At 40.3% G+C, this 1,122,137-nt stretch overlaps 3 protein-coding genes across 22 annotated transcripts; 1 reads left to right on the top strand and 2 right to left on the bottom strand.

The window, feature by feature from the left end:
• Nucleotides 1-158,457: 158,457 nt before the first annotated feature.
• LOC125462891 (adenosine receptor A1-like) lies at nt 158,458-171,348 on the bottom strand. Of its 2 annotated transcripts, XM_048553370.2 has the most exons (3): nt 170,536-171,348; nt 161,167-161,341; nt 158,458-158,592 (listed from the first exon to the last, which is right to left on the bottom strand). In XM_048553370.2, the coding sequence occupies exons 1-3, from the start codon at nt 170,874-170,876 to the stop codon at nt 158,581-158,583; spliced, it is 528 nt and encodes a 175-aa protein (XP_048409327.1). In that variant the 5' UTR covers nt 170,877-171,348; the 3' UTR covers nt 158,458-158,580. The 2 variants fall into 2 exon arrangements, with proteins under 2 accessions (XP_048409327.1, XP_048409326.1); XM_048553369.2 differs by lacking the exon at nt 158,458-158,592 and having other exon boundaries at nt 160,440-161,341.
• A 73,775-nt stretch (nt 171,349-245,123) lies between these two features.
• LOC125462731 (protein phosphatase 1 regulatory subunit 12B-like) lies at nt 245,124-472,589 on the top strand. 6 transcript variants are annotated; one of them, XM_048553013.2, is made up of 24 exons: nt 245,124-245,234; nt 245,331-245,461; nt 299,892-300,022; nt 321,314-321,432; nt 335,171-335,330; nt 337,980-338,124; nt 343,528-343,602; nt 347,200-347,279; nt 351,141-351,292; nt 353,637-353,755; nt 356,107-356,319; nt 359,032-359,126; nt 362,140-362,286; nt 373,394-373,484; nt 398,394-398,591; nt 403,344-403,527; nt 404,840-404,961; nt 406,847-406,888; nt 450,960-450,976; nt 451,833-451,980; nt 456,428-456,532; nt 456,651-456,701; nt 458,393-458,443; nt 465,888-472,589. In XM_048553013.2, exons 3-24 carry the CDS (start codon nt 299,916-299,918, stop codon nt 465,972-465,974), a joined length of 2,508 nt encoding a protein of 835 aa, XP_048408970.2. In that variant the 5' UTR covers nt 245,124-245,234; nt 245,331-245,461; nt 299,892-299,915; the 3' UTR covers nt 465,975-472,589. The 6 variants fall into 6 exon arrangements, with proteins under 6 accessions (XP_048408970.2, XP_048408969.2, XP_048408967.1 ...); XM_048553012.2 differs by having other exon boundaries at nt 245,133-245,461; XM_048553010.2 differs by lacking the exons at nt 245,124-245,234; nt 245,331-245,461 and adding an exon at nt 249,469-249,726 and having other exon boundaries at nt 356,107-356,313.
• Nucleotides 472,590-538,547: 65,958 nt separating this feature from the next.
• LOC125462946 (synaptotagmin-B) lies at nt 538,548-1,118,305 on the bottom strand. 14 transcript variants are annotated; one of them, XM_059653434.1, is made up of 11 exons: nt 1,118,069-1,118,305; nt 944,407-944,477; nt 841,471-841,513; nt 669,780-669,965; nt 668,511-668,686; nt 654,532-654,660; nt 642,505-642,672; nt 632,324-632,491; nt 631,526-631,643; nt 563,071-563,204; nt 538,548-544,636 (listed from the first exon to the last, which is right to left on the bottom strand). In XM_059653434.1, exons 3-11 carry the CDS (start codon nt 841,472-841,474, stop codon nt 544,430-544,432), a joined length of 1,290 nt encoding a protein of 429 aa, XP_059509417.1. In that variant the 5' UTR covers nt 841,475-841,513; nt 944,407-944,477; nt 1,118,069-1,118,305; the 3' UTR covers nt 538,548-544,429. The 14 variants fall into 14 exon arrangements, with proteins under 14 accessions (XP_059509417.1, XP_048409423.1, XP_048409427.1 ...); XM_048553466.2 differs by lacking the exon at nt 944,407-944,477 and adding an exon at nt 925,602-925,658; XM_048553470.2 differs by lacking the exon at nt 944,407-944,477 and adding an exon at nt 925,602-925,658 and having other exon boundaries at nt 654,532-654,651; nt 1,118,069-1,118,304.
• Nucleotides 1,118,306-1,122,137: the final 3,832 nt, after the last annotated feature.

Below are 1,122,137 nucleotides of genomic sequence, written 5' to 3'. Positions count from 1 at the left end.
ATCTGTAACTTCCTTCATCAATTTCATCTGACTTTATGCCTGTCAGAATCAACCAATTACAGAGCAATTTGATGCTCTGACAATTCTGTTGCTATTTAATCTGTTACAATTACATATCATTCAGATAATCAATATTTATTTAGAGCTTTTTTAAATTGGTCATTCCTCAGGTATTATTATGTCTATAAATTCCGGAATCATAAGAATGTTATTCAGTGGGGAAATCATTTAATTAAAATAAATGAAGTGAAATAATTGGGAAATATTTCCACCAAAATTTGACTCAAAGTCAGTTCCATGTGAACAGAATATTATCTGCTTCCACATTTCCAAGTTTCAGGATGGGCTGTGGTGTTTCGATACTTATCACAGGAAATCTGAAGCAGCATCTCCACCTTCAAAATAATCTGTGATTGCTCTTGATTTTTGTTCTCTTTTTCAACTACTTTGTTAGTTTGGTTTTACAAAAACAGTCATTAGACGTAGAATCCCAAATGAACACAAAGTTCACATTCTTTTTAAATAAGGATTTTGTAGCTTTCTTTACAATAATTCCATCCTTTTCTTCTGTGAATCTTAATGCCCAACGGATTGACCTGCAAGTTCCTTTTGCTTTCTGATGTTATGCATCATAACTTCACCCCAGCAGAGGAATATTATACTGAAGAATAATTAATTGTTTTATGACTTCACTTATGAAAATGGTGGAGAGGTTATGGGTTAAAATAAAACTTTCCATTCTGGTAAATTTATAGAATATGCAGCATTATAAGCATTGACAAACTATTTTCACTTTCTAAGATATTTGTTGGAATGTGAAAGTTACTAGCAAAAGTAACATTTATTGCCCATCTCTACCCGGGAGAAGGTGGTAGTGGTGTCCTGTCTTCGTGAACTGCCGTAGTCCACGTGGTGTAGCTATATCCACAGTTCTATTTGAGTAGCTCAGCAGTAAGCATTGGTGCCAGACGCCGATGTTAGATTCCAACCTTGGGCAACTGTCTGTGCACATCCTCCCTTTGACTGTGTGCTTTTCCTCTGGGTGCTCCGCTTTCCACCCACAATCCAAAGATGTGCAGGTTGGATGGATTGGCCATGCTAAATTGCCCATAGTGTCCAGCAATGTTCAGGAGTAGGGGGATTAGCCATGGGGAATATAGGTTTATAGGGATAGGGCAGGTGGGTGGATCTGGATTGTTTGCTCTTCAGAGGGTTAGTGTGGACTTGATGCATCAAATGCCTGCTTCCACACTATGGGAATTCTATGATTCTAAGCATTACAAGATTTTGACTTAAGTAAAGGAACAAGTACTAAGTCAGGCTGATGCGTGACTTTGAAGGGAACTTGTTGTGATGTTGGGCTCATGCATCTGCCGTCTTTGTCATAGAAAGAAGAGGTGACAGTTTTGGAAGGTGCTGTCAAAGGCTCCTTGTGTAGCTGTGGGCAGTTGCAGCTCATCTTTCAATAGAGCATAACATGAATATGATCTGTAATAAATTATAATCTATAACATCCCCAAAGTATTTACTACCACGAGCAAATGAATCATTATGACACTTTTGAGTATATTGTTGGGTAGCCAGAACAGACACAAGCCTGGTAGTTAACTTTGCCTATTTCATTTTCTAGAGTTTATTTATATGCTTTGTGTGTGTAAAATTTTCTATATTGAATAAAATTGTCCATGTACAGGTTGCTTCATTTTTAATTTATTTGTAAAGCAACAGAATATGCTAGACTGGTGTTTTGTTATTAAAAACCATATTCCTGATCTCATACTTCAAGAGCTAGGATGATGACTTTCAATTATACTTGAAGTATTGAATTATTTTATTAGCCGTGTTCAGCTTTTGGAAGCATTCTAAATCTACTGATTGTCCTTTCTTTAGTATATTTATCACTAAAGTTCAATTTTCTACATAATTGGCAGACAAACTTCTTCAAACTGCAGTTTAGAAAATGCAAGGCAGACATTAATATACCAAATGCACAGTATTTCCAATTTCTAATCAATACTAGTTAATTTTGTAATACAAACCTCAGAAACATGGAGAAGGGAGCTGCCATATTTGATAAGTCAATCATTTAATAACATTTATAGTGTTAAGACTATGAGACCCAAATTTGTAATGACCAGAACCCCATATGAATTATTCCCAAGTTATGATGCTTCCAACTGAAATATCACAAATCATTAGGCTCGTGGGTGAGAAAGGAAAAACTAACTCTTTCCTTATTCATCCACCTCCCAGCGGGTTGCAAATTACAAAGTAACTTACAAAGTTAATTTTAGAAAGCATTCCTTCCCTTCCTTACAGATCAAATTAATTAATGCTTTTAAAATATGCAAATTTATCTTAACCTGAGTTCAAAAAAGAATGAGTTATTAATTTCCAAATGCAAGAATAAACAATGACACAACAAATATAAACACAGATAAGAAATGAGAATTAAGCCCAATAAAAGATGAAAGCTTTTAAGGTATGGGTATCAATCTCTATTGGTCATACATTGAGTTAGAACAATAGTTGAACAATCAATTTTGGGACTCTTGGTTTTGCAGGATCTTGAAATCCTTTTGCCCTGTTTCAATTTGACTGGCTTGCTGGCTACCTTGACTCAAGCACTCATACAGGAAAAACCCCTTACTAGCAATGCTGGGATGACTAGTGACTGATACTTCAATTGTAACTTTCATAGTACATGAGCACTTGAACTCAAGCTAATATATGTGACCATCTCGGCCCACTGGCACACATAAGAACTGCAGCTCAGTAACACATCTTTTTCTGCTACCACATGGAGACCAGGTTTGAAGTGGCTTTTAATGCTTGTCCTTTGTGTATTCTCAAAAGGAAAGGCATAGAAATGTCTCTCACCCAAATTGCTGACCTATATCTCAAATAAAAACATATGTTTTAATTAAAAATCCAATATATCTAAGTAATTTGGGGCTCATCCATTGCCACTAGTCATGACTAGTGAGATAACTACTTGAGATAAGTCTGTAATAGAATGTTGTCATGAAACATCCCATTCAAGGATCCTTACCCTAATGATGACTGATTTATCAAGGTTTCTTCCAGCTACGATGGGAGGTATAAACCTAGCCTGGTATGATGGCACCTCACACACCATGTGATGAAACATTCTGACATGATTTCTACTTGGGGGTCTCATGAATATTGAAATAAAAGTAACAAAGTTTGTCAAATGCTTGAAGACAGTGTGCTTTTATTGATATTTTTCATGGGCTAAACATTATCATTGTACATAAAGTTAACCTTAGTCAATCTTTATTGTTTAATGTCGAAGCTAATTTGAATGTGTTTAAGCAACTGAGTTAGAAATTAAAATTAAAATCCAGATGTTATTTTCCAAATAGGATGACAAATCTACCGAAAAAATACCGATTAGAACATTAATTGTGAGGTTGATCTCATTAAAGTAGGACACTTTTCTGCACAATTAGAAGCTTTCAATAAATTGATATTACAAATTAGCAATGACAGTATAATTTCATTGTGAAACTTGGCAAAGGCAGAGTAATTTGAAGATCCCTGGAGTTGCTGACATCTTTCAGAAAAGGAGCAGTCGAAATGGGAGGCGAGGGTGCACAGGGAGCAGAACTCTCAGGACAGGGAAGTAACTGGGCTATAACCTGACATTTCTGGATGCCTTATCACTGTTGGAAGTGGGTTATCTTACGACAAAGTAAAACGGAAAGAACTGCAGGAACAAAAACAAAGTTGCTGGAAAAGCTCAGCAGGTCTGGCAGCATCTGTGAAGGAAAAGACAGAGTTAACATTTCGGGTCCGTTGACCCTTCCTTAGAACTGAGGAAGGGTCATTGGACCCAAAACATTAACTCTATTTTTTTCTTCACAGATGTTGCCAGACCTGCTGAGCATTTCCATCTATCTACAGACCTCAAAAAGACAGAACACAGGTCTTTTGTGGGAAGGTGTTAGTGTTAATCATTTAAAAAGGTTACATCTTGGCATGGAGAAAGGCATCAAGGTGATCACGAAGAGTCAGCACAATTTTATGAAAAGGAAAATTGCGTTTAAACAAGCTGTTACAGCTCTTAGAAAGAGTAACATGTGCGGTGGTTATATGGGAGCCGCCTGTAAGAAACTTGAATGTCCAGACGGCATTTAAACAGTGAAGGTTATTGAAAATAAAAGCTCAAGGTGTTGGGGTGGGAACATTATTAGCTGGCTGGCTGAGAACTTATTTCAGAACGCCCTTCCCCTCCCCCATTTCTGAAGAAGACTCTAGGCCTGAAACGTCAGCTTTCTTGCTCCTATGATGCTGTTTGTCTTTCTGTGTTCATCCAGCTCTACACTGTGTTATGCAAACATAGGTCTTTTTTTTGGCAGGAATGTGACAGGTGGAGTCAGCAAGAACCTGTGTTTGGGCATCAACATTTTCCAATTGTCATTGATAATTTAGATGAAGAGAGCAGAGGCATTGAGGCTAAATTCACAGAAAACTGACAGAAAAGTAAAAAAGTATGTTGTCAGGAAGATATAAGGAATTTGAAGATGAAGATGGTAGATTGAATGATTTGACAAAAAACTTGCAAATAGAATATAATGTGTGAAATTGTTCACTTTGGCAGGATGGGTAAAAAGTAAGCTGAGTATCATGTGAATACAGAAGAGCTGTGAGATTCCAAGGCGCAGAGGGATTTAGGTGCTCTGATGCATGACTCACAAAAGTTAAGTATGAAGGTACTACATAGTATCAAGAAGACTAATGGGATGCTATCTTTTATTTCAAGAAGAACTGAACACAAAAGAATGGATGATATGCTTCAGTTATACAGGGCAGACCAGATTCATGAATACCAGAATATTCAGACCAGATCATGAATACCTCGTACGGTTTTAGTCTCCTCATTTAAGGAAGGTTGCAAATATTTTGGAAACAGTTTAAAGGAAGCTTATTATAATTAACATTGGGAATGAGTATATTGCACAATGATGATAGACTTAGTAGGCTAGGCTTGCTTCCAGTGGAGCTTGGAAGAGTGTGGCGTGGCTTGATTTTATGAGATACTGAATGGTCTTGACAAGATGGTCATGGTTAACACGGAACTAGAGGCACAACTTTAAACTTGGGGTCACACTTTTATGATGAAAATGAGATTTCTTTTATTTCAGAGAGTTGTGTGGCTTTGTAACTGCTCCAGAAAACAGTGGAAGTGAGATCATTGACTATTCCTCAGGCAAAGGTTGATAGATCCTCATTAGACAGGGAATCAAATGTTATTGGGCATAGATGGAAATGTTGAATTCAAAGCAGAAAGAGCTCAGCCAGGATTTCATTGAACGGCAAAGAAGTCTTGAGGGGGATGGACTGAATTGCCTCTTTCTGCTTCTATTTCAGACATAGTACATGTTTATGTCCCATTAGTTAGATCATTCAAATAAAAAAAACTGATTTGAAGTGAGTGAGAACTATTTCAAGTGTTCACTTGACATTTCCCATTGATGCAACTCTGCCATACAGCATTTGGGTTAGACTGCCTCTCACTCACCTTGAGAAGGTAAATGTCAATGTCTATCTCATTGTGCTAGTAACTGATCTGTTTGCTGTTAATTCTCCCCACCTCAATTTGAAATTGTGCTGTCTGCCATACCCATCACCTTTATTTTGATCTGAAGAAGAAGATTCCTGCTATTATTGACTGAACCAGTTTCAAGCAGAAGAAATTATAATTCCTCTGTGCATGGTGAGTGTTCCAGTGTTGATTTCCGCATCAATAATTGCTTAGTTATTGAACTCATTGAGGATTATGTTGCCTTATCCCTCATTACTATATTGTTGGTACATGCTTATTTCCATAATGAACAAAACGTAAGAAAACATTTCCAACAGCGGTCAACTCAGATATTCTAAATTGAATTGAAATCTGAAAAACTCTGTCATAGAGACCTGCAAAGTACTATCAAGTAAATTAACAACATCTATTTGTTGAAAGGTAAAGATAAATATGGAACAATTGTTCAATGCTAGGCTTAGTGGCCAAGGAGCTCATCTCTAAATTCTTCATGCCAGCCACAAAAAAGTAATGTGGCAATAGGTTAATAAAGGGGAAAAAAGTTTTATTCACTTTAGTTTTGACAACATAAATTTATATTCACATGATTATGTTTTGCATCCAAAATAGCTTTTGACTCCAAAACATTCAGAAATAAAGAAGATACAACAAAGACCAATACAACACAGGAACAGGTCCTTCAATGCAGCCAAACCTGCTGATTGAAGTAATTATATTTGTTTCTATTTACTTGGACCAGGAAAATTCGTTGACTGCCATTGGTCCTTCTGTTTTGGATCACCATTCTTAATACCTGGGCATTCTTACATTACCAGTGAAAGTAGATGTTTACAAAATAGCACAAAGATGTTAAATGCCCCATGAGTTGACAGCCTTTTGACATGAGTGGCAGCTCTTTTGTAGTCATTTCAATTGTCAAATGAGAGGATTTTATGGGGTAGGTGCAGGAATGCAGACCAAGAGACTATTCCATTAATACTGGAACTGATGCTCAAACATGATGATGGGAAGATAATAAAATGTGAGGCTGGATGAACACAGCAGGCCAAGTAGCATCTCAGGAGCACAAAAGCTGACGTTTCGGGCCTAGACCCTTCATCAGAGAGGGGGATGGGGGGAGGGAACTGGAATAAATAGGGAGAGAGGGGGAGGCGGACCGAAGATGGAGAGTAAAGAAGATAGGTGGAGAGAGTGTAGGTGGGGAGGTAGGGAGGGGATAGGTCAGTCCAGGGAAGACGGACAGGTCCCACCTCCTTGACCTGTCCGTCTTCCCTGGACTGACCTATCCCCTCCCTACCTCCCCACCTACACTCTCTCCACCTATCTTCTTTACTCTCCATCTTCGGTCCGCCTCCCCCTCTCTCCCTATTTATTCCAGTTCCCTCCCCCCATCCCCCTCTCTGATGAAGGGCCTAGGCCCGAAACGTCAGCTTTTGTGCTCCTGAGATGCTGCTTGGCCTGCTGTGTTCATCCAGCCTCACATTTTATTATCTTGGAATCTCCAGCATCTGCAGTTCCCATTATCTCTATCTATGATGATGGGAAGCATTTGTTCATGGAAAGATCCAATGGAAGTCCAGGACTCTGACCTATGCCTCAAACAAATGGTTCAAACTTGGCCAATTGAAATTTTCACAATTGGCATTGATGCAGTTCTGTAAGGTAAGAATTTAATGTTTATGGAACCTGAACAGAGATATAGAGTTACCATAGAGATTGTCCATGATCTAATCAAACAATAGAAGAAAGTTAGGGACTGAGTGGCTACTTTTGTTTCCATGTGTGAATTCATTCCATGAGGAATATGTTCATAAATGAACAAAGGCAAATATTACAGTAGCCTGATAACCAACCCCATACCTTGTGCTTTGGCCAGACCAGAACAAAAAAACCGGCATGCTACCAAAATCGCAAGAGCCAATAATGTCTTTTTCATCATATTTTATAGCACATTTCAAAAATACAACTTGGAGAGAAAACATCAGCTGCGATTCAGTCTAATGATAGGGAGAGAATAATGCTGCATTGCAGTTTTTGTTTACATGTGCAATGCGCAGGATATGAATGAAACCAAAGGCCACAATCAACCTGTGGCCTTGAACAACAGTTACACCCATAACATTGATCTTCAGCTGTAATCATGTTTCTTTATCCTGCTGTAGCTCAGTAATTATATCCAATTAAGAGGTTGAGCTAATGTTAATTTAATTTTGTTAGGTTTATTTTCTGAAGCAGTTTATTTTCAGAAACAGTTTTAGAATGAAGGAAAATTACAGTGGCAACTTTTATTTTTATACAGGCACATTGCTATTTTTAAAGGGACAGGTTTTATCACGTTGTTGTGAAATGAAATGCATTGTAACTTTATTTGAAAGTTATCTCATTTTAGATCAAATTTTGCAAAAACGAGGTGGGATTGTGTTCCAATCTGGTGCACTTTGTCCAAATTGGTCTTCCCATTAAGTGATACAGTATATTTTCAAGACAATGCCAACAGTTTAAAAGCACTCTTTGACCTAGTATATGACTCTACTTTTATCTTAACACCATGCTAGAATAGTTCAACTACAACAAAGGGCCTAAGAAATTGTCAGAGTTTATTTCAATGTGTTGAAGGAGACTTAATGGAGAATCCAATTAAATGATATCAAAAATTAAAGAAGTATTGTTCATGTCTTGTGAAATGGAACATTTGAAGAGAAGCGGGCTATTCAGCCCTTCCAGCCTCTTCCAACATCCAATCAGCGCAGACTTGGAATTATCTGCCTTCGCTCTGTATCTTTGCGAACCCTAATCTTGTCAAAGATCTATCAGTCCCTTTGGTGAAATCCTAAACTGATCCAGCACCTACGGACTTCTGGGGCTTTTTCAAGTATTCTATATATCTTTCTGGGAAAAAGTAGTTCCCAATTTTATTCCAGCATCGCCTAACTCCTCTCTTTTTAAGATTATGTATTTTCTTCTGGACTGCTGCATCAGAAGAAAGATTGTAGAATTACTGAGAAAAAGGTATATTTGAGTAATGCAATATACAAATTGTAGTGATGGTGTGATGCCAGTTAGGTAGGCCGTACCAGCAAAGACTGATGGGTGATATCAAACGACATATTCCTTTGGCTGTTCTCAAAAAGCAAGGTGCCAAACAGAGTGCACATGCAAAAACACAGTGTCTAACATCAGATGTGATCCTGCAATTGGACAACATTTGCTAAATAATCGTGAGTATGCAAAGAATTACACTGACAACTGATTCAAGATTGTCATTCAAGTTCTCAGTGTGGCACATGTGTGTGTATGTGAAGCTATAGATATTAATACACAGGCTCTTTACAAACAGAAAGGACATGTACATGGTCTGTGCCTGTCTCAACTCAACAAAATAGGTGATAGCCATTCACTGGTTCATTTCATAGGGAAATGCCCTAACCAATCAGTCAATACACCTGGTTGAAAATTTTAAAAAAGTTAAATGAAAATGATCATTGCTTGCTTGCCACCAATCAGCAATCTTCTCTAATGCAGTATGAATTTTTCTCCTTGAATTGGTATTCTTGCAAATAGTCCTGATGAATGCAAAATGAAAAGCTTTGACAAAATGTGTCTTTTTTCAGCAATATTCAAGTTCAAACAATTGAACAGTGAACTTTTTTTTAATCTTCCCATCGAATCCTAATATCATTTAAAAGCCTTAATTAGATATACGTCTAAATTCAAGCAAATACAAACTGTGTTTATAGAACCTATGTAGAATATTTGATTATGGCACAATTTTGGTGAATCTGCACGCTGAAGCCAAAATATCTATCCTGCAGCATGATGCCCAAAGCTCAACAGAATATTCTAAATACAGTCTGATCTATTACTTTCTTGCTCAGCTCCTAATCTCCATCCTCCACAAACTCACAAATTCCGTTATTGGTGGGACATACAGTCCTATCTTCTCAGCCTTATCCACAGTAATTAGTTGATCCCTCTGAAAGACCAATTTCAAAACGCTCACCTGAATTCTTCAAGCCCTCCATTTTCTCACTCCTACATATATTTGAAACACCCTCAAAATGTCTACATGTAAGCATCTGATGCCCAGCTTTACCTCATTTAACTGCCGGTGATTTTTCACGCTGCTTGTTTGATATCCAGTATTGAATCAAAGAATTTCACAGCAACTAAATATTGGGATGATGTTGTTAACTTGCTCACCAAGCTGGCTTGTTCTTGTTCAGATGTTTTGTCACAATGCTTGGTGACATCATCAGTGAAGCCTCTGAAGAAGCAATGTTATTCTACTCTCCTTGGAATTTATGCTGTTTGGTCCACTATGGTGAGTAGTGTCATTTCCGGTTTTGTTTGAATGGGTTTGTATATGGGGTCCAATTCAATGTGTTTGTTGATTGCATTATGGGTGGAGAACCATGGCTCTAGGAATTCCCATGCGTTGTCTATGTTAGGTTTGTGCTACCATGGTTACCTCGTCCCAGTTAAGCTGATGGCCTTCATTGTCTGAGTGTACCAATAATAAGGAGAGTTCAGCATGAAGGGCCGCTTGACTCATGATTTCATTTTCATTACGTCTGTGGTATAAATGTAAACAAAGAAGGTGAACTCCTGAGGTTAAGGGAGAGTCACAGTCCTTGACATCAGGGCAGCATTTGACAGATTTTGACATTAAGAATCCCCAGAAAACCTGGAGCCACTTGAATCAATAGAATTAGAAACTCTGCTGGTTGGAGCCCTACCTAGCAAAGAAAGACACTCTGTTTGGCACCTTGCTTTTTGAAAACAGCCAAAGAGGTATGTCGTTTGATGTGGTTGGATGTAAGTCATCCTAGCTGCTAGTTTGAATAGGTTTACATGCTTCATCAATCATGTAGCCTCCATCATAATATCAGAGGTGGGGATATTCAATGCTTGCACAATGTTCGGCTCCATTTACAATTCCTCAGATACCGAGGCAGCTCATGTCCATGTACAGTAAGATCACGCCAATATCCAGGTTTGGGCTAGTAAGTGGTAAGTAACATTTGTAATACAGAAATACCAGGCAATGAGCATCCTCAGCAAAAGAGAATTTAACCATTAACTTGTTTATGGTCAATGACATTTACATTGTTGAAACCCCAGTCTCAACATTCTGGAATTTAACATTGCCTATAAACTGAACTGGACTGACCATATAAACACTGAAGCGACAAGGGGATGACAGAGGCTAAGAACTCTGCTGTAAGTATCTCATCTCCTATTTCCTTGATGCCTGTGTCTAAGTCAGGAGTGTTGTAGAATACTCTCCACTAGTCTTGATGATTGCAGCTCTAACAACATGCAAGATGTTTGACATTATCCAGAATAAAGCAGCCCAAGTGTTTGGCACCGCATCTGCCACCTTCATCATTTACTCCCTTCACCAAAACGGTAGATAACACTACAGAACCTCATCAAAGTTCTTCAACAGCATCTTTTGAATCTATGGCCTCCATCTGCCTAGGGGACAAAGAAAAGCTGATGCGTGGAATCACCAACATCTGCAAATTCCCCTTCCACGTCATAAAGCATCCTGGCTTGGAACTATATTGCCATTCCTTCACTGACACTGTCCACATGCTAGAACGGTGTCCCTACACCAGAGGGACTACAACAGTCCAATAGGCTGCTCACCACTACTTCCGCAAGGGCAATCAGAGATAGGCAGTAAAAGCTGGCCTAACTGCGATAGCCATATCGCATAAATGAATAAAAACAGCACTTCATTACCAACTCAGTAACATCACCTATCTCCAGCCTTGAACGGGCTCTGCCTCTGATACTGAAAACATTCATCCATGCTTTTTCTATGTATAGACTCAAAAATTCTAACTCTCTCTTATTGACATCCATAAACTTTAGCTCTGTCACAACTCTGCCGTCTGTGTTAAATATTGTACCAAATCTATTTCCCCATTCATCCATATGCTTGTTGAATTAAATTGACTCTGGTCTGGCAATATCTCAACTTTAAAAGACTCATCCTTGTTTTCAATTCCTTCCAATCCTCCCTATCTTTGTACTATTCTCCATTCCCTGTACATTTGATTTTTATATATTCCTGATTTTCATCATTCCACAGTTGGTGGCTGCACCTTCAGCTTTCCAGCATCTTATTTCTGCAATGTCTTTCTTAAACTTCTCCACTTTTCTCTCTTCTTTTAAGAAGCCACTTTATATGTATGAATCTATGGCTATAATTCTACACTGCTTTGTCAAAGCTTTTGGTCACCTAACCTGATAGTTCTTTATATTACTCTGCACTAAATTACATTTAATTATCTTTACGGTGAAATGTCTTAGAACGGTCTGCTATGTTCAAAGAGGCAGATAAATATAAATAGTTCTTGTCCTTATGTAAAGCATAGAGCTATGAATGCTGAAGTTTTAAAACAAAAACAGAAAGTGCAGGAGAAATTCAGCAGGTTTGGCAGCATCTGTGAAGAGAAAGCAGAGTTAAGTACAGTTCTGAAGCAGGGTAACTGGACTGGAAATGTTAATTCAGCTTTTTCTCCGCAGATACTGCCAGAGCTGCTCAGTGTGTCCAGCCACTTCCATTTTTGTTTAGTTCCTGTCTTGATGTTATGTTTGTATAATTCCATGTGCCTCCACAGAATGGGGCATTGTCTTAGTTGTAATAATGCTACCATTCATTTAGTAAATTCATGGCTGTACAAGGATCTGAACAAGTTAGAACATGTCCTGCTGAATGATCTTATTAAAGGATTATATTGTGTTGGTCCAAGCCAGTTTGACATACAATTACTATGCAGCTATACATTCCATAGGTCATTGAAGGATGAATCAATTCCCTGAACATTATGTCTGTGCACAAAGAATTCCGCTTCCATAAATAATGTTGATTGACCTGATTATCCTTGAACTTGCAGTAAGCTGACAGCAAAGATACTTTCAATAATGATATGACAACATGAAGCTTCTTGTAACAGCAAGGATTCTTTCCTGTCTTCCCCAATATCCTGACTTTTTTTGTAACTAATGGAAGTTTCAATACTTCACCAGTAAAATTAGATGAGTCTGTGGTGTTCAGCTCACTGAATGGTACTGGCAATGAATTTCCTCCCCTTACTGAGGGTGCTCTTTGTTAAACTAGTCATTTAAAGAAAGCATGTATTAGCCTATGTTTTAAGCAAACTACAGACATCATTACAGAAACATTTCACTAAAGCCTATACCCAATTATAGACAACAATTTTAGAAGCAACAATTATTTGTCATCTTTAACTATCAGTTGCAAAGTGGTTATATTCATGATCATTAGTATTATCTTTGTGCTAGATAGCATTGACTTCAAACAGATCTAGCAGTTCAACATCGTCAGATGTTGTGGTACATCAGCAGTAGCAGCAGAATTGTACACTAAGTACAAGCTAAGGGGCAGCTCTGATTCAATGGAGGGCATGCCAGGAGCAGCATTAGGCAGACCTAAAATCAAGTATGAACATGGTGAAGCAACAAGATAGGACTATTTGTGTGTAAAACAGCATACACAGCAAGTGATAGACAGAGTGAAAAGATCCTATAGCCAACAGATCTGATCTAAGATCTACAGTCTTTCCACACCCAGTTGTGAAAGGGGTGGACAATTAAATAAATCAATGGAGGAGAAAACTCCACAAATATCTCCATCCTCAATGACACATTAGTGCAAAAGATAAAGCTGAAGCATTCACAACCATCCTCAGCCATAAGTGATGAATGGATGATATATCATGGCCTCCTCCAGGGGACCCAACATCACAGGTGCCAGTCTTCACCAATTTGATTCACTCCATGTGATAGCAAGAAAGAGTTGGAGGCACTGGATGCTGCAAAGGGTATGGGCCCTGACAGCCTTCTGGCAATAACACTGAAAACTTGTGCTCCAGAACTTAATACAGCCCCAAGCCAAGTTATTACAATACAGCTATAACACTGGCATTTACCTGACAATGCAAGTATATTTTGTGCTGGACAGACCCTGTCACAGCATCTGCATGTTGTTTGTAGCCTCTGTGTTGTCTATATTAAGGTGAATCACCTTGGCTATATGCATCAATATAATGTTTAAAGGATCTATGATGCATGTAGCTAACTGCAGTCAAGAAGTTGATCACTTCTGACAGATAAACAATGCTTGGCCTTTACAACAGCCTTCATCCTTGGCATGTTTGTGGAGGCTGTTGGTATCTCACAAAGTTGTGGCCTCATCAAGTCTGATGTGACAATGACACTAGAACAGGCATTTTCAGCAGGTAACTGATAACATGTTTCAAAGTAATTTACAATCAAGTTTCACCTGTTTCCACAGTAGGTTTTATCTTTCTTCCTTTTCCTTCCATTACGTCTAATGCAGTCCTAAATTCCACAGCTTGGACGGAGGAAACATGCTCCATCATTGGCCGTGGTGACCTGGAAGACATGCCTGGTCAACCCAAGGGAATTTGGGTCCAGAGGATCCTGAACTGAGAGTGTCCTATCCATATACAGGCCTTCCCTTCTTCACTTTGGCCTTGAGCAAACTTTGCATCACCAGTGAGGAGAGGGACTGATACCTCTGGAGAGTGCTCAGAAGAAGCTTCTGGGTGTCCTGTGTGTGACACCTCCTCCTCATCCTTATGGGTATCTGTTGGCACCATCCTAAGGGGAAGGAGCAGCAGGAGTGAGAAAAAGCTCCCTCGTACCTCTTATGCCCCTTTAGCTGACAAGTAATGGCTACTGTGATGGAATGCAGATCTGTGTCTGTATCCAATAGATGTTGAGTGTGTCTGACCTGGGTCTCCATGAAAATCACCCATCTGTCTATGGAGGCTGCCAGAGATTTGCATAGTGGAGAAAGCACAGCACTGCTAATGTTAGTAGACACCTATGTGCCTCAGTCTCATTGTGCTCATTTGATGAAATTACTAATAGTCAAGACCATCTTCTGCCTGGGGCTGAGAGGGTGCCTGGTTGCTGGGTAGTCGCTGACTGTCAGAGATCTGGGGGGGCTTTCTTCCTTGACCAGCCATGGAGATATACTTTAATGTGCTCACCAGATGTGTCACCATGTCTAATCTAGATACAGAACTCACTGAGGTGAGAGTCTCTATGCTGGTGGAGGGTACAGGTGAACGTCTTACCAGCAAGTCTCAAGAGGGCTGAGTGGCTTCCTCCTCAGAATTGGGGATAGAGCTGACGGTATCTAGTCTTAGCCTCTTTCTCATGGTGATTTGTTGAGTTCCATAAGAGAACAAAGGTAATCAGTCACTTAAAGGGGCTAAAAGCTTATTCAACATGAGAATGAGTTAGTGGGAAAACATATAGCACAGCATGATCAAGCTCTCTTAGGTCTTGCTCATAAAGATATCCACATCTCCATTGGGTGTTCTCCAGCCAATTTGAGCATTGCTTCCTCATTTCCAGGAGCCTAATTTCTGCCGCCCATCACCAATCTTGGCCTTCTCAGCCCAGTTATGAGAGACGTTTTCTTTCCTGACTGAGACAAAGGGCAGATTAAATATGATAGAAGTGGATGGGGAAGATGTTTGTGGTCATGTGGAGGCAGGAGAGGGATTAGGTTTTCCCTGGTGACCGGGCAAAAAGCACAGTGAGCCAGAAGGGTGTAAAGTTTGGGAAGGTGAGGTGCTTGAGAGCCCTTGGGTGAACATGATGCATTCAATACTGAGAACTGCAGCCCATGAGCCTTGGTGGGAGATGGGTGCAGTGGCAGAGTTAGTGAGCTGTGGTGGCTCTGTGCATTTGAGATAGCACAGAGAGTATGGTGGCACATAGCCTGTGGAGCACAGAAATCAGTGAACTTCTTTCTGCACCATTGGGCATTTCTTTTGATACAGGGCACTACACTGAGGTGGGCTGCTATCTCTCTCCTAGGCAGCTGCATATGGTGGCATAGCCTCTTTTGACTGTCAACAGAGAAAAGCTCTACCTTTCTTTCAATCACCCAATCCATTCGCACCTCCAGGCCCCTGTTAGCAAAGTGAAGGGCTAACTTGCCTCTCAAGGCCAAGCTGTTCAGGGTAAGAAGAAAACAGTATGACAGATAACTTTAGAAGTTATGTACTACTGGGATGTCAATAAGATGCCAGAAGCAAGAACATTGCAAAGTCCCAGCAGCAGTGAGCACTTTGCATATGCTGTCACTCCACATGATTCCACATGTGAGAAAAGTTGACGCAGGCCGTGGCAAACCACCTGTCAAGAATCTCACAGAGAAACAAAAACGTTTCTCTAAAAGATTAGAGAATCCAGCCTGAGCTAATTAGCTACGGTTTTAGATTAGACTAGATTCCCTACAGTATGGGAACAGGCCCTTTGGCCCAACAAGTCCACACCACCCCTTGCAGCATCCCACCCAGACCCATCACCCTATAACCCACACACGCCTGAACACTATGGGCAATTTAGCACGGCCAGTCCACCTAGCCTGCACATCTTTGGACTGTGGGAGGAAACCGGAGCACCCAAAGGAAACCCATGCAGACACGGGGAGAATGTACAAACTCCACACAGACAGTCGCCCGAGGCTGGAATCAAACCAGCGTCCCTGTTCTCAACGGCTGTGGTGTAAAGGGATAATGTTAAATAAGAACAGATAACAGTCTGTGTCATCAGTGATGTAAAATTATGTGGCAACAGATCCTGTTGATAGCTGGTTCAATATGCAACCTCATGCTAAACCTTGTCCTATATCTTGTCAAAAGAATATTTAGTGAAGGTAAAGTATACCAAACAGCCTGCTTCCTACAATCTCTATCAACCTTTATAACAGGCACAATCTAAATTAAGTCTGATAACAGTCTCTCTCCAGAGGAAGTCAATTGGTTGTAGAGAGCTCGAGGGGCATTATTACTCTGCAAATGTGGGGTAAACAAAGGAGGTGGGCCTCTGAACTGCCACAGCTAGCCTTGAGATTGAACCCACCCATTGGTGCATTCTGCAACACATGCTAGCCATTTCGCCAACCGAACAAACTGTCCACTTCACTGCTAAAATCCTGCCCACTGCTTCTTCTCTCTCCACGACTCTTCAAATGAGCTGTGCTCAACTCTACAAACAAAATAATCCACCCTTTTAGAAGCACAAAGCTAAAGACAGCTAGGATATTAAGTAAGTGTTGCTTTGAGATTGAAGCTTAGTTTGAAGTGTCATTCTACTGGATGAACATTATACGTTTAATAAACCAAACCTGAAAAGATAAATGAAAAGCATTAGATTCTACTATTTAAGTGCTAACTTTATTTGTCATTGTTGATGAGAGTCCTGACGGATGCTGCTTAGAGACATAGAGGCGTAAGAGGTTTGTTTTGAGTGGCTGCAAATTGGAAAAGAAAATTGTGCAAAATATAACGTGGGTGTTAGATTTGCTTCTGCACATTCTTTCTACCTTGCAAGAATTGCCATTCCACAGTGTGAGAATACTTGGTCTGATTCAGCACAGATGTGAAACATTTGCTTGGTTATACTGTTAAGTATCATTTCTACACTGTGTTAATGTTGTGTAGCAAGATGTTTATTATGTTATCTCACTACACATTTACAATCAGGTAAATGGCTTCAGAGTTGCACCAAATCTTTTCCTAGCAGTGCATTCAAGATCTTAACAGCTGCTGTTTAATCACATTTAGCTTAATTTTTCCTCTGTTTCTCTCGTAAAATATCTTAAACCAGTGTGCCTTCTTTATTGTCTTACTCCAGTGAAGACAGTTTCTCTTTAATTATTTCAACAAAACTCTTGAAGATTTTGAACACTTCTATTAAATTTTCACTCTGTCTCTCCATGGAAGGGAGAACAAGTCCAACTTCTCTGGTGTCTCCAGTCCCTCATGCCTGTTTTCATTCTGGTAAATTAGCTCAGCACTCACTCTAAAGCCATTACATTCTTCCTATTGTGAAACCAATGCCCATGGTGAGGTGCAACACTGCTGCTACTTAACCTTTGATCATTTAAAGATTAAAACTTCTTCCTTGCTTTTATGCACCAGTCCTGTGTTTATAAAACCAAGGATCCTTAGACTTTCTTGATAGTTTTCCCAAACTGCTCTGCCTGTTTCCAAGATTTATGTATTTGAATAGCAAATATTCTGTATTCCTGCACTATCTTTAAAATTGTACCAATTAGTTGAGATTACTTGTACAGTCTTCCTAACAAAACAAACACTTCATACATTTTTGCAACAAAATTCATCTACCATGTGTTTGTCGATTTCAATAACAATTATGGGGTTATTAAATGCTGCTGAAAGATAAACTTTGAGAGTCAAGCATTGAATAGATCACTTATACAACTTAATCAAAAATGTAACGTGATCTGAGTAAACAAATAAGATGAGTTTTTATGTTAATGCTAATGATGGACTTTGTCTGAAGTTAATAGCAGAATGGGGGCTGTAGAAATTCCACTAATACTCCATTTTATTATTTTCTCCATGTAACAATTGATATAAATGTTAATATTCCATGGTGGAACTCACACTGTTCGCAGTAGGGTGGCTGAAAACTGATTGTTCAAAGACAATTAAGCAGGAGAGGCATAAATCAGCATACAGTCTTATATTCTATAAGTGAGAAACAGATGAGGCAAACAGTCTGAACATTAACAAGTGCAATGGCAGTGGACTCGCTTTAAGTTATTTTACATTGTTTTATTTTTACATTGTTTGAACCACTGGGACTTGAAGGGAAAAGAAATGATCCTAAATCATCACACACCTTTCTCTTAATTACTGCAATGTCTGATCCAGTCACTCCTCAAGAATGCTGATTGGTTAGCCTAGCCCCTCCAGCATGGTTTCTACGTGACCATTGCATTGTCGACTTCGTTAAAAAAAACACGCTGTCACTTAAAAATAGCAGTGAGCATTTTGACAAGTTTAACAGTTGGATTGGGTGTGTCAAAGGATTGATTTGTTTGTTCAAATTGGTGTAATAATGGAAAGAACACTTTTTGAAGATGAGCAGTGAATTTTCATATTGTCTCTTGTAGATATTTCTATTTCGATACGAGCCTCCTTTGACAATACGGTCCAAAATCACCCAGACTATATCGAAAATGTATTCTGTTCTGGGTTGACAAATAGGATGTTTTTTTGTGAAAACTAGACAGACAAGGGCAGCATGTGAATACCATCCTGCAAGTCACAAGCTCCCCACAAGTCACACTAGCTCCTGTTCTGAGGAAGGGCCACTGGACCTGAAATGTTAACTCTGATTTTTTTTCATTCGGATGCTGCTAGACCTGCTGAACTTTTCCAGCAACTTCAGTTTTTGCACACAAGATCATGATTTGGAAATAAATCTCAGCCCTTTCATTGTCACTAGCTCAAAATCCTGGAAGATTTTTCCTGATAGTGTTAAAAATCATGTTTGTTAATGCACCATGGGGCAGCACATTTGCTCAGTGGTTAGCACTGATGCCTCACAGGGATCGAAGTTTGATTCTACCCTCAGGAGTGGAGTATGGAACTTGCACCTTCTCCCTCTGGGTGCTCTGGTTTCCCCCCCACAGCCCAAAGATGTGCAGGTTAGGTAAACTGGCCATGCTAAATTGCCCATACTGTTCAGGGGTGCATATGTTAGACTGATTAGCTGTGGGAAATGCAGGGTTACAGGGATGGGGTGGGTCTGGGTGAGATGCTCTTTGGAGGTTCGGTGTGGTTTTGATGAGACAAATGGCCTGCTTCCACGCTGTAGGGATTCTATGAACTTTGCCCTTGCATTCCTATCCCCTCCATCTCATTATTTGATTGCACTTCTCCTTTGGGTTAGATTGCGTTCTGTGAGTTCACATTGCTGGTACGTTTGTGTTCTATATGCATGGTAACAATATTTCTGATTTGTAACAATTCCAACAGAACATGTCTCCCTCTATAAATATTAGCCATGATATTATTGAGCGGTAGAGCAAACTTGAAGAACCAAAGAAGGACTCCTGCTCTTATTTTCTATTTTTCTATGTTCCTATATTTCAATACCATGATTGTTTGAAATCTGAAATGGAAACAGAAAATGCTAGAGAAATAAATAAGTCTCATAGCATCCATGGAGAAAGAAATAGAGTTAATGTTTCAAATCTGATCCTTCAGTTAAAATATCAGACTTAAAACATTAACCTAGTCTCCGTCTATTAATATCTTCTACTTTAATATGGAAAGTTCAGAGACAAATTAAAAATAACAAATAAGCAAAGTGAGAATGTAAGAAGAGTGTGGCATCAAGCACAAAACAGAAGTTATCTATGGTAATCTATGGTATATTAATAGCAAAATGAAATGTGGAGCTGATTTAAAGATGATTTAAACAAAGAGAAATACACCATGACTGAGGTAGTGAGTGAGTATCAATTCACAGTGAAAAGGGAAATAAATAAGGTACATGTTGAAATAAAATTGATATTTTGAGGTATTGTGTAGCCTAGCTGAAGTTACAGTTGAACAGTTAATAGGACCCTTTAAAATGCATCCAAGGATACTGAGAAAAAGAAAAATACATATTGTGGAGGCACTAGCTGTAGTTTTCCAATCTGCTAGTCAATACTGGCATGAACATGGGCCAAAACGTGTGATATTTAACCTTGTAAATCCAAAATGAGATTTTTTCAAACACACTTGATGCAACTGGAAATGGGCATGGATACTAATTAGATGGCTGAGTAGAGAGACATGCCCATAGAATGTCTCATCAATGGATGCAAAATGAAAAATAAACAACACCTCTTAAACAGGGAAAACTAGGCAAAGTCAAAACAGATTGGACTGTACGGTGGGCCATTGTTCAAGAGCAAGCCACGCCCTGCAGATTATGTCCCAAACTGCAGACACATTTTATGTTTACTCATTTGAAGATTACACAAGGAGAGGGGTTAAAATAAAAATAGTTTCAACTCTGCTTGAGTGTGCTAATGTGGCAGAAAATTCCCATGTGTGTGAATAAGCTAAGGAGCCTTGTGCACTACCTTCAGTTTGAGTATTAGTGTGCTGTGAAGGCTAGATTTGAAGAAGTATCTCCAAATCACACCTGTGTTGCAGGTAAAGGGATTCTCTTTCTCCCTCCACATTGTTGGAGAAAGCTAGCTAATATAAGCAAGCCAACAGAAGGACTCTTTTGTGCACTTCATTTTAGAACAATATCTGTTCAACCTGCAAAACAATGAATCTTGAAGTCGACAGTTCAACTACCAGTAACCTTCACTGAAATAGTCACGATGTTCAATGAGCCACACCTTACAATTGACTGAATTTAGAAGACTGAACTTTTAGCTTTACCGAATTAGTTCTAATCTGTGTGAGTATGGATGTTGTGTGATTGATTCTTCTAGCATTTAAAAATTAATGAACACTCTTTTAGCTCAAGAAAGCCAGTTTAAATTGGTTCCTTTCATAGGATAAGATTGTTTGGGTCTGGAAAACAAGTATCCCTCAGGTAATGGGTCCATTTTTAATTTAATCTTTGTCACCAACAGGGGGTGCAGGCAAATAAAGTGAGACATTAATTCCTCCTCACTTGGGAATTTAACAATTTGGGTATTCCACCTGGAACTGTACCAAATCAGGGAACATCACCTGGGGTCTGGGCTTAACAGTAAGTAAATGGTTCTAGAGCAATGGAGAATGGCAAATGTCCAACCTTGTTTAAAAAGGATGTCAGGGTTCACTCAGTAACCATATGGCAATCAGTTTAATTTTAATGTGATTTAGAATTTAGAGATGCTAGTTCAGGACGAAATGAATTGTCTTTTAGGAAAAGCAAATTACTTTCTTAAAAATTAATTAATGGCTTGATAGGATGTCGGCATACCTGGCTAGCCAGAATTTCTTGCCAATCCCTAGTTGCTCTTGAGAAGGTGATGGTGAACTGCCCTCTTGAACAACTGCAGTACATGTGCTGTCGGTAGCTCCTCAGTGTTGTTGGGATGTTGGGGGGTGGGGGCTGTAATTTCAGGATGTTGACTCAGTGACCATGAAGGAGCAGTGATATATTTACAAGTCGGCATGTTGAGCGAAGAGAACTCAGAAGCCAAGAAATCTTAAGTAGAGTGCATTGGATTGGCCTCAGCAGATGATTAGGTCCAATTCCGAACATCAAACATGAGGAAGAATGTAAAATCATTAACCAATGTCAATCATTAACCAATGTAAAGAAAAGATTCATAAGCACAATATGAGGGATGTGAAACATCCATTATATAGATAGATCGGAAAGGCTGGAGTTGTCCTTCTTGGAGAAGAGAAAATGGAGACGAAATTTGGTAAAGATAATTAAAATCATGACAGGTCATGAAGTAGGTCAGGAAAAGCTCCTGCCGTTGAGGGAAGGAGCAAGAGCCAGACAGTTTATAGTGGTTGATGAAAGAAGCATGAAGAAAAGTTATTTTACTAAGTGAGTGCTCTGTGGAGATCTATTTGGAAAAGACAGGAAAGTGGGAGTAAGTGAATGGCTCTTGCAGGAAGAGGCATAGACAAATTTGTCTTTTAATGGACTGAATGGCCTCTTCCTGTGGTGTAAAAACAGTTCATGAAGGGCTGAATCTTACTTTTTCTTGGCTAAGCCCAAGTTGCAGTGAGTTTTTGGAGGGATTTCTGCCGTGAAGCCTAGGATGATTTTTCGCCATCTCTTACTTCATGAACTATCTGTCCCGAGCCTTACAACATTGTGTACTTTCAACTATCATCTCACCTTATCACATGCAGTTCCCACAACAACTCACGACTCAGCAGATATCCCAGAATTCAGTGGCATCTCTTGTGCCTGAGCCATCTTTAAATGTATGTCATACTCTACGACAGCAAGCAAACAGCTTGAGATGCAGCCTGGTCCAGTCCACAAGCTCGTGTACATCTCTAAGCACAGACTTCTGGTTGCAGCATTACAATAATAGTTTCTGGTATAGTGTAAGGTGCACGGCTTAAGTGTAGAAGCCTCTTGTAAGTGTAATCAGAGATGTGCCATAAGGTTCTGAGAGACTGGCACATGTTAGATGCCAATATCTGTAGACGTGAGGGGTGTGTGGTTGGTGCCCTGAGATGTCAGTTCCTGGTGTCTAATACGATGTTATTACAAGCAAGTGTCCAGTATGGTTTCCGTTTCAAGAACTCTTGAAATCTTGCTTGTTTGGCACATTCGGTAAGATAGACCGCTGCTTATTAATGAGATAAATTGGGCCATATATATAGAATTTAACAAGTAATGATCCCTCTTAAATTGGCAGTTTGTTGCAGACTGGTGGGGTGATAAACATGCCTTGCCAATGTCAAATGTGTGAAAGATGAAGAATGATTCTTCTGAAGCCAAAAATTGGCTTACTTGACTGATTCTGCCACAAGACTTGCCATAACCCATGTCACTCAGACTCCTGCAAGTTTCTACCCATAGTCTTTAAATCATTCCTGTCTCTTTATGACTAGTAAGTGTGTTGCTGTTTTGACTAGTCAACTTGATGATGTTCTTTCTCAGGGAGTGTTATTTCCATGTCATTTGTTGTTGCCATCGTAACCTGTTGTTGATCTATTTCTGAAGTCACAATGCTATAAGACTCTTAACACTGGTAGCTGATCTGTGGTCCCTGCAGATGGAGATTACATCTCCTCTTCATCACCTCCCTTTGAGGAATAGCTTCCACGGTTGAATGCATGTGCCTGCATTTATGACAATATGTTCTCGGTCATTCATTTCCATCACATGCTATACACTGACTGAGCATATAAGAAGTTTGTACTTTGACTCGTTCTGCAATGCTCCACTCTGGAAATGGTTTGGCTTGTAAAAACTAAATTTGGCTTTCTACTATTTCACCTTGCATTTATCACTTGTGTCTTTTACTACTTGTGGCTTCAGACTGGTTTAATGGTAGGAGACAGAGATTTTTGGTGGAGGGTTTTCAAACTGGAAGCCTGTAACCAAGAGTTCCGTAGGGATAGGCCCACATTTTTGATTTGGCATTTGATAAGGTTCCCCATGGTAGGCTCATTCAGAAGGTCAGGAGGAATGGGATACAGGGGAACTTAGCTGCTTGGATACAGAATTGGCTGGCCAACAGAAGACAGCGAGTGGTAGTAGAAGGAAAATATTCTGCCTGGAAGTCAGTGGTGAGTGGGGTTCCACAGGGCTCTGTCCTTGGGCCTCTACTGTTTGTAATTTTTATTAATGACTTGGATGAGGGGATTGAAGGATGGGTCAGCAAGTTTGCAGACGACACAAAGGTCGGAGGTGTCGTTGACGGTATAGAGGGCTGTTGTAGGCTGCAGCGGGACATTGACAGGATGCAGAGATGGGCTGAGAGGTGGCAGATGGAGTTCAACCTGGATAAATGCGAGGTGATGCATTTTGGAAGGTCGAATTTGAAAGCTGAGTACAGGATTAAGGATAGGATTCTTGGCAGCGTGGAGGAACAGAGGGATCTTGGTGTGCAGATACATAGATCCCTTAAAATGGCCACCCAAGTGGACAGGGTTGTTAAGAAAGCATATGGTGTTTTGGTTTTCATTAACAGGGGGATTGAGTTTAAGAGTCGTGAGATCTTGTTGCAGCTCTATAAAACTTTGGTTAGACCGCACTTGGAATACTGCGTCCAGTTCTGGGCGCCCTATTATAGGAAAGATGTGGATGCTTTGGAGAGGGTTCAGAGGAGGTTTACCAGGATGCTGCCTGGACTGGAGGGCTTATCTTATGAAGAGAGGTTGACTGAGCTCGGTCTCTTTTCATTGGAGAAAAGGAGGAGGAGAGGGGACCTAATTGAGGTATACAAAATAATGAGAGGCATAGATAGAGTTGATAGCCAGAGACTATTTCCCAGGGCAGAAATGGCTAGCACAAGGGGTCATAGTTTTAAGCTGGTTGGTGGAAAGTATAGAGGGGATGTCAGAGGCAGGTTCTTTACGCAGAGAGTTGTGAGAGCATGGAATGCATTGCCAGCAGCAGTTGTGGAAGCAAGGTCATTGGGGTCATTTAAGAGACTGCTGGACATGTATATGGTCACAGAAATTTGAGGGTGCATACATGAGGATCAATGGTCAGCACAACATTGTGGGCTGAAGGGCCTGTTCTGTGCTGTACTGTTCTATGTTCTTTTTTTTTATATATAAAATGATCTTGATGATAGTTTAGGTGGCATGGATAGTAAGTTTGCAGATGACACCAAAATTGCTGGTATAGTCAACAGTGAGAAAGATTATCTAAGAGAACTAGGGGATCTTGATCAATTGGGCCAATGGGCTGACGAGTGGCAAATGGAGTTTAATTTGAATAAATGTGAGGTTTTGCATTTAGGTAAAACAAACAAGCTCAGGGCTTGTATAGCCAATGATAGAGCCCTGGGTAGTGTTGGGACTGGATGGTTCGAGTTATAAGGAGGGGCTGGACAGGCAGAGACATTTTTGACTGGAACATAGGAGGATGAGGGACGACTTTATAAAGGTTTATAAAATAATGAGGGGCGCACATAAGCGGAACAGCAAAGATCTTTTCTCCAGGGTGGTAAAGTTCAAAAATAGGAGATATATTTTTAAGGTCAGATGAGAAAGATTCAAAAGGGACCTGAGGGGCAAATTTTTCATACGGAGGGTAGTGTTTATCTGGAATGTACTGCCACAGGAAGTGGTAGATACAGGTACAGTTGTAATATTTAAAAGATATTTGGACAGGAACATGGACAGGCAAGGTTTCAAGGGATATGGGCCAATTGCAGGCAAGTGGGTCTAGTTTACTTTGGGAAACTTGGTTGGCATGGACAAGTTGGACCAAAATGTCTGTTTCTGTGCTGTATGACTCTATGGTTCCATGATTTTGTGTAGTTTAGATGGAGAATGACATTAGTCTATGTACTAGACCACTTCCCATGCCTTCAGGAGGTATGTTTCTTTACTCGTGGGACATTATGAATATAGTTTCCCTGGATTTGCTCAATTTTGTAATGATTGCCTTGACAAATTTCATCACTGACTCAGCAGTTGATCTGACTTGGGATAGTGTAGAGGTGATATATGGTGTTAATTTTCCTGTCATTGATGAAGGGACTGAATTCTTCACTCACAAAATGAGGACCATTGTCACTCATCACACTGCTATCAATGTGAATATGCTTTCAGGCATTTGACAATCTCAACAGTAGTCACTAAAGTCAATTGGCCCACCTTCTAGAAGTGTAGTTAGCAGTGACAAGATAATCAGTTCCTGTGAAGGCAGAGAGGCTTATTCTTAATTTCAACCGAGATCTGCCCAGGATGTTGTATGTCATTGGTGGTTCACTAGCATGCTTCCTTTGAAATTCAGTACAAACACTGCACTGGCCGGTATGATCCTTGAAATTGCTCATGAAATGCACAAGATGGCCAGTAAAGGACATTTCTTGCTTCCCTCAAGCTATTTGGTTTACATAGATGCACTTTAGCATCTCTCCTGTCAACTTCTGAGAGATAATAATTTTATTTTGCTTGCAGCATGTTAGATTGTAAATTAATGTCTTTAATAACTTTGCATCCTTGATTCTCTCAGCACCCAACCTATATTGTATTCCCTCTGCCTAAAATACAGCTGGTGGGAGCACACAATATCCTGCCTGTTAGGAAAGGTAACAAAATTTTGGATGACTTTGATGATACCAGGGTACATAGTATAGGGGGAGGGGCTTAGATTAGTTCACAAGTCAGCGTAAGATCGACGACAGAAGGGCCTGTTCTGCACTGTATTGTTCTATGTTCTATGTTCTGTGTGGAAGGCTGGTCAGGAAGGTGTTGAAGTATCTAACTACTCAATAGTACAACCCGGAGTACTAACCTAATGTCGGTATGTTCTCAATATCTTCAAATCTAGACCATTCGAACATTTGTGGCTGATTAAGTGGCTTTGTTTCACAACTAATAAACTGCTTCATTCATACTGACTGCTCAAGACTTAGTGCAGAGGCAATGACCAAACATGCTACGTTGGATACAATTTGTTGAGATACACCAAACATCCCGAATATTGCAGGTAATGTGGCAACAATTACACAAGTGGTATCTGATTTGTCATACAAAGGAGAGTTGCGTGAACTACACAACATTGTAAGTATATGTAAGATGCATAAAGGGATGATTATCTGTCATCAAGTATCAGTTTTATGTGGCACATATTGTCCATTCCTTTTAGTGTATATCACTTGAATGGAGGTAAAGGCTTCGGCTTTTCTGATGTCATCCATATGGTGTGTCAAGTTTACCACATGTCTGACTGAGTTAAGCTATAACATTGTGGCTACTTCTTGGACTTTGTTGAGTGACACCAACAGAATCTTAGAAACTTCTTGGCATCTATTCTCAATTAGCTTTTCTTCACATGCTGCTGTGGAATGTTGTACTTTGATTTTTCTCTTGGTGATTGGATTTTCTCCAATTTTAATCCAACGCTTTCTTGTAAAATGTCACATATGTCGCAAAATAATTGACACTAAGACCAGTCACGCTTGACAAGATTTGGGTGTTCTACTGAACCTATTGACAGCTGCATTAGTTGTTCCAGAGTTATGCACTTGCAGATACTGCCTGATTGCGATAATTATTTGATCTTGCATCCTTCTTACAACAGAGAATCAATGGTATATACCTTAGGTTGGTGAGAAAGTTGCCTTGAAGTTTATTTGCAACATTGAAGTGATAAAGAAAACTGTGCATTACACAAACGGCAATATCCCTAGTGTAACTATTAATGTGGAAGAGCTTGCAGGCATTAATTGAGCAAAAGATTATGATATGGTTGTATTACCAGAGATATGGCTCAGAATGAGTTTCTCATACTCCATAAGTTACTAATGATTCAGGAATGATAAAGAAAGTAAAACTGATGGTTTGGGTGAAATTGATTAAAAAAGATGAGGAGTTCTAAATAGAAGGATTTATCAAATAATTCTAGATTGATTCATTTTGGCATGTGAAAGAAGGAAAGTAAGAGAAAGCTGATATATTGCTATTAGTTCAGAACTGCTGTGTCTCACTACACTGTCTCAATGATCAACAAAGGGCTGAGAAAATTTCAATAATTTCAAAGGTGGTTTCAAAGGATTAGAAGACTATAAATGTTAGACCTGAGAGGAGGCGGATAAACCTAACAATTATAGGTCAGTCAGTCAGTTTAATGGTGTGGAAACATTTAGACACAATTTTCTCCAGGAATATTAACAGCTACTTGGACAGGCATGGGCTAATAAAGCTGTGTCAGAAGACAATCTTTAGGGGTATAATAAATTCAAAATATTGTAGATGCTGGAAACTTGAAATAAAGTCTGAAAATACTGGAGAAACTTAGCAGATCTGGCAGCATTGGTGGAGACAGAGATAGGATTTTTTTTTGAGTCCAATACAGCACATCTTCAAAACTGAATCTATCGTGTTTGACTAATATGGTTGGAATTTTTAAAGGTTGGCTGAAGGCAATGCTGGTGATGTGGTCTTTTTACGTATGATGGTGGAATGGCTGGATATATGACATGAAATTCATTCCAGGAAAACATGAGGTTATATTTTTTTGGTAGGAAGAAATGAGCAGATTTCATACATATTGAATGTTATGGTTTTAAAGGTGTGTCAAGATTAGAGAACTGGAGTATTTATGCACAAAAGTTCAAAGAGAGCAGAATGGATTAACAAAGAATAAATAAATTATATGAACGCTCAGGCAGAATTTTTTTTCTTTATTCATTCTTAGGATAAAGGGGTTAGCTGGCTAGGCAGCATTTATTGCCCAATCCTAATTGCAATGGCAGTTAAGAATCAACTACATTACTATGGATCTGAAGTCACACGTAGGCCAGACCAGGTAAGGATTGCAGTTCCTTCTGTAAAGGACATTAGTAAACCAGAAGGGTTTTTCCAACAATTGACAATAGATTCCTGGTCATCAATTTCAGATATCTATTGAATTCAAACTCCACCATCTGCCATGGTGGGATCCGAACCTTGGTCTCCAACATGTTACGTGGGTTTCTGGATTAACAGTCCAGTGATAATACCAATAGGCTCTCACTTCCCCCTAAATCATATTGTAAAAAGCATAGGAATCGATATAAATCTAAATAGTTCAATCTAATTAACATATTTTGCCCAGTTCTAGACACTAAAAATTAGAAAATGCTTGGAAAAAGTAGAGAATAAATTTATCAGAAATTATGCAATCATGTATGATTGTAGTTATATTCATAATGCAAATGTTGTGTTAATTATATTCAGAGGTTAAGAATATGTAAGTTCAAGTGCCTTCTTCAAGTACCTTATGTATCTGTGAGAGGGTGGCAGCCATGTCAGCAATGTGCTGTGAGCAATGTGGCTTTGGAGGTTGCTGTGCCATTACATTGATTATGAGGGGCAACACCGGATTGCTAATGCTTGTCCAAGTGCACAGTGGCCTTTTAAAGATGGTAAGGTCCTGAGGGATATTGGCCTTTTAGAGAATGGAGTAGTGATTTGTTCTGTGAATGTTGCATAGTAAGATGGGGCTAGAATCAGATATGATGGAGGCTGTTTTCTATACAGGGCTTATTGCATTGTTATCTCTTATGGGCTACATCCTACAACTGAGACTCTTTGCTAAGTTCCCACGAGCAAGTTGAGTAACACAAGACTTATCACAAACGATGGAGGCTGTTGGCAATTAATGAGGTCAGTTTGGTAAAACATGATGAGAAATCTCAATCGGCCTCATTACAAAAAAAAACTTCCAGAAACCTAAAGCAATTCACACTTAGCCAAAAACAGTAAGATTCAGTTCAATGAACTAAATGATCACCCTCAATAGTCTCAGAGATAATGGGAACTGCAGATGCTGGAGATTCCAAGATAACAAAATGTGAGGCTGGATGAACACAGCAGGCCAAGCAGCATCTTAGGAGCACAAAAGCTGACGTTTCGGGCCTAGACCCTCAATAGTCTGACAGTTTTCCTATCAGAGATTAATCTGATCCTATAATATGTTTACCAGGATGTTACCAGGAACAAACGTCTTTAGCTGTGAGAAGTTATAAACATTTGAAATATTTTCCTTTGAACAAAACAGATTAAGAGATGACCAGGTAAATGTTTGTCAGATGAAAGGAGTTGGTATTGTAAATAGTAGAAGACCATTCCTTCTGGCAAATGGGGCAAAACAAAGATGACAGGTTTAAAATCATTGACAAAAATATGGGGCAGATGAGACTATGTTTAAACTGGGTGTAATCAGTATCTGGAAAATTCTAGTTGAAAAGTTGATTGAAGATAATTCCTTAAATTTTAAAAGGCTTTGGGGTGGGTTCTTGAAGATCAGAATTTTATAGGATTAGGGTCAAAGAGTGGGTATAAAGGTTGATGTGCAACTGTTTTTTCAAAGCACCACAGTGATGGGCTGATTGGGCTATTTTTGTCCTGAAAATTCAGTGATTTTATGAGTACAGTAATGCTAAACAACATACAAACAAATACCAATGGTAACACCCTTACTAGCCTGCATTAAAATCATACAATAATGAAGACCACTGGATATTTTAGGACTTCAATGTTGTAAAGCTTCTGCACAGTTTGTTTTTTTCTATACAGGGCACATTCCATTGTTATCCCTTATGGGCTACATCCTACAATTGAGCCTCTTTATTAAGTTCCCACAGGCAAGTTGAGTAACACAAGATTTCTCATAAATGATCAAGGAAGAATTTGTGCCGACAGCATTTCAGCAGTAGGAAATACATTCATAAGATTAAACAGTAACCAGAATGAAAATAGAATACATAGTCCAGAGCTTTAACGTCCAATGATTTTAATAACCTACAGTAAAATTTGTCATTACATGATTTTACAGTTTTTTTTTCGAAAAACCAGCCGAAACAAAAGCAAAATTTATTTGCTTTCAGTGCCTTGGATCAATTCACATTTAAAGTATAGCCTATAATATTCAAGCATGCAAAACAACCCATTGATTATTTCTATAAAAGATGAATTTAATGTAAATTCTACTTATACATTAAAGTCAGATTGTGAGAGACTACCATAATTTCTCTATAGTATGACTATTGGAATAGGTGCTTCCATTTGAAACGTCTACAAATTATCATATTCAGATCATTGTGCATCTGTCATTTCTAAATTTCAGGTGAGATGCTAATCCCTTTTTGTTTGTTCTGTTGACTATAGTGAATGGCAGATATTGCATGATGCTATTCAAAGAATAAGCAATTCTTTCCCAGTCCTGAGGAATATTTCAATCCCATTCTATAACATGAAGAAAAAGAGAAAATCCATCACTTTTCTGACTGTAAGATATTGGAGTGTAAATGGCTGTCATCTTGGCATCCCTTCACAACAATGGAAATGAAAGTATTCCATTAAATGGAACGCTGAGATGTTTGTGCAATAGAGCAGAACATCAATAGAAAAGATTACCATTAAACAGGGTTTTGCATTACCCCTTTACCTAAGTTGGTAAAACTGACAAAAAAGTGGCAATTTATCCCTCCCCCAGTCCTGTAAGAGAAATATTGCTGAGGTAACTGTTAATGAACTGAATGTTCAAGGAATGCTGCTGATACATATTGAAGCAGTAGTAGCTAAAGAGGCCTAATACCACCACAGACATGTAATCTTTTTAACGCGCAGCTTGAAACCTGAATCTATGATATAGTTACACAATAGAAGCATGATATTCAGTTCTCAATGAAAACCATGGTTAAAAAAAACTGCTTAAGTTGTAATTCTTGACAATCTCTGAAGGAACTGCCAGTTGGTAGCTGTGGGAAATGGAACAAAATCAGACTGAGGCAATTAGTGGTGTTCTACATTACAGCTGTCACTGTTTGGAGATGTACATAACTTACCACTTGGCTTGGTATTGTTAGGTGAGTGCTACTTCTGCTTTAAGTGTATTCACTTTACCTCTGGAAGCAATCAAAACAAATGCCATGAAACATAGTGTCAGGAATTGTGTACATCTTCAGAACTATATAAGGAATAAGCTACTGTGAAGAAAAAGATAAGGAAGAATTCTGTAGCCCGCAGCTCTGATGTGCTGAGGGAATCAGAATTTTCTATTCCCCGATACTGTATGTTAACATATCCCTAGCTCCTGACAGACTTCGATCTAGCGTTATAAAGGAATGGCTAATCAGATATTTGAGCAGTTTGTTTTATTTTTCCAAAACACCTTAGATGAAGGAAAGCCTTTGGTTTTGTAACCAAAACTTTGTAAAACTTAAAAAAACATAACTTTTGATCAAAAGGGGGCAGAAACAGAAAATAGGAAACTATAGTTCAATTCGGCAGAAAACAGGTCAATTATCTTCAGAGATAGTAGGAACTTCCGATGCTGGAGAATCTGAGATAACAAGGCGTAGAGCTGGATGAACACAGCAGGGCAGGCAGCATCAGTGCAGTAGGAAAACTGATGTTTCGGGTCTGGACCCTTTTTCAGAATTTTTTTTCTGAAGGGTCCAGACCCGAAATGTCAGCTTTCCTGCTCCTCTGATGCTGCCTGGCCTGCTGTGTTCATCTAGATTTACGCCTTATTATCTCAATTATCTTAACATGTTTCTTAGAGAAGATGTTTGATGCTATTATTGAAGACATGATAGCAGGACGCAGAGACATTTAAGATAATCAGACATATGCAATCAGGCTTTATGAAAGGGAATTCATATTTAACCAATTTATTGAAGTTCTCTAGAAAAGTAATATGCTGTGGATCAAGGGGAGCCAGTGGATGTATTGTACTTTGATTTCTAGAGAGCATTTGATAAGGTTTCACATCAAAGGTTATTTTGGAAAATAAAAGCTCATGGCTTAGGGGTAACATATTAAAATGGATAGAAGATTGGTTCCTGTTAGCTTGTCAGAGAGTGGCCATAAATGAATCATTTTATTCTTGACCAGATGCAATGTGTGCCACAGAAATGCTTTTGTAATTTAGCAATTCATTTGCTAATGTCACAAAGACAAGTAGAAAGTAAGTTGCGAAGATGACATATGAAATGACAAAGAGACCTACATAGTCTAAGTGAGTAGGCCAAGATCAGGAAACAGTTTGTAATGCGGGAAAAAAAGTTAAAAGTATCCATTTTGGCAAGAAGAATAAACAAAAGCAGTACATAATCTATATGGTATGAATTTGCAGAGCTGGGAGATGTAGTGGTATATGTGTGTCACCATAGTCTTACCAGATCATAGGGCTGCTCTCTCATTAGAGAGAGAAAATGAATAGTGATTTAATCTGAGGGCCAATATACCTCAGGCAAGGGAAGATGTTGAGCAGGGTCCTTCATGATAACGTGATGCATTGAACCCATGCTGTTGGCATCACACTTCTCTGCAATCCAAATATCCAGGCAACTGAACTAATCCAATCCACAAGGTAAACGGTAGCTTGTGCAAAAGATTGTTGTGTAAATAAGTAATTCGGAACAAAAATAGAAAATGCTGGAAAAGCTCAGCATGCCTGGCAGGATTTGTGAATAAAAAAATCAGAGTAAAGTGACCCTTCCTCAGACTGAATTAGGAAAACTAACAAAAGATTATCATTCACTGCGAGGGGTATTGAATGCAACACTAGGATTTTATGCTTCAGCTGGACTGCAAATCAATAATAGTGGATCACCCACTTAAGAGAGTGGTGAGCTGAAGCATTTTGCTCACAGGGAGCCATTACACTACCTTCCTCAAGAGACAATGGAAGCAAAGTCTTTGTATCTTTTTACAGCAATGATGGATAGATCCAAGATAATAAAATGTGAGGCTGGATGAACACAGCAGGCCAAGCAGCATCTCAGGAGCACAAAAGCTGACGTTTCGGGCCTAGGGTCATCAAGGGTCTAGGCCCGAAACGTCAGCTTTTGTGCTCCTGAGATGCTGCTTGGCCTGCTGTGTTCATCCAGCCTCACATTTTATTATCTTGGAATTCTCCAGCATCTGCAGTTCCCATTATCAATGATGGATAGATTCTTGATTTGATGAACAAATGGGTGAAAGGTTTTCCAGAGTATCTGGGAATGTGGAGTTGGATTGCAATCAGATCAGTAATTATCTTATTGAATGTGGAGCAGCCACCAGCAGCTTACTTCTGTATGTTTGTACATTAGGATTAGAAGAGCATTGTTTCAAGATACAGTCAAAAGCCTCACACAGAAACACAATCACAGCCTAGGAATACTGAGGAAAAATATTTAGTTATGCTGGTAGCAGTATTAGCTTAAAGCATACAGTAAAGTAATTAAAATATAGAAATGATTGTATTTTTGTTAGAAGTTTACCTGATTTTATCTGATTTATCTGACTTTCATGAGTTTATCAAAATGAAGGTTGTCCTTTTCAGCAAGTATAAAACTGAAAGGCAGAAAATGTTTGCTCTGTAATAAACTTAGATAAAGGTTGCTTTGATGGAGAACCAATGTAAATAAAAAGCACAATTTCTATTGACAGCAAAACGTCAAAACAGACTATTATGGTACCAGGAAACCTAAAAGTCAAACTATGGGCTCTTCGCCTAATAAGATGTAAAAAGTGTTAGATTCAAAAGAAGTGGTTTCATGTGAAAGAAACTACAGAAGATAAAATCACAGGTCTGACAAAGACTGCTGATCTCCATGGGAGCAAACACACATTCTACATGTAACTGCTTGTTCTGGCAAACTACAAAGAAAATTCTGGCCATTTATCCAATAGTGCTCCGAGATGGGAAGCAATAGCCTTCCAGGAATGGATATATTAACCAATTGTGGGTATTAGACTCATACGGCACGGAAACTGACCCTTCAGCCCAACTTGTCTGTACTTGCCAGATGTCCTAAATAAGTCTCGTCCCATTTGCCAGAATTTGGCTCATATCCCTCTGAACCCTTCCTACTCATATACCCATCAGCTGCCCTTTAAATGTGGAAGTTGCACAGGCCTCCACTACTTCCCCCGGCAGCTCATTCTGTACATGCACCACCCTCTGCATGAAAAAGCTATGCCTTAGATACCTTTTATATCTTTCCCCACCCACCTGAAACCTATGCCCTCTAGGTTTGGACTGTCACACCCTGGGGTAAAGACCTTTACTATTTATCCCATCCATGGCCCTCATGATTTTATAAACCTCTAGAAGGTCACCCCTCAACCTCTGAAGCTCCAGGGAAAAGAAAAAAAAATTGTGCAGATTTCGCATTGTGTTAGTTTTTTTGTGCTGAATCACAACTTCCTCAAACTACCACCCTTATCTGCTTTCCAGAGGGACCACTCTCTCCGGGATTGCCTTGTCTGCTCCACACTCCCCTCCAGCCCCCTCACCTGGCACTTTTCCCTGCAACTGCAGGAAGTGCTACACTTGCCCCTCCACTCCCCCCCTCACCCCATCCCTGGCCCAAGAAGACTTTCCACATCAAGCAGATGTTCACCTGCACATCTGCTAGTGTGGTATACTGTATCCGCTGTTCCCGTTGTGGCCTCTCTACATTGGGGAAACCAAACAGAGGCTTGGGGACTGCGTTCGGTTCGGACTAAACAACTGCACCTCCCCATCGTGAACCATTTCAACTCCCCCTCTCGTTCCTCAGAAGACATGTCCACCCTGGACCTCCTGCAGTGTTGCAACGATGCCACCTGAAGGTTGCAGGAACAGCAACTCATATTCCGTTTGGGAACCCTGCAGCCTAATGCTTTCAATGTGGACTTCACAAGCTTCAAAATCTCCCCTCCGCCTACTGCATCCCAAAACCAGCCCACCTCATCCCCACCTCCCTAACTTGTCCTTCCTCCCACCTATCCTCTTCTCCCACCTCAAGCCCCACCCCCATCTCCTACCTACTAACCTCATCCCACCCCCTTGACCTGTTCGTCCTCCCTGGACTAACCTATCTCTTCCCTACCTCCCCACCTTTACTGGCTCCATCCCCAGCTCTTTAACTTGTCTGTATCCTCTCCACCTGTCTTCTCCTTTATCCATCTTCTATCTGTCTCCCCCTCTCTCCCTTTTTATTTCAAACCCCTGTTCCCTCCCCCATTTCTGAAGAAGGGTCTAAGCCCGAAACATCAGCTTTCCTGCGCCTCCGATGCTGCTTGGCCTGCTGTGTTCATCTCGCTCTACACCTTGTTTTCTCATAAATATGTCCAATCCAAGAATTGAGCTGTTGTTTCACTTTCTGAGATGATGAACTACTAAACTCTTTATTCCATATCGTTACCAGTAAGTGACTTACTGCATTTCTAAGCTATGTTAGGCAACAAAGAATAAGGGCAGTTCTAGTTCATAAGCAATTTTGTTTGTAAAGGACCCTGCAGCCTGGTCATGAACCTTCATAAATCTACACAGGTGGGCCGAGAACAGGGAAGAGTTTCCAAACAATACCGCTGCAAACTTAACCCAAATAGTATTACTGAGATGGAGATGTTCCTTCCTCAAAAACTAAATTGCTTCTTGTATTGAAAACAGATAAGCAAATTTTAAAATAATATACACCTTCTGAAGTTCTACTTGTAGCACTAAAGTTTACATAGAGAACTACTGCAGAGAGCTCATTTGCATTGGCTTTAGATTTTGTCCCTCTGTCCTACTTGGACAGCAGTACCTTGTCTCATTTTGCTGAACCATTAGCCAGTTTCTGTATAGAATGGATTGCTCTGAAATTGCACGTATTGGTGATAATGAGGCCAAGCTTTATGTTTTATTGTGGTTGAACTTCTGGCAAAGTCCCCTCACTTGCAGAGTTTGAGTCTGTAATTTTAGCCAACAGACATTTTACATACACAATTACACCACAAGGAAATGCTAGAGCAACTGAAAAGAAGTCTGCTTTGGATATTAACTAATTGAAGGTGTAAGTCTGATTTTCTGAAAATAAGTGGATGATGAAAGTAAGAGAGTTTAGGCCATATTGTACTGTGTGAAGAAACAGAGTCCACACACTGTCATGGAGGAATCCAGCAGGCCAAGGAGCATCAGGGGAATGGGAAAGTCAGTGTTTCGGGTCAGTACCCTTTTTCAGAACCCCCCCACCCCCGAAACACCGACTTTCCTGCTTCTCTGATGCTGCCTGACCTGCTGTGTTCCTCCAGCTCCACACTGTGTTGACTCTGATCCAGCATCTGTAGTTCTTGCTATCTCCAAGTGCTGCCATCATATTATTATGCAGGAAGACAAAAATGACATCCACTGTTGTCTACTTTTGTAAACCACCCAAGATGAACGCATGCTCATAAATTGATATAAATGAATGTAAGGGCACATCTTTGTGAAGTTAGCATGATTCTTATGATCCTCAGAAAAACATGGCACAGACTCTCAAAACTCTCTGCACTGGTGATATTTTCAAGAATTGCTATTCCAACCAAATAGATTTCTGGCCATTTTTCTTTAGCAAAGATGTACTTTAGCAGATATTAGGTTACTTAGAATAACCTAGTGTTGCACAGACTGAGTTTTCAGATTTGTAGCAATGGTTCAGGGTGTTTTAAGGTTTGCAGCTGTCATGGGATGAGCTGGTTCAGGAGTAAGACAAAGACAACAATGAAGGGATACCAAGACCGAATGGTGTTATCTATTTCCTGAACTATGAGACAAATTGTTGAATATGTATTTTTCCAAACAGAATTTTCAGCCTCCACCTCACACCACAGACTGGAAATTCTTCTCTTTAACCCAAAATTTTCATTCCTTTTGAATGGTCTCCAACATCATCAATTCCCATAGCTTTAAATTGGGAACATGATGACCAATATCAATGTGAACAAAATCTATTTGAATCATATTGAGACCATTGTGGACTGAACAATTTATTCTTCTTTTGATGTAGAGAATAGATCGCACCAGATAGTTTCTTAATGCCTGACTTTCGTAGTCAATTCCTATGTTAGTTTTCTTTCGAGAAGGCTCCTGTGTTGCAGGAGACTGGGAACTTGAATGCTCTATATCATTCATATTAATAGCTGTGGTAGATGTCCTCAACATTCAAGACCCAGGTGTAGATGGCTACACCATGGTGATGAGTCAGGAAACCTGGCCCAAGTGGCTGCGTGGTACTGACAAAGACACAGTGTCAGAGATAGGTAGGGCATCAGAGAAGTCACCATAAGAAGAACTCTGCCCTGGAGGCAAGGTCAGTTTTATGGGGCTTCACCTTCACACAACTAGGAGGCCAGGCAGCATCAGAGGTGCAGGAAAGCTGACGTTTCAGGTCTGGAACCTTGCTCTGAAGAAGGGTCCTGACCCAAAACATCAGCTTTCCTGCTGTGTTGCTGCCTGGCCTGCTGTGCTCCTCCAGACCCACATTGTGTTATCTCAGACTCCAGCATCAGCAGTTCTTACAATCTCTCACCTTCACACAATTTCTCTGTTATGGGTAGTAGTAGTCTCAAAAGCTGGTGCTTGATAAAGTAGGTGGTTGAGGCAATATAATCATGGCTGATGTTTTCTGGCATGTTCTCAGGCTCTGGATAGTCCTTATTTTGTTGATGTGAAATAGAAGAGAGATACAATTTTTTTTAAGCGTAAAGTATCAGTGGAGGCAGACAAATGATTGTTGTAAGCATTTGTACTTTGTTACTATCTATATCGATGACTTAGATGTGAGGACCAAGCATAATATTTCTAAGTTTGCAGATGACACAAAACTTGTTGGGAACATGGATTGTGAGAAGGACGCTGAGAGATTTCATGGGGATTTAGGCAAGTTGAGTGCATGGGCAAGAACCTGGTAGATGGGACATTAGGTGGATATGGGTGAGGTAGTTGGTAGGGAATAACAGAAGTGCAGAATACTTCTGAAGTGGTGGGTGATAGGTTATTGTTAATGTTCAAATGGATGTGGGCATTCTTGTTCATAAGTCACTGAAAGCTGGCATGCAGATACAGCAAGCAATTTTGAAAACAAACAACGTTAGCCTTTGATGATTGGACAAAGCAACTGAGGTAATTGTTGCTATGATAGCAGATGATACAAAGATAGGTAGAGGGACAAACTTGGAAAGGTTATGAGAGTGAGAATAGAATTGACAGATGGAATATAATATGGGCAAGTGTGAGGTTATCCACCTTGGGGGGAGTGTAGCTTCTTAAAGCTTATCTTCAGCTACTTCCTTCATTGCGTTCTGCTGCCTGCAGATAAACAGCACCTTTGTTCAGAGTTCAGGACTGGAGAGAGGCTCAGATGAGCTTTTCCAGTGAACTCTCATTGTTTAGTTATTCTTGAACTATCTCGTCTAATAATGTTCAGGGAAAGCTCAATGATTACAATGCCCGTCAGTCATTGGTGAGATCACTAACACACAATTTCTTGGAATTAAAACCTAAGGACGCAGTCCCACCTAACAAGAGCTACTGGCCAATTGGAGGGCAGCAGCTTTTGTACTTGGTAGTTTCATGGACAAGGTCGTGACTGCTTCCAGAAGAGTGCCCTGGATCCTGGAAGATCAAGGTGTAAAGTTAATGTTTCATACAGAAGGGGTGTTTCTGGATGTTTCAGGCTGTGGGGAGAGGCGACTAGCAAGGGTGGGTTGGGTGGTTGTCAATAGGAAGGGCAATAGGGAGACAGTAAGTAGAAACTCTTGATCAAGCACTTATTGCCCTTGACCAGAGAATGCACCCTATCCTCAAAGCTGACCAGTCTGCTGTACAAATTGACCTGTAAGCTCAGCCACATGGTAAACAGGCTTACTTGCTCCTGCATTAGTCCCAGTGGTGGGACACTGAGGCTTTTCAGTGGTCCTAGGCTAACTTCAATGGGGACTAGGCAGGCAGAATGGCCATGGACCTTCCAGTCCTAGACTTCACTCCAGAGAAGGTGAGATGGTGGTGGTGTTAGGGTATGCTCCCATCTTCCTAATTACATGCCCTTTGTATCTTCAGGCTCACCACGCCCAGAGGATTCCATCCCTCTATTGCATTCATTATGGCAGCTTAGGTCTTGCCATCTTGGCTTTTGAATTGAAAACCCAATCATTTTTGCTTTTGGATATCAGAAGCTGATCTGAACTCTCATTCTGCACTGATTCACAATCCAATTCCTCTGGATTTAATAGATATTGATGCAAGAGCTGAGCTGAAGTCAGAGCTGAATAACTAAGAATTAAAACTTGGTTATGGCATTCTGCAGATTTGATCTTAGATCTCAGAACAGGTAGAATAGCAAAGGGCCCAAGAGAAACGACCACTTGCTACTGAGTGATTGTATTTGAGTATCTCGGGCATGATCATGACCCTAAGTACCCTGTGGATGAGTAATGATTTTAACTGCAGTGACTAAACCAGAACAGTTGTGACTTTGGCAAGTAGGTGACTCAAATAAACATAGTGCATATATCTTGAAACTACTGCAACAATTCTAAAGCAGTTTAATAGAATCTGATCTGGCAGAGTTGTTCAACAGCTCTTCAAATGCATACTTACATTTTCTTTTCAGTCATTATTCTTCACAAAATGACTGAATATAATGTTGTACTTATAATATGTCTCTTAATTCTGCTATCAGGCAAGTGAATGTCATATAATGTAAGCCTGTGCAATATGGTACTAACATTAAGTCAGGGCCCCAAGTTATGATATGTCACTGGTTTTCTAAAATGAAGCTTTTCCTTGTAAAATACCAGGAATTTCGATGTAGAGCACATTCATCAGCCACTTATAATCCTATATTGATGTAATCAACTCTCCTGTGCATTTCAATGTAGCCTCATCTCCCTAAGGGAGTAGTTACGGCTTAAAAGTTTAATTTTTGTCCAACGCACTGAACTGAAAACATTATTTAAATAGATGTGAGCATCTTTTATATTCAGAATCTACCAATGGCAGATGCATTCAAAACAACTCTGTGTTAATACAGTATTGTGTGCATAATAGTGGCCTCCTTTCGTCTGAAGATGAAGAGAAATCTTTAGTTACTGGAATATACTTGTCTTAGTTTTGCAGTCTTCATTAAATTCAACTTTGTAAATCATTGAATTTAACACATATTTCCTTTCTATTTGTACTGAACTTGTTAACAATGACTGGCAGGATGTGGGTCTCCCTCAGTTGATATAGGGGATGGTTTAGATCACAATATGGGTATGACATTCATGAACTAACAAAATGAAATATCGTGTGTGAAACAACTCAAGGTCACTGGTGAGAGATAAATAATGAGTTTATGCAGCATGGTGCTAGCAACTAATCAGAGACCCAAGTTATAAAATGTCAATTAAGCTTCTCCTAATAAATCTCCACTTCCTTTGAGCTAGGCTTAAATGAAAGCAAGAACAAAATCATAACATTGAACTCACTGATCTGTTCCTGCTGCTATCCACTTGCCATACTCATGCAGTAAGCAAAGAAATAGGTATCCAGGTCACATTCTGAAAACTGGCAGGACACTCTTTAGTGGATATAAATCGAGTTCTTATGCATATGACCGACATAACCGACCATACTTTAAAACTATCTCACTGATTGTGAATTTTTAATAGTGTAATTTGATACCACCCCAAGAATTTGGCACTGAGATAAACAGGTCAAGGAGAAGCCAAAGTCAAGAATAGTATTCAGGGCATAGGCTTCGAAGTAGCACTATATATTAAGCATTAAATCTAAATACTGCTATATACAGTCATATTACAAATATAAGAGGTTCTGAATTCTAGTTACATTAGTTAAGGACGAATCTATCTTCCTTCTGTGCTCATGCTCTCAGGAATCTCTCATTTCAGACTCAAATGTTGTAGTCTTCTTCTACCATAAAATTACTCCATGCACACCGTGCTGTTTATGCTCAGCAATGTGCAACTCTGTGGAATCATTGCAAGATTCCTGCAAGGTCTTGAAGCCCTTACTCAACACTTCTCTCCAAGCTTTACCCCAGCACAGTTCATAAGCATTGATTAACAATTATATGCAAGAAATTCTGTAAAAATGAGTAACCTCCGTAACTCATTTAAGCATATAAATATATATATATTATATATATATATATGCTTAAATGAGTTACGGAGGTTACTCATTTTTACAGAATTTATTGCATATTTTTTCCTTTTCCTGACTGGCTTCCATTATGCCAGAGATCTGATCAATCTGACTGAATGGACTTGAGGTGAAATAACTGCAGCAGTTAATGAGAACAAGGTGGTTATACTTTTTCTGCTTCACAAGTAGCATCAGATACAATTGTCAGTTTTTCTAAGAAAAACAATTAAGTAATCCATCCAAAGACAGTAGGAACTGCCGATGCTGGAGAATCTGAGTTAACAAGGTGTAGAGCTGGATGGACACAGTAGGCCAAGCAGCATCAGTGGAGCAGGAAAGCTGACGTTTTAGGTGTGGACCCTTTTTCAGAAAAGTCCCTTTCTGAAGAAGGGTCCAGACCCGAATCCAAGATAACAAAGTGTGGAGCTAGATGAACACAGTAGGCCAAGCAGCATCTCAGGAGCACAACATCTGCAGTTCCCATTATCACTCCAGACCCGAATCATCAGTTTTCCTGCTCCACTGATGCTGCTTGGCCTGCTGTGTTCATCCAGCTCTACAGCTTGTTACCTCAAGTAATCCATTTATGTCTAATTGTTCTTCATGTAAAAACTTTTGTTTCCTTATTGAAACAATTTGTCTATCAAGATTCTGTTCCAAGTTAAAAAAAAGAACATGTTGCATTTGGAATGATTTGATTTGTTATTTGGTATGCTCCTCTGAGGAGTGAACTCTTTTTCCAGAATGAGCACATAATTGGTATAAGACTGGACAGCTTTGTCTTTACTGACATGTAGTTTTGGATCCACATCTGTAACAAAATGCTGTGGTATTGGATTGCTTAGGATTTCATGTTGATGTTGCCACTTAAAAGTATATTGTTCAAATGAGAGGCCTGGCTCCTCTGGTCAGATGGTTTATTGTTCTCTAAATAGTCAATACTTACTGTGGAGCACTCTACCATAAATGGAACTGAATTCAGGATTGAACATGAGTTACCTGTATCAGATTGGATTTCATAAATAAGATTCCTCACAAGTGTCATTTGAAGTGGAAATCCCTTTTGTCTCCCTGCAATAAGCACTTAATTATGGCTGGGCACGCAGAGATCATGGAGCTAGGACTGCTGCAGAATGAAACCTTTATGGCACCTCTATTCAATTTCAGCACTAAACTGCATAAACCTTTTCTTCTTGTTACACACCATTGCTGGCAAGCAACCCCATTGCAGATTATGAATAATTCTATTTGATTCAGGGAGGGGTGTGTGGTCAATGATGCCCTATATCTGTAGGATGTGAGCTAAGTTCAAAATCAAACTTTGATTAATATTGTCACAAATCAAATTGGCACCATTGTCAGCTCTAGCAGGTAACACATTAGAGACCTCCCTTAAGAATTCATGACAGATTCTGCATTTATTTGGGTTAACTCCTTGAAATAACCAGGCCTTGTCACGTAGTCACACTTTATTTATGCGTTCAGTGTACACTGGCTGTGGGCCAGCCAACTCAGAGTCAATTCTCATCTGAGGAGATTCTAATCTCCGACTGAAATTAGAATCTCAATACCCCCATCCCCCACCCATCAAGCACTTTGTAGCTAACAAGGTCAATCTGATCCCAGTTACCACACCCCTTGAGAGTGATGGTGTCTATTGGAGGAATGTATGACCACAATGTCCAGCATGGAACAAGTTTCCTTCCTGAGCACTGCAGATGTCTTCCATCGCCTGACAATGTGAATCTCCAGAAAAAAATGCTCTTCAAAAATGTCAGGGAAGTTGAACTTCTGTCTGTACGTCGAAATACAGGAGTCATGCCTCCTGCAAGTTCTACTTTTCAGCTCCTGCCCCCTCTCCTCAGTCACACATCTATTAGATGTCTGGTGATCAATAGACGGTTCATTTCAAACAATGAGATAACAAGGTGTAGAGCTGGATGAATTTCAAACATTTCACTTCCTATGCTGAAGTTCCCTTTGATGCACTGCCTAGCTATATTTCTACTATCCTGCTGAATTGAACAATAACTTTTTAAAATTGTAAAAAGCTCAGAGTTTTGTACGAAAGAAAAACAAGCTTCTATTTATTCCTTGACAGCTAACCCTGACAAAGCTTTATGATGGTATATGTCAGGAAAATGTGACTTTTTTCCTATAACCTACAGTGTTTTAAAGAATGAACACAATTACATCTTGTGTTAAATTCTTATCATTGTTGAAGATTCATAATCAAAAGCTTTGGCAATGATCCAAAGTGAATACCCACCTGCTCAGAGCCTTAAGGAGGCGTAATAAAGGCAGACCTGCCAATTATGCTTTCTCTTCAAATATTAAACAAAAATTAATGCACCATTGCTTATTTAAATGTTTAAAGACAATTTGGTCAACCAGTTTCTCTAGTTTAAGCCAATTCCTTATGTGCTGTGTGTAAATGTTTGGTTTCCAATTTCTAACTTATTAATATTTATTCTCAGCTGCACATTACTTTCGTTTAATAGCTTTTATCATTTCTTGCAACATTTAAACAGAGCAGCTATTTCATAAGTGTAATATGTTACTAAAGGAGTCTACATTCTTCCTATTTAATGAAGGTTAAATCTCATCAATGTCTGATTCAGGCTTAGTAAGCTTTGGGCAAGTCTGTAAAGATTAAATGCTGTCAGACAGGAAATCAGAATTCTGTCATACAAGCGTCTACAATTGTTGCAGCTGTGCATCAGAGCCTGCAGCAGGTGGCAATGGTGAGACAGGGCACTAAACGGGTTTTATAAAGAAGTTGTGCTAGTATCTTCAGAGGCAGTTGGCAATGGTGATGAAGGTGCCAAACAGGGCAGGTGGAGCAGTTTTACCAGCATCTCTAGCAGCAGGGGACAAAAGTAAGGGGAGGGTACTGAGCAAGGCAGCAAGAACAGTCAAACAGGCCCTCCCTGGAGAGAAGTATTTCTTTAGGGGCAGGAGACTGCATGGGGAAAGGGTCAGACAGACAAAAGATTTCCTTAGTCAGATTTAGAAGGCAGTTTTAATTTCCTGTAAACACTGTGTCTTCCTTGTTTAGCCTTAATTTCCCTTCGTATTATAACCCTGATGCCAATGGAATAAACAATGTCTGCTTCTTGATCTTTGAGTTGCCTGTGTGCTTAAATCGCATGTACTGCTCTGTAGCTTTACATTCCTTCCCATATATTAGAAATCACTGTCACTCTGAATGCAGAAAATAAAGGCAAAATACAAATCAAAAGAAGAAAACCTTTCTTGTGCAATGAGTGGTTAGGATCTACAATACTCAATATGATATTGTGGTGGGAGCTGTTTAAGCCAAGGAATTCAGAAGGAAATTAGATAGTTCTCTGAAAGGAATAAAGTGCAGGGTTACAGAGAGGGAGCAGGACAAGGGCTATAAGTGATTTCTGAGGAGGGGTTACATGACCCAAAACATTAATTCTAATTTCTCTCCACAGTTGCTGCGAGACCTGCTGAGATTTTCCAGCAATTTCTGTTATTGTTTCCAATTTACACCATTTGCAGATCTTTTGGTTTTTTTCAGCACTGGGAATTGTTCATTCAGATACAAGACACAGTAAAATGTTGGGCTTCTGTGAACTGCAGCACTGAAAACAGCATTTGGGCTATGTCTACTATCTGCGATGGGATGGACAGAAAACGTGTACAAATGAAGGTTTTATTACAATGCTGTTAGGTCTCCCATGACATTGTTCATAATGAATCAAAGGTCAAACAAGTTTATGGAATGTTAACTCAGTTCTGCTGATTTATGGTGTTAGAAACAATAAAAGCAAATTTTGTTTTCACAGTATTGTTGGAATGCTGGTGATATTTTTGGGCTAGGATGCCAAGAATGTACATATCTTTGGGTGGCTGTAAGTCAGTGGCATGGATTATTGTTAAAATGGTCACTTAACTCCTTTTTCTTCGTGTAGTGTCTTGAGATTAAGGATGATTTGTTTTCAGTCTGGTTTGATGGGTTCTGAGATAGCTGCTAAGTACAAAATGCAACCTATAATCTCTGCCATATATAGGACAGGTGGTGCTTGTAAGGATAGGTAGAGGGGTTAGTTGGATGTTCATGTTCTCCATCTGAGGCTTCAGCTTCACTTCTACACATTCCTGACAAAGTCACACAAACTGTTTGGTTACATCTCAAATGACCCTTTTCCACTTTGCAATTTCACAAGTTAGCCTCCCCTATGTGTCAGTGGACATGTTTGACTTCTTCATGGATGCTTTGAAAAAAACCCCTAAAGTGTTTCTGGTGTCCTCAGACCTGACCGAGTTAGAGTCATAGAATCCCTACAGTGCAGAAAAAGACCATTCAGCCCTCTCAGTTTGCATTGACTCTCTGAGGAGCACCCCACACAGACCCAGGCCCCCAACAACCCCCATAACTCTGCATTTAGCATGGCTAATCTAACTAACCTGTACAACTTTGGACTGTGGGAGCAAACCATAGCTCCCGGAAAAAAAAACACACACAGACTCGTGGAGAATAGGCACAGAGGCTGGAATTGAAACCAGTTGTGAGGCCGCAGTGCTTACTCAAGTTCGAGGTAGGGAAGATGTTTAAAGAGGCAGGCATACAAATGATATTAATTAATGCTGTCATCTGTGTCTTTGAAAACCCAAGATATAGTGGAAGATAATAGGGAAGATGTTTTTGATTGCAGGTGGGCAGGAGGCAGGTGCCAAGGAAAGATAACCATGTTAAAAAAAAGAAATTGTTGTGACTATAGTCTCAGAACATGGGAAAGTTTGAAGTCGATCATGGGGTTTACAAAAATTAGGAAGCAGGGATTCATGAGTCTGAGGCTACTATAATGTAGATTGTGTAATGGGACAAGGATAGCAAGACAATATAGATCAAAATTTGAGAGTAAATGTTGGTGTTTAGGGACACTGGGGTAGGGCAGTCAGCTGCTGAGGTGTGGGATCTATTGAGATACTGCTGAACATGCTGATGAGATTAAAAACCAGGACACAGAATTACCAGCAGCCTTGAAGACACCAAGCAGCAGCATTCTAGACAAAGAATACGTCCACTAGTTTCCCTAAAACTGCAAGTGAGCAGTTTGTTTGTTAAGTTAACCTATTGAGATTGTTGAACAAATTGAATCTCTGCTATTTACCAATCCAGAGTGAAATTGGTAATTCTGTGTTAAGGGGATAATACAAGAAAATGACAGAACAATGAAAGAGAGTTTGCTGTGTGTGCCACTGATGGGGGGGGGGGGGCAGCGTCAGAGGAATGGGGGATTTGTTAGGATAATGGGATAGTGTGCAACATATGGGAGCAACAGGAAAATACACTTAAGTGTTAGAATAGTAGTGGCAGCGTGTAAGAACAATATGATTGTAATTTTGCAAGTTAGGGTAACGCTAGAAGCGTCTGGGTGGTCAGATACAGCTAACAAAAGGAACATAGTAGGGATTTCTCTCAAAAGTAGATGTGGAAATAGGGAAAAGTTATGAATGCATGATATGGGAAGGCAGTATAAGAAACACAGGCAGGAGCAGGAGGTGAGGAACATGAGCAAGGAGGACAGCTGAGGTAGTCTAGCCAGGAGGGAGGGAAGGTAGTAAAATGGTAAAGAAAGGCAAACACAAGGCATTAAGGTGAGAATCAACAGAAAGAAGAAAAGGACAAAAAACAAAACTCTTCACTGCAAGAAATGATTTTCCATTACCTCAAGTTGGGGGTATCAATCCTACTTATACGAATAGATATTACACAGTCTAACAGTGGTAAGTGCTCCTAATCAGAACAATGAGCCACATCAGTGAGGCTGGAGCAGGCAGTATCGGGAAGTGGTGCTGTGAGCAGGACCACTTTGGTTGCAAAGAGATGAAGGGCCCAAGCAGTGACAGCAAAATATGAGTCAGCAGGCTTAATCAGGACAGGAAAATTTGAGCTAGGTTTAGTGCAACGGGAGGTAAATGAATGACTAAAGAAGACATTGATTTGAAAAATGTACTTGAAATGTACATTTCTATGTGTTTTATATTTATATGCATTCATGGGCTGTGTCCCTGGCTAAGCAGCATTTATTGCCCAACCCTAATTGCCCAGAGGGCAGTTAAGAGTCAACCACATTGCTGTGTATCTGGAGTCATGGAGGTGAGACCAGGTAAAGATGCCAATTTCCTTCCCTAAAAGGAGGCTTCTTCCAATAGTTGACAATGACTTCACAGTCATCATTAGATTCTTAATTCCAGATTTTTGAATTCAAACTCCATCTGACGTGGCAGGATTTAATCCCAGGTCCCCAGAATACCAGCAGGGTTTTTAGATTGACCAATAATACCACCAGGCCATCTTCTCCCTAACCTTTGACACACATGTCATGGCAACAGCTAAACTACAAGAAAGAATTAGACTAAAATTTGCCATAAAAATCTTTCTGTTTAATTACCAGAATGAAACTAAATCTATCAAACCTAAACTCAGTTAATTCACTTCTGAATCGTTAACAAGTTAAGCCCCTGAAGATGAAGAAATAAGATGAAGATGAAGCTCTTTACTTTATGTGTGTTGACTACTGCTCATTGGCCTGAGAGGAAACATTTCTGACTATGACAAGATTTGTGTCAGAATCAAACTAAAAGTCCCATTAGACCCATCTCAACATCAGGAATCAGAGGTGAGGCATGCCATGGGGCAGGGTAGGTAGTTAAGACAAGTTTGGTAAGAAGTTTACTGCAAGAAAATTTGGCGGATCTCGCCACCAAAAAAAACTTGACAGAGCTTAGAAGTAGATCAAAAATAGTAAGTTTCAGCACTGTGTTTTCATCTTCTTGTTTACTAGCTGCACTTAGACAGTCACTTCAGAGAAATAGCGTGAAAATTAAAAACATGCTGTAAACATCAAGTACAGCTTCTGACAAGGTTGTCCTCAGAAAGAAACTCAATTTAAAATGTGACAGTTTTTCACATTAATTCTACTCCCAGAAATATCATATCGACCTTGCAAAAAAAAACAGCTGCTGTATGTTGCTGAGTGTTATGTGACCCCTAAGACATGAGCAGCTCCAACAATTTCAGCACTGGGAGTATCATCTGTCAGTTGTTAACCTCTAGTTTGAATATACAACATGACATTCAACAAATGATCAGTTAGACTGTGTAAGAGTGTAATGTTCAGTTTTGTGTGTTTTTTTTATTTCAGGAAAAGTGGCAAGGTTGTGGCTAATTTCACCAAGATGTCAGGAAGGATGGATTTTAGTTTGTTGCGAGCATTCAGCCTTCCTTGCAAAGATCTTGGGCCAGATTTTCACAGAATTGTGGAGATTGGACAGACCCTTAAAAACAGCAGGTTGGACCTGGATTACTCCTCATTTCCAACAGATCCCATTTCCTTAAGTAAGGGAAAGGGAGCGGGGTGTGACTCACACATGTGGGATGCCTGAGCACATCAGGACTATTTGAAAACATTCCTGAGTAGTCCTGTTTTCACTTTTGCAATGGACTTAACTTAGAAATCTTTTAAGAGTAGTTAAAAATACTCAAGATGACCAGATAACATCTGTAGAACCACCAAGCTGTGAAGGTATATAAAACTCCAGCCCTTGAAAAAAGTTATGACTGTTTTCATAGGAAGGTGATCAGGAAAAAAAGAGCTAGAGCTGTAAAGTTATTAACATCAACAGCCCTTTCAATATTATAAAAATAGACTCTCTGTGTGAAAAACAAAATAAGTTCTAGCAGTTACAATACTTGGTTGTTGACTTCCAAGGATTGTCATTATGTCATTATTAATGCTTGGCCGTTTTCTGCAACCTACAATTATCTAATGAGTCGTTTATGAGTTTACAGTTTGATTAACTGTTTAAAAGAGGTTGGTGAAGGGTTAGCTACCGTTGATTTGTAGAAATGTGAAAATCTTGGGAGATTTAAACATTTTGAATTGTCTTTCAAGAATGAAAGGATTTTTGGTCAAGTGAAGCCTATAATAGATAATTAGATTTTCATTTTACTTCATCTCAGTATGACTGTTGAGCTCCTTCCACATTTGCTGCCAGACCTCCTGAGCTTTTACAGCAATTTCTATTTTTGTGACTGTTGAGCTATCTATTATGGATATTGGGTGAGAAAAGGTGAAGTATGCAAAGGGAGAAAATTAGTTGTTGGGATGCATGGCTAATGTTATTGGGATCTGGAGGTGGCATAGGGAGAGGGTAAGGAACTGATGGGTGTGTGAGGAATGAGGGATGGAGACTTTAAGGAAAGCAACTGATACAGAGTCCCGAAGAACCTTGACAGATCTTTTAACCATTTTGCCACAGCTCTTGGCACCCCTAATAACCTCTTCCTGGTGGTGAGCCAGACTCCACTCTGTAACCATCAACCTTAAATAGACACTAAACTTGATAGAGCACCTTCTCCTACATTTCATTACTTATCTCAAAATGGCCAGTCTACAATACAATTTAATTTAGAAAACACCATATTTAGAGGAAGACTGGAAAATCTGTTTCATCATTGGGCTGCAACAATCCTTCAGGCTGAGGTTAATTCATCTTGCAGTTGGATTGAGGCACGCTCATGACATCATTACTGTATCTCAACACACGGCCTGACAAAATGAAGATCTTAACTGAGGCCATTTTAAGCATGACACACCACTTGAAGTGTTCTACCTTTTGTTACCAAATAGCTTAGTATTAGCCCACATGCTGAAGGATCTGTGGCTATAGTATAAGTATTTCCAAATCTTTCAGTAAAAATTTACCAACATCTAGTTCTTACATTTTGGGACCTAATATAAATAGTACACCATCAGATACAAATACACTGAAAGCAAAAGCCCAGATCATCATGATGAATCATGGTGGTAGCACAGTTGCAAACAACTTACAAAATAATTCAATTTCACAGTGGCAAATATTTGAAAACCTCACTAAAGATCAACAAAATAACAGCCCTGACATTTAAAGTGTACAGAAAATCCTCTACATCAATTTCAGTGAGTACAGATCTACAGGTTAAATAGCCAAGAGACAGATTTGTCTTCTTTCTGCTTAAAATATAAATCCTACAAACCCAGAAATCCTGACCCTGTTTGAAAATAAACAAGCTACCAGCCTACTTTCTGATTTAAAAGTAATAAAACAGCATTCAAAGATTTCTTGCAGCTTGAATACAGTGCCCTCCCAATTGAAAATACAGCTTTCAAAAGAATAGGATATGCTTTTTAGACCAAGAAGGCTTACTTTTGAGCAGATAGTAGATGGTTCCATTTTGTCTTCACAATTCAATGCCAGTACAGAAGGAAGTCTCATGATACTTCTTTCCTTATTTGGCATGGACATCATGTAGAGGCAGATATTTTCCACCAAAGGCTTTAAAGGGACCATTCTGAAAGCAATGTTCTGTAATAGAATATGGCCCTTCTGGGCAATGGTAGTCTGAGCCAGGTGGCCTCAGTTCAAATCCACCTGCTCCAGAGGCATGTACTAACATCTCTGAACAATTTATGCGTGGGCTGTAAAGGGGGGAGGGCTCGTATAGCACAGTAGAAGTGTCACTACTTCCGTACCGAGAGGTCAAGTTTCAAGTTCAACCTTCTCCATTAGTGTTGTAGCACAGATTTTCAGAAATGGAAGCAAATGTTCCTGAAACCAGTTCATCATTTCAGCAATAAAAAAAAGCGCAGTCAGTCATATTCAAGAATGTTATTTAAAAGCATTATGTCAGAATATCATGACTATGTTACACCAGGGACACATGCGTATTGAATGCATAAGACAGCTAGGACAACAAATGATCTTTATAAATTACTTGGATGAAGAAGTGGAAGGGTGGGTTAGTAAGTTTGCCTATGACACAAAGGTTGGTGGAGTTGTGAACAGCGTGGAGGGCTGTTGTAGGCTGCAACGGGACATTGACAGGATGCAGAGCTGGGCAAAGAAGTGGCAGATGGAAATCAACTCAGTAAAGTGTGAAGTGATTAATTTTGGAAGGTCGAATTTGAAGGCAGAATACAGGATTAATGGCAGGATTCTCAGCAGTGTGGAGGAACAGAGGGATCTTGGGGTCCATGTCCATAGATCCCTCAAAGTTGCGTCACAAGTTGATAGGGTTGTTAAGAAGGCGTAGTGTGTGTTGGCTTTTATTGGCAGAGGAATTGAGTTTAAGAGCTGCGAGGTTATCCTGCAGCTCTGTAAGACTCTGGTTAGACCACACTTGGGATATTATGCTCGGCCATGGCCACCTCATTGTAGGAAAGATGTGGAAGCTTTAGAGATGGTGCAGAGCAGATTTACCAGAATGCTGCCTGGACTGGAGGGCAGGTTTTATGATGAAATGTTGAGGGAATTAGGGCTTTTTTCATTGGTGCAAAAAAGGATGAGAGGTGGCTTGATAGAGGTGTACAAGATGACGAAAGGCATAGATAGAGTGGATAGCCAGAGACTTTTTTTCCCAGGGCGGAAATGACTGTGATGAGGGAACATAATTTTAAGGTGATTGGAGGAAGATATAGAGGAGATACCAGAAGTAGGTTGTTTACACAGAGAGTGGTGGGTGTGTGGAATGCGCTGCCAGCAGTGGTAGTGGAGTCAAATACTTGAGAGACTTTTAAGCCACTCTTGGATAGGCACATGGAGGATAGTAAAATGTAGGGTATGCAGGGTAGATTGATCTTAGTAGGATAATAGGTTGGCATAACATCTTGGGCTAAAGGGCCTGTACTGTGCTGTACTGTTCTATGGTCTACGTTCTTCGAGAGTGTGTACTAGCTAGGAATGAATCAGATACTCAAAGACTCATGAATATGTCCGAAGGATGCCAAATGGATCAGCCTTAGCAGTGGAGATAGTTTCAACATCCCAAAAAAAATTCCATCCACTCCTTAGATGGAAATAGCAACAGGTTTATTCATAGTACACAGGGAAGATTACATGATAGGTTACATTTGGAGATTACTTCTCCATAATACCCATTGTGTTCTGGCTTAGCCAGCCAGTGTGCAGCCAGCACTGAAATAATGAGCATCATTATCTGTTTATTCAGAATGCTAAGATAATAAAATGTGAGGCTGGATGAACACAGCAGGCCCAGCAGCATCTCAGGAGCACAAAAGCTGACGTTTCGGGCCTAGACCCTTCATCAGAGAGGGGGATGGGGAGAGGGAACTGGAATAAATAGGGAGCGAGGGGGAGGCGGACCGAAGATGGAGAGTAAAGAAGATAGGTGGAGAGAGTATAGGTGGGGAGGTAGGGAGGGGATAGGTCAGTCCAGGGAAGACGGACAGGTCAAGGAGGTGGGATGAGGTGAGTAGGTAGATGGGGGTGCGGCTTGGGGTGGGAGGAAGGGATGGGTGAGAGCAAGATCAGGTTAGGGAGGCAGAGACAGGTTGGACTGGTTTTGGGATGCAGTGGGTGGAGGGGGAAGAGCTGAGCTGGTTGTCTGGTGCAGTGGGGGGAGGGGACGAACTGGGCTGGTTTTGGGATGTGGTGGGGGAAACGGGAGATTTTGAAGCTGGTGAAGTCCACATTGATACCATATGGCTGCAGGGTTCCCAGGCGGAATATGAGTTGCTGTTCCTGCAACCTTCGGGTGGCATCATTGTGGCAGTGCAGGAGGCCCATGATGGACATGTCATCTAGAGAATGGGAGGGGGAGTGGAAATGGTTTGCGACTGGGAGGTGCAGTTGTTTGTTGCGAACTGAGCGGAGGTGTTCTGCAAAGCGGTCCCCAAGCCTCCGCTTGGTTTCCCCAATGTAGACGAAGCCGCACCGGGTACAGTGGATGCAGTATACCACATTGGCAGATGTGCAGGTGAACCTCTGCTTAATGTGGAATGTCATCTTGGGGCCTGGGATAGGGGTGAGGGAGGAGGTGTGGGGACAAGTGTAGCATTTCCTGCGGTTGCAGGGGAAGGTGCCGGGTGTGGTGGGGTTGGAAGGCAGTGTGGAGCGAACAAGGGAGTCACGGAGAGAGTGGTCTCTCCGGAAAGCAGACAGGGGTGGGGATAGAAAAATGTCTTGGGTGGTGGGGTCGGATTGTAAATGGCGGAAGTGTCGGAGGATGATGCGTTGTATGCGGAGGTTGGTAGGGTGGTGTGTGAGGACGAGGGGGATCCTCTTAGGGCGGTTGTGGCGGGGGCGGGGTGTGAGGGATGTGTTGCGGGAAATACGGGAGACGCGGTCAAGGGCGTTCTCGATCACTGTGCGGGGAAAGTTGCGGTCCTTAAAGAACTTGGACATCTGGGATGTGCGGGAGTGGAATGTCTTATCGTGGGAGCAGATGCGGCGGAGGCGGAGGAATTGGGAATAGGGGATGGAATTTTTGCAGGAGGGTGGGTGGGAGGATACACCTAGAATACACCCTATCTACCTACTAACCTCATCCCACCTCCTTGACCTGCCTGTCTTCCCTGGACTGACCTATCCCCTCCCTACCTCCCCACCTATGCTCTCTCCACCTATCTTCTTTACTCTCCATCTTCGGTCCGCCTCCCCCTCTCTCCCTATTTATTCCAGTTCCCTCTCCCCATCCCCCTCTCTGATGAAGGGTCTAGGCCCGAAACGTCAGCTTTTGTGCTCCTGAGATGCTGCTTGGCCTGCTGTTTTCATCCAGCCTCACATTTTATTATCTTGGAATTCTCCAGCATCTGCAGTTCCCATTATCTCTGATACTATTCAGAATACTGGATTGGTTAGTGTCTGACAACAGACTGCAGCTCACTTGCAAACATTTCAAGGCGTGTCAGAAGTGACCCTCCCCGCTAACATCACTCAAATGGTCCAGCAGGACATATGGTATGTATTGTCACATTTATGTTCATCGTGTGTCAAGTAGCAAGGAAAGTTTACTGAAAGAACTATGGATGCTGTAAACAGGAACAAAAATAGAAGTTGCTGTAAAAGCTCAGCAGGTCTAGCAACATCTGTAACGGGAAAAACAGAATTAACGTTTCAGCTATGGTGACCATTCCTCAGAACTGAGTTTTCTAACAACTTTGTTTTTGAGCCAGAAAAGATTCTTCTATTGCTTTGCTACATTCTCACGTGATTGAGAAGGAATTACCATCCTAGCACAAATAATGCTCAGAAGGCAGGTGTGAATAACTTTGCCCAGTAGCCAATTGCCTTTCCATTCTGAGACACAATGTTCTTCTTCAAAGATAGTGGGAGAACGAAAGAGATATGACATCAGCAGATAGATTGCTGGGGAGATAGTGGGAGTCCAAAGTACAGTCACAAGTACTTGAATACCAAGAAAGGTTTTTAAAGTACACAGCAAACCCACATTATTCTAAAGCGTCCCCAATCACGGTGTAATGCAATGAAGGAACAGAACCCAGGTCAGACTCTTAGATAACAAAGTGTGGAGCTGGATGAACACAGCAGGCCAAGCAGTATCTCAGGAGCACAAAAGCTGACGTTCCGGGCCTAGGCCCTTCATCAGATGATTCCTCTGATGAAGGGTCTAGGCCCGAAATGTCAGCTTTTGTGCTCCTAAGATGCTGCTTGGCCTGCTGTGTTCATCCAGCTCCACACTTTGTTTATCTCAGATGCCCCAGCATCTGCAGTTCCCATTATCCCAGGTCAGACTCTTGTAAGACATGCAGGTCTTACTGCATCTGTGGACATTGAAGCAAGATTGATATTTAGGGTTGACAATCTATTTATCAGTTCTGATAGATGATCTGAAACATTGGGTGGGATCATGTGTTCTCTCTAGTGATGTGCTTGGAGATAGGAAGGGTATTTAACTACTGGGTTAGGTGGTGGGTGATCTTCCTGCCTCCACCTTGGTTAAGATCAGAGCAGGAAAGACAACCACAGCTCTTCCTACCCTTTGCTGCCAATTAAGACTCTTAGTGAATAATTAGAGGCCTCATCCCAAGGCTGCTGAAAATAACCCATCTGTGATGAGTCTTGAGTGATGAATGGAGGGACCCAACTGGAGGTCCTGATGGGGTCAGCCATGGCTCTTGTTGGTCTTAATAATTATGTTAAACTAGCCAATGTATCATCTATGCCTTATTATGATGCACTAAACAAAAACATGTTAAAACAAGTATCTTTTCTTGTCAAAGCCCATGAATGGCTCAGCCTTTAGTATTGCTAACCAAACAGGCCCTTGTGAATAATATTCTGTTAACCTTTTGATTTTTGTAATAAGCCCCACAAAATGCTGTCTGGCCCAATCAGTATTTTGTTTGAAAGTATAAGAAGGAGGATTGGTGGCAATACTCAACCCCAATCACAAGCTGCTAGTGACTGTTTTATGTTTGCCGAAACATTGAATATTATTTTTATGATTTTTTGGAGCTTGGTTATAACACATCACTTTTGAAATGTAATGACTTGTATTTATACATACAGAAAGTCAACGAATGCACTGCAAAGTGCCATGAATAGTAATAAGTTGAATAAACTTTCTGTGATTCTCCCTGAAAGGAAAGCTAATCTGGATACAAGCAGAATGACTTACTTTATTATGAAGAGCAGTGTAATTTTAAATGTACCCAAGGAGCTAAACGGGGCATTGCAGCCCTATACTACACATCACACTGGATACCAGACTAAGTAAGGCACAATGAGCCATAATTTTGAGGTCAGTACCAATTGACACCAAGTGGGATGAGGCACTGAATTGAGTTTAGACGTGTTTCTCTAATTACCTGGAAGAATGTTTCAAATGAAATGCGAAATTTAATACAGATGATTTTAATCATTTATGATTACATGTTTCTGAAGCTCACGGTATTATTGAAAACACTACAGAGTACAATCAAAATTTTTCATTTAAAAACATAAGAAAAAGGTACAGGAGTAGGTCATTCAGCCCCTCAAACCCACACAATCATTCAACAAGATCTCAGCTAATCTATACCAAGTATTGACTCTTCCTCGTTCCAGCTCCTCATGGCCCTCAACTGCTCAATGTTTCTAACATCTATCGACCTCCATCTCAAATACTTTTAGCGACCTAGCCTCCACAACTCTCTGGGCTAGAGGATTCTGGGCTTTCAATACCCTCTGAGAGAAGAAATGCCTTAATATCTTAGTTTGAAAATTAATTTTCCCTTATTCTGCAGTAATGGTACATAGATCAAGATTGGCCACTATGCTGAGGAGCTCCTGCAGAGGCATCCTGGTGATAGATGACCAACCTCCAACTAGTACAACCACCTTCCTTTGTGCCAGAAATGACTCCAATAAGCAGAGAGTTTTCCCCTTATTCCCTTTGACTTTAGTTTTGCTAGAAAGTTTTAATGCTACCCTCAGTCAAATGTTCCCTAGATGTCAAGAGCAGAACAATGATTTATAAACTCAGATATAATATTCCTTTCTCACATAAGGGCAACAATGAGCACAGTGACAACTAATAATCATGTCATGACAAATTGGGTTTTATTTCAAAGACAGTTAGCTTGCATTAGAAACATCATTTATATTCAAATTAGGAAGAAAATTTACATCAGTATGCTGACTGTGTTTAAAACATAAATGAGGGAGTTAATTTGACTCATCTAGTTTTTCCATGCTCAGAAAAGCACATCTTCCAGCCCAGCATCAAATGATCTATTGGATGTTTGTAGAACTGCTCCTCACCTACAACAATCTATGCCTTTTACCACACAGGATGCTTGTAAGGAGTGTTGTCTGACAGTTTGACAAATCTACGTAGGGATGTACAAGTTTTGTCAAAGTACATGTTAAGGAGTCTGTTAGAAGTGTGACATGTGCAGGTTTCAGAAAGAATACTAGATTTGGAACTTGGCCAGCAACAATCAGAGCTGCCAATAATGAAATATTTAAAATAAGTATGTGGAAGACATCAGAATTGCAGGTGTGCAGAGATCGAAGGGTTATAGGGCTTAAGGAGAATTGAGATTGAAAAGATTGAGCCTTGGAGGAACTTGGGAAAGAAAAGAGTTTTAAAAAGGTAATATATTGCACTAGTAGCCATATCTACGTTAGCACGCACAGGAGTGATAAGTAAACAAATCTTTTTTGTATATTTGCAAAAGGCAGCAATGTTTTGGATATGCTTAAGCTCATGACAAGTGGAAAATGAATGGTTAGCCAATCTACAGAAAACAAAGGTGTGGATGAACCGCTGAGACATCAATGGAGTGAGGTAATGTTACAGATGTAGACGTAAAATGTCACTGCAATGCCACATTGACATGCTTGCAAACTTATTCTCTGGGTGATAGTAGTATCAAGTGTTACATCCAGCAAGCAGAAAGAGGGATTGGGCTCTTTGCTGGGTAATGGGGTTTGTGGCAGGGCAAAGATAATAGCTTCAAACCTCTCAATGATTTAGATGCAAATGTATTCACTAAAAAGAACGAAGTTTGAATGATAGTTTATTTAACCTTGGAGACCTTTTTTTAACACTGATGTAGCCCTGATTTTGATCCCCAAGGCATGTGTGCACAGTTGGAAAATTTTCTGGCTCTTCACCTGAAGTGAAGAGAGGAAGATATGATTTCATGCTCACATCAGGTCAACCTTTTCTGGATACAAAACAGCCACAAGGTCTACCAAGTGCTGAGGTGAACTGGTCAAAAGGCACACTTTTTTTTTGGATTGCATCCCAGCTGTGTCATGTTAAATATTAGGTCCTCATTCCTCTGCTGGTGAAAATAGGATGTGTTATTAAATGGACAGTACTCTTGGATCCCCAAACCCAGTGGTACTTCTAGTAGGCTGTGGAATCTCCTTGACTAAGAAAACAGCCATTAAAATGAACTACATACAACGCTGGATCTCCAGCTGAATGGTTCCCATTTGTCAGGTCAGTAGCTATTATTTCAATTTTGGAGGTCTGAAATTTGCCAAGCATTTGATCCGACTGTGTGGCTGCATTGTTCAGATTTAACATATAAAAGAAGGCAAATGACACTTGAAACCACTTGAATGTGAGACTCAATTGAGGGGATTGGGATTAATTAGTGGAGCACTATACTTCTGGATTTAGTTGCAAGCAAGAAATCTGAAATTATGTTCAAAGATGAGGATTTTAAAAATACTTCATCGGTTTAAATTATTAACTTTTGGGCAAAATTTCAGGATCACGATGAGCGTGAAAGGCAGAGACACATGTAATGCAGAAAGTTACTCTTCTATGTAAAACACTATAACAGAGATGGAAGCAGAAATCTTAAATGTTTTTAAAACTGAAGTGAGTCGATGTATCAGAAGGGAAAAGATGAAATGAACCTAAATGACAAGCTGTTCAGGAAGCTGCAGAAGACAGAATGGATTGAATGGTTTCCTCCTGTGCTGTGAAATATTCTGATTATGTGTAATATGTAATTTACACTAGCGTAATGTCGATTCATTACATACTATCTGTAATAGGCAAAAAAATGGAATGGACATGTATAATAAAATAAAACAGGAAGGGTGGGATTGATTTCAGTTAGCTCAGTTGGCTGCATAGCTGGTTTGTGTTACAGAGTGCTGCCAACATTGTAACTTTGAATCCCATACCATCTGAAGTTACCATGAAGGATTTTCCTTCTGAACCTCTCCCTCGCCTGAGGATGGTGTGCCCCTCAGAGTTGTCTCTCTCTAACAAGAATAAGACTCTGGCAAATTTCTCTCTAATCAGTAAATCCTTAAATGTCCTCATCAATATCGAGGGACACAAACGACCAAGTTAGGAAAGCTGTCCCCACAAGTTATTCAAAGCAACAACTTGACAGGTTGTTCACTTTATCCAATCAGTTCGCTGTGCAAATTGCAAGGAATGTGTACCAGTTTGAGGGCACTCTACTAGAGTAGGGAGGTAGTTGTTTAGATTACTCACAGCAAATATGTATTTATTATGTTGCACCTGTTTTCAAGCACAGTTCATAGTGATATATTCAGTAAAGTTGACATTTAATTTGATTCTTTTTGATTCACCCCAACAGGCACCAATATTGACACATAATGTCACATTGTGTTTTATTTTCAGTACCTTTACATACAAATGCATTTTGTGAACTTCTGCTTTCAGAATTAAATATCCCTGATTCCATAGCCAATGATTTTGATTCAAATAAGCCCTGAGGAGGTTATATCATCTTCTGCAGTTTAGGAGTAAATACACATGAACTCAGCTCAAAAGCTGATGGGAGAACTGGCAAGATCTCCAAACTCTATGCAACAATAAAGCCAGTTTGGTTTTTGCCTCATCAAGGGTGTAACTTAAGATTTATTTATAGAACTTAGCAGAAAAAGTAGAGGGGGAAAGCCAAGCACAGTAATGCATACAAAATAATGTTTACTGTTCATTGAATCCAAAAGTTGACTAGAAAATTAACTAAACGAAAGAAAGATTACCTGATAGGCACTCTCAGGTACATTTCCTGGTTTGTTGCTCTCTACAAAGAAAAACAAATCTCTTGGATTAGCCACCATTTAAAAGTTGATTTTTAATCTTTCTTCCATAAAGGATGTTTAAGAAGGTGTTCAGCATGTTTGCCATCATTGATCAGACCTTTATGAATTAGGATCTCATGTTGATGTTGTACAGGGTGTCATGATGAGATCAGGAGTTTATAACCAGGATGAACAATTTAATAATAGGGCACTTTAAGACTGCAAAGGGCAATTTTGTTTTAGAGGTTATCTTTGGCATTCTCATCTACAAACGACAGTGGAATCTAGGGTCATTGTGTATTTTCAAGGTTGGGTTCGATATATTTTGATCGAAAGTATCATGGAGAACAGGCGGAAAAGTGGAGTTAACATTCACATTCAATCAGCCATGATCATATTGAATGGCAGAATGGAATTACGGAGCTAAATGGCCATTTCTTGCTCCTATTTCTTATGATCTTCTGATCCATTAGGGCTGTATTTGGAATTCCAAACACGAGGTGTAAATGACAGCCATTTGACATAAGGCAGCATTTGACTGAGTATTGGGAACTCTAACAAAATTGGAGCCATCTCTAGTAAACACAAAATTGGTTGTAATTGTTTTAGTCCAATTATCTCCATCCCAGGACATTTTTGCAGGAGTTCAGCAGTGTAGATATTTTAAAATCAAACTGTTCAGACAGACCTATGAAGCATGTGGGACTTGAACCCAGGAGTCCTGTCTCAGAGGTAGGGGCACCACAACAGTACAACAATAGCCTGAGTTCATCAGCACAGTGTTCTGGACTCAACCATTTTCAGCTGCTTCATCAATGACATTGCCTCCATTATAAGGTCAGAAGTGAAGATGATTGCTGAAAAGTACAAGACAATTAATTACTTCTCAGGTACTGAAGCAATCCATGTTCAGCCAACAATCTGGTTTAAGATGATAAGTGGAAAGTAAAACTCGGGTTTTGCTAATGTCAGGCAATGGCTACCTCCAACAACAAAGAGCCCAATCACCTTCCCTTAGCATTACCATCGCAGAAATTCCCACTCTCAATGGCATCCGTATCCTGGGATGAGATACTGCAGGTATTACCATTGATGATGAGACATTTACCAGCCACAAAACTAACAGCGGGTCAGTATCTTTAATAAGTGACTTAATTTTTGATTCCCCAAAGTCTTTCTACTATCCACAAAGGACATTCTCCACCTGCCTGGATGAATGTTGCTTCAACACCAGAAACATCAGAGATTTTAGCAGACCTGATGTTAGATGATTATTCCAGGCAATAATGAATGGGCCGAGACAAAATATTTTAGTGACGTTTGTATTGATCACTGAGTGTAGTAGCAATATTCTCAACCAAGCCTTTTGAGTTTGCCTTTGCATGGAAGTGAAGTCTGTAAATAAACAAATCCACTGCATCTCTGTCTATTCCAAAGGTTAACTACACCCATACATTTTCACCTGCATTCCTGGTCTCTGGGCTATCCTCTCATGACAATACTCCCGTTTTTAACAGGTCCTTCTTGTTGCCTGCTTGACTGATAGAAAACCTTTTTGCTCACTGGGTTTGACCATCCAATTTCCCTCCTGACCAGCTCACACTGAACACAGATGCTCTGTTTTCCCTTCCCCTTTGTTCTCACGAGCTGCAGCTAGAAAAACAGTTATGTGATGCATAACTCTTGATCTGTGTTGCTCCTCTGTTTAGCCCCTGCTGCAGGGAGTTCCCAATCTGTGTCTGGGCTATCTTCTTGAGTCCATTCACAAGTTGATTTGAATGCAGGTCTGAACACAATGCAGGACAATATAAAAAGCTGTTCATAAATACAGATGTTCAGTTCTGTAAAGGATTGCATTTATATCCTAATCACAAACCCAAACTTATTGTTGAAGCTCTGATTTCACATAAAGTGGAATTAATTCTGCGAGTTGCACTGAATCACTAAGATCAGAGACAAGCTGCTAAAGCTCCTTTGCAATTTGGATGATTAGAAATGGACAACTCGAGGGATTAGTTACAATACAAGGAGTCCCTAATTTACAAATTTCAGATGAATGAACACTTGTACATGACCAATTATAAAATTGCAATATACCCTCAATTGCAAAATATGAGAAATATGGTAATGTTCTTGGCTTTCACCTACACAATAACATCCAAGATGCTCAACATCATCCAGAATAAAGCAGCAAGCTTCAATGGAAGCCCATGTGGCAATTTAAACATTCAGTCTTTTTATCACAGGCACAAAGTAGCCTCAGTGTGTGACATCTACAAGATGAACTATAGCAACTCCAGGCCTTCTTCAGCAGCTTCTTTGAAACCTCTGATCTATAGCACAACAGGACAGTGAACATATCGAAGCAAAACTTTCACCGCACTGCTTGTTTGAGAAATATTTCCTTAAGATCATAATTAACTGCAGGCAGTACTCAAATTACAAACCAGTTCCATTCTTGAATCCATTCATAAGTCAGAGCTCAATGCAGGACTATGTAAAATAGCTGTTCATGAGTACAGGGAAAATTTGTATGTCAGATCTTTCAAACTTAACCCACACATAAGATCACGTTCGTAAGTACAAGCATACATGAATCAGACATTAGTAATTTGGGGATCCTCTGTGTTGTAAATGATCTCTTTTATTTGTCAATTTGCATTTAAATTGCGAAGAAGCTTTAGCAGCAAATGCAGGGCTTAGTTCTGGCCTCGGTAATTCAATAAACCACACAGAAATACATCTAGTCTATTGTTAAATAAGAACTTCAATAAAAAGGGCTTCTACTGATGGAGCAAAAATTCAGGTCCATTGGTGACCCATAGGTTTAATGCTCCTTAGCGACTATGATATTACGTGAAACAGGTGTCGGCTTTAACTTTGTTTTCTTGTTTATCCTGGCAACAAATGCAAGGTCAGGAAAATAGCAACTGAGCAATTGCAGAAGAATTACACTGCAGTGTCTGGAGTATTGTAATGAATGTGAGGCTTATGTCATCCATGAAAGGATGATCTAGGTTACATCAAGGTGACAAAGAGCACTTAGCCTCAGATATTTTTACTGGTTACTCTTTGCCTTGGAATCCTGCCAGACCAAAATTATCTAATGCCAACTACTAACCAATGGTGAGCAAAGAAAGATTAGAGTGCAAGCCTTTAAATAAAAGAATTCCAATCCATGAACTCACCAAACTATATAGGACTATTATTTGCATTACAATGGATTGATTGGACACAGATGGTTGCTGAAGTAAGGCTTTTTGAAATTATTGTTAAATTTAAGCCTTTTAAAATTATTGGCAGACACTGACTGAGAATTTCACTAGAAACAAGCAGAATAATTATTCCCAACAACATATTTGTTGCTCCTGACAGGCTGATTTTTTCCAGGAAGTGGCAATCTCCTGCGGATTGTTTCTTACAAAAGCAAGGAGCATTGTATTTCTGACAGGACACTTCACACTGGGCTCCCTCAAAAATATATAATCTTACTTCCATTCTGATAGCTTTTTGTAGCAAGGTCTGTCAGAAGAAAGCAATCCATGCCCCCTTTCCACAGCAGTCAGCTGCTACATTCTAAAGTTGCAAAGTACAGATCACCACTTTGACAGCTGCTGTCCAACCATAAGTACATAAGGTAACTGTTCAGGTGCTTTGAGGCCAGGGGTGGTTAAGGTGTCTGGTAGATTGTCTGCCAACTGTGTAGGGGTTAGGATGCCAGGGACCGAATGCTATAATCATTGTCTGTAGGTGGTTAGGGTACCAGATAGCTAGAGCGCCAGACTAATAGGATGTCTACTGGGGAGAAGTTAGGATGCCAGATGGGTCAGGATAAAGGTGACAAACATTTAAGGTACCAGGTTGCCAGCTGAGTAGGTGGTGAAGATGCCAACTTGCAAGATGGTATGTTACGCGATGCAGCTTTTAAATAGATCAGGGTAGATTAGACCACAGTCTGCCCCCATAATCCCATGTTTACCCTCGATAATCCACCTAACCTACACATCTGTGGACACAATGGGTCAATTTAACATGGCCAGTCCAAGCACAACAACCATTTAGAAGGGCAAGAGCAGCACATACTTGAGAACACCATCATAGACAAGATCCCCCCAGACTACGCACCATTATAATTTGGAAATACATCACCAATCCTTCAGCATCACTGGTCAAAATCCTGAAATGCCCTCTATAATGACATCATCGCTGTCCCTACAACCACTAGCTTACAGCAGTTAAAGATGTCAGCTCACCACCATCATCTCAAGGGCAACTAGAAATGGGCAATGAATGCTTATCAGCCTGCAACACTCATAACCCATCAATGAATGAAGAAAAATGTTCTAAACTATGATCCTTATGCCTCACCCTCCTGGTTTTGCCCCATGACCCCGTTGGTATCAGAATTTCCAAAGATTTCTATTCAACTGTAGATTCAATGTTATTTTCCAAACCATTTTGTTTGCTTTTCTTTAGTGTCTTTTTACCCAATCCTTAGTTCTGACTTAAATCTAGAAGCAGGAACATTTTGGTAAGTAAGCTTTGCTTTTGTTTTCTTCACTTCTTGCTTCAAGTCAGTTGGTAGCTCTTCTTGTCAGTTGGATCTATAAATCAATTTCTTTCTTCATTGTTATACACATTTCTTTAGTGGGTTCTACCACTACTATCATGTCGCAAAATCTTCAGATCCCACCCTGTTTACCATGTTGTAAAGTTTCAACCTAAGACTGGTCTCCTTGATTATTAGTCTGGTCTACTTAAAGATGGAGAGTCTTCTGTGTTTTAAAAAATAATTATTTTAATACCAATTGTTAGCTAGTTGTGCTTTTTTTGTATTCTAGTTTATACTCTTTGTATTTCTCACTCTGTTCAACCACCCTATGATCTTTGTAGCTTTGCATGTTATGATCTTTATACACTGCATGCCAAACAAAACTTTTCATTGTACTTAGCAACATGTGATGAGAATAAATCAAATATAATCAAAGTTACACGAGGAACATGGGAGATAACTGTCTCCATTAAAGGCTGGGTGAGAGGTCCTTACCATGCACCTCACAGTGGAAGAGTTGCTCAGATGCAAAACATCCTGATTTGCTGAGTGTTTCCAGCATTTACTGGTTTTAACTCAAAATCTTTGTTTCTAGCTCCTCACAGACAGACACATTTCAATCCACATTTGTGGCATTTGACAGAATCCTTTCCAGGTAAAGCCAATAGTTCACTTACCTGTGATAATAAAATGTAAGGCTGGATGAACACAGCAGGCCCAGCTGCATCTCAGGAGCACAAAAGCTGACGTTTCGGGGCTAGACCCTTCATCAGAGGGGTCTGATGAAGGGTCTAGGCCGGAAACGTCAGCTTTTGTGGCTCTGATGAAGGGTCTCGGCCCAAAACGTCAGCTTTTGTGCTCCTGAGATGCTGCTGGGCCTGCTGTGTTCATCCAGCTTCACATTTTATTATCTTGGATTCTCCAGCATCTGCAGTTCCCATTATCACTGATACAAGTTCACTTACCTGTGGATGTCTGAAAGCAGCAGCAAGTCTACTGTTGAATATATGCTTCTAATTTCAATATACCCAGGGTACCTTGCAGGGTCATTTAAAAAACTCCTTTCCCCCTGTGAATCACAAGGGTTTCTACTCTGATGTAGAACTGTTGCTTTATCACCAGCACTGAGTCAACCATGTTGATACTGATAATGTTTTTACCTGAAATGATCTACCATTCCATCCATTCCCTGTTTCCACACAGCAAATATGAAGATGACATCTTGGGTACAAGAGCTTATCCTCTGAGAATTATTTCAGATACTCCATCCCATGCTTGAATGATATAATCAGACTCTCATGGAACAAGCTCTTGGAGTCTGCAGCAAATAATCATGTTTCACAAGGTTTCGTAGTTTCCAGGTATGTAGCCCTCTTCCCCACCCAGTACAATCCTCTTTGCTTTGTAACAAAGACAGTACATAGACTCAGCATTGAACATAAAGCTTTGGCCTAATGGGGGTGCTGACAGGGGTTGGTGAGGAAATTGGAGAGCCCTAACATGTCTAGAGCTATAGCTGATCACCAACAGAACATTGCACTCCTGCATTAAGGCATGTCTAACACATCTCCCAGTTTTCCTCTATTATTTAAAATAAATTGTATGTGCATGAAAACTAGCAAACGATATTTGCATGAGCTGACATTGCCAGGTTACCAGTTCCATCAAGAATACACAAATAATTGACATTACCTGTATCCTGTGCAAAAAACTGCACTCTAATTAACATACTCATGTAAGGCTCTGGTGCCTGTTTTATCTATGTCTTTACCCACGCATGATTCTTCCGGATGCTTCCACCCCACCGCCCCCCCCCCCCCCCCCCACCCACTGTGCCTGCATTACAGCTCAGGCCAGGGTTTGAGAGACATTAGTTATTAATGACCTGAACAAGTGTTGCTACACGGTGCAGCAATAGAGAGTGTCAGTGGGTGCCAGTAAGTAGCACTCTTATCTTTGAATCAATTGCTTTCCTACCTATATTCACAGGGTGTGGATGTTGCTGACCAGACCAGTATTGATTATCCATCCCTAATTGCCCTTGAAGGTAGTTGATATCTTGAACCTTTGAGGCCATAGTGCCTAGGTACACCTACAGTGCTGCTAGGAAAGGGTCTCCAGGATTTTCACCTTCACTTCATTGACCCGATTCAATCATTCTTTCTTTTTCCTGACCTGCTATCTTGTGGCAATGACATTCTGTAGACTGGATAGAAGAAGTTATGGCAAAAGATTGATGAGACTAAGGTACATACATTAGCTCAGTTGGCCAGGTGGGTGGGTGGTTTGTAATGCAGACTCGTGCCAACAGTGCATGTTTAATTTTTGTACTAGCCGACATCACCGTGAAGATACTTCATTCTCAATCTTCCGCCTTGCCTGAAGCATGGTGACCCTCAGGTTAAACTCACGACCGGTCTGCTCTGTCATGGAAAATGGTGGCCACTTTTTTTTCTACTGGGTTGAATTTATTTAGAACAGAACAGGCTAGGGAAATTGATAAAAGTTTCTGTATTTAAAATTGCTGTTTAGGTTCTAATAGTGGTTAACCTGTGTTTAATTTTCATAGCATATTTAATGCTGTCCTCTGCATAGATTGTCTCAATTTTACCGTTTATTGCATTTGCCTTTCATTTCTTGTATTGTCCTTACCTTTTGTATTTAATAAACACAGTGATTCTTTTGCCCTGCTCCACCTGTTCATTGCCTTCTTCATTTCACATTTCTAAATAGGTCCAGTGTCAGAACCAGGGATCTGGGGGTGATTCAAACCACCTAAAATAGCAGCAAACTACTGACAGCAAATGAGAACACTACAGTATTTCCTCTCTCCAAGTTTCTGGTGACTGGAAGATTCCTACCATTATCATTGTGGCTCAAACTATGCTTAGAGAAGTGTTACCTTAAATGGCATATCGACTTAAGTTGAGCTGCCAGTGTAGTTCTTAAATATTTCATATGGCAGGCTCCCACATTAACACTAGTGGTTCACAGTTTCCACTTGTACAAGTCGACTACTGTTTTTGGAAGGGTTTTCAAAGCTTGAGAGGTCAATGTGTATATCGCACACTATAGGGATTACCATTTCTCCAAACAACACCGAATTTACTTCATTAAAATCTGTTTGCTTACTGCTATCATTCACAGTGACAATAATGCCACCAGACTGCAGGACGGCTTCTTGCATTTAAATGCACTTTCTGATTTCATTGTAGGCATGTGTTCACATGTTGGCTGATTGGAACTTGCTGAAAGTCAATTTTCATGTCAAATGTATGAGTAAAGATTCCATTATTTTAAGTGTTTTGTGTTAATTATGTCTGTTTTAAAACAATAATCATTCATGGGGTGGCTGGGCCATGCAAGGCTAACATGCGTTGCCCATGCATAATTGCAAATCTTATTTCTAACCTGCTGCTATACAAGTCTGATTAGCTGGTTCCTTAAATGGGAATAATGAGATGAAGCCAATGTTTGTGGCACTGGCTGTAAATTAGGCTACATAGACACTAGTGGTCAAATTGCCTTAAATGGAAATGAATATTGGGTCACCTGAAAATTGAATTGTACATTTTTATATTCCAACTGGTTGTTCTCACGCACATTTCATTTCAACAGCTTACTGAAAAATTAAGCTCAATCTTACTGACACCAGTGGTTTGCTATTCTCTCTTTGTTCCACCTCAAAACTGCTATTTTTCTTGCGAAAAAGTCCCAAAAAAAAGCAAACATTCAGGCCAGACAGCATCAGAGGAGCAGGAAGACTGAAGTTTCTGGTCAGGATCCTTCTTCAGAAAATCTGAAGAAGAAGGGTCCCGACCTGAAACGTCAGCTTTCCTTCTCCTCTGATGCTGCCTGGCCTGTGTGTTCCTCCAGCTCCACACCTTGTTCTCTCAGGCTCCAGCATCGGCAGTTCTTACTATTTCAAAGAAATATTCAACTTTTTAAGTGTCTTTCCTCTCTAGCTGTGCATGTTTCCTGTCCTTTTGACTTCAGAGCAATGGGTAATCATGAAAACAGTTGCTATCTATTCACTGATGAACAGTAGTTCTGTAGCTTGCACAAATAAACTGCAAAGTGCAGCAACAACTGTCAGAATTATTGGAAAAAAGGAAATGAGAGGCCACACAATTCCTTCCATTGCACATCACTTGAAATCTCTGCCTTCCTGGCCTTTTATATGTAAGTACAGCCTCTTCCTTCCATTAATATACAAAATCTGGTGATCTCCATCTTGAATATACTCAATGACTGAGCCTCAATCATCCCTTAGGTGAGAGAATTCCAACAATTTACTGACATCTGAATTTCCCACCTCAATCCTAAATGGCCAGTACCTTACTCTGAGACTGGTCCTTGGTTCAAATTGCTCGAGTCAAGAGAAACACTGTTATTGCATCTGCAATGTTGTAGAAGTATATGAGCATACATTGTTGAGCCCTGTGACAATTGTGTTTGCTACAGCAAGATTGATTCTCACTCTTTTAAGTTCTGGAGAATAGAGACTCAGTTTCCTTAATCTTTCCGAATAAGACAAGCCTCCATTCCATGTTAGCCTTTGCTGCACTTGCTCTATTGCAAGTTTATCCTTTCTTTCTTCCATCATATGACATAGACTTTTTTTTAAAATGCTGGTTTAAGGATACGTTAACTAAGTAAAATCAGATTCACCTTTGCACAATGTTAGAAAAGCCTTAGAATTATTTTAAGCCCTCAACCCTGCTTCACTCCAAGAATTAGCTTTCCTCAAAGATTAACTTGGGAAGATGAAAATTCCCAGGGAAATTTCTGTTATTTCTAGCAGCTAGTACTTGCTTCTTATGAGTGAAATTTGTTGTATTGATCTTACGGTAAGGATACGGCAGCATGAGGACTAACTTTATCTAAGAATAGATGGTAGTTTGTTAATTTGATGGTTATCATGTGTAGAAAAATGACAATTATTTTCACATTTTAACTGACTGCGTTCCAAATGGAAAATGCATGAAAAAGGACAAAATACATCATTTAAAATTTTATCACAAATTTTAAGTGCCATTTATTGCCTGGTGAGCTATTTGATTTAAATCATTCAAAATAGACTCACCATATTGTAACAATTGCATGTTTAAGTGATGTTTATAGACTAGAAACAGGCAGAAGAACATGCAATTTCATCCATAAACAAATATGATTGTTATTTCTTGCAAGCACTAAAAGCTGATAAATATTGTTTGCTAGATAATAAAATGTGAGGCTGGATGAACACAGCAGGCCCAGCAGCATCTCAGGACCACAAAAGCTGACGTTTCGGGCCTGGACCCTTCATCAGAGAGGGGGATGGGGTGAGGGTTCTGGAATAAATAGGGAGAGAGGGGGAGGCAGACCGGAGATGGGGAGAAAAGAAGATAGGTGGAGAGGAGAGTATAGATGGGGAGGTAGGGAGGGGATAGGTCAGTCCAGCCCTGGACTGGCCTATCCCCTCACTACCTCCCCACCTATACTCTCTCCACCTATCTTCTTTACTCTCCATCTTCGGTCCGCCTCCCCCTCTCTCCCTAATTATTCCAGTTCCCTCTCCCCATCCCCCTCTCTGATGAAGGGTCCAGGCCCGAAACGTCAGCTTTTGTGGTCCTGAGATGCTGCTGGGCCTGCTGTGTTCATCCAGCCTCACATTTTATTATCTTGGATTCTCCAGCATCTGCAGTTCCCATTATCACAAATATTGTTTGCTGTTTACCTAAATGTCTGTTGAACATTACAGTTTAAATTTTTCTGTCAATTTCCATTTAGTCTATTTACTCAAATAATCATGTTTTCTCATTTCATATCCCTGAAATTGGCCTTATTTAAGATTAACTTCATGAAATGCAACTTCATGGAATCAAATCCTTTCTCACCAACACCTGTAGGTTGATTTTTATTATCAAGGCCACCTCTCTGAAATAGTGTACCCTGAAGTATTTATCCCTCATGCTTGAGCACCCTATAACTACTTGTAAGGATGATGAGATGTAAATTTGCTACTAATTCATCTACCCTACCGCAGCTGCTTTGTGTATTCAAATAAAAAACGTTACATTTGTTTACCCACTAATTGCTGTCATGACCATAGCCACTAATGTACAACTTTTTGTCCTTTCCAGTGCCATTCTGATTGCCTTTCCATATCATTATACCATTGCAGTACTTTGATCTTTTGTCTTTGTGTATCCAAACCTCCCTTTGCCTGGACTCTCCTCCACAAGACTACATCGCCACTCCACGCCCCAATCTCTCTTTTAGTTTAAAATTTCAGAGAATACGTCGAAGAAGCTTTAATTTGTATCTGAACTGGATAGCTCTAAGAATAATTTGACAAGTGTTATGGTGACATCTAAAGAATGTATTTGGCACAACACAGTTAGAAGGTTTTGCTGTTTTCTTTAGATATTAAATCCTTCATGTTTAATAACTGATGCAGGGTTTAACATGACACTGTATAATTGCAGAAAGGTTCATATTATGACTGCTTGTTACTTTCCAGACATGTTTCTAGCTGAAAGCTAAAACAAGAGAAAAATATCAAATAAAGGCACAGGCAGAATTTTTCACTTGCTTCAGGTCTGGTAATAGTAAACCAAGTGAAATTTTACAGTAAGGGCCCAGTTTTCTAGAGGCAGGATATAGGAAAGAAAGACTACATGCTGTCAATTAGCATATTGTCTATTAAACACATTAAAAGCTGAGTAAAGCCAGTTTATAAAGAGATTTTCCAGGTGGTCTGCAGACCCCAGAAAGTGGCAGGAGACCAACTTTATAGGCAGGCTTTAAAGTGAATTTGCCTCCAACGTGATATTTTATCAGATGTGACTTTTTTTGTTATCTCCTTTAAAATAAGAAACTGGGTGTGGATATTGTAGCACTGAAGAATCCAACAGACTTGTAACAGTGATTATGGTAATACAATCCACCTTTCCAGCTAACCATTAAATTCAAAAGTTACATTAAACAGGCACATGACTATCAAAGCTAACAGTATTCTATGAGGTTACAAAGAGCAGTATGCTTCTATTTGAGTGTCATGCTACAAATATTCCCGGTTAGGATAGAATCTGAGAACCTTATATCCTCAAGCTGCGTGTTATAATACAATATTGCTGTCATGAGCATGTTTCTTAAAGGTATACTGATATACTGCCCATGAAGCAAAACGCAACATATCCCCAATATCAATGATGCAAGGATTGTCCAAAACAGATATACATAATTGTACATAAGAATGTTTTGTCAAATTAGCACTTATACAACTGGGTTAAACAAAGTTTAGGAGACTAGAATTTCATCTTCAAAAAGAACGCTTTGGAGGTTTGACAAATTGTCCTGAACTAGTAGTCATCTGAAGAGGTATATATTGTTCACTGTTGCACTCGTTTGACAACATTTTGTTTTCTTGCAGCTAGTTGCTGCCATTCCATAGCACCACACTATCAGCGTTTTCTTTCTCATTCTCATTTTAATGCTCTACCTTGGTCTGAGCTGGCTTTTGTTCCCTTAGAACGCAACAGCATGACCAGCATTGATTTAGTAGGATCTCGGCTGCTTGCATATTTTCTAAATCTCTGCTGGTGTCCAAATATTTGTTTTGGAGTTCAAACTCACACTCCCTGCCCAACACACAGTTCTATTCCTGCTCATGCATTGTATACCTCTTTCTCAATTGTCCTTTAAGAAGAATGTTCCATGTCTCTGCGTGGTGAAATAATTCATTGCTGGGTAACAGCATTCATACTTGCCTTTCTCACATAATATTTCCCAGGGCTGATAATCCCATCTCCAGTCGCATTGCACAGAAATGCAGCAATTCAGCTCAAGAATCTTGCTTTGTTGCTCATCACATAATAATCATTGATTGGATGGTATTCATTCTGCTCCTACTTGTGCATTGATAGTGGAGTGGAGTGATATGTGATATGTGCTACTCCCTGTTTAGTAGAGAACTTGAATTGACTTGTCAGTGTATTGTAGGCTGTTGTCAGACACCATCCATTCCAGGATACTGAATAAACCAAAAATAACATTCATTCTGTCAGTAATGGTACACCTGTTGTGTTGTTAAGTCATTGAACAAAGTGAAATGTGGAGAAGTGATCCACAAAGGCTTAATATTTCTTGTCAACTCTGAATAGATCTGTCGTTACTTTATTCAGGGAGAGATGAAGCATCGAGAAGGTGTAAAGGATTCGTTCGCTATTGGACTTGTCATGTTTGACGTGCCTCTCGTGCATCCTGATTGAACCTCCTGACCAGTACACAGATGCACACAGTGTATTCTAGGCTTGTGTATTCAATACCCATTGTTCCCTGGTCAAACATGAACTGCTATCTTGGACATAATGCTTTTACCATTAGCACTTGTTCATGCTTGAAAATGATTCCTCATCATCTACCAAAATAATCTCTGTCCGTTCAAAATGAAAGAATCTTCTCAAGTACACCTGATCTGCAGTTATGCCATCCCGATGAACAAGCATTTCTAACTCTTGGAGTTACTCATCTTCAGCCTAGTGCAAACCATTCAGACTGTCTCTGGCCAAGGTGTGCCAGAAAGCATTGAGAACATCTTCAAATTTATAGACTAGATCGTTAGCTTATAAATTGAGAGGAATATCTTGGTCTTTGTATGGGTTGGATAATCTGCTCAGTATGTCAGATATAACCATCGTGACACAGCCAACCCATTTTTGCTTATGCTTGGCCCCCATTAGTAGCCTTTCTTCCTGACTTACCATTATCCATCCCTTTGTCCGCCCTACAGTCTTTCTTTCCCTCTGGGCTCCATCTGCCCCTATTGCTTACTCCTTTACCCCTCCATCTTCAGCATATATTCCACTTTTTCCTAGCTAGTATCAGTTCTGAAAATGGACCTGAAACATTAACTCTGCTTTCTCTCCACAGATGTTTCCAGACCTGCTGAATGTTTCTAGCAATTTGCATTCTCATTGCCGATTTCCAGCGTCTCCAGTTCTTTGCTTTATTTTAGCGTTTAACTCACCACTCACCTACAACATCTCTTCCAGATATGCTCACCTTGAAGAAGTTCTGCTCCTCTGTCCAACAAAATTTCCATTCTAATCCTTCTTCTTGTTCACCATCATTACCACCATTGTTGTTGCTAGCGTTTATTTGCCAAAACTCACTTCCACAGGCTCATCTCATTCCTCCGTGACTGGCAACAGCTCCAACTGTTTCCACCTGCTCCTGTCCCAAGGAAATTATCTCTTCCCACCTTGACTCAATTTTCTGCTTCCCTTGCCCGGTCTTTTCCCGGTTACATCCACGATTCTTTGAATGCTTTACATCAGTTTCAGAATTTCCAGCTCATAGATGTCAGCTGTCCCCTCTTCGCCATGAACGTGCAATCCCTTTACACATCCATTCCCTCATCAGGATAGTCTCTCCACTTCTTACAATAAAAACCCCTCCACCACCACCCACCTCTGCCTGGCTAAGCTCGTCCTCATTTTCTGAACAATTTCTCCTTTAACTCCTCTCACTTTAGTCAGATCATAAGTGTAGCCATGGGTACCCTCAAAGGCTCCAGTTATGCCTGTCTCTTGGTGGGGTTATGTGGAACATTCTTTGTTCCATCCTACTCGCGTCCCTACCCACAACTGTCTCTCTGGTATGTCAATGGCATCATCGATGTTGCTCCCCTCTCTCATTTGGAATTGGAAAATTTTATCAACTCTCCTCACAACTTCCACCCTTCTCTCACCTTCACCTGGTCCATCCCTGATTCCTCGAGATCTGTTTCTATTTCTGAAGATAGGCTGGTGAGCAATATCCACCACAACCCACAGACCCTCACATTTATCTGGACAATACATTCACACGCCCTGTTTATTGTAAGGATGCCATTCCATTCTCCCAATTTCTCTACCTCTGTTGCGTCTGTTCTGATGATTCTACTGACTATGGTTGGGTCTCAGAAATGTCCACCATTTTACTCAACCAAAAATTCCTTACCAGCCTGGTTGACAGAGCCCTCAACCATTTCCGACCTGTTTCCTACACTTCTATCCTCATCCTTTCTCTTCCATCCTCCAACACTGATACGGCCCCCTGGTCCTCTCATTGTGCCTCATCAGTATCTATATCCAAAAGATCATAAGCTGCCATTTCTGTCAAATCCAACACGATGCCCCCATCATGCCCCTATTCCCTATCCCTCTCTTGTCAGCATTCCACAGGGACCATTCCCTCTGGAAAACCCTGCTTCATGTCTCCCTCCATTCCCAGCTCCTTTCTACACCCTGCGGGCACCTTCCCCTGCAACTGCAGAAGGGGTAGTCCTTGCCCTCTTCACTATCCTAGGCCTCGGACACATTTTCCAGATGAATCAGTGCTTTACCTGCAGTTCACTCAATCTATTCTACTGCATTTGCTGTTCACAAAGTTGTCTTCTCTACATTGGCTGGGTGACCACTTTGCAGAACACTCACATTCTGTCTGCAAAAAAGACCCTGAGCTTTTGGTTGTCTGCTATTTCAACACACCACAGTGTTTCCTGGCTTGTATAGAATTGTTCAATCATAGAGATATACAGCATGGAAACAGACTCTTTGGTCAACTCCTAAATAAATCTTGTCCCGTTTTTCAGCATTTGGCCCATATCCCATGATAATAAGCTAATTGTGAGCCATTTCTTCTCTTTCTTTTAGCTTGCTATCAAGTCCTCCTCTCCCTTTATCCCAGTCACTGACCTTTCAAGTTTGGCAGGAAACATATATTCTCACATTCCAATCACTTAATCTGAACTATCAACATCTTGTTTTCACCAACACCCTGCACCCACTAACTACACATCCCTCCAAAATTTGGCATAAATGCTGTCCCCTCCACATCTTACTTCAGCTTTGATGAAGAGTCATCTAAACTCAAAATGTTAGCTTACTCTGTCTCCAAGGACGCTTGTCTAACCTGCCGTGATCTCCAGCATTTGTTGTGTTCAGTACAGATTCCGGCATCTGCAGTCATTTATTCCGACACCTACTTCACTATCCTAGCTACCTGTGACTCCACTTTCAAGGAACTATGAACCTGCACCCCAAGGTCCAGCAACACTCCCCATGACCTTTCTAAAATGCAGCCCCTCACATTTATCTAGATTGAACTCCATCTGCCACTGCTTGGCATATTGGCCCATCCGATCAAGATCCTGTTGTACTCTAATCTTCTTCAACGTCCACTACATCTCCAACTTTGGTGTCATTTGCAAACTTACTAGCCATATCTCCCCATGTTGACATATAAATCATTTATATAAATGACAAAAAGCAGTGGACCCAGCACCGAAACTTGTAGCACGCCGCTGGTCACAGGCCTCCAGTACGAAAAGCAACACCCCACCGTGACCCTCTGTTTTCAACCTTCAAGCCAGTTCTGTATCCTAATGGCTAGTTCTCCCTGTATTCCATGTGATATAACCTTGCTAACCAGTCTACCATGAGGTACCTTGTCAAACGCCTTGAAGTCCGTATAGATAACATCTACAACTCTGCCCTCACCTATCCTCTTTGTTACTTCTTCAAAAAATTCAATCAAGTTAGTGACACGGTGACACATGATTTCCCATGCACAAAGCTATGTTGGCTATACCTAATCAGCCTTGCCTTTCCAAATACATGTAGCTCCTGCCCTCAGGTTTCCCTCCAACAACCAGCCATCCACCAATGCCAGGCTCACCATTTGTATTTCCCTGGATTTTCCTTACTACCTTTCTTAAATAGTGGCACCACGTTAGTCAGCCTCTAGTCTTCTAGCACCTCACCTCTGGCTATTGATGATAACTCAGCAAAGAGCCCAGCAATAACTTACCTGGCTTCCCACAGAGTTCTGGGGTACACCTGATCAGGACCTGGAATTTATCCACCTTTATGCATCTTAAGATGTTCATCATCTCCTTTTCAGTAATATGGACATTGTTCAAGACTTCACTATTTATTTCCCTACATTCTCAGACTTCTATATCCTTCTCCACAGTGATGACTGATGCAAAATATATTCTTGGCATCTCCTGTAACTCCTGCAGTTCCACATCTCTGCCTCAGGCTTACTTCAATGCTTCAGTGAAGCTCAGCACAAGCTCAAAGAATCTCATCTCGTTTTCCACTTGGTGAGCATTCAGGACTCAATACAGAGTTCAATAATTTTGGTACCTCAGCACATTCATCAATGCCTTTTACCAATCCCCAGAGCCTCAGCCAACGTGATGGCATGGGCTGTTTTCAGAATAGCCAGCCCATTTTCACTTACTTATGGACCCCATTGACTGCTTTTCTTTCTCCTTTGCTCACCATTATGCATACCTTTCCTTGCTTAACAGTCTTTCTCTCCTTCTGGACCCCCGCTCCACCTGTTGCTTACTTCTTCACTGCTGACTCCTGTATTTTTTCTTAATAAACCTGGTAGAAATTAAATTTTACAGACAAGCTTTTGGTGCTAAAATTATTACATTAGAGGAATAGAAAAGCTTTTAATTGGAAGGTAAATTTGATTAGCCTGGTTGATAGGAAGCTGGGAAAGTAGGAATAATACTCAATTGAGTTACCATTGATAGAAATAGATTTGCTTAAATCAATAATATGAGATTTGCAGTAGGTTAGGCCAGTAATGTAGCTAAGGCATAAAAAAAATTAAAATCGATTGCTGATCCCATGGTAATTATGGTAATTGAACTTGTTTTGATTGCTCCATCTATCACATTCTGAATTTTAATCCAAAAATGCTGGCTTACTCACTGTGGGTTCTTTTAAATACTACAATAAAACATTTTTTGACATTGCATATGATGCCCTGGCTACTTATTATTTTAAACAAGGCAATAGCCTTTAAAAACATTGATTTTTTCTTCTTCTTCTTCTTTTGAGTGGTGTTTTCTACTTGGCAAATAAAAAAAAGCTGTCAAAGTTCACTGGAAAAGGCTGATTTCCAAAGATCGCAACATGGTTGAAGAAATAACCTGAACATACATTGTATCTCTATCACCTGAAACATCACAAAATGCTTTACGACCACCAAGGTACTGTAAAGTGTAGTCATGAAAAAAATATGGCAGCCAATTCAGATACAGCAATGAGATAATGACTCAATAGCCATCCTTGCCGTATTTGTTGAAGGTTAAGTTTTTTTTCCTGTAAAGGGTATTGATGAGAGCTCCCATGTTCTTTTTCCAAGTGATTTGGAATCTTTTAAACCAACTTGAGAAGGAACACCAGATTTCAATTTTAAACTCCTATCCAAAAACAAGACACTTCTTTGAGAGCAACCTTTATTAAAATGCCAGCCTGTATTATAGACTGGAGATTTGGGAATGGGAATTGAACCCATAACCAGCTGACATGACAATGCTAGCAAATGAAGTGCAGTCTACACTCCGTCAGCTTTTGAATCTGAATGAAACCTGATAGGCACTAACTGACAACAAACTTGTGCATCAAACCAACGTGTATTCGGTTTGAGTGAATACATTCCAGATACTGGGCAGTGTTTTGCTAAATACAGTCATTGTGAAAAAGACCAAAAGTAGCTGAATAACATATTTTTACTTCAATAGAAAATGGGATGTGAGAGAAATGCTCACACTGTGAGGAAAATTGTAACTCACAAAAGTGGCAGGTTTGGGTTGAATGGGATATTAAAATATTAGATTTAAACCTGAACAATTCACATCGAACTTATGCACACTTACTCACAGTTTTAACAAAGGAAATATAGCAAAGGTGAGGCTACAGTCAGCTGAGCTGCTCCAAAGAGGTAGATACCTTATTTAAATATTTCAACGTGGTTAGATGTCTCAAATTTGATCTCCAATTAAAAGAAATCCAGACTGGCCAGATTTTCCTGAAGAATAGTAGGGATTGCATGTTCCAACAGTTAATTAAGTCAGGAGTAGTAGGAATGCTTCCCTCTGGCCTGCCAAGGTAAGTTGCTTCCATCTCTTCCTCATTTGCAAGCAGTTGCTCACCAAATGCCACAGTCCAAACACATCCACTTCAGGAGTTACAACGGTTCTTAAAGGGTGCCTGCATCCCTCCTTCCACCTCCCACCCCCTTCCAGTTTTCCTGGCTACTCCCTTTGCCGTAGTCCCCAGCTGAGGTCTTGGCTAATGCCAGCCTCTAGGTTCACCTCAGTGACCATTTTCTTGTAGTAGGAATTAACTCATGATGAATATGCCCTATTTGCAATTCATTACTAACTCACTCAGAGATAGCAAGAACTACAAATGCTGGAGTCAGAGATAACACATTGTGGAGCTGGAGGAACACAGCAGGCCAGGCAGCATTACAGGAGCAGGAAAGTTGACGTTTTGGGTTGGGACCCTTCTTCAGAAATGGTGGAGGGGGAACCGGAGGAGCAGTACCTCATATTCTGCCTCAGGACCCTACAGCCCAATGGCTTAAATGTGGACCTTCCCAGTTTCAAAATCTCCCCTGGCTCCCCCCAGCGGCCTCATGCCATAACCAACCTTCACTCTCATCCCCGCTTCCTTGATCTGACACACCTGTCCATCTTCTCTCCCACCTATCCACTCGTCCCACTTGACTGACCAATCCCCACCACTCCCTACCTGCACTCGCCTATAACTATCCCACCTACCTTCCCCTGCCCCATCCCTCCTCTCTCTATTTATTTCTGAGCTCCCTTCCCCCTCCCCATTTCTGAAGAAGGGCCTCGATCTAAAACATCAGTTTTCCTGCTCCTCTGATGTTGCTGGCCTGCTGTGTTCCTCCAGCTCCACAATATGTTATATTATTATTGACTCAGTTTCCCACAGAGTAGCTGTACTGAAGGACACACAATAACATTATTACCCGAGTTGAAATACAGCAATCCTTTGATTTTATTACAATATGAAATGAAGCAGCCGTGATTAGAAAACAATCCAGTTTCTGTTTTCCTAAACTAAAATGTAGAGATTTTTTTTCTTATAAGTGGAAATGAGGAAGCTAGTTACAAGGTGTCAAAAAATTTGGATAATTCAATCTTGGAGCCTTTTATTTTATTTTATAACCCTAAATGTGGATAAATAAAAATCATAGTCATTTTTGTGATAATTCTCCGCTTTTAGGAATGTATTTGGAGAGTTTGAAAGGATCAAAGTAACTTTGATGGGTGGATAACGGCATTGAAAGTAGATAAGACATATGATGCTTTTAGAGAGTTTGTTATTTTGGAGGAGTCCAAAATTTCATGCCTTGAAGTATTAAGAACTCATATGAAAGAACAAAGAGTTAAGACTGCAAGATTAACAGCAGAAATAGCAGATGATTATGAGTTTGTTCACAAATAAAAGTCTGGCTTCTGACGTCAATTTCAATCTGTGAGGGATAGAAGTTGAGGGAAAAAAAATCTTCAGGTAATAAAGGAAAAGTAAAGAGTTTGCCACAGAATAAAAAGGAAACCCATGAGTTGTAACAGAAATGAAAAACCCTCAGGTGTCTTTGCTGTTATAAAGTAGGACACATGAAGTCACACAGTGTTGGAAGTTTAAGACAAGCACTGGGAAGACAGATGTGATCAAAGAGGATAAGTATGTGGGGATTATTAATGTAATAAAGGAGATCCCAGTGGAAGCAAAAGAGCTGTAAAAGAATGTACAGCCTGGTCACAGATTGCATAATAAAAAGGTTTCTACATCTCTTCAAGAATTTACCTGTGTGGGTCAGGTTTACACATGTGTACGGGAAAGAGTACATAGAGAAATTAAAATTTTAACAGATACAGGAACAAGTCAATTTTTGACAGTGAGAGATGAAGAGGCATGTATTTTGGAAGGAGTATTATCAGAAAAGGAGTATGTGGACTTCATAGTAAGAGGAGCAGCATGATGGCTCAGTGATTAGCATTGCTGCCTCACAGCACCAGGGACCTGGGTTCAATTCCGCCCTTGGGCAACCATCTGTGCGGAGTTTGCACGTTCTCCCTGTGACTGTTTCGGTTTTCTCTAGGTGCTCCAGTTTTCTCCCACACTGTCCTATCTTGTTTCCACACTGCAGGGATTCTCTGATAACAGTCAAGTTCCATTGTATAAGGTGAGGTTGCAGAGTCCGATAAAAAGTGAAGTGGTGATAGGAGTTGTAGAGAAATTCTCTGTTCTCGAGATATATTTTATCCTTGGGAATGATATAGCTGGATCACTGATGGAAGTAATGCCGACTGAGGTTGAAAAGTCAGGCAACTGAAATGTTACCCTTGGACTTTTTCTGACTGTGTGGTAACAAGGTCACAAGGCCACAGTTTGAAAGAGGATGAGAAATCAAAGAATAAAAATAAGGAAGTCAAAGTTTAGTTTATCAGAAACTATGTCAGATCAAATGGTTGAGAAAAACAAGAACACGTGTAGGGCAAAGTGGATATTTTGAGTTTAGGAAGGTGAGTTGAATTGCAAAAAAAAGATAAAAAATAAAGCAGTTGTATTTTAAAAATGTACATAGAAGAAGAATCTGAGTGTATCTGAATGTTACTTTCTCAAAGTTGAGGCCTTGATGAGGAAATGGAGACCATTACATATTCAGGCAGATGAAAATGGACAGAAGATCATCAAGTTGAATTGCCAGCCAGTTACAGAAAGGTGTTGTGGGTAGCACATAAGCTACCAGTAGGAAGTAGACTTAGAAATAAGGAAGATTCAAGCCAAAATACAAAACTGTTTTTTGACCTGGATTGCATGGCGATGTGGTTGAATTTTGATGTAAAATTTGACCCTTGATCTGATTGTATCTCTATGGGTAGTCTGTATCTAGTAAAAAAATTTAGCTAGCTCTTTTACAATCCTTTGAACTGTAATTTTACACAATGGAATGGTCTCTGGAAAACTGGTTAGACACCTCCATTATGGTCAAGAAATACTGACACAAATATTGACACGTCAGGTAATAGGAAAACCTTAGGCGTGATAAAACCAGCACCACCAATCCTATACCAGCATTTAGGGAACCTTTTACAAGGGTTTTAATTGTTTTGTAGGATCTTTTCCCAAAACAAAAAATGGGCATCAGTATTTGTTGACCATAATGGAGGTGTCTACCAGCTTTCTAGAGGACATTCCATTGTGTAAAATCACAGCTCAAAGGATTGTAAAAGAGCTAGCTATTTTTTTAACTAGATACAGACTACCCACAGAGATATAATCAGATCAAGTGTCAAATTTTACATCAAAATTATTCAAGGAAATTATGGGTAGTTCAGGAATAAAACAATATAAACCAACTGTATACCATCCAGAATTACAGGGAACATCAGAATGGTGGCATCAAACTTCAAAGACCATGTTGAAGGCTTATTACCTGAAGGATTGGGATAAAGGAATTGCATTTGTACTTATTACAATTAGAGATGCAACTAATGAATCAACTGAATTCAGTCCTTTGAATTAGTTTTTCAAAATGAGGTCAGAGGACCACTGAAATTAACTAAGGAAACTTTGCTAAACAAGAGATTGGAGACCACATATTTTGGCTATGTGTCAAATTTTTGGGAAAGTTTAAGCAGAGTTGGGTGAGTTGGCTCATTAACGTTTGTAAGTCGCACAGCATGTGATGGAACAGGAAGAAAACAAGAAATCAAAAATTCATTATTTTGCTAGAGGAGATAAAGTATTCCCATTATTACCAGTGGTGGTTAACCTTTAAAGGCAAGGTTTAATGGGCCTTATTAAATCGAATTAAGTGAATTATTTGATAAGAACACGAGATAGAAAGAAAACTTACAGATTGTGTCAGGTGAATATGCTGAAATGGTATTTTTGATAGGGAAGGAAAGCAAAAGGAGAATGTGCTATTTATTGCAACTTGGATTGAAGAACCAAATCCAGACAAATTTGAATTTAATATTGCTCAAATTAGATTTGGTAATCAAGAAATTCTTAAAAATTGGGGTAAATTATTGAGGTGCCTTTAACCAAAAGACTTATTAAAATCATACAGAGAGATATGTGGGAAATAAGCTTGGATGTACTAACATGATTATACATGATGTATACATAGAAAATGCTATTCCACTTAAGCAACATTATTATAGGCTTAACCCTCTAAATTTGGCACAGGTTCAAAAAGAGATTGAAAACATGTCAAAGACACTATAATCAAAGTGAGTCGCAGTAAATGGAGTTTACCCATTGTGATGGTGCCAAAAGCAGGTGATACCCAATGTTGATACGTAGATTACCTCAAAGATAATCAAGCTGCAAAGTCTGATTCATATCCTAATCCACAGCTGGACCACCAGAATGAGAAGGTGGGACAAGAAACTTATATGTTAAAGTTGGACTTTCTCAAAGGATGCTGGCAGATACCTTTATCCAAGAGAAGAAAATTTTGGCTTTCATGATACTGAATGGACTTTAGTAGTTTAAAGTTTGCCATTTGGTGTGAAAAGTGTATGAGTCATATTTCAAAGATTAACCAATAATTTCAGGATCACCCAGTTGTGTGGTGTATATAGTCAATTTGGCGATGTTTAGTCACATATGGAAGGGATATTTGGAACACCTATCAGAATTGTTTGATCAACTTTGGAGGATGGGCTCGATGATAAACCTGGCTAGGAGTGAGGTCGCAAAAGCCCAAGTCATGTTGTGAGGCTATATCATTGAACATGGACAGATGGCTCCACAGGACGTGTAAACACAAGTTATTGGGGAGTTTCCTATATTATTGATGAAAAGGGAAGTACTACGGCTCTTGGGGCTGAGTGTTTTTTTTATTGAAAATTCATACCAAAGTTTGGCAGCATGGTTGCTCCACTGACTGCTTTGCTAAAGAATGCAGAAAATTTCATTGGACTGAGAAATGTCGGTAGGTATTTGACAGGCTGAAAGCCGTGTTAACCACAAACCCAGTGATAGCTATTTGAGGTGGCTATTGATGTGAATGATGTGGGTATTGGTTCTGTAATCTATAAGAAGATGATGAGAAGTTGGAAATACCTATTGGGTGTTTTTCCACAGAGTTGAATATTCTGCATTTAAGAAAGACGCCTTGAGTCTGATGTTGGCAATGCAACATTTCAACTTTGCTGTTGCCAGTAATGTTACACTGATCATAATCCCTTAACATTTTTTGGGAAAATTTAAAGTTACCGAAGAGCACGAAGAGAAATCCCAAAGACAGGGAGACTGCTTGGACCAAACCGACTGAGGACACAATCATTGGATGCTGATCCCTGAGAAATTGTAACTCACATGAGCTGACGTACTTTCTCTGGATTTAGCAAAAACTCAAGTTTTGTCTCTCTCCTCTCCTATCCTGTTTTCTCTAATTTCCGAGTGCTTATGTAGCTGGGTGGAGTAGTAAAGCATTTCCATTGCATTCAAAAGTTCCCTTGCATCAAAGAAGATCTTTCTGAAAAATGGTCCAGACCCAAAATGTAAGCTTTTCTGCTCCTCTGATTCTGCTTGGCCTGCAGTGTTCATCCAGCTCGACACCCTGTTATCCCTTGCATTGTGATTTTTTTTTAATAAACGCAATGTTCAATTCCATCTCAAAGGTTTTTGCTGTTGGTTATTTCAAAACACGAAAATCTGAAAACTAGGGCTTGGTCAACATCCTTTGACCTACATCAGAAAGGGACGGGATTAAAGAGCAAAAGAAGTTAATCAAACAACAATTTCTCACCTTGGGCTTCAAAGGAGAATAGCAGTCATACTTTAAACTGTTCTCACTAATGCCCTCTACAGCTGCAGCAAAGCATTCCTGCTTTTATATTCCATTGCAAAAATTAACCCTCTTAGCTCCACATTGTCTTCACCGTACATAGCAACATTTTCCGAGCTACAATCAGTTCTTAAGAAGGGTCACTGGATCCAAAATGCCAACTCTGTCTCTCTCGCCACAGATGCTGCCAGACCTGCTGAGCTTTTCCAACAATTCCTGCTTTTGTCTTTAATTTCTTGTTTCTACAGTTCACAGACACACTCAGACAACTTGAGTGATGAGCTGGAGGCCCCTTGGGCAAGGTGTCTGCTTTGCATGCCCTGAGCCAACAAGAAGGCAGTCCGAGTCAGATCCCAGGCTGAGGACCAGACTGTGATGAAGGTCTTGGTCACACTGGGGAATATCACAGGAGATGTCCAGATATCTGGGAGGGGCTTATTACTGTTGCACTGGAATAGCATTCCTGCTCCTGGCTCTCACACAGAACTGTTAAGGCCATTATCTTAAGGAACAAAAACAGAAGTTGGTGGAAAAGCTCAGCAGGTCTGGCAGCATCTGTGAAGAGAAAAGTCAGAGTTATCGTTTCAGGTCCACTGACCCTGCCTCAGAACTGCTGTTCTTTTGGTTTTTATTATTTTATGGATTCAGCCTTTTTTTTTGCCTTCTTTAAGATTGCAAGATTCCACAGGTTTGGGAACCCCAGTGACCACTTACCAAAAGTGAAAATCTTATTAAATAATGGCATTCACATTTGTGATATATAAATAATGAGTTTGGAATGCTGTGTTCAAACCTGGTCATCCTGCCATAGGAAAGATATTGTTAAACTTGAAAGGATGCAGAAAAGATTTAAAGGATGTTGCCGGGGCTAGAGAGTTGAGCCATAGGGAGAGGATGACAGACTGGAGCTATTTTCTCTGGAGCATAGGAGGGTTGGGGTGACTTTATAGAGGTTTTTCAAATCACGAGGGGCATGAGTAGGTTGAATAGTGAATGTCTTTTTCCGAGGATAGGGGAGTTCAAAACCAGAGGGCATCGGTTTAAGGTGAGTGGAGAAAGATATAAACGGGAGCTTATGAGCAATATTTTCACACAGAGGGTAATGCATGTATGGGATGAGGAAGTGGTGGAAGCTGGTACAATTACAACAGCATTTAAAAGGCATCTGGATGGGTCCATGAATAGGAAGCATTTAGAGGGATATGGGTCAAATGCTGGCAAATGGGACTAGATTAATTTAGATTATCTGTTCAACATAGACAAGTTGGACCAAAGGGCCTTTTTCTGTGCTGTACAACTCTATGCCTGCTTCACCTTTTTCATCAGTATGTAAATAGTACAGTGGCAGGCCAAACATTTAGCTTACAACATTTTTTTTTAAATCAGTAAATTGATATTGTCATTCCAATGCCAGGAACCAAGTTTACTCCAGTTAAATTGGTCTTACACCCCTTCAGGTTTCCAGCACCAATGCAATGTCAAGTCTCCTTCAAAAGGTGTTGGGGAAGATGGTTGGATTAACTGCACATTCTATAAACAGACATGATCAAAATGCTAAATATTTCCTTTCCATTCAACACTCACAAGATGTTTAAAATACGTCATCCGTGAATGGTCTTTCTTATATAATATGTGCGACATACGGATGGCCCAAAGAATCAGATTGAGCTGCTGTCAGCTGGTTCCACTCCTAAGATTGTTTACTGCTGCTGTAAACTACAGCCCGTAACTTCTGTTTTGAAGTAGAATAATCTTAATCACAGACATTGATCAGATTTACCCAGAATCAGAAATCCTCTAAGTCACTCCTTTAATATCAAAAAGCCCCAAGAGAAAGTGGACATTAATTGAACCTGAGAAATTAGTAAACACGGAGCAGTATAAATTGTGGAATTTTGTTGCTTTAATTGGTGACATTAAAATGAAACTTTGTCAGTTCATTTTTCCAATGTACAACACCAGAGGGCACTCACACCTCCTGTAGACTTAGCATTTCAAAGTTTGGGAATTTTGTCTACATGGCTGAGATATCTTCAAATTCATGCTTACTTTCAGCACAGATTGTATTAGCTCATTCTTTCAAACTCATAAGGAATGTAGAAAAATATAGAGTATGCTTCTCCTTTTTGTCCTCTTTTCTGTTGATTGCAAAACTAGGATAACACAATGACCTAAAAGTCATCCTTATCTTGGAATTCATTGCTGTGTAATTTCAACTTTTCAAGTGTAAATGTATAATTAACTGACCACTGTCTGGCCTATGTCTGGATTAAATGACTATGGTTTAATTATGTATTAAACTAACTCCTTCTCAGCTGTCATTCAGCACACTTCTGTTTTTTTTGTTTATGATGCAAGCCATTTTACAATTCATACATTTATCTGTTGAAATGCATTGATTCTGAACTTTTTCAAAAACAATCTGCATTTGAGACTATCCACACAAGAGTTAATTTAATGAAGGGCCTGTACTGTGCTGTACTGTTCTATGTTCTATGTTTATACCATCCTCCAGTGGAATTTTCACTGAGGCATTTGTAATTTAGGATTAGCAGTTGAAACAAGTAGATTCAGTCAAATTCAAATTCAAAGCTGATAAAAGGTTGCATATGCGCGTGTGTATGTGCGTGCATGCGTGAGTGCATGTGTGTGCATTTTGTGTATATATACACACAAGAGAGATTCCTGCTTCACACCAGTAAATGACATATGTGTGTTCCATCCAGACAACTGGTTATACATCCTAAAAGCAATTATCTGCAGTATGATGTTTGCAATGAGTTTTTGAATACTGTATCTAAGATGCTGTCAATGATTGAACATATTATTTGTTTAATGCTGAATGTTCGGAGCAAAAGTAGAACAATTTAACATCAGCTCAAGAGTCAAATGCTGGAATCCAAGGTAGACAAACAGGAGGCTGGAAGGGCATAACAAGCCAGGCAGCATCAGGTGGAAAAGAGAAGTCAATGTTTGGGTATTACTCTTCTTCAAGACTGCTTATCCAGAAAGAGAATTGTTTCTGGAGGGCATTGAAGGTATTGTGTGTATGGAGCAATGAAGGTGGGTTCGAATTTTGAGGGTTTAAAATGTACCAGTAGACCTTGAAAGAAGAGTACTACCTGAAACATTGACTTCTCCTTTACCCCCGATGCTGCCTGTCTTGCTATGTTCTTCCAACCACTTGTTTGTGTAACATCAGATCAAGATGGTTACCTTGCAGATTTTAGCAGAACGGTTGAACTAAACAATTTCGAAGTAACAAGACAGATGGAAGCAGATAATAAAATGTGAGGCTGGATGAACACAGCAGGCCCAGCAGCATCTCAGGAGCACAAAAGCTGACGTTTCGGGCCTAGTCCCTTCATCAGAGAGGGGGAATGGGGTGAGGGTTCTGGAATAAATAGGGAGAGAGGGGGAGGCGGACCGAAGAGGGAGAGAAAAGAAGATAGGTGGAGAGAGGAAAGGTGGGGAGGTACGGAGGGGATAGGTCAGTCCAGGGAAGACGGACAGGTCAAGGAGGTGGGATGAGGTTAGTAGGTAGGAGATGGAGGTGCGGCTTGGGGTGGGAGGAAGGGATGGGTGAGAGCAAGATCAGGTTAGGGAGGCAGAGACAGGTTGGACTGGTTTTGGGATGCAGTGGGTGGAGGGGGAAGAGCTGAGCTGGTTGTCTGGTGCAGTGGGGGGAGGGGATGAACTGGGCTGGTTTTGGGATGTGGTGGGGGAAACGGGAGATTTTGAAGCTGGTGAAGTCCACATTGATACCATTGGGCTGCAGGGCTCCCAAGCGGAATATGAGTTGCTGTTCCTGCAACCTTCGGGTGGCGTCATTGTGGCACTGCAGGAGGCCCATGATGGACATGTCATCTAAGGAATGGGAAGGGGAGTGGAAATGGTTTGCGACTGGGAGGTGCAGTTGTTTATTGCGAACCGAGCGGAGGTGTTCTGCAAAGCGGTCCCCAAGCCTCCGCTTGGTTTCCCCAATGTAGAGGAAGCCACACCGGGTACAGTGGATGAAGTATACCACATTGGCAGATGTGCAGGTGAACCTCTGCTTAATGTGGAATGTCATCTTGGGGCCTGGGATAGGGGTGAGGGAGGAGGTGTGGGGGCAAGCGTAGCATTTCCTGGGGTTGCAGGGGAAGGTGGCGGTTGTGGTGGGGTTGGAGGGCAGCGTGGAGCGAACAAGGGAGTCACGGAGAGAGTGGTCTCTCCGGAAAGCAGACAGGGGTGGGGATGGAAAAATGTCTTGGGTGGTGGGGTCGGATTGTAGATGGCGGAAGTGTCAGAGGATGATGCGTTGTATCCGGAGGTTGGTAGGGTGGTGTGTGAGAACGAGGGGGATCCTCTTGGGGAGGTTGTGGCGGGGGCAGGGTGTGAGGGACGTGTTGCGGGAAATGCGGGTGACGCGGTCAAGGGCGTTCTCGACCACTGTGGGGGGAAAGTTGCGGTCCTTGAAGAACTTGGACATCTGGGATGTGTGGGAGTGGAATGCCTCATCATGGGAGCAGACGCGGCGGAGGCGGAGGTATTGGGAATAGGGGACGGAATTTTTGCAGGAGGGTGGGTGGGAGGAGGTGTATTCTAGGTAGCTGTGGGAGTTGGCGGGCTTGAAATGGATAGCAGTTACAAGCTGGTTGCTTGAGATGGAGACTGAGAGATCCAGGAAAGTGAGGGATGTGCTGGAGATGGCCCAGGTGAACTTAAGGTTGGGGTGGAAGGTGTTGGTGAAGTCAATGAACTGTTCGAGCTCCTCTGGGGAGCAAGAGGCGGCGCCAATACAGTCATCAATGTAACGGAGGAAGAGGTGGGGTTTGGGGCCTGTGTAGGTGCGGAAGAGGGATTGTTCCACGTAACCTACAAAGAGGCAGGCATAGCTGGGGCCCATGCGGGTGTCCATGGCCACCCCCTTAGCCCCGGGCTGGCATGGGCACCTGCATGGGCCCCAGCTATGCCTGCCTCTTTGTAGGTTACGTGGAACAGTCCCTCTTCCGCACCTACACAGGCCCCAAACCCCACCTCTTCCGCCGTTACATTGATGACTGTATCGGCGCCGCCTCTTGCTCCCCAGAGGAGCTCGAACAGTTCATCCACTTCACCAACACCTCCCACCCCAACCTTCAGTTCTCCTGGACCATCTCCAGCACATCGCTCACCTTCCTGGATCTCTCAGTCTCCAACTCAGGCAACCAGCTTGTAACTGATGTCCATTTCAAGCCCACTGACTCCCACAGCTACCTAGAATACACATCCTCCCACCCACCCTCCTGCAAAAATTCCATCCCCTATTCCCAATACCTCCGCCTCCATCCCCTCCCCCCACTGCACCACACAACCAGCCCAGCTCTTCCACTCCACCCACTGCATCCCAAAACCAGTCCAATCTGTCTCTGCCTCCCTAACCTGTTCTTCCTCTCACCCATCCCATCCTCCCACCCCAAGCCGCACCTCCATCTCCTACCTACTAACCTCATCCCACCTCCTTGACCTGTCCATCTTCCCTGGACTGACCTATCCCCTCCGTACCTCCCCACCTATCTTCTTTTCTCTCCATCGTCGATCCGCCTCCCCCTCTCTCCCTATTTATTCCAGTACCCTCACCCCATCCCCCTCTTTGATGAAAGGTCTAGGCCCGAAACGTCAGCTTTTGTGCTCCTGAGATGCTGCTGGGCCTGCTGTGTTCATCCAGCCTCACATTTTATTATCTTGGATTCTCCAGCATCTGCAGTTCCCATTATCACAGATGGAAGCAGGCCAAGTTTCTGTGTTAAGTGCAATTCTTTACTTTACCCATGCGATGTGGGTGTTGCTGGCTGGCCAGCATTTATTACCTATCCCTAGATACTCTTATGAAGACGCGCACACACATCCACACTCACACACTTTGTGGCAGATCTTTTTTCAGCTTTGAATTTGAATTTGATTTTGGGAAAGTGGTGATGAGCTGCCTTCTTGAACCACTGCAGTCCGCATGCTTTGCGTAACAGCTTAAACAATACTCCCACATGCAGGATGAAACATTTCAATGAGAAATACTGTTTTTAACTCAACATACCTCAACTCCCTTCAGTAGACACACGGCTCCCATGCTTTTATGTCTCTCTCTCAAGAGAGAGACCTAGGTTTCTACTCAAAATTGTGCAGGTTCTTTGGGCAGGCCCACGTTGATTGGGGCGAGTGTGCTGCAGTCTGTGGCCCCAAGACCAAAACTCAAGACAATCAAATCTTGTGCCTGAATGTGTTTAAATGTTGCAACCAGGATGGAGCAAAGTTAAAAATGGAAAGACGAAAAAGGTTCTTTGCGGTTAAGCACTGGCCATACATTTCAAATGCGGTCAGTGCACTTTACTGGAAGGCAGGTCGGTTTCTTAAATTAGTGCAACACTCATATGATAACATAATATTTGGGAACAGGTTTCTTCCTTCAACCAACTTTACTGCCATTGAAGCTTCCTCAAATGTACAAAAACCAAAAGAACTGCAGATGATGTAAATCAGGAAGAAAAACAGAAGTTGCTGGCGGGGTTGGGGGGCAGGGGGTGAGAAAACGCAATTAACATTTCAGCCTGGTGACTCTTTCTCAGACCCGAAACATTAACTGTGAATTTTTTTTTCTTCACAGATGCTGCCAGACCTGGTGAGCTTTTCTAGCAACTTCTGTTTATCTTCCTCAAAATGTACATTGCCTGGAAATTATCATCATGGTCACACGTACCATAAAACTGTGCAGAAGCACATAAGCTTGCAGTCAGTTTGTATTTAACAGGGAGATTTTTAGTGACTGAATCCAAAATTTCCTCTGATTTTTAAAAAGAAATCTGCAAGAATGAGAGTTTTCAATCCTTCAAGATTATTTTACGACCGCCAGACATTAAAGACGAATCTCCAGAACACTGCTGTGAACCTCTAATGGGGAGGAAGAAAACAAAGAAGTGTTAAGAGTATATTTATTTTCTTTGAACAGTTGTTTATTAATTATATAGTTTGTGTAAAAAAAGGACAATTTGACTGAAGCTGAATTGAGCATTGAACATAAAAGCACAGAAACTAGCATAAGGACTAAGCCACCACCAAGATTATCGGAGTTTCTTGTTCAACATAACATTTAGAAGTCATTGACTGTGCAACTAAATGTTGAGGACATGATCAAATCTGTTTGTGCTAAAATGTTGCACCTTCCCCGTCTTGCAATCAACTCGGTATCAGTTGTGGTTCAGCTGCTAGCATTAGTTGTACTTACGCTAAACTTTCAGTAAAACTCTTCAGACTTAAGATTCAGAGATAGTAAGAACTGCCAATGTTAGAGTCAGAGGTAACACAGTGTGGAGCTGGAGGAACACAGCAGGCCAGGCAGCATCAGAGGAGCAGGAAAGTTACGTTTTGGGTCGGGACCCTTCTTCAGAAGAAGGAAAAAAAAGAAATAAAAATAGATAAAACTCATGATTCAGTTGTCACAAAATTTGAAAGACATGGCAGTTCTCGAAAAGAAAAGTTGGAAGGCTCGGACTTCATATTCCAATATGGGGCAGGATTTTCCCAGTGGGCTTCAGGACCTTCTGTCAGGATCAAATGGGAATCAGAACCGCACTTGAGGAAGCTAACCTGGCTAGGGTCTTTTCCTCAATGGATGGTTGATGGGTCAGAGGCCAGCTTGTATCACAACAAGAGGTCATAACCCACAAAATGCTTAAGGACACATTAAACAGTGAGGAAGCACAGCCAGCAGATGTCAATTCAGTGGTTTTCTGGCAAAGGCCTGTATGAACCCATGGCATGTTACATCACTGTAATGTCAAGCAAGGAGACTGAAAAGGAAGAAATAGTAACCACACAGAATTCCCTCCCCCAATTCTCAGCAGTAAGTCATCTCCTGCGGAATATGTCCCTACCAACTGATATGTTTATGTTTAACCCTTCCAGGAATACACAAAAAAAATTAAGAACCCTGGTGTGTTTGTGTTAGTAGGCTGATATGCCATGGTGGAGTTGTGTGCTGTGAAGGTCACAGCTTGATGAGAGACATTAGATACCCTTGTGTTGCAGGTAAAGAGCGGTCAATCATTCAGTTTGAGTTCAGGAAATCACTGTCAAGAGGAAACAGGGAAAAGCCTGTCAGCAAAGAATCTTGAAGTAACTCCTTCACTACCAACGGCAGCGTTACTGGTATCATTCTACATGAAACTCAGTGTTCCGCCATCTCTCTTCATGGTATAAAAGGAATAGATTCAAATAGTTATTTAACAGCTGCTGAAAGTCTCTGAAAGGAAGCTTGCAGGTACATCAGGAGGTGAAGAAGGCAGATGGTATGTTGGCTTTCATAGCAAGAGGATTTGAGTACCGCAGCAGGGATGTCTTGCTGAAATTGTACAGGGCCTGGGTGAAATCACAGCTATAATATTGATAGAGCTTTACATCTCCTTATTTTTGGAAAGATCTTCTGGGTATGGAGGGAGTGTAACAAAGATTTACCGCACTGATTCCTGGGATGGCAGGACTGACATGTGAAGATGCACCGGATCAGTTAGGACTATATTCACCAGATTGTAGAAGAATGAAGCGGGTTGAGGATGAGATCTCACACAAGCATATACATTTCTAGCAGAACTAAACAAACAGAGTAAATGCAAGAAGAATATTCTGAATGACCAGGGAGTCCTGAGCCAATGGTCACAGTCTACTGATACAGGATAGGCATTTAGGAATGAGACAAGCAGAAATGTCTTCTTCACCCAGACAGCAGTGAATTTATAGAATTCTATGACATAGAAAGTAAGCAGGCTTTCCTTTAAAGGCACTTATTATATTTGCTTCAACCATTATCTGTGATAATGACTTCCACAGCCTTAGCTGTAATTTCACAATCCTTTTCCTTTGTTCTCTTTGATGCAGATGTAAATATAAAATGAGTGATTTAATTGCTGTGGGTCCAATGTTGTCAGTAGTCTACTTGCTTTCACTTGTTCAGTGCTGCAAAACATAACAGACATTATAGCCAGTAAACTGCTCCTTTCCTTCTTCATACACCATCCGCCTGCTGGGCATGTTTTCTGTAAAAGTAAAGTAATAAAATGTTGAGTATTCTTCTCCTTTCTTCAGAACTGCCTCTTTACAATTGATTTATTTCCCAAATGAATTATGGCTGAACAAGGGAACTTGAAGACAAGCTATTTCTCACCATGTTCAAGTGCGATAGGTGTTAAATTTAAGTCTGTGACAGATTGAAGCTGCATGCAGTTCACTGTTTTTCCCTGTGAAAGTAGCCACAATGAGATCCATATCCTCAAATGACTAACAAGGGGTAAGCAGGCCAATAGACTTCCACCAGCAGGCTCATCATCATCAATCCTTTTGCTTCTTAATCATTGGTTTATATTTAATAAGTACATGACGACTTCAAAATCACAGGATGCCTGTTTTGGTGCGAATGTTATTGTGAGTATTGGAATAGATGTTGCTGTATGAAATCTTCCTGTGCCCTTGGTCCTGCAGGAAAATTGAAGACAACAAATTGAATGGTTAAAAAATTTAGATCCGTTTTCATACCACAGACAGTGTTTTGGTAGCAATCAGTGTGTTCACAGTGCTATCCATATTAATTCCAACATGTATTTTGCTTTGAAGAGAACTGCTACAGCCAAAAGATGACGGCAGATTCAAATTCAGTGACTGTCTGGTAGAGTCCTGTGTGGATACATAGAATATCACACTTGTACAGAGTCAGGGGAACTGCAAATGGAAAGGCTAGTAAAGGAAGAGATAATAAGAGGCCTCCTCCCCAACCATCCCGATCCCCATTTCAAAGGCATCTCTTGCATTTATCCTTGGATAAAATCCAAACATATAAAAATACAAGGGTTAACGACTGATTGCTGCCCCTGGCCTGCGTGTGCAAGTGGCCTGCTGTGCTAATGAGTGGTTCAGCACGCTATGAAGGTCACAGCTAGAGAACAACCAATAAACAGGCCTGTGCTGCAGGTAATGAAGAAAAAAGGACCATTCACTCTCAGCGCTAACAGCCAGCCAGAGCCAAAAGAAACCAGGACAAAAGAATTTCATAATGCAAAGCCAAAAGTCATGGAATTGTCTGTTCAACTATCAACATCAATGCTACTAGCACCATCCAGTATAATTTAATTTAATAGAATAATATAATTTCATGTTTACTCATTTCTCTTCATGAATGCCTTAAAGAATATTTTTTAAAAACTTTTGTACCTTTTTTGACTCAGTTTTTAATACTAATTTCTGTGTGTGCATGTTGCATTATTATGTCATCTCATATTTAGTAAATACTAAACTCTTCTGTCAACTCAGAAAAGCCCAGTTAAATTGATTTTGCTTAAAATATAAATTAATTTGGGTTTGGGAGAAATATATCTACAAAGGAAGGACGATTTTCAAAGCGAAACAACCCCAGCCTATCCAATCTTAGCTGATGTTCTCTAGCCCAGGCAAAGCTCAGGTATTTTCTCTCTGCACCGTCTCTACTGCAATCACCTCCTTCCTATAATGTGGTAACAAGAGATGCGTGCAGTAATTCAATTGTGGCCCAACTAACATCTTATACAATTTCAACATAACCTCCTTGTTTTTGTACTCTATGCCTGGACTAATAAATGTACGCATCCAATATGCTTTAACCACCTTATCAACCTATCCTTCTATTTTAATGGCTCTATGGATATGTATATCAAGGTCCCTCTTATTTTCAGTGATTTTGTGTTGTGAATGTTCTCTTTAAACTTAATGACCTTGATAGAGAATGGTGTGGCAAATAGCAAAGACTTAAGGAGTTTTGATCAAACCACTTTCTCTCATTTGAGACTATCAAAGTACCATTTGCTTTCAACTGCTGCGTAACAGGGCTATTAAGTTGATGAATCAGAGGAGAAGCTAACAAAAGACAGAGAAAGGCACAAAGCAGGAAGTCTTACCCACTGAAAGTCTTCATAGAGCATTTATTTCACAATTGCACAGAAAGGAAGTGCGTGTATAAAACATCTCCATTTTATAATGGAGTTACACATGAAAATCTAACACCTCTTTCTGGTGGATCACAACACCCAATGCTCTTGAAAAACCTCAAATGTTATCCAAGGCCACTGATGGCCTCTCAATTTGAACTGCAAGTATAATGCAGCGTACACCTACATGCAAGGATGCTTTTTGTGGATGATGTGGGGCTGAAAGGAGATGTACTCAGTACTCAGGCAGCAGTTGGAATGTTCCACTGACACCCTGTGACACGGCTAGTACTGTTTTCATTGTAAGAAAATTCAATGGCAAAATTCCATGACAGAATGCTCTACGTCCTGCCATACAAAGCAGCTTGTAAAGCCATCATTTGCAAGTGAGGTGAATTCTAATTTTTGCCATTCCTAAGGATTTGGTCTGTTCCTTAAGGTTGCCATACAGGTTTGTTGCAAGCGTGACTTTTGGGTCCAGTGAAAGCAGGAGTGGTACAAAGGCACGGAGATGTGGCAGAGGAACAGACACATGAGCAAGACCAAACGGACTGTGATAAACTCTGAACAATTGGGAACACAAGAGCTGTCTTCCAAGAAGGATGAGGACACTAAGCAGGAGGAATATCAGCTTCTGCCTGCTGGAAGCTATAAACCAGACAGGTCCTAATTGATAGGTAGACAAATGGGAAGTTGGTAGAACACAGCAAACCAGGCAGCATCTGGAAGAAAGGAGCAATTACTGTTTTGGGTAACAGCTAAAACGTTGACTGCCCCTTTCCTCCAGATGCTGCTTAGTTGCTGTGTTCTTCCAGCCTCCTGTTTGTCTATCTTGGATTCCAGCATCTTCAGTTTTTTTTATTTGCCTCTAACCAGATCCTAACTGATACCTGATGGAACAGACAAGGGCTGGCCTCAGTGATCAGTCACTGCATGTTGAGCACCAACAATTTTATAGTCAAACCACTCGTTTCTGTTCTGAGCGCCAATTACAGCTTTTGTGTGAGGTCTAAGCCCGAAACATAAGCTTTCCTGCTCCTCTAATGCTGCTTGGCCTGCTGTGTTCGTCCAGCTCTACACCTGGTTAACTCAGATTCTCTAGCATCTGCAGTTCCTACTATCTCTGCAGCTTTCGTGTGTTTGATTTCTGCTTTTGTTTTTAATGTTGGTGATTAAAGGTGAATGTTTGAAGGCTTCTCTGTATGCAATGGCCCCACTGAACGATTTTAGGATGCCAGCCTATTGTGACACTGGAGAAAGAGAAGCAGGGATGTGGCTAAGGATAGGCAAGGTGTGTGGCCTGATTTTTAAGCAGTGGTTGGATGAGGAAAGTATATTTGCATGAGTGAGGAATTGTCAGCTGTGCCAATTCAGTGTCATAAGAGGGACTGCTTAGTGGTTGCTGTGACTATGAAGAGCAATTCTGGACAGTCAACACTTCCCTAGGTGCATGGCTGGAGGTTAAAGATAGTGTCATGGAACCCAGGATATCCAGGGAGTGGCAGATACTTTTGCTTATAGGAAATGGGAGGTTCCCAATAGCTTTGGAAGAGGGGGCTGACTTAGGGCCCTGCCATATAGCTAATGAGATGAATTCCGAATGTTAACATGACATTTTAGCTATTTTACATTCCTATAAAGTCCTTGGGACACTCTGCTACATGATATATCAAAGAAAATTACTGTTATACACAGTTTTTCCCCCACTTTGGATAACTTGAAATATTTTCATTCTTTTTGATTTAATTTCATATTTATAACCTATTCTGTTATTCTCTCAATTTGAAAACTGTTGGGAACATTAACTTAATTTTATAGTAAATTTGGGGCCTGTCATTTCTGCTGCTTCGTTGTCCTTTCTTGATACTGCTTCTCATCTTATTGTTCTGCCTGGATCAAGTGAAAATTCAGTCGGTGTTACTGTAATAAGCATTTCTGAAATATCATCCTTCAATCTTTATTTTAAAATACATTTATATAGCCTGAGCAGACTTGCCTTAGAATCTATACTCTTGTGAAGAAGAATTTTGGCTGCATTCACTAAAGATTTTAGTCTTGAGCTGTATTACAAATGTAAGGACACCAGTAATGCATCAGTGTCCATTCATCTCCTGGTGGTAAGAAGTACTGTTTGCTGTATCCCTTTCAAATGACCACAGGTTGCTCCAAAGCGTTTTACAGCCAAATAAGTATCTCATGGTCTTTGAACATGAAAATTGTATATATAATGCTGTTCTATACCTGGTATTGTGCTCTCTAACTGCCATTTCTGTTCCTTTTCATCTCTCTCATCTTACACAATTTCTGCGTTCCATTTTTATACTTGCATTTACCTCACTTCATAAACAGCACAGATTGGAAATATGCTGACAAATCTTCATATCAAATATTTTTAATATCAGTGAGGAATGAAAGGCTGGATTCCTTAATGAAACTAATTAGATTAATGCACCCAATAACTCCAAATATGCAACCTTATATCTCAAAGGTTTAAACTAAGGTGATTTGGCTGCATTGTGAAAAGGAAGCCAAATCCCATTTGCTGACAAAAAACACTTTCAATGCTGACATTGAATTGATTATTTTGTACACTTTTGCTGATGTACAGATACTATTTTTAAGCGAACAAAACAACTAAACAGCACGGCACTCAGCTAATAGAAGCCTAAGATAAGTAGTGCTAGAGAGCATTACTGTAAAATATGGTGCATTGACCATTTTATTTAAAAAGAACTGGACGTGACAAACAGAATTGATCTGGTATCAGATCAAATGTTTCTATGTGGCATTACTTTCCTTTTAGCTGTCAGTGATGAAGTAATTGACTCAGTTGTGCTTGAATGAAAGCAAAATATAGCAGGCGATGGTAATCTGAAAGAATCACTTAGAATGCTGGAGAAACTCAGCAGGTCTGGCAGGATCTGTGGAGAGAGCAAAAGGATTAATGTTTCATGTCCAGTGACCCTTTTTCAGTTCTAAAAATAGTGATACCTGGACTTGAAACATTAACTTTGTTTCTCTCTCTACTGACGCTGCCAGACCTACTGAATTTCTCCAGAATTCTGTGTTTAAGTCAGCAGTACACCTGGAAGAACAAGAACAATAACAATAACAGATTTTGGTCGATGTAAGCTAAGAATATGCTCTGAATTGACATCCAGGAAGGTTTAAAATTATTTTCCTTCTCCGAGGCCAAAGATCTGCCTATTTTGTATGCCTTCTATGTTATATAATGATGGCCTTTCCATTTATTGGGATCCATTTTCTGGATGACAGTGCGTCCCTGCTTTATGACCCATCTTACTGCTCTCTTCACCTTCCTGCTGCTGTCTTGGAAAATAATAAACAAGTTGCTGTCAATGTGATTGAAGAATTCTTCAATCACCTTTCTCAGTAAAGCCTTCTTTTTTCTGATCTTCTGCTTTCTGACCCTCAAAGTACTGCCCAGCCACAGTAGAAACAGGTCTACACCAGCACTGGTCCTTGATCTGGCACCCACCACTTCAAATATCAGCAGTTCAGATCTGCACATGGTGAATTATTAGGATGCAGATCAAGGGAAACCTTGTTCATATAACGAGGGGTTGCACGCAGATTGAGCCGTAGGAAACTCTGTTACAGACTGTGATGGAACAATCTGTAGGACGATGTATAACAAGCTGCTGAGTGCAATGGCTGACCTGTCCTCTCATTGTCAAGGCATCGGGAGGGTCCAAGTTCAACCTTACAGATGGCAACAAATTGGTACTGCACTCTGAGGCTTCTGCTCCATCTCCCTGATGAGTTACAGACCCAGTGGCACTGTAAGTGCTCATCCTCATCCTTTTGTGGGAAAGTCACTCTCAGATCTTGCTGTATGGATACAGCAAGAGCTCCCTGTGAAACCCTCAACATCTCCAAAAATATTCTCTACGGCTTCCTCAAATCCTGGAGTAAACTATTTTCCCAATCAGCAGGTTGGATAGCCAGCCTCTTAGAGTAGTAATTTCCTATTCTAGCTGAAAATACACTCCGAACATATTATAGAAACACAGAAACATAGGAGATAGCAGCAGGAGGAAAGCCATTCGGCCCCTCAAGCCTGCTCTGTCATTCATCATGATCATGGCTGATCGTCTAACTCAATAGATTAATCCTGCTTTCTCCCCATAATCTTTTCACCCCAAGTACTATATCTAGTCACCTCTTGAATATATGTTTGGTATCAACTACTTCTTGTGGTGATGAATTTCACAGGCTCACCACTCTTTAGGTGAAGAAATGTCTGCTCATCTCCATCCCAAATCATCTACCCTGAATCCTCAGACTGTGACTCCTGTTTCTGGACACACCCACCATTGGGAACATCCTCCCTGTTAGAATTTTAAAGTCGCTATGAGAGCCCCCCTCATTTATCTGAACTGCAGTGAGTATGGTCTGAATTTGGAATTTGTGAAATGGAGCCACTTTCTTCTTTGCAGTTCAGAAATATTACCATCTATGTTGGGTGTGGTGGGCGTGTCATGGAAAAAATATATTTTCTCAGTCTTTTTTCCCAGCAAGTTGAAAGATGACCGAGTTCATAGTTTATAAATTTTACATACTTAAAAGGTATAACTTCATTTTTAAATTGCTTTATATTGATAATTAAGAACAATGACTTTGATTATCCTGTTTTGAACAATCAATTGATTTGACATTCCACGCGATTAGAATTATCCTGTGCAAATAGAAATACAATTTGGCCCAAAGGCTCCGATCAGGGTTGGAAAACTATATTTCAGATGCTCAATAGACAAAAAGAAAAGCACAGATACATTTTTATGACTCCCACTCTGCAATTCATGGACAAGAGCCTCCTATTACAAAACAGAGGAGACCTCTCCAGGGCACCTTGCAGTCAGCAGAGGAGAGGATCAACCTTAAAATGATGTCCCGCTTTTGCAGCAGCCAGTGTTTCGTATTAGAACATAGAGAACATAGAACAGTACAGCACAGAACAGGCCCTTCAGCCCACAATGTTGTGCCGACCATTGATCCTCATGTATGCACCCTCAAATTTCTGTGACCATATACATGTCCAGCAGTCTCTTAAATGACCCCAATGACCTTGCTTCCACAACTGCTGCTGGCAACGCATTCCATGCTCTCACAACTCTCTGCGTAAAGAACCTGCCTCTGACATCCCCTCTATACTTTCCACCAACCAGCTTAAAACTATGACCCCTCGTGCTAGCCATTTCTGCCCTGGGAAATAGTCTCTGGCTATCAACTCTATCTATGCCTCTCATTATCTTGTATACCTCAATTAGGTCCCCTCTCCTCCTCCTCTTCTCCAATGAAAAGAGACCGAGCTCAGTCAACCTCTCTTCATAAGATAAGCCCTCCAGTCCAGGCAGTATCCTGGTAAACCTCCTCTGAACCCTCTCCAAAGCATCCACATCTTTCCTATAATAGGGCGCCCAGAACTGGACGCAGTATTCCAAGTATTCTGTATTTTAAATGCTTAGCAGCACAGCCAACAATTTTGACAGCAACTGTGAAAGGGTGAATACATAAAGTGAGTGCGTGTGGGAGTGTGTTCTGAGATGAGTTGGGTAGGCTGGTAAGATGCCAAGTAATTGAGAGGGGCAAGCTGCCTGGGGGCTGGAGGGTTGAAACAGTAAGCGGGTGAGCAAGTACAATGAGAGCTGGGTGAGAATGTTAGAGAGTCAGGTAAATGAGAGAGATAGGGTGCCACATGGGTGAGGGGCTGAGGACGCTAGGTGAATGACAGTGTTAGGGTTCCAGGTGGGTGGGGGAGTTAGGGTTTTAGGGGCGAAGGGGCTTAAGGTGTTAGGTGGGTGAAGGGGTTAGGTGCCAGGTGGTTGAAGGAGTTAGGGTTCCAGATGAGTGAAGGGTTAGGGTGCCAGGGTTGTTGAGGGGTTTAGGTTGTCAGATATATGCATGAGCATTGAGGTCAGATGGAGGGTTTGGATGTGAGGGGCCAGGAGTGGTGGGGGAGGGGCTTGTGTGTTGGTTTAGGCTGGAGAATGTGTGTGCACCAGCCGGATATAGGGGCTGGGGATAGGAGCAGGGCTACTGTGTCTGCCAGGGATGGGGGGGGCGGTGTGGGTGTTGGGTGCAGCAATGGGAAATGGGGATGGGATATTGAGCTGCTTCCCATAGGGATGTGGCACATTGTTATGTCCCTCTTGGGGTTTGGAGAGTGTGGAGGAGAGCAACACAACGCGTTTGGCAGGGGATAGGGTTGTCAGGCCATATCCAGGAGTGAAGGCTACCAGATCATATCAAGGTATTGTGGTTTGGCTCAAGTCTGGTGAGGTTAGGTCAGAACCTGTGGATGGGACAGTGTGGAAAGGTGAGTAACAGGTCCAGGCAATGGCAGTGGGTTGATGTTGGCACTGACGCAGAGGAAGGGATGCAGTGTGGAAATTATGGCTGGTTCTGTTGAATAGTTAACCAAGAGATAGATCTGGTTTTCATTCCTTCAACCTTTCATGGGTAAGTATTAAATTTCAAGTAATTTAAAACGTGGGAATTCTCCAATTTATGGAGTCTTTTCAGAGAGTTCCAAACACAGGGAAATTGTCAATCAGAATTTTCAATTTGCTGGCAATTACCTCAGCATCAGTTGCCTCAGGATCTACACATGATTCCAATTGCACAACTCCAGTGTATGCTACTGTCACAGTTATAGGACCATCAGAATATCTGGGCCTATATTAACTACATGAAACCGCTCCTATTTTTGGCAGGTGTAGTCTTAGATATTAACAGTTATGGAAATAGAAATCATACCCTATGCTTTCATACCAGAAGCATGATTTCCTTTCTTTCGGAACATAACTCATATTTAAATGGGAAATCATGTCATCTAACCTTAAGATAAACTTTGAACAGTAAAGGCATTGAACCCTGTCCAACAAATCAGGACAAAACTGCTCTTCTGTTAATATTGTTCACTGTGAACCTTTTCCATTGAATCCCTACAGTGTGGGAACAGGCCCTTCGGCCCAACAAGCCCACACCGACCCTCAAAGCATCCCACCCAGGCCCAAGCCCCTATAACCCACCTAATCTACATATCCCTGAATACTATGGGCAATGTAGCATGGCCAATCCACCTAGACTGCACATCTTTGGACTGTGGGAGGAAACCAGAGCACCTGGAGGAAAGCCACGCAGGCATGGGGAATGAACCCGGGTTTTTGGCTCTGTGAGGCAGTAGTGCTAACCAGTGAACCTCCATGCCTCCTCTTCTCCTTCAATTCAGATTTTAAAATTTCTTATCGGTTTACTTTTTTTTGGCAAAAAAAAGACTCTCACATCCTATTTTGTATTACAAGTCAGTTCTGCAAAACTGCAAATTGGTGATTAGTAATTTGTTGATTTTTAAATATATTGGGACAGATTTCACTTTATATTTTAGTTTTTCTGAAGATCTAATTGGGTGGCCACATTGGGACTAATTTATCCTGTTAAGTGCAAGACAACATGTTGGTAAAGGAATTGAAATCAATTGGGGGAATCCCCAACAGGACATTTTCATGAAATTGTTGATTACTTTTTGTTACCGTTAACAGTCATTACAGAGGCTGCACTGAATTTCAGTGGCTAGCAATTCAACTAAAGCTCCCTCCTGGCAGCGATACAACAATGACGACAATTTCAAACACAAGATAAAGGGATGCTCAGCATTTTGTAATTGTTTGTGCTGGAGAAACATTAAGGACAAAGGAAAGTGGCAAACAACGTGCGGCAACAGTTCACCTTGAATGAGCAGCAGAGAGGGAGGAGGTGAGATGGCTTAAATGAGCAATTGTGAAGTGAAAGAACTCCAGGATGAAAGGCACTGGAGACTATTTGTCAAGGTTATGACAGGCAAACTCCAGAAATATCCTGAGAACTTTCCCAAGAAGGAGTAAGCACTTTACTAGAGATAATAGGAACTGCAGATGCTGGAGAATCCAAGATAACAAAGTGTGAGGCTGGATGAACACAGCAGGCCAAGCAGCATCTCAGGAGCACAAAAGCTGACATTTCGGGCTTAGACCCATCTGTCTTTAAGAAGTCAGTAAAGGGAGTAAGTGGCCATGATAGTTTTAGTCTTGCCTAGCCATGGGTCTGCTTAGCAGTTCCTCCTGTCAGGTTATGGGGGGAATGCATGTGATCAAGCAGAACAACATTATCAACTACAGGAGAAAGGGTGAGGGAAGAGTGGTTATATTCTTCCCTCTGAAACCTTTGGATATGCATCCTCTTTCGCGACAGAAGCAGAAAATGCTGAAACCTATTAATCTATTTCTTGCCAGCAAGTTCAATTTCAACTACTTTTTATTTTTCCCCAACTTACTTTGTTACACCAAAAGGATTCAATCCACAGTTTTGCGAGGAACTCTTTTACAACATGCAGAGATAGTGGAATTGCTGATGCTGGAGAATCTGAGATAACAAAGTGTAGAGCTGGATGAACACAAGTAGGCCAAGCAGCATCAGAAGAGCAGGAAGGCTGGCATTTTCTGTCTAGACCCTTCTTCAGAAAAAATGAAGAAGGGTCCAGGGCTGTAACATCAGCTTTCCCGCTCCTCTGATGCTGTTTGGCCTGCTGTGCTCATCCAGCTCTACACCTTGTTATCTCTTAAAATATTACTGTCTTGGAAAGGGCCTTTTACTAACACTGCTGATTTAAACACTGTCATCCTGCACAATCTCTTTTTTTTTTAAAGAGAGCTATTAACTGCAGCTAGCCAGTTTTATTTCAACAGGATTTTACCTTGTACCAGACGATCTCATTCTCCATCGAGAATTCCCCTGCATGCTGTTCTCCGCACAATGATTAACACTACAGTTTTCACCCTTTCCTACAGATGACTGTTTTTTCTACTTGACCACCTAAATGATCCATCATTGGTTTTAACTCTGCTTCCTTTAATTGTTCTTCATGTTGATGAATCCAATCAAATGCTCCTTTCTTACCTCGCTGCTCTAATGTCAAACAGGAGAACACTGGCTACTAAGTTCTTCCCTCAAAAAGATAGCTTATGAGCTTTTACAACTCAAAGGGATTCCACTTTGGCTACTTCACCTTGTATTTGCCGATCAGGTTTTATTGCAATTTGCCACTATTACAAGGGTCCATTGTTTATCTAATCAATTATTCAACTCAAAAACCCAGTTGGATAAACATGGCTTTCATATCACATTGCTAGAATCAATTTTATGAACCATTTTCAAGCAGTAGCTAACAGAATGAAAGTTGGCTTTGCCAAGTCTTAGGACAGCAATGCTGCATTGTTGGCCTTATTCAATTCTGCTGGATTTTGACCTGTTCATGGTTATCATTGATAATCTTTTTCTCAAAACTCTGTTGTACATAAATGCATCAATTAATTTTTCATCCTATTCTTTTTGATCAACCTGTTCTTACGTACCTCTGGGGCAGTTGGCAATTGAATCCAGGCTTCACAGTCTAGGGGTGAAGATGCTACCATTGTGCCACAAGAGGGCTCTTCAATACTCATCAACTCCATTTTGTCACATTTGAATCAGCTGGTACCTTGCATAAAATGCACTTGATTGCAGAGAATTAGTGTGACCTTCCTTTAGTAACTTATAAATGTTCGCAATTAACAGTCATCTAACAGTTTAGAAGGTTAAAGCCATCTAGCAGTGAATTAAAAGAGTTTACTCATTTTAGTTCAAAGGTATAAAAATATCTTCTTAATTACATTTCAACACAACATGAAGAGCCTGTGAGGGTAAGAACATCTTCCAGAATCACAATAGCTACTCCCTAATTAGAGCTGACATGTCATGTTCATCTAATTCCTTATTTAAATATTTTATGACACCTCACAGACACTAAACTAAAATGAGTGAAACTCAGTGTCATAATCGTAGCAATTAGTCAAGATTCAGATAGCAAGTGGAATCCTGAATGTTGGCTTGCACTAAATCAGTTGTATCATGAATCCTTACCACTACTCATCATGTAACTTATGTTAGCTGTATTCTTGTTCACTATGAGGTAGCTTTGCTGTCACTCAACTCCTTCTAATTTGACATCTACAAAGCCTGCTTTATCCAGCAAGATTGACAGAAACCATGAGGTGTACTGGATCTTGTCTGAAACAACATATCTTTTACACATGATAGCAATCAGGTGCAAGTTGCATTGGAATTATGAGTAAGTCTGTGAGGAGACCTCAATGGACTTTATCGCCTTTTAGATCCACGGCTGTTCTTCACATCCAGGTCTTCAGAGCATCATGATGTTGGGTGAAACTTAATGCACTCCTCAGCATTAACCCTTTCAGAAGCAAATACCTTACTCAATAGCCACCGCAAGGTCTTTTCTTTTCCCTTTATTAACATTTATATATTGCATTTGCCTAAACCCATCACTCCCATGTCACTGGCTTCACATATTCAGGGAGTCTGGAGGCTTCACAGTTCTTCCATAATGCATTCCGTGCACACTTGGAAGATTGTTATGTTATTGGCTTGAGGCTATTGGTTCTGTTTGGTCTGTATATCTCTTTAAACTTGAAACCTTTTAATTCTTGGATACTCTTCCTAGAGGATGTTATCCTGTTGAACAAGGTAACTGTTCCATGTCATCAGGAGAAGAGTTAACCTCCTGAATTTCCTTTGCAGAGGCTCTCTTCCATGCAGAAACAATTGATTGCTCTATAAAATCCCCTGGGCTTTTAATCACATGAATCATATGAGCTCAGCTTCTCTGTCAGAAAAGATGTATTTTCACCTTTGTTGTTTCCTGGATCTCTGAGACAGGAATGTTCTTCTTAAATTGTGGCCATTGTACTTCCCATCTCAGTGATGGCTCCCATAGAGAAGTATGCAGCCTACCTTCTATCAGCGTCAGCCAAACTAATTCTCATTCTGTTGATAATCCGTGCTGAAGTAGGTAGACTCGGTATTTTAACATGTTAATTTAGGTGAATGAGGATATTCTGGCCCTATGGCTGCTTCACTGGTAAACTCAACGTACAATCAAACAGTCAGACAACATGGAAACAGACCCTTCAGTCCAATCAACATATGCCGACCATAATCACAACTAAACTAGCCCCAAATGCCTGTGCTTGGTCCATATCCCTTCTGATGATACTGTTGCTTTAAGAGGTGTGCTTTTCCTGGTTTCTTTTACAGGGAAATTGGGGGACAGGCACTGAACAGTCTATGAGAAGGTAAACAACTTGAGAAGCCTTGGGTGCTTTGTTTCAAAGTTGGAACAATAGAAGAAGCCTGAATGGGTGTGGTCAAGTACACACCCATAGAACAGGGATTTTAGTTTCAGCAATAGGTGTTGGGGTCTTGAGAAAGTGGAAGCTAATTTTCCCTTTCTTGACTATAGCGAAAAGCTGGGGATCCTCTTCCTGGGCTATTGGATTACATGTGAGACAAATCTGTTTTCTGAATTTTCATTTTGCCAAGGGTGCCTTTATGGGATGTTATTATATTGGAACAATTAATTATTAATAGTTACTGTATCAATTGTTCTGTTAAGATTTCCAGTTGGGTTAAGGTATTCCAAGTTCTTCTTTCTTTTGTTGTATTTTAACTGTAGTGTTCGAATAAATTTGTTTTGCTTCACATCAAGTAGTTTGACCAATCGAATTGCATCTGGAGCACAGCGCCTGACATTCACCTTTAAAATAAGAAAACGTTGAGGTCAAGACTACCATCTTGTATATTTTGAGGGGTCTGGTCTGGTCCATAACACCCTCCAAATCTTTCTTATTCATGTACTTATCAATATCTTTTAAACATTGTAATTGTACCCACATCCACAGTTTCGTCTGGAAGGTCATTCCACCATTCCACACATAAAGCACTCTCTGTGTAAAAAAAGTTGTTCTTTCTGTCCTTTTTAAATATTTCTCTTCTCTCGTTAAAAATGTCCCCTAGTCTTGAAAACCCCTACCGTAGTAGAGAAAAAAATCCACCAATCACCTTTTCTATACCCTTCATGATTCTAAAATCCTCTATAAGGTCACCCTTCAGGCTCCTGCACTCCAGTGAAAAAAGTCCCAGCCTATCCAGCCTCTCCCTACAACTCAAACCTTCCATTCCCAGAAACTTCCTATTAAATCTTTTCTGAATCTTCTCCAGCTTAGCAGCTCCTCCTTCTTATAACAGGTGATCAGAACTGGACGCAGTACTCAACCAGTGGCCTCACCAATTTCCTGTACAACCTCAACATGACTTCCCAACTCATTTACTCAAAGACTTGAACAACAAAAGCATGTTAAACATCTTCTTAGTCACCCTGTCTACATCTGATGCAAACTTCAAAGAATTATATACCTGAACTCCTGAATCTCTGTTCCACAACACTCACCAGGGCCCTATTAGTTGTACAGGTCCAGTCCTTGTTTGTTCACTTCCACAGTCCTGCAACTTAAGGTTGTTGTTTACATGATATCTGTCTGTGGAACTGGTAATTCTTCCTTAGAAAATGAAATATTGGAATTTTCCTCTTGCACTTGTCACATCATCCAATATCAAAATTGAATCTATGATAACGATTTAGTTACTGATAACTACTGAGTCAATAAATTCAGTTAAAAATTTGTTAGTAAGGTCAAATGTGTCATGCTGCTCATTATCTTACTCATCGTTTGCATCTTCTCCGCAAACCTTGCTGATTTTTGTTATCTGAACTATCTTCATTGCAGTTGGAGTGAAAATCATTTCTGGCAACTCTATAATTGCAGATGTCTATCCTGTTTAAAAAAAGATGTTGACATTGAATTGTTATATTGATAGTTTCCGTCTTCCTTTTGGGTTACACCATGTGTCTTGGAAAATAGATGAAATCTTTTGCCAGTTATGCTTTGGCTGGTTGTTCAGCAACCAACATTTTCCTGACTAGGTTCTAAGATTGGCTGCTTCCTGTCCTGCTCATGATCGACTGCACCAAGTTGAACTTCTGTCATTTGAAGCAGCTTGGAGAGAATGTTACACTCACCCAAGCTGAAAATTAATGAGATGTCTATTTATACTAAACGTCTTCTTGCCAAAAGAGTTGATTTGGATCACCAATTTCCCCCAGAAATAAATTTGAATTCTCTTTTACTGACTTTTAACATCTCTGTCATGGCTTCTCACATGTGTCTTTAGGGTTTTTATACTTTAAGAAGTAAATTAATGCTGTTGCTCGCCTGTGATGAGGTTGTCCTTCAAATCTTCGGACTATGGTTCTTTCCGACTTCTGATCCCAGAATCGCCTGAACAGCTTTTTCCAATATCAACTTCTTTTTGGGCTATAGCAAAAATTTGACAAAACTCAAGACTCATCAGAATTCTAACAATAATTCTGTCTCCACAGGAACCTGATTTCAAACCTCCATAGAAACATTTTCTCCACTAACCTCTAAAGGTCATTAATAAATTGGGTCTAGGCCCGAAACGTCAGCTTTTGTGCTCCTGAGATGCTGCTTAGCCTGCTGTGTTCATCCAGCTCCACACTTTGTTATCTTGGATTCTCCAGCATCTGCAGTTCCCATTATCTCTAATAAAAGTAACTGTTGTTTTCTTCTGGATTCTGACTTCTATAAGCTATAACACCATCAGCTCTAGTTTCAATTTGATGCAAAGTTATACTAATTTGTGTTAATATCTTGGATCCAGTGACCCTTCTTTGGGATGTCAGTGTTCTGAAGGATCACTGGACAGAAATGGTTAACTCTGCTTTCTCTCTATAAGTGCTGACAGACCTGCTGAGTTTTCCCAGCAATTTCTGTTTTTATTTCAGATTTCCAGTACCTTGGTTTTATTTATATATGTGCTAATATATGCCAATGTGTTCAGTTTTAACTTAATGTCGAGTTTGGAAGCACATAGGGAGTATTTCTTCACATTCCTGACTTGCGCCTTGTAGATGCACCTTGTGGGTGGCATGGTGGCTCAGTGGTTAGCACTGCACCAGGGACCCGGATTCGATTCCAGCGTCGGGCAACTGTCTGTGTGGAGATTTTCTTGTACCATTCTTGTACCATTTTCTTAAACCATTCCTTACCAGCACTTTTTAACCGACATTTGATTTTGGGGCGGCACGTTGGCTCAGTGGTTAACACTACTGCCTCACAATGCCAGCAACCTGGGTTTGATTCCATCCTCATGCGACTGTCTGTATGGAGTTTGCACATTCTCCCCGTGTTTGCTTGGGTTTATTCCGGGTGCTCCAGTTTCCTCCCACAGTCCAAAGATGTGCAGAGTAGGTGGATTGGCCATGCTAAATCACCCATAGTACCCAGGGATGTTTAGGTTAGGTGGGTTCGACATGGGAAATGCAGGGGTAGTGGAATGTATCTGGGTGGGTCTCTTCAGAAGGGTAGTGTGGTCCTGTTGGGCCGATTAGCCTGTTTCTACACTGTAGGTATTCTATGAAAACAGATGTCACCAACTTCCAAAGTTAAGAATGGAGTACACTTGTCCTTTCCATCTTCTTTAAAGGCTTCACTGAATAAATCGTCCTGTTTACAGCTTTAACAAATTTTTGATACATTTATCATGGTTTCATTTATAAATCTTTTGCACTTACTGCAGATTCAATGGTCTTCTTACTTTCTTCTTCTATTAAAGTGCATCTGCTTGGGCCTCTAAAATGCCTCTTTTACCACTTTAATTCTGGTTTTTTGACATCCAGTCCTGCACCCTTGTTTTAACATTAATTTGTATTACCTTTGATTTTGTTTTAGCCCTGCATCACGATGTCCAGCTGATAAGACGGTGAGCTTGCTCTGGGTCATAAATACTTCACTTATTTTCAGCTTTTTTCTGTGGATGCATTGTAACTGTTTATAACCAATCCCTTGTCTGGCTAGGGATTTTAGCATTAATCACAAAGCCTCCGATGTCTAATCAGATTGTGGTTGAATGTCCACTTGTGACTACTCCTTCAGTTAGATTAGGTTAGATTAGATTCCCTACAGTGTGGAAACAGGCCCTTCGGCCCAACAAGCCCACGCTGCCCCTTGCAGCATCCCACCCAGAAACATCCCCCTCTAAACCACACACACCTGAATACTATGGGCAATTTAGCATGGCCGATCCACCTATCCTGCACACATTGGCACTCAGCATAATTTGCAACTGCCCACATGACTGTTGCATCTAGCTCCATATATTTAGCTCACACTTGATTCAGCACTTCTCATTGAAGGTCTGAACTGCATTTAGCATTGACTGTCAATTCTGCCTTGTTGAATCTGCCCACAATTTGCTTTTCTACAGGCTTCTAGACTGTTCAGCTCTTTCAATTGCCGCCTGTCTGCACCTGAGTCAAAGTGTCAGTGATAATGGGAACTACAGATGCTGGAGAATCCAAGATAATAAAGTGTGAAGCTGGACGAACACAGCAGGCCAAGCAGCATCTCAGGAGCACAAAAGCTGATGTTTCGGGCCTAGACCCTTCATCAGGCTCTCTGATGAAGGGTCTAGGCCCGAAACGTCAGCTTTTGTGCTCCTGAGATGCTGCTTGGCCTGCTGTGTTCGTCCAGCTTCACACTTTATTATCCTGAGTCAAAGTGTCATATAGTTATTGAGTCTCCAGCATGAAAACAGGCCCTTTGGCCCAACTACTCATGTCGCCCAGTTTTCACAATTAAACTAGCCACATTTGCCTGCATTTGGTCCATATCCCTCTATACCTATCCCATCCATGTACCTGTCTAATGCTTCTTAAATGACAAAATTGTACTCGCCTCAGCCACTACCTCTGGCAGCCTGTTCTAGACACTTGTCACCGTTTGTGTGAAAAAGTCTCCCCTCTGGACCCTTTTGTATCTGTCCCTTCTCACCTGTAACCTATGCCCTCTAGTTTCTCCTACCATGAGCAAAAGCTGTTGGCTATCTTCCGTATCTATGCCTCTTATGATTTTTTTTACATCTGTATAAGGTCACCCCTCAGTCCCCTATGCTCCAGGGAAAAAAATCCCAGCCTATCCAACCTCTCCTTATAACTCAAACCTTCCAGCCCAGGTAGCTTCCTAGTAAATCTTTTCTGCATCCTTTCTAGTTTAATAATATCCTTTCTATGACAGAGCGACTAGAGCTGCATGCAATACACTCTGCCTACAAATGTGGTCTTACCAACATCTTTTACAGCTGTGACAAGACATCCCAACTCCTATCCTCAATGCTCTGACTGGTGAAAACAAGCATGCTGAAAGCCTTCTTCAATACCCTGTCTACCTGTGAATCCACTTTCAAGGAGCAATGAACCTGTACCCCTAGATCTCTTTGTTCTGAAACCCTCCAGCACCCTACCATTGACTGTAAGTCCTGCTCTGTTTTGACACACCAGAATGCAAGCATTTATCTAAATTCAATTCCATCTGCCATTCTTCATCCTACTGGCCCAGTTGATCAAGTTCATGCATTCCCACATAACATTCTTCACTGTCCACTATACCACCAATGTTAGTGTTAGCCACAAACTTACTAACCATACTTTTTAAATTCTCATCCAAGGCATTTATATAAATGACGAATAACAGAGGACCCAGCACAGTTCCCTGTGAAACATTGCTGATCACAGTCCTGCAGCCTGAAAAACAACCCCCCCATCACCACCCTCTGTCTTTTCCCGTCGAGCCAATTTTGTATCCAATTGGCTGGATCTCTCTTAAATCCCTGAGATTTAACAACCTGCCATGCTGAATCTAGTCAAAAGTCTTACTAAAGTCCATGTAGCCAATGTCTACTGCACTGGCCTCATCTTCTGTTTTGGTCTTCCCTTCAAACAAACTCCATCAAATTCATGAGATGCAATTTCTTATGCACAAAGCCATGCTGACTGTCTGAAATGAGCCCTTACCTCTCCAAAAGCCTGCAGATCCTGTATCTCAGAATCCTCTCTAACAACTTACCAATCACAAACATTAGGTTCACCAGTCTGTATTTCCTAGACATTTCCCTGCAGCCTTAATGTCACAACATTAACCGCCCTCCAATCTTTGGACACTTCACCAGTGCCTGTCGATGATACAAATATCTCCACTCTGGGCCTCACAATTTCCACCCTAGCCTCCCACAATGTCCTGGGACATGCTTCGTCAAGTCCCAGAGATTTATCTGCCTTAATGTGTTTTAAGACTCTTCAGTAATGTTGACTGTATTAAAGACATCACTATTTATTTCCCCAAGTTCACTCGCATTCATGCCTTTCTCAACAGTCAATATTAATGTAAAATATTCATTTAGAAGCTCACACCCGTCTTGTGGCTCTGCACATTGACAACTTTGTTGATCTTTAAGAATCTTTAAGATTCTCTCCCTAGTCATTCATTTGACCTTAAAGTACATGTAGAATCTCAATGGATTCTCCTTTATCTTATCTGCCAAAGCCATCTCGTGTCCCCTTTGAGCCCTCCTGATTTCTCTCTTTAGTGTACTCTGACACCCTCTATACTCGTCAAGGAATTCACTTGATCCCAGCTGCCTATACATATCATATGTCTCCTCCTTTTTCTTGCCCAGTTGCAATATCTCTAGTCATCCAGGGTTCCTTGCTCCTGCTCCCTTAAGTTGCTCTCTTAAAGTTGTGCCTGGAGAAGATCATTGAATTCACTAGAAATTGCATGGTTTTCTACCTTTACATGTGGTGCAGCTAAATTAAATCCCAATCCAGCCCACTGCTCACATACAACGAAACAAAGTGATGGCCACTGCCAACACCATGTTGTATGATTGAATCTCACCACTGCTCATCATACCGTATGAGTTATCTGCACTCTTGGTCACCATGTAGAAGATTTTCTGCTACCATCCTCATTTTACATTGGAATCTACAGGGTCTACTTTGTTTAGTGTTGTAGAGGAAAATCACTGGGCAGTTTAACCAGTAGACCCTCCTGTCTCAAATAGCTTATTGCATGGTAACAATCAGGTACAAGTCACAATGGTGAGATGGACATTGTTACTATGACTTTGAACAGACCTAGAGAGTAACTCTACTGCCTTTTAGCTCCAAAGTTTGTCTGATCCAGGTACATATGAGACCATCATATTGGGTGGAGTTTAATACACTCCTCAGTGTTATTCCATATAGAATCATATACCTTAACACTGCAAAATCCTGCCTCCCATCACCTGTGTATTCCGACTTGCTGGCTTTGTCCTTAGGCTGTTACATTTTTCTGAAGCAAGTGCAAACCAGAGGCTACATTTCTTCATATCACTACATTATAGCCCTCAGGCTGATGAACCATTTTTTCTGTAAGCATTCACTCCTTAATACGTCATGATCCAATGGGTAGTTGATCACTACTGGTGTACTTTAATACAAAAAAAACTAAAATATTTAACCTCATCTTGCCATTTAAAACCTCTTTGCTTTTCATTAAATTTGTTTTTATGAAGTCAATTTAGTTGTGACAATGAGTTCAGAAATGTATCAAAAATCACTGCAAACTTATCATCCCTCATATTAGCTCAAAACAGGTGAAAAGAGGAATTGTATTGTACTTAAGGGTACTTCCAGCCATTAGTTTCATTTCTTCACATTACGGAGCATTTTTGGAAGCTACAGTTCTGTTTTGATTTTGCAAAAAGCACAGCTGCAATCAATATGTTGTTAGATCTATTATACTTCTAAGAGGAGGAAATTAAATTTTAATTTGACAGTGCCTTTCATTTTGACGGTGCCTTTCAAGACAGAATTTTAATGTAAAAACAGAAGTAAAAGGGGCAGGAGTGAATGATACAACCCTTTGAATCTGCTCTAATATTAAATTAGCTCATAGCTGATCTGTTCTATAGCTCAACTCCATTTTTCTGTCTGTTCCCCACAATCTGTATGTGAACAGAATCAGTCTTACTCAGCCTTGAATATATCCAATGGTTCAGCACCCACTGTTCTGGAATTCTGAGTTACAGAATTCCAGAGTTTCAAATCCCACTGACAGAATAAATTTCCCTTTCATTTCCCTACAGTACATAATCCTAGTTAACCCACGAGGGAAATCATCCCTTCAGCATTTCTCCTGTAATATCCTTTGATTCTTCCATTAAGTTCGCTTTTTTTTCTAAACTCCAATTTGAATAAAGGCCAATCATACTCAATCCCTCCTCAGACCAAACCCTATCATCCCATGAATCAACCCATTGTTTTAAATGCAACTATATTCATTCTTTTAAAAGGAAGCTCATTTCATTTCAGTAAAAGCACAGGGACAGAAAGAGAGAAAATAAACCACTTTGTCCTCAATTTTAGCAGCATTTGATATCCCCCTTTGAAGTTATGGTGGCAGGACATTGGGGGTGGTATGGTTGCTCAGTGGTTAGCCCCATTGCCTCACAGCACCAGGGAACGAGGGTTGATTCCAGCCTGGGGCGACTGCCTGTGTGGAGTTTGCACATTCTCCCCCTGTGTGGGTTTCCTCCAGGTGCTCCAGTTTCTTCCCACAGTCCAAAGATGTGCAGGTTAGGAGGATTGGCCATGCTAAATTATCCATAGTGTTCAGAGATGTGTAGATTAGGTGGGTTTAAGGGGATGGGCCTGAGTGGAATGTTCTGAGGGTTGATGTGAACTTGTTGGGCCAAAGGGCCTGTTCCCACACCATAGGGATTCTATGATCATACCTCAAGGTTTCTCTGCGTGAATACAGAAGTTTTCCTTGATATCATTTTCATCGACATCTCCGGGAATATGCTCAGCCAGAGAGGGCATAATTCTTGACCCAAACCCTGTAAACAATCCCAGGGGCTGAATTCTCCCAGCCCCTGAGCAATGTGACAATGGTGAGGCTGTTGGGAAAATATTGGCAAATTTAGAAAATTTTGATTCTCCATGTTGAGAAAAAGTCCGACTTTCAATCCAATGTATGAATGGTGAGTTGAAAATCTCGCTGGTGTGTGGTGGGCTCCCTATCTGCAGGTATTGACATTGCATTAATACTTAATCTCATCTAATTTGTACACAATCTCCAATTATCCCGCGTGGTGGAGAGAAACGAGAAGGCAACAATTCCCAACATGAAACTTGAAGTGGACACCTGGTGGTTCCAGCTCACCCACTTGCATGTCCAGGTCTCAGTCTTGGCCAGCAGTTTCCAATATCACAGCGTATGATCCATCACCAGTGACTGCCATAAAGCCCTATTTATAGATGCTGGCATCCAACATGCACCAGCCTCACCACATTATCATGACACCTCTCGAACCTAATTAAAACACTGTTATTCACATCTACATTGCACTTTGGAGCACATTGCCATTTCACATTGCAACACTGCTGCTGGATCTTTTGGTGAGCAAGGACAGGCATTCTATGCAACAAAGCAGAGTGTACCTCAGACTTCTTCACTGCATCCGTAGTGCTCAGTGACGTTGGGCCTGCTTGGGAGGTTTACCATGTCTCTGCTTTGCTTTGCCTTGCTTTGTCATTTTGCGCTTTTCCACCTCATTAAGAACTTAAAGCTTCAGAGTATTTCTGCCTCATCTTGCATTTTAGCACTGACACAAAGTCAGCATTGCCAGCCGGAATCTGGCATGGTGGTGTTTGACACAGTGCTAAATCAGTGTCACACCCACACCATGAACCAACAGCTTATGTGGCAAATGCAAGGCATACTCTTCAGCCAAATAGCCATTCTCAACCTAAGAGGAGTATTTCTCTCTCAAGCCAAGAAAGACTGTCATCAGCTGTGAGTCCCATCTCAGTCTGGGATTGGCTAGCTGCTTGGAGTGGTCAGAATTTCTGTATCAGGATTTATGACCATCTGGAAGAGCATGGCTTGATCAAATACAGTCAACACGGCTTTGTGAGGGGTAGGTCATGCCTTACAAACCTTATCGAGTTTTTTGAGGATGTGACTAGAAAAGTTGATGAGGGTCGAGCTGTGGATGTGGTGTATATGGACTTCAGTAAGGCATTTGATAAGGTTCCCCATGGTAGGCTCATTCAGAAGGTCAGGAGGAATGGGATACAGGGGAACTTAGCTGCTTGGATACAGAATTGGCTGGCCAACAGAAGACAGCGAGTGGTAGTAGAAGGAAAATAATTCTGCCTGGAAGTCAGTGGTGAGTGGAGTTCCACAGGGCTCTGTCCTTGGGCCTCTACTGTTTGTAATTTTTATTAATGACTTGGACGAGGGAATTGAAGGATGGGTCAGCAAGTTTGCAGATGACACAAAGGTCGGAGGTGTCGTTGACGGTGTAGAGGGCTGTTGTAGACTGCAGCGGGACATTGACAGGATGCAGAGATGGGCTGAGAGGTGGCAGATGGAGTTCAACCTGGATAAATGCGAGGTGATGCATTTTGGAAGGTCGAATTTGAAAGCTGAGTACAGGATTAAGGATAGGATTCTTGGCAGCGTGGAAGAACAGAGGGATCTTGGTGTGCAGATACATAGATCCCTTAAAATGGCCACCCAAGTGGACAGGGTTGTTAAGAAAGCATATGGTGTTTTGGCTTTCATTAACAGGGGGATTGAGTTTAAGAGTCGTGAGATCTTGTTGCAGCTCTATAAAACTTTGGTTAGACCGCACTTGGAATACTGCGTCCAGTTCTGGGCGCCCTATTATAGGAAAGATGTGGATGCTTTGGAGAGGGTTCAGAGGAGGTTTACCAGGATGCTGCCTGGACTGGAGGGCTTATCTTATGAAGAGAGGTTGACTGAGCTCGGTCTCTTTTCATTGGAGAAAAGGAGGAGGAGAGGGGACCTAATTGAGGTATACAAGATAATGAGAGGCATAGATAGAGTTGATAGCCAGAGACTATTTCCCAGGGCAGAAATGGCTAGCACGAGGGGTCATAGTTTTAAGCTGGTTGGTGGAAAGTATAGAGGGGATGTCAGAGGCAGGTTCTTTACGCAGAGAGTTGTGAGAGCATGGAATGCGTTGCCAGCAGCAGTTGTGGAAGCAAGGTCATTGGGGTCATTTAAGAGACTGCTGGACATGTATATGGCCACAGAAATTTGAGGGTGCATACATGAGGATCAATGGTCGGCACAACATTGTGGGCTGAAGGGCCTGTTCTGTGCTGTACTGTTCTATGTTCTATGTTCTATGTTCTAGGAGTGGACCACAGCCTTTCCTGCAGGTGCAGAGCAACCTGCCTTTGGATTAATGCTAAGTCAAGTGGGGACTAATTGTGATAGGACAGGGACCTGATTACTCAGCTCTAGGTCAGTCAGGGAGTGAGTCCCAGTCAGTCCTGGGACTCACTCTCAAAAGTCAAGGTAAGTGTTTAGCAGTCATTGCTACGGTAGGAAATTGGGGAAGTTAGTTCTGGTGTTTGAAAGCAATATGCTGAGATGCAGAAGGGCCAATAATTCTGCACCCATTACTTTTACAAACAAAAGCCCATTGGGGCCCATTGAGGAATTATGAACTGTTAAGACCACAAGATCATAAGACATAGGAGCAGAAATTAGGCCACTCGGCCTATCAAGCCTGCTCTGCTATTCAATCATGTCTCACAAGTTTCTCAACCCCATTTTCCTGCATTTTCCCCACAACCCTTGATCCCCTTGATAGTCAAGAACCTACCTATCTCAGCTTTAAATGTGCTCAATGCCTTCTGTGGCAGTGAATTCCATAGATTCACCACTCTCTGGCTGAAGAAGTTTCCCCTTATCTCTGTTCTAAAAGGCCTTCCCTTTATTCTAAAGCTGTGCCCTCAGGTCCTAGAATCTCCTATCAATGGAGAAATCTTCCCAACATCCATTTTGTCCAGGTCATTCAGTATTGTATAAGTTTCAATTAGATCCCCCCTCATCCTTCTAAACTCCAATGACTATATTCCCAGAGTCCTCAAACGTTCCTCTTATGTTCCTCTCATTCCTGGGACCATTCTTGTGAACCTCCTCTGAACTTGCTCCAGGGCCAGTACATCCTTCCTGAGATATGGTGCCAAAGACTGCACACGATACTCCAAACATAGCCTCACCGGAGCCATACAGAGCCTCAGTAATACATCCCTGCTTTTATATCCAAGTCCTCTCAAAATAAATGCCAACATTGCATTTGCCTTCCTGACTACTGGCTCAATCTGCAAGTTTACCTTGAGAGAATCCTGGACTAAAACGCTCAAGTCTCTTTACACTTCAGATTTCTGAATTTTCTCCCCATTTAGAAAATAGTCCATGCTTTTATTTTTACCAAAGTGCATGATGTCACACTTTCCTACATTCTACTCCATCAGCCACTTTGCCCACTCTACCAACCTATCCAAATCCTTCTGCAGCCTCCCCACCTCCTCAATACTACCTGTCCCTCCACCTATCTTTGTATTGTCAGCAAACAGAATGCTCACAGTTCCCTCATCTGGATCATTAATGTTTAAAGTGAAAAGTTGTGTTCCCAGCACTAACCCTTTTAGAAGACAACTTTTCACTGGCTGCCATCCTGAGAAAGACCCTTCTAAACCCATTCTCTGCTTTCCACCAGACAGCCAATTTTCTATCCATAGTTCTAGTTATAATAAAAGATCTGCTGTCTACTAATCAGCATGAAGTTAGATAATAGTTGCTATCTATTACTCTTTTTCCTGAATTACTCATCACAAATTCAATTCCTTTTGCCATCTTAGCTTCTACTGGAATCACAATCTTTTCAATGGTTCCATACTCTTTCTAAATTGACAGCAATCATCCTTGTCTTGCCAATTCAACATATCTTCATACAATATTCCATGCTCCCTTCATTATTTTTGCTGACCAGCTATTTATAGCCAGCATGTGTAACTAGAGCAGCATTATTTGAGTTTTGTAAGTTGTACTCTGGGGGCATTTTCTTTCACAACAAGTAAAACTTACTTGTAGAGACACCTCCTATGTAGTTCGAAACAAGACCTCGCAGTTCATGTCAGCGACTGAACTGAAAGTTCAGAATAAGCATTGTGTCCACAAGTAATGTCCAGTTTCAATTCCTGTCAGACTAACTGAAGTATGTAATTTCACTAAAGTTCAAACTGCATCAAAGCAAAATTTTACTTAAAATTGATTTCAATCCCAATTTGTGACACTTGGGCCTCTGATTAAACATTCACAATTTTGAAAAAAATTTTCTTATCACAGAACATTGTTCTTACTTTTCTTTTTTAAAAAAAACCTACTCTAGTTTTTCGCTGTTGGCTTTAATTCAAAGAGACGTTTGGTTCCACAGTGCAGAGGTTCAGCCAGCTTCTGTGTACCCTCCAAAAGGAAACCATATTGTTCGCTTCACTTAAACTTTTGCTGCCCCGGGTTGAATAGCCTTGTGAATTTAAAGCGCAAGTTTTGATTAAAATAAAATTACTGTTTGTTACAATTCATCCATTTAACAATCTACTGGTTATTAAATCACCAATTTGGTACATTTCCACTCCCATTACAAACCTTTTGTCATGCCTGCAGTGGTGCTTCCCACAAATGTTTTGTCTGTCCAAAGTAATCCCAACTATCTAAAATTAGTCATTTCCTTTCCACACATACCATTCATCTAAGGGAAACACTTTTTGTGAACATCAAGTGAGAAGGTACTTTGATGCTTCAAATGCTTTACTCTGGCCTGCACGTACCATTATCCTTACAAGCAGAGATACTGGGCTGAATCTTATGTTTCCTTCAGATTAGAGTCGAGTTTCATGAAGGGTTTCTTTCTGCGAGGCCTAGCAAGATCTCTCATATCATGTTCATCTTATATCCTATCTACTCCTCAACTGTGGTGCCACAGCGCCCGATTCCAGCCTCATGCTTTCACCCGCCATTCCCAGAACAACACGCCACTCACCTGATAACTGCCATGGACTGGCACACCTTCTTCAAGCAGCCGCTGCACATCCAGACAAGCATTGGCAATCCTCTCCTGCTCTTCACCAGCAATATAACAGCACAGCAACCACAAAGCGAAATTGCTCGTGACACATCACTGATATAACAAAGCTCCCTCGCACATTCAACTCCATTCTCTCACCCTTGTCACTGTTAAATCACAGTTTACCTGAACTTCCCTACAGGCTGTCTATCCACCTTCTCTAAGCCATTTCCACTCTGTCTGCAGTGCCCAATGTGGACCTGCATCTTGTTATTGCCCAGTCGATGAACATCGTGTACAGACAGGCAATCGGGCTATTCCAAAGCACAAGTTTTTTATTTACCAGCTGCAAACACAATTACAAATAGAGATTGCAGTTTGGCCTCACTGTATAATGGTATCATGAGTAATGACTATTTTACATTCTACAATTGTCTGCTGTAACCAGCTCTCATCAGCAGGAACCAGCTGTCATCATATTCCGTCTCAGGAGCCTACAACCCAGTGGCCTCAATGTGGACTTTACTACCTTCAAAATCTCCCCACTGCCAGCCTCATCCCATGACCAACCCTCCCTCTCATCCCTGCCTCCTTGAACTGTCACAATGTGTCTGTCTTCTCTCCCACTCATCCGCTCCTTTCACCTCACTGACCAACCCCCACCATCACTACTTACACTCATCTCTTGCCTTCCCACCTACCTTCCCCAGCCCGTCTCATCTCCATATCTTTGACCTGACACAACCTGTCCATCTTCTCTCCCACCTATCCACTCCTCCCACCTCACTGACCATTCCCCACCACTGCCTACCTGCACTCACCTATCACCATCCCACCTACCTTCCTCAGCCCAACACCCTCTCTATTTATTTTGGAGCTCCCTTCCCCTTACCCCATTTTTGAAGAAGGATCCCAACCCGAAATGTCAGCTTTCCTGTGGAGAGAAAACAGAACTTTGTGTCCACAGATCTTTGTTCTGAACTGTTGAGCTTTTCCAGCAATTTTTGCTTTGTTTTTGTTTCTGACTTCTAACACCTGCAGTTCTTTAGGGATTTTTGGCTGTGCTATGAGCAGCCTAAACAGAACAGGCCCTGGGGATGTGGGTGTGGGTAAAAAACATGAGGAAGCTGTTCCCATTCTGAAATTGTTAAACTTAGCATTGAATTCTGCGTGCTGTACAGTGCCTAAGCTAGAGAAGAGGGGCTGTTTCTCTAGTTGGTGTTGAGCTTTGCTGAAGTATTGGAGCAGGCCTGAGACAGAAATGTTGGAACACAGAAATATGGGTTGAAGTGAGTCTTTGTTAACAAACATTAATCCCACCACTCACCACTGCCTAGTCTCAATAGCTGGGACTTAGTGAAAAGAAATAGCAAGTTGATCCTAAAATGGAGGCAGGCCTTACTCGAGTTCCCATGCAATTCTTGTCACATCCCACTATAAGATTCTGTTACCAGTACAGAGTAAAACATATTCCTACAAATTACTTGATTCATTCAATACAACTGGAATCTCTATTGCATCATAGGCAATGCGAAATAATTTAAAGACATTGGGCCTCATGTATCAGTTATTGCCCCACAAAAAACAAATTCCCTGACGGAGCTTTACACATTTTTCATGTCCGGAGGCTTTGACAGAATGCAAAGTATTATTGATGACACATATAAGCTTACTGGCATCTTTCCCACAGCATCCATAAACAGAAAAGTTTTACTTCATGAAGATGTCGTTGCTCTGTGACCACAGACATAATATCATGCATGTGGATGTGTATCGTGAATGATCATAGCTCCTTTACATTATGGCATCCGTTATGTAATACCATTATTTGAATAGGTAAGGTAAGAAGACTTGTCTCTTTTCTTAACTTTTGATCCTCTCTCTGAGCCTATCCCTACAGCTGTCAAGACACAGTATCTATTAGGAACTATCTTGCTCTGGTTTATGAAATGCAATTGGACCGAGCATACCATACTTCGGTGTGCCTTCTTCGTAATACTGCGGCAACGTAGCTGCTCACATTAAACTTGCTAAGTGAACTGTCTGAAGACAGAGTGTGCTGGTTACTGGCTGTTAGTGCGAAGTATCCAGTCAAACTGCTGGGCAGTGATTAAAACTGTGTTATGGCCCTTCCAGAGGCAAAAACAGGAAGAAAAACGATAATACTTGAAAATGATCAGATTGGACCTCCAATTTGAAGAGTACATGCTGAGTCAGATCAATGATACATTTGCCCATTTTGTTGGTGGAATTTTAAATGGCCAGAGTGATCATAGAATCCCTACAGTGTGGAAGCAGGCTATTCGGCCCAACAAGTCCACACCACTCCCTCCAAAGGGCATCCCACCCAGGCCCATTCCCCTACCCCTGCATTTCCCATATCTAACCCACCTAACCTAAACATCCCTGAACACTGTGGGCAGTTTAGCATGGCCGATCTACCCCAACCTGCACATCTTTGGGCTGCGGGAGGAAACCGGAGGAAACATATACTGACACAGGGAGTCGCCCAAGGCTGGAATCGAACCTGGGTTGCTGGTGCTGTGAGGCAGCAGTGCTAATCACTGAGCCACCTTGCCACGATTGTGGGCTATAGTGGTATTTGTGGCAGAATTGGGCAATGTGTGCAGTGTCACCTGTGTCCATGTCAGGACAATTTGCTCCATCTTTTATACGCGAGGTAAGCTTCAAGGTGAGTTTGTCATAAGGCAGCAACAAGACGCCAAAAGGGAGTCCATTGCTTAAAGTCATAGAGACATACAGTACAGAAACAGACCCTTTGGTTTCCCAAACTAAACTAGTCCCATTTGCCTGCATTTGGCCCATATCCCTCTAAACCTTTCTTACTCATGTACCAGACCAAATGTCTTTTAAATGTTGTAGCTGTACCTGCATCCATCACTTCCTCTGGCAGTTCATTCCACATATAAACCACACTCTCTGTACAAAAAAAGTTGCAACTCAGTCCTATTTGAATCTTTCTCCTCTCATCTTAAAAGCATGCCCTGCAGTTTTGTAATCTCCCACCCTTGGAAAAAGACATTCACTATCCACTTTATGTATGCTCCTCATGATTTCATAAACCTCTATAAGGCCACCCCTCAACCTCCTACGCAGCAGTGAAAAAAAGTCCCGGTCTATCCAGCCTGTACTTATAACTCAACCTCTCCTGTCTCGGCAACATCCTGGTAAATCTTTCCAACTTAATAACATCACCATCTCTCAACTGCTTACAGGAAACATAGTTACGCTCCATATAATTCTAATTCAAGCTTTCAGCTCAAAAACAGATGCTGTGAGTGTACTTGATGCCTTGTTTGTTGTGATTCAAACTGCATTTAATTCCCTTCAAGAGAAGCGTCTCCACATTGAATTATGTATGACAAAGAAATTTATCTAGTAATGCTCTGGCACCAATATTTTCAAATTCATATTTTAAGAAAGAGCATTGACTTGAGATCATGCAAGTGCAATAACTCCTTAGTCAAGCTAAATTGCAATGCTACTGTTACTATATGCTGCTGAAATGACAATAAGATCACCAGTCAATTCTTTCTCACTTACTGAACTCTGAAAAAGAGGGATTCTCTTCTGTTTTTTAGCACTGATTGAAGCAGAATGTGTAACTGAAAGTGGGTATGCTAGGGGTTGGAGGGGCAAGATGCTCAAAGACATCGTGTAGAGACTCTCCGCTGGTGCATGCCAGAACATGATCCCTGAAGGTCAGTTAACGACAATGCTAATTACTTAATATCTGATGAAGGATCCCAAAATGTCAGCCTTCCTGCTCCTCTGATGCTGCTTGGCCTGCTGAGTTCATCCAACTCTACACCTTGTTACCTAATTAATAAACTCCAGTCTCTTCAAAGCAGGAAAAAGGAAAGTTTCAAGTCTCTACACCACATGAACTCTAAAGCCATCATAAAAATCTCTCCATATAAGTCATAAGAGGAAGCAAATACTGAAACCAGTGAATGATACATTGTTTCAAACTGGTAACCAGATTGAGCCAATGATCTAATTTGAAAAGTTGGGTAATGAGTCTACGATGGTTCTAGGTTCATATAAAACCTGGAATAATATCAATATGTAATTTTTTTTTCTGAAGAAGGGTCCCAACCTGAAACGTCAAGCTTCCCTGCTCCTCTGATGCTGCGTGGCCTGCTGTGTTCATCCAGCTTCACACTGTATTATCTCAGATTCTCCAGCATCGACAGTTCCTACTATCTCATATAAAACCTGGTCAGTTTTATAATTTCAGCTTGTTTAAACATTTCATTAATGCCACAACTCACTTTATTTGTATTCTGCTTCCCATCTTACCAAAAACTCTGAACAAGCTAGACATTGTGAACTCTCAGTCAGGATGATTTCAGCTCACATCTGGCTGCAACGGGCCCCCATGGTGCTCAGTGTCAAACAGCACCTCAGGGAACAATGCATGGGCACCCCCAGCTGCACGCACCTCAACCATGGACTTTGCAATCTGACTTTTACCAACCCTCATGACCACCATGGCAAGTCTCTGATCTTTTGTGGTTTCCTCACGTATAAAAGACGGAGCAAATTGGTCCTGACATGGAGACAGGAGTCACTGCACACATTGCCCAATTCTGCCACAAACCACTTGTATGGGCTTGTATTGCAGGGCACACCAGCAATTAGCTTTGAAAGGCTATAGCATTGTCAGTTTGCATGCAGGAACTGCCCCCTACTCACAGACTGGGCCAGGCTGCATCTCAAAGTTGCTCATGTGCTTTGTTACAGATCGCTGACCTGAATTCTCACAACACCCCTGTCACACCTTGCCTTTCTGTACTGATAACTGCAATCACACAATCAGGCATCATGTCTTGCTGACAGCAGTCTTCAGTCAAGGGACTGTATGACCATGTGCTACTTTATCTCACACCAGTACCGTGTACCAGCGGCTTACATGGCAAACACACAGCACATATGCAAGCAGGTAGCCATGTCTCCAAGTCTTAGCTCATTCTGAAGTCCATGGTCGCACCTGTCAGTCAGGGACTTTGGACTCAGTTAGTCAAGGGCAACATTTCATACCAGTCCAGTGGATTGGCCACATTCAGGGTCAAATCAGGGTGCTCTTGATCAAGAGGTGGATTGGGGCGGGGGGGGGGTGGGTGGGGGGGTGGTACATAGAACATAGAACATTACAGCACAGTACAGGCCCTTCGGCCCTCGATGTTGTGCCGACCTGTCATACCGATCTCAAGCCCATCTAACCTACACTATTCCACGTACGTCCATATGCTTGTCCAATGACAACTTAAATGTACCTAACGTTGGCGAATCTAATACCATTGCAGGCAAAGCGTTCCATTCCCTTACTACTCTCTGAGTAAAGAAACTACCTCTGACATCTGTCCTATATTTTTCACCCCTTAATTTATAGCTATGCCCCCTTGTGCTCGCCATCACCATCCTAGGAAAAAGGCTCTCCCTATCCACCCTATCTAACCCTCTGATTATTTAATGTGTTTCAATTAAGTCACCTCTCAACCTTCTTCTCTCTAATGAAAACAGCCTCAAGTCCCTCAGCCTTTCCTCGTAAGACCTTCCCTCCATACCAGGCAACATCCTAGTAAATCTCCTCTGCACTCTTTCCAAAGCTTCCACTTCCTTCTTATAATGCAGTGACCAGAACTGTACACAATACTCCAAGTGCGGCCGCACCAGAGTTTTGTACAGCTTCACCATAACCTCTTGGTTCCGGAACTCGATCCCTCTATTAATAAAAGCTAAAACACTGTATGCCTTCTTAACAGCCCTGTCAACCTGGGTGGCAACTTTCAAGGATCTGTGTACATGGACACCGAGATCTCTCTGCTCATCTACACTACTCAGAATCTTACCATTAGCCCTGTACTTTGCCTTCTGGTTACTCCTACCAAAGTGCATCACCTCACACTTGTAGCACTAACTCAGTCTGGAAATGTACATCCACCAGCAAAGGATCTGGTCACTTCTCATCCAGCTGGCTCATTCAAGGGGGTAGTCAGTGATTTTGGGTGACACGAGGGGCTGCTGCCACAGGAAGGAGATGTGGGGTCCTATTCTTTGGGATTGGGGGATGCAGGCTGGCAGAAGGGCATATGGCAGTTGTGAAGTGGGAGGTGATGGCATAGTGGTGTTATCGTTGGACAGTTAATCCAGAGACACAGATAAGGTTTTGGGTCCCAGGTTCAAATCCTGCCATGACAGATGGTGGAATTTGAATCCAATAAAAATCTGGAATTAAGAATCTAATGATGACCGTGAATCCATTGTTGATTGTCAGAAAAACCCATCTGGTTCGCTAATCTCTTTAGGGAAGGAAACTGCCATCCTTACCTGGTTTGGCCTACATGTGACTCCAGAACCACAGCAACTTAGTTGACTCCTAACTGCCCTCTGGGCAATTCGGGATGGACAATAAATGCTGCTTGACCAGTGATGGCCCTCATCCCATGAATGAATGAAGAAAAAATGTGGATGGGAAGGGGTTCATGCAAGGACAGGGTTTTGTCCATGGTCTGGAGCACCCTGGCTTCAAATGGGGTACAAGTGTATGACCATACCTAGCATGGCCACTTTATGTACCAGGGGCTTGAAAGGGAAACATGGGCAGCTGCAGCTTCATTTAGATGAGATGGGTTGGGTGCTGGGAGGGTAGAAAGCTGGGATTCATGGGAAGGACTAATAAGGAAGAGCATCTGAATGTTTGGTGACGCACCAACACATTGAGGCAAAGGCAAAAAGCCACTGGCCAAAGGACTCTGGCTGTTATCAGTCATTGTGCTAGAGTCAAAAGTGCACAATGGAAAAGGAAATGGTGTTGACCACACCCAGAGTCAGTGAGGTAAGTGTCTTGACTTGTGAGGGAAGGACCTGCAAGGCTCACTGGTTTAAAGTATAAAGTAACCTTATACACAGCCATGACTGTAAGGACACTGATTTAATAGAGTGTCTAATCCCTGACCATCCTAAATCATTGAATCACTGTGTACTATCCTTCTCCCTGTCCCAGATATCACTGACCATCTCATTCACACCAACACTTTTGGAGATAGAGGCGAGGGAAAGAATAAAGCTGCTTCAGGACGAGGCACAATGTTGTCGATGGAACCCATTACCCTACGTACACCTTGGTCATTCTGTCTCCAGATCAATGGTACAGTCTGCTGGGACTCGAAGTTGGGTATTGTGCAGGAACAATTATATTTGGAACTACACAGAGACTCAACCAAACAAATGTAGTGTGAAAAGAATCCAACTTATACAAAGGTGAGGCTTGATATACAGTGCAAAGCCCTCAAAGAATCCTCAGAAAGTTTTCTTCTTTCTCTCCCTCCCACTATGCCTCATGTAGTCGCTGGTTCATATTAAGAGCTGGAGGGAGTTGGCTTCATAGTGGAGCCCACTGACTCTGACCTCTGGGGCTTGGACAATGTGGGCCATTGTGCCCCACACCCCTGTCTGCCGCCCCTGTTCCTCTGTGCACATGTAAATGATGTCGCTGATTCCAACACCACTGGGTCCTCTCCTGTTGGGGTGGAGCAGGTGCCTGGTCTCTAGCAGTCTTCAGGCTGCCAGCAATGTGGGGCATTTCTCCCTCAGCCAAGTGTAATGCTATGTCATTGTGGTGCTCACCAGATTGTGCTCCCACACTCTTTAACGTACTCAGTGCCTCCAACATTCCACACCATTAATTCTGCGTGGCCTCAGTATTGCCTACTCACTTGCCTGGGCAACTTACCATCTTTAGATCTCCTGTACCAGCACTAACAGTTGTGCCAGCTACTTTTGTCTCACTGAATCCCTTCCTTTCTCTCAGTATAGGATAAGACATTCTACAATGAGGCAGAGAGAGCTTTGAAGCGTCAAGATATGCCTCTGTAGGGATTCTGGTTTTGATCAGTAAATCTGCTGCTATTTCAGGTGGTTTGGATTACCCTCAGATCTGTGTTTCTGACACTGGACTTAACTCAAGAATGTGAAGTGAAGAAGGTAATAGTCAGGTGTTGCAGGACAAAGAATCTCTGTGTTTATTAAATACAAAAGTGACGATATCACAAGAAATAAAAGGCAAATGTACCTAACAGGAAAATAATACAAAGGTGAATATATTACAAGAGATAAAAAGGCAAATACAAGACAGTGAAACCCATACCATCAGTTATCCAGATGACAGAATTCATTAAATTGATCACAGGTGAAATAGTATTGGAAGCTAAACAACAGGGTTTTGATCAAAGAGTTAGTAGGACCTGCTGATGCTGGCGTTTAAGGTAACAAGGTGTAGAGCTGGTCAGGCAGCATCAGAGGAGCAGGAAAGCTGACGTTTCAGGTCTGGACCCTTCTTCAGAAAACTTTAATCAGGCTTCCTAACCTTGGGGTTCGTGCACTGTCAGCACCCACCAACCTGCTAGCTAGGTTGGATACTTTGGGGTCTTGAGAATATAAGTTCACCACTGGGGATAGATCTCATTTTGAAATATAGCTGGCTGTTCCTGCTTGCCATAGCCAGTGCTTCAGAGAAACAGCTGTGCAGATAGTTCACAGGGAGAGTATCTGTTTGGAATCCCCAAGTTAAAACACACAGATTTAACTTGGATGTAAATAGTGTACTTTTAGGACATTAGATACATGTTACACACATTTGTCTTTACACAGGATAAACAAAGTACATCCCCAACAAAAGTCCCCTCCAGAAATACAATTTTCACACACACAGACACCTCCAGCCTGCTGTACACTGCCTTTAATGTCGGGGTCTGCAAGTTCGATATTGTGCCTTCCAATTGATTCCCCCTTTGGGTTAGTGCCCCCTAATGTGTTTGGTGCATAGGTGTTAGTTTGATTTGTGTGCCCCAAATTCTAGCATGTAGAACCTTTTGGAACATCTTGATGACAAGAGATATTGAGGCTTTGACCGGTAAAAAGAGGGACGCATGGCTCAGGAGCAGGCAGCTGGGATCAAGGGAATCCCTGGAGATATATAGGGGATGCAGAAGTTTACTAAAGAAGGAAATCAGAAGGCAAAAATGGGGCACAAGATAGCTTTGGCTGAGAAGATTAGGGTGAACCAAAGAAGTTCTTTAAGTATATTAAAGGGAAAAGAACAAGCAGAGAGAGAATTAGACCCCTCAATGGCCAAAGTGGACATGTACATTTGGAACTGCAGGAGACGGGGAAGGTCCTCAATGAATATTTTTCCTCTGTGTTTACCGTGGCAAAAAGCATGAAGACTTGGGAACTTGGGGATGGTAGTGGCGATATCTTGGAGACAGTCCATATCACAGTAGAGGAGGTGTGGGAAGCATTAGAGTGTATGAAGGTGGATAAATCTCCTGGTCCTGGTCAGATATAGCCACAAACAGGGATTAATGGTGTGAAACGTTGGAGGCACTGAGCAGAAGATGTTGCAAGTAACTGAGAGAGTGGCAGAGCTGGGAGGTTGGTTCTGTGGGAGAGGCAGACTGGGTGAGAAGTAGAGAGAGGAGTGGGGCCCTTAAGCTTGTGCAGCAGAGACGGCCATTGACATTCTTACAGCACTGCTGGCTGTTCCCGAAGACCACATTGGAGCAGGTGACAGCCTCAGCTTAGGTTAGCAAAGTCTAATCATGTGCCCTCTTCTGCTGATCCTCCAGTAAAAGGACACCCTTCCTTTTCAGTATCTCATCCATCAGTATCCCTGGGCTCCTGATGGACCATTGTAGTACTATCCTGCATCTCTCCTTCAATTGCAGTTCCCCTTCACTGACATGTTCAGAATCAGTCACTGATCAGGGCAACTTCAGAATGCCAGTGCTTGTCTGAGTGCACAGTAGCCTTTTAAACTTGGCACAGGCACCAGGGATGCTGATCTTTCAGTGAATATTTTGTGAATAGTAGGTCCTCTGGGAACGATGCGTGTTAAAATTGAAACAGAATTGTATAAGAAGGATGCTACACTGGGTGGAATAATTAGTTAATGATGCACATTGGTTAAGATATGCTGAAAATCCTCGCTGGGCCTCAAGGCAAGAATTCCTCCAGAAAACCCAATGCAACACTTTACCAAAAAAAGAAAGATTCAAACTACTGTGTTTTTTTTTCCCCAGTCACTCTGGCATCATGCTGAAGTGAAATCAGACATGGAAGTCTGCTGTGTATTACAACCAAACCTGACTCAGCCCCTGTCACAGGATGTGTTGGCCAACTATGCTGATCTTATTACCTTGGTTGTGGTTGCTTTGCTGCAGAGAATCTTAAAATGACATTCAGCACTGCTTCAGCGTTTACCTCCCTTCCTCCCTCCTCCTCCTCTGACCAACAAAAGCCACTGCGAACACCACAAGAAGCAGCAGCAGCAGAGTGAGTACAAACCTACCAGAGCTCGGCAGACATTGTAGCTGCAAGATAAAGCTGGAGTGACATCACAGGCAGGCTGTGACCTGAATTGCTTGTAGGAAATCAGCACTAAATTTGAAAAATAACTCAGTAAAGAGGTGTCGATAAATTTAATTAACTCAATAAAGTAATTCATTAAGTAGATATAGCTGGACAGGTGATGTGTTGTATGATGTGGGAGCTGGCTGATTCCATGGTGGTGACCACATCTTCAGCAAGTGTTGGTTGCTCTAGGAACTTCAGCTCAGGGTTGATGAGCTGGAATCAGAGTTTCAAATACTGCGGCACATCCGGGAGGGAGAGAAGTACCTGGATGCTGTGCTTCAGGAGACGGTCGCAACTGGTAGATTAAGTGCTTCAAATTTGGTCTGTGGCCAGGGACAGCAGGGTGTGACTGTAAGCGAGGCAGGTAGAGGGATTCTGCAGTCAGGAACAGAGGAGCCTCAGCTCTTGACCTTGTCCAACAGGCACAAGGTACTTTCTCCCTGTGTGGATGAGGAAAAGGGCTGTAGGGAGTATGAGCCAACTAACCACTACACTGCAGCACAGGAGGCCATTCAAGTTGGGGGGTGCAAACATACAAGTTGTATGGACTCTATAATCAGGGGAATAGATGGTATCCTTTGTAAGCAGGATTGTGAGCCCTACATGGTATGTTCCCTGCCCGGTGGCAGGGTGAGGGACGTCTCTGACTGGCTTGAAGGGCTATTGGAGAGAGAGGGTGTGGATCCAAAATTGAGGTCTGCATCGGAACAAACAACATGAGCAAGGCTTGGAAAGAGAACCTGTTCAGGGATTATCAGGAGCTGGGAATGAAATTAAAGAGCAGGTCCTCGAGGGTTATAATGATCTCTAAAACCCAGCTGGGAGCAATGTTCTAGCGAAAAGGGTGAATAGGCTGGTCAACAGGACTTTAAACTAGAAAATGGGGGAGAAGAGAAGCGTAAAATCTCCCTCAGTGGGGAACAAAGCAACAGGTTAACATCTGTAGGGGTATATTCCACTGTGTGGAAAAACATTTTTAAAAATGACATGAAAGGAGAACTCAGGAGAGGTTATTAAAGTCTCTAGCACAGACACAAATGTTACAGAGTGTTTGGAAAGGGTTAGGAATCAAACTTCAAGCATGCTGGATAAACAAATGACAATGAGAAGAGCAACGGTTAATACAGGACCAAAGGTGTTATATCTGAAAGGACACAGTATAAGAAAGAAGATAAATGAGCTTGTAGTGCAGATTGAAATTGGCACGTATGATGTGGTGGGCATCACGGAGACATTGCTGCAAGGGGATCAGGATTGGGAACTATTCAAGGGTATACATCCTATCGAAAAAATAGGCAGGTGGGCAGAGGAGGTGGGGTTGCCTTATTAGAAAGAAATGAAATTAAATCAATAGTAAGAAACGAAGTAGGGTCAGATGGTGTAGAATCTGTATGGGTGGAGTTGAGGAACTGCAAAGGTAAATAAACCATAGTTGGGATTATGTACAGGCCTCCAAATGGCACTCAGGAGTTCGGGCGCAAGATACACCAGGAGATAGAAAATGTAGGTTAGAAAGGCAAAGTCAGAGTGATCACGGAGGATTTCAATTTGCAAGTGGACTGGGAAAATCGTGTTAGTGGATCGCAAGTAAAGGAATTTATGAAATATCTATGAGATGGCTTTTTATAGCAGCTTCTGGTAGATTCCACAAGGGAACAGACAATGCTGGATTTAGTGTTGTGCAATGAGGCAGACTTGATAAGGGAGCTTAAGGTAAAGGAACCCTTAGGAGGCAGTGATCGTAAGATGATGGAATTTAATCTGCAATTTGAGAGAGAGAAATTAGAACTAGAGGTAACGGTATTACAGCTGAATAAACACAACTACAAAACCTTTAGGGAGGAGCTCGGAAGAATTGACTGCGAGAGGAGCCTAGCAGGAAAGGTGGAACAGCTATAGCAATAGTTTCTAGGAGTAATTCAGGAGATACAGCAAAAATTCATCTGTAGGGAAAAGCTGCATGGTGCAGGGATAATGAGGCAACCATGGGTGACCAGGGAAGTCAGGGATAGCATAAAAGCAAAACAAGAAGCATATAATGTGGCAAAGGGCAGTGGGAAACCAGAGAACTGGGAAGCTTATAAAGACCAACAGAGGGCAACAAAAAAAGAAATAAGGAGGGAGAAGATTAAAAATGAGTATAAGCTAGCCAATAATATAAAGGAGGGCTGTAAGAGTTTCTTTAGTTATATAAAGGGCAAAAGAGAGTCTAAAGTGGACATTGCACTGCTGGAAAATGACAGTGGAGAGATAGTACTGGGGATCAAGGAAATAGCTGAGGAACTAAATAATTACTTTACATCAGTCTTCACAGTGGAAGACATGAGTAATAGCCCAAAAATTCAAGAGAGCCATGGGGCAGAGCTGAGTATGGTGACCATCACAAAGGAGAAGGTGCTAGAAGAACTGAATGTCTGAAGGTGGATAAACCACCTGGACAAGATGGACTATACCTCAGAGTTCTTAAAGAGATAGCTGAAGAGATAGTGGAAGCATTAGTGGTGTTTATTCAGGAATCGCAGGAGTAAGGGAGGGTCCCAGAGGATTGGAAAATCACTAATGTGACAGTCCTGTGTAAAAAGGGAGTAAGGCAAAAGATGGAAAATTACAGGCCAATGAGCCTAGCCAGGGTTGTGGGTAAGATTTGAGAGTCCATTGTGAAGGATGAGATTTCGGAATACTTGGAAGTGTTTGGTAAAATAGGGTAAAGTCAGCGTGGCTTTAAATCTGACAAATCAGAATTCTCTGAGGAGGTAATGAGCAAGTTAGTCCAAGGAGAGCCAACGGATGTTACTTACCTGGACTTCAAGAAGGCCCTTGACAAAGTGCCACACAGGAGGCTGTTGAGTAAGATAAGGGCCCATGGTGTATGAGGTAAGATGCTGGCATGGAGAGAAGATTGGCTTCTGGCAGAAAACAGAGAGTGGGGATAAAAGGGTCTTTCTCAGGATGGCAGCTGGTGAAGTGGTGTTCCTCAAGGATCAGTGTTAGGACTTTCACTTTATACATTAATGATCTAGATGAAGGAACTGTGGGCATTCTGGCTAAGTTTGCAGATGATACAAAGATAGATGGAGGGACAGGTAGTTTGGGGGATGTTAGGAGGCTGCAGAAGGATTTGGAAGGCTAGGAGAGTGGACAAAGTGGCAGATGGAGTACAATGTAGGAAAGCGTGACGTCATGCGCTTTGTTAAGAAGAATAGAGGAATGGACTATTTTCTAAATGGGGAGAAAATTTAGAAGTCTGCAGTGCAAAGAGACTTGAGAGTTCTCGTCCAGGATCCTCTCAAAGTAAACTTGCAGATTGAGTCAGTAGTTAGGATGGCAAATGCAACTTTTGCATTTATTTTGAGAGGACTTGAATATAAAAGCAGTTATGTACTTCTGAGGTCCTATGAGGTTCTGGTCAGGCCAGACTGTGTATGCAGTTTGCACATTCTCCCCATGCCTGCGTAGGTTTCCTCCAAGTGCTCCGTTTCCTCCCACAATCCAAAGATGTGCAGGTTAGATGGATTGGCCATGCTAAATTGCCAGTAGTGTTCAGGAATGTGTAGCTTAGGTGTGCTAAAGGGGCTGAGACTGGGTAGGATGCTCCAAGGGTCAGTGTGGACTTGCTGGGCCAAAGGGTCTGTTTCCAAACCGTCGGGATTCTATGATATTTGGTGTATTGTGTGCAGTGTCTCAGGAAGGATGTACTGGCCCTGGAGCGGGTTCAGAGGAGGTTTACAAGAATGGTCCCAGGAATGGAAAGTTTAACATATGAGGAACTTTTGAGGACTCTGGGTCTATACTTGATGGAGTTTAGAAAGATAAGGGGGGATCTAACTGAAATTGACAGAATACTGAATGGCCTGGACAGAGTGGATGTTGGAAAAATGCTTCCATTGTAGGAGAGGCTAGGACCCAAGGGCATAGCCTTCGAGTAAAGGAGATAAGGAGAAACATCTTTAGGCATAGAGTGGTGAATCTATGGAATTCACTGCCACTGTAGGCTGTAGAGGCCAGGTCATTGAGTATATTTAAGATGGAGATAGATAGGTTCCTGATTGTCAAGGGGATCAACGGTTACGGGGAGAAAGTGGGAGAATGGGGTTGAGAAACTTATGAGCCATGACTGAATGGCAGAGCAGACTTGATGGGCTGAATGGCCTAATTTCTGCTCTATGTCTTATGGTCTTATGGCCTTATTTGTCCCACAGTGCTAAATAGCTTGCATTGAAACTTACTTGCCTGAATGAATATAATTGACGTCTTCATTCAAGCAGCAAGTGAAAATGTACTTTAATGTGTCAAATGTTTTTCTCTGGCCTGCACATACTGCTTTTCTTATCAGTAGAGGTACTGGTACAGCTATACAGTAGACAATATTCCTACCTCATCTGGCACAGCCAGAATCTGTATGGCGTTAAAGTAAGTACAAAGTCATGCAAAAATATTGAAGCCCACTGCCTCAATCACCTTCAATCCCAGGAAAACCAAATATCCTGAGAGAGCATTACATTGCATTAGGATGCTAGGTATATTCTCAAACAATTGCATATAATGTTGGCATTTCTGAAAAAAATAAATACACGCAGGGTTATGGGGAAGCACAACTTATTCAATAGCTCTTTCAAAGACCAAAAAATCCAAATGACTAAATAACCTCCTTTCCAGTATTCTTTGTGTGAAGAGCTCCATAGGTCCTTGCAGACACTTACCACAATGTTGTTGTATCTGTTGGATATCTGTAACTCAGCAGAATGCAACTTTTCAAATTTAGCTCTTCCACAGATTGCATTTATCAATATATTGGTCAGTTTCTCAATGAGGCCCGACCATACATGACACTTGCAAACGTGGCTTCTCACCTTGTGATTTTCATGAGGTGTTTTGCACTAATTGCTCAGTAAAATCTTGATAATTTGTTGTGTCTTGTAATTAACAGTCTAAACACCCTTTCAAAGATATAACGTCTGTTAATGACTGAGTCAATGCTCTAGCTCAGAAAGTAAACATTATAAATATGGAGTCTCATTCTTTCGAGTTGTGCATTAGTTTAGGAGGTTGAAAAATGTCAAATTTTCAGTTTTAATTTATTTCTTACTTTTCCTTTTCTGTTTTGTTTTCCTATTAATGTATTTTTCTCTTCATTTGTTATTTCCCTTAGTACAATTTCCTTTTGGAGCTCATCTGTTTATTCCTCAGTTTTTAAATCTTATTGGTTAAAGAGATATCTTGAATGGTCTGATATTCACTAATGTCCAAGATGCCCTGCTGCACTGTTCTCACTTTGCAGTTCCAGCAACTTTGTCAGCAATTACTTTAAAAGGCTAAATGAGAGATCGCTGATAGGGCACACTGCAAGATGATCCATTGGGAATGATATGTTAAGTTAACTCTCTTTATTGTGTCAGTCAGTAATGCTGGTTGTTAAAAATGTGACTATTTTACATAGCCTCTGACCTGCAGATTTCCAGGTCACTTTTAAAATCAAACTTTTACAATCCAATGCTCTTTAAGTGTTCAATAGCTTGTTAAATGATAACATGAAGACAGATTACATTATTAAACTATTGCCGTGTGTCCAAAAATATTGTAATTTTTCTCTCTCAAAACCAGTTTACTTTACACTGAACAGGAATGAAAAGATTAAAGTTATTGTACATTGCCTAATATTCCTCACATATCATAGTTAAAATGCAATTCTGTATTTGTTTTTGATCAAATTAACTTGTCATAGAGGCGGCACAGTGGCTCAGTGGTTAGCACTGCAGCCTCACAGCATCAGGGACCTGGGTTCGATTCCAGCCTCAGATAACTGTCTGTGCAGAGTTTGCACATTCTCCCCGTGCTTGCGTTGGTTTCCTCCAGGTGCTCCGGTTTTCTCCCACAGTCCAAAGATGTGCAGGCTAGGCGTATTGGCCATGCTAAATTGCCCGTAGTGTTCAGGGGTGTGTGGGTTATAGGGGGGATGAGTCTGAGTGAGATGCTCTAAGGGGAAGTATGGACTTGTTGGGTCGAAGGGCCTGTTTCTACACTGTAGGGAATCTAATCTTAAAAAAAAAACTTTGTCACTTACAAGTTGTATCAAGTTAAAAATTAACTGATATCTTTATGATTAGAGAGGTACAGTAGTTAGAAGAATACTCTGACCCATTTTCTAAATAATTCCAAGTAATTTCATCATTGTTTTCCTAAGATAATTTTGGGTGGCACAGTGGCTCAGTGGCTCGCATTGTTGCCTCACAGTGCTAGGAATCTGGGTTCAATTCCAGCTTCAGGCGACTGTCTGTGTGAAGTTAGCACATTCTTCCTGTGTCTGTGTGGGTTTCCTCTGGGTGCTCCGGTTTCCCCCCACAGTCCAAAGATATGAAGGTTAAGTGGATTGGCCATGCAGAATGCAGTGTTGCAGGAATAGGGTAGGGGGGGGTCTCAGTGGGATGCTCATCAGAGGGTCATTGTGGGCTTGATGGTTTGTTTCCACATAATAAGTCTTCAGAATTCTTTATCCCAGAGGCGTTTAGAAGGTCAGTCTTCGAACATATTTCATGTAGAGATTGATCATTTTGAATTAGCAATGGGGTAAAGGACCACAGGGATAGTGTGGGTAAAAGCTGTTGTATTAAATGGCAGCAAATTTCCTCCTCCTGTTCCAATGTTCCCAACAGGTAAATAATAATCAGTCGTTGGGTTTTTCATATTCTTTCCTTTAGTATATTTTTAATAAACATTTATATTGTAAAAGTGCTTTGATAAAGCTGTGGGAACTATTCTGAGTCTAAAGGTCACAGGCACATTAATAATTAGGTCTCTATCCATTTTAAACAAAGTGACAACTCATAACATTCTATTGCCTGAATGTTTAAGATGCTGCATGTATGTGGATAGATCCAACCAAATTTACAATTGCCACATAATTACAAATTTCATGTTAATAATAACTTTTAGTTAAAGTGTCAGCTAGAACTGGATATACAAAGAATATTCTGAGAATCAGTTTCTTCAGTACTTAATTGACACAATGAGCAATCCAAAGGATTTTCCCTGACTCAGATCAGGTTTGGATCCACATTGGCACAATCTTGGTGGAAGTATAAATATTTGTTAAACGAGAAGGATGTCAGCAAGTTGGATTTCTATCAACATGAAAGCAGTTAAAATGTTGCCTGTGTGCAATCCTTTCCTAAGTTAAGATTTCCACGCATGTTTATGTTCAAATCACCCAGTTTAGGGTTTCAAACAGTATAGAATAAAAATCTAAATTAAAATAAAAGTTTTTAAATAATACATAATAAAGATTAGCAACACAAGATTGTGATAGCACAAAAATCATCAGTAAAAGCCTCATTATCATCATATGATGGATTAGATTTATTGAAACTGTTGTATTCCATGAAATAAAACAGTATTTATTTATAGTGTGTAAACATACATGGGAAGACCATTATTATCTTGCCCATCAATAATTATCCTTGAGTTCTTTTTGTTCACATTCTTTCAAGTTGTTATTCTTTCAATTTAAAAAATGCCAAATAGTGATTTATAGGAAACTGCTAAAATAGATTGACTAGATTTAGGATTTATTAATCCCTCAACACAACATACAAGGAATATCTACAAATAGCACACATAACAGTATTGCTTGAAAAATTCATTATGTTACCAAGGATAAAACTAAAACAAGGTCCTGAATGAATCAATGGAACAATTGACTGTGAGCTAAGAAAAGGAAAAAGGTCTCAAGGAAGATCAATTGGGAAAACTTTAAAAGCATGTCAGAAAGATGATCAAATGAGTATGGGATGAATTGAAAACCAGGAGACCTGCACATAAGGAGTGAGATTTTATTCTTCTAGTAATATTAAACAAGAAAACAGTTGAGGAAAATGTATGTTAAAAAATAGTTCAGAAAATGGATGGGAATGGGGAATGAGGATCAAAAATTAATACACATTCAGTGAATGTATTTTTCAAGAATTCACCACATCGCATAATCATGTCATGTGATCAAATATCACATGATCGAATCTCCAGCGTTGTACAGTGCTGAATCAGGTCCTGAAAACAGACCGAGATAGATGTTCACACCATAAGTGCAGAATTAAGTGTTAAAGGACGAAAAAAATCATTTGAGAAACAAGGACATTAAGTGACAGGCCTGATGGACCAAATGCTGATATCTAATTGTTAACTGAATAGTGAGTGACTGAGAGGGTGACCAATTGCCTAGGGAGAGAACTTACTAAAAGTGATACCTCCTAGACAAACCTACGACTAACATCCTGCTCTCTGTTTATAAATCACTAACATTTCATACATATTCAACACAATTTCCTGTTCTTGTTTCATTGATTCTTTATTATCTCTTACGCAGATTTGTTTTTTTCAGTGGCTCCCTAGGTAAAACCTTATATTGAGCAACCCATAACCATTGTGCTGTAATTTCTCGGAAATAGGGCTACATGTTTGTGGCATTCAGTACTCAATTCCCGTTTCTTCTTATAGTTATTGAGGCTAATATTTCCTTATCCTACAACAAACATTACCACACAGACCGCATAAAACTTTTATCTTGTCTTTGTGCCCTTGACTTTCATTTTGATTATACCTCTGTGAAGAACTTTGCATTCCAACATTAAGGAGGTTAAGTTCTTGCTGATTTATTATCTGCAGCAAACTGTGAAGCATAGAACAACAGAATAATTTAAAAAAGCATAGAAAGAGGCCATTTGGTCCACTGTGTTTGTGTCAACTGGAAAAGAGAGGAAAAAATGAAAGCTGTTTATTTTATTCCCATCTTCCAGAACATTGTCCATAGCCTTGCAGGTTACTTCACGTGTCAATATTGTACGTGAGTTTATGTTTCTGCCTCTGCCATCAATTGGTGCAGCTATTTCCAGATGTCCTCCAACCTTTTGATGAAAACGTCTTTCCTCACATCCCTCCAACCCTTCTGCCAATCATCTTAAGTCTGTGGTCAGTCGGCCAATGACCTCCAGGATTGCTACGGAAATATTGATTTTTTTCATCAGTGTGGATAAAAATTCGAAATGTGGATGCCAAGTTTAAACCAAGCTGGAATCTGTAATGTGCAAATTGCAATGATGGAATAGATAGTATTCAGTCAGCCTTGGACAATCAACTTCCCATTGAAACCACACAAGCCTGAAAATGCCCAGCCAAGGGCCAATGGCCACATTGTTTCAGAACAGACTGTTGTTTACTCCTCCAGGTGAAGCTTTGTTCGAGAAATGTTACATGGTCTTTGTGGCACCCAGCTCAGTATGACAGTATGGCAAGGACAGCACGTGACAGTTGAAGATTCAAACCATATTCTGCAACCTCTAAATATGGAAAGTAATCAATCTTCCTGCCCCTACCCAATGCTAATACGCAAAAAAGGTCACAGAAACTTTGAAAGGGCATGGAGAGGAGGATAAAATGGGGAAACCTAGAGCCCCTGCTTACTCTGCTTTTTGCACCTTATTCAACAGTGTATCCAGAGACTATCTTCGACTGGCAGCTAAACTGTACAGCATTTCCATTTCTTTGTAGCTCGTGAGAATCCTCAGGCTGGCCAGACCTCAGAGAGACCGCTTAGTTATCACATCCTAAAGACCAGAACCAGCACTAGACAAAACCCAAATTGATTAGTCCAGATCCTGAAACATCAGCCAACTCTGAAAGACCGACAAACAGTCTGTCCTCATCTGATTGAACCAGCCTTTCCAGACAAACAGTTCAAATGGGGGATGTGTAGATAGGGTGTAGCGAAGTGCTTGTCAGAAGTAGATAGCTGGGGTAGATTTGAGACTATTTACTTGAGAGTCAAGACTGAAAAGTCCTGCAGAGAGATTGATAGAGCTTGGTAGAGTTTAATTAAAGTACAATAGCAGTGTCTGATAAATGTGGATTTCCTTTAATAAAGTACACACTAGAGTTGTATTGAATTTTCCTGTGACTCTTATCCCTTTAATTATCTGACTGCATAATACATCTGAGTCAAAAAGGGCTACAAGGGTTACAGTAAATGGTCAAGGTTAGTCAGGGTACTTACCTTTTCAATTTACCCTTCCTGTAATGCAACGAACAGGACCATATGCCAAATGTCAGCTGTAGCCTAACCAGTGTTTTATACAGTTGCAATGTTACGTCCCTGTTTTTATATTCAATACCTGATCCAATTAAAGAAAGTATTCCATCATATCCATCAGTCCTGCTACCTGCGGGCCTGCAGTCCAAGGTCTTTCATTGGCTCTACAGCCCTCAATGTCTTCCTATTAATTGTGTATTCCATTGCTTTGCTTTCACTCCTTGAATGCATTACCTTACCCTTCTCTGTATTGAATTCTTATGCCACTTTGCTGCTCCTCTCCCAAAACAATATTATTCTGGAGACAATAGTTATCTTCTTCACTGTCAATTACACAAACAAAAAACAATATTATTCTGGAGACAATAGTTATCTTCTTCACTGTCAATTACACAATTATTGTCTCATCTGCAAATTTCCCAAACATGCCTCCCACATTTAAATCCATACTATTAATATATGCACAAAAACAAGAGCCCCCAACAAAAATGTGTGGAAAACCATAGGAATCCCCTCTCTATACACAAAAGCATCGCTTGTCCCTTACACTAAATGTGAGCTGATTTTGGAACTATCTCATCATTTTCTTTTGGAACATGGGATTTTACTTTTGTTGTGAATTAACTGTGAAAAATGTACTTATAATTATGCCACAGTGTTCCATCACAAAATGTATAAAGTCCCATTCAACCAATTTGGCAAACTGTCTGCTATTCAGAACAAAAACAATTCATACCAGGTTTCATCATAACATAAAATAACCCTTATTATTGCAATGCATTTAACTTTAATAAATGGCAGAGAGACAAAAATAGCAAGCTACTATTGTTTGATGCAAACTATACTCCTTTAAAACCCCAAATGCACACATTCTCAAGGCAGACAAAAAACATATAGTTTGACACGTTATGCATGGAAAAACATTGTAGATTGGAATAAAGTTCTGAAATTTTGAAATGATGGTTGTTCTTCTGTTCTATAGTTGTTAAAGGGACCTATGTCTTTTCTTGTTAGAACATTTTTAAAAAAATTTTCCCGGTTTATTTGTCTTATCACCCATTTGGAATATATGGGGAGAGAGAGATGTTTTCAGCATTCAGGCTCTGGGTACCACTCACTGCCCTGCAATTACAGACTTGTAACAATCTACAGCTGAAACAACAGGACGCAAATGTTAAACAGCAACGTGATTCTCATCAGTCAAGTGACAAAAGATTTATGTGTATGCATTAACATTTCATTATTAATCTCAACTCATGCATCATCAGTTTTTCCATTCTCCCAACCCCAGATAGAAAATAGATAGTAACAATTCTTGATATGAAAGGAAAGTCAAAGCAGTCACCTGTTGGTTTTAGATCACCACTTGCTCCATGGACACCAAGTCACCAACTTCTCAGCCTATATTCCATGGCTGATGACCACCAACGCACCCTGTCCAAAGAAGTTGGCATCTTTACAACATTTACAAACTTCACTGCAACCTCAGTGCTTATTCCTTGCAAGACAGTTACACACTTTCATACTTCAATTTGGAGGTCACTGGCACCTTTCAATGAAAGGTTGTTGCAAGGAAACTTTGGTGCAAGGAAATGCATTCGTCTTATTGACTGGACCAGACTGCATCCCAGGTATCATCGCTTTCTCTCTTTGCACCTGCTCGAACGTTCGCAACATCGTTGCATTGCATTTTTGCTCAGCCAATTTGAAGGGTCACAATCCTTCTGGCTTGTTTTGCCTTTTGATCACAAAGGCAGGCAGGTTGTCAGTAATCATCAGTTAAGGCAGTGGGCATTTTGCAGTACGGTACTGTGTGACATCAATCCTACCCCTGCACCACATACACAGCAAATATAGACTGCATGTGCATCAACTGAATGACTACGTCTCAAAGGCTGAGGGCAGTATTTCTCAGAAAAGTTAAGGCAGATAGCATTCAGTTAGTGGGTCCCAGTGCAACAAGGGCATTGTCTACAATCAGTCAAGGGGTTTGAATATAGTTAGTCAGCTTCTTATGGTGGTCAGGGCAAGGGGATACATATCATGGCAAATTGGGGAATGAGTCACAGTCAAACCAATACATCCAGTGTAATTAGTCTTCGCAGTCGTAGTAAGTCAGCCTGAAGCTACTCACAGGTTGGCCAGGATCTGTTCAGTTGTCAGTTTAGGCTGTCAGTCCAAGTCAGTCATTAAGGTACTCCACGGTAAGTCCCGGGGTCAGCTCAATGATAGTGTTATCAGCAGCCTACTGCTGTGCTAGAAAAGTTGCGTAAATCAATTCTAATGATTGGAGGCAGCTAGCTGTGATGCAGAGGGGACAATAATTAGGAAGGGGTGGTAATTCAACACATAAAGCAGAGAGATGATAGTACATTGTATGGAATGAGATACTGCATTCAGACAAGGGTAATCAGTAGTCACTTCCACCTTGGGTGGCACAGTGGCTCAGTAGTTAGCACTGCAGCCTCACAGCGCCAGGGGCCCGGGTTCATTTCCAGCCTCGGGCAACTGTCTGTGTGGAGTTTGCACATTCTCCCCGTGTCTGCGTGGGTTTCCTCCAGGGGCTCCGGTTTCCTCCCACAGTCCAAAGGTGTGCAGGCTAGGTGGATTGGCCATGCTAAATTGCCCGTAGTGTTCAGGGGTGTGTGGGTTATAGAGGGATGGGTCTGGGTGGGATTCTCCAAGGGGCGGTGTGGACTTGTTGGGCCAAAGGGCCTGTTTCCACACTGTAGGGAATCTAATCTAATCTTAATCTCAACAGGGGTTAGTGCAACCCATTGGTTGGCATGATTAAACTATAGGGCCTGAGTTCAGAGGGTAATTTGAAAGCCAAGGATGTAAGTTAAAATGGTGTGTCAGAATATGTAGAGGTTCAATACTAATGAACTTGACAAAAAGTGCCAGAATGAAAGGAGGTTTGGGGTCATCACTTTGGTTACTTTGAACTAAATATCCACAAACACATTCTTATGTGCAATGAGTTTTTTTCTGACTGATATTAAGCACAAAATCTCAGTGCTCATACAGCACTTACAAACTCACATTATCTCAATGTGCCATTAATTATGTTATATTATTTGTAATCAGGATCCTATGACAAAGTTCCATGTAGGGGCATTCCTGGCCTCCTCATCAGGGTCTTCCATATCCCAATGTGTGGAAGAGCACACTAATGATAATTTGTTCATGAAGCAAATGTTGAGTGCTCACATTACTATTCTGTTTTGATATTCCTTCACAGATGCTGCCAGGTTCACTAAGTTTCTCCATCACCTTTTTTTTCAGATGTCCAACATCTGCACTGTTTTGCTTTAACTAGAATTTCTAGTCCTGTTCTATCCTCTTGACCTCTCCCTTTAGATTGCAAAATCTAATTGCGTTGTGGTCAGAAACAACAAAATGGATCCCCCACTATTACTTCACCCACTCTTCCAGCATTATTTCCACTAAATAAAGCCAGAATTGGGGCCCCTCTCATCAACTCACACCTAAATTTGATCCTCCAAAATGCATCACCTTGCACTTGTCTGGATTAAACTTCACGAGCCATTTCTGTGCCTAAATCACCAATCTACGTCCTGTTGCATCCTGTCACAATCATTGGCACTTTCAACAACTCCACAAATCTTTATGCCATCTGCAAATTTATTAATCAGACCACCCACATTTTCTTCCAGATCATTTATATATATTGCAAACAACTGAGGACCTGAGACTGATCCCTGTGGAACACCATTACTTATGAATGGTCTCCATTCTGAAAAACACCCTTCCACCGCTACCTTCTGTCTTCTATGACCAAGCCAGTTTTGAATCCATCTAGCCAGCCCACCCCGAATCTCATGTAATTTTAAGTTTTGTACCAATTTGCCATGTGGGACTTCATCAACAGTCCATATATACAACATCCACAGCCTGATCAATTATCTTTGTCACCTCTTCAAAAAATTAAATCAGGTTGGTGAGACATGACCTTTCCAGCACAAAACCATGCTGCCTGTGACTAACGAGTCCATTTTCTTCTAAATATGCAAATATCTTGTTCTTCAGTATGCTTTCCAGGAGCTTCCCCACCACAGACATCAGGCACAGCAGCCTATAGCTTCTGAATTTTCCCTGCATCCTTCCTTAAACAAGGGAACAATATAGGTGAGGCGCCAGAGAACAGGGATTAACCAGTGGTCAAAGAGTATGTGAAGATATCTACTAATGCACCAAATATTACTTCCCTTGCCACTTGCAGTAACTTGGGATAGATCTCATCTGGCCCTGGGGAATTGTCTACCTTAATGCAATTTAGGACACCCAAAACTTCCTCCTTAAATATATTGACATTCTCTAGAGTATTCACACACTCATCCCTGATCTCAGCATCAATTGTGTCCTTCTTGGTGAACATGGATACAAAGTACTCATTAAAGATCTTTCCCATTTTTTATGGCCCCACACACAGCCTGCCTTCTTTGTCCTTGAGTGGGCCTTCTCTTTCTCTTGCTGCCCTCTATTTTCAAATATATGCATAAAAATCCTTGGGATTCTCCTTGACCCTGTTTGCTAAAGACAATTCATGGCCCCTTTTAGCCTTTCCTAATTGAGTATTTAAATTCCTTCCTAATTTCTCTATACTCCTCAAGGGCTTCATTAGTTTGTAGCTGCCTAGACCAATTGTATGCTTCCTTTTCCCTTTCGACTAAGTTTACAATTTCCCTTGTCATCCATAGCTCCTGAATTCTGCCGCTCCTAATCTTCAGTTTTGTAGGGACATGTATGTCCTGCACTTTAATCAACTGGTCTTTAAAAGCCTCCCACATGCCAGACACAAATTTGCCCTTTAATAACTGCTCCCAATTCACATGCCCCAGTTCCTGCCTCATTTGGATATAACTGGCCCTTCCCCAATTAAGCACATTCGCTCAAGGGCCACTTTTGTCCTTTCCGTTGGCTACTCGAAATCTTATGTAGTTATGGTCACTGAGCCAAAAATGCTCTCCTCCTGAAACATTGATTACTCGTCTTGGCTCATTCCCTACTATCAAGTCTAATATGACCTCCTCTATGTTTGGAATGTCAATATACTGTCTCAAGAAACTCTCCTGGGCACATCCAACAAATTGGTCACCATCCAATCTCCTGGATCTAAGAGGGTCCCCGTCAATAAGATCTCACACCCTTCCAGTCTCTGACTACATATCTGCTCCTCTGTCTCCCACGGGCTTTTGGGAGGTCTATAGAAAACTGCCGATATTGTGATTTCACCTTTCCTATTCCTGAGATCCCATCATCATGCCTCACTGCAAGATCCCTTTGATACGTCCTCCACTCAACACTGCTGTGATGTGATCCCTAATCAGCAATGCAATACTCCCCCACCCTTTTTTGTTTCCCTTTCTGTCCTTGATATCCTGGAATGTTAAGCCACCAGTCCTGTCCTTCCTTTAACCATGCCTCCCTAAAGACAATAACTTCATAAATCCACGCAGTAATCCATGCCCTCAGTTCATCTGTCTTGCCTGTTATATTTCTTGCATAGAAGTAAATGCACTCCAGACCTCCAGTCCTTCTGTATCCTGTGACTTCCCTCTGCCTGCTATCACCCTTCATTAAACATATCTCTTTGTCCCCAGTCCCTGCTGTTACTGGCTTGTTTTTCCAGTTCCCAAACCCCTGCCACACTTGGTTAAACCATCCCTAAGATCTCTAGCAAACCTCCCACCCAGGATATTGTGCAGTTTATGTGCAACCCATCTTTCTTGAACAGGTCCCACCTTCCCCAGAAAACATTGCCATATATCTAAAGCCCACCCTCTGACACCAGCTCTGTTGCCACATGTTCAACTGTCCTCTCCCTCTGTTCCTAATGTCACTATCCTGTGGCACAGGTAGTAATCCTGAGGTTACTGCCCTGGTAGTCCTGCTTCTTCGCTTCCCACCTAATTCCCTGAATTGTCCTCACAGGACCTCTTCCTTCTTCCTACCTATTTGTGCCAATGTGGACAATGACTTCTGTCTGTTTTCACTCCTGTTTCAGAATGTCCTGTACCTGCTGAGAGACACCCAGGACCCTGGCACAAGGAAGGCAACACACCATGCTAGATTCTCATTCACAAAAACAGAAATACGTGTTTGTGCCCCCGCCTTTCGAGTCACCTACTACCACTGCTTGCCAGAACTTTACCCCACTCTGGTTCTGCTGTAGAGCAGTTATGGTGCCACAGGTCTGGCCGCTGCTTGTACTACCTCTTAAGAGGCTATCCCCCACCTCCCCCCCAACCCTTCAATAGTGTCCAAAATGGTATACCTGTTTGAGAAGGGAATAGCCACAAGAGATTCCTGCCTCCCTTTCCTGGCAGTCACCGATCTATCTATCTGGATCTGTGGTGTGACCATGTCCCTAAAGCTAGTGTCTATCACTCTCTCGGCCCCCTGTGTGCATCACAGCATGTCCAGCTGCTGTCCAACTGAACTACACAGACGATGAGGAGCTGCAGCTGGTCACACTTCCTGCAGATGTAGTTGTGAGGGACACGAGACTGTTCCCTGAGTTTCCACATCTGGCAGGAGGAGCACATCGCTGCCCCAACTGCCATCTCAGCCCTCATACACTTTTTAAAAAATGTTGCCTTGCCTGTCCTCCTCACAGTGCTTTTATTTCTAGTTAGACGAAATGGGAGGACATTAAACATTACACTAACATAGTTTTATGGGTTTAACGACTCCTTGGCACCAATTTTTTTGCGATATTCAGACAATCGTGGTGACTGTAGTGCTGTCACCCAGAATTCCCCTCAGTGACATCTCTGCTGCTCTCTGATTCAATCAGATAATAGAATAATTGAAGTCCCCAATTATCATGGCCATATTGTTTGTGCGTTCATAAATTGACTTATATATTTATTTTTCCCTCGCTCCCATTATTCAGGGGTTCTATAGCACAACAAAAACACAGTGATTGCCTCTTTCACATTTTTGATCTCAACCCACGTGAATACTTTTAAAAAGAAACATTTGAATTTCGGGGGAATTATCTGGTTTTGGACACTGGAAGGCAGGATGTATGGGAATCTAGAAGTTTGGCCACACCATTATCATTCAATAGGCTGGTCTCCAAGATTATACTTAATTCACATTAGCTCTACTTTCGTCCTTGCTTATTGCACAAAAGATTTTTTTCATGACCTTGACAGAAAATCCATTCTTTCTAATCCCCGGAGAATTTGTTCTATACATATCTACAGTGTTGAAATGGTCTGTTCATCTACTTTTTCTGGACTTTTATTATAATGTTAATTATTAAGAGGCAAACAGTTTACTCAAACAGAAGAAGCTAAGAACTAGGAGCATGTGTAAGCCATCTGGCCCATCGAGCCTGCCCTGCCATTTAATTAGATCATGGCTGATCTTTGAGGCTCAGTTCCACTGACCCGCCCACTCACCGTAACCCTTAATTCCTTTACAGGTCAAAAATTTATCTAGCCTTGCCTTGAAAACATTCATCGAGGTAGCTTCAACCGCTTCACTGAGCAGGGAATTCCACAGATTCACAACCCTTTGGGTGAAGAAGTTCCTCCTGACCTCAGTCCTACATCTGCTTCCCATTATTTTGAGGCTCGACCCCCTAGTCCTAGTTTCACCTGCTCACGGAAACAACTTCCCTGCCTCCACCTTATCTATTCCCTTCATAACCTTATATGTTTCTATAAGATCTCAACTCATCTGAATTCCATTGGGTATAACCCCAGTCTACTCAGTCTGTCCTCACAATCCAACCCTCTCAACTCTGGAATCAACCGAGTGAATTTCTTCTGCACCCCCTCCAGTGCTGGTATATCTCCTGTCAAGTAAGGAGACCAAAACTGCACACAGTACTCCAGGTGTGGCCTCACCAGGACTCTATACAGCTGCAGCATAGCCTCCATGTTTTTAATCTCCATCCGTCTCGCAATGGTAGACAAAATTCCATTTGCCTTTTAAATTACCTGCTGTACCTGCAATCCTACTTTTAGTGATTCATGCACAAGGACACCCAAGTCCCTATGTACAGCAGCGTGCTACAAATTTTTATCATTTAAAACATGGTCCATTTTGCTGTTATTCCTACCAAAATGGATGACCTCACACTTAACGACATTGTACTCCGTCTGCCAAACCTTTGCCCACTCACTTAGACTATCCATATCCCTCTGGAGACTTTTAGTGTCTTCTGCACACTTTGCTCTACCACTCACCTTAGTGTCATCTGCAAATTTTGACATACCACACTTAGCCCCCAACTCCAAATCATCTAAGTAAATTGTAAATAATTGTGGTTCCAACACTGATCCCTGAGGCACACTACTAGCGACTGACCTCTAACCAGAAAAAACACCCATTTACCCCTACTCTTTGCTTTCTACTGGTCAACCAAGCCTCTATCCATGCCAATACATTACCTATAATACTGTGCAACTTTATCTTACGTAGCAGTCTTTGGTGTGGCACCTTGTCAAATGCCTTCTGGAAATCCAGATACACCACATCCACAGGTTCCCCATTGTCCGCCATGCAAATATTGTCCTCAAAGAGTTCCACCAAATTAGTTAAACACAACCTACCCTTCATGAACCCATGCTGGGTCTTCCCAATGGGACAATTTATATCCAGATGTCTTGCTATTTGTTCCTTCAAGCATTTTCCCCACTACTGAAGTTCAGCTAACTGGCCTATAGTTACCTGTTTTTTGTCCACTTTCTTTCTTAAACAGTGGCATCACATTGGTTGTTTTCCAATCTGCGGGAGCCACCCCAGAGCCCAGTGAATTTTGGTAAATAATTAATAATGCATTTGCTATTTCCCCCATCATTTCTTTTAGTACCCTGGGATACATTTCATCAGGGCTAGGAGACTTGTCTACCTTTAGCCCCATTAGCTTGCCCAGCACTGCCTCCTTAATTGATGATAGTTTCTAGATCCTCACCTGCTATAACCTTCTTGCCACTAGTTTTCAGCATGTCATTTGTGTCTTTCACTGTGAAGACCGACACGGAATTATTGTTTAATGTCTCGGCTATTTCCTCATTCCCAGTTATTAAATTGGCCTTTTCATCGCCTAAAGGACCAATGTTTACCTTCACTACTCTTTTACGATTTACATATTTACAGAAACTTTTGCTGCCTGTTCTTATATTCTAAGCTAGTTTACTCTCATAGTCTAACTTACTTTCTGTTATAACTTTTTTTGTGGCTTTCTGCTGGCCTTCAAAGATTTCCCAGTCTACTAGTTTCCCACTACTCTTTGCTTTTTTGTCCGTGTTTTTTTTCAGTCTGATACTTTCCTTTATTTCCTTAGACATCCAGGCTGGCTCTCTCTTTTCCTACCGTTCTTCCTTATCACTGGAATATATTTCCGCTGAGCACTGTGAATAATCATTTTGAAAGCCCTCCGCTATTCCTCAATTGACCCACCGTAGTCTTTGCTCCCATTCTACCTTAGCTAACTCCTTCCTCATTCCTTCACAGTCTACTTTGTTTAAGCACAGGACATAGGTACTGGATTTAACCTTCTCACGCTCCAGCTGTATTTTAAATTCGACCGTTCTGTGATCGCTCTTTCCGAGAGGATCCCTAACAGTGAGACCATTAATTATTCCAGTCTCATTACACAGGACTAGATCTAGGATAGCTTGTTCCCTCGTAGGTTCTATTACATATTGTTCAAGGGAATTATCGTGGATGCATTCTATGAACCCTCCCTCAAGGTTGCCATGACCCACCTGGTTTGACCAATCAATATGCAGGTTAAAATCCCCCATGATAATTGCTGTACCATTTTTACATGCATTAGCTATTTCTATGTTTATTGCCCGCCCCACCACGATGTCACTATTTGGTGGCCTATAGACCACACCTATCAGTGACTTCTTCTCCCTGCTATTCCTAATTTCCACCCAAATGGATTCAATGTTTTGTTCAGCAGAACCTATATCATTTCTCACTACCGCCCTGATATCATCCTTAAAAATCAGAGCAACACCACCTCCCTTACCTTCCTGTCTGTCCTTCCGAGCAGTTTGATACTCCTGGATATTTAACTTCCAGTCATGACCATCCTGTAACCATGTCTCTATAATGGCCACTAAGTCACACCCATTTGCCACGATTTGCACCATAAACTCATCCACCTTGTTTCAAATGCTCCGAGCATTCAGATAAAGTGTCCTTATGCCAGTTTTTGCACCTTCCTTTTGGGTCCTATCACCTCCATTACTAACAGCTCTTGATTTCTCCTTCCCTTTAACTTTTTTCTGATTTTCTATAGAGTTGAAGCTTCCTCGTCACCTGCTAACCTGCTGTTTTGCCTTTCCGTCTACGCTCACTTCTCCTTTACCCCCTAATTACTAGTTTAGAGTCCTATTAACCACCACGAGGTGAGACTTTCACTTGTAAAAGTACACACTCTAAAATATCTTCGAATATAAAAAGTCATCAGCATCTGTAATGATCGGCTTTAATTCCTAATAGGTGAAATTTAGTTAAACTTTATCATGATTCAAACCATCCAGCCTGGGCTGGCTTAATCACAAAAAGGTTTTGTGGCTATTGATTTTCTGTTCTCCTGCTCGTTCTAATTTTAAAAGCAACAGCAATCTCAGTCAGAGTTGAGGTCTGCCTTTAAGCATCGCAAACCAGAGTCATTTCATAGAATCCGTACAGTGTAGAGAAAGGCCATTCGGCCCAACAAGTCCACACCGTCTCTCTGAACACCATCCCACACAGACCCATTCCCCTAATTTTCCATGTCTAACCCACCTAAACTAAACACTCCAGGGCACGATGGGCAATTTAGCATGGCCAATCCACCTACCCTGCACATTTTTGGACTGTGGGAGGAAACCAGAGCACCCAAAGGGAGCCCATGCAGACACAGTGAGAATGTGTAAACTCCACACAGACAGTCGCCCGAGGGTGAAATCAAACCCGGGTCCCTGGCGCTGTGAGACAGCAGTGCTGACCACTGAACCACTGTGTCACCCTGCTTGTCTGCCAGTCATGTCCTACTTTAAGAACAATGTGTAACTTTAAATTGAATTTATGTTTTGTGTTTTGTACATTAAGAAAGGAAACAATGGTTTTGCTTCATTTTTGAGTTTTCTTGTGAGTTGGTACTATGAAGTCTGGAGGACTGTCTGTATGCATGCGTTTTAATGAGGGGGTGAACGATAGAATTGAACACTTCAGTGCAATTAAAGATGATATGTCTCTTGTGAGATTCAAGAAAGCATTAGATGAATGTTTGGATAGAAATGGTGTGCAGGGATATGGGAAAAGACAGGGATTTACACTAGGTAATAACAGAAGGAAGCCTTGACAAAGATGCATGCTGAAGGAGAATGAAATAATTTTTATTATTCTTTATACTGTGGACTACCTGTCTAAGCATAGTATGTTAACTTGTTAGCTGTGCTGGATAAATCAACACAGGAAATTTATAGAAAAAGACCGTGAACATTGAAATCAATATTGTAGTTCAGTTGTATATTCTTATTCAATGCATCTGTTCCCATTTGAGGAATTAAACAAAATGTTCTTAATAGTTTAATAGTTACTGCTGAACTTGCAAAGATGCGTTCGTTTTCTTACCAACTGCGAACAAAACAAGAAAAATGATCCAAAATTTTGGTTGATATGAAGGAAGAGTCTTCAATACTATCCTCAAACGCCAATCTCTATGGCATTGATTTTAATTTTCTTCATGGCCTTGTTCTGCTACTAGCTAGAGTGGATCTCCCACATCCAATAATAGTGATGCCATCAAACAGGTTACAGAGTTAAACGTTGATTCATTCTCAGAAACAGCAAAATGCAGTGATTAATCTTCACATTTTAAACATTTATACATAGGAAGCACAGTTCAGATTGCAACCTTCATATGGGATTAAGGTAGAGATCAAAACATGTCAAAGAAACTTTAAAGAAGTACTTACTGCTCAAAAAATATAACAATCCTTACTGTCATAGAGATATTTGATGTACTGCAAATATAAAATTATTATTTTTTAGCCAGAAAGGGCAGGTGGTTTAGCAACAACAATGATTCAGTGGACCATTGAAAACCCAATGACACCTCACTCAAGAACATGCAATGTTTTAAATTTGCTTAATCAACCTGTAAAGGTGCACCTCCAGTGGAGGTGTGACTTGAATGCAGGTCTTCAAGTCCAGAAATAGGAGCACTACACTGTGCTGCAGAGCTCCTTAGGATTTATTAGCAGCAAGAATAACATACATTGGAAGTTCATACCAAATCAAGTGGTTCCCACCAAGGAGGACTTAACAGTGCACCCTGTGGAGGAATTGAGAATTACTAAGAGCAGCTACTAGATTTCCAGATTCAAATATGTATGTGTGAATGTTACTGTCAGTTTCAGGCAGAGTAATTGCAGAGAATTTTTTTTTTCCATTCATTCATGGGATGTGGGCATCGCTGGCTGGCCAGAATTTCTTGCCCATCCCAAGTTGCCCTTGGGAAGATGGTGGTGAGCTGCCTTCTTGATCTGCTGTAGTCCTCCTGCTATGGGTTGACTCACAATGATATTAGAGAGGAAATTCCAAGATTTTGACCTAGCAACAGTGAAGGAACAGCACTATATTCCCAAGTTAGGATGGTGAATGACTTAGAGGGGAACTTGGAGGTAGTGGTGTTCTCATATGTCCTTCTAGATGGAAGTGGTCGTGGGTTTGGAAGGTGTTGTCTAAGGATCTTTGGTGAATTTCTGCAGTGCATTTTGTAGATCGTACACACTACTGCTAAGGAGTGGTATAGTGGAGGGAGTGAATGCTTGTGGATGTGGTGCCAATCAAGTGGGATGCTTTGTCCTGAATGGTGTCAAACTTCTTGAGTGTTGTTGGGGTTGCACTCATCCAGGCAAGTGGGGAGTATTCCATCTCATTCCTGAGTAGTGCCTTGTAGATAGTGGACAGGCTTTGAGCAGTCAGGAGGTGAGTTTCTCACCACAGTATTCCCAGCTTCTGGCCTGCTCTTGTAGTCACTCTGTTAATCTGGTGAGTCCAGTTGGGTTTCCAGTCAATGGTAACCCCCAGGATGTTGATAGTGGGGGAATTCAGTGATGGTAACACCACTGAATGTCAAGGGACTGTGGTTAGATTCTCTTTGATTGGTGATGGTCATAGCCTAGTATTTGTCTGGCACGAATGTCACTTGTCACTTTTCAGCCCAAGACTGTGTATTATCCAAATCTTGTTGCATTCGAATACGGACGGCTTCACTATCTGAGGTGTCACAAATGGTGCTGAACATTATGCCAACATCCCCACTTCTGACCTTATGATGGAGGGAAGGTCAGTGATGAAGCAGCTGAAGGTGGTTGGGCCTAGCACAGCACCCTGAGAAACTCCTGCAGAAATGTCCTGGAGCTGAGATAACTGACCTCCCACTACCACGACTATCGCCTTATGTTTCAGGCATGACTCCAACCACCTTGATTTGCCTCCGATACCCATTGATTCCAGTTTTGCTAGGTCTCATTGATGCCACACTGGGTCGAATTCAGCCTTCACATCAAATACTGTCACTCTCACCTCACCTCCAGAACTCAGCTCTTTTGACCATGTTTGAACCAAGGCTGCAATAAGGTCAGCAGCTGAGTAGCCCTGGCAGAACCCAAACTGGGCATCACTAAGAAGGTTATGCTGGGCTGTTGGTGACACCTTCCATCACTGTACTGATGATCAAAGGGAGACTGATGGAGCAGGAATTCGCCAAGTCAGATTGTCCTGCTTTTTGTGTACAGGACAGACATGCTCACTATTCTGCTGCTTTGAAGACAATGGAATTCAAGACCTGACACAGTGTGGAGCTGAAGGAACACAGCAGGCCAGGGAGCATCGGAGGAGCAGGAAAGTTGATTTTTCATGTTGGAATGCTTCTTCAGAATGGGGGAAGAGAGCTCAGAAATTGAGAGAGGAGGGGTGCAGCTGGGTAAGGTAGGTGGGATGTTGATAGATGATAGTTGAGTGCAGTTAGGGAGAGGTGAGGATTGGTCAGTGAGGTGGGAGGGGTGGATATGAGGGAGACAAGATGGACAGGTTGTGTCAGGTCAAGGAGCCGGGGATGAGAGGGAGGGTTGGTCATGGGATGAGGCCAGGAGTGGTGAGATTTTGAAACTGGTAAAGTCCACATTGAGACCATTGGGTTGTAGGCTCCCAAGGTCGAATATGAGGTGCTGCTCCTCCAGTTTGTGGGTGGCGTCATTGTGATGCTGGAGGAGCCCAGGATGGACATGTCACCCAGGGAGCGGGAGGGGGATTGAAAATGGTTCACGACTGGATGGTGTTGTCATTTTTCATGAACTGAGTGCAGGTGTTCCACAAGTGGCCTCCGAGCCTCCACTTGGTCTCATTGATGTAGAGGAGGCCACATTGGAAACAGCGGATGCGGTATATCACAATAGCGGATGTGCAGGTGAACATCTGTTTAATATGGAAGGTTTTCTTGGGGCCTGGGATGGAGGTGAGGGGGGAGATGTAGGGGCAGGTGTAGCACTTCCTGAGGTTTCAGGGAAAAGTGCCAGGGTGGTGGGGCTAGTGGGGACTGTGAAGTGGACGAGGGAGTCGTGGAGAGAGCGGTCCCTATGGAAGGTAGATAGGGGTGGGGAAGAAAATATATCTTTGGTTGTGGGGTCGGATTGCGGGTGGTGGAAGTGGCGGAGAATGAAATGTTGGAGGCGGAGTTTATTGCGTGATATGTGATGACTAGGGGGATTCTGTCTTTACTCTTGTTTTTGCCGGGGGGAGGTGATGTGGGGCAGAGTTGTGGGAAACACAAGAGATATGTGTGAGGGCATTTTCAATCACTGGAGGGGTGAAGTTGCGATCCTCAAAATAGGAGGACATCTGGAATGTTCAGGAGTGGAGCGCCCCATCTTCGAAGCAGATGCAGCAGAGGCAGAGTAATTGGGAGTAGGGAATTGCATTCTTGCAGGAGGGTGGGTGAGTGGAGGTGTCGTCTAGGTAGTTGTACGAGTCGGTGGGCTTGAAATAGATGTCAGTTTCAAGGTGGTCACCAGAGAAGGAGACGGAGAGGTCCAGGAAGAGGAGGGAGGTATCAGAGATGGTCCAGATGAATTTGAGGTTGAGGTGGATGGTGTTAGTAAAGTTGACGAACTGTTCAAGCTCCTTGTGGGTACATGTGGCAGCGCCAAAACAGTCAACATAATGGAGGAAGAGGTGGGGGATAGTGTCAGTGTAACAGCAGAAAAGGAACTGTTCTACGTATCCTACACAGGGGCAGGCATAGCTTGGGCCCATATAGGTCTGTTTTCTGAGTTTGCTGTAATCAATTTTAATAGTTCCTTTCCTCTCCAGTGATATGGCTTTTGAGAGACAATCTTAATGCTATTAAATCATTGCTCTTTGATTTACCTCCTCTCTACTCACTTCAGTTTTAGTGATGCCCCTGTCCAGAAGCCTTAATCCTTTTTACTTTAAAGCAAGCCAGAGAAGTTCTCATAATGGTGAAAAACATTTTCCACCTAGTACAATGTAGTAATTATATAGTGAACTCATGTGTCCTTCAGATTTCTTCAAATATCAATTTAGAGAGATTTCAATATTGATGTCTAAGGAATAGGGGGATGCACTATTTTTGTCCATCTGATGAGCCCAGACTTCAATAAGAGAACATATAAATCACCTCTGATAGAAATACTTATTCCACTTCAAACCATACACCACCAGCTTCAGCCATCTTCTTGGTCAGATTGCTCCAAGTATCTAGTGCTCGTCATGAAATGTAATGATCTGTCTCTTCATATTACCCCTCCAAGAGTTTATGTAGTAATTTAATGTAAGTTCATCATGTCAACAAGGAATTTGTTGTTGTTCTGGAGTTCTAGATAAATAGTTTCTCATTGATCAACTGTTCAATACCACGACAAAATCTGGGATGGAATTTTCCATTGCTTTAAGGGCTTTAGGAAATGATAAGAAAGTTAGGAAAATTTGGCAAGACTGGAAAAAATTCAGATTCCTTTCATCACAAATGATACTCAAGTTTTGTCATAAGGTCTAAATGGCAGGAGTCATATTTCTGTGCTTCTCATTATTAGCCAATCTCACCTCATTCCTCTGCAGCTACACATTCTCACTCCATTCCCCAAAAATAACTAATCCCAACATGAAACATACACTGTGGAAGAAACTCTCTACTTACTGCTCCGAGCCTTCATCCAACTTCACTGTCACGGCTAGTTTCCTGCATCCTCCATAAACACAGACCTCTTCCATATCACAACAGAGCTGAGCCGGTTTGTTAAAGCTGCTACTTAAAGTAAAGTCAATGAGAAAATATTTTAATCCCATTAGGTTCCCATTATCAGTGTAAAGATTTAAGACTGGGCCCAGTATGTGGAAAGAATGTTCACTTTTTCCAGGCAAAACACACTGGGGCAGATGAAAAGCAATGAGTAATTCTTTTGACAGCTTTTTAAATGCTTTTTTGTTTATCTTGCACTGATCAGGACAATTTTGCAAGAATATCAATGTAAAAGGGAACAGCATTTTATCCTGTAAAAAAAGACCATGCTGATAGGTTAGAAAGTGGTCTCTGATTGGTAGAGGCATTGTCATGCAAAAAGCAATAGTCAATGACAATTAACTGCTAAAATTTGTTTACTTTTGAACTAGATAGGTTAACTCTGACTGGTGAAGGTTTTGCTCTGAGGAAAGAATCAGAGAATGGTTGCCACCTATTTTGGTGGAATAGGCAGAGAGTGCAGACAGAAACATGCACAAAAAGGGAACGTGTACGCATAACTGGGACCGGTAGGTCATGTCTATCAGCTCTGAGAATTTTCTGTACTTGTGTTTCACAAAATTCCTGACACCAGTGAAGAGTAGTTACTGAAACATCACTTGGCTTCTCTTGGCTGCAAAATGGGATGGAGTTCACATCATGCCTTAGTATATATAGATTTTCATTAAGGATGTTTTAAAACTGGGCACAAAAACCTATTAGAATGGCTACTGAAAATCCTTTGACCTCTGGCATTTGAGATACAGACAGCACCATGTCTCAAGCTAATTGAATATGAGCATTCACAGTTATCTGGGGATTTTACACATCTATTGTTTAACGAGGAGTGAAAATGAAAGGGTTCTAGAATGTCAAAACTAAATGCTTCTGTTTCACTCTGAATAAAAAATGCCATGAAATCTCAACTGGAATCTGTGGACAAATAGTCCCTCTCACTGTGACTTACTTTATTCTGTTTATTGTCTCAAACCCTAAAGGTATTAAACCACAATACAAGGTGCCAGAATCAATATGAACATCACCAATGACACACTTTTTTTCTGGAAAATGGCTTGTAACCTATAATATGTCACATGATGAGGAAGCCAGTTTGAATGTTTTTCACGGTGTTTGAAGGTGTTTGTAGCCAGTTCTATCAATACTATAAAACTAGCCACAAGCAATTCAATCATCCAACAGCAATGCCTCACAAGCAGGAGGTCCTAGCAGAGCCAAAAACTCCACCAGACTGTCCAAACTTCAAGTCCACCTGGGAACAAACCTAGAAATTTTATTATAGAAACTTCACAGTCTGCTGAAAATCTAACAGATTACAGGACCCCACTCCTTCAACCTCAAAGCACCAATTTCATTCAAGAAACTAGACATCATACGAGGCCAGAGATGGTAAGTCAATGGCTAAATATAACTATCAGTGATCCAATTGTGCTAATGTTATCTGTAACCTGTAAGCCAAAGCCTGCAAACTGTAACATGCTTTAACAAATGCATGAGATACCACATCTCTGTGAGAATAAGTCTGCGAGAATCGCTAACCTGGTGGGCGTTACAACTCACAAAACCTTGATGCTGTCATTATTTGATTGGAACATATTCCAAGGGTGTGAAAATATTCATTTCTTACATACAAAACACATTGATCATAGACAGCAAGTGAAAAAAATGCTGTCCATGATATTAGTCAAAGAAGTTACTTATACAGTTCTTCTGCTCCACATACTGTGCATCAAAAGTTTAGCTTCACCTTAAAAGTGGATGTCATAAATATCCAGAGTTAGCTAACATTTCAAGGTTGAACACAATTTTCACATTGATAAATGTCAACAAAAACCAGAAACTGGAAGCATATTAATAAGTAATCAGTCGTTTTAAATCGCTCACAGTCTGCAGGCATCAGCTCAGAAGACAATGAAACTTCATAACATTCTTGTCAATGTTGGTTCAGCTGCAGAATTCATAGGGAGCAGCTTATTGATCTGTTTATTTGTTCTAACCTAAGGGCTTAATGACAGAAAGTAAATAAAAAGATAAATTAAACAATCTTATAAATACAAATGAGAGGAAAAGAACGTATAATTGAATTATTTATATATTTCAATATGAAGCTGCTGAAAAATTAAAGCTGCACTGATTACTTCCACCACTGAAGGTTTTGCTCTGTTAATCTGGTTTTCCATGAAACAATAGATCTTGTAGATTAATAAATACACTTTAACCAAACCTACGGCAGAAGCAATAGCCTAAGAAAGTACTGTTTCACTTTTGTTGAAAGTGCAGATCCAGATATTGTACATTTTTAAAGGATCCATCTAGTAAGATTGGAAGATAGGGCATGTTATTTTTGCATGTTGCGGGTTGTTTGTTTGAAAATGGTATAAATTGTTTTAAAATGCTGTGGATTGTCTCAGCCGCTGCGATGCAATTTATCACAGGTGCCAAAATGTGAGCAGGGTATTCAAAGTAGGTTGTTGAATACAGATGGGACTGAAGCTGTCTCAGTGAAATGGGAGCTCTTAATTTCTTTTAGTTTTTAGTTGTAGAACATCAACCAAACTAGGAAAAACCTCAAAGAAGAGCAGTGTAATTGTAATAACGCTGCAATTAATACTGCATGGCAGAGGTATGTGTTCTTCGCTTGTTCCATTCATCACCTAATTACCGATCATAGGGCGGAAATAGCAAGTCGGACCAATGCAATTTGCTCCTTCAAACAGTGGGACGAGTCAAGCGAACCACATTTACCATGTTTGGCCTGTGTCTCGTAATTAATGAGCATGAGCGACCACATTTATTGAGAATCTAATATCACATTACTCCAGCTCTCGCTGGAGGGGAGTATAATGGTGTGTTCCTGATTTAAAGCGCCCGCAGTTCTTTCGGTTTGTATGGAGTGCAACAGAAAGCTGATGCTCAAGTTATGAAGGTTATCTGCATTAACAGCCGATTTAAATATTCCTCATCTCCTTAAAGCAGCTGGCAATTGTTTTGATTTTGCAACTCATCAAATCATCGTACAACATTAGACAGTTAGAAGAACCAAGACAGTGAAACTTCAATTATGCAGTTTCTGGATAAAAAGCTCTAATAAGTTTGAAGTGTAAGCAAGTGCATTCTACAGAGACTGAGTTTGTGCACAGCTAATGAATGTGCTAGCCAATGAATAAAATGTGCAATATCCAGTAATGAAGGTGCTGCCAAGCAGACTTTCTGACCAGGCTCAGGAACCTCATTTCCAAACCCATCAGGGCTGTCTGTTCAAGGATTGCTGGTGCCCCTATCTCTTCTAGGATGTTCAAGTCCCACCTGCTCAAAACATCTGTCATAATGTCTCTGAACAGGTTGCTGAGGAAAATATCTAGGCATTGGGTTCTACTGGGTCAAGTTAGGTTGGTGGGGAAGTGGGATGGGGGACCAAAGCCTAAGGGAATTGGCTGTGGTCTGAGTAGAAACAGTAAAGGGTGTTACGGATAGTGGTCCCTGTATCAGTGGGTCAATGGTAAATTGGGCTCAACTTAACAGTTAGCCAGGAGACACAGTAGGATTTAGTTGTCTAACCTTTGCTTGATTAGCTTAAATGAATCTGAACCCTCCAAAGCTTCTGGTGATAAGGAACTTTCTCAGAAGGTTCCGGAGGCAAAGGAATTGCTCATTGGACGTTTTTTCTTTGTCATGAATCCTGAATTGTCCCAAGGAGGAACTCTAGTCAGCATGGTCCAGCCAGGGAATGTTACAGCTGCCTTGTTTTGTTTAGGTTTTAAGAAGTTCAGAAGAAGTGTCATACCAGACTCGAAATATTAACATTGTTTTTCTCTCCACAGGTGCTGCTAGACCTGTCATGTTTCCCTGTGCTTGTTTCAGATTTCCAACATCTGCAGTATCTTGCTTTTATTGTGTTTATTTTTATCTGAGGTACTTTGTTTTGAAATCCCATTTACAATGGAAGGTGGTGACAATTCACAATATAAATTGTCCTAAATTTTCTTGCATCATGCAGTTTAACAGTTCATGCCGTTAAATTAGGGCTGTGTGATAGAACTCTATTACAACTTTTCTTTGCATTTATTAAAAAAAATGCAAGTCTTTTCCTCAAAAGTACAATCACACACTACTATTAAAATTGTTTTCCGTTACAATTTGGCCATCAAAACTATACGTACTTAAGTTTCCTTTTTTACATAAAACATACTTATTCCAAATTTTAAGAAATGATGTCCTGAACTTCTTTATCCTGAAAGCATATATCACTGGATTCACAGCTGAATTTACATGGGACAGAAATATTCCGACATAGAAGGCAGTTTTTGGAATACTGCACTGGGGGCAAAAATACCATACAGTGTTCATGGCGTGCAAGGGGATCCAGCAGGCAACAAACAGGAATAAAACTAAAGCAAGGGACTTGGCAAGTTTAAGCTCCTTCCCAAAATATTTCCTTGAGTCCATAGGATTTGTCACCTTGTTTAGTTGCTTCCTAATTATACAAAATACTTCAGCATACAGGCAAAACATGATGACTAGTGGCAAGAGTACCCATCCAAAGAAATTAAAATACACCATGTAGTCCATTCTGATCACCTTTGTAAATTTGCATATGATGTATTTGTAGCTGGAATTCATTTCTTCCTTTTGCACCTCTCCATAGCTTCTGTTGTGCCAGCCAAACATTGGAGTTAGTCCAATCAGAATAGATCCAAGCCAGCAGATTCCAACAGCAATCCATGCTCTCTTTTGTGTAACAATAATCTTATATCTGTTGAACAACATGAACATTGTTTTGTTTTCTTCAATACAGGAACACGACTGAGACTTTGATTAATATAACATGTCAAGGTATTATAAACAATTGTTATTGGGATTAATTCATACATTTAGTGGAAAATATCCCAAAATGCTATCTCTTAAAATATCCATTGAGCTAACGAGGACATATTAAATGGATGACCAAGTACTTTCATAAAGGATAGTTTTTAAAGAAGGTCTTTAAAGAGTAGAAAGTACTAGGTAGATGAGAAAAACAAAATAAGCAGAGACCAATGTTGAAGGAGGGAGGGAATTACAAGAATTCAAAGAGAAATGGACAATCAGTGGGGTGGGGAAGGAGCTGGATGTAAGAACGGTAATGAGTACAATCATAGGGAGAGGTACGACAATACAATGGCCCTTTTGTCTTACATTGCAATCTAAATAGATTACTGGTCCACTCAAATAGCCTTTACAACAAACCAACAAGCAGTTTGTTGATTATTCTGTAGCCATTCTCCAAAATGGAGTTGAGTGAATTTGACATAACTTCTTAAAGTTCTGTCGTATAGTTCTCTTTATTACTTCTGTTTGTCAGTCCTGTCCCACATGTGAGAAAATAATTGGTGGGGCATTATTGCCTCTCAAACTTGATGGGCAAAACAGTTTCTTGGTTTCCCAATTTTTTTTTTCTATGACTGTGCTTAGATGATTCTGTGTTTTTGTGATTCCATGTTGAGAAGAGTATTTCCTTGGCTGCAAAAAGGAAATTAAATTGGCTCATTTATCAGATGATAAGGAGATAACTTTATCCTGAATTAATCTTGTTTAAAGAGGTTGTCCTATGTTGTTTATATTTTCAAAGCCATGCTGCATACTATGAAAATTGATGGCCCTACTTATCTGTGGCCATTTTTATTTCTACACACAAATAAGAATTATTCCATATTTTTTCATCTTTATGAGCTAGCTCTGTTATGAAGAACTGAAGTGTGATTGGGAAGTTTTCTATAATGATCAGTTCTTTCATTAGGCTGCTAAAACACAGTGGCTGAATGATCACTTCATGTTTCTTTACATAAGAAGTATACCCAGGTTATTTGTAACATCAACATAAAAATTTACGGCTTTTTAAAAATTATTTTGTTTTTCTATTCTAATTGCCCATTCTCACACTTGTATTACATTTCATCTGCCATATCATTGCCCAATCACTGAACATGCACATAAAGGATGTTTCAGCCTTAATCACACAAGTGAATTTCCACTCAATTCCCAAAGCAAAGTTTTTATTTGTTTTAACATTCTCAAGGGATGTGGCCAGGGTAACATTTATTGCTAATCCTTAATTACCAAGAGTGCATTTAAAAGTGAACCACATTGCCACAGGTCTGGGGTCACATGCAGGCCTGACTGGGTAAGGATGGCAATTTTCCTTCCCTAAAGTTGAGTGAACCAGATGGATTTCTATGACAAACATGATAACATGGTCACCACTAGGTTGGCTTGATAATAAAGCTTTAAGATGAATGCCAACTTCACCATCTGCCATTGTTAGAATTTGAACCCATGCCCCAGATCATTAGTCCAGTGAAGTAACTGCACAGGGGAAAGTATTCCATCACCATGTCACCTTTTATTTACATGTGCACAATACACCAGTTGGAGTCAGCCAGTTTGGAGTCAGTCCCTGAACTGAACTAATCTCCTATTTATATTGGTCAGCCAAGACCTTCTGATTGGCCCAGGTTAATAACCCATTTGAGGATCTCATAGTCAACAAGATCCACCTGGTTCCGATTACTACATCCAGTATCTTGGACTTCTTGCTAATGACATTACACTGTGGTACTGTCTCTCTTCAATACTACGTCTCCTTCAATGTCCCCAAGTGGATAAAAGCATTTCACAGTCCTGAGCAGTATGACAAGGAAATAGTGTAATTCTAACTTTTTCAGAATTATCTGATCTCTGTCAAGGAGATGTACAATTGCCCTCAGTGTCCCCAGGCTTGGTGGGACTCGGTGAAATTTTATTAGAGCTTCCATCTTATTCCCCGTGCAATGACTACAAATTTGAACAGCATTTGTGCAGGGTTTGGGTGAAGAGAACCCTGAGTTGGATTGTGTATCTAATAATCTGCCAATACTCCTTAGGCTCCCATCTCCCAGAGGAGAGCTGTTGGTGGCAATGTAAAATGTTCCAGCTTGTGTCTTTAACAGAGCAATGGCCGGTTATTGGATTCAACTGCTACAAACTTACTCATGGCTGAATGTATTCAAACAGCCTTGTAATACTTTCTGAATTATCCACTAAATCACTGTCAGTTTAATATTGTTACATTATTTTATTCAAAGCAGATTCTATACCAAATTGAGTCTGACCAAATAAAAGTAATGCACTTTTGATAAACATATAAAAATATCGTTTGCTGTGCATGACATCAAACTTCCCCATATTTTGAAATCTTTCTCCATCTATTTCCTTTCTCTGATTTTTAGCCATTCATCGTCATCATAAAATCCAGCAAGGACAAACCAACATTTCATCGACATTGTGAAAATGAGAGGTACAGGCAGACAATGCTCGGGTGTCACCTTTTTATTTATGTAAGTATATTGGTCCATATTTGGTGGTAGAGGTAAAGTTTAAGTCATGCACATGTATTCTTAGAGGCCTGGTTTTCAACCCGTAATGCAATTAACAAACATGTGGAATTAGACCCCACATACAAATCCATTAGAACAGAACTGGAAATGACACAACTCAACTTAACAGACCGGATCATACAAATTCCAAGCAGAGTAGAACAACATCGTTTCATCAGAGGCCACACTGATGATGATGCCTAGCATGGTGATTAAACGTCTATATGCTAACCAACCAGCTTGGCAAGCAAGCCAACAACCTCATCCACAACCTGAGCTACAAATCTTTGTGGGAGAGATAGAAGATTTGCAAAGTGCTTTCGAAAGAACTGCAATTAATTGCCCTAATACAACTCATAGATAATTCAGGCTAATATCAGTGATAGAGGGAGAAAATGTTGAAGAGGATGGACGGAGTGCCAGTCAAGTGGGTTGATTTGTCTTGGAAGGTGTGGAGCTTGTTGAGACTTGTAGGAGCTGCACTTACCCAGTAACATGGAGAGTATTCCATCAGAATCCTGAATTTTGCCTTCTCAAAGGTGAACAGGATTTCGAGAGTGTGGAAGTAAGCTGCTCAACCTTACATTTCTAGTCTCCATCCTGCCCTTGCAGCCATAATTATTTATACTGTTGGTCCCATTCAATTATTGATCAACAGTAAACCCCAGGAGATTTGGCTGTGAGAAATTCAGTGATAATAATGTTACTGAATGTCAAAGGAAGGCGGTTAGTTTTTCTCTTTTTGGAGATGGGGATTCATGTAGCAGTCATGTGGCATTCATGTGATACAGTGTCTTATAATGTCTCTCTTGATCATGTTTTCCTTTCCCTTGTTTCATTTCATTTTCTGTACATGATTTGTCATCAAATTAATTATTTCAACTCATACTTCCTGTTTAAAGCTCTTTGTGTCCAGTTAAGGAGATGCACAGTAGCTTACACTGTTCACACCAGGTGCCAGACCTTCTATGGAATTTGTTCGTCAAAGTGGCTTTCTCTGCATCCCAAATAGCAGCACAAAGGTCCATAGAAAGCCAATAAGTGAGTGTAACTGTAAGGAATGGCTGGATCCATCCACTCATCACTGACCTTGAACTTCAGACTGTACACCTTGCGTTAATGCTAATCCATCAAATTTTATAGAATAATGCTTTTACAAAGACACAAACTCATCTGGCAGAAAAACGTAAGCCACTAGTGTGAGTCTGAAAGATAGAAGAGTTGGCTAGTTTGCAAACTTTCTCACCAAATAAGTAATTCACTGTGCCATGAAACTATTATACAGTGTGTTGTGAGGCTGACAAAATTACTACAGCTCAGGAAACAGAGTTGATTTACACATCATCCTTGACCTAATTAAATTTTGTTACACCCTAAGGAGCTGAGAGATGATTTTAAAAATCTTTCTATGTCCCAAAAAGTTTGTGAAATACTCCAGATCTGAACCTGATGTTAGTGGTGGTAATTTGTTAAAGGGATTCTAAGGGACAGGATTTATATGCAATGGAAAGGTAAGGACTGATTAGAGATAGTCAATATGGTTTTGTACATGGAAAATCATGTCTGACTAAGTTGATTGAGTTTTCTGAAGAGGTGACAAAGAAGTTTGATGAAGGCAACAGCAGTAGATGATGTCCATGTGGACATCAGCATGGCATTTGACAGGGTTCCACATAGTAGACTGGTCAGCAAGGTTGATCAGATGGAATCCAGCAGGAACTAACTAAGTGGATACAAAATTGGCTTGCAAGTAAGAGACAAAGGGTGGTGGTAGAGGATTGTTTTTTGGACAATTGTGATCAACAGTGTGCCACAAGGATCAGTGTTGGATCCACTACTTTTTTCATTTATATAAATGATTTTGATTTGAGTATGGTTAGTCAGTTTGCAGATGACATCAAAATGGGTGGGGTCGTGGACAGTGAAGAAGGTTATCTCAGGGTAGAATGGGACTTTGATAAAATAGGCCAATGGGCTGAAGAGTGGCAGATAGAGTTTATTTTAGATAAATGTATGGTGTTGCATCTTGGTAATTCAAACCAGGGTAGGACTTATACAGTTAATAGTAGGCCCTGGGGAGTGGAACCGAACAAAAAGATCTAGGGCAGCAGGTGTGTAGTTTCTTGAAAGTGGAATCACAGGCAGAAAAAGTGGTGAAGAAGGTGTTTAGTATGTTTGACTTTATTGGTCAGTGCACTGAGTGTAGGAGTTAGGACAACATCTTGTGGCTGTACAGGACATTGGTGAGGCTACTTTTAGAATACTGCATTCAATGGGGAAGCGATGGGGAGGCATTGGCCTCTTGGTAGTATCGCTGGACTGTTAATCCAGAGAACCAGATAACTTGGACCCAAGTGCAAATCCTGCCATGGCAGATGGTGGAATTTGAACTCAATAAATATCTGGAACTAAGGGTTTAATGATGACCGTTGTCGATTGTTGGAACAAAACATTTGGTTCACTAATGTCCTTTAGGGAAGGAAACTGCCAACCTTACCAGGTCTGGCCTACATGTGACTCTGGTCCCATAGCAATGTGGTTAACTCTTAACTGCCCTCTGGGCAATAAATGCTGCCTCATCCCGTGAATGAATAAAAAAACATTCTGGTCTCCCTGCTTTAGGAAAGGTGTTGTTAAACTTGAAAAGGTTCATAAAAGATTGACAAGGATGTTGCCAGGATTGGAGGGATTGAGGTACAGGGAGAGGTTGAATAGGCTGGGGCTTCGGAGGCTGAGGCATGATCTTTTACAGGTTTATAAAATTGTGCGCGGCATGGATAGGGTGAATAGCTACTTTTTTTTCCAGGGTAGGGGGGTGTCCAAAACGAGATGCCAAAGGTTTACCGTAAAAGAGGAAAGATTTAAAAGGGAGCTGAGGGACAACTTTTTCACACAGAGGGTGGGGCTTGTATGGAATGAGCTGCCAGAAGACATGGTGGAGGCAGTTGTAATTACAACATTTAAAAGGCATGAATAGGAAGGGTTCAGTGGGATATAGGCCAAATGCTAGCAAATGGAACTAAATTAATTTAGGCTATCTGGTCAGTACAGATGAGTTGGACCAAAGGGTTTATTTCCATGCTGTCTAGCTCTACGACTCTTATTATTTTTGTATATTCTTTGAAAACAAGCCACCATTGTTTGTAACAATTTTACAACTTATTGCTGTGCTGTAGTGACTCGGGTTTGGATAGTGAAGATATAGTTCCAATATGGGATCATTTTCGTACCTTATATGGATACAGTCATCATAACCTACCCAAAGATACCCTTCTATTCAACAAATAGAGCTTGTATTTTTTGTGTTTGAACAATATTTAAGTATTATTCTGTGGTTGAATAAACCACAAGGATACAGGATGAGTTGTAAGTTAGGGCTTCAAGCCTAAGATTAATACTTTCCAGATTTGCTCAATTATTTCCAGCAGTTTCAACAATATATTTTCTCAGAGGTTTGACATAGTTGATTACCTCTTCAGTAAATTAAGTACGTTGAGCAGCATCTGTTTTTAAAAAAAAAACAATTTATATGTATATCATGGGCAACAAAATGAAAGTGGACCAAATGCTCTTAGTCGCTGTGATTTTCAGGCTTACTGGTCCTTATTAGAACAGGATGCATTGGTCAGGTAACTAAGGGAAACACCTTAACCTGATTGATTCAGTTATAAAGAAGGGCAAAACAAGCATATGTAGATTTTCTCAACTCTAAAGATAGGTTATTTTACTTCCTGTCAAAGCATTGAGCGTTTGATTTGTTTGTGTATCGAGGGGTACACTGAAAATGCCACACGATATGAAACAGCAAGCACATGTAGAGCTACAAAGTTACAAAGAGTTGTGGTACATGGACCACAAAAGTCGACAAGTAAGCATGTTATTAAAAGGCAAATGGAAAACTGGCATTTAATACAATGGAAATGGAATATAAAAATAGGGATATTTTACAGCAGCTGCACAACCATATCTGGAATGTTGCGTACATTTGATTCCCTTGTCTGAAAAGGAATAAAACAGGGCTTGAAACAGGTCAGAGAAGGTTCACTCATTTCATTCCTAATTGCAGAGTTTGGGCCTGTAGAGTTTGAATTTAGTAAAATGAAAAGTGATCCTATTGAAATCTTATTATAAATTGGTGAGAGGCCTTGACAGGGTGGGCACTGGGGAAGATGTTTCATTTTATGGGGTCAATAAGAACTAGAGGACACTGTTTAAAAATAAGACATCTTTCATTTAATACAGAAATGAGGAGATTTATTTTCCCTCAGAGAGTCAATATGGATTCTGTTCCCCAGAAAGTAGTGGAGGCTGGATCATTGAATTTTTTTAAGGCAGAGTTGGGTAGATTTTTGATTCACAAGACTGAAGGGCTATGGGTTGAAACTGTAAGACCATAAAACAGGAAAGTGGAGATGAGACCACAATCAGATCAGCCTTGAATCTACTGAACGACAAAAGCGGATAGAAGGTAGACTGGCTTAGTGCTGCTCCTACTTTCCACAAATTTACTATCACTGTTTCAATCTTAATTAGATTTAACATTAAGCTCTTATTCATAAAGGTCCTCCTCACATTGTTTTAAAACAATATTTTTATAACAGGATGAAAACTTTGAAATAAAGAAGCATTGTTACACATCATATTGTTAGGATTAGGTTAATTTATCTTTGAATTAATGCTAAAGCAGAAGTTTTGTGAAAATCCATAAGGATTGATGTTTTAAAACAATCTCCCATTGCCCCAGCAAAGATTAAGTGTCATTGTGCTTCTTCCGTGTTAGATTTATGTTCACTAGAATTAGTCATCACTATCATTACCCAATTAGATGTACAATTAAACACAGCTAATGTCATGCTTAAAAAAACACATTCCCTCCAGCGCATCCTCAATTATCAAAAAAATGCTAGGTCAAAAAACAAATAGAAATGTCTCCAATCTTTTTAACAGAAAGGATATTTTTATGCCAAAATGACAAGAGGGCGCAGTGAGATGTTGGAACTTGTTGAGTAATCCATGGGACAGGTTAATGCTGTGGAGACACAGGTTTAAATTTGACTACAGCAGCTGGTGGAAAGCAAATCCAAAGAATTAATCTGGAATTAAAAGTTAGTAATGGGGTGGCCATAAAATGATTGTCATAAAAATTGTTGTCATTCTCTAATGCCATTCCTGGAAGGAACTCTGACATCCTTGTGACAGGGTTAGGGTTGGCCTGCGGGCCTTTTTGTGATGCATACCTGCAGCAATGTAAATGACATTTAAATATCCTCTGAAATGGCCTAGCAACCTGCTCAGTTACACCAAATGCATCAAAATCAGGACAACATTTGGGTTCAGATTGATAAGTGGCAACTGACATTCAGGTTACACAAGTGCCAGGCAATGACCATCTCTAACAAGGGAGAGTCTAACCATTTCCACTTGGCAGTCAGTGGTTTCTTCCATCACTGAATTCCCCTACAGTCAACATCCTGAAAGTCAGTATTGACCAGGAACTGAACTTGTTCAGCCATTTAAATAGTTTGACTACAAGCGATCGGAAGCTAGAAACCCTGCAGCAAATAACTCATTGTATGACTCCCCAAGGCCTGTCCATCAACTGCAAGGCCAAAGACAGACATGTGATGGAGTACTCAGCATGGGTGACACAGTGACTCAGTGGTGCCTCATAGCACTAGGCCTAGGTTCAATTCCAGCCTTGGGGAACTGTCTGTGTGGAGTTTGCACATTGTCCCTGTACCTGTGCAACTTTCCTCTCAGTGCTGTTTTGCTCCCAATGTCCAAGTGGGAGCAAAACAGATGTGCAGGTGAGGTAGATTGGCCATGCTGAGTTGCACCATAGCATCCAGGGATGTGCAAGCTAAGTGCATTAGCCGTGGGAAATGCAGGGATATTAAGGTCAGTGTGGAGTCAATGGGTTGAGGGCCTGCTCCCACTATGGAGGGATTCTATTCTACTCCCCATTAGCCTGGATGGGTGCGACTCCAACAACACTTAAGAAGCTTGACACCATCCAGGTCAAAGCAGCCCACTTGATTGGTACTACACCTGCTGCCTTACAGAATTACTTTGAATACCACCAGTGATCGTGACAGCAGTGTGTTACTATCTACACAATGCCCTGCAGCATCCACCCTCCCCCCTCCCACAGCCAAGTTCCTTCATTAGCACCTTCGAAATTGCGACTCCTACCATCCAGAAGGACAAGGGCAGCAGATATATGGGGGTCACCGTAATTGGCAAGACTCCCTGAAACCTCCACGCTGCCCCAGTTTAGATTTGTAATATCATTCCTGGATCAGAAGCCCGGAACTCCCTCCATAACTGCACTACGGGTGTCTCTACACCTCCAAGAGAATTCAAGAAGATGGTACCTTCTCTCAGGGTGGGTAAGAAATGCTGACCTAGCAAAATCCCATTACATTTTAAAAAGTAGCAATTTTGGAGATGGTTGGATTTGCACGAGCAACACGTTTTATTTTCAATACCGTGCTCTCGATGTGGAGAGCATCAAAATGATTGACAGGGCAGTAGAGGATGGGGAGGGCGTCCTTACCTGGTGGGGATCCTAGCTCGAAGATAGCGATCCACAGCAATAGCCAGAAGGGATAGTATCGAGCTCTGAGTCAACGTGATCAGAATGCAGGTGATAAAGAGACAGCTGTAGAATTGTGTCTTCAAGCCCAGGCTGATAGTGATGGCTACGGGGATTGCCAAAGCCCCCACGGCGATATCAGCCAGAGCCAGCGAGACGACGAAGCTGAAGGTGGTGTCTCGAAGGGCACGGTTGATCCTGACCGCCCAGCAGACCAGCACATTGCCCAGCACCGAGGCTACAGCGATCAGCACCTCGATAACAATGTAAGCCAGATCCAAGTGATCCCTGGAGTTCTCCATGCTGCAGCCTGGCTGGATTCCCGCTCCCTCCCCACTACCCCTGTCACCTCAGGACGCTTGGGTCCTCTCGGAAGGAGCTTGGTTGGGATTCAGAAACTTCCGGACACTTCAGTATCTCATTTTCCGTTTGAGCAGAGCACACTTGCGATCGTCTGTTTTGTTCCTGGGCGATGAATCCCTGCTGACTTTCCAGTCTCAATGTTTTGCAGTACATCCAGGACAAGTTGTAGGTTCAGGTACGGTGCCCAACGGGCGGCTGTGCTAGTTGGAGATTTGATTGTGTGACTGTCCAAGCGATCCGTGACGGTGTGGGGTCACAACCGCGCCCTCAAACTGCAGCGGCTTCCTGAAAGGTTTCTGTCAAGCTGCACCTCAGTGAAGCCATTCCCTAATATCAGGTGGGAAAGCCTCTCGATCCAGCTCAGTCTTTTCTGGCGTTTCTCTCCTGGTGCCGCTGCTGCGCGATCTCATCTTGTTCTCACTTTCTCTGTACATGTTGTGTAACTATTTAGCTGTCAGCTCAATGGGAGGGACTTGGGGTCTGTGTGTGTGTGTGTGTGTGTGTGTGTGTTTGAAAGTGTACCCTCCTTGAGATTTCATTTCTCGGACGACCAGAAACAAGCATTTGGGGATTTTTTTGGTGAAATTTAAAGCAGCCCTTTATCCCCTCCTGCTTTGTAACGCCGCGTTGTAAGGTTGTAGGCGGCTTTTAAAAGCGGCTTTTCTCAGGTAGCTCCAAATATTGGAGCCAGCTACTTTTTAAAAGAGTTTTTATTAATCTGTTATTAATTTGGATCTGCTATCTCAACGCAGCTCTTTGGATTATATTTCGCCGTTTTTTTAAAATATAGGACTATGCATCATTATGGCCTCAATTCAAATAAAAAGTGGCTTTTTAACCAGCAATAGCATTACAGCACTGTGTTAAAATGACAGAGTTCTGAAAACTTCTCTCAGCAAAGTGCTTATTCGTTTTCTATTTTGAGTGTGAGAGGTCGGGGAATGAACACGTCGTGTTTGTTGTTTGGGATCTTTCAGTGTTGGACTAACTTCAGCATAGTTTTACACTATCCTGTTGGAGCCATCACTAAGTGCCCCCAGTCTATCCGCGTTTATCCATCTTCTAAACCTTGCCAAAAAAGTTGATAACATAAATCCTTTCTTAATGGGATTTATCCTGAAAAAAGAAGGGGGACTGTTTGTGACCGGATCCCACACGTTAACTCTGATTTCTCTTCACAGATGCTGCCAGATCTGCTTTTCCAGCAACTTCTGTTTTTTGTTCCTGAATTACAGCATCCGCGGTTCTTTCGGTTTTTATTAAGGGGGCCAATTAGGTTGTTCTTCTAATGAGTCTGAGCACGCGCACTTGGCCGAATAGCCTCATATTCGGTGATTCTATGAAAATCAATGATTGAGAGAAATTGTTGAATCCTACAGTTTAAGTTCGCAAGTGTGAAATTATGGGGAGATTATATACACAAGGGTTGTACTCCCTAGAGGTTCGAAGGGCTTGTATAAATATTTTCAATAAATATGCATTGTGCTGGGAGGCTGAACTAAAAGTAATCTCTGAAAAGATAAACTGAAGCAGGAAATTGCAGGTTTGAAATGAGGAAGTTGGGATGGGGGATTTCAAAATTAGGGGGCACTTTTTAAATGAGAAGAGAGAGATTTTAAAAAAAGACATAGGGAGCTTTTTTTTAACACAGAGGGTAGTTCATGTGTGGAATGAACTTCCTGACGAAGTGGCGAATGTGGATACAGTTACAACATTTAAAAGACATTTGGATGAGTACATGAGTAGGAAAGGTTTGGAAGGACATGGGCCAGGAGCAGTTAAGTTTAGGGTTATGTTTGGTTGGACCAAAGGGTCTTTGTGAGGGGTAGGTCATGCCTTACAAACCTTATCGAGTTTTTTGAGGATGTGACTAGTAAGGTTGATGAGGGTCGAGCTGTGGATGTGGTGTATATGGACTTCAGTAAGGCATTTGATAAGGTTCCCCATGGAAGGCTCATTCAGAAGGTCAGGAGGAATGGGATACAGGGGAACTTAGCTGCTTGGATACAGAATTGGCTGGCCAACAGAAGACAGCGTGTGGTAGTAGAAGGAAAATATTCTGCCTGGAAGTCAGTGGTGAGTGGGGTTCCACAGGGCTCTGTCCTTGGGCCTCTACTGTTTGTAATTTTTATTAATGACTTGGACGAGGGAATTGAAGGATGGGTCAGCAAGTTTGCAGACGACACAAAGGTCGGAGGTGTCGTTGACAGTGTAGAGGGCTGTTGTAGGCTGCAGCGGGACATTGACAGGATGCAGAGATGGGCTGAGAGGTGGCAGATGGAGTTCAACCTGGATAAATGCGAGGTGATGCATTTTGGAAGGTCGAATTTGAAAGCTGAGTACAGGATTAAGGATAGGATTCTTGGCAGCGTGGAGGAACAGAGGGATCTTGGTGTGCAGATACATAGATCCCTTAAAATGGCCACCCAAGTGGACAGGGTTGTTAAGAAAGCATATGGTGTTTTGGCTTTCATTAACAGGGGGATTGAGTTTAAGAGTCGTGAGATCTTGTTGCAGCTCTATAAAACTTTGGTTAGACCGCACTTGGAATACTGCGTCCAGTTCTGGGCGCCCTATTATAGGAAAGATGTGGATGCTTTGGAGAGGGTTCAGAGGAGGTTTACCAGGATGCTGCCTGGACTGGAGGGCTTATCTTATGAAGAGAGGTTGACTGAGCTCGGTCTCTTTTCATTGGAGAAAAGGAGGAGGAGAGGGGACCTAATTGAGGTATACAAGATAATGAGAGGCATAGATAGAGTCGATAGCCAGAGACTATTTCCCAGGGCAGAAATGGCTAGCACGAGGGGTCATAGTTTTAAGCTGGTTGGTGGAAAGTATAGAGGGGATGTCAGAGGCAGGTTCTTTACGCAGAGAGTTGTGAGAGCATGGAATGCGTTGCCAGCAGCAGTTGTGGAAGCAAGGTCATTGGGGTCATTTAAGAGACTGCTGGACATGCATATGGTCACAGAAATTTGAGGGTGCATCCATGAGGATCAATGGTCGGCACAACATTGTGGGCTGAAGGGCCTGTTCTGTGCTGTACTGTTCTATGTTCTATGTTCTATTTTCCTGCTGCCTCTATAGTGGCACAGTGGCAAGATCACTGATCTAGTAAATCAGAGGTTCAGGCTAATGGTCTGAGTACATGGGTTCAGATTTCATTACAGCAACCAGTAAGGTGCAACTAATGTAATATGGAGAATAAAGCTTATCTCAGTGATGGGTACCATTACAGCTACCATTGACTATTGTAAAGACACCTCTGATTCAATGATGTTCTTTAGGAAAGTAAATCTACTATCCTCACCCGATCTGATCTGCAAGTGACTCCTGACAGATAGCAATTTGGCTGACACTTAACTTCCTTCTCTGGCTGCTCAATCCAAGAACAATTCAGAAAGAGCAACAAATGTCGACCTCACCAGTGATGTCCACATCTCATCAAAAACCCACGAAATAAAAAGACTTTTTGGCTGCTCTCCATATCTGACTTAACACTGCAAGAAGGAAATTCTGAACATCTCTTTCATCAAGTAAGATACTAGTGAGTGGGGATTAAAGACAGTTCTTTTAGGGGTTTCAGGAGAGGAGACCATGAAGCCACAGGAATATAAATGTGATGCATATGCAGATGAAGGAACACCCACATTTATTATTATTTAGTCAGATAGTTATGTGACTGCACCAAAACAATTCAACAGAGAACTGAGAATCTGTTCCTGTTGCTGAGATAAAAAAAGTTTTATATATTAGTGTATTGTCAAATGGTAGCTCAAGAAAGTAAATTAAAATGAGCATAATCTGATGTATGAGTCAATATATAATAATGGTGTTAGGTAAACCTTTGGCATAGCAATTTGAATGAATTCATAAAAACAGCCAACAAATAAATAAACCATGTACTGTCGAAAATGTCATGCTGTTTCATTAAAAAAACAAATTAATGAATAGATTGATGGAACACTTTCAGGACATGATATGTTTGATGACTGAAGATTCAGTGATTGAAGAATTCATGCAGTAAAGTCCTTGAACAGCACGGTTGGTAAGTGATTGCAATGGCTGAATATATGGAGATTAATAACTATAGCAGAATGTGTGCATTTTACTTATCAATGCTAAAAATTCTTCACTGGCCAAGGATGTTAGTGCTATGAATCAGCAACCAATCTGATCCTCTGGCTTTCTGCTCTGGTTAACAATTCAGGACACCTAAAAGTGTGTTTTGCACTGATTGAAGTCCATTACTACCAAAGCAGGCCACATGGCAATGACAATAAGCCAGAGGATAAAAGCTGGTAGTGTATTAGGGTGAGTTTGTGCTGATCAAAGGTCAGCGATAATTTTCTGTGTACTAGTAACTTGCAAGCAGTATTAGACATTCTTCTAGAGCCATCCAATTTGTAATTAAACTGTAAACCATCTTAAAATCTTGTAAATATCTTCACACTATCACTGAGAGGCTGAAATGGAAAGTCAAGTTTTGCAAATTTTGCATGGACCTACAGGGTTTGGATTTATTGAATGTTGCTATTCTAAATTAATTCTGCTGTTAATTAATTCTTTTAGTTGAGGGAAATTGTGCCTATTATTTGAAAGTAATCACACTGGCTAAAGGAATTATTTCTATATTCACAGGAAGTCAGCATCTCTAGCTCAACTAGTATTTATTGCCCACCCTGAATTGCCCAGAGAGCAGTTAAGAGTCTTTTGTCTGTGCCTATTAGGCGTTCCCATGTCCCCAACTCTCCTTCCCCTGGTATTCTGGGCACATTTTCCCTTGTTGTGCAAGATCATTTCTAGCAGAGGGAGAGAATAATTTGGAGATTTTAACATGAGTATATGTGCACTTACAGCACGTTCATAGATGCAGCCTGAGATGTTAATCCCAGTTTAAAATGTCTGCTTTTGCACTACTGCTAAAAAAAAGGTGGTTTGGGACTTCTGAGGATTAATAGTTTTTCTTTTTCTGTTTTATCATAGAGTTAGGGTGAGTGAAAGAGAATAAACCTTGTGTATGACTGAAACACTCATGTTTTCTGAGCATGGCCATCTTTTGTGGTCGTGTCCTTATTCCATACAACCCTTTAGTGAAGATGTATGAGATGTTCATCTTCTGTCAGTTGAGACAAAAATTCAGTGCCTTACTGGTACATGAGCTGTTGATTATTGTAACTCATTTTACGCTTTAATTGTGGACCCTGGTTGACTGTGCTTCATGTAATGCAACATTGGTAAACGTAGTTAATTGAGACATATTCAATATATGTGAGGGATCTGATGTAAATAACTGGCACCCAACATAGAGTGTGACAGTGGCATTCTTACAATGTCAACTCTCACTCAAAGGGGCATGAAGCACTGAATAGACAGTGCACTAATGTTAACAGAATGCAGCAAGTCATTGCTGTGCTTACCGGATCCATGTTTTCTTAAACTGCAGTTGGGCACTGACCTCAATAGAGAAATTGATTTGGGTTGCCTTTTTAAATTAGGATGGCCTCCCATTGCCACGGTACAGAAACATTACATCCCTTCTCTCTCAGGCAGCCTGCAGCTTGAGTCACTGCGGAAGTGAGAAGCCACTTGCTGTCAGACATCTCCAGAGGTGAGTGTGGAATATCAACAGAGGATTTGGGCTTTTCCGGGCTGGCAGTGACTGAGGTGCTGTCTGCCTGCCTACTAAATATGGCACCAGGAAATTGGAGGCCAGGAGGTTCTATTGGGCATCAGACCTTCTTACCTAAAAGATGTGACGCTCTACTCAAACCTGCATGTGCAATGAATTGCAAAGGACACGGTCATATAAGATCACATGGCTTGTCCCTGCATTGAAATACCTCCCAATTTTAAAACAACTCCACACTCAATCTCAGAAACAGAATTTCATCCATCCTGTTCAGAAGGTCTTGAACTCTTACAGAATGGGATTTCACTCTAGGTTGAAATCTTACTTCAGTCACTATAAACGTCAACGATGTGAAGTGCCCTGTTAAAGAACACCGTCTTGCCTCACATATTTAGTATTCTTGAGTATCAGATGAATACTTTTGCAAGGGATACTGGCAAATATGACAGTGGAGATGGGAGGTGCACTTTTTTTACACATTCATGGGACACAGGTGTCACGCGCTAGGCCAGCAATTATTGCCCATTATTAATAGCGCAGAGGGCAATTAAAACTGCATTGTTGTAGGTCCATGTAAGGGCAGCAATTTCCTTGTCTAAAGGATGTTAATGAAATAGACAATCAACAATGATTCCATGGACATCATGAGACTTCCATATTTTTATTGAATTCAAATTCCAATAACGGCAAAGTTTGGACACATTCTTCTTCAAACATTACCTGAGTCCCTGGCTTGATAATCCATTAACAATACCTTGAGATCCTCTATTCACACATTCTTCTTGAAGCATTACCTCGGTCCCTTGCTTGATAATCCAGTAACAATACCATGACACCCCCTATTCAGCTGGACACAGTAGAATACCCATCATAGCAGACGCTAAAGAAATTGTTAAGAAGATTGAGATTTCTTCTGGGCAATTCCTGTACACCTGGAATCCTCTGAATTTTCCATTTAAGACTTCAGAGGGTTCTGCCGAAATTAAATGAAATTGTCACATAAGTCAGTTTATTAAATACACAGTAACTCCTGAGAAACTACTCAACTGACCCCATACTTACACCCCCAACTACCTAAATCTCTTACACTCCTCATAGACTGACCTTACAGGTGAGTGACTCAGACAGCTCCTGAAATGAATATACCCCGGGGACCTGAAAGCTCCACTCTACTCCACACCTGAAGCGCCTGATATAGGATCCAACCCAAACCAACCCCACCTCCTGCCATCACCGCCACCACCAGGCCCTGACCAACTGCCATCCCCTCACAACATACACACTCACACACATGCACAGAGTGCATCACCACCGCCCCCCCAACCATCACAACTGGTGGCACTAATAGTGGTCCTGACAGGTCCCCTCCCCATGGACATGATTTCTCTCATCCAACCCCCACTACCCTAAGCACTGCATTGCTGACCTGGCCCCTTTGCGACCTTGACCAATTCCCAGTTACCACCCTACTCCCCTCCCACTTGGCATCTTACTACCTGGCATTCCAACCCAAGATCCTACACAGTTCAACCAAGGCTTTGAGGTTCACACCCAGAAAATAATATGATGGACTGCACAGTGGAGTGGCACAATATTGTCTGTGTTTGCACTCTCACAATGAAGTCTTGGTTTCAGTGAGGTCACTGGCAGCATTGTAAACTTTCCAACTAGAAGAAAAATAACTCTCCAACTATCGTAATCCATATGCTGCATGGAATGATGATGATAGAATAGTCTTCAAATATCTTTTTTTTAGTTTTCATCTACTGAGAAGCTCAAATAGAAAAGATAAAGTAAATAACATTGATTTAGAAATGTATAAATCATCATTATGACTTCAACTAAAATGTCATGTCATAATCTGGCCATCATACATTAGGAAGGATGTCAAGATCCTGGAGGAAGTGCAGTGGAAATGTACTGGAATGGAACCGGTGATGAGAGACTTCAATTTTGTGCAGAAGCTGTAGGAACAATCTAAGGGGAGTTAAGTTTTGAAAGTAAAACTTTTTAGAGTTGTGGAGGAGGTTTTATAGGGCAAATAGAGAAATTCACAGCAGGTTGGTAACCAGAAGATAACAGATAAAAGACCTAGAAAAGAGATGGGGAGTTTTTTTCATATACTTAATGAGAACTTATGGTTTAGCATGAACTTCCTGAATCAGTGTAGGAGGTAGCTTCTATAATAATTGTCAAAATTGAACTGAATGTTTCAAAGGGAAATCAGTTTTAGAGCCTTGGGGAAAGAATATGGGTGTGAAATTAATTGTAAAACTCTTCCAAATGGTGTTCTTTATTATTGAACAATCTGCAGTTTAAACAGGCTTGGGAAGGAAGATCTTACAGTGTAAAAGTACTTCGTTATTCACATCCCTGTCTACTTCTGCACTGGAAAAACTAGATGAACATGCTTCTCAGGGAAACCTTCTTAAAGGAGTTTATTTAATTCCTTATTTTCTAATCAAATTTGAACTAATTTCAAGCACTCATTTGTGGCAATAATCCAGTCCAGCAGGAATCTCCAGCCTGGAACCAGAGTTGCTCAGCATCTTAAAAGTCATGAAGACAAGACTCAACTATTTGTGGAATGTGCACAGGTCATTTTATTATTATTTGATTTCAACCATTTGATCACATTTCTCATCTGTTTGTTATAACATTAATCACAGGTTATTAGATGTCTTTAGAAGTGTGTTAATTCAAAATTGTTTTATCTATTACCCACTTAATAGATTACATATTGTCAAATATACTCACTCTGCTCAACTGTGTGATATAACTTTCAATAGCAGAATAACGATTTAGGTATATTTCAGTAAGCATGTCTGTTTTCAACATGTCCACATGAATGCAATTTTTCTGAAAGTTTACATCCGAGATGTAAACATTGACGGCAAGGTTAGGATTAGTTACCAATCCCCATTTTGTAACCTTTGCAGTCTATCTGGTGTGGGTACATCTACAATGCTGCTAGGAAGGGACTTACGGAGGTTTTATCTAGTGACACTGAAAGAGCACCAATATATTTGCAAGTTGGGATCATTTGTCACTTGGAGGAGAATTTGCAGGCAGTGGCGTGCAATTCCATGTGGTGTTCTTGTCCCCTTAAGATCGTGTAGGCTGTATATTTTGAAGGTTCTTTCAAAGGCACCTTAGCCAGTTGTTGCAAAGAATCTTGTGAATGATGCGCACAGCTGTCACTTTGCATTGGCTGTGGAGAATGTGAGTGGAGTGCCTAAGAAGAAGGTTTCTATTGTCCTGCATTTGAGGTTCTTGAGTGTTTTTGGACTTGTGATCACCTAGGCAAATGGGAAGTATTTCATCAAACTCCTGAAGTAATGTTTAGAGAATTGAAGGCAGGAGCCATTTAGTACCTATGAAAAGAAGAAAGATTAATATTTTGAAAAGAAAGGCAAAATTGGACAAGTCAACATGAATTCATAAAATTGCTTGACAAATTTTTTGGAGCTTTTTGAGAATACTACTTGTAGCAAAAATAAAGGATGTTGTGGACGTGGTATATTTGGATTTTCAGAAGGCTTCACATATTGTCTCACACAAGAGGTTAGTCAAGAAAATTAGAGTACTTGGCACCGGGCAGAATATACTAGTATAGATCGGAAATCAATTACTAAACAGAAAGCAGAAAGTTAGAATAACTAAATCACTCTCAGGATGTCAGGCTGTTATTAGTGGGCCGCAAGACTCATTGCTAAATCCAGAATTTTTCACAATCTATGTAAATTATTTGGATGTTGTGACCAACTGTAACATTTCCAAACTTGATGATGACACCAAACTGGGTGGGAACATTGTTGTCAGAAGAGCACAAGGAACCTTCAAGAAGATTTTAATGGACTAAATGAATTGGCTTGAACATGGTCAATACAGCATTATGTAAATAATTGTGAAGTTATTTACTTTGGTAGAGAAAAAATCAGAAAGATGGGATATTTCTTAAATGATGATATTTTGGGAAGGTCAAGTGTTCAAAGGGCTGGTGTCATTGTCCATGAGTGACGAAAACCTGGAGCACAGGTGCAACATGCAATTGCAAAGCCAAATGATATTTTGGCATTCATTTCAGGGGTTTTGAACACAGGAGCTATCTTGCAGTGGTTGCATAAAGCTTTGATGAGACCTCAACAAGAGTATTGTGGAGTTTTGGACTTCTTTTCAAAAGAAGGATATGCTTGTCATAGAGGGATTACATAGGAAGTTCACCAAATTAATTAAAAGCAAATACTACAGCTGTGGCAAATCTGAAATAAAGACAAGAAATACTAGAGAAACTCAACAGGTCTAGCAGCATCTGTGGAGATGAAAATAGAGTTAACTTTTTGAGTTCATTATGAATCTTTTTCAGAATTCCTGGGAAGGCAAGATTGTTTTATGAGGAAAGATTGAGGAAATTGGGTTTGTATTCTCATAGAGTTTCAAAGAGAGGTGATCTCATTAAAACTTTCAAAAGTTTTACCATGTGAGACAGGGTAGATTTAGATAGGAGGATTGTCCTGGCTGGTAATGCTAGAACCAGGGGATATGTTCTCATGATAAGGGGCAGTTTATTGAAGACTGAGAAGAAGAAGAACTTCTTCACTTAGAGAGTGGTGATTATTTCAAAATTGCCAGCCCAGAATGCGGTAGAAGCGTAATCATTGAGCAGATTCAAGACAAAAACTGATAGTTTTCTGGAGATGACAAATTGTGGAGCTGGATGAACACAGCAGGACAAGCAGTATCTTAGGAGCACAAAAGCTGATGTTTTGGGCCTAGACCCGTCATCAGCAAAGGGGATGCGGAGAGGATTCTGAAATAAACAGGGAGAGAGGGGGAGGCAGACCGAAGATGGATAGAGGAAAAGATAGGTGGAGAGGAGAGTGTAGGTGGGGAGGTAGGGAGGGGATAGGTCAGTCCAGGGAGGACGGACAGGTCAAGGGGGCGGGATGAGGTTAGTAGGTAGGAAATGGATGTTTGGCTTGAGGTGGGAGGAGGGTATAGGTGAGAGGAAGAACAGGTTAGGGAAGTGGGGGCGAGCTGGGCTGGTTTTAGGATGCAGTGGGGGGAGGGGAGATTTTGAAGCTTGTGAAATCCACATTGATGCCATTGGGCTGCTGGGTTACCAAGTGGAATATGAGTTGCTGTTCCTGCAACCTTCAGGCAGCATCGTTATGACACTCCAGGAGGCCCAGGTTGGACATGTCGTCTAAGGAATGGGAGTTAGGAGTTAAAATAGTTCATGACTGGGAGGTGCAGTTGTTTACTGCAAACCAAGCGTCGCTGTTCTGCAAAGCGGTTCCCTAGCCTTTGCTTGCTTTCCCCAATGTAGAGGAAGCCACAATGGGCACAGCGGATGCAGTATACCACATTGGCGGATGTGCAGGTGAACATCTGCTTGATGTGGAATGTCATCTTGGGGCCTGGGATAGGGGTGTGCGAGGAGGTGTGGGGCAAGTGTAGCATTTCCTGCGGTTGCAGGGGAAGGTGCCAGGTGTGATGGGGTTGGAGGGGAGTGTGGAGCGGACAAGGGAGTCCCGGAGAGAGAGTGGTTTCTCTGGAAGGCAGACAAGGGTGGGGATTAAAAAATGTCTTTAGTGGTGGGGTCGGATTGTAGATGGTGGAAGTGTCAGAGGATGATGCGTTGTATCCGAAGGTTGGTGGGGTGGTATGTGAGGATTGGGGGGATTTTCTTTTAGCAGTTATTGCGGGGGCGGGGTGTGAGGGATGTGTTGCGGGAATTGCGGGAGACTCGGTCGAGGGTGTTCTCGAGCACTGTGGGGTGGAAGTTGAGGTCCTTGAAGAACGAGGACATCTGGGATGCATGGGAGTGGAAGGCCTCATCCTGGAGCAGATGCGGCAGAAGCGAAGGCCCGCCCCCTTGACCTGTCTGTCCTCCCTGGAATGACCTATCCTCTCCCTACCTCCCCACCTATACTCTCCTCTCCACCTATCTTCTCCTCTATCCATCTTCGGTCCACCTTCCCCTCTCTCCCTATTTATTTCAGAACCCTCTCACCATCTCCCTTTTCTGATGAAGGGTCTAGACCCAAAACGTCAGCTTTTATGCTCCTAAGATGCCGCTTTGTCTGCTGTGTTCGCCCAGCTCCACACTTTGTTATCTTGGATTCTCCAGCATCTGCAGTTCCCATTATCTCTGATCACAGTTTTCTGGAGATGATTGACTTTAAGGGATATAAAATTAATGTAGGAAAATGGCATTTCAGAGATGAGCAGCACTGACCTGGTATGGTGGGCAGGCTCGATGAACTGAATGAACTACTCCTGTTCTTACGTTCTGACCTATTTTCCAAGAATCTCAAAGACACTGAATTACAAATTTAATAATACACTTTTGTTCTTGTCTCCTAAATCTCCATATCCCATTAACATAGCTATACCTTTTAAAGTTTGAGTTGTGGGCGGACATGTTGCCTTCACCTTTCCTGGTTTAATGGCATGACTCCACAAATCTATAAAGTGGCATACCTACATCTAATCAGTGCCTCGAAGTGAACACTAAAAGCTCCTGCTCAATGTAGTCTATACCTGTGACCAAGATTCACTTCTGAACATCTGCCCCAATATATCTGATACCCTGTTTTAAATATTGCTGAAGCATGATAAGATCACTTTTATTCAATTTGAGTGGATAATTCACTCGATATGCAAACAGTCAATAGTTAAACAGGAAATTGTTCAGCAGAATTCAGAAATATTCCTTAAAGCCTTTTGGCTTAATTCTTCAAATTTTTACACAACAAAAAGCTGTAACAATTAATCATAACTACTGGACTTCATACAGAAAAGGAATAACATTTTAGTGCTGAAATTTACAACAAATCCAACGTGGGATTTTGCATTTGTGAAGTGGACAAATGCCATTTAAGTAAATTGAAAGTAGCTTTCTTCAAATGTTTGAAAAATAAATAAAAATGCAGCAAAATAATACAAATCATCAAAGCAATAACTATGGATTGTTTAAAAAAGCATTACAAGAGTAATTTCTGCAAAGGAAGTTAAATATTTTATGTGGAAGACAGCTGAATGAAGTGTATAATGTGGTTAAGTTTAATGCTTCATTCCTGTTCTAGTTCAGTTATAGAATGCCTAATGCAGTGTCACTCAAACTATACCCACAACCAGTTCATTCCCAACGCACCAAAGACTCATTAATTTCTGCTTGTTTCCTATTATTTGATTGTTCTATTTAACACTTGGAGACATGGAAAGGACCAATTTTAGTCTTTCTGCCTCATAGGTGGAAGAACAGTCATCATTATGTAATATATGTCATAGCTGCTGAGCAAGCATCCAAACAGTGGGAGTGAGATGCTGACCATAGCATTCAACTTTCAAGAAGAACCAAGTTGTGATTTTGACCCTGTACCCTTTCCATCAACGAACACACCTATGTTTGCATCAAAACAACACTCATCTCCATCTCTGCCTCAGCTGTTTTGCTGCTGAAATCTTCATTCATGCTTTTGCTACTCTTAGATTTAATTATTTGAATGGCCTTCTGCTGGTTTCCCAAATTGTACATGGCTTGATATGCCAACATAACATGATGTGGTGTAAATTTTGATGATAGGCTACTGATACTTACTTAAGGTCCAGAAATATAAATGGGATCTGGGTCATGTAGAGTCGAAAAATTTGATGGATTTTGTTACACCATCTGGTATTTACATACGTACACTATAACCACAAGCACTTGGTGCCTGGGCTCAAACTAAGCATTTGAGTTATGCTGTAGCATATTTCTCTCAGTGTATATGCTGAAGGAGGTCACAGCTCAGTAAGATGGAGACTGCAAGCTTTAAAACCATTGGTTCTTACTTCGTGGCACATTGATAAGATCATGACTGTGTCCCTTAACGATACCTTGCACATCTGCAAGATTACACAACAGTACTGTCCATAATTTTAAGATCATCCCAGACTCTATTGGCAACCTGTTAACTCATGTTTAACCTTAACTTACCCATCAGCAGTGGGCTCACTGACCAGTATTTGTCAGATTGTCTGGCAATTTCAAAATTCTTGTCTGCATTTTCAAATTGGCTTCGGTCCCCCCTTTTCCGGTATCATCTACAGCCCTAAAGCCTTCTGCGAAAACTGTGTTTCTCTTAATCTAGCCTCTGCACATTCCAGATTTTAATGGTTCCACCATTGGTGGCTATGTTATCAAAGACCCAAGCTCTGGAATTCCCTCTCTCTCCTCCTTTTCAGACAGTCCTCAACATTTATTTCCAAACAAGCTTTGTTCAGCTGTCCTAATATCTCCTTATGTGGCTCAGTGTCAGATTTTGTCTGGTAACGTTCCTTTGAAGTCCTGAGAGAAGTTAAAGATGCTTCATAAATGCAATTTGTTGTTGAATGCACAATAATTTGAGGTATGTAATGAAAGCATACCAATATAATTTCCAGGGGAAACTTTCTGGACTTGTGTAATTATTTAAAAGAGAAGCCAGCATGTAGAACATTGGGTATGTGAAAATTGTAATGTGCGTGAGGCCAGGTCTGCTTGCCATAGTTTCACACAATTCAGGTTTTTCTTTGTTAAATTAGTGATGACAAAAACTTGTAAAATGAATTCCGTTAGAAGTGCAGTGACTGAAGTTTGGACAATTTGGTTTCTTGGAGAATATTTGGTTAAGGTAGTTCTCAGCAGAGCAATCTTATAGCATGAGCTGTAAAATGTTCACTTCTACATATTAATTTACAATAGTTGTATCTGGAATCAACCATTCCCTGTGGATTTACGCATCAGCCTGTTGCCAAAAATAATAGCCAACTTCATTGTCCTTTCAAGGATGAAAATTAGTGAGACTGAAAACCAGGTCTGGCAGCGTCAATGAAATTTGAATGTTAATGAGGAGACTGAACAAGCAAGAATCCTATTCTTGCAACAGATTTGGAGTTGGCATAAATGATGTGACATTATGAGTGAGCAATTTTGTCATAACAAGCCGGGAACATCTCCAAAAACAATGATGGGAAACCATAAATTATTTAAAATTGACAGTAAAGGATTTACACCAATTCAGACAATTATCCATTTAAATAAAGAGCTTCCGAGTAAGTAAAAAGTTCATCAGGATTTTTGTTTTATAGCTAATTTCAACAAACAAACATTTAAGGATTTTGATAGGTCACAGATTGTGATAAATGAGATTAATATTTCAGAATGATGGTTTTTTTCTCTTGCAAAAATCATCATATTACCTTTTACAGAAATGATTCAAAGGTCACCCCAGAGCTGTTGAGTCATTTATCTGTCTAAAATTTTGCAAATTTTTTAAAGAAGCCAATGAAAGTTTTGTGGATGTTTTCTAAGTAATTTTATGTGGATTATTTTTAGCATGCTCTGTGGTATGTTATTTTATTTACAGTTTTTTTTATTGAGGTCACAGCTCGAAGGCTTCTCACTGAAATTGTAGGCAATGATAAAACGTGACTTCTGCATGATGTAGAGCAAGAAAAGCATTCACAGTTAATTTATAAAGACTGGGCAGAGAATTCAAATCATGACCCAATCCAATTTATCCAAATGTATTAAGGATTAGAATTAGAATTGGCTTTATTGTCACAGGTACTCAAATTAATACAGTGGAAAGTTTACAAATCACCATTTACGGCACCAACTTAGGTACAAAGGTTCTCAGATTCTTAAATATAGATTCCTCAGTACAAATTCTTCTGGTGGGGGGGGAGGAATTAGAAAAATAAAGAAATAAAAAGTTCAGAATAACAGTGCTTCCAACACAGTCCACACAAGCACCTAGCCAACAATCCACTGTGGGCCTTAATTCTAGTCTGTGCCGTGCTTCACTTTGAGGCTCACCCGGCTGGAAGACTGCTCTAGAGCCATCTCGACACCAGATGTCCATGCTGATGCCATACCAGGCCACTGAGAAACCACCATGCTGAGCTGCCAAGAGACTGCCACACTAGGCCATTGAGAGACTCATGCTGGTTCGGGAGACAGCCACGACGGGTAGAGAAGCCACCAGGCTGAGCCAAGAGATTGCCACACTGGATCCACACAGAGGCCAAGAGTTTGAGTCCATGCTGAGGCCGGGAGTTCAGAATATCACCAAGAAGAAGGAGAAAAACACAAAACAAAAAAGAAGAAAGAGAAGGCACCTGACTACCTAATTTAGAATTACATTTTACAAGGCAGTAAATATGCCCCAGACTGTGAGCATACAACATCTCAAAGGGGAATAAATTGGAGCCGCAAAAGAAGCCAGATCTGCAAACTGCTATGCAAACCTTACAGAACATGTACATATTAATCAAAATGCCTTTCTGAGTTTCAATCTTTCTGACAAAAACCACAATAACTCAGCCTTTGCATTCTGCAAGAATAGAATGTGACAGCATCCGTTAGCAAACATGATTGTTTCCAAACTGAGTAACATTACTCCCAGTTTTTTCACTCACAAGTCCATAAATTTGAAATGTTGTCATTGCATTCCAGATTGCAGAGTTGGAAATTCTTTTCTGCTGTGCATGTTGATGGTCTGATTATTATTGGGTATTGGACAAAAAGTCGATCTCAAGGTATTTATTTTGCTCAGTTGAATACATTGGAAAATAAACATGTTACTTTAAAAATATTTACACCACGTATCCTTACAGCATGGATAAGTATTCAATTCACACAAGGAAACTGACTATCTTGACACAAAGTATGAGAAGTTTTATTCAATCAGACGTCTAAGGATTAAGGTTCATTTCAAAGCTTACTTGATGGGTAGCTGTTCCTGATTTTTAGAAAAAATTTAAAATTTTCTTTGCCCTGGTCATTTTCAAACTCAGCCATCAGAGATACAGCAAGGCTTGAGAGGTTTCAAACCTCCTCAAATATGGCTGGACCGGGGACACTAATGACCAGCGGCCGGAGTAGAGACACTGATGACCAGCAGCTGGACCGGGGACACTGCTGACCAGCGGCTGAAGCAGGAGCAAGGATGGTGGTCCAGCACGGAACATGACATTAGCCAGCAGTCAGACCACATGGAGCCCCCCTGCATTGGTCTGCTGCTGAGAGAGACTTTGGAGAGAGATTGTGATGTTTGTCTTTTTAACTTTGCTTCCTGTGTTTCTGATCAACGATTATACTGTGCACAGCCCGAATGTAATTTCTCGTTCTTCTTTTCTCTATTCTGTAACTGATAATTATACTTAGGTACGTCTGAACCTATGATAGCGCTGTAAATGGCAACTTATTATCTTCTCATCATAGTCACTTGAGTACATGTGACAACAAAGCTAATTCAATTCAAGTCAATACAATTCAATTAAAAATTTGCTCAATATTAACCTGTTAGGCAGAAGCTTGTTTGTTCAGGCTTCACTCCAGACACTCGAACGAAACCTCAACACTAACACTTTAGTCTCACAGCACAGTTTGAAATGTCGTCTTTTGCATGAAACATTAAGCCCTGCTTCCATCTGGTCTCATGACGTAAATATCTCATGGCAATATTACGAAGGAAAGGAGAGTTCTCCCTAGCGTCATGGCCAACATTTAACACTCTACCAACTGAAGAATTATCTACTATCACAGTATTGTTTTTTGGATTGCGATTTTTGAAATTGACTGTATTTCTTCCTTGACCTCGTTTCAAAATGTATCTACTGAATATAAAAGATTTTAGAAAATTACAATATCATGAAGGTGTTGTATAATTTTAAAAAAATTTTATATTTCCAGGATGCCAATGAAATATGTGCTTCACTGAACTTAATATAACTGACCTAATTATCACTCAAGCAAAGATTTACTTTGATCTCAAGCACAGCTGAAGAAAACCCAAGAAAATTATCCAGCATCCTAAAGAGATAACCTTCATATATTTTAAAAAGCTCAAAAGAATTGTGAATTTGTAGTTGACAATCTTAACTAGATCCCAAAGAAGAAACCAGTACCAAGGTTTTCTTGTGTATGAAATAACTTTTTTTCCTAATCCCAAGGAAAAAAAAGAAATATGCAACATGTCATAAGAATAAGGTTTAAAAAAGAGGTGAGTGTTGGCACAGATAGGAAGAATAAAGGCTGCACAGTTTAACATTTGTCAAGTCTATGAGGTGTTAAATCACTGACCTGAGACCATAGTTTTGTATTTTTTGACTGACCTCGTCAGTTGTAGCAGGTTTTTTTTCAGATTTCTTGGGGTTCTTGGTGTATGGTTATTTCCCCAATTTGCTTTTTCTCCTGGCACTAATTTCCAACATGATGCAAGATATAGAAGGAGAAAGCTTTCCATTTCTTTTTTGTTATGAAATAAATTCTCCTTCTCTCTCTCCTGCAAATAAAAACACAGCTTCTGAAATAAGATTAACGGCTATGTTTCCAGGTTTGGCTCCACTGTCTTTTCAAGCAGTTGCAAAACGGAATTAATAGAGAGCTGGAAATTCCTTGACTCATTTAGTTGTTGTTTTTCAATGTCTTTACATAACATGGTAACATCAGTGCAAAGTATTATGTATTCCATAGTTGTCTCATGGACTTGCCTCAATCTGTGGTTAGGCGACATAGCAGACATTTGAGGTCAGCGTTTGCCCACTTTAATAACCATTTTACTCTATGGAATGTCTCTGGTATAACAATCAAAGTTGGAACTTGAATCTTGATAGTCTATTTTTGGCTCTTTCGTAACACATCCTCACCACAAAATATGAACACAAACAACGATTTTTACTTTTGTTACAGCAAATGTACAATTATAAGATCAGTACGAAATAACAGGACAAAAACTGGGACAACACGCATATATTCTACATTCATTCTCTTCATCCTAATCTGCATCCAAAACCTACTTTGAAACTTTCAGCTGGACTTCTTTTTCTGGGCTATGCTAAGTCCTAACCCTCCACTGTGAAGTTAATTCAGTTGCCTTTCTTGAACCACTCCAAATCTCACACATTTGACTACTTCCCCACCTCATAGGGCTTCTGAACCTGTTTCCCTTTTGCTGTCACTTTCTTGAAAATGTGCTTCTACTTCCCCTTTAATGTCTATTTCTCCCTTCCCACCCCCATTCCTACCTCTCATTATTCATTTCATTCCTGGAATTCTTTATCCTCCTTTTTTATTTGTCTGGAATTTTAATTATAACTTCTGCTGCACCAGTTTAAATCTACATTTCACCATCCTCGGTTTCCTCCTTTGATATTTTGCCACTCATTTTGCAACTACTGTTTTTCTGAATTTCAGGTGAATTTCAATTTGATGTGTTTAGCTTCCCCTTTTCAATCTTCCAAGGGCAGATCTGTTAGAATTTCTTACATTATGTCATCCTGCTTATGAAAATCAATTGCTGACCATTTTGCAAATTATTCTCAGAAACTCAAGAAAACCTACTTTGAGGCGCATTTTGTAAATACAGCTTTAAACAAATAATGTATTTTCCCCACATCAGTTCTGTCATTTGCCTGTAGGCACATCCCAGATGAAGCCCACAATTTGTTACAGATGAGGAGAAGAAAATTCAGCTTCGTTTTTAACATCTTCTTAACCAGTCACAAGAAGCATTTTTTTAAATTTCTTTTTGGTGTGCAACTATATCACACCTCAATGAAAGATATAGTTAACAAGATCAAAACAAAGGTGCAAATTACAAGGTTTACTTGATTTAAAGATAAAGGATTTTTTATTACCTACTAATCCTTTGAGAAGAGTAATAATAACAAAATGACAAAATAAATCGCACACACAAACATAGTTATACCTTATTGAAAAGGGGATTTCTGAAGAAGGGTCCCAACCCAAACGTTAACTTTCCTGCTCCACTGATGCTGCCTGGCCTGCTGTGTTCCTCCAGCTCCACACTGTGTTATCTCAGACTCCAGCATCAGCAGGTTCTACTATCTCTGAAAAGGAGCGATTGTCCATCGCAGAAGTGAAGAGCAAAATATGATGAGACTGTTATATAGGGATCTGAAAATGTCGGAAAATTTTTATAATGAGAAGTATCATAAGCACCATTCATTACAAGGATGTCATGTGGGCTTGTGGGTAGAACTGCCTGGGATCCTGAGACCGAACATTTGCACCTCTTTATAGTCTGTGCAACAATGTCTAGAATATCAGTTCTGAAGAAAGATCACTGGAGCTGAAATGCTGAATTTCCACAGATGCTGCAAAACCCATTGAGATTTTCCAGCAATTATTGTTTTTGTCTAGAATATCAATGTAGCTTGTAACAATACGCTAACCTGCAATAACCTACATCTTGTTAACTGAAGAAAATCTTAAAATTGGGACTAGAAAGTGTGTTTATCTCCACCAAGCAAGACCCGTAATTAAAGATAATTGCAGCAACATTTATCAAGATCAGCAGCTCACGGTGTGGTGAGCTGGCAAGCCCATACAACAGAAACTTCATAAATCCAGTAGTATTCTTCATGGAAGGAATCAGATTTGCACACATTTCTTTCTATTACTCCTTATCCAGGCCAGCACCATTTGCATAACAAATCTAAAGCTCTTAAAAATGTTGGAATCTACTTTGATGCTTGACTGACTGTTCTCAATCATCACTGTGATGATAAAGAAGCCATCGAATGTTAGAGAAGAAACCTAACAGCACAAATGAGTGGCTACTTTCCACATTCTATCAAATGAAATTAATTACAGTAAAGCAACACAATGTCCAAGATGAAAAAAAAATTGGAAGATTTAGAATTATTTCAGATTGAGCTAACAAAATAAAAACTGGATCAGATTGAGATCACGATGTAGCCAGTGGATGACAAAGCTCTCTACAAGTGTGCTGTCAATGTCGACCTAGACCACACATTAAGGGGCATTGTGCATATTGACAGCAGGCCTTCAAATGTCTCCAAAATACTGCAAATAAAGTTGAAAATGCATGCTCTCTATCCCGTGATAATGTAGTTGGCCACCTGAGCAGATGATCAGCTACGTAGCTACTGTCAAGAGGACAATAAAGAGAAAGTTGAACTGCTGGAAACAAACCTTTAACTGTGTGCTTGTTTAACAATTTAGATGATAGTTGGCAAAAGGTATTTCTGTCTGTTCTGAGCACACAAAAGCTTCATTTAAAGATTGAAATTAAAGAACTCAATCTATTACAGATTTCAGGAATAGATGCAGCAAAACTATAAAACTATAAACATAGTCAAAGGACAAACAGTGCCAGTTATTAAACATAAAAGCTCATCTCATGGCAGTGGCGCCATGGCTGTCAGACTGAGTGTTTGCTTTGTCCTAGTGAAGAGAATGCTAACAATGGTCAATAGAAGAATTGGTAATCAAGACATTGGATAGGATAAAACTAAACAGGAACTTCTGAAGTTGGGGACTTGAAACTTATTCACATCATATTGCTTCTAACCTACTTGCAGAATTGTGGCAACAGAGATGTCACAGAAGGCTTTGTGAGTGCCGACTCAGCGTGTATAAGTGACAGGGGTGTAAGGTGAGTTCTCTAGACGCACCCAAAGGTGCTGAATGTGCACCATCACAATGACAATGGACTGGTACAAAACCAGCACACCAAAACTGATCGACTTAATGCACAGAAATTCTTAGCTGCTCGCCCCCTGAAACAATAAATGTTTAGAAATAGGATAAGCCCATTTGTATTTTTTAGTAGGCTACCAAAGCTGGGCAGCTTTTGACTTAGAGATAACAAGGTGTAGATGAACACAGCAGGCCAAGCAGCATCGCAGGAGCAGGAAAGCTGACGTTTCGGGCCTAGACACTTTTATTGAGACTTCGCCAATTGTCAGCTAAGTTACTGCAAGATTGATTTGAACCATGGACTTGTGTTCATGTCCATTGTAATCCAGTTCCATACCACTTACCCATTAGTTCATAGGAAAATAATGACAGCAGAACAATCAGCATTGACCATCACTGTTTGACTGAGACTGACAGCATCTCCTGGAGTCCACACATGGACAGAATAACAGAATTCCAAAAGGTGCTGCCAATAACTCTGTGCTATTGGAGGTTCCCCAGTCTGTAATCAAGAGAAATCATTAGTCTGACAAGAGCTTCCATTTTACAGCTATTCGTCTCACTTACACCTTGTAAGTTCATAATTACTGCTAGACATTCTCCTTGGTTATGAAAAGACATTTTTTTAAAGCTAATGGAATGTTGAATGTTTTCATTTTGATTTAAAAATATTTTAAAGGTAGAAGTTTTAAAGTTTGTGTTTATATTGGCAATATTAATTCTATATTTCACTATTGCAAATGTCATTTCAGAAGTAAAAGGGTTGGTGCTTCTGATTGGTTTGCTTTCTACGGGCATGCATTGCTGGCTGGCCAGCATTTCTTGTCCAGCCCTAGTTGTCCTTGATGAGGTGGTGGTGAGCTGCCTTCTTGTACACCGAAGTCCATCTGCTGTAGGTTGACCGATAATGCCATTAGGGACAGAATTTCAAGGGAATTTGACCCAGAGGCAGTGAAGGAGCAATGAGTTCAATGTGATAAGCTGCTTCCTGTGCCTTTCTGAAGAAAGGTCACCAGGCTTAATACGAAAATGAATATCATTTATTGTCACTTGTAGCCCAGGAGTACAGTGAAAAACTTTCACAATGGCTGCCTTTCAAAGGTGCCATCTTAGATACAAGTAGCTAAGTACAAGTCTTACAGAGTAAAAAATATACACAAAAGAGGGTTAAAAGGAAAGCTTTAAGCATTATTTAGTGTCTATGAATAAGATAGAAATGAGGTCATTATAACATTGTTAAAAGGAGTTACATTACAGTCCAGTAACCTGAAATGTTAACTATGCTTTCTTCCCACAGATGCTGCCAGACTTCTTGAGGTTTTCCAGCAATTTCTGTTTTTCTAACTGTGTCTGTGGTCATTAATCATAGAAATCCTGCAGTGTGGAAGCTAGCTATTTGGCCCATCAAGTCCACACCAGCCCTCCAAAGACATAAAGAACCTGTAACCCTGTATTTTCCGTGGCTTATCTACCTATTCTGTACATCCATGGCCACTATGGGCAGTTTAGCCTGGCCAATCCAGCTAGCCTGCACAGTTGTGGGATTTAGACTGTGGGAGGAAACTGGAGCACACAGAAGAAACCCAAGCGGACACAGGGACCGTGTGCAAACTTCACACAGACTGTTGCCTGAGGGTGGAACTGAGCTCAGGTCCCTCATACTGTGAGGCAGCAGTGCTAATCACTGAGCCACCGTGCTGCCCCAACTGTCACTACCTGCCTGGTGATCCCCTTGACTTTGTGCCAGGTTTAAACAGCTATCGGAAAAGGTAAAGCCTACTCCACAGATATTAAAAGACTGCTAGTGCTTTGATACCAACCACAAAATTAGGCCAATTAACCTTTACTTCAGCCACAAAAACTATTTTTTAATGAACGAAAAACACTGCAGATTTGTTTTTAAAGTGAAAGTGATTAGGTGTTCATCAGCTTACTCATGTATTCAGTATACTATTTCAAGAGATTCTAGGATGTAATGTGACTTATCATTAGGCGTACAGTGATCTGTGATTGCCAGTTACATTGAAATTGTGTGAAAGAAACTGACACGCTCAGAGATTAGAGCCATAATCCAGGCACAGGTACAACTGGCACCACTTGTCTCCAATTGCTCCAGCCCTATGCTTGATGGTGCACCACATTTCCATTGTAATTGGGCAGCTAATAAATTAGTCTTTTAAGGTCTGGTGGCACAAGATTTACAAGAATGATTCCAAAAATGAGGAACTTCAGTTATGATGGTAGTTTGAAGATATTGGTACTATTATCCTTGGAGAGAAGATGTCTAAGGGAGATTTCATTGAGGTTTTCAAGATCATGAGCAGGTTACTCAGAGCGAATAGTCAGAAACTGTTCCAGTTTGTAAATAAAGAAAAAATGAAGAGGCATAGATTTAAAGTGATGTGCAAATGAAGCGGGAGGGATGTGAGAAAATCCCTTTTCACGCAGAGAACAGCAAAGGTAAGGAATGCCTGAAAATGTGGTGAAGGTTCAACTAAGGTATTCAAAAGGGCAGAGGATATCATTTGGATAGAGATGGTGTGTAGGGACATGAGCAAAAAGCAGGGAATTGACTCCAGCTAACTGAACTAAAACACAACGGGCTGAATGGCTTGCTTCAGTGCCATAACAATTTTGTGATTCTTTAAAACAAAAAGTGTCTTGGCATTAATCTTCAATTGCTGGAAACTTGACAAAACTTCTCAAAGCAATCAAGTAAAATGGAACCGAACCAGATATCCAAGTCTGTTGGGCACAGATCCAGTGTTGTTAGAGCACCTTCCCTGTACCAGTTTTCCATGATAAATTATCCTCACTCACTTTTTAAGAGGGATTCAAGGCACCTGCTTCATGCTTGACTTTTCTCTGTGCTGATGGAGAGGTGGTAGAAGGAGGAAAATAGGTTCAGGTAAACTACTGGAAAGTGTGAATCCTTTCCTCCTGCTGGTGAAAATGTCCTGCTGCATAAAATGCAGAAACCAACTCTGTGAATAAATCTGTTATTTGCAAGGATGCTGCTCGAGCTTGGAGCTGGTACTCAGAATGAGCAAGGAGCTGAGCTTAACAATACTTTATCACAGGACTCCCAAATGTCCCATGCAAGATGAATGAAAACAGATTTTTCTTCCACGGTCCACAGCATCCAATTGTCCAGCAAGAACTAAAAACTTGCTTTTCAGTGAGAAGCTAATTTTAATGAATCAGTTCAGGGCTTCTGGATAGTGCAATGTGGGTGGAAGGCTACAATAATCTGTTGTGAATTACATGAATAGGGCACTTTTTCTTCAAAATGGTAGGCAAGATGACCCCAGAATTGTAGAAGTTTATACTGCTGTATATGCATGTAAACATCACATTTACTGTGAGGAGGAGGACAGAAGTTGAGAGAATAAAATGCCATTTTCGCCATATATTTGGTCACACAACTTTCTTCTTTGAAGGTGAAAAACTTTCTGACATGTCAATTTCGATCAGTGGTAACCGATACAGAAAGTTGTTCATTCATGCCATACACCCAGGACCCGAGCATAATTAGACCTGAATGTGATGCACTGTTTTACTAGTTGTCTGTTGTGGACCAAGAACTGGTGAATAGTTATAACATTAGAATGCCACACGAACAGTCTTGGTCATTACTAGCTTATAAAATTTTCATTTTGAGGATATGCCATAAATTCAGTCTCTTGGCCAACATCTTGGCGATTTCCATTGTTCTGTTGTGAACTGCAAAGCTAGTCAAAATTATTTCCTGCAATTAGATTCTCCATAGTCCTGTTGGCAATGGGTTTCAGGACAGAAAGCAGTCCACTTGGAAGAAATTAATTCATTTAGATGTAAATAAGGTCAACCATTTCAGAAAAGTACTCATAATATATTTGAAAATATTATAAAACATGATATGGTAAGTGTGGGCAATGTTTGAGCTGAAAAGCAACTTTGAACTGACAGCTCCTGAATCTGTTCCCCTTTGGGGTTTTCTTTGTGTCTGGGTTTGTTGTGGGCCAATTGAGAGATTGATGCTATGCTTAATGAAAAGTCAGCAGGAAGATCTTAATCCGTGCCAACTAAGAATGAAATGGCTTAAACAAAACCACCAATATAGAGATAACAAGGTGTAGAGCTGGATGAACACAGCAGGCCAAGCAGCATCTTAGGAGCAGGAAAGCTGATGTTCCAGGCCTAGACCCTTCCCAATATTCTGCTTTGGTTGTGTTAGCACCCCAGACTCATATCCATATCTTGCCAACAGCTACCTGTATAGGACTCATTAAACTAGATATTATCTGCTGAAATTGTAGTTGAAATGATGGAAAAAAAAACTTTAAAATCGAAGTTATCTTAGGATTTCCAGTGATGGGCTGTGACTGTTTCCTTTGGATTTTTGTTCCTTGGGATTGTCTTTGAGGGGGGGGAAGATTGCTGATACATTGACTTGGAGACAAATGGTCTTTTGTATTTTGCGTGGATAATTGCTTCCTATTTTGTCCTCACTAGAGGGCTGCAGGCACCTGTTTCTGTCAACTCCCCATAGTACATTTTATATTTGACAGAACATGGTCAGTCTATGTTTTCCTCTTATAGTGATTCTCACTCCAGACCTTTGATCGATAGCATCACACTGGTATATTCCCAATGCAAAATTGTGCAGAATCTCGCAGCACACATTTGGATTGCTCTTAGCTTATTTATGATTCTTGCCAGATAAGCAGCCACACAGACCTTGAAGACTTTGGGATTGGTAAAACAGCTATTTGAAATGCAGTCACTCTGATGTTTCATTGCAATACCAAAGATTTTGCTTCCAAATCCAAGGGTGCTGTTTACTTTGTGTGATACCCACGGATTGTTTTTACCATTAACCACCCCCGCCCCCCCGCCCCGCCACACCAGGTATGTTTATCTACCCAGAATTTGGTGGCCAAACCTATCTTATTACTGGATCTTTTTACTCAGGTAATGCACATAATATCACATATTTGACTCTGAATGCCATCTTCCGTTGGCCTTGCTATTTTTGCATTTCCAGTGAATTGATATAATTTTGTATTTTCCCTGACATGCAATCCACATTGTCATGTGCAAATGATCACTCCCTCATTTTAAATTGTTTTCAATGTAGTTTAGCCATGTACAGAATAATAAAGGTCATTGCACAGTTTCTTGAGGAAGTCAGAGTGGACATCTTGCTGATAGGATGATTCCCCATCAAACCTCACTCTTGTGCTCTGTCAGTAAGGAAGTGCTGAATTCAACGTAATAATGTCACTCTGATCCCATACTCATGAAATTTAGAGAAGAAGTAAGAGTGGAGAGGTGAGAGAGCTGAAATATGTTTCTTGCAACAAGAAAAGGAAGCACTTATATTCCATGTAAGCCTTGAGGATGAGTTCACACTCATGAATGAAAGTTTTGCAAAGAATTTGATGTGGAATTTGAAAAGCAAACAGATCAGCCATTATTTTACTGAAGGGTGGAATAGTCTTGAGGAGCCAAACGGCCTACATTGACAGCGCTGCCTGATGACACTGTTTGAAAGTATGATGCTGATTTGACTTACAAGACAGTATACTGATGTTTGTACATTTACCAATGTTACAGTAAAATATTGAAAAAGGACTTGGGGGGCTTAGACGATTTTATCCACAAGTATCATAACTGAGTTGCAGATTCACCTACCTACAGCACATATTCCTATTTCATATGTTTGCATGTCATTACTGTACCTACACACATAGCATCCCAACTAGCAAAGGAAATAGCATCCTAGGACATGGAGCTACTCTTCTCCTTAGACGAAGGTGATGGAGAGGAATATGAAGAAGAGAGCAGTCACAGGGCAGACAAGAAGGTGTGTGCCAGTGCTGTCAGAGACAAGCACATCTTTAATGGGTTTGCACAGCAGTAAATCACCTGCAAGATATAGCCTACACTGAATGTGTGCTGTAGGTAGGTGAATCTGCAACTCAGCTATGATACTTGTGGATAAAATTGTCTAAGCTCCCCAAGTCCTTTTTCAATATTTTACTGTAACATTGGTAAATGTACAAACATCAGTATACTGTCTTGTAAGTCAAATCAGCATCATACTTTCAAACAGTGTCATCAGGCAGCGCTGTCAATTTCTCCTTGCTTATTTCAGCTACTACTTATCATCACTGGCCGTGAAAGTCATGTTGCTTTTAAAAAAAATCATATCCATGGTAAGGATTCTTGCAAAATACATCCTTAAATTTGTGTCCTCTTACATACTGTTAGAAATGTGCAAACAGCCCACAAAGATATGAAAACAGTTTCACTGGGGGAAGAACCTAATTTGATCAGGTCAGTTTCACTTGAATTAAAAAGTTCTCCGGAATCAGCATTTCCAAGGAATGTTGAAGCATATTCAGACACAGTGGCTCCAATTCTGTTGGTATATTTACAGTTCCACAGTTTGTAGATGTATCTTCATTACATAGTTTGATGGCTTTGTTAACTGCCACTTGACTAAAACAATAAAATATCACTCAGTTTGTGCATGTTAGGTTTTCCACATTGAATACAGAGCTCGTCTATTTTCTGAAATTGTCCGTCACAAACAGCATTTGCTTTAAGTGCTGACTTCTCTAAAGTTAAAGACATTCTTGTGGAAGGACCAAGAGCAGGATTTGACTCCCATTAAACTGGTGTTTGGTTCTTCTGAGTTATTACCATTTTAACCACTTTCTCTGTTTCCTGCTGACCCATTTCCTGCTGACCCATTACCTGCCACATTAACTTTCAGCTGAGAGCTATCTGTTCTCTTGCTTTACAATTATGTGCAATGTTATAATCATCTAGTTTTAACAGTTACTAAGAAACCTGGCTTGAACTAGTTTTAAGACCTGAGCAACCCACATAAGAACATGAGGTAACACAGTATGGAGCTGGAGGAACACAGCAGGCCAGACAGCATCAGAGGAACAGGAATGGTGATTTTTCGGGTTTGGACACTTTTTCAAGATTTTTCTGAAGAAGGGTCCCAACCTGAAACATCAACTTTCCTGCTCTTCTGACGCTGTCTAGCCTGCTGTGCTCCTCCAGCTCCACACTGTGTTATTTCTTCTCTCACAACTGTCCACCCTGCCCTTCCCACTGACCAATCCTCACCACTCCCTACTTGCACTCACCTATCACCATCCCACCTACCTTCCCTAGCCCTACCCCTCCTCTCTATTTATTTTCGAGCTCCCTTCCCCCTCTCCATTTCTGAAGAAGGGTCTTGACCCAAAATGTCAGCTTTGCTACTCCTCTGATACTGCCTGGCCTGCTGTATTCCTCCAGCTCCATACTGTGTTATCTCTGACCCCAGCATCTGCAGTTCTTACTATCCCACATAAGAACATGACTGTCAACTTTTAAATTCAAAAGACATTCTTTCAGAAGGACTGGTACATTCCTTCCAGCCTCTATCCTGTAGAAGGACATTTATTGTACAAAACTGTTACAAGGGAATGCTGTCAAGGTTTCAGGCTCAGCACTTTCATGTAGGTTCCTGAAGATGGAGTGAGCAAACTGTGTTCTTTGCCCACAATGAAAGGGTCTTGTGTGCATAAACACCACATCTCTTCTTTAGCTACTAAGTAAGCTAATGTATGTCATTTTTTTAATGGAGCACCACAGCAGGCTGCATGATCAGCCATGTAGCTATGCCGCCATGCCTTGATAGTATAAAGAAAGCCACACACATTAATACAAGAACATAACACAACATTATTGCTTACATAAGTGCAATGTTTCATCAATGATTGTCAATTGTGAAGTTTGACAGTATAATATGCTCCTTGAATGAATACATAATAAAACATTTAACAAGCTCACTCATTATTTTGTCACTGTATCATAGAATGATATATACTTGAAGATATAAAGGTCTCAGACTCTGTCTTAACTCATGTCACTTTAAGTATGAAATGCTGACAGAAGTCTGCTTCTCTTTGTAACAAATGTCTTAATGTTAGCCCATGCAGAATGCCTTTGAATGTTACATTTGTACATTATTAGTGAGCTGCAGGAGTCATCTGTTGGATCTATCAATAACATGTTTCTCACATGTTAGGTCCTTGTTTTGCCAGGAATAACATAAGCAATGCCAGAGCAGGTAGAGACACCCTGTTGGAGGCAATGTGCAAATCATTGTCAAGGGGGAATAGAGGTAATGGTTCAGGAAAAAAATGTCATTGGCCCAGTCAATGTTGCTGCCAAGTTCCGACCTTTGCCTCCTGCAAACCCTGGATACTTGAAAAGGCAGGACATTTATAACCTGCACCTGAAGTAAATTGAATCAGGTGACATTTGGGGCAACGACTTGCATCGTAATTGCACATATGCTGGCTCTCAACACATGAGGAAATATGGTGCCCAAAAACCATGCTCTTCCAATTAAATTTGCTTTACTACTTAATTGGGAGGTAGAGGAGAATTTAGAAGTGGAAGATCATGTGATGTCAGATCCATGAATAAGTTCAAGCAGACTTCTCATTTTTGCATATGTTTCAGAGACTCACTTGTGACCGAGTGAACGATTTGAAGAAACTCAACAGCAGCAATGTAGAGTATTAGGATCTGTGTGCTTTTGGAACATTAAATTGTTAAAGCTTTCAGATTGATTGATTTTGCTTTAGTCAAAGTACTTATGGTAACTAAAGATTCCTCTTATCATGAGTGCCATTTTACACTTTGTTATTCTGAAGGAAGCAGTAGTGGGAGAAGGTGCAGCAGCCTCAGTAATTAAATTCTTATAAAAGTCAAAAGTAATATACATTGTGACTGTAATAAAAGTAGACTACCTCTCCTCATCTTTTACATCCTAGTTTTATCACAGTTACTTGTGCCCTTCTCCTCTGTTAACCACTGCTCTCCCCACTGTTGATGGGCCTGCACTGGCTTGCTTCAATTTGTAACTATCTAACCATAGCAAGAGAATCACCAGCAATGGTTCTCCCTCCTGCTCCCACATTGTTAACTCTACTGTCTCCCAAGGAGCTAGCTTTAGTCTCCTTCTATTTCTCATTTGCATGCTGACTTTTTTTTAATCTCTTATAGACATCATCCAAGAACACAATGTCAATTTCCTTATACGACAACATTCAACATTACCTCACCGCCAGCTCTCATGACCCCTCCACTTTCTCTTAACTGGCATACTGCTTATTTAATGTTCAATACTGAATAAGCAAAAATTTCTTTTAAACAAATATTGGGAAGACTGAAACCACAGTCTTCATACTCCATTCCCTAACTAGAAACTACATCCCTCTGTCTGGGTCCTTGGAGTGATAGTGCCTTCTCAGTAAGTTTCTTATCCTATGAGGTAGATTCATTATGGTTCTGATTGTTGGCAATGGGAAAGGGCTGAGTTACGAATGCATTAGAATGCCGCACTATTTCAGAAAAATGTTTCACAACACAATATGGATAGAAACAATTTTGCAAATACGTGTTCTACCGTGCAATGAAAGTATTCATTGTCTCTATGGACTGAGGTATTCAGCCTCAAATTAGGAAGAATACAACACGTGATAAATTCCATTTCCTGACAGCCCTAGACCAATTGAAATATTGGGACCTTAGCTTCACAATGCCAGCTGTGTGGTCAATAATGTTTCTCATGGTCTGATGCCTAGTATTGTCCCTGTATTGTTCAGGTATAATGGAGTTCAATAAAAGTGCCATTAGGTCTAGCAGGCCCACATATTTCTATCAACTGCTGATCCAGTGCACTAGGGTAAACAAACTGAGGTGTTCCTCCAACTGAGACCCACTTCACTCATTATTACTATGACAGTCTTATTCCGCTGAAAGACAGGGAAGAGTTTTTGCTCTTCGATGAAAGAAAGTGATCTGTAGAATCACAGAATGGTCACAGAAAGAAGTCATTTGTCTTATCGTGCATATAATGATGGCCCTCCACAAGAACGATGCAAATGGTCCCACTCCCAATCCTTTCAAAGAGTTTTGCAATTATTTTTCCTGATTATTATTCAATTCTCCATGCAAAGCATCAATTCAGTCAGCCTCTATTATCTTCAGTGGGTATGTTCCAGATGCGAAGATGATGAAAGAAACATTTTTCGCAATGTCACTGGGTTATTCAGATTCATTGTCCACAGATGTCTCTGACCTCCTGACAGTATCCATCCTCTTCTTCCTTTAATTGATCAAAACCTGAATTATAGCAGTATAAGGATATAGGAGTGATTGTGGGTTATCATTGCAAGCTTGAAGCACAAAATCCGGGCAATGACATGAAACAAGGAAAATTCAAAATTTAAAATTTGAAAAGATGACGCTGTGAAAAACAAAATGGGGATGTTCTTGATTTCAAATTAAAGCATCGCATGACATTCCAGTGAGTTTCATTACTCTGCACTGAGTCCTATTTGGTAGTCTGAATGCCGAATGTTAATAGTGCATGATACCAGCCACAACTTCAGTATTTCAAGGGCATTTTCTCAATACAGTCACATACTTAGTTTCATGTGTATTTATTGTGACTGTCCACATGATTTTTTTAAAATAGATGTAGCACACAAAGCACATTTTCTAAACAAAATAATTAAAACTGGACAAATTAAGGCCCTGAGAGATTTGCTATTTCATCCTAAATAATTATGCCTTCCCTAATAAATGTGGGTATTAAATCTTGAAATAGAGACATGAAGAATGCATTTGGTATGTGGGTGCTTATTTTGTCTTCTTTCTGTTACCAACAATTTAAGTCCGGCACATCTGTCAATTTTTTAAATTATCCAATACAGCATTTTTCTGCATCCATGTAAGGTGTGGAGAGTTACTGAGCTGTAAATTGTAACATTTAAGGCACAAGATGTCTTGGTCATATTTGATTCTGTCTGGTATTATAGATGAGACACTCTTGTAGTGTGCTGAGAAGTCTCCTAGATCAGTTCAAGGATCAGTCAGTTTTAGTCAGTGAGATGTTCAGTGGAAGTGATTCCATGTTGCTAATATGTTGCTGTTAAATAGTTTCATACAGCTGTTGTAAAGAATAGTTTATTTTCAGTAGGATTCTGCTGACAACAACTAGCCAGCTGGAATTGCGCCAGCAGCTAGATGCTAGACTGCAGCCTTGTGAAGCCCAGTAGAACGTGGCTTCAGGAAGGGAGATTGGGTAGCCGGAAGGAAAGCAGTTGTAATCAGAAATGTGGCAGCCTTAGGAGTAGAGACTGTGTCCGTGTTTGGACACCTGGCAAAAACAATGAGACACAGATTCAGCATAGGTCAGCTCAGCTGACATATAAAACCCAGAAGGCTAAAAAGGCCGGATCTGGGAAATCAGGGAACTTTTTTTGTTCAGTCATGAATTATGGGTATCACTGGCCAGGCGAGCATTTATTGCTTATCAATGGGCATCAATCATAATAATCTCCAGGTGGTTGTATTTAATATCATTATTATAAGGAGATAAAAGGGCGCTGGCTTGTTGGTCTAGAGATATGATTCTCACTTCGGGCAATGCCGAGTATGAAAGGCGTCCCAGATTCTAACACCAGATGAGCCCTTGCCATCTTTGTCTTTTATTTGGGACCCTCTTGTTGTGTAGTGGTAGTGTCTCTACCCCTGGACTGACAGACCTAGGTTTAAGTCTGTTCCAGAAGTATGTGATAACATTTCTGAACAGGTTAATTAGAAAAACAGATTAAATAATCTTTCTTCAATAATAAGCAGACAAAATTATGGTGGCCCTCTTGTGGCAGAGTGATAGTGTCCCTATCCCTAGCCTGGGAGGCCTGGGTTCAAGTCCTACCCACTCTAGAGGTGGGTAATAACATTTCTGAACAGATTGATTAGAAAAATAGATTTTTTTTACTTCAAGCAGACAAAATTGAAGCCCATCTCTATATTTGGACTCCAGTGCAAGTCAGTGTGAGAGACCGTGGATTCACTACAGCTAGCAATCAGTATCTTGTATTTAATTATGCTCAATAATGAAAGTATGTCTGTACAATTCTTGTGAAATCTTCTTAGTCTAAAACTCAACAACAGTGCTTCACACTGTGTGAGTCTGACTCAAAGGCTATGGGAGGCATATGCAACCAATCTCTTCTCATCACAGTCCAGCAGAAGAGATTCTAGCACCCACTCCACATGGAGACATATCACATTGTAATGTACACTGGCTGGGGTTAGCAAGAACGATCTTCCTTCTCAACCACTCCTTTCGCTTGAGGTGTGGTGACCTTTAGGTAAATAACACCAGTCATTTTTCATCTACTGAGAATTCAGCCCTCTGGTCTGATAAGATTATGGTGACTTTACTTTTACTTACCCTCTACTAGTTTATGTTTACACAATTTTAATTTTTTTCAAATAGAATCCCTACTGTGTGGAAACAGGCCCTTTGTCCCAACAAGTCCACACCAACACTCAGAGCATCCCACTCAGACTCATCCCCCTATAACCCACCTAATCTACATACCCCTATGGGCAATTTAGCATGACCAATCCACCTACTCTGCACATCTTTGGATTGTGGGAGGAAACCGGAGCAACGGGAAGAAACCCATGCAGGTGCGGGGAGAATGTGCAAACTCCACACAGACAGTCACCCGAGGCTAGAATCGAACCCAGATCCCTGGCGCTATGAGGCAGCCGTGCTAACCACTGAGCCACTGTTTTTCACACTCCTTTAGCCAATTGCATGGAACACTCTTCCTCAAGAGGTCATTCAATGGAAGCAAAAAACTAGCAAACTTTGCCATGATGTTACTCTAGTAATTCATGAGGCCCAAATCGGATAAAAGATGTTCTGAGGGTGTGTTTTTCTTTTATTACATCAGTCTTACTCTTGGTAGAATGTTACCCATCCTTGTCTATCTATTGCCCTAATTACATTACAGAATTTTGAAACATCTCATATGATTATTCCTTTACCTGAATTCAATGATTTTCCAAATGTTGGAGCACTTCTTTCAATCTGTCATCATGCATCTGCCTGTTTGGCACACAATTTTCAGAATATTTTGGAAATGTCTTGAAAATTTCTGGAGGCTGAAGAGACATCAAATGGTAGCATATGAAACTGAAGTATTCCCATGTTAACATAGACAGTAAATATAAGAACTAAGAGCGGGAGTATACAATTCAACCCCTCAAGCTGCTCCGCAATTTAATACAATCATTGCTAATCTCACTTCGGCCTCAACTCTGCTTCACTGCCCATTCCCCATAACCTTTTAACTTATTACTAATTAAAAATGTGTCTATCTCCTCAAATTTATTTAGTGTTCTAGTGTCCATTGCTGTCATGTGTAGTGGATTCCACACATCCGTGATACTTTGAAAGAAGCACTTCCTCCTCATCTCTGTTCTAATCTGCCATCCTTACTCCTAAAGATGTGACCCCTTGTGCTAGATTGTCCTCAAGGGAACCAGCCACTCTATGTCTACTTTGTCAATCTCTTTTGGCATTTTATATACTTCAATTATATTCCCGTCATTCTCGTAAGCAAGTATAATCCTAAACTGCTTAACCTTTCCTCATAAAACAAGCCTTTCATCTCTGGAATTAATCTAATAAACCGTCTTTCAATTGCCTAAAATGCAATTACATCTTTCTTTAAGTAAGGAGACAAAAACTATTTACAGTATTCCAGTTGAAGCCTCACCAATACCATGTAGAGTTGCAATAATGCTTTCCTAATTTCCTATGCCAATCCTTTAGCAATAAATGCCAAAATCGCATTTGCCCTCCTTATTATCAGCTGTACCTGCAAACTAGCTTTCTGTGACTGTTAAACAAGGTCATTCAGATCCCAGTGATTTCAATAATTTCTCAACAACATATGTCAAAATAACTCATCAATAGTGTCCTATTTTCTGCAGCCTGCCAACCCATATTTTTGAATAACATTTGCATATTTCTAATCCTCTGTAGACTTCCCAAAATCTAGGGAATTTTGGAATATTGTAGCCAAAGCATCCAATATCTCTAATGCCCCATCCTGTAGTACCCTAAGACGTAGGCCATCAGGTCCTTGGGACTTGTCTGCCTTAATTCTAATAGTTTGCTCAGTACTTTTGGAAATTATTTTAAGTTCCTCCTTTTCTATAATCTCTGCACTACCTGTTACTATTGAGATGACTTTAATGTCCTCCACCATGAAAACTAAAGCAAAATATTGATTTAAGGTGTCTGCCATTTCTGTGTTCCCCATTATTAACTCCCCAGTTGTGTCCTTTAAGGGATCAAAATTCACTTTAGTTGTTCTCTTCCTTTTTATGTACTTAAAGAAAATTTTGCTATCCATGTTTATGTTTTGTGCTAGCTTTCTTTTATAATTAACCTTTGGTATTTTTGTCACTTGTGATCACCCTTCATTGATCTTTCCAATCCTTCAGCGTGCCATTGACCTTTGCAATACGGTATGCCCAGGTTTTTGTCTTTATGCTTTCGTTAACTTCCTTACTGAGCCATGGATGCTTTCTCTCCCCTCTTGTAATCTTTCTGCCTCTATGTGATATATTTTAGTTGGGAGGAACTAAATACTTTCTTAAAAGTCTGCCACTGATCATCAACTGTCCAACATTCTAGCCTTTCTTCCCAGTCAAACTCGGACTACCTTTGCTTAAAACCAGAACACTAGTGTGTGACTCATTTTCTCATCCTCAAACTGAATTTGAAATTCCATCATACTGTAATCATTATTCCCGAGAGGATCCTTTACTATGGCATCATTAATGAATCCCATCTCATCACACAATACCATATCTGGAATAACCAGCTCCCGGATTGGTTTCCCAGAATTTTGCACCAAGAAACAATCTCTAATACACTCTATAAACTCTCATTCTTGAGGCTACTCTTGCCAATGTGATTAAGGGTCTGTATGAATATTAAAATTACCCATGATTATATCTGTACCATTCTTGCCAGACCTCTATATTTCCTGGCTTATATTATGTTCTATTGTGAAGCTACTGTTCGTGGATCTATAGATTACTCTCATCAGGGGCTTCTTCCGTTTGCCATTTTTTATTTCTACTCAGACTGATTCTACATCTTGGTCTTGAGTGCTGATATCAAGCTACATTACTTTCTTTTTCTTTCTGTCTCACCTTCTGAAACACTGAGCATATGTGGATGTCCAACTCACAGACCTATAACCACAGCTCAGTAATTATCGCTGGATCATATCTGATTGTTTTTATTCACACAGATAACACATGAATTTCATTCTCAATGAAGTGCACAAAGTCTTAACATTTGTCGTATGATCATTTTTTTCCAACAATTGTGTGATTGCTTGATGTAATATAACATTTACATGCTTTCTTTCATTCTCTGGTAACAATTAACCTCATCGTTAAACTGCACTCCTACCTTTTCCTCATTTTGATTCTCTCAACTGACTATGCAACTAAACTCTCCCCCACTACTCAATTTAAAGCCTTTTAACAGCCCTAGTTATGTGATTCACCAGGACTCTGGTCCCAGCATGATTCAAGTAGAGTCTGTACCAATGGAACATCTCCCACTTTTACCAGTACTAATGAATTTGAACCTATTTCTCCCACACCAATCTCTGAGCCATACATTTACCTTTTTTATCTTATTGACCTGTGCCAATTAGCTTGTGGCTCAGGAAGCAATCTGAAGAATACTACCGTGTGATTCTGCTTTTTAATTTATCACCTATTTGCTTGTACTCCCTCAGCAGAGCCTCTCTTCTCATTCTACATAGATCTTTAGACAACTAGATAGTTTCATTCCTACTCCAAATCCCTCTGCAACCCAGCTGAGATATCCTTAACACTGTGCTAGATAGCAACACAGCCTTTGAAACTCTCAACCCTAGCTACAGAGAAAAGCATGACTGAGCCTCATCAACCAACTCAGTTTGGAAACAGGCAATAGCCAGATCCAACTTTGAAAAATATCTTACATTGTGTCAACATTATGAACCAATCCTCCACATTTGACAAAATGTAAGGCAGATTGCATTCAGATTTATAGCAATATTACAGTTATCACATGTCTTATGTTACCATCTAACTTTGGCACTACCATTATGGAAGGAGACACATTATCCTATCCTACCTTACAAAAGATGTTCTCAGTTTTGAGTCTTTTCAGTTCTTGCACTACTTTCTCAGAAATAATATTAACTAATTAATTCATGTTGACCTCCTGTGTCATGACCATGGACCATAAACCCTGATTACATAAAGATATATTGAGCTTTTAATTTCCAACAGTACTTTTTAAAAGATGACTGGTACAGCAAGTGGTTGGAATGTCACACTTACACATGTCAAAGAAGCTTCACAGACAGAAATGCATTACAAACTGAATTGTGATCCCCTGTAGAGTACCTCAGACTGTAAACATGGTCAAATAAGACAGCAGTTCAGGCAAGAGACATGTTTGCCTTTTCCCTGTCAAAAATGCACAAGGACAGAGGTTAAAAGTAAGTTTCAACCATGGTCTGTGCATGCTAGTCGCCTGACATTCTAGTGTGTGGCCTAATGTGCTAAGAAGGCCACAACGTTGAGGACAGCCATTAAACCCTTCTGTAATGAGGTAGGGAAAAATTCACTGTCTGATTTAAAGTATTGCACCATTCATTGTCAACGGGAACAAGGACAAATGAATTTCAAACAACCTGCAAATCTTAAAATAATCTATTCAACTTCCAATGTCTATGCCACAAGTAACACCACTTTAATGGCTGCAATGTTCTTTCACCTACTCTCTATAAACAACTTTTAACTTCTTTTAGACATATTTCTTCTTCCAAATGTGAACATATCTGTGTTTCATTTCTTCTTATGTTCATTAATTAATAAACTCACGCTTCTGTTAATTCAATGGAGCGTGGATACATTGGTTTCTTGTGACCATAATTTCATTTCATCTGGGAGAAAGATAGCCACATGGAATGGAATCCTTGGTAAATTAACATTGTAGTGACCACCCGCATGGACAGCTGAATAAGAAAAGGGAGCCAGTTCATCCCTCCTCACATTGGAAACAAAATAAATTGGGCAAGTTCCTCTGGGATCTGGTTGTAACAACTTGTGCTCCATCCACAGCTATTTGGACCATGATGTCCTGCAGAAATCCTTGTTCTTCTGGTCATAGACATCTGTCATGATGCATTATCACCCTGCTACTGGTTGACAACCATATGCAAACAATGTTTCCTTCTGACAGTGTTTTCTCCATTGATCTTAATATGACATGTCTTAGAAAAATGCACCTTCTTTTTGTACATGTTGTATTCTGTTTTCATAAAGAGACAATTCTGTGCTTGGTTTTGACCTGAGCACTGGTAACAGGACTATGTTGTACTATTGCTACCACCCTTTGGCCTCTTCTTATTCTCTCATAAGAAATGTCTATGTCATAACTAACAGTTATTGTTAAGCCTTGCTCATCTGCAATTTATTTACTTCAGCAGGCAACTGATTGCTGTTGACTTAACTGATCTTAAGTCATGTGTGACCATGAAGCTACATCAAAGTTCAACTTTGGCATTACCATCAACTTATTGTGAATGCGTTCACTTGTTTAAACTAGAACTACACCTGTCATGCAATGCTCTTTTTTGAAATCTTCTAAGATTGCATTGACTTGACAGATGTTGAAGTCCAAAATTAACTGCTTTATAACCTCATTGGAAAGTTGATCCGGGTTCCAAAACAATAGCTTTCTGAAGTCACCAAAGACTGTGGTGCTAATCAAAATGTCATTTAGTAGTGTACCTTGTGACTTTATTGAGGCTAGAATATTGTTGACTGCGTCTTACACATCCGAGACTATAGTTAACAAGTGGGTTACGATGATCTTCGAGGGAATTGTTAGTTATAAAAAAATTTTAACCATTTCAAGAATTCCCCAACAATTCATGTGAGTACAGCCGTCTTTGTCAGTTGACGAATTTATATAACCCAAATTCAGTCTAGAATTTCAAAATCTTTTTCCCAAATGAGTTACGCTCACAAGTCCTTCAGCTGGTTAGCTGGAAACTCTTCCAACCCTCAATGGGATCCACAATCCCATCTCTTGTTGCCAAAATGTCATATTCTTTCTGAGAGTGTCATTCTTGTTTAGAACATGAAGATTGGGTAAAAATACATGTTGTTTGGTCTGCTTTTATTTTCCTTTTTGATTTTGATTTCGCAGTGTTGTATGACTGAATGGCTTGCTGAGTCATTTCAGAAGGTGATTAAGAGTCAAACACATTATTGCAGCTCTGGAATCACATATAGGTAAAGCCACAATCTAGGAGAGCAGATTTCCTTCCCTAAAGGGCATAAGAGAACAAGATAGGTCTTTCCAACAATCAATGACAATGTTCAGTAGCTTTAAATTCCAGATTTTTGTTTATTAATTGATTGAACTTAAATTTCACAAACTGCCATGTTTTGAACCTGATCCCCAAGGTATTCGCTATGGCTTGTGGATTACTAGTTCAGAGACACTACCGCAACACCATTGTCTCACTGTAAATCATCGCAGATATTGAAGCATTGCAGATTCTGAATAATTGGTCAACATGTTATATTTGGAGAGAGGTTCATCGAGTGCAGTAAATGCTTTCTGGTCTTTTCTTCATCTTGTTACACATTTGGCTGCTCAAACACACCTCTTTTAGGCTTATCAGTTTCCTTAAGGCTGGCCCTCCTTATTGTAGGAATTTTTAATGGTTTCAAACAGTTAATAGGCGTTTCAGTTTTCATTTTGGCAGAATAATGTAACAAATACTTGCCTATTGCAAAGGTTGGGAGACCATCTAAACCACCCATGCATTAACCAGGGTAAAGCAGCCTTCACATAACAATGAATTCTGGTTATTTGACTCAACTTTCGCAATCAATAAAGTTATGTAGTTTTACCCTGAAAATGGATCCGACTTTCTTCAAGTGAACAAGTTATGAAACACAAAGATATTGGTCATTTTCTAAACATTAGTTGCATCATCTTTTCAAAACCAGTGCCAATGAATTGTGTCTATTAAGAACACAATGTTAATCTATATTGTATCACAAATGATAAATTTAACATCAGTGTGCTGATCACTGCTTTTTTTTTACAATTTTACAGCCCATCTGTATCTGCTATTTTTAAACACAAGCTGTTAAAAGTAAAATAACTTATTGCAAAAACATGTCTTGTACATGTACAAAATTAATGTCATTATTAACTAATCTTTAATAATTCATTTGTACCTAACCACGAACAGTTAGAAATTCTCTGAGCTTGGTTTCAATACACACAAATTGTAGAAGATGTATATGCTCATAGAGTTTTTACAACATAGAACAAAGGCCCTTCACCCAATTCTGTGCATGCCAGTCATCAAGCATCCAGTCCAATGCCAATTTCCAGCACTTGACCCATAACCTTGTATGATATGGCATTTCAACCTAAAATGAAAACAGGAAGTAGAAATTCAATCAATATCCAAAGGAGAAAGTTAGAATGATGTTTTTGTACTGACATTTCACCCAATGTGTATGGTGTTATATATGGTTCATTGCTGCTGTCTGTTGCTTTTTTAAACATAATCACTTACGTTAAAATTAAATGAATAATTGTTTACAATTCTACCATGAATCATGGTTACAAAACCCCACCTATTTTAAAGTTCCTCCATAAACTTGGATCCTGAATCAATTTTTTTCCCAATTTTCTTTACCGCCCTCCTGTTTGAAAGATAGCAAATATTTAGTTTGAGTGCTGCTCCACAGGTATAAGTTGACTGTTCATTGTTTAATGTGTGACCTGTGGCAGTAAATAACAAGTTTTTGTAGATTTAATCTTCACCTAATACCCATACCTATTTAATTCTGTCAGAAATCACATGACACTGGGTTATAGTCCAACAGATTTATTTGAAAACACAAGCTTTCGGAGCTTTGCCCCTTTGTCAACTGGTGAAGAGGCTATACTCCAAAAGCTTGTGTTATCAAATAAACCTGTTGGACTAAACCTGGTGATAATGGGAACTGCAGATGCTGGAGAATCCAAGATAACAAAGTGTGGAGCTGGATGAACACAGCAGGCCAAGCAGCATCTCAGGAGCACAAAAGCTGACGTTTTGGGCCGAGACCCTTCATCAGAGAGGGGGATGGGGAGAGGGAACTGGAATAAATAGGGAGAGGTGGGAGGCAGACCGAAGATGGAGAGAAAACAAGATAGGTTGAGAGGAGAGTATAGGTGGAGAGGTAGGGAGGGGATAGGTCAGTCCAGGGAAGATGGACAGGTCAAGGAGGTAGGATGAGGTGGTAGGTAGGAAATGGAGGTGCGGCTTGAGGTGGGAGGAAGGGATGGGTGAGAGGAAGAACAGGTTAGGGAAGCAGAGACAGGTTGGGCTGGTTTTGGGATGCAGTGGGTGGAGGGGATGAGCTGGGCTGGTTTTGTGACGCAGTAGGGGGAGGGGAAGAACAGGGCTGGTTTGGGGATGCAGTAGGGGAAAGGGAGATTTTGAAGCTTGTGAAGTCCACATTGATACCATTGGGCTGCAGGGTTCCCAAGCGGAATATGAGTTGCTGTTCCTGCAACCTTCGGGTGGCATCATTGTGGCACTGCAGGAGGCCTATGATGGACATGTCGTCTGAGGAATGGGAGGAGGAGTTGAAATAGTTCGTGACTGGAAGGTGCAGTTGTGTGATTTCTGACATTGTTCATCCCAGTCCAACACCAGCACCTCCAGATCATATTTAATTTTGGTTAAAATTACATTCGTTGCCCAACCCTAATTTCCCAACAGCAGTTATGAGTCAACCACATTGCTGTGGGTCTGGAGTCACATGGAGGTCAGACCAGGTGAGGATCTCAGTTGCCTTCCCCAAAGGACTTTAGTGAACCAGTTGAGTTTTTCCAACAGTTGACAACTGTTTCATGATCATCACTAAACTCTTAATTCCAGATTTTTAGCGAATTCAAATTTCACAATCTGCCATGGCAGGATTTGAACTCGTGGCTTCGAAATATTGCTTGAGTCTCTTGATTAATAGTCTAGCAATAACACCACTAGGCCATTGCCTCCTCCTGATTAGGAGCAAAGTTCAAATTTAAGCCGTAGATAATGGTCTAATGTACTGTTATATATTACTTTGACCTTGGAAGTAAAAGAATAATCTGAACCAAAGTACAAATAGTTCAAAACGCATCCTCCTATTACCTGGATATTACCAAGCAAAAGAATTTCATGCAAAAAGGGAGCATGCAGGCTTACTTGCTTAAGTGAAACTCATTGAACAAGGATGCATGCTAACCCACTGGAGCAAAGGTTCACTTACAGTATTGAAACTCAACTGAAGGATTTACAGCTCACCTAGAGATGGTGCTGAACCCATGAAAGTAAACAGCTCAAACATGTAACACTGAGAACTTACTAAATAGAATATTACACAGTCACCTTGCTTGCAGTATGTATATCCTTTTCTAATCACAATAAATGGGAATCTAAAAGATATAAAGTTATAAAGTCAATGCAAAAATCTCTGGACTCTCAATACATCTGTAGGTAATTTAAATTTGAGAGATTTTTGGAGATCATATCTTCAGCTGAACATTCTTTGAAATCAATGTAATGTCTGCTGAATGAATGTTGATTTCCCGAGTCTCTGGAAAGCTGCTGATGTAGCACTTCTCCCACATTCCTAATGGAATTGACTTATTATGCTATTGTATAGCATCTATGATGACATATTGTTTTGGGTAAAGTAAGCCTATCTTAACGTAGATATATTTAGAATTTCGCATTTCTACAAATGATGCAGCCTCCAGTAAGATGCCAAATCAAAATTTAAAACACATTAAAGCAAAGGAAAATGGGATTGATTTCTTTTGTGAGAGTGCTTTTCAGTTTTATTAAGTAGATTGGATATAGAACCTGGTTAAAAACAAGAGCATAATGAAAATAGTCAAATTCTTCTTTCAGAAAAATTATAAGAATAATCTTACTTGTTCATCCTTTCATTTGGAAGATTTTGCTGACATGGAAAAAATAGGTTAGGGGAAGCTTTAGTCCAGATTTTCAAGGTAGTAAAGAAAATAGATAAGAAAGGGGAGAGAAATTATTTATGCTTGTATGCTAACTAAGATTAGGGCATGTTCTAAAAATGACAGCCAGATACTTCAGCTGGAAATTAAAAAATACTTTGACATGTAAAGGATGATCAAAGTTTGAAACTCTCTCTTTCTCAATTGGTAAGAGATTTTTGTTCACCAAGCATATTAAGGAACATGGAGCAAAGTCAAGTTAAAGGGTTAGGCTGCAGACCTAACCGTGCTCTCAATGAATAGCTGAACTAATTCGAGTGAGTTAAAGCTTAATATTGTTGTCAACAATATTGTTCTTACTCTTACACTTCTCTACGAAGAATGGGCAGCTACTTCAGACATATTCATTTAAATAACTTTAATAAATAAAATCCATTATTGGTATGAGGGGCTGAATGGCCTCCTTGTTCACAGTATCTTTTCAGGATTCATATTTATTTGTTTTATTTACCCTAGAAGTTACTTTATAGCCCCTTCTCTTAATGAGACAACCCTTTTCCCAAGTTTATTGCTGTTTGAGGAATGCAAAACTTGAGAGATGATCATCCTCACAAACCTGAATATGTGCAGATATGAATGAGACACAAAAGGTGCAATTTTAACCTAGACATACCGATTTCCTTTGATATTATCGCGGTGAGCTAGAAATTCTTCCATGTCAAAAGCCTGCGGGAGGTATCGATATCTTCAATATTAGAACTTGAATAAAAATTTAATGAAATTACCCCAGAGACAGTGAAGTTAATATTTCTATTTGATTAGAAGGTAGCTTTCCTTTCCCTACAGGCGGGCAGCATAGCATTAAAATTTTCCCCCACCCATACACATTCTAAGAAATCTGAATACTAACAAGGGCGGGCGATCTATTTTTTCTGTAAATGTGTGATTGCGTAGGCAAAAACTTTTTAAAATACTGCAGATGCCGGGCATGTGATATGAAAACAGGAAATGCTGAAAATACTCAGCAGATCTGTGAGATTTTAGATTTTGGACAACAGCTACCTAAAATGTATAGTTGGTTATTTGTAAATAATTTCAAAACACTATATTTTGTATTTATTACAAAATAGCAATTTAGATAATGATACATTAGTTACTTAGCCAGAAAAATAGCATGTGACCTCTGATACCAGAGAACAAGCAGACATTTGACACAGCATGTTTTGATCTCATTACAATTGCAAAGGCAACATTTGTCTTCAAAGCTATTGGGAATGCTCCTCCAGGACTTTGTCCTCCTTTATTGGTTCGTTTTCCTTCTGGAGAAGCAACTGCTTGGCAAGCACCACTTCTTAATGAATACTGCCCCACTCTCCTACTACTTATCGATATACTCCGATCCTATGGGTTGCCAACCACTCAATGTAATTCTTTTATTAAATGAACACAAGATAGGTACCAAAATTACAGGACAATCATCTCCCCCTCTGCCAAGCTCCTAGCTCAAGGTTAGTTTCCATTATAACAGGAACACCTTCTAAATACTTGCAAAGATAATAGGTTACATCAGCCATTCTACCAACTTGGAATGTTAATATGGAATTCTAATCCAAGTGACCTAGATGCATCTATGACTGTGGTGTGTAGTTGCTTAGAGGCAAAGAACAGTTTCTTTACTGAAGCAGCCTTATGCTTTCTTAGTAAGTCATTGTAAGCTTATTCTAAAATGAATAATTTAATAAAGGCCAATTCCTTACATCTCAGTCTACATCCAAACTGAGAAACAAAGTTAATGTTTCAGGTTATGATGATCCTTGAACCAGAACAGAGAAATATATTTTATGCTTTAACCTGCATCTGTGCAATATTATTTAACATTTTTAATCAGATATTTTGATGAAATATGCTCCCAAGACTTTAATTAGACTCTACCTTTAAACTTCAATAACTGCAGTATCCTTTTAGCACGTGCTACTTGTTTCCATCAATATCTTTCGATATCTTCAATATTAGAACATGAATAAAAATTTAATGAAAAATTACCCCAGAGACAGTGAAGTTAATATTTCTATTTGATTAGAAGGTAGCTTTCCTTTCCCTACAGGCGGTCAGCACAGCAATAAAATTTTCCCCCACCCATACACATTCTAAGAAATCTGAATACTAACAAGGGCGGGCTATCTATTTTTTCTGTAAATGTGTGATTGCATAGGCAAAAACTTTTTAAAATACTGCAGATGCCGGGCATGTGAAATGAAAACAGGAAATGCTGAAAATCCTCAGCAGATCTCAGCAGAAATAGTTCTTTCTTATAAATAATGGAAAAAGAGTTGCCAAAACAATTAAGAATATTTAAATATAATGATTTAAAATTGATTTTGTTTCAAATTTAATATATGGGTCAAGAAACACATTGTAAACAAATTCTTCCGGCTTCTCTCAGAAGGGGTTGGAATTCATGCTTCTTATGGGGGCTGTTGTCAAAATGAAAAGTCCTTAAAGTGATGATCAAAGTTAGACACTGACGCCCTACATAATCAGATGCTGATGTCTGTGGCGACGACATGCCAAATGCAAATAGCATGCCACACTTTGATTCTGACTCAAACTGCATGCCAGGAGTCTGCAAACAATCAGTGTGGCAGGCTGTTTTCAGCTCATAAGTTAAATGAGGGTTCCTCTCCATAGGATTTTGATAAGATTGTTTCTTGTCATGGTCAATGTCTACTCATTCTAAAGTAAAAGCATGACAGCAGAGATCACATGATTATGGCAACTCCGAGAACACAATGTGCAAATGTAGATTTTCAAGTAACCCCTCTTTCATTGAAAGACATTAAAAGACCTTTCTTGTAGCAAGTTATGACAACGTTTCTGCAATGGTTGGGATGTGGTAGTGGGATCTCTGCAAAGATAGCAAGAACTGCGGATGCTGGAGTCAGAGTCAGTACAGTGTGGAGCTGGAGGAGCACAGCAGGCCAGGCAGCATCAGAGGAGCAGGAAAGCTGACATTTCGGGTTGGGACCCTTCTTCAGAGTTGGGGAAGGATAAGGGAACTGGGAAATAAATAAACAGGAGGGGTGGGGCTTGGGAGAAGGTAGATGGGATGGTGATAGGTGGATGCAGGTAGGGAGTGATGGGGCAGATAAGTGGGAGAGAAGATGGAGAGATTGTGTCAGGTCAATGAGGCAAGAGGGAGGATGGGTGAGGCTGGGGAAGGTAGATGGGATGGTGATAGGTGGATGCAGGTAGTAGGTAGCAGGGATTCGTTGGTTGAAAAGGTGGGGCGGATAGCTGGGGAAGAAGATGAACAGGTTGTGCCATGTCAAGGAGAGGGAAGTTTGGATGTGGTTAGGTGGATGTGATAATGGTTAGCAACCAGAAGGTACTGTCAATTATCATGCACAGAGTGCAGATACTCCACGAAATGGTCCCTGCTTGGTTTCACTGATGTAGGAGAGGCCAGCAACGGATACAATAGAGCAGGTTGGAGAATGCACAGGTGAACCTCTGCTGGATATGGAAAGTTTGCTTTGGGCCTCGGATGGAGGTGAGGGGGGAGGTGTAGGGGCATGTTTTAGTACCTCCAGCAGTTGCAGGGAAAGGTGCTGGATGTAGTATGACTAGTGGGGAGTGTGGAGTGGACAAGGGAGTCGCAGAGAGAGTGGTCCCTACGAAAGGCAGCTCGGGGTTGGAAGGGAAATGTCTCTTTGGTCATGGGGTCAGATTGTAGTTGGTGGAAATGGCAGAGGATGATACACAGCTTGCGAATGTTGGTGGGGTGGTAGGTGAGGACCGGGAGGCTCTGTCTTTATTTTTGTTGGGGGTAGGGGATTTGAGGGCAGAGTGTGGGAAAAGCAAGATATGTGGTTTAGGGCATTTTTCATCATCACAGGGGGGATTGCGGTGCTTTAAAATGAGGACATCTGGGATGTTCAGGAATTGAACACCCCATCTTGGGAACAGTTGTGGCAGAGATGGAGAAATTGGGAGTAGGGGATCGCATTCTTGCAGGAGGTTAAGTGAGAGGAGGTGTAGTCCAGGTAGCTGTGGAAGTCGGTGGGCTTGTAATCGATGTCAGTGTTGAGGCAATTACCAGAGATGGAGACAGAGAGGTCCATGAATGAGAGGGATTTATCAGAAATGGTCCAGGTGAACTTGAGGTGGAGATGTAAGGTGTGAAAATTGTGAAAATCTGCCTATCAATAAAATAATAACTGATAAGATTGTAATCTCAAATGCACACTGCCACCTACCAAAATAAATTTTCAATGCCTTGTCAATCAAGAATTAAAATATTCAACGACTAGCTTCCACCAGCTATTGAGGGAGAGAATTCCAAACACACTGTGAAAATCATTTCGATGTGAACGCAGCTCCAGCAACTTGCTTAGCAGCTCGTAGCACACCCAGCACTGTCAACAAAGTTGCTTCTGTGATAATAAAATGTGAGGCTGGATGAACACAGCAGGCCAAGCAGCATCTCAGGAGCACAAAAGCTGACGTTTCAGGCCTAGACCCTTCATCAGAGAGGGGGATGGGGAGAGGGAACTGGAATAAATAGGGAGAGAGGGGGAGGCGGACTGAAGATGGAGAGTAAAGAAGATAGGTGGAGAGAGTATAGGTGGGGAGTTAGGGAGGGGATAGGTCAGTCCAGGGAAGACGGACAGGTCAAGGAGGTGGGATGAGGTTAGTAGGTAGCTGGGGGTGCGGCTTGGGGTGGGAGGAAGGGATGGGTGAGAGGAAGAACCAGTTAGGGAGGCAGAGACAGGTTGGACTGGTTTTGGGATGCAGTGGGTGGGGGGGAAGAGCTGGGCTGGTTGTGTGGTGCAGTGGGGGGAGGGGACGAACTGGGCTGGTTTAGGGATGCAGTAGGGGAAGGGGAGATTTTGAAACTGGTGAAGTCCACATTGATACCATATGGCTGCAGGGTTCCCAGGCGGAATATGAGTTGCTGTTCCTGCAACCTTCGGGTGGCATCATTGTGGCAGTGCAGGAGGCCCATGATGGACATGTCATCTAGAGAATGGGAGTGGGAGTGGAAATGGTTTGCGACTGGGAGGTGCAGTTGTTTGTTGCGAACTGAGCGGAGGTGTTCTGCAAAGTGGTCCACAAGCCTCCGCTTGGTTTCTCCAATGTAGAGGAAGTCGCACCGGGTACAGTGGATGCAGTATACCACATTGGCAGATGTGCAGGTGAACCTCTGCTTAATGTGGAATGTCATCTTGGGGCCTGGGATAGGGGTGAGGGAGGAGGTGTGGGGACAAGTGTAGCATTTCCTGCGGTTGCAGGGGAAGGTGCCGGGTGTGGTGGGGTTGGAGGGCAGTGTGGAGTGAACAAGGGAGTCACGGAGAGAGTGGTCTCTCCGGAAAGCAGACAGGGGAGGGGATGGAAAAATGTCTTGGGCGGTGGGGTCGGATTGTAAATGGCGGAAGTGTCGGAGGATGATGCGTTGTATCCGGAGGTTGGTAGGGTGCTGTGTGAGAACGAGGGGGATCCTCTTGGGGCGGTTGTGGCGGGGTGTGAGGGATGTGTTGCAGGACATACGGGAGACGCGGTCAAGGGTGTTCTCGATCACTGTGGGGGGAAAGTTGCAGTCCTTAAAGAACTTGGACATCTGGGATGTGTGGGAGTGGAATGTCTTATCGTGGGAGCAGATGCGGCGGAGGCGGAGGAAATGGGAATAGGGGATGGAATTTTTGCAGGAGGGTGGGTGGGAGGAGGTGTATTCTAGGTAGCTGTGGGAGTCGGTGGGCTTGAAATGGACATCAGTTACAAGCTGGTTGCCTGATATGGAGACTGAGAGGTCCAGGAAGGTGAGGGATGTGCTGGAGATGGCCCAGGTGAACTGAAGGTTGAGGTGGAAGGTTTTGGTGAAGTGGATGAACTGTTCAAGCTCCTCTGGGGAGCAAGAGGCGGAGCCGATACAGTCATCAATGTACCGGAGGAAGAGGTGGGGTTTGGGGCCTGTGTAGGTGCGGAAGAGGGACTGTTCCACGTAACCTACAAAGAGGCAGGCATAGCTGGAGCCCATGCGGGTGCCCATGGCCACCCCCTTAGTCTGTAGGAAGTGGGAGTTACTTCTGTTATTTGTTTAGGTCTTTTTGTTTAATTTTGTTGCAAATTTATAATTTTGCCGTTGGAAAAAGAAACAATTCTTATCAAATATCCCCTTCCACTTCAACTTCACAACTATTCTGACTCACTTGCCTCAAAGTTGTGGTCGACAGTTCTAATTCTTCCATGCAGCTTCTCAAAGCAGCTGGCTCTATGCCAGTTCTGAAAATCCATGCAATTTCATCTGCAAACTTCTGACACCATGTTCCACATCGTATGTTTTATTGGTACTCAGCCGAAAACAAAAGGATTACAGCAGAGGTCACATGACTGACAAATGTATTTGCCTAAATTGTTATAGTACACAATTCCCAATCTCTACTTCATTGCCAATTCTGGCACATTAACTTCACAATCACTGGCCTTGTGCTTTCAGACATTGCAGTCTGGCTGTGCAACTTCACATGTTGCATTAGAATTCCATTCCTTACAAATTACTAATCTAAAAACAACTTGCACTGCATGTAGCACTTCTGAAATGAAAATTGCCAAAAAAACATAAATGTTGAGATTCACAATCATTATAGTATTAACTTCAGATCAATTACTGCCCCATCTGTCTACTCTCAAACAGTCGCAAAGTGATGGAAAGTGTCATTAACATTGATATTGAATGTCACCTACCAATCAATAACCTGCTTATCAATACCAGTTTGGCTTCCATGTACAATTTGACTTGTGACCTCACTAAAGCCTTCTTCTACTTCTGGACAAAAGAACAGAATTCCAGATGTGAGTTGCAATATACTTTCCAAGGCTGCACTTGACTGATTCCAGCAGCTGGAGACACAAACAAAAATGAAATCTCTGGAAATCATAGGGATGATTCTCTATTGGTTGTACTAGGCAGAAAGAATGTAGTTGTGGCTATGGGGCGAGAATTATCTCAGGCCCTTGGACATTGCTACAGGTGTTCATCAAGGTAGTGTTCTAGGACCAAACATTTTTAGCGACTTCATCAGTAACCTTTCTTCCATCATGAAGTCAAAATTAGGGTCATCTATTAATATTTAGCTACATTCACATCTTCTCAGATAAGTGCCTGCTTTTAGTAGAGAACTGAAGGCCAACACTCTGGCCTAGGCTGATACAGTTGTACACAACAGTTTGCTCAGAGCACCATCTTGTGTTTTCTTTTGGTATATTGTGGGAGCCTGCTGTGGTAATTGTACACTTTTAAATAGTTAGAAGTTTTAATTTAAATTCTAGATCCACATATCTACATAATTATTTTTGAACAATTGCTGGTTAATGAAAGTCAGGAGCCTACCTTACTTACTGAATTTAATGGATCAGTTTTGGTGTCTTAGCATTTCACAATATATACAAATAACGTACATGAAGGTATTTGGGATTTCTGTGGCTCCATGGTGCATTCCTACCTCAAATGTGTCATAACATCTCTGAACAGTTTGATTTGAAAAATACCTAGATGAAGGCATTGAGAGTAATGCATCTACATCTGAGAACAATATAAAGCTAGAAAAGTGCTAATACAATGGGAGAACACAAAAAAGCTGCAAACAAGTATATGTAAGTAAGTGAATGGGCAATAAGGTGACGGATGGCTGAAGGGCCTGTTCTACATTCTATAACACGACATGACACATAACATGTGAGGCCTTTCAGCGTCGTAGGAACAGCAAAGAAGATTTTATTTTACTAAATGATAAAGTTTAAAAATTTGACAGAGACTTGAATTCCACATATAGAATGTAGCGTTTTTAAGGATATAAACAATGTCCCAAGACACTGCATGGCAACAAACTGTGAAAAAAAAGATAGACACTGAGCCTCATAATAGGTATGATGGCAAAAAGTTTGGCCAAAGAAATAGATTTTGAGGTGGAAAGTTGAATTGTGGGGAAGTGGGGGGTGGGGGAAGAACTCCACAACTTGAGCTGAAGCAGCTGAAGGCACACCCAGAAACCTGAATAAAGGAATATTTTTAATAAGTATATCTATCTCTACTTTTAGGCCAACATCTAGCAACCTGCTCTCATCTCAGTTTGTCAACTGTGGCTGACAATGAAACTGAGCTTGGATCAGGGACCAAAAACAATGGATTAATTATTCCCAATATTCAATCAAAGGAATTAAATGTCTCATTGGCAGTCTGCACTGAGCAACAGTGGAGAAGTCCAGAATGGTACTAGTGAGGTAGACGTGGAAATTGCCCACGTGCGTAAACATGAATGCTGTGCTTTGAGATGATGGGTAGTATGTAAATAAGAAATCAGAGGAGAGAGAATTTGATTTTAAAAAGCCAAGACAGGAAAACAAAATATGGAACATTCCTCTGTAACCCCATTTAAGTGACTAAAAACTAACCCACAGGCCATTATAATCACTTAGGATTCCACCATTCTGCTTGACATTATGACCAGTATCCTTTTAAAATTCTTACAAATCTTTGTACCATCTTCAAATCTGTGGACAATTCCTTCAATACCCAGATTTCATTATAATGGAATCTGAATCTTTTGAAGTCCAATCTGTTCACAACTATGTGACAAGCTTCTGGTCTGCCCTACCCCCAAGTTGATAATGTACCTAATCCTACTGTTTACACCCCACCTCTGCCTGATCCCACAATTTTCTTCTGTATGAGCTGAAGATGGAGTAATTATTCACCTCTCACTTCTCTTCACCCCCTTCCCAGCAATTCAGTAGTGTTTAGAAAAATGATGGTCTTATGGACAAATAAATATTTGATGGAATGGGAAGATTGCCCAAAATACTAATAGCAATCTCAGGGAGCATGAAATAATCCAGCAGCAATATTACACTGAGTCCGGGAGAATTTGGAGCCCTTCCTTTCCAGCAAGGAAGTTATGACCAAATCCATTTGCGCATGTGCAAACCCAAGCAATATGTAACAAGAGGAGGCCAATATGCTCAATGCAAGTTGAAATAACAGCAACTCATTTTCTGCAAAGACATTTTGCAGCATTTTGGACTAAATATTGAGTTCCATGACTTCAGAGCATGACCTCTGTGTTCCACTTTTCTAACAGCATTCCAATGCCACCTGCCTTAACCATGTCTTGTTTGTGTCTTAGATGACAAAGTATGGAGCTGAATGAACACAGCAGGCCAAGCAACATCTTATGTTCATTCAGCTACATATTTTGTTATCTTGGATTCTCCAGCATCTGCAGTTCCCATTATCTCTTGTTGTGTCTTGTTGACCTAGGTAGCAGTTAATTAGACCTACTTTTTTCTTTTCACACCTTCATGTATGCCTATTCCACATTTTTATTTCTGCTTTCTCACCATTAACACCGCCTTTGTCTTTTCCTCTGAGCACATCCAGTGTCTGTTCCACTCATTTCTTCTCCCGCTCTGTCAATGCTTAAAAAACACCAGTTTTCTGCCCCTTTCAGATTTGAAGAAGAGTCATATTGCAGAAAAAATGTTAACTTTCTTTCTCTCTCTGCAGATGCTTTCAGATTTGCTGAGTTTCTCTTGTACTTTCTATTTTTATTTAAGAGCTATTGCATTTCTTACAGTAACTATACATTCCTTTAATATGTAAAACTCAAAGAAAGGTCAGTCAACTGTTGCTGAGAAAGGATGTGAATGATTGTATAAGTTTAAAGAAAACATTCATAATGTGGCCAGACACTGTAATAAATGTGAGGATTGGGAAGTACAGCAAAGGAAGACCAAGAAACTGAAGTGGGAGGGAAAAATAGAATACAAATACAATCTAACAAAAAATATGAAAATGGACTGTAAAAGCTTCTACTGCTACATAAAAAAGAAACATTTCTTAAAACACATACATGTCTATTGCAGGTACACTCAGATGAAATTATAATGGCAATTATTAAATTATTAGTTTGCACCTGATTTCCTTGAGGAAGATACACAAGAAATCCCCCAGAAGTAGAAATCCAAATGATTAAGGAGGATGATGAGTTGAAGGAAATTAGGATTAGTAAGAAGGTTTTACAGGAGAAATTAATGGGGCTAAAAATTGATAAGTTCCAAGAACCAGATAGTCTACATCTCAGATTGTTGAGGGATGTGGCTATAAAGACAGTCAATACATTGAAAACAATTTCCAAAATTACGTTGATTCTGGAATATTTCCTGCATTTTGGAAGCATGTAAATATCACACCACTATTTATAAAAGGTAAAGCCAGTGAATTTCAGGCCAGTCAGCCCTATCAGTAGTATGGAAAATGCAGAGTTTATCACAAAAGTTGTGGGATATCAATGCTTGAATAAAAATGATATGATTGGGCCATAGTCAATATGGATTTGCAATGGAAAAACATGTTTGACACTGTTGCTGTAATTCTTTGAAGATGCTACAAATAAAATTGATAAATTGGAGTTGATGGATGAAGTACATTTGGAGTTTAAATAGGCTTGTTTTACAAAATTAAAGATTTTGTAATAGGAAGTAATGAACTATCATGGATTAAGAGTTATCTAACAGGTAGAAAACAGAGAGCGGGAATAAATGGGTCATTTTTACAGTGGCAGACTGCCATTAGTGGTGTAAGAACAGGATCAGTGCTTGGGCCCCAGCTGTTCACAATGACTTGAATGTGCAGACCAAATACAACAGCTATAAATTTGCAGGTTCTACAAAACTAAGCAGAATTATGCGCTGTGAGGAAGTTGCAACATGTTTTCAGGAGAATTTAGAGAGTTTATTGATTGGACAGGAACTTGTCAGGTGGAATATAATGTGGAAAACTGTAATGTTATCTTTGATAAAAAGAACAGATTGCAGATCATTTCTAAAATGGTAAGAGGTTAGAAAGTGTAGGTTTGTAAAGGCACTTGTCAATAAGTCATTAAAGGCTAACATGCAGATGTGGTAAACTATTAAGAAGGCTTATGAAATATTAGCCTTTAGTGACAGATGATTAGAGTGAAGGGGTAATGAAACTTGCTCCAATTGTATAGGAACTCTGTTAGACTTCACCGAGAATATTAAGTGAAGTTTTGGTCTCTTAAAATCAGGAAAGCTACTCTTGTCATAAGGGACTACAATGAAAGTTCACCAGACTTGTTCTTGGGATGACAGAACCACCCTATAAGAATGGTTATGCAAACTTGACCTACATTCTCCAGAGTTTCAAAGAACAAGAGATGGGCTCTTCAAGGTCTATGAAATACTTACAGGAATAGATAGGGTTGAAGATTGGCGAGTCGAGAAACAAGGAGCATAATTTTAAAATAAGGGTGATGCTTTTTAGGACTGAGATAGAATAACTTTTTTTTACTCAGATGGTTGTGAATTCTCTGTTCCTGAGGTCTGTGGAAGCTCAGTCTTTGAGTATATTTAAAGTAGAGGTTGATTAGTTTTTGAAAATCAATGACGATGGGTTGTGGAAATAGTGTGGCCAAAAGGCATCGATGTTCAATCAGCCATGATAGCTTTAAATGGTAGAGAACACTCAATGGACTGAATGACCTATACCTATTCATATGTTGTTGTACCTGTTTACAGCCACCTTGACTATACTCAGGAGCAGGTCAACAAAAAGATCCTCTCATCTGCCTATCCCATCCACACAAGGTGACCAAAGATTTTGAGCATGGCTGAAGTGAAATGAGAAATTTAAATGCAGCTCCGTTAAGAATCTAAATGGGGTGGTATACAAAAACATGCAAAATAAACAGAAAAATTGATTCTTCTAGTCAAAAAAAGTTACATGTGGCCTTAGCTGATACCCAATGATCAGCTACATGGGACGACTGAACACAATACTCTCCACCTCAGATCCTCAATGGTAAGAGGGAGGAATCCCTGATAGACAGTTCTCAATCCTCCTTTCTATACTGGTTCTCGGGCTGTTTTGTTAAGAGTGATAAATTATAACCACTGGTAGTCTTAACAAGAAAAGTCAGTTGTCTTTAACAGCAAGATGTAATTTATTGTACAATAGAAACATGTACAAGTTACATTGGTTAGATAGATATAAAATTACTCAGATAGTCAGGAGTCCAGAATGATAAGTCTGACCCCATTGGGATCATGAGCAAGGCTGACAAATCTCCACCCACATCTGTATACTATCATTAGAATGGATGGAGTTTAATGCCGTTCCCAATATTAACCATTTCAGAACCGTTACCTTATATAATAAGGCCCATCTGCAACATCTTAAACTATAAAGTCAACAGGTCTTACACCAGTCAAATTTCAGCTAATGGGATAGCATTGCATAGAAGCACTGGGGCAGACAGTAACACATGGGAGACAGACAATAAGAAAATACACAAAGCTATAATCGACTTTTGTGTGAAATATGGCAGTATGAGCTGTGCTCAGTATGATAGGACTAACAAAAATGAGTTGAGATTTACATGAATGTCCAGTCTATAAATGACTGGTTTATGTTACTTTTATGGTAGTCACATTTAGCCATTTGTTCCTTCCATCTATCAAGGGTTGATGTTATATTTACTATGAATCCATAATTTTTTTCTATAGATAACAACATTATGCAACAAGAAGCAACACAAATGATATCTGGATATTGGAGCATGACCCATCCTCTCAAACTATCTTAACATCAGAATCTCTACTTCAAGATGTCACTGCTTCATTCTGTCATAAACTGAGTCGAACAGTGGGCTATATAGTATTTGTTCTAATGTTTGTATGTCAGTCAATGGAAAACATAGCCAGACTTCCAAAGGATATTCTTGATCCCCCCAGGAGTCACTGTTTCAACCTGCCTATTTCTTCAAATAATCGTGGTATAGAGACCTATTGCAATATGAAGGAATGTGGCAGTCCCAGGGTGTTACATTTACTGCTGTGATATAATGAGAACGCAAATATTAACAATCCGATGTATACAATGATCGGCAGTCACATGCTGTTAGATGCTGAGAGGAGGATGAAACAATGTAGTGGAAAGCTGTAATAGAAACATCAGTATTTTGTCTTCCATTATATAAATAAAGGAGTTTGCTGGAATGCCAGAGAGTCAGAAAATAGCAACTGTTAGGCAAAGTAATGTTACGACCAGAACTCAGACAATATTCCCCAATTTGTTACAATCCTTACTCTAAACTGTTGAGCTCTGAGGCGAGAAGGCTGTGATGAGCTGGCTTGCCTTCTTTATTCACCCATTCCCTGGGTTGGCTGCAACAAGGTTCATTTAAAAAAGGATTTTCCCTTGACTGTAACAAATTTATGTTTTAAAAGGAGCTAGTTTCAGCAGGCTTTCTTGAATTAATAAAATTAGTCAGTTTATCAGCTACAAAACATGAGAACAATTAGTATTGCAACATATACACAGATTAAAGATGAGTCTAAAGAAGTAAAAGTTTGAAATAAAAAGTACACAGATGTGACTGAATCATTCAGAAGGATAGGACAGTTGAATATTATGGTTGCTGCAATGAAGTTTTCCAAAGGAAAAACACAAAATGTGTTTGTAGTTTGGACATAACTGTGGCTTACTATTAATTAGAGGGTTCCCAGTTACTCATTAATTTTGTGGTCACAACAGATCACAGTCTAGATTTTCCAAAGTTTGTTTGATCCCATAAGTATTACAATTAATCAGTCACTCTCCACTCATTTAATTTAAAAAAATACAGTTTGGAATTACAAGTTAAAAATGTCCATGATATTGTAGGAATTTGACCCTTTGTTAGGACAGGCAAAGGTAAAGGTGTAAATACTCAGTAAGGGCAGAATCCCAAAGCAGTCTTCAACTTAGGGTTAGATCCATGGCAAAAGATCAAATATGGTGTCAGCTCAGACCATTTTTTTTTGTGGTTGCGTATTGGTTACAGATTAAGGGGATTACAGGTGGCATATCAACATGTGACATTAATCCAATGGATAATGCTGAAGGGGACACATGTTCTATGATTCTTTTGAGATCACTCGAGTAGAATCTTTTCTACTCATGGAAAACATGGGGCTATTGTTGGGTTTTAAAATGGCAATATTGGTGCCATCAATGATGCTTGCACTTTTTGAAAGCCTGTTGTTTGGTAAAATTCATTCTACTATCATACTTCTTGCAGAAACAGGCAAAAGTGTTCTGCTGGCAAACAAACCTGTTACTTATTTGGTATTTTGGTATATTGACAATTGTTTCATCATGTGGTACTTCTGTAGGATCTGGCAGCATTAAAATAAATGATATAGCTCCAGGCAGAATTGTCCTGCTGGTGAAGCTTGTCCACAAATCTTCTTCAATTTTCACCTTTTGAATTGTTGGCAATGAAAGCAGGTATCTGTAAAAATATCCAGAGACAGAAACAAAAATTGCTGGAAACATTCAGCAGGTCTGCCAGCATCTGTGAAGAGAAATCAGACTTAATGTTTCGATTCCTGTGACCCATCCTCAGAACTGATAGTATTTTTTGGATGGCTCCCTTTTTGAAGTTGGTCTCATCAGAACATTTGCAATGGAGTTGGAGGAACTGGGTGAATGGAATGGATTCTTTACAGGAACTAGGGTGCAAGCATGTATCGTCCAGGTAGCTGTGAGAGTTGGTGGGTTTATAGTGGATATTAATGCCCAGTCAATCCCCAGAAATGGAAACAGGTATGTTGAGGAAAGGAAGGAGGAGTCAGAGATGGATCAGTTGAAAATAAGGGTGAGGTGGAAATTGGAAGGTAATTCGATGAACTTTTCCAATTCCAGACAAAAGAGGGAAGCAGCACCGATGATACTACCGATATGTCAGAGGAAGAGTTGTGGGCGGGGCCTGGAATAGGTCTGGGATAAGGAATGTTCCATGTACTCCACAAAGACACAGGCATAACTGGGGCCCATAAGGGTTCCCATTGCCACTGCTCTGACCTGAAGAAAATGAGAGGAGTTAAAAGGGAAGTTGTTAAGGGTGAGGACGAGCTTGGCCAAGCGGACGAGGGTGATGGTGGGTGGGGACGGTTCAGGCCTTTGCTCCAGGAAGAAGCAGAGAGCACTTAGACCTTCCCGGTGGGGGATAGACATGTAAATGGATTGCACTTCCATGATAAAGAGGTACCTAGAGTCTGCAATCTGGAAATTCTCAAAATGGTGTAAAGCGTCAAAGAAATCATGGATATATGTGAGCAAACTGGGCCACGATACAAAAGATGGAGTCAAGGTAGGAAGAGGTGATTTCTGTGGGGCAGGAGCAGGCTGAAACAATGGGTCCACCTGGGTAGTCGTGGGTTTTTGGTAGGAGGTAGGAGCAAGATGTGTGGAGGTGGGAGACTATCAGCTTGGAGGCAGTCGGAGGGGAAATCACTGGATAAAATGAGGTCAGTGGCAGTAGTTGATACAATGGCCTGATGCTCCATGGTGGGATTATGGTTCGGGGGAGACAGGAAGACATATCTCAGTGCTGGCACTCAGCCTCTGCAATGTAGAGTTTAGTACACCAGACTACAACAGCACCACTCTTACTGGCAGGCTTAATCTCAGATTGAATCTAAGTGCACGAAGTGCAGTTGGTTCAGAGGGAAACAGGTTGGATTGTTTGAGGGAGCAGAAAAATTGAGGTGATCAATGTCACTTTGACAGTTCTCAATGAACAGATTGAGTGCAGGTAAAAGGCTAGAGGGAGGGGTCCAGGTGGACAGAGACTGTTGGAGCCTAGTGAAGGGGGTCTGTGGGATGAGGACAGGACTCTTGTTCTAAGAATGGGCACGGAGGCGAAGACGATGGAAGAAGAGTTTAACATCATGTCTTGATCGAAATTCAATAAGGTGGGGTTGCAGAGGGGCATAGCTGAGGCCTTTGCTGAGTACAGAATGTTCAGCATCGGACAGCAGAAGTCTAGGAGGGATGGTGAATACCCAAAAGGAGGTGGGGTTGTGGGAGTCGATAGTGTCAACGGGAAGGGGACGGAGAGAAATTTCTGGGGATTGACTGGGCATTAATATCCACTATCTCTAAGTTCTTGCATCTTATGTACCTTGATGCCTGAAAGAAAAACAAAGGCTTCTCGTGAGCCAGCTTGATGCGATGCTGTTGGAGAGAGAGGTCTGTAGTGGGCATATGACACCACATGGTACTGAATGTGGATCTCAGGATGTGGCGAGAGCAACTGCCTGTGGAACACTGAGCATGACAGAGACATCTTCTTCCTCAACCAAGGATTCCCCAGCACTGTTGTCAACAGGGCTCAACCCATCTCCTGCATTTTCGCCCTTACCCCCTCTCTTCAGTCTCACAACAATGATAGGATTCCCTCAACCCCAACCTCCAGGCCTTGTTATCACAGTCCACCTATTGTTAATCACTAACAGTCTCCATTAACAACTATTCACTCTCTTAGCCAGATTATTGTCCACTCTTTTCTTTCTGAGGCCAAAGATGTTTGTTCATATGTCTTACCAAATTACTGCTTTAATTACTATTTAATCCTTTGCTGCGAGAACACACCTTATTTTCACTCCATCTTACCATGCACCATTCATGGAGGAAGTTGCCAACCCTCCATAAAATACTCCATAACACCAGCATCCTCTGAAGTTGTGCCGTCTTTCTAGGCCTGCTGTCACCTCTGGTAGCAAAGCCATGTACAACTGTGCTCGGCTGTTGGCATGAGGAGAGACTGCAGAGAAGCAGAAGTTAGCACCACATTTCTCGGTGAGGGACCAAGTGAGAATGATGTGGTGGAAAGGAGAGGAGTCCTGTTTTCAGAAGACTGACAAAGGAGGCAAAGCCACTTTACAACAGTAGCCTGGTCAGAGGTCACCATCCAGATCAGTGCCATCTCCAGGCTGAGAAGGACTGGGCAAAGTGCAGGGAGAATGTTAATGATCCTCCCTGCTCTCTGCCAACTGATACTTTTCTCTGCCACTGCACCTGCTTCCCACTGATGCTGAAGCAGTGACACCCCCTTTGTTGTAAGCAATGGCTTCCCTTGCTCACTGTCATTACTCACTCCTATCCTCCAATATCAATAATCCTGCAAGTCCTCTGTGTTGCCTCCTCACTCTCATGGGAACACTTTGACGCTATTCCCCTTCATGAGCCAGCACTAATAACACCAAAGAATCACCTGCAACACTGAACTCTGTACTATCCTGTGTTCCCACCTCTTTCACACCTATATGACCCACAATGCCATTAGTCGACCAACGACACATGGACTGCAGCAGTTCAAGAAAGCAGCTCACCATGACCTTCTTAAAGGTAAATATGGATGGGCAATGAATACTGGCCAGGCCAGCAATACCCACTTCCTACAAGAGAATAAAAGAAAAATAATAGCATTTGTTGCCATGGACAGGCTGATGACATACAGTTCTATCTCTCCACTGTCTTCCTTGAGCCCTCCATTACCTCTTAATAGTTTGACTGCTTGACTGGCCTCCATTGTTGCACGGCCAGAAATTTCTCCAATAAAACATTGCAAAGTCAGAAGCGAACATATTAGGGCTGTACCACAATTTTGTTCTCTTATCATCTCTCTCCTTGGGAACTATCTGAGACCAAACAAGACTGTTTGCTATCTCCTCATCACATCTGAACCCACGATGTGTTTCCTACCAGATAACCACATTATTGCTCAGACTGCCTTATTTTCACCTCGGTAGCATCGCTCAATTTAACCTATGTCTTATCTGTTTAGTTGAACTCTCATCCACACCTTTGCTACATCTGGACTTGATTTTTCAATGTAATCCTGTCCTGCCTCCCAGGTACTACCCTTAAAAGTTAGGAAAATGATTGGAAACTTGTTGTGGAAAAATATTAATCACAATGGGAGAGGCACAGATTAACGAATGGCAGTCTGCATAGATTTGTTATGGGAAAGTCATGTCAATTTATTTGACTGAACGTTTAAGGCAATTACAAATGTTTTGATGAGGGTAGCATATTTGATATAGTGGATATAGGTTCCAGCAAAGTTTTTTGACAAGTTCCCACAATGCAGACTGGGAAGAAAACCAAACACCTGTGGGATGCAAAGGAAAGTGGCAACTTGGATCTAAAATTGGCTCTGGCAGAATGCAAAGAATAATTGTTGCAGGGTATTATTGTGTCTGGAAACATATATTACCATCAATAGGAAGCATCATGTAAAAAACACTAAGCACAAAACACAGACAACTTTGCAAGCAAGAATATCTACTTGACTGTACTTTATTTCAAATGATTACACAGCAACTTCTCATGTCTTAGCAGATGGAAAGATTGGGATTTGTAGTTATTTAGTTTGCGCAAAAATCAAAAAAAAAAGTTGATGTTGATATCTATACAGGAAGATTTGGCAAGGACTACCAATGAATTGGATTGTGTAAATAAGACACAAATAAATGATACACATTACTGGAGACTTAGCCAACCAGGGATTGGATGGCATGCCACTGCAAGCTGAAGAACATTTACTAATTATTTACAATAGGTATAGTAAAAACATGGGAAGCAGGATTTTACTGGAAACTTCTTTGCTTAGGTCCTATACGATATGAATCACTGATAATTTTGTTTTATTCATTCATGGGAGGTAAATGCCACTGGCTGGGCCAGCACTTATTGCCCATCCCTCGTGGCCCTTGAAAAGGTGGTGAGCAGCCTCTTGAACTGCTGCAGTTCATTTGGTGTAGGGAGACACACAATGCCATTGGAGATGAAGTTGCATGATCTTGACCCAGTGACAGTGAAGGAACAGTGATACATTTCCAAATCAGAATGGTGAGCAACTTGGAGGGGAACGTACAACTGGCAGTGTTCCCATGCATCTGCTAGCTTTATCCTTCCAGATGGTAGTGGCCATGGGTTTAGGAGATGTAGTCATAGCTCACCAAGGCTTAACAGCCTTGATGAATTGCTGCTATGTGTCTTGTAGATGGTGCATACTGCTACAAAGTGTCAACAGTGGAGAGAATGAATGTTTGTGAATGTGGTGCTAATCAAGCTAACTGCATTGTTCTGGGTACTGTCAAGCTTCCAGAACGTTTTTTTGGAGCTGCACTCATCCAGACAAGTCAGGAGTATTTGTTATGATACGATGGCGTTATGAGGTATATTTTGTCCGTTTTTTTGAAGGAAGGTTTTGAGCCACAGGCACCAAGCTATCTCCTCAATGCCAATAAAGTAAACAGCTTGTGAAGTGTTGTTTTTTTTTAAAGTTGGAACAATCAAAGGAACATGAATGGGTGGAGTCAGGTTCCTGCAAAACTAGGATAGTTTAGTTTTCAGCAGTTGTTGGGGTTTGATGCTGCTTGAGTTCTTCCTCTCTGCCAGAATTTCCTCTTGATGCTTTTTTCTTCTGGGAAAGGAAAAACATTGCATGTGAGACAATCTATTTTACTGAATTTGCCTTTGCCAAAGGTGTATTTATGGGATAAAACTATACTGGAACAGTTGCTACTTAGTCGTTAAATAATCTGTTATTCTGTTAAATTTTCCTATCGAGTTAAGGTTATACCAATTCTTCTTTCTTTTATTTATATTTTAATTGTAGTGAAGAATAAAGTTTGTTTTGCTTAAAGCTGAATAGTGTAACCAATCAAATTACATCTGGAACATAGCACCTTACACTTGCCTCTAAATAAGATAAAGGTTATGGTCTAGGCTATCTCCTTGATATATTTGAAAGAGTTTGGTCTAGTCCATAACATGTTCCATTGTGCTCTTCAATTATACCTTGTGGATGTTAGATAGGTTTTGGGGAATCAGAAAGTGAGAACTCACTACGAGATTACTAGCATCTGGCTTGGTCTTGTAGCATATGCTAGGTACTAGGGAAAGGATAATAGAACAACTCAAGGACAAAGGAAGGAATTTATGTTTGGAGCCAGAGTAAGTGGGCGAGGTCCTTAATAGTTTCTTGACATCAATATTCAACAAGGAGAAAGGAATGAATGTCAGAAAATTTAGAGCGTGGTTTGTCAAAGGCAATGTCAATATTAAGAAGGAATGTGGTGTGGAGTGTCTTGAAAAACATTAAATTAGATAAGTTCCAAGGCCTGATGGGATCTATGCTAAGATACTGAAGGAGGCAACGGAGGAGATTGCTGACGTCTTGGCAGAGATCTTTGTATTGTCTTTAGCCAGAGGCAAGACCCCCGAAGCCTGGAGAATTGTCAACGTTGTTCCTTCGTTCAAGAAGGGCAACAGAGCTATCCAGGAAATGATAGACCAGTGTGCCTTACGTCAGTGGTAGGGAAAATACTGGTGAAGATTCTTAAGAACAGGATGTATTTGCCTTTGGACACGAATGGATCACATGGCTTTATGTCAGGTAGATCCTGTCTCACAAACGTGACTGAGTTTTCTGATAAAGAGACAAAGATGATCAATAAGGATAAGAATGTTGTCTCCTTGTACATTAGCATGGATATTGTCTATATGGACTTTAGCAAGGCCTTTGACAAGGTCCCTCATGGTAGGCTAGTCCAGAGATCAAATTACATGGAATCCATGATGAGTTGGTAAGTTAGATATAAAATTGGCTTGCCATAGAAATCAGAGAGTCATGGTGGAGGCATATTTTTCTGACTGCAAGTCTGTGGCCAGTAGTGTTCCACAAGGGTCAGTGTAGGGACTGTTGTGTTTGTAATTTATATAAATGTTTTGGATGAAAATGTCAGTGGCCTGATTAGGAAGTTTACAGATGACATGAAAGTTGGTGGAGTTGAGCATAGTGAGAAAAGATACAAAGGATGAAACAGGACAAAGTTCAGCTGGAAAGTTAAGCACAGAAATAGCAGATGGAATTTAGTTGGGATAAATGTGAAGTGATGCATTTTGGGACGTCAAATGCAAGAGGAAATTATACAATAAATGAAATAACCCAAACAAGTATTGCTATATTGATATCAACCTTTTGGTAAGATGGCGGTGGAATAGGGCTTCTGAGCCTGGGACTTGTCTGCTTCATCCACTTTTCTTTTTGTGGAGGCGAGTTTATGTTCCCAAAAGCATCTGTGCCTGTTGCAAATTAAGGAGGTTGTGGTGGCTTTGGGCCAGTGGCATTGGCAGTGGCTGCATTGACAAGGTAGGCCTAAAGCAGACTCATAGCAGTGATGAATCAAGTTTGGACTGGTGTGGTACCCAGTGGCATCGGTGGCATCTGCATTGGCAAGGTCCCTTGAGGACGTCAGTGGAAGTGAGGTCACGCTGACGAGCGGAGGCTTTCATTCCAACAGTGGCCAAGCAGCGAAAGGGACTCATGCCTGGCCACAAGGCCCATGGCCCATGGTGGAATACATAATAAGAAGGACTGTAAAGTTGAACACTTCTTTATTTCTGTACTTTACTGCCCTAATGCTCTGTGTCTTGGTTTATTTTTCTGTGTTTTAAGGTGGCCTTGAGAGTGACAACACTTTTCTCTGTATTTTGTAACTAAATAGATGTGGCAATAAATAAATTAAATCAAATCAAATACAGACGGACTGAGCAGTCTAAGTCCATATTTCCCTGAAAGTGGATAAACTGGTAAAGAGGGAATATGGCATGCTTATCATCATCAATGGGGTCACTGAGTATACAAGTTGGCAACTTATGTTGCAACTGTATAAGTCATTGGTCAGGCCACATTTGGTGTACTTTGTGCAATTCTGGTGACCACATTATAGGAAGGGGTTGGAAGCTTTGGACAGGGTGCAGAACAGGTTTACCAGGATATTGCCTGGATTGGAGTATATCAGCTATAAGGAGAGTTTTGACAAACTTGGATTGTTTTCGTTGGAGCACTGGAAGCTAAGGAGCGACTTGATCGAAGTATATAAAATTATGAGGAGCATGGATAGGCCAGATAATCAACATGTCTTTTGCAAGTTGGAAATGTCAAATACCAGGGTGAGTGGGTTTAATGTGAGAGGAGGAAAGTTTAAAGGCGAAAGTTTAAAGTGGGCCAAAGGGCCTGTTTCTGTGCTGTACTGTACTATGTTCTATGTTTACATTCATAAAACATATATCAGATCTCCTCTTAGCTTTGTTCTCTCCTGGGAGAACAATCCCAAAATCTTTAATTCAACCTCATAAATGAACTTTCTCATTATTAGAAAACCATTCTTGTAAATTGCTTGTCTCCAATGAGTTAAAATCCTGGAGCACACAAAATGTACACAATATTCTAGCTGAGGTCTAACGAGAGAATAATACTTTTTAGATCATGGAATTGTTTTGTCAGTGCTGAAACTCCTACACCTACATCATGTCTGGCTAACATCATGGAATAACTCTGTAGATTTCCCTGAATTTTCAAAGTACCAGATGTTCTGTCTGTCCTTCCCCTAAGTATGAAAATACATTGTCTCAGTACTTCAATATTAACTCGTCAAGGAGAAGAAGGCTCACTGTCCTACTTTGCTTTTACTATCCCTGTTATCACCTGGCATATGTGCACTTTTTTATTTTCCTCTTTCCCATGATATTGGTTTAAACTTGTTCACATGACATAACCGATTGTTCTCCCTGCGGTCAGGATATGCTATCAGGTAAATCACTTGACTTACCCTCCCAATGGCCTTGTATGGACTAGTGAATTTTGCTTTCAGAGGATTTTCTTGTAAAGGTAATAACAGATATCTTGTGCACGTTTGTTTGCCCATTCTTTTATCTTTGCCTGTGAAGTTTATAATGGCTTTATGTGCAATTTTGCATGCTCTGGTTAATCTCTTTAAAAACACACGTGCAATTCAATATTGATAATGTTTCTGCCTCAAGAATGTTTTAATTAATTTGAGAAGTCCTCTTACCTCGTGATCATTGATCAAATTGAATAGGCTAAATCCAGTTGATTAATTTTGTGAATGTCTTGTAGCAAAGAATATTGTCTAAATCCATTGTCCCACTCCCTTGGATATTTATGACAATAGGCCTTCATTATAGTTTTGGGAGTTTGATGTACCTTTCCAAATTCCCTGATTTCAGTGACAGCAATCACCAGTAATTATTGCTGTAAGCATTTTTCTGGAATGTGTTTTGCATTTGCTGGGATCCGTCATGAACATTTGTAGATTGCACACCAGCCATTGTCACATTCTATAAATCTCATGAGCAAGTTTAGGAGTCTTAGACAGATGAGGACTGGAAGCTATGCTACTGCAAACGGATGAAGGTTTGTTAACTATGTACACTAGGTACAGAGGTGTGCCATAGCAGAACTTCGCTTGAACCTTCTTCACTCAGATTCCAGTTCCATGTAAGCTGACATCATTTAACATTCAAAGATGATGTAATCTAATTATTGTCAAACGGTTATTTTACAATGGTTAAGTGAGTACACCATCTTTGAAATCCCATCATATGGCAGTGATTACCTCCAGGAACCTTCAGTCTCCTAATCTCCAATCTGTTCATTTCCTAGCTGTAAGTGGTTGCCTTCCTCTTCCACCTATTCCATGGCTATGTGTTTTTGTTTTGGACAGTATTGCAGCAAGCATAAACCAACAATTAAGTTAGACACATTAGTTACCTTGGGTCACAACCAGATCTGGAAAGAGACATGAAAATGTCCTTCAAGATGGCTGTGTTCTGTTACACTTGCAGCTCCAAAAACTTCATGTTGTGCATTTCTAGCTATTTGTCATTATTTCATAAGTGCCATAAGCAAGGATTAGAAGGGCAGAGAAAAGTCTTGCAAAAAAATCTGATCCCTCTTTATTTGCTTCAATGAATCTATAGCTGTTGTATTATGCATCACAGTTAGTGTGCCTGTATACCTTCAAGAGATACGATCATGATAATATCTCCATATCACACATGTGACCTGAAGGTATAAAGTTCTGCGAGTCCATCTTAACTTAGGTCACTCAAAGGACGACGTGCTTATTGAAGCATGCTACTCTTTGTAACCAAAAGCTGAACATTAAATATGGATGTGCCATGGATTCAGTATTTGTATATCTTACTGTGCAATAAATGTTTGATTTCAATACCACGTGACCCCTGTCCTAGTCTTTTCTGCTACAAGGGATAACCTATGCCCAGCCACATTTGGTAAAGATACTCTGCTGAAAACATCATGGTTAGAATTGCTGGTTGTCTATAAAACAACTCAAGTTCTCAATAGCAGATACATGGAAACCTATTTGAACATAGAAAATTGCAAGAAGATCCTGTTTGTGTATGATAAACTAAGGAACACAGCTGGAGGTATAAAGAATAAAGTTAGATATTAGAGTAGAATTAAAAATGAAATTTAAGAACAGATCAGATGAGTTTTAAGACTGCCAGACACACTGAAAAGAATCATCATCACTATTATATATTGCGAGCTGTCCCAGATCGACAGGTCTACTTTTAAAAGGAAAAGTTGATCCAAAGTGAATGCTCATAATCCTGAAAACTGATTCATCGTAAATGCAAGCATAAAATAAAACTGAAAGTTGGTCACATTATATGGGGCTAGCATAAACTAGTGTAAACTTATTCACACAAGAGAAGCTGTGGATTAGCATCACATAGTGGTAACAAAGTATTAGCATAGAGCTTACATTAAGAGAAAGTGCATGGATTGAAATATTGTTCCAGGAAAAATAAATCAATGACATTATTAGCTGAATGAAAATTAATGCAGTGTCATGATCTATTTATGAGGCAGTAAATCAATGGGGATATAGTCACACAGTTAGCAAATCAACAGCATTACATAGAACTTCCCTGCAAACTGGTTCTTTGCTAATTGGTATTTGGTATATTTCCTGAGGAGGTGATGGCACAGTTGCATTGCCAGTGGATTAAAAATCCAAAGACATAGAAATTTTCTGGGGAAGGCGATGGCCTAGTGGTATTATCACAGGACTATTAATCCAGAGGCCCAGATAACATTCTTGGGACCTGGGTTTGTGCCACAACCGAAGGTGGAATTTGAATTCAATAAAATATCTGGAATTAAGAATCTAATGATGACTGTGAATCCATGGTTGATTGTTGGAAAAACCCATGTGGTTCACTAATGTCCTTTAGGGAAGGAAGCTGGCATCCTTCCTGATCTGGCCTACATATGACTCCAGATACACAGCAATGCGGTTGACTCTTAACTGCCCTTTGGGCAATTAGGGATGGGCAATAAATGCTGCCTAGCCAGCGACTCCCTCATCCCATGAATGAATAAAGAATTTCTGGGGCCCTGGGTATGAATACCACCACAGCAGAAAGTGGAATTTGAATTCAATAAAACCGGGAATTTGAAATAAACTGATGACCACAAAACCATTGTAAAAACCCATCTGGTTTACCAGTGTTCTTTCAAGACTGCTACCAAGTCCAGATCTGGCCTACATGTCATTGACAAGCCAACGCCAATGTGGTTGATTCTTTATTGCCTTCTGAAATGGCCTAGTTAGCCAATTACATTCAGATTGTAATTTGGGTGGGGGACTTCAATTTCTATTATCAAAAGTAACTCAACAGCACGGGTACTGAATGAACTGTTCCTTTAGGACATAACTGCTAGGCTGTGGCAGTGGTGAGGTTATCAGCCAAAGGAAAAATCACACTTGACCTTAATCTCACTATCCTGCCTGCCTCAGATGTATCTTTTGATGACAGTATTGTCATAAGTGACCACTGCACAATCCTTATGAAGACAAAGACCCACCTTTGCATCGAGGATCATTTTCATTGTACTGTGTGTCATGATCACAGTTCCAGAAAGGATAGATTTTAAACAGTTCTAGCAACTCAAGACTGATAATCAAAGATGTGCTGTGGGCCATCGGTAGCAGCGAAATTGTACTACAACACAATCAGCAACCCCATGGTCTGGCATATTCATATGCTCCCATTGTCATCAATGTAGGGGATCAATCCTGATTCACAAAAGAGTGCTGGAGGGCAAGCTAGGAGTAGCACTGAATGTACCCAAAAATGTGGTATAAAGGCAGGGCAGAATGCATGGCAAACTGCTGAAGACACAAATTACATATATTGTACATATATTACATAATTGTGGTTTAAGTGATTCTACAACTACATTTAACTATTGCGCCTACAACAGCAAGTCAGAGGCTAGCAATCCCATAAAGAGTATCTCACCTTCCGACTCCCCAAAACCTGACCACCTTCTATAAGGTGTATGGGTGGAGTATGATGAGATACTCCCCACTTGCCTGGATGACGCAGCTCCAATAAGTTTAACACCATCCAGGACAAGATAGGCTGCTTGATTGCTGCGAACATTCACTCCCTCTACCACTAATATTTTTTAGCAGCAGTGTGTACGGTCTAGAAGATGTAGTTCAGAAATTCACCAAGGTTCCTTCCAATCCATGACTACAACTATCGAGATGGACAAAGGCAGCAGATACACAGGAATACCACCGGCTGCAACTTTATCTCCAAACCACTCACTATCTTTGGAAAGATATCACTATTCCTTGAGTGTTGCTCGGTCAAAACCTCGGAAATACCCCTTGCCCCAACAGCAGGGGGTTGGAGGGATGCACAGAGCACTACCAGCAGCAAATGGACGACAGCGATTCAAGTACTCAGGTCACCATCACCTTCTGAAAAGCAACTACAGATAGGCAATAAATGTGGCCTAGCCAGAAAAGCAACGCATTCCATGAATGGATAAAACTACACATGTCCTTTAACTTCCTTTTAAATGTGAAATTCATCATCATTTGCCTCTACCAACTGTAAATTGTACTCAGAAGACATCTACAAAATGCTATATTACTTTAAACTATTATAGTCCAAAGATCTGAAATGATTTCTAAACAAAGAAGTGCCTTCATCAGACCAAACAGTATATTCGCCCACAATCAATGAACGAAATTTGGTCAACAATTTCACAATTATGGTGTAGGGAAAATATACCAGTTGGAAAATTGAATGTTGGGTAGGTCAATACAATTTTTTGATGTATTTGCATGATCATGCATCTTTTTTCCTCTTAAACTTTAAGCTTATAACTCAAAAGAAATCATCTTAGATATATGCTCATTTCAGATAGCTGGCTTCAGGCATATCTGACACAAATTATGTATACAATCTCCATTGGTTCTTATCCTTTGTATTACTTAAAAATATTGCTAGAATTATTTTTAAACATTAAGGTAGTGCAAGATATGTTATTAGTGTGTATGATGGTTGGAAAATAGTATTCAGTGTACATCATCAAAGTAAACCCTACAAGTTTGTTTGCATTTGTTTCCTTTAACAGTTGACTAATCCAATATATGTAACACACAATTATGATTATTTCAGTGATAATGGCATCAAAATCATCTTAAACCATAATAAGATTCAGAGATAGGCTATCAATATATAACATGCTATGTGTCCTACACATGCAAGTTCATTATAATTTCTTTTTAATGTGGAGCCTATTGCCAAAGTTACTTGAGATATTTGGCAGAATTGCATTGGTTAATAATAAAAGCAAGCATTAACTAGGATCAGTGCCAAGGCTATTGGCAAAGATACTTTATACAGTAGCAGAAAAGGCTGTTAGCATGAATATTATCTGATAAACTTCATAGCCATTTAAAAATCAAACAATACTGAACAGACTTTAATAGAATGGTGAGGAATATATACTTATTTTCTAACAAATGTTCATTGAATCAAAGTTTCTGCAGCTTTTGATGCAATCAACCTGGTTAAAGGGATTGAGATCCCACTTTCTGAATAGGAAGTTCCCAATTTTGGCCAGCCATAACAGGAACGTAGCAAAATGACAAAAGACAGATATTACATGCCACTCCACAAGGAGGGAGATAAAACGACCAGATAAGTCATAAGAACATTTGTGAAATTACTTTTTTTTAACCTCTTGTTCAGATACAAAAGACCAAGAAATCAAACAGCACACCTTTGTTACTTTCTAACTCATTTAACTCATGTGATTGAAGTAGGAGGAAGTCTCTCTGTTGGTTGGAGTTGTACCTAGGACAAAGGAAGGTAGCTGTCATTGCTGGAGGTCATTCATCCCAGCTTCAGTACATCTCTGCAAGAGTTCCTCAGGGTACCGTTCTAAGCCCAACCACCTTCACTTCCTTCATCAATGACCTTCTCTCCACCAGCTGGTCAGAAGAGTGGATTTTTGCAGATGATTGCACAATGGTCTGCACCATTCAAAATCTGAAATAATCTATTACTATATGCAGCAAGACCTGGGTAATACTTTGCAGTTCACTAACTTGATCCAAGCCACATGGTTTACTTGAACCATAGTGTGTTACTGAGAGTCCCAGCGAGGGCATTGCTCACATGGAAAGGTTAATCCCATGTTATCTCAAATTAAACTGTAACAGTATACTGAGAAATCTCAGGTTTATGCGAGGAAATACTAATGCTACATTTACAATTCATATAAGGCAGCTCCTCACACAAAGCACAACTGACACGTGGATTGTTTTCCTTTAATTCATTTGTGGGATGATCGAATTGCTGGCTAGGCCAGTTTTTGTTGTCCATCCCCAAGTGCAGCTGAGAGTCAAATACATTGCTGTGGGTCTGGAGTCACAGGTAGGCCAGATCAGTTAAGGATGGCAGTTTCCTTTCCTAAAGGACATTGGTGAACCAATGGGTTCATGGTCAGTATTAGACTCTAAATCCCAGATTACTGTATTATTGAATTCAAATTCCATCATCTACCATGGCAGGATTCAAACCCAGGTCCCCAGAACAATACCTGGGTCATTGGTTAACAGTCCAGTGATAATACCAACAGGCCATTCCCCCCCCCCCCCCCACCCCCACCGTTTTACAGTAAAGGAGCCGGAGCAAAACTCCAGGACTGTTTTTTTAAACCAAAAGAAAAGTGGATAAATACATTGGGAGGATGCATATTTTTCCTAGGTTAACAAGTTGAATGGAAGACCATCACCATAAATCCTTCAATTTCTCCTGAGTGATTTGCCTGTTGAAGACTTGGATTTATGATTTTTTTCATAACCGGCCTTGTATTTTGGCTAACGAATGTTGAATGGTTGGTTCAGTTTATTTTGTTGATTTTATTGCGGGATTTCACAATGACCCGTGAATTCTCTTGTTAATAAAGCATAGTTAATTGCAAAATAAAAATTAATGCTGGATTTTAATTGGTTAAAAATTAAACAGAAAAATAATTAATTTGAACGTTATTTCATTCTTCTCCGTTAGCTTATTCCGCTGCTGCTGTTAAGTTGCTGGATTTGACAGTTTAATAAATTGAATTATTTCACAATTAGAATGGCTAAAGTGCTGAAAATTCCCTGTGCTGATTCACGAGGTCAAATTTCCCAACAAAAGGTTGCACTTCATAGTGAATGTAAACAACAGCATTAACTAACATTTTTAGGGCACTGGTACAGTGGCGATGTCCCTACCTCTGAGTCAGGAGGCCTGAATTCAAGACTATTTTTCCGTAGAGGTGTGCACTAATATATCTGAGAGGGTTGTTGAGAAAATATCTTATCCAACAACTTAATATAGTTCAGCACGCTGGGGGTCGCAATGTAATTAAACCTTCAACAAATAACTAGTTAATGCAAATTTTGCTAGAATACAGAAAAATCACTCTCACTGATAAATTATCAGGGCACTAACCTTAATTATATGCACTCTCACGTTTCATGCTGAAGTTCCGGCATCGGCCACAGAAATGCTGCCAGGGATCAATGTGGTTAGAAATTACATGGGGGTCTGTTTAGTTCTGGGACCTTTTACCTCAAATATAAGCAAATATAATCTGGTACAAGTAAGAAATGCCTTTGGCTTGGATAGAGTCAAACGCCAATGTTTCTTTGTTTCTTCATGTGCTACTACTGTATACAGCCGAGCTGCTTCACTAACGGATATTTTTGAAATTAAAAGTGGCGTTAGCAACATGTACTGCTTTATATGCACATACAGAATAAACGATTATTAGAAAAGAAAGAAAAATACCTCTGCTGTATAATTGCTAGAGTCCCCCTATATAACTGGCTGGGGAAAAAGTGCTGCTGCTGACCTTTTGCTCCACTGAAGACAAGCAATTAAAACACAAAGCGTCAACATTTAAGAAAAGGAAAAAAAATGTACTGAAATTAAGACTGAGAACACATTGCGAAAACATTTCATTGAACCGAGTCGGAGGCTCGCAGTCCGTGCTCAATCTGAGAACTTTCGCTTACGCGACTGACTTCCCTGGGATCAATGGTTCACATTCTTTAGTTGAACCCCTTGCAATGTTCTTTAAGGTTACAGTGGACTTTTGTCTGAGCCAAAATCCGCCCAATTCGTTAAAAAAATGTTTTATCGAAGTATTTAATGGCGGTGTTGGGATTTATGACAGCAGGTGACATTGCTAATACCTTTGGGATTCTAAATGAATGTTCGTTTCCGTACTTCAGCAAGTTTCCACAAGATGGCACGCCGGGGTTCTCTCTCTCTCTCTCTCTCTCCCTTGTGTTGAACGATTTTACAATCAGGATACGGGCAGCTTCCTCAATTCTGACAGAGGTCACCTTTTTGGAAAATGACCCACATGGTGATCTCAGGGTGCCTTTATAAAACCTGCTGATTCTTGTGGACGAATGAGAGGCAATATGCTGTCGGCGTTTCACTGTCACAGTGGAAACAGCGGCTGGGTCTGTATGCGTCAGGAGGCTGATCAGCGCTCGCTGAGCTGCTAAAGCAATAGGGAGAAATTTCACTGTGGGCTGCGCTGCTTCTGAACCTACTACATACTGTTGCTAAGAATTGCTCAAATATGAAATATCAATTTAGATTATGTGACTGTTTATTAGACAGGCCCTGCTCTCAGCATTAACCCCTGAACTTCTGAAACGGTGCCTATGTTGGAAATTGAATCCGAACCACACATTGGCAATGATTGTTTGCAGGCGATCGGTTGTTATTTTCATTTCGTATCCAGTACTGTGTTTTATTATTGACGTCTTGGATAAAGTGAATCACTTTTTAATTGGCGAGTTAATGTATAAGTGAAACAGGAGCGTGTTGATCCTTACCAGAATCTTTCTACTGTGATATGGTTACGCAGTCAGTCACGTTGACACGCTTGTACACTTGAAAACAAAACGTGCCATTCCGCTATGAATATTCTGGTCTTGATTCCCACGCTGCAATTTATACAGAAGTCAACATGGCAAATCGATCTGATACAATTTAACATGAAATCCAGGAAACAAGCACGACAATCAAACTGGGTGTTTGGGTTGGCATAACCAAAGTAATGCGAAGCTACACCTTTCACTTAGATCAATGGATCAATAACTTTTTTGAAGGACACGTTCTGTTTTGTAAATTGGATATTTTATAATTTCAGCTGGCAAGAGAGACTAGGTCAAATTGGGATGTCTGGTTGGCATGGACAGTTGGATCAAAAGGGTTTATTTCCGTGCTGTGCGACTCTATGACTGCAGTTCTAGACATTAAAGCAAAACACGACATACAAAGGTAAGAGGATGGCCGAAAATCCAATCAGAATGTTAATTAGCTCACCAAATGTTGGACTGTCAATTGCACACTGAAAGGGATCGTTCCTGAGGCACCATGGGTAGCATCAGTGCTTCTGAGTTTCAGGTTCAAATCGAGAGGCAGAACCTCATGGCCACAGAAAGTGCATTCATAACATGTTCAAAAGTATTCCTTTGTCAACATATTTTTGACAAGCAGTAAGGGTGGAAGAGTTTTCTAATCAATTAGAACTGTTGCATGGTAGCAACTTTGCCATGATGAAAGAACAAGCTGTTACAACAAGGCTGTACTTTGTAATGTGTCTCCTCCTCAATTTGAAGGTTTCACAAGACAGAGAAATATCAAAAGACTTTGAATTGTTTTCTGCCATGGTGAGATTATTGTTATGATGTTGGGAAATGCCCTCTCCATTCAACATAGCTTTAAAAATTAATCAAATGTGCATGTTTCAAGAATGTGAAGACTGGAGCAGTCTGCTGATTCTCCTGTCACAGTAATGCAAGTAAAATCCCTACATGGTAATGAATGTGGTGCAATATGTCATGTGTTTACCATGTGAAGCTTGTTACCAACTTTAGAAATAATCAGAATCTGCAAAGAGCTGATGAGATCCCTTATATCACAGATCTCCAATGACAACTGGGTGGTGGCTAATGCATTTGTCGAGTGGATAGCTGATTGCTTGGTTTACAAAAGGATTGTTACACCTTCATTTATCATCTGGATATATTCGTTTCAATATATGCTTATGTTACTTTTAGCTATTATTGATTAATAATATTAAAATAATAACATAGCGTTGTTTCTTAAAGAAGTTGAAGTCACAAATAAACAATTACATCGTAGATTAGAAAATGCAATTTTGCTACAACCAAAGCTATGGGACTGCTCAACCCCACTGATTATATTGCAGTTACTTTCTGACTCCTATCATATTCCTGAGAAATTAGTAATGTGGATGTAATGCTACTTAATCTGGAGATAATTTGTTTAGATGATTAATACTCTGATAGGCACTCCACTCTTAACTCTGTCAGCAGGTTACAGGTGTTTAGGATAATGTCACATTGTTTTAGTTTGTAATTTCACTTCAGCTACTGTTTGATAAACATTGTATTTAAATGACATTAAATCCCAAAATATCAGTCATCGAGTCATACAGTACGGAAACAGACCCACCAGTTCAACTAGTCCATGCTGACCAATTTTCCCTAACTAAATTAGTCCACTTTCCTGCTTTTGGCCCATATTCCTCTAAACCTATCCCAACCATGTACCTATCCAAATGCCTTTTAAATTTTGTAACTGTACCTGCATCTACCACTTCCTCTGGCAGTTTATTCCACATATGAACCACTCTCTGTGAGAAAAGTTGCCCCTCAGGCTCTTTCTCCTCTCACCTCAAAAAATGTCCCCTAGTTTTGAACTCCCCAATCTTAGGAAGAAAAAACTTTGCTATTCACATCATATAAGCCCCTCACAATTTTATAAACCACTATAAGGTCAGCCCTCAACCTCTTATGCTTCAGTGAGAAAGGTCCCAACCTATCCAGCCTCTTCCTATAAGTCACACCCTCCAGTCCCAGCAACATTCTGGTAAGCCTTTTTTGAATCGTCTCCAGCTGAATAATGTCCTTCCCAAGCAAGGCAAGCAGAATGGTACACAGGACTCCAAAGTGGCCCCACCAACATCCTGTAAAAGCTCAAAATGATGTCCCAACTCCTGTATTCAATGGTCTCAGCAATGAAGGCAAATGTGCTAAAGAACTATGTACCTACTCTGATGATTACTTGGGTATGGTTTATTATTTAGAATGCTTCAATCATTTTCCTATCTTTTGCCAGGTAACTGCATTATATGCAGAAAATAATGATGCAAGGGCTCAGTACATGTTTTTTCTATTTATTTATTTGTGGAATGTGGGCATCGGTGACCGGCCAGCATTTATTGCCTGCCCCTAGTTGCCTTTGAGAAAGCTGTGGTGAGCTGCTGTCTCGAACGTTATGTAGTTTAGTTAAGGTAAATGTTTATATATGTATGTTGGCTGCCTTTAGGAGGAGGTTGGTTGCAGAGAGTACTAAATAATTACTCTATTGAACACATAATTCAACATAGAATTACGTAAATACAACTAATCCAGGTGAGAATCCCTTTTGATTTGTCATATAAAATATTTCCTCTGTTTTTGGTATGGCACTTAATTAATCTGGCAAATGCTGTTTCAAAAATATTTTGCACTTATGTGGAGTAAATTTTTAGGACAAATAGATAGAATTTGCAAAGCAAATAGATGTGCTTGCACCAGAACCAGTGTTTAGTAGACAGACACAGCAATGAGTAGGTATCATGAATAACTTTACGGACATTTGTTTACATTGGAGCATTAACCAATTAAACACACATCAATCCAGCTGTCCTTTGTACATCAATTTCTTACTTTTTGAGTGTTTAATTTTGAATATCAGCAATTTCCATTTCTGTTGTAAAATGCTTTGGGATTTTAAAGTAATAGAAGTGTAGTGAACAAATGGCAAATTGTAAACAAATAACACAATGTTAATGAATTTTTTTAAAAACACCTTTTAAGTATTACTAGTTTAAGATTTTCTTTCATGTATGTTTTTATTATATTCTGAAATATTTTGGCTCACCTTGATTTGATTTTTTTTAAATTTTGAGAGAAGTTGCCAGAAATCTGTAATAAAATCAGCAAGGGCTGGAGAAATTCAACAAGTCTGATAGTAACTGTGGAGAGAGAAACAGTTGACATTTTGATTTTTCTTCAGAATTTGATTTTTTTCCCCTACTGGTAGTATGCAGACTTACAAAATATGTGTAATTTGGAGATTTTTTTTAAGAACCAATGTTGATGTGTTGATTTTGTTCACAGGTTGAAATCGAATGTCGAATTTTGGCCTTTTGTAAATTTCCAATATTGCATTTAGTTAGGAATTTAAAAAACAATTTTAAGCACACATGCCATCCAAGTCGAAATTCACCTTGAATTTTATTAAGTTCCCTGTAGACTTCCGTGGTATCAATAGTACGATGGCATTAATTGTCTTTAGTTTTGCAGTGCCATTTTTATATGTTCTTTTCTGCAAATATGGGTGATGTGATGAAATTGTGGGCCATGCGTGCTTTTCTAAACAGCTCCAGCATTAGACATTCAAAATTGTCTCTTTTAGATAAATATCTACGTCAATAATAAAAACAATCAGCGTGCTTTATTTGTAATGCTGCTAACCACAGAAAAATTGTGGGAAATCAATTAGATTGTTAAAAGTTATATTGACAGAACCGTAAATTCAGAAGTGAAAAAAAGTGGTACATCAAATTAAGGAGCAGGAAGGCTGACATTTCTTCATTTCTGAAGAAGGGTCGAGGGCCGAAACGTCAGCCTTCCTGCCCCTCTGATGCTGCTTAACCTGATGTACCACTTTTTTTTCACTTCTGAATGCTGCCTAGTTCGCATGCTGTGTTCATCCCGTTCCACACCTTGTTATCTCAGATGCTCCAGCATCTGAAGACCCTACTATCTCTGGCACATCAGATTGGTAGCTTAAGGCGTAAAATGAACCACACATCCTAGGTAAATAAAACAGGTTTGTTTACAATAGCGGCTGGTGCTGCACGCATGATGGATATGCCTTTCGCTGTCCACCTGCGCCTCTTCTACATTCGCAGCCTCATCCCTTGCACCAGATGGCGCAGTGCTTGGCGTCGAACATCTGGCCGCTTTTAATTTATGTAAACAATACACGCTAACGCGCGGGCGACAGGTGGCTGATCGACATAGGCATTAGCCAGTAGTCGATAGAAGGGGCGGTAACGCCCGCTGTGAATGGCCACCAGTGGGAGAACACTGTCCAATGACCGCGGATAGAATCACGGTGGGGGCGGGTTCTGCGCGCGCCGCGTTGGTTGGCCCGGCGGCGGTTTGTTGTTGGGGGAGGAGGGGGTTGTTTTGGGAGTGTGTGTGGTGGGGAAGATGGCGGATGATCGAAAGCGGGCGGATAACGCTAAACATCGGCGGGGGGAGCAGCTGAAGCGATGGTTGGGCTCCGAGACCGATCTCGAGCCGCCCGTCTTCAAGAAGAAGAAGACCCGAGTCAAGTTCGACGACGGCGCCGTGTTCCTGGCCGCATGCTCGAGCGGTGACACCGAGGAAGTGAAGCGGCTGCTGGACCATGGGGCTGATATCAACTATGCGAATGTGGATGGGCTGACGGCGCTGCACCAGGTACTGCCGGCAGGGGTGGGCTGGGGTGTGGCGAACTGATGTACCCGGTTGTCCTCCATCTCCTTACCTACAGAGCAATTTGTTCGGTGCAATAGGAGACCCCATTGATCCGCCCTTCATTCACTGTGCTATTGCCAGAGCTATTAATGGGGTTGTGGTTTGTTTGCATTCCCCGTTGTTGCAGGTGGCATTCACTGTGCTATTGCCAGAGCTATCAATGTGGTTGTGGTTTGTTTGCATTCCCCGTTGTTGCAGGTGGCATTCACTGTGCTATTGCCAGAGCTATCAATGTGGTTGTGGTTTGTTGCAGGTGGTCCTGGGCTTTGCTGAGCGCATTCTTGCTGCAAAGGCCCGGTGGTTTTGTCCGCTTCCTTTCTATCTCCGTTCACTGAAATGAATTGCAGTTCATGTTACGTTTCTAGTGGTTTTTTTGAGAATCTTGTCTCCAGTGATCTCATCCGCCGGTGTCTGACCTGCACATGTCTGAATTCCTTGCCTCGGTCTCCTGTTGTGAGCTGACGGCGAAAGTCAGCGAGTAAGGGACAACGCTGCCCTGCAGCCAAGAATACACTAAGATCACCAGTGACAGTTCCTACGCAAGAGTGCAGTACCTGCTACACAAGGAAACATCCCTTTGCGTTATAAGGTGTTTGAAATGCTTTTAACTGTTAGAGCTGCAGTCAAATAAGACCCGTTTTACAATTTTGTTGTTTGCTCAATGGCACTATATGTTAATTTGGATATGAATAAACTTATTTTGTCAAGTTTTTTTTTATTTACCCGAACATAAGCAAACCTTATGAATGGCAAAACACTGTGTTCCTGTGCTAGTTTAGTGATCTTGTTTTGTCATGTTAGTTTGCCAGGGATTTTATTTGAGTCAAATAGCTACAGGAGTTATGCAGCTTTAAAAGCATTTTTCACCCAAAATTCTTTTCATCAATGACTCTAGTCTCCTGTGAATCTAACATCATGACTACTCTCGTTCTGATGTTCCTTCCATCTCTTTGCATGTCTATCTTTTATAATCTTACAAAACATCTCCAATGTTTAATGATCTTAAAGGCACTAAATATAAATTGTTGGTATTTTCATCCTGTTACCATGTAATAACTATCTCTTTGAAAATGTTGTCATATGGTTTAAAGCCAAGCAGTTAAATTTATCAACTGTATTAACGGTTGGTGACCTTAAGGGAAAATAGTTTGTGCTGATGAGAAGTAGGAGATCTGCTGCCAAGATTTAGTAATATAAGAATCACAGCCTAAATACGAGAGGGGGCATACGGGGAGAACCAAGTGATGCACTTCACTTCACTGTAATGAGTTATCGTCAGATTCATTTAAATATTAATACAGGATAATATCGTTCAGTTTTTTTGTTTATTTGTGTATGTGGCATGCAAGCTCTGTAAAATGGTTACAAATTTAGTACGTTAGTTTAGCAAAACCTGCCTCAGTTCTTATCAGCCATGTGTATGTTGTTGGTATTTTGCTTTTCCTCTGTGTCTGTGTGGATGATATCATCTGATACAGTAACTAGCTGCTGTTAGAACTGACATGCTTTGTTTACGAGAATACTGAATTAGCACTTGAACTTGCAACAATTTACAGTGCACGATTAGATTGCAATTTCAAGGACTTTGTGGAAATTGACAAGTTTTGGTCATTAAAACCAAGTCAACCTGCCAGATGCAGACTAATTGTAAATATAACCAATCAGAATCACCTATTGTATGCAGTTTTACATGTAATCATGAATATTTCTGTCAGATCGGCAGTGGGTTTACGCAGACTTATGATGTAAAATTAGGAAGAGTTATGGAAATTAAATTTTTTAAGAATCTGGTAATCAACACAAAGAGATTGAGACAAATGGTAACTTTCTTTTTGTTCAGGCACTGGAGAAGTGCACTTTTTCAATCAAATGTATGTTGATATTGAGTCTTAGAACCCTACAGCGTGGACACAGGCCCTTCAGCCCAAACTGGCCCATGCTGACCAAAATGCCCATCTGTGCTAACCCTATTTCCCTGCACTTGGCCTATATTCTTAACATTTCCTGTCGGTGTATTTCGTCCAAATGCCTTTTTAAATGTTGTTAATGTACCCACCTCAACCACTTTCGGCAGCTCATTCCGTATGTGTACCGTCCTCTGTGTGGAAAAAGTTGCCCTTCATGTTCCCATGTATTCTTTCCCCTCTTACTGTAAGCTGATACCCCAACCCTGGGAAAAAGACTGAGTGCATTCACCCTATCGGTGCCTCTTATGATCTTATACACTTGTATAAGATCCCCCTCAGTCTCCTATGTTCTAAAGAAAAATGTGCTAGCTTGTCCACCCTCTCCTTATAACTCAGTTCCTTGAGTCCTGGCAGCATCCTCCTAAATTTCTTCTGCACTTTTTTCCAGTTTAATAACAACCTTCCTATAGCAAGGTGACCAAAACTGAACACAATACACCTAAGTGTGGCCTCACTAATGTCATGTACAACTGCATCATAACTTTCCAGCTTCTATACTCAGTACTCTGATTAAGGCCAGTGTGCCAAAAGGTTTCTTCACTGCTCTGTGTACTTCTGACTCCACTTTCAGAAAACTGTGCACCTGAACTCCAAAGTTCCTCTCTCCACTACGCTCCTTAAGGCTCTACTATTCACCATGAATCTCCTACCTTGAATTGACTTGCCAAAATGCAACATCTCACACTTAGTTACATTAAACTCCATTTGGCATTTCTCAGCCCACTTTCTCAGCTAATCAAGATTCTGCTGAGATTTCTGACAACTTTTGTCACTGTCCATGTTACCCCCTATTTTAGTGTCATCCACAAACTTGCTAATCATGCCTCATACATTCTCATCCAAATCAGGTAACAAACAGCTTTGGGCCCAGCACCGAGCCCTGAGGCACATCACTAGTCAAGCCTCTAGTCCGACAAGCATCCTCCCACTATTATTTTCTGCTTACTACCACCAAGCCAGATGTGTAGTAGAGATCTGTGTCATCACATCTATGTGTACTATTTTGTACATTTTTCTCAAGAGGCTTCTGGTTGTGTAAAGCATACCATATGAGGGAACGTTAATCTTCCTGTGCTTTACAAGTCTGCCACTTAATATATTAGTTGCATGTGCAGTTTATAAGTGTGTTTGTAAAATAAAATCGAGCTTCATTTCTCTTATACAACAACAACAAAAACAAAGATGCTGGAAAAGCTCAGCAGCTCTGGCAGCACCCGTGGAGGAGAAAATAGAGTTAACGTTTCGGTCTGGTGATCCTTCCTCAGAGCCCATTCTGAAGAATGATCACCGGACCCGAAATGTTAACTCTGTTTTCTCCTCCACAGGTGCTGCCAGACCTGCTGAGCTTTTCCAGCATCTTTGTTTTTGCAGGGGCTACACTATTTATTTAACAGGATGTTTTGAAATTGTATCCGTAGACTTAAGCTTTTGTACGTGTGATCCGTTGAAATTTGAGAATGAACACATGCTGAATTTACTTAAACTTTGAAGTGCAAACAATTATTTCTCTAATCATTAGCAGTTTTCAAGGGAAAGAAATCTATTGAGAAAGTAGCAGAATTGTGGGAATAGAACACAGGAGTACTTTCTCCAGAGTTGTAGATCATGAGAAATTATGTAATGAATACTCATCCATTGTTTGTACACCCCAGTATTCAAGTCTTAGTCATAAAGTATTGAAACAGCTCCTTCAGTCTAACTCATATCTGCACTGACCCAGATATCCTAAACTGATCTAGTCCCAATTGCCAACATTTGGCCCGTATCCCTCCAAATCCTTCCTATTCATGTACCCATCCAGATACCTTTCAAATGTTATAATTTCACCTGCCTCTACCATGCCCAGTGGCCGTTTGTTCTGTATGCACCACCCTCTCTGTGTAAAAACACTTTTTTTGGGAAATGCTTTTGCGTTGAATTTCATTGTACAATATGAAATACTTGTCATCAACATGGCTGTGGAGTAGTGCTCCAGAGCCTGGGGCTTGATCGTGCTGTCTGCTTTGCTTTTAGTTTCTTTTCTTGCCTCTATTCTTGTTTCTTTTTCTTTCACTTACCTCTTGTCCTGAGCTCAGATGTCAGCGGTGGTGATGATGAGGGATCCCACCATGGACTCATGGCAGTGAGTGAGCCCTTACTTTCCTGGGCAATCATGATACCTGGCAGCAGAATCGGCAAAGGCGAATCAGCAAGGGAGGCCCACTGGTGAAGATGATGCCGGAGGATCAGCAACTTAGCGATTGGTTGGGTCTGGTACTGGTGGCGGCAAAGCTGCGGTGGAAGGGCATCACAGTGACATTGAGATGGGCCCTGTGGTGAGAGACATATCTGAAGGTTGCACGCACAGCAACTCATAATCCGCTTGGAAACCCTGCAGCCCGTTGGTATCAACGTGGACATCACAAGCTTCAAAATCTCCCCTCCCCCTACTGCATCCCAAAACCAGCCCAGCTCGTCCCTGCCTCCCGAACCTGTCCTTCCTCCTACCTATCCCCTCCTCCCACCTCAAGCCCTACCCCCATCTCCTACCTATTAACCACATCCCACCCTCTTGACCGGTCCGCCCTTGGTGGACTGACCTATCTCCTCCCTATCTCCCGACCTACACTCACCTTTGCTGGCTCCATCTCTGTCTCTTTGACCTGCCTGTCTCCTCTCCACCTATCTTCTCCTCTATCCATCTTCTATCTGCCTCCCTCTCTCCCTTCCCCCTCCCCTATTTCTGAAGAAGGGTCTAGGCCTGAAAAGTCAGCCTTCCTGCTCCTCTGCTGCTTGGCCCGCTGTGTTCATCCAGCTCTACACCTCGTCATTCTCAGATTCTCCAGCTTCTGCCGTTCCTACTATCTCTGACACTGATGTTGAGTGGTCCAGTGCAAGCGGTGGCAGAGGAGAATCGGCTGATTGGCAAAAGATGGTGCCTACGGGAGTGACGTCATTGTTTGAATCTAGTGTAGATGGCGGCGATGGAAGAGGGATGGTGGTGCTGGCGTTTTTGATGACGAGTCGACTCGGGACTAATGGACTGTCTTTCTGAGTTAAAGCTATACCTTGCTCTTTCTTATTTTTAAACTGTTCAAAATAGTGCTGGATCGTGGCAGCAGTTGAAAAGCTTTTCACTGTATTTTACATATCTTCACTGTAAAATACACAGTACAATAAAATAACTTATTCAAAAATCATTTCACAGACAAGAGACAGAGTAGCTAATGAAAAAGTTACAATTACTGAAGTCGTACTGAGTAAGTTGTTGGAATTCTGAATTGACAAGTCCTGATGTATTTCATCCTAGGGTCTTATAAGAAGTAACTAGTGACTTAGTTGATGCTGGATATGTTCATGATATACAGTGCTCCTCAGACATTTGCTCTGTCTGCATCCTGAGATCCACACTTGATGCCAAAAGACTTGACCGAAAGGATATGGGAAGGATGTTTATCAGCGTTGTATTGTAGTTGAATATATTAGTACATATATTGTGAAAAGGATTTACATTTAGTTTCCTTATCTATCTCCAAGTTTGGAGATGAGCCAAAGCTGGTTGGATGGGTGACCTATGAGTAAGATACAGAGATGCTTCAGTGTGATTTGGACAGGTTGAGTGAGCAAATGTGTGGCAGATGAAACATGATATAAATATGAGGTTATTCACTTCCGTGACAAAAACAGGAAGGCATTATATTATCTGAATGGTGATAGGTTGAAAAAGGAGACCTGGATGCCATTGTACACCATTTGTTGAAAGTAAGCATGCAGATGCATAAGGTGGTGAATAGGTAAATGGATGTTGGCCTTCAAAGCTAGAGAATTAGAGTATATAAGGTGTTGGATATGGGCTTGCTATGACCACACCTGAAGTATCATATGCAGTTCTTGGTCTCCTTATCTGAGGAAGGATGTTCTGGCTATAGAATGTGACAAAGATTTTCCAGACTAATTCCTGGAATGGCAGGAGCGACACATGAAGACATACTAAGTTGGCTAGGACTATATTCAGAAGAGTTTAGCAGAGTGAGGGAGGATGTCAGGGAGATACAAGGGAGTGGCTAGCACTGCTGACTCACTGCACCAGGGATAATGGGAACTGCAGATGCTGGAGATTCCAAGATAATAAAATGTGAGGCTGGATGAACACAGCAGGCCAAGCAGCATCTCAGGAGCACAAAAGCTGACGTTTCGGGCCTAGACCCTTCATCAGAGAGGGGGATGGGGGGAGTGAACTGGAATAAATAGGGAGAGAGGGGGAGGCGGACCGAAGATGGAGAGTAAAGAAGATAGGTGGAGAGGGTGTAGGTGGGGAGGTAGGGAGGGGATAGGTCAGTCCAGGGAAGACGGACAGGTCAAGGAGGTGGGATGAGGTTAGTAGGTAGCTGGGGGTGCGGCTTGGGGTGGGAGGAAGGGATGGGTGAGAGGAAGAACCGGTTGGGGAGGCAGAGACAGGTTGGACTGGTTTTGGGATGCAGTGGGTGGGGGGGAAGAGCTGGGCTGGTTGTGTGGTGCAGTGGGGGGAGGGGATGCACTGGGCTGGTTTAGGGATGCAGTAGGGGAAGGGGAGATTTTGAAACTGGTGAAGTCCACATTGATACCATATGGCTGCAGGGTTCCCAGGCGGAATATGAGTTGCTGTTCCTGCAACCTTCGGGTGGCATCATTGTGGCAGTGCAGGAGGCCCATGATGGACATGTCATCAAGAGAATGGGAGGGGGAGTGGAAATAGTTTGCGACTGGGAGGTGCAGTTGTTTGTTGCGAACTGAGCGGAGGTGTTCTGCAAAGCGGTCCCCAAGCCTCCGCTTGGTTTCCCCAATGTAGAGGAAGCCGCACCGGGTACAGTGGATGCAGTATACCACATTGGCAGATGTGCAGGTGAACCTCTGCTTAATGTGGAATGTCATCTTGGGGCCTGGGATGGGGGTGAGGGAGGAGGTGTGGGGACAAGTGTAGCATTTCCTGCGGTTGCAGGGGAAGGTGCCGGGTGTGGTGGGGTTGGAGGGCAGTGTGGAGTGAACAAGGGAGTCACGGAGAGAGTGGTCTCTCCGGAAAGCAGACAGGGGAGGGGATGGAAAAATGTCTTGGGTGGTGGGGTCGGATTGTAAATGGCGGAAGTGTCGGAGGATGATGCGTTGTATCCGGAGGTTGGTAGGGTGGTGTGTGAGAACGAGGGGGATCCTCTTGGGGCGGTTGTGGCGGGGGCGGGGTGTGAGGGATGTGTCGCGGGAAATGCGGGAGACGCGGTCAAGGGCGTTCTCAATCACCGTGGGGGGAAAGTTGCGGTCCTTAAAGAACTTGGACATCTGGGATGTGCGGGAGTGGAATGTCTTATCGTGGGAGCAGATGCGGCGGAGGCGGAGGAATTGGGAATAGGGGATGGAATTTTTGCAGGAGGGTGGGTGGGAGGAGGTGTATTCTAGGTAGCTGTGGGAGTCGGTGGGCTTGAAATGGACATCAGTTACAAGCTGGTTGCCTGAGATGGAGACTGAGAGGTCCAGGAAGGTGAGGGATGTGCTGGAGATGGCCCAGGTGAACTGAAGGTTGGGGTGGAAGGTGTTGGTGAAGTGGATGAACTGTTCGAGCTCCTCTGGGGAGCAAGAGGCAGCGCCGATACAGTCATCAATGTACCGGAGGAAGAGGTGGGGTTTGGGGCCTGTGTAGGTGCGGAAGAGGGACTGTTCCACGTAACCTACAAAGAGGCAGGCATAGCTGGGGCCCATGCGGGTGACCATGGCCACCCCCTTAGTCTGTAGGAAGTGGGAGGGAACCTGGTTTCAATTCAAGCCTTGGGCTACTGTCTGCATGGAGTTTGCATGGTCCCCCCATGTCTGCACTGGTTTCTTCCAATAGTCCAATACATGTGCAAGTTAAGCGGCTCTTTGGAAGGTTAGTGCTGATTTGTTGGGCTAAATGATCTCCTTATGCACATTAGTGATTCTTTGATCTCATTGAAACCTGTAAAATTTTAAAGGGCTGGAAGGGTAAATTATAGGAAGGATGTTCCCCATGTCTGGGGTGCCTAGAACCAGATTTGTAGTGAAGTATATGGAATAAGCTATTTTAGATCAGAGGTAAGGAGAATTTTCTTCACCCAGGCCGTGGTGAATCTGTGGAGTTCTCTGCCACAGAGAGTGATTAAGGCTAAAATATTGGAAGATTTCAAAAGGGATTGGATAAAGTTCTTGGGGAGCAAAGTGATGTGGAGAAAGTGCAAATAAAGGTACTGAGTTGGATAATTAATGATGAGCATATCGAAGGATTGAATGGCTAATTCCACTTCCTATGTTCCTGTGTGGGGAAAATCTAGAACTAGTTTGCCATAACTTAAAAAATAAAAAGTCACCCATTTAAGTCAGAGTTGAGGAATAAGTTGTCTGAGGGTTGGAAATAGCAAGAACTGCAGATGCTGAAGTCAGAGACAACACAATATGGAGCTGGAGGAACACAGCAGGCCACACAGCATCGGAGGAGCAGGAAAGTTGATGTTTCGGGTCAGGACCCTTCAGAAAAATTTCTGAAGAAGGGTCCCGACCCGAAACATCTGCTTGCCTGCTGTATTGCCCCAGCTCCACACTGTATTGCCTGAGGGTTGAGAATCTTTGTAATTCCCTTCCCCAAAATGCAGTGGATGCAGAATCTTTAAATATTTTAAAGGCTGATATAGATATGTTCTTAATTACTAAGTGTTGAAAGGTCATTGAGGTATGCATGAATGTAGTGTTGAAGTTAAAATCAGATCAGCCATGCACTTAAAGAATGGCAGAGCAGGCTCAAAGGGTAGAGGTGGTCTAGTCATTTTCATATGTTTGTGAGAGCATTGAATGATTTGGTTATAATTATTGACAAGTTGTCAGAGTCATACAGCATAGAAACAAGCCCTTTGGCCCACCATGTCTATGGCAACCAACAGACACTAAACTATACTAATCCCATTTACCTGCATTTAGCCCATAGTCTACTATGCCCTGGCATTTTAATTACTCATTCAGATGCTGCTTAAATATTGTGAAAGTATCTGCCTCTGTCACCTTATTACATTCCATATTTCTACAACTCTGTGTGAAAAAAGTTGTTTTTCTCCTCTAAATCACTTGCTCTTCACTTAAACTGACAGCCTCTGGCCATAAATACATCTGCCATAAAGAAGAGATTCTCATGATCTACATTATTCGATACCACTCATAATTTTGTATGCCTTATTCAGATTCACCTCTCATCCCTTGAAGGAATTTGCTGAGCACAAATTGAAAGCATCATTGCCTATCTACATTTCAAAATGTCAAAGTGACTTCAATTGCTGCAGAGTATGAGAGATAACAAAGTGTGGGGCGGGATGAACACAGCTGGCCAAGCAGCATCTTAGGAGCACAAAAGCCGATGTTTCGGGCCAAGACCCCTCTTCACTTTCCTCAATGGCTGCAGAGTGTTCTGCAAGGTCGAGATATTGAAAGATGTGATGAAGGTTGGCTTGAATGTTTTCAAACCAAATTGGGTATAATTTTTAGGGAAAGGAATTGGGCCCAAAGTGGGAACAGAATTGTGTTTTTTCTTTATTCAAGGTGTCACTGGCCAGGCAACATTTATTGCCCATCCTTAATTGCCCAGAGGGTAGTACATTGCTGTGTGTCTGGAGTTGCATGTAGGCCTGATCAGGTAAGGATGGCAGTTTCCTTCCCTAAAGGTCGTTAGTGAACCAGATGGGTTTTTCCTGACAATCAACAATGGATTCACAGTCATCTTTAGATTCTTAATTCCAGATGTTTTGAATTGGAATGTCACCATCTGCTGTGGGAGATTCGAATCCGGGTCCAGAGAACGTTATCTGAGTCTCTGGATTAACAAGTACAGCGATAATACCACAAGGCCATTGCCTCCCCTTCTGTCTAATACTAAATAGAATACAAATAGAAATTCTGATACGAGTTTGGAACAATTTGAGTTTGATGCTAAGTTGTGTCTAAATCAGGGGCTGAGCAAATTGGAGAAGTCTATGTTGAGCCCAACATCTAATAATCTGGAACAAGTTTGAGCTTCTGAGATACATACAGCAAGTATAATAGATTAGACCTGTGTGAGAAGCAGGGCTCGTCTTTCATTGCTTCCATCTCTCCCCTTCATCATCTCGACTTGCTAAGACTGCCTGACAGTTTTGGAGGCTTATCTCTTAAACATTGCTTCAGACAAAACCTGGCCAAAAAAAAGGACATACGAAAATAACAGGCCGTTTAAATGAACGGAGTGACTGGGGTAAGATTCAGGAATAGTGTCCGTCAGAGTCAGCGCACCTGCACCTCTGATCCCACTCAGCCGGTTCACTAGAAAGGCTCATGGTTTGAAGGATGAGAGCATGTCATCGTTCAAAGTTGTTTGTGACATTTTTGGTGTATAACGTTGATTTGGATAGTGATATTTGAAGGCTTATACTTTGCTATATATTTAAATCAATTTGCATGGCCTCCTTTAATTTTTAATGCAAATGCTGTCTCCCATTTTAATGGTTTTTGTGATTCTGCCAAGCTCATTCAAGGTTTAATTTAGCAATGAGACAAATTTTTAATAGCTCTAAGGCTGAATAAGTAGTAATTTAAGAAACTAGAAAGTTTCTGTTGAAGTTTTTTGTCTTGCACTCATCAGGACAAACAAGAGTACTAAATTCTGAATGATCACAATTATTAATTTGGGAGAAAAGGATGCTGATTGGTTAGCAAGCTTACTTTGGCTAGATGTCAAAAGCAACAGAGGAAAACAGATATAACACAGTGTAGAACTGGAGGAACGCAGCAGAGGAGCATGACAGCTGACATTTTGGACTGTCTCTATCTTGGAGGAATGCTGGCTGCTTATACTTCACGGTAATTCGAAAAGATGCAAGGCTTGAATGTGTTCCTTTTGTTTGCAGAGGTGAGGTGCCTGTGAATGAATATAACATCACTTTGAGCAAGTATGAATGAGCCGTGTCGCAAGCTCAATAGACTATCTTGAATTCGTATTAATGTAGCTTTTAACCTACTAAGCATTGTTCCCAAATTGTTTGGGAATCTCAGGTTCACATCATAGATTAAATGTGTTTTGGCTTTTTTGTTAGTGTGGTCTGGCTCAGTGCCTGTCGATTGTGAGCAGTTGAAAGAACACGCTGTTTAATTTGATCTGCAAATTGCTGGGATGTATGGCCTGCATACCTGGAATTGCACTTGCATTGAAAATCATACATCTAAATTGGTCAATAGTGTGTTCGTCAGATCATCTTTTTGGACTGATGCAAGCATCAAAATATTTTCTTTCAACGGCTCTTCATAGCTTCCAAACAGCAGCTCAGGAAACTATGTTTTGGTTTTCAGGGACTTTTTTTTAATTCTTGCTAACACATTGAGATGATCCAGTGATAATGGGAACTGCCGATGCTGGAGAATCCAAGATAATAAAATGTGAGGCTGGATGAACACAGCAGGCCCAGCAGCATCTCAGGAGCACAAAAGCTGACGTTTCGGGCCTAGTCCATCCCCTATTCTCAATTCCTCCGCCTCTGCCGCATCTGCTCCCACGATGAGGCATTCCACTCCTGCACATCCCAGATGTCCAAGTTCTTCAAGGACCGCAACTTTCCCCCCACAGTGGTCGAGAACGCCCTTGACCGCATCTCCCTCATTTCCTGCAACACACCCCTCACTCCCCACCTCCGCCACAACCGCCCAAAGAGGATCCCCCTCGTTCTCACACACCACCCCACCAACCTCTGGATACAACGCATCATCCTCCGACACTTGCGCCATCTACAATCCGACCCCACCACCCAAGACATTTTTCCATCCCTACCCTTGTCTGCTTTCCGGAGAGACCACTCTCTCCATGACTCCCTTGTTCGGTCCACACTGCCCTCCAACCCCACCACACCTGGCACCTTCCCCTGCAACCGCAGGAAATGCTACGCTTGCCCCCACACCTCCTCCCTCACCCCTATCCCAGGCCCCAAGATGACTTTCCATATTAAGCAGAGGTTCAACTGCACATCTGCCAATGTGGTATACTGCATCCATTGTACCCGGTGTGGCTTCTTCTACATTGAGGAAACCAGGCGGAGGCTTGGGGACCGCTTTGCAGAACACCTCCGCTCTCCTCGCAATAAACAACTGCACCTCCCAGTCGCAAACCATTTCCACTCCCCCTCCCATTCTTTAGATGACATGTCCATCTTGGGCCTCCTGCAGTGCCACAATGATGCCACCCGAAGGTTGCAGGAACAGCAACTCATATTCCGCCTGGGAACCCTGCAGCCATATGGTATCAACGTGGACTTCACCAGCTTCAAAATCTCCCCTTCCCCCACCGCATCCCAAAATCAGCCCAGTTCGTCCCCTCCCCCCACTGCACCACACAACCAGCCCAGCTCTTCCCCTCCACCCACTGCATCCCAAAACCAGTCCAACCTGTCTCTGCTTCCCTAACCTGTTCTTCCTCTCACCTATCCCTTCCTCCCACCTCAAGCCGCACCTCCATTTCTAACCTACTAACCTCATCCCACCTCCTTGACCTGTCCGTCTTCCCTGGACTGACCTATCCCCTCCCTACCTCCCTAACTATACTCTCCTCTCCACCTATCTTCTTTTCTCTCCATCTATAGTCCGCCTCCCCCTCTCTCCCTATTTATTCCAGAACCCTCACCCCACCCCCCTCTCTGATGAAGGGTCTAGGCCTGAAACGTCAGCTTTTGTGCTCCTGAGATGCTGCTGGGCCTGCTATGTTCATCCAGCCTCACATTTTATTACATTGAGATGATCCAGTCGGGTTGTAACTATATCTTCTTGACAATGAGCATTTGGACTGTCAGCAGCAGAATAAGGAGTATTCACCAGTATCCTCCATTATCAATCATTCACTATACTTAAAGCCACAACCCAAGGAAAATTGAACTTTTTTGGACACCACAGAGTTTAAATCAGCATAAGGCAATAGATGTAAGATAACAGAATAACTGACACAGGTGTCTACACACAAATCTACTCCTGGAAACCCATCTGGAAATTAGCAAAGTCATAGGCTGTTGCAAGTATATAAGTATCAAGCTAGAGATTCATTTTTGTTTCCACAGCCACACCTGTCTATGCCCTCTCCTCACAGGTGCCTTGTACTCCTTTTTATCCATCCTGCATCAGTCTGCTACTCACACACCCAGCCCCAGTGAACCTGTTGCTGCCGCACTGACTGTTGGAACTGTTTGTTGCTCTTCCAATCATGTTCTGTTTCTTTTCTCTGTTTGATGTTAAAAGGTTCATTGGTGACCTTATTAGACCCTAGCTTGTTTGGAAGAGCATTCGCTTGCTAGTTTTATCAATTCTATTTGAGAACTTTTCTCTGGTTGCTCATTGAATTGTCTTAGGCGTTTGAAGCTTTTGAGTGCTGATGGTTATCCTGAACAAATATGTGTCTTCACAAAACTTGCTATGTTCAGATTCAGAGTCTGCCCAAAAGTGCCCTGAAAAGATACAGGATCTCAAATTTGAACAATGAGTTAAGTGAGCCATTTCACACCAACTATTAACTGGCTACTTGAGTTGTATTTTCCACAAACAGAATTTGGCTGTCAGCCCAGAATATGAGGGATGTGGGAAAATTTACCCACAAAATCACTGAAACCCTTGAGATAACCCAGCCATGGAGGTGATGAATCATGGAGTTACTCCCGTAATACTGCTTCAATCTTTGAGGAACTGTTCTTCACAGGCTGGATCTTTCTCTCAGTTGCCCTCCATAGGATAATTCGCAAGCAATGCCAATGTAAAAGGAAAACAATCTTTTTATACTGATTGACAAATGACTCTGATTTAACAAGGTGTTGGCACGGAGAATGTACCAGTTAGGTAAAATATATTTATATTTCTTGTGAATTCTCCTGACCAATGCAAGGCAGAAAGTTTTTACGAAACTTGTGTTTTTTTAGAAATACTCAAGTTCTGTACTATCAAACCTCTAGTTTTAAAAATTTCAATAACGGAATGCTCCAGGAACGACGTGGTGGAGAAACTTGAAATCACTGAGACAGTGAATTCCTTGAAAATGAATATGGAATCCTCAGCATAAGGCTGCATTTTTTTTCAGAAGCTCCCATATGGGGGGAAAATTATAGTGGATCTTACTGTAATGATCCCTGCTAATTTTCAAATTTAAAACTGAGATTTTGAGATGCCTTAAGGTGGTTAGTAACTCATTAATATGATCCAGTTTAGTGCATATATTATAGTAGTGCTATAATGATCTCTCTGGACTGTAATACAATACAATGTCATTTGGTCCACTTAGTTTCTCCTGCCATTCAATTATGGCTGATCTGATGATCCTCGACTCCACTTCCCTGCCTTTCCCCATAACCCTTGATCTTACTGATATAAACATCTGTCTCAGCCTTGAATTTACTTAATCCAGCTTCTACATTAAGGAATTCCACAGATGCACTGCCATCAGAAGAAATTGCTTCTCATTTTTTTTGTCTTAAAAGGGTGAGTCCTTACTCTGAGATGACCCCCTTTTGTCCTGAACTGTCCCACAAAAGGAAACCGCCTCCTTGTCAAGATCCTTAGGAATGTTGTGTTTCAGTAAGGTCACATCTCATTTTTCTACATTGCACTGAGTACAGGCTCAAGTCACTTGACCTATCCTCTTAAGTGTATCCCTTCGTATATGGAATGAACCTAATTAACCTTCTTTGGACTGCCTCCAATGCCAGTATATCTTCTTTAGGTAAGGGGACCAAAGCTGTTCACACCTTCGCAGCTCTGGTTTAACTTGTGCTTTGTATAATTTTAGCAAGATCTCACTATTTTTAAACTCCATTCCCTTTGAAATAAAAGCTAGCATTGCAATTTGTATTCCTTATTAAGTGCTGAGCATTGCAGTAGACTTTTAAGATTTTTGATGAGAATTCCCAAATTCCTCTGTGCTGCAACTTTCTTCCTCTTTAAATAATATTCAACTCAACTCATCTCTTCTTCCTGCTGAAGTTCAGAACCTTGCATTTTCCTATGTAATATTCCAACTGCCATGTTTTTGACCACTGACTTAACTTGTCCATACCTTAGTGTAGACTCTACATCATCCTCATCACTTGACATCCTATTTAGTTTTATGTCATCTGCAGACTTGGCTATTGTTCAATCTCTACTGTCTTCCAAGTCATAATATACATTGTGAATAATTGCAGTCCCAGTGCTTGTCCCTGCAGCACTCCACTAGTTAGAGATTGTCATCCTGAAAATATTCCCTTTGCTCATATACTACTTCCAACATTAATATTAATTAAGTAGCCTAACGTACAGAACCTTATTGAATGTGTTTTGAAAATCCAAATTTATTGGATCTGCTGGTTCACTTTATCTATTGTGCTAAGTACTTTCTCTTCAAATAGTTATAATAAATATTTTATGCACAATTTTCCCTTCGAGAAGCTGCGCTGACTTTCCTTGATTCCTAAATGCACTCTTAAACTAATTACAATAGACTCTGAAAATTTTGCTAATAATGTGTTTAGTTAGCAGATATGTTGGCTGAATAAGCTGGATGGGCGCTCCATATTTGAGGCTATTTGTGGGGGAAAAACACGAGGAAAAGGAAGCGGAGTAGCATTGTTAATAAAGAAAATATCTATATGGTGGTGAGTAGTGATAAAATGTCGTAAATTGTTACATGAAATCAGTTTGGATGGAATTAAGGAATAGTTTGAGAATACAGTAATGGGTTGATGTCACCTGTAGGTCCCTGAACAATTGCCTCACTGTAGCGATTGCGTCAGGCAGTGATCATTACATCGTCAAATTTCAGTTTGAGAGAGGGCAATTTGGCTCTCAAACCAGAGTCTTCAACTTAAATAAAGGTACTGTAAAGTTATGAAGAAAATGTTGCCTAAAATGGACAGGGAAAATTATTTTAAGGGTAGTGTCGATGGATGATCAATGACAGACATTTAAGTAAATATTTCATCATGTTCAGTGAAAATATATGCCAGTCAAAGCGTAGGATGAGTCACCTGTTGTTAATAAATGTGGTCAAGGATCGTATCCGATTAAATGTTACGGCATACAAAGCAGCAAAAACTCTTGATAGATTACAAGATTGGGACATTTTTGGAGGAAACAGCAGTGGATGAGCAAAAATCTGAGAAGAGGGTAAAATTTCTGATAAAGGTAAATTGGGAAGAAACAAAAGAAAAGCATGAGCTTCTATGAGTGTGTATTAAAAAGAAAGAGTAGATAAAGTGAGTGTGGACCCATGGAGGATAGGCCTTGAGTATTGATAATAGGAACAGAGAAATGGCAGATAATTTAAACCAATGTTTTACATTATATTTCATGATGAAGGACACCGAACATTTCAAAATTATCAGGTAAACAAGGTGCTAATGGGATGAAAGGTCTTGTAACGAAGTTTGTGATGCTGTATGAAGTATTTGACGAATTAATGGAACTGAAGTCACAAAGTCACAAGGGCCTGCTGGCTTGTATCCAAGGGTTTTAAAGGAACTGGCTGCAGAGTTAATGGAAGTATTGGTTGAACTGTTCCAGATTTGCTGGATTTCAGGAGGATCCCAGTAATTTGGAAAACTACTGATGTAATACACTTGTTCAAGAAGGCAAGGAAGCAGAAAATTGGAGATTATCATAATGCCTGATGCTGGGAAAATACTAGAGTTCATTATCCAGGAAGAAGTTGGATATTTAAAAAATGCTTAATACAATCAACTGAGTCAGCCTGGTGTTATGAAAGAAAATCATGTTTGACAAATTTTGCTTTATATAGGATATAACAAGTAGAGTTGATAAAGGGAACCAGTATATGCAGTGCATTTGGATTTCCAGAGAACATTTGATAAGGTGCCACAAAAGTGGTTGTAAAGCATGAGTTCATAGTTTGGGGTTGAAGTATTACCATGGATTGAGGCTTGGTTAACACTCACAAGGCGGAGTTTAGTTTAATGTGTCGTTTTCAAGCTGGAACGACATGGGCTAGTGGAGTACCTTAAGAATCTGTCCTGAGGCCTCATAATTTTGCTATTTGTATTGGTGACTTGGAAGAGGGGGCAGAATGTAATATATCCAAACATGCTGACGGTACTAAAATAGGTAGGAGGGCATGCTGTGATGAGGACGTGAGGAATCTGCACGGATTATGGAAGGGTTGAGTGAGTGAGGCAAACGTTGGTAACTGGACTTCAGTGTAGTAAACTGTGAAATTATGCACTTTTGTATGAAGAATGAAAAGGTGGACTGTTATTTTAAATGGAGAGATACTCTTTAAAAAAAAAACAAAGGGACCTGTGCGTTCTTCATGAAACACAAGAAGTAGGTATGTAGGCGCAGCAAGTAATTAAGAAGCCAAATGGAATTTCTTCTGACCCTCTCATTTATGCTCTTTCCTACCAAATGTCTACTGTTAGGGGCGCTCTGGACTATTCTTTACCAGTGTTGTCTTCTTGCTATTTCTTACATTCATCCATACGGATTTTTTCATCTTGTGATCCAAATCATATCTTGCTCTCGTACTTAGTCAATCCCACAGTAACAAAACATTTCCTTTCTGCTGAAAAGTTGCATACATCTGAATATGAGTTCCCAGCTTTGATTTCCTTCTGACTGTGCTTCTGTGATAGCTGTGGTATCATCTATTTAATTTCTCTTTGTGACATTAATTTGTTTATTTTGTTCCAAGTTCTGCATCCATTCAAGTAGAGAGCAATTAATTATGCCAATTATCATTTTCCCCCTTTGACCCTATTTATGATTTTTCTGTTTTGTATAGGGGGTCCTTTTTGTGTCCTATTCTGGGTGTCTCTATCCAGATAACCTTTGCACCAAAAGGTACAAAGGCACCTTTTTGTATGCATGCATTTTCCCTTCTTCCAAACCCCTCATCCCCATCAATTTAGAACTCTAGTTATTCAATTTATCAGAATCCTGATCCCGTTGTGGTTTAAGTAAAGCCCATCCCACTGGAACAGCTCCCCTTGACCCCATTACTGGCACTAGTGCCCAGTGAACTGAAACCTGTTCTAAAAAAGGCAATGTTTGAGCCATTCATTAACTGCTTGTTTTTATTTGTGCTATTTCAATTTGCTATGCAGTCATATAGTAATCCCGAGATTCTTAGCTTGAAGTTTCTGCTTTTTAGTTTCCAACGGTTTACATTCTTTCAGTAGAACTTCCTTTCTAGTCCTATTGATGCTGTTAGTCCCAACATGCATTACAGCACTAGTTCCTTTCCCCCACACTCCAAGTTCCTCTCCGTCCCTGAGGTGATGCCCTTAATTTTCGGTGGAAATATCCGTAGTAAGTGTTTACAGCTTGAGGAACTTCAGGCTTAAGCTGCAGAGATTGCATTACATCAGGGAGGAGAAAGTTACCTCAGTTGTTTGTTCCAGGAAGTGGTTACAGTCCTTCGATCAGTCAAATTTTGTTTGTGATAAGGGACTGGAAGTTGTGACTGCTGATGAGATAGGTGTAGGGATCCAGGTTCTAGGATGTGGGGAGCCTCATTGCCTGAAATTATTAACAGCAATGAGGTTCTTGCAAGGTGTGTAGATTAGAATGGGAACATGGAAAGGCTGAGCAAGCTGGCCATAGCACCCCATTGAAACAAGGGGATATTTATGTGAGGAGAAGAAATAGGGGCATATTAGCGTTTGATGATTGGGGGATGGGGGGTGGGATTTAGGTGTACAAATGGTGGGACAGAAACTGTTACTTGAAACCATGAGCGTGAGTCTCGAAGGCTCTATTGCCCACCAGATATCAAGGCTAAAGCCATCTCTTTAAATTTTATTGAGGCAAGTTTAATAATGATCTGAATAAAAGATCCCCTAGGAAATACTGACCATAACATGGTAGAATACAGCATTCAGTTTGAGAGTGAGAATCAACTTAAGTATTGGCAAGAATGGTTTCAGGAATGAGAAACCTCAGTTATGAGGATAAATTGGGCGGGACTGTTCTCCTTGGAGAGAAGAAGGCTAAGAGGAGATTTGATAAAAGTTTTCAAAATCATGATGAGTCTTTAAAGAATATGTTGGGAGAAACCTTTTCTGCTCGTCAAGAATAATGAATGGGCACAGGTTTGAAGTGATTTGCAAAAGAGGCAAATATGTGATGATAAATTATTCCTCTCAGTAAGTAGTTATGGAACATAACATTGCATTCCGTTCTAAATTACTCAATGCCTAGAAGTGTGATGGAAGAAATTTCAGTTGAGGCATTCAAGATGGTATTCGCTGGTTCTTAGGATAGCAATAATATAATAGGGTATGGGGGAAATAGATGGAGTGTGGGAGTAGGCCAGTGTAGTCATGATGAGTCAATTGTCAGTGACACGTGAGTTTTTTGAAATAAGGATAATCTAAAAGTAATGAGGACAGAATTGCCTGGAGTGAACTGAGAAAAGAGTTGTTCATCAGCCATATTTTCTGTCAATGGTAGATGGCTTAAGAAAATAGTTCATCTCTTTTAAACAAAGAGAGACTCCAGTGAGGAAGAAGGATTCTATAAAGCAGATAAGGCAGCCATGGTTAACCAAAGAAGTTAAAGATGATATGTCAAAAATTAGTGGCAAGATGGAAGTTTAGCAAATTTTAAAAGTCAACAAATTATGACTAAGCAGCTAATGTAGTGGGAGAACATTAAACCTTGAGGATAGACTTGTAATAATCAAGGCTGACAGCAAGGGCATCTTTAAATAGATGAGAAAGAAGAAAGGACCAAAGTTAACATAACCCACTTAAGAGAATAAAATTGGAAAATAAAAATAGGGAACCAGGAAACTGCAGAGGAATTAAATAAAGACTTTCAATCGGATTTAATGGTAAAGAACATTAATAGCATTCCAAAAATACTAAATAATAAAAAGAGAGGTAAAGTAAATACAATCACGATCACTAGAAGAAAAGGACAAGGGAAAGTAATGGAGCTAAAAGTTTATATGCCCCTTGGAAATGATAGATGCATTCTAAGATATTATGTAAGGAAGTAGCATCAATCACAATGGATGTACTGGTGGTAATCTTCCAAGTCTACGGAGATTGTGGAACAGTCACAGGGAACTGGAAAACTGCCAGTGTCATATCCATAGAGAAAGGGAGGGAGATAAAACAAATAGCTGTTGACCATAAGCACATAAATAGGAGCCAACAATAGGCCATTCAGCCCTCAAGCCTGCCCTGCCATGATAAAGGATCGTGTCTGATCTGTTCCATGTGTTGGGCGAGTATGTTGGTATGGATAGCGAATTGGCTAACTAATAGAAAACAGTTGACATAAGAGGATCAGTTTCAGGATGGCAGCCTGTAACTAGTAGAGTGCAAAGAGGATCAGGGTTGGTAACACAATTAGTTACAGTATGTATTAATGATTTGAATAAGGGAAGTGAATGTGCTAGATGCAAGTTTGTAGAAGACCAGCATGTGGAGGAAATACAGAAATAGCCAATCTAATTTTGTGAATTGATATGATACTTGATCACACTGGCCCATAGTTAGAATGTTAGAGATTCAAGTTGATTACAAAGGCGACTTAAGAACGTTAAACCTGAGAGCAAATCTAAAGATACTTGAACTTGTAATAAACTGATGTTTTACTTTCTTCTTCATTCCTGTTTTCTCTATTTGACCCCCTCCCCCTTCAATATTTGATCCTTCAGGGTGATCCAACTGAGATACATTAAAGTACCACAATCGACATTGAATTGGTCTGCACTGTAGTTAACTTGTGGTTTTTTTAAGAATACACTAGATTTGTGAAGACATACTTAGGATAGGTTTGTAATAAATTAACAGCTGACTTGAAGAAAGTACACTGACAATTTTGCAGTGCAAAAAGTGACAAATTTTAAATTTTGATTTTTTTTTCTTTTGGAACTAACTTCATAATTGACAAGTTGGTAAATTAATATGCTCCAGACCTCAAATATAAGACTTGTGTCCAAAATAATGTCAATTTATATTGTGGAGCATTTGACTGGAAAAGACAGATCCTAAGTTTGGAACAAGTAGGGTTTAGTGTGAATCTTTTTGTAGTTATTTTCATTTATGGTGAAACAAAAGACAAATGGGAAATAAGAAAAATTATAGGTAGAGAATGCATGGCAAGCATCAGAACGGCCGTGGTGCAAAATTTATGTGAATGGGACTAAGAATCTAATAAAGACAAACCTTAATACCCTCCTGTCTTAATGTGGGGAGCACTTGCAAGAAAGTGGATGAAACCATTGTGCAAATAGTTGGGATTATGAAGCTGTGGCTGGAGGGTGATAGGAATTCGGGCATGTTCAGTTTTTAGGAATAACAACATAAATCTACCTCCCCTTTATTGGTTAAAGAGAAAATTAACACAATACTGAGAAAGTATATTTAGCTCTGGTAAAGTGAAATTATTGTGACTAGAGCTTAGAAACACCTAGAGACAGAAAATGACTTGATTTAGTTATTGTCATGTATATATTATTAGAAAACACAGTGAGAACACTTGTATAGTATCTCCACTCTCTGGTGCCATGTTAAAACACAAAAATAAATCAAAAGCGTAGAATATAAACACAGAAAAATTTATGAAATGAAGTGCCCAACTTTACAGTCATTATTAAGTGATCCATTGTGGGTCATGGGCCTGACTACAAAACTGGACTGAAACAAAGCATAAATAAAGGAGACAAAGCCAATAAGAATGAGAAATGTCCAGATATTGAAGTCTCATTTAAGTCTTATCTCCATGCTGGCAACCAGTCCAAGCCGCAGCCTGGAGTGTTGGGAGGAGCCAAGTGCTTGTTGCCACCGCTATCTCCAATTTTATAACAACCAGTGCCGCAAGTGGATCCTGGAAAATGCTTGGGCAGGGCCCACTCGCAGCATTTGATTGTCAGATCCTGGAACATGCTTGAGAAGGATCTGTCACCAATGCCTCACCGAAGGAAAAGACTTTAAACTCAGATAGTAGGAGGTGCAGGCTGACTTGAATTAATTGGGGAACATTACTTGAAGGGATCATAGTGAATGGACAGTTGCACATATTTTAAAGAGTGCGTGGCGGAACTGCAACCATTGCCCTTTGCCCTTTGCAGAAATTAGAGATGGTATTAGACCCAAAGAAGGACCACACAAGTTGGCCAAAAAAAGCAGTAGATCTAAGGCTTGGGAATGTTTCCAATTTCAGAAGAAGGAGCAATTAATTCATTAAGATGGGGCTCAATTGAGTACAAAACGAAGCTTGAGGGGACCATGTAACTGCACAATCTTCAACAGATATTTGAAGCAAAAATGACTAGTGAAGATAAAGGTAGGACCTTTGTCGTAAGAAACAGAGGAAGATGTAATGGAGAAGAAAAGTGGCAGATGAATTAGTGCATGCTTTGCTCCTATCTTTCCGAAGGAGGACTCAAAAATGTTGAGGAACCCAGGGTTTAGTGAAAGGGAGAACCTGAAGGAAATCAATATTAGAAAAGTAATGGTGTTGGAGAAATTGATGGAATTAACAGCCAGTAATCCTCAGGACCCAATAATCTACAGCCCAGTGTACCTAAGGAAGTGGATCTAGAAATAGTTGACGAATGGGTAGTTATCTTGCAAGATTCTGGAATACTTCCTATGTTTTGGAGGCTTGCTAATAATAACCCACACTTTAGATAAGGAGGTAGAGAGAAAATGGGACTATAGAACTGATTGGCCTAACATCGTTGGTCGGGAAAATGCTAGAGTCGATTATAAAAGATTTAGTAGCAGAGGACCTGGAAAGTAGTGACAGGATTGGAAGACTCAATGAGGATTTACAAAAGGCATCCAGGGAGTAGTGAGCATGTGGAATTGTGCTGCCACAGAAAGGGATATCATGCTGACAAATCTATTGGAATTTTTCAAGACTGCAACTAGTTGAGTTGATGACGCAGTGTTGGTTGATGTAGAATATCTGGACTTTTGAAAGTTTTTGATAAGGTCCCACATGAGGCATTAATGTGTAAAATTGAAGTGTATCAGTTTGGGGTAGTGTACTGGTATAGATAGAGATCTGGTTGGTAGATAAATAAAGATAGGAATAAACAGGTCTTTTTCAGAATTGTAAGCAGTAGCTAATGGAGCACCACAGAGATCAGTATGTGGACTCCAGCTATTCACAATATATGTGAATGATTTAAATGAAGGAATTAAATGTAGTATCTCCAAGCTTGTAGATGACAAAACTTCTGGGTGGGAAGGTCAGCTGTGAGGAGGATGCAGAGATTGTTTAATGTGATTTCGACATGTTGAGTGGGCAGATAAAGCTGATGGTCAAGTTGCCATAGTCCTGCTGGACTAAAGGTCGTCTCTGTCAGCAAGATGACTGGTGGTAGTTTAACCTGAGGGCCATCAATCTCAGACGATGGGAGAGGTTGAGAAGGAGAATCTTTTTGAAGTAACCAGTGCAGGAATTGAGTCAGAGATGATGGGAACTGCAGATGCTGGACAATCCGAGATAACAACAAAGTGTGGAGCTGGATGAACACAGGCCAAGCAGCAGCATAGGAGTACTAAGGCTGATGTTTCGGGCCTCAACCATACTAGGCCTGAAATGGCTGCTTTTGTGCTCCTAAGATGCTTCTTGGCCTGCTGTGTTCATCCACTTACACACTTTGTTATCTCAGTGCACGAATTGAACTGACATTGTTGGCTTCACTCTGCGTTGCCATCCAGCCAACTGAGCTCATAAACCAAGTGCGTATAATTATGGCAGGTGACGTGTAATGTGGATAAATGGTCATGTTATCCAGTTTGGTACTAAAAACAGGAAGACAGATCACTGAGATAACACGGTGTGAAGCTGGATGAACACAGCAGGCCAAGCAGCATCAGAGGAGCAGGAATGCCTGATGTTTTGGGTCGAGACTGTTCTTCAGAAATGGTGAATGGGAAGTGAATTCTGAAATAAATAAAGAGAAAGGGGGAGGTGGATAGAAGATGGATAAAGGAGAAGCTAGGGTGAGAGGAGACTGACAGGTCAAAGAGGCGCGTGAGAGCCAGTGAAGGTGAATGTAGATGGGGAGTTAGGAAGGGGATAGGTCGGCCCAGGGAGGATGGACAGGTCAAGGAGGCGGGATGAGGTAGGTGGGTAGGAGATGGGGGTGGGGCTTGAGGTGGGAGGAATGGTTAGGGTGGTGGGGATTAGGGAGGGGAGGGCGGGGGACAGTTGAAATGGTTTGCGACTGGCATGTCTAGTTGTTTGTTGCGAATTGAGCATAGTTGTTCCACAAAGCGGTCCCCAAGCCTCTGCTTGGTTTCCCCATTGTAGAGGAGGCCACAACAGATACAGTATATCACATTAACAGATGTGCAGGTGAACATCTGTTTGATGTGAAAAGTCTTCTTTATAGCCTGGTATGAGTGTTAGGGGGGAGGTGTGGGACAGGTATAAGCACTTGCTTTGGTTGCAGGGAAAAGTGCAAAAGTGCTGGGGCTGCTGGGCCTGGAGGGGAGTGCGGAGTGACAAGGGAGTCACGGAGAGAGTGGTCCCTCCGGAAAGCACATAAGGGTGTGGAGGGAAAAATGTCTTTGACGGTGGTGTCAGATTGTAGATGGTGGAAATGCTGGAGGATGATGCATTGGATTTGGAGGTTGCTGGAGTGGTACGTGAGGACGAGGGGGATTCTGTTTTGGTTATTATTGCAGATAGGAGTGTGAAGGATGATCTGCAGGAAATGCGGGAGACATGATCGAGGGCATTTTCGATCACTGTGGAGGGGAAGTTGCGGTTCTTGGAAAAAAAAGGAGACATCTGGGATGTTCGGGAGTGGAATGCCTCATCTCGGAAGCAGAACTGGCAAAGGCGAAGTAGAGGATGGAATTTTTACAGGAAGGTGGGTGAGAGGAGGAATGTTCTAGGTAATTGTGGGAGTCGGTAGGCTTAAAATGGATATCATTTTCCAGGTGGATGCCAGAATGGTCCAGGAAGGAGAGAGAGGTGTCATATGGTCCAGGTTGGGGTTAAGTTTGTTGTGGAAGGTGTTCGTGAAGTGGGGAACTGTTCGAGCTTCTTGTGGGAACGTGAGGTGGCGCCGAAACAGTCATCAATGTAACGGAGGAAGAGACGAGGGATAAGGCGAGTGTAGCTTTGGAAGAGGGATTGCCCCATGTACCCTACAAAGAGGTAGGCATAGCTTGGGCCCAAGTGGCTACCCATGGCTACCCACTTTGTCTGTAGGATGTGGGAAGGGCTGAGGATGAGTTCGGATATGCAATGAGGGTGTCAATGGAGGGGGACTGGTCGGGCCTGCGGGACAGGAAGAAGTGGAAGGCCTCCTGGATGTCCATACTAAAAATGAGGAGGTGTTGGAGACCGGGGATTTGGAAGTTCTGGAGGAGGCGGAGAGCTTGGGTGGTGTCACAGACGTAGGTAGGGACTTCCTGGACCAAGGGGGCGAAAATGGAGTCCAGATAGGTGGAGATACGTTCAGTGGGGCAGGAACAGGTGGAGACAATAGGCCGACCAGGGCAGTCAGATTTGTGGATTTTGGGAAGGAGATAGAAGTGGGCAGTGTGGGTTTGGGAAACGATGAGGTTAGAGGCTGTGGGTGGGAGGGCACCCTAGGTGATGAGGTTTTTGGATGGTTTGGGAGATGATGGTTTGGTGGTCAGGGTTAGGTTCATGATTAAGGGAGCCATAGGGGGAGTGGTCAGAGAGCTGGCGTCTGGCCTCGACGATGTAGAGGTTAGTACGCCATACTACAACTGCACCTCCCTTGTCTGCGGGTTTTATGGTGAGTTTGGGGTTGGAGTGGAGGGCTGCATGTTCGGCAGGGAAGAGGTTGGAGTGAGTGAGAAGGGTGGAGAGGTTAAGGCGATCGATGTCCCGATGACAATTGGAGATGAAGAGGTTGAGGGAGGGTAGGAGGCCTTGGGGTGGTGTCTAGGAGGAAGGGGTGCATTGGAGGTAGCAGAAGGGGTCAGTAGAGGGAGAGTTAGGCTCACGGTTAAAGAAATGAGCGCAGAGGCAGTGGAAAATCTGCTCAATGTCCAGACGAGAGTTGTATTTTTCGATGTGTGGGTGGAGGGGGACAAAGGTGAGTCCTTTATTTAGGATTGACCGCTTGACCTCAGTAAGTGGGAGGTCTGGGGGAATGGTGAAGACTTGGCCGTGCTGGTTATCATTGTCTTGTCTAGAGATGCTGACTGAAGGCAGTGGGCCTCGGGTGTTGGTGGAAGCGGCGTCCTCAATGTTTGTGTTGGCGGCAGCGGCGTCTTCGATGTCTGTGTTGATCTCGGAAACTGAGGCGGCGGCATTAGCAGCGGCGTTGATGGCGTCGGTTGTATCGGAAGTGGTGTACTGGGTGACAGCGGATGTGACATAATTTGTGGAAACCGTTGGTGCTCCCAAGGTGACCACGTGGCTAATTGCGGCGGGCACATGGTAGGGAAGGTTCTGCGTATGGTGGAAAGCACCAGTGAGTTTAAAGTATTTTCGGTTTTTAGGCAGATTACTGTCTGATTTGGTAATAGATTGGAAAGGGGAAATTCAACAAGAACTGAATGTCCTTTTATATTTCACTTGTTGAAAATAAGCTTGAATGTGCAGCAAATGGTGAAGAAGGCAAATGGTATGTTGACCTTTCATAGCAAGAGGATTTGCCCAGTCGACCAGGATTGTGTTGCTTCATTTATACAGAGCCTTGATGAGACCACATGTGCAGTATTGTGTGCCGTTTTGGCCTCCTTATTTGAAGGAGGATGTTCTAGGGAGTACAACACAGTTTTCAGATTGAATCCTCATCATCCATGAATGGTATATGAAGAAAGACTGGATTAGTTAGGATTATATTCCCTGGTGTTTAGGAGAATGAGGGGCGTGGTTCTCATAGGAATCTAAAAAAATTGTGACAGGAATGGACATGGCAAATGCAGGAAGGATGTTCCTGATGACTGGTGAGCCAAGAACTGGGGGTTGCAGATATAAAGACATGGGGTAGGCTGTTTAGGACCGAGATGAGAAATTTCTTCACTCGGAATGGTAATCCTATGGAATTCTCTGCCACAGAAAATAGTTGAGACTAAAATCTTGAATGTTTTCAATAAGGAGCTAGTTATAGTTCTTTACTGCATGAGGGATAAAAGGGTGTAGGGCAAAAATTGGGCCAGGGTACTGAGTTGGATGAACAACCATGATTATATTGAATAGTGGAACAGGCTTGAATGGTTGAATGGCCTTGAATGACCACCTTCTCTTTATTTCTATGTTTGTGCTCAACAAAGGCATAAGTTTCAGTTGTTGATCTGCATAACTGGGTGGAATTTTCACGTTTTTTAATTCAACGGCGAATCCAAATTGGGAGCACTACACACCTGAATTGAGATGTGACTTCTTCAAAGAGTGGAGAATTGAAATTCATTAATTTTATTACAAGTATGAACTTTGTGGATTTGAGTGTCTGAGGAGAGTTGAATAATTTTGACTTGTGTTTGGTGGTGTTGTCTGTAGTGGGGACCCTCCTGCATAATTATTGTGTGTCTCCTCCAGTGCATAAGGGACTTGCAAGGTGCCAACAGTGTAGATTAGCTGCATCGTGCCTCCGGTTTACTTTTGTTTAGTGCGGACCGCTCTCATTTTCAGTATGCAGCCACCCTTGGAAGCAAATAATTCTGCCATCAGATGGAATTCCAAGAAAAAAATTGAAGGACTCTGAAAGAGTTCTCTTGCAGAATCCCAGTTACCTCGCCACCACCAGCTTTAACATTGAGCAGCCCTCTTGGCTCTATAGCAGTAGGGCATGCTCTGAATCTTGCAACTTAGTGTTGAAGACCAATTGGCAGTCCAGTGAAACCTTGTTGGATGTCTTAAATAAAAAGCCTTGTATGATGGTGATAAATTGCTGTATGGAAATGATTATAAAAGTTCAAACGTATGTTCATTTGCCTGAATTGAATGATTATAAATACAAAGTCAGTCCTGGGGGATTCAACATGTTTGCTGCAACAACTACCCCGATCTGTTTGGAAAGTTAATCAGCAAAGAGATGTGGATGTTTTTCCCCCAAATTTTGTTTTTTGTTTGATTTAGTCTGACCTTGTTGCTTGAACTGTGAAAATGGGATCTTGCAAATTGAATTGTACAATTTTGCCTTATGGTATACCCACTTGAAATGGTTCCGTTATTTCTACAAATACTTTAATCGTGACTGCAATGGGAAATCTTTCTGCTGTGTAAAACCATATATTACTTTTTATGAAGAAGAATTGCAATCCTGTACATAGTGCAGACAGCAAATCTCTTCTCAATTAGAATGTCATGTCAATCGCTCTAAATTACTTTGTAGAATCCCTGCATCATTTCTGATTAGCCCAAATAAAATGTCCTATGCAGGAAAATAATTGCATTGTTCACTGATTGGAATTAGACTTAAAATGAATCATGTCTTATACCATTTTTGGTAGTGTTCAGAGAAACTCGTGTAGGTTGAAGCCACCTGGTACAAGAAAATGAAATGGTTTTTGCTCCGTTGAAATCAAGCACATATCAAAGCATCGATGAAGAAGCAAGGAGAGGAAATCCTGAGCAGGTATTTGTCCAAAACTGAAAACACTTGTGATATTTTCTTTGATTTAACGGGATAGATTCACCTCACTTAGTTGCCACCAAATCCACTGAACTTCACCAAACTCCCTGGATGCTGACCATGATCGTTTTACCTTGAAGGCTGAATAAAGCACGTGGTGGTATAGTAGCACTACTTAAGCATGCTGTCACATGTTATCTGTTTGCTGACATAAGTTTACCACCACCTTGATCAGATATAAATTGTGAATTAAACTCTCCTCCTCTGACTTTTTCAACTGGATTAGATCCACTGTCAGCATAATCTGTAAGCAAGACATGCCCCATCTTGACAAACTGTATCCAAATTCTGTTGTAATTTTGAAAGGTAGTGAGTATGTTTCATTCCATGGAATTAGCAGCTGTATTGAAAGGGACTTGGGTGCAGTGTCCTTGTTAGCAGTACTATTTTTAGTTTATGTATTCAGCGTCTAATTTAGGCTCAGTTCCTGTGCTTGAGAAGATGATAGCAAATTAGTACATTCCAGTCACTAAGCAAACTTCCAAGATTTAGCATTTCAAGATAGATATTCTACCACTGGGTATTTTTTGAAATGCTGAATAAAGAACACAGGACCAACTTAATTTGTCTATTATCTGTAAGTAAGCAATTGTTAGGAATGGTGATGATTATTTGACTAGACAAGTAGAAAAATTATGCCTTGCTTCATTTGGATTTGCAGTTCAGACTGTACTGAAGTTGTGTCTTATTTAGTTCTGTACAGTATTCATTTATATTGTTTGTATGTTACCTGCCTATCAAGTGGATTAATTGATATCTTTCATTCCATTTTGTTTCTCAGCTCTTTTCTCTTGGTAAACTTTTCTTGACAAATTGCCTTAGGTTGTAGCTAATTAAAAATCATGAACTAAGTTAGCTTGGGATTGCTCATAGAGAAATATCTCCACATTCACTTGTTTTGTTTTAATGTCTGTGTTTTAGAAAACTTAAATAATGTTATTTTTCTGATGCTGTCCCTTGACATCTCATTTCCAGATATAATTATTGAATACCTTTTCAAGCATATGAATGAAAATCAATGTTGATGTGAAGAATCCATGATTTAAGTTTTAACCACATTAACTACTCTTGTACAGAAACAAAGAAGTGTGAATGCTGGAAATCTGAAACAGAAACAAATTGCTGAAGAACATTAATTGTTCTGGCAGCAAGGAAGCAAACCCTTTGGCCCAACTCATCCATGCTAGCTATGATTCCCCAAACTAAACTAGTCCCACTTGCCTGCATTTGGCTCATATCTGTCTAAACCTTCGCTATTCATGTACCTGTCCAAATGTCTTTTAAATGTTATAACTGTAGCTGCAACATTCACTTCCTCTGGCAGCTTATTCCACATACGAACCACCCTCTGTGTGAAAAAGTTGCCCCTCGGGTTTCTTCTAAATCTTTCTCTTCTCATCTTTTAAATATGCCCACCTAGTTTTGAACTCCTCTAACCTAGGAAAAATGCTATTTTTGCTATTCATGTTACCTATGCCCCTTTATGATTTTATAGACCTCTATGTGGTCACCCCCAACCTCCTATATTTCAGTGGAAAATATCCCAGACTATCCAGCCTTTTCTTGTAAGTCAAACGTTCCAATCTGGGCAACATCCTGGTAATTTTTTTCTGCATCCTCTCTAATTTAATAATATCCTCTTTATAGCAGGGTGACTAGAACTGTACAGAGTACTCCAATGTGTCCTCACTGACATCCTACATGACCTCCATGACGTCCTAACTCTTATACTCAATGGTTTGAGCAATAATGGCAAGTGTGTTAAACGCTGCCTTAACCATCCTACCTACCTGTGGCACAACTTTCCAAAGACTGTGCGCCTGAACCCCTAGGCCTCTTTGTTTGACAACAATACCCATGGCCTTAACATTAAAGTCTGCACGTGTTTATTTTAAAGAAATGCAATTCCTCATGTTTATCCAGATCAAACTCCATCCGCCACTCGTCAGCCCACTGTCCCAATTGATTAAGATCCCTTTGTCATCTGAGAAAACCACTTTTGGTGTCAACTGCACCATCAATTTTAGTGTCATCTGCAAACATACTAACCATACTAGCCTCCTAAATTCTTGTCGAAATCATGTAGATAATGACACAGAAAAGTGGACCCAGCACCAACATCTGCAAAATATCACTGGTCACAGACCTCCAGTCTGAAAATCAACTTCCTGCCATCACACTCTGCCGCCTTCTGTCAAGCTAGTTTGGTGTCCACTTGGCAAGCTCTTCCTGAATCCCACGTGATCTGACTTTATTAATTAGTCCATGTGGACTTTACTAAAGACTTTGTCCACAATGCAGAACCTTGTCAATGTCTACCGCTCTGCCCTATTGATCTTTGGCTCCGCCCTCAAAAAAACTTGAGACACTATTTCCTACACACACAGCCATCCTGACTGTCCCTAATCAGTCTTTGCCTCTCCACATGCATGTAAATCCTATCTCTCACCATTGATGTTAAACTCCTTTGGAGAGAAAGCATAATCAACGTTTCAGGCCCAGTGACCCTTCAGAACATTGGTACAGACTCTGGGCAATCCTTTATTCTGATCTTATTTCATAGGACAACCTGTGACCTTCAAAAATTAAGCACAGCAGCTCGTGAGTACAAGAAATTCTTGACATTACTAGAACCTTTTAAATTCCATTTCATTTATTGCAACGTGTTTCCTCAAGTTAATGAATCAGTATAAAATCTTTTCAGAATGTGATTTTTGTTTAGCCTTGCTGCAAGAATATAAGAAGTAGGAACAGAAGTAGGCACCTTGTCAAATGTGTTTTGGAAATTCAAGTATACTACACGTGTGTTTTGCCCCCTTCCTCGAATAACAATGTTACATTTGCTAACTTACAATCCATTCTGGAATCTTTTGAATTTTGGAAAACCTTCAGTGCATTTACTGCCACTGCAAATAGCTCTTGTAAGATTTTAGGATGCAAGTCATCAAATTTTGGGCATCTAAAACGTAAAACTTGGGAACAGGAGTATGCCATTTGGTCTTTTGAGCCAGTCCGCAATTTGACAAGATTGAGGCTGGTCTGATTATGGCCTCTACTCCATTTTCCTTTGTGTTTGCTTAACCCTTCATTCCCTTGTCTACTTGGTTGACCAACAATATATCCAAAGCAGACTAAATAACTTCACAGTTCCAGCCTCTACTGCTTTCTAGGGATGTTGAACTCAGCAGTGTAATCTGCCTCAGGAAAAAAAAACTCTTTTAAAGGGAGATTTATTTTTAAGCCTCATCTCCCCCATAAGAAGAAATATACTCCTTTATCCACGCTGTGAAGTCCCCTCAGGATCTTCTATTTCAGTGAGTCATTCCTCATTCCTCTGAACTTCATTGTGTATAGACCTAACTTGTTTAATTTTCTCTTTTTTAATGTCACCAATGAGTTGAGCAAACCTTGTGTAAACTGGTTCTAGCACATTTTAATTTCTATTTTCACAGACCAAAGCTGTGCCCAGTATTCCGGATGTAGTGTCACCATAACCCTGTACACCTGCTGTAAAATATCTCTCTTTTTATTCCATTTCCTTTGCAATAAGTGGCAATATTTCATTTGCCTTTCAAATTGTTTGTTGTACCCGCCTCCTGACTTTGAGTAATATGCTAGGACACCCAAATCCTTCTGTATCACCAAACTGTGCAGTCACTCTCCAGTTGTGATTCTTTAGTGCATTAAGTGTCACTATACATTGATTTTAATATTAGTTACTTTATGCTCCTTGCTCATTATCTCAGCCCCTGACGGCCCTCTTTATGGTATATGGCTTCCTGTCTTTTATGAAGACCAACACAAAATTTAGTTATTAAATTGATGCATGCATAACTTCCAGCTGTCTAAACTTTAGATTTGTTTTTAAATTGTGGGGGTTTGGGTGCACATGCATGTGCCCATGCTGAGCAAATTCCAGACCCGAAGATAATTTATTTTGTCTCAGTGTGTAAAATATTAAAGCTTATCTTTCAAAACTGTAGAAATACGCTATTTAGTATGTTTAGACTTTGACTAAAAACAAAAGGATTTGTATATTTTTGCTTTGAACAAGAAAACTCTTTATAACTTTTTTGGTGTGTAAAGTCTTATAATTACAGATTTGTGTCTGTTTAATGGCAATCTTCACCCATTTGAAATAGTTCACTTGACCTGCAATTCTTAATTCTTAATTTGAGTATTGTGTTGAATATTTGCAAAAACTAACTTGTAAATGACGTATGTTAAAATCTACTTCCTACTTTGCAAACAATTGAGTTTTGCTTAATTGATTTTTGATCACAAGTTCCAGCAAATTACAAGCTATAAATGTGCATAATAGTATGGTTATGGCATGCTACTCAATACAGCTTCTGATTGATTAATATTGTCAACTAATAATTATATGGCTCACATCTCTGTACCAAATTAAAACCACTGCATGTAATAGTACCAGTACAAATGGTAGCCTCAGTAGTATAGCTTTTAGTTGTAGAAGTCAGAGTCTTGCAGCACACAAACAGATCCTTCGATCCAACTCGTCCATGATGACCAGATGTCAATTTGATTTGGCCCATATCCCTCTAAACCCTCCTTATGTATATACCCATTCAGATGCCTTTCAAATGTTGTAATTGTACCTGCCTTCTGGCAGCTCATTTCACACATGCACCACACTCTGCCTTAAGAAGTTACCCCTCAGTGCGCTTATGGCATCTGATACAAAATTTGGTTGTTGTAGTGAGGTAGTTTGGGAGTGTCTGTACGTTATCAACTGTTGATAATCTTTAAAATAACATCCCACTGTAGGTTTCAGGGCTCTTGTGGTGCAGTGGTAATACCCCAACCACTGAGCCAGCTGGCCCGGCTTCAAGTTCTACCTCCTCCAGAGGTGTGTAGTAATATCTTTTGAACAGATTGATTAGGAAATTTTCCACTGAAGGTTTCTTACCACCCCGTGGTGAAGGAGTGCAAGAAGCTACAGCATCCTGCTAGTAAGATTCAGGTGTAGCTGTATCTTGTCATGACAGGAGGGTTTAGAATGCAGGTGCATAACACAACCGCATTCTTACTGGCAAGTGGAAACTAATCCTTGAAATGATAGGCTGATGCTAATATTAATGACTGGCTTCTGATTGCTAGGAAATCCTGCCACAAAATTATAAAAACAAACAATCCACTTTCCAGGCAGCCATTTTGAACATCACTGAAACTGGTGAAAAACCTAAAATGTTTGTGTGTAAATAAATTGCATATACACCTGGTTCTATAGCCACAGCTGCTTTATGTTTAAAAAAAAATCAAATGAGAACGTTTATATCCAAAGTTCAATTTGCATCAAGTTCTACTCTTGAGTTTCAAACATCCCAAATGAAGAAACTATATCTTTCACAAAATAATTCTTCTGCCCCTCTGCCCTGACTGTTTGCTTTTGAATAAGGATGACACAGATTGATTCTTGACAAATGCAGAGTTTAGCTGAATATGTCAACACAGGGGTGCAGAGAGACTTGGTGTTGATTCTGATCATTTTACAATGCTGAATCTTTTGAAGTTTAGCTTAAAAGAAAATGCTGTATGTTTACATTTTTGTATATTCATCTAAAATATACTAAATTATCTTCCTGCTCAAACAGCACTCCTGAATAATCAGGTTTTACTGCTTGTGACATTGTAACAATTGAAAAGCTGTGGGTTGTTTGCTATTGATAAATTAAGATTTAAAAAAATCAGACATTCTAACCAAGGCTCCAGGAGATTTGAGCCTTCAGATTTTTCAAGTCTGTAACTGGTATTGTAGCAATATTTCCATGTAATGTGCACAAACATCGACAAGTATTCCGTTCAGTGGGGATATCAACATAGTTCAATCTATGGATTTAGGAATGAAAATTTATGGTCAGCTGGATGAAGTTATTTCATTAAAGTTTGTTACTTTCATAAGGTCAGATTGTGAAAATGTTTGCTGATGAAGCACTCAGTACCTTTTGTGACTCCCTCATAAGCAGGAGCAGCCCATGTTCCCACATAATAAAATCTAGACAACATTCAGGCTTGAGGTGATATGTGGCAAGTGACTTTCGTGCTGCACAATTGTCAGCAAATGACCATTTCCAGCAAGGGGGAATCTAATCATTTGTTCACTGATTTCAACTACATTTCCTTCACTGAATCACAACTGTCATGATGTTGGGAGATGGTGGAATAGTGATAATATCGATGGATTACTAAACGAGAGGCTTGATTCACTCTTAACTGCCGTTAGCAATGGCCTAGCAAGTCACTCAGTTTAAGGGATGCTTGCGTTCCATGAAAGAATTAAGAAAATGTTGTTAAGTGTTGGGACTAGAATCTTTATTTGTGTAATGAAGGTTGGATGGAGGAGATAGACCCTCGAAATGCATTATAGTCTGCTAAAGCTACAATAAAACTTTAAAAGTTCAGGGCTTTTTTTTTAGCTTTTCTTTAAACCTGCTGTCATTCAAAATAAGTTTGAGGCTAAAATACAAAAGTAAATTCATATGTTGTTATCACTGCAGGGAATCTAGAGTTAAAATGCAGAACTTGGTCTCTAGCAAGATGTCTAACTTGGTGCTAATTGCATTTTAATTGGAAATTTAATCTTTTGGGCAATTATTGTCTGAGCTATCACTCATACTGGGACCCAAACTAGATTTTTGGTTAAATGTGTATAATTGTGACGTATGTGTCTGTAAATAAAAGATTAACCTCTGTTCTGTATTTCACTCACTGCATATGTTGTCTCAGCTTTCAGTTCCTTTTGATTAAATACTTTAATATTTTTTACCTTGTTTTGTGTTTTTATTGGTTGGCCATCTATGCAGTGAGACTAGAATTTTTTTTGAATTTAATGTAACATGAATGATCCTGTATTGTTAATTATTCAAAGTTTTTGATCTTGGGGTCCATCAATTATATGTAGCTTGACTAGCTGATGGTACATATCATGTCAGTTATGTTCAGCTTTTTGTAAGCATTTCTGTTTAGTGAAACAGGAAATTAGCTTAAACAATCTAGTGGTCATATCAAATACATAATAATGTTGCAGTTGAAATGGTGAGTGTCATATTTATTACCACAAAAGAAAAGATTGATTTCATTAGTTCTGCAGCTCATTGCTAGTTCTGTTTCTGTTCCTATTTAAGAGCAGTGCAGTGAAGGCAAATGCTCAAGCCTGGTAGTAGATGCATACCTTCCTATACGGTCAACTGTCTTTTCCAAAGATAAGTTAAGAGAGCTATTCCGTTATTGATAATTAGACAAGAGTTGGTGGGTTTTACTTTTTTTTTTGCACAAAAGAATTATGACATGTTCAGTAAAATGCCAGTTTTATGTTTAAAACTGTTGTACTTGTAAACTCATTACTTCTTAAAACCAAGCAGCACTACCCAAGCCCTACGTTCTAAATTCTGCAGTTTCCATGAAGATGAATCAGTTTGAAAATTCAGATGTAAAGGTGCCATGTTTGAAATCCAACATCATCTGGACAAAGGCCATTGCTTACTTTGGATCATTTAGCAATTAGATATATTTTCCTAATAAACCTGTGAAGAGATATTATGCACCTCTGGATTAGGTGGGACTTGAACCTAGGCAAACAGACCAGATATTGGTCCATTTCAAGAAGTGAAAACATACCCTAATTTCCTCATGACGGTAGGGAGTAATAACTGGTTTCTGTTCCTGTGCTCTGAGAGTGGCCAGGATTGTTGCAAACTGGAGAGAATCTCTGACTGCCCGTCAGAGAAAAGATTGGATTGGGACGAGATAATCTTTTTTAAACAAAAAACTCACAATGAACTCTGAGGATCTGAATCCACAACATATTAATTTGGCCTTTGGGAGCAGCCCAAGAAAGGCCTCTTCATTTCCACTTGTGTTTTTGGGCAGCCGAATGTTAGACGTCCAACCTGTTTTTAACAGGTTTTTTAACAGAGAAGTTTCACAGCAGTCAGAAGTGGGTTTTTGATATGTGTTTATTATAAATCTCTCAGGAAGTAGCAGCAGCAGATGGAAATTTTCAAATGACACATATTCACATGCATTGAAATGTGTTGTGAGAACAGCAAACAGTTTTTTGGGCTGCTATCCGAAATGTCAGCTTTGCTCCTCATGCTGCCTGGCCTACTGTGTTCCTCCAACTCTATACTGTGTTTCTTTCCACAAGTTGGTTTTGGGCACTCCCAGTTACATCTCCCTATCTCCAGAAAACTATGAATATTTTGTGACAGCATGTTATTAAATAATATAACCTTTTTGCTAAGCTGTTGAGTAACTCTAGGAGTTAAAGTTGTAGAACTGTTTTGCACTGATAATTGCTCTCAATGCATGTGTTGCTGAGAGGAGGGCCAAACTAAAACTCAAAGATGAAATTATAAGGGGGCAACTGCTGAACAAAGTTCTAGGAGCATGTTTTATAGTGCTTTAGGTCAGAAAATGGCATATTTTTAGAGGGATAAATGTTAGCTAATGTGCCTGTTATATAAGATTTATTCTATTCTGACTCATCATAGATGCTTTGTTTTTTTGTGGGGGGGGAGTGGTGCTGTGAGGGCAACGATGAGGATAGTGACTTCTAATGTTACTTTTCAGTTATGTTCTGCTGTTGTGTAAAATTGCAAGTTTGTTGCTTTTCTGAAAGGAAAAGGTTCAACTTATTGAACTAAAGTTCTACCCTAAACCTGGCAATCACTTTTTGATAATTTGCGATTTTAGTCCAGAAAATGCTTGTAATGTATTTGAATTTTCAGGAGGCATTTGACAAAGTATCACACATGAAACTACTTAACGAGATGAAAAGCCATCCTGCTAGAGGTGGTGAAGATTGGCAGACTAATAGAAGACAGAGTTGGAGTAGAGGTACATTTTCAGAATAACAGCTTATAACTAGTAGGCTGCAACAAGGATCAGTGCTCGGGTACAATTAGTTACAAATATATAGGAAAATGAATGTCCAAAAGTCAGGTTTTTGGATGACACACCTGTGAGTGAGAAGGCAAATGGTAGTCTGCAGAGGGACATAGACACGTTAAGTGAGTGAGCAAAATCTTGGCAGATGAAATTTAATGTACAAAATGGAGAGGCTACGTACTTTGGCAAAGTGAGAATACAAGAGCTGTGTATTAATTAAATGGAGAAAGACTGTGGAAACCTGTAGCACAGAAGGATTTAGGAGTCGTCATGCATAAATCATAAAAAAGCAAGCATAAAGGCCAGCAGATAATAGGGGAGAGAAATTGAGATGTTAGCCTTTATTTCAATGAGAAAGGAGTATAAAAATAGGAAGGTTTTATTAAAACTAAATAGGACACCAGTTAAACCAGAGCTAAAATACGGTGAAAAGGTTTGGCTCCCTTATCGAAGGAAAGATAGATTGGCGTTGGACCTGGTCCAGATAAGGTTAAATAGATTGATCCCATGTATGGAGGGATATTCTTATGAGGAGATGTTGAGTAGGTTGAGCCTGTACTCCATGGAGTTTAGAAGAGGTGACCTTATTGATGCATACATAATTTTGAGGGCCCAAATGTTGGCTTTGTCTGTATGCTGACATCCTGTAGAAAAATAAAAAAAAATACAGCTTTTAGACTGGAACTTATAGTTGAAAATCAACTGTATGGTGCCTTCTGACCCACCCGACAAACTGCATCAAAGAGTACTAGCTTGGAGCTGTTATAGACACCTAAAGGTGTAATTTTTCTGGTCAGTTGGTATCTCCTGAACGATGTGAAATTCTTCATTTAGTTGAAATGTCTCTCTCAAATACCCTTCTTAAGTACAGACAAGTCCAGTGAATTCCTTTGATATTGTGTTGGAGGCATTGGTACTTTTTGCTGCTTTCAAATGCAGACGAGCTCTACATTCAACATGATGAATTCTAATCCACATCACCACAACAACTTGATCTTACTTATCCATCAAGAAACAACATACAGGCACCCATCGAAACATTGTGTGCTTCCTTTTAATTAGGACTTTCATCTCTAGGACCCTACCATTTAGATTTGCTGAATCATCTTCAAGTCATCTTTAATATAATTTTGCATATATTTCAATTCTGGTTTCATTATTCTGCTGTTCGGTGTCTAATTTATAATTAGGTTACTTCCATGTATTAATGCCCTGTAACCACAAAGATTTTTGTGCCATTTTAAGGTTGAACTGTCCCATTCCTTCAGTTCTTAAATATTTATTGAAATATCGATGAAAGTGTTATCATGTTTTTGAATGAAGATGATCCCTTTTCTCGTCTTCACCCAGATAAATCCAAAGCCAGAATAGCTGCAAACACTTGGGACTGTTCAAAGGAGAGTTTAGATTATACTTGTCCTGATATTACTGGCTGCTGCAAAGCACTGACTGTAAAGCTCCTTCTCCATTGCTGTCATTTGTAAACCTAAAGCCTGTTTGCACCAACACACTGTAATTAACACATATACATGTCATACTTTCAGAATTTTCTTTGCAAATATCGAATTCACTACCCTCTGCATTACCTATGATAGAACATAATGTAAATCACAATCATGTGATCTATAATTTCGCATTCCTCCTGCTGTACAGTGGAATAATGTAATTATAGACTGCTTTATCATAGTGCAAAAATAGATGATTGCAATCATTTCAAACCTTTGGAGTATATTGAGTCAGGAATCTGAACCCTTCAGCTTCTGAACCCAAAACACATTTGGGAATTCCTTGCATGTCAACTTCTAAAATATGTTGCCATTCAGGATTTTATGATCTAGAAAAGATGACATTCATCTTTCCTGTTCATGTTCTTTGGATCGTGGTTGTTTTGCTAATTAAATGTTTATAAACATAATTCGTTGGGTGTTGCCAAATGGTTTTCTTGATCTCGTAAGATCATAATACATTGTTTTAGGAAGGCCACAGTTGACTGCAGTTACCCATGAAGTTGAACTTCTGTTTAAAACTGAAGTAATGCTTTTTCTGAAACTGAATTTGAAGTGGGAACTGCGGGGGCTCTGGGTGAATATTTTAATCACCAGACCATGTTCTTTCCTTGCTCTAATAAGGGCCATTGTCTCAGTCACCTACTGGAGCTCGGTGTTCCTGTATCTTTTCTGTGGTTGGCTCTGTGGCCTTTTGTTGTAGATTGCCACAGGTATAGATATTTTCACTATGATCAAAGCTTCCTTCTTAGTTACATATCAGCAGTAGAGTATTCCTCTTTCCACTTTGCCCTCTTCGTCAGTTTCTTGCTTGCTCCCTCTCTCCCGATCTCTCCCACTCGTGTAAATGTAAAGAATTGTGCTTTTCTGTGCATTTTGAGCTGGTGAGAAAATGAGTAGTTTTATTAGGCTGTGGTTATGCCTACTGGTCTGGATCTCTGCCTTATCTATGTGGCAAGTGAAAGCTGTTCTTTGTGTGATTGTGTAAATGTCTACAATGCTCTTATTTTTCAGCTTTGCTTCCTTATGTTGTAAGAGTATGGGTAAGAGAATCAGCTTTTATCATAATATTTTTGAAAACTACATTTAGGGTAATGAAACACTTCAGTACAGCAGTCCCTGAGCAATTGTTAGAGCTGACTTTGCAACATTAAAGTTGTGCTGTACTGAGGTTTTTGAAGTGGAACCTGTTTTATTGCATTTTCTGGCCTGATCAAAAATAAAGTATTATCCTGTGGTTTTGAACTTTTACAGTGATTTTTGGCTGTGTAGATCGTAAATGTGGCAGTGCAATTTCAACCACTGAAACTGTTGACTGGTTTTGATGTTTTAATGGTATATTCTCCAAAGTATTGGTGATTCAGTTTCCTACTGCAAAGCATATGATGTTCTTGCAATGTTAAAAAAAATTCAACTGCTGAGTTGGAGCGATTATAAATAAAAAAAAATTAAACTGTATAAATTAATAGTAGCAAATTAAGAATTTGTAAAGGAATACAAGCAGAAATTTATCCCCTGTTGTTTTTGAACATGAAACTAGATTTCTTAAATGCATGTCGCGATGACAGTATGTGTTCTTTAACAGAAAATCAAAGAATTAGTTTGTGCTTTAGTTTATGGATGAACTTAGGCATCAGGAGATGGTGTTTTTCTTTTTTTTTAATCCCTTACTTCCTTGAGGTGTGTCGTTGATATTGTAGTAGAGCTGTCTGATATATACCATGTTTGAGTAGTAGTGTTTCAGTCAGTGCCTTATCTAGTTGTTGGGGCTTCCAGTTTTGTAGTCAGATTTAATTCCATCATCTTTTCATGTTGTTTTAACTTGTACTTCACTGAACAAAGAGAACTAACTTGTTTATGACAAACAAAAAGTTCCCAATTTTAACTGTGTTTTAATTAACATGGACTGAATGGAAATCGCAATTTGTAACTGTTGAAGGATTAACAAAAAAAAATTGCTTTGTTGTTAACACGTTCCCAAATGGAGTCAATTTACTGCATTTAATTTATTTTTCTTGCACAGATGAGAAGATCTATTACAATTTCCCATAGTTTGTTTCTGTTAATTTACTCATTAGAATTTAAGTTTTTATTTATATTGCACAATATAAAATGGGACAAGTCAATATGTTTTGAGAATAGACATGACATCTGAAGAAATGAACAGAAGTGCAAAAGATTTTACTTGGCTTTGACTAATTTAATATAGCACTTTGACTGATTAATGTTAGCACCACTAATAAAATGTTCCAGTTTGTTATTCCAGGAACTATTTGAATGCAAATTTGAGAAAAATAATATGGTCAGTATTGTTTAGTGATTTAAGTAAGAATTATTTGAAGTAAAATTACTTGTCGACGTAAATATCCCTGAAAGACAGATATGTAGATGTACTTTTCTACTTCACACTGATTTGGACTACACATGAATGCAGAACTTCGGATGATCACAGTTTATAGCACACGATCATCCCATGCTTGGGAAACACCAGATTTCTACAGTTGGATGTGATTCTGAGCAAGTACTTGCTGAACAATCCTGAGGATGCCAACAGGTACATCAAAAACAAATTTAAGATAATCAGTGGAGTTTGTAGTGTATATTTGCTAGAAATGATACACGGGTTATTCTGTGCTAACAAGAGGGATATGTGCAAGCCTTACAGTCTTTAGAATTGCCTTTTAATTGTTTCCTGTTGCTTACTCCATAGCAATAGCTTGGCCATTCAAAGTCAACTTGTAAGCTAATCAGAATTCCTTGCTCTTGTACTATATATTTTAATTGTTTTCTTGCATTCTGTTCTGATCAGTGCAAGTTGAAAAGCTTTGGCAACATGTCGCAGTTTTCAGCAATGATAAAGTACCAATGTTTTGGAGTAAATTTGTAGCTCGGGCTGTGGGTGTTGAGGGTGGTTAACTCGCTGAGCTGGTTTGTTGTTCCGCAACAAGTACTGATAAAATACTGCATTATCAAGTGACTATTTTTGAAGCTTAAGCATGGGCAAACTAGCAATGTGTTACTTTCTTTTGGAAATATTACAATCACATCACATCTCTGTTTTAGATACAATAGTTGCTGAACTGATTATGCTTCGTGGTTATCCTCTGTGTTGCTGAGCTTTTTCACTAGATATTGAAATTTGATCAGTGTTGTAGCTAAAAATGTTATTGAACATAATTTGACTGCTCAGCATTTAACCACGCCTGGTTCAGTGAAATGACTACACAAAAATGCAGGTAGTTTTGAGTTTCATGTGCAAATAGCAATGTGGCTGAGCTGTTTTAATGTGAGAATGTTGGAAGATAGAAATTGGTGTCTTCAGTTTCTGCATATTTATGCAAAAGCAGACATCTGGAACCTGCAAAATTAGTATCCTCCTGTTTTTGAAACCTATTCATTTTCCTGGTTATGATGTACTGAAGCCATTGAATGCTTTTTTTTTAGAGGACTGGAATGGGAGGGATAAGGGTAAATTTCTGTTATATGATACAGTAAATGTAGTAATGTGAATTTCTCAAGTGATTAAAATAAGACTGATCAGTTACATTTTGCAAAAGAGCAAATGACGCAGTGATGTCATTTGTTTCATTCATCCAGAAGCTATTAACGTAGCAGATAACCATGAAGCGGTTCACAGTTGTTGTGTGGATCTGAGCACAGTTGGAGAAGCTGGCTGCAAAGACTATCAGTTTTTAAAGAAGTCTTTTGAATGAAGGAAGTCTCTAGATTTATAGTGGATATGAGATGTCTTAATTAGAAAAGTATTCAGTTTCTTGTCAATGGTAGGGATCCTCCCGCTCCGTAGGGCGGCACGGTAGCTCAGTAGTTAGCACTGCAGCCTCACAGCGCCAGGGACCCGCGTTCAATTCCAGCCTCGGGTAACTGTTTGTGAGGAGTTTGCACATTCTCCCCGTGTCTGCGTGGGTTTCCTCCGGGTGCTCTGGTTTCCTCCCACAGTCCAAAGATGTTCTGGCTAGGTGAATTGGCCATGCTAAATTGCCCGTAGTGTTCAGGGGTGTGTGGGTTATAGGGGGACGGGTCTGGGTGGGATACTTCAAGGGGCAGTGTGGACTTGTTGGGCCAAAGGGCCTGTTTCCACACTGTAGGGAATTGAATCTAATCGAATAATATGCGGCATGTTGATTTAACGATGAAATTGCAATTGAATGTCAAAGGGAGATGGTTAGATTCTCTTTTGGTGGAGATTGTCAGTGCATGGCGCTTGTAGTTTGAATGTTATTTGCCATGTGTCAGCCCAAATCAGAATGTGTTCATGTCTTGCCGTATGTGGTGTGGGTGTTCCAGTACCTGAGTACTTCCAAATGGAGCGTTTGGTGCATATCTTCACTTTTAGATTGTATGAAGCGAAGTTTGTTGAAGTCATTGAAGATGGCTCGGTGTGAGACCATGCCCTGAGGAGCTCCAGCAATATCCTTGGGCTGAAATGATTGATCTCCAGAAACCACCACAATCTTGTTTTGTACTAGGTACAAAATCTATCAGTGAAGAGTTTTTGCTATGACTGCCAATAATGAGTTTTTTACGAGACATCTTGAAGCCATATTTGGTCAAATGCTGTCTTGATGTCTTGGGTGATCGCTTTCTTCTTCACCTCCTGGGCTTCAGCTTGTTTGGCCATGTTCGAATCATTTGAGATCATTCATACCATGTGTTGTTTGATAGTTCACTTGTTGACCCTTTCCATAACTGATTGTGGGTTGGGTTTTTTTCAGTTTATGGACAGGACACATTTTTACCAATTTAAACAGTGCTGTTGTTATAACTGCATGGTATGACAAGGATTATGGCTAATTCTACGGCAAAAGCATTGAGTAGTATTGCCAGAACGTTGGTCAGCCTCACGACGTTTGCAGTGTTCAGTGTCCTTGACTGGTTCTTTTAACGTGCATGCTGAATTAAATTGATTGAAGACTGGTATTTGTGTGTCCCTGTGGAGGAGATATAGATGGATCAATCGCTCAGTTCTTTTGATTTGATTTATTTGTTCTCACGTGTATTTTTTGTACAGTGAAAATCTTTGTGAGCAGTACACGCAGATCATAGTAAGTAAGGGCATACAGATTATAGGGGTGACAAAAAAGCTTGGAGAGAGTAAAGCATGCAGGTTACATCGCACGGGGCATGTATGATGCAAGATCATTATTTGAAGTTAGAGAGCCCATTCATCAGTCTAATAACGATAAGGAAGAAGCTGTTCTTGATCTTGCTGTAGCATTTATTTAAGCTTCTGTATCTTCCTAACAGAAGAGGTTAAGGGAGAACGTTATTGGGTGCGATGAGTCTTTGGTGCTGTCGGCAGACTTTCCATAGCATGTAAATAGAGTCCCTAGATGGAAAGTTGGCTTCCATGATGGTCTGGACTGTATACACAACCTTCTATAGTTTCTTATGGTCCTGGGCAAAGCAGTTGCTATACCAGTTCATGATATACCTGGATATAGTGCTTTCTAGCGTGCAGAAGTTAGTGAACGTCCTTATGGATATGCCAAATTTCCTGAGTTGCCCAAAGAAGAAGAGGTGTTGTGCTGCCTTGATAATTGCATCTACATAGGAAGCCCCAGTACAGATTATCACTTATCATCACTCCTGGGAACTTGATGCTGTCAACCCTCTCAACCTCTGCTCCATTGATGTAGATGGGGGCATGTTCTCCTCCTTTCTTTCAGAAGTCAATGATCAGTTCTTTAGTTTTGCTGTCATAGAGAGCGAGAGAGGTCATCATTGCACCATGTCACCAAGCCCTCCATCTCCTTTCTATATTCATCGTTGTTTGATCTCTGTTCTATTATGGTGGTATTGCTAGCGAACTTGTAGATGGTAAGAATCAAAAGAACTGTGGCTGCTGTAAATTTCAGGAACAAAAACAAAGTTGCTGGAAAGGCTCAGCAGGTCTGGCAGCATCTGTGGAGGAGAAAAACAGAGTTAACTTTTAAGGTCCGATGACTCTTCCTCAGAACTGCCTGAGGAAGGGTCACCAGACTCAAAGTTAACTCTGTTTTCTCCTCCACAGATGCTGTCAGACCTGGTGAGCTTTTCCAGCAAATTTGTTTTTGTTCCTGAACTTGTAGATGGTTTTGTTTGGAATTTGACTGCACAATTGCTGTTAATGATGGTTGCAAATGTTTCATCCATGTCTTTTTCATGTATTGGACACAGCATTATTGAGGATGGGATATTTGTAGCGCCACCTTCTCAAGTCTTTTAAAAAAAATTTCTCATGGGAGGTGGGCATCAATGGCTGGCCAGCATTTATTGCTCATTTTTTGTCCATATGTTGCAGGCTGACCCACAACGCTGTGAGGGAGGGAATTCCCCAATTAGTTACCTAATTATTTTAAATGGCCTACTGTGGATTCTGAGATTCTGTCTCCTGGTTCAAAACACAGCACCTGGGGAAACATCCCATCTATGGCCTGTTCATGGCTGGTTTACAACTTTGGCTTTATGCTTTGTTTAAAGTATGTAGGGTGTCATGGATCAATTTTTGTTTTGCCCTTGAAGTCCAAACCAAGACTGCTGTAATTGCATTACGATTGAGCTGAATGTCAGTGAGTATATATGTATGGTCAGCATAATCAAGCTTCCATGTACAATGCATGTTGAGCTACGTACTATGGCAAATTATTCCAGTTACTGGATTCTAATGGAACAAAATAAATACAACCTTAATTAATTTTTTGTTGGGCTTTTAGGATTGTAGTTGATTCTTCTAACATAAAAATAAGAATCGATGTAATCTTGCAGTTTGTGGACTTGGAACTGGATTTCCTATAAATACTGACATGATCAGAATGTTTGTGCTTTAGTTTTGGATGAAGGTTCTTACAAAACAAGTAATTTCAGCCTGGTAGTTTTCAGACAACGAATTAAGTTTGACTTAACTCCTTTAACAGCTCTAAGGTAATTTGAGAAGAGATTTACGAGGATGTTGCCAGGGTTTGAGCTATGAGGAGAGGCTGAATAGGCTAGGAGTATTTCCCCTGGAGCATTGGATGCTGAAGGGAGGACCTTTTTGGACATTTATAAAATCATGAGGGGCATGGATAGGGTGAATAGCCATGGTCTTTTCTCCACGGTAGGGGAGTCCAAAACTGGAGGGCATAGGTTTAAGGTGAGAGGGGAAAGAATTAAAAGGGACCTTTTAAGGGGCAACATTTTTCATGTGGAGGGTGGTGCATGTATGGAATGAGGTGCCTGTGGAAGTGAGTACAATTACAGCATTTAAGAGTCACCTGGATGGGTACTTGAAGAGGAAGAATTTAGGACGATATGGGTCAGATGCTGGCAAGTGGGACTGGATCAGTTTAGAATATCAGGTCAACATGGACAGATTGGACTCAAGGTCCTGTTTCCATGCCGTACATCTGTATGACTCTACAGCTGTTTTGTTCAATGTGTAGTATTTCTAATAGTCAAGTTGTTGCAGTACAAAGAAATGCATTTGATAGATCATCTACTGCAGCAGCACTTTATTGATTCTTTTACTGGCAGCCTCTCTAACTTCTCTGATTTCAAGATGTGTTCTCCAAGAAGTAGGAGCAGGAATAGGCAATTCAGCTCTTTGAGCCTAACACTTCATTGTGTAAGATCATTGTTAAAATGCTCCAGGCCTCAACTCATCATATGTGTAGCTCTCCAGCCCTTGACTCCTTGATATTTCAAAAATCTATCTACTGCCCCTTAAATGCTGTGTGATCTAGTCTCCTCAACTCTGTGTTAGAAAATTTCAGGAATTCACTACCCTCTGGGAGAAGAATCTCATATGTAAATGAGTATCCCTTTATGCTGCTTGAGAATTCTCCTGCTATTGAAAACATTTTGTCAACATGTAACCTGTCAGAGTACCTTTAGAATCTTAAAAACTGAAAGAACTGCAGATGCTATAAATCAGTAATGAAAATAGGAAGTGCTAAGAAAGCTCAGCAGGATTCTGAGGAATGGTCACTCAGCCTGAAATGTTAACTCTGATTTCTCTCCACAGATGCTGCCTAACCTACTGAGCTTTTCCAGCAATTTCTGTTCTTGTACCCTCAAAATCTTGTATGTTTCAGTAAGAACATTGTCATTCTTCTAAATGGTAGTGAATAAAGACCTAAACTATTTTGCCATTCTTAAAAAGTCTCTTTCATCTCAGTAATCAGCCTAGTAAGTCTCTTTTGAATAGCTTGCAATGCCAGTTTCTCCTTTATTACAAATTGAGACCCAAACTGTACACGCTACAATTTATTAGTATCCTTCCTATAACAGGATGATCAGAACTGAAAACACTACTGCAAAAGTGACCTCCCCAACATCCTGTACAACCTCAACATTAATGTCCCAACTCTTATACTCAATGATTTTAGCGATGAGGGCCAGTGTACCACGTCTTCTGTATCATTCTGTCTACCTGTAATGCACCTTCCACAGAACTAAGTACCTGAACCCCTTGGGTCTGTCTGTTCAACAACACTCCCCGGGACACACACTCATTAACTGTAAAAATCCTGCCCTTGATGGTTTTACCAAAATGAAACATCTCCCATTTATTAAAATTAAACTCAATCTGCCACTCCTTGGCCTTTTGGTCCACTTGTAATCTTTGTAACCTTAGATAACTTCCTCATGTCATCTGCAAATTTATTAATCATGCTTCCTAAATTCTCAGCCAAATTGTTTATATCAATGACAAACGACAGTGACCCAGCACTTGTCCCTGCAAAAAACTACTGGTCACTGGCCTCTAGTTTTAAAAACAACCCTCTGCCATCACCCTCTACCTCTTACTGTGAAGCCAATTTTGTATCCAGTTGGCGAGCTCTCTCTGAATCTCGTGATCTAACTTTACTAACCAGTCTACCATGTCGAACCTTGTGAAAGGCTTTGCTAAAGTCCACATAGACAACATCTACCACTCTGACCTCATCTATCATCTTGGCCACAGTCTCAAAAAAAAACTCAATGAACGTAGTGAGAAACATTTCCCCTACACAAAGCCATGCTAATTATTCCTGACCAGTCCTTGCCTCTCCAAATCATGTAATTCTTTGCCTTCAATCCTGCCCAACAACCTACCCACCAATGATTTCGGACTCACTGGTCTGTAGTTCTCAGGCTTCTTGCAGCTTTTAAAGGCACAACATTAGCCATCCTCCAGTCCTCTGGCACCTCACCATGGCTGTGGATGATACAAATATCTCTACCAGTACTCCAGGTTTCAACAGCGCCCTGCAGTTGTAACAAGTTTTCCCTATTTTTAAATGCCAAAAACCTTGCAATGAATACCAATATTCTATTTGTTGCCTTAATTACTTGCTGCACCGGCATGTTGCCTTTACTATTTTGTGCATATGATCACCCGGATCCCTCAGTTCTGACTTTTTGGCATGTCGCTCCAAAAGGCTGTTTACTTGAATGAATTCTCCCAAAAGAGTGTGTGACCTCACACTTTCCTATTTCAAGCTCCATCAGGCAAGCTTTTACCTACTCACTGAACCTATCTGTATCGGATTGCAGACTTGTGTCTTTTTCACATGCCCTACCACCCATTTTTGTACGATAGCTTGAATACAGTTATCTGAATCTAGCCTTTGTTACAGAAACTGACTTTTGAATGTTGGTAGTGTACATGATTTAGATACAAGAACTAACTACCAATATTTGTCTGAACTCAAGGGAACATTAGAGAGAATGACAGTTCTCCTGATAGCATTTCTGTTTGACTGCCTGATGTGCGCTAGTTTGTTTTCTCCTTACCTCAGGAAAAATGTTATTTACCATAGAGGAAGTAAAGCAAAGGTTCACCGGTCTTATTTCCAGGATGGTCGAGCTATGCACTAATGACTCAAGAAAGAAGTGCAGATACTGTAGCCTCGTTTTTAGATGCAACAGAGATGGTTAGAAAGGCAGGTTGTGAGAGGGACACAGACAGTTTGCAGAGAGATATTGATCCATTAGATAAGTGAACGCAAAGTTGTCAGTTGGAGTATAATGTGGGAAAATATGAAGTTGTTAATTTTAGAAGCGAGAACCAAAGAACAGATAGTTTAAATTGAGAGAAAACTGCAGAAAGCTGAAGCATGAATGGACTTTGAGCGTATTTGGGTACAAAACACAGAAGGCTAGCACACAGTGCATTCAGTAATCAGGAAGGCTAATGGAATGTTGTTCCTTATCTCAAGGGGTGTCTAAGAGAGTCAAACTGCAACTGTGGAAGGTGCTGGTGAGACCAGATTTGAACTACTGAATGTAGTTTTGGTCACCTTATTTAAGGAAAGATAGATAGCATTTCATTGAGGACAGTTCAGAGAAGGTTCAGTAGGATAATTGCTGGTATGGAGGAATTGACCAGGTTTGAACTGTACTGACTAGAATTTAGAAGAATGAGATGTGATCTAATTGAAACATGTAGGACTCTTCTGGGGCTTGATTGGGTAGATGCTGAGAGAATGTTTCACTTCATGGGAGAGTCTAGGACTAGAGGGCATAGTCTCAGAATAAGAGGGTGCCAATTTAAGATTGAAATGAGGTGAAATTTCTTGTTAGAGTTGAGGGTCTTTGGAACTCATTGCTGCAGAGAGCTTTTTGGAGCTTTGTCCTTGTGACTATTTGAGGCTGAATAGATAAATTCCTGATCAGTAGGGAAATGCAGAATTATGAGGGAAAGGCAGAAAAGTTGACATGAGGGATGTCAGATCAGCTATGAACCTATTGAATTGTGGTGCAAGCTCGATGGGCCAAACACCCAGTCATGTTCCTATTTCTTATGAACTTTATAATATATTTTTTCTATCAGTCTGTTTGGATCTGTTGTGAGGCACATCTGGAGCAGTTGAAACTTGGACCCAGGTTTTCTGGCTCAAAAATAGAGACACTATCACTGTTCCACAAGAGCTCTAATTTTGTCCTGTGTTGTCAGACCCAAACTAGTTTAACTTGTGCTGATTTTTCTTTTTGTGTAATTATTTATGTTTTGTGATTGATTTACTTCCATGCTTTGAGGTAAAACCTTGGAAAGTATTATTCTAAATATTGTTTGGATCATTCCTACCTTATCATAAGAATGGTTGCCTTTAAATTCCTTCAGTCCTCTGTGCAGTAGATTGATATTGAAGCTAACTTTAATTTTTTTTTGTCTTGCAGGCTTGTATTGATGAAAACCTTGAAATGGTGAAGTTTCTTGTGGAGCATAGTGCAGATACTAATCAGCCAGATAATGAGGGCTGGACTCCACTGCATGCTGTGGCATCCTGTGGATATATCAATATAGCTGAGTAAGTCAGAGTTTTGTATAGTGTGGGTTCATAGTCATATGATTATGCATTTGGAAGTGGGGAAAACAAATGCTACGAGTGTTTTTATGTGGTTGTGAAACACCTTAAACTGACATTCTGCTGATACGCTGTGTAAAATAATTTAGCTTTTTAATTTTGCACATTGAGTCTGATAGCATTGCATTTATTGGTTTTTATGAAATGTTACCTGGATAGAATAAACCCTTTTCTAAAATAAAACAAAATATGCTGTTATTTTGAAGATGATTTCAAACTAGTCTTTCTCTAGTTTGGAAACTTTTGAGTGCTGCTGGTGACTCAAATAAGTGTAATTGCTACAAGGTGCATGTTACTGGCTGACACTGAAATGTTCCCTGTGAGAAGCTGTTAGGACATGACTGGTTATCTGTACATCTTTGTAGTGATTGTTAAAGTGTATTAGGAGCGAGAGAAACTCTGGTTATTTTGTTTTTTTGCCCTATTGTTTGCAGTTCTGATAATTTTGGAATGGGAAAAGGCTTGTCAGTTAGATCCTGCCTATCTCTTGCTCTCAACTCCATCTATCCACCTTGGTTGCGTGAACTTTAATATTGTTATCCAGCAACAACAACTGTCTCCGTTTTGAAACTTTAATTGAGCTAGCTGTAGCATCTCTTTGAGGAGAAACTGATTCCAAAGAGCCATCAGTGAATACATACAGATTTGTGATTAGCAAAAGAAGTAGGATCAAATGAGGAAAAATCATTGACATTTTGAGTGATTAGGATTTTAAATGTACTTCCTGGTAGACTGGCAGATACAATAATAGTCTCCGGAAGGGAACACTTGAAAGAGATGAAGTTGTAAAATTGTGGGTAAAGTGCAGATTAGTGGGACAAACAAGGTTTTTATTTGAATGAGGGAGTATAGACATTTTGACTTCTGTTCTATCCTGATTGTTCATTTTTAAAGTTACTTTGCAAGATGTGAGTATTCCTAGCCATGAGAGCACTACCCATCCCTAACTTGCACTTGAGAAGGTGATAGTGTGTTGTCTTCTTGAACTGTTGCAATACATCTGTTTTAAGTACATGCTCAGGGCTGTAAAGTAGAGAATTTCAGGATTTTGATCTCATGATGGCGCAGTCAAAATGATGTGCGACTTGGAAGGAATCTTGAGTGTTGTTGATCTCCTGTATCTGCCAGAGCTGGAGAGTAAAAATGCATGGGCTTGGAAAGGGCTATTGATGGTTATAGACTGCTTCAGTATCTGAGGAGTAATGAATGATTGATAGTGCGCAATGAACATCCCTGCTTCTGATCCTTATGGGAGAAGGATATAGATGAAGCAGCTAAAGATGGTTAGGTCAAGAATAATACCCTGAGGAAAACTTGCAATAATGTCCTGGGACTAACCTTATAAAGTAACCATCTTCCTCTGTGCTAGCTATGACTCCAATCAAAGGAGATGTTTCTTCCCTCCCATAATTTTCATTGACTTTAGTTTTGCTAGGGCTTCTTAATACCACAGTTAGTCAAATGCTGCTTTGATGTTAAGGATAATCACCCCTGCATTAGAACTTGGCTCTTTGTTCTTATTTGGAATAAGGCTGTAATGCGGTAATGATCTTGGTGGAAGCCAGGTTAAGCTTTATTAAGTGTGTTATTGCAGTGTGGGTGCTGTTTGATTGCAGTGCCAGCTGCACCGCTCATTACTTTGCTGTTGTTTGAATACACTGATGGAATAATTGGCTATATTGGATTTATTCTGTTTTGGGAAAGTCACCTGTGCTATTGTTAATGGCTGTCTATTTATTATTTTCATTTATTTAGGATTGCCTGTATTTTCCCATATTTGATCTTCCAAATTCACTGCTCGCTTCTCTTTACATCGTTAGATAATGGTGACCTCTGCCGTTATCATAACCTGTCTGCTCTTTAGAAAAGTTCCAGTTAGCTAGTATCTTCCACTTTAACTTTAGTGCTTAAGTCTCCTGACCTTTCCCCATTTTCAGTGATTGAACAGTGTTTCCATGTTTTTGAGCCCTTTAGAGTATCTTGCAGTCCATAAGTGTTTATTCTTGCTGCTAATAATACTGAGCAGTTTTCACTAATCATTCTTTTAGCTGCCTCCTCCCTTTTCTCTTTTGTCTGTTAATTCCCTTGATTTTACACATCCCTAAGATCCTAACTGAAATTTTCACATCCCTCCATCATTGAAACTACCTTCAAGAAGCTGTTTATTGTTTAATTCCTGATATTTCTCCATCACTACTTAAAACTTCAGTTAATAGTGCAGTATCTGCCATTACTTGCATGATTTTGTACAGAAAGGTGAAATACAGGAATAAACCAAGTCCAATGACAGATGTTAATTCTATCTCTTTCCCTGTTTCAGCCTCTTTAACTTTAGTACTTATTTCCCTTTTCATTATGATCTGTTTTGTACCATTTATTCTCTAAGCTGAGTATCTGTCCACATTAACATACATAATAATTTGAGAACTTTATGACCATTCATAAACATCTGCTATATTGGCACAAGAGACTTGTTGGAACTTGTTTAGCTTAGAAAAACGACAGTGACTATTCATGGCCAAAATCAGTATAAAACACTTCATGGTACTGAACCGACTGTCTCTTTACATCTCACACAGCTGTGGATGGCCAACAATGATTCCCTTTTATTCATTGTTAAATATTTTGATCAGGAAAACAAATTATACAGCACAACTAATTACTTTCTTTAATTTTCTTTGTAGGAGTCTTGCTCATTTCTTGGCTGAGGGACAGATATTAGTAGTGGTGAATGATTGGAGACTTTTAAGTTCCAAGCTCTTTAAAATATGTGTTACTGAAGTGGATAATTTGAGTGTACAAGTTATTATTTTAAAACTGCAGGTGTCACAAAGCTGGGAAGAATTGAAAGGAGGATAGTGATGGACTTTGAGAACAGCCTGGCAGAATAGGACAACGTAGTAAATTAAATCTATCATGAAAGTGTGAAACGATATACCTTATATGAGGAATTAGATGAGGTGATTTAATTAAAAGCGTATGGATTGTTATTAATTCCAAAGTCAGATTGAAACCCACAAAACAAATGATGAACATCTTTTGGTAGGATTAAGTTTGTCTGCTTGTACTTTGATTTAATCAACTAAATAAATTAGCTGTGTTATGACACAAGGTTAACAAGCCAGACCAAATTAGAAACCAAAAGGACTGTGGATGCAGTAAATCAGGAACAAAAACAAGCTGCTGGAAAAGTTCAGCAGATCTGGTAGCATCTGTGAAGAAAAAAATCAGAGTTAACTTTTTAGGTTCGGTGACCCTTCCTCAGCTTTTCCAGCAAATTCTATTTTTGTTCCAGACCACATTAGACTCATTGATACTGGCTATCACGAGGGCGAAATTAAAATAGTCACTGATCCTCAAAATTACCCAGGTGTTCCTAATTAAATTTTGCGAATAAAAGATATCAGATGCCAGATTTACAGCTGAAACAAGGTGACAATTTATTATTAATTTTCAGCAAAGTTTTATTAACCAGCACCTATGGCACCAGGATTGTACCAGTTGATCAAGAGGTCTGCATAATCAATGTAAAAACACACACTAAATAATAGAAATATAATGCAGGGGATTTACACATTAAAGTTGTATTTTGCTTACAGCATATCCATCATAAAATAATAATGCCAATTTACCTTTAAACAAAACTTACTGGCAGAGAGCCTTCTAATCACACTGTCATTTGACAACTTGGACGTCATGGTAGATCACAATAATACAGTTAACTTCTAGTATTTGAGGGGAAAAAAATGCCAGTTTATTGAGAGTGCTGGTTCATAAACTACTGGTTAAAACAGAATTTGTTGTAGTAACTTCAAAGTTAAATAACAAGGTAATTTAATTTAATGTGTGATTTAAGTGCAATCTTCTCTGATTGTAACTCTGACTTATGTACACGGATGGACTTTCAGACACAGTTAAGGCATAAATTAAAAGAAAAATGAGTTGTGACTGGCCAGTTCACCTAAGTGGTTTCAAACGGGACGAACCTCGACCTTTGGGTGTGGAGGTGGGGACACTACAACTGCATCACAAGAATCTAAACAAAAGTTTTTTTTTATATTTGAAGTACTTAATAAGTGGTATACCCTTAAATTTTATAGTACAATTAACATGGAGGAACAGAGAGACCAGGTGGTCATTATTTTAATCAGCTTGTGCAGGCATGTTGCGACACATCTCCAGGGAAGGGGGAACTTGAATTTAGGCCTATGAGAACTATAGGAACACAACTGCTGCATCACAGGATCCAAATTGTTGAAGTTCACTGAGTTGCTTGTGAAGGTTACTTTTAAAGAAAGTATATTTGATTCTGGACCTTTTAACATGCATCAAATATAAAAGCAAATTTAGAATGAACCATCATAAAATACTGGCTCAGCCAAATCTGGGCATCATGTTACGAGAAGGATGTGAAGTACCTGTTGCAAAACTGCACGTTACATCCTGCATTCGCATTGTAGAGATAGTTGATGGGACCATGACCCAGTTTCATCTAGGCGGTGTCCAGTCCTTGCCTTGCTCTGCTTGTTTTTTGTTTCTTTGCAACATAGTAGGTAGAGAGTGATGAACTTAGCAGGTGAGCAGAATGATGTCTGAATGAAAGAACTGCGGATGCTGTAAATCAGGAACAAAAACAGAAGTTGCTTTAAAAGCTCAGCAGGCCCGGCGGCATCTGTGAAGCAAATATTGGAGTTAACGTTTCAGGACCCTGAGGAAGGGTCACTGGACCCGAAATGTTAACTGCGATTTCTTTTTTTTCTCCCCAGGTGCTGCCAGACCTGCTGAGCTTTTCCAGCAATTTCTGTTTTTGTTGTTGAGGAAGATTTCTCAACCGTATTGTGTAGACTGCGAGCAGGAATGAGTTGTTGCTAACCCTGTGTTTGCATTAAATAGCAGATCAGCTCTTGGCATCCTCAAGGGATAGGCCTGCTGTCTTCAGGGGCAATGTATAATACAGTCCATACATTGCCAAATTTGGACAGGATGCCGAATAAGAGGGGATTCACCAAGGTTCTGTCATTGGGGCATATGGAAGGCTTGACTGAAAGTCCCCTGTTCAGAATTTGAGCAGTACTTCTTTTAAAATGGGTTTTAAAAGAAACGGAAACCCATCCTAAAGCTGCTACCCAATATGCCAACAAGTATTAACTGAAGCAGTTTGAGGTGAACGTTTGACCTGCGCTTTGGAGACTGGCTCGAATTTAAATAATTTAATAAAGCTGCATGAGTCATATTTTTGATCAGTTTTAATTTTAGATGCTGTCCATCTGGAGAACCTGCTAATTAAAGGAAGGAGAGAACAGCTGGGAGGAACAGGTTACTGTTTTTTTTCGGCACTGTGATGAGCAGGAGTGCCGTTCTCTTTTTTTTCTTTTTCTCTCCTTCCTCGTCTTCTCTGCCCCCCCCCCCCGCTCCCTTTTTCATCTCATCTCCATCCCCTCTGCCTGTGACCCTCTCTCCTCGCAGCCCCTTTTGACCCAAAACTAGGAAAACTGTTGCAAAACTACAGGAAAAGGAGTGCAGCTGTAAACAATCTTTGATTCTCTTGTTTTCTTCTGTGCTATGATTTTCTGTAAAAAGATTTTTGGAATTGTCGATACAGTTCTTTTCATTGGTATAATTTCCATAATAAAGATTGCATTAAGTATTGGACTTCATATTTATCATAACAATCTACAATTAGGAGAATGCAGTTCATGTAGTAAGTTTTTTTTATAACAATTTGCTGAAACCTTTTTTATGAACACAAGCTGTTAACTCCATTATCTATGGAAAAGTCTCTGGAAAAACAAGGACCTTGACATTTTGTCCATGTGTACAACAACACATAATTTATGGTGCAAATCAGTCAGAAGGCTTTGTGCTCTCTTGACTCATTTCTCGATCCCTTATCTGACCCTTTTTAAATTTATGCTGTATCACATGTATCCCATTTCTCCACAATCTTCAGCATTATGTTCCAGAGTTGGAGAAACTTGTTTTCCATGTGCTTGAAGTTTAAATGTTAATCTAATTTTTGTGTTTAAAATAGTTTTCTGATTGATTTTTTTAAAAACTTTCCAGTTCAGGTTGTGATTTCCAGCAGTGTTATTAAAACTGTAACCAGTGGATAGTCGTTTTGTGCTATGTTAGGTTACTCGCGTACTTTGGGGAAATATTTCTCACTGTTTATGAAAATACCAACTTTTGTAGTCAGTTGTATTCTCTGAGTGTTTGCTTTCGTAAAGTGATTTGTTTTTGTTGTGATGTATGCTATATGACAATATACTTTTCTATCACGTTAACTATGACATTCTTTTCCATACTTTGGAAAAGCTGCTTTTGTCCATGTAAGAGTTGAATTATAAGGAGGAATCATTGCCATTTTGCAGATTTTGGTGGCAATAACTGTGTAATTGCTTGCTGCCGACCTTAACTTTGTTAGCACTCAATAATTTCTTCAAGTCAATACCATTCCATGTTTGCAGAAAATTTCAGTTTTTGCTTCCAGCATGAAATTGATTTAATCCCTCGTTTTTAATTATTTTAAAATCTGAATAGATGTAATTACTTTCATATCATGAGTCAAAGTAAATTGTATCTAGCTTCTATGAATTTTCCTACAAAGTATATTTTGTGACAAACAAACACATAATCCTTAGAATCCCAGAAAAATCATTGCATTTCTCAGTTCAAGTCCTTGAACGTAATGTTCCCTCTGATATGTATGTACATATTTCCTGTAACTTCATGTTTGAATCCATCTAATCAGGCCATCTGTTGTGGCAATTATCGAAATCCTGTATAACCTGCAAACAATAGAAAAATGTTGCAGATGCTGAACAAAGCTGTAAAAATCTCAGCAGGCCAGATAGTATCTGAGCAGTAAAACAGTTAATGTTTCAGCGCAATGATGTTTCATCAGAACTGCCTGGTGAGAGTCACAAACAACCTGTTACGACCCGAATCGTTATGCATTATATCCCTTCTTGACTTCTGTGTAACCTGTGAAATTATCAGACACCCTTTCTTTCCCCAGTAGTGCTCTCATCTTCTCTGTATCTTGGTGAGATTTCCCTCACTTTATTGTATTCGACCTTGTAACCAAAGCATTTCCAGCAGTGACTTCACATCCCCTTTGCCTTGCCTGTCATGTCCCACAAGAACCTATTTTTGCCTTGCACCTAACGATGAACCTATTCCTGAAATTCTCAAGATCCTGGAACTGTCCCAGCATTGGTTAAGAACAGAAGGAGGTAGAAACCAGAATTACGGACAGTTAACCGACATAACTGTGAGGAAAATATTATTTTCTGCTATAAAGATATGATAACAGGACATTTAAAAGATACCAGTGTTATTATAGAAAGTCAATATGGAGTTAGCAAAGGGAAATAATTTTTGACATAAATAGAGTGTTTTGAGAATGGTACTAATAGATGGGGGAAAGCCAATGTATGTGAATGTCTGGAAAGCTTTTGATAAACTCCCACCTAAGAAGAGGCTATTGTGGAAAATAAAAGTACATGGAATTGGTGGTAATATACTGTGATGAATTGAAAATTGGTTGGCAAATGGGAAATAGATAGGACTAAGTGGACCATTTTTGGATCGGAAAGCAGTAACAAATGGGGTATTGTAGCAGTCAGTATTTGGCCCTAGCTACTACTCAATTTTTGTCAGCAATTTTGTTGAGGGAATTGAATAGTTCACTAGGTGTGTGAGTGTGGTGATGAAGACATGGAGGCTGCAGGATGATTCAGGCAAGTTGAGTGAATGGGCAAATACACAGATGCAATATAATATGGATGCATATAAAGTTGTCCATTGTGGTCAGAAAAACAGTAGCAGAGTATTACTTAAATGGTGATAAATTGGGTAAGTTTGATGTACAAAGGTGCGCCGGTCATTAAAACCAAGCATAAAGATGCAGCTGGCAGTTAGGAAGGCAAATGGTATGTTGGCCTTTATTGCAAGTGGGGTTTGCTGAAGGAGCAAGGAAGTCTTACTTCAGTCGTACAGTGCCTGTGAGATCATGTTTGAAGTATGGCGTATAGTTTTGGCCACCTTACCTAAGAAAGGATATACTTGCCACAAAGGGAGTGCGATAAAGGTTTACCAGAATGATTTCTGTGGTAAGTTTATCATATTAGGAGCGATTGGGTCGACTAAGCTGGTATTCATTGGAGTTTAGAATAATAAATGTGATTCTCATTGAAATGTATAAAATTCTAACAGGGCTAGACAGGCTAGATGCTGGGAGGGTGTTTCTCCTGGTCAGGGTGTGCAGAACAAAGTTAAGGTAGTCTGTTTTGGACTGAGATGACATCATTCAAGGTGGTGAGCGTGTGGAATTCCCAAACTCAGAAGACTCTTGAGGTAAAGTTACTGAATATATTTAAGACTGAAAAAGTTGAAGCTGTCAAAAGTTATGGTGTGAGTGTGGGAATATGACATTGAGGTAGACGGTCAGCCATGATCATATTAAATGGAAATAAGGTGTGACAGGAAAATTGCCTACTTCTCCTATTTTCCTTTCTACATAAAACTGTACTGTAAAATTGTGAAACTGCCTGTGGATATGGAATAAACTGCTACTAAGTGTGCTGGTGCCATTGAGATCGACTTTTCCTCCACCACTTTGTCTGAAAAACAGCCACTGTTCAGATAAGTGTTGTTGCGCAGGCAGGATGGGTTGAATGGCCTACTTCTCATAGAATCAAAGAACTGTTGTAAAGATTTTCCGCATCCGCTCGAAAGCAGTCCCGTTGTTCCTGAAGTACAATGCTTTGAATTAGCCACAATGCTCCAGTTGAGGCCAAACCAAAGAACAAACAAACAAAGAAAATTATAGCACAGGAACGGACCCTTCGGCCTTCAAGCCTGTGTCGATCCAGACCCTCTATCTAAACCTGTTGCCTATTTTCCAAGGATCTGTATCCCTCTGCTCCCTGCCCATTCATGTATCTATCTAGATAGATCTTAAATGATGCTATCGTGCCCGCCTCTACCACCTCCACTGGCAACATGTTCCTGGCATTCACCACCTTCTGTGTAAAGAACTTTCCATGCATAACTCCCTTAAACTTTTTCCCCCTCTCACCTTGAAATCATGATCCTTAGTAATTGAGTCCCCCACTCTTGGGAAGCAGGGGAAACGTCTTGCTATCCACCCTATCTATACCTCCAATCAGTTTGTAGACCTCAATCAGGTCTCCCCTCAACCGCCGTCTTTCTAATGTAAACAATCCAAATTTACTCAACCTCTCTTCGTAGCTAGCACCCTCCATACCAGGCAACATCGTGGTGAACCTCCTCCGCACCCTGTCCAAAGCATCCACATCTTTTTGGTAATGTGGCGACCAGAACTGTTAGCATTCCAAATGTGGTCGAACCAAAGTCCTAAACAACTGCAACATGGCCTGCCAACTCTTGTACTCAATACCCTGTCTGATGAATGAAAGCATGCCTTATGCTGCCTTGACAACTCTATCAAACCTGTGTTGCCACCTTCAGGGTACAGTGGACCTGAACACCCAGATCTGTCTGTGCTTCAATTTTCCCCAGCGAGTTTTTATTTACTGTATATTTTGCACTGGAATCGGATTCCAAAATGCATCCCCTCGCATTTGCCTGGATTGAACTCTATTTGCCATTTCTCTGCCCAATTCTCCAATCTATTTGTGTTCTGTTGCATTCTCCGACAGTCCCCTTCACTGTTTGCTACTCCACCAATCTTAGTATGATCTGAAAACTTGCTACTCAGACCATCTATACCTTCCCCCAGATCATTTGTGTATATCACAAACAACAGTGGCCCCAGCACAGATCCCTGTAGAACACCACTGGTGACAGCTTTCCATTTTGAGAAACTCACTTCCACTATAACTCTGTCTCCTGTTGCCCAGCCAGTTCTCTGTCCATCTAGCTAGTACATCCTGAACCCCATGTGACTTTACTTTCTCCATCAGCCTACCATTGGGAAGCTTATCAAACACCTTACTGAGGTCCATGTAGATGACATCCACAGCCCTTCCCTCATCTTTCAATTTTGTCACTTCCTCAAAGAATTCTATCAAGTTGGTAAGACATGACCTTCCCTGCATAAAACCATGCTGCCTGTCACTAATAAGCCCATTTTCTTCCAATAGATAAATAGATCCTATCCCTCTGAATCTCCTCCAGCAGCTTCCCCACCAATGACATCAGGCTCACTGGTCAATAATTACCTGGATTATCCTTGCTACCCTTCTTAAACAAGGGGACAACATTAGCAATTCTTCAGTCCTCCGGGACCTCACCCGTGCTCAAGGATGCTGCAAAGATATCTGTTAAGGCCCCAACTACCTCCTGTCTCGCTTCCCTCAAAACCTGGGATTGATCCCATCTGGACCTGGGAATTTGTCCGTCCTAATGCCTTTTAGAATACCCAACTCTTTCACCCCCCCCCCCGCCATGCTGACTTGACCTAGAGTGATCAAACATCTATCCCTAACCCCAACATCCATCATGTCATCATGTCTCTCTCCTTGGTGAATACTAACACAAATTACTCATTAAGAATCTCACGCATTTTCTCTGACTCCTCATATAACTTCCCTGTTTTCTTCTTGCATGGGCCACCCCTTTCTCTAGTTACCCTCTTGCTCCTTATGTATGAATGAAAGGCTTTGGGATTTTCCTTAACCCTGTTTGCTAAAGATATTTCATGACCCCTTTTAGCCCTCTTAATTCCTCGTTTCAGGTTGGTCCTGCTTTTCCGATATTCTTCCAAAGCTTCGTCTGTTTTCAGTCACCTAGAACTTTGTGTATGCTTCCTTTATCCTCTTTGCTCGACTCACAATTTCACCTGTCAACCATGGTTCCCTAATCTTACCCTTTCTATCCCTCATTTTCACAGGGACATGCCTGTCCTGCACTCGAATCAACCTCTCTTTAAAAGCCTTCCAAATATCAAATGTGGATTTATCCTCAAACAGCTGTTCCCAATTCATCTTCTCCAGCTCCTGCTAAATTTTGCTACAGTTGGCCTTCCCTCAATTCAGCACGCTTCCTTCAGGACCACTCTCATCTTTGTACATGAGTATTCAAAACCTTATGGAATTGTGATCACTATTCCCAAAGTAATCCCCTGCTGAAACTTCAGCCACCTGGCCAGGCTCATTCCCCAACACCAGGTCCAGTATGGCCCTTTCCTGAGTTGGACTATTTACATACTGCTCTAGAAAACCCTCCTGGATGCTTCTTACAAATTCTGCTCCATCTAAACCTCTAACACAAAGTGAATCCCAGTCATTGTTGGGAAAATTGAAATCTTCCATCACCACCACCCTGTTGCTGCTACATCTTTCCATAATCTGTCTACATATTTGTGCCTGTATCTCTCACTCACTGTTGGGAGGCCTGTAGTACAGCCCCAACGTTGTTACCACACCTTTCCTATTTCTGAGCTCTGCCCATATGGCCTCACTGCTCGAGGCCTCCATAGTGTCCTCCTTCAGCACAGCTGTGATATCCTCTTTGACCAGTAATGCGACTCCTCCACCCCATTTACCTCCATCCTATCCCACCTGAAGCATCTGTAACTTGGAATATTTAGTTGCCAATCTTGCCCTTCCCTCAACCGACTCTCAGTAATAGCAATAGCATCATACTCCCAGGTACTAACCCAAGCCCTCAGTTCATCTGCCTTGCCTACTACACTTCTCGCATCAAAACAAATGCACTTCAGACCACCTGTCCCATTGCATTCATCATCTGCTCTTTGCCTACTCTTCCCCTTCCTCACACTGACTTCATTCTCTCATTCCTTATAGGCTTTAGTTACTACCTCCTTCCAGTCCACTAACCTCCTCATTTGGTTCCCACGCCCCTAACACATTAGTTTAAACCCTCCCCAATAGTGTTAGCAAAAGCAGCTGCTAGGACATTGGTTCCAGTCCTGCCCAGGTGTAGCCAGTCCAATTTATAATCGTGCCACATCCCCCAGAACTGGTCCCAGTACCCCAAAAATCTGAACCCTCCCTCCTGCACCACCTCTCAAGCCATTCATTTATCCTGCCTATTCTTTCATTTCTACTCCGACTAGCATGTGGCATTGGTGGCAATCCTGAGATTATTACCTCCTGAGGTCCTGCTTTTTAACTTGGCTCCTAACTCCCTAAATTCTGCTTGTAGGACCTCATCCCATTTTTTAAGCTGTAAAATTGTTGCCTATATGTGCCGCAACAGCTGGCTGTTCACCCTCCCCCTTCAGAATGTCCTGCATTCGATCTGAGACATCCCTGACTCATGCACCTTTGAGGCAACATACGATTCGAGAGTCTCGTTTTCGCTCACAGAACCACCCATATACTCCCCTTACAATCAAATCCCCTATGACTATAGCCCTTCCACTGTTTTTCCTGCCCTTCTGTACAACAGAGCCAGCCATGGTGCCATGAACCTGACTACTGCTACATTCCCCCGGTGAGCCATATCCCCCAACAGTATCCAAAACAGTATACCTGTTTTGGAGGGAGATGACTGCAGGGAACACCTGCATTGCCTTCCTACTCTTTTTTTTCCTGCCTTTTGGTCACCCTTTCCCTTTCTCCCTCAGCAATCCTAATCTGCGGTGTGACCAATTTTCTGAACGTGCTATCCACAACTTCCTCAGCATCACGGATGCTCCAGAGTGAGTCCATCTGTAGGTCCAGAGCTGTCATGCGGTCTTACAAGAGCTGCAACTGGATACACTTATTGCACGTGTAGGAGTCAGGGACATCAGCAGCGTCCCTGAGCTCCCACATTGAGCAAGAGGAGCATAACACGGGTCTGGGATCTCTGGCCTTTTTCCTCAAGCTTAACTTAGTCCTACTATAATATCAAATACTAGATAAATGAAATGAATAAAAGTTGTACCAAATCACTCTACTTACCAGCACATGATTTAAAATAAGAAGGAAATACACTTGCATTATCAACACGCGAGAGTTTTTTTTTCGTCAGAGGAGGAAGGTAGCTGGGAGACACTGCACGTGTAGTGTCTCTGGTTTAGCCACTGTCCAAATATCAGTTCACTCACGTTCCAAGGCTATGATATGTCTCCTTGCTTTTGAACTTTGTGCCACTAATAATGAAAGTCAGGATGCTATATGTCTTTTTAACTTTTTTTCTTAAATACGTCCTGCAACCTTTATCTCATTTTTCCTGCATTCCATTTGAACTGAATCAGTATGACGCAGAAGATATAATTTAATCTCCTGATCAAAATTTATAATTTGGTAATTTTATGTTTTAAATTTCATTTGCCATGTAGGTTCTCTTCTCACAGCCTGTGTATCCTCATTGCTCATTTATTGAATTTTCTATCCACTGCAAATTTAAAATAGTGACATGTGTACTTGAGGCTGAATCACTAATATAGATCAAGGAAAGCAGTGATCCTACTTTTAATCTTAGTGAACTTTACATATGCCTCTTCAGTCTGAAAAACAAATGTTCATCATCACTATTTCCTGTTACTTATCCAAATTAATATGCATGCTGCCACGGTTTTTTTTACTCCGTGGGTTTCAACCTGCTGACAAGACTGTTACGTGACACCTTCTTAGATTTGCACAAGATAGCTGTTGTACACCACATCAACTGCATTACCTTATCTGTCTATGCTTCTTGGAAAAATACTCAAATCAGGTTGATTGAATATAATTTATCTTCAACATATCCATGCTGACTTACAATAATTGATTCATGCTGATCCAAGTGACTGGTTCTTTAATTTTGTCTGCTATTAGCATTTCTAAATGCGTTCTGATCACTTAGATTAACTTAACCGTATCTGCTCTTGCTGGATTGATTCTTATGCCATTTTCTAACAAGCTTGTAGCAATTGTAGTTCTTTGGAACCACTCCTCAAGCCAAGGAAGAAGTAATCAGTGTCACCATAGTTTATGCCTTTACTTTTTTCAGTATCCTCAGATACATCCTATCTGTTACGAGTGACTTATCAACATTAAAGTTTGCCAGCCTTCCTCAGACTTAGTTCATTAATTTTTAGTCCATCTAGTGTCTTATCTGCTTCTTGTTTAACTGTCACTTTGATAGTATCCTCTTTTGGTATGACAGATTGCAAGTGCTTATTTAGTACCCTACACGTGCCACTTTCTTTCCTGCGTAGGTCTTCTTTTAGTCCCTAACGTTCCCACCTTTACTGTTCTTTCATTATCTATGAGTCTAGAAACGTCTTCACTCATTTCTATGTTCGTTGCAAAGAATATTCATTAACCGGTATTTCTTTGCTGGAATGTAACACTTCCAGTGGTTTTCAAACTGAATTCACATCATCAAGCTGCTCTGAAATTTAACTTCTTTGGAAAATTATTCAAATCTCTGAAGTGCTAGTCCAGTGACAAAGCCACCGCAGTATTATGCTGTATTGTTCGATGAATTTGCCTTCTAAATGAACACACACTCATTTCATCTTTTACATTCCTTCTCAACCACTTGGGTTGATTGTTCACAACTTTGACATTATGTTCAACAGTGAGATGAGGTACTGTCCACAATCACCCACATATAAAGATGGCACATTTCCATTAATAGGATTGCATGTTTCACCTTGCCTTCACCGGTCGGCTAGTGAAGATTTCACCTCTGTGTGTAATCTTCAGACTCCACTGTGGTAGGTGTCTAGCTGTTTCTGTCTAGACACTTTAGGTACGTAATTTCACTGCCCATATTGCAGTCTGCACACTTACTTATTACTTCTTTCTTTGCTGATCTGTATTAGTTCACAGTCCGCTGAGGTCTGCAGTCTAAAATTCTCAACACTTTGTTTTAATTTATTTTGAAGCCTCACTACTCTAGGATTGGTGGAGTAGCAGATAGTGAAGGATACTGTCTGAGAATACAGCAGAATATAGATAGACTGGAGAGGTGGACAAAGAAATTGCAGATGGAGTTCAATCCAGGCAAATGTGAGGTGATGCATTTTGGAAGGTCCAATTAAAGAACGAACTATACAGTAAATGGAAAAGCCCTGGAGAAAATTGATGCACAGACAGATCTGGGTGTTCAGGTCCATTGTACCCTGAAGGTTGCAACGCTGGTCGATAGTGGTCATAAAGGCTTACAGCATGCATTAGACCGGGTATTGCGTGCAAGAATTGGAAGGTCATGTACAGTTGTATAGGACTTTGGTTCGACCACATCTGGAATACTGCTAACAGTTCTGGTTGCCACATTACCAGAAGGATACGGATGCTTTGGAGAGGGTGCGGAGGAGGTTCACCGGGATGTTGCCGGGAATGGAGGGTGCTAGCTATGAAGAGAGGTTGAGTAGGTTAGGATTATTTACATTAGAAATATGGCGGTTGATGGGGGGACCTGATTGATGTCCACAAAATCGTTAGAGATATAGACAGGGTGGTTAGCAGGAAGTTTTTTTTCCCCCTCAGAGTGGGGGACTCAATTACTAAGGGTCACGATTTCAAGGTGAGAGGGGAAATGTTTAAGGGAGTTATGCGTGGAAAGTTCTTTACGCAGAGGGTGGTGGGTGCCTGGAGCGCGTTGCCAACGGAGGTGGTAGAGGCAGATACGATAGGTCATTTTAAGATGTGTCTAGACAGATACATGAATGGACAGGGAGCAGAGGGATACAGATGCTTGGGAAATAGGCGACGGGTTTAGATTGAGGATCTGGATCGGCGCAGGCTTGGAAGGCCGAAGAGCTTGTTCCTGTGCTATAATTTTCTTTGTTCTTTATTTGTACTCCCTCACTTTTTAGAACTTTGACCTCTCTTTCTAAATTGTTTCTCTGTTTCGTCTATTGTTTCAGTGGTACTCCAGAGCAATTTTAAAAATATCAGTTGACCTAATTACAAAATATTCAGAACTCTGGAATGTAGCACTCCTCTTTACAAAGGTGAAAATCATTTTCTTTATGCCCTTAACGATCAGCAGCAGATGCCAGGCTGTCAGATTTGCTCCAAAATCTTTTCTGCTTTCCCACTTTCCTTTTCTGCTTTAAGATTCTCCTTAAAATTCACTTTCTTGGGCCTCATTGATGGCCATGTCTCATAATATCATGCCTTTTATCTGTAAGTTTTGTATTATTCATTTCTTTCTATTAAACAGTATATAAAATTTTCAACTGCATTCATTGTCTGTAACCTGTTTACCTTTAATTGATGGGGCTTTTTTAAAAGAAGTGATTTTTATCTCTTGCTAAGGGCTAGATCTGTAGGCAAAGTTTTGTGGATAGGTGTGGACCAATTAGAAAGTGAGCAGACAACTTGAATGCTTGCAGAGTAAGGAAAAAAAAGAGAGACAATTACTGTACTCACCCTCTCAATTTCCTTTGCTGTGCTGTCCAGGCAAGTGCAAACATGGCTAGTGCCATAATTTAGAAATGTTTACTTAGAAACTTGATCTTGAATGAAGGACACCCTAGCCTTTTAGCCAAAGAAACCTACAGCACAGGACAGGCCTTTCGGCCCTCCAAGCCTGCGCAGATCAAGATCCTCTGTCTAACCTGTCATCTATTTTCTAACGGTCTGTGTCCATTTGCTCCCTGCCCATCCATGTACCTGTCCAAATATATCTTAAAAGACGCTAACGTGTCTGCGTCTACTCCCTCTGCTGGCAACGCGTTCCAGGCGCCCACCACCCTCTGCGTAAAGAACTTTCCATGCATATCTCCCTTAAACTTTCCTCCTCTCACTTTGAACTCATGACTCCTAATAATTGAGTCCCCCACTCTGGGGGAGAAAGCTTTTTGCTATCCACCCTGTCTATACCCCTCATGATTTTGTAGAAATCAAATTTGTAAAATTTTGGAGGATTTTCTTTTCGCCCCCAGTTGAAGTCATATCCATAGCTAATCACCTGACGATGTTTAATATTTAGTTGGTAGTTTCAAACATAAATGAAAAATGCAGACTGCCATCTCTGGTTGGTCAGTAACAAACTAAATTAGATTATAAAGCCAGGCATGGTGCCATAGTCCACACACTCAGGTTGATTATCACTCAGCAATGCACCCAACACAGAGGGAAATCATTTATTCCTCATAAGTTCTTGCTTTCCTTTCTGAAAAACATTGAGTTGTATTCATTGAACACACTCCCCACGCCCCCTCCCCCAAACAAATTTTATGATCTGCTAACTTAATGCACATGGTAGCAAATGTCAGTTTTGCTTAGATTTCTGTCTCTCAGAACTTCCCTGCTGTTGAGGTAGAATGATGTGGCCTGTAAATACTGGGGCTTATCCTTCCAACCTCAATGACTGAAAGTGTGGGATTTTGCATTTCACCTAACCTCTAGCATTACCCACCTATATGCAAGCAGGCAAAAAAGATTATGGTTGGCATTTTCCATAGTTTTGATTCTTGTTTGCCTCAGCAAGTTAGGATGCATCCTATCATGTGCCAGAGACTTGTATTGCAAGCAGGATGAATAAAGTTTGCATTGTACAAAACTGTAAAGTACTGAGATTGTAGCTATTTTGATTACTCCTGAACTAGGTATAATCCATGAAGAATAAAATTGCATAGTTTTTGCAAACATTTGCCCTATATGTCACTAAAGTGCTTTGGGCAAGCTATTACTCTTATAAGTGACTGATCAAAAGCTGCTAGCTTAGGTCATAGGGAAGTGGGTTGTTTCAGTGGTACTGCAGTGCGATCTTTAAAATATCTGTTGACCTAATTATAAAATGTTTAGAACTCTGGAATGTAGCACTCCTCTTTGCAAAGGTGAAAATAATTTGTTACAAGGTAATAAGTACTAGATCCAGTATGACACTTTGCAGTTTTACTGAATATGCCTGAGTTTTTTTGGCATGAAATTTATTCAAAGTAGAAAATACAAAAATTGAAGGGCTGATTCACTGATGAATGATGAGAAGCAAAGCACCATTGTGCACTCTTGCACATTAAAACATGTTTTAGTCTTAATTGTCATTACTCAAATTTCAATTTTTAGTGTAATTACCAACCTGAGTGTGTCAACTCTGGCTCCATGCTTGTCTTTATAATAATTTTTCATTTAGGTTTGAAACTACCATCATCTAACTGTTAAAATTGTCAAGTGGTTAGCTGTGGATATGACTTCAACTGCGGGTGAAAAGAAAGTCCTCCAAAATTTTAGTTGAAAAATTAAGTGTCCTTCATTCAAGGTCAGCTGCCAGTACATTTGCAAAGATGGTGTTCTTAACTGGCACACAGTGAGATATCACTGTTTCTTAACATACTGCAATTTTCCATGTTTGTATTTTAAATAATATTAAAACATGCTTTCTCATACTATTTTGAAGCATTTTTCTGAACAGTAAGATAATCTTACCTTTGAAACTTGTCTTTAAAAAAATAATTTTTTGTTCAAAAGTTGAACAGAGCTAGACCAGTTTGTACCTTAGTAATACTATATATACAACCAAGCAAAATAGTCAACATGTGCAGTGCTTTAATATCTAAGTAGATATTTTAAGTAAAATTGCTGAATTAATACCTTTTAACTGTTGATTCTGCAGGCCTACAAAGCTGCATACATTTTGTCACAAATAGCAATGTATATCAATTTGGTCCATTAGTTTTGTAAACTTATTTTATTTGACCTTTAATTGTCAGGCACATGTTCCTTTATCATAGGCCTAATGCTACTGCTTACATTCAAAGCAATGTTCGAGAACCCAAACAGTTTAAGGAATTATAAGCCAACAAAACAGTCCTGGCTAAGACCAGGATTCTCAATAATAATGAAGTATTGAAATGTACCTAAACAATGCATCCAGCTAGTATCTACAGGCTAAGTGTGGCTTCCTTCTAACTTTAGTTAGAATCACTTTTCTTTCACTGCTTGAAAAAAAACTTTACCAGATGCTAGCGAGCACAATTGCTAATGTGAAACCAGCTTTCAACAGCAGTACTAGAATTGCAATATTTTGTTTGTAATTCATTTTACTTTCAGTTTGTAACTGTGATGGGCTTATTTTATTGTAATTGGAATAGAATAGCCTTTATTGTCATGTGCACTCAAATGAGAGCAGTGAAAAGTTTGCAATGTCACATCTTGTGCCAGTTCAGGTACAGGGTACCTGTCTACAGATACTATTTCAATTCTGTAACAACACTTAAAGTTAAAAAACAACTAATTTGGGAATAAAGAAGTTAAAAAGTCCAGAATGACGATAAAAGTATCTTTCAAGTGTTGAAGTTCTAGTCCTTTTCCACTGAATCTGTACCCCCTGGGCTTCAGAACATGAGGCCTTGATGCCTCGGTGGGATCTAAATCCATGTCCTCAAAATATCAGTCTCCAGGTCCTGATGGATTTCATCCTGGGGTCACCATTAGACCTGTTTTATTTAAATTTTAGACACTGGAGCAAGTAGCCTCTGATGTTGGCTGCTAATGTAATTTTTCTGCAGAGGAGTTGATGAAGGAGAAAATATTAATTCAATGTATTCAAAATAATCATTCTTGTTATATGGAGTTGAATGAAAGATTAACTTGGTAAAAGTGATAGTTCATTTGTAACAGAACAAGTTTCAATGGAGGGAATTGGTTTTATTTTGGGGAAATGTCCTGGCAGCTTCACCAAAGGTGGTTGAGGTAAACAAGGCTGAAATCTTAGCTTCCCAGATTTCTTCCTGACTTTGTAGTGCCTAGATCACAGGTCCATTATTTAAAAAAGGAGGAAAGGTGTTGATGAGACAGGGCAATAATATGGAAATTCAGTTATCGGATTCAGTTTTGAAAAATTTAATACTACAAAAGATGAAGGCTGAAAAGAGAATGAGACTGATATGTTTAGTTCATCTTCAATAGAAATTGCAACAAACTGATTTAGGATTGAAAGAGTCAGATGAAGCAGCCTGCTCAAACTGAATCAGAATTGATACCTCAATGTTGTCACTTTCAGTGCAAAATCTTAATTTAAAAAGTTTGACTACCTCAAATACCAACCAGTGAAGAATGGGCAATGGTCCATCAGGTGACAGTTCCTTCTGAGTATCATAATGAAATTTTACAGGTGGTTCTCAAAAATTCCACTTGTGGCTGACGTAGGTATCGGCAAAGCACAGACTTAATCATTACATCATTTTTATTGGGCAGAATTATATAAAGGTATAGTCAAATTTTGCCAGCTGTGTTGTTCTATTGCAAGATGATGAGATGGAGAACTTGGATAAACTGCAGAATTGGGCCAAAAGGTGGCAAATGGAGTTTAATACGGATAAATGTGAGGTGATTCACTTTGGGAGGAATAATAGGAAGGCAGAATACCGGGTCAATGGAAAGATTCTTGGTAGTGTGGATGTGCAGAGGGATCTTGGTGTCCATGTACATAGATCCCTGAAAGTTGCCACCCAGGTTGATAGTGCTGTCAAGAAGGCTTACGGTGTGTTAGGTTTTATTGGTAGAGGGATTGAGTTCCGGAGCCGTGATGTCATGCTGCAACTGTACAAAACGCTAGTGTGGCCTCATTTGGAATATTGCGTGCAGCTCTGGTCGCCCCATTACAGGAAGGATGTGGAAGCATTGGAAAAGGTGCAGAGGAGATTTACCAGGATGTTTCCTGGCCTGGAGCACAGGCCCTATGAAGAAAGGCTGAGGGGGTTGGGTCTGTTCTCATTGGAGAGAAGGAGGCTAAGAGGGGATTTAATAGAGACATACAAGATGATTAGAGGATTACATAGGGTGGACAGTGAGAGTCTTTTTCCGAGGATAATGACTTCAGCTTGTACAAGGGGGCATAGCTACAAATTGAGGGGTGATAGATTTAAGACAGATGTCAGAGGCAGGTTCATTACTCAGAGTGGTAAGGGCGTGGAACACCCTGCCTGCCAATGTAGTTAACTCAGCCACATTAGGGGCATTTAAACAGTCCTTGGACAAGCATATGGATAATGATGGGATAGTGTAGGGGGATGGGCTTAGATTAGTTCACAGGTCGGCGCAACATTGAGGGCCGAAGGGCCTGTTCTGCGCTGTATTTTTCTATGTTCTATGACTTGTTTTCAAAAGTGCAACGATTCCTTCAACAATCCCTGATTTGAAGTATTCCTTTTTCCTGTTTTGGTTTTCAATGCAAAGTAAATAAAATAAAAAGCTGTTTTTACAATGTTCTTACTTTGAAAGTTGCGCTATGCATTCCATGCTCCATCATACTTGTGTGTATTTTGAGCTTCTTTGTAGTAAGCCCCTATGAAATGGATTGTTTTTGAGATTGTATATTTGGAATTTAAAATGATCTTTTGTCTTTGCACAGGTATTTAATAAATAATGGAGCTAATGTTGCTGCTGTTAACAGTGAAGGAGAAATCCCATCAGATATTGCAGAGGAATCAGCAATGAAAGATCTTTTACAAGATGAAGTCAATAAGCAAGGTACAGTGTGAGATTTTAGAATGATACATTCTTGCTGAAGTCTGATTCAACTCTGAAAACTTGAGTGAATAACTGGAATGGCTGAGGTGAAGTGGTCTAGTTTTGCAAGTTAATATCAATCAGATGTGTAATTATTGCTGAGACGTGGTTATTGAACTTTTAGTTATAAAATATTTTCTGGATCCAATAATGGATTTTGTTTTTCATCTGTACGGGTTATTACTAAATTCAGGATAAAAGAATATGGTTATGAGAATGAGTAGGAAAGTTCCATTCATAGTGTTTCAGCTGATTTACTTTTGAATTATCAGTGCAGTATCCATTTCAACATGTCAGATACATTTCCAGTCATTTAAAATATGCTTATAAACCTTAGGTTTCCAAATGGGTTGCTCCTTGAATCTTGTGGTGTATGAGATCGTCGCATTATTTGCAACACCACCACTTTCCACTCCCTCACCAATTTATCTCCATCACTACTGTCTTTCTCCATGTATATTCACTCCCAAATTCAAAATTTCTCCATGGTTGGCTTCAAATGGCATATTTTCTACTGCGTTGTTTCTCTTATTTCACAAAAATGCTGTGAAGTGATGGGGCAATTTTTGTATGGATCGATGATTTTTGTTTTGTAGTACAGTATGGCTATGAATGATAAAGTGAAGTCTGATCTCATGTATGCATTAGTGTTTGCTCAGCATTCTTAGAATTTTCCACGCCATACAATGTTTTATGGAGTGCATCATTAATTTGCATGAAGTTAACATACCATCGTTTTCTGCCAGGCAACTAATGATGGGCAATGAATACCAGCCTAGCCAGAAATGCCTACAGCCCATGTAAGAATTAAGACACTAGTATAAAAGTGATGTAAACAAACTACTGTGTCGTCATTTATTATTTTCTGACTTTCACCAAATTTTAGAGAGGTAGCTTTTGATACCACCGTTACCCCCGCCGAAGGAGCATGTGTCTAAAAATGTCAAGAAGTAATTCATCCATTCTCTAATGCGATGGTCAGATAATCTTGTACCAGCTGACAAACAGTCCTAAACTTTTATTTGCTGTATTTAAATAACTCTATAGACACCAAGTTTCTTTCACACGTGTACACTTGTTATCAAGTCTCTTTCTAGTATTCAGTGTGTTTTTTTGTTGTTTTACAAATTAAGAAAAGTTATTGGGCTTATTTCTATCATTGTAGTGTATACCCTATTGAAAATGTGTTTATCCTTGTTTGATTAAACCACTGAGTCATTCTCAGGGTGCTTGAAATTTAGGTGAACTCAATTATTCTTACTAAATCATTCTGGCAATGTTAGAAACCTTCAAAGAATTCTTTAAAGAAATTTATTATTGTCGAGCAATCAGTTTGCATGAATGATTTTGATGTACAACAATAGTAATAGGCAAATCAATTCTCAGTTCTCTGCATTAATTTGAAAACTTCTAAATAAGCAAGTTCAATAGCTAATTCAGACTCTGATGACATAAGCTGAGGAAATCCCTTTTCAAGTTGTTAACTTTAAGCCCTTTAATCCTTTTAGACCTGTAAACTATCATTGACTTATCAACATTTGAGTTTCATTTGACCTTCCTATCGAAGTCCATCTGGAATCTCCAATCAGAGGTGTTCTGAATATGACCATCCTTACCTGTGTTTCTCCGACCCCTGCCATCATTGCCACCACTGAAATACAATTTGCTTTCTGTACTGCAGTTGCTAATCTGTTTCTCTCAGATAGCATAACAGTCTCCTTTTCATCAGGGAGATATCATGTATAAGTGCGGCGACAGTAATAGAATGACATTTTTTCCCGCCTTGCTGCACAGAGACTGAGATTTCAGCAACAAAATAGAATTGATGTGATCCCACTTGAAGGTGCATGTATAAAAATGAGAGTGCCTTTCAAATGGAAATGTTTGAAATGCAGAAAATACTTACTGTTATGTGAGCTATTTGATATCAGACCTTTGTTATTTGGAATATGATACTTTTAAAAATATATTGTTTTAATCTGCAAATCATTCCTTAACATAAAAAAATGTTATAGATATTGCCACCTGCTCATGAGAAAGTTATAGTTTAAGCTTATACTTTTCACTTAATGAGCTTAACTCTATAAATATTCAAAATGAAGTCTTTAAAATTTACAACACTATTCATTTATGAGAATCCTTCTTCTTATATGGATTCTTCCTCCAGATATAACAAGGTGTAGAGCTGGATGAACACAGTAAGCCAAGCAGCATCAGAGGAGCGAGAAGGCTCGTGTTTCGGGCCTAGACCCTTCATCAGAAATGAGGAAGGATCACTGGATGCGTTAACTGTTTTCTCCTCCACAGATGCTGCCAGACCTGCTGAGCTTTTCCAGCAACTTTGTTTTTGTCGCATTGCTTATAGTTTGATCCTGCATTATGCTGTGCTTTGGAATATTACTACTTTGTACTGAGCAATACTAGATTGAGGGTTCACACCTACTGAGTGTAATATTTTAATCCACCTATTTGGAAATTCGATGACACACCTATGGGGCAGATGGGACTCAGACTCAGACTGAAACTCAGACTCTCTGGCCCAGAAGCATGTTTTATTTTGGTTTACGTTGACTTCCAGTGCAACCATTTCTGGCCTGTTGAGAGCATTGTTATTTTTTCATTGCTCCACACAAGAACAAACTAAATTTTGTATCAGATCACATAAAGGGCAATGATTAAGGCTTTTTTTAAAGCTGGAGTTTGAAGGAGATTCTTTCAGAAGGAGAGGCAGGAAGGCTTAAGAAAGGTAATTCCAGAACATAGGCATAAAGCAGGTAAGGCACGCTAATGAATGGTGCCGTGATTAAATAGTTGATGCGCTGCAGAAGGTTAGAATTAGGAATGCAGTTGGTGGTTCTGTTTGAGGGGGTGTGCATGGGTGTAGTTTGTGGCGATTTCAAGGATCAGCAACGGATACATCTGAAGAAAAGGTTAAGAAATTCAAATTGAAAGTATTTGCTTAACAGCAGGTATTAGAATGACAAGTGAACAGGATCTTGTGTCTAATCAGAAACTGTCAATGTCCTAGTAAAATTTTATTGCTACAAGGGATATCACAGCTGACCTCTGGGTCCATAAATATGTATTCATGCATTGCTGAGAAAATAAGCATTTTGTCAAAGCTTTTTGTGTTATTCTCATCAAAATAATTCACAAGAATACCAATTCAAGGGAAAATGCACATTATACTGCTTGAGAAGGAAGTGTCAATAGTTTGGGAAATGGACTGTGGTAGAGTCTTTGCCATGGTGAATGCCCCAATTAACAATGATTGACAGTGAGTTAACTGTTAGGATTGTTTACATTTTTGGCCTTAATTGGTCACATCCTTCCCCTGAAAAAAGTGAATGGTTGTATTTATTTTTGTTGAGTTGAAATAGGTGTAGTACACGCACAGGTTCTGTCTGCCACGTGCATTAATATATCCAGCTTCTAGTATATACAATTCTCCATGCTGCAACCCTGATTGGTGCTACTGAATTGGTTGTCAGTGCAATCCTTTGCAAATTCAGGATTGTCTAGCAAACATTTTCCAACTAGAGAAATGGATCCTGTTGTGAGTTTCGCAAGCATGGGTATGGTCAAATTCCTTGCTTGTTTGAACACCTGCAGTTTTAAAGCAGGATATTGCATATAGGTTGGCCTAACAATTTCTTGGTGAGATGCAGTCTCTTAGTAAAGAAGATTTGTCTTTTTTTCAGCTTGGTAGAGCATCAGGATGAGCAGTTAATGTTAAGTTAGCAGCGTATGGCAGAGGTACGTGCTCTACTCAGTACTCTTTTGTTTATATTATATGTTCAAGTAAAGATCCTTTACTAAAATTGTCATGGCTATCTGGAAAGATTTCTCTAAGGACTGATCAAAGCAAAGAAGGGATTCTTGCCTTTCCACTGAAATTGTGCCTAACATTTGCTGTAGCAAATGATCCAGACTAGATACCTCTCAATTAAATGCTGACCTTTGGTAACAGCTATTTTTGTTAGCTGTCTCTTGTTTTCATGTTTTTTGCATGCTATAACATGATTTTTAACTGACCTCTGACACTTTTTTGAACTGAAACATACAAATTTGCTCAGCGGCTACTCAAGGCCGACTGACTTGGAACTGAAATTAGCATGCAAATTGTGCTTAGATGAACAAACTTGCTATAAGCTTTTGTTACCATATTATGGTAATTTTGGTCTTGTGCCTAGCAACAAAAGCAAGAAAAAACGATATTGAATTCTTTCTATATTGTATACAAGTTGTAATACATGATCAGAACTATGCGCAGTACTCCACTACGTGTTCTTATATCATTTTAATCTTACTTCTACCTTTCAAGGCTTTCACTGTGGATTTCAACTCTGCTGCACAATTTATAGCCAATAACGTTAATGTAGAAGTTATGATCCCACTGATGCTACTACTGGTTAAATTAAATCTTAGAATGATGTCTGTCGTGATGGATAAGCAGACCTGGCTGTAGATTTGGCATTATCAACAAAACAGAAGTTCATGATGTAAAAGCAAGTAAACTAAAATTAAAAAAGCAATCTATCTACAGATGTTGCATTTCAAATATTCAAATACAAGGCAAAGCAAGATTCCTATTTGTTCACCAACATCATCACTTTGCAGTTACTTAAAAATAAATCCAGAGAAGTTCCTTCCTCATTAGATCTGTTTACTTAGCTGTTTTCATTAAACCTCCATTACTGTCCTATAAATTGAAGCTTTTTCCATGAAATATTTGCACACTGAGATCCTAGATTTTTCCAGTCTTTTTATAATCTGTAGAGTTGCAACCAAGCAGTCCTGGTCTGGGAATTTTCATAAACTATATCCTCGTCATTGGGGTACCTTATTCCCTTCTCTGCTCTGAATAATCTACTTTTCTGGGATAAAAAAAAATGAGCATCTGATCTCAGTCAGGTCTCTTTCAAACTGCCCCAAAACGTTCCAATATCTTTTGTTTTTCTGGAGTAAAATCAGACCTTGATTATTCTAAACACAGAGGTAAACAAATGCCTTTCAATGTTTTCTCTTCCAGTCGTAAAGCCAGACATTGGAGCATTCAAATGGGTTGGTAGAATGTTTGTGTACAGCAAGAACACTCACCTGGGACCATTTGAACCAGAAGACCTGTCTCATGCAGTGTAAATGTGACCTGTACAACAGTATTGAGTGCAATCCTAATATTAATTTTATGTTTTCTTGCTGTTGGCTTCTCATAGAATCTTAAGTACAGAAACATACCTTTCGGCCCAACAAGTGTGCATTGACTAAATTACCTTCAAATCTACGTTAGTCCCACATTCTAGCACCTGGCCCATAGTCTTGACTGAAATGATATTTCAAGTATTCATCCAAGTACTATTCAAATGTTGCGGTGTTTCCTTCCTGAACTAACCTTCCAAGTGGTTAATTCTGCTGGGTGACAAACCTCTGTCTGAAATCCCCATAAATCCTCTGCCTTTCAACTTAAAATTGTACACCCTTGCTATTGAGACTATTGACTTTAAAGAAAAGAAAATGAAGAAGTCATTCATGTATTATGTCTAATGTCAAGATCTTTGGACGTTTGGCTCAGATAAAACACTGTATCTCAATCATGCTTCATGAAACAGCACTGAATGATGTCCAAGTGTATTGAAACTTCAGCTGGCTTAGGCTTCTTCATACTGACTGATATGGCCAAATTCTGATGTGGATTCAAAAGTGAGAACTTCTTATTGAAAATGTCATTTTCATAGCTAGGCAATAACTAATAGTTTAAGACAATTGGCACACTTGCTGATGAAATGTATTCATTCAGGTATTCATAATGGACATACTATTTGACCAGCCTGCACTTTCAAAAGCCATAGCAAAATGCCGAGAGTCAAATTTGGTTTCAGACCATTAGTAGGCTAATAATTATATGAAGAAAATACTTAACATGATCATTGGAGCATTTGAGATGGCTTACATATGCTAAAAACCACAGATATATGTAGGGATTCATTCTGTGTAAGAAAATTAAATATATTCAAGTCTGTTTGTATTTTCTGAATTATCTTAGAGCTTGGGGAGTCGATAGTGCCCATGGTAAATTCTTTGCCTTTCACAGCCAAGCAATCAGAATCTTTTTCTCCTGTAGTACAATTTGACATAATCATTTTAAAATTTGGCAATCTTGTAGATGTTTTGATAAGTACAAGACAAAATTTTGGCAACATGTCTTTTTTTCCTGCAGTACTCCAACTCTACTACCAATTGACTTTTGTGGAACTACTCTGCTGTGTTAATTAAATGATAACACAATGTACAAATAATATAACCTGCTCCGAGTTCTGGAGTGGTTACTTGTATTCCAGAGAGCTTTTGACTGATACCAGAGAGCACAGTTACACCATCTTGTGTTTCCACGCATGGAGCAACCAGTTACCACCACTCATGGCCATCCATATGTCTGCATGGCTTTTGATCATCCTACCTAGGAGTGTGTATGTGTGAAATATGCTTGTGTTGTTGAACTGTTATGTAACTCTGGTTTAGGCCTATACAAGTGATAATGGGAACTGCAGATGCTGGAGAATCCAAGATAACAAGGTGTGGAGCTGAATGAACACAGCAGGCCAAGCAGCATCTCAGGAGCACAAAAGCTGACGTTTCGGGCCTAGACCCTTCATCAGAGAGCCCTCTGATGAAGGGTCTAGGCCTGAAATGTCAGCTTTTGTGCTCCTGAGATGCTGCTTGGCCTGCTGTGTTCATCCAGCAGCACACTTTGTTATCTTAGGCTTATACAATGTTTTTTATTGTATGTTTTGAAAAGATTTTAGGTGTTTACCTAGCTGTCCTTCTCATCCAGTGCACGAAACAGTTTTTCAAACTGTTCTGTTGCTTCTGCATCATACAGGGTAGCGAACACATGGAAATTAAAGTGCTATATTACCCATTATATACATTATTAATCCAATAACAATTAATCATAGCAAAATAAAGTATTGAATCAGACATTTTGATCTTGCATATTCAAGTGTTTCATCAAGCTTTTAAAGTATAATTAGAGAATAAATTACTTCAACTTATTAGTCATATCTATAATTCAGAACTATTTTTCACAAAATTCCTGCTTCTCTCAAATTGTTTGGGTTGCCCCTTCAAACAGTACAAGTATGCCCTCTTGAGGCGCTTGCACAGAATGAGGCTTTAAGTATGTTGCAATCAAAGGTAACAGTGGATTAATATTCACAAAAATTAGCATGAAAGTAATACTTCATGTTTAATTTGTTTTTGAGAAACCTAGTCTTCATTTGTTGAATTTCATAATTATCCCCTTGGAAAGCAATAACTTGAAGTAGGTAATGTTGAAGATCTAGAAATATGTATGTATAGAATGTTCAAAGGTTTGCAGGTTCCCTGCTTGATCTATATTTTAAGTTTTCTGGTTACCCATTTCACATTGTCTATAGGATAGCTTTATTGTTCAAAATTTTACATGCATAAAACCACTGTGAATATATCTAAAACCACCGTATACACCTATTTTACTCCATTCTCATCCTCCACATTGTGTTGTAACCTTCTGACTATATTTCATTTCTTCCCAATAACGGCATCTTTGTATATTTTGTACCTGTCACCTGACGTGTTTCACTGAAGCATTATAAAACATTAGATGCTAAGTGAGATATTTGTGAAGATGATCCAAGTTTAGTCAAAGTTAATTTTAGGGAGTGTCTTTTAAGGACAAAAAACAGCATAAAAGGAAATCTAAAGCTTGGAGCCTAGCCACGAGGAGTGGAGACAGCTCTGCATATTGCAGTACTGGATGAAATTACAGAAAGAGAGTGGGGTCAGACAATGGAAGGATTTGAAAATTTTAAAATTGAAGTGTCTAATCAGTTTCATTATAGACCAGGGAATGTGGGCCTGATTGATATTTGGTACAGTTTAGGAGATGTACAGCAATGTGTTCAGTGAACTCCGCACTATGGTGAGTAAAATGTGAAAGGCTGCTTAAGAGTGCTAGAATAACTACATGCTCTATTATGTTATGAAATTTCATAATACATAAAAATGTTAACATAAGCTGTCTACTAAAATCACCTTCTCAAATTTTGTGACTTTTGACATTCAGAGACAGATGATATGGATGTGGTAAAACTGAAACTCATTACATGTTAGACATATGTGAAAAGAACCCCATCAAATTGCTTCTGTTCCCTCCTCGACTGGAAGATTTTCCAAGTGTCAAGTGATCGAAGTATAAGACACTGCTTGAATCTCAGTGACCGTATTACACCCAATTCTGAGTACTGTATTTTCAGAAAGTAGGAAGGTATTGGGGAGATAATGAAACTTTTCCACAAGTATTGTTTCAGGAATGAGGATTTTCAGTTATGAAAATAGGTTAGAGCAAGTTTTCTATTTCTCTTGGAAGGAAGAAGGTTAAAAGAATTGATGAAAGTATTCAAAATTATTAATATTCCCTGTAATTTTTTTAGCTGCATGGACCTCCAAAGTCTGTGTGTGGCAACAATTTCTGGATCTGCATTCAGTGCATGGCACACTGATCAACTACACAGAAGTTAGGAGGAACCTTGAAGCTGTGCAGCTTAGTGGGAACATTGGTCTGGATAGGGAGTAATGGTTACGTTGTTATTTTTTTTAAAAAATCAGAATGAGAATTCACAAGATTTAAAGTAATCAGTAAAGGAAGCAAAAACAACATGAGGAAATCTTTCATGCTGTGAGCAGTTAAGATCTCGAGTGCACTGCCTGAATATGTAGGGGAGGCAGGTTTGACAGGAAGTTAGGCTGTTATAAGGTAAGGAGAATGATGTGCAGGAAGTAACTTCTGGAACCTGAAATTGTTGCCATCGTCGGCATGCTGATGCTAATTACTGTGCGTAAAAGTCTTGGATCAGCTTAAAAATGGGAGAATGATACCGAGTTGCTCACTTAGAGAAACAATAGAGACAGTGGTCGGAATGGCCTCCCTCACCGCTAATCCTGTGCTGCTATGATAGCACAGTATGTGTAATCATCTTGAGATAATAGGAAATGCCGATGCTGGAGTCTGAGATAACAAGGTTTAGAGCTGGATGAACACAGCAGGCCAGGTAGCATCAGAGGAGCAGGAACGCTGATATTTCAGGACTGGACCCTTCTTCAGAAAAGGGGGAGGGGAAGGGGACTTTGAAATAAATAGAGAGAGGGTAAGTTGATGATGGAAGGTGGATTGAGGAGCGAATAGGTGGAGAGAAGACTGACAGGTCAAGAAGGCGTGGATGGAGCCAGTAAAGGTGAGTGTAGGTAGGGAGTTAGGATGGGGAATGGTCAGTGAGGTGGGAGGAGTGGATAAGTGGGAGAAAAGACGGACAGGTCAAGGAGCTAGGCTGGCCTTGGGATGACGTTGGGAGTGGGGAGATTTTGAAACTTGTGATGTCCACATTGAGACCATTGGCTGTGGGGTTCCCAAGCAAAATATGAGGTGCTGTTCCTCCAGCCTTCGGGTGGCATCTTTGTGGCACTGGAGGAGGTCGAGGATGGACATGTCATCCAAGGAGTGGGAGAGGGAGTTGAAGTGGTTCATGACTGGGAGGTGTAGTTGTTTGTTATGTACCGAGCATAGGTAGGTGCTTCACAATGCAGTCTCCAAGCTTCCGCTTGGTTTTCCCGATGTGGAGGAGGCCACATGGGGAACAGCAGATACAATATACCACATTAGCAGATGTGCAGGTGAACATCTGTTTATTGTGGAAGGTTTTCTTGGGGCCTGGCATGGGGGTGAGGGGGGAGGTGTAGGGGCAGGTGTAGCACTTCCTGCGGTTGCAGGGAAAAGTGCCAGGGGTGGTCAGACAAGTAGGGAGTGTGGAGTAGACGAGAGAGTTACGGAGAGAGTGGTCTATGTGAAAAGCGGATAAGGGTGGGTTGGAAAGAATGTCCTTGGTTGTAGTAGGGTCAGATTGCAGATGGCGGAAGTGGCGGAGGATGATGCGTTGAATCTGGAGGTTGTTTGGGTGATACGTGAGGATGAGCGAAATTCTGCCATTGTTGTTATTGCAGGGAGCAGGTGTGAGGGATGAGTTGCGGGGAATGCGAGATACAGTCAAAGGTGTTTTCGGCCACTGTGGAGAGGAAATTGCAGTCCTTGAAAAATGAGGGCATCTGAGATGTCCGTGAGTGGAATGCCTCATCCTGGGAGCAGATGCGGCATGATCATGTCACTTTGCTTCCTTTAAACAAAGGACTTTGAAGTTGTGCATGTTACCTGGTGATCACAACTATGTCTCCTATCTGCTTTTGAACGCAGCAGCTACTTACAAATATTGGTTTCCTTCAGAAAAACCATCAAACTGGCTGCAAGTCAACAAAGAAACCAAGGTAATAAAGAGCAATGCTTTGAAAGTGGAAGAAGGGTTTGCCAACAAGTTTCAACTTCAGGCTGACCTAGAATTCAAGGACTTCTTAGAAATTCAAGTATACAAATACTCAAAATTACTGAGAAACTACTGCTTCCAAATTCTTCATTTCAACTAAAAAAAATCAACTTGTCTTCAAAACCATATGCCTGTCACAAAAGGGAAATTGAGATAATTTTAAATTGTAATAGTATTGTTTCTTTTGCCTGTTTTTACTCTCTTATGTGAGTGATAGTGCACATTCTCTCAAACTATCATGTTTTTGAGCCTCGCAAGTGTGGTATAATAAATAACATTGTTCTTTTTAAAACTTACAAAAAAGCTTGCTGTGGAATTATTTAATTGGGGCAGTCATCCTAAGGGCAGGAAGACACATCTCACATCGTGAACATATTGATTTGGGGTAGTAAAATAACATAACCACTGTCATTGACAGAATATAATCTGGGCATCAAGATATCAGGCATAAGTGAGAGTCTCAGCAGCAGAAGTGGACAGAAAGTATTAAAATATTACAGAGGTGCAAAGAGGTGATTTTTTTTCAATGCCACAGATAGGTCATTGAAAGCTCATTGCTGGGTCAGATTTAATACAAAGATTGTGAATAGTTTTGTTCTGCCCGAAACAGTTGTCTGGGATAGGGATGGCATTGGCAGAAAGTGATTAGAATTTGAGCTGAGAACTGAACACAATAACTGAAGTTGTCCCAATAAATACCAGTGCATCCAACTATATTGATACTGCATAAGCAGCCCGACAATTTAAAGATAGTGGAGAAGTTGAGAGAGGTAATGCTGAGGTAAAGGTGGGTGCCTTAAACATACTTGGAGAAGTGTCGGATCATCTGACATGTGAATTGTTCTCATCATGCAGTTTTGTTCACATTAGTGTAAAAATGCTGTTTGACCCTGTGAACTGCAGAAAGGCACAGGAATGCAGGAACAGAGGTAGGTTATTTAACCCTTGAATCTCTCCTGATCTTCATGGTTGATCTTTGACCTAACTGAAAGAACAAAAAATAGTACAGCAAAGGAATAGGAGCTTCAGCCCATCAAGCCGATGTCGACACATGCTTTTCTAAATTGAAAACCTCTTGTCTGTATGTGGTTTGTATCTTCTTATTTCCTGCTTATTCTAGTATCTGTCAAAATGCCTCTTAAATATTGCTGTTGTATCTGCTTCTATCACCGCATCTGGTGAAATATTCCAGACACTTACCGCCCTCAATTCCATTTCTGTCTAAAATAGAGGGAATTTAACAAAACTTTAGTGGTGGCAGCCACCTGATAGGCACATGCAAGGCTATCCACCAGCTCTAAAGTGCTGCAGGTCTGCTAAATTAGTGCATTGTGGAATTTCTACTCCTTGAGGCAGCAGGTCACACCTGATTGGCAATGCCAAGTGGTTAGAAATGCCAGCCAAAGTTACTGAGGCTGCAGGCAGGCCTATACAAGAAACCTGATGGAACCTGGACAGAAGTATATTGGGGCTTTGTCAAAAGATTTTGCCGTATTAAAAATGGGGAGGCTGGGGTGGGTTTTAAAGTGCATGGGGATAGGAAAGAAGAGCAGTTGTCTTTTGTGCAAAAGTCTCTGATGGGTAAAGGAAACTCTCCAAAGACAATACTGCATTTCTTCCTGCCATTTTAAAAACTCTAACCGTACAAAATTGGGGACAGTTGATATTTCAGCATACTTAATCAATACTTGATTATTTATTTACGCAGCATAGATGATCTGATTTCGGGACCGTTTGTGAGCTGTGTAGTAGGAGAAACTAATTATTTTGCAGCTATTTATAACTATATTTTTGTGTTAATTACTTTGTTACTTTTGTGAAATTAAGAGGAATTATTTTCTAAAAATATGAATGCTAAAATTTAAATCTATTTGAGGCACAGATATTCATTGAATAGTGTCGGAATAAATCTGCAGAAAAGAAGATAAAAAGAATTGAGTTATAGCATGTGAGTGCCAGCATACTAAATAGGATGAGGCAGCAGTTTATATGTTGCTATACGTAATATGTTGCTGCTGTTCTTCATTACTTGAAGATTTAAGCTTACAGCTGTAGTTGTTTATAAATCATAATTGGTATCATCAATAAAAATATGCTTGCAATGAATTAAACCCTTAAGCCTGCATTATAAGGGGCCTGGTAGTTATTTTTTCCATTGAGTCTTTTGCAGCTCTGGTGAGCTATCACGTAAGCACACTTAAGTAACTGTGAACTCGAAGGAAGGATCCTTGATTCATGAACTTGTAACAAGCATGTATTGTTTTGTGTTATTAACATGCATGAGCAATTGTAACTTTTTATAAAAGGCTGAGAAATTGTGGCTCTGCCATCATCTGAGAGGAAAGAGCAAGTTAATTAATATTGATGTTCAAGTTTCTTCAGAAACAATTAAAATATTGCATTATTTGCAATTAATGTATATTCATTGAATTATCTTAAGATCATCATCAACTGAAAATCAGGAATAGAAGTGGTTTTGATTCAGTTATTGCTTGTGTTTCTGATAGTTATGTATTTATAAAGGTTGAACAAAAGCAGCTTGCTGTATGGTATATTTGCAACCCTGGGTAGATGGAAGTATTGTGGTAACGTCATTGGGAGTATCCTCTAGGAATATAGGTTCAGATCCCATCACAGGAGGAATTCAAATTCAGTTAGAATCTGGAACTTAAAGTGCCACTGTTTGTAGTGGTGACCATGAATCATCCTCAATTGTTGTGAAAATCTGGTCTGTTAATGTCCTTCAATCCTCCTTTGTTTTGGTCTCTTTTGCATGTGACGTCAGAGGCACAGCAATGTGATTGTCTCTTAGCTGCCCTCTGAAATGGCCTAGCAAGCCATTTCATCCAAGAGAAGAATAGGAGTGGGGAACAAATGTGATGTGTGCCTTCCATGAAAGAATATTGTGAGAAATGGGTAACAATGCATTAAAGTATTGTCTAGGGAGAAAGGCATAACTGATATAACATTGCTGTCAGTTTAAACACACAAAATGTTCTCCGTCCAGATACCGAATATATTTGAGATGTAGGTAACAAGGTGTAGAGCTGGATGAACACAGCAGACCAAGCAGCATCATAGGAATGGGAAAGCTGATGTTTCAGGCCTGGACCCTCCTTGGGTTTAGCCTGAAACATCATTTTTCCTGCTCCTATGATGCTGCTTGGCCTGCTGTGTTCATCTAGCTCTACACCTTGTTATCTCAGATTCTCCAGCATCTGCAGTTCCTACTATCTCTGAAACATATTTGAGAGGTAGCTTAGTTCACTTATGCTTTGTTTCTGACATAGGAATTGATGTTGAGGCTGCAAGAAAAGAGGAGGAACACAGAATGCTTCAGGATGCCCGACAGTGGCTGAACAGTGGCAGAATCGAAGATATAATAAACACCAAATCAGGTGGCACAGCTCTCCATGTGGCTGCTGCAAAAGGCTACTTGGAGGTCTTAAAGTAAGTGCTTGTGAGATGATTGAGTATCATGACATGCTGGCCATTGCATCACTGAGAAAATAGCTTATAACAAGGTGTAGAGCTGGATGAGCACAGCAGGCCAAACAGCGTCTTAGGAGCAGGAAAGCTGACGTTTCGGACCTAGACTCTTCTTCAGAAATGGGTGGATATTGTCACGGAGGTTGGGGCCAAATTGGGAACGCTTGAATATGGACCGTAGTCCATTGGGGATGATCTGGTTCCGTAAGCAGGCGCAAAGAAAGGCGATGTGGCTGTAGTACCTGGTTTGCTTCAGTACATAGTCGAGCAGTTTCAAGGCCGAAGAGATTATGACAGAGTTTCAATGGGAGAGAGATCCCCTGAAGTTCCTCTGGAGGGAGGAGCGTAACTTCTTCAGGGCAGGCACCCTTAGATTTCTGATGAAAGGTCTAGGCCTGAAACGTCAGCTTTTGTGCTCCTAAGATGCTGCTTGGCCTGCTGTGTTCGTCCAGCTGTACGCCTTGTTATCTCGGATTCTCCAGCATCTGCAGTTCCTATTATCCCAGAAAATAGCTTATGGCTGTTTACATGAAATAATACAGATAGCTTTTGCTGCTTCCTGAATAAATAGATGTGTCAATTTTTATAGTGAGATGATGCAGGGGAATAAGCTGTCTTTTGGGCTGTTTTGTGATTTCTGCGACAGTTTTTTTTCCCCCGAATACGCCATATTTTTATTGGGTCTGGATGAAGTGGCTGTTATTCCTCTATTAGTCCTGATTTTTGAGGTTTGTCAAGCTATTGCTTATCACAGCTGAAGTTTTTCCTAATACCCAGACATGCATATCTTCCATCAAGGATACGTGGTTAGCAGCCAGCTGTTATTTTGCTCTTTCTCTGGTTCCAGTTCAGATGCAAATTTCAGTCCCCTGCCCACAAACCTCCTTGCTGTTCAGCGTACATCTGCTTCGACGCACTTCTCATTAAAGAAACAAAGATTAACCAGATGACATTTTTACTGAATTAATTGCTGAATTTAGTGTGTTTTGCTTATTCCTCAAGAACTAAATAAAAAATGAGTTCTCTACTTCCTGCAAGGATGGTATTGATTCTAAAGATTTTGAAACACATGGGGGAAAATAAAATCCTATTAATCCCAAAAGCAACCTTTTACAGTATCCAGTCAGAGAGTATATTCTCATCTATCACTTCTGTAGGGCTTAATTTAACTAAGGCTTCAACTCCCAATATTGAGGATTGAATAGACTCTTCCTAAAGCATTCATAGAACTGAGTTTTTAAGCTTTGTCAGCTTCAGATAACTTCTTCAGGGTTTTAACCAAATATTTCCGGCCAGGAAGTTTTACAAAACTCACTACACTGAGGTAATCTCTGTATTAACACTAACTAATTCCTTTTCGCTAGCCACTGTTTTCCACAGCCCACTTTGGCCAAAACCCTGCAGTGCTGCTCAAATTGAAACCAGTAAAGATTTTTTTTTTCCCCTCAACTTGTTGGTATTTCTCCAATCAAAGATAAAAACGATTCAATCCTGAACTTCTAAAAAGAAGTCAGATGATCAACTGTTTGTTTTGGGAAAATTTTATGAACAGGCAATGTAAAGAGATTCCAATACTCTTCAGAGGTCTTTCTTTGGTACTGTTAAAATAAAGCAGAATGGCTACAGAAAGACCAAGTGAATTGTAGCTAGTTCAAATTCAAAAATAATTTATACCAAATTGATGCTTTGGGCTGCATGGTGGTTCAGTAGTTGGCACTGCTGCCTCACAACACCAGGGACGTGGGCTTGATTCCAGTCTTGGTTAACTGACTGCGTGGAGTATTCATGTTCTCTCCAGGTGGTCCAGTTTCCTCCCACAGTCCAAAAATAATGCAGGTTACATAGATTTGCCATGCTAAATTTCCCATAGTGTCCAGGGATGTGCAGACTGGTTGGGTTACCTAAAGTAAGTATGGGGTTACAGGGATATGGTAAGGAGCTGAGTCTGGGTGGGATGATCTTTGGCAAGGGGCCGGTGCAGACTCTGAGTCTGAATGGCCTCTTCCCACACACTAAGAATTCTGTGTTTCTAAAACATGATTATTATATTTTTTATGTAAACATTTTCAGTTAATCCACTTACGTAAACCATATGACAACAAGGCATAGGAGCACAAGTAGGCCATTTTGCTCATTGGGTCAGCTGTGTCATTCCATGAGATCATGGAGGAAAAACTGCACGTCATCTTTAATCCTAAAATATCATAACAGAAGCTTGGGTTATCCTTTTTGAGTGAAGCAGATTGAAGTGAAATTTAATAGAAATGTATAGTTTTAAGAAGTTTAAATAAAATGGACACAAAAAGCTGTTCCCGTTAGCTGAATATGCCAGAAATATGGGATATTGCCCCACACAAAACTCTAAATCAATGTGTGGACTTGGTGCTTATGCACTGAGCTATTATGGCATGCAAGCAGCTGCCTTAGACGTTGTTGGAAGGAGAGATAGTGATTTAACTGGCAATTGGATGAGTGCTTAAAAGTAAACCTACAGGGCCCCAAAAAGTGGGAGAATGAATCTGATTATATTGCTCTACAGAGGGCTGGCACAGATTCAACAGACTAGATGACCTCCTGTGCCTTAATGATTCTCTGGTGCTTGTTTCCTAGGCTGCTGATACAGGCTGGATATGACGTAAATGTCAAGGACAATGATGGGTGGACTCCACTGCATGCTGCTGCCCATTGGTGCAAAGAAGAAGCCTGTAGAATCCTTGTGGAGAATTTTTCTGATATGGAGGCTGTAAATAAAGTGGTCAGTTGTTTTTAACAAACTGGTTTTCATTTTTGAATAGCTTCTAAATATCTAAATTTTTGCATTTGGTTATTGGCCATGAATACTTTTAATTATAAATAGATTTGATTACAGTATAAGGGTGGTTGTCTGGCTTATGTTTTCTGCACCGGCTTTCTGACTAACCAGTTTAGATAGTGCCACTGACCCACTTCTCACTATAACCTTGTATGTTCTTCCTTTCCAGATTACGATCTAATCCATTTTTTTGAATGCTTTGATTGAAACTGCCTCATCCATATTTTCAGGCAATGCATTCCAGATTTTAACCACTCGTGTGAAAATGCATCTTATCAGCACTCTAATTAGCTAATTATCTTGAGTTCTGTTTTGTTCTTGATCCTATTACGAGGAATAGTTTACTCCTTATTACTCTAATACCCCTTATTTTGAATGCCTGGATAAAAATGTCTTCTAAACTTTCTACTTACTAAGGAAAACTTGCAACTTCTCCTATCTATCGTTATTATGAAGTTCAGCCTTGGAACCATTCTTGTGAATCTTTTCTCCCACCTGCCTTCCACCTTCAATGAATTATACACATGTACACACACATTCCATTGCTCCTGTGCCCCTGTAGAATTGTACTCATTGTTTTACTTTATTTATTAATGTTCCTCCTGTCAAAATGAATCACTTCATACTCCTTTACATTGAATTTCATCTGTCACTTGCCCACCCACTCAACCAACTCTTCTGTGATAATGGGAACTGCAGATACTAGAGAATCCGAGATAACAAAGTGTGGAGCTGGATGAACACAGCAGGCCAAGCAGCATCTCAGGAGCACAAAAGCTGACGTTTTGGGCCTAGACCCTTCTTCAGAGAGGGGGATGGGGTGAGGGTTCAGGAATAAATAGGGAGAGAGGGGGAGGCAGACTGAAGATGGAGAGAAAAGAAGATTGGTAGAGAGGAGAGTATAGGTGAGGAGGTAGGGAGGGGGGATAGGTCAGTCCAGGGAAGACGGACAGGTCAAGGACGCGGGATGAGGTGGTAAGTAGGAAATGGAGGTGCGGCTTGAGGTGGGAGGAAGGGATGGGTGAGAGGAAGAACAGGTTAAGGAAGCAGAGACGGGCTGGACTGGTTTTGTGATGCAGTGGGGGGAGGGGAAGAACTGGGCTGGTTTTGGGATGCAGTGGGGGAAGGGGAGATTTTGAAGCTTGTGAAGTCCACATTGATACCATTGGGCTGCAGGGTTCCCAGGCGGAATATGAGTTGCTGTTCTTGCAACCTTCAGGTGGCATCATTGTGGCACTGCAGGAGGCCCATGATGGACATGTCGTCTGAGGAATGGGAGGGGGAGTTAAAGCGGTTCGCGACTGGAAGGTGCAGTTGTTTGTTGCGAACCGAGCGGAGGTGTTCTGCAGAGCGGTCCCCACGCCTCTGCTTGGTTTCCCCAATGTAGAGGAAGCCACACCGGTACAATCGATCCAATATACCACATTGGCAGATGTGCAGGTGAACATCATCTGCTTGATATGGAAAATCATCTTGGGACCTGGGATAGGGGTGAGGGAGGACGAGTGGGGGCAAGTGTACCACTTCCTGCGGTTGCAGGCAAAGGTGCCCGGTGTGGTGGGGTTGGAGGGGAATGTGGATAGGACAAGGGAGTCGCGGAGAGAGTGGCCTCTCCAGAAGGCAGACAAGGGTGGGGCTGGAAAAATGTCTTGGGTGGTGGGATCGGATTGTAGATGGCAGGTACAACGCATCACCCCACCAACCTCCGGATACAACGTGTCACCCCACCAACGTCTGGATACGGCGCATCCTCCTGCACATCCCAGATGTCCACGTTCTTCCAGGACCGCAACTTTCCCCCTGCAGTGGTCGAGAACGCCCTTGACCGCGTCTCCCGCATTTCCTGCAACACATCCCTCACACCCCGCCTCCGCCACAACCGCCCCCAGAGGATCCCCCTTGTTCTCACATACCATCCCACCAACCTCCGGATACAACGCATCATCCTCCGACACTTCCGCCACCTACAATCCGACCCCACCACCCAAGCCATTTTTCCATCCCCACCCTTGTCTGCCTTCTGGAGAGGCCACTCTCTCCGCGACTCCTTTATCCGCACCACACTCCCCTCCAACCCCACCACACCCGGCACCTTCCCCTGCAACTGCAGGAAGTGCTACACTTGCCCCCACACCTCCCTCACCCCTATCCCAGGCCCCAAGATGATTTTCCATATCAAGCAGATGTTCACCTGCACATCTGCCAATGTGATATATTGTATCGATTGTACCCGGTGTGGCTTCCTCTACATTGGGGAAACCAAGCGGAGGCTTGGGGACCGCTTTGCAGAACACCTCCGCTCGGCTCGCAACAAACAACTGCACCTCCCAGTCGCGAACCGTTTTAACTCTCCCCTCCCATTCCTCAGACGACATGTCCATCATGGGCCTCCTGCAATGCCACAATGATGCCACCCGAAGGTTGCAAGAACAGCAGCTCATGTTCTGCCTGGGAACCCTGCAGCCCAATGGTATCAATGTGGACTTCACAAGCTTCAAAATCTCCCCTTCCCCCACTGCATCCCAAAACCAGCCCAGTCTGTCTCCACTTCCCTAACCTGTTCTTCCTCTCGCCCATCCCTTCCTCCCACCTCAAGTCGCACCTCCATTTCCTACTTACCAACTCATCCTGCCTCCTTGACCTATCCGTCTTCCCTGGACTGACCTATCCCCACCCTACCTCCTCACCTGTACTCTCCTCTCTACCTATCTTCTTTTGTCTCCATCTTCGGTCCGCCTCCCCCTCTCTCCCTATTTATTCCAGTTCCCTCTCCCCATCCCCCTCTCTGATGAAGGGTCTAGACCCGAAACATTAGCTTTTGTGCTCCTGAGATGCTGCTTGGCCTGCTGTGTTCATCCAGTTCCACACTTTGTCAACTCTTCTATGTTCTTTTGAAGGTCTGCACTGCCTTTCTCACCATTCACAATGCCTCTGCATTCTGTATTATCTGCAAATTTTGGAATTGTTTCTAGAAGCTTTCCACTACTGAAGCCCCTTAGTTGCTCAGCTTATCTTTACAGCCTTCTTTGAAAAAAGGATGTGAACATTTACAATTCTACAGTCCAATGGCATCACTCTTAAGTCTAAGGAAGGTTGGAAAATTCTGAACAGTGCTTCTGCACTTTTTGTCTTTCCCTTCCCCCAGAATTCTGGTATGCATTTTATCTGTTTCTAATGCATCTCAACTTTTAAGTGTAGTCAATCAATTTGTTACAATTTTCTTAGGTATTTTAAATGCTTCAGATGAATGAATTATCTAGCCTTTAACCTTGATCTTGGCTGAATCTTCCTTGGTAAAGACAGATGTAAAATATTATTTAGTACCTCAGCAATGTCCCCACCCACCCATGTATGAAACTATTTAGGTCCCTAATCAGGCCCATTGATCCTTTTAGCTTTTTCTATTGTTATGCCTGTGGAAGATTTGGAATTCCTGTTCATGTTGGCTGCTGGTTATGGTTTGTACTTCTAATTTGTTTTCTCGCTTGCCCATTGAACCTTCTGTGTTAAGCAGAGTTCTCGGTCGTGTTATTCACCTGGCATTTGTCAAAAGCTCACATGCTGTATTTCAGCTATCACTCTTTAGTCTTCCGGAGATCTCTGAATTTATTTGCTTTAGGTTTCCCTTTGTGGGAATATACCTTGCCCCTGCCTAAACAGTCTGTTCTTTAAAGATAGCCTTACTCTGTTACTGCTTTTCCTGCCAAGCTTTGGGAACATAAAAACTGGAAATTTCTCCCCCCCCCCCCCCCCCCCCCCCCCCCCGTTTATTATTCTTGTATTGGATTGCTCATGGTCCCTTATCGTAACCAAAATAAGCCTTTTATGAGACAGTGATCGTTTACTTATTGATGCATTTGTCCCACCTCAGTCATAGGACCAGCTTTAACAGTAGGTCTTTTCTCAGTGAACTGGAAACACTCTCCTGTAGAAAATGTTCCAGAACGTACTTTAGGAACTATTGCATCTATATCGGTCTATATTTGGGTAATTATTACAGTCCCCCTTTATACTATTCCATAATTCTAACAGCAATCTGTAATTTTCTTTGAAATTTGTTCTTTTACAACTTTCCCACTAGTTGGTGTCTTCTAAACTTAAACCAAGCAATTTTTTTATTCTGTTCTTGAGGCACTGATCCTCCTCTTTTTCAATCTGTGATGTTTTGCTTATTCAATACTGCCACATCTCCTCCTTTTCTTCTTTTCCCATCTTTTGTTACTCCTCCCATCCAAAAGTAAATACAGCTCGTACATCCATAGTGTGATGGTGTTTCTCTGGTAGCTCTTCCCATCACTCTCATCAGTGTACAGGACTGCGTATTATTTAGAAAACTGGATGCACTTGGAAGCATCCTGCACCATCTGCCTGTTTCTTCTGGATTGTCTGGCAATCGCCTATTTACGCCTCTTCCTGTGTACTCTTAAGCTGAACATCAACGAACAAGCTACCCAAAAAAGCTATCGATTTCATTTTGAAACATATTTTACACAGGATACTGAGCCAATCCCTCCAGTCCCCACAAAGTCATTTTTAAAGAAGATTGAATCCAATTTGTTTGTACATTGTACATTTGTTTCAGCTGGAACAAATGAATCTGATTCATCTGCTTGCTGAACTTTCACCTTTTGTTTCATTCACAGTTTCATAGCAAGGTCGTCATGTTAGTAGTTCAGGTTGGAAAAGTCTTCTCAAAGAAAGGATAGTGAAAGGCACTGTGTTTCTACAAATGAAATTCGTCATGTATCATGTGCTGTTGTAACATCATTCCCGTTGTGGTAACAGGTGTAATGAGAAAAATGCTACCTGGCCAGTGATACTGTTTCTTGGCTGATCAAAAACATGAAAATGACCTTGGATTGTCATTTATTCCTGAAAGGTATCTGGAATATGACTAATTAATTCAGTCAGAATCAAAAGGATATTGACATTTTTATCTACCATGTGACAAAACAGTTTTAAAATGAGAGAGCAGTGAAAAATGCATCACTTCAGAATATATTCATTAAAAAAAATCCTGTAGAGTATGTCATATATCTATTCTTAATTTAGCTTGAGATGTAAACTTTGGAAAACATTACTATCTGGTTTTTCGAATCAGTTGTTGATGTACAGATTCTGCTCTAACTTTTTTTAAGCTGGGCACAAGGTGCGGTTTTGAGCATCCAGATGTCTACGTTTTTCCTTTGTTCTCCTGGCAAATGCTTTGTCTTTTTTGCAGTTCTTTTCTCCCTTCTCTTAACTGCACTCCTACCTAATTAACACAGCTGAAATGCTAATGTAACAACTGAGCCACGTTGTTTCATTAATGGTAGTTACAATGAGTTATCTATATTGTGTTTGCAGGGTCAGACTCCTTTTGATTTAGCAGATGAAAGTATTATTGAGCTTTTAGAGGAACTCCAGAAGAAACAGAATATTGTAAGTGGTTTTTTTTTGGATTTTCTTCCTTCTTTGGTTGGCAACATTTATCTAAAAATGTGCATTCAATGAAACGATTGTTATTTAGCAAATTTGTTCAAAACAACTTTAAAATGTTCAAGGTATAAATATGAAATTATTGTCCATGTGAAGACAAAATGAGCAGCTTCCTAGACCCTTGTACAAATCTGCAGTAATTGTCTGGTTTTGGGTTGCAGAACCAATCTTTGTTTTACACAAGTATGCAGAAAATGAGTCAAGTTAAATCTTTTTATCATGTAGAATTTGTTTTTAATTGGTTCTGAAGCCTGAATGCAAAGCCGTTTCACCTACATTGCGCTATAAATGGTCATTTAGCATTTTAGTGTCTGTCACAACTCTTGCATAAATATATTTCTAAGAATCTGTTGGTTTTCATGTCTTTCCAGCTAAATACTATAAGCCTATATTATCCCTTTTCCAAAACCCTGCCACATGTTAAGATTTTCTAGTTAATAGGAACCTCTCAGACAGTACCTGACTTTAGAAGAACTACTTGGATTCTGGATGCTGCCACAGGTTTTGTTAATTGTGTTGAACAGTGTATTGCTTTTGTTTTTCGGTCTTACTTTTTTTCCCTGTATGGTATAGGTATACAGGTATATGTGCCGTTCCTTTAAATAAATCATTTAGAATCTTTGAAATATCTGAACGGTTTGGAAGTGTCAATATTAACTCCAATTAATTTTTTCTTAACCTACAGCTTTACTTTTGGCCACAAAATAGCTGTGCCATTGTCTGCTTGGGCTTCCTTTGCAAATATCTCAGATTGCTGAGGCTTTTTGCACTGGTATATTCCATTCAACGTTGGCTGACTGCAGTGAATTTTCATGCTCGTCTGCACTTCAAATTCTTGGCTAGTGGACATATTGGCTGCCCTCATGACCAGAATTTTGGTGACCCTTCACCCCTATTATTGTGTTGCCATATTTTGATACTACATACAAAGCACACTTCTGTTGTAACTTCACAATTTGATTTTTAGCTGGAATCACTTTTTTATTTAGTACTGTTTAATCCAAAGTAAGAATTTAAACATTTTTGTATAAAATAATTACTTTGAGTAATGCCATTGTATTTGTTAATCAGAAATAAACTGTAATCACCTGTTGTTCAAAATGGTTATTCAAAGCTGTTAAACCCAAGTGCAGAAATAACACATTGCACTTTGAATTATTTTTTACATTACGAATGGATATCTGAAACTTTCAAAGTCCCAAGTATTGGCTGTGTCTATCAACATTCTTTTTCTTGGAGCAGCCACAGCAGTATAGGTATATCATGGAACCAATTTCAAAGCAGCGAATGAATATTTCAAGGTCCCCTGTAAAATCAGAAACTCATACTCCAGGTATATAATTTCCTATTGAGGGATGTCAGTCTGAATCGGTGTACCTTTCTTCCTGAATGACAGACATAGTTGAACTGAAATTTTTATTCCAACCTTAATAGTGTCAAAGATTTTCTTCACTTTCCAAAAAGTGCCTATTTCCCTCTTGGAGTAATGCTGAACTCCAGGATTACCAAACATTGACAGCTCTCACCTAAATGCAGGACCTCCCAGCCTGATGCTGGCAAACTTTAGCCTAATCTGCTATTGCTGCAAAGCCCAGGATTGTGTTAATTTTTATAAAAGTACAGAACTATACTAAGAGCCACTAGACATATTCTTCTTTTCCGATGCAGCTGAATACCTTACAACTAGAAGATGAAAACTTTTGTTTTGGATAAATGGGTACAAGTAAAGCAAATTCATCCGTCATTGCAGAGTAATAGACTGATTTGAGGAATGAGGAGTTCAGTCATCAATTAAAAAACTTAAAAAAGTTGTTGAAAATTAAATTATTGAATTAACCATTGTAGATCATGTCTCTAATATCATCTGATTTGATATAAAGTCTCTGATTATATAACTGAATTCTCTGATCCACTTGTAACAATGCCATGGAGAATTCTATTAATAAAAACAAAATGAAGTCTAACTGGTTTTCACTATCCAAGAACCTGTCTGCTAAGGTATTCTCAGTCCATGCTCACTTTTACCATTAATCCAATATTTTGGTGGTTCGGAAATCTATTCAATTAATATTTCAAATTTCTCACTGACATGTAGAAAATGAGTAGTCTATATATTATCCTTTGAAAGGAACAATAGTTATATGTTTCAATATTAGAGTTTAAACTTGAAAGTAATTCCGAAAGTAACTTAATGTGAAAAGCTTACATTTTCAAGGAGCTTGGACCTGAAATATTGAAACCTAAGCTATGGATAAAACTACAGGGAAAGAAATTTTTGAAATAATATATGAACAGTGACTACAGTTCAAATAAAAACAAATTGCTGAAGAAACTCAGCAAATTTGGCAGCATCTGTGAAGAGAAAGTGGAATTGGTTCAAGTCCAGTTCTGAAGAAGGGTCACTGGATTCTGAACTTTGCATTTTCTCACTGAAGCTGCCAGGCCTGCTGAGTTTCTCCAGCAAATTCTGTACCTGTTTCAGATCGTCAGCAATCACAGTGCTTTGTTTTATATTATTGCAATTCAAATGTAGTTTCTAGCGGCAAAGCATTTTATGATCTTTTGAGGTTCTGATTAGATGCAAGTTGATCTTAAATTTCCAGGACATTTTGGAATGGGAGGATGAATTTGTGTATCAATAATAAGTTCAAAAAAGGATGAGGTTATCCTGAAAGCAGAAAGTTATTTTGAAGGCAGTTAGGAAGCAAAGTTGAAAGTAGGACATCAAAGATAGCGACTTGAGAATCGCTGTCAGTGTCATGTGCTAGTTGGAGGAGACATAGTAGGAAAAATCAAACAAGTACATGGTGATGGGGAGGGTATCAGATTCCTGATACATTGGGACTGATTCTGGAGGAGGTGACACCTGTGCATACTGAACAGGCTTTGCCTGGGCATGACCACAATTGATGTCCTGGGGGAATAATTGGCTAGTGTGATTGAAGGATTTAAACTGAAATGACAGGAGGATGGGAAGTTATACAAGGAGACAAATGACAGGTAAATGAGGACAAAAACAAAAGATTATGGGAAAAGAAAGTGATAACCAGAGAATTGAAGAGCAAGAATCAAGCAGGGCCACGGCATAAAATAATGCGAACCAGACTAAGAATGTTAAAAAGACAAGCCTTAAGGCCTAGTTGCAAATTAGTCACTATAAAGTGGACGAATTAGTAGCGCAAATAGAAATGAAATAAACAGGTATGTAGTTGGGATTACAGAGACCTGCTGCAGAGTGAGCAGGGTTGGGAACTAAATGCCCAGTGGTATTCAGTTTTTAGGGGGGACTGACAAAAAGGAAAAACTATTTGGTTAACATTGTTGACTGATGAGGAAGATCATACCATTCTGAGGAAGGATATTAACTCCAGTGAAGTGGAAAATCTATGCCCTTTACATGTTGTGGAGAGCAAGTGTTTAGAGTAGAGGATATGATGGCAGTGGTTAACTGAGTTTGTATTTGTGTATTGAATATGGAATTAGTTTACAATTGTTATGCAGTTTTTTGAATCTGATATTGTAGTTTGGTTTCTTCAATAGCTTCGTACTGAGAAACGAGCCGTGAAATCAACACTCATTGAATCAACTGTAAATTGCAAAGTCCAGACCAAGCACTTGAGGTATTTGAACTATGACAAATGCTGAATTTTCTGTTAATTTTTCATTGATGTGGATTGCATCTAAAATTAATCAACTATTGTTGTTTAACATATAATAATAACTTGTTGGTATCCTTTTCTGTAAGGTTTATCTTTGTCTCCCTATGAACCACTGTTTCCAGAAATAGAATTAAATGATAGCTAGCCAAATGTTGCATGCATTTGTTTTGGAAAACTTAAATATTTTGCAACAACCAGTAAGTCGGCTTAATGTAAACTATCTTGCATTCTAACCCTCTTCTCCAACTTCGTATTTTGCAGCAGTTCTATGTATGCAAATTATTCATTGGACAATTCAAAGAATCATTGAATCATGCCTATAATCTGGTTTTGTTTGTGTTCAATGTGCCTCACATCATTCTTGCTTAGGTGACTGACCTTCAGTAGCTACTTCTGGACCCAGAGGTCTGAATGCAAGTCCAGCCTGCTCCATTCGTGTATAATGATGTCTCTGAACAGGTTGATTGGTGGAGGAAAAATGTTGGGGAACAACTTGATTTTGTAGTTACTGTCATTAGCTACAATAGAGGAGTACTTGATGATTTTCAACTACGAACTGACTGTTTCTCACCAGAAAGATGGCTGTTGATAGTGCCAGGACCTGGTGTGGTTTTCAGCTAAATTTTTAAATGGGTGAGCAGTACAATCTCCAGCTTCACTCTGGTGACAAGTTAGATGGTTAGAAAAAAAAACATATATGCAAGTTTGCTAATGATGCAAGGCATGCAATATTAGAAGTGGAAGATGATACAAAAATTAATTGAATGGGTAAACCAGACAAATGACTTTCAGTGCGGGCAAATGCGAGATTGCACACTTTGGACCTAAAATATATTAAAGAGGGTACATTGTAAATGATCAATGCTAGAAATGATGACGGTCGAAGGAAATTTAAGGCTATAAGGAATGTTGATGATCCAGATGGATTTCAATTAAAATGTCACGGACAGGTACAGAAAATGATCAAAAAAGCTAATGGAATGCTTGACTTTTCATCAAAAGGACAACAAGACAAGCAGGTGGAAGTTATGTTTCAGCTGTACGAAGCCCTGATGAGACAATAACTTTTTCCAGGAAGATACATTAGATGGTGTGCACCATCGATTTTAGTGGAATGATGTCTGGATTCCAAAGATTGAACTACAGGCGATAATAATTGATAAGTTGAATTACCTGATTTGGAAGGCGTGGGGTGTTTTAACGAATGTTTTCAAGGTGTTAGATGGAGCAAATAAGTTAGTTGAGGAGAAACAATTTCTGCTAATTGAGAAGCCCAGGACTAGGGGACCTAGTTTAAAAAGTGGAGCCAGAACTTTCAGAATTGAAATTAGGAAATATGTCTGTAAATAACAGTGGCTAATAGATTGGTTGTTGAAAAATGGATTACTCAGTTTTCGGATTATTAACCAATAGCATTAAGAGTTATGTGGCAAATTTGAGTTTATGGAGTTAGGTCAGGTCTCCGCATTCAGTCATTGATGGAAACATTTCTTTAGGGGTCATGAGGAGATGAACAAAAATCTTGTAGTCCATAATGTCTGTCTGTGTAATGTATATTCTTGAGGACAACTTGACTTTCTTGCGGGTCTGGCCTGCTGAATGATATAACATTACTGCTTTCCAAAATCATACGTATACTTACTATGGGAATAACCTAGATATTGAGTTATGGTTGGTTCAAAGACTAATCGGTATTAACTGACCAGATGTTTTTTAATTGCAGTTGTCCTTTCAATGAAATTATAATGACAATCGGCTTGAAATGGGACCTTGACTTCAAGCCTTTACAGTGGAAATTTTCTAATGATGGGTAGGAGATAGACCAGCAGCCGATGTCCCATTTTATTAAATGAAGTGCTCTGTGTTGCTGGTGTTGGAATTGTCTTTAGCTTCATGGAGATGTACTGACAGCACCTAGCAGCCATCATAGGCTGCTGCTTAACCTGAAGAGGGGGCCATGTTAGGAGGTGTAGCTCTGCCTGGCCCCAGCATTTCCCCTCTCTGTTCCAAGGGCTTTTTCATTGTGATCAGTGAGCCTTGTGCTCTTCTCTAAGTAGAGTTTGCTATTTCTACTTGCCTGTCCAAAGGCACCTTTGCCATTTTGCATAGCTGGAATTTCAAAGCTCTCAGTCCTCTAGTTTAAGAGCTACCAAAGCCAGCTCTTTAGGAGGGCACCTACAGCAAAATGGCCAAGGGCAAACTGGAGACACCTGTGAAAATTTGGCCCTTTGTGTTGAGTTTGTTTCATATGCTCGGCTGCTTCTGAATCCTGTGGCTGATTTTTTTTTTTGTTTGAGGATATGAATTCCATGTGTTTTGAGAGAGATAAGGTGGGAGGGGTTGGGGGTTGGTGTGCGTGGTTGATTGAATGGGATATCATTGGGTTCATTACTCAATTTTTAATTTAAAGGAGGACTAAATTGTGCACCAAAGTTGACTGCGATTACATGGTCCAAATTTGCATTTAGGAATAAGCAACAATGTTTATGTTGCCTGGGTGTGGATATCATGGTGTTGGAGAATCCAACAATTATCACAACTAGTTATTATGAACAAACATTACATCCCTCAGGGATAATATCTGGGCCAATATTAAGTTATTGTGTTAGAACAGAGGAGTGTGCTTTCGGTGAAGTACCATGTTTCAAGTGACCTGAGGTAAGATGGACTTTGAGACGTTTATACTCCAGTACATGCTGTGATTATACCATGGCGAATGTCTTAAAGCTGTACTGACATTTGAATGTGGCGCACAATTCAACATTTTCGAGCACAACTTATCCAAAATAGATGTGCAAAGTTCTACCGAGGCATGTGTTTCAGTTTGATAATTACGCAGACATGTAAAACAAAGTTTACGAGGCTAATATTTGAAACTTCAGTATAACACTTTGGAAATTTGACAATTCATCCCAATTTAGTTATTGTATACTAGTTTGAAGAGGCTTGCACTGTTCTGCGTTGCCGTCATTGATTGTTTTGTTGCTGGTTTCTGTCACTAAACATCACTACACAATCACCATTATAGGATTGTTCTTCAACCTTCCATTATTGAGTGCTTTGCCATACATTAGCACTTTTTGGAATTGCTTTTCAGGGTCCATTAACTTGATGTTTGTCAATGGTGTATGTAATTGTGTGCCACCATGTAGCTTTAGTTTGCCTTGTCATGCATCAAAATATTAAGTTTTGAAATTATTTCATTTCATTTAAAAAAAAATTAATCAGGTTTAGTAATGGTAAGAGATAACACAGTGTGAAGCTGGATGAACACAGCGGGCCAAGCAGCATCAGAGGAGTAGGAAAGCTTGACGTTTTGGATCAGGACCCTTCTTTAGAAGTAAGGGTATTTTGCTTTTCTTCCCTTGCTTGATTTGATCTCATTTTAAATGATTTAAAGAGGGAAGACTGGAAAATAAATTTACCTTTTAAAATGTACAGTAAAAAGAAAATTGCCTGTAATGAGCCTTGTTAAGTTTAAACTGTTCTGAAAAGGTGCACACACGTAGGTAATTGCTACAAACTTTACCTCTTCCAGCCGCACCCCCTCTCCCCCACCACCAAAAGAAAATCAGCACTTGACCTTGGGAACTTTTTGTTCTAACTGCTGTCTGCCTATCTTGTGCCTTAGTTTTGTGATTTTGCCTTTGTAGAGCAGTGTTGCAGCATATTTCCCAAACATTTTAAAAACAACTATTTTGCAGCCGTTAGAAATTTTTGCATTGTGTTCGTTTTGTCATATATCACATTAATTCATGAAATCAGCCTTTTGAAGTAATTTGTGCAGTTAACTGATTTTGACTTGTTTCCTCATTGTTATAGTGAAGATACTATCTTTTCTGAAGATAAAGAAACAAAGTATAAATTGTCTGAGCGAGAAAAAATCAATGAAGAAAGTAAGAAAGATGAATCCAGTACTTCCAGTTCTGAAGAGGAGGATGATGCCTCTGATTCCGAGTCGGACGTAGATACAGGTAAGTCTGAAGGAAAATAATTCATAACAATGCAGGAAAAGTTTTCAATGTTTAAATTTTCAAATGGTGGTATTATTTTGCTTTCCTTTATCCGTCACCTTTTGAATAATTTCAGTTACAAGGCCATATGGTACAACTTTGTACTGTAGATGTAATTTTAATACAAGTTAAAAGCAAATTAATTGTTGTAGTTGGAAACAATAAAACAAACCCCAATTAAGTGCTCATCGTGAAAAACAATTTTGTTACAGAAATTGAATCTTATAGGGTACAAGGTGATTCATTGGCCTCTTCCTACTCATTGTGACAGTGCTTTCTAAGTAGTATCCCTCTTTTTTTTTCCATGCCTTACAACTGATCTTTTCTAAATATATATTTAATTATTTTATAGAAATTACTTTTGATTCTGCACTCACCATCTTTTCAGACAATTTACTGCCTATCACAAATTTAGTGTGCAAACGGTTTTTAAAAATGCACCTGTTCATCTTAACTTCTACCTACAGCCACACAACATCTGGCTGAGATTCTAGTTAGTGATTTGTAAAGATTGAGTGTTTCTACTTTACACGCTTCCTCTTTTACACTGTTTCTGTGTTAGTATTGATTTACTTTATTTGGAAAGAAATTACTAGAATTGCAAGGTGATCAGCAGTGTACTTTGCAATAAAGTGTCAGGCAGCAAGGATTTGCTGTTTGCATCCACATACTTAGGTTTAAAGCAATATTTGTTGCTGCACAATTGATTGACTTTTAAATTGTTCAGATTCGTTGTATAGTTCTGTAGTCAGTGTTTTCCCAATTCATCATTATTACAGGTTTGAGAAAATTTGCTCAGTTTTGAATAGCACAGAAATTATCTGCACTTAAAACTCTGACAGTCGCAAACTGAAATATCTGAAACGTGCCTCTGAAAACAGTTTTTCTTAACACAGGTTGTGTTTCCCTGTAGCAGCACTATCTAGTCTGTAAAATTCTGTGATTCAGCTACCACATTACTTCTTGTTTGCTACAACCTGTCCCCGCTGACAAAAAGAAAACAAAGCATTCCTATGATTGAAGTTTGTAAGTTTGATTTGGAAAGCCAGCACTGTGTAGCAAGTAGTTATTACTGCTGACAGACTGGTTTTACTCGTCAGTGTCCTGGTTAGATCCTTTCCTCCCTCAGTCAACTCACTTTTTCCATTAAGATTTTTGTGATTTAAGGAAATGTATGTTTGTTGTAAACCATGTAGTAATCAACTATTAACTTTGTTAATTGCCTTTCTATCGTCATACTGTTTTACGATTTTACAGGCCACCATAAACAGTTTGCCCCCTCATATTTTCATGTTTCCATTGGCTTAGATTTAAGGCTGTAGCTTTGAGTCAAATTATATCCTTCCAAGCTTAAAATTTTCTGTGATCAATCGCTTCTCGCTCAGGACTCTGTTACAAAATTACTGATCTGCTATTGCTCATAGCATAATGCTAGATCTAAAATAATCTTTTTTTGTAATTGCTTCCTCAACATGCTGCTACAGAAAACTATCTGATATGCATTCAGCAATTCATCAATGGTGTATGACTCCAATACTCTAAATGTTGTAAAACCTGTTCTTAGCCCCTGCATTGCAGTCATATCAGACTGTGTTGCTTTTATTTTTGCCATCAATTTACCTGCTTCATTGAGTGCTGCATTCATTCAGCTAGAATGCTTTTAATTTTGTCTTTTTAAGATTATTCTATATTTTGACCTTGTTTGAAGTTGACATTTTGCACTCAAGTTTTGTTTGCATCATTAATATGCTTCTTATAAACAACTTTGTTCTACTCCCATTTGAATACTCTTTCAGCTCCATTCATCTGACAAGCTGTACTACTTGCTTAGCACTCCTAAACTATCTGGTGGTCATACCTTCTCCCCCACCACACTTGCATGCCTCTTAACTGCCTACTCACATAGTTCTGACTTTTGCCGAAGCACCATAATGACTTGAACTGCTGCTCAAGTTCTGAAACTGGGGTCTCAAATTTCCGCAGCTGGTGACACTCCCTGCATGTGATCATCTAGGCCACACAAAATGCTCACCACTCGCCCCATGCCACGGGATAGACATTCTACATGTTTGAGCTGCCATGTATTAAGCTTACTGTCCGACTGTTCACTACACAGTAAAGACTAGGAAGTCTAAAGTAAATTCTGATGTTTTGCACCTGAGCTTTGATCATTATCTGTTGTTCGTGTTACCAATGTTTGAAATTGTTAGAGCAACCGTCTGAGTTCTGATTGCTAACTTAGATTTTTATTGTGAAGTATACCTCTTCATGATAAAACATCAAAATATGCTTTTCTTTCTGTCAGAGAAGTCAAAGCCATCTATCAAAAATAATATAAATAGCAAACTGAACAGCAGAAGCTTGCAGCATGCTCCAACCACAGGGCAGTCCACCAGATTCACAGCTACCACTACAACAAGAAAGGTGAAATGCAACTCTGATTCTGTGTTTTGTATAACAAGGGGCAGGTGAGCACTGAATTTCTTTCTGCAGGTAATTAGGTAATTGCCATAGACATTTATCTTGTTTACATTATTATCTGAAGCACTGTCATGAAGGTATACTAGTGCAATTACAGTATTCCAATTTCATTAACAATTTGCATTCATATAAACCAAAACATTCCCACAATATAAAGAAAGAAGTGAAGGCAGAGAAAATCAAAATATTTGTAGATTACAAAAATGGTAGTTATTAAGGAGGCCTGCTAAATGCTGAATGAGAGGTTAAGAGAATTTGCAGAATAAAGTTCAGAATGTTGCTGGGATAAAATGAATGTGATTGAGCAAGGAGTAGAGCTTGGAACTGTTTATAGGGCTGGAAGAGATTTTAAATAAGCCAAAGTTGAGACCATGAAAGAATTTTAAAAACCTGAATTTTAACTTTGAGATGTTACAGGGCTAGAAACTAATGTCAAAAATGATAGATTAATAAGACTGGATGTTGGTTTGGAAAAAGGACAGCAAGGTTATAGATGAGTTGAAGTTGATGGCAGAGGACATTCTGCCTAGGACATCTGGGAATAGTTTAGTCTAGTTGTGACAAGTACACGTTTTGTGCATTTGAATAGCATAAGACCTGAGGGAGAAATAAAGTTGGGCAAAGTTATGGAGGTTGAGGCAGGTAGTCTTTTGTGTTGGTGAAGTTATTTGTTTAGAAACTGAGCTCCTTCTTTGATTACAAACAACCTACCACGTACTACCAACCACATAATATTTTGTATGTATACAATTTTGGGTAGTGGATAGAATCTGTCAGCAGATATATAAATTGAATATTTTTGTGTATTGTCTTTGCCACTGATTATTTTAAAAATCAGATGTGTCAGTTCTTTTTAAAGCTCTGCAATGTCTACTTACCTATCATTTTTCCTCAGATTTGAGTTTGGATTATCATCTTGTGCCTGATTCATTCCAGTGTTTTTAAGATATTTACCGGGACCTGAATTTTGCCAACAGTGTGCCGTATTTTTGTTCCAAATTCTAGAGATTTCCAGCTGTAATGTCCGGTAATGCCATTATTGGAGTTCTACCTGCAAAGATCATCCCAATTTCTTGATTTTGAAACTGCTGGTATTTCTGACTTGCAAAAGAGGGACATTTTATGGTTACAGTTTTGTTCTTAATGAAGAGCTAAATATTAAAATATTATAGCGTCAGTTCCAGTATTTTGCTTCTGTATTATGTGAGGAGATTCTGTTACTTTGACTATTTGTTCAGTGTGCTACAACTGTCTTTTTCTGACCAGTGTATTTCTGCACGTTAGATTAAGCATTATTTCCTGTATATATCCCCAGATGGTTTCTATGCAGTAAGATGTCAGTGCGACTTTTTTTTGCATTTAATTTTACCCCTTTCTGATGATGGAATCTTCATTCATAACGAAGATGAAACCACCTCTGCTATTAGTGGAGCAATAATGTTTTTTTTGAATGATAAATGTGTTTCAAAGAAAATGGTCACCACGTATTGAGAGACTTTGGAAAGAATTGTCTTGATAATTCAGATAAAACTGTAGTCTGAAAGGGCCAACGTAAAACAAAATATAAATCTTTGAGAAGGTTGTGATGAAGGAAATTATAGAATAGGTTATCTAGAACTTTGAGGGCATCATTAATGTAAGTCAATTGCAGATTAAGCTGGATAAGTTAAAACCATATTCTGATCATTTTGTCCCTGAATTGGTGGGGGTTGTGGCACCGTGGTAGTGCTACTGCATCTGGGCTAGAAGGTTCGAGTTCAAATCCTAACTACGATAGATATGTGCCAATACGCGTCTGAGCAAGTTGCATAAATCTATGTATTGTGAATCAGTTTTGCGCTTTGACCTGCCTAATTTGATTGACGTAAGCTTTCCTTGTATGCCTGAACAAGTATGTGCTCAAGGAATGAGATATTTTTGATGTATTTAGTCACTCGCCAATTTGGAATTTTATTTTTGTTTGTACCTTGTGGAACCTGGTGTTAAAATGCATTCATACTTGCCTTAATGTTGACTTTTTTTTAATTGTGAAGATGTAAAGTTGTTCCAAAGACCAGTTAAGGCATCATGTGAATGCAAGTTTATTTTGAGCTTCATTTCAGTAATTTCTTTTGTGATTGAAAGCTGGTTGCATGTGGCATTTTTTTTCATTTTTTAAGATCTTTTAATCCTTGTGACACCATTTTACAAACAATAAATTGCCATCAAGATTAATCATGAACCAAAACTTTTTGCAAGCTTTATGAATCAAGATTTGTAGAAATCATGCAATTAAAATTTTTACCTTGTTTCAGATTGTTAGCCCTTTTCTCAAATCTCCTGCCAAAGATGAAGAAGGTAAAGATGAGTCTCCAGCTTCTTGGAGATTGGGGTTAAGGAAGACTGGAAGCCATGATGCACTGAGTGAAATTAGTAGCTCCCAAGCACTGAAAGAGAAGGACTCCCTTGGGATTATCCGATCTGCTTCAAGTCCACGTCTTTCAACCATATTTGATAACCGGGTAAAGGTGCAATTTTTGATTTTTTTTTTGCAGAATATAGTAACACCTCTGTTTCATTGGTAGCAATTAGAATTGAATATTTTGTCTGAACAGTGCCATTGGTGCATTTTCAAGCATATGTTGTGTCCGAACCACAGTTGCTGTTTAAGATATTGGCCTGGATTTTCTGATAGCCAGACAGCTGTCATGCCAGTGTAAATGGGAGTTGTGTGTGTGCACTCTAAAGTAATTGCCCAGGAAAATTAATTTTTCTGCTGGGCAATTCGTCTCTTCTTGAAAACCTCTGAATGTCTTTAATTAAATCAGAGACCTCAGAGGGTTCCAAAGAAATTAAATAAAATAGTTACGCAGGAAAGGTTTGAACATTAAATATCTGAGTAACTATTCAACAAACTAATACTCATCTGGCAACCTACCTCTAGCGCACTAACCCCTCGCTAGTTGACATCCTATACCCAACTCATTTGGCATCCCCCCCAAACAGCTGTACCATGAAATCATCTAGCATTCTTCTCCAGCTGTCTACTTATCTGGTGTACTATCCTCTCCATAACATAATGTTACACTTAGCTATGTACTTGCTGACTGACAACAGCTATCAAAATAGCTGTCAGGACCTTTAGTTTTCAGTTAATGCAATTGCCTACTGTGAAAGAGGCATCGCGGTTTGCCTTCCTCTTCCAGCTCAATGCTATTAGCAGAACTGTCAGAATGAAGTATATCTCTGCATTTCTTAGGGAGTCCTGAGCAGAATCTCCTATTCAAATTGCAAAGTTCCCAATTTGCTGAGGATTTAGAAGTCTGTGACCACAGATTACTTATTGTAATTTAATGCCCATCCCTAGTTGCCCAGAGACAGTTGACAGTTAACTACATTGCTGTGGGTCTGGAGTTACATGTAGGCCAGGCTAGGTAAGAACAGCAGATTTCCTTCTCTAAAGGACATTGGTCAATTAGATGTGTTTTCCTGACAATTGACAATTGATTCGTGGTCACCATTGCACTCCTAATTCCAGATCTGCCATGGCAAGATTTGAACCCAAGCCCTCAGAATGTAATCTAGGCCTCTGGATTAATAGTCTAGTGATAATACCACTTGGCCGTCACCCTGGATTTGGACTTGGTGTCACGTGTATATATAAACTCAGTGAAAAGTGCTTTCTCATGTGTTACATGCAAAGTGTTTCCCAAGTACAAGCACCATGTTGAAACGCTGAATATATTACAAGATTTTACTTCAGTAGAGTTTGTCCTTCTCTCTTCTTTCTGTTCCTCTTCTGCTGCTCTTCCAGTCACTGCAAGGGCTCCTGGGTCTCTAGGATAGGCTCTGGAGTCTCTGTCATGGGCCTCCACCACTGCCACTTGTGTGACCGCCACATCCGAGCTGGAAACATAGGCCTGGGGGTGCGCAGGTTGCATACCTCCTCTTCCCCACTCAAATCTCCCACAGATATTGCTACCGGTCCGCTGCCCGTCCCTTTTGCCGATGCTTCTACTCCTGGGTCCAGCTGCGGACCAGGCTTTGGTTCAGACTACGACCCCAAACTGTGTCCAGCTCGTCCTGGCACCACCACTGCTGGAGCTTCGTGTCTCACCTACCACACTCTGGTCTTTAAATAACAGAAAATAAAGAAAAAGGAATAAAAAAGAGCAAAAGTAAATGGAAGAAAAGAAAAAAAACAAGGAAAAAGAAAGCAGGCCCTCCGACCAACCTCAGGGAATCTCTCTCCCATTCCTCCACCTATCTTCTTTACTCTCCATCTTCGGTCCGCCTCCCCCTCTCTCCCTATTTATTCCAGTTCCCTCTCCCCATCCTCCTCTCTGATGAAGGGTCTAGGCCCGAAACAACGTCAGCTTTTGTGCTCCTGTGATGCTGCTTGGCCTGCTGTGTTCATCCAGCCTCACATTTTATGATCTTGGAATTCTCCAGCATCTGCAGTTCCCATTATCTCAAAAAGAAAGCAGGTTGTGTTATTCCACCACGATCTTGATTATGTATAGAACATTCTTATGTGAGGGAACATTCTTACGTGACCTTTGAATTTGCACCAGCGGTTTGTTTTTTGAAGTAAGTGTGAAAGATCATACAAAAGCTAATTAGTTTTCAAATCCAGGAAGATCCAGAGACTGATTTTTCTGTATCTCTGTGGTATCAGTTGGATATTGTGTTCTGCACGTAGAAGACTTAAAATCTGTTGTGCTTCCAGTGGTTTCATGTGTGTTTCTGTGTTGTAAGTCTGTCCCAGTCATGGCTAAGGACAAAAGTGCTGCCTTGACCAGTGTGGGAGACCTGCAAAGGCAAGGATGACTGCAGACAATTAGATCTTTTGCCACTTTTCTGTCTTACAGTGTATGGGAAAGAAACATGTGTAGCGTACTTCTGTATTTCTGTCGACCATGTCTCTGATAATTTTGTTTGGATACAGACCCATCAAAATGAATGAGCTTCTGGCATGGCTACAGGGAAGATTGGCCAGCACTCGGGTGGTTGTTGTTTACCTGTGCATGTTGTATGTTCAGCATGAAGTCGAGACAAATCCCAAGTGCCTTAAAAGATGTAAAGTCACTACAATTTAAGTCGTCACACCTTTACACTTTGATATGTAGTGGAAAATGAACACCTGAGGTGTGTTTCAAGAGGAAAGCATGTTTTTATGCACTAACAGCGTATATAATATGCATACACTAATAATTAAACATTTTTTTTTTGTTATACAGGATAAAGATAATAAAACCAGGCTTGTTTATGTTGCACCAACAATTCCTAACAGAAGACTACACAGCTCATCTGACATTGAGGAAAAGGAAAATAGGTCAGTTCTGTTTCATTTAAAGTACTTGACGGCTCAGAACTGCTTTACTTTTAGTAACTGAAGAGTTGTATGCATCTAATAAAGTAGGGAGGAACATTGGGGGAGTGTGTGTGTGTGTGCCTATATGGCGCATAAATATTGTCTCAAGGTAGTTCACTTTGCGTACATTTCTAGTTAGAAGTAATTGGCCATAGTCCATCAAGGCATAATTGATTATACTGCTTCAACAACAATGCTATGCTTCGAACATGGGAAGAAGCTAGAGATAGGTGTCTGTGACTTACTGCACCCAGTGTGAGGATTGAATCTGCGTTGTTAGCATCATCCAGTACAGTTGTGTAGCAAACTGCGATGATTAGTAATGTGCTTTATTGCATTAGCATTCTTCATATAAGCATTGTCACAATAACTAAAGATATATGGTTTGGGCAGAATGGAAAAGCCAGGGTGACACCTGGAGAGGCTGAATAGGCTGGAGCTTTGGCCCCTGGTTTGTTGGAGACAGAGGGCTGACCTTGTAGAGATTTATAAAATCATAAAGGGCATGGCTAGGGTGAATAGCCAAGGTTTTTTTTCCCAGGATAGGGAAGTCCAAAACTAGAGGTATAGACTTAAGGTGAGAGGAGAAAGATTTAAAAGGGACTCAAATGGCAACATTTTCATGCAGAGGGTGGTGCATACATGGAACGAACTGCCAGAGGAATTGGGTGGAGATGAGTACAGTAACAACATTTTAAAGGGTTCTGAGGAAGAGGCACCAGACCCAAAACTCTGTTTTCTCCTCCACAGATGCTGCCAGACCTGCTGAGCTTTTCCAGCAGCTTTGTTTTTGTTCAACATTTAAAAGGCATCTGGAAGGGTTTAGAGGGATATGGAACTAGATCAGTTTAAAATATTTGATGGCATGGATGAGTTGGGTCGAAGGGCCTGTTTCTGTGCTGTACACTATGACCCTATAAAACTAGCAATTTTTGTTTTTCTCTATACTTCTATGGATGCTAGACAAAGGCTCCTGTTAACTTGACCAGGTTTATGCAACTGATGGTAAAATACCACTTTTTAAAAAAAATACTCAAGGGTCATGGGCATCACCGGCAAAGCCACCATTTGTTACCTATACTTGATTGCCCTTGAGTGGGTGATGGTAAGTTTCCACAATCCATCTGGTATAAGTGCATTCCAGTGTTGCTGGGAATGGAGTTCTGTGGCTTCATTGACATTCTTTCAGTGTTGCAGGATCTTAATCAAGACAGCGTGTGTTTTGGAGGAGAACTTACTGATAGTGATGTTTCCGTGAACCTGTTGCCCTTGTCCTTGTAGGTTGTAGAGGTCATTTTTTTGGAATGTGGTGTCAAAGGGACCTTGGTGAGTTGCTGCACTCCATTTTGTGTATGGTACATGCTGCTGCAACTGTGCCTTAGTAGAGCGAGGAGTGTATTGTACATTCATGTTGGTTGATGGGATGTCGATCAAGTGGGCTGCATTGTCCTGGATGGTGTTGAGCTTCTCAATTGTTTTTGGTGCCACATTTGTCCAGACAAGTGGAGGGTGCACCATTCCACTTCTGGCTCGTGCCTTGCAGGTAGTCTGCAGGTATTGGGGAGTCACAAGGCAGGCAGATCACCTTGGAATTTCTAACCTCTGACTTCTGCTACTAACCACAGTATTTATGTGGCACGTCCAGTTTTGCTCCTGGTTTGTGTTAACCTCAGCATGGGCCTGAAAATTCTCTAGGGTTTTCCTTCAATTCCACATGGACTCCTTCAGTTTTAAGGAGTTGTAAATGGTACTGAACATTGTGCAATCATCAGTGACCATCTCCACTTCTGATCTTGAGTTGAAGGAAGGCCATTGATGAAGCAGATGAAAGTGTTTGGCTCTAGGACACAACTCGGAAGAACTCTTGTAGCAAAGCCCAGGGACAGATGACTGGTCTCCATCAACCACAGCAATCTTCCTTAATACTATGTATGACAAGAACTAGTGGAATTTTCCCCCGACTTCCATTGCTTCAGTTTTGCTATGGCTCTGTATTGTCACATTATTGGTAGCTGCATGGATATTAAGGGCCGTCACTCTTGCCTCTTGAGTTCAAACTCTTTTGTCTGTGTCTAGACCCAAGGCCTTATTAAAGTCAGGTGCTGAGTGACTTTGGTGGAACACAAAATAAGCAGGTTATCATTGTGTAAGTGCCACCAATACCACTGTTGATGACACCATCTATGAATTTGCTTTTGATCAAGAATAAACTAGTTGGTGGTAATTATCGGGTTAAATTGATTAATAGATGCCAGTGCTATCACTGTACTGGAGTAGTTTGGTTAGTTGTACAACTCTTACTTGAACAAAAACCTTCAGTATTGCTGCCAGAATTTTCACAAGCATATAGTCTTTACAGTACCCAGTGCCTTCTGATTTAGACATCACGTGAAGGAAAATTAATTTGCCAAAAACCAGCAACTGCAATGTAGGGGATTTTAGGGTGAAGCCGAGATGGTTAAGGTGATTGTAGATTCTTCAACCTTGACATTTACACTGATGATTTAAGGTTCTCCCATCATTGCGGGTGAGGATATTTGTGAATTCTCCTCCTACTTATATCAGTAGTTTGATTGGCCACCACCATCCACAGCTGGATATGGCAGGATGACTACAAAGCTTTGATCTGATCTGTTGGTAGTGGGCTCGCTTAGCTCTTAACTTGCATGCTGCTTCTAGTGTTTGGCTTGCAAGTTTTTCATGTTGTAGTTTCACCAGGTTGACACCTCAACTTTAGGTATGCTGGTGGTGCTCCTGCGTGCTTTGCTCCACCCTTCTTTGAGCTGGGTTTGATGACATATGACCAAGTCATATGCCGGGCTTTAATGTTACAGTTTATAATTGAATAAAATTCTGTTGATGGACCATAACTTATCATGGATTTCTAGTTTTAAATAACTAGACCTGGTCTGAACTATTCCATTTAACATTATACTGTGTGACTTGAGGGAATTTATTTTTTGTGCGTTTAAAGGGAATCAGCAGCTAGCCTTGTACGAAGTGGTTCGTATACAAGACGACAGTGGAAGGATGACTTCAGAGATATGAATCACATGGGAAATGAAAGCAGCATGTCTGTAAATGCATCGACCACAAACACAGTGCCTTTATATCAGCGAAGGTGAGTAAGAACAGGGTTTGTTCTTGCAGTTCAAGTGGAGAAAACTTTAAAAATACCATTTTATCCAGGTTATTTTGTCAAAATTATGGTTAAAAAACCCATAGTTGAACAATTTTGTATTCTGGGATTTTTTTTAGTTTGTTTTTAGCTTAGTTATTCTGTATTTTACATGGCCATGAGTCATTCTCAAAACCATATTGTGTGCAAATGCCTGAGATTTGTTAAAACAGTCACTTATATGTTACTTTTCTGGGCTATTCTGTAAATTGATACTGTCAAACAAGGTCTTACTCAATCTTTGTAAAATTTGAAGAGAAAACATGCAACGCTCAACATGCAGTTACCTTGTACATATTTTTTTCAGAAGTACTGTGACATACTGCTGAATTTCAGTTGGAACAATGCGATGCTTTGTTACTGCGCTCCTTGACATTCCTGAAGAGCTGATGAGTTGTTGTCATGACTTTGCATCATTCATCCTTTTAGTGAGTGATAGCACTAATACACAGATCTAAATTTGCAAAACCATGACACGAGATGAGTTCAGAGTTAACAAGCTGAACTGTATAACATGCTGCTGCTATCTTTACAGATACCAATTAAAACCGTCCATGCTTAAAGCTGGAGAGACAAGAGATGACAGTCTAAATTTGAGACTACCAAACACAATTCTCATGACATAACATAATCAGCCAGTATTTTGTTACAAATATGTTTATCAGGAACAATTGCTTCTTAAATGCATCTATGCTCATGGAGTTCTAATTTTATTCCATGATAACTTATTTTTCTTCCTGTTTTTCCTAACAATTCTTTCTTGTAACCTCCTGAAGATATTGTTGCTTTATAAAGTGCAGCACTTCCATTACCATACTCTTTTGTTTGAATTTTGATAATGAATGTTGATAGACTGCTGCCTACTGGATCCATTTTGATAACAGCCAACCTAACATTGCTATAGGATTAAACGCTGGATGTTATGATCTGGATGACCCAAGTATTCAAGAAAATCACTGAGCAGTAGGAAAGTGTTATGTATGTTAACAAACTAACTTAAGTTATGGATTTCTGAATTGAAATTCTAAGCTGTAAACACAAATAATGCATTTTGGACTGATATTAGTCTGACATTTGACTTGTATAATCCATGATACTCCAGATGCACATTTTGCAACTTTCTTCACAACATTTCAGATTCCCTAATTCTGGTTCGGTTTCAAATTTTGTGGATAACAAATCCTCTCTGTTTTGTAAGTTTCCTCAATAATTCTTACAGAAATCTATTAATGAAATATTTCTTTTCTGCTGTGTAAAATAGTAAACTTTTGGGAAAATAATTGCCTGCAGACCAAATTGTAAGTATATTTTAGCCTTTTGGATGTAACAGGACGGGGAGCATTTGTCTCTTGAGGAGACCCATGTTCTTGACTGATTCCCTCAATTTTGACTTTAGAGGACAAGCTTCACCAGTTTTGACTTCCAAATCCATGTAGGAATGAGAGAACGTCATTGAGCTTATTATAACTTTGACCATTATGTTTTTTCGGTGACCCAAATGTTTTCTGGTTTATGAGCCAGAGAATGAGTGGGTTTTGCGAACTGGACTGTCTACACCTTGCCACAGAGAAATTCAGATACAGGGTAAACGTGTTGGAGATGAAGCAATATTTTAGCCTACAATTAATTCATATTTTAGCCTACAATTAATTGAGTCTTGCAGTACCGTGATCCGCTGTTACCCATTCTTATGTAAGTATCAATGGTTACCAGTGCCTCATTTTGGTAGGAGAAAAGATGAGTTGAACAATTCCTCCATTTCGGTTGTTCCTATCATCACCTCAGACACCTTAACTACTTTAGCAACTGTTATCTCAGCTACTAGTCAGCAATCCAGCCAAAATACCATCATCTGTCCCTTCTTCTCTTCCTTCTCTTCCATCCTTAATAGTAGAGATAACACAGTGTGGAGCTGGATGAACACAGCAGGCCAAGCAACATCTTCAGAGCATAAAAGCTGACATTTCGGGCCTAGACCCTTTCTGATAAAGGGTCTGGCCTGAAATGTCAGCTTTTGTGGTCCTAAGATGCTGCGTGGCCTGCTGTGTTTATCCAGCTCCACACTGTGTTATCTCGGGTTCTCCAGCATCTGCAGTTCTCATTAACTCTCTCCATCCTCAATAGTGTTGTTTTCACAGGACCCAGCTGCCAGGGAAGGTAAGATTAAAAATATGTCTTAAGTTTTCTGGCATCTTCAAGCCCAAGTTTAGTATTCATTTCAAAGACTCAGAAGCTAGAAATATTTTCAGTTTTTTTTTTGCTGCACAGTATCTTAAATTTTGTTAGCATACTTTTCTAAATGAAAGTCTTATCTTCGTATTTCATGCACTACTAGATCTGTATGCATTGTTATTGCTAAGATTTTACAGTTCATGCAAGAGCTTCAATGGGTCCTGAAGTTTGATCAAGCCGAGGTCCATGCACCTTTAGGGCAACACAGACCTTCCTGTGTCATTTATTAACATCAATCTCGTGGTTCAAAGTTTGTCATTTTCAGGTTGTTCTAGTTTACGCTCCTATAAATGATTACCATTACAAATGACTATATAGCTTTTTCTTTGTAACATGCACAGATTTTTGCATTCATTCAGAGTATTACAATTTGAGTCACAGAAGAATATTCTCTCTTGTCCTTTTGCTTATTTTATCAGTCTGCTGCACCACGTAGTGAATGTTGAAAGAATTGTCTTTAAGCTCCAGTGCCAGAAATTTGCAGCCAAGAATTAAATGATGTATGCACATATTCATTTGGTTAATCTTGTGGTCTATGTACAAACACGATCAAAATTTTTAATGTTATGATCAGAAGAATTATTGTTTAGGTGTGGATAAAAGATACTTGTGGGTGAATGTTTGAAATGTTTTGCCGAACTATGAAAGCCTCTGATTTTCCTGTCATCTTATTTATAATTTCTTTATATGTTCAGTTGTTAGCTCTTGTCACTTAGGCAGAAATGGAATGAAGTGCTTCATTTATTGAAATCATTGAAAGATCATTTGTGGTGAACAATTTAAAGTGGACTGGTCAACCAGCTTGCTGCATGAGTAAGGCTTTAGTTAGAAAGCAGATGTGATTATAGACAACAGTGTGCAATGTATTGGATGCCACTGAGCTCCACTGTAGACCCCTAGTGTTTGTTTTCATTTTAGTTATCCTTTACATAGAGATTACAGAATGGCAGATCAAGCAATGAAGAGATGTGGAAATGTGACTACCTACTTCTAGGGCCAAAGGGAAGTAAGAGGGACAGTCATCATTTCAAGGGAAAGCCAAATCTTGGGACAGTGATAAATAAATTGTTTTGCTTCTTATCATTACTCCGGCACTGCCTCTCCTTAATCATAACTAGAAATCCATTCACCCAGGTAGTTCACCTGGGAGCATGGATTTGAATCTTACCATGACAAATTATGGAATTTTGAATTGAATAAATAAATCTGACCATTATCAAATATTGTAAAAACCTATTTTAATTCACAACCTTACTGATTCCTTTGGGGAAAGAAACTGGTTTGGGAACTAGAGCAGTGGGTCAAGAAGTATTATGACCAATAATGAGTCTCAAACCAAGTCACTAAGACTAAGAGGAAGAACAAACAGTGGCACGGGTGAGGTCACTGAACATTGCGGAACTGGTTGCCTGAAATGCGTTTTCTTAATGCACTGAGTATAACGGGTAAAACAGATTAACTTAAAGTTCAATGAAGATGTATAACAATGATGCTGTGACTATTACAGAGACCTGGTTGAGAAGGACAAAATTGGCAGCTTATTGTTCTGAGATTTAGATGTTTCAGGTGTGATAGAGAGGGATATAAAAGATGTGGGATATTGTCTTACTGATTAGGGAGAATATCACAACAGTACTAAGTGAAGATACCATGGATGGCTTATCCAGAGAGGCCAAATGGTTTGAGCTCAGGAATTGGAAGGGTACAATCACTTTTGCGATTGTAGTACAGACCTCCCAACAGTTATCGAATGATAGAGGAGCAGATAGATGGACAGATTATGGAAAAATGTGAAAATAACAGCTTTGTTGTCATGGGTGATTTTAACTTCCCCAATATTGAATGTGACTTGCTTAGTGCCAGGGACTTGGATGGGGGAAGAATTTGTTAGTTATGTCCAGGATGATTTTTTTTGAAGCAATATGTAAATAGGCCAATTCAGGAAGGTGCCATTCATTTGGAAATGAACCCAGCCAGGTGATCAAAGTTTCAGTGGGGGAACATTTCGGGAACTGTGCCCATAATTCTGTAAGTTTTTAGTTACTTATGGTAAGGATAAGAGTAGTCCTCAGGTGAAAATAGTAAATTGGAGAAGGATAACTACCACAACATTAGGCAGGAACTTGGGAATGTAGACTGGAGGCTGCTGTTTGAAGGTAAATCCATATCTAGTACAAGGACATCTTTAAAGGTCAATTGATTATACCTCAGGGCTAATATGTTCTAGTGAAAATGAAAGATTAGGATGGCAAGATTTGGGAACATTGGATGATGAGAAATTGAGAGCTGAATAATAACAAAAATGTAGGCGTATGTAAGGCTTAGGAAACTGGAGATAGACAGAGCCTTCGAAGACTACTAAGGTAGCAGAAAAGATCTCAACCAAGGAATTAGGAGGGCTAAAAAGAACAATGAAATGTCTTTGACAAACAGGATTAAGAAAAATCTGAAGGTATTTTATACATATACAAGGAGCAAGAAGCTAAGTAGGGAAAGGATAGGTCCACTCGAGGACAAAGGAGGGAATGTATGCTCGGATTTTGAGGAAGTAAGTGATGCCCTTAACAAATACTTTGCATTGGCATTCACAAAGGGGAAGGTCAAAGTGGATAGCGAATCTCAGGAGGGGTATGTTGATGTTCTCAGGCTTGTCAGTATGAAAAAGGAAGAGGTGTTGGGAGTTTTAAAAAGCATCAAAGTAGACAAGCCTCTATCACCCATATGATAGGATCTATCTCAGAATGCTGAAGGAGACCGATGAGGAAATTGATGGGGCCTTATACAAAATCTTTGTATCCTTTTTAATCACAGGAGACGCCCCAGAGGACTGGAGAATAACCAGCATGGTTACTTGATTTAAGACGGGTAATAGGGATGATCCAGAAAATTACACGTTAGTGAAACCTACATTTCAGTGGTTGGGGAAATTATTGGAAAAGATTCTCGGCCGCAGGTTTTACACACATTTGGTAAAATATAGGCTTATTAGCAATAGGCAGAATGGCTTTCTCTGGGGAAAGTCATATCTCTCAAACTTGATTGAGTTTTTTCAGGAAGTGATAATGGATGATGGATTAGGCTAGGACAGTAGATGTTGTTTACGTGGACCTCAGCAAGGCCTTTGACAAGATGTCTCATGGCATGCTGATAGAAAGGGTGAAGTCGATTGAATCTACTGTGAGCTGGTAAGATGAATAGAAAACTGGCTTAGACAGAGAAGACAAATATTGGTGGAAGGCTGTTTTCCTGACTGGAAACCTATGACCAGTGATGTTCCATAGAGATCAGTGCTATGAGCCCTGCTGTGTATACAGGAGAATATAGATGGCCTGATTAGTAAGTTTGTGGCAGACATATAGATTGGGGGAGCTATACATAGTGAGGAGGATTGCCAGAGGATATAGAATGCAGTAGATAGCTGGACACTTGAGCCCAGAAATGACAGATAGAGTTCAATCCAGACAAATGTGAAGTGATGTGTTTAGGAAGATCTGATACAAGTTGATGTATATAGTAAATGGTAGTATCAACATGGAGCGTGATCTAGGCATACAAGAAGACAGTTCCCTGAAAGTTGCAACACGTGTATTAATGATTGTCAAGAAGGCATATGGCATGCATGCCTACATCAATTGAGGCAGAGTATAAAAATTGGCAAATCATGTTTCAATTCTGCAGTTAGGCCACATTTGAAATATTGTATACAGTTCTGGTTGCCACAAACCGCAAGAATTTGGGAGGCTTTGAGAAGGGTACAGAAATGGTTTACCAAGATGATGTTGCCTGGTTTGAAGAGGAGGGATTGGATAAACTGGGTTTGTTTTCATTTGAACATCGAAAGATAAGGGATGAACTGATAGAAATCGACCCAATTATGAGAGACATTGATAGAATGGATAGCGAGAGCCTTTTTTCCCAGGGTGGTAGTGTTATTTATTAGGGGACATGCCCTTGAGGTAAAAGGGGGTAAGTTTAAAGAAAATGAGGGGCTTTTTTCTTAAACAGAGGGTGGTAAGTGCTTGGAATTATCCTGTCAGGTGGTGGTGGTGGAGGCAGATACGACAGCATTGCTCAAGAGGCATCCTGACATATCTGAATAGACAGGAATAGAGGGATATGAACTGCGTAGAGACATAAAGGTTTTGAGTTTGGAAAAGCATCATGTGTTGGCACAGTCTTGGCGGAACAGCGGGCCTGTTCCTGTGCTTTACTGTTCTTTGTTCTTTGCCACAATATTTCAGGATACGATATTTTAGACATAACTATTCCCTGGCTAAATGATGGTGGACACTAAACAACTAGAGGAGAGTTCATAAATACCCTCATTGTCTATGATGAGGAAGACAGGCGCGTCAAGGCTGAAGTATTTGTGTCTATCTTCAGCCAGATGTGCCAATAGGATCATTTATCTCTGTTTCCTTCTGTGACCCCAAAAACAGATGCCACTTTTCAACCAATCCAGTTCACTCTGAGACATCAAGAAATCACTGAAGACACTGACTACTGCAAAGGCTAGAGCCCTGAATACATCTGCCAGTTCTGAAGACGTGCTCCAGAACTAGATGTTTTTTTTCCCAGCCATGCTTTTCTGGTATAGTTCCCACCTTGGCATTTAGCTGGCAATGTGGAAAGTTGCCTACATGTATCATGTTTACATAACGCGGAATGTATCCAACCTGGCCATTTGTCACTGCATGGACACATGAGGTTTCATGGCATCAGGTCAAGCATAGGCAAGGAAACCTGATGATTACCATGTGCTGTGCTCCCTCAGGCACAACAGGCCAGGTAGCATCAGAGGAGCGGGAAATTTGATGTTTCGGGTTGGAATCCTTCTTCAGAAATGGGTGTGGGGAAGGGAGCTCAGAAATAAAAAGAGAAAGGGTGGGGCTGGGGTTGGTAGGTGGGCCTCCTCCCTATTTATTATTGAGCTCCCTTCCCCCACTCCCCATTTCTGAAGAAGGGTCTCAACCCAAAATATCAACTTTCCTGTTCCTCTGCTACCTGGCAGACTGTGTTCCTCCAGCTCCACACTGTTATCTCTGATTCCAACATCTGTAGTTCTTGCTATCTCCAAGCCCAAATACAGCAAGACCTGGACAATATCCAGGCTCGGGTTAAAAAGTGGCCAGCAACATTCATGCTATGTAAATGCCAGGCAATGACCAACTCCAATTGGTGACATTGTCACCGTTGTTGTTTTGAATTTCAGTTGTATTACCATCACTGAATTCCCCCATGATCAACAATCTGGGCACTACCATTGACAAGGAACTGAATTGGACTAGCCAAAAAAAGTGTCTACAAGAGTAGACCAGAGGCTAGGACTTCAGCAATGAGTAAATGCTTGAAACCCTGTCTTAACTCAGCTTAACTCTGTCTCCTTCCGTGTCACCTCTTTACATCAGCTGATTTTTTAAAACATGTCTGTCTTGCAGCTAGTAAAATTGCCTGTTATTCACAAGTAAGTATCTCACAGTGACCCTTTTGTATATTTTAATCAAGCAATTTTCCCATTAATAGTTTTGTGCTTTCTGTAAATGGTAATGTTTGAAGTTTGCTCCTTTTCTTTTTACCCAAGTTGGATATAATGCTCTTTATCTTACAAACTCAGTCTCTCTCATACTCATTGAGTGACCTTTAAATTCCTTTTCACTGAGCGGTCCTGAATGACCTGTAGAAAAGCTTGCAACTAACCAGGACCCTAACCAGAATTGCATGTGACTAATACATTGGAACAGCCAAATGTAACAGCCCCTTGGAACTGAATGTGCTCTGAGTGTTATATCTCAGAATACTGGCTTCTGCAGCTCAATTAAGAATTAGTCGCTATAGTTTGTGACTGCAGTGGGGCATTTTTGAGGAAAGCATATTCACAAGGTTTTTCTCCTTTGTTTCAAAATCTTCAGTTATAGTTATCACTTCTGCAGCCAGCAGAAAGATTCAGCCCGACATTTTCTGTTGGACTTACACTGAGTTGCTTGTGGATGTAAATTCTCAGAAAACATTTGATAAGATCTGCATCAAAGGTTATAATGGAATAAAGGTGATGGCGTAGATGGTGATATTGTGAAATGTGTAGAATATTGTCTGTCCAACAGGAAATAATAGGCATAAATTGATATTTTTCTGGTTGACAGGATGCAGTGAGGGGCGTGTCATAGATATCAGTGCCGGAGTCTCAACTTTTTACAATTTAAATGACTTTGATGCCAAGTTCAAAGGATAGTTACCATATTTGCTGAAAACAAATATAGGTAGGAATTATTTTATGAAGAAAGCATGAGGCTGCAATGTGATATAGGTAGGCTAAGTGAATGAGCAAACGTGTGACAAATGGAGTATGCTGTGGGAAAATAGAGAACTTGTAAGAAGACTAAAATTGAAGCGTATTATCTAATTAGAGAGGCACTTTAGGGTTCTGAGATACAGAAGGATCTGGTTGTCCAAGTGCATAAATTGCAGCATTTGCTTTCCTTTATCAATCCAGTTTAGATCTGTTATAATTTATGCCCTTGGCTTTCCCTCCTGAAGTGGGAGTCGAATCTGGAACTGTGGCTCAAAGTTCAAGGCATTACTGCTGTGCTGCAAGAAAAGTTTTTAAACAACAAAAGATTAGTATGCAAATACATTCAGTAATTAGAAAAAATAATGGAATGTTATTGTTTTCAGAGATAATGGGAACTGCAGATGCTGGAGAATCTGAGATAACAAAGTGTGAAGCTGGATTAACACAGCAGGCCAAGGAGCATCCTAGGAGCACAAAAGCTGACGTTTTGGTCCAGGCCCGAAACGTCAGCTTTTGTGCTCCTAGGATGCTCCTTGGCCTGCTGTGCGCATCTAGCTTCACGCTTTGTTATCTAGAATGTTATTGTTTGTTGTGAGGAGAACTGAATGCAAAAAGTACATGTGGTTATGCTTCAGCTATGCAGGGCATTGGTGAGACAATCTGGAATACTGTGTATGTGATGGGTCTCCTTTACTGAACAAAGGTTGTAAATGGGTGTAAGGTCTTGTGTGGTCTTGACAGGATGTATGTGGAAAATATATTTCCTCATGTGGGAGATTTTAGAAGCTTGGGTCCCTGATTTAAAAATAAAATCACCCATTTAAGATACAAATGAGAAATTATGAGGAGTCTTTGGAACACTCCCTCAAAAAGGACTTGGAAGCAGACCTCAATTCTTGACAAGCAATGAATGAAAAGTAATGTGGATCAGCCAGAACAGGGATGAAGGAGCTGAATGGTCTATCCTGCTCCTAACTCATATGTTGGCCTTTGAAGTTGTTACTGGTATCAAGAACGGCAGAGTAGCCTGATAAAAGCGTGATGTAAATTGTCACTCGCTCATTTGTTCTTCTGTCAGTTGCTAACATTTCCTTATATGGATGTGCAGATAAAAGTTGTATGCTTGCAAGACCAGAATGTCACTCAGTCTGTTACTGACAAGTGTGCAGTTTGTTGTCCTCTTACTATAAAAGTGTTTGTTAACGGTCTTAAACTAATCTTATTCAGATAAGGCTAATGTCAGTGTGGTCAACTCTGAAAGCTTTCTGCAGCATCAGTTAATGATTGTATTGGAGGAATATACACTTAGTATAATTATCCTGTTGTGCTTATTTAGTGGACATGTGACGACCAAATTATTGCCACAATGTCGGAGTTGAATTTAACATTTTGTCTTGTGGAAAAGAAGGATTTTGAGGTTAAAAATATATGCATACCTGACCTTTGTAAGAACAAGTGGATTCATGTTTGTTTCCTATTGAAAGTTTGTTAAGATTGTTGAAGTTTGTTATCTACACTTGGCTTTTGGTATTTTAAGCAATGTGCCCACAGTGGCTTTGGCTCTTTCGCTTACAGATTCCATCATGTCCAACTCAAGCAGACAAGCCCTGTTTGTTTAATTTATTCTATCATCTTAAATTTCTTTCAGCATTTTGTTGCATTTGTGTTTGATTTCTGCACTGTGAGAATTGTTCATGTTTAAATGAAAAGTCTAAATTAGAAAAGACAGCACAATACTGCTGTAGTGATGTGCAAATCTGCTTGCTTCGTATAATGAAAAATGCAAGGATACACATCACTTGATGTAATACTGCAGTGTTCAAGCAGTTATTTCTTGTTGACAAGCGCCAAAGGCCCCTTGATGTAGTTACTTCATTGTGCTGTGAAGTGGCATTTTTTTCATAATTCCAGTTTTCGCCCAACCTTGAAAGTGAGATGTAGGCCTGTATGAAGAAGTATCATTTGCACTTAACTTACTGAGCCGTAACTACAAGGTTTTTTTTAAAGCAGGAAGCAATGAAGTCTGTTTCAATTAGGATTTTTAAAAATTTAGTCAAGTTGTATAATTCATCATTAAGGCGCATACTTCACAGATATAGTAATGATTTACAAACAAGTGAAACTGCCCCAAGAACAGGGAAAATTAACTGGCCTTGTTAATGCTAGCAGTTGCATTTTTTAGAGGACAAAATTAATTACTACTTTAGGTTGAAAGTGTGAAGTTTACTATAGTCAGTGTTTTTATACTGCATGTTGCAATCTGTTAAGTATTTAGCCAATGGTACATGAATGTTGGAGCAAAATTAAACTGTCAGAACAAGACACATTCTACTATATGAATACATAGTTTCTACTAAGCTTAATTAATCTGCATATATTTTTGATTATTCAAACTGCAGAAAGTTCTGACGATGGTGATTTCAAGCTTATGCTGAAAAAATAGATATTGTCATTTCTGTTGGTCTCGTAGAATCAACTGCCTGTTGTAGTCCACTTCCAAAAATGTTTCACTCTGCTGACGTATTTCAGGTCCTATCTCACTCCTGTTCGAGATGAAGAAGCAGAATCACAGCGAAAAGCTCGATCCAGGCAGGCCAGACAAACCAGGAGATCAACACAGGTCAGTGATTTCATACAATTTTAAAGTTTGTTTAATTAGGCATAATTGATTTTGTTCAGTTGTTCCATGCAGGAAGACCAATAGTTTTCATTCTTACTCATGGTCTATTACCTATCGAGAACAAAAAAAATCTCAAAGATTGTTTGTATCATGCAACTCAGATATTGTTATTTTACACCCTTGATTAGATTGCTGATTGTGGTCTATGTTTTCATAACAGAATGCATGAACTTATTTTGATCTCGGTGAACATAATTTTTGAAATTATTTTTTCTGTGACTCATTGTTCTATTTCTGTGGCTTGAAGTATAAACCTGTCATTTTGGCTACTGATTATCAAATACAAGTTAAAAGTTATTTATTTCAAACTTGCTATGGCACATCCATAAATACAGAAGTAGAAATATCTATATAATGTGAACTTAAATGTGTAAGGAATAATTAATTCCTTTCTTCCCTAAGATTTTTTGCATATCTCTTTAAAAGGCTTTCACTTCCTCTCCATAATTTATTTGATTTGAAGTTCATTGTCATCTGTGGCTCTGCTTGCTGTCAATCTATTTTTTATATTTGGAAATAACTAAGTATTTGATATACATTATGAAAATTAAAACTGACTTTGAAGATTGTGTGGAGGGAAGGCCTTATGAGGAAAAGCTGAGGGACTTGAGGCTGTTTTCGTTCGAGAGAAGCAGGTTAAGAGGTGACTTAATAGAGACACGCAAGATGATCAGAGGATTAGATAGGCTGGACAGTAAGAGCCTTTTTCCTCAGATGGTGATGGTTCGCATGAGGGGATATAGCTTTAATTTGAGGGTTGCTAGATGTAGGACAGGTATCAGAGGTAGGTTCTTTACTCAGAGTAGTAAGGGCGTGGAATGCCCTGCCTGCAACAGTAGTAGACTCGCCAATTTTAAGGGCATTTAAATGATCATTGGATAAACATATGGATGATAATGGAATAGTGTAGTTTAAATGGGCTTCAGATTGATTTCACAGGTCGGTGCAACATCGAGGGCCAAAGGGCCTGTACTGCGCTGTAATGTTTTATGTTGTATGCTTTGTTTGATTTTTCGACGTTCTATTTTACTAGATACGCATGAAGTGTAGCTACCGATAATTGCTAATGATTATATCCAGGAACTCTCTGTTGAATTGCAGATTTTAACTTCAGTAGTATTTAAATCATCAAGATACATCCATCAAACAAGTAAAGCAATTAGTTTACAAGTTACTGAATTTTCAAGTCAGACTTTTGAACACAAAAGTCAGTATGCATTATGCTAATACAGTTGAGGCTTGGAGGTACAAAAATGTAATCTTGCTCAGCTTTATTAAGGATAAAATGTTAAATATTTTGCAGGTACTTAAACAGTTTAATTTTGCAAATGTTAACAGCTTTTACAGAATAAATGTCTATACAATTGGTTGCCCAATAAGTTAAAGTATAAGTTTGTCACCTGCCACAGTATAATTGTACATATAGCCACTTAACTAAATATGACTTCATTATAAAATATATTTGTAAATAGATGCTAAATTTGCTGCCTTTTTTCTTTTCATTGTCTTGAGAAATTATTACTTTCAAATGTTAGATTTGTACCAAAATTGCCCCTCAGTAGTGAGATGGTATTAAATGGCAATACGGTAAAATTTAAAGGGAATAAAACTACTCGATCTAATTTCTCCTTAAGGCATTTACAGTTGGTAAAGTATGGATATGTGGCTGAGTTGAAGGTGGAGAGGTAGTGGGGTTCAGAGTATATAGAATATTGTAGAATCATAGAGTTACACAGCATGGAATCAGACCCTTTGGTCCAACCAGCCCATGCTCAGCATAATCCCAAACTAAACTAGCCCGATCTGCCTGCTGCTGGCCCATATCCCTGTCAACCTTTCCTATTCATATACTACTTATCCAAATGTATTTTAAACATTGTAATTCTATCCACAGCCACCACTTCCTCAGGAAGTTCATTCCACATGTGAACCACCCTCTATGGAAAGAATTTGCCCCCCATGTCTTTTTAAATCTTTCTCCTCTCACCTTAAAAGTATGCCCCCTAGCCTTGAAATCCCCCATCCTAGGAAAAGACACCTACCATGTTGCACACCCCTCATTATTTTATAAACTTCTTTCAGGTTGCCTCGCAACCTCCTACACTCCAGTGGAAAAAGACCCAGCCTGTCTAGTTTTGTTTTTGTAACTAAAACCTTCCATGCCTGGCAACATCTTGATAAATCTCTTCTGAACCCCTTCCAGCTTAACAATACACTTTTTATAACTGGGCAACTAGAACTGGACACAGTACTCCAGAAGAGGCATCACCAGTGTCCTGTTCAACCTTAACATGACTTCCCAACTCCTGTGCTCAAAGGACTGAGCAATGGAGGCAATCATGCCAAATGCCTTTTTAACCACCCTGTCCATATTTGATGCAAACTTCAAAGAATTCTATGCCTGCACCTCTAGGTGCCACTGTTTTACAGCATTCCCCAAGGCCCTACCTTTAATTGTATCAGCCCTGCCCTTGTTTGCACGAAAATGTGGTATCTCCCATACATCCAGATTGAATTCCATCAGCCTTTTTACCCATTTGATCAAGATCCCTTTCTAATTTTAGTGTTTGCACAGAAGTAGTGCATGGAACAAATGAGCAAGTAGGAAGAAATGGGTAGGAGCTAGAAGTGGGAATGGGCAACAAACCGAAGAGCAATGTCTATCACCTGCTCAGGTGAAGAGAAAGCTATTTGTCAGTAGAAGCTCCAGTAATATTTGATGTGATGAACATGATTTAAATGTGGGAGCGGTTAAGTAAACAGGTGAATGAAAACAAATGATGAATGCACAAACCGTGTTACACAAGGAACCACCACGAGTCAAGAGTTGAAAATGTTAAAGTGTTAATATTTACATGGTATCTCCCCAGGTGCTCCATTGTTACATAATAAGACAAAATATGACACAATCTAATGAGATGATGTGAGACCAGGTGACCAAAAGCTTGACCAGAGAAGTAGGTTTGAAGGAACGTTTTGTAGGAGAGAAAGGGATTCATCAATTTATACTTGTACTTACAATGTTAAAAGGTGGCCTGATTGCGTTGCATTAATAGTAAGGTTTGATGGGAATAGGTACCGGGAAACTGTTTCCTCTAATAGAGGAATCTGGACATGGGAACTGAATCTCCAGGTTAGAGTCAGGCTACTTACAAGTGAAATCGGGAAGCGATGTTTTTAAACATCTAGTATTACGTTCCTTTTGCCGTTTTAGCATACTATGAATTAAAGAATTAGACCAATTTCCTCATTCAACGTTCTGTAACTTTATGGTCATTCAAAACTGTTGACTGTGGCTTCATTCATAGTAAATCCTGCTTCCCAACAGCCCTGTTCTCGCTGACCTGCATTGTTTTCTGACAAGCAACATCTTGATTTTAAATTCTTATTCTTGTTTTCAAATCACCCCATGGCCTCACCCCTCCTTATCTTAGCTTTTCCAATCCCAGGGCCTTCCAGAGTTTCTGTGCTCCTCTAATTTTAAACATTTGTACGTTTCAATTTTAATCACTCAGTTATTGATGGCTGTACCTTCAGTTGCCTGGGTTCATGCTATGGACTGTTGTCCTTAGCATCACCTCACTGCTTCTACCCTGCTTTCCTCCTGTAAGACACTCCTGAAAATCTACATCTTTGATCAAACTTTTGGCTGTTTGGCCTAATACCATCCTAAGACTTGTACTTTATCTCTTAATGCACCTGTGGAGCACCTTGGGAGATTTATTACCTCAAAGGGGTTTCTTAAAATAAGTTTCCAACATGGGAAACAAAGCCATTGTGAGAAATTCTGTAGCTATAACTGCATATGTAAGAATGAAACCAGGTGAATTACTCAATTGGTCAGTGTAGGAAATCTTATCATTCTTGCATTATGCATGAGATGCTATTTATGACTGTGTGTAAGCTGTTTAGGTACTGTGGCAGAGCAGAAACCTGATTGGAAAGATCTAGTTATAGTGTTCCAGGATGATGGACAAAAGTTTAAAAGTGGACAGCACTCTCAAGGGCTTTAGAGAGGAAAGAATAGATGAGGATGGTTGGTACAAGATTTGTTTATTTTTCCCTTTGTTTTAGTGATGATGTTGAGTTTTTGGCATGGTGGGGATGTAGGATCCAGTCACAGAATCCCGGCCCATCAAGTCTGCACAGATGCTGTAAAGACCATCCCATTGAGAGCCAGCCCTTCACCCTATTCCTGTAATCCCATATTTACTATGGCCGATTCATCTTTGGACTGTGGGAGGAAACCAAACACCAACAGAAACCCTTTAGTGACAGGAGATGTTTGGCCCAGTGGAGTGTAGTCGGGGGTCAGCTGAATAGTTTTTCAGGAGCCAAACTAAGTTTGTAAGTTTTCTCCCTTTTCCTGAGTAACAATTTACTTAACTACAGTGGAACTCTCCAAATTCTGCAATTTAAATTTATGCTTTTAGAGGGTTCCAGGCTAATGGTTTTTACCCAGTGGAATTGTCAATTTCTCTCGCAATTCCTCTGGAGTATGCTGTGATGGGATTTAGCAGAGTCTGCATGTGCCACTCCCATTACAGACAATTGCCAGGCCATCGGAAAATCTGGGTGCAGTCTGTAGCTGAAGTTGTAAAACCAGCAGGTTAAATACAGGCTCAGGGAGGAGGAATACTAGAAGAAGGTGGGCTGGACCAGGTTTTCAAAACTTTTGTACTATGCCTTATATGTCTTATAAAAAATTCCTGTGAACAAGTATGGTTTATGTAAAAACAGTTGCACAGTGAAAAAATATTCATGAATTTTGTCATAATTGTATATGTAACTTATACTGATGTTGAATAGCAATTTTGGCAAAGCATAGAAGTCTGACTTAGCTATGCAGTAGAGTCTCCGTGCTCCATTTACCAGTTAACACTGAGTTATGAAGTAGATTTCAAGAAAAGAGGGAACTTTTTCAAATTGTAAAAGCAAGCTGTACTTGAGAAACAGACGGATAATCAATCCCGAGATGGATATACCTCTGATACCCTGACACACAACTGTGTATTTCCTATGTGATTGGTATGTGTGAACCCGGAAGTGGCGCCTAGATTTAAAGTTATCTAGCATCCTGTCATCAGCCCTTTTAACCCCATCCACCACACTGAACAAATATATTTGATCCATCTTAAGGCTAAAGGGACAATAGAGATTTGGGAGGGCGAATTCTGAAGGTGTTACCTGGAGACGGCCCCATCCCATTGCTCTGCAATATGAAATGGTCCCGGTATGCCAAGAAAATTCCACTGAGAAGTTTGGACATATTTGGGAGTCCTCAACTCTTGGTTCTGTTATTACTCAGTTACACTCTTGTAGTAATAGCAATAGATAACTTTTCAAATTCATTCTCGCATCCTGTGTTTTCTGCTTAATCTTCATTGCTCAGTTGCCTCTCTTCAATTCAACTCTGATAATACTGTATCTGAGTCTGTGGTGCCTTTAAATTTGTCACAGTCCCCAGAAAAAGAGTTCAAATTCTTCCTTCACTGTCCTTCATTTTCCCTTCCTTTCTATGGAACGTACCCAAGTTTAGAATATGTGCCAAGGGCTAACAGGATTGGATACCTTTGTCCTGTGTTATATTAATGTAGAAAATTGAATGGCTGTATGAAACAGAATTTCATTATCCTACAATTATAAATTCCAGTGTTCTGTTGGGAATATTTTGCACTTGAGACAGAATGCATCATTGAGAAATGCATTTTGGATGGATAAATCCTAAGCAACTGTTAAATCTGCTTGCCCTGATTCAATACAACTGTTCGTAGATTAGATCCCAGGTTTTGTATATTGAGGATGACGGACACTTCAGAACTTCGCAAAAGTGAGTTGAGACTGGAAATATCTAATGTGAGATCTTCAAGTTGCTGCATCCAGCATAGCCACTAGATGGTAGCACAGTCTGGGTTTGATCACTGATATTAACCAATAGCTTGATCTGATGTGTATATTGTGTGGATAAAGAGTTAGTGTGTTTTCTGCTTTTGGGTGTTAGTTTACTTCTCTTCAATCTGCACTAATGGCTAGTAGCAATGCAGAAACATGCAACAAAAAATCAGATGTGTTCATCTGCCCTGTCAGTGTAGTATCTTCACCTGTAACTTTTTGTAGTGATGAATGGAAATTGGGTCCCTTCTGTAATCAAATCGGTGCCAAATGTAGTGTCCTGAATGTTTTGTACTCAACTGAGGAGGTTGATTATGGGCAGGGGGTGGTGGAGGTGGAGTTCTCTGACATTTGGCCAGTGCAAGGTGTTCATGAATTTCGCCCAGGTCTGCACCTGGAGAGGGCATTTCAATTTTGCTGCTAAGTGATTTTGTTTGGATTCATGGAACGCTATTATGGACCAATTCCCAGATGATGATCCTTGTGCTAAATAAAGTTACTTGAAATTGTGTGCAATAGATCAGTGACACAGCAATTTTGTAGATGTTTTGAATAAGTCCAAGATTTTGGAAGCCAAATTTTCAAAAAGATTCATTACTCACTTTGAATCGATTTACTGATTCCAAAGTAGACCGAAAGAGAAGGCCCTCATTTCACTAAATTTGTTTTGTATGTGCTGGTAGCTACTGACTGTTCCCCAACGTAGACTCCATTCGTAGCCATTGTCCGTGCCCAACTCCAAACAGAACCAAACTTCCTTTGTTGTACTGTTGTTATGCTTAATTCTAATAGTACCTGCATGCGGGCAAAATCTTGGGTAATGAGATAAATTGGAACCAGAAAGCAAGGAACATCTAATAGAGTGCCACATTCAGATCTGAAGAATGATAGTACACCATTCTGAGAATGGAGAAAATTCAATGCAAAACTGAGCCCACAGTGGTCTAAATGTGAAGACCAGGACAGCATTATGATCCAAGTAGAAATAACCAGTATATTTATCCAACCTAAAAATCTAACAAATGCTGATAAACGGCGTTTCTTTAAAGAAAGATGCACAACCACAAACATTGACTTATGAAATATAAAATGTCAGTATAAGTTAAATTCATGGGATATTGGCTCCAGTGCCAGGGAAGGAGGTTGTTCTTCCAATTTGATGGGCTCCACCTGAGTCATGTTGGGACCAGAATCCTGGCTGTAGATAGGGCTTTAAACTAAACAAGGTGGGGGTGGAAGCGAAGAGGAGGAATGGAATGGAAATTGCATGGAAAATTAGAAAATCAAATTTAATGGAGAAGGCCGGAGTCCACCTTAGTGATGAGTCCGATTGTTACCTGAAAAGAAAAGCAAGCAACAATGTGTGAACTTCATATCACATCAAGGAATAATATCAGAGTAGTAAAATTTGATAATAGAAAATCACCAAAGGTTTCATTTCTGAAAGCTCAAAGCATTTGGAATGAAATAAGAGTTAATAGCACTAATAGAGACAAACAGGTGTGATTTAGTTGTGTTACTGAAACGTGGTTGCACGGTGAACACGTTTGGGAGTTGAATATCCAAGGGTATTCAGTGTTTTGGAAAGATAGGAAGGAAGTGGAGGTGGTACAGCTTTGTTAGTCAAAGAAAAGATCAGTGGTATAGTGAGAAATGATATCAGTACTGGAGATCGAGACGTAGAATCGATCTGAGTATAAGTAAGAAAGAGGGAAATAAATCTCTGGGGGGAGTAATGTATAAGTCCCCAAGAAGTCTGTCAGTTAGGCACATCATAAACCAGGAAATACTGGAGGCTTGTAAGAAAAGTACAGCAATAATCATAGGTGACATTCCTATACACACTGACAGGATTGATTAATTCACAAAGGTAGCCTTGAGTGAGAGTTCATTGAATATATTAAAGATTATTTCTTGAGTAATATAGAATCATAGAGTTGCACAGCACGGAAACAAGCCCTTCCCTTGAAGCTGACCCTGTTTCCAAACTAAATTAGTCCCACGTGCGTGCACTTGGCCCATGTCCCTCCAATTTTTTCCTATCCATGATCTCATTCAAATATCCAAATTAATTGCTATAAGTGTACCTGCAATCACCACTTTTTCTGGCAGTTCATTCCACAAATGAACCACTCTGTGTTTTAAATAAAAAAGTTTCCTCTCATGTCCTCCTTAAATCTTTCTTCTGTCACCTTTTAAATATACCCCCTGATTTTGAACTCCCTCACCCGAGGGAAAAGACCCTTGTCGTTCACCTTATTTCATCCCCTTATGATTTTGTAAATTTCAATAAGGGCACCCCTTAACCTCTTAAGCTCCAGTGACAAAATGTTTCAGCCTTTCCAGTCTATTACTATATTTCTCCTGGACTCCTGCCGCTGAAACAACTGAAAGGCCACAGTCATGCGAGGTAAGACTTTTATGATCAAAAAGCTTAACTTCCCAGGCTACCCTCGCACTTTCTCCCGGACTCCCGCCATTGAAAACAACTTTTCAGTTGTTTTCGACGGCGAGAGTCCAGGAGAAAGCGCAAGGGCAGCCTGGGAAGGTAAGCTTCCACCCAGTAAATTTGGGAGTTAACTAATACCCGAGACACTACACACAGTGTCTCCCACGCTTCCACCTCCTCTAACCTAATAATAACAATAACGACTAAGTGTGGTGAGCAGGTAAGCGATTTGCATTTTTTTTCCCATATCTCTTGGTTATCTTTTGGGGTGGCCACCCAGACGCCAAATCCCCTGGGAGTGGATCAGAAGGCAAAGCCGGAGTCTGTTTGAGTATGTGACGGAGTAAACTTACTGATACAGAGAACACTGCGAAACTAAAAAAAAACTGTTTAGTTTTAAATAATCAACTAAGTAGAGATGGCAGACCAGGTGACGTGTTGTAGCTTATGATGAGGGAGCTAGCTGCTCCCATTGAGAATGGCACTGACCACATCTGCAACAAGTGTTGGCTGCTTGAGGAGGTCCAGCTCAAAATTGATGAGCTGGAATCCGAACTCGAAACACTGCGGCACATTTGGGAGGGGGGAAAAAATACCTGGATGCTGTGTTCTAGGAGGCAGTCACACCTGGTAGATTGACTAATGTTAATTCGATCAGCAGGCAACGATAGCAATGTGTGACTGCGAGTGAGGCAGGTAGAGGGACCCTGCAGACAGGAACACAGGATCTGCAGCCCTTGACGTTGTCTCACAGGTATGAGGTACTTGCTCCCTGCCTGGATGAGGAACAGGGCTGCAGGAAGGATGAGTCAACTGACCAATGCACCATGCTCCAGTAGGCCATTCAAGAGAGGGCCGCAAAAAGACAGATTGTAGTTGTAGGGGATCCCATCATCAGGGGGATAGACAGCATCCTTTGCGAGCAGGATAGAGAATCCCGCATGGTATGTTGCCTGCCTGGAGCCAGAGTGCAAGATGTCTCTGACCAGCTTGAGAGGATACTAGAGAGGGAGAGGGAGGATCCATTGTTGTGGTCCACGTAGGTACCAACAACATAGGCAGGACTAGGCAAAAAAGACCTGTTTCAGGATTATGAAAAGCTAGGAACAAAACTGAAAAACAGGTCTTCAAGGGTCATAATCTCTGGATTGCTGCCCGAGCCATGTGCAAATTGGTATAGGGAGGTGAGGATCAGGGAAGTAAACACGTGGCTAAAAGAGTGGTGTGGGAAAGAGGGTTTCCTTTTCATGGGGCACTGGTATCAGTTCAGGGACAAGAGGGATCTACACTGCTGGGATGAACTCCACCTGAACTGGGCTGGATCCAGTGTTCTGGCGAAAAGGGTAAATAGGGTGGTTAATAGGACTTTAAACAAGTAAGTAGCGGGGAAGGGAGAAGTGAGCATAGAGGGACAATAATGTAAGGCAAAGCAGCAGGTTAACAGGTGATACGAAAGCTTCAACTCCATTGAAAATTAGGAAAAAGGTTAAAGGGAAGGAGAACTCGAGCTGTTAGTAATGGAGGTTATAGAACCCAAAAAGAAGGTGCAAAACCTGGCATAAGGGTACTTTATCGGAGCATTCAAAATAAGGTGGATGAGTTTATGGTGCAAATCATGGCAAACGGGTATGATTTAGTGGTCATTACAGAGAGAAGGTTACGGGATGATCATGACGGGGAGTTAAACATCCAGGGGTATCAAACTGTTTGGAAGGACAAACAGGAAGGTAAGGGAGGTGGTGTTGCTCTGATTTTTAAGGATGATATCAGGGCGGTAGTGAGAGATGATATAGGTTCTACTGAACAAAACATTGAATCCAATTGGGTGGAAATTAGGAATAGCAGGGAGAAGAGTCACTGCTAGGTGTGGTCTATAGGCCACCAAATAATGACATCGTGGTAGGGCGGCAATAAACATAGAAATAGCTAATGCATGTAAAAATGGTACAGCAATTATCATGGGGGATTTTAATCTGCATATTGATTGGTCAAACCAGGTGAGTCATGGCAACCTTGAGGAGGGGCTCATAGAATGCAACCGTGATAATTTCCTTGAACAATATGTAATGGAAACTACGAGGGAGCAAGCTATCCTAGATCTAGTCCTGTGTAATGAGACTGGAATAATTAATGATCTCACAGTTAGGGATCCTTTCAGAAGGAGCGATCACAGAACGGTCGAATTTAAAATACCGATGGAGAGTGAGAAGGTTAAATCCAGTATCTATGTCCTGTGCTTAAACAAAGTAGACTGTGAAGGAATGAGGAAGGAGTTAGCTAAGGTAGAATGGGAGCAAAAACTTTACGGTGGGCCAATTGAGAAATAGCGGAAGACTTTCAAAATGATTTTTCACAGTGCTCAGCGGAAATATATTCCAGAGATAGGAAAGAACTGTAAGAAAAGAGAGCCAGCCTGGATACCTAAGGAAATAAAGGAGAGTATCAGATTGAAAAAAAAACGCATACAAAAAAGCAAAGAATAGCGGGAAACTAGTAGACTGGGAAATCTTTAAAGGCCACAGAAAGCCACAAAACTAGCTCAGAATATAAGGACAGGCAGCAAAAGTTTCTATGAATATGTAAATCGTAAAAGAGTGGCGAAGGTAAACATAGGTCCCTTAGAGGATGAGAAGGCCTAGTTAATAACTGGAAATGAGGAAATAGCCGAGACATTAAACAGTTATTTCATGTCGGTCTTCACAGTGAAAGACACAAATAACATGCCAAAAACTAATGGCAAGAAGGCTATAGCTGGTGAGGATCTAGAAAGTATCATTATCACTAAAGAGACAGTGCTGGGCAAGCTAATGGGGCTAAAGGTAGACAAGTCTGCTGGCCCTGATGAAGTGCATCCCAGGGTACTAAAAGAAGTGATGGGGAAATAACAAATGCATTAGTAATAATTTACCAAAATTCACTAGACTCTGGGGTGGTTCCTGCAGATTGGAAAACAGCCAATGTGAATCCACTGTTTAAAAAAGGAAGTGGACAAAAAGCAAGTAACTAACGGCCAGTTAGCCTAACTTTGGTAGTGGGGAAAATCCTTGAATCTACCATTAAGGAAGAAATTGCAAGATATCTGGATATAAATTGTCGTGTTGGGAACACCCACCATGGGTTCATGAGGGTAGGCCATGTTTAACTAATTTGGTGGAATTCTTTGAGGACGTTACTTGCATGGCGGATAATGGGGAACCTGTGGATGTAGTGTATCTGGATTTCCAGAAGGCATTTGACAAGGTGCCACACTAAAGGCTGCTACATAAGATAAAATTACACGGTATTACAGATAATGTAACGGCGTGGATAGAGGATTGGTTGACCAGTAGAAAGCAAAGAGTAGGGGTAAATGGGTATTTTTCTGGTTGGAGGTCAGTGGCTAGTGGTGTACCTCAGGGATCAATGATGGGACTACAGTTGTTTACAATTTACTTAGATGACCTGGTGTTGGGGGCTAAGTGTGGTGTGTCAAAATTTGTAGATGACACTTAAGGTGAGTGGTAGAGCAAAGTGTGCAGAAGACACTGAAAGTTTGCAGAGGGATATAGATAGTCTGAGTGGCAAAGATCTGGCAGATGGAGTACAATGTTGATAAGTGTGAGTTATTTTGGTAGGAATAACAGCAAAATGGACTGTGTTTTAAATGGTAAAAAATTGCAGCACACTGCTGTGCAGAGGGACTTGGGTGTCCTTGTGCATGAATCGCTAAAAGGATTGCTGGTGCAGCGGGTAATTAAAAAGGTAAATGCAGTTTGGTCCACCATTGCTAGAGGGATGGAGTTTAATACCAGGGAGGCTATGCTGCAGCTGTATAGGGTCATGGTGAGGCTACACGTGTACTGTGTACAGTTTTGGTCTCATTGCTTGAGAGGAGATATACCAGCACTGGAGGAGGTGCAGAGGAGATTCACTCGGTTGATTCCAGAGTCGAGAGGGTTGTAATATGAGGAGAATCTGAGTAGACTGAGATTATACTCGTCGGAATTCAGAAGAATGAGGGGAAATCTTATAGAAAAAATAAGATTATGAAGGGAATAGTTCAGGTGGAGGCAGGGAGGTTGTTCCCCCGAGCAGGTAAAACTAGGACTAGAGGACATTGCCTCAGAATAAAGGGAAGCAGATGTAAGACTGAGATCAGGAGGGATTTCTTCACCCAAAGGGTTGTGAATCTGTGGAATTCCCTGCTCAGTGAAGCGGTTGAAGCTACCTCACTGTTTTTAAGGCAAGGCTAGATAAATTTTTGAACAGTAAAGGAGTTGAGGGTTATGGTAAGTAGGCCGGTAAATGGAGTGGAGTCTCAAAAAGATCATCCATGATCTTATTAAATGGCGGGGCAGGCTCAAGCGGCCGGATGGCCACCTCCTGCTCCTAGTTCTTATGTTCTTACATCTCAAAACCTTCATTACCGGCAACATCCTGGTAAATCTCTTCTGAACCCTGTCCAGTTTAATAAGATCCTTCCTATAACAGGATGACCAGAACTGCACTCAGTACTCCAGAAGAGGCCTCACCGACGTGGTGTACAACCTCAATATGATGTCCCAGCACTGATACTCAAAGGTCTGAGCAATGAAGGCAAACACGCTAAACAACTTCTTAAATACCCTGTCTACCTGTGACTCAAATTTCAAAGAATTACATACCTGAACCCGTAAATCTCTGGTCTGCAACATTATCCAGACCCCTGCCATGAATTGTACAAGCCCTGTTCCTGTTTGCATTAACAAAATGAAATACTTCGCATTTATCTCAATTAAACTTCATTTGCCACTCCTCAGCTATTGACCCAATTGATCAAAATTTTTTTTTGTAATCTTAGATAACTTCTGCATTGTCCACTTATACTGCCAATTAGTGCCACCTGCAAACTTAATGACTTGGATGAGAAGACAGTTATTTATATTAATAACAAACAAAAGTGACCCCAGTACCAATCCGTGTGGAACACTGCTGTTCACAAACTTCCCATCCAAAAAGCAACCTTCCATCACCACTCTCTGTCATCTATCATAAAGCCAATTATGCATCTAGTTAGCAAGCACACTTTGAATCTGATGTGATCTAACTTTACAAATTAGTTTATCATACAGAACCTAATCAAAGACTTTCCTAAAGTCCGAGTAAACAATGTCCACCATTCTGCCGCCTTCAGTTGTTTTGGTTACTTTGTTTAAAAACAAAACTGTCAAGTTTGTGAGACACAATTTTCTGCACATAAAACCTTGCTGATTTATCCCTAATCAATCCTTACTTCTCCAAGTGCGTGTGAATCCTATCTTTCAGAATCACCTCCAACAACGTACCCACCAATGGTTGAACATAATTCCTCTGAATTCTGTTGTCATGCTTTTGAAGGTTTCACATTTGTCAATAATCCTTTACTTGAGAACAGTCTACTCCAATCAACCCACCAATGTCAGACTGTCAGGTCTATAGTTTCCAGGCTTCTCTTTACATCCTTTCTTAAACAATTGGACAACATTAGCCATCCTCCTGTACTCTGGTACTTTACCTGTTTATAGATGATACAGATATTTCTGCTAGAGGTCCTACAATTTCCTCCTTAACTTCCCACAATGTCCTGGAATACACTTGATCAGGTCCTAGAGATTTATCCACCTTTATGTTTTTCTTAGATCCCCAGCATTTCTTCTTCTGTAATGTGAACTTTTTCAAAACCTCAATGTTTATGTCCATGAGTTCTCTAGCTGCTGTTTCTTTCTCAATAGTAAAAACTGACACAAAATATTGATTTAACATCCTTCCCATCTTCCTGAGATTTAAGACGAAGATGACCTCATTTGATCTTTAAGAGGTCCTACTCCATCTCTATTTGCTGCCTTGCTCTTAATTTATTTGTAAAATCTTCTTGGATTATCTTTGACCTGATGTGCCATGGCTATCCTCTTTGCCTTCCTGATTTCAGATTCAATTGATCCCAGTTGTCCATATCTAATATTTGATTTTGTTTTTATTCTTGACTAGAACCTCAATATCTTTACTCATCCATTATTCTCTAATCTTACTAGCCTTGTCTTTCACTGTTACAGGAACATAATTCCTCTGAACTCTGTAATCAAACTTTTGAAGGTCTCTCATTTGTCAGTAATTCAATACTTGAGAACAGTCTACTCCAATCAACTTTTGACAGTTCTTGTTTCATACCCTTAAATTTTGCATTGCTCCAATTAAGAACTTTGACTTTTATGGAAGACTTATTCTTTTCCATAACTATTTTAAAGCTAATAGTATTATAATTACTAGTCCCAAAATGTTCCCCTACTAACGCTTCAGGCATTTGCTCTGACTTATTTCTTAAGAGAATGTCAGGTTTTACTCCTTTTCTGGTAGAAACATTTACATATTGATAAACTTTTCTTGAACACATTTAATAAATGTCATCATCCAGACCTTCAACACTGGCAATCCCAGTCAGTTAGAATTTGAATATCCTTTATTAGCACAGGAGTACAGTGAAAAGTTTGCAATGTCACCCCATATCTTAGGTACAAAGTATTTAGGTACAGATCTTAGATACAAAAATGGGGAAAATAAAGGGAAAAAGAAAGGGAAAAAACTTACATTACTTACACTTGTTCATACTATAAATTAGGAAAATGCGAAAAAAGCATAATGCTTATCACTTTAAGTCTTTCAGTGGATCTGTATGAGGGGGCTTCCACATGTTGTGTACCCAGGCTTGCAAGCTCCTGACCACTCTCATCAGTCCCCAATCCAACAACCATTCTGGATTGCTCCGAGCCTCCAGCCGGCTGGCTGTCCCCATTCCGCTCAGGGCTTCCAGCCGGCTGGCCGTCCCCGCTCCGCTCAGGGCCTCCAGTCTGGTGTAGCTCATGAGAGAACGGTGGAAAAAGAAGAAGAAAACAGGGATTAAATAGAATGAGCAGAGGAGCTCCAGTTGGGGCGTCCTACCTCACCACTATCTTGACCAGAATGTTTGAAAAATTAAAATCCCCTAGCATTACAGCCTTATCATTCGAAACATGTATTTGAGAACTCTGTACATATTTGTTTCTCAATTTTCCTCTCACTATTGGTGGGTCAGTAGTACAGTACCATCAAAGTATTTAAACCTTTCTTATTTCTAACTTGAGCTCATGTTTTCATCAAATGATCCCTCAAATATTTTCTCGAATTACAATAGTAATGTTTTCTTTAATCAAAAATGTCACTTCCTCCTTCTGTCGTGCCTCTCTTTCTATCCTTCCGATAACACCTAAAACCCATAATTATTGAGCTGGTTATTCCGTCTTTCCATCAGTCAAGTTTCTGTAATAGCCATGAGGTTCCAGTCCCATGTTCTATATATACCTTGAGTTCATCAGCCTTACCTGTAAGACCTCTTGCTTTGAAATAAATGCTGTTTGATTCTTCAGAGTTACTTGGGTCTCTGACTGACTTGATTTTGTCTGTCTTTTCTAATTTCAGAACTATCCTTATTTTTCTTTCCTTTTTCACTGTTTCTTAGGAAGGCCCCAGCACCGTCTGTGGAAGTTTACATGTTCCTGAATTAGAACTAGCAAATCTCCCTGCCAGGATGTTTCTGTCTCTTTCCAATTCAGATGAAACCCACCCTTTCTAACAGGTGTTTTCTCTGCCAGGAGAGACCCCAATGATTCAAGAAACTGAATCTCTGCACGCTGCACTACCTCTTCAGCCATTGGTTTATTTCCCCTATCCTTTTATTTCTTTCTTCGTTAGAACTTGGACCTGGAATACTACTTTTAATGTTCTGTTTTTTTAACTTTCTACCTAACCCCTTCTCTTCACTCTGCAAAGCCTTTACCCTTTGCCTGACTATGTCATTCTTACCAATGTGTACAACAACTTCTGGTTTCTCATTCTCCCCTTTGACAACATGCTTCAAACATTTTGAGACAAACTTAACCCTGGCACCAGGAAAGCAACATACTATGCTACATCCAGGTCTACTGCCACACAATCTTCTGACTGTGCCCCGACACGAGAGTCTCCTGTAACAATTATTCTTTCAAATTTTGCCAAACCCTTTTTAACATAAGATGCATTCTTAGTCTTTCAGAGGAAATAAGCACTGTCTCTTTCAACAGTATCCAAAACAGAATACATGTTTGAGAGAGGAATAGCCATAGGAGACTTCTGAACTACCACTTCACCTTTCCTGAAGTCATCTATCTATCTGAGTGATCCTGCTGTGTGATGACTTCTCTAAATCTACTTATCATAGCACTCAGTGTCATTGAGGCCATACAAGAGACACTAAGCCTAAAAAGAAGCCCTCAATAGCACCTAATATATATAAAAATAAATTACCTCCCAGTACCCACAGACTTTATTATTAAGCAAGCAAAACATAGAAAAAGAAATTAAACATTTAGCTGAACAAACAAAAAAAGGCTCCTTCTCAAATTGTCCGACATTTAGCTTTCAAACTCCAGATAAAATAAAACTCTTTCCAGAGCCATCCACATGTAGACCTTGCCACAATCTGTACATAATATATTGGGAAACCAAGGAGCAGACTATTCTGGAACAGAAACACAAATTGCTGGAGAAACTCAGCAAATTGGACAGTATCTATGAAGAAAAAGTAATTAATGTTTCGGTCCAGGGAACTTTCTTCAGAACATTTCTGAGTTTTTAAGAAGGGCTTCTGGACCTGAAATGTTAACTTGTGCATTCTTACCAGAACGGGTGCCAGACCTGCTGAGTATTTGTTTGTGTTTCAAATTTCCAGCATCCATTGTTCAGTGTTCGTTATTTAATTTTCATAGGATATTCTGTGTTTGGTATTATGTAAAAAGGTGGGATTAATTAAAGGTCTTATTGTAAAATATTCTCCAGGGAAGAATGATTACAGTATGTTGGAATTTAAAATTCAGTTTGAGGTTGAGCAATTTGAGTCACACCTTAGAGAACTTGTTTTAAACAATAATAATTGCGTAGGCATGAAGACAGATGGTGATTTGCCCTGGTGGACTGGGCAGAAAGACTGAAAAACCAGGACAGTTGATGAGCAGTGGCAGATATTTAAAGGCTCCCAAATAAAATACATTGCAGAAAGGAAGAAAGACTGTTTGTGGGGGGATGTTTGGTAAAAGACAAAAACTAAAGCATAATGTGTTGCAAAGTCAAGTGTAGGCTTGAAGATTAGGAAACTGAGAGTAAGAAAAGGGGTCCTTTAAAAAAGTCATAAAAAGAGCAAAGAGAAATTATGGAAGAAAATCAAAGTAAAATATCAAAGAAGCAAAATGTCCTATAAGTACATAAAAGGAAAGAAAGTAGTCATAGTGAATGTCGGTCCCTTGGAGGATGAGACAAGGGCATTAACAATGATGAATACAAATGGTGGAGTCACTTAATCATCATTTTGCACCAGTTTTCACAGTGGAGAACACAAGTACCATCCCAGTAATAACAACTAATGCTAAGGTAATAGGAAGGGAGGAACTTAGAACAGTTGTCAACACTAGGGAAATAGCACTAAACAAAGAATTGGGATTGAAGGTAGAAAAGTCCCCAGGGCCTGATGACCTTAGAACGTAGGGTCTTAAAGGAAGTGGTAGTGCAGGTAGTGATTAATTATTTATAATATTCCAAAACTCCCTGGATCTCGTGAAGATTCCAGTGGGTTTGAAAACTGCTAACATCCTCTGGATGTGAATTTGCTCGCTGAGCTGGAAAGTTAGTTTTCAGACGTTTCGTCACCGTTCTAGGTAACGTCATCAGTGAGCCTGATGCTTCGTCGGATGCTCACTGATGATGTTACCTAGAACGGTGACGAAACGTCTGAAAACTAAACTTCCAGCTCAGCGAGCAAACTCACATCCAGAACCTCAACTGAGCTACAAATCTTCTCAAAACTGCTAACATCCTCATTCAAAAAAGAAGGGAGACAAAGTAGGAAGCTACTATCAATTTCATTTAACGTGTCATTGGGAAATTGTTGGAATCCATTACTATGGAAGTATCAGGAAGATATTCGGAAAGTCAAATTACAATCCACCAGAGTCAGCATGGTTTTATGAAGGGCATGTCATCTCTGACCGATTTGGTTCTTTGAAGCTGTAACAAGCAATATAGATTATGGTGATTCTGTAGATTAAACTTACAGAAGACACTTTATAAAATGTTGCACAAAACATTAATACACAAAGTAAGCTAACAATGAGCTTTCAATGATGTATTGACTTGGATAGGGGATTGGCTAACCAACAGAAAACAGGGAGGCTGGATAAGTGGATGTTTTTTCTGGTTGACAGGATGTAACGAGTGGGCTGCCACAGGTTCTTGGGGCCCCAACAATTTTCAGTCTAAGTTGATGATATAAAAGTGGAGATAGAAAGTAAGTTTCAATAAAGAAATAAGTTTGCAAATGGATATCGATAGGTTAGTTGAATGGACAAAAATTTGGCAGATGCCATTTAGCGTGGATAAGTGTGAGGTTATCCATTTTGGTCAGAGGAATAGAATTAGTATCTAAATGAAGATTGTATTGAAGCACTCCGAAGCTAGAGGTATCTTGGAAGCCCTTGTGCATTAATCTCAGAGAATTAGTCTGCGGGTATAACAGGTAATAGAGAAGACAAACGGATTTATCACTAAAGGAAGCTCAGAAGAAGAGAGATCTAATTTGAGTTGTATGAGACATTAAAGATTTTGTCACATTTGATGTAGCAGAGATATTTCCTCATGGGGCAATCTAGAATGAGAGGTCATAGTTTTAGGATAAGGGGTAGCAGATTTAAAATCGAGATGAGGAGAAATTACTTCTTTTAAAGGCTTGTGAATTTGTGGATTTCAGTATCCCAGAGTCAGTAGATGGTAGGACATTGAGTAATTTCAAGGAAGAGAGAAACAGATTTTTAATTAGTAATGGGTTAAAGTAAGAGTGGGCAGAAAAGTGGAGTTGAGACTGAGATGGGAACAGATAGTAACAAATGGCAGAGCAGGCTCGAGACAGAATTCGTCTATACTTCTAGTTTTTATTTTCTAAATTCTATTATGGAATGCCAGATTTTTACTGGCATTTTGAGGTTATTTGATTCTGCAGTTTTTTACGTATGTTAAGTGAGCTGCAGTCTCTTTAGAATGGTAAGCAAGAAGCTATTTTGAGTGTACGCCTGGGGCATGTTTTCTTCTTAATTAGGTCAACTTCTGTTTGTTGAGTTACACACAAAATCTGAATGTCAGAAGTTTAATTTCCAGTGATGCATTTGGAAATTTTACTTTCTGGGGTTTGCAACTTTTGGAAATACAACAATATATTTGAAACTCCTTAGACTAAAACAGTCCTCAGCTTTATGCAGTAAGACCATGACAGTAATAGCATAGAAGTGACAAGGAGTGACTATTCCAAACAAGAGAGGGGAAAAGACTTGGACCTTTGGTTTTCGTTCTCACTTGGTTCCAAGCCAGCTGTTCCAGTTGGGAAAAGAGAAGCAAACTGAGGAAGTATTCTTAGTCTCTTCACCCACCTACTGTACACATCATATAAGCATGTTGGACACACTCAATAAGTGCAAGAATCCTGTGGCTTTAAAAAAGCAGGGAAGAAACTGGGAATTGTGCAACAGGTTTCTTGTGTTCTGACCCCTCAAAGGCGTCTACAAGGCATGAAGTGTGTAATATTTCACTTGCCTGAATGAGTATGCAATTCAGCCCTGCACAGAACAAAATAGCCTATTTCATCGTTAAACCTTTACTACTTTCACCAACAGAATACAGTTACATTAGTATGTGTACCATCTTGAAACTGCACAGGAACGAGTGGCCAAGGTTGCATTGATCACACCTTTCAAACCTAGAAGATTAAGGGCCACTGACACAACTACATTTTTGTTTATTCACTCATGCAACGTGGGTATTACTGGCTGGATCAGTATCTGTTGCCCATCTCTAGTTGCAGTTGAGAAACCAGTCGTGTGTTACCTTCCTGAGCCACTGCAGTACAGGTACTGTAGGTAGACGATTGGGAAAGGAATACTACCATTTTGACCGATTGACACTGAAGGAGCAGCAATGTATTTCCAAGTTAGGGTTGAGAATGGCATGGAGGGGCACTTGCAAGTTATGGCTTCCCATGTAGTATTGCCCTAACCGTCAAGACGGAAGTGGGCATGGGTTGGAAGGTGCTATCTAAGGAGCCTTGATGAATTTCCTTGTGCATCTTGTAAATGGCACATGCTTCTATTACTGAGTAATGGTGGTAAAGTGATTGAATGTTTGTTTGTTTGTGGATGTAGTGCTGGTTAATGGAGCTGCTTTGCCCTGGATGGTATCAAGCTTTTTGAGTGTTGTTAGAGCTGCACTCATCCAGGCAAGTGAGAAATATTCCATCACATTCCTAACTAGTGCCGAATAGGTGACTGGATTTGGAGAGTTAGGAGGTGAGTCACTGGCTGCAGTATTCCTGTCTTCTGACCTGCTGTTGTGGCCATTTTATTTGTATGGCAGCTCCAGTTCAGATTCTGGTCAATGGTAACTCCCAGGATGTTAGTGGGGAATTCAGTGACAGCGATACTATTGAACGTTGACAGGCGATGGCTCAATTGCCTGTTATTGGAGCTGGTCATTGCCTGATATTTATGTGGTGTGAATGTTACTTGAGCCACTTGTCAGCAAGCCCCAGTATTGTCCAGGAATTATTGCATTTAGACATGGAATACTTGCATATCTGAGAAATCATGAACATTGTTGAACATTGTGCATTCCCACATCTGACCTTAAGATGGAAAATACCATTGACAAAGCAGCTAAAAATGGTTGGGCCTCAGACGCTGTGCTGTGCTGAGGAACTCCTGCAGAGATGTCTTGGAGCTGGGGTGACTGATCTCCAGCAACCACAAATATCTTTCTATGTGCCAAGTATGACTCCATCCATTGGAGCATTTTCTTTCTGATCCTCCATTGGCTCCCGTTTTATCATGATTCCTGGATGCCACATTTGGCCAAATGTAGCCTGAACATTAAGGGCAGTTGCTTTCACCCCACCTCTGGAATTGAGCTCTTTTGTTCATGTTTGAACCAAGTTAGTGAGGTCAGGAGCTGAGCAGCCATGGCAGAACCCAAACTGGGTGTTAGTGAGTAAGTGCTGCTTGGTAATGCTGTTGACAAGACTTTCCGTCACTTTCCTGATGATTAACAGCAGACCGATGAGGTGGTAATTTGACATGGTGGCTTGTTCTGCTTTGTGTGTGGGACATACCTGGAGAATTTTCTGTATTGTTGCGTAGATATCAGTGTTTTAGCTGTGCTGGAACAAACTTGTCTATGGGGGCAGCAAGTTTGGAAGCATAAGTGTTTGGTACTTATGCCAGAATGCCCTAGCCATTGCAGAATCCAGTGCCTTCAACTGTGTCTTAATTTCACATGGAGTGAATCAAGTTGGCTGATGTGTGGCACCTGATCTGCTGGGAACCTTTGGAAAAGACTGAGATGGATCATCCACTTTGCACTTCTGGCTGAAGATCGTTGCAAATTCTTTAGAATTATCTTTTGCGCTGATGTACTATGCTCTCCTATCACTGTGGATGAAGATATTAGTGGAGGTGCTTCCACCAATGAGTTGTTTGATCGTATCAACCACGATTCATTATAGGATGCAGCAGGACTGTAGAGCTTAAATCTGTTCTATTGATTCTGGTATCACATAGCTGTGTCTGTTACTTGCTACTTATGCTGTTGGAGTGCATGTAGTCCTGTTTTGTAGCTTCACCAAATTTACACCTTGTTATGTATGGTTGACGCTACTCCTGGCATGTTCTCCTGCACTCTCTTCACTGAACCTATGGCATAATGGTTGAGCTAGGGATACGTCAGGCCATTAGGCTACAGATTGTAGTGGAGTATAATTCTGCTACTGTTGATGGCTCACACCACCTCATGAATGCGCAGTCCTGCATTCCTAGATCTGTACAAAGTCAGTTCCATTTAGCATGGGGCTCGTGACACATGACCTGATGTAAGGTGTTGTTATTGTGAATGTGGGACTGTCCACAAGAACTGTGAGGTGGTCACTCTTACTAATACTGTCACGGACAGATGAATCTATAGCAGGCAGATTGGGAAGGATGGAGTCAAGTATGTTTTTCCTCTCTTGGTTCCTTCACCTGTCACAGTCTGGCAACAGTATCCTTTAGGACTTGACCAGCTTGATCATTAGACATTAAAATCTCCTGTTCACTGTCCATTCTGCACCCTTTCCACCCACTGAGTGTTATTCAGCATCAATGAATCAGCAACTAATTCATCAGCTGAGGGTCGATAATACGTGGTAATCAGTAGAAGGTTTCCTTGCCCATGTTTGACCTCATACCATCAGATATCATGGTGTTTGAGGATCAAAAGTCCTCTATGTTTATCCTCTGTTTATCACTGTGCTGCCATCTGCTGGGTCTTCCCTGCCAACGGAACTAGACGTATCCAGGGGTGGTGATGGCAATATGTGGAATATTGTCTGTTAGGTATGATTCCATGAGTGTAAATATGACCATGTCAGGCTATTGCTTGACTAGCCTGTAAGGCAGCATCCTTAATTTGACACAAGCCCCAAGATCCTGGTAAGGATTTGTCAGATTTGTTTGTTTGCTGGGTTGCAGTTGTAATTTCTGGTGCTGTGTTGCTGCCTGGTGGCCAGTCTGGTTTAATTTCTATTTTGAGACTTCATAGCAATCGTCACAGCTGAGTGGCTTGCTACACCATTTCAGAGGGTAGTTGAGAATCTCCGACATTGCTGTGAGCCTGGAGCCACGTGTAGGCCAGATCAGGAAGCATGGCAGATGCCCTTCTCTGAAGGACGTTAGTGAACCAGATGAGTGTTTCCAACAATCAACTGTAGTTTTATGGTTGTCATTTCAGATTCCATGAATTGCAGATATATTCCAGATATCTAATGAATTCAAATTCTACCATTTACAATAGCAGGATTTGAACCTGGGTTCCCAAAACATTAGCTGAGTTTTGGATTAATTGTCTACTGATTAATCACTTTCTGACTAGGCGACTTATCACTTCCCTTCCAGCTTTTGCACTGTCCTAATTTACAACTGCATTAAAATTCCAATTCCAAATCAAGAACCTGGAACTCCTTAAGAGCCCTGTCAGCCTCCCTGCTTCTTCTAACCCCTTCTACACTATTCTCACATCCCACTTCATAGAAAAAAGGAGTCCTGGTGCTCAGCTTCCCACTCCCTGACTTGGCTCACTTGATGCTCTTTTCGCTCGCTCAGTATCATTTTATTTCGATTTGCCTTTCCTCTCAGTTGTAAGGATCTTTCAGTGACTTATCTACTGGAATCTACTCTCAGTGGAGTTGTGCTGCCTGAAGCCAGTACACTTCAGCACTTTTCCAGCTAACTAAGCCACCTGCTATTTTAGTGGCTATATTTCTGCTGTTTCAATTCTTTTAAACTTGGGTAATGCTCTGATCTGCTTTTTGTTTTAGGTTTTCCACTAATACTGAATTCCAGCATTTTAATTATCTTGTCTTCCTGTTACCCTCTTGCAGTAATATGAACCTAACTTTTCCAAGTGCACTAGACTTGAAGGTCCCAATTGCATTTTTTCCCACTTGCGTAGTAAATTTTGTGTTTAGGAATTGTATGGAAACCCATCATCCATGTGCTAGATAATCATAACATCAGTTTTGAAATGAAAGCAAACTTGGGGGTATACAAGCTAGATTTCATAAGAATTTTTGCCGTGGTCTGTCTTCGACAGTAGTGGGAACATCAGGAATTTTTTTCAAATAGTGCTATAGAATCATACACCCCAATGTATGCAATCTTTATTAATCAAAGGTGAGGAATCTAAAGCATATCAGCAAAGCAAGTGAAAATATAACTTTCTCTCATATGTTAAACACCTCATTCTCTTTGATTCAGGAATTCTGTTTTCAGTATACAGCACTTCATATTCTTGTCCAGGAATATTAATCTATTAGTAATTAATTCTTTTAATATCTATAGCAAGTCATTCGAAAAAAGAATTCTAAAGTGTGTCTTTAGCACATCACCAAGTAGCCATCGTATATCTGCAACTGGTTTTGCCAGTAGGTAACAGTCAGTGAATTACAGCATTGTCATTTACTATAATCATTTCAACACAGCCATGAGAGTTTCAAAGATTTCTGAGCCCTGAACACTAGTTCTTTCTTGGAAATAAAGATCATGTTGATCCCTTACGGGCTGTTGGGGCTTAAATATAAAGCTGTGGGTTACGGGTTGGTTGCAGTTTCACGCTTGTTCCCATGTTCACCAAGATGGAAGTCTTAGTGTGGCCCTTCCGAATGAGATTAAAGCTGGTCACCTAAACCTTTTAAGAAAATAAGTTACTGCAGCCAACCGATAGCGATGGAGTGTACAATTAAAGAGAATTACACTCCGATTGATTTGAAACCAAATTTTGAAGTGGCTTACTGCATTAATGCATGATTTTTAAACCAAATTTGAATAATTTTTAATTTTGTGTGTACATTGCACATGCTATAATTTCCTTTGTTAAAACAGGGTGTAACACTAACAGACCTGCAGGAAGCTGAAAAGACCTTCAGTCGATCTCGAGCTGAGAGACGAGCTCGGGAACAACAGGAGAGGGACGAGAAGGAGAAGCAAGATGTGGAGAAGCAAGATGAGAAAGAAAAGCCTTTGACAACACAAGATACAGAAGAGTACAAGCATAAATCAAGTAGAAACCAAGAGGAAGAAGTATGTTGAATTGATTCTCCGTTTCTAACACTGGAGTACATGAAGAATTTGAAACAGTCAAAAAAGTCATGATACTAAAAGTCATGATGCTAAAAGTGCTTGAAGATGCTATAAAAGCTAAATTAATTTTTACCCACTGATGAACTGAAAAAGCAACAAAAAATAACTAAATATAATCTAATAGCCATTACAGAGATTGGGATCTGAATATTGAAGTTTAGAAGATATTTTGGAAGGAAAAGAAGCTCGGAAAAGATGGAGGAGTGATTGTGTTAAATGACTATGCTGGCACAACAGAGAGGGAGGACCCAAGTTTAGGAACCAAGGAAGTGAACATGGTTTGGGTTGAGAAGGAAATTACGAGGCAAAAATTCACTTGTGGGAGTTGTGTAGAGTAGCTACATTGTAGGATGGAATATAAAGGATGAAATAATGGGAGCTTGTCAGAAAAGTATGGTGATAATCATGGGGGAAGTTAATTTACATGTAGACGGGAAAAAAGCAAATGGACAAAAATAGCCAAGCGGAGGTGTTCGTAGAATGTTTTCTTGGAACAAAACATAGTGGCACTGACCACAGAACAGAATATACTCACGCTGGTTTTGTCCAATGAGAGAGGATTAGTTAATAACCTCATAGGGAACACCTCTTTCAATATGAGGGGGAGAGGAATGAATCTAGTGCGAATATTTTAAGCTTAAGTAAGGGCAATTATGAGGGCATGAAAGCAAAACTGCCTTAAGGGAACTGGCACATTTGATTTCAGGGAATGTTCAATAAAGCTGCAGTGGGATCCATTTAAGGGGTTATTTTGAGTACAGAGAATAGGTATATTCAGAGGAAGGAGAAGTTGCAATGTTTCATCGAAGAGTTGTTCATTCTTAAAACAAGTTTTTATCTTCTCAAAGATAAAGTACATTTGAAAAGGTCTCATTTGTGTACCAGGTGATTGTATAATTCATCACTGTTTAACTATGTAGTGTATTTTCACAATTGCTAATTCATTTCAAATAGTGACTTCCCTGAAATTACATGCAATAATTTCACTCCTTCCCACTTTGAAGGAAAATGATGTGATCCATTATTGAGCCTTTAGGTTGTAAAGTTAGAGTCATACAGCACAGAAACAGACCTTTTGGACTAGCTTGTCCATGCCAGCCAAGTTCCCCAAACTAACTTAGTCCCTCCTGCCTGCATTTGGTCCATATCCCTCGAACCATTCATATTCATATTCATATTCATATACCTGTCCAAATGTCTTTTAAATGTTGTAACTGTACCTGCATCTACCACTTCCTCTGGCAATTGATTCCACACCTGAATCACTCTCTGTGAGAAAAGCTGCCCCTCAGGTCCCTTTTAAATCTTTCTCCTCTCGCCTTTAAAAAATGCTCCCTAGTTTTGAACTACCACACCTTTGAGAAAAGACCTTTGCTATTCACTTTATCTATCACCGTATCTAAATTCTATATGATCGTAGAATCATAGCATCCCTACAGTGTGGAAACAGGCTGTTCAGTCCAACAAGTCCACACCGACCTTCAGAGCATCCCACCCAGACCCATCCCCCTAGAACCCACCTAATCTACATATCTCTGAACACTATGGGCAATTTAGCAAGGCCAATCCACCTAGTGTGCACATTTTTGTACTGTGGGAGGAAACTGGATCACCCAGAGAAAACCCACGCAGACACGGAGACAATGTGCAAACTCCACACAGGCAGTCACTCAAGGGTGGAATCGTACGTGGGTCCCTGGCACTGAGGCAGCAGTGCTAACCACTGAGCCACTGTGCCGCCCTAAGAAACCTAGGCTCGTCTGGGAATTGAACCCGGGACCTTTCACATGTCACCGCTGTACTGTACCCCAAGCGAGAATCATACCCTTAGACCAATGAGTACAATTCTGGCCACTCTGCTGTAGGTAGGATGTTATCACCCTGGAAAGGGTGCAAAAATGTTGCAGAGACTGGAGGCTTCGAGCTACAAAGAGAGGCTGGATAAAGTAGGACTCCCTTCCCAATTGCTTCAGAGGCTGAGTGGGGACTTTATAGAGGTTTATATAATTACAAGAGTCATCGATAAGGCGAATAGCCAAGGTCTTTCCCTGATGGTAGCGGAATCTAAATCTAGAGGGCATAGGTTTAAGGTGAGAGCGGAAAGATTCGAGGGGGACCTGAGAGGCAATTTATTCACACAGAGATGGTCCATCCATATAACGAGTCACCAGAGGAAGTGATAGAGGTGGGCAAATTAACATTTAAAAGATATTTGGCCAAGTATATGGGTTGGAAAGGTTTAGAGGTTTAAATGCAGGAAGATGGGGCTAGTTTGGGAAACCTGATCAGCCTGGACGAGTTGGGCCGAAGGGTCCATCTCCATGCTGTATACCCTCACGACTCCATGACTCTTTGTAATAAATCTCTACAAGGCCACCCCTCAACTCCTATGTTCCTATGAAAGAAATCCTAACCTATCCAGCCTCTGCTTATAACTCATGCCATCCAGTCCCGACAACATCTTGGTAAGTCTTTTCTGCAGCCTTTCCAATTTAATAATATCCTTCCTATAAAAGGGTGACCAGAAATGTATACAGTACTCCAGAAATGGTCTCACCCACATCCTGTACAACCTCAACATGACATTCCAACTCCTATACTCAATGCTCAATACTGAGCAATAAAGGGAAGCCTACTAAACACCACCTTAACCACTCTGACTATCTGTGATGCAACTTTCAAAGAACTATGTACCTATACCCCTAAGTCTCTCTGTTCAACAACGCTACTCAGGACCCTACCATTAACCCTTGTTTGCTTTACCGAAATGTAATGTTATGCATTTATCCCAATTAAACTCCATCTGTCACTCCTCAGCCCATTGTCCCAAATTTATCAAGATCCCTGTACAATCTTAGATAACTTTCTTCTCTGTCAGCAATACCACTAATTTTGGCTTCATCTGCAAAGTTGCTAACTATTCCACTTAAATTTTCAAAAATCATGTATAATAATGACAAACCAGTGGACCCAACACTGATCCCTGCGGAATACCGCTGGTCACAGTCCCCCAAACTGAAAAAACAGCCGTCACCATTCCCCTCTGTCTCCTGCTGTCAAGCTACTTTTGTATCCAATTGTGATCACCTTTCCCCGTTGTGTCTATGCTTTCTCTTCATTCAGTCTTTGTTTTCTTCCAGTTTTTCAGACAGATAAATCTTGCACATACAAATATGACAGTGGCTTAAATGTTTCTTTAGATTTGTGTTTGACTGTTAGAGCTTGGACGGTTCTCATTTTTTTCCATTTTCTGGTTCGCTACAAGAGCAACTCGGCTGGTTCACTGCCCTTCCCTTTTCCAATTGCCTTGCAATGTTATTGTCTTCAACTAAGAATCCGTTATCTTTTTGAAATCCACAACTGAATCTGACTATACCTCACTCCATTATGCATTCCAGATCCTAGCCATTCACTCCATTAAAATTTTGTCCCATGTTCCTTTTAGTTCTTTTGCTATTCACTTGAAATCTTTATCATCTTGTTCTCTTCCTATCTGCTAATATGAATAGTTTCTCCCTATATATTTTGTTTAACTATCTCCAATTATTCTAAACCTTAAATAAATCTCCCATCAGCCTTTTCTAAGGAGAACAGCTCCAGGCTGTCCAGCTGTCTGTATAACTCAAGTCTCTCATCTCTGGAATCATCCTTGCACATATTTTCTGTACTTCCTGAAGCTGTCGTGACCTTCTTAAATTATGGGTTCCGTAATTGAACTCCAATTGAAATTGCATCAGAATTTTACAAAGTTTTGCCATAATGTCCTTGCTTTTTGTATTTTCTCTCTATTTAGGAATCTCATGTTACTTGATTAACACTTGCTGAACCCACCGTGTCATTTTTAATAGCTTGTATACCCAGAACCCCTATTGCTTCCTTTCTTTTATAGTCTCTTTAACTTTTTGGACAACAGTCTCATATTGACGGTTTTCTAATTGTTTGGAACTTTTCTTCAATGTTAAGGATTCTTGCAAGATTACTGCCAGTGCATCTACTATCTCTAACTACTTTGTTTTAGTATCCTAGGATGCAACACATCAGGTCTGGAGGATTTGTTGACCTTCCGTTCTTGAATCTTTTCCCTGTACGGTCGACGCTCTGCAGTTAGAAAACTGGAAGGGTTTTATTAAGAGCTTCCACTTCAAAAGGAGGTTTTAGGACAATCCACACCCAACTGTCACTTCTGAAAATTCTTTGCCCGTTTTGACAGTGTGCCAAATTGAGCCCTGCATCTGAGACAATCCACGACATTCCAATATAATGGACATGGCATTCCAAAGTTATCAGCAGTCTTCTAAAAACTAATATTCCCTATTTCAGTGTTACTGGATGTATCATTTCTTAGAAAAACAATCCCGACTTCAAATCTGCATAGTTGACAAAAGCTAATCTTCCCTTGGGTCATACCCTATTTGTCAATTTTACATTCAGCAATGTAGAAGCGTGTTTGAGCTTGGTTCAAAAAAAAGCCCTGAAATTTGAGCAATTTTAAGCAAAATTTGGTACCAAGTTTGGTATTTACATCCAAAGTGAAAGCTCTATCACAGTTTTATTCAAATGAATCTGTATTCGGTGGCGAGGCTGTGAAGACTACCCTTAGATAAAATTGCAATTATATATATCCAAGAAAATGTGTTCTTTTTCCCTTAGGAACGTTCATAATTTTTCACATTGTTATTCCTTTGTAACCAGTCTGGGGATCGGCAGTCACGATATACATCACAGCCAGATAGTCAACTTGGACCTCTCTCATCGCCTTCCACATCAGGCAGCTTCCAGTATTCAGGAATCCAACCAGACAGAGTGAATGGAGTTATAGATCAAACATCTTACAGCTCACACTCAAAGATTTTTCCCAAGGAAATGGAGAACAATGGTAATCTTTAAATTGGCTCAGTTATCGATTATGTTTGTTTAGTTCAGTAAGAAGTTATATTTTCTGGTTTAAATGTCATAAAATGTGGCATTGTGCCCCAAAAGGTGGTGTATGGCTGTGTGACCAAAACTTGGTAAAAATTACTTTCTTAGAGGTGGATAAAAGAGGTAGAAAGAGGAGAGACAGAATTATAATCCTTGGGACGTTGGTAACTGAAGACGTGACTGTCACTGAGGAAGTGATTAAAATAAAATATGTTTACAAATAATGGCATTGCTTTGGATGTTTTGTGACTTCCATGCTAAATTGCAGGGGGAACAAAGGTGCCCAATGAGTTTGTAATTTACATTAGAAATATTCCAGGAAAAAGCATATTGTAGTTGAAGATTAGAATTTTTAAAATATGACCAGTGATGAAACAATGGATGTACTGAGTTCAGCTATTTTTGATAAACTGATTAAGTTTGATATTTTCTTTGTTCTTATCCAAGCTTAATAAATTGCTTGAAGTTATAAGCAATGTCCATTTTACAATGTAAACACTCTGCATTTTTAATACCTAAACACTGCTAGGATGTTCTTAGCCATCCAAAGGAAGTTCTGCTTTGTTGTGTTAATAACATGTGAAGGAAAATTTGTAACATCCAGTTGTTTTTAAGTAGCATTCTTAAGAAGTGAAGAAAAGCAGAATAAGTCAAATTACATATTATCATAAAAGCAGTTGGCATATCAAAGAGACTAGGTAAGTTACTGATCAGTGCATACCTTTAAGCAGCCTGCTTAAAGCCAATCCTATAAACTCAAAATCCAACATTCAAGAAAAATTATATGAAAGAACCATGAGGTCTCAGTAAAATCCCACAAAAGAACTTAAGACACCAAGTATTTGGTAAACTACAACTTCCTCCAGTGCGCAAAATAGGTAAAAGGCAAAAAAGACAATGTTTTCATTCCTCTAAAAAAGCAGTTAAAGGCATGAAATTCAGAATGAGAAGCCAAAATCAAAACATTGGAGATAATTCATAACTTCAGTGAAAATGTAAAGTTTTCTTTTGTTCAGCCAGTTCCCTAATAAGACAAACTTTCCTTGCATCATCAACCCTTTTTAGTCCCTACATGTCTCCTCTTTTTATCATGCTTTTTTGCTTCCCTGTCTATCTCCTTCCTCCCATTTCTTTTTGCCCGAGTTTTCTCTTGCACCACTTCAACATTTCTTATACTCATGCAAATTACTTCCTATTATTGGAAATGGTTAATAATGAAAGGAGAAATTTTTAAATAGTTCTGTTTTGTGATTATTTGCTCCAAAAAGGTGCTTCTGGAAAAGCTGTTGAAGGTGACAAAGATGTTAATGATAGGCAACTGTCAATAAGAGAAAGACGAAGGCCAAGGGAGAAGAGACGGTCTACTGGAGTATCGTACTGGACTCAAGATGTTAGTATTTCTTACCGATGCCCTATTATGTCAGAACGATGCTTGCTCTGGGGAATCAGCATCTTCAATTGGTTAAGATGTGATGTCTGAAATGAGACTCGTGAAAGAGGAGTTATCATTTATCATTCAAAACTGAGCCGTATTATAGAAATCGGTTGGAGACATTTACTGAAAAATAAAAAAACTCATAAAAACTTGGTGATATTTTTGCAATCTGACTGTCTATGCCTTTTGATGGATGCTGCTTCTAGGTGTGACAGTTTACACTTTACTTAAGTTTTGGTACATTTGGGAGAGATGCTAATTTTACTGATCGTCAGCATTTTTTAAAGTGGAAAAGGAATGCAAGATTGAACAAATTGTTTCAACCCTCGTTCATTCGATTGAAATATAAGAAGATGAACTTTGCATTTTATGTGCTAATGATGAAGGAAAATTAGAAATAGCTTTATTATATAAAACAATTAATATAAAATATGGTGGTGGAAATGCAAAGGAGAACTGATATACTTACAGGTGCTGTACTGTTCTTTACTTGGGTTCATACCACCCACGACATCGAGTGTGGATATCTGTTGGTTGTAACAATTCTAACTGAAGTATATTTTTCAAATCTAAATCCCATTCCCACTGAACACATGTTACATTAAATTAGGTGTATTGATCAAATAATGCAAATAGATAGAAAATGGTGAAAACCTCTACTATTGCTATAAATAACATGTCTCACCGTAAGCTCAAACTCCCAATTGAGCCTCAAAAAACATTTAATGCAAACTTAGAATGATTCCTGTGCACTTATTTTCTGAACATCATTAAATTAAAACTGTTGGTGTGGAATTTAAATACTCGAACACTATTTTGGATCTTGAGTTGAACCTGACACTTTAAACATTGCTGTTAAGGTGCAACAATACATTTAAAAATTGAAATTAGTAGTACTCTGTGCCAATCTTAACCTTCCTGTAAATTCTGATCATGTTAGCTCTCCTTGTTCCTTCATTCATCTATCCACCAACCTTCAACACTTCAGCTTTCTTTCCATACAAATGCTGGCTTTGTATGAAGCTGTCACATGAAAGCAAAGTACTGTGAATGTTGAAAATCTGAAATAAAATGCTGGAGAAACTCAGCAGGTCATATCAGAATTGAATACTTAACTCTGTTTCTCTTTCCACAGATGTTGCCAGACCTGTAGAGTTTCTCCAGAATTCTGTTTTTTTCTTCTCGATAAGGCAGTTTCTCCTGGCCTCAGTTCAGAATCTTCACATTTAGTATTGTGTCCAAACTGATAGAATACTGTGTCTTAACCTTCCTTAATTTTAAGCAGCTTTGATATACTCCTTCCTGAAAATATCCTGTAGAATTTGGATAGTTTTATTTGTTTTTCAGTTTCTTGTTTGATAGCAAGTATTACTTCAATTTGTGGTTGGATCTGTTGTATGATTAGTGAAAGATGACAGTCACACTAAGAATCGGCGATTGTGGTGTGCCTGCCAGCTCTCAATGGATCTTCTGTTGATCAATTTCAGTTGAAAATTTAATTTTAAACATGAAATGAATAGAAAATATAACGGGGATGTACTTCAAATCAGTATTACCATATTAGAGTTTTGAGCCTAGCTTGTTTACGCTGTAAATTGCAATAATGTATAAATTAAAATTATTTTAGGTTAAATTGGAGAAATGAGTCATGTTTAATTGAATATTACTGTATATTGTACAATATGTTAATATATCTGTATTGTTCAAAAAATTATCTAGCTCTTATTACTTGCCTGGAAAATTCTGCCACTTTGTCATAAAATCACCATGAGTATTCTTTCTAATCTGTGTTGAAATCTAAATTAAGTTTGTTTCTTAGTGCAATTTTGCTTTTCATTAGGGTGATGAAAATGATGGAAAAGAAGAGGAGAAAGGCATCTGGGTAAGCTTGAGGTTGGAGATGTTTCTCCTCTAAGCAGGTGTGCAATTAAAAATAATATATTTTTCATTTTATTAAATCTGGAAGGTTTTATCTTTATTTATCCTCAGCTAACACTAGAAACAGTACTACAAAGACAGCCAAGTATAATAGACTGGCCAATTTGCCAAGATCAAACTGAATTTGTATAATATTGTTGCTGTAGGTGAATACTTCGGCACCCTTATGAGCTTAAAAATGAGGGGCGGAGCATAAGTGAATTCAGTAGTTTTTTGATAACTGCTGCAATGGAGCATTTGTTATGCACCCAGGTGTTATCTGTAAATTGAACATAGGACTGAGAGAGAGGCCCCAGAGACACTTTTATTTATCCAGATAAATGCATTTCTGGGAAATCAGCCTTAGGCCTCTATTTGTTATTATACTGCTGAAAATTAAACTGAAGCATCACAGGTCCAAGAAATTTCCTCTATTTAAGAAGTAGCTTTCAGCTCCCTAACCGTATCCTGAGGAATTAATGAATATCTATTTGCTTTGCTACTTCAGTACTTCAGGTTAATAGCAAAAAGTAAGTATTACCACATTGAACACATGCTAACTTATATTGAGTGTTGAGTCAGAAAGAAAAGTGCATGTGATTAACTGAATAGTTAAGAACAAAGACTTTTAATTTCATTGTTCCTTCAATGTGGTCACATTAAATGTAAAGATATCTTATTTCTATAATCCGTAGGACAACTGCAGATTGAAGATATTTTTAATTATGATTCAATTATGAAAATCTAACAATACATTGAAAGGCACAGAATTTGAGTACGATAGTGTATTGGGGAGTAACATATATGCAGCAAATAATAATTTGAAAAATGAAATCATTTTATCTAAATGCACAGAGCATTCCGAATAGGCTAGAGGAACTAGTGGTACAAATAGAGACAAATAGTTTAAAACTAGTGACAGTTAAGCAGACACATGCTTACAAGATGGTCAAGATTGACAAGTATTCAAGGGTATGCAACATTCCAGGGAAGCCCAGAATATACAAGGATATGGATAACCCTGCTAAATAGAATGATAGTGAGAAAGAATTTTGGCTCAGAAAATCAATATGAGAACGATTAACAATAGCAGTGGTTAGAATATACCAGTACAAGTTGCTGATAGGTTCCTAACAGTAGTTATATCACCGGGACAAGCATTAAACAATACATGATTAGAGTTTGCAACAAAGGCATAATGAAAGGAGTTGTAGGGCTGATGCAGTGGGCCTGATGACCCAGGTTTAAGTCCCAGAGGAGTGTAAAAGCATTGCTGAGCAGGTTGATTAGAAAATACCTAAAAGGTGTGGGGTGTTTTAATCTTCAAAAATAGTTGCAGCAATCAAATTGGCAAATGTTGTCTAGAAATGCATTTGTAGAATGCTTTTGTTACCAATTCAGTTATATGGATTGTTTTAAAGCAGTTTTAGAACAGTGTGCAATGAAATTGAATTAATTAGTATTGCCATAATAAAAGATGCTTCATAATCCTAATGCAGTTAAATTTAGTGTTAAGTTTGAAAGTTATATGGTCTAATTGCAGGCAATTTTGAAACAATTTATGTAGGTATGAGGGAAGAACTATGAGATATTATGATTGTCAATAATCACTAGGAAATATTGAAGGAAACAATTCAAAATGTTCATCAAAACGCATTCCAGTAAAAATAATTGAACAAGAACAATGCATCCATTGTTTTCTAAGAAAATTAAGGAAAGTATTGCATTAAAAGATGCAACTTAGTATTGCAAAGAATTGTAATAAGTTTGAGGACTTAAGTGTTTTAGAAACGAGTGTAGGGCACCAAAGATTTGATAAAAGGTGGTAAAAGAAAGGAATGAACTAACCTGAGATGCAAGACAGATTGCAAGAGCTTTTACAGGTGCATGTAAAAAAGAAGAGTGACTAAATAATGAATGCTGAGAAGATAAGACAGGAGAAGTTATCTGGTAATGAGGAAATGGCAGATACTTTGTTCAAAGCATTTTACCCTTCCTTCACTGTAGAAGATGCAAGTTGCATCTCAGAAATAAGAGGGACCTGTACAAGACCACATTTTTCATTTTGGGAGCTAAAACTGAAATCAAACTACCAGAAACGTTGAAATCAAGTACTACATTCTGAGCTGTGAAATACTGTATTTATTATTGAAGCAATTAGGGAAATAATTTGAGACTGAGCTAAGGAAACCATGCCTGTAGTTGAACTGGAGTTTTAAAAGCTGCAAATGCCAGTGCAGAAGAGAGGGAATTATCCAGAGCCTGTGAGCTGAAAGCATCACTGTCTTCTATCAGTGAACACAAAAGACCTTTATAATTGGATTTGTCACATTTACAACCCCCCCCGACCCCCATTCACAGCAGTTGTGTGCACCGTTGTGACATGACAAGCTTTCACAAGTTTCAGTAATCTCATGTTAAAGTTCTGGAATGCCAACTTATCATAGGCATTTTCATATTGAATTTCCGGTTCTACCAGCTGGAATGGCTGGCAGCTTCACTTCATCCAAAATTTTATGTTATTGAATTAGCCAGACAGAAGAATACACTTAATGAGAGAGATTGAACAAGGTGGGACTCATTCTTCCTAGATAAGAGAATCCTGAGGAATGTCTTTAGGATAATGTAAATCTGTGATAGAGTAAGTGTAGAAAAAATATTTCTAATTGTAGTGAAATAATAAAGTAGACATCAAAAATACAAATCCAACAGGGAGTTCAGGAAAAACTACTTCAGCAAAGCATTGAAAAAACTGTGTGCTCCTGCATAATATTATTGAGGTAATTAACACAAATTTAAGGGAAAGGTCGATAAGCACAAGTGAGAAATTTTGATGAAATTAGGAATAAGAGGCTCTTTGATATAAAAGACCAGCAGAGACCACTTTAACCAAATGCCCTGTTTCTGAGCAGTGTCTCCAGTTACGTTTGCAACTACGTGGTTCAAATATGATGTTCATAAGGAAAGCAAAAGCAGAACTGTTCAAGACTGGGCTGGAGAGAGATTGGATAGACTGGGGTTGTTTTCCTTGGAGCAGAGGAGACTGAGGGGGACATGGTTGAGATTGGGTAGGCAGGAGGAATTTCCACTTAGTGGAAGGATTAACAGCCAGGAGATGTGAGCAAATGTTTTTCGACTGGAATGTGGCAAAAATCTGGAACACCCTACCATGGTAGAGGCAGAAACTCTCGTAACATTGAAGTATTTAATGTGCATTTGCTAGGAACTTACAAATTGAGCCATTTAAAAATAAATCCAGACTTTTTCCTGGTATTAACCAATCGCAGAATATTCCAGAATGTGTACTGCATTAATCTAGCACTACCTTCGTACCTGGACATCAAAAGAAAATTTTGAAGATGAAAACACGTGGAAGCTGTTTATAGGAATCTTTAAAATAAGCGGAAACATTTTGCTTAAAGTCAGAGTGGACCAGTTACTTTCTGAACTTTTTGAGATAATTTCAAAAGCTTTGTTTACTTACAGTTTAAGTGTAATCTAGTCTAATCTAGTTGGATTTACTTGAATATACTTAAATTATGTTATACACTTGTGGGAGGTTTGAACTAAAGATGTTGAATTTAAATGCTTATTCATGCAGAACCTTTTACTAAAAATAAGCAGTTACTTAAAACGAAAAAGCATAAATTAGTTCAGTATTGAATACATTTCGTGTCTTATTATAATGCCTGTTTGATACAGTAGCTGGTGTGTTGTGTACTTCCTATGTGATATGCACAGATCAATTCATTTATGAAACTTGGGTTTTATTCATATGTATACTTCTAGTAAATAAGGAAATTATGATCCACCTCTGAGTAAATGAAAATACTTAGTTTGTTAAGTTTTAGTTTTCTCATAGGATAGGGAACTCACCGGAAAAACCAACCTGTGTTGCTTATCCTTAATTGCCCCTGAACTAAGTGGATTGAAAGGCTATTTTAAAGGGTGTTAAGTTATTGTGGATCTGGACTTGCATCTAAATTAGACAAGTTAAGGCTGGGAGATTTACTCTCCTAATGAGCATTAGTGAACCCAGTGGATTTTTCCAACAATTGACATTAGTTCCATGTTCACGTTGGGGGAGGCGATGGCCAAGTGGTATTATCGCTGGACTGTTAACCCAGAGACCAAGATAATGTTCTGGGGACCCAGGTTGGAATCCCAACATGATAGATGGTAGGATTTAAATTCAATAAATATCTAGAATTAACAATCTAACAATGACTACAAATCCATTGTCGATTGTCAGAAAAACCCATTTGGTTCACTCGTGTCCTTTTACAGAAGGAAACTGCCATCCTTATCTGGTCTGGCCTATATGTGACTCCAGACCCACAGCAATGTGCTTGACTCTTAACTGCCGTCTGGGCAATTAGGAATGGGCAATAAATGCTGTCTAACCAGCAGCACCCTCATCCGAATATTTTTAAAGAAATTCTGTGTTGTCTTTTCAATTCCAGATTTTATTGATTACATTTAAATTCCAGCAGCTGGTGTGATAAGATTTGAGCACAAGACCACAGACCACTAGTGTGGGCATTTGGATTACTAATCCAGTGATATTACTACTGAGCACTGTCACCATCAAATCCTTCCATTGAGCAGTGTGCCTCTTAACCTCAGTTTATTCAAGTTGTTAATGTTTTAGTAGAATAAGCCTATATCCTCTGGATTTTAGAAGATAGAGGTGATGTAGGTGAAATGCATAAAATTCAGAGCGTTTGATAAAATATCTTCCAAGAGGCTGTTTCCTCTGGTTGGGAGGCCCAGAACAAGGTGTCATATTCGTAGGGGGAGAGTCAGCCTTTTAGAACTGAGAAGAAGGAGGATGCCTGAGAGTCTTTTTCCGAGAATGATGACGTCAGCTTGTACAAGGGGGCATAGCTACAAATTGAGGGGTGATAGATTTAAGACAGATGTCAGGCAGAGTCTTTACTCAGAGTGGTAAGGGCGTGAAACGCTCTGCCTGCCAATGTAGTTAACTCAGCCACATTAGGGGCATTTAAACAGTCCTTGGATAAGCATATGAATGATGATGGGATAGTGTGGGGGGATGGGCTTAGATTAGTTCACAGGTCGGTGCAACATTGAGGGCCGAAGGGCCTGTTCTGCGCTGTATTGTTCTATGTTCTATGTTCACTTAGAGTTGTGAGCCTTTAGCGTCTTTTATCCCAAGGGGCTTGAGGCTTAAGTATTCGTGGGCATTTAGGGAGTTATCAGATATTAAGGCAGTAGAAAAGTATATTAAGGTAAAAGTTCAGCCGTGACCTTGTTGAGTGGGTAAGCAGACTTAAGGGACCATAAGTGTCTACCCGTGGTTTGACTTATGCCTCATGCTGTAAGTTAACTGTAAAGCACCCCATGGGTTAAAAAATATCCTGGCATCTGCTGATGTATATACTGAGCAAAGGAAATGATGAAATTCCCTCTGACAAAAAAGGCAAGTGCTGCTCCCTGCTGGTTTCAAAATAATATGTTTGAAACCTGAAATGAAACAACTGGTGGCTTAGTTTTGAGGAAATCATTTTGTCTGTTTATTTGAAAACAGCAAACATGCCAGATACCTTCCTTAGACTCTTTCATGTTTTCCATAATAGAAAATTAAAATTGGTCAAATTTATTAATGCTTTGAAGCTGTGTCAAAATGTGGCATAATTTTAAAGTAGCATTTTTGCAAAATAATCGCCTCATTGATATGAAGCCGAAATAATTTTTTTTGTTTTGAATACATTTTGAGAGATACGAATGATTGTTGCTCTGGTTAGGGAAAACTCACAACTTTATTATTTTAATTTTATTTTTATTCATTCATGGGAAGTTGGTATCACTTACTTGGCCAGCAGTTACTGCCCATTCCTTTTGAGAAGGTGGTGGTGAGCTGTCACTTTGAACTATTGTACCATTTGGTGTAATTAGATCCACAATGTTGTAAGGAGAGAAGTTCTAGGATTTTGAGCAAGTGATACTAAAGGAATGGGCAGGATGATGAGTACCATGGTGGGAGACTTGGTAGATGGACAGTCTCTTTGTATATCTGTTGCTTTGTCCTTCATTTGTGCTGGTAATGGGTTTGACATAATGCTACCGAAGGAGCCTTGGTGAATTTCTCTTGTGTATCCTGTAGATAGCGCACACTGCTGCGACTGAGCATCAGTGGTAGAGGAAGTGAGTATTGTGAATGTGGTTCCAATCAAGTGGGTTACAAATCCAAGCTTCTGGAGTGTTGTTGAAGCTGCAGTCATCTGGGCACTTGGGGTGTATTCTGATCATATTCCACACTTGATGCCTTGTAGATGGTGGATAGGCTTGGCGCGGTGTGGGGGTAGGGGGGTGGTGCGGAGGCGGAGGTAGTTGGTCATGTCAGGAAATGGGTTACTTGTTTCAGGATTCCTAGCCTCTGACCTGGTGTTGTACCCACAATATTCATATGCCTACTCCAGTTCAGTTCCTGGCCAGTGGTAATCCTCGGACGTTGATATTGAATATTCAGCAATGGTAATGCAATTGACTGTCAAGGTTTAATGATTACATTCTCTCTTGTTTGAGCTGGTAATTGCCTGGCACTTGTATAATTCAAATTTTGCTTGACACTTGCCAGTCCAAATCATGTTGTATTTGGGTATGGACTGCTTCAGTATCTGAGGAATTGTATGCTGTAGAACATAACACAATTATCAGTGATCTTTCCTACTTTGAAGGAAAGAAAGTCATTGATGAAGCAGCTGAAGATGGTGAGGCCTCGAACACTACTCTGAGGAGGTGGTGCAGTGGTGATGTCTGTACTTCTGAGCCACCAGTGATGGCTTCAATCTTACTTGATCTAGATGTATGCACTGACCGCAACCATTTTTCTTTGTGCCTGGTATGACTTCAACTAGCGGAATGTATTCCTTCTAAATCCCATTAACTCTTTGATGGAATACTCAAATGTGGCTTTGAAGTACAACGTGGCCGCTCTCACTTGACCTCCAAAATTCCACTCTCTTGTCCATGTTGAACTAAAACTGTAATGAGGTCAGGAGTTGAATGACCTTGGCAGAACTGAAACTCAGCATCAGCGAGCAGGTTGTTGCCAAGCAAGTCCTGCTTGATGGCATTGACTTTCATACCTTCCATCACTTGATCACGAGTCAACTAATGGGGAGATAATTTGCTAGTTGGACTTGACCTACGTATTATTGCATGTAACATACTTAGACAATGTGCCACATTGTGTAGGTGCCAGTGTTTCAGATATAGTAGAGTAGCTTGGTTAGGGATGCTGAAGGTTCTTGAGCACGTCTTCAGTGCTATTGTGGGAATGTTACCAGAGCCCACTGCCTTTGCAGAAAACATTACCTTCAGCTGTATCTTGCTGTCATGTGGTGTGAATTGCATGGGTTGAAGACTGGCAATTGTGATGCTGGGAACTTCTGGAGGAAACAGATATATCATCCGTTTGGCATTTTTGACTGAATTTTGTCGCAAATCATAGGCCTTTTGTTTTGCACCGATGTTCTGGGCTCCCCCATTATTAGGAATGGGAATATTTGTGGAGATCCCTTCTCCAGTGAATTCTTTAATTGTCCACCCCCACTAATATCTGGATGTGGTAAGAATGCTGAATAGAGATCCGTATTAGTTGGGGGGTTACTTGGCTCCATCGCTTGCTGTTTATTCTATTTGGCATGCAAGTAATCTTTTCTGTAGCTGCACAAGGTTGACACTTCATTGTTAGGTACACTTGGTGCATCTCCTAACATGCCATCTTGCACTCCTCATGAGACCAGAGTTGATCCCTTGACTTGATGATGATGGAAGAGTGAGCGATGCATCAGGTCACGAGATTGTATTGGAGTACTGGATGTGAGTTTGCTCGCTGAGCTGGAATGTTCGTTTTCAGACGTTTCGTCACCATACTAGGTAACATCATCAGTGAGCCTCCGACGAAGCGCTGGTGTTATGTCCCGCTTTCTATTTATCTGGTTAGGTTTCCTTGGGTTGGTGGTGTCATTTCCTGCGTTGGTGATGTCATTTCCTGTTCATTTTCTCAGGGGATGGTAGATTGATTTGGAGCCAATGTGTTTGTTGATGGAATTCCGGTTGGAATGTCATGCTTCTCAGAATTCTCGTGCGTGTCTCTGTTTAGCTTGTCCCAGGATGGCTGTGTTGTCCCAATCAAAGTGGTGTCCTTCCTCATCTGTATGTAAGGATACGAGTGGTAGTGGGTCATGTCGTTTTGTGGCTAGTTGATGTTCGTGTATCCTGGTGGCTAGCTTTCTGCCAGTTTGTCCAATGTAGTGTTTGTCACAGTTCTTGCAAGGTATTTTGTAGATGACGTTCGTTTTATGTGTTGTCTGTATAGGGTCTTTTAAGTTCATTAGCTGCTGTTTTAGTGTGTTGGTGGGTTTGTGGGCTACCCTGATGCCAAGAGGTCTGAGTAGTCTGGCAGTCATTTCGGAAATGTCTTTGGTGTAGGGGAGAGTGGCTATGGTTTCTGAGCCTGTTTTGTCTGTTTGTTTGGGTTTATTGCTGAGGAATTGGCGGACTGTGTTCATAGGGTACCCGTTCTTTTTGAATATGCTGTATTGGTGATTTTCCTCTGCTCTGCGTAGTTCCTCTGTGCTGCAGTGTGTGGTGGCTCGTTGGAATAATGTTCTAATGCAGCTTCGTTTGTGGGTGTTGGGATAGTTGCTCCTGTAGTTTAGTATTTGGTCCGTGTGTGTTGTTTTCCTGTAGACGCTGGTTTGAAGTTCCCCATTGGCTGTTCGCTCTACTGTGACATCTAGGAATGGCAGTTTGTTGGTGTTTTCCTCCTCTTTTGTGAATGTTATGCCAGTAAAGGGTATTATTGATGGTCTTGAAGGTTTCCTCTAATTTGTTTAGTTTAGTGATGACAAAGGTGTCATCCACATAGCGGACCCAAAGTTTGGGTTGGATGATTGGCAGAGTTGTTTGTTCGAGTCTCTGCATTACTGCCTCTGCTAAGAACCCTGATATCGGAGATCCCATGGGTGTACCATTGATTTGTCTGTAGGTTTTGTTATTGAAAGTGAATATTATTAGGAGTACTGTTATTGGAGTACTGTTCTGTTGCTGATGGCCACAGCGCAATCTTGCTTTATTCTATCTGTTCAGCACGGCACGATGTTTTTCTAAAGTGACGTATAGATTTAATCACACAAGATGCAACATCAAAATGCTTCAGATTTTCCATTGATATTTCTGAGAAATATTCAATGTGCAGCAGTGTTGTCAAGCCCTGTTTTCTGTAATGCTTTTTATTCACTTTTGCTTTGTTTTGTTTGTGATTTGAGGCCCACATACATTAATTCCTGAATTCAAGGCTTCTGAGAGAGTCTGCGGTTCTCACTCAGGTTGGGGGATGGGTCATGAAATGCTTGTGGATAGGTTTAACACTGGAATTGTAAAATATTCTTCCACGATAATGCTTTGTTGCAAAAAAAAACCTTCTGTGCTCTTTATCATTTATAACAGCCATCAGTTTTCAATTGCGGTTGAAGAAATAAGATTTGTATAACTAAGCGGCAGCACAGTGGCTCAGTGGTCAGCACTGCAGCCTCACAGTGCCAGGGACCCAGATTCAATTCCAGCCTCGGGCTTCTGCCTGTGTGGAGTTTGCATATTCTCCCCGTGTCTGCGTGGGTATCCTCCGGGTGCTCCAGTTTTTTCCCACAGTCCAAAGATGTGCAGGCTAGGTGGATTGGCCATGCCAAATTGCCCGTAGTGTTCAGGGGTGAGTGGGTTATAGGGGGATGGATTTGGGTGGGATGCTTCAAGGGACAGTGTGGACTTGTTGGGCCGAATGTCCTGTTTCCACACTGTAGAGAATCTAATCTAATCTAATTTGTTAACTGACTTTATTGGTATTTCTAAAAAAGACCTTTTTTGTTTCCTTTTTGATTAGAAGTACTAAATTTACAAACGAAACAGACTTGAAAGAGGCTTTTGTTTTGATTTGTGTTCAGGTGTTTAGTTTTTGCTGACAGTGTTTTGATGCTTTTTTGAATCATTGTATTGCAAATAAATATTGTTATTTGTGAACAAGTTCTTTAATGTTTGCTGCTCGAGTATTGCCACTTGTCTTATGGTGGGGAGTGTAAAGAAACTCCTCACAAAATAAAGCTATTTTAAGAAATCAAATAATTTATTACTTCAGCATCCTTAACTCATTAAAGCAAAAATAATGTAAGTTTACAAATAGATACAGTTTTATCTTTATTTACTTTAGTGTACTTCTCCCCCCTTTCTCTGAACTTAAAGGTTTTATTTATATCCCTCTGCTTCTGTCTTAACCTAAATAACATAACCCATTCAATCGCTTGTTGTTTTAAGTTTAAACAACTAATTTTCTCCTTTTCATTGTCGGACAGCAGTAATCTGCTGGAATCATCTTAAAACTGGAGGCAGTAATAACAAATGCTAACCCTGAATCTTGTAGCACATGCAGTGTCTGTGTTGATTATTTATATACTCGTGGATTAAGCATAGAGGAAGTGGCTGCAAAATCAACACAAATTGAGATTTTCATTGAAAAACTTCAAAGGTTAGTCAAGCATGGGTGATCTTTTTCATTTACAAGTCTACAAGAATAAAATCATGACCATTAAGCAAGTTATTGCTGACCTTTACAATAAAGTTGGTTAGAATTGTTTTAGTCCAGGTATTTTAAGAGTTCTGAGAAGTGAGAAAGTAACGTGTCGTGGTGTCATCGATTGTTCTGCCAACCAGTGGTTTTCCACATCTGCCAGCTTCTGTCACAAATCACCATAATCTGCTTCAGTGTTATCTGACCAAATGACAGTAAGTCAAGACATGAAGTAGTCAGCAAAACTCTGTGCCTTTAGTCGGACAATGTCTGTGTAATGTAGCCTAGTGTCTTCACAAAATTATACAGAAACACCAATTTATTAACATTTCTGATTATTCAGTTGTTAAGCTTTACTCATGTTAAATGTTATACCTCTTGATTTCCATCTGTATTTGTTTTTGCTGAAAGTCAAATGTTATTTTTGAACCATTCTAAGATTGCTTTTATCTGTGTCTACCTTACAGTTTTCTAATGAGTTCTGCGTTTGATATACAATAGAACAGATTGCAGTTATTTATATAAGATATTATTCATTTTTAATTGTGTCATGAGTCTTCCTCAATGTGTTTGTAGTATAGGGTTTTGATCCAAAACTATTGCATCCCTTGAGTTGACTTTGTTATTTAACTGAGCACAAAGCTAGTTCTTGTTTTTTGCTTAATAAAAATTTCTGATTTTAAACCAAGACTACTGTCAGATTCAAGAATATGTAGATGAAAGAGCTGCAGATTATTTGGGAAATTATGGCTGTTGTGCTCATTCTGCATGCTTCAGTCACTCTTAAGCAAGATTTATGTGCAGCTGTGCTGAGTCAATTTAATGTGAAATGCATATTGTTAGAAATGTCTTTACTTCCTGCCTTTCAATGTTAAAAACGTTAACCACCAGGTGGTGTATATCAGACAAGTAGAAATGCCCTCCTACAGTCTGCTCAACAGTTTGTTTCATATGTGGGGTTTAAAATTGTGTTGGCAGGAAGCATCACAATTCGGGGTCAAATCTGTTCTCTGTCGCGTGCTTATACAGCTGTTGCAGCATAGCAAGAGTTGTGGCCGGTTTTCCCCTCACCTGAGCAACAATCAGGCTAGTACAAGTATGCTTCCTGCGAGTTTATCTGAAGTTGGGGGTCAACTGGAAATTTTCTTGGTACATTTGGATGAATTATTAATCAACACAACTCATTAGGCAATACACTAGTTTAGGAATGGGCAATAAATACTGGCCATCCTGTGAATGAATATTTTAAAAATTGTTCTAGAAGCACTGTATCCTGTTGAATCGATTGAATTTTTTGTTGAACCTTAGCCAAAGTTCATGTACTTTGTTTTAAAGAATTGGGAGTCCTTTCAGACTTCCAGCTAATTGAAGTTTTTGACCGAAGAATATTTCTAAAATCATGTTTGTACCCCTCTCTTTTCCTCTTAAAAGTAGTTATTTGCAAATAGAAGCTAATATTTCTAGGAAGTATTTGTAAGCAATTAAAATTAATAGCATGTGAATCTGTACTCTTATCTTCTGCGTGGATTTGGAAGATTCTGAATTTATTATTCTAAGGCCCTGTAGCTGATCTAACTTGTCTCTTGACTTGGTATTTCCAAAATTTGGAATTTTCGTTTGTTCCATTTGAATGCCTCCATTATCTTGCTTTAGCCAACCCCAGTCATGTCCTAAAGTTCTTGAAAGTGTTTTGTTACTCCAATTGGTGGCAAGAATAGGAAGGCAGATTACTATCTCAATGGAGTCAAGTTAGGTAATGGGGAAGTACAACGAGATCTAGGTGTTCTTGTACATTAGTCAATGAAAGCAAGCATGCAGGTACAGCAGGCAGTGAAGAAAGCTAATAGCTTGCTAGCCTTCATAACAAGAGGAATTGAGTATAGGAGCAAAGAGGTCCTCCTGCAGCTGTACAGGGCCCTGGTGAGACCGCACCTGGAGTATTGTGTGCAGTTTTGGTCTCCAAATTTGAGGAAGGACATTCTTGCTATTGAGGGAGTGCAGCATAGGTTCACGAGGTCAATTCCCAGAATGGCGGGACTATCATATGTTGAAAGGTTGGAGCGACTGGGCTTGTATACACTTGAGTTTAGAAGGATGAGAGGGGATCTGATTGAGACGTATAAGATTATTAAGGGATTGGACACTCTGGAGGCAAGAAGCAAGTTTCTGCTGATGGGTGAGTCCAGAACCAGAGGACTCAGTTTAAAAATAAGGGGTAGGCCATTTAGAACAGAGTTGAGGAAAAACTTCTTCAACCAGAGAGTGGTGGATATGTGGAATGCTGTGCCCCAGGAGACAGTGGAGGCCAAGTCTCTGGATAGTTTCAAGCAAGAGATAGATAGATCTCTTAAAGATAGTGGAATCAAGGGTTATGGGTATAAGGCAGGAACAGGATACTGATTGTGGATGATCAGCCATAATCATAATGAATGGTGGTGCTGGCTCGAAGGGCCAAATGGCCTACTCCAGCACCTAATGTCTATTGTCTTTTTCTGCCCTGTTGTTCAACTCAGCTTTTTTTCCCTCTTCTTCATTAGTGTCTATAACAGTCTTGGGCCTAAGCGCTGCAATTCCCACACAGTAAACCATTTATCTTTTTGATCTCTGTTCTTTTTGACGACTCAACCAAAGTTCTGACCAAATGTTTGGATGCCTGTGCTTAATATTTGCTTGTGTTTCTTGGTGTCAGGATTAGCAAGAAAAAAAACTTTCTTCAATGCTCCTTGAGAGATTAAACGTTTTTAATGGTATTATGTTATTGCACATTTCTGTTGGTCTTGAAAGTGCAGGAAGAGCAGAAAGAGATGCCCATCATTAAAGCAAAGATATGTTATTGGCATATATAGCAAGATGGAGGCTTTACCACAAAATATATGCGTAATTGATTTTGAACTTTTCTGCACAGCTTAATATGCCTATCCATTTGTTTATGTCCACTTTTCCAAGAGCATCTTGATACTGACTTTTGAGATACTTCCTGTACGCCTCATTCCTTTCACTGTTTTATGGACAACTGCTTTGGCCGGATGAGAGTGTGGAATTCTTGAGACGTGCCCCAGCCATATCTTCTCCTTAATCTCTTTGTCTACTTTACCTTTAGTCTGACCTATGCTTTTACTGTCTTTTAGCTGGTGCTATCTTGCTATGATGTAGATGCCATGAAGCAAATGGAGAGGTGATGCCTTATAAGCATGATTTGTCAAGGCCAGGCTCCGCAATATAACAGACTGAGCTCAGTATTCAAATTGTGACTAGAACCTTTTAAACATTTTCAGTGGTAGAATGCAATTTCCGTTCTAACGTTGGTAATCAACTTGAGCTATTGCTGTTTCAGTTCTGAAACAGCACGGTGGCTCACTGGTTAGCACTGCAACCTCACAGCACCAGGGACCCGGGTTCAATTCCAGCCTCTGGTAACTGTCTGTGTGGGTTTGCACGTTCTCCCCGTGTCTGCGTGGGTTTCCTCAGGGTGCTCCGGTTTCCTCCCACAGTCCAAAGATATGCAGGCTAGGTGGATCGGCCGTGCTAAATTGCCCGTAGTGTTCAGGGGCGTGTGGGTTATCAGGGGATGGATCTGGGTGGGATGCTCCAAGGGGCAGTGTGGACTTGTTGGGCCGAAGGTCCTGTTTCCACACTGTAGGAAATCTAATATATATGAACTGTGTTATTTCCTAGGTGCCATTTTCTACATTGCTGCTCAGGAGCATAAAGGAATTTTGTATTTCACTAGCTGATTTGCAGGTCGTGTTTTTAGAGAGAATAGCAGCATTGTTGTAGTTCAAATTTAAGTGATGCTTGTGCTGCTATCTTTGTTCTAGCTAACTTATCTCATCAAAGCTGTTGAACTATGAGCCTGCAAATGTTTGTGCTATTGGCTTTGACAATCGGATTATCCAGTTAAAATCCAATTTACTTTCAAACTTGGTTGTATCTTAGCCGGGTAATAAAATATTCTTTTATACATGCTACAAATAGTTAAATATTCATATAAATGTCAACACCAGCTGTATATGTACACTGGTTTGGATCATTTCGTTCTGCAAAAAGCATACCTTGAATATCTGATGTTCAAATGTCTAATTTCATTTTTTTAATATAACAGAAACTATCTTAGTGCAGATAAAGCAGAAACTCTAACTTAGAATATTTATTATAGCATCAGCATACTTGCACCAGCCCAATTAGAAAAGAAAATAGAACATTTATCTGTTTCTAAAAATATTCATAAAATGTTAGTACCCTGCATTGCACACAATGTACGTTTTGATTTCTTTCCATGTACAACATGTCACTGCAATTTATCTGACAGCTTAAGCATATGACCTTTGTTTCAGAAAGGTTCACTTTGTATTCTAAAATTCTCAAATTCTGAAATATGAAGGGTTAGGATATAGTTCAGTTGTGCCCTTTCTAGGTATAGAGCTGCTTCGTCTCGGATGCACTGGTTACCCAGCTGATTTCCAAATATGGTAAGGTATGTCTGGGCAGTAAGTGGAGCTTACTGTTTGGATGCAGGTCATGGAATAGGTGAACAGTAAGTAAAATGTAAGTATAGTGTCAGATTATTAGTTAATTGTGAAGACTTGGTAGAAACAGAAGTTACCAGATTTATTGCTAAAGATATTTAGAACATTTTTTTTAAATGAAGTGTAAGATCCAGCTTGAAGATTAGATTATTTCAAGATTTTTGAAGTGTCGCTAACAATGGAAAAAAAAAGTCTGAAATGTCTTTGACTCATAAAATATTGAAGTCAAGATTTAGCAAGATATGTGTAAAAGATTTATTTCAAAATGTTCCAAAGTAAAAAAAGTGAGGCTCAGCAATCTAGAACACCTGGAAGTCACAGAACATAGAGTAGTCTTACATAAAGAAAAATGATGTCAGATGTTGAAATCACATCACTGCAGAAAGTATAGATGAGCGTGAAAAGAAGAGGGCTATTTTTCTTTCTTTTGAGGACTCAGAGATGCAAAGAGAAGACATGAAAAATAATTGGCAAGGAGGACCCAAAGATATTGAAGTAAAATATGAAGATGACTGAGGAAAATGTTTGACCAACTGGGGACTAAAAAGATAGTGTATGGAGGCAGAAACGTGAGCCTGGTTTCCGTCTGTTCTCACAAAGGAGAGGGACAAAGGAGCAATTGAGGATTGTGAAATATTGGATGTGATAACAAATACAAATAAATATTATGTCCAAATAGATAAAATTGAGGCTGAGTTGAAATTAATTCCAATCTGCTTAGGAAATAATGAAAGACATAATGGGAGCTTTGGTCATTGTTTTTCAATCCTCTGGCTACAGACAGATACTGGAAGATTGCTAACATTGTAAAAGGTGGAAAATATTACCCTCAGTGTACCTAATCAGCCTAACATATTGGGCAGATTATTAGAAGAAATTCTCAGACAATCTAAATCACCATTTAGAGCGGCATGGGTTAATAAAGGACAATTGTCATGGATTTGCCTGACCAACTTGATTGAATGTTTTGATGAGGTACAGAGGGATTGATGAAGATGGCATATTTGATGGAATTTACATACTTATTTTAAAAAAATCTTTTGACAAAGTTTCATGTGCCAAACCGATTAATCTCAGCTTTAAATTTTCTAATGGGGAAGCTGGACCCAGAATTCTTTGCCAGGAAGTGACAGGTTACATTTGGATGTTACGGTTGGGAGGCTACTTCCCCTAAGATTCCACAGTGCTCAGAACTGGTCCTTCATGGTACATTTTAACAATTTGGCTTTAAATATAAAAGGTGTGATTTGCAGATTGTAGGCAAATAAATTGTCTGTTAATAAGGAAAAATACTGTATATTGCAGGAAGACATCAATGGTCTGGACAGGTGAGCAGAACAACTTCAAACGATGTTTGAAGGACTGCAGATGCTGGAAGCTAGAGTCAATAAACATGGAGCTGGAATAGTACAGCGGGTCAGAGCGCATCCAAGGAGCAGGAAAGTCAATATTTCAAGGAGGGGCAAGGGACCCCAGAAATAAATAGGGGCTGGGGCTGGGGCTGGGGCTGGGTGTTGGGGGTGGGGGTGGGGGGAGGGGAGGGTAGGTGAAATGGGGATAGGTGGATGCAGGCAGGTGGTTATTGTGGTTGGTCAGTTGGAAGGATGGACTGAATAGGTGAATAGGAAGATGGACAGGTTGGGGATGGACAGATTTTGAAGCTGGTGAAGCAGGTAGGGGGATATTGTCCTGTAGAAGGGTAATACCTGAAACATTGTCTTCTCCGTTCGTCCACACACTGCCTGGCCTGCCGTGTTCTTCAAGCCTCCTGTTTGTCTACCTAGGGGGTTATTGCGGTTGGTCATTGAGAAGGATGGAGTGGATAGGTGCGTCAGAAGATGCACAGATTGGGGGTGGAGAGATTTTGAAGCTGGTGAAGTCAGTAATCAGGCCATTGGGCTGTAAGCTCCCAAGGCCAAATATGAGGTTTTATTCTTCCAGTTTATATTTGGCCTCACTCTGACAGTGAAGGAGGCCAAGGATAGGCATCACTAGTGGAATAGGAGGGGAGTTACAGTGGACAGCAGCCAGAAGGTCAGATTGGTTGGCACATGCAGAGCGCAAATGGTCCCCAAGTCTGCATTTGGTCTCCCTGATATGGAGGAGACCACATAGGGAACAACAGTAGATGAGGTTAGATGAAGTGCAGATGATTCTCTCTGGATTTGGAAGGATTGTTTAGGCCCTCAGATGGAGATGAGAAGGGAGGTGTAGGGGCAGGTGTAGCACCTCCTACAGTTGCAGAGAAAGGTACTGAGTGTCGGGGAAGGGTTGGTGGGAAGTTTGGAGCTAATGGGGGAGTTGCGGAGTGAACGGACCCGGCGGAAAATGGACTGGGGTGGGGAGAGAAATACCTTTTTAGTAATGGGGTCTGATTGTAGGTGGCGAAAATGCCAGAGGATGATGGCTTCTATTTGTAGTTTGTTGGGGTGGTATTTGAGGACCGTGGTGACTGTCTCCCAATTGTTGTTGTGGGAGGGAAGGGTTTAAGGGTAGAAGCACAGGAAAAGGGGAATATGCGCTTGGGGACATCCTTAATAACAGGAAGGGATGCTGTGGTCTCTGAAGTAGGAGAATATTTGGGAAGTCCTAAAATAGAATGTCTCATTTGGGAGCAGATGCGATGGAGGTGGAGAAATTGAGCATGAATTTTTGGAGGAGGGTCAGAAGGCAATTGTGGGAGTCAGTGAGTTTGACACAGATGTCAGTCATGAGTTCGTCATTGGAGATGGAGACAGACAGGTCCAGGAAGGGGAAGGAGGTGTCAGAAATGGTCCAGGTGAATTTGAGGATGGTGTAGAAGGTGTTGGCGACGTTGATGAATTGTTCAACCTTCTCACGGAGCATGAAGCAGCACTAATAGTCATCAATATAATAGGGAAGGAGGTGGGGGGTAGTGCAGGTGTAGTTGTTGAAGAGGGGCCATTTCACGAATCCTACAAAGAGTCAGGCATAGCTCGGGCCCATATGGGTGCCCATAACCACCCCTTTGATTCCTCCCACTTACAGTAAACCAAAGGAAAACTTGTTGAGGTTGAGGACCAGTGCCGCCAAGCTCTCCCCATAATCTTTGATCCTCTTGCCAATCAAAAGCCTATTTAGCTCTTTTCTGAATGCCCTTGGTGACCTGGAATCCACAGTCTTTGTGCTAATGAGTTCCATAGAATAACCCCCCTCTGGCTGAAGAAATTCTTCCTCATTGCGGTTCTAAAGGGTCATCCCTTCACTCTGAGGCCATGTCCCTGGATCCTAGTCTCTCCTACCAGTGGAAACATTATCTCCACATCTACTGCATCCAGGCCTTTCAATCTGGTGCCCCTTCATCCTTTTAAACTCTGAGTACAGACCCAAAGTCCTGAACTGTTCCTTACATAAATAGCTTTCATCCCTTGGATCATTCTTGTAAACCTCCTCTGGAACCTCTCCAAAGCAAGATATCTATCCTTAAATATAGGCCCCAAAACTGCACGCAATATTCAAAATGTAGTCTGACTGGATTCTTATACTGCCTTTGTGGTACCTCTTTCTCTAGTATTCTAGCACTCTTGAAATGAATGCTAACATTGCATTTGTTTCCCAACTGCCATCCTAATCTGCATATTAACCTGAAGAGAATACTGAACTAGGACTCCTAAGTTTCTTTATGCATCAGATTCTGAAGCTTTTCCCCATCTAAAAAAATAGCCTATGCCTCCTCTTCCTGTCAAGGTGCATAACCTCACACTTTGGAACATTATACTCCATCTGCACTTCTTCTGTCCAAGTCCGTCTGTAGCCTCCCCATTTTGTCAACATGAGTTGCACCTCCACCTATCTTTGTTTTATTTACAACTTTAGCAGCAATGCCATCAGTTCCTTCATAAATGTCCAGATCGTTAATGTATAACTTGAATAGTTGTGGTCCCAACGCAGACCTCTGTGGAATTCCACTAGTCATCAGCTGCTATCCTAAAAAAGACCCCTTTCTCCCCACTCTATACCATCTGCCAGCCAGCTCATCCTCTATTCATGTTAGTACCTTGCCCCTAAAACCTTAGGCTGTTATTTTATTTAGCAAAGAAGTCTTCTGGAAATACAAATAGATCATGTTAGGTGGCTCTTCCTTGTCCATCTAACTTGTTACCTCCTCAAAGAATTCTAACATAAGAATGAAACCTATCAGCTCTGATTGAATTAAAGAGCAGACTCACTGGGCCAAATTGCCTTATTCTTCTCCTATATTTTATGGTCTAAGACAGTGGCCATAACATGAGCATCAGATAGAGAATGAGAAACCTGGGTCAGAAACAACTGTGCTAAACCTAAGTAACGGCAATTGCAGAAGAACTGGAGAGGATTGCGAAAGTAGTTTAGCAACAAAGATAGTTGAGGAACAATGACGGATGATTTAATAAAAACTTGTGACTCTCTCAAAGATGTATTCTAGTCGGGAAAAAAAGATTCCAGGAAGGAAATAAGCCAACCATGATTATCCAGGGAAGTTGAGGATTGCTAAAATTGGAAGAAAACCATACAATGTGATAAAGATTAATGATAACCCTGAGGATTGTGAAGGCTTCAAAAGCCAACAAAAGATGACCCTACACCACCACCTGCCCAGGAAAAAAAGAGAAAATAAACTGAGGGCAAAATTGAAAATAATCTCACGTTGAATAATAAGAGCTTCTTCAAAAATATAAAAAGGCGAAGACAAAGTGAACGTATATTCGTTGACATACGAAGCCTGGAAATTAGTGAGAGTCAGGGAATGGCAGAGGGTTCAAGTACTTTTGCATCAGTGTTCATGGTTGAAGACACTAATAGCATTCCAAATTCGCTAAAACATTGAGGGGCAAAAGGGGGAAAGGAAATAAATACGATAACTATCAGTACAGAAAAATGAATAGGAAAACTAATGGGACTTAAAGGCCGAGAGGTCCCCTGAAAGTGATGCAACGCACCCTAGGATATTAAAGGAAGTAGCTACAGAGGTAATGGATGCACTGATAATAATATTCCAAGAACTGTTAGATTCTGGACAAGTCTTGGAGGATTGGAAAACCGCTTGACTTTGGACTGTACTTTTTCAAAAACAAAGGCATTAAATAAGAGTCCAAAGCTGAATGCTTGTTATTAGGAAATTGCTGGAATCTATTATAAAGGATTTAATGACAGAGCATTTATAAACACCTAATCTAGTCAAACAAAGTCAGCATGGCTTCAAGAAGAGTAAATCATGCCTAATGAACTTTACATGCAGTTGAGCTAAAAAGCGGAGTCGGCAAAGGGAAACCAGTTGATGTAATTTGTTTAGTTTCCAGAAAGTGTTTGATAACCCACCTCACATTAGGCTGTATAGGTTAACAACCCATGTATTAGGCATTGCTAGTGGTATATTGGCATAGATAAAGTTTTCAAGGAAAACCCCAAGGCTTGTTACATGTACATGAGGAATAAGAATGACCAGAAAAAGTGTATGGCCAATCAAGGATTGTCAAGGGAATTTGTACATGGAGCCTAAAGAGATAGGAGAAGTCCTTAATGAATACCTTTCTTCGACATTCACAACTGAGAGAGACCTAGTTGTAGAGGGGGAACAGCGTGAAACAGGCTGGTAGGCTAGAGGAGGTTGATGTTAGTAAGGAAGATGTGCAAGGAATTTTGAGGAACTTGAAGATAGCCAAGTCCCCTGGGCTTGATGGGATTTATCCAAGGATTCTGTGGGAAGTGAGGGAAGAGATCACAGGGCCTTTGCAATGATCTTTTCATCCTCACTGTCCACGGGTATAATGCCGGATGATTGGAGAGAGGCAAAAGTCATTCCCTTGTTCAAAAATCGGAATAGGGATAACCCAGAAATTACAGCCCAGTTAGTCTTTCATCAGTGGTGGGCAAATTATTGGAAAGGGCTCTGAGAGGTAGGATTTATGATCATTTGGAAAGGCACAGTTTGATTTATGATAGTCAACATGGATTTGTGAGGGGGACATCATGCCTGACACGCCTTATTGAATTCTTTGAAGAGGTGACCAAACATGTGGATGAAGGTAGAGCAGTGGATGTGGTATACATGGATTTAAGTAATGCATTTGATAAGGTTCCCTATGATAGGCTCATGCAGAAGGTAAGAAGACGTGGGAAAAGGGGTAAACGTGGCCAATTGGATTCAGAATTGGCTGACCCTTAGAAGACAAAGGGAGGTGGATGGAAAATATTCAACATAATGCTCAGTTATGAGTAGTGTACCACAAGGGTCTGTTCTGGGCTCTCTTCTATTTGTGATTTTTTGTAAATGATATGGGTGAGGGAGTGGAAGGGTGAATTAGTAAGTTTCTTGAGGATGCGAAGGTGGGTCGAGTTGTGGACAATGCGGAAGACTGGTCTAGGTCACGGAGGGACATTAGTAGGAAGAGCTGGGATGAGAATTGGCAGATGGACTTTAACCTTTAAAGGTGTGAGGTGATTCATTTTGGAAGGACAGACTTGAAAGCAGAATACAGGGTTAACAGAAAGATTCTTGGCAGTGTGGAGGAGCAGAGGGATCTTGGGGTTCATGTCTACAGTTCCCTGAAAGCTGCCACCCAGGTGGATAGAGTTGTTAAGGCATATGGTGTGTTAGCTTTCATTAAAAGAGGGACTGAATTTAATAGCCATGAAGTTATGCTCCGACTATACAAAAGCCTGGTTCGGCCACATCTGGAGTATTGTGCCAGTTCTAGTCACCTCATTACAGGAAAGATGTGGAGGCTTTGGAAAAGGTGTAGAGGAGATTTACCAGGATGTTACCTGGAATGGAGGGAAGTTCTTTACAAGGAAAGGTTGAGACGGCTAGGGCTTTTCTCTGTAGAACGACAAAGGATGAGAGGTGACTTGATAGAGGTATACAAAATGATCAGAGATATAGATCAAGTGGACAGCCAGAGACTTTTTCCCAGGGTGGAGGTAACTATTACGAGTGGGAGTAGTTTTAAAGGGAGTGGAGGTAGATATAGGGGAGTCATCAGAGGTAGGTTCTTTACTCAGAGAGTGGTTGGGACGTGGAATGCATTGCCGGAGAGGGTAGTAGAATCAGCCTCATTAGGGGCATTTAAGTGGTTATTAGACATTAGGCATATGGATGATAGTATAAGGTAGAGATGGAGGTTAGATACACCTTAAGATTAGTGGGCCAAAGGGCCTGGCCTATACTGTGCTGTACTGTTCTATATTTTATGTTCTATAAAGAATTAACTAACTAATAGAAGGCATTGGGTTGGGATAAGGGGCTGCGGGCGGTGGGGGAGTGGGGTTGGTGAATGGTGCATTTTCAGAACGGCAGCCTGTAACTGAAGGAGTAATCAGTGCCAGGGCCACAATTATTTACAATGTATAGTAATGATTTGGGTGAGGGAAGTGAATAAGTTGGACTGTACTCCATTCAGAAGAATGAGAGGTGACCTTACTGAAACATACAGGGTTCTGAACTGACTTAATAGAGTAAGACAGTGGTTCCCCTTCTAGAAGAGTCTGGGACTGAATAAGAGATCAGCCATTTAAGACAGATGAAGAGCTGTGCCAGCGATAGGGGCCATGTCACTAGCTATATTCAAGGTTGTGATATGCACATTTTAATCTGTTAAGTAATTCAAGTGTCGTGGGATATGGGCAAGAAAGTTGAGTTAGTGATTATCAGATCACCATGATCTCATTGAATGGCAGACCAGATCTGAAACTGAAAGGTCTACTTCTGCATCTATGTCATATGATGCCAATAGCTAGAACAGTATTTATTGTCCATCATTAGTTACCATGGTAAAATTGGCAGCGAGTTGTTGTCTTGAATTGCTTTGGTCCTTCAGGTGAAGTGATCAACACCATGCTGCCAGGAGGTGAGTTCAGTCCAGCAACGGTGAAGGAATCATACAGTTCTATGTTAGGATGCATGTGGCTTGGGGAGAGCTTGCGTGTGGTGTGTTCCCATGCATCTGATTCTGTATTTTTCTGTTATGGGAGTGGAACCATTAATCCAGATTTTACAGTATCTGTTGTGCTGTAAAGGGACATACAGAAATAGATTTCATTATGACTAAGAGTGCAAAGAGGCTTTCTGAACAATACATATTGAAGAAATATTATGCACTTAGAAGATCTAAGCAAAACAGTGCCATTTGAAAAAGTCAAGCAAAATTCAAATTTGTCAAAATGGTTAAGTGAGCATAAATGCTTTAAAAGACAAATATTCAAACAAGGTAGGTCACTTTCTCAAGTTTGCCAACAACTTATTTGTCATCTGCATTCAATCTTTGTTCAAGAAACTGCCTTTAATTGCAGTACACAGATAACCACAGTGAATGTACAATTCCAAAACTCTGTAAGACCACCCACTACCATACATTCCAGTGAATCGGTGTAGTTCGCAATCATAATGTAGGCCTGTGTAACAGAATTGTGGTCTAAAATCAGTTTCTACACTCATTGATTGAGTCTCGATAGGGAAAGAAGGGGATTCCTGCTCTGGGTCATATTTCTAAAGTAAAGTGCTGTCCACCTTGTATGTACATACTTTTTGTGTGTGCTTTGGAGTGCACCATTTTAGGTAGATTATTAAAGCCGAAAAAGGGCACGTGCACTTAAAGCATTCATATCAAGCAAATTGTAAAGAAATATTATATGACTTGCAGTGATATTATGGTTTTCATGACAACCAGATGTATCAAAATGGCTTACAGCCACTGAAATATTTTGAAGAGTAACCTCTGTAAACATTTTGGCCAAACTCTTTGCAGCAAGCTGTCGTAAACATCAATGGCATATTGACTAGATAATCTGTTTTTGTGATGTTATTTGAGAGAGAGCTACTGGCCAGGACATCTGAGATAAGTCCCATGCTCTTCTTTGAAATTATGCCATGGGTTCTCCTGCATCCACCCGAGCAGACAGATGGGGCCTTGCTTCAATGCTGCATCTGAAAGCTGGTATCTCCAAATCTGCAGTATTTTCAACAATGCACTGGAGAAGCCTTGAGAGGAAAGGATGATCCAAAGGAGCATGTTTATTCTTGGTTTAAAAGAGATGCATTCTAAGAGGTCTATGTGTCTTTAAATGTAGAAAGATTAAATTCATTGTTTGTTGCAAGCAGTTAATCCAAGTTTCTAAATGAAAGGTTACAGTGGTATAAGTGTGTGGGCTGTTCCAAAGCCCATTCAGGCACAGTGCAGCATCTGGACCTGAGTGTAAGTAGATTTCCAAACTTCTTATTGTTGTTGAGGCCTTAATTCCCATCTTTTCCTGCCACAACTATCTGTTCCCATTGTTTCTGACAGGGTATCGAGAACCTTTGGATGGCATACTTCTCTCCTGAAAGGTAGTAGGAACTGCCACTGCTCGAGAATCTGAGATAACAAGATGTAGAGCTGGATGAACAGAACAGGTCGAGGACCATCAGGAAAGCTGACGTTTTGGGTCTAGATAACAAAGTGTGGAGCTGGATGAACACAGCAGGCCAAGCAACATTTTAGGAGCAGGAAAACTGACGTTTTGGGCTGAGACCCTTCATCAGAAATGGAGAAGGGCAAGAGGATTCTGAAATAAATGGGGAGAGAGGGGGAAGCGGATTGAAGATGGTCTCCAGCATCTGCAGTTCCTATTACCTCTGATACAATTTTAAACCCATTGCGAAGCCTCTTCTAAGGATGCCTAACCTGAAGAAGTTACCCTCCTCCCTCCAGACAAACCTCCGGGGATCGATCTTCTATCCATCTTCAATTTGCCTCTCCCTGTCTCCCTATTTGTTTCAGAACTGTCTTCCCCTCCCTCATTTCTGATGAAGGGTCTCGGCCCGAAACGTCAGCTTTCCTGCTCCTAAGATGCTGTTTGGCGTACTGTGTTCATCCAGCTCCACACCTTGTTATCTTGGATTCTCCAGCATCTGCGGTTTCTATTACCTCTGATATAGTTTTGCGTCTGGGCCCTTCTTCAGAAACACCTTCTCTCCTGAGACGTGATTCCTTCTGTGCATCTGCTCAATCAAGTCAAAATCCTAGAGCTTTTGTCTGCCATACTATGATTTAGCTCTTACACTTTCTTCAATAATTCTGATACCTGCTCCAGTCGAAGCACACCTCATCATTTAGGAGGGGTATCTGAGCTTTGTGGGCCAGCACCCCTCAAATCTGCAGTAATTCAACAATAAATTTGTGCGTTCCCTCCATTAGAACTAAGTGACATGGGTTGACTGTGCATTGCTATACCTTTCCATGCCTTATTGAACTTCTCCATCATTGACTTTGTTTATGTTAGTAGATCATTATTGAACAGATCAGTATTCTTCTTGACTTAAAATCTCCAAATAAACCTCGAGTCCAAGTGATAATTATTTTAATATCTTAGATGCACACACAAAGCGGATTACCTGGCTTTCTGTTGTTGGGTACACGTGCAACATTTGACAGATCACTGGCCAATTTGTGTCTAACTCTTGGCTCAAATGTAACTTTTATTACCTTGTATATAAGACCTTTGGAGCATGTATATATTGTTAGCGAGTTTTGAGAAGTTTTGTAGCTCAGGTTGAGTTTCTGGATGTGAGTTTGCTCGCTGAGCTGGAAAGTTAGTTTTCAGACGTTTTGTCACCATTCTAGGTAACATCATCAGTGAGCCTCCCATGTAGAGCTGGTGTTATGTCCTACTTTCTATTTATCTTTTAGGTTTCCTTGGGTTGGTGATGTCATTTCCTGCCCAAGGAAACCTAAACAGATAAATAGAAAGCGGGACATAACACCAGCGCTTCATCGGAGGCTCACTGATGATGTTACCTAGAATGGTGACGAAACGTCTGAAAACTAACCTTCCAGCTCAGCGAGCAAACTCTCATCCATGTATAACATTGTATTAGGGGGCATAGGGAAAGGATTCAATTTTCTACTTATCATTCTGAAATAATTTTACTATAGTCAAAAGCTTGTTTATTGTTGTTTTCCATAATATATTGCTGGGAGGTCTACAGCATATCAACTAATAAAACTTCCCTTTAGTGAAACAAACTATCAGAATGCAGAATAATTTTTGTTTTTTTCCAAAGAAACCAATTTGGTGATCAATAAATTTTGGTATTGTACCGCACAGGAGTGGCCTATTTAGTCTATTGTGACCGTGCTGGCCTTCTAAAGAGCTAGCCCAGTTTTTTTACACTCCTCTGCTGTTGCTTCATAGCCCTGCAGATTTTTTTTTTCCTTTCAAGTACATATTCAGTTTTCATTTTAAATGTTACTGCAGATCTTTATATTTCAAACCCAGGTGTTGTGGTCATTTGTTTAGATTTGAAAGGGTTTAGTTTTCCTCTGTGTACTTCCAGTGACCCTAAATATCCTCAGATCCAGCATTGCCATAGAATACATCAAGGGAGTATATGAGTGTAGCATGAATACTGTCTGATAGTGTTCAAAGAGAGAAGTAAAAGTGGACATTATGATAATTTCCTTGATCTTGTTTGGTCATGTAAGTTTGGAACATAGTACTTGGAAATCCATCCTTTTGCATTTGCTATGAGAAAATAATTATTGATTACTGATTTGAAATCCATCCCTAGAGGTAGGATCAGGTTTTTTTTAAGCTATGCAGCACATGTTCACTCTATCTTTTCAGAATTGTTGGTGTATAAATACTTTGCTTTGAGGAAAAAATTGAGTTTAACAGGTATGCGAACATGTTTTATCATAAGAAACAGTGAATTAATAAGGTTTATGAGATGTATCATTTTGGAGTATGAATCATCTCATGCATAATCTATGTGGTGAAAGTTTGAAAACTATTATTTTTGATGAAGCAGTGATTTTGTTTCCTTTCTTTCAAATCTGGACTTTATAGTCTACTTAAATCTGAAGCTGTTTCCAAATTTGACCGTACTACATTCATCTTATGAAGCTGCCGTCTTTTGCGCTGCTTTTTCAATTTAAGAAAGATTAAAGACCAGTCAGTCTAACTTCAGTGGTGGGGAAGCTTCTAGAAGCAGTTATTTCAGAATAGAATCATGTGGAAGAAGTTGGGTTCACCACGAAGAGATAGCACAGATTTCTGTAGGGAAAATATTGTTTAACTAACTTGCTGGAGTCTTTTTGAAGAGATAACAAAGGGTTAACAAAGATTATGTTGTTGATTATGGTGTACAAGGACTTCCAGAAACTGTTCAGTGCAGTGACACGTTGACAGACTTGTGGAAAAAGAATATAGATTAATGAAATAAAAGGGACTGTAGCAAAGTGATAACAAAATTGGGAGTAACAGGAAACCAAGTCATGGTCAATGGATCCTCTTGGAGCTAGAGGAAGATGTTTAGTTGAGCTCCCCGGGGTCGGTATGAGTATCCTTGCTTTTCCTGCTATATATTCATGATCTAGATCTTGTTGTACAGGGACAATTTCAAAGTTTGGTTCTTCACTGCAATCCAGGTAAATCTGTTTTGCAGTCTGTCCAAAGCCTCCACATCCTTCCCATTGCGAGCAGCCCTGGCTGTTGCACAGTGCTCCAAATGTGGCCTAATTGAAGTTTGATACAGTTGCAATATGTCATACGAACTTTTACCCTCAGTGTCCCAGCTGATGAAGGCAAACATGCTATATGCCTTGTTTACTACCTTGTTCATTTGTTTGGCCACTTTCAGGGAACTATGACTTTGCAGTCCAAGATCTCTCTGTAATCCGATGTTCCTAAGATAGCTACCATTACTGTATATTTTCTTGTTGCTTTTGATCTCTCAAAATGCATCACCTCAGAAGTTGGAGGTAAGGCTTTTGGGTCTGAAGAGTATTGAAAGATATAAATCAAGCATTGCAATCCTAAAGCAAGTGCAGGAGCAGAGTGACCTAGGTGTTTTGTGTCCAACTTATTTGAATATCGTAAGACAGGTGTTGAGAGCAGTTAATGTGTGGTATCCTGGGCTTTACTAATGGGTGCATGGAGCACAATAGCAAAGAGGTTATGCTGAACTTGTATGCAACACTTGTTAGACCTTAGCTTGTATGCAGTCTTGGGTCCCACACTTAACAATGATGGTTTCAGTTACAAGCATAGATTGAAGAAGTTGGAATTGTTCTCTGGAGAAAAGAAACCTAAGATGAAATCTGATAACCGGTTTCAAAAATGAAGAAGCCTAGGTGGCATAGATGAGGAAAAACTGTTTCCATTCGTAAAAGGACCAGGAAGTCATGATGTTTATTTGGGAAGTTAATGTGAGATGATAAGCCAAATAGCCACCTCTGCTGTAACATTTCTGTGATTCTGTTGTGCAGTTAACTTTTGATCAATTCTAATTTGCTGTGTTTTAAAAACAATTTTTTTCAATGTAAATATCACTTTATTTTACTGAAAATTATATCATCTTTCAACACTCTTCACACCTAAAATTCATCACCTCAGACATCGGAGAACATAGAACAGTATAGCACTGTACGGGTCCTTTGGCCCACAGTGCACTTGCCATCCTAGTTTCCTACTCAAAGATCAAACCAACCTGCATACCCTTCATTTTATTACCATCCATGTGCCTATCCAAGAGTTACTTAAATGTCCCTGATGTATCTGACTCCACTATCACCGCCGGTAGCGCATTCCATGCACCACCACTCTGTGTAAATGACCTGCCTCAGGCATCTCCCCAGTACCTTCCTCCAGTCGTCTCAAAACTTTGCCCCTCATAATTGCCATTTTTGTACTGGGAAAAAGTCCCTGGCTATCCACTCTATCCATGCCTCTCATCATTTTGTACACCTCTATCAAGTCACTTCTCATCCGTCTTTGCTCTGATGAGAAAAGCCCTAGCTCCCTCAAACTTTCCTCATAAGACTTGCCCTTCAGTCCAGGCAGCGTCCTGTTAATTCTCCTCTGCACCTTCTCTAAAGCTTCCACATCCTTCCTATAATGAGGCAACAAAAACGAAACACAATATTCCATGCATGTCCTAACCAGGTTCTGTAGAGCTGCAGCATAACCTTACGACTCTTAAACTCAATTCCCCTGCCAATGAAAGCCAGTACACCATACGCCTTCTTGACAGCCCTTTCAACTTGGGTGGCAACTTGAGGGATATGTGGACAGTGATGCATTTTGAGAGATCAAATGCAACAGGAGAGTATACATTACCAGATAACGGTGGAAGTGTGCTGAGGACAAAACTAAAGATTATTATTTACTGTCCCTGCTTTTAAAGAATATACAACATTCAATCTTGTGAATATTCCTAATAGTTAATACTAATATAATCTAGCTACAAATCCAGTCTAATGCCTTACCAAAAGAATTGTTCAGAATGCAAATTTTCTAAAATTTCATTCTGCTTTTCGCTGTAGTTGTTGCTAAACCAAGTAATCTCTTTGAGAAAAAAGCAGAAGTTATATTGGAAAAAAGTATTTATAGCCAAAGTTTCAACCAATTGAAATAAATAATCTAATGTCTGTGTCATAACTATTGGCATAGACCACTCAGTTACACCAAGTAGTTCATTGTTTCCTAATGAAATTTGTTTCATTGAGAGATTGGTTTAAATAGAATGATGGGCAGGTCGTTCCAAAAGTGAATTTGTAATGTTGTTCTCTGTTATGTAAATTCAAGAATTTCTACGTTCTGAAGCACTGGCTTCCTTGTTAAATCCAGATGTCTGATAAAGAATTTTTAAGGAGTTTCTTCCTCAGAGGTTTAAAAAAAAACACTAATTCCCAGCTGAGAGCAAATGATGCCTTTGGCTTCATTCCAGCATTCCTGTTCAAGTCAGAAAAAAATTGAAATGCCAAAAGAAAGCAGTGCGTGAAGCAGCCCAGCTAAGGCAATAAGAACCAAACAAAATTTATCTGTATTAATACATCATCAAGAAGTGCTCCACCCCTTGAACTGTACAAAGTTTCAAAATGAACGATCATGTTTTGATCACTATCTCATTTTCGTCTTTTATGATGCAGTTCAGGTAAATGGAAAAACACTTTGTTGCAGCTGTGGTGTTTTGAAAGACTCCTTTGGGATTTATTTGATGCCTTCATCTGTTTCTTTTTAAATGTGTTGAGCTCTTGATCCAGCTAAACAAGAACAAATCTCAACTTGAAGAACGACAATTCGTCTAACAGCTCTATTTTCATTTTGCCTGTCAATCTGCACTTTTGTAAAGCAAATCTCAACATTTGTAGCTTTGGACACGGAAAATCAGTTCTGAAGGCAACGTGTTTGAACATAGAAAAAATCTAGCTCGGGAAAAGTAAATATAGTACAGTATCCACCAATTCTTGAACTCTTTGGATTGGTAACTATGTCAGCGCTGTATTCTAGGAATAAGGATCTGATGAGGAACAAGAAACAGCAGCAAGAGACACCACCTTGTTCACCTTCACCCACAAGCAAGACATTCAAAGTAAGAAAATCACTGACTTTAATTTTAATGCTGTGATATGGTATCGGAAGAGGTCTAACAACAATGCAGCAAGTAATGTGGTTTGTAGATAGATTTTTAAAATCCTGACACATGGAATGCGTGTAGAAGCTTTAAGTTCTCTATTTGAGAGTTAAACCAAATAGTTTTGAATTTTTGCATGTTTTAGAAAAAAGCAAAATATGAATTGAGATCTCATTTTGAAGTCAACTATACATTCAAGAAAAAAAACTTGACTGAAACTTTCTCTCCCTCTGATTAAGTCAGTTGTTACAATTTCTAATTTTGACAGTTGGATTGAGTGATTTAGAAGCATACAAGTAGTAGCAATTGTGATAGCCAAATGTATTTTTTTGTATGCTTCCCAATTTTTTTTAAAAGTGCAACTTGTAGTGCCCTGTTTAATGTTGCACTGAAAAGTTGAACTTCTGTTTCCGTCCGTTTTTAGCAATGGCATACATGTATGCTCCAGGCTCTTTAATCAGCATATTAAATGTATAGCAGGGTGGCTAATAGGATGAAAAAGCCAATAGTGATGTTTTATTATTGTTTAATAGCAGTCTTAACTAGCTTCAGTTGATCCCAAATCTGATTGTGTGGCCTCTTTAAGTACATACAGGAACAGTTTGTGGGAGGTTATTGTGGAAGTCCTTTGTAATTAACAACAGCTGTTGTGGAGCAGATATTCTGCAGTTTAATGTGCATGGAAAAGTGGAGTTTGGGGCCCAGGCAAAACTTGCCGAACAAACACAGCCTGGAATACCAACTAATAGTCTGGAAGAAATCTTGATTAAATGGAAGGGAAATCATTGCAGCAAATGTGCATTATTTATCAAGATTGTTTGAAGAAAAGTTTTCATCTTCATGGAAACTACTTTGTCAAATCAAAGGATTTTGATGCATTACACCCAATTGATAATTCCATGTTGCCTTTAGTTATTGTATAATTTCATTCTTTACAGATCTGGATGATGGTATTGTTTATGATTTGAAGTTCAGAGTATCTTTGATATTCAAGGGATGCCGCATGCACTAAACATGCCAATTTTAAAGCATTCATCTGACAAAAGAATTACATTTCAGACACCACTAAAATGTGGTGTCAGTCATTAGCCAAAATAAAATGAGATTTTGTGGTCACCAACCGTCTTGAAGTGAAGAAACTAAGTGGCAGTCCCATTTGTATGAAAATGGATTGTGAATGTTGGAGGGTTGCTTATTCAAGATGATCATTGTAGCCAGGCACAGTACCTTTTCATCCAGATGGTAATCATGAGCATGAGAGTACGTAACACGGATGTAAATAGAATCAAATCTGATGTTTGTGTTAGTTCTCTTGCACACCACCTTCCACTTCTTTCCACTTAATTAACTATTTCTTCCTTTCTTTCCCTCCATTTTACCCTCTTACAATGGATTACAGTCCAAACTGTGGAACTACTATTTTTTAAATTTAGTTTTAAATGAAGAAATATATGATTAATTAAAGTCTTCTCAACAATTTTTAAATTAAACATTGGTGTTTTATGAATTCAACATAGAATTATTAATATTGGTGCAGCTCATTTATCCACTTTAATAAGTGTGGTAAATATAATAATGAGCACACAGAACTATTGGATTCTACTGTTAAGTCAGAAGTAAGTCAATTTAAACATTATAGTCAAATTCACATGTTGAAGTTTTCACTTAAGTCAATGACCAGCTTTGACTTCGGCTTCTCTTCAGATTTAATTGTTGTATGTAGCAGTCATAAATGAGGCTTTAAGTGGCTCATTTATGTAACTAAGGGATGCTGTTTTGTTTCTAATATGTACCATAAAGGAGCCTTAACATTAAAAATACTGAGTGGATAATGGTCTGTCAGTTGGACATATTCACGTACTGGGGAGTAATGAAAGTGGAGAAGAATAACCAAATGCTTTTGTACTACTTTGGCCCTGCGACTTGTTTCCCATTCTGCCAAGTCAAATTGCAGAAATAATTGTCACTAGGTGAATCAGACTTGTCAAAGCATATTTTTGAGATGAGAAGTCTCCAGTGAAAATTGGTAATTTCCAGACACCATAGATTTTAAAATAATTACTAAAATTGTCTTTTCTTAATTGACAATTTAAATTAGACAAGTCCAGACATAGAAAGGGAGAGAGTGGATAAATTGTTACCAGTGCTGTCCATATTTGGCCCCCTCTCAAGGTATAAAAGAAATCTGTTATAGAAATGTAAGGATTTCCATTTTGCTCACTGATTCGTCTCACTCCCTCTATGGCATTTGCAACTTGACACAAAAACTAGAGATATGTTGTTAAGATGAGTGCTGAAAGGTATTATTTTATGGACATTTTTTTAAAAAACAGTAAGTTTGAATTGCTTTGGCTATTCAGCTTCCCCCGCCAATGTTGTCCTTTCTTGTTATTGGACTGGCCTATTTTAGGTCATCAGATTTTGGGGAAAATTTTCTGCTGATTATTTGACTTGGTGTTTTGATTAAATACAAATTGATTGTTGTGCTCAAGTGGGTGACCAGCATTAACAATAACTTTGGTAACAGTTGGAGCAATATGGATGAATGCACAATGGTGTCCTTATTGTCTGTGACCTGCAGCATTTTTAGCAGATTTATACATGTTTGCAAAACACAAAAATAAAGTTTTAAAAAAAAAATTATAATTGTATACATGAAGTTGTCCTGTATAATAAAATTCATGAGTCCATTTAAAATAAATGGGTTTTATTTTTCAAATTAGCAGTTAAAAGAGCTTTTGTATGAATGTATCAAAATTGTAGTGCACTTTTACGGCTGCCTTGTTGGAACAGCGCCTTTAGTTAATTTGTCACCTTCATCAAAATAGACAACATTCTTAGTCAGCCAGTGACACCACATTTCAGTGTACTATTAACAATTCAGAATGTCTGTGCAGAAACTGTATGGTTATTATGTTGGTGGCTGTCCAAACTAGAACGAACTGAGTTGTTCTTCACTGAGTCTTTTCTGCTCTAGGAGGGCACGTTGCATTGGTCTTTAGCTAGGGCAGCTGTGGGACAACACAATTGTTTGAGCAGAGCAATGTACCTTTCTGAATCAGTTGAAGCCTGTCTTAATAGTTCAGCCAAGTATCAAAATTTATATTTTTTATTGAGAATTATGATATTGTGCTCTAATTACCAAATAAAGGAGTTTTTGCTTTAGACTGAACTGATTATGTTTTTTTTAAAGAAAAGCTTTGCAAATCTAAGTTTTTTTTAAAGAAAAAGGCCTTCATAGTTTGATCCAAAACTAAAGAACCCACTTTGATTAGAATTCTCTGTGTAAAAGTACCATAAATGAGTGAATTTAGTGAAAATACGTGTTGAACAATACTCTTGAAATATGTTACCAACTTGTCGTGGAAGAATTTATTTGAAAATACATCCAGTTTAAATAAAAGAACCTTACCATATCCTCAACTCATGCCAAAATACATCACAATCAAGAAATAAAAGTATAATCAATATTGTCTAGGTTAACAGTGGAATTAGTCTGCACATAGATCTCAAAAGGAGCTGGATTTGTTGAATGGTTAGCAAAGAAGGAGTGTTGTGCGGAGCGTGAGGAGGAATCTCTGCTTCATATTGTCACTTGCAGTTGAAGCTTGGAGGTCCAGTTCAACAACCAAACAGGGTCTCAGTTTTAGATTTCAGTCTGTTTGATTGCTGAACTGGACCTCAAAGTTTCAACTGCATGAGACAATACGAAGCTCAGATTCCTCCTCATGCACTACACAACACTGTTTCCTCACTAACCATACAACAGATACAGCTGCTTTTGAGATCTACACACAAATTGATGTCTTTTGATATATTAGTCTTTAGTTTCAGTAATTAAATTTAATTGTAGAAAATTAGATCAGTGCAAACAAAATATGCTTGGCATCTGTTGCATTTAAAAAGTTGGGTCCATTTTGTAATAAGATCTTAACAGTTAGAAAGACAAGATCATTAAACAGTGGGATTACTTTGCTAAAGAACTGGAGACATCATGCCTGCAATACTTGCAGTTTAGAGTAGTGCAGAGAAATTTTCGTTTTATAAGTTAGAGTTGCATTGGTTTAAAAATGTTCAGTGATGACTGAAAGGCTGTCAAACCCAATTTCATTGCATCAGAGAAGAAATTGCAAATTAGGGCTCATTAATTGCAAGGCCAGTTTCAGGATGACCCAGACCAAGCTACTTAGTTATGTATCAGTGATAATGGGAACTGCAGATGCTGGAGAATCCAAGGTAATAAAATGTGAGGCTGGATGAACACAGCAGGCCCAGCAGCATCTCAGGAGCACAAAAGCTGACGTTTCGGGCCTAGACCCTTCATCTGATGAAGGGTCTAGGCCCAAAACGTCAGCTTTTGTGCTCCTGAGATGCTGCTGGGCCTGCTGTGTTCATCCAGCCTCACATTTTATTATTTACTTAGTTATGTAGATGGATCGGACTTAAATTGAAACTGAAGAATGTTTCTATCTAGATACTTACTGAGAGTGCTAGTTGCACGTTAAATCTTATGTTGTTTGTAATTCACTGATAGAAGATAACCAAGGTAATGGACAGCAATAAACAAAGTAATTGACAGATATGCAATATAGTGAGCAGAGTTTGAAAAAAAACTTCAGTGACAAAAGACCTTCTGGTGTAATCTTAGTATATAAAATCCGCTGTTCTGATTCCTTCTAACTTAACTTGATTGCAAGAGTATCATAGTTTGGTATTACAGCAAAACAAATGTTGATTTTGGTGTTTCACTTTCGAAGTTGAAATAAACAAACAGCAATTGATACAGAGGTATGTTTTGTTAAGTGTTTGAAATGCTGCAGAAATGTTGGTAAATTTTAAAAATTTACAAATGACTTGTGCTTGGTGCTTCACTGGTTTTAATCAACTGCTGAAATTTGTTCACACTTAGTACTGTTGTTCGAAGTAGAATTTTCCTCTATTTTACAAATAACTTTGCCCCAAAGGGTTGTTTTTCCACACTGTTCATTTTTTTCCTTTTTTCCTTTTTTCCTTTATCAGGCTAGGGTCTTCAGGTGTTGTTCTTACTTTCTACAAATGCCTTCCTCCTCTTACCCTCCTATATGGATTCTGGGGGAAACTTAATTAGCATGCATGAAGCAAGGGAATATAAGGATATGCTGATGAGGTCAGTTGGAAAGGAATGGGTGGAGACTTGTGTGAGACATAAACACTGCATGAATCTTCTAGGTTGAATGACCTGTTTTCGTGCTGTATAAGTGCTTTTGCTCATTATTTTTCAAACTATCATTACTTCCCATGACCTGGGCGCACTAAAGGAAGAAGTAAGAGGAAAAAGTAGTGACAATTATTCTGAGAATGTTAATTGATTTTAATTTTTGCAGTATATTAAAACGATTGGGTATGCTGCTCATCACAGTAAGCTCTTACATTTTAGGATCTGTATGTTAAAGCTGCTTCAAATGTTACAATAAATGTTCAAATTGTTACAATAATCCAACCACCCTGCCAAATGTTACAATAAATGTTCAAATTGTTACAATAATCCAACCACCCTGCCAAATCACTATCAACCGACCAACACTGTTCCCCATCCCATCTTTGACTTCAACCGTCTTTCTTAGATGTAATGAGTACTCAGATTGTAAAAAATAAGTTGCTGGAAAAACACAGCATCTGGGGAGAGAAGGCAGAGTCAATGTTTCAGGACCAGTGACGCTTCTTCAGAACTGCTAGTAACTAGGAAGAGGTTGATATATTTGCTAAAGAAAGGGTGGGGGAGGGTGAAGAAGTAAATGATAAGTGGAGATAGAGCCCAGAAGAGGAGAACAACAGGCAGAAGAAAAGAATGAGTGAAGGTCAGCCCGAGAGAATGAATAACAGCTAATAGGGATCATTAATAGTTGACAATGGCTTGTTTGTGGGAGCAACCCATGTGATGACAAGGCCTGGTGTGGGTTGTAAGGACATGGGAGAAGATGTGTAGATTGTAAAATTATTGTACTCAATATTGAGCTCAGAAGGCTGCAGAGTCCCCAAGAAGAAAATGAAGTGCTGTTCTTCCAGCTTAGCTGAACCTTCACTGCAGCAAGCCTGAGAGAGAGATATTACCCAGGGAACATAATGTGTCAAAGTGGCAGGTAAATGGAAGTTCAGGGTCATTTTTGCAGACAAAATGTAAGCATCCTGCAAAGCAGTCACCCAGTCTGCAATTTGTTTCCCCAATGTAGAGACCACAAGTATGCAACTGAGCCAGCGGATCTTAAATTTACAGTTTGTCCCTGCATGTAATTGACAAAGTCGAAACTTTCTGTTCTGTTGTAATCTTGTACTATTTTGAATTGTATTTGTGAATGCTTTCGTACTTTTATGTTGTACTTTTCTTCTTTGTGTATTGTTTAGAAGTAAAGGACATTGAATTTTTTTTAGACACTAGGGAATATGCCTAATTTATTGTATTTGATATTGGCTTGCCTTCAAAGACCTAAATCTATTTAAACTGAAACAGAAGTTGTTGGAAAAGCCCAGCAGGTCTGGCAGCATCTCTGAACAAAAATCACAGTTAATGCTTCGGGTTCAGCAATGAGTTCTCTGTGCTAAATTCGGGTCAACACATTCTGAGCAAGGTCACCAGACCTGAAACATTAGTTCTGATTTTTCTTCACAGATGCTGCCAGACCTGCTGAGCTTCCCAACAACTTCTGTTTTTGCTCCTGATTTACAGCATCTGCAGTTCTTGCAGTTTTTATTTCTATTTAAGCATCACTGATGAAAGACCAAGGGTTGGTGCACAGAAAACTGTTAGTTCTAATTTTAACTGCAAATGAAAGACTAAATTCACAGTACTAAGATGCCCCTTGCGAAGTAATCTTGGAGGATCACTGATACAAAGCCTTTAAACCCTGTTTATTGGCTACTGTCTGTATTTAATGATGTGAATAAGCTTTTGTTAGAAACAGGAAACAGATTTTAAGGAAATAATCTTGATCAGTATAACTTTCTGCAAGAGACGATAGACTGGCCTTAGTGTTTTCTGTTGTAAATTGCTGATGTGAAACTTGTTACAGAAATGGCTTATCAAAATTTGTTTTGAAATAAACTGTATAAAGCTAATACAAAAGAAGTATCTGTCACGGGAAACACCAGTGTACCAAATTTAACTAAAGTCTGAATTATAGAAAACTGGCCTTGTATAGTTGTGTGTATTTTATAAACTCTGAGTTAGATCACAGGAGTGAATGGTAGAATGTGCTGATAGTGAAAATGATCAGAGCAAGTCATTTACTTTATAATTTAAATTCAGACTGTTCTTAAAGTGAAATACCTTGCAGTACAACTTCCATATTATTCTGAATTTCTGTGAATTGCTGTGGTTCCTTCTGCGCACGAGTTGTATCTTTTAGTGGTAGAAGTTTAAATCTTAGTGTTCTGAATTATTTTTTACAAAACAAAATACTGCAAACGTTGGAGCTCTGAAATGAAACAGAACACAGAAATACTCAGAGATAACAAAGTATTGAGCTTGATGAACGCAGCAGGCCCAGCAGCATCTTAGGAGCACAAGAGCTGACGTTTTGGGCCTAGACCCTTTTTTCTGATGAAGGGTCCAGGCCCCAAACGTCAGCTCTTGTGCTCCGAAGATGCTGCTGGGCCTGCTGTGTTCATCAAGCTCCATACTTTGTTATCCCGGATTCTCCAGCATCTGCAGTTCCCACAGAAATATTCAGCAGGTCAAGCAGCATCTGTGGAAAGAAACAGTGTTAACCTCCACTATGAATTAATTTCCATCAGAACAGCTGATGGTGGAAGCATTTAACATCCTGACCATTTCCTGAATTTACTGCCTGTTTATGGATATATCAGTAAAATATCTTTACACTGACTAATTCTGAAGCCAGTTTATAGTACTTTGTTCAGATTTTTATCATACTGCTAGATCTTTAGATGCCTTGTGGTAAATGCAAACTTTGAACTGGAGTAACCGTAGCAAACAGTACAAAGGCGGAGATGGTAGTTAGGGCAGTGGATTGCTCCACTTGCCAGATGTGGGAAATCAGGGAACAGTCTAGTGTCCCTCACAACTACATCTGCAGGAAGTGTGACCGGCTACAGCTCCTCATAGTCTGTGTGGTTCAATTGGACAGCAGCTGGACATGCTGCTGGTCACACAGGGGGCAGAGAGAATGATAGACACTAGCTTTAGGGACATGGTCACACCACAGGTCCAGATAGATAGATAGGTGACTGCCAGGAAAGGGAGGCATGTAGTGCAGGAATCTTTTTTGGCTATTCCTTTCTCAAACAGGTATACCATTTCGGATACTGTTGAAGGGTTGGGGGGGTGGTGGGGATAGCCTCTTAAGAGGTAGTACAAGCAGTGGCCAGACCTGTGGCACCATAACTGCTCTACAGCAGAACCAGAGTGGGGCAAAGTCCTGGCAAGCAGTGGTAGTAGGTGTCTGTGCCCCTGGTTATTGACTCAAGTGTTTCTGTGGCCGTGAACAACATTCTAGTATGATGCGTTGCCTTCCTAGTGCCAGGGTCTTGGATGTCTGAATGGGTACAGGACATCCTGAAAGGGGAGACAAAAACAGATAGAAGTCATTGTCCACATTGACATAAATGACATGGGTAGGAAGAAGGGAGAGATCCTGCGAAGATAATTCAGGGCGTTAGGTAGGAAGCTGAAAAGCAAGACCAGCAGGTAGCAATCTCAGGATTACTACCTGTGCCATGGCCTTGGAACAGAGAGAATATTTGTTGAACATATATCTAAAGTCCACCGTCTGACACCAGCACTGTAGCCATATGGCCCATTGGCATGTTTTCTGGGGAAAGTGGGACCTGTTCGAGAAGGACGGGTTGTACGCCAACTGGACGAGCTCCAGTATTCTGGGCGGGAGGTTTGCTGGAGGTCTTCAGGAGGGTTTAAACTAGTGCAGCAGGGGCTTGGGAACCGGAACAGCAGACCAGTAAGTGCAGGGACTGGGGACAAAAGAGACTGAAATATGCTTACTGTAGAATAATAGCAGGCAGAAGGAAGTCGGAAGGGTCAGGGACTGGAGGTCTGGAATGCATTTACTTGAAAGCAAGAAATATAAGGCAGGTGAACTAAGAGTATGGATTAATGTATGGAATTATGATGTTATTGCCCTGACAGAGACATGGTTAAAGGAGGGACAAGGCCGGCAGCTTAACATTCCAGGATTTCAGTGTTTCAGAAGGGACAGAAAAGGAAACAAAAAGGGGTGGGGTGGGGGGGGTGGTGGTGTTGCATTGTTGATTACGGATCACATCACAGTTGTGTAGAGGGAGGACATATCAAAGGGATCTTGCAGTGGCATTATGGGTGGGGCTCAGGAATAGGGTGAAATCGCAATGTTGTGGAGGGTGACTTCAACTTTCCTTTTGACTGGGATCCTCTAGGAGCTTGGTTGGAGAGCAATTTGTTAGATGCGTCCAGGTAAGCTTTTTGAGACAGTGTATTGATATTCCAAGCATAGAGGAGGCCATGTCAGACTTGGTATTAGGGAATGAGCCAAGACAAATGATCGATGTTTCGACAAGAGAGTATTTTGGACTTAGTTACCAGAACTCCATAAAATTTTGAGTAGTCATGGACAAGGATAAGAGTGGCCCTCGGGTGAAGATTCTTAATTTGGCAAGGACCAATAACATCCAGATTAGGCAGGAACTGGGGAATGTGAGTTGGGAGCAGTTATTAGAGGGCAAATTTGTGCCTGACATGGGAGACTTTTAAAGACCAGTTGATTAAAGTGCAGGACGTGCATGTCCCTGCAAAACAGAAAGATAGGAATGGCAAGGTTCAGGAACCATGGATGACAAGGGAAATTGTAAGCTTAGTCAGAAGGGAAAAGGAAGCATATAATAGGTCTAGGCAGCTACAAAGTGACAAAGCCCTTGAGGAGTATAGAGAAATTAGAAAGGAACTTAAATGCGAAATTAGGGAAGGCTAACAGGAGCCGTGCAATGTCTTTCGCAAACAGGGCCAAGGCGAATTCCAAGGCTTTTATGCATATATTAGAAGATAGAGAATAGTAAGGGAAAGAGAAGGCCCACTCAAGGACAAAGGCGGGAGGTTGCATGTGGAGCCACTGGAAGAGGGAGAGATCCTTAATGACTGCTTTGAATAGGTATTCACCAAGGAGAAGGACATGACTGATGTTGAGCTTAGACATGAGTGTGTAAATACCCCATCGAGTGTCAAAAAGGAGGAAGTTTTGGGTATCCTAAATTGCATTAAGGTAGAATAGTTCCCAGGGCCAGATGAGATCTATCCCAGGTTACTGCAAGAGGCAAGGGAAGAAAGAGTTGGGACATTAGCAGATATATTCACATCCTCCTTGACCACAGTCAAGGTTTCAGAGAATATCCATTGCTATTCCCTTGTTTAAGAAAGGAAGAAGGGATAATCCAGGGAATTATAGACCAGTGTACCTGACATCTGTGGTGGGGAGGCTCTCAAAGAAGGTACTGAGGAACAGGATATATGCATTTGGGAGAAAATGGGTTTGTTAGTGATAGACAGCATGGTCTTGTATGGGGAATATCATGTCTCACAAGATGAGTGAAATTTTGAAGAGGTGACAGCGAACAGCTGTGGATGTGGTTTATCTGGACTTTAGTAAGGCATTTGGTAAAGTCCCACATGGCAGATAAGTACAAAAACTGAAACCACTAGGGATTCTGGGTGGGCTGGCTACATGGATACAAACTGGCTTGGTCATAGAAGACAGAGGATAGCGGTGGAAGGATGGAGAATGGAGACTGATAACTAGTGGTGTTCCATAGGGATCAGTCTCCGGTCTGCTGCTGTTTGCAATATATAAATGATCTGGATGAAAATGTGGGTGGTCTGATTAGTAAGTTTGCAGATGGCATGAAGATTGGTGGAGTTGTTGATAGTGCCGACGATTGTTACAGGAAATAAATTGGTGACTTGGGCACAGAAATGGCAGATGGATTTTAATCCAGACAAATGCAAGATGATGCATTTTCGAAGATCAAACTTAGGTATGAATTAAACTGTTATGGCAGAACCCATAGGAACATTAACATACAGAAGGATCTGGGCATGCAGGTCCACAGTTCCCTAAAAGTGGCAACACAGGTGGCCAAACTAATTAAGGCATATGACACGCTTGTCTTCATCGACCAGGGCATGGAGTACTAGAGTTGGCAAACCATTTTGCAGCTGTATAAAATCCTTGTTAGGCCACATTTGGAGTATTGTAAGCCATTTTGGTTTCCACACTACCAGAAGGACATGGATGCCTTGGAGAGAGAGCAACGAAGGTTTACCAGGATGTTGTCCAGTTATGAGGCCATTTGCTATGAGGAAAGGTTAAAAAGACTAGGATTGTTTTCACTGGAAAGACAGTGGCTGAGAGAAGATTTGACAGAGGTCTACAAAATTGAGAGGCATAGATAGGGTGAATAGTCAGAGGCTTTTTCCCAGGGATGAAGTTTCAATTACAAGGGAACACCAGGTTCAAGGCGAGAGGGGGAAAGTTTAAGGGAAATGTGTGAGGTACGTTTTTCACGCAGAATGTGGTAGGAGCATGGATCACACTGTTAGAAGAGGTGGTGGAAGCAGGCATGTTGGCAACATTTAACAGGCATCTTGATAATTACATGAACAGGGAGGGAATGGAGGGATATGGACCAAATAAGGACAAAGTTTTTTTTTAAAGTTTTTAGTTTGGGCATGATCAGCACAGGCTAGGAGGGCTGAAGGGCCTGTTCCTGTGCTGTACTTCTCTTATTCTTTGATAACAAAGTGTGGAGTTGGATGAACACAGCAGGCCAAGCAGCTGACGTTTCGGGGCTAGACCATTCATCAGAAAAGGGGGACGGGGAGAGGGAGAGGGTTCTGAAATAAATAAGGAGAGGAGGAGGCGGATTGAAGATAGACAGAGGAGAAGATAGGTGGAGAGGAGACAGACAAGTTAAAGGGGTGGGGATGGAGCAAGTAGAGGTATGTGTAGGTGGGGAGGTAGAGAGGGGATAGGTCAGTCCGGGGAGGACGGACAGATGAAGGGGGCGTGATGAGGTTAGTAGGTAGGGAATGGAGGTGCGGCTTGAGGTGGTAGGAAGGGATAGGTGAGAGGAAGAACACTTTAGGGAGGCGGGGACGAGTTGGGCTGGTTTTGGGATGCAGTGGGGCAGGGGAAATTTTGAAGCTTGTGAAATCAACAGTGATACCACTGGGCTGCAGGGTTCCCAAGCGGAATATCAGTTGCTGTTCCTGCAACTTTCGGGTGGCATCGCTGGAGGCCCAGGCTGAACATGTCATCGAAGGAATGGGAGGGGGAGTTGAGCTGGTTCGTGACTGGGATCTGCTGTTATTTATTGCGAACTGAGCATAGGTGTCTAAGGAATAGTTCTTGTACAAATTCAAAATTACAATGTAGCAAATTAAAATTAAGTACCTTCAGCAATAACTACATAAGTCATGTGTATAATTTAACTATTGTCATTTACATGGAAGAACCCATAATAATGTAAAAGCATTGTAACAGTGCATAACTTATTTTGCAGCCCATTGACTTTTTGCTTGTAGCTCCTGTAGGTAATACAGAGGTCAATATCTTTTCTATGAAAACAGTATGGACTGGAGAATTGTTTTGACAGCAGTGAGTTCTCTATGCTAAATTTTGCCTTCATATCATAACTTTGGTTGCAGTAGGCTTCTTTACCATGATTGCTATATTTTTCTATCTAGCACATGTATTTTCAGTGGAGTTTGTATGTTTGTGGTTGAGTGGGCAACTCTACATTTTCTTCTCTATGCCAAAGGGGCCAACTGTACTGCACTTTCAAAAATATTAACGGAACTAACTTGTTCTCACTTGGTCTGCGTGGCTTCGTTATTTTATAAGCCAATAAAGATATTTTGAATTTTTGCTTAAGTACATAACCAGGTAATTTGACAATTAAACATGATCAGAATCTGACAAGCAATTGAAATTAATATAAACTATTATTACAAAGAAAGAGGAAACAAATATTTTTGCTGAAGGTTGTCTCTAGCTTCATAATGTTTTTACCTCCCAGCTGAGAGATTGAGTTGTTGTGTTTTGACCTGTGGCATTAAAACGTAAGTGATGGTAACTTAACCAATTCTTTCCCTGGCTGGCATCACCATGCCTGTTCGTCCAGGCAAAAAACTTTAAAATTTGCTTCTGGCTGAGAGTCCATTCCCAGAATATATCCAGAAGGGCAAACTTGCTGGCAACCTTCCAAACAGTGATCTATCAGGCACATCGTCAAGGCAGCTGTTTTTTGACCAAAAGATACAGCAGGAAAGAGCTCAGTGAATTACGTCAGTAGCAAGTAAATAGAAGGTGCTCTTTCTCCAGGATAATATTGCACATTTTTACAATATATCTTGTAAGCACAGACTGAAACTGTTCTCTTGCATACAATGTTTAATTACAACCCAAAATTACTTTGCCTGAATTCCACAATATGTTGTTCATCAGTGCTCAGCATCATCCTAAAAGGCTTTTTTCCTCTTATTTTTCAGCATGATCGAATCAGCAGGTAAGAACCTTGTCATATTGTGTGACCCAAAACTACATCTGTGTTCATTAAATAAAATAGCTTAATTTTTTTATTATTCACTTTTGTATATGTGTATAAATAATATTTTAGTTAGCTGCTTTTTATTGGATGATTTGACATAATTTTTGGGATCTGTTATAAGAAGCTATGTTATTTAAAGAATTGTTGCATAATTGGCCAAAGTATCTTCATAGCTAATTTAAAATTATTCAGTATGGTCTATTAGTCAAATATTTGACAAGGTCCATGCCTCGGCTCTGCAAAATCTAAGTTTAGAACTTCAGTGTGGGAGAGTAGGGCTAAGTTCAAAGTGGTCTTCCATTTAAGATAGATTAAGAATTTCTTAGAGGATTGCTAGTGTGTGGAATTCTCTGACAAAGCCATAGAGAATGAGTTCTTGAATATATTCAAGACTGAGTCACACCAATTGTTTTGACCTGCAAGGGAATTGAGGATTATTGGATGAGGTGGAGACAGGAAGGAAAATGAAAATGAGGGCAGGATTTGATCAGCCATGATTTATTAATGGCAGAGCAGGATTGCGAGCTTGTGACCTACTCTTGTTGCTATTTATATTCTTAATTGCTGTTGTACCTTCTTATTTGGACTGATGTTATATTTTGTTTTATTAAAGAGAAACATGTTGAAACAATTTGTAATATTAGAACTTTATTGACCATTTTCGGAATCTGTTATAGGCTCTGAAATGCTGCAATCGTAGCATTACTTAACATAGACATTTGATTTTCAACTGCATTCATACAAAGTTGGTTAGTGGCTGCATTTTTGTGTGTTCCAATATGTAACATCATTTAATTGCGGCTTTTATGTTTAGGTTGGATTCAGGATCATCAAATTCCTCATCAGTTGACAGTTTCAGTGACCGTTTATTGAGTCGAACCAGTTCGTACACGCGCAGGGAGAATCGATTGTCATCCCTTAGTAAAGTAGAACAGGAAGACAGTGTAAAGGATTACAAGAAGGTAGGTGATTTTTCTTTGGATTAGGGCGTGAGTTGATGTCAGTTTCATCATGATTTGTAGATTCTTGGATATGTGTTTGGACAGCTTAATATAAAAAAAAGTTTGTCTTCATTTTGGTCTTGCACTTTATCCTCTTGCTCATTCCTATGCAGAAGCTGTATGTTATCCTTTCCAGATCTGGCTCCACCTTCTTTTTGTGAAGTTGAATTTTGTAGTAAGAATCTAATATTCTGTAAGCCTAGATATTTTCTACTTCAAATAATTGAAAAATTACAAAATTGCATCTTGCTCAAAATTCCTGAAATATTCTTTTACCATGTACGGTTTACTCACAGCAAAACCAAATTACTGGGAAGAGGTTGATGTTGGGGACGTGTCTTCGTTTAGTACTTTTAATGTGTCCTTGTTTATACATACTGAAGAATGTGCTATAATAGGGAAATTTGTTTTATCGTAAAATTCATTGTGCCTGCGAATTTCTGAGTTTCAATGCTTCGTAATTAATGGTGTAATGAATAAGAAAGCAGAATGTCGAGTTGTATTTGGTCTGTGAAAAACCTTGGTTTGTGACAGGTTCCAATCCATGTTGATTTTAATTTTGCAATGTCTCAATTTTGGAAGTATCTTTTGCTTTATTCTGAATTCCGTTTGAGAATGCTTTATGTGGTGACCTGTGAGATTCCCTGCAGGCTTTTTGTTAAAATCTGATGTTACTTTATAATGGTGCCAGTAATATTGCTGCAAGGCTTGGAAGATGTCTCATTTTAAATTGAAGCTTTGATGTTGACACACAGCATTTTCTCCATTGTAACTCATTTAAAAATGACCAAATATGACTTGAATTGCACCAGAGGACAAACACCCTGTGTTTCACCTATGTGACTCCTAGTCAGGAATAAATCTGAAAATAAAAACTGAAAGAACTATGGATATTGTAAATCAGGAACAAAAACAGAAGTTGCTGGAAAAGCTCAGCAGGTCTCGCAGCACCTGTAAATAATTTTTTTAAAAATCGTAAGTAACATTTTGGGTCCTCAAAATTCTGAGAAAGGGTCACTAGACCCAAAATATTAACTGTGATTTTTTTTCTTCACAGATGCTGCTAGACCTGCTGAGCTTTTTGAGCAACTTCTGTTTTTGTTCATAGATCTGAAAATATCATGACTGTTTAGGAGCCATTTTTTGGAACGTCAGATTCTGGCTATGGACCAGAGAAATGTTCATTTTTGTTCTAGGTTTAGAGGCCTGGGAATGGAAATTTAGGTCTATACTTTAAACCTAATCCTAGAGGTAAATGTTAACATTAGCCACTATTGTATGGTGTATAATTTTAAGTACATTAACAGTATTCTTTAAAACAAACTGAAGGAATAAAACTGGGAGGTTCTTTTCCAAAACAGTTCAGTAATAATTTAAGTGGCTGTATCATCTGAAAATTGAGAATCTTTATAGAAGGCTGCGAGTAATTTTACAACTTTTATTTTGCTGCACAAGTATACATATGTACAGTTTCAATCACTTTGTGGTTTGTGCTAGCTCCATCTTAAATACAACTGCTCTTTTAATTCCATGTAAAGTAACAAGAGTCGATCTGCTGAGTATTCCATTTGTAAACAGATATAAATCACTCAAATTGACTTGCGGTTTAGTGGAAGAAGTGCTCTTTTCAGAAAACTTAAAATAGGCATGATCCTTAACAATCCATTCAATTACTGAGCAGTTCTTCTCTTACAATGTTGCTATGAAACACCCACTCAACTAGATGTCCTGGCAAAAAGACTTGAATCTATCCAGGCATTGAATGAAATGGATATTGACAAGAAAGTTAGGAAAGTAGGTCTATGTGGCCAACAAGTAGCTTCTCAGCATTTTGAAAACAAAGTTTCGTTTTCCAGCCAAATGTCAAACAACAAGGCGAGATTCTCAGCAGCAAGAGGCCTATCGGCATGTATTATTATTCATTGACATCTCATTATTACTTAATCTAACATCATTAATATGGAGTTGCTGAATCAATTTCCTGCCAATTAAAACTGGATGGGTACAATTCCTCAATGTGAAGGTCAGAATGAATACCTGTCTAAGGCAAATAACGTGAACTGTGCAGGGCAGCACTGGACTGCTAATGCTTGACTTAGTGCGCAAGAACCTTTTAAATGTGGTGCTGGTAGTGGTGACTATTTCTGCCTATAACAAGTGGGAGAATACGACAAGGGGGCACAAAAACAAAGTTGATGGAAAAGCTCAATGGGTCTGGCAGCATCTGTGAAGCAAAAAAAGAAGAGAGTTAACATTTCAGGTCCGGTGACCCTTCCTCAGAACCTGTGGGGCACAATAGTGGCATGATGTTTAGGTAACGAGGCGAGTTTGGGAAGGTAGCATGAGAAACCTAGGCCTTGCAGAGTGAAGCGCTCCATGAAACTCAACAAAATGGACACAATCAATTTCTGTTAAGAGTCACCCAATATCTTTGCCCATTCTTTTCATCTAAAATGTGCATGTTTTATCGTTCCATTTCTAATCTTCCATGTTTTTCTATCCCTCTTTCCTTCCTGTATGCAAGCCACAAGCCATGGGTTTTGTTTTGAAGCTAACTTTGAATATTTGAAGAGATAGTAGGAACTGCCGATGCTGGAAAATCTAAGATAACATGGTGTGAAACTAGATGAACACAGCAGGCCAAGCAGCATCAGAGGAGCAGGAAAGTTGACGTTTCGGGTCTTGAAACTTTCTTGCTCCTCTGATACTGCTTGGCCTCCTGTGTTCATTCAGGATCACACTCTGTTATCTCTTTGAATATTTGAACGTTATCTCAGCACAGATTGAGTATTTCTGTATAATGGCACAGTTTTGTCAAATTTTTTTTATTTTGCATGCATCAGGGCAGTTTTCAAGGATATCAATTCAAGGGGAAAAATAACATTTATACTGATAGATGCAAGACAAAAGGCTTCAACAGAATGTTTTATCATTTAAGCAAAGTTCTAATGTAGATTGTGAAAAGTAATGATCCCTGTGCTCATGCCTGTAGCACATCACTTCTTAACTCATTCTGTCTTGAGAGCAGATAGCATTCCATTCTACCCCATGCTCCATATTCTGACATTATTCATCATTCTGTTTCCAGGTGCCTTATGCGAAATCAGATAAATTTACGCTTACTCCACTACCATTGTCTACACAGACTCCCATTCCTTTTGAAAAGCCATACAAGCATTTGGCATAGTTTCTCAATGTTCTTCGATTATCCTTTATGAAACATTTCTTTTGCTTTACCAATAGTGTTCAGCTTACTGGCCTTTTACATTTGTTGTCCCTTTCTTAAATATAGGAGTTATATGTTTTTGATCTCCAGTATTCTGGTACAACTTATTTTTCCTGTGCAGTATTGCCTCTGGTTTCTCTACTCTAGATTCTTGTAAGCTAAGTGAATACAGTCTGTCTGGACCAAGAGTTTTATCCTGAATTTGATTAATTTATTTGATCTATTCCTTTTTATAATTTTAAGTGCCGTTAACTCATTATTCATCTCATTATTCAGTGTTATGTTGACCTGTTCTATTCTCTGGTTCAAAAAAAAAGGTCAGGCTGCCATAGTCCTAGTGGAGCCTCAGTACTGCTCTCATTAGAGAGAAGCAACTGGTGGTGAGTTTAGCCTTGGTTCACCACACCTAAGATGAGGGGAGAGGTTGAGAAGGCGAGTCCTTCATGGTAACCTCAGCTGGCACGGGAATTGAATTCACGCTTCTGATTGTCCAGCCAATTGTGCTTTACGTGCTTTTTTCTGAACTCTCAGTTCTCTGTTTAGTCTTTATTCATGCATGGAGTCCTAGAGTGCTTAATTAATGCTTTTCGTGGAACATGTATTCTTGCACTGTGAACACTTTTTAATTACAACGTTTCCTAATGCTGTTCTTCATGGTTGTTTGTCAGAATGTTGCCTTCTCAGCCCATCAAAATCAGTTTTTCTGTGATCTGTGAACTTAGTTTTCATTGTACTTACTTTCTTCTCTATCATTAGCTTTACAACAGAGATCCACTTCCTATCAATAAAGTCAGACAGTCCGACAAACTATGTGCCAGGAAGATTGCAGGCATGTCTTTTTTGAGCATGGAAGCTGATTAATTTGAAGCCATGATTCACTTCCTAAATTTTTACTAGATAGGGTAGACTTATGCCCCATGCTCAACAGTGAATGTTTTTGAAAGTAGCAAAATGTTTAAATTAAAACCTGCAGTAATAATAGGCTGGGTGGAGTAAGTTCTTCCCATTAAAAGTAGCAATTCCAGTTTATTACCTTTGAAATAATTACAGCTGCAAAATTTGTGTTTTTAAAGAACATGCAATTTAAAATGTTGTTAATGTACTGTGTATGTGAACAAAATTAGCTGCTTGTGTTAAAATTCAGAATATATGGCTGTTTTAATCATTGATTTTGTTTTATAGTTATATGAAGAGGCCTTGACTGAAAATGAGAAACTTAAAGCCAAACTGCAGGAGGCACAGCTGGAGCTCTCTGAAGTAAAAACACAGCTGGAGAAAGCTACACAGGTTCAGAGAGATTGCAAGAGATTTTCGTGGAGTTGTATTTTTCACTTTAACTCCTATGCTGTTGAAAATTTCTGTTCATAATTTAGCACCAGCTAACGTTGACACTTGTGCATTTCAGAAACAAGACCGGATTTCTGATAAGTCTTCAATGCTGGAAATGGAAAAAAGGGTATGTTTTGTTATCCCCTACCCCAGTCATCACCATAAATTTCTAAACATCAAGTTACCTGGACAAAAATCTGTTCGTTACTAGATAGTTTATCAGCAGCTTAAATTTCCAATTGAAACTGTTCACCGAATCATTCGAGTCATTCTTTATAATGGTAATTTATAGTAGCTATTTAGGTGAGGTCGAAGAAAAGCTTTATTGTATTTGATTAAAAACCAGGTTACCAGTCACTTCTGCAGTCTATCAAAACTCAGTAAGCTTTTTGTTGAGCATGACAAAGGTAATTGCATGAATGATTCCCACATTGCCTCTGTTATGTTATGACCATGTGAGGAGGGGTGACTCAGTTTACCTCTAACACCCCATATGGGTCGCAGAAAAGGTTTTAAATTCTCTTCATGCAGGGATATAATTCTTCAAATAAAACTTATTGTGGTCAAAATTTAACCAAGTACAAGGTTTACTTAAATGAAAGAAAGAGGAATTTCATTCCATACTAACACGAGAGAAATAATAAGTCATGATATCAAATACCAAATAAACAAAAGTATAAAGTTTAAAAAGGGAATGGTATCCAGTACAAAAAGGAAGATCAAAAATGGGCAGTTGAAAAGTTGTTTCAGTGATAATGGGAACTGCAGATGCTGGTTAATCCAAGATAACAAAGTGTGGAGCTGGATGAACACAGCAGGCCAAGCAGCATCTCAGGAGCACAAAAGCTGACGTTTCAGGCCTAGACCCTTCATCAGGGGTCTTGATGAAGGGTCTAGGCCCGAAATGTCAGCTTTTGTGCTCCTGAGGTGCTGCTTGGCCTGCTGTGTTCATCCAGCTGCACACTTTTGTTATCTTAGGTGAAAAGTTGTTGTAGTCCGTGAAATGTTAAATATTAATCTGGCACCACAGTTGTTTAATTTTTTTTATCCTCAGCCATGGCAAAATTTGTAGATATCTTTCAATTGTCCATCAATACATTTTTCTTCATTTTGCTTTGTCACCAGACATTGTTCTTCAGGAAGCTTGAGAGAATCAGCGAGAGAGAGCATAAGCCATCAAGTTAGGCTGTGATGAATCCCTTCTCTTCTCTCTGTTTTATAAGATATTACCTGAAACACTGTTCCCCTTTAAATTCCTTATTTTTGGCTTCATTTTATTTTTCAGTTTAATTGATATTGATCCCAATTTGTGAAATATTCAGAAGTGTAAAAGGATGTATAGACCTGTGTGATTGGTTTCAATGTCATGACTCATTTGAATGAGTGCACTGATATTTGCACCTCACCACTCAGGGTGTTATTACAAAAGTTACAGTTGTAATCAAAGTATTTTATTGCACCTGCCTAATGGACGTTGGTTAACAAAATCTGACCAGATTTCTGTACTTAAAGTGAACTAACCTGCAACTTCTGTCAACCTCTAACTCCATTAGATTGAGAAAATTTATGTACTTGTTGAAGGCCCCCAAAATTATGGACTTGTAAGTCACAGAGCAAGTAGTGATAATGCATTTCTGGACTTCATTACCTTCTGAATGCTATCTGACTAAACCTATCACAACTAATTAATTTTCTAAAGTTGTATATTGGCTTCAAGAGCAGTGAAAAACTTGGAACAACGCATGCACTTAGAAGTTGCAGCTGGCGATCCTTGTCGGTTTTTGGTATTTTAACGTGGGTATAATTGGTCTTTGACAGGAAAAACGTGCTTTGGAAAGGAAGGTTTCTGAAATGGAGGAAGAGCTAAAGGTATGATTGTTGTTTTATTTCTTCGTTATACAAACATGAATTGCAGATCCTGTAAATACACATGGATCCTGTAAATAAACCCTGTGAACAAAAATTAAGGGAAGCGCAGGCTTTAATATTGATGGTAAGTGCTCATTACCCACTTTTACCTCCTAAGGTGTAAATCTGACTTCTTGTAGCCTATCCAAATCTCAGAGGATTCTCTGCATCCTCCTCAAAGCTCACCTTCTCACCCAGCTTTGTGTTATCTGCGTTTTGGAGGTATTACATTTAGTTGCCTCATCCAAATTATTAATATATATTGTGAACAGCTCAGGTCCTTGTGCTGATTCCTGTGATAACCCACTAGTCTCTGCGTACCGTTTGTAAAAATCCTGTTTATTCCTACTTTTGTTCCCATTCTGCCAATCAGTTTCCTATCCAAATATGGTGTGGAACTTTGTCAAGGGCATCCTGAAAGTTCAAATAAAATACATCCACTGCCCTCCACCACCTCTGCCCAACACCCCATCCTCCGCCCTGATCCACTGTACTAGTTACATCCTCAAAGAATTCCAGTAGATTTGTCAAGCATGATTTCCCTTTCATGTATCCATAGTTACTCTACCTGATCCTGTCTGCCACTACTTTGAGTTCTCTGCTATTAATTTTCTTATGACAGACACTAATGTTTTCCCCACTTCCAGCATCAGGCTGATTAATCTATAATTCCCTTTTTAATAGGGTCATATTAGCTACCTTCCAATCAGTAGGAAATGTTCCAGAGTCCATAGAATCTTGGAAAATGACCACCAATGCAGCCACTATTTCTAGGGCTACTTCCTTAAGTACTCTGGGATATGGGTTATTAGGGCCTTGGGATTGATTAACCTTAAATCCCACTAATTTCTCTAACACCGTTTCTCTGCTAATACTAATTGCCTTCATTTCCTACCTCTCCCTAAACCCCAGCATTTCTGGTATATTATTTATGTCCTCCTTTGTGAACACAGAACCAAAGTATATATTTTGTTGGTCAGCCATTTCTTTATTTTCTAAATTCCCCTGTTTGTGACTCTAAGACTTAGGTTTGTCTTTAATCTTTTTCCCTTCAAATACCTATAGATACATTTAGTTACTTCCTTATGTTTCCTACAAGCTTACTCTCCTTCTGTCTTTTCCCCTTCTTAATCAACCACTTGTCTGCTTTTGGTGGATTCTAAACTCCCATTGCTCAGGTCTTTTTGTTTCTGGCCAATTTTATTTTTTCTTAAATCTAAAACTAACTCCAGTTTCTCTTATAAGCTATGATTTAGCCACATGTCCCATTTCTTTTGAGGCCAACAGGAATGAACAATTGTATCAGTCTCTTTTTGAATGTTTGCCATTGCCTTTCCACTGTCATCCCTTTAAGTAACATTCCTCAATATAGCATAGCCAGCTTGTGCCTTGTACCATCATGGTTGTCAATGTTTAGATTCAGTTAGTGAAGCTTTAACATAATAAGAGCTTGATCCTGCTTAAACAATTCAATTAATATCTTCTGATTGAAAATATGGCCTTGACAAACCTTCCAGCTACTCTGAGCAACCAGAAACTGCAAATTTGTAATGTCCTACCACACTGCCAACTTTATGCCACCCCATTCCTGCTGTATCCAAGCAGGTTTCTCTATTAGTCTGCTCTCTCTGTTTTTCTATACCTTGCATGTAGCATTTGAAGCATATTAATGTCTGGTTAAAATTAAGTTTTCAGTCTTTAAGCTTTACCACGGAGTGTGTTAGACTTCACTCTCTTCTTTGGCAATCTTGTATTGAATTGCAGTGTCATCTGTTAAGAATCGTGCAGTTAGAATCATTTAATTTCCAACTATATTGTTTGGAAAAAAAATCCTTAGCTGTCACACTGGGTATCTAGAATTACACACGTGTTTTACTTCCTCTCCCACCTCACCACTACCATTATTTCAACCTTTTGCCTGCAGCATGCATTTTCTGCTTCAAATTTCCCATTAAAGGTGCATTTATAATGAATTGAAACTCCAGTTGTTCCCACTTAGTGCTGTAATCTGTAGTGCCAGTGAACAATTTGATTTTCCAAATCCAAACATGGTGAGTGATATTGATGACTTTTCTATATGATTGACTGAGAACTCAAAAAATTCAGATGACATCCGCTATCCTAATTTTTGCATTTTCTCATGCAATGCAAATATGTGCAGAGGTGCAAAAATTCATTACTATTACACATTTGTCCATAAGAGATTGCAACTTCCTGTAAAGTGTCCTGAAAAATATAGTGATTTGTAACTGACGGTACATTTAGTGATGTTGAACTAATTTCAGTTGAAAGAACCCCAGATAATTTAACCTCACAGTTCTTTAGAAAAGCTAGAATTAATTGTATATTCTCTCAAATTGGGCATTGAAAATGACTTCATAGTTGACTTTCCCTGATAAATTGAATAGTATGATGGTTTGCACAGACTATTGTAAAGTTTTAGTAGCAGACCTCAACCTCCTAGCAGACAGATATAAAATGCTTTTGTAGATCTAGTGTTCAACAATGATTATTAGATGATTTTTTTTTTCTAACCTGTCTTACACATGTTTCTAAATCTGGTTCAAAATGATAGGATCCAGTCCAAATTTAATAACATACCTTACACTTAAAGTTTGCATAACTTATTTTATTAATTCAATCGCAAGTACATTTTGATTTTCTTTTGATCATGGGGGACCTTTTTCCACAGATTCATACTTAATTACATTATTTTGTCTAGTATGCTTAATTTCGACATGTGGCGTGTTGGATTTAGAAAATATACTTTCACCTCCATGCGCTGAAACTGAAGCATGCATGGATTTTCTGATCTCTTTGGTGTCTGAAAAATCCCTCCAGGTCAAATGAGTTAAGCCACTTCTTGTGGGGTATGATTCAACATATACCATACATATGTCATAATGAGTTTATCTTATATTCCTCCCTGTCTAATATGCAAATTAAAGCACCACATCTATTCATGGCACTTAGAAATGAGATTCGGGATTAAAGTGAAGAATAGGAGGAATGGAGTAGAATGAATGGAATACTATTGTACTTCCAACATGCACCTGAGCTAAGACTCTTTTGTTCGGATATTTCTTTCTTTTAAGAGCTTTACTTTTGAGAACCATAAGACTAGTCACCTGATAGCCTGAAATATTTCTAGAACCTATATCTTCCTGGGTGACTACCATCCTCATTTAACTTGATTGTCTGTAAGAGGTATGCAATAATGAAATGGCTCAAATTTAAGTATAGAGAAAATGCAAGCCAACTCACAAGAAGATTATAAAGGACTGGCCAAAGGTGGCTCTGGGTTTCATACATAACATAGCAAGTATCTCTGATAGATGATGAACCATGATCTCATTCCTTGCGAACTTCCCCAACTCCGTGCTGTTCTGCATTTTTTACCTGATCTTCTGAGTTCAGCTTTACTAGAAATGCAGAGCACAGTGTCTGTCGGAGAACTCAGCCACAGTGGAGTAGAGTTGTGTAGAGAGATAAGGTACTGCTTTCTTTTGAAACTGGACTAGTTGCCTTATGGTTAGTTTAATGATCCAGTTTTAACATTAGTGGATGAATGAGTCTATAAATGAGTGAATGGGCAGGTGAGTGAGGTATTGATCTTTTATGACAGTAGTCAAATGAGTTATTTGATTTGTTAGGCTAGGTTTTTCAATGTAATTCCTTTCTGGGTAACTGTTCAGTTGAGTACCAGAGATCAATCAAAAATCTCTGACTGTCGCTCAGAGACTTGTGCACTGTGTCCTGGGGAGCAGCAGTTTTGCCATCACAAGTTTAAAACTTCATGGACACTTCATCATAGGACTTCCAAAGGTTCCATGCACGTTTGCTTCTGTTTCTGGTCTCCCAATAATCTAGAGACTAGTAGATTTTGGGCCATTGAGTTTCTCCTGAATTGAGTACTTTTAGAGAAGAATCATGTGCTGTCAGAGATTTGCGCTTGGATGTGGAGCTATGGCTATGTGGAGTAATGAAAATTGGTGACAAATAGGTTATTTTGATAGAGAATACAGGAGAAAGTTAGTTTAGTTTAGAGAGGGGAAGAAAGTCAAATCAACTTTTCTCTGGACTGCCAATGTACATCTAGCTGTCAGTTGAAGTATAGAATAGTTCATTGGAACTCATCAATTGAATGATAAATGTTTTGGAATTACCTGAAAGTGGGAATGAGAAATAAAAGTATAATATTTTTATAGTTATGTTAGGCAAACTCTGGTGCCCATAAGTTGATACTGTTGATGCTGCTCATCCCTGTTTTGACATAGTTTAATGAATTCAGTAGTTCAATTTTGTTTTTCAGCGTTGTGTTTTTGGTCACATGAATATTTCTATACTGATTTGTTTCTGTTAGAATGCTGATTCATATTTTGTTCTTAGCTGAGGTTTATACCCTGTACCTAAGAAAAGATATAATTTCTGTATTTCAAGTTCTAATTCATTTCAAGCACAAACTAATTTTTAATTATTAGAGGTAAACACAGCATTTGATTCTATCTTGAATATGAAGTAAATTTGTTCTGGTGAGATAAACTGCTACATCCTTGTTCATTTAAGCAAACAATGTGCATCTTTTGTGGGTCAATTATATGACTTAATTCTATAACACAAATTTTTCTGAAGGCACAACGAAGGGTAATTTATGGTGTTACCTCAGACTAACGTGGTGTTTTCAAGTACATTGTATGACTTCATTTCTTGCCTTGTCTACTTAACTTCTTCATGCAGTGGCAGGGAATAAATTCAGTTGACAGGAAATGTTTTTAGCTTTATTGTGCTAAAATTCTCTTCCTAATATGAACTTTGGACTTGTCAAAGGACATACATCCATTAATTATGTATCAAGAGGCAGTGATCCAAAATAGCTTCTTATAATAGCTACTGAAAATCAATCTACACCCAATAATACAGGCTTTAAAATCCAATAATGGTAATAGGTTTATCAAGACTTCTCTACAGTTAATAAATATAGTACTGCATGGAGCAGACAGGTGGGTCCATTTGCTCTATTTCTGCTCTGATGTCGTAAGTTCATACATACAATAGAACAACAAAGTTGTCTATATTTACTCTTCTTGTTCAAGAGTTGCAGGTAGAATGGAAATGGGTTTTTTTGTGTAAAATATTGATTGACGTGGTTTTTGGGCACTGCCTACAAGCTATTTTCTTTTTAGTTTGGCATTTCAGTTTGACTCATCATGTCACTAGAGTATTGTGCTAGGGTTATTGAGTGCCAAATGGAAGTCAACCTTAGATAATGTTTCTGCAATGTACAATTTGTAATGGACAATAGAACCATGTTTCACGATTTGCAAGAGATTTTAGATGTGCTTTAGAGATCTAAAGTAATCTCTTACAGTTTGCAATTTGTAAAATATGCTTATTTGAGCATCCCTAAATTATCTTCACCTTTTGACTGTCTTAAAAAGGCTCACAGAAATTCCACTCATTGTTTGCTGACTTGTCAGTTATCTTTTTTTTGAAACAGTAGGTCCATTCAACCAAATTTGGCATTGATAGAATGTAGGACATACCAAATAGGCGAAATAGAAATCCCCACAAGTGAAATTCGCATGTGATTTATTGGTCTGCTTCACACAAAGGTATTTACCATATTTTCTTGCTGTCTGGACTTGCATCTTATTTGGGACGCCTATGAGATTGTTGCTGAAGCAGGTGGGTTTCGTGAATTTGAACTCAGTCATGAGACCTTGTTCCTGTGAATTCTTTTATTTCTTGTTATATTTTTCTACAGTAGACATGCAGTGAAATGTTTTGCAAATATGCACAGTTGTTTCCAAAAATAATGGCAAAGGTTTCAGTAGTGTATAATTCAGAATATGATTCTGGAAACATAGATCAGTCTTGTAATATCATTAAAATTAGTTAACTTAGATTTTCTCTTTTCAAAAGAAAAGCAATTATCAGGAAAATTCTATTCTGATGCAGTTAATGTTTCAGCTTTCCATGCATTTCATGGCTTCAAATGCGTGTTGCTTCCCTTCATAGAATCATAAAATCCCTACAGTGTGGAACAGGCCATTCACCCCATCAAATACCCACAGACCTTCTGAAGAGCATCCCACCCAGACCTAAACCCTACTTTGTACCTGTAACCCTATATTTCCGAAAGCCAGTCCACCTAGCCTGCACATCCCTTCGTGCTACCGATAAATTTTTCTAAAAAGTTAACTTTTCCACTACTATACTTTGCATTTTGCTATCAGTTAAACTGAACTGCATGTTAATTTTGTAACTAGCTTGCAAAAGTTAAGTTTGCATAGCTGGATATTTTACAGCAATGCACATTGTTGCATAAATGAACAAGGATGTAGCAGCTTGCCTCACCAGATATTCAAGATAGAGGTAAACATAGCATTTGATTCTAATAATTAAAAAGTAGTTTGTGCTTAAAATTAGTTAGAACTTAAATGGAGAAATTATATCTATCCTTAGGTACAGGGAAAATATGTCATCTTTCTATTCTTTGTGGACTAATTAAATGAAACAAAGAAGCTTTTCAAATTATATACCTCTTTATTCCACCTCTGTTTAATTTTAAGCAAACCTTTAGACTATGTGTAATTTAGCTAGTAAATTGGGCCCAAAGCTATTGCTTTTTGTTATTTTCCTTTAGTTCTATGATATGTCCGTCATCCTCAGTGAGCAAAAGCTGCAGCTGGGAAAATTTTGTTTTATTAACTATCTATTTCTATTAATGTTAAATGAAACAGTGTGAAACTTCCTGAAACTATTTTAATTTAACCTTTGTGAAACAATCGGTTGTTTTTATGTTCTGCCCCAGTTTAAGGACAATGCACCTACATAAGTTTTGTTTGAGACAATATATATGAAGTTGCAGTCTTCACTCCCAATTTCTTATGTAATCCTTGCTGTACAGTTGTGTTGTTACCAATTGAGTTCCAAACAGCAAACATCTGAGAAGTACTTGGAGCTTACTATCAGCTTTTGAGATAGCCAATGGGTAATCTGTTGTTTGTCGGAGGTGGAAGTTAAATAATTTGGACGGCGCAGTGGCTCAGTGGTTAGCACTACTGCCTCACAGCGCCAGTGACCCGGCTTCGATTCCACCCTCGGGTGACTGTGTGGGGTTTACACATTCTCCCCATGCCTGCGTGGGTTTCTTCCAGATGCTCGGGTTTCCTTCCACGGTCTAAAGATGTGCAGGGTAGGTGGATTGGTCATGCTAAATTACCCTGTAGTGTATAGGGGAATGGGCCTGGGTGGAATGTTCAGAGGGTTGGTGAGGACTTGTTGGGTCAAAGGGTCTGTTCCCACACTGTAGGGATTCTATGATCTGTGATCAATGACCTGTGAAAAGAAAACTTGAACTCAAATTTTGAGAATATTCTTAACTTGTACCTTCTCCTTGCAGGTTTTAACAGAGCTGAAATCAGATAACCAAAGGCTGAAAGACGAGAATGGAGCACTAATCCGAGTCATTAGTAAACTGTCAAAATGAATGTGGTCTTTCTGAGCAACAGGCAAAGGAAGTAAAATCACCTGAAAGAGCCTGCTTGCTCTGTGAGAGAACCATCGAAGTAAAGAAGTAGTTTCGTCACAAATGGGAGAGCTTCTATTTATATCTTACCTGTTCATGGCTTTCTCCCTGCATATGTTGTCTATGAATTTTCCTCAAATTATGATCTTATACACCAACAATGAGGCCATTGTTCACGTGTTCGAACAGCCTTGTTTACAGGAAATGTTAGGGTGAAAATACTGAATTCTTTTTAAAAATCCCAGGTTTTGTTTCTTGAGGGGATGCTTGTAGCTTTTCACAATTGAGCTACAATTTGAAGGCTTTGAAGAGTGGCTTTAAGAAATGCCTTCCACTATGACATCTGCTCAGTCATATTAATGGCGCACTTCACTTTGGTTGTGTGTTGGAAAGGATCCATCTTTGATTATGCAGTATTCGCTTCTTTGCACAGTAATTAAAATCACTGCACAACATGGCTTATTTCTTTTTAAAAATAAAATCCATCAGCTAGACTGTATGGTACAGAAAGTATTAAATAAAGTGCAATATGCTGTTTTATTATTTTAATGTGATATTCATTAAATTCACTGCCTTTATTTCACTTTATTTCTGTCTTCATTATTAACAGTGAAGTTTGATTTCTTTTTGCAATTTTTGTGACTTGGTTTATTGACCAAGCTTTAATATAGCCTGAAAACTTTAGTTGTGCCTCTGTATCTGTGTGATTTTGTTTTCTCTCTGTCAGCAGTTGCTGCCTGCACCTTGCATCTAAGCACTAAGTTCAAAACAAAAAGCTGATTCAGATTAGACTTGTGTATCAAGGCTGGTTCAAACATATATTTTAATATACAGTTGCTGGTTTTGCATTTTGCTCTTGAGACTTTTTTTTTTGCTTTCCCCTATTTTAAACAAAACTACTTCTGAGTCATGTTTGTTCTTTTTTTCATGTGATCTTGACTTCTTTCACCAATAAGGGGCATTACAACTTTAATGTAGACTCAAAGATGTATTTTCTATCTTGATGTTTTCAATGCATGACAAGTAATATATTATATCCTTGTACACCACTACTACAGGAATTTAAAACAAAATAGTACTTTTCTGTCGCAAACACTCCCCATTCATACAAGAAAGTTCAGGGAAGGAATCCATCCAAAGATGCATTGTATAGTCCTTAATAATCTAATGGAATTCACGGCAAATGTAGTAATTTGAATTGTGTATTCCATAGTTAAAATGTCTCTATAGACAATTATAATATGGTACTGAAATCAAAGTGTGTATATTTATATAGTGTGTATGTATATATAATATATTTATATATAAATGTGAGTGTGTGTGTGTGTATGTATATTTTCAGTGGTACAAAAAAGGCCATTGGTTTTGCGTTTTTGTTTACTTTAGTGAAGCCTGCAGCTTACTGAAAATGCGTTGGCTGGTTTTTATTATAAGAAATAATCCTGTGCAAATTCAGGCTTGCAGTAATGTTGCTGCTGGATTTAAAAAAAACAAAGGAATTAATTATTGAGTCCTTTATACAGAATGAAGATTATGTACAAACGAAATCTCCACAGGAGAGTTCAGACTGCTGGGAATTTACATTATGCAACTGTTGGTGGCCTTTTTAAAAATTATGAATATGCTATTAGACATAATTTAGTGTTATAATTTGAACATTTTCATACCATACTGGGAAATGTATGCTTTAGTTAAAGGTTGTAAACATATCTGTATTTTTGGTTATGTAGACCACTAAGTTCAGGTTTGAAATGGCGTAGTACCACTATTGCATGTAAATGAAAAGGACTAAACAAGTTGTCACCTTTGCAATTGCTTCTACTGAATGTGAGTCTTTACTGCTCTGAATTCGGTATATTCTTGTGGCACTTTTGGTTCCAGTGTTTGAGGAACTGTATTTCAGATGAGTGCAGGTTCTGATGTGTCACAAAGGAGTTTTGTGCACATACAAGGTCATAACTCTTTGGAATTGCCATTTAAATTTATAGTTGTCTAAAGAAAAATAATCTTTAGGCTTCAAGAATGTACAAAGACTTGCTTTGGTCCAGTTAAATGTACTTGAGAATTAATTGTACCACCAAGTGTATTAGCAGTGAATTCACCTTCTGGTAACATGTTTTCAGGTCAAGGTTAATGCAGTTTGTAAAATGGTAATATCGGACATTTTAACAATAAAGCAAGCTTATATTTAAGAAATAAAAGTATTTTTTATCATTTACAAGTGACAGTATGCAATTTACAATTTGGCTTGCTGTTACAAGTAAAATGACTGATGCAATTTGAATTAAAGGGAAGTGCCCGTGGTCAGATTAGATGTAGGGGTATGTAGCATTTCAGCGTTAGCTGGAGAATGGGTTTGCTGTAGTGGACTGGTTGATAATGGATGGGTTGATATGTAGCTGGCTGACTAAATGATTCAATTAATCAGATTGAGGGGGGTCAAAACTAAAATTAAGTATTGGTATAAGGCCCTTAGAGCAGTTAGATTAGGGTATTTGTGGAGGAAATGCACATATAAAATATTTCTTTTAAAAGGCCTTTTATTTTCTCATCCTTTCTCAGTAGTTGTTAATACACTGCAAACTATTCTGGAGTCACTGCTAATGACCTGTAGCACGACTGCTGGGATGTTCTAAAACTACTTGAATAACTCCCAGTGATTTCTATCTCTCTCTCAGTTATTCAATTTTCAAGCAGTTTCTCCATAAGCTGTGTAAAAAGAATCTGCAGCAATGATTCTCTGTAAATGTTTAATTAAAAATAATGGTGTTTGAGTAAAAGGCAGTGTATTTAGCTAATTACATCCGTTTTGCCTCTTGTGAACTACTTAAAATTAATTCACAGGATGTATACATCACTGGCTAGGCCAGCATTTATTGTCTGTCTGCAACTGCCCCTGAGAAGCTGTTCTAGATTTTGAGCCACTGTCAATGACACAGCAGTGATGTAGTTTGTGTGGTTTAGAGGGGAAATTGCAACTGGTGATGTTTCCATATTCTGGCAGCACTTGACCTTTTAGGTGAAAGAGGTTTTGGAAAGGACTGTACAACAGAGTCTTCAAGAGTCGTTTAAAGTGCATTTTGTGAGTGATACACATTTCTGCCATTGGTTTGGTACTGTGGGAGAATAAATGTTGTAGCTATTGGATAGAGTGCCAGTGCTGCTTCATCGTTGAGTGGCATTGGAGAGCAGGCAAGAGGAGTAGACACAGTCCGACTTGTGCGTTTTAGATGGTAGACAGGCATTAGGGAATTGTTTGGTGAGTTGCTCAGCAGAGTTCCTAGCCCCATCCTGCTCTTGTTGCCACAATATTTATATGACAGTTTACCTTAGCCCAAATCTGAACGTTGTCTCAGTCCTGCTACATACGTACTCTGCTTGAGTATCTGAGGAGTCACAAATAATTCTGAACATTGTGCAACCATCAGCAAACATCCCATCTTTGACATAATGAAAAGAAAGTCCTTGAAGCAGCTGATGATAGCTGGGCCAAAGACACTACTCTAAGGAACTCTTGCAGTATTGTCCTTGGACTAAGGCGCTCGATCTCCGACACCACAACCATATTCCCTTGTGTTAGGAATTACTCCAACCCGTGAGAATTTTCCACTGATTCCTATTGATTCCAGTTTTGTACGGGCTCCTTGATGCTGTATTTGCCCAAATTCTGCCTTGGATGTTGGGTAGGACCCTTTCTTCCTCTGCTGTGTTCAACTGTCTTTTGTCCATATTTGGACCGAGGTTGCATGAGTTCAGGAGCTGAGTGGGCTCAGTGTGACCCAAGCTGAGCGTCACTTAGCTGGTTCTGTTGAGTGAATGCCATTTGCTTTCAGTGTCCACATCCATAACTTTGGTGATCAAGATTAACTTGGTAGAATGATAATTGATTTAGATTTGTTGTGCTTTTCGTGCACATGACATACCTGGGCAGTTCTCCACATTCCTAGGTGTAAGTCAATGTTGTAACTGTATTGAATTATCTTGGCAAGGTGCGTAGCTAATTTTGGACACAAAGTTTCAGTATTATTAGCAGAATGTTTTCAGAACCTATAGCCTTCATAGAATCCACTGCCTTCAGTCATTTCTTGATATCCTGACGCATGCGCACACAAAGCCACACACGCACATACGTTGCATTGCACCCAGCTTGGTAAGAAAAGATGAGTTGCCTATTTATATTAATGTGTATATATCTAGACTTAACTGTCACAAGGGATTAAGTTTGAACAGAAATAAAAACAAGTTTTGACCTCTGGCAACTGACAGTATAAATGACATGTAAATAAATGTTTGAGAGCAGATGTGTGGATGACTGACTTGATGGCCTGGACACATACAGCCAAAATATGGCTTCAAATTGTAATTTCCATACTTTGTGGATTCCAAGATGTTCGGGTTTGGATCTGCAAGATTCTAAATAACATTCATGTCAGTGCAGTTTCCAGTAGATCAACATTGAGTCTTACTGAAAAATATTAATAAATGGAGCTATGAATGCCTTTTAGGAGAGCCTCATTCTTAGACGCTGTCAAAAATGTCACTACTGATAATGGTAATATTGCATTTTAGATAGTTGCAATAGTTAAGATTTCTAATATCTGTCATAGGGTGCCGGGCATTATTGTTCATCCTTAGTTGCGCTTGAAAATGTTCTTTACAGCTACCTCCTTGAGTGGCTTACTTGCCAGCTTAAGATTCAGTCACATTGCTCAGCAGGTCCAGGAGCATCCATGAAGAAAAAAGTCAGAGTTAACGTTTCAGGTCCAGTGATCCTTCGTCAGAACATTACTGTAGGCCAGGAGCCGCTTATAAGACCATCATTAGCCAGCACGTTTTCTTCCCTAAACAACATTAGTAAATGATTGGATTTTTAGTACCAGTCTGATACTTTCAGCAATGGTAATCATTCAACTAATCTTTTTATTACAGATATACTTAAGTGTTCTTCAGTTCCCCAGCTGAAATGATGAAATTTGTACTGCTGTCTAGTTGCCCTACAAGAACTCTATGCCAGTTGACCATTACTGGCAGAAAACTGTGTTGGTTTTGTTCAGGAATGGAAGCAATTTTAAATTACAATTGAATCATACAAACTCAAAACATGCTGTGTTCCTTCTGGCATTGTACCAAGGCCCATTACCAGATTGGGAAGTGAACTTTTTGTCTCTCCCATCTGGCATATGGCAACTACCTACATTAATGGTACTGTCTAACCCAGAGGCGTTATATTTTAAGTTGAGAATCACTGCTATACAAAATAAAATTGAAATATGTCGATTCCTAGTTCGAAATTTGCTAATAAACCTATTGCTGGGATGGATAGAGTTGTCATTCTGTTGTTTCTTGGCAAGCATATCACACTGTAAGGAGCATAGTCCATGTTTAAAGAATTTTTGAAGGTTTTTGGAATTGGCAGTATCCAGTTTTTGCTTTGATTATCAATGATGGTAATGTTGGAGTGACTATTGTCAAAAAATATTTTTCTGATTCATTTGTTAAAGATCTGGGCTTATCCCTTGAAAACATAAAGTTGTTAGGATGCCAAGAAGACTGCAGGCAAATTTGTGGTTTGTGTTAGTGTTATATTTATTGAAACGTATTGAAAGTGAGTTTGCACTAAAGCCCGGAATTAGTAAGCAGTGCAACTGTCTATATTTCAATTTCAAGAGAAGGGATGTGGTATTTATATTTTATTTTAAACAAATACTTTGAGCCCACAAAGCATTTATATACATGGGAGATAATTTCCCTCCACACGCCACATATTATAATAAAGTATGCCGAACTGAATTTTGCACTAAACTGATTAATCTTTGATCAGTTAATGGCTTGATTGATATTGGGTTTTCAATTGGAGATTTAAAGGAGAAAAAGAATGTTGGAAGTTGGAAATAGAAATGCTTTGCTGAAATTATATAGATTGTCAATCAACATCTGAAAATGGAAAACTGTGCTTAGAAGTTTCTCTTATCAGAAACCTGGTAGATGTTCGATTTAGACCCAAGTGTTGACGGCTCACATTACGCCAGTCGCACAACATAATACAAATCTTTCACCGTACAGCCCACATTTGTTAGGTGAAAGAATTTACCCTGATCTTTGTGCTGTCAAAATCAGCATATCTATAGGACACAGCCAATTCATAATGAACGTTAATTGCAAGTCTGTATAATTTGGTGTAAAAGTCTAGTTTTACCATTACTTGCAAATCTAGAATGTTCTTTTAAACCATTGGCAAACACTTTATGGCCATTTTGCAAGCAAGTAAATTGTTTTACTTTTGTTGGCATTTTAGCATTCTTTCAATATATGTGTGGTGAAAACACTTTGAAGCTCATCTTTGGACATTGGTGCACTGCAGGCTGTTAAGTGTGGTTGATGTGTGTATGTTTTAAAGAAATAATTCTGTGTGGAATTTACTTTGGCTGTTCGGACATTATGAAGTTTATTTATTGATCTGTGCATTGAGATTTCATCTGCTTACAGAGCTGTTCACGTCTTGAAACTGCATGAAACTGGCTTCAATAAAGTGTCAGAAATGTATTTTGTCAAATATAAATAAACAAATTTTAAGTACTTGTGTGCATGTTGATTTTTATACAATATGTGCTATGATGATATTTAGAATAAGGCACTCTATTTTACTGAGGTCAATGTTTCAACCTGAGGTACAAATAAACTTGGAAGGTCTTGAAAAACTTATTGTGGGGTTTTTTTCCCCTTCAAATTAAGTACTGCTTATCCATGAAGGAATATCAGTCATTATATCTGAGGGTTTGAATATTTTATGCTACTTTGTTCAACAATCTATATGTGCACTGTTAATGGGATTTTCTTCATCGCCTGTGTTGAAAATACAGGCACACGTTGAGTTATGAAGAGATAATGGGAACTGCAGATGCTGGAGAATCCAAGATAATAAAATGTGAGGCTGGATGAACACAGCAGGCCCAGCAGCATCTCAGGAGCACAAAAGCTGATGTTTCGGGCCTAGACCCTTCATCAGAGAGGGGGATGGGGTGAGGGTTCTGGAATAAATAGGGGGAGAGGCGGACTGAAGATGGAGAGAAAAGAAGATAGATGGAGAGGAGAGTATAGGTGGGGAGGTGGGCAAGGGATAGGTCAGTCCAGGGAAGACGGACAGGTCAAGGAGGTGCGGCTTGGGGTGGGAGGAAGGGATGGGTGAGAGGAAGACCAGGTTAGGGAGGCAGAGACAGGTTGGACTGGTTTTGGGATGCAGTGGGTGGAGGGGAAGAGCTGGGCTGGTTGTGTGGTGCAGTGGGGAGACCGGACGAACTGGGCTGGTTCTGATGACTGGCTCTCTGATGAAGGGTCTAGGCCCAAAACGTCTTTTGTGCACCTGAGATGCTGCTGGGCCTGCTGTGTTCATCCAGCCTCACATTTTATTATCTTGAGTTATGAAGCACAGGTGGTAACAGCTCTCTGGTACCTCATTAAAGTAGTAAGTTTGATGTGTCAACCCCAGCTTAGACTCCAAATGTTGAAGCTCTTGCATTCTGCTAATTTTGTGCACACTGGAGATCAAACCTAGCAGTTGTTTGGTTTGTATGATTCCAACTTTACCAATCAAATCATTGTGGACAGTTTTAACTATCCGAACATTTGTTTCTCACCTCAAATTCTTGACTGTTCTAGTGAACTGCAGATGTAGTCATTTACCCAGCTTAAACTCTCCAACTCTCCACTGACCTGATAAAAGAGTAATTTTCAGTATCAATTAAAGATTTCTTATCCCAGTTCATTATTTTTGAAAACTACAATTACATTTTAAATGCTAACAACTTTGTGAATTAACTTGTAGAAAATTATCAAAATATGACTGATTTTAGTAAGGAGGAACCAGTTTTTGGTGTCACCCTGTATGACAGGTGATTTTTGTTTTTAATTCAGCAATGAAGCTGTTGTGTCACTGAATAGCTGAATTTTGTATTTTTCTGTCTACAGTACAATTCAGAGTAAAAGTCGATGTAATGAAATTGTTAATTGTTATTACACTGACTGATTATGAGAAATCTAATTGTTGTCACTTGTTGGAATAAATCTCAAGAGGTGTCACAAGGTAACTCAGTGGTTAGCGCTGCAGCCTCCCAGCAGGGGCCTGGATTTGATTCCACCCTTGGGCAGCTGTTTGTACAGAGTTTGCACATGTTCCCTTGTGTCTGCGTGGGTTTCTTCCAGATGTTCCAGTTTCCCCCCTCAGTCTAAAAATGTGCAGGCTGGATGGTTTAGCCATGGTGAATGCAAGGTTGCAGGAATACTGCAGAGGGTGGGATCCTCTTCATGGGTCAGAGTGGACTTGTTCAGCTGGCTTGCAACCACACTGCAATAAATCCAATGATTCTTATTTCTGCACTGTTACTTTGATTTGGAAAATTAAGTTTCAGTTTGGCACTTCTAATGCATACAATAACATCGAAGATGTTTGCAGAAAAAACTTCCTACTAGTGAGCCAGGTTTTCTGGTGAATGGTAATCCTGTATAGATTTCCACTCTTAACATATGGATGAACATAGCAGGTCAAGCAGCATCTCAGGAGCACAAAAGCTGATGTTTTGGGCCTAGACCCGTCAGGCTTGGCCTGTTGTGTTCATCCAGCTTCACACTTTGTTATCTTGGATTCTCCAGCATCTGCAGTTCCCATTATCTCAGATCTTAGATTTCCACTCTAGCCATTTTTTTCTGAAAGAAGAGATGTCTGCATTTGAGTGGAGACTCTATACTAGTCTCCCTCAGAAATGTGAAGCCCTACTTCGATTCTCTCAGTTCTTTTGTAGCATAGGAAAACAAATCACACCTCCTTTTCATTGCATTTAGCTCCAGGGAAATGCATATGTAAGGGATGTAGATTATAATTCTGCAGCCATTTGAGTAGTTACTCAGGAATCACTGTGTATTTTTAATCTAGCATTTCCTGAGTAATTAAATAATTTCTTTGGAATCATCTGAAGTATCCAGTTTTTTGGAGACTTTTGTAGGTTTCCAAGCATAGTGGAATTGCTGACGAAAAAATGAAAATTTCTGATCAATTCCTTCAGACTGTGCTATGATGGGGATCCTGTAGGGTCCCCATGTGTTAATCCTTTCTACATCAACAAAATGGCTAGCTAGTAAATAAAAAAAACTACCCTATTATTTTTATTTATTTCTGTGGCAAGTGATGAGTTCTGGACAGAAAAACTGGTCAACGTCCAGGATTAACATTCCTTCATTGTATGATTCTTTTTAAACTTTTTTGAAACTTCTCTGATGACCTCAACAAAAGGTCATGCTACTGAAGAAATTGCCCTTGATCACTTGAATGTACTTTAAAATTAGACACAAATGGTCTTCATAAATCTTTACAAACAATATTTAAAATATTTTGAACAATATTTAGAATAAAGAATGCAAAAGAACTTTGCAAAGGAAAATCTCTACCAAAATTGGAATGGAATGTTAACTGCATGCAAGTTAAACTAATTTTGACCTCAGTGATATATGGCATGTTTTGGCTAATTCTAGGAATTGACGTTCAGTTGAGGCATTCTGAGCTTACTGCAGCAGTTTAAAATAGCTGTAATGTGGGAACAGCAGGTCAGGATTGATTGTGCCTTTGTGTTTGTCCTTAATTTTGTGTAGCTTGTTGGTCTGTGAGTTGATCTTGCTGCTCTTTTATCTCTGACCTATTTTTGTTTAATTAATGTAGTTTCAGGAAAATTTTCTTGAGGAAAAAAAAATCCAGATTATTTGATGTTAGATAATTGAAGCAAAGTTAAATGCACAGCAAAAAAAGGAGAGAAATGCAGTTAAGTTTTGTGTTCAGTCAGAGCTGGCACAGCAGACAATGGGCTGAATTTGCTCCGTTATACTACTGAAATTTTTTGTGCTCTTGTTTTTTAAAAAAAATAATAGTTGTCTAATTCATCAAACAGATTTGAAATGCAGTTTAGGTTGGAGCATGATTTGTTGGGGTAACCGATTTTATAATATGAAACTTTTGCCTCAAAAGACTTGTCTTTAAACATATCAAACATACCACTGTGTCATATTGATTCACATTATCACTTCGGATCTTAAGGAGGAAAATATTCCTTTTCTAGCTTTCTATGCAGCATATTATATTTATGTTTAAAAAAAGTTGTACTTTTAGACAATTGACTAGTTGCTAGTTCAGCACTTTCAACATCATAAATCTGTGGAAGTGAACTTAATGTGCCTAATTGATTATTTTGGCAAAGAAAATGCTGTTCTAATTATTGTAAGATTATAAAATATTCTAAAAGAACAAAGCCTACTGTTAACTTCTTTGTCACCTCAGAACTTGGGTAAATATTAGTACCATTTATTTAAGAAAACAGGAGTGTTGATGCAAACAAATGTGCAATATTGACTGTTCTATCATCTCTGCAATTGAAATGTTTTTGCATCCAGACACTAGGATTCAGTTGGTACAAATTGTGTTTCTCTCAGCCATTCATGAGCACTAAATTATTGTGCAAGGAGTGCTTATGTAGGTAAATGTAACAATAGTTTTTTACATGCCAGGTTGCTGCTTACACCAAATTAATTGCACATGGAGCTTAAAGTGTGAGAGTGCAGGGAAATGCTTGCTGCACTGAAAATGCTATTATGATAGTTGAAGTTGGTATGCACGGTTGCTGCTTCATTTCTGTGAAGAACACTGAGGTTATACATTGACAACTCATCAGCTAATTGTGTGGGACTAACACAGACTGCAGTTAATTTTATACAGAGCATGTGGCATGTCTTTATCCCTTCTGTATCTCTTGCATCCAATAGAGAGATTATTGTTCAGACTTCTGTAAATTGGGGAGATACTCTGGTTTCTTGCACTTTCTAATGTTATGTGAAAAACTTGTGTGTAATAAGTTTATACTGTTGTATCTTGATTTAATCACATGTTTATTTTCCAGGTTATTATTTATAAATGAATGTTTTGATCAGAAATCTTATTCCAGCTGTGTTTCCCAACTGCCTTTAAGATTTATTTCCATTTCATGAATTGCAATTGTGTATAAACAGATTAAATAACGAAAACATTGTTTTAGTCAACCTCCAAGCATCTCCAACAGTAGGTAATATCCAGCTCTGTTAACAATTTGTATTTTTATAATCAATGGCTGACTAAATCCTGTTGTAACGATGTCTCTCTGACAAACCCCACAAAATGCTGTAGGCTTATTCTTTCCAGAGTGATTGCACATTATTTGAAGTTCAGGTCAATTCCTGTAATCCAATTTTAGTGACTGATGAAGAGCCCAGCGACCAGCCCTACAAATCCATCTCTGGAGATGTAAACACAACCAAATTTCCCACTAAAGCAAATTTGGGGAGCACAAGAAAAATATAACCAATTTGCCAACCAACAGGAAGAAGTGCATTCCAGGTTGGCTGTGATAAGAAACAAAAAAAAAATGTTTTCTTGGTAAGAGAAAATAGGGAAGACCAATATTTGATATCCATCTCAGCAGGGCATTGTTTGGCATAGTTGTGTCATTTGACTGAAAGGGGGTCTGAAAATCTTCCCAGGATCCTTTAAGGGTATTTATCTCATGTTTTGGATGTCTGTGCGGCTTGGTCTGGCCCAACTTCTTATGAATTTGACTAATTCATCAAGCCTGGTACTTTTGAGTTCTGTTGAAAAGTCACACAGGAGCTGAAACAACTGTATTTATAACGGGATTGAAATGTGTTATAGGGTGAGCAAAATCTCTCTGCTTTGGTAATCTATGCCTGTGTTAAAATTGCATCAAAAGTTTTTATCTCCGTATGATGAATACGCCGCCAACCTTCAAAATCCCTCAAAAAAGAGGGTTGGATGGAGGTGTTGAGTTGATCAGGGCTATTGGGAGAGGGGTGCAGTGAGCAACACCATCCACAACTGCCTCTCCCAGGCCCTCTTTGAAAGATGAACTAACCTCTATGATAGCAGTTTCAATAGATGTGCATTTGATATAATTTATGGGCAGGCAGTAGTAAACAGAATCTAAAACTCACCAAAAAGCTTCATTTTTAAAAAAAATTGTATTTAATATTAGTTTTCCATAACTGAAATAATATAGGTTATCCTAGTTGAAAAGCTTGCAAATTTCACTTGCATTGCTGGTCATAAAAGATCATGTGAACTGTGTAAGGTTATAATGCTTAGAACAAAACCCCCTTAAGGGAGGAACAAAAACCAATGTTGCTAGAAAAGCTCAGCAGATCTGGCAGCTTCTGTGGAGAAAAACTCAAAGGTTAACTGAAATGTTAACTCTAATTCTGTTTCTCCACAGATGCTGCCAGACCTGATCTTTTCCAGCAAATTCTGTTTTTGCTCCTGTTTACTGCATCCACAGTTTTTTTCAGTTTTTATTTCCCTTTAGGCAGATGTCTCTGAGACCAGTCCTGATGGATGTGTTCACTAAATTTCAAATTTGGTTTGATTTTAGACATTAGCCAAGATTTCAGTATAGGCAATGGATGTGTGCTGTTGTCTTTGCTAACCTGAATGAGAATTAAGATAGTTTACGTGAATTATTGCCTATTCCTAATTTTATGATGAGACTGAACAAAATGATACATGCAAGGAGTTTCAGTTAGAGTGAAGACTTGAATTAACTTCGGGAGAAATGATTTTCTTTGACAGCTCAGTCACTGAACTGTAACAGCTGATGCTCTAGAGTTATTTTGGTACATGAAAGCTACTAACTCTGTAGGATCTTAGTGGGGTTGCGCCTATTCATTGTTGTAGCAAGCATTACAATGGTCCAGGCTGCTCCCAACTCTAGACTTTTCAGTGTAAGTGCACCTGCTTTTCTTGTCTCGGAATTCATTCTATTCCAGCTCCTAAAATTTATTGATCAAATTCCCATGATAATTCACCCATTGTTTTTCAAAATGTTGAAGGATCCTCAATGCCGATATATTTCAATTTGACTTTACACTGATTTGCATTCCAGCACGTAAACTTCCAGAAAGTGTATCAGTGACTGTTTATCCAGAAAATATACAAGTATTCATTGATACTTGGATATTTAACAGTGATTATTTATTGTGCTTTGAACATATAGAAAAAATATGCAAAGCAACTTCGCAGGAAAATTGAGATAAAATTTAAAATCAAATTGCATGAAGGCAAATGAGGACAGTTAATTAGAATCTTGGTCAAACATGGGTCTTGAGGAATGTCTTAAATTGTTGATTGTTAGTATAAAACTTTAATGTTGCCACTGTGAAAAAGTTTTGACTTTTCTCTTTTTTAGTAATTAATATCCTCAAAGAGAGCACATGAAGAGGATTGGGGCCTGGTCAGTGGACTGTTGTGGCACTGTGTTAGCTTCCCTGCCTATGAGCCAGGGGACCTAGTTCAAGTCCTACCTGCTTTGTAATAACATATATCCAAACAGGTTGATTAGAAAATATCCAGGATCTGGTCAGCTGACACAGTCATTAATGTTTGAATAATGAAAATTGGAAGTGAATGGAGTTGGAAATGGCATTACAGATATGATTGTAGTTGAACTGGAGGCATTTATACTGATAGGAAGGGATGAGAATCTCACTGAGCGATCAACGTAAAAATGCAAGTTAGAAAATGATTATCTCTGAACAAAGATTCATTCGTGGTACATGGGTGTCAGTGGTGGTCATCATTGTCCCTCGTTGCCCTTGAAAAGCCGGTGATGAGGTGCCTTCTTGAACTGCTGCAGCCCATGTGCTTTAGCTTGATCAACAATGCCCTTAGTGAGTAAATTCCAGAATTTTTACAATGAAGGAACAGTGACATATTGCCAAGCCAGGATGGTGAGTAAGTTAGAACCGCTTGGTTCAGGAAGCGACAGGTTCTGGAGCACAAGTCTTTAGTACTGTTGAGGAATGTTGCCAGGACCAATGGTCTTTTCAGCATCCAGTGCCTCCAACCGTTTCTTGATATCAGCCGGAGTGAATCAAATTGGCTAATGATTGGTATCTGTGATGCTGAGACAAGGCACGGGAAAAGGCCGAAATGGATCATTTCTGGCTGAAGATTGCAAATGCTTCAGCCTTGTTTGCAATGATGTGCTAGGCACTTAAATCATTGAAACGAGCAATTGATAGAAATAAGAACGGGAGGTGATGTTTGAGCAGCATTTGCTGTGAGTGAGGATATGGGAGCCAGAATTTTAATTTACTTAGTTTCTATTGGTCATTAGGTACATCTGTAGTTTCTTCTTTGGTGATTTCTGGATTTTATATCTAATTTTGTTTTGCTTTTCCCTACCCGTTATGCTCGTGCCAGCATTGATTTCACATTACTGATTGTTAATGTAATAAAACCTTACTAGCAATGCTCAACTTTTCAGTTTCATTACTGAAGAACGATGTAATTAAGCATGGTCTTTCAATCCAATTTAAGGACACTCTCCCCCAGTATCCCATTCTAAACTTTGTGCTGCAGTATTATTTGTATTTCCCTGTAGTTAACTTTCTTCCACGTACAATTATTTTGTTTGCTTGATCACTGTTAATTCATGACTGTGATTCAGAAAAGATTTAAGCCACGTAGGCACTTGGCTGTAATGGCCAATGATCAATGAATGACAAGGCAGCTGCAGAAGTGTAAATTGTGTAAATAGAAGTTGACAGTAAAGTAGTGCAGTGGTAATGTCTCTACTTCTGAGTCAGGAGGTCCTGTTCACGAGGTGTGTAATAATGAGAGTGAGTTTACGAAAAAAATAGAAAGTGACTTTAAAGGGATCTCATGGTGCAGTGATAGTGTCCTTACTGCTGAAATGAGAGGTCAGGGTTCAAGTCCCAACTGCTCCAGAGGTGTGTAATAACATGCCTGGTTGTTTAGAAGATGTTGAGAATAAATAGAACAAAATAGGCAGTGCCACATAAGATACATATTCTAATTCTGTGTAAAATTCATTTAGTGCATTTTGCAATGTTCTGCACTGGATTCTGTCTGATCCTTCAGCAGCACTTAGTGTAAGTGCCACAGTTTATTGGAATACTAGGAAATTTGTTCTCTAACAAATGGATTGAATTGAGCCATTTGGGCTTTCAGGTAATCTAAGCTGTTGACACCCAACTTTGCTTCAGATTCCTATATTTGACATTTTTTTTATTACTTATTCATGCGATGTCAGAATCACTGTTTAGGCAGCATTTGTTGTCCATCCCTAATTGTTCAATGGGCAGCTAAGAATGAACTAGAGCCACATATAAATCAGAAAAGGGTGGTAGACTTTCTTCCCCAAAGTTCATAATGAAACGTTCCAGCTAGTTGGAAACGTTTCAATATTTTCTTTTCCTCGTTATTATCGTCAAAATGTAAATAACAATTGGATTTTTAGTTGATGAACTAGACCATTAATGTCAGTTGTTGCTGTGGTTCCCAGAGTTGCTCTACCCCATCTAACTGACCATCCACTTCCAAACACTGCTTTTCTCCAACGCCAAGGTCATACTATTATTTCAGCTTCAATTGTCACTTTGACCTGATGCTCATTCTCCCTTCCAACCTTCTTTGAGCTAAACCATTTCTCCCAACAGCCCCAGTCTAAGCTGCTATTTTATCTCCAGCACCAACTAAGCTCATGAAATACTGCCTTGTCTCTGCTCTTTTGTTAATGTTGACATTACTCTAACCACCTCTCCACTTCTTTTTCATGACGATCCATTTCTCAGCTCCTCTCTTTTACCAGCATTTAGTGTACTCACCTCTTTTCGATATCTCACCATCACCCCATTCCCACCCAAATAAACACATACGATTTTAACATCTCACATGTTTAACCTTGCAATTGAATTAAATATTGTCTAACTGGCATAAAGAAACTGAAAGGAGGAAACTGGTTCAAAAGTTTGGAAATTGGGAGAAATTGCTTAAAATAAACACTTTGTTGTTATAGAGGCTAAAGCATATGAGGAGAGGATAGGTGTATGGTGTTGATGCAGAGGGTCATATGTGATCATGGTGAATATTGGAGCAGGCTTGATGGGCCATATGTCTTCTACTTGTAACGTTGTGCTTCTTTGATTCTATTGATGCCATTAATTTCTCAAAGCGCCAAGTCTATTGGCATGTTCATCTATTTCTGACCTTTCTGAACGGTCAACCATGTTTTATTGATGAAGTAGCTTTAAGGACAGCTCCACAATGATACTGCTCATGAAAGAAATGGTCACCTCCTCTATCTATTGTAGTTGGGAAGTTTAGTGCTTTCAAGTCCCACCCACAGTCTGTGACCATTGGAATATCTTCCATTAACAACATCACCAAGGGAAGAGATGACTCATCATTAAATAGCTCTGAGCGGAGCAGGCCTGGTTACATATTGTGACTGTGCCCAGAAGAAACGTCAGAAGTGAGCATGTACTTTCCTCCAACAAACCAAAATGGTATGCAATGTATAGGCATCAGCTCTTCTCCGGAATGCAGCCGTGCTGAGTTGTTTGGGAGCAAGTTCGTTTAGATTGAGACAAAGAAAAAAAATGAGTCGAGCTGAATAGTTTCCTACCTTGTACAAAAATCTCTGACTGCTAAGGTAATATGGTTGTATTAATTGGTAATGCCTAAAATGACTAAATAATTTTAAAAAAATATTTGATAGCTAAACACAGGCAGAGCCAACATTAGGGATAATGGGAACTGCAGATGCTGGAGAATCTGAGATAACAAAGTGTGGAGCTGGATGAACACAGCAGGCCAAGCAGCATCTTAGCCAACATTATCTCAGATTCCAGCTCCCAGACTGAAAAAAAAGAAACAATCTGAAATAATATTTACACAGCTCTCTAGTGTCAGTACAAACACTTGCACTTCTGTCGATAATGTGTGTGGCCCAACACAATGCCAGTTTCATGATTTTAGAGGTCATAATCCTAGGTTGCATTTAAAATTCCATGCATACAGTTCAATGTACAACAAGATCTTATTCCAGTTGTTAATGCTGAGTTTGAATCAAATGCATAATACTTGAGTGCGAAGTACACCTGGAAAAAAATGACCACTATACTACAGGTTGAAATGTGTCTCCCAGTAGGAGAGAGCAATGCATGTGTCGTTGAGTTAGCTCTATCTCAAGGGTTCTGCCTTTTTTATTATTAAGCAGCTCTTTAGGAAGTGATTAAAAGCTCCAGTAGATCACCTGATTATATAAACCTGGCTTCATCCCATGGTGGAGTTATAGTCCACTTGTTACCATAACAAACATTTGAGACCGTTTTGAAAATTGAGGGAGACTTTTTACGAAAGTCGATTCAAACTCCTAGTTATTAACTGCAAGAATTACATTAGATTTCACATTTTGAAAAACATTTAACTGCAAGAAGCAAACAAACTAATAACAAGACTATATTTTGTAAGTATTTTTAAGCTTGAAATCTCAATAGTGCTTCTGGGTCCTACTGGGTTTTTCTTTTCCCCACCAGCAAGCTCCCCTGTACTACATTGGATTTTAATGTCATTTTCACTTCTGAATGTCATAAACTCATAGAGATATACAACACAGAAACAGCTCCTTTTGGTCCAACCAGTCCACGCTGACCAGATATCGTAGATAAATCTAATCTCATTTGCCAGCATTTGGCCCACATCCTCCTTTTCTATTCATACACCCATCCTGATGTGATTTAAATGCTGTAATTGTACCAGCCTCCACCATATCCTCTGGCAGCTCATTCCATACGTGCTCCACCCTCTACGTGAAAACATTGTCCCTTAGGTCCTTTTGAAATCTTTCCCCTCTCACCTTTAAACCTATATCCTCTCATTTTGGACTCTCCTATCGTGAGGAAAAGATCTTGCCTGTTTACCCTATCTGTGCTGTTCATGATTTTATCAACCTCTTTCAGGTCACCTCTCAGCCTCTGATGGTCCAGGGAAAATAGCCCCAGCCTATTCAGCTTCATCCTATAGCTCAAATCTTCCAACCCTGGCAACATCCTCAAATCTTTTCTGAACCTTTTCTAGTTTCATAATATCTTTCCTGTGGGAGGGAGACCAGAACGTGCCATAGCACTTGGCAATTTGCACTGATTCACCTCATGATCCCTGTTATTAACCAAAGAAGGTAATTTCTTGAGGTCTTTCTACTAATTAGCCAAGTGTCCCTCTTATTCTTCCTTCAACATTTGCAATAGTGGTCAGCACAGCTAAACACGAGCTTCTCTGTTGCCTTGTACAATGCTCTACAATTCCTTGCAGATTTCTTTCTCCTCTGCATATTTCCAAGCTGATCCAGTGCCAGGTGTAAAATTGCCCGTGCCTGTGGAAGTGCATCGATAAATCCTAGTTCAAAAACTGGTACTTTGCAGTCTAGCCTCATGTGGCACCCGGTATGTCTCTGACAGCAATCCAAACTAATTAACTTTGTCATCCTAAACATATCCTCTGATTTGAAAACAATACGGATAGGTTTAAACTCTTGTTTGAAATCTACTTTCCAACCCCGCTTTAGTCTGGGCTTAACTGCATGAATAATTTATATTTATAATCTTGTATCTTACGAAGTAATGGTACCAACTGCAATTTTATCAGAGATGCTGGGCCATTTCCCAAGCTAAGAATGAGCCTTGGGTTTACTGTTTCACGCCTTGAACTTTCAGTAAAAGCAAGAGATCCTGGTTATACCACCTCCAGGTGGTGCAATGAGTCAAACCAAGGATGGCATTGTTCTCAAGCAATGGGAAGGAGCTCTCTTGATAAAGATTGTGCTTCAGGATACAAAACCAAGTGCGCTGTATGACAAAACAAAATGAGCTCATTTTGTTTTGAAGTTGATCTCTCTCTGTTGCAACACACACCCCCACCCCCTCACACCTCCTACACCACTTCCATGTCTTCCCTTGGCCTCCTGTCACCCCTTCAAAGGCAAAAAGGTTCTGGCTTTCAGTGAAGGCCTTCCACCAGCAGCCCCTTCCCCCACTGCTCCCAGTGCAGTTGCCCTGCCTGCCTCAATCCCGCATCTGGTGCTAGCCATTAGGCCTGCTCCCAGATTCTCAGCCTAGCTAATGAATGTACTATAAAGCTGGAGCAGTCTGCACATGCACTGCTACTATCACCACGCGGAGCCCATCACAGGCAATTGCCATCAGCAGCCCAGTCTGTACAATTGGGAGCAAAATGGTCAATTTTTCAGCCATTTTGACATTTGGGGTAACTATTCCATTAAGTAAACTGGACAATGCTTTGCTAATTATCTTTGGGATATTTACCAGTTTCTCAAACCCAGGTTTTTAGCTGTTTATCTTGTACTTATCAATTCCCAAGCATGAATCACAAAATTAGATATTGTTGCAACAGTAGTAGTTCTGGCTCTTGAGTAATCAAAGCTGTGTTGACTCAAAAGGGATGGTATTGTAGGAAATGTAAAGAAAGCTGTAGTGGCTGAATGCCCATAATTCCATTTTCCTTTTATTATTTTAATGGAAGCATTTTGGTTCGTGTGTTCATTCACCTTTAACTTGAGACTAACTTGGGGATTAGTCTTGAATTTACAGAACCATTACCTTGTCAGCTTAGCTAAGGATGGGCAATTAATGCTGACCTTGCTTAAAAACATCTGCATATCAAAGAATAATTTATATTTATAAATACCTCTTCATTATTTTAATATATTTTAAGCTATTTATTCTAGTGTTTAAATCACAGTGATCCGAAACGTTGCAGATTGTTATGGCTTTTGTCTTCCAAATTATTTCTGCTTGGGAGCAACTGAAAACATAGGGTAGAATTTTTGCACTTTCAGGCATTGTACTTTTTAAAGTAAGCTCCATGGTACCCTGTCTGTGAGGCAAGTGTTTCCTTTTCTTCAGCTCACTAATTATGTAGCCAGTCCCTTTGTGGATCAGTCCATTGAATCATGGAGCAGGAGGGTACATTGTGAGCTTCGTTTTACTTGCAGCATTTTTAACTCGCAGCTGGTATATCACTTAAGATGCTGCAAGCCAGGAGCTGTCAGTCACGGGTGATCCTACACTCTGATCCCGAGAAAGTCAAGTCAGCTCCTGTGTTTGCTAACAGGCACCTGGAGTTGCTGATGGAGCGGGTAGTGGAGAAAGGGCAGAACTGACCGACAGCAGTGGCCATGCTACCAGGCCTTGCAGTCTGAATTGAGATAAAGGCCCAAGTCAGCCTTTGGTGAATTGCAATGCACAGCAGTGCAATAAGAGGATAAATGATTTTTTTGTGCTTCACGTCATCCCTCAGTGAAAGGAGGAGATGAAAGGTAAAAGAATGGGATCACAGCCCACACGAGGGGACGGAGAGCTTTGGGAGGGACTGATGTTCGTAAATCAGCATTACTCTACATGACTGCTCGAACTGCAACCATCTTCTCTCTCCTGTTTTTCACACACTCCAAGTAAACCAATGCATTCACTTCTCATCAAGGCCCATGGGCTACACTTTTCACTACTGCATGCATTGTGTCCTGGGAATTGCACTCACTTGCTTCATACTGAACAGAAAAAAACGAATTGTGGATGTTGGAAATCAAAGACAAAATCAGAAATCGCTGGAAAAACTCAGTATATCTGGCAGCATCTGTGGACAAAAGCGAGTGTTAACATTTCTGGTCCAATAACCCTTCTATAGAACTGAAATAGCTAGTTCATCGATCTACTAACTTTCTTGCCTCTGCACTTGCTACTTATTCACTGAGAACACCTCACCACCACTCCTGTACTACTGCTGACTCTCCCGTTCACGTTCAATATACTTGCTGCCTCCTGTTATCTCAATGACATGACTGCACTGTTCAAGGACACCTGCTTTGAAAGTTGGGGACTTGCTGTAAGAATTCACTCGACAATATAGCATTAAATACTTTGGGTCTGCAAAATACACTTAGGTAAGTTGCAACCCTCCGAACTCATTATTGAGGCAAGTTATTGGCCTCCTCGCACACCCTCATTGCTGCATTGCATCGTTTGTCCTTTAACGTGTTTGACATGAGGATTTAGGTGTGCTGGTACTGGAGCGCTTCTGGTATTCATATCTTTTGTGTACTTGCATTCTGAATGACTTGAAGGCTGTGTCTGAAATGACCAATGATTCCCCTGACCTTCAGGTATTTTCTTTGCCCGTATTCCCTCATGGATCTTTCAGCTTCCATCTCACTGACCACTGTTTCCTTTCAGCCCCTTGATATCGTCATTAATGTTCCCAATTCACTCCCAAAGTATACAACCTTGTGAATTGTTATGATTTTGTAGCCATGCACACACTCATGTAAAGGCCAGACTATTGCTGATGTGTGAACATCATTCCCTCCCAGAGCTCCCTGTCCCCTCTTTATGCACTGTGATCACACTCATTCCCCTAGTGACCCACCCTGATGAATTCCTACTGTAATGGGATGATTCCCTTGTCTGGCTGGGGTAGTCCTGACTGGCTGTAGTCCCCTTTGACTCCTCCAAAGACTTAACCCCTTTAACTTTAATGCTAATCATTTGATGGTCTGAGAATATTTAGCTTACTTCTACACTCATTAACTGAATAAATTATTGGTGATTGTCATTTAGGGGGGAAAAAAATCCCAGTTGAATTCACTGATAGTCTCTAAGCAATAACCTCTACCAGGTCTGGCCTGCGTGTGACTTTAGACCAATGGAAATATAATTGACGGTTAAGCACTTGTTAGGTTATTTCAGCAAGTTATTCAGTTGTGACAGTTGAGCATGGGCAACAAATGCCAGCCTTGCCAGAGATACCCAAATCCCATGAAAGGATAGAGTAAAGAGCTGGTTGTAAGCAAGACTTGCAGTTGGGGAAATCTGCGTTTACATATTGGCTTTTGCGTTCTTATTTTATCCCATGGAAGTCCCGTGCTCTCAACCTTGCCCATCACCTGAAGTGTGGTGAACACAAGATTAAATGACCAATAGTCCTCTCTCTAATGGCAGATCAGTTCTATGGTCTTTTAGGACTGCAGTGATATGCCAACGTCTTTTGTATCCAAGAAAGTACGTCTGAAAGGAATCTACAATAAAGAATGAACCAATTTGTGCGCAATGAGGCTGACAGCAATGGAATGCTGATCAGGAATTGTTTTGTTACAAACATTGTGCAAGGTGGCCAGAGTGGGGAAAATCCTATTCTGTTAGAAAACTGAAGTAGGATCTTATGTGTCAATCTAAAAGAGCTGTTGGGACTGTGTGTTAACATCTGATTTGAATGATATTTCAGAGAGTAAACCAGCCCCTCAGTCCTGTGCTGAAGCCCCAGCTTTGTTTATAAGCTCATGATGTACTCAAACGTGCTTGAGCATGAGATTTTCTGGCTCTGAAGAGGAGATTCTTTAGCCAAGACTGACCTCATTTAGTAATTATTTCCAATAGCTATCTTTGTATAACATTAAACATTGTACTTGAGAAAAGAAAATACTTCTGTATTTACCATGGATTTTTCCAAAGGTTTGGCTCCCGATATATCCCCATATGGTATTGAAACTCTTCATCTACAATTACTGCTTGCAGTTGATTTTGGTGATAAGTAGCAACTCTTTTGCAAGTCCTTATTTGGTAAAACAAATTCTATTCCTGCACACGTTGTTAATAATTTTATGATGAAGGTTTCTTTAGTTTTTAAAACACCTCTGTCATTTTTGTGAATTTGTACTAGAGTGGGGGTCTCCTTGGAAATATGCATGTGTTTGGCGGTATAAACTGCATAAACACTGGCATACCTTGTGGTTGATGTAAATTATAAACTTTAAACAAACTATATAAATATGTGCCACTTTCCAAGCATGAGTGCCTTTCACAAGTGGATAAGGGTAGAACCGTATATAAAACTGTATAAACACCTTTCAATACAGACCTTCAATCTGCCCTTCTCTGATATGTTGATGTGACATATTGGGGAATATAGTATCTGCAGTGGTTTGGTTTGGATAAAGCCATTTGTGGTGACAAGTTCCTGATTTGCCACTGCACTATATAATTGTCAGAACAAACCAATTTCTTGCTACCTTGCTATTCTCTTCAGGAGATTGTTACTATGATACACTTTTAACACCGTACAATGACAAGTCCTCAACACAAAGATAAAAGCTGTATTTCCATAAGTTACCAAAAGGAAGATGCAAGCAAATGCTTTTTGATTTGTAGATTAATGAGAATGGGTTAAATTATTGTTATTTGACAAAACATCCAGAAGTTTGAATTCGGTACTCAGCTTGATGGCTGGATAGTTCAAATTCAATTAATTAAATATATTGGAAATAAAAGTTAACATAGTTAATCATGAGCATATAATTATTGGATTGCTGTAACAAAGCTACCTGGCTCACATTCTTTAGAGAAGTAAGCTTGCCATTCCTTAACTAGCCGATATATCCCTCTTTCTCTGCCCTCTGAAGAGGTCTAACAAACTGCTTAGGCACTGAGGGATAAATGGAGGGCTTTTCAGAATGCCCGTGTCCTGTGACTTACTTTTAAAAAATGTGAATTTTTGACCTGGGGCCAAGTGATTTTATTCACAGCAAAACATTAATAGTGACAGGGGAGCTTGAAAAAGTACAATCAGATCCTCGTCAAAGACCATGTGGCCTTTAAAGTACAAGAAGCAATGATCTCTTTTTATTCAAAACAAACCTCTCGTCCGGTTGTTTTTTTTAGCAAAGTTTTCAGTTGTGTGCAAACTCAACAGCAAGGCTCAGGATGGTAAAGAAGAAAATTGCTTTAGAAACGCAGCAGCATGATTTCTGAAAGTCTCTGCATTCCGAGTGTCTCAGATTATTGGACCATGGAGAAAATAAATTGCTGACAATTTATTTGAAAAGAAACCTCGTGATTAGTAGGATTTGTGGCTTTATCAGAATTTGTAGCTGTTTCAACTTCTGTATAATTTGCATTACTCACACGATTAAACTGTCAACCTTAACTTGAACCCTGTGCTGTCACAATGTGGTATTTTCTGTATTTTGATAAAGACAAGAGCATGAGGGTAGAGCTTAAGTATAGGAAGGGTGCAATGACAATGCTGGGATTGTACTACAGACCTCAGTTGCCAGCAGGAGCTTGAGGAAGACCTACGTAGTTAATTCTGGAAAGATGGGGAAGTAACAGGGTTATTGTGGTGGGTGATTTTAACTTCTCTCAGACTCCCTTAGTCCCAGAAGTATGGATAGGAAGCAAGATAATAAAATGTGAGGCTGGATGATCACAGCAGGCCCAGCAGCATCTCAGGAGCACAAAAGCTGATGTTTTGGGCCTAGACTCTTCATCAGAGAGGGGGATGGGGTGAGGGTTCTGGAATAAATAGGGAGAGAGGGGGAGGCGGACCGAAGATGGAGAGAAAAGAAGATAGGTTGAGAGGAGAGTATAGGTGGGGAGGTAGGGAGGGGATAGGTCAGTCCAGGGAAGACGGACAGGTCAAGGAGGTGGGATGAGGTTAGTAGGTAGGAAATGGAGGTGCGGCTTGGGGTGGGAGGAAGGGATGGGTGAGAGGAAGAACAGGTTAGGGAGGCAGAGACAGATTGGACTGGTTTTGGGATGCAGTGGGTGGAGGGGAAGAGCTGGGCTGGTTGTGTGGTGCAGTGGGGGGAGGGGACGAACTGGGCTGGTTTAGGGATGCGGTGGGGGAAGGGGAGATTTTGAAGCTGGTGAAGTCCACATTGATACCATTGGGCTGCACGGTTCCGAAGCGGAATATGAGTTGCTGTTCCTGCAACCTTCGGGTGGCATCATTGTGGCACTGCAGGAGGCACATGATGGACATGTCGTCTAAAGAATGGGAGGGGGAGTGGAAATGGTTTGCGACTGGGAGGTGCAGTTGTTTATTGCGAACCGAGCGGAGGTGTTCTGCAAAGCGGTCCCCGAGCCTCCGCTTGGTTTCCCCAATGTAGAGGAAGCCACACCGGGTACAATGGATGCAGTATACCACATTGGCAGATGTGCAGTTGAACCTCTGCTTAATATGGAAAGTCATATGGATAGGGAGCAATTTGCTTGGCGTATCCAGGAAGGTTATTTGAAACAAGGTGTGGAGCTGGATGAACGCAGCAGGTCAAGCAGCATCTTAGGAGCACAAAAGCTGACGTTTCAGGCCTAGACCCTCCATCAGAAGAAGGTGGGGGGGGGGGGGGGGGGGGGGAAGAAGGTTCTGAAATAAATAGTGGGGGGTGGGGGGAGCAGATCGAAGATGGATAGAGGAGAAGATAGGTGGAGAGGAGACTGACAAATTAAAGGGGTGGGGATGGAGCTAGTAGAGGTGTGTGTAGGTGGGGAGGTAGGGAGGGGATAGGTCAGTCTGGAGAGGATGGACAAGTCAAGGGGGCGGAATGAGATTAGTAGGTAGGAAATGGGGGTGTGGCTTGAGGTGGGAGGAGGGGATAGGTGAGAGGAAGAACAGTTTAGGGAGGCGGGGATGAGCAGGGCTGGTTTTGGGATGCAGTAGTGGGAGAGGAGATTTTGAAGCTTGTGAAATCCACATTGATACCATCGGGCTGCAGGGTTCCCAAGCGGAATATGAGTTGCTGTTCCTGCAATCTTTGGGTGGCATTGTTGTGGCACTGCAGGATGGACATGTCGTCTGAGGAATGGGAGGGGGAATTATATATTGCGAACCAAGCGTGGGTGTTGTGCAAAGCAGTCCCCAAGCCTCTGCTTGGTTTCTTCAATGTCAAGGAGGCCACAACAGGTACAGCAGATGCAGTTTACCACATTGGCAGATGAGCAAGTTAACCTCTGCTTGATGTGGAAAGTCTTCTTGGGGCCTGGGATGGGGCTGTTGGAGGAGGTAAGGCGGCAGGTGTAGCACTTCCTGCAGTTGCAGGGGAAAGTGTGGGGCGGACAAGGGAGTCTCAGAGAGTGGTCTCTCCGGAAAGCAGACAAGGGTGGGGATGGAAAAATGTCTTTGGTGGTGGGGTTGGATTGTAGATGGCGGAAGTGTCGGTGGATGATGCATTGGATCTAGAGGTTGGTGGGGTGGTATATGAGGATGAGGGGGATCCTCTTTTGGTGGTTATTACGGGAACACTGTGAGGGATGAGTTGTGGGAAATGCGGAAGACGCAGTCAAGGGCGTTCTCGACCAATGAGGGAGGTGTTGTGGTCCTTGAAAAATGAGGGTATCTGAGACGTACGGGAGTGGAATGCCTCATCCTGGGACCAGGTACAGTGGAGGCAAAGGAACTGAGAATAGAGGGTGGAAGTTTTGTCGAAAGGTGGGTGGGAGGTGGTGTATTCTAGGTAGCTGTGGGAGTTGGTGGGCTTGAAATGAATGGTGTGAGGATCGTCCAATGAGGGAGAGGGCCCAACTGGACCTAGCATTGGGAAATGAGCATGGCCAGGTGGTCAAAGTTTCAGTGGGGGAGCATTTTGGGAATAATGACCATAATTTTGTAAGTTTCTCAGATATGCATGGATAAGGACAAGAGTGAACCTTGGATTGTGGTGTTAAATTGGGCGTAGGCAAACTATAAACAAATTAGGCAAGAATTGTAAAATGTAGCTGGGAGCAGCTGTTTGAGGGTAAGTCGACATCTGACATGAGGGAGTCTTTTTAAAGACCAGTTGATTAGTGCAGGATAGGCATGTTCCAGTGAAAATGAAGGACAGGAATAGCAAGACTCAGGAGCCTTAATTTCCCCTGTTGTCTATCAGCTTAGTCAAAAAATAGAAGCATACCAAAGGATTAGGTAACTAAAAGCAAACAAAGTCCTTGAAGAATCTAGAGAAGGTAGGAAGGTGCTCAAGCCAACAGTTAGAAGACGTAAAAGGCACTGTGAAATGACCTTGGCCAAAAGAGTTAAGAAGAATCCCAAGGCATTTTATGCATCTCTTAGGACCTAGAGGGTAGCTAGGGATAGAGTAGACCCACTCAAGGATAAAGGAGGGAGGTAGTGTAGGGAGCCAGAGGAAATAGGTGAGATCACTAATGAGCACTTTACATTGGTATTCACCAAAGAGAGGGACGTGAGGGATGTTGAGATTAGGACAAGGTGTGTGAGAACTCTCAGGCAGGCCAACATAATGAAGGAGGAAGTTTTGGGTGTCTTGAAATGCATTAAGGTAGATAAATCCCTCAGGCCAGATGGGATCTTTCCCAGGATGTTGTGGTAGACAAGGGAGGACGTAGCTGGGGCCTTAACAGATATCTTTGAATCCTCATTGGTGTCAGGTGAGGTTCCAGAGGACTGGAGAATGGCCACTTTTGTTCCTTTGTTTAACAAGGGAAATAGAGATAATCCAGGCAATTACAGGCCGGTGAGCCTGATGGCAGCAGTGGGGAAGCTGTTGGAGAAGATACTGAGAGACAGGATTTATTCACATTTGGAAGTGACTGGACTTGTTAGCGATAGGTAGCATGGATTTGTGCAGGGATGGACATTTCTCACCAAACTGAGCTTTTCAAGAAGGTGACAAGAATGACTGATGAAGGAAGGACAGTGAATGTTATCTGCATGGACTTTAGTAAGGCATTTGATAAGGCAGGCTGATATAAAAGGTAGGCTCTCATGGGATCCAGGCTGAGCTAGTGAGGTGGATACAAAACTGGCTTGATCATAGAAAGACAGCGAGAAGTGGTAGAAGGGTGCTTTTTGGAATGGAGATCAATAATGAATGGTGTTCGCAGGGTTCAGTGCTGGGGCCTTTGTTGTTCGTAACATATGTAAATGATCTGGAGGAAAGTGTAGGTGGCCTGATTAGTAAATTTGTAGATGACACTAAAATTGGTATTACAGATAGTGAGAAGGATTGTCAAAGGTAACAGTGGGACATAGATCGATTGCAGATTTGGGCAGATAAATGGTGGGTGGAGTTTATTCTGTTCAAATGTGAGGTGCTGCATTTTAGAAGATCAAATGAATCAATGCGAATCATACAACAAATAGTGAATCCTTTGGAGAATTGATGTACAGAGGGATCTGGGTATATAAGTCCACTGATCCCTGAAAGTGGCAAAACAGGTGGATAAGGTGGTCAAGGAAATGTATCCACACACCTGCCTTCGTTGGCCAGGGTATTGAACATAAAAATTGGCAAGTTATGTTATGGCTATACAAACTTTTAATTAAGCCACATTTGGAATGGTACATACAGTTCTTGTTGTCACACTATCATAAGCATGTGGATGCTTTAGAGTTGGTGCAGAGAAGATTTACCAGGATGTTGCCACGTCTAAAGGGCTTTAGTTATGAGGAGTCATTAGATAAACTCAGTTCGTTTTCAATGGAAAGATGGAGACTGAGGGATAACCTGATAGAAGTCTACAAAATTGATAGGCATAGAGGCACAGATTCAAAGTGAGAGGGGGGAAAAGTTTGGGGAGAAGTGTGGGACGTACATGGAATAGTGTAGGTTAGATGGGCTTGAGATCGGTATGACAGGTCGGCACAACATCGAGGGCCGAAGGGCCTGTACTGTGCTGTAATGTTCTATGTTCTATACAGAAGGTGGTGGGTGTCTGGAATGCAATGCCAGTGCAGGGGATAGAAACAGGCATATCAGCAACATTTAAGGTATATCTTGATAGACACATGAACAGGAAGTGAAGGGGCAGAAACTGCACATGGGCAGTATGTAGCAGCCCTAAGTAAGGATTAGAAATTGGCACAGGCTTAGTGAGCCGAAGGACCTGTTCTTGTGCTTGTATTGTATTGTATTGCATTGCATTGTGATAGACTCCAGTACAAAACGGTGTTAAAGTAGAGTGTTATCTGTTCTGCCAATTCATTGTAATTCCCTTCTTTTTTTAAAAAAAAGCATTCAATTCACTGTAATTTCCTTCCTTGAAGAATTTGATCTTCTCTCTCACCAGGTTTCCACCACATGGATCTTCATTGAATTCCTTTTCTTTTGCACTGTTTGAGCATGTCTTTGTTAAAACTCACTTGCACAGTCCCATCTCTTTCCTCTGCAAATAAACTCAGATTTGTCCTGTGTAGATTCTGGCTAAAGTTCCACTGTTGCTCCTGGACCCAGCAATGACAGGTCCACAAGCCTTCTCCACCAGCACTTAGAGATTCGGAGTTTACAGTGAAGTTTGTCTGCTCTTTCTTTACCACCCCAAACCTAATGGGCACCCAACAGACTTAGGAGGGCACTTGCCAATGAACCTCAGAGAGAGAAAGAAAGGGAAAGGGAGCAAATGGAAGGCTGTGGGGGAGAGGAGGGGAAGGGTCCTGTTACTGCCAGGTAGAAGGTCTCAAAGTGGAAGGCTGTGAGAAACAATGTAAAGGAGGAAAGAAAATCTCACAATCCACGTACTGCGCTGGCAGTCAGTCTGTGGCTACTGAGACGATGTGATACTGTTTGAGCTTTCTTCTTGCTCATTGCCTTTCAGCCTTTGTCATCTGTCATCTTCCAAAACCACCTACACCTTTGTGGAGCACTCCCTGTCCGTCATGGGTCGACCTGTGCACCACCCTCTCTGCTGTTGATATCATAGCCAATCTTCTTCAAGTCTGCTTTCAGGGTATCGTAGAAATGTTCCCTTTGGTTGGCCCATTACCTGGGGCCGGTCACGAGCTGGAAATAGCGAGTGTGCTTGGGAAGATATTCTTTTGCAGGGCCCATTGAAGCTACAGCTGTCACATTGGGATTGTCACCTCCGTGCTTAGGATGCCTGCTTCCTGGAGGAAGCTCATGTTTCTGAGGGGATCTGTCCTGGTGATGAGTAGCATCTTTGCTAAGCTGTACAAGCTTTTCTCAAGTGTCAATGATGTGTCACCCAGACTTCACAGCCATGGAGCAGTATTGCATGGACTGCAGACTCCAAAACTTGTCAATCTCTGATGAAGGGTCTAGGCCCGAAACGTCAGCTTTTGTGCTCCTGAGATGCTGCTGGGCCTGCTGTGTTCATCCAGCCTCACATTTTATTATCTTGGATTCTCCAGCATCTGCAGTTCCCATTATCACTGATACAATCTACAGATGATGGTTGGTGAAGTCTGATGGGAGCAGCTTTTAGTAAAGGAGTTCATGAATTGGATCCTCTTTAGAATCTCCCAGCCAACAGCAGCTTACTGGAAAACATGGCTACCCAGTCTGCAGACAATGTCAACTACTTTCAGGGAGACATGTAATTGTGATGCTGTCTGGATTTGGTGTAATCCATAGTCTCCACTAGAGAATGACTTGCTTCTTATCAACATTCCAATGCAGCTCTCGAACATGTTACCTTCAAGCAGCTCAAATGTCACGTTCTGTGTGGACCACGCCAGCAGTCAGCCACACACTCTGGTCAAAGTAAGGCTTTCATATTTGCTTTCAGCCCTTGGAGGTTGAAAATCTTTCAGAAGAGTCTGTACTTGGTTTGGGTCCTGGTAGATCGCCTTGTTGATCATTTTGGAAATGACCTCTAGGAAGGTGAAAAAAGGCCCGCGAGTTTGATGAATGTGCATGGGGACATAGGAAGTAAGTGTGGAAGTAGACCATTTGGCTCCTGAGGCCTGTTCCATCAATCGACAGCCTCATGACTGACCTGTTAATGTTTCAAACCGTTTTATTTGCCTTAAAAGAGTCTATCTACCTCCATCTTTAAAATCTTCTTTGACCCTAATTCCACCATCTTCTGGGGCACAGAGTTTCAGTGCCACACAACCCCATCAGAGGAAGAATTCTCATCTGTTTGTTCTCCTACAATAGCCCCTTTCCCCTGTCATCAGAATTCAATTCAAGAGGTGGGTTTTGGCTCGCAGAGTCTCAAGCTGGGCTTTTTAAATGGTGCCCAGGGTGGGTAACCCTAAAGCCCCAGTGGCAGCAAGCTTTTCCACCTCACCGGCTGTAGGATTCCCCGAGAAATGCCCTTAGCTGCTGAGATGTAAAATTAATGAGGTAAAAAATTGATGATCGTGTGAGGAAAATCTGGCCTAAGGCAAGGCTGTCCAGATTCCAGAAAATTAACTCACTTGCCACCTCGCTTTAACTAACAATGGGCAAATCCAGCTCTTGATCTCTGGGCTTAGAATGTTATGAAGAAAACCTCAGTGCTCACCAAGCTAAGTTTGAAAGATGGCGATGCATATTCTAATGCATGTAAGTGTCTCTAATCATGTGACTAAAACTAATACTTTGATTCTGAAATACCACCATCTAGCTTTCACTGAATGCCAATAGTTGTGAATGAGTTGACTGAAACTGCTTCTCCGATACTGAACCTTGAAAGCCCAAAACCCATAAGAGTCCTCGACTAATGAATAACAGTGTGCCAGGGAAAGGCTGTGTCACCTTTGCATTTTAAAGTGTCTCCCAGCCTGATTCCAAAATTTTGAGTTCAAATGTAAAGAAATCGGATGCCCTGATGCAACAGGCACAGGTGCCTACCTACATGACCAGTGAACATTTCTGTCGTTAAAATGACCTTGCAGTTAATCTGAATTTCTGGGTGCTCACTATCTGAGCTACTCTGCGCATCTTCTCAAATCAGTAGTGCAACAGGCTTCCTCCTTTGGACATTCAAATACAAGTGATTAGTTCACTGTTTCCATAAGACCATAAGACATAGGAGTGGAAGCAAGGCCGTTCGGCCCATCAAGTCCACTCCGCCATTTAAATCATGACTGATGGGCATTTCAATTCCACTTCCCTGCACTCTCCCCGTAGCCCTTGATTCCTTCTGAGATCAAGAATTTGTCGATCTCTGCCTTGAAGGCATCCAACGTCCCGGCCTCCACTGCACTCTGTGGCAATGAATTCCACAAGCCCACCACTCTCTGGCTAAAGAAATGTCGTCTCATTTCAGTTTTAAATTTACCCCCTCTAATTTTAAGGCTGTGATTTCTTGGTATTTCTTTGGTATTAATACTTGGAAAAATGTACCCCTTTCCTTAATCAGTGAGTGACTGTTTGATTATTGCACTGGATCCTGTTGGGTTAAGTGTGTGAATAAACAATCTTCTTTGTTTAAGACTACAAAAGTCTGTTGTTAGATAATAAAATGTGAGGCTGATGAACACAGCAGGCCAAGCAACATCTCAGGAGCACAAAAGCTGACGTTTCGGGCCTAGACCCTTCATCGGAGAGGGAACTGGAATAAATAGGGAGAGAGGGGGAGGTGGACCGAAGATGGAGAGTAAAGAAGATAGGTGGAGAGAATGTAGGTGGGGAGGTAGGGAGGGGATAGGTCAGTCCAGGGAAGACGGACAGGTCAAGGAGGTGGGATGAGGTTAGTGGGTAGCTGGGGGTGCGGCTTGGGGTGGGAAGAAGGGATGGGTGAGAGGAAGAACCGGTTAGGGAGGCAGAGACAGGTTGGACTGGTTTTGGGATGCAGTGGGTGGGGGGGAAGAGCTGGGCTGGTTGTGTGGTGCAGTGGGGGGAGGGGACGAACTGGGCTGGTTTAGGGATGCAGTAGGGGAAGGGGAGATTTTGAAACTGGTGAAGTCCACATTGATACCATATGGCTGCAGGGTTCCCAGGCGGAATATGAGTTGCTGTTCCTGCAACCTTCGGGTGGCATCATTGTGGCAGTGCAGGAGGCCCATGATGGACATGCCATCTAGAGAATGGGAGGGGGAGTGGAAATGGTTTGCGACTGGGAGGTGCAGTTGTTTGTTGCGAACTGAGCGGAGGTGTTCTGCAAAGCGGTCCCCAAGCCTCTGCTTGGTTTCCCCAATGTAGAGGAAGCCGCACCGGGTACAGTGGATGCAGTATACCACATTGGCAGATGTGCAGGTGAACCTCTGCTTAATGTGGAATGTCATCTTGGGGCCTGGGATGGGGGTGAGGGAGGAGGTGTGGGGACAAGTGTAGCATTTCCTGCGGTTGCAGGGGAAGGTGCCGGGTGTGGTGGGGTTGGAGGGCAGTGTGGAGCGAACAAGGGAGTCACGGAGAGAGTGGTCTCTCCGGAAAGCAGACAGGGGAGGGGATGGAAAAATGTCTTGGGTGGTGGGGTCGGATTGTAAATGGCAGAAGTGTCGGAGTATAATGCGTTGTATCCGGAGGTTGGTAGGGTGGTGTGTGAGAACGAGGGGGATCCTTTTGGGGCGGTTGTGGCGGGGGCGGGGTGTGAGGGATGTGTTGCGGGAAATATGGGAGACGCGGCCAAGGGCGTTCTCGATCACTGTGGGGGGAAAGTTGCGGTCCTTGAAGAACTTGGACATCTGGGATGTGCGGGAGTGGAATGTCTTATCGTGGGAGCAGATGCGGCGGAGGCGGAGGAATTGGGAATAGGGGATGGAATTTTTGCAGGAGGGTGGGTGGGAGGAGGTGTATTCTAGGTAGCTGTGGGAGTCGGTGGGCTTGAAATGGACATCAGTCGTCTGTTGTTGGTGCTTTTAAAAATTGATCGAGTTTCAAAACACAAACGTGTCCGCTTTTTTACAAAAATAAGCCACAATGTCAATTCTGGGAAGGAAAGAGGGGAAATCTGGTTTTGGCTTATCTTCCCTCCCTTATCTGTTAGGCAAGACACCAGCAAAGCACATCCAAGTATTTACACACCAGACAGGGGGAAGATAGAAACTCGCAAATGAAAAAAGGAACGAGAGCACGTAGATTTAAAGTGATGTACAAATGAAGCAAGAGAGATGGAAGTAAAAGCGCTTTCTTCATTCAGTAAGTAATTAGGATATGGAATGCAATGCATGCATTTACATAGAAAGGTGATCAAGGCAGGTTTAATTGTTCCAGAGGCCATTGGATGATTTTTTTTTTGGATTTAGGGAAAAGGCAGGAGATTATCACTAGGTATGAGAACCAGTACAGGTATGATGGGCCTTTAATGATTCTGTGAAGCGCTTTACAGCTTTCAATGTTAATTTTAAATTTACAGTCAGCAAAATAAGTGATTATAATTGGATTAAGAGGGTAGAATAAACAAATATAAACAAAATGTGTGGGGTTTTTATCATGGTGAAATTTGACATCCTGTCTGATTTTATCAGGCCCAGTGAGGCTATTGAAACGTAATTATGATGTTAATATGCTGGTTAAACATAGTTACAACAACCAAGGGTGACACAGGATTCAATCCTGGGCCCTAATCACTTATAGTCTATTAATGACTTGGATTTGGGACAGATAATAGCCAAATTTGCAGATCTGAAATGGGGGGGAGATTAAATTACAAGGAAGAAAAAAATTACAAATAGAATTTGTAAATGGTTAGGTGAATGGATCAAATTTTGACAGGTGAAGCTTAATGTGAATAAGTGAGAGGTTATCCATTTTGATCGGAAGAATAGAAAGGCAACTTAGTATAACAGAGAGAAATGCCAATTGGAGCAGAGGGATCTGAATGTTCTTGTGCATGCATCATAGAAATCTAGTATCAGGTACAACAGATAATAAGGAAAGAAAATAGAGTTTGCTAAAAGAACAGAATATAAAAATAAGGAAGTGTTGAGCAAATGTTCAAGGCATTAGTGAGTCTACACTTGGAGTACTGTGTACAATTTTGTTCTCCTTACTTGAGGAGGGATGTAGTTGTATTGGAGGCAGTTAGAAGAAGGTTCGCTAGATTGATTCCAGAGGAGATGAGAGTTTTCTCTTATGCAGAAAGATTGAACAGTTTTAGTCTATACTCTCTGCAGTTTAGAAGAATGACATGAGATCTAATTGAGGTATCTAAGGCACTACGAAGTATTAACAAAATAGATGTAGAAAAGATATTTCCTCATGGGGCAAATGAGAATGAGAGATCATAGTCTTAGGATAAGGACAGTAGATTTAAAGCAGAGATGAGGAAGAATGACTTCTCTCAAACGGTCATGAATGTATGGAATTCGTTAGCTCAGAATGTGGTGGATGGTGGGACATTGAGTAGATTTAAGGAGGAGATGAACAGACTTTTATTTCATAATGGGTTGAAGGGATATGGAGAGTGGGCAGGAAAGTGGAGTTGCGGTTGATAAGATCAGCGATGATTGTTTCAGATGGCAGGGTAGGCTCAAGGGACTAAATTGCCACCCCTGTTCCTAGTACTTGCATTGAATGAGATACAAGAACAAGTTAGGATTTTGTGTTTAGGCTTACAATATAAGAGTGAACATTCTCATTAATGCAGCTGATTTCTTATTACCTACAGTCTGGGAGCTGGTGGCGAATGGTGGGATCGATGTTGGGGAGGGATGCAGTTGTACATGCCAACAGGAATTCCTCTCCTAATATAATATCTTTTTGCCCTCTTCCATACCTGCATCATCATCAATTCATGATTTACTTTTGATTTTTGACACATTGGTTGATACTGTGGCTCAGTGGTTAGCACAGCTGCTTCCCGGTGCTAGGGACCCACATTCAGTTCTACCCTCGAGTCACTGTCTGTGCGGAATTCGCACATTCTCCCTGTGTCTGTGTAGATTTCCTCTGGGTGCTCCTCCCACAGATCAAAGATGTGCAGGTTAGGTAGCGATTGGCCATGGGAAATGGAAAGTTACAGGCACAGGGGAGTGCTTGATGCTCTTGGGAGGGTCAGTGTGGACTCGAAAGGCTGAATGGCCTGCTTCCACACTGTAAGGATTTTACGATTCTACATCTTTTAAAACACAAAATTCGAATGAAGCATGCTGCCATTCTCATATGTAGTCACCAGATGGTGCTAATGATACATGTACTTTCCTCTGTGTCCTCAGTATTTTACAAGGTTATTCAATGCAATTACCGCAGTATGCATCAGAGATCTACAGTGTAAAGGAACTGCAGCAAGATATTACTTCATCTGCAAAACTCTTGATCATTTTGCATCGAGTTTGAAATTCTGAAAATTGAAGTTTTTCCCTATTTATTTTTGGCTTGGAGAATTTTACTAGACAGCGACATTTTGAAGATCATAAGGATGTAACTGGCTGAGTGATCACATTTTTCGTTACTTAATCAAGTCTGCCTCCATTCTGTCACAAATCACTTTCTTTGTCATTTACTGACCTCTTTTCCTCGATATTGGACTTGCTTAAAAGCTGTTCATCTCTTAACATCTTTTAGTCCTCATGGAAGGTCATTCTTCAGTAAATCTGCTTCTCTCTCTACCATTTTGTTTTGAGCGATTTACTGCAGATATGAAACTCATGCAGTATTTATGCAAGTTGTGGATTATAATGGTTTATGACTAACATTACATTTAACTCCTGACAGGGTTGCCATTTGTTTAATTGTTCCTCAGTGGTTGGTGGAATTGTGTGGTCAGTCGTCTAAATTTCTTGCAGCTAGAACTTCCTGTCTGTTTTAATTGGCCTTAAGGTTGGCAATAGAGTTAAACAGTGGCTAGCAACATGGGCACTAATATGTTCCTTTTAAGCCTTTACATCATTGCAGAGGCTGCAGTGTTGCTTCTTTAAAAATTCTTCCAGCCCTACCCTCATAGGGGCACCTATTGTTTGAAGCACTGTGGATTAATGCATCACTGAAGAGGATGGCTGTGAAAGTTTGAAAAGGCCAACAGCTGGTGCTAAACAAAAAGATGTGACCAGCATCTTCAATAACTGACAAAAATAATAGAACAAAAGTAAAATCTGAAGCAGAAATAAAATTGCTGGAAAATTCCTTGGTGAGCTTTGGAGCAAGAAAATAGCCAGTGATTCAGTTGGCTCAGGTTGTATCAGAATATGTCATTTATTCTTCAGTAGAAGATCATTTTGACTTATTTACTTTGCAACATTTATGTCAAATTTGAGTTGATCGTCAGTGTCACCGTCTTACTAAAAGATTGATGCCTCCCAGACAACAGGAACAAAGTTGAGTTATTGTTCTTTGTTCTTTTATCTGCGCACTCCAGCAAAACAGCTTTCCTTTTGCTGGCTTTACTGAGCCATTAAGGAAGTACAGCAAAGGATGCTGAATTTCCAAATCGTGACAATTCACTATGTAGAAGTTGACATTTTTGGCGCAGTGACTGGGTTCTCTCTGAACTTTTCCGGAAATGTAACCAATCAATCATTTTAAAATTGGCTAGAAACGAGTACATTGCTTTTCCGCTTATTGCAAAATAATCTTTCATTTTGAAAGTTGTTGCTTTAATGGCTGTGATGTTTGAGTAAGTGTATTCTGTAGAGTGTGTTGGAGGCAGGGGCATTTAATATTTTTCATGTAAAAGTAGATGGATTATTGACTAACAGTTTAGTCTAAGAATATCAGGATTGGGTATCAATGAGGAGTTGAGGTTGTTGTCAGATCACCCAGGATCTCATTGAATGGTTGAAAGACCAAATAGTTTGCTTGCAATTCAGAGTCATGTTTTCCTATTCATTTCTATTCACTGACTCTTGTGCTGATTGAGTTCATTGCCACTGTGAACAGGAGCTTGATTTAATTCACAAAATTTCAGAAGATGCTTTCACATCTTCTAATCCTCTTCAACATCTACTGAGAAAATACTCACTTACAAGTTGACCTGCCTGAAACTGACTAAGATGAATATCCCATGAGATGATAAACTCATTCACTTACACAACAGCAGCGTGATGCAGCTTATTAAATGCCAAAAGCTATCATTTACAAGTGTTTATTAGAAAGTGAAAATAAGCAGAATCAATGGAATATTTTGGGAGTACTTCAAGAATGTTTGTTCTCACTTGCATTTAACATTAGTCTCAAAGAAATCCCAAAGCACCAATAATTTTGAAACACAGGCTATATATCCATAAACAAAGCCATTCATGTGAGATGGGCAATCTATAGGCTCTCTTCATCTCTTTGTAGCTCTTACAGTGAGAGGGCACGGCAAACAAAGTTTTTTCTATCTTTTTTATTCCCTCTGTTAGCTCAAAGGCTAAATTTAATGAGTAAGCAAGTTGCTAATGAAACGTAAGGTGGAATTTCCCCATTTTCAATTAAAGTGTTTCGTTGAATGAGATTCATGGTGCCCGGTCTACTAAGATTCAGAGTGACTGTTCTGACACAATCTTCCACTCTTCGCCTCGTTAATTCAGCAACTGCATTTTCATAGCACCTTTCTTGGGGAATAATGGGGACAAAGAGGTGGATGTGCCCACCACCGCTGGGCTTTTATCCCTCTGGTGCCATACATAAAAGCCAGTTGTACTACCATTTCAGGCACTGCCAGCTGAGACCTTCCTCTGTGGTGCTTGCACAGTTGTATTTAGGGCATGGCCTAGATGGGGAGTATCTGACATTTTCTTTCTCATTGTATTATCCCACCTTCTTTAGCATTGCTCACAGCACACTGGAGAGGGGTCGTGTCAGCCTTGGGTGTCAAAGGCAGTCAGATTGTAGGGCTTTGGAGTAGATTTGTAGTTCAACTTGTGGGTGTTGAGGTTGGTTGGCTCGCCGAGCTGGCTTCTTCTTTTGCAGACGTTTGGTTACCATGCTTGGAAACATCCTCAGTGCAGCCTCTCATGAAGGGTCGGTGTGTTTTCCTGCCTAGTTTTTAAACTCTGGAGTCCATTGAGATGGATTGCCTCACTTCTGGGTTTCCTCCATAGTGGAATGTATATGGCGTTGAGCTCAATGTGTTTATTAATAGCATGCTTATTGGACTTCCAGGCTTCTCAGAATTCTCGTGCCTGTCTCTGCCTAGCCTGTCCCAGGATCTTGGTGGTGTTCTAGTTGAAATGGTGGTTCTCCATGTCCAAGTGGATTGAGATGAGTGAGTGTTGGTCCTGCCTTTTTGGAGCCAGTTGGTGGTTATGTATTCTTGTTGTTAGTTTCCTTCCTGTTTGTCCGATGTAGTGTTTCTCACAGTCCCTGCAGGGGATCTTGTAGATGACATTGGTCCTGCCCATGCCGGGGAGTGGGCCTTTAGTTCGGGTGAGCACTTCTCAAAGGGTTGATGTGGGGTTGGGTGCCACTCTGATGGCCAGTGGTTGTAGGAGTCTTGTGGTGAGTTTCTGCTGTAGGGTAGTGTGATGAGTGTGTCAGGGCGTGAAGTCTCTTTCTGATGTTGTTCATGTAAGCATCTTCTGACCGAATTCTTTGGATATCCATTATTCTAAAAAAGAGATTATCCTGGAAGAGATACTCATCTTCCTCTTGGCAAAGTTCTGTGTTGCTGCAGTGTGTTGTTGCCCTGTTAAATAGCGTTTGCATGCAGCTTCGTTTGTGTGTGCTGGGATGGTTACTGATGAAGCTCAGTATCTGGTCTCTGTGTGTGGCTTTCCGGTGTACTTCCGTTTGCAATTCCCCATTTGTCTTGCGCTCTACCATGACGTCCAGGAATGGGAGCTGTTTGTTCTTCTCCTTCTCTCTGACGAATTTTATTCCAGTGAGCGTGCTGTTTATAAGTTTTTGTGTTTCCTCTAATTTGTTTCAATTAATGATGACAAAGGTGCCATTTACATACGTATCCACAGTTTTAGTTGGATTTGCAGAAGGGCAATCCTTTCTAGTCTTTGCATCACTATTTCTGCTATGAGTCCAGAGATAGGTGATGCCATGGGTGTCCCCTTGATTTGCTCGTATGTTTGGCCATTGAAGGTGAGGTGGGTGGTCAGGCATAGGTCCAATTGTTTGAGCATGTTGTCTTTGGAGATGGTTTCACTGGGGTTGTGCTCTTGTTTTCGTACTGTTGTCATTGTTTCTCTTCTAGTGGTACGTCTATTGATGTAAATAGGGCAGTGACATCAAACAATATCATGGTCTCCTCGTTGTTATGTCTTTGATGGAGTTAAGGAATTCTTGGGCTAAGTGGATGGAGTAGGCTGTTTGTTGACTAGGTGCCTGAGTTATCTTTGTTGTTCCTTGGCTAATTTGTGTGATGGAGTGCCTGGTAGGGAGACTATGGGTCTGACGGGGGACTTCTGGCTTTAGGGAGGCCGTAGAATCGGGGTGTGTTGGTTCCTTCGGGTTTCATTCTTAAGAAGTCTGTTTTGTTGATCCGTCCTGTTTAAGTCTTTGTGGCATGTAGCGGATTTTGTTGCCTAGTTGTGGTGTTGGGTCAGTTTGTACTGGCTGGTGTGTGTTCTCGTCAGTGAGCAGTGCTTCTGCTTTGGAGATATAGTCCCTTTTATTCAGTCTCACTGTCATGCTCCCTGCAGGTAGTGTAGTGATGTTCTTGTACTTCTTTAATTTGCCCAGGGCCTGTCTTTCCCATGTGCTGAGAGTGTTGAGTTTGCTCTTTCTGGTTAGTGTCGGGATTACTGTCTGTCTTATTGTTTGTTGTGTGTGTTCTTTGATATTGTTGTTCTTGTGTGTGGCTTCCAATGTGGCTAGGAATTCCGTTTTGTTGGCGCCTCTGTAGTTCAAGTTCAGTCCTTGGGTGAAAATGGCTTTTTCCGTGTCTGTCAGTTTCCTGTCGGAGAGCTTCCTTATCTGTGTGTCTGTTCTGTGTGTTGCCGTTTGTATGGGTGAGTGTGGCTAGCTTGTCTTGCAGGGTCTGATGTTGATGGCTCATTCCATGTGAGTTGTCCAGTCTTGATTGGTAGCTTCCGGGAATAACGTTTTTTGGCACGTAATTTCTCTGTTGTATCGGTGGAGCCGGTTCTGTGCGTCATTTATCATTACCCTTACCATTTTGTGGCCGTTTAGTTCTGCTGTTTTCTGACCCTGGTGGATGGGTTGTACTTCACACTGCATGGTAATACCTGGTTCCTCAGGCATCCATGTTGGAAGTAGAGTTGTTCGCAAGTTGCGTTTTCTTGTTTGGCATAGTTTTCCCATTTGGTTTTTTGCAATCTGGTTGTTGTAAGGTCATGGAAGGATTCTTAAGTTGGTTATTTTCATACCAAGAATACAAAGACTAGTCCCACAGGCTCTAGATGTTTATTAAACTGGTACAGAGGGCTTACAGCATGTTTGCCTTCATTGGCTGGGGCATTGAGTATAAATATTAGCAAGCCATGTTGTGAAATAGAAGACTTTGGTTAGGCCACATTTGGAACACTGTGCATGGCTCTCAAAGCATACCTTTAAAAAGGATGTGGAGGCTTTAGAGAGGATGCAGGGTGTTTCCTGGATTGGAGTGTAGTAAGTATTTGGAAAGGTTGGACATATTTGGATTGATTTTGCAAGAGTGTCAGAGGCTGAGGGGTGACCTGGTGGAAGTACACAAAATTATATATGGATAGGATGGACAGTCAGACTCTTTGTCCCAGGGTGGAAATATCAAATACTAGGGCACACGGATCATAGAATCCCCAAGCATGAAAACAGGCTATTAGGTTCAACAGGTTCACTCCAACTCCATAAGGAGCATCACACACAGAGACATGCCTATAACTATCCCCGCAATCCCATGGTCAATCCACCCAGCCTATACATCCCTGGACCCCATCGGCAATTTAATATGACCAATCCATCCAACCCACACACTTTTGGACTGTGGGAGGAAACTGGAGCACTCAAAGCAAACACCTGCAGACATGGGGAGAATGTACAAATTCCACACAGTCAGTCACCTGAGGCTGGAATTGATCCTGGGTCCCCTGGCACTGTGAGGCAGCAATGCTAACCACTGAGCCACCATGCTGCCCAAAAAGATTTAAGATGAGAGGGGAATGTTTAAAGGAGATGTGTGAGGCACGTTTTTAACTCAGAAAGGCAGTGAGTGCCTAGAATGCACTGCCAAAGGGAGGTGGTAGACGGAGAGACAATAGCAAAGTTTAAGAGCTATTTAGACAGACATGCGAATTGGCAAGGAGTAGAGGTGGATGGAATTAGATTAGAATGGCTTCATGGTCAGCACAGACGTGGTAGGCTAAAGGTCCTGTCCCTGTGGATTACATGTTTTATAACTCCTAAAACTCATACTATGCGGGATGAGTGGGAACGCATAACCCAATAGATTTGAATATCTGACTATAGGTCAGCCTAAAATTCTGAGGTGGATCTCCGTTCATCGTCACCCGCCTCACAGAGTATTATGACTAACCAGAAGGCTAGAATGCTACCGTGAAGCCAATGCTCCCACTTTCTTGGCTCACATTTGCACAAATTTCTTGTAAGTCACAATGTTTCAGTTCAAGATTCAGTCTTGAGACTTGACAGTATAATCCAGACTGGTATTCCAAATCAGTCATGAGGGAATGCTGCAGTATTGATGTTGCTGACTTTCTGGTGAGATGCTAGACCGAGATACTTCTCCCATTTCAGCTAGATCCAAATATGCCAAGGTACCTGAAAAGGAGCCAGAGAAGGAACTTTGGTAAGTTGCTGTGGTGCATTTTGTAGATGTTACACACTGCTGCCATTGAGCATTGGTTGTGGTGTGAATGAATGTTGAAGCTGGAGAATGGAACTTGTTCCTGTGAAATAGGAGGAGAAATAGATCATTTGGCCCTTCTAGCTTTCCTAGCATTAAATAAACCATGGCTGATTTGTTTGTATTTCAAATTCAGCATTCCTGTCCACTGCCAGGAACCATTGTTTCCCTTGCCTTGTCCAAATCTATCTGTCTCAAATGGATATCAATCAAACAAATCCTGGATGGTGTCGAGCTTCTTGAAAGTTGTTAGTGCTGTACTCATCCAGGTAAATAAAAAGTTTTCCATCACACTCCTAACTTGCGATGGTCTACAGGAGGTGAGTTACTGTAAGCAGAATTCCAAGCACCAGCCTGATATATGTCTGATCTAGTTGAGTTTCTGGTCGATCGTAACTCCCAGACTGTTGTCAATGGGGAATTCGTTGATAGTGATACCAGTGAATTTCACAGAGAGATGGTTGTATTGTCTTTTATTGGGAATGGTCATTGCTCAGAACTTGTGTGGCATGAATGATACTTACCACATATCAACTCAAACTGAAATATTACTTGGGCTTCCCACATATAGATGCTGCAATACCTGAGGAATTGTGGATGGTACCAAACATTGTATAATCATTGGCAAACATCCCCACTTCTGATGATATAATGGAGAGTAATTCATTGATGAAATAACTGAAGATGGTTGGGCCAAACGCAGTGCCCTGAGGACCTCCTGTAGACATCTCCTGGAACTGAGATGACTGACCTCCAACAATCACTAGCATCTTCCTGTGAGCCACATATGACTCCAGCCAGTGGAGAATTTGCCTCTGATATCTATTGGCTTCAGATTTACTCAAGGTCCTTGACACCAGCCTCTGTCAAATGCTGACTTGATGTTAAGGACAGTCACTCTCACATCACCTTTCTTAAATCATGTTGTGTTCAATGTGTCTCTCACAGTTCCCAACATGAACAATGGTTGCACTTTTTAAAAAAAATGTTGAATTGGTTGCAAACCATTTTATGGATGTTTTTAGGTCATGAATGACTCTACATGAGCTTTAACTGCTTATTTTAAAAGGTAGTCCAATATTATTCCCCTCATTTAATACTATGTTATTAAGTGATCTGACTTTTTAAATGAAATGGCTTTCCTTGAGAAAATTCTCGGAATCTGATGTAAAAATCCCAATCTTGGGGCTTAGTTGTGTTATAAAACAAACTATTCAGTGCCTGCGATTTAAAGCGTGACGTAGCTGAAATACCACATGCTAGTAACAATGGAAGTGCTTTTTGAATGCAAGGCTGGTTGAATATAATGTGGAATCGCTGTTTGCATCTCATCGTCTATAATGGGCCACACTTAACTCATTTGAATGTCTAAAATATTGAATCATATTGGGGATAGTTGGTAATGGGAATTCACTGTTATAGAACAATATGCATTTATAGGCTCAAGAGAAACCGTATGAAATATATACAATCATTTGAACTAGTTGATCATTTGCAGATAGCATCAGATTTTACTGTTAAACATCAGAATATGACTGTTTTTCTTTGAAGTGGAAAATGAATCTTCCATTCGATCGATATAGCAGCACAAGCATCAATGAAGGATGCTTCTCAGCAGGTTTGCATGCCTGCCATTCAGTTCGCTTTCTACAATATGGTATACTTGCCATCACTTTGGAAGGGTGATAAAAAAGGAGAATAACATCAGGCTGGCCCTTCCACCCAGTTGAATCTTCAACAATAGTCTAACGTCAATAGTAGTTTGTTCCATTTAAAAGAAGTCGTGATCTTTCATCAAAGAAAACTATTGCTGGCACAAGGCAAAATAATGCACGTATAATTCATTTTGTTTTTTGATTTTGCTTCCGTTTGTTAAGAAGTAACTTGGTCTATTTGAGTAATTTTCTGCTAGCAGTGTCTTTCACAGGCTTTGCTCAAGGTCATTCTACTGTTATTTTGGCTCTCATTGCGTTATGCTATGGAAAAGACGGTGGGCAGTGAATAATGAGAATGCAGTTTATTATGAAGTCAAATCAATGTCTGTAAACTACTTGAGCATTGCTTTTGTGCTTTATGAAGTTACAAATCAGTCAGATCAGCGATTGTATATTCTTTGTGGATGGTAACAGCGCTAGCAGATTGTTAGAATTATTCTTTCTGTGAGTGTAAAAGTGCAGGAAAGACAGCTATACAAGTGAATAGCAATGAAGACCTTTGACAATGGAAAGCTACATTTGATGTAGCTGAATTGGTGCTACGTGTTATTTATTCTCTAAGTCATTGTTCGCAAGTGATGTGCCATAAGAACTGTTAATCATAGAAGCACTCCGCTGCTCACACTATCACATCCCTAATGTTAAGTAGGCTGACTGCATGACTTCATTGCAGTGAATTATAGCTTTTAACCTTTGCAATACCTTGCATTACCCTTACGTGGCTATGTCCCCTGTTTATTGTAAAGGCCTTTGGATCTACTTTCACTCATTCAATATTCAATTCCTTGCAGTTTATTGTACACTCTGATGGATTTTGGTGAAAGATGATAATTGGGGAAAGGAAAAGACAAGATAGAAATTAGGATGAACTTATATACCATTGTGTGTCTGATTCTAGTGAGCCATGCTTTGAATAGCGTTTTCACATGGGAAAATGAACCAAGGAAAATTCAAAAGGTTTCCACGATACCAGAGAGAGATGTTTTGAGGGATAATGTTTTGTGCAGTGCCACTATACTTTCTAGGTAGAAATTCCTTCAGGGGTCTGTGTGGTCTAGTATGGATGACAGTGACCATTTCTGGTCTCCCAGAACAGTCTACTTTAGTAAACAAGATATAGCTTATTGTATCTCTGCGTCGTTTACACGTTACAGAATATGATATACATTATCACAGAATCTGTTCAGTGGATTTGGTCTTAAGTTTGAATTGATTTGATTTGATTTATTTTGTCACATGTACTGAGATACAGTGAAAAGTGTTTTTTTTGTGTGTGGTCTACAGGCAGACCATACCATACAAAGTGCATCAGGGTAGCAGAAAAGAGTGCAGAATAGTGTTACAGCTGCAGAGAGAGAGACATTAAAATTAACATTTGAGATGTTCATTCAAAAGACTGATTAAATTGGGGAAGAAGCTATTCTAGAATTTGTTTGAAAGTGTAGAGCTGGATGAGCATGGCAGGCCAAGCAGGAAAGCTGACGTTTCGGTTCTAGACCCTTCTTCAGAAATCTGATGCTGCTTGGCCTGCTGTGTTCATTCAGCTCTATACCTTGTTATCTCAGATGCTCCAGCATCTGCAGTTCCCACTATCTCTAGAATTTGTTTTTATGTGTATTCAAACTCATACCTTTGCCCAGTGGCAGAGAGTCTTACCAGGGTGGAAAGGGGCTTTGATCATGTTGGTTGCTTTCCTGAGGCAGTGGGAAGTATAGAGGGAGACAACGGAAGGCTGCTTTGATTGATGGACTCGGTTGTGTTCTCTGCAGCTCCTTGCAGCCTTGGGAAGAGCAGTTGCCATACCATGCTGTAATTTGACTCCTTAAAGATTCTTAGTAACACTCCTCAAGTCCTCATTGTATCATCGCCAAGGTGACTCTTAAGGCACTTATTCAGTATTAGTGTTTTCAGATCCATATTCAACATATGATCAAAGTTTAGTCTAAGACAAAATGGTAAAATTGCCATAGCCTGTGACTCTAAAGTGGTAACAGGTGGTGGTTTAACCAGAGGGCCATCATGCCTCAGGTGAGGGCAAGAGGTTGAGAAGGCAAGGCCTTCATAGTAACCTCAGCTGGTGTGCGAATTGAACCCACTCTGCATCACAAATCTGAGCTAAACTGACACCCCAAAAATAATGTAATGTAGCCATACTCCCCGAGGAATATTGGAGAGACACAACTGATGATGGTTTACCCAAGGGTCACCATGCCTCAGACAAGGGGAGGGGTTGAGAAGGGCAGTCCCTTATGGTGGCCTCAGCCTGTATATGGCTATTGAACCCATGCTACCAGTGTCACTCTGTATCACAAACCAGCCAGATAACCAATCTAAGATATGGAATTCTTAAAGGAAGATTGGTAAAAATGAGCTCAAAGTGGAGATTTGCAGACATGCAAAATAAGTAATTATTACTGTGGCATCAATGGTGGATACAGAAGTGGATCAAATCGGGATTTGAAAAAGGGTGGAGTGAAATGTTGGAAGGTTTTACACTTAAGTGTGAGGATTTAAACTGGATGTTTGAGGAGGATTCACAGTCATAATATAGGTCAGTTGTCTGTTGTAATTGCATGTTGTTACTATGCCTGTAATAAAGCTACTCCCAAACTTTGACTAAATTTACTACAGCAACAGGAGTTTGCTTCAGAGTCACATTTTGAAAAATGTGTCCAGTCCACGCAATCAGCCTACAGAGACTGAAGTCTTCCATAAAGCAACAGTTGTCTAATAATTAATCTCACTTCAGCAAATTATTCTCTGAATGGACACTGCCTTTAAAAAATAATGCCTGCAAGATAAATTGAAGCAACAAATTGAGGTAAAATATACTAATTATTCACAGGCACTTCATTAAAATTCTATTCATGTTGGCCTTATTGTTTATTTAAGACATTAGAACTCTTGTTCTTTTGGAAAAGAGCTGCTTACGACGTTGAGTGTTTTAATCTTTCCTTGGACATTATGTAATGCACTGCCAGATGAATATATTTATGGAACTTGAGGTTTCTGTGACAACCACCTAAGAATGTGCAGAAATATGTCACAATAAATTCTTTATTCCCAAACTGTGACATTTACTACGGGTTATAACTGCATATAAGATTGCATATATGCTATGGTTGAATAGAAAAATAGGGAAATCTGTGCTAAAACTGAACCGAACCTTGATTAATCCACACTTAGGCTTGAAATTTTTTGTGAAACTGGCATTAGAGCCCAAAGTCCGGAAATCCTGTGTTATGATCTGGGCAGATATTAATATTGGATAAGTCACATCCCAAAGTGAAACCTAGCTTTTCAGACAGTAATTTTGCTTTTTATTTTAGAAATTTCATTGAATTCATTTATTGAATACATTCAATAGAGGCTGCCAGTGTACATTTAGAATGCTAATTAAACAAGAGAACTATGAACTATATTACACCAGACCAAAAAAAATGTTTGAAGGATTTAATTACAATAACAGAAAATGGTTCAAATAATATTATTCTTTCTCCTCCAGCAATATCCTTATGGGACATCCAAACCTCGGTAAAGAGTTACTGCCAGTGTTTAAAATACATGTTCCTCTCGGGGTCAACCAAAACAGCTCCAGAGTAGGAACCCTGCAGCCATATGGTATCAATGAGGACTTCACCAGTTTCAAAATCTCCCCTTCCCCTACTGCATCCCTAAACCAGCCCAGTTCATCCCCTCCCCCCACTGCACCACACAACCAGCCCAGCTCTTCCCCCCCACCCACTGCATCCCAAAACCAGTCCAACCTGTCTCTGCCTCCCTAACCGGTTCTTCCTCTCACCCATCCCTTCCTCCCACCCCAAGCCGCACCCCCAGCTACCTACTAACCTCATCCCACCTCCTTGACCTGTCCGTCTTCCCTGGACTGACCTATCCCCTCCCTACCTCCCCACCTACACTCACTCCACCTATCTTCTTTACTCTCCATCTTCGGTCCGCCTCCCCCTCTCTCCCTATTTATTCCAGTTCCCTCCCCCCATCCCCCTCTCTGATGAAGGGTCTAGGCCCGAAACGTCAGCTTTTGTGCTCCTGAGATGCTGCTTGGCCTGCTGTGTTCATCCAGCCTCACATTTTATTATCTCAGCTCCAGAGTAGATTGAGAATAGGTGACATAACAAGGTGTTGAGCTGGATGAACACAGCAGGCCAAGCAGCATCCGAGGAGCAGGAAAGCTGATGTTTCGGGTCTGGAACCTTATTCGGAAATGAATAGGTGATGTTTATTTGACTTTTTGGCATTCTTAGAGTGGGCTAGGGTGCATTACTGCCCCACCAGTTGCATTTCATCTAAAATTTTAAAATTCATCAGCTCAGATACTGACACCTGTTAAGTGGAGTTGGTGGAATGTAGCAATAAATTCTATGGGTTAAGTGATCCAAATTACTACATTTATTTGCAGTAAGATTATTAAAATGGTGATATATATTTACTGCTTAATATATTTGCACACAGTAAATATATACAAATCAGTAAATACATATTAAAAAGTAATAAATATATAGCAGTAAATATGTAAAAGTCAGTAAATATATACTGACAATGAGTGTTATGCCCTTTTACCCATCAGGGACCCGGGTTTACCATGGCCAGTTTGGAGAACTTGAGGTTCCCGGCACCGTTTGTGATCCTACTCCAAGGTGAAGTCCATCAGCAAATAACACATGTTAAGGTGACAACAAGCCTCGCTGTCGTCTTACAGTCACAAACCCCTGCCCGAGGTGCAGCCCACTGAATGAGGCAAAGTCCCTGACATTAGTATTGTTTGAATTTAAGACTATGTGCTGTAATTATCATTTATAGTACTTCCAGTGGTTTTCCAGACACTTCCATTATGCAGGAAAAACATCTCCAGGTGGCTCTGTGTGATGGTCCAACAGGGCATTTCTCACAGGCAGTTTAATGTCATGTGTTTGTCTCTGCATCAAAACAGGCTTTTTTTGCATTAGGTCTGTTTTCCATGCACTTTCCCACTTTATTTCAATTGCTCATTGTCAAGTCCAATTAACCCTTAATAATTTGGTTTGAAGATATCATTTGTAATTGTCCTATTATAACACCTTTAGTGGGTGCTTTAGCTGGTTTGGGCCGAGGAGCCTAATCTGGGGAGTACATTCCCGGCATATCTATGTAGCTATTCAAAAAAGAAATATTCGGAGGATTGCTAGAGACCAGTCACCTGCTCTCCAAAAACATCCAATCCCTCTATCACCAACAATCTGTAGCAGCGCTATGCATCATGATGCATTCCAGAAGTTCAAACAAGCTCTGTAGACAGCATCTAGGACAAGGACAGCAGATACATGAGAACACCACCATCTTCAAGTTCCCCTCCAAGCCACTCACTGACCTGACTTGGGAAATTGTCACCGTTCCTTTTAGTGTCTGTATCATGGAATTCCACCCCCACCACCCAAACCCCACAACAGTGTTGTGATCACCTACAGCATGTGGACTGTAGCTCAAGAAGGCAGAGATAATGGGAACTGCAGATGCTGGAGAATTCCAAGATAATAAAATGTGAGGCTGGATCAACACAGCAGGCCAAGCAGCATCTCAGGAGCACAAAAGCTGACGTTTCGGGCCTAGACCCTTCATCAGAGAGGGGGATGGGGAGAGGGAGCTGGAATAAATAGGGAGAGAGGGGGAGGCGGACCGAAGATGGAGAGTAAAGAAGATAGGTGGAGAGAGTATAGGTGGGGAGGTAGGGAGGGGATAGGTCAGTCCAGGGAAGACGGACAGGTCAAGGAGGTGGGATGAGGTTAGTAGGTAGCTGGGGTAGCGGCTTGGTGTGGGAGGAAGGGATGGGTGAGAGGAAGAACCGGTTAGGGAGGCAGAGACAGGTTGGACTGGTTTTGGGATGCAGTGGGTGGGGGAGAAGAGCTGGGCTGGTTGTGTGGTGCAGTGGGGGGAGGGGATGAACTGGGCTGGTTTAGGGATGCAGTAGGGGAAGGGGAGATTTTGAAACTGGTGAAGTCCACATTGATACCATTAGGCTGCAGGGTTCCCAGGCGGAATATGAGTTGCTGTTCCTGCAACCTTCGGGTGGCATCATTGTGGCAGTGCAGGAGGCCCATGATGGACATGTCATCTAGAGAATGGGAGGGGGAGTGGAAATGGTTTGCGACTGGGAGGTGCAGTTGTTTGTTGCGAACTGAGCGGAGGTGTTCTGCAAAGTGGTCTCCAAGCCTCCGCTTGGTTTCCCCAATGTAGAGGAAGCCGCTCCGGGTACAGTGGATGCAGTATACCACATTGGCAGATGTGCAGGTGAACCTCTGCTTAATGTGGAATGTCATCTTGGGTCCTGCGATAGGGGTGAGGGAGGAGGTGTGGGGACAAGTGTAGCATTTCCTGCGGTTGCAGGGGAAGGTGCCGGGTGTGGTGGGGTTGGAGGGGAGTGTGGAGCAGACAAGGGAGTCACGGAGAGAGTGGTCTCTCCGGAAAGCAGACAGGGGAGGGGATGGAAAAATGTCTTGGGTGGTGGGGTCGGATTGTAAATGGCGGAAGTGTCGGAGGATGATGCGTTGTATCCGGAGGTTGGTAGGGTGGTGTGTGAGAACGAGGGGGTTCCTCTTAGGGCGGTTGTGGCGGGGGCGGGGTGTGAGGGATGTGTTGCAGGAAATACGGGAGACGCGGTCAAGGGCGTTCTCGATCACTGTGGGGGGAAAGTTGCAGTCCTTAAAGAACTTGGACATCTGGGATGTGCGGGAGTGGAATGTCTTATCGTGGGAGCAGATGTGACGGAGGCGGAGGAATTGGGAATAGGGGATGGAATTTTTGCAGGAGGGTGGGTGGGAGCAGGAAATGCTACACTTGTCCCCACACCTCCTCCCTCACCCCTGTCGCAGGCCCCAAGATGACATTCCACATTAAGCAGAGGTTCACCTGCACATCTGCCAATGTGGTATACTGCATCCACTGTACCCGGAGCGGCTTCCTCTACATTGGGGAAACCAAGCGGAGGCTTGGAGACCGCTTTGCAGAACACCTCCGCTCAGTTCGCAACAAACAACTGCACCTCCCAGTCGCAAACCATTTCCACTCCCCCTCCCATTCTCTAGATGACATGTCCATCATGGGCCTCCTGCACTGCCAAAATGATGCCACCCGAAGGTTGCAGGAACAGCAACTCATATTCCGCCTGGGAACCCTGCAGCCTAATGGTATCAATGTGGACTTCACCAGTTTCAAAATCTCCCCTTCCCCTACTGCATCCCTAAACCAGCCCAGTTCATCCCCTCCCCCCACTGCACCACACAACCAGCCCAGCTCTTCTCCCCCACCCACTGCATCCCAAAACCAGTCCAACCTGTCTCTGCCTCCCTAACCGGTTCTTCCTCTCACCCATCCCTTCCTCCCACACCAAGCCGCACCCCCAGCTACCTACTAACCTCATCCCACCTCCTTGACCTGTCCGTCTTCCCTGGACTGACCTATCCCCTCCCTACCTCCCCACCTATACTCTCTCCACCTATCTTCTTTACTCTCCATCTTCGATCCGCCTCCCCCTCTCTCCCTATTTATTCCAGCTCCCTCTCCCCATCCCCCTCTCTGATGAAGGGTCTAGGCCCGAAACGTCAGCTCAAGAAGGCAGTTCACCGCCAATTTCTCAAGGGCAACTAGGGATAGGCAATCAATGCTGGTCAGTCGGTGACACCACATTCCGTAAGTTAAGGAATGAGAACATATTTCCAAGTCAGAGTGACGAGGGGCTTGAAGGGGGACTTCTGCCCATACCCCGTCTTCCAATTGGCAGCATCCCGCCCGAACTCAACTCCTGCAGTCCATTCTCAGAACTTGTACCTGAACCCCCTCCACATCTCCATTGGCAGCCACCCTCAGTCTTGTGGAAATTCAAGCAGAGGACCGGGGGGGTGGTTTGCATGTGGCCAGGACATTCTAAGAATATCTGGATTGCCTAGTCACAAATGTGACTCCCACCCTCAGAATATCCATGGACAACTGGCTTCACTATAGGGCAGGCTCTCTCTACTCCAGCTGCAAAATCCTGGACTGCGCCTAGATGTAATGGATGTGAAAGAAAGACAATAAACTTGTGGGAGAGCTTAACTGGTGTAGGGGACAATTCATTAGTGATAGTTCTATCACATTTGTAAATATATGATCACTGTACATCATCAGCAATGTGAGCAAATGTCATTTTAACAGCAACTGTAACAGTGAAGTTAAAGAGGCAAGCTGTCTTTAGTTCCTACCCTGTCAGAAGGATTGCAGTTCTTTCTATAGTACTGTACAAGCAAGAACGTCTGGCAGCATTGAATGGAATGCATCAGGTACTGTAAAGGCTTCCATCAGTTTGTAACTTTAACTTTTGTGAAACAACAGGAAAAGCAAAGAAGTGGTCACAGAGACAATAACAGGGTTCAGTGCCTGGATCTGCTGGGGGCAGTTCCAATCAGCCTATGTGAGGAGGATGCAAAACCAAGCAGCTGCTCAGTATTGTGATCAGTTAGCAGTCACAGCCCCTGCAAATGGCATGTAACCGTCATTGCTTAACACTGGGACGTGGAGGCCTCTGACCAGCAGGGCAACAGGATGCTTTTACATGGACCATTTACATAGCAGACCTGACTCAGATATTTATTACACAAACCAGATGGCACGAATTACAGAAGGTGTATATTAGTGTGGTATGAAGACTGAGACCTTCGTCCCCTCAAAACACACACCCGCACCCTTGTTACCCAAGAAAGGCAGCATTGCGTTTAGGCTAATGGTGTGAGGTAGGCAGCTCCTGGCCCTTATGCTGACTATGAGATCTCGATTTGTGAAATGCAGCACACTGTATAGCATTCACTATTGGAGTTTAAGAATTATAAAAGTTGCATAGAATTCTACTTGTCCTTTAGACCCAAATTTACAGAAAACATGGACAAGGTTTTTATATTTCCCAAGAATGATCATTTTTAAGAAAATAAATAGATTTTAATTGACAAAGCTTTGAACTCCCCTTGAGACTGAGGGCCCTGGAATCAGCTGTTCCCCCTCCCCCGGACTTGGCCTCTTCCTGTGGTGCAGATAGCTTCCCATGGATTTCCCTTTCCTGCTGGAACCCAAGCCTACCTGTCAGACTGGCCTCCGATTAGGTGCAACCTGATAGTGCACATGACTGTGTTAACAGACCATCCCCACCTCACCACCTCCACACCCCCCCGCCAAACACTCTCTGCTCTCAGTCAGTTGGGTAAAAGCTCATTCCACATGTTCACAGTCATTGAGGGAAGCATCAGTGAAGACTGCCCTTGTATTGGACTAATGACTACATTCTTATCGAGTATTCCTTGCCCCCTGTGCAGTTGTTGGATTATCTATAAACATGTACCTCTGACTGTTTTCAATCATTCTTGATTCTTTTATTTTTACCGGCACATTATTTTCTCTGTCCCTACAGGATTGTGATGAGTTATCGATAGAACAGATTTTTTTTCTAACATCAATATCACAGAATTATCTTTTCTGCACAATTCTGAATTGTTTGCAGCCAAACCCTTTATCTGGAATTCCTATAAATGAAAACAACTTTATGTTCTTGTTGGATTAGAACTTCTGTTGTAGGCAGAGGTCAGTATAGAAATCTCTGCTGTGTAACCTTGATGGACTGGGCTTCAAAACTCATGGCTTACTGCATTGGTACCTCTGAATGATGACAGTTGCCCTGGGCTTCACTGGGAACTACACCTCCAAGGCTCTGAGTTACGGCTATTTGGTTGAAGCACATTCAGTGTGTTTGCTGTGAAAGCAACTGGTATGCCCTGTAGGTGTGATATTGATGTAGCATGATGTGAAACAGCAACAAATCCATCCTCTCGACTGACCATCGCTGGAAAACATGACAAGCCTGGGTTTGTGTCAGTGCAAAGCAAAACAAGCAAGCCTGTAAGTCCTCACTGTGGCTTGGCACAAAAAAATATGAAAAGGGAAGGCAGAAATGGTGTGAGCATCCAAGCCGTTGCAAAATGAGCAAACACCAGGAAAGCAAGATAAGAGTCCACAGATTCATTCCAACCCAATGCGTGAGAAGGTGCCTGCCCTGTCTGCAAACTGCAGCAGCATTGCAATGAAAATTTTCAGTGAGCTCCAAATTGCAGCACTGAGGTGGTGACCTGCATTAAAAAGGGAGCCAGAAATGTGCCACAAATTTAGGGAGGCTGCTAAGGTTCTGGGAAGTGTTGACCAGATTGGATGTCTGGATGAGATATCAGCAAGTTGCAGTCGGCAGGTACCTGGTCAGATGCTGATGTGAAAATGTTGCTGTCTAGATTTTCTCCACAGCATGAAAAAATGGATTCTACATATACATGAGGTTGGATTATGTTCTACTTGGATGATAATACAGGACAATAGGCCCCTTGCTGCTCACTAGCGAAATCCTCATTGAGCCATTGGAGGCTTATGCACAAAATTAGACTTGTCTATTGAAAACCTACTTTTTTCCAGTCTCACTGTATTTTCCTAATTGTCTTGCCATTGTCACATCATTCAAAGGCTGGGAAATTTCAGCCCATGCCTTTCCATTCTTAACACACTCAATACAAGTTAATCTGTAGTGATATTTTATATTATTGGTTTCTTAACACTTGTCTTAAAATAGGACCAATATAACTTTCACAGAAGGAGTGGGGATAATGGGAGTCGGTTCTAAATTGTACATCTGTGGTTCATGGAGGTAAATTCTAATGTAAATAGCAGCAGCTTAGAGCCATATCTGGTTTTCATTAGCCAGGAATTGGACATGTCATTTCAAAATTAAACATACAAGGAGTAAAGACAAGTGCTGGAGCTATTGTATAGATCCTTAGTGAGAACAAACCTAAATATGTTATGGAGTGTTATCTCACTGGATTGTGATTCTGCTCATAAAGTTTTACATTATTACTGAGTTTCGCATTTTTAACTGGGACTTCTAATGCAGGCTCCTTCAGAAATGCAAAGTGTAGCTGAAATAGACACAGTTCCCCTGTATAGTGGAGAAGTATACAGGATAGTCAGGGGAACTGTGTCTATTTCAGCTACACTTTGCATTTCTGAAGGAGCCTGCATTAGAAGTCCCAGTTAAAAATGCGAAACTCAGTAATAATGTAAAACTTTATGAGCAGAATCACAATCCAGTGAGATAACACTCCATAACATATTTAGGTTTGTTCTCACTAAGGATCTATACAATAGCTCCAGCAATTGTCTTTACTCCTTGTATGTTTAATTTTGAAATGACATGTCCAATTCCTGGCTAATGAAAACCAGATATGGCTCTAAGCTGCTGCTATTTACATTAGAATTTACCTCCATGAACCACAGATGTACAATTTAGAACCGACTCCCATTATCCCCACTCCTTCTGTGAAAGTTATATTGGTCCTATTTTAAGACAAGTGTTAAGAAACCAATAATATAAAATATCACTACAGATTAACTTGTATTGAGTGTGTTAAGAATGGAAAGGCATGGGCTGAAATTTCCCAGCCTTTGAATGATGTGACAATGGCAAGACAATTAGGAAAATACAGTGAGACTGGAAAAAAGTAGGTTTTCAATAGACAAGTCTAATTTTGTGCATAAGCCTCCAATGGCTCAATGAGGATTTCGCTAGTGAGCAGCAAGGGGCCTATTGTCCTGTATTATCATCCAAGTAGAACATAATCCAACCTCATGTATATGTAGAATCCATTTTTTCATGCTGTGGAGAAAATCTAGACAGCAACATTTTCACATCAGCATCTGACCAGGTACCTGCCGACTGCAACTTGCTGATATCTCATCCAGACATCCAATCTGGTCAACACTTCCCAGAACCTTAGCAGCCTCCCTAAATTTGTGGCACATTTCTGGCTCCCTTTTTAATGCAGGTCACCACCTCAGTGCTGCAATTTGGAGCTCACTGAAAATTTTCATTGCAATGCTGCTGCAGTTTGCAGACAGGGCAGGCACCTTCTCACGCATTGGGTTGGAATGAATCTGTGGACTCTTATCTTGCTTTCCTGGTGTTTGCTCATTTTGCAACGGCTTGGATGCTCACACCATTTCTGCCTTCCCTTTTCATATTTTTTTGTGCCAAGCCACAGTGAGGACTTACAGGCTTGCTTGTTTTGCTTTGCACTGACACAAACCCAGGCTTGTCATGTTTTCCAGCGATGGTCAGTCGAGAGGATGGATTTGTTGCTGTTTCACATCATGCTACATCAATATCACACCTACAGGGCATACCAGTTGCTTTCACAGCAAACACACTGAATGTGCTTCAACCAAATAGCCGTAACTCAGAGCCTTGGAGGTGTAGTTCCCAGTGAAGCCCAGGGCAACTGTCATCATTCAGAGGTACCAATGCAGTAAGCCATGAGTTTTGAAGCCCAGTCCATCAAGGTTACACAGCAGAGATTTCTATACTGACCTCTGCCTACAACAGAAGTTCTAATCCAACAAGAACATAAAGTTGTTTTCATTTATAGGAATTCCAGATAAAGGGTTTGGCTGCAAACAATTCAGAATTGTGCAGAAAAGATAATTCTGTGATATTGATGTTAGAAAAAAAATCTGTTCTATCGATAACTCATCACAATCCTGTAGGGACAGAGAAAATAATGTGCCGGTAAAAATAAAAGAATCAAGAATGATTGAAAACAGTCAGAGGTACATGTTTATAGATAATCCAACAACTGCACAGGGGGCAAGGAATACTCGATAAGAATGTAGTCATTAGTCCAATACAAGGGCAGTCTTCACTGATGCTTCCCTCAATGACTGTGAACATGTGGAATGAGCTTTTACCCAACTGACTGAGAGCAGAGAGTGTTTGGCGGGGGGGTGTGGAGGTGGTGAGGTGGGGATGGTCTGTTAACACAGTCATGTGCACTATCAGGTTGCACCTAATCGGAGGCCAGTCTGACAGGTAGGCTTGGGTTCCAGCAGGAAAGGGAAATCCATGGGAAGCTATCTGCACCACAGGAAGAGGCCAAGTCCGGGGGAGGGGGAACAGCTGATTCCAGGGCCCTCAGTCTCAAGGGGAGTTCAAAGCTTTGTCAATTAAAATCTCTTTATTTTCTTAAAAATGATCATTCTTGGGAAATATAAAAACCTTGTCCATGTTTTCTGTAAATTTGGGTCTAAAGGACAAGTAGAATTCTATGCAACTTTTATAATTCTTAAACTCCAATAGTGAATGCTATACAGTGTGCTGCATTTCACAAATCGAGATCTCATAGTCAGCATAAGGGCCAGGAGCTGCCTACCTCACACCATTAGCCTAAACGCAATGCTGCCTTTCTTGGGTAACAAGGGTGCGGGTGTGTGTTTTGAGGGGACGAAGGTCTCAGTCTTCATACCACACTAATATACACCTTCTGTAATTCGTGCCATCTGGTTTGTGTAATAAATATCTGAGTCAGGTCTGCTATGTAAATGGTCCATGTAAAAGCATCCTGTTGCCCTGCTGGTCAGAGGCCTCCACGTCCCAGTGTTAAGCAATGACGGTTACATGCCATTTGCAGGGGCTGTGACTGCTAACTGATCACAAAACTGAGCAGCTGCTTGGTTTTGCATCCTCCTCACATAGGCTGATTGGAATTGCCCCCAGCAGATCCAGGCACTGAACCCTGTTATTGTCTCTGTGACCACTTCTTTGCTTTTCCTGTTGTTTCACAAAAGTTAAAGTTACAAACTGATGGAAGCCTTTACAGTACCTGATGCATTCCATTCAATGCTGCCAGACGTTCTTGCTTGTACAGTACTATAGAAAGAACTGCAATCCTTCTGACAGGGTAGGAACTAAAGACAGCTTGCCTCTTTAACTTCACTGTTACAGTTGCTGTTAAAATGACATTTGCTCACATTGCTGATGATGTACAGTGATCATATATTTACAAATGTGATAGAACTATCACTAATGAATTGTCCCCTACACCAGTTAAGCTCTCCCACAAGTTTATTGTCTTTCTTTCACATCCATTACATCTAGGCGCAGTCCAGGATTTTGCAGCTGGAGTAGAGAGAGCCTGCCCTATAGTGAAGCCAGTTGTCCATGGATATTCTGAGGGTGGGAGTCACATTTGTGACTAGGCAATCCAGATATTCTTAGAATGTCCTGGCCACATGCAAACCACCCCCCCCCCCCCCCCCCCCCCCCCCCCCCCCCCCCCCCGGTCCTCTGCTTGAATTTCCACAAGACTGAGGGTGGCTGCCAATGGAGATGTGGAGGGGGTTCAGGTACAAGTTCTGAGAATGGACTGCAGGAGTTGAGTTCGGGCGGGATGCTGCCAATTGGAAGACGGGGTATGGGCAGAAGTCCCCCTTCAAGCCCCTCGTCACTCTGACTTGGAAATATGTTCTCATTCCTTAACTTACGGAATGTGGTGTCACCGACTGACCAGCATTGATTGCCTATCCCTAGTTGCCCTTGAGAAATTGGCGGTGAACTGCCTTCTTGAGCTGACGTTTCGGGCCTAGACCCTTCATCAGAGAGGGGGATGGGGAGAGGGAGCTGGAATAAATAGGGAGAGAGGGGGAGGCGGATCGAAGATGGAGAGTAAAGAAGATAGGTGGAGAGAGTATAGGTGGGGAGGTAGGGAGGGGATAGGTCAGTCCAGGGAAGACGGACAGGTCAAGGAGGTGGGATGAGGTTAGTAGGTAGCTGGGGGTGCGGCTTGGTGTGGGAGGAAGGGATGGGTGAGAGGAAGAACCGGTTAGGGAGGCAGAGACAGGTTGGACTGGTTTTGGGATGCAGTGGGTGGGGGAGAAGAGCTGGGCTGGTTGTGTGGTGCAGTGGGGGGAGGGGATGAACTGGGCTGGTTTAGGGATGCAGTAGGGGAAGGGGAGATTTTGAAACTGGTGAAGTCCACATTGATACCATTAGGCTGCAGGGTTCCCAGGCGGAATATGAGTTGCTGTTCCTGCAACCTTCGGGTGGCATCATTGTGGCAGTGCAGGAGGCCCATGATGGACATGTCATCTAGAGAATGGGAGGGGGAGTGGAAATGGTTTGCGACTGGGAGGTGCAGTTGTTTGTTGCGAACTGAGCGGAGGTGTTCTGCAAAGCGGTCTCCAAGCCTCCGCTTGGTTTCCCCAATGTATAGGAAGCCGCACCGGGTACAATGGATGCAGTATACCACATTGGCAGATGTGCAGGTGAACCTCTGCTTAATGTGGAATGTCATCTTGGGTCCAGCGATAGGGGTGAGGGAGGAGGTGTGGGGACAAGTGTAGCATTTCCTGCGGTTGCAGGGGAAGGTGCCGGGTGTGGTGGGGTTGGAGAAGTATACAGGATAGTCAGGGGAAGCCAAACCAAGCCTCTCTTGCAGCAATCAGCATAATGTATCTGAGTTTTAAGATCCAGCAGTAGAGCCGGGTACTTTGACAGATATAGTAAAAGAGTAAGAGATAAAATCAGTGCCAGTTTAGGTTGGCAGCTGGTTAAGATGGTTAGGGTGCCAGATGGGTACAGTGGTAAGTTGTTGTCAAAGGTCTGGGGTAGAAAGGATTCAGGGAGACGAAGTAAGGGGTGGGTTGGTGAAAGTAGAGTGGTCAGCTTATTAGTTACGTAGGAGTCGGACCAGGTATTAGATTCTCTCGGAGATAGTAGGAACTGCAGATGCTGGAGAATCTGAGATAACAAGGTGTAGAGCTGGATGAACACAGCAGGCCAAGCAGTATCAGAGGAGCAGGAAAGCTGACATTTCAGGCATAGACCCTTCAGAAATGGGGAAGGGTGTTCTGAAATAAATAGGGAGAGAGGGGGAGGCAGATAGAAGATGGATAGAGGAGAAGATAGGTGGAGAGGAGACAGACAGGTCAAAGAGGTGGGGATGGAGCCAGTAAATGTCAGTGTACGTGGGGAGGTAGGGAGGAGGTAGGTCAGGAGGACATATCGGAGAGTCGGCAATGTAGAGGTCAGTGTGCCATACTACAATTGCGCCTCCCTTGTCTGCGAGTTTTATGCTGAGGTTGGGATTGGAGTGGACAGAGCAGAGGACTGCACATTCTGCAGGGTAGAGGTTGGAGTGAGTGAGAGGGGTGGAGAGGTTGAGGTGATTGACGTCTCGGCGGCAGTTGGAGATGAGGTCGAGGGAAGGTAGGAGGCCTTGGGGTGGTGTCCAGGAGGAGGGAGTGTGTTGGAGGTGGGAAAAAGGGTCAGTAAAGGAAGGGTTAGGCTCGCGACTAAAGAAGTAAGTGTGGAGGAGGAGGTGGCGCAAAAACTATTCAATGCCCAAATGTGACCAGTAGTCATTGATGTGTGGGAGGTGGGGGACAAAGGTGAGCCCCTCTCTGAGGACTGACCGTTTGTCCTCAGTAAGGGGGAGGTTTGGGGGGATGGTGAAGACTCGGCAGGACTGGGTGCTACAGTGTCCTTTGGAGCTGCTGAACTCCGCCTTGGTCCCAGTTCCACCTATCTGAACTCCATTTTCTCTTCCTTGGCCCAGACCTGCAGAATGTGCAGCCCTCTGCTCCCTCTGACACCACCTCCTATCTCCCTCTTGATCATGACCCCAACCCCGACCACTAAAACATCATCTCCCAAACCATCCACAACTTCTGCACCTCAGATGACCGCTCATCCACAGCCTCCAATCTCATCGTTCCCCGACCCTGCACTGCCCGTTTCTATCCCCTTCCCAAAATCCACAAACCTGACTGCCCTGGTTGACCCATTGTCTCTGCCTGCTCCTGCCCCACCAAACTTATCTCCACCTATCTCAACTCCATTTTCTCCCCCTTGGTCCAGGAACTCCCCACCTACATCCGTGACACCACCCATGCCCTCCACCTCCTCCAGAACTTCCAATTCCCTGGACCCCAACACCTCATCTTTACCATGGATGCCCAGTCCCTACACACCTGCATTCCTCATGCAGATGGCCAAAAGGCCCTCCGCTTCTTCCTGTCCAGCAGGCCTGACTAGTCCCCCGTCCACTGACACCCTCATCCACTTAGCCGAACTCGTCCTCACCCTCAAAGCCTTCTCTTTCAATTCCATGCACTTCCTACAGACAAAGGGGTGGTCTTGGGTACCCACATGGGCCCAGGCTATGCCTGCCTCTTTGTAGGTTACATGGAACAATCCCTCTTCCGTACCTACACTGGCCCTAAACCCCTCCTCTTCCTCTGTTACATTGATGACTGTATCAGCGCCACCTCATGCTCTGACAAGGTGCTTGAACAGTTCATCCACTTCACCAACACCTTCCACCCTCCACATGGACCAGCTCTAAAACCTCTCTCTCCTTCCTGGACCTCTCTGCCTCCATCTTCGGCAATCACCTAGAAACCAATATTCATTTCAAACCCAATGAGTCCCACAGCTACTTAGAATACACCTCCTCCCACCTACCTTCCTGCAAAAATGCCATCCCCATTCCCAATTCCTTCGCCTCCGCCGCACCTGCTCCCAGGATGAGGCATTCCACTCCCGTACATCTCAGATGTCCTTGTTTTTCAAGGACGGCAACTTCCTCCTCTCAGTTGTTGAGAACGCCCTCGAACGTGTCTCCTGCATTTCCCGCAACTCATCCCTCACACCCCATCCCTGCAATAACCTCCAAAACAGAATATCCCTCATCCTCACGTACCACCTGACCAACGTCCAGATCCAACGCATCATCCTCCAACACTTCCGCCATCTGCAATCTGACCCCACCACCAAAGACATTTTTCCCACCCCACCCTTGTCTGCTTTCTGGAGGAATCACTGTCTCCGTGACTCCCTTGTTCGCTCCACACTCCCCTCCAACCCCACCACACCCGGCACTTTTCCCTGCAACTGCAGGAAATGCTACACCTCCCCCTACACCTCCCCCATCACCCCCATCCCAGGAGCCAAAAAGACTTTCCACATCAAGCAGTTGTTCACCTGCACATCTGCTAATGTGGTATACTGCATCCGCTGTACACGGTATGGCTACCTCTACATTGGGGAAACCAAGCAGCGGCTTGGGGACCGCTTTGCAGAACACCTACGTTCAGTTTGCAGTAGACAACTGCACCTCCCAATCGTGAACCATTTCAACTCCCCCTCCCATTCCTTGGACGACATGTCCATCCTGGGCCTCCTGCAGTGCCATAATGATACCACCCATAGGTTGCAGGACCAGCAACTCATATTCCGCTTGGGAAACCTGCAGCCCAATGGTATCAATGGGGATTTCACCAGCTTCAAAATCTCCCCTCCACCCACCGCATCCCAAAACCAGCCCAGCTCGTCCCCGCCTGCTAACCTGTTCTTCCTCTCACATATCCCCTCCTCCCACCTCAAGCCACACCTCCATTTCTGACCTCCTAACCTCATCCCACCCCTTTGACCTGTGTGTCCTCCCTGGACTGACCTATCCTCTCTCTACCTCCTCACCCATATTCTCCTCTCCACCTATCTTCTCCTCTATCCATCTTCTATCGACCTCCCCCCTCTCTCCCTATTTATTTCAGAACCCCCGTTCCCCTCCCCCTTTCTTAAGAGGGGTCTAGGCCCAAAATGTCAGCCTTCCTGCCCCTCTCATGCTGCTTGGCCTGCAGTGTTCATCCAGCTCTACACCTTGCTATCTTCTCATTTGATTCTCTACTGTTTTCTGAGTAACAATAAGCTTATTGGAAGTGGAACTTTCAGAATAGTCAGATACTTTAGAGACTGTTAAGCGACTCTTGGGTAAGTACAAGGAAGATAGTAAAATGTGCAGTATGCAGGGTAATTTGATCCTGGTGGGATAATAAGTCGGCACAATATTGTGGGCTGAAGGGCCTGTACTGTGCTGTACTTTTCTATCTTCTATGTAATTCTCTAATGTAAATGGATTTATTCAGAGGGTCCCAGATGCAGGAAAATTGTACATTCGAACTTCAAACTCTTGAGCAATTTGCACACACTCTGCTAACTTTCGGGTTCTGTAGAATCCTGACACACAAATCCAATCTGCACCATTTAGAAGTGTCTAGCCATTAGAATATCTGGGTTCTTGTATGCAGTTTTGGTCTCCTTTCCTAAAGTAGGATATGTTTATCTTAGAGTGAGTGCAGTAAATTTATCCCTGAGATGTGGATTTGTTTTATAATGAGAAATTAATGAAGGTTGGTCTGTACTTCTGAGAGTTTTGAAGAATGAGAGGTGGTCTAATTGAAACTTTAATGGATAGGTAAAGATAAAATGTTTCCCTGGCTGCTGGGAACTATGAGATATTGTCTCAGAATAAAGGGTGAGCAGTTTATGGTGGGGATGAGGAGGAATTTCTTCACTTAGTGAATGGTGAACCTTTGGAATTCTATACCTGATAAAGCAATCATTGAGCATGTTCAAGACAGAGAACAACAGAGTTTTAGATACAAATGACATGAAGGAATATGAGGATGGAACAGAAAGTTGAGATAGACAATCGCCACGAGCTAACCAAATGTCAGATCAAGCCCGACAGGCTGGAAGAGATACTCCTGATTCTATGTGTCTTCCTATGTGTCCAGCCCCAAATTCACCACAGTTGTTCGATGGTTTGTGCTGCTCTATTGTTCGTCTCACCGAAACAAATTAATTTACTGTCTCTAGCTGAGGCTCCCATCCCACATCGTTGTGTGACATCAAAGTGTTGGATTTGTGTGATTCTCCTGACTGCACCTGTGCTGCAGCCATTTAGAGCCATTGTAAGGACTCAGTTGATGGCAAATGTCAAATACCCTTCAGAGATCTGAATAAGCACAATAAAACTGTGAAACCATATTCATGCAGGTAATAAATTATTCCTAGAATTCTGCAAAAGTTTTAATTTTAAGTATTTTTTTCCTTTTGTCTGTTATTTTCCTGACTCTTAAACTAATCCTTTTTTCTCTTTGTCTTTCTGTTTAATTTGACTAATTTATACCATGACTTTTCTTTGTTATGGACTCATTGCCTTTCTCTGTACCTGTATCTGGTTAGTTGAGGGGATAACCCATTATACCCAACATTCGGTTGCCCTCTTGACTCTCTGCGCCATTAGCAATTAGCTAATATAATTGAGAACTGAAGAAAAAAAAATCTGATTCACGGGATTTCCAAATTCCAGCAATTCTGTGTTATTGCAATGAGAAGGCTATGGGGTCAACAACTGTTTAATTGCTGTTTCTGGATGCAGTGGCAGTTTGCCAGGTGCTTCTAAATTGATGGTTCCAGACAGGAAGAAATTGGCATAATGTGAGAGTCTTGCTTTCTCTTCTGTGATTTAATAGACTCACAACATACCTTTTAACATAAATTCAAAATGTGACTGTTTTACTGTGATGTAAAAAGAGCTTAAGATGTGCAGAGTTTGAATCAATGTTGTAAGAGCAGGGCTGCAAATTTAGGTTGGTCTAGTACAACAAGGAAGGAACATGACCAAAGATTGGAATGAAGGAAGCAGGTTTAAGAAAAATGCAATGAAAGCAAATTGATCAAAGGTAAAGAAAAAGTGATAGAAGATAGTGAGAAGCTTGGATTTTTATTGTGATGCTGAAGATAGTCACGATATAGAATAAAATAATTTTATAATCACGAGTTTTCTTTAAAAAGTGTACAAGGATTTAAAAGAAACAAAATAATTTCTATATATTTGTGTGTAAATTATTAATTATATACTGGATGTTTATTTCCTTCTCATTATTTTCCATTGACTCCTTACGGTACTCAGACCAAAGTTTTCCATATCTGTGACGTTGCCGATGTTGAACACCAGTTTATTAGCCATTGAGACCCCTTTCGTGTCCTCTAGTTTCCATGCTTGACTACTTCAAGCTCTCTCAGCTGTCCATAGATCTTACAGTATTTGTAAACACTTTAGATCATCGAAAGCCCTGCTGTCTTTATCCCATTCACACTAAATCCTCCCGCCCACTATTGTTAGCTGTTCTTTCAACTGCCTCAATCCCAATTTCTAGAATTCAAACCCTAAACCCTTCAACTTTGCCAACTCCCTTTCCTCCTTTGACCGTCTTAGAATGGGAAAGGAAATAATTGAATGTCTCTTTCAAATAACCAGTAGAGGCACAAAAGGCTAAGGCACTGATGTTACTATGAAACCCATCTCTTGGACCAACCTTTCAATTAGCCCCTCTCATCTCCTTGGCTTGATGTTCTTGAGATATCTTAAGATCTTTCTCATGCTAAAGGCGCTGCGTAAATGAAAGTTGTAGTATATCTTGAATATTGTCTGGCTTAGTCTTCTAGAAACATCAAGGAGCCCAAAAGATGAAAATATCTGTTTGACCTACAGGTTCAGTGTTGATTCATAGTTTATGAGCTTGAGGTGTACATTTTATTCCATTCTACAGTGAGTATAAGATTACTTGCCATATGCTCAATAAATATATTATAAACATCAGAACTGAGAGTCCTAACTGGTAATTGTTGACATATGTTTTATTAATTGAGAGAAATAGTTCCTGGTCTTACTCTAATTTCATTATTCTCTGAAAGGGCTAATTTAGAGTATTTGATATTTTCTCTGTTTCAAAATCAGGTTCTTTTTGTAATTGATATTGTCTCTGTTCCTTGTAAATGCCTTGTTATAGGTAAATTCTATGGACGCGAAGATTTCACTGATGCAGTAGTGTAAAAGACTGTCTGGGATTTGCAACTTGCCAATTTTTTTTTCCACTCAGCAAAGCATATCCATTTGTTGGAATTTTGCTGGAAGTATTTTTCGAGTCTGTTGACGTCAAGTCTTCAATGTGTGACTTTCTGTCACCTTTTTAGCTTGAGCTTGTCTCTTGTACCTTGCTCCTTAAGCCACAAAGGGCCCTGCTAGCTTCCTGTCGGAAAGGTTAGTGTATTGGGAGACTTGTTCAGAGCTTTGAAATCAATTTTAATCTGATATCCTTGATGGGCTACAGCAATGTGAGAGCCATGTAGATTTCAGCTGTGCACCACAGGCTTGTTATGTTTTTGTTTTATTTTCATGGAGATTGACAATCGGTGTTGTACTGCAGATAACACGGCAATATTCTGTAATTTAGATAAAAGGTGACCTTTCAGCTTCTTGTTTATTCTGTCATTTGCATATCTTGGGATAATAATTAATTTATGGAGTTGTTCCTCAGAGTCATTATTCTCCATGTCTTGCAGAATTTGATTAATGTTATAATAGATTTGCTCCATACATTAGATGTCTTTGTAGCTTTTGATTAAAATATTCTGTTAAAAAGTGACCCGAGGAATCTGATTGATCTGCTGCAGGTCAACCATAACTGTCATCCTAAACCTTTCTGAAGTAGCACAAGAAAACATATGGAAATATCTTTACAAAATGGTAACTGCAGCATTGAAAAAAAATCAGCACTATTAACATAATACTGAAATAGCTATCCATCCCATGTATTTATTGAAAATGAACAAACATGTTTGCTGTTACCCTTGAAAATGTGTAATAATATCCTGTTTAGGCAGCCTACCTGTCTGAAATGTATTTTCAGAAAATGTTCTATGACAAAACCGATTTGTAAAAGTTACTACTGATCACGAGCCAAAGCTCAGTTTTGTGACTGTTTTGTCATAACTAGTCGTGTTCCACAGGGATCAATCTTAAGTCCTCTGTTGTTTGTGGTTTATATAAGTGATCTGGAGGAAAATGTGGGAGGTCTGATCAGTAAATTTGCAGAACACAAGAAGATTGGTGAGATTGCTGATATTGCCAACGATTGTGGAAGGATGCGACAGGATATAGACTGGTGATTTGGGCACAGAAACGGCAGATGAAGTTTAATGTAGACAAATACAAGGTGATGCATTTTGGAGGATCAAATTTAGGACCATGAACATACAGACAGTTCTGGGTGAGCAAGTCCACAGTTCCCTAAAAGTCGCAATGCAGGTGGAAAAATTGATTAAGAAGGCATAAGACATGCTTGCTTTCATCGGCCAGGGCATGGAGTACAAGAATTGGTAAATCCTGTTGCGGCTAATATAAAACCCTTGTTAGGCTGCATTTGGAGTATCATGTGCATTTTTGGACACCATATTACCAGAAGGATGTGGAAGCTTTGGAGAGAGTGCAGCGAAGGTTCACCGGGATGTCGCCCAGTGTCGAGGGCATTGGCTATGGGGAAAGGTTAAAAAGACTAGAATTGTTTTCACTGGAAAGACGGCAGCTGAGAGGAGAACTGATAGAGGTCTACAAAATCATGAGAGGTGTAGATAGAGTGGATAGTCAGAGGCTTTTTCCCAGGGTTGAAGTTTCAATTACAAGGGGTCACAGGTTCAAGGCGAGGGGGCATAAGTTTAAGGAAGAGGCGTGAGGTAATTTTTTCATGCAGAGAGTGGTAGGAGCCTGGAACACACTGCCAGAAGAGGTAGTGAAAATGTTGGCAACATTTAAGAGGCATCTAGAAGGTTACATGAATAGGGAGGGAATAGACGGATACAGACCGAATAAGAGCAGAAAGTTTTTTTTTAGATTAGGTAGGGCATGGTGATCGGCGCAGGCTTGGAGGGCTGAAGGGCTTGTTTCTGTGCTGTACTACTCTTTTGTTCTTTTGACTGAGAATGTGGATCAAGAGTGGGCTGGTGAGGCAGCAGCGGTGAATTCAGGCCAGTGAGGCAGCAGTGGCCAGAGTAAGCTGGTGAGTGGCATGCTGGTGGCAGTATGGCGTGGGCTGGAAAGCCATGAGTAGGTGCAGCAATGGAAAGGAAAGTTAGACTCTCAAGTATCTTTTCTTCTTGACTTATTCTCAGTTAATGTGAATAGTGCCATGCATGTATGGCGAAGGTACACTTTTTGCACTTTTTATATTGGTTATATGTGACAATAAATGATTCAATTTAATTCAATAAGTCAATTCAATTCAATTTTTTAAAAAGTCATTTTTTGGCTTATTTTCTGTTGCTGCAAATGCTGCTTAACTGTGTGCACTATTTGTAAAACTTGTTAACTTGAGAAGTCCATATTCATTCACTGCTCCAATCTACACGTCTTTAAAAAGGTCCAAAAATGCTCAATGTTTTCCAGTGCAGATCTGTGCCACTTTGACTGGGAAAGGTCTATTTTTGACCCTATATTGTGCTGAGCTCATTATCTTGGAATTTAGGAGAGCTGATGGTGAAGTGGTATCGTTGCTAGACTGTTAATCCAGAGATGTAAGTAATGTTCTAGGGATGTGGTTCGAATCTTGCAATGGCAGAAGGTGACGTTTAAATTCAATACAAATCTAGAATTAAGAGTCTAATGATGACCATGAATTTGTTGTCAATTGTCAGGAAAAACCCATCTGGTTCGCTAATGTTCTGTAGGGAAGGAATCTTCCATCCTCAAATGGTCTGGCCCACAGAAGTGTGGTTAACTTGTAACTGCACCCTGGGGATGAGCAAAAAATGCTGGCCTAGCCGACGATGTCATTGTCCTGTGAATGAATTTAAAATAAAACTTAATGGAAGTATAAAAATTGGAAAGCATTGAAAATATTCAGCAGAAAAGGCAACATCTGTATGGATAGGAACAAATTGAAGGTAACAAGTTAATGACCTTTTTAAGTTAGGTAATAACAATTCTTACAGATGGTTACAAGCTGAAGCTATTCAACTCAATGTTGAGTTGAGAAAATTGTGAAGTGTTGAACTAGGATGAAGTGCCATTCCTTCAGTTTACTTTAAACTTCAATGGGGCAGTATAGGTGGTTATGGACAGAGTGGGAGCAAGGTGGAGACTTCAAGTGATCAGCAACCAGCTGCTTGAAGCCACATTTGCAGACAAATGTTCTACAGATGCTTATTCAAATTGCCTTTTGTTTGTGTAGTGATTGGAATCATGGCCAGGTGGATCATATTGACAATGAGATCCCTGATTGAGGTTGTTAACCTGAGCCAATCAGGGAGCCCTGGCTGACAGATACAGACAGAAGATTCAGAAAGCTTCCTCAGTCTAGGGACTGACTTTGAGCTGACTGGTCAGAGCCAATGAACTATGCACATATAAATAAAAGGTGACTTGCTGACATGGTACCAGCCTGTATGCAGTTACTTCACTTAAAGGTTACATTTTTAAAAAAAAGTTAAATGGCAGTTTTGGAGATTACTACATTGCGGTGAATGTGTCGAGTGCTTTATTTTTGAAACTCAAAGGTCAAAACTGGAACTGCAAGGAGTTCACTTACATGTTACACAGGTCATGTAAGTTTTTTGGAAAGAAGCAGCTGTTGATAATTTTGCGAGACAAGTTTCCATGAGGTGTATGTGGGTTGAGAAAGCTGCCTTGCAACAACCTTTGAATTTTCAGGTGTTTTAAAATTTGGCCATGTGATTTGGACATCTTTGGCGAGGCCAGTATTTATCACTTGTCCCTAAAAAAACAGAGGGGTAAGAGTCTCCCACATTGCTGGGTTTGAAGTTGTGTTTGGGTCAGACCTGAGCAGATAAGTATGGCAGATTGCATTCTCTAAAGGATATTAGTGAATCAACTGGGTTTTTACAACAATCAATAGTTAGTTTGGCTAGCTTTTTAATTCCAAATTTTAATTAATTTCAAATTGCATCATCATGGTGCGATTCAAACCCATGCTCCCAGAATTGGTGTTCTTGATTACTAAACAACTAAAATCCTAACTTTGCCACCACCTCCTCATTATTGCAGTTTGTTGCAGATCTGAAAAGGAGCAGGTGAACTCAAATCTCCAGAAATCCTGCAAGTAAATACAAGTCTCTCCGTTTCTCACCCCCTTCCAGCTGAAAAACTAAGACAGTCAAAGAGTCTGAAAATGAAATCTTGAGCTCAAAACAAATCCCTCAACATGACTCTGGATTTTCCATCACTCTGAAGTGAACAATGATGTGATATCATCACTAGAAAGCAAAAGAAGTGTGCAAAAGTCACCTTGTCTTTTGGACTCTTGTTCCACAGAATGTTTCTTTTTGCCTTTTTTCCCCACTCATAATAGTTCTGTGGTCTCTCAGTTTAGGCTGTCCTATTTATGAATTTGCTTATGCATATTTTTCTTAAAAAGGAAATTATAGAAGTTTGCAAAGTATTAGTTAATAAACTTTTGTTTCCATTTGTTAGGAACCAGTGTTAATGACAAATAATATTTATTTCGTTTATCGATGTAACCTTTCTTTTGTTCTAGATGCAGTCAAAGCTAGGCAAATTTGCCACTATGCTGTAAAGCAATTGAATTCCATGGCATATCATCCATAAACATGAAGCTTTAGAGATACCATCAAATCCTCAAGATAATGATTAAGGCATACTATCACAAATATGCTCAGGATTGGGATAAATGTTTGATTATTTTTATTACTTGCCACCAAAGATTTCCCATAGTAGCAGTGAAGCTTGATCACTCTTCCTACAGGGTTGTGACAAACATTTGGGGGCTCAGTATGAGATTTTTAAACGTGGACACTGCAGGACTGGACGTGAAATAAGGAGAACTGGTGAAGGAGAAATGTGTGGGTAGCAGCAGTTCAAGAATGCAGCTGACCACCACCACCTTCAGGGACAGTCAATAAATACTGACACAGCCAGTGACAGCCAAATCCCATGAGTGACTAAGAAGAAGATGGGTCTGGAGTTCAGCAAGTTAACACAACAAGCCAACATTGAAGTTGAGGCTGCAGGGGTCTTGGCGTATTGTATTACGAATGGAGTTCTGTTAAGGAAGTTGAAGCATTCTCACAGAGCTACAGGTTGGGAATAAATTCAACATGTATTTAAACCAGTACCTTTTGATACCTATGTTAGTTTTTGAAGAACCATTCATTAGACTGTGCAGGACTTTTACTGAAGCAATATATTCTTACAGTTATGTAAAAGACAGCCCAATTTCCTTTGAGGATGATTGTAGGTAAATTAATGGTTTAAAAAAAGAAAATAATTCAGGTTTTTGTTCATTATGGATGACCAATAGAAAGACAGTTGGAGCAATATGTCTAAAGTCAGTATAGAATAGGAAATTGATAAGGCAATGGGATATTTTTCTAAGAAATATAACTGGTATCACAAGATATTCACTACAGTGGAAAAGCAGACCCTGGGATTATTACCCAATACTGCACATGCTGGAAATATGAAATAAAAACAGGAAACACTGAAGAAACTCAATAAGTCTGGCAACATATCTGTGGAGAGATAAACAGAATCAACATTTTGAATCTAATATGATTCTTCTGTTCTGAGGAAGTGAGAGAGTCATATGCTATTACAAAATACAAGTCAATTTTGATGGAAGTTGTTAATTCAACCCTATAATATAAGAATTGTTCATATCACTGGCAAAGATAGTATAATTGCAGATGCATTATCAAGAAGGTAATGATGCTGAAATAGTTTTAAAATTTGAGACGGTGACAAGAAATGGTAGAAATTTTGATGTGTTTTATTGCATAGATGTCATGTTTATCTTGTGTTGAAGCATATTTCGAAAAGGGTGGAGACATGTAAAGGCATATTTGCAATATATACATTGGAAGATGGAAGCGTGGGCACTGCTGTGTGAGAAGACTGTACCAACTGGGCTTCATTGCAACTTAAGGTTCAAAAGTGGATCTGTGTGGAAGTCACTTACTATTTCACAAGCTCATGTCCATTTTGGAGAAGTGCAAATCGATACTTTTTGTGAGACACACTGGTATCTGTGGGTTGAAAATCTGCCTAGGACCATGCTTTGAATTTATAATGTTGTGGTTTATCTTTGACCTGTAAAGGAGCAATTGAACTCAAACCTCAGAAAGCCTGCAAACAAAGACAGTTCTCTCTTGCAGTCAACACTTCCTCCTCTTCCCAAGACAGCTAAGATGCAAAACCTGATATTTTGTTTCCTCCCATCCCACCATCCAGGTTCCAAACACTTTCTCCAGGAAAATAAATCTCTGATCTGCTCATAAACCTTTCAATTTAGAATGTTGTATTCACTGCTCAAGATGTCATTGTCTCCTGATGAAAGGAGTACATTGGTAATCAAGCCCACTACTCCATAAGTAGGCACAGATATATGAATTCTCTAAATTAAAAGCGAGCCAGGATAGTCAGAAGGAGTGGTTCCTTTGGAGAACTGAAAATAGAAGGATGTGTTTGGCAGTTACATCACGCTGAGGATGATGGAGGCTGACCAAAGATGTTGGCTGAGCTATGAAGTATATTCCAAATTTTTGTTTTTCAATTTGGATTTCCAGCATCTGCGATATTTTGCTTTTGCACTATTGGAAGTAGTGCTGCAATTGCTCTAGGGACTGGAGAAATCAATTATAATTCTAGTAACTTCTGCGAAGAAAGCACAAGTATATATATGAAAATTTAACAATGAGCATGTAAAGATGTGTGTATGTGTGTGTGTATGAATGTCAGTCCTTCAGTGTACATACACACGTATTTTTGGTTCCATAAATACACACACGACAAATGAACAGGGCAATGTCTCAGTAGTAGGAGCAAATTATTGCAGATGCTAGAATCTAAACTGTATTGAACTTCAGCTTTGATGAAGAGTCATCGAGACTTGAAATGTTAGCTTGCAGTCTCTCTATGGATGCTGCCTGACCGACTGTGATCTCCAGCATTTTTTGTTTTCAATGACTCAACAGTGATGCCTTCACCAGTGTGCCAGAATTAAATAATCTACACCACTAACCATCCTGGATTCCTCACAAAAGAGCCACATATTGGATGAGATACTAGAAAATGTCCATTGGACTTTAGCTATAGCATCAGTCAGTACTCCAGAATAGTAAGAGTGGCAACTGAAGTGGAGGCTAGTAGGATACCAATTGCTGAACTGTGGCAGAGAATTGACACTACCCATTAATGGCTCTCCATCTTTCACAGGGTCTAGGTCAGCAAACAGGCAACACTTTAACAGTGACATATGAGACATATTTAATGGAATCTGCTTTACATTCCCTTATGTAATTTCAAACTACACAACAAACTTTTACACAAAGTAGAAACAAAAGGTACAAAATTTCATCAAAATGAAGGACATCAAAAGCTGCATTTCCCAGACAGAATAAGCAGGTGGTGTTTAAAAAAAGTATGCTTATTGATGATACAAGGACTTACATTTTTATATTGCACAGACAGGCGGTTTAACATACATATTTATACACTTATGACAAGTGATTATGGATTGCTGCATCTAGCAACTGACTACCATTTTCAGAATAGTAAGAAATAATTTTTCTACTCTATGATGGATGTTCAGTAATCAACTTTACACTGACGGAACTCAATGTGTAACTTAAATTTATTTACAGTTTTCCTGACTCTACATCAAATCTGCTTTATTCAAGTCAAATTGTTTGACACTGAAGACAAACAACTTTTCTTCCTATTTTTAAAAATATTTATAGAATCCTTCTGATTTTAACAACTCCACTGATTCACACAGGTCTTTTTAGAGTTTTAATGTTTTAATTTGATTCACAGAGGTGGAGACATGTAAGAATGGACCATAGATCATTTGACTCCACTTGGTAGGACACCCACCTGGAATAAGTTAATATTAGTTTCAGAAAAAAATGATCTTGCTGACAACTTTATAAGCATTCCACCTCTCAGCATTGCGCTTTCTCCAATTCAACCTTTCAGAGGGATCAATTTATTAAGTGAATAGCATCTGGAGATCTAATTTAATACATTTGGCTCTTTAAGTTCCCAATGTTTACTTATATGTGGAAAATACCAAAAGGTCCAATAGTCCTTCGCGGTTTCCCAGGAGGCAAAGCTGTTTTAGACACATTTGTAAGTGTGATCCCAATAAGGGGAACAACTACAGAGAAACTAAGTCAAACACATTAAGGAGATAATCTGGGGGTTTGTTAAGAGCTGGTTGGATAGCAGCAATGTTTTTTGAAAACTAAATTTTTTTGATAAAACAAAGCAGAATTGATTTTCTATGAAGGAATGAATTGACACAAGAGTGAAGAAAATATTAAGGGGAGTACCAAATGAAACTTAAACAGAGAAAAAAGGAAAGCATATGGTATTAGATGGAACTTCATTGTCGGAGGAATTTACACATCCAGAAATATTACTTATAAGCATAATTGTCTCTAAAAATACACCAACTATTTTCCTACAACATAGCTTGTGAGATGTACAGGTGAAATATTTGAAAGGCAAACATAGTTCAACAGAATTTTGGATGAAATTTGTGAAGTGACAAAGGACCTGTATAGCACATGTAGTAAAAGTTTGAGGAACCAGTGGCTGTATCTCCGCACCATTGTGCATCAGTGATGGTTATGTAATACGTCTGCCTTCTTTTCATAAATATACATGTTTTGCTGATGTCAGTTATTTGCGTGTCTAAATTGTTATTGCTAATTCATTTAAATTTAAATTAAATATATATTTGCGGCCATTTAACATTATTTTCTCTACTTGAAATCTGGTTACATGCTACTCTTCTGCCTTCAATCTCATCTGAGTGTGTTACTAGATCATTGTTCAATAACAGCAAAGCTTTGGGCTATTCCTTAACTGAATAATAACAAAAAAATCCGGATCCACAAATCTACAGAAAGCACAATAGATTTTGTAAGTGCTGTAAGTTTGTAGGTAAGTGCTCACCATTAATTAATTCACCGATTACACTTAAGCATGTGTTAGCTTTGTGTCTAACAGAATTCCATTTTAGCCAGCAAGAATGACTGCTAGACAGGTACATGTTGTAGCATTGGCCTTGCAGCCATTTGTTCATGTTATGTCTTTACCAGTCAGCAATGATTTATTGATTTTGTTTAAAGAATCTGTTGGCAAGAGTTGAAATTATATCAGTCTCCCAGGGACTTAGAAATTTATTCCATTGCCTGGTCACCATGGAGGTTCATTGTTTTGTTTCAGAAGACCGCTACTCATCAGTTTTAGGGAACCACTTCACACTGCCGTTGCTGTTTAAAAATATATTTTGTATAGCATTCAGAATCCACCTACACACTCTGCTTCTGTTTAATCAAGGTATTAGTAAGGATTTCAAACACAGTCAGTAACATCATAAAACTGAACTTTCTAATGGTGGGACATTATTTCTTACGGTTGATGTCTATGGACTCCAAATTCAAAGATAAAAATTAAGCTATAAAAAAACTATGTCCTCGTGTGTCAGATAAAGGAGAACACATGTCAAAACTGAAAGTTGATGTATTTTCTATCTATAATTATAGCTATGAACCACGAAGTAATCATAAAATTATCTTTCCAATCAAATAATTTTAATCAACTCTTTCAACTGTTGGGAATAGTTGGATCACTCTTTAAAATGTCCAGTCCACAGCAGTACTAATGTACCCATGACAGGATGAGAAAACCATAATTGGACATTTTCCATGGCTACAAGCTATTGACCAGTCTTTAAAAAGCTACAAAACCCACAACAGTCACTTTCTTCTAATATTCATTATTTCACAGTTTTATGAGTATTATAAACTGTAGTCACTGGCAGCAACCGACAAATAAACCTACTTGTTAAATATATCTTTGAAACATGCAATCAAGAGTCTCACTTTCATTCCTACATGACTCACCAAATCTAAAGCATCTGATCAGTTGGTTTGAGGAATTTATTTTTATCTTTTCAATTTGTCAAAGTTCAATTTTGAAGTCTATCTAAATCTGAATTTTGTGTCACGGCAACTGCAAGAAACAACACTTAGTCATAATAATAAAGTCAAACAAGTATTTCACTCTGATACCTTCAGCAAGGCAGCTGAATAAAACTTGTATCCATCAAAGGAACTTCCTACAAATCAACAACATTTAAATCCCATTTTTCAACATGATTGTCCTTTATTTGTCTGACAGGAACTATGATGTAATTCTATGGCACTTACTAAGTCATTATTGTTAGTTATATAAATACCTACTTGACAAGAAAATATCTCAAGCAACTTCACACAATTACAAATAACTCTTCCTACATAATGACTAATATATTTTCTATGAAAGTGTTTTGTGTGCACTTTTTGAAATATGTTTGCAGGAACTGACACAAATGTGTCCCAATAGTACTAAATGCTATATGCAACATTCTTCAGGAGAAATGAAACTGAAGTTGAAATTGATTCCCATCACACTAAAATTGCTGTTTCTCAAGATGATAACAAATATACAGAATGACCTGTATCTGTTTTCAAAGCCGCTAAATTTGCCCAATTGACTTCCTTAGAAAGGTGCCTAAAATATATAATTTCCTCATTATTGTTGGATTCAATGCAGATACAGATACTCAGCCAACTCAGTCTATTTGCCTGAAGCAATATTATTGCCTCACTGAGGCTGCCTACAAATGTGTCAGCATCTCCCAATGCTGGAAAAAGTTTGGACAACTAAGCTTCTGTACCAGTAATTGAGGTATTCTAGCTTTCTGACAAGTGACTGAAATATTTATGCTCACATGCTCAGTTACTCATTTTTCAGCAAATTTTTTGGGAGCTTATATTTACAGAATTCATTTGTAAGATTTTTCCTCTCATCTGAGTTGTACCAATCAGAAATCAAGTGTACATTGGAGTGGCGTAGTGGAGGGTGGGGAGAAATATGAAGACAAAGGCTTATGAATTGTACTCATTGCTAGAGGACAGCAACACCACTTGTACTGTAACAAAGATTGCTCCTTCCATAATAGAGTATCACAGTGAGGGTTGTCGTAGACATTTGCTTTGTTCATTTTGTAAAAACAGGATTAAAATACTCCTCACTCAATACAAGCTTAATATCAAGAAGCCAGCCAATGTGACTAATAGCAAAAAAAAAGCTTGAGCACATAAATATTAATGCGTCTCTGTACAGTAAAATTTTAATGATTGCAATCTTTTTAAAGTGAAAGGTAATATTATAATAATCCATCAAAAAAATCAAACCTAGGCAGTTTCATTAGTAAGATTCGCTACTGTACAAACAGACCATCAATTTTAACGATCAAAATTGCAATGCACGATAACTTCTTAAGTCATTTTGTAACCTTAAAGACATCAGTGCATTTTATTCTTCTTGAATTGATGTTATCATTCGGCAATTGTTCCTGCCCTAAAAGTATACACTCATTCACACACACTCACACGCATACATACAGGCAAGCACACACAAAGTGATTGGCAGCAGCAGACTGGCAAAGTGCAACATCCCCTATCAGGAAGATAGGGGTGTGGGGAAGGCGGTGAAGCTAATATATCAGGGGTATCCTCTTACTGTCTTATTTTAATCTCAGCTTGTATTAATAATAAATAATAATGAGTTCTAATTGTGCACATTATGCAAAACATGTGTCATAAAATTGGATAGAATTATCAGCCTTCCATGTCTGATTCACATGTTATGTAGAATGTTGTCCTCCCAAATTCCATGTTACCCTGCCAAACTCAATTGAATTTGACTTGGACCCATAAGGAAAAACTCTTATATAACTACAGGTGTATGAGGCTCCTATTGCAGTGAAATTAGTTTTCAGAATATTGCTCTGGATCCCATCAAAAATGAAACGAAGTAGGCAAGTTCTGTTTCGCTTTGGAACAAATATAATTCAACTGCATTTAATTGCTGTACAGCCATAGGAAAATCACTCCTGATCAGGACAAGTGAACTCCTATTTGAATTGAACAATGTGGCCTGTGTTATAGGTGCCTGCAAGGGATTAGCAGTTTGAGAAGTATCTCCACCATGAAAGCTTAGCTGATTTGGACAGCCATTACCATAAGGTGGAAGCCTAGGAGGGATATGAGATTTCCAGCGTTTAATTTATTATTCTGTACTCCTAGCACAATGGTTTTGTTATCTTGGTTCAGAATGTATGCATCCAGATAGATATTCCTAGAAACGCATTACGGGGCCCTACAGACTGTTACAATCTGATTTGGGAATGTGGCTTATATCCTTTGCATTTTCTACCTAAACACAACATTTTATTTATAAACTAAACCCAAAGCCTTTCAGCCAACCATGACCTTAAAAAAGGCATTTGCAGCATTCATTAGTGAACAATAAGTTGCATCTTAACTGTATAGTTAAGATGTAGAATGATAGCTTTCACCACCTGGTGGGCCACCAAAGGCTTTACCTTAGTATCATGATATGATGTCAATGCTCTACCAGTCTTTGGATGTAAATTAAGTAAATGGCTTTTCACATTAGCTTGATCTAATTCATTCACATTATGTAAAATAGAAGCATCATCATAAAAATATACAGCAGATGCATGTGATTGTAAACCATAGACAAGTTACACCTACACAAGAGTTTGCATTGAACATGCTGCTATTTACAGTAAATTATCATCATGCATTATCAACACGAATTTCATAGTAGAGCTAGAACCGCAAAAAGTAGAATTGAGCATTTAGGGAAATTTGGAATACAATTTGGAGGCTCAGATGGCTTCTTTATTAGTTCAGAACAATGGTGGTTAATGTATACCAAAATTAATCATGTCTTAACCCTTTGAGTACTGGATTTTCTTGCACCTTTCAAAATATGAAGATTCCATCAATAATTAACTTACAAGCCTGTGTAAAATCATAAGGTTTGAGCATTGAATACAAAACAGAAAATTTGTAATTCTTTTTGTAACAGTAATTGTAAAAATGAGAAAAAAAATACAAAACACATCAAATTTGCATATATATTTGTCATGGTGCAAAGATGCTACAGTAACCCCCAAAGGGTTAATGGAGAATGGCGCATAACTGAGGTATTGATAGCATCTGATCAATGAGAAGTTTGTATGATGGTGGGGATGATATCACTTCTTGAGGCCAAGAGCTAAATCGACCTCTTCCTCTGGTTTTAGAGAGTGCCACTGTGCAATAGGCCGCCTGGGATTTGCCAGCATGTCTGACCAGTGTCGAAGCTCTGTTCCGGTGGCGTTGCTGCCAACAAAAATCTTGCCAATGGCATCGTTCTTGCCAATCTTGTCGTAGTCTAAGACTGTGACACAAACCTGGACTTTCTGCATGTTAAATCGAGAAAACAACATGAGACAATTATTGTGATCCAATAGTAGCTGGCTTCTTTTAAAACAATCATCATTTCATAACAATTTAATTTGAACTGCTAATTTTAAGCTCAACAAAGTAATAGGGGGGAAAATGTCTAATCTAGCCACTATCAATTGGACATGCACCTGGTAGATTTTATCCATTTAGAAGCAGAACTAATATTTTTTTATGATGCAAATCATTGAGATATTGCAGCTTCCTGAAAATCAGTTGGAGGGTATTTCACTGTCAGAATGCAGCAAATCTATAGCTTCTTGAGGATGTTCTGCTTCACCACTGTCAGCATAACGCAGAGATGAAGGATTGAAGAACCATGCATCTCAGATAGCAACAAGACATTCAATAATAATTTCACATTCCACTGTTACCTTACAGGAAGCTTCTTAAATTGAATGTAAACTTCTTTTTAGATTAATGCAACATAAAATATATGTTCTTAACTTGCTGCACTTGGAACACAAGTCCATGTCAGAAAATACTTTTACTTGTACCCTGAACAGACACAAGAATGAAAATGCATAGATAGCCTTGCAATTTCTGATAAATGGATGTTCGGCATAAGGTTAAACAATATATAAAAGTTTGAGATTTGATTAATTGTTAGTGCAATTTTTCTGATTTTGAGCTGTCCCAGTTGGCTGTGTAAGGGAACTATCAGGTGTTAGCAGTCCTCTTCACTGTTCAGTCATGCCCCTATAAAATTTTCAGTGAAAAGTGGTGGTAGCATAATGGTAATTTAGTTAATACTGCTTTGGAGATATGAGATCAAATCTCACTATAGCAGCTGGAGAAATGTAACTTCAATTAATGAAATCCTAGACTCATTAATAGTAATCATGAAAAGAGCAGATCTATGCCTAAAAGATAAACTCCACTTCACTCTCCAGTATAGAATCAAACAAACTCTAGTGCATAAAAATCAATGCAGATTGTGATTATCCCATTTCCCTTCCACAACAAATAGAATCATGGAAAACTTTAGTCTTCCATCCAACATGTTATTCATTACAAAGCATGACTTTTGATGCATTCCTAAATTTCTACTGTGCCAATTTCACAGTAGTAGATTAGGTTCGATGATGAAGGGTCTAGGCCCAAAACATCAGCTTTTGTGCTCCTGAGATGCTGCTTGGCCTGCTGTGTTCATCCAGCTCGACACTTTGTTATCTGGGTTTGACAGTACATGTGTTTGACTGACAAAAGGCGCACTTAGAAAATTACATGATAAAATGGAAAGACAACACAGATTAAATTTAAAATGTATTGAAAAGGTCTTGAGTGCCCTTTTAGCAGTTAAATCAGTTCATATTTGGATGTCTCTCAAGCAAAGCAAGTAGCCTACTTCTCACATGACCTCTGATCTCAATGGAGCCCCTTTCCATTTCCCAAAGCAACCAGATTAAGCCACAGATAGAACATAGAACATATAGAACATAGAACAGTAGAGCACAGAACAGGCCCTTCAGCCCACAATGTTGTGCCGACCATTGATCCTCATGTATGCACCCTCAAATTTCTGTGACCATATGCATGTCCAGCAGCCTCTTAAATGTCCCCAGTGGCCTTGCTTCCACAACTGCTGCTGGCAACACATTCCATGCTCTCGCAACTCTCTGTGTAAAGAACCCGCCTCTGACATCCCCTCTATACTTTCCTCCAACCAGCTTAAAACTATGGCCCTTTGTGTTAGCCTTTTCAGCCCTGGGAAATAGTCTCTGGCTATCAACTCTATCTATGCCTCTCATTATCTTGTATACCTCAATTAGGTCCCCTCTCCTCCTCCTTTTCTCCAATGAAAAGAGACCGAGTTCAGTCAACCTCTCTTCATAAGATAAGCCCTCCAGTCCAGGCAGCATCCTGATAAACCACCTCTGAACCCTCTCCAAAGCATCCACATCTTTCCTATAATAGGGTGACCAGAACTGGACGCAGTATTCCAAGTGCGGTCTAACCAAAGTTTTATAGAGCTGCAACAAGATCTCACGACTCTTAAACTCAATCCCCCTGTTAATAAAAGCCAAAACACTGTATGCTTTCTTAACAACCCTGTCCACTTGGGTGGCCATTTTAAGGGATCTATGTATCTGCACACCAAGATCCCTCTGTTCCTCCACACTGCCAAGAATCCTATCCTTAATCCTGTACTCAGCTTTCAAATTCGACCTTCCAAAATGCATCACCTTACATTTATCCAGGTTGAACTCCATCTGCCACCTCTCAGCCCATCTCTGCATCCTGTCAATGTCCCACTGCAGTCTACAACAGCCCTCTATACTGTCAACGACACCTCCAACCTTCGTGTCATCTGCAAACTTGCTGACCCATCCTTCAATCCCCTCATCCAAGCCATTAATAAAAATTACAAACAGTAGAGGCCCAAGGACAGAGCCCTGTGGAACACCACTCACCACTGACTTCCAGGCAGAATATTTTCCTTCTACTACCACTCGCTGTCTTCTGTTGGCCAGCCGATTCTGTATCCAGACAGCTAAGTTCCCCTGTATCCCATTCCTCCTGACCTTCTGAATGAGCCTACCATGGGGAACCTTATCAAATGCCTTACTGAAGTCCATATACACCACAACCACAGCTCGACCCTCATCAACTTTTCTAGTCACGTCCTCAAAGAACTCGATAAGGTTTGTGAGGCATGACCTGCCCCTCTCAAAGCCGTGTTGACTGCATTTGATCAAGCCATGCTCTTCCAGATGGTCATAAATCCTATCCCTCAGAATCCTTTCTAACACCTTGCAGAGACAGACGTGAGACTTACTGGTCTGTAATTGCCGGGGATTTCCCTATTTCCTTTCTTGAAGAGAGGAATTACATTTGCCTCTCTCCAGTCCTCAGGTATGACTCCAGTGGAGAGCGAGGATGCAAAGATCCTCGCAAGTGGTGAAGCAATTGCATTTCTCGTTTCCCAAAGCAGCCGAAGACAAATCTGGTCTGGGCCTGGCGACTTGTCAATCTTAATGTTTGACAAAATTTTCAGCACATCAGCTTCCTCTATCTCTATCCATTTCAGCATGCACACCTGCTCTTCAAAGTTTTCATTCACTACAGATGCTAATGACAAACAGCTATGACCACCATTCACCTTTGTGCATACATGGAATTGAAAATTGTGAGCTCAGCAAGGATGTGACACATTTCCATGAAATGTTTGATTTTCTTTCAAGAAAGAATCTGGCTCCTTGAATCAAAGATGGCCACAGCCCATTGTTTTCTGCAATGTAGTTACAGAAAGGTAGTCAGTTCTGAGCAGTGAGATCATTGGCAAAAAGTGCAGGGAAGGATGAAGGAATGGCTGCCACCACCACTGTGCCGTACCCCCACACTAGATAGAGCTCAAGTTAGCAGACAAAGTACAAGCCTATCCTAAAAGACCATAAAAATTAGGAACAGGAGTAGGCTGTTTGGCCCCTCGAGCTTCCTCTGCTATTCAATGGGATCATGACTGATCTGATATTCTCCACATTCGCTTTGCTGCCCACTCCTTATAAATTGATGCCTCTATTGATCAATAATCTATCTATCTCAGCCTCAAATGTGCACCAGGATTCTGATCCCACAACTCTCTGTGGCAGGGAGTTCCAAAGCCTCATAAACCTCTAAGAGAAGAAATTCCTTCTACCTCAGTCTCAAATTGGCACCCCTTTATTCTGAGACTGTGTCCTCCGAGCCTAGACCCTCCCATGAGGGGAAGCTACTCAGCATTTACCCTGCCAAGCTTCCAAGAAGCACAACAGACCCTTAATTATCTATTTTTGCACATTTAATGGATATCATTACTTACCTTTACAATCTTTGTGCCTACAAAGTCAAAGCAGAACAATACAACAATTCAGTAAATGATTGGAGGGACAGGAATACTTTTAATGGAGGTGAAGGATTGGATTTTGAAGATTTTCCTGGTTTGGAGACATTTTAAATTTTCTTGCTTAAAATAAGTTCATGAGGAACTTTGGCGATATAAGATCTTCAAGTTTCTGTCTCTGTCATCAGTTTTGGTAGCCTATTTTTAGCAACAATATAATGATGGGAATATTATCTGTAATAGAGATACTGTTTTCTTTGCGTAGCTGGCACTATAAGAATCCAAACAGGACATTCCTGGAAATATGTCAATGTTTACAGAGGGTTTCTGAGAAAGTTTCAGAATTTGCTGGAGATTAGTAAGAACGTGCCAACTGGTAGTGAGGGTGCACCAGGATCTGCCTATATATAGAGAATGACAACTAGATTATACTAATACTTACAGAGAGTCAAGAGGGCACATCAACATTTGCAAAGGATTGATGTCTATTAGAGTGAGCCAATATTTACAGAGGGGCATCACAAAGAAATGTCCCAAAGTGAAACGACAGGCATGGGTAAAATACTGCTTCCCCTTCACTGCCTGTAATATTAACAGCATTAAGAGAAAACAGGTGGATTGTTGGGGGCAAAAACAGAAATTGCTGGAAAAACACAGTAGGTCTGGCAGTACCTGTGGAGAGATCAGAGAAGAGGAGTCACTGGACCCAAAATGTTAATTTTTCTTTCTTTCCACAGATGCCGCCAAACTCATTGAGTTTTCCCAGCAATTTCTGTTTGTTTTTCAAATTTCCAGAATCTGCAGTTGTTTGTTTTTGTTTTGTGAATTGTTGGGGAATTTGGTTTGATCTGTAAAACTATTAATATTCATGTGATGCGCACCAATAAAGCTTTTGCTGAAAGATTTTGTTTGCACCAAATGAGATCATAAGCCTCTTTAGCTGTGGGACATTGAAACTAGTTTGAAGAATCATGAAATATTTATCAATTTACTGCAAAGATTTTATAAGGTCAAAATCATATTCTTTACGCTGGATGTTTTGTACTTAAAGTGACACCTTGGAATTTAATGCAGCCTAGGCATCTTTAAAAATTCATTATTCATAGTCAATATATTTTGCTGGTACAAGATCTGAAGGCACAGTTCCCTTCCCACCTCTTCTTCGCAAACCCCCCTCCCCCCCAGCAACAAGAGGTTCCAGGAGCATCATGTTTACATTCAATAATTTTCAAGCCATTACAGGTTATTGCTGAGCTATAATGTTCTAGCTTTGTAATTGGATGGAAATATTCACTGTACTCCTGTTGATTACCAATTGTGCATAAGTAAATCTGCTTTTTGTGACTTCTATTCTAAAGGCTAGAGATACAGGAACACTGCACCCACGTAAGTCCTTACAGCGTTTAGTGTTTTGTATAGAACTAAAGCATGAAACGTGGCCCTTCATTCGATTCAGGCAGTGAAGGGACTTTTTAAGTAGGTTTACATTGTTATTTTTGAACAGTATTGACTCACTAGGACTGTGACAATTGATGGTGTTGCCAAATTGTCTTGACCTTTGACTTGGAGATGGGTGGGAAATGAGATGGGCTTTTGCTCAACTGTTTACCTGTTTTTCTGAGGAGATGACAGGCAGACAGGCTTTCAGGAAAGTTACCTGTCGTGTTTTGTTGTTTTTGCTGGGTATTGTCAAATTAAGGAGCAACACCATACTATGCTAAATATAAAGAGATCAACCTAGGTCTTAGGCTTACAGACCAGGACACCAGAGGCAGCAACTGACGTGGATCTCTATTCCAAAAGATAATGTGCATTAAATATTGATTAAGATGAATGACCAATTTGTGAATTAGGATGAATTAGCAACTCTGATCGATAAATCTAAATTCCTTCATGGTTTTGTTTTTCTCTCTTTCTGAAATCATCTACAGCTTTTTGTTCAAAAACTTCATTCCTCATATTTTGATCTTTAGTGCATTCATTTCCTGTGTTACCCTGCAATTGCTGGTCAGATGTCAAGACCCCAGCCTATGAAATTCCCTTTCTATACTCTTGTGATTTCCTCTTCTTTCAGACCCTTCTTATGTTGGCCCATGGCCAAGCTTTTGTTTACTCACTTTAATTTTTTATTTGGCTGGCCATCTATTTGGTTCTGATCACGTCTCTTTGAAGAATCTCAGGATCTTTTTCTAAGTTAAGGCATTATATGAACATTAATTATTCTTTCCAATATGTATTTGCTGACACTGGGTCAGGGTTAAATATTTTGATTTACAAAATGAGACAAACCTATTTTATCAGAAGTTCCGCATGATTTGTAACTGAAATTTTGATACGTTACTTCTATCTTTTTCATTCGTTATTATTCCCTTCACGATTCAGAGATTTCTTCCTCTAACTCTCTGCTACAGCAGATCAAACCTCCTTTTATCTCAGAAAATTTGGCAGCTTCTATTTCCCCTCCAACCGCTGCCCCCCCCCCGCCAACTGCCTCGTCTACTCTTCTCTCCCTTCCCATTCTCCACCCTTTTCCATCTACATTAACTCCCTCTCATTAGTTTTTGCTCCCTCTTTCCCTGTTCATCTTCTCACCCTCATTACCCTCTTCCATTTATCTTCATCCCATGTATTCCTCCAGTCCGTCCCCAGCTTGATTCTGTTATCACCACACCTTCTAACCCCATTCAGCCCGAATGTTGTATAATGGGATGCAGGCCTCGCTGAGAGGCTGGAAGTTGTTTCTCATCCCAAATTACCCATAAACTGAGTAGTTTTCTTGGCTATTGTACTGGCCAGTTAAGAGTCACCTACATTACCGTAGGTTTGGAGTCACATGTAAGCCAGATGAGATAAGGACAGCAGTTTTCTTTCCTCAAAGATTAGTGAATCAAATTGGATTTTTAATGACAATTGATGATCACTTCATAGTCACAATTACCGAGACTAGCTTCCAATTCCAGATTTTGTTCATTAAATTCAAATTCCACCAGCTGCCATTTGGGAATCAAATTCATTTTCCCAAAGCATTAATCTGAGCTTCTGGATTACTCATTCAGTACCATTAATCTGGTTCTCCCTCTTTGCTCTGAACTTCCATGTGTAACATCATAGGAAGCAACTGGTTTGAAATAATTAATAATAAATAACAAAATGGACTACATTTAAGCAACATGCAGTCCAATTTGAAGTACACATCCAGCCATTACACACCATTGAATCATGATTGTGAATATCAATGTTTCATTAACATACCACAAGTGTAGAAATATTTAATTACAAAATAAGTCAGGCATCAATATTTTGACTCCGGTTCACTCTGCAAATGGAGGATTACTGTATTTGCATGAATACTTTAAGGAAATGTTGCCAGAAATGTGAAGTAAAGTTTTCTGCATTGGATAATCATCACTAGATACTCACAGGCGCATATCATGCTGAGCAGATGGTCTGTCTGTCACTTGAAGCAGCATTCTGAAGTTGCAGAACATATTTAACAGATGCATCCCATTTGCTAAATACTGTGTTCATTAATCACAAATTCAGAATTTTAAATTATGTGGCTTTTTTATTATCGTATTAGTGTGCATGATGCCTTTTTAACAGGAAGTTTATTATTAGGATCGATGCATCTCTTAAGGGAGAGGTTAGTAATCAAGTAAATATATGATGTCCCATGTTCCTCAAAAGTTGGCTCAGAATTTATAGGAACTGCAGTTAAAATTGCATAGAAAGTAGAAGGTTATGGTTTGTTCAAGGCCACGTATTTGCTTGTCATGTTCTTTAGGATTAGTAATGAAGCTTTCTTCTAACATTACATTACAGATGGAGGCCACTTGGACCATTTAGTCTGCATTGACCCTCCAGAGAGCTTCCCACTCTCACCCCACGGTATCCCTGTAACCCCACATTTCCCATGGCTAACCCACCTAGCCTACACATCCCTTAGTATGGCCCTTACACCTAACCTGCTCATCTTTGGACTGTGGGAGGAAACCAGAGCACCTGGAGGAAACACGGGTAATGGGGAAAATGTGCAAGCTTTACGCACAGTTCCTCATTTATAATCGTGATAATGGGAAGTGCAGATGCTGGAGAATCAAGATAACAAAGTGTGGAGCTGGATGAACACAGCAGGCCAAGCAGCATCTCAGGAGCACAAAAGCTGACGTTTCGGGCCTAGACCCATGATCAGAGTACGAAATGTCAGCTTTTGTGCTCCTGAGATGCTGCTTGGCCTGCTGTGTTCATCCAGCTCCACACTTTGTTATCCTCATTTATAATCCATTCTTTCACCATGGGTGAGAATTTCACAGTCTGTTCTGAGTGCCGTGTAAAATGGTCTCTCTTGCTGAAAGAATTACAGATACTGCCTTGCTAACCTGCGTTCACAAAAAGACATTAGCATCTTTCAACTACATTTCGGAGTCATTTGTAACCTTGATTTTGATGATTGTTTCTACTTGCCTTCATAGTTCCCAGTTGTTCTGTTAAGTTTATTTCTCTTGTTCTACTTCAGCTCTCATATTCTGCCTCTCTCTGCCAAATATGCTGTTCTGTCTGTTCTCACCCAACCACCTCAATTTATAATATTCTGCCATTGGCGATGTAACCTGTAACCAGTTGCCTACCTGTCAACCCATACAACAATGAAATTAGATTCTTCTATCTCCAGTGGGCAGAAGTAGCTATGAGGAATGTTGTATGAATTTCAATCCTTTCCTAAAGCTAAGAGTTGGAATGGGTTTAAAATGCTGGTTTGTGAATGTACTATGAGTTTGCTAGCATTACAACCAATAGTGTACGCTATGGTTAGACACTGGTATTGAGAAACATTTGTGAGATCAGGCATTTAAGAAATGGGCTAGACAACTTTCAATGTAGTAATCGTTGCAATGGCTAAAAGTAAATCTGCCCATATCAATCATGAAAATCAAAGTGCAATTAACATGGCTAGTATAATGGCACATCTGGTTCCCCTGAGACTTTCCTTTGCTTTATTTTTGGGGTTTATATTTGTTTTCACTGAATGTAAATTTTAGCTCAGTGATGAAGCACCACTTAGCAGTCATGATGTCTCAAACACCAGGGAAGTTTCAGGCCTGAAAGCCTGATCTGAACTGGCTGTCAGTCAGGACTGTGCTACCTGGAGTTTCTTCAATTTATACTGTTTTGCTCTGGTGTAGTTAACGGAAAGAAAAGGAAAACCAGCATGATAAAAGCACAGAATTTTAACCGAAAATTTCATTCAGCAAAATTCATGTTCGTGCGGTTAGTTCCTTTGCATTTGATTAACAAAACATTGTGCCAGATGTTGTCCACACCAACTAAACTGCCCAGATCCCTGATTAAGTCAATTACAAAAGTCCACTTCAGCTAAACAGACCCACTTGCAGGCTTCAGAGGTGGCTGTAGAAGAAAGACTGACATTTTATATAGTGCCTTTCTCAACCAGTGGTTATCTCAAAGTGCTTTAGTGCAGAGTTTATATTTTGAGTATCAATGCCCTTATTCAGAACCGCTTCTAGCTAGGAAAAGGTGGGATAAGTGCTGAAGGTGGGGTGAGAGGAGGGAACTGGAGTAAATGATAGGTGCTGATAGAGTCCAGATAGACAGAATAAAGGGCAGAAGAAGGAATAGGTAAAGGTCAGCCTGGAAGAATGGATAGCTGCTTTGGTGTTGGCCAGGGAACATGTTGGTGTGTTGAAGTGGCAGGTAACATGAAGCTCAGGGCCATTTTTGCAGCACTATGTCGATGTTCTGCAAAGCTGCACTCAGTCTGTGTTTTGTCTCCACAATGTGGAGGAGACCACATTGTGAACAGTGAATACAGTAAACTGCTTCTCAGTAATTGCTGCTTCACTTGGAAAGTGAGTCTGTGAATTTGGATAGTGAGAAGGGAGGAAGTAAATAGGCAGGTGTTACATCTTCTGCAATTGAGAGACAAGGTGCCGTAAGGGTGTGTGGAGGTGTTGGAAGTGGAGGAGGAGTAAACGAAGGTGTCCCAAAGGGAACGGTCCCTGCAGAACGCTGACAAGGAAGGTGACAGAAATGGCATCTCAGAGTCCTTTGGATATGGGGACTAGTGGCATGGAGAGCAAAGATCAGTGGGGCAATATCACTGGTGGAAGGGAAGAGAATGGGTGATGACCGAAGTGCAGGAGATGGCTCAGATGTGCTGAGGACCTTGTCAACCACAATGGTTGGGAATCCTTGTTCGAGGAAGAAGGTGGACGTTTAACATGCCTTGATCTGGAAGTTGACATCATCCAAACAAATGCAATAGAGAAGATGAATTGGGAGAATGGGATGGAGGTTTTCCAGGAAGTAGGGTGTGAGCATGTATAATTCAGGTAATTGTGGGAGTCGAAGGGCTCATAGTGGATATTGGCAGGCAGACTATTCCCAAAATAGAAATAGAGATGTCGAGGAAGGGAAGGGAGGAATCAGAGATGGTCCAGGGTTGATGGTGAGGGCAGAGTGGAAATTGGAAGCAAAATTATTGACCTTTCCGATTCTGAACAAGAGAGGGAAAAACAGCACTGATGTCATGGATATAACGGAAGGACCTGAGTAGGACTGGAACAAGTTCTATGTGCTCTCCAAACAGACAAGCGTAACTGAGGCCCATGCAGATACTCATGGCCACATGTTTGACATGAAGAAAGTGAGAGGAGTTAAAGAAGAAGTTGTTCAAAGTGAGGATAAGCACAGTTAGTTGGAGAAGTCTCATGGATGGGGACAGTTCAGGCCATTTTTCTAAGATGTGGAGAATCCTGAGACGCAATGGTGTGCCATACAACAGACCTGTACAAAGTGGCTTAAAACTGCGTTCTGAAAATGAAGCCCTTCAAAGTAGGATTGAGGCCATATGTTGGCAACACACACATATAAGTATTTAAGGAATAAAAGAATCTATAGGTATTTAAGGAATAAAAGAATGACGAAAGTAAGATTAGGCCCAATCAAAGATAGTAGTGGTAAGTTGTGTGTGGAGTCAGACGGGATAGGGGAAACGCTAAATGAATATTTTTCAACTGTATTCACTCTAGAAAACGACAATGTTGTCGAGGAGAATACTGAGATGCAGGCTACTAGACTAGGTGGGATTGAGGTTCACAAGGAAGAGGTATTCGAAATCCTTCAGAGGGTGAATATAGATAAGTCCCCTGGGCCGGATGGGATTTATCCTCGGATCCTCTGGGAAGCAAGGGAGGAGATTGCCGAGCCTTTGGCATTGATCTTTAACTCGTCATTGTCTACAGGAATAGTGCCAGATGACTGGAGGATAGCAAATGTGGTTCCCCTGTTCAAGAAGGGGAGTAGAGACAACCCTGGTAATTATAGACCAGTGAGCCTTACCTCAGTTGTTGGTAAAGTGTTGGAAAAGGTTATAAGGGATAGGATTTATAATCATCTAGAAAAGAATAAATTGATTAGGGATAGTCGGCACGGTTTTGTGAAGGGAAGGTCGTGCCTCACAAACCTTATTGAGTTCTTTGAGAAGGTGACCAAACAGGTAGATGAGAGTAAACCGGTTGATGTGGTGTATATGGATTTCAGCAAGGCGTTCGATAAGGTTCCCCACAATAGGCAATTGAATAAAATGCGGAGGAATGGAATTGTGGGAGATATAGCAGTTTGGATCGGAAATTGGCTTGCTGAAAGAAGTCAGAGGGCAGTAGTTGATGGGAAATGTTCATGCTGGAGACCAGTTACTAGTGGTGTACCGCAAGGGTCGGTGTTGGGTCCACTGCTGTTTGTCATTTTTATAAATGACCTGGATGAGGGCGTAGAAGGATGGGTTAGTAAATTTGCAGACGACACTAAGGGCAGTGGAGTTGTGGATAGTGACGAGGGATGCTATAGGTTGCAGAGCTGGGCTGAGAGGTGGCAAATGGAGTTTAATGCAGCCAAGTGTGAGGTGATGCACTTTGGTAGGAGTAACCAGAAGGCAAAGTACAGGGCTAATGGTAAGATTCTTAGTAGTGTAGATGAGAGAGATCTTGGTGTCTATGTACACAGATCCTTGAAAGTTGCCACCCAGGTTGACAGGGCTGTTAAGAAGGCATACAGTGTTTTAGCTTTTATTAATAGAGGGATTGAGTTCCGGAACCAAGAGGTTATGGTGAAGCTGTACAAAACTCTGGTGCGGCCGCACTTGGAGTATTGTGTACAGTTCTGGTCACTGCATTATAAGAAGGATGTGGAAGCTTTGGAAAGGGTGCAGATGAGATTTACTAGGATGTTGCCTGGTATGGAGGGAAGGTCTTACGAGGAAAGGCTGAGGGACTTGAGGCTGTTTTCATTAGAGAGAAGAAGGTTGAGAGGTGACTTAATTGAAACATATAAAATAATCAGAGGGTTAGATAGCGTGGATAGGGAGAGCCTTTTTCCTAGGATGGTGACAGTGAGCACGAGGGGGCATAGCTTTAAATTGAGGGGTGAAAGATATAGGACAGATGTCAGAGGTAGTTTCTTTACTCGGAGTGTAGTAAGGGAATGGAACGCTTTGCCTGCAACGGTAGTAGATTCACCAACTTTAGGTACATTTAAGGCGTCATTGGATAAGCATATGGACGTACGTGGAATAGTGTAGGTTAGATGGGCTTGAGATCGGTATGACAGGTTGGCACAACATCGAGGGCTGAAGGGCCTGTACTGTGCTGTAATGTTTTATGTTCTATGTTCTACATGCTCAGAGGGCAGATTACTCTGTGGGCCCAATGCAATATCGTGAATGAAGATCATTAATGGCAAGCAACAGACACTCATCACAGCAGAAGCAAGTCTAAAGCTCGGTTTGATAATCCTCAGTGTGTTGAAAGAGATTTAAACATGTGGCAGCAGACTAAACCATTGACCATGCCAATAGATTAAACAGGAGTCCAGAGATGTGTTTACAGGGTTTGGATGTCTTTCAGGAGATCATCACTTCGAAGTAAATGAGAGTCTTAAGATCAATTCGGCATCTATTGAGGAAAGTCCCAGCTGCCCTCAAGACCAGGCAAGACAAAAGAACTTGAAAAGAAGGGACCAATCAAGACAGTGGCAACTCCTACAGAAGGGATCAGCATCATGGGAGCAGTGAAAACATTTGGAAAGCTCACCTCAACCACTACACCATTCCTGGCAGTGTGATAAGCAACAACAATCTTCAGTTCATGAGTGGATAATTCAGCCACTTTATTTCCACATTATCCCTAACCAAATGAAAAGGTTGCATCGGCAGTGAAAGTCACCAAAGGGTCATGCCAACCAAGTAAATCCAGCCCAAGGAAATCCTCGAGGAAGAAACACACCCACTGAAGGCATGGAGAGTAGTCTAGTACAAAGACTAATGTCACGCTGATCCCATATTGCTCTTCCAATACCAAAACAAGTTACTGAAGCAGAAATAATAATGGGTGTGAATGACAAATCAAGGTGAAACAGCATAAATTCAAAGTGTATTTTGACAATCTACCAAATCAGAACCAGAGTTGTGTATTGGACAGCCAATCAGGTTACAAATATTCAATACTCTCAACAAGAATCAGTCCAAAAGCCAACTCAAGACCTGCGTTGGAGCAGTCGGCACCTAGCTCATACATATTGGAAGTGAACATCGAGATATCACAACCGCAGATACATTCAAACAACTGGAGAAGTTGTTCCTCAACTTTTAGCAGCTCATCAGAGACGTGTGAATTTACCATCTGCACAGTCCACAGATAAACCATCACAAATATGAGGTCAGATCAACACAACAATGGAAATAGAATAATAGCAGGTACTATGACAACAACAAAGGACACAGGAACCACACTGCCTGGAAAGGAACAACTGGCAACAACTCATGCACGTAGCATGAATTGACCCGTACAATTTGAAGACAGTATGTGTAATGCATACGCAGAAACTGACAAGAACTGCTCCAAGGCATGAGAACAGTCATCTGTATGTTAAATGTGGGACCTTGCTGATGTTTGCTGCTCAATGGCTAGTAGAATTTATTCTTGATGTTTTTGCAGACCACCAGAGCAATGGAAAATGACAACTTGGCAAGTTCCAAGAGAAGACTAATTGGATTAACAGGGTTTGTGCCAATCTTTATGATGTGCATAAGCCTCCTTTCAACTTATTTCATTTCACTGTATCATGTCAATATTTAACTTCCTCTTAAAGGCTTGAGGTGAGGACTAGTGTTGCAGCATGATAAACTGGGCTACTCTTCAACTATTGGGATCTGAGTTGTACACATCGGGCAAGGATAAATAAGTTTAAATCACTTGGGTTATCACAACTGAAGAGATGTGAGAGAATTATTAGAGCATCAGATACTTCAATAGGAGTGCTGCCAAATAACACTGAGAACAAAATCAGAGAGAATCCATATTATAATGAGAATTCTTTTAATGTGGTGCCTGCTTGGAGACCAGAGATGGAACCAATTGGCTAACACAGGTTATGGTCCACTCTCTAAAATAATTATGCTCCAACGCGACCTAACTAGAGAAAGTCCAACTTTGTAATGAAAACTAACTGTTTTAACACTTTAGCAAAAGCAATCTATGACGCTCAATATAATTTGAAACTCTGACTTTACTGAAACGTCCAATAATTCAAAATTTAAAGAAGAACTGTGGAGATGGTATGCTGAGCTGTTATATAAGACACTGTATATCAGTTGAAAGATAGAGAATTTGCATTTAATCATCACTTTCATTCGTAATATCCTAACAGAATTTTTAACTGTACTCTCTGTAGGAAAATGTAGAAGATCTGACTGCCAATTTGTCCACAGCAAGATCCTATGAACAGAATAGAGATAATGACCAGATTATCTATATTGTTGCTTGAAGGTTAAGTAATAAAGGAACACACCTATTCATCTTCAAAACCTTGTCCTTGGATGTTTTATGTCCACCCAAGACAGCTGATTAAAGCGATATCACATCCGAAAGTTGTGTCCTATGACAGCAGTGCCAGATTTGATTTTGTGATCATCTGTTGAGTTGGGTTTGAGCATGCAATGCTCTTACACAGAGGCCTGAGTGTTACCACTGAATGATAGCTATGGAGTGGCATATTCATATCAGAATAGTCCTCATGCTTAGGATAGTCTGCATGGCATGTCTGATCTCTAAAGCACCATCTTCAGTTACACTCAGAGGAGGCATCCAGCTTTTTCAATGGGATGGAAAGGCTAACAGGAAATTCATCTTGGGCATATTCAGCACTTTGCATGGTGTCCATGATAGAAACCTGTTAGTTGACTGTCTACTTGTCCTGCCTACTTGTGAATGCTGAGTGAGACAGGAAGATCAGAAAAAGAGGAGAATTAATTTTGCTCCAGCAGTTTTCAAAATTCAAAATTGATAAGTTACCTACCAGAACAGTAATACTATTTTTGAAAGTTAATTACTGGTATCTAGAATCACTGGCAAGCTTTTTAGAATTTAGCTGGACTAGTCATCCCTGGTTCATTTGGGAAAGTGGTTATACTGTGGAACTACTTGCAAGCGACTGAGGGAGCAGTTAAGAGGCAGCCCCATAGGGGCCAAAGCTGGTAAACATGGCAGGCTTCTTTCTCTAAATGATATGAATGAACCAATGAACCAGTTGACAGTTCAAGGACAATAGAGCAGCTTCATGTTTGTTTTATTGATGCTGGCTTTGTCCAATCAAATGACTTCAAATTCAAACAGTCACGGTGCAAGTTGATTGAAAAATGTCTGGCTTATTAATCCATTAACACAAACCTCTTCTACCTGAGAAGATGCTTTAGCATGAAATAGGTTGACACACTCTTTGATTTTGCTTCAATCTCCCCCGGATGTACCTCTTCCTCTCCAAGCAGTTCAGTTGTAATAGAAGTTATTACACCTCAGAATTCACTGCATGCAAAATTCTGAGAGGTATCGCTGTGAGTGATAATAAGATACTAAATGATACAAGCCTTTGCAAGTACCATAAAAGATCATCTTGGCTGTTCTATTGGGAGTGAATGTAGACAGATGCAGTAATGGAATCCCAAATGACATGGTGCATATGGCTCTATAATGAGAACAGATTTCCCTTCTGTTAGAAAGTTCCATTCATGGAGATTCCAGCTGATGCTCCCACTCTGCTAAAAAGAACATTTATTGGCACGACACTGTGATGGAGATTGCTTTCTTTAAAATTAGAATATGGACAGCAAAAGTTGGAATGCAGTTCTGCAAGGTCTGTTCCCTGATGGTGGAAGCACAGCATCTTGCCTCCCTCAAGGAAAAAATACAAAAAACTTAAATACTGGGAAATGAACATACTGATCAGACTTATCCAATTTGAAGTAGACAAGACAAGTCAGATTAGTACAGGTCATTGGCCAGTTTCAGTTATTTTTCCTATTGAGTCAATGTCGTCTGACATTTTGAATGGCAGTTACTAGACCAGAAAATGCTGAAATGGCCACTATAGATGTTGTATTTATTTCTGCCTCCAAGGGTGAAATACAGCAAACCAGAATATACAGAGATTGTTCTGTATTTTGGTGGCATTAATTAATGTTATAGAAAAACAACATAAAAGTGAAATTCTTGGCTAGGTTTCGTCTGCTGAGCACTAAGTTTGAGCATCCTCAGATGGGATACCCCTCCTTGCCCCCTTTGAGAAAGCCCAACTAATTAGGGGTTGGGTGACAAACCTCTCGGTTTAACATTGGCCATGACACTGGAGCCTTGCCCCACCAGGAGCTGATGGCCCATCAGAGATGGATGTCTTCTGGGACCTAAAGCGTGAGGCAGAAGGTGTCCAGGCTGTGCAATGAAGGACTGCAATCATGAGAATGGTGAATAGATTTATTTTAGGACATCACAGTGTTGAGTCTTGGGGAGTTTAGGGGATGTTATGTACACTAGGTCATGGTTTCAGCAGTCACCTCATAGCCTGCCCCCAACATCCCCATCTCACCTAATGGAGTAGGGACTCCATTTGGCCCTTTCTCACCTTCCGCCTAGCAGGCCGGCTATCTGGGGGTCTCTATTGAGAAGATAACCACCCTTCTCCCCTTCCAAAAAGGCAGGTAATCAGACCGGTGGTGGGTCGAGGTCTTCTTTGATGGATTTCAGGAAAATCACCCAGAACATAATTACTCAGGTGGCAAGAATGGGTTGGATATTTTGCATTGTCAACTCATTCAATTATTTGCCTTTCTCACCACATTTAGGGAGGGAAAATGTCTGTTGATAGACTTTTTTTATTGCTAAACAGTTATCATAGGAGACTAATTGAATCAGCATTGAGGGTTTGGAACAGGAGACTGGTCATTCAGCCCTTCAAGCCTGCCCAATCAGACAACTTGACCATGTTTGTCATGTATCTGAACACCCTATACTAGCCTTTGCTTTACATCTCTTGGTAGCCTTATCTAAACAACAGCCAACGCTTCCCATTTTGAAAGCTCCAATTTACCCAGAATCTAGAGTCTATGGAGGAGAATTTCAGATTTCCATTGCTTTGTAAAAAAAAGACACTGAATAGTAGAGCATGGCAGAGTGAGAGTGGGAATCTGATGAAACAGTGCAAGGAACCAGAAAAAGAAACAAGAGAGAAAAGAGATGCCAGATAAGTGTGTTTTGCCTAAAGCCTAGTGTTGGACGATCAAATCTCATCTGGAACACAGACCCTTACACTTTCATTTAAATAAAATCAAAACTTAGGGTCAAGGCTATCTCCTTGATTATATTTTGATGGGGTTTGGCCTGGTCTATGCCAATGAAGGGATATTGGATAAGCCATCATCATTTCATGTTTGAAGTATACAGGGTCTGGATGAGATCCATACAAGAATATTGAATGAAATGTGAGTGGAAGTTCCTGAGGCACTGGTAATAATCCTACAGTCTTCATTGGATTTGGGTGTAGTGCTAGAGAACTGGAGAATTGCAAACTTTATACCTTTGTTCAAAAAAGGAGGTAAAAAGATGCCCAGGAATTTCAGACCAGTCAATTTAACCTCAGCAATGGAGAAACTTCTAGAAACAGTAACAGAAATTGGTGGAGAAACTCAACAGGCCTGGCAGCATCTGTAGAGAAAGAAACAAAGTTAATGTCCACACTGGACCCAAAACATTAATTCTGCTTTCTCTCCTCTGATGCTGCCAGGCCTGCTGAGTTTCTCCTCCAATTTCTGTTTTTGTTTCAATTTTTTAGCATCCAAAATTCTTTGTTTTATTCTAGATATAATTATTCGGATAGAATTAACCAGCCCTCACAACTTAGCACTCTCAGTCCTGGTACTGTGGTAAATCAATTGGACCACAATATTTTAAAGTGATCTGTAGAAAGAAGGGTCAATAATGTGGGTGATAGTCAAACACCAATGTGATGGGAAAACTTGTACCAAATCACACAGGACCTTAGTAATATGTTAGATAATGTAGTGAGGAAAGGCATGTATGTATCTATAGCCACAAATTACTTAAGTTTACACAATTTATTTTGAAGTTAATGTAAGCTATCATTGAGGTACTCAATCAGAATTTATTTGTTTTGCTGACCTGGCAGGCGCATTCTTTCAGGAAGCTAAATGCTTAATATTCGTACCTGTATTTGTTCGAATGGAATTTCAAAGCTGAATGATTCATTGTAGTAAGGGTTCAGTGTGTTTTTCTTAACTGTGGTTTTCTTCTTCTTCAGTCGTTTTCCATTCTGCAGCAGATGTATCTTTACGTAAGGATCTAGAGAAAATAATACCTGTCCGTTAGTAAGCAATTCGTAAATAAGAGATCAAAGCAGATTAGTCTATGAAACAAAGTCTTATGACATAGTGAAATGTTCCATAGGATGCACACTCGCTTCTCTGATTCCTATATGACAATTCCTAATCTCATTTCTGCTATCTAGAACAGCAGCATGAGCAGCACGATGTTTGCCTATAGGTCATGTCTCCTCGATCTACTCTTGTGCATCATTCTTCAGGGCAATGTTTTCAGCCCCACCATCTACAGCTGCTTCATCAATGGTCCTTCTCCAACTTTAGGTTAGAGGTAAGGATTTTCATTGATGACTGGACCCTTTTCAGCTCCATTTGCAATTCCTCTGATAATGAAGTAGACTGAAACAACACATAGGCTTGAAATAATGAGTAACATGCATGTCTCACAAATGCCATGCAATGGCTAACTCCAACAAGAAAAAATCTGCATGACATCCATCATCACCCAGCATCAATAAACTTTAGGTCATCATTCACCATAACCATGCATATTCTGTAGAATTGTCTGATCCCTACAGTATGGATGCAAGCCATTCAGCCCATTGTGTCCATACCAACCCTCTGAAGAGCATTCTGCCCAGACTCATACCCCTACCCCATCCTTATAACCCTGCATTTCCAATGCCAATCCACCTAGTCTGCACATCCATGGACACTATGGGCAATTTAGCATTGCCAATCTACCTCATCCACACATTGTTGGACCATGGGAGGGAACTGGAGCACTCAGGGGAAACTCACACAGATATGGGAAGGCCATAGTTCAGGAGCAGATTAAAGGCTGTACATTCTGCATCACTGGTGCAAACTGGCAGAAACGTGCTATCTATATAATGCAATTCAGCAGCTTGCCATAACTTTCTCAACGGCACCCAATCCACAACCTCCACTATCCAGAAAAACAAGAACAGCAGCTGCATGGGAACATTACAAAATGAAAGTTCTCCCTGAAGTCACACGCCATTCTGACTTGGAACTGACTCCTTCACTGCTGAGTCAAAATCAGAGTACTGCCTTGCTAACAGCACCGATGGTACACAACACACAGACCGCAGCGATTCAGGGAGGTTACTCTACCACATTCTCAAGGGCATCTAGGGATGGGCAGTAAACACACATACCATGATTTAGATGACAATAATCATTTGCTTCAAATTCAGGTGTGGTATTGTTAAAGTCTCCAATCTGTGACCTTGTCAATGGTGCACAATGGGCTACAGGAAGATTTTAAATGAGAGTGATGATTGGAATGAAATGAATAACTAAAATAAAATAGCTTTCACAATGCAATTCAAGAATATATTAATGTGCTGACATTTATTGTAATATGAGAAATATTTTGTTTATGTAGCTCACAAAGAGCCAGGATCATACAAACATTTCTTTATGCAATGAGTTGTGATGTGGAATACATTTCCTGAGAGGCTGCTGGAAGCACACTCAATAGTAACTTTCAAAAGGAAATTTGATGCATATTGTAATTGAAATTTTCAAGGAGTGAAATTAATGAGGAAAATCTTCTGAAGAGCTGGCACATCTCACCTCCTTCTGTTGCTTGATTCTTTTGGTTTATGGCATCATGAACATTCATACTCATTTCATAAGTTTCTAAAGCCTGCAGTTGCATCCACTTGATTCCCAAAGCAACCCAACTTGTTTATCAGCCCATTTATCCCTCTTATGCTCCTGTTTCTTTCAAATATATCGTCTGTGAGGATAGTGTGCAACAATCAGAGTGACATACATGGCCAGAACTGTGACTAATTTGCACTTGTCCATCTGGAGGTGTGGATTCAGACTGGCTTTGTGTTTGTCGGCTTTATTTTCATCCTTTGGCTGTCTCCTCTCAAAGTGCTTCACTTTATCAATCACCTTAAATTTGGCCCAGCAACAACTACTGGCACAGTGGTTAGCACTCCTGCCTCACAACTCCTGGAACTTGGGTTCAATTCCACCCTCTGGCGACTATGTGTGTGTGTGTATTTGTGTGTTTGCAAATCCTCCCCATGTCTGCATGGATTTCCTCCCACAGACTAAAGATGTGCAGGTTAAATGGATTAGTCATTAATCAGGTAAAGGGGTGGGTCTGTGTGGGAAGCCCTTCAGAGGGTCAGTGTGGACTCGATGTGCAAATGGCCTGCTTTGACGCTGTAGGGTTTGTATGATCCTAGCTGCCTGCTTTGAATGAGACTCAGCCATCTGCTTTTGAAATGAATAGTTTAAAGCTAACACAGAGTCACTGAGGTGCATAGAATTCAACTGCATGTGAAAGATGATTCTCTAGGTGAAACAGCTGGATTGCAAGCTTCCCTTCCCTAGGTTATCCCTGGAGCCAGATTGAGGATCAGTTTCCGATGCAGAAAACAAACCTGCAAGCTGAAGTGCTTCAGCTGAAACTACTTTGATTCCCTAATTCAGCAATTTCTAAACTGAAGTCACCACTAAAAAAACACAAAATTCCACTGAAATGAAATATTGCACGCTGGCTTGGCAGAATCAGAAGTAGAAACTGCTGGAAATGCTCATAAGGTCATCTGTGAAGACGGACCTTTCATTGACCTGAAATGCTAACTCTGTTATCTCTATACATTTCTTCCAGATGACGTATTAAGGGTTATTTATGTCCTGGCAATCCTAATGCAGACTGTGGTGTTGGATTTACTATCGGTAGAAGTATTTGCAGTTGTTGATTCAAAGCCATGTAGTCTACATCACCTCAAGTGCATATAAAGGTGCTTTATGCAAGTTATAGTGATTCAGCCTCTATCACCATTTCTGATGGCAGTTTGCAAACACTCTTGGCTGAAATCTTTTCTCATCTGCAGTCTATCATATCCACTAAAATCTAAGCCCCCATGGTATTTTATAGAACATAGAACATAGAACAGTACAGCACAGCACAGAACAGGCCCTTCAGCCCACAATGTTGTGCCGACCATTGATCCTCATGTATGCACCCTCAAATTTCTGTGACCATATGCATGTCCAGCAGTCTCTTAAATGACCCCAATGACCTTGCTTCCACAACTGCTGCTGGCAACGCATTCCATGCTCTCACAACTCTCTGCGTAAAGAACCTGCCTCTGACATCCCCTCTATACTTTCCACCAACCAGCTTAAAACTATGACCCCTCGTGCTAGCCATTTCTGCCCTGGGAAATAGTCTCTGGCTATCAACTCTATCTATGCCTCTCATTATCTTGTATACCTCAATTAGGTCCCCTCTCCTCCTCCTTTTCTACAATGAAAAGAGACCGAGCTCAGTCAACCTCTCTTCATAAGATAAGCCCTCCAGTCCAGGCAGCATCCTGGTAAACCTCCTCTGAACCCTCTCCAAAGCATCCACATCTTTCCTATAATAGGGCGCCCAGAATTGGACGCAGTATTCCAAGTGTGGTCTAACCGAAGTTTTATAGAGCTGCAACAAGATCTCACGACTCTTAAACTCAATCCCCCTGTTAATGAAAGCCAAAACACCATATGCTTTCTTAACAACCCTGTCCACTTGGGTGGCCATTTTAAGGGATCTATGTATCTGCACACCAAGATCCCTCAGTTCCTCCACACTGCCAAGAATCCTATCCTTAATCCTGTACTCAGCTTTCAAATTCGACCTTCCAAAATGCATCACCTCGCATTTATCCAGGTTGAACTCCATCTGCCACCTCTCAGCCCATCTCTGCATCCTGTCAATGTCCCGCTGCAACCTACAACAGCCCTCTGTTAATAACAGTAGGCATTTCCTACCCACCCTAAGTCCCTCATAATTTTATTTACTTCAGTTAAATCTCTCTGCATTCTCTGTTGTGATGAAAATAAACGCAGCCTCTCTAACCGTTTCTGCTCATTAATTTTTTTCACTCTGAACACGCCCTTGTAAATGTATTTTGTATGTTATCTGGTATAATCTCATCTATCATGCAGTGTGGTGACCAGAATTGTATGCAGTATGTTACTTATGACCCAATTAATATTTAATACATTTTGACCATATTCTTCTGGCTTTTTAACTCTATGCATTGACCCTGCAGATCATAACTCTTTTACATACTTATCCTGATACTTTTACGCGCATACACACCAAAATCTCTCTGTTCCTCTCAGTATTTGTATATTTCCTTGTCTTGTTTGCATTCCTGAAGTAACAATATTTGCGATTTAGTTTCTGACTGGAATTTAATTCATGAGATAAAACAATGAGTTTAAATGATAACCTTCTTTAGGTACAATCATTCTGCTTGCTGAAAGAGGTCCTTTGTTGGGGATCTACAATGTTGCTCAGACACGAATGTGAATAAAACAAGAATCAATGTTGTACAGTGTCTAACATTTAAATTAATCAGGTAAGTGTTGCTACCATTTGAGAATAATGGCAAATTATTTAAAATTTGTGATGTCAAGACCTGATTTCAGTTAATAACCCATGTGCCAATTTGTACTCAGCTCTCATTCACTTCTGCAGCACACAGATACCATCCCAAACCCTATCTACCAACAGTACCTCCTCTTTTCTATGTTTGATGTATATGGACCAACTTGAAGGTTGTTTTTCCATTAAGTAATGAATAAATTTCCAGAACAAGCTGTGTTATTGTAGCATTGCTGTCTCTAGTGGTCGGTGCAGTTTGGCAAAAACAATTCCCTTTGAGGTTGTGCGTTTGCAACTAAATGTACCGCTGATGAAGCCGTGCAATTGTTGTAATCTTTGCTCCAGCTGATATTCAAACACTCTCCCCAGGCAATGTCATGCTGATCAATGTGAGACAGACTCAATGTACAATGGCTGTGTTTGCTGCATTGCATCATAGGCAGGAGGTGACAATGTTACAAGCAAGCCACTGGGGCTGACTTCTTACTGCTTAGTTTGGCTGTATGGCTCTTTGCAGTCAGTGCACTGACTAAATAGTTGCTTGGGTTCTTTCCCAGATTCATTATCCTGAAGGCTAGCTATTTGTGTCCAGTACGATAGATGTCATTTCCATCAGGAAGAAACAAATAAAGTGGGATTGACTGCCTTTAGAGAGAAATGCTTTTTTGGCGGCAACTGGAAAACATTCTATCTCCTACTCAGCCAATTCCTGGTCAACTGTTATAGCTGAACAGTGAAGAGTAAATTAGGGATATGTGATTGCATATAGTAAATCGACTCAAACAATAAAAGCAAATGAACAGTGTTAATCTTAGAGAGATAGTAGGAACTGCCGATGTTGGAGAATCTGAGATAACATGGTGTGAAGCTGGAGGAACACAGCAGGTCAAGCAACATCAGAGGAGCAGGAAAGTTGACTTTTCGGATTGAGACCCTTCTTCAGAAACTTTTTGGTTTGTGACCTGAAACGTCAACTTTCCTGCTCCTCTGATGCTACTTGGCCTGCTGTGTTCATCCAGCTTTACACCGTGTTATTTCAGCATTAATCTTAGCTCCAGCTTCAGTCAGATCGTCTGTTTTTGGTTGCAACCCTTTGATGTTACGCTAGTTCGTCATGAAATAGCACCAGAGACTAATTTGGTTTCATTTCCCTGTTGGTGGGGTACCCAATAATAAAGACAGTTGCTACTAAACATCCAAAACCTTCTGAATGAAACCAATCTGTTCCAAAACTTATTTCCTTGGCTGCTTAGCTTTCACAGTAAGAAGTACCTGGTAGAAATGCAGTGTCTAATGCACTAAGTATTTTGCTGTATGCTTATGCATTCAGAAATCTGAGGGAGAAAGTTCTGTGAAAAAATGGAATTGAATTCCCAAGTTTCTTTTTCCTTCCCACCTTGCTTGGAATAGTTTCCTGAGACCCATGTATCATATAAGTATTTAAAGAGGAGATAGACTGTCAAAACACCGAGGAATTGAAAGCTATGAGGAGCCGGCATGAAAGAGGATTTGGGGCCTGGGACAGATCAGCCATGATCTTGTAGAATGGTGGGACAGACTTGAGGGGACTAATGTCCTGCTCTTGTTCCTATTTATTACAATCTTGTGTACTTATCCCTGAGGCACCAGCACCTCAATGGGGCTATGCCCAAGTGGCAATCCTCTGTAAATAAGCTTCTGAGTTGAGCAATGACAGACTGTTGAACTTCTTTCATTTATTTGACTTTGCTTCCTGAAACTTTTAAAAGCTTAATATTTTTACAAAGGGTACTGCTACCCTAAAATGATTACTGTGTTCACTGGGCAAGCATCGCCAACCCACGTAAAATATATAAGAATTTGCTTTACTGAAACTCTGTGAGATGCCAAGAAATTCAAATCTTTTGTTTTACTCACGGTCCCACAATAACTTTACATATTGGAGATGAAAATTTACCTGTGGTGTGTGCACATTGGAAACAACAATGGAGCTAGACTTGAAATATACGAATGGACTATATTTCAGTAGTTCACTTTGAGCACCAAAGCAGCAGAAAGCAATGTGGACAGGTTGTAGAAATCTCTACTCTTCTTATGTTCTTCAATTTTAGCAAATCAGCACCGGTGGAAAAATAAACTCAGAAAACCTTTCTGGAGAAGGGTCTAGACCTGAAGCATCAACTTTCCTGCTTCTCTGATGCTGCTTGGCCTGCTGTGTTCATCCAGCTCTATACCTTGTTATCTCCTGCTATCTCAGCAAACCTCCGCTGTTTGAGAAAAAGTACATGGCAGCTCTGCCACTTGTGGGGTAAAAGGGTACCACTCAATACACAGTGTGGAGCTGGAGGAACACAGCAGGCCAGGCAGCATCAGAGGTGCAGGAAAGTTGACCCGAAACCCAGCTTTCCCGCCCCTCTGAAGCTGCCTGGCCTGCAGTTTACCTTCAGGTCCACATGGTATTTTCCCTGACTCCAGCATCAGCAGTTCTTACTATCTCATCACTTAATCAGTTGGGATTTGGGTTTCGTTCTCACACTTAGTCTCTGATAAACTGTAAACTGCAACAGGCTTTGTTTCATTTCTGTGAGAGATACTGCTCCTCCCCCTAACTTCACTGTAAGATATGTTTCTATGTGTGTTTGTTGTCACATTTTATTATTTTAATTGGATAAAAATGCTTCATTTTCCTTTACTTAGGTAAACCTTGAAATTGGCTTTCTGTTGTTTTTGAACTGGTTAACTAATCTTAATTGTAGCATCAGAGATAATGGGAACTGCAGATGCTGGAGAATCCAAGACAACAAAATGTGAGGCTGGATGAACACAGCAGGCCAAGCAGCATCTCAGGAGCACAAAAGCTGACGTTTTGGGCCTAGACCCTTCATCAGAGAGCATAATAGCTCTAGCCTAAAAAGGAAAAGAAATTTGTTGCTGCAACTCACTGGAGGGAAGTTAAAAACAGTGGATCTATGACTCCTTCTCACCCTGCTATAACAGTAACTAATCAGTAGCCTGAACACAGGTTTTGTTGTCCAATCAAAGACAGTATTTGAAACTGCTGAAAGGCCAATCAGAAGCCGCTAGATTTAAAAGAGCAGCAGTCTGCAATACAAATATAGTAAGAACTGCGGATGCTGGAGTCAGAGATAATAGTGTGGAGCTGGAGGAGGACAGCAGGGCAAGCAGCATCAGAGGAGTAGGAAAGTTGACATTTCGGGTTGGGATAACAAAGTGTGAAGCTTCATGAACACAGCAGGCCAAGCAGCATCCGAGGAGCACAAAAGCTGACGTTTCGGGCCTAGACCCTTCATCTGATGGGCCTGCTGTGTTCATCCAGCTTCACACTTTGTTATCTTGGATTCTCCAGCATCTGCAGTTCCCATTATCTCTGATTTCAGGTTGGGACCCTTCTTCAGAGAGGTAGAGGGAGCTATGTCAGGGAGAGAGAGTATTTCACAATGGATGGGGTCTCTCTCCAACTTCATTAAATATAAATTAAAAATGTGTTGTTTTTCCTCCCTGCAAGGTCAGCCAATGTTGTGAGGAGCAGCCCACCCTATAAGGTGACCTATGGCTGCTGCAGTAGTCAGGCTGGCCAGGCGTCTTTGTGCCTCTAGTCTGCAAAGAGTCGACTGAATTCAAGCAGAAAATACTGGTCTCTGTAATCTGCAGGAAGATGGATACTGATTGTAGAATCTAGCTCGGTGTTCATCATTTGACTGTAAGTTGTTCTTAATGAGCCGTGCTAGTTAACCTTTACATGTGGGCATATGGGCTTGCTCTTCCACACCCCGCCACCTCCCCACATCCCAACCCCTGCAGAAATGGTCTGGAGACAGGATGGAACCAGAGACCTGGTATGCCAGGAGACAGGGTATGTTTTGGCTCCTGTCTGCCTCTGATCTCATGCTTAGTGGGGTCTGAAAATCCTGCCCCAGACTCATGATCCACAGTGATCTGTAATAAGTGGGAACAACTTTATCAGACGCTGAGCATTCAAACCTGGGCTGGCTTCACCAGAATGAATTTGTGTGGTTTTTGCCTGTTTTGGTTGCAACCATTTGCTTTGGTATTACTGGGTAAGTTGCTCTTCACCCAATTCCCTGCTGTTCTTATTGAAGATGTAAAGTTGTGTGGATCCTTCCAACTGACAGAGAATTCCCATGTTAAATATTGTAGGTTGTCTCCATTTGTTATGAGTAGAGGGTTTTGTTAATGGCATGATGTCTGTCTATATTCAATTAGACAAGCCTCTGGCAGCTTAGAAAGATGCCTTTCTGCCCTGTTTTTTTGTTAGACTGAATACGACACCACACAAATGAAAGTCAGTGCCTGTGGAGAGATAAAGAAAAATGCATTCACTTCAAAGGAAAGCTTTGACTTTATACTTCATAGCTATCAGTGAGTTTAAAAAAACCCATTTAAATTTCCTTGAGGCATATATTTAAAAATGTTGCTTAGACTGTCTCATGCAAATTGAGAGTCTGTTTCAATCCATTAGAAAGAGTGAGATAGCTCAATAAGGATGATAAAGGCAGACTATAAAGTTTAACATTCGAGTCATCAGTTGTGGTTAAGTTTATTCCACAAATTAACACAGCAGACACAGTTGTTAATGTACTACAGAGTACACTAACAGGATAACTGTGTTTATCTCATGCACATTTGAATGGATAAGTGTGAGGTAAACAAATGAATGTGTTACTTGAAACAATTTTCAATTTATAATGCCACTTTATGAGCAAATGTCCAGCCTTGAAAGTTTAGAAGTTTAGAACGTGCCCAGAAACCATAACCACACTCCCCTACATCAAAGACATTTCCAAAATGACTGCCAGACTACTCGGACCTCTTGGCATCAGGGGAGCCCACAAACCCACCAACATACTAAAACAGCAGCTAATGAACTTAAAAGACCCTATACAGACAACAAGCAAAATGAAAAGTCATTTACAAAATACCTTGCAAGAACTGTGACAAACACTACATTGGACAAACTGGCAGAAAGCTAGCCACCAGGATACATGAACATCAACTAGCCACAAAACGACATGACCCACTATCACTCGTATCCTTACATACAGATAAGGAAGGACACCACTTTGATTGGGACAACACATCCATCCTAGGACAAGCCAAACAGAGACATGCACGAGAATTCCTAGAAACATGGCATTCCAACCGGAACTCCATCAACAAACACATTGATTTGGAGCCTATCTACCATCCCCTGAGAAAATGAACAGGAAATGACATCACCAACACAGGAAATGACATCACCAACCCAAGGGAACGTAAACAGATAAATAGAAAGCCGGACATAACACGAGCGCTTCACCGGAGGCTCACTGTTGATGTTACCCAGAATGATGACTGATTATCTGGGAACGAACCTTCCCGCTCAATGAACCAGCTTACATCCGGAATGCAATAAAGACCCACTCTTTTGTGGACTGAGAAGAGGAGAGTGCGACTGTGTCGGAGCTGGAAGGAAGACATCAGGTTGGCTGTGCACCCTTGCAACCGGTGGATCTTAATGCTGGCTTCGGCCGAATGCTGGTTTAGGGGAGCAGCAAACCTGCAACGATGGCTGCGGCAAGTGCTCGTGCCCCGGGCCAGCGGGTCTGGAACACCATCCGCGTTTCCGTGAAGAAGGTGGATGAAGGTGCACCTGTGGACTGCACCTTCATCATGAAGAGGGTCCTGTTGGACTGTTGCAGGTTCACTGCTGTGGACATTTACTGCCTGCAGGATTTCCCCGGAGGAGGTTTTTACGATGTAACCTTCAGGAGTGCCAAGCTTTGCGAGCGCTTCCTGGAGGTTTTCAAGGAGAAAGGAGGTGAGGGCCCCCTCTCTGTATCGACCGCTGTCCCGCTGTTTGTGATGCCAGCGCAGAGGAGCCGTATGGTGACTGTACACATGTACAACCCGCATGTGCCAGCAGTTGATGTCCTGACCTTCCTTGGAAGATACGTGAAGGCGGAAGGGGACCTAACTGACATCATGGACCCCTTTGGCATCTGGACTAGTAAGAGGCAGGTCAAGGTGATGCTGAGGATGGGCGCGGACGGGAACGTCGTACACCCACCGTCCAGCTTCACGATCGGCAGGAGCAAGGGCTACCTGACCTATGCAGGGCAACCTAAAGTCTGCCATGCCTGTGGTAGGTCAGGTCACGTGGCAGCCGACTGCAAAGCCACCATCTGCAGGAACTGCAGGGAGGAGGGACACCTTGCAAAGGATTGCCCACAAGAGAAAAGTTGCAACCTTTGTGGGGAAGCGGGCCACGTCTATAGTGCATGCCCACAGCGGGGGAGCACCTACGCCCAGGTCGCCGGCAGGGGCAATGCGGGGCAAGCCCACCCGGAGGAGAGGAAGGCACCAGGGCCCTGCAAGGGCCCCCCTAATGTGCAGGACGGCCAGGTCGTGCAGGAAGGCCCAGCTCTGCAGGATGGACCCGAGGCCAGCAAAGCGCCCCTGCAGGCTCTGCTCCCCACCGACAACCCGGAATCGATGGAGGCAGCGACAGGTGACCCGGGGAGTGGGTGACGGTCCGGAAAGCGAGGAGGAAGGTGCGTCGACGGGCCCAGGCACCGCAACCATCAGGCGGCAAGAAGCAGCTACAGGGGGGCTATAAGAGATCCTCTGACAAGGGAGATTCGGAGGAGGCCCAACCAAAGCAGAAGCTAAAGATCTCAAGGGAAAAGGAAAGCAGCACCCCGCTTCCAGGTGACGGGAGGCATCCTGAGGCTCCCTGTGACACCCAGCCACGTGCCGCTGGGGCCCTGGAGGGCCCCCTGGAACTTCCAGGCGGGAAGGAGGAAACTGCGAGTCCCCAGCCTGACCCAGAGCCGGACTCTCCTGCCTCCGCACCCCTGACGGGGGGATGCCACCCGGAAGGCAGCACGGACGGTTTCCTGAGCCCGGAGAGCGTCCAGCAGTTTGCCCGGGTATTGGGCATGAAGGGACAGATGGAGGGGCTGGACCTTGGACTTGGGGAGAGTACTGCGGTCAATGCCCGCAATGGGGGTACGAGTTGCGAGCATTAATGTGCGCAGCGTCAAATCCACCACAAGATGTGTGTCCACGTTGGCCTACCTGACCACCATCAAGGCGGACCTCCTGTTTCTGCAGGAGTGCGGGATACCGCACCTCAGCAGGTACGGGAATTGGTCCGGCACCTGGACCTGTGGGCCTTCGATCTGGTCAGGGGGTAACGATTGTCGGTCCTCAGGCCTGGCTATTCTGCTGCGGGGGCGCAACTTCACCATCTCTCAAGTTCAGGAGGTAGTGAGGGGGGTGCCTCCTAGTGGCTGATGTCACCTACAGGAACGCTCCCCTGAGGCTGATCAACGTGTACGCCCCAGCGGTACGGAGTGAGTGGTTGGCCGTCCTGCAGCCGCTTCCACCCCTGCTGGCTACGTCCAGGCCGGTCATCCTAGGCGGAGACTTCAACTGCATCATCGATGCAGATGGAAGATCCGGCGTGGGGACAGCGGGTGGGGGGAGCCAACTGGACGTCACGTCCAGATTCCTGATGGGCACGGTGAAGGATGCCAAGCTGCTCGACGTCTTCAGCACCCCTGCAGACGGAGCGCAGCGGAGATACGCCTGGTCGAGGCCAGACGGGTCTATCCGCTCAAGGATAGACTTCCTGTTTGTGTCACGGGTGTTCTCGGTCAGGTCCACCGGCGTCGAGCCGGTGTTCTTCTCTGACCACTGCCTCCTGCTGGCTGACTGTCACTTACAGGATGATCAGCAGGCCAGCAAGGGGACGTGGAAGCTCAACACGACTCTGTTGACCCCAGAGAACGTCGAGGCGCTTAAGAGGGAGTACGCCGGTTGGAGAACCGTGAAACCCCTCTTTGAGTCTCCGGGCGACTGGTGGGAGATGGTGAAGGAGAACATCAAGACGTTCTTTGTCCTCAAGGATGTTCGGAAGGCGAGAGAGAGGTGGGGAAAGCTGTCGCGACTCCAGAAAAGGGTGCAGAACCTGCTCCTTCTGCAGTTGATGGGGGTCGATATCACAGAGAACCTCCGTGAGCTGAGGGGCCAGCAAGCCTCGCTCTTGGCTGCGGAGGCCTCCAAGATAATCTTCCGGTCCAGGGTCCGGTCCGTGGAGCAGGATGAGACGTGCTCGCGTTCCTTCTTTCAGAAGGTGCACAAAGAGGGCTCTGTGCTTAGCTGGCTGAAGGAGGACGACGGCTCGGTGACGTTGTCTCGGCCTGACATTTTGAGGATCAGCAGATCTTTCTATGCCAGACTGTATGATGCGAAGCCCACGGACAGCATGGCCTCCGAGTCATTCCTGTCGTCTATCACGGAGGTCTTAGATGATGGCAAGAGTGAGTGGCTGGACCGGCCGATATCCCTGGACGAGCTGACCAGAGCCCTCAAGTCCTTGGAGAGGAATAAGACTCCCGGGAGCGACGGCTTACTGGTCGAACTGTATTCCGCTCTGTGGGACCTGGTCGGCCAGGACCTGCTGGAGGTGTACGATAGTGCGCTTCGGGCAGGGGAAATGTGCAAGTCCATGAGGAAGGGCATCATCACCCTCATTTACAAGAGGAAGGGGGAGAGGGAAGAAATTAAGAATTGACGTCCCATTTTACTATTGAACGTGGACTACAAAATCCTGGCCAAGGTCACAGCCAACTGGGTCAGGCCTGTCCTGGAGTCAGTGATTCACCCTGACCAAACCTGTGCTGTGCTGGCAGGAAGATCGCTGAGAGCCTCGCGCTCATCAGGGATACGATCGCCTACGTGCAGGACAGGCGGGTGGACACCTGCCTCGTCAGCCTGGACCAGGAGAAGGCCTTCGACAGGGTCTCTCATGCTTACATGAGGCATATTCTCTCCAAATTGGGGTTCGGGGAGGGCATCTGCAATTGGATCCGGCTGCTCTACACCAACATCGTTAGTGCAGTCTCGATCAATGGGTGGGAATCGGACAGTTTTCCCGTCAGATCTGGAGTCAGGCAGGGCTGCCCGCTCTCTCCTGCCTTGTTCGTGTGCTGTGTGGACCCCTTCGCTGCACCCATCAGGAAGGATGTGAGCCTGAAGGGCATGACTATCCCAGGCAGCGGAGGCCTTCAGGTCAAGACCTTCCTGTACATGGACGACGTCACCGTCTTCTGCACCGATCGTCGGTCGGTGAGTTGGCTGTTGGACATCTGCGGCCAGTTTGAACTGGCCTCGGTTGCCAAAGTCAATAGGGGTAAGAGCGAGGCCATGTTCTTCAGGAACTGGGATGACCGCTCCTTCATCCCCTTCACCGTCAGGACAGACTACCTGAAGGTGCTGGGTGCTTTGTTTGGTGGAGCTGGGGCGTGCACTAAGACTTGGGAGGAGTGTATCACCAAACTGAAGCAGAAGCTGGGCAGGTGGACATTCCGGTCCCTCACCATCGCGGGTAAGAACCTGGTTGTCAGGTGCGAGGAGCTTTCGGTACTGTTGTATGTGGCGCAGGTCTGGCCTATTCCCTGGACCTGTGCCGCTGCAGTCACCCGGGCCATCTTCCACTTCATTTGGGGATCGTGGATGGACCAGGTCCGCAGGGACACCATGTACAAAGACCTGGAAAATGGGGGAAAGGGCGTACCGAACACCACCCTTGCCCTGATGGTTACCTTTGTGTGCGGCTGCATCAAGCTGTGCGTAGATCCTCAGTACACAAAACAAGTGTCACTACTTACTGAGGTTCTACCTGTTCCTGGTGTTGCGAAGGATGGGCCTGGCCTCGTTGCCACGGAACGCTCCGAGTAGTTGGACCATCCCGTACCACCTGTCCTTCGTGGAGAAATTTTTTAAGGGAAACACCTTTTGACCACAAGGCTGTCAGGCAGTGGTCAGCACGTAGTATCCGCAAGACCCTTCGGGAAAAGGAGAGCATGGATCCCGTTGTGTGGTTCCCCAAGCAGACTGCCAAAGTCATTTGGCAGAATGCCTCATTGCCAGAACTTTCAAACAAGCACAAGGACATTGCTTGGCTGGCGGTGAGAGGGGCTCTGCCAGTGAGGTCCTTTATGCATGCCCGGAATCTCTGCGCCACCGCACGCTGCCCTCGAGGTGGCTGCGGGGGGGACGAGACTGTGAATCACCTCCTTCTGGAGTGTGCCTATGCGCAGGAGGTCTGGAGGGGGATGCAGTGGTATTTGTCGAGATTCATCCTGAGCAGCTCCGTGACACGGGACTCCATGCTCTACGGGCTGTTTCCCAGGACGCACAACATTAACAGCGCCTGGAGGACCATCAATGTGGTGAAAGACGCTCTTTGGTCTGCCTGCAACTTGCTGGTCTGCCAGCTGAAAGAACTGACCCCGACCGAGTGTTGCAGACTGGTGCACTTCAAGGTCCTGGACTACGTGCTGAGGGACACGCCAAAGCTTGCGGCAGCCGCTGCCAAGGTCCGGTCGGGAATGACCACCATATGAAACCCCTCGTCCAGAATAGCAAAAAGGGCCCTATCTGGTATCTGGGCCCAGCTGGCGCCTTCCCCTACTGGTCAGGGGGCCAACTGGGACTGTGCAGGGTGACGACTGCTGGCGTATTTTTTTTGCTTTGTTTTTTTTTCTTCTTTGTTTGTTTTTTGTCCTTTAGTTGGTGTACATACCCCCTGGGTAACCCGGAGCGGCTTGCATGACTGGGTAGGTGTATAAATATGTTTTATTTTTTGTACATCTTATGAATAAAGTATATCTTTTCAAATTTAAAAAAAAGGTGACCAAACGTCTGAAAACGAACTTTCGAGCTCAGCGAGCAAACTCACACCCAGAACCTCAACCTGAGCTACAAATCTTCTCAAAACTTGCTAGTATAGAAGCAATTATGCTAATTAGCTTCCATTGTATTGTATCTGTAGGCCATAAAGCAATAATAACATAACTGGTGAATTCTTCATCTGATAGGAAAAGTTGTCTGCTTAGGAATTCTGCTTTATAGGGCAATTCAGCATCCGATTTTTTTATGTGGAAGGGAAGCTTGTCATGACTATACTGAACTGTTCATCAGTGCACTCAGGGCAGCAGTAATGAATTAGACTCCAGGCTTCCAAGTTGCTAATGTACACAGTTTAATCATTTTAACAGCTCAATTTTCAGAGGGATGGAAATAAGGAAATCAAATCCTCTTGTTATCTTCCTTGAACATGGCAAAAAGAGCAGAAGTATTTTGTTAAATATACATAAAGTAAAAAAATGCTTAGAACAGAAAATGCAAAAAAATTTGCACAAAAGAGCCGCAAATTACCAATATCGTATGTTGCTAAGATAATGGACTGATCTACTGTGAATTCTTCACCACATCTTTTAAAAACAAATTATCTTTAGTTGGCATGTAGGACGTGTATGACACCAGCCTGGAGAGCTCCTGCAGCTGAAATGATTCCCCTCTAACAACCGCAACCATCATCTTTCGTGCTGGATAAGACTATAACCAATGAGAGATTTTCCACTGAGTCCTATCAACTCCATTTTGCTGGGCTCCTTGATGCCACATTTGGTTAAATTCTCTCTTAATGACAAAGGTTGTCAGTCTTGCCTAACCTCTTGAGTTCTGCTCTTTTTGTCAATGCTCAGACAAGACTGTAATGAAATCAGGAGTTGAGTGGCCCTGGTACAATCCAAAGTAATCTGGTTATTCCTTCATAAGTAACTTTTGATAGCACTGTGTATTTTACTGAAGGTGAAGAGTAGAGTGATAGCATGACAATTGGCAGGTTGGAATTGCCCTACTTTTTGTGTATAGAATGTACGTTAGCAATTTTTATATTATCGTGTATATACCAATGTTGTGGCTGTACAGGGGCAGTTTGGACAGGAGAACAGCTTGTTCTGGAGCACAAATCTACCGAAATATAATTTTTCAGTATGCGTGCTGCCAGTTATTTTCTTCTATCACTTGGAGTGAATGGACTTAATTGAACATTGCCATCCATGATGCTAAAGGCCTGGGGAGGTAGCTGGGATGGATCATCCACTCGACATTTCCAGCTGAAGATGGTTGCGAATATGTTAGCATTGACTTATGCATTGATGTACTCATGTTTAGAGATGGGATATATTTATGGGTCATCTACCTCCCAGTGAGTTTTTAAAACTATAAACTATTAGTCGCAAATGGATGTGGCAGGATTGCAGAATTTAGATCTGATTGTAAGACCACGTAGCCCTGCCTGTGGCAGGCTACGTCTGATGTTTGGCACAGATAAACCTGTGTTGTAGCTTCCTTAGGTTGACACTTTCAGGGATATTTGATGCTGCTCCTGGTATGCCTTCCTGCACCCTTCATTGAACCTGGATTGTCCTCTTGGGTTAATGATAATGGTTAAGTTGGGCATTTGCCTGGCCATGAGGTTATAGATTATGCCTAAATACAAGTTGGTTGGTGTTAATTGCTTACTAGTGCCTTGTGGATCCCCACTGAGATTTGCTAGGTTTGTTCAAAGTCTGTTTCATGTAGTACAGTGGTAGCACCTAGCACCCCACAGCATGGTGGATTATAGTCAAAATGTGAAGGCAGGACTTTGTCTCCAAAAGGACTATGCAGTGGTTATTCCTTTTCTTACTGTCACAAATGAACATATCTGTGATAAGTAGATTGGTGAAGATGAATTGATGGTCAAGTTCACTCATGTTGGTTCCATCACCATTCCTCACAGACCCAGTCTATCAGTTATATGCATTAGGAAACAGCAACTCAGCCAACAGTCACTCTTGTTGATGGACAATGTAGACACTCACCCAAATTACAACTTGCACGATGCCACATTCAGTGCTTCCTCCACATGGTTTTCAACTTGAAGGAGTACATAATCATCAGCCCAGGGCTGGGGGTGGCATCAGTGGTACCAGCAGATATTCTTCCACATGTTTAACCAGATGTCATGAAATTTCATGGGTCCTGTACTAGTCAATGTGTCTATCTTCTGACTCAACTATCCTCTCCGGCCTTCCCACTGACCAACCACAATTAACCCTCTACCTGCAACCTCCTACCGTTATCTCACCTACCCACCCCCAACCCCACCACCCCCTATTTATTTCTGTGCTCCCTGCCCTTCCCTCTCCTCGGTCCTGATGAAGTGTTCTGGCCTAAAATGTTGACTTTCCCACTCCTTGGATGCTGTCTAACCTGCTGTGCTTTTTCAGCCCCACATTTATTAACTCTAACTTCCAGTATCTGCAGTCCATACTGTCTCCATCAGAGCTATGTGTGTAGTTATTATCTCGGGTGTCTTTCCAGTTCTTTGCAGCAGTTTGATGCAACTGAATGATTTGCTAGAATATTTCTGAGCGCAGTTGAGAGTCAACCACATTGGTGAGAGTCTGGAATCACATATACATAAGAAATAGAAGCAGAGAAGACCATTGGGTCCTCAATATTGCCCTACCATTCAACAAGATCATGGTTTTGCTGCCCCAGGCCCCAAATCCTCTTCTATGCCACTTCTGTATAGTTGTCCATTCCGTGATATTTCATAAATCCATCTACCTTCTCCCTAAATACTTTCAATGGTCTAACCTTCATACCTCTGTCGGGTAGAGAATGTTAGACAGTCACGACCTACTGAGAGAATAAATTCCTCTGCATATCAGCTTTAAATAGGTATCTCTAATTCTCTAACTGTGTCCCCTAATCCAAAAATTCTGCACTTGTGGGAATATCTGCTCAAAATTTGCCTTATCAAAACCATCAGAATCTCCTACATTTCAAAAAGATCACCCCTTGTTCTGCTGAACTCCAACAAATAAATGACTTGTTTCGCCATTCTTGATAAGTCAGCTCCTTCATCCCTGGAATTTGTTGACTTGTCTTCCGGCCAATGCCAACATATCATTTTTTTTAAGATGATAACCAAAATTGTACACAGCATTCCAGGTGTGGCTTCACCATCACCTTGTATGTTGTAACAAGACTTTGCTACCTTGTGCAATAGCTTTTTATGTGGCATCTCATTGAATGCCTTCTGGAAGCCCAAATACACATTATATGTTTTGGTTCCCCTTTAACAAGTCTACATGTTTTTTTCCCTCAACGTGCTCCAACAAATTTGTCAAAAATGACTTCTCTTTCACTAAATAATTAAAGACGTGTTCTGAAGAAAAATGAACTAGACTTGTTTGTCCCTGTGCAGATGCTGTCAGACGTGTTGAGTTTCTCCAGCATTCTATGTTTGTTTCAGATGTCCAGCATCCGCAGTATTTTTCATTTAGTTGACTGAGTTGATGTTTTCTAACTGCTCTGTTATTTCTTTCTGAATAATGAACTCTAGCATTTTTCCAGTTAATGATGTAATTCTAACTGGCCTACAGTTTTCTATTTTTGTTTCCCTTTATTGTTGAAAAGGTGTGTCACATCAATAGTTTTCCAACCTGCTTGAACTGTCCCAGAATGTTTTGATCAGTTCCTTGATTATCTCTGTAATCACTTCCCTTAAAACCCTTGACACAGGCCAATAGGTCCTGGTTATTCATCCACCTTTAGTCTGTTACAAGGCCCTGTCTGCCTTTAGCCTGTTACAAGGCTTTTCCGCCCAATATGAAACTTGCTCATGTGTTATCTTTGAGACAATTTTAGTGTCCTTCATCATGAAACCAAAATATTGGTTTAATTTACCTTCTTTTCTCTGTTCTCCATTATCAATTTCCCAATTATATCCACCAAGAGTCCCACACTTAGTTTAGCTACTCTCCTATTTTTTATGTAGCTAAAAAGGCTCTTGTTTGTTTTTATGTTTCTTGCTCATTTACTTCCAGAATGAACGTCCTCCCTCTTTATTCCGGGTGTGGCCTCTGGCTTCTTTGTGTGCCTTTGCTTTTGACTGGATGCTGTCCTTGGTTGTCTTTGTTAATCATGGCTGGTTCATTCTTACTGAGCAGAATTTTTTTTTCTGAGCATTATCAAATATTGGCTTAAATGTGTACTGCCCCTCCTTCGCTGTGTTTCCCCTTAATCTTATTTTCCCAGTCTGCTTTAGATAACTCTTTCTTCACACCTTCTACAATTGTCTTTATTTAAAGAAAGAACACTGGTTTGCAACCCACATTGCTCACCCTCAAACTGAATGTAAGCCAGACCAAGTAAGAATGGAAAATTTCCTCCCTTAAGGGACACGAGTGAAACAGATCAGTTTTTATGACAATTTAACAATTGTTGCAAGATCACCATTAGGCTGACTTCTAAGGCCAGATTTAGCCAAATTCAACTTTCACCTTCTATCATGATGGGATTTGAATCCAAGTACCCAGTCATTAGCCTGGGATAGTAAATAATTAATTTGTATCTTAAATATCATTTGCCATTTAATTTATAATAATTCTTATTCATGTTGAAGAAAAATCTACAAAAACTGGAATTTCTTTGGCGATTGTTTCATTTGCGGGGGGGGGGGGGTGCATTCAGTAAAATTGGTTATTTAGATTAATGATTTCCCTGCTGGGATCATAACACTCAACATCAGTTGCTCAGGATAGAAAGATCCCTTTTAAGGAAATAGTTGAAGACACCGGAATAAGAAGCACAGACTGAAAGATCCCAGTGGCAACAAAATATTCTTAGACAGAGGTGATGGCCCAGTGGTATAACTGCTAGACTATTAACGCAGTGACACAAATAATGTTCTGGACTCTTCAGTTCAATTCACATCACAGCAAATGGTGGTATTTAAATTCAATAAAAATCTGGAATTAAGAGTCTAATGATGACCATGAATCCATTGCTAATTGTTGGAAAAACCCATATGGTTCATTAATGTCTGTTAGGGAAGGAAATCTGTCATCCTTAACCAGACTGACCTACATGTGACTCCTGACCCACAGCTATATGGTTGAGTTTAAACTGCCCACTGAGCAATTAGGGATGGTCAATAGATACTGGTCTGATCAGTGATGCCCTCGTACTGTTCATGAATTTTAAAATAAGGTTGCAAATTTAGAATATAATCTACAAAGAAGTTCTATAACATACAATTGCCTAGAAACAACCATAAGATTCTAATTGCTGATGTTGTGCCTTATCTGGTTTTGAAATGACGAAAAGATCAAATCAAATGTCATTGTATTTGATATTTTCAAATTAAAACGCTTTCCTCTCGAAGAACAGAGGCTCAATGTAATCTGATAGAGGTTTTTTAAATAATGAAGATGTTTAAGAAAGTGGATATGCAGAAAACGTTTCAATTTGTGGGTAACTTCAAAACTCTGTGTGGTAAATATGAGAGTCACCAATAAAACTGGTAAGGAATTAATGCGAATTCTTCACTCAGACAGTGGTGAGATGATTGAACTCACTATTCCATGGAGTGATTAAGACAAATAAATATAATGGTGTCTATCCTTCAAACAAGTTGTCCTCCTAATATTGCGTTGGTATTCTGATTCCATTTCCACTAATCATTTTTCTTTCAATCTCCTTTCTAAATCTATTCATAGATGTTGATATGGTTCTGCTTTAGTCACAAACTTTGAGGCTGAATTTCACAGCCTTGCAATCTGTTGTTGTAGTCTCCTTCTCCCTGTCCTACATCTTTTGCATTTATGCTGTACCTCTTGTGCTTTGTTCTGGACTGCCCAACAACTGGGATATAATCAGTTTTTTTTAATTCTTCTCTCATTTTTAGTTCATTGTGAATTTAATCACCATTATAAATTACTCTAATTTTTACTGACCTAACAAGGACAACCACAAATCTTCAAGTTGTACGTATTTGCATTATGTCACATCTGCCATCCTCATACTGAATTAAGACAAAGAACTGCAGACGCTGAAGGTCTGAAACTAATACAGAAATGACTGGAGAAACTCAGATGGTTTGGCAGCATCTGTGGAAAGAGAAACAGTTCATGTTTTGAGTTGCAAGACCGTTACTTCCTAATGAATCTGTGCTTCTAAAATTTCAAAAAGATCAACATCCTTCCTATAGTCTCAAGCCTAAATCTGCATGCATCCCTATCACCCTGCTTAGTACGGTTTTATATGGAATCACCATTACATTCCAATTTACATCTTGCCATAAAACATAATCTTGGGCTAGCTTCTTAATGACCGTTCCTACTTGAGTTGCTTTTAATGTCTTGAAAACTCATCCATAGAGCCTCCATTCTTTCATTAAAATCGGTACTGCATACAAATTCAAATGTAAAAGAGCTCATGTTGCCCTCATCAATTCCCATGGCTTTAATAAACTTTAGGGGCTGCAAGCAAACAAACTGTTTCAATTTTAAACATGTGTAACTACCTATGAATACATAAATGACTTCAGAGAATGTGCAAGACCATTCTGATCATGAAAGTATACAAAAGGGAAGAACCTGCAGCACCATTACACTTATAATGGAATTTACAGTACAGAAGGAGGCTATTCAACCCATCGAGTCTGTAGCAGCTCCTGAAAGAACTGTCCAGCTAGTCCCATTTTCTAGCCCTATCTGTAACCCTTTTAATTCATCACTTTGAAATATATATCCAGTTCTCTTTTGAAACCTCATATAGAATCCACCTTCACCACTCTCCAAGGCAGTATTTTCCAAATCCCAACAACTAATTAAAGAAGTTTCTCATTCCTAGCTCTTGCTGATAATCTTGAAATTGTAACTTTGCTTTATTGACATAACAACTAGTGGAACAGAATACCATGTCAAAGTTGTTCATAATTTTGAAAATGTCATTAAGGTCACCATGAAATCTTCTCTCCTCCAAGGAGAAAAAGGCTAACTTCTTTACCCTTTCTTTGTATCTAAATCTGTCTCTCCCGTGGTGTCATTCCAGTAAATCTCTTCTGCACTCTCAATGGGGCTTTAACATCCATCCTTCAGTAAAGTGCCCAGAACTGAGCACAATACTCCAAATATAGTCTGACCAGTAATATGTAGAGGTGTAGCATCACATCCTGCTTATAGGCTTTATGCCTCTATTGATAAACCTGACGATCCTATAACCCTTCTTAACAACAGTTTCAGCTTGCTTGACCACCTGCAGAGAATTATGGATGTGTACCCTGAGCTCCCTCAGCTCCTGTGCTCCCTTCAAAGTTGCTTCTAGACAAACTAAACTTTTTTTTTACATTTATTTGCTGGTGACCCCATTCAAATTACAGGAACTGGGTAATTTAAATGATCAGTTGTGGGGCTTTAGTTGCATGTAAGGAAAACCTACCACTGGCTGTTATGTTAGAGTGGTATCCTGTGAATGGGCACACTGGTAGCCAGCTGGACTTGGGTCCCAAAGTGCTCAGCATGGCCTTCGCATTGTCAGGCTCCCCTTTTCCCCTTAATGGAGCCTATTTTAGCATCTGTCTCTCATTTCAGTATGCATATATCATGCTAGAACTTACAGAGATACATTTGTTGAGATTCCCATAACTCAGAAACAAAACCAGAAATTACTGGAAAATCTCAGTAAGTCTGGTCATAACTGTGGAGAGAAATCAGAATTAATGTCTAGTGACCCTTCAGAACTGATGGGAGCTAAGAAAAGTTCGATATTTATGTGGAAGATATGGTGGGTGGAAGAATTAATTATAGGTGGCGATAGATCCCAAAAACAGTTGAACTGACAAAGGAGTGGATAAAGGTCATTCTGGGGGTTAAATAGCTGCTAATAGGGACTATTAGTTGCTGACAATTTGTTGTTGTAATAGCATACAATATGAGGACAAGACCTGGTGGTGTGTGGCTTGGGGTAAGGACATTGAAGAAGATACCTCGAGCCCTAAAATTGTTGAACTTGATATCATGCTACAGCATTCCCAAGTGGAAAATGAGGTACCATTCTTCCAGCTTGTGCTGAGTTTCACTGGAGCACCGTAGGAAGCCTGATATTGGCCAAGGAATAGAGTAGTGTGTTGGAGTGTCAGGCAACTGCAGGTGCAGGGTCATTTTTATTGACCGAATGTAAGTGTTTTGCAAAACAGTTGTCCAATCTGCGTTTAATTTCCCCAATGTAGAGGACACCACATTGTGAGCAGTAAATGCAGTAGACTAGATTGAGTAAAGTGGAGGTGAAGCACTGCTTCATCTGGAAGGTGTGTTTGAACCCTTGGCTACTGAGGAAAAGGGAGATAAATGAACAGGTGTTGGACCTTCTGTGATTTCAGGGAAAGTGTCATGGGGCTGTTGGAGAGGAGTTGTGGTGGTGGTTGTTGAGAGTGAAGAAGGAGTGAACCAGGTTGTCTCAGTTGGAATGTAAATAGTCCAACTCGGGAAGGGGCCATTCTGGACCTGGTGTTGGGGAATGAGCCTGACCAGGTGGTTGAAGTTTCAGTAGGGGATTACTTTGGGAATAGTGATCACAATTGCCTAAGTTTTACAATATTCATGGACAAAGATGAGGGAGGTCCTAAAGGAAGAATGCTAAATTGGGGAAAGGCCAACTATAGCAAAATTCAGCAGGAACTGGGGAATGTAGATGGGGAACAGCTGTTTGAGGGTAAATCCACATTTGATACGTGGGAGGCTTTTAAAGAGAAGTTGATTTGAGTGCAGGACAGACATGTTCCTGTGAAAATGAGGGATAGAAAGGATAAGATTAGGGAACCATGGATGACAGGTGAAATTGTGATACCAGCAAATAGGAAAAAGGAAACATACATAAGGTCTAGGCGACTGAAAATAGACGAAGCTTTGGAAGAATATTGGGAAAGTAGGATCAATCTGAAACGAGGAATTGAGAGGGCTAAAAGGGGTCATGAAATATCTTTAGCAAACAGGTTTAAGGAAAATCCCAAAGCCTTTTATTCATACATAAGGAGCAAGAGGGTAGGGAAAAGATTGGCCCACTCAAGGACAAAGGAGGGAGGTTATGCAAGGAGTCAGAGAAAATGAGTGAGATTCTTAATGAATACTTTGCATCGGTATTCACCAAGGAGAGGGACATGATGGATGTTGAGGTTAGGGATAGCTGTTTGATTACTCTAGGTCAAGTCAGCATAAGGAGGGGGGAAGTGTTGGGTATTCTCAAAGGCATTAGGATGGACAAATTCCCAGGTCCGGATGGGAGCTATCTCAAGTTGCTGAGGGAAGCAAACAAGGAAATAGCTGGCGCCTTAACACATATCTTTGTAACATCCTTGAGCATAGGTGAGGTCCCGGAGGACTGGAGAATTGCTAATATTGTCTCCTTGTTTAAAAAGTGTGGCAAGGTTAATCCAGGTAATGAAAGACAGGTGAGCCTGACGTCCGTGGTGGGGAAGCTGCTGGAGAAGATACTGAGGGATAGGATGTATTTACATTTGGAAGAAAATGGGCTTATCAGTGATAGGCAGCATGGTTTTGTGCAGGGAAGGTCATGCCTTACCAACTTGATAGAATTCTTTGAGGAAGTGACAAAGTTGATAGACGAGGGAAGGGCTGTGGATGTTATATACATGGACTCTAGTAAGGTGTTTGATAAGGTTCCCCATGGTAGGCTGATGGAGAAAGTAAAGTCATATGGGGTTTAGGGTGTACTAGCTACATGGATAGACAATTGGTTGGGCAACAGGAGACAGAGAGTTGTAGTGGAAGGGAGTTTCTCAAAATGGAGAACGGTGACCAGTGGTGTTCCATAGGGATCTGTGTTGGGACCACTGTTGTTTGTGATATACATAAATAATCTGGTGGAAGGTGTAGATGGTCTGATTAGCAAGTTTTCAGATGACACTAAGATTGGTGGAGTAGCAGATAGTAAAGGGGACTGTTGGAGAATGCAGCAGAATGTAGGTAGATTGGAGAATCGGGCAGAGAAATGGCAGATAGAGTTCAATCCAGGCAAATGTGAGGTGATGCATTTTTGGAAGATCCAATTCTAGCACAAAATATACAGTAAATAAAGACTCCTTGGTGAGAATTGAAGCACAGACAGATTTGGGTGTTCAGGTCCACTGTACCCAGAAGGTGGCAATACAGGTGGATAGAATTGGCAAGAAGGCATAAGATATGTTGCAGTTGTATAGGGCTTTGGTTTGACCACATTTGGAATACAGTTGTGGTCACCACATTACCAAAAGGATGTGGATGCTTTGGAGAGGGTGCAGAGGAGGTTCACCAGGATGCTGCCTGGTATGGAGGGCACTAGCTGTGAAGTGAAGTTGAGTAGATTAGTCTTATTTACATTAGAAAGACAGAAGTTGTGGGGGGGGGGGTGCTGATTGAGGTCTATAAAATCATGAGAGGTTTGGAAAGGGTGGATAGCAAGAAGCTTCTTTCCAGAGTGGGGGACTCGATTACTAGGAGTCATGATTTCAAGATGAGAGGGGAAATGTTTAAGGGAGATATCCATGGAAAGTTCTTTATGCAGAGGGTGGTGGGTGCCTGGAACACGTTGCCAATGGAGGTGGTGGAGGCATGCACGATAGTGACATTTAAGATGTATCTAGACAGACACATGAAAGGGCGGGGAGCAGACAGATACAGACCCTTGGAAAATAGGTTACTGGTTTAGATAGAGGATCTGGATTGGCGCAGGCTTGAGGGCTGAAGGACCTGTTCCTGTGCTGTAATTTTCTTTGTTGTTTGTTCTTTGTTCTTTGTCCCTGTGTAAGGCTCACAAGGGAGATAGGAGAATATGTGTCTGTTGGTGGCATCCCACTGGATGTGGTGGAAATTGCAGCTAATAATACTTTGTGGGATGGTAGGTGGGGACAAGGAGGAGCCTATCACTGTTGTGAGAGGGAAGAGAGGGGGCGAGGGTGGAAGTGGAGGAGATGGATCAGACCTGACTGTGGGCCCTGCCAACTACGGTGCTGGAGAATCCTTGGTTGAGTAAGAAGGCGGATATTTTGGATGTCCCTTTTCGAAGGTGACATCATCGGAACAGATGTAACGGAGATATGGGGAACTGGGAAAATGGAATCATGTCTTTACAGGGAGCAGGGTGTGAGGGTGTATAGTCAAGATAAATGTGGGGGTTGGTAGGTTTGCGGTGGATATTGGTGTTTGGCTTTTCCACAGAAAGAAAACAGAGAGGAAGGGAGGCAGAAGGTGTGGGCGGGATAGAAACTGAAAGCGAAATAGATAAACTTTTCCAATTCCGAATAAGAGAGGGATGCTGCACTGATGATATCATCAATATACCAGAGAGAAAGGGTCGTTGTTCGGAGCCAGAGTGTACCCCACAAAAAGACAGGCATAACTGAGGCCTATGTGGGTACCCGTAGCTACACTTTTGACCTGAAGAAAGTGAAAGAGAGTTAAAGGAGAAATTGTTCATGGTAAGAGTGAGCTTGGGAAGAGGGTAGTGGTGAATGGGGACAGTTTAAGCCATTTTTCCAGAATGAAGTGGACAACATTGTGATCATCCTGATGGAGGATGGACATGAAAAGGTATGGCATTTCCACAGGAAGGAGGAGGTGGCTGGAGGCCCGCAAACTGGAAATTCAGAAACTGATGTAAAATGTCAGAGGAATTATGGATGTAAGTGGGAAGGGATTGAACAAAAGGAGAAAAAAAATCGAGTCAAAGTAAGAAGACATTGTTTCCGCCTGCTCCATAAACAGATGGGGGCAGCAATGGCCTAGTGGTATTATCGTATGGACTGATAATCCAGAGACCCAGATAACATTCTGTGGACCCACGTTTGAATCCCACCATGGCAGATTGTGGAATTTGAATTCAGTAAAATATCTAGAATTAAGAATCTAATGATGGCCGTGAATCCATTGTCGATTGTCAGGAAAACCCAACTCATTCCCTAATGTCCTTTAGGGAAGGTAACTGCCATTCTTACCTGGTCTTGCCTACATGTGAATCCAGACCTATAGCAATGTGGCTGACTCTGAATTGCCCTCTGGGCAATTAGAGGTGGGCAATAAATGCTGCCTAGCCAGTGACATCCTCATGCCGTTAATGAATCGAAAAAAAAATTTGTCTAAATGGTGCTGTTTGGGGATTTTGGGAAGGAAGTAGAAACAGGTCATGCAGGGTTGGGGGACTGAGATTGGGGACAGTTGTTGGGGGAGATCACCAGGTGAGGTGAGCTCATAAAACCTCAGAACAATTCCAAAGTCCTGGAAAAATCCAAATTAGATGAACATGAGAAACAGAAACTGATTTGTTTAATTTAAATGGGGTGGAAATGTGAATAATTTGTTGACTCCATTGTTGGGCATTTTCCATTCACTCTAATGACAACTATTTGACTATATATGGGGGAAGCATTTTTTTTCCCCAATTTAGGTTGCATCAAATTTTGATCATTCTTTCTTCTTTTGAGCCTCAAATCTTTTGGTGTAAGCCCAAGTCCAGTGACTAGTATTCTTGCCTTTAAGTTCTAAGGCTCGAAATTCACATCCCAATTCAGGTTTGAGTACAAAATTCAAATCTGATGATTCTGTGTCGTACTGATAGGAATCACAATATTAGAAGTATTGTCTTTTAGATGAACTGTGAAGGTGTGGCCCCAATTGCCTGCATTGGTGGATGGAAAATATCCAATGGCATTACTTTGAAGAGGAGCAGAGGAGCTATTTCCAGTGTCCTGGCCAATAGTTACCCCTCAGTCAAAATAACGAAAACAGGTTATCTGGTCATTTCTATTTTTGGGAGTTTGTTTACATTGACTGCTCAGTTTCCTACATTTACAAGAGTGACTACACTTCAGAAAGTAATTCTCTGAAATTTTAAAACAGCTGATAGTCACGAAAAGCATCCTGTAAAAAGCAAGCCTTTTGCTTTTCATTTTTCCATTGCAGTGTGCAGGTATGTTTGTTAAATGGTAATCATGTATAACTTTTTGGACCACACTAAACACATTATTTATAATCAGTATAATTTTAACCAATGTAAATATCCTGTTAATAAATTTTAATAAATAGAATTGTCAGCAGTAGAAATCATCATTGGATGTATGGAAGTGACAAGTCTTTGTCTGAGGCCTCCTTTATGTGTAAGCTGCTTCTGAAGTTTGACCAGATGAAGACATTCAGGAATAACATCGCTTTTAAGTTGTGACATAAGCTTTTTTTTTGGTTTTTATAAAAGTCTGATTTTTCTCTTTTACTCCGTCATATTCTGAGTTGTACAGCACGGAAACAGACCCTTCGATCCAACCAGTCCATGCTGACCTTAATCCCAAACTAAACTTGTTCCACCTTCCTGTGCTTTGGCTCATAATCGTCCAATTTATCTAAATGTCTTTTAAACATTGTAACTGCACCCGAATGCAACGCTTCCTCTTGAAGTTCATTCCACATGTCAACCGCTCGTGTTTTTTTAAAAAAAATTGCCTCTCATGTCATTTTTTTAAATTACTCTCCTCACCTTAAAAATATGCCCCCTAGTTTTGAAACCCCCCCCATCCTGGGAAAAAACGACACCTGACATTCACCTTATCTGTACCCTTAATGATGTTATGAACCTCTATAAGATCACCTCTCACCCTCCCATGTTCCAGTGAAAAATGTCCCAGTCTATCCAGTCTCTCCTTATAATTCATTAATAACTAAGAAATATAGAAATAAGCCTGAATCTCAGGAGCTGCTGCAAGATCCATGCTACTCTGTTATTTTTATAAAGGATTCTAATGAATCAGAAATAGGTTTCCATCTGACAGGGAAGTGACAGCATAAGGACAACAATTAATCTATGTATCAGTTTTAGTGTGTATTTGTATGTCTGTCCAAGCCATACTAAGCTGCAGAAATCACATGGTTTAAATTGCTGGGAAATGTCCTCTGAATCTTACAAAATTTCCATGCTTAAGGCTGAGGGGGTTGCAAGGCAGATGGAATCTGTTTGTAACTTGTTTGATTGCAACCATATTGCTGCTTTATTGCTGCCCCCTCACATACCCATCTGTTAACCCCATTAGCCCTTGACTCCCTTATCATTCAAATGTCTATTTAACTCACTTCTCAACCCTGATGCTTCCTGAAGTTGAGATGGTTGGAATTCTATCCTCTATTTTGATCTGATCTCCATTGATAATCAGAAATTGAAGAAATTAAAGATTTAAAGAAATTAAACTCAGTAAAGAGAATGTTGCTAACATTTTTCTTATAGCAGATCTCTAATTTGTACCCCATCATAGAACTCCAAACTTAATTACAATCATTTTGCAGGCTAATTAAACAAATGTATAGAAGGACAGATTTTTTTAAAAATCCCGAGTTACTTGAAGGAAATGTCATTTTGGTCCCACTTGATTTGTGAGAAATTCAATAGCAGCTTTTGAAGTGTTCAGATAAAATTGCCATTATCTGTGAAGAACAGCATGTGACCTTTTCAGTCTCTGAGCAACACCACTAATAAATGGTGACTTTCCTTCTCCTCATCAACAGTATTTTCAGAAACGGAAATGAATAGGGAAAGGAAAAGAAAAGTGGGTTTGAGAATATATGGCACCTTTCGAAGGAATGGGTGATAATGAAAGTTTAATTGGGAATCAAACCAAAATAGAATCAACAAAGAATGAAACATAGTAGGCTACCCACAACACCACTTTTAAAAAAAAAGTCAGAATCCTTCTCATTATCTATCTTCTGTAATTTCCCCAATATTTTATGTAACACAACAACAAAAAAAAATAAATCCTATTCTTTAAATAGGCCACTATAATTCAATATGCAATTTGTGCACTGCAACTAATGTTAGATCTCAGCTGAACCAAAGCCACAAGTGAGCAAAAGGCCTGAAACAATCGATGCAAAGTTAGTTCAAGCCCAAATTTAATGTTTTAATGTCAATGATCCCACTGCTTTCTCCCGATATTAAAATTGAACAGTTATTGAATGTTGGTGAGCACAGCTAAATGCATGGGTGCATGACGTATGGTCAGAACATCACAAAAACTGTCCAGAGAACAGGAAAGATTGGGGTATTATTCAGGTCTGAACTCAGTGTCTCTCTCTCTCTATAAGTAATTTTATTTTTGAATTGTCTACAGAATATTGAAGTTATGCTGCCATAGAAACTTTGCAAAAACAAATCCCCTCTCAGTCCAAAGTTTAGGAACTACCCAAACAATATCAATTATCATATCATATCATGGAACCAATGATACTACCTGCTAATGGTTGTAGTGGAGTGTTACCACTAATCATCATTTCCATTTTGAGAAAAGACATTTGCCTTAACAAAATGCTAATTATTACTTGATAGCAATAAGTACAAGCTTCATTGCCTTCTTAGACATAGTATCTAAGAAAATTAGAAGGCTATTTGTCTCCATCAGGAGTTCAAGCCGTCTTCATCTTTCCTCATCTAAAACTCTATGACATCAGAACATTGGATGAAGTTTCATGTCATCTCCGACATGAATTATTTCAACCACCTTATCTAGGGGACATTTAATTTCCTGACTTTCCTTTGCAGAGGAACTCCTCCTTGGTAACTTAAGTAGTTGTCATTAAATTATCTGGGAATCTTTAATCTCTTGAATGCCCGTCATAGAAGGTGGTTGTTACGTGGAAACAAATGCTTTCTTTTTTGTAGTTCCCTGGATTTCTGAGCTAATTTTTTCTTAATCATGTGCTGACTTTGTAGATGTTGGTCTGGCTTCTCTGGAGTTGTATGTAGCTCATCTTCATTTTGTGCAAGCATATCTTCATTCTCAGCCTGTGGATATATCTATGTTGAAATGTGTATGTGCTTTACTTCAACCTTTTGAGTAAATTGGATATCTTTAATTTGCGTCTATGGCTGACTTCATGTTGAACCAGATATTTTCATACCTTTAGTTATGTTGCTGAAGGACTGCTGCTTGCTTAGCATTCCCTCTTACTGGGACAAATACAATTTCTTTGGAAGATGGAGGTTACTTGCTCTTGAACTTGTATTGTCTCATCATTTGATATTAATTAATTTTTTTTCTGCACTAATTTTTGTTCACTGTATTGTTTTTCACTGCCTGAACAAGCTCAGTTAAATGTTCATGAATGAGCTGAAAGGAGTTGAAAATTAGGTGGGTTATAGATGGGTGGGTCAGGGGGGATGCTCTGATGATCGGCGTGGACTTGTTAGGCTGAAGGGCCTATTTGCACACTCTAGTATTCTATGATTTTTATTATTCTTATTTTCTCATAAACCTCACCGTTTCTGTCATCTGGATTTTCTTCTGGGTGGTATTAGGACTGTTTTGCATCAAGGTAGAGCACGAGACAAGTGGGAACTGCAATCGAAAGTACACCGAAAAGCCACACACACTGACCAGGTATTGAACCTCAATTGTAACCATCCCAGCTCACACGAACGAAGCTGCGTGCAAACGCTACTTAAAAGGGCAACAACACACTGCAGTGACATGGAACTATGCCAAGAGGGGGAGGAATACCTCTTCCAAGTGTTCAAGGATAACGGATATCCAAAGAACTGGGTCAGGAGATGCCTACAGGCACACAGCATCAGAAAGAATCTACACACCCTGACACACTCATCACACTATCCTACATCAGGAACATGTCAGAACTCACCACAAGATTCCTACAACCACTGGCCATCAGAGTGGCACCCAAGCCTACGTCAACCCTATGACAATTGCTCATCCGAACTAAAGACCCACTCCCCGTCATGAACAGGACCAATGTCATCTACAAGATCCCCTGCAGACACTGCAAGAAACACCACATCGGGCAATCAGAAAGGAAACTAATAACAAGAATACATAAACACCAACTGGCTGCAAAAAGACATAACCAATACGCACTCACCTCAAACCAAATGGACAAGGAGAACTACAACTTTGACTGGGACAACATCAAAATCCTGGGACAGGCTAGGCAGAGACAAGCACGAGAATTCCTGGAAGCATGGGACTCCATGAAGTAGGCTATTAATAAACACATTGAACTCGAACCCAAATACATTCCACTACAGAGGAAACCCGGAAGTGAGGCAGCCCATCACAATGGACCCCAGAGTTTAAAAACCAGGTGGGAAAACATACTGATGTTTAATCAGAGGCTACACTAAGGGTATTACCAAACATGGTAATGAAACGTCTGCAGAATAACAAACCAGCTCGGCGAGCCAACCAACCTCAACACTGTTTTGCAGTTCTGACAATCCTTTTCAAACACAATAGATTTAATAATGCGCTTTGTAATATTCAATCTTTCTTGAGATCTCTGGACACCAGACAGCTGACTGAACCCTAGCTGGGCACCTTGCAATGCCTAAATGTCTCCAATGTCTGTTTTTCGAGACCTCCTCCTGAAGCTGAATTACTAATCTTCTGCCATACGCTAGTAAATCATCTATGATTGTGAAATGACATTGGTGCTTAGTCAGTTTGCTGAAATCTTGGACTGGTCAAAAACAATTTCCAATACCATGCTTCAGAGGTTGAACACCTTATGGTCTCTCTTCCATTCTTGTCTAATTTATTTGAGTCTTTTTGTCTTTCTGGCCTCTTTTTTGGCGGGGGGGAGGGTCATGTAACACATTTCTTTAATGTTAGCTTGGGTAATCTCAATAGATTGATTTGTTCTTTTTGGCATTTTTCCATGAGCTCGGAGAATCCAATAAAATCTTCTATTGGTTGGTTAACAATAGTTTGTACCTGGACAAGATGCTACTTTGGAACTATTCATACTCTTTCTCTCATCTCCATGGTCGTTGAGGTGAAGACACACAAACTGAAAGGGGAAAAGTGTTGATTGTGAATTATGTACACATTTTCAACTCCCTTACACTTTGTGTTTTTGCACTGTTGAGAGTTATTCCACCTGGGCCATTCAATTCCATCTCTGAAGGCTGTAACTTCTGTTCCTTCAGTCATGTATTCAATCAGCTAGAGCAGTGACATTGACCTTGTATGAAGCTTTAAAATGGATTCTGACAGATGCAGGTTCCATTAAATTTGAGACAGTTGAATCACCAGTTTCCCCTAAGAGTCTCTTGGTTACCTTTTTCACAATGGAAACAGTACTATTGTATTAACGTGATTGTATGAGTCAGTGTTTGGCTTCTTGCTGTTCCAAAATTGTGTCCTATATCTACACAACTTTTGGACATGACCTCTAGTTTTACAAAACTGGCATTTCCTTTGTCATAGCACAGCCTGTGCCTGTGAGACTTTCCTGTTCCACAACACTGACTTTAGTATCTGCTGTTTGACCTTCTCTTTGGTTAGCTTGTCTCGTGTCTCTTTAGATTGTTAATTCACTATAAAATGAATGGATACTTTTGTGCTCCTATGATGAGGTTTTCTCTTCTCAGTATTTTCCATGAGTCATTTTGATTTCTGCTTCAAATGTAATTTTGAATAGCTTTATCCAAAGTCAAATCTGTTTTGGATTGTAATAGTTCTGAAAATCATTAATAGTTCTGACAACATTTCTATTGCTGTGGATTCTGATTTGAAAGCACCATACTCTAATTAGTATGCAGGTATAATTAACTAAATTATTTAAAGTTTTGGCAAGGATCTGTAGCTTAGGTTGTGGATGAGGTTGTTGACTTGCTCAATGAGCTGGCTTGTTCTCGTTCAGATGTTTCATCACCACGATAGGTGACATCATCTGTGGAGCCTCTGAAGTGATGTTGTTCTACTCCACTTGGAATTTATACTGTCTGGTCAGTTATGGTGAGTACTGTACTTTTTGGCTTTGATCTATATGGGTTTATATATGAGGTCCAATTTTGTATGTTTGTTGATTGCATTATGAGTGGAGAACCATACTGCTAGGAATTCCCGAGCGTGTCTATGTTTGACTTGGGCTACTTTGGTTACTTTGTCCCAGTTAAACTGATGGCCTTCATTTTCTGATTGCACCGATATTAAGGAGAGTTCATCATGTCGTTTTGCTGCTAGCTGATCTTCATGTATTCTGATGGCTAGTTTCCTTCCTGTCTGCCTGGTGTAATGTTTGTTGCAGTCATTGCATGGTATTTTGTAAACCACTTTGGTTCTGCATGTCATGGGAATGGGGTCTTTAATCCTTGTGAATGTGTCATTGTGTGGCTGTGGGCTTGTGGGCTTGTGGGCCACCATGATTCCTAGAGGTCTTAGGAGTCTTGTTGTCAGTTCTGATATGTTCTTGATGTAGAGCATTGTGGCCAGTGTGTTTACATATATTGTGTCCTCCTGTTGTTGTCTGTTTAGTAGACATCTGCGGATGAAGTTGCGGGGATTTCTGGTCATGGTGAGGATTTTGTATAGGTGCTCTTCCTCTTTCCTGTGTAGTTCTGGTGTGCTGCAGTGAGTGGTGATCCATTTAAATAGCGTCCAAACACAGCTTTGTTTGTGGACATTGGGGCAGTTGCTGTGGAAGATGAGGATTTGATCGGGGTGGGTTGCTTTTCTGTATATATCCAGGTTTGGAACTTCCCACTGGTCATACGCTCCACTTTAACATCCAGAAACAGAAGTTGATTGTTGTTTTCTTCTTCCCTTGTGAATTTAATCCCTCCGAATGCACTGTTGATGAGGTGGTGGATCTCTTCTAAGTTGTTGCATTCAATAATGAAATTATCAACAGATTCCCTGGATGCTGAATTCTCCTTTTTAATCCTTGTTCTTTCAAGAATTTTGTTTGTTCTCTGATTAAAGTAATTATCAAAGAAATTGTTCAAAAGTATCTTGCTGGGCCAGTTGCTAATTTTAAATCTGAGATTTTTTTGTGAAGCAACGTAACACTGTCCAAAGGCAGGTATGTGGAGTTAGGCTATAAATCAGCAGTGATATCCTTGAATGGTGGAGTGGGCTTGAGATGCTGAACAGCCTGTTTCTGTTCCAATATCTGTGCCATTTTTATATTTTTTGCAGTTTACAATTTCATCAGCTGCAGTTCCTATTGAAAAGAATTGTGCATTTGCTTGCTCAGATTTAGATTTAGCATTTAATTTTCTCTACTGACAGCTGATCACCTTGTAGTTTTTTTGAGCTGTGGAACCAAGCATTACCAGATAATGGTTGGGGATAGAGTGCTGCCACAAACCTTCCTTACTGAACTGAATCTAAGGTTCTATTTGGTTAGCAGTGGAAGAGGATAAACCACTTTTGGGTCTTGGGTAATAAGGTGTAGAGCTGGATGAACACAGCAGGCCAGGCAGCATCAGAGGAGCAGGAAAGCTGATGTTTTGGGTCTGGACCCTTCTTCAGAAATGGAAGAGGGGAAAGGAATTCTGAAATAAATAGGGAGAAAGGAGCAGGCGGATGGAAAGTGGATAAAGGAGCAGATAGGTGGAGAGGAGATGGATAGGTCAAGGAGGCAGGGATGGTGCCAGTAAAGGTGAGTGTTGGTGGGGAGATAGGATGGGGGTTGGTCAGTCCAAGGAAGACGGACAGGTCAAGGAGGCAGGGATGAGGCTGGTAGGTAGGAGGTGGGGGTGGGGGATGAGGTGAGAGGAGCAAATAGGCAGGAGAAAGGACAGGCTGGTTAGGGAGGTAGGGATGAGCCGGGCTGGTTTTGGGATGAGGTTGGGGGTGGGGACGAGCTGGGCTGGGTGGAGGTTGGTAGGGTGGTACATGAGGACGTATTACCCCATGTACTCACTATCTCACGTACTACCCCACCAACCTCTGGATTCAATGCATCATCCTCCGGCACTTCCGCCATCTGCAATCTGACCCTGCTACCAAAGATATTTTTCCCTCCCCATCCTTACCTGCTTTCTGGAGGGATCATTCTCTCCGTGGCTCCCTTGTCCACTCCACACTCCCCATTAACCTCACCATCCCTGGTACTTTTTCCTGCAACTGCAGTAAATTCTACACCTGCCCCCACACCTCCCCCCTCAACCCCATCCCAGGCCCCAAAAAAACCTTCCACATCAAGCAGATGTTCACTTGCACATCTGCCAATTTGGTATACTGTATTCGTTGTTCCCGATGTGGCCTCCTCTACATCAGGCAAACTAAGCGAAGGCTTGGGGACTGCTTTGAGGAACACCTACACTCAGTTCGCACCAAAAAACTGCACGTCCCAGTCACGAGCCACTTCAACTACCCCTCCCACTCCTTGGATGACATGTCCATCCTGGGTCTCCTGCAGTGCCACAACGATACCACCCGAAGGTTGCAGGAACAGCACCTCATATTTTGCTTGGGAATCCTGCAGTCCAATGGTATCGATGTGGACTTCACAAGCTTCTAAATCTCCCTACGCCTGACCTCATATCAATACCAGCCCAGCTCATCCCTGTCTCCTTGATCTGTCCGTACTTTCTCCCACCTATCTGCTCCTGTCACCTGAAACCCCACCATCACCTGCTACCTGCCAGCCTCATCCCCACCTCCTTGACTGACCAACCCCCACTCTAACTCTCCACCTACACTCACCTTTACTGGCTCCATCCCTGCATCCTTGACCCATCCATTTTCTCTACACGTATCTGCTCCTTTATCCACCTTCCATCTGCCTCCCCCCCCCCACCCCGACATCTCTATTTATTTCAGAATCCCCTTCCCCTCCGCCCCTTCTGAATGTCCGCGTTTTTCAGACCCAAAACATCAGCCTTCTTACTCCTCTGCTGCTTGGCCTGCTGTGTTCATCCAGATCTACACCTTGTTATCTCAGATTCTCCAGCATCAGCAGCTCCTACTATCACTGGGTCTTGGGTCTCTCTTTTTCCCTTTCTCCCCAATCCCCCACTCGAGTGTGGAGTTGTAGAGGACAAGAGCGAGCGGGCCGAGACCCTAGGCAGACTGGAGCGAGCAGTGTGGTCTTGAGCTCGGGAGCCTGCAGGCACTCCCTTAAACCCCAGGGCATGCGAGCAGTGAGCCCTGGAGCAGCATGTGAGCTGCGAACTCGCAGCAGCACAAAGAAGCCTCACAGCGGCATGTCGGAAGCAACCACTAGAGCAGCATGCAGGCAGCGAGTCCTGGACAGAGATGATGTGAGGGACAATCCTTACCTTAGAACACTGTAATGTTAACTGCTTAACATCACCCCTTAATATATTCTTATTTTAACTTATTTTCAACTACTGTAACTAAGCAACAACTTTTATCCCTTTGCTGTATCCAAGAATTGTTCCTAGGCACTTGCACCTAAGATGTCATCATAAGAAGGCAGGCATTATAAAAGCTTTCCACTGTACTCCTACAATGAGGCACACATGACAATAAAAGGGATATTGAATACTTAACAAGGGGAGGAACTTGTCTGACAAATACCTAGTACAAAAGGAGGAAGTGTAAATTGCATTGGCTACGTAAAAATATTAACTTGGACTATCATGGGACAACAAAGACACGTCTCGATCAGAATCTTGATCCTGACTCATCTTTTCAGCACTGTGCGGTATCATCAGATTGAATGGAACTCAGTGGCATCTACAATATCAACAATTTCAAAACCAGTACTTTATAAAAACTTCTCCATGTATGACGGTGTTGAAATTTTAGGGAAAATGGATGAAGTCAAATTTTTGTTCAACTGGTCTCTGCTCTTTGTCCTGTCATGTATGCTTTTTTCCAATTAATGCCAATATCATCATAATGCACAGAGATACCTGTGCAGGCTCACCCTTAACCTTTCAATTTTACACCTACCTTAACTCCCACATTGAAATCCACCACATTAGATGCCTTGGGAAGCCTTTGTGGATATGTCCTGATTTAGATAAGTGTGGAGCCTTATCGTTCTATCAAGCCAAACATTCGGGGAGCAATATGGAAGAGGACGGTGTGATCATGGTCTCGGTTAAAGAGGATACAGTATTTTCTTTAGGTTGGAATAATTAAGAATGCTCACTAAGTATTGTTTCAGTGCTCTGGGATCCCAGAAACAAGCTGGAAGAGGTTATTGGGATGTAAATTGACTATTGAAAAGATAATCTCCGCTGTGATCTGGTCTGCCCATAACCTTGAGCCTATTTTATCCCAGTGACCTGAGTGTAATCCAAATGGCCAGAAAACTGGATGCAGGATTGACTAAGCAATTGAACTTTGTTTCCACTGTGTATATACTAAAGTCTAGTTCATTGTTGCTTGTTTTTGACTCCATCTCAGAGAATTCTGTTTATGTCATGGTTTCATTGTCAGTTATATTGTTGGCTGCTTTGCTCCACAGTGAGCATACATTTGGGAGGCAACCGTGCATTTTAGACATTTGAAGAATAAAGAGAGATTAACAATAGAAAACAAAAGGACTGAAGATAGATTGAGGTGGTGATGGGAACAGTGGTTTTGGAAGGGGTTAGATAGTGCTGAAGCAGAGAGAACAAGTCATAAACTTCAAGAAGAATGGGACAAGAATGGAGTTATGCCTGTCTCTTTGTGGGGTATGTGGAACATTCTTTGTTCCAGTCCTAATCTAGCCCCCACCCGCAACTCTTTCTCCAATACATCGATGATATCTTCGGTGCTGCTTCGCTCTCTCATCAAGAATTGGAAAACTTCATCAAATTCGCCTCCAATTTCCACCCTGCCCTCACTTTCACCTGGCCTATCTCTGACTCCTCCCTTCCCTTCCTCAACACTTCTGTTTCCATTTCTGGGGATAGACTGACCACTAATATCCATTACATACCCACTGACTCCCACAGCTACCTGTACTATACATCCTCATGCCCCACTTCCAGTAAAGACTCCATCCCATTCTCTCAGTTCCTCCGTTTCCGTCGCATATGTTCAGATGAGGCCAACTTCGACAAGGGAGCCTCTGAAATGTCCACATTCTTCCTCAACTGAGGATTCCCCAACTCCGTTGTCAACAGGGCCCTCAATCAGGTCTGACCCATCTCCCTCACTGCTGCCCTCACCCCTTCTCTTCCCTCCTGCAACAGCGATAGGGTCCCCCTTATCCTCACCTACCATCCCACCAGCATCCACATCCAGAAGATCGTCAGACGCCATTTCTGCCACCTCCAGCAAGATGCCACCGCCAGACACATATTCCCCTCCCCTCCCTTGTCTGCCTTCCACAGGGAGCATTCCCTCCAGGATGCCCTAGTCCATACCTCTTCACCCCCAACACCTCCTCACAGCCTGATGGCACCTTCCCCGTAACTGGAAAAGGTACAACACCTGTCCATTCACCACCTCCCTCCCCAGTATCCAAGGGCCCAAACATACCCTCCCAGGTGACGCAATGCTTCACCTGCACTTCCAAGAATCTAGTCGACTGCATTCGCTGCTCACAATGTGGTCTCCTCTACATTGGGGAAACGAAGCATAGACTTGGCAAATGCTTCACAAGACATCTATGTTCTGCTTGCAAAAACACACTAAAGTACCTCTTGCCTGCCACTACAATGCACCACCTTGCTCCCTGCCAAATATGTCTGTCTCTGGCTTGCTACAGTGTTCCAGTTGAAGTCCAGCGTAAGCTGGAGGGGCAACATCTCATTTTCCGCTTGGGGACCCTGCAGCCTTCCGGATTCAATATTGAGTTCAATAATAGCGAGCTTTGAGAAGATTTGTAGCTCAGGTTGAGTCTCTGGATGTGGGTTTGCTCGCTGAGCTGGAAGGTTAGTTTTCAGACGTTTCATCACCATTCTAGGCAACATCATCAGTGAACCTCCAGTGAAGCACTGGTGTTATGTCCTGCTTTCTATTTATCTGTTTAGGTTTCCTTGGGTTGGTGATGTCATTTCCTGTTTTTTTTCTCAGAGGATGGTAGATTGGCTCCAAATCAGCAAACACGTTGGCTCCAAATCAATCTACCATCCTTGGAGAAAAAGAACAGGAAATGACATCACCAATGCAGGAAATGACATCACCAACCCAAGGAAACCTAAACAGACAAATAAAAAGCGGGACATAACACCAGCGCTTTACCGGAGGCTCACTGATGATACCTAGAATGGTGACAAATTGTCTGGGAACAAACCTTCCAGCTCAGTGAACCAGCTTACATCCGGAACAAAATAAAGACCCACTCTTTTGTGGACCGAGAAGAGGAGAGCACGACTGTGTTGGAGGCGGAAGGAAGATGTTGGGTTGGCTGTGCACCCTTGCAACCGGTGGATCTTAATGCTGGCTTCGGCCTAACGCTGGTTCAGGGGAGCAGCCAACCTGCAACGATGGCTGCGGCGAGTGCTCGTGCCCCGGGTTAGGGGGTCCGGAACACCATGCGCGTTTCCGTGAAGAAATTGGATGAAGGTGCACCTGTGGACCTCACCTTCTTAATGAAGAGGGCCCTACTGGACTGTTGTGGGTTCGCTGCTGCAGACTTTTACTGCCTGCAGGATTTCCCTGGAAGAGGTTTCTACAATGTAACCTTCAGGAGCGCCAAGGTTTGCGAGCGCGTCCTGGAGGTTTTCAAGGAGAAAGGAGTTGATGGCCCCCTCACTGTACTGACCGCCGTCCCGCTGTTCGTGATGCCAGCGCAGAGGAGCCGTACGGTGACTGTACACATGTACAACCCGCATGTGCCAGCAGCTGATGTCCTGACCTTCCTTGGAAGGCATGTGAAGGTGGAGGGGGACCTAACCAACATCATTGACCACTTCGGGATCTGGACCAGTAAGAGGCAGGTCAGGGTGATGCTGAGGACAGGCGCGGACGGGAACATCATACACCCATCGTCCAGCTTCGTGATCAGTGGGAGCAAGGGCTACATGACCTATGTAGGGCAACCCAGAGTCTGCCATGCCTGTGGTAGGTCAGGTCACGTGGCGGCCGACTGCAAAGTCACCATCTGCAGGGAGGAGGGACACCTTGCAAAGGATTGCCCAAAGGAAAAAAGCTGCAACTTTTGCGGTGAAGTGGGCCACATCTACAGGGCATGCCCGTGGCGGGGGACCACCTACGCCCAGGTCGCCAGCAGGTGCAACGCGGGGCAAGCGCCCCCGGAAGAGAGGAAGGCACCAGGGTCCTGCAAGGACCCCCCTAGTGTGCAGGAGGGCCAGGTCGTGCAGTAGGGACTAGCCCCGCAGGATTCACCCCAGGCCAGCAAAGCGCCCCTGCAGGCTCCGCTCCACCCCGTCAACCCGGAGTTGATGGAGGAGGTGACAGGTGACCCTGGGAGTGGACGACGGTCCAGAAGGCGAGGAGGAAGGCGTGCTGGAGGGCCCCAGCTCCGCAACCATCAGGCGGGGAGAGGCAGCTACGGGGGGGGGGGGGCGACAAGACCTCCTCTGACGAGGGTGATTCGGAGGAGGTCCGCCCAAAGCAGAAGCTGAAGACTTCCACTGAGAAGGAAAGCAGCACCCCGCTTCCAGGGGATGGGAGGTGTCCTGAGGATCCCGCCGACACCCAGCCACGCGCCACTGGGGCCCTGGAGGGCCCCCTGGAACCCGCAGGCGGGAAGCAGGAAACAACATGCCCCCAACCTAACCCAGAGACGGGCTCTTCTGCCTCCGTACACGCGACGGGAGGATGCCACCCGGAAGGCAGCACGGACGGTTTCCTGTGCCCGGAGAGCATCCATCAGTTCGCCCGGGCAATGGGCATGAAGGGACAGATGGAGGGGCTGGACCTTGGACTTGGGGAGGGTACTGCGGTCACTGCCCGCAATGGGGATACGAGTTGCGAGCATTAATGTGCGCAGCGTCAAGTCCACCGCAAGATGTGTGTCCATGTTGGCCTACCTGACCACTGTCAAGGCAACCTCCTGTTTCTGCAGGAGTGCAGGATACTGCACCTCAGCAGGTACAGGAAATGGTCGGGCGCCTGGCCCTGTGGACCTTCGATCTGGTCGGGGAGTAACGACTGTCGCTCCTCGGACCGGGCTATTCTGCTGCGGGGGCGCAACTTCACCATCTCTCAAGTTCAGGAGGTGGTGGGGGGGTGCTTCCTAGTGGCTGACGTCACCTACAGGAACGCTCCCCTGAGGCTGATCAACGTGTACGCCCCAGCGGTACGGAGTGAGCGGTTGGCCATCCTGCAGCGGCTTCCAAACCCCTGCTGGCTACGTCCCGGCCAGTCATCCTGGGCGGAGACTTCAACTGCATCATTGATGCAGATGGAAGATCTGGCATGGGGACAGCGGGTGGGGGGAGTCAACTGGACGTAACGTCCAGACTCCTGATGGGCACGGTAAAGGACGCCAAGCTGCTCGACGTCTTCAGCACCCCTGCAGACGGAGCACAGCGGAGATACGCCTGGTAACGGCCAGACGGGTCTATCCGCTCAAGGATAGACTTCCTATTTGTGTCACGGGTGTTCTCGGTCAGGTCCACCGGCGTCGAGCCGGTGTTCTTTTCTGACCACTGATTCCTGCTGGGCGACTGTCACTTACAAGATGACCAGCAGGCCGGCAAGGGGTCATGGAAGATCAACGCGGCTCTGTTGACTCCAGAGAACGTCGAGGAGCTTAAGAGGGATTACGCCGGTTGGAGAACCCCCTTTGAGTCTCTGGGCGACTGGTGGGAGATGGTGAAGGAGAACATCAAGAGGTTCTTTGTCCTCAAGGGTGTTCGGCAGGTGAGAGAGAGGCGGGAAAAGCTGTTGTGACACCAGAAAAGGGTGCAGAACCTGCTCCTTCTGCAGTCGATGGGTGTCGATGTCACGGAGGACCTCCGCGAGGTGAGGGCCAGGAAGCCTCGCTCTTTGCCGCGGAGGCCTCCAGGATAATCTTCCGGTCCAGGGTCCGCTCCGTGGAGCAGGACGAGACGTGCTCGCGTTCCTTCTTTCAGAAGGTGCACAAAGAGGTCTCTGTGCTTAGCCGCCTGAAGGAGGACGATGGCTCAGTGACGTCGTCTCGGCCCGACATTTTGAGGATCAGCAGATCCTTCTATGCCGGACTGTATGACGCAAAGCCCACGGACAGCACAGCCTCCGAGTCGTTCCTGTCGTCTATCATGGAGGTCTTTGACGACGGCACGAGGGAGTGGCTGGACCAGCCGATATCCCTGGATGAGCTGACCGGAGCCCTCAAGTCATTGGAGAGAAATAAGACTCCCGGGAGTGATGGCTTACTGGTTGAACTGTATTCCACTCTGTGGGACCTGGTCGGCCAGGACCTGCTGGAGGTGTACGATAGTGCACTTCGGGCAGGGGAAATGTGCAAGTCCATGAGGAAGGGCATCATCACCCTCATTTACAAGAGGAAAGGGGAGAGGGAAGAAATTAAGAATTGGTGTCCCATTTCACTATAGAACGTGGACTACAAAATCCTGGCCATGGTCACAGGTAACTGGGTCAGGTCTGTCCTGGAGTCGGTGATTCACCCTGACCTGTGCTGTGCCGGGCAGGAAGATCGCTGAGAGCCTCACGCTCATCAGGGATACAATCGCCTACGTACAGGACAGGTGGGTGGACACCTGCCGTGTCAGCCTGGACCAGGAGAAGGCCTTCGACAGGGTCTCTCATGCTTACACGAGGGACGTCCTCTCCAAATTGGGGTTCGGGGAGGGCATCCGCATTTGGATCCGGCTGCTCTACACCAACATCATTAGTGCAGTCTCGATCGACGGGTGGGAATCGGACAGTTTTCCTGTCAGATCTGGAGTCAGGCAGGGCTGCCCGCTCTCTCCTGCCTTGTTCGTGTGCTGTGTGGAGCCATTCGCCACATCCATCAGGAAGGACGTGAGCCTGAAGGGCGTGACTATCCCAGGCAGCGGAGGCCTTCAGGTCAAGACCTCCCTGTACATGGACGATGTCGCCGTCTTCTGCACTGATCGTCAGTTGGTGAGTAGGCTGTTGGACATCTGCGGCCAGTTTGAACTGGCCTCAGGTGCCAAAGTCAATAGGGGTAAGAGCAAGGCCATGTTCTTCAGGAACTGGGACGACTGCCCCTTCATCCCCTTCACCGTCAGGACAGACTACCTGAAGGTGCTGGGTGTTTGGTTCGGTGGAGCTGGGGCATACACTAAGACTTGGGAGGAGTGTACCACCAAACTGAAGCAGAAGCTGGGCAGGTGGATGCTCTGGTCCCTCTCCATCGCAGGTAAGAACCTGGTTGTCAGGTGCGAGGGGCTTTCAGTACTGTTGTATGTGCCGCAGGCCTGGCCTATTCCCTGGACCTGCGCCCCTGCGGTCACCCGGGCCATCTTCCACTTCATTTGGGGGTCGAGGATGGACCGGGTCCGCAGCGCCACCATGTACAAAGACCTGGAAAATGGAGGAAAGGGCATACCGAACGCCACCCTCACCCTGACGGCTACCTTTGTGTGCGGCTGCATCAAGCTGTGCGTTGATCCTCAGTACGCAAACACCAAGTGTCACTACTTACTGAGGTTCTACCTGTCCCTGGTGTTGCGAAGGATGGGCCTGGCCTCGTTGCAGCGGAACGCTCCGAGTAGTTGGACCGTTCCGTACCACCTGTCCTTCGTGGAGAAATTTTTGAAAGGAAACACCTTTGACCACAAGGCCGTCAGGCAGCGGTCAGCACGTAGTACTCTCGAGACGCTTCGGGAAAAGGAGAGGGTGGATCCTGTTGTGTGGTTCCCCACGCAGACTGCCAAAGTCATTTGGCAGAATGCCTCATCGCCAGAACTTTCAAACAAGCACAAGGTCATTGCTTGGCTGGCGGCGAGAGGGGCTCTGCCAGTGAGATCCTTTATGCACGCCCGGATTCTCTGCGCCACTGCACGCTGCCCTTGAGGCGGCTGCGGGGGTGACGAGACTGTGTCTATTACCTCCTTCTGGAGTGTGCCTATGCGCAGGAGGTCTGGAGGGGGGTGCAGTGGTACTTGTCGAGCTTCGTCCTGAGCAGCTCAGTGACACGGGACTCCATGCTCTACGGGCTGTTTCCCAGGACGCACACCGAGACCAACATCAACTGCGCCTGGAGGACCATCAATGCCGTGAAAGATGCTCTTTGGTCTGCCAGCTGAAAGAACTGACCCCGACTGAGTGTTGCAGACTGGCGCACTCCAAGGTCCAGGACTACGTGCTGAGGGACGTGCTAAAGCTTGGGGCAGCCGCCGCCAAGGCGTGGTGGGGAAAGACCACGGTATGAAACCCCTCATCCAGAATAGAAACAAGGGCCCTATCTGGTAACTGGGCCCAGCTGGAGCCTTCCCCAACTGGCCAGGGGGCCAACGGGGATTGTGCGGGGAGATGACTGCCGGGGTATTTTCTTTGCTTTGTTTTTTTTTCTTTGATTTGTTTTTTCCTTTTAGTTGGTGTACATACCCCCTGGGTAACCCGGAGTGGCTTGCATGACTGGGTAGGTGTATAAATGTTTTATTTTTTGTACATTCTATGAATAAAGCAGATTTTTTCAAATAAAAAAAAGTGTCAAAACGTCTGAAAACTAACCATCCAGCTCAGCGAGCAAACTCACATCCTGAGTTCAATAATTTTAGGGCCTAAACTGCCCCATGTCCCAGCCCCCCATCTCGACACACCAGGCCTTTTTTTCACATTGCCTGCCATTGCATACCCCCTGGTGTTAGTCACTAACAGCCCCCATTAACAACTATTCACCCGCCCAGACTGATAGTTAGCAACTCCTTTGACTGCCCAACTGTCTTTCTCTTTGGGATCTATAATATCATTTACTCCCTACCCCACCCACTTCCCTATTTTATGCTTCTAAACTAATGTTTTCCCAGCCACCATCAGTTCTGAGGAAGGGTCATCAGACCCGAAATGAAAACTCTGTTTTTCTCCTCTACAGATGCTGCCAGACCTGCTGAGCTTTTCCAGCAACTTTGTTTTTGTTCCTGGGACAAGAATGGAGTTAAGACACCAGAGAAAGGAATTGGAAGATCAGGTATTAGGCTTCATGATTGCAAATAACTTTGAAGCAATTAAGGCAAACGTAGTTGAAATGAGAGAAGGTTTCAGAGTTGGAGTGTGATACGGACTGGGGATGGTTTGGTTAAGTGGTTAAAGTCAGTAAAATGACTCCCAGGCAGTTTTGAGGTATTTGACTAATATTTCACATCCTCTGGAATCATGTGAAACATCATGCCAATCAGGCCACATCTACTGAACTTACAAATCAGCTAGAAACCCTGTTCCTTTTTCTATTACAACCTCAAGAGCTTATAGACTTGATTTGATTTCCTATTGTACAAAATACTTTACCTGTAACAATTTATTTTCTCTCAAAACAAAACTATTCCAAAGGTGTCAACCTGCATGACCATAATCTTGTCAATGTGAAATTTGCTCAGCAAGAACAGTGAGGAATATGAGAATTCAGAACAGTGCCCAGCAAAACAATTTCTGCATCCCTTTGATGAAACCTCACATCCGAGATATGGGTTTATTTGACTGTCTAAATACATCTTATCAGTGCAGCTCAGTTTACAAACCAGAAACATCTGTTCTTTTGCATCAACTGTCCTTATAAATAACAGCAAATTCAAACTGAAAATAACAGTGTGCCAACATGGAGGATAGCTTATTTGTCACAAACAGGTCTTCAGTAGATGTGTACACATTGACTTGATGTATGCAAACTTGGCAGCATTAGTTTCTTTTGCCAGTGACTTCTCCTTTGCAAATTAAGGCAGATCATCTGCTTATAATTGTGACATGTAGACCTTGTTTTCTGAGTTTACTAACATATTAGCAATAATTTTAGCAATAACAAGGGATGCTTTTTGTATACATATAGTCAAATAACAAATTGTCTCATGGTAGACACAAAAAAGATAAAAGTTTTTATGGGGTAGTGAATTTGATTGTTTGCAGGTATGCAAGTGGAAAATTGGACTTAGTTGGAATTAAAGCTAGTGCCTCATTAAGAACGAGGAAACAAGTATTTAATTAATCATAAAGCCCCTACAGTGTGGAAACAGGTCATTGAATCTACAATGACCCTCTGAAGGGAGAAGCTCCAAAGACCATCCCACCCAGATCCACACCCCTATTGTATCCCTGTAACCCTGCATTTCCCATGGCTAATCTACCTAGCTTTTACAATCCTGGACACTATGGGGCAATTCAGCATGGCCAATCCGACTAATCTGCGCATTTTTGCACTGTGGGAGGAAACCAGAGCACTTGGAGGAAACGTACGCAGACATGGGGAGAATGTACAAACTCTACGCTGACAGTTGCCTGAGATTGGAATCGAACCTGGGATCCTGGTGCTGTGAGGCAGCAATGCCGACCACTGAGCCATCACTCTTAAAAGGTTCCAGCACCAATTCCTACAGAACAATACTAGTTACTTATCTCCATTCTGAAAAGCACTCTTCAACTGCTATCCTCTGTCTTCTATGACCAAGCCAGTTTTGTACCCATCCAGCCAACACATCTCAGATCCCACGAGACTCTACCTTCGATTTCAGCCAGCCAAGAGGTACTTTATCAAATGCCCCTGATGAAAGTCCATGTAGATAAAATCCACTGCCCTTCCTTCATTAATCATTCCTATCATCACCTCAGAACTTTAGTAGCAAGGCTTGAAAGGCATCTCAGGCCATTAATTCAGATAGTCAGAATTGCACATGCTGGAGCCAAAGATAACACAGTGTGGAGCTGGAGGAGCACAGTGGGCTAGGCAGCATCAGAGGAGTATGAAAATTGACATTTTGGCTCAGGACCTTTCTTCAGAAAGAAGGGTCCTGACCTGAAATGTCAACTTTCCTGCTCCTCTGATGTTGCCTGGCCCGCTGTGCTCCTCCAGCTCCACGTGGTGTTACCTTGGACCACTAATTGCTTTTTGCTGGGTTAAAAGGGAAGGATAATCCAAAAGATTTCAGTCAGAAGTGAAGAGGGAGTTAAGAATTTGGACAGAGTTGCCCTCTATACCTCCTACAATATAATCCTCATAATTTAAAGTTGCAAGGAGGTGCAACCATATTTCAGGTAACTGATAACAATTATTTATTGTCATTATTTGTACAGTCTTATGCTGTATGGCAACTGCAATGTCTTTGCATCATTTGTCACAGTGTGGTAGATTTCTGCTTTCTGACCCTTGGGACAAGTATCCATGATATTCCTGACAACCCTCCCCTCTTATGGTTGATGGAATCTTTGCAGATAAAATCAAATTGTGTACAACTGAGCACTCCTCACTTATCTCAAGAACTACCACCTAAAAGCAAGGTGTACTGTGATGGGAACTATACAACATTGTGACATCTGAGCATTTTACTCTTTGTCTTCTCTTTTAGGGAGGTCTGAATAAATGTAGTTCAGTAATAGCTGAAAAATATATCACAGGAAAATGGCTATGAGGTTAGGATGGAGTTCTTTTTTACACATCTGTTCAGAAATTAGGATTGAAGAATACTAGCACATTTTTGGATTTCCTGCAGCTGATTTTGAGGACATCTGAACAATTTTAAGGATTGTTCCATATTCAGGAGCACAGTAGATCAGTATAACACATCATTGAAAAGATGGTCCTGTAGGCATATCTAGAGAATAATGAATGAATTCAACTTGAACAAAACTGTTTGGTGTAACAATGATAACAGCTTGCACATTTGATTGAAGACAAATACATTAGGAGATAAGAATAAAGTAAATGTTTTCCTCAACATGATGGGCCAAGTGCTTTTGAGGTGTTATCTGATCAAAGATACATTTTAGATCCCAGTACTACAGACCTTTCTGACACTAGTGAGATTCTGGATGCATACAAAGGCAAAACCAAGAATGACATGACATAAAGTAGCTTTTAGTGAGAGGAATTAATTGTCAAGTGAGACTGTGACATAAAACACTCTGGAATGAAAGAAAACCTCTCATCACCTATGGGAATAGCGCAAGATTAGAAATTGACATTATGGACACATTCGTAGGAGAGCCAAAGAGCAATAAAATCCCAGCCAAGCTTTTAAGTAAAGGCTATAGCTAACGTGGAAGGAGGCTATGAGTTCACAACCAAGAAAGAATTACAGTTTGTAAGAGTGTTCTTTTTCAGACCCTGGCAAGGAAGATCCAAAGATTTCCAGGCCAGGGCAACCAAGATGACAATCTTGGTCAGAAATTTAGATGCAATGATTACAATGGTGGCCATGTACCATTTAAATGCCTCTATTTCCAGTGAAATTTCAAAAGCTATGCCTATGAGAAAGTCAGCCATATCCTGACAGAGTGCAGGAGTAAATGAAAATGTAATTCTCCAAGTCACAACTATGGTCCAGCTTAAGGTCCTGGTAAGTTGAAAGCTAACTCAAATCTGGAAAACTTCAGATGCACATATGATCGGCATGAAAACCAATGTTGATGTTACTGAGCAAGTTGATCCAAAATAGTGCTCATTCAAAGAAAGTTAAAACAACAGCCCATGCAAGATGGGAATAATAGAGTTGAAAATGAAATTTCAATGCCCCAGCAGGCAGGAAATTCTGAAATTCACAACTTAGTTTATTCACTGATGTAGCTACAGCCGCAACTGTAAACTCAGACAGAGACTACAAGAGCTCTTTAAGCCACTTTTCCTTGTGGAAAACTGGTGTGAAGCTGATTAGTTATTCTAGTAACAGTATTACTATGTTAGATCAGGTTAGTGTTAGAGTAAAATATGAAGAAATGCTGTATAATTTACCATTAGTGGTGGAAGGAGAGAACAATCTCCCTGATAAGAAGAAACTGTTTTCAGAAAATATAGTTAAAATGGGCTGTGTTAGACCCTGAAGGCACTAGTATGTGTATGTCTGACATTGTACTTTTTTGGTACTTTTACAATGTGGCGTCTAGGCAAAAGGACAAAATAGTACAATTATGCACCCTAAAGTTGAAGTACAGATATACACAAATGTACCATTGAAATTTTACAAGGCCAGACAGGTGACTTATGCACAGGAAGAAGCAATAAGTCAAGAGCTGACTAGATTGACCATATTCTTTCTCATCACAGGAAAGCTGTGAAATGAAAATGGTTATTTTGAAGAGAAAAGTACTTGAGAAGAACCAAAAGAACTGTGGATGATGTAAAAAAGGAACAAAAACGGGAACAAAAACAGAAGCTGCTAGAAAAGCTCAAGCAACATCTGCGAAGAAAAATTCAGAACTAATGTTTTAGGTCCAATTGGCCCTTTCTCAGAACCGATGGGAGCAAGGAAAACATTGGCTTATATGCAGAAGATTGGGAGGGGAAGGAATTACAGAGGAAACGATAGGATTAAGAATAGAGCCCAGAGAGAGAGAAGAACTGCTGGATAGACATAGGAGTGGATAATGATCTGGCTGGGAGTGTGAGTAGCTGTAAATGAGGACTATTAGTGACTAACAACAGGTAGCGTGTAATGGCTAGCTATGTGATGACAAGGCCTGGTATGTGGATAGTGGGCTAGGACATGGGAAAGCCCAGGCCCTAAAATTATTGAACTCAATGTTGAGTCCTGGGGGCTGCAGGGTCCACAAGTGGAAAATGAGGTATTGTTCTTCCAGCTTGCGCTGAGCTTCACTGGAATACTGCAGCAAGCCTGAGACAGAGATTTGTTGGCCAGGGAACAGGGTGGTGTGTTAAAGTGTGCTAGATGTACTTCGTTGATAGCTAAAACAAGTGGATAAATTAAGCCTATGTCGTACATTGAAACTATTGATGTTTGAGAAGTTTGTTTACAATTTATGAATTGCCAGATGTGTTGGTGTCATATAATATCTGATTTAAGAATCCAGTCAAACACCCTCTGATACAATCACATCACCCATGGTGTTGCAGAAAGAAGTGTACAGATCAAACAGAGAACTTTGCCAAAATATTTGCATATTAATAAGTTGGGCAATAATCTTTGTTTTCAAAAACATTTGGATGACTTTCTGATGAGACTGTAAGACAAGGCTGTTTGGCCCTTCGAGCCTGCTCCAGCATTCTGACATTCCTCACATCCACTTTCCTGCCTTGTCCACATAACCCTTGATTCCCCTACCAATCAAGCATCTATCTATCTCAGCCTTAAATGCCCCCGCAGCTCATTGTGGAAGCTCTCCCACCGAGAGAAGAAATTCCTCCTCATCTCAGTCTTTAATTAGCGTCCCCTTATGCTGAGACTATACTCATTAGTCCCAGGTTATCCTACAAGGAGAAACAGCCTCTCAGTATTTACTTTGTCAAGCTCCTTTAAGAATCCTAATGTTTCAATGATATCATCTCCCATTTTCTTGCACAAACAGAGTCTCAAACTGTGTAACCTTCGTTCATAAGACAATCCCTCCATACTGGGGATCATTCTAGTGAATTTACTTTGAATTGCCTCCAATTCCTTAGATAAAGGGATCAAAACTTCTCACTGTACTCCAGAAGTGGTCTCGCCAGTACCGTGTGCAGTTGCAGTGCAACATCACTCCAACCCCCTTGAAATAAAGGCCAAAATTCCATGAGCACTCCTGATTACTTGCTGGCCCTGTGTATTAGCTTCCTGTGTTTTGCATACAAGTTTTCTGAAGTCTCTTTGTGTTGCACCATTCTACATTTAAATAATACTGTTCTTTTGTTTTCCCTTCCAAAATGGACAACTTCATGTTTGCTTGCAATATACTCGATTGGTCAGAGTTTTGTCCACTTAATGAACCTACCAATATCTCTCTGTCAATTATTTGCATCCCTCTCCTATCTTTAACCATTCCACCTATTTTTGTGTTGCCTGCAAATTTGTTCACAGTACATTTGCTTCCTTCCTCCAAGTCAGTAATGTAGACCTTTTTCGTAATAACTACAACACCCCGCTAAATGTATGGATTAATGTTCAAAATACACTTAGGACAAAGTTTAACAAAGTGTGGAGCTGGATGAACACAGCAGGCCAAGCAGCATCTCAAGAGCACAAAAGCTGACGTTTCGGGCCTACACCCTTCATCAGACCCTGTCTGATGAAGGGTCTAGGCCCGAAACGTCAGCTTTTGTGCTCCTGAGATGCTGCTTGGCCTGCTGTGTTCATCCAGCTCCACACTTTGTTATCTTGGATTCTCCAGCATCTGCAGTTCCCATTATCACTAGGACAAAGTTTAGTTGGCTTATGCTTGTCAATAAATAACAATAAATAACTGTTATCAATAAATAACAACATTGTGAAAAGCAACATAACATGAAATAGCAAGGTGTAGAGCTGGATGAACACAGCAGGCTCGGCAGCAACCACTGCTCAATTCAAAACATTCGCATTACTCACCCATCAATAAGCTCTATCAATAATGACACATAGCTAACATTCATTTGTTTTATTGAGCTCTCATTACCTGACATTTGCTGACAACACCATCTTGGTGGTCAGATCTCAAGCAACAATGAGACAAAGTACAGGTAAGAGAGAGCTTAGTGGCATACTGTAAAGACGAAAATCTCTCCCTCAATGTCAGCAAAATGAAGGAGCTAGTCATTTGACTTCAGGGAGCAGTATGGAGTACATGCCCCTGTCTATACCTATTTTACTGAGGTGGAGGTGGTCAAGAGTTTCAAGTTCTTCAGAGTAAACATCACCCACGATCTGTCTTCGTCCATCCATGTTGACGCTACAGTCAAGAAAGCATACCTATGCCTCTACTTCTTCAGAAGGCTAAAGAAATTTGGCACATCCACAATGACTCTTAACAATTCTTGTACATGCACTATAAAACACATCCTATCTGAATGCATTTCAGCTTGGAATGGGCAGCCACTCTGTCTAACACCTCAAGAAATTACAGCAAGTTGTGAACACAGCTTAATCCATCATAAAAACCTGCCTTCCATTCATTGACTCAGTCTACACTTCCCACTGCCTCAGGAAAGCAGGCAACATAATCAAAGAGGTCTCTGCCAACCCTCATCCTCCCTCCATTATACTCTCTTCCAAGCTCTTCCATCAGACAGAAGATGCACAAATTTGAATTGAAGATTCAGGAACAGCTCCTTCCCTGCTGCTATCAGACTTATGGACCTGTCATATTAGGGTTGAACTTTCTGTGCACTTCTCCGTAGCTTTAGCGCTATAGTCTGCATCCTTTTGTAATATCAGATGTACTTATGTAAGGTATGATTTGTCTAGATAGCGTGCAAAACAATATTTTTCACTGTATCTCGATACGTGGCAATAATAAATCAAAACATTACTGCAAGCTTCATGCACACTTCTTGCACACACCAACATCTCTTCAACCATGACAGTCACCTCACACAAACATATCACTCAACGCTCACTGACATTTCCTCCTTTCATTCATAAGGTGGCACACATTTGAATAGAACAGGAATTAATAAGGGAGATGAGTTAGTGGCAATGTAAACTAATGTTGAGGCATATTTGAATTTATTAACTACATGAAATTAATTACTGAAACAATGTTCCATAGGTGGTTGTTGTTGACTTTAAAATTAATGTTCTTCAAAGATTGTTTAAATTTCACAAGTACAAATCCATGCCACAGTACATGTATCTTGACGCAGTTTGTCTTTTTCTTAATTGTACAAAACAATTGTGATCTCATTAATATGGCTTCCAATCCCTAGGAATCACTTTATTAAGTTAATATACTGCAATCTATTAATACATTTTTTTCTACCTATTCATCTTGCCTATTTATTACTTATTCATTTAGGACAAGCTTTCTGACTGGGAGAGAAAAGGCTATTCTATGAATAACCTTCCACCAGGTTCACTTGTTTCAGCAATATTGTTCATCATTGATTATATGCACAATTGTTGATAGTATCTTGTAAAAGTACTTTCATTTTTTCAAATAACTTGCTTTCTTTTGAAGCTTCAAAGCGTTGCCTACTGCATTTATAAATTCATTTTATTATTTATCAATGTGTAAACAAATAATTTCATGTTCACTTTTATTATTTTTGTATCACACTTCAACCATCATTCTTCCTGTCACAGCTTGTACAGTTAGAATTCTAATAGGAGACCTTAGCTTAATTGATCCACATCCACTTAATCCTACTTCATTTATAAACTAACCCTTAGCATCCCCATCTTGCCACATCCATTTATTTTGATTTTGATCATTATCATCTTGTTTATTTTCACTCTACCTAATTCTCTATTCTTTGATTTTATTTCTTTGCTTTTGTTTTTTTCATCTTGCTATCTATATTTCTTTCCTGTCTTCCTCTCAAGGTTAACAGCAAATCCTTTCTTTGCAACCATAACCTTTTCAGCTTATTCATTTCTTCCTTTCAACTACAGCAAAAGAACAGCATAGGAATCAAAAATATGGAATTTGCATAATTCAGATCTTTCAAGAAAAGGTTATTCCAGTTCGCATTGTACTTTGCCTTTTCAGCAGTACAGCTGTGAAATCAACATCTTCAACACCTACGGGGAAGCCCTTACTGTAAATACACATTCTTCTGCAAATGTAATACTCTTCTCATTACAAATTATAAGATTTAACTTATCATGACAAACACCATAAAGGATTGCACTGGTATATAAACAGTGTAGGGGAACATGCATTGTTTGTGTTCTTCCCACAGTGCTTCCAGAACCTGCTCTTCTCAAAAATGTTCATTGACACCTTAACCTCCCTTCCTCGTTCTGTTAAGAAATTAATACTTAAGTCAAAATTGCTAGAGTTGTGCACTATTTTGGTGTGAACCCTGTGCCTTTTATATGTTTTAGGCAAAATTGAGCATATGTCAAGTAACCTACAGCAATGACCAAAGGATTGAGATATGAAATTCAATGCTATTTACGTGCCACAATCTCCCAGAACGCTGTATAACATAAATGCTATTTGACTTGTGTAGTCATGTTAAATCAATTACATTTTATAATACGTGAATGACATCCAAAGATAACCGCATTGTCAAATCACTACATATATTGCTACTGAAGAGCATTATAGAAACAAAAAACTTGAATCTCACATGAGGCTTTTTTTGCAGGTTTGACACATCTCCAAGTGTCACACTTGTTTCTGGTTGGCAATGGTATTGCCTTCATAATATTGAGCAACTGAATTATGATGTTCAACATACGGGAACAATATCATTATGAGCTACAAAAGCTGCCAATCCATAATAAACATAGCCTAAGAATATGGGGTAAGCCACTCAAGACTGAGATGAGACAGAATTTTTCTACTCAGTTGTGAACTTGTGGAACTCTCTATCACAGAAAGCTGTTGAGGCCAATTCATCAGACATATTCAAGATGCCCATGCGGCTAAGGGGTTCAAGAATTATGGAGAGAAAGCCGGAGTGGGATACTGAAATTGCAAGATTAGCCATGATCATATTGAACAGTGGTGCAGGCTCAAAGGGTCAAATGGCCTACTCCTGAATCTATCTTATATGTTTCTATAAACAAGCAACAACTTCTATAAATTATGAAGATCAAACAGATGGTTTTCAATATGTTTAGGAAATCTTCTTGGTCATTTTTTCGCTTTTCTTTCCATCAGAGCTAAAAAATGAGCCTGAGATAAGTTGATTTTAAAATTGGCTGTTTACTCCCCACAGGTGGAGAGAGCTCCTAAGCATTGAGTTTTGTTGGTTGAGGATGTAGGCCAGCCAGGTGACCTTTGTACTTTCTGGGAGCAGCTACCTGCTTCCAGACCATGGCTGGTGCCTTTAGCTCATCAACAATAAAGTAAACAGGCTGTCAGATCGAATTTGCATTGTCATGTACTCCCTCACTAGGTTCTATGCCAAGCTCTCCAGTCTACATCATAATTGAAGGAATATCGACAGATTACAAGTTTGTCTGTTTTTTTTGTCCTTTTAATAAATTTTCGTTTATATTGCAATTACTTTATCATATTCTAATACTATACTTGAAGCATTTTTGGTTTCCTGATCTGTTAAAAGTGGATATACAAGCTATATTTAAAAGGAATTTACTACTGAATTAATTTTCTCTATATTGCATCAAAGCTACCTCATTGTCATTTCAAGATCCATCTCTTTCTTGGTTGATATTATTTACACATTGTTGATCTCCAATAATGGTAGTAACCAGCCAATCTGAAAGAAAAGCTATGAGTCTCTATGTGAAATTGGTTCCATTTCAAGATGCGAACACCGTATTAGGTAAATCTACAGAATATACTGTGCCCTGAAGTTTTGTCATACATGAAGAGTAACTTGACCAATAAACTTGCCTGAGGCTCAAATCCAGAAGACCTGCCACAATTCTGGCCATACTATTTTGCAGAAGGAGCAGCTAGGAAGGACAGGTCATACTTTTTAAACATCAGTGATTCCTGGAGGCAGATTCATGTGGCATCTTCTTGCAGGCTGATCTGATTTTCAGAAGGAAGGAATAGGAAATACTACTTCTGCAGTTTAGACATGGTAGGAGAAAGTTTACATTCACAGATTCTTTGGGGAGACAGGCTATCATTTGGGATATGGTTCCGAGACAACCATAGGAGGACTCATTTGTTACTTGTCCTTTCTAAGAGGCTGCACCCTTTGTGCTTGCTAAAGATAAACATGAATGTGTGTAAAGAAAAAGTGCATCAATTCATTGGAACTATCACGTTCATAGGAACTATCAAAGGAGTTGTGAAGCTGTCAAAATTTAAAATCCTTGCAATTTGAACATTTGAAAAAAATCTTTCTAGATTGCCTTAACAGCGAAATGTCCTTGCTACATATTCTGCCTGTTGGCATTAAGTCTGAGGATTATCGGTACAGGATTGTATTGCAACAGAGCAGCAGAGCGCTGAGGCCTAGCTTTTGTGGAGCCCACCTCCATACAAGGCCGACCCTGTGGCTGCCTCTATACTTTTTCTGGGGGTGGTGAGGGGCAAATGGCTGTCACAGCTCCCAAAACCAGTTCCTACCCTCAACCCCCAACCCAACTGAAAATACAATGTGAACTTCTCAGGCACTTTTCCACAGTTTGGATTTGTGGAGATGGGAATTGTCCTGATTTGGAGGACTGGTGGTAGTGGGGTTTGGAATTCAGGCCTCAATGTCTTTGCTTATCGAAAGGATCTTTGTTTTGCTCCCCATAGATATTTCCTGACTTGCTGAGTAATTGTTGCTTCCAGTGTCCCCATTTCCAGCAGCTGCTACATTATACTTTTATGTTAGTTTGGCTTTGTAACCCGCGTGTGATTGCTATTTCTGTCCGCAAAAAATAAATCTTCTGGATTTTCCGTTGTTTCTGTTCTGACTTCATAGCAAAGAGGGTGTAAAATAAGGTTTCTCCAGTAAACATCTCCATCTTAAACCCAATATCTGGAGATACATCATTGTACTTTTAGACAAAGTGCAAGAAAAAGTATCAATGATAAAGTAAGAGCTGACTGTCTCACCTGGCACTGTTCTCTCTCTAGCTCCAATGTAACCCTTGATATCTTTGTCAAATTAATTATTTTGATCCTTGCAGGAGCTCCACACTCTGTGATTGTTTCAGTTTTCTTTTCTCCTTTTATAATTTGCGGGATCTTAACACTAAAATTGACATCAACTAAACAGTATTTCACTTGTTTCTTCTAAACTGGATGTAGTCACTTTTTTGTACGTAAACAATGATTTTTATTTTAGCTTCTTGATTATATGACAAACATGCTTTAAATGTTTGGCTATAGTCTGTTGAGAGGCAGATACAGCAAAGTGGAAACAATGATGTGTGACACTCTATCACTGTCTCCCACAGACTATTATGAGAAATAATCCTGTTTGGAAATGTTGCAGGGATGATGGAAAACTGGATGAAGTATAATTCAGACCCACAAATGGTTGCTAGGCTGGAGCCAATACATTGCTTCACTTACATAAGCAAATATAACAAATTGAGTCATCCACAAACTAACCAGGGTGTGGGCAGAATCTTGCCTTTTGAGTCGGGTTTTTGACATTAGGCTCAAAGGGGAATCCTAGCCTCATGCTTTGTCAGGAACACGTACCCAATCAGGATTTTGCATGGGATGGATAAGTAATAGCTAGACTGTGCACTCGCCCTCCGATTAAGAATGGTGGACAAGGTCTTGAAGCTGCAGGAGTAATAGAATTTCCCCGAGCACAGAAGGAGCTTTAGCTTGCCATTGCATTATGGGAGAGAAGTTGCCTCTATCTTGAGACAACCTATCAGCATGTTAAATAAAAATAATCATAAAAGAAATCCACCATTGTGCAGGCAGAAAAACGTACGGCAACACCTCCAACTTTAAATTCCCCTCAGCCATCCTGACTTGCAAAAATATTGCCTTTCCTTCACTGAGATTGGTACAAAACCCTGGAGCTCCTTTCCTGCCCGCAGTGTGGGACAACCTACATCACATGGACTGTCATGGTTCAGGAAGGCAGCTTACCACCATTTTTTCAAAAGCAATAGGGAGGGGCAACAAATGCTGTCAGCAACACCCATGTCCCATGAATGAATGAAAGGCATGTATATCAGCTTATTTGCTGGCATCACCACAGTGATCATCTGGTCAATGATCAGACTATTTGACAAATTCAGAGCTTGAAAACATTTCATATTGCAATGGGGCTTTGGGCATAGCAGTAATGTCACTGGACTAGCCACCCAGAGCCAAAGGCTAGTGCTCTGGGGAACATGGGTTCAAATCCCACTGTGGCAAATGGTTGATAGAAATCAACAAAAGCCTGGAATAAAGGGTTAGCCTAACAGTGGCCACATAACTACTGTTGATTGGGAATTTGCATCTGGTTCACTGTAGATTTCTTTCCTGAAGAAATTTAATGCGACTCCATTCTTATAACAATGTGATTGACTCTTTAATTGCTCTCTGGCCATTTAAGGATGGACAATAAATGCTGGCCCAGCCAGAAACACATATCCCATTTGTAGAAATAAATCAGAAAGCACAGTTTCCCTGGCAAAACCTTTCAGAATTTGTATTTTTCACTCTTGTTTTGGAGAATTGGGATTTGGAAACATTGGACTGAAATTTCCTGAGGGTGAGGAAGCAGGAACAGATGAAGGAAGGCTATAATTTCTTACCACTGGCTGGTGTGCCTGTTTGCTTTCATCATCCAGCCTCTGGGTGATATAAACCCCTGTGCCACCAGAAACAGCAGCAGCACCCAATTAATGCATCTATTGAGGACAATTGTTGGAAGCTGTTTTAAATTTTCCAATTGTTATTCAGACCCCCTGTGGAGTATAAACGACCAACTGATGAATGGAGGTGGTGTCCCAGCAGCTCACCGGGTTGGGGGTGGCATCGGTGTCTAACTCCTTACCCAGTCTGGTATCTATGGCCACTTGCTACTTGTAAACTTGAAAGCTTTTCCAAGGCTACTTCCATCATGAGGTATCCTTTCCCTTTCTAACCTATGGTGGTGGGGCTGCTGATCTTTACTTTCTGAATAGCTTATTGGCATGTCAATCTAATGAGCTGCCCACTTTCCCTAACTGGTTGAAGCTTTCATTAGCCAGTTCATTGGCTGCCTTCTTGCAAAACTTCTGGGTCCTGCTGCTGCCATTTGTGGGTCTGAATTATACTTCATCCAGACAGTCTAATTGGGAAAAAAAACTCCTATCCATAGATTTTGCTTTCGAGAAGCACATTGATTACATCTGTGTTTGTCAAACACCTATTTGAAATCAATCTGTTTTGCTTTGGCTTTAGTTCTCCTAATTTCTGATTGTCCAATCTAACACTCTGCACAATAAACTGTAGTGGATATAAATTATTCCAATCAAGATTCAACAGAACTTAAAAGCTGTGTTTATTTTTCAAAGAAGCAAAGTAAGTTTGCTCCATCAAAGTCCTGATGCTCTTGGTGTGTTGCTAAACATCAACTATGTCCCTGCAATGACCTTTTGAAGTCGATGATTAGCATAGTGGAACTATACATGATAAATAAAAAAAATCCCTTTAGGGTATCAAGATTGTCATAAAAGGTCAGATCAAGCACAGTGCATGGAATATTAATGAGAACTCAATCTGGTTTCCAGTAGGAAGACCAAGTGTTCTGTTTAGGTTGAAAGTGACACCACTTGTGTAGATGCTACTCTATTCATTTTCAGTGAAGTACATTGTATTTTGTTATAAACATTCTATGGCTATTACAGTTGGACAACAGTTATTATTATCGAATAAATTCATCTATATTTTGCCATAATAACCATTGTCACTTTTTTAACAAAAAAAGTAAAACAGAGCAGAAGCATGTTATTATCAGCCATTATTAGGTTATGCTTCTTAAGTAGAAACATGCAGGTTAAAAGTTATGGGATCCTTGACATTCCTATCTATCACCAACAATGTTAGCGAGATTATATTTGCTACCGTAAGTGAAAAATTACATCTGTGGTCATTTTTCAAGATTACCTCCTGTAACTGAGCAGAGTTCTACTCTATTTTCAGCTGATAAGAATTGTTACATTATTTTTGTCTCTCTTAAAAAGTGATGTTGCAGTTTAAATTTGGCAGTGTGAGTTGGCCAGGTAAATATGACAATGAGCTTTGTGAAGGATGGAACAATATACAAGTCAGAAGCAGCACTGGGTAAGAATTTCTTTACTGCAATTATTACTAATTGCTCAAAGGCAGGTCCCTCAATCGGAGCATTGCTGGTTGAAGCAGGCCTCGTTTTGCACTGGGCAATTATCGTATGTGGAACAAATGATCCAATTAGGCGATTGATTAACAATGGGGAAGTGGGGAAATATTAAATACATCTTTAGATAAAGTGAATTAAAGAACATGAGGCAATTGAACCGGGTATGTGGTGATATAGTTCTATTTAAAGTCATAGGCCTCAATCATCTTAGCCCCTGAATAAGGTGGACAATGGCAAGTCTCCATTTTGGCCAACATTCTCAAACATCTCGGGCATGCTCCATGGGCAATGGCTGCTTGTATCCCCTGTCCACAAATATTGGCATCAAATAATCTACCCTCTGCATCTGCATGGCACATCTCCCACTCATTTACAATCTTGTTCACCACTTCAATATTGCACTTTGAAGCCCACCAACACCTTTCATTGTAATGTGGCTGCCAGGCTTCCGGGTTCGTAGTGACCAGCATTGGAGCAGGGCATATCTCTGGGCTGTTCACTTGCTTTCTTAATGCTCACTTTATACCTAATTAAATGCTCACAGCATCTCAGCCTACGCCTTTCCTTTATTGTGTATTGCCACATTATTCAGCACATAGAGGCTCACAGTACCTCTATCTTGCCTTGCCTTTTAGCACAGACTCAAATGAAACCAGATGGAAGTGGCAAAACACTTCGGAGTCTGATCTTGAATTTCTGAAACCGTGTCACCTGTGTCTCTTGTGCTCACAGAAGCTTTTCTTTTTATTTCCGTCTCACTGTGTGTACTGTGAAGGGTTATTTCTATTGCTCGTGTTTGATATAGTATACAGGTGTGCTTTAAATGTGGTGCCACTGACAGGAATCCCACAAGGCCTTGGGAGTGGCAAGCCCTTCTGCTACTGGCGAGTGCACAATAGCACAGGTATGGCACTGTAAAGGCATACACACACACACGTGACAGGGAATTGTATGAGAGAACTCACTGGAGCTCAGCCCTCCCCAAAATTAACACCACCAATTTTGGTAAACTTCTGCCAGATTCTTCTTACTATATTTAGGACATAAATTCTGATGTTTCCACTTGTGTTGGAAACTAAATGTGGTAATTTATCATTTTTCAATCATACGTAATTCATAAGAAAGACATTGCTTTCCCACATCTCCAATAGAAGGAATTGGCAATTGAAAATATTTGCTCCGCTTTGACCCCTCAGCAATTCTCAGTTTCTTTGGGCTTGGTTTCTTAGCCACCTAGGGGAAACTATAAACAGGATTTGGGTCACTAGAATTGAAGTGAGCAATCTGGCATTGCTGCAGAAATACAAAATGAGATGCCCCTTTAAGGGCCAAAGAACCCTAAAGATGAAAACAGACTTTGGCAATGCTGGCCTCAGGAGAGACCAAAGCCTCGAAGAGAAGAAGAAAGCAGACAGAGGAGCTCTATTCAAGTTCTGTTGTACCAACATCCAAAGGCTTACTGGCACCATTTTAACCAGGAAATCTTGGAGATGAGTTGTAAGAGGATTAGCAAGGAACAGGCTAAGCTCTAGACCTTCATAACTGACATTTAGAAGAGTCAGAGACAGTAAGAGACACTAAGGTTTTAGTATCAGAGATAATGGGAACTGCAGATGCTGGAGATTCCAAGATAATAAAATGTGAGGCTGGATGAACACAGCAGGCCAAGCAGCATCTCAGGAGCACAAAAGCTGACGTTTCGGGCCTAGACCCTTCATCAGAGAGGGTCTAGGCCCGAAACGTCAGCTTTTGTGCTCCTGAGATGCTGCTTGGCCTGCTGTGTTCATCCAGCCTCACATTTTATTAACTAAGGTTTTAGTGTCGGGTTGTGGATATTGCGGTTGGTTCGTTCGTTGTTTCGTTACCACGCTGGGTAACATCATCAGTACAGCTACACTGATAATGTTTCCCAGCCTGATAGCAAAACGTCTGTGAAACAACGAACCAGCTCGGCGAGCCAACCAATGACAACACTAAGAGACAGCCTGGATACCAGTTTTTCTAGCTTGGGACAACGAGGCAGCATTGTAACTTACTGCTTCATTTCCTCACAATTTCTAATCAGCAGTGAGAGATATCTATCTGGACCGATCTTTGTGCTGTGAAAGAGAGGAAAATGCTATAGAACCACTGAACACAACTTTATTCAAGATTTCATTATGATAAGTTAACCGATTCTCTGACGCTGCTTGCGTTGAATACGCTGTCCCCTTTGAATTGGGCTGTTGTAATCTACCCAACATCGTTTGCTGTTTGTGTGCAGAAATTATTTTCTAACTAATCACCAAGCTTGTAAAATCAACTTCCCAATGCCCAACCAGAAAAGTTTAATTCCCTGATTCACAGATACAACATTTGGAAATCAATGTCATTGTTTTCTTGCCAAAGGTGCAATCTGTTTCAGAATGCTAAACAGAGCTTGGCCTGCAGCCTTCCTCATGGGTTTCAAAGCTACGAATACTACCTAATTTAAGGACTGAGGCAGCAGAATAAAACAAAAATATCCTGCTTTAACTGAACATTTTCCAAGTTTTCATAATTGGTGGGGGACTTTGCTAAGGATACACGAAGCTAGTGAACCTATCTTTCTGCCGTAGGGAAAAAATGGTCTATCGGGCTTTTCAATTTCTTTCAATGACTTGTATTTATGTACCACCTTTTATGCAGCAAAATGTTCCAATATGCTTCCTGGAATTGTTGATAAACTCAGGAGATATTAGGATAAGTGACCAAAACCCTGGCCAAAGAGGTGGGCTGAAGGAACAGTTTAACAGAGGAGAGAAATGTAGGGCTGAATTTTCTCAAAAGGACACCACATAATTGCCGCAAGCTGATGGTGCCTGCCGTGTGTGTGACGTTGACATTGCACAGTGCCTCACAGAGACAAATGCACCACCCCGCCCTCCACTTGGTTGTTTGGTGCTCCCCACTTAATAACCTCCCTCTATTCTGAAAGACAATGCGATTAGAAGTTACCAAGTAACCAAAAACTGAGTGAGTGGTATCAAACCCCAAAGATTTTTTCCAATGCCAGGATGCTTGGATGAAGGGTGGAAGAGAACATTTCTGTGGAGCATTCAGAGATCCTGTGGTGAAAACAGTTTGGATAAAGTCCTGTAGAAACAAGTGGTGAGCTGAAACAGCAGGTGCTTCTCTGACTTCCATATGAGGAATTAATCCCACCTCATTTCTTGGGAAGGAGAGGGAAGTGGGAAAAGGTTTATAAATGAAGCCAGTTGAGTTAATAAAGAGATACAAATACATGGAAGTAAGGTAACATTGATGACTAGCATCTGAGCTCATCATTTAAACATTAAAGGAAACATTTCTTGACATTGGGATTCTGATTATTTTTTAATTTTCAGTTTCTCACCACTCAACAGCAGAAAGTTCGACCCTATATATTCATGTGTTTATATGTTTAACTATGCAAATTATCATTCCTGCACTACAGTCTGAGAAGTGGGCTAACAATGTATAAGATCACAGCATATGGTACAATCTAAAAAATACAGTCAATGATGTTCCAGCATTTGAGTTCAAAATGTGAATATTTCAAGTCTCTGGAAACCACAAGATATAATAGCAATTTGCTGAACAGTTACTACTGCATTTTAAAACTACATATTTTTTGAGCAATCTCTACTGAAGTACAGAGCCAAGAAAACCCGCTAAAAGGAATGGTTTACTCAACAGAATAGTATTTGGGAATTTGGTGAGAGCGGGAATTCAGTGCAGTGGGATAAGGGGCAAGGAGCTGCCAAATAATTTAAACAATTAATATATTTAAGGGCATGAAATTAAAATGAACTGGGTAGCGGATACCGACCTCTGCTGGAGAAGTGATGCAGGAAGGAGGGTTTCAGATTTTATGGACTGGGAACAAACTTTGAGGCAAATAGAACACACAACTTGGATAAGCTATATCTCAATAAGGCTGAAACTTGTGTGTTCACAGGGAGAGGCTAAATGGTATAACTTACAGGCTGTGTGCCAAGAACTGATATGTGGGATTAGTCTGGATAGTTTGCTTTTGACCACACAGCTGTGATTTGGTGAATAGACTCCTATATATATTTTCTATGTTTCTAATGCATTATTGCCACAAATACAATGGTACACCAGGATATATAGAATTGTGTATTCATATCCTCATTAATTATTCGTGTTGCTAAAGAAGGAAAACAGCTTTCATACTTTTTGTTCAGTGAGTTTTGTTTTAATCAGGATTTGCCAACAACAGCAACTGTCACTTGTATTTGTAAAGCACATTTGATGGAGGAAAAATCCCAACATTACAAAGCAATGTTTGACACCAAGCTAAAGGTGATCATAAAATAGATGATCAAAAGCTTGGTCAAAGAGACATGTTTTAGAGAAAGTTGTGTAGTGATGGAAATAGAAATATAGAGAGATTTAGAGAGGGAATTACAGAGCTTTGGGTCTTATTAACTGAAGGAGTAGCTGAAGGTGACAGAGTCAGGGACTGACCAGTACAGTTGAGGTGATGCCTGACCAGGTAATGACTGGGTGATACATGTTTTTTAATCTTAGATTGAAACTACTATTTAGAACAAAGCTGATATAATTTGTGTTAAATTCCCAACATGTTATTTTCTTTAAATATTTTGAGTCTAAAATAGAATCTTTACTAAAGTGCAATTCTTCATTCAATAGCTGTTTATTGATATTTTCCTAACAGTAACTGGTATTTCATTTTGGTCAAATGATTTTCAGAAAACTGAGGGATAAGAATTCAAGGGCTCCTGAGGGATTTACTCAAAAAGATTACATAGAGTGCAGTTGATTTTTCTTTCATGGAGAGCTAGTGATATACTACAAAGTGTGTGTATTTATTGCAAATTCTAGTACCCCTCTTAAGCACTGACACTTCCAAAAGAGCAGTTGAACTGAGTTTTGCATTCTTTTGAGATAAAGCGAGATGTTTGGAAGGTTTTTCACTAGGCCCAGGGAGTTCTGTCATCCTATCTCACCAAATTTGTCTTGTTAATTATCTGCCACATCCCTATGGAGTCTCTCATACTCTATTTCCACCTTATTTCACCATGTTCCATACTCTCAACAACTAGACGCCCAGAAGATATTATAGAATTCATGGGCACCTCCTGAATCTATGCTATCTTTAAAAGCCTGTTGTATTGCTGGACAAGCAACACACGTGTGGACTTCCCCCGCATGGTTCCTGAAATTTACCACAAACGTGGCAGCCTGTGGGAATTCAACATTCTGCTGTGTGGGGACACATGCCTAGCAGTCCAGCTGGATCAGATGGTACAGATGCAGGACATCTCTTTCCCTGGGCACCAGCAGTGGAGACAATGGCAGCACAAGATGACAGCCTGGTTTGAGGTCACCATCTGGGTTAAAGCTGTTTTAACAATCTGGAGGAGTACCCAGCATTATTGGAAGAAGAACAATGTCCTCCTCCACAGCATCAGGGTCAGGTCCGCTATCTCTATTTCAATACCTCTCATTCACTCTGTCTAAGTACTGCACCCACACCTCACCAAGACACGTTCTCTATTACTCTCACTATTCCCAGCATCAGCTTTGCCGCTCGCTCTCACTCAACACTACTGACCCTGCATGCCTTTTGATTTGCCTGCTCACTTGCTTTGGACACATTCCCACCTACATCAATATTAATAGCCGTGCCTTCACTTCCTTCTCCGGTAATACCTGCCTCTCTTTTCCTCCAGGTGGAAAACAGTCCACAATAGGGCAGGAAGAGTCAAGACGGGTGGTGTCCAGGCCTTAAGAGGAAAGGATCCTGATCCTTAACACTCCATGCTTGGCCTGGACTGGTTTCAGAGGCTGCTGTGGTGTCTCAATATAGTTTACTGAATCTGCTGTTTACAATGTGGTCTCCTTTACATTGGGGAGGTAAAACATAGATTTGGTGACTACTTTGCAGGACACTTGTGCTCTGTCCACTGAAATGACCCGAGCTTCCAGTTGGCTGCCACGTCAACACGCTGCTGGGCTCCCACACCAGTATTTCTGTCTCAGGCCTGCAGCAGTGTTCCACTGAGCCTCAGCATAACATCCCATTTTCTACTTGGGGACCCTACAGCCTCTAGGATTCAACATTAAGTTCAATATCTTTCCAGCACGATTTAATCAATTAATGTTTTTTACCCACCCCACACCAAATCCTGTGGGTTGCTTTTATTTACTATGCTGGGACCTCATGACCAAAGGCTATCCTACTTGATTGAGGCCTGTCACAACTAAGGCAAGTTTCCTGACTCCATATCTGTGCTAACTTTCACAGAATTGTAACAGTGCAGAAGGAGACCATTCAGCCCAACTGTACCACCTATTCAAAAGAGCATGATTACTAAATGTCAATTTCCTGCCTTCACCTCATACCCTCCTACAGTAATTTTGTCCAAGTAATCATCCAGTATCCCCTCAAATGCCTCCATTACTTTCACAGGCAGTGTATTCCATACCCAAACTACTCACGTTTTTAAAAAACAACTTTTGTACCCACATCACTCGTGCATTTTTTTCACATTACATTAAATATATGCCTTCCCTTTCTTGTTCTTTTTACAAGTGGGAACAGCTTCTTCCTATGTATTCTCTCTAGTCTGCTTCTGATTTTGAAAATCTCTATCAAACTGTTTTCTCTCCAAGGAGAACAGTGCCCAATTCTTTCACTGTATCCTCATAACAGAAGTTTCTCGTTTCTTTCAAATCACTTCTGCTCACTCTCCAATACATTCACATCTTTCCTATAATGTGTCTCTAGAAATATCTAGTCTGCCTTGTTAGAATTTTAAACATTTATCCTTTCCCCTTTTTCTAAACTTGAGTGAGTACAGGCCCAGTTGAACCAATCTGTCCTCGTATGACAATTCTGCCACCTCTAGTATAGCCTAGTGAACCTTTACTGCTCTCCTTCTATGATAAGTATAACCTCTCACAGATAGGGCAATCATAGCTGCTCACAATACTCCAGGTGCTGCCTTACCTTACCTTACCAAGTAAGTTATATCCTCTATGACTGCAGTTGCTATTGCTATTTCTGAACGCAAATCCTCTTGCAATGTAAGTCAAAATACCATTTGTCTTCCTAGTTCCTGTACCTACTTGTCTACTTTCATTAACAGCAAGGCAAGACGACAGTCATAGAAGCCTGGTATCTCTGCTGAGTAAGTGCTATGATAGCAAGTGAAGAGCCTAGAAATGCACATTGGTTCAGTTCAAGAACTGGGTGCATGCCCCTGAGCAAAATTTTGTGTCCTTACAGCCCAAGGCAAGACATTGAAGTGCAGAAGTGACCTGTATGTGAATCAGGCGATGTGTTATGAGCGTGTGTGTGTGTGTGTGTGTGTGTGTGTGTGTGTGTATTCAGTGCCCATGAAACATGTCCTCAGATGTTTGATAACAAAGTGTGGAGCTGGATGAATACAGCAGGCCAAGCAGCATCTCAGGAGCATAAAAGCTGATGTTTCGGGCCTAGACCCTTTGAACCTGGTTTCCAGCATGGAGTTCCTTCAGAGAAATTGGTGAGTTGAATCAGTTAGGTGCTTGCTCTGTTTTCATTGTCAAGTTTTCCTGACATCTAGCTTGTCAGGTGTGTCACTGAATATTAGAAGACAAGTTGTGGCATTACCAAGGTGTTTAACAGGCAATAATGACCATCAATTGGCACATCATCACTGACCAATAAGAATATTTTTCCTCATAATTTGTTAAAGGCATAGAAGATGATCTTGATGTCAAAATGGACCTTACCACACTTGTCACCTGATTCTGTTGCACATCTTGCCATAGCCCACGTATCTAAGACCCCTATATGATCTTCCCCATTGTCCTACATACCTGAGAGTCCTCCCACATCCATTTTCTTCAGGTTCTTTGCTTCCAGGATGCAGACAGTGAGTTTCCCAGCTGTTGGAACATAGCGCAAAGAGGTGCAAATGTCTCCCAATTTCTCTGGCTGCAGCAAAAAATCATAAATATTAGGTTAATCATATAACCTGCAAAGATTGTGATAGTTATAATGCAGAAAATTAACTTACCACTGAAACATGGCATAGAACAGGTGACTGTGATTCCACATCAAAATCCAAACATAATCTCATGTTTTACCTGTTGCTAGACTGACTATTTTAAAAATTAATCTTTATGTTTATACTGTTTAGATGCAGGAAGATTTTCAGCACTAAATCCTGAACGTTCTTTGTAGCACATGACCATGTTCCCAAGAAAAAAAAACTTAGATTTTGCAGTTGTGCAGCAGTAACCATGACTTAGGGCACTTTTAAAAACTTAGTGCCATCCCGTCCAACAAATACAAACATTTTCAATTGTTTTTATAGTGACTCTATGTAAAAAGTTGAAATTCATGTCAAATTACTGGTTGTGTTGCTTGCATCTGCCCAGTGGACAGCAGGCATCACTGATAACAATTTCCAAATGTCCATGTTTACTGGTACATTTACTGATGTTATAAGTCGCTGTCAGTTTTGTACAGTAGTGATCACCTCAGCAAACAGTTTCAATATCATTATATTGGAAAATTCCGGGCCAACATCATTTTTCCTGTCCAATCGTACTTCGATTCTCTATTGTGCCACTGCATGGATATTAGACAATTTCAAGGTCCTTAAAGCCTACCTCCTCTTTCTCAGCACTCTCAAGATCTCTCCATTCTTCAAGTTGTTGACCAAGATCCACCTTTGTCATTAGTACCAACACTTGACCAATGCAGTCGTGTTTGGAAAATCGATCAAAGTCATAAACGGCCATCACTAGGGTCTTCCCTCCCAGCTCTTGATAAGGAACCTGTGGGGAGAGTTCAGTTAAAGGGAAGGTGAAATGATAAATCTGTGGATGTCCTGTGGTGTTTGCTGTCTGTTTCCTCAGCGCATAGACATTTTATTGTTATCAATCACAAATTTACTTATCAAGCAGGGGAATTTGATAATCATTGAAATATGTTTAAAGAAAAGTAAAAGTCTCTGAATTGTAGTAGAAAACCTTTTGAATAATCAATGGTATTCATAGAGATGAAATATATTTTATAGTGATTTGCATGGCATTTTAAAAACTCCATGAATGATAATGCATCAAACTCCAAAGCATTTGCCTTTGATTTGACTCAACAGATTAGTGAATTAGTTGCTTAACATATCAACAGTTTAATAAAGTCATGAACCTTCAGTCACAGTTAAAAGCTCACAGTATCTAATAAGTTTTGACAAAGCAATCTATTTGTTAATTGGAAAAATCTTGAAGCACTAAGTATGGTTGTCAGTTTCCCAACGTTTCCTTTGTAAATTTCCTAGAGACACTCAACAACACCATGCTTCAGTTTGATAAAAAAACTTTGAATCTGATCAAACGTTTGACAGTATAAAAAACGTCTTTGTTTCTGCTGTGACATATAAATAAAAATGGCATATTATTTGACGTTACCATCTGTAAGACAGTAATTTATTTATTACCAATGGGGAATAGAATCCAGTATTTTAAAAATACCTTTCATACTGATTAGTATTTATATTTTATATGATGAATTCTATGGCCAAATTTTTCTACCATAGTCGTTGTGACAGGATTCAAGGTAGCTGGTTCCATGTGTGTGCAATTTGGGAGCTGAAATATGAATAATTCATGAACAAACCAGACAGCGGATACTGGAGTGAATCTTCATTTTTAGTTCTCTCAGTGCAGAACCTTCCCCACTGGGAGTACATATCAAAAAATTTGAGTGTATGCCTCATTAATTTTCATGGACGGGAAATCACAAGCTCGCAAATGAGCTGAATTCCCACTATGTGTGTGCCTGGTGTGTGAAATTCTGCATGTAAATCTGAAACATGAACAGTTTCCCACTGTGTGGCCAGGGAAAGGCTTAAGTTCAGTCCTTCTATATTAAATTGGCCAATTTTTGTGGAGTTAATGATGTGAATGATATATCTTTCTCTTACCATTTCTGGGCTGGGGGAGAGGACAAAGGTTTGCCAGGGCTATTAGTCTACTTGGAATCTAGCAATTAATGCAGGAATTGTGTATGTGGGTATTGAAAGCATCTGCTAGATTGTTGGACTCCATTCTTTAACCAGCCTGTCAACATTGACCAACTGTAAAAATTCAAGGAATGACAGGAGTGCTCAGACTTTTGAAAGAGCTTCACAAAATATTTCCATCAGGAGAAAGGACAAGAAGGGGATAAATCTGAAATATGACATTAAAGATAAAATGAATTCAATAACTCCTCTTCAAACCAAATATACATCTTGGACTTTTAAAATGAGATAGCATTTTCTGTGGGGAATTGCACAATTAGATTGTAACTGGCCTGTCTGAATGGAGATTATTGATGTGATTTCATTGTGCTGAGCTTAGTTCTAGCTCATGCTGATTAAGCTGGAAAATCTAACTACGTGTTTGTGATCTTTATACAAAGTGATAAGTCTTAAAAAGAAATTCAAACTTCCAGTAAAAGGATGATGCAACAAGATTTCACATTTTAAGATATCACTGTTAAAAAGCATTAATATCACTATTGACTAAATACTATCTTTGTCGGCACTTTATTGTATAAACGCACAAGGGAATATTCCTTTTCTTTCTTTTTTGTACAGTTAAATACACACCGCTAATATACCTTACAATGTCCTTCAAGTGGACAATCAATTTTCCCAAAATCCACCCAAGGTGAATTTTACTTCCCAAGGACTTATTTCCATTCCTTTTTTTCTCAGTCTAGAAACTTTAAAGCACAATTTTTCATGCTGAAATTTAGCTTCTTAAAATTCTGGTTTAGCACAAGCAAGACAAAACTTTAATTCTTAATGTGTTCAACGTTTTGAATCCAGAAACTAACTCCTATTTGTATTACTGCATGTGAATCATGACCTCTTTGTGGTTAAAGTTGCACTCTCTCTTTCTTCTTGAGCCTTGAAGAATAACCAAATCTGAGTGTTTAAGGACACCTCAGAACCTCCCTTCCTTCTCCATGGCAACATGAATCACATGGGCCTCCTATCCAGTCAGAAATGTTGATTATCTATCCTGAAAACCTAACTGTTTCTTACCTTCGAAATAACAAGATAGTTTAAAATAGAACTGTTTACAACCTGACTTTCTCAACATTTTGTTTAGAATTTGAAGATTCACAATCTATCTACTGTTAAGAAACTGAATTTTGCCAATGTCTCCAGGTGAAAAAACCTTGCACCTTCCTCTAAACAAAATAATTTGGGCCCACTTGATCTCTAACAATCAAACCACTCAGACTTGCTGATGGGCAAGCTTCTGAATAGTCATGTTACATTCAACAGGACGCAGTCCCAACAAAGAGAAATCTTACAAACTTTATCTTGTCACAAATTTGAGTTTCAACTTCGCACTGTTTTTCTTACATTCACATTTATTGGGTATGCATAACATGGATTAGAATGGTAAAATGATATTTGTGTTTATATTAGATATTAAGGAAAGGAGTGGAAAATTCATGGATCTATTAGAAACACTGTAAACCATCTACTTGATGGTTTAAATTTTTATGACGTTGCTGTGTTTTATCTAGTCTAACAGGGAATTCTTGAACATTTAGACAGGCTTCTCTGGTAACATAATCATGAATGTATTCCTCATTTTTCGAATGCCTTCTTGAAGCTGTGCAGTGAATGAACATGTTGATTAAAACCTTGATTGATATAAATGGAACTGTTTGGAAACAGTCTGATTGCTAACTGCATCTGCATTATTCATTTTCAGAACGCCTTTCATGTACTAGACTTTGTCATTGTGGGACTGAAGTGGCTCGAATGAAATTATTCAGCTAAACTGGTCTGAGGGATCTGACGGAAGAATACAACAGTTTAAAGCTCACATCAGTATTCAAACGGGAAGACATTGTCAATTGGAATTATAGAATTTTGAGAGGGTCATATGCAGGAGAAATGATAGTGGGGAATAAGGAAATGGTAAAGGCATTAAATGAATACTTCCTATCTGTATTCAGAATGGAAGATATTGGAAATGTTCTGACGATAGCAGGGAAAAATGGATTTAGTGAGAACTAAGAACTGAAAGGAATTATTTGTACAGAGAACATTTAAAAAGAATAGGGAGGGGGAGAAAGAGGAGGGGGTGTAGCACTACTAATCAGAGAGGGTATCGCAGCTACAGAAGCTTCCATTGTCGAGGAAGATCTGCCTACTGAGTCAGTATGGGTGGAAATTAGGAACAGCAAGGGAGTAGTCATCTCGTTAGGGGTTTACTACAGGCCCCCCAATAGCAGCAGGGAGATTGAAGAAAGCATAGGTCGACAGATTTTGGAAAAGTGTGCATGCAGTAGGGTTGTTATAATGGGTGACTTTAACTTTCCTAATATTGATTGGAACCTCCTTCGAGCAGAAGATTTGAATGGAGCTGTTTTTGTAAGGAGTGTTCAGGAGGGTTTCCTAACGCAGTACGTTGACAGGCCGACGAGGGGAGAGGCCATTCTAGACTTGGTGCTTGGAAACGAGCCGGGGCAGGTAACAGATCTTGTGGTGGGAGAGCATTTTGGTGATAGTGACCATAACTGCCTCACATTCTACATAGCTATGGAGAAGGAGAGGATTAGGCAAAATGGGAGGAAATTTAATTGGGGAAGAGGAAACTATGACGCGGTTAGACATGAGTTAGGAAGCATGGACTGGGAGCAATTGTTCCATGGTAAAGGCACTATAGACATGTGGAGACTGTTTAAGGAACAGTTGTTGCGAGTGATGAGTAAATATGTCCCTCTGAGACAGGCAAGAAGGGGTAAGATAAAGGAACCTTGGATGACAAGAGCGGTGGAGCTTCTTGTGAAAAGGAAGAAGGTAGCTTACATAAGGTGGAGGAAGCTAGGGTCAAGTTCAGCTAGAGAGGATTACATGCAGGCAAGGAAAGAGCTCAAAAATGGTCTGAGGAGAGCCAGGAGTGGGCACGAGAAAGGCTTGGCAGAAGGAATCAGAGAAAACACAAAGGCATTTTACACTTATGTGAGGAATAAGACAATGGTCAAAGAAAGAGTAGGGCCGATCAGGGATAGCATAGGGAACTTGTGCGTGGAGTCTGAGGAGGTAGGGGAAGCCCTAAATGAGTTTTTTGCTTCTGTCTTTACGAAAGATACAAACTTTGTAGTGAATGAAACCTTTGAAGAGCAGGTGTGCATGCTGGAATGGATAGAGATAGAGGAAGCTGATGTACTGAAAATTTTGTCAAACATTAAGATTGACAAGTCGCCAGGCCCGGACCAGATTTGTCCTTGGCTGCTTTGGGAAGTGAGAAATGCAATTGCTTCACCACTTGTGAGGATCTTTGCATCCTCGCTCTCCACTGGACTCGTACCTGAGGACTAGAGAGAGGCAAATGTAATTCCTCTCTTCAAGAAAGGAAATAGGGAAATCCCCGGCAATTACAGACCAGTAAGTCTCACGTCTGTCGTCTGCAAGGTGTTAGAAAGGATTCTGAGGGATAGGATTTATGACCATCTGGAAGAGCATGGCTTGATCAAATGCAGTCAACACGGCTTTGAGAGGGGCAGGTCATGCCTCACAAACCTTATCAAGTTCTTTGAGGATGTGACTAGAAAAGTTGATGAGGGTCGAGCTGTGGATGTGGTGTATATGGACTTCAGTAAGGCATTTAATAAGGTTCCCCATGGTAGGCTTATTCAGAAGGTCAGGAGGAATGGGATACATGGGAACTTAGCTGTCTGGAATCAGAATCAGCTGGCCAACAGAAGGCAGCGAGTGGTAGTAGAAGGAAAATATTCTGCCTGGAAGTCAGTGGTGAGTGATGTTCCACAGGGCTCTGTCCTTGGGCCTCTACTGTTTGTAATTTTTATTAATGACTTGGATTAGGGGATTGAAGGATGGGTCAGCAAGTTTGCAGATGACACCAAGGTTGGAGGTGTCGTTGACAGTATAGAGGGCTGTTGTAGGCTGCAGCGGGACATTGACAGGATGCAGAGATGGGCTGAGAGGTGGCAGATGGAGTTCAACCTGGATAAATGCGAGGTGATGCATTTTGGAAGGTCGAATTTGAAAGCTGAGTACAGGATTAAGGATAGGATTCTTGGCAGTGTGGAGGAACAGAGGGATCTTGGTGTGCAGATACATAGATCCCTTAAAATGGCCACCCAAGTGGACAGGGTTGTTAAGAAAGCATATGGTGTTTTGGCTTTCATTAACAGGGGGATTGAGTTTAAGAGTCGTGAGATCTTGTTGCAGCTCTATAAAACTTTGGTTAGACCGCACTTGGAATACTGCATCCAGTTCCGGTCGCCCTATTATAGGAAAGATATGGATGCTTTGGAGAGGGTTCAGAGGTGGTTTACCAGGATGCTGCCTGGACTGGAGGACTTATCTTATGAAGAGAGGTTGTCTGAGCTCGGACTTTTTTCATTGGAGGAAAGGAGGAGGAGAGGGGACCTAATTGAGGTATACAAGATAATGAGAGACATAGATAGAGTTGATAGCCAGAGACTATTTCCCAGGGCAGAAATGGCTAACATGAGGGGTCATAGTTTTAAGCTGGTTGGAGGAAAGTATAGAGGGGATGTCAAAGGCGGGTTCTTTACACAAAGAGTTGCAAGAGTATGGAATGCGTTGCCAGCAGCAGTTGTGGAAGCACGGTCATTGGGGTCGTTTAAGAGACTGCTGGACATGCATATGGTCACAGAAATTTGAGGGTGCATACATGAGGATCAATGGTCGGCACAACATGGTGGGCTGAAGGGCCTGTTGGGTGCTGTGCTGTTCTATGTTCTATGTTCTAAATTGGACTGGAGAAATTGTGGCTTTGTCTGATAAATTACTTGGACTTGATGGCCTGCATTCTAATGGTTCAAATAAATGGCTGCAGAATGTGGGATACATTGGTTTTGATCCTCAAATTCTGTAGTTTCTACAATTGTTCCTATAAATTACCAGATGTCAAGTAGAACCTTCCTGTTCAAAGTGAGGGAACCAAATGTCAAATAGTTTGATTCAATAATACTAAACAAAAATATTTGATTGCATTATTAGGAGTTTTTTTGCAAGACACTTTGAAAATCATAATGTGACTGGGAGGCAACAAACATGGATTTATGAAAGTGGAATCATCTTGAAAAATCTGTTGGAGTTTTTTGAGATTGTAATTGGTAGACCATAAAAGTGACTCATTTGGATTTGGTTTGTCAAAATGCATTTGATGACGCATTGAGAGGCTATTACATAGGGAAGGGGTGTGTGTGTGTGTATGTGCGTGTGTGTGTGTGAGAGAGAGAGAGAGAGAGAGAGAGAGAGAGAGACACAGTTTAAAAAAACAAAGGCAGAGTTGGAACAGGAATTGTGAGTTTGGCATTTTTACCATTGCTGAGTTTTGTCAAACCAACCAGGCTATGAAACAGGCTTCATCAAAGGGGTAGCATAAAGGAGTTTGGGGAACTTGCGCCATCAATACTGTCATGTATCAAGCTAAGACATTTCCATAAAGTATTTTGTTAGAATGCAGTTAGACTCATAGAGTTGTCCAGCACAAAATAGACCCTTTGGTCCAACTTGTCCATGCCGACTAGATATCCTAAATTGATCTAGTCCCACTTGTTAGCATTTGGCTCATATCCCTGAGTTTTGGAGCAATTTAGGGACTGGGTTGAGTAAGATGAGTTCTTACGCAGCAGTAGCTGAGTTAGAGAACTTTGGAACTAGACATGACATGAGATATTTATTAGGTTTGAGGGATGTTTGTAGCCAGTTGAGATAGATATGTCTTTGTTGTATTGATTACTTAAACTTTAAGTATCAAGCTAAGACATTTCCATAAAGTATTTTGTTAGAATGCAGTTAGACTCATAGAGTTGTGCTTTTGATTTCTAATCATTGTTGTAATGTAGGCAGTATGGAAGTCAATTTATACATGCCAACACCCTACAAATAGAAATGAGATTTGAGGTATCATTTGCCTGTTAGTTCATGGTTAAATTGTGTTAGTTCCAATTTGTGTCATTTAGCAACTTCGGCTCTTATTTCCTGAGATCAACTGATTGTGTTTCAGTGAACATGCTGAGCATTCTGTACTCAACAAAAACCTTAGTTTTATTCCCCTGCGTCCCTACCTTGATGAATTTTCGGTATGACATAATTCGTCCATTGCCTTCTCTGGCTTGTTCAATATACTTATGTTTCTTTTTGCTAGTCTTCTTTTTACTTGACAGGAACATGGGCTCAATGTAACTTTGAAAGGTATATTTTTAATTTTTCATTGAAGTAAGCAGAAATTCTTGGCTTTTGGCAGCACATTACATTTAATCAGTCTGAAAATCTGCTGTTTCAGCAAATATTCAGCAGAATGCAGAATGATGAGTTCTAAACCTATTGGTATTAAATAGTACAGTAAGGATTCTGAATCAAAGTCTGTCACAAAAATAACTTTGTTTTCAAAGGCATTCGCTGTGGATGAAATCACATTCACAAACCCTGAAATATTCAAATTGTATGTCCAAGTACAGCATCATAATTTTAATTATTTGTCTATTATGAGATAACCAATGTTCATCACTGCAGTAACATTTAGTTATTTTTTGTTGTAATGATGCAGACCAACTGGTATTCTTAAATGTGCACGTTATGTATCAAATAGTTGTGAGATACTCATAACATCATATTTTAAGATGAATAATTAAGGTCCAATGTAATTTGAAAGAAACCTAGCATAATTAAATGAGGTCTATCGTTAGATTTTGATTTCACTTTTTAATCTCACACAATTGAAATAATTTGCATTTATATAACACCTTTACGGCCTGAGGATAACCCTTCACAGCCAGATATGTGCTTTTGATTTCTAATCATTGTTGTAATGTAGGCAGTATGGAAGTCAATTTATACATGCCAACATCCTACAGATAGAAATGAGATAATCTACATTAGTGACATCAGTTGAATGATAATTGTTGATTAGGTTATGGAGCTTTGCTTTCTCAAAATTTTGACACCCTCTATAGAAGTGGAGGGCTCACTGGGCCTAAGTATAACATTAATTTCACAAGGTGGCATTACAACAACGCAGCAGTCACTCAGAATAGAGCTCTGAAATATAGAAGAAGCATTTACTCTAGAGTGAACTGGACTGAAATTAAGCTTTTGAGCTATACTGCTCCTTTGATTCCATTATATATAATTGCAACAGAAAGAAAGCGTATTAATTGAACTAAACATGCACTTTGCTGAAAGATGACTAAAGAAAGGGGTGAGCAAATTTGACACATATACACTCATGACTTTGTTGGAGAGGTTTCATCATGAATGAAAGGTGCAACAAAATTACAGCAAAAAAATGAAAACCTAAATTTGTACTCCATACAAATATTATTTAATGCAAATATTAGTGAGGAGAAACTTGAATGGTCTTGACTTATACTTCTTATCAGGCTTGGGAAGATGACCAACAAAGAATAGTGTTGAGATGTGAAGGGCCTGGAATAGGTGAGAGGACCAGAATGCATTATTTGTTGGTAGAAAAGGTTGAGATATCATCCTCTCTGGTCCTCAGAACAAAATAAATCTGTGGTTCCATTAATAGAACAGATTAAGGATAAAATAGCAATGTTGTTATGTTTTTGAGATAGAATGCTAGTATCAGAAATATTGACTATGAAACTATTGTTGATCTTACTCACTGATGTCCTTTGGGGAAGTAAATCTGTCATTCTCACCCAATCTAGTTCATATAGAGCTTCAGACTAATTGCAATGCAACTGGCTCTTAACTGTTCTTCTAAATGGTCTAGCAAGCCACTCAGTTGTATTCAAGAAGGTGCTTCAGCATTATTTTCTCAACAGCAATTGGAGATGGATATTAAACGTTGGCGCGACCAGTAATGCCATATTTCATGAAATAATTTATTGATACATCCCATACATTTACTTAGATAACACATACACATTACTTAAATGCCTGGATTCATATTTTGCTTAATAAATACAATTATTAGTGATAACATAAAAGTTGGGGCAAGTTTGTGTTGAGAATTAGTGGGATAGATGGAAAGGAAGAGTGTCTGAAGTACTTACATTACCTGTTTAATTAAGTGAGTAGGAGATGTTATCTGTAAGCCTCAATTAAAATGATCATTTTAGTTTAAATCTGAGCAGTGAATGATTATTATGATGAATATCATCCAGGAGGCAAGTTTTGCTAACAACAGAATTACACTTTGGCTTAACATTTGTAGTGAGGAAAATGTTCAAGAGTATATTGTAACATGTAATCTGTATTTACTTAATCAATATAAGGAGAAATGTCCCGTTAGTCATGGAACAGTTTTGAAGTTACTGTGCAGGCCACTCTCAAACTATTTCTTTTAAGCTACACCACACCTTACCAAAAAGTTTAAAGTAACGGCACATTCAAATTCGTGGGCTGCACACAGGAAAAAAGAATATTTACAGGAATCACTGGTGATGCATGGTCAGTGTAAAGTCCAAACCAGTAATAAATAAAGTCTCTTGAATCTTCTAGGATTATTTATTGACTTAAAGGTCAAGAGTTAATGAAAAGAATATAGTTGACTTGAATGTTGTGAAGACATTTGACAAAATTCCACATGTGATGCTTTGAAGGGAGTTTAAAAATAATAGCGTTCATGGAAAATTATCTAGCTAGAACAAAAATGTTTATAGGAAGGTTGAGCTACCAAATCTCTTCAATGATTTTATTGGTAGATTGGATTTAATGGTAACAAATGTTAAAAACAAAATAAAAAGATCACTTACAAATATGCCTCTAAATGAAACAAAATAGAAACTGGTTGCCTTAAAGTGTTACCTTGAATGTAAAGTACTCATTGAAGACAGGGTTCAGGGTCTTTTTCTGAACTTTCGTCTCGTATTTCTTCTTCTTGTCTGGAAGCAGGAAGACTTTAACGTAAGGATCAGATGTGCCACCCATGTCCAATGCAGGAAGTTCAGCTGCCTGAAGAATTCCCACTGTTAGCTGCAAAAGATACAGAGTATAGTTAAAGCTTTGTAATGACAATAAGATTTCTTTAAAGAAGAATATACAGAAAGGATAAGGTATTCCAATGGGAGATGACCGGTCTGGGCACTGTTGTTTCCCCACAATTTCATTTTGCCTGGCAAGGGACAGAATCATTGCAAGGCAATTGGAAGAGACCCACAAAGAATGAAATAGTTTGACTTTTAACAGGCATCTCAAGCTTTCAAAAGGAGTAAATAATTCTACAGTCTGGTCCCTTATTCTGGGTGCTATGGTTGGATGCCCAGTGACACTTGTACCTGCTGACTCTATGCAAATTACATGCCTGTCCACCTTACAAACTCTTTACAAGAGCAATTATGCTCTTCATACTAACATGACCATCCAGATTGTATCTAGATTATTGATCCATCATTGTGAACATCTTGATATCGTTCTCCAGAGTGCCTACTGCAGCATGCCCATTGAGCAGTCCCGTCCTTGGTCATGTCTTTGGCATAATATTCACAAGAAAAGTTTATGACATGCAAATCGAACATTCAGGAAAGACATAACTTATACTAGGCACTGACCTAGAAATTTTACAATGTGCTTTTAGTTCTCCTGTTTGTTGCAGAAGATCCACAACTGAGACAGCAACTTCCTGCCCTACAATCAATCATCAATAATTGGAGCATGCCCATCAGCAATTCCCCTTTTACTCCTCTTGAGCCTGAACTGACCTTGAAGAGCTCCATTAAGGTCAGCAAGCTGTCAGATTTCAGGAGCTACACAGTACAATCAGCTGAAGCAGTCACTTGTTTTCCAACTAAATGAGAATGTGCGTGATGATAGATAGCATTCTTCTGACAGTTAGTACCTTTATTGGTGCCAGCATGTTTGAAGAAAACACCTACAAAGAGAACCTGCCTAACAGGAAGAAGGCAATAATAGGCTTGTAGGTGGTTTTCAAGAAAAGTGAAGAAGTAACCTTGCCAAAGTTATGATTTTTGTTCTTAACAAGGTTACAAAAGACAGGAGACAGTTATTTTTACAAGGAATATTTTCAATGTAACTTACTTAACCTTCAGTTCATTCCATAGACCGTGTTTCAAATACAGTTCTGTTACCATTGGAGGCAGCAAGACATTTTGTGAGTGCATGTGGGTAAATTCCACCAAGATACAATGGAACCATTGTGCAGAAAGCAATGTAAACCAGGTTCCAATGTTTTCTGATTGTGTATATTGGATGATCTCAAGAGGTCACGCACTACCACCATTTGTTTCAATAACATCAAGGGACAGTCCAATATAGAGCTGCAGCTCGAGGAATTCCTCCCTAAAACAGTATTCCTCCAGAAATTACTTGCATTTATATATGAACCTTTTGGTAAAATTTAATATTGTTAACCAGGATCACCCCTGTTTTCAAATGAGCATCTAGAGAAAATACATTGGGAACCTTTGGTTGGGTTTGGCCTTTGGGTTTGATTCCCTCTTCCAATAACTGAGTTTTCAATAATTCCACAGTAGTTTCATTCTCCCTCAGAGACTATTTAACTCCTCCATCACCAATCCAATCTCACTCAGGCACTTTCAACTTCATCTGCAATCACATGACTGCGCTATGGAATCCTGCTGACTATACCGGAAACATGATATAAATTTTGTCACAAGGACAGCCCAAAGATCATGAAGCAGGATTCTTCATTCCATCTGTGTCAGGTAATTATATACATGAAAGGAAATTTATGGCTAATCAAGGAAGCATTTGTATGGAACAAAACCTGGTTTAGATCAGATTGAGGAATCCCTTGTCTGTCTGTTCTTTCTCCCCATGTGGCCTCCTATCCCCAACAACACCCTGTTTTCCATTGAGGGTCCAGTCGACTCTTTCAGCTTCCCTCTGTCACTTTTGCCACCTGTGACTAGAGGCATTAGCATAACTACTCAAACTCCCTTTCTCAAAGCACTCCTTCACTTTCTGGAGGCTCCATTACACATGAAATATTATCTAAAGAACCAAGCAGGGGCAGTTCTTATTATTGGCTTAACATCTTGCAATCCCACCTTCTTTCATGGTAAGTAGAAACATTTTTCCTTATACTAATCTCTTCCTTTCTTCTGTGGCAGTCTTACATTAATGAACTTTCCAATGAAAATACACCAATTTGAGATGCTGGAGAAAACATGATTCTTAAAGCATTGGCAAGTACATTCTAGTGTGCAGGTGGTGTTCTATGATGGCTAGATGATAAAATATGCGCTTTTACACACAGCAATGGCTAGCTTATGGTTTTGGCAGGTGATTAATATAGACAATGTATTAATGAAAGTTGTAAATTAATGCCCTTCTTGAACAGGGTTAGATCACTGGTGTGTATACTTAACAGGTGAATTGAGTAATGCTGAATTCTATTTCCAAAGTAAAACAAGCACAGCATTTCAAGAAGCCTAGAAAATTATACCACTTGCTGCTTTCACTGTTTGGAGTGCAACTAGTCCTGTTTGGTGGCTTCACTAGGTTGACACTTCATCTTCAGGTATGCCTGGTGCTGCTCCTGGTATGCCCTCCTGCATTCTGTATTGAACCAAGGTTGATCCCCTGGCTTGATGGTAATGGTTAAGTGGGGGATATGCCAGGCTATGAGGTTGCAGATTGTGCTGCAGTACAATTCTGCTGCAGTTGATGGCCCACAGTGCCTCATGGATGCCCAGCCTTGAGTTGCTAGATCTGTTCAAAGTGTCCTGTTTAGCATGGTGATAGTGCCACACAACATGATGGACATTATTCTCAATGTGAAGGCAGGACTTCATCTCCACAAGGACAGTTAGATGGTCATTCTTATTGATACTGTCATGGACAGATGCAACTGCAGCTGACAGATTGGTAAGGATGAGGTCAAGTATGTTTTCCCCTCTTGTTGATTCCCTCACTCCCTGCTGCAGACCCAGTCTAGCAGCTATGGCCTTAAGTTCCAGGTCAGCTCAATCAATAATACTGAGCCATTCTTGGTGATGGACATTGATATCCTCCACAAAGAGTACATTTTGTGCCCTTGCCATCCTCAATGCTTCCTCCAAGTGTTGTTCAACATGGAGAAGTACTGCTTCATAAGCGGAGGGAGGATGGAATGTGGTAATCAGCAAGAAGCTTCCTTCCCACGTTTAACCTGAAGCCATAAGGCTCCATGAGGCCCAGAATCGATATTGAGGACTCCTAGAGCAATACCCACCCGACTGTACATCATTGTACCATCACCTCTGCTGGATCTGCATTACATAACCATGGATGGTGATGATGGTGTCTGGGACATTGTCACTAGGGTATGTGAGTATGACTATGTCAGGCTGTTGTTAATTAGTCTGTGAGACAGCTCTCCTAATTTTGGCACTAATCCCCAGATGTTAGGGAGGAGGACTTTGCAGAGTGACAGGGCCGTTTCTGCCATTGCCTTTTCTAGTACCTAGGTCTATGCCAGGTGATCCATCCACTTCCATTTCTTTGAGACTTTTTTGTGATTGGTACAACTGAGTGGCTTGATAGGCCATTTCAGAAGGCAAATGAGAGTCAACCACATGGGCCTGGCATCACATGTAGGCCAGACCAGATGAAAGTGGCAGATTTCCTTCCAAGAAGGACATTAGTGAACCCGGCAGGTTTTTCTGACGATTGGCAATTATTTCATGCAGATTCTTAAGTACAGACTTCTAAAAAAAAATTATTGAATTCAAATTACACGATTTGTCATGGTGGGATTCAAACCCGGCTCCCCAGAACATTAGCTGGGTTTCTGGATTAATCGTCTCGTGATAATACCACTCCAGTTGCATTGGAGAAAAATATGCCTCTCACAGCATGGTCAATTAAGTTGCATCACTGAAGTTCTGCCTTCCATACAGCCTATGCTTAGATATCTAATCTCAAGTCATATAATATAGGCTCATTATTAATGAATGTGATTTTGAATGATGTCAAATATGATGAATAACTGTAAAGAACAGATGAGCTTTTCTGCAGACTGATGTACAGAATTAGGTTTCAATGTGTATCCAAATTTTACTTTTAGTACCTTATCAAGGAATCTGCAGTTGTAAAGCAAAATAGGTTCCTTGTTCAATATATTTTACTGATGAATACATCCTCTATTGCAATGCACGCACAAATTCAAATGTAGATTTTAAGTGGCAGTTTGGATTACAGTTACTTCTCAATTAGGGATCTTCTGATGGAATTTTTTGAAGTTCCTTTTTAAATTTTATAAAAGTTTTCTTCCCATTCTTTCATTTATGTTCACTGTGAATTATTGTGACAGAATGGGTCTTAGGCCTTTGTCAATGCAAACTATTCTACTTTGAGTGATCAGATTGTGCAATTCAGCACAAGATGAAATGAGAGAATCTCTAATGGGTATTGACATTTTCAATTAACCTCAAAAGAGTCCCTCCATAATACTACAACCTTTCCATTGATCATAGATACCTTGCCAATGCATTTGATACAGCTAATCTGATCATTTGAGTCATGCTGAATAACTTATTCAATTTCACACTGACCGGATCGATACTTGTCAGACCAAAATCTGGCATTCTCGTTTTATTTGAAACTGCATCGTGCATAGTGTTTAATGCATTTTGTTTGCACCTGCATGCACAAAGCAGATCCACTGCATATCATTCATACTCATACAGGTAGGTCTTCAGGAAGTCGTGCATTTGTCTGTGTTAAAATACTCCACAATTTTTTAATGAAATTTTACAGTTCTACAAATTTTAAATAAAGTACCAAAATCCTAGCTTCACAGAAGTTTAAAATTTAGACTACCATTATGCCTAAACAAAAAACAGAATTGAAACTCTATGGAAAGTTATGCATCTCAAGTCCAGAGAAGGGCCAGAATTTAGCTTGAATTCAACTTAAAGAAGGTTAGTGGGTAAGTGGGGAAAGAAGACTCTCCATTTCAAGTTGCTTTAGTCCCAGTCTGGGAAAACAGCAATGACTTTTTACCCCGACTTTGTAATTTGTCCTGACCTACTCACTGGGATACGTATGTAGCATTCAATTGGAGATCATGTCTAAATATTCTCTTAGAGCTCTGACAATCCAGTAAAGTTCTGGGCCTTGTATGTTTGTTCTTTGTGATGAATAACTAGCTTGGATTCTTGTGTTTACCACTGAAGTTAATAGCAATACCAGCATTTTCTGGAAGAAAGGGCACTGATTTAGTTAGGCCACATTTGGAATACTGTGTACAGTTCTGGTCGCCACATTACCAAAAGGATGTGGATGCTTTGGAGAGGGTGCAGAGGAGGTTCACCAGGATGTTGCCTGGTATGGAGGGTGCTAGCTATGAAGAGAGGTTGAATAGATTAGGATTATTTTCATTAGAAAGACGGAGATTGAGGGGGCACTTGATTGAGGTCTACAAAATCATGAGGGGTACAGACAGGGTGGATAGCAAAAAGCTTTCTCCCCAGAGTGGGGGACTCAATCACTAGGGGTCATGAGTTCAAAGTGAGAGGAGGAAAGTTTAAGGGAGATATGCATGGAAAGTTCTTTACACAGAGGGTGGTGGGTGCCTGGAACAAGTTGCCAGCGGAGGTGGTAGACGCAGACACGTTAGTGTCTTTTAAGATATATTTGGACAGGTACATGGATGGGCAGGGAGCAAATGGACACAGTCCGTTAGAAAATAGATGACAGATTAGACAGAGGATCTTGATCGGCACAGGCTTGGAAGGCCGAAGGGCCTGTTCCTGTGCTGTAGGTTTCTTTGTTCTTTGTTCTGTGTTCTTTGATTAAACTGAAACCTTGATGAAAATTAGACAACAGAGAATGTTGTGACATTAATTGGTCATTCACAATAGAGACTAAACCATGTACCTTTAACTTGGTGTCAAATTTAAACAAGGGTTTAATGTTGACTCGGAGTTTCTAGGAATTAAAGATTCTTTGAAAGGAGAATCACTTCAAGAATAAAATTTTCCTAATTAACCTTGAGCATTAATTATTTGCTCAATTTAATTCACTGAGCGCTCATTCCTACAAGTGGCATGGGAATGCGACTTTTTGAGATTCAACTGCTAAAATATTCTGTAGACATTTTGAAAAAGGCAGACATTATATGATATTTTATTTAGTGTCAATCTAACTCTTAACTCCCATCAATTTGACATCCTAAAAGTAATCAATTATTTAAGTGCATTGATGAGACCAACAGGATACAAGGAGTTTCACATTGATGAGATTGTTGTAATGACATTTTAGCTCTCTAATGCAATGCAAATATAGTTATATGCAATAATAGGATGGGAATAAAATTTAAATTGCTAACTTCAGCTTTCCCACCAAGAAGTTGACTGACACTAGTAAATTTTATCATTTCCAACCAACTGAGTGTTGGAGCCATGGACAATTCAAGATGGCACCAATGTGGTGCTGAATATAGAGAAAGTTCAGTGATAGAAACATAGGCCAGGAGCTGCTTTTTAATTTTATCTTTAAACAGGACTTTTCTGGTGTCAGATGTTCATAATAATGGAATTTTAGGTACTAAACTGTGACAAAACAAAAGCTGTTTCTTTGTTTATGAATCATTCTGTGTAGATCATACTGTGTACCAAAGATGGTTAATTCTAAATAAATAAATGCTATCGTTTGTTGAAACAAACCCTGTGCGGAATGTAATGTTGAACATTCGGGGATAATTTAAACAACAGAAATTTTTACATTGTTTCCCCTACCCCAACATCATGTGAAAGTGCTTCCATCCTGGTTTTATCTGATCAAAATTATTGACTGGTATAACAACATGCCACACACTGCACTTTGCCAGACCAGCAGCTGATGTCTTTGCCTGAGCTAGGGTTAGGTAAAAGATTACTCTCAGTTCCTGATCCTGACCATCAACCCAATTCTAGCCGGATAAGGCATGTGTGACAATCAGCTTCTGGGATTTAGCACTTGGAGGTAGATCAGAGGAACACGAGTGACATCCTGTTCAACTGTAGGAGGCCTAGTCAGGTTTGAGGACTGTGCCTCATTATCATGAGATTATCAAACTGTGAATGCCAAGAGATTATCTTGTTTCTGTTTGCTAGTGAAAATTCGTTAATTGGAAGTGGGCATCATTGGGTAGGCACACTTTTAGCCTATTCCTAATTGCCCAGTTGAATTTGGTGGTGAGCCAATATTGTGAACTGCTCTAGCACTAGAGTTGCAGTAACAACTATAATGCTGCTAATAAGGGAATTCCAGTATTTTAACCCAGGAACAGCAATTTTTTTTTCCACTCAGGAAGGTGTATGGTTTGAAGGGAACATGCAAGTCGTGGTAGCTCATGTAAGGCAATACACTTCTAGGTGGTAAAGTTTGCAGATTTGTAAGATCCTGTCAAAGGGCTTGATGACGTTTCTTGGTGCAATTTCCAGATGTACATACTGCTGTCACTGCGTGTCGGTGGTGAAGGAAGTGACTGTTGAAGGTGGTGTATGTGGTGCCAGTCAAGCAGGTGGCATGGTTCTGGATGGTATCTAGCTTCTTGACAGTTGTTGAAACTGTACCTATCCAGGTAGGAGAAGTGTATTTCATACCAGTCCCATCTTGTGCTTTGTACACAGTGGACAGACATTGGAGTGACAGATGGTGAGTTGGTGGCCACAGAATTCCTAGCCTCTGACTGCTGTTGTAGCCATAGTACTTATATGGCTTGTCCAGTTCAATTGTTTTTAATCAATGATAGCCCCAGGTTATTGACGGTAGAGTATTCAGCAAAAGTAATTCCATTGAATGTCAAGGGGAAATGGTTAATTTCTCTCTTATTGGAGATGATCATTGTCTGCCATTTGTGTAGTGTGATTTTACTTATGCTTACCAGCTCATGTTTGGATATTATCCATACTTTGCTACATTTGGACATAGACTGCTTCAATATCTGAAGAATCATGAATGGTGCTGAACAGCATGTAATCATCAGAGACCATTCCCACTTCTGACCTTGATGCATGAGCTGAAGATGGTTGGGCCTAGAATGCTACCCTGAGGAACTCCTGCAGAGCTGTCCTAGAGCTGAACTGACTGACCTCCAAGAATCAGAACCATTTTCCTTTGCAACAAAAATAAAAATTGCTGGTGAAACTCAGCAGGTCTTCCAGTATCTGTGAGAAGAAAGCAGAATTAACATCACAAATCTGGTGGCTGTTCCTCAGAATTGGTCTGCTTTTGCTTCAGATCTCCAGCACCTGTAGTTCTCTGTTTCATTCCATTTTCCTTTGTGCCAGGTTCGATTCCAATCATTTGAGAGTTTTCTCCATATTTCAAATTTTGCAAGGGATCCATACTCTGTGAGATGGCTCTTTGAAGTTAAGTACAGCTCATCTCTGGAGATTAGCTCTTTTGTTCTTGTTTGTATCAAGGCAGTAATGAAGTCAAGCGTTCAGTTACCTAAACTGAGATTGTTGTCACTGAGTACACCACTTCATAGCATTGTCATTGGCCTCTTCCATCACTTTAATGATCAAAACAGTTTGACGGGGCAGTAAATGGCTGGGATGAAGTTGTCCTGCTTATTGTGCACAGGACAGCTCGCATTAATTTTTCAGATCACCAGGCAAATGCCAATTCTGTAGCTGGAATGGAATATCTTGGCTAGAGGCATGATTAATTCTGCAGGACAAGACTTCTCTATTATGTTATGATGAAGGTTTAAAAACCCAAAGCACTATGGACAATTTTAACTTGTAATCATAATTAACTGTTTTATAAGAAGGTTGATGCAGATAAAAAATAGCTGCAGATGCAAATGAAGTGTCTGAAGAAAGAGTAGGATTGAATATAACACCTAAAGTGTCAAATAAAGATAAAGATTCAAACAGAGTGGACTGATCCTTGTGACTTCAAAGTTAATAAGATACTGATAATCCCTCATCAACAGCAGACCACTAACTGTGGGTTTTGTCCCACATTGCAGACACATTTCATATTTTTTCCTTTCAAGAATACACAAAATTAGGAGATGAAATGCCAGTTTTGATACAAATAGAATATACAGGTCGGGATGAATGTTCTTCTGGGGGTTTGAGCATGAGCATGCATTGAAGGTTGCAATTGGAAAAACTAGCCCTAATCATCCCTATATTGCAGGTAAAGGTCTTCTCTAATTCCAGTGCTACAACAAAATGATCTCTCTCTATCTCTCTATATCTCTATCTCTCTATATCTTTATCTCTCTATATCTCTATCTCTTCCCCCTCCACCCCATCCCGATTCCTGGAATACAATTATAGTTGGAAGGAGTCAGAACTATAGAACCTCAAGCAATCTGCAAAATTTAGGATTGTGTAATTAACTTTTTAATGAGCAACATCAACATTATTGGAGCAGCTGCAACATTCGGCCAACCACTCTTCACAAACAATTTAGAGACTGATTTTTTTTTAATGAACTTTTATCATTTTGAATTCGCCTCATTTCTAACTTGTGTCTACGTATGTTCCTTTGGTTTTCCTTCTCGTGCAGTAATTAATGAGCTCAATATTTTTGTTAATTCAAGAAATTGACGGGTTAAATTAGGCCCTCTCAAACGTATGTTCATTCCCAAGGGAAAAGATCTTTTCTAAGTGAACCTTGTTGCAACCAAGTGAGGGAATGAGTGAATAAGGGAAGGGAGCCAGTTAATCTTGACAGGCTTAAGAGCTTCAGAGAGAGTAGGAACTGCAGATGCTGGGGAATCTGAGATAACAAGGTGTAGAACTGGATGAACACAGCAGGCCAATCAGCATCAAAGGAGCAGGAAGCTGACATTTCGGGCCTAGACCCTTCTACAGAATCTTCATTTCTGAAGAAGGGTCTGGGCCCGAAACGTCAGCTTTCCTGCTCCTCTGATCCTGATTGGCCTGTTGTGTTCATCCAGCTTTAGTCCTAAGAGTTTAACAGCTTGGAGTATGCTGTTTGGAACCGTAATGAATTGAAGAACCTTGCCTGAGATTTTGTCATAAAATTGCTATAATATTGTCAGGACCTATTGCCTTTGTAGTATCCAATGCTTTTAGCCACTTTTTAATATGCTAGACTCTTAATCCAGGGACCGAAGTAATGATCTGCAGTTCCGAGTTCAAATCCCATCATGGCAGATGGTGGAATTTAAATTTAGTAAAAATCTGGAAATAACAATCTAATGATAACCACAAATCCGTTGTCAGTTGTCAGGAAGAAAACCCCATCTTGTTCACTAATGTCCTTTAGCGAAGGAATTTCCCACCTTACCTGATCTGGCCTACATGCGACTTCAGACCTACAGCAATGTGGTTGACTCTCAATTGCCCTCTGGGTAATTAGGGATGGGCAATAAATGCTGACCTAGCCAGTGATACCCTTATCCCATGAATTAATAAAAAATATTGAACTGATTGAAGACTGGCATTTGAAATATTGGTGCCTTATGTGGAGTCTGAGATGATGCCTGTGCTTCATCTTGTCTTTTGCGTTGATGTGTGAGGTGAGCCCCATTGTTTAGGATGGGGAATATCTGTGGAGTCACCTCCTCCAATTGCTTACTTAATTATCCATACCCATTCACAACTGGATTTTGCAGCACTGTACAATTTATTCCTGATCTGTTGGTTTTGAGATTGCCAAACCTTGTTTATCACATGGCTTCAACTGTCTTTATGCTCATGATCCTGTGGTGTAGCTTCTGTCGACTAACACTTAATTTTTCAGTCTGCAATATGCTGCTCCTGGCTTGTGTGTGCCCTCCACTGAACTAGGATTGATCCTTTGGCTTGATGGTGATGGTAGAGCATGTGATCTACCAGACATCTGATTCGGGTAGATGTGTTGGTCATCTAATAGAAAGCACCAACACGAACACCCCCCTACTTCAGGAAAAGGATTTAAAGCTGATTAGGAGCTCAATAGGTCCACAATTTTAACCCAGTCATTATGGTTTTTGTGCTGGTTGGAGAGAGATGCATCTCTCTCCCTACCACCCCTCTGCTGCACTAGTTGACAGCTGGATTGCCTCCAGTTGCTATGTTCTATGCAGTTGACTTAATACTGATAACACACTGCCATGCATAAAAAAAAGCTAATTGAACAAATTAATGAAGGGCTATCAAGTACATCCTGAGGTCTTCAGTAATGTTAACGCATTTTGGGCAGAGAGAGAGAGAGAGAAATTTGGAAGGAATAATTGAATTGTATGATTTTTTTTTCTCTGTTGTATACAGAAAACTGATTCAGAGTGATTTATGCTGCCCCTGCCATTCATTAACATGTTATAACCTTGAGTATTTCAGTCCTTTAGGTGAGAAATGAAAATCTCAGACAGGGAAGTGAGCCCCTTTAAAGCCTTTTGTTGAATGAGATGTCAGTTATATCTTTGCCATGTCGCATAGTCAGCCATGACGCATAGACAGCCATGATGGCATTTCCAGAGTCCTCTAGTGGGCACTCAAACTTTCATTGTGATTTGACCTTAATGAGGATCAGCTAATGCAGGCTCAAGGCAACAGAAGTGTAACAGACCATTGCAGCCCATTTTAAAAGATGTATGCAGTTTGTCATTGGTAAGGAGCCTTGTGAGAGATTTTGTCATGTTTAAATACAGAGGAATATGTAATCATGCAATTGACACTGTGGTGAGGTGGTAACACAGATGATCATCACTATTAGCAGTTGCTCAGTTTCGGCATGGCCATGTGAGTATTTAAATCATCCATTTCTCTTTCCCAATGGACACAGAAATCTTTCAAAGCGGCTTGCCTAAGAACAAACTGAATGCTGGAATGAACCATAATGTATTGATCGCCACGAATTTCTACAATATCTTGCAAGGGGTTTAATGTTCAGTGAGATCAGAATACTGCATCTCACCTGGTTATTCTGGAAGTCGTAGTCCAACGAAAATTGCAATTTCCCAAGTTTTTCTTCCTCTTTTGGTTCCTCATCTTTGTCTTCGCCTTCAGTTAAACCAGTTTCTGCATCATCATCATCCTGTTTGGTCTGTGAACAGGAAGCAAAATTTTGCTGAGTTTCCACAGGCACTGCTTTACTGTGAACAATATCTTGACAGCCAAACTCCTGATTTAAAGAAAAGCATGTTTTTTTAACCTCTTAAGAGAGGCTGTAGATGCAGTAGAGTATGCCTTTTGCTAGCTTTAATAGAGCACTGATTTCATTAGATTAACAGTTTTCATAAACACAAAGTGGTTTCAGCTCAGTCAACTGGTAAAGGTTTGCCGTATTGACTGAGAGGTGAATTAAAACCACCACTTCAGTTATGAACTGAATTCAAAAACACTATTCAAAACAGTACCGTGGATCACTTTATCAGACACTATCTTGGGTCTGCTATTGATTTTTGAAACAATTGAACTCGAAAACATAGGTCACAAAAGGCAATCTACTATTTAAATGGCTGAGTGATTTTGCAGTGCAGATATGACGAAAGCTGATGCGACTGAATATTAATAATCAGGCGTGCAGATGATAATATGTTTCAAAAGGAGCAAAGCAATACTAGAGTCATTAAAAGAATCTTAATGGCATTTTCCTGCATTGCTACAGCTTCAAGTCCATAAACTACATTCATGTGCAATTTGCAGTCCAACATGCCTCATCTTATTCATCAAATGTCTTAAGAGTTCAATATGTTTATGCCAAGTGCATAAGAGTTAAATTCAAATATACCTGTATGGGTTGACAATCCCCATGCAACTCTCTGTGCATGATTTTTAAGAAGGATTAACTGTTTTTGTCTAATGTCTGATCTCCTTAAGACAATGAGTTTCACACTGTTTATAATCAGCAGAAAACCTAAAGTTAGCAAAAATCCATTTTCTTTAGGACAATGTAGCAACTTCTATGTTTTTGACGACTGTGTTGTTGCTGTGTTCCTTTGACCAATCATTATGAAAAGCCATTTTGTTTAGTCAATTGTATGACCAGTTCTGTACCAAGAGGAAACAATGTGGCATTTAAATCTCCAGGAATAACAGTGCCCACATTGAAACATTCATTTATGGAGTGAAGAAAGCCTCAACGCCTTCCTTCTGATTGGTTTATGGGCCCCTGTTTAGCCACTTTGCCATCTTCTGACCCATATGCTATGGAATTTATTGATCAATTCTTCCTAGTTGGGTAAAGCCTATTTCATTCCTGCTGTCTTCTTTCTGACCACGGTGTTTCAGCTTTCTACCGTTCACCCAACAGCATCTCTAGCTTCACTGCTCATGTCCTACTTTTGTCACTCTCCATTGCTATTTTGTGGCCACTAGCCTGTCACACATCCACTACTATCCTTAGTTACCAGAATTGAGGCACAGTTGAAAGCTGGGACTTTCAGACAAAGTTTAGAACAGGCAAATATAAGAAGACTAGAAACCAATGAATTATTTAGTCTAAGAAAAAGATAAGATCGATTCCATGGCTATCAACGAGGTGGCACTAAGTTGAGAGAGTTGGGAATGGTGAATAACATCAAATATGAGACACAGAGGAAGAGTGGGAAAGACATATTATGAAAAATATACAAAAAAAAGCACAGAGAAACTGACAGAAAAGGTGTAATTAAGAACAAGAGTCAAGATAAACAGATATAAGAATAAAGAACAAATAGACCTACAGCGCAGGAACAGACCCTTTGGCCCTCCAAGCCTGCGCCGATCAAGATCCTCTGTCTAACCTGTTATCTATTTTCTAACGGTCTGTGTCCATTTGCTCCCTGCCCATCCATGTACCTGTCCAAATATATCTTAAAAGACACTAACGTGTCTGCGTCTACCACATCTGCTGGCAACACATTCCAGGTGCCCACCACCCTCTGTGTAAAGAACTTTCCACGCATATCTCCCTTAAACATTCCTCCTCTCACTTTGAACTCATGACCCCTAGTGATTGAGTCCCCCACTCTTGGGAAAAAAGCTTTTTGCTATCCACCCTGTCTATACCCCTCATGATTTTGTAGACCTCAATCAGGTCCGCCATCAACCTCCGTCTTTCTAATGAAAATAATCCTAATCTACTGAACCTCTCTTCATAGCTAGCACCCTCCATACCAGGCAACATCCTGGTGAACCTCCTCTGCACCCTCTCCAAAGCATCCACATCCTTTTGGTAATGTGACAACCAGAACTGCACACAGTACTCCAAATGTGGCCGAACCAAAGTCCTATACAACTGCAACATGACCTGCCGACTCTTATACTCAATACCCTGCCCAATGAAGGAAAGCATGCCATATGCCTTTTTGACCACCCTATTGACCTGTGTTGTCACCTTCAGGGAACAATGGGCCTGAACACCCAGATCTCTCTGTTCATCAATTTTCCCTAGGACTTTTCCATTTACTGTATAGTTCACCCTTGAATTTGATCTTCCAAAATGCATCACCTCGTATTTGCCTGGATTGAACTCCATCTGCCATTTATCTGCCCAACTCTCCAGTCTAGCTATAAAGACACCAATGACTGAATTTGAGAGAAAGAAAGAAAATGAGATGCAGTGTTTTGGAAATCAAGTAGCGAGAGCTACAAAAGAGACAGTAGGACAATGTTTTACGTTTTTGTGCAATGCCTCAATGACTGATCATATTAGTATTTAGAATTGTTTGTGTGAATTGGAAGCAACAAAAGAGTTGGAATTATTTTGCTTTAGTTTGGCGGCACGGTGGCTCAGTGGTTAGCACTGCAGCCTCACAGCGCCACGGACCCGGGTTCAACTCCAGCCTCGGGTAACTGTCTGTGCAGAGTTTACACATTCTCCCTGTGTCTCTGCACGTTCTCCCTGTGTCTGCATGGGTTTCCTCCAGGTTCTTCGGTTTCCTCCCACAGTCCAATGATATGCAGGCTAGGTGAATTGGCCATGCTAAATTGCCCATAGTGTTCAGGGGTGTTTGGGTTATAGGGGGATGGGTCTGGGTGGGATGCTGTAAGGGGCGGTGTGGACTTGTTAGGCTGAATGGCCTGTTTCCACACCGTAGGGAATCTAATCTTAGTTGTATTAGCACATAGTTCCAAAGAAAGCAAAATTTATGGTATTTTCCTTGTTTCTCTTTTCATAACTTTAAACCAAACTGATGCGGTTTATTTGTTTGAAGATACATGCTTGAAAATAAATATGGACTTGGCATTTTAAATAAAAGTGTATTCCTTTTATAGCCATAGCCCTACAGCCAATTTTTAAAAATAATTTCTTGATCAACAGCACAGCAGATTATCTTCAACTGTCGAAATGACCTAATAATTAAACCTTCTAATCATTTCATTCCAAGAGTCATTACAGATTCCACAACATGGGCTGATGAAAATCTGACAATTGCTATTGCAGCCTATTCTTCAGCTCATACAGTCCATTCCCTTTCGATTAAAGTTGTTTAATTCAAAGCCTTCTGACAATTGAACTATTTTTAAACATAAATTCAAATCTTTTGTGCACCTTTTGCATAGTTTAATTCTGATGATTGAAAGGGTTTTGATGTAAAAACCAAACATATAGTTTCAGGAGTAAGCTGCATCATTAAAATTTCATTGCCAAGTCTGGTCATCAGACATTTGAGAGATATCACTTAAACAGACGGTTCCCAAAGTGCTTGCCTGGCAATAATTATTTCTCCAAAGGCAACTCATTGTGAGAAGTGCTTGGAGATGTTTCGATCGGATGAAATGCAATAATGTTTTGATTCTGGTGGTTAACTCCAATCTACAACGGCAAAATACTAGAAGTTTGTAAGAGATTTCTTGGAAGTACAGCACTCATAATCAGTCCTAGATGGTCCTAATTGGCAGTGTGTGTATGGCAATTACTGTTAGTAGCAATCATGCAATTAAAAAGACAAGTAATTACTATGACTGATGTTCAGATTTAATAAAAAATATAGATGTTAATCACTGTAGTAGGATTCAAAATAGAGGACTATTGATTTTTATCACATTTGCTTAAGAGCCATTTACTACTGATTCAGAATTCTAATATGAAGTTCAATTGAAAGTACTATGCCTTTTTGTTTGCAGCTTGAGCTGAAAACTTTCCAAATGACATTTATGACGATGGGTCAGAGCCCCAAAATACTATAGATATTTTTAACCCTTAAATTCCATTATGGGATTTTTAATAAGAGGACTGCTACAAAGGCAAAGGATAGGTATTAATCAGAATCTATGTGAGACTGATGGGATGTAATAACTAAGGTGTCAAAGAAACTTTAAACAGAATGAACTATGACCACAAAGGTAATAAGGAGCTGATGAACCCCTGCTCAACAGCAAGATTGCATTCTGAATTGCAGAGACCTTTTGTGTTTTTCCTTTTGAAGAATAGACAAAGACATGGGGTTTAAAAGAAATTCAACTTTACTGGAGTGGACAATTGGGACTGAATACTCTCATGTATATCTTCCTAGATTCAAGCATTAGTGTGCATTGAAGGTCACAGTCAAAAGTACTATCATCTCATTACCCTTGAGTTGCAATATTTGTTAAAACTTTTACTGGCTGTTGATTGATGTTAGACAGGCATTAACTGAAATTGATGTTCTGAATTTGACTGAGGAAGAAGAAAATGGCATTGCAGATTATCAGAGATGGCAATTATGCCAGGTGGATGAGCAAATATTTTTGTGTAGGCTTAATTCAACAATGACCTCTATTGTGCATATAACCAACCAACAACTATGATTCAACTGTGATTGCTTTTCTCTATGTAGTGTTAATCCAGAACAAAACAATGCAGTTACATTGTGTCAAAGGAACACTTTGGCAATAAAATGCTGTGATGAGAAGCATTTTCGTGAATAAGATATTTTAAATTATTGATTTCATTCACAGTCCAAATTAGAATGCTTTTATGTTTGAGCACATCAGCACAAATCTGAAGCCAATGTTTCTGTTTAAATCTGCAGAAAACATTGCTTTTAATTGTCCCAAAAATGAATTTTCTAAATTGCAATCAATTATTACAGTCTGAACAATCTTAGTCTTCATATCACCACTGACATTAAAACTTTTTAACAGACAGAATAAGGGGATGGCACATGTGCAGGTGTAAGAATTAATCCTTAAAACTAATACAAAACAAATTCTTGGAAGAACCTACCATCCAGGTGAAATCCAGGACAGTCAGAAAATACAGTCAGATAATACAGATCAGGAAGAGCACAGATAAAAGGTTTGAAAAGACAAAAAACAGGCTGTGAAGCTTCACAAAACACCACAAAGAGATATGACGCACACAGTGTGGCTTGGAAAAACTGTTTTCAGATAGTAATGAGAGATTCTGTTTGCTTATTGTGTAACATGCAATATCTGTCATCACATGTCGGTTGATAGGCTGTAATCCAAACTGACAAAGGGTAATACCCATGACTGAGCACACGTTTTCTCCTCCAATTTTCCTGCCCCTTTTCCCTTCCTCTCTTGTTTGTTGAGAAATAGATTCTAAATGTCCAAGTGTTTTAGTTATTTCAGTACGACCCACTGCCATTAAGGTCCTTCTGTCTAAGTTGTAAGTCTAATCTTTCTAAGTTGCACGACTAATCTTTTTTCATAGGATATTTCTGTTTGCTGCATATACGTTACGTTCCAACTGTGTTGTCAAAAGCTAAACAGGACAAAGTTATGGCTTGAGCAGTTCATTATAAAAACTTGAATTTCTTGTGCTATGGACTTGTGGTTATGCTGGAGTGATTTCATAACTCTGTATTTGCAAAAAGAGCGGTGCTTTTGTGAGAAGGTCAAAGACAGCATCATATCTCCCAAACTCTTTATCATGATCAGATACCCTGTTTGATAGTAATCCTTGGGTTACTCCACACAGTCCAACATCCTATTTTTAAGCTGCTTCTTAATGTTGACTGCAGAGATAGTACCATCTCTTGTTACTTGGTTACACTTTGAAGCCTGCTGTGCTAAATTAAATTTCACTCATTGTGTGAACATCCCACACACTTAGTCAACAGGAAATACTTTAAATTTATAATTAAGAGCTTTCTTTGCTAAATGAACACGATCATGATTAAATTAGATTACTAGTATATTCTCCAAATTACAACTCACTTCCTAGGCCCTACACTTTGACAAATTTGACAAACATACAAACGGACTTGGGTTTCAAGATCGTCATTTGAATTGCAGAAGAGGATTACAAACCCTGACCATTCAACTGGATGGAAGTTGGTCTTCACTTAACCTACCTTTCAGGTTGATAATTTAACTTCCATGAATACCATGTTTTCTGTCTTTTCTCAAAATCTTCTTTCTATGTTCTAGTATGGATCCCAAAGGCTTTTAGCTTTATTACAAGTCTTCCTGTTAAAACGCTTTACAAGGGTATCAGTATGACACTGATACCAATCATTTTAAATAATTTTCTACATATTGGAAATGCTTAGATATTGTAGTTGAGTAGTTAAAGAGGAATCAAGAATCTCAGGCTGGCCGAATCAATGGACAATACTTCCTTCTTCATTAGGGTTGTAATTAAAAGGAACTCTTTATATGAGTGATAATGTGGCTTTCCAGAGGTTGTGGATGGAAAATTCAAATGACAGCAACTACATATTTCTAATACATGCCCAGACAAAAGCTAATAATGCCCTTGAATCTTCTAACTTAATTTTACAAATCATGAGATCCACAAAACAGTTTTGTCTTCAATTACAAATTATGCTGTGAATGAATATAAATCATATAAAACTTATCCTAGTTTGTGATCAAAATGCTTCCTGTATACAGGGAGCTGTGGTTCTTATTTCACAGAATCATTGTAAGGTTACAGCATAGAGGTAGGCCAATCATTTCAATGCTAGCCCTCCACAAGATCAATTAGGCTTGTACCACTCCCCTATATTTTTCCTGTTGTCTAGAAATTTCTCTTTCTGGGTAATGGCCAACTTCCCTTTGAATGTCATGACTGAATCTACCTCCACCACTTCTCTTTCAGGAATGAATTCCACACACAAATCACTCAATGTGCATAAAAGATTTTCTCCAAGTCTCTTATTTCTTTTCCGAATTATCCAAAATTTGTACCTTCTGGTTATCAATCTTTTTACCAATGGGAACCTATTCTCTATCTGCTTTAGTCAGCCCCCTCACAGTTAGCATACCTTTCAAATCTCAACCTTCCATTCTCCAAGAGAGACAGTTCTAGCTTCTACAGTCAATATAACTCAAGTTCTACATCTCTAGAACTATTCTCGTGAAGCTTTATTGCACTTTCTCCAGTGTTGTCACATATTTCCTTAACCGTACTGTCCAGAACTGGATACAGATACACCAATTAAGACTAAACCTGTCTTTATAAAGATTCCATAATAACTTTTTATTGCATGTCCCAATTTATTAAGCCCAGGTACCTTCATGTCAATCATAGTTGTTGTAGTCCAAGTACATACCAATGACATAAGCAGGTTGAGAAAAGATATTCTGTTTGGACAGCATAAAGAACCAGGCAACAAAAGGAAAAGCAGAGCATTATTAGCTGAAACATTTGCTAATTGGTAGATGGCATGGAAACAATAATATGTGGATCAAAGTTTGGTGTGGGAGAAGGGATTTTCAATGGGGCCATGACATTGGTATTTGAGAAGGCCAGAGAGGTAACATTAGATGGTCTACCCCTGAACCATGCTGGGACCAGTGTTCTGGAAAATTGTATACTTGAGGAAGTGGAGTTTAAACTAAACTTAAACTAAACAATAAGAGTGATAGAGTCAAGGCAGGAGAACAAAATAGTATTGTGGGAAATAAAAGTAAGAGAATGGCAGGAAGAGCAGACAGATCAAACTCAAGAATACATCAACAGTCAAGATGCTATGTGGCAAAGATGATAGAAAGATAAAACTAAATGCTCTGTATATGAATGCATATAGCAAATTAAGAGTTCATATTGAAGTGAATCAATTTGATCTCTGACAGCCATTAGAGACATAGCTGCAGGATGACAAGGATCTACACCTGAATATTGAGGGGTATAAACACTAAAGAAGAATAGGAAGCTAAGTAAAAATGGAAGGGTAACACTGTTAAATCTGAGATGGCTTTATTACAATAGTTAATGTTGCTGTTCGTTCAGGAGATCAACATATAAATTGGTTTGAGTGGAAATGAGGAAGGGCAAGTGAAAGAAGTCACTTAAAAGGGCACTCTACAAGCCGTCCGATAATAATGACAATTTAGAACAGAGTATCCAAAAGAAAATGGGTGCTTCTAATAGGATTAAATAGCTATGGATGACTTTATTCTATGCATACCAGAAATATTACATGAGCAGTAATAGCCTGGATATAAAATTTAGAGAAAGATTTTAAGATAGTTTCTTAGCATGACAAATCTAGAACCAACAGAAAAATTGTACTAGACTTGGGATTGTGCATTGTGACAGGAATAATTAATAATTTCAGAGTAAAGGCACCCCTAGTTAACGGCAATCAGGGTAGGGCCAGAAATCTAGGGTCATGGTGCTGTTCTTGTCCTAGGTTCCATACGCACAATGCAAACAAAGTGGCCCTCCCCCCCAGTGACCCGTGAAGAGTGGGCCTCCTGGAGCCCAGATCATAATTGCTGGGGTTTGATGTGTCCCTGTAATGGGTGGTGGCGGCAAACACAATGTTGAAATTTACTTTCAGTTTGAGAGGCAGAAGAGATAGTCTAAGACTTAGATAACACTAACAGTGTTGACATAAAATTGGAATTTGATGATATGAACTGACATACGAGGCTCTGGGATAGGTTATTAGAGAAACAGTAGGGAACAACTAAGGGGTATTTCAGAATACACAGAATAGGAAGATTCCTACTGTTAAGAAAATTTATAAGGGGAGGACCCAGCATCTGTGGTTAATCAAACAAGTTAATGAAAACATCAAACTTAAGGAGAAAGCGTACAATTATATAAAGATGAAAAATAGGTCAGAATATAAAGAGTAGCAGAAAATAAGTTAAAGATTAGTCAGGAAAAGTAGGAGTATGAGAAGAAACTAGCTAATCTGTTAAATGTACAAATCGATAGCAAGAATTCTATAGCTAAAAGGGAAAAAATCTAATCGTAGTAAACGTTGGTCCTCTAGGGGGTGAGAACAGGGAGTTTGCAGTAGATACCAAAGAAACGGAGGATGTAATGAATAAATATTTTGCTTTTGCCCTCAAAATAGTGGATATAAAATCATCCCTGTAGTACCTTTAAATCAGAAGGTTGAAGGAGGGAAGAGTTTGGTGATATTATAAACACTCAGGAAGTGCTACTCAGTAATCTGATGGAGTTTTTGTGTTGATAACTGCTCGGATCCTGATGGACTTCACACTAGGATCTTCAAAGAGGGCGATGATGAGGTAGCCAATGTGTTGGTGTTAATTTTCCAAAAGTCACTAGATTTCTGTTGTGGAGAAGATATTAGGAGGTTATGGCTGGGCAGTTAGAAAAAACCCAAAGTAAGTGGGAAGAATCAGCATGGTGAGAAAGTAATCATGTTTGACAAAGTTATTGGAGGTTTTTTTGAACAAGTATCGTATACAGTAGATAACGACGAATCTGCTGATGCATCATTGTTGGATTTCCAGGCTGTATTTGACAAGGTGCCACATAAAAAGTTATTGTGTTAAGTAGGGGCAAATGGTTTGGCTGGCTGACAGGAAATGGTGTATGCATAAATGGGTCCTTACCATGTTGGCAGCATGTGATGAGTGGACTGCTGCAGGGGTCTGTGTTTTTTAAGATAATTTAGGTTATGCCTTAGATATGTATAGTGAAGGCATGGTACGTCAATTTGCTGATGTTACAAAGACAGATAGAAATGTGTGAAGAATGCACTAAGAGAATACAGACTGATATAGATAGATTGCTGAGTAGGAAAAGATCTGGCAGCTGGAGTTTGTTATGGGAAAATGTGAAGCTATTCACATTGCTGGCAGGAATGAAAATAAGGCAGATTATAACTTCTACATATTCTTTCTTCTGTTCCTGCTCATAATCCATACTTTCACATTAATTATACCCTTTATTTGACATCAACTGTTGTGTTATTCCTACAAAAATAATCAGTGCGCTTCTCTGAATTAAATTTTATCTGCCACTTGTCCATCCAATTCTTCAACCTGTCAATTTCTTTTTGAAGTTTAACATTTCCCTCCTCAAAATTCACTGGACATTCAAGTTTCCCATTTGCAAAATTTTAAAGTGTGCCCTATACACCAAAGTCTAATTAATATACATCTGAAAGACCAGATGTCTTAGCATCAATCCCTGGTAAACTCCGCTACAACTTTTTCTCCAGTCTGATGTCCAAATCAAGGTTACAACTTCAAACTCCATGTGAATTTTGTTTTGCAAGATTTATTCTGGTTGCAAAATAATCTTAAGAAAACATTTATATTAAGTTCACTGGAGGCATTATTTGAATCAAAAGGGCATTTTTTTTCTATAGTACATTTGATGTAATGTACACAGAAAAGGTTTCTGATAAGCTGTCAGTGAGCCAATTATGAAATCTGATGGGTGTCTTAGGTTGTTAAAAAGGCTTGGTTCTGCATTAATAAGAATCTCCTGCAATACCCTTGTCTGACTACAGACATGTTAGTTACAACTAAAGCTGGGATTTGTGAATGCTTTTGCTGGTGAAAGCAGCTCATGGTGAGGAAATCTTTTTCTACTAGCCCAGATTTCATGGTCATCAGCCAAGGAATAGCACTTATCTTTCACCTCACTGACAGCCACATGCAAAAGTCTTTTGGCTCTTTGATCATAGATAGCCTGGTTATGCAGCCACACCCCCCCACCCCTCAGCCCCCTCAGCAGCCAATTGATTTTGAAATGTTATATAAATAAAAAATAAGAAATTGAGCATGTTAGCAAGTCAATTAACCTGAATAATGTACTGCCCTGCCATACCTATTGAATGACAATAACATGCCCCATTCCTCAAAAGTTGGCATGGGCAGGAGGGAAGTGATTCAGAAAACTATTTTCTTAATTAATTTTATGGTAAAGGTGGGAAAGAACAGTGTGCTTCTTTTCTGGATGCCCTGTGTGCATCTGAAGCGCTCCTTCCTCTGTTTCTCTCCATCTGAGCTTCAAAACCAATTGTCCACCCACCTTCCTCTCATTCTCAGGCTTTCCAATTGCTTCCCATCCAAAGCATAGGACTCACTCAAGTCGGCTGGCCATGTTTTCCTCGTGCCAAGGTAGACTTACAGCCCATTACTCAGTTCTGATGTTGCAAATGCCGCTAAACTATTTGTGTCAACAGGGATCCAATTAAAATATCAACGAATTTGCAGTTAACTAGTTTGTTCTTACGCCAAGTCTGACTTGAAAAGAAGTTCTTCAAAGTCTAAAGTATAAAGTTGTCAAGTTTTACTGCCATGGTTTCTGCTGGGTAAGGATTTTCATCAATCACAGCTGTGAGGCATGTTTAAAGGACAGACAATGTTCAAAACAAATCCTAAAACCTTGTTCTGACCCAAAACAGCTATGATTATTTATGATGACTAGCTGAAAGATATACAAGTCAAGTAAATTGTGGTGTATTTGAATTGTAGCCTAAGTAAAAAAACTCTAAAAAAGAATTTATTTTCTAAAAATGTCTTCTTCACTGCAAAATAATGTCTTAAGCAGGGATGTCTTGTACCAAAGATTACAAATGTGCATTTTAAATTACTTTTTGTAAATCTGGGTCTGTCATATCTCAAGAAGTCAAAACACGTATACATAACAATCAATTTTAAAAGGAACATAAAAATAATTTTCAACAAAATAGAGGAAAAACAATGATCTTATCACATAGCTCAAACAGTGCACTGTGGTAATAGAACCTCTTCACTTGTGAGAAGAGATACAACTCCTTTAACATTTTTTGCACTGCGGGTAGAATTTGTCTTGGGTAACAGCACGCAACAGGCTGAATTCTCTACAAAAACAGAAGTTGCTGGAAAAGCTCAGCAGGTCTGGCAGCAAGTCAACTGACCTGAATAATATGTTGCCCCGCCATACGTACTGAATAATAATAACATACCCCATGCCTCAAAAGTTGGCATGGGAAGGAGGGAAATGATTCAGAAAGCTATTTTCTTAATTACTTTTGTGGTAAGTTAATGTTTTGGGTCTGGTGACCCTTCCTCAGAATTGGACCCAAAATGTTAACTCTAATTTTTTCTTCACAGATGCTGCCAGACCTGCTGAGCTTTTCCAGCAACTTCTGTTTTTGTTTCTGATTTACAGCATCCATAGTTCTTTCCATTTTTATTAGGCTGAATTGACTTCATGCTATACACATTAGTTAATATCAATTGTATCAAAGTGAATGTGGCTCAAGGAGTGCAATGTACAATTGACAGCAATACTGTCTGCATCATACTAGCACCAGAAATATGTTTCTACCAATATAAAGCAACAAGGTAGAAGCTTTTAAATATGATTTTGATATCTGTTGCTATTTATTTTTGAATAGTGTTAAAGGTTCAATTTAAATTAGTATGTAGTGAGTGCATTTAAAAGAAACCAGCAGTTACTTGGAGTGTTTTAATGTCACACCAGATTCAGTTTTGCACTGAACTGTCTGAATAAACAGAAGTATCTCTGTCAACCATGACAAAAGTTGAAAACTTATTGTCCACTTATCAATAGCATTCAGTGCCAATCAAATTTTCAAACATGATTTTTTTCCCCACTCTTTAATGGAGGAAACAGCTAACAAGCTAAAGCTAGGATATTTAGTAATCACACTACCAAAGAATAAGTATTGGTTTTGCAAAGGTAGAATGTATCAGTTATTAAACACTGCTGATAAGGGAATTAACAGCTCAAAAACAGCGGTGTGTTCCAACTTCAAAGAGCTTACAAGTGATGGGTTCAAGGGACAGATACACCACATCTCTCTAGTTGTTTTTCTGTTTGTACATTTGCTGATAATGTTACCATAAAACAGTGTGCTTTATAGTTCGGGCCTATCACTGTTTTCTTGAAGTAATTAAATACTTGAAAGAAAAATTATAAAATTTACGGCCATATGTTTTTTGTGAAAATCATAGTACAAATTTAATTGAAACAAAGCAATCTTTATCAACCAAAGAACTGATGGGCCAAAGTGTTTGTGAGTCACATCCATGAATAATTGCGCAGGATTTGCAACACATTCTTTTAACATGGCTATTTGGATTTTGCTATTGTTCCTGCTGTGCATTTTGACAATTCCTGTATGACACAAAATCAATGTCCTACTTCAACAGATGAAGATCAAAGTAATAGGTTTTCTCCTTGAACCACAAGGCAGCAAGGATGTTACAAACCAATTTGATATGATGCGAATTTAGAAGAAACACATAATAATCTGGCTCCTCAGAGATTTTAGGCTACCTTTGTTCATAATGGAAGCAATCATTTGCCATTTCCTACTAATTGTTCAGGATTTTAACAGTTGTCGATTTTGGCAATTTAGAATTTTTTGTCTTTTGGTGATGTTTTTCTAGTGCGTTTAAAATCCACTGTTGCTGCTCAGCTTCATTAGGGCCAATTCTGCACTGCTCTGAACAGTTGAAAATGAGAACCAATCAGGTGTCAAAACTGCTTTTTATGCTGTACAACTTTCATCATTTCAAGTTGTGAGTGGTCAACTCCATCAATCATGCACTAAATTAGGACCTGACAGAATTAGCCATTAATGCATGGAATCGGATAGGAATTTGCTGGCTGAACGAAGGTGATCTTAAAAAGGAAATGTAAATAATTATGACAAATAATATTTCTGCACCTAAATTAGTTGTAATATGCAACTGCTACAGAATGATTTTAATTTGCACACACCATAGTTTGGTAAACTCGGATGCGATTAAATATTCACTTACACTTTCCCTTCAGTACATTACCTGATTTCCACCAGAGTTTTTCACATCTTTCATGTTGATGTCATTCTTTTTCCCCTTGCCTTTCTCCTTCTTGTTTTTCTTCTTTTTACAGCAGCATTTCTTGCAGATGCAGAGGCAGCAGGTGAGAAGAAGCAGGCCACTGACAATAGCTATGGCAATCAAAGCCCAAGGAGGCACTGGCAAATGGATTTGAAAAATTAGTGAACTGGCATCAATTTCATATTAGAATGTATAGATTCCTGGTGGCGTATTTAAGGCAAACATCTTTATGACCTAAGCCATAACGTTCACATTTCCAGCCTAGGAAGTGGTCTGCACTCTATTTATTAGCCCAGTGCCATCCCAAAAGCTATGGGCTTGAAGACTTTTCAAAACTGATCCTCTCGCATCATCAAGAAGTGACTAGCGTGCTACAGAGACCAGTTACAATTGTCGTGAAGAAGATGGAAATCAGCTGACAGTAAATAGCATAACTAGGAGTTGGCTGTGTCAGGTAGGAGGGACGAGTTGAATTTGAGTTGCAAATGTTGAAAGAGAGAGACCAGGAGATTGGCTGTTTCCAAATTTTATGTAGAGTTCAGAGACAATTCCTGCTTTAACTGCCTTTGCATCAGGTTAGTGAAAAAACATCTTTGAATGTCCTTTTTGAAGGCAGCCTTTGGTGGTCCCTTGGAAAACATTAGCTTGATTGCTGTGCATCCTGCTGTTTTGGTGTCAGGCACCAAGCAATATTTGAGAAGCTGATGCCTGTGGAAATTGGGGGCACACTGAATGCATGCTGGATCGCAACCAGACCATATATCTTGACCGGTATGAAATGAATACACTATACTGGATCCTTCAACACCCATCTGAGTGGATAGGACCAGAATGATTTGTTATTCAAATCTAAATGGAATACTATTGACCTTACAGAATCAATGAAATCTGCTAAAACACGTGGATGTTCTACATTCTGATACTGATTTAGGCACTTAATATTAATGTAACAATACTTCTAACAAATTGAAACCTAATTTTTCAATACAAGTTTACTTCTTTTTGGCTAAAATGAACAACTAACCCTTTCACCTCCTCCTTCTCAAATGACCTTTATTCTGGAAAACCTTTGAATTTCTGACGGATGTGGCTACATCTTTTATCAAATGCAGCCTTTTATCCAGGAAGAGCTTGAAATAAAACTCAGAACAAGTGGATTCAAATAAAAACAGTAACTGTGTGACAGAGAAAAAAAACACCATTTTATGATTTGACTGAGAACAAACTTACATGGAATTTTATGCAGTTCATTCATAAATTTCTCTTTCAGCTTCTGAAAGACATTATTTTTCCCTTCTCCAAGGCCTCCAGCCTCAGTTGAGTTATCTCCAGTGTCAACTGGCATCATGGTAGTTGTGACAATGGGGGCCACCACAGCCTGTGGATTTGTTGCCCTAGGCTTCATCTTGAAAAGAGCTGGTGGGCGAAAAAGAACAATTATTTTCAGCATTCGGGAAAATATACATTTCAGTCAGGAGTTGTTAAAACTCATAAGTTCCTTCTGATTTCTTTATTTCTCTTTGTGAAAGATGTATTGATACTTTGTTAGGCTTATCTATTATTCAAAACAAAAAGAAAAATTAATGCTGACTCACAGTGGCAATTGATGTATTCTACTGGAATGAAATCATATTAATCAATGAAGCAGGGAAGTTGTATACAGTAGAAAGCGTGCTAATATTGTTCTGCACACCATGAAGCAAATGCATCAATCATTACTAATGTGAATTCAATTGTAATTCTGAAAGCAAATATTGTTTTCAAATTAAGATAAACTGAACCAAGGTTCTTCACATTCTCATTTGTTAGCTGTAAATTATTAAATTGAACCCTGCCGGTGTGCAATATTTTCGAAAGTAATTTCTTCCTCTGTCATTCCCTCCTCTTCCATTTCACTTCTTTTCTTTATCTTCCAGCAGGAAGGGTGATTGCACAACTTTCACGTTTCTTAATTTATTTTGATTCTTGAGCTATCTTGTACTTCAGTGAAGGGACAAACAGCTCCAAAGCAGTATGCAAGTATGGATATCTATTTTATCTACTGATCAGGATTGGAGAGTTAGACTGTTAACCATCAGCATGTCTTGAGCTCACATCTGCAGATAACATGGAACACTGTGGAAATGGGCTTAATGTTAAAAATTCCTCAAAATTTCCGGGCCACCGGCAATGGCTGTAGTGATCAAAGTCCAAGGTGATGCTAGTACATGGTTTTGGGAAATTTACAAACTACCATTAATCACAATGGATAGAGAACCTGAGTATTTCTAAAAAAACACATTTTATCCAAATTTTTCACCTTATACCTAATAGATCAATTACAACAACAACAATTTGAGGCAAAGACTCAACATTTTTACCTTATGAGAGTGCTTAATGGTCAATATTGCCATGAAATGCACCAGTTGATGATGATGGAGAGTTAACTGCCAGGCTTTGTTTAATTTTTAAACCAGACAGGTTGATGTTGATTTGTGGAGGTAATTCTCTGAGAAATGAACTAATGAAGAGATGTCAGATGAAGAAACGTCAGCTTTTGTGCTCCTGAGATGCTGCTTGGCCTGCTGTGTTCATCCAGCCTCACATTTTATTATCTTGGAATCTCCAGCATCTGCAGTTCCCATTATCTCTAATGAAGAGATGTGACATATTTTGTGGTGTTGGAACAGGTGCGATGTGTGTGCAAATGTTTTTGTGTGTGCAAAAGCATGGCCCTATATTTTAAAATATACAGCTCTCAGTACATGCAATTACATACAAATGCACCACACTGAGCCCAGCCAATCCTAAACTGGTTGTCAGCATTATGCTTTGCACACTCAGGATTGTTAGTGAATGTTGCCTAATTGCAAAACCACAGTAATTGTACTACTGTACAATTGCATGTCGTTGCTCCAACCTTGGTGGCCTGTGGTAATTGGGTGTATTTTAACAACAAAATATGATGGGTTTAGGTCTGTACATGAATTTATGTAATGTACAATAAGAAATAATCTAATCATGGTAGCAATTATCCCACTGGAAGGCTTTGATTTACCCAATTTCAGCATCAAGCTTAAAAAAAACCTGGTAGTTTATCATCAATCATTGTTATCTGGTACATTCTCCTATCAAATGAAACACTTTTTCAAAAAAAGAAATCCTCAATAATAAATTACAAGAATGATAGAATCTAAAAATCATGAATGTTGTGGTTCTAGCAATGACCAGAAGAAAGCAACCAGTTAACTATCATCTTCTAGCATCTAATTATTTCATTGTTTACTCTCAACAGATCTCATAACATTGAAGTCAAACTACTTTATTGCATTTATTCCACCTAATTCATGGTTGGACAATGATGTGAAACAAAATACGACGAAATTGGTACTCAAGCTTTTATATAACAACCCTGATCATAAAAGTATTGAGATTTAATGCCACTTATTTATACTCCAATAACTTTTGACTGACAAATAAATTGAAAATGAAATTATATTTCTTAGGAGAATTTATTTTAATATTGCTTAACATTTCCCCTATTGTTTTATTTGTCATTTAGGAATAGAATGAACACAGCCTATCCCTTTTTATCATTTACAGAAGAAAATATCTTGCTTCAGTAAATTATGGTATGCTGCAGGACACTAGCTCCGTAAAATGATGACTGAACTACAGAAAAAAACACTTTTCCATCTTCCTCATCTGCTGTTGCAGAACATGTTTTAACAGGTATGATAGTAGCATGAGAAAACCAAGTACTAGTTTAATTACATCGTGCACATTCTGATTATATCTTAATTGTGCCAAACATTGAGAAATCATTTTGGCATCTCTTTAATGCTTTAACTCTGTCTTTTTTCAGATCTAGCTTTAAACGTATCTCGATGATTATATGAACCACAATTTTATAGACAACCTATTGGTAACTGAGATATCATTTCTTTATCTGTTGGTTAAGAAGATCATCCTGGTATTTGAAGGTATATGGCTAATCCTCCTCAATCACTGTGTTAAATACCTAATTCTTAGTACTTCACGACATTGTTGGAGCATCATCAACATGTGCTGCACCAATGCACCAATAAGACCATTACCTTCTCAAGGACTGTTTGGAATGGGCAGTAAATGCTAATCTTGCTGGAGTTGCCTATTGCCAAGATTCAGTTTTTAAAAGAAGCCTTCTGCATGAGGTTGATCAATATTCTATTCCATTCATAGATGGTAAGCAGAATATATAATGAGGACTTATAAAGCTAAGTTGAATCAAATTGACTATATTTGTGAAAAGAAGTGCATTTTCACACACACACTAATTCTCAATCAGCCACAGGTAGCAATGACAACTTTCAAGTTCCCAAAATTGACAAGTAAGTCTCAGATTTATTTTAGTTGGAGGTTTAGGTTGGGCTGCTGAGGTAGTTTCTTTTGTTGTCCAGAATGTTGTTGAGAATTCTTATGACTGAATAATAGCATATTTAAACAGAAATAAGTGCCAGTCTAAGGCAGCATCAATATTTGGTTCTGGATTGTGAAGTTTATGTTCAAATAGAAATGTAAAAGCTGCCATTTGTGTCAGTAGTTAGGGATTCCAGTCCAGGTTATCTTGGAGTCACCAGGAATAATGGTTTGATCCAGATAACTGCCCTGAGCACACCTAGTGTAGAATAAGAGGTGCATTAAAAATTCTTTAAACACTTCTGTTTATCAATTACAAAATTATTGGAGTTGGGCATTGGTTTTGGCTAGGTGGTTAGAGGTGGGAGGTTATGTGGTGAATTGACCAAGAACATATTCACTCTATTCGACAATTCCATCAATGATACTTTGCACATGTTTTACAGTACATAATTAGTAACACCGAAAGATTTTGCATACTTTTTCTTAGATCTTACTACTAACAGTTAAGATGACTGCTACATTGCTTCCATAAAGGGCCTTATGGGATCATAAAATCTTCCAAACCAGCGTGCCAGATTTCCAGATGTAGAACATTTCTGCTGTAGTTTTGGTTTCAGATCATTAGCTCCATTCTGTATGGAACCATGACTGTCTTGTTTTAACTGGGAGTTGTCACCATGCAAAGCAGTCTCCTGAAAGCTAGAAGGGAGATTCCCCAGTTTCCCAACACTCAAGAATGGGGTAAAAAATAACGCCTTGTATTTCTACAGTACTTATCACATCCACAGGGTACCCCAAAGCAATTTACAGCCAGTTAAGTAATTTTCATGGGACAATAGGGTACCTGATAGAACACTTTCTAACTTCAAGGGCTGGAAGAATTCCAGAATTAAGGGGAACAATTCCAAACTGAAAAAGGCCCTCCACTTAATTGACAAATGAAGGGGAATTTCTCCTCATAGTGTTTCAAATTCTCTCTCTCAGCTAGCAGTGAAGGCTAGTTGATTGAAAATATTCAAGGCTTAGTTAGATAAGCTTTTGATCTACAAAGGAGTCAAGGATTATTGAAGATAGGCAAGAAAATGGAGTTAAGACCAGATCAGACTTTATTGATGATCATATTGACAGGCGGAGGGGGCTTGAGGGGTCAAGTGGAATATGTTTAGTCATGTTCCTAATGTTCTTATGGCATTCAACCAGTTAGTCCAAATGTCTTTTTTTTAAAGATTTAGCCTTAAGTATGTCTAGATGACTATACATACTACAATTCTATAGCGAACCTACTGGGAACTGAGAAATCATTCACTTACCTGTCAGTTAAGAGGATTGTCCTAGTATTTGGATATATATTAACAATCCTTCAGAATCACTTTGTTAAATATCTGATATTCAAAATGTAACAGCATTGTTGGAGCATCATCAACAAGTGCTGCAACAGTTGAACAACAGCTCACTGATGGAATCTGGAGTTATTGAACAGTCACCAAGGACTGGGGTTCATCTAAGAACAGAAGCAGGCTATTCATCCTTGAAATCTGTTCATTTATCCGATTAGTTCTTAGCTGATGCACATGCATATGTGAATTAGCATCTAAGGAAGGCCACTCCATGCCTTGAGACTCCTCTGTCATTCAGTAAGATCAGAGTTGAGCTGATTACTCTGCATTCCCACCTATTTCCAATAATCTTTCAACCCCTTTGTTCCATCAATTATCTCTGATTATAAATATTCACGGACTCTGCTGTTATTGCCTTTGAAGGGAATATTCCAAAGATTCATGATCCTCAGAGAGAAAAAAAAATGCATTTTCTCTCTGTTAAATAGATGACCTCTTATTTCTAAAACAGTGGCCCCTAGCTCTGTATTCTCCCTCAAATGGAAACATTCTTTCTGCATCTACACTGTCACTGATGAAAAGATAGCAACTGGGAACACGAACTATGTTCTATTCTCTTCATTGATGCTGCCAGATGTGCTGAATACTTCTACCATTTAATTTCTATTTCAGATTTCTAACATCTACAGTATTTTGATTATCCACTGAAGAATTAGGTTTTTTTTTCTAATGGAGTGGTTTGCTTCAAATTGATTGCCATTGTCACTCACTGAGATTTCAGAAACCTCAGTATGTTTGGCTGACATTAAATGAATAAAAGCTCCAAAGTCAGCATTTGAAATATGTAACACCAGAGTGCTTGACATTTTGCTGAAATATAAGTTTTTTTGTCAGCTTAATAGAGATAGTGATTGGAATATATAGCTAGAAAATGTGAATTCAAATACTGAGTGGAAGAACAGAGTACAGTATGGATTTATATTTGTCTATGATGCATTAATTCGAAGTATTCAAATACTTCTGGAGTGATTAACTGTTTTCTTTCACAGTATGTATCTCCACTTTATGTATCTGTTTATTTGTAATATTTTACTTATAACTTATTGCATTTTGTGGGGGTTCACAATGAAGGATTTCACCGCAAGTAAAACCGACTATGAAAAGATTATGATAGTGAAACTGAAATTGAATCAAACATCACATGCCAAAGCCTTCACATTGTCAACATAGAATTAAAATATTCATTCACAGCTCTCTGTGGGAATTAGTGCAACTTCACAAGAGGATTTTGAATATTGTGGGAACTGATGAGGTTTGTCACTCCTGTGGACAGAAATTAGCAAGTACATAGAACATTACAGCACAGTACAGGCCCTTCAGCCCTCGAATGTTGTGTCGACCTATGGATCTACCACATGGATGAAATGAGTCAGGAAAATGCCAGATTTGATCTCTGATCTGATTGAAGTAATATGTTGCAGTCAGTGTAATGATTGGTCTCAGCTTTTCTGGTCAAGGATAGGACAAATTTCAGCTAGAGTTCATGTTTTAGATTACTATCCATTGAAGGCCTTCTGGAACACATAGAAATTGGCAATTAGTGCATGATAGTTTCACTTTGTCTTCAGCCTGCTGTATCTCAACTGCACCTCAGAATGGTGTGACAAGTTCAGTCATTTGCTGTGGATTGGACCAAGTCCAGATCCAGAGGAAGATGAATATAGAATGAAGGGTGGGTGGTGACGAGATGCGGCTTTTTAACTTGAAGGAGCAGGTAGCTTCAATATGGAGAGGGTTAAGGGTCACAATAAACATGGGATGGTGATGAGAATGAGCTCTGAGGAGAGTGAAAATGTATAGACGTGATGGTAATGAGGTTCAGTGCAACAGGAGCCACAAAAGGTGACAGAAGGGAGTTTGATTCTAATGTTGAGATGGTCAAGGAAATCAAGGAGCTTAGTGCGATGGAGAAGGATGGAAGATGGTGTATTTCATTCTGTAAATAATGAGTACTATTTTAGCTTTTCCTAGCTCAGAGAAGTTCCTCACTAATTGTGAAGAGGTGAACTGGGAAGTAAGATTTATTACAGTGCTCTTTGGGCTGAATATAGGCAAACCTATGTAATAACACACCAACTGTGTCAGAACCACCCTGTGGTGATTTGTCGTGTCTATGGAGAAGCACACAGGGCAACACTTTTGACCCATGACTCAGGTTGCCATGACATTTAAAATTGGGAGCTGCAACGAAGCTCGAGATGCAATGTAGATTTTGTTGCGGGTAGTGTGGAAGAAGCAGGGGTGGGGGTGGGTGGTGGGTGCGCAGCCTGACCAGGTCAACTTTGATCCCATCTCAGTCTGGGACAAGTGAACCTGACCTTTCTCAAGGATCCAACCTAACCCATCACTGCCCCATAATCCTGTGCTCAGAATGGGCAATAAATTCTCTCTTAGCCAGTGAATCCCACATCCAGCAGATTGGGCTGGCAACTGAATGGCCACTGCTTGAGTATCTTATGCTATTTTTTACTCAGAGCAGTGGACAGTTTTCCCCAAATTCACATTGATTCCAATTTTTCTAGTGGTCCTTGATGCCACACTCACTCAAATATTACCTCGATATAAAGGATAGTCACTCATATTTCCTACCTTGAGTTGAGCTTTTTTTTCATGTTTGAATCAGGGCTGTAATGAAGTCAGGAGATGAGTGGCCCAGCCAGAAGCCAAACTAAGCATCAGTGTACAGATTGTGTTTGAATAAATGCCACTTTATAACACCATTGATGTCCCCTTCCATTAATGATTGAGAACAGGATTATGGGGTGATGATTTGTTGGTTTGGATTGGTCCTAATTTTTCTGCACAAAACATACCTCAACGATTTTTCCATATAGTCAAGTAGACGCCAGTACTGTAGCTGTACCACAACAGTTTGGCTAGGAGCACAGCTTGTACTGGAGCACATTTTCAGTACTATTGCCAGAATGCTGTCAAGATCTATAGACACAGTGCCTACTGCCTTCAGTTATTTCTTGTTATCCTGTGGGGTGAATTGAATTAGCTTTTGGTAGGCATCTGTGATGCTGGGGACCTCTAGGAGGCCCAGCTGGATCATCTACTTGACAATTTCTTGCAGAAGTTGAATGATGTGTTCGGCTGCCCCTCATTGACCATGGAGATATTCGTGGAGCCTCCTCCTCCAGTGAGGTGCTTGGTTGTCCACCATCATTCATACCTGGGTGTGGCAAAACTGTGGAGCGTAGATCTAAATCACTGATTGTGGGATCACTTAGGTCAATCACTTGCTATATCCACTGTTTGACACACAGTAGTCCCTTGTTTTATAGTTTCAACATATTTTCACTTGAGTTTTAGGCCTGATGCTACACCTGGCATGCCCTCCTGCATTCTTTATTGTGCCAGAGCTCCTCTTCTGGCTTGGTGATAATGGTAGATGAGAGAATGTGCTGAGCCACGAGGTTAGAGACTGAATGCAATTCTGTTGCTGCTGATGGTCCACAGTGCTTCACGAATATCCGGTGATAAGTTGCTAGATTTGTTCGAAATCTGTCCCATTCAGCACTGTGGTAGTTCCAACATAGTGGAGGGCATTTTTAAAGAGAGAACTGAATTTCATCTTCACAATGATAATGTGGTAGTTGCTTCTACTGCTACTGCCAGGACTGATGAGTCTGCAGCAGGTATATTGGTGAGGATGAAGTCAAGTAAGATTTTTATTTCTCTCATTACTTCCCTTGCATCTGCCACAGATGCAACCTAGCTGCTATATCCTTTATATTGTCAGCCTGCCCAATTAGTAGGGGTGCTACTGAGACACCCTCGTTGATGGGTATTGAAAACTCCTCACCCAGAATGCATTTTCCTTGCCACCCGCAACTTGGAGGAGTACTAATTCATCAGCTAAGGGAGTTGCTGTTTGCAGTCACTACTTCCTTGGCAAATCATAGCTATCCCAGACACAGCTCCTTCCTGAGGTGAGGTGGTGGTCAGGGACCTGCTGCCAATAGGCCTTAGCTCCACCTTGTCATTGACAGCCTTTCTCCTTCCTTTGCCCACAGCATCTTTCTGCTGCCTTTGAATCCTTGACCTTGTCCTGCTGAAGCTCCAGAAGGACTGCAGATGTGGCTCACATCGGTGTAAAGAAGCTTTCGGCTGTCAGACACTCAAAGTCCTTTTTATCACAATTTCAACAACACTGAATATAATTTGTCCATTGAAACTGAAAGTCTATTGCACCTCACCTGAAAGTCCCGTGCAGATCTTTTTAGAAAATGCTAATGTGGCATTCTTCAAAAAGCTGAATCCATATTTGGCTGAGAAGCCATTAACAGGATTGGTGAGGTCCAAAAATACATAATGGGCAGCATGTAACATTTGATGCTGAATAATCTCACCATCAACCATTCTTAAGGCAGTTCAGGAAGATTCCGGAGGAAGGTCCTTGGAACGGAGGGATTGTTTCATGAGCAAAAGCTAAATAAGTTGAGCCTCTCCTCACTGGAGTTTAGAAGAAAAGGAGGTGATCTCATTGAAACATACAGGGCTTGATGTGGTAAATGCATGTGGGATATTTCCCCTAATGGGGCGGTATGAGCCCAAAGGGTAAAGATTCAAAATAAATGTGCTCCAATTTAAGACTGAGATAAGGAGGAAAGTCTTCTTTTAGATGGTTGTAAAGTTTTGGAACTCCTACCACAGAAAGCTTCAAGGGCAGTCTTTGTGTACGTTTAAGGCTGAGATTGACTGATCCTTGGTTGATAGGGGAAACAAAGGTTACACAGAAAGCAAAGGAATATGGATGTAAGGAATGCTGAATCAGCCATGATCCTTCTGAATGGCAAAGCAGGCTTGAGGGGCCAAATAGCCTACTCCTGTTCCTATTTGTTACGGTTTTATAGTCTTATTATCCTCTGATACACACGTTGGGATGCCCATGATACCGCATGGGAATCTGTGTGGGCCATGACAGAAGATGCTGGCATTAAAACAGCTTGCATTGTCTCCTCCCCTAGCTTCTGTAGCACTGACTTCAGTGGTGAGATGCATTGCTATTTTGTAGCTTTAGTTTCAGGCTGGCTCTCAATCACAGAATTGAATAAGAGTTTATCAGCTTTAGTCTCATACTGCAGATTATAGCTCTGCAGTACAGCATGTTATTTGAACATGTAAAAAAATATATGGAAGTACTCCTGAGGAGTAGTTTGAACACTGGTTTGCAATTATTTTGGAAGTTTTAGCGCTGAAAATACCAAAACAATAAGTTAAACAAATTATCCAATACAGATAAATTAAAGACAGTTCTGATTGAGTAACTTCTGTGCCCCAGTGATGGAGGAAATGCTCACTTTTAATTGCTATAAGCTTTACTTGATAGAAGATGGATATTTAATAATCTTAGGCACTAGAACAATAATGCGGACTGGGCATTGTTGTTCAATGATCCTAAACTAATTAATCCCAACCTCATTAAAAGGCGTTTAATTCAATTAGTTCTCTCTTCTGCCAGCAGCTGTATCTTGACTTTCAACTTTTCTACAAAACTTTTAATTTTTTTAAAATGAGAATTCCATATGGCACAGATACAGATTGTTGGGGGGGTATCAAAAAAAATGTATGAAAATTAACTGAAGTTTTCTTCATTTCAATATCGACAGTGAAACATCAAGTCACATTATAGAATATGAACTGTTCTTATTGTTTTCAGGTAGTAAATTCCTACTCAACATTATCAATTATTCTAATATGAAAGAAAAACTTGCATTTAAATAACATCTATTGGAACCTCAGGATGTTGTAAAGTGTTCCCTGGCCAATGAGATGCATTTGAATGCAGGTACTAGGCTGGATTTGTACAGATGGCAGAAGTCACTGTATTGTAGTCAAAAGCAGACAGTGATCCCCTCGCCAGCCACTCAACCCCATTTTGGTCAAAGAAATGGCTGGCCAGGGCAGAATCAGTAGGTGTAGGTGGTATAATTGTGACAGGAAGCCTCACAGGCACAACATCGCTATTGACAGGCAGGATGCCTAGTGCCTCTGTGGGACAAAGTGTTCAAACAAAGTCACATCTCCCTCTCCAAGTGTGTTATTTTCAATAGACTCACAAGTTGGCCAGCCCAACTGACACAATAAGAATGCTCCCGGAGGCTGAAAGTGGTCTCTAATTGGCACCTTTTGTGGTTTAATTTGGTTACCAGAGAATGGCTCATCTGACAACATTCCCATTGCGAGCATGGCAGCAGGATGGTGTTGGGCAGTCCTCCCACATCCCAAACCTTTCCTGTATCATTTTGTTTGCCTTAGCCCAATACTAAAGGGCTGCTACATAGCTGCTCATGGTTTTACGACAGAGATGCAAGGCTTCTACTATGTGCACAGTTAGGTCCCTCAAAGAACCATTTGATAAATAGTTAACTGTTTTAGATGGTGTTGCCTGAGGGAAAAATGTTGAGTAGGACATCAGGAGAATTCCCTGATCTTTTCCAGACAGTATCAGGGAGGAGTTCATTAATATTTACTTACGAAGACAGACATGATGTGGGTGTACATGCTTCATCCAAAGTTAGTATCTCGAACAATGTAGCTTTGTTTCAGTACTGCACTGACTCATCAGCATAGACATGCTCAGATATCTCAAGCTGGACTTGAATTCACAAACTTGGAATTAGGAAAGTGTAGAAAAACTATAGGCACTGTGTGCACATTACTGATATCTCTGTTTAGTTCAGATATCACACTGGGAAGAGTAAAATGATTCCTAAGAACACTCTTGTATTAAAATCACTATTTCTTCAATTTGCTGCTGTAGTGGATTGTTCACTGTAACTGGCTGCAACTGTCAATTATTCCTCTTTTTTCAGACAATACCTTTAGCCTCCAACATTGTCAATGTACTTTCTTAGCCTGAAGTGTATGTCCTTCCTTGTGATATACTTCTGTTCTTCAGTCTTTCTGAACCTAAAATCATTAGTTTCCATCTGTAATTATGCATTTCTGTTCTTACCACCTTTATTTTCTCTTTACTTCCTTTATATCTCACATCACTAGATGCTAGATGCTGGATAGTCTCTGGCAGGGGCTCCCCTGGAAATGATTATATGAACTAAAACAGGAGTAGGCTATTTTGCCCCTGGATCCTGGTCTGCCATTCAATAAATCCTGCCTGCTCTGATTATCATCTCAACTCTACATTCCCAGCTGCTCTTGATGACCATTCAACCATTGCTTACCAAAAATCTAACCACCTTTATGTTAAATATATTGAAGGTAATAAATCCTCCCACATATTAGCTAAGTTTCATTTACATCAAATTTTATAGAAGATACTCTCCACGAGGCCTCATGAGTTTACACATGCAATTATCCCAAACATATTTCATTCATAACCTACTGCATCCATGTAGCATCCCTCTCATCTGATTGTAAGACAGATTCTCCCATTCGCTGTTGCTGAAAGTGCTTACCATTGCTGGGATATCCCGGAATCCCTGAAACTGACCCACCTTTAAAAAGGCCACTGGGCATCTCAAATGCCTGTGGATTTGTGATATTTGTCCTGGATGTAACAGATAACGGGAAATTGGCACCTCATTTTTTGAACAGGGACCTAGAGGTCCTGACGAGCTGTGGATGTGCAGAGGAGGACCATCCCCTCCTCCCAAGACAGTCAGTGGAGGCCACAATGCCAGAACCTGCTATCCTGTTCAAGAAGTTGTCGCTTTGGCCAGCACAGTGTCAACTGTCTGGAGGAAAGTGCAGATCTGCTGAAGGAAAATCATTGATGTTCTTCACTTCACCATGGTTAGGGATAACACCTTCTCTCTGCTACCTTACACTTACTATCTCTTCTACTGCTCCCACCTCCCACCAAAACTCATGTCCTACTAATCTTACTATGGTCTACAACTTCCCTCAAATCACTCCACCCATCCAAACCACCCACACAACTAACCATGCATGGTCTCTGCACCTTTTACCCTCTCAGGACAATTCACCACCATTCCACCACACCATGCACCAGTACCCACAATCTCACTCAATCCTTCCCTTTCTTCCATTATAAGAGAAGATACTCCACAGTGGGACAGAAAGAACCTTGTTAGGTGGTGAGGTGCCCGACATTTAGTTCTTCACCTGCTAGGAGGACAAGAACCTGACCCTGACCACTGCAAGCAGCTAACTGACTGTGTCCGAGCCCATGGACTGAATGTGGATGCTAGCTTTGACTACTGTGCTGGGACACCCTGCCTGAGGACTTGATGGAGTGCTATTCCCCTTAGACATTGAGATGTGGATGTCTGCTTGTAGCAATGCAATGTGCTTGCTGTGTATGTGGCTTACAAATAGTGCAGCTGTGATTACATTCTGTTGTACAACCATCCATGTGAATGGATGATAACTGACCAGCATGACAAGTTGCCTGGATTGGTTTCTATATTAAACTGCAAACAAGACAGAAATATTGGAAGTATTTAAAGTGCGGCTGAGGGGGCAAAGCATTGAAATGCAGGATAAGAGAAGACGAGGCAGGGATGCTATGAAAATCCAGGTAGATGATGCTGTAAGTGTGCACCATGATGAGTGAGAAAGCTTCCTTGAGATGATGCTCCCTGGTCCAATCTGTGAGCTGGGTGCTTGTCTCTGCATGCAAAGTGTCCTTTCAGCAGCTTTGTAATACAAAGTGCTGGTACACTCCGGCATGCAGGATTAACGTGCAGAGCATGCTGTATGTGGTTTGGAGATTACCATGAAGGTGCGGTGAGGCTAGTATATCAGGTGCCAGCATTCATGGATGTGGATATAAGCAGCCACAGCCCAAGGAACACGCCCTAAGATGCTGGTGCCTGGCATCCAAGATTGAGTTCTAGAAGTGAATATGAGTTGCCAGATACCTGCTCAGATTTTAATTCCAGAATTTCTGGGTGTATCGGTGGGTGGGAGAATAGGTACCTGCATTTTAGTAGGCAAGGTGAGATAGTTGTGAGGGTGATAGGATGGCTGGTCAGGATGTTGTACGTTTCAGCCAAATTGTCTCTAACTCTTCTAAATGCCAATGGGCACATAAGCCCAGACTGTCCAAACTTTCCTCATCAGATAAACTGTCTATTAGCCTAGTAAACCTTTTCTGAACTGCTTACAATACATTTACATTCTTCTTTAAATAAAGAGACCAGTACTGTGCACAGTACTCTACATGTAATTTTTCCAGTGCCTCATGACCTCCTTACTTTTGCATTCAATTCCCTTCACAATAATTGATAACATTCTGTTAACTTTCCTAATGACTTTTTGTACCTAAACATCAGCCTTTTGCACTTCATGGATGAGGACACTCAAATTGCACTGCATCCCATATTATTGTCTCACCATTTAGGTTTTCTTACAATTTTCCTACCAGAATGGACAATTTCACATTTTCAAACATTATTTACCATTTGCCATTCACTTAACCTATCTACATCAGTAAGGGACAGTAAGCACTGCCAATGTTAGAGTCAGAGAAAACACAGTGTGGAGCTGGAGGAACACAGCAGGCCAGGCAGCATCAGAGGAGCAGGTAAAGTTGATGTTTCAGGTCGGGACCCTTCTTCAGAAATGTGGGTGGGGATGGGAGCTCAGAAATAAATAGAATGGGGGTGTGGGGCTGGAGAAGGTAGGTGGGATGGTGATAGGTGAGTATAGGTAGGGAATGGTGGAGATTCGTCAGTGAGGTGGGAGAAGTAGATCGGTCAGAGAGAAAATAGACAGGTTGTGTCAGGTAAAGGAGGCAGGGATGAGAAGGAGGGTTGATCATGGGATGAGGTGGGTGGTGGGAAGATTTGTGGGGAGAAATCTCCCCATCCCAGTCTCATCCAGTCTCCAACTTCTAGCATACCATCCAGGTGCATAACACCCTGGTATGGCAATTGCTCTACTCATGACCAGAAGAAACTACAGAAGGTTGTGTGCACAACCCAGACCATTACAGAAGCCAACCTTCCACCCACGGACTCCATTTACACTTCTCATTGTTGCAGAAAAGCTGAAAACATCAATGACTTCACTCCTCCTGGTAATGTTCTCCTACAACTTCTCCCATCAGGCGGAAGATACAGAAGCTTGGACACACACACCAACAGGTTCAAGAGCAGCCTCTTCCTTACTGTTATTAGACTGAGGAATGGACTGTCTAATTTCAAATAATGTTAACCTTGCTAATGTTGATCTTGTTTCATGCACGTCTTGTGCAGTGTAACCTGCAATGCCTCAGTCTGTCTAAGCACCTTATGACCTGTGTGCCCCTGCTTACGATAATCTGCCTACGCTACTTGCAAACAAAGCTTTTCATGTGAGTGCAATAAATCAAATCAAATTTATACTGCAAGTATTGCTTACTACCCATTTTCTACACACATAGAATAAGTAGTAAAGTGGCAACCTCAGGAGAAATATGTCATAAATATACATCCTTCATACTGCCTTTACATGCATACTAGATTATGAAGTATACTTTTAGGCAGAAAACTAACTGAACACAACTGCAGCCTACTGGCACAGTAGAACCTTGCTCTAAAATTCAATTGCTCTTTTAAAAAAAAATGACTAACAAGGCTGATGGCTATCAAATGCACAATGAAACCAGAGAAGAAGAAGATAACTGCCCTTCAATACTTAAATACATCAAAAACTGTTGATAGCATTTTCCAAACAGATTTTATTTTAACCTCCATGAGTCTCATTAGTTGTATCTCATTTGATGAATCCTATGTATTCAGATATTACAATATCAGCGACTAGAAGTACATATTAAATAAACAATCCAATATATGGTCAAGCAATCTTAAATAGCTTGGTTACGTTTCAGAGATAGTAAGAACTGCCGATGTTAAGAGTCAGAGATATCACAGTGTGGAGCTGGAGGAACACAGCAGGCCGGGCAGCGTCAGAGGAGCAGGAAAGTTGACATTTCAGACCAGGACCCTTCTTCAGAAATGGTTACATTTCATTTGTTTTCAGAAATCTGCACTTTCAGCATTCTGATCTTTGAAGTTCCCAGTATGTGAATAGTTGGAAGTAATTCAGAGACATAGCTGTATATAAAATACAAGGCCCTCAGGAGCGATTGAGCAATTTGAAGCACTCAGGGAAAGAAGGAAGCATGATAATATAGCAAAGAGAAAAGATTGACATTCTATCAGTCGGGCTATGCCCATGAGGCTACTCAGAACTGTCATTCTTGCAGCTTCAAAGTTGATTGTTCCTCTTTGATGTTTGTAGAGACAGTGCAAACAGCAAGACATTGTAATCTTGGATTTTCTGACTTTTGGCTTAAAGTTGGACAATTGTTGTGATTGAATAGGTGTAACAAACACATCAAAGGAAATAGCTGCTGAAACTGAGGATCAGTCAGCAGTAACTCCACTGTGGACGGTTTCTCCATGTGAGAACATAATAGATAGGAATGGTAATAAGCATTCGAGCCTCTTGAACCTGTCCCACCATTTAATAAGATCACAGCTGGTCTGATGGTCTCTACTCCACTTTCATGCCTGTTCCCTATAACCCTGGAGCCAAAGATTCAAAGTCCTGTTGTTACAAAATATGTTTCTTAGCTTTTCTGTGACATCTGGAATACACAATTGAAATGTTCACTATTTATTCTCGATATCCTCCCATCTTCGAGAAACTTTCACATAATGTTCTAGATATTTCAATCAGGTCGTCTCTCATTTCGCAATATTCTAATTAGTAGAGGCCAAAATACCCTATCTTTCCTCATCCCTTAACTGTCGTAAGGCCTTTTGTAACAAAGGCCATCATTCCAATGGCCTTCCTAATTACTTGCTGGACTTGTATGCTAATAGTTTGAGCTTTGTGTACATGGGTACATCGACCCCTCTTTAGCCCAGAATGCTTTGTCTTTCTCAGCTTAAATAATATATTAATTAAACCTAAATAAAAACACATATGTTTAAGATCACAGGAGGAATATCACTCCATATGTTAATAGTTTATGTACAAAATGGCAAGAATATATTGTAAATGATTTTGCAATGTTGTGCAAATTTCCAGCATAACATCTCTTTGATGAATGGTGATGCAAGTATTATTTACTTAACATGCTAGGATAAAATATTCAAGATCTGGGAAGGTGGGGAGGAGTGGGAGGTGTCATGATTGAGATACATAAAATTATGAAGAATATCAATAGGGCAGACTGGTAGAAACTTTTCTCTGTGGAGGAATCAATGACCAAGACGATGTTGATTTAAGTTAAGGGACAGGTAGTTGTGTGAGAAATGTGAGGAAACAAATTTCACCCAGATGGTGGTGGGAATCTGAAGCTCACTGCCTGCAGAGCTGGTACGGACAGAAACCCTCATAACATTTATGAAGTATTTAGATGTACCCCTGTGATGCCCTGGCATACAAAGCTATGAGCCAAGTACTGGAAAATGGAATTAGAATAGTTAGGTTGTTGTTTTTAACTGGCACCAGCTCAAGAGGCCAAAGAGCCTTTTTCTGTACTGTAGTCCTCTATGACAATGATTCCATGATTCTTTAAGTATCCATGGAGTGATTTGAAAACTGATTGAAAGGGAAAGTTGGATTTTGATGGTATGGTGCTGTGAACAGTCAGCACTGCACCCTGAGGGTTAATGGGCAGTTTCTATGAAGCATAAATTTCGAAGATCCTCAGAAAGTGTGCAAGATCTGTAAAATATATCAGGCATAGGCACATTTCTTCCAACCTGTTTTTCTGCAACATTAAAATTAACTACCTCATAACTCCTGATTTACAGTGGCATTTTCATTTTGCATGAATTCTGCAAAAATGCTTGTGAAATTATAAAAGAAAACTTTATAGCAATATCATGAATTTTCAAAAGCATGAATTCATATTTATTAATTTGTAATAAAGCCCTTATGTTATGACATACTGCATGTGCTGAGACATACTTTTCTGCAGTTAGTCATTTCGGGTTTAAAAGGCATCTGAATTCTGCACAGCCTTTAGCTTTAACCAATAATCATTCTTCATATTGTGTTTGGCAGCAAGTTAATAACAGTTGGAAGTTTCCAGTCATTCAAACAAAATGCAATGATACATGGCCATGTATTCAAGGAATCATTACTGATTGGCTCCTGACCTTTGACCACAATGCAGATAGCTAAAAAGCTTCCATGCAGTTTTCTTAAAATACTAGATAATGGGCAATGAAGTGAAGTAATTTCAGTCGAATATGAATTGCATGCATCATACAAATATTATAATAAACTATAATACTTGTAAATATGATTGAAAGCATCCTAGAGAACTTCATACACAAGTTACTTTGAAAGTCAATGATTATACTGCAGAAAATACAACATGTCTGTACCAGCCTCCTGCAAATAACAAGCAGATGAATGACCAGTTAATCAAATTTTTCATAGTATTAATTAAGAGACTAATGTTGGTGAGAATGGTGTTTCCACTGCTCATGACAGCAAAATGTCAAGTGATCTTTAACATTCACCAGCGTGTTCAAAATAGGTAGATGTAACAGACTAGACCATTTAACGTCTCAGCCAAAGAATACACTCGCTGATAGTGCTGCACTCCCTCAGTAGCACCTGGCATGCCAGGATGCCTTGTGAGCTCACGTTATAAGTCAGAAGATCATGGATTAACAATTCAGAAGAGAATGCCACTGACTATGTCAATTTAATATGTTGTAGAGCAAAAGTGATGTCTCTGTTGCATGAAGTTAATGTATAAAGTGAAATGTTTACTTGAGCTTTTTACCACTAGAGAAAGAAAATGGTTGTTGAGAAGCATGAATGGTGCAAAACTAAGAAAGTTATTTCAATTGACCTGTATCCACACAACTGTAAGATATAAATGCAGAATCCATTGCTTTGAGTGAGGTTAGCATGTCTTCCCACATTGTTGCTCACTGGAAGCTCTTTTGAATCATGTTGAAGAATCACTATGGAAAAAAGAAGCCCACATTTGTTGACTTATTCCTTTATAAAATCTGGATAAATAGCTGATTAAGAAATAGGGCTCGACCCTACACAATAAATTTAAGGTGATTAGCATCATCACATCACGTATTTCCTCAAATGAGAGAGTCCATGACGGTGTAGTTGACAGAGCGTTTGTTGAAAGGAGGGAGTTCGATACTTTGGCTGTTTCTTCTCTTACTCCAAGCTTTGCTCTGCTATGTTGGAAGTTGTGCTCTGAATGGTAGATTGCTTAATCTACATCATGTTTCACCCAGTTGGTATTCCGAAGAATTAGTTTTCTACTGTGTTTAGAGTAGCCTATTGTGTTTGGCACAAATGATACTGAAACAAGCAGTTTTTTTTGTTATTTTTTCATGAAGTATAACAATGCTTACATTTAAGCAAAAACATTTTAAAGGGTTTCATGAAAAATTATTAACTTGCAAAATTTGCTTCTATTTAAATTTAAAGGAAACAGCTTTGTTTTCTAAAAATCAATCATGCTCATACTGTCCAAAAAAACTCCTTTTTTTAAAATCAAAACATGGCACAGCAGGATGTCATGTTATGTTATTCTGTACGAGAAAATGTATTATCAGCAATACACCATCACTGGCTGATAGTGGCAGTGTGTATGTGTGTTATTTAAAACAAACTAACATGGGCCAGTTGGGTCAAATGCACTGTTTCTATGCTTTAAGTGTAACACTCTGCATGTACCACAGGTCATGCATTATCTCCAACTCTAAAAATGGAAAGGTGTAACACTTCTGCTCATGTCTGTTGGTAAATAATGCATCTCTAAAACATGCGGACATATTTCAGTATTATGTGGTATACAGGTAGGGTATGGCCTAAGGGAGAACAGATAACCTTTGATGCATATCTGAATCAAGATAATAGAGTTTTTAAAAAAAAATCCATTGACATTGGGAAGCAGGGGGGAATTAACTCTTTTTTAAAAATGTTATGGCCAATTTTGCTTAGACATTGTGGTGTAATTTTGACACAGATGTCAAAATGAGAGCAGGATTTTCAAAGCAGGCTCTTGGCCCCCAGCCTCTTATGTAGGAAGCTTTTCATAAAATATTTATTTTTTTCAGATTTGTAATTACAGAACATGAACTGGACAGGAAAAAATCTTTAAGGAGGAATAACATAATTACAGATCTATTGAGTTAATACAGCATGGCTCGCAACTGAGTATCCCCTGAATTACATTGAACGTCCTGTCAAAAATACATCAATAAAATGTTTTCAGGATTGAAGGGGACAGTTCTTCTTAGTTTTCAGGCCTAAAATTGATGTTAAGAAAATACATTTTCTGAGAGATGCCCTGTGTTTGGCCTGCACCAGAAATGTGATTGACTGTGTAATGGTTGGATATTTGTTGAGCATCCCTGCAATTCATTTAAAAGAAACACACACATAAGAATTTTCTAAAAATGAGTCCCCTATTTGAGTCAGGGTCCTTTGAGAATTTGGAGCCTGATATGTTTGATATGTCACTGTTTAGCCCACTTAGCAAACTAGAGAATAACTGGGCTGTAGGTTACAACAACTTCTCCTGATCTAACTACTGTTTGTCTGTTGGGTATATTTGAAGGAGAAGAGTTTGTTTGTCCTTACCATTAATACAGGGTGCACTTTACCAAAAGCAAGTAGATGAGAATCAGTAGCAAGAAAGGCAGTGATGATTTCTGGAGATGTCAAGAAGAAGACAAACTAAGAAAGAGTAAAATATATAATATGGCTGGTTTTTTGTAACAGTGCATTGTCATTCAGCCTCACAAAGAAACAGTCTGTAAAACAACCCCACTTCAACAGGGAGGCAAGGATTAATGCATTCCGCCTTATACAGCAAACATTGGAACCAAGCACCAGAACAATGTAATAGTGTAGACCATGGTAATGCCAAATTTGTATTTTTTGTCACACTCCAAGGGTTTAAGATTAGCATTTCATTTTCTTAGGCAGTCCTTCAGGATTAAAGATGACTTGGTACCTCTCTCGTTCCAGGGGTTCCAAAATGAATCATGAGCCCAATACATACCCTGTAACATGTGAAGCAGGTAGTGCTGAAGGGTGGGGTTGATCAGATATTTGGATGTTCCTTGCTCCAAACTCTCAACTTCATCCCCGCAAGCTCCAGATAATGTTTGTTAACATGTTTGGTGTCGTCTGAATAAATCTTTGCCAGTTTTCTTGGTCATAAGCCAGTGACAACCCGCGACTGCGTGTGATGTTGGACCTTTCCAGAAATGTTTTGTGGACATTTCTGCAGTCCTCCTGGGATTCTCCAGCTACAACCATGTTCTGGAATCTGTTGGGCAGGCATACAAATGACATGCACTAGTAAACAGAGCTGTTTTGAGTGATTAAACTGCTTTAATTTTGGGAATGTTGGTTTGGAAGAGGCTGCTGCTGTTGGCACCTTTCCTGCCACAGGACTTGCCGAGGCACTTCTGCTGGTACTTCCCCAATACTTTGAGGTGCCTGTTGTTATCATTCAAGTCTATGAAGAACATAGGAACCAATGATCACTACTGATCAGTAAAGCATTATTATAGATTCAGATTCCTGTCTTTTCTTACTGCCCAGTGCTAACTGAGGAAAGGAGTAAATGTAAACAGAAACAGATGAGAGTAGCGGCAGATTTTCATGTACATTTCAATCAAAAACATTGTGTGATTCCCAGAACATTGCTGGAATTTTTCTCCAGTCTCACAACTTGTGTTGCTCCTAACTCTAACTTGATTTGATCTATTTATTATCACATTTATTTTGTTACAAAATACAACGAGAAGTGTTGTTTACAGTTGTTGCTCTGTGGCACCATCTTAAATCACAGAAAAATAAACCAAAACATAAAATTTAACATCAGAAAAATAAGGAAGTAAAGAAATAGCGTTCAAATTTACAGTCCTTGTCCAGTCCTCCATTACTTAAATGGTCAAGTGTATGTATGAAGGCTCATTCTCTAGTACCTGCACTCAGCATCACATGAAAACTTGGCATGTGTAAGTAGACTTTTAGGGAAATATTTAGTGTCTTGGTATGTTGGTTTGGAAGAGGCTGCTGCTGTTGGCACCTTTCCTGCCACAGGACTTGCCAAGGCACTTCTGCTGGTACTTCCCCAATACTTTGAGGTGCCTGTTGTTATCATTCAAGTCTATGAAGAACATAGGAACCAATGATCACTACTGATCAGTAAAGCATTATTATAGATTCAGATTCCTGTCTTTTCTTACTGCCCAGTGCTAACTGAGGAAAGGAGTAAATGTAAACAGAAACAGATGAGAGTAGCGGCAGATTTTCATGTACATTTCAATCAAAAACATTGTGTGATTCCCAGAACATTGCTGGAATTTTTCTCCAGTCTCACAACTTGTGTTGCTCCTAACTCTAACTTGATTTGATCTATTTATTATCACATTTATTTTGTTACAAAATACAACGAGAAGTGTTGTTTACAGTTGTTGCTCTGTGGCACCGTCTTAAATCACAGAAAAATAAACCAAAACATAAAATTTAACATCAGAAAAATAAGGAAGTAAAGAAATAGCGTTCAAATTTACAGTCCTTGTCCAGTCCTCCATTACTTAAATGGTCAAGTGTATGTATGAAGGCTCATTCTCTAGTACCTGCACTCAGTATCACATGAAAACTTGGCATGTGTAAGTAGACTTTTAGGGAAATATTTAGTGTCTGTTGCTGGTGAATAAAAAGATGCAGAATGTGAAGAAATGATGGAACTGGTACTGAGGCAATATCGGGCTCAATATCAAGATGCTGAAGATAACTGACAAAGTTGCCTTGCATTGATTAGATAACAGTAATGGGAATCAGGAGGAAGAAACCAGTTGACAATGTAAGGGACACAGTTAGTGCTGTAATGGGAAACAGCCAGTCACACAATGTTGAATAAAGTGTCTTACCTTACAAACTCCTTTAAATTATATGTCATATGTAATTGTAGTTGGGATGCTTGAAATGTTGTTACTGACCCACACCAACTCTATTACTTCAGCTCATTTTTGTCATCCAGTTAGTTTTAGAAGCTACTTCCCATGCTGGTCTCCTTCCAACCTCCATGCAGCCAAAAATGTGGAGGGTATTTAAAACTTCTCCTCTTCCTGTCACTTTTGCTTTCTTAAACTGGAAATGAGTTGACATCAGCTGCTCTGCACCTCCCCTTTAGCAGGTACAGGCTGCCTTCAAATGGATTTTTCCACACTCATATAAGGAAACTAAAACTCAGATTTGTTCGTTTCTGGACCTGGTGAATTATATAGTTAATATAAATGAGGCTCTAGATTAATTTTGCAAATCACGTATGTCCAAGTATTATGACTTTTTGTGTGCTCGGTTCCCATTTAGTGCTCAGAAACGGGTTCAAACCAATTTAAACTACTGATGTGCCTGTAAATCAATAATGTAATCCTTGAGATAAGAATCTCGTGGTATAGTGCATAGTGTCCCTCCTGCTCACCTAGAAATCTAGGGTTTGAGAGCTGCCCCAACCTGATGGCCACAGAAGATACTTTCATAACACAAACAGATGGAATGTCAACCTACAAATCATTGCAACACGTGCCAATGGCAGGCAGTAAGAGCAGGAGGTGTTTCTGGCCAACTTTTTATGGCTATACAATGTGTGCACGTTACCATAGCAACCCAAACTCCCTGAGTAAACTAAGCTAACACATCAATCCCTAAAGTGTACAAGGATTTAAATGTAATGTCAAGATGACATTATAGAGATTGGCACTATGATAATCTAATTAGATTTCAGTGGCATTTTATAATGGTACTTTTTGATGCAGGAGTTCTTCTTGTCATTTTCATCTAAGTGGAAATGGCTGCGCCAAAGCATTTATGCAGTAATTAAAGGAATAGGTCATGTTAGTGTATTAAAGCCATCGTTCAGAGTGCTAAAATCTAGAGACAAGTGAGAGAGGAGTCAAGCTTTACAATGCGAGAGATTCGATGAAATTACAGGTCAAAATATCAGCATTATCACTCAATAAAACCAGACTAAAGTGTGGAAAGTCTCATTATTTCAATGATTTCCAATTGATTGCAGTCAGAAAAGAGAACTCAACAGTAAACTCTCCCAAGAACCATAGAATTATTTAATTGTGTACCAAAGATTTCAGGTGTTGTCAGCTTCACCGCCATCACTAATGAAAAATCTGGGTCACAGTGATATTGTGTAAGAAACAATATTGTTAAGAGGCCATGTCATTTCAAATTCACCATGATACAGAGCTTGTTTGTGAGATGTATTTTGATTGTTGCAATAATAATTCACTGAACTTCATTATTTGTTTAGGCAGTGCAAATTGTACTTATATTTGTGGAATTAAATTTCATCTTTAACTTGTAACAATCATACACTGTGTTTGTGATTCCATGAACATCTAAGTAGGGAGGTTTTGGTATCAGATATGCTCCCACAGGCAATGACATATCATGCATCACCTGTGTGCAACCAATTATAGTGCATAATTGACAAGTTATAGGCCACTAACATAGAAAAACTACTAGGGAATGATTTACAACTCTGAGAAATCTGACACAAATTGGAAAAAATATATCAATTGTAACTAAAACATGCATTGAAAGAAATTAAAAATTGTCATACATACAAATCTAGAGGTGCAATCTACCCGGTTCTGTACCCGCGTTTGGGTGACTTCTATATTCATCGGAACCCCTTTTGTTGGGCAACATTGATGACTACCTTAAACTGGTCTGACCTGCTTTGAATATTTTAATGAGTGTCCCAACATTTGATTCAGAGCATCAGCTAAAGACCAGTGAATTTTGCGAATCAAGTGTCAGCTCTGCTTTGGTTTTCCTGGATTTGCTGTGGCCTGTGCAATGGTTACTCTCAAGCACATTCTTTTTGAAAAATTGTTTTACTGTGCAGATGGGAGAAGCATGTGTGGTCTTCTCTAATGTATGACATCAAAGAGAATCACTGACCACTCTTTCATGTTTCAAAATCCCAAGCATCATTCCATTCATTTGGGCTAGGCCATGCCTCACTTATCCACCTTGGAAAACTTTATGCAGAAAAACACCTTTGACCACAAGTCCAGCAGGCAGGGTCTGCATGCAACATCATTGAGGCCTTCTGTGCAAATAGTGGACCCTGTCAGATGTTTCTCCATAACCATTAAAGTTAATTGACAGAATATCTCATCATCAGAATTTCAACACAGGCACCAAAATGCAGCTTGGTGGTAAGGAGGGCATTGGCCTTCAGATCCTTCCTGCATGAAAGGAATCTTATTCCCTCTGCACATTGCCCTTGATGTAGCTGTAATAGAAGAGACCATAGTCCTCCATGTGGAAAGTACCTTTGGGAAGAAGGTCTGGAGAGAAATACAATGGCTTTTGTTGTGGCTTTTTCTGGGTGGCTCCACGTTTGGGCTGTTGCTTGGAGTGTATACAAAGCCAAACATCAACTGCAGCTAGAAGGCCATAAATGAAAGATGCTCTTATCTGTTCCTGAAAAACTTGCTGGTTGTCTAGTACAGAGTTGCCCATTAATGACTATTGTAAATTGTCCCGTTCCAGGGTCCAGACTACTGAGGATGGACTACACTACTCTGGGGGCAATTATGACAGAGTCAGAATGGGAGAAAGACCACCATCTAAAGTCTTTCAGCCATGGGACAACAAGGGCTAGAATCTATGCCGACCCCATTAGACTTTATAACCCCTCCCTTGGAATGTATATTGCAAATATCAAATGCTATAACTGTAACTATATTAAATAGATATAAAAACATAAATGAACAAATAAATAAAATTCTAAAATGTCAACGTAAGTATGATTTTAAATAAATGCTGTAAGGCACCTCAGAGTGATGTTTAATATAATGTTTAATGTTCAGTTTGAAATATTCTAGGAAGTACTCTTACAATTTTTTGAAAAAGAAATCCTTTACCCAATCCCAACACATATTGACAGCCATTGCTGGTAAAGCAAGCAACTCAAACAAAGAACTAGAAAGCTACCTCTAAAGACATGACCACCTCTGACAGCTTGTCTTAAATGTTATATCAAAGCCAAATATTTATGAAACCTCAGACTTTTCAAGCAGGCATACCCCAGAATTCTGGCATCAGTTATGGGCCAGAAGGTTGGTCATAAACAATTTAGCATGCATTATTTATAAAACCAATTTATGAACATAAATAATACGACAAAATTAGATTGTTTTGATGCAAATTCTCCAGCTCACATCAGTATTGTCTGTACACTATAAAAGATTATCCCAGTGGATGCCTTGCTGAAAGACATTGCCATTTCATGATCACAATTAAACAATGGATATCGTAGCACAGAAGTCATCTTACCTCAAAGTCCTTTTTGTTGCCTTATTCTGCAACTCAAAATCTCAATCATTGGGGAATCAGTTACCTTGTTACAACAATTGTCTCCTAGATTTTCACTCATGAATAGTTAATTGCATCTTCAACTGGGTGTAATTATGCATTACATTACCTGTTGTATTATTTCAAAAGCTTCCACCTCCTTGACCACAATGTTGCCGAATGAATCTGTGTAAGTTTTCTACTCGTTTCTAATTTGCACTATCATTTCTGCATCTGGCCTCAAGCTGAGCTTGCTGCAACAACATCATGATCCTAATGTTGATTTACTTTTGCAAAATTATTATACATACTCATGGATTCAGACAATTTCTGCAGCCTATTTTTATAATTTGTAGTTTTTTGTGTGCTGTCAGGAGCAGTGATAAAAAATATTACCTGGGACTAATGAATATTGTATTTAATATTCTCTACTAATTTTGCCTTAAGGTCTTGGAGGTATAATTTGAACCTTTTTTTTATTACTAAACTGGTGCTTTGCAGTAAATACAGAAACACAGAGAATAGGCAGAAGTAATGACGGTGAAACTCTAGCTTGGTTTGAGGATTGGCATAGAAGGTGAATGAACATTATCTCAGCTGCTTGTCCACTCAACTTATACTGAATCTATGTATGCAGTTTGAGTTAAGTAATCTCACAGTATTGATAAACTTTTCTTGGTGTTCCTGCTGGACTTCCGCATCAGTTCCATTACGAGATTATGATGCCTATACAACTCCACAACCTGAATCATTTTAATTTTTGGCTTTCACTCCATACATCTGCACCAAGCATACACTGTATGAGGGAAGTGAGACCTGCCTACCAGGAGCAGTCTTCATTATCTACCTTTTACCTTCAACAAAATAAGACACAGTTGTTGTACTTGAGTGGCAGAATTCAGTCAAGGTACCTATGTAAGTGTAAGGTCTCTTCATATCAGTGTTTCAGGATTTATGAAGAGGGCAGCCCTCGTGGAGACTTACTTGAGAAAACACTATTGTGTTGTGTAGCATTACCATTGTGCTAAACAGATCAAGCAACTCAGAACTGGGCAACGATGAGGCACTACAGGCTACCAGCAGCAGCACAGTTGTACTCCAAAACAATCTGCAACCTGATGACCTGGAATATCCCCCACTCTACCATTACCATCAAGCCCTTGATCAACAGTGGCTCAATGAAAAGTGCAGGAAGGTATACTAGGAGCAGCACCAAGCACGCATAAAAATGAGGTGTCAGTCTGGTGAAGCTATAAAATAGGGCTACTTGCATGCCAAACAGCAAATGATAGACAGAAGTAAGCAAATCCACAACCAAAGAATCAAGTCTAATCTCTGAAGTCCTGCCACATCCAGTTGTAATACTACTGTAGATTTATTCTCTAGAACTTGCCACTCTCATGGTCAGGTTGTTCCAGTACAGTAACAAGACTGGCATTTATCTGAAAATGTGAAAATTTCCCAGGACGTCCTGTGCACAAAATGCAGGACAAATACAACTCGGCCAGTGATTGCCCCCTCTGTCTGCCCTTGATCATTTGTAAAGTGGTGAAAGATGTCATTAGCATTTCTCTCAAGCAACACATGTTTTATAGCAGTTCCTGACCTCCGCCTTACTTTAAGCATGGGCAAAAGAGCTGAATTTCAAAGGTGATATGAAAATCACTGCCCTTGACACCAAGGCCACACTTAACCAGGTGTGGTATCAAGGAGACCTCACAAGACGAAAATTAACACAAATCAGGGAACAAACTCTCTCCTAGTTGGAGTATAGCTAACATATAGGAAGATGGCTATTGGAGATCAACTCAGGTCCAGGACATTTCTGCAAGAGCTCCTGAGGGATGTGTCCTTGGCCCAAATATCTTAAGTTCCCTGATCACTAACCTTCTCTTCATCAAAAGGTCAGAAGTGAGGATGTTCAATGATGACTGCATAATGTTCAACACCATTCATGATTCCTCAAAAAATGAAGTAGTCCATTCCCAAATGCAAAAGGCTTGCACGATATCCGGGCTTGGGCTTACAATTGGCAAGTAACAGTTGTGCCACACACTCGCTGGCCAATGTCCATCTCCAATAAAAAAGAATCCAAACATCAACCCTTGACATTCAATGGGATGATCATCACTGAATCCCCACTATCAACATCCTGGGGGTTACTATTGACCAGAAGCAGAACTGGAGTAGCATTATAAGTACTGTGTGTACAAGGGCAGGTCAGAGACAAGGAATTAAGGAGCAACTAAATTACTTTCTGGCTCCCCAAGGTCCCCATCAATCACAAGGCACAAATCAGGAGTGTAATGGAATACTGCTCACTTTCCTGGATGGGTGCAACTCCAGCAACACTCAAGAAGCTTGACACCACCCAGCACAGAACAGCCCAATTGATTGTCATCACATCCACTTCTTCCAACATAGATGCTGAATTGTAGCAGTGTGTGCCACCTACAACATGCACTACAGAAATTCATCTACACTCCTTAGATAGCTCTTTTCAAACCCATGCTTTCCACTATTTAAAAGGACGAGAGCAGCTGATACTTGGGTACGCCATGATCTGCAAGTTCTCCTTCAAACCAATCACAATTCTGACTTGGAAATCTTCCACTGTTCTTTCAGTGTTACTGGGTCAATATCCTGGAACCCAGTCCCTAAAAGCATTGTGCGTCTACCCACAATGGTCAGCCTGGAGTTCACCATCACTTCCTCAAAGGCATGTAAGGATTGGTAATAAATGCTGGTCTTGACAGCGATCCTCATATCCCATGAACAATATTTTAAAATTTTGTGATCACTGGTTTGACCAGCATCTTTGTGTCTTTACTTTTCACAATATGTGCTAATGATATTTCCGTTATTCATAAAGTTAAACTGAAGAAATAGGCAATAAGATCAATTTGGTTGAAATAGGATCAGATACTTATATTCAAAAAAGTCAGAACAGGAAACTAGAGATAAAGCACAACAGTGCAAGGATATCCTCCATCATTTTGGCTACCATAAGCAGATATGCATCCAGGACATTATTGTTGGAGTGCAGTCAGATCAAATCCATGCCATTGTCTACATGTTGTTGGAGCATGTCAGCTCATTACGACAAATCAGTTGTTCTTCTTGACGAAGGTTGTTGCCACCATTCTCTTTATTTTGTAGAAAACCACAAGTTAGGCTAATCTGTCAAAAAAAGCCATTTCCTGGTCTAATTGGTAGAATTTCTTGTAGTTAACACAATATTGTTTGTTACACACTAACAACTAGTTACTGGTAATGACAACATGAAAAACATTGTTGAGGGGGTTTTGAAGAGGGTCACTCCTTTATGATCGTGTGCTCTCCCGCCCACAGTCTCAAGTAACATCATAGTGGGTGGTGCTTATGGCACTCCTCAGTATTAACCCAAGAATACCCTTGCAGACGCATATACTGTTATCACCCATGCTATGAATCGTAAAATCCCTCCCAGGATATCAGCCAAGTAAATGAGTTATAGTAATGTGACAGAGGTCATCTAACAAATCACAAATCCTGAGGACAGAGAGATGTAAGTATGAGTGCAAAGGAAATAGATCTATTTCTCTGCCTGTAAGAATTCAGTAACACAGACTTCTTGCTATTATGAAAGAAATAATGAAGGGTATACAATACTGTGGAAAAAATATTAAGGCTAGCATCTCTAGGTATATGGCCTAGAGGAGTGAGCTTAAGTTAATCTAAATAGACAATAAAATCTGATAATAGTCAGCAAATGGCCTGCTCACGGCCAGAATGTATTAAGATGATCCCTGCGGAAAGTTCATAACTGCATTTTGTGAAGGAAACAGAGTATTACAGAATATTGGAAACTAATGTTTGGCTTTAGGGCTATAGAAAATGTTTTTTGTACATGTATTAGTGTCTAGCTGCCTGGTTTTAGAGTGATACCAGGAATTCAGGGTTTGTATGCACTGTACATGCCATCAGATATTAGGTGAAGAATTTTTTTTTCTTCTGCAACCTCCTAACTATGTTTGCTGCTGCTTCTAACTCTTTTATTGAATTCTCTTTCTAACATTGCCACATTTCTTGAGCATTGCAGCCCAGAGGGTTACTGTGCCACACTAATTGGAAGGACAACTGTTTGATACTAATCCCCAATATACTCTGATGATTTTAACAGCTCTGGGGCTAATTTTTCAATTTGCCACACAGATGAAAACTGCTAATAAGATCTTAATGGGTGGAGGGGTTGCTGAGGAGGATGATATCAAATATAAAGGGGACACAGGCATGTAGAGAAAACATGCTATATCCTCAGAATTGATTTTTGATATGCAATATGATGGATTGTACAGAAAATACCAAATATATGAGGGTTTGCCACCTTAACTCGAAATTTGAAGTTCAAATATGAAAAAATGAAGTTCATGATTACCAACAGTTGATTTTTTGACATGGGGCCAAGTTCTCTGTTCTAATATGCTCGCAGTGTGATATTATTCTCCATTAAAATGCAAGTCAGCCAATTGACCAGAGCAGTTCAGTGGTTTAGAAGGGAATAGCTCACAAAGGTTTTTTTATCATCTGTGAAATGAGAAAGATTCAAATTTCACTTCATATCTTAATCATTGATAAAGACTGAACTGCTAGGGACCCAGTACTGATCCTGGTGGTACATAATGATCAGCCTGTGACTATGAGAATTACCCATTCCTTCTTACTGCCTGCTTTCTGATTGTGAACCAGCCTTCAATGCATAGAAATGGAAATTGCTGGAGATGCCCGGCAGGTCTGGCAGCATCTCTGGAGAGAAATCGGAGTTAATATTTCAGGTCTAGTGACCCTTCCTCAGAACTATTCTATTTTAAGTGTACTCCCAATCCCATACGCTTTAATGTTGTTTACTAGCTTGCTGTGTGGAACCTAATCAAAGCTTTCTGAATGTCCAAATGCAGCACATTCACTAGCTCCCCCTAAACTCTGCTTGCAACAACCACAAATAACGTTCGGGTTCATCAATCAGACAATTTACTCTTCATAAATCCGTGCTGATTTTGACCAAAATATTCTGTAATCACATTTGCAATATATTACTAACATTCTCCCCACCACTGACATCAGACTAACAGGTCTGTAATTTCCTGTTTACTTTCTTCTTCCTTTCTGAAACAATAGTGCAATATTTACAACCTCGCAATCTGCAGGCACCATTGTGCAATTTTGAAAGATGATCACAATGCATCCAATCACCTCTTTTATCACTTTAGGGTGAAGATCATTAGGTTCCAGGGATCTGTCAACTTTTAATCCCATTAATTTCTCCAGTATTAGTAATTTACTCATTTTAATTTATTTCAGTTTCACAATCTCAATAGGCCTTTTGACATTAGTTATTTTAGAAAGACTTTTTGTTTTTTCCTCTGTGAAGAGCAGAAACAAATTTCATCTAGAACTCTTCAGTTATTTCTGTATTTCCTGTGATTAATTGTCATGCCTCTCTTTCTAATGGGCCCACATTTGCCCTTGTTAATGTTTTTCTTTTTAATAGTTATAGAAGATTTTACAATCTGTTTCTAAATTTCTTGCTATTTGACATTCTTATGCAATTTTCTCATCCTCCTACACTGAATTCTAAAATTGTCCCAATCTTCAGGTTTATAACTGTTTCAGCTACTTTATAAGCCTTCTCTTTTGATATAGTCCTATCTTTAACTCCTTCTGTTGGCCATTGCTCTCTCACTTTTCATATATTTTTGCCTTAAAGGAATATTTATTTTGATGAAAACTATGCATTATTTCTTTAAATGCTAACGATTGACTGTTTAGTGTTAAACAATTTAAAGGATTTTCCAATCCATCATATAAAATTTCCTAGAGAGATAGTAGGAACTGCCAATGCTGGAGAATCTGAGATAACACGGTGTGAAGCAAGATGAACACAGCAGGCCAAGCAGCATCAGAGGAGCAGGAAAGTTTAACATTTCGGGTCGAGATCCTTCTTCAGAAATGTGGCAGGGGAAGGGTAAAATGGATATCAGTTTCCAGGTGGATGCCAGAGATGGAGACAGAGAGGTCCAGGAAGGAGAGAGAGGTGTCAGAGATGGTCCAGGTGAACTTAAGGTTGGGGTGGAAGATTTTACTGAAGTGGATGAACTGCTCGAGCCCTTCATGGGAACACGAGGCAGCACCGAAACAGTCATCAATGTTATGGAGGAAGAGGTGGGGTTTAGGGCCGGTGTTGCTTTGGAAGAGGGATTGTTCCATGTACCCGTACAAAGAGGCAGGCATAGCTTGGGCCTATATGGTACCCATGGTCACTCCTTTTGTCTGTAGAAAGTGGGAAGAATTAAAGGAGAAGTTGTTGAGGGTGAGGACGAGTTCGGAGAAGCGGATGAGGGTGTCAGTGGAGGGGGACTGGTCGGGCCTGAGGGACAGGAAGAAGCGGAGGGCTTTTAGGTCCCATCTCCTACCCGCTAACCTCACCCCGCCTCATTGACCTGTCCGTCCTCCCTGCAATGACCTATCTCCTCCCTAACTCCCCACCTATATTTACCTTTACTGGCTTCAGCTCCGCCTCTTTGATCTGTCTGTCTCCTCTCACCCTATCTTCTCTTTTATCCGTCTTCTATCCGCCTCCCCCTCTTTCCCCATTTATTTCAGAACCCCCTTCCCCTCCCCCATTTCTGAAGAAGGGTCTCCACCCGAAACGTTAAACTTTCCTGCTCCTCTGATGCTGCTTGGCCTGCTGTGTTCATCCAGCTCTACACTGTGTTATATTCAATTTCCTGCTTGTCCCTTCACAATTACCCTTGTTTAAGATTTTAAGCCCTAATTTCAGTTTGAACTACATCTTGTCAAATTTATTGAGAAGTTCTGTCATACTATTCCTTCAAGGTTCTTTTACAACAAGCTTATTAATTAGTTGTTTCTCATTGCATAATACTAGATATAAAATAACTGAGGCCTAATTGGTTCATTAACATATTGCTCGAGAAATCTCTTTTGAAGGCATTCCTGAAATAGTAGTATTAACATTCCTTAAATTTACACGGTCTTTAAGAAAATTGAAGGTACCCATGATTATTCCAACCTCCTTGCTTCCTTCATGTCTAATATCTTAATTTATGCCATGCCTTGCAATATTGGTGGCCCCTAAACTACTTCTATCAATGTTTTCCAGGAATTGACACTGAACATTTTTGTTTTGTAGTCACTCAGATGTGGGTGGAGGCAGCTGACAAGGTCAGCATTTATAGCCTCTGCATGTACATCTGAATGACTTGCTTGGCCACTTCAGGGAACAGTTAAAGGTCACCCACTTAGATGGGGGTCTTGGGCCACATTCAAGCCTGATCAGCTAAGAAGGGCCAGTTTCCTTGATACTCAGAGTGTTAATCTCAAATTACTTACTCAAGTATTTACAATTGAACCACTGTTTATATTAATATCCAATGGGTAATACACAGCAACACTGAATAGAGACTTGCTGGCAAAATGTTGATCTTGGTTGGAATATAATCTGAACAGATGGGCTACAAACTCCCTTGCGGGAAACCATTTAGAAATGCAGATGGTCCAAGGAGGCATAAATTAATTGTTCCTACAGTTATAAAAGAAAGAAGAAAACACAGTTTTCCCCGGTATTCTAATTTTAGATTCATGAGGACAAATGTCGAGGTAAAATCAGATGAGGAAGATTTCAATTCATTGAAAGATAACACAAAAAATGGCTCTACAAGACAGGAGATCACACTTATTTGAGAACATATTGGTTTTCGAGTTCAGTGAAACTTGATTGCCAATGGACTCTTGCCAAAGGTTACATGCCAGCAGTGTATAGAATGCAGACATCTACATAATTTGTTTTTCCATTGTTCATCCACTTTCCCTTTTGGGAAAGAGTTGGATAGTAACAGTGCCTAGCAAAAGGAAGCCAAATATGCAGTCACAGGCGTGGTACATCATGCACTAATAAAGCTGCAGTGAAGCAGAAAGATACTTAATCATCACTTTGTCAATTTGAATTTAAAAAGCACCATCCACAAATACATGGATGACTTACTGAGCTCTGGGCAACAACAAAAACTTTCTGTACAGCATGTAAAACATGTACAGCTTTTATCATTCATAAATCAATAGTAAGGGTTTATTTCTGGACAATGTTTGGTCATTTTTATCTCATTGTTTAGTATATTATCTTAGTGTTTCATTTTCTGTTTAGCTTCTTTCCTAAATTCATCCCAAGACAGCTTTCATTTGAGACCCTACGCAAAAGTGAAATAACACAGTTCACATCTTTCCACAAGAATTCATGTTTGGTTCATACAGTGTGACAGATATCTTTTTTGATTTGTAACATTTCTACACAACGGGGGAGGAATGCTTCATTCACAGCCATTTGGTCTTAGATTGGAAAATCCCTATGTGCAGAATCCCAGATGGCATCAATGCTTTATAAGTCTCAAATCATATCACCAGTTTGATGAGCATTAAGTTGATTTCTTCACATGGGTTACTACTTTAAATGGGAACTGGAGTAGTAAATGTACAGCAATTAGACTGAATATTTAAAAAATTACTCATTTCAACTTCCATTCACGAGAAGTATTAGCCAGCTTCAATAATCTGAAAATTAAACAATTGCACATAGTTGAATTCAAGACTTCTGATTATTTGGTTAATTTCAACAAAGTGTACGTGAATAATTATCTTAAGTTTTTACTGCCTGTATTCAATGTTTATTCCAATTCTTAAAATATGTTTATTTTCTTCGCACTTTGCTCCTTTCCTTTCCTCTTGAAAGTTTTGACTTTTCACTACACTTGCATGGACATCAAACATCTTTCAATACCTCATCTAATGACTATTCTTCATGCAAGAACGTAAATAATAGAAGTTATATTCACCTGGTTAGTAAGGCATCAGCAGACAGGCTTACATTTTGCTCAATTGTTTTTTCAATTAAAATCAGGTGCTGCCATTTCTACATCAAATTTCTGGGGTAAATGTTCTGAGTTAAGATGTTAGCTGTATAGAGGGGATGACATGCCAATTGAGCACTAGAAATAAATACATAAATTCAACATTTGTAGAAATTAAACACATTAATATGGCAACACATCACTTGGTCAAAGAGTTGGCCAATTCTCTGTTATATTCCACTGAACCTTTGCATAACTCTGCAATGGTGCAGGGCCTTGCAGGAAATGAATGGATGCAGGGCCTAGAAATTAAAATTTGGTTTCTGATATTTTTTCATGAAGAGGTCATTTACCATCCTTGATGAGTCCCAATAAGTACAAATGTGTATAACACACTTAGCTTTGCCTTTGTCCTGCTTTCAGCAAACTTCTATACACCTTGGTTGTTTCAATGCTTTTAATCTACACTCCTTTTGGTGAACCTCTAATTGCTCAGTTTTAAGGTGCCCAGTTTCAAAGCGATCAATGGTGTCCGTTGTTGCTTCATTTCTATTCTTAACACAACTTTTCATTTTGTGGCTAGTTGCAGTTCTTAAGGAGTAGGTACCTTACTCAACATGAAATTTTCCAAACCAGTGTACTACAGACAAATTCTTTGGCAAAACCTTGTTGGTTTATGATGGGATGAAATCACTGAAGGAGATTTCAGTAAGAAGCATAAATCAGATTGATATTCTGTGATATATGCTTAAACATATTAAATTCACTTTTTCTTTCTCAGTCAGAAACTTTGTTGACTACCTATAATGATTCTTTTGCACTAATGGCTTGGTAAGTCATTTACTATTTATACAATGCAAAGAGATCATGTTTCGCAAAGTTGTTAAAGCCATATCAGAACTTGTAAGAAGAATCTTGCTGTTTTATCCTATGGCATATTGTGAATAAGGGTTTGATTCTGAAAGATCAGTTGAACCGCAGAACAAACAGGTCTTAGGTTATATGAAGTAGGAAAACTGAGAAAATGATAAAATGGCATTCAGAGAACTTGCTTATTGTCACTGAATAAATTATGGAGTGAATGAACATGAGGTCCACATTTCTAAGATTGAGATCTTTGTCTGGTGACAAAAATTACAGTGAGATTAATTGAACTGTTCTTAATCATAGCATAATTTTTTAACAGGAAGTGTTGGAAATTATGCTGTTTCCACACAAGTAAGATGTCACCAATAATGCGACAGCAAGATACACAAATATCTCATTCACGTCCATTGATTAGTAACACATTTAAATGATGCTGTTTTGGGGGTTGTTTCATATAAGTCCCAGACTGAATTATTTAAATTATAGCTGCTATTTTAACTCTGCTAACCGGACAGAAATGCGAGAGGTGTGCATTCATAATTCTTATGCAAGTGAAGTCCAACTCTGCCACCTTAGGTTCCACTTTTAAACTGCAGCTTCTTAGTTGAGAGCGACACCCACTAAAAAACAACTATGTGTATCTTTAGTGATCCTCCATGCCACTCCCAGTCCAACCTTTTTGACCTGGCTTTCCTGTACTGTTCAAATGAAAAGCAATGGAAGCTTGGGACACAGCACCTCCTCATACATTTAGAAACATTGCAGTCTGCCAGACTCGACGTGGAACTCTGCATTTGAATTCAAACCCATTGTTCATATTTTTCTACATAGAGCCATGCGCTTGCATCACTTGATTCTGTCCAGCCCTTACTCCTATCCTTAGATAGCAATATAATCACTATAATACATTTCACAGGAAGCACAGAAATGTGATTCAGAAAGTATAAATGCTACAGAAGAATATTACATGAAAGTTTCAAATAAAATGTTTGTCAGAGCACTTTTTACAAGAATATTTCATACACTGACAACAAATGCCAAATTTAGCAATTTTCTTTCTTCTCTTTTTGACTTGCATGTATGGTCAGGTGTATTTTTAGAAAAGTTCACCAGCTGCCAGCAGTTTGACAAAGAGGTCATTTTATTTACTTTGAAATTGTTGTTTCCCAAAACCTTCCCTGCAGATTTCTGCCTAACATTGGGACAGATGAAAGAATGAATGTATTCTTTTGAGATCAGGCAAAGTAAATGTTGAAATCTCTATTGCTATGAAGCCTTGAATATTAAAGATTAACAAGTTGTTTGGGTAATTTTCTTCTCAATACTTGTCCCGTTCTTTTTTTGCTGGTTAGCTAAGAACACAAAAAAATAGTGACAATATTTTTTAAAGTTAATTCCTAATTTCTGCACAAAAAGATTGAAAATAATTTGGGAGCTATAACTACACTTAACTCTTACATTGTACCTAATAAAAGCATTGTTGAATCAAAGATATATCCAGAACTGTTTTTGAATTTGTTCCCACAATGAAAGCAACATTTTTTGAAGATACTTACCACAAATAGTTCAATGTGACTGTTTTTAAAATCTGACTTAGCCCTGGTAGCACTAAAAGAATCTATTGTAATTTTCTACCCATGAGAAATTTAGGAAGCTCTATCAATGCCCACCGGCACACACACCACCCCCCCCCCCCCACCCCCCACCAGTCAACATCCTGAGGGGAAACTATGTATCCACAGGGAGGAAAGCAAATCAGAAGGCAATAACTCTTGCTCCTTAACCATTGTTATTACCATTATGAAATCTGTTCAAAGGGTTCAGCTAAAGATGATATGTGGAATGGTACATGATGTTTGAGTTGAAGGAGAAAGTAAAATTCTGTGAAAATAGGAAGAATGCAAAGTAGAAATTTCTGCTGCTGTTAGTTTTCTTTAAGAAAAACATTGGAAGATTTATGAAGGGAGATAAATGACATTGAAAGTGAAATTAAATTACATAAAAATGTCCTCTTGACCCTGCTCAGGAAGTACTAGGTTTTCAAAATGGATAACACATTGCCATTCTCAGCACAAAGATAATCTTTTCTGTACAGCTGACATTCCTTTAGGCAAATTTGCGATGGAACCGAATCTCATGGAAACCTATTTCAGCCACTGCAGATAAGAAATAATGATTAGCCTCAAATTAATCTTTCTGTACAATACATTAGCTGAAGTCAGCAGTGCAGTTTTGCGGTCTTCAAAAGAAAATCAACTCTTATTATCTTACCTTAACCTTGCAGCAAAAGATTATTCAGGCTTTAAGGCAGCTTCCTTATTCATTCATTTGGACAATAAATTTGAAGTATCTGGATCCCTCATGAGGGTATTCTTCATGAAACCATTTTAATTTAATGTTGTGAACCTATATTTAAAGGGTTAAGGAAAGGATGCTTCAATGTAGCTGGATTTATGCCTTCCCACCTAGTTTGTGGGTCAGGTACAATGACAGACATGATAATGAGCCTATCAGTACTATCATTCAGCAGTCACTGCCTGGTAAACTAGGTCAGGCTGCAGGTGGATGAAAATGTGCATCTTCCATTCCTTCACTCCTTGCACATTCAAAATGTCAGCACTGACTGGATGTCAGGAGTGTTTCTCAACAACCTGTTTAAATCACTTCTCAAGCTTTCTATTTTAAGTTGGAGAATTAAAACATTAGCAGCTTCAACATCCACTGTGATACGAGAGAGCTACTAATAGCCTAAAGAAAAAAAATAATTTGTAAGGTTGACTTGCAAGGGTGAGAAGAACAATTTTGCACACAGCCTTTTTGTAAACCTTCAGTTGAAAATTAGAGTTTGATTCTCACTGTGGCATGTCATTATGGAGGTTCCAGTGACAGTTTTGCCAGTTTCTGTGGCCTCTCACATTGGTGCCATGGAGCTCAGATGGCTGCCATCTTGCATTTAGCATCTAATGTTAACAGTGGCTTCCAGATTTGTCCCATCAGCCTTGAATTCTCTTCTGAAGCAGAGTGGCAGGACTGTGGATTAACAGATTTAAGAGAGTGGCATTGACTGCATGAGAAAACCAACTGACATCCTCTCACAGTACATCTACTCCTCTCCTTTTTTTTGGTGCCCCATTAGACTGTGCTAGACTTTCCCCAGTCAATGTTGAAATGTTATAAATTGAAAAGCCCTGAACTGTTGAGTTTGCCCATCACAACTGTCTGAAGCATCATTGAAAGCTCAGAAACCTGTAGTCTCTGGGTTACAAATCATCAGAGCAGTTGGACTGATGAATGGAGAGAAGCCAGGTATTGAATAATTTTCCCAAGAGTGATTCTTAAACCTGCAGCTTGACTGCAAACCAACTATGAACTTAAAGTAAACTTTTAATGTTGGATCTGGTGCTGTTGTTGGGACAGACCAATTTCACAATGTAGAGAGAACACCTCTTTTATTATAACAGCAAACCTTTTGAAGACTTCTGCATTGAGGGCCTGGGGCAGATCATCCAATATGAGGAACAACAAATTTCTGCACACAATTCATGCACACAAACATCATTCAATATATTTAGTCCTTAGGCATGACACTTCGAATTCTGGACCACGGCCTTATGAATTACAGAAAGAGAATAAGAGACTCATGTAACAGATCCAAAGTTGAGAGTCAGACTGCAAATTCAGACTATTTTTCAGATTGACAAAGATAGATTCTTAAATCAGAATTAAACTTTTCAAAAAATCATACAAATGATCTATTTAAAAAACTGCCTGATAGATTTCAGAATTCACTTATCTTCCTGAAATTCACATATCTTCCTGAAATTCACAGGAATATTTTAAATTTGACATGTTACAAATATGATTCTATTGCTGTATAAAATACTGAAAAAAAATCAATAAGCTGATACAAATGACAAATCATGGGGAAGATTCAATTTATTTTCATAATGGAATAAGTGAGATTTCATTACCTAAGATAAAGTATTGGTTTAAATTTCAAACAGTCTATTTTCCAACTAATGTATGTTACAAGAAAAGACCATTGCTTTCAAATTTGGTCCATTATATTTTTTTAAGAATGCTACACAGATTTTGAAAAGTTCTATAGATTTAACTTAAGAATATGGAAATAAGGTAGAGACCATTCAGTACCTGAAGTCTCCTCTATCATTAATTAAGATTGTTGTTGTCCTTCTGCCTCAGTTCATTTTTCTCCCTATTTGGCATAATCTTGATTCCCTATTTATCTATCCCAGCATTTAGTGTATTTAATGACTCAATATCTGCACTCTGGGCGAGAGTGGTTCACAGGTTCAAGGTTCTTGAAGTGAACACATTTTTCTGATCCCTGTCGTATAAATATCTGACCAATTATTCCGAGTGTAGTACAGCTGCTTGTAGACTTTTTAGCCACAGGAAACAATCTCTCAGCATCTATTTTGTAAAGCTATCAAATAATTTTATTCATTCTATTGAAATCACCTCATGTTCTTTTAAACTAAAGAGAATAAACAGGTGCGAGAATAATTTGGCATAAATGATCCATTGGAATGACATAACATAAAAATGTCATGTTATCACTAAAATGCTCGCCACTGTTCAAGCATTAGGATTACTTCCTTTCCATGAATGCTGTACTTCTTTTGCACAGAATTGATCTTCCTCATATGGCATTATTGACGCAAAGAGCAAGAACAGGAATTTACCATAGGCCCCTTGAATTTGCTCAGCTATTCAATGGGAACATGTCAATTAATCCTTCAACTTTGTTCTCCTGCCTGCTCCTCTTGTCTCAATTCTCTGTGAGACCTAAACCAATTTTATTCCAGCCTTGAATATGTCCAGCAATGGAAAATCCAAAACTTCTGGAGTTAAATATTCTAAAGATTGACACCCTCCGAGTGAATGAATTACTTAATATTCAGTCATAAATGATTGATGCCTCAAACTATACTCTTGTGATTTTAGACCCCCACATACAGGAGAAACAAATTCTTTGGGCCGAATCTTAATTTTTCTGTTGGGTAAGTGCAAGTTGCACCATGTTTTTTCAGAAGGCTTTTCTCCGCGAGGCCGTAGAGGTTTTCATACTGTGTCTTACCAAATGCCTCATTAACTATTTACCCCTCCCCTATAATGTCCTCACATCCAATTCCAGCACCATATTACTAGGTGCCATTCCCAGAACAACATACTACTCAGCAAATAACTGCCAACAGATTGGTGGCCCTTGCGTCCGTACCATTTTTAAAAAGGCCGCTGTGCATCTAGATAAACACTGGCCTTTTGAAACTGATCTGCTTAGTCAAAGATGAAGTCATGTCTAAGAAGGGGAAAATAGCACCATGAAATCCTAACAAGCACCAGGATATATTGGTCGAAATGATTGGTGCAGAGGAGGAATTATATTCCTGGAGAATTGGCAGAAGAGGCTACACTAGCTAACCCGGGCAATCTAGTCCAAGGCCACCATCTGGGTCAATGACATGTCCAGCCACCATGGGAATGGCCAGCACTGCTGAAAGAAGGCAAATGGCCACCTTCACCCTGCCAGGCTAAGTGCCACAACCCTTCTCTCAGCTGCCTCACACTTGTTCAATCTCTGCTACTGCACGCACCTCTCACCAAGGTTCATGCTCCAACAAACTCACTTTTGCCTGCAAATCCTCCCTTGCCAACATGCAACCTCCCACCAACCTCTCACACCTTAAGGCTGCATGCCCTCTGTGCAGTCTACTCACTTGCTTAGGATAACTCACCACATTTTTCCCACCTGAACCAGCACTAACAACCATGCCATCTACTTTCATCTTAATGATGCATTTTGGAAGGTCGAATTTGAAAGCTGAGTACAGGATTAAGGATAGGATTCTTGGCAGTGTGGAGGAACAGAGGGATCTTGGTGTGCAGATACATAGATCCCTTAAAATGGCCACCCAAGTGGACAGGGTTGTTAAGAAAGCATATGGTGTTTTGGCTTTCATTAACAGGGGGATTGAGTTTAAGAGTCGTGAGATCTTGTTGCAACTCTATAAAACTTTGGTTAGACCGCACTTGGAATACTGTGTCCAGTTCTGGTCGCCCTATTATAGGAAATATGTGGATGCTTTGGAGAGGGTTCAGAGGAGGTTTACCAGGATGCTGCCTGGACTGGAGGGCTTATCTTATGAAGAGAGGTTGACTGAGCTCGGACTCTTCATTGGAGGAAAGGAGGAGGAGAGGGGACCTAATTGAGGTATACAAGATAATGAGAGGCATAGATAGAGTTGATAGCCAGAGACTATTTCCCAGGGCAGAAATGGCTAACACGAGGGGTCATATTTTTAAGCTGGTTGGAGGAAAGTATAGAGGGGGTGTCAGAGGCGGGTTCTTTACACAGAGAGTTGTGAGAGCATGGAATGCGTTGCCAGCAGCAGTTGTGGAAGCAAGGTCATTGGGGTTATTTAAGAGACTGCTGGACATGCATATAGTCACAGAAATTTGAGGGTGCATACATGAGGATCAATGGTCGGCACAACATCGTGGGCTGAATGCCCTGTTCTGTGCTGTACTGTTCTATGTTCTATGTTCTATGTTAATCAATTACTCCCTTTCTCTGATTGCAGGAGAAAAACAACACATAACAGGGCAAAGAGAGCCCATGTGAGTGAAGGGATGCCCAAAATCAGACTCTTTGCGCAGTGTGAAGATAGAATCTTGTTTCATAAAGGAGAAGACTGGATCCACTCCCATAGGGATGGCATAACATTCATGTCCAACTAACTAAATAAGGACTACTCCTTATTCCATTGTAACTCTCACAGGAACCCCTCTATCAGTGTTATGCATTGTCCAGTGCTTCTAACAATTGACCACATTGCCTTGTCTTTCTCTCTGATCTTGCAGGCAACACCAGCATCTTCAAAACAACTGCAGTGAAATGGCTAGCTTCCCTAGAATGGCTAGCATCCCTGAAGATGAGAGTATCAGACTTCTCAGAGAAGGCCTCAGAAAGTCTAGAAAGTCAGTGACCACAACTTGGTCATCACCTCACTTTGACAACTTTGCAGCTGACTGAGGAAGAAAGTCCCCTCAGTGCCAGCAGCCTGAGACAATCAGATACCAGGAACTGGCTCAGGCCCAGACAGGAGAGGATCCCATGGTGTCAACAATCAGAGACTTCAGAATACACACTGCAGAACAGGAAGGGTAGACAAGTATGTGTGATGTAATGACCCTCACTCCGAGAAGCTACTGCAGTGCAATGAGTCATGAGTCATCTGTGTTGATGGACTGGCGTTGGCTGCCATGGAGGTCCAGGTCTAATATCCTCAGATTCTGCTGCTGAGGCAAACACAGCTCTACTCCACTATCACCACCATGGGTCCCACATCTTACTGTACATCCTGTGTGTACAGGACATTAGGCATTTTATTGACCAGTTACCTTTAGGTATACGCTAACAGGAGTGCTTGTGGTGAGAACTTGCTGCACCATCTGAAAGCAAAAGGAACAAGTCCATATTCAGGCCAATGGACCTTGCTGACATAATTGGACCTTGTCCTACAATATCCCAATTCATCATCTGCCCTGTGTCCAATGGTGTTTTAAAGGAGTCAGTCAGCAGTGACTGGAATGGGGAGGTGCACAGGGGAATAATGCATTAGGATGGCATAGAATATGGGATCCTACATCTGTGTATCCTGTACAGTGCATCGTTGTGTTTGTGATGTGGTTTCCCTTTAAATGGTCTCACAAAGATAGCCCCACCCTCACAGGGCAAAACACTTACCCTGCTCACTCCTAGTGTTGTCACTGCCACTTTCTTCGCCAGTGCGCAGTTTCAATTTCCAGAATGGTGGCAGGTGACAGTGAATGCTTCTTGGCTTCCACATCTGCTCCTATAATCTTGGTGAGGCTCCCAAAAAATCCAAATCCTCTTCCTGGTAGGTCTTCCAGGAAACCCTATTGGCTTTGCACTGGCAGAGTCAGGAGCACCTTGGCTTCAAGTGAAGAATAGTGTATGACCATACCCTGCATGGGTACCTCTAGGCGAGGGACTGGGGGAAGGAAAGGTGCCTGGGTGTCATTTTATGTAGAAGGCACTGAGATCCAGGTGTTTTCACTTATTTTCAGGAGGCACAGGGTGATTGGTGCATACGTATAAAGGCTCTGAGCCACATCGTACTGTAACCAATGACAGGAAATAAACTGGCTTTTTTTCAAGCTTGATGCTTTTTTCCCAAATCAGCAGAGACAAAGGACAGGACCTTCCTTTCCAGAGGTCCAATGGATTTTGGCTAAACACTCACACCCACAATGTTCAGCTGCTTTAGAGTAAATGACATAGTTGTTGACAGGAAGAAGGCTTTTATCAAGTGTTCGCCATGCTACAGACCAATAAAATATTTGTTGCCAACCAAATCTCACTTTATATATACCCCATTGACTCCAGTTCATCTGCAGCAACCTCCCACGCTGTTTGAACAAATGGCAATGTAAAGACTGTTTACAATGACTGTCAGCTTATTTGCTTTTTTCTAAAAAAAAGTAATCCTTACCCTTAGCTTTCAAAATACATAGAACACAGAACATAGAATAATATAGCACAGTACAGGCCCTTTAGCCCATGATGTTGTGCAGACCTATTATCCTACTCTAAGATCAAACTGCCCTGCATACCCTACATTTTACTATCCTCCATGTGCCTATCCAAGAGTTGCTTAAAGTTCCCTAATGTAACTGACTCCACGACCACTGCTGGAAGCACATTCCACATACCCTCCACTCTTTGTATAAAGAAAATACAAGTCCTTTTCTGATTTACAAAAGTATACAAAAATAAAAATAGAATTTACAGATACATATATAGCTATCTGGGACTATAAGATGGAGTACTGTTTTTACATGTTTAGGTTAACCAAAAAGGGTGATAACGCATGTGTACAAGATCTGCAAAACGATCAATCATGGGAACCACATTATCAAAGGCCATCAAAGTCAAGACCACCTTCAATCTCAATACCTCTAGGTTCTTTGAGTTTTTACCGAGGCCATCTGCAATGTCAGTCAATTTGCCATGCACAAGTACATCACTGGTGTTTCATTCACCAGGGCAATACATTCTCCACTTTCATAACAGTGTGTTGCATAAATTCTCAAAGGACCAAGTACTCTGCTCTGATCTTTGTGGCTTTTACAATTCTTGAGTACAGTGACCTTGCATTCACAAATGTCAATAGCTTCTACTTGTTCATTATTAAAAGATAGTTCATGATCACTAATATAGGATAAAATAGGTCAGTGCCTACTTCCTACAATTGGAGAGTTGTTGCAAAAATTGTGGACATGTATTGTATCAATTCAAAAGATTTGTAATCTGAATGTGCCCAGGAAACAACAGTCATCTTGTAACAAGGCATGAAGGAAATGGATACTTTGTTTGTCTGCTTGATAATAAGTTTAATCATCTTAGCTTGGATTTTACCTTCAGACCTGATATTTTGTACCAATATCAATATCTCTAGGGGTGCAGACCAATTGAGTCCATTTGAATTGCTGAGTTTTGCAAAGAAAATATGAACTGTCAAACACACAGTTGTCCTCTTCTCCTCGAACCAACGTGCCACAGTACTGGTACAATATCAGGAAAATTTAAAGTTGATACTTTACTGGCCATGCATTGTGTAATGACTGGAAATAAATGACAGAAACGTGTTTCAAGTATTTTCTGAATTTGGTGAAGGATATCAAATTTTTGTGTCAATGAGTGCTGAATTACACATTTAAATCATTTAACTTCAAATTACATCCAAATCCAGATGTCTCGTTGCTGTGGGATGTACATTTTTCAAATAAATGCAGAGTCTACCACAATGTTCTTCCTGCACCCACAATTATTCAAGATTTTTTCAGGTTAGTTCCCATGTCTCTTGCACATCATCCATGCTGAGTAAAAACAATTGAAAGTGAATCTCCTACAGTGATCATTGAATGGACTGAATTCGAGAATATTCAATGTAATACCATAATGGCTCAAATCTCAGTTTCTCCATGAAGATTGGAGACCAGGCAGATACTTCAACTGTAGTTTTTTTTTTACTTGCCATGAAACATGGGTTTTGATGAGCTGTATGGATATAGATCAATGTCGGTAATCTGTACAGTCATCAGCAATCGCACATAAATAATCTAGAAATAACATTGTTATAGATCAAACTCAAGTTTGCTGATGATACAAAGAGGTTCAGGTAGTATTGAGGAGGCAGGAAGGCTGCAGGAGGATTTGGACAGATTAGAAGAGTGGGCAAAGAAGTGGCAGATGGAGTACAATGTGGGAAATTGTGAGGTCATGCACTTTGATAAGAAGAACAGAGGTACGGACTATGTTCTAAATGGGAAGAAAATTCCGAAGTCTTAAGTGCACAGAGACTGGGGAGTTCTAGTCCCAGATTCTCTCAAGATAAACTTCCAGGTTGAGTCAGTAGTTAGGAACGCAGATGCAACTTTGGCACTTATTTTGAGAGGACTTGAATGTAAAAGCAGGGATGTATGTCCGAGGCTCAATACTGCTCTAATCAGGCCACATTTGCAGTACTGTTCACAGTTCTGGGCCCCATATCTCAGGAATGATACATTGGCTCTGGAGTGGGTTCAGAGGAAGTTCATGAGACTGTTCTTAGGAATTAACATATGAGGAACATTTGGGGACTCTGTGTCTATACCAATGGAGTTTAGAAGGATGGGGGAACCTAATTGAAACTTACAGAATGGTTTGGACAGAATGAAAGATGGGAAAATGTTTCCATTTGTAGGAGAAACTAGGACTTGAGGGCATAGCCTTAGAGTAAAGGGAAGACCTGTTAGAACAGAGATAAGGAGAAACTTCTTCAGCCAGAGAATGGTGAATCTATGGAATTCATTGCCACAGAGGTTGGTGGGGGGGGGGGGGGGGGGGCGGCAGGTCATTGAGCATACTTAAGACAGAGATCCATTCCTGATTTTAAAGGGGATCAAGGGCTACAGGGAGAAAGTAGAAGAATGGGGTTGAGAAAGGTATCAGCCATGATTGTAATGGGGGATGAGATTCAATGGGCTGAATGGCCTACTTTCTGCTCCTATGTCTTATGAAGTTATGGTCTTATGATCGGACCAAACCCCCTCAAAATATATTAAGGAGATAGCCCAGACTCTAACTTTTTCTTATTTTTTTATAGGCAAGTGCAAAGCATTGTGTTTTGGATGCAATTTGATTGGTCAAACTATAAAGCTTAAAGCAAAACACACTTTATCCTTACACTGTACTTAAAATATGAACAAAATAAATACTTGGAACACCTTAACCCTGTTGGAATACTTAACAGAATAATAGAAATTTTAACCACTAAATAGCAACTGTTCCAATATAATAACATCTCCTAATCGCACCCTTGGCAAAACCAAATTCAGTAAAATAAATTGTCTCACATGCAGTTCTCCAGTCCAGGAGGAAAGAACATCAAGCGTAAACTCAGAGGGACAGATAACTCAAGCATTTTGCTGTAACAGGGAGAGACACATAACAGCTTCCAAACACCAACAGCTACTGAAAGTTCAACTAAAATTCAAGGTTCTCTGGGAGTTTGACCCCACCCACTCATGCTTCTTGTGTCTGCTAAAGACAAAGCTTGCTACATTGCTGGGCTCAGAGCAAACAGCTTTGCTCCAAGTTTATAACCCTTGCTTTTGAAAGAAACATGACAGAACTAATCTTTCTTAAAGGCACATCTTGTAACATATTTTATCACAGATCTTTCAAAAGCCAGAACTGAGTACATTCTCTGACTCTCAAACCCTGTAAGCCTGTTGTGTTTATTCAAGACTGCTTTATCTTATCGAGTTTCAGATAAGTCATGATAGTTGAAGCGGCAGTTCAGCTACAAGTTAGCTCATCTATCTCGTGCATTGATCTACTGCTTTGTAAATGTTTGAGGACACCCAAATACATTCATTCATTTAGCAAGAGAATGAAACTGAGGACCTGTTTTAAGTAGTACTCGCAGTGATCAATTAGCTTGAATTAAATTGCTTTTTGATATCGAACAGAGATAGAAATTGCATACCAAATTGCCTTTTCTGAGTTTACTTTACTTGAAGTACCCCTTCCATGACAATGTAAAATATGTTTTAATGTGTGGATAGGCTTTAAGGAATACTGCTTCCTTGAAGACTCCTTAAATGTGTTTCTTTTTCCCCCTTTATCCATCAAAAGGGCAAGTGTGTCACTAGCCAGACAGCATTTATTGTCCAACCCTAATTGCCCAGAGGCCAGTTCAGAGTCAGCCACATTGCTCTGGATTTTGAGTTACATGTAGGCTAGATCAGGTAAGGATGGCAGTTTCCTTCCCTATAGGTCAGTAGTGAACCAGTTGGGTTTTTCCTGACAATTGTCAATGGATTCATGGTCATCATTAGATTCTTAATTCCATATATTTTATTGAATTCAAATTCCACCATCTGCTGTGGTGGGATTCAAATCTGGGTCCCCAGAATGTTATCCGGGTCTCTGGATTAACAGTCCAGCAATAATACCATTAAGCCATCACCATCCTTACCTGGTCTGGCCTACATGGGACTCCAGACCACAGCAATGCGGCTGACTCTTAACTGCCTTCTGGACAACTAGGGATGGGCAACAAATGCTGCCTCATGAATGAATTTTTTAAAAAAGGGACAGTTTATAAGGGGATTAAAGTTTTAATTAGTAATATTGTATTCCAGTTGTTTATCACTGTTTATTAGTAGCTAGGGTCTAATTCCTTGTAATAAATAGTAATTATTGTTAAGTACGGAAAGTTGGTCCATATTAAGCTGGGTCTGAAGATCAGGTAATTTGGGGCTTTGGTAATTTGTGTACTTATTTAAACATGTTTAAATTTTGGTACAACCTCAGGAATTGATTTCCAACACACTGCCCAAGTGAGGTACGACAACACACAAAGGCAGAACAATTCCGAAATCAGTGTGAGGGTATGCCAGAAAGTGGAGGCCAAATTATAAAACGCTCAATAAGAATTCCAGCAAAACTATCAGAAACTGAATTCAGGAACAGTGTTTGTCCTGAAGTTAAAGTAACAGAATTTAGTTTTCAGTTTCATATAAGTGTTTCAGAGAGAGATGTCAACTAAGAAAAAAAATCCTGTGAAAGTGCAAAAATTCACCAGAGGAAAAAGACAAAATTGTTTGCAACAATGTCAGCCTGAGCAAGAAACCTCAGTGTGGAGACAATGGCGAAGCTTTGCTGGAGGTTGGCATTTGTAAGGAATGGTTAGGATAAGGAGAATGGTGAGCTTGAATCCTTTATCTGCTGATTCTAGAAAATTCATACACCAGGACATGCAGATGCCTCTGTATGCCTGAGGTCCACATTCTAATTACTTCTTATCAGGGTTAAAACGCTGGTCTTGGATTCACCCTAATCTTTAGTTACTCTACTATCTTCTTGTTTCTCTGATTACCACATCTTCTCACACACGATCCCTTCCCTCACTGTTTAGTTTAAACCCCTCTCTCCCACTCTCATTATATGATTTGCCAGAACATTGATCCCAACTTGGGTCAGGCACAGCCCATCCAAATGATACAGCTCTCATTTTCCTCAGTATTAGTATTAGTATGTCAAGAATTGCAATCCAATTCTACTCCACCAGTCTTAAGCCATACACTCGTCTCTTTAATTTTATTTACTCCACACCAAAATACTTGTGGTTCTGGATTATTACCTTAGAGGTTCTGCTTTTTATTTTAGTCCATAGCTGCTTGTAATCCCTAAGCAGAAACTCTTTCCTAATCCTATCTATGTTGTTGGTACACATGTGGACTGTGGCAATGGGACCTTCCCCAACCTGCTGAAAGTTTCATTCCTGACCACAGCAGATTTCTCAAACCCTGGACTCACTCAATTGTCTATCTTCTTGTCTGTGCTGTCCCATACTTACCACTGCATTCCTCGCCCCCACTTGAATAGCTTCCTATATCATGGTCCAATCACTAGTTGCTCACTCACCTATCAGCCTTGGCCTCTTCCATACAAGTTGCAAGATTCTCGAACCCATAGAACATTTGCAAAAGCTAAAAATTCTCTATTATTTTCTACTCAGTCTCCATACCTGTCTCACCCAGTGTCCCTGTGCTTGGTTCCCTCATAAATCACTGAAATTAGTATTTTTGCTTTTGATATTCACTCTTATTCCATAATTACTTGAATCCAAATTACATTGTCACCATTGTTAGCAAGACAATCTGCAGTGTGCTATTATGCACACCACTTCTCTTATTTCATTTTCCCAAACCAGATCTAAAATAGCTTTCTCCCTTGTTTACTTGGAGGAATACTGATCCTTCATGTACGCCAGAAATTCAACCACTTCGATACCCATGCATTTTGCGTTTGTAGTCTATATTTGGTTAATTACAATCTTATAAAGGGCTTATATTTCAAAATTTGTCAAAATATATCTATTTTCTCTTATTCTTGTCATTTTACATTTTGCTCTCATTATTAAGTGAAGTTACTAAGATTAGGAGTGATTTCAGTGAATTTGTACTTAAAGGTGTCATTGCATTCATTATTCTCAAATAATCTACAAAAAATCAGGAATTGCTTACATAGAAATTAATTTGTAAAAATGGTGCAACTTTTCAGATCCTCAAATAATTTCCTGAATATAGCAGGCATGTATCAGCACTTTCAATCAAGGAATAAATCATAAGTTAAGATAACAAAGTGTGGAGCTGGATGAAAACAGCAGGCCAAGCAGCATCTCAGGAGAACAAAAGCTGATGTTTCGGGCCTAGACCCTTCATCAGAGCTGATGAAGGGTCCAGGCCCAAAACGTCAGCTTTTGTGCTCCTGAGATGCTGCTTGGCCTGCTGTGTTCATCCAGCTCCACACTTTGTTATCTTGGATTCTCCAGCATCTGCAGTTCCCATTATCTCTGATAAATCATAGGTTTGTGTATTACCGTTTCTAAAATGTTTTAACTATATGTATTAGCAAAGTTTATAGGTGAGACTTGTTACAGATTATAGAATCCCTACAGTACGGAAGCAGGCCATTCGGCCCATCAAGTCCACACTGACCGTTTGAAGAGCATCCCATCTAGACCCATCGCCCTACTGTATCCCTGTAACCCTGCAGTTCCCATGGTTAGTCCACCTTGCCTGCACATCCCTGGACACCATGAGCAGCTTTAGCATGGTCAATCCACTAACCTGCACATTTTTGGACTATGAGAGGAAACTGGAACACCCAGGGGAACCACACTGACATGGGTTGAATGTGAAAAATCCGCACAGTCACCCAAGGCTAGAATTGAATGCAGGTCCCTGGCATTGTGAAGTGGTAGTGCTAACTGCTGAGCCACCGCGCTGAATAAGAGATCACTGTGGATCTTATGTTGAAATGGTCCTGTGTTATTTAGTTTACAGTTTTCACTACCTCCCCAATTACTTGACATATATAGACAATGACTTGTTCATACATACAAAACTTGGCAGAATATAACAAAATATGTTACTCAGTTCAGACTACCTAGCAGTGTTTAAAGGAAACAAAATAAAAACCGTGTAGCTTAATTTGATGTTAAGAATATATTTTCCCCAGCTCCCAAAAAAGGACTGTTAATGAATTTTTGCTTAAAAAGTCATTATAAAATTATTGTTCAATTAATTGTGCATTGTGATTTTCTAAGGATGATTATCTCTGTTATAGTAGCGACAAAGGAATGCCATGGTGAATGAGAATTAAGTACATTTCTACTAGGGCTTTTAGAATGAAAGGAATAAATTATTATGGCCTACAAGTGTTTGATTGTGAAACTCATCCACCATTTTGTCTAAGTGAAACAGTCATTTACACATAGTGCTGCTGGTCCCTGTTGACGGAGAAAGGGAACACCTTCTCACAGTTTCTAACGTCACACAGCCTTAGGTACCATTGCACTCCTTTTGGAATTGTGATGCCACAAGGCAAACACTGCCAGCCTTCAATGTAGAAAAGAGAAAGGTAGTCAGTTCTGATCACCTGTGATACGAATGCAAAGAATCAAGTTATCTTTCCTCCAGAAGCTGACAACTTACTGACCAAGCAGAAATCCTGGAGAAGATACTGGTCTCAGATGTTCCACTAGCCAGATGGAACTGGGTAGATTGGAGTTGGGCATCAGGACTCTACTGAAACACAGGCATGACAGACTCTGGGAATTTTCTGGAAAAGATCCAGAAGGTAATTCCCCTGTATCTGAAACCCTTCAAATAAGCCCTTGGGTGGAGGGGAATTTGGAGGGTTCTGCTTAGTTTGTAGTTAAGCAGGACAAAGCTTAATCTAAATCCTGAGAAGCTATGAAAGGAACTCTCCAACTTACCTCACTCACCTGCCCCAAATATACTTCCCAGCTCCCCAATAATTAACCCTCAGTCCCCACACCCAGACCTAATCACTCCAAAACAATTCCAACCTCTCCCACCCAGGGCCAGATAACGCCATCCCTTCACCAGCTACTCACTTCACCTCTAACCCCACCTCTTACACACTGGCCCAGCTAACCTTTGTACTCAGTTGGCTATGTCAACTTCCTCATTTGGCAGCCTCAACAAACCCCTTACTATCCCCAACATCCCCATAATGCTGCAGCAGCTCCAACACGCTCCTCATTCATTGACCTGAGCAACTTTCTTGCCCACTACCCCATACAATTCCCTCTGCTGCTGGCCTTGACGTCCCTCACTCTATCACCGCTGTCGACCCTCCATCTGTACTCTGAACTGTTAACTTGCATTCTAGTCACCTGGCACCCTGAGAACTCTTCCTAATTGGCACCCTAAGCCTTAACCACTGCCACTGTCACCCCACACCTAGATTACATACTTATCCTTTCACAACAGCTAGCCAACAGTTTGGCTGTGCTGCTGGCTATGTAAAATCACAGAATATGACACGCTGACTGTTGTAAAAGGGGATGTGTTCTGATTTGCTGACTATTGAGTACCTTTTAGAGGTCAGGCCAGTTATGGTTGGAATCTCCTGCCAAAAGTATGGAATTCTATCTTAAATGAAAAAAAGTAGGAGTTTGGTGACAACCTGACTGTGACTGTGAGTCTGCATTCTCAGTTTTTTTTCCCCATGCAAATTCAGAAGACAGTCCACATAATTGCAGATACCAGTGCTCAAAAACAAAAAATTTCAGGATCTCACTGTAAAGTAATACAAGTACTTTCTTTTAAATCTAACATTTGTACCTAGGTATTTTGTACCTAAGATGGTGCCATAAGAGGTGATATTGTAAAACTTCTCACTGTTCTCCTGTACTTGAGTATGCATGACAGTAAAGGATATTCTATATTCTATATCCTTGCCTTTATCTGAGTTTGCAGGCCTGTGTGCAAGAGATGGTAAAATGCAAGTTCACACTTGCTGTCTGTCACCAGGATCTGTCTCATCTGCATACATCTGATGCTTGTATTAATACCAAGGAACGATGACATTTGGCTTGTGTTGTGCCAGAAGTTTATCTGTGTGGGGAAAACCACTGGTATTAGAGTGCCAAATTTTACAGCCTGGGCAGCCAATTCATACTTAAATATGAGATAGACAGCTAGATGAACAATACTAACAAAATTTATACAAAAGCAAATTTCTGTTGATATTGAAAGTTTGAAATAAAAGCAGAAGATGCTGAAAATGCTTAGCAGGTACATCTCACAGAAAACAAGTAGTAAAAGGTCACAACCTAAAATGCTACATGTGCTTCTTTCCCTTCAAATGCTAGAACAATGTGATCCCTGTCTATGGTTATAATTTTACAATAGTTTAAAAGTTGCGTGTTTATTACAGTAACTATTACAGAAGAAATATAATCTTGTTGATGAACTATAATAGATTTGAAAAATCTGAAATGAAAAAAAATTACCTAAATTGTTCTGCTATTAAATCGTCCAACTTGACAGAAAGAACATTAATCAGTATTACACTCATGGTTCCATTTCACTTTTAAAAGGAAATCCTTCATGTACAACCATTTCGCAAACTGGAAGCTACGGGACGAATCCATAGCCTACATACCCCCAGGCGACACAGAGAAATACCTGGGTGCCCGCATCGATCCATGGGCATGTGTGGCAGAAGGGGAGTGGGAGGAGAAGCTTAAGCCCTGGGTTAAAGGAATACAGGCAGCACCTCTCCGACCACGGCAACGGTTGGAAATCTTAAAGGTACATGTCATCCCCAGATTGTACTTCCATCTGATCCTAACAGAAGCATCACAAGCTACTCTTGTAAAGCTGGACCAAATCATCCGTGACGCCACCAAAGAATTCCTACACCTACCACCTCATACCACAGACGGAATGCTATATGCTAGCAACAGGAACGGTGGTCTAGGCGTCCCAAAGCCCGAAGTGCAAATACCATCCGTGATTATCCGCAAACGCGAAGCACTAGACATGTCCAGTGATGTGGTCATTCGGGCCTCCTTTCAATATAAACGAGAGAGCAACACAGAGACCGTTGCGGGACTGCGTGAACTCAAGGTCCTAAAGGAAATTGAAAATTTCCAACCCAACAGCCGTGGCAATGGTGAGGGGGAAATAGACCTGATGACTGACATCCAGGACATGATGCCGGCACTCCAGAAGGCAAACGCGGGGTGACCGAAACCACCCAATAGGTATGCAGGCTGGAGGGAGTGGGAATTCGAAAAGTGGCAAAAGCTGGAATGTCATGGAACAGGCATCCAGTACTTTAGAGATGACAAGATCTCTAACTCTTGGACCAAGGCCGGAGTACAACAAAAATCCTCTAGATTCATTAACAGCGTGCTCTTGTGGTGTAATCTATACCCGACGAGAACCACATTATCTAGAGGTAGGCCGAACAGAAACAAATTATGCCGTAGGTGTGAGCTCCGCAGTGTTTAGTTTAATATTGAATAATAGATCAGGAAAAGAAAAGTGTTCACATGCATTTAACTGTGAAATTTGAGCTATGTTCTTTCTAAGTGGGCTAAATACCAATTTTCTTTCCATTAATCCCTCAAATCAAATGTAAGATTATGTTTCGTCGGTTCTATGCCATTTGTATTAAGCTATACTACAAAAGCTCAGATCAACCCACTCTATAGAATTAGACTTTTTTATAAATACCCTCACCTTGTATAGTTACTTTTATAAGCAGCCATTCTAATTAATAAAACAAAACTGAACATTCATAAAACACATTAATTATATTTTTGTAGGTACATAGGAGTAGAAGTAGGTTATTCAGTTCTCCAGACTGTTCAGTTAGATAAAGTCTGATCCATATCTGAACTCCATTTACTTGCCTTTGCTCAATATTCCTTGATGGCCTTGCGAACAAAAAACAAGATCAATTGATCTTTGTCTTGAAAACTTCACTTCATCCAGCATTTACAGCCCTTTGAGGATAAGATTCCAGTTTACACTTTGTGTATTAAATCATTTCTGATTTGACATGTAAATAGGCTAGCTCCTTGTTCTTTTTTTAATTTTATACCCGTTTCTTCTGGATTCCCCCTTATACGGCATTCTTGTATAGCAGTTAGATAACTAACTTCAAGTTTATGTTGATGCCAGCAAGAGACAGAAACACTTGTCTTAAGAAAGTTTACAAAGTCGCTGTAAGAAATTAATACAAAAGTCAGAATGGAAGGGTGAACGGAGCGCAAATATTCAGAATCAGCTTGGACCAACATCATATGACTCTATTGCATTTAATGTATATATAGCTAGTAATTATAATTGCTCTTGAGAAGGCAGCTCAAGATCACCTTCAAAAGCAACACAGGACAAACAATACAGGCTGGCCCAGCCAGCAATGCCCATATTCTGTGAGTGAATTAAAAACAAAACAGAAAATAATACAGAGATAACACAGTGTAGAGCTGGAGGAACACAACAGACCAGGTAGCATCTGAGGAGCAGGAAAGTTGACGTTTTGGGTTGGGGCTCTTCTTCTGAAGAACATCCAAACTGTGTTATCTCTGACTGCAGCATCTGCAGTTCTTACTATCTCTGAAAAAATAATATATTCTGCAATACACTTAAATTAACTATTCAAATGTTTTCAAGATAAAGGATAACAGCTTTTATAAATAAATAGATTTTCATCTGATGCATTGGATCCTGTTTTACTGAGGACAACAAATGGCTTTACACACGAGAAATAACTGTCAGGGAAGCCCTTTCAAGCATCTTCAGTTCACTTCAGCATCAGTATTTTGGACCATAACTGGCATTTCAATGACTTGATACAGTGGAATGCCCAGTATATGAATTGGGCATTGGGGGCTTATTAAAAGCAGCACTGGTAAGGCACTAGCACTGCCAGCAGCCCGAGACATATACATGTTTGTCCTGAACCGCACCAAAGAAAATGAAGGTGCTGCAATTTTTTACTCCTGGCCAGGCCCAGACCTCTGGATGGCCCAACTGGCATTGATAGACAGCCTGTATTCTGGGTTCCTCCAGCATCTTGGTCATTTTGGAGGTCAGGTTAATGAAAATTCATTCTTTTCTTTTTCAGTGCTGTATACCTGGTATGACTCTATGACTCTTGAGCATTTCACTTCCAACATCAGGGGCCTTGATAGACTGAAATTCTGCCTGTCCCAAGCAGTTAAGCAGATTTACATTATGTACATCAGCTTAAGTGTTACTTTCAACTTTAATTCTCTTTTCTGTCATTTTTTTTCATACAAGTCCCCTTGTAGACTGGATAAAACTCCTATCTATGCTTCTGTTACACTTATTTTTCAAACTTATTATCTTGTGCTCTTGTACAATTGCTAGATTCTGCCATCTTTTATGAGTTTTGCCAAATTATTACTGTTAGGTCACAAGCCTAAGGCTCCCTTCCTTAACCACCAATGTGGAATCAGTTCTGCCAGTCTTAAGATTCAGTGCACTTTAACAAAGTCCATTAATAATCATTAACCAGCTCTTGGTTGCAATAGGCACCTGTAAAATTTAAAGTCTTTTGGACTGTGTGTTCAATAGTCAAAACTGACTTCACGATGATAAGTTATGATTTTAACCATGAACAGTTGGATTTAAAACATGCAGTATTTGAGTAGCAGTTTACAAAGAATATTTGAGAAATACATTACTGTGTTGAGCCTTGGATAAAACATACAAAACATTCATCAAACCTCTTATATGATTGTACACATACCTGATGTTCTTACACATGTGGGAGACCCAAACTATCTTGCACATAGTCTGTAAACTTAGATCCTAAAAAAAATCATCCAAGTTCAATATCCCCTATCCTGCCTAACTACTGGTCTAGCATGCCCATATCTAGACACAAGCCTGTAGGTTTTACCTTTTCTTCAGCCTTAATGCAAGCTTTTCTATATATACAGTGATGTCTGGTTTGCCTTTAGCAGAGTACATTTACCTGCTGCAGAAATCCTAATAATAAAAGACTAGGTCAGAAGTCACATGACACCAGGTTCTCATCCAACGGGTTTATTTGAAATCATAAGTTTTCAGAGCGCTGCTCCTTTGTCAGGAGATTGCAATTTCACAAAAGCTTGTGATTTCAAATAAACTTGTTGGACTATACCCTGGCGTTGTGTGACTTGACTTTATCCACCTCAGTCCAACACCAGCACCTCCACATCATAATGAAAGAAACTAGGCATGGATAATGTGGTATGGAAATTTTTAACAGATATTTGACATCACTTGTGTTAGGACAAAGTCAAAGATATTTATATGATCATGCCACATACCATGATATAGTGATGGTATCACAAGTATATTGCCAGGGTGTCCCTTAAGGTGTAGTGATAAACTTATTGTGAACATAACACAATGACAGTTGATGACATATCCTAAATACCTTGAAGACAAAGACATCTAACTATAGGTAAAACTTGGGTCCATTTACTTCTCTTGCCCAATTCTCATGAAGAAGGAGAAATAAAACTAAATTAATAAAACGTTGAATAATTAAGTTGCAATTTAGCAAAACTTAGTACTGGAAATTATATTTGATTATATTTCAAAAAGTTAAAAAAGCTGGCATTTTATTCCCACAATCAAATGAGATAAACTGTTTTGTGCTTCCTTGTAGTAAATCCAATTAGATTTCCTCACAACAAGGATACCTGTAAGTCACCGAGCACATTCAAAAGCAGTGGATTTTGAAGAATACCAATTCTATCAAGAACCTTGGGATCAATTAATTCTTTCTGCTTAATCCTTAGATATGATTGGATACTTCTCTTCTTTCACTGGTGAAAATTGGAGTGCAAGCCTTAGGGAAATTTTAATTTAAACAGTAGTATAGATGAAGCACCATTGGATCAGATAACCATTATGCATCATTTTCGATTTTTGCTTTCATTAGTTTCAATGCCAATTCACCATCACTACCATGCTTACTATTATTGTGGAGCTAAGGACTTTGTTCTCCTTTATCTCCTTGTAAATAGGTGCAAAACGTTTGAAGCTGTTCAATGTGCATGAATGACCAATCCACTGCTGAATTCAAGATTCCGTATTCACCTGGGGGTTACCAAATAAACAAAGTAATATCACCCAGAAACCAGTGAGCTGTTAATCTCCTCATTGTCTTATACCAGGACGAGTAGGAACCTGTAATAAGATCTGTCAGTGGTCAGATGTTCTGCTAGGGTATGGAGCCTTGGAGCTGACATTTGACAGGCTTCCTAAGTGAGACTGTACTCATTTATCTGATCATGAAATGTAACAGGTGCACTTGAAGAGCTTTATGCATTGCTTTCCAGAAGAAGAATCAACAGCTGCTTTGGCACTGATTGATGTTTAGCAAAGTTGGTTCCAATGGATTTTTCTTCGTGAACCAACAAGTGTGCAGCCTCTATCTCTGCTTTCAAATCAGATGAAATGACGGCACAACATCTTGGGCCGAAAAGCCTGTACTGTGCTGTACTTTTCTATGTTCTATGTTCGATGAAGTGTTTCTGGGATTTAATATAAAGTTAGTGATTCACAATGAAAACTATTCAATTGTTATGCAACATTTATCTCATAATGGACTTAATCAACTCTTCTGCAGTTATAGCACATATGGATAAATGTATGACAGTGCATTTCTATTAACTGCATAATGTTATGGTCACAATATTTTAGCGAGATGGAACATCATTTGAAGGAGGAGCTGCAAAGCTTGCTGAGATCAATAAAATAAAATAAAATCAATTCATTTATATAGGCACTATTATTCTAGTTGTTTCATGCAGCATTTATTAAAGATGCTGGTGTGATAAGGATTACCTTTCAAAATATCAGGGAAGCACAACATTTTGGTAAATGTGCGCTCAAATACTCTCAGAGAAAAATGGAACAATTATACAATCTGATAAAAAAATGTCAAGCTTCACTGGATGGGACTGAGAACAGGGCACTGCTGAAGAGGAACTGGACTTTCAGCTAAATAAAATCCTTCACTGGCTGAGCCATTAGATCTCAAAAGAACGCACACACTGATTATCACTGTGGCAAACAAAGAAGGCCTGCTGTTTGGTGAAATGGCAGTGAATATTCACTTTGGGAAGAATTTATGGAAATCAGACTTTTATTGAAAGGGACACCTTTTCTAGTTTTCTCTCAGAATGTGAGATTTAGGCTTGTTTAGATGATCCTTACAGATCAGACCATTGATTTAATTTGATTTAATATAATGCATAGACATGCACCATCAGTTAGTTGCCCACAAAACACCCAGACACTATCTAAACTATGTAAATACCCTGCAATTCTATTGGCACTATAACACTGACTAATTCACTTCACTAAAACTAAGAACAAAAATTGCAAGTACCGAAAAGCCAACAGCTCAAGAATCAACCATAACATTGGATTAGTTGACACAGAAATGACTATTGATTAAGCCTTTGGAGAATAATCCCATTTAAGAGATAAGGGCCTTGACACTTTAATAGCAATGGAGGGGACTGATTCAGGTGATACAGCTGAAGGAAATCTTGACTGAAATTCTTAACACTGGAACATCCTAAATCATCGTTTGTATCCATAGATGCATCATGTAAAACATTGGGGACACATAACATTTCACTCCACCTTCTCAAAAATTTGCACACATCTCAGGTTTCTTGGCAGTTTTCAGATTAAGAATTTATTCAGTCAGCATTAAAAATGTCCTCTTTCAATCCTGAAAGTACAAAAAATATTATAATAGGGTAAAGTCGCAAATAAAGTACAACTGAGAGCAGGATTATATGACCTGAACTTTGAGAGGCTTTCTTTGTTCATGTGCCACAGTTTGAATAGCCCTGCTAAAACAAATCATTGATGCTTTAGTGATATTGTAAGAACAACTTTTGCCAGTTAAAATCAAATATTAAATTTAAGTAACTAAAGTAACTTACTGAATTTTCTATAATTACTATGTGCATGCATGCATCTTTCGCTGTATATGCACAGAACCATGGTATTTATGTTGTTTTTTTGTCTAGTTGCAAAAGAGTTGCTACATGCCTCACTGGTGCAGCACGGTATAGTTGTTTGAAATAATGATAAGCTAGAGTCAGTATCTAAGTATCTAAGTTAGAAGCATTGGTCAAGTAATAATCTTCTCCACAAAGTCATGTGTGATGAGATAACGCTACAGTTTAAATTAGGATAAATAGCCGTTGCTAGAATTAAGATAGTAAACATTGGTTTGCTTTGCAAAGTTTTTTCCACAATATGTCAGGTGAAGAGTGTAATCTCTAATCCCAGATTTCTGAGTGGCTCATCTTTTGGTGTTATCATTGTATTTGATACTCTCATATTCCTCTTTCATTTTCACCATTAAATATACAGGAATTGGGGCTGGGTGCAAACTCCAACTTATCTCTTTAGATTTTTCTATTGACTCTTTTTTTTAATTTTAAACATTAAGTATCAAAGATGTTAAAATATGTAGGTAGTTTGAAAAGGAAAATTTTGGGCAAGAAACAAAGACTGCTGTTGATTCATCAGGTTATTTCTCTACGTCAAATTCATGATAACCAAATACAAATTGCAAATCATGTACCCTACAGTCTGGAAGCAGGCCATTTGGCCCATAAAACCTATACCAACCCTCCAAACAGCATCCCACCTGGGCCCACGCCTATAGCCTACCACACCCCTAGATATCCCATAGCTAATCAACCTAATCTGCACATCTTTGGGCACTATGGACAATTTATCATGGCCAATTTACCTAATGTTTGCATCTTTGGACTGTGGGAGGAAACTGGAGCACCTGGAGAAAATCCATGCTGACACAGAGAGAATGTACAAACTGTGCGCAGACACTCACCTGAGGCTGCCGGCTCCCTGGCACTGTGAGACAGGAGTGGTAGCTACTGTGCCACTCTAAAGACAAATAGAAAAGTAGTTTGTGACTTTATTCTGTCATTTTCTGAATATTTTCCAGCCAATCTGCTGAGACATGTTATCTGGAACAGATGACACTTGAACCTGGGCTTCCTGGCTCAGAGATAGGACACCACCACTCTGCCACAAGAGCGCCAAATTTCACCATGTGTTATGGCGGACTCTCCCCCTGTCTCCAAAACGCTAACCTGTCCTCTGGATTAACAGCCCAGTGATATTACCATGACAGACTTCCCTTCACAAATGGTGCAAGTTGATGTATGTGAGAATTGAAATAAATAGTCAGTACTATTTGGGAGCCTGCACATGACCCAGGTCTCTCAACTTCAAAGGCATATGTGTTCAGCTCCCACCCTCAACACTGTTTCCACCACCTTATCCTCTCCATGAACTAGGTCCCATGCTCAGGCTTTGAAGACAAAATTAACAATAATGATACAAATAAACAGCAACTTGCATATATTTGGTCTTTAGCTTTGGAAATATTCCAAGATGCTTAGCACTTCAGCATATTGAATGGCTAGTCACGAATTTAGCACAGCCTGAAATGAATTGCTTTATTAATCTTCAATTTTTAGGTAGATTCTTTCCTCTTGGCTAAACCTTAATAAACTAGGCAAGTTGCATGAATTCTGCATGCTTCCTCTAATCTTTATTTGCACACAAGAGGGTTGATTCTGAAGGCAGTGAAGCAGAACTTTTAGATGGATCTTTTTCCAACACCCCGTGCCACTCCAGTAGTTTTATAGCACTGATGACAAAATCAATTCAATTTAGAGAAATGATAGGAGGTCAGTAAATCCTTCAACAAAATATTTTGAATCCTTTGAAGGTCTTATAAGATCAGTAAGCAAATTTCAGCAGTCTTCACATCGGGCTTGAAGGAGAAAAGGGGTCATTGTGGGATTCATATTTCAATTGTTGCTATTTGCCCTTAGAAATTTCTAGATGTTTATTTTAAATCAATCTAGTTTAGACTGTACCTTATTCAGCTGAATGACTGAGTGAGAGGGAATACTGAACTATATCATAACAAGTGGCCTTAGAGTTATTCTGAATACAGTATTTATATTTTCTGTACTATGTGCACTATACTGAAGCAGAGCGTAACAGAGAACAAATGTATTAACAGGCACCTAAATATCAGGAAGCTGTTTCTTTTGCCTGTTTTTCAGGAATGCTGTCTTATTCAGAAGCAGGCACGTTCCAGTTTGAGTCATTCTGGTTTGACATCCAATGTGTCTGCCAATAATAAAATATTACACAACAACGAAAAAGCTCCCTTCAAATATTATTGTCACAGGATTGAACACCACAATTGCTTAACAGTTTAAGTATTGGAAGAAACAGTACCATATTACCAATGAGGTTACTGAGCAATTTCTCTCTTCCCACTCACACTCCCACCCAAATGGAGGTTATCTGTAGCTGAAGTGCTAATGAGAAAATATAAAGACATACACTTCCATTTTGTCTTCATTAAGACTGGCATCGGGAAAAGGATTTTTTTCTATAGTCAACATAAAGTAGCCCCTAGTCTGATTCATAGCAAACTGTATATGGTATAAAAACTTTCATATCAGCCAACTTCATTCCAAGGCAAACTGGCCTACTAGCATTAAGCAGTGATCAGTAGCTATTAAGAACAAAATTTAAGCTGCCCAAATTCACTGCATTTATTTCTCTTAACTATCACAGAGGAATTATCCCACTTGCTAATATTAGTTTAGAGTTTGTTCCCCAGAATGAAGGGCTAGTTTACTAATACCATTTACTTTGCAATAGTAGGAGATAATAGGGGAGCAGATTTAGGACTAAATTGGGTAAGAACGCCTTCACCCAAAAGGATTGTGAATCTGTGGAATTCCCTGCCCAGTGTAGCAGTTAAGGCTACCTCATTGAGATAGATATTTGAGCAGGAAAGGAGTAAAGGGTTATGGTGGGTGGGCGGGTAAGTCGAGCTGAGCCCAATTAAAGAGTGGCCATGACTTTATTGCCTACTCCTGCTTCTATTCTTGTGTTCTTATCTTAATATAAGCATTTTTCTTGAACAGTTCAATTGCATTAATGTTACCTGTTGTTCTTATTCCAAATTTATCACAGTTCTAAAGTGAATTGCTAAAAGCACTGATGAATGTACAGCAGTGGTTCAGTGAACCAAGCAATGGATTCATGAAATAATATTGGTTCATATTCCCAAGTTCTGACTCCAGACTCAATGGCCTGATTTTTCCAAAGAAGTGAAATGCCACTTCAATCTTATTGTTTTGAGCCAAGATCCAGCTTCATGTTTCTGACAAAGACTTAGAAGCCTGGTTTCTACAAAAATGGAGAATATCAATCGAAATTCAATTTCTCCCTCATCTTAAACAAAAACTGAAAGAACTGAGGATGCTGTAAATCAGGAACAAAAACAGAAGTTGCTGGAAAAGCTTAGTAGGTCTGGCAGCATCTGCAAAAACATGTAGACTGCATGATCTTTTGCAGAACATCTACATTCTGGCACATGTAGACTGGGTGACTGCTTTGCAGAACATCTTCATTCAGCTCGCAAAAAAAGATGCTGAGCTTCCAGTTGCCTGCCACTTTAACACACCACCCTGTTTCAATTCAATAAAAATCAAGGTAAATACAGCACAGACATGCTGAAGCCCCTGCATAGTTCTAACCAACCAAAAGAGCAATCTGGCCACTCAAAAGCTTAAAATTCCACATGTAAATATAGCAGTTACATATATTTGGACACTCCCTCGGGTCCTGTATATCAGCAGTGTAAATTGATTGGACAGATCTCTCGTCATTTGACATTTTGGGACAAAATTTCTCATTTCTAAGACTTCAACAGAAAGATCAAATCTTTACTATTTGTTGCACATTTGTCTTGATGATCCAACATCATTTTTCATTGACCCAAAACCTGTCAGACGGAACACTTGTAAGTTATGGGTATTGGAATCAAGGATGTCTTATTGCCTTTAACTATAATGCTTGGCAATGTAGGTTTTACCAGTACATTCATGAATCAGGTATGACAATCACCAATATCACTTAGCGGATTACACTACTAAAACACAAGCTAAAATCAACAAAGCATGGGCCTTTCCAAATCCTCATCACAGTAATTTTCTGTTCTTCACTTGCCTTCGACTCAATATGTTACTTGAATTAATCCCATATATGACATGATAAAATGACTTATGGCAATCATATGAACCATATTTAGAAAGTACTAATGTGAATTACAGAAACACGTTTGACAATGAAAAGCAGTGGGGCTTAATTATCAAGAAAATACACTTCTGCACGATCATATATAAAATATTGTGTTCTGTTTTGCAATATACTATCTTTTTTATTTATCTGATTCTTGATAAAAGTCAGGGCAGTAGTAGGCCATTTGGCCCTTTAGAATGGTTTGATATGATCATGATTGAACTGACTGTGGCCTAAACTCCATTTTCCTGTCTCCCTCTTTTTACTCTTTGACTCGTTTGTTAGTCAAGAATTTGCCCATCTTTGCCTTAAAAGTATTCAATGGTCCTGTCACCACCACTTTCTGGGGAAGAGAACGCCATAAATTCATGGCCTCTGAGGGAAAAAGAAACCCCTCACATCTGTCTTAAATGGGAGGCATCTTATTTTTAAACTGTGTCTCGTTGCTCTCGTCTTTGCTACGAAGGGAAACAATCTTGCAGTATCAGCTCTGTCAGATCCTTTTGGGATCTTTTATATTTAAATAAGATCAGCTTTTATTCTTAGGAGCTCTGAAGGTTACAGGCCCAGCCTGTTCAAATTTTCTTCACAAGTTAACCCTTTCAGTCCATGAATCAGAGGAGTGACCTTCCTCTGACCTGCTTTCAATCAATTATGTTTTTTTCCTTAAATAAGAAGCCTCAAAGTCTTAAACAATAATCTAAATGTGGTCTCACCCATGTCCTGTACAACTGTGACAAATTTATCCTGACTTTTATATTCCATTCCCCTTGAAATAAACAAAAGCTTTTGATTTGTCCTTTCAATTTAAAACAAAAGGTTGAATGTTTTTCCATAGAAACAGGGGGCAGAAACTGGGTTTTTCTGGGTGGTTAGAAGCTTGCCTAGGAGCAAAACTTAAAAAGTTAACATTTTAATGGGTTTGAGTCTTTAACTGACAAGTTTCTTGTTCACTTAGAACCAATAGAGGTGAGAGAGGTGGATCGTATGGAGTGTGGGGCAGATTTAAATTCTTTAAGGCAGCAATTTCTGAGAGAGAAAGCTATTAGCTGTGTTTTCACATTCATCAGAACCAGAGTAAAGCTAGATGTTACAGGGGAGTTGCAGGTCTGGTACTAAGACCAGGGCATCCCGTTGCTTCATCATTGCAGATTGGATCTAATATTGAAGGCGACAGGAAGACGAGGCAGATTCTCTTCCCATAGTGTACCAGGATGAGATCACTGCATTGTACAGTGCGGCATCTCTCTTTGTAGTATCATCTTAGTTTGTCTCCTCTTTCTGTCTCACCTTCTGTTTCTCCCCAAATGAGCTCTGTTCTTCCAGGGTTACACCATCCTCAATGTTATGGAGATTGCAGCCGACCACAACAACAGTAGCACAGGCAGGAGGGTGTTGGAAGGTGGCAATGTGGCTGGTCCATTCACCAGAAAATCGCACTCCCAATGGTTTACTCAGTGATTATCCCAGTAATGACATGACATTAGTTGCATCACCTGTGCTTCTATCAAGAGCTTCACAAAAGATTGAGTAGTCGTGCTATCAAGGAATATCCCTCGTTTGTTAGGATCCGATCTTGAGGATTGAACTGAATATCCAAGGCCCTGCATGGATTTTTGAAGAAAATGTTAATGGGATGCTGACATCACTGGCTAGGTGCCTTGATGACAATCTGGGTGCAAATCAATAATGCCCTGTTTCTGGGAATTTCTTTTTAAGCTCATTCATGGGATTAATGTGTCACTGGCTACGTCAGCATTTATTGCCCATGGACAAAAACAGAAGTTGCTGGAAAAGCTCAGCAGGTCTGGCAGCATCTGTGAAGAAAAATATCAGAATTAACATTTTCTTCAGACTGAGGAAGGGTCACTGGATCCAAAACGTTGACTGAGGTAAGGGTGGCAGTTTCCTTCACTAAAGGACATGAGTGAATCAGTGGAACTTTCTGGTAATTGATAATAGCAATAGCTTCATTATCAGACTCTTAAGTACTTTTTCTTAAAAAAAACTGCATTCAAATTCCACTATCTGCTGTGGTGGGATTTGAACCCAGGTCCCCAGAACATTACCTGAGCCTCTAGGTTAACAATCCAGTGATAATATCACTCGACCATCACCTCACAATTTTATCAATGGCGTACATTCGACCCTAGGAAGTCTGCACTTGTGAAATGAATATACTGTCCAACTCTGACAAAGATTAAATCAGTGATCAGTGGGATATTTGGAACTTATAGAAAGAATAAATTATGGTATTCAGTTTTCAAACAATGAGGAAATATGGAAAAGCAATATTTACCAAAGTTCTGATCATGGGAATACAACAAAATGGCTGGAACTGCAAAATATATGCATGCTGTATACTGGGTCTGTGCCCAAAGTGAAGCTGTAATGGAGCACGGGAGTTGAAAAAAATAGATGAATATAATCAAAAACATTATGAGGCCAATTATGCATAATGTCGAACATGGCAGAGAGCTCTTCGACTTACACCAATCTCAGCAAAAAAGCTGTCGATCTAACATTCAGGAGATGTGGAACTTCAGGCAAAATCTGAGATAATAAACAGCATGATACTGTAAGTCCTGAAAGACTAGCTCAAACAGGTTTTCAATTCCGAATGCCTATGTACTCATTTTATTTGTGCTGCAATGTTATCACGCGATCTGCATTTTCACATCTTAGGCCTATTTACAAATACAGTTGTGCAATAGCTATACGGAGGAAGAAGAGCTGAAAATGTGTGAACTTGAATCATATTCACAAGCTCCCTTGTTTTGCCTGAAAAAATAACAAATGCAGAGTTTTCGAAGCAATTAATCTAGGTGGAAATGATATGTATGTGGGATAATATTTTAAAAGGACAGAAATATTGAATTAATAACCAATAACCATTTTAACTTTATACACCAAACATAAAATTTGCAGATTATATAGAAACAATCTAGATGTCTAAAAATAAACAACCATTATTTTAATAGTTTCGGTTTACATATGAACGAAGTGAAAAGAAAAAGGATCTGATCTTTTCAAAAGTTAAATCCTCCAACTTTTTCAAGAAAACAGATATTACATGAAATTATAAAACAATTTATACAGCTATTTACTCATTAGCTTTAAATAGACTTAGGAGGGCAAAAAACATCTCGCTGTACCAAAGTCATTCTCATTAAATTGTAAACTGTCAAGATGCAAAAATCTTTGAACAGAACAATCCTATTGTCTCTCTCATCTTATCATGTTATGGGATCAAAGTCTCTTCTCCCTGACAGCTGTTATATGCCTGAAGTGAAACCAGCTTGGACATTTCCAGTCTTATCCCTAGCAGATAAACCTGCAGCATGAAACTGTTCCTGATATATAATTAATAAGTCTTATTCAGGGAAACCAAAAGCATGTCTGGCAGAGGGTAGCTAAATGTCTAGAATCGTGCACACTGTTCTCAAAGATGAACCATGTTATGAAGAGATGGAATCCAAACAATATTTGTTTTTCACTTGTGCGGAACGATATAAATATATTTTAACCAATGGCCATGTTGCTAAGGAAAAGGCATTTGTTATATCAGCAACAATGTTCGACCCTGCAGAGGAGAGGGAGTTCTGACATTTATGCAGTTTGGAGAACTTTCAGGGAGAGGTCACACGATCCAGTTTGGCAATAAGATTATTGCAGTTCTGAATCAGAGAATTTGTGACTGGCCTGAGAAGCAATAGCTCAATGTTCCCTTTCTTCTTCCTCGAAACTCCTCTTCTACAGAGGAATGTGATAGCCAAAAATCCACTGAGAGTTATCTTTACCACCGCAGGAGAGTTCCTGAAGAAGAGCTTCTTGGAATCTACCCCATTGTCTGAAACAAAGAAGTCAGCCAGCTACAATTATTCTAAGAAGACACCCAAAGACAGCAGCCTGTGTGCATCGAATAACTTTAATTTAGAATACCATTTGGGACAATCTATAACGTCCTCTTTTTCTCAAGAACATAATTACTTGCTCAAAGTGTTTTAAAAGGTTAATACTTTCCATTTTTATTTTTCCTCAGAAATACATTTGTGTTAAAAATATATACACACACATGAGCACACGCAAGCGCACACATATGCATGTGTTTGAAAACAATCTTCACATATTTATTGTGCATGTTTATTTTTGATAATAAACCAGTTATTTGTTAACTGAATGAAACATGGCTGACTTGACCTTCATAATGAGCCAGACAATCTGAGATCTTTATACTTTGCAATATCATCTACCTAATTAAAGTTATGAGCAGTAGAAGAGTGGATTCGAAAGGATACAATGACCTGTCCTGACTTGATCATAGCAATAAAGGTAAACTGATTGTGGTACATGGAGAAAGAAAATGTATGAATTCTTTAGAACCTGCGCGAAAACTGGCCAGGGAATTGCTGATTGCTGTTGTCAATGTTTGTAGTTATCTGTGTTGGTCCTTCTCACATTGGTGAATACAGAAATCACAGAAACATCACAGTTTGAAATATTGATCAGAATGCTCACTTATAAAATAAACAATGGAAAACAATTTTAGAATTGCATAATATTTCACATCTACATTCAAGTCACAATGTTTTTAAAGTACGGATTTTGGAACCAAATAGCCAGTTTGTGGTCTGTGTCATGTACAACCTCCTCATTCTGTTGTGCTGTGCACCTTCTGCAAGATAATCAATGATCGGTTCAGGCAGTGTTTTGTACCTTGTATTAATAAAAGCAAAATGACACTTACAATGTGATGAGTTAATCGGGAAAGGCTTTGGAAATGTGAAGCTCAAAGAGACCTAGAAGTTTTTGTTCAGGTTCTCTTAAGGTTAACGTGCAGGTTTAGTTGGCAGCTAAGAAGGCAGGTGCAACATTAGCATTTATTTCAAGACGGCAGTTTTCAGCCCCATATCTAAGGATGGGCATACTGGCATTGGAGAGACAGTCCAAAGGTAGCTTATAAGAATGATTCCGGAAATGAGGGGCTTGAAATGAAGAGCAGTTGAGGATTCTAGGTCTGTACTTAGAGCTTAGAAGGATGAGGGGCAGCTCATTGAAACTTACAGGATATTGAGAGACCCGGATAGAGAGGATATGGAAAAGACGTTTTCACTAGTAGGAGAGACGAGGACCCAGGACAGAGCTTCATAGTGAAGGGATGGCACTTTAGAATGCAGATTGGGAGCAATGTCTGCACCCAGAGAATGGTTAAGCTGTGGAACTTATGCTGCAAAAAGCAGTAAAGACCAAGTCATTGAGTGTTGTTAAGACAGAGAAAGATAGGTTCTTGATTAGTAATGTGAATGAGGAGCATGGTTTTGAGAAACATATCAGCTATAATCAAATGGCAAAGCAGACTCAAATGGCCCAATTTCACACTTCTCCCTTGTTGTCTTAAATTACACCAACGGTAAAATATCTCAGAGAGGGAGATTTTCTCTACCCTCTAGGTGCAGAAAATCATAAATGCATTGAACACAAATCTGAGGAACAGTACATCATAAATTGACGAGACACTTTGAACCTCCTAGCTTCAATATTGAGTCCAATACCTCTGGGTCATAAACACCACTCCAATTTATCAGGCAGTAAGTACTGACAGTTATTCTACAGCTACCATCTGAGCCTTTCTGGCTCCAACTCCTAATGTATATATAAAATGGCTCTGTTTGCTACACATGGATGTTCGGCAATGTCACTGAATTGTCATACAGCAAAGTTGAGAGGAGTTGAATTGCAGAGACCATGCCCAAAAGCTTGTGTTAAGCAGGTCATCAAGAGAACTAAGAAAGCCCCCTTGTGAACTGATTTGTCTATTAACATTTTCCACATCAAAAAAAAGTGGAGTAGCAAATATGTGAAAAATGCCTTAATTTTCCAAATTGTTCACGCTTCTAACCTTAGAAAGTAAAAAGGCACTAAAAAATATTGGGGCTTAGCTCCAGTAAACAAACCTCAGTCGTTGTCTGCTAAGTGTGTTGTAATTGGACAGGTCCTCCCTGTTCTCATTGCAGTGAAGCACGTTTTCCATGCTTTCGTGCTGCAGTGTGAAACCCTGGAGCATCTTATTCCTTGCAGCTTTAGCAAGGGAACTTGGCAGGTGAGTGGGCTGGCATACATCAGATGCTTCAGGTCAACAGGAGGATAATCCTTTCTTTGCATTGATATATTTTGTCCATTTTTCTTGATTCATGCCTAATACTTTTTTTTTGGTGCCATACACACTGGCACATTCCATAGCACTAGCATGTTCTTTAATTCACTTTCCATCAGTACAATTTCAAGATCAAACTGGCAAAAGATGATAAAATGGTCTGGTTCTGTCATTGTTTAAAAAGTGCATACTTGTTCAGCAATGGCTTCACATTCTAGCATGGCCTAGCACTGCTTTACTTGGTTTGCATAGTTGTATGACAAGTGTGCATAATGCTAATCTGGAGTTATCAATCAGGAGTTTGGTTTGTCACAGGCATCCTTCAATTGGATTTCCCATTCTGCTGTTGGGGATAGCTAACCACTTCAGCACAACAGGGATTTCACATTTTCTGAATGTGATACATTGCAATTTCACTGAAATACTACTTTTGTATTCTTAAGTAATGCATTTCTCCTGCTCCTCTGGCCAGATTTCCAAATAGTTGATATTTTCTTCTCTGGTCATCAAATTTGCATTTTCCCTCAGAATTGGATTCTGCTGAGCTGAATTACTAAACGCTTAGATTTTTGTAGCTGCTAAGCATCTTATTAAACCGCTTAGAAAACATCAAGAGAACATTATTGCAGCAATGTAACAGTTGGATACTAGTACCTCATTGTCACTAATGAAATCACATGCTGTGGAATCACAGTTCAAAACTGTGTATGCCAGTGATTCTGTTCCCAGGAATAAATGAAGAAAAACAACCACTTATTTTGTTCTGCATTAAAATGTTATTTTCCAAACTGTTAATATTTCAAAATTGGAATAATTATAATTGGCATTGTTTAACTATTCTATAACATTCTCATCCTTGGAATTCAAGAAGCACCTGTTTCCTTCTACAGACTGTTTTCGCAAAGGAGTGAAAGTGAAAGGTACTTTGGTGTCAAATTGCATTTCTCCTTCAATATTTCTTTCACCAAATTGCCGTCAATTTTCTTGCTTTGATTCATGGTTCTGCTTTCTCACCCAACTGACTCTTCAATTGAATGGCATATTATTCTGCTCAATTCATGATCCTTCACATATTAGAAACAACTTTTCCTTTAGTAAATAGATAGATGTAGTAAATAGATCGATAGATTCATAGGTTAGAATAGGAGTTAAATTCACATTCTCAGGGTTGATCATTATGGCCGAGGATGAACAATCACATTTCAGTTTTGGAATGTATGACTTTTATCTGAATATTGTTGAAATGTTGCTGAGAAAATTTTCCTGGTAAAGATTTGGCCAGATGTCACTGCCCTATGATTATCAAAGTCCAGTTTTCTGCCATATATTTGCCTGGCCTGCAAGAGGCCAGCTGTATATCACACAGGAAAAAGGTAGGAATTTGACACATCTGGTTTCTATACACAAAACCAACAGGGAGCATTATGTACCCAATTGCTTCTTCACTCCCAAGAAATTGTTTCTCGAATTGATTTTCTTTCTCCATCTGGTTGCATTTACCGGTGGTCATGTCCATAAGGCCAGATAATCCCACAGGGCTCAAAGATATATGTGTGGCTGAATTAGATCAACTAAAGAGCTAAAATGATGTTCAGCAATTTTTTATTTCCCTTTCTTGTTCAGGTCTCAAATTTTCACTCTGCTTTCAATGTTATTCTCTTCACTATTGAAAGTGTTCACTCAGGTTGTGATACAGTTCTTCAGGTATCAGTGACGCTCCAAAATCTCAATCAGTCAGTCCACATCTGGCTTCTCTGATGCTGTTCATAAAGCAGTAGTGCCAAGGTTATAGCAGTTTCAAAGTAAATATCTTTCTTTGTGAGAAACACATTTTCCTCAGTTTTTAAATTGAAGGCGACTGTGTACAGTTGGTGTTGTCGCTAGTGTAAAGTGTACCATATCCAAATTTGTAGCACTGTTCATTAGCTGTAAAACCCTGAAAGGAATATAAACTAATCCTTGCTTTTACTGTCATTTTACAGATGCTGCACATTATCATTTTGTAAAATTTTGAAACTTTTTAAATCATTTTTGGCAGAGCAGTGTCATTTTAAATTTCATCCGACTTTTTGCCTACTGCAAATATGTATCGTCAGGTACAATTGCCAGTACGTTGTTACCCTAAACAAACTATACTCACTGATTTAGCTGCTTCTTCAACTGTATTTCCTGATAATGGGATTAAACTGACCTAGAAAGAATTGACGGTATCAGGCCCTTCACCTAAAATTATCCCCGACAACCTGCATGGTTTTTCTGAATTAAAATGTGTTGTACAGTAATGAAATCCTTTCCCTTGCAGCAAAGATAATTTTTCTTAATTACCCTGACATATCAAAGTGTGCCTCACATCCACCCCATTTAAAATCTGGTCCTTCCCCAGTAAATCAGAGAATTGCTTTAGTGGATTTCTAAGAATATCCAGGCCACAGCACCATACACAGTGCTGCTCCCTGCTGTAAATCTACAACTAGAGACAAATATAGACTTTTACACTTCCCTACATTAAAAATCTGGAGTAGATAACTGCTGACCAAGATTAGTTAGACTATTTATTAACTCCAAGGCTCTTGGTCATACTGATGTGTGAAAAAACAATGAAATGTTCAGTCTGAATGATGCAATATCATCTGTGCATAACTTGTAAATTAATACAAAATAAGTAAAAGAATGCTTCTTGCATTTCAGAACTGGTTGTCGGTCATAAGACTAGGGGTAGAATGTGATCAATGTGCAAGAACTATTTTCGACTCGACACTTTTAAAACACAAGAAGTTTTTACTTATCTTTTATCATGCCATTTTCAAAACATTAATAAATAAACCAAGCCATGTAAATAATGAACTGTCAGACCCAAAACCAATGATATGGGCTGTTGAAAAGATGCAGTCAGTTTGTTCATATCTTTATGTTTTGCAAAGGCATACCTGTGTGGAGTAAGGGGTTGATTATACCTTTACTTTAAGAATAGCTACTGTGCTACTACACGTGTAAAAGGATCTATTTTGGCGTTGTGTCAGATCACATACTGGAAGCCTGAATCTGTAGGGTTCCAGAGAATGTTCTCCATTAACATCCTTTTAATATATTTAACTTCAATAAATCTTGTTAATGTTCATTATCAAATGTGCAGGTCACATCTTACCAAATGACATGTGATAGGACCAAATGAATTCTAGGTAAATGGGCATGAGTGCAAAGACAGCAGAGTGAAAGGTGAGATAGTAAGAACTGCCAATGCTGGAGAAGCAGAGATAACAAGGTGTAGAGTTGGGTGAGCACAGCAGGCCAAGCAGCATCAGAAGAGCGGGAAAGCTGACATTTTGAGTCTAGAGATAATGGGAACTGCAGATGCTGGAGATTCCAAGATAATAAAATGTGAGGCTGGATGAACACAGCAGGCCAAGCATGCAGGCCAAGGATGAAGGGTCTAGGCCCGAAACGTCAGCTTTTGTGCTCCTGAGATGCTGCTTGGCCTGCTGTGTTCATCCAGCCTCACATTTTATTATTTTGAGTCTAGACCCTTCTTCAGAAATTCGACAGGCGCCAGGTAATTACCTATCAGAAATTGAAACTTCCTGGGAAATGATTATGTAGCTTACACATTGGGACATTTGAGGGGTCCTGACACACATTTTTCAGGATATGTCCTGACTCTGATTCTCTGAAAATTGAAATATTGGTTGGTTATCTCTTACCACTCATTCTATCTAGTTATTTTAAATGAAACTTAATACTAATGAACAGGCATATGGGCATCATCTTACTAAAACCTGGGGTCATGTTGTTTCTCAAAAGTTAGTTTTCTACAGTAATACCCCAGATTTCAGGAACACAAGACAAATGTACCAACAGCACCTAACTAAAATCACAAATAATCCAACTATGAACACTCACATCATACTAAATGTCATCCAATTTGACGCAGAGGTATAAATGATTTTAGGCTGAACATTGGAGGCAGACAGACTACCGTCATTTTCTTTTACTACAGTGTGAAGAACAAAAGTAACCTTTAAATAACAATTAACAAACTTCTTTAAAGTGTCAAGCTGAAAAGTAAATACTTCATGTTAAGAAATTTCAACAACCTAGACTATAATCCATTGTTTAGATATACAAATCCAATGTGATTCAACTTCATGAGCAACTTACTGAAAGACATTGGGATCTTTGCAGTGCTTCTCATCATTCAAATCACTGGAACAATCACTTTTGTTTGAACCACCCCAACAAAAGTAGTAGCCAGCTCACACTGTGACCAGATATTAGCACCAAACCTAAGCCAACATCAAAAATTACACAACAAAACCAAAATGAAGGTTATTTTAGATTCAAAGTTTCTCTCTAGTCAATCATTAACCTTTGAGAAGAAAAGATCTGGTGAATTGAATTGGCATTCATATTCTATATACCCTATGGTTTGTAACATGTTCTATATGACAGACAACTAACAGTCAAGCAATGCACTGACATCTTCTGGTGCTACAATCAAACTCACTCCAGCTTCCCACTTTCTACCAACTAAGGGGGTGCCCAAGGGCACCCACATGGGCCCAAGCTATGCCTACCACTTCATAGGATACATGGAACAGTCCCTTTTTTGCTGTTACACTGGTGCTATCCCCAATTTCTTCCTCTGCTACATCAATGACTGTATCAGCACTGCCTCCTGGTCCCATGAGGAGCTTAAACAGTTCATCAACTTTACTAACACCTTTCACCTCAACCTCAAATTCACCTGGACCATCTTCGTTACCTTCCTCCCCTTCCTGGGCCTCTCCGTCTCCATCTCCATCTCTGGTGAGCACCTCAAAACTGACACCTACTTCAAACCCACCAACTCCCACAGATACCTGGACTACACCTCCTCTCATCCACATCCCTGCAAGAATGCGATCCCCTACTCCCAATTCCTCTGCCTCCACCGCAAGTGTTCCCAAATGGGGTGTTCCATTCCTGAATATCCCAGATGTCCTTCTATTTCAAGGACTGCAACTTCTCCATTTCCATCATCGAAAATGCCCACAACTGCATTTCTTGCATTTCCCACACTTCTGCCTTCACATCCCCTACCCTCAACAATAAAAAAGACACAATACCCCTGGTCCTCACATATCACCCCAACAACCTCCGCATCCAATGGATCATTCTGTGTCACTTCCACCACCTACAATCCAACCCAACAGCCAGAGAGATATTTCCCTCATGACCGCTATCTGCCTCCCAAAGGGACTGCTGTCTCCGTGACTCCCTTGTCTACTCCACACTCCCCACTAGCCCCACCACCCCCGGCACCTTTCCCTGCAACTGCAGGAAGTGTTATACCTGCCCCTACGTTTCCCCCTTCACCTCCATTGAAGGCACCAATCAAACCCTCTACATTAGACAGGCATTCACCTGCACATCCATCAACTTGGTCTACTGCATCTGCCTCCTCCAGTGTCACAATGACGCTGCCCACAAACTGGAGGAGCAACACCTCATATTTGGCCTCGGGAGCCTACAGCCTGATGGCCTGAACATAGAATTCACCAGTTTCAAAACCTCTCCACCCCCAGCTTCATCCCATGACCAACTTTCCCTCTCATTCCTGCCTCCTTGACCTGACAATACCTGTCTATCTTCTCTCCCACATATCCGCCCCATCCGTCCCACTGATAAATTCGCATTGCCCCCTACCTGCACTCACCTATCACCATCCTACCTAACTTTCCTAGCCCCACCCCTTCTCTCTCTATTTATTTCTGATCTCCTTTCCTCCTCTTTGTTTCTGAAGAACGGTCCCAGCCTGAAAGGTCAAATTTCCTGTGCCTCTGATGCTGCCTGACCTATTGTGCTCTTCCAGCTCCACACTGTGTTATCTGACTCCAGCATCTGCAGTTCTTGCTATCTCTGAATGTCTTGTGAGCGGTTTTCCTGAAGGCTTGTACTTTTTTTCCCCTTTATTGCTAAGGTTTCTGCTTGAGTTTTCTCAGCTGTAAAGAATTAAATTTAACTCAACACCAGATTGCCCACTTTCACCTTTCTTTGGAAGGTCTACAATAATGTGGCTTGTAACTTATAGTAAGAAGCTATACACTTGCTACTTATTTAAAAAATGTTTAGTGTTTGGTGATTATGTGCTCATTAGCTAGTTTATTGTTGGAGCACATTTAAAGCAATTCAGATTTAAACCTTCACTTTCACAGTAGAATATTTATTATTCATCATGTTATTTACATTGGGCTATGCCATATAGGATAGAATTATGACCTGGTACAATGTGTAAAGTAACCCTGAACATTGTAGAAAAGCAATAAAATATTTAAGTCAATGATGGTTTTGCTGACACAAAGGTACTTCACCTTCAGAACTGGAATTTTTGAGAGACTGTCACAATTTAAATACAAACAATACTGACAAAAACACTTAAGATTCAGACGAGTAGTTTCTGTTACTAGCACACCAATCTCACTTCCTTGTTACGGTTGACTACTGTTTTAGATTTTTTAACATTTTTTATGACCTGGTTTGGGTTTGAACTTCCTTTCAGAAGAGTTATCAGCCAGTAATTTATGCCTCATTATGCTGTGGAATACTAATTTCATATATATCATATGCATTATGTCTGTGAACTCCTCAAATAGTAGAATAATTTCAAAGATAAAAGCAACTCCATCAGCATCTGTCTGTAATGATCCAATAAACTGTATCCTTCAACGGTTTAACCTGCCACACATAACATGTGTTCCAGATATCTCCTGCTAAGTTACACTGAATTTTTTTCTCCAGCGACATTTTCCAACTCAACAGACTTTAGCAAAAAGCAAAATTTTAAAATCAAATTATGTCTAAAACAATACTTATAAAAAAAAAACACAACCTGCTGTTTTAAGATAACATTACTAGTGAAAGCTAGCCCTATAATCAAAACCTGTGACATTCCGGATCAAATTAATCATGGTGAGTTTTTGCTATTTGTGCTCATTTATGGGGTTTTGAGGAGAGACTTAAAGATTTTCATACTAGTACTAAATATCTGTTTGATTACTTTACACTCCATAGCCAATATAGCTTTTTCTATTCTATTTTGCACATTTGATAAACAAAAGAGAAAATGGTTGCAAATCTCAACATTTTTAGCTTTCTGCTCTGCCTGAAAGGGCAGAAACCCTCATAGCATTTGGGAAGTATTTAGAGGTTAGGTGGATGAGCCATGGTAAAAACTCCATGCTGAGTTATGGGGATTGGGAAGTGTTGGGTTTGGGTGAGATGCTCTTTAGAGCGTTGGTGCAGACTCAATGGGCTGAATGGCCTCTTTCTGCACTGTAGAGATTCTATGATTCCAAATGTGCACTTGTGATGCCAATGCATGCAAGGGTGTGAATCAAAGCACTGGGAAATGGATTAGAACAACTGATTGTTTTTGACTAGTGCGTATTTGATGGGCTGAAGGGTCTTTTTTTGTCCTGTAGATCTATATGACTCTATACCAAGTAAATATGCGCTTTAGTGCATTATTGATGAAACTTAATTGATCCTTTTAATGGGTCAAATCTTCAGCGTGCAAATCTCCTCCAATGTTAATTTACTTGGTCCAGCCTTTCAATTACAAAATTTCCTGATGTTACATTTTGCTTGAACTCACCATAAGTTACGCCTGAAAAATCAAACAGAACAGCTACTATCACCAAATGCAATTGAGGAGTTTGTGAACCGAAGGGGGCACCAACTTCACTGACTGATTACAGGCCTCTGAGAAACTTGTTTTAATTCACTCTTTCAAATTTGATATCACTCCCACGATCTTCATTTTCTAGAGCACTTTGTAAAAATATTTCTTAAACAAAATGTTGACACACATCTCTAAGCATTTACTCAGATCAGCTTCAAACAAACTTGGTTTTTCCTTTGGCCACAATCATCACGGCAGACCAGCTATGTCTGCAGCATTGTGTCAAACCAGAAAAATCAGGCAGCATTTAAGAGACCAGGTACATATACAGGGTACACTGAGCAAACAAAGGCTCTATTTCTCTAAGGACACAATTTGGACCCCATGGCCATCCTCATTGCAAAGATTTGCAGAGTTGTTTACATAGCATTGCTATTTGTTTCAGTATGACAACAGCCTTATCCTATATGGTAAGGTGCACATGTATCAGGATGAGGTTGTTCGAGCTGAAGGTGTTTTATGGTTTGTGAGTTGAGCAGAGTGGAAAGGGAATTTGCTGGCAAACTGATCTTGCCTGCCTTGTGGAATATCTTCACTTCGTTGTTCACTATTGATATATCCCAAATGAAAAGATATTGGTGCTCAGTGCCAGTGCAAACACCCTACTGCCAGCTATGACTGCTCTTGGGAATCAGCTTTGTTGTTCGAAGACAAAAGCCTGAGGCTTCTGTCTATTATAGTTTGGAAGACGACATAGAGATCTTGATCAGTGAGGTTAGTTTTATTGCCTGGCTCAGCTGGCACCTAATTGGGTATGGCAGCACAATGTTGGACTGATGCTGTGGTTAAGAAATTCTCGCAGAGCAGACTTAGTTCTCAGAAAGGATCACTATTCCCGAACATTAACTCTGATTTCTCTCCACAGATGCTGCCAGGCCTGCTGAACTTTTTTAGCCATTTCTGTTTTTGCTTATGATTTCCAGCATTTGCAGTTCTTTTGGTTTTTGATTAGTTAATTAATCTATCTTTCTGGGGATATATTAGTTTCACTTTGGGTAAGGGGACATCTCAGAAAAAGAAAACTTTTTTTCAAAATGCAAGGCTTGTCACAAGTTATTTTGCACAACACATCTCAGAAAAATAAAACAACCATATTAGCAATAGATTTGGCACTTATTTAACAGTTTAAAATGTCTGATGCAGCCTCTGTTTATCAAACATCTGGTACATATAAGATTGAGTTGCTCAGATTTTACCGAAGTAGAATGAGTTTCTTTAAAATTCTTAGCCAACCTTTGATTTGGCATCATAATAGTTATAATTTTAATACTTTTGATTCAAATCTGTGCAGAGATGTTATTACACACTTAAACCCTTCCTTGTGTGCAATCCGATTGTCTATCAAACACTTCCTATAATAATACACATGCAGACCTCTGCCTTCCTGCTTATGATCCTGCTCACACATGCCCCTAAATCACGGTGAGGACACTACCACTGCATCACAAGAGCCCCTGTGGTGCTAATTTTGATTTTGGAACATATTGTATCGAGATGATATCAATTTAGCTATTCATTCTAATAATATATTGAGTAATGAAGCAAAGAATAGCTGTCACCTGTTTTGTTAAGTTGAAATAGATACAATGTGTCTGTCTACAAAGTACAAGGTCAAGTGTATCATGATATATTAATCCATCAGAGCAATATCTTGACCAATCCATACCAATCTGCCTGGTTTAAATTTAAACAAACCTAGGAACTGTTCGTCATTATTCAACTCTCCATGGTAACACCTCTACCACACTGCTTGCCAGCAAATCAGCACTCTCATCACATACAGTATAAAGTGTTGTGTCTGTTTACATTGCTATCCTTACAAATGTCCAGATGAGTGCAGAGTGAAAGCATCAACAAAATGTCTTGTCTCATCAATATTCAAGATCCATATGAAAAAAACTACTATTTATATAAATATATATTTCTGTTGCCTATCTCAATTGTTAATACATTGAATTATTTACAATCAAATTCTTGCGTCATGTTGCAGCTTTGTCAATTTGCTTATATTGCATTTTTCTAAAACATTTAGGTTATAACCAAAGTTAGGAATGACTCAATCTATCAATCAATCAAGTGAATAAATGATAAAATATGTTTAAATGTCTGTTTCTAGCTCTTGCAAAAGAGTCATATCAATGCCAGCTACCCTTTACTCCTTAATCCAAGTGGGCATTCCTCATGCAAGAAACACACAGCTCACAGTTGAGCCTGATCTTGCCCTCACTTGATGATCATCCTTCGACTTTCACACAGTATTAGGAAGGCTTTGATTAATGGGAACCCATGAAATGTTTCCATTTAGAGCCCTTTAGTGTCCTTGACAACATTGTCTATTTGGTCTATGCTTTATTTTGACTGATGTTATCTTTCCAAGCATATCGGTTCCTGATTGAAGTAAAAATAACTAAATCAGCACAGAATAGAGACTACAACAGAAATCCACTTGCCTGATTGGTGTATTATAAAACTTGTGAATGTTAAATACTAGAATAACAATTATATACAGGCAGCCCTTTACATAATAAAACATCGTAAAATACCTCACTCTGGCATCAAAAGGCAAGGTTTGACACCCAGCCACTCAAGGAGATATCGAGCAAATAAGTAGGGTTTAAGGAATATCTTAAATGGAAATAAAACATAAATAGCTTTAGCCAAGGGGGTTCAGAATGTAGGGCTTTGGCAACTGCAGGTTTGGCTACCAAATATGGAGCAATTATAATTGCAGATGTTACAGGCTCAAAATTAGAGAAAAGCAGTAATCTAGGGGGGTTATGGGGTGAAGAGGGGTATAGAGATTGGCTATGACAAGACCATGAAGAGATTTAAAGATGAAGATTAGAATTTTAAAACTGAGGCATTGCATAACTGGGAACCAATTTTAGGCCAGTGAAATCAGAGGGTGATATGAAAAGAGACCCCGGTAAAGTTAGCATTTGGGATTTGTTTCAGATGCCACAATAGTAGGTCAAATGTGGAAAGATGGCTATGAGTTCATTAGAATAGTCAAGTCTAGAAGTTCAGAGTCAGAGAAAGATTTCAATGGATGACCTGAGGCAGGAGCAGAGTCAGGTCATATTAGAGAAGTGGAAACAATGACTTGCAGTGCAAGGTGTGGATATATGGTCAATGAATCATTTTAGGAATGACACAGGCATCAAGGGTGTAATCAGCCTTGTTTAGCATCAGAAGGTTCCAGGGAAAGTGATAGAGGTATTGAATAAGGAATGGAGCTTGTTGTGGGTACCAAAGGCAATGATATTTATCCTCTCGATAGTTAATCGAAGGAAATTTCTGCTCAACCAGTACCGGGTTTCAAATATGTAGTCTGACAATTTGGGAACAGGGGATGGTTGAAAAGGTAAATGGATATCATCAGCATTCATGTAAAAATTGACCCTCAAGGGACATTCAAATGGAGAAAATAGAAAAAATAGAGGACCTTTGCATATTGTCAGAATGTTCTCAAAATACCTTGTATCCAATGAATTGCTTTTGAGATTACTTCACTTTTTTGTTTGAGCATGTGCAACAAATTTGCACAGACTGACACAACACCCAAACCATGACAATCATTCCATCTTTGCAGATCTTTGAATGGGAAGGATGGTTCGGGACTCTAAACAAACTCCCTAGTACATTCAAATGATGCCATGGAATCATTAATGTCGAGATGAATACGTAGACAGGGACTTAACTCCATGACTCTTCCAAAATGCAGCATTATTGACAATGATTCACACCCTTATTACTGAAATGAAGTGTTAGCCTATCTGACATACTTATGACCTGGAGTTGGGCTAGAACCTAGAATCTTCTTAGTCACTCAAAGGAATGTTATTCCCGCAATAGCTGACACTCATTATGCTATTCATAATATAAAGCTGTTGATTGGATCAATTTGTGATATATATTTTAACAATGAATCATTTATTTGCATGGAATACTTGTTACAAACGTAAATTATGCTGTCAATGATTTCTAGCCTATGCATAACAATTAATATCTTGAAATATGGAGGACTTATGTTTATTAAATCTGTATTTAATACAGATAAAGAAACATAATATTTTAAATTTCACAAGTAACAGCAAACAATGGTGAGAATTTAAACACAGTAGCCATGGGGCAAATGAATACGGAATATTTGGTTAAACATCAATCCCAACCTCGTTAACTACATTGTATTTGATTAATGGGAACCCATGGGTTGTTTCTGATAAGAGGCTTGTGGTGGTACAGCATGTCCTTGCCTAATTTTTACACATTTTGTTTCATACATAGGCAAGATATGGGATTACGCTGATGCAGACATGCCATATTTTAGCACTATAGTACAAGATTTGAAAGTCCAGGTGCATTTTGACACCACTGCAGTACAAAGCCTTCGAATTTCTTTCCTCATATTTTTATATCCACTCCTTACATCTCCCACACTGTCCACCCATGATTGCCTGCTACTACTTGTGCAGATTGTGACAGAATTTTTCAGAGTACAACTGCTTTGTCCTTGAGTACATAAATAAAGCTGGACCAGGAAAAGAAATGTAGACTCATTTCTATCCTTCTGAGTAAATCTGATTATGCCTATATTATATTAACCAGCCGGTATGGTCAAATCCATGCATGCATATTTAACTAATTTTAAAGAGTATTATCAGATCCATCAGAGAAAAACATAGTTACAAAATTAGAAAAGATAGCACAGAAATATTCATTTAATACTATGATAACCACCTATTAAAATTTCTTTTTAAATGATTTATTCTGACTCTGAATGCATACATCTGATTTGTAAAGTTAGCTGCAGAGTGAAAATAAAAGACAATTTTTAGCAAAAAAGGAAATTACATAAAAAACCTTACCACTCACCAGATATGGACAAATTCCTGGTATCTTCCACTAAAAGTTTGATAATCAACCCTATTGCTTGTCGGTTGTACCTGCAGTCTCTTTCCTGTGTGCAATCTGGTTGTCTATCAAGCACTACCCGCAATAATACACATGCAGCTCTCTGCCTTCCTGCTTGCGATGCTGCTCACACAGCTCTGCATGCAGAGATGACAGGCGTGGACGCACATTCAAGGGCATTCCCCAGGAATCAATATGCAAATCCTTCCCAAGAGATTGGCTCAGACCTGCATGTGAACTTCAGGCACAAATCAAATATGATATTGAAGCAGAAGATTCTAACTCCAGCTCTTTTGTGAGATACTAAGAAGTTTTAACAATGCTTCATAGTAAGCGTCCAGAGGAGCCAGATTAGTCCTGAATTGATAACATTGAAAAGCATAAAGATAAAAATATTCATACCTCTTAAGTAGTTGCTTCACAAATTAGGCACAGTCTTTTTTCAGACTAACTATCTGAATACTGAGACATTGGGGACCCTTTTCAAAGCAGGGGAACTGGTTTGTATATGTTGTGAGTTCATGAATCGCCAAAAGATAACGTCAGATTCAGATCCTGATATCAACTAGCCTTCTTTTGGGATTCATCCAGATGTGATTGATCAGCAGGGGAGACCCTGTGTAGTTATTGGGGGAAGGCATTTCCAGATTCTGGTAGGTAATTAAACTGTAAATTCTGGCTTTATTATCCAGGATACATGTTTCCTGATCAGTTGTTAGAGTGAAAAAGGTGAATGCATTTTGTGAGTGTTTCTTCAGTGAAACAGAAAAAAACTGAGAAGCTTTTGATCATGGATCTGTTAATCTCCAGCTATGGCCAGAATGTGAAGTTACTATTTATAGTACTGTTTCATTCAGGGAGTTTTCTTCATTGCTTGACAGATAACCGGTTACCTTCTTGGATGACATTCACCTGTCTAGCAGTTCATTCACCTCCAGTTGCCCTTCCCAATGCCAAACTTCATCCGTGCCCAGGGGCAATTTTTGCAGTTCCATCTTGCATCTTTTGTGAAGAACTTGAGAAACATCAACACCAACTGCACCATAATAACTGCAGTAGCAGGAAGAACATAGCACCAGCACCTTTTCTCCTTAGATACTTGGCGCTCCACTTGCCAGAGGGAACAGACACAGACATCAGGCTGGAAGGAGATGAGACACTCTCCACAAAGCCCATGGATAGTTAATCAACTCCATCAACAGATCTGAGGAGCAGTGCCTCAGTAAGGCTCATGCTTTCATGGCAGGACATTGTTAACATCTGAAACCTCCCCCCTCCCCAACAAGGCGACTTCATTCCCAATCAGGCATGCATTTCCAGTGGCTACCAAGCTGCCTCTGAATGGACGACCAACTGCCACAGTTGGTCCCTTGTCCCTCATCAAACTAGTCACTGCCTCACCCTGTTTGGATGGAATTGTAAGGTGCCTGAATAAGTGCAGATGAATGCTTGTTACTTGCTTATGATTTATGTTTAATTGTGTTAGTTGGCACGTTTGTCCATTGAACGAAAGTTGTGGTGTTGATTTTTACAATGAATGAGCGTTATCAGCACTGCTGGCCACATGGGTGTCAGAGATTGCTTCATAAGGCCATCATTTATTGGATAAAACTCTCATTAAAAACCACATACTGCTGCCCCAAAACAGTTTTGGCAGTTCTTTTAATGGGGGGTCATGGTAACTGCATTGTAATTAGCCTAATCAACTCAAGTCATCATTTCGGCGTACCATATTCTACCACAGAAAGATCCAGTAAGGCTCCACAAAAACCTTGTCTCAAGCACTCAGACATACCAACAAACATCTCGTCCGATTGTATTATTTGAAGGTAGTGGGCATTACATGAGGATTTGTTTGTGCCCTTTGAATAGACATGGACTGATATAAATTAAGAGGATACTCAATAAAGTGCATATCTCTATCCCACCATGTTAATTTAACATTATTACATTTACACTGATCTCTCTTGAGGTTTTTCTCTGCCTGGTTGATGTTTTGTAGCTGAAAATTGGGGGAAAAAATCATCATTTTTCTATCTCACTGAGGAATCTACAGCCCAATCCACATCAGATAACCTGCTCTGAAAAGTCTGCTCACATTTTGAGAGCTGTGACAAATTGAACCACAGCAGGTGAAACAAGCCACAATATCCTGAAACAATCAATGACATTCAAAATTATACAAGCCAGAAAATTAAATATGAAATTAATTCTAACTATGATTGTTACCAGAGCCTTAAAAATCTAATATTTTTATGTGGATCTGTACCTTTTGTCAAAAAAAACTATCAAGTCATCCCTTGGGCTATGTCAAGATTGGATGAAATCTTTTCACTTGTAGTGTCATACATCATTTATGAGAAATCAGACTAGCAAACAGCAGGGAAAGAAAATCACTTTCCCAATTTCAGTAAATGAGATAACTATGGCTGTTGAGTTAGGAGGTGCATGCTTGTAATTTTGAACACTTAAGTAGATGATTATAAAAGTGTGTAAAAGTTGGGTTCAGTTCTATCCTTCATTAAGTGATCTTCAGGACTATTACAAATTAACAGTGAGAAATTCTGATGAATGCTGTTCGGGATTATGCCGAGAAGTTAAGAGTGTGGTGCTTGGCACCTGTAACTGATATACTACATGTAATCCCTGTTTGTCTTAGCCTTTAAGCTCCTGGTGAGGTTTCTCCAAGCTAAAGGGACTCTTTTGTTCATGATAAATAGTTTGCCTTATCCATTATGGCATACTAAGTTGGAGAACTTGTCCTGTTGCTTCTGTCCTCAAGAGTTCATCTTTCTCCCATCTGTCGTATTCAATTGCAGGGTGTCTAAATGAGAAACATATTCCTAAGTCTTCTCTCCATTCCCACAGATACTGCAGGATCAAAAATGTAAGCACTTTTATGGTCACCTTAATTAGAAAACCTCAACTTACAGCTCCAATGTGTAACCCTGTCCACTCTCCCCAAATTGGCCAGTGAGCCCAAATGTCAGATAGTGGTGCTCTTGCTTAGTGAAGATTCCTGGCAAAACCCATTGTAAATTTTGTAAGGCTCCTGACATGAAAGTGGCTCAACAGTTTTGATTGTAATTGCAATGTATTGAAAATTCTGTACACAGATTCAGAGCGATAAGAAAAATTCACCTGGGAGCAAAATGCAAGAACAATACCAATATTGATGCGCCTGCACTAATGCTGCATCTCACCAAATATAATTGCAGGCATTCAAAAAAGCCTTCAGTTTTGTGTGTTTATTATCTTTTCATAAGTGAAGCTGTAAATATTCCTTTCTCCTTTCTCAATGCTCAGTGTGATCTGCTTCAAGTCTGTGCTGTCCTTGCGCCCACTGAAAATATAAAAGCTCCCCTGCAATGAGTCACTGCGGAAAGATGCTGAGTGATGCAATACTGAGCCAGACAGACTAGAAGGCAGCAAGTTCAATGCACGATTAGTTATTCACAACCAAAGCAGTGGTGCAGTCATAGTCCAATAGCAGGTTCACACTCACTCAACGAGCATGCACAAGTGAGGAATTGTCACTTGGTGAGGTTTTAAAAATTCAGTTTCCCCTTATCACACTGTCTAAGATCTAGAGATGTGATAAGGGAAAACACAGAATCTAGAGACTTTACATGCAATCTTCAATGTGTTGCTTTTACATGAGGCCCCACACATCCATCACTGTGGCTAAGCCTCCCAATCAGTAACTTTGATATGTGATGGCCCTGTTTACAAGCTGCAGAACTACTCAATTCCCACAACAGACCGTTACAATGGTTTTGTGGTTTTGGAATCAAAGCAGCAATACTTTCATAGATTTCAAAATGTTAGATACCAGAATTGAATGGAAATAGATAACACTTCGAACTTCAGAATACTACCGCTGAGTTCAATATCTTTGTTTGTGGTCCTTAAATATTGTTACAAATATTTTATTACATCCTTAAAAGGGCTAAAACTGCTGGCATGACATTAACTGTATAATTTCTTTGGTTTGCAATACTCACATAAATCTCTGCTTACACAGTGACATAGGCATAATATTTCAACTAGATCAATAACTGTATAAATAGTACAGTCAAATCACCTTTGAAAATAATGAGTAATTAATAAATTATTTTCAGCATTATTCGTTTTCTTTCAGGATAATTCAAGGCTGCATGTCATTTTAATAGCAGGGATATAAAATATGCTTTTGCAAGTTTGTGATAAAGCATTGGAGCCATTTAAAACAAAATCATGTTGCTAACATCAAAATAAAGTCTTGAATAATAGTTTCTCCATATGCTGTGTTTTGTATCATTTTTAATAGTATACACTGATGAGTTCTTCCCAAAAATCTGCTATATTTCATTGTCTGTGTTTTGCTGAACTTATATGGGAAGTTCATCTTTTCCAATGTTTTACATGTTGAATACATTGAGTTAATAAACAGGGTTTCACATGGTATACTCTATTCGCTTTATTTCAGGGTGAGAAAAACTTGAATTTGTGAAAAAGACTTTCATAATCCCAGTACATCTTCAGGACACTTCACTGTAGGAGCTGGGAGGTTTTGTTGTGGCTGTACAGGACGTTAGTTAGGTCACCTTTGGAATACTGGCCTTCCTGCTATAAGAAAGATATGTGAAACTCGAAAGGGTTTGGAAAAGATTTATGAAGATGTTGCCAGGATTGGAGGGTTTGAGCTATAGCGAGAGACTGAATAGGCTGGGGCTATTTTCCCTGGAGCATTGGAGGCTGGGGGTTGACCTTATAGAAGTATATAAAATCATGTGTAGCATGGATGGGGTGAATAACTAAGATATTTTACTCAGGGTAGGGCAGTCCAAAACTAGAAGGCATAGGTTTAAGGTGAGAGGGGAAAGATTTAAAATGGACAAAAGGGTCAACCTTTTCATGTAGAGGGTGGTAGGTGTTTGGAATGAGCTGCCAGAAGGAGTATTGGAGGCTGGTACATCACCTACATTTAAAAGGCATTTGGATAGGTATATGAATAGGAAAAGTTTAGAGGGATTCGGGCCAAATGCTGGCAAATGGGACTAGATTGATTTCGGATATCTGGTCAACATGGACAAGTTGAAGCAAAGGGTCTGTTTCCATGCTGTATGTCTCATTGAGTCTAAGTACTCTTGAAAGAATATCATAATTATACAGAGAACCTCAGCTGCCGCAAGGCTGTAAAATTTTTAATGTGGAAAAGTATTCAATTTTCTTTTCATATAAATACAAATAAAATTAGTGATTTTGGTGCATATTTCTGGCCTTCTGGATGAGAAAACAACTGATGCACAAGTGAATCATCAAACTAATTCAACTTACACAATCAATAATAAAGTAAAAATCCTGCAAGTTGTGTTGTGACACAAATTGTTCTGTATTTACAATAACCTAAAAGGTCGTCCTTACCATTTTTTTAAAATCAAGCAGAATATATGGGCTGCTTTTGATGCAGCTGCTAAACCAGCCAGCCTAAATTTATAACATGAAATGTTCCAATTTTTTTTCTACCAACTTTGTATATGCTACAATTTTGGAATGGTTTGCAGTATAAGAATTTGGTTTCCCATTGGAAATAGAAAGCGGCATCATTTCTATTCACAGAGTAAGGGATACATACAACGTTCGTTCTGAAATCTGTTACCGTGTTCGGTCTGGTTTGTTGCACTTTGTGGCTCCTTTAAGACTAATGTGAAACTGCATAACCATACCTCAAAGATAAACTTGCTTGGAGTCCGTTTGTGACCTGCATGGCCTGTTCATGATTGCTGTTTGGCCACCCACCTGTATAGTTTCAAGGCACTATTCATGCTATATTGTTTCAAAGGAACTCAGTTGAAACCTACAGCATGCTGTGAAGGCAGCACTGAAAATTGCTTAGATTTTGCAGAAGGTTCTTTTGGCAGCAGAAGGAGCATGATTGCATGTCCTGTACCAACAGTATAATGGTGCTGAGTGCTGAACTTTTTTTTTGCTAGCTTGGTTATTTGGATGCGCCAATGTAATTCTTCACCCTCACAATTAGTGAGCTGCCTATCAATGCTGAAAAAAACATGGGCTTCCCATCAGCTGCAAGCATGTGCTCAAGGAATCAAATGGTTTGGTTATCTTGCTCGTGGCATTGTGTATGTGGTTTGATCATTCCACCCAGCTACTCCCTGCTAGATAGAAGGAACTGCCAGATATAGATATTGACACACATGTCATCAAATAAGAGGAACGTAAAAAACAAAACAATGACTGTAAATCATTTTTCCAAAAAGAAATAGAATAAAAAAGCTCATGTTTTCTGTTCATCATACATAAAGCCTTGGGTGGATTACTGGTAATCTTGCAGACTGGATCACACAATCGTTTCACAGCCTGATAATCACCGAAGTCAATGGAATGAAAATTAGCTGTCTCTACAATATCTGCTGCGTACCAGGCATTGTAATCAAATCTGCAGAAGAAATGCATTGTTGCAAATCGTGATCTAAATTACAGGATTATTACCCTTGTAATTCAGGAGGTTAGTCAAAGAGCATTTCTCTTTGTGGGGGTGTGTTTGGCTTTAGAAATGTGATTGCTAATAAATCCCAGCTTTCCACAAAAGTCAGAAGAGGTTTGTAAGAAGTAGTTTCTCCTGTTAGACCCCTTTTTAAGGTTCATATTTACCTGTGTTGACGCCTGACGTTTAAAAAAAATGTTACCTAGAAAAATAGCTTGAATTGGCGTTTTGAGATAACAGGTAAAAAAAACACCCTGGAACCTATTCCATCAAAGTAATGCAGCCAGAATCTTTTCTTAAAAAAACTGACAAAATGCTTAGATTTATATCGTACAATGATGGCATTGCCTATTATTCTTCCTGCCAATATTTTCCATTACAGTAAGCAGAAAGCACAAAAATCACTGGAATCTTAACCCTAAGGGAAGAAAGCCATTTTAATTAAATTACTTTCTTGAAAATGGTAATGACACACACCATAAAACCTGAAGTTAGTTAGAACACTTTATTGTATTTGAATGCAAAATCCCAGTTGTTGCTACATGTACATCCTATTAAAGACTAGAAATAATGGGCTTCCGTGTTAAACTGTTCTGAGAGCCTCTGACAATAAAATTGGTGATTCTGTTTTTCGGGATGCAGCTTTGTCCTTCTCCTAACATCACAAGTTAAAAAGGAAGATGATCTATCAGATCTTCATGTAGCAAATTCAGCATGAAATAAAAAGCAGTAGCCAAATGCAGCTCCTCACTAGTGAAACAACAAGTGATATTTGGGATGCTGGAGCAGCAGTATATTTAGGCAGCAATAATCACAAAAGGAAGTAATGTTTGAGAAGCATTCACCCAAGACACAAATGTGTCAAAATGATTAATTGCAATTTAGTTTGGCTTCCTGCTGCAGCTTTCACTAAAATTTCACAAGTTTTACCCTTATCAATACAACTAAAAGTCTACATTGAATCTTCATTATTCAAAGGGAATTCCACGTATCTGATGCGAGAAACTGTTACACTTTCCCGCCTGGGGAAATGTGCTGATTCTTAAGCCCCGTGACTGCAGGGCTCACCACAAAGTTAATGATTTCATCAAAGCACTTGAAAGTCCTGATTTATCTGTTTTAAAGTCAAGTCAATAGAAAATACTGACCAGATTCTTGTACTTGACAAGAACTTCAATTTGTTACAAAGTTAAATTCTAATTACAAATAAACAACTGTGTACTACATTCCAGTGCTACCAGTTATAACTCTAAACTCCTTTTACAGTCCCTCCACATAGAGACAGACTGAAACGAATGAAGTGGTCTTATGGGTTGTTAAAAACAAATGGAAGACATAGTTCAAATCAGAGATCTGGTGAAATATTCCTTTTGCTTGCTCAGACTTTCCGTTCTTCAAAGTCCTTTGTCCAGGCTCTTTTACTTCTTCAAAGGAAGAATGGAGTAATTGGCACAGTAAATACAAAGTCTCTTAGTTACTGTTTAAAGGTGACAGCTTATAGTAAGTGGTGGCAGTAAGCAACTTTCTTAAAGCTTCAGGTATCTTACCATTGAGAGAGAGGCAGGCAGAGAGGCCACCTGCTCTTCCAGTGGATTGAACATTTCTAGGCACGTTGTTCACATCCACAATCTGTTCAGCTGTCCAGAAGACAATGGGCAAATTGTCATCAGGCTGATGACATTTGCATCATGATTGGTCGTAATTATACTAACCAGTCGGCTACTTGCTTCCAACCAAACTACAGTCTGCTCACACACTCCATTGCCACGCCATCTGCAAGCCACATCCCCGATTTCCTAAACATCAGACACAATACATTTCAGCATCTTGATTTATTTAAAAGTATAACAATTCCTTCCACATTCTTTGGTTTTAAAACAGCACTTTTCCCATTTTAGCCTGCAATCAAAAATAAAGAAGATATAATGATGTAGTTTTTTACAAAATGCATGGATAATATTCACAATCACCTTTACATTTGCCTGTTGATGTGGTATGTTGCACTTCTTGATACCATTGCATCGTTTGGAAACAAAAAGAACATGTCATGAAGACCCAGGTACCTGCGATAAATAAGGGCATAATAAAAAAGGTCGATGGAGTTGTGGATGGTGACGAAGGATGCTGTAGGTTGCATAGAGACATAGATAAGCTGCAGAGCTGGGCTGAGAGGTGGCAAATAGAGTTTAATGCGGACAAGTGTGAGGTGATGCACTTTGGTAGGAGTAATCGGAAGGCAAAGTACTGGGCTAATGGTAAGATTCTTGGTAGTGTAGATGAGCAGAGAGATCTCGGTGTCCATGTACACAGATCCTTGAAAGTTGCCGCCCAGGTTGACAGGGCTGTTAAGAAGGCATACAGTGTTTTAGCTTTTATTAATAGAGGGATCGAGTTCCGGAACCAAGAGGTTATGCTGCAGCTGTACAAAACTCTGGTGCGGCCGCACTTGGAGTATTGTGTCCAGTTCTGGTCACTGCATTATAAGAAGGATGTGGAAGCTTTGGAAAGGGTGCAGAGGAGATTTACTAGGATGTTGTGTGGTATGGAGGGAAGGTCTTATGAGGAAAGGCTGAGGGACTTGAGGCTGTTTTCATTAGAGAGAAGAAGGTTGAGAGGTGACTTAATTGAAACATATAAAATAATCAGAGGGTTAGATAGGGTGGATAGGGAGAGCCTTTTTCCTAGGATGGTGACGGCGAGCATGAGGGGGCATAGCTTTAAATTGAGGGGTGAAAGATATAGGACAGATGTCAGAGGTAGTTTCTTTACTCAGAGAGTAGTAAGGGAATGGAACGCTTTGCCTGCAATGGGAGTAGATTCACCAACTTTAGGTACATTTAAGTCATCATTGGATAAGCATATGGACGTACGTGGAATAGTGTAGGTTAGATGGGCTTGAGATCGGTATGACAGGTTGGCACAACATCGAAGGCTGAAGGGCCTGTACTGTGCTGTAATGTTCTATGTTCTAATTGCTCTGAGTGGGTGTGGGAAACATTAAATGTGAGCATAATGAGTATTGTATTGAAAGGAAGAACTTTACAGCTAGAATTTAGTGTCCCTTTCACTCATTGTTTGCCCTGTTCCCAGGCTGGGCAACAAATCTTACTTTATAACATACACTGGTTTGGCTCAATGGCCTGATATACCGTACAACAGTGCAATGTAGATTTGTGCTTATCATTCAATGCACAGTGAGATGCTGGTTACATTGGAGACATGAGTGAGAGCCAACGGCTGAAAGCTAGGCATTACTCAATGAAGAATGACGGAAAGTCATACAATACTCATTATGCTCACATTTAATGTTTCCCACACCCACTCAGAGCAATATGTCCTTGTTTATCGCAGGTACCGGGGTCTTCATGATATGTTCCTTTCGTTTCCAAATAATGCAATGGTATCATGAAGTGCAACATACCACATCAACAGGCAAATGTAAAGGTGATTGTGAATATTATCCATGCATTTTGTAAAAAACTACCTCATTTTGGAGACATGAGTGAGAGCCAACGACTGAAAGCTAGGCATTACTCAATGAAGAATGACGGAAAGTCGATTGGCATGTCACTGAGACCACTTCTTAAACCTTGTGGATAGTGGAGGTTTGGTACAATTCCATCCATAGCAGAAAAAACATAATCTATATTCTATCTTTCAATCCATAGTTCCTGATGCTGAAAGGAGTAGTATACTTTAAGATGGCTTAATTGAATGAAAGTATTTTAACAGTGTGCTTAAGCCACATGTTCATTTTCATTGCAGCTAAATAACCACATTGCGAATCCCCCTCCATCCATTAATACAATATTGCCCATCATCACAGCCTACGAGATGGACTAAGGTGCATTGCAGAGGAAGGAATAAATGGCTACACTTAGCTCAGTTCACAATAAAAATGGCATGACTGGCTTAGATATAGAAGTTACTACTCGAGTAAAAGTAAGTTAATTCATAAAATTACAACATTTTTAATATATGTAATAGAACAAAAATAGAAAGAAATTAAAAATAGGAGTGCTCCTTCAAGATTTTCATTGTTAGCTTTTATTTTAAATGTCTCAATTTTAAATTATACAATTTTCCAATTAATGCTCTTATTGTAAACCTTGATTTGATGGATACCTGGCATTTCAACCTTAGTTAATTAGTTGACCAATTTCACAAATCAATTGTGAACAAATTACTGAGACTAATTCATTCAATTTATAATTGCTTTTCAAAATTGCTCTAAAGCACAACACATTGCTGTCCACTAGACAATGTTTTAGCATTGCATAAACATTTCTGAACCATTATTACAGTCTCAGCAATTATGTTGTTCTTAGACCAAAATATATGTTCAATTTGTGAATTTGAAATAATTTGATTATTATCCCCAGATAGCTTACGGGAAAAGAGCAGCTTGTTACAGAATGTCAAACAATACCTTACTTTCCATATTGCTCCTTAGAATTAACTGTTGGAATTATTTAGACATTGAAGTCCAGCAAAAAAACCTGTTACATCATCCCCTTAAAGGACATCAGCAAAACAAATAGTCTGGTGATTATGTCATTGTTTCTGTGGAACCATTTTGTGTGTTAATTGACTGCCATGTTTGTTTCATTGCAGCAATAACTTCACTGTGCTGTGAACCATTGTGAGTTACCCTGAGCTGTACCATGATGGACTACCTTGTTTAACCAATATTGCTTCTCCAAGAATTTTGACGTTTATGTTAAATGCATTTATTTTCACATTTGTATTTTGTAAAAAACAAAGAATGTAAGATCGCCATTTTCTTAAATATTGTGCCTGATCAGCCCTACATCCATTTTTGGTAGACAAATGCCAATTTCAGTGGGTAAGTACAGCGCTGAGTCAGATAAATTGGAATCCAGCATTGGTAAACAAAAATCATTACAAAAACCATTTTGTAACTGGAACAGTGTTGCCTTTAGTGGGGAGTTAGTTTGGATACTGTTGAGTACATTCCCATGATGGGTAAATAAACAGGGCAAGCAACAACAGAAAACCCTCGATGAGCACTGTAATAAGTTGAAGATGCGTCTGAAGTTTGAGTGAAAGAGAAAGCAGTTCAGACACTATATTTGAAAACTAATAAAGAGGAGGTATTATAATGGCTTCAGAACTGCAGATGCTGGAGAATCTGAGATAACAAGGTGTAGAGCTGGATGAACACAGCAGGCCAAGCAGCATCAGAGGAGCAGAAAGGCTGACGTTTTAGGCCTAGACCTTTGTTCAGAAATTCTGAAGAAGTGTCTAGGACAGAAATGTCAGCTTTCCTGCTCCTTTGATGCTGCTTGGCCCGCTGTGTTCATCCAGCTCTACATCCTGTATTAGAATGGCTGCCTGTAATTAAAATGTACAAATCACCCGGGGGATCCGATAGAAACATATAAAATTGAAAAGGGAATAGATAAGATAGAAGCAGGGAGGTTATTTCCACCAGTGGGTGAAATTAGAACTAGGGACCATAGTCTCAAAGTAAGAGGGAGCAGATTTAGGACTCAGTTGGGAAGGAACTTCTTCACCGAAAGATTCTGAATCAGTGGAATTCCCTGGCTGGTTGAGGCTGCCTTGTTGAATTTTTTCTAAGGCAAAGATAGATACATTTTTGAACAGTAAGGGAATTAGGCATTTGGTGAGTGGAGGGAGAAGTAGAGCTGGGACCTCACAAAGGTCAGCCATGATCTTATTGACGGAACAGAAGGCCTACTCCTGCTCCTGTTTCTTATGTTCTAATGTTAGAAAGCAATGTAATTGACGATGTTGAGTGAAGTAAGAGGGGAAGTTGTGAAGGCACTGGACGTAATCTTTTTATTCCCCCTTAGATCGAGAAGAAGGGGGGGGGATTTGACAACTGAAAATGTTGCACACTTGTTGAAAAAAACAATAGATTTAACCCAGCAATCACAAACCAGTCAGCTTAACCATGGAAAGCTCATAGAAACCATCTATGACAAAACATCATCAATCTTTTCTTACATTATGATTAATTAAAGGAAGCCAGATCAAAGTTGTTAATTTGTGGAAGGTTCAGTTGGACTGTTTTATGTTTGATGAGAGCACAGAAAGTGTTGATGAGAATAATGGGCATGATGTTTTTCAAAAGGCATTTGCTAAAAAGTGGCATACGATGGACTTGATAGCAAAGTTGAATTGCAATGAATAAAAGTGATAGTGGTCATATATATTAAAAAGTTGAGCTGAGTGACAGCAAATGGAGAGAAATGGTGAACTGTCTGTTCACACTTGAGACAATTAAAACTCTTAGGGGCTCCCTTTGCCAATCCTGTCCCGTTTTTTCAAACAGCTTCAAGAGCTAGGACCAAATGGCATGTTGTAACACCTTGATGCTGGCTAGGAGGGTGATGTGTCTTGATCAGGCGCCAAAAGCCCAATGGAGGCCTCTCCCTAGCATTTTCACCTACAGACCCCAGCTCCCAACCCCATGACCATCAACACCATCACCACTGCAATGCTGCGCCTAATCTCCCATTCTGTTCATGTGAAACCCATTGCTTGGACCTTGCCAATTTACGGTCATTATGCTTTAAGGGTTGAATTTAAGGTTTTTAGCTCAGTATCAGTTTCATCAGGTTTAACAGTGGCTGTCTCTACACAAGGTTCAGAAAAGGTTTCTCATTGCTTCTTACCAAATTCCTCCCATTAACTACCTACCACACCACAATAGCACCCCTTTTAACCAATTCTTGTGCCATTTTGCAACAACTTTCCCTCTAATTTTCCATTCAGCTGGGTGGGCCACCCTAGCGCAAGTGTGGTGGCATCTTCCAGAGCAGAAATCAATGCTATGATCCCCATACTCTGAGCAAAGTGGTTGTGTATGCCTGCATGCATGCATCTTATTGGGAATGTTGCTTACCACACATCATTCCTGGAACAATTCACTGTTGCTGGGATATCCCAAATCAAAGAGCTCCCTGGTGCTAGCACAGCCTTTAAAAGCCCCTTGTTCACCTGGACAAGAATTGTCAGTGAGGGTCTGCCACGCATGGATCCTGATATTTGCCCAAGACGACCTGGCAAACAGGAGAAATTGGCACCACTTTTTTTGGGTAGGCACCTGGAAAGTCCTGCTGGATGGTATAGTGCAGAGACAGGATATCTTGTATCCAGGTATTGGACGTCGCAACATGAGATCATGCCTGTCTGGGCCAAGGATGCCACCTGGGTCTTATGCAGTCTTAGCCTAGTAGACAAATACACAGCAATGGAGGAAAAAGGTCAATGCCTTTCTTTATTCTGCCAGCTTAAGTGCCATTTCCATCTTTCCAAAACCTCATATTCACTCTATTGCTGCTATTGAACCCACCTCTCACCAAGGCTCATTCTCTACTATTCTCACTATTGCTTGCAACATCTTCCCCACTCATTTTCACCTACCCCAACGCCCACCACCATTAACTCTGCATGCCATCTGCGCTGTCAACACACTCAGTCGGGATACCTCCCCGTCTACACCAGAAGTAACGTCTATACCATCCTCTTTCGTCTCCCTTAGTATCTGTCTCTCTCATATTCTGGGAGAAAGCAGCCCAAAATAGAACTGAAAGAGTGCAGTTAGGTGAATGAATGCCCATCATCCAGCTCCTCATCTTTAGGTGGAGGATCCTGAAGGTGATGGTCCCAAGCAGCTAACTGACCATACCTAAACCCTGGACCGGTAACAAAGGCTGCCCTTAGCTTGCTGTGTCAGGACTCCTAACCTATCTCCCTTCACTTGGCTGAGGACTGCTGAAAATCATGAGAATCTTCCTGGCTTTGTGTCTGTACTAAATGGTAATGTCACACAGCAGTACTATGAGCCTGCTTTATCTGGCTGAGAGGCAAGTTACAAAAATCTATGCAAAGGGTAGAAAGTCAGGAAATGCAGTGAGCATCCAGCAAGGTTCAAAGTGAGAGCTAAGGGAGCGTGCGAACAGCCCAGAGTTGCAGCTTGGTCTAGCGCATGAGCTGTATGTATATCTTGAGCGTAAAATGTCCTTGGTAATTGGGAAAATGCCAAGAAGGATCTTAGAACTCAGCACCTGTCAGATGCCATGGGTTGTTGATGTAGGGTATGTTTGGTTGGTGCCCATCAGGATGCCCTTTTTAAAGGTTGAAGTTCCAAGTCTTGCTCTGAATTCCAAGCTGAGAGCTTGCTGACAATGGGTGGTACAGTAGGAAACTGCATATTAACGAGGTGAAATGTGCAGTTAATATGGTCATAAACAAGTAATAATCCCCCTTTAAAGGAAACTCTCCACTCACTAGCGAGAATTTTGCCTTGACATCCAGGATTTTGATAAAAGATGCCATTCCCAATGTTGTCATTGGTTTTGCTGGACTTCCCGCACAATTCTGACACATTTCTCTCCACAGCCGATTTCACTCAGGCTCCTATAAGATTCTGCCCGAAGGCTGGGTCCATTGTGTTGCTTTGTCGGGGATTGATGGTATGCCCTGCCCTAGTCACTGGGCCAAGTGGTGCTGCTGAGACTGGAGAATTCACTCGTTTGTTCAACTGCTCTCGGAAGTTGGCTTACCCCTTACTTGAGTCAAATAATAGTGTGACAGTAATTAAGATTGTGTGTTCAAATAGGGCTAGACTCTCATCTAACATTTCCAAGGGCAGGGTCACCACCTCTTTGGTCTATGGTTCATTACATTACTCAAATAAATTTTACAAACAGGTCAGGTATCTCTCTGTATGCATTAGCGTCGTGTACTTTCACAATAACTCCCCTTCAGAAGGTGTTCTGAAACCTTGGGATAAGCATTAATATCATTGTCCCAGAGAAATAAACACTAGCGTCTGTTTACTTCACCTCTGGACTGAAAACCTGCTCATAACAAGACCTGGACCAGTCCTTTGCACAGTCCCAAGGCTTCTCTCTAAAAATAAGGAGGCAGATTTTCTAATGGCAGACAGTCTTTGTCCCAGTGTGGATAGGAGCTATGCATGGGCAGCCTGTGGAATCCCCATTATAGCAGACTCATAGAATTGCCAGTGAAGTTGAATTTTCTGCTGTGCAATTCCTCTATGCCTGGAACCCTCTGGAAGTATTCATTTAAAGAAGAGACTTTGGAGGGTTCCTCCAAAATGAAGCAAAATATTTATTCAGGAAAAGTTACGCTATTAAACCCATAGTCTAGAGATAGTAAGCGGAGGCTCAGAGACTGCTTTGCAGAGCACCTGCCCTCGGCTTGTGACAAAAGACAACACCTTCCAGTCGCGAACCACTTCGACTCCCCCTCCCACCCCCTTGGTGGTACGTCCATCCTGGTCCTCCTCCACTGTCACAACTGCCAGCTGGAAACTGGAGGAGCAGCACCTCATATTCTGCCTTGGGAGCCTACAACCTAATGGTCTTAATGTGGGCTTTACTAGCTTCAAGATCTCCCCACCCCCGACCTCATCTCATTACCAACCCTTCCTCTTATCCCTCTGTCCTTGACCTGTCCGCCTTCTCTCCCATCTATCCGCTCTTCCCACCTCACTGATCAATCCCCACCACACCCAAACTGCACTCGCCTTATCACCATCCCACCTACCTTCCCCAGGCCCACCCCTCCTCTCTCTATTTCTATCAGAGCACACCCCCTATCCATGCCCCATTTCTAAGGAAGGGTCCCAAACTGAAACATCAGCTTCCCTGTTCCTCTGATGCTGCCTGGCCTCCTGTGTTCGTCCAACTCCACACTGTGTTGTATCAAGTACATAGTCTAACTGCTAATAACTATTAAAATGACCCCATACTTATCATACACATTCCCAGACCACTTATTCCCCCTGACCCAACCATGACTTGACACCCCACTACAGGGGCCAACCGCTGTCTGGAGACTTGAATTCCTGTGAAAACCTGACACCTACTTCCCAAGGATCCTATATCTTCTCCTGGATACTCAATCATCTACTCTCTGGGTTCCAATCCACCCTGGGGGCTTGGCGCCTACTTTGGGAAACAAAAATTCTTCCGGTTGGCATGTATGATTGCTGCTCTCTGGAAACCTTGGCCCATGTCTTTCTTTCATTCATGCTTGCCTTACTTGGAATAAAAGAATATTTGCCTTTCAATCAGATCAAGCTGTTAACTTTTGCTAAATTATTTATTTCTTAGTCAAAATAGTCCAAAACAAAGAATGAACTATGCTTCTTTTATATACAATGTTATAATTCCTCGCTTAATACAACATAAAAGTTCACACTATGAGGGACTTTGTTCTTGCTTCTCTTGATCTGCATAGTTTTAATCACAGTAACACAGCCCTGGGAACACTGTGTATCCTTTGGGAATCAAAGACTCAGACAATTGGCAGCCTTGCTGGATATCTCACGTAGGTTAGTTATAAAGCTGCTTCAGAAAATCTCTGGATGCTGTTTTCCTTGTTTTCTCAGCATTTTAACTTACCTTTCTCAGAAGCAATGACTTTAGTTTGATATCGTTGCTTGACCTCCAGTGCAACTCTGCCATTTTATCCAGCTGGTGATGTGTGGTAGCGGGTTGCGAGCTTAAGTGAGTTATTGAACTGTGGACAGCATCAGAACAAATTCTGCTTTTTATGTTCTAATATTCACATGACTGGATGTCGAAGTAGGGAATGAACTCTGTTTTCAAGTAGCTTTTCCTATTAGGTGAACCGTTTTTGATTATGTCACTCTGTTCACTGATCTCATTGATGTAATTGCGCTTGATTGCTTAACCTTGTGGATGGAATGAAAAGTGAATGACTCCGTACACTGAGGGAAATTTCTGGAAAATGTATTGAGCTTCCTTCAGAAAACATATTGGTGTTAGAACTTCTGTAAGTTCTGAGATGTTTTAAAGCCTTGATGGAATTGAAGTTGTCTTTGCATTGCTCAGAGATAAAAATTTTAAGGAAATCTTCAGCAATCCAGTGAGTACATAATAAGTGCAGGTGAGAATACGTCACCATTCTGCCAACCCCAAACTACTTCAGGGCTCCCAACTATTGTTGCCAACTACTTCCCTCATTGTCTGCTCAGAACAAGATAAGTTCACCCAATGTGGAGCGAGAATCAAGCTTTGTGTCTATCTGGTTCATACAACTTTATATATTTCTGGATTGTCTCTTTTTCAAACTGCTTCACAAGTGATGCTCAACTCTGCATGTCAAGGCGTGCTTTTATGATTTTAGTCTTTTTTTTCAAGATGTAACAGCATATGAAATCAAACTGGCTACACAGTGCTGTAGTTTCAATAATGCCAAGAGATGTCGAAATGTAACAGTAATAGTAACAGGCAGAGTATGAAACAATGTAATCTGTGCTGCAATTTTACAGCTAGCTTTTTACTACATATGTAACAATGTTGAAGCTGTATTTGTCAACATATTTTTTTTGACAGCTTAATTCCCAGGCACATTCGTGCCACTGTTAGTTTTAGTCCACTTTTTTCTCGTTATTGAACCATGAAGAATGTGAAACAAGATGGTGTATGAGAATTGTCTGCTGCAGTTAAATCATACCAAAGACTGAGAAGCAGAAAAGTGGGGAAGTAGAGGAAGATGACGAAGTCAAAGATATGCGAAGGAGGCAATTTAAACATCCTTTCTGCCTGGCCTCAGGGTGCAACTGCGCCCAATTTTTTTTAATTTATCAACAGTGCCATATCTTAGCCTCCTTCTGGCATGACTATGTCCACATTTTCAAAATAAAAGTAATCACAAAAGAAGTGTTCGAAACCAAATTTGCAATGGAAACCATGCTGTGCATACGTAGATATGCTATTATATCAAGTCAAGCATAGGGGCAGAGTCTATGGTTGAGGGGAAAGGTACATGTAGTTTGAGGGTCTTATTTTAATTTATTCATGTGACTTAGGTATTGCTGGCTGGACTAGCATTTATTGCCCATCCCTGGTTGCCCTTGAGAAGGTGGTGGTGAGCTGCGTATTTGAACTGTTGTTGACCGTTTGGTGTCGGGATGCTCAAAATTATTTTAGGGAGAGAATTCTAGGACCTCAAAACAGTGACACTAAAAGAACAGTGATATATTTCAAAATCAGGATGGTTAGTGGCTTGGAGGGGATCTTGCCTGTGTCTGTTACCCTTTACCTTGTGGTTGGAAAGTGCATTATGAGGACCCTTTGTGAATTTGTGCAGTGCATCTGACCGGACTAATGTTTATTGAGTGCCATTGACTAATGCCCACTGTGATGATATCATGAGGCCTGGTGGGAGAATTATACATGGCAGGGTCTTCCTAATAGTCTCCAATAATATATTACCTATCCTTATAATATGTAAATGAATGCAGAGATACAACAAAATATATATCTTAGCAACTAAAGAGACTTTTCTAGCTAGACCATGCATGTCCTGGAAAGGACTTACATTTATTGGTGGCAGTCATACACTATTAACTTCACTGTACAGCATGGGAGGAACGTTGGACATGAAGCTTTGTTTTAGCTTCACCATGAAATCTGGAGATCAGCTATCATGATCTGAATGACATCTGAAGACCGATCTTCTACTCATAGAAACATAGCAGAACTGTAAACATTATTGGATGGGTCTGAAGACCCTAGAGAAGAAAACCTCATGGCAACACTCAGCACTGACGAGAATTTCAAAGATGAACAAAAAGCATGTCAGACTTGATAAGAGATCTGCTGGAAGCGAGGATATCTGTAGCTCCAAGAGGTACAAATTGTATTGTGAAATAAAACAACAAAATTACCTTTAAAATAAGAATCTTTTAAGCATGTAAAATATCTTAACTTATTAATAAACCATCAAATCAAAAATAGTTTTCTCAGGAAAATAGAATTTCAGAGATCCACCAAGTTGAACCCACAATTGAACATAATCACATAAGAATAATCACTTAAAAACGAGAAACAGGAGAAGGCGATCCATCCCTTTGCTCCACCATTTGATATGATTATTGCTGAATGTCATCTCAACTCTAACACCCCAACTTTAATCCTCAAACTGCAACCTTTTAATTGCCTGCATGAGGAAATATACCTTCTATGCCTACTTTGTTAATCCCTTTTACCACCTTCTATACCTTAATTAGATCTCCTCTCACTCTTTTAAACTCCAGAGAATATCAGCCTGAGCTACTCAATTACTGCTTATAAAACAAATGCCTCACCCATGGAATCAAGCTAGTGAAGCTTCTTTGAACTGCCTCCAACGCAACTACATTCCTTTTCAAGTAAGGGGACCAAAATTGTACACTTATATGCTGGGTGCAGTCTTACTAATGTGATGTACAGTTGCAGCAACATTCTTATATGCTATTCCTGCCTAACCTGGCAACCAGCGCATCATCCTCCATCATCTGCGCCACCTACAATCCGACCTCACCTCCGAAGAGATATTTCCCTCCCCACCCCTAACTGCCTTTCATAGGGACTGCTCACTCCATGACTCCCTCATCCGCTCCTCACTCCCGACCACATGGCACCTTTCCCTGTAACCACTGGAGGTGCTACACATGCCCTTACACGTCCCCTTCACCTCCATCCCAGACCCAAGACAAACTTTCCATATCTGACAGGGGTTCACCTGTGCATCCTCCAACTTCGTCTTCTGTATCTGTTGCTCCTCATGTGGCCTCCTCTACTTTGGTGAGACCAAACGCAGACCTGGGGACTGTTTTGTGGAGCATCTGCGCTCTGTATGCAATCATTGGCAACACCTTCTGGTCGCTAACCGTCTTAACCCCCTGCTCCCACTCTTTTGATGACATGTCCATCCTGGGCCTCCTCCAGTGCCACAATGATGTAACAAATAAACCGAAGAAACATCACCCCATATTCTGTCTCGATAGACTATAGCCTGATGATCTAAATATAGAATTAATCAGTTTCAAAATCTTCCCACCCCGGCCTCATCCCATGCCCAACCTTTCCTCTCATCCCTGCCTCCTTGGCCTGTCACAACCTGTCCATTTCCTTCCCCACCTATCTGCCCCACCCTTTTCTCTAACCAATCCCCGCCACTCCCTACCTGTATCCACCTATCACCATCCCTTCTACCTTCCTCCAGCCCCAATCCATCTTCCCTCTATTTATTTCCCAGCTCCCTTCCCACTCTCTAGTCCTGATGAAGTGTTTAGACACAAAACGTCAACTGTCCTGCTCCTCTGATGCTGCTTGACCTGCTGTGTATCTCCAGCTCCACATTATATCAAGCGTTGGCCAGGTCTAGACCCAGCATCATCACTAAGAAAATGAAATTTGAATAAAAGAATTATTTTACTATTGTTGATGACATATGATGAATGACTGGTCATTCCAACTTCACTTTGAGAGGACGCATTGAGTAAAATGCACCAGAGATATATAGAATTACCAAGTACCAGAGCTCAGTTGGCAGTATGTGGCCTAGGATCTCCAGGTATATTGAGAAACATTGCTAATTGTCAGACAAATTTCATCCAAAGGTATGCATAAACAGAACTGTTAAAACCTATCAAATTCCCAACCAGACCTTGAGAATGTGTGAGGATAGATTTGTTTGATGGAACTTCTTACTCTATCATCATTGATTATTTTTCATGATGCATCATGGTTAAGAAATTGCACATGATGACTAAATGAACAGTTATGCAAGTCTCACGTAAGATGGTTGTAGCACATATCCCTCATCTGGTCATTTTGGACAATGTTCGCCCCAATGCATTGTATCACCATCCGAGTAGCTGATGGGCAGAAAGGTGAGACTGAGCTTCCTATCCTGCCAAAAATGATTCACGCTTATGCCTTCAGGATTATCATGTAGAACGTGATAAAAGAACAATCCTACTGTTCTCAGCAGACCCCCACATGATAATGCACATGTGATGAATTTGACAAAGTTAGGAATCAGGAAATATGTTGATTAGGGATCAAAACAGAAAGATTACGATCATTATGGAGATGTAAATCATCAGAGCTCATTCATTGGTCATACTACTGAAGGGTTTGTATGGAGGAAATACAAGAACCTTATCCCATTACATTTTAGCCTTATTCAGATAATCTGGAGTGTATCAAATAGTGAACTTGACAGCGGAGGAGAGCTACAACTTCAGATCACAATGAAAACAGCCCATGAGAATTACTGCTACCCAACAAACTAACATCCTTGTAAGTCCAAAGAGAAGATGTTCAGGGCAATAATGAGACTTTCCAATTGTCTGTCTGAATTTGTGAAGCCAAAGAGTTTAGTGTGGGATGGAGCTTCTAATTCTGGTTAAATCAGATGATAGCTATCCTCATTCATACATGACCAGTTGGCCCCTGGAGAAGCGCATACCTTAAGCATATTGTTATAGCACATTCAATATGGTGTTTAGTTTTACCGTACAACTGCAGACATACTTGAAGCACTAATGTGGAAGGTAACGTCATCAGAACAAATCCAATAGAGATTTGTAACTATGTGAATGGAATACCTTGCAGGAACTGGAGTTGGGGGAAGCATAATCAAGTTTCACAGGAAGTCAGTGGATTTATGATCATTTTTAAACTTTTATAAATAGGCATTTAAACAGGTGACACTGTGTATACACACAATTTCTGAAATCATTAGGATTGCAACAGCACTCCTTTGCAAGCAAATGCCCAACCATCTACTTGGAGAAAGTGTTCTAAAATATAAGGTATAGAGCCTGAGTGTAAATTTGGAAATTAAAATTACAATGGGTTCTCACGAGTGACTATTACAGGAGAAACATTTGGAAAGTTTAAATACTGCTGGATGCTTTAATGGTAAGTGTTAGGGCACAGAAAAAGTGAATTTTGATAAATCTGATAATCATTTTATTCTGTTTTCATTTTGTAATCAGCTGGCCATAAACCGACAACAAACTGCTAAATAAAATTTCACTTGCCTTTTCCTTTGCAATTTCTGGTTCTACTTCCTGAAAGAGGGGAACAACTTCTAAAAAAAGTTTATAGCAATTCTGTTTCTAAAGAGCATGATTTGGGTAGGTTTTGTGAACAGGCAATTTCCAGTACTTGACTCATATACCACTAACAGTGACATCTGGTCTGTATGATTTGGGAATATTAGCAGACAAAGTGAACAGAAGGGGTACATGCAAATATTTCAGTATCAATCTTGTTCTACTCAGTCATTGTCCAACATGTCTTTCTCTCTGGTTGCTACATTTTGCATTTTAATTTGAGGTAAAGAAAACTAAACAACAAAACAGCTTTTAAAAAAAACTGGAAACCAACTGCATTTGCCATGTTTTATTTACAAACTAGAAATCTGTGCCTGTTATAAAGTAACAGCCACAGAACTCAAGCTTATAGTGATGGTTTAATTGTACCTGAAGCAAACTGCAGCAAGGAGAAACAATGATGGTTCCCTTGTGGTGAAAAATATCCAGCATTCCAAGCCAATGTTCTTCTCAGTATGGCAAGGGCAGAAATTTTCCACCCTCGATAGACCAGTTATTTGTGATTAACACGTTGAAAACCGCAATTTGTAAGAAAATGCCCTGAACCCAAATTATCTTTCAATGACAGCTGACACAGCAACATATTTGTTAAGCACAGTACAATTCATGTATAGTACTTGGGTTCAGTGACTAGTGCCAACCAGTTCCATCCCTGACAAAATCCAAGCACAGAACTCTAACTGATTGCTGTAATAATAGTAGAACTGGACATCCTTCAAAAAAGACAATGGAATTTATAGTTAAGGTGTTCATTCAAAGTCATTTTCGCACTGCCAGTCAGTGGAAGCCAATAATTTTAATTGAGGCTGTAAATTTCTAGTTGGAAATATGAAATGTCTTGTGAATGCAGAGCATAAAGCTCTTATTCTGAGCCATGTCCATTCCAGAAAAAAAAACAATGAATTCTGGTCCTTTTGGATGTTTCTGTGAGTGCTACATTGCACCACTGCTAAACATCTTTCTGGTAAGTGTGGCCTGCAAAGTGGAGGTTACTTTGGAAGCCTTCTGTACATATGTAAATAGCTTTCAATTGAGGAAAACAGTGCAGGGTTATGGCGTTGAATTGCCAGATTGATAATCCATAAGACGCCTCGCTCTCTTAAGTGTAGATGAGTCCTGAATCTCTATGGAAGTGAGGTAGAAGAGGGAGATTTTATAAGGAGTACCCAAGTTTGTGACATCCATGGTTAATAAAAAGGAGAGTCAATAGACAGCTTTCAATGCAATGCAGTGTTGAGCTGTTCATCAAATTACTAAACTAATGAAACTGGATGTCACTTTAAATAATCAAAGCTCACGATATAAATTTAAAACTGGAACGGAGCACATGAAATACATCAAATGATGATTGTGTGATGTTTATCAATGATCTCAATACTGATTAATTTCACCATATAACTGACTTTATTCATTTTAAAAAAAGTAATCAGAAGGTCTGTGCACTGAAATATGATGGATCAAGAAAATATTAAGCAAACCTTCTTATGTATTATGTAACCACCTAAAGTGTATGATAGTCAAATATGGTACAGAATGTCTTTATCCACAAACTCAATAGGATCAGCTTGTTGAGACTTAGGACATATGAACCCTAAGAAAGCATAATATTAGTAGGCAGTATGAGGAGATGTAGTCTTTGTGTAAGATCACCTATTTTAAAAAAAAGTTTTATTATTTAATTCAGAATGAAATGACCAAAATAGTTTTTACCTAAGATAATTTGATATTGAATTAATTATAATAACTGCTGAGAGGTTACAGCAATGTGAGCCTTATTCATTGAATACAGAATGATAAGAATGCTGAATGGAATCCAAAACATGACGTTTCTAACACCAATCCTACTTGCATTTTAATGAATTGTAAAGAAAAGTACAGTTAAATTTTTTGTGCTTCCACATTACTTTCCAGATGTCAATGTATCTCACTACATGCCCCAGAGATCTAGAGACACAAACACTCGACCGAGAGTAATTAGATTTAGCACAAAACCTTTTTCTTTAAGTGATCATCTCTTTTCTCAATGAGAAGAAATGCTCTTACACCCTTACATTTGCCCTTCATTGGTATCTGTTCTTATCCAAACCAGATCACACAATGCTTTGATCATCTGAGGATGGGTAATTTCAATTGTGATTAGGTTATATATAAAGGCTTCAATCATTAATAACTTAAATCTATTTTTTGTATTACTTTGTTTTACTAGACAGTTTATATTGGTATCAATGTATAAAACGAAGTCCATACCAGTACTGATCAAAACTGCTTGTGGAAAATTCCAATATAATTCCATTATGAGATGACCATGGATTAACTGGCTAATAATTGTTTATGATACATTTACTGAGATATTTTTATAAGGAATGGACTTAGCCTTTGACAATGCAATAATCTGAGTAAATGTTAAATGTAAAGATGAATGGTTGAACACACTTCTCTCTCCAAATCCAGTGATTGATATGTAAAGGAAATTCATAAACTACATCAACAGTTACAACTGTCTGTAAAAGATTGAAAAGGAAAGCTAGTAAATGTAACAATAAACAAATGTATCAGAATAAGGAAAGAATAGGTAGACAGAAAAGACGTGTGGATAAAGATGACTGGACATATGAAACTAGATAAGCTTAAGCAAGTATGAATGGAGATGTTTAGATGTCTGGAAGAAAACGATCAGAGAAAGTCAAGTCTTTGTGATATAAAGTGGAAATATTATGATTAGTCAGTTGTAGAAGTGCAAAAGATTAGGTTATCTGGGCAATGTAGATGCATATAGATGCTGGCTAAAGGAATTAGCATCTTCCTGGTCAAAGGTGATGTGGCACACCTTTAAGAGGCATGGTTAAGTTTCATATGTACAGCAGTTTAAGGGACATGATGTAACACACAATGTCTGTGTGTACGTGTAAAACGATCCTTGAATGAAGAAACCATATGCCACTAATCTAGTTTGATTTATTAGTGCCTTGTGCATGGTAGCAGCAATCATAAAGGCTGAGAAAGAGACCATCAGGACATTGTATGCTCTTCTGCTCAATGAACCAAATGGCTAATGACCTAAAGAGGCTGCGAGCTGCTGTTGCAATACACATTGATCTCTACTGTAAATCTAGTGATGCTTCTCTGATCAGTTGGTATCAGGTCAAATCCTCAAGCATAAATTTGGCATCAAAGTAATTGCCAAAAGGCAGTTTGAATACCAGGTGCAGTGTTATTTTTCTTCCTGTTTCTGTTATCTTTGTATGGCTTAAACACACAGTCCATGCTTTTGTTCCATGTTCTCATTCTTACTGGTGCTACTGAACACTGTTGAAATGGCCCTATTTTCAACACAGCAATATAGCTGAAATGCATTTATCAGCCCTACCTCTCATAGGAGAAATAAGCTGACGCTTTTGATGATGAAGCAAGCAGAGATGAGAGCCACTTTCATGGAAAAGGCAGAACATCCAAGAAGGTAATTGAGAGAGAGAGAGACAGGAAAGAAAAATGAACAATAAATGTGAACAAGCATGGGGAGAAATAATCCTTATTTGCACTAGATAATGCATGCTAAATTAGCACGACCACAGAATAGTGGCTGCAGTCATGGTACAACAGCCAGATTTTCACAACACTGTTTTTCATGATTTTCTAAGCTCTGAAGATTTCCAGCTGGCCTTGAGGTCAGTGTTTGTTTAGTTTTAAATGATGCATGGCCAGTAGCTATCCTACTCTGACAGGGCTCTGGTTTTAGTGAAACTTCAAACCTCTTCGGCACTTGCAACTACATGAAGAAAAGCGAATCCAAAATAAATCCAAAAAAAAACAAATTTCCAAACATAGCAATCAGATCAAGGGAATAAGAACTGACGAAGAAAAAGTCTAGAGTCTATATGCGTGGCAGTACAAGTAATGTAATTAACTGAATGACTTCACTACTGGAGATTAATTTAGCTTCTAAAGAATGTGATTAATGAAGGTTTTAAAATGAATAAATTGAAATGTTAAGTGCCTCTAGTGATGAATTAGTTAAATGTACTCACCAGACCAGAAAAGGACACATCTACACAGTGACTTTTATCATTCACCTTAGGGATACAACCTCCTCAATCATTCTCTGGGCAGACATCAAAGCTGTGTCCAGGAAGATTTGTTGAAAAAAGTTGAATGTTCATTTACTACCTTTAAAATTACGGTACAAGATATCCTAACGATGTATACTATAGACACAATATATGTCTGCTGAAATTCACATATCCAGTGTAGCAGTCTCCCGGCTGCTAAAACACAGATTGCCAACTTGGTCAAGCACTAGGAATGCTGGGTACATTAGCCAAGTGAAACTCTGAAAGCACAAAATACATACACCAGGCACAGTGCAAATACAGCAGCTAGGTGCTAATGACATTAGCATAATGTAAAAGGCAACGGTTAGTCTACACATGCACCCCCAACAACTTTTCCATTAAACAAAGGGCAGCCCAGATAGAAAAGCATGGGTCCTGCTACACAAAGAAACTGACAGTAGCGTGCCATCTAAATGATTGACTCTTGTTTTAAACTATTAAGTGTATCTCCCTGATTGGTCAGAACTACAGAAAATTCCAGAAAACCATCTAAAAGGTATAAAAACAGAGTTCACCTGTAGACTGCTGTCTTGGATCCTTTCTTGGAATAGCTCTTGGAATTGTTTGAGGCATTCTGAGGAGACCAGCATGGCAAGAGGCAGCGACCAGCTGACCATCGAGAGAGAATGAGATAGAAAGCAGCTTTGTAGACCCATAGACAGAGCCACAGAGAGATTAAATGTGTAAATTTACAACAGTCTCTGGAGGTATTCAACGGTAAGTGCCCAAATGGGAGGCCTCAATATCTAATCATGTTCTCGACTCTCTTAGAGGACATGTAGGACATACATTCTCCCTTGTCATTTCCTTGGAAGACAAACACATAGGTGGGCTGGTATGAGACCTTCTCACGCTAGTTCCTGGGGTGTAAAATTTATGAGAACCTGATTGTAAAAGAATGCTTTTCTTAGCTAACACTTTACATTGATCTTCAAGCTTTGAATATTTTGGTAAGAGAAAGTCTTTCAGCCATCAGAGCATCTCTATTATTTTATTAATTTCTTCAGAGCAATGCTGTGTCTGTACAGGACGTGGAAATTTTCTCTAAGCATTTCTTTCTTCGTTTCTGAGGCTTGATAGTCTTGTATAACTGCTAATTGCTGAGTTTTTAGTTCAGCGTCTTTTTTCTGGATAGTTAGTCGATGGTCTTGCACTACTGTATTAGCTTTTTCACTACAAATACTGTGGCAGGGTTCTTGTTGAAAACTATTATCTGAAGATCTATTCACAAAACAACTCAATATTCACAACTCTATCACAGACATCGATATGGTCTGGGCTCCATCTTTTAAGAGGCTGCTTAACTAATTGACTTTTCATCATAGTTTCCAAAGTACTGTGGAGGTCAAAATGAGGTGGTGCCTTTATTAAAGAATATTGTACGATATGAGGAACTGAAGAAGCGTCAGACTGGACTTGAAACTTTAACTTTGTTTGTCCCTCCACAGACACTGCCAGACCTGATGCATTTCTCTTACATTTTCTGTGCTTGTTTCAGATTTCCAGTATCCACAGTAGTTTACTTTTATACCTCAAGTCCCTGTCTAGCTGTTCTCCCTTTAAATACCATGACATACATACCTTGTACCTGTTATTTGCACTTAGCCTGCATCACCAGCAGGTCCTTTACCTTCAAATCAATTTCCTGCAACACTGTCAAGGTCTTACTCATCCGTCACAAGTGTGTGTCTGATAGTCGCTGAAACTTAAGGATTTTGATCTCTTTCTACTTCCTTGTCATAATTTTCAGATCAGCTCTAAACAAAAAGAAATGTCCCAATCTGTTTAATATTTCCTGATTGCTGAAATCTCTCAATCCAACATCGTCTTCTTTCATATTCCCAAAATGCTTTTATATTCTTTTGAGACAATGAAGGCCAGAGTTGTGGTTAATACTTTCAATGCTAACTAAGATCTAATGAAAATTTAACATAGTATATCAATTTTTGGTCCAGTATTCCAAAAAATAAACCCAAGTGCTTTGTGAACATGTTTAATTGCTTTGCTAATAAACATTGTCACTTTAAAAGTTTTGTTCACTTATAACCCAAGGTCCAACTTTTCCACTACTCTATTCAATTTCTTGGATTCTAAGCTGTAGGCAATATACTGATTTTCTTATCATCTCATATTTATGCTGGTATACATTCTCCATGTCATTTCCCAACCTGCAGTTTTCACATACAAGTAGACAACATGGGCACTGAAGTAAGCCATCCAGCCTTTTTAGCTTGCTTTGATATTGTGGCCTCAGCTTCACATTCCTGCATGGGCCTGATAACCATTGGTTCTCTTGTCTGTCAACAGTCTACCCACTGCTGATTGTTAAAAGAGTTCAAAAATCCTGCCTCCATTACTGTCTGGGGAAGAGAGTTCCCAAAATTCACGGCCCTCTCAGGGAAAAATTCTTCATCTCCATCTTACCATATTCAAATGCCGTGGATATTGTATGACTAGTTGTAACTGCACAGGGTAAACCTCTTTGGAATCAATAGTGGTGAATGATTAGATGTTGAGTGCAATGTAAGAGTTAGAACATAGAACATAGAACAGTACAGCACAGAACAGGCCCCTCAGCCCATGATGTTGTGCCGACCATTGATCCTCATGTATGCCCCTCAAATTTCTGTGACCATATGCATGTCTAGCAGTCTCTTAAATGTCCCCAATGACCTTGCTTCCACAACTGCTGCTAGCAACGCATTCCATGCTCTCACAACTCTTTGTGTAAAGAAACCGCCTCTGACATCCCCTCTATACTTTCCTCCAACCAGCTTAAAACTATGACCCCTTGTGTTAGCCATTTCTGCCCTGGGAAATAGTCTCTGGTTATCAACTCTATCTATGCCTCTCATTACCTTGTATACCTCAATTAGGTCCGCACTCCTCCTCCTTTTCTCCAATGAAGAGTCCGAGCTCAGTCAACCTCTCTTCATAAGATAAGCCCTCCAGTCCAGGCAGCATCCTGGTAAACCTCCTCTGAACCCTTTCCAAAGCATCCACATCTTTCCTATAATAGGGCGATCAGAACTGGACGCAGTATTCCAAGTGCAGTCTAACCAAAGTTTTATAGAGCTGCAACAAGATCTCACGACTCTTAAACTCAATCCCCCTGCTAATGAAAGCCAAAATGCCATATGCATTCTGAACAACCCTGTCCACTTGGGTGGCCATTTTAAGGGATCTATGTATCTGCACACCAAGATCTCTCTGTTTCTCCACACTGCCAAGAATCCTATCCTTAATCCTGTACTCAGCTTTCAAATTCGACCTTCCAAAATGCATCACCTCGCATTTATCCAGGTTGAACTCCATCTGCCACTTCTCAGCCCATCTCTGCATCCTGTCAATGTCCCGCTGCAGCCTACAACAGCCCTCTATACTGTCAACAACACCTTCAACCTTCGTGTCGTCTGCAAATTTGCTGACCCATCCTTCAATCCCCTCATCCAAGTCATTAATAAAAATTACAAACAGTAGAAGCCCAAGGACAAAGCCCTGTGGAACACCACTCACCACTGACTTCCAGGCAGAATATTTTCCTTCTACTACCACTCGCTGTCTTCTGTTGGCCAGCCAAATCTGTATCCAGACAGCTAAGTTCCCCTGTATCCCATTCCTCCTGACCTTCTGAATGAGCCTACCATGGAGAACCTTATCAAATGCCTTGCTTAAGTCCATATCCACCACATCCACAGCTCGACCCTCATCAACTTTTCTAGTCACATCCTCAAAGAGCTCGATAAGGTTTGTGAGGCATGACCTGCCACTCACAAAGCCGTGTAGACTGCATTTAATCAAGCCATGCCCTTCCAGATGGTCATAAATCCTATCCCTCAGGATCCTTTCTAACACCTTGCAGACGACAGACGTGAGACTTACTGGTCTGTAATTGCCAGGGATTTCTTTTATTGAAGAGAGGAATTACATTTGCCTCTCTCCAATCCTCAGGCATGACTCTAGTGGAGAGCGAGGATGCAAAGATCTTTGCAAGTGGCGAAGCAATTGCATTTCTCGTTTCCCAAAGCAGCTGAGGACAAATCTGGTCCAGGCCTGGCAACTTGTCAATCTTAATGTTTGACAAAATTTTCAGCATATCAGCTTCCTCTATCTCTATCCATTCCAGCATGCACACCTGCTCTTCAAAGGTTTCATTCACTACAAAGTTCGTTTCTTTTGTAAAGACAGAAGCAAAAAACTCATTTAGGGCTTCCCCTGCCTCCTCAGACTCCACGCACAAGTTCTCTATGCTATCCCTGATCAGCCCTACTCTTTCTTTGACCATTCTCTTATTCCTCATATAAGTATAAAATGCCTTTGTGTTCTCCCTAATCCTTTCTGCCAAACCTTTCTCGTGCCCTCTCCTGACTCTCCTCAGACCATTTTTGAGCTCCTTCCTCGCCTGCCTGTAATCCTCTAGAGCTGAGCTTGACCCTAGCTTCCTCCACCTTATGTAAGCTACCTTCTTCCTTTTGACGAGAAACTCCACCGCTCTCGTCATCCAAGGTTCCTTTATCTTACCCCTTCTTGCCTGTCTCAGAGGGACATATTTATTCATCACTCGCAACAACTGTTCCTTGAACAGTCTCCACATGTCTATAGTGCCTTTACCATGGAACAATTGCTCCCAGTCCATGCTTCCTAACTCATGTCTAATTGCATCATAGTATCCTCTTCCCCAATTAAATATCCTCCCATTTTGCCTAATCCTCTCCTTCTCCATAGCTATGTAGAATGTGAGGCAGTTATGGTCACTATCACCAAAATGCTCTCCCACCACAAGATCTGATACCTGCCCCGGCTCATTTCCGAGCACCAAGTCTAGAATGGCCTCTCCCTTCGTCAGCCTGTCAACGTACTGAGTTAGGAAACCCTCCTGAACACACCTTACAAAAACAGCTCCATTCAAATCTTCTGCTCGAAGGAGGTTCCAATCAATATTGGGAAAGTTAAAGTCACCCATTACAACAACCCTACTACGTCCGCACGTTTCCAAAATCTGTCGACCTATGCTTTCTTCAATCTCCCTGCTGCTATTGGGGGGCCTGTAGTAAACCCCTAACAAGGTGACTACTCCCTTGCTGTTCCTAATTTCCACCCATACTGACTCGGTAGGCAGATCTTCCTTGACAAGGGAAGCTCTGATTAGTAGTGCTACACCCCCTCCTCTTTTTCTCCCCTCCCTATTCTTTTTAAATGCTCTAAACCCTGGAACATCCAGCAACCATTCCTGCCCCTGAGAAACCCATGTCTCTGTTATGGCCACAACATCATAGCACCAGGTACTGATCCATGCTCTAAGTTCATCACTTTTATTCCTGATACTCCTTGCGTTAAAGCAAACACACTTTAACTGATCCCTTGGTTCCTTCCCAGGAAAATCCTTCCCACTAGCTGGTCTACCTCTTGCTACTGCCTCACCTGCATCAACTTTCACCTCTGGTATACAGCTCAGGCTCCCACCCCCCTGCCATACTAGTTTAAACCCTCTCGAACTACTCGAGCAAACCTTCCACCCAGGACATTGGTCCCCTTCCAGTTCAGATGCAACCCGTCCTTCTTGTACAGGTCCCACCTTCCCCAGAAGGCATCCCGATTATCTACATATCTGAAGCCCTCCTTCCTACACCAGCTGCGCAGCCACGTGTTCAGCTGCACCTGCTCCCTGTTCCTCGCCTCGCTATCTTGTGGCACCGGTAGTAAACTAGAGAACACTACTCTGTTCGTCCTGCTTTGCAGCTTCCATCCTAACTCCCTGAAATCACTTTTTATATCCTCAATCCTATTTCTGGCTATATCATTAGTGCCAATATGTAACACGATTTCTGGCTGTTCGCCCTCCCCTTTTAGAACCTTATACACCCGATCGGAGACGTCCCGGACCCTGGCACCAGGGAGGCAACATACCTTCCGGGAATCCTGATCCTGACCACAAAATCTCCTGTCGATTCCCCTAACTATCGAGTCCCCTACCATGAGTACTTTTCTATTCTGCCCCCTTCCCTTCTTTGCCACAGTGTCAGGCTCAGTGCCAGAGAACTGACTACTATGGCTTTCCTCTGGTAGGTCATCCCCTCCAGCAGTATCCAAAACGGTATACTTATTGCTGAGGGGAATGCCCACAAGGGATCTCTGCACTGTCTGTCTGTCCCCTTTCCTTCCCCTAACTGTAACCCATCTATCCTTGTCCTGAGCCTTAGGAGTGACCAACTCCCGGTAACTCCTCTCAATTACCCCCTATGCCTCCCGAATGACCCATAGTTCATCCAGCTCCAGCTCCATTTCCCTAACCCGGTTTTCAAGGAGCTGGAGTTGGGTGCACTTCCCGCAGATGTAGCCAGCGGAGACGTGTGCCATGTCTCCCACCTGCCACATTCTGCAGGAGGAGCAAGCAACTGCCCTAGCATCCATACCCCACTTATCTGAACACCCACTCAGTACTAAAGTAGAAAGCTTAGTTCAAGTTGCTATAAAATTAATAACAAACTTATATTCAATAGAGAAAGTTTAGAATGAACCTTACCTTATTAACTAGGTTAGAGAGTTATTGGGCTAGAGTTATTGGGCATCTCTGCAACTTTTAAATTTTATTGCTCTTAACAATTAGAATGCAGCTTCTGGATAATTTTCTCCACCCACTCCTTAGCTTACTGAGGCCAATCATGCTGCCAATGAGACATTTGCGACAGACAGAGTACGGACTGCACTCAACCAGCCTGTAAGTCCAAACTCAGGACACAAGTCCAACATTAGATCTGATTCTATGGTTGAAAAGCATCTTCTCAACAATTCTGATTTCAAAGGAAACAGAATGTAAAATTTTCTAAAGTAAGGAGTTGATCTGAAACTTCAGCTTTCCTGCTCTTCTGATGCTGCCTGGCCTGTTGTGTTCCTCCAGCTCCACACTTCATTATTTATAAAATTCAGGAAGTTTTGTTTAAACTGTACAAGGCACTAGTCAGACCACAACTAGAATACTGTGAACAGTTCTGCAGCTCCAATCTAAGAAAATATATACTGGCATCAAAGCCAGTCCAGAGAAGGTTCGCTAGGCTGATTCCAGTTATGGAGAGACAGTCTTCTGCGGCAATGTTGAGTGGATTGGGCCTGTGCTGATTGGCCTACATAAGAGGTGAGATAAGAAATACGAGATGATGAAAAAGGACTCATAAAGGACTTGACAAGGTAGAATCAGAATTGTTGTTTCCCCTTGTGGGAGAGTCTAGAACCAGAGGGCACAAATTTTAGAACCAAGGATTTCAGATTTATGACAGAGATGAGGAGGATTTTTTTCTCTCAAATGGTTGTGAGTCTGTGGAATTCTTTACTGCAGAGAGCTGTTGAGGCTGGATCATTAAGTGTGTTCAAGGCTGAGGTAGGCAGATCAGTAAGGGAATCAAAGTTATGGAGAAAAGACAGAAAAATCGAGTTGAGGATCATCAGGTCAGCCACAATGTCATTCTGTTCTTGTTTCTAATGGTCTTATGTGTGAAGTGTACATTGGTAACTAAGTTAAGATTATTAGTTGAGCTGGCAGTGTCATTGACTTGTGTTTGCATGAAGCTACATATATTTATACATTAGACCTTGTCCTCTGCAAACAGAAAGCGCATGACCAGGCATCGCATCTTTTCAATTAAGCAAGTGCGTGAGTGTCAGTTGTTCCATAGTGCACTTTCATGTCAATTCCTTGCCAAATCAGAGTAAGCACTTGTCTCTTTTTAATTTAAACAGAAACGTGAATGACAGTTTTTCCTTGGTGCATATTCCCCATGAAAAACACCTTGACTAATCAAAGCCCACTTATTAATTATTCAGGACAATCTCGTGCAAGTAGTGTAAATTATTGTTTCCTTTGAGATTTGGTATTCTTGTATCAATTCTCATGAGTGCAAAATGATAAGTTCAACTACATGTTTTCTTTTTTGTCATGCTCAAATTATGAAATTGCAAGCATCAATGAGACAATTTCTCTGTGTTCGGGACAGGCACTACTCATTACATTGCAATTGAGATATGCCTCGAAGGGACATCACTTTTAAAATACGGGCTGCTATAATAACTTTGGAGTAGAAAAGTTAGAAGTCACCCATCACTTATCCATGGTATTTGTAGATCCCTGCTGCAGTTAAAGTGGCTTTCTTCTCTCTACCTACAATACTCACAATAGGCTTCTCTGGGTAAATATAGGAAAGGTATTTCATTGAAAATTCTATTGTAGAAACCAAGCCTAACCAAGGCTTTTAAAGAGAGTGTAAGAAAAAAAAACTCTCAAAGCAACTTGCCATTTACTACGTGTGTTTGTTTAGTTTGATATGATAAAGGCTTCTTATTTAATAGTCTAAAAGAATATAAATTTCAAACATTTTGCTACAAAGTTGTGTAGAGTACTTGTGAATTGGAAGGCAGGAAGTTAGAATTTATTTGTAAAACTGATAAGGGGGAAGGCTGCATAGCCCCTATGAGAGGTGATGTGCTTTTCTTAGCTTGGAGATTTAAACAAAAATGTGTTTGTAAGTAGCTGAAGGGGTACAGACATTTCTGAAACTGAAACATGTTTCAATTGGCTGTGTGATTGGAAACCGTAGGCTTGTTTTGATGTTTTGGCAACGAGCTTGAAGAGCAGCCAATTAATTTAAACCAAGCACTTAGAGATTGAAAATCAATTGAGTTTAAATCTGATGGTTTTGACAACCTTGGACAAATCCTATTATAAGAATATTGACAAGTCGTTAGGGGTACATAAGAAAAGGGTTTTTGAAAATTCATGTAAAGAGTAAATACCTGGCTCTCACAAAACCTCTAAGTTCCCTGAGAAAGCACCATCTATTCATAAACGTGTCACAGTTTTCTGAAGAAGGGTCTAGGCCCGAGACGTCAGCCTTCCTGTTCCCCTGTTGCTGCTTGGCCTGCTGTGTTCATCCAGCTCTATACCTTGTTACCCCAATAGAATTTTGTTCAGTTAGGCAATAGTTAGTAGTTAAGGGGGATTGGAAAATTTGTTAGTAGTTTTGTTCACTGTTAGGGTTAAATAAATAAATTGTTACTTGTTGCTTATAAAGTGAATATCAGGGATTTTCTTTCAATTAACTATTCCTCTTTAACAGATTTGGCGAGGTGAGGCAAGCTTCTCTGGATGTTTTGGGTTTAATTATAAGAAGGGGACCTCTACTCCCACCATAACAGATTGAGTCTTGTCTTTCAATTGTAATTATCAGAGGGATTTGACTTCCCCTTCCAACAATATTAAGTGAAAAAAATAACAGCACAATTCTAAATGACTATGTGAAGAAAATAATTTCTCATCCCAAGATGTAAGGATCATCTTGCCCAAATGGAGAAATAATTGGGCTAAAAATATGCATCTTTCATGACCTTGTAGGTTCTGTCTACGTTTTCATATTTTTTTAGGCTACAAAATCCATAGGAGTTAAAAGGTAACCAGTCAAATACGGGTTGTGAGCTAATTAGTTAATTGCATTCAAATATATTTAAAGGACGATCAGCCAGGAGGTATCGGAGTTTTATGTTATGTGGTTGGATGTAATAAAACTCCCAACTACAAACTGTATGGTTGGGCATTGTGTAGAGGTTTTTTATTTTCTAGTGAGTAACATGTAAAACATTTTTGGAAAAATAGAAAGATAGGAGCTGGAGCATGCCATTTGGCTCTTTAAACCCATTTCCCAATTTATTATGATCATGACTGATCGCCTAACTCAATTGCCTGTTCCTGCTTTTCCCCTACACCCTTGTCTCCTTTAGCCCCAGGAGCGAAATCCATTTTGACAGTTCTTTTGTATGTTGAACTGCCAGTGGAAGGCAAACCACACTGCCTTTTCACAGTAGACAGCTGCCATATTTTGACTGCCTCTCTGACAGCTGCTGTCACACTTTCAGTACATAAGGTGAGCATGATGTTAGGGTGCTGGGAGGGAAATGTGCCAAATGGATAGGGGAAAAGGATTTCAGGTGCCAGGTGGAAAGAGTATCCGGGAAAGGGTGCAGATGAATAAGGAGGTAGGATGCCACATTAGTAGTGTGCCAACTAAGTAAGGTGCCAGGAAACCAAAGTGCCAGCTGGGGAGGGAGTCAACTATCAGGGGTAGGGTATAAGATAGCTAGGTGAAAGGGGGGTGCAGATAAGTACTGAGGAGGGTGCCAGGTTGGTAGAGTGCCAGCTACATTGGACGAAGGGTGCTGGGCTCTGAAGAAGGGTCACTGGACTCGAAACATAAACTTTGCTTTTTATGCATAGATACTGTCCAAGCAGCTGAGATTTTCCAGAAACATCCATTTTTTGGCATGTATGTAACAGTATAAAACTTCTCCCAAGAAACCATTTTAATTAATTTTATCAGAACCCGCCAAAATCTATGATTTAAATGTAAACTTTCAGAGGATTTCAGGTGTAGAGGAATTGGCCAGTGGAAAATTATGTTTTCCAGAACATCCTTCTGGAGTCTGCTAAGATTAGTGTCTTCATGTGCAACTTCCACCTAAGCTGGAATAATGATTTTTTTGGCCATTGGAATCAACTTATTTGGACATATGTACCTCTATGGACTGAACCTAGACCTTCTGGCTTAGAGACAGGGACACCAATCCTGCTTCGTACAACTATCTCAACAAATCACCTTTAAGATTTCATCAACTGTTGTTCATCATTTATATTAACTATTTAGATCAGAATGTAACAGACATGGTTAGTAAGTTTGTAGATGACACCAAAGTTAGAAGTATAGTGGGCAGTGAAAGAAGTTATCTAAAAGTTCAAAGTGATCTTAATCAACTGGGCAAATAGGCTGAGGAATGGCACATGGAGTTTAATTCAGTTAAATGTGAAATGTTGGATTTTGGTAAGACAAACCAGGGCAGAACTGAAACTGTTAATGGTAAGGCTCTGGGAAGTGTTGTTAAACAGAGAGAAACCAAGGGACATAGTTTCTTGAAAGTGGCACCACAGGTAAATTGGTGAGGGTGACATTTGACATACTTACCTTCATCAGTCAAGATAGTGAATACAGCAATTGGGACATCATGTTGCAGCTGGACAAGATATTGGTAAGGGCACATTTGGAATACTGCATACAATTGGGATTGTCCTGCTACAGGAAGGATGTTATTATTAAACTGGAAAAATATGCAAATAAGGATGAGAAGGATGTTACTGAGACTGGAGGGCTTGAGTTATTAGAAGAAGCTGGATAGACTGGGACTTCTTTCCCCTACAGCATAGGAGGCTGAGGGGTGATCTTATAGTGGTTCATGAAATCATGAGGGGCACTGAAAAGGTGAATTGCCAAGGTATTTTCCCCTAGGGTAGGGGAGTCCAAAACTACAGGGTTTCGGTTTAAGGTGAGAAGACAAAGATTTAAAAAAGACCTGAGGGGCAACTTTTCACACAAGGAGGATGGTGTGAATATGGAACGAGCTGCCTGAGGAAGTGGTAGAGGTGGATACAATTAAACATTTAAAAGATGTTTGGACAGGTACTTGTACGGAAAACATTTAGAGGCATATGGGCCAAATGCAAGCAAATGGGATTAATTCATTTGGGATACCTGGTTGGCATGGACAATTTGAGACAAAGGGACTGTTTCTGTATTGTTGACTCTATGATTCTATAGCCTGTTTGAAAGTGTGATGGCACACTTCTGTGGCAGGTGGGATTTAATTCTGGACCATTTGGCTTAATCTTTGGTAGCACACTACCACTGCCATACAAGAGAGCATGTCTCCATATATGCTCACTGCACAAACAAAGACATTGAGGGAGTTCTCAGGTGGCTTCTTGTAATACCACTTGTTTTCTGCTGATTGAAAAAAGCAACTGCCCTGTCAGCCTTATTTAGGTCAAATAAACGCCAGTCTGAGTACAGTAACCATTGCACTTATACCCATGCACAATGCAAGTTCATTCTTCTAGATTGAAACAAATACATGGGCATAGCTGAATATTACTGATCCAGTCTTTACATAAGTCAGCACTGCTTCAGAACATGTACACAGAGATCTGAAAGCCTGGCCAAAAAGCCTGCTCGCAGTGGGTGTCAAGACCGATCAAAGTAAAAGAGGGTTTGTTGGAGAATCCTTTAAAATTGAAATAACAAGAAGTGACTACACATGAATTAAACAACTTCCAGACAACTGTGGTAAGAAAGAATATGAATTAATAAGACAAATGTTACTTTATTTTGCATTTGCGCATTGTAGTATTAACCACATGGAAAGTAAACTAATCTTATCTGTATTGAGTACTGTTTATGAATGACAACATCTAGATAATCCATAATTTTGTCAGCTATAAAATACTGAAAATTGCACTGAGTACTAATTCAGTCACTTGTTTGCTTACTTCTAACCTTTAAATTTAATATTAATTTTGGACAAGTCTATCAGTTACCACAAGAACAGCATCAGTTTGAGACAAAGTCCTTTGAAAATATGACAAATATACTGAAGGTTCACCATTTGCATTGTGGAAGATGATGATAAACATACTACCCATTCCCTCTTCACCGTAATTCATATTCACTCTGTCCTCACCACTCCTCCACTTCCAATGATCCAGGTTTTCCCATTCTTTTACGTTCACCTGTCTACAATAGGTGCTGTCAATAAATTGCTACACAATTCAGATGAAGAAATTATCAGAAAAGAAATCCAAAATGTTGTCCTTTATAATATGCTGTAAGAATAGAATAACCGATGCAATTCAGCACTATTTTCTTATTTTTAACACTTTAAAGTTAAACTTTAGTATTCTCATTGTTCTCTTTCCACTTCCTGTTTATGTTGGCAGCTTTTCACCTAACAATCGATTTACTATTCGTATCTGTTCCAATAATGCTTGCTCTTTTTCTTCACACTGTCAGTTTGAGCTGGCTGTCCCCTCTGCTAACACTTTGACTTTCATAACTGATACTGACTCCTGTTCTTTCACTTTCATAATTCATGCTGGCACTCTCCTCCTCTAACAATTAGGGGACGCTTACACTCTTACTGCCTGTCGTACTTTTCTCTCACAGTCATCCAATTAATGGAAAATAAATCTCCATTCATTCCAAGTCCCTGTCAGTTGACACTTTACCTACCCCTCTGTCAGTTCATTTCATGCTCTTCTTCTCTTGACTTTCATTTTGAAGTGATATTCTTCTCTTACAATTTACATTGGCCTTCTTCTCCCCCTCTCCTTCCTCCATAACGTATCACTGATTCTGCATTCCCATCTCCTGCCTCAGGCTACTGCAGATCTAGTTGGTTGGTGAGGCATCTTCAGCTACACCTTGCAGCGTAGTCTTTGCCATTGAGTAAACTGCATGAAACTCATCATGTGGAATCAGAAGGTGCAGGAGAGTAATGAGGTTAGGAATGGCTTTGTCAAGTGTTTTTGAAATTCAACACTGAACATGAATTTGGAACACATGAAATTGAGCACGTATGAGTTTTCAGAGCTCCCCACTACCTTTGTTTGGGTGTCATGCTGGTAACTTCATCACTGATATGACTAAAATATGATCTCTGCTTTGCCTTGCAGTACTTAGAACACATTATAGTGTACTTACTCCAATTCTAGAAATATAGAACTAATATTGCCAGTTGAGAGTGCATATAACATATGCTAAAGCACATTTGCAATTAATTTTAATGGATTTTGTTTTTGAATCACCCTATTCAGGCATGTTATTACACACTTCTGTAGAAGATGGAACTAGAAACAGGCTCAGGGATCGAGGTAGTACTGTTGTACCAGAAGGGCCCTTTCATTCGAATGGATAGAAAATCCAGAATGTGTTTCATGTGCATGAGACTTGCCATGAGTAATGTAACTTCTAAAATGCCATTGGGTTCTGATAAAATTTGATATGTATCATCATTGTAGATCATGAATGTGAACCCAATTTGACTCATCAATTTACCCTCAAATGAAAACTAACCAGGCATTACTAACTGTTGTATTAATAACTATGCAGAACTACAATTTGAAGTTGTGAGCTAAACATGAAGATTAAAGAAAAAATATCAAATTTTAGCAATATTGTCAAATCCAATATCTCCACCATCCCCAAAGCGGCTCATTATGGATCAAAGCTTTCCCCAGATTATACTTGCCTGTATTTGGATTTGCACTTTAACATGTGATGAAAACATGTAGGAACTGATTACAATTAACAGTGACAAACAGAGGATAATCAAGCCTCAAAAGCAATTAGAGAAGCAATTTAGTCTGATAATGGAAGAGGAATTGTGACATTGTTGTATCCTGTTTTATTGTTTTGTAGAAATAAGAGTTTTAATCCATAGAGGAATACATCACATTGAGACTTTTCTCACTAAGCCATCTAATTCTTTTCAAGTGACTCATATTCACAGAATGTTTGGAGGCCACCATTTGCTTCATCACGTCGTACCAGCTCTTTGAAAGAGCGAACAAATTAGTCCCTCTGTCCTGCTCTTTGCCAGAACATGGCAAATGTTTCCTTTTCAACCATACAAAATTCTCTTCAAAAGTCATTATTAAACCTGTTTCCAACATCCATTCAGACAGTACAGTTCACATTATAACAGTGCATGGTAGTAGATCATAAAATTCAACCCATTGAGCTTGGTCCACCATTCATTAAGATTATGGCTGACTGTCGCCTTAACTCCACTTTCCTTCTTGTATCCCACAGCACCTGACTTGCTAACAGATTGAAAATCTGTTTAAATCAGCCTCGAATATATTCAACGACAATTACTGTCTGTGGACGTTTACATGAGTTGCAATGGTTCAAGAGTGAAGATCATGACAACCTCCTCAACAGCAATCAGGGATGAAAATAAATGCATCTAGTGAATGAATTGAACAAGAGAATTCCAAAGGCTAAATGCTCTCAAAATGCAGCTACATTTTTGTGGATCTGGAGTCACACAAAAGCCATGCCTGGTAAGGGTGGCAGATTTCCTTCCAAAGGTAAAAGCTCTGCAAACCAAATGCGTCTATACAACAATCTATGATAGTTTAAAAATCACTACTACTTTGACCCGCTTTTACTAATTCGGTTTGAATTTCACCAGTTTCCATGGTGGGGTTAATATTTCACATTTTCAAGGGATTACATAACTAAACCTAATAATCATTACACCACCATTTCTCTTTATTGGTTTTAAACTCTAACTCCCTTGCAATAAAAAGTCAACATTGTTGGACCTGCCTGCTAAAATTTTGTGATTCATTTGCAAAGATATCCAAATCCCTCTCCCTTGCGTAATTTTCTGAAATCACTCTTCTTTTTATATAATACTTGTCTGACTATTGTCCTAATTGTCAAAATGGACAATCTCACATTTTCTCCTTTTGTAGACCATCTGCCAAATTTTAGTAAATTTACATGACTTATCTTTAGCCATTGTAAATCCTTTGTATCCTCCTCACAACTTGCTTTCTCACCTATCTTTGTATCAGAAGCAAATTTAGTTACAAGATGTTCAGTCCTTGTGAGGAACACCGCTGAACCCCCGTCTGAAAAGCAATTGTTCATATTAATCCCTACTTTCTATACAACCTATCTAGTCATCCAAGATGTTCATGTGGAGCATAGGTAATTGAAACTTCAGAACTGACCCCTACAGCGCTTCAATAAGAAGTAAGAAAAAGTTGGGATGAATGTGTGAGTGTTGATTTTGAGGATGGTACTTGCTTTGGAGTGAGGCCAGCTAGCATTACCAAGGTATACTACTGGCTCTAATCAGACAATACTGAATCTTCGGTGTTTAGAGTAAATCTCTATACACTTTAAATAAGAAATTTCAAAGATAGTGTTTTTAAGAAGCATATAAATGCAGAGACCCGTCAGGGCTGTTGGGATAGGTCTTACATAACATTTAGGCCAACTATGCCATTGTACAGTCCAGGTTCTGTGAATCTTCTTAAGTCTGTTTTCCATTACTCGCCAAATCCCCGTCCTTCTCAGAGGGGTGACTCCAAAACGTCCTTGTGCTGTTATTTGTATTTTAACACAACATGAAGTTCATTTTACAGCATTGTGAAAACTGCAGTAAAATGGACAGTTATTTATTGAGAAGCCTGAACAGGAAAAGAACAGAGCCCACAAGAAAAGTATTTTTATTTGCATGATTCTCCTTCAGTTTCTGATGTCTTAGTTGCAAATAAAAGGTTAATTAAAATAATTTAGTCTCACCACGTGCGCTCCTTCAAAGCCCTTCTGTACCTATCATCACTTCTCCTCCCGGACAGCAGGCTGTAACTCAAGATCAGTAAATAACATCGCTTTGAGCAAGTTGAAATAGACTCCTGAAATACAACAAATAGACATTCACTCAATCTAGGCTATTCTCCTCCTGTCATGCTTGGTAGATTCTGCTTTAGAAACCATTTGGCAACAATCTCTACCATCAGCTAAATCTATGGTCCTCTTTAAAATCCAAGGATTCTTTCTTCTCTATAACAACACCAAGATTAGCATTGTTGTACTACGTCTGCTAATCTTTGTCATTCTTTGCTTTCATTACAAATTCAGTAAAAGGAGATAAAGTTGTACATTGGCTTAGCTATTAATGCACTTTACATTTGTAAAAACAAATTCCATGGCAAATGAACATGTTGATATAATATCAGGTTAATTACCCAATTGGTAAGATTGTCTTAAAACAATTCAATACTACAGTGTTCATGTGCGGAGAAGAAGATTAGATTAGATTCCCTACAGCGTGGAAACAGGCCCTTCGGCCCAACAAGTCCACACCGCTCTTTGAAGCATCCCACCCAGACCTATCCCCATCCCCATCCCCATATAACCCACACACCCCTGAACACTACGGGCAATTTAGCATGGCCAAACCACCTAGCCTGCACATCTTTGGACTGTGGGAGGAAACCAGAGCAAACCCACACAGACATGGGGAGAACGTGCAAACTCTGCACAGACAGTCGTCCAAGGCTGGAATCAAACCCAGGTCCCTGGTGCTGTGAGGCTACAGTGCTAACCACTAAGCCACCTAAGGTGAAGCATGAAGCCAGTGCAGCTCTATCATCCCCATTACGCCAACTCTAGGTTGAATCTGCCTTCGTTCAGTATGAAGAAAAAGTTGAACTACTGTTTAATTGAATGAGAGTAGAAAAAATTCTAATATTTAATTTAGCTGGAAACAAACAGCAAAATAACAAGTTGAGGCTGTGTGTGGGAATGAGGAAAATATTTATGGATATTGATTTTAAAAGAGAGTGAATGAAGACTTCAGGGGAGATTTAAAGGGATAGTCCAGTTCTGTCATGCTAATAAATAACACATCGTCAATGATGACTTCTGATATTAGTGCATATAGTCCGATACTTAAGTACAAGTGTTCTCAGAATATGCTTCCCTATTTATCTTTTTAAATATTATACACAGTTTAATAAATGTTCTTGTTTGTGAGATTTGCTCCAGAGTCATCAATGAGCACTCTCACCACAGTCCAATGGGAAATGTTTACTAATGGGTTTGTGTGGGAGCATAGTTTGTGAAGCAGCCTTGAAGGCAGCAAACCTCTTTCAGCACCAGCCTCATTACTCCATGCTGATTTCAGCAAAATAAAAAACTTCTAACTTTTTGTATTTGTAAAATATAACTTTTGTAGAATCAAAACAACAGCCTGAAGAAATAAACCAACAACATACCAACAACCAACAACTAGTTGATTGTCCCTTTTACAAGCATTGATTGGGTATTGTTCCTGCTGTTGAATGGGTGTTGCTCTGTGTGAGGCTAAGGGAGGGCTTGAGACTGAGTTCAAAGGCACAGTGCTGGTGCCAAACCAGAGTTGTACGCAGTTTGATCCACCAGGTCTCCATTTCTCTGGGGCATGTTCAGTGCACACACATCAATGTATTCACCAACATTAGTCCAGCATGTTTTACTGCACCAGTCTGTGTACAAATGCCATTTTGGAGTTCTAAAATCATTCTGTGGAAATTATACTAACTTTTTCCTCCTCGGTTTGAATATAATATTAGCTTTGTCAGTTTTGTCACGAGTAAGGAAGAAACTTAGGGGACCCCTTTCAATTTCAGTTTGTCAGCTGAGTTTCAACAAGGTATTCAGCAAGCGCGGCATGGTGTTTCAGTGGGTAGCACCGCTGACTCAAATGCCAGTGATTTGTGTTCACTTCCACCCGCGGGTAACTGTCTGTGTGGAGTTTGTACATTATTCCTGTGCTTGCCAAAGATTACTTGTCAAAAGCTGATTAACTGGCTATGCAACTCATAATCATTTGGGGAGTAAGGTTCCCTTTGGGTGCTCCAGTTTCCTACCACAGTCCAAAGGTCTGCAGGATTGGCCATGCTAAAATTGCCCATAGCATTCGGAGATGTGGAGGTTAGGTGGATCACGGGCAAGGTCAAAAACGTGGGAAGCTCAGCTAGTGCAGGAATTGAACCCACTCTCTTGGTGTTAATATGCATCAGCAATCAGCCAACTGAGCTAACCAACAGCCCACTCCTTCTTGACCACCTTGTAGCCAGGTATATTAAATTGTCAATCCTCCTTTTCTTTAGCCAGGCACCATGTGACAGTCTATGCCTCCAGCTCTCTAACTTTATTTACCATGCTCTGTAATTATGTATATAAACTCTACACCAGTCTTGGCCTGTGCCGGATTTACCCTTCTATTTGTTATCTCCTATGCCCAAACTGCTCTTCATTCTGAAGTTATTTGTCTCTCTCCAAACCCTCTGCCTATCTTTGATTTTCCTCTTTCTTGCTTAGTTCTGATATACCTCCTCCTACCATGATGGTTTAAAGCCTTACTCACATAACTAGTTAAATGAGCAGCAAAACTGTTTTGTGTGATTGTATGAGAGAGTGTTGGTCAAACTTCCTGCTCTTGTCCTCAGTCGCCAATGCTTACTTTGCCTGATTCAACTTGTTCTTCATCTTTCTTTACATGGCAATAAACTCAGTAAACTTCCAGATGCAAGATCCTTGCTATCAAACATGCAGCAGCAACTGGTAAATCCACCTCGAATGTAATTTGCTGCCATTTTATTTACACAGCAATTGCCAAGCAGCCCATCACAACAGTGAGAAAAACATATGCACATGGAGGAAAACCAGAGTTTAAAAGATGAAATAAAGGTGCAAATGATATAGCCTGATTCATGTCTTGACATGTAAAGTAATGCATTTCTAAAAGTACCACGTGCTACTGCTGCCATCCCTCTGAACTGTAAAAGACAAACTTTTAAATCTCTGGGTAGCTGAGCAATTTAATTGACACATTGATAGGAAGAAAACCCACTTGATTTTCTGCTATTATTCAACCCCTTCACCTTTGAAACAATCTGGCAACCGAAACCTACCCCTAGGAAAGATCAATTGCAAACTAATAACCCAGCCTACCCACTCTTTTTAGCTGACACTGTATGTAGCATACAATCAAAAGATTCAAAGCAAAAATATGGTATGCTGTCCAAAACAAAAATGTAATTTGCTTTTTTATCAGGTGCATAGTTTCTTATTTGTTTACATGACAGCTCAATATATTAGCAGATAGTGCTTGTTTTTGATCTACACTTTTTGCAATCTCCATTAGGCAGATTATTCGCTGCTGTGTTCATGTTGTATCTGGGGAAATCAAAATTACACTACTTTGAATAATCCATTACCTGATCCAAGACAATGTGTAGATTTCACAGACCCAGCTTTCTGTCAGAAAGCGAAAAGCCTGTCAGTTATACAATGAGATGCCCAGAAACATGTTATAAGAACTTGAATTTGATTTTTTTTACTGCAAATCCAATTGATACACATGATTGCAGAGAGGTTTCTGGCTGCTGAAATGGTGCGTTATTATGTTTAGTGTTCATTCCAGTAATGTACTGTACTTTTCTCGTGGATGTGAAATTAAAGTCAATCCCTATTAGTTTGCATAAACTGTATTCCAAGTCAACAGAGAAGCAAGAAAGAATTTGCAATGAAATGATCATGCCTCAAAAGGAGTCACATAAAACTATGATAATAAAATGTGAGGCTGGATGAACACAGCAGGCCAAGCAGCATCTTCATGAAGGGTCTAGGCCCGAAACGTCAGCTTTTGTGCTCCTGAGATGCTGCTTGGCCTGCTGTGTTCATCCAGCCTCACATTTTATTATCTTGGAATCTCCAGCATCTGCAGTTCCCATTATCTCACATAAAACTATCATTTGTCTTCACAAAATCCCCAAATGATTGAGTTTCATAGCCAGTTAATCAGCTTTTGACAAGTAATGTTTGAGTAAAAAATAATGGTCGAGGCATTTGGAGAACTCCCTCCCCTTCTTTGTCTAGTAACATAACATGTAAGTACCCACCTGAACAATGTGATACATTGGTGTATCATCTCTGCAAGAATGGCAGCTCTGCTAATGCAGCATTCCCCCAGTTATTTCACAATGACAATTTGGATTAAATATTCAAAGCCTAAAATAGGGCTAGAATGCAAAAAAAGCAACAGTGCAGTCAACTAAACCAAACTTATGGACTCCAACAACAGAGTTTTGTGGGAAGAATGGGGGAAAATTCACAGAATATTAGGTATCCATTTTTCAGTCTTTTGACTTATTTGTAGCTTCCTGAGTTTAATCTCTTGCTCCATGCTCACAATCCATCCTACACTGATGACATCTAAATCACACAGAACTTCCATGACAATTCTAAAATTTCAGAGATGTTCCACAAGCCTTCTGAATTTTAACTCGCAAAACAAGTTACTAGAGCAGTATCACTTCAAATCACTGTATTAGGATGCCCTTGCTTTTCCAGAAGGTAGGAGTCTCTAGGCATCCTATAAATCCTAAGTACTTGTCAATAATTAGACTCTTCCACTACACTGACATGTGGACTTATTCTGTGCAGTAGCTATAATTAATTGATACTGAATGGAATCTTCATTTTCATTTTGACATTTCTATTTAATATTGTTATTTTTGCAACGTTTTGTTCATTTGTTTTGTTTGAGAACTGCCCCTTCCATTTTAATGGTTCTCATCTTTACATGAAGATGTCTTATGTATCATGTTAATTGTAACTTTGCGCCCTCAAGCTGTCAGAAAATACTGGAAACTCTAAGAATGCTTGGCATTTCTGTGGAGAGAAACAGAGTTTCTGTCTAATCTGAACTGGAAGAAGTTGTAGAGAGAGATAATGGGAACCGCAGATGCTGGAGAATTCCAAGATAATAAAATGTGAGGCTGGATGAACACAGCAGGCCAAGCAGCATCTCAGAGCCCCTCTCTGATGAAGGGTCTAGGCCCGAAACGTCAGCTTTTGTGCTCCTGAGATGCTGCTTGGCCTGCTGTGTTCATCCAGCCTCACATTTTATTATCTTGGAAGAAGTTGTAAATGTGATAAGCTTTCAATAAGTGCAGGGTAAGGCAAGGAGAGTGGAGGAAGAACATGAGAGAATCTGCAATAACATGGAGGTCTTGCGGTGCTACACCAAACTGTATGGTAATGAGACAAGTAGAAAAAACAAAAGATATGCCTAGAGGTTTTGTGAATGGCAGGGGGTTCCATCTGAACGCAAACTGATGCAAATAACAAGAGAAGAAAAAGCCAGCAAAGAAGCACAAAGCAAAATGGGAGCAGAGATTGTGATCTAAAATTTTTGAACTCAGTGTTGAGATCGGAAGCTGTAAGATCCCAGCTGAAAGTTGAGGTGCTGTTCTTAGGCTTGTACTGAGGTTATGTGAAGACAGCTCAGGGCAGGAAAGTTAGAGTGGGAGAATTAAAATGGCCAGGAAGCTTTGGGTCATGCTAATAGATTGACCAGACATGTTCCACAAAGTGGTCAGTCGATTTCATTCAGTCTCTCCAATATAGAGGGAACCACATCATTGTAGATAATGCATTAGGCTAATTTGAAAGAAGGAAAAGTAAATCACTGCTTCACCTGGAAGAAGTTTTTGGAGTCCAGCATAACAAGGAGGAAGGAAGTAAAAGGGTAGGTGCTGCATCCCTTTGGTTGCATAGCAATGTGCTGTGGGAAAGGAAGGGCATTGGAGGTGACTAAGGGCAATATACCTTCAGAATGCTGAAAGGGAAAGTACCACATTGGATTTGGCAGAAATGATGGAAGATGATCCCTTGAATATTGAAGCTTCTGGGTTGGAAAATGAAGACAAAGGTGATCTTGGCATATTTTATTGTTCTTTGAATGTGAGAGCAGAAATATGTAAAATAGTGTGTACAAGGTGGAGGACCGTGGCAACAGCAGTGCAATAAAATGAGGAGGAGGTGGCAAAATCCTTGATTGAGTAACATTCTTGTTTCTTTACTACTACTAATGTCAGTTCCTTTAGCCTTTCATTGTGAAATATTTTGCCATTTAAGAAACGACAGAGCTACAGCAGTCTCCCAAAGTGAAAGATGAGGATATTGAGCAGGAAAAACATTATCTTCAGCATGGCAAAGCAGTGTAGAGTCCTGCACAAGTCAGACAGGATTTGACTGACATCCAAATCCAATGGCGATGGCTTGGATGCAGTAATCGCACTTTGGCAGTAAATTTGTTCTTGGCCAAAAGGCAAGCAATGCCAATCTGTTCCTAGAAGCTTTTGCTTGTTTCTTTTTCCTTTGCTCTTGCTGTTGCTGAATGAAAAGTGAGTGTTTTCACCTGTTTGAAGGCTTTCACACATCATAGAATCCCTATAGTGTGGAAACAGGCCCTTCAATCCAACAAGTCCACACCGATACACAGAGCATCCCAATCAGACCCATCCCCCTGATCTACACACCCTTGAACACCAAGGACAATTTAGCATGGCCAATCCACCTAGCCTGCACAACTTTGGATTGTGGGAGGAAACCAGAGCACCCAGAAGAAATCCATGCAGACTCCGCAAGAACGTGCAAACTCAGACAGTCACCTGACGGTCGAATTGAACTCAGGTCCCTGGTGCTGTGAGGCAGCAGTGCTAACCACTGACCCACCATGCCACACATGTGTGGTGCACTGCCGTTGAACGGTGAGGAGATGTTAGGCTATGCTGAGCATTAGGAAATGAGTTGACAATGTTCTTAGATGGGCTGATGCAAATAGGTAATCCATGTAGCTTGGTTCTTAAAATTGTAATTAAAACGACTGTCAATCAGACAGCTGATGGTATAAATAGCAATACATATATGAAGGTGCACTTTCATTTGCCATTAGTCATGCCACTGTATGTCCTTGGAAGTGTTTCTTTTTCATTCCCCTCCCGTTAAGTGCACAGTGAAAGACATTGCTGTCTTGTGGCACTTGAACTAGTGTATTTAGGTGGGTTTAAAAATGGTACCAGTGACAGGAATCACAAAATATCACAGATGTGGGTACATAACCAATGAGGTGATCTGCAGGAAATAATGTGAGAAGATGTATTTGGGCTCATGGAGAGAAATACTCCGTGAGCTCCCTGAAATTGACACACTCAGCTGATTCCTGCAAAAATTCAATTCCATGCACCTGAGCGTTGTAATATATTTAAAAACTGAGTGTGTGTTCTTTATATTAGTACAAAATTTGAATTAGTTTAAATAATCATGTGCATTCAAAATAATTAAGTGTGTATAGCCTTTCACTGTGTAAAGTTATTGCACCTAGCTACATTAGCTAGTTGTAGAGTATGTGCATAATATAAGGTCTACAATTCTTCAACCTATGTATACTTTACATATATACCAGTTTGGGTACAAATTTCTGAATTTGATATGATGATCTGTTCTCCTTCACTTCTCCTTTCAAGAATTCCTAATAACAATTTTCATAAATGTTAACAGTCCATGACTGTGTCCAATTTTGGGCCCCACACCTCAGGAAGGACATACTGGCCCTGGAGCGTGTCCAGCGGAGATTGACACGGATGATCCCTGGAATGGTAGGCTTAATGTACGATGAACAGCTGAGGGTCCTGGGATTGTATTCATTAGAGTTTAGAAGGTTGAGGGGAGATCTTATAGAAATTTACAAGATAATGTATGGCTGAGAAAGGATGGGCACTGGGAAGTTGTTTCCGTTAGGCGGGGAGACTAGGACCCGTGGGCACAGCATTAGATTTAGAGGGGGTAAATTTAAAGCGGAAATGAGGAGACATTTCTTCAGCCAGAGACTGGTGGGCTTGTGGAATTCATTGCCACGGAGTGCAGTGGAGGCCGGGAGGTTAGATGCCTTCAAGGCAGAGATCGATAAATTCTTGATCTCACAAGGAATCAAGGGCTACGGGGAGAGTACAGGGAAGTGGAGTTGAAATGCCCATCAGCCATGATTTAAATGGCGGAGTGGACTTGATGGGCCCAATGGCCTTGCTTCCACTCCTATGTCTTATGCCCTTATGGTCTTAACGGAATTTACTTGTGATTTCATGATTCAAAAGTAGTCTGATTTCAAGTCTACATCAGACAATCTGAAAAGAGAAAAATCTTTGATTTGTTTTTCTTTGACTAAAGGCTTGCCCAGAAATTTATTAATGTGGCAATTTAAATCCTTCTCCCCTCACAAAAATTAAATTGTTGTTTGAGTTGCATAGGCATTTTAATTCCGGAAATGTTTGTAAATAAGAGGAACTAAGTATTATTTGACTTCTCAGAAGCTTTGCTCTTCAGTTATTCAGATAACCCCTGCCAGAAAACCCTTGTCAGTTTTTTTAAAAGAAGACAGATTGTGAGATCAAGCTTAGAAAAATGTTGAATTGCTTCTCACCCCTTTTCTAAATTGTGCCTCTCCACATGGTTAAACATTTTCCTACACCACTTGTTTTTCATCACAGTTCAATAGATAGCTTCAGAGGATGTAGTTATTACTAATAAGTCCTTCATCCTCACCAATTTCAGTTTCTTTTTCTCAGGCAGGCCCTTGAGGTCACATAACATGTAGGTGATGGATAAAAAGTTATCTGCAAACAGCATGACAGTTATTTCTTTCCACAAGATGAAAATCTTGACATATGCACTTCAGAAGATCTTTCCAAATACTACGTGTTATTAAACCTCTACAAATACAAACTCTGCTGAAGTGATAAAAGTGTCACAAATTAATATTAGACTAAGTAAGAAATGCAAATTATTTATCATTTTTGGCCAGTTAATGTAGATATCTATCGTAATCAGGAAAAAAAATAACATTTTATATTCTTTTAATGTCATAATTTTTATGGAAACTGGTAACTTATAAAAAGAATGGGCATTGAAAATAGAGCTAATGGACAAGACAACATTTCCAAAAATCTTTCCTGTAACAATCAATAAACATCAGCATAAATGGAAGTTAATTAGTAAGTAAATGACATTTCAAAATTAAAGGTAAATTTATCTTGAAAAACAAGATACCCCAAAGATACACCTCAACTAGTCAGAAGTAACAGCATTGCTTCTAAAACAAATGTGACACCACTTGTAATCTCAGTCTTTGTAACTCAGTCTCCAATATCACAGGATCTCTCACTTCCCAATCAATGGAATTGAGCCTCATGTGTATCTTACTGGAAGTTATTCAATCCAAAGTTTCTGGATAGGTTCAAACCTGACTAGATACATGTCCATAAATTTTTTTTTTTACTCGAGTTGTGGCAGTCTGGAAGGTGGAACTTTCCAAAGATTCTGTTGAACTGACCAACCAAAATTCCTAGTTCATGATTGGTCCCGATATGCAAATACTCAGATTGCTTGCAATTTGCTTCACAGGAGGCCCAAGTTGTCCTTGCTTCTCACTGCCAATCTTAGAAGTGGTGTGCTGAGGCTATCTATTTAGCTCAGACAAATCTGATTAGTCTTACTATATGAGGTGGTGGCACAATGATAACATTAATCCAGAGTGCCAGGCTAATATTCTGGACAGTTGGGTTAGAATCCCATTGTGGTTGAAGGCAAAATTTGAATTCAATAAAATGTGAAATTTAAAGCTCATCCAATGGTGACTGTGTAACCATTGTCAATTGTCATAAAAACCTAGCGTGTTCATTAATGCCTTTTAAGGAAACATCTATCATTTTTTTCCCTAGTCTTGCTTATACGTGACTCCAGACCTGTGGAAATGTGATTGACTTTTACCTGGCCTCTGTGATGGTCTAGTCAACCATTCAGTTTTACGAAACATCCACAAACTCTAACGGAAGGAATAAAACTGGACAGACTGCCTAGCATTAGTCTAGGCACTGGACGTTACAGCTGCAAACTTAGCCCTTTTGACACCACTCAGTTGTCCTTGCTGAAAAGTAGGAGTTTGCTAAATGGGACAGCTGCCTCACACGCAGGTCAGGCAGCAGTTCCAGACATCACTATCATTGTCTACAGGTATGCCCTATTCCACTGATTGGGCAATCCCACTAGAGCTGGTGGCACAGCGATAAACAGTTGGAGATAATTGCCCTTAGTATTCTAACTATTGAGTCAGGATACCACAAAGTCTCTTGGTAGCACATCAAACATGGACAAGGTAACCCATACCAACATCATCCACACTTCCTGGCTAATGAATCAGCTTTACTTCATGTTGTTCATCACTTGGAGGAAGCACAAAGTGTGGCAAGGACACAGAATGAACTCTGGGTGGGGAATTCAATGTCCATCACACAGAGGGGATCAGTCGTACAACTACTGATTGTGCTTGCTGAGTATTAAAGGACTGCTAAGTGAGGCGGTGGCAGATGGTGAAGGAATCATCAAGGAGGATAAACATATATGGCCACGTTCTTCCCAACTATCTGCTATGGTTGCATCTGTCTGTGACACTTTTGATAAGAGTGATCATCATGTCGTCCCTGTGGAGACAAAGTCCTGCCTTCAAAATGAGGATATCACTGTACTAATTGGGGAAGAATTCAAATAGATCTAAGCGACTCATATCTGGGCATCCATAAGGTTTCATGGCCATGAGCAGCAGCAGATTTGTACTCTATCACATTCTATAATCTCAAATCCTGGTATATCCTCCATTCAACAAAGACCATCCAGCCCTCATTCAATGAAGAGTGCAGGAATACATGCCAGGAGCAGCATCAGCCATACTTAAAAGTGAAATGATTCTGATGAAGCTACAACACAAGACTGTTTATATTACACATAATCAAAGCAGATTTTAACATACTAAAAGTCTCACAATAAATGGATCAATGCTTTTCTGTCTTGCAACATCCAGTTGTGAATGGTAGTGCACAATTAAACAACTAACAGGAGGCACTCCACAACTATCCTCATCCTCAACAATGGGAAACACAACGCATTGATTTAAGCCATAAGGATGAAGTATTTTGCATCCGACTTCAGCCAAAAGAATGAGGTGGATGATCCATCTTGGTCTTCTCCAGATGCCAGTCTTTATCAACTTGATTTACTTCACATGATAAACAGTTCAAGGCATTTGATTCTGAAAAACCTATGGGCCTTAAACATTCTGGCAATAATATGGAAGACTTTTGCTCAATAACTACCTGCACCCCTAGCCAAACTAATACAGTACAACTACGATTCTGGAATCGATTTGACAATGTAGAAACTTTGCCTAGGAATGAGCTGTGATGGTAATACAATGTTAATGTCACTGGACTAGTAATGCTACACCCCAGGTTAATGTTCTAGGGACATGAGTTCGAATCTCTCCATAGCAGATAATGAAATTTGAATTCAACAAAAAAAAATTCTGGAATACAAAGCTAGCCAACAGTGACCACGTAATTACTGTCCATGTAAAAACCCATTTAGAACATAGAACATAGAACATAGAACATAGAACAGTACAGCACAGAACAGGCCCTTCAGCCCACGATGTTGTGCCGACCATTGATCCTCATGTATGCACCCTCAAATTTCTGTGACCATATGCATGTCCAGCAGTCTCTTAAATGTCCCCAATGACCTTGCTTCCACAACTGCTGCTGGCAACGCATCCCATGCTCTCACAACTCTCTGTGTAAAGAACCCGCCTCTGACATCCCCTCTATACTTTCCTCCAACCAGCTTAAAACTATGACCCCTCGTGTTAGCCTTTTCTGCCCTGGGAAATAGTCTCTGGCTGTCAACTCTATCTATGCCTCTCATTATCTTGTATACCTCAATTAGGTCCCCTCTCCTCCTCCTTTTCTCCAATGAAGAGTCCGAGCTCAGTCAACCTCTCTTCATAAGATAAGCCCTCCAGTCCAGGCAGCATCCTGGTAAACCTCCTCTGAACCCTTTCCAAAGCATCCACATCTTTCCTATAATAGGGCGATCAGAACTGGACGCAGTATTCCAAGTGCGGCCTAACCAAAGTTTTACAGAGCTGCAACAAGATCTCACGACTCTTAAACTCAATCCCCCTGCTAATGAAAGCCAAAACACCATATGCTTTCTTAACAACCCTGTCCACTTGAGTGGCCATTTTAAGGGATCTATGTATCTGCACACCAAGACCCCTCTGTTCTTCCACACTGCCAAGAATCCTATCCTTAATCCTGTACTCAGCTTTCAAATTTGACCTTCCAAAATGCATCACCTCGCATTTATCCAGGTTGAACTCAATCTGCCACCTCTTAGCCCATCTCTGCATCCTGTCAATGTCCCCCTGCAGCCTACAACAGCCCTCTATACTGTCAACGACACCTCCAACCTTCGTGTCGTCTGCAAACTTGCTGACCTATCCTTCAATCCCCTCATCCAAGTCATTAATAAAAATTACAAACAGTAGAGGCCCAAGGACAGAGCCCTGTGGAACACCACTCACCACTGACTTCCAGGCAGAATATTTTCCTTCTACTACCACTCGCTGTCTTCTGTTGGCCAGCCAATTCTGTATCCAGACAGCTAAGTTCCCCTGTATCCCATTCCTCCTGACCTTCTGAAAGAGCCTACCATGGGGAACCTTATCAAATACCTTGCTTAAGTCCATATGCACCACATCCACAGCTCGACTCTCATCAACTTTTCTAGTCACATCCTCAAAGAGCTCGATAAGGTTTGTGAGGCATGACCTGCCCCTCACAAAGCAGTGTTGACTGCATTTAATCAAGCCATGCTCTTCCAGATGGTCATAAATCCTATCCCTCAGAATCCTTTCTAACACCTTGCAGATGACAGACGTGAGACTGGTTCATTGATGTCCTTCAAGGAAGGAAATCTGCCTCCTGAACTAGTCTACATGTGGCTCCAGATCCATAGCAATGTGGTTGTCTTTTAGCTGCTGTCTGTACAACTAGGGATGTGCTATAATGTTGGCCCAGCCAGCGATGCTCACATTGCATGAATAAATAAAGCAAATGCAGGACTAATCCAAACCATGCAATGACTGCCCTATCAGTCTACTCTTGATCAACAAAATGATGCACTGTATTATCGAAAGCATTATAAAGGGGCACTTGCAACAGAATAACTTGTTCATTGACAATTGGTTTCTGCTAGTTCCTGACCTCATTAGGAGCTTGGTTGATACATGGACAAAAAGCTTCAATTCTAGAGGTGAGGCAGAGTGATTGTTCTGAGTTTGAGACAATGTTTGAGGGAAGATAGTTACTGGATGTTAATGGTTCTCTGTGGCTCTCAAGAAGATAAAATTAACATTGGAAAAGGTAAAATGCAATTTGCAGAATTCACTGAATATTTGTGGGTGACACTTCTCAACGTTAATAATGAGAATTATTAGTTTACTACTGACCACAAAATCAGGAACTGAGAGATAAAGGAAAATTTAATTTGCAATGAAACACAAACCCACAGCTAATGTTTCAAGTCAAGAGAATCAATTAGTGGAAATTTGCTCGGTGAAAATAATGTGGCAGGAATATAATTTTTAAAAACTTTCAATAGCTTTATACACTTCTCACATTCATTCTTGAGCTAGGAAAATATGCAATTAACGAAATATGTAAAACATAGGGCAAGTGTCATCTCAAACCAAGTTAAATTTTTAATGAAATATTGATTTGAATGGAAACTATTTGGCAAATAATTCATTCTATCCAGGATTTGAAAAATCTAGCTCTATATTTTGCAGAAAATTGAAAATTCTGTATCTGTACTCCAAAGAATTCACCGAGAGAGACAATACTAACGGCTTAAGTGTGTTTAAGTGCTGAGGAAGCTTTTCACTGATTATTTGTTTCAGTCCCTGTTGGAGTGTGGCCTTGGGCCTCCTTTTATATAATAGCTACCTCTTCTGCATGCTGAGCTTTCTGCAGCAGTTTTTATCCAATGAGTTTATTCAAAACATAATCATTTATTCAGTGCCATGAGACAAAAATGGTCTTGACTGTGTGCTTAACTTCATTCTAACAGCTGAACCATTTTCTCCATCTCCTGGGTTTCCAAAACCACTGGTGCACAGGTATTAAATAGTGCACAGTGAAGATGTTACTTATTTATCAACAATATGCTCGACATATTGGATTAAATCAATAACGTGTGAGCATCTTGCCATATTACTGAAAACATTCAAAAGATTTAACTCACCCAACTAACATCTCTGTTCTCTTCTTAGATAACAAAGTGTGGAGCTGGATGAACACAGCAGGCCAAGCAGCATCTTAGGAGCACAAAAGCTGACGTTTCGGGCCGAAACGTCAGCTTTTGTGCTCCTAAGATGCTGCTTGGCCTGCTGTGTTCATCCAGCTCCACACTTTATCTCAGATTCTCCGGCATCTGCAGTTCCCATTATCTCTGCTCTCTTCTGACTTTTTTAAAACCTGCTCTCCTGGGCAGTGTTTCTCCTTCTCCATGGAAGTGTTAAAGCCATGTGTATGTACTGCAGAAGTTCACCAAGGATCCTTAGACAGCAACTACTGCCGTCTTAAAGGAGAAGGGCAGCAAACACCTGAGAACACCACCACCAGCAAGTTACCCTCCAGGCCACTCACCAACTTGAACTGGGAATATATTAACCTTTTGTTCAGTGTCACTGGGTCATAACCCTGGCACACATTCCCTAACCACATTGTTGGTCTGCCTACAGCACAGAGCTGCAGTTGTTCAAAAAGGCAGCTCACCACAATCTTCTCAAGGGCATGTAGGGATGGGAAATAAATGTTTGCCAGCCAGTGATGCCCATTTCCCATAACCAGATCACAAGAAAATGTGCCTCATGTTTTCACTCTTTACGTGCTCACATTTTTCCAGGTAGTTTTCCCTCTATCCTTCATTTCAATTTCATTCTTGTACTTCCCAATTTCTTATGCCAGTTGATGAGTTTGACACTACACTGGATTTTTGAATATAAAGTGTGATACATGCAATAGATTGGCTTTCCTTCATTTGTGCATCCAAAAACCGAAAAGACCTAAAAACCAAAACTTTTGTTTTGAAAAGCAGACCTGAATAGATCTAAAAGTGAATTTCTACACCCCCCCCCCCGCCCCCCCCAAGAACCTGAATAGACCCAAACAGACCTGTAAACAAAAGTCAGGCCATTTGGAAAAATAAAAGTAAACTTGCTTTTTGGTCCTTTCAGATCCATTAAAGCAAAGTTTGTTTATATCCAAAAGGGCACCACATGGACCCAAACAGTCTCAGATGGACCTAAGTATTAGTGTAGCAAAACAAAATGGAGACATGGAATACCACATGCAGAGATAATGTGAACAAAAATTATGGGTACCACCGGGCTTTTGATGAAGATAATGTGAATCCATTTTCTGCACACTAGGGTGCAACGAGGTTTAAGAGTTAAATCAATTTTTACTCTTGGTTGTGAGATAAATCAGTAAGCAATCTTAAAGAATAAAGTAGGTATACCTAACAACCAAAATATCCTTCATCTAAAAAATAGCTAGTCCCAAGGTTTGTGGCTAGAGGATCTCAGACCTGGGCATGCAATGGATTTTTAATGTGTACGCTCCACATAACAACTAAGTAACAACAAAAAGATCAAGGGCAGGAATAAAGTTTTAGATAACATCACACAAAGAAAATAAATTGTATCTACTATCAGAACATTGTGCTGTAACTGCAAGAAGCTGAATTACTTTGTATGCAAGTTCTTAGTTAGAAAGCTGCAAAGCAAGTTTATGAAGATTGCTACCGGAAAGCTGTCAGATGGTGATTCCAACACATCATTTCGCATCATAAAACAGGTCTGCATCATCAAATGTAAAATGGTTTGTGACTGAAATAGTGATGACTCTGGTAGATGAGCATCCAGTGAAAGTAAAGTATCAGGTAAATAGCAGTGCTTCATGCAATGTGAAATTCATAGATCTGCAGAAAATAGCTCAAGACAGTGACCAAAGGGGAAGCTCTTAAAGATAAGACTGAGGCAGTATGATAGAACGATACTCTTCCCAAGAGGAAAGCTGAAGCTCAGAATTAAATGCAATGTGAATAATGAAGATCTTGTGTCTGAGATGTTAGATGTTAAGAGACATCCTCCAATCTCAGTTGGATCGGTTCTAAAGCTTGAAATGGAAACTCTACACATGCCAGATGAGATTTTCAATGTCTTTCACGAAACTGAGGTTTTGACTGCGGAGGAGAACCTAGAAGATTACAAAGATGATTTAACAGATTGTAGATCACAGAATCGCTACAGTGTAGAGGCAGATCATTCGGCCCATCAAACCCACACTGAACTTTCGAAGAGAATCCCACCCACATCTTAACTATCTTCCTGTCGAGTGTCATTTCTAAGTAGATGAGCGTGTGAGAATGGCTCCTCGTAGATGCTGAATTATTCAACTGCCCTCAAATCCAGCTGGCAAGGTAAATAAGTGGAACTATCTTCTATAGCTAGAAAATACAAGGGAGTAATCAATAAAGTGGCAGCACCTACAAACTAGTTTAGCAAAATAATAGCAGTGAAAATGACTGGAACACTGTGATAGCTCCCTAGGTCTCAATAAGCTCTGAATAGATCTGACTACCTGGGTTCACCACTGAAGAGATTTTCTAAAAAAAAGTTACCAAGGCAAAGAGCTTTACTCCTGTAATGAAAAAGATAGTTACTGGCAAGCGAAGATGAATAAAAGCAATAGATTTCAACTGCATTCTGGACGTATTCAGGGGATAGCAATGGTTAAATATGTCATTTGACATTGCAATTGATCTGGAAGAGTATTAGCATAAACAGCACAAAAACAAGACAACCAGTAATCTTCCTACAGTGGAAGTTATGCTAGCTCGTGGATGTGGAGGCATGATGGAAGTGAATAATGAGTCTGGTATGACTGCTTAAGAATGCTTGCTTGATGAACCTGAAGCTGACTGTGAAAAGGATACAGTTGAAGATAACTGAAGTCAAATATTTGGAACATGTACTATTTGCAAAAAAGGCTTTTGTCTGGAAGCTGATACGGTGTGAGGTGTAGCAAGCATACAACGATCAACAATCATGATAGAAATGCAATGATTTGGTGTATTTAGCTAATTTCTTGCAAATTTGTCATCAGAGCATGAACATCTGCACAGGCTTATGCTAATGTGGTACAGTGTATCAGGAGACAGAACAAGTAGCGGCCTTCACTTTGAATGAAAAAGCAATTGTAGCAACAGTAGCTAGAAATGGTCTGCAGATACCAGAAAAACTAGCAATATTATGTACACATGTCATTAAAAGACCTCAGCACACTAGTGAACATGCATTAAGAGAATGTGCTAAAAACTCAGGAAGTTAAGACAGACCAGCATTTTGGAAGATAATAAAGTGTGAAGCTGGATGAACACAGCAGGCCAAGCAGCACCTCAGGAGCACAAAAGCGGACGTTTCAAATGATGAAGGGTCTAGGCCCGAAACGTCAGCTTTTGTGCTCCTGAGATGCTGCTTGGCCTGCTGTGTTCATCCAGCTTCACACTTTATTATCTTGGGTTCTCCAGCATCTGCAGTTCCCATTACCCCAGCATTTTGGAACTTTGTTTATGAATGGTAATTTACTTTGTTGATCATGTATTAAGGGATAACCTGGGCATCTTGAAACTGCAAATGACAGTGCAAGTGAGTGCTTTGTGCTTTCATTAGATAAAAAAAAAGATGCTGGGAGAAAATCATTTCTAGAAACATAGACATTGGAGCAGGAGTAGGCCATTTAGCCCTTAAAGCCTGCTCTGCAATTCAATATGATCATGGCTCAATCATCCAACTCAACAATCGATTTCTGCTTTCTCCCAATACCTTTTGAGTGGCTCAGCCCCAAGAACTACGTCAAACTCTTCCTTGAAAACCTTAAGTGTTTTCATCTCACCCACTTATTGTGGTTCAGAATTCCACAGGCATAATTCACTCGGTGAAGAAATTTCTTCTCATCTCAGTTCTAACTGGCTTACCCTGTATCCTTAGAATGCGACCACTGGTTCGGTCATCAGAAACATCCTTGCAGAATTTTCCCTGTTCAGTTCTGATGGAATTTTATACTTTCTAGGGAATCAAACTCATTCCTCTCAACCTTGGTGAATAGAGTTCTAACCAACCCAGTCTCTCTTCATGTATCAATGCTGCCAATCCAGGAATCAGTCTGGTAAATCATTGTTGCACACACTCCACACTAGAACATCCTTCCTCAGATAAGATGGCCAAAACTGTACACAATACATCAGGTGTGTTTGAGCTGAGGCCTTGTGCATTGGCAGCAAGATATCTTTTTTTTTCTGTTGTTGTATCCCCTCACTATGAAGGTCAACATACTAATTTTGTCCTTTCCCACCGACTGCATCTGTGTGTCTACTTTTCAGTGATTGCTGTACAAAGAAGCCCAGGTCTCATTGAATCTCTGCTTTTCCCAATCCATCGCCATATTGATAATAATCCATCTTCCTGTTTTTGCCACCTAAGTGGATAATGTCACATTAATCCACATTATCCTTCTTCCGTTTATTTGCCCCCTTTCTCTATTTCTCATTTTAAACCTGATATAATGTTAACTCTACTTCACATTTCTCCTTAATTTTTTCCCTAATTATCTTTAATCGCATTTGCCAAAGATATACACTATTTGTCACAACGCTTACTAAGGTCCCATATGTCTTGCTGCATTCGGTGCACTGCCATCAACTCACAATGCCAGCACTTTGTGGTTAAAAGTAATTGAAATCAAATTGAGGATGAATGAATTGAATAAGGCATGCTGCAAGCTGCATCTCCTAGTCAAATCTGGTCCAGTATCTATTGACTTGAATACTATACCACATACCACCAATGTTTGGAACACCTTCCTCATATTTTCATCCATATGCTTTTTGTTTCAAATAAAGATTGAAACGCAGCGTGACATTTTAGAAAAAAATGTTTAAGAGTATCACGTCTAGAACTGATTGAGTTATGTTATCTCAATTTCACTTTAAATTTCTGTTTCTGATAGTTCAATGTTGCTAGTAAACTGTTTACAGACTTTTCATGAGAACATTAATAATTAGTGTGATAACATCGCTCACAGTAATTTCAAGCCTTTGCCTCATTGAGTTCTAACAGCATAATCTCACTATCTTCATCGATATTCCGATACAGAGTAGCTCATCACAACTGATAGAAATGATGAACATTTCAAGTTGTGTTGAAATCTCTCCAGATTATATCACAAGGGCCTCCACAATGATCTTACCTGCTAGAGGTGTAATTATAGTCTATGTTTTACTGATTCACATTTTGTGAGAAATGCTTTACAGAGGTAGGGAGTTAGTAGGAAAACTGAGAACTTTTGTTTGTAAATAGGAAAGGATGTTAAACATTGAAGACTCACAAAATCTGTGAGATATTTTTATATTTTTTTAAATATAAATACTCAACAATGTAAATGAGAATTGGAGTCAGAAAATAATAGACACAAATAATGAACACAAAATTTTAACTGGGTGTGATTTATTCAAGTTCAATTCAATACAAATGCATCCAATATATCACCATGTTTGGCCCGAGTATTAAATATGCCCTTTTGACACTCCTGTGTTAGTTCCCTTTAGATTAAATAAATAAATTAGTTCCTGCACAAGGTTGCTTATACAAAGGGACGACTGAACATTCACTTCCCCAGCATTACAATCCAGTTTATTATGATTGTAAAAGAAAAAATAGAGTAAAAATGTTTTAAAACACAGCCTTTTATGAATGGCAAAGAAGAGCCAAAGAGAAGACAAGAAAAAAATACAGAAAAGTAGAATAGAAAAGAGAATGTCATGAAAGGCGGGAAAAAGGGCAAACTGGAATAAAACAATTGGTTCCCAGTGAAACATCTCGATTATGTAATATTGAAATAATACCTTAAGAAGTATTCATTGATGGCTTTTGCAAAATTACATTTCCTTTCACCTCTTTCCTGCCTGTAGTCAACTACAATGCCTGTGATCATGTTATATGGTCTTTTATTCCTCTGTTCAATCTAAGCTCCTACAGTTACCAATTACTATTCTGTTGCTTTTATGATTTCTAATTTTCTCTTATTTTGTTTCTGCTGTGTTCAGGTTCGCTTTTGTCAGTAAGAGTCAGAATAAGCAATTTCAGCTCACAGCACAGGGCTGTTGATGGGATAAATTTGATATTTACAGCAATATACTTTTCCTCCTGTAATAAGGATGTGAGAGGTTCTATGGTAAACTCTAAAAACTTGGTCTAGTTCTGGAGTTTCCTTTAACATCACAGCAAATGCTCAAAAGATGAGGCATCAGAACGACAATAGAAAACTTTACAATCCTCCAATTAGTACATAATCAACAAAATAATGTCCAAAATGCATCCCTTTGTACAAAGCACAGAGATTGATTAGACTGATGAGTGGATTCTCTAGCCTCAAATAATGCTGATCTTGCTAATGTTGATCTCACCTCGTGCATGCCCCACGCAATTTAACTTGTGTGCCTTTGTCTAAGCCTTTTAGATTTGTACATCCTTGCTTGCTATGTTCTGCTGTACTGCTCGGAAACAAAGTTTTCTGCTGTACTTCAGCACATGTGACAATAAACCTGACAATAAATCCAACAGTCATTCAATCAATCAGCAGCCTCTAGAAGAAAACCTAATGTTAGAAATCAGTAGGAGCACCTTGCTGAATCGTAATGGAAAGCCAGCACCCTTTTCTAAATATTGGGCAATGCTAGGTCTCTGATTAAATCCACTTCGAGCCTGAGAACCACTGGACAAACCAAGGCTGGCAGCTGTCCAACATGGGCAGAACCACTACGAGTGGTGTCCACTGCTGATATTACACTGGAATAAAAATCAATGAGAGAACTTTAGATGAAGTGGGTAGGAATCCAAGTACAGGGAAGGGGTTGCCAGTGAGGGGGATTGACAGCAAGGACATTTTCTTGGGTGTTAAGTTCTTCTGTAATCCAATCACACATGAGGATTGGTGAAATCACAGCTCGTTTGTTTGAAAATAAGTCTATGTTTAGATAATGTTCACTGGTGGACGCTATTTAGTATATCTCATCCAATAGAGGCTGTACTCTCTCCACTGAAGGTGTTGCAAATTTGTCCCAACTCCTTGGCCACGTGTCCAGACTCCTCCAAATCTGTGTTCTTTTTTTCTCTTTCCCTGAGCTCCGTCTACATGTACCTCCTCTCCCCACCCCCTACCCCTACCCCACACATTAATCAGCTCATTTACCACTATTTCCTAACTGCTTTCAGTACTGACAAAGGATCACTGGACTCGAAATCTTCACTTTGCTTTTTATCACAGATGCTGGGAGACCTGCAAAGTTTCTCCAGTAGTTTCTTTGTTTCAGATCTCCATCTCCCACAGTTCTTTGTATAATTTGCCCTGCAAATCTTTCCTTGTTAAGTGGATGGCCAAGTGGGCTCCTTAGCGAGAGCTCGTCTGCTCAGTCTGTTTTGTTTTTCATTTCTTGTTCTGTTTTCATGACAATTTTTCCTGTCTTTCTTCTGACCTACCTCCGATCCTTGAGCCTCAATTGAAGTCATCATCGACTCCTGGCCTTGAGGTGAATCTAGAGCAGAACCCTGGCACTTCTAATCTTAACAACCTCCTGGTCTGGAGGCAAGGACCTGCATGGATTGTGTTCGAAAGACTGTTATTCTGAACTTTTTATTTCTATATTTTTCTAACTTATTCCATTGATTTTGTACATTTGCACCTAAGATGGCACAAAGGGCTGTAATGCTGGACTTTTTATTTCCTTATTTTTCTAACGTTTTTCCTATGCTTTTGTACTTAAGAATCCGTACCGAGTTACTTTGTACCCAAGATGGCAGTGTATGAGGTGACTTGTAAAGTTTTTGCTGTGTTCATGTGAGTATATGTGGCAATAAAGCTAATTCTAATTCTAACTTTAACCAGTGATGCTTTGTACTAACGAACAAGTTATGGAACTTACACATCGCCTCCTGCTGAGGTGCATAATGACTGACAACAGTTTAAGATGCTGTACCTTAAAGTTATTTGGCTATTATATCACAACAGTAGGTACATCCTTTCTGATGTTGGTTGCTTCAGTCAGGTACACTCAGCAATTCTGAGTCTCTGGATTTGCTCCCCAGACTGCCCAGTACCACATCATGAGCTTCCTTCTAACTGCTGATTGAATTCCAGTGGCCCCCTATTTAAGAGCTATTAAGGGTGCCTGGGTACAAAGACCAGTCTTCAGCTTCCCACTTGGTGGTGGAGTTGAGAAGGCAATGAAGCCTCTAACCCACACTCTCAGGAACAATCAAATAAATTTCCCAGCATTTGAACTCACCTCCAAGTGTCATAAACCTCTAACCAAGCGCCCCCACAACCCAAGTATTGAGATCCATTAACAAAGGCTACACGCTTGATAATGTCCGTAATTGCAGATACTGATAATTTCAACAATTCAGTGAATGGTCCTTGGGAATTGTAAGAAATGGTTTTGTACACCACTTCAACTCCTTCATTTGCAGGACTATTGAGAAAGAGGGGAAGATTGGGTCTTTCTTAGTGTCACACAGAAAAGAATGACCCCCTTCTGTGCTGTAGGGTTTTATGATTCTACATATTTCCCAGCAAACATAGTACATTAATACACAGCATGCGAATAAAGAATAAACTGCTCCTTCTTACTTGCAAAGGAGCGACTGGAAGTACAATTTATATATAGATAGGGCTTGGATGGCATAGTAGTACAGTGGTTAGCACTGCTGCCTCACAGTGCTAGGGACCTGGCTTTGATTTCACCGTTGGGCAACTCTCTGTGTGGAGGTTGCACATTGTCTATGTGTTTTTTTTTCCAGGTGCTCTGGTTTCCTCCCACAGTCCTGAGATGTTCACGCTGGGTGGATTGGCCATGCTAAATTGTCTATAATGTTCAGGGATATGTAGATTAGGTGGGTTATAGGGGAATGGGTCTGGGCAGGCAGCTCTGAGGGTCAGTGTGACCTTATTGGTCTTGAGGGCCTATTTCCACACATTAGGGATTCTGTGATAAATAATTTATAAGTTAATGAATACTTAAAAGGTGACTTATGCCAAAAATATTGTGCACATATCAAGAGCTTCCAGTTGTAATTCAAGCACTTTATTTTAGGATTTACATTTGACCATCTCATGTTTGTAATAAGTGGACATTTTTATGTCCCTGAGTCACCTCTGATTAGAAATATTACTTGGCCCTTCAGCCTCAGAAACTTTAAATGAAAATGCCCTTATTTACTTGGGTAGCAGGTGGACAATGGTTTTATTCTTGCCATTAACACCTTCTCTGGACCCAACTTTTGAGTTTATTGCCCCGTCGCCAATAACCTTTGGTCTTTCAACATCACCTTTGTGCTCACTTTATCATTCCAGTCCTCCACCCCATCACAGGCCTTGCCTCTCCATTCCACACCCCATTCTGCAGTTCTATGTTTGCTTAAGATATGTTAAATCTCCACTTCTTCCAATTTTGTTAACATTCTAAAATGTTTATTTTGCTTCTATGAACTCATATGCTACCTGGCCTGCTGAGTTTTCCAATAATTTCTGTTATGATTTTAAATTTCCATAATCTGCTATATTTTGCTTTTGTACTTGACAAATTAGAATCTAAAGGTTATTGTTTATATGCTTTTCTTTGTTTCTCTAATTTTTCCCCCTCCTTCTCTTTGGAGAATCAAATTGGGTTGTAGTTGCACAAATGTTGGAGTTTCCTTTGAAATGTTGCTTGTTTCACTGATCCCCAAATCTAAACTTAAAGCAATAATACTGAAAGGCTGCTCAGGACTACACTCAAATATACAATGCACCAAGAGGTGATCAGGATCGGAGTTCCTGCCTGACCTTTTTTTGATCTTGATGTGTTCTGAAAATTCAATTTTCTGACAGTTATCAATGAGGAATGACAAAATTCAACTGCATTTTCTGAAATGTCAGTACTGAATTGTTTTGTACTTGTTGTACTTGTTGTAGAAAGTCTAAATATATTTTTGAAATATAAGCCAAAGATCTTGGCCTTAGAAGTTCGGAAGTAGAATGAAGTGATCCTGTGCAGGCCTTGGTTGCGAAGTCAAGGGAGGGTATCGTCCCTCACATGCTGGCTTTCTAAACAGGGAGACACTATCCTCCATTGGTGCCACTCTGCAAACCAACCTACATTTGTTTCCTATGGATTTTTCCTCCCCATCACTCCCTCAAACTCTCCATCTAGCCCCATAACTCTCTCTCCTTACCCAGTCTCAGTCTTAGCTACCTTTTCCACCACAGCAGCCTCCATGTCGACCTGGCACAGACCCCCAGACTCTGTATCCGGGAATTGACTGTAATGTTGTTGACTTGCTCGCTGAGCTGGCTTGTTTTTGTTCAGATGTTTCATCACCATGCTAGGTGACATCATCAGTGAGGCCTCTGATGAAGTGATGTTATTCTACTCTGCTTGGAATTTATTCTAATATTTATAGTATAAGCAGAGTAGAATAACACCACATCATCTGAGGCTTTACTAGTTTTGTCACCTAGCATGGTGATGAAACATCTGAACAAAAACAAGCCAGCTCAGCGAGCAAGTCAATAACCTCACCCACAACCCAAGCTACAGATCTTAAAATTGACTGTAATCCCAGTCCTGGCCATTGCCGCCACTGGTGCTATTAAGGCAAAAGAGCAGCCAACCAATCAGATTGCCTGGAAGCTCTCTGAGGTAGGGAGATCAGTAGAGTGATGACCAAAGTTCCCTCTAAGCAGTACAGTGCTCTGATGGTACATGTATGGTGAGCAGCATGCCAACATTTGTCACAGAATTGACTTCCAGTTCTGGAGGTTAATGCCATGGAAATCCATGTAGAAGAGAAACAACCCAGATGCCATCTTGTTCAAGGCTACAGCCAATTAACACACTGGCTGTTGGCTGACTGTGAAATTACTGTGATTGACAGAGACATGTTCCCCATCAACCTTTTCTGTGTTCGGAATGGGAAATCTCTGGGAAAAATTAGTGTCCTTGGTGCAATTTGATTTATAAAACTGAAATTGACTTATTACAAAATAAATATAAAATTACTGCTCAATTCTCTATCTGTAATTGACTTGACTTTTACATGACAGAAAAATTTTCAAAATTGAAAGCCATTTGCTTGTTATTATGGTGTACAGTAGCGAATTCTATTCAGCCACTTTTAATTGAACCCATTAGAGCTGTGTTTAAAAAAGGGCTTCATTTTCTGTTAATTTGGAGGCTCTCAGACTACTGCAATTATCTGAAACCTGCCATGGTTCAATCTGGGACATGACCTGGTTTGCGAATGAATTGGTTTGTAACTCAATAATTTTTCAACCAACACAAAAAATTGCTTAAGTTGTGACAATCCAAGTTACTTGACAAATTTCCAGTTAAAGTGAGTATTTTTGTTCCAAATATTACCAAAACAAATAAATAAATAATTTACTGTAAATATTACAGGAGAAACCTCTCTCATTTAACACCGTAGTTACATTTCCTCTCACTACTAAAAATAAACTAAGGCCAGCTTACTTTGTTATATTTGGAGATCCCAATCCATTCCTATATCCTCTCCATACAAAAATGATCAAAAAACTAATGAAACCTGACATCTTGCATGGTGCAATGTTCTGTCAGGGAGCTTGCATAATAAAAGTGATTCCTTCACAATGAAAGATGCTTGAACATTAAACAATTGGAATTATACTGTGTTGCAGTGTCAAGTTGCATAAAACAACAGAGTTTTGGGTGCTGATATGAATGTTGCAATGATTGCATTGAATTATGTTATGAACCCATGCTTTATACATAAAGAAGTGATGTTTGAACTTACAACATGGAAACCCTTAACTGATTTGTAAAATAAACTAAAGGTACAATCCACTAACTTGGGATCACATTCAGAGATGGCTGCACCTTTGCCTTCTACATTCTACTGGTCTTGAAATTGAGATGCCCTGTCATCAAAAGCCATCAAGAACAATTGTTGTACACAGATATGCATTGGAACCATCTCATACAACTTTACAAATCATAAGGACAATAATTTGGATGTTCAACTAGTGGAGATAAACCATTAGACCTTATCACTTGAGCAGTTACATTCTGGCTATGAAAAGAATGTGATCATAGACAACCTCACCATGTAAGATAAGCAATTGGAATACACTAGCCATGACCGTAAGGGGGTCATTGGCCAGCTAGTAAGGGAATGTCATGTGATAACAAGGTGTAGAGCTGGATGAACACAGCAGGCCAAGCTGTATCAGAGGAGCAGGAATGCTGATGTTTCGGGCCTGGACCCTTCTTCAGAAATGGGGGAGGGGAAGGGGATTCTGAAATGAATAGGGAGATAGTTGGAGGCGGATAGAAGATGGATAAAGGAGAAGATGGGTGGAGGGGAGACATACAGGTCAAAGAGGCGGGGTGGAGGCAGTAAAGGTGAGTGTAGGTGGGGAGTTAGGGAGGGGATAGGTCAGTCCAGGGAGGACGAACAGATCAAGGGGGCAGGATGAGGCTGCTGGGTAGGAGATGGGGGTGCGGCTTGAGGTGGAGGAGGGGATAGGTGGGAGGAAGGACGGGTTATGGAGGTGGGGACAAGCTGGGCTGGTTTTGGGATGTAGTAGGGGGAGGGGAGATTTTGAAGCTTGTGAAGTCCACATTGATGCCATTGGGCTGCAGGGTTCCCAAGTGAAATATGAGGTGCTGTTTCTGCAACCTTCGGGTGACATCATTGTGGCACTGCAGGAGGCCAAGAATGGACATGCCATTCAAGGAATGGGAGGGGGAGTTGAAATGGTTCACGACTGAGAGGTGCCATTGTTTAGTGCGAACCGAGTGGGGGTGTTCTGCAAAGCGGTCCCCAAGCCTCCGTTTGGTTTCCCTGATGTAGAGGAGGCCACAACGGGAACAGCAGATGCAGTATACCACATTGGCAAATGTGCAGGTGAACATCTGCTTGATGTGAAAAGTCTTCTTGGGGCCTGGAATGTGGGTGAGGGGAGACGTGTAGGGGCAGGTGTAGCACTTCCTGCGGTTGCAAGGAAAAGTGCCGGGTGTGGTGGGGCTGGAGGGGAGTGTGGAGCAGATAAGAGAATCACGGCGAGAGTAGTCTCTCAGAAAGCAGATAAGGGTGGGGAGGGAAAAATGTCTTGGATGGTGGGGTCGGATTGCAGATGGCGGAAGTGTCGGAGGATGATGCATTGGATCCGCAGGTTGGTCAGGTGGTACGTGAGGACGAGGGGATTCTGTTTTGGTTGTTATCGCGGCGAGGAAGCGTGAGTGATGAGTTGCAGGAAATGCAAGACACACAGTCAAGGGCGTTCTCGACCACTGAGGGGGTGAAGTTGTGGTCCTTGAAAAACAAGGACATCTGAGATGTTTGGGAGTGGAATGTCTCATCCTGGGAGCAGATACGGCAGAGGCGAAGTAATTGGGAATAGGGGATGGTATTTTTGTAGGAAGGTGGTTGGGAGGAGTTGTATTCTAGGTAATGTCACGTGACAAGTTAACTAGACTTTTCTGTCTTTCAGCAACTGCGTTTTTTTTGCAGAAAAGCTCGAGCAACTAAGAGGTCGAAGGAGAAAGACTCCCACCATCTTTCTTGTTTTCTTTACATAACTTGCAAGTTTGACCCCTGTGTGTCAGTTTTGACTATCCAGGTGCCAGGGACAGAATTTTTGAGAAAAATAACTCAATCCAGAAGATGTCTCCCGAAGGACAAATAAATTATCTGCCTGCAACTTTAAACCACATAAACATATGAAGTAACAGGATTACTAAAGTCAGCCTGAAGCAGCCAACTCACCAACCTTCAATAGCTACTTTTTCCTTTAATTTTACTGGACTGTACATTGATTAATCTGAACTCACATTCCCTAATGTACTTGTGAGTGCAAATGTCAAGTGTGCCTGTATATACATTTATGTCAGATTATCTGATTTCTAATTTTTTTTACTTAGACCAGATTAACCACAATAAAAAGAAAACCTCTCCTCTTTTTCAGAACTCAAATGTGCTGTCTGCTTTTTGTCTATTATAAACAGGTGACTATTATGAACAATATGTAAACAGCTAAGTGCTCACTGGGACAAATATATCCTTTCGAACAATCTGTTGGGGGTCAAACAAGATACGGAAATAGACAGGAGCCATTTTTATTTCTCATCATCTGTTCATAACAACTACTTCATTAGTTAATGATATAATATGGTGCTTTTTTTCTCAAATAAGTTATAAGAGGTTAGTGTGACAAAAACTGAACAGACTGAGCTCGGTTCTCACAAAACAACTGCAACTCCCAGTTGTGAACCATTTCAACTCCCCCTCGCATCCCTCAGACGATATGCCCATCCTGGGCCTCCTGTAGTGCTACAGCGATGCCACCCAAAGGTTGCAGGAACAGCAACTCATATTCCGCTTGGGAACCCAATGATATCAATGTGGACTTCACAAGCTTCAAAATTTCCCCTCCCCTTATCGTATCCCAAAACCAGCCCAGCTCGCCCCCACCTCCCTAACCTGTCCTTCCCCCCACCTATCTCCTCCTCCCACATCAAGTCCCACCCCCATCCCCTACTTACTAACCTCATCCCACTCCCTTGACCTGTCCGTCGTCCCTATCCCTTCTGACCTATCCCCTCCCTATCTCCCCACCTACACTCACCTTTACTGGCTGTATCCCCACCTCTTTGACCTGTCTGTCTCCTCTCCATCTATCTTCTCTTCTATCCATCTTTGATCCACCTCCCCCTCTCTCCCTATTTATTTCAGAACCCCCTTCCCCTCCCCCATTTCTGAAGAAAGGTCTTGGCCCAAAACGTCAGCTTTCCTGCTCCTCTGATGCTGCTTGGCCAGGTCTCCACCTTGCTATGTCAGACTGAGTTTAATTTGTATTTGTTGGAAATTTTTAATTTCTCTGCTTCACAAAATAGAAAAATGTGAAGTGGACCCTGTCCCAATGTGACTGTGCCCATATAAAGGTTTTTTTATGAAATGATTTCATTTTACATTAGTTGCATACTTCTTTTGGAGTGAAATTCTGTCAATTATTCCTCCATAACACAAGTCAAATTATATCAGCACAAACTGCATGTTTATAGTTCTCAGCTCATAGTTTCATTGTATTTTATGGATAATTAATAAGAACTGAACAAATTGGAAAAAAAATCCTATCCTGATTGTTTGCAACTTGATGCATTGGCACATCAATTAACTGTCAAAAATGGGCATTTGCTTTCTGCTGTATAGATTTACAACGATTCTTTTTGTTACGAGCTTTTCTGAAATAAATTTCCTAGCTAACAAGCAATTTCACAAAGTTAATTAAATATATTTTAGAATATTTTGTATATTATTGATGACTTGAATGGTGGTCCCTGGTGGATTTTTTCAGATAGAGATATAATGTTAATTTAAATGCGGCACTTCCCTTTCACTTTTGTCATAACTAACAAAATGCCAAAAGAACTGTTACATTTTTAGCCCTCAAAAAATTAATTAATTTATTAGATCTGCCACTGATACGTTAGATTGTGCTCAAGTGCTAAAGGTGTAAGGTTCAGGGCAGTGGTCATTTTTAGGAAGACTAAGTGGCACAAAGGCTACTATGGAAACCATCACATTATAATAACATTTGCATTATTCATAGCCCAGTACATTTAGTAGTTGCTTCCAAAATTAGCGATGATAATTATACACTGCTGTAAGCAAAAATGTTCTCAGTTTTATGTTTAAGCAAGTCTTGTCTGCAGCTAGAAATGACAAAAAAATTCTAACCATCTTGAATTACTGAAGTACCATGACAAAGTTCATTACCCTTATTGGAGGTTTTGAGTAAAACTTGATTTAGACTTCTATACATTCAGCAAAGAACATGGTGCCTGCTACAGACAGATCTCTGTGGTAAAGCGACATTGTGGGACTATTGTCAGAGACAGTGCTCTGATAAGTCTATGGCTGACAAGACACCAGTAATGCTGATACATCAAGGAGATTTGTAACCATTGCAAGCAGATTGTGCTCACTGTTATGACTAGGATTTGAAGCCAAACCACACATGTAGAATCAAGTTTCCTCTCTAGTGCTTATGGGCCTTCTCAAGGGAAGCAAATGTAGCAGGTAGTAACTTTTCCCCAGCGAGTAAGTTGACATCACTAACACTGGTCATAAAAAAAATTGGCATTAAAAGCCATAAGGCGCAATGTTCAGGAAATGGAAATGTCACTTTGGTAAAATGATGCTGATCTACCACATCTGCCTTTGTCAGAATGATTCACTATCAAAGACCAACTAAAATTGTGCTGTCTTAAGGAAATAAAATGACAAGCACATATGCCAACAGTTTAGATTGGGCTGCAGATATGATTCAAAAATACATTTCATGCAGTGTTTTAGGCCAGCCCCTGGTCAGAGGTAGCATAATATGGTTGCCCATTGGCATAAGTGTGCCTGCAATTAAAGAATTAACTTGCCTGATCCAGTATTAAAGTGAGGTCATAGCCAGCACAAAGGTAGCTTTGAGAAGGAGTTATCCCAAAGTAACCGGGCCCACTTTGAATACAGAATCTTACAAATTAATGTAAAGGGAGTTCTGTAAAAACAACAGCTGTAGATGTCTGTAGGAGACAGTTCAATCAGAGATGTGTGAGAACTGACAGCCTGATGTTTGTAGCAAGCATTAATTAAAAAGGAAAGGTATGACCCCACAACAACTGAGACAAGTGATAAGGCTTAATAATTAAATAATTCTGACATTAAGTCTAACCATATAGTTTTATTGGAACTGATAGTGCAACTTTTGTTGCAATTAGTAAAAACTAATATCCTTTTGCATGTCCGGTAATGAGGAGAGTAAACTTTATTACTACATTTAAAAGGTCCTTAAGCGATAGGCAAGTATATTACAGGGAAAAAGAAAGTGCTTACAGCTCATTGCCTCAGGAATGTTAGCAGTAGGTGTAACAATAAAACTTAACATATCATTATCATTATATTAGAACTAATATTACGAATCGTATAGCAATTAGTAAGAACTAACCTTTTTGTGATAAGGGCAGAAGGAAGCAACAAAATTTGATAGTGACAGCAATGAATACAATGAATGACAGACTTCAAACTGCCCTTCGAGATAAGTGAGTCTGGGAAATGTCTGAGGAGAGTATAATTAATGGGATATACAGTGAATCCCAAGGCCTGATGATACAATGAGATTTTGGGGAAGCAAAGGTAGTCCATAGGGATGTCCATCATTTATCAGACATTTCACAGAATTGGATGTATAGATTAAGGGGGAAGGAACAATGACAATGTTGCATGTAATGATTGCAAGACAAAATGCATAAAAATTCTGTGTCCCACTGGGGAAATCGGACCATCATTGGCGTCTCCAATCTGAGCCTTATTTAAGAGGGCTTCTGGGCCCTGCATGAAAGCCAGATTTGGGGCAGCCTCTGGCCTCTCCTGCACATGTGATAAAAAGCTTGAATAAAGATTGACTGTGGTTATGAACACTGAACTTGAGACTGCTCTTTGACAGCACACCCCAGCAGAGTGAATGGTATGCTCCTTGCCAGCATATTTGAGTTCTGAGGAAGGGTCACTGTACCCAAAACGTTAACTCTGTTTTCTCCTTCACAGATGCTACCAGACCTGCTGAGCTTTTCTAGCAACTTTGTTTTTGTTGTTCTTGTATTTGAAGTTAGGGTCTGGGTACGTTACGCACATGGGTATCTTATCATTTCCTGAACATTCTTGCTGTCACCCCAAATTGTTGGAGAAATAAGGCAAGAGGCAGCCCTATCACCCTTACGATCATGGAGGTCCTTACTTTGAGAAATAAATTACACAGAGGACCTCAAACCATCTGTACTGGATTTCACAGCCAGCTGGGAAGGGCGGAGAAAATGGTGAGCAGCCTGGGAGCCTTTCAACATGTACCTCTGGCAGGCAGAAAAGGGTGGTACTTTCAAGAGGGTATACATATACTGACTATTGACACTCCCTACTCTCAAGATAGTAACTCCTACACCCCTCCTCTTCCTTTATCCCTCGAAGCTTGTCTCTAAAACCCATCCCCCACTCGGGTTCTGCCACACCTGTCTGAGCAGCAGGATCATGGTCGTCATCTTCAGGGGCTGCTTACAGCCCAATCACTGCCACTTGTTGATGCTGGAATTGCTGGCACTGCACAGCTGCTGGTCAATCACACTTCTAGCATCCCTCTAGGGTTGCATATCCAGTTCCTGCGAGACAGCGGTCCAACTCTGAACCATTCTTTTATTCATTCTCAGGAACAGGAAGTCTTTGACTGGACCAGCATTTATTGCCCATCCCTAATTGCCCAGAGGGCAGTGAAGAGTCAACCACTTTGCTATGGGCCTGGAGATACAAGTAGGCCAGACCAGGTGAGAATGTCAGTTTCCTTCCCTGAAGGACATTAAGGGGAGATATGGATTTTCCAAGAATGGATTCATGGTCAACATTAGACTCCCATTTCCAGATTTTTATTGCATTCAAATTCCACCATCTACCATGGTAGAACTTGAACCAGGGCTCCCAGAACATAATGAGCACATTATGAGTGGGGGAAGGGGAGATTTTGAAGCTGGTGAAGTCCACATTGATACCATTGGGCTGCAGGGTTCCCAAGCGGAATTTGAGTTGCTGTTCCTGCAACCTTTGAGTGGCATCATTGTGGCACTGCAGGAGGCCCATGATGGACATGTCGTCTGAGGAATGGGAGGGGGAGTTAAAATAGTTCGCGACTGGGAGGTGCAGTTGTTTGTTGCGAACTGTGCAGAGGTGTTCTGCAAAGCGGTCCCCAAGCCTCCGCTTGGTTTCCCCAATGTAGAGGAAGCCACATGGGGTACAAGGGATACAATATACCACATTGGCAGATGTGCAGGTGAACATCTGCTTGATATGGAAGGTCACCTTGGGGCCTGGGATGGGGGTGAGGGAGGAGGTGTGGGGGCAAGTGTAGCACTTCCTGCGGTTGCAGGGGAAGGTGCCAGGTGTGGGGGGGTTGGAGGGGAGTGTGGAGCAGACAAGGGTGTCGTGGAGAGAGTGGTCTCTCCGGAAAGCAGACAAGGGTGGGGATGGAAAAATGTCTTGGGTGGTGGGGTCGGACTGTAGATGGTGGAAGTGTCGGAGCATGATGCGTTGTATCCGGAGGTTGGTGGGGTGGTGTGTGAGAACGAGGGGGATCTTCTGGGGGCAGTTGTGGCGGGGGCGGGGTGTGAGGGATGAGTTGCAGGAAATGCTGGAGACGCGGTCAAGGGTGTTCTCGACCACTGTGGGGGGAGAGTTGCGGTCCTTGAAGAACGTGGACATCTGGGATGTGCGGGAGTGGAATGCCTCATCCTGGGAGCAGATGCGGGGGAGGCAGACGAATTGGGAATAGGGGATGGAATTTTTGCAGGAGGGTGGGTGGGAGGAGGTGTATTCTAGGTAGCTGTGGGAGTCAGTGGGCTTGAAATGGACATCAGTTTCTAGTTGGTTACCTGAGATGGAGACTGAGAGGTCCAGGATGGTAAGGGATGTGTTGGAGATGGCGCAGGTGAACTTGAGGTTGGGGTGGAAGGTGTTGGTGAAGTGGATGAACTGTTCGAGCTCCTCTGGGGAGCAAGAGGCGGCACCGATACAGTCATCAATGTAATGGAGGAAGAGGTGGGGTTTGGGGCCTGTGTAGGTGCGGAAAAGGGACTATTCCACGTAACCTACAAAGAGGCGGGCATAGCTTGGGCCCATGCTGGTGCCCATGTCCACCCCCTTTGTCTGTCGGAAGTGGGAGGAATCGAAATCTCCAACACATCCCTCACCTTCCTGGTCCTCTCAGTCTCCATCTCAGGTAACCAGCTAGAAACTGATGTCCATTTCAAGCCCACAGACTCCCATAGCTACCTAGAATACACCTCCTCCCACCCACCCTCCTGCAAAAATTCCATCCCCCATTCCCAACTCTACCGCCTCCGCCGCATCTGCTTCCAGGATGAGGCATTCCACTCCTGCACATCCCCGATGTCCATATTCTTCAAGGACCGCAACTTTCCCCCCGCAATGGTGGAGAAAGCCCTTGACCGCGTCTCCAGCATTTCCCGCAACACATCCCTCGCACCCCACCCCCCGCCACAACCGCACCCAGAGGATCCCCCTCGTTCTCACATACCACCCCACCAACCTCCGGATACAACGCATCATCCTCTGACACTTCCGCCATTTACAATCCGACCCCACCATCCAAGACATTTTTCCATCCCCACCCCTGTCTGCTTTCCGGAGAGACCACTCTCTCCGTGACTCCCTTGTCTGCTCCACACTCCCCTCCAACCCCACCACACCCGGCACCTTCTCCTGGAAATGCAGGAAGTGCTACACTTGCCCCCACACCTCCTCCCTCACCCCCATCCCAGGCCCCAAGGTGACCTTTCATATCAAGCAGATGTTCACCTGCACATCTGCCAATGTGGTGTACTGTATCCATTTCACCCAGTGTGGCTTCCTCTACTTTGGGGAAACCAAGCGGAGGCTTGGGGACTGCTTTGCAGAACACCTCCGCTCAGTTCGCAACAAACAACTGCACCTCCCAGTCGCGAACCATTTTAACTCCCCCTCCCATTCCTCAGACGACATGTCCATCATGGGCTTCCTGCAGTGCCACAATGATGCCACCCGAAGGTTGCGAGAACAGCAACTCATATTCCGCCTGGGAACCCTGCAGCCCAATGGTATCAATGTGGATACCACAAGCTTCAAAATCTCCCCTTCCCCCACTGCATCCCAAAACCAGCCCAGCTCGTCCCCTCCCCCTACTGCATCCCAAAACCAGCCCAGCCTGTCTCCGCTTCCCTAACCTGTTCATCCTTTCACCCGTTCTTCCTCTCACCTATCCCTTCCTCCCACCTCAAGCCGCACCTCCATATTCTACCTACCACCTCATCCCGCCTCCTTGGCCTGTCCGTCTTCCCTGGACTGACCTATTCCCTCCCTACCTCCTCACCTATACTCTCCTCTCTACCTATCTTCTTTTCTCTCCATCTTCGGTCCGCACCAACCCCCCCATCCCTATTTATTCCAGTTCCCTCTCCCCATCCCCCTCTCTGATGAAGGGTCTGTGCCTGAAACGTTAGCTTTTGTGCTTCTCAGATGCTGCTTGGCCTGCTGTGTTCTTCCAGCTCCACACTTTGTTATCTTGGATTCTCCAGCATCTGCAGTTCCCATTATCACTCCCAGAACATTATTTGGGTCTCTGAATTAATGGTCCAGCGATGAAGCCACTAGGCAGTCAGCTCCCTTGTGTGAATTAAGGCAGCCGTTGATGCATTGTTGGTCTGAGTTACTAGATTTCTAGTCAGCTTAGGGCTAATAGGCTTTTTTGACCAGGCATGTTTGGGCGCAGCGGGGATAGTACTTTCTCCCCATAACATTCAACTCTATTTCTGTATCAGAAGAAAGCAGAACATTGCAGGTATTAGAACTCTAAATACAAAAACATAGAGCTCCAGACTCCTCTACCACATCCACAGACGGGAAGCACAAAATGTCAAGTTAATAAATCCCATTTGTCCAAAACCGTTTATAAATGTGGATGAAGTTATTTCTGTATGTGTGTACTTGATATAGCCAGATAGAAAAAGAAACTGTGAATAAATACCTGTTTATGTTCTACTCCTTACAAAAGATTATTGGAGATCTGTCAGTGTGAAAACAACTTCTCAAATGAAATATTCTGATTCTACATTGTCTTTTACATCAGTTTGATGTTGTATTTTGATCAAAAACCAAATGGAATGATATGTAATGATGTGATTCCCCTTTGTGCACTTATTAACCTCTGAGTCACCTTTAACATCAATTTCATTTCCTCAAAATGGCACAAAATAGTAGATATTGATTTTAAAGACATGGTTTTAAACCCATTATCTGATAATGCCTTGTAGGCATCAGGGCCGCTGTGTTTAAATAAAAAACAATTAAAGATCCTGAAGGGAGTGAAATTCATAGTGGGTGAGCACACCAGATGGTATCCAGATTTGCCAATCATTCTGTGGAAACAAATGTCATAGAAGAGTGATTCATGGCTTTAAAAATTGAAAAATATATCTGAGAGATAGCATTTTGAATTGGAATTATTAAAACTGCAGTAACCACTTTATTCATGTAGCTTCTTTTGCATACCAAAGATATCCTTAACTGCCCTCTGGGCAAGAGTTCATGGAAGTATTAACATTTAAATTTAAATTTAAATAATAAAGAAAAGTCAGAGAAGGAAATGGGGGCATATGTGAACAAAGCTTAGTCATAAAAATAAGTTTCAAGAATCACCTTGGAGGAGAAGAGAGAGGTAAAGAAATGGAAAGGCTTAGGGTGATGTGTTAATGGGATAGTGCAAGTTAGAGTATAGGGGTCAGAGATTTGCATAACATCAAGTCCGTGGGAGATGTTGGAGGTTCGCTGGGACAGTTTATGAATACCTGATGCTTGACATGAAAAACAAAAAATGTATGCAGTTATAACAGTGGAATTTGGCAGGCACCATTATGGAGTTAATATTCTGTTGGCCGCTCAGATCAGGATCAAGGATAAGAACGAAAACTTCAACAACTAAAACTATCCAAAATTATAAATGCACATTTAATATATAAGGCACAATTTGAAATATATACATTTTTAAGCAGTAAAATCAAATATTCTGTGTTGACAGCAATTATTTTTAAGACAATTGGTTTTTAATTTTTATCAATATTCAGGTTTCAAAGCTTCTTGAACCTAAATTGACTTGATTATTATTCATTTTATCCAAGCCTGAATTTTGAACAATTCAACAAAGTTCTTAATTATAATAAAAGTAGCATTTTATGGAGCAATGTAAGAAAATCCAAGAATATATTTGGATTGCTGCATTTGAAGTGTAAGAGAATGCATGACTAACCTGTTTGTCAATCTATCAGACCTTAAATTATTCATGGCAGAGACAAGGTGGAAGCTGGAATAATAATTTTAATAGAAAACTAGTTGTTTTCTCAGGAGAGTATAACAGGCAAGTAATTTAAATGATTATATGCACTAAATGCTTTATTGGCTGTGTCGACTTAACACTTTTTTTCTGTAAAGTGTAAAGCCTTGGTGAAATATGGAAAGCTCTCAATAAATAATATTTACCTTAATCCCAATTGGTCATAATGGATGCTTGAACAGGCGGCCAAATGGAATTATTAAACTGTTGCTTGAGATGTTCATTTGCCAGTCATTTGAAGAGCATCTGGGTAGTCCCACTGTTAGTAACTGCATCACCCATAACAATAGCAACATGGAATTTGAGTTCCAGATTTGTGGTCAGTAGGGAAAAAAGTCCAGTAAAATACCAAAAACTAGAAAACAAGGTGTAGAGCTGGATGAACACAGCAGGCCAAGCAGCATCAGAGCAGTGGCAAAGCTGACGTTATGGGCCTGGACCAAACTACCTCAAAAAGAAAGGCAAGAAAATTATTTCTGAAGACGGTTGAGACCTGAAACGTCAGTTTTCCTGCTCCTCTGATACTGCTTGGCCTACTGTGTTCATCCAGCTCTACACTTTGGTATCCCTGAATATAGTTATGGCTTTAGCTACATTCTTAGAGGAAAAAGGAGTTCTTTACCTTTTGACAAAAATCCTGCATACCTTTTATCTACCTTAGTTACTTCACCTGCACTCATGTTAGAGTTTACCCAAAATCTTTCAGCTGTTGATAAAACTTTTAATTGATCGGTGACATTTTCCTTTTGAGTTCCATTTTCAGACTTATTCATACAAATTCCAATTTGTTTCATGGGCTCACAATTTCCAGGATTCTGAATGAAGGTGTCCCACTTTATTGCAAAGGAATTATTTTGGTCTTTGATTTTCACCTCTACCCTCAACACTTTCCTCTGATCTGAAGAAGAGATCTTGGGGAATTCCCAGCTGTGCCTTCCTTTACCTTACTGACTTGCTTTTCATTTACACATGCATCTCTACTCTTCTCTAATTTATGGGGCTGACAGAAAAAAAAATCTGTTTTATGGGTCAGCCTCATAAATCGTGAGCTATTACTGCTGCCTATACAGAATTTGCAACCCTTTGGTCTTCAATGTGAATTTTTATTACATAAGGTAGTGAGGCTTCCAATTTTTCCAAGAGAATGACCTTTTTCAGAGCTTCTGTTTAAAACAGCTTCAAATTCTATCCATCTAGATGCAGATCGACTGACATTCTCTCCCGCCCTCCTCCCTTGTTCTCACTTGAGGAACCTCCACCAAGAGTGCATGAACATACAAAGGTATGAATTAGGTTCAGAAATAGGCTTTTCAGCTCCTTGAGCTCGTGTTGATATTTGATGAAATCATTGCTGACCCAATGATGCCTTCATCTTTGCTGTCAGCACGCTTCCATCCTTTGCCTCCCATGTTCCCAAAACATAAATGCTCTATTTCAATGGCCTCAGATCTCCTTTGTTTCCCCCAATCCCTGATGGTTTCCCCCTTTGCCCCTCTTCCATATGGCTTCCTTACAGCTGAACCTTGGACTGACTCAACATCAGGTGTTTGTTCAGTTTGTTCAGAAAATAATTTCCTTCCACTCTCCTGCAGTTTGTACTTCAGACTCCAGGTCCCCATTGTGCAAAACTTTTTGTCCTATCCTTGAGCTCCTCAGATGAATTTGCCATCATTTTCTCCCTACTGTGTACCCTGTGTGATTATTGTTCAGTTGCAAGAGAGGTAAAAAGAATTCACAGTGATTTGGTGATTTAATTGCCCCAAGTAGCTCCTATTTGGCTCATATCAGAAGACACATGCACTCTGACATTTTGCTTCTCTCTATTTCAGTTGGGTATAAAAACCCAGGGAAATGACCTGATGCCACAACTCTCAATTTCATGGCCAAACAGTTGAGGTATTATCATGTACAAAATTAAATTTCTATCCAATGTCTCTGTCACTCTAGCAAACTAAGCTTCAATATCATGTAGCTCCAGAAGCCAGGGATAAGACTTTTTCATTTGAAATCAATTTTTTTTTAAGATTCCCTACAGTGTGGAAACAGGCCCTTCGGCCCAACAAGTCCACACCGCCCCTTGAAGCATCCCACCCAGACCCATCCCCCTATAACCCACACACCCCTGAACACTATGGGCAATTTAGCATGGCCAACCCACCTAACCTGCACATCTTTGGACTGTGGGAGGAAACCGGAGCACGCGGAGGAAACCCACGCAAACACGGGTAGAATGTGCAAACTCCACACAGACAGTCGCCCAAGGCAGGAATCAAACCCGGGTCCCTGGCGCTGTGAGGCTGCAGTGCTAACCACTGAGCCACCGTGCCGCCCCGTAATTGTCCAACTGTTTTAGCTACTAGGCAACTATTACTTAACATGACACTTAAGAGGCACACTTCAAAATCCCTGTGGGCTGCATGTTCACATTTTAGCTGACATTTCAATTCAGTGTCAATATTTATATTTTTCCTACGTTGTTGATCAGGTTGTTACAGAATACTGAGTTGTCATTACATTAATATCCTAAAAGTTGCCTTGAAGCAAGTGAACCTGTTAGGCCAAATGGTGACTATTTCTTGACAAACACACTGTGGAACAACAAACCACTTAAAAAAAATTAGATATTAAAATAATCTTTACTGTGGTAAACTAATATCCTTTGGCAGGATCCAGTTCGAGAAAAGGGGTAGCCTGTTCAAGTGATCCATACTATGCTACAGTACAGAGTTCCCAAATGTAAAGTGTACAAATGATTAACCTCAATAATTAGCAGTTCCTTTAACATAGCAAGAAAAGTTGAGCTACTAACAATTTGTCAATAATTATTTAAAACATTTATACTTGCCAATTTACATTTATGCATCCAAACAATCCTGAAAAATATTTATTTTTCTCACTAATTTTCTTCACAATTTTCTTCCTTTCTTGCTAAACTCCTGAGAGCTTCAATGATTATGGTCCCTTGCCCAACAATTTTGAGTATCTTGTTGAGCTAACCATTTGTTGTGTGTTGATGACATTCCACAGAATCAAATTAGAGAAGTTGAAAGAAGCGGTGATCACCTTACCGGGGCCCCATGCTCAATTATATTTCCTCCTCACCAAGGCTCTTACTACCCACAAGCACAGGAAAATTGCACCCTGTTGGCCTTATAATTTACTTGAGTGTGTGAATGTTGTCAGCAATATGTTTAACTGCAGGAAGTGTTCTGACAAAGCACAGTTGTTGTCTTGCCCTTTTGAATTTCCAGGAGGTATAGTTAGTTGTGGTCAGGACTTGTGAATCTCTGTCTTTTTTATCCTCCTTAACAATAAGGGACCAGGAGCGAATTATAAGACCAATAAGCTATTATTTTCCACCCTTGGAGGTGTGAGAAATGTTGTAAGAAGCAGAATTAATTGGACAAGTTGGCTCTGATGAGATATATACCCACTTCTGGCAACTTCATAAATTATGTTCTGGTGAATCTTCTCAACCCACCATCACTTAAAGCCTTTAACTATTCAATTAACAGTCACTTAAGGGTCTCAAGCTCACTGCTGATTATCTGCCTTTCTGTTAGGTGAGAAATAAAGCTAGTTACCCCACTGGCAACCCTGGTGATCTGACGGCCAGGTTGGAAGAGTGGGGTTGTCACTGCTCCACTCTGCAGCAATTTGAGGCATATTTAAACAAAAAGAAGAGGTGGCCTTTTAAAACAAACACTTCCTTTCCACTGAGCTCTTCTCCCTGCAACCCTCACCCTGAGACAAGAATACAGAAATTATAGAATAGAATTATAATTAAATATAAATGATACATGCCTTCTGGTAGCTGCATCCCTCAAGAAATAGGCATTGACTGATTGGCTGAATGCTTCTGGCAACTCGAGAAGTTAGTGTAATTTTCTGGGAAACTTGCCTCTGCTTAATTTTTGGCTGAGTCGTGTATAATTGCTATAGTTTTCTTAGCTGCATGTGGTGTGTTAGTTGCCTCCCAACACAGTCACCATCACACTTTAAAAGACTCTCAAAATCACACCCATATTCCTGCTAATCCAATTCTGATCATTTCTTGGATTGTATGCCTTTCCATTTAATGACTAAACACAATGGTGGCATAGGCAGCATTCAGGATCCTTTGCCCAGTCTTGTCCTCCTCGCCTGCAGTTTTCTTTCTTTCTTTTTCCTTCTACTCCCTTTTATTTCTTCAAACTTACCTCAAAACAAGAGCTCTTTGGCAGGGCGGCTTCGACAGGCTCCAAAACGGTGATGGCATTCTCAGAGACAGTTCAGCCGCAGGGACGGTGAGTCGGCCTGTGAAGCCTGGAGCAGGACTCTTGTTTCCAGGTGGAGTAGGTCCCTGATGGCAAGGGCTGCGAAGCCCGGAGTGGGTCGCTCTCTCAGTGGCATGGCATGGGCTGGGTTTTTCAAACAATCGACACTCTTTGTGGCAAAGGGCTGGCAAGCCCGGAGAGGGACACTCTTTGCGGTATGGGCTGGGATACCCAGAGTCGGACTCTGGCATGGAATGCTGTAACAGCAAAGAAGGAAAGGTTGGAATCTCTTTAAGTTCTTTTTAGTCCAGTGAGAGGCAACGGTCCAGTGGTATTATCGCTGGACTGTTAACCCAAATAGCATTCAGGGTACCTAGGTTTGAATCCCGCCACAGCAGATGGTGGGATTTGAGTTTGATAAATATCTGGAATTAAGAATCTAATGATGACCGTGAATCCATTGTCGATTGCTGGGAAAAACCCATCTGGTTCAATAATGTCCTTTAGGGAAGGAAACTGCCATCCTTACTTGGTCTAGCCTGCATGTGACTCCAGAATCACAGCAATGTGGTTGCTTCTTAACTGGCCTCTGAGCAATTAGGGATGGGCAATAAACGTTGCTTAGCCAGTGACACCCTCATCCTCTGAATGAATAATTAAAAAATGCACGAACAATGGTACACACTTTTCACTGTATACTTTATTGGATGCGCATATAAATAACATTCAATTCAATTCAAACTTCGGGTGCATCAACAACATACAATCCCTCTCATTTGTATACATGTTCAAGGATCCTGCAGTCTATGCCAAATCAGTGACGAATAAAGTAGCTGCACTGCAAGAGTTTATTTATAATACATAATAATTAATAAATAGAATAAAATTGTTGCAACTTTTTTCATGTTTTCTCATTCATATTATTGTCCAATTTCTATATGTGCTTCTCCATGAAGGAGCATCACTTAGTTTGTCACATAAAGTTCAAAGTTCAAATACATTTATCTTCACAATGACATATTGCTACACGATTTGGAAACATCTAAGCTTTTCACTCAGTAACACTTTGGCCACACATATCCTATACCGTATTTGACAAGACCTGCTCCACTACCATGGAAACTTTACCTTCTTAATGTAAGCCCACATGAAATTTGAGTACAGTCTTATTTACAGCATCAAACAATTTTCCTTTGTGCAGAATAGTTAGACAGCGTGAATGCATCTCCTCAGTGTGAGATGAAGCTGAACAATGAAACGCACTTACTTGAAATAGCCATAATCATCACTTAATCAGACTAAGACAATCTGGAAGTTTTATTTATATGGACAAAAATTGCCTGCAGACTAACCAGATAGGATAAAACAATGAAGCCAGCCACAGGAACACTCAAAAAACTGTATTTCAAGCAATAGCTTTTTAGACAGACAAGAAAGAAAATGATTTGTGAAAACATAAGTGGGACACTAGGCCCGAAACGTCAGCTTTTGTGCTCCTGAGATGCTGTTTGGCCTGCTGCGTTCATCCAGCCCCACACTTTATTATCTGGGACACTTGTGCTCTGTCTCTCTTTTTCCCTCCTTACCGGCTTCTCTTAACTTCCTGAAATTAGCATCTATGATGGAACAACTTGGAGAAACATCCATTTGCCAAGATCTCAAGAATGCTTACTAATTTTTCCACAGCTGAAGATATAAGGTATTAATTGAACAACTGTAGAATCAGATTAAAACATAATACCACAAGGATTTGAAGAGCCTTTAAACATCTCTATTCTTGGTCTCCCTTTTGCACCAGACACTTGCCTGGACTTCAGGGGTTAAGTTATGAGTAGAGATTGTAAAAATTAGACCTGTTTTGTCTAGAATTTTGATGGTTAAGGGATGATATGTTTGGAGTCTTCAATATATCAGCAGGAAAAGACTGCACAGATAATGGTCACCTATTCCCACTGGTTGGGGATTCACGAAATAGGGGACATAGTCTAAAAAATTAAGGCGAGACTGTTCAGGAGTGATACTAGGAATCATTTCTATACACAAAGGATGGTAGAGACTTGGAACTTTTTTTCACAAGTGGCAGTTGATGCCAGATCAATTGTTAATTTTAAATCTGAGATTTTTTTTCATTAAGCAAAGTTATGAAGAATATAGGCTAAAAGCAAGTATTTGGAGTTAAGCCATAAAATTAAGCCATTGAATGGTGGAATACGCTCAAGAGGCTACTCCTGTTCTTAGATTCCTGTGTTTTAAAGTTTGCAACCATTTGTGTGAATGTATGAATTCATGTTTTGTATTTCTCAGGTTTAAAACATAATGTAATTCTTTTTCATTCACTGAATTCCAAGATAGCAGCGGATTAGGATTCCTGAGCCAGAGCTCATCCGCTCTGTTGTTTCTCTTTGCTTTTTAGTCTCATTTATCCTTTTATTTCCTTTTTCTTTTTCCTATCAACCATGTCTAGGATGAGAGCCAACGCAGTACCCTGGCCTCAGCATAGACTCGGACTCCCGGCCTCCAAGTAGAGCCTGGCATTGCCTGGATTGTATTTGTTATTATTCTGAACTCTTATTTCGCTATTTTTCTAATTTATTGTTGGAGTTTTAAATTTTTTATGCTCCTAAAGTTTTCCCCAAAGAATTTGAATTTAAGTACCTCAGATGGTGCCGTAAGTGGAAATCTGTAAACTTTTCACTGTACTCACATGAGAAAATGTTACAATAAAGCTCATTCAAGAAATCCTAGTTATTGGCTTCTTAATTTTGGCTAATAATATATTTGAATTGAGGTGAGCTAGAACTGCATACCATACACAGAATATAGCCAATAGTTGAGACATTTCTATCAACCAGACTTTGAATGTTATTTGCCAGCACTTCTCAGCTGAAACACTACAGGGTTCAACAGCTTACAATTAAAGTTAAAATTTATCTATCTCTGATCATGCCTTCTTTCTCTGGACTTTTGAATCTCATTTCCGTGGTGTTCTTTTTTTCCCTACTGTCGGCATGTCTTACTAAATTCCTCTCAGCCTAAATTTTTGTTATTTTAAAATAAAAAACAACAAGTCTTCCTCACCAAGGAATCAATAATGGAGACTGAGTGCGAGCCTTTTAGAACATAGAACATAGAACATAGAACATAGAACAGTACAGCACAGAACAGGCCCTTCAGCCCACAATGTTGTGCCGACCATTGATCCTCATGGATGCACCCTCAAATTTCTGTGACCATATGCATGTCCAGCAGTCTCTTAAATGACCCCAATGACCTTGCTTCCACAACTGCTGCCGGCAACGCATTCCATGCTCTCACAACTCTCTGCGTAAAGAACCTGCCTCTGACATCCCCTCTATACTTTCCACCAACCAGCTTAAAACTATGACCCCTCGTGCTAGCCATTTCTGCCCTGGGAAATAGTCTCTGGCTATCGACTCTATCTATGCCTCTCATTATCTTGTATACCTCAATTAGGTCCCCTCTCCTCCTCCTTTTCTCCAATGAAAAGAGACCGAGCTCAGTCAACCTCTCTTCATAAGATAAGCCCTCCAGTCCAGGCAGCATCCTGGTAAACCTCCTCTGAACCCTCTCCAAAGCATCCACATCTTTCCTATAATAGGGCGCCCAGAACTGGACGCAGTATTCCAAGTGCGGTCTAACCAAAGTTTTATAGAGCTGCAACAAGATAACTTTATAGAGCTTTCCAAACATTACTGGTGCACTTCATGAAACTGAATAAGCAAACAATAACCCAACAGGAGTGAGAATCATGAAGAAGTCTAGGCCTATATTTATCTGAACTGAACAATTTTGGAGCTAATGAGTATTTTGTTTATCACATGTAATATTGCTGTTCAGCTCTTCCTATGACATTTGAATTAAGTTTCTGACAGTGTCACAATGCAAAACTGCACAAAGAATCTATCAGTTGAAGCTGTTTTTGTGATGCCCATTTGTCATTCCAATGTTGTACCTTTAATATGTACGAATTCCATTCCCATTGTTATCTCTCCACGAAAGTGTTGCAGCTTTGTCTGTGTCTGACAATGCAGACGATACCTTCCCACCCGATACACAAATACAGCTATTATCCCAGTGATGTGAAACATCTGTGAGTAAGATCTCCACATCCTCCCATAAACATCTTAGAGCAGAATATTTCTGACAAAAGAACATGTGCGCAGGAATAAAGTGCAAATGCCCCTGGGCTCCTCATTTCATAGAAACTTACATATGTTTTCATCCTTGAAGAATTTTTCTAAACATCTTATAGAATAATAGAATACATTTTAGTCAACTATTATTTGCGAGCCAATCAATTCCATGAACAGTTAAATGGTGCAGTAATATTTAGCGAAAAAACTCAATCTTTCTCTTTGTATATTAATCACTTTTGTCCTAGAATTAGAAGTGCACCAACTTGTCAAGCTTTTGCTCCAAGAGAATCTCAATCGTTGATCAAAATTTAGCGAAATCTATCATTTGACCTAAAAACCAGTATTTCATATATTTAAACATGCAACCTGATTTTATTTTATACAGATGGTAAAAGCAAAAAGTACTTACACATAGTGCTGCTGGTCGAAGACGATCCTTTTCACTGGTTCAGCTGAATGGAAAGTAAAAGGCCATTTACACATTAATCAATAAAACTATTGAAGCTTAATATTTCAGATCCAATCTTACATTGCACTATTCAGCTTTGATTGCAGTATAATTAGTCAGAGCAAAAAACTAGAGAAATTGATGTGCCATTACCATTACTCTTTGCCATTGTTATCACAATCTAACCAATGACAGGATTGGACTAAATCAGGTGAAAGCAAAATTTCCAATGCTTTCTCTGATTTTTCACATTAAATGTGGGCCATTTGTTTGTAGGTACAGTTTTACATAGTTTGTTGATTCTGACATGTTGTCAGTGGACCATTCACTCCAGCCCAAGAAGAAAAATAAGACTATAAGATATAGCAGAAGTAAGCTTTTCAACCTACTGAATCTCCTGTACTATCCAATGGGATCATGGCTAACCTAACAATCCTCAACTCTAAGTTTCCCCACAACCCTTGATTCCTTTGTTGATTAGAAATCCGTTATCTCAGCCTTAAATTATCTGTAGCTATATTTCACAAACTCACTACCCTCTGAGAGAAAAACTTCTTCCTCATCCCTGCCCTAATTCAGTGACCTGTTACTTTGACATTATGTCTTCTGGTCCTAGACTCTTCCACAAAAGAAGCAACCTCTTAACCTCTACCTCGTCACCCCCCTCCAAGAATCCTATATGGTTCTCCTAAATTCAGATGAGGGCAGGACTAAACTACTCAACCTCCCCTCATATGAAAGTCACTCCATGCCTAGAATCAACTGTGTGAACTGTTTCTGGATTTCCTCCAATGCCAGTATCATCGTAGAATTTCTACAGTGCAGATAAAAACCATTCAGCCCATCACATCTGCACCAACACTCTAAAGAGCATTAAAACCAGGCCATGCTCCGGCCCTATCCTCATAAACCCTCAGTTACCATGGCTAATTGACCTAACCTGCATTTACTTGGACCCTATGTTGCAATTAAATAGCCAATCCATATAACTTGCACTTTTTTGTACTGTGGGAGGAAACTGGAGCACCCAGCGGAAACCCACGCAGGTACAAAGAGGACATGCAAACTCTACACAGTTGCCTAAGGCTTGGTGACACTGCTTGATTATATTATGTATGTCCAGCTGTCCTGCTGTGACATAATGCACAATCAAAGGGGAATGGCCTGATGAATTTGATTAAAAGTTTGGAAACTACTTTCCATGAGGCAAATGAATGTTAGATATACAAAATTGGCATTTGGAGGGAGAGGACTCCATTCACTGTACTTTCTGTCTTCAAATGGGAATTGAATAGGTCTTGCTTTGCTACCCCGGGCCATACGTTTCTAATTGCATTTAGTCAGGAACCAGGAAGGGAAATTAACTGGAATCCACGTCCTACCTCTCCTAATCATTTTTAAACAGTGAGAAGAGATGGGTTAAAACAGTAAGCTTTCTTTTAGGGGGAAAGGAAGAAGCACTTACTTGCTGGTTCTAGCTATTCTCACCTTCCTTCAGCTGCCAGGTTTTTCAAATCAACCTGAAGCCATGAAATATACAAGTTGTTGAAATCAGAACCACACAACATCACTCAATTCAGATTAACTGGACATGTATTCAAAATGGGTTGGGGTGGGATCACAGATTTTTCAGAATTTGAAATGCTTTTCCTCTGCCATTCATCTTGGTTGTCTAAACTGCCCCAAATATTGCAATCATAAGAAATAATTGTGGTTCTGATCCACATTTTATGATGTTATTATAACTGGGAATTGAATAGCAAGGCAATCCTGAAACCAGATTTTTGCTGGAGGCCTCACTACGAAAGCATTATAAAAGGATTTATTGGACCTTACATCAACATTTTAAAGAAACTACTGATGCACTTTCTAATCATTCCCTTTTATCCTGAAAATGTTTAAATGTTGTTGTATTTTCAATACATTACAGGTAAAACACTTCCCTGTCAGCCGTCAAGTTCTAATCATTTAAATGGTTTCTAAATTGCTTAATAGAATACTTGATTGAAAATAAGTATTTTGGACACATTCAACTTTTCAGAGCCAGTCCATAGTTGAGGTAGCCAAGTCTTACAAGATCAAAGGATGACACACTATGGAAACATGTAAATAATATCTTAGCCCAAAGCAAGTTCATCATGTCCAGCAAACTTGAAGAAATCTATCAAAGACATTCCAGGAATGGTGAATGCAGAAGACAAGTTGGATATTATATGGTGAAATCCATGAAAACAATTTTAACCAGGTTCCATACTGGAGATTAATCGCTAATCATGGAATAAAATACTGATCAGAAAATTGACTCTAGAATAGTTGATGTGACACTAATCACCTGTGGAAATTAAATTAAGTGGAAATAATTTACAAATGGATTGCTCCAGGCATATATCTTGAAAATTGACATTATTTATTGATAGGTAACTGAGGATCCAAGAACAGTTACACTCAGTACAAAAATGCTGGAAGCAAAAAAAAACATGAGAATGTTTCAGAACAACTTGAGTTCTATAGGCAATTGGGTCACTAAATATTAAATTTGGCGAAGTGAAAACAAGGAATGGGAAAAGTGTCAGAGATGAGTGAAGACGACATTGACGTTTTCCCCATTCATCAGGTAGATAGGATGGTTAAGAAGGTGCTCACTATGCTTGCTTTCAGTGCTCAGAGCATTGAGAGTAAGAGTTGTGAAATTGTGTTGAGGTTGTACAGCATGTTGGTCAGGCCACTTTTGGAGTACTGGGTACGGTCCTGGTCACACAGGTATAGGAAAGATATTTTTAAATTAAACAGGGTTTAGAAAAGACTTATCAGGGTGTTGCTAGGACTAGAGATTTTGAGTGATAAGGAGAGGCTAGAGAGGCTGGAATATTTTTCACTGGGGTGTAGGAGGTTGTGGGCTGACCTTATAGAGGTTTATAAAATCACAAGGGGCAGAGATAAGATGAAGAGTACAGATGTTTTCCCTAGGGTAGGGGAGATCAAAACTAGGGGGTATAATTTTAAAGTGAGGGGAGAACTATTTAGAAGGGGCCAGAGGAGCAACTTTTTTCACGCAGAGGGTGGTTTGTATGTAAAATGAGCTGCCAGAGGAAGTGGCAGAATCAGGTACGGTTACCACATTTAAAAGACATTTGGACAGGTACGTAACTAGGAAAGGTTCAGAAGGATATGGGCCAAATGCAGGCAAGTGGGACTAGGTGGGAAACTTGGTCAGTATGGGCCAGTTGGACCGAAGGGTCAGTTTCCATGCTGTATGACACTATGATCAATTTGTGTTTTTTTCAAGATGTGTTTTAATCCTCGAGCATCAGCACAGACAATGGTAGTTTTCTTCCCCATCAGTTTTAATAGTAAGATAAATATTTATTATTCAAAACCTGATTACCTCACCATCAAACCCGCAGACAAGGGTGGCGCAGTGGTAGTATGGTGGACTGACCTCTACATCGCCGAGGCCAAACGCCAACTCTCCGACACCACCTCCTACCACCCCCTCGATCATGATCCCACACCCGAGCACCAAACCATCATCGCCAACTCTCCGACACCACCTCCTACCACCCCCTCGATCATGACCCCACACCCGAGCACCAAACCATCATCTCCAACACCATTCATGACCTCATCACCTCAGGGGACCTCCCACCCACAGCCTCCAACCTCAAAGTTCCCCAACCCCGCACGGCCCGTTTCTATCTCCTTCCCAAAATCCACAAAACTGCCTGCCCTGGTCGACCCATCGTCTCAGCCTGCTCCTGCCCCACCGAACTCATCTCCACCTATCTGGATTCCATTTCTCCCCTCTGGTCCAGGAACTCTCTACCTACGCCCGTGACACCACACACGCCCTCCACGTCCTCCAGGACTTCCAATTCCCTGGGCCCCAACACCTCATTTTCACCATGGACATCCAGTCCCTATACACCTGTATTCTGCATGCAGATGGCCTCAAGGCCCTCCGCTTCTTCCTGTCCCGCAGGCCCGAACAGTCCCCCTCCACCGACATCCTCATCTGCCTAGCCGAACTCGTCCTCACCCTCAACAACTTCTCTTTCGATTCCTCCCACTTCCTACAGACTAAGGGGATGGCCATGGGCACCCGCATGGGCCCTAGCTATGCCTGCCTCTTTGTAGGTTACGTGGAACAGTCCCTCTTCCGCACCTACACAGGCCCCAAACCCCACCTCTTCCTCAGTTACATTGCTGACTGTATCGGCGCCACTTCTTGCTCCCCAGAGGAGCTCGAACAGTTCATGCACTTCACCAACACCTTCCACCCCAACATTCAGTTCACCTGGGCCATCTCCAGCACATCCCTCATCTTCCTGGACCTCTCAGTTTCCATCTCAGGCAACCAGCTTGTAACTGATGTCCATTTCAAGCCCACCGACTCCCACAGTTACCTAGAATACACCTCCTCCCACCCACCCTCCTGCAAAAATTCCATCCCCTATTCCCAATTCCTCCACCTCCGCCCCATCTGCTCCCACGATGAGGCATTCCACTCCCGCACATCCCAGATGTCCACATTCTTCAAGGACCGCAACTTTCCCCCCACAGTGGTCGAGAACGCCCTTGACCGCGTCTCCCGCATTTTCCGCAACACATCCCTCACACCCCGCCCCCGCCACAACCGCCCTAAGAGGATCCCCCTCGTTCTCACACACCACCCCACCAACCTCCGGATACAACGCATCATCCTCCGACACTTCTGCCATCTACAATCTGACCCCACTACCCAAGACATTTTTCCATCCCCACCCCTGTCTGCTTTCCGGAGAGACTACTCTCTCCGTGACTCCCTTGTTCGCTCCACACTGCCCTCCAACCCCACCACACCCGCCACCTTCCCCTGCAACCGGAGGAAATGCTACACTTGCCCCCACACCTCCTCCCTCACCCCTATCCCAGGCCCCAAGATGACTTTCCACATTAAGCAGAGGTTCACCTGCACATCTGCCAATGTGGTATACTGCATCCACTGTACCCGGTGTGGCTTCCTCTACATTGGGGAAACCAAGTGCAGGCTTGGGGACCACTTTGCAGAACACCTCCGCTCAGTTCGCAATAAACAACTGCACCTCCCAGTCGCAAAGAATTTCCACTCCCCCTCCCATTCTTTAGATGACATGTCCATCATGGGCCTCCTGCAGTGCCACAATGATGCCACCCAAAGGTTGCAGGAACAGCAACTCATATTCCGCTTGGGAACCCTGCAGCCCAATGGTATCAATGTGGATTTCACAAGCTTCATAATCTCCTCTTCCCCCACCGCACCCCAAAACCAGCCCAGTTCATCCCCTCCCCCCACTGCACCACACAACCAGCCCAGCTCTTCCCCTCCACCCACTGCATCCCAAAACCAGTCCAACCTGTCTCTGCCTCCCTAATCTGTTCTTCCTCTCACCCATCCCTTCCTCCCACCCCAAGCCGCACCTCCATCTCCTACCTACTGACCTCATCCCACCTCCTTGACCTATCCGTCTTCCCTGGACTGACCTCTCCCCTCCCTACCTCTCCACTTATACTCTCCTCTCCACCTATCTTCTTTTCTCTCCATCTTCGGTCCGCCTCCCCCTCTCTCCCTATTTATTCCAGAACCCTCACCCCATCCCCCTCTCTGATGAAGGGTCTAGGCCCGAAACGTCACCTTTTGTGCTCCTGAGATGCTGCTGGGCCTGCTATGTTCATCCAGCCTCACATTTCGTTATCTTGGATTCTCCAGCATCTGCAGTTCCCATTATCACTCATACATACGTGACTGTAACACTTTCAAACTTATATGCATACTCAGGAAAAGATTGTGTTTATAGAAGTAGCACATGGTAAGACTTTGAGATTTCAAGAGTTCACTGTTACATTTGTTTTACCCCAGGCTTCGAGCTTGAAATGATGCAGCCCCATAATTATTCCCTTCTTCACTCAAGAGGAGTGTGGAGAGTTGGGGTGATGGATATTTTGCTGTCTAATCTTAACAATAACAGATTTTCTTCTCTCCGCTTCAGACAAAATCAACAGCAAAGCCCTTTGAAGAACTTCTAGTTCTTCCGAGTAGACCTCCAAGCCAATCTGGGTGTCTGCCTCCTGCTGTATTTTAGGGAGGGTCTTCTTCCCTCATTGGGCTGGATGCATCTCTCTCTGCCTAGGAAGAATGTGCTTTATTAAATCTGATCAAAATGTTAGTTTCTGCCATGTGACCATGTATCTCTTTTTCAATTGCTTCACAGTTTCTGATGATTGGACCATTGCCAGTCAATGGAGTTTGAGTAATACTCATCCCCAATACCACCCGCATAAGAGAGAATGTTTCATGGCCATTTTCTTGTTTTCAGCACTGGAGTCAACGAGTCTGCCAGCAACATTGTGAAACTAGTCTTGTAATTAATTAGGAAAGTTAGCTGTGAAACATTGGATGGTTTTGTTTGATTTTGATGACTTCTTAAAGATGTATTGAGAAAAGTACTTGTATTTTAGTGACTTTGTTGGACTTGCCCAGGAGTAGAGATTAGCCCATGGCCTTCACAGTTCTATGTATATTGACAAGAAAGAAAAGATCACCCAAACTCACAACTTCATCTTGCTTAACAGTGAAATGTCTGTCTCAGATTTATGCTAAAGTTCATGTCTGGGTTGCAGCGACAACAAGGAGAAAGGCGAAAGTGAGGTAAGTGGAAAAGTTATAGCATGAGCTGATCAAGAAAGAAATTTGAGCAAATTCATTGAAATCATCAGCCCAATGTTTCATTACCGATTATGTTTTACAAATGAATATATTCAATAATGTGCTATTTGTTGTAGATAGTTTGGGCTTGACTTCAAGTTGCCCCTCATGTCTTTTTTAAAACTTTCTCCTCTCTCCTTAAAAATATGGTCCCTAGTTTAGAATTACCACAGCCTTGGTAAGGACCTTGCCATTCACTTCATCTATGCCCGTCATGGTTTTACAAATCTCCATATGCTCACTGCACAACCTCCTGCACTCCAGTAAAAAAAAATCCCAGTCTAGTCTGTTTTTATAACTCAAAACCTTCCATTCCTGGCAACATCCTGGTAAATCCTTTCTTGTGTGGAATGAACTGACAGAGGAAGTCATAAATGCAGATACAGTGACAACATTTAAAAGACGTTTGGACAGGTAAGTGAATAGGAAAGATTAGGGGTGATATGGGGCAAATGCAGGCAAGCGGGGCTAGTTTAGTTTGAGAACAAGATAGCATGGACTAGTTGGACTGCAGGCTCTGTTTCCATGCTGTATGATTCTATTCTGTGAAAAATAGTTCCTGATTTGGTTATTATTCAGATGTTACTTTTGACAGCATAAAAACAGTAAAAAACTGTGTAGGTGCAGAAATAGAAGCCATTGCAATCATCTGCTATCTTTGGATAAATAGAAATTGAAGCAGGTGTGGAAGTCTCACCCTACAGGCTGACAATAGGTGACTATCCTCTAATTCTAACTAATTTACAAATGAAAAACACAGAAGTAAACAGCATTTTGAGGATCATAACACAGTGGTTACATTACTGACTTGTAATCCAGGCATCTGAATTAAATCGGTTGATACTGGTTCATAACTCAATTTCACAATTTGGAAATTTAAATTCAGTTATGTAAGTAAATCTGGAATTAAAAGAAAAATAACATTACCACTAATTGTCATTGAAATCACAGCTGGTTCACTAATATCCTTGAGGGAAAGAAATCTGCTGTCCTTAATACGTGCCTTCAGACCCAACAATGGGCTTAATTGTCCTCTGAAGTGGCTTAGTAAAGCATTCCATTGTCGGGGAGGCAACCCATCACCATTTTGTTAAAGGCAATGGCAAAGGCAATCAGGGCTTGCAATAACTGCCAGCTTTCTCATACATAAATATTTTGAAAAATTCTCAGTTCAAAATACAATTAGATATAGGTTCTGCGGGAAGAAGATATTAAAGTATATATAGAAAGAGGTAATCTGGAAACAAAAAGAACACGGGACAGAATTTTTTGTCCTATATTCTCAATTCAAGATATAATGAAAGTATAACTGGTTAAGGAGACTTATCCAGATTGGCTCTCAGATTTTTAACTTTGCTTTTCAGATGTACATGAGTTAATGATGTTGCTGTGTTTCTGAGAATAATGATGCCTTTCTTTTCAATTTATCTTTTGTTTGATAAGTCTTATAAGTAAATAAAATGTTCTTTTCCAAAGTGTCTATATTGATTTTCCTTATAGTAACTTGACATATGCGTGGGCTGCCATTTTACTGTTAGTAGGAACTGCAGATGTTGGAGAATCTGAGATAACAAGGTGTAGAGCTGGATGAACACAGCAGGCCAAGCAGCATCAGAGGAGCAGGAAGGCTGACATTTCGGACCTACACCCGAAATTTTTCTGAAGAAGAGTTTAGGTCTGAAACGTCAGCCTTCCTGCTCCTCTGATGCTGCTTGGCCTGCCGTGTTCATCCAGCTCTACACCTGGTTATCCGCCATTTTACTGTTTGATATATCAGTAGGAAGGAGTTAGAGAGCTTTATTGTGGCTGAAATGAAGAAACAGCATAGAAAATTAATTTGTGATAATCAGCTTCTAAAGGTCTGGCATCAGAAAACGAATATGATTGATTTTAGAATATATACAATTAGCAAATCTCTGAACAAGATACCATCTGCAAAATTTTCTAGTCGAGAAAGCAGAGTTTGCCTAGCAAGAAGAATTGGCTTATGCTGTATTGCATTTCAAAGGAATAAAATGAAATGGTTCAGGCTGACAGACACTCCTCCCTGCTCTTGAACAAAACAGTGTGTCCTTGCAGAAATTCAAGACAATTGTACTGAAAACAAACTGTTGAAAATTTTTAGTTTAATTCTGACTTGGCTGTGTTGATTCGAAGAAGGAAAGAAGACCTTGAATTGCCCTAATTTGTATTCTTCATTGTTCTTCATTATTCTGCTTTTGATATGTCTTCTCTCTCTCTCCCCTTCCAAGACTTTGTTGTTTTACCACCTCTCCAGGGCGTAAGCACAAACATTGAGGTACTCCAGAGCATTAGGGAGGGGGTGTTGTATCATCAGATATGCTGCCTTTCAAAGGAATTATCTGCTCAAGTGGATGCATATAAAAAACGAGGACAATATGTTTTTGAAGTGCAAGAGAGTTACCTCCAGTGTTCTGGCCAATATTATTTCCTGAATCAACAAAATTTAACAAAACAAAGCATGCTATCTGTTCATTAGTGTATGGTTGTTTGTTGGAGATTTTTGCTTACAGATTTACTTTCACAATTCTGACAATGACATTCCGAAATGCTTCCCAAGTGCTTTTATGGCTGGAAACATGCATCGTTCCTGAAAATTGCTATATAAATGCAAGTGTTTCTTTTTTTTCTTTTTCTCAATATTTCATTTTATCCAGGAGCATCTCTTCTCACCTCTGCCTCTGTCTCTGTTGCTATTGTAGTCTATTATTCTTCCCTCTGGTGTTTTAATCTCATTCAATCTCCATTCCTTGCTGTTTTACCTTTCATAAATTCCCCACCGAATAAAAGCTCCTGTCTGTCATGGCAATGTCTGCACCACAACTCAGAACAGATGAAAATAAATAAAAATGTGATAATGAAATGTCCATCTAACAATATGGAACTGATTTCCATTTCAAACAAACCAAATAAGAATATTCCACACTCATGCATACGTGCAGTAATTGTTTCCAAACAAGGAAAACACTCAGCAGAATATCAATTTCTAATTCCCCACACCACTGCAAATCAGCCCAGAAATGAAAAGGCTTGCTCTGCTTGGATTTACAAATGCAAGAACAAAATTGTAAAAGGAATGTGGCTGACCAAGATCAATTATTCTATTAAAAAAAAGCTAATCTTGTTTGAAGGAGAGCAACGGTCAATAATTGCATCTTTCTTCCTTTTTTAAATTTCACTATACATCTATCATTTGAGCCATCCTATTACAGCCCTTTTACTTTCCCTTAAATATTTTCTGTATTTCTTATGTTATTCGTATGTGAGGAGTATTATCAGAATATAGCTCAATATTATCTTTTCCGTTGCAAACAAATGTCCCAGTGATCAGACATTACAAATTCTTTGAAATTCAATTTGATGATCTTTCTTTTGGTAAAAATTCTAAGTCAAGCCCGACCTGAATAAATGAGTTTACCATGTTTGCCCAGAACTATAAGCGTACATGCAGATAAACAAACTTACATAAAACTTCATGAAACTGATTGAAAGCATTACCCATGGTGTGAAATGTTTTATGGCCATGTCAATATCAGCAAGCTGTTATAGTTCCACTTTGTCTTTGATCAGATAATCTGATTACTGTGTAATTAAAAAAACAATGTAAACTCTTCATCCTTCGGCATAAACTGAATTTTCTGATTGTGGGATGGTGATTTAATTTCATGGTATCTAGCCTGTCATAGCCCTGGGTGAAATTTCTTGTGTGAGCTTCTGCTTTTTGCTTCATTAATCATGCAATCAAACTTCTGGGTATTTTTCTCAGGGAAGTACATGATGTGAAAGGTGGATGCTTGCGTGAGACTTTCCAGCTGACCTCTCTGGTACTAAACTTGAAGCCCAGCTTCAAAACCTCAGAGGCTGCAAGACAATAACTCTGTCAATTTGAAGTTCTTGACACCTGAAATGGCTTTGAGAAATGCAAGCTAGCTTTTCACTTACAGGAAAGGAATCTGGAGGCACTTGTGGATGGATTTGGAGTGGAGAGAAGGCAGTCTTCCTGGGACAAATCCTAGTCTGAAACAACCTTGACCATGCCAGTGTTATTCCAAATTGATCAGTCATTTCTGTAAAGCTGATGTAGTCACATGTTACCCGAAAAGTGACAACTACAGACCACAATTCAAAAAGTCAATCCAAGATTTCACTGGTTGCTCCAGGGCACAGAGCTAACTTCCTCCCACCTTGCACTATAAAGTAAAGTGCTCTTATGTGCAATTTATATGCACCAACTTATATGCTGCATTTCTTAGTGGATACATGGCGTATGGTGGGGGAACCTACCAGATTTCCAATTGCCTACTGTATTAGGTTGACAAGCCTTGTGGAGCATACAAAATAATAAGGTCCACTGTGCCAAAGGCTCAGATACAGATATTCCATGGCCCTCTCTATCTGAATCCTTATGGCCAACTGTGTCAAGGACTGAAGTGGTCTGGAGATTGAGTCTGATGTGAATTCTGGCTGCTTGCATGACCAAGGAGCTGTTCTGTTTCTGATATTCCCCGTAGACATTCATTGGAATCATGATCAATGAATCCAGCCACAGGAGGGGTTATCCATGCTGTAGCCACTGTACAATGAAGGTGCAGAGACCTTTGCGAAGAACGCATACACCGACAAGCCAAGGACCAGCATCAACTTCCAGCAGCAGCTGATCAGCCTCCAAATGGAAGAATCACAGCCTAAGCACACCCCCACCACCCCACCAGGAAGAGGAGGACAGACAAAAGGTCCCTGTTGCTAGTTCATCCAGGCGAATGAGATGCAATACTGCTACAGGCTGAGGATATCCACAGACACCATCGCAGACCTGTGTCACCTGTTGAAGCGGGATTTGTAACATGAAGGAGTTAGTGGATGCCCCATGTCAGTGTCTGTCAAAGTGGCAGCTGCAGTGACATAGATGTAACTGGCTGCATCTAAAGGTTCTCTGGAGACTTGTCCTACATCTCTCAATCCTCAACCCACAAATATACTAAGGCTTTTATTGATGCAATTTGTAACAGATTGCACCATTTTGCCCTGTTCCCCATGAAGAGATCAGCGGTGCAATTTTGGCAGCATAGCTGACTTGTCCCAGGTGCAGGGTACTACAGCCTGTACATGAGGAGTACTGAGGGCTTCATATGTGAACACGGCTGATGTCATCAAGAGAAAAGTGTTCCATTTGGTTCATATATAAATCCTCTATCATTATCAGCACCAAATGTTAAGGGTTTGTGCAGGTATCCTAGAATCTGCTATGACCCCCATGACCTTGAGAGTTCTAAGGTTCCTGCTTCCTGGGTGGCTTGGTGGCTCAGTGGTTAGCACTGCTGCGTCACAGCACCAGAGACCCTGGGCTCAATTCCAGCTTCCGGTGACAGTCAGTGTAGAGTTTGTATGTCCTCTATGTCTCTGGTTGATTCCCACTGGTTTCTCTGGTTTCCTCCCAGTCCAAAGATGTGCAGATTAAGTGGAATGGCCATAGTAAATGGGGGTGGGGGGGGCGGTGGTGGCGGCACGGTAGCTCCGTGGTTGGCACTGCAGCCTCACAGTGCCAGGGACCTGGGTTCAATACCGGCCTCGGGCAACTGTCTGTGTGGAGTTTGCACATTCTCCCCGAGTCTGCGTAGGTTTCCTCCGGGTACTCCGGTTTCCTCCCACAGTCCAAAAATGTGCAGGCTAGGTGGATTGGCCATGCTAAATTGCCCATAGTGCTCAGGAGTGAGTGGGTTAAAGGGGGATGGGTCTGGGTGGGATGCTTCAATGGGCGGTGTGGACTTGTTGGGCCAAAGGAACTGTTTTCACACTGTAGGGAATCTAATCCAATCTAAATTGCCCTTAATGGCCAGGATTATGTATGTCAGGTGAATAATAAATGTCGGGTTACAGGGATTGGGTGGGAGCCTTGTCTGGGTCTTGGGGGGATGCTGTTTGGTACGTCAGTGCAAACTAAATAGGCCAAATGGCCTCTTTCTGTATTGTAGAGATTTCAAGGGCTGGATGCCTTACAATGCTGCTGGGACTCATAATGACTCCATGGCTGATGCTGATGTAAATACAATGCAGCACATTCTTGCACAAGGGTCATTGTCGAACAGATGATAGGCCTCCTGAAAATCAAGTTTTGATGGATTCTATGGAATGCCTTGCAGCATAGACCAATCACAGTCTCCTGCATAACACTTACATTCTGTATTTGCACAACAGGAGCAAGCAAGGGGGGATGTGGTGAATGCTAAGGAAAGTTAGAATGGAGGAGGAAGAAGAGGACAGTGAGTGGGAGGAACATCACATAAAACATGTCATTTATGTAACAGAATGTGCACAATGTCCACCCCATCTGCCTGATAGAGTGACAATACAGCACTCCCCACTGTCACAAGCTGCCTGCCTGTCTCTCTCTATGACTTATTATCAGCCAGGGTATGCAATAAATTTGTATGTCAAGTTCACATCATGTTTCCTATTTCTTAACAAACAGAAAGTAATACAAACCAGTTTCATTTAAACAAAAATAATGAATTATGATTGTTTATTGTAATATTATTTCATTTCCTAGCGCAAAAATCAACATTGCCTCCTCCTTAGTTGGGCATCTAGTCATCTTCAAAGAGTTGAGTACATAACTGCATAAGGAATTCAGAGCAGATACAGCCTCCTCATTATAAAAAAATGTATTCCATTGTGTTGAGATCACTGGCTAAAAGAAAATGGAAGAAGTTAGAACTAAAACAATTTGATGTACTGCCAGAGAGCCCATCTTTTGGATGCATTGTCAAATTGAAACCTCTCAGGTAGATAGAAAAAGATCATGTGGCATGGAGGAGGAGAATACGTGAGATCCCTCTGTTGTCCTTGCTGAAAATTTGTCCTTCAAGCAATATTACTGAAATAGATGAGCTGGTCATGTTATGAACAGAGCCTGAGCGAAGTTCCCCAAAGTTATAGTTCTGAGGAAGGGCCACTTGACCCAAAATATTAACTGATTTCTCTCCACAGATGCTGTCAGACCTGCTGAGCTTTTTCAGCAGTCTCTATTTTTGTTCCCCCAAGTTATTTTGTGACAGATATCACAAATCCTTACATTCTGGGTGAGAAAAGATTAATTGGCTGCTTTTCTTGGCCCATGTGTACCTTTGGTTGGTAAAAACAATGTTAATTTAGAAAAGGATCCCTCATTTGTGGGTGCCTGTTCCCAGGCCAAATAAATTTATGCTTTAAAAGAGATTTGCTTCTTGCCTTCTGAACAATTGAAGACCTTAAGGCGAATACCCGAAGAGCACTTTATATAATTAGAACTACAAACAACTAGAAGTGGTTTGCTAATTAGCTTATCATCAACTTTTGTAAAAATATAATGCCACTGGAGAAGGGCAAAAATTAAAACAGTGATAATATCTGTACTTCAACAAAACTTTCTTCTATCCAATATCCTCCGTTTATACTTGCATAGAGAATTCAGCAGCTTCCATTATTTTTTACAATGATCTTTGTGATCTTTTTAAATCTAGAAATTAAATTGCGCTCTCATATTCACTCATCTCACCTTACTGAGAATTTAATTGTATATTAACTTTAAATTATATCACAAATTCTTTATTACAGCAAAAAAAGGAATGGAAGGGAGAGGAATAATACAATGTGGGTAATATTTCATCTCTGTAAAGCTGAAGGAATTTGTTCCTTGTAGTTACAGTTTGTGAATGCTAAGAAGCTTCAGATTCTTGCCATTAATAGCAGTACATCATGTGTGATGCTGTTGAACCATAAAAGGTATTATAGCCAAGTAAGATGTGATCCTCATCTAGAGTCCAGTATGTAGGAACATATGCATCTACTTCACTAGGTGTCAATAAGGATTAGGAAACTTAACTGATTTATCCTTCCCTCATCCAGAGATGCCACAGAAGATTTCTTTTGTTAACAAGATATAGCTTAAAGATAAAATGTACGATTTAAAGACATTTGCAAGTAGAATTCGCCTAAAGCTATTGTATTTCTACATCAGTATCTTTGTCAAGGTTAATTAATTTGTTAAAGATTGAAGCTTAAAAATGCAGCATTTAAATAGCAGAACATTCAGAAATGTAGAGAAGTTGTGATTGGAGTTGGCAATTTTCTGACTAAATTCTCTTCAAAGCCTTTAAATATTTTCATTTCACTACTTGAATGCTGAGAATATTGCTGGCATGTGATTTATAATAACTATTAACAAAACAGCAAGGGTGAATATATGTTTTCTTTTTGAGGCTCCATCTTGAGATTTTCACCATGGCTACATTTTGATTCTTGGAGAATACCTTTTGATCTGCTGAGACTCCTTCATTCCTAGTAGCAGTTTTATTAGGTGATGCAATCATACAGCAATATCATCCTCTCTTTTTTGTAATTAAAGCAGGGGAAAATTGCAGCATTTCCTTTTACAATTAATACATCACATTATTCTATCAATTTTCTTTCACAAAACAGGTGATTTTTTCTCCATAATGAACTGGCTGAAGATTTATAAAATTGAAGAATCTGAATGACCCCAAAAACTGTTTGCTTTATACCTATATTCAGAAGTATGGATTTTACATTTTTGTAAATGCAGACAGCAGCAACCTCATTACTGATGCAAAAAAAAAGAAATTACAGTCTTCTCAGCTATTGTCTGGTAAATCCTTGATTTGAACACCGGCTTGTTCAATGGAACAAGCTAATAGGCAGCATTGCTTTTATAAAGGTCCTAAACATCTCATTTTTAAAAGTGAGGTGAAAGTAATCAGCAATTATTAATGACTTCCATTGATCGCTGGTGCAAGAGGGCTATATTGCTAGATGATGACAGTCTTAGCATTGAACCTGAATGCCAATTGAATAATCTATCAATATTGTTTACCTAGGCTCATATGTAAGGGTAGGCTACTTAGATAAAGTACTTTATCCCAGAAATGAATAACTGTTCCTTAAAATGATGGAAGGGAATAGAAAATATTTCCAAGAATGTACCATAGAATCAACTTCACAATTAACAGTCTACATTCAGATGCCAAGACAAAACTCCTAACTTTCAACATACCCCCAACATAAATTATGTAAGGATGGTGTACCAGTGATGGTCCATGTGATTTATTTTCTGAGTAGAAGAGCCTAAACATCAATGGTTGTCAGCTATCAGCATTCATAGAAACAGCTTCTAGCAAATAGCATCTCGAGTGGGTTTTGTTATTAGCTACATCCATTAATTATTAATTTGGCATTGTTTTAGTGTATGGAAATTTCCTGTTGCAGCTGGCACCACAGCCATGATTTTGTAGGCTTAACAGCGTCTGTGCTTTGGGAACGTTTTAACTGGCAGTGAAAAACTAGGCACGAGTGTGTGGAGGTACTTGGGATCAATGGTACTGTGTGAACTAATTTGTATAATTGATAGAAACTCAGAGCAGCTTTGGACCAGCACTGGCAGCCAGCCTAATGAAGGAAGCAAAAACCTGGCTAGCTCCTCCATTTTAAAGAGAAGTGGTCCTTTAAAGATTCTGTAGGAACAGCTTTTATAAAGCTCAGTAATGGATTTTAAATGTTTGTCATCTTTCACAAAGACTGAGACCCTTGGGTAAAAGAACATCAAGCACTGTGGTAAATGCAAAGAAATCCAATGTCATTAAACTGGAATGTTGGGCAATTAGTGGAGTAGCCCTCATTGATTGGTATTTCGCCAAAGTGGACATTTTGCTGTAGACTGCTTGTCAGGAGGTGATGGCCAGGTTAACAAAGAAACAAAACAAAGAAACAAAAAAACCTACAGCACAGGAACAGGCCCTTCGGCCCTCCAAGCCTGCGCCGATCAAGATCCTCTGTCTAACCTGTCATCTATCTTCTAATGGTCTGTGTCCATTTGCTCCCTGCCCATCCATATACTTGTCCAAATATATGTTAAAAGATGCTAACGTGTCTGCGTCTACCATCTCCGCTGGCAACGCGTTCCAGGCGTCCACCACCCTCTGTGTAAAGAACTTTCCACGCATATCTCCCTTAGCTTTCCTCCTCTCACTTTGAACTCATGACCCCTAGTGATTGAGTCCCCCACTCTGGGAAAAAGCTATTTGTTATCCACCCTGCCTATACCCCTCATGATTTTGTAGACCTCAATCACGTCCCCCCTCAATGTCTGTCTTTCTAATGAAAATAATCCTAGTCTATTCAACCTGTCTTCATAGCTAGAATTCTTCATAGCTTAAATTGTACATGAGTATTGGATGCAGTGTTCTGTTCTCTTGGCAAACGAATCACTCAACGATTTTGGTGCTGAATCAAACTGATGCTTAATTTCAATGGAGAATCGGACTTTCCCCTCGCACAAAAATCTTTACTTACAGGATGGATCAGTGTACAACTAACTCAGTGACCTGACGCATGTTGCCAATTTTGGCTGGAAAAGATTGGGTTTTGTAAAGGTTTAAAGTAGCTTTCGTGACTTTTTTAAAGGGCCATCCAATTGGTAAAAATGTTGCCTGCAGGCGTGACTGCTTCACCATGAAGCAGAAATACCAAAGTCTTCTGAGGAAGGACTATCGCAGGAAATCAAGAATCTGGGCTAAGAATAATTGAATTAAATGAATGAGGGAAAGTTGCACATGTCTTATTTGTATTTATATAGGAATTATATACCTACTGTGCAAACAGATTTTTCCTTAAATAGGAAATACTTTAGTGTACACTTAGGTATCAGTGACTTCACATGATTTCAGTATATCACTGATGATGCATGTCTTTCTAATAAAGCATTATGTAACAACGAACTTTAACCACATCTGCCAGATCTCATTTATCTGGAGCAATTATTATGTATTTTGATGCCTGTTGTTCACAAATCAGTATTGTTCCATATAAGTGGATTTGTAATAAGCCTTACTCTTTTCATCTAAAATGTAATTATTATTATTTTTTAAAACAGGGTGTCTTCTGGATCAAGCTATCATGGACAGACTAATAAAGAATTATTTCTCTTATCTCACTAGTTAGACAAAAGTAAAATGTAAATATAACCTGAAAACAACCAGAGTTAATGTATATGATTATTAAAAGGCATTACCAAAACCTGATAGTGTAAGGGTTGTTATTAATACTTTGATGTACCAGTTATCAAGTTGCCTGTTATTACCACTTGTGATATCCTGACCATGATTATTTTATATTCCTTGCAGCATGAAGAGCTCTTGGGATGCTATGGTAATGTCCCTACCTCTGTGGCAGAAGCTCTGGGTTTAAATCATATGCCAAGATTTGTGGCCATGGGTGGAGCATTCACATTGCTCATTAACCAGGGAATCCTTGCATCACCTCCCCACTTCTTAAGAAAGGGAGAAATAGTTTGTGTGAAGGTACACAAAAACAAAATTCTCACACTTATTTCAAATATAATCATTCCTAATAGAAATACAGGAGCTTCATTTGATTAAGAGAGTTCGAAAACAAACCTTTCGCTTACTTTTCAAGTGAACAACAGTAAGAAACCTTCCAATTTTGTAAAGTTCAATTCAGCCATACAATAATGTTTTATTGGCCATCCTTGCTCTGGCCACTTCTCATTTGAACAGAGTCAAGACATTATGAATAAACTGTCTTTGGCCTGACAAGTAGGAATTATTCAACAGTAGGTCTTGCAGTGGAATCAACTGGGGATTTATTGATTAGGACAAATTATGAATCGCAGATTACGATTTGGCCAAGATTCATTCCATCCCTAAAAGTTCAAGCTAGGAGGGCATCTATAAAGGAAACTATTATCTTATTTCAAATCTTTGTTTTTTAAGTTTATTTTGTTCCTTATAAAATCTTTCCTTCCATCTTATTCATTAGATATATCTCTTGATTCTTGCTAATCATCTAAATTTTATTTAGCAGTCTACTTATTAAACTAATTTTCATCGATATTTTATTTGGCTCAAAGATTCACAGTTAAAATAGCTTTGCTATTAGCTATATTGGATTTCCTTTTTTGATCTAATTAAGGATTCTGTAACATGGATAAAGTGATTATATTAAAGTATTAGTTCACTTTCACTAGAATTCAGATTTTGTGTATTCAACAAACTTTACTTGCAGGATGTGGAGGTGTTGGTGTTGGACTGGGGTGGACAAAGTAAAAAAATCACATGGCACCAGGTTATAGTCTGACAGGTTTATTTGAAATCACAAGCTTTCAGAGCACAGCACCTTCATTAGGTGCACCTGATGAATGGATAGCACTCCGAAAGCTTGTGATTTCATATAACCCTGTTAGATTATAAACTAGAATTGTGTACTTTTTGACTATATGTAAGACCACATAGTTTTTCTAGAATTGAAACAGGTCATTTAGCCTAAAGGTTCTGTTCATTCTCACCACCAGCTTATTCCTGACTTGCTTTATCTCACTCAATCAGTACAGCTTTTAATTTTCTTCTCCCTATTGCACTAATCTAGCTTCCCTCATGCATTCATGTTCATATGTTAATGAGTTCTTCATTCTCACCGATTTCTAAGTAAAGACATTTCTCTTAAATTTCTTTTTGGATTAATTCCTATTTTCAGTTGACCCAATGGGCTGAATCTTACATATATTTGGCTTGGTCGAAATTGCTTTGAGTTTTTGGAGGATTTGAGCCATGAGGCCCTGCAGGCTCTCTGTATCTTATCAAGCTTGTCTCATTAATTACCTATCGCACCTCTGCAGTGTCTCTCATATCTTATTTCTGCCACATCTTACTACGGTCCCTTCCCACAAAGACATGTCACTCAGTGGATATTTGCTGAAACATTGGCATTTCTACACCCTGATATCTTTAATATGCTGCAGTGCATCCAGATGAGCACTGGTAATCTGCTTGGTGACTGACAGAGCTGTAACACGTCAGATAAGGGAACGGTGGTACCGCAGATCTCTGACAAGGGCCTAGAAGTTCTGGTCAATGTTCTTGTGCGGAGAAGAGGATTCCCTTCCTGGACAGCAGGACAGCTCGCATTTGTACTGGTATGACGTGCCTGATATTAGGCTCCTTGTCCGCTTTAGTCCTTGCAGGAGGAGATGTGATTACTCCAGCGGGCAGGCTGAGGTGTCAGTGTCCTGCCAAATGCATAAGGACTACTCAGCAGGGCACTGCCGTTCTCCTTTTCACCGTGTTATCACACTCAGTCATTCCACTCTATTTCTAACCACTGGCCTGGACTCCTCCTTTCCCTTTTGTTTTGCAGTTTTTGCAAACATTCCCATGATATTTGCAGAGAAGTGGCAGGTACTAATGAACCATCATCTGGACCTCTGAGGACAAAATTGGCAAAGCCTGAGAGAAGTTTCATCAAGGCTACTTCCTGGGCCCCATACCATTCTGCAGCTGAGACATTGACAGCTTGGCAGCTGTGACAGTGAGTGAGTGGAGACAATCTGGTGAGCACCTCACTATGACAGTTCTGTGGCTAGCCAAGAAAGAAATGGCCGAGGCTGCAATCATTCAGAGGCCTGGTGGAGACCAGGAACAGCTTAGTCCCTGGCCGAAGAGGACCCTGTGTTTCAGCAATCATGGGCTTTGTCCAAATGCATGGGGAGGAAAAGCAGTGGCAGACTGGCAAAGGGGAGGAAGTGGCCCTCCCTTCCTAAAGCTGCATTAATACAGTGAGTTATGTGACCACGTGTCTGTGTGGCCCCACTGACAGATTAATGGTGGTCCTTGGGAGCCAGGCCCACAGCCCTCTGGAGCTGCTGGAGAACCGCGCACACCCCTACATTCATGGCTTCAACAATTGGCCCTCAGGATTGCAGGCATGGTGACAAGGGGATGGTGAACCTTGACTCCATTCCAGGTGCCCGCTCCTCACAAAGAAGCAGGATAGTGCCTGGAGGCACCCAACAGGAGCTGGAAGCACACACAGCCACCTCTGCATTTTACCCTCCAGATAGGGACCCAGGATCTTCCAATTCAATCCTTGGACATTCAAACCTAGTGGGATCAACCTACCTCTGCCAAGGTGACCCCCAGCATGCCTGGCTTGTCTAGAGGGTTGCCCACCCTCTACATCAGAGCAAGCTCCCTTCACCCCAGCTGTGGAGATAGGGAGTCCACAGATGTAGTGGAAGGAAGAGAAACAATATTGAAAACACCTAGGTTGTGTGTGTGAAGAAGATTATCTTGTTATTCAAAATGTATTCATAAATGTTATTAATGCTAGCTTTCATTCATCTGCTTTTGAGTCTCTGAAAAGCACTTTTTCATACTGCCCAGCAGCAGTTAATAGTCATACAAGAGACTTCATGAACTGAGGTTTGTGCTAACAGCCTACAATATTATCTCCAAGCAGGGGAATATTGCAGAGATATCACATTGTGTGATGCTGACCCCTTTGGCTCTCCTCATGAACTCCCTAATGTTTCGATCTCTGTGTGCACAAGGGTATAGCTGCTGAAGTATTTTTCAACAGTTGCCTGTGCCAGGCAGGTGCCACCTACAGAGAGGGTCAATGTCGTGGCATGACCAGGGAGTAGGCAGAATCCATGCCTGTATGCTAGACCTTTCAAGGGCCTGAGATCTATAATTCCACCTTAAAAATTGGTGTGTACTAAAACCCCTCCCTCTTAGGTCAAAGCACTTGCCCTACCCACTCTGAGCATGGTCACAGCCATTTTCTCCCTCATTGAGCACTTTTCATTTGCATCATGATGATGGAAAGGGAGAGTGAAAGCTTCATCTCCAGTAGCCCTCAGCCTCAGCCTGACCCGGTCAGTGATCTCCCAGATATCCACAACTCGTTAATCTCACAGCATTCACCATTTGCCCAGTCCCTCCCCAGCCAGCTACATTTCCCTACAGCTGCCTCCCTTTCCCACCCAGAGCCAGCCACATTCCCCTACAGCTGCCTCCCTTTCCCACCCAGAGCCAGTTACATTCCTCTACAGCTGCCTCCCTTACCCACCCAGAGCCAGTTACATTCCCCTACAGCTGGCTCCCTTTCCTACCCAGAGCCAGTTACACTCCCCTACAGCTGGCTCCCTTTCCCACCCAGAGCCAGCCAATGTGAGGCGACCATGCCTGGTGCACCTTCCCCACCTTGAGGACAGAGTGTTCTTGACTATTGATGAAATCCCTCCCCTCCCTCATTACACTCTTCCTTGCCATTGCTTTACAATGTTATCCCATTCAAAATCTTGCTGCCACCTTCATTACTGACACACACCCTCGTCCAGAGCCTGCAGCCCGAAGTCCCAAAGACTTATTTGCCAAGATTCTGTGCTGTGGCTACCATTTCAATTGGACTGACTGGGCCAAACCTCTCTCAACAAACATGCCAGACAGGCCTAGGCAAGACGTGCCAGCCCTGGGCTGTGTGCCCTCCCAAGAACATTAGCCAGGACCCTTGGATGTGTACCTTCACAGCCAATGCACTGACCGTGATCAATTCACTTTACTGTCGAGGCACTGACCCCCTGACTGAGACTCCCCTGACCAGATGCTTGACTGTGGCCGGTCCCTGACTGGTATGGGAGGCTACATTTCACGAGCAACACCTGACATTTTTTTTAAATTAAGTTCACTTTTATTGCCTGTCACTAGTTGCCCTTGAGAAGGTGGAGGTGAGCTGCCTTCTTAAATGGCTGCAGTCCAAAGTCACTGATGTGTGACTTCATGGACATCGAGTGCAATTTCCCTAAAGTTTTGAGACAAGGCTGCCTGCTTGTTGCACATGCAATGTGTTTTTAGCATTATCTACTGTCAATCCAAGGTAAGATAGGAGATTGATATAGTACACTTTCATACAGCAAAGTGTGTGCCCCCAATCATAACACTGCTGAGCAGTATTGCAAGCTGCTTGATTGTCTAACTGCACTAATTGGCATGATGCAGCAAGGCAAAGCAGGGATGCTATGAGCAAGCAGGTAGGCATTAAATGAACGATTGCTAAGATAACAAGCAAATATGTTTGGGAGGCAGCTTAGCCCGTTCTGAGAGTTTGGTTTCCGCTTTGTGAAAAGCATAAAAGATGAGTGAGATGACCTCAACACCAAGATGAACCTCACCGCACTTGTCACCTGATTCTGGCAAATATCTCACCACAGCCTATGTTAATCAGGTTCTGCCGGATGATTCAAAAGAAATGTAATTGGGTTCTATGTTTTTTAAATTAATTGTTTAAATGGTCAGATTTTCTCTCCACTTTTCTTGAAATTATGAATACCTAATATGTTCTCTCATCCTAGTGACCAATTTTTATTGTCTGAGAGTAGACAGTGACTGTGTGGACAATCCAACCCTTCCCTCAAATCACTTCGGACAAAAATATTCTTCAGTAAGGTCCACGATAGACAGAATAGAAATCCTGAATGAACCTGCCTTTAACCCAGGAATATTGAAGCCATTGCAGTTTCTTAAATACACTATTGGCTGAAGTCAATTGACTCAATATCTGAATCAAAACTACAAACCTTGTTTGTATGTTTTAATATTATCCCAGAAAGAATCTTTATCAGCACAATTAGTCAGTTAGAAGTTTACAATTAAAGTGCTCAGGCCTCTTGCTGTTTTACTGACTATTCTAGCTACTGATGCAGTTAGATTTATCAACCTTTGATGAGCGATTTCACTGAAGATTGATGATCTGAAAAAAATCCAAGCATAGAAGCTGCAATCAGCAGATTAGTAATAAATGGATAATCTAGATTGTAAATTAAATTTACTTTAGTTTAAATAGGAAATATTATGGTTGTAACAGGCAATGAGTTTATTATGAATTTAACTGGCTTAATTGTAAATCAGATATCACCATCCTTCCCTCATCCATGTTAACTTGAAGATGAAATCGCTTAACCCATTTGGGAAATTTACTCCATAATCTTTGCTGTGATCCATGTCTTTGTTAGTTTCACACAGACAATGTATTGCTTAACTTTGCCTTATTAGGATCAAAACATTGAAACTCTGGTTCGTGTTCCTGCATATTAAGTTGACATAAGATGTGTAACTAGGAGTAACTATACTGAGAATTCATGACTCTTAAATTTGATCCTAAATACTGCCAGGAATACTTCAAAAATTTTACAACAACTCTAAAAGGCAAACCAGACTTTTTCATTAATAGAAGGGCTCCTACTCTCATATCACCCTGATTGCTGCTGTTAGTGCCTCGTGGTATTTGACACCACTACCTATATGTAGCTCAAAAAATGTATTATTTGGAGGTAATTACAGTAATTTGCAGTTCCTACTATCTCTGGTCTGATTTGAGGTCGTTTATTTTTCAGATTATGAATTTTTAGAGAAGTCTGTCAATGGTTTATAATTCTAAATTCATGGTGCTATGTTCAAGGAAGTCACAGAGCAGCTGCAGGACATTCTTCTCAGGAGGTAAGTAGCCACAGCTTATGGTCTGTATTGGTCCCAATGACATGGATAGTAAACAGGAAGTGGTCCTGCGATCAAAGCGGCTAAGTAGAAATTTAGCAAGTAGGACCTCAAATGCAGTAACGTCTAGATTACTCCCTATGCCAAGTGCAAGTGAATACAGAAATTGAAGGAGAAAGCAGATGATTGAATGGCTAGAAGGATGGTGTAAGAGAGAATGTCTACATCCCTGGGACTGGCTCTTGGGAAGATGTTACTTGAGCAAGCCAGTTGGATCTGACCAGTGCTGGATCTCTGAGCTGTTTGCAAATGGTTTTATGAATGTGAGGACGTTAAACTAACTTAGCAGAGTGTGGTAACAAATGGAGAATGTCAGAGAGGAATACAAGTGTGCACAAAATACACAAGAGGGACAACAAACGTTAGTATGGAGAATGGGAATTCAATAGGTAAAAAGTCAGAGTAAAACAGAATATAAAAAAGCCTACATCTAAGTCACAATTACTGTGAGGTTTGTGGATGCAGAGTACAAGAGTGGTTCATAGGTGGAAAAATAATATTATGGTGTTAACATGGTCCTGGCTCAGATAGACTGCAACATAAAAAGGTCTGGTGTGAGAATAAACTATAGCTAAACAATGGGCCACCTTCAAAGAGGAGATGGTTCAGACACAGTCAAGATATATTCCTTAGAAAGGGAAAGTGAGAGCAAAAAAATCCAGAACTCCTTCAATGAAAAAGGAGACAGAAATTTAAATAAAGAAGCAAAAGTGCCCTAATGGCAAGCAAAAATATAGAAAATACTATTTAGAATTAAATGGAATACAGAAGGTTTAGTTGGGAGGTGAATATTAGAGAAGCAGAGAGAGAAAGAGATTATGAAAGAAAGATTGGAGACCAAAAGAAAGAGGAATCCCGAAATATTCTACAGCCACATTAATAGTAAAGTGTGATAAAAAGCAGCAGTAGGTCTGATTAAGGACCAACAGGGGCATTAACAAATGGAGGCAAACAAGCTTGGCTGATAAGTTAAATGAATAACTTACACCTGCCTTTGCCAAGCACATAGATATTACTTAAGTTATAATGACAGAGGAGGAGATTTTATCATTGGAAAGTTCAAAACTGACAAGGAGGAAACAGTATAGGCTTATCATTATTTAAAGTTGACAAGGTATTGGAATATGATGAGATGCATCTAAGGATACTGAAGGAAGAGAGGGTAGAAATTGCAGGGGCCCTGACCATAATCTTCACTAGACTCAGGGAAGATAGCAGAGGTCTGGAAAATTGCAGGCATTATGCCCTTGATCAAAAAACTGGTAAGTATAAGCCCAACCAATTACAGATCAGTCGGTTATTTTAAATTCAGTGGTAGGGAAGCTTCTAGAAACAATTTTTCAGGTTAAAATTAATAGTTACATGGAAAAAGCAGGTTGATTTGGAGAAGCCTAGAGGAAAAATCACGTTCAACTAACTGTCTGCAGTATTTGAAGAGCTTCTCGGGTAGGTGACCAGTGAGACCAAACCATAACAATGCCATTGTCTCTCTTTGATGGACATTGTTAAAGGCAAGCTGCATGGAATGGACTTTCGAACTGAATGCCAGGATCTTCAAGCATGGGTGATGACATCCCCTGCACCAAACTGGATGGAAACAGATAACAGATATGGTAAGATATATCTAGATCAGCAGGATCTTCACAAAGTATTACATTGCCATGCTGAATTACAACCACAGCCTTACACTATTTTGGCTGGTGTCTCTTTGATCACTTTGTTACATGCTGCAAAATGTTGCACTAGGTGGCCTAGCTATGCAGGATGTTAGGTGTAAGTTATGATATACAGCACTCTGTAGCAACATATGGACTGTTACATTTCTCCCTGCTGGCATTAGATTGTTAGAATTCATTTTGTGCCAATTGCTGCAATAAATTTCTAGAAACAATATGTTACCCAGTGGGAATATGAGGCCCTTAAAATAGTTAGATCATTTATGGGATACATAATAAATTAACTTGCACGATAATTATCTTTAGTGTTAAAAGTGTCGACTTTAAATCTGTGAATGGAGATTCTTCATACGGTAGACAATTAGTGAGCGTGGAATTTCCTGTCCTAGAGGCTACGGAGCAACACATCTGATTACAGTAAGATAATTAATGGATTTTCAGAAATTCACTCTTGGGATGTGAGTGTCACTCGTATAGCAAGTATTTATTGCCAATCCCTTATTGACCTGGAGAAGGGTTGTCAGAGTCATATTATCACCACCCAATAGTCACAGGAAGGCAAAAACAAGGAATAAGCCATTCATAACCTTCAAATCTGTTCCCTGATTCAATTTAATAGTGATGTGTGACCTAATTCCATACTTACACCTTTGCCTATATGCTGAAATAGGATTAGTTAAAAATAAATTATCCTCGGATTTAAAATTAATCTTGCATCAATCACCATTCATGGAACAGTGTTCTAAAGTTTTACTACCATTGCATGTAGAAGTGCGATGATAAATAACTCCTGAGAAGCCTGACTGTAACTTTTAGATAATGTGTTGCTGTTCTAGATTCGTCAGTCGGTAGAATTAGCTTCTCATTATCTATCTTATCAGTTTCCCTTAATAGTTGGAACTGTTGAGCAAATTGCTTATAACTGTATAGGTTCCAGGGAATACTGCCTAGTTAATATGATAACTTCTTGTAATTTAACCCTTGAAGTTCAGGATCATTATACTATATCTCAAAAAGCCAGCATATTCTTTCTTAACTTTGTTTAACAGCAAAAGTAGTCTAAGGAATTTGTATTGCTGCAGTACAAATTGCCATTGTTCTACCCATTCACCTAATTAATATCTCTTGATAATTTTATATGGTCATCTAAACTGGTTACAATCCCACATATCTGTATGTCATTGGCAAACTTGTATATGTTTTCTATCCCATCATCTAAATTATTAATAAATATCACAATAAATGCTACATCCTAACCATAGGCAACATTTCACACTTTATGACTCTGAAAAAGATATCCTAAAAGCATTAAATGTGAGGAGGGATAAACTGTCTCCGTTCCTTTATTCATCCACATCCTCAGCTGGTCACAACAAGGTTAATTTTGAAAGGATCTCCCCGCTTCCCAGACTAAAAATGTTTGAAAAGAACTAACGTAACCAGGCTTTCTTGAAGTATGAAGTAAGCATTTGAACGACTGGATGCAAGAAGAATTAATAAGGCAACAGGCACACACAGGTTATAAAAAGAGTCCAAAAATATTAAAACATTTAAAAAAGATCAGATACACAGATCAGTTTCTGAATTGTTCATGAAAAGTATAGAGTTGAATGTCGCAGCCATTGCATTGGAGATTATCAGCAGCATTGATTATGGTAGTTTAACAGTTGACTTGAAGATAATTCATCTTTTAGATTTGTTGAAGTTAAAGTCCTCTGACTTCTTTTGACTGGGGATTGAATTCGAACATTCAGTGTGAGTCAGTCCTTTTTGTTGTCCCTTTTTTTTGTCTGGCACGGTGGTTAGCTGCCTGCCAATACACAGAGTGAGAAAGTCTTTTTACTTGCTACATGGGGTGACTATGGCATAGTTCTTTAATTGTGGCCTTTTGTACCATCCTAATGCTCAAACCTAGGTCAGTGTAAATTTGTACGTTAGCCTACTGGGACACATAGCAAAATTCAGACCCACTACCACACTCCAGTTGAATTGAAACTAACATTTTAATCCCTATCCTTGTGTATTTTTCAAAGGAAAAACAAAACGTGATTGCAATTGGGACAATATCTGTGTGGGGTGCCTTCCTTTTGGCAGTGGATCATCAGCTCTCATTATCATTGTAACCATAAGAGATCACTGTCCTGTTTTCTTTGGCCTGTCCCTTTTCCCTTTGAAGTGCTGCAATTTGAATTTGTGTTGCCTCCTTTGTGGGATATTCCACGGGTCTCTCCCTCTCCAGACAGTTACTTAACTTACATCTACAGCCATCTCTACCTGCATCAAGCCTCCTTTTATATAAAAAATTGGAAATGTCCATGATATAGCATTTTGGAGTTCTGGGCCATGGCCATGACAATAAGCTATGGCTTCAATTGAAATTCCTAATTGAACCCATAAACACCTGCCATTAAACTATTTGCTGTTTATTCCTCCTATCTGTCTGCTACCACTCGGCTAATTTCTTAGCATGTTTAGTTTTTTGTTTCAAATTCATGAACTTCAACTTTAGCTATCAGCTTTTTGTGGAGGACTTTATCAGGCGCCTTCTGAAGTCAGTACAAATAACATCCATAGACAATTCCTCACTACTACTTTAATCTCCTCTTTCAAAATATTCATTCAGATTCATTAGACATGGCCTACACAAACCTCTGCTTACACTCTCTGATAGCCTAGAACTTGTCAGTCACTGTCTGTAACTATAGATTATAATAATTTCCCACTAGGTTGGGTTCACTAGTTTTCAATTTCTCAGTTTCCCCATCCCACCCTAAAGTATCAGAGTGACACATACAATTTTCAAATCTGAAGGAATTGCTTCTGCATTGAAGAAGGCATGCCAGAGTTTCAAATATCAGCACACTCTCTGACCTCACCATCTGAAATACCACCAATCGAATCTGCAAGCATCTTTGTCTCAACTGGAAATAACTTTGGAGAACCTCTTTTGAGGTCAGAAGAGAGATACAGAGCCCAACTCCATCTCAACTATCGCAAGGGTACCTACAACTTCTGGCGCGCTGCAGCACCGACAGTCAACTTTGGCTTGAAATTAGGCTCCACCTCATTGCATTGGAAATGTATGTAATTGGTACTTGTAGAGTAAAACAGAGGTCCTCCTTAATTAGTGCCACTTTGCACCCTATCATCGTTAATTCTGCAGATCTCGCACAAGATATAAGGGCACATCACAAGCCTAAAAATTTATGTTTGAACATTAGGGCCATTAATTGGTTATCCTGAGCAAATGGATGCAGGCACTGTAATGAAAGATTGACCTGTGCCTATTAAACTAAACGTTGCAGCTTCCTGTTTATAATGACTTCTGTATGAAAAGCCCCTAAAATTGCTCACCTTACAAATTTTGGTGGACCTAATACCATTACTGCATTACAGGATAGAGACTGTGAAAATTAGCCCAGATAGGAAAGATGCTTGGGACTCATTCTCGAAGTGAACATGGCGTGGGAAAGAGGAGAGTGTAGCTGGCCATAAGGGAAAGAATGCACTCATGTTTGTGGCTATTGTACTGGAAGTTTTGGTGGAAAGGGTGGAGATGTCTTGTATACCAAAGAGGGTGAGATGAAGGTTGGGGTGGGTTACAACAAGGCAATTGGATCAGATAGCTATGGAAATCAATGCCAGGTGTATAGGCCCAGGAACCTGGTAACAGTAAAAGGAAGAAAATAATGCTCATTCCTTGGTGTTCTGATCAGTGAATGTATAGCCAACAAATGAACAAGAGGAAAACCAGAACAAGAGAATGGCCAGAGAAAGAATAGGGCCAATAAAGGATTGTAAAGGGAACTTGTGCACAGAGCCTAAAGAGGTAGGAGAGGTTCTTAATGAATACTTTTCTTCAATATTCACAACTGAGAAGGGCCTAGTTGTATAGGACGACAAAGTGAAACAGGCAGGTAGGCTAGAGGGGATTGATGTTAGTAAAGAAGATGTGCTAGGAATTCTGAGGAAGTCGAAGATAGATAAGTCCCTCAGGCCTGATGGGATTTATCCAAGGATTCTATGGAAAGTGAGAAAAGAGATTTGGGGGCCTTTGGCGATGATCTTTTCATCCTCACTGTCCATGGGTATAGTGCCAAAAGATTCGAAAGAGGCAAACATCATTCCTTTGTTCAAAAAAAGGGAATAGGGATAACCCCAGAAATTACGGTATCAGTTAGTCTTACGTCAGTGGTGGGTAAATTATTGGAAAGGGCTCTGAAATACAGGAATTATGATCACTTGGAAAGGCACAGTTTGATTTGTGATAGTCAGCATGGATTTGTGAGGGGTAGACCATGCCTCACAAACCTTATTGAATTGTTTGAAGAGATGACCAAACATGTAGATGAAGGTGGAGCAGAGGATGTGGTGTACATGGATTTAAGTAAGGTATTTGATAAGGTTTCCCATGGTAGGCTCATGCAGAAGGCAAGGAGGCATGGGATAGGGGGAGATAAGGGGAAATGTGGCAGATTGGATTCAAAATTGGCTGACCCTTAGAAGACAAAGGGTGGTAGTGGACAGAAAATATTCAACATGGTGCTCAGTTACAAGTGGTGTACCACAAGGATCTGTTCTGGGCCCTCTTCTATTTGTGATTTTTGTAAATGATTTGGATGAGGGAGTGGAAGGGTGGATTAGCAAGTTCGCAGATGATACAAAGGTGGGTCACGTTGTGGAGAGTGCGGAGGCCTGTTCGAGGTTACAAAGTGACATTGTTAGAATGCAGAGCTGGGCTGAGAATTGGCAGATGGAGTTTAACCCTGAAAAGTGTGAGATGATTCATTTTGGAAGGACAAACTTGAAAGCAGAATACAGGGTTAATGGAAAGATTCTTGGCAGCGTGGAAGAGCAGAGGGATCTTGAGGTTCATGCTCACAGTTCCCTGAAAGCTGCCACCCAGGTGGATAGAGTTGTTCAGAAGGTGTATGGTGTGTTAGCTTTCATTAATAGAGGGATTGAGTTCAAGAGCCGTGAAGTTATGCTCCAGCTATATAAAAGCTTCGTTCGGCCACATCTGGAGTATTGCGTCCAGTTCTGGTCACCTCATTACAGGAAAGATGTGGAAGTGTTGGAAAAGCTATAGAGAAGATTTACCAGGATGTTGCCTGGAATGGAGGGAAGGTCTTACAAGGAAAGGTTGAGAGAGCAAGGGCTTTTCTCTTTGGAACGGCGAAGGATGAGAGGTGACTTGATAGAGGTATACAAAATGATCAGAGGTATATATAGAGTAGACAGCCAGACACATTTTCCAAGGGTAATGCTAGCTTTTACAAGGGGACACAGTTTTAAAGTGAAAAGAAGTAGATATCGGGGAGATGTCAGAGGTAGGTCCTTTAGTCAGAGAGCGATAGGGGTGCGGAATGCATTGCCGGAGATGGTAGTGGAGCCAGCCTCATTGGGGCATTTAAGTGGCTATTAGATAAGCATATGGATGATAGTATAAGGTAGTGGTGGAGGTTAGATAGAGCTTAGGTTTCGGGTAAAAGTTCGGCACAACATAGTGGGCCGAAGGGCCGGTACTGTGTTGTACTGTTCTTTGTTCTATGCTCTATGTATCTCGTGCACCATTAACCTCAGCCACTGCTCAATTCACCCAACTCCCATCACTCAGCTTAACTGCAATCCATATCAGCTATTCAACCATTACAGTTAGATCACTCAAACAGATTTCATGATGTACAATCGGAGGCAATAGAAGCTATCCAGATGGGGAAAGATGGTGATGCATGATTTCATCTCAATTGATGAGACGACATTGACAATTACTGAAAAGCTCAATCCTGAAGCTAGAGCCATTGACAAGGTGAAAACAGCATAAGATGAGGGTGACAATGGGAACTGCAGATGCTGGAGAATCCAAGATAATAAAGTGTGAAGTTGGATGAACACAGCAGGCCAAGCAGCATCTCAGGAGCACAAAAGCTGATGTTTCGGGCCTAGACCCTTCATTAGAGAGGGGATGGGGTGAGGGTTCTGGAATAAATAGGGAGAGAGGGGGAGGCAGACCGAAGATGGAGAGAAAAGAAGATAGGTGGAGAGGAGATGAGGGTGTTTGCATTCCTAATTATCTCACATCTCTCTCTGATCTCAGCTGGCTGAGAAACTGCAAATGATATATTCATTCATTTCTTACTTTCTTCTTTCCCCCTCATCACAATTTTATCTCTGTCTCTTTTACCTTAAAGTTACTCTAGAAATGAAACCATATCATAGTGATGGAAAACAGGCAGACAGATAGTGCATCTTCAATATCATTGTCTGTCACTTGACCTCACAGTTGCAAATATTAGGTCAAATACTGACACTGTGTAATTTAGAGGACAGTTTAGAGATATGCTCTATATGGCGAAACACAAAACATCGTACACTACAGCCAGGACTGGAGGAATTTATGACAAATTACATGCAACATTGTTATTGTTCATTACCCCTTAATCTGTACATCTAAACCTGTGAAACACCTGATCAATGATGAACACCCGAGGACAGGCCTGGGTTCCCCATGGTTTACTGGACATTATATTAGGCCTTGGGATCTTACAATGTAACCCATTAATGATGCTCCCCTTCAAACATTTCCCAGACTTACTTACCTACAAGGACTATTTGAATTCTGTTATGCATTGCATTCATTGCTATCACTATCAAATCCTGTTAGTCACATTTCCCACTGTCCTAATCACAGGGGATACAAAAGGATATTAGCTCTTACTCATTGTTATAAGATTCATAATATTAGTTCGAATACAATGCCAGCTATTTGTAAAATTTTATTGTTGGACCTACAGTTAACATCCTTTAGCTGATGAGTTGTGAGTAGTTTCTTTCTCCCTGTAATATACTTGCCTATCACTTAAAGACCTTTTAAATTCGGAGGTAGAGTTTACCATCCTTATCACTGTACGTACAAATGGATATTAATCTTTACTGATTGTTATAAAAACGGTACAGTCAGTTCCAATAATGCTATGTAGTTAAACCTAATATTAAAATTCTTTCATTAAGAAGCTTTAACACGGTCTCTGCTTTTGTGGGATCATACTTTTTCTTTTTAATTAATGCTTTATGTAAACTTCAGGCTGTCTGGTCTCGCACATCTCTTATTGAATTGTCTCCTACAGATATCTGCAGTTGTTGTTTTTAAACAGACCTCCCTGTATATTAATTTGTAAGATTCTTTGTTCAGTATAAATTCTATTATATTGGGATATCACCTTTTCAAAGCTACCTTTTTCTAACTATGGCTTCATTTTAATGCTGGATCAGGCAAGTTAACTCTGTTACTGCAGCCATATTTACGCTAATGAGTTACCATATTGTGCCTCCTGTAACCAGGCCTGCCACAACACAGCTCATCCGAGGTCACACAACACTTTGCTACAGAGAACTCAGATGATGACTTTGCTGAGCCAGGTTACTGAAGATAGATAATGTGATTTATACTGGAAGGATATCAAACGGCATGGAGGCATGTGGCACCAACTTGATATCAGATTTTCATAGAGTTTGGAAGCTGTTTTCCTCAATATCTAACAGAGAACGGCATCCAGAAGTTCACATGTGCAATCCATGTTGTAACTTATGATGGCATATGCAGCATAAAAGCATCCAGCTAATGACTGAATGTTGCTGCAGGACCCATCATCATGGCTTTGGACATCATTGAAAAAGGGGGGTCCAGGACATCTCAGCACTCCTGCAATGTTTCCAACAGATCTCCCTAAAAGAAACATCTGCAGTTTATCATGCCGAAAGCCCATTTCCCTTTCTGCATGCTCCCCCTTTAAATAACTTGTCCTACTCTGAATGACCCCTGGCCATTTCCCTATCATAGCCAATGTCTAACTGGGCCAATCATGTATCATGATGACAGATCAGAACCTTGACATACTGTTGACATTTTTCAGGGAGATGGTGTTGTAGTGGTAGTCACTAGACTGGCAACCAAGAGGCCCAAGCTAGGATTTTAATTTTTTTATAAATGACGAGTGGATTACTACAGCCAAAAAGTGACTGTAGATACAAATTCAGTGCCATCTGAAAAAGGTTTATGTGGGAATCAGGAATATCGCAACTGTGGAATGCCAAGTCAGAGAGCAAGCAAGAGAATGAGTTGGAGAGAGAGAGAAAAAAACAGGACGTTATAACAATGGGGATGGCTATCTTCTTCCTCTCAGTGCAAAGCTACTTTTTGCAGATATTTCTTGTTATTCACCCTTCCAGAGAATAAAACAAACAACTCTGCTTTACATGCACCAGTAGAAGGAAGTGGCAGTGAACGCAGATGTAAGAACTAAGATTGCAATGTATTATTCTGGGTTTGAGCGCGAGTATGCACTGAAGATCACTACAGAGGAATCATCAATTCATCATCCTTTAATTACAGGAAAAAAGGATTCTCTTACTTTTGAGTGCTTGAAATTAACTAGTCAGTAAGTCCCTCACAAGGAAACAGAACATTTTCCTCCATATTTGACCAAAATGGAAATACTTTCTCAGTGTTGTCAAAAGCTTTGGGCATTGTTGACCATCCTGATATACGCTTTCAGTAATTTCTTCCTCCTTAAACAATGCTTACATGAAGATTCTTGTTCTGCTTACATCTACATGTGTTGAGGCCTGTACCTGAACCTATGGAAATATGTCAACCTTCAAATGTTATGTACAAAAACCACATTTTAATTTGCTCACATTTCACCACCGGCTCTTCACCATCTTAACACCACAATTGAAAATGCAAGCTTCTGTTTATTTCCACAGGAAATATTCTGCTCCAACTGTGCTGCTCTGGAAGCAGTCACGTCATAGCTACACTGGTTAAATGCATATAGGTTCCCCAAAGAGACTGCTGTATGGTTGGAAGCTTGCCTTCCATACCTAAGTAAAGCTAGACATCAAGAAAAGTAGGTGGGAGCAGCTGTTCACAAACAGTTTGCCAGATGGTTGACTGCATTTGAGACTCCCAAATTAAAATATTCACAATTTCGAGTGATAACAAAACTTTGTCTATTCCCAATGCTGCAGTTTTGGTTTTATGAGGATAGTTCCATCTTCAATGTTTATGAATGCTTCTCTGCATATTACATTTGTCTCAGGGATAAATTCAGCCACCTAAGATGATTTTGCCTGCAAGATGAATGAAATGAACAGTCGCAATTTTTCTCCTTAGCATTCGACCTGCTTTTTTAAAGCCATCTTTGCCTCAATAATCATCCTTCTTTTAAATTCCCTTGGGAATAGTATTAGTGCAAACAACTGGAGCCATAATTTGGTCTGTTATTATTAGAATATTTATCTGAACTGTCTATGATTTGAAGATTTATTGAGAACGTAGTATTTTACTTCCACTTGGTAAATTATCATTGGGTCAAGCTGTTTGAAAAAAATGCATAATATTACAATAAGGTTAAAATGGAAATGAGCTTTGCACCAAAACTTATGTAGGGCGGGGGAGTGGGGGAGATGGGAATTATACTTTGAACTAATATTTTGCTTGGGTGGCACAGTGGCTCAGTTGTTAACACTGCTGCCTCACGGTGTCAGGGCCCTGGTTTAAACTCCACCCTCAGGCAATTATGTGCGGAGTTTGCACATTCTCGTTGTGTCTGTAAGGGTGTGCTCTGGTTTACTTCCACGTCCCAAAGGTGTGCAGGTAAGGTGGATTAGCCATGGGGAATGCAGATTTATAAAGGTAGGAGTGGGTCTGGGCGGGAATCTCTTCAGCATGGACACTGTGAACATGATGGGCTGAATGGCCTTCTTCCACACAGTAGGGAGTCTATGACTACAAAACAGTTCTGAAATATCCGTGACATTTAGTGGCACGTAAAAGTCTGCTCTAAACCTTCAGCCTCTAAATAATGATGAGATTTCGTTGTCAGATTTGAGAGAAAAGGGAAGAAGTATTCATTCGGCTGTGACAACGGGACAACAACAAATGAGTGTTCAGTTAACTTTCTCTCACTGTCACACGTCCATGTTCCACGGAAACCCATAAAACTACAGACATTTGTTATTAGCACTACTACCAATGTTGCTGGAATCCCACACTATACTTTTTCAGAAATATGATGCTATTCCTTCACCATTGATCAAAAGCCTGAAAGTTTCCCTTAACTGCATAACTACATCACATGGCTGCAGCAGATCAATATGGATGCTCATCATCACCTTCTCAAAGATGATTGGCCTTAGGGAATGTCTACATCTCAGAGATGAAGGAGAAAAGAAAAATTCATATGCAGCTCTTGCATCTATTGGTTTAACCAGCAATAATTTTTCAACAACATACCAAAAAGCAAAACCTGCATTGTTAAAAAAAAGTACGCCATCAATAATTGCAGAGTTATTTCTGTATGCAAATCAATCCATATTCAAGCAAAATCCAGAATTTTGGAATTAAACAGCACGGCCCTTTCAGGGAGTAACACAGATCTGTATATACACAATACTCTATTCCTAACTATCTAGATTACCAAATACTATTGAGACTTTTATGAATATAAATTAATATTAATATCACTTATTTCACATGCTGTTTTAAAAAGAAATACACATTCTCCTTCAGCTCAAATATTCTAAATTTTTAGGTAAGTTGAATCCAAACTGAATTCAGCTGTTCATCCCCTTTGGCTGTCATCAATACTTTATCCTGTAATATTTGTAAATAATGGTGCCTCAGGTATAATAAATTTTGTAACTGTAAAACAATTTACGTCTTCAGCTGCAGAGCATGACCAAATGGAACATCTAACTTACTACAATGTGCTCACCATCTTAACTTGTATGCACCTGTCTTCACCTTGTTTATCTGAATGAGATCATAACACATTAATGCCATCAAGAAAACACATGCAACATTTATGCTTAAAAGATTTTATAAATTAAGTAAAATAAGTAGAAAGTGAAGAATAAAATTATCACAGTAAAACCAACTATAGAAATTTATTTGATCTTGTGTGAAAATAGGTTATCTACATGCAGACTAACTTGTTCAATATTGAGATAACAAACTGTGGAGCTGGATGAACACAGCAGGCCAAGCAGCATCTTAGGAGCACAAAAGCTGACATTTCAGGCCCAGGCCCTTCATCAGAAAGGGTTGAGACCTGAAAAGCCAGCATATGTGCTCCTAAGATGCTGCTTGGCCTGCTGCGTTCATCCAGCTTCACACTTTGTTATCTCGGATTCTTCAGCATCTGCAGTTCCCGTTATCTCTTGTTCAATATTGACATTGTGATGGTACTGCGGCTTTAGGGGGTGTATTTTATTGCTTTGTTTTGGAAAAGAAGAGAAGATTGAGACAGGGACACCAAGCGGTGTGTGTCAAGCAAATGAAGTGAAGAGCTTGTGACGCCTTGGGGCATTTTTTTTTATTAAAAAGCTTGGAACAGTAGAAGCAACTTGCATTGACAGGGTCAAGCTCCCATAGAACCAGGATTTTCAGTTTAGCTTTCAGCAGCTCTCCGGTTGTGAAAACTGCTACACCTCTGTATCTCTTAGCTATAGCTTTGCACGGGAGGCAATCTATCTTCCTGAATTTGCCATTGCTAAGGGTGTGCTTATGGGATTTACTACTGGAACACAGTTAAAAAGTAGTTTGTTTTAAGTATTTCAATAGAGTTTTAGTCAAGCCAATTCTTTTCTTTATTTTTTTATTCTGCTTCAAGCCTGATAGTTTGACCAATCAAATTGCATCCAGAATGCAGCACTTGGCACTTGCCTTTAAAATAAGAAGTTTAGATTTAGTCTATCCCCTTGACATGTTTTGAAGGGACTCAGTCTGGTCCATTACAATATCAAATATAAATTTGGAATGGAATGTCTTAATTCTGTGTTCAACAGTCCACAATACACCTCTATTCATTGTAATGATCAAGAAATCACAGCCAGTGGGCCACAGAATGGAGAATTCTAATACAAAAATTATAACCTAATGATAAATGTTCCACCACATAAAAAAATTAATCTAAAAAGATTTGCAACAGCTACGGCCCTTCTAAGGCATAAATTGGGTAGAAATGGTTTTGGCATATTACTGGTTTATAAAAATGTCCTTGTCAGCATGCAAATAGTTAAACTCACTTCATTTAGCATGTTATAGAGTAATTTGTAACGACTGTTTTTTATTCATTTATGAAATGTGGGCTTGACCAGCATTCATTACCAATTCTTCATATCCTTTGAGAAGGTGTTGGTGAGCTGCCGTCTTGAATTACTGCTGCTCTTTGCAATGTAAATACTTCCACACTGCTGTCAGGAAGATTTCCAAGATATTGACCTAGCACCAGTAAAGGAATACTAATAAAGTTTAATTCAAGATGTCGTATGACTTGAAGAGAAACTTGCAAGTGATGATATTCCCATTCATCTGATGTCTTTGTCCTTCTGAATCACAGTACACAGTTGGATGGCAATATCAAAAGGAGCCTTCATGAATTACAGCAGATCACACTGTTGCTACAGAACGTCGATAGTGGATGACACACTGTTGAAGGTGGTGGATTGGGTGCCAATCAAGCTGTCAGCTTTGACCTCAATGTGACATGCAACAAAAATTTTGTTGAAGTTGAACCCATCCAAAAAGTAGAAAGTATTCCCATAATATTCCTGACTTCCATTTCCAAGATGGCAATAGAGGAGCCACACTGTGTCTGAGCTCCTGGCCTGTGGCTTGTTCAATTCCATATATTTTCTTCATTATTTTTATTATTTAAAAAACGTTTATTCTTTTCTTTTGCTTTCCCGTTTTTATCTCTAAAATCTTTCTTGGCATCTTTGACAGGGCAAAAGGAAGTCCCAGCCTCCTTAGCATGCATGGCAGTGGTGGCAAGAGTCGGGTCCTTGGGGAGAGCTAGCCCAGAGGGAGCTTACAATGGCAGCGAGAGTGAGCCCAGTGGCGAGAGATGGTGCCACAGCATGGTGACTTCGACGCTGGTGGGCCCAACACAGGATGCAAGGTGGTGGTGGTGGCAGCACCAGTAGGGCAGCCTCTGCAGTTGACATTGAAATTGGCTTTAACTGCAGCGATACCCCTGGCAGATTGACAGGACTGGCATTTCCATCAGCGGCGGCACAGTACGCCCAAAATGGCACTCCTGGAAGCAAAAGCGGCACTGGTAGCCCTGGAGCTGGGCTTCTGTTTTAGACTATGGTGCGGAGGTGTTGGTAAGCCAAAAGCCTGTTGTGGGAGATCCTCCTCTACTCCAAACCCAATGTAGAATGGACTACAAAGAGGAGGAAGAACTCTGGTTTTGGTTCGATCTGGTTGCATCTGTAGCTCAAGATGGCACTGGAGCATGGTGACATATTACACTTTCCACTGTATTATTTGTCAAATACAAGTGACAATGAATTATTCATTCATTCATTCACTTGTTCCTTTTAGATGGTGGATAGGCATTAGGGAGACCGAAGGGGAGCTATGCACCATATAATCCCTAGCCTCTTATCTGCTCTTATAGCCGTAGTATTTATTTGGCTGGTCCAATTCAGTTTCTGGTCAATGGTACCACCTAGGATGTCAATAGTGAAGGATTCAGAAATTGTAATACCAATGTCAGGAATGTCAAGAGGGGATGGTTAAATTCTCTCTTAGGAGATGTAAATTGCCTGATACCTGTGCGGCATGAAAGCTAATTGCGACATATCAAATGTTGTTCATGTCTGGCAGCATAAGCTGTTTAATTTTCTGAGGAATTGTGAATGGTGCTGAAATTGTGCCGCTAACACCTTAGCCTCTGGGGTGTGAGGAACAATCCTTGTTCCAGTCCTAGATTGCCCCTATCCCCCTCCCCAAAATTCTTGTTACTTTGCTGACTGTTTTGGTGCCACTTCGTGCTCCTGCCTGGACCTTTAAAAATTTGTACATTTTGCCTCCAATTTCCACCCCCATAAGACTTTCATATTGCCCATTTCCGGCACATTCTTTCCTTCCCTTGACATCTCTGTTCCAATTTTGAGGAATAAACTGTCCAATGCCATCCATTATAAAGCTACCGATTCCCATAGCTACCTATAGCTTGTCACACTCCACATCTGGCAAGGATTCCATCCTATTCTCTCAGTTCCTTCGCCTACACTGTATCTGTTTGGATGGTGCCACATTCACACGGTGCTGCTGACATGGCTTCCTCCTTCTATAAACGTGACTTCCCACCCACTGTGATTGACAGGGCCCTCAACCACATCCGACCTGTGACCCATACTTCCACGTGATTGGGTCCCCCATTTCTTCACATTTCATCCTACCAGCCCGCACATTCAAATGTTCATTCTTGGCCATTTCAGATAAATCCAACAGAACATCAACATCAAACACATCTTCCCCTCACTCCCCATCTGCATTTTGTAGGGATTATTCCCTCCAGGACACCCTAGTCTGTTTCCCCACCATCAATACCACCTGGCCTTCCCTCCGCACCTCCCCAAGTAACTGCAGAAAATGCAACTCCTGCCCCTTCCCCTCCTCCCCGCTCACCATCCAAGGGCCTAAACAGTTTTTCCAGGTGAAGCAGCATTTCATGTGTACCTCCTCCAGTCTTGTGTATTGTATTCATTGCACCCAATGTGGCCTATTCTACGTTGGATAAACCAAACACACACTGGATGACTGCTTTACAGATTGCCACTGGTCTGTGTGCAAGCATGATCCTGACCTTCCCAAAGCCAGTCATTTTAATACTGTAATGTGCTGTTTGCATGCCCACTTGTCTATCCTCAGCATTCTGCAATGTTCCAGTGAATCACAGCACAAATTGGAGGGACAACATCTCATCTTCAGACTAGGAAGATTACAAGCTTCTGCACTTAACATGGAGTTCAACACCTTCAAATTGTGAACCTATTCCCATTCCTTTCCTTTAGTTTACTTGTTGCATTACTGTCCCCCACACTCAGTTGGATGGTCTGTTCTTTTTAACCTGGTGGTTACAACTGCCATTGTTCTGCCATTCTCGCATTCTGACCGCTTAATCTGAACTATCAACATTCTTTCTCCCCCAGCATTCCAAAGTCCCCACCCCCTCTCACCCAACTATTACATGAAAACTGCCTCTCCACACTTCATAGATAATGGGAACTGCAGATGCTGGAGAATTCCAAGATAATAAAATGTGAGGCTGGATGAACACAGCAGGCCAAGCAGCTTTTGTGCTCCTGAGATGCTGCTTGGCCTGCTGTGTTCATCCAGCCTCACATTTTATTATCTCCACACTTCATGTCAGCTCTGACAAAGATTCATCTAGACCTGAAATTTTAGCTCGCTTTCTCTCCATGCATGCTGACTAACCTGCTGTAATCACCACCAGTGTTTGTTTTTAGCACATATTCCAGCATCTGCAGTTATTTGCTCCATTATTTCTGATTCTATAGTGGAGGGAAGGTTATTGATGATGTAACCAAAGATGATTAGGTCTGGGACACTACCCTGAGAAACTGCTATAGTGAAGACCTGGGACTGAATGGAGATGGCGTTACTCCAACATCCGCAAACATCTTTCTTTTAGCTTGAATCTCTATCGTGCCCCTCCATTCCATAGGGTCCTGGAGTGTTCCTGCTGCTTCTCTAGTCCTGGAATTGTTCAGAAGCGCATTTCGCACACTGATCATGGTGGCTTAGTGGTTAGCACTGCTTCATGGCTGCACCAGGGGCCCAGTTTTGATTCCACCCTCATACATATTCTCCCAGTGTCTGCGTGGGCATCCTCCAGGTGCTCCGGTTTCTTCCCACAGTCCAAAGATGTGCAGCATAAGTGGATTGGCCATGCTAAACTGTCTATAGTATTCCAGGGATGTTTATGTTAGGTGGGTTAGACATGGGAAATGCAGGGGTGGGGGAATGGGTCTGGGTAGGATTTTCTTCAGAGGGGCGATGTGGACTTGTTGTGTTGAATGACCTGTTTCTACACTGTAGGGGTTCTATATAGCCTTTACAAATTAACATTGAGATTCTATTCACACTGCAACAGTTGCCACTCTCGGCTGCATTTGAAAAAGCACTTGAGTGTGCACTTTACCTGCTGTATCCTGGAGGGCTATAGTCCAAGAGCTGGAAAACGGTAGTGAGGGTGAATAATTCCTTTTTCTCTGGCTAGGTCAGCCATGAACTGCTTGGTTTCCTCCTTCATCATAAATGTTCTATATTTCTATTCTTTTTCTGTTACTTTTAAGTTTTATGCTTTGTCTGTTTTATATGGTTCTTAAATACTGGTTTTCCCAATTGTAATGGAAAGGCATACATACAACCCTACTTAAAGATATTGCCTCGTGGTTGCAGATGCCGACAATGCCATGTAGCATTATGGAATTTATTATTCATTCAATCAGGGTTAGTCTGATCTTAGGCCATGGTGAATGTTGGATTTGTGTGGTAGTTACATCCTCCTTTAAATGCAATTTTTTTTTCCGATGGATTCTTCACTGAGTGAAGCTAGTAGGCCCAAAATATACACTCAACTTTCATTAAGAATGTGCACCTAAATGTACAGATATAATTTAAGTCTAATTATTAGAATTTATTCATATATTGGTTCAATATTTAAAACAGCTAACAAACCCAAAGATAGGATTCTTCGAGCTACCTGGAAAGGATTACATTCTCTTTTGCTTAATGGCATATGAAAATTAGGTCTAATTGCTGTGATTAATTAGCGTTTTGTGTGAACAGTAGAAACACTTTTACTCCAAGTTTCATAAGGAATGTGGATTTTAATTTATCCTGAAAAGACTAGTTTCCAATTAATCTTAAATCAGATTTATAAGTAGGTCAAATTAGCATAATTCATTAATCCTAATCTTTTAAAGAATAATCAGACTCAAAAATTGATTAAAAAGAGGTCGTAGTTTTTTTTTGAGAAAAATGATAAATAAAATGAAATTTGTTTTCATAAACGTTTGTGTTGTATATTGTGGAGTCAAACTGGCAGAAATGTGGGACTTGAGATTTATTGAAATGCCTTCTATACTATAAATCATTAAAATTGAAAAATCAGAGAAAAATGAGTATTTAATTTCTAAACATTTTATTCTCTTCAGATCCATGGTCAGAGGAAACATTGATTTAAAGTATTCATATTATTTTGCCTGTATCAACCATTCATAATACTGCAGTATAGCAAAAATAGCTAGGATATGGAGACTACTGCAACGCCCAGATGATTGAAGTTAAAGAAAAAGTCGATTACTATTCTTTTGTTGAAAAGGTAGTGCTGCATTTTCAGAGCCTCCAGCTCTGGCTGGAAGAATGTTCTGCAGATTCTGCTGCAACTCCTCATCTTTCTGTTCACTGCTGATTACTTGGCAGGGAAATTTGCTTTCAGTTGCTGAGAGAGGGAAACCACGGCAGAAGATGTTGGGGTGGTGTTAGGGAGGTAAATAAGAGGCATTTTATGCACCAGCAGTCACTAGCTCTCAATGACCTTGAGCAGTAAGCATAAAAGAATCTGAATTAACCTAACATGCAATAAAATGTGGGTTCCTATAGAGCTCGCGTCTGCAGTGCAGCAAATCTGAACTAATTCGTTTGGGACATCTATATTCATTTCCTAATCCATCGCACTGATAAGCTTCTCAAAAATAAATTTCCTCACTGGAACCCAAGGGACAAAATTTAACAGCCAAAAACAAGGAAAAGGATGGCAATTAGTGACCAACCCACACCTTTGATTTCGATACAGGTGGCACACCAACTTGGCATTGTCAGCTAATTTACCTGTTTACTGCACACCGCCAACGCTAAGTTCAATGACATGGGACACTCCTTATTAGGGAGCCTGCGTTTGAGAGTGACCCATCATCACTTAAAGTTAACTGGTGCTAATTAATGCCTACACTTGTATCTCTTAAAGGGAAAGGTACATTCCGGCTAGACAAGGTACAGGAACTGTTGGTGGAAGAGAATCTGAGCAGAAAGGGTACATTCTCTGCTGTTCTCTAGTGGGAGTCTTGATGGAACAATTGGAGAAGAGGAGACACACAATTTGTATGCAAGGGACCAGGAAGTACTCCATAGACTGCATTGGCAATGGGACCACTGTGGTGATCAATTCCAAGAATTATTTCCCAATAACCTGAAGCAGGCTCATAAAATTCATGGCCTCACAAGACTTGTCTAGGTGAGGGAGCATATTTTCAAATGCCATATTCTAGAAATTGCACCACTATCCTCAAACTCTGCTCAATAGATCACACCCCCATCATTCGCTTCACCGTTGGCAGAGTTGTAACTGACATATTTTGTTTTCCTCACAAACCAACTCGCAAACTGCCACAAGCTTCATACCTACATACTTCTCCAGTCATTCAATCAATAATAAGCACATCACCTAAACATTTTGTAACAGGATGAATGACACACTTCTCTGTTTTTTTACAGGACAAGACAACGCCTGCTGTTTCTGGAAATGTGTTAAAAGGAGGGAGACTGTGAGGGCTATATATCTTTACTGTGATGGGGAAGGCAGTAATCATTTTAATTGGATTAGCCACTGCTGAAATTGTGACCAATGACCACATTTAAAACACCAAAGATAACAGTATTCTCACATCAAATCCATATTCTCATGCCCAATTCCCTCTCTTACTTCTGGTGTACAAACTGCAGAAGGTTTAAGGATGCACTTCTTATTTACCTCCTTGTCCCCATCACACAAATACCTGTGCTTTTCTGCTTTCAGATATGTAGTAACTCGTACCTAGTCAGGCAGTAGCAAAACATTGAGTGGAGAGTGTGCCAAAGATGAATCATCAAAAACTGATGCTCATAATTGTAGTCAATAATCAATTAGGCCTAGTTTAGAAAATAGCTTAAAAGTAGGACCTGCACATGGTGAACCACTGAGGATGTATGGCCTGCAGTCAGGACAGCAAAGAAAGGCAGCCAAATGCTAGCTGCCCAGAGGGTGAGGTTATATACAAGTTCTCCTCTGACTGATGCTTTGTCTAGTGGAATATGATGTATTGGCAGGCTAACCAGGAAGATGAGAATGTAAGCCAAATTGCAGAGGATGTCTGATTTCAACTGGAAACATAATATCACACAAAGTTTAGAGGCACTGCTTTGTATCAATGACAATCACTCCATTAGCACAATTGTGGACCCAACAGTGCTTTAGTTCTTGATGCTTCAGTTTCCACTACAATACAAGTCAAAACCATTTAAAGCCTAACTGTTTCTAAGTGAAAACTCAGAGTAAAGCCATGTAAACCTAACTTCTGGCTGTGCCTATCCAGACCTCTACTGTTGTGATTTTGGATACCAATGAGCCAAGGGACTTGCAAGGTGTCACAGCAGTCAAGCATTCCATCCTTCAGCACATTAAGATTTCCTGGTGCACCATCCTGGGGGAGTGGCAATGGCTCTGCACAGACAACTTAGCACCTTCACTTAGCAATGACAGGGTTCACACTCCCACCGTTGCCACATCACCAGTGTCCTTACTTTTGGCTCTCTGCCACTATCAGTTTACTATCACTGATAAGCTGAAATGGTATCATGCAAAGCAGGGCCTTGTACAGCCAGAAATGCTCAAAGTCATTGTCCAAGGCTATCTGCAGTTCATCCTGACAGAAAGTCAACAGTTTTCAACCAGACATGCTGCAGCCACTGGGGTATCACAGCACAGGATCACGATGGCAGACAAAGTCATGCCAAAGACAAGTATTAAGGAATCAATAAAGGTGATTAGTTGTTGCTTGTAAGCAATATGGCAACAGTTCATTTGTGAATCTAATTAGGAGTTTTGAGGTGGTTTTTGTGTTAACATTGTGGCCAAGCACATTCCGGTGATGATCAGAGATAGTAATTGGTGTGATGTTTATTGAATGGGGAATTATGATGGCATTTATTGGGGTTGTTGTCAAATAAGTTAATCATGGATAATCCAGTCAGAAAGGGGCTGTATTAGGTGCCTCCATTCTTTGTCTTTCTCTCTCAATCTTCCTTCCTGAATATGTTTCCAGCTCCCTAATCTATGCCAATCTTTGCCAGGTAACCACGTTTGAATCCCTCTAAACAGTTTTCATTTTGGGAACTCACCTTATTAAAAGCACAAATGACATCCTGAGAGATTGTGAGCAGCATTTCCTCAAAATTTTCATCCTGACTGCATGAGCCTCTGAGCCCTGTTTACGGCATCAACTTCTGGAACCAGAATTCAATGCCATGATCAGCAAGCCCACACCAATCGTCATGCGCTGAACCTTGGAAAGGCCATGTGCACGCACAGCCATGAAACTCAAAGAGAAGGTTGACTGAGACAAAAGGTAAACTATTCCTCCTGGTCCTTCTAGATCTGCCACTGTTAACCACAGCATCCTACTGCAACACTTCTCCTGCACTGTGCAGCTGAAAGGACAACATACACCTGGTTCTATTCTTATCCATTGATTGATAGCCAGAATATCATCTATAACATTTCCTCCTCCTGCTGTGCAGTCCCTCAAGGATCAGTCCATAGCCTCTTCTGGTTTCTCATCTACCAGCTGTCCCTCAGCAACATCGTGAAAGTGTAGTAGAAATCTTTGCCTTTTCCCAGGTGCCCAATTTTAATCCACCACAATTACCCGTTGGTAAATTGCACTTTGTTTATCTCACATCCAGTATTGGATGAGCAGAAATTTCCTTCTTGAGATATTGGGAAGACTAAAGTTATTGAGCAGAAAAGCTCTAAACCTTAGCCACTGCTTCTCTTTAATTCCATCCCCTTGATACTGCCGAAGCACGTGGTTGACAAGTCTTTGTATAGGCCATTGCTTTGTTGGTAACACTTTCACCTCTGGCACACAAAGTTCTGAGATATAATTCCCACTCCAGTTTGAGCAGTAGCATATAGACTGATATTACAGTGCTGTCATAATGTTGGAGAGGCCATCTTTGAGTGCATGAGATATTAATCTGATGCTGTCAAATTAGTCAATATACAATATCTGAGGCAAAATGTCAAATAAAGGATGAATCTCTTACGAATGATTTATTTATTGTCACTTGTATTTTACAGTTAATAATACAATAAAAATAGTGAAAAGCTCCTGCTTGCATGCCCACTTGTACATCCTCAGCACGCTGTAATTCTCCACTGAATCACAAAGTAAACTGCAGGAACAACATCTCATCTTCAGATTTGGCACTTTACAACCTTCTGAGCTCAATGTTGAGCTTCAGATTATGAACTCACGCCCATTTCTTGCCTTTTTTTTAGCTTTACTTGTTGCATTCTCTGTCACCATGGCCCTTCTCCCCTCTCCCCTCATGCCACTCCCATGAGAGCATCTGTTCCTTTTGGTTTGGCAACTAGACACACCATTGTTCGGTCATTCCCACATTCCCGTCTGTACTATCAGCAGCCTCTCCCCCCCAGCACTTCAACCCACCCCCCACTATGCATAAATGCTACCCCATCCACATTTAATATTAGCTCTAATGAAGAGACATCTAGACTTAAACCATTAGCTTGCTTTCTTTCCATGAATGCTGCCTGGCCCATTGTGATTTCCTGCATTTTTTATTTTCAGTTCAGAAACGCATCAACAGTCGCTATGGATACCATTCTGTAGCTAAAATAGCATGAGTTGTAAAAAAAACCTCTGATATTGAGTATTTGAAAAGAGAAATTGCTAGAAAACCTCAGCACATCTGGCAGCCTCTGTGCAGAGAAAGCAGCATTAATGTTTGGAGCCCTGTGACCTTTCTTCAATTGCAGGCTCAGTGAGTCCATTCTGAAGAAGAGTTACTGGGCCTGAAATGTTAACTCTGCTTGCTCGCCACAGATGCTGCCAGACTTGTTGAGTTTTCCTAGCAATTTCTTTTTTCCTATTTCTGTTTCTCATTTCCACTATCTGCAGTTGTTTTCTAAATGAGCATTTGAATGTGTTGGCCTTTATTGTTAGGTTGAGATATGTGGGAAAGGGCTGAATCTTATGTGCTTATGGCCAAGTTGGATTGTGGTGAGGTGTAGGGCTATTCAACTTGGAGGGCCAGCAAGATTTCTTGCTGTATCTTAGCTCTTAAATCTCATTAACTACTTACCCCACCACTACTGCAGTCCTCACATCTAATTCTCACCTCATGTTATCACTGGTGCTACTCCTAAAGCACCTTGTCACTCAGTGGGTACTTGCCAAGATCCAGCATCCTTTGCGCCAGCACCATCTTTTGGAGGCTGCTATATACCTGGACAAGCATTGGCAGTCTGGCATTGCCCCTCTCTGGTAGCATAATGGCACAACGGCCACAAAAGTCATACTACCAATGGCACACTGCTGGCATGGCTGGTACCTCCTTGCACATGGAGCACCATTCACTTATCCGAGCTGCTGTTTAACTTTATTTGTTCTTAGACATATCCCATCTGCAAACACTGAGACCCTGTTATTGTTTCCCCATTTTCCAGTGGTCACCTACATGTTGTTGTCCAGTAAGCGAGCATTACATATAGGCAAGATGGGATGTCCAAACATGAGCTTTCATTGTGCTCCTGTTCAGTGATTGTCAAAGTAAACAGTTTGTCCCCACATTGCAAATCAATGCTGGCATCTTGACTTTCACAGTCCAAGATGATCTTCTGCACCAATTTCTCATCTACTGGGACCAGCAGTGAATGACATCCTGTCTGCCTTATAGCATCTGATGCTGCTGAGCTTTGCCAACAACAAGAGCTTCCTCCTCCTTCATCCTTCTCAGAAGGATGCTCTTGCTCCTCTGTAACTATCATTTTGTGTTATTACTTGCTCCAGTTGTGCAGAATATGGCACACCAGGGCGGTGCAGCAAACTGTTCAGGTGAAAGTGGAGGCCCTCCCCTCCCCTCCCAATGCCCTCACCCTCCCGCGCGCCCGCCCCCCCCCGCCCAAAACTCCAAACCCCATTTGCTCCAAGCAGCGGAATCAGGTCATGACCTGCCCTGTGGTCAGCTCCACTGCAGCCCTGGTTGTAATATCTGCACTAACCTGATGAAAAAGTGTTACACCATCTGAGTGCCCAGAATGTTGCATCAAACGAGAGTGCCCGTTGTGCTCCGACCCCATTCTACCCAAGACCCACCTCAACCATTCCATTTTCCATTGCATTCAGTAGAGTCCAATGTCACACTTACACAGCTAAGAAGAAGTGCTGCTCCTCATCTCACTGCACCCTTGGAAGTTTTACAAGTGACAGAATTCTTTTACGCAGCAGTTGATACCTTTTAAATTACTGTCAGAAAAGGCAAAGTGCAATTTGCCTTTGACCAACATTTGATGCAAAAGCATTTTAATTCTACATGCAAATGTGCAAAGAAATGTTCGAAAATTAAATATAGCTGGAGTTGGCAAATCATGCCTCTTTAATTTGTACTTCGTTGTCTCATCATCTAGTCAACATAGATCCCGCACTTCTACGCGATACTAACTCTGCCCACCTGGACATCATCTGAGCCATTTTTTTAGTTGCACTTAGCATCCGAAGAACATGATATGATGGCAGAGAACACAACTCAGTGTAGATATCATTGGCAGAGTCTTTGTGCTCCCTTGTCCCATCACAGTACCCCAACAGCCCATTCCCATAGAGATCCACCACATTGAACTTCACTTAGGAAAAAAAAATTGCCAACCATCTTGTGCCCAGGTGATACCCATGTCTTTTATTTATGAGTAATGTGTCATAATCCACTGGAAATCAGGCTCCATTAATCTTGGGGTCATGACATCTATTAAGATGTAATGAAACTGACACAAACCCAACTTTGTCTCTGGTTTAGTCCACTCAGGATAAAAGCAAAACTGACCAGGTTTGCTTAGTAACAAAATGCAGATGTTATGAATGGAGGGGTATTAAACTAGTTTAGCTAAATTTACAATCCTTTTGCTTTTTATAAAAAAGCCTTGATGTATATCAAGAAGTATCGCAAAGATCAGTCTTTAGGTCACTGTTTGCTTGGTCAGACCCAAGATATTTCTCTCCCTTTGGATTTTAGAATTCTTTATTTTAAGCAACTCTGGATGTAATTTTGCCATGCTGTTCAGACAGAGTTGGAGAGAACATTTTTTCAGAGCAAGGGAACTTAGATGCTGCAAACCTCTTCTATTTTGCTTTGATCGCAGAATCCATGTTAACCAGCAACTTGGCCAATCAAAGGCTTGTTGCCCAGCTAAACTCTTCTAAATCCAGAACAAAGTGGTACAAATTGTAAGCCCACAAGACTGTATCCAGAAATGTTTCCAACAAGTAGAATGGAGTATAGATTTATTCAAATATTACCTGGACTTCAGCAGTTAATCTGCGAGGGCAGTCGAAACAAACGAGACTTATTTTCCCTGAATTTGAAGTATAAGGGCTAGTTTAAATTAAATATTTCAAGATATTAACAAATTAGAGTGTAGATTAGTCAAAACTATTCATGCTAATTAAGTTTGATAAACATGGAATAGCCAAAGAAAATGAGAGTGAGATCATTCAGGAAATTAAGAAGCACACCTCCATGAAAAAGATGCTAGATGTAGCTTTGAGAGAATTTTGTCTGAAAATGTTGTTAAGGGATATCAGCAGAGATGAGTGTATGGTATTAGGCCTCAATTCCGCTTTAATCTCATAGAATAGCTAACTGCCCAATTCCATTTGTAGGCTTCTCTGGATAACTGGCATCAGAACATTTTGTTTGCAAAAAATCAACCAATAGAATGTTTGATGGCAGGTACTATTCGTAGAAATAAGACAGTGGAAGATTTTGATAAACAGGATACATCCAACATGGGGCCAATTATCACCCCAATCATCAGTAAAGTGATAGAAAGTATCATCAACAGTGCTATCAAGCAGCACCTGCCCAGAAATAGCCTGCTCAGTGGCACCCAGTTTGGGTTCTGTCAGGGCCACTCAGCTCCTGACCTCATTGAAGCCTTGTTTCAAACATAGACAAAGAAGCTGCATTCTAGCAATGTGGCGAGTGTGACAGCCTTTGTCATCAAGGCCGTATCGAATCAGTGTGGCATCAAGGTGTCCCAGAAAAACTAAAATCAATGTGCATCAGGAGTCAAAATCTATGCTAATTGGAGTCATACCTGGCACATAGGAAAATGGTTGTGGCTGTTGGAGATCAGTCATCTCAGCTCCAGGACATCTTTTCAGGAGTCCAGCAAGGTGCTAGCTTTGGCCTATCCATCTTCAGCTGCTTTAATCAATGACCTTCCCTCCATTATAAGGCCTGAATTGGGAATGTTCAGCATTCATAATTCTCAGATACTTGAATATGCCCGGTTTCAGTGCAACAAGATCTGGACAATTTTTTCTGAAGAAGGGTCCCAACCCGAAACATCAGCTTTCCTGCTCCCCTGATGCTGCCTGACCTGCTGTGTTCCTCCAGCTCCATACTGTTATATCTTACAACAAAATTGCACTTGTTTTATTGCCGAACTATAATTCAGCACATGGATCAGCTTCAATCTTACCTATCCAGATAATTTTTAAATCAACATGTTCAGACATATTACAACATGCCCAGAACAGGTGGGATTTCAACCTTGGCCATGTGGTCAGAGATAGGGACATTTCAACTGTGTCCCAAATGCCCTCAAAAACATCTGCTTTTTTTTTGGTTTATCACACCTCTCCACCTTCCTTCACTTTTGACCAGAATGGGTTGGAACTTTCAACAGTTTTGAGGCTACTAATGTAATATTAACTTAATCACCAATTATTTTAGAAAAAGAACAACCATATGTTTTATAGACATAAAATACATATTCTTTGGATGTTGATATTTAAAATAATCTCTTTAATACTGTCATTGTTCATATCCAGACTTTTAAATTAAGTGTTTATTAATTTAAAATGCCTCAAAAGAAAGGAAAAACAATGGTTAGGATATTTTATTCCTCATGGGAATCAGAGTATAGAATTCTTTGCTACAGGAAATGGTTTAGCCAAAGTCCATTGTGGTGGGATTAGTTTAAACATGCCATTAACTTGGAGATGGTAGAATAAATAACTTCCTCTTATACTGTAAACAATTTCAAGCAAGTTCTTTTCTAGCAGTTTTTCATAAAAAGTCAACCCTTGTATTAAAATAGCACAGAAGCAGTGCAGATTCAAGAGAAAAGAAATATTCAATTTTGGAGCCATTTGATATCATTGCATGTTACATTTTAAGAAATCTCAGCCTAGAGAATTATTTCAAAATATAAAAGGATTCGTCTATGTCAGTCTCAGTGGGCACTGCCTACTTTCAGTTTCCATGCTCGAAAGTGATACAAAATTTAATAAGAACAAAATAGTGCAATTACCGCTTTATTTTTTCTTGCGGATTCTTTGGGAAGAATTGGGAAGTTGGTGAAAGAAATGGTATAAAATTTTACCAGGGAGATTGAGAAGGCATCGCATGCTTCAGCTGTTATGCCTTTGTTTGCTCTCTATACAGCAAAGAATAAAGCATCAAAATGGGAGAAAAAAAGTTTACTTGAACGTCCATATTTAAATAATAACATGATGAGTCTTTCTACTTAACCACAGCAATTAGATACCAAACAAATTTAATACATTTTCAGCATCCCATTGACTATATTTAAAAATCAGAGAATTTGTATCTGTAATTTAAAGCCATCTAGGTAATATTTTCTACTTTACAGACTGTATGAAAGATAAATAAATGCAGTTAATATTTATGGAAGTTACCAGCCAAAAGTGTTTAATTAATACATCAAAACATATTTTTGTACAATTGCAGAAGATTCATATCAATTTTTCTAAGGATAGGCCAGATCATCTCCAAGAGGCAATAATTAGTTTTTATAGAGACAGCTCCAATCTGTGATATAGGTTTCCAAATATCAGCATATTTTTCTCCATTTAACCTGCAGAAGTATGGTTGTTCAAAAATATTGCATAAGTATGTAAGGAAATTAAAATATCTCTTGTTTATTGTTCTAGTATGGGAGGAAGGTGGAGCTTTGGCTATTCAGGCAAAATGTGGTTATAGGTTGCAGATACGAGTGATTCGTTTTTGAAATATATTCTTGAGTGTTAACTTGGCAAATCATCAGTGTCATTTTGAAAGATACAAGATTTGATTCAAATTTAAGAAAAATAAAACAGCCACTCTTTTCCCCTAAGCTTTATAATACAAAGATGAAAGCCTTAAAATTCCTAGGATGCTAACACTGAAGGCTACTATTTTTTGATAAACAATTGGACCTTTTCAGCCAAGACAAAATACAGTCTGATACTGTATTGAGTTGTTTCTTGTGGGGTACCTGATGGGTGTTTCACACACAGGTGAAACTGACAGCATGACTTCATTTGTTATAAGCGCTAGCATTTTCACTTCCTATGCCTCCAATGCCATTGTGTAATGCAATGAGCTGTGGTGCTGGGATTATATTTCATACAAGTTTGACCCATTTTTCTTTGAAGGGCTAGATTCCCCCAGGAGTGTGTTTGGGAAAGTGGTAAATTTAAAGTGTGACATTTTTCCAAAAGAAAAAGGAAAGCATGACTAGTAAATGATGAAGTAAAGGTGCTCGTCGGCTGAAACAAGTATCTCACTCACATTGGTCCACTTACATGATGCAACCACCTCCAACCCTGGAAATTGAAAGAGGTCGGGAGCTCATTTATATCTCCATGGCCATGAGTCATCTTGACAAATGGCCTTTCCAGGAATCTCTTAATGTTATCAGAGTATACATACACAATAGCAATTATTATAGAAATCTACATTTAATTTTCAAATATTATTCTTATGCTTTTTCTGTCATTGATTTTTTTTAAAAAAACATAGAAGGCACAGCACAGAGCAGACTAGCTGCTCCAACCAATCCTTTTCAGTATTAGCAGCATCCTTAATCCTTTGTCATCCAACGCCATTAGCATAGTTCTTTATTCCCTTTTCTGCTGTGCGCTTGTTCACTTTCATTTAAATACATCAATACGATTTGCCTCAACTAGTCCCAGTGGTAGTGAGTTCCTCGATTTCACTGCTCTCTTTTTGCTGTAAAATCATCACATTCTATTCTTGTGGCAACGTTGCTTTGAGTTTTCCCCCACCATCAAACCCCCACCCATAGATTATAGAGCTCTTCAATGTCAGTGTCAAAAGGGAGGCTGCAGTCATGAAAAAAACTCTGTCAAAGTTAAATACTTTATATAAATCACTGTTGTGCCTATGATGAAAGCCAAATGCTATAAGCAGAGCCAGAGAAAAAACTAGTCATAACTTTTATTCCTGTTTTTTTAAAAAAAGCAGCATCTATATCTTGCTAAAGAACAAAATACATAGCTAATGTCAAAGGATTTCACTTATTATTCTTCAAGAAGGGTCCAGACCTGAAACGTCAGCTTTCCTGCTCCTCTGATGCTGCTTGGCCAGCTGTGCTCTACAACTTATTATCACTTATTAGTTGCTGCTTTCAGAAATTGAATTCTATATTTTTCAGAAGCAATTTCACTGTTCTACTCAGGAATTGAAACTTCTATAATTTGGTGCAAACTTGATAGAAATATGCAAATTTCCTCATAAACAAACAAATTCGACATGAAACATATCAACAGATGGGAGATTGTTTGAGTATTTCCGTTAATGTTATATAAACACATATAAGGAATATAAATACGTTCAAGGTTGTTTATACTTTCTACATAGAATCCTCCAATTTATTATGAGCTAACCTGAGTGACAAATACACATTGAGTACTAAACATTGTGTGAAGGATTTAATATTCTAATGACACAGTGTGCATGAAAAGAAGGAAGTTTGGCTCATGCTACAGTTACAATGTAGAGGAGAACCAAATGGATTATTTAATTTCAGAGTTATGCCTGAGACCAGTGCTTCCCATGTTTTTCCCACATTGTGGCCCTTTTCTGGGGCTTGAAAATTGCTGTGACCCCTCTGAGTAATGAGAGTGGGCATTGGAGTGAGAAAACTAATGGGAGGAGTGGGCAGAGAGACTAAAAGACCTGTGACTATCAGGAGTAAGTGAGTTGAGCTGCATAGTGGCCAATGGTGCTTCTGACCCTGCTTGGGTCCTGACACTCAATTTGAAAAAAGTTTATCTTAGATAAACAGGCAAGGTCAGAGGGAAACATGTTGGTGACAGGAAGAAAAGCAAAAGGCAACTAATGCCAACAGTTTCAAAAAAACCCCAAGTTTTCCCAATGTCAACACAGTGTGGAGCTGGAGGAACACAACAGGTCAGGCAGCAGAGGAGGAACGGGAAAGTCAACGTTTTGGATTGAGATTGTTCAAAAGATCCCTTCTGATGAAGGGTCCCAATCCAAAACATTGACTAGCCTGTTCCTCTGATGCTGCCTGATCTGCTGTTTGCCCAGCTCCACACAGGGTTGACTGACTCGAGCGTGTGCAGTACCTGCTATCTCTGAAGTTTCTACAGCAAATTTGATACGATCACAACCAGGAGCAAGTTAGACTGCTAACAAGCTATTTAATAGGCAAGATCAGAGCACATCGAATGGGCTGAATGGCCTATTTCTGTCCCCATGTCTTATAATCAGTTGGCAGCTTGCCACACCCTGGTGAGAATCTCGCCACACAGCTTAAAGGAAAACAAGGAAGTTGTGGCAAGATGATCTCAAAGTGGAGACAATCATCCTGCTTAATTCTACCACTCATCTCACCATTTTCCACATCAATCAGAGTCTCATACGATTCTTACCTTTATGCAGCTATGTGAATTTATTCAAAGGCTTATGATTCTCAGTCAGTCTGCCCCTATCTAATTTTGTATCCCTTTCTTTAGAACACTCCAACACTCATTTTATGATTTACATTGCTTTGTCTACTTCTAGATACCTATGACCTCACACATTAGTGAATCTTCCAAATGAGAATATTGACCCTGTTGAGATGCAGACATTTCCTTTTGATTAGATTCTTCCCATCCCTGTACTGGTTGTAATGACCCATGAATTTGAAGCTCTCCCTCTTGTTTTATTCCCTGAGCCACTCATCGATCTCCCCTATCTTGTTAATCTAACTTTCACTAGTGCCTGGCAGTGGGAGAAATCTACAAGATGACTACTTTTAATATCTTACCTTCTTTTCCTGTCTATTGGAAAAAGCTTGAGTGTTTGATGCCATGGTGACAAAATCCTCATCAATGGAACCATAGAACAGTGATTTTCTTGCATCTTTAATCTTCAATCTGATACTTATGGCAGTGAAGTATCATACTGCATTGATCAATCTAAACTGTAAACTTAACATTGTGTTGCCAAGTAGAAACAGCATCATGAAAATTAATAGCTGTTGTTTTGGAAAATATCCAATTAATGATAAATCTTCTGCTCTAGATTTGTCATACATTTATCTTAAATACATTTATCTGCTTTAGTTTTTCAACTGGAATTGCTCTACGGCACATCTGCTGACAAGTGTTAACTTGATGAACTTTAAAGAGTTTCAAAGTTAAATATTCATGAATAAAAGCCTTAAATTATTTGTGGGCTCACAACCACACCCATCATAATTTGCCAATGTGAAGTTAAAGATAGGCACTTATTTGTTTTGATTCCAGCTGTTGCTTAAGGTCAACAGTCTAACAGTAGATTTGTAATGAATTGTAAATAATAAAAAGATATAACATTATTTTAATTAAATTTTAGCAGAGTTCTTCCTCAAAGTTATCTGTGCAATTAAAACAAAAATAAGGTATGAACGAGTAGCACCAATTATTTTCAGAAATATGGTGAAACACTTGGGATATTATTTCACTTTGGTTTATCTTTGAGTTTTATTCTAGCTTCTCTCCATTTTTCAAGTGGCAGTTCCATGAGGCAAACTTTTACCAAACACTTAGTGATGGGCTTGGAGGTGGGAAGATGCAAAATAATAGAGAGGCATCAGGCAGCGCATCTGATATGTTCCCATTTTTATCTAATTTTGTCAGTCGCAGGAAAGGTTGCAGACAATCCATTGGCCAAACACCCAGATGAGTCACGGAAGTGGTCAATTAAAGACCACTTGTCACCTTTGTGGGCATTGTTCTTCACATCAGGAGAGGAAGCCCTGCACTGCATGGGGAGGTCATCCAGTGAAAAATGGCTGAGTTGCAATGAGTTCAGCACAGTTTTGGGCATTCGATGGTTCGAACAGATGTCTTACAACATTGAAAATGGCATTACCACCTGTCCATTGAGAGATTCTGTCTGTCAGGCCCCAACATCCCTAGATCCCAATTAACTCTAAGGATACTTAGCCAATGAAGAGTCCTAACGCTGCAGCTCAGTCAAAGAAAGGGGCATTAGTAGCACATGCGTTATACTGGGTGCTGAACCACTGGTCATCTGATTGGGTGGCAACTCTTGAAGATGGTCTACCATCCTTAACAGGAACAGTGGATTTGGGAAAGGCCAACTATTGACCACCATCAGGAACCTGCCTCCTGTTTTCAGCCACAGCAGTCCTACCAGTAAAAGTCATGGCTTCCTAAATTTTCAACTGCCCTTCAATCTTTTTGAGCACAATGGAAACGGCATAATCTGGTAAATATGTGAGAGATTATCCTTCCTGGAGATCTCCTGGAAATTGTCTTTCCCAGTTTCAGCTCCTCAAGAAATAAAATAGAATTTTGCAGAGTAGTTCCCCTCATTGGCCAAAAGAATTCTATTTTTGTTTCCAATTCAGGTACCTGCAAGGGCTAGAGTAGGGTTCAGGAAATGTGTGGTCATGATGATCCAGGCATCAGGAGTTTTGGGAAGACTTCAGATCAGGCAATTGTTTCATAGCCATCAGTTCACATCCAGTATGTTCATATTAGATTCTCATCAGAAGTAATTTTAGACAAAGAATAAAGATGGTTTAATGTAGCATTGTGATGGAAACCATTACCATGGATCTGAGATATTCTAAACTCATAATGAGCCAGTGGTTTTAGAAATGAATTGCCTGTTCAAATCATGTCAGGTTCATGGTGTTTGATGGCAGCTCAACTCCCTGGATTAGGCGACACGGTGGCTCAGTGATTAGCATAACTGCCTCACAGACCCAGGGACTCGTGTTTGGTTCCAGCCCTGGGTGGCTGCCTGTGTGGGGTTTGCACACATCCTCCCTGTGAATGCGAGGATTTCCTCCCACAGTCCAAAGATGTGAAAGCTAGGTGGATTAGCCAAGGGAAATGCAGGGTTACAGGGATAGGTGGGGAGATGGGTCTGGGTTGGATGCTCTTTGGAGGGTTATTGTGGGCTCAATGGGCTAAATGACTCAATAGGATTCATTGAAACTCAAATATTAAACTGCCAATGTTAAATCAGTTGTCTCATTTTCAGCCCTGGAGATAAGCCAACAAAATGTGATTAAAGTAAAACACACAAATAAAAACTGTGGATGCTGAAGAGCTGAAACAAAAGAAATGCTGAGTTTCTCCAGCAGTTGCTATTTTTGATTCAAATGAGATGAATGGCAGATTTGCTATCACTCGTTTAATGTACAAACAATTTTTATTCTATTTCGAGTCCATGGTTTGTTAAAACTATATACCCAGAGCAAAGAAGGGTTAGAAAACGTTCCTCAAATGTTAAGATTGCGTTGACTGAAACACAAAATCCTGAGGGGACTTAACAGTATGGATGCCAATGCTTCATCTTGTGGAAAGAATCTAGAACTTCACAGTTTAAAATAAGTCAGTGCCATTTAAGACAAATGAAGAAAATATCTTTGTGAATCTTTGGAATTTCCTTCCTTAAAAGGCAGTGGATACAGAAACATTAAAAATATTTTTAGGGCAGGAATGAATAGATTCTTGATAACTAAGAGGTTGAAAGATTAATCAGGGACACACAGGAATGTAGAGTTGATGTTACAATCAGATAAGCTATGATTTTATTGAATGGTAGAATTGGCTTGAAAAACTGAACGTCCTGCTCTTGTGATCAGAGATGATGGGAACTGCAGATGCTGGAGAATCCAAGATAACAAAAGTGTGAAGCTGGATGAACACAGCAGACCAAGCAGCATCTCAGGAGCACAAATGCTGACGTTTCGGGCCTAGACCGATGAAGGGTCTAGGCCCGAAACGTCAGCTTTTGTGCTCCTAAGATGCTGCTTGGCCTGCTGTGTTCATCCAGCTTCACACTTTGTTGTCCTGCTTTTGTTCCTGTTTACATGAATAGGATGAAATTACCTGCATAAACGAAATGGCTGAATGACTGAGGAGTAAGAGATCCCTCATCCTACGTTACATCTCACCTAATATGGTACCAGCTTCCTCCCAAGGCCAACTTTCTGACATTGTTTTGATGTTTATATATTTTTTTGCACGTAATTTTGCAAATTTTTTTTGTTGAGTTTGAAATTTGCAACCACCTTCAAGGAGTTTCATGCCTTGACAAAATATATCTTTCAGATGCCATTAAATGCATTCGTCTAATGTTGTAAGAATTGTGTCAATGGAGTCCTAGCTTGGCATAAAAGTTTGTAAGATCAGTGCCTTTACTTCAGTTTACATAACTCCAGATTGTTACAAAACAAATTATAGATTATATGTATAACAGGGTAATATCAGCCATACCAAATATAATCAGAAATTAATTCAACTAATGCACACTTATTCCATTAATCCAGCCTGACTAATGTGCTACATTAGATTCTAAAGCAGATATTGCATTGGCTTAATAATTCCTTGTTTTGACTGGGGTTCAATCTGTCTCCTACATTAACTACCAACTACAGGGCTGCATGGGGATGGGTGACATGCTGGAAGAGGTGTTTGTGTGGGTGCAGGGTGTGCTGCAGTTTACTCATATGTTAGAATAAAAGCCAGTCCACAATGTGCTAGCCCTGAAAAAGCCTTCCCCCTCAGCAAAACTGCTGTTCCCTGCTGGGACTAACATAAAGAAGTCCAGTGTTCGGCTTCTGCCCCGCATCGGACATGAAGTTCCGCCCTTGAGAGCTACTAACCAATCTGGTTATCAACAGTTGTAGAGGCACTGCAGCATTGCCAGAACCCAATAATGTGCACTGATGGGACTGCAGGTACATCCAGGAAGAATAAAAGGTAAGCAGAATGAATTGGATTGCTGGCTTATAAAGCAGGAAGGGAGCAAGCACATTAGGGAATTGAGGCTGGTGAGTTTTGGAGGACAGGCAGGAGGATAAAGGTTGTGGGGGTAGAGCACCTCTGATATGCACAGGGTAGTCACTAATTGTCATTTCCCCATGCTTTCTGCCAGCCTTTTCAAAACAAGACTTCCAAACATGGCCTGTGTCCTCTGGCTTGCTTCCGTTAGATCTATGTTTAATGCATTTGGAAGGAGGTCGAGTCCCTTAATTGGCATATCACTGGAAAAGAAAGGTGCTCAGTAAGTGGTCTACCCACCTGCCACTTTCCCAAAGGGGTATAGTTTGACATATTTTATGTCTCCTTATCCCCTAGGGAAAACACAACCAATAGGAAGTTGTAAAATCCAGTATTATAGATCCCTCCTGACTTCCACAATGACGGATCTTTCTTTTTATTCTCTATCTCATAGAATAGAAATGTACAGTAGAATCATAGAACCTCTACAATGTGGAAAGAGGCCATTCAGCACACTGTGTCTGCACTGATCCTTCAAAGAGCATCCCACCCAGGCCCAGCCCAACTTCCTTAAACCCAGCATTTCCCATGGGTAATCTACCTAACCTGCATATCCCTGAACAATATGTACAATATAGCATGGCCAATCCATTTGGCTGCACATCTTTGGACTTTGGGAGGAAACTGAAGCATTCGATGGAAACTCATGCAGCCATAGCAAGAACATACAACTTTCACACAGATAGTTACCCAAAGCAGTAATCAAACTAGAGTCCCTGGCAATGTGAGACAATGGTACTAGCCATCATGCCACAGTGCCTCCCTACCACACTTGACACTTCCTTCTCATGTTCTTTTTACTGTCCAGAAACTTGCTACTTCTCTTCATTTAACAGTTCTAATAATGGTCATTAACCTGAAATGCATACCATTGTTGTTCCTCACTGACGCTGACTAACCTGTTCAATATAACTGGCACTTTTTTTTTGCTTTTGATGCTGAACTTCACTATTTAGCTTTCATATAAGCACCACAAACCATATCTAGCCTATGTACATAATTTCCAACATTTAATGAATAACAGTTAGGTAGGTATTATTACTTTGAAAGACATTAATAAATGTCCATGCTGGTTGCTGCACTAATGTAACCATTAATAACCTTGGGTAAGATTCAGATCTGTGATGAACATATGGACATCAGACCAAGTAGGTCATTCAGCCTCTTGTGCCTACTGTGCCATTCTAGACCATGACTATACATCTATCTTAATGCAATTCCCTTGCCATCTCCATATTCCTTGGAACAATTATTATCTAACAAACTATTGATTTTGGACAAGTAAAGATGCATTCAACTTAAAGTTTTCTTAAAGAGGAAGGCAATATGGTATTAATACTGTTTGCTTTATATACAATGCTGTCATTCAGTTGGTTGATATTATACTTCTCTTTAGCACTCAGCATCAACATCAATTTCTTCAATAATTATTGCAGCATATTTTATAGGTCTAATTTGTTGTGATAATGTAGGCTCACAAAATGGATATTTCCAGTTCAGCATTAGCCATTATGGTGCCCTGTTTTAGTGAGAGGAAGCAACTCAAACATTGTTGTTTTTAAAATGGTGGGCAGTCCTGTATAGGAGCCACATGATGTTTGGCTGGAAAAAGAAAACTTCACACCATCTGTCCAGACAAGATTGAAACTAATATCAAACAGCTTTTGCACCTTAGGGATAACTCATTGCATTAGGTAGAATGCAATAACCATCACAACACGAATATTTAAAGTTAGGTTTAATTTCAGAGTTTACTGGCATGAAAAATTTGGATCAATAAGTTTCCAAAGATATATATTCTATGTAATTTGTCACTTAGGTATAAGAACATTTAACAGATAAAATCATTTCTTCTCATCGTGTTGTTGTCAATTACAATATGCATAACAAATTATAAGAACAATCAATTTAATTTAAGTGCCTGAAGACTATTTATCATCTCAATAAACAATTTGCACATCCAGTAATAGGTCCTTTTAATGAAATTAATGTCATCTGTTTTGCTGCAAGCATTGCATGTGGTTGTTCTTCCGATCACTGCAAACTCAGTTTCTCCGTGCTCAAGAGAACGAAAAGTAATGCAGACTTCCTAAAAAAAAATGGACTGCAAGCTCTAAGGAACAAGGTTGTTTTTTGCTGCCTGTTAAATTGGTTCTTCAGTCACAATATCTTAGCTCATCTCAAACTAACATTTCTTTTTAAAACAGTTTATTAATCAAATGAAATGTGTTCTTAGTGCAATGATCTCCTTACATTGCTTTCCAAATTATATAGGCTTACATATAAATGGACTATAGTGCGTCACATTCTTCATTAGTATTTTGGAAGACTTGATTAAATTTAACCAGTTTATGAACTAAATCAATTAATATTTGAGCAACCACTTGTTTCTTAGGATCTATTCAGAGTATCACATATAGATTGAGTGGAAATGATTGCCAGCAACAGACAAACTGCCATGCCATAAGGATGCCAATATCATTTTCCTGTAGATCAATTTATAGCTAATGGTAATTTGGAGTAACTGATAGTAAAGTATTAAACTTCTTATAAATGGATTCTGTGACCACCTTTAACATTGATAGCATATGGAGTGTCCTGATCAGAAGTGGCACCTAAACCTAAAGGCATTGCCATAGAAGTTGTTGCATCTGACAAACAAACAGCTGCATAATAGTTGACAATATGAATTTAATTGATCCCTGCCTAACTTTTGATTTCTATGGCTCAAAAACAAACTTTATAGAAAATCAGATGAGTGTGATAATATTTTATCAGCATTATAAATGTGATATATTTGCTTGATGCCTGTTAAATACCAGCATTTGTGTATAAATGAATCACTTCCTACTTGCCCATTAAATGATCAAAGAATCAAAAAATTAAAGCAATAAACCTCAATTTAAAGTGTTATCTGACAATAGAAAACTCTTCAATGTTAATGGATAACCAACAATAATAACATCTAGACTGAAGTGAAACAGTAAACTGATTGTTAACAAGCTACTTCCATGTATCCCTTAAGTATGCATGCATCAAATACTTTTTTTCATTATGGACCAGTGCAGAATAGACAGGATAACTTCCAACTTTACTGAAGTATCAAAGCTAATCACTAGATTTTGATTAGGTGGGAGGCGTTTTGTTAGGTGACTGTGTTAACACAACGTATATAGATGCCAAAGTTTGATTATGCATAGGAGAGTCAAGGGTGGAGTGTGGGGATTTAACAGTCTGAAGCACAGGTAGAGTGAATACATACTGATATCTGTTGCTCAGCCCGTGCTGAACGAGGATGGCATATTTGCTATCAATGTCCCATGATGATCAGAAGTATAATTTTCAAATGTATCCAATAAATGCCTTTATATCGTTTGATAGAAACAGAATGATATGATAAACTAAAATTCAAACCAATTATATAAAGAAAGAGCCCAGTGAAGTGTTTGAAACTACATACAACAAAACTTTGACTTACTTTGAAATCCAAAGGCGTCTAATCTATGAATGTTTTTTTTTCTCCTGATTGAGGCAACATGTTAAGCGGGGATAATAAGAACTGCAGATGCTGGAGTCAGAGATAACACAGTGTGGAGCTGGAGGAACACAGCAGGCCAGGCAGCATCAGAGGAGCAGGAAAGTTGATGTTTCGGGTTGGGACCCTTCTTCAGAAGTGGTGAGGGGGAAGGGAACCCAGAAATAAAAAGAGAGAGAGAAGAGGGATAGGGCTGGGGAAGGTAGATGGGATAGTGCTAGCTGAGTGCAGGTAGGGGATCGGTCAGTGAGGTGGGAAGGGCAGATAGGTGGGAGAGAAGATGGACAGGTTGTGTCAAGTCAAGGAGGTGGAGATGAGAGGGAGGGGTGGTCATGGGATGAGGCTGACGGTGGGGAGATTTTGAAACTAGTAATATCCACGTTTAGGGGAACCATCGGGCTGTAGGCTTCTGAGGCGGAATATGAGTTGCTGCTCCTGCAGGTTGCAGCTGGCATCATTGTGACACTGGAGGATCCCCAGGAGAAACATGTCACCCAGGGAGTGGCAGTGAGAGTTAAAATGCTTTGTTGTGAACCGAGTGAAGGTGCTCTACAAAATGCCTTGCAAGTCTCATGCTAGGTCTCACCGATGTAGCAGAAGCCAGATGAGGAGCAGCAGATAAAATAGACCACATTGACAAATGTCCAGGTGTATCCTTGTCTAATGTGGAAGGTTTGTTTTGTGCCTTGGATGGAGGTGATGTGGGGGGGAGGTGTAGGGGCAGGTGTAGCACTTCCTGCAGTTGCAAGGAAAGGTGCTGGGGCTAGTAGGGAGTGTGGAGCTGACAAAGTAGTCACACAGTGAGAGCGCAATCCCTATAAAACGCAGATGGAAATGGGGAGGGAAATATACCTTTAGTTGTGGGGTCGGATTGTAGATGGTGGATGTGGCGGAGAATATTACGTTGGATGAGGAGGTTGGTGGGGTGATGTGAGACCAAGGGGGATTCTGGTTTTATTTTTGTTGGGGGTGGGGATGTGAGGGCGGATATACAGCAAACACAAGAGATGTGGTTGAGGGCATTTTTAATCACCAGAGGGTGTGAAGTTACGGTCCTTGAAATAGGAGGACATCCGGGAATGTGATGAGCGGAACACTCCACGATGCAGTCGAGGCAGAGGAATTGGGACTAGGGGAAGGCTCTTCTTGCAGGAGGGTGGGCGAGAGGAGGCGTAGTCTAGGTAGCTGTGGGAGTCAGTGGGCTTGTAATAGATGCCAGTTTTGAGGCAGTCCCCAGAGATGGAGACAGAGATGTTCAAAGAGGAGAGGGAGGCATTGGAGATGGTCCAGGTGAATTTGCGGTTGGGGTGGAAGGTGCTAGTAAAGTTGATGAACTGTCCAAGCTTCGCAGGGGAACACCGATACAGTCAATGAAATGGAGGAAGAGGTGGGGGATAGTGCCAGTGTAGCTACGGAAGAGGGACTGTTCTACATATCTTAAACAGAGGCAGGCATAGCTTGGGTTCATGTGGGTGCCCCTGGCCACCCCCTTAGTCCGCAGGAAGTGAACGGAGTTAAAGGAGAAGTTGTTGAGGCTAAGAAGGAGTTCAGTTAAGCGGATGAGGGGGTCAGTGGTGGGGAACTACTTGGGACTGCGGGAGAGGAAGAAGCAATCTTTTAGGTTATCCACATGGGGAATACAAGTGTGTAGGGATTGCATGTCCGTAGTGGGGATGAGGAGTTGGGGACCATGGAATTAGAAGTCTTGGAGGAAGTGGAGGGTGTGGTTGGTGTCCCTGATGCAGTTGGGAAGTTCCTGGACCGGGGAGGAGAAAACAGGGTCAGGGTAAGCAGAGATAGGCTCAGTGGGGCAGGAGCAGGCAGAGATAATGGGTCAGCTGAGACAGTCAGGTCTGTGGATTTTGGGAAGGAGATAGAAACGGGTGGTGCAGGGGTGGGGAATAAAAAGGTTAGAGGCTTTGGGTGGGAGGTCACCTGAGGTGAAGTTATGAATGGCTTGAGAGATGATGTTTTGTTTCAAGGGGCGGTAGGAGGAGAGTTGGCACCTGGCCTCAGCTATGGTAAGGTCAGTGTGCCATAAGAGCATGTTAAAGTGAAAGCCTTTTGTTATGAGACATAGGTACAACTAACTATCTGCATATAAAACAGGCTATTTACTGTTCATCACTGTGCACAGTGTAGCTTGTCCTAAATTATATAAAATCTTATTAATCAAGTACTGCTCATTATTGAGTTTATGATGCTCAACAAATTGCAACATATTCACTGTAATGTTTAACAAATCACTTAATTGATACTAATGTTTTTCTTTAAATAAAATCTTTGCAACTAATGTAGAGTTTGCGATGTTCAATTTTACTTAAATATTATTTTTGGTAAAGGTGTAATGTAGATACATTGAGATAGTGCTAGGGATGAGTAGGCAATGCTTAGATAGACTCAATCATACAGCACAAAAACAGGCCAGTTGGTACAATTCATCCATGCCAACCAGACTTCCCAAACTAAGCTACTCACATTTGCCCATATTCTGCTCATTCTTTCCTATTCATGTAGTTCTCCATGTACATGTCTTTTAAATGTTGAATCTGTACCACTTCCTCTGGCAGTTCATTGCATATATACGTCACCACTTGTGCACAAAAGTTGACTCTCAGATCCTTTCTAAATCCTTCTCCTCTCACCTTAAACCTGTGACCTCTAGTTTTGAACTCCCTTACCCTGGGGAAAAGACCTTGGATATTCACCTTATTGATGCCCCTCATGACTCTATAAACCTCAATAAGTTCACCCCTCAATCTCCTACACTCCAACGAGGAAAGTACCAGCCTATCCAGTCTCTCCTTGTAACACAAGCCCTCCAGACCCGGTAACATCCTTGTAAATCTTTTCTGCACCCCTTCCAATTCAATAATGTGCTTCCTATAGAAGGGCAACCAGAATTGTATGCAGTACTCCAAAAGTAGTCTCACCAATGTCCTATTCAGCCACAACATGACGTCCTAACTCATAAACCCAATGTTCTGAACACTGAAGGCAAACATGCCAGATGCCTTCTTTACCACAGTCTACCTGTGACACCAATTTCAAGGAATATGTACCTGATCCCCTAGGCCTCTCTGTTTGACAACACTCACCAGGGTCCTATGATTAACTAAGAAAGTTCTGCCGTGGTTTATCTTAAAATGCAACACCATGCATTTATCCAAATTAAATTCCATCTGCCACTCCTCGGCCAAGTGGATCAAGATCTCATTATGCTCTTAGATAACCTTTACTGTCCATTATACCACTAATATTGGTGTTATCTGCAAGCTTACTAAGCATGCATCCTACATTCTGATCTAAATCATTTATATAAATGACAAATAGCATTGGGCACAGCAGAACACTGCTGGTCAGAATCCTCAAGAAACTTGGGCTGTATTAACTGAGGGGAACAAGTAGAAGTGTTTTGCCTTTTCCCAGGGCAACCACTGCTGACGTCAGAGATCAATGCCCAAAATCTCAGCTCAAGAACCCTTTTGAGATCCTGTTGTCTGCCAAGGAAAATTGCGTGTGTATAACTTTCTATATATAGTCACAAATAACCTTATAATCCTCAACATGCTTAATTAATAAACTTGACAATCTTCGTTTACATATTTCAATTGAAGTTAGAGCAGATGTTTCATACTTACAGTGCACTTAAAAGAAGTACAAAATACATCAAGATTTCAACGCTGGATTCCTTTCGACTAAGCAATTCATTTATAATTTTAAACACAACTACTAAACCATCCTTGGTCTTCTAATTGAAGGATCAAAAACTTGTATGCACCCCTGGGCCATAACTTGCACCTCCAAGCGCTGGTATAATCCAAATGCATCTGTACCTGGGTCTCTCCAGGGGGAACACATTCATTCCAAGAGTTGTATTCAAAAGTGAATGCAGTGCTCTAGATAGGGCCTGAACAGAACCCGAAACAAAAGAATAAATTCCAACTCTCTATTTCAGTCCCCTTGAGATGAAGGCTCGTATTCCATGATTATTTTTTGTTGTGTTTAGTGCTCAGTTAGCCTTTAATGATTTATATACTTTGATTCCCAAATTGCCTTGCTAATCTTTCTGATAGTTTCTCAGCATGTACAGCCTGTTCTGATTTATTTCCCATGGACTGAAAACAGATGATGATCTTACAAGTACCAGTATTGGACTGTATTTGCCATCAATTTGTCTGCTCCCTGATGCATCCTTGTTCCTTTGCAGTGTGCTGTACCAACCTGCACTATTTATTATTCACCCCAACTTAAAGTAAATCACAAACATGGGTGCAAAACTAGGGTGATTTACTTAGCTCACCCAACAGGAAACCAAATCAACTCCCAGTATTTCATGTCACCTGTTTTATTTCCCCCTGCCTCTTTCTCTTACGCACTCATCTTGCATCTATGCAAACTCAACATTTGCTACTTAAATGTCCTGTACATATCAATTGCCTGTAACATCTTCCACATCTGCCAATGTCCTACACAATTCTGAGCTTTTTATTTCTTTAATTTCCCCTAATTTGTACTTAAGAATCTGTACCTGGGTAGCTTTGTACCTAAGATAGCACCATGGGTGGTGACTTGTAAGATTTTCACCGTACTCTTGAGTACATGTGACAATGAAGCTAATTCTAAATTCTAAACAACTCACATAATCCCTAATAACTCTGCTACATCCCCATCGCCAGAGGTCCCCAGCACCCTCCATGTATTTCAAGAGTGTGACACACCTCCATAACTTTTCTATCCCTATGCTAACCTATCACCCTCACTCATCCCAATGCCTCTTTCTAGTCTTTGTACCAATTTAGTGTTAATCATGCTAATCCATAATCCCCACACACCACCTCTTGCCATTCCTTCTCCATGCCAAATGTTCACTTATCCATACTTCAGGAGCCGTGCAGACATAAAATAAAGTGCCTATTATGATGTCATTATTAAAAATAATACGTAGACTTAAAAAAGTTCAATATATTGTTTCTTTCACAAACAATTAGTTGGAAAAAAGAACTAACACTTCCATTCTATAAGTACTTATAAGTTGACTATCAAACTGCTCATGTAACAGGAGCTCAGCGTGAGTATGATAGATTGGGGTTATAATCATAAAGCACAAATCTTAAATGAGGTGATGTCAACAGACAGTGAAATAACCAGCACTGATGTTTATTTCATTTTACTTCCTTAGCTGAGACTTTGAGAGCGTGTCAACGGCTTTTTGACAGTTCTTTGACAGTAAGCTTTATTCAGTTTTTAAATCAATGTGTACTTTTAACGATCTCAAGGATATTTGAACACCCTAAAAGGCATCTTCCCCTCCCAAGAGAAAGCTGATGCATTCCCCCCCCAACCAACCCCAAAACTCAACCAGGACCATATGGGATGTAAGATGTCTCATTTGTAATATTATTTTTAAAACGCAAGAACCAAATAGAGGAAGAGAGATTTTGCTCAGTTTTCTGAATGCCTTTTGAAAGGTCAGAAAGCCATTAGGAACAGTAACTTAAATGTGCTATCGCTAGGAAAGCATGTGGCTAACCAAGTGCTTAGGAAAGCCACCATCATGTTAATGGATAAGGTGTTTATAATAGCAATATTACTAGCGAGGGGGATGAGAAGGGGGTGGAGTAAACAGAACAAAGTCATTTGTTTTGACTTTAGAACAGGAGAATCAACTTTTTTCAGTTCAAGCCAAGGAAATAAGTCAAATAAACAGAGGGCCTTCGGATTGGCAAGCCAAGAAAACTTGTATGGAGTCTTCAAGTTGACTAAAATTGAGCAAGTGGAGGTCCTGTGGTCTATGAAAGGTTCATGCCAGCAGACACAGGTATGAATTGTACAATTGGCTCTATTCTTAGAAAGGAAAATGGAAGGAATTAGTTAAGTACCAACTTAAAGTGTTAAGATGTGAATATAATTTCTCTGGACTTAAGTGCCCATAATGGATAGTGTTGTGAAACAGGTTAAAGGTCCTGCTGCTCATGTAAAGATATTTCTAAAATGCCTCCTGTATCTATCTATCACTTGGTTTGTTATTTTTCTCTCATTTGTGCAATGAATGCATGTCTAATTGTTAAAGGACGTTTGCAACCTTGTGTTTCAGTGACTAACCACTGTGTTATTTAACTAAACAAACAAAAAAACCTCGATCTACCAAACTAGGTTTCATTCTAGTATCTGATTTCCCCAATAGTCATGTAAGCTGGCATTGCAATAAAGTCTATCCAGGATTGGAAATTCATTGAATTTAAGAAAGATCTATGTCCTTTCTAAAAGAAAATAGACAGAGGCTCTGGACTTAACATAGGTGTGTTGTAGTAAGCTTTATTGCACAGCTTGGACTGTCAAAATGGGTTTCAGTGTTGCTTAGGCTTTTCTGAGAGAAAGAGACATAATAACAGATTATTGATGTCTTTGACACAGGTTAAAATGAAGTGTTTAAACAGATTGAAGTTAGAAGTGAAACCTGGACCTTCTAAAGACGAGATGATTAAAGTAATTACCTAACAGAGTCAGAAGGAGGGATTAACTGTGTGATCACTAGAATTAGTGAAGGCATGGCTATGACTTGGAGAGACAAAAAGAAAAATGAAATGATTTGCATTGAAAGGAAAAGTGAAATAGAAAGGAAAAAAAATAGAAATAAGGCAGGTTGAAAAAAAAAGACAAAACAACCTGAAATAGAATTTAAAAAGTAGTGGATGATAAGGAGGTAAAGAAAAAGCCCACATGAAATGAACAGAGAAAAGCTTAGAATAAGAATAGATAGAAGGTGTTAGCTTGGAGGATGAATCTGACTCTAATGACTGATTTGATTTCATCAGAAATCTACATTTAGCATCTACAGTTGTCAAGAATAGAATTGCAAGATGTTTCTGCTGCATTTGAAAACATAACTAAACAAAGTGATGGGAATTTGTACTGATCTTAAATGTCACAATAGTTTTCTACAGAGACACAGCTATGACTGTGCACATGGCTTTGTAAGAAGAACAGTCTGTCAAATGTGAAACTGCTCAAAAAGCAATACACAAAGCTTATGAGCTAGACCATGTAGTGGTAAATTTCAATCAACAAGCTTCAAGGGAAAAAAAAACTAAATCAGACATTTGTACAATATACAAGTGAATAAGAAATGCTGTGGGGCTAGTGGTTTTGATCGCTGAAGTCAGTAAAAAAAAAATTGAGAACATAAGACAACTCTGATCATGGAAGAATTCAAAAATAATATTCCAGTAAATGTAACATATGTTTTGATAACTATCTAGTTTTGAGCATTAGAGAAACAGGACCTCTGACATATATGTAAGAAATTCTACATTAGTTTCCTATGAGGAGATGGGTATACTGGAATCTACAAAGAAATTGGAGAAAAACACAATTTGTGACTGGAAGAGGTGCTAGTTTCAGAGAACAAACAAAAAGGAGGCCAAAGTAATAAAAGAGAAATGTTAGAACCTTAAGGTGATGTAAAGAATATAACTTGTTTCCATTGTAATATGACTAGACAAATCTATTTGTTGGAAGTTAAATAGGAGACTGATTACAGTACTGGAATGCTGAAGGAATATTCAGATAATGGTGTCTTAGGAATGAATGTAGGTTTTAAAATTGGCTGTTGTATAAAGAGAACATACTTGATTAGAATCTAATAATAAAGGAAAGATTATTCAGTACAAACAAGAAGATTCTTCCTTAACTATTGATAAAGTGAATCAGACCATTAGATGTCTGAATAGTCATCTCAAAAAGATGATATATTTCCTTATTCTTCTAATCAAATAATTAAACCAGTAAATATGTAAACATAGTCAGAGCGAGTCAAAGGTGCTGCCTGATTATAACTTTTAACTTTCAGGGAAGTTATTGAAGGAGAAAATATTAGCGGGTGTTGTCATGGAGATCACAAACCAGTCCCAATCTACACTGTTGGATTGAAGAGTGACTTCAATCTGGATGTTCAGGTCCATTGTACTCTGGAGCTGGCAACGCAAGTCGATAGAGTGGTCAAGAAGGCATACAGCATGCTTTCATTCACTGGACGGAGTACCGAGTACAAGAGTTGGCAGGTCATGTTACAGTTGTATAGGACTTTGGTTCGACTACATTTGGAATGCTGTGTACAGTTCTGGTCGCCATGTTACCAAAATGACGTGGATATTTTAGACAGGAAGCAGAGGCGGTTCACCAGGATGTTGCCTGAAATGGAGGGCACTAGCTATGAAAAAATGTTGAGTAGGTTAGAATTATTTACATTAGAAAAATGGAGGCTGAGGCCGAACCTGATTGTGGTCTGCAGAATTATGAGAGGTATAGACAGGGTGGATAGCAAGAAGCTTTTTCCCCCCCAGAGTGGGGGACTCAATTACTAGGAGTCATGATTTCAAGGTGAGAGGAGGAAAGTTTAAGGGAGATATACATGGAAAGTTCTTTACGCAGAGGGTGGTGGGTGCCTGGAACACATTGCCAGTGGAGGTGGTAGAGGCGGGCATGATAGTGTGATTTAAGATATATCTAGACAGATACATGAATGAGCAGGGAGCAGAGGAATACAGATCCTTGGAAAATAGGGGACGTGTTTAGATAGAGGATCTGGATTGGCGCAGGCTTGGAGGGCTGAAGGGCCTGTTCCTGTGCTGTAATTTTCTTTGTTCTTTGTGCTTTGACTTAATAAATGAAAAGATACAGTCAGAGTGGTTAAACAAATCCTTATGGAAGGAATTGATGTTATCTTGGGGAATAACCCAGATGTTTTAAATAATTGGCCTCACAAAGGGTTTTGGAACCCAGCAGTTGTAAATTAAATTGAAATGTTACAGAAAGAACATCCTGGATAGCTTCCTCACACTGTGCTAGGTCTAAGGCCCAAAGAATTGAGGAATTAGGAAGAGGAAGAGGATATGAAAAGAAAAGGAGATGACTTGGAAATCCAGTTACAAGACAATTTGATTAAGTGGAAAAGAAGGCTGTAGAAAAAAGAATCTGAAATTCAGATTTATACCAAATCATCTACTCAGAACCACTACCCGAGTATTATTATTTGAAAAGCATTAAGTGAAAATGGAGACCACCTCAAATGCCAGCTATTGAGGGATGAACAGCTGTCCATCAGCTTATAGCTTCATCTGAGAATGGTAATTAAATTTTACAAGAGGCTCTCAAAATAACTTAGATATCAAGAAAACACAGGCAAAAATACTGAAACATTCTAATTGACTAGGATTAGAGAGATGTAATCAAATTTTCCTCAACATGAAATTTATAGTAGGTACTCGGACAAAGTCAATCATCAATAAAACCTACATCATGTTTCTATAAAAGAAGATTTTGAAGAATAGCTTCGCAGGATCCTAACAGATTGTAACAGATCCTAACTGAAGGCAGGAATGAGAATATGCTTCAACAATTATATTTGTTTGCAATGGATTTCATTAAGCATACTTTGGGAGATAATGATGACAAAAATGGAAAAGGTAGCTTAATTTTCTATCAGAAATGTATTAAACAAAGAAATCTAATCATGTCAAAGTTCATATGTTGTAACTATTATGATTATTATTAGAATAACAAAATATGCATGTTCAGCTTATCATCCACAAAGAGAAATGAAAGGTGGCATTATACTTTGCAGACCATCAGGTTTATTGTCAGGAATATCCTAATGACTAGGATACCATTAATGTTTTCCATTGGGAACATTCGCAGGATTCAATCATTTTTACCTTTCAACCCTTCAATCCCTTCTTGTAGATCATACTGTCCATCAGATCCACACTGATTCTTCGAAGAGCATCTTACCCAGACCCTCTCCCCTCCCCTCTCCTCTCCTTGTAACCCTGCATGGCTAATTCCCTTAAGCCTACATATTCCTAGACACTAAGGACAATTTAGCCAATCCACCTAATCTACACGTTTGGACTGGGGGAGGAAACCAGAGCACCTGCAGGAAACCCACACAGATAGGGGGTGAATGTACAAACTCCACACAGACAGTCCCCTGGGCATGGAATCAAATCTTGGTCCCTGGTGCTGTGAATCAGAAGTGCTAACCACTGTGCCACTGTGTCCAGAAGGACGTGAATGAGAGCATCCCTTTAATTGATTGAAGAGAAACTGATAACCAAAGCTCAGAGACTGTACTTTCAGCCTAAATTTCAAAGGAAAACTACTGTGAGAGAGTTGGCCAGAAAGCACTTAAAAAGTGCATGATAAACATTCAAACCTAGAGAGAATAAAATAGCTGAAATTCAGAACTTTGTTGTTGGAGACAATATGTTAACATTGTTTCCCTGGAGGCACAAAACAAAAAAAAAGGCTCGGTTTATTGGAGCTTATCATATCGGAAAAGAAACTCAATGATGTGAATTACACAGTGACATCTCCAAACGGGAAGAAAAATCAGTGAGTGTATCACAATAACATGTTAAAGAGACATTATGTCAAGGAGAATAATCAGAAGAAAAATGTGTGTAGTGAAATAAATAAATAAAAATATCAAAATAACTGGAAAATGAATCAGAAATTGAAAATTCAAGACTTGTCTTTTAGTTGCCAGATGGAATAATGTTGAGGTACTTAAGAAGTCAGATAGAATATAATGCAATCTTCCAGAAGACTAATGTAGTGACTTACAACAAAAGCTATTACAGATGTGTGAATCTATTAGTGTGAATAACCCAGAAAGTTCTGATTTGCTAATGCTTCCCCCTCCACAGATGCTGCCAGATCTGCTGAGTTTCTCTAGTGATTTTTGTTTTTGTTTCAGATCTTCAACATCCGCAGCTCATGTTTTATTTTATGTTAACGTAAAGGTTGTGTTACCCATAAAACAATATTCTATACACTCAATCCAGAGAGAGGTTAGCTCAGGAGAAGGAAGTGATTAAGATCATGATGGACCATGTTCACAATTAAACTGAGTTACAGTCATCAGAGCAGCCTATCATAATGGTGCTGAAAATGAATGATTCCCCAAATATTATGCATTGATTATTACAAAGTCCATATGGCAACATGAGTGGACTGTTATCCGATTCTACAACTGGAAGCCCGCATTGAAAAGCTTGGTGAATTGTCACAAAATTTAATTTGTTAAAAGTATACTCATAAGTTGCATCGACTGGTATAGCCAAATGAATCAGTTTTTTCTAATATTAGATGGATTTTAATCAATGTACAGTGTCTCTTTGGAATAAAGGTGCCAAGCAATTTTCTAATTGTTGACCAAAGTTTTGAAGGATTGCATAATTGCATTGTCTGCATCAATGGCATGGGTCTGTTCGGTCAAAATTAAGATGGACATTTATACCACTTTAAATGAACTGTTTGGTTACAAGAGCCAATTTGATCACAAATCTGGTTTTAAAGTGAGGCAACTTCAAATAGATCCTAAAGAAATGAAAATAGGGCCTTCTTTAGAGTTTCTTGAGCTTAAGACAAAAGGTTTTTTTTAAAAAGTACATATTGGCAAGAGTAGAGCTTATCTGACATTTGTTCCAAACTGCAACACTGTAAAGGCATCTTGGTCAAAATTATTGAAGAAAGGCAAAACATTTGAATGGACAAAAAAAGGCAGAGAGCCTTTGACAACATGAACTCTATGCTAAACAAATTCACTGGTTTTATTAGCATTGAATTATGAGAAGACATGCAAACTGACTTTTGAAATCAGTGTTATCAGCGCTGGCACCATTTCAATGCAAGAAATGGAAATGGGGACTAAACAGCTAAATCAAATATTGTTTCCAGGAATTGAGTGCCGGTCAGCATGTGGGTCATACATGAAATAAATTAATTTAAGTATTGACTTCAACTGATCTTTGTTATAATTTATTCAAAGTTTGTGAACATCACAAGCAAGGCCAATGGTTGATGCACATCACCAAATGAGGTGATGGTGAGCTGCTTTCTTCAACTAAAAAGACACACCATCGTGCTTTTAGGAAGGTAGTTGATTTCTTTTTGATGTAGGGACAGTGAAGGAACAATTCTGTTCCAAGTCAGATTATTGGATGACCTTGTGGTAAATTTGCAGGTGTTCCAATGCATCAGCTACTCTTGTCTTTCTAGGTGGGAAGAGATTGCAGATTGGGAAGGTGCTGTTAATGATGTCATTGCAAGATGTGCTGTCTAGTGCATGATACATACACCAATCATTTTGTGTTGGTAAAGGGAGTGAATGTTAAAGAAATGGAATGCTAATTACGTGGGCTGGTTTGATCAGAAGAGTATTGAGTCTCTTGACTATTGTTGGGCCACTTTGGGCAATGAGGTGTATTCCTAAACTGTCCTTACAGACTTCGGGACGTTAGGAGAGAAATTATTAATTGTAGAATCCCCAGCATCTGATCTGGTCTTGGATCCAGAGGAAATGCTGTTCTAACAGTTTCTAATCAAATGACAGGCCTGGTTTGTTGAGGGAAATTCAGCATTAACAATTTCATTGAACTTCAAGGGGAGATTGCTTGATTCTTTTCTCGATATTGCTATTACCTGGCACATTGTGTGGAGACATATGTTATTTACCACTTATCAGCCAAAACACAAAAGTTGTTAAGGTCTTATCACCAACAACGATACAGCTGTGTCACATGAAAACAGGCCCTTCAGTCCAACTCATCCATGCTCTCTAGATATCTTAAATTCATCTAGTCCCATTTGCCAGCATTTTGCCCATATCCCCTAAAATCTCTCTATTATGCCCATCCAGATGCCTTTTAAATGTTGTAATTGTACCAGCATCAATCACTTTCTCTGGTAGCTCGTTCTATACACGCACCACTGAAAAAAAAATGCCCCCTTTGCTTCCCTTTAAATCTTTCTCCTTGCACCTTAAACCTATGCCCTAGTTTTAGACTCCCCTACCCCAGCGAAAAATCCTTGGCTATTCACCCTATCTAAGCCCCTTATGATTTTATACACCTCTATAGGGTCACTTCTCAGCCTCCGATGCTTGAGGCAAAATAACCCCAGCCGCTCTCTATAGATCAAACCCTCCAACACTGGCAACATTCTTGGAAATCTTTTCTGAACTTTTTCAACCTTTACAACTCCTTCCTATAGGAGGAAGATCAGAACTGAATACAGTACTCTGAAAGTGGCCTAACCAATGCCATGTATGGCTGCAATATGATCTCCCAACTCCCATACTCATTGCACTGACCAATAAAGGCAAACATACCAAATGCCTTGATAACAAAGTGTGAAGCTGGATGAACACAGCAGGTCAAGCAGCTTCTCAGGAGCGCAAAAGCTGACGTTTCGGGCTAGACCCTTCATCACCCTCTCTGATGAAGGGTCTAGGCCTGAAACGTCAGCTTTTGCACTCCTGAGATGCTGCTTGACCTGCTGTGTTCATCCAGCTTCACACTTTGTTATCTTGGATTCTCCGGCATCTGCAGTTCCCATTATCTCATGCCAAATGCATTCTTCACTGTGCTGACTGCCTGGGGCTCCATTTTCAAGGAACAATGAACCTGTACTTCTTTGTTCAGCAACTCTCTCTTGGACTTGTCATTAAGTGTACAAGTTCTGCCCAGATTTGCCTTTCCAAAATGCAGCACCTCACATTTATCGAGATTAAGCTCCAAATGTCACTCCTCGGCCCATGGCCCATCTGATCAACAACCTGAAAAACAACCCTCCAACACTACCCTCTGTCTCTTATATTTGAGCCAGTTCTGTATCCAAATGTTTAGTCTGCCCTGTATACCACTTGATATAACGTTGCCAATCAGTCTACCATGAGAAACCTTGTTGAACGTCTTCCTGAAGTCCATATAAATCACATCTACCACTTTACTTTGTCAATCTTCTTCTACTTCATCAAAAAACAACTTAATCAAGTGAGTAAGAAAACGTTTTCTCACACACAAACACATGTTGACTATCCCCAATCAGTCCTTGTCTTTTGAAATACATGTAAACCCTGTCCCTCAGTATCTACTCCAATAACGTGCCTACTGCTGATGTCAAGCTCAACCGCTGACTATTACCTGGCTTTTCCATCCCATCGTCCTTAAGTAATGGCACTGCATTAGCCAACCTCCAGTCTTCCAGCACCTCATCTGTGGCTATCAATGATACAAACCGCTCAGCAAGGGACCAAACAATCACTTCCCTAGTGCCCCATAGAGTTCCAGAGTACCCCAGATCAGGTCCCAGGGATTATCCACCTTTATGCATTTTAAGACATCCAGCATCTCCTCCTCTGAAATATGGACATTTATCAAGACATTACTATTTATTTTCCCTCACTCTTTATCTTCCATATCCTCTGCACAGTAAACAATGATGCAAAATACCTGTTCAGTATCTCTATCTCTCCCATCTCCTGAGGTTCCACAACATGGCAGCCTTGCTGACCTTCAAGGGGGCTATTCTCTCTCTAGATACTCTTTTGTCCTGAACGTATTTGTAGAATTCCTTTGGATTTTCCTTAACGCGATTTACCAAAGTTATCTCATGTCTCCTTTTTGCCCTCCTGATTTCCCTCTAAAGTATAGATATGGACACAACCCGTTTTCAACACAGGGTGAACTGCAAATGGTGCTGAACATCATGTAATCATCACCAAATATACTCAGTTCTGACCTTGTGATGAAAGCGATACAGTTGATACAACAACTAAAGATGGTTAAGAACACAACCCAATGGAAGTCTCGCTGCAACATCGGCGTGCAGAGATCATTGGGTTTCATTCACACAAATAATATTCCAGTCAAAACTATGGCAGGGTGTGTCATGCTAGTTTAGGTTCTGTTTTGAATGGAGTTGTTTTAATAAAACTTTGGGTGGAATTCCTTCTAAAATACATAGATACTTGGTTAACCTTTTGAATAGTATCAGAGATAATGGGAACTGCAGATGCTGGAGATTCCAAGATAATAAAATGTGAGGCTGGATGAACACAGCAGGCCAAGCAGCATCTCAGGAGCACAAAAGCTGACGTTTCGGGCCGAGACCCTTCATCAGAGAGGGGGATGGGGGGAGGGAACTGGAATAAATAGGGAGAGAGGGGGAGGCGGACCGAAGATGGAGAGTAAAGAAGATAGGTGGAGAAGGTGTGGGTGGGGAGGTAGGGAGGGGATAGGTCAGTCCAGGGAAGACGGACAGGTCAAGCAGGTGGGATGAGGTTAGTAGGTAGCTGGGGGTGCGGCTTGGGGTGGGAGGAAGGGATGGGTGAGAGGAAGAACCGGTTAGGGAGGCAGAGACAGGTTGGACTGGTTTTGGGATGCAGTGGGTGGGGGGGAAGAGCTGGGCTGGTTGTGTGGTGCAGTGGGGGGAGGGGATGAACTGGGCTGGTTTAGGGATGCAGTGGGGGAAGGGGAGATTTTGAAACTGGTGAAGTCCACATTGATACCATATGGCTGCAGGGTTCCCAGGCGGAATATGAGTTGCTGTTCCTGCAACCTTCGGGTGGCATCATTGTGGCAGTGCAGGAGGCCCATGATGGACATGTCATCAAGAGAATGGGAGGGGGAGTGGAAATGGTTTGCGACTGGGAGGTGCAGTTGTTTGTTGCGAACTGAGCGGAGGTGTTCTGCAAAGCGGTCCCCAAGCCTCCGCTTGGTTTCCCCAATGTAGAGAAAGCCGCACCGGGTACAGTGGATGCAGTATACCACATTGGCAGATGTGCAGGTGAACCTCTGCTTAATGTGGAATGTCATCTTGGGGCCTGGGATGGGGGTGAGGGAGGAGGTGTGGGGACAAGTGTAGCATTTCCTGCGGTTGCAGGGGAAGGTGCCGGGTGTGGTGGGGTTGGAGGGCAGTGTGGAGCGAACAAGGGAGTCACGGAGAGAGTGGTCTCTCCGGAAAGCAGACAGGGGTGGGGATGGAAAAATGTCTTGGGTGGTGGGGTCGGATTGTAAATGGCGGAAGTGTCGGAGGATAATGCGTTGTATCCGGAGGTTGGTAGGGTGGTGTGTGAGAACGAGGGGGATCCTCTTGGGGCGGTTGTGGCGGGGGCGGGGTGTGAGGGATGTGTCGCGGGAAATGCGGGAGACGCGGTCAAGGGCGTTCTCAATCACCGTGGGGGGGAAGTTGCGGTCCTTAAAGAACTTGGACATCTGGGATGTGCGGGAGTGGAATGTCTTATCGTGGGAGCAGATGCGGCGGAGGCGGAGGAATTGGGAATAGGGGATGGAATTTTTGCAGGAGGGTGGGTGGGAGGAGGTGTATTCTAGGTAGCTGTGGGAGTCGGTGGGCTTGAAATGGACATCAGTTACAAGCTGGTTGCCTGAGATGGAGACTGAGAGGTCCAGGAAGGTGAGGGATGTGCTGGAGATGGCCCAGGTGAACTGAAGGTTGGGGTGGAAGGTGTTGGTGAAGTGGATGAACTGTTCGAGCTCCTCTGGGGAGCAAGAGGCGGCGCCGATACAGTCATCAATGTACCAGAGGAAGAGGTGGGGTTTGGGGCCTGTGTAGGTGCGGAAGATGGACTGTTCGGCCTGTGTAGGTGCGGAAGATGGACTGTTCATCTTCCGCACCTACACAGGCCCCAAACCCCACCTCTTCCTCCGGTACATTGATGACTGTATCGGCGCCGCCTCTTGCTCCCCAGAGGAGCTCGAACAGTTCATCCACTTCACCAACACCTTCCACCCCAACCTTCAGTTCACCTGGGCCATCTCCAGCACATCCCTCACCTTCCTGGACCTCTCAGTCTCCATCTCAGGCAACCAGCTTGTAACTGATGTCCATTTCAAGCCCACCGACTCCCACAGCTACCTAGAATACACCTCCTCCCACCCACCCTCCTGCAAAAATTCCATCCCCTATTCCCAATTCCTCCGCCTCCGCCGCATCTGCTCCCACGATAAGACATTCCACTCCCGCACATCCCAGATGTCCAAGTTCTTTAAGGACCGCAACTTCCCCCCCACGGTGATTGAGAACGCCCTTGACCGCGTCTCCCGCATTTCCCGCGACACATCCCTCACACCCCGCCCCCGCCACAACCGCCCCAAGAGGATCCCCCTCGTTCTCACACACCACCCTACCAACCTCCGGATACAACGCATTATCCTCCGACACTTCCGCCATTTACAATCCGACCCCACCACCCAAGACATTTTTCCATCCCCACCCCTGTCTGCTTTCCGGAGAGACCACTCTCTCCGTGACTCCCTTGTTCGCTCCACACTGCCCTCCAACCCCACCACACCCGGCACCTTCCCCTGCAACCGCAGGAAATGCTACACTTGTCCCCACACCTCCTCCCTCACCCCCATCCCAGGCCCCAAGATGACATTCCACATTAAGCAGAGGTTCACCTGCACATCTGCCAATGTGGTATACTGCATCCACTGTACCCGGTGCGGCTTTCTCTACATTGGGGAAACCAAGCGGAGGCTTGGGGACCGCTTTGCAGAACACCTCCGCTCAGTTCGCAACAAACAACTGCACCTCCCAGTCGCAAACCATTTCCACTCCCCCTCCCATTCTCTTGATGACATGTCCATCATGGGCCTCCTGCACTGCCACAATGATGCCACCCGAAGGTTGCAGGAACAGCAACTCATATTCCGCCTGGGAACCCTGCAGCCATATGGTATCAATGTGGACTTCACCAGTTTCAAAATCTCCCCTTCCCCCACTGCATCCCTAAACCAGCCCAGTTCATCCCCTCCCCCCACTGCACCACACAACCAGCCCAGCTCTTCCCCCCCACCCACTGCATCCCAAAACCAGTCCAACCTGTCTCTGCCTCCCTAACCGGTTCTTCCTCTCACCCATCCCTTCCTCCCACCCCAAGCCGCACCCCCAGCTACCTACTAACCTCATCCCACCTGCTTGACCTGTCCGTCTTCCCTGGACTGACCTATCCCCTCCCTACCTCCCCACCCACACCTTCTCCACCTATCTTCTTTACTCTCCATCTTCGGTCCGCCTCCCCCTCTCTCCCTATTTATTCCAGTTCCCTCCCCCCATCCCCCTCTCTGATGAAGGGTCTCGGCCCGAAACGTCAGCTTTTGTGCTCCTGAGATGCTGCTTGGCCTGCTGTGTTCATCCAGCCTCACATTTTATAACCTTTTGAATAGGCAACTTTTCGTAGAATGTTATTTAGCATATCAAGAAAAATTAGTTACTCTCCCTGTAACAGCAGCCGTTAAAATCAGTTTTCAGACATTATGGGACATATGACATGCTCATACAGGCTTCTGTTGAAACCATTTGAAAAATTCAGCAAATTCCAAAGATTTATGGATTGAATGTCTATGGTTTTCTTTAGTTCTGTTTATGCACAAAATTATTCCAGTAGCAAGACTTGATAAAATCAATTGTAGGAATTGGTCAGGATGAATTTAATGTGTGGGTGTTATATTGACATTCTCAAGTCAGCTGAGTCTCCCTGAGTTAATGACTATGTTTATTGATAATAAAGCACAAGGTCAGCTCAATAACTCCTGATTGATTGCTTACTGATGTGATCAGTATAATTAGTTACAATTCAGTGCTTAGCTAGATATTCAGAACAAAGGGATTCAATAGAAAGTAATTAAATATTCAAACTAAACATTTTTAACAGCTACTTGCAAACCTTACGTGATGTTACAAGTATCATTTACATGCTCATGGAAGGCACCATGTAATTATAAATAAAGAAATAGCTCAAAGCCCTGAAAGGATCCCTCAAGAGGTAAACTACAATAGATTTCTTTCCCACTGAAGTTAGGCACTCTTACAGAAAATTGAAATGTGTTAACATATTGTTTAAAAACTTTTTACATGTTTCACGAACAATGGAATGGAAGGGCAGGAGAAGGCAATTCAGTCCATCTTGTTTGGTCCACGACATAAGACAATCACAGCTGATCAAACATTTCAATGTCTTTTCACCTATAGGATCCCCATACCCTTTTGCCTGAATGGGATTTGGAAACTTATCAATCTCTACTCTAAATATACACAAAGATTGAGCCTCTACTGTATTCAGAAGTAGGAAATTCCATTTTTTCATGATATTTTGAGCAGAAAGAATTTGCATCTCAATTTTAAGTGGTCTTTATTTTGAAATTGTGTCCCCTGGTTTTAAACTTACTGGCCAGTGGAAGATTCCTTTCTGCATCTACCCTGTCTATCCCTTCTGGTATTCTGTAAGTTTCAATGAGAACACTTACATTCTTTGAAACTCAGGGGAATACAAGGCCAATTTTTGCACCTTCTCTTCATAAGACACTTCTGCCGTGCCAATAACAAGTGATGAAGCAATAATCCCTTCATGACAAAAATATCTTTTTTATAATGAGAGACCAGAGCCACACACACACACTACTCTAGGCTGGGTCCAAGATATTAGAAAAGAATTCACTACCACTGTACTCAAAATCCTCTTACAATCAATATTAAAATACCACTACAGCTCCGAATTACTTGCCCCAACTGTATGTTAGTCTTCAGTGACTAACTGATAAAAAGACACCAATGTCCCATTTGTACATCTCTAATTTTTAAACTCCTAACATTTAAAAGAACTATTTTGTAGATCTACCCCTCCCTCCAAGAGTGATATACTCAATTTTTCACATCAATGGTATGTGAAAACTTCAGCCTCTATACACACATAGATGTTGGGTTCCAAATAAATAAGGAATGAGTCCACAATCTATTAAAATTTCCAGCCTCATTGCTTCATGTTTCAATTAAATGGTTGCCAGTTAAGAACTCTGTCTCAACTGTTGTCTTCATACTCTTTACACTTGTTTTTACCTCGATCCTCCCAATACCAAAAACAATGTTCAGTGCCTTCTGTTAACCTTTTCCATGATATACTACAGTACGTTCACGAAAACTATTCCCAACACCTTAACCACAAGACCTAGGCAAACTGTTTGACACATACTTATCTACATTGAACTGATTCTCTTCGCCTCAAAGGCACCTGCAAGCTAGCTCATTGCTCTAGCATTTGTAAATCCTTGTTATGCTGTAGCTTAATCACACAACTTTCAATATACTCCACAAAACATATATCATCTAACATGTTGCTTCCGCTCAACTCCTTTTGAAGCCAATTTTCATCTTTTTCCACAGAACATATTCCTACCTGTCATTTTCAAGCTTAGAAATGTCAATTTTGGTTAACATCCAAGTCATTGATATATGTTGTGAATAGGCAGGGCCGAAGTACTGTTCCTTGCAACTAGTTGCAGCCTATTAGCACAAGAATTACCTGCTTATTCATACTCTGTTTTCTGCCTAGAGGTATTAATCAATATTTTATCCATGGCTGCCTTTGTTTTTACTAACCAACCTGTGGGGGACTTTATCATCACCTTCTGAAAATGCAAACATACCTTATCAATTCTGTTCATAAAATCCTCATTAAAAAATTACAAGGGTTGATCAATTTCCCCTTCACAAATCCATGCTTTCTTTAACTAATCAGATCATGAGTATCCAAGTGCCCATTTATCATTCATTATCCACCCTTTATAGTACATTAGCATTGTCCCAGCTACTGATAAAGTATTTTAGGTCTTTCTTATTGAAACAGCACTTTCGTTGTGCAGATATAAACTGACAGGAGGCCAGAAAATTGGAGCTGATAACATTTTGAACAAGTTGATCTTTTTTCCCCATTATTTTGCCATCCTGCTATTAAAGAGATGTTTTTCTTTTCTCCTGAATTTCATAATTGTTGGTTTAAGCAATCTTGCCAATGGTATAATGCCTACCTGAAAGGTTGTGATATGTCTTTATTTTATGAAGCTGATATTATGGGCACCCGCAACCTGTGGAATGATTAAAGAAAATATTGATTATAGCAAAACTGAAAGGTACATAATAATTGGCAAAAGCAAATATTGGCAACAAAACTAGAGATTAGAATAACAGGAGTGTGATTATTTAGATAGGAAGAACATAGCCTACAGCAGATTTTTGGTAATCTACCTTGTTTTTCAAATTCATTCATGAACTATAAAGGTGAATGGCTAGCCAGCATTCATTGCCCATCCGAAGCTGCCTTGTGCTATACACAAGATGATAGATATTTTTCAACAGGGTTCAGGTCCACAACTTTATTGACAACATTATTTTTAGTTAACCACACTCATAGAACTCACTGCTGACTGATTACTGGGTCTCCTTAATTGTACAATCATTCACTATTAACCTATTGGTTAATATATCCATTGTCTGTTCACTCATTCCATTTTGTCTTGGGCATCACTTCAGACCATATTCTGTGTTAACAGTTTCCATTTCCACTTTAAAATAAATCAATAAATACTAGTTTTTAAAAAGTCAATTTTCAAACTGATAAAATATTGTTTTTTTTTCTTATTTTCACATTAAAGCTTCAAGCATTCTTCTTACAGCTTGTCCAATGGTTTCTTAGAGCCTAGAGCCAGTTCTGAGGAAGGGTCACCAGACCCAAAACATTAACTCTGTTTTCTCCTCCACAGATGCTACCAGATCTGAGCTTTTCCAGCAACTTTGATTTTGTTTCTTAGAGCTTGCTTAATTCTTTGTAACACAATTGGATTGCCAACTATTGCTATCCATCAATTTCAATTTGAGGAATGCGTCTTTAGCAGCATCTGTTATGAAACTGGAATATCAATCTGAATTTTTTTTGATTCATTCATACACTTAGTTGAATTTATGTTATCTTACAGTGAGTTGTTATTGATTTAGCGTTCAATGATTATAGATGCTAAGTCTCTTAGAATTTCTTCCAATAATTTTGCAAAGAAAAACACCATATCCATTGCCTCACCAAGGGTAAGAGTTTCTGCTACTAAGGGACATTTTCATATTTTTCTGATGTCTCTTTGCTTCCCAAACTAAACAGCACCAAATATCTTCCTTTCAGTACAAAAACCAAACCTACCTGTAGTCAATAACTCATTAGAGAGATTCGCATGAGGAGCATCACTAAAAAGAAGTTTCCTGTATTTGGCATTTCCTAATGATGGTCTTTACAAAACACAATGCTCTATTTTTAATTTTTTCCATAATTTGTTTGCCTGAATAATATTTTGCACCTCTAATACTTCAAAAAAAACAAGCATTTGGTCTTGTTCAGGTGTCCAGAGAGTGTAGTTGTCCAATTAGACTTTGCAGTTCCTCTTCAGTTTTGGAAGCCAATGCATTTTTTTTAAGGAAGCCTTAATATGAGTAGTAGCAATGGGGCTAAAATTTTTCATATAAGATTGTTGATGCAAAGTGACATCGATCCATTTTGCCTGCTTTCTAATCCAATGTATTTAAGAATCTCTGAAAACTGACTTCCAATTAAATTGTGCTTTAAGCCCATTCATCACAATGTTTTCAAATTCACTGTTCCCACCCCACACGCAAAAAAAAGCATTGACATGTATCAAACAGATACCTGTAACTCCCCTTCATTTTGCCAGTAAAACATGGCAGGGTTTGCTTTTAACTGAAGACCACTCAATTTTAACAAGATAGATTTTACTGAAAAATACTGAACTCTTCGGATATAGTTTAAGCCATGTACACATTTATTTAACTTATAAAGTTTCACCATTATATTTGGTTGGTCTTTTGGAGGACAAACAAACACTTTCATCTTGAGCTGATTGCCTTGTAGAAATGCAGCTTTAATATCAATCAACCTATACTCATATGCAGTCGTTGATAACAAAGCCAAGAAAGTTTTGAAAATTATTTTTCTTGCCTTTGTTGAATCTATTCATATCTTGGTCATCCTGTTTTTCACCAAAACCCTACACATCTAGCCTTGATTCAGGCTTGTGAGCCCCATCAGTTCCCGATCTACGTATTAGGTCTCCTACCACTCATCTAGTAAACTCATCCAGCTTTTATATCTTCCAGTGACCTTCCCTGCTTTACTTATTAAACATATTTCTCAATTTTCTAGCCCCCTTTGATAAATATGTGACTTTAGTATCACTTTTGGTAGTTGTCCTTTGGGACTAATATTCCCCTATGGGCTGTCAGAATTGATTTGTCCATCATCAGACAAACTGTCAATTGTGGCATTTTGATCCTCAGAGCTGTGTTACATATGGGTTTGAGAGGTACTTGGCTTTTTCTTGTTTCCTTTAATTCCTTCAGCATCTGCAAATTTGTAATCCATGCCACAAGAGTTGTACCCTAAAGGCTTGGTTCCCATCCTGTATCATTATTGTCTATCCATCTTTAGTCATACCCTTCCCAGGCCTCTCCATTCTTTAGCCCCATCTCTCTTGTAATAAGGGATAATGGGAACTGCAGATGCTGGAGAATTCCAAGATAATAAAATGTGAGGCTGGATGAACACAGCAGGCCAAGCAGCATCTCAGGAGCACAAAAGCTGACGTTTCGGGCCTAGACCCTTCATCAGAGAGGGGGATGGGGGGAGGGAACTGGAATAAATAGGGAGAGAGGGGGAGGCGGACCGAAGATGGAGAGTAAAGAAGATAGGTGGAGAGAGTGTAGGTGGGGAGGTAGGGAGGGGATAGGTCAGTCCGGGGAAGACGGACAGGTCAAGGAGGTGGGATGAGGTTAGTAGGTAGCGGGGGGTGCGGCTTGGGGTGGGAGGAAGGGATGGGTGAGAGGAAGAACCGGTTAGGGAGGCAGAGACAGGTTGGACTGGTTTTGGGATGCAGTGGGTGGAGGGGAAGAGCTGGGCTGGTTGTGTGGTGCAGTGGGGGGAGGGGTCGGACTGGGCTGGTTGAGGGATGCAGTAGGGGAAGGGGAGATTTTGAAACTGGTGAAGTCCACATTGATACCATATGGCTGCAGGGTTCCCAGGCGGAATATGAGTTGCTGTTCCTGCAACCTTCGGGTGGCATCATTGTGGCAGTGCAGGAGGCCCATGATGGACATGTCATCAAGAGAATGGGAGGGGGAGTGGAAATGGTTTGCGACTGGGAGGTGTAGTTGTTTTTTGCGAACTGAGCTGAGGTGTTCTGCAAAGCGGTCCCCAAGCCTCCGCTTGGTTTCCCCAATGTAGAGGAAGCCGCACCGGGTACAGTGGATGCAGTATACCACATTGGCAGATGTGCAGGTGAACCTCTGCTTGATGTGGAATGTCATCTTGGGGCCTGGGATGGGGGTGAGGGAGGAGGTGTGGGGACAAGTGTAGCATTTCCTGCGGTTGCAGGGGAAGGTGCCGGGTGTGGTGGGGTTGGAGGGCAGTGTGGAGCGAACAAGGGAGTCACGGAGAGAGTGGTCTCTCCGGAAAGCAGACAGGGGAGGGGATGGAAAAATGTCTTGGGTGGTGGGGTCGGATTGTGAATGGCGGAAGTGTCGGAGGATAATGCGTTGTATCCGGAGGTTGGTAGGGTGGTGTGTGAGAACGAGGGGGATCCTCTTGGGGCGGTTGTGGCGGGGGCGGGGTGTGAGGGATGTGTCGCGGGAAATGCGGGAGACGCGGTCAAGGGCGTTCTCGATCACTGTGGGGGGAAAGTTGCGGTCCTTAAAGAACTTGGACATCTGGGATGTGCGGGAGTGGAATGTCTTGTCGTGGGAGCAGATGCGGCGGAGGCGGAGGAATTGGGAATAGGGGATGGAATTTTTGCAGGAGGGTGGGTGGGAGGAGGTGTATTCTAGGTAGCTGTGGGAGTCGGTGGGCTTGAAATGGACATCAGTTACAAGCTGGTTGCCTGAGATGGAGACTGAGAGGTCCAGGAAGGTGAGGGATGTGCTGGAGATGGCCCAGGTGAACTGAAGGTTGGGGTGGAAGGTGTTGGTGAAGTGGATGAACTGTTCGAGCTCCTCTGGGGAGCAAGAGGCGGCGCCGATACAGTCATCAATGTACCGGAGGAAGAGGTGGGGTTTGGGGCCTGTGTAGGTGCGGAAGAGGGACTGTTCCACGTAACCTACAAAGAGGCAGGCATAGCTGGGGCCCATGCGGGTGCCCATGGCCACCCCCTTAGTCTGTAGGAAGTGGGAGGAGTCAAAAGAGAAGTTGTTGAGTGTGAGGACGAGTTCAGCTAGGCGGATGAGAGTGTCGGTGGAGGGGGACTGGTCGGGCCTGCGGGACAGGAAGAAGCGGAGGGCCTTGAGGCCATCTCCATGCGGAATGCAGGTGTACAGGGACTGGACGTCCATGGTGAATATGAGGTGTTGGGGGCCAGGGAATTGGAAGTCCTGGAGGAGGTGGAGGGCGTGGGTGGTGTCACGGACGTAGGTGGGGAGTTCCTGGACCAAAGGGGAGAAAATGGAGTCCAGATAGGTGGAGATGAGTTCGGTGGGGCAGGAGCAGGCTGAGACGATGGGTCGACCAGGGCAGGCAGGTTTGTGGATTTTGGGAAGGAGATAGAAACGGGCTGTGCGGGGTTGGGGAACAATGAGGTTGGAGGCTGTGGGTGGGAGGTCCCCTGAGGTGATGAGGTCGTGAATGGTGTTGGAGATGATACCTGTCCTTGACCTGTCCGTCTTCCCCGGACTGACCTATCCCCTCCCTACCTCCCCACCTACACTCTCTCCACCTATCTTCTTTACTCTCCATCTTCGGTCCGCCTCCCCCTCTCTCCCTATTTATTCCAGTTCCCTCCCCCCATCCCCCTCTCTGATGAAGGGTCTAGGCCCGAAACGTCAGCTTTTGTGCTCCTGAGATGCTGCTTGGCCTGCTGTGTTCATCCAGCCTCTTATTCTCTTGTAATAAACCATGTTTCCCTGTATGAAACAATTTCTAATGTCTCTTCATTTTGTCTTAAGGCATGCCAATTCATTCTGAGACTTCAGCTTTAATGAAAGCCCTTCTAAGTGATTATAATGCATTTATATGCTATGAGAAAGTACCCCCTTCAAAGATGGAAGATGAACATTAATTACTGACAGAACCTAAGGATTCATATCAAAAACTGATGTGAATTATATCCTCGCACCATCTGAAACAAAGTCTTAGCTTGGAAAGAACATGTGGTTATCACATTCACAGCCCAAACCAGATAATATGATTTATCTTTTATAGATTGTAGTCAGTCATTAGAGAGACAGGAGGTGAGTTACATAAAATTACATGATTCAATACTAGATAATTCATGCAATGAAAACTATCTGAACCAATCTAAAACTAATCAAGTACATCAAGTACAGTTTTTCTTTGGTTTGACTCAGGATTTTAATCATGGAGAAAATTTCAGGTGCAAGATCAATGAATGTGGACAGTGATACAGGCCACCAATATAGTTTAAAAAAAGGCATATTTTTTAAAGGTTATTTTAAAGATTAATATTATAAATCAATAAGTATGAATGACACTACTAATGCACTACTCCCAGCAGATTTGTCTCATGGACTGAAGCACAATTAGCCTGCACAGCAGTAATTCTATTCATTGGAAACTAGTACAGTGATAACGAGTAAATCCCTCACTGTGCTCAGCAGTAAATGGTATCTGCCACTTCTGCACAAACACAGCAATGACTGAATGTTTCATAAATCAATGCATCATAACTATGTAGTTAAGGGTTATGTGCAGTTGAAGTTGTTGAAGGATGGCTATTATTCCACGCTAGTCAAAGATCATCATTATCCGTTGCAGTTACAAAAATGTTTATCTTTGGAATTTGGCTTATAGTTTCATCTCAAAAACTATTGAATCTTACATGATATTTCAAGTGTCACTTTGAATCATTGACATTTTGAAAGATAGATCCCTATCATTTTGCAAGTAAAATGACCTTGTCTTTTGTTTACCAGATGTTTACAATATTCACACTTTAAGCTTGGAAATATGTGAGCTGTTTTTGTTTGATGCTGACTTGTCATGCTGTCTGATTTAGCTACCTGTTAAGCATGGTGTTGTTACACAAATGATTCTCCAATGCAGCCTGAATGTTGCCCACTGGAACACAAAATTGGTCCTGACTAAATGCTTCTTAGCTCTTTACAGGTAATGCAACAATATATTACTTATAGGGTTGACTTAATATGCTTATGCTTTTTTTTCTAGAAAAGAGAAAGACGAAGGTTTGATAAAGCAGATATGTTCCACTTGCAAGGAAATCAAGATTAGGGGCCTTTTGAACGTGATGGTTGTTAATAAGAGATTCAGAAAGAATGTATTGACTAGATAATAGTTATAATGTTGAACTCAGTATGGAGTGGTGAGACAAAGGGTATCAATGCCTTTAAAGGGAATCAAGGTAAATTGTGGGAAACAAGAAAAAAAACATATTCCGAGAGGGCGAGATGAAGTAAGGTAGGAGAAGCCTCCTATAGAACACAAACAAGAATTTGGGCTAATTGGGCAAAATGACATTTTCTGTGTGATAAATTCTATGTAATTTGCAAACTTATCCTTATACTGCCAAGGACAAAAGCCATCATAAAACTCAGGCTTATCAGCCCATTAACACAAAAGCAGACTTCACCACTAATACTTTTGCCGGCAACCTCACATCCACCATCAGCAAGTTAGACACAAGACAAGTTTACAAGGTTTTGTGCTAACATTGCAATGGATACAATTCGGATCATTGACACCCCGCAGTGTGCAACTACTCATGTGATCAGCGTAAATTAAATGGGTGTTGGTGGGAAAACATCTAGAAAGGAGCAATAAATTGCAGGAATATTAGCTATCTGTCAGCCTACAGTCTTCCAAATTAGAAAAAAATTGAAGTTGCCTCTCTAATATTTGAAGAAAACAACTAAAACAATTCCTGTTGTGACTTTACCAAGGATGTCATCTGAGGAAACCAATTTGCTGTAAAGCACTGTGTATAAAAATGGGAGTTTAGTTGACAGCTGTCTTGTATTGACTTTACTGCAGTCTTGAGCCACACTAATGAGACGAGGTTGTGGAGGGAATAGATGTGTGTGATCCAGTATTACCAAAGCTTCAATTATTGACCTGCATTATAACATATACCTGCTACAGTCGGCTGATATTTGAATGCAGACAATCAGCAGCTAGTGTACACTCAGCCGGGAGAGTAATAATGTGTTAAAGGTCTCTGTGTTATGACCTCCTATCCTCAAGGATCTTTTAAAAATATATTTCATTACAACAGTTGTATTTATTGGGATAAGTCAATTCAGGCGTAACAAATTATAAGCATCGTGGGACTGAATTTATTCATAAAATGCAATTTTGTAGGCTCTAGGGAATGTTCCAGTGCAGTAACTACAGACTGCTGTATGAGGTAATATTTCTGAAAGGGTTCAAATTGAAATTATATTCACTCCACCCAATTTGATGGTGTAACACCATTTTTGGTTGGAGAAATAATTTGCCATTTGTGATGAATGGTTATAAAGTATTCTTATTATTTAGAAACTTGGATTCCAAAGTCAAGGTAAGTGAGATTTTTGGCTTTAGTCTATGAAGATTGCTTGTATTTTTACACAAGGTCAGAAAGTCAATTTAACTTTGAGTTCAAGATGGCATTTCCAAGAAAGCATGTGACTCAGACTAACTGATTAGATTAACTACTTGATTAAATTATAGCTAAAAGCATTGACAAAGCTTAGATTTAACAATTTGCAGAAAGAAAGACCAGAAATACAAGCAGGTTTCATTCAGAATAAGAAAGAAAATCCATTCCAGCCAGAAATCAATTTAGTTTTAACAATCTCCAGTGCAGCAGAGCTGGGAATAGTCCTTAAACCTTGCATTGTTTTAATCCAAGCAGACAAGGCTAGAAAAGAAGCCGCATCATTTCCTTGAGCTCAGTGGGACAACGTTAATGTGGTGGCCTGTTTGTGAGTTTCTGGAAGAGATGGAGAAATGCCCATCTTGTGAATGTACTGAGAAAGGAATCAAAAGGAAACACTTGTAATAATATCACTTTTATCAGAAATTTTGAAGTGAAGATATGATTAATACTTCACTAGGACTGACTTCCTGTGAAGGATAATGCTAGGGGAAGAAAAGTGTTAAATCTTTGCTTTTACACATGTAATAAATGTGTGTTGTTTTGTTAAAATCCTCATGTGAATATGGACTGTGTTTGAGCACTATGGTACCCAAGCTGCAAACATAAAAATATGGTCGATCAAGCCAACTTTTGCTCGAGCAACTGACTGAACCAGTGAGTTGACTGGATGTCTCGTTTGCAAAGGGGTCTGATGCCAACAGTATGCATTCAATTCCTGCATTGGCTGAAGTTACCATGAAGGCCCCGTATTATCAACCTTAGCCATAGCATGAGGCGTGAGGAGCCTCAGGTTAAACTCACCACCAGATATCTATCTTTCCAATGAGAGAGCAGATCTATGGTCCTCTGGGACTATGATGGCTCTAACTTTACCTCTGCAATCAATTAGAGTCAGAAAACTTGCAAAACCTCCAATGTTAATGGAGACAGGTGTGGCATATTTTCCTTCTAATAATTGTAATGATGTTTAACTACTTAATGTTAATGGTACCTATTTCTATCATACAATGAACTATGCCTTGTAATATAAGGTAATTGACTTTTCTCGTTCACAAATCAGAGAATTGTGATGTTGTAGAAGAAGGCCATTTTGTCTACTGCACCTACCCAGTTCTATCACCTATTTAGGCTGTTTGGTGGTCTATTCTCTACCCCTGATAATTAAAATGGCCTGTAAGGCTCCAAGTAGAAAAGTGGGTTGGTGGCATCAAACTGCCTCAACCACCATCTACTGATGGTTGACACCCAATGCCAGCACAATGCATATGACAGTTGCTTGTTTGCTGAAGTTCAGCTTTCCAATCATTTTTCATGAAAAGTTGATGTTTCTATCAAATAGATTCACAATTTCAATTGGAACCTAAGCTTAAATCCAGGAATCAAGACCTATTGCTATGTATCAACTTGAAAGGCTTGTAAAATTGTCAACATTTCTTTGTTTATGAAATGATACAGACGGAAAATTGAAACAGTATTGATATTAATAAGCTGAAGTAACTTCTCTATATGAAATATTGCTCCATCAAACTGATGCTTAAAGTGTAAAGGTTGCGTTTTGACATTTCTTTAAAGAATGCATTAAGCAGAATAGCAATGGAATGAAATATGAAGTACAAGAGTAATAGTCACTGATGCAGCTGATAGCTCCACATATACATTACAATTTCTTAACTTTCTTTCATTTGTTGCCAACAGGAATCTCCCAGGGTATTAATTCATCTTCCTGTTGGATTCTACTGCCTCATATGAATGAAAATCAAGTCCATATGGTGTCCAGATACAAAGGGACACAAAAGTAGCATCAGTGGAATTCTGTGTTTCCCATCACACTGTTACAGCGGAGGTTGCAATGAAGATCCCACTTCTCAACGTCGCCGCTTACCTGAGACATGAGGCCCTCAGGTTAAACCACCAGTAGTCATCTCTCTCTAATGAGAGAGCAGCCTTACAGCAACAGAAAATAAAACCTAATTTGACGCCTCTACACCGGTCTATTAGCTTGAATAATGGTTTATACCGAAAGTAAAGGCCTATTTTATCATTGAAAAGATGGAGCAGGATTAAATTTATAGTAGTCTATTGCAGAGGGGAAGGAAAACATAATAATATTTAAAAATGAATGTACTGTTCATAGTGGAGCACTGTTCTGAAGCATACAAAACAAAATACACAAGTTTGTGTTATTTGCAAGTTATATATTTTTTTCCTTTTAAGATAGATAGTTATTGAAAAGATTTCTGCAATTTGTAAAGCATGGCATACTGTCAATTATCTGTTTGCATCCAATTGTATGTCAAACAGTGATTTGCAAATTAAGAACCAAGGGAGATAAATTGATTAAACCTCAGACGCAAGAGTAGGAATTGCAATGACTGATTGTGTACCTCTTTATCATACTGCAGGCAATTTGCAAAATTTATGTGGTCTGCTCATCTGCACCGTTTTAGTGTACAGTAGACCATTGAATGAATGAATGCCTGGATAGGAATACGAGGGTGTTGAAAAGCCAGCATGATTATACTTAAAGCCAGTTTACAGCTTTTACAGGAGTAGCATATTCTAGTAAGAGTGATAATTGGAACTCCTTATATGAGTGACTTTATCCTGGAAAAATCCTTGGATTGGGACACAGATCAGGTTCCAAGGCTCTCCAACATAACACTGGAGATGTTGGTGCAAAGGACCAGCAGGAGCTCCTCCATCCACACAGACAAGACTCCCGAGCAGATACAGCTTAATGGCAGCGATATACACCCAAGGTCTTGAATGCAATGTCAGAATTAATTCAACTGATCAAATTCAATGAACTCACATGAATATTCAAATGACAAATCCCATGAACTCATTCTTTCGCAGTTATAGCTTCATCTCACTCTCACAGGTTGACATTGCAGCAAATGTGGATGGCACAGTGACTCGGTGGTTAGCACAGCAGCTTCACTGCACCAAGGACCTGGGTTTGATTCCAGCTTGGATGACTGTCTGTGTGGAGTTTGTATGTTCCTCGGTCCAAAGATGTGCAGGTTAGGTGTATTGGGCATGCTAAATTGCCAGTAGTATGTAGGTTATGTTGGTCAGCCATGATAAATATAGGATTACAGGGGACAGGATAGAGATCTGTGTAGGATGCTTTTCAGTGGGTCAGTTTGGACCTTGATGGGCCAAATGGCCTCTTTCCACACTGCAGGGATTCCAATGTTCTATTCAATCATGAAAGCTAATCTTACTAGCCAGGATCAGACATGGCCACATGTCAATCAGTTTGTCATGGTTAGGGCTCTGACATTCAGAAGAGTTGAACGCCTCAAGGATAAAAGATTGCCCACTCTGTGCATCACATTTCCTTCACTGATTCCTAAGCCTCACATATTCTAGCATGACCCTTTTGCTTCTTGCCATCCTCCCACTCAGTCCTCCTGAAAATAGCCCTACCCTTGACATCCAAGGATTGCTACAGGATTGGGCTGTGATGCAAGGATGTGACATGGGAGAGGAAGAAGTGATTTCTTCACCAGACCTTTAGGGAGCTGCTGTACAATGTTCTGCTCATTAAGTTAAAGAGTCAGAAAAACATTGTGTTGCATTTAATGCTCCTATTGGCTGCACCCATTGATCATATGGAGAGCGACAGGAAATCTGACTGTGGCCATTCCCATGAGCCCTGATGGGACGTATAGCCAATCTGGTACTACCTGGCAGGCACCAGGATTCCGGAACCCTACAAAACTGATATGCCACTTCCACAAGCTGCCAACCAATTGGACACCAGCAGCTCTACAGTAGTAGTAACACCATTGGAGAAGTTGTCACTGCTGATGCTGCAGGAGATGCAAGAGGAGTAACATTGCTAAAATAGACAGAACATAGCTGAAAGGGAACAGAGTGCCTGAGCAGGATAATACCCTCCCCCAACATGAAAGAATAGAACCCACCCTCATCAAAGTCTGTGGGATAGGCCTACAGGAGAGTACTTTGTGCCCTGCTCTCAAGATGAGGCTCTGCAGTTACTGATAAAATATTTAAGACAACTTAAGGGCCTCAGTAGGGTCAGGAAGCTAACCACAATCTTCCCGACGTTTGACTTAATTGGAAGGATTTTGGAATGTGATGGGCTTTGTACCTCCACTAGCTCCCTGCTGCTGGCATGAATAAAAATGCCTAAATCACAGCCTGCTCCAAAGAACAGCATTAAATATCTACTGACATGTACAGCTGTCCCCTAAATTTCCAGATTGGAAAGTAAGGGTGTAAATCTAAAAGTCTAACGCACATATTTATGTGAATGCATTTGAATTGCCAACTTTGGACAGTACTGGCTCTGCCAGTTGAATGTTAACATACTACATACCCAAGAGAAAAATACAAAAAAATTCTTAAAGTATGGTGTCTGGACCTGCATAAAATAGCAACATAATCATGTAATACTTGGAAACATTCAGAAGCAAAAAAATTTGAACCTTTCCTTTAGAAATTTTGGGTTAAAGTAGATGGAAAGTGTAGTGATTGGAATAAGGGCCACGTGGATCTCATTGACCTTGATATCCTTGATTGGGGTTGTTAACCCAGGCCCTGACTGGTAGATATAAACAGGATATTCAGAGTCTCCTGACTCTAGAGGCTGGCTCTGGGCTCGCTGGTCAGAGCGCATGTACTGTGCACGTGTGCATAAAGGGAGGCTTAGTGAAGGCATACTAGCCTCTGTACAGTTATTTCAAAAAGCAACAACACAAATATTTCACTCTGCTCACTTGCATTAATATCATTTCTTTAAAGCCGTTGACAGTTATTGCAATTCAAGATTAATTTAGCTATTTATTCAACTTTTCACCACATCTGCAAAACAGGATATGACCCACTGGCTGGAAGGCAATGATTCCAAACAGATGCAAAACTGAATTAGGTATCAACACTGCTGTACAGTAAATTAATTGAAGATAAATGAAGACGCATCTATTGAACAGATCAGTAAGGAACAAAATACCATGGAAAGTGAGAACTGGCGAAAAAGTGTTATTAATTATTGACTGTGTTTCTGACTATTATTCTTTGGCTTCTGTTGAAATTAAATTATACTGACTAAATTCTATTTGCATCCCTCTCAGGACTCACTTATTCTCAACATTATGTTAAACTAATGAAGACTGCTGCTTGTTAAACCACTTTATCATTTGCTCTGTGTCCATGTGAGAAATATTCTGTGATCTTTACATGACAACTACCTGAAAAAAATTAATCTTAAAGAAAAGCTAATCTCCACCAAACCTCTTAAATCATTCTGCATGACAGTTTCTCAGTGTGTCTTATGATATGATCATCTCAGGAGACTTTCACATTAGCCTAAGTCACAAAATGTCAAATGCTTTATGTCCATCCTAATGTAATTAAGATGTACGTATTTTATGAAAAAAGGCAAAACCTACTTTATGTAAGATGACAATGTAAAACAGTTAGACTTACCTTGATTAGCATATTACACTTAAGAAACTTCTGGGAACACTATTGTTATAAAAGAGTTCTATTTAACACAGCAATGAGATTATATAATATCAGTGGTTGCCGGTATCATTTCAAGCCATGGAGCATGCCACTGGAATTCTTTGCTTACTTTTGATTTTGGATTCCTAATTATTCCTTGCACTAGACTTTCTTTCTGTAAACTTGTTACAAGAATTCTATTTTATGCAGTAGTTTATGGCGATCCTCAGGCTGTTTCATCTTCTGCCCTTTTCCTTAATGTTCAAATCTTTATCATTATCCAGCTTCAGAACATGTCCTACTGGAGATCTGAACTTTCCCAGATCAATGATGTCTTTACCATATATGATATTTTTAGTTTGTCATGCTCAAACCCCTGTATCATCTTGACACTTACTTCTGTTAAACAATTGAGGTGCTTCATCATGCTGTGCTCAATATCATGGGAGTAATGCTCCAGTCAATTCAACTTAGGCAAGCAAGAAATATCTCTAAGAATCTTAGATGCTCTCTGCTAGTTTTCAATTATTTCAGCGCAAAATATTTCAAGGCTGTCAGTACAAACAGTACCCAGACACCCCAAAAAGGAGTCATGTAAAGTTTGGCATTCCATTCCAGTTCTTGAGCACGATAATTACAGTTGACTGACTTATGTGATGGAAAATACTGAAATTGGTGTGAAAACTGAAATATCTGACATGCCCTGAAAGAAGGTGAGCGGATGTGTTGGTGAAGAAGATCCTCTAGCTATCACCTACAACAAAAGCAATTGTCAGTTCTGTGAATGTCCATGCCAATCCTGTATCAGACTCTTCGATTCTGAGAGATTATGTGAAATAAAGCAATTTGGTCCTTTGAGTTTACTCCATCATTCAATAAGATTATTCCTATTTGACTGTGACCTTAACTCCAATTAACTGTGTGCCTTTTATAATCTTTGCCTCCCTTGGAGATTAAACATCTTTCCAATTCAGCCTTCAAATTATTAAATGACCTAGCCTCTGCTGCTTTGTGGCAAAGAGAATTCCAAAGGTTAGCAACTTTCTGGAAGACATAATTCTGTCTCACTTCAGGCTTCACTATGGCTCCTAGTTCCAGTTTCTCCCATAAAATAAAACATTCTCTGGTACCTATCCTTTCAACCACTCTGAATCTTATGTTTCATCTCATATTCTTTGAAATTCTAATTCTGCTATTGGAAGGATATTATTAAATAGGAGAGGATTCGGAAAAGATTTTCCAGGATATTGCCGGGACTAGAAAGTTTGAATTATAAGGATATGCTGGATGGGCTGGGTTTTTTTTTCACTGGAGCTAAGCAGGTTGAGGGGCAACCTTGGAGAGGTTTATAAAATCATGTGGGGTATAGATAAGGTGAATAACGAAGGTCTTCTCTCTAAAATGGGGTGTTCAAAATTAGGGGCTCATATTTTTAATGTGAGAGGACTGAAGACTCTGCTTCTATGTTGTATAACTCTATGATTCTAAAAATTCTACTGAGCACAAGCTCAACATTCCCAACCTTCCTCACTGGACAACCCTTTCATGCAAGGATTCAACCTAATGATCTTTCTCTATTCTTCCAATTCAAATATATACACCCTTAAAAAGCATTTGTGGTGCAGATTTGATGCCCCTACTTCTGGACTCAGAGGCCCAAGTTGAAGTCCCGCCTACTCCAGAGACATGTAATAACATCTCTGAACAGGTTGATTAGAAGATCCCTCCTTAAGTAAGTAGACCAAAATTATGCACAGTATACAGTTTCCTGTACAGAACATTTCCTCGCTTCTACGCTCCATTCCTTTTCAGTTCAGGTCAACATTCCACTTCTGTTCTAATTACCTGTTGCACTTCTATGCTAACTTTTTTTGTGATTTATCTACAAAGGCAAACTAATCCCTCTGTACTGCAGCATTTTCTCACGTTAAACTCCATCTGCCAACTTTTTTACTTGTCAGTATCTCTTTGCAGGAAGGCCCACGGAAGATATTGAAATCATTTGGACATACTCACACCAGGAATCTACTACTACTACCGTCACAATATTTAGTGATGTAATGATTTTTGTGTGCTCTTAAATTTCGATTCTCTTCTCATTTACGCCTTCACTCTTCATTCAAGGTCTTCACCTGAAGTTGATGTCTGTTTTCTAAAAAAAAACCTCTTTGCTTTTACATTTTGGTTTCAGTTTCCCTCTGTTTTTACTCATGGCCACATTCTATTCCCTTCTTGTCTCATCAACGAGATCAGTTGTTAATTTTATTTGTGAGATTGCTAGATTTTTATCAAGCAAAGGTATTAAAGGACATGGAGCAAAAGTATGGAAATGAATATATGAATAAAAACTGAAAGACCTTGTCTATCTAACCGTTCTTCTCTCCCTTTGGGCTCTTTCCCCACTTACTGTTTACTCCTTACCATCTAGCACCCACCCTAACTTCTGCATATAAAGTGATATTTTCCTAGCTACCATCAGCTCTGAGGAAGGATCATTCAACCCGAAACATCAACTCTGATATCTATCCACAGACGTTGCCAGACCTGCTGAGCTTTTCCACCAATTTCTATTTTTGTGAACATGTATATGAAGTTAGGCCACAGATCAGCCATAATCTCATTGAACAGCTGAATGGCCTACTCTTGGTCTAATTTTCATATGTTTCTATTTATTTACAAACATAATAATCTCTGGTGAAACGCATCAGGTCTGGCATCATCTGTTTCAATTCCAGACTTGATGCATTTCATCAGAACTGATGGCTGCTAGATAAAAGCTTTGTTTATGCTGAAGGTGGTTGAGTGGGATGGGGAGGAGAGGTCAATGGGTATGTGAAGATGGAGCACAGGAGAGCCAGCAAGAGAGATGAAAAGGGTAGGCAAATGAGGGGACTATTGAAAGTAGGCCTGGATAGAAGACAACCGAATGAGTGATAATGAGGCCTGAGAGTAGGAGAGAATAGGCAGGCTGAAAGCAACCCATAAAGTGTGATAAATAATGTTGTCTCATTACCAATTCTTCCTAGCAGCTACGTTCTCTCGAAGAGTCACCTAACTCAAAACATTAACTCTGCTTTTTCCCCACGGATGCTGCCAGATCGACGGAGTTTCACAAGCTATTTCTGTTTTAGATTCAGATCTCTAGCACCTGCTGTTCTTTGTTTTATTCCTATGTATTTAGTTTATTGAGCTCGTTTTTTTTCCAGTCTCCTTTGGTTCTAACAGAATCATAACTAATTCCTACCTTATGGGGCACCTAAGGAGAAATTGTTTCTTTCTTGCTTCCATTTAAAACCTTTGCTTTTTCTAGAAAGATCAATTCCATACTTGATTAATTCCTTGAAAACAAATTGACTAAAGTGTATTTTCTTTTTGCATACAATTTATACTTGCAAATACACAGAAGACCATTTTCTATTCAGAACACAGAAAAACATAGAACAGGACAGCATAGGAACAGGCTCTTCAGCCCACAACTGTCTATGCTACTATGCCATTCTAGACTGATGCCATCTGCCTGCATATGGTCCTCTTCCCTCTATTCCCTACCTATTCATGTATCTGCCTAAATACCTCTTAAATATTGCTATCATATCTGCTTCTATCGCCTCCCCTGTAGCACATTCCAGGCATCTACCACGCTCTGTGTTAAAAAAAACTTTCCACTACATTTCCTTTAAACTTCCTCCCTTACCTTAAATCTATACCCACATGTATTTGACATAATCAAAGCATTCACACACTTACAAAAAAAAAATTTTAGGAAAAACTGGACTATTTGAAACCTTGATTCCAAATTAACCTGTTGGACCATAACCTGATGTCATGTGACCTCTAATTGTTGTAAGTAATATTGCAATGTGATATTCCCTCTTTCCCCTGCTGATACAGTATATTTTTGGTTATAACATTTCTGACCTTCTTGATACGATTTCATCCTTGTACATCTAATGGAAATTTGACTGGCAGGCAATTAAAATTGCACCGATTACTTTCCACCCTGAAGTCACTTAATATGATTGTTTGCAATCTCAACTTGCTGAACTGAACAGGAAGTGATGGCAGAGATAATGGGAAGTGCAGATGCTGGAGAATCCGAGATAACAAAGTGTGGAGCTGGATGAACACAGCATGCCAAGCAGCATCTTAGGAACACAAAAGCTTACGTTTTGCACCTCGACCCTTCATCAGAAAAGGTTCTTTTCAAGGCCAAAGAGATTACAAGAGAGTTGCAATGGGAGAGAGATCCCCTGAGTTTTGCCCAGAGGGAGGAGGGATTCTAGGCCCGGAACATCAGCTTTTGCGCTCCTAAGATGCTGCTTGGCCTGCTGTGTTCATCCAGCTCCACAGGAAGTGAAGGCATCTGTCTGAAGTTAACAAGTTCATACTTTACACATACATATCAGCCTGAATACAAAGGTGCTGGGAGTTTAACTTCCAATCAGACTTGCAAGGAAGAGGATCATAAAAAGGTCTAAAATAGTAACTTAGTGATTTTCTTCTTGTCTGCTTTGTAGGCTCAGAAATAGATTAAGTATTTCCGTGCCAAGGATTTGGGACTTGTTCTTGGCTGGGGACCTCCAGTGATAGTCTTGGCAGTCAATATTGCCTGTTGCTTGTACTTGGTAGGTAATCTCCGAAGTGCGTGATGTTTCACTACTTCTTATTCCATGAGATAATTAGCTTTAAAGGGTTAATAAATGGGCAGTGTTTAATCTTCATCCATTTGATACATAATCTGCTTATTACACAGACATTGGGGCATCTTTGGGCAGATGGCAGTTTGAAGCTAGAGACTTAGACATAGTCCCCTGATGGAGGCACAAGTGACTCACCTACCTCTTGTTAGTAATAGCTAATCTGTTGAAGTGTTCACGTAATCTGCGTATGGTTATTATATCTTGTCACAGAGCACAATAGTCTCTTCAGCTAAGACTTATTTCTGATTCATCCTCCACCACAGATTACTGGACAATGTATGAAGGAGAGTTGATGGCATTACTCTTTTAAATGGCAAATTACCAGTGGTTGGTACCCAAGCTTCTCATTGTAATAATATTTCTCACCAAAGACCAGCCTGGAATCGTTTGGATGCTTTAATTTGTTACATGTAAATCGATCAACATTTTTTGTTGTTCATGTTCGACACTTTATAATAATGTCCTTTGTATGTACATGAGCATGTAAATTGCTTCAGAAAGAACAAACAAAGATAGAAAGATGCATTCGTATCTCAAATTCAATGCTAATGTAAATCCAAGTAAATATATTTTGAATCAAAGATCTATAATTGTATTTAGTACAAAAATACAGAAAAAATAGCTGAAATAATAAACAAATGACCGTTCACACAAAACAGAAATTTAATTTGAAGTCATAAAATCAGATAGTGCTGGAAAAACCCAGTAGGGAATAGAGCCAAAGATTCCCTACAGCGTGGAAACAGGCAATTTGGTGCAACATTTCCACACTGACTCTCTGAAGACCATTCCACCCAGACTCATTCGCCTACCCTATCCCTGTAACCCTGCATTTCCCATGGCTGATCCACTTAACCTATATATCTCTGAACACTACCGGCAATTTAACACGGTCAATGCACCTAATATACACATCTTTGAACCGTGAGACGAAACTGGAACACGAGGAGGAAACCCACACAGATACGGGGAGAATGTACAAACTCCATGCAGACAGTCACCTGAAGCTGGAATTGAAATGGGGCCCTGGCGCTGTGAGGCAACAATGGGAACAACACTGAACCACCAACATCTGTGGAGAGAAAGCAGAATTAACATTTCGGGTTCAGTGACCTTTGCACAAAACTGTTCTGAAGAAGGGTTACTGGCCCTAAAACATTAACTCCGCTTTCTCTCCACGTATGCTGCCTAACCCGCTGAGTCTTTCTAGCAATATCTGCTTTTGTTTCTGATCACCAACATCTGCAGTTCTTTCTGTTTTTGTTTGGTTTAATTTGAAGTAGGCCTTGGAGGCATACAGTATAGAGCAAAGTCCAAACTGGAAATCTTTTGTTCAATTAAAGTGATAAATTAGCATAACAACAGTCCTATGTTCGAAATGAAACAGACCTTTCAAAGCTTCTCCTGCTTTAATATGTTAGCAGCATACAAACATTTGTTTCTATTTTGATTTTATTGTCACACGTAACGAAATACAGTGAAAAGCTTTGTTTACGAGCAATACAGGCAGATCACAGCAAGCAAAGGATGTGCATATCAAAAAATCTTGAGGCTTACAGGTTACATTGTGGGTTACATTATTTGAGGTTAGAGTCCATTCAACAGTCTGAAAACAGCTGGAAATAAGATGTCTCTGAGCCCACTTGTGCATGTGTTCATCCTTCTGCATCTTCTACCTGACGGAAGAGGTTGGAGGAGATCATTACTGGGGTGCAATGGGTCTTTGATGATGTTGGCCAACTTTCTGTGGGCAGTAGGCCATGTAAATGGAGTCCATGGATGGAAGGTTGGCTTCCATGATGGCCTGGGCTGTGTGCAACACCTTCTGTAGTTTCTTACAGGCCTGGGCAGAGCAGTTGCCGTACCAGACCGGTGATGCACCCGGTCAGTATGCTTTCAATGGTGTATCTGCAGAAGTTGGTGAGGGACCTTATCGTCATGCCAAATTTTCTGAGCCACCTGAGGAAGAAGAGGCATTGTTGTGCAGCCTTGACTGTCGCATTTACCTGGGAAGTCCAGGACAGGTCATCGGTTATTGCCACTCCGAGGAAATTAATGCTCTTCATTCTCTCAACATCAGTTCCGCTTATGTAGATGGAGGCGTGTTCTCCTCCTTTCTTTCTGAAGTCAATGATCGGTTCTTTAGTTTTGCCAACTTTGAGAGAGAAAATTCAACATGGCACCAAGTCACCAAACCCTCTATTTCCCTTCTGTAGTTTGACTCATCTTTGTCAGGTATCTGTCCCACTACAGTGGTGTTGTCTGTGAACTTGTACGTGGCATTTACTCAGAATTTTGCAACACATTCATAGGTATACAGGGAGTACAGTATGGAGCTGAGAACACATCCTTAGGGGCTCCAGCGTTGAGTGTTACTGTGGACGAGGTGCAGTTACCAATCCTCACTGATTGCGGTCTATGGATCAGAAAGCTGAGGATCCAGTTGCAGAGGGTGGAGCCATGACTAAGGTCACACAGTTTTGAGATCAGTCTGGAAGGGATAATTGTGTTGAAGGTGGAGCTGTAGTCAATGAGCAGGAGTCTGACGTGGGCGTCTTTGTTGTCCAGTTGTTCCAGAGGTGAGTGCAGGGCAAGGGATATGGCATCCTCTGTGGACCTGTTATGTCAGTAGGCAAACTGTAGGGGATCAAGGCAGGTTGGGAGACTGGAGTTGATGTGGGCCATGGCCAGCCACTTGAAGTACTTCACGTTTATTGCAGTCAGAACAACTGGCAGTAGTCATTAAGGTACACTGCATGTGTTTTGTTGGGTACAGGGCATGATGGTGATCTTCTTGAAATAAGTCGGGACTTCAGCTTCTAGGAGGGAGGGGTTGAAGATGTCAGTGAATACCTCCACCAGTTGGTCCGCACAGGATCTGAGTGCTTGGCCGGGGACACTGTCCAGGCCTGTTGCTTTCCTTGGGTTGACTCCCAGGAAGACTGATCTAATGACTGCAGCAGTGACGGAGCCACGATATATGTCTGGGGCTGTCAAAGCAGGCGTCTCCACGCCGGCGGTAGTCTGCTCAAACCGAGCATAGAAAGCATTGAGCGTGTCAGGGAGTGATGTTTCATTGTCGGCCTTCTTACACTGTTTCAAACATTCGCTGTACCTCAATATCCATGCAGAGATTTTGGAACAATTTTGGAAACACTCTTCACAAAATATCTTTTTATTTGTTAGGTGAAAGCAAATGTGAAGCATTTTTGTTGCATTAAATAATCACTCTGATAGCTGTAAATTTTTCCCTGTGTTCTCCAAAAATAGAGGTTATTTAATGTTAAAAATATTGCAGAATCAGCCATATTTTTCTGGTGACTGATTGAGGATTGAGCTACCCAGAATGCAATGTGTGTTACATCCCCGGCTGCCTGAACTGCTTGGCTGCAATTGCACAACTTACTTTTTTTTGATGAAGTGAAACCTTCTATATTGCAGATACTGAAATAACACCGCAGGGTCCAGTATCGTGTCACCACATCACCCTTCATTTACACATGGAGAGTCCTTGACACTGACCCAGCTCCCTCAGAGCTAGCTCTCAGAATAAACAAAATCTCTGATACTCCTGTTGGTATCTATCAGCCAGGATTCCCTGATTAGATGAATATGACAGTCCCATTCAGGGAACTCATATTCTATGTGGTCCACCTGGCTGACCGCATTATAATCACTACAGATGTCAACACCACTCTATGACTTAACTTAATCCCGTTAGTATCTGTTTTCCATCTGAGATACTTTTATTTAGGTTGGACCGTATTGTTTTACAAATTATTGTCTCCTCTGTTGTGTTTTAGACCTAATGCACAGATTGAGGCATATCATTCACTACAGTACTGCAATATTTGCATTTTAATAAAAATTATTTACATCAATTATAACTTGAGAGCAATAACTTTGATATTATCGATCCTCAGCAAGTGTCAAAAAACATGGTTGAGGTTTTTTTTTGCCTGCACACCTTTCATTCCTCATTCTTTCTTACATTTTCACAGAAACAAGAATCCAAAATAGGAGCTGGACAGATAACTGCTGTTGCCTGACATATCTGCAGACCATCCAGGAAAGTCAGATCCTCTTCAATGCTCAATTCCAGGCCAGCTTGAAATACAGGAGAATTCTAACTAACAATAATCCTGATCACTTGTCCAATTTATTTTACATTTCTAAACATTCTTGGAATCTCCTCAAATTCTACTATTCCTGCTGCAGAACTGTTATACACAGCGCATGTGATGGATGATTATTATGTCTTTTGTTTCATTATAGGAAGTGAACATAAGACTTTTTTGTGTTCTATTTTTAAAAAGTCACGTTATTCTTTTTGGAAATGCAACAAATTATTGAGGAAGCAAACCACTTCAAATGTAAAACACAGATTCATCTGGGAATGCTTAACTGAGGGCTTTAACAGCTATTAATGAGCTCTTTATATCTAGTTTCCTCATCCCAATAGTCAATAGCAAATAAATCAATTTTATCGAGTTTTTTTCTTTATTTATTTACGCACGTCCTCAGAACATTACCTGAATTTCTAGATGAACAGTCCAGAGATAATACCACTAAGCCTTCCCTTATATCATATTATGTATTACAGTTTGCTGCATTTTGACATTTCAACCTGTTTATTCTATTGCCCCAATGAGGCCTCAGTCACATTGAGAACCAGTGTATAAAAAATTCCAGGAGACAATTAATGACTATGTTTCCTGTATATTTTAATGAAAAGGCACAATATCTGATTTTTCTGTTCAGAGGGCTTTGAAGAAATAGCTTACAAGTATGTCAAGACTACAGGTAATTTATTGGACTGGTTAGGAATCAGTATCAGTGCACATGTGGTGTATATTGCCCTGGCAATTTGGGGTGAGTATGAAGATACTGGTTCATTTCCTCTTTGCCTCAATAGCTGGCATCCAATTTCCCAGTTGCAGCAGGGTTCATTCATGGTATTGGTACACAACCAGAGGTGTGGTATATAGTACACCTCATAAATTAGATTGAATCTTTATATTTAATGTATCCCTAGTGGATCTGACTGAGAGAAAGAGAGTGAGTTTCTGGAGCCAATATTAAGCAAAATAGATATAGAATCATAGAATTCCAACAGTGTGGAAGCAGGTCATTTGGCCCATCAAGTCCATACCAACCCCTACACTATTCCTACATTTCCTATGACTGATCCAGCTCACCTGCACAACTTTGGACTGTGGAAGGAGACTGGAACACCCACAAGAAATTAACAACAATTGTATTAACAGGCTTATTTAAAATCGAACTATTTTATTGAAAGATCGAAGCTCTTCACAACAAATGGGTTAACAACTCTGTGACTTGTGGAAGAAAAACTTTATGCAAACCCAGAATTGTTATAAATCATCATAAACACACAGGTTTGTATGCTTCTGGTTAAATGATTTTAGTTCAAATCTTTTGCTCCAAGCTTTTTATTCTATCTGAATCTTTAAAGCTCTCAATTTGACAGTAGAAATTTGGAACCTGTATCTGTGGATTATGGCAGTGATATTAAAATAACGTTTATACCTCATCATCATTCAATGAATGGATTGGAGATTTAATGGATCACAAATGTTTTCAACAGGCATTATCAGTTATCCAGACAGGAGGTCTGTTAAAATGAAGGTGATAGCCAAGAATAACATGAAAATGGGACAAGCTTATTTCATGAATACTGCATAATTCGTTTGGATATCCATTAGATTGGCAGCACCATTTACCCAATGATGGCCAAAACTGCACGAAAGATTGGGAAATTCTGAGAGCAAACTGAAACCAGTGCAAAATCAAATCTCCACTGCACCAGTTTAAAAAAAATTGTGATAGAAGATGGCCCTAAATATGAAAGTGACCTTTTTTTTGAATCTATCTTATTCTCAATAGCAAACATCTGTCAAATTCATCTATAGAGGAGTTTGAAGAGCCTGTTTATATTAAGGTTTTGCTTTGGTGCAAGGATACAATTAGGAGCTTTTGAGAAGGTTCTAAATATTATTTTCTTCCATAACCCACGGTAAAAGTGATTCATGGACATCAATATATTGAATAAATGATTTTTCTAAAATAAAGGTCATTTCCATTTGTTTAGAATGAGGTTATTCACAGTTAGTGGTTCTAAAGTGTTATTAAAAATATTTGTTTTATAGATGCACTTTCAGTTGTCATACTAAAACTGCACAATATCTGCAACACAACTGGCACTTTCCCCTGCAACCGCAGGAAGAGCTACACCTGTCCCCACACCTCCCCCCTCACCCCCATCCCAGGCCCCAAAAAGACTTTCCACATCAAGCAGATGTTCACCTGCACATCTGCTAATGTGATATACTGTATCCGCTGTTCCCGTTGTGGCGTCCTCTACGTCAGGTAAACCAAGTGGAGGCTTGGGGACCGCTTTGCAGAACACCTACACTCAACTAAAAAACTGCACCTCTCAGTCACGAACTATTTCAACTCCCCCTTCCATTTCTTAGACAACATGTCCATCCTGGGCCTCCTGCAGTGCCACAACAATGCCACCCGAAGGTTGCAGGAGCAGCACCTCTTATTCCGCTTGGGATCCCTGCAGCCCAATGGTATCAATATGGGCTTCACAAGCTTCAAAATCTCTCCTCCCCCTACTGCACCCCAAAACCAGCACAGCTCATCTCCACCTCCCTAACCTGTCCTTCCTCCCACCTATCTCTTCCTCCCACCCCAAGCCCCACCCCCATCTCCTACTACTAGCCTCATCCTGCCCCCTTGACTTATCCACCCACCCTGCACTGACCTATCTCCTCCCTACCTCCCCACCTACAATCACCTTTACTGGCTCTATTCCGGTCTCTTTGACCTGTCTGCCTCCTCTCCATCTATCTTCTCCGCTATCCATCTTCTATCCACCTCCCCCTCTCTCCCTATTTATTTCAGAACCCCCTTCCCCTCCCCTATTTCTGAAGAAGGGTCTAGGCCCGAAGCGTCAGCCTTCCTGCTCCTCTGATGTTGCTTGGCCTGCTGTGTTCATCCAGTTCCATACTTTGTTATTTCAGATTCTTCAGCATCTGCAGTTCTTGCTATGGCTGATTTATTCAACTGCATTACCTATTGACAGAATGGAGCATCATGCATTTTTTTGTACTGTCATCGCTTTTTGCACTTTACAAATAGGAACCCCTGCAGAAACTAACAACTTTCACCAGCACACTTTGCTGATGTAAAAACAAGTAACTGTTTTCAGTTTGATGAGGCATGAACTCAACACACATGTTTGTACTAAATTTAGGCATTTGTGACTTCACTCTTACACTGAAGCATTCAGCTTTGATGCAGGCCTAGAATGTAAATTAGATGTTAAAATTCAGATTTTTCCATGGTGTGATTTGAGGACATTACTTACTATTGGGTCAATAATATAGCACCCTCATCTATGGTACAGAACATACTTGCCTGAGTTCCAAAGTCATGAGCTCACACTTCACCACAATGTCAAAGCACATAATATAGGCTTGCATTTCAGTGCATACTGAGGGTGTGCAACTGTTAAAAGTATGACCTTTCAGTTTAGATGTTTAACCAAGCCTGTATTCCTTGATGAAAGTAAAAATTTGTGTCTTCATACATGACAAACAAATGGTTTCCCATTGTCTTGTTCATCATTTATAATTCAACCAACATCCTCGAGAGTATTGTCTGGCCATCCATCTCACTACTGTTTAAGGGACCTTAGTAAGTGAGAATATGTTAATTTATTTGCATATATTACAGGAGGGAGAACATTTCAAAAGAGTTGTTTTGAAAAATCTTGTGGTATCAGAAAGACATTCAAGCACTATGTGTTGAATCATAATGGAAATCATAAATCATAATGTCAGTTTTGTTGAATTTGATGGAGGGTTTCTCTTTGCGAGGACCTTGTGAGTTTTCTGACAGTATTCACCTCACGAACCAGGAACTAGCCTCACTCATCCAATGCTAGTCTGATTGTCCCACTCACCATAGATGTAAGTACAGAGTCAAAGCAGATTATGGGACACCTGATGTTCAGAACTTACACCCTTTGAGGAGAGGACCGTGAATATAACCGCCCCATTGGTATGAGAGACTATGACCCAAAGGCACAGCCTTAGAGTGAAGGGATGTTATTTTAGGACTGAAATGAAGAGGAATTTCTGTGGAATCTGTGAAACTCATTGTCGCAGAAGGCTGTGGAAACCAAATTATTGAGTGTATTTAAGAAAGAGAAAGATTGGTTCCTAATTAATAAGAATATCAAGGGTTTCAGGATGAATGCAGGAGAATGGAGTTGAGAAACATATCAGCCATGATCCTATGGAGGAGCAGAATTGATGGGCCAAATGACCTAATCCTGCTCCTATAACATATGGCCTTAATCATGAATTTGCACTCAGAATTGTCCTGGTCCTCCACAAGCTTTGTTAAAGTGGCATCTTGCTTAGGGAGTTAACATTGAAATGTATGTAAGGACATAAATTGCTGTCCTTACATACTAAACTCTAAATATTCCAGAAAATCTTACAGCTTGCCCATTCAAGTGAAAATGAATTGTTAATAGCGTGGTAAGTTAACTATTGTCCAACAACATCTCTGACTTGGAAAATTAGCTTTTATTAGCATGGAATTTTATGCATTTATGTTTTAATTGTTGTTGGCATGCAAAAATTGTGCAATTTCTGCTTCAGTCTAATGTGTCTCTCAATTCCCCTGTTCTTTGCATCTCTTTTTTATGCTTTCTGTGAATGATTTTATACTGCATTCAATATTCTAATGTTCTTGTCCTGATTTAGGCTTTGCGGGTGAATTTTAACATGGATGAGTGCAGAGATTGGGTATAAATAAGGGGCATGTTTAGTGGAGACTTAGCAGTGAGTGAGCCAAACTGGAGGTGGTTTGAGAATTAAAATATTTATAATGGAGCTAACAGTTTCTGATTTTACTCACTTAATCGAAGTGTGCATGAACTATTAGGAATTTATGTTCAAAGTGATTACTTATGTGTGTGAAATGCTTAAAAGACCAAGTGGAAGACTTTGCATAATGCATCTTCTCAACTATATCTCAAATTGACCTAGTTACTCTGTTTAATGGTTACATTAGATCCCTTGTTGACTGCAGCACCTGCTTAGAATGCTGAACTTTGCAAACACATGTCAACATGCTCAAAGCAACAAATACTGAAATTAATCTTAGGTAACATATAGCAAAGCAATCTGATACAATAAAAAAAACTATATAGCTGTCCCTTCCTGAAAAGTGAATAAAGCTTTGATTGAGCTTTGCTAGAAAACTCTTGAGTCTTCATGCCCATCGCCATGATCTCTTGCCATAACATCACAAAGTAAATACATGATTGAATTTCTTTTTATACGTTCACTCATGGAATGTTAACATTGCTGGCAAAGCAAACATTTATTACTCATCCCAAATAACTCAGAGAATAGTTAAGAGTTAACCACATTGCAGTGGATCTGAAGTCACATTTAGGCCAGACCAGGTAAGGATGGCCGACTTCCTACCTTAAAAGTAGTAAACGAGATGGGCTTTATACAACAATCAACAGTAGTTACATAGTCAACATTAGGCCATCTCTTTATTCCAGATTTTATTGAATTCAAACTTCACCATAGTAGGATTCAAACCCATGATACAAAGCATGGTGTAAAGATTTGAATTACTAGCTGAGTGACATTACCACTACACCATCACCTTCCCCTAAGCCCCATAATTAGGAAGAAAAGACAGCATGTGGCAAAAACATGCAGAATGAGCAGCCCACAAAGCAGCCCAATCCTCTACTTTATGGAACTTAGTAAGTGGTACGTTGGTGATTGAAAATATACTTGACACACTCTAACAAATTATGATCTATGGACTTTACAAAATGCAGACTGTGTACATTTTCTATTTTATTCTAAGTTAAGGAGACCTACATGCCTATTTTTGCTTGAAGTGATCTTTTTTGTAATAAGTATGAAGAGCACTACATATGCAGTGATCCTTTTAACACTTTATATTTTATTTACATTTTTAATTTAATAATTATCTATATCTGTATTACAAATTATGATTATTTGTTGCTACCACTGTTTGTACTTGCCAACATGATGGTTTTTAAACAAATCAACTATCCAACTGTCCGCATTACAGACTTTAATGTGCTGGTCAGTTTTACCAAGCCCTAGGAAACTGGAGAGCTGCTATAATACAAGGAAAGCTTCAGGAGGGAGGTAATGGCCTTTACTACATTGGCTCGGTCAGGAAGAGCATCCTCAATCTCCATCACCTCATATCTCACCTCCATTCAAATTATCCTCAGTTAGGACGCACAAGTCCAACCTGATCCTTTGAATCATGAAACATGAAGCACAACATCTCTGGATCCTGCTGTTGTAGCCTTCTTTGGATTGCTCCTTCCAACAATGCCTGTTATTCTGCATTTGTGAAGAATCTGACAAAGCCTGTTAGAATTCTTTGAAGAGGTAACAAGTCTGTTAGACCAGGGAAACCCAGTAGATGTTATCTATCTAGACTTCCAAAAGGCCTTTGATACAGTGCCTCACGGGAGGCTGCTGAGCAAGGTGAGGGCCCATGGTGTTCGAGGCGAGCTACTGGCTTGGATTGAGGATTGGCTGTCTGACAGAAGGCAGAGAGTTGGGATAAAAGGCTCTTTTTCGGAATGGCAACCAGTGACGAGCTATGTCCTGTAGGGTTCAGTGTTGGGGCCACAGCTGTTCACCTTATAAATTAATGATCTGGATGAAGGGACTGAGAGCATTCTGGTGAAGTTTGCCGATGATACAAAAATAGGTGGACAGACAGGTAGTACTGGGGAGGTGGGGAAGCTGCAGAAAGATTTAGACAGTTTAGGAGAGTGGTCCAGGAAATGGCTGATGAAATTCAATGTGAGTAAATGTGAGGTTTTGCACTTTGGAAAATAGAATACAGGCATGGACTATTTTCTAAATGGTGAGAAAATTCGCAAATCAGAAGTGCAAAGGGATCTGGGAGTGTTGGTCCAGCATTTTCTAAAGGTTAACTTGCAGGTAGAGTCCATAATTAAGAAAACGAATGTAATGTTGTCGTTTATCTCAAGAGGGTTGGAATATAAAAGCAGTGATGTTCTTCTGAGGCTTTATAAGGCTCTAGTTAGACCCCTTTTAGAATACTGTGTCCAATTTTTGGCCCCACATCTCAGGAAGGACATACTAGCCCTGGAGTATGTCCAGAGGAGATTCACACGGATGATCCCTGGAATGGTAGGTTTAACGTATGATGAATGGCTAAAGATCCTGGGATTGTACTCATTAGAGTTTAGAAGGTTGAGGGGAGATCTAATAGAAACTTACAAGATAATGTATGGTTTAGAAGGGATGGACGCTAGGAAGTTGTTTCCGTTAGGCGGGGAGACTAGGATGCGTGGGCACAGCCTTAAAATTAGTGGGAGTAAATTTAAAACTGAAATGAGACGCCATTTCTTCAGCCAGAGAGTGGTTGGCTTGTGGAATTCATTGCCGCATAGTGCAGTGGGGGCCGGGACGTTGGATGCCTTCAAGGCAGAGATCAACAAATTCTTGATCTCAGAAGGAATCAAGGGCTACGGGGAGAGTGCAGGGAAGTGGAGTTGAAATGCATTTCAGCCATGATTTAAATGGCGGAGTGGACTTAATGGGCTGAATGGCCTTACTTCCACTCCTATGTCTTATGGTCTTATGGTCTTAAATGCAAAGGATACAAATCGTAGAGCTAAAATCCCACAGAATGTGCAGAACTAGGAGCACTTCTTGGTATCCAGGGAAGAGCTTCATTTTCTGTAACCCATCCCTTTATATATATATGTTCCAGTGAGGATTCTTCATTCTGACTGTTTGAGCAGACCTGCCTGTTCAAAAGTGTCCTTTACCCCATACACAGACCATTTTAAACTGTGATTTGGTGCTCAAAAGTCATCAAAATGTCCATAAGCAGCTTATAGGTGTAATGAATTATAATAGCTATTCATTTGCCTGGGCCTTGAGTCCATATTATTACCTCTTAAGGCAGCAGTTAACTTTTTTCCCAGTGTTCTGTTTTGATTTTTCTTTATCCAATCACAGGATGAGAGTGTCACTGTCTAACCAGCACTTATTGCCCATTCCAGAGGGCAGTTGAGAATCAAACACATTGCTGTGGATCAGGAGTGACATGTAGACCAGACCAGGTGGGGATGGTGGATTTCTTGGCGAAAGGCCATTGCTGAACCAAATGGATTCTTCGACAACTGATAACAGTTTCTTTGTCACCATCCCAGGTCCCTAGAACATTACCTGGGTCTCTGGGTTAAAAGTCTCATGACCAAAGCACTAGGCCATCACCTCCCCAAGCATTACATTCCCTCAAGTAGTCATGTGCACTTATTCTTCCAAAAATCAACTTCTCTCTACAGATCTTGGAGGGAAAATGTGAATTACTTTGGACACTTTGTATAGTAACACATGAGTACGCTGTAAAAGGTTCTTTCTGGTATTAGTAGTGAAATAACTGCCCAAATGTTTGCAAAAACATTTGTAATGTTGGCTCGCATAATAGCAAAAAATTCTTATCCAAAGGTGAGTGGGAAGAGTCAGATGCTATTCTCTTGTTCATATTTTGTCTCCAGGTTAATTTGCTTATTGGTTACAACTGAATGCTAAGTAATTTATTGCAGCTGATTTATGGATAGGTGAGTGTTCAGGTAGAGGAGTCAGATTCATTATGGAATTTATTGGTGAAGGAGCTGCATTTACCAGAAATTGACTAGGTGTCAATTTTGGTGGTTTTCTTGGAGAATTTCTCTCCATAACCCCTAACTAGATCTCTCACTAGATTTTTATTTTCTGAAACTCACCTCATTAGCTATGCACCAAGTCCCTGGTCACATTTTTTCTTTCACAAGAGGGGCAGGTATTCACCACTTCTGGGATCTCCAAGGATTCCAAGCAGCAGCTCCATATTTAAAATGTAGTTATGTGCCAGGTTAAGTGTTAGCAGTCTGGGACTGCCCCTGCATAGCTTCTTCATGCCCAGAGTTGGTCCAGACCTGGTGGGCAGAGGAAACCTGGCAAGCTCACTTTGCCGACGGTGACCTAGAAGCCCTGGTAAATGGGTGGTGCAGAGGAAGGCTGTCCTTTCCCCTCAGGGCCATGTGAGTAAGGGGTATTTTCATGGATCAGAAGAACATGCAGCAATGCAGAAACAAAGTTGAAATAACACAGTGTGCAGCTGGATGAACACAGCAGACCAAGCAGCATCAGAGGAGTAGGAAATTTGATGTTTTGGGTTCAGACCCTTCTTCAGAAACATCAACTTTCCTGCTCCTCTGATGTTGCTTGGCCTTCTGTGTTCATCCAGCTTCACACTGGGTTATCTCAGATTCTCCAGCGTCGGCAGTTCCTACTATATCTGCAGAAAGAAAGTTAATGGCTTTTGTGCTCCACAAAGGTAAGCCCCACCATCTTCTCTCTACCATCTCACAACAGCTCTAACTCTGCTCGTGCACCCATCTCCCACCAAGGCTCATACTCTGCCACCCTCATTTTTGCATGTAACATCCTCCCTCACACATCTTCGACCACCGTATCCCCACTGATTAACCCTGCATAGCTTCCGTGCTTTCTACTCACTCGGCACATCATATGCACCAACACTAACAGTTATGGCACCCACTTTCATCGGACTCAATCCCTTCTTATGTCTCATTCCACAAGAAAACGGTCTGTATGGCAGAAAGAACCAAGACAGGTGACGGCTTGCCTGATATAGCCAGGAACCATACAGTAGGTGATGAACACTGTGATCATTCCTGTGACAATGCAGAAATCTTTGTCCCAGTAACTAAGTCTAAATCATTGTCCTTTGCTGAGTTACTATGCCATTGCTAGCACTGTGAATGCAATTCTAACATGCTTGAACTTCTTGTAAAGTTATCATTGTCTAAGCAGAGCATGAGAGAGCAGTGGTTGCGGGTGGTGAGTCATTATGCCTCAGGCAAGAGGAGAGTTTGCAAGGAAGAGTCCTTCATGTTACTCTCAGCTACTTCAGGAACTGAACCCTCACGGTTGGCATCACTCTGCATCACAAGCCATCAGCAAATTCTCCCCTTGCCTCCTGCAAAATTTACATTGGCTGTGCTGTAAACAGGGCACCCCCACAGGACATCTTGTCCTTCTGAGGAAGAATGTGCAGATCCCTCAGAGGACGAAGCAACAAGGCTGCCTCCTGTGCCATTCACAAGCTCAGATTGCAGTACTTCAGCTCGCTTAGACTTTGCAGCACAAGCTGGTTAACCTCATCATCGCTTCATCTCTTGAGTGGTCAGAGGGAAGGAACTCCCTAGGTTACAGAGGACTGCAGGCAGAAGAGGACTCCATAGTGTCGACAGTTCAGAGCTTCATGGGCGTGCACAAATAGATAGAGAAGCAGCAGACAGGCTTGTCGGAGGCTCTGGGTGAACTGACTCAAAGGTTGCAGGATTCCACAAATACTGGCATGCCCCAATGGGCAGGATGGCAGGTTCCGTGGACAGTTGGGCCCAGCAGCCTCAGTGTCTGAGCATAATTGCTTTAACCACAGGTGCTCAGTATCAAGCATGCCCTCAGTCCAGATGTCTTTTCCTCACGTGGAGATAAGGACATGTCAATAGCCGCCAAGCTAGAGGAGGAACTACATAATGGCCCTCCACAAGTCTTCACTCAGGATGCTGCAAAGATGTCTGTGCTTTCCATCTCCACCCTGCCTGCCACCCTCAGCCTTGTGGGAGTTCAAGCCGAGGAGGGCAGGAGCTGCCCGGAGTAGGTGCACCAACATCTGGGACGTCTAGTCGCAATTTCCTCTGGGGTCCACCTGACCAAAAGACTCAAGTGTAGGGCAGGGTTCCTCCACCCAACTGCAACATCTGGCGCTGCCCTGTGATATCAAGGAAGGGAAAGAGAGAAGAAGACCTTCTGAGATGGCATGGTGAAACTTCATTGTATATTTATAACTGTGAGTATGTATTTATGTTCACTTTTTATCATTGGCTGGATAAACAAAATGTCATTCTAGGTGTAACTAAAAGAATGAAGGAACAGAGTCTAGCTACTCTTGGCACTACACAATGTTTTATGGTCCAAGTGAACAGCTTTTGCATCATGCGCAGGCTATGGGGCTTTAGAAAGTGTTTGCTACTTTGATAACTAGCGGAAGTCTTTCCATTCCACAATGCAATGCCAGTAGTGGGATTGATTCATATTGTTAAGTTGCATGACTGTTGTCTCTCTACGTACCAGCATGCTTCCTCCAGCCCCCACAATTACATTCCCCAGCTTACCTGCAGACCTTTAGTAGTGACAATGGCCCATTTCCCTTGACTGATGTGGACACCATCAACTGATAACTGAGCAGACTCCTGCCTTTTCTCTGTGCAGCTCCCTGGCTGATACACTGTGGCTCCCTTGGCTGGTTGCACTGGACCTGCAGGACTGAGAATGACATGTGTCCTGGTCTGCAGATGTAAGAATCCCTGATCCTGACCACCCCATGTGGACAACTGACTATGTCCAAGCCTGTGGATTGATATCCAGCTTCCAACACTGCCAGAAGGGTTTTATCCTTGACTTGGCTGTCATCTAATCTCTTTAGACTTTAAGATGTGGCTATTTGATTGATGTAAATACAATACATTTACTGTAGAAGCTCCTGGCACATGGTGAGATTTATGTAGTATGGTAACCTACAGCAATATGTCCATTGCTTGACTGATGACTGTGGATCTCCATGAGAAGCTGCCTGGATTTGTGTGTATGCTAAAATGTAAGTAAAGACAATCTTGAGTCTTCAAGCCCTGGCTGAAGGTCCACAACAGCAAGGTAAGGTAAGGTAAGGCAAGGCAGGGGAGAGATAATGTGAGCATCCAGGCAGTCACAAAGTGAGTGGGCACCAAGACGGAAAGTGATGATGCTACCTCAGGGCTCAATGTGATGGATGCCTCTCCCTAGGAACAAAAAGGCTTGACAGCAGCATTGCAATGAAAGGTGCAGATCTGCTCCAAAGCGCATCATTAAATTGCAGAGCCATGCAGCAAGTGGGTCATAGATGTGTCATGAAGGTGCAGTGAGCCTGATGACAGTGTCGGTGGATGGAGAGGAGGGTGCGAGTGTGTGTGGTCACCATCAATGGAGTGTTGAGGTTTGGGGAGATGCCAGCCGACTTCTCAATGTGTGGTTATACCTTGTTTCTCAGATCATACCTGCAAAATGTCAAACCGTTACTGTGAGGCTGGGAAAGTCACACTGTGCTATGCTGCCATAGCTGATCGCAGTGTAATGGAGAGTATGTCAACTTCCTGTTTTTGGACAGCAAATGTTGCAGAAAACAGGAGAGAAGAATTTTAATGAAATATAAAACTCTGCACCCATCATCAAGTTGCCAAGTGCACGATAAATTCTGAAGCATTTGCAACAAATTTCTGCCTGTTTTTACAACCTTCAAGCCTGGGGACTCATCAATACAATGATAATTTTTGTCAGGCATCTAGCCTAAAACTGAGTATGCAATCTTTATAGCAATAATTTGCAATTATCTCTTGTGAAATATTTCTTCTCATACAAATGCATGATACAGATCCTAGATGCTCCACAGAGGCAAATGTGTGCAGGTCTGAGTGAAACTTTCTGCTACTGAAGAGGTTAATGAGTAATTAAATACATGATAGCAATAACCAATTGCCCGAAAAATATCATAAGAGGTAATGTGTGCCATAGGGGGTAAAATAGTGCAAAATCTGCAAGCTGGAAGCGATAATAATTTCATTGGAAAGGATTATAATTGGAATGGATGTTATTGAAGAGTCCTGAAATTTAGCACGTGAAATAGCAGCTCACCACAGAAAATGCTGCTGCCTAAAGTACTGCAATGCAGTACTTCCTAAATTCCAGCATAGTGCACAGCTCTCTCACAAATTTTCCACTCATTAAAGAATACAGTCCATCCCTGATAAAATCATCTTCAGCAATAGCCAAGATAATTTTGATATTGATGAGTACCAAAAAATAAACAGATGAAAGGACACACATTGATTTTTTTTTGCTTCTTAGCAAGGTGACCTTGAGTGTCTTTGGCATTGGCAAGGTACTTAGCCAAATAAAAATTCTTCATTACAAGCATTATGTCAAGATTTCAGTTGTTTCTGGTCTGTTACAGTTATCAAAATAAAGAACATTTCACTTCTAAATAAATAATGAACTGCAATAACTTACTGTTATTGGAAAACAAGGGACAGTAAACAAGATCAAATTTAAAGCAAGTTTAATTTTGAAGTGTTTACTTTAAATTATGGCCCTTTAATTTTCAGGGTATGTTTGTTGAAAAATGCCATAAACACAGCCTTAATATATTTTTTCATGAAAAAAAGAAAACACTACAGGCTATAATCATAAGGAGGAAATTCCAAATAGTTTTCCTTTTAAATATTAAGGGAAGGATAAGCCAGCGACTGGATTCTGCCTACCAAATGATGGTGGTTCATTTCCCAGAGAGAGGGACAGATTAAATAAACATTATTCTGGGTGGAAAATTTGTGCATCTCTCTAGCATGTGCTTCAGTTTTTAACATCAAAGTATGATTACTCTGGTTTACTGCGAGTTAAACCACAATAATTACAAGGCCAAAATACCATGTGTAATGAAAGCCCATAATGGAAAGAAAAACATATTGGAAATACTCAGAATGTCTACTGCATTGCTGGAGAGAGAAACAGACAACAATCTCCAGCCAGAGTTCATGCCTCTAGTTATTTATAGTTACTATTCTAGATACTCTGAGTAATTCATTTTTCTGATAACCATCTCTTTAGCTGTGCTAAGTAAACTGCTCCAAGTAATCACTGCTAGTGCCAGTTATAACAGAAACCTTCAATTTACACCAGGAGGAAGACTTAATAATCCATCTAGATTAGAAATGAGAGTAGCAGGCACTGTATTAATCAAAGGTCTAATCTGTTCTGAACAGGCAATATATGAATGTTTTATAGAAAGCATACATCCTACAGAAGATGTTCTGAGGAAGGGTCACTGGGCCTGAAATGCTAACTCTGTTTTTTCCTTCACAGGAGCCGCCAGACCTGCTGAGCTTTCCCGCAACATTTTTTTTGATACAGAAGATGTGTTAAGTAATTATCCCATCAGCAAAGAAGCCACAAAATTACTAAAAGGTTAAATTGAGCGAACAGGCACAACCCACCAGCATCAGACATTGATGATGACAATAGTATGCCTGTTGACCCTGCAAAGTACCCTTTACAAAACGCTATCCCAAAACTGAGTGAATTGTCACATAGACTAGTCAAGCAACAGTCTGATATGGCCATTCTCACAAAATCATACCTTATGGATGAACCATTCTTGGATATGTCTCATCCCAAGAGCAAGGCGGACGCATCAGAGTTGGTGGCACACTGGGAAACAGTCAGGAGGGAGTTGCCCTGGGAGCCCTCAATATTCGCAGTGCACACTTTGAGATTTCATGGCATTCAGATAAAAATGAACAAAGAAGCCTTATGCCGGTTAAATCTTTAGATTTCATTTCTGCCCCATCTCCCCCCATTTCGAATCAATTCTTGCCCAATTGGAACACCATGTGAAGGAAGTACTAAAAGTGGCAAGGGTACAGAATGCTAGGGGGACTTCAATGTCTGTCATTAGGAAAGGGTCAGTACACCACTACTAACAAATCTTGCCAAGTACCAAAGGATGTTATTAGTCTGAACTTCCTGCAAAATCAAAAAACAAGAGGGCACAATATCTCAGCTCATCCTCATCAACCTAGTTGGAGTAGAGGCAACTGTCCTTGACAGTATCAGTCGGAGAGACCATCACCTAGTCCTTGTGGAGACAAAATCACATCTTCATACTGAGTATACACATTGTGTGTGTTGTGTGACACCATCACCATGTTAAATAGAATAGACTTCAAACAAATTTAGTACAGAGCGTTCATCGGCGCCAACATTCACTTTAGCCTGTTGTATTATTTTGTATCAGAAAAGAAAAGTTTCTGCTTTTTTCAAAGAGAAATGTGGCAACTACTGCTTAGCCTAGTCACCCAGCAAATACTGCAGCAGAGACAAATTCACAGTTAGCATGCTTGCTTCTGCATCTCCATTTGCTGCTGGATAATATGCTGGAATTAGGTGTGTTTGACTCAATTGTTACTCATAAATATTTTCAACTTTTCTGATTAAAACTAAGAGCCATTATCTGACACTGACACCTTTGGTTGGTACTATATGAATCAAAAGTCTAAATTACAACAAATTTACAAAATTTCAAACATTTTGACATCTGTGGTATTAGTCTTGGCTTCAAGGTTTATCCACTTATTACGGATATTGAGCGCAACACACAGAACATTAGTTCTGAAGGAGAGTCACAGTCAGACTCAAAATGTTAACTCGGTTTCTCTCTCAGATGCTGCCAGACCTGCTGAGCTTTTCCCGCAATCTCTGTGTTTGCTTCAGATTTCCAGCATCTGCAGTATTTTACCTTTATTACACTATTTCACTTTCACTTCAAAGAAATCAACAGGCACTTCTTCTTGTGTTTCATTATGAAATGAAAGCAACTTGGTCACACTTGACAATTTTTTTAACAAATTCTTCATTTTTATTCATCTCTCAGTTGCATGATTCACAAAATGTCAGTAAGCAGGCACAGCAGGTAATTAGAAAGACGCTCCAGATGCTATCCTTTATTGAGAGAGGAATTGCACATAAATCTAACAATGTTACATACCAGTTACACTGTGCAGTGGTGAGACTACATCTTGAATAGTATGTGCAACATTTGACTCCTTAATTAAGGAAAGTTGTGAATGAATTGAACAGTGTTCAGAGGCGATATAGTGGGTTGATACCAAGAATAAGCAGACTGTCTTATGATTGTATCAGAGATAATGGGAACTGCAGATGCTGGAGAATCCAAGATAATAAAATGTGAGGCTGGATGAACACAGCAGGCCAAGCAGCATCTCGGGAGCACAAAAACCCCAAGCCGCACCTCCATCTCCTACCTACCAACCTCATCCCACCTCCTTGACCTGTCCGTCTTCCCTGGACTGACCTACCCCTCCCTACCTCCCCACCTATACTCTCTCCACCTATCTTCTTTTCCCTCCATCTTCGGTCCGCCTCCCCCTCTCTCCCTATTTATTCCAGAACCCTTACCCCATCCCCCTCTCTGATGAAGGGTCTAGGCCCGAAACGTCAGCTTTTGTGCTCCTGAGATGCTGCTGGGCCTGCTGTGTTCATCCAGACTCACATTTTATTATCTTGGGCTGTCTTATGATAATAGGTTTGAGAGACTGAGTTTGTTTCGACTTGTGTTTAGGGGAGAGAGGGGTAACTTGATTGAAGTGTATATTATCCTGATTGATCTTGACAAGGTGGACATGGAAAGAGTGTTTCCTCCCAACGGTAACTCTAAATCTAAGAGGCATTATTTTAAAATTAGGGATAGGCATCTTTCAGGACAAAGTTGAGGAGAATTTGTTTCCTCTCAGAAATTTGTGTGACTTTGGAACTCAGATGACAGAGGAGTCAGAGTCATTGAATATTTTTAAGATTAAGGTAGGTTTTTTTCAAGCATGTTAATCAAGGGTTATCAGGAATGGATAGGAATGTGGATTTCAAAACACAATGGATCAGTCATGATTTTATTAAATGGTGGCACAGGCTCAAGAGACCAAATGGCCTATTTCTTCTCCTGAATATGGACAAAAATTTTAAAAATTCTTCCGTGTGTCTATGTGACTTTGGATACCAAAAATAATACTATGCTACGGCTTTTGTACAGTCTATCCCTGTATGCTCTCGATGAAATTCCTTTAACAACCTTCCTCAAAACCTGGTGGAATAATGACTCTTAAACTCCACAGGAGGCAGCCTTGACTGATACTCAGTTCCTGTGTATGAATTACTTCTGTAATTTCTCAACATTACATCGTTTAGGTCAGAGACTCAAGTCATAATTGAGCTCTTTCCAGAGCACTATTTCTTTGTAAGGTTTTTTTTCACTAATTTCTCTTGAAGACATTATATGTCACTTAAAGCAACTCACCAGTAATTAAGTAGCCAGAGATGAATCATTCTTCATGGGAAATTCTAAAAGATTGTCTTCATTTGCATGACCTCCTAATTAACAATGTTTAACATCACACTAATGATTAATTTTATTATTTGGTCCTCTTTACTCAAAGACAACTTTAAGCTCTCTTGACATCTCCTCAACATCATATGCATGCACATTGATACCTACAGTAAATATTACGCGACATAACCCAGTTCTTTGCAAACAGGAAGTACATGTACACACACTGTGCCTGTTTCAACTCAACAAAATAGATTACAGCAATTTGCCAGCTCATATCTCAGTGCCATATCCTGACAATCAGTGTCCCTCTGCCTGCTATAACATTTAAATAAAAGCCTGGCTCTTTACAGTCATTCAGCACCAGAGTGTATTCTTCATGACAATGCCTCTATGAGATACAGTTCACTCGCCAACCAATCAAGCATCTCCTCTCAAGTAATATAAGTGTCGGTTTTCCTCTTGAATTTGTTTATATGCAAAATGTCCTGAAGGATGTAAGGTGAAAAGCTTCAACTAATTGTAATGCTTTTCAACAATATATTACAGCATTTACACCTCCCTAACAGTGACTGCAGCAGAGAGATTGCTATTGTTTATTATTTCAAAAAATATACTTTTTTCATAAAAATATCTTTCTGTACACACATAGTCACTTAAGCAGTTGGGTTCTGCTCAGTAATATGTGAAGAAACAAACAAACATTGGAGAAATAAAGCAAAGGTATTTCTTACTTGTGCAAGACTAAATGTAATTTATTTGAGGCACCGAGCAATCTGATAACTGAATGGACCCTCATTTAACTTTGGCAGAAACATCTTAGGCTTTGGTCCTTCCCCACTACACCTTGGCAGCAGCTGCCCCAAGCTTAAGTGCACCCCTCAGCATATAGTCCTGAACCTTAGAAAGTGCCAGTCTGCAAATCTCGGTCGGGGTCAACTCCATGCTGTGGAAGACCAACAAGTTTCGGGCAGACCAAGTACTGTCTTTCACCTAGTTATTGGTTTACAAGGCGCATTTGATCTTTGTCTCAGTGTGTGTCTCAGGGAGCAGACCATAGAGCACAGAGTCAGAGTCCTGCATAACAGAGCTACCTGGGGCAAACAGCAACTAAAAATACTACATCCCTCTCCAGACTTCTTTTTCAAAGGCACATTCCAGAAGTAGATATGTGACAACTCTAACACACAAGGCCCATCCCCATTCCCCACCCCACATGTTCCCCACCCCCCAACCACCACAGCTATTTTGAGTGTGGTGTGCAGTGGCATGGATGGTCTGGGCATCTATTTAGGCTTGGACAGGTAGTATCCTTCTCACCATCAGCCAGGCTATGTCTTGGTGCTTGTTGAAAAGCTCTAGTGATAAGGCATTCTGCCAAATGATTTTGACAGTCTGCTCAGGGAACACCTGCAGGGTCTCAAGGATGCTATGTGCTGACCACTCTCTGATGAACATGAGGCCAAAGATGTTTTTCTTTGCAAATTTATCCACAAAGGACAGATGATACAGAATGGATCAATTAGTGTTCCATGGCAATGAGGCCAATCCCATCCTTCACAACAATAGGACTTGTAGAACCTCAGTACCTAGTGACATTTGGTGTTTGCATACAGAGGATCTATGCACAGCTTAATGCAATCACGCATAAAGGTGACTATTAGGATAACTGCAGAATTGTGTATGCTCTTTCACACGTCTTATGCAGAGATTTGCATATGTGTCCCTGCAGACACAGTCCATCTTAGACCTCCAGTTGAAGCTCAGGGAATGCCACAGCACAGGTTCTTGGAAAGGGCCAGACCCACACCGAGTACAACAATACAAAGAGTGCCTCAAACCTGATGACCAAGTTTCTACCTTCAATAGAGAGGGAGTGGTGCTTCCAAAAATCCAGTTCCTGCTTCACTATGGTGATGCTTCCCTGTCACAAAATGCTCAGATCTTACAATGTGCTACATTTCACATACATGGTAATTCCTGGCTATTTTGTCAGAGAAATTCATAATTATTTGAGTCAGGGTGAGAACAGGAGTTAACTGAAAAGCACTAATAAAACAAGCCCCAATTTAGCCAACAATCAACCCTAATAGTTGATCACTATAATTTGAACTTGTCTTGAAGTGTGAAACCAAAAACATGAAGGTTTAGCAACCATATGCTGATTAAATGCAGATTTTATAGAGCAGTATATTTGAATTTCTTAAACCTATTCCAACTGAAAGTAAAGGTACAGTTGTTGGTATATAGAGGCATGTTGCAGGATGACTCAGGGAATGATTGAGAGAAACAGTGTTTTTAGATAAGAAACTGGATAAGGTCATGAAGAGGTGGTAATGTCTGATGCCAATGAAAGAAATGGGGAGAGAAAGATACCATTTACGCTTGTCCCTCTCTTACAGTAACTTAAGTTACACTACCTGACTTCACACCCGCCTCTCCCTCTACTCCGGCAGACCAAGGAGGCTCTCTATCAAGATGTTCATGACCCAACTTTTACATTCCCCTGAAGATTCCCATATTGTGATTTTTTTTATATATCCTTCTTAGGATGCCTTTAAATACATCTTGCTTTGACCCCTATTACAGGAATAGTGCCAGATGACTGGAGGATGGCAAATGTGGTTCCCCTGTTCAAGAAGGGGAGTAGAGACAACCCTGGTACTGAAAAACCAGTAAGCCTTACCTCAGTTGTTGGTAAAGTGTTGGAAAAGGTTCTAAGAGATAGGATTTATATTCATCTAGAAAAGAATAAATTGATTAGGGATAGTCAGCACGATTTTGTGAAGGGAAGGTCGTGCCTCACAAACCTTATTGAGTTCTTTGAGAAGGTGACCAAACAGGTAGATGAGAGTAAACCGGTTAATGTGGTGTATATGGATTTCAGCAAGGCGTTCGATAAGGTTCCCCACAATAGGCAATTGAATAAAATGCGGAGGCGTGGGGTTGTGGGAGATATAGCAGTTTGGATCAGAAATTGGCTTGCTGAAAAAAGACAGAGGGTGGTAGTTGATGGGAAATGTTCATCCTGGAGACCAGTTACTAGTGGTGTACCGCAAGGGTCGGTGTTGGGTCCACTGCTGTTTGTCATTTTTATAAATGACCTGGATGAGGGCATAGAAGGATGGGTTAGTAAATTTGCAGACGACACTAAGGTCAGTGGAGTTGTGGATAGTGACGAAGAATGTTGTAGGTTGCAGAGAGACATAGATAAGCTGCAGAGCTGGGCTGAGAGGTGGCAAATGGAGTTTAATGCAGACAAGTGTGAAGTGATGCACTTTCGGAGGAGTAACCGGAAGGCAAAGTACTGCGCTAATGGTAAGATTCTTGGTAGTCTAGATGAGCAGAGAGATCTCGGTGTCCATGTGCACAGGTCCTTGAAAGTTGCCACCCAGGTTGACAGGGCTGTTAAGAAGGGATACAGTGTTTTAGCTTTTATTCATAGAGGGATCGAGTTCCGGAACCAAGAGGTTATGCTGCAGCTGTACAAAACTCTGGTGCGGCCGCACTTGGAGTATTGCATACAGTTCTGGTCACCGCATTATAAGAAGGATGTGGAAGCTTTGGAAAGGGTGCAGAGGAGATTTACTAGGATGTTGCCTGGTATGGAGGGAAGGTCTTACGAGGAAAGGCTGAGGGACTTGAGGCTGTTTTCATTAGAGAGAAGAAGGTTGAGAGGTGACTTAATTGAAACGTATAAAATAATCAGAGGGTTAGATAGGGTGTATAGGGGAGCCTTTTTCCTCGGATGGTGATGGCGAGCACGAGGGGGCATAGCTTTAAATTGAGGGGTGAAAGATATAGGACAGATGTCAGAGGTAGTTTCTTTACTCAGAGAGTAGTAAGGGAATGGAACGCTTTGCTTGCAATGGTAGTAGATTTGCCAACTTTATGTACATTTAAGTCGTCATTGGATAAGCATATGGACGTACATGGAATAGTGTAGGTTAGATGGGCTTGAGATCGGTATGACAGGTCGGCACAACATCGAGGGCCGAAGGGCCTGTACTGTGCTGTAATGTTCTATGTTCTATGTTCTATGTTCTATTCTGAAATGGCTATTAACTCCAATGCTTGATCTGCTGACTCACCCTCTTGCGGGGTAGGTCATGCTCCCTGGGTTAAGTAGTGTTGAGGGTTGTTTTGAATTCACTTCTGCAAGCTCCTGATTAGGTTTCTCATTATATTTCCTGAATGAACTATCTGCGTTCTGAAATAGAAGCAGAAAGTGATGGAGAAGCTCAACATGTCTGGCAGCATTTGTGGACAGAGCAACAAAGTTAATTTTTCAAGTCTGCTGTGAATACTACCATGCACCCATTAATGCCGATTGAAAGTTATCAGCCAGGATTCATTCTGAAGAGGAGTCATATTTGGCTCAAAACATTAACTCTGTTTCTCTTTCCAGACCTGAAGTATTTCTCCAGCAATGTCAACAGTGCCATGATCCCATAGTAGGTTCTTCTAGTATTACAGGCAGGCCCACAATGGTAATGGTGCCTGGTATAACTTAGCCATAACAAGATCAGAGACTTGGCTCAGGATTAGTTTGGAAAACTTTGAGGGCTGACAGTGGATCATGGATTGAGTTTTGCAGAGTAGACAGTGGAAAGAAAGGGAGACACTAACATTGGGAGGTTTCTGTTCCCCACATACTTTCTGATATTTTATGAACTTCATTTAACAGGAATCCCATTCCTTACTAAACCTATTGTCCTAAATATTTTTAATCGATTTATTCAGGTATGATATATTACAAATCCACAGCAAGTAGTACTTGAACTAAAGGCCTTGTGAAATACAGGTAGGGACAATACCATTGCACTACTGGAGACCCCTGTTAATTGTTTTATGGTGGAGTAACATATTATCAGTGTCAACTAATCTTTCATTAAGCTCAGTTGCACTTTTAAAAAAATTTTATGATCCACAGCTGCCAATTTTCATATTATGAGGATGAGATCGTGGTGGCTGAGAAGTTGATAGACTGAGTATTCAATCTATGTTACGTGTCCATGATATCCAGCCCCCTGTTTGCCTTGTTGAGAAGATGGTTCTCCGCTATGGAAAGGTGTCCATGTTTTCCAGAATATTGCAGTTGCTCTTAATTAAGGTGTTGAGATGTGAGAACTGATTGGAAAAGGATCTTAAACTTTCAGGTGTTTAACTGAAGTGCTGAACTCAAAAGAAGGCTGCGCATCCACTTGCTAAGTTTCTAGGAAGAATTGCCTGTGACAAACTACGCCTTAGAGTCTCTGGCTGGCTGCTCCAAACAGAGATTACAACACCTTTGCTAAATTGGTGTCTTACTTGACATGAATTAAACCACCACTGCCTCAGAGGTTTTTTAGCACTTTACATGATTTTGAAAAATTACTCCCCTCCTGTCAAACCTGTTCTTTCATTCAGATAAGATGCATGCTTCAGAAGGAAAACACATAATAAAGGAAACTAATGCCATACAGGTAAATTGCAATTAATGTGTTGAGGTATCCTGCTTACAAAGAGCCAAACATTTTAAAGTTGAGATAACAAGGTGTAGAGCTGGATGAACACAGCAGGCCAAGCAGCAGTAGAGGAGCAGGAAAGCTGACGTTTCAGATCTGGACCCTTCTTCAGAAATTGGGGAGGGGAAGGGGATTCTGAAATAAATAGAGAGGGGCGAGAGGCGGATGGAAGATCGAGAAAGGAGCAGATAGGAGGACAGGAGACGGACAGGTCAGGGAGGCAGGGATGGAGCCAGTAATGGTGAGTGTAGGTGGGGAGTTAGGATGGGGGTTGGTCAGCCCAGGGAAGACAGACAGGTCAGGGAGGTGGCGATGAGGCTGGTAGGTAGGAAGTGGGGGTGGGGGTTGAGGTGGAAGGAGGGGAAAGGTGGGAGAAAGGACGGACAGATTAGGGAGGCGGGGACGAGCTGGGCTTGTTCTGGGATGTGGTCGGGGGCAGGGAGATTTTGAAACTTGTGAAGTCCACATCGATACCATTCAGCTGCAGGGTTCCCAAGCGAAATATGAGGTGCAATCTTCGGGTGACATTGTTGCGGCACTGGAGGAGGCCCAGGACAGACCTGTCATCCAAGGAGTGGAGGGGGAATTAAAGTAGTTTGTGACTGGGAGGTGCAGTCGTTTGTCACGCACCGAGCATGGGTGCTCCTCAAAGCGGTCTCCAAGCCTCCGTTTGTGATTTTTTACAAATCTCACAAAGTTGATCAATTCCAAAATGTTGACAATTTGTGTACTCCTGATGTAAAAAAAATCTCAGTCCTTATGTCTGCTACAAATAACCTAACAATTAGCTTATTGACTGTTTCTGTAATTTGTAGGAGCAAGCAGTGACTTTCTGTTGACAAGTTTCCAGATCTTGATAACCAAATAGCAGGTGAACAATCTTCTGTATAATCCAGTCAACGAGTCATTAAACAAAGAAAAAAAAAACAAAGAAACTGGTGAAATTGATTAACAACAACTGGTTGATACAAATCCTTTGTTACAAAGGTTTCAATTAGTGCCAGATATTGTTTTATTCTTCAGCGGGAACTATATAATTTATGAATTACGAGAGAAGTCATTAGAAATATATAGGGGTTTACAATGAGTTACTATAAAGGGGAACTGGTCTTCATAGTATCTCAGCTTACAAGCTTTGTGATTGGCATTAACCATTCAAGGTCAGTATTATGTCAATGGGTCAGAGGAGAACACTAAAAGTAATAGCTAAAAAGTATTATTCATAATGAAAATTAAGACCAAGTTAACCTTCAGGCAGACATGACAACACAACACCAAGCAGGCTGACAGATCTGGAAAACACATTGGAACATTATAGAAGCCTAACCAAAAACCTAGCTTTATTATTGAGATTGAAGAACTAGATTTGTCATGATGGTTCACTAAGATAGCTCACCTCTGTCTTCAAATAAATTGATGAAGGTTCAGTGAACTTGCAATGTTAACTCTGTTTTTCTCCCCACAGACAGTGCCAGACCAGCTGAGCTGAGTTTCTCCAGTACTTTCTGTATTTATACCATGCCAGATAAGATAGCCTCATCTAGACAAGCTTACCATGCAATATTTGCTGTTATTCTGCATAGTTGTAGCAGCTTCATTTGATCAGTACACTTGTGCAACCTTGGGAGGCCCCATGCTTTCATCTCTTAACAAATTGTTGCTAAACTCTCTTGACTTTGGTAGCAAAAATATGTCTCCTTAAAAATGATTATGCACTGCACATCAAATAAATAGCCATTCTGTATAGGATGGGCTGAAGGGCTAAAATTGTTGATTATATTTGACTGTTGTATGGCCTTGAATGAGTCCTGTGAATGTTTCTGTACATGCCACAAACAGCACAATTAAAAACTTGTTTTCTGCACTAGCAAGCAGTTTTGCCTTCTGTATCTGCTTTGTCTGTGCAGGCTGTTTGTTACACTCTATGAGAGAGACAGAGTTTCATTCTGAGTTGGACTTCACTTCAGACGGGGATCATGAACCGTGCCAGGAACAAACCTAAGCCTCCAGACCAGCCATCAATTGAGGGGTCCCCAACAGGCAGAAGGGCGTGAGGCTTGTCATTTTCTTTCCCTCTCTTTTCCTTTTTTAAAACTCATTATTGTTACTGTTATTATTAGTATCGCTACTTCATAAGACCATAAGACCATAAGACATAAGAGTGGGAGTAAGGCCTTTCGGCCCATCGAGTCCACTCCGCCATTTAAATAATGGCTGAAATGCATTTCAACTCCACTTCTCTGCACTCTCCCCGTAGCCTTTGATTCCTTGTGAGATCAAGAATTTATTGATCTCTGCCTTGAAGGCATTTAACTTCCTGGCCTCCACTGCACTCTGTGGCAATGGATTCCACAAGCCCACCACTCTCTGGCTGAAGAACTGTCTCCTCATTTCCGCTTTAAATTTACCCCCTCTAAATCTAATGCTGTGCCCACGGGTCCTAGTCTCCCCGCCTAACGGAAACAACTTCCCAGTGTCCACCCTTTCTAAGCCACACATTATCTTGTAAGTTTCTATTAGATCTCCCCTCAACCTTCTAAACTCCAATGAATACAATCTCAGGATCCTTAGCCGTTCATCGTGCATTAAACCTGCCATTCCAGGGATCGTCAGTGTGAATCTCCGCTGGACACACTCCAGTGCCACTATGTCCTCCCTGGGGTGTGGGGCCCAAAATTGGATACAGTATGGGGCCTAACTAGACCTTTGTAAAGTCTCAGGAACACATCACTGCTTTTATATTCCAACCCTCTTGAGATAAAGGACAACACCCACATTTAAGCAAATTGCTGTTGTTGAGTTTTCTCTTAACTATATTTAACCGAATCCAAAAGAACTGCTTGAGTACACCCAGTGATCCAATTACTTTTGGTGATGAGGGTGGGATTTGGGAAAATGTTTAAGAGAAGAGGAAAACAACCTGATGCTCCTTCCAACCAGAGACCTTCTGTATTCGAGCGTGGAATGTGGCAGACTCTGGATTTGGATCTGTAGATAATTTGATAGGCTAATTAGGACCCCTGAGAGGATGGGGGATGGTTATAACCAAAAAAGGAGAGAACTGGAGACCAGGTTTCTGCACTTTGCAAGTTTACAGAATGCTGTATAAGTGTTAAATCTTTGAGGTCTGGTTCGAATGCACCTTTGTTCATTGGTCGTTAAATGTCATCTTGTTCCACTTGTGTGTTTTTGTTTCCTGGAGCTCGAGATCTGGGCCTAATTTAAAGTCTTAGTTTGCATTTTGGGAATGTCTGGTAATTTGAAAGTATGGTGTGTGCCCGTATTAGTGTGGACCATGTGTAGTTAATGTAATGTCCTTTTAAGAAACCAGCAGTGGCTGTGTAAAGCAAAAATCTGCAATGAAATATTGGTTCAAAAATTTGGTTCATTTGGTTTGATAAAAGTTTACCTTTTGGAATTGGCTCCATGGTGTGTTTGTACTTGGGTAAATTTTAATTCCAGAAATTACCATGTTTGCAATTTCATTTTCTGGCCAGAGTGAACTTCCAAATCTGTTTTAACATGAGTGAATCTGTAATTCCTGATGATAACATTGACTCATTGTTAATATCCAAATGAGAATGTTGAGAATGCAACTTCCTATGTATGAGGTGTTTCAGAAAGGCAAAATTAACAAAGGGGTAGGCTTTTTCTTCCTTCAAAGGGGAGAGACAGATGAGTAATTCTGTGCAGGAGTTTACACCCCACTTCCTTTTTTGAATCCGTAGTAGATTAATACTAATTAACCCATTCTGCTTGACGTGGAATGGATGGAGCGTGTTTGTATTTTTAGAAATTGGAAACACTGAAAGCTGAATCCATTTGCAGAATTTCAACGTTATAAGACAATGATGGATGAGGCATCCTCAACCCATCAATTCAATCATCAATCACACATTTCTGTGTTGGGAAAGTACTGTGGAAATATCAATTGTAGTGACCATCAGGAATCTTGAAACCATTGAGCTCACATGTTCTGGTATTCTAAAATATTAAAATTGAATAGCAACCAGAAAATTTGAAGGGGTTCTGGGAAACGATATTCAGCGTGCACACAAAAATGGTTACTGACATTGAGGGACCAAACAGGACATTGATTTTGGACAAATTTACTCTGAGATATATCAAATATCTGGAATGAGTTATCAAGTAGCTTTTTAAAAAATGTAGGTCACCTTAGAGAAAGAACGTGCAAAGCATGTTCTGTCTGAATCAAACAGAAATGTTTGACGTCTGTTTTAAAATGTTATAAGATTATGTTCCACACACTACAAATCTCTATACATCCCTGGAATTAGATATGATAGTTGTAATTAAATTGTAAAATTGGATGAGACAAAGTAATTAAGGGTGGAGACTGGAGGCAGAAGAACAAAAAGAAATAGTGGGTTGCTAATCAGCTAATCAACAACTGAGCTTAAAATACACTTTAGTGGAAAGGAAGTTTAGATAAGAGCATGAAACTGATCACTTTCTCTCAGTGATATTCATGTCCTTGCCTTTCTTTTTAAGAAAGACTGAAATGGTGATCAAAGGCACTACCTGAGGCATCAGGGCCATTCGTGGAGAGAAAAATTAAACTTCATAGATCATTTGATAAGATCATGTGGTAGTCAAGAATGTATGACATGGCCTTGGGATACCAACGTAAGCTTGCAAAAGTGAATGTTATCTTGGAGGTAATAAACATGATATGGTAAAAACAAATGTAGCTAAGAACAGGTTTCAGACATATACACTTACTTAATGAAAGGATTAGTGTGGCTTGGAAGGGCATAAAAAACAGAGTTGAGATGATAAAACACTGACACAAAATCCATAGAGAAACTGGCTTTAAAACAAGGAAAGTAGCATTAGTGAAAGTGAGGTGAAAAGAATTACTGTCAAAATAAAAAGTGTGATTGGTTATTATGTCAAAATGTTACAGGTTCTGGGAGGAGTACTCGTGGAATGAGTGAAAGGGGCCATCGGATGTTATACAGATACCCTATCTTGAACATTTGTATGATGCATTTACTTCAGTGTTTAAACCAGTAGATGTAATTGCATTTTTGTTAGGACAGTTAATGTAAGTGAAAGAAGGCTGAGCTAAGGCTCAGGTAGTTTCGAGAGTGGTAAGGGAGCCCTGGGAAGGTGGGAAGCATAAATTGAAGGTAAAACGTGATCGTGACAGCTGTGTTGTTTGGTCCCCTGTATATTGTAGCTCAAAAAGGGGTACCTGGGTTTGGAGGTAGTTACCACTCAATGATACAATTGTTCATAAAATTGGCAAGGAACAAGACATATTGCAAAATATCCTCAAGATGGATACAGACGAAGAAAGCTGGAGAAACTTTGCATCCATGGATGGTGTTATTTTACTGTTATTGGGTGATATAATCTGTGCATAGGGAGCTGGAGAATTAAAAAAAACACAAATTAAGGAGTCTGAATCTGGAATATATGAATTTTAGAGCAAATTATGTAAATGGATTAAATGAAAACAAAACGTACACGATATTATGGTCACCTCAGTCAGCTGGCACAACTTGCTGGTTTCATCATGTCCTTGATGGTACACCAGGGGTGGGATATATATTTAAGAGTTAGTCTGTAAAGGCCACTGCAATTGTTAATTTGATAATACACTCTATTGCTGTATTGTTTATGTAGATGATAGTTATTTTCATTGTAGTTTTAATATTCTAGTATAGATTACATACTCTTCCTTACACTCTCACGTGGCTGTCGCTGATTTGCATCTGCAATTGTCACGTGCTGTCAAAAATCATGGATTGTATAGGACGGGCTGAAGGGCTAAAATTGTTGATGATATTTAACAGCTGCATGACATTGAATGAGTCCTGTGAACATTCCCACAGGTTCGGCAAACAGCACAATTAAAAACTTGTTTTCTGTACTAGCAAACAGTGCTGTCTCCTGTATCTGCTTTCTCTGTGCTGGTTGTTTGTTACACTGTATGAAAGAGACAGTGTTTCATTCCTAGCTGGACTTCATCTTGGACAGGGATTATGAATGGTGCCACAAACGAACCTAAGCCTCCATTAATCGAGGGGTTCTCAACAGGCAGAAGGGCCTGTTTTTTTTTGCCCTTTCTTTTCTTTTTTTAACTTATTATTCATTTTTGTTACTTAATAAACATCCACATTCAGACAAATTGCTATTGTCAAGTCTTCTCCTAATTATACTTAACTGAATCCAAAAGAATGTTTGGATACGCTCTGTGATACAAGATACACTCTTCTTGCAAAAAATTCAATGGGTTTTTTTTGTTTAATACTATAAACATTGTGGCATGCATTCTATACATGCTAATCAAAAAGAAGAGCAAATTTCATCCAGTTCAATACTAAATAAGACTGCCATGAAAAGAACTAAGTGCATTTAGCTTATTTTAAGTTAGGGGCTGTTCATTGAAATTCAATCACGATTTAAAAAATTAAGGGATAAAGAATTACTGATCAGGCTTGTGTGGCACTGTCATTTTGATACAGATGCTCTAATGTTTGACCAAAGCTGCATTTAAAATTGTTGGCTTAAGGGGAGGAAGCAAAGAAAATTTGAAGGAACACAAATTTGAGATTTATTTAATTAAATGCATATTGGTCAATTAAGTTGAACATTGTTACTGTCTCAGTCAATATTTATCCCCGAAGCTACATCACAAAAATACATTATCTTGTAATTTATCAAACTGCTGTTTGTGGGAAACAAAAACAGTAGTTGCTGGAAAAACTCAGCAGGTCTGGGATGTTGGCCAGGAAACAGGGTAGTGTGTTAAAGTGGCAGGCAACAAAAAGCTCAGGCTCTTTTTTGCAGGCCACACACACCAAGCTTTGTTATCAGGAGCAAAAACAAAGCTGCTGGAAAACCTCAGCAGGTCTGGCAGCATCTGTGAAGGAGAAAACAGAGTTAAGGTTTCAGGTCAGGTGCCCCTCCTTCAGAACTAGTGATAATGGGAACTGCAGATGCTGGAGAGTCCAAGATAACAAAGTGTGAGGCTGGATGAACACAGCAGGCCAAGCAGCATCTCAGGAGCACAAAAGCTGACGTTTCGGGCCTAGACCCTTCATCAGAGAGGGGAATGGGGAGAGGGAATTGGAATAAATAGAGAGAGAGGGGGAGGCGGACCGAAGATGGAGAGAAAAGAAGATAGGTGGAGAGGAGAGTATAGGTGAGGAGGTAGGGAGGGGATAGGTCAGTCCAGGGAAGATGGACAGGTCAAGGAGGTGGGATGAGGTTAGTAGGTAGGAAATAGAGGTGCGGCTTGGGGTGGGAGGAAGGGATGGGTGAGAAGAAGAACAGGTTAGGGAGGCAGAGACAGGCTGGGCTGGTTATGGGATGCAGTGGGGGGAGGGGATGTGCATCATCCTCCGACACTTCCACCATCTACACTCCGACCCCACCAGCCAAGACATTTTTCCATCCCCACCCTTGTCTGCTTTCCGGAGAGACCACTCTCTCTGTGACTCCCTTGTTCGCTCCACACCGCCCTCCAACCCCACCACACCCAGCATCTTCCCCTGCAGCCGCAGGAAATGCTACACTTGTCCCCATACCTCCTCCCTCACCTCTATCCCAGGCCCCAAGATGACTTTCCACATTAAGCAGAGGTTCACCTGCACATCTGCCAATGTGGTATACTGTATCCATTGTACCCAGTGTGGCTTCCTCTACATTGGGGAAACCAAGCGCAGACTTGGGGACCGCTTTGCAGAACACCTCCACTCGGTTCACAATAAACAACTGCACCTCCCAGTCGCAAACCATTTCAACTCCCCCTCCCATTCTTTAGATGACATGTCCATCATGGGCCTCCTGCAGTGCCACAATGATGCCACCCGAAGATTGCAGGAACAGCAATTCATATTCTGCTTGGGAACCCTGCAGCCCAATGGTATCAATGTGGACTTCACCAGCTTCAAAATCTCCTCTTCCCCCACTGCATCCCAAAACCAACCCAGTTCATCCCCTCCCCCCTCAGCACCACACAAGCAGCCCAGCTCTTCCCCTCCACCCACTGCATTCCAAAACCAGCCCAGCCTGTCTCTGCCTCCCTAACCTGTTCTTCCTCTCACCCATCCCTTCCTCCCACCCCAAGCCGCACCTCCATTTCCTACCTACCAACCTCATCCCACCTCCTTGACCTGTCCGTCTTCCCTGGACTGACCTACCCCTCCCTACCTCCCCACCGATACTCTCCTCTCCACTTATCTTCTTTTCTCTCCATCTTCGGTCCGCCTCCCCCTCTCTCCCTATTTATTCCAGAACCCTCACCCCATCCCCCTCTCTGATGAAGGGTCTAGGCCTGAAACGTCAGCTTTTGTGCTCCTGAGATCCTGCTGTGTTCATTCAGTTTCACACTTTATTAGCTTGGATTCTCCAGCATCTGCAGTTCCCATTATCTCTGATACAAGAGTTCATTAGCTATTCTTTTGACCAAAGAAACAGCTCCAAACTGACCCAAAAAGGAATTTGCCTTTACTGATAACATAGAGTGTAAAACTGGGCTGAGATATGAGATATATGTTAACGTCTCTGACATTGTGAATTGTGCCCACCCTTATAATAGCTCTGCCAACTACATGGTGTTCCAAAACAACTGTTCTGGGCTTTTCACTTCTTTCATGTCACATGTTAGGCTTTGCAGCATCTTCTACAGAAGAGTATTCTGTAACAATTTAAAACCTTTAGCTTCTGAATATTAGAATGAGGAATGTAGTAATGGAAAGAAGGCTAATGTGACTGATGGTGACATGCTGTGATTTGTAATTCATTAGGAGAAAAGTCAGGAGAGTAATACAACAAAACAAAGTCTCATTTGAACATTTTTCACATAGAAGGTCCAAGCAGCAATTGATGGTAAAAGGGGGCACCATGACCTTCTGAATTCCAGCTGAGTATATGTTTATATGACCCAAAACCTGATATAAATTATTCCTTAATATAATAAAGCCACACAGAACACAACTTAAAGGACACAGTGAGAGCTTCAGAAACATTACACTCAAGTTTCAGATATTCATTCCAAGAAAAAAAGAGTTAAATATGTGGAGTGTTTTAGTAAATTTACAAATGCTGCTCAGAAGGGGAATTAATCTGAAAAATAGAACTGCTGGAAATGCCGTTTATTCTTTAGACACTCTGAAGCGCAGCCTGTTGCAACATTTAATTAAAATGATTATCGTTTCATAGGGACCTGTTAATCTGTGCGTAAGGTATCAAATATACCATGGTCCACAGCAGGATTGAAATTTAGGAAGTATGGAAGAAATTCTTTTTTTAATAGTCCAAGAAAATACTGTGGATGCTAAAAATTCAAAATAAGAACAAAAAGTGCCAAAAAAACCCGCTTTCCCGCAGATTTGTTGTTCTTTATTTTGTTCTCTTCTTTTTCAGTGTCACCAAATCTGACACAGCAATATTATGTGCCATACTCCAAAACATTGAACAATTGAAACAGAAACCTGCAGAACTATAGTAAGAATGCATGAGCCCCGTTTTGCTTCTTTTGTGGAAAACCCATTGAATTAAATTCCAGTCAGGCACAACATGGCCAGTACCCGGCCCTATCCAGGATCAAGGATCAATGAGATGGAAATGCCAGTATGTCTGGCCAATCTGAAATTGATAGTTCATTGGCACCAGCCGGGGAGCAATAGTAGATGCCAGAAATGCCTGTGCCAGTTTCACAAAACCAGCAAAGAATCCAGGCCACAAGTGAGTGAGATTAGGATGAGGATCATGGAGAGGGATTGCAGGCTGGGGCTGGGTATATGTTTCAGGAGAAATGGCAGTGGCTCACAGGAGGCCCTTGAATTTTAGCACATGAATTTAGAATTTATTGTTCTGTGTGCTTTTACAGGAAAACTACAATGAAAAGTATTATATGTTGCCTTACCATGGCATTGTAATAATGACAGAATGGCAGTTTTTGCATTAAATAATCCCAATCTGGTTTATCCTTGAAGGTACTAGGCATTTATCTAATCCACATTATCAGGTATTTTATGTGCTCAAAGTATGACTCAGCAAGGGTCTAAAAATAGCCATCTCCTCACACATGCCACCGCAAATTGATGAGTTTGCACTCAAAGCCGGAACCCAAGCCTGACTTGTGATTGAAAACAGGGATTTTTTTTCATTTTGTTCCAAAAAATTAGTTCGAATCAATATGTTTTCCTGGATCTCACTTTCAAAAGTAAGTAGTTGCTGCCAAACGCTATCATAGGATATTAAAAAAATAATGTTGACTTGGATAAAAAACAATTCCGTAAAAGAATCAATTATACTTATTAAAGTGAATAAAAACACTGTAGTTCTACATTACTGTACAAGAAGGCAAAAGCTCAGGACACCTTAACTTGTTGATTGGAGATTAAAGGTAAGTGCTATCTTTTGAGTCGGGTTGGTAAGGTTACATCTCAGCTGATGCTTGCTGAGAATATTTGCATTATTGAACTATCAGATCTCATGCAGCTTTAATTAATTTCCATAGAGTTCTCCTGATCTTTCCAATAACTGGGTTACAGAACCTTGTCAAAATTGGTGTCAGCATTAAGCCATTCTTTTTCCATCAAAAGAATTATCTGGAGAACCCCAATAGAAAGCCACTTGGCTTAATTTTTGATACCATTAATAGTTATATTGAATCCAAGGTTGAGACTGCGTGCTGTGGCTCGCATCAGGAAACAATTAAGATTTAATTAGCCCCACTAATGACTGAGTGTGGAATAATGTTTCGGCCTTAGTTTTTTTTTCTGCAAGAAATATAACTCAAAATATTTCAATGGAAATTGGTACACAGATAGGGTTTTGTCGAAGGAAGAATTGATTAGCATTTTGGCCAAAATCTGATTCCAGGGTCACAAACCAAGATTAAATGGTCTAAAGAAAAAGCAGAACCAGAACAGTAAAGTAAGGCTGCACTGATATTGTGCCTTTCTCACTCTTAGAAGCCTTTTTGACAACGTCAAGCTTATAGTGGAGAGATGTATGCCGCAATAGATGAACAGCACGATCCAACAGATACCTGTAAGTTAAGTGAACAGACAACAGCGCAGATTTTCCAATTATTGTCAGAATAGATTCAACTGATAGTAACCCTTTATAAGGTTACTCACGGCTTTCCTCGCCAAAATTCCATGCCTGATCTGTCCTGAACGCATCCAGCAGAGGAAACTGGAAAGAAATCCATTCAGTATTGCAGTAGTATTGCGGGCTAAAACATGCCCCGTTATCTATGGGACTTTTTTGCTTGAATTCAGGAGTTAAATTGTTTAAAGATTTCAAAGACACTTTTGACGTCTATTGAGGAAAAGTATCTGTGCAATATAAACAGAGGTGGTTGGGGTGGGGATGGTGATAGGGTGCCAGTTGAGTCTGTAAAAGGTTAGAGTGCCAGCTCCATAGGATTGTAGGGTGCCATGTGGGTGGGGAGTTAGTGTGACAGGTAGGTTAGGGCTAGAATTTAAAGTGGGTGAAGGGTAACAATGCGAGGTGAGTTGGAGGGAATAGGTTACCAGATGCATGGGGGTATGGTTTGAGGTAGTGAATATGAAAGAAGGGGTAGATTGCTAGCTAAGTGGGGGAATGCTTAGATAGATCTGGGCAATTGTGTCGGTGCAGGGGGCTGGTTTGGGTCAGCAGCACAAGGGGTGGGAGGAGGGAGTTGGGTCAGATGAATCCATTCTCTCACTGTCGGGTTGGCCACTGTCTAATGCCAATGTCCATGGGTGAAGGCTGTGTGCAGCCAGTGCCCTGTGAAATGCGCTCGGAGATGTTGTTAGGGTCTGAGCAACATGGAGACTCCCCACAGACAGTGATTAACTGCAGTCTCCAGAAACTGACTTCCATGTTGAGAATTCTCCATATCTGGCTTGTTCGGCGCATTGGGAAGGTAGGAAACTGAATAATAATCAGGTGATTTAGACCATTAAAAAGGTGTTCACAAGGAATAATGCCCATTAATTAATAACTTACCCATGCCTAACAAAGAGGTCATTGGGTGCAACAATACTTTCAATGTCGAGATAGACCTCACAGAGGTTTCACATGATTCTGACACAAATCTCATTATAGCCCACCTTACTTAGGCCTCTGTAATATTCCACCCAGTGCGAGCATTTTACGTTGAATAAGGCTCTTCTTCAGAAACACAAGAACAAATTTATTGATGCAGAAGTGTCAATGTTTTTCAAAGTTCTGGTGTGTCACTGAATCGGATATATTTGATACACATGGGGAAATGCTGGCTATAGATTTCTTGATTAACAATACAAAGACTGTACTAAATTGGTAAACCGATGTGTCTTTCCAAAAATTAGACAAAATAGTCTCAGCTGCAGGATTTTCTTTTTAATATGGCAATATCTTTTTTAATGGCAACTCAGAAAGAGATTGGTGCAACCTGGTTGATATGCTTGATATTAAGCAGGGAACAGCCACTATCATTTACATTAAAGAAAATTAACACGTAAATAAAGGAGGACAAATATAGTTCATGTAATATCTGTCCTTATGTGTAAATGAACAAAAGGGTCATTGCTTGCAAAGAAGAGCATTCCATCCTCCAAGACTTTTGGCAATCTGATTTAATTTTTTTTTAATTCTGGAAGCTGAAGCCAGATTTCTGGTTCTCATATCTAAATATAATTCCCACCCCTTACCAAGGGAATAGCAGCTGGCCCAGATGGATTTCCCAATGGAAATCTGTTTCTGCTAAGCTTCCTGCACACTTTACACCTGCGTCAGAGTCCTTACCACAAGGGAAGGTAGAAAATCTCAACATCTTGATGTCACTTTGTGAGGTCTCTCAGAAAAAGAAATGTAAAAGTGGTGGTCTCCAAGCCTATGTTAATCTGTACACAATCAGATTGAGCATGGAATGATTCCAAACAATTAACAGTTGCAATGACTAAAGCCTGGCTAAATGCTGGTATGGTGTTGCTGGTATACAAAGTTACCAAGATGACAAGCATGAAAAGAAAATATTTTAAGAAAGTAAGTTAAAAAGTGTCTTCCACAATCTGGAAAGTTGTCCTTGGCTCTGTTCAATGACTGATCACTTGGAAAGGAACAAGAATAGCTCAGTGATCCACACTGCTCCAACTCCTTCTCCTTCTTTATCACAATGCTGAAGAAACCTCCAGGGAAGTATTTTTCCTGTTCTTTCATTGAATGTGGATGTCACTGGCAAAGACCAGTGTTTGATGCCCATGCCTAATTGCCTTTTGAAAGATGGTCTGCCAACGTCTTGACCACTGCAGTCCACATGGTGCAGAGACACCCACAATGCCAATAGAAATGGAGCTTGGGATATTGGTACATGACAATGAAGGAACAATAATGCAATTCATAGTCAGGATAGACGTGGCTTGGAGGAGAACTTTCATCTGATGGTGATCACATATGTTGGCTACTCCTGAATTTGTAGGTTGTATTGGCTCTGAGGGTGAAAAATGCCATTGAAAGGTCTTTGGTGTGCTGCTGCATTGCATCTTGTATTTAGTACACACTGCTCTCTTGATGCATCTGAAATGGAGGGAGTGAATGTGGAAGGTGGTGAATGGGGTGTCAATTAAGGCCATGCTGTCTGGGAGTTTTGAGCTTCTTGGGTGTTGTTGGAGCTGCACTTATCCAGGCAAGTGGAGAATTTTCCATCACACTGCTGATTTTTGCCTTGTAGATTGTGAACAGGCTTTTGAAGTCGGGAGGTGAATTACTCACCACGTAATTCCCAATCTCTGATCTACTCCTGTAGACATTGTGTGGATATAGCTGGTCCAGTTCAGTTTCTGGCCAATGGAAACATTTAAAATATTGAAAGTAGGTATCCAGAAATGGAAACACCATTTAATGTCAAGGGGATGTGGTTAAAATATGTTCTGCTGTAGATGTTGTCCAAGTCTTAAGGCAAATGGACCTAGACTGTTTTAATATCTGAAGACCTGCAAATTGTAATGAACATTTTGCATTTGTGAACAACTGAACATGTAAGCACTAATACCGCAAACCACATTAAGAGGTCGAGTTAGATCAGCCATTTAGTCATAAAATCAGAGAGATGTAATGTATGGAAACAGGCCCTTAGATCCAACTTGTCCATAGCAACCATGTACCCTAAATAAATCTAGTCCCATTTGTCAGCATTTGGCTCAGATGCCTCTAAACCCTTCCTATTCATATATCCATCCAGATGCTTTTTAAATGTTGTAAATGTACCAGCCTCCATCACTTCCTCTGGCAACTAATTCTACACATACACCACTTTCTGTGTGAAAAAGTTGCCCCTTAGGTCCCTTTTAAATCATTACCCTCTCAGCTTAAATCTGTGACCTCAAGTTTTGGACTCCCCTAACCTGGGAAAAAGCCTTGGCTATTTACCTGATCCGTGTCCCTCATCATTTTATAAATCTCTATCAGGTCACCCCTCAGCTCCGATGGTCTGGAGAAACTACCTCCAGCCGATCAAACTTGTCCCTATAGCTGAAGCCCTCTAAACCTGGCAACATCCTTGTAGATCTTTTCGGAACTCTTTCAAGTTTAACAACGTCCTTCCTCTAGCAGGAAGACCAGAACTAAATGCAGCATTCCAAAGGTGGCCTAACCAATGTCCGGTACAGCTGCAATGTGACATCCTAACTGCTATACTCAATGCAGTTGAGTATATTGGTGTATCAAATGTTTTCTTCACTATCCCGTCTACCTGTGACTCCAGTTTCAAGGAACTATGAACCTGCACTCCAAAGCCCTTTTGTTCAGCAACGCTCCCAAGGACTTTAGCATTAAGTGTATAAGTCCTGCACTGATTTGCCTTTCCAAAATATAACACCTCACATTTATCTATATTAAACTTCATCTGTCATTCATAAGCCCATTGGCCCACCTGATGAAGGCTTGTCACGTCTTACTGAAGAAGGATGCAAATACTTCAACTTTGATCTTTGCAATGTTGGACTTGGTCATCGTTGAGGAAGGAAATAATTGTGCAGCCTCCTCCTGTCAATTGTATCATTTTCTACTGCTATTCAAGGCTGTGCATGATAAGACTTGCTTTGATCTGATATGATTTGAATTGAACCAGACTTTTGAGCAACATTTGCAAAATCAATTGTGTAATTTTTAAATTGTTGAATTACATCATGAAATGAAGATATTTTGTTTATTTTTTTCTTAATTCATCAGCTTTTAACTGCCATTAGGTAAATTTGCAATAATGCATTTTGTTTCGAAGGTGTGAATGTAAATTTCAATTACCTGGATATGCTGACAAATATCAGTCACAGATATTACAAGGAAATGCGAGGACCACAACCCAAGATACAATGCATGCTATAGATGTTACTTTCTATAACATTCAGTTTCTCCATCATAGGTACAATAGCAGCAATATGTACCATCTACAAGATGCAGTGCAGCATTAATTTGAACCTTCTTCAATAGTGCTTTCAAAACCCATGACCTCCAAGAACCAGAAGAACAAGGCTAACAGTTGCATAACACACTAGCAGCTACAAGTTTCCCCCAAACCCTCCGATCATTCTGACATGGAGCTATATTATCATTGCTTTAATGTTGCTGGGTCACCTACGAGAGTCCTGCGGTGATTCAAGATGGCAAATCACCATTACCTCACCAAGGAAAGTTAGAATGAGTAGCAAATGTTTCCTTTACCAGCAATACTTATATCTCATGAGTGGATACTAAGAATATAAAGAGATAAACAAAATATCCTAGGAGACATAGCTAACCAATAATCTCTGCAAGGTTCATAGGTGTTTTTTTATCATCATACAAACTCTGTAATAAAATATTTGTGTGGTGATCACTTTCTGCTAGAAGTCAAAGCAATCCAAATTTTCATGAAACAAAATCAATTGCAGTGACTAGCCGTTCTGTATGTAGTTAGTTTAGGGCAGACACAGTACTGCAGTGTTGGGAGGGCTTCCTTACTTGTCTATTTTTCCCAGAAATGGAATCATAATATTAATCTCTTCAGATTTATTGTCACCATCCTCAACAAAAATGAACATTTTAATGATTTCACTAAGCAAGGTTTTGAGTAAAAATGGTTATTTACACAGCAGCACCCTGTCAGCAATCCCAACCCACAGAAGTATTCTTGGACATCTGCAGTGCAGTACTAGCAGCAGGATGAGAATTATGTTACACACGGAGCTCTTTCTGAGACTGATGATTAGACAGAGGAGTTCCAGAATAGCATGACAAAATACTGCATAATGTTGGGGGTAGGAGACTGGGATAAATAAACACCGAACACTCTCCATCTTCACCAGTACTGACCTAACTCTGTATGTGTTAAAAAAATGCTCTCTCCATTGCATTTAATGCAAGTTTAAATGTCAGGCATGTAGCACATCAACACAAAATGCTTTGTGCATTAATTGTATTTCACCAGGCCAGTGAGTGGAACCTGTTAAACCCAAACTCCTGTAACAGAAATTCTGATAATCACTTAGACATCAGCCTGTTATTTTAGTACATGAAGTCTGGCACCTCAAGCGACACTTAACTTGCTAGAATTGTTGTTGTCTAACCCTTCAGCTTCAAATAGGACTGAGCCTTGTCATGCCAATCATGCCTGGCTTAGATTTCAACTTGCTTTGATACAATTGATGCCAATCTTATAATATTCCAGTTCCACTAGAGATGAACATCATGTCAAAAACATTTGAAGGAATGACATTTTTATTTGTCTCAGTTTGCCCCCTGTCATTGCAACAACACTAGAAAGTTTAATGTTTGTAATGTGGCTTCAGCTGGTTTCTTTCTTATAATGTTTTCAATAGTGGCTTTTATAGAGAAAGAGTTCACATTTATTCAGACTTCCTTCTGTTCAGCTTATACTGTCTGCACTACGCTTTTTTCCAGCCAGCACAGTAAATCCTCTACTTCATTTCTCTATTAAAATTTGATTCAGTTTAGACCAGTGTATGGCAGGATTATAGGAATACACAGTTAAGATTTAGAGGAAGACCAGAATAATGTGCCTGTGAAAAACTCATAAACAAGGACAATGAGCCGAAAACAAAACATATGCTTCATTTTCATTCTTACAGAGATGTTACAATTCAATGATATTCCACGAGGACTCTGTGAGTTAGAAGCGACAAATACAGCTGATTTGCAACATGTTTTAAATGCAGTGCTGACAGTTCTTTTGTATATTCGAGAGTTGGACATACATGTCCCAGCAAACTGTCTGATCAGGGAGGGCTATCGATTGCATAATGAAGCGAAAGAAATTAGTGATATTATTAAATAATTACTATGTATGGCATGGTGACTCAGTGGTCAGCACTGCTGCCTCACAGCACAAGGGACCCTGGTTCTATTCGACCCTTGGGTGACTGTCCTTTGCACATTCCCCCTGTGTCTGCATGGCTTTCCTCTAGGTGCTCCAAATTCCTCCCACATTTCAAAGATGTACAGGATAGGTCAAGTGGACATGCCTAAGTGTCCAGGGTGTGCAGATTATGCGGATCAGGCATGAAAAATATAGGGTTAGAGAGATGGGGTGGGTCTAGGTGGGATGGTCTTTGGAAGGTCAGTGTAGGACTTGATGGGCCGAATGGCCTGCTTCCACACTATAGGGATTCTATGATTCTATACACTAAAGATAGTTTGTCTACATAGGGAAATAGTGTGCAATGAACTAAACATAGTGCAGATAACTAATAACAGTGTTCTGTACTGGGGATAACAAAGTGTGGAGCTGGATGAACACAGCAGGCCCAGCAGCATCTCAGGAGCACAAAAGCTGACGTTTCGGGCCTAGACCCTTCATCAGAGAGGGATGAAGGGTCTAGGCCCGAAACGTCAGCTTTTGTGCTCCTGCGATGCTGCTTGTCCTGCTGTGTTCATCCAGCTCCACACTTTGTTATCTTGGATTCTCCAGCATCTGCAATTCCCATTATCTCTGTACTGGGGATAGTGAGATTTTGTTCCATGTTTAATCAAGAAACATACTGCAACATTGAAAGGTCAATGATGTATTGAAACAACTTTACCTTCAGCTTGAAAATCAACTTTTGTTTTCTGTAAGCTGGTTTTCCACTCTGATATTTGTTTTTTAACAGTTTCTCATTTTCAAAGTAATGATCTGACAGTCTTAACTGGCAACATCACAGTAGTAAGTGCTGAGGTTTCAAATATAGTTCCCTGTCAAGACTGTTATTTACAACCATCACTGTAATTTGAGCCTATACATTTTATGCGACAAAAGAAGAAAATAAAAGCATTCAGTTGTCTAGTGACTCTCAGAGAGAATAAAGCGTGGCCAACAACATAGGGAAAGATTGCTGATTAGAGCAGAAAAGATTGACTGTGATCCACCAAAATCAGGAAACTTTCAATGTACAGAGGGCACATCATGATTTACTTTACTTATTTCCAACAAACAGAGATTTAGTCACTCATTGCCATGTGAGATAGAACAAAAGTGTCCAGACTTTGAGGAGTAGAACTTGTTGCCTGTAATATAGCACTAATCTCTAAATTAAGAGGCATAAAACTGTTAATACCAAGGCCTATAATTGATGAACTCCAGTACATCTGGCTACGGTTTAAACAATCAAACTAAAAAACAAAAGCTTTTCAGTGATGCTAGTTATTCTGAGTTCATCACAAAACTGAACTTTCATGAGTACAGTTCAAAAGAGGTATACATAGTCCATCTGCTTAGGATGGATAAAGAGTTTCAAAGGACAAAATGCGTTATATTGAAATACTGCTACACTTGCTCTTTTCGAGATAGCATGCAGAACTTTCAAGGAGCCAGTTCAGATCATAAACTATTTATTATGTATCACATGTCCTGCATTAGTCAGTGCTTTCCATAAATCAATGCTGTATTGCTGAGATAAACGGTACATCTTGTCCTAACACTCCTCATTCAAATCTTTCTAAAGAATTATTTTGTATTAGACTTACCTGAACTAATTAGTACATTGCTTTATTAGTGCATTCTACACTAAAAGGGAAACAGAATGTTCTTGGCATATTAAAATAGTGGAGCATTTCAATCTTCATTTTATTGAGTGCTGCCTTTGGTGCAATTTGTTGTTCCATCATTTCTCCCTCCCCCACAAGTTGACACGTACATTATTTTCAGTATCCAACCTTACCTAAAGTTATGACTCAGGTCAGATCTATTATGTTAGATGAAAGGCAAGAAATGGCCTCAATTTCTGTATGTTATTCATGCTTTCTGGAAATGTACCTCGTGGGAAGTATCATAATTATACAACACGCAGTTACTTTCAATTAGAGTTTTAAAAGAATTTTGTGTGATTTAGACAAGACCAAGAAATGCTAATGATGTGTAGCAGAATGACCCACATAGCCACTGAAGGACATAAGCATAATTTGAATTATTATACTGATACAACACAACATCAATGCCATCATACAGGAATATACTTCTCAAACCTACGGAAATAGTTGTGGTATGCAGAGTGGATTAGATGTCTTAATTTTAAAGAAAGCTCCATCAGGTTTTTTTTAACATTTACTTGTATTGCTCTCTATAACTCATTTAGTTTTGAACTCAGTGGGTAGGATATTAGGCTCTGAACAATGATCATTAAAGGACTTATGCTTAGCTTGACTGAATGTCATTCATATTGATATCATACCAAGTGAGATAAATCTAACTCAGATGTTTCTTCTAATAATCTCAATAGAAAATTCCATTCTAAAACTGTGATCTGAGCAGATTACAAGGTGTAGAGCTGGGTGAACACAGCAGGCCAAGCAGCATCAGAGGAGTAGGAAAGCTGAAGTTTCGGGCCTAAATCCTTCTTCAGAAAACCTGCTGTGTTCACCCAGCTCTACACCTTGTTATCTCAGATTCTCCAGCATCTGCAGTTCCTACTACATCTGAGCAAATTAACCTTTTTGGACTGTATTCTTTGCCCTGAGACGAATCATGGAGCTAAACCAAGCAGTAATGAGTATTTATAAAGTAGCAATGTTAGTGTGAATACAACTGAGGGAGGAAGCGTTATTAAAATCTTTCACAGTGAAGGTTACTGCTGCGAAGATAAATTAATTCAAACACATTCCATGAATTCACAATTTTTTTTTAAATCTGAGAAATTCTTAGAGAGACTGAAAGAATGGCCTGAGAGGGATAGAAGATAGGTCTGAAATTATTTTGATTCTTCATGGAACACAGTAACAACCCAGTCCTGATGGTGACTTCCCTGCTCCTTGGGTACTGTCTGACCTGCTGTGCTTTTCCAGCCTCAATCCTATAGATCCTGGCTTCCTGCATCTGCAATCCTTGTTGTGTCCACAATAACAATATAATCTGATTTCAGTGCTTACATCCCAATTAAATATTGTGCTCATGTTTACTTTCATATTTTGTGCATGTCAATGTGACCAGTCAAATGGTTTCTTGGACATGCACCTTCTGGTTCAATAACATTTTTGTCTTGAAGTTTCTTAAAGTGTGAGTGAATTATAGCTCAGCAAAGAAAACAGGGCTAATCAAGGCTAAGGAGAGAGTGTCTCTCTTTGATGCTAAAAGATTTAAGGGATGGGGAATAAAAAGTTGAAAGACAGAGAAGGAAGTGCTAATTGGAGTGGTTAAATTCAATGTCACATTAGGGATAGAAAGAGAAACAAAGAAAAGCAAATAAAAAAGCATAAGAAAAATACGTACCTTCTAATAAATATTTTATGCTTGTACTTTAATCTCCAAAAGCAATTAATACCTGAAGCAGGGAGACCCCACATTTTCGTGATTTGTTAGTACCAGAGAGATTAATTAGCAATGATGAACAATTATCACATCAGTAAAAGGGTACCTATGTTTATAGTGACAAGGCTTAACATTCAGTGGGGAGAACAAAGACATATTTATGGAGTATCTTTCAAGACATTAAGATGTTCCAAAGTACCTTACAGCCAATGAGTTACATTTGGAGTATAGCCGCTGTTATGAAGTAGGAAAAGTGGCAGCCAACTTGTACACAACAAATTCCTTTGAATTGCAATGTGATAATGACTGCATCAAATATTATTCACTGAGGTGTAAATATTGCTCAGCATATTGGGGAAAATTCCCCATAGCTTCTTTGAAATGGTATCATCAGAACCAGTTGATAAAGCCTTGATCATTTCTCTCATCCAAAACACAGCATCTCTATCAATACAGAACCCCATCAGTATTTTTCAAGAAAAATCACAACAGGCTCAAAACGAGAACTCTATTTCTCCCTCCACAGATGCTGCTGGACTTGCAGTATTTTTCCAGTATTCTCTGTATTTGTGCCATGGATATTGCGCTGGTCAACGCTTTCTCAGTTGTTGTTGCTATTCCATCTTCCATGCCACTCCTAGCATTTCCTGCCTGTCTTTTCTGTCTTTGTTTTCCACCGAAACCCTGATTGCCCAGCTCATTATTTATATGCAGGCCCCAGATTGCTGTCTTGATGCAAGTAACGCCTGAGAACAAATAATGAGTGCACTTCAGGATTCACCATTCAGGTATAGGGATTATCTTTGTGATTTCAGCAATGCCTCTCAATGCTCCAAAATAAGCATCTCCGACTTTCTTGTGGGTCATATGCACCTTATTCAAAATTAATTTTTGTTAAAATATGTTGATAAAATAAAGAAGGAATCATTCTACTTTGGAAAAAAAATTATTAATTTGAATGCTCTGGCTTCTGGAAGTGATGTTATACTCTGGGAAAAGGTAACATCACCATTGTTCTCTACTTTCACTAGAGAGTCAACTGGTGGTGGTTTAAGCTGAGGATCACCACACCTCAGGCGAGAAGATGCCTTCATGGTAACCTCAGACATGCAGTGATTGAACTCACACTGTTGGCATCACTCTGAATTTCAAACCAACTGAGTTTACTGACCACGGGTTGTCCTCTAGTAAACACAAAGGAAAGGGGTTTTTTTTGTGCTTGAAATCATTCATTAGGATTGGGGATTGTTTAAACATGTTTGAAAATGAAGGCCTTAATAGGTTAGTCTGTAGATTTAAGCAGTATAAGCTTCCAGAGTACATGGTGGTACAATGGTTAGCACCGCTGTCTCATAGTGTCGCAGACCTGGGCTCAATTCCGGCCTGTAGGGAGTTTGCATTTTCTCTCTCTGTCTATGTGGGTTTCCACCAGGTGCTCCATTTTCCTCCTGCAGTCCAAAGATGTGCAGGTTAGGTGGCTTAGCCATGCTAAATTGTCCTTTAGTGTCCAGAGATATGCAAGCTATCTAGATTAGCCATGGTAAATGTGAGGTGGGTCTAGGTGAGGATGCCCTTCAGAGGAGCAGTGTAGACTCAACGGGTCTCTATCTACACTGTAGGAATCCCATGATTCACAGCAAAAACAAAACAATGAGAAAATTTGGTGAGGTTATGGTATTTCTATTGCAGCAAAGGTCTGTTTTTCCAGAAAGTCTCCAAGATTGCTGAGATGAAAAGTTAGTTGAAAAACTCATTTTTGCAGGATCCCCAATGAGCAGCTGGACAAACAGTCTCATGTAGCCTATGCCATTCTTTTGATATTTATTGCTTTTGTTCACTATTTATACACATCAATGAATACCTGTGCAGAGAATGAAAAATATTTCTACTTCAACATCAGCAGTGTATGTCCCCAGGTCAGGCATTTCTCAGTTTATTACAGTCAAAAATGACTTAATGACACCTAGCAGGGCTACAAAACAGAAGCCTTTTGATGTATACATATTCCTTTGATATGCTATTTAAGAATCCACAACTGGTGCTCCAACAAGCTGGTAATTATACAAGCAGACAAGCCCAAATTTAAGGGATCAGGATTGTATGCCCGTGACATTTTTTTAAAGAAATTGCCAACCGTGAATGTTCTTTTAAGTGTGTACATAATAGATAGTGAAATTGCTTATCTTCTCTAGTTTTAATAGAGTGCATGTTGAGGCCATTCAGTCCATGAAGCCTGCACCAGCTCTCTGAAGAGCATTCCACCCAAACACCTTCTCTATCCCTTATTTTCCATGGCTGACACACCTAGCCTACACATCCCTGAACACCATGCATAATATAGCCTGCATATCCCTGACCACATGAACAATTTAGCTTGCACATCTTTGGAATGTGGGAAGAAATGAAAGATCCCAGAGAAAACCCACGCAGACACAGGGAGAATGTGCAAACTCACACAGACGGCCACCCAAAGGTAGAATTGAGCCAAGGTCCCTGGTAATGTGAGATGCTAATGCCAACCACTGAGGCACCATGCCACCCATTTCGTTTTGCTGACATGTGCTGACCTGAGAGCACTTCTTGCTGCTCAGGCATATGCACAATTGTCACAGTTATTGAAAAACAGGCTCTACTTGCACGTGCATTTTTTCAAGCAGCTTACTAAAACTTACTAATTTTCTTTTTTACAGTCCTGGAAGAACAGGTTTACAATGGCTCCAGGAGCACAAAATCTTCTCATTAACAGTTGCAAGAGCGAGTAAGTTTTACACATTCTGAAGGCAGTTAATAGTCAGTTTGAGGAGGCAGGGCATGTGGGTCACAGGTGAAGAGAAACGAGTGCTATTAGCACACAGGGCTCTGCGCCAAAATGGCCACATGTACAATGTCAATAATGTCCTGATTGATGGGCAAGTTATCACACAGTGAAAGTGCAGCCCTTTTTCATGTTGATGTCAACATTCCACAAGAGAGAAAATAAAAGAGTTGGCATTGGTATTTCTGTCACCAGAAACAATACACTAGTGCTTTGTGAAACTTAGCAGATATTCCCTGCTTTTTGTGGATAAACCAGTTTTATAGATGGCCAGGGTAGTGGTCAACTTACAGCCAGTAGCATGTAGAACAAAAACAAAGTTGCTGGAAAAGCTCAGCAGGTCTGGCAGCATCTGTGAAGGAGAAAACAGAGTTAATGTTTCGGTCCGGTGTTCCTTCCTCAGTAGCATGCAGTCTCTGGGTAACTCTGCATAAATTCTTTCCTTCCAGGTGGTTTATAAATGATAAAGTATTTGCTCCTAAATATGCAAATAGATGGATCTGTGTCTTCAAGGATGGATGAATGGGTATTGACAGGTACAATAGGACTACCTTGCGTGTGATTGAAAACTCTTCATACCATCTCAATTAACTGCACATGGTAAAGGTACAATATTTAGTTTCCTCACCCACACATCTGGCTGTAGCGGCTGGAATTGCAGCAGTAGCAACAAGAAAACAATTAGAAAACAGGGATCTAAAATTAATATGAAATGCAACTATCAAAAAAATCTTTACTAAAATGCACACATTAATTCATATTGCCAGTGAGTGTTAGAACAACGTAATTCAAAAAATGATAATTAAGGGTTTATTAAATCCTATAATATTTAGTATGATGAAAGTACTTTAATAGCTGCATTCATTGTAAATGCACATTTAGAGTGTATTCCTGACAAAAATGCATAGGATGTTGTCTTGAGTTTATTCACATAATGCTCCCTATGAAAACAAAAGCTGGCAACACAATAGAAAGCCATCCTTCTATGGTATTGGAAAACTGAAATGGCTCACTGTGACTGACAAGGTATCCTAGCGACTGATAATCCAATCTGTGAATTGGGGATGGCATGCACCTGGCTCAATGATCCTCCTTCAATTGTGTAGTGCTAGTGCTGCTGAAGCACACAATCACACAATCATCTCTAGTTGAGTCCTGTTGGCGTCATTGTGAACTGCTATTGATGAATTCACCAACACGAGAGAGCTGCACTAATACTGGCTAAACCAGCATTAACTAACCTTGCTTGAGTTACAGTTGATCTAAGCTATTTTTAATAAGATTCCTGATTTTAGGATTCTAAAGTTAATACCATATATAATTTGACATTGAGCCACAGAAACATATACAAGGACATGGTATGTTTATGCAGTCACAGAATATGGGCTTGGTCAGCATATATCGCCTATTTCTGATTGCCCTGAGAATGTGGTAATGAGCTACATTCTTGAATTGCTGCAGCCCAGGTGGGTTATCTACATGCACAATGCTGTTTTAGGATACTAAGCAGCAATGTTAAAGGAAGAGTAATATATTTCCAAGTCTGAATGCTGTGTGTTTTGACAAAGAGCTCACAGGTGTTCCCACACATCTGCTGCTCTTGTCCATCCTGGGGGTAGATGTTGTGGGTTTGGATGGTGCTGTCACTAAAAGTTTGGTTAAACATATTGGTTTTAAACATTCTGGAGAAGTGGGAAATAGATATTGAGACAGATGGGATGGGAGGTGGTTGCTAATTTGAGAGCTCAAGATTTAGCTAGATGAATACCATGATCACCAGTGTTGGAATGATGAGACTCTGGGATGTGAAAAAGGCCAAAATGAATGAGTGAAGAAATGTGTAGTGTTAAATAAGTGTTTGGAGAGAGGGCCATGATGTGTTTACATACAGGTTGAAACTTTAAAATCAAGACACGAAAGAAACAATGTTGGTAGGTGAGTATAGGGGTGAGGAATAAAAAAAATCTTGGGGCACAATTGTCCCTTCCAAGGAGGTAGCAAGAAGGCCAAATATTAAGATGGGTTGGCCCTGTAGAGATATTTTGCCGCCTTCTTGACACCACAGCAATTAAGTGACATATGAGGAGGTCTATTGGACATTTACTTATTATTCTGCTTCTACTGAATATTGTGGTTTCTTTCTTGACTCAGATACCAGGCCAATCTGGCTGCCACATAAATCGGGGCTAATTGAGGGGCACGAATGAGTAATAAAGAGATAGCTGCTGAACCTCTTCCCGTGGCTAAAACCCTTGACCCTACTCTCCCAGTGATCCCCAAACCCTATGATCTGAGAAGAACATTCATCTTCTCAATCTTTAAGTCACTAAAATCTCCAGCATCCAGCACAGCAGGATCTCAGAATCATGGGTCATAATTTGCCAAGATGCTGATCAAGGTGCTTTTAAATAGTTAATTAGAACTTGATCTGGCGAGTTTTCTTACTTGTGGAGCTGGGAGTCCGTCATTCCTGAAGACAATTGCCCCACTCTTAATTCATTGAGTATTAAATCTCAATGAGTTAGGTAACAAGAATTTGGAAAAGTGCAAGTTCACAGAATTTTGAAGTTGGGAGTTTGGCCCAAAGAATACTGGAATAATCAATTCTGGAAGAAACAAATAATTGGAGTTGGAAATGAACAAATCTCAATTAATTCTGCATAGGACAAGGTGAGGAATGTTTATACTGAAATGGTAGGGAGGAAAAAGACAATATTTAATCCCTTGGCATGCAAAACACTGAACTCTCTTAAAATATGTATGTGAACAAAATCATAAAATTTCCCAAAATAGTTTATTACTGAGTCTCTTTTATATAATTATAGCTGGATATATTTTATTTATTCATAAACAACAAAACACATTTGAGCACAATGCAATATAATTTACTTAGACTCCAGTAAAATAATTACCCAAGAAAAGCTAAACTATTAAACACATTACCTATTTCCTGAGTAACTATTTAACTGACTACAAACTTGTTTCACACACCTCTATCATCATATCCCCAATCTCTTATCTGCCCCAAGACTCTCCAATCCTGGCCCATGCTGAGCCCAGCACCCTCCCATACTGTAGCCCGGCTCCAGGACCCAACAAATTCTAATCCTTCTCTGAACCCCCAATCTGATCCCAACAGCACCACTCTGCTCTGAGTCTGCGACCCTCTTCATCTGCGAGGGACCCAACACACCAACTTTATCCACCATCAACCTGACACCCTGGGTGCTGGCTTTCACCCACTCTAGATCATACCCCTTGAAGCTAACCGCCCCTCCTCCCTCTCTGGACCCAACCCCCTTTCACCCCCATTTCTTTGGGTCTAGACTTCCTCCGGGACCCAACACCCACACTCCATTGTGGACATTCTCCATCCTTCCCCAAGGTCCAGCCTGGATCCAGCCTCCAAGGTCCTGGTCCTACTTCAACCCTCCATGGAGTCACATGTAGGTCAGATCAGCTGAGGACAGTACTTTCCTTCCCTAATGGACATTAGACAACCAGATGGGTTTTCCTGACAATCAACATAGTCATCATTTGACTCTTAGTTGCAGATTTTTATTGAACTCAAACTGCACTATCTGCCATCATAGGATTTGAATCCAGGTTCCCAGAGCATTAGGTGGGTCTTCTGAATTAATAATCTGGTGATAATACCACTAGGCTAATGCCTCCATTTCAAAATGTGGCAGCTGACTGGCATGGAAAAGGGGTATGTTTTACCTTCCCCAACAGTTCTAGAATACATGAGAGCCATCAGAATGGAAGTAGGACTGCACATTTCAGAAGGCACCTTGACCAGAATTCCCTGCCAGAAAAATGGAGCTGTCTCATTCAAATGGAGGGCAAAAGCAGCAATCTGCATGTGATTGTCAGTCGTCAGGAAATTTGGCCTATAATTTCATTCATTTCTAAATCTAAATAAACAGAATCAGCACAGTATATTTAAACACCAGAATTGTCTTCCTTCTTTATTGCATGTTTTCCTTTGAAGAAACCAATTAGTCCATTAGGATTCTCAAACAGAATCAAACAACAATAGCTTAATTAGTACACACACTGCTCCAGTGTACTGGAACCAATCCACAACCAAATATAAATGTAGAGCATCATTGAACACATTTCTTATCTCTGCCTGTGTTTTTCAGATACGTAAAAAAATCTGTTGGCTCAAGAGATGAAGCTTGTTTCACCCTATAGCATTGGCTGTTACTTGCTCTGAATTTCACATCCTGCTGATTTCCATATTAATAGCTTGATTGAAGTTAGCTATAAGAGAAGTCTTAAAGCCTGTTTTGTGGATTACCAGAGCATATTAATTTGAACCATTTCAGGAAGTAGACAGTAAACACCATTTTTCATGTTGATTTATTAATTATTTTCATGTGTGCTTTTGAGAATTTCTTTGCCTTAAATCTACAGGAGCATAAAACTATCTACAATTACACAAATGATGCAATGATCTATAGAAAGCACTGTGATCCCAATTTTGTCCAATCTCCCTGGCATTCTGTAACCCAAAATATCAGTTCAGATAATTTCATTTTCAAAATGATCCCACCCCACCATCATTTGTGCTTTATACGCATCACTTCTCCAGGCTTGGGCTTTCCTTTATTCCTCATTCCATCTTAAATATTTGACAGTAGTTTGTGAGTTTATAATCCTGCCATTGTTACGTCTCTATTCCACAACTTTGAAACTTCTTCTCTCTTTCCATTTTTTTTTAATCGTGTCTTTCATTTTCCTATTCAATACCCACAGTTTCCTTTGGTGGAGGATTGTTTTTTGAACTGAAAACCTGTAACCAGTGGTGTGCATGAACCTTGATAAGATGAACTGAGAAGTGGCAGATGGGCTTTAATTTAGATAAGTGTTGCATTTTGCTGAGGCACATCATGGTAGAACCTATAGAATTAATGGTAGAGTCCTGAGGAGTGTGGCCAGACAAAGTGACCTTGAGTCACTTGGAAGTGGAGTGACAGGTAGACAGGATAGTGAAGAAGGCATTTGGTACACTTGCCTTTATTGCTAAATGCATTGAGAATAGGAGTTGGGATATTATGTTGCAGCAGGACATTGTAGGACATTAGGTAGGCTACCTTTGCACTACTACATTCAAGTCCCATCTCTCTGCTAGAGGAAAGATGTTGTTGAACTTGAAAGGGTGCCGAAAAGATTTACAACGAATTTGCCAGGATTTGAGTGTTTGAGCGATAGAGAGAGGCTGAATAGGCTGGAGCTATTCTCCCTGCAGCGTCGGCAGCTGAGGGATGGCCTGATAGAAGCTTATCAAATCGTAAGGGTCATAGGGTAAATAGCCACGGGCTTTTTCACCAGGGTAGGGGAGTTCAAAACTAGAGGGCATAGGTTTAAGGTAGAGGGGAAAGATATAAAAGGGACCAAAGGAGAACTTTTTCACACAGAGGGTGCTACATGTATGGAATGAGCTGCCAGAGGAAGTGATCGAGGCTGGTACAATAACAACATTTAAAAGGCATCTGGATGGGTATATGACTAGGGATGGTTCAGAGGATTATGGGCCAAATGCTGGCAAATGGGGCAAGATTTATTTAGGATATCTGGTGGGCCAGGACAAGTTGGGCCGAATGGTCTGTTTCCATGCTGCACATCTCTGTGACTCTAAAGCTGCAATTTTCTCTGAAGTGATTTCTTATATGAAAAGATTATTTTACAAGAAAGTAAAAATACAAATAGTTGAAAAAACTCAGGCCCCATCCTGGGGAACAGCACTTATCATGTCCCATTAGTAAATATATTTGTTAATCTTTCAAGTTCACCTTGCATCAGATTAGTAGCTTAGGTTCTCTTTCTATTGATGCAGCCTGATCTGCTGAGCGTTTCCAGCAAATTTTGTATGAATCTTATGAGGTGAATTCTTCCCTTCACAAATCAATGCTGACTGTCTTTCATCAGCTCATTCTTTTTGTTGTCCTCATGGCCTTGTCTCTGATGACAGATACTGTAACCTTTGAAGTATCACTAGTTCAAATTGGAGGGATTCCAGACGTGGGAGTTGGGGGGAAAGAGAGAAGGTGGGGGAGGTTCTGAGCACAGTCTCAGGGTCATTTTATAAATTGCCAGGGTGGGAGTGTAAACCTCCAAGTAAATCAGTGTAAAAAGCAAGATAGGTACAGTGCCAGAGATAATGGGAACTGCAGATGCTAGAGAATCCGAGACAACAAAGCGTGGAGCTGGATGAACACAGCAGGCCAAGCAGCATCTCAGAAGCACAAAAGCTGACGTTTCGGGCCTAGACCCTTCATCAGAGAGGGGGATGGGGAGAGGGAACTGGAATAAATAGGGAGGGTGGGAGGCGGATCGAAGATGGATAGAGGAGAAGATAGGTAGAGAGGAAAGTATAGGTGGGGAGGTGGGGAGGAGATAGGTCAGTGAAGAGAGAACGGATAGGTCAAGGGGGCGGGATGAGGTTATTAGGTAGGAAATGGAGGTGCAACTTGAGGTGGGAGGAAGGGATAGGTAAGAGGAAGAACAGGTTAGGCAGGCGGGGACAAGCTGTGCTGGTTTTGGGATGCAGTGGGTGGGGGGAGATTTGGAAGCTTGTGAAATCCACATTGATACCCATAGGCTGCAGAGTTCCCAAGTGGAATATGAGTTGCTGTTCCTGCAACCTACGAGTGGCATCATTATGGCACTGCAGGAGGCCGAGGATGGACATGTCGTCCAAGGAATGGGAGGGGGAGTTAAAATGGTTCGCAACTGGGAGGTGCAGTTATTTATTGCGGACCGAGCGTAGGTGTTCAGCAAAGTGGTCCCCAGCCTCCGCTTGGTATCCCCAATGTAGAGGAAGCCACAGCGGGTACAGCGGATGCAGTATACCACATTGGCAGATGTGCAGGTGAACATCTGCTTAATATGGAAAGTCATCTTGGGGCCTGGGATAGGGGTGAGGAAGAAGGTGTGGGGGCAGGTGTAGCACTTCCTGCGGTTGCAGGGGGAACATGCCGGGTGTGGTGGGGTTGGAGGGGAGTGTGGAACGGACGAGGGAGTCGCTGAGAGAGTGGTCTCTGCGGAAGGCAGACAAGGATGGGGATGGAAAAATATCTTTAGTAGTGGGGTTGGATTGTAGATGGCGGAAGTGTTGGAGGATGATGCGTTGTATCTGGAGGTTGGTGGCGTGGTATGTGAGGACCAGGGGAATTATCTTTTGGCGGTTATTGCGGGGTCAGGGTGTGAGGGATGAGAATGAGGTGTTGGGGACCAGGGTTATCTCAAATCACAACCTCCTCACCTCAGTTGACCTCCCAACCACAGCCTCCAACCTCATTGTTCCCCAACCCCGTACCTCCCGCTTCTATCTCCTTCCCAAAATCCACAAACCTGACTACCCTGATTGATTCATTGTCTCCGCCTACTTCTGCCCCACTGAACTCGTCTCCACCTATCTGGACTCCATTTTCTCCCCCTTGGTCCGGGAACTCCCTACCTACATCCACAATACCACCCACGCCCTCCACCTCCTCCATAACTTCCAATTTCCCGGTCCCGAACACCTCATTTTCACCATGGACGTCCAGTCCCTATACACCTGTATTCCACGTGCAGATGGCCTAAAGGCCTGCCACTTCTTACTGTCCCGCAGGCCCGATCAGTCACCCTCTACCGACACCCTCATCCGCCTAGCCAAACTCGTCCTCACTCTCAACAACTTCTCTTTCGATTCTTCCCACTTCCTACAGACAAAGGGGGTGGCCATGGGTACCCGCATGGGCCCAAGCTATGCCTGCCACTTTGTAGGTTACGTGGAACAGTCCTGCTTTCGCACCTACACTGGCCCTAAACTCCACTTCTTCCTCCATTACGTTGATGACCGTATCGGCACCGCCTCGTGCTCCCACAAGGAGCTCGAACAGTTCATCCTCTTCACCAACACCTTCCACCCCAACCTCAAGTTCACCTGGACCATCTCCAACACATCCCTCACCTTCCTGGACCTCTCTGTCTCCATCTCAGGCAACCACCTAGAAACCGATGTCCATTTCAAGCCCACTGACTCCCACAGCTACCTAGAATACACCTCCTCCCACCCACCTTCCTGCGAAAATTCCATCCCCTATTCCCAATTCCTTCACCTGCGCCACATCTGCTCCCAGGATGAGGCATTCCACTCCCGCACATCCCAGATGTCCTCGTTTTTCAAAGGCTGCAACGCCGCCCCCACCCCGTGCGGAGGTCGAGAACGCCCTCGACTGTGTCTCCCACATTTCCCGCAACTCATCCCTTACACCCCGCCCCCACAATAACCGCCAAAAGAGAATCCCCCTAGTCCTCACATACCACCCCACCAACCTCCGGATACAATGCACCATCCTCCGACACTTCTGCCATCTACAATCTGACCCCACCACCCAGGACATTTTTCCATCCCCATCCTTGTCTGCCTTCCGCAGAGACCACTCTCTCCACGACTCCCTTGTCCGTTCCACACTCCCCCCTAACCCCATCACACCCGGCATGTTCCCCCTGCAACCGCAGGAAGTGCTACACTTGCCCCCACACCTTCTCCCTCACCCCCATCCCAGGCCCCAAGATGACTTTCCGCATCAAGCAGAGGTTCACCTGCACATATGCCAATGTGGTATACTGCATCCACTGTACCCATTGTGGCTTCCTCTACATTGGGGAAACCAAGCGGAGGCTTGAGGACCACTTTGCTGAACACCTACGCTTGATTCGCAATAAATAAATGCACCTCCCATTCGCGAACCATTTTAACTTCCCTCCCATTCCTTAGACGACATGTCCATCCTCAGCCTCCTGTATGCCATAAAGATGCCGCCCATAGGTTGCAGGAACAGCAACTCATATTCCACTTGGGACCCCTGCAACCCAATGGTATCACTGTGGATTTCACCAGCTTCAAAATCTCCCCATCCCCCCACTACATCCCAAAACCAGCCCAGCTCGTCCCTGCCTCCCTAACCTGTTCTTCCTCTCCCCTATCCCTTCCTCCCACCTCAAGCAGCACCTCCATTTCCTACCTACTAACCTCATCCTGCCTCCTTGACCTGTCCGTCCTCACCAGACTGACCTATCCCCTCCCCACCTCCTCACCTATATTCTCTTCTCCACCTATCTTCTCCTCTATCCATCTTCGGTCCACTGCCCCTTCTCCCAATTTATTTCAGAATCCTCTCCCTATCCCCCTTTTCTGATGAAGGGTCTCGGCCCGAAACGTCAGTTTTTGTGCTCTTAAGATGCTGCTTGTCCTGCTGTGTTCATCCAGCTCCACACTTTGTTGTCATAGGTACAGTGCCATCAACCCAAGCCTCTGCCATTCTGACCAATCACTCAGCAATCCAGACAGGATGAAACCGATGGTGAGATGTTGAATCTTCCTGAGTAAGTATTGCAGTTATGATCTATATGGGCACTTCCTCAGGATCCCAAAGTGCATCAGCAAAATGAGTGAAAATGTTCTTCCTATATTAGACGATCTGAGTCTTTATGTTTCAGTTTCATTGCAAAGCCTTTATGTTTCAGTTTCATCGCAATTATTATTTTCTAATTTAGTTCTCTAGAGAATGTTTGTAATTCTTGCAAACTCAGATTAATCACTGAAGACATCGTCCTAAAGTTAGCATCTCGCTTACTCTGGTTCAGCTGTAATGTTTGCACAGTTGTTCGTTTAACTTTTTAAAGTTGCCACATGAATAGGAAGTCCAAAATAAATAAATGGTTGTCTTTTACTTCATTTTTTTTACAATCTCTTTCACCATTCTTAGAGAGATTTAGGTTAAATATATGTATCATTTAACTCCCATGCACAAAATGCAATGTTGCGTTTGAAACAAATATGGAAATTGAAAAATTAACCTTTGGAGTAATTTGTTTGAGGTGCTTTCCCGAATTGCAATGTTTCTAAACCTAATCATGGTTGGGAATAAATTAATTAATGTTTTATCTGAACTCTCAAGTTCAGTAAAAATAAGTGCTTAGCTACAATTACATGCCATGAACAGAAAAAAGCACATTCTCAGTGGTTTATTTATATATTTTGCCGGTTGTTGATTCCTGTTGCTTCCATTTTGTGCCTCAAGCTGTGATTGCCAATAATTTTAAAATCATTTTTGAAGCCAAGGTTGCAAAGTCAGCCAACAGAAAATGGAGTTGCTTTTTATTTTAAATTATATTTTCCATTCTCACTCAATATCAGCTCAGTGCTATAATTCGCCATGGACCTGGGTCCTCTGTTAATTCGATCAAACACCTGCAGAATATCCAGCCAACAGTGACAGAGTCAGCCTTTGTGTCTGTGTCTTTCTCTCCCTATTGAGTTCATCTCATTTACTAACAATAGCATATCATTTATTCTTCGATAGAGAAGCACTTTGGAGTCTCAGTCAACACCGGGGCTTGATCTGCAATCAATGACTTGTGATATCAGTCTTAATACACAGCAGTTGGAATGTTATGTAGCCTAATGCCGCCAAATAGAAAGCATTATTTGTGATAATAGACAACAAATCTTTCAAAACAGAAACAGTGACTTTTGTTTACATCTCAGGTTTAAAAATTGTACATTAACCAAGTAGTTTGAGTCCTCAAACTGACCGTCTACATATTCTGAACTTTGAGCTGTTCTCAGCATTTGATTATTGTAATATCTAATGTGCAATTAGCTCTAGAATGTCTTTTTGAAATGATATTTTAAGATGTTCAGTTATATTGTAGATCAATTTAACTTAAGTACTGCCCACAAATGCAGTTATATTATGTAATAGAAGGAAAGGGCGTTTAGCTTAACATCATCAACCTTGTTATTCTGCTAAAGCAGATGGATTATTATTCTTCAAGATTTATGTGTTAATAAAAGATAGCAACTGAGGAAATATTATTTCAAATCTGTTTTTTCAATGGACTCTCAGGCAATACAAAATAAAGGATACAAAAGTACTAACTATAAGAATTATATTATTGGCTCATTAACACTTTCTGTATAATCTAATTTGTTTTCTACTCACAGGACTGCATTATTAGCCACCTCTAATTGCCCTGAGAATCACTGTAACCCTAGTACTGAGGGTTGTGCTGTTAACATCTTAGTGAAAGAGTTGGAGGAGGCTAAGTGTGTAGTAACTGTCACAATTTTGTCTATTTTTGTTTAAGGTAGGGCAAAATATGTGCAAATCAGCATAGTGAATGAAGGCGAGAAGAATCTGGAAGTAAAAGTGTTCCAGATCAAGCTGCTCTGTTTCTTCCTGGAGTCAAAGGTTGTAAGACTGAAAGGTGCTGCCAAAGTATGTGCAGTTATTTGCTTCAATGTTTCTGTTTGAGCCTACATATCATTGTCATAATTTACCAATACTGAAGGGCACAGGTATTGAGTAAAGTACTCAGAATCCTAATAAAATTGACTACTTTGTTCTAGATGGTGTAAATTTTTTTCAGTATAATTATCACTGCATCCATCCAGATAATAGGTGAGAGTTCCATAAAGTTTGACATTTAATCCTGGAGTTGATGCTAAGATTTAAATAAACCAGCAGTGAACTGTTCATTATAAAGCAGCCAGATTCTGTCTTGCTGTTGTGACCTTATTCTTGGTCTGGTAGTTCCATATGGCATCATTTAAAATGTTGATGATCAAGACATGCATTAATAGTGCAATAGAAAGGTCAAAGTCAGCAGCTAGGCTATTTCTTATTCTCTTTGTGGCCTCCTACATTATATATTTTGTCTTCAATCCCTTCATTACTGAGGGATTGGCAAATAGAGCTGCCAATTTAATCAGCACTTACAGCACAACCCTGTCTCACCCAAAGTGGCACCTTGAAACACTATCCCATTTTGTGAGATAACATGATACAGGAAGTAAGGCCAAATGTAAGTCGTTTAGACCTTCCAGTCTGCACCATCATCATGGCGAATTTGATGGTAGCTTCACCTCCACTCTCTACCCTACTCCCTTTTGCCTTTAAATTCCATCGCAGATTAAACTCGGCATTGAAAATACAATAAATGAGCTATTACTAAATATTTTGAGTAGCTGAGACCCCTATGTAAGTACTACAGGACACCACTCATCACACCCTGTATCTGAATAATAACTATATTATTTTGTTTCCTGCTTCTCATTTTGCAAATAGGGTCATCTATTTTGCCTTCAGAATTGTACACTAACAGTCTGTTACAAAGTACTTTATCACATGCCTTATGTAACATGCAAAGGCATCCCTCCATTAAATAATTTAGTTGTCTTTTCATAAACTTCCAACTGGTTGAATAGTATGGCCTTACCCTTCACAAATCCAAGCTAGTTCTCTGTAACTGAACACCTGAGGTGCTCAGTTTTCCTAAAGTTCATTATCGACTCCAGTGATTCCCAGACAATAAATATTCTGTAATTTCTTGAGCTTTTATATGTTTTTAAAAAATTCTTGATGAAAACAGCAGAAACTAAATCAGCACAATAATTCACAGGAAAATTTTATGACCCAGATATTGTTGTAGGAATAACAGTGAGGTTATCCATGCTCAATATTATTAGGGAGTAAATCAGAGAGCAACCACTGGCGTCCACACTGATAGTTTAATGGAAAAGTGAGGAAGCAACTGTCTGAGCTGTTCTGTTCCTCAATAAGCTACATTACCCCAATGTCTCACCAGAAGACCTGCAATTAAAACATATAAATGGGGTATGAATTTGTTACAATTACCCCTAAACACCCATTAATTGCACCAAAAATGTTGTCTTCTCCATTCAAATGCAAGTAATTTTTTTTTAAAAAATGTAAGTAATAATTGCCAAACAACCACCTTGGCACAGAAACAAAACTTATATAAGTGCATAGATAGTAAGAACTGTCGATGCTGGAGTCAGAGTTAACACAGTGCAGAGTTGGAGGAACACAGCAGGCCAGGCAGCATTGGAAGCCACAGGAAAGTTGACCTTTCAGGTCAGGACCCTTCTTCAGAAAATGGCTCCCGATCTGAAAGGTCAACTTTCCTGCTCCCCTGATGCTGCCTGGCCACCTGTGCACCTCCAGTTTCTATAAATGCAGAGTTTAATTCCCTCAGATCTTAATCACTGGAGATTTTAAAATATTGAAAACTTTTCTCACTCATTTCATCTCTCATTCTTAATCCCAACTTTGTTTCATTCTTTTCATTTCACTTTCAGTATAGATTTTATATTGAATTGAATGTTCAGACTTAGGTTTCTTGGTTTAACACTAGAGACTAAAACTGAGTTTCCCTTGTTTCTCAGGCCTCTGTGGGTCTGTAATTCAAAACCAGCACATATTCATTCCAAGATAGATGGTCAGCATGAATCGTTGATGCTTCTACCTCATCCACATAATTTTTTTATAGAATAAGACTGCAAGGTGTCTGTACTATTGGCTACACGTTGACAGCAAATGGCTCAATAGCCATTCTCTCCTCAAAGGCAGTGTGTTGCTCCAAAGGGAACAGGTGACCAGTAAGTCAAATCCTAGTGTTTGGATGTTAGGATCTGACAGCTGTGTAATGAGAAATCTAATGATCTTACAGGTGCTTACAGAGAGTGAATGCTCTTTGACATAAAATCATCTACTTATCACAAAACCAGAATCTCACACTGCTTAATACAACCCAACCTGCAACCCATTCCCTCCCCGTTGCACATCCATCAATACCTCTTTGCACTCAGGCAAATGCCTTAGATTCAAGTCTTCAATTCACCCTAATACAATTAACAACCTTACAGATTTCTCAAATACTTTTCGTCACCTCCAGAATCCTTCAACTACTCAGTTACGGCAACAATTTTCCCTCTCTTTTGCAATACAATGTATTACACGATAGATGAGAGCCATTCTCAAGAGCTTACATTACACAGGTCCAGTGGGACACAATGATTCAGTATACCCAGCACAGTGGTGCTAGGATGAAATCCACCATACCAAGTATAGATGTGGGGATAAAATTCATGCTCTCTGTGTCTCAGTAAAGATTCTAAGTCTGTTTTGTTGGTGAGACATGGTTGCTTGCTTTGTTCACAAGGTCCCATATTCTGTGTCGTGGGAGCTAGCCAGATCAAACACACCTGAACTTCAGTTGGAATACACATGAGAAGCCTGAGGGCAGCAGTAAGTGTGATGAATAGCGAGTGCCATTCCTTTGTTGCAAATGATTGGAAGGCAGGCTGGATTCCAATGGTTGGCTTTGTATGTGGTCTTGATTTGGTCTCTCCTTTCAATAGCTCCTTCTGCAAGCTAGTATTTAACCCTTTCTGAAGACATTTTAATGTAAGTGCAACCTATTATCATAAATTGAAACCTATCCTTCCAAGGTAAAATCATTGGCAAATCGTTGAGCTGACAATAATCAAGCCAGAAGTGAATATGAAACACACATTGCAAAGTAAGCCAGTGTGTGTTGTAATAATCATTCACTTAGGCAGCCAGTATGAGAAAATATTGAGATTCAGAAAGACTTAACTTATTTATCTCAGGATATTATAGAAACAATATTTCTTGCTGGGTATATGAGAAATTTGAAGTCACTGGAAAGGGTGCAAAGAAGACTAGCGAGCATTGAATAAGATTTAAAATCACTGTGCTCCGTAAAGTTTCTACAGCTACTAATTTGGCTCACATTACAAGCAAAGTGATAAAGAAAGATATAATTAAGTTCCTAACATCAAGAAAGGAAATATTATATTGAACTCAATAATTTGTGCTGTATTGGGAGATATAAGTATGAGCTGAGGAAGCTTTGAGTGAAATATAACTGCAATAACAACAAACTATAAGAGAAACTCTGATGGAAACTACAAAAGAATAAACATCAAACTTGCCTCTTCTTAATGTGGAAGGAAATAACTATAAAAGGTCGTTGGAATACAATTAATATCAATTTTACACTTTTAACATAGTAAAGTTTAGGAAACTTCAGTATTACTGGCATGTGCTCTCTTAAAAAGCTTTTGTAAATGAAAGAAATGAATGAGAAGAAAACTAAAGGAATGCTGGCCTTTATGCCTAGAGGACTGGAGTACAAGGATGCAGAAGTCACACTGCAGTTATACAAAACCGATTTAGACTCCACTTGGTGCACTGTGAGCAGATCTGGATACTATATCTTAGAAAAGATATATTGACCGTGGAGGGAGTGTAACGTGGGTTTACAAGAATGATACCTGGATGTCAGGGGTTAAGTGAAAAGGAGAAATTATACAAATTAGGCCAGCCTTTTTTTCGAGAATTTACAAGGTTAAGGTATGATCTGATTTTGAAGATGTTAATAGGAAAAGACAGGGTAGAAAAAAAACAACTTTCACTAGTTGGGGATTCTAAATCTCAGGGACACAGTCTGAGAATTAGGCCCAGGCCATTCAGGAGAAATGTTAGGAAGCACTTCTACACATAAGGGGTGGTAGATGTGTGTAACTCGCTTCCACAAATGGCAGTCAATGCTGGATGAGTTGTTAATTTTAAATCTGAGGTAGATAATTTTTTGTTAAGCAAGTGTTTTAAGGCATACGGGCCAAAGACAGGCATATGGAGTTACGCCAGAGATCAGCCATGATCTCATTGACTGGTAGAACAGGTTTGAGGGGATTGATTGGCCTACTCCTGTTCCTATGTTACAAATGTTTGCCTTGCTTGCTTTCTTGTTTTTGTGGGGTTTATTTTTCCATTAGTGCTTTCTTCCTTCCATTTTGAGATTACCTACATTTCTGTTAAGCCTTTATGATTCTCAGCAGACTCAGTTGAGGTCAACAATTCTACTCAGTTGTTAAATAGAGGGAAACGTTGTGTAATATTTGTGGTAAAATAGTCAGCTGTCAATCCTGACAACTTCAGCTGGGGCTGATAAGGGGCATGAACATGAGCCAAAAATTGACATCTCACCTTTCATAAAATGCAGAAAATTATCTTTTTCTCAGAATTCTTATCTTAACAGTCACATTGCATCCTTAGCTTTCAATGAGTGTCTTTCCCTCGTTCAATTAAAGCCGCAGTTCAGTCCAAATGAAGTCAACCACCTGACCCAGTTTAATCCAAATGTTGTTGAGGATAATTTCTTGCTCCTGTTTGTAATCATTCCAGCTGCATTGTACACTGAATAAGAACTTCTTTTAATTATAAGTAATACGGCCTAGTATCATTTCCTCCACTGAGACTTCTGCTAATTCAGCAATAATCACTAATTTTGATTTCAGAGCCAAAACTCACAGGCCTGAGAGTTCCATGGGGCTCAGATTATTAACAAGACGACGTTTCCATTTTCTGCCTGACTTCACAATGCTTTACTTGCAACTAAATATTTACTTTTAAATTGCAAAACCAGGAAAAACAGACATTACAAATTAAGCTGTTTATAACTTGCTTGTTTTGGTTAATGTGAAATGAAAGGTGGGATTGTGCATTAAAGGGGGCCATGTGATTTTCTGCAGTTGTGTAAAACAGGTGAAAGCAAATTGGTATAGCTTATTTATTTTCATCTCATTCTATTTGCGAAGACAGCCCTTTCCCATCTCCATCTCCTTGCCCCGGGAGGTGTTAAGCGTGGCATTGGGGTAGGATGATGCTGTGGGGATTGGTATGTAAAATGGTTACCATTTTAATAGATAACCTAGCCCATTTGCTCTGAGTAAAGTCAATTCAAATTTGGATTTTTATCTTTGCTGTTTACTTCCTTGTTTATTTGTTGCAATAATGTTCAAAGTTTTTTTTGCTTGTTCTTATTTGACAATTCACTCCATTGACATGAAACTTATTAAAAAATCTATCATATGTCATCTATCAAATAAATATAGATAAAATATTATGCCTAAATACAGAATGTAATCTATTTTCCAACACACATTTAAGAACATTCTATTGATTTTTCTCTTTTGACTAAAACTGTCGGGCAATGGTATGTGCAGCATGTAACATAAGATTTCAACACACTATAGTCCAAAGATCATGAAACAAGGATTCTTTATTTCATTGATATCTGGCCATTGCAATTATATGTGGAAATTAACTGTAGAAGATATAGTATTTTCATGGAATTAAGGCTGTGATTTACATTGGGCTGAGAAAATGCTTATCTGTTTTTTTCTCTCCATGAGGCCCCCTTCACTCAAAGACACCCTTTCCTCCGGAGTAAATCCATTCCCCTGCTTCTGCTACCCTGCTCAGTGTCCTCCCTCAGCATTATACTTGATTCTGAAGACTTCAGTACACGTATTAAGAACTGAACTGATTCTCATACACTTGCTTTTTCCCTAATGTTTGTCCTACCAAATATCTTGTGGTCTCTATACGTCTCTATTACATTAAAAATTCAAAGATTATGGCCCCATATTATGAATGACACTGAATTTGTACTTCTGTCAAACCTAGCATGATTCCAGCAGTTTTAAACTATGAAGAAAGTGACTATTAATCATTACTTTTGTTAAAGCAAAGCTAATTTGAGTCTAGAGATAGTAGGAACTGCAGATGCTGGGGAATCTGAGATAACAAGGTGTAGAGCTGGATGAACACGGCAGGCCAGGCAGCATCAGAGGAGCAGGAAAGCTGATGTTTTGGACCTTGGCCTTTCTTTTCTGAAGAAGGGTCTAGGTCTGAAACATCAGCCTTCCTGCTCCTCTGATGCTGCTTGGCCTGCTGTTTTCATCCAAGTCTACACCTTGTTATCTCTAATTTGAGTCTAGCACTCTTAAGAGTTTTCCTTTAGTAATTAAATGGCAAAGTAAAGAATGTAAATGACAAGATAACAAAGTGTGAAGCTGGATGAACACAGCAGGCCAAGCAGCACTTTAGGAGCACAAAAGCTGACGTTTCGAGCCTGGGCCCTTCATCAGTAAAGGGGGATGGGGAGAGCGTTCTGAAATAAATGGGGAGAGGGGGAGGCGGATCGACCTATCTTCTCCTCTATCCATCCTTGATCTGCCTCCCCCTCTCCCCATTTATTTCAGAACCCTCTCCCCATCCCCCTCTCTGATGAAGGGTCCAGGCCCAAAATGCCAGCTTTTGCGCTCCTAAGATGCTGCTTGGCCTGTTGTGTTCATCCAGCTTCACACTTTGTTATCTCGGATTCTCCAGCATCTGCAGTTCCCATTATCTCTGATAGGAATGTAAAAGACAGTTCTGCTTTTAACAGAAATGCACTTGAGAACTTACCTTGTAAAAATGCATGTCAGTGAAACTGACTAGCAACACAATTGACTAATTTGCTTTTTTTATTCTGAGCTCGACAGACATTTACAGATTTGGTTGTCTAACATATTCAGTCTTCGATGACAAGGCAGGAGTGAACTGATATTATTGCTTACCACTTAAAGATTCTTGACGATTTAACAGACCTGAGCAGAAAAGATACGCTGTAAACCAGGTGTTTCTCAATTATGCTTTTGCTTATGAAGGCCAATGACTCGTGCTGCTGAGCACTTGATTCCCAACTTCGAGGTTACAGATTGAACTTTACTGATACAAACTGCAGCTGGGGATTGACATGAATTGCATGAAAGGAAGAATTCAGTTAGCTTCATGAAGCAGCAATTAGGTTTCTTTTAAGGAATCCTTATGTGGCCACCTCACATATTCTTGACATAGTTCACTGAATGTCAGCTCCAACAGGCTCAGTTAGTCGGAAATGTCACCTTGAATTTGAGTTCTCCACATAGTCAAGAAATATTATCGGCCGAAAACTTCCTAAACCTGTCAGAGAAATAAAGGTCAAAAGTGGAAATGGAACTAAAGCAAAATCTGAATTCATTAAAAGCGCACAGAGCTTGAGTGACTGCATTAATGAGGATTATTTTTGAAATTATAGAACAGTAACCAACTTATCACAGCATCAGTACTTACATTTCTGGTTATTCATTTAATTAAAAATCCACACACAGAACCGTAATTGGAAGCCAATTTCCTGAAGCAACTTAGTAAGCTGACACTGATTATAAAAATTCCATTTTGCTGCTGGTTAAGTAATATGATATTCCAGAATGCATAATGGTCTTTAAATTGTATTCAATTTTGCCATTCAAGAGTGGAAATATTCTACATATTGCATTGTGTAGAGAGAGATATTTCCTTTCTAAGATGTGCTTTGACCTATAGTTATTCCGTAATATTCTCTGACAACATTTTTGAATGTGCACTGTTGTGAATTTCTAACTTGGAAATAAAGCGTATTAAATATACTTCTCATTACAGATTATGTGTTGTCTTAAATCTAAAAGCAGTATTAGAAATGGTCTTTCAAATTTGATTGGGAGAAACGGGTATGGATTTAAAAGGTGACATTAAAGGATCTCTCTCCAGAACAATCAATTACATCCAATCAATACAACATATCGTTGTGAATTAACACAAAATTTATGATCATATACTTTCCCACAACAGTGGTTTGTTTATCTGGAATATGACAAACAACCTCTACCTATTCTCTGCATTCTAACCTTTTTTCTTGACTTTCCAGAAACCGATTGCTCTCACAGCTTTTTATCAAACTGATTTACAGTCTTTGCTTACATCAGATGTTTTCACATCAATCTCTGCAAATACAGCAAAAGAACCAAAATTCTTCCCAACAAAAAGAGTGAGGTGTTTATCAAATGCCAAGACAGACTACTGTAAATTGCTGGCCTATGTGCAATTAGCTTTAATGCATTCATGTTGAATCACACAGAATATTGCATCAACAGTAATCATTGCAGTAAGCTTGTGGACCCTGAACATGTTCACCATTATATTTTATGTGTTTGCCTCAAGCTGGAGAGGGTCAAGAAGAGATTTATCAGCATGTTGCCAAGTATGAAAGGTTTGAGTTATAAAGAAAGTCTTGGACTGTTTCCACTGGAGCGTAGAATGTTCAGAGGCAACCTTAAAGAAGTTTAATAAATACGGAGGGGTATAGATGAAGCTAATGGTAGTTGTCTTTTCCCTATGATGGGGGATTTCAAGACTAGGGGGCACATTTTTAAGGTGAGAGGAGAGAGATTTAAAAAGGACATGAGGGGTATATTCTTTTTACGCAGAGAGTGGTTTACCTGTGGAATGAATTTCGTCAGGAAGTTGTAGATGTGGGTACAATTACAATGTTTAACAGACATTTAGATAAGTGCATGAATAGGAAAGGTTTGGATGGATACGGGCCAGGGGCAGGCAGGTGGGACTAGCTTAGTTTGGAATTATGTTCATCATGGCTTGATTGGGCTGAGGGTCTTTTTCCATGTTTTATGACCCTATGACTGTTCAAGTTGACCTAAAATTAAGACAATTTTCATATCTGTCACTAGGGCTAAATCTCAAGGTTCTATCGCAAAGTGCTAGCCATGGCAAAATATGATTAAGAAGATTGTCTTTGTGTTGAACCTCAGGTGATGGAAGAGATACTAAATGAATATTTCGTGGCAGCTTTTACTGTGGACACAGAAATGGAGCCCAGAGGACTCGGGGCAATAAATATTGATATTTTGAAAACAGTTCTCATCATGAAAGAGGAAGTTCTGGTGATCGTAGAAAATATGAAGGTGGCTAAACCCCCAGGTCTTGATCTGCAATATCCCAGGACATAGTGTGGAGTTAAGGAAAAAGTTGTGGGGTCTCTAGCAGAAATATTTGCATCATTTATAATCACAGGTGAGGTGCCAGAGGACTTGAGCATGGCTAATGTTGAGCCTTTAATTACAAGAGACTGTAAGGAGAAGGCTAGGAACCATAGACCTGGCAGTCTAACATTGGTGGTGGCTAAGTTGTTCGAGATTATGCTGAAAAATAGAATTTACATACATTTGGAGAAGCAAGAACTGATTAGGGCTTGTCAGCGTGCAAGAGAAATCATGTCTCATAAACTTGAATGCATTTTTGAGGAAGTAACCAAAAGAATTGATAAGGGCAGAGCAGTAGACTTTGTTTACATAGACTTTAGTAAAGCCTTTGACAAGGTTCCACATGGTAGACTAATGAGTAAAATTAGATCAATTAGCATTCAGTGTGAACTTGCCAATTAGATACAAAATTGCTTTAAATTAGGAGACAGAGCATTGTGTTGGAGGCTTGTTTTTTGGACTGGAAGCCCATGACTCTCCGTTTTCCACAGGGATTAGTATTGGGTCCTCTTCTGTTTGTCATTTATGTAAATGGTTTAAATAAGACTATGGGAGGCATAGTTAGAAAGTTTGCAGATGATGTCAAAATTATTGGAATAGTAGACAGTGAAAACAGTCATCTAAAATTACAAAGAGGTCTTGATCAATTGGGTCAATGTGCAGAGGAGAAGCAGATGGAGTTTTAAGTGGGTAAATGCAAAGTTTTTTTGGTAAAACAAAGAAGGGCAAGGCTTCTATAATTAATGACAGCCCCTAGGTAGTGTCGTAGAAAAGAGAGGTCTAGGGTAGGTACGTAAATCTTTGAAATTTGTGTCCCAGGTAGATAAAGTGGTTAAGAAGGCATTTGGCATGCTTGCCTTCATTGTTCAGACCACTGAGTCGAGGAGTTAGGATGTCATATTATTCAGGATGTCGGTGAAGCCTTTTCTTGAGTACTGTGTGCAGTTCTGGTCACCCTGCTACAGCGAAGACATTAAATTGGAGAGGGTTCAGAAAATATTCACCAGGATGTTGCCAGGAGTGGACGGTTTGACCTTTAAGGAGAGGTTGGATTAGTTGGGACTTTTTTGCACTTTTTGGAGTGTAGAAAGTTGAGGGGTGACCCTATAGAGGTTTATAAAATCTTGAGACATATAGATAAGGTGAGAAGCAAAGATATTTTTCCTAGGGTGGGAGAGTACAAAACTGGGGATCATTTTTAAGGTTTGAGGAAAAAGTTTTAAAAGGGATATGAGGGGTAAACATTTCGCACAGAGAGTAGCTCGTGTGTGGAATGAACTACCAGAGGAAGTGATGCGTGCAGTTACAATAACAATATTTAAAAGGCATTCGGATAAGTACATGAATAAAAAAGGTTTGGAAGGGTATGCGCCAAACCAGGCGAGTGGGATTAGTTTAGTTTGGGAACATGGTTAGCTGGTTGACCCAAAGGTTTGTTTGCACACTGTATGACCATATCACTCTCTGACACTATGACTCTATATCAAGTTTAGTTAAATGATTCTTGCCATGAGGCCAAAAATGCTTTCTCACCATATCTTATGAAATCCATAGCATTAATCGATACTTGATCCATCACATACAATTTTCACACCATTTATCATGCACCAAACCCAGAGCTACTCGCCATTCACTAGGGATCCCAGATTTAATCAGCATCACAGGTGCCAATATCATATGTAAAAAACCATCTTACATCCAGACAATGAATGTCAGTCTGGAGCTTCGCTGCATGGTTCCTGACATTTACCCTAGTGGTTGGTTCGCTCGCCAAGCTGCTTTGTTAGTTTGCAGACATTTCATTACCCTGCTGGGTAACATCAGCAGCGCAGCATTTGATGAAACACTGCTGTGTTTTTCTGCCTGGTATTTAAACTCTGGGGTCTGCTGGAGTTGATTACCTCATTCCAGTTTTTCCTTGCCGTGGTGTGTTTATAGGGTCCATATATTTTATATATAACCAATTCCAACGGACACCAAAGTGTAAATACCAGGTGGGAAAACACCACAGCGCTCCATCAGAGACTGCACCGATGATGTTACCCAGCAGGATAATGAAACATCTGCAAACTAATGAACCACGTTGGTGAGCCAACCACCCACAGCATCCACAACCCGAGCTACAAATCTACTCGAACCTTAAACATTTGCCCCAGATATGGCAGCTAGAGGGAAATCAGTGCCCTGTTTTGTGGGCATGATCCTGCTGGTCCTGTTGGAAAGGGTGATGTGCAGATGGGACTTTCTCATCTCCCATGATACAAGACTGGCAGCCTGGTTTAACGTTGCTACCCAGGTCAGAGGCATCTCAGCTGTTTGCATGAATGCCCATCACTGTAGAAAGAAGATCACTGCTTTTCTCCAATCCACTAGTCCAAGTGCAATCATCTTCCACCCAATACCTCGATCTCTGCCACTGATAGGCCTCCCACCAAGGGTCATTGTCTATCACCCTCAGTATTGCCTACAAAAGCTTCCCCACTCACTTTGCCCTCTGTGCTCTCTGCTCACTTGGCCAGGATAGCTTCGCACTTACACCAAAATTAGATGCTGCACTGTTCAGTTTCAACTTTGTAATGCCTGCCTCTCTCATTCCAGGATCAACTCCACCACAATAAGGCACAAGATGTTACCATGGGTAGTGTGTTAATTGTCATTTGGTTTCTCATTATTTCTGTGGAAAGCATGACTCTCATCACTGTAAGCAGGGTCTGGACTAATACCAGAGGCTACCATTGACTTCCTGCACTAGGATCCCCTGAGTAAATGCACTGAATCTGTCTGGCTTTTTCCCTCTCCTAAATGGCACAGCAAGACTGTGGTAACATGAACCTGGTCTTTCTAGCTGAGAGAGGAAAGCAGAGAAAGACAGGCAAAGGCAATAAAAAGCAATGTGAACATCCAAGTAGGCTCAGAATGAGTGAACAATATCACAGCAAATGAAGAGACCAGAAATGGAACCTGGTGCTGTCCATGAGATGTGTGTGTGCTCCTGAGCACACAGTGTCCGCATTGCAGCATTACAATATGAGTAGTTGGTGCAACTCACATGAAGCATTGAAATACAGAAGGATCCTGTAAGTGGATCAGAGACAATTTATGAGCATCCTTAAAGGCTGGCACATGTCAGATGCCAATATCCGTGAATGTGGGGTGCATTGTGGCCAATGCCCAAGGAGTATGCCCAAGATGTTGCTTCCTGGGGTCCAACATGGAGGTCTTTTGACGTAGTTGAACTAGCCAAAAGCCTGGTCTAGTTAGCACGTTGATTTATGCCAATGTCCAGCTTATAATGTGAGATTGAAAAGATTGCAATCTGTGGTGAGTTGGGCTACAAACAAGGCATTTACAAAGGAATAATGAGTGTCAATTGGGAACTCACATCTACCTAGCGAGAATCTTACCATATCATTTGAGAAAAGAGAGCAAGATAGGCTGTGAAATACCCTCAACATTAGAATGGGCCTCACCAAGAATCTCAATCCATTCTATCACTCATCCCTCCATAGCCCACATCACTCAGAATTTGATAGGTTTCCACCCTAGGTTTTCCTGCACTTTCATCTTTTTATGATGAAGATATCTAGGTGAATAAGCCCAAAATCTAGAGCAGAAAATTGGGCTTTCCATCTGAAATTGTCCTGTTGTGGTATTTCGCTATCTTGATGAAAGATGAATAGGCCACTTTCTACAGGTAAGTGCTGCCTTTCCAGTTGAATAAATCATTGGACCTATCTTGTCAGAATCAGTGAGATAGAACAAATGCTATCATGAGCTTCAACAGGTTTTTTCCTTCCCTTGAACCAATCGCGATTGCTGCTCCACAGAAGTCCTGAAGCAAATAATTTGTGCAATTTGTACAAAATGTTTTTTTGTGAAATTCACAACTTACCATGGGACAAAATGACTATACATTGGATTAATTTGCCAGCAGTTACCATGTGATGTTAGTTGTCTTGACCCAGCCTAATCTGAGCACTCACCACTTGCCACCCTACCCATCGGGTGCCCGATGCACCTCCACGCCTATACATTCACTCATGGTCACACTGAAAAACAATCTGAATGTAAAGTAAATTCATTATAGTCTTCCCAAACCACAGGGCTGTTCTCTCATTAGTTTATCCTGAGAGTCATCAAACTTCAGGTGAGGAGAGAGGTTGAGAGGGAGAGTCCTTATTGGTTGGTGTGGGAATTAAAGCCATAGTGTTACCATCATGCTGCATTGCAAACCGGTCATCTAAGCTAACCAGCCTCCACTCTTTTAACAAAGACTGAGCAGTTTGTCATCCGTCAATAACTGAATGTTGCGAGAAAGCTGGTTTACAGGTACGTCGCACATTTCTGTAATAACTGGGATTAGAAGCATTAGTCAGAAATCTGGAGCTCAATTGAAGTGTAGAAAATGAAGAGCAGGGCAGCAGTCCATTTGTGATTGTCAATACTCAGAAAGTCCAGAACATTGTAATTTGTGAAAAAGTTATTGCATATTTCCTTGGCACTAAGCTATTAAGCATTGTGATAATTTTGTGTGGTTCCACAGAATTTCAGTTTCTTTCTATTTTGAAGGATGCCATAATGCAATCACAGGCATATCTAGGTGTTGGAAAGTCATAATAACTGGCAATCCTGTTCTTGTGACAATCTTGAAAATGAATCAAATGTTAAAGTGCTATCTCCCACTTGAGTAGTTTCTTTCTGTTTGATTTATTCCCAAGAATAAATTTTGGAATCTGGTTTCAAAAGGTGGAGGCTGAGTGCTGAAATGCTCTAGAAGAAGAATGCATTATCCCATACCCTATCAAATGGCCCTCATTGACTCCCTTTCCCAGCACAGCCATTCTCCAGCAGGAAAAGCAAATTGGACTTTGGTTGCGAATGTCAGCCATTGTTTACTGGCAGTTTTACTTCACATGCTGACCTTATTATAAATCATATTTTGGCAGTGATACTTTTCAAAGCTAATGAGATTGATACTTGCTTTCCTATCTGTCATGATTCTAAAGTCATTTATTGAGAGCTTCACTTTGTCATACCTGCAACTTAGTTCTCTATAAAGTAGTGCAAGGACTGGTTTGAAGATCTCATAACTTTCCATTTCATAGGTTAACTTTAGTATGGTCAGGATTTCATCATGTATTGAATCATAGACTGCATATAATGAGGCCATTCATTGAAACTAGCTAAGGGCCACGTAATAGCTCTAGGTCTGGAGTGGTGAATTCTACACCCAGTACTGTTAACTTTCCTTATAGTCTTTAACATTAAGTATTCCCCCATAAAGCCATTGTCAGAGCATGAGCTCATGTATGTCAGGGTAGGTTTTACCAGGCGAAGTATGGATGGAGTATGAATGGTGGAGTATAAAAAGCATAATGGCAAAGAAAGTTTAACCAGAATATAGCCTATTGTTGTTTCGGATTTGAGAAGCGTCCTGGAATTCTCATCCACGGAAGGATGTGTACCCTTGTGAAAGAAGTGAAGACAAGAGTGAAAACAACTGAGCACAAACTGCAAGAGTGAAGTCAGAATCAGTGTAGCAAGAAAGGAGTGGCACTATGTAAGAATCTAACATTGTGAATGAGGGAATATAGTGAATTAAGGAACTAAAGTCTATGGTAAGAAAGCAGAATGATCAGATACTCAAACATTTTAAACCTTTAAGTTTAATTTTTGAAAACTTTAGTTAAAACACAGATAACACATTGGCATAGCAGAGCACATCAATCCTATATGAGAACTCCAGGACACATCACATATCCTGGATGACATTGGGTACAGCCTAAAATGGGCAGATTCAGTCCATTGTGGGAAATGCCCAGCGTCAGTCTCCCATTGACAGCAAGACCTCCCTAATTAAATTGAAGAGAGGGAGGGACTGACATGGGATTCCCTGCCACCAGCTGTACAATATCAATTAGGGTCATGATTCAAGATTGTCCTAACATTTGTACTTTTACTTCATCTTCTGATTTTTTTCTCATAATACCCAAGGCCTTTTAATTTGAAATCACTTTACTTAAGAGACCTGTTTTTGATTTTTTTCTTAAAAGTCCAAGCTAGAAAGTTGAGAAGATGGTTTCAGCACTCAGCCTCCACCTTTTGAAGTCAGATTCCAAAGATTCATTGGCACTAGTCTTCCTTCCTGTGTACCTTTAATTGACATAACATGCTTCAATAGGCAGCAATAAAGAGGACAGATGTCTCACTAAAACTGATATTGCTAGCTCCTAAAAGCACAGAAGGACACAAAAAAAAACTTGTATTGGTGCCAAAATATTATCCAAACATCTTTCAATGGCCCAATGAATAATCAAGAGACTGTGGTTCAGTAAGTGATGATTAATATATTTTGAAGTTCTGCGAACTGCCCATTCTGTCTGGTAGGCAGCTCTAGGCACTCGACAAATGGCAATACAAATGGGGTAAATCAAATACATTGATCTTTCCAAATGGTTTCTTTGATTTAAGTGGAATACAGCTGTATAGTTATTGCAATTCTCAATGTCATGGCAGGTCTTATTCTAGGCAGAAAAATAGTCAAAAACTGCAGCCAACAAAATTTTCTATCAGGACAATCAAGGAGGTAACTGTAGAATTTTACAGTGAAAATCAAGTCATATAAATCAAATTACACATCACAGGCCCTATTGGCAAGCTCAGGAAAATCCAACTGCAGTCATTGGAAGGATGTCAGTCAGGTGGATCTCATAGAATAAAAATTTCTCAATTGGGGCTGTTAACCTGGTCCAATCAGGAGTGTCATGGGTTCTGCTCACTCTAGGAGCTGGTTCTAAACGAGTTGGGTCAGTGTCATGTACTATGCATGTGTAAATAAAGGGTAATGGGGTACTAGCTTTTGTTGATTTATTTCAGTGGTGATGAGAGTGGGATATACCTGTTGGAAGATAAGATAAGATAAGGCGAGGTGAGGGTGATCAAATGTGCCCTTATGTCATTGTCTTTCCTTGGGCTGTGAATTAACACAGAAAATTCATTTATAACCTAGTCTCCATCTTGACACACTTTAGGGTTCCTGCTGAAAAAGGATCTGCTTTGGAAATGGTCTTGTGGCTGAGATGTAACCTTTAGGGAAGTGAAGAAGCAGCATTGTTGTCTAAGGTATATCCACACTAGGGTTACTTGATGGGATACTGTCCTTTTGAAGAGTTATTTCACCAAACAATTTTTCTTCTAGTGCTGCAAATCATGTTTGGCCTCAGAATCTTTGGTGAGTATAATTGAGTTGACTTCTAGAGTCTTGATCCCACTGTTGGGGAAACCTGAAAGGGACCATTTTCCTGTGACTCCCCTTCCAAAGCAGCACAGATACTTTGATTACTGTGACTTTTTTTATTTTCAGTCAGCACGTAAAATTGGATGCCTGGCCCTTAGCTTTCTACTTCTGACACTTGTGCAACGTGCATTTTAAATGAAAGTATTTCTTTCTAATCTCATTTGAAAGTCTTGGTTAATACATGGGAGGAATTTTAAGGAAATGAGCTTGATTCCTTTTTCATCTATTTAGTTGTACTGGCCTTTTATTAGGTGGTACCTGGCAGCCATATTTTGCATTACCTATTTCTGGCTTATAATTGGATGATGGTAATAGGTGTGAAACAGGTGACATGGAGTAATTTGATACTTCCAGAAGAGGTGTAATTAGTGCTGAAAATTTAGGATCATGTGTTTTGAGGTTTTTCTGAGAACTTTCATCAATAGCTATTTCTCTCAGATTGTCACAATTTGTACTTTTAACTCATTCATTTTTTTTTTCCCTCTTAATCAAAAAAAATTGTGGATTGTTTCTGCATGCATGCAGAATGGCACCTCGGCATGAAATATCATTTGGTGCAATAGCAAGTTCTCAATTACTAAAAGTCAAATGAAAATCAGTGTAACACTGAGCTGGAAGTGCTACACAGTCCAAGTTAAGGATTTTTTTTTTCTGTGGGCTCAGTTTTACTGTCACCTTTTTCATCATTATTCTTCCACTTTAAGTGCTCCCACAATCATACTTCAGCCTACTAATTCCAATCTAACACTTTCCTTTTCTTGCAACTTGTTTGGTGATTTGTTCACAAATCAATGGTTTTTCTTCCTGTCCTTGCATGCCATCTCCAGTTGGCAGTCATGAAGAGGTTGTTATCTGAAGAATTGTAATTTCCAGGGATAGTCCTGTCCCAGTAATTCACCCATTTGATCCTGCCTTCAACTGAGATTTTTTTTTCAACTGGCCACTCAATATTTCACTGCACAGTTTTTTTTTCGGGTCAGTTGTTTCTACATGTTTGAAGTAGAAGGTTACCACTGTCAGGCTAATAGTCAGTCAGGTGATTGGTGGCAATAAGATGAAGCTTCATATTAGGGTGTTATTGAAGTAAGTAATGGGTAGTTAAGTCACTGGGAATTTTTTTGGGGGGGCGCAGTAAGTGCAACAAAGAGATGGGGGGGATGGCATAGGAAAAGCCCTAGTAATTGTCGAGCATTTGGGGGTTAATATTAAACCCTGACCTGAAAAACTCTCACTGCAGCTGGTGTGGGGTTTTAGGAAGTCACAGGTGCAACTGAGAAAAGATTGGACATTTGAAACTAGTTGTCAGTGATAGAACTAGAGCTGTGATTGTGCTTCAGCAATCCACTCTCCATGTCTAAAATCCTGTGAAATACAGTGCTACGGGAAGAGGTTGAATTATTGGGATATGAACAGCCATTAAGGCAATCCATGATGAATCAGCTTTTAAGGGAGTTTCAAGACTAGATCTTTTAATTTGAATTGATGAAGCAGAAACATTAATGTCAGTGGAGATTGTTGAAAAATCCATAGGATCAGTCTTGATTGCATTTGCTATTTGATGTTCTCCATGGTAGTCAAAATACAGCTTTAGACTGGAGTTAATGCTTGCTAATTCTGAATATTTTATTTGATATTATAGTGTTTTATAATCAACTTTGTATAATGAGAACTATTTTGTTGTTTCAAGGGTGTGAAATCTTGATTTATATTTTTCGTAGTAAGTACTTGGTATCTCTTACTTTTTTTTACTTTTAAAAGTTTCCCAGGCAGACTGTAATAAAAATTCAGCACACTCATCAGGGATCATGTTTATTATTTGCTCCCATAATGAAATGTTGAACTTTACTTTACTTTAAACAATGCTATCGTAAGTACTCAACTCAAACAACACAAAATTTTAAACTCTCTCTAATACAGGCTGCTATTTAAAAGGAAATATGTCAAGCACAGCATAATTTTCTTTGTAAGTACTGTTCTCTTTACAGGATCTTTATTACAGCTCTATTAGGTCTTCACTTTTTTTTATGGAAAGAGATTGATGTTCTGTGATTTTTTGTGTAATTTGGAGTAAGCACATTTCCTACACAAACAACATTGCACAGTCATTGCCAAAATAAGCTGCAGAGCAATGAAATGCCCTGAGATGCTGCCCTGAGCCCTTTCCTTGGCCAGTTGAGTTTTTGCACTTCTGTTCACCTTTCCAATACCCTTTCAGTCAGTCTCCAGAAGTTGTGGCCAACAATGATTGGCTCCCAGTTATCAGTGGTGTCTGCCATCTTCATATCTAGCTGAAACTTGGATTATTTTACATTGGAAAGACAGGGGTTGGCGGCAACCTGATAGTGATCAACAAAATTCAGAGGCATAGGCAGTGTGAATAGTCAGAGGCTTTTTCTCATTGTGGAAAGGTCAACTGCAAAAGGGAACAGGTGAGAGGGGGAGAACTGCGAGGAAAATCATTTCACCCAGAGCGTAGTAGGTGCAGAAGCAGGGATGTTAGCAACATTTAAGGCATATCTGTTCATGTGTCTATCAAGTAAGCGCACAGATGGTTAAATACTGTGCCTGGGCAATAAGTGGTAGGTCTATGTAAGGGTGATAATGGGAACTGCAGATGCTGGAGAATCCAAGATAATAAAATGAGGCTGGATGAACATAGCAGGCCAAGCAGCATCTCAGGAGCACAAAAGCTGATGTTTCAGGCCTAGACCCTCCTTCAGAGCTATGTAAGGATTAGGAATCAGTGCAGCTGAAGGGCCTGTTCCTGTGCTGTACTGTATTGTGGTAGATTTGTGGAAGAGGTATGGACACCATGCAGGTCTTAACCTAGTTATCAACGCACAGAACATGAAGTCATTGTAGACACAATTGTCATCATACAGTTACTGTATAAGCATCATTAGGTCAGAGAAAACACTTCCCCCACAGTGCCTCAACTGGGTTATTGGTAAGGGAAACTTCAGGTTCTGCTCTTTTTCTAGCTTAATCTAATACACAAGTGTGAAGTGTTGCTGAATCTTTTCTTTTTCTTTGTCACCCGGCTTAGTGGCAGAAGTAGGAAAACTTGGCTTCATGCACACTTGTTTCCCAAAGGTAATGCCAGCTCAAAGGCTGGATTTAAGTTGCTGGGGGCTGGGTGCAGATGATGTCATGCTAGTCAACTTCTGGAAATGTTTGAACACCACCACAGAGCCTGTCAGTTATAGAGACAATATGTTTAAAAGGCTTGCCTCAGTGGTTTAGGACTCTATCCCAGCGATTATAAAAATAAAGTCTGTAAACAGCTTCACAGCTCTCAACACTCTCTCCCATCCATTCTACTCCTTTCCTTCAATGCCAATGCATGTCATTTGTGTCCATTACCCACATATTGAGGTGCGGTGTGGTGGGAATAAGGGGTGTTGACAGGGCAGAAGGAGAGTAGGAGACGGCTTCCCCTGGCAGAGGGACATGAAGATGATCCTTGAAAATGTTCCCGGGTGCAGGCCACATGTTGCCACTCCTCTCTGCAGCCAGCTGTGAACCTTTTAATAAGCTGGCCCAGCTCCCTGAAGATTGTGAAAGACTAGGGCATGTCTTTCTCCACAACCAGAGCCCGTTTATTCAGGCGTGCATTCATATGCCAAGGTAACCTAAAACTTTCAAAGGTTCTTGTTATAACTAGAAAGCCAAGGATTGGTGTTGGGAATCCTGGAATTGAGTCATAGTCACTCTTTTAAAAGAGGCTTGGAAGACAACCTGGCTAGGTGACATTCCAGCTCGCAGTGTTCAAATAAAGGATGAGTGGTATAGATTGCAGTTCACTTCTGCATTGAAGGTTACATAAGTAGATATAGCATGTAAGTTAATAGTAGATTAGAATACCATGTTGTACTACCTCTTTCCTACATGGTGTAAGAAAGAAAACAGATAAATGTTGATTTTGCATTTTAATTAAATAGATAAAACATCAGATTTTCCCTGATTTTTAGAGAAGATTGTCGAATTCTCTTCGGAACTTTGGAGTAACTAACAAAGGAAGTGAAATGACAAGTTCTCTCCAGCCAGATATTTGAACAGACACAAACTCCAATTGTCACTTCACCCAAGCAAAACCTTGCTCTGCATAACAAAAGTTCCCTCTCCACATTAATAGCTGCACTCAAGTTATCTTAGGATTCTTCCAGGAAAGCTATTGACTGTGTTTTCCTTTTCAATTTGTTGACAAGGTGATGTTTCAATATTGCAATGGCAAGGTTGTTAATATCAGTGATAATGGGAACTGCAGATGCTGGAGAATCCAAGATAATGAAATGTGAGGCTGGATGAACACAGCAGGCCCAGCAGTATCTCAGGAGCACAAAAGCTGACGTTTTGGGCCTAGACCCTTCATCAGAGAGGGGGACGGGGTGAGGGTTCTGGAATAAATAGGGAGAGAGGGGGAGGCGGACCGAAGATGGAGAGAAAAGCAGATAGGTGGGGAGGGGATAGGTCAGTCCAGGGAAGATGGACAGGTCAAGAAGGTGGGATGAAGTTAGTAGGTAGGAAATGGTGGTGCGGCTTGGGGTGGGAGGAAGGGATGGGTGAGAGGAAGAACAGGTTAGGGAGGCAGTGACAGGTTGGACTGGTTTAGGGAGGCAGAGACACCTGCACATCTGCCAATGTGGTATACTGCATCCACTGTACCCGGTGTGGCTTCCTCTACATTGGGGAAACCAAGCGGAGGCTTGGGGACCGCTTTGCAGAACACCTCTGCTCGGTTCGCAATAAACAACTGCACCTCCCAGTCGCAAACCATTTCCATTTCCACTCGCCCTCCCATTCTTTAGATGACATGTCCATCATGGGCCTCCTGCACTGCCACAATGATGCCGCCTGAAGGTTGCAGGAACAGCAACTCATATTCCGCCTGGGAACCCTGCAGCCCAATGGTATCAATGTGGACTTCACCAGCTTCAAAATCTCTCCTTCCCCCACTGCATCCCAAAACCAGCCCAGTTCATCCCCCCACCCCCCCCCCCCCCCCACCACTGCACCACACAACCAGCCCAGCTCTTCCCCTCCACCCACTGCATCCCAAAACCAGTCCAATCTGTCTCTGCCTTCCTAACCTGTTCTTCCTCCCACCCCAAGCCGCACCTCCGTCTCCTACCTACTAACCTCCTCCCACCTCCTTGACCTGTCTGTCTTCCCTGGACTGACCTATCCCCTCCTATCTCCCCTCCACCTGTCTTCTTTTCTGTCCATCTTCGGTCCGCCTCCCCCTCTCTCCCTATTTATTCCAGAACCCTCACCCCATTCCCCTCTGAAGGGTCTAGGCCCAAAACGTCAGCTTTTGTGCTCCTGAAATGCTGCTGGGCCTGCTGTGTTCATCCAGCCTCCCATTTCATTATCAAGGTTATTAATATCCTTTGTTTTCAGCTTCCTCAATGCATTATCTGTACAATCATTTTACTTCGCATCTCACCACACAGTTAAACTAGTAGATCAGGAACTAAGTCTTTTTAAAAAAAATCTTCAAAATTGCTCCAAAAAGAATTTTCAGAAATTCACAGAAGCTAAGAGGATACTTTTCCTGTCAAATAATAGCATGCATTCAAAGATCATTTCATAAATAACTGCAGAGATCAGTTTCATCCCTGAGTGGCCTTGACTAGTCCATCACCAAGTGTGAAGTTACTGAAAGGACATCTAGCAAATGCATTTTCAATGCTTTGTTTTCATGTAAGTAGCTGTTGGCTTACAATCGACAATGTTGTAAAACTGACGTCAGTGCAGTAACATAACATGAGTCCATCATGTAAAAAGCCACTTACTAATTCAGTCTGCCTTTGCTCTTAACACTCAAATGTTGCATTCTTCTTTTAATAAAAGTATTGAGGTATTGACATCACTGGGGGTGTTGTATGATATTCTCTTGCTTAGGGGTTTCCAAGCACTGCATGTCCGAGTGCACGCTATTTCCACAGACCCCTTTGCAGCTTTAGCATTTCTCCTATATAGGCATTACATAAATAGATATGTGATTGCTTTGCTTTGAATTTACAAAATGAAAAATTTGTTGCTGATGATGAGTAAATATTCTGGAAGGAAATAAAGGTCTTATTGACAAATGCAATAACAAATGGGAAGTTTTTAACACAAAGATGAAAAAGATGCATGCCGAGAACAAGTCCAGATACAAAATGGTGAAACAAAAAACAGGTGTGATTAATGAAGAAAATTTTTTTAAAAGCTGCATTTTCTGAGAAGTGGTAACCTCTCTCAATTTGCCATTCTTCCCCTCGTTATTTTTACAAAACAAAAGAGACCCGAGTTTCTGATCAGAGCTCCTTCAGAAACGCAAAGGTATGCTTCCACTCAGATAGGTCGCTTGCACTATTGAACAGCTGGGTATCGTGGAGACATGCCAAGCCACTTAGTTCACTGCAGTTGCATTCTGACATCTAAAGGACCAGAATCTCAGACCACAATTTTAACAGTTCCTTTCAAATGGTCAATATGTAAAATAAGTGAGGTAAGGGTTCTAAGAGGAATAGTGAGCCAAATGGGCAAGAGTCGAGTGCTAACTGGGTCCATGGCATCCCACCCACCTGTTAGAATACCAAGTTGGTAGGGGTCTGGTGCCAGAGACAAGGCTGCCATGCAGTTGGGGTCCAACATGCAAGGTGGAAGAAGGGCAGAGTTTATGATGTGGTGTTTAGGGTATTTCAGGATGAGTGGGAGATATAGATCTTGCAGGGAGGGTGGATGTCAGGTTCTTCAGGAAAAGTCAGGGTGGGAGTTGGAAGTGAAAGAAGAAAAGGGAAGATTGGGTCAGGAGTGTTGGAATAGAGGCAGTAATGGAAGAAGAATAGTGGAGGCAGATCAGATTTGGAGCGGTGGTATCGGTTCTGAAAAGGGGGATGTGGTTTAGATTTGGAGGGATACTAGGGAAGGGGGCCATAAAACCTTCAGAGCAAAGGCTCCATGACAGGTGTCAGGTGTGAGGGAGATGCCAGGCCAGTAGTCTGGGGTTGTAAGGGGTCTGGGGAAGGTGTGGCCAGGATGTTTGAATTAAGTATGGAATCAGTTGAATAGTTATTCAGATGTTAGATTTGCCTTTTAATAACCTAACATTTCCTGGGTAATAACTTTTTATTAACTTCATTAGAACCCTCCACATTCTCTGATTTTTAATTTGAGACTCTGAAAGGTTTCAGGCACAGAGGAATTGTCCAGGAGAGTCTTCAATTGCCCCAGCAATTCCTTTGTAGTTGCTATAATGGAGAATCGACAGGGTCACCTCCCTATTTACATTGGAATAACAACTGATTGGACAGTGGAAAGCCCAAGCCAATGTTCAGAGAATGGGTCTGAAAAGGAAAAGAGAAACCGAAGTGAAATAAACCAGAAGTTGCCAAAAATAATAAATTTTTGGGTATCATGTACTAAGTGTCAGAAGTATCTCTAGAGAGCGAGCCTGAATAAGGAAATGTTTTTAAAATGCAGGAAATTTTTATAAAACAACCATGTAAAATGGAATGATGCAATGCTTAATGGAAAGTCCAAAATAATTTTCAGGTACTAACTGTACAGTTTAAGTTGGGTCTGGAAAGTTCGTTACCACTGTACCGGGGCCATTTCTGGAAGGTCTAATAGGACTTAATCCCTATTGGTCACCTATCCAGACAACATCATGGTTCCACTTCCCTGGAGATCCTGGTTTGTGATCAATGCCTCACCTCCTGGACTTACTGGCAAACCAGAAATTAGCAATCCTGTAGTAACAGAGCATCACTGTTGTTACTGCAATGCGGCCTACACTAGGGATCGACCCTGGAGCCTAATGGTGGTGAGTGGGGCATATTTTCTAGGTTTATGGAGGAGAGGGGCTGACTTTGGCAAGGAGATCAATTTAAAGAGAAGGGGAACCTCTTACTCGGGGCCCCTCATTTATGACTGTGAATGGTGTAACTGGGTACGAAGTGCCTGTCTAGGGGAGACCATACTTTACTGAGTTACAGATACAGTCCTGAAATGAATCAACAGGAGGGAGAAAGATAGTGGGTCTCCACTTCTTACCTTCCTCTCAATTCCATGCCTCTTCCCATCCCCAAACCTGTGCTTGTAAATGGCATCAAATTCTTCCCAGTGTTCCCAGAATAGGAAATAGTCCGATGTCCTTCAGAAAAAAAGTGCCGTCCTCTGATGGTAGAACTTCGAGTTATTTCAGTTAATGACTTTTCACTATCATTGCTCCCCTATTCATGCGGCCCCATTTAAATTGACTGTGTGTATCTTCTCACTGGGAAGCTCGTTACCAATACCTATTAAGTCTGATCTGTTAAAATGTCGGAATTGGGATTTTTTTTTTGGGAGCACACCAGTCACCTTGTGCAATTGTGTGTTTTTTTTTCCAGCTCGTGGGCCAACACCTTGTGGGTGTTCTGGTCAGATACGTTTTCTTCTGAAATGTTGAAACTGATTTGATGCATCACTCAGCACCTCTGACACTCAAGCTCCAAGCTGAAAATAGTGGTGCTGGTATTGGCAGTGCAGTCGGAGTCGGATTATAGTTAAAGCATTTTGCAAAGTTGCCTTTTACATCAAAACCTAAATGGCTGGTGTGATATGCAAAATATTACGGAATTTGACAATTAATTAAAACAAGTTCCTTTTTTATGAAATGAAAGCTCCATAAATCATGTTCATTGATTGTTGTCAATCTAAATGATACAAAAACCTTTTATCTAACACCCTTTAATTGACCCAGGTAATATTGCAGCACACTATTGAAAATGTTAATGGTACTGTAATGTGCTGTACACTTTTAATTTAGTCATCTCAATGACTAAATCTTCTACAATTAAAAATGCTATTTTGTGTGAAGATCTATTTTGTCTGATAAAATTTTAAAATGCTTACTCAATAAATTACATTATTTTAACATAAATTTTATATACATTTTACATTGGGAGATGTAAGTCTTACTTCTGAAAGGTTATATCCAAAATATGTAGTGAAATTTTAACATGGTGCAACATCTAAGGGTGATAGGAATTCCAGATTACTTCAGTCATTCTATTCAGGGTTTCTCCATGTGCTACTTGTCAAAGCACAGGTCAAAAGAGCTATGTTCCAGTTTAGGAATGTAGTCAGGAGAATTCTCTATTGATCTTGTTCTCATCATTTGTGACTTCTTGTTTTCATTTACTGGATCTTGGCCCAACTCTTTTTGTCCTTGCAGAACCCTTGCCTCAATCTCCCCGCCATTTAACCTTTGTGCGATCAGTGTCCCAAGGAAGTACTGCAATTTAGATTACTTGCAAATGCATGCCAAACAACTTCTCTCAAGCCCACTCTTGGATTTCCTCTTAAAATGTTCGGGTTAGGCCAAGGACAGGCCGCTCTTGGGAGGGGAAGGCACTGCAGCTTCCTGACTTACTGCTTATGTTATGTACACTTATGTTGTCTCCATAGATGCTGTTAATGTTTAAACAGTAATCTGAACACACAGTAATTTACTAAAAGAACTATACCCCAAATTTTCATGTTTTAAAACAAAAATAAGCTCTACTGTACATAAAAGGACCAAACAAAACAAACTAATAACTTAATATAGTTGATAAGCTCTTGTTCTATAAATCTTGTTCTGCTTAGTTCCATTCCAATCTGACATATACTCGTCAAATTCATCTTGTATACCTCCAAATGGAAGTCTATTATAACCAGTACATTCACTTCCCAATGTCATACTATTTTTTTTAAACTGTCTTCCCTTCTGGAAATTATGTTTCATAGTAATCTAGATAAATATAATTTTCTTCCGCTGGAGTGTGCTGTCCAGATTTTGGCTTGGTTTTACAATTATCCTCTGAGGTAACAGATTTATTTTCCATTCAATTTTGGCTAAAAAATCAACTGACCTTCCTTTTGAGACCTCCATATGGACTCCCCAGATCAACTTTTGACCTCATTGCATCTGTGCATTTAAAAGACAATAATGCCTAATGTCGTAAATAATCTATCTTACCCTGGTTTTGGAGCAACGCAGACTCCTTTCTCCAAACTGTTTATGCTGGTTGGTTAGCTCAGCTGATTAGAAAGCAAGTTTGTGATATTTAACAGTGAGTTCAATTCCTGAATCCACTGAGGTTGCCTTCTCAAAATACCGACTTGTCTGTGGTAACCTCCAGGTTAATCCACCACCCTGTCACCTTTCTAATGAGGGTAACCTTATGCTTGTTCTCCATGACACTTTATTATAGATCTCTTCCTGTTCCTATAAGCTAGGAAACCTTCCAGGCTCTCTTTTCCCCCTCATTTTAAAAACTGTCTCCAAACTGAGCATGAGTTCATGTTGCATTTTGTGCAATGAACAATAAAGTTAGTACTTTCTTCACTTAAGACACAGGGCAACATAATACTTAATCCTTTTTCTCCTTGATTTTTCAGTCACTTTCCAACTGACCTGTTTGTTTCTATTATCAAGAACATGTAGCATAAAGCCAAAACACACGAGTACCTCCCTGTGATTGTAGGAACTGGAGAATCTGAGATAACAAGGTGTAGAGGAGGATGAACACAGCAGGCCAAACAGCATCAGAGGAGCAGGAAAGCTAACATTTCAGGTCTGGATGAAGGGTCCAGACCAGAAACATCAGCTTTCCTGCACCCCTAATGTTGCTTGGCCAGCTGTGTTCATCCAGCTCTACACTTTGTAATCTCAGAGTACCTCCCTTTGTGGTCCATACAGGGTATAGCAGGGGCAATCTCAATTGAAATATAAACTAGTTAACATCAACTTAAAAACAAGCCTTAAATTCTATAGATAAATTATATCTTTAAATGAAGTTGATGGCATTACTTCCGGTCCTTGTGCTACTAGTTTCTTTGACCTAGGAATTGTGTGAATAATTTAATGTAGTAATCCGGACACCAAAAATAATGATGTGGGAGACTGGGTTTGAATCCCATGCTGGCAGATGATGAAACTTGAATTCAATTATTAAAATCTGGAATTTAAAAACTATTCTAATTGTGACTATCAAACCATTGTCAATTGTTGTAAAACTTGCCTGCTTCGCTAATTTCTTGTAGAGAGGAACACTTGTCTCTGTCGTCCTCCTAGCCTGGTCTACATGTGGGTCTAAATCTGCAGTGTTGTGGTTAACTCTTCAATACCCTCACAAATCACTCAGATGGATCAAACTGCTATAAATTCTGATAAAGGGAAGTAAACCAAATAGATCATATACTATCAACCATGGCATTGAAAATGACAATTGCACCACAATCCTATTAATCCAGTGAAGACACCCTTATGAATATCGATGATCATAGAGTTCCTACAGCATGGAAACAGTCCCTTTGGCCCAACACGTCCACGCCGACCATCAGAGCATCCCACCCAGACTGCCCCCCGCTTGCCCCGCTAACCCATCCAATCTACACATCCCTGAACACTTTATGGCAACTTAGCATAGCCAGTCCACCTAGCCTGCACGTCTTTGGACTGTGGGCAGAATCCGGAGTGCCCAGGGGAAACTCATGCAGACACTGGGAGGACGTGCAAATTTCTCACAGACAATTTCCCAAGAGTGGAATCAAGCACAAGTTCCTGGCGTTGTGAGGGAACAGTGCTAACCACTGAGCCATCGTGCTGCCCATAACAACCAGGTGCCTTGTACCAAAATTCAGAGAGGTGTCCTACATTCTAGACAAACAATGGCCTGACACTGTCTGTAAGGAGTAATCCTGTGAGTAAGAGTATGTACCAGGAACTTTATTGTTACTCCTGGGTGTTTTCCATCCCACCAGACCAATTTTGATATCAACACACTAATACACAGTTGAGAGGGAGTTGCCAGTAGTTCTCAACATTGATTCGGGATTCCCATGAAATCTCATGACATCAGATCAAGCCTAGGCAAGGAAATGTCTTGTTAATTTCCATCAACCGTACCCTGTCTCCACTTCCTCCTCACCTCCATCTTTAATGAATGAATTATTCCCCATATTGAACGCCACTTGGAGGAATTGCCAAGGGTGGCAAGTGCACAGAGTGTATGCTGGGAGGGGGATTTCAGCGGCCACCACCAAGACTGGCTCAGTAGCATAACTACTGATGAGGCTGGTTGTGTCTTAAAGGACACAGCTACTAGGTTTAAGCTGGAGCAGATGGAGATAGAACTAATGGGTGCGGGTGGAGGGAATGTACTTGACCTTGTCCTCATGAATCTACTACTCATGGATGTATCTGTCCATGACAGAATCAGTTGAAGGAATCACTGCACGGTCCTTTATGAAAATGAAGCCCCTTCTCCACACTGAGGATACTCTCTATCTACAGCACTACCACCATAATAAATGCAATAGGGATCGCACGTTCTAGCAACTCAAAACTGAGCATCTATTAGGTGCAGTGATCCTTCAGTAACAGCAAAATGTTATTCAACCACGATCTGTAAAATTATGTCCTCACATATCCTCACTCTGCCATTACTACCAAGCCAGCAGATTAATTCTGTTTCAACGAAAAGTGCAGGAGGGCATTCTAGGAGTAGTATCTGTTATATCTAAATATGAATTGTCAACTTACTGACGCCATAACAAAGGCTATGTGTATGCTAAGCAACAGAAACTGGATGTGATGGACAAGGCTATCCAATCCCAGAAATGGCAGATCAGATCCAAGCTCTGCAGTCCTACCACAACCAGTTGTGAAAGGTGTTGGATAAGTAATTTACTGGAGGAGGATGCGTTACAAATATCCGCATCCTCATAAATGAAGAGCATAGCACTTCAGTGCAAAAGACAAGGCTGAAGTATTTGCTATCATCTTCAACCAAAAGTGCCAGGTGAATGATCTATTTTTGCTGTACTCCTGAACTTTCCAGCATTATAGATATCGGCCTTAAGCCAATTTGATTTACTCCAGGTGATATCAAAAAAAGGATGAAAGTCATGAAAACAGTAAAATCTACAGTCCCTGCTGACATCCCACCTATAGTACTGAAGGCAAACCATTGTCCCTAGTCAAGCTGTTTCAGTGCATTTACAATGCTGACATCTACCCAGCAATGTGGAAAATTGTCCAAGTATGTCCTATCCACAAAAAAAGGGAAATTCTACCCACCCAATTATGGTCCATCTTAACCATTAGCAAAGTGATGGAAGGTGTACTATCAAATGGCACTTACTGCACAAAAACCTGCTCACTGATCACTAAACTCTTGACTTTATTGCAGCTTTGCTCCAAACATGAATAAAGAAGTTGAACACAAAATGGCTTGTGAGAGTGGCTGCACGTGACACCAAGACAGCAGTTTGCCATGTGTGGTGTCAAGGAACCCTCACTAAACTAATGTCAATGGGAATTAAAATGAAAGTTCTTCTAACTGAGGGGTCATATCTTGTTCAAAGGAGGATGACAGTAAATATTGGAGGTCAATTTTCTCAGTCCCAGGGCATCCCTGCAAAGGCTCCTTGGGTAGTGTCCTAAGCCCAATCATTTTCTATTTCTTCATAGAAAATAGGAGTAGGAATAGGCTATTTGGCCTATTGAGTTTCCTCCACTATTCATTATGATCATAGGTGATCATACAACTCCGTACCTTGTTCTCATTTTCACCTGTATCCTTTGATCCCTTTAGTCTTAAGAATGGTATTTACATCTTTCTTGAAAGTCTTCAATGTTTTGGCCTCAACAGTTTCCTGTGGCAGAGAATTTCACAGGCACACTATTTTCTGTGTAAAGACATTCCTCCCATTCTGTCCTGAAAGGCTACCCCTTATCTTTAGACCATGACCCCTGGTCTGAATTCCCTGGTCATTGAGAACATCCTTCCTGCATCAACTCTATCTAATCTGTTAGAATTTAATAATAGTTTTCTAAGAAACCCCCCTCATTCTTCTCAACTCCTAGCAAATATAGTCCAGATCAATTCAGTCTCTCCCCCACCTCATTCTGATTACACTATTAATTCCAGATGTCCACTGAAATACCAACTATCTACAGCTTCTATCATGGCACGCCAATTTTGCAGCTCCTTTCTTATTGCTGCCTTTAAAATCCTGGAAATGCCTGAATTTCCTTTGTTTTGAGGTGTGCCAACATGCAAATATGCCTACCCAATATGTGTTCATATCGGGTCTTCAAGTGAAGTCATCAAATATGTTTAACTGCTAAAATCAGGTCCTCGAGTGCAATGCAAACTGCGTACACTGAAATGCAGAGCATGAAGAGACATATCCTCACCAACATAATTCATATACAGGAGAAACAGCTATCTGTTAAGTCTGATATCATTTAATAGATATAAAAGTTGCTGCATATTTTTCATTAATTTATTTTGACTACCTCCATGTAGCATTGAGATTGTCATATAATTTGAACTAAATGTATAAAGACCAATTAAATTGTTCAGATTAAGTAAGAATGCATGATAATTGTGAGTGGGATTACTTATTATTAAGCACATAAAAAAGGTAGTTCAATCTTCTCTGATTTTAAGTATAATTTCACTATATAAGTGCCTTTTAAAAGAGTCTGTGAGAAAATTGGTTTTAATATGTAATGTACAAAGAAAGTCAAAAAAGTACTATTTTATATCATAGACTAAGGAACTTTTAAAACTTTTCACCTATTTCTCTTTCCTTCAAGCTATACTTGTCTATATTTACATTAATTAGTTAATTCCAAGGTAACTCTAAGCTTCTTGCAATTCGGCTCTACTTTCTCCCCCAAGGCGGGTAGTGAGAGTTGGGAAACTTCTAGGCTTGCCACATCTGCCACAGGAGAAAGTACCTTATCAGACACCATTTTCATTTGAGGGATTGGTATTGTGGTTTTGGAAGGGATTTAGGCAAGCCACACCCCAAGACACAGTTTAGAGGTGCAGATTGGAGAGTTCAGAGTTCTGAGAAGGGGTGTTTAAAATGCCTGCATTGGTTCTCTGGGCAGTCATTCCAATTGTTTCTGTACGTTCTGTAGATCCTTTAGCTCTGATCTCCATGTCACCCTGATGCCCCATTCCACGTTTGCCTCATCTCACATGACCTGTTATAGACTCATGCAAACTTAATGCCAGTACATTCCAAACTGTGTCTTTTGTCCTTTATACAATGCCCATTCATCTAGAATACACGATGGACAGTTCTCATGAACTATGTTGTCAGTAGACAAAATAAATGTCTAAATATCTATTACAACTTTTACTCTAGTTAGTAAAAAAACCCTTCCATTCATGAAAGCATATTTAAAACCTTTCATCTTCCACTATTGTGTCAAACATTATAAAAACAGACCTGCATTCATTACCCCATGTCAAAGAAAGCAAAACCTTTGATAACCATTGTGGATTACCAAGTTATCAACTGTTTTAACAGGTCAACTTCTGCACTTTGCTTTCTGCACTGGTTTGTAGCTCACAAACTGTACTGTGAACCCAACTCCAGTGTGAAAAGTCAAAAATGAGATCTGAAATTATGCACGGGTTGGGCATGCAGCTTCTGAGCAATGAAAGCATACGTCAGATTTTCTCAAGCTCATAGAATGTAAGTACATGACTAGGAAAGGTTTGGAGGGATATGGACCAGGAGCAGGCAGGTGAGACTAATTTAGTTTGGGATTACGTTCAGCATGGCCTAGTTGGACCAAAGGGTCTATTTCTGTGCTTTATGACTCCATAGCTCTATAAGAATTTGACCTGGTCTCTGAAAGTAAAAACCCATAAAGTGAATCCAATCTACTGACTACTAAAGATAGCCTGAAGAATCAGTCAATGACAAATGATGCTGTCTCATGTTAACTAGTATAATTTTATAGCTGATTCCTCTATTAAAGGCTTCTTTCACTTTAATGTATATACTTAGGAACCATACTTCAGTTCCGTGGCGGTTTTTGTTTTCACTATCCTTTAACGGCCAATATGAGAGGAAACATTATTCAATACTGCAGCTCCATTGAGTGCACAGTTTGTTCACCACACAGCATGACACTCTAAGTGGCAGATAGCGGCTGTTGCTTTCACGAATCAAATTGCACATTTGATTTCCACTGCTTGGAGTTTAGGTTCCTCCTTCTAAATGTATTTGGTCTAGCTACATTGTTTGTTTGTCTTGAATCTCTGTTGTGTTACAACATTACTGATTTCCTGAGCAATCCCTTTGTGGAAGCATCTGGATCCATGAATTGTGATCTTTAGGCAGCAGCATTATTAAATCCAGAGCTGATAGTCAACCGTTATTTTATAGGAAATAGAAACAGCAAAAATTGGGAACACACAACGGTCTGGCAGCACCTGTGGAGAGAGAAAGGTAAATCTAAAATGTTAACTTTCTTTCTTTCTCCACAGGTGGTGACTAACTTGCTCGGTGTTCACAGAGAATGCATTTTCCAACTTTGGTAGATTTTGCTCTTCAAGCAGTTCATAAATCTAAACTTTCAATTATTAGTTACTGAATCCTATATTTGACACGTGGCAGATGGAAATGTTTCTGACTAATTAGCACAATGCTGTAAATAGTTGAATGAAAATATACGGGTGAAATCTTTGCATATCATAGCCTGATAATTTCCAACGCTTCAGATTCAAATCTTTATTTCACTAGATTAAAACTGACCCTACGTCGCTGTAACTTTGGCCAAATGGAAAATATGGAAACAGAAATAACTATGTTTTGAAGAAGGCATATTTCTGACATTCTGTTTGGGACTATAATATGGTGGATTGCATTGGCATTCTTAAATTTCTAGTGTTAATGATATTCTTCTTGCATTGCTTCAGACCAAGATATCTAACAAATGTTCCAAACTATACCTTGTGCTCCCAAAGATGGTCTTGCTTTGACATAAATATATAATTCCTCTACTTGGGTGACAAGCATATTGACAATTAGAATATCACGTCAATCATACTTAATTGTTTTCTCTGCTGCCCATGTTTCAACATAAAGGGCTGAAGTTATGGCATAATACAATGTGTCTGCACTGTGGCAAGGATGGTGGATGAGCCTGGAAATCACAAGCCCAGAACTTCCCATTTCTAAGTGAGCTGTTATAATTCGCAGATATGTGGTTCAAGGAGATGGTATGCTATTTAATTGCTCAGGAGTGTGAAATATGGTGTGCAGAGTAGACCTGGGTTAGAGCAGTTCTGAACTTTGTTTGTTTCTTTGGATAGCAGGTATAAAGTCTTGAGGTGATAACGGGAGCTGCAGATGCTGGAGAATCCGAGGCAACAAAGTGTGGAGCCGGATGAACACAGCAGGCCAAGCAGCAACTTAGGAGCACAAAAGCTGATGCTTCGGGCCTAGACCTTCATCAGAAAAAACTGCTGAAGGGCCTAGGCCCAAAGTATCAGCTTTTGTGCTCCTAAGTTGCTGCTTAGCCTGCTGTGTTCATCCAGCTCCACACTTTGTTATAAAGTCCTCAGGACTTGTGTCAAAATTGGGAGATCTATCTCAAAGACTAAGCAAGTAAAAGCCTGACATAGCTATATTCATTGAATAATATAATGTAGACAATAATGCAGACACTATCATTATCATTCCTGGGTATGTCCTCTATCACCGGTAGGGTAGAAGAATCAGATGAGGTAGCTAAGTGTTTAGACTGGAAAGAGAATTGTGATGGGAGTCCTTAAGATTGAATCTAGACTGTAGGAAATCTCATAACATCAAAAATAAAACATGAATAAAGATATCTCCTGCCAGTTACTTCTACCATCCCAACTCTCTTTGATAAATGAGTGCTCCTTAATGTTGAGAATGAATTGAAAGAAGCACTGAGGACAGTAGAAGATAGCAAGAACTGCAGATGCTGGAGCCAGAGTCAATACAGTGTAGACCTGGAGGAATACAGCAGGCCAGGCAGCATCAGAGGAGTAGGAAAGTTGATGTTTTGGGTATACAAAGTCTATTCATGATGGATACTGGGTGAATTAGCAGATAAAGTAACAGTGATATGTGGGGACCATGGTTTTCTGTGAATTGGCATTAAGTTGGTATGTGGCAATAGAGGAATATGCGAATTTGTAAAGGGACAGGTTGGCGTGAAGTGTGTGAGGGGTTATGGGGTGGCCAAAGGGCATCAGGTGGCATGGATTAGCATGAATCAGGGATGGGGAGTAAGGGAGGGTTGAAGGCATATGAGAGTATAAGGCATAGAAGGGTGTTTTATCTTTAGCCCAAGGCAGGCCTTCTGATCTGCCTGCCTCTGCACTCAGTGTCCTCCTTATAACTTATAGGGCCTCTAGGCCTGACTTGAAACTAACCTTTTCAGTTCAGACCAAAATTCTGACATCTGAACAATCATTTTTTAAAGCTTGGGTCATGGAGCCACGGATTGACTGACATGTTTATTAGTAAGTGTAGTGTCCTAAGGATATTGACTGACAGAAATCTAGACTGAAGTCTATATTGGTAGGATGCTACGCTTACTAATGAAATTAAGATTTGGGAAGCAGGGCTGCATTTTCTGATCACACACAGTTTGCCATTCCATTTTTATGCAATGAGAAAACTCTCTGTATTGCTGACAGTACATTCTGATCAGGCCTCCTTCAGAAATGTGAAGCTGTACTTTCATTCTGCCAAGTCTTTTAAAATGCAAATTAGTTGGTTGACGACCAAGCCTCACATTTTCATGGCAGTCTATTGCTGCATTCTGTGACTTAAAATTCCAGTATCACAGACGGCTCTGGTGAAATTATAATTTTATAAGATAAGTGTGAACTTAGGATACTAGTGAAAAGGGTGCCAGGTGGGTTTAGAGTTGTGTGCCAAGTAAGTGGGCTACAGGTGATTAGGGTGCTAGGGTACATTGGGACCCATATGGAAAGAGAACAGGTTGCCATATGGATAAGGTATCAGGTGAGTAGGATTAGGATTCCAGGTAAGTAGGTTGCCAGGGAAGTAAAGTGCCATCTGGGTAGCGTGCCAATGTAAAGATATCATGCGTTGCAGGTGTGCCAGAGTTGAAAAGTGACAAAGTACTATTGTGAAGTGTTTTGGGTATTTCACATTAGATGGGAGACATTGGGTCCATTGGAAGTTGGATGTGTAGGGTCTGGTGGTGTGGTAAGGGGTATTTAGTTCCAGGTGCAATGGGAAGAACTGTCCCGTCACGGGAGCGGGATGTAGTCAGGTGTTGGGGAATTGTAGACACGTCTTGTGCCATCAGAAGAGGGGTTAGGGAGGGTCAATTGGCAAACAAGCTTCAGATTTCAGTGAATGGGTGGCTTGGTTTGGGTAAGGGACTGGGGTCTGATGGAGTCTGGAGAAGCTATAATTATGAGCATGTGAGATTCGTTGGGGGACAGTTAGACTAAGTATTTAATTATCTAACTCTTCCTGAGCAAATATTTACTTAAGTGCCGCAGAATCCTCTAAACTCTCTGAAAATGGATACTTCTGGAGAGTTACAGGCCTAGGTGACTTGCTCAGTTGAATCTCCAATTTCCTGGGCAATTCCTTGGAAGTCTACTGTGTTGGGATGTCACATGGCAACTCCCAACTATGCTGTAGAAATACCTGTTTGGCATTAGAAAATCTTGAGCCATAGAATCTTTCAATTCTAAAGTGAGGGCCCACCATGTGGAATAACCAGAGAAGTTAGGCAAACCATCAAACTTAAGGAAATTAGTATATAACAGCACAAAGATACGTGACATGTCAGATGATTTATCAGAATATAAACAACTGCAAAGAATGACATCAGGCCAATCAAAAGGAAGAAATTAGAGCATGAGATTAAGGAATGGGAAAAAAAAATGTTTCTACAGGTAGCTAAAAAGGAAAAGAGAAAGTAAAGTCAGAGTTAGTCTGCTAAGAAGTGAGACAGGAAAGTCAATAATAGATAATATGGAAAGTTGACAGTTTAATGAACCTGTGGTTATTCTATAGTTCAGAGATCCAGGAATTGTTCTGGAGACTCAGGACTTGAATCCCACCGTTGCCTATCATATTCAATACAATGTAGAGCTGGAGGAACACATCAGGTCAGGCAGCATTAGAGGAGCAGGAAAGCCAATGTTTCAGATCAGGACCCATGATCTGGGCTTATATTCCCATCTTCATCATTACCAATAAGCCAAGGGATCAATCCTGGGTCACTGAAGAGTCCAGGATGATGTGCTTGGCTTAGAACACAGCATCACAAAAAATGAGATATCAGCCAGGTGAAGCTACAACTCAGGGCTGACTATCTGTGTGCCCGACAGCACAAGCAAAAAGTAATAGACAAGGCAGAGTGAATCCACAATCAGATCTCAGGTAAAATTGCAGTCCTGCCCCATCCTGTCATGAATGTTGGTGGACAATTAAATAACTCACTGAGGGAGTAGACTTCAAATTATGTCCATCCTCAGTGAGGGAGGAACCTAACAAATAATGTGAAAGATGAAATATAGCACTTGGGGCAAATGGGATCAAATGTTAGGGTGAGAAAGCAGGATTAAGCTATTGTGTTGGATGATCAGTAATGATCGTGAAGAATGGTGGAGCAGACTCGAAGGCTGAGTGGCTTCCTCCTGCTCCTATCTTCTATGTTTCTATATTTCAATGAATCTCACACGTTTGCAGTAATCTTGCAATGATCTGCCTTGGCGTCCTCCAGATGTCCTCAACAGCATGGATGCAAGTCTTTGGCAATTTGATTTATTTTATACTGTATCACAGAACAGATGAAGGCACCGGATACTATAAAGGGTATGGGCTCTGACCACATTTTGGCAATATTACTGGAGATATCGCTCGTGAAGCTGTTCCAGTACAGCAAAATTCTGGTATCAATGCTACATTACAGGTAATTTCCCAGCTACTCCTGCACTCCAGCAGCGAGACACATCCAACCAGATCAATCGATCTGCACTCAAATATCAAAAAAGTGATGGAAGGGGGGTCATCAATAATGTTAGCTAGCAACACTTGCTAGGCAATTATCCACTCCTGACAGTTTGGATTATGTCAGGGCCACCCAGCTTCTGATTTTATTAAGCCTTGGAATTAGGAAAGCAAGTGGTATGTTGGCCTTCACCACAAGTGGATTTGAGTCTTAATGCATTCGTATAGGGCCTTGGAGGGATAAAACCGAGCATGTCATGTTTAGTTTTAGTCTCCCTACAAAAGAAAGAATATGCATGACACAGAGTGAGAGCAGCAGTGGTTCACAATGGAGGTTCATAGCGGAGGTTCTAGTGAAATTGCATCTCCATAAACTTAGGAGAAATCTATGAGGAGAGTTTGGTTTGATGAGTAAGTATTAATTAAAACTTAAAAGGATGACAGTGGATCTGATTAAAACACGTAAAATTCAAACAGGGCTAAACAGACCTTATGCAGACAGGCTAATGGGTAATCTACAACAAGGGGTCACAATATTCAGAATATGGTGTTGGTTATTTTATGACTGTGATGAGGAAAGTATGAATTTCTTTATCCCAGAAGGTTATCATGGCTGAATGTATTTATAAAAAATTGAACTGTTAGAAAATATTAAAGTCATCAAGGGTTACAAAGGGCAAGTTGGAATATGGCATTGAGACAGAGGATCATCCATGATCATAATGAATGGCTGTGCATGTTCCAAGGAATGAATGGCCTACCCTATTTTATGTTGCTGCCGAAATCTGCTAATATCTGTGCATTAAAAACACTATTATTACTACTTCAGTGCTGATTCCAAATTGATACTGTGCTTTATGTACAGTTTGCTAACTCTAAAGCTGCATACAGTAAGTTGTAGTTTGTACTTTGCTCAATATTAGGTTTTAACTCGCTCTTTTTCTGAAGATCTATATCATACACCCAGATTTTACATTGATTATTTTTGGAGTGCTCCATTGATGCTATCAGCAAAGAATGAATATTTCCCAGAGATACCTTCTGTTGGTTTCCAGACTATTTTCAGCATGTGGGTAATGTCACACGCAACTGAAGTTGACTTGGCTTGAAAGTTGGAATAAAAACAGAAAATGCTGGAGAAACTCAACATGTCTGGCAGAAACTGTGGAGAGAGACAGGATTAATGCTTGCAGTCTGAAATGACTCTTTTTCAGAACTAGCTTGAAAGTTACTTTGATTCGTACAATATGGTTTTCACTTGACGTTTGTCTTGAAGATATAGCTTTGCTGCTTACTTACCACAGCTGTTCATGACAGTAAGCTTGAATGCTTCAATCAGCTCTGGAAACTCATCAAAACGTATATTATTTAATCTAAGTTCAATGGTAAACAACCTTCTCCAATGATTTCAAGAAATTAGTAAATTTGCGCTTTGTTTTAAAAATCATCCGCTGATTTATGTTTTGTATGTTGTAGCCCTTCAAAAAATGGTTATATGCATATCTTTTGTTTAACAACAGAGTGAAATGATCAGGTTGAAGCATTCCTGAGATCCTATTATGGTAGAATCCTATTGTTATTGTAGACAAGTATAAATAAATGGGACATCCTAGATTTATGGCTGTTGACTTATTGCAGGCATATACCAGCAGACAGCTGAATGAAGTATGGGTTAGTTACAGTAATTAGTCATATTTATAACCTTGAACTTACATTTAACTCCCTCTAAATTATCAATGATACTGTTATGAATTTTCTTGAATAATCTTAATTAGCAAACTGTTGTAATTATCAATCACCGGTTATCTTCTTGCATGAAAATCATTGCTTATTACAAGAAATACCACGATATGGTCCTTGTCCTACAGAAAACTCTTTACCCCCTCACTTGTGACTGGATGACAACAGTAAACTTGGTTTTGGTCCAATTGTATACTGATGCATATTAAAATAATAGATAAAGTAAGGTTTCCTCAGCAGATAACAAGGCATAGAGCTGGATGAACACGGTAGGCCGAGCAGCATCAGAGGTGCAGGAAGGCTGATATTTCAGGCCTAGAACCTTCAGAGATCTGTCTTATCTTCAGCTTACATGGTTACTTTTTCAGGCACAGATGACCAAGGAGTACAACATACATCATACAGGGGCTATGTTTTCAATATAGAAGCACAGAACAGTTACAACATAGAGGGAAGTCTAATTTATAGATTAAAAGTGGAATGATAACTAGTGTCATAAACCGATTTAAGAAAACCCTATATACCACGTGCAAAATGAAAGAATACAAGTGTTGGGCAACATAAGTTTCATTTCAGACATTTTTGTGTTGTCAGGTATGATGCAGACAAGTCAAATAATGGTACATTAGAATACCTCATGGCAGAGGGAAGGGAATGTAATACGAATTGTATCAGTTTTGATCTAGTTGTTCCAGGAGGATAATTTTATAATAACAACTAACTGATCGCAGCAACATTCACTTTTAATATAAACGAGGCTTTTGCCATCTCACAGTAGATAATGAAACTTGGTCTTTGCAAATTTCTTAGTCCATGCTGTTCCCTTCCTTTGTCCATTGCAGATTTTTAGAAATTACTGCAGAGTAAAAGACTACTTGTAAGTCAAAATATAGGGTTGAAACAGAAGTTTCAAATCATTTTAATTTTCATTCAGTTTCACAAGTCACAGGCAGTTGAAAGTATCTCAATAACTATTGTACCCTTTGCCCAAATAAAGCTTTTTCTGAAGAAGGGTCTAGGCCTGAAACGTCAGCTTTCCTGCTCCTCTGATGCTGCTTGGCCTGCTGTGTTCATCCAGCTCTAAACCATGTTATCTCATTGCCAGTTTAATTCCAATTTTCAGAGAAAAACACACAACTGCACTCACATTTTGTTACGACCGCAGTTAAGCAGCTCTGATCAAGCAGATCGGAATGCCAAAGACCATAGAAAACAAATTGTCAAGAAGTTGAGTTTTGTTAGCTCATAAGGGCAATCAAGATGAAGCTCAGAACTGCATCTGCCTCATGCCACACTTGATTTAATGGTCTACATAACAGAAAGTGAGACTGGGACCCGTGGGCACAGCCTTAAAATTAGTGGGGGTAAATTTAAAACTGAAATGAGACGACATATCTTTAGCCAGAGAGTGGTGGGCTTGTGGAATTCATTGCCACGGAGTGCAATGGAGGCTGGGACACTGGATGCCTTCAAGGCAGAGATCAACAAATTCTTGATCTGAGAAGGAGTCAAGGGCTACGGGGAGAGTGCAGGGAAGTGGAGTTGAAATGCCCATCAGCCATGATTTAAATGGTGGAGTGGACTTGATAGGCCGAATGGCCTTACTTCCACTCCTATATCTTATGGCCTTATGGTCTAAAAGCTGCATGATATGCACAATGAATAAGTAATTGTTTTATATTTAAATAAAACAACATATTGAATTTGCCTGTTTCCTGACAAATTTAAAAGAAGGATATTTTGTAGCTACTACAATTTATCATGGGGCTGTCGCAAAGTGATTTGCTGTGGCATGTAATTTGTTAATGCTCAAATCGACTCTTAAAGCTGTATTTCACGTACACCGCAACTTATTAAACAAAATTGTGTTAATTGAACAACCAACCATTCTACTTTTGCCAGTCAAAAATCTGTAGGATTTGTCACAGTGCCAGCATATTATGAAATTGCTCTAATCATGATACTGTCAAAACTCATTAATGATTCCTCAAGTGTATTCTTAAATGATAACACTTATTTTGTAGATACAACTCCTAAACAGATGCCTCATTTTAAAATTGAAAGAATATTGTGATAAACTGAAAATGGCCAACAATAATGATATGTGGCAGACTATAAAAACAAAAGCTCTAATCCTTTCTATACTGTGGCCTAAGTAGACATGTCAAAAGTGTCGGTAATCTGGTTGATCCTTCAGCCAAAAGAAAAATCTTCTGCTATGTCTTCGGTTGAGGTTTCCTACTTTATACTCGCATTTATATGATGTGGAGATGCCAGTGTTGCACTGGGGTGAGAAAAGTCAGAAGTCACGCAACATCAGGTTTATTTGAAATCATAAACTTTCGGAACATTGGTCCTTCAGCAGGACGTCTGACCTTTTACATTTATATAGCATCTTTAAGATAATGAAATGCTTCAAGGTGCTCCTCAAAAACAACAAAAAGCAAAATATTACCCCAAACCACATAGGGAGATACTAAATCAAATGACCAAAAATTTGTCAAAGAGACAGGTTTTTAAGGAATGTCTTAAAATAAGAATTTGAAATAGAGAGACAGGAATGTTGGGGAAAGATATTCCCTGACTTTTGATGCATGGCTACCAATGACGAAACAATTGCAACTGAGGACATACAAGAGACCATAAGTACAGAAGTGCATACATATCACTGAGTTCTGGATCTGGGAGTAATTATAAAGAGAAAGAGGAATGAGACCATGGAGGGATTTGAAATAAGGATGAGAGAAATAAAAGAAAGATGTTGCTTGACCAGGAGCCAATGTATGTCAGTTATCACAGATGTAACGGGGTACACAAGACTTACAGCAAGTCAAGGCACAGCTAACAGAGGTTTGGAAGAGGTCAACTTTATGGATGACAGAATGTGGAACATTAACCAAGACTGTTTTGAAATCTTCTTCAGAAGGGTCTGAAGAAGAGTCTAGACCCGAAACTTCAGCTTTCCTGCTCCTCTGATGCTGCTTGGCCTGCTGCGTTCATCCAGTTCTACACCTTGTCTCAGATTCTCCAGCATCTGCAGTTCCTACTATCTCTGTTTTGAAATCATCAGGTTGTGAAGGTTTCAGCCATATGTGTGCTGAGACATGACTAAGTTGACAATACAATGGAGATGGGAAGAGATGGCTATAGTGCTGATATGGAAACGAGTTGGAAGCACAACTAGATACAGGTGTGATACTAAGGTTACAAACAGACCAGTTTAATCTAAAACTATTGCCGGGGAGATGGAGTTGGTCACTAAGGAATGGAGTTTGGAATGGACACTAAAATAATGACTCAAGTGTTAACAAAAAGCAATATGCTCACAAACCAGCAGAGGAACTAAATGAGCAAGTGAACAGCAAATTGGTGGAAATCAAAACAAACAAAAACAGAAAACTTTGTTAGAGCAGAGATAATGGGAACTGCAGATGCTGGAGAATCCAAGATAATAAAGTGTGGAGCTGGATGAACGCAGCAGGCCAAGCAGCATCTCAGGAGCACAAAAGCTGATGTTTCGGGCTCTCTGATGAAGGGTCTAGGCCCGAAACGTCAGCTTTTGTGCTCCTGAGATGCTGCTTGGCCTGCTGTGTTCAGCCAGCTCCACACTTTGTTATCTTGAGTTTATTAGAGCAGGTGTGTTCACTCCAGTAAGCCGCCTGGCATGCATGAAGTGCCACTGTTCTATTTGTAGTTCCTCTTATCTTCTAACAGGAAATGTTGTGAAATACCCAGACTTCTGTCTGCTTCTAACCTTCTACAGTTTAAACAAATATGAAGAAATCCAGTGAATAGTAGCCCGTGTGTGTGTGACTAGTTCTTTGATGTAATTTTCCATCATTTCCCTTTCACAAGTCAAACCCTTTTGAACTCGTCTGTCCAATTTGAATCAAATCTCAAAATACTTTTATTTTCCTATTTTGAATCCATGTTCTCTTGTCCTAATCTTGTAACATAAATTAAGGTAAAATTTTGGAATCTTCATTCCAAACTTCCATAGCCCACTGAAGGCAGAAAAGCATGATGGTAGGTTGGTGAAACGACATATGGGATGCTTAGCCTTTGTCAATCGAGACATAGATTCAAAAGCAGAGAAATTATGTTGGAGTCATACAGAACTTTGGTGACACCATAGCTGCAGCTCTGATCACCATATTGTAGGAAGGTTTGCACCGGAGGGGGTGCAGAGGAGATTCACTGGGATGCGGGCTGGGACAGAAAATGTAAGGTATAAAAAAAGTTTGGGTTGCTTTCATTGGAGCAGAGAAGTCTGAGGGGCAATCTGATTGAGGTGTACAAGACTGTGAGGGATATAGACAGAATGGATAAGGAGAAGCTGTTCTCCTTGTTGAAGGGTCAGTCACGAGGGTAAATAGGTTGAAGGTGAGAGTCAGCACATTTGTGGGGAATGTGAGGAAGCACTTTTTTTTACCCAGAGGGCAGAGACAGTTTGGAATGTGCTACCTGGGAGGGTGGTGGAGCAAATTGCCTCACATCCTTTTGAAAAGTACTTGGATGAGCACAAGGCACATCAGAACATTCAAGGCTCTGGGCCAAGTGCTGGTAAATGGGATTAGTTTGAAGATCATGTGTCAGTACAGACTTGATGGGCCAAAAGCCCTCTTTTGCACTATATGATTCTTTGAACATACATCAACAAGATTATCACTCAGACTTCCTTTTTATTCACAAAGAAGACCAAGCTTGTGAACTTGCCTGCAGTAACCTGGAGCTGAAGTTTCCAGCAACGTTAAAGAAGGACAATATTTATTAAAGTAGCTGAATTTGGAGGTGACCTAGTTAAACCAGTAGAATTAGCAGAACATGTGAATTGTTCCAAAGTCAAAGGCAATTTCTTCTGGTGAGTTTTGTTTATTTAAATGCTTAAATGCACCATAGTCCTGTTTGTACTACACTGACATTATAAAGAATGCTTCTTTGAATAAAAGTATACAACCTTCACAGGAAAGAACTGAAACATGCAACACGATTTCTCAGTTGGCTCCCATTTGTAGAATTACAATAGCATGCTGAAACAAAAATGAGATGAATGAGCATTTTAAATACAAAGCACAAATCTCTGCATCAACTCCTCTGTGATATTTAGTACTCCAAATTCACGCTCAATCAAGATCTATGCTATACTTATATTTGTGCATATGTGTATTTGAACTGGAAGCTTTGGATGTTTGTTTGACAATCCTGCTTCAAGATAGTGTTTTGAATAACAAATAGGCAATGCCTGCTAAAATAATGATACAAAATTCAGACACTGCATAGAGAGGAACATTGGGCTGTATTTAATGCAGTTTGTTAGAGTACAAACAGTGGTGACCAGGCCCACTTAATAATGGGACAAGGCCCAAGCCAGTCTCTCGGTGGTGTGAGAGCCTATCAATGATATAGTGGGAAGGGAATTAAGTGGGATATCTGGACAACAGTAATGGTATGTCTAATATGCACGTGAATAAACCAGTTGACAATTACCACACCTGAACCCACTGTAGTTTAATGGTTCCTCAGGGATTGAAAAGGAATGACATGGTTTTCCTACCCCGACTTAAAAGACCACTTAGTTGATAAAATATTTTTATTATTATTATTATTATTATTATGCACTCACCTATCAATACCTCCAACTGCCTTGCTCCCAACCCCACCCAACTGCCCTCGTATCACTTTGGCCTGGGGTTCCACAATTTTTCTGGATCTCTTCTGCGTGCAGTGCCATTAGAAGTCACTGCTCCCACAGGTGATAGCCATGGCAGACATTTGGGAGGCAAGACTTTCACTACTGGGGATTTCAATCACATGGCAGGCCTGACATTACCCACTTAAGTGCCTGGAGGACACTTGATTTGGGCTTCCCCCATTGAAATAATGGAATCCCTGCTGGTTCTCTGACCAGTGAATGAGATTCCTGCTTCCCTCATTTAAAAACTTGTTATATAGTTTTATCAATGGAAAAGATGCCCAAGCTCTGCACCAGGATAAAATAGCCATAGTTGTATAAAAAAAATTAGGTACTTTTATTCTAACTATTGTGTGTAAATTGATTTGAAACACCTGGGTGATTAAGCAATACCAATAAAACTTCTAAAACAAAGATTGGGAAACATCAGAGCAGGTATGACAGTGGAATCTAAAGAAAGAGATTGTCTGTCTGTTGGGAGCATATATAAGTAACCAATTTAGTGCAAATTTCTTCTTGAGTTTCACTTACAATAAAGTACCAGATTTAAGTGTCTCAAGAAATGTGACTTACAATAGAACACAGAAGTTGAGAACGTAAAGGAGTGCCCCTAACAATGGAGTGCTCAAGTTGAACACCTTGAGGTGTTCATGGAGGAAGAACAGAGGTGTTTATTCATTTTTGTCTGAACAAAGCAGTGATTGGTGAGTACTTTTAATCTTTAAATGTAGGGTCAGTTGTTTATATTTAGATCTCTAGTACTTTTCCCTTTTCTTAAAAAAAGGCTTGCTAGTCATAATATTGATAGTTGGGCATAAAGATAAGGAAATAAAAATATATTGATGTGTTCAGAGTGGAAATTCTTCAAGTGAAAAGAATGGGAATAATGGAGTAATATAATTCATAACTGAAATAAAAAAAACTGCTGATGTCAAGCCAGATAACATGTTGCAGCAGCGCAGCATGTGGAAGCTGCCAGTCGCCAAGGTGATTCATCCACAACACAACTGCAGAAAGTGTGTACAATTCAAGGTACTTTGGTTCCAAGTTGGGGAATGGGAGACTGGGCTGTAGACATTGTAGCATCTCAGGGAGGATGAACTTTACCTGCGTACTTTGCTCTAGGATGTGGTCATACACTTGAGACTAGGTGATTCAAAAGTGGCCTGTGATCAAGGCCAGGAGGGTGTGATTGTAGGTGAGACAGGTATAGGAACCTGAAGGGTAACTTTCATGGAGCCTCTATACCCTGCAATTGTCTAGCAGTTATCGTGTTCTTCCAAACTGTGTGGGTGAGAGTGGGACTCCAGGGAGGTTGAGTGAACTGACCACGAAAATATGGTACAGGTACCTATTCAAGCGGGAAGGTGTAGGAATATAAGGTAGTGATCTGGACAATCCAACCAGTGGGATGATACTGTTCTTTGTAGCAGTGAGTCCAAAGGTTGTGTTACCTGCCTTGCACCAGCATTAAGGATATATCCTCAGTGAATGGACTTGCAGATTGAGGGGAGAGATCCAGTTATCACCACCTGCATTGGTACTGTCAAGATTGATGAGGGCTGGAAATGGTGTTCTGCTGAAAGAATTACGGCGAATAGAAATTAAACTTAAAAACAGAACTTCTAAGGTCTTAATTTCATGTTTACTACATGAAAAACAAGTAAACACACACGGGGTAAATTAAGGCGAGGAGGGCAAATACATGATTGCAAGTTTGTTCTAGAAGGAATAGGTTTTTAATTCATGGGGCAACAGCACTATTTTGAGGATTAAAGGGAAATGTTCCAGTGGTTAATCCTCTGTTTTACTACAAATCTTTGCCAAATTGTACGATTTTTGTTTCAATTCCTTAATTTACTTGGTCACCAATAGTTGGTTTAGCCCCTTCCTAGAATCCTCTTTCCGCACTTTGGCAGTATCTTTGTCGTGAATCATGAAATAGTTTCCATTCTTCGTTAATCATCTGTTCTGCTAAACTCTTTTCCAGTCCAGTCCAACTAACCCTGTAGCCATCTCTTTCTGATTACCCTTATTTAATCTTAATACAGTTGTTTCTGACCCAAGTTTCTCAGTCTCAAAGCTCATGCTAATTCAACCATACTACATTCACTGTTTCTGAGGGAATCTTTGTTATTAATTATTATTATTAACCCTGCCTTCATTACATATCACTGAATCCAAAATTGCCTGATCCCTATTTGGATCCACAACATATTGCCCTAGAAAACTGTCCCAAATAAACTCTGAGCTTTTCCTTGTGGTTACTTCTGCCAGTTTGATTTTTTTTTCCAGTCTACATGAAGATTAAAGTCATCGCTGATTTAAGTAGTGTTTCTACATCTTCCAACCCAAGATCATTTCGTCCCATCATATTTATTTCATTTTACATTAAGAAAGTTCTCTACCACCTTTTCCTTCCTACATATCCTATTGAAAAGCAACATATCCCTGAATGTTTTGTTCCCAGCTTTGATTACTTTGCAATCATGCCCCTGTCTTAACTATAAGATCATACTTATTAGCTCTGTTTGTGCCAGTAATTTATTACTTTCTGAGTACAAATGAATTTAAGTAAGGAGCCATTAATTTTTGGCTTTATAAACCATTTTTTTCCCATTTGGCTCTATTTGCTGCATTTTTGTAATGTTTTATGCACACTGGATATAATAATCTAAATAGTCACCCTACAATGCCTTTAGTTCCATTTCCTTTGCAAGCATATGTATTCCCTCTCCAGAACCCTTCCATATCTACTTAATTTAAAGCTCTCTCAGCAGCCCTGTTGTTTAGATTTGCCAGGTTGCTGGTTCCACAATGATTAAAATGAAGCCTGCCCCAACATAACAGATTCCTTTCATTACAGTGCTGGTGCCAGTCCTCCATCAAACTCATTCCACCTACTCCAAACTTTGAGTCATGCGTCTAACTCCGAGTTTATTTACCCCATGCTAATTTACCTGCAGGTCAGGATGTAATCCCATAATTAGTACCTTGGAGGTTTTGCTTTTTAGTTTAGTCCCTAACTGTTCAAATTCTTTCAACTGAACGTCCTTTCCAGCTCTATCAATGTCACTGGTACCAACATGGGCTGCAACAATTGGATCCCTCCCCTCTCTTCCAAGTTCCCTTCCCACCAAGCAATGTCCTTAATTATAGCACCTCATAGATCTTGGATAATTGCAGAGACCAAGGTTCCTCAAACCCTATCCTGGTTGCCATATCTGCTTCACTTGCAGCCATGTCCTCCTATCCCTGAGCACAGAAAAATTTTGAATGGCCTAACCTGAGGTGTGTGTCTGCATCTTGGAGCAAAGTATCCGGGTTTACCCCTTTTTGATGTGGTGCAATGACTACAGTGAAGTCTCCAGCTCCTCAACTCAGATCAGAAGTTCCTTGAAATCCAAAAAATTGCTATAGCTGAGTTTATTCTGGATCAGCTTGGTGTCCAGGATCTCCCACATGCTGCAACAGTGACACATTTCACTTCCTGCCATCACTAACACGTTTAATTTATTAACTAGTTATGCTACTTCTGCTCTTCATACTTAAAGAACACTCTATCATTTACAATTTGTCAAATTATTTGTTTTCACACCAGCATTTATTTTTTATTCAATAAGGCATGGTTTTTAAAGAAAGAAAAGGCGAGAGAGCTAAATACAAACTGAAGATCTTACCTTTATTTTGAGGACTAGAAATACACATCAGTCTGATTCACAAAACAGCTGCTTTCTCTGCACACAGATCATGTTATTCTTTGTGACATCACTCTACAACTAGCCACACTGCAAGTCGGCCTCTCGATCTGCATCTTTTACCCTCCACTCTGGAGACTTGACTAATTATGATAAACCTGATTTAAAGCACCTCTGTTCTCTTTTCTACCCAATTCCCATTTTGAACCAAATTTACAGACACACTTATTTGGCCTCTATCTCACTCAGGCAAAGTCCCCTCACACAGTTTATACCTAGTTCCAAACTTAATTGTCTTTTACCCCCAATTTAAAATATTCCCTAAAGATCACATTTTTGACCAAATAATTGGTCACTTGTACTAATATATCCTTGTATTATTTGACAATGTTCTGTTGAAGCACCTTGGAATGTTTTAGCTGCTATTTAAATGTATGCTCTTGTTGAAATTCACCTGGATCTATTTTATTTCTTGAAAATGGGCATAATGTGAACCAGTTTAGTCCAGCACATCCTCCTCAATGTTCCTTGTCTTGGTCATAATTCAGCGCTACATAAATTTCAACCCTCACAACAATTGCTGTATCAAAGAATGAAGTTCCACTGTTTCAGATACATTTGTATAAATCTTATTTGCATATCCTACTTATTACAAAATAATGAATTGCTGTGAGATTCACATCTGCAATTTCCTCATGCGAATGAAGCATGCCAAAGCAATTGGCCATTGATTTAAATCAAACCCAAGCAGATGTCATATCTGATGTCTGCCCAACATGGAAAGTGAGTGCACGTGGAGAGGCATTACCTCAATAGCTATGCAGAAAAGAAAACCACTGTTACAGGCGGTGTGTAGATGCATCTTTTGATATATTTATTTGCTAAAATTATAGTTACTCACTTGTTTGAATGGAACAGAGGTGATAAAATTGAGTCTAAAAATATTTCAGAAATATAGATCAAACTGATTTTCCACTTGATGTGGCAAATGATTTTGTAAGACTTTTATTTTTCCAGGTTCGCCGTGCACTAGTTAAATAATTATCATTTACAAATCAGCAGGATAAATGGATATTTCTGCAGGATAATTGAGGACATAAAAATTCTATGGTTGGTCACATTAAAGTTGCAGATATTGTTTTGTGATAATATGTATCCCTACCAAGAACAAAGAAGTTGTATACAATGTTAATTTCAACTAAACTCAAGAAACATTTAAAATATTTTTGATTTAGTACTGCAAAATAATGATTAGAGTTGAATCTTCACTGTTACAAGGCTGCAAATGATTGAGATTAAATTCATGGTAGCTGCCCTGCAGAGTGTGTGCTCTCTCACTATATCATACAACACACTGTTGATTTCTTTCTGGAAGATTAGGTTTATTATATATCAATTTCATTTTCCACTCTGCCAGGGTGACTTAAACCAAACACTGCAGTGCGATGAGATCTGGTTCAAAACTGTAGCACAAATACTTTTCTGTTTTCCTATCTGTACTTAAGAGTTCATTCCAAACATCTGTTTGGCACAATTTTTCATTTGGTCTCAAGGTTATTTCTTTTGTCGAGGTCATAAGGGGGCTTCCAAATATTATTCCACTGCAGAACTTTGTCCTGCAGTGTATTTTCTGACCACAGCATGGCATCAAACCAGGCCTGGTATTGATCATTGCTGCTCAGCTCCACGTTCCCTGCCTTGCCGAAGCCCCAATGCTTCAACAATATTACTGCGACAAACATGTTCTGCAGTGAATTGATGACAGCTCTGATAAATGAGAGCTTGGGACTGCATTATATGCTGCAGTGCTTCTCTTGAATCTGAATTTATTTCCTGGTTTTTTTAGACCTCTATTGTTGATGTTTCTTCACTTCTTAACTCAGTCACTTGCAGTTGTAATTTTCCAAATGCAACATTTACTTTGCACAGGTGAACAGATTTGATTGGCCATAATCTGGAAAGTTAAAACTGAATTGGAGTACAATGTTCAATTTAAATGCTCGATATTTTTTCAAAAATCATTCCAAGCCATATTTTTGGAGCCTTTGAGACCTAAAAACAGGCTAATTCACTTTACTGGCCAATCACGGATTATCACACTAAACCCGGAACAAATAATCAATGTAGGACAGAACCTGAGGATTGTTGAAGGAAGACACATTTTGTTGAAGGTTTGGTTAAACCAGTCTTATTTTAGCAAAGATAGAATTACCAAATTTCCATTTAACCTGACTCTCATTTAGTTCCTGGGCATCCAATTATATGTATCAAAAAAGGGTTGAAGCAGAGTAATTCCAGGATTATTCTGTTAGACTGTGAAATGTAAGGTGTAACGCATGCTGAGTTACAATCTGCTACCTGTTTCCTGGCTCCGAAGTATGATTTCAAGCTTAGACGGCTAAGACTTTACAAAAGACATGCAAACTCACTCCCTAACTAAGTGGAAGCTTCTCAGGAGCAGCTCCAGCATTCTTTATTGGTATATTATGTACTTTATTATTAGACAGGAAAGTGAGTTGAATGTGCATGAGAGGATGGTGGAAACGAGATAGTTCTTCCATTAGCTCTTGTACTGGTAGTTCTCCTATAACTCAATTGTTGTATTTTTGTGTGATCTCCTGCTGTAGAAAATCATGTTATAAGGAAATTGCTGTAGCAAATCGCTTTACCTGTACAAGAGGAAGTTATCCAAACAGTATTCAGTATTCATCAATCACATTAGAGCCAACTCATATTAATGAAACATGTGTTATAGTATGTGTAGAAAAGTAAGATGCTTCTTATAAATAACACAGCAGTTGTAAGGGAGATGAGTGTACTTCAGCGAGGAGGTGATAGAGGAGTTGTACTGGCTAATGCATGAAGACCTGTGTCACATTCATATGTCCACAATGTTTTCTCTGTGGCTACTGAGGCCAGAAATATACTCAACACTTAATGTGCAGGCTTCTGTCCGATAGCTGTGGTGGTTTCACATGACATCAGCCAAAGTGCAGGACAGACCTGCAGGATGCCAGAGAAGTGACACACATTTCTGTAGAGCTGGGAAGGCAATGATGAGAAAAGGCCATTCTTGTTTTTGTTGTTATCTGGGGGTCCTCCCTTGGGATATGAACGGAGATAACAATGCGCAATTTGTCATCATATGCTGGGGATAACATAGTGACTGTGCAGCCATGAACCACCCAACTTGCCACTTGTGACTGTGGTACCAAGCTCATCAACTCCTACAGCTGGAGCAGAGTGTCTGCTAAGCAGCTTCCTGGACTGGGTGGTTACAGGAAATAAGCTCTTTAATATGAAGCATAACCTGTTTCATCTTTGTCTCCCACATGTACTGTCCCTTGAAACTAAATTGAAGGAGTCAGTCAGAGGAAGGCTTTGCAATTACGGGGCTGTCTCTCAGGAGGTGTCAGACAGCTAACATATACGACCTGGTGATATTGATTTGTTAAAGTAGAGGAAAGATTGTTATAGTTCTGTATGCAATTACTTCCTTTAAAGGGAAAGTAATGTCATTTAAAAGTCAACGCTAACTCTCGCCAGAAGGATACAACAATCTGCATGGACGTCTTCACTGGAGCTGCAGGAGATTTTAACTGGATAAAGTTCAATGATCCAAAAATTGCCCACCAGCACCAATTTCGGGGGTGGGGGGGGGTTAGGGTGTGGCGGGGGGACAGATGTGGTGGTGAGTGATTTTAGTATCTTCTACTTTGGATGTGAGGTCTTGGAGCCCAGGAAAGCAGATCTCCAGGCTTTCTTCTGAGATTCATATAAGCAATCATGTCTCAACTGGAAAATTTGTAATGTTAACACCATGCTGACTCCCTTACAACTTCAACCAGAGGCACTGCTGCTCCACATTCTGGGCTCAGGAGAAGTTTTAAAAATAGTGAGGTATTCTCTGGAGTCAACAAGGTCCTCATCCATTGCCAAACTTGATGTGCTAAAATGTGGTAAAGGAACAATATTGTGGATTCTGGAAATCTGAGAGAAACAGAGGTAATATTTCAATTCCTGTATGACTCATCTTCAGAACTGAAGAAGGGTCACTGGGTGTGAAACATTAACTCTGTTTCACTCTCCATAGATGGTACCAGACCTGCTGAGGTTCTCCAGCATTCTCTGTGTTTGCTTGTAGTAAAATGGGGAACCGGTAACAACTGGACTGGAAATTGAGAGGGTTTATTTCAAGTATGCATGCATTTCACCTGCTGATTGAGGGGAGACCAAATTCCTCATGTGGTAAGAATCCTGAGTTAATAGCACTCTTGTTAAACAGTGCCCTTGACCGCATCTCCCGCATTTCCCGCAACATGTCCTTCACACCCCGCCCCCGCCACAACCGCCCAAAGAGGATCCCCCTTGTTCTCACATACCACCCCACCAACCTTCGGATACAACACATCATCCTCCGACACTTCCGCCATCTACAATCCGACCCCACCACCCAAGACATTTTTCCATCCCCACCCCTGTCTGCTTTCCGGAGAGACCACTCTCTCCGTGACTTCCTTGTTCGCTCCACACTGCCCTCCAACCCCACCACACCCGGCACCTTCCCCTGCAACCGCAGGAAATGCTACACTTGCCCCCACACCTCCTCCCTCACCCCTATCCCAGGCCCCAAGATGACTTTCCACATTAAGCAGAGGTTCACCTGCACATCTGCCAATGTGGTATACTGCATCCACTGTACCCGGTGTGGCTTCCTCTACATTGGGGAAACCAAGCGGAGGCTTGGGGACCGCTTTGCAGAACACCTCCGCTCAGTTCGCAACAAACAACTGCGCCTCCCAGTCGCAAACCATTTCCACTCCCCCTCCCATTCTCTAGATGACATGTCCATCATGGGCCTCCTGCACTGCCACAATGATGCCACCCGAAGGTTGCAGGAACAGCAACTCATTTTCCGCCTGGGAACCCTGTAGCCTAATGGTATCAATGTGGACTTCACCAGTTTCAAAATCTCCCCTTCCCCTACTGCATCTCCAAACCAGCCCAGTTCGTCCCCTCCCCCCACTGCACCACACAACCAGCCCAGATCTTCCCCCCCACCCACTGCATCCCAAAACCAGTCCAACCTGTCTCTGCCTCCCTAACCAGTTCTTCCTCTCACCCATCCCTTCCTCCCACCCCAAGCCGCACCCCCATCTACCTACTAACCTCATCCCACCTCCTTGACCTGTCCGTCTTCCCTGGACTGATCTATCCCCTCCCTACCTCCCCACCTATACTCTCTCTACCTATCTTCTTTTCTCTCCATTTTTGGTCCGCCTCCCCCTCTCTCCCTATTTATTCCAGTTCCCTCTCCCCATCCCCCTCTCTGATGAAGGGTCTAGGCCCGAAACGTCAGCTTTTGTGCTCCTGAGATGCTGTTGGGCCTGCTGTGCCCCACATTTTATTACCAATGCTGAGACACTGCTTTAGTTTATTCTATGTATTTAGTGACTTCACAATATTCAAGACAACCTCAACGGGAGAAAACAAAAACTCCAATGTCAAAATATTCCTCATAACAAAAAAGTGTTTTTATTCATTTCAAAGAACTTATAACAATTTGGAGCTGTTAATAAAATTGTGCTCCCCACTGTAATAAGGATAGATTTTGAAATCGGATGTACAATAAAAATCCTTCGGTTTATGTCGGAGAAATAATAGGCATTGATTTTTGTTTTGAACTTCAATCTGCTTCCTCCTTTGTCGCAAAAACTTAGACAGGAAATTTAAATGCTTCGATAACTTGACTGCTCCCAACAGCTTGACAATTACCTTAAGAGCACAACATTTCCTTAACGATTCCAATGGATTTATGTACATTTTCACATATTGATTTCTACTTTTAACTATCCCAAAGGACACTTGATCTCTTTTGTTCTGTCCCTGGCCAAATGATACAAAAGAAGTAGGCCATTCAGGCCATCAAGTCTGCTCTATCGACTGATGAGAATGTGACTGATCTGGTAATCCTTAAATCTTCTTTCCTGCCCTTTCTCATGACCCTTTTATTCTCTTACTGGTTAAAAATCTATGCATCACAGCCTCGAATATATTTAAAGACACAGCCTTAACAACTCACTGTGGTAAGGAATTCCATCAGTTTTGTGACACTCAAAGAAATTTCTCACAATCTTTGTCTTAAACACTTTACCCTGAGATCATGCCCTCTCATCCTAGATTCTCCCCAGAGGAAACAATCTCTTCACGTCTATCTCATCAAGAGCACTATAAATGTTGTATGTTTTAATAAGATCACTTCTTGCTCTTCAAAACTCCAGTGAGCACAGATTCTACCCACTCAACCTCCTCTCAAAAAACATTCCCTCCATACCAAGATCAGCCTAGTGGACGTTCGCTGGACTGCCTCCAACGCCAGCATATCTTTCCTTAGATAAATAGATCAAAACTCTTCACAGTTTTCTATATGTCGTCTAATGAGTGCCTTTACAGGTTTAGCACAGCTTTTCAGGTTTGTTTTCATCCTGCAATTTCCTTGAAATAAAGACCTAACCCCCCCCCCACCCACCTTACCTGCTGAACTTTGTAGTAGCCTTTTGTGGTCTGTTAAGGATTCTCAACTGCCTCTATGCTGCAGCTTTCTGCAGTTTTTCTCAATTTTTAACAACACCCAACTCCACCATCCTTCCTGCCAAAGTTCATAATCTGATATTTTCCCACATTTTATTCCATTTGCCAAATTTTTGCCCAGTCACTTAACCTGCCTATTCTTCGTGTGAGCCTCACACTGGCCTTCCCCATCTATTTTTGCATTTTCTGCAAACTTGGCAATAGTACATTCAATTTTCCTGATACGAGTCATTGGCATACATTAAAAATTATTGTGGCCCCAGGGCTGCTCCCTGTGGACTTCATTAGATAAATGTTGCCACCCTGAAAATGCTCTCTTTTTGACCAGTTTCTTCTTCCTTCATATAAGACATTGATTGTGCACTAGAATACTGCTTCTGCCTCCAGATTTGCAACACCTGTCATTATAAATAATAGAATGAATGTATTGAGTCCAATACTGGACTTTAAAATGTTAACTCCTAGAGAGACCTGTTGAATTTCTCCAATTTTCTCTTTTTTTCAGATTTCCAGCATTCAATGTAAGAATCTTAAAAATGTTACTCACCGGGCCACTTGAAAATGGGCCATGTCACTGTGTTGAGTTAAGTCTCATCCTCATCCACTGTCAACACACCAGGACTTCCAGTGGTAATTGTTGGATAATATTCAGGAATAACAATATAGCTCATTTTTTCTTGACCTGTCAGGTATTCAGGTCAATTAAAGTAACGCCCCTATGCCTGGGGCAAAATCATCTAACAGGTCATTTGAGAGACCCAACATGCTACTGCAACTGACTAAATAAATTTAGTTTGGTCTATAGGAGAGTTGTGCCTTATATACATTTAAGGTGAGCTCCCCTGAAATAGATGTTCTCAACCTTTTACTTTAAATGGTTACTGCCACAGTTTTCTTGCCTGTTGAGAAAAATAGGTACTTTTCCTTCCTTTAATTTGGTTTGCAGTACTCATGGATATGAACACAATGACAGCTCATCAATCTTTCTGTAATATCTACACTCTGGGTGCTTTGGAGGAGGACAACAGAAATGAAATATACCCCGAGGACTAGACAAACAGATTATAGTGTATGCAAGATGGAGTCAAAGCAATTTTACGAAGCGCTTATTAACAACTTTAGCAAAATAACCTATAGATATTTGGTTCATATTCTAGAGTATTAAGTTTGTGAACAATTTTAAGGTCAAATTAGAAGCTGGAAAATGTATTCAGTCAATATTTACCGAGAATATGTGGCAATATTGCAATCAAGATGCATATTACCCAGGGTGTTTCAACTGCCTATCTTTTCCATTGGTTCACTTTGTAAGAAATGTTGTGGCACACACTAGATCTCACTGACTTTTAAGCATTTTCATTTCCATTTTACAAATGGAGCACAAAGACTAGCATAGGCCAGTGGGCTGAATAGCCTGCTTGCATGCAAGAAATTTGGCGTAATTGTTATATGCATTTTAGTTGCCACGAATATAGAACCTTTTCTAGGATTTGACATTGTGATATTGTTGGATCAAAAGATCCAAGCTTGTTACTGGTTCATGTGTTGCTGTCTCTTTCCAGATTCCTAGAAAAATCCGCCTTTCAAATCTATCCCTGGGAGAAATGCACAGCTCCCTGTACAAATGATTGAATGAAGAGGGCCCAAATGCTCTTGCATCTCCTCCCCATGACACCCTTCCCACAGTTTCTACCACAGCTTGAAAATACCATGAAGATGTGACAAATGTGATCTGCCATTTGCTGCATTTACATAAGAGATCTCAAAATCTGTCCATCATAAGTGCCAGCTCATTGAAATCATAACATGTTTGCAGCATGAAACAAATATCTAACAGAATGGTTTGAACAGTGGGAAAGGAAATTGTTGACGAAGTCTGGATAGAAATTAACATAAAAATTGAACGAAGTGTTCTAATAAACTGACAACAGTACAAATGTTTGTGGGATAATGAGTTATACTCTTGTGCACATTTATAATAAACATTTTAACCTAGTAGTTAGTTCGAAACCATTATATTGATGACAGTTCCTAGCCTGATATTTTGCTCTGTCTTTGTGCTAGCTACCAACCATTGTTTATTTCTGTGATATAGATTGTATTTGTATGACTTCCAAATTCACTAGTCTACGTCACTAGTCTCAAAACATTTTATATCAAGTACATTGAGATCCTTTAAGACATGATTGCTTCATAATGACTTTTTTCAATCTGTTGTTTACTGAAGCAGCTCTGTGTCTTCATTTCAACAGAAGGATTGAGTGAAGCTATTGGTTTTATTTTGTTGATATTTACTGTGTCTGTCTACCATCTAAAATTCCACCACAACCATTACCATCAAACCAGGGGATCAACACCTGCAGTCCTGCCTCACCCAGTTGTGAATGGTGGTAGACAGTTAAACAAATCACTGATGGAGGAAGCTCCTGAAATATCCTCTTCCTCAATGACGGAAGGCCCCAGCACATCAGTGCAAAAGATAAGAGCAAAGCTTTCACAGCCATCTTCAGCCAGAAGTGCCAAGTGGATGATAAGTCTCGGCCTTCTGCAGTGGTCCCCAGCATTACAGATACCAGTCTTCAGCCAATTCGATTCAATCTACTTGATATAGGAGACATTAGATACTGCAAAGGATACAGGTCCTGACCACATTTCTGCAATAGTATTGAAGCCTTATGCTCCAGAACTTGCCACTCCCATAGCCAAGCTGTTCTAGTGCAGTTACAACACTGTCTACCCAACAGTGTGTAAAATTGCCCATGTATATCCTCTACATCACAAAAGAACAAATCCAACATGGCCAATTATCGCTTCATTAGTCTACACTCAGTCATCAGTAAGGTGATGGAAGATATCATCAACAGTGCTATCAAGCAGCAGCTGCTCAGCAATAATCTGCTCAGTGATGCCCAGTTTGGGTTCTGCCAGGGCCACTCAGCTCCTGGCCTCATTACAGCCTTAGTTCAAACATGGGCAAAAGAATTGAATTCCAGAGGTGAGGGGAGAGCGACAGCTCTGACATCAAAGCTGCACTCAATTGAGCGTGGCAGCAAAGAGGCCTAGCAAAGCTGGAATCAATAGGTATCGGGGGCAAAGTCTCCAGTGGTTAGAGTCATACCCGATACAAAGGAAAATGGTTGTGGTTGTTGGAGATCCGTCATGTCGTCTCCAGGATGTCTCTGTAAGGGTTCCTCAGGGTTGTGTCCTAGGCCCAACCATCTTCAGCTGCATCATCAGTGGCCTTCCCTCCATCATAAGATCAGAAGCGGGGTTGCTTTCCAAAGATTGTGAATGGTGCTGAACATTGCACAACTCCTCAGATACTGTAGCGGTCCATGATCAAATGTGGCAAGATCCGGACAATATGCAGCTTGGGCTGACAAGTGGTAAGTGACAGTTACACCACACAAATGCCAAGCTATGATTATCAGTAACAATAATCTCAACAGTATGTAAGAAATTTTCAGTCTTCAGAAAGGCATTCAATCAATCTATTGGTCTGCTTCAATAGCCTTCCCACTTAATTTACTCTGTTAAGCGTTTGCACTTCAGGGAATAAGATCCCATTTTATTTTTGTGAGCCACCTACATCGAAAGGTGGGGTCTTGAATACTTGTGTCACTCAAAGCTGTGACCAATTTTGTTAACTCCCTGTAAATCTATGACAATTACGTCACATCAAAGAAACAAGACCTTAACATTTTCCAGTCTTTTAAATACCTCAAATTTGAACCATCTGTTTTGCTCCCTACGTTACTTCTTTATCCCCCACAATAACTTTATATGTTTTGATAACCAGCATCATAGACTAGTAAATGCACATTGTCCAACTGATAATTCAAAAACAGCAATATCACCTCTTTGAGTTAGTATTTATTCTGCAACTGTTATCCAGTATGTTAGAGAGTTTTATTGGAAGATAAGCACATGTTTATATTTGTTTGTTGTTGAGCCACAGCGTTTGTTACTTGAATAAAGTGAGGCAGTTGTTCAAGATGGCAGTGGGACAACATTTTACTGATGACAATCACAACATTATCACAACATTATTTTTGATAAAATATAACATTTTGATTAAAACAATGGTCTGCAAAAATGGGTTGAGGTTTGTGAGAAGGCAAATTTTAATAAAATAAGGCAGAACGTGGCCAAAGTAGATTGGGAACAGCTACTTCTGGATAATTCTAGAGCAGATTAATGGGGTGGGGTAGTCCAAAATGGAATTGCCAAGAAACAGGCCCAACATACTCCCTTTAGAGTGAATTGTTGTAACAACAAACCTTGAGAACCCTGGATGTCTTGGAGCATTCAGGATTGAACAAGAAGGAAAAGAGAGGTTTTTAACAGGTACAAGGGTAGAAATTCAACAGAGGCTCCGATGGAATAGTGAGAAAATTAAGAAAGCAATTTGAAGAGCAAAAAGGGGCACGAATGAAGCACTAACAACGAAGATTAGAGAGAATCACAAGATATTTTGTAAGTATCTTATGGGGATATGAATAACCAGAAAAAGTGTAGGACCCGGCAGGGTCTAAAGTAGAAACCTGTACATGGAGCCAGAGGACATTGGTAGAGTTTTGAAAGAATAACTCGCCCCTCTCTTCACTTAGGAGAAGGAGAATTTAGGTACAGAATTTGAGAAAAGGGATTGTGAGATTAATGAGTCATTTGTCTTGGGGAGTGAGAAGGTATTCGAAGTTTTGACAGGTTTAGGCAAATCGTCAGGTCTGGGTGTGTTGTATCCCGGACTGCTTTAGGAGACAATGGAGAAAATTACAGGGGTCTGGCAAAAATTTTTAATTTGTCTCTGGCTTCAGGGGAGGTGCTAGAGCATTGGAGCACAGCTAATGTGGTTCCACTTTTCCAGAGTGATGGCAGAGACAAATCAGCAAATTACAGACTAGCGAGTCTCACAACAGTGATTGGGAAAATATTAGAGAAAATTCTGATGGATAGAATTAATGTCCACTTGGAGAGGCAAAGTTTCATTTGAGATAATCAGCATGACTTTGTCAGAGAAAGGTCCTGCCTAACAAATTTGGTTGGATTTTTCAAGGAGAACATCTGTTGTCTAGATGGGAGCAATGCAATTCATGTAGTTTTTGTGGATTTCAAGGTCCACATGGGAAACTGATAAAGACGGTAAAAGCACATGGGATCTAGTGTAACTTGTCAAGTTAGATCCAAAATTGGCCTCCTGACAGAGTGTGGTGGTAGAATGCTGCTTGTGTGACTGGTGATTGGGTTCTAGTGGTGTTCCACAGATCAGTTCTGGGCCCCTTGGAGTTTGTGGTATATATTAACAATATAGAAGAAAATGTCACCAAGAGATGATCAGTAAGTTTGTTAATAACACAAAGATTAGCGAGATAGTTGACAGTTATAAAAAATGTCTTAGGTTACAGGAGGATATAGATCAGTTGGTCAGATGGGCAGATCAATGGCAGATGGGATTTAACCCTTATGAGTGTGAGGTGACGCTCTTTGAAAGACATAATTAGACAAGGAAATACTCACGAGGAAATGCTAAGGACCTTCCAGTTCTGAAGAAGTGTCACTGGACTCAAAACATTAAGTCAGTTTTCTCTCCATAGCTGTTCCACAGATGCTGGATTTTTTTCCAGTAATTTCTATGTTTATGATCTTAAAAAACTAAGTTAGAGCAATATGACTCTGGGAATGAGACACTGAAATAGATGATATGGTAAACAAGCTGAAACTTGGATCTTATATTTGCCTTTAGCTCTTTCCAGATCTGTTCTCTATGCATCTCTTTCCTTCTCTGTTTGTTTATTTCTTCTTTTATGCAAAAAAAAGTGTTCTTAAAGGACATCAGTGGATGCATATTAATCTGTTTTAGTGATTATCAAATAATGATTAAAAAAGTGATGGGTCAAGCCGGATCTCATTCCGGGCTCTGATTTATCCAATACTACTGCTCACTGGGATTACAAAATTTAAGATGGCCATTAACTGGATTAACTGTGATATGTACATTCCTTTGCACTTGTCATCTCGAACCTGGTTATTGGCCTTGCAGCACATGGATGTGGACTGTTTTATTGCTCTAGGAGTCATGAATCATACTGAACAATCATCAGTAAACATCCTCACTCCGGATCTCACAATGGAGAGATGAAGTAAATGAAGATAGCTGTGCCTGGGAAACAGAACTGAGAAATTCTTGCAGTGATGTCCTGGGATTAAATGTTTGACCGCCGTTAAGCACAATATCCTTCCTTTGTTCTAGCCATCACTCTAACATAAAATTTGCCCTGCGAGTGCTGTTGATTCCAGTTTTATTAGGGCTCCTTGATGCCATATTCAGCCCAATGCCACTTTTGTATCAAGACCAGTCACTCACCTCACTGAAGTTCAGTTTTTGTCTTTGGACCATATTTGTAATGGGGTCTGGTTGGAGGAGCTCTGGTGAACTTTAAATCAGGAGTCAGTGAGCAGGTTATTGCTGAGCAAGTTCTGATTCATTCACTGGCCCCTTTGCATCACTTTGCAGCTCATAAAAAGTAAATTGTTATAGCAGTCATTGGCTAGCTTAGATTTGTCCTGGTTTTTTTGTGCAGGTCATAATTAAGAACTTTTACACATTATTTAGTTGGTGTTAAAGTTGTTACTATATGGGAACCACTTAGCTCGGGGCATGGCTAGATCAGGTGCACAAGTCTCCAGAATTATTGCCAAAAGTGTTGTGAAGGTTCTTAGTCTTTCCAGTATCTAGACCCTCTAGGCATTTCTTTACAGAATATGTGGTGAACTGAATTGGCTGAAGATTGGTTTTTATGATGCTAGAAACCTCCGAAGAAGGTGGTAAATAATTATTTATTCCACACTTTTTGTTGAAAGTTGGTACAAATGCTACAGCCTTGTCTTTTATAGTAATGTGCTGGGCTCCTCCATCATGAGAACAGGGATATTTATGCAAACTCCTTTTCCTGTTATTTGCTTAATTGACCACCACAATCCATCACTAGATGTGGCAGGGCTGTAGAACTTAAATCAGAATGACTAATTGTGATATTGTTCAGCCATATCTATCGTATGTTGCCTTACTAATAGGCATCATCCCTAAGCCTCCAGACAGAGGAAGACATGCGGTTTTGTTTATCCAAATGACTTGCCGAATGATCTGCATCATGAATTCCTTCAAATGTTGCTATTGCAAAGTTGGTTAGAGTACTTGCAGATTGGAAGGCAGGATGATAGAAATTGATGTTTCACACATAATAGAGGGAAGAGTGTGTGGTCCCTCTAAAAGATGATGTGTTTTATCTAGGTCGGAGATTTTTTAAAAAATCTGCAGGCAGCAGCTTGTTCTTTTGTGGGAATGCAGAGTTCCTGAAATTGAAACATTAATATCAAAGTCTCTACATTTGGCAGTTCAAGTTGCAGTTTTGTTTTGCTATCAAAGCAATCAGTTTGAATACCAGCCTATTAGTTTAAAACAGGCACTTAAGAGGCTAAAAATCAATTAAATTTAAATCTGATGGTTTTGGCAACATAGGAAAAATCCTATTGCAAGAATTTGATATGTCATCAAAGGTATAAAAAAGAAGGCATTCACAAAATCAAACTGCCACCTGATAAGAGATCAGCCCTCTCTCAGCTCTTAGAGAAAGCATCATCTATATAATGGTACTGTGGCACTCTTAGCTAATGTTCCTGACACAGGAATTTGAAGGAAAAGACATTCCTGACCAAAGATAAATGGCGAAGGCATGGAACATTCCAGAAGACATCACCTGGCTGTAGTCTCTCAAAATTAAGTTCTACATCATGAAGCAAGAAGCAGATAAGAAATCTAAAATTCATACATTTGCCCGTGGGGATAAAGTACTGGTGCTGTTACCAGGGGTAGGTGTTCCCTTCAAAGCAACGTTTAGTGGTCCCTCTCAGACTGAGAGGATGTTAAACAGGTGAATTATCTGGTAAAAATACCAGATAGGAAAATAATTTATTGGATGTCATGTGAATACACTGAAATATTACTATGACAGGGAAAGGGAACTGAACAAACAGGTGTTAATTACTGCCACTCAGAGTGAAGAATGGAATCCAGATGATTTGGATTTCGATCTGCCTCAGAATAAATTTAATAATGAGGAAGCCCTTAAAGAATGGGATAGGGAAGTGAGCTATCTGTCTCAGGAACAGAGAATTGAATTGACAGGCTTGTTGCCGCACTACGAGGACATACGGAGAAATAGAATGGGGAGGATTAATGCCGTAATACATAAAGTTGACGTAGGGAATGCTTGTTCTGAAAAAAGAACATTCCTGCAGGCTTAACCCTCTCAAAGCAGCACAGGTACAGAGGGAAGTGGAAACAATGCTCCAAGAAGACTTCAAGCTGACTTTAAGTGAGTGGAGTTCACCGATCGTGTTGGTTCCCAAACCAGACAGCATTCTAAGTTTCCGTGCAGATTATCAGACTGTCAGTGCTGAATTAAATCAGACTCGTACCCAATTCCAAGTCTGGAGGACTGTGTGGAAAAAGTTGGTCAAGCTTCTTACATCACAAAGTTGGACATACTTCTCAGTTACTGGCAAGTACCTTTGGAGACAGCGGAACAATTTTCTGTGCTTGTAAACGCAAATGGACTGTATCAATTTAAAGGAATGCTCTTTGGAATGAAGAATGCACTGGCCACATTTCAATGACTTCTGAACAAAGTTATGGTAGGATTGACCAATCATGCTGTCTGTATAGCTGATTTAGTGATCTTTAGCCATTCATGAACAGATCACAACACATTTCGCAGAGCTCTTTGAGAGACTACAAAACAACTTGGATACAGGGATAGAAGGCTCTATAGCCAAATTTGCAGACAACACAAAAATAGGTGGGATGATAAATTGCAATGAGGAAATAAGAAGATCCTTACAAATGGATGTAGATAGGTTTGGAGAGTGGGACAAAATGTGACAGAGTTTAATGTGGACATGTGTGAAGTCATGCATTTTGGTCAGAAAAATGGAAAGGTAGCCTAATATCTAAATGGGGAGAGACTTTGGGGTACTCCAATGCACAGGGATCTGGGGGAGTTCAAAACTAAGGGACATAATTTTAAGGTGAGAGGAGGAAGATATCAAAGGCACTTGAGCAGCAAATTTTTCAGTGGTTCGTATGTGGAATGAAATGCCAATGGAAATGGCGGATGCATGTACAGCTAAAACATGTAAAAGATATTTCAATAAGTACATGAATAGGAAAAGTTTAGAGTGATATGAGTTAAATGCAGGCAAGTGGGAATAGTTTAGTTCGGGAAACTTGGTTGGCCTGGGCAAGTTGGATCGAAGGGTCTGTTTTTGTGCTGTCTGACACTGTAACTCTAAATTTAAACGTTCTCATTAGTCTCTTCTGCAGGGTAACACACACAGAATGTAAACATTTAAAGCCCAATTATGTAAAATATTCATGATCTTTACCAGTAATATCTGTCTCAGCTTTTCCAAGTTGGAATTTGTTATTTGTGCAACATTTCGACAGATCCTTTATTAATGATACTGCAGAAAACTGGAGGACTTCAGGGAAATTTAATTTCCTTTGTCTGAATGTAGCAAAAGTCCAATTAAAGTAAATCCTCACTAAACCTACACAAAATGGTCAAATTTGCATTTAAAACTCACCCCACATAAAGTCATACTCAGTCCTGAGACAGGAAATGATTATACCGTGTGGTCTATTCTTTTAACCGTGCCTTCCTGGCTCCCAAACAGTGAAGGAGGGAACCAAAACAGTAATGCTTTAAGCAAGTGGGTTTCAGGTTAGTTGAATGCCCCTCAGTTTTTAAATGGAACATTGTAATAGTGTCAGTACAATCTAATGGAATGGCCACATTCAATTCAGCAACTGATGGCAAGAGGTCTTAAATATTCAGGTACTTCCTTATGTTTTAATTAGTTTTGTCCACGAGTCCAGTGCAGAATCATAGCTTTTGTATGTTTGTATATTATGTAGTGCTCAGTTTAAATTTACGCTGTGATTCTGTGGATTGGATTAGAAATGAATTTATTGAATTAAAACCCTGGAAGGTTTAGCAAAATATAAAGATTTTTGAGATGAAGCTGATACACAATTAAAGATTTCTTGAAAGATCGCAAAATTTTCAATCTTATTTTGCTGTTATTTTACCTAATTTCCAGAAAGGCAATACTTCCTATTAGTGGTTGTTAAACCAAAAAATTTTAAACAGAGCAAAAGATTTGACTTTAATTTCAAAAGGTGCCATTTTCTTTAGGAAGCATTTTAATCTTTAATGAGGAGATTATACTGACCTGTTTAATGAAAATGAACAGGTTATCGGTTACAAAGCAGATTTATCAATTATCAAGGACTTGGGATACTTAATTGCACACGTAGATTTAAAAAATACATTTCAATTGCCCTTTACTTTGCAGGTAACATATGATATGTCAGTTGAAGTAAATTTTTTTTCAGGAAATCTAGAGCATAGCAAATCTTGCAAAAACTAATCATTGTCACATATAAAAGGCGGAAACCATGAAATACATAGAAAATTGCTGAAAGAGGACTAAAATGTACGCAGATTAAATATTTTTAATGTAACTCAAATTTTTAGTATTAGACTGTTTCTAATAGGTCAGTGTTGAAATGAAACAGAAACAATTAATTAAGATAAAATGGTGTTGATGCTCATGATTCTGTAGTGATCCAAGACAGGGAATCACTGAATTTACTTCTGCCATTAAAAATAAATCTATCTGGGACTTACCTCATCAGTAATTTCTATGAGCCCTTAGTCAATTCCATTGCATACTTTATTCAGTAGCTATCCACGTACAAAAGCCTCCATTAGGAATATCACTGTGCTGACTATTGAGACAAATGACCAATTCCTAATTCCCTCTCCTCTGGCCAACCATTCAAACAAACATCAATATCTCTGTTGATAAACTCCACAACCTGCCTCCATTTCTGATGCCCTCATCGCTACCCGATCCTGAATGCTCTCAGCAGCTAACTTCCGGCACTTGGGAGCTCTCTCTGAACATGCTTTTAACCTTGAAATCACTTTCCTTGCTGTCATAGCCCCCTAAAAATAGCACAAATTTCCTTGGAGCTTCTCCTGCTTCACTGCCTTAACTTGGGCCAAACCACTGCTCTATACATGAACAGGGCTTCAGCAATACTTCTGCCTTTGACATGAATTTAACACACGTTGCAGAAGGGAACAATTTGCCCCAGCATTACAAAATGTACTCTCGTGTGTGTCTGTGTCTATATGTGTGCATTCCAGAATCTCAAAGTGAGATAGTATTTTCTTGCAAGTTATTAAAGTGGAGCCAACGCCAAAAAATCACACTCCAACATCAATTAGCAAAGACTAGTGGTGAAAACAAACATTCTGAAAAAAGGAAAAATGTCAGAAAAAGACATGAGTTGAATTTTTTCTCTTATTTACCTATTTTTCTCCCAGAAAATAGCAAGGTAATTATTGGCAAACCTCCATCCAGATTTTCAACCTAAAATATATGGGATCTTCCTTGTATGGAAATATGGTCACTTTAAAACTAAAAATTTTCTGACCTTTCAATCACAGTATTATCAATTCCTGTATTTTTAAAATGTTATTCTATATGCGATGTGGTGTCCAGCCCTAACTACACTTGAACTGAATGGCTTGCTAGGTCTTTTCAGAGGGCAGTTAAGTGTCAAACACATTACTGTTGGTTTGTGGTCACCTGTAAGCCGGACCACGTAAGGACAACAGATTTCCTTTTATAAAGGACGTTGGTAAACCAGCTGGCCTTTTGCTACAACTATTGCTGGCTTCATGATCATCATCACTGAGACTGCTTTTCATTTGAGATTTATTAATGAAAATCAAATTCCACGGGATGACGTAGTGAGATTTGAAACACAATCATAAACACTGGTCATAAACACTGGCCTCTGGTTGACCATTCAAATATCAATAAATTTGATGATATATTCCACAACTCACCTCATTTCAGTAACATTGCCAGCATATCATTGCCTCCCCTTGTTGCTTCAGCCATATAATTTTTGCTAACAGGTTCCGCAATTATATTATGTGGTTATATATGTTTTGTGAGTAGGCTTTTTGCACTAAGGCAACAGAACTCCATCTTTATCAGAGTTCATTCTTTGAATTAAACCCTTGGAGGAGGAAAAGGAGAAAGGAGCAGACTCCCAACAAGACCACGAGGCATTTTGTTTCTCTATTGGAAATCTTTGTCCGTTGATAAACGAAGAGACCCAAAAAAACAAAGCACTCCGTGGCTATCTGCAGACATCCAATACTATGTATGAAAACTCCATATATGGAGATAGTAGACCCCACCATAATTGTCCACATTTGTAGTGGAAATGAACAGCAATCTTAGACACTACAGAATGGTTATATTATTTTTCAAATGAATAGGATAATAGCACATGAAATTTAATGCAGGCAACATACAGATCTACATACTACCAGGAAAAGTGACAATCAAATACGCTTCATGAAAAATGTATAATTAGCTAAGGCTGGCATTGAAACTAACCTCAATCTTGGCAGGCTAACCATTTATATGTGTATCCAATGCAAAGAAGGAAATGAACAAAGCTTATCGTATGTGAAATTACACAACCAAAAACAGTAAAGTAGGAATCAGTGGTGGCAATTATACTTGGAGCTTTCCTGCTAAAGTAAAATCCAACAATAGTGAAAATGTATTGATGTGAGTTGTCAAGGACATCGATCCAGGTCTTTCAATTCTTCCTTTCCACCTACAGACCTAACTACAATCCTCTGGGAATGGGTCTACATCAGTAGCAACCATTCCCTCTGTCCCAGATGAAACAGATAGAGACATGAAAATAATACAACTCTCCTCTTGTAAGTTCAATCCACCTTGAATGATTAGCAGATCCCCTGCATGGAAGATTGTTTCTAATGAGCAAAAACCAAGCACCAGCCTCTTCAAATCTAGAATAAATACATTTTCAGATCCAGCCTCTTGCTTTTCTAAGCTTCCATCATCTATTAAATAATACAAATGAAGCAATTCGGTGGACAGGGCAACCAGATGAAACAATGCTAATTATTTTACAACAGTGCTATCTGTAACCTTGCTGTAAATGGAGGCCTCACTAGCCATTAATTATAGATGTGACATTTGAAAAAAATAGATTTTGGGAGGGTGAATTAATAAATATTGTCACAAACAGCTAAGTAATTATGCCAGACTGACACACTTTCCTTGGGCAAGATGAGAGGCTTCTGCTGAGATTGCTGCTGATAGTACAGCTGGAGGACGTGGAGACGGTAGGTGTGACAAGTCAGCTTTGACCCTTCTTGCAAGAAAACATTATTCATGCTTTCAGCAGAACACTGAAAAAGAACGGATTGAATATTTTATTCAAATGCCAACAAATGGAAGTAAAATGTTAAGGTAGTACAGTGGGGATGATTAGTTGGAGATGGCAGCATAGTGACAATATAACTGGATTAGTACTAATACAGTCTAATGCATGATGGACATGGGTTCAAATCCCACCATAGCAGCTAATAGGATTTAAATTTAAATAATGAACTCTGCAGATGAAACTTGCCTCAGTAATGGTCACCATGAATCCATCAGCAATTATTGTAAAAATCCATCTGGTTCACAAAACACTAGTCCCCTGTAAGGAAGAAAATCAACATCCATTAAGTGTGACTCCAGACCCAGCATTAACATGGGTGACTATTAACTGCCCTTTAAATGGCAGACCCTGGCTGATGTCAAGACCGCCAGTGAGGAAAGATTTACCAGCTCCTCATTTTTGCTTATGTGCATGCTCAGTTGTTCATAAGTGAATCATTTTACAGATGTCTTTTCCCTTTTTCTTACAACAAATGAAATCAAGTTTTAAAATGAATCAATTTAACCAGGCTGTCTTGAATTAGTGAAAGAGTGAGTTTATTATAGAAATCATAATGTAATGCATGCATTAACACATTAGAAATGAGAGATTATCCCTGAAAAAATAAAATTTAAAAGCGATCTACTGCTCAGTTCCTTGAAGAGTGGAGACAGGATGTTGCAGCCAGTTTATGGGGTGTTTTTGGTAGCACTGACATTGGCAGATGAGTTCAAGATGTTTAGTTTTGCAAGTCAGCCTTTGTCCTGTTTCCTTTTGACTGTGGTTTTACTTGTTTTCTGGATTCAAGCAAATATGACAATAAACTGTGTCAGAGATAGTAGGAACTGCCGATGCTGGAGAATCTGAGATAACAAGGTGCAGAGCTGGATGAACACAGCAGGCCAAGTAGCATCAGAGATGCAGAAAAACTGACATTTCGGTCCGGACCCTTCTTCAGAAAATAATAATTCAGTAATAAATTTCCTTTCTTTTTGTCTGCAGTACAAGAATACAGAAGGTCTTTTTCTTCAACTGTTACCCCCTCACATGCAACCTTGTCCACTATAACACAAGCCTGAATTAAGATTGGTTTTTAGTCTCTGTTCTTGAGAATTGTTAAAATGGGAAAGTACGTAACTGTCTCTTGCCCAGACTTTTCTCTTTTCATTCATTGCGTTCACAGTCAATCTATTTATCGCAGCCTTAAATATGCATAAAGACTCTGCCTTCTCAGCTCTCTGTGACAAAGTGTTTCAAAGACTCACATCCATCTCAGAGAAGAAATTCCTTTTAATCTGTTTTGTTTGTGCCTTTATTCTGAAGCTGTGCTGTCTGGCCCTAGACTGTCCCATGAAAGGAAACATAGAACATATAGAACAGTACAGTACAGTACAGGCCCTTCGGCCCACGATGTTGTGCAGTGAATTTTTGAAGTAAATTTGCAGCACTGTTATGACAAACGTCTTTGCATGCCTAACAAAAGTACTTGCCAAATAATCCTTTAATAGGCCACAAGTTCAAACAAATATTAAAAATTTTATTTTGTCTAAATACCTGTGTATTGAATTTAAAATATCAGGATTACAAAATTAAATTATACTCTTGCATCACTACCACAGTCCTCAGTTATGTATTACTTAGACACCTAACCTCTCCTGATAAACAACTGATAAACAACCTCCTTTCTTTTGTCTAGTGGTCTATTTTCTTCAGAAGACCACAATGTTATTGACAATGAAGGACCCTGGACTTGAAGGAAAACTTTCAGCACTGTGATTGCATACAAGTACAAAAAAACCCTTTTCTCCATATACACGTTTGGTTAAGTGCATGCTTTAAGGTTATGTTGGGGTTCAAATGATGTTCACAACATTGCAACCATCACAGCCATCCTGTAAGGGTGCTGAAAGCTCGCAGTTGTAGCACTCATTTAGATATCATCTCACCATGATCAATTATTAAACTGAGTTCAATAAATGTGTTCATTTTTGAACTGGCATCAGAATAAATGATGATTGAGGTACTGAATTACTAAGGTAATCCAACAAGCCTGGTAATGTTCATTCAGTATCGGTGCAACCAACTCAATCTCGTCTGGCCCACATGCAACACCACACTCAAAATATGTGCTTGAAATCAAGTGCCTTTGATGAAAAAATAAGGTATTAAAAATGTGCATCGCTACAAATTTGATAAGGCCTCAATGAACCACAGTCTGATAACCCAAGATGTCTTAAACAATTCTCTTGCTGAGTAACAACTACAATAATCACATGACAGAGAACTGACAGGAGCATTTTTAGAAAGTTCCCCAAAGCATCTTTTCAGATTGTGTGGGAGTATTTGTACGTGGCATGTGATTTTTATTATAAAATGTAGAACTTACTGAACTGCACATCATAAAAGAACACAGAATGAATTGTAAATAGAAATTTTTGTAAAGCACCCGTGATGCCAATACAGAGCACCAGTTAATTTGCTTCAGGCAAGTTCCATTGTAAACAAATCCTACAAAACCCATTGAGAGACAGAAATTCAAATGAATACAATCTGTTTGAAGCTTTCACAGTTTGGGTAGAATTAGAACTAAATTGCATGAGGAAAATATACACAGTTCAACCAAATTACTTTTACATACTGTATATAATATATGCTCTTTTGCAATGTTATTCATTCTTAAGTGTAAAGCTGAGATGTCCTTGTTTTCAGCCTTTGATTAACAAAGTGTGGGGCTGGATGAACACAGCAGGCCAAGCAGCATCTTAGGAGCACAAAAACTAATGTTTTGGGCCTAGACCCTTCATCAGAGAGGGGGATGGGGAGAGGGTTCTGAAATAAATAGGGAGAGAGGGAGAGGCGGACTGAAGATGGATAGAGGAGAAGATAGGTGGAGAGGATAATATGGGTGGGGAGGTAGGGAGGGGATAGATCAGTCCGGGGAGGATGGACAGGTTAAGGGGGCGGGATGATGTTGGTAGGTGGGAAATGGAGGTGCGGCTTGAGGTGGGAGGAGGGGATAGGTGAGAGGAAGAACAGATTAGGGAGGCGGGGACGAGCTGGGTTGGTTTTGAGATGCAGTCGAGGGAGAGAAGATTTTGAAGCTGGTGAAATCCCCACCTGCCTAACCTGTTCTTCCTCTCACCTATCCCCTTCTCCCACTTCAAGCTAAGTCTCAATTATAAACAATGGGTAAGTCTCAACTATAAACAACAAAGAAAAAATTCTGAAACTACTGGAATAGTCTATTGCTTCAATTTTTTGATACCACTTTTTAACAATAACGTTTGTTTACATAAGATGCTTCAAACAGCTTTAGAAAACAAATTCTGACACTGAACCACTGAAGAAGATATCTTAGTCATATGGCCGAATGCTTTCTCAAGGAGGAATGTTTTAAACAGTGTTGTCATGGACAAAATTGACATTGAAATGCAAAGTTTTTAAAGATGTATTCATTGCTGATGAGGCAGCATTTATTGCCTGTATATCATTGCCATTGAGAAGGTGGTGGTGAGCTGCTGCAGTCTACCTGCTGTGGGTTGACCCATAATGGCATCAAGGAGGGAATTCCAGGATTTTGACCCAGCTACAATGAAGGAAAGGAGATATATTTCCAAGCCAGGATGGTGATTGGCTTGGACAGAAACTTCAAGGTGGTGGTGTTCCCATATATCTTCTGCCCTTGTCCTTCTCGATAGAAGCGGGCGCGGATTTGAAAGATGCTTTCTGAAGATCTTTGGTGAATTTCTGCAGTGCATCTTGTAGATCGTACATGCTGTTACTGCTGAGTATTGGTGGTGGAGGGAGTGGATGGATAAGTTAAACGTCAGTGCAGTTGGTTCTGATATAACACAATAGTTCTGTTCTCATGCGATCTTGCATTATAAGAAAACCGCACAATGGCCACTCCATTTAAACTAATGAGGCCGGAATCACATTATAGCCAATACAGGTGAGAAAAGTTCACATTCTACAAATAGCGGTCTAAATTCTTCAATCACATTAAAACCAATTTGTGTTGAAGAAACAAGCATTATAGCAGAGCCGACTGTACATCAGAAGGTGGGCCCTAGGCACTTGAAGGTGCTGATGTGATTAACATCAGCGATTCTCAAGGATTAGAGAATTAGTTCAGAATTAGTTCAATACAGATATCTCAGACAGTTGTGTGGGGTTGTAAAAGATTCCACAGATAGAGAGGGGCTAGACCTTCAAATGAGTCAACAACAGATGAGTATTTTAAAATCAAGATGTTGTTTGACTGAGGATAATGTAAGTCCGTCAGTACAGGTGTGAAACAGAACAGGACCTGACGCAATTATGACATAGGCAGCAGAGTTTTGGATAACCTTCAAATTTGAGGTTACCTTAATAAATAATTAAAACAGAAAGCACTGGAGAAACTTAACATGTCTGTCAGCATCTGTGTAGTAGATTCGGAGTTAACTTTTTGAGTCTAGCAAGAATCTTCTTTGAAATTGAAAGGAGCTGGAAATTATTAGCGAAACAGAGGGAGCCCCATTATTTTCCAGCTTCTTTAAGTTCCAAAGAAATGTCATGCTGGACTTGAAATGTTAATGCTGTTTCACTTTCCAGTCTACAAACAACTGTTGATAAATTCCCAAGATATCTTATTAGCGTTATAGTGAAGCTATTCATTGTTAGCCAGTTTAGTGAACCCAGTTGTTAAAGGTCTAAAAATATGCCAATAAATTGATTACTACCTTATGACTTCATTTATATAAGGATAGTTCAAAAACTTGACATGAGGTTTACAAATCTACACCTTGAGTTGGTTTGATAAATTAGTTTGCAAAGAAATTTAGTGTTTTTGTTTTATTTTCCTATTTTCCTAGCATAAGTTTTAATAAAATAAAGGTGTACCTAGCAACATCTCAAGGTTCACCTTCATAGGAAACTGGTAGAAAGCAAACAAGGGGAGGGATGACGATTTATAGAGTTTATCAAATAAAAACAAAATACTGCAGATGCTGTAAATTTGAAACAAAAAAACACAGAAAGTGTTGGGGAAACTCAACCATTCTGGCAGCATCTATGGAAAGAGAAACAGAATTAACATTTCAAATCCAGTGTGACTCCTCTTCGGCAGTGAAAGAAGCTGGAAAATAATTGAGCTCCCTCTGTTTACAGCATAAAACCCAACATTTTCCAGGTCATTTCAGTTTCAAAGAAGATTCATGCTAGACACGACACTAACACTGGATCTACTACACAGATGCTGCCAGACCTGCTGAGTTCCTCCAGCATTTTCTGTTTTTATTCTAGAGCATATAATTTGTCACTTAAAATATAAGATATAAACGCATTTGTGAAGTGCAGATTTGTGATATAACTTTGTATACTACACAGAGGAACTATCATTACAATACATGAATTTGCACCACAGAATATGCACAGTAGTAAAATGCTATAACTGTGTAAGTCTTACAACCACATGAAAAGGGATGAACCGGCTCTCCACTTTTCAGTCTCCTTGATTGATTGTAACAACTATTGAAGTTATTTTCAGTATAAGGCAAGACATTTCTGCAATTACAATATAGCTAACTAGACTTTACAGTAAAGAATAAGGAGTTATTAACAAGGTGGGAAGAAAGCAGACCACCAGAGGAAACCCATAAAGGAATTGGGAGAATGTGCAAACTCCACACAGTCTTCTGAGGGTGGAGTCAAACCTGAGTCCCTGGTGCTGTGAAGCAGAAGTGCTAACCAATGAGCCACTGTTCTGCACCGCTCCTTATCATCTAACACAATTAACATGTCCTTCTAACCTTTTTACCCTCATGTTGTTATCTGGTGTCTCCTTGAATGCATCTCATCTATTTGCATTAACTACTAGTTGTGTTATAAAGTTCTACATTCTAAGCTTTTTCTCAGTAAAGTTGTCCCTCCTGAACTCACTTTAAAAGCGAATATTATTCTGTATCTCACAAACAATGACTCATTGCAATTTGCCAGAGCACTGTCTCAGGTTGTTGAGCAGATATGTGAAGTGCAAATTTCTTCTGATCTTCTTGCACTTCCTTCGCAAATGAACAACCATCCTCCTGCCTCAGCACCAGCACAGTTTAGTAGCACCCCAATAATTAGCAAAAACAAAACAAGCACTTGCCAATTTTACTTTAAAAGTATGAAGGAACATGTGGAAATGGTAATAAAAGAAACCAATAGATGATCCAGACTAACTGTCAACCATTGACATGAGGTGTGCATTGACCTAAGTGCATGATGAAGATGTTTGGCATCCAATTGGACCTCACACCTGCTAAGAGTTGATGAATGGAAAATTACATTCTCTATATTCCTGTGTATGGCATTAGTGCTTTCTTGCTTAATGGATTGATAGAAGTATATGAGCTGAGGGGCATCTTCACAAACATTTCGTAGGCAAGTCTCAAAGCAATGACAGCACAGATCAAAAATTACTTTCTCTCCAAACCATTTGTCAAAGCAGCGAAGGCCTAAATTCCTTTCAGAGCATTCAAGACACCTCTCAATCTAGCCATGTTTCTAAAACACTTGATGAAGTGTTACAGTAAATGAATACATTCTGACAGGCATTGTTGTTGAACTCTGTTCCAGCTACTGCACGGACGCATCACAACCTCTTATTGAGAAGTTAATTGAGCATGAATAAGAGCTGGTGTACACCCAAGAGACAACTTAACACCACAGTTACTTCAAACACACAGAAAACATGGCTGGACTGGTTCCTCAGTAGTTAGCGCTGCTGCCTCACAGAGCCAGCAACTGAGGTTTGATACCACCCTCAAGTGACTGATTATGCAAACTCAACACATTCTCCCAATGTCTGTGTGGGCTTCCTTTCACAATCCACACATGTGCATGTTAGATGGACTGGCCATGCAAAATGCACTTTTACAGTGATTGGGTGGGATGCTCTTTGGAGCAACTGTGTGGAAATAATGGGCCAAATTGCATTCTTCCTCTCTGTGGAGATTTTATGAGACGCAAATGTGTTTTTGGTGATTCACAGATCAGACAGTGCTCTTTAGCCTGGGCTATATAAAGGTGTTATGTGCTTAAAGGGATCCAAAAGATGATACTTCAGCTTAAATATAAGAAGTTGAATTGTGTTGTAAACATTTGAACAATATCTACACTGTGAAAGCAGAAATAGTATTCCATCAGTGACAGCCTGTACCCTTTAATGGATGTAGTGAACATAGGTTTCACCACTTATCTTATTGCCTGTACATTATCTCTCTCTATCTTGCCTCCAATCTCTTCATCATCCACTTCCTTTGGTTCTACTGTTCTGTAGACCTGCTTATTAAGCGGCTGCAGGCTTATTCCTCATTGATGGCAAAATGAAAAAGAGGAAAAGCTGTTAAACCATTCACTTTACCATAGAGGAACACAGCTCATCCTTCCTCCAAGAGCAGTCCAAATAATCAAGTAATTGCTTCAGCATTCCTATTGTATACTCAATAATAACTTGACTATGACATGGATTTGAGAAGCCTGGATACAGTGGAAGTGCAGAAGGTATTTTCATTAGTAGGAGAGACTGGACCCTGAGGGACAACAAGATGAGGATGAATTTTTTTCAACTAGAGGTGGTGAATCTGTGGAAATCTTTGCCACAGAAGGCTGTGGAGGCCAAATCATTGAGTGAATTTAAGGCAGAGATAGATAGGTTCTTGATTCTTTCTAATGTGCCCATCCCCTGCAGTTTCCTTCCCCATCCTATGCTCCCTAAATCTTGCGTCATCTCATCATAATTGCCTTTCCCCCAGCTATAACTCTTGCCCAGTGGTATACACCTATCCCTTTCCATCACTAAAGTAAACATAACAGAATTGTGATCGCTATCATCAAAGTGCTCACCTACTTCCAAATCTAACACCTGGCCGGGCTCATTACCCAGTACCAAATCTAATGTGGCTTCGCCCCTTTTTGGCCTATCTACATACTATGTCAGGAAGCCCTCCTGCACACTCTGGACAAAAACTGACCCATCTATAGTACTCGAACTATAGTGTTCCCAGTCAATATCTGGAAAGTTGAAGTCCCCCATGACAACTACACTGTCTCTCTCACTCCTAGCGAGAATCATCTTTGCTATCCTTTCCTCTATATCTCTGGAACTATTCGGAAGCCTATAGAAAACTCCCAACAGGGTGACCTCTCCTTTCCTGTTTCTAACCTCAGCCCATTACTACCTCAGTTGACGAGTCCCCAAACATCCTTTCTGCAACTGTAATACTGTCCTTGACCAACAATGCCCCACCTCCCCCGCCTTTTATCATCTTCTCTGTTCTTACTGAAACATCTAAATCCCAGAACCTGCAACAACCATTCCTGTCCCTGCTCTATCCATGTCTCCGAAATGGCCACAACATCGAAGTCCCAGATACTAACCCATGCTGCAAGTTCACCCACCTTATTCCGGACGCTCCTGGCATTGAAGTAGACACACTTCAATCCAACCTCTTGCTTGCCGGTGCCATCTTGCTTCCCTGAAACTTTATTTCGGTCCACCCTACTCTCAACCTTTTCTGTAGTCGAACTACAATTTTGGTTCCCATCCCCCTGCTGAATTAGTTTAAACCCACCCGAACAGCCTTAGCAAATTTCCCCCCCAGGATATCGGTGCCCCTCTGGTTCAGGTGAAGACCATCTTGCTTGTAGAGATCCCACCTACTCCAGAAGAGCCCCAATTATAGAAAGTTTAAGAGCAGGACTTCCAAGGTTACAATCTCAGGATTACTCCCTGTGCCACATGACAGTGAGGCTAGAAATAGGATGATAGTACTGCTCAACACATGGCTAAATAGATGGTGTAGGAGGGTGGGTTTCAGATGTCTGGACCATTTGGATCTCTCCTGGTGCAGGTAAGGCCTGTACAAGGACAGGTTGCATTTAAACTGGAGGGGCACTAATAATTTGACTGGGACATTTGCTGGTGTCACTTGGGAGGATTTAAACTAGCTTGGCTGGGGGTGGGAAGCAAAGCAAAGGTGAATTGACAGAAAGGGAAGTAGAGAATAGGGCCAGTAAGACTCAGAGGAAGAGCAGGCAGGGTGTGATTGTTAAGCAAAGCCGGCCTGGTGGACTGAAATGCATTTGTTTCAATGAGAGAAGTGTAACAGTTAAGGCAGATGAACTTAGAGCTCGGATTAGTATGTGGAACTATGATGTTGTTGCTATTACAGAGACTTGGTTAAGGGAGGGACAGGATTGGCAGCTTAACGTTCCAGGATACCAATGTTTCAGGTGGGATAGAGGGGGATGTAAAAGAGAAGGGGGAGAAGCACTATTTGTTAAGGATGCTATTACGGCTGAACTGTGGGAGGACACCTCGGATGGCTCATACAGAGAGGCAATATGGGTAGAGCTTAGGAGCCAGAAGGATGCAATCACAATGCTTGGGGTTTACTATAGGCCTCCCAACAGTCAGCGGGAGATAGAAGAACAGATTTATAGGCAGATTTTGGCAAGTTATAAAAGTAACAGTGTTGTTTTATTGTGGGTGATTTTAACATCCCATAAATTGATTGGGACTCACTTTGCACTTGGGGCTCAGATGGGGCAGAGTTTGTAAGAAGCATCAGGAGGGCTTCTTGAAACAATGTATAGATAGTCCAACTAGGAAAGGGGCCATGCTGGACTTAGTACTGGGGAATGAGCGCAGCCAGGTGGTCAAAGTCTTAGTAGGGGAGGAGCTCGGGGACAGTGATCATAATTCAGTAAGCTTTAAGGTACTGATGGGTAAAAATAAGTGTGGTTGTCAAGTGAAGGTGCTAAATTGGGGGAAGGTTAATTATAACAGTATTAGGCTGGATCTGGAGAATGTAGATTAGAGGCAGTTGTTTGAGGGCAAATCAACATATGATATGTAGGAGGCTTTCAAGTGTAAGTTGCTGGGAACTCAAGACCAGCACATTCCTTTAAGGGTGAAGGATAAATATGGCAAGTTTAGGGAACTTTGAATAACAAGGGATATTGTGAGCCTAATCAAAAAGAAGAAAGAAGCATTTATCAAGGCTAGGAGGCTGGGAACACACAAAGCAAGGGTGGAATACTAGGAGGATTAAAAGAAACTTAAGCAACGAGTCAGGAGGGCTAAAAGAGGTTATGAAAAGTCATTGGCCAACAGGATTAAGGAAAATCCCAAGGCTTTTTATACATATATAAAGAACAAGAGGGTAGCCAGATGGAGAGTTGGCCTACTCAAGGACAGAGAAGGGAATTTATGTAATAAGCCAGAGGAAATGGCCGAGGTATTAAATGAGTACTTTGTGTCAATATTCACTACAGAGAAGGACTTGGTGGACGATGAATCTGGGGAAGGGTGTGTACATAGTTAGGCTCATGTTGAGATCAAAAGGGAGGAGGTATTGGGGTCTTGAAAAACATTAAAGTAGGCAAGTCCCCAGGCCCTAATGGGATATAGCCCAAAATACTGAGAGAGGCAAGGGAGGAAATTGCTCGGACCTTGAGCAAAATCTTTGTATCCTCACTGGCTACATGGGAGGCCTCAGAGGATTTTAAATAGCCAATGTTGTTCCTTTGTTTAAGAAAGTTGACAAGGGTAATCCAGCTAATTACAGGCCAGTGAGCCTTACATCGGTGGTAGGGAAATTATTAGAGAGGGTTCTTCGAGGCAAGATTTATTCCCACTTGGAAATAAGTGGGCATTTTAGCAAGAGGCAACATGGTTTTGTGAAGGGGAGGTTGCATCTCATTAACTTGGTTGAGCTTTTGAGGAAGTGACAAAGATAATCAATGAGGTAGAGCAGTGGATGTTGCCAACATGGACTTCAGTAAGGCCTTTGACAAGGTTCTTCATGGCAGGCTGATACAGAAGGTAAAGTTGCGTGTGGGCCAGATGTGAGCTTTCAAGATGGATAAAATGCTGGCTCAGTCATGGAAGACAGAGGGTAACAGTGGAGGGGTGTGTTTCTGAATGGAGGACTGTGACTAGTGGCGTTCCTCAGGGATCAGTCTTGAGACCTTTGCTGTTTGTAACATATATAAATGATGTTAGGGAAAATGTAACTGTCTGATTAGTAAGTTTGCTAATGACACAAAAGTTGGTGGAATTGTCGATAGCGATGAGGACTGTCAAATGATACAGCAGAATATAGAAAATGTGAGGTAATGCATTTTGGAAGGCCTAATCCAAATGAAAAATATACAGTAAACATCAGAACTCTTAAAAGTACTGATAGGCAGAGGGATCTGGGTGTACAGGTACACAGGTCGCTGAGTTCGGCAACACAGGTGGAAAAGGTAGTCAGCAAGGCATAGGGTATGCTTGCCTTCATCGGCCAGGACACTGAGTTTAAAAGTTAGCAGGTAATGTTGCAGCTTTGTAGAACTTTAGTTAGGCTGCATTTGGAACATTGTGTTCAACTTTGGTCGCCACACTACCAGAAGGGTATGGTGGCCTTGGAGAGGGTACAGAAAAGATTTACCAGGATGTTGCTTGGAATGGAGGGCATTAGCTATGAGGAGAGGTTGGCAAAACTTGGGATTTTCTCACTGGAATGATGGAGGTTGAGGGGCGAGCCGATAGAGGTCTACAAGATTATGAGGGTCATGGCAGAGTGGACAGTCAGAAACTTTCTCCCAGGGTGGAAGACTCAGTTACTAGGGGCTGTGGGTTTAAGGTGTGAGGGGCAAGGTTTAAAGGTGATGTATGAGGTAAGTTTTTTTACACAGAGGATGGTGGCTGCCTGGAACTCCCTGCCGGCAGAGGTAGTGGAAGCAGATAAGACAAGAGCATCTTGACAAATCCATGAATAGGATGGGAATAGAGGAATACAGTCCCCAGAAGGGTAGGGAGTGTTAGTTGTGACGGGCAGTATGTTGGTGCAAGCTTGGAGGGCCAAAGGCCCTGTTCCTGTGCTGTAATTTTCTTTGTTCTTTGATTCAATTCAATTCAATTCAATTCAAGATGCTGTTTGCCTATTTTGTGCCAATTAAATTTGATGTTGGACCTTTTGTCAATAATTCTGGTCATATAAATGTGGAGTTGGCCTGTCTTTAGTTTTCCTTTTTTCTGTAATTACAAAACAGCACTTATCAAAATTGAGCATCCTTCAAGTCTGCTCTGCAATTTTCAATCATTATGGCTGATCTCCATTTTATTATAATGACATGCACAACTCATGAACTTCTCTGTCACCAGTTGCCTCCCATCAATTGGGCCAGCAGGCCATACTTGTCACTGTGTCCCATTTTAGAACTTGTTTCATTCTCTGGTTCTCCTCTATCACCCATCAAATCCTCCCTAGTTCACCTTGTTCATAAAACTCATTCTGTTTTCTCTCAACTTTGTTCCCAAAAAGGTACTATTAACTTAATTTTCTTTCTTGACTATGAGGGTAGCTGATATAGTTAATGGTTTTGTCTCTTCAGTGTCCTCTTCCATCAAATTATTCCTTAGCATCTCATTTTCTCCTCATTATTTTGCAGCCTTCTAACATCATCCAAAAGAATAGTATCAATTACACAAATGATTACATTGATTTGCCCAATGCCCAACTCTATATCAGCAAAATCATTTTTGACTCCTTCACTGTGATGTCCGTATTGAATTATCATTAGACTATTAGTCCAGAGACCCAGGTAATGTTCTCAGACCTGGGTTAAAATCCCAAATCGTAGATGGTGAAATTTGAATTCATTAAAATGAAATCTAGAATTAAGAGTCTAATGATGACAATGAAACTGTTGTCAGTTGTCAGAAAAATCCATCTGGTTCGCTAATTAAGGGAGAAAACTGCTGTCCTTACTGGTCTGGTCTACATGTGAATCCAAACCGACATCAATGTGGTTGACTCTTAACTGCCTTCTGGCATGGACAATAAGTGCTGGCTTGGCCAGCAATGTCTACAACTATGAATGAATTAAAAAATCAGACAGCATATCCAATACGTAAATCTGATAAGTCCTATTAATTTTGAGAAAACTAAAACCATAGTCCTGGTTCTCATTACAAACTCCATTCCCTCTTCACCAATTCCATCCTTCTAACAATTGCCAGAGGCTACACCAGATCATTCACAACATCGGTATTATATCTGACCTGTAATGATCTTTCAATGATATATAATCATGCCAGTCACTAAGAACTCAGATTCTTTTTTCTAAGACATTATCTATGACGCTTGGTCCTAGCACATCTTCTGCTGAAATCCTCATCCACGTGCATATTTTCTCCAGATCTGACTTCTCTGTACACTTCAGTTCAACCTTGCATTTTCCAACTTTCACAACCCTGAGGTGATCCTGAATATGTCCCAATATGCTCCAAGTATCAGTCACCCATCAGCGCTATGCTCATTGATCTACACATACTTCCAATCAACCTCAATATTGACAGTTTCATCCTTGTTTTGGAACCCTTCATACCCTGTTTTTGCTCCTAGTTCCCCATCTCTGTAATCTCCTTGAACCATGCAGGACTCTATGGTGCCTGCAGTCCCCTAGTCCAAACTCTTGAGCAGGCTTGATTTTAATTGCTTCAACAGTAGTGTTTAACCTTCAGCTGCCTAGTATCTAAGCTCTGGAATTCCCTTTCTAAGCCTTTACTTGTTGCCCTCATTTGTCAGTTCAATCATCCCCTTAAATTGTTCAGTGTCAAATTTCTGGTTTATAATGCCTTTTCAACGCACCTTAAGGCACTTGATTACACTAAACACAAAACATATAAATAGTTATGGTCATAACAGCTCTTTGGAATCCATTTCTCATACACAAATTCCAAGTAGATTGAAACATGACTTAGGTGTTGATGTACACTAACTCATTGCACTCTCAGTCTTTCCCTGCAGCTTTTAACAAAACAAATCTAAGTAATTCTTATAACGTATGTGGATGTTATTTTTTGAAAAGGCTTTGCTTTGGTCTCTAGACTCAAGTAATAGTGCTTTTAATTTACTGAAACCCTATTTACAAGAAGGAACTATCAAAAATAAAAGGCTGCCGCTTACTTTTTAAGAAGAAAATAATAACAGGGGAATTTCAGTCTTTCCACATATTTCAGGAACTTCAGCTTGGTTTGCTTAATAAACTTAGTAAAATTACAGTTTGTACAACTAGCTACAGAGCAACATTATGATGTATGTTGTATCATTAAAATATCAGCATTTGTCTTCCAATTCCTTTATGGCATGAGTCCATGCCAATCGGCCAAAATATAAAAAATACTTTAGCAATTGTTCATGAAGTAATAACCACTGATGCACAAATTTTGATGTGTTGCCTCAGCAGATTGAATTAGTGAGCAGAACCTCACTCTGAATTGAGGTCACTTGAGTAACGTGTAAAATGCCGCTCACAGGCTTGAACCATTGAAAAGCTTTCAATGCAACATATGCATCAACTTTTGAAATGATTCATGTTGAAAACAGACTACTTTTTATAAGAATTTCATAAAATTCCCTTCAATAATTCCACCACCCTGTTATTGTTCAGGGGAATGTAACAATATTATACAAAATCACTAACTATTATCTGTCTTCGACAAGTGACCCTATGCAGTTAATCTAGGACAATTCTTTGTACTCCTTTGATGATTGTGCAGTTTCTTCCATCTATTCAGAGCAAGAGGTCCTTTTGTTTGATGATAAGGTTGCATGTAAGATGTGGCTTATGTAAAATAGCTGTTGTGGAGGTGAAGAGAATTCATAAGAAATAAAGAAGCTTCCACAATACTAATTTAAACCAACCATATAAAAAAGAAAAAGCAAAAGAATTGCAGATGCTGTAAATCAGGGATAAAAACAAAGTTACTGGAAAAGCTCAGCAGGTCTGGCAGCATCTGTGAAGGAGAAAACAAAGTTTTTGGTCACCCGATCCAAAACGTTAACTCTATTTTCACCTTCACAGATGCTGCCAGACCTGCTGAGCTTTTCCAGCAATTTTGTTTTTGTTCCATTTCAAAAAGAAACTGAGAATCTGCAATAACAAAGCATTAAAGCATTGTGACATGAAGTTTAGGTGAGCACTTCAGACACTTATCAATTGGAAGGGCAATTGCTATATAGATTCAAAAGCTACATCAACACCCTTTCCTGCATTTTAGTACTGCGTAGAGTTAGTGTTTTTTTTGCATACATTTTCTTGTGCTGTCTGGAGTTAATAGAAATGTGGACTGAGAGTTTCTGTCATCGAAGCAAATAGCTGTCTGGGTGCAAATTGAATTCAAAATTGAATAGATCTTCAGAATTTCTTTTTGCTTAAGATTCTACTTAACCACATTTATACTGACACCTAGTACAAAGCCTTCTGCAAGCTGTGCAATCAGAAAACACTTTAGAACAGAATTGTCATAAAAATTTACACCAAAGATGTTCTTTGATTTATCTAAAAATGATGACTTAGTGTAACTTTGCTACTTCTCTGCCAAATGGTTTCTGGGCAATTTGCCCCAAATCATCCAGATCAATGTAATTTTTTTTTATTCATTCATGGAATGTGGGTGTCCGTTTAGAATAAAAGTATTTTAATCTATGATATTTAGTCCAACATCTGTGAGCAGCCAGATTTTGAATAATTTTGAATAACTTAATTATATAGAGCTGTTTGCCAATTACACTGGTGCACTGTGGACAATTTTATGATAAATTATTAAAAAAAAGAAGCTTTTGGAAAAAACCCAGTCTGTGTCCTAGTGGTCTCCTGGAAAGCTCACAACTGGTGTAATTAGTGATAGGTGCTCACCATTGCTATTATTTTGAGACCAGTTATGCAGTGAGACATATTTCCTTCCAATTTTTTTTAAAGCTAATGAAAAAGAAAGTGGCAACTACATTTGCAATGGGTATAATTTCAATTTAAATTGAATTTCAAGAGGCAACAGACTAGCTCTATTATTGAGAGACTGTTAATCCAGAGGCCCAGGTAATGTTCTGGGTTCCTGAGTTTGAATCTTGCCATGGCAGGAATTAAAATTCAATTCAACAATGGTCTGGCCTATATACGACTTCAAACTCACAGGTGTGGTTGACAATTAACTGCCCTCTGGGCAATTAGGTATGGACAATAAATGCTGACCCAACCAGTGACATCCCCATTCCATGAATGAATAAAAAAAGTTATGCTGTCTTGGTGATTTGGGGCAAATTACTTGGAAACAGCAATAACATATAATAAAAACTGTGGCCATGCTATTTTTTGAAGGAGGACTCAATCTCATACTCCACGCCAGTCACCAGGCTTTCGCTACAAAGTGGATATGTAATTTTCCAATTTTAAGTTAAGCATTTTTCTCCACCAACCTCAGTAGTCTTTCTATTATACAAATATTTTCTACATTAATAAATTATTGATTGATCTTATGAAATTCAGGGCATATGAAATCATAAAGGCAAGTGCTAAATGCAGGAAGTATGCCATTTGTTTGCATGAAGTAGAATAGGTTCTGATGTGAATTTTTCTTCTATCAACCTATAAAATTCTAACAGGGCCAGACAACATTAAAGAAGGAACGATGTTCTCGATGATCAGGGAGTCTAGAACAAGGAATCACAATCTAAGGATAGGGAATATGTCATTTAGAACTGACATAAGAAGAAATTTCTTTGCCCAGAGAGTGGTGAGCCTTCTGCTACAGAATGTGCTTGAGGCCAAAACATTGAATATTTTCCAGATGGAGTTAAATATAGCTCTGAAGAATGAAGGGGGTGTGGAGAAAGCAGAAACGATATTGAATTGGATTGTTGGCCATAATCATATTGATGATAAAGAGGGTGCAAAGGGCAAAACAACCTCCACCTATTTGAATTTTCTACATTTCTTAAACAGAAGATGGTTGGCCAGGAGACAAATTTTTAAAGATTAGTAAAAGCAGAGACAGTGGCACAGAAGGAACCAATTGTCAGAGAGGGATGAAATGACCTGTGCACTGCTCGAAGGACACAATTTGATATCATAGATCATCAAGAAGAAATTGCAGCTGGAGGAAGGGACATAAGAATGATGATTGAATAAGAACAGAGAGAAAATGAATACAGTCATCATAAGAAATGAAGAGAAAAAGAAGTACATTCAAAATATATCGGTTTATCAGACAGGTGTGTGTGCTCTGCTGAAGGAAAGTTATTTAGGAGACAAAAATACTAGGTCAGAGAGGAAACGGGAATAAAAAGGAATATGAAAAATGCAATGATTGTTGCTGCAGAAAATCACGTAATTAATACAGGCGCTGGTGAAAAGGGAAGAATTCTAACATTGAAGGGCATGTAGATTTAGGGTGGGAATTTGGCCCAGAAAAGACACCTTGGATCTGAAAGCTTACTCCAACACATAAAATTCCAAGTACTGTTGAGTGCAAAATGCTTTTTGGCCTTACATGCTTAACCCTTTCCAGACAGTTGTGTTAATAATATGAATACTTAAATAAGTTCAATATATAGTTATGTCTGATGCTTAAATTTAGGATGCAGGCCTTCCTAGGATTGCCATTGATACCAAGATAAGAAAACTGAAAGACAATTAATGGAGCTGATTAAAAGTCAGAGATGCAATATCAATGAATACTCAGGACTCATTCATGTGTTCTTAATTTATGCTAGGAAGGGTTTGTTGAAAGTAAAAACTGAAAGAACTACGGATGCTGTAAATCAGGAACAAAAACAAAGTTGCTGGAAAAACCCAGCAGGCCTGGCAGCTTCTGTGAAGCAACAAAAAAATAGAGCTAATGTTTTGGGTCTGGTGGTTCTTCCCCAGCCACCGTCAGTTCTGAGGAAAACTCACCAGGCCCAAAACATTAACTCTGCTTTTCCCTTCACAGATGCTGCCAGACCTGTTGGGCTTTTCCAGCAACTTTGTGTTTGTTGAAGGTACTTGTGCTGAGAGATTAATATTTGCCTTTGGGAGGTGTTGAAACTCAAAATTAGAATGAGCTGCACCACATTACCTTAGATTTGAGCTGAGATAATAAAAAAAACCAAAAATCCTCCATAAATGGATGGTCAGCAGGTAAGGGGCACAGCAGCAAGGGTCAAATATGCAGGAAGCACTGTCAGTATTAGTACTTTGCAGAGGCACAAGCTCAGCTTCTCCAATCTCGAGGAACACCAAGCTCACCCTTCGGATAGTGTCAGCTACCTGCAGCCCCCTAAAAGAATATCTCTTTCCAACTGCACTTGGAAGCCACACAGGTCAAGTAAAAGTGGAAAGTTGACACAGCCCTCAGTATTTGAGTCCCTAGATTCTTCTAGGATGCTGCCGGAGACTCATCCTGAATTTCCATGAGCAGACATACAAATAAATGCAAATGGCAGATCATCAATTAATTGTTTGCCAATGCTAGGAAATATGACAAATTCGCAGCTGATGATGTATGTCAAAATGAATAAACATCAAGTGTGTATTGCTGACTGGCTTCCCACAGGTATTCATGGCTATTACACAACCAGAGCTGACAACCTCAAGATAAACCAGGAATTTTGGTAAATCACAAGAGATTTTGTTCCAAGTATTCACTTGTTGTGTCAGTAAAGAAAAGGTTTTACACAAGTCTGTGTGCAGAGGTTCCCGTAGAACGATGCCTTCCGCCTGCAGAAATCCAGGCCGCCTGAAACTTTTGTCTTTTTTCTTCCTTTATGGTATGTGCTCATTGCTGGCGAGGCCAGCACTTATTGCTCTTTTCTAATTGCCCAGAAGGCTGGTAAGAGTCAACCACATTACTATGCGTCTCAGGTCACATGCAGACTTGACCAGATATAGATAACAGATTTCCTTCTCTAAGGACATTTTGAATCAGACTTCTACAACAATCATTAATATTTACACAGTTTTACATTATGTACATTAGGCATGCATTTCTCCCCCCAGATATTAATTGAATTTAAAAGCCATCTGCTTCCAGAGCATTACCCCAGAGCCTTAGATTACCAATTCAGAAATATAACCTCTGAGTCATGGCTCCACCACTTGAGAGGCTTAAGCCAACTGAAGGGGTGATTGCTGAGAGACAGAGATTATCCATCAGCCTTTGCCTTTATCCATGACAGAAGACACCTTCACACTGTTCTGCAACAGCAGAATACTTATGCTTTAGCTTGGTCGCATCATTCAATATGGAATCAAGGAGTATCTGCATAGAAGGACTGTCAATGCATCACAGATCCCCATCTGCCTCTTGATAATTATCATTTTCATCAAAGATCCTAGATATAGTTTCTGTGTCCAGACATTAAAAAAGAGAGAGCTGAGCATTCCAAAATGAACTCTCCAAAGCTGTCGCTGAATTTATACTCACTTGTATAATGTGTATCACTAGATGAAAGCTCACCTGTGTAACTAGTCCCATTGAAGTGCAAGTGTATCGGTGCGCGGATATGGTGTAACTAATGCGATTAACAGCTTGGGAATGGCAGAGTGGAGTGGTGGATGGGGGAAGTTATGTAGAAAACAGAATGCAGAAGAATGTTCCACTGTCCTCATCTATCATGGTCTGGTTAGTGCTGCATAATGAACATAATGTTTTAATTAGAATCAGAGCCTTGTTGAATATGGAGTGTAAAGGGTTAATCTTGATCTATAAACAAGGTAGTCTACATCGACATCAAATGCTATCAGAACTACTAGCAGCTGGACACAAGAAATAGACTTAAAGGGGAAGGACGCTGATTTATATATCAACAGAGAGAATGTTGATTAGCTAGGCCTTCATTGGCATGGATTTGTAGCAAGAACAGTTCACAACTAATTGTAGATCTCAGACTAGGCAGGTAAATTGATCGCATTGCTGTCATGGAAAAAATAGCCGTCACCATGACTCCTTATTTTGTTATAATAAAGTTGTAATGTGTGTCTGATTGCCTTTTGCCAGCATATGACTGGGTCTTGTAATTTAATATATGTATCTTCTATCATGTTTGAATGCATCACCCTGTAAGCTTCACTAATAATCTTAAATTGGTTTTCAGTGTAATCCTTGGCATAGTGTAGATTATTTAATAAATGATATTCAATAGCAAAATTATATTGAATGGTGGACAAATACATCCAAGGCTTGCAAGCTGATGTCCTGACCAGAATATCATATTTTGCTTATATTTTGCATTTTAATTCGGTGAAATAAAAGTACTCAATAAAGCAATTTTGGATTTCTCAGTGAAATGGAACTTTATTATATGCAAGAAATGAAAATACAAATAGAATGGATCAAACTATTTACATATAACACAAGTTTAAAAATTTCAAAATACATGGGAAATTCAATCTCATTAATCCCAAAGGCACTGTTTTAAACACTCCACAACAGAGCAAATTCCCTTCTCCACCCCACCACATGACTTAATTCAAATGTGGTTTCTGTTCTGAGTCCAAAGAATCTGATAACCTCTTGATCAAACCATCTTGAGGTAAGAATTTTTCAGCTTCTAATAATTTCTTCCAGGTTATAACCAAATACTTCTGGTCTGGAAATTTCTAGCTAGCCTCCTAACACTGAAGGACCTATTTTTTAACAGCTCTAAATTATCCAGTTTTATCAGGATCAACTATTTTACTTACCTAGCTTCAGCCAGAACTTCTACAAAACTGTAATGTATAAGCTGTTTTCCAGATGTGGGCATTTCCCATTTTCAAGGGAAAGAAATCCATTTCTGATATTAGAAACTGAAACACCAATGCAGAGCTGTTTACTTTGCTTGCTTGCAAAATAAACTCTCCCCAAGATAACAAATGCTGTTATACACCAAGACATCATTGTTAAGAGATTCTGCTTTTCCTCTACCTTCAATTTATTTGTAAATTCTCTCAGTTTAGCTTTGGTAAAGGTTTCAATTAATATACTGTCATATCTTCCACTTCCAGAAAACTTTTAGCAACATTAGAGCAATCTTCAAGTTTCATGCCATGAGCCTCACCACAACATAACTATTTTACATCCAGAAATACCACATAGCTGTTACATTAAAAAGAAAGCCTCAGTTCTCTCTTAAAGCAGTGAATTCAAAATTCAAACAGGGGCCCTCAATTGTGATAATCCCAATTGAAGTTGCTGGAGGTCAAGTCAGATCAAAGACTGGAATCTGAATTGATGGACACACAGATCAAAACTTGCATGCCCTGACCTCAAACCTAAGTTCTAAAATAAATGCTATTAAAGTATAGATAAATTACAGATCTTACCACATTCCCTCCCAACAACATGCAGACTGTTTCAAATCATTGACCTTTTGAAGTGGGCAGCATACTAGTTGTTTTTAACCAGCCCATGCTTGAAAACATCCAAACAATTACTTTTAAATCAACCTGTGATACACAGCCAGTGGAGGTGGAAATTCAACTCAAGCCTCTTGGCCCAAAGCTAGGAACACCACCACAGCAAAGAGCCCTCCCCTCCAAACAGTTCATTCACCATTAGATATGATACAGCTGTTAGAAATAATTTACTGAATAATCTGGACTGTTTTAAGAATTTAACCAGGAACCAATTCAAGATTGTCAATATGGCTCACAATATAATTCATTTGTTCATGGAGAGGGTATATATTAAAAACACAAAACACCCTGTTTTGTGTTTGCAAAATGTATTGTGCATGTGTTAGAATGTTTTGACAAATAACAGCTCATGGAGACAGCTAATCTTTGTGATATTACCATGGCAATAACCTGACCAATCAGAGACTATTTGCCTGATTTGATAACTCAGATTGACAGTTAACTGTTCTTGCTTCAGTTGGTGTTGTATCATACAGATCTATATGTCACTGCCGCAAACTCAATGACAAAGGCAGAAGTAATATGAACATTAGTGCCTGGTTATTATTTATTCATCAACCAACACAATAAAAAACAGATTATCCACTGGGTCCTTGCTGAATGCAAACTGGCTGCTATGTTTCCTGTATTACAATAGTAACTACACATCAAAGCTGAGGTTACCATGAAGGATTCTCTTTTTCAACTTCTTCTATCATTGAATCATGGTGACCCTCAGGTTACACGACCACAAGTTATCACTCTCTGATAAGGCAGTCCTGTGGTTCAGTAGGACTACGGTGGCTTTTTACACATCAAAGTTACTCACTGAATCTGTATTTCTTGTGAGGTCACCATATATATGTTTTTCTTTGATTTTTAATCATTCTACTTGTCTTCATCTGAGAGTATGGAACAATAGCTTCAATTGTTAGATGTCAGGTCACAAATACGAAAGGTTGTGCACAATTTTTAGTGTATTTTGTTAAGGACATGGCACTGTTTTAGACTCTATACAATCACAAAAGAAAAGATGAGGTACTAAAACCTCACATGACAAACTCCCTGGAACATTCACATTCATTACATGCTTCCATGCTAACTGCTGCAGTTGTCACACTTCTAGTGATGAGATTCAGGTGCCTCTCTCTGCAGAAGAATAAACCTGTTGACACTGTCAAATGAAGCAGAGGTATCCTGGTCCTTACTCGGAATATAGACAGCTTCTACTGAAGGATCAGTAGGACTCTGCATGTAGTTGGGCAGGTGAAATGACAAGTCATATAAAGCAGATATCTACACTACTATAAATTCAATAACTTTGGTTGAAGATTCAGTTCATTACTCAACCCAACAATCATTCCCTTTTCCAATTATACTTTACATTAACGGCATGACTCTCGTTATTTTTGTTCCGTAGAATGTGCATTCACTTTCTGATAGACTTGTACAAATTACACCATTAAAAATGAAACTTCGAAATATAATTGGTTTTCATAATAGCTATTGCAGAATAATAGCTTCTAGCAGCTACCTTTTTCATTATGGGCTTTCTAATCTGTCATCAAATATACATGGAAAGCAATTGCTGTAAGGTAGAATTTCCAACATTAATTCGAGGTTTGTTTGGGTGAACACAATGGATTTAGAAAGTGTTATATTAAAATGTCAATCACCCCTATAATTCAAAAATTGGCTTATATCCAACTTGATCTAAATTTTTGGTAAGACACAGTCCCACAATAAGGGAAATGTATTGGATCCATCATTACATTACTAGCAATTAGCAATGAACTGGCATTTGCAAAAGTTAGGAATTAAGTTGGCAGCCTGTTCCAGTCTTAGAGGTCTGTAAGGGGATGTAGTAGGAACAAAAAACACTTGAGAGAGAGTTACACAAATAAAAATAAGGGAGACTTAAATTCATAGAGGTGGTAGGAACAGCCTCATGTCTTGTCTTTCACAAATTCAGGGTATCCAAAAGAACATTATAGCCATTTTGAATGGTAGTTATTGCTTAAATATAGGAAACACAGAGATTAATTTGTGCACAGCAAAGGCCCACAGAAGCAATAATAATGGCCAGATTTATTTGTTTCGGATTGAGCGAGAAATATTGACAAGAACAACAGGGATAACTCAAAAACAGAAATTGCTGGAAAAGCTCAGCAATTCTAAAGAAGGACCACTGGACCGAAATGTTAACTCTGCTTTCTCTCCGCAGACTCTGCCAGACTTGTTGAGTTTTTCCAGCAATTTCTGGGTTTTTTTCTGATTTCTGGGCTCTGCAGTTCTATGGTTCTGTTTTGAACAGGAATGATGCTTCTGCTTTGTCTTGAAACATTATCGTGGGTTTTTTTTTACATGTTTGAAGAGAGGCAGTGTTTTTGGTGTCAGTACATTTTGATTCATGGAGTATACAGGATGCAATCCCTGGATAAGCCCTGTCCTCATGGTCAGACAGATCCAATACAGATGGGAGCACATCCACTGAATACCCAATCCCGCCTTATTTGATGAATTAGTATCTTCAAGTGGAACACACTTGGAGGAAGCACTGTAGGTAGCTAAGTTGCAGAATGCAACTTCATGTCCATCACTGAGAGTGGCTCGGTAGTATCACTAATGACACTGATGGCATTTTCACTTATATTTTGGAGATTATATCCCCTTGTATGTATTTATATTACATGAGTATTTAAAAAGTGAATTGAGTCTAGAAACTTGCTTTCATACTTTGCATTAATAAATGCATTTTTTTGTAAAAGTAGCCACATCTACCATTTTTGTAAACTCATTAAAGAAGGAAGGAAATAAATTCATTTAATACAGTCCTCAACGGGAAGCCCGATGTTGCTAACTGTTGCACTACAGACTATGAATTTCTTATTGATCTGAACCATATGTCTGCTTTACCTAATGTGTGGCACTGAAAAAGCACTAAATTAAAACTCATCAATAATTCTGCTGTCTAAAGTTGTTAAGAAGTAGGAAAAGCCACACTGCGGGAGCAGTTTCTGTTTTGGGGTATGCTCTTGTTAAGAGAAATGAAATTAGAATTCACAAAAGAGTCGGGGTCTCAATTGTATTATGGATTATGGTCAATCTTATTTACATTGCATTGGTAATAACGATGGTAACTCTAATCGTACTAATGCAGTTTTGACAGCACAGGTTAGAAGGTCTGCTTTTCTGAGACATTTACAAAAAATTACCAATAGATTGAAACTGCTCAGGTTGTTCAAAAGATCCTATATGTTTCTTAAACAAGGCTTCATACCACAACATTGTGTCCAAACCGTATTGTAATATGTGACTCACTCCTCAAGAACAGGCTGACTGTAGATCCATACTTGTCACAAAACAGGTTAGTTTTTCCTAACTGATGAAGTGTTATTCAATAGTAATCGTATTTAATTTAGTATCAGTGAAGGAATAGGAATTGCACCATAGGAAGACTAACAATTGAATATTAACACAATTTTACTGAAAATAAAAATTACATGGATTTAATTTTTCAACATAGCAAACAAACAATGTCAAAAAAGAACATATTTTGAAATATCTCATAAGGGCCTAACAAATGTTGCATTGTTAAATGTAATATGTTACTGCCAAGTATATATAGACTGTGAATTTGAAAAAATTGTGAACTGGAATAAACTGCTTTGTTTAACTTCAATCCTAGAAAGAAAATTTGAGGGAATTGCCAGTCTTTGATGTCTGGATGCACATTCTTTCAGTAGGTTACAGCATGAATCAGAAGAAATCCTGATGCAGTTTAACAGGCTTTATAACTATGATGCATAAAAATGGGGTAAATAGCGAGGAAGGCAGAGTTGAGTAAGTGTGGGGGAGATGAGAAAGAGAAAATAAAATTTTTATAATATTGAGTGTCCAATTCAAAGTCATTCATGATAGAAGAATTAGTATGGGTAGGATGAATCATTCATTAAAATGTGAGTTCATGATTCAACTTGGATCACAACAAGAATCAATAGTGTTTGGATTAATTGATACATTGTTTTACGTAGACTTCCCAATTTTAAGGTTTACTGCAGCTGTTCTAATTGCAACTCAGTTGTACATTAATGAAGTAATGCACAATAAAAATGATTCTGTGTACATGACAAGAAGGTGTAAATGAAAAGAAGGCAAGTTACATAGAGTGCTTCATGCCTGGAGTTTAACTGAAATAAGTGTTAAAAGAACATTGTACCACTGAAGCTCATGGAAGAAGTTGATTCCCAATTATAAGTTTGTAGATACAGTGTACTTAATGTATGGTTCCTGTGAACAGGTTTGGATTTTACAACTGTAATACCACCCCACAGTATTGAATTTTTGATTTGATTTTTGATGGTTGGGCAGAATCTAATGGGATATTGGGAATTGGGTGGGAGATAAGGGAACACTGTGGCCAGAGAATCGTTAGGGAAAATAAGGCTCAAATGCCTGTCATCTTCCTGATGCCATGGAATTCTCTTAGTGATAGGAAAGGTATAGTATGGTCATTATTATATCTCTATCTGTTGGAGCCTGCTGTGTGTAGGAAATGATTGCCCAGTGGCTGGAAAAAAATATTATCTGGTGGTCACAAGGTAACAGTATTGGGACTGCTCTTCTTTTTGATATAGTGTATAATCCATGACTCTGGGTCTGTTTGTTCAGTTGGCCAGATAATTAGAGTGTGATGGACAATAAAACAACAACATGTTGTTTGAACCCACCAAGCTTGTTGTGGAAGATGTTGGAGTACTACTTCCTCACTTCGCTCCAGGCTGTGGAACGGTTACCATCAAGATGTACACAACAAATTGTCTCTCTCTAATGGAGAGAGATGCCAATGTTCCTTGATGGATTCTGACTCCAAATGTAACCTGGGCTTGGGTTAAGGAAAGCTAATGTCAAAATTGATGGAAGATACAAAGCTTGTGAACAGTACAATAGAGTGTAGCAGCCTTCAGAAGGAATGAGACAAACAAGTCAAATTAAATGAAGTACAAAGAAGTTGCAAATGTAACTTTCATGAAGAAGCAAATATTCACATGAAAGTTTCAACTTACAGGGCAGAGTGGCAAATGTAGCGAGGTAGAGCTAACTCGTTGCATTTTCAAAAGTTTCAGCAGCGGTAGGCTGGGCCAAATAGCTTCTTTTTTGTATGATTCCATTATTGAGACAGATTGTTGAATGTTAAACCATCCTAAAGGTAAACAAACAGCTAATAATGGGAGGTAACAAAGTGTGGAGCTGGATGAACACAGCAGGCCAAGCAGCATCTCAGGAGCACAAAAGCTGATGTTTCGGGCCTAGACCTTTCATCAGAAAAGGTGGATGGGGAGAGGGTTCTGAAATAAATAGGGAGAGAGAGGGAGGCGGATCGAAGATGGATAGAGGAGAAGATAGGTGGAGAGGAGACAGACAAATTAAAGATGCAGGGATGGAGCCAATAGAGGTGAGTGTAGGAGGGGAGGGGATAGGTCAGTCCGGGGAGGACGGACAGGTCAAGGGGGCGGGTGACGTTAATAGGTAGGAAATGGGGGTGCGGCTTGAGGTGGGAGGAGGGGTTAGGTGAGAGGAAGAACAGGTTAGGGAGGTGAGGATGATCTGGGCTGGTTTTGGGATGCAGTGGAGGGAGGGGAGATTTTGAAGCTTGTGAAATTCACAGTGATACCATTGCACTGCAGGGTTCCCAAGCGGAATATGAGTTGCTGTTCCTGCAACCTTAGGGTGGCATTTTGGCAAGGAGTAGATGAAGATATGAACACAACAAGCTTAATATAGATGATAAAATGGGCAGTCCCAGGGTTGCGAGTAGGTTCCTTTCTTAAATCTGTTTGCAAGTCAGAACACAATACACAACAATATAAAATAGCTATTTGAAAGTACAAAGAAATTTTTACATGTCAGATCTTTAAAATTGATATTAATATTAATACACTCCTGTACAGGATCAATTGTACTTACAAGCGTTTGTAAGTAGGATGTTTGTAATAAGGCTATAAGAATTACAAACAGGAGTAGGCTGTTCAGCCCCTTGAACCTGCTCTGTCAATTGGATCATGATTGATCTGACATTCCTCATATTCTCTTTCCTGCCTTTTCCCTACAACCCTTGATCTCCCTGCTAATCAAAAATCTATCAAACACAGTCTTAAATATACACAAGGACTGTGCCCCCATAGCTCTCTGTGACAAGGAATTCCAAAGACTCATATTCCTCATTTTTTTTCAGACTTCAGTGAGTAAAGCCTAAACCTGTTTAACTTTTACCCATATAACAATCCCTCCATATCCAGGGTCATCCTACTGTATCTTCTCTGAACTGTTTCCTATGAAATGATATCTTTCCTGATATAAAGGGGCCAAAACTGCTTACATTAGTCCAGATGTGGTCTCACCAGCACTGCGTTCAGTTGCAGTAAGAATTCCCTATTCTTATACTCCAACCCCTTTGAAATAAGGGCCGACCTTCCTGATAATCTGCAGCATCTGTGTGTTAGCTTTCTGTGGTTCATGCAAAAGGATGCCCAAGTCCCTTAATTCATTTAAATAATACTCTATTCTTTTACTCTCCCTTCCAAAATGAATAATTACACATTTTCATACATTATACTCCATTTAATTCAAAATTCATAAATTGTAATTCGTAAGTAGTCCATTCACAAATTGGGGGCCACCTGCAATGCACTGAATTCAACCAGATATTGATTCATTTTGATGCATGGTTTACCTCCATAGCCCTTAGCATGCTTTCTCATACTATTCTCTACAACACACCTCATAAGCTACTCTAAGGTGCCCTGTTTGTCCAACTTTTCACTCAGCAGTGGCAGAAATACTCACCATCACAGGGATCTTCCAGGATTCCTGCACAATTTTTTAAGCTCAGCCACGCACCTGCCAAATGGTGCATGGGATGTGATGGGAATGACAAAGGAATGCTCCAATGGCATATAGTGACACCAGTTCTCAATTCATTGTAAACACAGGTTCACATTTATAAATATATTGCTAATTAATAACCAAGGTGCACTTTGTATCATCCCTATCTAAGGGAGTGCTACTCTTTCCTTATTATCCAGTTGGCTTAACATATTTCTCATTGTTCAGTGCATTACAGATTGGAAATCCTTCAAAGGGTTAAAGACGTTCACTTTTATTCAACAACAGCAACAAAAAAAAACATCAACAGAAGAAACTGCATTTGCCTCTCAGAATAGAAATGTACTGCTTGCCTTTAGATCACCAAGTGTGCAGTCAATGAGGTCCAGCTGCAGCAAACACCATCTACTGGTCCAGACGGCAGCACACATCACAGGGAAGTGAGATGACGTGTTGTGACCGGGCACAAATTACCTCAATGACAATCTTAACACACAGTGGCCGTGTGTTCTGAGATTCCACACTGGACCCTCGTGGTCAAAAGTTGTCACCTTGGCTGTCACCCCGTATAGGATGACTACCCTGTCATTCAGGTCATATTTCCTTCTCCTAACATTAGCATAGTTCTGTGACAATGCCCCGGATATCTACAGTTTGTGCAGTGTACCACGTTCATCTTTAGGAATTGGCATGGAGGATGACAGATTCTAGCCCTCCTGTACCTCTTGCTCCTCCTGAGGGGACCTTCAGCTGCAACATCTTCATGTGGAGGCTGTTCCACAACCACTGGAGGTTGCTGCTGGTCCTGGGCTTGCTGGCACTTCTGTGCCTCCTCCTTTGCTTTACACCTTTATTGTGCCATAGCAACAGCGATGATACCCCCTGTTATGGTTGGATTCATTGGTCATGGTTCCAATGAACCTATGTGGGGAATATCAGAAACAGAACAGAACCTTAGTAATGCACCAGGCAGCATTTGCATCACACACAAATAACAGTTTAGCATACTTGTCCATTCAGTGGGTCTTGTTGCACAAATATCATAGAAAATAGTTAGAGCTGTATGATTACCGATACCTTGTCAAACTATTCGAGCCACATCCCTACACTATCCAAGAAAGGCAGCATTGTACGTAAGAACGTGTTGGTGAAAACTTACAGCTCAAGGTGAGAAGACATCAGTTCCATGTCCTGGTGTAGCCAGCGAAATCTTTGTGAATTGTGGTCTGGACGTGAAACTTTTAACGTTTGCCTATGATTACACTTGTTTTATGGAGATGACTATATTCAATCTGTAATGACCAATGACATGATCAAGATTGCTTGCAGCCAGGATTTGATTCCCACATAGATGGACACCACATGCATTTGACATGCAGGATGCTATAATTACAGATGTCTCCAAATTTTACTCTGAAAATATCTGTTTAATATAATTGCCACTTGAAGGTCTTCACATTGCTGCAAGTAGTGTGCCCATGCTCAGGAGTAAAAAGCACTTACTCTGCTCACCCCAAGAATGTTTTCTGTTTTCATTGCTCATTTACCTGGGTACAGAAGGTAACACAGGGCACATTTGGCACAATAAGTCACTGACCCAACCTGGTAATCATGAGTCCTGTCCCCAAATCTCGATGTTTATTTCTTCCTTACATGCCCTGTCAAGCCCATCAGTACTGAGCTCTCATACATTCTCATATTCCTCTTTGACTTCTGACTTCACCACCTGTCGCTAACCCTTGAGCACTCGTCCTACTGGTTAGTCATGCAAGCCCTACTGTGCTACACTTTCCCTTCATCAAAACCAAGATGGTGGTGATTGTATATGACCACCATTCCGCAGTAACCCATGTCCTCCAAAGCACGACTGATTCTGCCCCCTTACACCTTTTTTTATTTAACATACGCAGACATACTTCTCAAACAGGTAGGACTTGAGCCCACACTTTCTGGTCCAGGGGTGGATACGCTTCTATCGTACCAAAACGTACCAAATTTTCAAAGCCCCAGAACTGACTGCTTCTCACTCCTGACTTGGATGGACAGCTCCAACTAATGGGTGACCAAGTCCTGATTAATTTGTACAGCTCCCAGACTAGCTTACTGCAAATCTCAGAATTGCTGCACTGCCCCACTCTCTGAGCTGAAGATATATAACCCCCTAACCCTAACTAATCCAAGTGGCTGACTGATTGTGTTCATCTGAGTTTCTCAACCAAATTCTGTTTTCAACGAACGGTTTCTTGTTTTATTGCCACATTGTTTGCAGCAATGCTTGTAAATAGGCAAACACTTAAAAATCCTTTTCAGAATTGAGCCACGTTGTTTGCAGCTATGTTTGTAAATAGCCAAACAATTCTCAAAAATCCTTTTCAGAATTGAGCTTGGTTGTTCCTAACTATTGTCCCTCCATTCAGTATATTGATTTTTCTATGCTGATGAACTCACATATGAAAAAAAATGATTTGTAATAAGCCTGGTACATTTTATTTTAAATGTACTATTTTCAGTTAAATAAGCCATGGTGAGTGTACTGTTATCCCCATGTTTTGCTGCAAGTAATAAAAATTAGTAAAGTTGAAAATAATATTTCTAAGTATTTTTTCAATGCTCAAATGATGTTGTAACATTTCCCTTAGTTGTATGCCTAATTACATTGTACAACATTTAGTGGGATTATCAACTATGATTGATGTGGCATATCAAATTGGCATATCAAAGAGAACTATCCGTAGGATTTCCAAACTCCTGACTGAACTGAACTCTCAGCTGAAGTATACTGTACAGGATGGCCATTAAGTGTCTTCCAACATTCTTCCAATCAGTCATTTCATCTGTGCTGATTGCAATCAGTTGTAATGCTGGCATTAGCTTGCAAAATAGCTATGTCTTTGTTGTTGGAGAGTGGGTGGAAGATAAGATGGGACAGAACAAATTATATTCAACTTTCAACCAACAGATAATGTGATTTGAATTCATTTAGTGGGTGTGTTTTTTTAACTACCTCATTCTTATATCCCAATTTTCCTACTTTGCTACGAATTTAGACAAATCATCACTTATATCATCCATTTCAATAATTACAAGATGCAACTTATCCATAAACTTTAAAGTGCTTTAAAACATTGAGACAAGAAAAACTTACATCATAGCAAATAACTAATTAAATTTAAGACAATCTATCAGCAGATAGCTAACATAATCATATTGGTAATTATTTTCAGGCACACAATTAACAAAAAACATCTATTTACCTGCAAATTCTCACAAAAATTGAGTTTATCTTTTAATGATCACTAAAGGGCCACAAATATTTATAATATATTTTAATTACTTAGATGAGGGAAGCGAATGTATTCTAGCCAAGTTTGCGAATGTCACAAAAATAGATAGGAAGGCAAGTAGTGAAGATGACACAAAAAGCCTGTAAAAGGATATATAATGTTAAGCGAGCAGGCAGAAACTTGATAGGTGGTACTATAATGTGAGAAAATATGAAGTCATACATTTTCTCAGGAAAAGTAGAAGCTGTATATTGTGGGAGCCGGCTGATCCCATTGTGAACGGCAGCGACCACATCTGCAGCAAGTGTTGGTTGCTGGGAGAACTCCGGATCAGAGTAAATGATCTGGAATCTGAGCTTCAAACTTTGCGGCACATCTGGGAGGGGGAGAGTTACCTGGACACTTTGTTTCAGGAGGCAGTCACACCCAGTAGATTAAATAACTCAAATTCAGAAAGTGTTCAGGGACAAGGTGTGACTGTAAGTGAGGCAGATAGGGGGATTCAGAGTTCAGTAGTGCAGGAGCTTCAGCCCTTGACCTTGAGCAACAGGTATGAGATTCTTGCTCCCTGCATGGTTGAGGAAAAGGACTGTGGACAGGATGAGCCAGCTGACCACGGCAACGTGGCGCAGAAGGTCATTCGAGAGGGGGGAGCAAAAAGACAGGTAGTTGTTATAGGGGATTCTATAATTAGGGGGACAGATAGTATCCTATGCAAGCCCAGTTGGGAGTCCCGCATGGTGTGTTGCCTGCCCGGTGCCAGGGTGCGGGACATCTCCAACCGGCTTGAAAGGATATTGGAGCAGGAGGGGGAGGATCCAGTTGTTGTGGTCCACGTTGGGACTAACAACATAGGCAAAGCTCGGGTAGAGGACCTGTTCAGGGAATATGAAGCACTAGGAAAGAAATTGAAGTACAGGTCCTCAAGGGTCATAATCTCCGGATTACTGCCCGAGCCAAGTGCTAATTGGCATAGGGAAAAGAAAGTTAGGGAAGTAAACACGTGGGTAAGTGATTGGTGTGGGAAAGAGGGATTCCATTTCATGGGGCATTGGCATCAGTTTTGGAACCAGGGGGATCTGTACCGTTGGGACGGTCTCCACCTGAACTGACCTGGAACCAGTGTTCTAGCGAGAAGGATAAATAGGGTGGTCAGTAGGACTTTAAACTAGTGAGTCGGGGGGAAGGGAAAGTGAAAGAGGCAGGGAGTATGGAGTTAAGTGGAAAGATAAGCAACCGGATAGCATGTGTACAGGTGGATTTAAGCTCGAGGCAGACTAGGAATACAGCAAAAAGGAAGGATAGCTTAAGACATCTTGGGATTTCCAACCTCTCTAATAATGATAAGAAAGCTAGCATTAAGACACTTTTTCTAAATGCTCGTAGTATTCGCAACAAAGTAGATGAATTAACAGCACAAATCCTCTTGAATGATTATGACGTGGCAGGCATCACAGAGACATGGTTGCAGGGAACTCAGGACTGGCAGTTAAACATCCAAGGAGTCACAACATATCAAAAAGACAGGGAGGTGGACAGAGGGGGTGGGGTTGCCTTGTTAGTTAAGAATGGAATTAAATCTACGGCACTAAATGACATAGGGTCAGAAGATGTGGAGTCTGTGTGGGTGGAATTGAGGAACCACAAAGGCAAAAAAACTATAATGGGAGTTATGTACAGACCTCCTAACAATGATCAGGACCAGGGGCGCAAGATGCACTGAGAAATAGATAGGGCATGTCAGAAAGGCAAGGCCACGGTGATCATGGGGGACTTCAATATGCAAGTGGATTGGGTGAATAATGTTGCTGGTGGATCCAAAGAAAGAGAATTCATGGAATGTTTGCAGGATGGCTTTTTGGAACAGCTTGTGATGAAGCCCACAAGGGAGCAGGCTATTCTGGGTTTAGTGCTATGTAATGAGCCAAACTTTATAAAAGACCTTAAAGTAAGGGAACACTTAGGAGGTAGCAATCATAATATGGTAGAGTTCAGTCTGCAGTTTGACAGAGAGAAGGCAAAATCGGATGTAATGGTGTTACAGTTAAATAAAGATAATTACAGGGGCATGAGAGAGGAATTGACGAAAATCGACTGGAAGCAGAGCCTAGCGGGGAAGACAGTCGAACAACAATGGCAGGAGTTTATGGGTGTAATTGAGGACACGGTACAGAGGTTCATCCCAAAGAAAAGAAAGATTATCCGGGCTGGGTTTAGACAGCCGTGGCTGACGAAGGAAATCAGGAAATATATCAAAGAAAAAGAGAGAGCCTATAAAGTGGCCAAGAGCACTGGGAAATCAGAAGATTGGGAAGGCTACAAAAACAGAGAGAGGATAACAAAGAGAGCAATAAGGAAGGAGAAGATCATATATGAAGGTAGGCTAGCTAGTAATATTAGAAATGATAGTAAAAGCTTCTTTCAATACATAAGAAACAAATGAGAGGCAAAAGTAGATATTGGACCGCTCCAAATTGATGCTGGAAGGCTAGTGATGGGAGATAAGGAAATTGCTGAAGAACTTAATAAGTACTTTGTGTCAGTCTTCACAGTGGAAGACATAAGTAGTCTGCCAACAATTAGGGAGAGCCAGGGGCCAGAGTTGAGTAGGGTAGGAATTACAAAAGAGAAAGTGCTAGAAAAGCTAAAGCATCTAAAAATTGATAAATCTCCTGGCCCCGATGGACTACATCCTACAGTTCTGAGGGAGGTGGCTGAGGAAATAGCGGAGGCTTTGGTCGTGATCTTTCAAAAGTCACTGGAGTCAGGGAAAGTCCCAGATGATTGGAAAATTGCTGTTGTAACTCCCTTGTTTAAGAAAGGATCAAGTCAAAAGATGGAAAATTATAGGCCAATTAGCCTAACCTCGGTAGTTGGTAAAATTCTAGAATCCATTGTCAAGGATGAGATTTCTAAATTCCTGGAAGTGCAGGGTTAGATTAAAACAAGTCAGCATGGTTTTAGTAAGGGGAGGTCGTGCCTGACAAACCTGTTAGAATTCTTTGAAGAGGTAACAAGTATGTTGGACCAGGGAAACCCAACTGATGTTATCTATCTAGACTTCCAAAAGGCCTTTGATATCGTGCGTCACGGGAGGCTGCTGAGCAAGGTGAGGGCCCATGGTGTTCGAGGTGAGCCAGTGGCTTGGACTGAGGATTGGCTGTCTGACAGAAGGCAGAGAGTTGGGATAAAAAGCTCTTTTTCGGAATGGCAACCGGTGACGAGTGATGTCCCGCAGGGTTCAGTGTTGGGGCCACAGCTGTTCACCTTATATATTAATGATCTGGATGAAGGGACTGGGGGCATTCTGGCGAAGTTTGCCAATGATACGAAGATAGGTGGACAGGCAGGTAGTACTGAGGAGGTGGGGAAGCTGCAGAAAGATTTAGACAGTTTAGGAGAGTGGTCCAGGAAATGGCTGATGAAATTCAATGTGAGTAAATGTGAGGTTTTGCACTTTGGAAAAAAGAATACAGGCATGGACTATTTTCTAAATGGTGAGAAAATTCGCAAATCAGAAGTGCAAAGGGATCTGGGAGTGTTGGTCCAGCATTCTCTAAAGGTTAACTTGCAGGTAGAGTCCGTAATTAAGAAAGCGAATATAATGTTGTCATTTATCTCAAGAGGGTTGGAATATAAAAGCAGCGATGTGCTTCTGAGGCTTTATAAGGCTCTAGTTAGGCCCCTTTTAGAATACTGTGTCCAATTTTTGGTCCCACACCTCAGGAAGGACATACTAGCCCTGGAGCGTGTCCAGCAGAGATTCACACGGATATCCCTGGAATGGTAGGTTTAACATATGATGAACGGCTAAGGATCCTGGGATTATATTCATTAGAGTTTAGAAGTTTGAGGGGAGATCTAATAGAAACTTACAAGACAATGTATGGTTTAGAAGGGGTGGACGCTAGGAAATTGTTTCCGGTAGGCGGGGAGACTAGGACCCGTGGGCACAGCCTTAAAATTAGAGGGGGTAAATTTAAAACTGAAATGAGATGACAGTTCTTCAGCCAGAGAGTGGTGGGCTTGTGGAATTCATTGCCGCAGAGTGCAGTGGAGGCCGGGACGTTGGATGCCTTCAAGGCAGAGATCGACAAATTCTTGATCTCAGAAGGAATCAAGGGCTACGGGGAGAGTGCAGGGAAGTGGTGTTGAAATGCCCAACAGCCATGATTTAAATGGCAGAGTGGACTTAATGGGCCGAATGGCCTTACTTCCACTCCTATGTCTTATGGTCTTATGGTCTAAGAGCTGAATATTATTTAAATGGGGACAGAATGGAGAAAGCTATGGAATAGAGGGATTTGGGAATCGTTGCGCTTGAATCTAACATCTAAAAGCTAACATCCAAGTATAGTGCGTAAGAATGAAGGCAAGTGGAAGTTAGCTTTATTTCAAAGGGAATGGAATATAAAAGCAGGGAAGCTTTTTTAATAAAACCATATAAGGCACTAATCAGGCCACAGATGAACTACTGATAACAGCTTTGGGACCCTTATCAAAGGAAAGATACATGTTAATGCAGGCAGAAGGATTCGGTTCAATAGGCTGACACCAGGCATGTAGGGATTTTCTTATGAGGAGGGCTTAAGTAAATTGGACTTCTACTTTTGGAGTACAGAAGAATGAGAGGTGACTTTATTTAAACATACAAGATTCTTTGGGGCAAACAAATTCAGAAATAACTGAAGAAACTCAGCAGATCTGGCAGCATCTGTGGAGAAACAACAAAGTTAATGTTTCAAGACCAGTGACCTTGCTTCAGAACTAGAACAAATTCAGAAAAGGTGGTATTTCTGCTGATGATGGGGGTTCGGTCGGAGAAGGAGTTAGTAGATCGATGGAGACAAGGCTCAGGTAGTCAAAGTGATGGTTGATAATAAGCCAAGAAAGAAGAGAAACTACAGGTGACATGGGCACAGTGTGAAAATTAGTTAGCTTTGCAGAAAGTCACCCATTTCATTACAGGGGATGTGGGGATAGTTAGTAGATAAGGAAGGAGGTGTTCATACTTTGAAGTTGTTAAACTCCATGTGGAGCCCTGAATGCTGTAAGGCATCTGAATGGAAGATGAGGTGTTGTTCCTCCATCTTGCACTGAACTTCACTGGTTGACTGCAGTAAGCCTGGGGCAGAAATGTTGCCTTGGGAACATGCTGGTGTGTTGAAAAGGCAAGCAACTAGAAGCTTGGGATTATTTTTTATAGACAGACTGTAGGTGTTCCATAAAGCAGCTATCCAGTTCTCAGTTCATTTCAGTGTAGAGGAGACCACATCATGAGTACTGAATACAGTCGTTTAGGTTGCATAATATGCAGTTCAAGTGTTACGGGGGAATGATAAGAAAGTGCAGTTGAGGATTATCAGATCAGCCATGATTTTATTGAACGGCAGAGCACACTCACTGGGCTGAATGGCCTAATCCTTCTCCTACATATTATGGTCTTATGGTCTGATAACCATGCATTCAAATCAAACAGAGCATTTCTGATCAAATTCCCCAGTACTGCAAAATTAGTTGCTGTTTTTCTGCCTCATAATTACAAACATTTCACTTTCACAAAAAGAATGTTAGATAGGCAAAAAAATGATCAAAAGAGCAAAGATATTTTAAAGATTTAAAGTCTTAAAAGTTTTCAATGAAAGACTCAACAATGATGTGTGTATAGATACTCATAATCTACAAATGCAGGTGTGAGTCTCAAGACAGACTGTGGGCTGTGATTTTCTAACGAATATGCTCACTATGCCAGTGCAATTTTACATTCTGATCTACTTCATCCTGTTTTAGAGAAATGATTCTAATCGTATACTGTTGATGTGATCACCAAATCCATTGGGATAATGCATTTGATGTAAAAAGCATTGATGCATATTTTAAATTAGGTACAATAACTTGAACTTTAGTATCAATTCACAGGATAATAAAGAGTAAACGCCAAGTTGTGGAGAAAGATATCAAACAGAGGAATGATTAAAGAAAGATGACCTAAAATTAGGGATTTCACAATAAGGAGGTAAAATAGTTGTGTTGCTGAAGAAGGGAGATGTGGAAGATGATGACAAGTGACTGACGTAACTCACACAATGGGATAAAATTCATGAGGGGATAAATCAATCAAAAAGTCCTTTTTTCCCTTCTTAGCCAAAGAGTAAACCACAAAGCTATAAGAGAAAAATGATAGGATGACAAGAAAATGACGTTAGAAGTTGACATTGTGATATGGGTAGTATAGGTTCTTGACAAAGTTAGAATGTTGTAAGGTGAACTGTATACTCACAAATGGAGAATAAAGCCGTGAAATAACTTATATTCATATTATCCCTATAAAATAGTAAAAAAAATGCAAAATGCTTCATGACATTAGTTGCAACCAAGCATAACACTAAGCCACATAAACTGATATTAAGACAAGTGATCAAAAACTTGGTAAAAGATGTAAGTCATAAGGAGCACCTTAAAGGAGGTCAAGAGTGCTGAACGGACGAATTCTGGTTAGCACCAGATATAGTGACATAATTTTTAATATGTGTTTGCACAAGCGGCTGGAATTGGATGAGGGCCACAATCTCTGGTGAGTTGCAATGTGGGAAAAGTTTACAGTAATTGGGAGGGGAGAGGTCAAGGAGGGGTTTGGAACAAAGCGTGAATGTAGTTTAACACACATATTGGCCAGCAATGAATCACATTATTGAAAGTAATATGAAAAGCCAAGTGTAACAGCACCACAACAATCCCAGCATCCCACATGCAAAGTAACATCAAACAATCTGTCTGTATAACAAAAGTTCAAACTTGATAAGCAACACACACTGAAATATTTTTCCATTCTAAGTCTGTCAACAGAAGGGATTTGACTCATGCTGATAAATTGATTGCCTAGAGTTCATTTGCTTTGTGTGATTTCTAGCATTACAATCCACACTTCTTTTTGAGGCACTGGTCTGAAGTTGTATAGATTGTATGTCAGTCAACGCACATTGGCATTGCGGTCACAAATTAATGCTATTGGAATTCTAGCACTAAATTAGCTATATAACAGCATGCATTATTTCAAATTATGTGCAGTCAGAAAAGTTTGTCTGAAGCATTGAGCTATCTCTGGGTATGTTTCATACATTTACATATTTAAGCTGATTACTGCACAAAAACATTCAAGGACAAACAATTGGAAGTGAGTCCTGGAGAGCCTGAAGTACTGCAGCAGGCTGCCAATAGTGACAGAGCAGGATTTTTTTCAAACACAGCAAAAGAAATTTTTTTTTGTATACTGTTCAAATTATTGTTTCTCTCTTAGCTTTGCATCTCATGCAGGCCAGGTTCCTCAAATAAAGATAAAGGTAAAATATAAAGTAAAAGAAAATGAAAGTTTTCTTTGCAATTTATTCTCTAAATTAAAGACAGGACTTTAGCTCGGTATTTTTTTTCAGTTTTCCATCATTATTCTGAAGGTATAGCCAACCTTCAAGCGTAATAACTGTTGTTTCAAATTCAAAACCAGAAAAGATATCTAGAACATGTTTTCAAAAGTACAGCCTCAGAATTGGCTTTCTGGTAATAACAAGAAATCTCAGATAAGCGTGCTGAATTGATAAATATAAAAGCAGTTTTAGTTACTTCTAATAAGCAATTGTACAATATTGTTGAAGCACCACACAATTTTCCAACATAATTGCTACATGTTACTGCTGATTGCAACAGCAATTTGTATCAACAAGCCACTAAAATGTATTTCGTTCAGCAGCACACTGTGAATTGTGTATTGTTAATGTTATGTGCGAGGGTACCTTATTCTAACATTCTTCCCTGGCAAGGATCAATTACTTTACCATATGTAAGTTGCAGTTTTACTTCCCTCTAGCGCTGGAATTAGAGCAGAGAATTGCATTCAGGACCCTTACAGCCTGAAAAGAAGTGAGACTTTCTGAAAAGTGCACAAAATCTATCATTTCAAAGTGTTGTATAATTGTTTGCATGTTCATTTGCCCTATTCGCATGCTAGTTCTTTGATTGACTGCATTTTCCCCAATAGATAAATAGCCCAGCACTCCAATACTGCGCCCAAGTAAATATAATACATACATTCAAATATGCAGCCAATCTATGGTTGGTTACCCAGTCACTTTGAAAGGTAATGCCAGGATATCAGAGATTCAGGGTGAAAGGTGCCATGTTAATGATAATGGTCTAATAATCAACAATAAAGTTTTTTCAGGGATTGATTAACTCCATAAGTTATTTAAAACAGTAAAACAGTTAGGGAGCTACATTACACTACAACAAACCACAGCATGTGTAAACCTATAGCAGACTAACTGCCAGGCAGAGTGGTAACATTGTATACACACAGTACATGGTATCTCTAAAGGTGAAATTGCTTGAAGGCAAGATATACAGGCAATATCATGCTCCTTTCCAAGAGATTATGTACAATAACAAGTGAGTATCTGTGAGTACCTGTGGTGTATAGTTAATTTGCTGATACTCCAGATTTCATGATGGTGACTTTGATTTTGAATGCCATTAATCTCCATAGTCATCAGTGATACTGTCAATCATTCTTGTTTGAAGTTTCAAGTTTTTCTTTCATGTACTGTAGTTGTTTTTCACAGTTTGTTTATCCTGCTGTAACACATCCATGTTTTGTTCCTGATTAGCTGCTGACTGGTCTTATTCCTCTAGCAATTTTGAATGCTTCAAGCCTTCTTGAAATTTACTGTTTGCTCATTCAGAGCTTCCAGCTTGTTTTGAAACACTTGGTTTTATACCTGGGGCATTTGTGATTCTGTCAAAGTTTTAACCTAGAATCTGTCTGGTTTATTTTCTCTTTCATAACCTACTCGAATAACCAAACAGACTTTTCAACCTTTTCTTTCTTTGAAGTCTAGGTCTCTTCACGTGCTGCTTCAACATTTGGCTTCATTCATGTCTTTCATTAGAGCATCATGGGCTGTCACAAGAGTAATTTTCTGCTCTTTGCTGCGTACCTGTGCATTTCCCTGTGTTCTTCAAGGTTTTTCCATTTCTCCAGTATTGCTTTGAGATCAAACCTATGTTTTTGCTGGTGTTCCTGATCTGTATTAAGAGAGAGCTGCTCCTGTTGTTTCTGTAAACCAGCAGTTCACTGGATTGATAGTTTGAGATAGTTCATCCTACTTCCATTCTTTCTCTTCCAGCTCTTCATTCATTTTCATGAGCTGAGAAGAGGTATCCCTTGACTTTGTCATTGCAAAGATGGTATTCTCGAGCTTGGATTTATTCAAAACAAGTAGGTCATCTTCATTCCTCTCGAAATTTCCTTTTCCTCTACACATCAGAAAGCTGAGATTTTATCTCCACTAATTCAGAAGAAAGTGGATTGCTTCGAAATGCTTCCATAGTCAGTTCAGTTCTTGTATAGTCTATTGACTGTCTGATGTCTGTCTGATTCCATGGCTTGTGACTGCTATGAAGTCACATAATGCTGACATACCTGCAATTGCTAGTCCAGCAACATCTATGATGTAGAATATTGGTGATGCCTAAGTGAATTGATTGCACTTATTCTCCAGCACTATTCACCTGCACGTGGAATTGGTGGACCCGCTGTAAACTAAAAGTTTTAGATTCATACATTTTGTCATGACTTCTCAAGCCTGCAGATTTATATTATTTAGAAATTGCAGGAATATTGGCAATTCACTACGTGAATTTTAGCCAATATTAATTGTCACCAGTTTTCTGAGGACAGATAATTTAAGAATTTGCGAACATGTGGCGATATTGATGTTTTGCACAAAATTGGAAGTGTGAAACAGATATTTGCTGCATATTGTCTCACCATCCACATTGTTAGATTCTGATTTGCTGGTTACTTCATAAACTTGCCTCTCTTAGAAGACCAATTGGTTCTTATTGTAGCGTTAAGATTCTCCTTTTACATGGGATCGTTTAGGTTGATGAAAGGCTGTTTAAAGCTGCATCAGCCCTTGTTCCAGTGCACTGTCTCTGCTAATAGCCTTTTCTGCCATTTGTAAAATTGATTGAAAGTTAAGCATTTTCTTGGAGCTTGTACAAGGCCACACCTTCACCGTACTGATTTTATTGAGCACTCTAATGATTGTGTCAACCATTGAGGTTGGTATTAGGACCTGTAAGCTCAATCAACCTGCAAGGATCACTTCATACTTACATCCATCCTTTAGTTGTGCTTCCACACCATTTGTCCTCGGTTTGCCTTTCAGAATTTTCTAGAATGTTTTCATGGGGGTAGATGTAATCACAAACTCAACAATTCTGCTTGCTAGCTCACCATCTGAAAATTCACACAATGTTCTCTGTATTGTACACTTTCTCACAAAGCATTCTACAATTGGTGCCAATTTCTGTAAAAATAACATGAATCCTTTTCAACAAAGACCAAAATTTTATCAGTTGTTCTTTTAATGTGGCCTGTAACTTTTGGGAATCTTTCATCTCTTTGGCTGTTCAACCTGATGTGCTAAATTCATGCTAATCTTCATTCCTAATTGCTAAGCAAAGCTCATTGGCTTGCTTTACTACATCAGCCACACCCGAATCTCAAAAACTCTACCTAAGAGCACCTCAAAAATTTAAATTTCTTTTGGGGCATCTGCTATACGTCAATTTAAACAAGGAAGTTTTGCAGACATTCAAACAATATGCCTTTGACCTTTCCTTGACACACTCCAACCACTTGTCGTTCTCCGCTGAGTTAAACTAGCCTCTCTGTGAGGAGTTGTCCACTTAAAGTAATCTGTTTTGATAACAGTCTTTGATGAAGTCATGAGCAAAGATAATGTGCTGATTTAAAACTGTTAACTGTGTGCCCTTTCTGTAGATTAACTTGTTTGTTGACCCTTCAAGTACAATAGGCATCTTCAGCACAATTTTTCCACCACTGTTCACCAAAACATGTCAATGATAATGGTCTAACAACCATTCACTCAACAGGGGTACATTAACACTATAGGTTAGTTTATTTAAAATAGTAAAGCTCGTTACAAGCTATGAAGCAGGTATTACAGTAAACCAATGGACTTCTGCCAGCATGTATAGACTCACAGCAGACTAACTGGTAGGCAGAGTCACAACATTATATGCATACAGCATGTAATGTCTTTAAAGGTGAGCTCCCTTAAAGGCACAGTACGCTTACAAAGATACACACACACACACACACACACACACACACACACACACACACACACACACACACACACACACAGTTCATCAATAGCTCTGAACCATGAGCAATTCATTAGATTTATATTATATTAGATCAGAGAGATTATGGCTATCCTTAGCCACACTGTAATATTGCTAGGTAAACAGTTTGAATCTTTATATAGACCTTGTATTTTACAGATTCGCAGAGACATACAGCCAAGAGGCAAGTACATCATGTTATAATTAATCATCCCATACTCACAACAATGCCACAAAATAGATGAAAAGAATTTTAAATTAGTTCATTTGGACATAGTGTGGCATATCTACATAGAACTTGTACAGAGCTAATATTGATTATAGGTTTTTTTGTTTCTGATGAGGTAGGAGAAATACAAAGGTGGTAGCAGAAGGTCAGGATTTATTGGAATACTTCTGGTGTCTGTACCCAATGAATTATGGAAGTTTCATACTGCTTTCAGTTTAAAAGTGAAATCTCGCTGGACTTCCATAGACATTTTCAAACCTAATTCAGTTATGTGTTGTGAATTATGATGTGAAATTGTTTCTCAATTTTATATTTCATCTATTGCTTTTAATCTGGAAGTTTATCTTTATGGCATAAGCAATTATTTCCAGTATGCATTGATGATATAATCAATGTCAACAAACATTAGCCATTGTAATGGTAATCTTTGACTGATTTATACAGTGATCCATACAAAATGCTTAAAGTATATTAGATTTGCAATACTTAAATTGCACACTAATCTAATCCAAACCGAATTATGCTTTTGTCTGGAATCATCCTTCCATCATGAATAGAGAAAAATCTAGAAGCTGATCAATCGGCAGGAAAATCCATGATCAAATTATATTATTATCAACAGATATAGAAATCAAAGAATTTACAACAAGTTGCTGTGAGCTGCTATAAAAGTTTGGGGAGGCTTGTATGTAAAATACTTGAAAATCCAGCATTCTGAGTCCTAACTTCAATACACCTAACCCTAATTTGACTTGAGATATACCTGTAATATTCTGCAAAGCTTTGAACTGTAGCTTCATACAGTGTTTAATTTTACTTACGATCTACTGCCCTTTGTACTTCAATTTGTCTATTCATTCATTACTGACAACAGCCAACTAACAATTACACCATGATCATGGTTATGTTGTCTTCCTATGGTACTCTCTAAAGGCAAAACAACAATGAAATTACTATTAATGAAATATTTTCACAACTTTAGTGTCAAGTAAAACATTCTCTAATGATTTTCTGTTTCTCAAGAAAATCAATGTTGAGCATTTGAAGCAAACTTCATTTCAAGTCATCTTCAGGTTTGTCCGGGCCACTTTTGACTTTTTGTACCGATTATTCATAGCTATTCCCAAAATGCACCATCTGCTATAGATGTATCATAGTGGGATTGACAAAATATTCAACCAGTTGTTCAGTTTCAATTAATTAATGAATTTACAGTATCAGAAATGTTGAAATTATGATTATTTATTAAGCTCATGATTAAGTGTCAGCTGTAACAATTTATATACATACATCAGAATCTAATTTGTTAAATTAAACAATGCAGTAAAATAGTGTTGTAAGCATTACTAAATTTCACTCAGACTAATTTTTACATTAGTAACATGCAGAAGCTAACGTTTCATTTGACGAAATCAGACAGTAGGAAATGTTCCACCTTTTAAAATTGCAGAAGTAATGCTATGTTGCCTGTGCAGCTTCATCCAGCCTGAGAAACTACAACTATGAAGAGAAAGACAGTGGTGATCTTACAATGTTAACACAGAGTATTTCCTTCTAATCACAAACTATATTTGAGGAGAACAGTGCAGTTCAAATTCTTTTCACCTTTTGAATCATTATACTTGGTTTTCTCATGTATCTCATGCATGTCAATGTATTACAAAGGCATCAAACTCTTACCAAATTATATTCAACAACACCAGGAGAACTGCAGCTTTTGTGACACTGGGAAACCTCTGGCTGCAGTGCAGTGCGGACTGAGATAGCAGCAGTCTGACAATGATGCATGCAATTGAGAGAAGTACTTTCAATCATCTATTGCAGCTAGGCAGCCTTACCTTAGTCTGTGCTCCTTCTAGGGAAGTTCTTGTCAATAAGATTCTCAGAATAGTCTGTCAGACAGAGCAGAAAAAGAAATAGCTTCCTAAACACTTAGGACAACTTTACCCTTTTAAATGAAGACTGATCCACAACACACAAAAGGGAAGCTGAAGGAGAGACAGAGAGAGAGAAGGAAATGAAAAGTGCTAAAATGTTTGGGTCAGCATCATAGTAAAAGCACTGCAGTTTCCCAGAAATCCCTCTAGTGATACATTGCTGTATTTCACAGTGCTGCCTGCTGATTGGTTGCTGTGTTGTTCGGTAATGTCGAATCTCAGCATTAATTGGGGATGGTCCCTTTTGTGGTGCACTCTCCACCCCTGCATCAAGTATTGCTGGATCAGCACAATGAGGGAAAATCAAATACAACTGAACTGACAGCAGACACCAGCACTAGCATACGGTATAAGGAGCCTACATTTCAGTGGTAATGTTCTATGCGTAAATGAATCAGCAGGGCAGACAAACAGAACAGATCAATAGATAATGCAATTTGCACAGAAGCAGCATCCTGATTTTAAAAAATAGAACATGGAACAGATTTTGACTGCTGTCAGCCTAACACAGTACGTTATTAATTGTTCAGAAAAAGATGGGTTTAGCAGCTCACTAATTTGATGTATAGGTTTACATTCACTGACATGAATTATACTGCACAAATACAGATTAAATAGAATGTAAATAAACATCATTATGTGATGAAGTAATGATTAAATGAATTAATTGTTTTTCCTCCTTAGAGACGCATATAGTGTACGCTTTCTACATATTATGCTATCTATTATGTGTTTAAAGTTACGATTCTTGTTCAACTTGCAAGTCAAATTTTACTTAACTGTTTGTGGAAAGAAAGCTTAAGCAATATGCTACTTTATGTTGTGCTCAAGAAATGTAATCAGAACCAGCTCACTGTCCGTACAATGAAGCATGATTTGGGTTATTGAGGAGCCCTCTTGTTCTCCCATAAAGCAGTCAAGTTTATTTGAATCAACAGTCACAGAATAAAACATGAATAAAATAATAGTTACCTCAAATGATTATGGTGCTACATACAAACATATGGTTGAGTCATCTTGCAATATTTTTCACCATCAAATCAAATGACCAAATCTATTCACATTTCTAGAGGAATGGTGATCCTGCAGGAAAACTGTCATAAAGTAAATATTGAATCAGTTAGATCAGTTAAACATTAAAATTTTAATAAACATGTATTAGCTAAAGTTTAAGCTATAGCCACTCTTCCAGAAGAAGAACAATATGTACATGCATTCAACATTGATAAACAAGTTGTGACATTAATAAATAATTTAAATAATCCATCATAAGTATTGTATTCACAAATGTGATTAATAAGTCAGTCACTTTAGAAAGTTACAAAGTATTAAATTGGGGGAACCTCACAAACATTCCAAACCAGTTTTAGCATCAATGACCATCCTGCTGCTTTACTTTTACTTTAACTTACTTTTTTAAATATGAGGTATCTGAGCGCCACAACAGTAGATTGTCAATGACTTGAAATAATCTACCAGGAAACAAAAATCAGATGCTGAAAATCAGCTGAGATCTGATTGACTGTGGTGACAGGGATAGTAATGCAGGTGCAGCCAGTCTGCAATAAAATTAGAAAATACTGTATCTTCTCAGCAGGTCAGGCAGCATTTATGGAAAGAACAAAAAACAGAATTAATTGCAACTATCACTGCCTGACCTTTGGAAGATTACAGGAGACTCATTCAACTTCAACCTGACACTTTCAGCTTGAGAGGAGCAGCAGCCTTGAATAGGAAGAAGTTTCAACATAAATGCATCCTTCCACCAACTTACGTGGAAATTTGAAGTAAAATGTTGTTCTTGCAGAAAAGGCCATTGCGTTCTAGGGCAGTCAGGGAGTCAGTGGCTAGTTTGGGGATGGGGTGTGCATGGGGGCTTGTGAATGGGGATCGGGGAACACCTCTACCAGGTGGCAGCTGGCTACTGATGGTATACATCAATTGGGATCTGAAAGGGTTAGCTGACATCTCAAGGTAGGGCCCAGCCATATGGATTTTTCCTGGGAGGATGTAATCAGTTTCTGGGTGTTTTTTTTCCCCTTAGTGTTAATAGCATGCAGTTAAAGTCATATTGTATACTGTGATGAAAGGTATGATATTTAATTACACACATATAAACATCTTTGGTGGAAGTTTGGATTTCAAATAGATGAGTGTTGGTTACTTTGGTGGAGGTCTATTTTATAACAAGACAAGGTTGGAGATTCTATTGGTCTGCATGCACACAGAATGGGGGCTGCTGGTTCATTGCATCTACTTGTTGCATAAGAAATGCTGGTGTTGGCTGGAAGTAGTCAACTCGGGTCACAGTCACCAGATGAATGTACATTTTAAAAATGAGCAGCTGGGACTGTTCATAAATACTGGCATCACTGACTGCAATTGGTGATTCTGTCTTTATTGATAAACTGAGACTTGAACTCCTTTTTTTATAGCATCTATTCTAGCATTCCCTTTCAATAACTAGACCAGTACAGAAAAGATACCTGTTTTCTACTGCTGTAGAAATTCTTCCTCAATATAGTCTATGAGCATTTGCTCCTCTCTGCTCTTGACACGGCCACTGCCACATTCTACATTTGGATAATTAATGTCCCTATTATTAATAAACTACAATGTTGGCATCCCTCTGTAATTTCCCTGCAGATTTGTTCCTCCATCTCCTTCACATGAGTTAGTGATCTATAAAACCACACCAAGCAACATAATCATGCTATTTTTGATCCTTAGGTCTGGCCAGATTGATTCTGCCTTTGTTATCTCTGGAATGGCAAAGTTTCTCCAGCCCTGCAATGTGTTATTTTGCTAATACCATTACTCCACCATTTTTCCTTACATTCCAATCTTTCTTATCTTTCTGAACATCTCGTACACAGCACTATTTAACATCCAGTCTTGCCTTTCCTTGATCCAGGTCTCCTTTATTGCCATATATCATATTTCCACATGGCAATATGCACCTAAAACTCTTCAATCTCTACTCCATGTACTCAGACATGCACACAATATCTCTGATTTAGGCTTCATTACATTCTCCCTTACTCTGACTTCATCTATTGCTTTTCCATTTTCAATATCAGTGCTTTTCAAATTGGTTTTGCTCCCTCATATTCCTTTCTAATATTCTCTCTTGGTTCCAAGACCACTGCCAGGTTAGCTTAAAATTCTACCAGCAGCAACAGCAAAATACCAGTCAAGCAATTCAGACCCTAGCTTTGTTCAGGCTCAACCTATCCAGATTATCCTGACACTATTTCCCCAATACCAGCACCAGTGTCTCAGGAATTTAAAGTCCCCTCTCCAAGTGGCTTCTTATTCCATTTCAGTACTGCTTTGTACTGGTAGTAATCTGGAGAATACTCATTTGAGGTCATGCTTGTTAATTTTCTACTATTTCCCTGAAGCCTGATTGCAAGATCACATCCTGCATTCTACTTATGTCATTGTACAAATGTGGCCCAGAAACTTTAACAGCTCACCGTCCCCCGGAGAAATCCTTACAGCTGCTCTGTAACATCTTTGATGTTGGCATCAGGGACGACATACTATTCTGAAGTCATATCTGTAGCAACTGAAACGCTTACCTGTTCTTCCAGCCAATGAATCCCATTTCATTATTGTGCATTTTTTCTCCTTCTTTCCCTCCTGTGCAGTTGAGCTGTTTATGGTGACAAAAATTTGGCTCTAACTGCACTCTGATGAGGAACAGCATTGTCACCAGCTTCCAAAAATGGACAACCGATTTGTGAGCAGTACCTCAGGAGTCTCCTGCTTTTCCTGCCTGTTTCTTTTGGACTGCCTAGTGGTTACACTTGCCCTTTCTACTTGCAGTCCCTTAAGCTGATGCATGACCACCTCTTCGAACATCCTACCAACTGGTAAGTATCTAATCTATGACTGTAATCATTGGAAAGATTGTTCTGATATTTGAATTCAAACATGGACCACAGAGGAGTTATTTAATTGAATC

Source organism: Stegostoma tigrinum, chromosome 21, assembly GCF_030684315.1.
Source record: "Stegostoma tigrinum isolate sSteTig4 chromosome 21, sSteTig4.hap1, whole genome shotgun sequence".
In the NCBI taxonomy this organism is placed as follows: domain Eukaryota; kingdom Metazoa; phylum Chordata; class Chondrichthyes; order Orectolobiformes; family Stegostomatidae; genus Stegostoma; species Stegostoma tigrinum.
Note: the sequence above shows the minus strand (reverse complement) of the source record. Positions and strands in the feature narration are given on the sequence as shown.

Bases quoted from the DNA above. Each gene is read 5' to 3' on its own strand.
- LOC125462891 (XM_048553369.2), bottom strand. From the start codon at position 170,876: ATGGAGAACTCCAGGGATCACTTGGATCTGGCTTACATTGTTATCGAG. The intron at 161,342-170,535 runs GTAAGGACGCCC...GTTGTTCAACAG, and splicing joins CGAGCTAGGATCCCCACCAG to ATATAAGATTATTGTTACAC.
- LOC125462731 (XM_048553009.2), top strand. From the start codon at position 249,475: ATGGCGGATGATCGAAAGCGGGCGGATAACGCTAAACATCGGCGGGGG. The intron at 362,287-373,393 runs GTGAGTAAGAAC...GACGTATTTCAG, and splicing joins GTGCCTTTATATCAGCGAAG to GTCCTATCTCACTCCTGTTC. The intron at 451,981-456,427 runs GTAGGTGATTTT...TTTGTTTTATAG, and splicing joins GTGTAAAGGATTACAAGAAG to TTATATGAAGAGGCCTTGAC.
- LOC125462946 (XM_059653434.1), bottom strand. The intron at 668,687-669,779 runs GTAAGTTTGTTC...TCCATTTGCCAG, and splicing joins TGAACTGCATAAAATTCCAT to TGCCTCCTTGGGCTTTGATT. The intron at 632,492-642,504 runs GTAACACTTTAA...CTCTCCCCACAG, and splicing joins ATGAGTACTTTACATTCAAG to GTTCCTTATCAAGAGCTGGG.